The sequence below is a fragment of the Truncatella angustata genome (assembly GCF_020726525.1).
Source record: "Truncatella angustata strain MPI-SDFR-AT-0073 chromosome Unknown BKA67scaffold_3, whole genome shotgun sequence".
Lineage (NCBI taxonomy): Eukaryota > Fungi > Ascomycota > Sordariomycetes > Amphisphaeriales > Sporocadaceae > Truncatella > Truncatella angustata.
Genome location: NW_025763383.1, coordinates 2,191,786 through 3,247,250, shown reverse-complemented (window position 1 = coordinate 3,247,250; position 1,055,465 = coordinate 2,191,786). Strand labels below are relative to the sequence as shown.

The following is a 1,055,465-nucleotide window of genomic DNA, read 5'->3' as shown; positions in this document are numbered from 1 at the left end:
CATACTTGTGAAATGGAGGCTGTCGTGCCACACTTTCTTGATGGTACCCGGTCGTATTGATAGGATGATGAGTGGGAGGAAGGAAGAATTTCCCCGGAGAACGAAGCAATCCATTCAGAATTCCCTCCATGTCCTCAAGGAACCTGAACAGCCTGAGACTTTTGGACCTTATAGGTATCAAAGTCACCAAAGCATATGAGCCTGGTGGCTAAGAGCCGTGTATTATATCGAGTCGATTCCAAGACATCAAGATTATGCCTGAACATTCGAAGCTGAGCAAAGCCAGCCAACGCAGCTTTAAACAAACCTCGAAATTATGATGGTCTTGGTCTTTGTGTCCAAGGAATCGGTCATTTCCTCGTCGATTTCTCGTCTCTGGCACGTAAACTTCTAGAAACGTCCGCACGCATAATGTTTCAGCCTCACGAGGCCTTCAAATTCTATCACGGTCCGGCGCCTAACATCGTAAATCGTCGCCTTTGTGCGTCATGCAATGACTCTGCGCCAGGAGTCTAAATCGTAGCTCTACTGTGTGAGGTTACCAAATCAACACCACTACTTCAAGCAATTACATTTGAACCACAATGTTCTCTAGGTTGTCTTCCGCCGACTATGAAGTGTGGTGTGAAGCGGACCCGACAAAATACGTTGTCTTGGTGAAGTATAACCACGGGCATTCGGAAGCTTATGTAGATTTAGCGGTCGTGGCGTGACTGGAAATTTGGTGTTGACTACACGCGAAAGCCCCAACTGACAATGTTGGGAAATGATAGGTGTGATACAACATTGGCAATACCGATTTGGTGTTCATTCGGCAGACACTTTCTGTCTCCCATTAGGCTAGACAGCCGGCGAGAGTGTGTGAGTCTTCACTCATTTGGGGTTTATAGGTTCACCTGGCATAACAAAGCACCGCTGAACAAGGATATATACTGTCAGTTCATTTCAGGCTCACAATGTATCGTATGATCGTAACAAAAACATGTTGCAAGATATCACACGATCATGTCTTCGCTTTGACGTAGTAAAATCCCAAATTCTGTGGTACTAACTGTTGCCTTGCAAATACTCGACTAACGCATAGCCCAAATATTTCAAACATCAATCTCATAGAAATTTAGATAGCCTGAGGGCAACTTTTAGAGCATTGGCTCCTTTCCCATAACAGGACACGGCTGAGATATGCACCATAGCGAGTAGCAGCATGGGAGAATGTCACATCATATACGTGCAGAGTCTGGAATTTCAAGGTAAGTTCTGATGCGATCCAAAATCGTCTCATCATGGGCATAGCAAAAGAAAGATCGATAGAATACCATATGGGATACATAGAAACAAAAGGCTCTAGCTGGACGATCGTAGACAGACTTACATGGGTGCTAGAAGCAGAAGTCATAAAGCACAGCCAACTAGGCTCATGAAACGAACAAAAGGTACTATGTACAAAGAATATGGAGTGATGTGAACGCCAAAAAAGTCAACATCCATTTAATGCAGTAAGGCGAGGCTTACTGACGGCCTATTCTAACGTCGTAACTCCCTCAAGGGTCGGCGGCTAGTTTTTGGTGAGCTTGATAATGACTTCGCCCAGGTCAACCGCTTGCCTTCAAACATTGCTTCCTTGTCCATCAAAACATCGCGGACAAGGTATTCGCATGAGCAACCGTGTTTTTGCGTGCACTTTGTACAGCGTTGCTCATATGAATTCCTCCATTTCGGTTGACAGTCGTTGTAAATAAACTCTAGATATTGGGCTCTAGTGGGGTGTTTGATGTTAGGAATAGCGTTAAACTGTAGAGAAAACTTTATCCCCAAAGATGATTACCACAAGTATGAAGTCTTCCAGGTTATAGAACCTTCACTTTGACTGGCTATGTGACTGCTGCAATCCCAACAGCCATCCGACTCCTGCCGCAGCATCATCCTCTCGCTTCCGGGATGCCTTTAGTTCTGGGAACATGGTCCACCATGTATGGGCGTAGCCCGAATACAAATCAGCTCTAGTTGTCACATCACACTCCTCCCTGAGAACTCGCTCGTAGATCAGACTGTCATCTCTACTGACGTCCAAACCACAAATTTGAAAGTAGGCCGGCGGCAATCCCATGTGCCCATGCTTGACTGCTGGATCAGATGGGTCATTGAGGTTTTGATCAAGCGGGTGATGCTGGTCAAAGAGAGCCCATAGCGGCGACTGATAATCTGGTTGGAACGCATCCTGGAAAATATCACACATGTCTAGGTCGAGCAACGGGGCATCTCTATTCTGTTCACGAGACAGGTAGTATGGTTGATATCGTTTTGGCACGTGCATATAGCTGATGAACGTCCCCGCCATAAGCATCTGTCCGGTCAATGGCGGATTCAGCTTTTGATCCCGTGCCAAGTGAGCGACTGATGCTGCAAGGTTTGCACCCGCGCTACTACCGGCTACAATGAACCCGTAGGAGAGGTCGCATTGTGGAGGCAGAAAGGGAGATTGCGGCGTTCGTGGATGAAGCCACTCCGCAGCTAGGTACTTGACTATAGCCCAGCAGTCTACTACTGAAGCTGGAAATGGATGTTCGGGAGCCAGGCGATAAGATGGTAGGACCACTATAGCATTATGGTCCAGTGCGAGGCGGCGCGCAAGTGGTATTTCGGACTCTGGATTCCCGACGCAATGCCCCCCGCCGTGCATGAGGACAATCAGGGGACACTTTGCTGTCGGTTGAATGTCTTTCCGATGACAAAATAACAGACGGGAGCGATGGCCATTATCAAGCGCGACCAAGCGCTCGTATTCCGTCAGATTAAATGGCCGGTTTTGTTGGAGCTTTTTCTGAGTCCAGGGAAGTGAGGCTTCAGTTATTTCTTTCAATATCTTAATGGTGTAGAATGAGCCTGGAGGCATCTGTTTGGCCTTGACCGCTTTCTCAAATTCAGAGTTGATGACACCTGTCGCCAGGATTTCATCTTCAGTCGTCGGAAGTTGACTCATACCGCCAGATTTCAACCATTGATGATCGCAAAGATCAAGTCGAGAGAATTGAGGATGGGCTAAGTCTGAGGGAAATCTTTACGTAGGATCTATTGCAATCCTGCGATAAGCCCTACATTGTCAGCATGCATGCTCACCTGCATGATCTCAACCCCGTTTAAGCAGAAATTCCCGCAGATGATATACCCCTGTCTGACGAGCCACGGTATACAATGAAGCGCAAACCCTGAGATAAATGTGTTGGTTGAATTAAAGAGCGATAAAAAAAGTCTTAGAATAAGAACACCACCGCAGCAGGGTACATCCTGAAGGTAACACGCAGGGGTGAAATGATACCGATGACGGAGCCTTCGGTGACCAAACCCCGCCAAAGGCAATTCTTTAATCGTTTCAACGGCTACAATTATATATATAGCATTAATAACTCTGGAACACTCAGGTACAAATCAGCAACAAAAAAACCCCCGAGGATCGCCAAAATATCTCATGTTATACACAGATTAATATTTATGCATCTTCCGTAGCGCCCAAATAGCTGTCGTATAGGCGTAACACTACCCCCTAGACCCAGAAGAGGGGGCGTTTCTTTTCGAAGAACGTGACAGCTTGATCTCACTTGAAATGAAAATAGAAGCACTTAATACTTGAAGCAAGAACACCATAATAGATTTGGTCTCTTTCATCTGCAAATTTGAGTAAAAGGATAAATGGTGGGAATAGAAAATCACCATTGCATCTTTGGGCTGACGCTATCTGCATCACAACTAAAAGGGCAGAGACAGGTGAGACCTGCAAGTCAAGATAGTTTAAATGTTGAGACTATACAAATTGCATTACGCAATGCGGAATTGCTCTTATTACTGAACTCCCAATGGTACTAAATCGAGAGATGCGCCGTCTCATTGCCCGCTTTTGTTACAATTTCATTAGCCAGCTCGAACCTCTCAATGATCGCAGCATATTTCTCTCTTTTTGAGATTGTGTCTTGATCCTCGCGCGTCAGTATTTCAATCTCTTCTGGTTTCAAGGAAGATACCCAGCTGGTAGTCAGAGCTTTCAGGGGACTATGTATACTCGAGACGAAGCTTTCAACAATATTGTGGGTGATATGCCTGATAAATGATTCTAGGGCAATCTGTGCGTACCTAGCGTTAGAATTCGTGTCTCGGCGTTAGTTGAGATGCGATACGAACCTGATAATATACTTTGAGAATATCGTGTACTGTTCTGACCATATTATCTTCGATCGAAAAATGAAGCTGGTCGTAGATCGTGGAAACATTCGTGCTTTGCGGGAGAGACCGTAGAGACTGGATCAGACGGATAGTTTGTAATGTCTTCAGTTCGTCAAGGAATCTGGGGTCTGTGGTGCTCAACATGTGGGAACGCTCCCTATGGCAGAATGTGTCTAGCTCGACTTTCGTCTCGCCCTGGGCACCCTCCCATGACGTAGATAAAAAATTGCGGAGGGCATCATGTAGTACCACAGATCTCGAAGTGCGCGGGCAAACATCGTTGAGTATCATAAAAGAGGTATCCCCCACGGCTGTTGAAACTGTTTGCAAGTGTTGTTCTACATATCCCTGCCACTTCTCGGTCTGCGTTTGAAACAGGGTGGGCATCACATCAGGGTTAATAAGTCCAGGCAGCTGAGTGGTCTGGCAAGTGCGAATTTGGAGTCTGATATCCTCAAATAGTGCACAGGCTGCGTTGGAAGTAGTGCTTTTTTGGTTGAACTGTTGCCTCGGGGGTGGTTGACGCTTGATGCCAATAACAGGAGAATCGTTGGAGGATGGGGGCGTCACAGGATAGCTGAATGTAGGAATTGACTTTCCACCAAGTCCGCGCTCGGGAGTATGAACTGACACAGTGAATGGATCATCGCCAGATGTGTACAAAGTCTCCGCTGCATCCATCTCAGGATCTTCGAACTGGAACTTGTGACCTTTCTCGCGCATCAGTTTCGAAAATATGTCGTTTTCGTCTTTGACCTTCTGTCGGATCCTCATCTCCTCCCGTACCTGCCCAGGCTTTTCCATGGCACTGACTGCAATTGTTTCATACCTTTGTACCACATCATTTAAATACTGTACGCGATCATGATGTGTATGCCGAGGCTTGCCAAGTGATTGCAATGCCGACCTAGCATCAAACAAATTTTGTTGAATGGTAGCCTGGATTGCAGGGAAGTTGTTGCGCATATTAGCGCAGAGCAGATTGCTGAGGTACTTCTTGAGCATATTTGAACCACGTTGAGTATGAGGAATATGGTTCCATGGAGGCTTGGAGAAAAGCTCTTCCTCAGCGTGAGCAAGATCAAAGGATTTGTCTTCATTGTTGAACCGATTACGCACAACAAACCAGCCGTGGCCAGTGGATAGCTCATGACTTTCCCCGCTGCTAACAATTGAACATATCTATCTCGTCAGCGTAGTCATCCTCTGTTTGGGATATATTTGCCGTACCTCATCAGCGTTGTCAGCTTTGTCACACTTTGTGAAGACACCGACGATGCGATCTTTGGATACGTTTTTCAATGCGATAGATGGAAGATCTTGCCGTGTCAGGTCAATTGATGCATCCAGGATACATCTAAAACAATCAGATACAGACTCAGTGGCTTTGTCTCGACATGGACTTACATGACGATGTTTCCTTCATTTTTCATATACTGTAGCACCATTTCCTTGATTCCGGCCATCTCGGGGGCATTGACATTATGGTGACTTCTGAAAATCCCAGGAATATCAACAATGCTGAACTGAGAACGACCGGGTCCAGACAGCTCGATGCGAAGAACCTGCGTAGCAAAGTTCTTCTTGTCATCTCCTTTCCCTGGCTTAATACCCATGTAATCTTTAGACACCTTCAGCACGTCGAGTTTAATTAGCACTTCTCTCGTAACAAACCAGCAGCAAGATCATATACCTCATCCATGATTGATCCAAACTCTTCAGGTGTTAGACTGTCCCCAATGCGTACATACTCCTTGTATGCATCGTCTTCTGCGTAGCTCAGGCCCTTTATCGTGACCTCCGGCTCGACAATTGTGACTTTGAACTGGTTGCTAGTGTTTGGCCCGGTTCGCTTCGAAACAATCCGTGTAGCAAAGCGAGTGCACAATCCCGAACCAACAGGGAATGGGATATCTGTCAAGCTTTGGAGTAAAGCAGATTTTCCTGTAGATTGTTCGCCAACAATGACGAGCTATGCAGTACGAGTGTAAGTAGTTGAATTACGAACGACTACAAGAACTCACCTGTGGGATTGGTATATGCTGACTGGTACCATTAGACTGTAATTGATCTAAAGCATCAAACAGAATCCGGCTATACTCGGTGTCGAATGGATCCTCCGGAATGACGTAGTTGTTCTTTTCCTCATTGGCGATTGATGATGCACCATCCGAGGCAGCCTGCTCTTCCTGTGGTGTTTCTGGAGATGTTCGGAAAACTTGGGGAGTGGCCATGATGACGTTGAACGTAAAGTTAAAACAAGATGCCCAGTCGTACAAAATAGAATGAAGGTATATAATATGCAGTGTCTATTTGCCTAAGTGGGTATGCTTAGATGACTCTATGTTTGTTTTCACCGAGCGACTGTTTTTTCGTACTTGAACGCTTGCTCTTATATTCCTTGAATCTTCGTTGCCTAATAGTTTGAAGACAGATTTACAAACAGCATGGCTTGCACGCAGCCTTCAAAGGGGGTTACCATGAAACCATGTAACCGTTTTGTGGCCAGATTCCTTGAAAACAGGCGTCGCAGCCTTGTGACATGTTATTTGCAGTGAGCGTTACGCTGCCAATCTGGGTGATGAATAGCACAGCCGTGATGTGCCATGTGCACTTGGCCCATCCTGGCCTACGTTTGGGGATCCCTGGCCATGCATGCATTACTTTTAATGTGATAATTCAGCTCGAACGCAGGGGGTCGCGGAGAGCAACATTTTATTCGCAACCACCAGGCAGGGGCTCAGGCGTCTAAATTGATAGGGCCAAAGGACGTTGAATGTTTCAAGGCTTGACCACAGACGCTGCGTATCCAATTGGCTCGCACAATTTCTGGCGCCTGAAACTGAGCAAACCAACATGACCGACCCCCCAGCCGGCCCGGCCGACGTTTTCACAATGGGATTAACCGACACAGTCGGCTGTGCTTAACAACCATCGGCCCGCTTTGCGACTTGCATCAAATCTCCAAAAGCGTGAGAGAGGATTGGGAACGTAGGACTTTTGAAGATCCTAGCCCCCACCCCGGTCTCCAAAATCCAGCTGTGCCATACCCAGATATTCTAACAGGATTTCGGTTTCAGGAAAATATCCCCAGGCAACCTGTTGGCCGATCATTTATCTTGATCGCTGATGGCGTCGCCTTTGAGGGCCCTGCACGATATCCTGAATACAACGTTGCGCGAAGCTTTCAAACATATCAATGCGACTATAAAATTCTATTCCGCCATGAATCGTTTCAGATTTTACGTCTTGAGCAGACATCTTTTGCCTAACTTGATACTCAGAAAGACGAGGATCGTCTAGGCTAGTATCTCGCAAACTTTCCAATGTTGAAACCTCCTGCCTGCCAGAAAATACTTAATCACTGATTGTGAAGCCTATAAGGGCAGCTGTCAACTGTAAATCTGCCTAGCATCAAATGTGGTTGATAAGGACAACCCATCGTTGTTTGATCACCAGCCATATTCAACAGACGACATCAAACCAATTTGCTTTATCACCTGATGTCTCCTTCATTTCACGGCACTCCAGAACCCACTCGTCGGAGCCTGTTCTATCAATTCGAGATACCTTTTGGAACCAGCTTTCGTCAAGTTTTGATGCGTCAACTTTCATCCATCCACGAAATCTGCTTTCATCGGAAGCTGGGTTGAATCTCCGGACTGCGCGAGTGTCTAGCAGCCATAAATAAGCATCGCCTCGAGAGCGCCATTCCTATCAAGATAAATTAGCTGCATAATCTGTTTATCTCATGTCTAGACGCTCGGAGACCGTGAGCCAAAGAAGGTCCAATGTACTTACTCTTCTTTCTTCTTCCGTTTCCGCCGTACGGAGCGGTGGTGTATCCGTCGGTAGTGCTGCCAGGCACCGCATAGAGTCCTCGTCCATGACTAGGCAATCGCAAAGACGAGGGGTCATTACCCTGTCATCAACGCTGCCACCAACACTGACCACCCATTCATCGAACACACCGCAGAGTCTTTTCACATGATCGTGCTCCGCGTCATTCATATTTGGCAGATCTAGTCTCTGCCTGTTTTCGAGGAGCTCGACACGGAACCGGCGTCCGAGCTCATCATTCACAATACCGTTGGGCCTTTGCCGCTGAATCCACCTATCGCCATACATGGGATACCGGTTCACATGCAGATACCATGCGCTCGTCCATAGCTTCAGTCGATCGATAGCGAGAGGCACCAACCTCTCTGACTCCTCTGTATACACGGTGCGGAGAACTATCCGATGTCAGTCTTGGCTTATCGGTTTGGCATTGTATGAAGACAATATTCTTATACCGGTATAGCCCCATGAGCCACGCGCATATGTATTGGCGTCCTTGGTCTCGTACATGTTTTGCGACAAGTCTCGCATCTTGTTGATGGCATCACCATCACGGCCGAGACCTGCCTGCCTGTCTACAAGCGAAAACTGTGTGTAAATGTCCTCACACTCTTCGAACGTCTCTTGGATCGACAGGGCAAATTGAAGACTTCGTGGGTGCAGCTTGATATCGGTACAGATGGAAAGGGAGCCTGCACATGCGCCAAACGGCCACCTAATTTAACTTGAAAAATTGAACAAACCATCGCTTAGAAAAAAAGAATATTTTCTATTATAAAGACAGTTCTCTTGAATGTAGACAAATTATAAAATCACGTTCTAGACTAGTCTCTTCCGCCACCATACATCCAGATCCGTTTTCCACAGCTCTAGGCAGCATTACTCCACTAGGTTAACCTAATCTAGTCAAAGGGCGTCGTTACCTACGTGACTTGGCCTCTTGTCCAGAGTCTCAGATAATGGCATACCTGAACCAGCATCGCGAACATGTCGGTAATTGTGATGCAAGCCCTCGGACACTAAACGGACTCGCCTCTCAATATTTCGGCCTGTGCATCCTCCTCAGCTTGGCCTGCAATACCAGCGCGTCGCAGGCCAATAGAACTCACAATCAGCACGATGGCTGTGCTAGCAAAGATTGTCCAAAATGCAGCCCGAAATCCATCCATCAACGCGACTTTAGCATCAGTGCTACTTGAATGCTCGGTCACAGACGCAGCAATAGTCGCCGTCATTGCCAGTCCGACAGAGTTGCCGAATTGAGCAACTGCATTGAAGACGCTGCCGGCCAGTGACTGTAGCTCCATGGGGAACGCATCGGATATGACAAGGTTACATACGCTGAACAATACTAACGTGCATATGTTAGCAATAGAGTGCCAAGTCCTGGACAGGCAGCTTACCCCAAGGGTTGACAGGACAGAGCAGCAAGGCCCAGAAAGGGCCACCGGTCCAATAAGGTGCGTCCAATGAAGCAGTCGCCATGATGGCGGGTGACACAAGTGTAATGCATGCAGACACCGTGGTAAGCGTCAGCACCTTAATCCGGGGTATGAGATAGACGAGTGCGACATTTGTAGATGTGCCAACCACGATCTGCGCGAAGTATCGAACTGACGACTGTAATGCAGGAAGCCCTTGGATTTGCTGGAAGCTGTGCATTACGATATGTGTCAGCGATCATGGATCCACGCAATAAACTTGTCTATCGACATACTATAGTGTGGTGAAGTATTCGATGCCGTTAAGCGAGGCCCAGCAGAAGAAGACTGCAAGGCACGAGCCTGTGAATGCGGCTTCACGCCATAGTCTATTAGGTATAAGTGCCGGTCGTCCTCGCTTGTTTTGTATGTACATCCAGAATGGAAAAGTTGAAAGCATCAAAAGTGCGAGAGTGAGGAGGCATATATTGGAAGACTCGTAGATGTTCCGATAACTCGACGTCAACATGGCGAGGACATATAGTAACAATGCAAGGGCGACGCTTAAGGCAATGACACCCTGGACATAGTCAGATTTAGCAAAGGGTGCCTATTACGGAATGATTGAATGTGCAGTCTGAGATGTAAACAACTTACCACCCAATCGACATCCTCTCGTAATTGTTTCTTCCATGTTTTCTTTGACGCATGCTCGACATTAGGCAGCGACCAGATAGACACCAAAGAGATGCAGAAGTTAATCATAGCCATGATATAGTACGACCATCTCCACCCTATAGTGTCAGTAAAGACACCTCCAAGTACTAAGCCTAGCGCATAACCCAGTGGTTGAGCCATTCCGCTCATGGCGAATGCCGTCGTCCTCCAAGGACCCCTCATGAAGGTATTAGTGATGAGACTTGTTGTGGTCGGTAAGCACATGGCGATCGCCACACCTAGACAGGTTCGAAATATGATGATCTGTATGCCGCTTGATGCAAACCCAACAGCGATAGTGAACACCGCGAAAAGAAAACTTCCAGTGATCCATAACTTCTTGGGACCAATCATGTCGGCCACCGAACCGAAGACGTGGAGTAGGCAACCAGCGGCAAGTGCATATACAGCGGCAGGCCTGACAGAATAAGGGGTAATCAGTAAATGTGTGTGATGACAGGAAGTAATATTAGCAGGCCACGCGAGCAAATCCGTAGCCGGGGCAATAGCGAGGTGGTCAAATAGTGGCATTAGTCTTTTGCATTAATCCAACATTTGACTTACCATAGTATGAGACCGTCTGGAATGTTGAGATCTTTTGCAATTCTTGGCAATGCTGCAATGAGAATACCGGATCCCATAGTATTTAGAAAGTTGATTCCAGCAAGTGTAACGATAACCCCTACTCTTTTGATCGCTTCTGGAGAGTAGTTACTCTTCATTTCTTGTGTGAGAAGCGGCAAATCCCTTGGAACTGGTAATTTTATCATTTTATCGTCTGATAGACTACCGCGAAATTCATTCACCATGATGAGTGATTTGAAAGACTGACCAAATCAATGACTATGCTCCGGAGGGTTTTTTTCCAGGCTCTTTCTGGCTTTTCATGAGGTGCTCAATCGTTTAAAAGACCGGCAGTACCCTGATTACACCATTGATCCGTTGGCTGCAATAATGTGCACTTCTTATATCATACATTGCTTGTCTCCAACATACAGTGGTATTATTACCCCTGCTCGTCATTTCATCTTTGCTTCCTCCCTTGGCTGTTGGCTGACATACTAGTTGGGTCTTCATCATGAACAGCCTGCTGTTGGCGAATACTACCTTGTTCCAATAGTTTGTGTATTTGCTGCTAAGAGCATATGCAAATGGTTCCCATACGCAGTGAGGTTGTGGCACAGCCGTCTCGGCTACTACAGATGGAAGAGCCAGCGACAAAGCCAACGACCGAGCCGACCCATTTCTAATGACACGCGGGTGTTGTGACCCGTTACTCCACAGCTGCTGCAGTCCTCTACAGGGGCTTGGATCATGTAGGTCAGACTGAGTCAGATTGTTGAATCACGTTAGTTGCGGTGCACAACGTCATATAAATGGCATTATGGCGCCGCGTCCTTGAAATGCTTCTCATAGACAATTCTATTTTCCAAAACTTCTACTTTGAAGGCTACACAGACGTAAACATGGGGTCCACGAGCGATAAGATCATTCTTTACAACAACGACACGTGTACATGTAATTCTTGCCCAATCGGAAGCGCTTTTCATGTTATTTCCGGATAACCTTGCTCATGCTCGATAGGGTCCAATCGCGCAAAGGTTGCACTCACGGAGCTGGGTCTCCCATTTGAGGAACGAATAATCAATGTGGACGGTCCGCGACCTGCAGAGTTCCTAAAAAACATCAATCCGCGTGGGTTGGTTCCAGTGATCATATTCAATGATGAGATAATTGTGGAGTCCGCGATTGTCTGCCAGTTCCTGTGCGACATCCATCCTTCACACCTGTGCCCGCCGCCGACGACAATTGAGGGTGCGCTGCGCCGCGCCAAGATCACCTTCTTCACGGACGCATACTGGAGCAAGTTCCACACAGTGTTGTTCCGGCTGTTCGATGCACATACTGAAGCCGACACCGAAAGTATAGTTAATGACGCTGTTAAGGGTCTAATCAGCGAGGTCGAGCCACTTCTCGCAGATGCAAAGCCTTTCTTTGGCGCTAGTGAAAAGTTGACATTGGCGGAGGTAGGTATCTGTTATCCTGGATCTATGTTCCAAGTGCTGAATTGCTGTGCAGGTCATCACAGGACCTTTCCTCGTTCGTGCATTGGCATTATCAAGGAATGGAGTTTATCCTACTAGTCTGAACAAACACATTGCGGAGGGAGCACCCAACTTTCACAACTGGGCGACTGCAGTATCTAGACATCCAAGTATTACTGCAGTATTTGACGAAGAGGTCATCGTACAGCGATCCTGGAACAAGAGAGCCAGAATGAGAAAGGCTGCCGGTCTGTCTGACTGGATCAAATCTTAAATTGGTATTTGAGATGTTCACTTTCATAGTGCTGAATATGAGTGCGCGATCCGCTCACTGCTAGAAAGAATTCCCTAAGAATGACAGTTGAAAGGAGGCTTGCAATTATATCTAATAAACCCGATGTTTCAATACTATTCATCACAATTTTAGGCTGTTGCCAACTTCATCTTGATCCATTGCTCCACCTGGCGTAAGTCCTCCGCATCTCTGCCTCCCCAAACAATGTCAGCCATATTGTCCCCATCGTAAATCTCTGCGGTAGCTGTTACTATGATTTGGCCTAGGTCAAGTAAAGGCCTCAGGCGCTCATAGATGTCATCGACATTCCCGCGATAATTGAACGCACCAAATTGCGCCATGCGAAGGTCGCACATTTTCCAAAAATGCTGTGACAGGAAGCAAATTGGCATTGAGCCAGTGAACCTGGCATTTAAGTCCACGACCCACTGCCTCCCTTCCCGGTCTACTACAATGTCGATCCCAGCCCAGCCAATATATGATCTTGGCATACGTTTCGCCGTCTCACGGACAGTCTGTTGCACCAAGTTCTGAAGTGCATCTTGTGCACTATAATCAATGTGTCCGCCAACCCATTTGCCTTCCTTATTCAACGTTTGGACAGTAACGCCGAGTATCAAAGGATTATCATGATTCCGTTCGCTGTCCGCGGCTCCGATAAGAAAATGCACAGCAAGGTCCTGGACCAAATCGATGTACTCTGAGACCAGAACTTCTGTCACTCCTTTATGCTGGTACTTTCGCATGGCATCGATCATAGTACGCCGCCGGCCCTCATCAGTGACAATGTAAGTGCCGAAGCCGCAACCTGCTCTACAAAGTTTGAGCACAAATGGTAGTGTTGTTGTGCTAAGTACAGATTCAGGACTATCAAGATTCATGTCTTGCAAATTGACCACCACAGACTTGGGTGTCTTGATTCCTGATGTGATCAAGAACTTCTTAGAATTGATATCATAACCCTCTTGGGGATCAATCAGACAATCGTGTTGTTTCATCCACCCTTGTGGCCTCCAGAACAGCAATTTCTTGTCCTGGCATACTTCGAGTAATTGCGCTTGAATATCTCCCTTCTCAAGGTCCAAGAACCTGGGCTTATGGCGCTGTGCCGGTGCCAGTTGCAGTACAGCACGTTTCATGCCAGCAGAAGTTGCATTGGGCCCAAGTAGAATGACCTCCATGTTTCCTAGGCCGAATGCCCGCCGAAGTGGTTTCAATCCTAGGATGACTCTTTTGAGGCGATCCTGCTCTTCGGGATCATCGGAGAACGGCACTGGTTCCTCATCCTCTGGGAACAGCAACTCCCTTGGGAAATTAGGATGTAGATCAAGATGGCCAAAAACGCAATACATGGTCACAATGAACGGACCTTTGATGCCATGATGGCGGTACAAATCCGCCAATGTCGTGTCGAGCTGTATTGTTCGCATTTTCTTGCGTTTGAAGCCAATACTAGTTGTTAAACTAAAAACAAGGGGCTTAGAAATGACAAAAAGTTTCAAGAGATCTGAGCATTGAATATCACCTGAGCAAGTCGTAGTTTTGAAGCTCATACCGGGAAGTCATCAGCCCTAATCGCTAGCAAGTCTTGATTCTCATTAGACCAAGCCCGACCCCAAATCTGAGTAATCCTGGCGCCTGCACTCTCTTCTGAATCGGGCCAAAACACTTAATCCACATACTGTCCTGCAGTCCTCTCATCAGCTTGACACTGGTGGTCTTACGTCACTATCATCTTTTCAATACTTTCGGTGAAATTTACGCCGTGATTATGCTTGAGCAGGTCTCGCGTAGCGACCCCGCTTTGGGGCGCACCACTGTAGAAGCAACAACAACTACAGTGCCTCATGATTCTTCTGCGATGGTCGAAATATGCTATTTCGCGATGCCGAATTCCGTGTGATGAGAACAATACACATTTCGGCAGCCTATCGCCGGGCCGAGTGCGCCAAGAATGCATGCTTCCGGATGACAATATTGTGTCGCAAAGGCCTATGATGTGGGTTCGCAAAGTCCTTCCTCCCAGTTGCAAATGCATGCCCCTACATCACGACGATCAAAAAGCGGCAACCTGCAATGCAACCTGCAGGCTGAGCCTACTATAAGGCGAACAAGTCCCCACCCACATGGTGATGTGAGGCACATCGTTGCTGTACTCGGCCAGTGGACCTTTCTCACATGCACGAGATGGATTTTAGATCTGGGGGCCATAAAATGAGGACGTTGGTGCAATAGTGGCAGCTTTGCCTTAATATTGCAGTGGTTTATTCGACGCTGTTCGTGGAAGATTCGCTTCCACGATCTTTTCAAGAATAAATATCACCACAATGTCCCTTTTTGGTCAACCCCACCACATTGTCGGAAATACAAGCACTGTGAACGTTCCATGTTTTGCGGCATACAAACAACGACCCGCGCAATTACCTACCTGCAGAGCAGCGGACACGTCAAATGCGGGTCCTTCGGCCTACTAGTAAATTGCGAACATCAGACTCCGCGTGTCCCCATCTATTCGAACGCGCTGCCTCCATGAGGGTCCAACTTATTATTGAACTCATAAATCTAGGATCAGGATATCAGGCGGCAGCAACAAATTATGCCGGCTGACATTTTCCCAAACGGTACGCGATGAACGCATTGCTTTGCAAATAGGGAAGTAGCGGTGTCTTAAATCACCGGTAAGTCAGCTGATCTATCCTCCTGTCGTGTTTACAAGTGGTGTTTTATAAATTTCGTGCTCTGAAACCGAATGTCAAGTGTGTTGTTCTTCATCTCAAAAGGTACTCGTAATTACCAATCGTATATAGTCACTCCATTCTAAGCTGAATTTACCTGGCTTAAGGAGAGACATGTGGCGAAATCTAAAACTGAAATGCCATCATGCGGCGAAGTACCTGATGGATAACGCGACATACAGACTGTTATTCGTCCTTTACAAGATTCAGTCACTTAAGTCCCAACCAAAGAAAAACGAAAGAAAGAAAGAGGTAAAGAAAGAAAATCGTACCAAACACTACTTTACACAGCTTTCATCGCTCCCTTGTTGCGAGTGTTCCTATACTGGGATGAATATGAACTAGACTATGGCTCAAGTTTTATCAGTGTGTAAGGGTAACAGAGTCATCGCTGCCTGTACGTTGTGTATATCCTCACAAAACGACTCATAGGACTAGCCAAAAAGATTACACGATTCCAGATTGTGATTTCCCATAACTATCGCGTGTCTTGCAGATATATCGCTAGCTTAATCATGACAGCCTCAACACCATCCATGAACGTTAAAATAACCACCAATATCGTTGGCGATGCCTACTCTTATTGACTACCACAAAAGAGGGTGTATATAAATTCTTGTTCCTTCTTCTTGTACTCTATATCGACTCTAGTGTTCTTCACAATTCGCATCTTTCGCTAGTCCTGCAACCAATGTTGCCACGGCTTGAGAGAATACTAATCATAGATCAGGTACAGCTATCATCTGATAGGAAGAAGACTGATATCTAGTGAGTAGAAGATCTTTACCGGGTCTTTTGATGTAAAAACACTACATGTATACAGTCCTGGCGTTTTGTCCAAATAAAGCCATCCAAGCTGCTACGATGACAAATATCCCTCCTCTAACGAAGGATCGACTCGATCCTAGTTTTTGAAACTGTACAATGCAGACCTTGGTTACTCACCGCACCAACAGAGGCACTGTTATCTGATTGCAAACTTTTGAGTGACCCTGTGAAGGTAACGAGGTTCCAATCTGCTTCCTAGGTATATCCAAAAAAGAAAGAAAGAAAAATGAACATAGATCGGGCTAATGCCATCCCCGTATTTATCTGACTCACATAATACGAGTGATTGAAGAACATATCTTCAAATCGCCCTGAATTTAATTCACCTCCTATACATCGACCGATCAGGTGGTGTGTAGGTAATAGCTCCCTTTACCTCACTGCTAATCTACAGACAAACGGCTACTCATGTAGTACTATACACAATCATCAATAATAGTCATACTGCCCTTTAGATAGAGGTGAATAATCTAGTTAACTGATAGGATGTGAAGATATACAATCGACAGGGCACGCGGGCAGTGACAATGAACTGACTGAAAACAAAGGCGACAAAGGATTAAACTAAATAGGCAACCTAGTGGCAACTCCACTGCTAACACAATAGAGACCAAATTCACACCAGTAATGGACCCAAGAAGGACTTAATGGTTGCCTGGTGCCACCACTTAGGTAGATGCCTGCGGTGCCCAGTCCACCCTTAATAGATAGCCTTCAGGGATCCCTCAGAATAGCTAAGGAACTACGCCACTGAACAACACTCTACTGAGGATCAATATACACACATTTGATCAGTATCATGACCCTACAGAGTAGTGACGCCCATCAGGGCTATATGCATATATTTGCCATTCTGACCAGACTACTCACTGAAAAAAAGTCCCCGCAGAGAAAAGTTAGTACAATGCAGGGGAACTTATACCATAGCACACATCCATTACTAAGAAACGAATGATACACCACGGAAGTGGCCAGATTTATCCTGATACTTTTTGACGTTCTGGATATTCAGAAGTTCAATGGGTTGGCAGTTCGTGATCCTTCCAATTTTCGTCTCTGCGCGTATAACTAGAACAGGGGACTGATAGTTGGGAGTCTAGGCGAACTGGCCGATCTGGCTTCGATGTTGTCGCCGGTCATCTCAGTGGGTCTTGACAGACTTTGAAACGACACTAAACCGTTGAAATATATTGATTGTAGTGGTCTGATTGTGGGTGCTGATTTGTTGTAAGAACTGCACGGTGATGAACTCTTCTTGCTAAAGTGAAGTTGCGGGGTTCGAGCCCGGCCTCAACGCTTGGCATAGCTGCCGAAGGCGCCGGAGGAACTAGAACGCTTAGCCACACGATTGTCACTCCGAAGCAGGTGCCAGCTGCCTGGAATGGTAATTCAGCAGCTATTCAGTCAGTGACCTACTTCCAAAAGCAGACCCGAGTGGTATAAGCCTCTGCCTACACCGACTTTTCCAGGCTTACATGAAGAAGTTGACGGACCCACCAGTAGAGTATTTCCATATTCACACATTATTGTACAAACCCACGTCCCGAAAACGTCTTCCGCCACCTCCGAACAAGACATCGAGAGGCATATAATTGGTGATCCCTGCTAGTCTCACAATCTGGCCTCGACGCTAAATCTCAAGTTCAAAATCCATTGGAAATTGGCTACTTAAAACTGGTTCATGTGCCCTACAACTATCAAAGACTGAGATTTGACCGTTGAAGTACCTTGCTTCGGACCCAACAAGTATCGTCCGGTGACTACAATAACTAACTGCTTTAGACTGAGTTCTAACTCGTCAGCCTCGCTAGGTCGCGTGGTCGTTATCCTAGTTACGTCGAAGTGCCCAACCTAGATAAAATCCCTCGATTTTATGATGGACTTCTTCGGACCGCTAGTGTAGCCTCATCCTGAAAATGGATGACTACAGCCTTGGATCCTAACTACATGGAAACGTGTGTCAAGCTTCACTGGATACATAGCCCTGACAGCTCAAATCAAAATCCAGAGCGATAAGTAATGCCCCCCCCCGGGCCTGAGACTGTTATCTTTTGAACTATGCTCTCTACTGATGGGGTGAAGGATTCGCCATATGCTGCATGTACTGTCGCCAATTAACAGCTGCACTGCTTATTGGTAGAGCATTTCGGTGAGCACTAGCGCCAAGTGCCAAAGAAACGCCTCGACCAACGAGGCGGTGCAACGTGTTTCCGCTTGTGTCTTCTGGCCGGGAGGAGGCATGTTCAGGCAAGCTAGAATATCCTTTCCGAAAGGTATGTATGACTTTCATTGTATTGTGGTCTTTTTATAATTCGGGAACCAGTTATGGCGCACATTGTCAGTCAAATATTTCCGTGTAATTTTCGTGTTTACATTCGTACGTAACACTGCATGTTCGGCTGCATATATAATTAACTGCCCTGTTTCTGCAAGTAATTGATCCCGTATTTAGTCACACATTTAATAGACAATTTTATTTATCGATACTGCCAAGACCACCGCTCACAACATACTAATTCTAACACGTACTTACCAAGGAAATCACCAGCTCATACCGATTTTATCCAAAACTGACGATGTTCATAATTAGCGAAAGGTGGAAAACTTGTTCATAGCTTATAACAATCCTCGACTTTAATTTAAAGAGCATCTTCTCATGTAAATATAAGCAAATCTTCCTTTCCTTACCAAGCCTTGTCAAATAATTGCAGCACTTCATCGTTCCGGGGAAGAACCAGATTCTGTCCTGTTGAAGGCAAAGCTCCACGGTAGCAGCAAATTACCAGTGCCGACCACATGACCTTTTAATTCTGGATGACTGTCCATCTGTTCCATGACATGAACTTTTGTATATCAACTCGCCCAGCGCATCAAGTTGCCTTTTTTGAACTAAGATCACGATAGATTTGCGTGGCTGCGTGATCTTATTTTGCGAGGCATGGACGTCGGTTCTGCGAATATATACACTACCTATTGAGACATAATATGCGGAGTGTCGACTGATTAGTATGCAGGAGGTGCAGAACTACTTGCCACACAAAAGGGCATGAATGGAAGGTGTGTTGCGTGGCCTAAGAGTGAATATGAGCCTCATCACAGGTGCCGGAATGGGGATATGCCCGTTGGCTAGACTTTTTGGCCAAGTATTGAGGTAGATTAGGGTAGAAAAGGAAAGGCTCCGGAGCAAGGAATCAAAGAGGCAATAGGGAAGGACTATTACAAGTCCCATGTATTGAAGTATCCAGATCTGTTATGTTACTTAGTCTTTCAATAAGAACAATCGAGTTGAATTCTTTGCAATAATGATACATAGCTCGCGTGTTCCAAGAAAACCACGTATGCTCGGACACCGAACTTGCGTCAACGTGCTGAGTCGGAGACGGAGTGTGCCTTACGGGCCGAGCTGTTGCTCAGTAAGATAGGCCAGTTCCAAGAAAGGCAATGATTCCCTGCACGTACTCCGAGGTCGGCCAGTTGACGTATCTTGTGAAACCCTTCGCAAAGATGTCGGTGCTCCATTTGTGGAGTTGACTTTACAATATCTGCGTTTGAATATGGCCTCAACTTTTGTTATGAGAGCGCAGCCTTTGACAATGGCGGAAGATGACGCTATAGCACTCCGCATGACCCCGCTGACAACATCTGGCGATGACACCGCGGGGCGAGAGGTAACAGCCGAAGCTGGCATTCTTGACGGCGCAAGCCTCGAACAAGCTGCCCCAAGAACATCGGAACCGCGATGGAAGAAAACCAGCGTTCTCATCGGCTCTGCGGTTCTGCAGTTGCCCATGTGGGGTAGGCCGAGCCAAGTAGCGCGCACTTGACAAAGTCATCATGCTCACTCAGACAGGCTTCGCCATGAGCTACGGCGTATTCCAGGAGTACTACTCAGGCAACTGGACACTGGAAGGCAGCCGCGAGGTCACTGGTATCATCGGCACGACGCTCAACGGAGTGACCTATCTCTCGATGCCGTTGCTCTTCGCGCTGTTCACGAGGCGCTGGGCGCATTGGCGCAGGACGGCCGCTTTCTACGGTGCTTTGCTGACGGCAACTAGTTTTTTGCTCTCCTCATTCAGTACGCATGTGTGGCAATTGGTCGCGACACAAGGGGTACTCGCCGCCCTAGGTACGGCGTTGATATTTAGCCCGACAACGCTATCCCTTGGCGAATGGTACAACACAAGCAACAGAGCTCTGGCCTACGGGGTGACGCTATCCTGCAAAAACATCGTAGGATCGGCTTGTCCGTTTCTGATGCGGGTGCTATTGGACCAGTACGGCTTCCGCACGACTCTGCGGATCTGGGCTGCAGTCGTCACCGGGAGCAGCATCCTCGCCATCCTCACCATCCCAACCCATCCCTCTGTTCTATCTCCCGAGGCGCCCAGGGCGCGACGAATCCCGTGGCGGTTCCTCAGACACCGCACCTTCTGGATCTACAGCATCGCGACCACCCTGCAGAGCTGCGGCTATGGCCTCCCGCAGACTTATCTGAACACTTATGCGCACGAAGTCACGCTTCTTTCACAGACATCAGCGACCTTACTCCTGACTCTCTTCAACATTCCCGGCATCGCCTCTTCGTCATTCTTTGGTTATCTCAGCGACAACAAGCGCTTTCCGCTCTCTGCGACAACTGTCACGGCCATATCTGGCATCGTGTCGGGGCTCTCTGCGTTTCTGCTCTGGGGTCTCACATCGCCTGGCAGCATGGCACTTCTGGTGCTATTTTCCATCACCTTCGGCTTCGCTGCCGGCGGGTATAGTGCCACGTGGGGCGGAGCTTTAAATGAGATGGCCTCGGAAGCTGCGCAGAGGAATGAGGCCATTGACACGGGAATGGTGTATGGTCTTCTCAATGGAGCGAGGGGAATCGGATATGTCGCCGGAGGGCTTGTGGGCGTACCGTTGCTAAATGCTGGTCATACCAACACGGTAGGAAGCTTCGGTTATGGCACAAGCTACGGGCCCATCATTATATTCACGGGATTATCATCAGTTTTCGGGGGATGGGGGTTGTTGTGGAAATGGAAGAAGATTATGCGATTCTTCTGAGATGATCCTTCGAGGTCAAGACGCCCGTTATTATGGCAAGATCTTAGTAGGATATCTGAAAGGTGAGGTCTATTTCCATGACATTTAAGTGACGAAATAATCGGAGGTAAACCTATGGCAGAAAAGGGTGATATTGTGACACTAGGAGGCGGTCAAGTAAATTGTTTTAGACGGCTGAGGCATGGTATTTGCATTCAATTGGTGCACTACTGCACATAGAACACCCAGTATAACCATTCCTTCGAACCCTATATACCTCCTTCCACCTTCCTCCAACAACAATAACAACAGATGTATCTTCAAAAACTCTAAAGAACGTGTGAAAGCGGCCCACGAGACGAGACTCCAACGATAGCGCAAAAGCATTGTCGTCGGTCCCAGCTCGGCTGCAACACGCCGTCCCAAGCGATGGCGTAGTAGCACTTTCGCTGGCGAGTTTTGTTGGTGAAGAACAAGCTTCGTCTCGAGTGACAGCGTATCCAAACACAAATGGGGTATCATATGCAGAAAAACAAACGTAACGAAAATCAAACACCGAATCCTCCAGTCGTACAGATCATCCCCTGTTATCCTCCCATGATCTTTTTTTGTGCGAAGCAGAAGGGTAAAGGCGATAGCGCTGCAGCGTTTGTCGCTCCCTTCCGCTTCATTTTCCAGAAATGCCGTTCCCAGCGATGGCGTAAAAGCCCTGTCGCTGTCGAGGTCGTACCTCGGATGAAAGCATTCCAAACGCTTTGACTAGTAATGATATGCCAAGAGGCTAAGTGAAAAAGCCAAGATAAATAAAACCGAAAAGTAGGTTAGGCTACCTGCGCGAAATAGCATCGGTGAGAAATGAATGAGTCGTGCTAAGGCAATGGTTGAACATCGAAGCTCGGGTTGTCTGATTGGTGCAGCGAGGGTCAGGACCTAGTCTAGGCCCTCTTGCTCCACCACATACGTCCGAACCCGCGCTGCTGGACCTCTCGACGAGCAGCACCGTCTTGGTACTCATCAGCACTGTCATTTGTCGAGCTGCCGCTGCTGTTGATCTTGCGACTGGGTTTGTTACCAACAAGCCTCACGGCAGCGAACATAACAAGACTGCTGGCAATGCTGATGCACAGGATGCCGATCATAGTGAGGTTACTTTTACGGTATTGGCGAGGACCCTTTACCGCGTCTTCGGGCCATCCGGTGTACAAAGCGTAGGTCGTCGTGATACTTCCGAGGTTGCCTAGGCCGGAGACGAGAGCTGAAGCAGCCGCAACTCCGACTTCACCATGACGTTGCTGGAAGATCTCGTTGGTCCATACCATGCAAGTGGGAACAGTAGGGCCAAGTCCGAAGCCAACCATTAGCAGCCCGCCGTATCTAGCCCATGGGTTGCTCGTGGGGGCAAATGTGACTACGAGAAGCCCTGCAATCTGAATGCACACTGCGGCAGAAAAGAAGAAAGGGCGTAGCTGGTGAAATCGGTCGGCAATGGGAGTAACAATGAGAATAGCAATAAGGTCCATCTGTAAGAGAGTCAGTTGTTGTACCTAGCGACATCCTTTCAAGGAAGATGACGTACTATCCAGATGGGCGCAAACAACAAGCTTAGCTGAACGCCGGTGAAGCTCGCGTCGATACCCTGAATGATGACAGTGCCATATAGCTGGGTGCCAATACCCACGCCGACGACACCAAAGTACATCATGGTCAATGGCCAAAGCCGCCAGTCGATGAGGACATAGCCAAGGTCTTTCAAAGTCCAAGGTCTAGGATGATATACACGCTTGAGATCCTGGTAGTGAATGATGGCATCCTCCCCGGTGAGTGCCTCAGGAGGCTTAGGAAGCCATTTGAAGATGCCTTTGCGGACACGGGTTTCTCCCGGGGGCAGCGGGCGATCAGGCAACCACCAGAGTAGAATAACTCCAAGTACTGTGGCACACGCGCCATATAGCAGGAACATCCACTGAAATCCTACCAAACCTCCAACGCCATCCATGAGCTGGAAGCCGGCCGACACAAGACCAACCACCGCGGCAGATACTTGAGCTGCAGTGTAGTACTGTCCAATACGCTTCCCGGTACGCGATGGTGGGTAAAACAGCGTCAGGTAATATGACATACCTGGCCACATGCCTGCAATAACAACACCAAGAATAAATCGCAGGAACCTGGATTGGATCGCGTAAGCACTTCACAGAGTTTGCAACTCGGAGGCATGGTCCAACTTACTTCACACTCCAAGCAGACTTTACTGCAGCGAAGCACATACCAATGACGCCAACAGCGAACACAATGCGGGCCATCCAAGCTCGGGGGCCGAGCTTGCTCATGATCAAGTTCGAAGGCATATCGAAGATGACATAAGAGACATAGAATAGAGCCAACGCAGTGGAGACATCTTTGGAGGTCAAGTTCAGCACTTGCATCAAATCGTGGCCTGCCGCGGCGTTCATTGTCTGAGCAAGACCAATGTTGGATCGGATGGCCGAGCATAGAAAATACAAGATCCAGAAAGCTATACCTCTGTCAACAATCCGTTATGACGCAAGCAGCTTTGAAACATGATATATACCTGGTATGATTCTCAAGTCAAGTTTCTTGTAAACTTTTTCGATTCGATCAACATCGTACTGGACAGGCTCATCGCGGCCGCCTGCGCGCTGGTGAGTATCATTGGCATCAGCACTCGCTTGGTGCGGAATCTTGCTATCGCCGTCCAAACCCATGCCTAAATAATCGCTGGCCATGCTTTGAGTCAGTAGCAACGGAAGTGCCAGCAACTAGTCTCCTCGAAGCCTCTTTCTGATACACTCTCGCAACTTTGCAGAATATATCCTGCTTGCGCGCGGGATTAAAAGTCACAAAGTGTGCAGGAGGAAGAAATATCGCCATGGTCGAAAGAGTCACCAAATTTTGATAGTGTGCTCCCCGCTGGCGGCGCTAGTGGGGTCGAGACCACTTATTGCCGAACCGCTCAGTTGGACCTGGTGGTTTGGTTTGGGATCTTGTTGGGGTCAAAACACTTTCGTTAGCGTTGTGGGTACAGTGGTTCACTTCAATATTTCCCGCGATAGACTGTCCGAACACCACACAGTCTGATGACCAACCAGCACAGCCAGCACGTCCCACGAACTTGCGTCCCATCTCCGCGTACAGAACTCTGGTGTGCCGTCAGGTATGTACTCGTGATGGACCCCTCAAGGCATGTTGAATAATGCGCCACCTTACCTCATTGTGCGTCTTGGTCTACTTCGTCTATTCCCCCTAGATTAGCAGGATTCGTGTCTCGACTAGGTGCCGGTGTTCTATGTCGCTGGCTACCGGTAGTGATTCACGACACTGACAGACGAGTATCCTCGAGGCTAACGAACGAACTTGGCTGCAAAATTCTCGGTCATTTACTCGATATGAGCTTGATTTGAAGTATAATAACCCCCATGCACCGTTCGTCGTCTAGTCTGATACCAGGGGTTGCGGCAGTGAACCGGTCCAGGAATTCACCGATTTTTGTGAGGCTGAGTGCCTGCTTAAGCTCAACATCGCCGACATAGCCACGTTGGGCAACGTTCTGCTGATCGTCGCAACCATCATATATACAATACTTTTCGATGAAATTCACCAAATATCTGATAGGGCATACTTCGCGACATCTTAAGGATTGAGGGTCCGAAAAGACAGCTTTTGGAGCGAAACATACCACACGACGAGCTTATCGCAAGAGCAGTCCACTGGCACAAACACGCTTGACAAAAGTATGGAGTTCTGTGACATATGTCTCAATTTGGATGCCGAGCAATATTGGCTTCGACGCGATGGTCAAAAGAACGTTACGAAGTGTGTCAGGCTGACTAAACTCCTGGAATTGCAATTAAGCGCAGTGAAGGGCTGTCCAGGTTGCAAGCTTCTCGCAAAAAGTCTTGAAGGAACATTATTAGAAAAGACGGACGGGGTGCACATACTCTTTGAAAAGGGTCTGCCACTCCGTCTAGAGTCGAGGAACTTGGATCTCGAGCTTCTGACGGTCCGAAACTGGAAGTTGCCAAGTCCGTTTGTGGGCGTTGGAAGAGAAGTCCCACAGGACATTACCGCCGATGCCGCAGCCGTCTTCGCTAAGGAACAACTGCGAAGATGTACCGCTCACCATGAATATTGCTCCAGACTCCCTCCAGTTGACCGTGCCCAAGTGAAGCCAGAAAGACTGCTCTATATAGGTATCGGCCTGTCATCGCTAGACATATATCTAGTTGACACGTCAAGACTTATCCTTGAGAACAGATCACATCGGCTTCCTCCATACATCGCCCTGAGTTATTGTTGGGGACCACGGGAAGCAAACCTCACAACAACGCGAGAAAATATGAATGCACGAAGGACCAAGATTGATTACCATGATTTACCAAAGACCTTGCAAGACGCAGTCGCGGTAGCACGATCTATTGGAATTGAATATATGTGGATCGACTCACTGTGCATCATCCAGAATGATGATGATAATAACAATACAGACTGGAGGATAGAGTCATCGAAGATGGGTTCCATTTACGAAGCAGCAACGTTGACTATTTCGGTTACTTCATCTGCTGCTGTGACAGAAGGTTTTCTCGGGCTGCGCAGGGAAACTGCGGTAGCGGATGGTGGTGGAAAAGTGGTCAAATGGACAGGCTTTGATGGATCCGAGGCACACACTCTAGTCCGTAGGCGATTACCCCATTCAGGCATTGTATCAGAGACTTCTGATCCGGCTGGCTGCCCACTGCTCCGACGGGGCTGGACTCTCCAGGAGCGGTTACTGGCTACGCGCACTCTTCATTTTCTACCGGACGAAATGTTGTGGGAATGCAGGTCTGATTTTGTATGTGAGTGCTCAAGCGTCGAAGCAGATCAGCGCTGGAAGAACGGTCATCTGAGGGGGTCATTATTCAATGTCTCAGTCAGCAACCCCGAGGGTGCCGACTGGGTGGCTCTGTGGCAGCAACTGGTCAAGGATTACTCCAAGAGGCAATTAACGGACGAGGTTGACAGGCTTCCGGCCCTCTCTGGTATCGCTGCCCGGTTCAAAAGTTCAAATACTCGATTAGGCCGCTACTTTGCTGGTCTCTGGGAGTCGGGCATTTTATGGCAAATGACTTGGCAAGCGGATTGGTCCATCTTTGTGGCTGCCTCCTCAATGCATGCAACTACGGACACGATGAACCACTCGACTGGAACAAGACATCCTCAATCCACGCGCTCGACAGCGCAACCGAACAGCTCTATGGCTAGTGCATTCTCAAATCCTGTGGGAAATTACCGAAAGTCGTTGAAACCCTCTTGGTCTTGGATATCGACCCGCAATCCGGTCGAATGGGATATGGTAGGCCCCGAACTAAGATCAAGCTCGCGAATAGATGCAAAACTATTGTATGCATCCTGTCTGGCCGATCCAATGAACCCTTTTGGCCAGGTGACAGCTGGAGAGATGCTTCTGGAGGCACATGCCTTTTCCACGAAGATCCTAGCCAACGATCTCGGCTTTATCTGGAAACTGGAAAACGGCGCAATCATGATACCAGATGTGCCCAATCTACAGCTTGTCCCCGGAGATACTATACATTGTGCTCTGATATATGACCGCGTCAAAGATGGAATGCTGCTCTGGGTGGGGCTGGCCCTTCAGAGATTGAGTAACAACAATTCTACGGGTGAGGGAACGGAGCGGTTCTACAGAGTTGGACTTGTGAAGGGTACCATGCATTCCTCCTATCTGGGAACAGGATTGTTTCGCAGACAGATCTTGATCGAATAAGATCAAGCATGCACATCCGCCAGAACCTGGAGCTTCGATCACTCTCTCGTGGTGCTATATTCCTCAACATCGATAGCAAATGTCGACGAAGCTGTGATAGGCGCGCATACTGTCATATTATAGAGTTATTGTCAAATGGTTACACTCGTGTTGAGTACTACCAATGATCTTACTCAATACTATGTTACCGGGAGTCTCAACCAAGATCCGAACGCTGGATTTTGACAGAAGGCGCAGGGTATTTCAGGCTAAAAAGGGTTTACCTGGTTGGAGGACACCTGCGTTCTGACATGATTGGCGCGCATCCAACAGGTCAACACTGGTGTCTGCACACATCTTAGTGGAATGTCTTGGATCTGGGGAAACTTTCTACAACTAACCTTAGTCTTTGGGCCTTATATGCTCGGGGTGCAGGTCATGATGTAAACTTCCATGCTACACTTTGCTTTTTGCGGAGTTTTTGGTTCTCGATCTTCCATTTTTGGCCTGCGGAGAACCCTGTAAGGGGTTGGCTTCACTCCGAGTTCGCCTTATGTTGATTAGCGCTGCTATCTTCAAACTACCGTGCTCCATCCAAGAGATATGGAGTAGTTCGGTCCGGTGCGCACAGCTGAAACTGAACCTGGATCACGAATGATATTCCACGAATTTACTTGACGCTTGTAATGAACCTCTAAGGATATACCGGCACATAATGGAATTCGTAGACCAGGACACCAGATTAGGAAGTATAAAAGTATGTCTTTGCCACGGTTTGGTTTGTTCTCCATTCCACTTCGACTTCTCAATCTACCATTGTATCAGCACTACTTACCATTCGCCATTGTTAAGATCCTTACGATGAGGCTTGTGAATATCCGCATAGGCCTGATCTCGGCGGCCACTTTATTAGTGTCGTTGATGGCCACTGCATCAGCACAGACGTGCGCTCTCCCATCGACCTATCGCTGGACATCAAGCGGAGCGTTGGCAAGCCCAAAGTCAGGATGGGCATCACTCAAGGACTTTACCAGCATTGTGTACAACGGGAAGCATATCGTGTACGCAACTTTTCATGACACCGGGTCTACATGGGGCTCTCTCGGCTTTAGCGCCTTCACCAACTGGGCTGATATGGCCTCGGCGAGCCAGACCCAGATGACAACGAGCACGGTCGCGCCCACCATCTTCTATTTCGCACCGAAGAGCGTCTGGGTGCTTGCCTACCAATGGGGTCCGACTACGTTCAGTTACCGCACTTCAAGTGATCCTACCAATGTGAATGGGTGGTCCGCAGCGCAGTCATTGTTTACGGGAACCATTTCCGGGAGCAGCACCGGCGCTATCGACCAGACTCTTATTGGCGATAGCACGAATATGTATCTATTCTTCGCAGGAGACAACGGCAAGATATACCGAGCTAGCATGCCTATCGGGAATTTCCCAGGCAACTTCGGCACAGCCTCCACAGTAGTCTTGAGCGATACGACCAATAACTTGTTCGAGGCAGTCCAGGTCTACACCGTCTCCGGCCAGAACAAGTACCTCATGATCGTAGAGGCGATCGGGGCCAACGGCCGATACTTCCGCTCGTTCACGGCCACCAGCCTCGGCGGGTCATGGACCGCGCAGGCGGCGACCGAGAGTGCGCCCTTCGCCGGCAAGGCCAACAGCGGCGCCACTTGGACCAACGACATTAGTCACGGCGATCTGGTTCGCAGCAACCCGGACCAGACCATGACTGTCAACCCGTGCAACTTGCAGCTGCTCTACCAGGGACGAAGCCCCTCTTCCAGCGGCGACTACGGTCTGCTACCTTACCGGCCGGGTTTGCTGACGCTGCAGCTGTAAGGGTGGGATGGAGGGCTGTCAAGCTCGCACTGTACCGTCAAAGCAGGTATGAGTGGGCTTGGAGGCGGGTTTGCACGTATGAAGCATTGTCTCGGCCATTTTCATGCCGGCTTCTGTCGAAAAAATGTATTGCTGCTAGATTGGATATGCCTTGGCATATCTCTTACGGAGAGTGCGTCTAGCGCCAGTCCGATGTGCCCACACCACTACAGAACGGGAGCTCCTTTCATTATCTATTGTAGTCCTGCTTGAATGCGACAAGGCTGATTACAGATACCCAAGACTTCCAATCGACGTGATTTGCTGTGACAACTTGTTATGTGCCTGTGATGTGTTTAGCTCTAATCTAGAATGGTCTAACCGAATCGGATTTTGCTACACTAAATCAAGATGAGATCAAGACATGAAAGAAACGACCACGGTCTCTCGGTATTATGTCAACAGTGCATATTCATGGCCTCGACGATACAACCAGATCCATATTTTCGGCCCCATTTCATAATCTGGGATTAACCTCGGGATGTATCATGTCTTTCTCCATTCTCGGCAGCACTATAATAATGACCCACTTTCTTTTTCGGAGCGGGGGCGCGTAACCACATCCTCGTTGTATAGTCTTGCTAATCGCCACCCCCAGGAATTCATAAAGCTTCAGTGATTTAGAACCCTGACACAAAAGTCGGCCTCCCACCTCGACTTAATCGTCGGGACTTGCGCAGACTGGCCCGCGACTGCTCCGCCTACGGGACGATCTTCCTCAGTTTCAGCTCGAACAGTTCTTCCAACCTACCTTGAAACCGACGCGGGGGGTGGATGGGTTCAGTGGTAGGTTTCGTGAATGCTTGACATGCATTTTATTTGGGATAAGAAACCAATTAGAAATTGACAGGATAATCGCTTCGGGCTCTATTTTCTGAATTTCTGTGATATATGAAGTAGGGCATGACCGGATGCACGAACAAAGAAAAGGGATTTGGCGAGGTAGAGCGGGTAAGATTGCTCTGCCCAGCAATCTTGGACAGAGGCCAACACTGAGCTCAGGAACAAAGGGCATGGAATTCAAGATGTTAACTTTTGGTCATGCTGGTTTATTCTTGCTGATTCAACGCTACAGGCGTCACTAATCCTATGCTGAGCTTGATGTGTCAACCCACTGGAAGTCGGGCTAACCATACTTGAACAAAACTTGCTTATTGACCAAATAGACAGACAGGTATTAATAGCCTCCACTGAATTGTCCGCCACGGGATCGTTGTGTTTGGTGGTCTTATGACATGAACCAGCTCGATACAATTGCTCCAACAACGATGCTCGACAGAGAATAACCCACACCGACGGAGCCGAGACAGATGTGGCGCAGCGAGTTTCGAACAAGTGCATCAAGTACGTTTTCGCGGCCTGCCGCGCCCTCCTCCTCTCTTTGCTCCGTTCTGCGAAGAACCGCTGAAGTTCCTAGAAGGGCCTTGGTTGACAGGTCGTGGGGGCAGGGATCCAGGTGGTGCCCGAGGAAGCGCTGGCTGATCTCGTTGACCTTGAAACGTGTAAGTGTCGGGCAAACGAGGCGGAGGTAGAGCAGGCGGAGGTCCAGCGGGCAGAGGCGGCTGCCACGGCGCATAAGAGTAGTAGTCCTCCAACGGCGGCGCGGGAGGAGGGGTAAACTCACGTTGGTTTTCGCGACGTCGGCTCTCGTCGGCGCGGAGGCTGCTGAAACCTCCACGCCTCGGGGCGGGGCGACTCGCATTGGTGTTGATTTGAATGTTGCCGCGAGACGGGGCCCTCCTCACCGGCTCGTGTATGAAGCCGTCATCAGAGTCGTCGCTCGAAACATAGAAGACGTGCGATTGCTTCTTTGCCTGCCCGCGGATATGAAAATCTTGGCCTGGCTGGCTCGGGGCCGCGTTCAGTCCAGCCCACGCAATGGCAGCATCAGCGCTACTTGGATCGACGTACATGTCCCGAATTGCGGAGGACCAGATGCTCAAGTCAGAGTCCATTTCGGTTCTGCCAGAGTTCAGTCCACATTCTGGACCATAGTGGCCATCCTGACCACAAATGTAGCAAAAAGAAGGTATGGCCTTCACTTTCTTGACTTTGACTTCGGCGTGGTTGAAAGATTTCCAGATCGCAGCGCATTGCTCTTCGGTGTGAGCCAGCCTGCAATAAGCACAAGGTTCTCTCTCTCCTTTGGCTAAAGCGAGCTTCTCTTGGCACGTGGCCGTAGTGTGTCCCAGCTGAAAACATTTGCCACAACGTTCTGTTGCGTGACATCCGTAACGCGTATGGTCTCTGCTTCCACAAGACTGACAGATTGGTTGCGGACAGCTACTGGAGTTATGCTTGGAACTGACGCAATGTATGCAGAACCTATGGTAGTTCTCCGAGCCTGGAAAGTATAGCTTCCGGTGCTCGATTTCCTCGGGGCTAAGCACTGGTGATTCGTCTGAACTGACTTCGCCAGGCTCCACATCTGATTCTTGCGAGGCTTCTTGTTTGGAACTGATTATTTTGTCCTCTGCATTGTCTTGTTTCTCGCCTTCGGGCTCGGCGCTCGCATCTGCGGCATCTTGGTGGTCATGCGCCGCTGTGGAATTTGACTTCTTTGCCCCGGTCAGTGTCTTGTTGATCATCTTGCCGGTGAGCCCGTCGTCAAAAGTAGGTTGAGCGACTAAGCGAACTGTATTCATATTCTTTTTGGTGCCATACAGAACGCCCCCGACGGGTTGTAAGAGAGCGAACATAGCATTGCGGACTACTTTGACCCTCTGAGCGGGCTTCGAAATGGAATCGAATTCGGGGCCATTGTCTTCTTGGAGAGCTTGGAGCACACGTGCAAGATTGTTTTGCATCCACTGTTTCCAAAACTTTGGCTCAAAGCAATCACCACGATCCAATTCGTGGTCGCATAGGATCTGATCAAACTTGGTGGCATCGATCTTCCAATCGCGATTCGCTGTAGGAAATTCCAATACACCGAGAGCGGGCTTCGAAATATCGCCCTTGGCCTGCTTTTTCGGTGCCTTTGCGAATGATGTCCTAAGTCCCAAGCCCACGCCTTGGTTGGGATCGCTTTTCGTCTTTGCTTTCTCTGCGCTCTGTTGTGTCTCTGTTGCCGATTGTGGAATTTTGGCTTGAGCATGCTCGCCGATGGACCGATCACTCTCTGTGGCTGCAGGGAGATCCTCAGGAGGCATAACTTCTGTAGACCCAGCTACCTCAGGCGGGACGGGTAGGGTTTGTGGAGCCAAATAGTCTTGGGTCGATTTTTGGACTGCTTCATCCTTTGGAGGAATGGGAGCCACATTCTGCGGCTCAGCTGGCCGTTTTGCCATCGTATTAGGTGGAAGAGCATGTCGATCAGGCGTGGACGCTTCCACTATCTCGCCGTCGTCCAGATCAGACTGGGCATCCCTGGCAAGGTCGTCGTGCTGAGCTTTGTCCTCCTCCGTCCTGGCTCTCTTTGCAGCATGATCATCTTCTCCGTCACTGTTGCGATCCGGCGTCAAGCCTCTCAGTTCCTCGACATAGTCACGGGATCTTTTCTGGCCGGTGGCGCTCTCTGGGCTTTGCTTTGTGGCATCTTCCGTAATTGCCACGGCACTATCATGAGGGTCTACAGGCACAGCTCCGGAGCGAGTAGTCACCATAGTGGGCGACGAGATGGGACGTGCAATGTGAGCTTGCGCTTGAGCTTGAGCTTCAGCCTGAAGGGTGAGCTGCGGGTTGGTGGCGTCGCAAGAATTCCGAGTTCGGATTTTGGCTTCAACCCTGGCATGAACGCGCTGCGTTATGTCTTCAAAATGAAAAGACCGCCTGGGCACTTCTTACTGCAAATTAAAAGACGCCAAAAATGTTGCAGAACTCTTGCATTCTCGAGATATCTAATCTGGCGTTATTTGCCATGTCGCGTCTGATACTGAACTAAGATTTGCGCCGGTTAAACAGCGGGCAAAAGGTGTCAGGCCACGACTTCATGTCACCGTGCGTCATTGTGGAACACCGACCATCCTCTCACCTGGACTGTCACCTGCAGTTCTGAGCAGCCACGCAGCCACGCATCCACGCATCCTGTCCAGCGACGTGAGTTAACTGAAGAATACAAGTTAGATGCCACCTTCAAAAGAAGAAGAAAAGAAAGGGAAGTAAAATAGGGAAAGCGACATGCGGGATCTCTCTATGTGGAATTACAGGCAATGCAATGCAATACACCACAGCACATTCCAATCACATTCAAACAGTCTGTGAATGGAATAGTGGTAACTTAGTGCCCGTCAAAGGTTTCTTCCCTTGTTCCTCACATGAGATGATTCTGTTTGACATTAACTTGGACGAGTATTCATTGCGCCCCCTTGCAGACCTTGCAGACCTTGCAACTTAATACACACAAAGTAGGACGGATCCGTGGTAGCAGTAGTAGTAGTCCGTACTGCAGTCGCCAAGTTGCATCGTAACGGCAAAGACGGGGACCGGCTGCACACGTGCCGAGCTGAAGTCCAAGCTGGGAGCCAAGTTTGTCCAGAAGGGCCCTTTGGGGCCTGCAGCTGTCTCCATAGAAGCCAGAGAAGCCTTCTCAAGCCCCTGAAAATTGGAAGCTTCTTTGGGGAGGGGATCTCGAGGGGAGGGGGGATTGGGAATTGGAGCAAGGGTGTGTCATCTCCTTTCGGAGGTCAAGGCCCCCCTTCCAAAGGCCCCCTCTCAAAGGGCCCCTCCAACAGGCCCGAGCAGGTCGCTGGACCGTGCTGAACCGCTGCTAAGCCACCCACCAAATACCACTTGGAGTAGGGATCCGTACCTACAAGTCTCCACTGATAGTGAATGGAAGTGGTGGTTTTCTGTCTCTTTCGGGTCCCGCGCGTCGCATTTCTCCAACCAGACAGAGGCTCTGGAGATAATCTCCCCCAACTTTTTTTTTTTCCCCTTCGCAAGTCGTACCGTCCACGTAAGAGGTCTGGCTATTCTCATTCTATCTTGTCCGGTGTGAATTGTCAGTCTGCCCGATTGGCTTCCCTCACGCGTGACTTGACCACGTTGATCAGCTTAAACCGCCCAGTTATCGTCTCCTTTTCCTTCCCCCTTCCTGGCATACTGTAGTTGTATTATACCTAGGTAGCCAAGTCCCATTCGTGTTCGTGTTTGTCCAGTTTTCTACAGAGCACACACACACACACACGTACATACACATATACATACATACATACATACTTGCATGCATACATACATGCATGCATTGCATACAGATCAGCTCACACGACCCGAATACTACAACTTCCTTTTTTTTACGGAAACACCTGAGGATATCTCAAACATCACACTTCTCCACACTACATGACATTACATTCACTGCCTTCGCTTGCGAACCATACAAAACAGCATTCACGCGTTACTTGGCAGAGACCCCCCTGATCTACTACGGTTACTACTACGACTACGACTACGACTACGACCACCAAACACCAAATACCAAATACGACTACCTAAGCACGACCATGACTACGGCATAACTACATAATCTCATCTTTTTACATATTTGGCTTTTCCCTCTTCGGCCATCCACCCATTACATTAATTGGTACTTTACTTCCCACCCACCAGCTTGCGACACCACCGACCTTGAGCTTCGGCCATAGCACTGCCTCAACCACACCAAAAGTTAATTCCTTCACCCATCCGCCGAGGCCACATAGCGTTCGTCTCGTCTTGCGGCCGCAGCTCCGGACGACAACCGGGCCCTCCTCTTTTTTTTTTTTTTTTGGTCGCGCCCACCTGCAGTGCAGAGCGGACAAAGATTCACCCACTCGCTGCTGAGCTCCACGTAGTCAGTTCCTTGACTTCGTGAATCCTCATCTCTCGTGTTCGAAATACGAAAACGAAACAAACGAACGCACCCCCCGACAAACCCCTCAATACCGCCAAAGTGTCTTCCCCAATCGTCCTCCCTCGCACCGTCTCATACGACGCCGGAACAAACCAGCCGGTGCGAGGCGAAACATACCTGAGAGCAGGAAACATGACAGACTCAAAGTCGACCAGGAGGCGCAGGTCCAGTAGTATTCTGCAGATCTACCAGGAGCCTCAGGAGCCGATCGAGCAGCTGAGTGACCAATCAATATTGCCAAACTTGAATGCGCAATGGGTCAATTCAAAAGGTACGCCCACGCCCACCTCCACCTCCATGTACATATATATATACATATACCTTCAAGCATGGCAAGCTGCAGGAAACATGTTGGCTAGCAGTGCCCGAGGAGGACCTCGTTCCGAGACTTGTTCGGCCCCGAGCGTTGAAAGCATCCCCCATGGAGAACGCATCAGCTAACCTTTTCGTGCTTGACTCGCAGGTGCTTGGACTATCCACTTCGTCCTCATCTTGTTGTTGAAGATCTTCTACGACGTGGTCCCTGGTGTGTCGCAAGAGACTTCCTGGACCTTGACCAATATATCTTACATGTTCGGTTCATATCTCATGTTCCATTGGGTTCGTGGCACACCATTTGAGTTCAATAGCGGCGCCTACGACAACCTCAACATGTGGGAACAGATCGACGACGGTGCTCAATACACGCCAGCCAAAAAGTTTCTCCTTAGTGTGCCCATTGTGCTCTTTTTACTCAGCACCCACTACACTCATTACGATTTGACTTACTTTACCATCAACTTTCTGGCTACCCTGAGTGTCGTAATACCAAAGCTACCTTTCGTAAGTGGCTCTATAGCTCCACCAACCAGCCCAGAACTAACTTGAATCACAGAGCCATCGTCTGAGAGTGGGTCTCTTGTCCGGCATTCCAGAGGAGGATTCTTGAAGGAACGGTCCCAAAAATATCCAAAGGTTGGGGGGAAAGAAGTAATAGAGGCATGGCCCTGGCGTCTTTGATCAAGACATTTGCATTGGCGTTCGGGTGGTTTTGGGCCTTCCCTGGGCATAAACAAAAAGGCTACAGTGCCAGAAGAGCAACTGGAAAACAGGCGTTGGCAACTGACTAGTGTGGACGTCCAACCATGGGCGAGTCGGATCTTTACTGCGGCTAAGGGGGAAAAACCAAGCACAGCTCAGGAGAGACACAGCGTTGGGCGGAGAATACTGCTCCGGCTGCCTTTGTTTTTGTCGGCCATTTTTGTCGACCTGCCTTTTCAGCAAATCCAGAATAATACATCAATATGAACAGCGAAACCGCACAGATATCCCCCTCATGTCCATGTCCGTGTCAGTGTCCGGTGGTGGGACTTGCAACATAAACTTCGACTTGTTCCTGGATCTCATGCTGCCGCGGTTAGCATGCCCGCTTTAGTCCCAAGAGAGTTGAAGAGATCCATGGTAAGCAGCAATGGGTCTATACATGGCTCATGCTTCTACATGTCAGATGGCTATTTCCCTGGTTAGCTGGAATATAGTTGTATGGCGACACTTTTTCCTTCTGCCTTTTTGACAGTATGCGCCATCCACAAGTTGCCAAGTTCAGCTGGATGCTACCAGCAAGCGTGCAAACTTAGCCTTCCGATCAGCATCTCTATTCTTAAACACGGACCAGATCTAGGAAATAGTATGATCTCGGCGCGGGTGGGTGTCTATCGACAGAATCGGACTAAACTGACCTCTGTCCAGTGTATAAATGTAGACCATAAGTTCCAATGTGACTGGGCTTTCTTTTACTCTACACCCACCAGTCTCTGCACTCGCTTTAGGGGCCAAGGTTTGCCATTCAGTTTTCCTGGTAGAATCATTCAATCATCTTGACTTCTCGCTCGCTTCTTTCACTCGTTACCCAGGACATACAACACTGACAATGAAGTACGCCGTCATTGGTCTCATATCCCTGGCCGGTCTGGCCTTTGCTCTTCCGGCCATTGGCATTGAGAGTTTACCAGCTGTCGTAGAGTCTTCGGAGCCTGCTTACCACCCTGACCATTCAAGCGGCACAACCGACACTGCTCCCGGTTACGCACCGACTTCCACCCCTTGTATCACCTCTTCCAGCTCTACCACAAAGAGAAAGCATGGCTCTACCACTACATCCACTTCCACTTCGACGACGAAGAGTCACTCCTATCAGTCGACCAGTACTCCATGTGTGACTTCTTCAAGCTCTCGGACAAGCAATCACTACAAGCCGACTAGTACTCCATGTGTGACTTCTTCAAGCTCTCGGACAAGCAGTCACCACAAGCCGACCAGTACTCCATGTGTAACTTCTTCAAGCTCGTACTCCCGAAGCCATCCTCACGACAAGCCAACGTCTTCGTCTTCTTCGTCTTCTTCATCAAGCTCCCAATCCTCGAGCCATCGCCACCACAAGACAACTTCTTCTTCGTCTTCTTCAAGATCACCGTCGTCGAGCCATAGTCACCACAAGACGAGGTCTTCCTCGTCCTCTTCTTCAAGCACACAGTCGTCGAGTTATAGTTACCACAAGCCAACGTCTTCGTCTTCTTCTTCTTCTTCCTCTTCTTCTTCAAGATCACAGTCGTCGAGCCATAGTCACCATAAGACGAGGCCTTATTCCTCGTCCTCTTCTTCAAGCACACAGTCGTCCAGCTTCAGTCACGCGCCAACCACCTCGGCCGGCAGAGTTACCACTGTGACCAGAGTCATCACGACAACTGCACCATGCCCGACCTCCCATGGACGCACCGCGACTGGCACGACTACGATCGTCTATACCACGACTTATCCGGTCGTTGTGCCCACCACCCAGACTTCTGTTCGGCCAACCACACAGAGCTCCGTCCGGCCGACTACGGTGATTATTGTCATTCCCACAACATACCCTGTTGTCGGACCCCCAAGTAGCAGCGCCGTGAAGCCATCGTCGAGCAGTGTTGGCAAGCCTTCGACTAGCATATTCACCTCTCCTGTTCTAGCCCCCACTACCGCGCCCGCCACAAGTCCAGGAAGCACCGTCCCAGCGCCGACAGTCTTGCCGCCCCCGTCCTCGGCCACTCAGCCCGCCGCAGGTCCTTCTTCACCGTCGGCCACCTATCCTGCTGCTCCTCCCTCCTCGGCGCCGGCCGGCACCACCCAGCCCGCTGTTCCCACCTCTCCCATCAGCCCGCCTGCACCGCCTGCATCTTCCAACACTGCCCCCACAGCACCAGGTTTGTCTCAGGGCTCCGCTGTCCCGACTACTTATCCTGCCGCCCCTCCCTCCTCGGCCACCCAGCCCGCCGCAGGTCCTTCTTCCCCAGCAGCCAGCCAGCCCCCGGCTGTCCCGACTACTTATCCTGCTGCCCCTCCCTCATCGGCCACTCAGCCCGCCGCAGGTCCTTCGTCTCCCGCGGGAACCCAGCCGGCTTCCGGTTCCAACTCATACCCAGCTGCTCCTTCCCCGACGGCCACCCAGCCTGGCGCCTCGACCATCGAGGCCCCTGCACCGTCCAAGACTAGCCCTCCCGCCGTTCTCCCCACGGCCGGCGCCGCGCGGAACGCCGCGTTTGGCGGTGGTGTCCTGGCCATGGCTGGTGTCGTCGCAGTTTTGATCTAAGAGGTTTTCTTTTCCTTTCTAGGCTTTGTCTTTTTTGGGAGCGGTTTCAAGTAATTATACTGCGAGGTGGGTTCCAGAAGTACTCGACACTTGCATTCCTCGAATGGATGGTCTTGGGAAGTGGTGAGAAGGGAATCCAAGAGAAAGGTAAAAGGAATGATATCGGGGGTTTCGAATAGGGTGATGGTGATTAATGGAAAGAAAGGGGAGCTAGTGGGGAATCTTTTGTGTTTGTTGACTATTCACTGGTATAAGGGTGGAGGACCATTATTTTGTTTGCTTGTTTGTTTACCTAACTCCAGTCCAGCTCTGGTATATAATGTAAGTAGAATATTCATTAATTCCGACACGGACACCTGGGAAGGGCTTTCTCCATAGCTTGGACTGGTGATGTGCGCGTTGATGGTCTGAATAGTCATGAAAATAATCGAGGTTTTATTTTACTTCTGCGATGGTGGTCGCGTGCATGTGACTCCTGCTTTTGAGACACGTCCCGTATGATGGTCATTGAAATGGGCTCTTTATCTGAAACTTTCGTGTTGAGCCTCGATAGTGACTGATATTGCCCCGTTGGAGAGAACCGACTAAAGATACGTGAGGGGCAACCTCATCATACTGCCGTCCAACAAAACTTTACTATAGGTCATGTGAAAAGACGCCGGTTACACGACAGCCATTTCATACCATATTGACTATTCACAAACGCCAGATGATGGTCAGGGCTACTGTGGTCGGCCAGTCTTACCAGACCACCTCTTTAGGACAAATCGGGCTAAGAAAACATAACAATGTACCAGGACAAATCGGTATATCAATCACAGTCAGCGTGCAAATATCTTCCCCAACTTTTGATGTGAACAATATTTGTGTTTCGTCTGAATGAGTCCCCCTGTCACATCCATAGTATGTCGTATGCATAGAACTGTACTTTGGAGTTTGGCGTTTCAGGGAAGAAGTTCGCCGAGGTCGAGGCAGTCGTGTGGTTGGCGTGTTTGTGTAAGCAGCCCGCTTACTGGCCAAGAATGATGGCGAGGAGGGTTATAACTCTGTATTCAACAGGGCCAGGATAATTGGCCTCCTAGGCTTGCCTCTACGACCTTGACCTAGAGATGCTAATCAGGCTATAAGATGCGAATCAGGTCGCGCTAGTTCATGAGGAGGTATAAGTCTGCTGGGGATGGGAGTCACCGATTGCATACCGCACAAGTGGCCCATTGATTTCCCACAGGCAAGATCTCGAGCATAATCAGTCTAGTATGACAAGACATGAATAAATGCTGAGTCAGTTGGGATCTAGCAGTCTGCCAAACCATCGACCTGGCCTTGACGATATGATACTTGATTTGACAAAAGATAATTACAGGTCTCATTGTGCCAGAGTCATCTGCAGTGTGGACCCGAAGTGTTCCACACTACTTACTCCACATTCCGCCCACTGGTAGCTTGCACTTCCAAGCCGGAGCCGAGCGGAGTACCGAGGTTCGTCATACGCGGAAGACGACCGGAGATCGAGTCAACTAATTAGATAAGCACGATGATGCTAGATATAGGCCAATCCAGTCATACCGAGGAACCTGTGTTTCTCCATTCGATATTTGTCTGCGTTGGTACAAAAGTAGAGCCCCTCGCAAAAAGCCCCTCGCCTTATTAGAGTGCATTATCCCCTTACAGAAGGTCCCTTGCCGTGCAAGAGTGGCAATTGCCCCCTCACGGTACCCACTACTCACCCTTGCATATGTGCGGTGCGAGGTCAAACGGTTATAAACTTCGACAATTCACCGGAGAAAGCCACCACGCACTACAGATTACGCACAAGACATCCAGAGAGTAAACAAGATGAAGGACTCAAAGCCAAACCTCTATTCCACCGACGCTGTCGCCGAAGCCGTGACCACATATTCGGAAAGACAATCTCTGGACCTACCGCAGTGGCTTCTGGACTACCACGCCGAGATTGTCAAGAACAACTCGAACAGCAACCTCATGATCTCAACCTACCAGGCACGAGCACTCGTCTGGCTGGCCCGGCTAATGGATGCCCAGCGAGGTAATTATCATCAAACCCGCTCCATACCCACAAACATACTCCGCATGGCATGATTCCCCCACCAACTAACACGAAACACCAGTCCTCGAAATCGGCGTCTACCTAGGCTTCTCCTCCATGGTCTGGTCGCACGCCGTGGGGCTCACGGGGAAGGTGACGGGCCTCGAGTTCAGCCCGGACTACGCCTCGAGGTCCAAGGCGGCCTTCCGGGCCAACTCGCTATCCAACATCACGCTGCACGTCGGTGACGGGCTGCAGACGCTGCCGGCGCTGGACCCGGCGGAGCCGTACGACGTCGTCTTCATCGACGCCCAGAAGTCCGGGTACCCGGCGTACCTGCGGGCGGTGTTGGAGCTGTCGCCGCCGGGTGGCAGCAGGAGGCTGCTGAGAAGGGGCGGGCTGATCATCGGGGACAACGCGCTGCGGAAGGGCTTGGTGGCCGACGACTCGGAGGCTAACCCGTACCGGTCGGCGGCGGCGGCGGAGGAGAAGGAGGAGGGCGAGGAGTACAGGGGACAACGCTCGGATGTGGGGAAGGTGCGAGAGTTCAACGATGCGGTCAAGGCCAGTGCGCGGTTGGAGGCCTTCTTGTTGCCGTTGTGGGATGGGCTCAATCTGGCCAGGTTGGTGGATTAGATGTTTGCCACAGTCGAGACTTGGTCGGCTTGTCAGGTGTTCCTTCCCTATGGGGATGCATCCAGCTTCGTCAAGCTACATCCTATAGTCCTGGATACTGCCTGGTCCGTGGTCACAGTTGCACTATCATTACGTTATGATATCGATTAGTTGAAATACAGAGCCAGATAGGCCATAGTCTTGAGCAAGCTTCTGCAGTTTTGCTTCTGTAATCTTGCTTCTGCGGTATCTTCCTTCGACAAAGGTACCACTCATTATCACACATAGTGAGTATTGAACAGTGCAACAGTTTATAATCCATATAGTACTTTTTGGACTAACTTTCAGAGTTCACAAATGATACCGAGACTAGGAAGCTTAGAATGGGTGCTGATCAGAATGAATCAGGCTCAGCGCGGGGCGGGCAGACATTTCCTACGAAGGTATGTCTCGAGCATGACATACTCGGTACTGCTACAAGGAGTGAGGCGATGCCATGAACCGGATTCCAGGTGGCAGTCTCTTCAACCCAGCAAACTCAATTCATCATGGCGCCATCGTGGCTGATTCAACAGACGATCACTGCCCTTCTTGAGATGACAGAACACAAATCATATCTCAATCGTACCTGTAACTGAAATTTGACTTTTGTTAACGGTCACCGCCTAGTTTCAATGTTATTTTGTTATCGTATGATGTGCTGTCATTTATTGCCACATATCAGCGTGTCGCTGCTGTCATGCAAATATTTTTGTTGGTGATCGCGGTGGCTATGCTGCTTTGTTCATGCATCACAAGTTGATTGCCTTGCAGTAACTTTGGCGGTAACTGTTCAAGTTGATGCGAGCAATGCCGAGGGGTGAACCTATGCTGGCTACTTGGTCGTTCCATCCAGAATACCCCTGTCATTCAATTTGCAACTACAACACCTTACAGTCGTTAGAACAACTGAACATAAGTTGCGTGGATCTGACGAATTTATTGTTGGCACTCGCCAACCCACCGCCTGCTATCAGAGTAATGAACCTGAAACGTCGATAATGCACACGGCTGCAGTCAATACCAATGTCACCGTGACAGGGGAGACACGTGAACCGCTGATTGTATCGGTATACCTGTGTATGGTGTGAGTTTGAGCTTGGACTTGTTCAAGGCTGACAGTTGGTCAAAACTTGCAGTGCAAGCCAATCATGCGAGCAAACGGATCTCGCCAGAGAACACGAGGGTTGTCCGCGGACCACGACTTGGGGCAGTATAATATCCGACGCTTTGACCTGGCCATGTTGGTTGGTATCAACGGCAGCAGAAGATCATCTTTTGGGCGCGGAGAGGGTGGTTGGTATTGCGGGGTAGTAGGAACCATTCAAGTAGATGGTCACCGGAGAGCCATGCTTAGCGACCATGTTGTGTGGCATGCACATTGGACGAGGGCATATTGTACTCCTTGCGCTGTTACGAGTTAGGAGCGTGCCGTACACCACCAAGCAGTCGTGAAGCAGTACTATGGAAAGACAAATGTTGACTGACTAGGTTAGGGTAGTCGCAGCGTACCTTTCGTACCCTTGGAACGCCCACATGGAGCCCTAGTAAGCCGGACCTCGGGAGGCTAAATGCAGAATTAAATCTTACTATTGTCTTTTCCCGCATTAGGCGCCTGCATGGATGCGTTGGCTATGGTTGCGAAAGCTCCAGACTGAGTGCTGTCCTTCGGAAAACGTCAAGTATCAGGCAGTAGATAAATCTCAGGATGAGCAGCGCAGTGACGGTTGAGAGGTAAGCATGGAAAATGTATTATAGTGAAGGCATTGGTGCTAAGGGGGAGTTCAACAGGCACTAGTCCCAATAACTTGATGCACATTCATGAGCGTGGGTGAGGGTACTACACAGATACCGGCCTAGATGATGCTTTTGTTCCATGTTCCTAACCTATACTGATCTCTCGTAATGAAAGCGGTGAACTTTGGTCATTGCTGCACTTTTGAAACATGCCGAAAGCGCGTCCGTATTCCGTGCCTAGCATTGCTTGGCACGAATGTGGCGGACGAACATGTTGTTAAAGAAACTAGAATAGGCACACTCACTCGAAGAACAGAACTGCAGAAAACGTAATGCAACACTGGGCTGGCTTCACCGATAAGTACTGCACGTTAGAAGTGGGGCCCGGTTACCAGACGGGACTCTTCGTGGAGGTTGGCGACACCTGATACTATAAAAATTTACTGTGGCCCGGTGGATTGGTTTAAAGGCATGTCACTGAGCCCATCGAAAAAGCTTTGCCAAAGAGCTGTCACGCTTACACTGCGTTTGGGCTGCATAAGCCGTACCCTAGCGCGCGACTCGGTGAAAAGGCAAGCTGGACAGTAGACCGACAAGAACAAGCGAAGATCTTCAGATGAAGAAGCTAAGCGGCAGGGCGGGCCCGAAGCATACAGATTCCATCGTGAATCTTCTCAACTTGCTTCTCAAAAAGCAAACAAGAGAAAGGCTTCTGATCCAAGTGATCCGTACGGAGTGTTGTGAATGATGACGATCGCCCCTGTGCCGAAAGGAGCAACAACACGAGATATCGGCGAATAGCATGCTATGCATCAGCATACGCTAATGCCAGGGGTTCGGACTAGAAAGCGGAAAAAGCTTCGATGGCGTCCATGGTGGGGTTCTCAGGTTGCCCAGTGGCATTTGGCGGGATGCGGTGCGGACTCTTGCTCTCACTCGTGGCTTTTAATACAGGGTTTCCCTTCCGTCATTTTGTTCATGATGCCGTTGTTGTCAACGCGAGTTTGAGCGACGAGCCAGTAATATAAGTTAGCAGCTCCTGCAAAGATCTACGGAGTAGCTAGTCCAGGTTGCCGAGATCGCATCCAAAGCAAAACGCCTCAAGCGCTTCGTCGTCAAAACAGCTTTGCTTGTACTCCGTAATCTCGGGTCGATTGTGAGTATATGCGGAATCTAAAGCAGAGTCCCATCACCGGTTAGAGCCGTCCTCGACCGTAGGAGCAAAACTAGTCATGCGCTGCGGATCTGTGAATCGGACGAGTCAGGCGTGTCTAAGCCAGTTCGTTGTCCAGAAGATTTGCTTCGATAAACTGAACCTATCCTCGAAAAATGAGCGCTTAGCCGACTGGCGTCCGTTTGCTAGTCGAAATAGACCAGCCGACGATAACTGATTCGATGCAGCGTCCGAATGATTGCAGCCGTGACTCCTTACTAAGTGGGCCAGTAATTATACTGCCATGTGGCATGTGGCTCTTCTGATGGCGACTTCGAAGACGGCGAGTTATCGTCAACAACACGGACTCCGGATCGCAAGTGGAGATAGGTACTGACCACGTGCACTGCCGAGGGCAAGTTATAGTTACTAGCCTGCACTCGGGGATCGCGTTGGTGTCTGCTCAGAGAGAGGGTATCCTATGTGGTCCAGGCCGAGGCGGCAGCCTATGCTGTGGTCATGGCGGCCTGCCATGGGGAAGCTTGACCCAAAACCGAGAACAATGGGCTGTTTGAGGGCAAGAATACATGCCGCTCCTAGCAACAGTTGCGGGCTGGCTTTGATCGAATGATCCGAAGTAATATCTAAATTTATGGGAGTTGGAAGATTTGACGGTCCGGTTGCAGGTATCCTTATTTGCTGGACGGTTAGATAAAGTTCACAAATGGGCAATGCTTCAATCGGTAAGATGCTTGTGGACCAAGACAATTGGGGATGAGTGAAGAAAGGAGATGCTGTCGAATTAACGATTCAAACACAAGATGAAAACTGACGATGGAGATCAGTTCCGCAAAGCTGACGTGGTGGTGTTTGAGGAAGCACGGCAGTTGAGCCCTGGGCCAGCGCTGTGGCTCAACAAAGCTGAGCAGCTAACGGTGGCATTACGTGATATTCCGTTTCAAGAACAGCGGAAACATATAGTATACTGCAGTGCTGATATGGATTGGACGTTATCCATGGATGTGCATAATACAAATTGGGCTTAACCCCGTCGTGGAATTTGAAGTGATACACCTGCGCTGTCTGCTGCAACATTGTATTTGGCACGAATGCAGTGCATCTTGCGAAGTTGTGAATGGCCTCGGTGATTTTACACTAAACCATGTCGAAGTTAGGGGTATTGCTAGGCTACTACTACAGTATGCACTGTAGTGGACCTCGCCCCGGTCTCCATTTCTGTGCAGGGCTCTCCACAAGCTCTCCTCGCCCATGATGATATGGGACAAAAACATCTGACATGTAATCCGCACCTTTAATAACGTGAGGCGAGGGATGCCAGAGTCCCACGCGTTAGCAACATGATGATTGCCATACTAATGCTATGCATTGGCCAATGGACGCCAAAGAAAACGGGAACAGCAGCCGTTCCAGGGGTCCGAGAGCCTTCCAAGCAGTTTCCGGTCCTTGGTCATGCCTTGTTAATCTCCCGAACAGTGAGCCTTTGCACTATCCAGGATCTGGACGGCAATAGCGTGGGCCTAGCAGCCATGCAGGCTCCATTTGTAGGAAGCACCAGCCAAGGGACCAGCTCAGGGTCGAGGGTCGTCCCAAGAATCTGCATGGTGGTGTCAGTAGCCCGCTCCATGCTGCTCTTCGGAGACTTCAGGCCAAGCCAGAGACAACTTTCTGACAGAGCAGCAGATGCAGCGGCTGAGGAAGGAACCTGATTGTCGTGCAAAGAGGGTGTGATGCAGCGGGTTCTACACAGTAAGTAAGTAAAGTACTTTGCGGGTTAACCGGATGCGTAAAAGTACGGCCATTCGCTGCGTTACAGTAACAGTACGATGCGAGATTACGGGCGAGTCAATCTCCAGACTACTGTACGTACTAGGTTAGGTTACTATGTATGTACCGGCCATCTTGACGGATAGGATGTGATGACGGATCCATTCAAAGAACAACCGATGTTTGACGTACATGTATTGAACGCCATGTGCAATCTTGCATATTACCCATGTCCAGGGGCCAAAGACCTGGGCAATAGACGCAGTAGAGGGCCTCATGGACCTAACAAGGACCCAAAGGACCCGCCCGCATACAAAGCTCGAGGCCCCCAAGAGGAATTAGGTCCGCTAGGATTGTACTTGTAGCGTGCAGCCATTCTACAACCTTAACTAACGAACCATTCCTCCCACTGTCAACCACCGTGCTACACCAAGCATCTCGCCCCCAACACTGAGCAGTTTCCCATCTCACGGAGTCAATGGGAGGTAGAGCATCACTCGCTCATCTCTACATTTGCCATCTCACCATTGTGGCCTATCGCATTTCGCCTGTATCACGGCCCAGCATGAGCCTTGGAATGTGTGCAAACTAAAAGAAAACCATACACACATTACATTTATACTACACACCACTGCGTACGGGGTGCAACCGTCGCCAGCCATTAGGGGTGAGTACAAGTTGCTTTTTTATTATTATCGATTTATTGGTTTATTTTTGCAACGGACCCTGCTTTCTTCTCGATCCTTTCGATCCTCCCATCCACGAAATAGGCTCCCCCCGAAGAACATGGCAGGAGATCATCTATAATACGATGCTTCTTTCCAAGCTGTACATGCATGACTTGTTGAATAATTGAACCATATTCTCGGGTCTGGGGCTCCCCAAGGTCTTCTTGTCCTAGATTGGGTTTGGTTCCATCTTACCTCGAAGTATCGTGTCTTGGTCGCGCGATGCCATGATGAGAATCGAAAAAGCCGTCAGTCTTTTTGACTTCTGCCACATGTTGCTAGGCACGCTTTCCAAGTCAGCAATCTCCCCGACTCGGTAGGCTGTGAGCTGTGGGCTGTAAGCTGAGGCCATTCTCGTGATACACAGCATACAAGAGGATTCACAAACAAAACTTCTGCACCGTTCATATGATTTGGCGGTCCACCGGCTCAATGCGCAAGTGTCGCATGGTATCAATCCTTCGATGCGACACTGTCGTCTCACCAGGCATTCCCCAGTTGTGATTCAACGTGTTTCAGCTCCCAGTTCATCATTCCCTCCCCCCCAAGTCGTCGTATATCACATACATACATGCATACATACATACATACATCTTGCTCCTCATTCCTATCAACTGCCGCTGCCATGATCTGAAGGAAGTACACCGTAACCTCAAATTGAGTTCTCGCCTTGTCCGAGGTAACCATCTGAACAGTCGATAGGACCACTGCCTTGCCCTCGTCGACATCGAGTGCCTTGCTCGCATCATCATCATCACCACGCAGCCCGTCTTCTAGCCGAAGCGCTGCAGGCCGCAGACCTCCCGCAGGTCTGCGATCCGCATCCGCACCCGCCCTACCAATATTACTTATAATGCCTCCGATGACGCCCACCACGAGTATTGATACTTCGGTGTCAAGCTCTTCCAACACGCGGGCTGTCCACAGCCCTCGACATGACCGATCACGCACCCAGAGTATATCCAGCGACCGGCCATCTACCATTGCTCACAGCTTAATGTCGCTTCCGCTCGCTGTATCGCCCGAGGCAGCTTTCATAGCTGCATCTGCTGCCTCACAAATCGTCACCAATGATCACGATGGCCACTCGGAAACATGGTATGACCAGGCAGGAATCGAACCATCAGGCGAGACGGCACTGGTCACGGGTGGCGCTCTGCTACTTGCCAACAACTTCATCGATCAGCTCTTATTCAACATCATCGCCGTCGCGCGATCCACGAAGCTCTCGGCGCTCCGCCCGGCAGTCAGCGAAGTCCTGAAGCCCCACCTTGCCAAAGATGCGATCAACCAGGCGGACGAAGAGCTGAAAGAATACCTCGGAGGCGGCGAGCTAGACGAGCTAGCCCAGTCACCGACCGATGACCCCGACGATTGGGACTTGGAACTGGTATGGAAGAGAACACGACTGCGATGCATGGTGTACTCATCTTTGGGCGACATGGAAGAGGAGGACGAAGACTACTTCATTGAACAGGAGCACCTCAACGGAGACCTCGACGATCTGTCAACCGGCTCTGTCTCTCCCGCGGTGGCCATCTTTCTGACTTCCATCCTCGAATACATGGGCGAACAGGTGCTGGTTATTGCCGGCCAGGCTGCATTTGCTCGCTTGCGCATTCGATACGAGAAAGAGCTGAAGGATGGTACGCGCTCGGCCGGGGACATCTCTGAACGAATCGTGGTGGAAGAACTCGACATGGAGCGTGTCGCATTGGACAGGACTCTCGGCAGGTTGTGGCGCTCTTGGAAGAAGAGGATACGATCCCCTACCGAACCTAATTTCGTCAGGCCCTTCCCGCGAAGCGCCGGCCACAGCAGACACGGCAGCGCCGTTACCGAAGCCCTGCACACACTTTCATCTCCCCGCGAAGAATCTGCCGTGAAGGAGGCCGAAGGGGCGAACGAAGAACTCGAGTCCGAATTAAACCCATCCGATCTACCCCTACCCATGAGCAATAACGACGTCGCAGAGATAGAGGTACCCGGTCTCGTATCATACAGCGACGACGAGGAGAACGACGGCCAGGTCGAGGACGAGGCCACAGCCCAGAGACCGAGACCGAAGAGTTTGATGGTATTCTCATCGCTTCCCCAAGAAGCGCCTCTTCCCCCTTCGCCGCGCTTGTCCCAGCCACACACTCCGATCTACGCAACGCGGAGGCGCGCGAGCTCTCTGCCAACTCCCGCTGGCTCCCCATATACCTCGCCCATCCCCACCAAGGGCGACCAACTCAATCAAGAGCAACATACAGGAGAGGAAACCGTGGCTGGAATGCCAAGTGTTGTCATCAGTAAGACGGGTGAGGCTCCAGAAGCGACCACCGACAGAAAGGTCAATGAAGATGGTGTCTCGCCACTGGACACCGACGCCAGCGATTACATCGATGGCAAGACTCCAGAAGATACAAGTCCCATCTCGATGATTGTATCCGGTGCAGCAGCCCTCGGCGCAGCGGCCGTGGCGGGCGTAACGGCTATGGCACAGGGAGCGGCTCCCCAGACCATCCCGACGCCGATGGAAGATGATGAGATCGACGAGTTCACCGAGGAGCCAGAGATCATGACGTCGTCCAGAGTATCATATGGTGGTCGGAGCTCGCCCTCAGCTTCCGAGTCTGGCATCGACCGTCCCACTCGCCCTCCTTCAATGATACTTGTTAGGTCCAACAGTGTACGTTCCGTCCGCGTGATTGACGTCCAAGGACCTCGAACGCCAAGTATCAAGTCGAGGAATGGATCTATCGACGTTCCGGACATGCCTACTCGACCTGTTTCCATGTCCCGTGAGGGTAGCGTATCTACACCTCCGATCGTCGAGGAGGGCTTCGCTGCCCCTGACGCGCTATCCATCAAAGCGACCAAGAGAAATGCCGCTATCGTCCCACCATCAGAAGAACGCCGTGACTTCAGGTCATCCCGCGACGCCTCTCCCTCTGGCGTAGTTGCTCCTATGCCCTCCGCACCCACATCTACTCCATCCCAGAACCTGAGACAAGCCCCGACCTCGGTACCGGCAGCCAACGATACAAAGGTGACCGTTCTCAACTCAGCCCCTGGAGGCAGGTCTTTCCTCGACCTTGACACTAAACCCGAGGTACCACAAAAGGCGCCCATGCAACAATCATACCAGCAATCATACCACCAGCCGCAGCGGTATCCGTCGCCGTTACCTACAGTCCCAGAGAAGAGCTCCGCACGGAAACCTTCAATCGACCGCACGCAACCAGCTACTACGCGCGGCTCTCCTGAGTCGCCCACTCTTGCGCGCCCCAAGCTTAGTGACTCCCCTTCTTCATCGACCTCGAACAAGTATAAACCCATGCGAAATTCCGAGGACGGTGGTTCTCAGCGCCCTCAAGATGTAGCCAAAAACTTCGAAGAGCTGCTGCAGAACAACCAAACAATTCAGTACACTCTCACGCCCGAGAATATGCGCAATATCGATGCCGTAAGTTGATGCACTGCTTTGGTTACATCTTCTTGTAAAATCCGCTAACAATGTGGAACAGCCCAACCGCTCCGGCAGCCCGATCGTCCAGCATAAATCTCGCAGGAGTGAAGATGTCAAGCAAGCCGATCGGTCTAGGTCCTCTTCTCTCAAGCGGTCTCTGTCTGTCACCAAATCGGCCGGCCTGAACTCACACCCCCCAGACCAAGGCAACAAGTCGAACGGCAAGCTGGCGGGCCCTGTACCTCGAGCCCCCCCTGTCTCCATGGCAAACTACCACGCCCGTGCGGCTGGATCTGGTCAGCCTAGAGATGCGCGCATTCCCCGTGAATCGGTATCTGACTTTGCAGATTTCATCCGCTCGACGGGCCCCGCAGGCGGGAATGTCTCAAATGCTCGAGCGACTCCTGTCGGTGGTGCGATGCAGCACGCCCGAAATGCCAGCGGATCAGTCAGCCAAACTTCCAGCACGGATACCACCCGTCCTCGACAGGGCTCTCTCAACCGCATTCGTCTGCAAGCACGAGATGCTGCGGTGAGCACTTCCAATGAAAGTTCGGATCTGATTGATTTCATCCGACGGGGCCCTCCAACCACTGGCAGCAATCCCCGCATCCCGCGAAATGTCGCTCCCTTCCGCAACACGATGGACTCTGACCAAATGCAAATGTCTGGAGCTGGCGGAGGAAAAGCAATTGACGCCACTATCCCCGAGGTCAGGCACAGCCGCGCTTCAACTACTGTGACGGAGACTTCGCTTCCCTCGTCCATCAACTCGCAAAGCGCTCTGTTAAGCCAGGCCAAGAAGCCAACCAACCACACAAACAAATTTGACGAGGACGACATGATGCCGAAGCGAAAACAACGCAGAGTTCGCGATCCATACGCCATTGATTCTAGCGACGAGGAGGAAGGAGAGGATGATGATGATTTTGACATAACTCCCCAGCCCAAGCCCAAACCCAAGAAGGAGGAGAGCTTGATCGACTTCTTAAACAATTATGCGCCTCCCAGCAACGCGGCTCCACCGCAACCGTTTATCACCGCTCAGGCACCACAGCCGGCACCGAAGAAGAAGGCCAGCGCACCAAGTCTGATGTCCCGTTTCAGGTCAGCAGGCTCAGGTTCGTCATCGGCGACGAAGAACAACGGGCCCAGCGCGACCAACCCACGATCAGTTAGCAGCCAGATGGGTAGTGCTAGAGGACATGTTCCTATCAGTGCCCATATGCCCAACTCGGTTGCCGCTTTCAGTAATCAGCCGCAACCGTCGGCAAATCGCGCGGTCAGCAGCTCGTCTGGGAGCCGAGTTTTGATGAAGAAATACGAACCTAGGGACGCCACATCTTCCGGTATGGGTAGAACATCCGACCTTGCCAGCTTCCTCCGAGACTCTGAACCCCCACCGTCAGCCATTGCGGCGCCTGTGGCGCAACCCGAACCTAGACTCAGCAGTGGGATTTCGTCTGTTTTTGGACGCCGCAAGAAGTCCATTGCGTACTAATTTCTCAACAACTTTACTTCGTGTATAAACATTCTTCTACTTCTGGACATTGGACACCTCATTTTACGGCTGCAACAAAACGACGAACCTCACTGCAGGGAGCGCGTTGCCGGATACGTCCGCTGCCTTACAGACCAACAAAAGAGCTCGACGCGTACACTTTTAACATGCCAAGCACACAATGATGTTGCTTTTAACATCAATGTTCTTCCTTTGTATTTCTGGACACATTTGATCAATTGATACCACAATGATATTTTTATCCGCCTGCTGAGTTTTGGGGATCCGCCCACTTATACAAAAACGTGTTGAGTACGAGGTGTAGAATGAAGTGGATCTTCCTGTTTGATTACAGCAGAGGTTCGGTTGGTGCATCTCGCACGGGAAAGAAAGATAGAGTCTATGATAATTACGGCTGAAATGAAAATATCTGTACCACAACTACCATCTCGTCTAAACGTCAACTGTACTTCGTGCTCATGTCACATCTCGGTCTCTTCGAAGATTCTGCCATGCCCTAAATGACATGGTCGGCCACTTCAACTGCCACGTCAGGCGGTTCTATTTCATCTGCCGCAATATAGTAATATCCGAGGTACAGAATGACTCGGAAGAGGACACCCCAGGTCAGGCCCCAGTGTACGAGGAAGTTTGTCATGTCGTGAAATCGAGCAGGTGAGTGTTTGTAATTGTTGCGTTATGATGTTGAAAAATTACAGGTAAGTTCGATGTCCGTTCTTTGTCCCCATAATAGACTTGCGGCAGAACACTGATGACTGCTTACTCGGTGAATCAGAAGCTTAGCGATGGCAAGGACACATGAGACATGAACAAATCCATAATGGCAAATCAATTGATCACATTGAATACACCAATCAGGGCCATTGATTGACTCATTTGACATGCGTCCTGACGGCAGACAACCAATTCCAGACTTCGTCAATCTGCTTCATATTACATGTGTAGTCGCCTGACCATGATTTGGGCCAACATCCTGATATCAAAACAAAAGGAAACCGGGAGAAGAATTTGTCAGCTTCACCGAGCAGACTTGTTCGGCTTCTCATATTTCTGAATCAGGTCACCAAGCTAACCTTGGTTGATTATAAAATTTTGAAGACTACAGCTGGCCACTCGTGTCTCAAGATGTCCTGTGCGGCCTATCGCGGAATGGTACTCACGCCGGCCACCGATGATAATCGACATACAGTGCGATCTGAAGAAATCATCCATCATGTCGGATGGCTTGTCATGTTGTCCGTTTTTACGAAGTCATTGCCAATCTCACGCGTTTCTAAGTTCATGGGCTTAATGCTAAAAAGAAAACAAGAAGAAAAAAACCTCCCTATTTGATGCTGTGATTTATTCCTTATAACAATTTACCTCAATGCCTAGTCCCCCATGCCCCCAAGCGAATTCATGCGCCGCCAACTCCAGACGCGCATGGTTGCTATCTAGATGCGCAAACTCCTATAGTCAGCACGTTAATAACGCAAGTCCGTCATAGCTCAACGTCAACTTACCTAGCCAAGCTCCTCAGTTCCCAGTACTGCCCCATAAGATCCGTCACGGCGTCAACCTCACGCTGGACGAACCGGAAACCCTCCAGCTTCTCGATTGTCAACCTCAGCATGATGTATTGACGCAGAACGCGCCCGATCATTCTCGCAAGCCCGTCCATTCGGAACAGGAATAGCGTCGCCTTGGACTGCACATTTGAGTACTCAGCTTTGGTCCATGGCTGGTGTCGGAGATCTTCCCCAATGTGCGCCAGGATGGCGCTGCAACCAATGAGCTGCAGCTGCGCGTTCCAGAGACAATCTTCGCGATGAACTTTTTTGTTTTGTCCTCAGTATTGTGCTGTGCTGGTGGATAGTGTTCATAACGGTCGAGACTCTGACTTACTTCGGCTGTCTAGGATGCTTCGCATCCAGTCAAGCATGTGCGCGACTTCTAGGGGGTCTGCGAGTGGATACATTGTACTACCGATCCTACATGTTAATGCAGGATAATTATCCAGCAGCCCAATACCCCAAATTTTGGGCTGTGAAAGCTGCCGAAGAAAGGAAGAAAAGATGGAGATTTGACCAGCAACATGGGCAGGCTTAAGAAGAGTCGAGTCTTAAGGCGGAGTCGTACTTGTGAAATTGGCCGACTATCGGGTGGTGAGAAAGCTTGAAGAAGTAGGTGATGTAAGTAAAGGAGTACTTATGGAAAAGTTCATCAGAGGCTACCTCGGGGCGTATGATGGTGCGTCATAGCAGACTGTCAGCTGCTCTAATACTGGTTGCTCAGATGGTTTAAAAGCTGAACTCGATACACAGAACAATGAAACCGGGCTTACCGTTTCGAGAGCAGTGAGAACTACGAGAGAACTACGGTCTTATATGGAGACTAGGTGATTACGCCAAAGAGCTCTGCAATTCGAAGCATATTCACAGCGCTTGGACGCATCAACCGTAAAGGCGATCTGAAGAAAACGTGCTATATAGGTAGAGGAACAGAAGTTTTTTGATAGTTGGTTAAAACAATCCTGGCGAGGTTTGCGAATCATGTTTGTACCAAGTTATGTGAGTTCGGAGAGTAATCAATCAATGGGTATTTTTGTCTAGAATAGTATTATGTACAGCCTTATTAAACAGTGATCTCTCAGGTGTCGGGATATATCAAGCCCCTATATCTCACGCGTCCCCCCTTTCTATGAAGCGATGCACATTTATGCGCTAGTGGAAGGGCAGTCGAAGATGGAAGCAGTGAAGTTCTGAGGACCACGGTAGTGCTGGGTCTGGACAGCACCGTTGTTCTCGGTGACGATCTCGTCGGCAGGGATTGAGTGGCAGTATGTGATGTTGCTGCGCGAGTTGAAGGCGTACCAGATGGCGAAGTCAGCTCCGCCATCAGCGGTCTTGGTGAACGACCATGTGTAGGCGACGTTGTCGGGGCATGAGCCGTCCTTGATCTCAGGAAGCTGATCGGGGCCCTGCAAGAAGGCACCGCAGTGGCTGGCGGGCAGCACGGGGTCTGAGGTGACGGTGAAGTTGTATCTGGTAAACTGATTAGATACGTCTCGTATTTGGTAGCAGGTGAATCGACTTACGAGCAGAAGGTGCTGTGAGGAATGCAGTCGGCGTAGAAGTTGCCGATAGGATACTCCTGAGCCTGCTTCTTCTGAAGAGTAGCAGCGGAGGCTGAGGCAGCGAGAGCGATGACAGCGGAGAACTTCATTTTGATTTGATGCTGGTCGAAGACGGATATTAGATGTGGAATGAGAGTTGCTTGTGAGTTGGTGTTTAAGAATGTTTGCTGATGCTTGATATCGAACGAACATCAAATGGCAGAGGGAGCTGAGCTCTTATATTCACTCGAGAACCACCCCCAAACGAGGCGATCGAGTTAGTAATAATCTCCATAGTATTGCTTGTTTCCACTGTAACGTTTAATGCACAAACCGCATTGTAACCTGCAACCCATGACGCAGGTTGATCATCTCGTATCCGGCCCGCTTACCATTTCGGGGGCCCAGCAGCGAATCTTGGCTCCGACGTCATGCACCCGCGCTTTTTACAGTAGGTGCTTTTGAGCGCGAGGCTTAAAACACATACTTATTACTCGCTGTAACGTCAATGATGACTTTGACTAGAAGTCTCGAGCTGATGGGAATCTGAACTTTACTTGGTTCGTTTCATATTGATCGCTTTCAATTGAGTAAGGCCCTTTTTGTGCCGCGGCCGTGTAGCTTCAATCATCAAAGTCTGGCTGTGGTAGTCGGGGTTCAGTGCCGGTTACCCTCCAGCCCTCTAATTATTGCCAAGCCCTTTTCATTCGTGATAGTGGATCACATCGAGGCATAACTTAAGTAAGGTTAAAGAGCTCTGGAGACCCCGGATAATCCGCGTGACCAGCGGCAGTGGCAACGGCTTCCAACACATCCCAACTCGGAAATCCGGGCGTTTTCCTTGGTATGAGCGCATTGACGACGTTGTCACGGACCATATGCGTGCCTGAATACCGATTGAACGTTGTAGTCTTCCATCATCGCGACGGTAAATCAATCGACGGTTGAGCGTGTGCGAGGGCGGATGGGGCTGAATAGTGGGTCGACAGCCTTTGTAGTGTACAGATTACAGTAGAAATCTTAAGTTTGCCTTAATTTTGAAATCTCTCACCAAGAGTTTATGGGTCCAAGGGTCCTCAACGTCCACATCAAGTCCGGGAATGGGAAAGACGTATGTCGATCTCCTAGACCTCGGATCCAAGAATAGCCCGGCGAGGTAACCCGGCTCAAAGCTTGAAAAGCGCCAGTACGATGCGGCTCTGCTGTGTGACGCGCTCGCAGTGCTCAGTCCGACATGTTGCCGGTCGGCGTCGTTGATGCTTCGCACTCAACACACATATCTTCCATGCTCATACACCGAGTGCTTTTCGCGTAACTCTTCAGCAAAAAGGTGAACCGATTCAGTAAAATCTAGACATCTCACACCGCCAGCCTTTTGCTCTCATTTCAGCACCCTGCAACGCGATGGATCTTCCCACCGGCAGTTGCTTGTCGTAACTCCACTTCGCTCTGAGAGTTTCCAGAACGACCAATACATAAGCTTCAAAAGTACTGGTTCGATCGACAGGGGAAATTCTATTATTGTGCATAATGGTAACAAGAAAATACACACAACTAATACTGTGTCGTTACAACTCGCGAATGAATACTTGTTCGTACGCCAATAAGCTCTATCTTATATGCTTGTGTAATGCGACTTTGCTTACTATGAAAAAGAAGAATAATAAAAAAGATTTTTTGGGGGTAGGGGGGGGGGGAGACGGCAGGCTCAGGTTAGCACGACTCATAAAAACAACAACTTCGAGTTAATTTACACATAACAGCTTGTTCATGACTACTGCATGTGGTATCATTAAACTGTTGATCCCCGCTCAACTGACCCCAATGCTCGTAACCATCATCCACAACACAATAATCGTCAACCAATACATTTATCTATCAGCATGGTAACAGCGTCAGGTCCCTCCACTTGGTGAATTACCGGTGCATCGTCTACTTTGGTTATTGCAGCAAAGCTTTCTCAATCTGGCCACAAAGGTGCTGAGATTACGTGAAATGGTGCCACGATTCAGCTGTGTTGATCCTAGGTACGCTCTCCAGACAGTGTTTTTGGAGGAGTACTTCAAATGCGTCAAGCCTTCCTGAAGGAAGGCTTTTGATGATTTCTTCAAGTTCTTTCAAAAGCAGAAAAACGACGTAAATGCCAAGTATGCAGAATACGCCACCAGTAAAGGTGCTGAAGATACATGGTGGCTTTCATAGCTCTCCATCCATGTTCATCGCATCAACATTCGCTTGCTCGTCGATGAGAACCTGCGTGGTCTGCGATCGAACGGATATCAGCTCTTGCGGACTTCTCTCGCCCTATATAGAGTTATTCTTCGGTCTTGCGTATATATAAGGCCTTAGTAACACCATCCTTATCAGCAGTCACGTCGGACAAACAAGTTCTTTAAGGGCGATTTCTCCATTCGAACCGAGGGGATGTGCGCCGTTGGCTCAGCTCCCTAGCATACACCAGGCGAGAAGTCTACTCTGCGAATAAATTGGTGGTTTAGGCTACCCACAAACTTTTATCTTGCTTAGCTGAAACCTTTGTTCAAAGTCCTCGTTGCAGATCAAGCGCCTTTTGTACGATGATTTCGAGCAAGGCCGTGGCGATAGCTCGATTTGAAACCAGTTATTGCTACAGCAATACCTAGAGAATATTTCAGCAGAGCAGACGCTCGCTAATTCTGCATGGTAATTATACTCGTGCACAGGGGCGGGTAATACAACAGATGATCTGCAATTGAAGCGATGTTAGCCGTGGCAGTTCCATTTGTACTTATTCCAGCATTACTGCGAGAACAGAAATTCCTGCTTCTGTTCTCTTTAATCTATGACAAATTATTCCCGAGTCGTTCAATAGTATGTACCAGGGCTTTCTAGTACCCTGCAGGTGCTTTTCATTAACCGTTACAAGGATTCGGTCATAGATGACCATTGTCTACCTCTAACGCTCCTCTAACCACTTGGAACAGCTATTGCCTAGATAAATCAGTACAAGGTGATGAGTGATGGAGTTGACTGTCTCAGAGCGTCAATTACAGCGTCAATCACGGCGTCAATTACAGCATAAACAATTGCACAATCTGCTAAAAATGACCCAGCCTCAGTTTCTCGCCATCATGCCGGCGTCGTGTTTCAAAAACACATAACGCAACGTTGGCAGTGGGACTGGCTGATTTGATCCGCCACATTTTCGATAATATTACACCTAAAGCCACGCTTGCATTATCCAAAATCACTGAGAACGATATCTGGACCTATATCAAGGCAGCAGCCAGCAAGACATGTGGTTTGACGGAGTACATTGTGTCCATTCACGAGAAACAATTGCTGTAACAATGAACAGAATTTTCTACAGGTACACGTCCACTATGATTGCTCAACACTGCGAACCACATTTACAACGCCCAAAGCCCACGACTTCGAGTCACAGCCCGACAGACCGCACAGAATATTGTAGAATATTCTAGTCAGTGGTCGTTGAACAGGTAAGTCTCTAGCGCTAGCCAGCCTATCGGAGCTTGAAATCGCAACAAGAGTCCTCGAGACCGGGCCTAGTCTGATGATAAGACCCGACACTCAGGCTGCATCAAACAAAAGCGTCGTACTGCACATACGACGTAGTCATGAATCAGACGAAGATATCGCGATGTCAGCCTCTTTGGCCAGCATTATTGATGGGCGGTACGCAAGCAGTTGTACTCAGTCCAACATGATCAGTCCCAGTTCCAGCAACCACGAATCATGACAGCAACGGTTAGATTGTCCATGACACACGCAGCTTGAGCCCGTGGGCTGCAGGGCGAGCCCCGCACACATCCGCCGTCCTCTGACCACAGCACAAGCATGGACCCGCGAATGGTTTTCGGACTCACAGATCGGAGCTGCGCTGTTCGTAATGCCGCACGCCTGGTGTTGTCGTAGTTCTATGTCAAGGTCCTGCGCCAGCACACCGTCGTCCGGCCCTTGCCTGTCGCAGAGGATAGAAACTCACGTGTAGAACGAGGGGGACCTCTCCGGGACTTCGTGGCAGAATTCTTGCGGATTGATAATACCGCTAAGTGGGTGAAATATTCTTTCTACAGTTCTCCATATGCTGGTTTGGCAATGCAGGCGACAACGTATCTTAGATGCACGAAAAAATACCTTCGGCTTGGGCGTTTGGGTGCGAAGACGCATCTATTTTGATTGGAAATCATGAACCATCAAGTAGACTGAAGTTCTGCAAGCTGTTGCGCCGAATATACGCTTTTTCGTCAAGTGTCGAATCACTCGCTATAATCAACCCCTTCGAAATTTGCTTTGAAATATGATACCTTCCGCGTTAGACTGTTATTATGTGTTGTAAGTACTGTTACTGCTCAATTACCATGGACTGGCGTGCCGCTTTGCTTTCTGTCCACCTCATTTCTTGCTTCACCGTTATGCTAGTCAATGGTATATCGTCGCCCTTCTCGCTTGGTGATCGTCTGCCACTAACGGTGGTGTCTCGCTCTACTTGGTAACCCTGGGGCCACAGATCCGTTGGGGACGGCTCACCAGCATCATCTTTCAGCCTCTCGAAGGAACCTGTGCCTTTATCTCCTTTGACTTTCGACAATGTGGGACGGTGGACAGTCTTCGACGAGCTACCGCCGATAGTCCTAAAACTGCCCTTCTTGCTTACAGATTCGTTGCGTTGTGTCGGCTTCGGAGTCGTGAGATAAGTTACGACCATGCTGACAAGTTGTCCCCCTACAGTCGGAAGGCAGGCACACACTATACCCATTGCTGGCTCCACAACCGTCCAAGCCCAGAGAGGACCAATCATAACTGGACGTATTAGAGTCGACGTAAATTATCAGATGCCCGCTGTATTCGTCACTTACGGGTTATATCTGAACTGGGATCGCCCAGCAGACTTAGACCGCTTTGCAGCCGGAGACCGCTGACCACAATAGTACTAGAGCACCGTCAGGAATGTGCAACAGTAAGCAAGCAAACATGGGCAGACTTACACGCCACCAAGCAGGAATATTGCGAAAACGCCTCCCTTCTTTACCATAGTCATTTGCAGCATTGCTACCTCATAAAGAGGTAGCGCCAAGATTAATATGTCGATGACTATGTTGGGAATGGCATTGCCCAAAAACAATCCTAGTCTGTCCATGCATTGCGCGGTGGCCATTGTCGAAGGATCCCAAACACCGCTCAAGGGCTGGCATTGGAGAAATGTTACGAGCATGACTGCCAGCCACCAAAGTATGACTACGGCGCCAAGACAGTACGTGCCTTTGTTGACCAGGAACGTGGGGAAGATGGTTCGATACATCGCAAGAACTGATAATTTGATTAACGTGATTAAGTTGGCATAGAGTATTTCCACCGCCAATAGACACTGTGACGATAGTCAGAAAAATCAGTACTGTAGCTCCGTAGGCTGAAATTCTTCAAACTTGCCTGTAAAGATACTGTGAGGATATTCGGGTCGATGAGGACCAGCTCCAGGATAGAGTGCCCGAGGCCTCCTTGATATACGGCCAATAGCGCGGTCGTCGCCGTGGCGTACATGAAGGGGAGACATGCGATAATAAGCCAATCCTCCAGCGCCAAATGAGTACGTGATCGTCGTATGGATATGCGAAACCAGACCAATATTGTCGAGAAAATGCTCATAATGATTGCACATGCCACAACCGCCCTGATGCTCGCATAGTCGGCCGCAGCCGGCGCTTCAGCTATGCTCGAAGATTCTTGTCGCCTCATGATGCCCATTCTTGTCGTTTACCGCCTAAGAACGTTTTGCCGAGCCAGACGTCCAGCGCGGCTGTCGCATGGTCAAAAAGAAAAAATACCGTTTCGTAAACAGTCGTCGCTTGGGGATTTGATCTAACCTAGTGGAAAGTAAATAAAAGAGAATCCAGGAGCGTAATGGAGAGACTGCATGTCTGAGCGAAAGAGCAGAAACACTCTGCGCATGCGATGCTGCCGGTTAATTGCCTTCGCCGGCAGTCGATCAGGAGCTCATCAGCTCATGGCCATTTACCCTCCGACTCCTTCGCAGCCGGGGGTTGTGGACATGTTAAGCGATCCCCACAACTGCAGTAAGGTTAGGATCAACATGGCACCCTGCACGAACACCCTTGTCGGGAACGTGGTTTAGGATGGCGGTCCAGCTCACGTTTTTCGGATCTTGTCTGCGAACTTGATATCTGACAGCTAACTCATGTCACTTTCTTGGCACATTGCCACGATCGGTCGGAAAGTGCGTGCTACACATGTACACTGCTGGTCATCCATCGTCTTGTTTGGAGCATCTAACACCGTACTTCAAGCGACTTCTGAATTGAGGCACACTCCATTGACAGAGATTTCCCTACTCCATGTCGGTGTTCCCTGTTATGCGCTCTCAGCTGCGCCTTAGCGCCTGGCACCCAGTGCCAGGGTCTAAGGTTAGTGCCAGGGTCCAGGCCCCCGGAAAGATGGCGTTCAATAGCGAGACGTTGCTTTGCCGCCGGCAGTGTTTGTATCATCGGCCAAGGCTATCCAAAACGAGGAGACACTCCAAATCCTGGTTCTGATCTCGATTGACGACTGATATGTGCCTGCTGTGGTTGAATTCTTGGCAAGTTAAAGTTTCATGGAAATCAAGCAGATGGTTTCCATAAAATCCGAGGCTTGGAACTTCCCGCCGCTATGGGCTCCAAGTGCGGTGGATACCACGGAGAACCCGCTGGACTCGGGTTACTCCGCTGTGCAATTACATTACAGTCTCCAGTACGGGATCAATGTACTACGGACCCGCGCAGCACATCGAGATAAGGCTTGCCTGAGCAGCCTGGCGCACGCTTCCCTGCTACCTGGCAGCCGGACTCGGACGGCAAGCAGCAAGCGTTTCTGTTTCTACTGCACGAAAAAGGAGGGCGAGGCTTTCTGGCCATCATTTCCACTCGTCGTCTCACCATGAGTGCGGATCCGTAGACGGGGCATTTCTTTCCATTCTTTGAGATCTCACATATGTGCGAACAATAACTTCTAGTTATGTACTGTGCGATTCCCTGAGCAGGACTTTGCCAGCTCGTTAGCTTTGTCCTTCCACTTGATACATGCATGCGCTCGTGTGGCCCCTTCTGGTGTCTGTAGTGCGTACATGTGAGCACTTCATCTCGGAACATTTGTTGCTTTTCCACCATTCCCCAATTATCTCCAGACTAGGCTATAGAACATATGACTTGACAAGGATCACGATCGGCCATGGCGACTAACCTAGGCGATTCTTGCTCAGAAAGCAGAACGTGTATTGCATATGCATAGTATCATACCCGACGTGTAAAGAGAGCTGACTTTCATTACATAACCAATCCGGCTAATTCTCCCCCAGGTTGGCATTCTCTATTTAGACTTAAAACCCCGTAAATTGCGTTACGATCTTACAACGCGCGAAACCGCAAATCACGTTATAATCTTTCAACGTGTGATGTTTGAACCCCCGAGTCACGGTATGATTTGGAGCGAAAGCGCGCGGCGAGCTGGCTGGCTGCGAAGCAACACCCAATTCCCATCAATTGTTAACCAGTTCCGCTTTTGCGACGTTCGCGCTTCCGCTTGCAGAAATCCTTTGTCAACCACGATGAACAATGCCACAATGCCACTATGCATTTCAGATTTGACAACATGTTCTGCTGTAATAGCTTCACTGTCCGCTGTGTAATGACTCGCTGGGTTACACCTGTTGCAAACTTCCACACAATCATACTCCGCACACACATGGTGATGGTCTGTTAATCAAAACCTAGACCTACTCCCACTCATAAATATGGTGTTAATAGACTATGCGAACTATCAAAGGAACGTCAGAAGATTGAATCATGGATTCAGCCTGTACCGATCCTCTGTGGCCAATCCTAATGCGCCTCGACAGCCAGCAGAATATATGCACTATCACGTGCTTGCAAGGGAGCATCCTGAAGTCTTCGATGGTGTGCAACAAGTGCTCCCGCTTGGTATGTATGAGGCGCCATCAAGGCTTTCGTACGATTTATTGGGAGCAAGAATTCCACGCGATCATGCCGACCGGCCTCTTCAGAATCGCGTGAGAAAATGTACCCGGTGGTTCACTGCCAGAGATCCACAATGGGTCGCGAGAAGGGTTCTTGGCGCGGGAGGTGCTGGTATAGCCATACTTTTCAACTATAGTGGGCCTGGCTCATCAGCACTACTGGATGGAGACGTCGTTGTGAAAATTGCTAACCAATCCTGGGATTCCCAGGAGTTGCGGCTTGAAGCACGAGCTACTAAAGTCAGTAGGTTCCTTGAGTCGTTACATGATCTACTCGCTAATCACTGGGCTACCCTTAGAGGCAAAGGTTCTCTGCACATTGTATACAGATGATGGAGCCCGAGGACCTGAACCTTGCACGTCAGGCACCGGCTCTTGATCCTTTACCGTCGGATGACTCTTCCCATGATGAACTGACTGATGAAGAGAGGCCTGGTCCGCGCACACGGCGGAGGCCACTGCGCCCACGTCCCAGACGCGAGAGATCAGCATATCATTGGAAATTACATAAGCAGAGACACAAAAACCTGTACGATGGAAGAAAGAATATGTTGAAGACCGACGACGAGCAAGCTCGCATCAGCGATCGGAGAGACTTTATACTACTTGAATATATGCAAAATGGTAGCTTGGGAGGACTGATTGATAGACTTGTCAAGGAAGGGGGCGGCGACCTAGTCGAAATTCCAAATCGAGTCTTATGGGCATTCTGGTTATGTTGTATGTGGTGCCGGAGTCTCATGGTAACGGTTGACCTTTCTAACAAATGTGTAGTGGTCAGGGCATGCATCGGAATGGAGTATCCACCAAAACGCTTTCACCCAAACAGGCCTGATAACGTTTTCAGCATTCGGCCAGGAATGGGCAGGACTCTGAAAAGCCACGGAATTTCCCCTGTTGACCCGACAACACAAGACCATCTAAACTTTCTAGCACAGCAAGGAGATTGGATTGAGAGTGTGCCGCATACGCAGGATTTGAGAAATCAAGCAAATAATGTTGTCCACTTTGATATCGAACCGTCGAATGGTAGGTACTGTTTATTTTCTCACGTTCGATATCATTAGTACTCACAAAAATCCAGTTTTCATCGGTGATTTCGAACTTAGCGATGAAGCTCTTGCGCAGTGGCAGACCACGCTAGACAGGGGCGAGGGCGAAACGATCAGATCTCTAGTCAGTACACTACCTAGGGCAGATCGCCTCAAAGGCGAGCATGAACTAGTCCCACGACTCAAGGTATAATAACACCCGGCGCTCCAAAATCGTAGAATATTTAATAATCGAGGGACGTCAGGTTGCCGACTTTGGTACAGCAGATCGCATCAAATCATATAAACGCAAGTGAGTACAGTATGGAGGGCTTCCAGGAAAGTTGGACTCACATTGATACATAGTATCTACTATCATCGCAGGAGGACGTGGGGCAAACGTGGAATATATGCACCGGTAAGAACTTGCTGGTTGGAAACCCCAAGCATTTTGCTGACGTTTGACAGGAACAATTCTGCAGCGAATGGGAGTAAGTATTGTTGAGTACATCCGAATGTCAAGCACAAGTTTTTATCACAATGCAAGTCATGATACTTGATGCTAACTAAGACATCCAGTTTGATACCCGAGGACCCAAACGGAGACGAGGCAGGCCTCGACGACGTTGCGGGTAATTATAGCTGCAAAACCAATATCTGGCAAATAGCGTGGGTAAGAATCTAACAAAGACTCTACCAAACCCAACCACCATTGATAGCATGACTTACTGGAACCCGTCGCTAACACGATCAAGACTATGTGGAGCCTCATTACCCAAGCATATCCGCCAGAGCCACCAGAAGCTCAAATACCGAAAGAGCAGAGAGGAAAAGTTATCATCGAAGATGGCGGGGACAGGAAAAAAATAAATCAACTTCTTGTCGATGCCGGTTACAGCGGGCCTATAACCTACTGCGTCGAAATACTGGACAATTTAGCATACGCATGGGTCGACAAAGAACTGCGGGATACCTTGGAGATGTGCATGTACCACAAGCCGAGCGACCGTCCAGATTTGGAAACCCTTCTTGCTCAGGCTCAAATGAAAATAGATGATAATTTGGGCGAGACAGATGACGAAGTCAGAGACTGGATCAGAGACCGCTTATTCAATGCCCCTCCGCCTCCACGTACGCCGCCTTCAGATTCACAATGGTCAGGTCCACGATCGGGATCTGAACCTGGTGGTCCCGGTGGCGGCCCTGATGATGGTGGTGGTCGCCCTGATGATCGCCTTGGTGATACCCCCGGCGGTGGCCCTGGCCCTGGGATAGGTCCGGATATGACAATTCAACATCAATTGGAATTTCAAAGGAACCACCGGTTCCAACACGGTTGGACGCCTGTCTTTAATAGTGGAGAAAATCTTCAATGCGGCTGTAAGACTTTTCCTTCTACATTTATTCTATGTCAGGAAAAACTACCGATCGCAACATCATAACAGTTTCACATACGATATACGTACTTGTAGCTGACAATTCGACAGTACAGGCTCTATACGATAGTTTGCATAATCAAGAGCCGACCATCGCGAACGCCATGAACCTCCCGTCCTGGCAGACCCTGCGGGATATCTTCGACCAGCTGAGGCTAGAAGGAACAATAATTGACCCTGAAAGCTTACTTGGTGGTTCTGGCGCACCTGATGGCCCTCAAAGCTCACCTGATGGCCCCGAAAGTGAACCAATGCACGCGGGGATTAACAGCAACTTTCACGTAGACCACCTCGGTCAAGTTTTGGAAAGATGGGGCACCAACCACGGCGTAAATTTACAACTAATGGTGCAGATGGGCGACAGGCAAATCTTACCCATTGCCACTATTCTCAACAATCCAACTCAGATTTGGATCTATAACGATGACGCTCAGTTCCTAAACCCTGACATACCCGACATAGTCAACCACTACGAAGGTATGAGGCCAGACACGCCTTCCACGGCAGAGAGCCCGAATGGAAGTGGAACTGAAGTGGATGTCGACGAACCGCTCTCTCAACACGAATCAGACAACCCTCATACCCCATAGTAACATCTTGAATGCGAATCGGACGGCAACCATACCCACTCGCAAGAGAGTGAATTTCCGGGTTATGTGACGCTTCCGAAATTTCCGGAGGCCTATCATGGTTATGAAATAACAAGCTTGGCTGAACTAGTCAATGAGAAGGATAAGTTTACAAACAAAAGATAGTGGGGACACTGCAACCATTCCACGAAGCACAATGTGCGACCAGCAATGACTTACATGCCAGTCGTAATGATATTGCAGATCAGACACTTCATCGGATATGAGTTGCAAGGACCTACAAGTGTTTTGTTCATTAACCGACACGGTATACTGGGGTTTATGGTGTGGAGGTTCTGTTCGGCCCTTTCATTTTTAACATGAAAACAAACAAGGATATTTCAAATTTTCAAATTTGATCATTGAATACTTCTAATTTTCCTTTCTCAGGTTCTCGTTGGCCAACGTCTGTATAAGAATATTCTAATTTGATGGAAATCTCTCCAAATGTAGTGCGTATGTAGAAATCTGTTACCATTTGAATTTCATGATCGAATTTGAAATTTTATTCAAATCTGGCGCTAAGTAATTGTTCAACGCTTTGGCGATCCACTTTGCTGTAGCAAGTTGATGCTCTCTAAAGATAAACTGCCTAGCTTTTTCCGCAGATTTGCTTCAACGGGTCCGAATGGGATACTCGACAAATGTGGTGGCTTGTCTGCTGCTCTTGATTTATTGTATACTTGTGATCCGTCTTGCCCTGTCGCGATCCTCTTAGATCTCTCTGACATCTGAGCCACCAAACGCTGTACACGATGTAGTTCACCCAGGACAGATTGCGCTGCTATGTGTAGCGGTTCTCGTACGCCAGTAAGCAGTGCTTTAGAGTAGGGCTGCTGCGACCTCGGACAAGCGTCAAATAAAGGAGGCTGACGCCAGGACAGAGGGTACGGTAGGATCAGATCATCCTCGCAGGCGCCTGGATCCGCGTGAAACACAGATGTGTACGAGTCCATGACCTTGGAAACAATCATGGCTTGGATCGTCAATATATCGTCGTCATGTGAGCATTCACATTGTAGGATCTCGCTCAGTTCGTGGAGCACTCGTCTGTTTTCTGCGATGACAGCGCTGAGCGTGACTGGCCGGTTTCCACCCCAGACATAAGGCTGCGCGTCGCACGCTCTGCAAGACCTCGAGGTAGTTGTCGACAATTGTGTCAACAAGTCGAAAGCCCGTGTCAGGCATGACGTGCTGTTGGATGTGGTGTGTAAAAGCTCATCATGTTGTTGATTTGCCGCTAGGTATATTTGATTGCCTTCCAGTGTTGACCAATGGTCTTCCCATAGCTCTGAAAAGACCGCTGTTAGATCCGGAAAGCCACCAGTATTGGGTGAACTCTGATCTGTAGTACTGGACGGTGTGGTCGGAGAGGTGAGTCCTATACTGGGTGGGCTGACCAAGGGAAATGCTAAAGGAATTGTGACAGGATCATTGAAACCCATTCCAAAGCTGGTGGGTGAATGATCAAACGAATCTGGTGATGGATAATAGTCATGGTTCATGCCCAAGTTGCTCAGCTGGGCGTCATCATGTGTCCAGAAGTCTAGGGTCGGCCAGCTCTGCTCAATTGGGGAAGATGGGGTTACGTTCTCCAGAGTTGCTGTGCCGCTCTTCTTGTAGATCCCCTTCCTCCGCCCTGATCGCCTATGTGCAAGGTATTCACATTTAAGACCACGCTCCCGACAACGGCAACAAGTCGGCTTCTCTCTCTGGCATTTGACCTTGGAAGAAGCGCAAGCATGGCAACTATCACGCAACTTAGGACGTACAGTGGCGGCCGGGGCTCGATCCTGTGCGATTGAGATTGTAGGGCTCGCACTGGCCGCCTGAATTGAGGTGTCGTCAATTATCATGATGGTTGTTGTCTCAGGACCATCCGAACCGGCAGCACCGGTCCCGCCATTGGCAAGTTGCTTTTATTTAAACATCGTAGCATATAGAGTATACTGTAGGGATACCAGGTAGAGATTAGGGGGCATCCAGTTTAGCTGCCAGGCGGGGGCACGCGGACTCGGCATCCGAACTCGGCATCCGAACTCCATGTTGCGAAATTCGGTGTGCTTCGGCCCGCGCTCTCCGAACCCACCATAAAACTTTGGTATTTAATTCTATTTCTCCTCTTTTCAAATCTCAAAGTGCTTCAATCAATCTCTAGGAATGAATTATGTTAAATAGACCAGCTCATAAGAACTGAGCACTGCACGTTGTATTGATGCCGAAATCTAGCATTAATTAGGTGTCATTTAGCCATCCTGGGACCACGCTTACCAAAAGTCCGATTCGATCAGAGCCTTTTCGCCAAGGCTTCATTTATCATAGATGGATGACAGACAAATAAAATGTGCAACTTCTACGTTCAGTATGAAACACAAACACATGCCTAGCGAAGACTTCGCCATGGGTTATAATAATAGTAAAAATAATTCGTACCGGAGACGCGGGCATAAACTCGCCGAATCTGTAGAGGAGTCGCCGACGTAATTGATTAGTATTCCGGTATCGAATTTTGATTGCAACGACACCTGCAGGTAGTCATGATACAAGCCAGTCGATTGGACATGCGCGTTTTGCCTGGCATGTTGATGTGACTGTACACCCATGCAGCCGCTAATCCGCTAACGTTAACTGCTTACCTGGACTGTTGAAAAATGTAGCTTATCCTGTATTTCGCACACTACACCTCTAAAAGGTCTCAAGCTTCTGCCTACTCTGCACTGGAATACATTTCGTTTGAAGGCTCAAAGCCCGCGCAATCAGGCGGCGGAATTATGGAGCCAAACAGAGATGATCCTGTTACTCGCCGTCGCATACAAAATCGCCTAGCGCAGCGTCGGTTTCGCTGTGAGTAATTGCTCCATAAGTACAGTGCTATGTTAGCCTGGCCGGGCCGACAAAGCGTTTGCACACTTCCAGATGAATGGCCGTATCTGAACTAAAGTCATTTGCTCTGAAGCGCTGACATTGATCGCTGTTGGCATATACAGGGAGAAAAGACCAGCAGAAATCCGCATTGGCAGCGGCTAAGCAGCTCAAGAAACAGAACAATGTCGAGGAAGGTCAAGCTGATTTGGATGGTTCCGCCGCTTATGTGCCAGCACCAGTGCTGACCGCCAGCTTGTCAGAACCCGTGGCGCTGCCTGACAGTTCCAACATTCACGAGGCGAACGCTCCAAACGCGACAGCGCGTGCAAGCGCCACTAGGTGTCGTTTCGTTCTGTTTGGCAATTCTATGCTGCTCAAAAGCAATTTTTGGAGCAAAGAGAACCTTTCGAAAGCCACGACAGCCAGTTTTGCCGAGCTCAATGTGACCTCTTTGCCCACCCCGCAGACTTCTGAGCGCGCATGTGAGCAAATGGGACACTACCTTGGCAAGGCCATTCCTGCCACGTATCAGTCGTTATCAGGCTCGAGCGAAAGCTCGCAGACTCCCAACACCTTTGCAGAAGCTAGATTCTCCGCTGGTTTGCAGAGTCCGCCGGCCAATTCCAATGTTGTCCAAGGCGGCGTGCCCGGGCCGACCGGGCCGAGTCATCGCCCCGAGCCTGCATCCCCATCAGATAGGCTCATCAGCCACCCAACTGTCGCATCGGTACGGACTATGTATCCCTTGGAAGGGCATTCGGTAAAAGCAAGCTCGTCGCATGAAAGGAGCTGGCAAAGCCCTCTACATATTGCGACGCAGAAAGGCCACGATCGAATTGTTCGTGTACTGTTGCAGCATGGAATGGACTGTAACGAGGAGGACAGTGATGGTTTGACACCTCTGTATTATGCTGTCAAGAGCGGGTTCGAAGGTATCGTGGCATCTCTGATCGAACACGGCGCCCGGATGGACTGGGATGACGGTCAACGCCGTAGTGCTCTGCACTTCGCTGTTCTAGAAAATCGCGAGGGCGTGCTAAAAGTCATGCTTGAACACTGTGCCGATAATCCAGCACTCATCAACAGTTATGACAACGCTGGTATGACGCCACTGCATACAGCCGTGGACATCGGCTTCGAGGCAGGTGTACAGCTATTGTTGGAGCACGGCGCTAATCTGAGCTACAAGGCACGAAAAAATTAATGCGATGGATAATCGAGCTACTTATGTGTAATATTCTGAGGGAGTGCTTGGGTTTTCCGCCGCATTCACGATTACTCTGCATGTATTTCTATTTCACCGTCAGTAATGGACGGCAACAGTCAACAAACAAACCATCCTTGATAGCTATTGCAACTCTCCCGAGACAGATCCACTTCCAGGGTTGGGGCTCGAATCGGCTGTTGCTGGCGGTGTCGCGCATCTCGGGTTATTTTCATACCGCAACCCAGGTTATTTGAGCCGCAATTTCGCAGTGTTTTGAGTAAAGATTCATCCGTAGAAATCATCAGATCATCTCAGTGCAAATGAGCACTGGGGAATCGGAGGAGATGGGTTGCTTGATTTTGGCCGAGCCGGGTCAGCTTTACCCATTACAGCTAGTCGTGGCCTGAACATCTCATCTTGGCTGACACGGGACAATTCATGTCCCAGCTTACTTATCTTTTGACGATATGATTGGCCAAACTTTCTGGAGTATATCTGAGCTTACCCGTCAACGGTTTGATTGGCTATATGATACCGGGCTGTATACATTATTCAAGCGCATCAATGATTTATTATTAAAGGGGTCGCACCTCTAAAAAGTTGGTATCGAGAAGAACGACATGCAATTTAAATTCCCTGGCTGTAATATCTCATACTTTTTATCATCGCACACCGTGTCAATTGGCTCAACAACGCCCGTATCTGGCTAGCCATGATGCAGAGGAAGACAGCCTTGATCACTGGCTGTAGCGAGGGAGGTCTTGGAGAAGCCCTGGCGAAAGCCTTCGTCGACAGGGGGTTTTACGTTTTTGCGACGCTCCGTAACACAGCCAAAGCCGGTGTACTGGCACAACTCGAAAACGTCGCGATCATTGAGCTGGAGGCCACGTCCGCCGAATCCGCTCAAACGGCAGCGAAAATTGTCTCCAAGCAAACGAACGGAGCTCTGGACGTCCTGGTGAACAACGCTGGTGCCGACTTTGTTATCCCTCTACTGGACGTCAACCTCGATGATGCCAAAAAGCTGTACGACCTCAATGTCTGGAGCATACTGGCAATGTCCCAAGCCTTTGCACCTCTGCTTATCAAAGCCACGGGTAGTATTTGCAACATTTGTTCCACAGCTGCGTGTATGCCATTTGCCTATGCAGGTAAGTTGATATTACAACTTTCATCAAGTCCAATGCTAGGTGTATCGAATAAGATCTGACAAGTTCATTACAGGTATATATAGCAGCTCCAAGATCGCAGCCGAGCGTCTCTCCGATACTCTGCGGATTGAACTGGCACCCCTGGGCGTCAAGGTAATTACGGGTATGATCGGAGCCGTCCAGACCCCAATTCACAACAATGCGGGCGAGCTCCAATTACCCGAGGACTCGTACTACCAATCAGTCAAAGGCATCATCAGCGCACAGCGACAGGGAGAGCATAAGCCTGGTTCGCAGCATCGGGACGCGGTGGCCATGTCCATCGTCGATGATATAGTGAGCGGCAAGTCTGGCAACATTTGGCGTGGGGGTCTAGCTTCAGTTGTTCGGTTTCTTGCTGCTTTCATGCCTGCAGTTCTAGAACACATTGTAAATCAGAACAAGGGTCTGAGGATCCTAAAAAAGACGCATACTGCCTGACAGAGGTGGCCAACATGAACCTTGAGACAGATATTTATATGCAATTGGGACGCCCGTCCATACACCATTCATATTTTCCATAATCATGAGCCAGTTATCAGGAGGGTATACTTCTTTAGTAGATAATTTCCCCTCGTAACTATGCATTTTCCTTGACTCAGAGATCATGTCGCCCAGTAGTCAATAACGGTAACTTAAAACGAAATTCTTGAGGTCAAGTAGGATCTCAGGGAATCTCATGAATGCATGGCAAGATGTGACAGAGATCGGCATATATTATCACAGGCTGTGTAGTGGTGACTACCCTATCGAGGATATGTCAACTATGGATTACCCCTTAGGTCTCATAGGCGTTCCTTACTCCACCTAAACTCGGGGCTGGAAAGAAGATATATGCTTCGGAGCTCGTAATGCTTCATTGAGATCTGTGATGCAATGTATACTGCATGAGGCTACACGTCTCCCCTGTATTGTCAGTTCAGATTGAAAAAAAAAAAAATTTACCATGATAAGACGGCGCGTAAGCACTTAGATGAGAAACAAAGATCCAGAAGTATCACGACTGCAAGTAATCAGAAACCACAAGTGGGCCATTGCATGCAAAGTGAACGAATGTTGTTTCTATAATGATCTATTGTAGGCTTCCTGGTCATCCCTGCCACCATACAACTCACGGTGTTCACTCGTATTACGTTTATTCGGACAGTTTATCCAACTGTCCAGTCACCCAACGTATGTTACACGACAGTAGATGTCCGCGTAGGTCGACCAACTCAGGTTGACTATTCGGCCAAGCAGACACGTTCTTTCCCAACCACAACACACTTACTTTCCGTCGTTGTCGTTCTTGTTCTTTTTGTTCTTCTTGTTCATGCCCAAATACAAAACAGTCTCAGTCTTCTACTGTTCAAACAATTCACCTGTGACATCAAGGATCCCAGAACGCAACCACGACGCGTTGAGATCACCTTTAGTAGGTGCCAATAAGTCTGGTTTGTTACCATCAGTTTTTCGGATTAATCACGCGACCACAGGTTCACAATCTCTGATTTCATCTTTCACAACACATTCAGTTGGGTCAAGCATACAGCTCAGGCCGTGCTTTTCGTCGGAACGCTGACTTGATACCGTCTGATCCCATCCGATCCAACAGCAGCATCAACTGTATCAAGCGTAACGGCGTCCTAAGAGACTGGGCCTTCGAATGTTAGCATCGATATTCCTCGTTGAAACAATTCCTGCTAGCATCAGATCTGCGTATTGATTGCACGACCACAGCTTCATAATCTCCAGCCTTGTCTTGTCCAACCTGTTCAGTCGCGTCAAAGCATCCACCTCAGGTCGTGCTTGTCGCTAGAATTTTGCCTTGATACAATCTGATCCCATCCGATACACAAGCAGCGTTAATAGCATCACGCGAAACTGCGTCTCACGCGACTGGATAGTCAGAGGTTAGTATTCACGTTCCCATGTTCTCATCACCGCCGCCTACCAGGACTTGACCTTTGGCTAACAAGGCACATTGCATAGAGCAAGACTAGAGGTGCTTCCCCAACGCCCACCATCCTATAAACTGGCTAATACATCCATAATTTTACATCGTTACTGTTGATTTTCAGTTGTAATATTTGCATCAGACAGCCAACATGGCGCCACAACCCGATAAGGATGCTGCGGCCATTGAGGCTATGATGATGGACCTTGGCGACCAACGTCTGGAGGAACTTGCGAAGGAGGATGACCGTCATGGACGTCGCGATGCACGCCGCTTGCAATTTCCCGCCCAAAGCATCCATTCAGACCAGAAAAAGCAAGAGGTTAGAGTCCCGTCGAACCCCTTTGCAGGAGGCTGGAACAGTGAGTATCCCCACAGAAGTCCATCTTTTCTTTCCCATATGCTCACACCATCAGTTGCTGTCACTTCCGGCCACTTTCAAGACAGTGACGCCCTCAATGTATCCAACCTTGATACAATTGCTGGTGGTCGTCTTCATGCACTCAACAGAGAGCATCCAGGTACTGGCCGTGACAGGCGTGTTGGAAACCAGAATGTCAACAGAGTCCAGACTATCTCCTGGCAAGAGATAAAAGACAAAAGCAGAAGCCAGGATGTGTCCTGCTATGATCCCATGTGAGTTGCTGTCTCCTCTCAAACACTGACTTGACAGAAACTGATGAATGTTAGAAACCCTGGTAAACAGAAGGCCATACTTCCTCGACGACGAGACTTCCTGACAAGTGACAACCATAGGTCAGGCCCTGCAATCACAATGGGCGCAATTGAGAGTAATGGCCCAACCCAGCAGTGGGGCAGTCACACATCTCCAGCAAAGTCGCCAACACCAGCTGCAGCCTCAACAACAAACTCAACGTCGAACTACCAGCCTGCTAAGCAATGGAATTCATTCCGCCCTGCTGAACGGTCGGTTATCCAAGCTGCACTGGCAAACGCAATTCCGGAGCCAGCATCTGCTACGCCGGATGGACACCGAGAGGCTCGAGGCGCCATCACCAACGGCCCAAGAAAGTCATTTGCACCTACAGCACTGCAAGATGAGATCACAGCGGACACCACTCAAGTCAACAGACTTGATAGTGAACAGCTTATTCCGCCTCCGGGTCTGCCAGTTACTCCCCATCTACAAGCCACTCCGGCAGAAAGTACTACCGCAAAACACGCCGCAGATGCGCGTTCGGCTTCTCGAGGCATAGCAAGTGCGGCAAAGGCTTCGACTCAAGGTTTCGTGCCTCCCCACCTGAGAATGACTTCGCATGTTGCCAGATCTCCTGCAGCATCCGTCGTGAATGACATTCCACCTACTCCCACCATTGTATCTCCAGTAGCCTGCACGACTTCGACAACTTTGTCACATCCCGGCGCTCTGTCAGCGATTGCCAACGGCGATGAAGTTGCCCCTCTTCGTCCCCATGAGAGCCGTATTGAGTCACAGGCTCACATCAGTCCTTTAATTGCAACCCCAAGACAGGAACGTGCATCTGCAACTACTGGACCAGCTCCACAATCTGCACCTGTCAGTTTAGACTCAGCCCAGCCCACATTATTTTTTGAGGCCAAGATACGCGCCGCGCGGACCGTCAAGTCTTCGGGCAATGTAAAGGTCTTCTCTGGGAAGATGTACGTCTACCAGTATCCGGGCAGGAATGCCGCTATATGGGAACTTCGTTGGTCTGATGGTTTTGTGATCAGAGAGGACTTTCGTGCATTTGTTCCCCCAATGAGCAATGGAAGCAGGCTCATGGTACGAAGACAGGACCATCCAGGCCAGATCCTTCGCACCACACAAATCCGAGTTGATACCGCTGCCTTAGGTGCAGAGTTCAGCCAGATCTGTAAAGCACTCAAACCTCGTTTCGAGTCGTCAGATGTACCTTGGTACCCTTTTACAGAGGAACAGGGCAACCCCACTGATTATGATAGCATCGACTTGACAACTTTACTACCGCTAGCTGGTAGTTCCGAGTACAATAAAACTGTCACTGACAAGCCTGTTTCAACTCAATCGACGGATTGCGTTAGCAAACCGTCTACCGCACAGCACTCAGCTATGACTCCTACGACTCTGGTTGTCGACAAGCTCGTACTGACCGAGCTGCCGACGGCACACCCTGCGAACCAGTTGCCAACCTTCATGGCTGAGTCTGCCCCAACAGAGTTACTTCAAGATCAAGACCAGTGTGGCTATCAACTAACCCTAGAAGATGATGCACTCGGTGATATGGTTCGTGACTTGGACCAGCATGATGTTAGAGAAGAGGCAGGGCGTCCCAAAGAAGAGGAGGAAGCCTCACAAGCACGACAAGTTGCAGAGGAAGCCCTTGCGGCTTGTCGACAAGCTGAACTCGAACTTGAGCAGGAAGCACGAGCCAGAGCTAGTACGCGAACTCGCGACGCTGACATCATAGTTAAGAGAGAAATCAATTGTGAGACCAACGAGAAGACTGAGATGCAAGCAAGAAGAGCACGACTTGAAGAAAAAGTTGCCACACCTTCTCGTTCAGCTGAGGTGCTGATTGATACAAGCTTTGAGTCTCCAGATTCTCAAGGTCCATCTTATGCCAACGACTTACAAGGCATGGTGTATGAGCTGCCTTCCACTTCTGCAGTCAACACAGACAAGTCCATACCCACAACCTCCAGTTCAATCATCAAACAGGCGTTACCAGAGCTGCGCATGAAGTTAGAGCCGGTGGTGTCCTCTGAGCCGGCTCTTATCTTGACAGACAACCAAGACCGCACTGGGCAGCAGGTCGCACAGGTCGACGCTGGTGAAGAAGGTAGTACGATCAATGCAGCAAAGCTTGCCAACGTATCTCTGGGGACCGATTTGACGGTACAGTCGATGGCCATTCTCTGTCAACTTAATATTGCCCATTACTGCGAGTTGTCTCGAGCCTTCGATGAGCAACTCTATTGGATGAAGCAGATGGGACCTCACACATCCGGCTCCGTGCATGACGCAGCTGGCGTGCAAGTGACGATAATACACCTCGCCAGACATACTGCATTCAAGCGTCTTGACAACGAAGAGAGAATCAAGACAGCGGCAGTGGTATTTCACAACCTCAGACAGCTGAAGACTGGCCATCGTATCAAGTACAGCATGACTCGGATCTTTGAGTTGAAACCGTATGCACGACGCGTGCATGCATCCGTGATACTGGCCAACGAGTGCTTGGCTCTGGCAAAGGATGCTCGCAGTGGACGAGCCCCCGGTACAGCTTTCCTTACCCAGAAATTAGTCTCTTCCGCCCGACAATCTTTCTCTCTTTCTCCGCCATCATTCGCCAATCTGCAGACTTCATTTATACCTCGCCTCCCAACACAATCAAGGCAGGCAAGCCCGACACCACCGACAGGCAGTGGAGTTTCTTCACGCCAGACAGCGAATCAAGAGACACAAACAGACATTAGACCATGGATAACAGTTGAGCGACCGGAAGAAGTTGCAGCAAGAACATTACTATCCGCGGCTATTCAAGCTCGAGAGGACAACCATGCTTTTCAGTCACACCAGTCAGTTACACGTTCCCAAGCTACTGCTGTGACAGCAGCTCAGCCTTCGACTCCTTCAACTAACACCACGATGAAAGAAAGCCGTCCAGTGCCTCCTCATCTCCGAAGAGTCGGTTACCAAACGGGACTTGGAGCATCCCGATGGGCCTAGGATGGCAAGCCTTCATCTTGGTCATCACCACCGCAACCATTTTCTGGTTCGTCGGAGCACGTGGCGAGAAGTCCATAATGATGGCATGTTGAGGCAGACAGAAACCTTGGGACATACAAGAAACTAGAGCATGGATTCGTAAGCCAGCAATTTACGGAGGAGTATTAAAAGTGTTCTGGTTTTCGACACTCTTGCAACGAACACGGTCTGCATGGATACCCGTCATCAGCAAGTCCATCAGATCGGTGTCACCACGCGTTCTCTTTCGTGTGAGCAGGCTGGAGCATGTCAGATCTTGATATCATTGGCCGAGGAAAATTAGAAGAAAATTTCCGTTTTTGATAACAGAGTTTGGAAGGTCGGATGTGGACGGCGAATGAGGATATTCTAGGAAGACGGTTCTTGTTCTTGTTCTTGGTAACGCTAATGCCCATGATGGAAGGACAATGGCAGTCTGGTTGGTTCAATTAGATATAACAAGTAAGCGCCTGACTTGACGACGAGGGATCATGTTCTCCTTTCTTTCGAAGTGGGTGATTGCTGTGCTGGCGCTGACATTTGACGACGATGAAAAAGACTGCCCGACGAGTGGGTTGGGGTAGATGCTAAAGTTCGGCTTATTTCTCACGACATTAGCGCGCAAGAGGCGCGGACGGTACCGTTGTGGATATCCCACATGGTCTGTCGTCAGCGGGATCCACCGAAGAACCTCTGCTGCCACCGATGGTTTGGGACGCTGCCCGCTCCCTCACAATCATAGTGAATTTGAATACTGTACTGTACCTAGCTCGTCAGCCGCCTTATCAGAGGCGGGATGGGGATGCGTCACGTGCACGCAGCCCGAAAGTCCTCACATGGCAAAGTCAGATGCAGCTATCAGGGGATCTGGCGCTTCGGCCGCAGCGTCCGACTTTCCAATGTCCAGAACACTTACGTAGCCAAGGCCTTCCCCGAAGGCGGCAGACAGGAGGTACGTGTTTGGTCGGGCACGGGATAGAAAATAAAATAAAAATACGTACCATTTTATGGCAGCTGCATGTCGCCCGTCAAAAGTCGATGTGAATCACGGATGAGAATTGCGGCACATTGATGGCATTTGGAGGAAGGCGATTCTTCAAAGGCCGCGGGACACGTTTCGCAATCATGGTGCTGCACCCCCGTTCTCGAGCGCAGTCTCAAACATTGGCTACATTCACCGGCGCTGCAAGTGCTGAAGGCTATGCTATGAACACACTATGACAAGTCGAAGACATGCATGCCATGGATAAAGCAAATGCAAGTTACCTGCAAATCTTGGGCAGGGAGGTTGTTGTTTGGGCTGGGGCGGGGGTGGTGGAGGGGAGAGTTAATTTGATTAATGTTAGACCACCCGGAGCTATAATAGACAAGACCCAAGTTCAATCCAAGGTAGAAAGGCGGTCAGCGAACCTCAACCACAACAAAGACCCCACCATTTCAATTCGCACCCGGCCGGCCCTCTGTTTCCTCTCCCTCCCCTCCTGGGGACATGCTTGCTTGCAAAGGCCCGGCTCCTGAAGAATGCTCTTTGCCGGGCCCCCGAGGTGAGCTTGCAATCCGGCCCTCTGACTGGGTGAGCTCGAAGCAGAGTACATGGTGTGGATGCCCCCTCCCTCCCCAAAAAGCGCCGCCTCCTGGGACGCCTGCATGTGTTGGCATTTCCTTTTTTTTTTTTCTCTTACATAGCCAAGTCAAGGTAGTCGGGAAATCATGAATGCTGGCAGGATGGGAATGTGGAGTGCATGGACGACTAGTCACACCACATCTGTGCTTCCTTGAGATCCAGAAATCATGATCCTTGGATTTTTACAGTACCGGATCTTGGAACGGTTTGTTTGGCCACTGCTTGCGTATGGACTTTCCGAGTAGAGCAAGTCCAAACGATTCCTGCTGACTGGTACATCATCATGATGTGCCGTCCTATTCCATGCCATTGCATTGCAGTCCGGCTTGACGTGGGTACTCTCGGCCGGGAGGATACAATATTTGCTACATGTGTATGTAATGAGTCTATATGATGCTGCGGCTGGTAATTGCCTCGAATTCTGCGCATCAGAGCTGTTCTTGATTGATTGGATGCATGGATATAAGTGGGATGGATGACTTTGGGAGGTTGACCACGACTGGGACCACGCGATTCGTCCACAAGTGTTGGTTTGGTACCATGTAGACTCTTTCTTGGGAAGAATACCAAGCACTGCAGTCCGTAGAGGAAAAGGATCTGGTGAGGAGACCAATAATGGACGATAAACGGCTGACGTTTCTGGGCACTAAAAATGAGCAGGCTACTGCAATGCACACGGGACAAAAATCATGACCAGCGACAAGGTCCAACAAAGAACGAGGCCCGACGCTGCAGTTTAACCCAAGGTTAGTCTAGGTTAGTCTAGGACGACTGTGAGGTTAGAGCATTTTCTCGCCAGATTGAAACCAGATTGAAATCTCCACAACGCACTAAAGCAACTGTAATGAGCTCAGCTACAGCGCTGTACCATGGGGGATGTAACAGTACCTAGTTGGGCTAACTTGACCCAACTCCCGGGGGCATTTTCATTTTCATTTTCACTTGCCTTTGCGTCTGAATGAATTTGAATGAACTCGAATCCTTCCTGCACAAGAGCTAGGTTAGTCTCTCCGATTAGAGTGCACTCTCAATCCTTGGGCATCTACAAACCTCACCCACTCAACTCAACTCAACTCACTCACTCACTCACTCACTCACTTGACTACCTCTTCAAACCCCTCACGCCCGCACTCCCATCCGCACCTTTTTCTGTTTCGTCTTTTCTCCCTTGCGTCTGCGTCAGTCAATCTGGTTTTCGAAAGACCACCTCCCTTCCGACGGGTGAACTAGACCAAGGTCAAGCAGACGGACGAACTTGGACATTCATTGCACCAGCTGTGCCGACTCCCTCAGGCCGCCACCGCCCACCACAAAACAAAAACCTGCCCGACCCGGCGGCATCTCAATCAACATCAGCATCACCAGCGGCATCATTCTGCTCTGCACTCCACACCACGTCTTCACAGCGACGGTCGGCATCGGGCACGAGATACGAGATACGAGCTACGATGAACGTCTTGCTGTCGCCGCAACCTCCATTCTTCCCTCGCCAGCACAACCCCTCCCGACCATCTCCATCTCGATCTAGTATGTTTTTTGTTTCTCCTCTTCTCTGTCTTCTCCCTTCTTGACTGTCCTGTCCATAGCCTGCACCCACCCCGTCTGATGCCTGCGGACCCGACGAGGCCCAATTTCCCAGCCATGCCGCGCCGCCCTTTGCATCCTGCAGCAACACGCACAAGACCTGATCATGTTGAAGCAAAAATACTAATATTCCCTTCTTCCAGTGTCCCCATTTCCCAACAACAACAACAACAACAACAACAACAACAACAACAACACCAATAACAACACCAATAACAACACCAACAGCAACAGCATGTCTGGCAACCGGAAACGAAAGGCCGACGACGACGTTGACATGTCTGGCTCCCCGTCTTCCTCTCCCGCCTTCCAGAATCGACAGCTGTCCCGGCCACAGAAGAAGATCCGTGCCAACGATATCGCCGGCCGCCCGCTTCCCCTACCTAGACTGCTCGAGACACTCGATGCAGCATCGTTGCGGAGCGTCCTCCAACAAATATGCGAGCGACAACCAGAGATCGGACAGGAAGTGGCGAGGAGTGCACCGAGGCCATCGATAGCATCGGCATTCCAGGTTCTGGCAGAGTATCAACAAAAGCTACAGATTGCATTCCCATACGGGGAGACGAGCTCAGACTACGCATACCATCGTGTCAAGGCACCGCTGGTCAACCTCCTCGACGCCCTCGCAGATTTCACGCCTCAATATCTTCCGCCCAACGAGCCGCAAGCCAACATCTCGCTCGAGTACCTGGATGGAGTCACCAAGGTCCTCCACGGGCTCCCGGACTGGGAGAGCAAGGGCTATCGCCACCACAAGGAAAACGCCTACGACGAGATCTCGAGGGCATGGGCCCTGGTCATCGACGAGGCAGCCAAGAAGGCCGGCGGTTTTGTTCTGCACTCTGGCGGATGGGACCAGATTCTGGTCAAGCACAACCAGCAGTCTGGCGGCCGACTTGCAAGTGCCATGAGCGCCATGACGAACAATGTGGGCTGGGTTGGCGGTCCTGGTGGCTCGCCACAAGATCAGCAACAACCCTCCGTCCTCGACGAGATTCTCTCCGGCCAATACGGCGCGCCTGTCCGGGTAGGCCCCTGGTAGATCACAACGCCATGTGGCTTCAGGGAGAAGCTATGCAAGATAAGCTGTCACTCGACAGCACGAAACACGACAAGAAGAGATTGACCGGAGAAGGTGATGATGATGGGATCGAGACGGGGAAGCATTCCATGTCCAACCAGAGTACAAAATGAAAGTGGAGGATAACATTGTAGACGGACTGCATTCTACAAAAAGCATCCAGCTCGCTGCTGGCATTCACGCAACATTCACGACGCAATCATGACATTTCAGGTCGTCTCATACTCGTTTAATCTAACCGTCCCTTACTTGCATCGGATGGAAGCATAGACACAGGGGTTCAGGCTTGCTTCTGGTTTTGTTTTTATGGCGTTCGTCTTTTTCTTGCAAGATCGATTTCAAGGGTTTGCGACTGCTTCCGATATCCATATTTTTCCTTTGTCAAAAACACACCAAACCATCGGCCTCAGCATCAGCAGCAAAGCTTGCTTGGCGTCTCGGAAGTACTGGCGGCCTATATGTATATCAGTACAAATTGGGTGCATGGTTGTCAATGGGGACAGAAATGAGGACGGCCTATATCTTCTAATGCTACGCCAATGGGTGTGCTGATATTCCGTGTACCGCTTGATGAACATGGACAGCATGAGAAAAGCGGGATTTCAGATAGGGGATAGTCACCAGCATCAACAAGAGTTGCACCGGCTGATCGCTTCAATGCCATTTGCATATAGTTATACATTTTTTATTTTCTTTCAGAGACCAATTCAAACTTGTACTATATGGCAAATCATGCTAGTTGTCACACTTTTTGGAATGAAGAATTGTGTTGATGGTAATATTACAGTTCCGCGTTTGAGATCTGGGTGCGAGTTCCAAGTTTCGCTGTAACTAATCAATTTACGCCCCTTCCTGCAGTGCTGCTGATTTGATCAAATTTTGCTAGAGGCGTGGACGACCTGGCAGTCGCCCCCCCCCCCCCCCCCCCCCCCCCCCCCCCCATTTCCACCAGCCTCACCATCTAATACCACATCTTGACATGCTCCGTCGCCCTACACTGACGCACAACTGAACCTGGACAGGTCGCTATGGAAACCTCGAGTCTACCCTACGGGCTTGCGACCGTGCGCATCGCTCGGGCGTGGGAAGGCTGCCGTCATGCTCGCCCGGGCCGAGAAGTTGCTGCCTCCAGGCTCTGGAAGATGGTTGGGAGTGGGGTCCGGGTCGACACGTGCTGCATCGATAAGACGTCCAGTGCAGAGTCGTCCGAGGCCATCAACTCCATTTCTCCGGAACAATGGTATGCTACGCGTGTCTGAGTGAGATATTGACACCCGAGACACTCTGGGAGCGGGTTCGCCGGCGGTCCAATATTCGTGTTGGTGGGTTTATCGGTCTTGGACGCTGCAAGAACTGATCGCCCCGAAACGGGTCCAGTTCTTTAGCAATGCATGGCCATATCTGGATAGCAAGAGCGGCCTACTCGATATATGAGGTTCCGCAATAGAGATAGGTTGTAGGGTTCTATCAGGATCCCAACGATACCGGCTCTGCTACCAAGGTCGACTTCTTGCTCAAGAACGCGCTACCAGACCCGCCGGTGGTCACAGTACGATAAAATGCGAGTGCTTTCGTAAGACGCCGTAAAACCCACTGAATAACAACACAAATGCCCGTATAATTCATATATGCTGCTAGACTAGCTTGTGACAGTGGGCTATGCGAACTGATCCATCGTTTGTTGCATCTGCCAATTCTCTCCACGCAAAGATGAGTCCTCTGCCATTCAAAGGACTTGACAGGTCGAATTCAACCTCTGAAGTGATATATCTAGCTTTCTTCGTTGGCGAGATGCAGGATCAGGCTGAATTCTTGTCCGTACGCATTGTGTGGGTTAGGAATCATACTATGGGAAATAATTTTTCAGTGGAATATGTCCACTCATCTGTACGCCAAAGCTGTTGCTGGACAAGACGCTTAAACCAGCATTACTCACTAATAGTGCGTATCCCAACAGACCTTGTACTTCAGTGACTTTCACCGTGGGGTTGAGATTCCCTGCTTTCGCGGATCCGGATGCCCCTCTTTAGCAATCACAAACATGACCGTCGTGCAATTCGTTGGAGCTTGGTTACTTTTCTAAACGGTATCATTTCTTTTCAATAGCAGTGTCCAGCGAGGCTTGTACGCATTCGACGATGACTTTTACATGGATGAATTGTATGAATACACTACATGGTTTCGTTTTCAGCGAGGTCATTGGACACCTTTCTTTGTTTGTCTTCTACAAAGGAATGGATGTCCCCGCAAACTTCGGGGATCAAGATAGTATCGACCTATTTCCTCCGCCCTTATTGTCACAAAGTCGGCACTGCGGTGTCAACCACCTCAGCCCAAGAAGCTCGGCGGCCGAGAACTGCCGCCACTACCCTCCGAACCGCCCGGGGGCTTGTTCGGGTTCGCGATCGACACGTTCCGGACGACGCAGCCCCCCTCGGGCGGCACATAAGTCCCCGACAGCACGCTCTGCAGGAAGGCGAACGCGCCGGCCGACTCGGCGTCCTGCTCGTCCTTGTGCGTGGTGAGCGTGTTCCGGTCGTACGCGATGGTGGCGCCCGCGGCACAGTACCCCTCAACCAGGGCGTCCGTGTCGGCGACGGGGCTGACCTCGTCGCGGATGGCCTTGTAGACGAAGAGCGGCATGCGCGGGACGCCGTGGCGGCCCATCCGGCCGTTGCTGTCCAGGACGGCCGCCACGAGCGGGTTCTCGAAGTTGGCCTCCCCGCCCACGAAGTAGTCGTAGATGTTCTCGAAGGCGAACTGCGGCGCCGACTCCTGCAGCGTCAGGTTCAGCACCGACAGGAACTTGTCCCGGTTGTACTTGCCGGCCGTCTTGAGCCGGCCGAGCAGAAAGGCCTCGGCCTCCGGGAACTGCGACACCAGACCCACGATGCCCGGCGGGATCAGCCCGGCGCTGTACGTGCTCGTCACCGTGTTGAACACGCTGAAGGTGTCCGGCGTCAGGCCGCCCAGGGCAGCGCCGCTGAAGCCGAGCTCGGGCGCGTACGTGACCTGGAGCTCGGCTGCCCATTCGCTCGCGAGCGCGCCGCCGGAGTAGCCCCATAGAGCATACTTGGCTTCCGGGATGCCGGGCAGGCCGAGATCCGACTTGACGGATGCGCGCACTGCGTCTAGCGTGGCTTGTCCAGATATGACTCCCGCGGTGACTATTATTATGGCTTGTAAGTAAACCAGCCATACGAGAACTACGACGGGGTAAACCTACACGAAGCGAGTGGTCCCTCATAGTCTGGCACGGTAACATAATACCCAGCGGCAAGAGCACCCTCGATCTCGGAGACACAGTTCAGGGGCGTCTTACCAGCAGGCGCGAATTGGGAGAGCGTATAGCTGGGGCCAGCATCGAGATCTGCCGAGTCGTATGGTATCTGGTACGAGAGCAAAGATCTCGACTCCGTGCTTGCATTTCCCGGGATCAGGAGCGTGGTGACAGCCCAAGAAGGCTGCGCGTTGCTGTCGGTCGTGCGGTAGAGAATGTTGTAAGCCGCCGCGAGCCCGTCCAAGGTCAAGCCCAGTTGACCCTGAGCCACGCGTACGCGCAGCACCTGGCCGGGACTGGCCGCTTGCCACCCGTCCGTCGGCGCGTACCACGGATCTTGCTTTGGGGGCACCGGGCTTCCGGAAGGGAGGGCTGCAGACTCGGCTGGGCGAGGCAGAGTGTCGACAGCGGCCGTTGGTGCCGCGAGGGCGACCCCAAGGGCGGAGATGACGAGAAAAATGAGCGACAACATGATGGATTAACGAGTGGAATTGCCAAGAGCTGAAACCCGCAAGCTTAGTAAATGCTGAGATGTCTTGGAAGCATTGTGAGTATGCATTCTTAGCTCAGATATCCCCGAGCGTGATATATCGTGACTGATATAAGTGCGCTGTCCTAGGGGCGAACTTTGTATCCCACACTCGCTCTACCTTGTCTCATCGGGTGCTAGCTAGTCTCTGCTTCTCGTCAACCACGTAAATGGATCAAAAACAGTGCCTGATCGCTTAAGTGCCTCGAATGCATCAGTAGCATCGCTGGCAGCCGCAAGGGTTCTTCATGGTCCTTTAGGAATCAGGAACCGCGACGCAAGACTTGTGCCGTTGTCGCAGGGTGGACGCGAATGGTGCGCTGCGCTGCCCGGCGCTGGTCCTGTCCACGGAGGATTTGGACTGTTCGGAAGGTCTCATGTCGAGCCCAATAAACTTACCACGATGTTGTGAAACGAACACCTGCTGATTTAGGCAATGGGAAGGGTGACTATGGTTCCTGATGCAACCTTGTGGTTGGGACCAATAACAAAGTCGGGGTATTTATAATACGACAACCTTGAAAACATGTGAACCCTCAGATGCGGAGGGGAGTGGGGCTCAACACAGCGGCCGATTCGTCAGCCCTTTGACAGATCGATCTCGACTGCCGCTTTCAATTGGGTCAGAATAACACGGGCACCCATCTCTCATTTGTCAGGTGTTTTCGACAGTAATGGCCCAGGTAGACACAATGTTCCGTCGCAACGTGATCCAGATCTCGGAGGAAATGTTCTGCTCATTCCCTGCACACACGTGGTCGTACCTCCATCCTCGTAAGCTTCCAAGACGAAACCCCGACTCGTACGAAAAGCTGCATACGACTACCCAAAAAAACATCCGAGACGAATATCATTCCCCGATGTTGCATGAAATCGAAGCGATGATGTACCAAGAAGCCTTTACTTGTTGGAATTCTGTCAGAAGCTTCCAGGCCGCTAATCAAGTGCCGTCACCTTCTATCCTCAGTCACTGTGACATTGGGCAAATGTCCTTTATACTAGGTTCATTCGGCTGGAGACTTCTTGTCATGCCGCCCGACGATTGAATAATGCAGTCAGCGTGAGCGCTATTCACGTCGGACGCTCGATCCCCATAAGAATAGCCAGTTCGCCAATTCCGTCGTACAAGGGGTGCTCTTGGGACCATGGCGCGTAGTGCGCTCATTTGTTTCCATAAGGTCGCTTGGAGTATGACCCGGCCGATACGCGGTGTCTCCTGGCCCTTTGGGTCAGACCATAATACTATCTTAAGGTCGTAGTGGTGAACGTGGTCTAGCCAGTCAACCTGTTGCTTGTTGCAGCGTTTCCTTTTCGGTCCGAAGGGTCTCTTCATGGCTTCCTCCTCCAGGTCAAAGTTGTCGTCGGATGGCTGGATAGTGTATTGCTTAGATAAAAAAGTAACATCTAGTCGCCCGCAATAATTCTCAAAGCGAACAGCTGTGGTCTTACATCCGTTTATGTTTGGCGAATGGCCCATTCATGCCGCTCCAGCCGCTACCCTCGAGGCAAAGTTTCGAGATCTCCACAACCATGTCCTCCAGAGACATGAGAGGGTCGAATGCCAAAGATTAACAATCCATAATCAGTTGCTTAACACCTTTCAAATGCGCAAATTCAAGCAGTTTGGGGAGTGTCCGCTCAAATTTGCGATGTTGCTTCTGGTACATCTCATACTCGTTACACTTTAACTAGGGTCGGGGCTCGGTGCCTTCTTTGCCTTTTAGACTTCATTTGAGGCTTTCAAGGAGTCCTCATGCAGATAGCCGCCGTGGTAGGTTTGTTGAGACGGCAAGATTCTGGGTGCTGACTTCCTAGTTATAAGAGGCACGTTGACCTTAGCTCCTATTGCTAGCACACCGCCAATACTCCGAGATTGACCGGAGGACAGAGGATTGAGCAAGCCATAATCAAGCGTACCTGAACCTCGTGACAGTTCTTCCTGCTTGAGTTACATGAAATGCTTTTCGGGTACCAGAATCGGTCATTTCTGCGCTCCGCTTGAAGCCTGTAGAAGCCATGCCAAAGTGCTCGACTTATCTGCATGAGCCGACCAAAAACGATTGCAAATAACCGTGATACCGGAGCTTGATTTTAATCTGCAGTTCTGTGAGTCAAGGCGTGTGTGATGCGCTCACTGAGCAGTGAGCACCATATCTCGGACGATAAGCGAGCCATGATATGGCGCTCTACTTCAGCGTGTCGTTTAGCATGTCCGCAATTGGAAAGCAACGAGAACAGCGGAAGAGGTAGCAGAAAGCTGACGTGACAGTAGTGGCCTTGCAATCTTCAGAGTGTCAAGTGATGTCCATACTGTTGTGATAGCTCCCTAATCGTGTATGCAACCCCATACAATGGGTTTGCTCCGCCGGTTGATCGACGGCGGCCAATGGCCTCCAGTTGAGGAGTGTCAAATCCCGCTGACCAACAATCATCCAAGCTGAGAGTCCCGGAAGTGAGATTGCTCCAAGATGAGACCATCTGCCCCCGTTCGATGTCGGCGGAACGTTTTGATCGCATGTACATTGGCGAGATCGCTCACAGGCCAAACACAAAATGTGCACGGTAGCCCCTTACAACAGGCAACCAGGCAACCAATTGCAACAGCATGACTTGCCTTACGGATAATGCAGACAGGCTCATCATTGCGATGGATTCAGTAGCTTGGGAATCGAATACGAGCTTCAGTGCGGTTCACAGCATCTATCGATTCAACATGTGTAAACTTCAGGCAACAGAATGGTCGGGGTTCTGGGACAGAAGGGGCCCGAAATTCGGGGTAATACACATGCAAAGATACCTTTAACCGGCAAGCGCTCCAGCTGCGTACCTGACCTTTACGTAGCGGTTCCACATACGTATCCGGAGAACATTGGCGCGCCAAACCCCCAGTGTTTTCTTTTATTTCGTTGGGCGAGCGCCGTTTCCTTGACTCCTGTTGTCCTGCAGAGTACTCGGTACATCGAATTGGTCACCGATCGAGACTAGACGTGTTGTGACCGATGAACTCGGACTGCGTGTGAGCTCTTATGCCCGCACTCCGCTGGCAGCCGATTAGCTCAAGTGGCTCCTAGGCCTTAAACGAGAGCAGACGATGAGTTGAAAACAATTTTCCTTCAATAATGAGCGATTGACGATCCCAAACTGCATCGTAAGTTGGCTCTGGGAAACGCTAGAGCTCTCGGCTCCTGCTGCCCCGTTACCCCAACCTCTCCCCGCAATTAAACTAACCTAGCGCTGAGAAACGGTCGCTTGGCCCATTGGACATGGCCAGGATTTCTGTCCAGGAACCAAATGACATAACCGGCCATAAACAAACCTCAGCATTCCCTAGAAGATATTTAAAGATGGAGGTATGCGCAGTTGCACACCTAATGGATTTCAGATTCACAAGATTTGGTGGAAGAATTACACTCATCAACAACCATGGCCTTCGCTTCGGCAGTTGTTCTCGGCCTTGTGGCCTTGAATGGTGCCACAGCTGAAGATGTTCGCATCAATGTACCTTCTGACTTATCGACACGAGCACTTGGTCGAGATGTTTACGGCTACTCATTGGAGCCTATCTGGGTAGACAGCTATATCAGCAACCCCCTTGCTGCAACACTATTAGAGCACATAAAAGGTGTCACCGGCAAAGCGCCACCCATCCGCGTTGGCGGCAATACCGCCGATCAGACTTACATACACGACTCATTGTCGACCGGGAACAATTCGGTAGCCTTACCAGGGCTTCCAAGCGCCAACCAATTCAATATTACCGCAGAGTGGTATCCTACCTGGGGCGACTATTTCCCAGAAGGTACCGACTTGATCTATACTCTGAACCTGAACAATAATGCGTCGGCTTGGGCTGATGCAGTCGCGCAAGCGGAGGCTGTGCATACGGCATTGGGTGATAAGCTTGTATTGTTTGAGTTGGGCAACGAGATTGATCACTTTATCCACAAGGGATGGAGAGATTCAAGCTGGGGAGTGAATACGTATATCGAGCAGTTCCGAAACCTGACAGGTCAGATCACAGACTCGGAATGGTACAAGTCGGATTCGAGCCCGCCAAAGTTCCAAGCAGGTGTTTTTGCAGATCCACCATGGGTCCCAGACCAGCAGGACGAAATCGACGACTTTAGTATTGAGAATCTTACCAAGGTCGAGGACCAGTCTGATCGTGACATCATTGGCAGTTATGCCACGCACTTATATCCCCAGTCGACTTGTGACACTGCACGATGGCACCGTATGCGCCTCGACTTACTCTCCAACCACAGTGTGCTCTGGCAGAACATATCCCAATACATACCTCAGGTCGCAGCTGCCGACGCTGCTGGCTCGCCTCTTGTCATGGGCGAGACCAACTCTGTGAGCTGCTCAGGCAAGAGCGGAATTAGCGACACTTTCGGTGCCGCGCTTTGGGGCGTCGACTACGTATTGACAGCTGCCTCAATTGGATTCCAGAAGATTTACTTTCATCTCGGAGCTGAGAGCGAGTATAGCAGCTTCACACCAATTGAGTACACTCTGAAGAATGAAACCTTACCGCCTGGCATCAGAGCTAATTGGTACGGCCACTATTTCATCTCAAAGGTTGTTGCATCCTCGAGCAATGAATCGTTCAGTGTTTCTGGAATACCTGATGCCAACTCAAGCTCGCTCAGTGGATTTGCAGTCTATAGTGGTAGCAATCAAGACCAGGCACTCAAGAAGCTTGTGTTCCTCGACCTGGGAGTCTGGAACGGCACGGAGGGCCTCAGCAACCCTTCCACTCTGAATGCCACGGACGGCACAGTCTTCAGCGAAGGCGAGCGCCCAAACAGCACACTGACCATCACCACGCCGTGGACTTCTCTTAGCAATGTTCGCGTGACCCGACTGACTGGCCCAGGAACTAATGCCAAGAGCGAAGTCACTGTTTCGGGCGTAACTTTTGACACTGACACCGGTGCAAAAGTTGGAACAGAAGTCGAGGAGACCGTCACTGTTGGTGATGGAGGTGTAATTTCTGTCACTTTACCGGCAGCACATGGTATCTTGTTAGAGCTGTCTGCCCAGCCCACAGCTGTCCCCACATCTAGCGGTATTGCTCTCTCCTGCTGGAGTGCCCTGCCCTGGGTAGTCACAGCCATGGCCAGTCTGCTGGCTTGGTAATTTTCAACAGAATAAAAATCAGATATTTCTCAATGAAAGCGATTGAACACCAGAGCCCAACAGTGCCCCCATGAAAAACACGACATGGTTTGCAGCTCGTAGATCTATTTAGATAATATGAGTTGAGTATACATAGCGAGTTGCAGTGCCTGGGGCACAGCCACGTTCAAAACCTTGTGTTGGCATATAGACAGGGACCAGACCCTGGAACGTTTGTTTGCACGTCATAATAAAGTATTTCAAGTTGAGCTAGGCAAAAGATAATCAAACCACAAACAAGCACCTTTAACGAAAACGCAAAAGAATAATTGCCCTGTACTGGAGTCGAACCAGTTACCTCCTCATTACTAGTGAGGCGCTCTACCGCTGAGCTAACAGGGCTCTTGGTTTGGATGTTGTGAAACTGGTCTAATCACGAATAGACCAGTAAAAGAGCTTGCCCCGATTTTACAGGTGCAATATGTCTTGGCAAGCCGGGGCTTGCCGACGATAGGATCCAAAAGCTGCGACAGTTAAGCACGGACATCGGCCCATATTAGCGAGGAAGAAATCGAAAGAAGATTCACATTCAAACCAAGGAATTTGTGGTTTATCAATTGCCTCAACAGTACAACGTCTGTTGGAGATGCGGTGATGTGTTGAATCTATCTGAATTATTGAACATCTTGAGGGGGGGTTTGCATCCTGAGGCCAGGTGCCGACATGCTAGAGACTGATACACGACAACTATAGATGTTTAATTAAACTGTTGTGTCGTATTTTAGATGCACCTAATATGCTTTCTAGTCTTCAAAGACCTTGCGGATAATTAATTTTCAGCGTGACTTCACTCACTAGGCAAGGCGAAATGTCTGTGTTTCATAAGATAGGGTCTTACTTAAAGGTTGAACGTGATCTCGTAATACCTACTTGGTTACTTTTCAGTACATGTGAAGTCTTCTACCCTTATTAGACTTCAGCTTTATCTACTGCCGCGTTTTGATATACTATAGAACTGTTTCCTTTATGAGTCTGATATTTTAATGCTCGCTAGGTATGTAAAATTTCAATCGCAGTGGAGCTTTATCCCAACCAAGAAATATAATGGGATGTTTGTAACCATATATGTCACGGCCATGAGCGACAGTTTTGAAGTGGATGTAGTAGTAACAATAATAGGAACAGCCTTATTACCATGCCTTTGTGTTGGCCTGATAAAGCAATCTATTTGCTAATTTCATAATTTTCTATTCAAATTTTAGTTGCCAGGTTTATCCTATGTGGCTACGGTGGCCGGGACCTCTAGAAGGGGCGTTTCCAAGCACGATAATGGCAAGTTATCAAGCTCTGAGAAAGTTTGTTTCTGGTGGGAAAACCATCGTCCAAGATTCTGATAACTAGGATATGGAATTCATGTCCATGGCAAACAGGAAAACCTCTTTTTAGGTCGTACCCCCATGTTATAGTGCGGTATGTGATCATCTAGTCAAATAAATGTCGAACTTTTGCAATTATTATAATAATTCTCTTGCTCCGTACCTTAGGCCTGGTACCGGAATTCAGCTCAAAACTAATATCGGCTCCCAGCATGTAGAAAATGTAGGAAGTCTTACAATAGCCACAATCATGTCAGACTACTTATCTTATCATAGCATGGATTATTGGTCGGCGACTATGGGGTCGCACTAAGCCTAGGCAAACTTTTAGTGGTGTTTAGTCCAACTACAGAGAGCTATATCCTTATCTCCAGCTGCCTTAGTGGGGCTCCGAGGTATGGGTGCCGGATGAGATCCGGCCGGACAGGTAGATGGCCTCTGAGGGAATCACAATCCTTATACCAGTCGGATGGCGTCTAGTTGTAAGCTGCACAATTGAAGCTTTTGTCACCGGCATCTATTTGGCTCTCCATACCTTCACACGATCAGGCCAATCTTATCATAACTAGACCTACAAGATGGAATCCACCGAAGCTCGCAGGCAGCCAGCCAAGGAGGTGGCCGAGGAAGATCACAAGAACCGTGGCGATGAGCTTGTTGTCGAAAAACAAAATGCCCATGACGATTTGGCCATCGATACCGTCGAAGCGGTCTATGAGTACTCCGACGCATATATGAGGAGGTTACTCTGGAAGATTGATCTCTGGCTACTACCAGTCATGTGGCTGTGTTACGGAACACAACAAGCGGATAAGACGTCTCTAAGCGTTCAGGCAATCTTCGGAATTCGTGAGGATACAGGGCTAGTGGGGGAACAGTACAACTGGCTAAGCACTATCTTCTATCTCTCCTACATGGCCTGCGAGTTTCCAGGCAATTGGTTGATGCAAAAATGCAACACATCAAAATTCCTAGCGGCTGTCATGTTCCTATGGGGCATCGTGGTTCTTTGCATCGCTTTCGCCAGGAACTGGACCCATCTGATGATACTGCGCTTCTTGCAAGGAGCTTTGGAGTGTACTATCTCGCCTACATTCATGCTTTTGACGGGAAGTTGGTACACTTCACAAGAACATACACTGCGTTCGATTATATGGGGTACCTCTAATGCCGGTATGAATATAATTAGCGGTCTTATCAACTATGGTATTGGGGCCCATGCTCAAAGCCATCCCGGTGGCTTGGCCCCATGGAAGGGCATCTCTTTCTTCCTTGGTGCCCTCACCATCTTCGATGCCATCCTCGTATACTTCGTCTTAGGAACACCACGTGAAGTCCGATGGCTCACAGAGGATGAGAAGCGCGCTGCAGTGGCTCGGGTTGTAGCCAATCAGACTGGATCAGATCGCAGTAAGCATGATAAGTTCAAGTGGGAGCAGGTCTGGAGCACATTCCGTGATCCGCAAACATACTTCTTCTTTTTTGTCACCATTGTAAACGCTCTCCCGAATGGTGCAAACACGACTTTCTCAAAACTGATCTGGAAGTCGTTCGGCTTCTCTGATTTGGATACTCTTCTGAAAGGATCAACACCATACTATGCTGTCAGCATCTGCTGGTTCCTCTTAGTTGGGTACGTCACATTGAAAAAGCCAAATTTGAGATGTATGGATACTCCTCCCCGTTGCCTCTGCGGAATCCGATGCTAACCTGAACAGTCATTATGATGATGTTTTCCCTGCTGCCGGCTTTCTCAGGAATGCTCGCTCTTGCTTTGCTCCCCACCAATGGAATGCTCTGGACAAGATGGGGCATGTACATCCTGCAAGTCCCAGGAACTTTGCCTGGCCTGATGATCTGGACTTTCCTCCCCTCCAATGTGGCTGGTAGAACCAAGAAGACTGTCATGGCAACCATCCTTTTCATTGCTTACTGTGTTGGCAACGCAGTGGGTGCGCAGATGTTCATCGCGTCGGACGCTCCCAAGTACATCAAGGGTATCACAGCATGCGGCATTTTGTACGGCGTGGAGTTTGTGTTAATGGGCTGTTGGAGATACTACTGTGAGTCATACCATACCTAAATAGCTATTGCACACTTCTGATAAATATCTAGATATTTGGGAGAACAAAAGACGGGCGAATATAATCTTTGAGCAGGGTGTTTCTGAAGAGGAGAGCGAGCGATTGGGTCGCTTGAATGCTGAAGCTGACATGACTGATCGGGAGAACATTCACTTCAAGTATCGGTATTAGGGGTTGTCCAAAGTGCTTCACGGACCTGCGTCGAATGGCCCAGTATTTAAGCTTGTGTGACTGAAACTCATTGAACTAATCTGCTCGCCTGCGAATTGGACATACCAAACGTTCCCTTAACTGGAACTAACTTGAATTTGTAAGAAATAACTAATATTCCTGTTATGACTTGCTAATTTTCGCCGCCGGTGGGGTCTCGAGAAGCAAATCACTTACTTAAAAGACGAAACGTGATGAAGAGGGCGTGCTTAATAAAAGATTAAAGATGTGGCACAAATCAAGACCATAAAACTCTTATCACATCCTGAAGCCATTGTTCGCTACCGGGAACAAACAATTGTTTATCCACGTCACCATTTATAAGAAATCTGAATGACTGTCGATCGACTTCTAAACTACAAAAAGCCTGTAGAACCTCGCTTATATGCCGCCGTTCAATCAACATCATTTGACCCAGAAACAACCATCGACTTCGTATGACAACTAATACACGATCGCACCCAGGTTCGCTTCAAAATAAACTCCAAACGGCATTATCAATTGATATGTGGTCACCGTTTTCGTCAGGCGACAAGAAGATGCATCCGGCAGCTGCATCAAGCTTAATGAACAATCACCGACTCTGCGCAAGTCTAAAATTCTGTAGCCGCGACAACACAGATGGTGACCCAGGCATGGAAAAAAATACTAGGAACAGCAACAGAGTATGGTATCTATCCGTTGATAACTGGTTCCCCAAGGCAGAAGAGTTGTGCAAGTACTTGTGGCCGACAGCCCAATTACACTCCTCGTCTATTCGATATTTAGGCGCAGGCTCATCAAACAAGGTGTTTGGTTTATCGATAGATGAGGAAAATGGTATCGATCAGAACTACATCCTGCGAATACCTGCAAATGAGCAAGAAATTCCACAGACTGTCGCCATTCTGAATTACCTGAACGCTTCAACGACATTGAAAATCCCAAACGTCATCAACTGGGATAAAAGTCGCGACAATCCACTGCAATATGGGTATATCATCATGTCGCGCCTTCCCGGAAATTGCCTCGAAGACGTTTGGAATGACCTTACTCACAAGAATAGGTTGCAGCTTGCGCAACAACTGGCTCAAATATATCTTGACATCGAGACCAACGTAAATGACGTAGCCGGCTTGATAAGAGTTCACGAGGAAGACTTCCATCACGGAAGCAATGATCTAAACGACCTCATGTTTATCGAAGCCTTCGTCCCCCCGGGTTGGCCTTCCACAGGCGCCCCACTGGATTTCACAAATACAGACGAAGGTCAAATATTGCTTGATCGTGCCCAGCAGGGTCCCGCTAAACTCTCCGTCAGTGAGATAATGTTGGGACTATTTAAGTACTACATATATCAGGCGCAGGGCGATTTGGCATCTCGCCCTGAAATTGTAGAAAACTACTTATCGCCCTGTCAAGATATCATGGAGGGCATGGTACAGGCGAACGTGTTCAAGTCTCATGATAACATCTGCCTTCACCACGTCGATTTGCTACCGAGAAATATCATGATTGATTTTGATTCTCATGGCGATCTTGCCATTACAGGTGTGGTGGATTGGGACACTACCCTGTTCGCACCACGATTTGTCAATCGTGTCCTGCCTAGGTGGCTCTGGCAGAAACTTCAGATCAACGAGCTGGGTGAGCCGATCGACAGCTCATCATTATCTGACCATAACAGCGACCAACATCATGAGTTCGAGGCTCTCGATATCGAGAAAACAGACCCCTTTACAGAGAAAGGTGCAGAGATTCGGGAAGTATTTGAATGCGCAGTAGGCAAGGATTGGATGCGTGATGCGACCAATCCCCACTTCCCTTTGGCCAGGAAACTAATTCAATTCAGTTTGAGACCCAGCATCCTCAAAAAAGACGAGGCGGAAGTGAAGGAATGGGTTTCACATTGGGAGAAAGTGAAGAATAGGAATCAATCAGATGCTTTGACACCATAAAGAGACTTAGCAGCCGGCTAATCAACAACAAGTATGGGATTGACTGTATCACTCATATTTATGAGGCTTTGCTTGGCTTCGATTCTGAGCATTCTACCATTGGTTGTAAAAAGGCACCACACTCTAACTCGTTTGACTAAAGAGCTATTGTGATGAGTACCAACGAAAGCTAGTGATTGGGTGGAAAAGAGGCGACACCAAGCTGTGAGTAGGTTTTGAGAATTGCTCCCGTCGCACACAGCGAGCAAATAAAAGCTTTGATTTGACGAACAAGATTTGTTGTGACACATTTCAAGATTGCAAAGAATTGTATAATCTCCCAACCAATACTATTGATCGCTAAATTGTTTCCATACTTATGTATCCTATGGGCAAGAACAAAGTGTATGTGAAATACACTTCATGACCCCCTGCCTTAACATCAAATTCTACCAGATCGTCCTCAATCATTTCTCCTCCATTTATTTGACAACGAATTCCTGCATTTCTTATTGTTTGCGTGTTTCTTGGCTATTTTTTGTTTACAGCAGCACCGCCAAGCCGCAAACGCGACACACTCACCTCAACCTGACTGCTACCCCTCCAACCATCTCTCCCCGAAATCATCAATTACTACCAGAAAGTTAACCTTTCTATGTAATCGGTCACGCTATTGCGCACATCACCAAATATGGATTCCTGTATCGCGCATCATCATATGATTTTCCCGTTACCCTGCGTCACGAAGCATACTCTACAATCCGATGTTCGTGAGGAGCAACCGGCCATCCGAAACAAAGCAAGCAATAATGTCAGAGAAGAGAGTAATATCGCGACAAATGAAATCTGGTACGGGCTAAGAGAACACTGGTTGCCCAAGGCCGTCACCTTGTGCCTGGATCTTGGCCACAAAATAACGGGGCATTCTGTGTCCAGTTCCTGGATGAAGGAGCAAATATTAAGCTTTTCGCCATCGACTTCCATGATTCACTGTATGACAGATACATTCTTCGAATACCAGAACTTGAAGAAGACCTGCCTCGCTCCGTTGCCATCCTTCAGTATCTCCGCACATCCGCACCAAGTCTTCAGGTTCCCAAGGTCATTACTTGGGACGCTGGCAGAAATAACCCCTTGGGATACGGCTCGTCATTTTAGGACACCTACCAGGTCACCCATTGAAGCGGGTGGTTGACGGTCTATCACATACCCAGAAGCTCAAGCTGGCCAGAGAGTTAGGTCTACTGCACCTGCGCATCGAGACTAACATCAACGACATCGCTGGTAGACTTGAAGTTCACCATGGAATCTACCTTCCAGGTATTAATGTCGCAGGAGGTGTATTTACCCAACCATTTGGCACGGAGCTCAGAGAGTACGAGGATAGCTGTATCGACTGGAGCCACACAAACAACGAACGACTCCCGCTCGCAAGACTTCGCCATGATCCTCCCGGCCTTACTGTCAACGAGATAATGCTAGCTATCTACCAGCGACGTATACACCAGGCACTCAATAGAAACCCAGCGCTAGGAAACTTAGTCAAACGTTTCTATGATCCTTGTCAACGACTCGTTCAGGACATGGTAGATATTGGACTTTTCAAGCCGCAAAACGATGTCGTCTGCCTACATCATCCAGACCTATTTTCCCGGAATATTATGGTGGATATTACTTCTAATGATGACATATTTATCACTGGAGTCTTGGATTGGAATGACGCTATATTTGCACCTCGATTTGTCGGCCGTGTCTTACCTGGCTGGCTGTGGCAGCATGCTCCAGCGTCCAAGTTTAGCAAAGCCAATGAGGACCATGATGAACCAGTTCAGGAAGAAGCACACGCAATCGAAGAAACCTATGACAGAGGTGATAACATAAATGTTCTAGTGAATGGTGTGAGGGCCCCGGTACACTGTCACGATGAATCTGTCAGTGAGGAGGACGGCCAATCACCAACGCGACACCAACTTGAAGATTCTTCGAATGAGTCCGACGACAGTGATAGCAACACGAGCTACACTGAAAGCGATGATTTGGAAAATGAGCCCCTCGATGTTTCCGACAATGAGGCATTCACGTCGGAAGCAGAAGAGATTCGACAGGCATTCATTGATACCGTTGGTGAGGAATGGATGCAAGAGGCGACCGACAAACGTTTTCCATTGGCCCGAAGACTTCTTCACTTTAGCTCTACAACAGCGTTTTGACCGGGAGACGGTGCTTAATTAAATGAGTGGATTGACCGTTGGTATGATCTACTGTTAGACTCGAGCGACCAGAGCGATTTATCCCACGGCTCATTTTTAGGCGATAATGAATATTGCCAGGACAAATCTGAGGTTGCCGTTCCACCCGAACATACATCATTCATACCTACACCGGCAACGGAGCTATAGTCTTTCCCATATCACTGATGAGTGTTAGCTTTGTGGTTAGCTTTATGGTTGGTGTTGGTATCAGACGACTCCAGTTGCTTGGCTAGGCGGACAATTTATTCAGACAACCGCCGCCTTTGATATTTTGGGACATGTGCATAGGGGAACTGATGGCTCGCGCATGGCTAGAGAGGGAGGCTCTGTGCATGCAGTGAATACCCTTTGCGTTGAAAAATAGACGCTGATTGTCGTTCTGAATGAAGACAAGACTATTATGATTTGATACGTGTAGCCATATTAGGGGCTTCGAGGTCTACAGGCACTGAAAACCGCAAGTGAGCCGCTCTTGCATGCTGCAGCTGAGACTACCTACATTCATCTAGATATAATTTATCTGCTTTTATATATAGACATGATCTCATTGTGGCTTAGTGTAAGGAACTGCAACTAAATTGGCAATATATGTATACTCCAGCTCTTTCAATCTAGCTGATGCATCTCAACGGTCCTTTTTATGAAACCCCCAAGTTCCGAGGGATGGCCGCTCATCATCGGCTACAAGATGTCGTCAATGCTTAGAATATTCCGTCGCCGCTAAGATGAGCCTCAAATTCAAAAGATTTCGAACTCAGTCATCCTCGAAGGCACGGAGTATGTGCCTCAAGGCAAAGAGCGCAAATGCTTCAGATATCCCAATCTCTCAAAGATCGAAGCGAAAGCCCATCCACAGCGGCATATGGTACCCTTGGCACAGTACATTAACATGTTATACGAGGCTATAACTCTATTCATGACTGGATGAATATTTGCGCTTGTGATTATACGCTATGTCATTATCTATCCTCCTCCTCTTCCTCGTCACCTTCTAACCATATCTCATGGCCATCACCTTCCCTTACCCAAAAGCTTGCAGCTAGGCCGCAGATTGCAACCCCGGCGAGTCCCCAGAACACCGCCCCTACGACGCCATTATTCAGACCTAGACCATACAGCCATCCGCATAATACCGGTCCGACCGTTCTCGCAAAACTGCTGACACTCTGACCTAAACCGTGGACGGTTCCCAAAACGCTAGGATGCGGAGTACAGTTATTGACTAGAATCGTTTGTGCTGGCAGAGCAAAAGTGCGAGCCGTGACTTGGATGAACAGCACACCGGCAAGGGCGATCCAGATCCATGGCCCCGTTTTCTTGTCGGGCGGCGCTGTGGCGGACGGGACAAGGCTGAGGAGCGGCAGAAGCGTATATGCAATAGGGAAAAGGAACAGGACGATACGCCACATTCTCACTGTACCAAAACGAGAGGATAGGCGTGGATACAGGAAAAGTTGCATGGTTATTCCGATTACGCCTAACATTGCCATGGCGAAGCCAACATCGCGCGAAGTAAGTCCTAGGCCGCCGGTGAACCGGAAGGGGAGCGATGGCTCGAAACCTGGCGGGTTCCTGTTTGAAGGATCGTACACGGGCGTTGAGAGAAAGACGAACCAAAGTGAGTTGAAGGTGCCGAGGTGGAAGGCAAGGAAGAAGTGGGCGAAGAACGTAAGGCAGAGATTTCGTGTAAAGATACGTCGAAAGGCTAACTTTGTGATGTATCTGCGCCTTGACTCCAAGCTATGTCTATTCCCGCGCGGCTCGATTGGCGACATCTCGATCGTTTCGATACTGGAGTCGCGGGAATGGAGAGGTGTATAGCCCACCGCCTTCCTGCGGCCGGACACCAGCCTTCCTAGCTTGGATGCGATTGCCCGCCCATAGTCGACTTTGTCGCGGAGGGCATCGTGCGTTTCTTCGAGAAGCAGCCAAACTCCCATGAGAGCGCACAGAAGAAACCCGGCACTCACGAGGTTTGGAAGTGCATATGGAAATTGCTTGAAGAAGGAAACGTTGCCGAAGAAATTAGGGTAAGAACCAGCAGGGTCCGAAAGAACTCCACCGAGAACTGGGCCGATTATGATGCCGATGTTAAAAGTCATAGGCAGAAGCAGGAAAGCCCTGGACTGATATTTCTTTTCCCGTACAATCTCGCTGATCATTGTCCTCAAGACACCGATATTCCCATTCGTGGCGCCGCCTAGGCACCTGAAGAATAGTGCCTGATAGAAAGATTTCGAGAGACCGAACCCTACGCAGGAAATCGTAGTCCCGAAAAGACCGATGAGAATAACTGTTTTCCGACCAGCCCAAGGCGAATCGGCCACTCTTCCCCAGATCATGGCAGTAAAGAATTGAGCTGCTGTGAAACTGGCGGAAAGTATGCCGGCCTGGCTTGAGATTACAGAGTCTGGCAAGCTCGGATCAAACCATTTCAGTTGGTAAAACATGTATGACTGCAGCGACGTTTGCACCAGTGGCTCGCTAAGTCGGGCCATGGTGATGACGACCAGCTGCTTCTTTTTCGGTAGATCCTTCCATGCTGCGACTTGCTGTTTTTCTTTCTTGGAATTATTTACTTTTAGGCGCTGTTCCGTTGAGCTGTCCAAAGTCCCGTCGGCTGATTCCAAATCTGCAACACCCTCCTTGGAAGTGACAATGCTTAGGGTTCTGGGCCCTTCATCTGCGTGGCCTTCCTCGAGTACAGTATTGCTCCCCGGCACAGACCCAGGGTCTAAGCCGCTTATAATTAAAGTTTCCTCGGCATCCTGGGTAATAGGCTCATATCTGGGCCCACTCATTGATGGAGGGCTTATTGAGATGAAAGTGTCTTAAGACAAGGCGCTCGACTAATATGGTCAGGGAGATGCTCGTAAAACAAACACACGATGCAGGATGTTGAATGGTGAATATTGGTCAACAAGCCTTCCCGATTTCGGAATTTGTACCAAGAAGAAATCATGCCTAGCCAAAGAACGGGCAAACTTTTCCTAGTCGGAGCCGACACGGAACAGAGTCAGTTGAGGCTTTCGCCCACGACAAACTGGTGTATGGCGGCGATAAAGCCTGCATGACAAGCGCACTTCGAAGCTGTGACTTGTAAGCTGACTGGACGAGCAAGAATGACGGTCTGGAAATGCCCCGGGGATGGCCCCCACCCCCAACTTTGGAGTGCTGCTTCAGCGCGCTGATTCGCTCTCCAGCGCACCGGTCATGGCTAGCACGCGGGCACGTTGCTATTAGCGCTACACGCCACCTAGAGGAGGGCTTGGGCGCTAGGACTGCGTGCGTACAATCTTGGCCCGAACTCCAACAAGTCCTCTGAGGTAAACAGTGCCACATTGATAAGATCACTAGGCACAGCCCCGTCAGTAGACATTCAAGCTATGACGAGTGCGTCAAAACCCGATGCCATATTTGGTATTGCCAGAACAATGTTCAAGTAGTGGAGGCCGGTATGCGAACACTGCTTACGGATTATACCCTTTACACAAACCTTGCTTCGGTGTCTCAAACACTTGGCCATTCGGAGGACCTCTCGAAAGAAGACTCTTGAAGATGATTATGTCAGTTACAATCATTCTGTCATCTTGTGCACGGTACTCTGTACCGATCCGTAGGCAGCCCGGTTGGCTATCTGCACCAATGATCTGACTATCCTCGATCGATCTAATTTGTCCCGCTTCTCCGGTCCCTCCGCCTCTCATCTTTCAGCCGTGTTCCATTCCAGTTCACCATTCTGCGCTCAAGTTCATAGATGTGATACAATATGCCTCATCCACAATATCAGGTGTCAGCGACAATGGGAAAGTTCATGATACATTCCTGCATCGTCGCTAGTAACTTGGGAATGCCAGGTATACTCTTCGCAACTAGGTTTGATCATTACAACCAGGTTCAAACTCACACAGAACTCGGCAGGTGTGCTTAAAGATGCTTCTGTTCACTGGGCGGACAGCACGATGCCTGTGGACATTTCAGACTCTTTCGTGCGTAAGCATCTTGGTGCAAGTTACCATCCAGATCTATGGACATACGGTCTTGGGGCAAGCGTCAACAGATCACCCTCTTGCGTTCCCTGGGTGAATCTAAGATGGGATATTTGTGTTGATTGCTAAGGATTTCGTGGTGCTTCCTTATAAACCAGTCGTTAGCCCACGTCATACATGTTTCGATTGATGAATTGGCGAGAGCACTTCTCACGGCGTGAAGTACAAAGCATAGTCGTTTTTTGATGATGTTGTATGATAGGTAGACCATGGAAGTCAGACCCGTGGAATAGATCACTTGCTTGTAGCTAGGACTATGATGGGAGAAGCCGTCATCTGTGGTGAAATGTACAGAGAAAGTGGCGGTTTTATGCTTGAGGTCAAGTGGCCGGTGTTGTTGCGACCGTGATATAGCTTTTCCCAAATGTCAAATTACCCCGATAGATGAAGCTCAGAATGACGGAAATATCAGAGTAAGGGAAGACACAGTCATGGTTAATAAATGGTGGAACAATAGCAGACAAGAGTTGGGTGTGGAGATCGCTTGACGAAGTCCGGCTAAATCAGACTTAGGGGAAGCGGTGTGTTGCTGTGGTCGTGCTACCCTAGTTTGTAGATTACGGAAATGAAGTTCACGTACGGCGCGTTATTAAAGGTGGGTGTATCATGATTCAATTCGTGTGAACTGTAGGCACAATGATGTCTACCCTATACATCCCATTATACACGACCTCAATGAAGCGGAAACCATCTCGATTCCTCTCATACATATTCCCGGACCGACTGCTGTGGTCCTATATCACGTTTATTCCCATTGTTCTGGTAATTCGCAAACGTTGCCATGTCTGGCTGCGCGGGCATCGGCACGGCATGCTCATTCGGTGCGGCCGTGATAGTTGCGTTCTGTCCAAAGCCTGCTTGTCCTTCAGGCGCGCGCCATGGCTCCAGGTTGTAACCACCACCTTCCTCACCAGATGCAGCCTTGTTCTTGTTCCTGCGCTTCTGAATAAACTTCTTCGTGATAAGTATTAAGGCAAACACGGGGAAAAAGAAGATCACTAGTCCAGCCAGAATGTAGTTGTACTGTGGGCTCTGAGCGAAGCGGAAACCACTGCAAATATGTTAGCCCCAGACCAGACAGTCCTATTGCACTCAGTTGTTACATACAGAAATGCGTTGATTACTCCGACGGGTATGATTACCCTGCCCATCCACACATGCACCGGCGCGAGTTTTGTCGGCTGTTGCGTCTTCTTGTAAATTCGGTGATGCATGAAACCCAGGACGAATTGGCCGAGGACAAGGATAAAGAGCAGAATGCCGATAACCTGGTGAGCGTCGCCAAAGCCTTTAGACTATTCTTCGTTAATCCTGTGCTCGTCGAGGGATATTCAGAGGTACTCACCCTGTTGTAAAAAGAGCTAATATGAACCCCGAGCCCGAATCCAATTATAACGCCGATTGCTGCCAGGCCTTGATTGACGGCATGCCATCTTACCCAATTGCCAAGCCGCACCACCAGAATGCCGAAAGGGAAAAGCCCGACAAAACAGAAAATCATAATAACGGCATGTGCTTGTGCTGCGATATCTCGCACACCCGTTTTTGACAGTCCCTGTACAGTCGCAACCAGATCAGTGGTGTTCGTGATGGGGATGATCGGCGCCGCATCAGTGGACGTCGTGGCATGGACCATGTCCAATTTGAAATTGCCATATGTCAGATGCATCTTGAGCGGCGCATCCAGTGCGTCCGAATCGATGTCGCCATCAGGTCCCGTTGCATACAAGAAGCTCTGCGACTTGCTGACCACGTCGACACTGCCGCCGTTCCAGGATCGGCAGTTCGAGCAGCGCCCGTTGAAGACATATCTCGTGTCGTCGATGAGACCAGTTCCTTCCAGAGCCTCGATCTTGATGTCGGGACTGTACACTGGCTCTGAATGTCCGGACGCCAGTCGAGGCGAGAGCGTAACGTTTTTGCCGGACGAGGATGAGTATGCCATCAAGATAAGGGACCCCGCCATCTTGGAGGACCCCAGGCCGATAGCACCCCATGTTACTGACTTTGGTATCATCAGAGAAAAAAATAGATCCGTCGTTGAGTCGTGCGGCACGTTGAGGGCAAATGCGATGTCTCCAGATGGACTAATAAATAGTGATGGCAATGTACTGTTCGTGGTAGACTTCGTGCTCTGAGCACCTGAACTGGTAGCGAAACATGACACTTAGGTGAATGGTCAGTACTCTCGAAGAAAACGTTTATTTGTCGTCGCTGCAGTGCTGTGCGAAGAGCGAGGCCAATTGAGTGGTGATGGCTGTGTGGTAACTTACGAAAAAGCCCCGCCAGGGGTACTACAGCGGGAAATTGCATAGTGGATAGGCCAGCCTAACTTCCCAGATGCGTACAGTAGATAAGAAAGGTTTGAAGATTGCGATTAACAAGAAGAGATACTGCACAGCAGGATTGTTCCTGATTTTGAAGAGGAAATCAAAGTCTCAATATCCAACATGTCCATCACCCTGCAATACCGACTCTCAGCTTCTTTCCCCTGCTTATAAGTCTATACAGCATCATTGTGCCTTACACCCGAATTAGCGCTTTCACTGAATCTGCAGCGCTAAATGGGGCGTCACTTGGCATTGGCGTCGCATTGTAATTGGTTGGAGATCGTGTGTCTTAGATTGTTCGAGGTCTCATTGGCCAGCAGGCATAGTTTCAAGCTATTGCTAACCGCCGACCAACCCCGCTGCCGAGTTCCAAGAGATAAAATTAGAAGCGAGAAGGCTTTTAGATGGCTTCTACGACTTCTAGCCAATCTCATTCGCCTGTATTTCTGTTTACCGTTCAATGAGCTCATGGCTGGCCGATTTAGGTTTCGGTACCATAAATGGGAGCAGGCCGAAAAGCCGCTGTGGGGTGCTTTCCCGGAGCGGGATACATCCGTCCTCGCGTATGGAAGCATCTTATATATGCAGAGGAAAAAGAAAAAGAAAAGGTTCTTGCTCCGTTGAAATCATTCACGTTTGATGCACAGTACTTACAATGGTTGGGGTTACCAACACCGCACTGCTGTCACCAATTGTGCGCACGAAAACCTCTATTCTAGTCCCCTTAGTAGTTGTAGGTCTTAAACTTCATACTTCCATAGAACAATGTATTAGACTAAATAGTCGATTTCTTCTATACTTGCGAGTCATACTGTTGATGAATTGAGTCAGTGGTGCGAGGTCGAACGGTACGTGCACTTGATGTCACCCACAGCCGGTATTGGCTGAGGACAGAATAATACAGCTAAGGCCTAAGAGCAGTGCCCTTTGGAGGAATGAGTGTAACAGGTAAATTTAGAGAAAGTACAAAATGCCTGACTTAAACACATTTACGATGTGTTTAGCGTCCGCAAAACTGTAGACTATAAATTGTACCTTAGCCTAACTAACACGCAGCAGGAGTCTATTTGGCTTCCACAGGTAATCAAATTTCGTTCAGAGTATTTTGTGCTGCGATCGGGTTTCCAAGACTGATGTAGTCGAGCTATCATCTGTTAGCAATTCGTAGCAAGAGCATAGCCTGTAATATCTCGGGCCCGAACTTACGAGAATAACATTAGGATCTCTGCTGTATTTGCCAATACATATGTCGGAATGAGCCAGAATAGAAGACTCCGAATTCGTCTTGGAAGCCGCTCCAATGTCGGGTATGGATATACCGAACACTTCGGCATTAAGATTGTGGTTGACGAGATACATCCGTCCGTTAGCGGACGCTCCTGAGGGTCTGTCGATATTACATTCGAGGAGTTGTGAGTCTGTGGGATCGAATGGCGTCTCAAAGTAGTACTTGAATTCGTCCAAGATGTAGCTGACCTTTGATATGTCGGCGTTATAATCTATCTTGGGCATAAGTACACGATACTAATAACTGAATTACCTTCAATGAGACAAGTCTTACATACCCATGAATACGATTAGTCTCTTCTTGCTGGCAACAATCTCTCCCAACGTAGGCCAATCAGCCAGAGACAGGTCGGCAGTCGGCGCGTAGGTGTAGGTATCCAATCCGCTAGCTTTGAATGCATCTGAGAACTTGCTGAGATCTATTGCATCTCCGTTGGTAAGGAGAAGTGTGACAACTTCATTCGTATTGCCATCTAGCCACGTCTTGATCGTGCTCAGGTAGGATTGAAGTGTGCCGGCATCTTCCAGTCCGCATTCTGTATGGCACAACTGAACTGCTCCATCCTTATCATGAGTCTGAGCTGTGAGAAACCGAATCCCTTTATTCAACTGTGCAGTCACATCGCTGAGTTGGTTTTGAGTGGGCAGCGCACCAACAAATGGCGAGTTGTGAGCTCCAACGAAAGTGACGTTGCTATATTTCCGGTCGCAAAGAGCGGCATTGCCATTACAATTTATGGCAGATGCAACAGTGGCAAAAGCCAAATTAGCCACCGAAACAAATGTGCGCATACTGAGTATAATTGTTGATAGGTCGTCAGTATTTCCGTTAATAAGCTGATTCTTAAGGCATAAGCAGAATGGAGTTTTTGTTGCAATTCACCGGCGCTCGTCAAAGCCACCGCAATGGTTGCGGAACTTTTCCAAACCGGTTGGGAAAATCCGCTCAGAATGCGCAAGAATCTCAACCCAGCATAGGTGAAAATGAAAAATTTATAAACTTTCGCCACACCAAGAATATGGGGCTGTTAGTGTGTGTATATATAAACGTCCAAGAAATGTTACAGGATCTGGAATCATTCCCTTTTTAAAGACTCAGCGGCGAGAGGCCAGCAAAACATGAAAATGCAGTCCACGCTCCGAGGGGATTAACACGTGGGCAATGAGAACTGGTGATTGCTCCACGATGTCTTTGAGCACAAGTTCACTTGATCCTACAGCACATGGCCGTTGTGCACCTTCAGGGTGGGAGCGCCGAAATGGGGTAGCATCGCGGCAGTGGCGCTCGCATGAATGAGGCGAAAGTCTGACCTCGAGATGCATCGAAAGCAACCCAGATATGGCTGCCCATGCGTTGGTGGTATTTCCATTCGAACAAGGGCCTACTTCCCAACGAATGACAGGCGAATGTTGTTACAGGTGCGAAGCATGATGGTTATGCTGACGCCGATGATTGGACAACTCTGTTCAGGGGAACGATTTGCTGATTGAAGCCCATGCCCCGCATCTCGCGATGTAACCACACCACGGCTATCTGAACAAACATCACTTGCTGTAAGCACGTGAAGCAACGCCGACGGGTGATCAAGGTAATAGCACCATGAGCACGTATACAACCAACCGGGTATAAGCATTTCCCAATTGAGGATACATATTGTCCATCAATATTATTCTGAAAATAAGACATTGCCTTTCAATGTTCATTCAGAGGACCTTAGATCCTTCTGATCGTCAATGTAGGTTGGGTGCTTGGTCACTTGGGTCAAATATAGTAGCGACATCACCACCAGCACAGATATCAACAGGTATACGCCAGAGTACCACGAGCATGCGCCAGCCTCTCTGGTGCTGCGATCTAGTATGGTGTCTGTCACGTCCACGGCGATACTGATCTTGAATTTGAGCGAGGTTGGATTGAAATTTGGGATGCAGTAGGGATGTAAGACTTTTCATAATGAACAATATAAATTCTGCCGTACTTAGACTTCAATTGCTATTTATCGACAATACTGCTCTTAACTCTCTCCTCGGACTCAAAGATCAAGATGGGTGAGACAGGAGCTCACAAATTTCATATCCGAGTACAGGTAATAACGTTCTGACTTGAAAGCGCACCGAGAAAGATTCCATATATATGAACATGGCTTGCATTAATCTTTTGAATCTATTGTTGAAACATTCGCAAGTCTTATTAGTTATATTCTAACGCAACTTAAACCCATGCCAGGACTCGACAGGTTCTGATTCAATCCGTCTCAAGCTGCCAGCCGGACCGTCGTAATATATTCCAGTCAAAAGAAAGCTAAGCTGAAAAGATGACAACCAATTGTGGGCGATTGTCAACTAGCCGAGAAACTTGTAATGTAGCAATGATCATTTATATGCTAGGCAGGAAGTATAAACTTATCGAGAATCATTGAACACACTTCTTCATAGTTTTTGGGACTTCTAGCTGCTCGTTGTCCCATTATTCATATGCTCATTTTGGCTCCAAGTCACCACTAAGGATTACGACATTATGCTTGAGAGCCATCTAACCGCCAGAATGCAGGCTCTCTTACAGAGTTCCAACGATTATAATTAGCTAGAGACATTTGAGTGAGCCGAGGAAAGTTATAAATAATGGCATTTAAAAATACGTATAGTGTTGAAAGTAGGAAGAGGGGGGAAAATGTAAACCATCTTGCAAAGTCCTTGAAGCGTCTAGAGTAGCCCGGGGACAAGAATAGGAAAAGCGGTACTAGACATGCTGTGAATACCAAAATTACCATAACTCAGATGATCAGTATTTTGCACTACATGAATTCCTATTCGACCCTGTGGCAATGTCATGATGGAATAAGGGTATCGGGCTAGGGAATGTTCAGTATTACCGTGCGTGGATTGCGCCATTTGATATGTCGAACAGAATCCAATGAACACACGCCAACAAGGGTGCATTCCCTTCCAGACACTTCTGACGAGCAAGTTCAGTAAAAGTCGGAAAGATATGAACAACACAGCAAACTTTTGAAGACTCAGACGTGTCTGGACAATACCTTTAGACTGTTCGACTTACGGTAAATTTATTCAACAAGTGTTGAGAAATGCTACCATTGGAAACTTTCGTTATTTAATGTGCTTGTGCGGTTTTTAAAAACATTGCTAATATTCAGAGATTACCAAGAAAATAGCAAATATGCTGAGAAAAAGATCTTCGCTGTGCAATCCTGTCTGCTGCACCCTTCTTGTTAGCCCCATAAATGCAGCAAGCAACTGATCGTTGGCCAAGCGCTACCGCCAAGGAAAGACACTGCCATACGTTGATGTCCTCAAAATGCATAGCACCAAATAGGGTGTACCAATACAAATCCCTGCCCCTATAATCGCAATCTCTCTGTCACGAGTTTCGCTCAGGACTGATAATTGTCTGGAGCTGCTTGAATGAGAAAACCCCTGGCAAGTTTCATCTGAAAAGCCGATACACCATAATTGTTACGACGGCCTTACGGACATTATCCTACAATCCGTGCTTGTCTCCATTCTTGCCAAGACTCTAATACTAGTACGACAAATCGTCCATCGCTGTGCACTAAAATCCGAAATGCCCGTTTGAATCCTCCTTTAGCGCTTGAGGCAGCATTTTCATGTTAGCTAGTCAGCTTAGTCAAACTCAAAACCGACCAATGGCAGCTGTCTTGTCACTTCGCTAATATAGTTGCAGGCATAATTCAACAAAGGTTGTCGGAATTGTAGTGTTAATACAGAAGTCACCATGTGGCTAGGGCATTTATTTTGCTGACCCCTGCTAAGTACGAATTGCTTGTAATTAATAACAAATGCATCGGCCTACCATACTTCCCTATATCCCGACCATATACTGCCACTCATTTTGGATCTTACATAAAGACTGCCGTTTCTGGCCAGCTTCAACATGCATCCTAACAAGGAATTTCTAAGCCAGGATTCAACGACACTCCAAGCGAAGTAGTAAAATGAGCAGCGTCCAAAAGGTGAGTTAACACTGGCATCACTTACTTACTAATAAATTTTGACACCGTTCCCAACTAGGCGATTATCATCGGAGCTGGGCCAGCAGGTTTGCTGACGGCACTTCGGCTTCGACAATTCAATCACATAAGTCCCGTTGTCTATGAAATCCGCTCTGAGCCTACCACACTTGGAGGGGCAGTCGGTATCCCCTCCAATGGTCTGCGTTTGCTTGATCGTCTTGGGCTTTTCCAGAAAGTAGCTGCCCGAGGTGCAGAGACATCTGCTTTGGTGGTGCATTCGTTGCAGGGTACAGTGGTGGGGAAAATGGACATGGTGTCATGGAGCAAGGAAAAAACCGGATTTGGCTATCTGAGGATCAGAAGAACAGACTTGATGGATGTTCTTCTTGAAGCCGTGGCGGCCGCCGAAATTCCGATCCATTACAGTAAACACGTGACCAAGGTCGAAGAAAACGACGACCGTGTTACTGTTTCTTTCTCTGACGGCACAAAAGACACTAGCGACCTTCTCCTAGGCTGTGATGGTATTCATTCGGCCATTCGGAGGCTTTATGTGGACCCCGATTGCTTGCCCGAGTATTCCGGCATTGCAAACATGTACTCTATGGTGCCAACCGTGAGTCTTCCTCCTGCAGCCTCGGCGATCGACACCCTTCACGCAACTTTAACAGCCGATGGACTGTTTGCAGTAAGCCCGGCTACGAATGCTGGAGACTTGCTCTACTGGTTCTTTTCGCGCGAGGTACCGGCCCCAAAGACTGACGACGTCCGAGATGGATGGGAACATCGGAGCAAAGAAGAAGTTGAGAATGCCATTACAATGATGCTGGGTCTCTTTGGAGACGCAGACGCTGAGTGGACAAACTTAATACGTGATATTGCACGGTCCACGGATGCTATTCGATTCTACCCCGTATACAAAGTCCCTACGGGAAGACCATGGTGTAAAGGACGTTGCCTCATCCTAGGAGATGCGGCACATGCCATGCCACCGCACGCAAGTCAGGGAGTTTCTATGGCTCTTGAAGACGCATTCCTCCTCTCTAAAGCCCTCGAGAAGGATATACCAGTCCATGAATCGCTCAGTTTGTACGAAAATAGACGGAAAGTTAGGACTGAAGAAATGCTGCGGACTGCAGAACGCAATGGAACAGTTCGCGAGAAGATCCCCCCTTGGCGCCTCCGGGCCAATGAGCTGCTGATGAAAGGCGGACTTTGGATTTACGAGACAGCCAATCTCGGCAAGCTTGGAGTAGGGCAGCGACCGTTAGCCTACGATATAGAGGAGGAAGATATCTGAGCTTACGACCCGAACATCTGTACCGCACAATCTTGATTTACAAGCCTGGTGTAGTTGAAGCTATGCGACAAGTGGATCATGCAAAAGTCCCAACCTCAAACCACACTAACTTAAGATAAAGATGGACTGCACTCATTCAATACATGATATATAGAAATTTTCTCTGGCGCATGTTGATGAGGCTGTATGGACAGAAATTATGTCCCCTTTTACCAAAGGCGATGTTGAACAGGGTGCTATAATGAGACCAACAGCCGGCATTGTGATCTCAACGGCGCAATCTCTTCACCATCCATACATTCAATTTATTTTCCGTGTAAGAGCATAAAGGCTTCAAAATAACTTGCACATCATAGGATACAATGTATTAAGAACAACGGCAATAGGCGATTGGATGGTATCATAACATACGTGTTGGGGTCTAAAATATAGACAATACAACTAAGCCTTACAGCACAATTTTCCAGTAGTGAGATTGTAATCCCAACTGTCGCTGCCAACACCAGCAGTAACGTAGAGGCTGTAAGTCGTGTCGTAATTATCCTTAAGTTCCAACAAACGATCATAGTTCTCGCCGTAAAAGTCTTGCTTCCACGATGAGGCAAAAGGGTTCGCCTCGTTGAGATAAGCGCCGGCTGTCGGCGCCCAATCTCGAAAGTCAGCTTCTTTGACCTCTTCTGTCCAAACCGCTGCAGCGTTCAGCGCGTCCTGTGGGGCAAGCGTCGTATCAATGGGATAGTCAGTGACGATAGTATGAACATAGCCGGTCCTCCATGCAGGATTCAAGGCCCCGCGCATGTTAAACGCCACCTGCGCAGGTCCCATGCCCCACTGAAGACCAATAATCATCTGTGACGCACCTCCCTCAGTGTTGGTTTGCATGATATTCTGTAAGTGATTTTGCAGTTTTGAATTCGAAAGGTCAGACAAATCAGCACGACCTAATATGCGGCTCGAGATAAGACTGGCAGCGCCAGCACCAGAAGCGGTTGTTTGCAGGTAGTAGAAAAAGTCCATGTAACTTGAATATACGATCGGATCAGACAAGCTGACGGCAAGGTCGTTGTTGCTGTCCACGGCCTTCATGGTTGTAACCACGGGCTCTAGTAACGAGGTGATATTATCAGATGTCATATTGTATCTAAAATAAGTCATCACGAACGAAGCACCAATCGCAGATCCGCCCGAGATATAAGCGCTGCCAGTCAATCCGGCATCCATCGAGTCGGGCAGACTCTTCATGAAAGCAGAGAGACCGATCCAGCTTGTGTTGTATGCGGTGCTGTTGGCAGTCATGTATAGAGCCAGCTTCGTTGCCACCACGGTCTCGGGTATAGGGTGGGTCCTGAATACTTACTCGGTGACAACACCATACAGTCCAGGTCCACCACCACGAATGGCCCACAGGAGGTCTTGGTTTTCTTGATCGTTCGCGAGCAGGATTTCACCGGATGTGGTAACAACGGTGGCCTAATAGACGTTATCGGCCGACAATCCGTACTGGCTAGACAAAGGTCCATGACCTCCAGCTCCGATGAATCCACCCAGACCAACTGTGTGGTCTTGACCGCTCACACAAGACCGTCCAGCAGCAGCTGCCGCCTCCATGACCTCGCCCCAATTACTGCCGCTGCCAACGATAATGACATCGTCGAATCCACCACCTGGGAGTGGCCACTGGCTCTGATACTCGAAGTTCCGAAGGTTGTGTACCCAGATGGATAATGCATAAGATCCCACAGATCTACCAGTCGGGCTTGTCAGCACAAAGTGTTTATGAATGGCAATTGAAGCGGTGAGAAACTATATATGAACCTGTTATTTTGAAACCCACAGCATCTTTCACTTGAAACTTTTACGCAAAGTACCTTATCATCGAACGGTCATGGTGCATTTCTGGAAGGTTCTGGCCACTGCAGTCATGGTGGCAGTTGCACCGCCGTTGATCTTAGGGGCCGGATTGTCCCAGCAATCAATCATTTGTCGGTACCAAGCCAGGCTATATTTCGTAAATGTGCTGAATAGTGTGAACATCATGGGAAGAGGCGTTGAAAAAGGCTGTCGACTTCGTGGCGCAGCTGAGCATCACCGAAAAGATTGGCATAGTGACTGGTGGTTACTCGTCCCCGGGACTGGCCTGCGTCGGCTCTGTAGGAGCAATTTCGCGCCTCAACTTCTCGGGCATCTGTTTCTCAGAGTAACCGACCGGTTTTCCACGCTCGGATGGTGCTATTGTGTTCCCTTCTGGGATCACTGCGGCAGCTACGTGGGACCGCAATCTTGTGTACTGGTCGAGGTGTAGCACTTGGGGATGAGTTTAGGGCAAAGGGCTCACACGTCTTTCTGGGGTGAGTTCCTTTACTATAAGTATCGACCAGGTTCGCTGATTATCATGTAGCCCTTCCACTGGACCCCTAGGGAGAAGCGCCTTTGGTGGTCGCGCTTGGGAAGGTTTCGGTCCGGGTCCTTACCTTGCCGGTGTATTTATGAACGCTTCAGTCGTCGGCGTTCAATCTACTGGTGTGCAAGCTTGCTCCAAACACATGATTGGAAACGAACAGGAAACCCATCGAACATCAACAACCTTGGAGAATGGCACCGTCATCGACGCCATTTCTTCTGATATTGATGATCGAACACTTCATGAACTATATCTCTGGCCCTTCGCGGACGCGATTAAAGCTGGCACATCGACTGTCATGTGCTCTTACAATCAAGTAAGTATAGCAAGAGTGACCGCATATTAGCAAAACCGTAATGAGGTGTGAAAACTTAATCCTCCTGCGCATATTCCTCTCGCTTGCTTGGTAAACGTTGATAACCTTTTCCTGATGCTTTCGAGTGGATTATGATCAAATGTGAGCGGGGACAGAGACGTGGGGGAAACAAACCAGCATTCAGCCAACCAGATTGCCAGTGTGGTGGCTACCGTAGGTTTTGCAAACATTGTACCCTGTTCGTGAGATAAAATAATCCGATGCTGCCAATGCGATCTGTTTTACCGAACAAACCAGCAATAACTACCGTAATTTAGCTTGTGAAGACGCCTGAGCTGGTGACTTGGGCGATGCATCGGAATTAGCTCTACAGTACTTAGTTTTCCCGCCCATATAACGTCCAATTATCTAATAGCGAGTCGCTAACCCATAGGAGGTTTCGAAAGCAACTTAGCTGTAAATTCTTAGCGTATCTTCGTTGTCCTTCTAGATAACTAGCGTTTGCCTATTTTGATTAGCAGAGTCGCCATTGGCAGACTACTTTAATCCGTGCCATGTGGAGTACGTTGGTTCCGTAATGGATAAGAATACGCGTATTTCTCGTCTTCTGATTCGCTCCAGGTTGCTTCTCTAGAGTCTAGACTATGTAGCCTACAAAACGATGCCCCAAGGAGTGTCCTAGCGCCTTTCTCAGGTACTGAAACGAGTGAGCACAACCCTTGCCATCCGCTCGTATTTTTTTTTATTAATGCTAAAGCTGTGATCATAGAAATGAGTAGTGGTCGCAGCATTTAAATAGATGTGCAATGCGATATCTTTCAGCCCATCATCTTCTACAGACATGACATTATCCACGCAGCACAACCGAAGGCGCGCCCCTAAATCTAAAACCGGATGTCGGACTTGTAAAAGGCGGAAGGTTAAGGTCAGGCGCCTTCACGTTTATATCCTGCCATACCTGCCACCAATTAACATTATTCTTTTCATAGTGTGATGAAACACGGCCTTCATGTCAGAAGTGCCTAAAGCACGGAGTCACATGTGACTTGTCTGCGGGTATCTGGACGACAAAGCAGCATGAACTCGCAGCTACCGAGCCTGCACTGAACTTGGGCTTCTCGAATCAATCTCCATCATGGTTCACATCGACAGATCTCGAGCTTCTTCACCACTTCACAGTATGCAACTGTGTAAGATTTTCCGATGGCCTGCTGTCCAAGACTTTCTGGGCCGTGGAGGTTCCACGGATGGGTTTTGCAACGAGTTACGTTCTTCATGGTATTTTATCTCTAGCAAGTTTGCACGTGGCACGTATGAAGCCAGATGCAAGAGAACTGTATGTGGCAAAAGCCTACGTGCATCACAACTCCTCTCTGAACACAGCTCTCCCGAGAATCTCGAGTCTCACATCTGAGAATTCTGCACCCCTGCTTCTCTTTGGGATTGTTACTACAATTTTCGCCTGTGCACAACCCACGCATCCGATCGACTCCTTTATCACAGAAAGCTCCGTGCTCCCTCAGTGGATCCAGATATTCCGTGGTATCCGCCCCATATTGAGTTTCAGGCAAGAGCGCTTGCTATCTTTCTTCAGTTGTATATTTGAGCCCGGTGTTCGAGCACATGATGTCTGGAGTTCTCGTCAATTCGAGAACCATGCGTTCCAGGAGCTCGAGCAGAACTTGAACGCTAAGTTCATTGGCAACAAAGCAACGCTCTCGATTCTCTTGGGGTCACTGAATGATCTGAAACGCAGCTTTTCGTTATTTTACGAGGGGAACTACAATAATGAATACAAGCTTAGCGGTGTTTTTATCTGGCTGTATAGTATTCCAGACACGTATCTGGATTTACTAAGAAATGGAAATAATGAGGCCATGTGTATCTTGGCATTCTTTTGTGTATTATTGAGACGTTTGGAAAATTATTGGTGGTTGGAAGGTTGGGGATGGCGATTGATGAACCGCATTTTGAGGCGACTGGACGATGAACACGGACATTGGGTCAATTGGGCTCAAGAAGAGATTCGTTGGGCTCCATCATGATCTGTGTTCTGAATAGGTAATTGTGGTGGATTGTTCACATCAGCACGCCTCCAGAATGAAAGTTATATATTGCGAATGTACTATTATCGGCCTCAACATGCTCCTTTCTTGCACACGTTATTGAAATTCTATCCATGTATATTGGCCCACGTCAGGCACGACTCATTTTAAGCGCTGTGCACTCACCGATATCATGAGCCCTGAGATCTCTCTTTACTAAAACCTAGAAGAATGTAATGAGGATTCAATGAGAACCCGACTATTTGCTGGTCCAATGGTGTTGAAGGATGTAATGAGAGTCTTCCTTTGGCGCAAATGTGCCATGAACAGCCCAACAGACGTTTTTATACATTAGTACGGAGTCCCTAAGATTTTTGACTTTAAATCCAAGCGGAATCCTACCTTCGATATTTTTTTCTCGATATGTGCGGCGTGCCAATTATGTGTTGGACCCTCTAATCTGCAAGCTAACCTTAGTAGTGTCCGCTAGCAAAGCCCACAGTACTAAGGTTACACGCCGTCGACATGGGTGTCGATGCTCAGAGTTGCGGGGCGCTTGGAAGCCTCCTGGCCCCACCAAATACGTCGTATATCAAAGAGCCAGGCTGAGGCAGGTTCATTTTGACAAGTTCGCAATCATAAAATCATAACTGTCGTGCCTATTGTTAGATGTGTAACTGATATCGGGCGTTTTTCCCGAGGTAGCAGCAAAAAAGGGGCAATCATACGTTATTGTCAAGTCAGTGCATGAAATGCTGAGGGCTAATGGATACGTTCCGGTTTGCAGATCAAGCGGTTTTACGAGGACAACGTCCCATAGCCTCATGCTTAGCTTTCAAGTCTCAGGATGAATACCTCGCAGAACAAGAATATATAGAGACCTAGTGGCTCGTCCTGACAGTTGAGTGGAAATTCTATGTCCTCTTTCCGATATCATTTACCTCTTTCGACGGCTACTGGTATTGACGACCATTGTGTGAACAACTAGAGACCAAAGTCATTATGGCAGGCTACTTGTATTATCACTACAACCCGTCCGTCGCAGGAGCGGTTATCTTCGCCGTCCTCTTTACTGTTGCATCAGGTCGCCACCTACAACAAATCATTCAGAGCAGGTCTTGGTTTTTTATTCCATTCTTGATAGGATGTTTAGGTAAGACACAAATGACTCCCACGGGCTCTTCATCCTCGCATTTCGCTAATAATTTATATTCAAATTAGTTGAAGCTGGTGGATATGTCGCTCGACTTTTGTCTGCAAAGCAAACCCCCAACTGGACTCTGATGCCATACATTCTACAAAGTATTATGACGCTACTCGGACCTACCTTTTTCGCGGCCTCGATTTACATGGTTCTTGGTAGATTGATAAGGCTACTGGAAGCCGACCGATATTCGTTAATTAGAACAAGATGGCTTACAAAGTTCTTCCTTTTGGGAGACATCTTATCCTTTTTCGGACAAGGCGGAGGTTAGTTGCTCAAGAATACGACAACAGTTGAGACGATATGTGGTTAACAAACTGGATTTTAGGAGGTGGCATGTTGGCAACCGCAAAGACACCGTCCTCCCAGAGCCTCGGCAACAACGTTATCCTCCTTGGGCTCGCGATCCAAGTACTGTTTTTCGGGTTCTTCATGGTTGTCACGTTGGTCTTTCATGTTCGATTAATGCGGCGACCAACTCAGAAATCTATGGCCATAAGCGCACCATGGCATAGGTTCATCTGGGTGCTTTATGGTACAAGTCTATTCATCATGATTAGGTCAGTGTTTCGCATGGCTGAATATGCCCAAGGGAATGACGGTTCCCTATTGCAAACAGAAATATATATATATGTTCTGGATGCTCTCCTGATGGTTTTCGTGGCCATTATCTTCGCCATATATCATCCTTCCGAGGTTCTCAACGCCGTGGTTGTCTACCATCAGAACAGCTTTCCAGGAGAAAACGATGCTTATCCCATGGTGAAGGGAAACGGGTTTCATCAAACTTAGATCATGGAAATGGCCGAACTTGGGCAAGCCGTCATAGCTATGGTCTCCGTTAGTTATGAGCATCAAAGCACTTGTGAAGTGTGCTAGGCAAGGTGGACATGTTTAATGTTGATTATTCTTTAATTTCTGTTGTATCAGGTTTTGTGTTAGACATCATTTATTCCTTGGTGGCGTTGTGATGTATGTAGTTATATTTGTCTTAAACCGTTCCTCTGGATTTGTTCAGAAGCCATCGTTGTTCATGTAGTGCTAATGGTTTGGTTGGTTTTAGTTATTTAAGTTGGCTTACATGCTTAAGGACAACCTAATAATTCATTTGGACCACAACGTATTCGAATCAACCTTCTTAGAATAATTAAAATCACTATTATTACAAGAAGAATAACGTAGAGTTTTAATGTTGAGTCTCAATACGTCTTGAATGGCCTGAAATAAGATGCCAACGCAATCGAGATGGCTTTATTTGCCATCTCTAATGGATGTCAATAGTCTTGTAATTAGTTTTGTTTATCGGGTAAGCTTTTTGAATAATCTTTATCCAAATCCACTCGCATCTTGAAAGTGAAATATCTTGTGAACGTTCTTACTGGATCCAAATACAAGCACAACAAATGACTGCAAGTGCCCTCGAACCTGATTTATCTACATGCTTCATCTATATATTCCCGTTGTGCTACATGCTATGTAAAGTTCTTGTTGGCCGTATTCTACGAAAGTCCGATTGAGAGATCTACTTTGACTCATTGAATGGAGTGTAAGAAGTCGCTAGCTTGCTCATTTGCAGGCCATCAGGCTCACGTGATTCTTCAGGTTGTTCCGAAAACTGTCTTCCATCCACTTCAACCTCCTGGAGTTCCTTGATAGAAAGACCGCTAGGGAATCTCCAAGAAAACATCGCCACAACTCCAAACATCAGGGTCGCATCGAAGACGTAGAGTGTCCATTCGTGCTTGAGAAGATAGCCTGATTGTCCCATAGCGTATTCAATGACACGGAATATGGACCGTACCATAATGAAGATACTGACCGTGTATAGCATAACCATGATATTCGTCCAGCTGGAACGGTTCTTCAGGAATGCACCTGTTGGCCACCAACGGTGTCGAATGTGAAAGGCACCCGCTACAGTAGCGAACAACCCGAACATGATGATCTGAATGATCAGACCACCGAGGATAATATTTTCCCCTGTCTTCGGGCTGTCTCCAGTGACCATAATTCCAGCCCCGCTAGCTTGGACCATGAACGATGCTACGTCGCCACAGACGAATATGGTAGTAAGCCACTTGACGGGAATGAAAGACAGACGCTCGGCATGGACTGCACGGATGACACGCCCGAGGACGACATAGATCGAGGCAGCAAAGAGGGCGGGCGCGACGAGCAGAAGAGTGCTCTGGATGACGTAGGGTCCGAGCACGTCAGTTTGGTTTCTGGATGCGGCTCTGGCACAATAACCCACGATCTCAACTGGGAGAGCCTAGCATTAGCCAAGCTGCAAGATTGGGCAGAAACGGATTATTTGGTTCCACGACGTACAGATACCACCGATGACAAAGACTACGCAATAATACGCACGGGCCTTGACAAGCCTCCATGTGATGTACCCGGTTCCGAGTATGAAGAGAGCGGCGAACAAGCCTGCTGCTGCTGTGGAAGGAAGATATTGCCATAGGTAATAATTGCCTCTGTACGGCTTGAGTTCAGCCATTCTGGTGCTGAAAGAGTTCTAAAGTCTATAAACGCAACTGTCAAAAAGGAAAGCGACACAGTCAACCGGTTGAGCAAATCGTGGGTGTCCGCACAGTTTAAGACGATGAAGTTGTCGGCGGATGATTGAAGCCCCACCTGATACGCCGTATTTGATCACAGACTTGTACCAATAGGTTTGTTGTTTTATGGTACCGAGGAGCTCACCCGGTAGCACCGCCTTAGGGCTTTGATGGTGCATATATGAATTAGCAATTTCCACAGCCGCAAAATCTTATGGGCGTGCATGAGTCTGCACCATCTTGGTAGTTATGTACATTCCCATTCTCTCCACCCAATACGCGTACTCTTCGGGCACTCGTCTAACCTGAATTGGTTACAGGGCAGAAGTGGGGTTGATGTGCACAGGGACCCCTAGACAGGGACCTCTAGACAGGGACCCCTACCCAGGGCGCTCCACCAAATACGCGTACACGGGCGTTCTCGATTCTCGGCACGTCTCGATCGCCAAGGTGTGCCCCCATTCGGATACCTGGAGAGACAAGCAGCTAACGTAATTGGTCTGTAATCAAGTACGCTGGTACGGGAGCGGATCGAGGGCGGGATGAGAAACAACCCTCGGGATACATACGAAGTCCAAACTTAGGTTTTCTCCACGCCCTCATCTGCTTCCCTCGTTCGGTACAATGCATTCTCCCCCGATCAAAAAGAGGCGTGCCCACTACAAGTCGCGCAAGGGGTGCGCCGAGTGCAAAAAGCGCCATGTCAAGTGCGACGAGCAGTGGCCTGTCTGTCTGCAGTGTTCTACGCTGAACCGGTCCTGTTCGTATGCCCTGTCAAGCTCGAGGAGCTCACATTCTGCGAGCCCTGGCGGAATGCCGCAAGTGACCACCAGCACTACCGCCACCGCACCCGATCTAACTCCACTGCATCTCCCTGAGCAGACCTACGACATTCACCATCTAGCACTATTCCATCATGCAACCACCGATTTGATGAGGCCGCCGTATGGGCATTTCATCACTACCCAGCAAGACTCTGACACATTGACGCAGTTGATCATTTCTTCTGCCCTTTGCACGCCTTTTCTCATGGACGAGCTGCTGGCGTTTGCTTCCCTCCACAAGAGTGTACTTGCTCAATCTGTTGACCAACAACATCGATATCGGTATTTGGCAGTACAACTCCAAACTCGGTCTTTAGCAACCTTCAACACTTCAAATGTTGAGATTACCGAGCAGAACTGTGTTGCCGTATTCATTTTCTCGTCGTTTGTCGGTATGCATATGCTGCACGACACCGTCGTCGCCAACACGGGCTTGTTAGAGGTACTAGAACGCTTTATGCAGTTCGTCAGACTATATCGCGGGATCAGCGTCGTCACAGGTCAGCGCTGGCATATCATCAGGAACTCGGCAATGAGTAGTATCCTCGACCTCATCGAAGCCGTGAGTGAGCTTCCTCCATCATCCCATGATGATTGTGCCGGACTCTTGAGTCTTCTTGTAACAGCCAAGGACCGTTTTGATCCTCAATCGTACGAAGCATGTCACGATGCAATAATAGCGTTGCAATGGGTCTTCCATCAGTTCGAATCACTGCCAGTGCCGACGAATCGACACGTCATCCTTAGCTGGCCTGTACGCGTATCGGCGGAATTTCTGCGTATGCTTGAGGCTCGGCAACCAGAAGCACTATCGGTTATGGCACATTGGGCCGTTCTTTTACATCGTGGGCAGGACTTCTGGATCTTCGGCCACGGAGGCCGGTTTTTAGTTGACACCATATTTACGTATTTAGGCCCACCTTGGAGCGATTGGATGGCATGGCCGAGAAGTCAAGTCGCTGGATGACGAACTACTTTGTAACTTGATCTGGAGCAGATTTTTATGTTGTTGCAATCTTTTTGATCACACCATTTTGCCCTTGTATTCTTGAAGGCAGGTCCTCCGTCTAAACCACTGCATCTATCCTAGAGCTTCTGGATGTATTGTGTAACGTGCCATGATGGTTATTCTCATAGTTCCACTTTAATGTGACCAGTGAGCTGATGGCTACCTTGTTGTCTCTTTATATCATTGTTTCGCTTCCGTCTTTGGCCCATATTCTGTACCCTTTGCGGTTTGAAGCGCAAACAAAATATTTTACAACTCGGTAGCGTTTACCTAGGGTGAATGCGAGTTACATCAGTATCTCAAACATTTCACATTAGCTCGCTCATTCATCAGAAAACATGATCATGCCATCGACGGGGCTAAGGAGGGGGATAGAAAGCATTCAATTACCAAAGTGAATGCCACCGTTGATTTTGACTTTGCCCGCGGTGTCCATAGTTTACCTCTCTGAGTCGACACAAAAAGCACTTAACGGAAATTTCGACTCGATCCCGAAACAAACATCGCTGGTCCCTTGACGTCTGCAATACTTGCGGTGAATTTGCTTCTGCTGGTGCCGCCGCTGATCTCCTTGCCTGAAGCTTGCTTGTAAGCACGCGCGTATTCAATGCATTGCGAACAATACAGGGCGAACCATGATAGACCGCTGTTCTCGCTTATCCGATCAGTGGCTGGAGTTCTAGGATAACGTTGCACAGGCTTTACCAGGCGATATAGAAATCGACTCAGGTCACACAGGTCACCTGATGTGAAGCCTAATATACCCCTGTTTTTACAATTGGTGAAGATATCCTTTGAGATGAGCGCGGTACCACTTAGGTTCTGCGTCATGCCCTCGACTGAACCGTTTATTGGCTCGAAGATGGCATCAAGGTTGGCCGGGCCGCCTGTGGCGGTGGATATATATGTCGCGTAGTTATTGAGAAAGGCAAATGCGCCGCGCCTGCTGAGTACCAGAATAGCGGCTTGGACCGCCGTTGTGATAGTGTCGTCTCGCGACTCGCGAACAATCGAGGTGACTTCCCAGGTTCAGTTATTAGAGCATCGTATACGACGTTGGAGTCGGTACTAGCTGATTCATTAAGCACCTTTGCCACAGTCCTACCAACATCCCACACAAACACTGTTCACCGTTCTGTGTAACCTGCATCGTAATGGCACCCGTGATGGTTACCACTTGCCAGCTTATGTCGATAGTACTAGAGGTAACCTATTCTGCAATGGGTAGAAGACTTCGAGTTGTATGCACAGGTGCGTCAAACATTGTGCATGAAGCACGTCCGTAGTAGACTGAAAGACGTGTCCCTGGTAGTGGCAAGAGGTGATACTTTTGAACAGAAATAAGAACACGCGGAGAGTACAGTTGCTTTTTCAATCATCTGCACTGAATCTCTGCTCCATAGTAGACGGGATTTGGTGAAAAGGGTATCACAGAATCCAAGTATGCCCCAAATCCTGGCTTTTACTTACATCATTGGTAACGTTGGTGGTTTGGGTTTCCGAGCGCTCTTTAACAGTTCGGAAAATGATTATCACATAAGCTATTGACAAAAACAGCCCTCCCCCCCAATCGAATATTGTATGCTAACGAGACAAGTAGGGCTTACCATCGTGCTAGTGAAGCGCCATCCGAGCTGTGATATAACCTACCCCCGCTGGCGGAGGTATGTTAAGAATGAATTAACCTAGGCTGCCACGTAAGTGGTGTTTTCACGTCTTAGCTGCCTTATCACCTGGGTCTGACTCATCACACATTCGCTGACCATTTCCACTTTTCCTGCGCTTCCAAGCTTGCAAAAAACGATACAATATCGGAATGGCCTCGATATCATAACCCCAATAGAACAGCGACCGTCTAATTCGTTTTATGTCTCGTACAATTCTGCATCAAGCTGCCTCATTCTGCTTTCTAGCCGATCTTAAAGTCTGCATGGCAAATTTAATTTGCCCTTTCCCTTGCACAATTTGTGAATCGTAGGCCTGATCAATGGCTCTGGCTCAGGACTTCGGGGTATTTCGCGCTTAATGTTCACCGTTTTGTAAAATTCAAACTAATGCGCCACACTGTTTATTAGGGTGTTTTGATTGAATCGATCTAGCCAAGCTAGGTGTTTTCCACACCAAATGCCCGCCATTCAAAGATAGCGACGTTCAAGTCGTATATTTAAGAACAACCAGAAAATTGTGCCACTCAGAAAAGCAGGATATCCGAAGCCCAATCGTAGAAGAAGCCGAGTTATTAAGTCTTAAAGAAACTCAAACAAGGTCTGTCTGCTGACCGGGGTTCATTTATCGAGGTCGTTCATCGGTGGCTTCTGCACTAATCAACTGAAAGGTTTTATAGATGCTAACACTGGGGATAGGATGTATAAAAGCAGGCCTCGAGTTTTAACATTCCTAATCTTCGAGTTTGTGGGCTCAATTTGTGACTCAAGAAATCCTATATTGAACTGGTGGGTTCAGTGATGCTTTTACAAGTAATATGTGAATCCTGTTGTGCTAGGCATCTGTCATTCTCTTCTAAGCTACGAGATTCCCGGGCATCATTTCGTCACATGCTTTTGGGGAACAATTTTATTTGACGCTAGACTAGGCAAATTCCGTTGTTTCTCTTGTGCCGGCGTTCTAAGGTGGGGTTATATAACATAATTACATTCCAGTAACGTTAAACTTAAGACTTACGAACCTATAATTTTAGATGGCTCCAGCGTGGCAACCTTAGGAGGCACTTGAAGTCTCCACCCACCCAGCCTTTACCACAGGATAAAAGGTTCACATGTTGCCTAACTGCTTGGTTTTTGCTAGTTCATATGTCCAGACTCTATGATCGCGCCATTGCTCTAAGCAATGTTTCAAATATTTTCATTTCGTATGGCCTTTGCTTATATTCATGGGTTAGTTTCATACTCTATGTAAAGGACATCTTATGGAGATAAAGAGTGAAATGACTCGCCAAACACCAACGCAAAAGTCCGAAAGTAGGGAATCGTCACGACAAGCCAAAATAAAGAATTCTGAAATCCCTTGCGAATATCATAACTTGAACTTTACGAAAGAGCATACTGTCGAACTGCGAGAGTTCTGGTTCTACGAGGCACGCGTCTATTGCTATGTTGTTAATATTGTCCTGTGTGCGCATTACTAACAGCTCATGTTAGGGCAGCTCAAAGCCGACTAAAAAGGGCCCCAAAATTCAGCGTGATGGAGCCTATCTGGAGCAGTGGTTGAAAGAGGTATTAATTAAAATCCTTAATCTGAGCAATGGCTGAGAGCCTATAGAAAAGACCGACTCAAAATGATAACGGAGACCTATCTACCGGAGGGCTTCGAGTAATGTACGCCATTTTGGTATCCCCGAAAAGTTACCCACCAGGATGAATTACCACACAGAGCTGATGGGTCGAGCTCGACAGAGTATTGAAACCTACGGATGACGACCTTTACAACTTACCATTATCTGAGTCTAGTTTCAAAATAATCCTACAAGCCTTTCGAATTCCTTGCCTTTTTGGAGATGTAATATCTTCTAAGCGCCAGATTTTGGCGAGATTTACTACAGTGGACGGTTGGCAAGGTAAATGTCATTCAAATTCCCTCCTGAGTACACCTTTCATACTAATAAGTCTACCTTCACCGCGCCTTCCTCGTACCAAATTACGCGATAGCGGTCGCACATGACGGCAATGGTGTTTCTTATGCCCTTGTTCTTGAAGCACATCCTCAGTCTCATGAGAAGCAAGAATACCAAAGATTGGTCAGGGATCTGAAGCGCCATATAACGATAGCTTTAGATCCCCGGTTGCTGCCTACTTTGGCAATAGCACTTTCAACAAAGCGAGGCGAGGACATGATATCCAAATGCTACTGGGAAGCTAAAGAAATTGAGCGGAGAACCGGCCACACCCCGTATGAGCAGACACAGAAAGTCCGAGTTCCAGAAGGGGACCTTCCAAACCTACGGCTGGACGCCTCAAAAGTTATCTGCTTATGTGATATCCATCGGGCAGGTACCAAGTCCCGCCTTTTCCAATTAGAAAGGGAAGTTGAGCGAGATCAGGACAGAGGCCGGAAAGCTGTACAGCAGGCCGCGGGCCAGGTAGCTTCGAGAGAGATCAGAGAGTTCATCGCTTACTTGGCAAGCAAGAATGAGGAACTCCTAAATCTAGTCCATCTTGTCCAAGGAATGGCCGGAACACAGTTGGCAGTGGTAAGCCGGACCCTGGTGACCGGCATATCTATACACCGTTCTCGGCACTGACCTCACGGACAGATCGACCAAGAACGGAATGTGGCCATTTCAAATGCAACACGAAGAGACAGTTCAGTGATGAGAGTGATATCCGTTGCCAGCAAACGCGACAGCTCAGCAATGAAGATCCTGGCCATTATCACGATGGCCTTTCTCCCAGGAACATTTCTCGGTGTACGCCTCTAGCTTCCCTTTGTAATGACATGCTGCAGCTCGGAGGCTGGCGGCTATTTAATATCTAAGCTGATTATCTCAGACCCTTCTCGGGGATCCCCTATCTCACTGGCAGATATATATTGGAGTCACTGTTGGAATAACCGCTGCAGTCTTTGCAATGGGGGCTGGTTGGCTGTACCTCTACGAGATCCCAAGGAAGAGGGACGAGTATGATTCTGCCGCTCACACTCAAGTATAACACGTTAAAGAGTCGAGGTAAGCAGCTAATCCTTGCGATCTTAAGGGTATTGGGAACGAGAGTGCATAGTGCGGTGCACACAATGTAGATGACGTATTTCCATAAGCAGTTCTGATGATTCTCATGGACTTAAAAACATTGAACTTGGATAACAGTGCAGAGTCTAGATCCATTGCCATATAAAGACGACTATTGCACAGTTTAATTGATTACGAAGTCCGTGGTGGCGAGCACTACTTTATACTACCAATCCTCCACTTGCTAGTAAAGTCTGTCCAGCAACCCACGCGCTATCTGCACTGCATAAGAATTTAAAGATGTTGGCGATATCTTCCGGCTGACCCAAGCGATTGAAAGGACTAGCGGATGATAGGCCTGCAATAGTCTCTTCCGAGTTATCTCTAAAGAAAACGTCGGTAGCGATAGGCCCAGGTGCGATGGCGTTCACGTTGATGCCCTTTGGCGCCAGCTCCTTGGCCATGGCACGGGTCATCTGCTCGACGGCACCTTTTGCAGCAGCGTAGAGCAAATAGCTGGGGCCGATAGAGGAGAAGTGGGTAAGGCAGCTCGATACGAGGACGATTCGTGACCCCTGACGCATATGAGGGACGGATCTCTATAGATGAATCAGTGAGCTGAGTATTATCTTGATGATTTTGCTTATTATATGTTAGTATTCAAGACTAACCTGTACCAGAAACAATGGCCCCTTGACGTTGAGTGCAAAAGTCCGGTCAAAATCATCCTCCGTAGTGTCCTGGACAGTCCGTTCAATCGTTATGCCCGCGTTAGCCATGACGATGTCGATGTGGCCGAATCTAGCTATAGCAGCATCGACTAATTTGGTAATTCCCTGGAGAGAGCCTGCGTCGGCTTGAACGGCGATGGCTTGACTGTGCCCAATTGAACGCACTAAAGACTCAGCTGATTCGGCGTCGTGATTATAGTTAATGATAAGGGAAGCACCCTGAGCCGCAACTTTTTCCGCGCAGGCTTTACCGATGCCGTTAGATGCGCCGGTGATGAGGATTACTTTGCCTGCAAGCGACATATCTATCCCTGGGCGTTCAGATGTCATAACAGGAAGCTTATTGAACTTAAGATTGATGGATGATAAGTGCGAGACAAGGATTATGGGCCAGATTATTCGAGATATTGTGGTTTCTTTTTAGAAGTTTGTTTTTTTCAAAATCACCCTCCAAAACGAAACTTTTATGCCCGGTGTTGGATATTAGAAATTGTGCTTCGCAGTATTTGAGTGTCATGATATGTACACAAGGGGGGACAAGTCTAATTGTCCGATGTCCGAAGACTGCTGCGGGGCTTACTTTCTGAAACGCGGATTACAAATCCAGCGTGGTTCAAGCATCGCCAAACACAATAGGGATTGCAATTTACAGTTTTGGCGTAGTATCTGGTTGCAGATATCTACTGGTTGAAAGTTCATTGTAATATTTACATTGAGGGTGTTATCGCGAGTCGAGCTATTATTTTGATCTTTTTCAAACCACAAAGTCTGATCGCTTGAATGCAATCACAATAGCAAATCACGACGCTGGGAACAGATAGGTAGCCTTCCCAAACCTTACCTACGAAATATATACTTCTAGGGGACATTTTATATTCGGTAGTCTTGCAATACCGAGGAAGCGATTTTCGTTAGTCACTGTGTGCTATATTGTGATATCTAAAATTCCTCTAGTAATATCCAGACCAAAGAGACACCAGCTTCATAGATTGTACTATATACAGTTTTTTTTAAGCTATTCATGTCTGTTCTTCCTTCCAGTTACCCAGAAACAATATATCCACGTAAGCGGTGCAATTTAGGGGTAATCGGGTTTCGATTCATGATGCTAGACAGTCCTAGAAGAAAGCTGCCAAGAAGCATTTATTCTTACTTGATCGAAGGGTTACGTAGGATGTTGAGCTCAAATTTGACGACGGTGTATAGCTTCTGTTATGTACTGGTACAATCAACATTGATTCATATCTGAACATTGGCTAAAATGCCCACTTTGGGAGAGAGGATTCGTACTTTGCGTGACTGAGTAAGAAGCAGCATTTAAGCCCTGCGCTGTGCACTTTACATAACATTCTCCTATTTCTTAGATTAAATCTATCTTTCCGACACTATTCCTTATAATCAATTCCCAATTGCCTTAATCAAGCTTAATCAAGCTTTTATGTCTTATGGCTTCGTCGTCTAGTTATATACACGGGCCAGCCATATGGAACTACAATAAAATTGGCTTGCCATTTCCACTGCTGGGTCGGATCGACTTGATCGGTCATATAGTCTTGCATAATGGTCGCAGCTATTTTGGATAGTTGGATAGTCTTTTACAGGGTCGCAAATCGGACCCCTCAATGTCCTCATTTGGATGCTCTTCATCGCGATCCACATCTTCTGTTTAACACCGTTCGCTCAGCACGCTACATGTACGCAACGTATACACACGATCTGGTAGAAAGTTTCGGCAGGATACTTAACCTTGGGCAGTGGCATTCTTTGTTCTTAGTTTCCCACCAGATTTCGACCTTTGTGTAAACCTGGGACCCGCTTCTCTCATCACGGTCTGCTTGTTCGCCATTCTCATGTACTTTTCATACGGTCGAAACTTCGGCGGCTCTTCGCGAGTTGATCATCTACTGTGGGCGATTTACTCCTTCTAGATGGGCTATTTGCTGGAGCTCATGGTCAAGATTCCGTGGTCTACATGTATGGCTTGGGCCATGTGCATGTAACTTTAACTGCGATGCCTCCGTATGGGTTACGATAATGTCAAGATCAGGTCGACTGGCACCAAAGCCAGCATGTCGGCGCGTCAAATGAGATGGGAGGAAAACCGGAATCAAACGTACTTGCAACGGTCCACCTCGAATATCCAGGTAAGTTGGCTATCTGAAATGCTTGAGCCACAGACTGATTACAAAGCTATAAGGCCCCTAAGCTGGTCGGCGCCTAGTAGGCTGGTTGGCTGTTGCGGACCTTAGGTTAGTGTGATTGGCAGCGCGGTTATAGCCGTTGTGTCCAGAAGGCACAAACGTCGTAGGCCGCTACACCAACCTTTCCGTTGCACGAAAAAGTCAGAACCCATTTCCCAACGTCGTAGCCAATTGAACAAAATCAAATATGTCATGTTCGCAAGAAGCTTTGAGATGACAATTATGTTTTGCCCCTTCGTCTCCACAGAACAGATTTCATTACACGCAGCTCAGCCTAGATTTCAAAGGCCATCAGGCACAAGTCCTGCCTTGTTCATTATATGTCACTGGGCGGCCGATCGAAAACTCTTTGTGTGGTATAATACTGACAAACACTATCACATATCTCTTACAGTGCTCTCCCCTGGGATATCAGTTTTGAATCAAAACTTGTGCACCTGGTCTTTCCTATATCCCAACTCCTGAAGAATGCCCTTTTGTTTCCAAGACCCTACCAGCGCTGTCTCCATCGCCGGCGGCCCGCACACGAACACCTTCGAGTCCGCCGTAACAGGCTCAGCAACGACGCCCAGCAGGTCCTTTGTCACATAACCCTTTGCGTATGGCGAACCCTCTACGGGTCTGCTGACAATATAGTTCGCCTTGAACCGACCTGGAAATTCCTTTTCCCAGGTTTCAAACTCATCTTTCATGAGCACATCTGCATCGGAGTTGACACCGAACACAAGATCAATCTTCGTCTTGTCGTTTGTATCCCGCAGTATGCTGGAAGCAAGTTGGTAAATGGGCGTGATGCCGGCACCACCTGCTATCAACGTGACATGGGCAAACTGGTTTGGCTTATAGGCGAAGCCGGGAATTTTGGCGATGAAGAAGAGTGAATCCCCAGGTGCAAGGGAATGAAGATGCGTGCTGGCTTTACCGTTGGGGTAATGCTTGACCAGTAATTCTAAAGATTCTGGTTCATCTGCTTTCAATGAGCGGGCGGCTCAGTGGTAACACAAAGTGTTCAGGACGCCTACCTGGTGAGTTGATTGGCGTATAAGGTCTTATGACTGGCGTCCAGCTGCCTTTCGGCCATGAGAGTGTAAGGACGGCAGCTGTGGGCCATTAGTGAGCGATTTGCCATACTGCGTAATCCGGTCTTACATGTTGTAGGGAGGCCACTGACAGTGCCGTTTGGCAAGCGAAACCGCAAAAGCTTGGTGTTGTGGTTGACAGATTCGGAGCTTGCTAGAGGTAGGGATGAAAATACCGGCCCCGCGAAGAATTTTGTCGGCTCGCCAGAGTCAGCATGAGCAGTGCTCATCAATTGAGAGTATAACGAGATGCATATTCCAGCAGCTGCAGCAGCGCCTACCAGAGCGGGAGTAGACACTTGGCGTATCGGACGTATAGCTGTTGCGATTTTCGACATGGTTTTTAGCGCTATGAAAGTTTGATTTAGTGCCAGGCTTTGGGGCCAACAGTGGACGGTTGTGGGGGGAATGTGTGAAGGGGGGTTTCACTTGATAAAACACCAGGAAATGGAGCTTAATCGCCAATAAGAAGGAATGAGATTTACCAGATCGCCCTCAAGATCACTGGAAGTGTGTAAAGTGCATCGCAAGGTAGTTTATATGCTGCGAAGCTGATTGTTCGGACATCGGTCTCATTGTAAGTCGGACAATTGTATTTTTAGAAATGTCCGCCGATGTGGGGATTCGAATGGGCTACGGCTCGGGATTTTTGTTTCTTGTATGTTAACGGATATCGCTCACATCAAATTGACGATCTAAATATCGCTACTCCAAGCGGATTCATCAACGAGAAGTTGAAATAATAGGCCGTAGTTTGAGATTTCTCATTGATATTGCTCGTGACTATTGTCGAAATCAGGGATCATCATATTGGCAATAATCGATCTAGTTCGGTCCCGTGTGTTCGCAGTAACTTATCCACTTTTGTAGATGCAGGAATAACCCCCTGAGAAGTAACCCGTGTATAGTGTTCCTACCCTTTTTACGATTCTTTGGCAATCGAGCCAGACTATACACCGATCAGACCATAATTGTATGGACTCGGTCCCGAGCGACGTTCGTGGCCGACATGACCGAGGATATCATTAGCGCCGACGTAAGCAGCTGCAAAGTTGCCCCGAATGCGATCAATACTTAGTAGTGTTGTGATCCGTTAGTATGGTAAGCTACGTAAGATTTCAAACTTGAAACGAAGATCCTGACTAGATAGTATATTAGCCGTGACGTTTGCTTGAGGTGGACCCAAGTTCAAACGTGAGTTGTCGCTTGCACCATTGTTTAATTGAGCTCTCCCGCGGCGATCACCACCACCAATGCGATTTCCCTAGCGCTGGCCACCCTATTGGGGTAAGCAGTCCGCCATGATGGTTTGTTTGAATGTCTTACGGAAATATGCACGAGGAAGCGACCAAAAAGCTTGGATCGACATCGGACATTGAAACACAACATGCCTTGTACATCTGCTTGCTAGGGACATGCGTGTGCACAGAGAGGATTGAATAACCCGATGATTGTGACAACCTGCTAAGTCGGGCGCTTGTATAACCCCTTATGAAACTTTCTACAAAATTTGTGTCACGGGCAATTACCACGAAACGTTGCAACCAACATAATATAATATAAGATATTGAGCGTTAGAGTGCCGAACCATGAAGGGTGACTAAGATCTCCCATGGCGCATCGGATACACCAACCCATCGTGATGTTTGCCATCCTACTTTGGGAATCCACCGCGTTACGGTACTGCAGGATCTGGAAAATCGCTACTACCGTTTGGCCCGAACCTGTATATTAGTCACTCTCCATCTCTGGTGTAGATAAACATTCTCACTTTTAGAGTTCTTCTCCCCATGGCCCGATTCCCGGTCCCTTGAAGGCTAAGCCTGCTTTCCACACCCACTTGATATTGTCTATATTCTGTAAGATCTTGACATCATCGACTGGATTCTCCTGGAGTCCGATTATGTCGGCCTCGTAGCCCACTTTTAGCTGGCCCGATTTTGGAGCTTTTAATCCAACAGTTAGTGGCCCGTTAGCAGTGGCAGCCTCAATAGCCTCTAGATTACTCATCCCGGCATCGACAGCATACTCGAGCTCTTTGGAAGAACTGAAACCTGGGGTTCGATCTGTGCCTAGCGCAATTTTAAGACCCATTTTGACAGCCATAGCATAGCTGTCTCTGTTCGCAGTTGCCACCAAGTTAATCTTTTCCCAGATCTGTTGGGGAAGTCCTTCGCCCCTAGTGGACATGAGCAGCTCGGTAATTGTTCTTGTGGCAATAAGAACAACACCTTTGTTCTTGATCACTTCTAAAGTCTCTCGATCCGCAAAGGATCCATGCTCAATGGTTGTCACTCCGGCATTGACCGCCGCCACTATTCCAGCTTTCGCATGTGCATGTGCACCAACAGCAATATTCTGACGAGACGCCTCCTCTACAATACACCTCAATTCTTCTGAGCTGTATTGAGCGCAGGATACATCATCGTTGAGCGACCCGACTCCGCCGGACGCTATGACTTTGATACATCGCGCACCACGGCGGATGTTCAGTCGTACTGCCCGTCGGCATTCTTCTATCCCATCCGCCACAGTAAAGCACTCAGTGCCGTAGTGGCCTGGCAGAATATTTGCCACGCTCATGTTTTTCATGATCATGCCTGCCGGTAAGTCGTGGTAATCGCCGTGTCCGCCGATCTGGGTCAGGCCACCGCCGGAGCTATAAATGTTGGGCCCAACAATACTTCCATCATCGATGGCGCGCGCAACCTCGCATCCGAACCCACCCATGTCGCGCACTGAAGTGTATCCCCACTGCAGCCACTGCCAGCATCCCTTGGCCAGCCGGGCGCCTTGCTCGGCTGGATGTGTTATCAGCATGGCGGCATTACTAGTGGCATCGTCAGGTATCGCTGCGAAATGAACATGGCTGTCCCAGAGTCCAGGCATGAGATACGGCACTGATACGGAGCGATGCGAAGTCTCACTAAACTTTTTGGGAAGCTCAGATAATCGACCGACCCAGGCTATCAGCTTGTCCTCAATGACGAGTACTGCATTCTTGATGGGAGTTCCTGCGCCGGGAATGAGCAGACTCGTAGTGATAATGGTGTATTGCCGTGTTTCCTCTTTCATAGCGCTGATTGATTTATTGCTTGTCTGTGCCGCAGTGCCGTTTCTTTTTGATGGTGAATGGACGACTTCCCAATCATCAGATTGGAGTGAGTCCTTCTTGTCGCGAACGGTGAAGACAGTCATTGTGGGAGTTTTAGTTTTACGATTGAGATAAATACGCTTGAGAAAGTCAACTAGTCTTCAATTACCTTATAGGGATAAATAGCGGCTCAACCAAAAGTCTATCGGTATATATAAAGTGTTGGCCACATAGTATGCCGATCGGAACTCGGAGTTCACGTCTGACGTCAGCTATCGCGTTATAAACCATGGTAAAACCTTGCAGGATCCAAGGTTAATGACATACAAGGGTATTCTCGCATACGATTATGGCGGGGTAGCCTGAAAATTGTTGACAAGTTAATAAGCATATTCTTTGTAGTTATATCTAAGTGGCGTTGTGGATTTTATGATTGTATCGGCTTTCTTTGGCCGATATCAACCGGCCATGGCTCTCGACAATCCTGTCAACTTCATACACTTCTAAGGCTGCTACAGGCGGGGTGGCTATAGATGATATGTTCCATACTTCATAAAGCGTACATAGAATCCAGACTACAAATTTGACCACTGAGTATCAGTCGGGCATTAGAGTTATTGACAACAATAATGAGACATGTTGAAAATCTAATAGTCCGCTCGACTGAAAAGCGTTATGGGAATGCTCCATGAACGTCAAGGCAAGATCATAAACGTGGTCGGGTTCTTGTTTGAAGGCTAGCGGTTTCAACCAATTGAATGCGATAATAGTGTAAGTACAACGACTTTTCGAGAAAAAGAAAAAAAGCACCGATGTGATCTGCGCCTTCGCGGTCCAAATACCAAATCTTGACTTCCCGACTCGGAACCATTAATGGCGATAATGTCTAGGTCTACCAAGAACAGATTGGGGGTTTTTACGTTTACGTTAACTTGGGCGAGAATTATGACATACGATTTGATTAATATATATGCGTGTGTTTATAGTGTGTGTCTTGATTAATAGGGATCTCGAACCAGAGTGGGTATTTCTGTTCATTGCTAGTAAGAGTCTATTTCATTAAGACCTATTCAAACTCCTTTCACAAGCTCGGACTAGTGCTGTCTCACTACTTAAGCACGACCGAAACGAAATTGTACCTTAGAAGATAAAATGCGGTGTTGCCCAGAAGGCTATTATATAACTTCCAGTAAGCATAAGCCGCAATAGAAAAAAACCACGAAATAGATACTAGCTCATCGAAGCCTAGCGAGCAACAGAAGCAGAGAGTTAGACCAGAGGTGTAATGGACGATAAGGGACAAATCACTATATGCGCTTGTCGAGTTGTGATGAGATACGGTGAATGAAAAAAGGTCGTAAAACGGGTGGGAAAGCAGAGATGGCCTCATCAAGGTGACCTCTTGGTCGAGTTTATGTTGTGCATGATTGGTATCAGGCATGACCTTGCATGGAGTTCAGCACGCATGTGGAAGCATGGCCTGTCACAAGCAGACAAGGCCGAAAATGGATGCCATGCTTGCGTATTAGAGATCTGTATGTTGGGCCCGAGCTGAGATGTCAGAATTATATCTCAGGAACAGCGGGCCCTCAGATACGGAACTGTCTTTCAGGTACAGTGGACCCTCGCATGCTGAATTGCCTTTCAGGGGGTATTAAATCACCCGTTCCAATATAGGTTCAAGATTTGTTTCTGGCTTGTAGTGCAGAGCAGGTGTTGTATCCGCTCTGGCCCGAATACGCTTTTGATCTGACCGACTCAGGACAACTTTCGATGACGTCGTTGTACCATTGTAGCTTGTGATACACTTCCGTGTGCCGACGTCTAAACCCGATAGGAAGCCCACTGTTGCTCCATTGTAACGTTCTTGACCTTTCGGTCCCTTTATGTACATAATTTGTCTTGCACTCTTAGATCAACTTGTTATACCTAAATAACCTGTGCGCGATTTCGTTCGAGTTGAATGAGTGAAATTCCTTCTCGGGTTACGAGCTATAGTGAAAAATAGGGCTCGAAACATATTTTGTATATCTTTTAGGCATTCCTACTAATGACAGTCAATTAAATGTATGCATCTTGGCGGACACGATGGTTTTGTCACTCGGACTTGATCACTTTGCAACTCTTCTACTGTACATTTTCAATCGTAAGGGAAACACACGAGTCTTGACCCAATACCTGTTCACACTACATCCACTGTTCGTCATGTGCTGTTTCTGGTTTCGTTGCTGCCGCCATTGTGATGGGGACAAATCAGGGTCTTGTCGCTGTTAGGTACTGTACGGAAACCGGAATTAGACTACTCGCAAGTGACCCATTGTGATTAGCAGGGGAAGGGAACACCGATGGCGTAGAATGCCAACTATCCCCCCTATGGCTCTTCAGCAGCGTCACTCCGAGAATATACCGCAGAGTGCTAACCACTCAACATACACGGCATCTCTGTCTGCTTCTGCCTCTGAAGATACAACAGTCCGGCAATTTGAAGCGAGAATGAAAAGGTTTGAGCAACAAGCAGGCGAACTAAAACAAAATGGCGATCACAACAATGCAAATGCTTGGCGTTTAGCAATTGGCCAACAAAAGATAAATTTAATACGTCATAGGTGGTATCGTGGAACTAAAGGTGTCCTATTCCGTCTATATTCATGCGCAATCGCCTGCATCTGACTTTGAAGTGCACTAAGATCTTCGACATCAAGAAGCAACATGCGCAAGAACTTATTTCAAGTCCTTTGTGTTTGAGTACCTCAACCCATCTGTTAGGGTGACGAATGCTCACGTCTCCCATGTTCGTAAGCGTATCATCGACCTTTATTTCCGGTACAAAAGATATATCGTTGACTACCTCAAGTTGATAAGAATGGCATGCCGTCAAATCTTGTTCTGGGATTACCTGAAAGATTTCGCACTCGGACATAACATTGCTGCCCAGATCATTCAGACTAGATAAAGTGGGTTATATTACACTTAATAATGCAGTCAATATGGGTACTGCAACGGATGAGATCGCGAAGACATTACGCACTGAGCCTAAGGTGCGGAGGGTTCGCTGCTTAGCTATGAGAATATTTGCTTTCGTCCTTTAGTGTTACTGTATTTAGCTTAGGCAACGTCGTTTTTGATTGAGTGGTCCTACCACAACTAAGAACTATAAAACCTCGCGGAAAAACGATGGCTACAGTCATGAAAATGAAAGTTACTATCTGTGGCCAGAACGATGAATTCTCGCTGTTGATGGGAGCAATCTGCCGCCGCCCAGTCTTTCCCGCTACTTGTGCGCTTCATCTTCGCTCCTATCCTGCGCTAGAGGGGTCGCAGCGGCCATTTCCGTCACTTGTCCATCGCCAGACATCTCATGAGTGCGCTCTTCAATTGGCATTTCAAACATGGGCTGAACATACGGGTCTGGCGAAAATGCCACTGGAGCATTTTCGTAATAACCGTGACTCTGTCTCCAGTCGCCTTCTGGCTTGGCCCAAACTTGACTAGCATGCGACTGGACTCCAGGCTGAGCAGCCACCCATTGGCCATTGGCCCAGTATCCCCGTTCCCAGTATGCAGAGCTATGGTTGGGAGTGGGGGAGCCTCGCATGGTGGAAGCCATTGCAGGTGATTGTGGATTGCCGCCCGTTGTGGAAGCCATTACCGATGAATGCAGCGGCATAGCAGCGCCGTGTGGATTAGTCGCGTCTGCGTGCGCTGCTTCTACAGCAGCGCGTTCTGCATTGCGTTCTGCTCTCGACCGCTTAACATGGGAATGCATGGAAGCTGCGATGGCAGCGATCAAGAGAGGCACACCAAGTCCAACTCCAACACCAATCCCGAATTTTGCTTCGTTTGATAATCCCGAGCTGGAAGCAGAAGATGGACCTTCTGCTTCTTCCGAGGTTGAGTTGAACTTTGCTAGTGCGATTGCCTTCTCCCAGGTGTTGTCATTGGACCGCCACACTTGAGTCATGGTTCCGTTGCTCATATAGTATATCCACGTCCGGTTGTGCGCGTTATCGTGCGCCAAAGCCAGGGGCGCATTTGGCTCGTCAGCCAGCGGCCAATTCGCGTCTGGTTCTCTGAGCGTCTTGTTCCATGTTGTATTATACCCAGTGAGCTCATGTAGTCCGCCATCAGTACCAATGTAGTAAACGTTTTGATCTGTGTCTGAGTTCATTAGCAGTGCGAGGCTGGTTTGATCACCATCAAACGCATCTAGGCTCCAGCTTGGCGCCTCATCAATATAATAAAGTTTCCATTTGTCATCTGTATCGTTGGTGATATGCTGTCTCATAACTTTCGACTGGTTCGACACAAGGTAGGCATTAATTAGCCACGGAAAGGTGTCTGAGTATGTTACTTAGCAGCGTCCTCGGTCATCTAGGATGAATCCTTACTGATCTCCCATGCATCCGAATACGTGCGTATCATAGCCTCGATGGTCTGGGTATCACCAGTATGTATTGATGGTGACATAACAGTTGGACGCTTTGAAGTCCTGAAATCTGCTGTGACAGCAAGCGATAGACCTTGGTCTTGCGATATAAAACCGTCGTACGCCCATCCGCCGGAGACAGTGTACCTCAAACCCGCTGTTCGTGCATGTGTGTCCTTGAAGTACACCCGAAACCCTCCTATTTCTTCATCGCCACCAAGGTTGATGACTGCAAGCCCAGTTTGAGGGTGGACAATTGGAGCACCAATGCCCGCGGATACGTTCCAGGATCCCTGGCCGTCGCCCTTGACGTAGTGGCCTGTCGAGTCGCACGTCCATAGCGAGTGGACTATACCGCCTTCCTTCTCTTGGTAATGGACGGCTGCCTGTGTGCAGAGTAAGCTTTTCTAGTGCTCCCAGTCTACTCGGCGAGCTCACAATATAGACACCTTTTAACATGTAACCCGTGCCAGCCACGCTAGTGCCATTGATGGGTGGGAAATTCGGGTCGAGGTCGAAAGCGGCCGTCTCGTTCGCTGGGAAAATGGGAGTGCTATTACTATTGCATAGGCTGTAGAAGATCTTCCCGCTAGATTCATCATACGAGATGACTTGCGGTGAAAGCGCATCATTATACCACCAAGTGGATATCGATCCCGCACAAACCTTTCCGACATGCGTCCATGTCAACAACAGTATTCCTAGGAGCGAAATGCAATTGGGCGCCATTGGTGTCAAAAAAAGATACAACTGCTACCTCTGATTGACAGAATGATGGATTCAATCACCAGGACCAAGACAAGCTCAGAAGCAACCAAGCATCCAAGAAAGCAAGCTGCTATGGACATAACGGGGAATGCCTTCTAGAATATTAAAAGGCCTGGGGCTGTGCCCCCTCACGGACTGTTAATTCATTCATCACTTCTCTCCTCAAAGGGTTTACCACAGCCTGCTCTCACACAGCTTGCTAGTTATATGCAGTTGGTTGTTGAAAGTGGAGCAATACTGTAGGAATCTAATTTTGGCTGCCATCAATCATTGGCTAGTCTCTCCCTCCGCACGATTCTGTGCTCACTTGACCCCTTCGTGATAGCGCAGACAACATGGAACGCACATGAGTCGGGCTGCAAGGTAACAAAAAAATGAGGTCACGCTTCATACCTGAATGACATATCTGCGGAGAAAGGGCCCGCTCGGTGGCACAGCCCAGCCTCCCGATTACTTGACACGACGCGGCGCAGCATTGAGGGTCGCATATCATGCGTTCTTAGGCACACCAGTTAGAGTCTTTTCTTTTCCCGAGCCGGTAAAACCCAATGTGCCGAACATTTGCACAGTTTCCCAAGGTACGGCCCGACAACTCGGATTCACTGCCCAGCGAACCATAAAGCGCATAAAGCTGATTTCCAGAGAGAAATGAGGGCGCTAAAACATTATGTATGCTCGGCGCAACACAAGGCCAGCTCGTCACGCTATATTGACTTCAGACCATGTACAATATTTAGCAATGCTGATCAATCCAAACACTAGAAATTTTGCAACTTTACTCGCACGTTTCCAAATTTCCTCGATTGAGTGGCCTAGCAACCAGCAATAAACCCCACGGATGACCAAACGGGCCATTAGCATCGCTTCACACCATCACTTGCGTGATAGGCGCTTCCTAGCCAGGGCACCCTGAAAATGGAGAACGCTATTCGAATATGACATGTTCGACCTCATTTCCATCACATCATCCTGCGTCGGGGTTCCCATCGTACGATGTTTAAAACACCTGCCACGAGATATGCAACAGCCTCCCGTTATACGGGGTTCCGTTACTCCTTTGTTTATGAGAATGAAGCCGTCACCTTGTTTTGAAGTGGACCACTTATTATTGCTATACAACCACCGTCGACATGCGCAATGTCTTAGAAATGCTAAATCAAAGAGGCATAGGCTGCTTACCCTATTTATTATGAAAATAAGAAAGCTAAAGAACAAAAACACTTGATCGCGAGGCACTTAAAATAATATGGTCGCGTAGCTTAGCCCCATTAAATAGGGCTAATTCAGCCTTAGCCGTCACATATCTTTGTAGCCTGTTCTCGCCAGAGTCCCAAAGACTTGTGGAACGGTTTCAAGATTGCGGGATGGACGACATGGGTTGGGAAGTCAAGGCATTAGCCTCGGCAGATGTCCTCTATTCGGCGCATTCCAAACCCTACACACGGGTAGTAATCAGGCCAGGCTTAGCTGAGCTCCATTTGACTCACTGTTCCTCTCATTGGCTGCCGGCAAAACTATCTGCCTTCATGCTAGATCTGACAGATGCAGTTCAGCCGGATGATCTCTGGCAGTTTTTTCATAAGTGAGAAGTCTAGAAGGGTATTTACTGTATCGTGAGACTCAGTGGCTTTGAGCGTATCCCCCCGCAATCAACCAAGAGCCTGAACCACCTAGCTGTGAGCGTCCTCGGATGCGAATTTCACCAGGTGACTCATCTCTAATTTCCGAAACCACCGTGATACTGTTTGCACACAGATCGCCAAAAAAAATTTATATAAGACATGCCTGCTCAGATCACGTTCGAAGATATGATAGATATCGTCGCAACAAAACGCCAATAACGTAAACGGTCATCTTGGGCGCATGATGAGAACCAAGCCCATGTAGTAAGTGGCCCTTCAGATAGTATATATTCTTAGAGGGTCATAATGCCTTAAAAAGAGAAGAAAGCAGCGAGAATACGTCCCTCGCTATCTTTGGAGCTGCTGTTCGAATTCTCTAGAAGGCAGAATGTGCCTTTGGCCGCTCCAAATCGGCCTTAACCTCTTCGCATGATTTTCAAAGATCCTAGCACGTTCTTCGAAGCTGAGAAATATCCACCTGGATGCTGCTCGTGAAGTTTCCAAAAGCGACGCAAACACTTTTTCTACATTTTGTTTCCGGAATATCATTTTAGTGATTGAGGCAGACGAAAAGACGTGATACTGCATTGTAGATATTTTCATTTGATCAAACCTATGGTTGGGCATAGGAATATTACGCTGGTCGATACGTGGAGCGTCAATCTAAGAGTGGAGGGGACTACAATATGCTTTCATTTTTGGGTGTTTGTGCTATACGGTCAAAGGTTGCTGCTGACTTTATTTATTGTATTGTTTGGACAAAATCGTAAGAGCTTCTGACTCAAGTGCTGTTATCATCCAGACAGGTCATATATTTATCGCTCTTACGGACCGTGGCTGTAGTCTCTACGAGTGCCCGATAAAGCCAAGATACCTTAGTCTTCTAAGATACAACTTGTCGAAGCAGATCTTCGGAAGCCGAGAGAGCATAGCGCCCAATAAAGCGAGATACCGACACATATATCCGTTCATCTATATACAGCGACAAGCAAGAAAGTTCCTTCATACGAGAATATTGAAAGACTTAGAGTTTCTTCAAATAGTATTCAATATACAACCAACACAGATAGAACAAAAAAGAGGGCAAAGAGCAGAGTAACGAAGAATTTCAAGCTAGTTCCTCGTTAAGCTATGTAACGCAAAACTGATCACGCATGAGACGATTTTCCAACGACTTCAAGAGTAAATCCAAGCCAACGAATTTAAGCGGAGAGTCATTTGTGCACAAAGTGCCAGGTACAATACTTGCACGAGAGTGATATCGCAGCACAGGATCCTGGAATATCGGGTACGCACAGTAGTCACCGACAACAAGTACCATTACTGTAGCTGATTAATTACCTGATACTCTCGAGACCTCTCTTGGCAGTGGAGATGGATTCTCTACCAATGTAAGGTGCAAGTGCTTCCCGGGACACAAGACTGACAGAAACGGAATTATGCTCCATCATCGAGCCACAGACCTAACTAAACACGTCAACGGCTTCTTAATCCACAACGCAAAGGTCTGCTGATCCGTCCAGTCTTCGTTCCCGTCGCAAAGCTCAAGATCGTAGTTCCACACCAAGGAGGCAAGAATAAGCCTCATCTCGTGCATGGCGACATTTTGCCCCAAACAGTTCCGCGGCCCATAGGCAAACGGCTGGTGCGCGTCCTGCACATCGTCCGCGTACTCGGGGTCTCCAAGCCAGCGCTCCGGGGCGAACTGGCTCGGGTTCTTGAAGTTCCAAGGCGAATGGTACATGGAGTACTGGTGGCACGAGACGCGGGTACCCGCCGGCAGCCACCGCCCTAGAACGGTCGCTCCGCTATTAGGGACGATACGAGCTGTGCCGATGGCTACCGGCGGGTAGACTCGCAGTGCTTCTTTGAGGCATGCGTTCAGGTATTTGAGGCTGGCCAGGCGGTCCAGGTTGATTTCTTCGGCATTGTCGAAGATCGTGCGGACTTCTTGGCATAGTAGCTGCATTTTGTCTGGATTCACGAGTAGGTAGTATGTAACTCCACTTAGTAGAGTCGCTACACGAGCGATGTCAGATCTTCACGGAATTTCCCAGTTTGAAACCGCAAATCCAACTGCACTGGGTTTGTAGCGATTGGAACGGATCATGTCACTACTCACCGGTCGTCTCCGATCCGGCCATCATGAAGAGATCCGCATTGGAGTGCATCTCTTCAAGTGACAGGGCATTGTCGGTATCCTGCGCTGCCAAGACGAGGTTCCAAATATCGGGTTTCTGCGAGCCTTCCTGTAATCTCTGATTCACTCGATCTTCAGTTTGCTTCGCGAAGAAAAGCCGCTGGTCGGTGATCCACTGTGGTTGGAAACGTGTGAACAGCGCATCGAGGACGGGATAGTATTGGATAAAATTGGCGATCGGCAGCATCTTAATCGCGCCAAATATGGCCTTCACCCAAGGATTGAACTCGTTTTTTTCCAGCATCCCCAGAGGACGGCCGAAGCAGAGCTCGGCCATAATGTCGAATGTTACAAAATTGAACAGGCTGGTCATCTCTACGGGCTCTCCAGTGCTTCCAAGCTCATTCACTTTTGCCACAAGCGTGTCGACGCTGTCCAGAACATGTATTAGTCGGAAGTACTAGCGTTTTTGAGGCAAGGAGTTACATCAAACGGTGAATGTAAATAAACAACGGGGTAAAAAGGCCACGACGGAAAAGAGAAACTCCACAGAGGACTATATATCGACTTACTACTTTCTAAACAGCCCCTGCTGCCTCCTCAACGCCCTCTCCGAAAATGCCGGCGAAAACATCTTTCTCATGCGCGCATGATTCTCGGTATCCGCAATCAACACGCTTGGGACATCTGCGCAAGACCAACGAATCAACAACAAACACCCGACATCCTTCCGCTTTGGAGACAAACACAGACATACCATTCGCGGGCCTCATATTAGCATCTCCTGGCTTCAACATGTCCGGCCTGCCCTTGCCAACGCCGTAGATATCCCTCCAGGCCTGCGGCGCGGCGTAGCTGACGTCGGAGGGGCCGAATCTGACGACGGGGCCGTAGCGCTGGTGGAGACGGTATAGCCACCTGACGTCTCTGCCGTTCATGAACCGGTACCAGTAAACGGCGCGGGAGGCCGCGCATACTCGCGGTCCCGGGACATCAGCCAGGGGGTGGAGCGTTACCGCGTAGATTGCGTTGATGACGAGATAACCGAGGACCAAAGATAGCAGAGCGATGGGTATGATGAGGGTTGAACCATGGGAAGGCATCAGGACCAAAAGATTAACTATGGCAACTGGTGGGTCGTAAGTCACTTGAGTAGAAGGACAAAATATCCGCGAGAGATGTCGAGGGGAATAAAATCAACAACCTTTCTTTTTAAGATCAGGCTTGGGCGAATCTATATCAGCTAACACCGGCCGCTGCGCAGGCATTTCTACTTATGCACTTGCATGGTGATCTACAGACGTGCAAAAGCATCATAGTGTCCAGTCACAATCCAATCAGCATGATAGTTTAGTCAGCCCCCTGCATATAGACTGCGTTGGGTGCCGGGGTTTCCCAAATAAGTAAGTGCTTTGATAGAACCCCAGTACAGCACCCACTTGGTGACAAAACGTGTTACTAAGCTCCAGACACAATCAAGTTGGTACGAAAGCGCAAACATAATTTTTGCTCATTATCTAGTGTTCGCCGACTGACGAAACGAAGGATGGGGTTGCAAGTACGTCACTAATAAACTACATGCCATGTTCATAAATATCCCTGCCAGTGTCGGCGGAAAGTGACAGACTTCTGGTACGTCGACCGAATCGTCTCACCCTTGACATTGCTGGCTAAAAAAACGACAGCAAACAAAACAATTAGCCGAACGCCTGGTCATCCCTGGAAGCCACATTCCTGACAAATGTGTCGCATGTAACCGTCGTGAGAAAGAAAGAACGATATTAGAGACGAACTTTTGCCATTATTATGCATGAGTTGGCGAAAAGCCATCAGACAATTTGCGGCGCTGTAGCAGCCAGACCGGCAAAGACGAGCGCAGCGCTTGTGAAACCGCTTACTATGCTCACAGAGGCATATTTGGCGAATTTGCTTAAACGGCGTCTCTTGGCAGGTCTAGTATCAAGCTGCTCAGCCAAAGCAATGATTACTTCGGAGTCTGTTGGTGCAAGTTCAGGGGTGTCCGAAATTATATTCTCCGATGATGCCACGGCCAGCACAGTATTATCGGGCATAGGAGTGTCTGTTCCACTCATGCCAGTCGTAATGGCATCTGTTTCTGCGACTGGTGTTTCGGCATTGTTGAAAGGATCCTCAGCAATGTGCTGCTCTTCAGATTCCGCAAAGACCTCGTCATATGACCGCTTGGGGGGACGAGGGGAATCGTTGCTGCCACTAGCTGGAGTAGGTGAAGTTTCCTTGGACTCGTGAAGAAGGAACTTGACGGCGAGACGACTTCGGCTCCGGCTTGCGTCGGCCTCAGTTTTCTTTTTGCTTTCCGCAAAGGTTGCCGCACTAGTCATGTCGAGTTCGGGGCTCTGGAGTCGGGTGCGCTCGTCAGACACAGGAACAAGGCAATGGTCAGGTTCCTTCAAGAAGGCTTCACCAACATGGGTCCATGTTGAGTTAACCAAAGGAGGTTGGTCTACACCGTAGCGCGACTCCAGAATGATGTCTGTCATAGCATCTTTGGCTAACTGAGGCTCTCTCCATGGTGGGCATGGCGATCGGACTTGGGCGGCCGTGGCATCGTTGGCATCATTCTTATCGCTGAGAGAGTTCTCAAAGTGTTCAGTGAAAGACAGGTTTCCCGTTTGGGGCACTGCGTTAGTCGATGCAGCAGTGGCACCAGCCACCTTGTTTGTGTCCGTCATAGATGGCTCCTTAGCAACAACAATAGGTGTGGTGTTGGTATTAAGAGGCGATGGTATTTTCGGAATGAGAGGATTGCTCATCACGGATGCACGATTGTGGTCTCTAGCAGCGAAGAATTCGTACTTGCCAGTTCGCTCACCGAGTGACTGAGCAGCCGATGATGTTGCGTGCTGCATGGGTATTATTTTGGCCATTACAGCATCGGACGGGCTAGGCTGACGGTCTTTCTGCGTCGGAAGATGAGAAGGCTGGTTGACATGGCCAGCCACGCTGTTGGATATGATAGATTGCAGGGGCCGCACGGGGATGAATGGCGCAGTTGGTCCACGGGTGTACGCAGGGGTACCACAGATTGTGCGAGGTGAGATGGCGTTGAACTGACTTGAGGTTGGGAGAACACTAGAAACCGTTGGAACAGGTAAAGAGGATCCGGAAGTAGAAGTGACATCAGCGAGAGGCATAGGATGTGCTCCAAACGTGTCCAGTCCATCGGCATCATCCTCTTCTTTGCTGTAAGAACTTGAAAGCTCTTCATCCCAATATGGAACATTGTTGAGGTCGCGAGACAGCTCACTGCCCGAGTCTTCTTCGTCCTCTTCATCAATCTCGTCAGAGGTGCTGTAGTCATGGTCTGATGAAGCATCAGTAGATTGGTCATCTCGCTCATCCTTGTTGCAGCTATTCTCGACAACGATATCTGCATCACCGAGATCGGAAACACTGTCACCGTCAGAATGGACTGAAGTGGTGGTATTACCGTTCCATTCCACCTCCGAGTCGGACTCGGTGACACAAAGAGGTGGATACTTGAGGCAGTATGAATTGATGCTTGCGCCCTTACGATCACTGATGGGCGAAGTCTTAATAGGTGACGTTGGCACCTCTCCCGTCGACGCTCGGCCCGAGGCGATTTCGTCCTCGGAGTCGGTGTATCCACCAATATAAGGGTCAGATGAGGCATCAGACTCATAATCATAACCCTCATTGATGGTGACGGTATCCTCTGCGTCAAATTGAGAAAAGGGCTGCTCTGTCATAAACAAGGAGTCCTCAGAGCTAGGCTCCGACGTCAAGTCAATAATATTGGAATTCAGATGTCCTGTGGCCATGTTGGAGGAGAGCTGTATGCTGGATGGTCCAACAGTAAGGTCGATAATGTTAGTAGGAGTGACATCCTCTATTTCCGCAGACATTGGCTTGTCTATCTCCATGATGTCGTCGTCACTGGTTGTATCATCGTCGTCGTCGTCATCATCAAAGTCTGGCACACAGAATGTGTTTGTGGGAGTGGCACGATTAGAAACAGCAAGATGCGGTGTTCTGGAGATGGCCGTTAGTTCTGCTTGACAGGAATGGAGGTAATGCGCTCGGGGGGGGACTTGCTCTTCGGTCCATGCCAGCCCTACGTGGACCGTGCAAGGTGGGAACGTCAACTGGCCTCGATAAATGTCGGTTCCAAAGCGAAGAATATCACCATCCTTCAGAGGAACCTTCTCTCTAGTGGGCAGTCTATCTTCGTTTGTGTCATCCTTTGTGCGATGGAAGGTGCCGTGCAGCGATCCAATGTCCTGGATGAGGACAGTCTGGTCGATAGTGAGTCTCATATCTTATAAGCAGAAAAGGGGCAGATTGGGGACTGTTAATCTTGAAGATACCTTTGCATCGAAATCGGCTGAAAGTTCTGCATGTTGTCGAGACATGACTGGACTATCAAACCAGGCATTCTCTCTAGCTGCCACGAATCCTTTGCTTTCTTGCTTCGATGCCCGACCGACCTGGGTAGCGGTAGCGACCTTGGTGAGGAGGATTACTCGTTGGGGAACGACGAAGTCGGAGCGGGCATGGCGGGCAGTAAGCGTGATGGTGACTGCCGAGTGTCTGTCAGAACGAGTGGAAGGTAGTTCCGGGTTCAACTCATATGACATATCCAGAAGTGCTTGCATGAAGGTGTTGGCCGAATGGTTTTCTGGTTGAATGAACATACCGTCAGCTTCAGCCTTTCCATGATTGCTCTCCGGCTGCGCCATATTTGCTGTTGTAGGGAGGGCGTGTGGTCTGTGGGAAGCGGCGTGCCGCCGTAGATAAGTCGTGTGTTTGCTCGGTGGCGCAAAACCACGATGGCTAGAACCAAGCAGCACCAGAGTCGGTAAACGCGTGGCAACCACGGTTGGACCGAAGCTTGGGAAGCAAGATTTGGCTGTCCCAGAGCTGATGCGGCGCGGTACGGTGCAATGCGGTGTAGTGCCCTGCCAACTCGGAGCTCACCCGTGGTAAGCTTCAACTATGGTTACGACGGCGATAGCAGCGCAGCTGTATGGTGTTGGATGTGCAACTCTCGATGCGTAGCGAAGATGGCCAAGGGAGAAAAACACCACAAGCAGAAGAGAATGGAAGAAGGATGTTGCAGCTGAGTAACCGAATAGAATAGAACGGACCCGAGGGAGGGGAAGGTACGTACGACGCGAGGTTGAAGCTGAGGTGATGGGCGATGGGCGATGGGTGATGGGTGTCGGGCCTTAGGAAGGAGGGTAGTTGCTGCTTGCTGGCTGGACCAGTCATGGCCCCCCAAGAACGGCTTAAGTGGAGCAACGGGTGTCAGAAGGCACAGGCAGAACAGGCCGATAAGGCGGCTTAGGCTAGGTTAAGTTACTTAATCTAGGTACTGCTTATTGCCGGTTGTTCTTAGGGGTCCGTTATGATGATATTCGGATACAAGTATGTGCTCCCTGTGCAAAGGTGACATCTCCCTCCCTAATGTTCCCAGACGCCATATACTGCAGACACCAGACCTGTGTAGACTTCGCAGATCAGACCGATCCCACTACCAAGCGTTCATATTGCGCAATACGGCCAACAGCACACCTTGCCTTGGGCCGTTGGTTGGGAGCTCTTATCCTCATGCCTGGCATGGCCCCAGTGCATGATGATAAGCTTGCAAGGGTAGCATGGTGGGGTTACCGCCTGATAGCCTAGTTGTACCCCGCGACCGCTACACGATAACAATGATAGCTGCCGTGTAAGTCTAAGTTGCAAGTAAGGCGATTCTCTATATGTAACGTGAGACCGTCTTCACTTGACAGCAACCAGGCAGGCACCACAAAGTCAGTAGGTTAGCATTTTGCAACAAACAACTACCATTTATTTGCATAGTCTTCTCGTGTGTGTTTGTCTTCGCCTTTTTGTGCCGACTGCCCAACCCGTCCTCAGGGAACTCCCTGCTACTAGCGCTATGACCAATATGAAAGCTACAAATCCCTTGACAGCTTCCATCAATCCTCCCCAGGAAATATTGTGCACATGACTGTGTTGGCTCCAGTACTGCAAGCCCGTCCATTGGCCAAATTTCGCGACATCTTTGTGGCTAACAAAGAGGGCGACCCGAAACAACAAGCAACGATAAGCCTTGCGGGGATCACTTGTGCCTGTTGTATGTAGAGTACTTATTACTATGAATATGGTCCAGACTTGCGAATACGACTCTTTTCACCTGCTACTCAATATCGCGGATGCGCAATACCGGTGGTGGCTGAACTCAGTCGTCCAACAGTCCCAGCTCGTGGGAGGCGTCCACGTCAGAGTGTAACTGATGACTCACTGGAAAGTAGAACATGTCATACCCACAGCTTCAAAATGGAGCGAGCCGGCTACACAAAGCCGTTTCCATTGGTGTCTTGCCCAACCGCCTTACTTGAACGATAACGTTGGTTCTCATGCCAAATGTCGGCAACGTGAACAATGCATCGAACAGTAGCGCATCTTGCCTTGCCCATCATGCTGCCCGTCGTGGATCCTCTCTAGCCAAAGCCACTTGGCGGTCCTGAACAAGGGCCAGTGTCTAACAATGGCGGGGTTAGACGCCCACTGTAAATGCAAACTCCACAGAGGGGCCGCCACGGTTGCTTGGCGTAGAAAGCGGACAGCCAAACTGGGCCCAAGATCATACCAGCATACATACCTAGGCATTCATGTGGCGCGAGATGTTTGCATCATAGGGCGTGTGACGACTATGACATCCACAGCGACCATTGCTCGGGGGCCTTGGGGCTATTGCTAGGCACCTCTGACTCTGCTTTGAAATTTATTTATCGTCTCCGCGATTTCCCCTTCGTCGCATTTCTCTAACCTGGAAAATTCTGGTGCGCTTCTCCAAATTCAAACCTATCGACGCTACCCGCCACCTCATCTATCTCCGTGACCTTTTCGCACGCGGAGCAGAGACTCATATTTCCGGACATATGCTTCTGGTCTTACGATAAGATATAAACACACCACGCGTCCATGGATTGTTGCTTACACCCGAATACTTCCAACTACAACACTCCGCTCACCTAACACTCGAAGCAGTCCACGCCAACAAGGCATTGACGTCATCCAACTTGGCAGACTCAAGCTTGTCGCTACTACTACTGCTAGCTTAACTGCGCAACCCCACTGCTCGCCAGCATGAGAGACTTGCGAAAGAAGATACTGATGGAGAGCGGCAAGACCGTTTCTCGCAAGCAACGCTTGAAGCCCGACTCCAACTTTGGCTCAACGACACAATCACCCAGCAGCTCGCCGGCTGGCTCGCGACAGGCTTCCCGCGCACCGAGCCGATATGCCTCTGAGGATGAATTGAGCGACGATGATCTGAACGACAGCCTCACCAACTCGGTCATCGCTTCAGAGGATGGCGAAGAGACCATCCGCGACTGGACCGATAAGCTCAAAGACTGCATAAATGAGATCTTGGATCGCAAGCGCAGCAGTACCCAAGGACGAGAGCGGTATTTCGTTGGCTACACACATTTGGCACGCCATCACTTTGCAGACACCATAATCGAGAATCAGCTACATGAACTGGTACCCGCCATGCTGAAGAGCATTCGTGGAGGTCGCAACACCGATGAGATTGTGGGTGCTCTCAAGGCCCTTCAGATTACCACATTCACGACGCAGTCAGAGTCGATCTACGACCAGGTCTTCTCGATCCTCAAGTCCACAGCCGAGAGCTCAGATGAGGAGTCGGTCAAGGTCGAGGCACTCTATACCATGGCCGTCGCTACTATCTTTGGTGGAGGGGCGGAACTCGCAGCGCAAGAGCTCATGGATCTCGCAGTTGAGATAGTAGAGAGCGACGGCCACAGCATAGCAGCAGGAGATAACGGCCCGGTGGTCACAGCCGCCCTCGCTATCTGGGGATTCCTTGCTAGTCATATCGACGACCTCGAACAACAGTCCGAAGAAGCGCTCGAGGCCTTTACAGAGCAACTAGACAGCAGCGACGCAGATGTGCAAATAGCTGCTGGAACAAACATAGCTCTCATCTTCGAGGCACTCAGGATATTCAACGAGCAGGCTGAAGAGGAGCACGACCGCCGCCAAGAGGAATTGAGACAGGAAGCCAAACAGAAGGGAGGAGATAGATATATCCCCGAACCATACAACCCCTTCGACCTGCAATACAACCAGCACCAACTTGTCCAGAAGATGACGGAACTTGCTGGCGAGTCGTCCAAGGGCGTGTCCAGAAAAGATCGTCGTCAATTGCACGCAACCTTCAACAGCATCCTAAAGTCTCTCGAGCTCGGCAAGGGCCCAGGGTATTCAGAAGCTGGTCGTGTTGCAAGAGCATCGGACCGTGGTGGTGCGAGAGTATTCGATGCGGAAAAGGTATTCACCGAGTTTGGTTATCGCAATACCGTGAAGGGTGACGACGGGCGGACATTGACTATTGACTCATGGTCACTTTCTATCCGAGTCGACTTTTTGAAGAAGATCACTGGAGGTGGTTTTACCACACACTGGGCATATAATTCGGCAGTTGAGGAGACATTTGATTCGGCATGAACAGCATAACTACCAGTCACTGGAGCCAGTGTGCGGGTATCACGGAAGGCTTTTGTCAGCTTTACATGCTTCCTGCCTGCTACAATCATGATTAGATACCCAGTCTGGGGATAGAGCAATTGGGAACAAGCACTGGGGAGGGAATTAGGACTTTGTGTCGGCTTGCCGCGCATCTAAATCATTACCCTAGCGGTGCTTTATACATAGTACACAGAACTCTACTTCAATTAAACAGCTACTTTGCCACTTTCTCTGTTCGTCATTTATGAGGAGCTGATAATCCTTGCGAAATTGGCGGTTATGGATGCCTCAAAGTCCTGCGGGGTCCTCTCAGGGCCTCAGAAGGCAAGCCGGGAAGCATACGAATGTTAGCTAGGCAGCTTGTGACATGACGGGGTTTCAGCGGATGATAGCCGAAACTTGTGTTTTCTCAACCATCATCATCTCAGAGCCGAAATACTTGGTACCACAACGCAAGCGGTCATACCTTAATTCGGGACGAGACGGTGAATAGCAGTTTACCACAGCAGAGCATTTTCGGTCCCCGAGGGCGTAAGAATAAGATTTTACAATCATCGCACAATGCATTAGCAGCACAAGACGTGGCGTACTTGGTGGTCCCCTTGTGTGCTGCTGCTGCTTTCCCAGGCGTCTGGGCCATTCTCCCACGTCGACCCTTTGAGGCGTAGCCCGGCGGCACGATCCGAGAGGCCGCACCTGCCGTAGATACTGTATAGCGCCCCGGGGGGTGGCTGTGAGATGCAACCGCAGGTATCTCGCCACCGAGCATCGAAGCTCGCTTGGGCGGTCTTGACTACACCATGTTGCTGCTGAGGTTACACGGGGGATTGAGTTGTCTTGTCTTGAAGCTCTCCTGGTCTAGGGCGGGAACAGGATCACCGTTCGTGCTCGAACCCGTTGATGATAGGCCACATTGCATTTCCTCATGTTACAAGCCGTCGCCAGAGGGCCTTGAAGGCGGCATGAGCAGTGCTTTGAAAGCGAGAATTTTGCACTACCAAGTGCATCAAAATAGAGTATGGACGGGCATGATAATATGCAACGCTCGCGGAGTGACGTATGCAAAGTGGCGTTTTGGCTTTTTTCAGTTGATTGTTGAGTTTTACAGGAGCGCGTGATGGGTTTGGAACTGGATCACTACAGCGTTCTTCAGATATGTCGCCAGAGGTGATGGGGGTTTTTTTTTATCACGTATTCATGATCCTCAAATTGGCGGCCTTGCATGCATTAATAAGGTCTGCGTGAGCAGTTCGTACCTATTGTACGGATTCAATTGACCTACACTAGAATACGGACCCGTAGGCACTTCCAAGATGTTGGTACACAATAACGTTAACCCGTAACCTTTGGCGATAAGGCTCAGAGATCCGCTAAAAACCAATTCCTGTAAGGCCTGTACTTTGGTCCATCGAGATGGCGCTTTGCCAACTTTGAAATCGCTTCGATTTGCGGATCTTCCGTCCGGGGCTCAATAAGAAGTGGGAAAGTTGACCAGCCTGTCGATCGTGCTCTTCTGCTCCATATGAGCACTTTCCGTCACCGTGCCAGAGACGCTTGAGCCGCAGTGTGGACTGGTCTTGCTTCCCACTGCCGTCCCATCAACAAGGAGCTTGGGCCGCCCAGTGTCGGGGACAAACGGTGTCCCGCACCTCAATCGCAGGGAAATCACTTCAGTATGCGCTGTGGAATATACCAGCCATCTTCTTTATAGCCGCTTTGTGAGATCGGTGAGGCACATTGGATATTGCGATGAGATCGCTATCTGCAACGGCCCAGCGACGTCAGTTATATCTGTCTGATGGATAAGGTTTCAGTTCATGGTGTTTCAACCTTGATACTATATATAGCATCCTTCTTATGATCTGGTGAAGAGGTACCGGTATATGTATATGGGGGATTGATCATAGAGGGTTCTTACGAGAGTTCGACTCTGCCTCCCAAGGCACCCTAGTTGCCAGGTCGAGCATCATTCAAGAGGGGAAAGATGCTGCGCATCTACTGTATGACTTCGGCGGATTCCCTGCTTTGGCCTGCAGCTCACGGTTTTCTGCCAGGGCCGTTTGTTTTCTTGATTGGTTGCACAACCCCTAGCAAGGCCAACGCATCGACTCCTAAATCCCAGCTGCCCGCATTCTCAAGCAAGCCTCACAAGCCTATTATCGTTCATCTGGCACATTGGAGCAGTTCGTCGAATTGTTCTGCGAATAGCGTTCTCGCTTGCTGCCCGTTGTTGCCTCCTCCTGTCCAAGGTCATTTGCATTGCGTCGCCTCACCTCGCATGGAACTTCGAAAAAGTGATCTCGAACGCAGCTATCTCTCTGCTTTCTCACTGTTCGCCCGAAAACTGCAGGCTTGAGCGATTGTGGCGATTTAAGTGGTTGATACGGGAGCTCCGTACCTCCCCATAGCCGAGCCCACGTATTTGCTCCTCAAGATACACGCACACAGCTTCCTGTCCAGTAACCACTCCTGTTTTGTTTCTTTCATATCACACATTCCGCCTATCGTGGACTTTGCTGTCTTGTCACAACATCATAACCGATCCACCAGTAGCAACTGCCAATTGTTATTATTATTATTTTCTTCTGCTGCAGATTCTTGGCGCATCTCAGGACCGAGTGAGAAGTGAGCTGGGAACGCGAGCGGACTAGTACCAGTACCCGACAAACTGGGACTAAAGAAATAAACGGAGAGGTTGGCGAGCTGCACTCATGCACTTTGGCGCTCACTGACTTGCGCCCAAAGCAAGCCGTCCCCCCCAAACTTCTTGCTGTCAATCCAAGACAAGAGCAAACAAGATTCTTTTATTTGCTTTTCCAAAAGCTGCGGGTTCTTTTTCGCGTTGTGTTTTGGGAAATTCTCCAAGTCAATCTGTCGACTTTTTGCGAGAGCAATTGCATTCACTGTAGGTTTCACAGCCCATTTTCGCATGTCTTGGTCTCCGGTTCGATCAACCCCCCAACCCAAGTTTGATTGAATGGGGCTCGTTTCTTCCTAGGTCTCGGCTTCTGAGCCTTGCAGTACAGTACAGCTTGCTGACCCACGCATGTCGTCGCAGTACGGGGACGTCTAATCTAATAACTTGACCAGTCTTCTACTTTTGGCGACATCCTATCGAGACAAGTGCCCAATGTCTTGACGAGCGAGAACACGACGCGCTTGCGACCTGGTCCTCTCGATTCTTGCGAGGGTGGGTTTTCAGCTGTTCCTTCCTGCCTTTGCTGCGTCGTTTTGTCTTTCGTCTTCTCTCGTCGAATCACTCAACGAGCGGTCTGTGTTTGAGCGATCCAGACCCAGTATTCGTGAGGCGAGGACCAAGTAAACAATCCACCACGAGCGATTGGGACCGGGACCTGAGACTGGGACTGGGACCGGGACTCAGACTAGCACTTTGTGGGATCTACAACAGTTAAAGACCCGGGAGACCCAACCCATCCTACATACCCAAAACCACTTTTTTTTTATCCCTCTCTCCTGCAGGCGCGGCCACACCGCAATAATCAATCGGCACCAGAATGGGGGTCGATTCGAAAAAGGCCCCTCCCCTACCTGCCCCTACCGAAACCGAGTCATTGAGTACGCCAACCGAACTTGCGACCGATCTTTCCCACTGGCAAGAGGAGGAGAAGTCACACATCTCAATCCCCGACGACGGCACCCCCGTCACCATCCGCACCCGCGGCCACAAGCACAACCGCTCTCAGACATCGCTCTTGATCGAGTACTTTGAAGGTGGAAAGGGCCCCGTCTCCACCGACGGCGGCGCCATCAACACTCGCAAGCCCAGCGTAAGGGTCCGGCTCACTCCATCCAAAGGCGGCCGAGGCAAAAACGACCACATACAGATCACCGAGATGTCCAAGTCCTCGCGAAAGGTCTCTGCGTCGAAGCGGGACAAGCAGGACCCGTTGGTGCCCAGCCAGCTCAGCGAGCTGGACATGTCCGAAGACGCCAGGAGCTTGCATTCTTATGCTTCAGCGACCGAAGAGTCCAATGTGTCGCGGAACCCCATTGAGGTCGACATTCAGCCCGGACATTATCGGAGACGGGAACGCAAGCCTTCTAGTCCCCTCATCCCCGCAGCCGACAGTAAACTTTCTTCCTCATACCTCCCCCCGAACATGTCGGACATTTCTGGCATCCCAACCGACAGTTTCCTCGATGGCTCTGGCGGCACCCATTTGTCCTACTCACCCAAAAGACACAGCAAGAACCCTTCAGCAGCAGAAGCATTGGCGGCCGGTACGCTGGGTGCTGTCGCTGCCGCTGCCGTAGCCGACAAGGCGAATAGAAAGAACCGCAGTGCGAGTCACGACCGCAAGATCATCGAGAGGGCAGTCGAGAAGGCCACACGACCAGACAAGAAGCACAGGTCCAAGAGCCGGACAAGCAGCATCAGTGAGATGGAGGTCGATGGCAAGAGTTCTTCGAGGCGCAGGTCCTCCAAGAGTGGCCACAAGGAATCCTTGGTCTCTGGTGCCGACTCAAGCATGGTCTCATCCGCACTTACGCCAAGCCATAGATCTTACGACTCCTACTCCTCCTCGAAGGTCTCCCTCAACAACCCCAAGCTTCTGGAGACGGTCGAGGATGCTATCAGGCGCCTCATTCTACCAGAGTTGGAGTCACTTAAGAGGGAACGCAGCCAGCGTGACACGAGGAGCGGTTCCATGCGAAGTCGGGATAGAGCATCACTATCTAGTCTCACCACAGATTCGAGGGATGAGCTCTCGGTCACCAGCAAACGGAAATCTGGTGCTACCGAGCACTCCATTAGATCCAGAGGCCGCGAGGCCAGAAACGACTTGTCGCCGCAGAGCAGTGTGGAGCATGTCTCTGTGCTTGAGCACGAAGAGAACACACCACGCCGCGATAACCATGTTGGGGACGTTGCGTTGTTAGGCGCTGCAGCAGCAGCTGGCATAGCAGCAGCAAATCGCGACAGATCCAGAGCTGACGAGAAGCGACAACGGAGACGGCGCAGAGCCAAGACGCCGGAGCATGGCAGAGCAGGCGAGGAGTACGATGAATACGAGCAAGAGGTTGCGCCTCCGATGCCGCTTTCCAGCGAGATTAATCCTTCCGAAATGACGAGAACCTCAATCCTTTCTGCCGATACCGACAGGCCTCACTCCGCTAGCGACGAGATCACTCCCATTCGCGACGTCACCAGGGATGTCATCTCCAACGGCTCCGTGCATGACTCTCTGACGCCTACTCAAACACCCGACCACCATAGCTTGCAGAAGCTGGGTGCTCTTCATGCCAATCTTTCTCATGGCGATCTGAAAAATCTGCCCCGTAAAAGCACTGGCGGCTATGAATATGAGGAGGAGAGTGAGCTGAGCTCGAACAACCCAGCCTATCGTGATGAGTACGACGAATATGAAGAGGAAGGGCTCAGCGAACCCGCAATGTACGAAAATACATTCTACAACCAACAGGATGTGCCACCACCTCTGCGATACGTCCCCTATCAACAGGAGCGCCGTGGTCTAAGTCCAATTCAGAGTGTATCTGGATACACAGAAGGGGAGAGCGACCTCTACCATCGCCGGGACTCGAGATTAACAGACAGCGAAATTTCATCTCCACGCAAATCTCCGCATCCAAGTTCTGTTCCCAGCAATATGCGCAGCAGGGAGTTTGGTGACGAGGAGAGTAGCGTTAGAAGCTCTGGCAACTACCGTGACACCAGATACACAGATGACAGCGAACTTGACCAGGTCACCTCTGGGCAGGCAGTCCGTGGCGTTGGCGCAAACCCTCAATTCATCCACCAGCCTTTCGGTGCTGAGTCCAACGTTGCTTCTCTTGTGGAGGGCTCGGCTCTAGATTCATCGGTTCTCAGCAATGGCCAAGAGTACCGCGATTCCCAATTGTCTCGGGACTCTGAAATCAGTGCTGGCCCAGACTACCGCGATTCTCAGCTCTCCTATGATTCGCGAGCTGAGGAACATCTGTCTCGCGGAAGCGGGGCGGGCAGTCCTTCAAAGAACTCCGTTAGTAGCCGGGTTGAGCAGTTTGAAAAGCGCAACTCGCCTGCTTTGTCCAAGCAGTCGCTTTCGCAAGCATCCCGTGAGTTTGAAGAGTACGAACTAGATCAGTATGGTCGTAAGTACCCCAAGACTGAAACCCGACATTCTCCTACCACATCAGAGCAAGCTATCACCAACGCTGCGCTGAGCCGAGCTGCCGAGGCCGCCAAGATGAAAGCCCAGCAGGCGGCTTTGAGCTCAGAAGAACAACAATGGGAAGGTGAAGGAGTTGCACGCAACAAGTCTTTCAAAGAACGGGCTAAGGCAGACGGGTTTCGGTCTGATGCGACTCCTCGTCATAGTATCGACCGCCTGTCTGAGCAATACGAGTTGGGAGCCAGCGGCTTACCGGACTCGGACTACCCAATGCCTGAAATTGGATATGGATACCAGCATTCTGAGAACGGGCACTCTGTTGTTGAGGGGCCACTAGGCGGATCCGAGACCCATGAATGGCACGAAGAGCGAACCCCTACACAGGAAAAGACCTTCGATTTTGATCGCACTACCACCCCCAAGGCCGGCCAGAAGGGTTCGAGCCATAGTCTGGGGCTTACTGAGGCAGTTGCTGCTGGTGCACTAGCTACTGCTGCAGGCATGGCTGCCTCTCACAGCAGACATGCGAGTCAAGACCAAGACGAGGAGTGGCATCGTACATCGATGGACCGTAAGAGGGATACGCTTGTCACGAATCCCTACGAGGGCACAAGCCCCATTGCGAATCTCCCCGGTCTTGATCAGCTCACTGGAGCCGGATTCCACGGCGGCGAACAATACCGAGCGGGCTTCAACACTGGAAGCCCCGGTATGGGCGGTGACGAGGGCTACGAGACCGCGCAACCCAACGAGGCTAACATGCAGGGCAAGGCAGTGGCATTTCAAAGTCAACCTGGCATGGGCGGCAATACAGAGGACCCGTTCTATGTCGGGATGCCGAAGCACCAAAGACAAATTAGTGGTTTGTCTCACGGCATGGGTTCGCCACTTTATGATGCCGCAACAGGTGCCGGGATTGACAATATTCAATCTAAAGACATTATTGCACTAATGGAGCACGTAAGTTGTGAATTTGGGATTGACCGACAAACAATGTCACTGACACATTTATAGCTTATGGTTCGCGACGCGCAGAGAAGTGCTAGAGATACCGAAATGCTCGTGACACTCGTGAGATCAGCTGCTGAGATGCGCACCTCTTTCAACGATATCAAGAGATTACTTGCGGACACTGAAGATCAGATTATCGGCGAAGTTAAGGACAATACTGAGAAGACGGTCCAACGACACGTTGGTGGTCCCCGACCATTCCCTGGCAGCGGAGCTCGGTCGCTACAGGGTGGATCACAATCAGGAACTTTCGATGAAAATGCCAAGAAGCGCAACATCTTCCGCCGAGCACTGAAGGGCCTCAGTAGTAAGGGGGACAAAGACCTCGGGAGAATCGAGGATATGCTCATGCACCTGCTGGGAGAAGTCGATGTATTGAAGCACCAGACCGCTGGCCAAGGCCCCGTATCTGGTATGGGCACACGCAGTCACTCTTTTGAGAACTTGCCGGAAGTTCAATATGAGCAAGACAAGGGCTACGAACCCGAAGGACTTGCTGGAACTTCTACTGCCAGCCATGGGAGCCAGTCTGGCCACCTTTCCATTCCGCAAACTCGTGGTTCTTCCGCAAACAGGGGTTATGAGCGGAAGTTTTCAGATCACAGGATTAGTACTGTGGACGAAGGTGACGAGGACGAATACTATAACGAGCAGCAAGTGACGCCCAGACACCAGAATGAAGAATTTCTCATGTCACCTGCAATTCCACCCGCCCGTGCGGACTCCGTTCCTCTTGCGACACCGCCACAAACGGCTAACATGGCTGAGCACTCTGCTAGCTACGAGAATACACCGGTCACGGATGCAAGCAAGAAGCACAAATCCAAGGCCTCATCTGGGTTCTTCCCTAAGATCTCCAGATGGTCTGAGACAACAACTTCAAGCGTTGGCAAGATGTTCCGCAATTCACGAAAGCCTGAGCAGGGCGATCAAGTCGAGGAATTCCTTCGGCATCGCCCTTCCCGATCTGGCTCGGATCTAGAGCATTACGAAGTGTACTCACCAAGCGATCCGTATGGTGAAGACAAGCTGCACACAGGCTACTCTGAGCAAGACCTAAATGGCAATGACGAATTCGAGGCCACCACTCCGACGAGCTACCGCCAGGAGCACCCCCCTGCCATGTACGCCACTCCCGAGGACCCGAAGTATAAGGCGCACCGCAACAGCGTCAACCTACAGCACCCGCAACCCAGGCCAGGTCAAACCGAGCGCTTCAGGACTGCCCTCGAGACGTCTGCCCAAGGTTACGACGCAAACCTACAAGCACCCATGAGTCCCCGCTCGGGAGACTGGGCCCGCTCAGCCACCAGCCTCGGTCGCTTTGACGAGCAAAATGAACAAAACGAATACGGCTGGACATCGCCATCGCAGCAAGCGCCTGCCAGACCTCCTAAGGAACCCCTCGAGGACAATGCCGGTACGCCAGCGAGAAACGCGCGCCTGAGTAATATCCAAAAGCAGAACAGCCCGCTGCCATACCAGAGCGTCGACAGCGGTTATGGCGGTACTGCAACTCATGCGGGCACCGTCGGCAGCGCCAGTTTTCACTCTGGCAGCCCTAAGCCTGAGAACCGCAACCTCAATGGCGCACTTGGGGCTCCTGCTCGTCGGCCCAGCGGCCCACGTGCCATGACCCCAAGCCGGGGCTTGAACAGATCACGAGGAAGTGATGACGGAGATAGTATTCGCAGTGGCCGAAGTGGCATCAGCGACACGCATGCTAGAGATGAACGAAGAAGGAAGAGAGGTGAGTAATCCGTGCTTGCTCCACATCTTATTCTCGTGCTGATCGTTACAATTAGACACCTTTGGCACTGTAGGCACTGTCGCCAGCCAGGAATCCGAGACGTTCTAGGGGAAACGTGCTCATCTCCTGGACATACGTCTGCCCACCGGAAGTCCTTTCACCGTGGACTTTAGGTCGTTGGGCCGTCGTTCGCGTTAATACCCCTACCTCGTACCACTCAACAGTTGGTCAATCTGGATACGCCTGCTAGCAATTATACACGTTTCAATTGCAACTATAGAATCCACCCGCGCAGGGGGCCATCCACACACGGCGTTAATTCTGATTTTAGCACATTGCATTTCCAAAATCACAAAAATACCTTGATACTTAATCTGCGAAAGACAGGAAGATGCTTGAGAGCCTGGTCGTTTCGTAACGCTGCTGGAGGCAAGGTGCAAGAGCGGAGCGATCGTTTGCCATGGGCCGTTACTTTGATGCGCAATGCGGATTCGGTTACTTCGCACTTTCCTCACGACAGTCATGACATTACGACTAAAAATTCTTTCATGAGTACATACTACATACCCGCATTTGGTGGTTTCAGTTCGAGGCGAGAAGATACCAATGGGCCTGAGCGCCAGAAACATGTATTGAATTTGTGTCAGCAAAGGGGGTCTTGGAAGGGGATTTGGGGATTTGGGGGCCATGTATAGTCTGATATACTAACATGGCTCTTGTAACCATGAAATGTTATTTTTATAACCTATTGCCGCTGTGCTTGAAAATTGTGCCGTTTTGCCGCCTTATCATATACGCGTATGCTTCGTTGATTATATTGTCGACGAGAAATTATCCCTATCAAGTGATGCAAATTTAAATATTTTAAATAAAGCATGAGCGGAAAGAGACCGACCGCTGTACAGAGATTGAGGACGGTGAGCTTCGACTGAGGTTCATTGCAAACATCGAGGTCGCCAAGAAATAAGAGAGAAATTCCACCCACGTGCTAGTGATCTCGGACACAACAAGACGATGACAACTGGGATGATGTTATTGGACTTGCGCAAGAAAGTCTCAAGCTGCTGCCTCTATAACAGACCCGAAAAACTCTTTCAAGTGCTTAAGCCTGAATACTGTGGTCGTCATGATGAGCCGCTCTAGCGATTGACAAGACGACCAACGTCAGATTCACGTGTTGCCTTTGCAGGTTTAGCAGTTGCATTCTAAGTGATGTTTTTCAACTATTTCCCTCTCTCTTTGCGGCTTCAGACTCGTTAAGCAGCTCTTAAGGCGAAACACCTATGCTTTTCCATTTCTGGGATCATTTATACCATGTAGCCAGGATCATTCAGAAGCAAAACAAGATCTCCTGAGTGGAATCAATTCATATTTGAATTTACAGTTTCCTTGCTCTAGCTCTCCGGTATTATCTGAAATATATCTCTGTATTAATACCAATATGAAATAATATCGATATTTGATAGGTAAGGGCATGTCACCCATCCTTTACATTTCAAATTCTTTTCTTCCTTAACTCATGCCGGCGTTTCCTATTTCTCGTCCCACTGTCTTTTTCTAGCAAGGTTGATATCAAATACAAGGACTCATTCGATACTGAAAAGAAGCATGGTTCTTTTCAAGAATGATGAGAGACCTAATGTCAGTCAATAACAGTAAAATAGTATTGCACTGATATATGTAACATTTGAGAAGCGTCTCGTGAGAATGATATTTTCTTAATAAGCAGAATACCTCCAGTAATTGCGGTAGTCACAGTTGATGAACGTCGACGAGGGAGGGTTGAAAGCGCTATTAGATAGCAGCTTGCACAGTATTGCTATCTGCTTAAGCAAACCCTCATTTGTACCTCTACCCGTGCATAACTCGGGGGCCGAGTCAATGACAAGGGCTGTCGAACCATTCATAACTTCAACAGCTTTGCGTAATTCTAGGTTCAATTCCATGTGCCCGTCCAAGCACCTGAAGAAGTTACGACAGGCAATTCCAGGCACTTTGCTAACATCTGCACCATGGTAAACCAGTCGCAATACTGCACAGAACTGTCTGACGTTTCCAACTCTCCCCGGCAACCATTCCAAGGACATCAAAGCCCAATCCAGAGCCGTAATACCATTTAGGCCGTTGTAACGAATATCTCTCTTGTTGAGGTCCTGATGAGCCTCTGGTGTGTGTTCCATCCAGAAATCGATAATAATCAAGTTCGAGACTCGCAAGGCCAATTTCCATTGCGCAAAAGTAGGGGTACAGCCATTCATTAACAAGTAAGAACAGGTGTGACCCCCTAAAGAACCCTCAATTGCGCTGTCAAGTAACGAAGACTTGAGCACCTCGGGATTGGCGACTCGTGGTAGAGCTTCCGGATAAAGCGCCTTGGTGAACTCAAGACACCAGTCGGATGCTGCCGCACGCTTCAAAGCCACTTGTAAGTCACCAACATCTAGACCTCCATGGTCGAGCTGGTATCTCGCTATGGCAATTGCATTAGAGGGACAGGAGGTCCTGATGGATGTAAATGCTTCGGCGATAGGACCAAACACCACTGTAACTAGAGGTCTCATACCATCAAAACGAGCACCAGCAGCCACCAGTACTTCAATGACCTGGTAAGCTGTACCTCGTCTATCTAGTCTTTCACATCCCGGGAGAGCATCCAACAATCTTTGTGCCTTACCAGTCTGGTCTATCTTGTCATTGGATAGTAGTAAAGACAGCAATCGGGGCATCCCATTCTTGGCTGCCTCTCTGAGAAAATATGGATGTAACCAAAATCCGCCGTCGATTTGGGCTAGATACAACGCGACTTCCTCTTTCTTGCCGAATCTGATAGCATTAAACAACGCATCTTGTAATGGGTGACTTTTCCAGCCGTCTTCATCGGTCAACATAGGGTAGTTCCATAATTGCAATTTCGCAAGAAAAGAATCAAAGTAAAGGTCCCTAGGCCGTAAGGCTGGAAGTTCAGCAAATTGCTGAACGACTGACAGTCTGCCATCAATGGCTGCACAATCTATTGGACCAATCATCTTTGGTCCAAATTTGCCCCAAAACGCTTCAGGGAAGTTGGATGCATACACGTTGATGCCAGTATTCACTAGATCCAGGTCCTCGCAGTAGATAGCCACGCGCAAAAGGAGCGTTATGATGGTCGCCTCCTCGCCTTGGCCTTCTATATGCCGTTTGTAGATGACTATGTCCCCTTTGAATAATTGTACACCGTAGAACTTGCGCCGAAATCCTTTACAGAGACTCGCAAAGTTGATCAAATCCAAGGGAGTGCTAAGCTTTTCCTGAATAGAGCAAAGAATTTCATTGGGAAACATAGTTATTAGAGCCATTTTGAAGTGAGGAACAAGCGGTAAGATTTACTTATTATTTCGCAGTTTCGTCGATCTGTTTTACTTCGTAAGCAGAATAAACCTGCAAGAGCTTAAGTAAAAAAGTTTTGTGATATATTTATGTGCATATGAACCACAGAGATCGAGTTTTTTACCTCGTGCAAAGCTTCATTTAAGACTTATTTATAATTCTTCATTTAAATATTTCTTTTCCATATATCATTATTATTTTACTTAAGTCAAGAAGTAATGTTCTAAACATAGGCTCTTATATATTATTAACATCGTATTCTCTTTTAATTTATAACGCTTTGTTTAGATTTAACAAATGCCATCTTTATTCATTATTTTGCGATTGCACGGCTTATATACCACACCACTCAAACTCTTACCTTGAAGAGATTTACTTTCACTCAAATTAACTAGGGCCTAGATTATTCTTGCAAATGTACATCTTACTCGAAGCTTTTCACAAAAGGCCCTCCTAACATGATGAAAACAAAGCTCCCTATTGAAACACTTCTTCCGATCTAAGTCTTTGCAACAAAACCAGTAGACTTGGTCAACCTAGCATTAACTTATATTTCTCTCCATAAGTCATTGCACAACGCCACTGTATTTAATAATGATAACAGATTTCGCAAACGCAGATAGCAACGGGAAATTGACAATTTCCAATGTGGAATTTGTTTTATTTGGCGTGGATGCATCCAAAGGGAAGTTCAAGCACGCTCTTTGCGGCGATTGGGGTTTGCCTGAACACATTCCGCTTCGTTGGGCAGCTTTTCAGACCTGCTCTAACGTTTTGAGAGTGGTTTTAGATTCTGATGTATTTTGTGTTCCTTGTTCCTTTCGAGGAATACGTCAAGGCTGGCCACAATGCAAGTAGCTATGTAAAGAATGACGATATAGACATGGTACTATCTACTCGATTATTCCACTCACTTAATTCAGCGTTCGAAGGTAATATTGAGATCTTCAAGCCTATTGCGTCGCGGAACAATGAGACCTGAGTCGATTGTAGGCTATTAGGTTACATAGGAGACTATGTCAAACCTACTATGCTGCGTTTATTACAACTTAATCCCGATGTCAGTGATCCAGTTAATACTTGACATCGTCACTGAATCTACGTTGTTGATAAGACTAACGCAGCCGCGGAGCTAATTGGCATATTCAGCACAACAGGTGCGCCACTTTCAATATCCGTCCAAGGGGCTTATTGTTCCAAGGCTTCATTCAAGATAACAATCTTTCTGGGTCTGCCAAACACTGCCATAGCCGAACTGAAGTATTAGCTAGATCGAGATATAATTGGATTCCATGAGATTTAGCTGGTTATAACAATGGCCACGATTAGCAGTAAATTGCTCGACATTACTATCCTTTATAGCCGAATGTGCGAGAATATTGCCAGAAACGACGACTGAAAAGTCATGGCAGCCTCTTCGTCGATAACTAGTTCTTATTGACGCGGAAAGTACTTTAACATGATTTAATTAGCTCTTAAAAGAGGCAAAAAAGTTATAAACGACAACTTTTAAACTGGTCACACACTTATACAAGAAGATTTCGAGATCACTATGGTACAACACTATTTAAGGTTTCACTGATTTAGTGGTAGATAGATGTCGATTGCCACAAGAATATTAAAGCGTAGGTGTATACAATCTAAGCAATAAAGTTGACGTCTTTGCAATAGGCTCGCTTTAACAGTAGTTGCCAAGTCGAATACTTCTTTCGCACATTTCGGGATACTTACAATTTGTTTACCACGGTGCAGTCATCAGATCTAAAGCGCTGGTGCTGTGTTCTTATAACATTAACTCAATATCGTAGAAGAGAAGACAAAGCAATGCTGGGCAGCATAATTAATTACAATCATTAGCGCTAACAAACTTGCTCACAAAGCTCGATGACGATTGTTAAATGCGTGTATGTAGGCATCCGAGTTGTCCGTGCCGATTTCCAGAGTGGACTCCAGCACGGCATAAGCTGCTGGCTAACCTTAGTTCGCTTTAGTCTAACTTGAGTCTAGTCTAGGTTAGTCTAGAATATTATAGAGATAACATTATCGGTTCGCAGTTAAGCGTGCAGTGCAGCCGGCTTGTATGAGTAGATGATAGTTGTGATAGCTAAAATGTTTCAGAGTGGCCGCAAATATATCGCAGACTTGTCCTGCAAGTATTAAAATGATTTGAGACGTTGCGATGCCTCTACAGGACCATAGAGACAAGGTCGTGACTCTGAAACGTTGCAGCTTATACAGCCGCCTATCTACAAGCATTACGGCAACCGCTGTCATTAATCTAATGAACACAGTGTATAAGCTCATCGCACCTAAAGCTTCTATCAGCTGGATGGGCGTTGGGATGGTCGTTTGTTGTGCGCTACTATCGTCTAGGCCTCTATTATGGTGATATTTCTTTTTTGATGATCCTGGCCGCAGAGGTATTTGCGAAAAGAAAAATAACAATATAAGGACTGAGAGCGCCAGAGCTGTGCTCTTCCATGTTTCCCGACAGTTTCGACGACACCCGTGAACGATTTGATACAAAAGGACTTAACTACCAACGGAGTATTTTCCTACCCAAACTGCATCCAGACAGAGAAAGTGCTTTAGTAAACAGACCGTAGCCATTGAAATTCTTGAGGTGAGAGTCTCATTCTAGGCAATTATTATTAGCTCTAATATGAAAGTCCTCGGCTTAAAACTTGCAATTCTGCAACTTGTCTTGGAGTTCCATCAGTAACGTTCGAAGGAATCGGTATATGAGCTCGAATGGTTGCAATACCATTGAGCATTGTAACAATGGTTGCATGCTGGCATGAAAATAAGAAGATATTTTTATTAGTCTAACTTACATCGTTTCGAGATGTTTAATATGGCAGATCGCATTTCATGGGCCATAGTTGTACACAACGTGAAAGTGAAGTGTAGTCTAATTGTCGGAATCATTAAAATTCTCAGTTACCGCGAAGCCGCGATCTCTTCACAGCGCGCGTCCATCAAGCTAAGAGCCCGGGCCTTGTCAATTGGATGTGATGCGACGACGTCACAATAGACTTAAATTAAATCAGTGATCAATCAATGCTGTCACCCAAACTTCCGCACTCGTCAACCTAGGCGTCGTCACCACGCTCTGCCGTAAAATGAACACGGACCTATGTAGATGCCACTTATCCGTTGTCCGCGCTACTATGCCGGAAACGCGGCTAATACCAGCATCTTCAGTGCCCGGTCACGGCACATAAACCCGAAGAGTGGGTCGAATTCAGTGGAACTTATTGCAATGGTCAAGTCATGCTGTGCTTTGGCCAGCAACTACTCTTAGTTGCAGTGCCTGATAACTTGTATAGTTGCTAGCACATAAAAGTGTTAATGTCAAAGTCTTGGCGTAGCTCATATCACTTTCCGAGAAATTCTGTACAAGAGAAGTTCACGACAAACAGGTTTCACTGTTTGAGCTGCTACATATATGACTATAGCTACCTTCAAGTGCCGACCTCAATGTTAATGCCAGTCAATCACCTTCATATCTTCAGAGGACATTGTTTCAATTCGATACTTTAATCACAATTCCATAATCTAGCAAGCTCATACCCGCGATTCAGATTCTGCACTGCGCAAGAATACCTACGGTGTAATAATACCCAAAATACACCAGCCAATCAGACCTTCCCTGATAACTTTCCAACATGGTAAGTCTTGAGAATATATACCTCTGTATTTTAACTAACCGATCAAGTATATGCCAGTGACAACTAGGGCAATTGCGAATGCAGCTGTGCTCATGCCACGGTATCACCGCGGTAGAAGATTAGTTGGAGGAGCAATTGCTGGAATTGTCATCGGATGTGTCGCTTTCTTCGCCATCTGTTTCTTCGTATGCTGTCTATGCTGCCGTCGCCGCAAGAAGAGGAACAACCCTTCGACCGTCTAGAGGCCCTATTGTGGGAGGAAGTTGATACTCCCTTTCGGTCACGGTAGGGGGGGTACCATGATATAGACAGTACGGGAATGGTTGAAGAGCTTAGCGTACTGTTATTATTCGGGCCCGGAGAGATTGATGGGATGCCTTTAATATCATTTATTACATATGAACTTTTAGAGACTTGCGTATCCTTCCTGGTGCACACCATAATTCGACATGTTGCAAACTAAGTGTATAATAAAAGTTGGTTACAAAGATTTGAATTCCCGAGGTAATTGTTCCTCGCGGACCCAAGCATTTATACCACTCGCAAAGAGAGCTGGAAGTTGGATATTCCACCAATGCACTGCCTCTTTCACTTCCACTGCCATATTGGTGATACCCTTCTTCTTCCCCCCATTACGGAGCATGAGGCCCATCTTCTTGACAGCGGCAACTTGATCCATTTTCGAGCCAGCCACAGCACATGTCCTGACGCCGGAATCGGCTACACGCTCGACGGTGTCCCAACCAAACTGGTTAGTAATCGCGTGAAATACCTCTAGACACAGAATTTTGCACTTATTTTCTTCCAACTTTGCCCTGAGAGCGGGGCTAATCATCAAGCCTTGCGCTCTCTCCGCCCATCTGTCCAGGCCTGGTACAGCGCTCTGCAAGCGGCCGACCCACCATACGAGATTCGGTCGCTCTCCGAACCATCTGTATAAGCCCTGCCAGGGCACGGCGCCTGTAACAAAGCAGCTGAGTACGACTTCCGGATGCCGGGCTGTAAGATCCAGCGCCACGAAACCGCCGAGCGACAGGCCAACAATGTGCGCTTTGCCGTCTTGCGCATGTTTCGCGATAGTGTCAACAACCGCGTCGGCGGCAGCTGGGAGAGAGAACGGCGCCAAGTGACGCGATCCAGAATGATGCGGGAGGTCGACCAAAATCAGGTGGTAGGATGCGAGAGACACATCGTTGGCCACCAAATCCCACTCGAGACCACACGAGCCACCGCCATGCAAAAACAGGATCGTGTCCGTGCCTAAGCTATTTCTTTCTTCAAAATGCAATTCCTGACCATTGTAGGAAGTCATGCTCAAGTCCTTGGTGAGACAATCGAGAAGTCACGGCCTGCCAGAGGCTGGCAACGGATTAAGCTGCTGAAATGGATGCTGCTGCCTAAGAAGGATCAACTTTTAGGCTAGCCTAGCGCACTTGGGCGGTGTCAGTGTTATGTCCAAGTAGTCAACTACAGTTATTTGCTCCATAGGATGGCGTCTTGATTGAGGAAGGGACGCGGGATACACATTCGGCTATATTCTGGGCAATCATTTGCTGGGTTATCTCGATTGGTGATGAATATTCGTCGGTAAAGGTGCATACAAAACAACAATTTGAAATGCCAAGGCTCAAGATAAAATCGGGGCACTGAGAATGAGGTAATTATGTACGGAGCCCCAACTAGTCAAGGTTAATAATTACCTACACAACATTTCGTTTGTCTTTGGAGCTTTTAACCAGCTCAGGGAGCTTGCTTAAACTAGTGACTGCTACTGTTACCGTAGTGAGGTTTCAGCAGATTTGGCGCTGAAATGCCTAAAAGATGCTTTGTCTAACCGTCAGCTAAATTAAGACTAGTGTGGGTTACCTAGAAGTGCCCACCCCCCTGAAGTGCCCACCCCTGAACTCCTCCATCGGATATCCGTAATTTCAATCACTGTTTCATTCCTTAACCATAACAACCTCTATTAACGTGATATTCACCATGGATGTCAATCGAGAACAGCGTATTAGCGCTGTAAAAGCAGAATTCCAATCGACTAAGAATCGATCGAGCTCTTCACGTAACTGGGCGGTAAGTCGCCGAACGTTGAATCGAAGGATAGCAGGTATCCCAGATCGGGTAACTTCCCACCAAAAACAGCAGCGGCTTTCCCCTTTACAAGAGAAGTACGTTTCTGAATAGGTTATTGAAGAAGACCATGCTAGGCGATCTCCCAGTAGGTTGGAGCTACGATCTTTCGCCGAATGCCTCCTCCGTGAAGGCGGTGACTTCGATCCGGTTGGTAAACACTGGCCGACCGCGTTTTTAAAGCGGAATCTATCAGTTAAGATGAAGATGGGTAGTGGGTTAGAAGCAGCTCGATCGAAGGCTTGTATACTAAAAGCTCTACGCAAATTCCACGAACGTATAGTGTTTCTTTGCAACTAATATAACGTCAACCCGGTCGATATCACGAACGTCGACGAACATGGCTTACAAGATGGTGATAGCGTTGCCAAACAACATAAGAAAGTAGTTGGCGATGCTCTAACGAATAAGACCGACGTTTAATACAGCTTATCGACCACGTGGGTAACGATTATCGAAGCCTGTGTAGCCTCCGGTATTAGGTTACCCCCGTTGGTGATATATACCGGGGCAAACGTGAACGTATAGAACTTCCTTGAAGGCGAGATACCTCCTTATGCCTACGGAAGCTCTGTCAGTGGTTAGAGTAACTCTGAATTGTTCATTCGATGGGTGAAGGAGTGTTATCTACTAGCTACACGTCTACGATTACTATTAACCCATCGAATATTAGTCATGGATGGACATACTACTCACTTAACAGTGGCTACGTTATTTATCTTGAAACAACACAACGTCTACGTTGTTCTAATACCACCTCATTCATTACACGTTGCTTAGCCTGAAGATCGTAGCATCTTTGGGCCGTTGAAGACCTATTATAGGGAGTTGACCAAGGAGTGGGCGTCGTACGATACTAGCGCTCCCCGTCAGAAGCAGCGCTTCTTGAAAGCATACTATGAAGCAGCTAAAAAGGCCTTCTCATCGAAGAACATCCACGCGGGGTTTATGACAACTAGTATTTGCCCACTCAACCTAAGCAAATTGATCGATTCCTTCCGGGTTAAGCACCCACGTAGGTCACCTCCTTTGGCAATAGCTATACTTAAGATAGCTTTAGAAGGCAGCGATGAAGAGCATATTTGGATGACTCCTTAAAGTGGCCAAGATCTACAAAAGGTATCTCATCGATTAGAAGAGGCCGCCGGTGGTTTTGTAAGAAGTATGAGGTCAATCTGTAATAAGGCTGGGAAACGAATAGACCAGCTAGTTATCGAGAACACCGTGATGGCTTTAAAAATCAAAAAGCTCGAAGAAGAAGTACATAGCCTTACTCCCTAACCACGGAAGAAGGTTAAGCTAAACGGGAATAATATTAATGAGGATCTAAATACAATAATTAGTCACCGTGATCGCGTTTTGGCGCAATTACCCTTAAATAAGTTGAGGCGGCAAGAGCGCCTAGCTATAGGTATTCAAGATGACCTTACACAAGCTGAAACCGTACTTGGAGAGATAAGGGAGCTCTCTGACTATGAAAATAACTAGATTTTCTATGTAGTTGTGGTTGTATTTCTAATTGAATTGATACTGTGTTTCTCATCAGGGTGGGCACTTCAGGGGGGTGGGCACTTCTAGGTAACCCACACTAATAGCGGACAGCGAGCAGCAAGTCTAGTCACATAATTTCAACCCGCTGGAGACTTGTTTGTAGTGACTGCCATACTAATACAAATATAAAAGATCGGTTCTTTTGTTGATCGGTGAGTTTATATTACGTTCTTAAACAGCAACCTGGCAGTGGCGCGGCGTTGGACGCGGGAGAAAACAAAACTATAAAGAAAGTGGACAAAAAAAGAGATAATAACAGCTCGATTTACTGTTGAAAGAATAAATAGCGCCCCCAATTAAATTGGTCAATTAACTGACAACGTCAGGACTATGATTGCACAACTGCTTTATTTATGCGCCTCTTATATAGATCGAGGCCAGCCCACCCTTTCATTAAAGCCGTAATGAGGACTCTACTCCAAACAGTAAGAGTCAAAGTGGGTATTCACCTACGCCAATGTTAGTCCGCCTAGGCATCCCAGCCTTTGGGGGGAGTTTTGGGAAGCTTGACGTAATCCCCGAGTAAGGGCAAGAAAACGGCGACGGCGGCACCGGCAATGCTCATGATCCACGCATCATGAAGGCCAGCCATGTAAGCCCTCAACACACCGAGAAGGTCCTCACCCGAGAAGATGTTCTGCAGGTCATACGCACCAACGCTCAGGACGTCCGTTGTAGTCACACCAGGGGCGAGCTCCGGGAGGCTGCGGATGAGACCATTATTTAAGATGGCCTGGGCGATACCGATACCGAAGGTGCCGCCGATAAACTGGAAGAACAAGACATCTGACATAGCCATACTATTGTCTTCCTTGGGGGTGATGGCATTGGCGATAATGACAGGAGGTTGCATGGAGAGACCCGTTCCAAGACCTGCAACGATCTGAAATCCGATCCACTGAGCATTGGTCGAATATACGTCTAACATGTAGATCAGGCCAGCACCGATGGCGGCGAGGGAGGCGCCAAACATCAGCCACGGTTGATACCAACCGGCCAGGACAATACCCGGAGCGGATACCAAACTGAACAGGGCTAGCAAGGGGGATGAGCGTTAGCAGTTCATCTCCTCCACGCACATTCGGTCATGTCATGTGGGGTGGGGAAAATATCAACTTACTCATGGGAAGAATAGTTGGGAGCAAACGGATGCCGCTTTCCAGCGGAGAAACTCCATTGACAGCCTGGAAGTAGATTGGGAGATTATATGCAAGGGGAAAGAAGGAGAAGTTGATCCTGGATTGTCCGTGGTCAGTCAGAGTAGAAACAGGAGGGGATAAATATAGAAATGAATAAGAGCAAGCTGCTCTTTGTCTATGGGCAACACGTACATGGAAACAAAGATGGCGCACGCCGCAATAGTTCTCCGTTTCATAAGGCGGCCGACAAGCAGTGCTCGGTCACCCTGGTACCACTCGAGGATGATGAACAGGATAGTTAGGACCCCGAAGGCTGCGAGCAGGCCGATGACGGTGCCTGAGTTCCACGGCCTAGTAGCACCGCCATACTCCAGCGCGAGGATGAAGTAAGTCAGCGCAGCGAGAACGAGCGCCACACCCGGTAAGTCCAGCGTGTGAATAAATTCCCTCCATCCAATAGGTACAATCTTATGGTGGGCCGGAGGCTTGTAGAAGAACAAGAGGAAGAGAATAGATGGGGCGCCGACAATGAGGTTAATGTAGAAGCTTAATGTGCGTCAAACGTTAGCGTATAGAAAGACATACAGAGTTTTCATCTTTCCCCTTTGCAATGAAACCCATCACTTACCACCATCGCCATGACAGCCGATCCGTAAAGACACCACCAAGAAGCGGTCCGACAATGCTGGCAACACTGAAAATACCGCTAAGGAGGCCAAGCAGGGCGGGGACTAGCTGCTGCACGACGGAAACTGAGACGATGAGGTAGACCCCGCTAGTCATACCGGCTCCTCCGAATCCCTGAATCGCACGGCCCACAATCAGCGTCGTGCTATTCTGGGAGACGCCTAAGTAAGGCAAGTATTAATAGTAATTCAATAGGTTAACATAGACTTTCCACCTTTTTAAGCTTATTTCTTTGCGGTTCAGCCTCCGAGAATCAGCAATAACCGCCTTCTATCTTACTTACCACATATCAAGCTCCCCAGCTCGAAGACGAGGACGGCAGACAAGAAAACCCTCTTGATGTTCGCGTGCTTGAAAGCCTTGCCCCATAGCGCAACGAAAGCGGCAAGCGTAAGCAGGAAGCCCGAGCCGTACCAGCCCACCTGGTCCAGACTGTGAAAATCGGCCGTGATCTTGGGGATGGCAGTTGCGATGATACTCTGGACGCGGGGGACGTGCCGTCAGTAGCGGTTCTTCACTTGATCATATCCTGAGATGCTCGTAAGATGTTTTTACCATGTCCAGTGCAACTAGGAACTGGCACAGGAGGAGCGATGTCATGAGCACAATGAGCTTCAACCCCGTCGCGTAGTCGGCTTCCGATTCCTTGTGTTCATGGGCATTCAAGATGCCCTCCTCCCCTTTTTCGCTGTCGACAAGTATTGTGCGTGACGGCGCTGTTGCTGCGTCTTGGCTGGTCTTTTGAAAGGCCGTTGGCTCGGTCGATGGCGTTGGCTCTGCTGCCATAGTGGCCATTACAAGATCAAATTGCGTTGGCTAAAATGCTTCTTTTTATTTAAGCTGGTTGCCGAAAGCAGTGCGGCATATGAAAACTAGAGAATGAGGAGACAAGAGATTACATTGTGACATAATATCAATTTTCGAACATGGCAAGCTTCAATTACTCGAAGGTTTTTTAATATAGTTGATTTCGCAACACGGACGGTTTATTCCCCCGAGGTTGGATTAACGCACGGGGCCATCGGCGATATTGATATGATATGATATGATCTTCATGTTCTGATGTAGTATGTAGACCCCCAGATGCTTATACTGTACAAACCCCGCATGGATTCACGACGTCTGGAAGTATTCATCATGGAAAGGAAAACAGAATACATTGGTGTCATGGGTCGATTGTGGTACCGAACCCCGAGAGGATCCATGGCATGATCATGGTACCGAGTACCGATATAAGGAATGGCGCCATCAGTGTCACAGAATGCAATTGTATTTGGAATTTACCGGCTTTCAAATCCTTTAACAAATAACATTCATTTTTTTCATTCCTAACTTTGTTCTTTTACCTTCAGGTCCCAATTCTTATGTACTATGTCAAGCCCCTTGCCTGTATTGCATTTACCCCACACAGACTCGAAACTTATTCCACGGCGTTAGGTACCTTTGGAAGTATTAATAATGGATGGGATGTATAACGACTCTGTTAAAGTCGCCCTTGTTATTTTATTATCTAGCTGCAACCCGTGTAAAATTTCGTAATATATTTTTTTGTTGGAATATGGTTATCCGCGGTCTCGCACGACCATATAGTCTAGCTAGTTACCGGCGTACTGACGGCAAGCCACTACAGCCACACCGTGGCTGTCGGCAGCTTGCAGCCGTATAGGCCAAACCCCTATCTGTAGATCGCGTACGATGGGAATAATCCCTTCTTCCTTTCGTACGATAGCGCTGAATAGATCTATTTGTCGCCCAAACTGTACGGAAAGAAATGAATGGAGAAGCCATTCCACATTTTAAATATTTTGCGCACGCAAGGCAATATCGCTACACTCTGTCGGGCTACTGAGTGTAAAAGTATAAATCCTATTAAATTCGCATGCACATGCTTAACCCTCTGAATGGCGCTCCTTGTATCATTGCTATATCCTAGAGCACATATTCTTTCAAGATGAAAAGCAACCCGACTCCGATAACGTTCAGATGCATCCATTGTCTCACATAGGTCATCGCTCTATTTGAGGCGACCAGGCACGCCTACACCGTGGCAGACTGCTCCATAGACAAATCATCAGATCGTAAATTGTCCTTGCGCACCGATTGTTAGTCTATCACACGCCTGCTTCATCGGACCTGCGACTAGGCGTTGATCATGGCGGTCATGATAATTATCGTAGAATCAACCTTGGCTGAAAGGATATCAGCGCCGCTTCTTCGAGTTTCTCCGTCAATGATTATCCATCGAATTCGCGACGATAAACCAAGGCGGTCATGACGTAACATCTACAAAGATGGTTCATATGATCGGATGGGCCATCGTGGAAGTCGTTCAGTGAACAGCTATATATGTTGTTTCAGACAAAACCTTTGATACGACAGTTGGCCTAAGGATAACCTCCTTTATTACTAAATTCAGAGGAACGGGTTACCCGAAATTCTATGGAAAGTCCCGCATTCTCTCTCCATTCTTGCGAAGCTCAAAATCGGATCTGTTCCGCTTTCTAAGCTGAGTCTACTTTGCTTGTAGCGGGTGCATTTATGTCATCCTAACGAATCTAGGAAAGGAAAAGGAAAACTGGCAAATCATTGGCAACTCAATATGACAGTATCATAGTTGAAGTAAATCAAACGAGAAATATCAAATATGCCGGGGAAACATTCGTGGAGTAATTAAACCCCAACCTGCTTAGGCTTTTCAAGTGCCACGGCATAGTGTCCAGATAACCTTTTAAAACTAAGCAGGAAAAGTGGCGTCTGGGTTTCCCATCTTGCAGGGACCGTAGAGCGGGTGCGTTTTGGGCAGCCACCACTCTGGGTACCAGCTCTCTGGGTCAACGAAGCTATCGGGGTTGCGCATGGCCGCCACCTGGTTGACACGGAGCGGGGTCTATAGTGAAGTAATCATTACTTAAAGTACCGAGGAGGAGGAGAGCCTGCTAGGAGGACTTCAAGTGTGCGAGTTGAGAACTTACCCCGCGAGGAACCTAACTGCCCTTGAGCATAAACCCGGGGGACTGACGAGGCGGTGTTTCGACAACGGTAGGAAAATGCGCAGCGTCTCTTCCATACAAGCGCGCAAGTAAGGGAGATGGTGTGAGTTAACAAAGTTGATCACCGACTCGCTGTTGTATGTGGGTCGGACTTCCTCGATAAGCCGTCTCAACCTTTCCCGTGCCATTCCGGCGGAAAAGAAGAAGCCGCTCACAGCAGAAACCCTCGTCTCGCTAACTGCACCTATGAGTAAGGCGCTGTTCATCATGATATACTGTTCAGAGAAGCCTGGCTGCCCGTCATACGTTCGCGCATCATGTACGTCATGAAGTCATGCCTCGAGATCTCGAGGTTGAGTTGAACCCAGATCAATTGGGATATGAGGGTGGCTGCATCGTATGTACAAAGTTCGTACGCTCAGCAGTATGTCCCGGGAGAACCCGGAAGGAGGTTCTTCTGTCCTGTTCACTTACTATCCGCGCAGTCAGCGCCATGTCTGAAGAACCTTTCAGAATTGACCTAGCATTTATCAATTACTAGAGTAAGCTCTTCTACCTTAGGTCTAACTCGACGGAACGTACTAACCTGTTACCTAGCTTACTCTTCGTTAGTCTAGGCGAGGCCGCTACCTTCCGGTTGCGATTTTGACCTTATTTACTCTTAAGTAAATACTTATAAAGAGCATTATAAACGTTATAATAATTAAGTAAAAATATCTACGTCTTAGTATCTTACCCGGTTACTTGTAACGAATTTATAAAGTTAATACTAACGAAAGAAACCCACTTTACTAGACTGTATATAACCTTTAACCACAGGTAGGAAAGTCACGGGTATTAAAGACTTGAAACAAAGATTAAAAAAGCAATTTAGTACAGAATCGATGTTATTAATTACCTTAGGGTCATTCGTAAGGCTATACTTATAGCCCGCGGGCTTAAAATAACATGTATATAAATTGACGCCTTATGCATTAAGCAGAACGACCTTGCCGATTAGGAAGCAGAATAGCGAAAATTCACCCTGTTTACTCCTATTATTGCTTAAACATGTCTGCAACGCTATCCAGTAATGGAAGCGAATCGCTTTTCCAACAGTTTGGGTGGGCTTCATCACTACATACTCGTATTGAGATAAACTTAGACAATACTACGGAGCATTTCTAGGTCTTTAATAATCATATCTAAAATAACGAGATCGAGGCTAGGTCTTTCAAGAACACCTCCTCAGGTCTCGGATCCTATATTTCGAAATATATCAATTAGCATAGCAATACAAAGAACTGTACTCACTCGAGATATGTAAATCTAAACCCCCAACCTTCCCACGATTAATTAGAATACATACTCCGGCGAATAGAGGAAGAGGAAATATCGGCGAGCACAGTTTCCGCGAATTCTGGCATGAGCTCGCGCGAAAACATTCACAGACTGATCTCACCAAAATAGCTGATAAGTTCATTGCGTTCAAGGGCGTCGTCGATTCTATCCAAAGGCCAGTCAATGACATGTGCTGGCTGGATGTGGTCGAGTACTCTGATTTACGATCTCTCGTGGTCAAGAAGCTACGAGGATATCATGCAGAAGCCTCGAAGAGATATCATTTCCAATCTTCACACTACGGGCTGCAGCCATGCACTTTGCTAGGTCGAAATGGTACACGGTGATGCCTTTTACGAGAGTGGTACATTAATATCACGTGGAAGTATTGATGTGAAGAGAATCTGCTTGCCAATCCGACTACAGTGGGACAATATCAAGATCTTATCGGTTTCGGTATACTTCGCGTCAAATTCTCCCTCGTTGCCAATCTATCACAGCATTTTCTTGCTCTCAACCTCCCAACCGGTGAAGTTTATGACTCGGAAAAGCGGGACCAGTTGCTAGTACTCCTATTATTTGGAGGCAATAATAGTGTGTACGGGATTCTCATTGCAAAGACATATGGAGTCAAGTATGAGATGATACACTAATGGCAAAGGATGCAAAATAATAAAAGCCGACAACGTGTCAAATATAAGCTAGGACCTAGATTATAGCAAACATCGAGAAAAGATAATTTAGCAGTAACTCGAATTTACAATGATACAGCCTTGTGCCTGTGGTACGGATTTAATATCGAACAAAAAGTTTCCGAACTCCGTAACCCCATAGCTCTTAAATTCAATTAATACATTTGCAAGGTTCGAATCGACCCTTGGTAATCATGAATCCCTTTTACCCATCCCAGTTGCCCATCTTGACGTTCGCTTCTTCCCGATGCTCCCATGTACATAGAAATTCATATCGCCGGGCAGTCCTCCTTGACCTTGCCACACTCCGCGACGTAGTTGATAGTGGTCCGGCACCCGTCGCCCCAGTGCTTGCTGCCGCACTTGTCCGCCCCGTTGTTGCGGATGTCCTGGTAGTCGAGCCAGAGCTGGTTGCCGCTGCGCTTGCAGTCCTGGCCGCCGCCGACAAAGACGCGGCAGCCGGCGCCCGTCATGCCCTCGGCGCCCAGAGCCGAGCAGCCCCCCGAGCACGACTGGTAGACGTCGGGCCGGTACCGCGGCGTGTCGTCCCGGATGATGTAGTTGTTCACCGCCTCGTCGCAGAACTTGACCTGCAGGCTACCGCACATGCCCGAACCCTTGCGGTCGTAGGTATCGCGGCGTGAGAGAATCCCGTCATAGTCCAAAGCCTCGGCCGATGGTAGAGCGCGACCCAGGGAGATGAGGGTGAAGATGGTGACGAGGCCTGTGGAGATTTGCATGGTGGAATTGGTGATGTCGAGGTAGACTTTCTTAAATATGATTCCTAACTTGGTGAGAGTTGGTGATTATGTATATGGCTGTGGCGTTATGGAAATTTGTAAATTGTTTTGCAGAGATGCGAATGGTTGGTGCTGGAGATGAGGAGGAATGCTGCTGTTGTTGATGTCGTGAAAGATGAAAGATTATAAGATAGTCACTGACTTATATCATTTTGTGTGTTTGACTTTCGCATGCCTGCGTCAATCCTCCAACACGTCTTCCTTGCCATCAGGAGTCAATGAGGCTTGACAGCGTCACTGACGTCATGTACGTCCTCCCGAGGCATACGATGTTCCATACTATTCTTACTAGCTACTCCATATTAGACGGACATCACTCCTCGTTGTTGTGGATATATTCCCGGCAGATCTACAAGGTGAGCAGTGAACCCGAATATCATCTCCTTGACTTGGTTAGATTGACCTATAAAAAGCCAGCTCCATTCTCGTACCCTGTTTGCGGGTCTATGGCCCAGCTCACACGGGCTGTGCCACCCGGGCTAATGCTATTTTCGTCATACGCTTTGAACAGCGAACGTAAGCTCTAATTCCTTGCGTTTAAAAGAAATAAGTGGAACGTAAAAATACCAATAAGTCGTTTTGTCGCATTTGTTTCACATGATATCTTTAACAACTGTCGCCATTATTACTTACATTGATTGGTATGCACTGCCGTTCTGTTCCATGTGGCCGTAGGCCGACCCGCTTCGGTTTAGCTAGAACCACTCGTTAACTCCAACAAGCCGGCGGGCTGAGAGTGGCAGCTGTTCCGCACCTGGTCAACTGATGGATCCATAGGGATCGACAACCCAGAAGGTATTAGTGAAGAAATCTCATCATGAAGCATGCAGGTTTAGTTCGCTCCTTTAGGATCGGGGCGACACCTGTTACAACTAGAATGAATAGTTGCGGAATTGCAAAGTTAGTCGTCCGGCTGTCCTAGTCTCTCTTTATAAGACCGAGTTAGGAGACATCTAAGACTATAAATTCCACCTACCTTCGCTGATCAATGCAATGTAGATTCTTTTCGTAGACACTGTGAATACCAGTAGTTACTACGTTTGCAACTTCTTCGGCACAGCACCTTCGCCTCGTTCCGATAGTTGCCCCTCCCGCCCTCCGCCCTCTACTGTCTATACAACGATGCACAGGCCCGTGGTATCCGACTAGGCTACAGTCCTCTTTCTTGTCTGTTACAGGATAGGTGTATTTCTCAGCAAATTATAAGAAGAAGAAGAACCAATACATCACCGGGGATTTCCGAGCTGTTACCGACCTAAATATTAATCCAGCGGACCCGGATACAACCACCTAACCTTAGCGAGAGGGGACCACTTTCCTAACAGCTTGTGACACGGTAACGTATAGCCTGCTTACTCATCATAGTGTGGGTTTCCACAATCATTTCGAACGTTAGACAATATATACAGCCTTTTCATTAATAATGCCGTTGTTTCGTGACGTATTAGCCAGCCCGACGAGATAGCAACCCTACAGCCCACTCCGTCTGCTAAAGGCCACTAAGAGGAGCTAATTCCGTGGCACTACCCCTTATTGAGCCCCTTGAAAACATCAAATCGAAGTGCTTAGCCTCCCGGCAGCAATTTGGTTCCGAGACAATTGGTAATTACACGGCGATTTGTACAATAATTCTACGTCCCACATATAAATCCAACATTGCAATTTAAATACGCCTCACAGAGCGCATAGAAAAAGCATGATTGGGATCTGAACCTCCTAACAGTTGATCTAATGTTTATGGGACAGCTACGCCTGAGTAGGTAATTTCAGCCAACAGGCCGCATGCTAATATGGAAGTCTCATTAGCATTACAAACTGCTCTACAGCATCTACTCGGCGAAGAAAGCGCAACGAACAAACGTCAAAAATGCAGCCCTGCATTTGCATATATCGATGATTGGTCCATCTCGGACCAGCTGCAGATACTGCGCCAGCTTCTGTGTCAGCGTCCAGTCAAACCAGAGCTTCCTGTTTTCATATTGGACAGCATTCGCACCGTCTACGAACATATTCATGCGCATCGCTCTCTGACGTTAGTCGATACTCTCCAGCCCAAGAGAGTCGTAGATACGCTCAACCAAGGACAGATCAACCTGTTCTGCTGGCAAGGCGACATTACGACTCTTTCTGGTGTAACTGCCATTACGAATGCTGCCAATTCTCAGATGCTCGGATGTTTTCAGCCCAGCCATCGCTGCATTGACAATACCATACACTTCTGGGCCGGGCCCGCGCTACGCAAAGAATGTTACGACCTAATGTCACAAGGTTCCGCTACACTGCAGCCCGGCCACGCCGTTACCACGAGAGGTCACTGCCTGCCGGCGCCATATATCATACATACAGTTGGTCCTCAGCTGCGAAGGGGAGATCCACCCACTGACATGCAGAGGAGCCAGCTTGCAGACTGTTACACGTCCATGTTGCGGGAAGCGGACTTGCTGGTTACCACGAATTCGAGAAAGGCCATTGCGATATGCTGTATATCGACGGGCTTGTTCGCCTTTCCATCCTCAGAAGCATCTGAGATCGCCGTCAAGACTACCTTGCGTTGGATTGAGGAGCACAATACCACTATCACTGATGTGATTTTCAATACATTTTCCGAGGCAGATACTATCATTTACCAGAAACTGTTAGGCACTGGCCATTCGGAGCAGTCTGTGATCCCAAGGCCGCTCGGTCAACCAGAATCTCTAGGGCGTGCTCGTCAGTGGCTGCTGTCTGCAGATGCCATCCTCATCAGTGCAGGAGCAGGCTTTTCGGCCTCTGACGGGCTAGACTATACATCACAAGCCCTCTTCTCGAAACATTTCCCGGGCTTCAAGAAATACGGATTGACAACACTGTACAGTGTATTTGGGTTCTCAGACTGGCCTACGGAACAAGACCGATGGAGCTACTATTTTACACATCTAAACATGATCCAATCGTGGCCTCGCTCTTCGGTATACAGGACCCTAATATCTTGGCTGCGGAATCGAGGCATCAAGACCCACGTGAGGACCTCCAATGCAGACGGACTCTTCCTCGCAAATGGTTGGGATGAGGACGCCCTGTCAACTCCCCAGGGCACTTACGCTGTCCTGCAATGTCTGGCGAACTGTCGGCCAGACGCCACGACACCATCCGCCCCCTTTTTGGATGCTGCTATTCCTTTCTTGGATCCGATCACGCAGCATTTGGCGGCCCCCGAAAAGATCCCGCTGTGCCGATTTTGCAGGGGTAAGATGAGTATCTGTGTCCGGGCTGGGCATTGGTTCAACGAGCGGCCGTTCGGTCGTGGGGAACAACAGTGGGAACAATTCCAGGCGGACACGCGCGGACGAGGACAACGCCTCGTCATTCTTGAGTTGGGCGTGGGACAGTCGACGCCGGGCGTCCTGAAGTGGCCTAATGAGGACATGGTTGAGGCAGACGAGGGCCAAACAAGGCTCGTGAGGTTTGGTCTGGGTCTTGAAGCCGCCGTGCCACTGGAACTCGAGGCGCAAGAACGCGCGACGTATGTCGATGGGGACATCAAAGCGAGCATCTCTGCTCTTTTCTCGTAATTTGTTCATCAGAACAAGCAATTGTGATACCCAAACTGGATGGAAGTGGGCTCACAGCAAGAGGTTCGGGTTCGTGCAGGTGTGGGAACTGAATTGCAGTAAGAGCTAGCTATATCCACAGATTAAAACAGCACAAGTAAAAACCAAGCATAAACCATTATAAGGGAATTAGTTTATAACAATTTGGTTTATAATAGAGAAAAAAAGAAAAGAAAAAAAAAGAACACGTAGTATTGAAATTTCTTTACTTGTTATTAAATATGATTTAACTTTAAATTCTTTCAAATTATATTTAATAAGGTTATCGTTATGAATGAGTACAAGAGACAACTCTAATTCATTCAATCATCCCATTACTGTATCAAGACTCCTCTGTTGGAAGCTCGCTTCAAGTATCCTGTTCCACCATTCAGAGACAAATCTTGAGCTCATCTTGTGCCCGTTGGATGGTAGGCAGCTCACGTCCCGATCTGTGATTGGCGGGAGCTACCAGACGTTGTGTTTGTGCCACCGAACTTAGGGCAATTCAATACGAAATTGTCCAAGTTACTTGCACCTGCGATAGTAGCTTTGACTTGATAAGGTCCTAAACGATGCAGCATTGTGCATCTCGTTGATCACAACATATGAGTTAAGGAGCATTGATGGCGACCACAGACGGGTTGCCAAGATTCAATCTCCGCAATTCCACGGTGACGCCCGAGCTTGCGGTAGCAGTTGGAAAGCGCCATGGCCTGGCCCCTCAACAGTCTACTCACACTAGTGGTCAGAGGCGTTATTGGGAGTCAGCACAATCTACCAAGGGTCGTTTGCTGTTGAAACACTACAAGCACCATCTATGAATCAATAAAGTATAGTTTTGCATTGTTTTGTACTTGCGCAAGCTCCTGTTGCTGTCAAACCGTTGCCGTGTCGGTTGGATTATATGACTAGGAAATGGTGCGGCATCGGGTCTCATCCAGTCGGCTGTGATTGTTAAACCTGGCGACCTGGACAGTTGACTAGGTATGCAAAGGATGTAAACCTCCATTTATGATAGAGAGTAGGGCTCAGCGCGTCAATACTAGCACCGTAGCACTCCCTTGCAACACTATTGTCTGACACTGGTCCTGCTGTGCCCCTATTATTGATAGATTTGTCCTTCACCCTTGATGATCTACCACAGCCAGTCTAGAGCGTAATTAAGCACCGGCAGCTACATCTGATCCTAAGCCAATTAATGACAAGCAGCAGCCTGTCTCTCTTTAACTACTAAGTACTTGGACTTCATCTGTGCATCGTTGCCTGGTATTTACCTAGGCTGAAGCACCAAAACTCCGTCGTGAGATCTTGACATTCAAAGGTAGCTTTTCCCAAAGACTGTATATCTTCTGTTGTTCTATCCACCTTTTACTGTCAGATTCTAATGCGAGGAAGTCGAAGTTCCAAACTAATCGAGCCAGGATGATACGCATTTCAGCCCACGCGAGACTATGCATAACTGTCAGCTTTGACTATAGGCATCAATTGAGAATAGGATCTCACTTTTTCCCGATACAATCTCGAGGCCCGGTACTAAACGGTTTCAAAACCGCTTTATCATCATTATGGAACTCCGGCGGCGCGGCCTTCATCCAACGCTCGGGAATGAGCTCAAGTGGTCTATAAAAGTTGTTGGGATCTCTATTGGCAGCCCAGAGATTCATTGTCAATTTCGTGTGTGCAGGTACGATCTTTCCGGCTACAATGGCACTCTTATTTGTCGTCGTACGAAAAAGAGTATCCGGTGCGGGGGGGTACAGCCTGAGACCTTCCTTCAGGACAGCATTGAGATACTCGTGTTGCTGCAGTTTAACAAATGTAAAGTCCGATTTGTCTTTGAAATCGGACCGAATTCTGTTTGTCAGCTCAGAAAGAACTGCGGGACTGCGGAGGAGGATATACATTGTGCCCGAGATCATTGTTGCGGCTGAAGCATTGTCAGTACAGCTGAGTCGTCAAACATGACGTCAAAAATGGTAGCACAAGAGTACTGACTAGTTTCGCTTCCAGCAACAATAAATGTTATAGCAGCCATTTCAATCTCAGCTTGTGACATTCTGGTAGCATATTAGCAGGGCACACATTGAATCCTTGTGCACTGGACAGTTGGCAACTGACCCTTTCCCTTCTTCCCCGTTGTGCTTCAAGATATAAGACATGAAGTCCGGCCTGTCCGTCTGTCGCGCCAGCCTGCGGTGAACCGCCTCAGCACCAAACGCTAATGCCCCTTGACGATGCTCCATCATCTCCTTTGGGATGCATGCCATTGCAGCTTTTATGATGAAAGGGGGCAAACGGAGAATCTCACGCATAAAGGTGAAGGTCTTCAACGTTGTAAAAAGTGTCTCAAGCCAAGGGTGGACCTTCCCTGTGTCCAATCCACCGAATGTTTCCCCGAATGATAGATCGCCAATCAGGTCAGTGGTAAGGAAATTGAGCCATTTTACCAGATCAACCACGCCGTCGTGATTATTAGCTTGGACTTCCAAACATGATATAAACTGGTCAGTGTACTTTTGTAAATACGACTCTTGTAGCACGAGTGCCCTCTCCGAGAACGCATGGGCTTGGAGTCGCCTAAGCCGTCGATGGTCAGTGTCGCTGGCAGTGGACTAGATCCAGCTAAGTCAGTGTTCTACGTTTTCGTTAATGCATCACAACTCACGATTGTGTCTACACTTTCAGGCGGTGTAATATAGAACAGCGGGTCTTTTGGAAGGTTTCCACGTTGATTGGATTGTTTGTTCCCGTAAATATCTGGAAAATACATGTGACGTGTTAAACTGTTGTAAGCATGTTTGATTGTAGCAGACATGTTAGACTACTAACCTGTCCATGCCTGACTGCAAGTATAAGACAATGTATCTGGCGTTATTCTCACGACCTGCCCATATTTGTTATGAAGCTCTTTGACCTTGTGCGTAGCGTCACCTCGAAAAATAGAGATAGTGTAGGGCAAACGACTTGCCGCTCTATACCACGGGCCGGGATAAATGCGGAGTGGATGGAAGAATGCATTATAGCAGAGTCGAAATATCCAATAGAGGATGAACTGCTCAACCATCAGACTTCCATCCAAAGGCGATCAAAGCTTGTGAATAAGAGTAGGAGAGATTAGTACAAAATGTCACTGACCGTTGTAGTCAGGAAAAGCCCAGCGAGCCATAGTAATGGCCCACTAGCAATCATGGAGATATCCATTGCGACGATGGCTATGCGAATTCTCGTGGCGTCAAATCCGTGGAGTGTATTAAAGTGTCGACCAGCGAGTCTTTTATTCACTTCAGAACTGAAACCAAAGTGTCCGTGTGCGGCTGAGAAGGCATGATTCTGAGTCGGGAACCACGCCTTTTTCAACGTATCTAGCAAGTAAAAAGAGAGATAAGCGAAAAGACAAGGATTATTACGACGAAACCGAGATTATACGAGATCCCGTTTTTATTACACATCATTGAGGCCCCATGGGGTTTCTGAAAGCACGGGCACGGCACGAGCAGTGCTTTTAGTATGGAGCACACCGCGTGCCGTGTGGTCAAAACCAAAAGATCAACACAACCATCATGGTAGAAGTTTCGGCTGAACATGCACGGCGTCAATTTCTTAGTTAACCACAAGATCATCGTCATTCTCACGGCCGTTGCAAGTGTATGCACCGGGGTCAGGTCATTTCTAACGAGCAAAATTTCGATGAAGGGGCACGAAAATATCATGCGATGACTACCAAGCACTTCTACCAGCACAACAAGAAGCTGAATACGCAAAAAGCCCCAATTAAATTTATTACGAGACCTGAAGAAGAGGAAGGGCTTGAAGAATTAGACATCGCAGAATCTTCAACCTCTTTTGCGTATACGATGCAACTACAAAATAACCCAGGCAGCCCTAAGAAATGGATGTGATCGGTGGCAAGGAAGATCGTATCTTCTGTGATGCATTGTTCAGCTATCAACTTGTATTCACATTCACCTGTAAAACTATGTTGCTGAGCGATGTTAGTGGAAAACTCGGCGATGAGACCGAGAAGCTCGTATTCTTCGGATTCAATACAACGACCCTAGGATGCCCCATTTGATCCAACGATGCAGATCGACTAGGGCCAATAGGTGTCAGGGCGCATACTTTCGTCATGGGCTCGGCACTGGTTAGGTTGTCTTAGGCAGAAAAAACTCCAACAACAGCTCATGAAAGTCTTTTGCACCAGGAACAACAGAGCCTCGGGTTTTAGGAAACCTATTTTTCTCGTGAACTATCCAACCTTAATTTCACCGTAAGACGCTCTCTGAAGAGTTCAGCACCCTAGAAACGAACATCGATCGATAACAAAGGCCCCGCCTCGTGGACGTTCCAAGGGCTAAACTCACTGCAGAACCTACGTTCCTCGACGATCAAGCTCGGCTGTTTTTTTAGACACTGCTGCCTCTCGTCATTCATGGTTGCACTAACTCGATCGAGCCGTGCTTGCAAATTTCACGATGCTTCGGAATAATCGTTTTCGCCGAAAGCGGTACTGATCGATCTACGTTTCCTAGTGCGATGAGGAGAAGCCAGGGTGCAGCAATTGCTTCAAATGCAATTTTCAATGCGACTTTACTACGGTAGGATCTTTATCCCTCCACCGAGGCTAATTAGGGTCTAGGACTTGACTTCCCAACCTAGAGCTACAGGGTGTTCTCACGTCCTGTCGTCGTGAAAGACCTCAAAACCAGCACTTCGGTCCAGAGCACGGAAGTTTGCTTCTATACTCCCTTTTTTTTGCGACGTTTTATGTCTCCAAATCCACCAGGCCATCCCGAATCAGAGCCTGGAAGTATAAACGGAGACATTCAGCTTCTTGCTCAGCGCTGCCTTGACACGTAAGGCATTCCACCATTCGATGCGATGAAGATTTGCATTCTCTTTTGTACCGGTACAAGGCAGACTGGCCTGCTGCCGTATCTTTGTTACAAGTTGTTCGTCGAACTTGTGGTAACAAGAAGTCAACATGAGGGTACCAAAACTGACGGTACAGGATTGTCGAAACTGGTGACCAATTGGCAGGCCAATTTCAAGATAAGTCAAGGAAATGCAGTTTGGATTAAGAACTAAATCAGACATGCTTAGCTGAGAAGCATACCTGAAGATGAAGTACACGTTATACAGGTAAGGCAACGAACATGCAAGTGACGCTGTGATAACGCGGAACTCTCTGTAAACATGAAATGAATCTACTCTTATCAGGATCATCATTCTGGGCATAACGGTTGTAGAAGCCTTCGCCATGTGAGTCGAGGAAGCCACCCTAATGCAGGCAACTTCACCATATCAGCACTGTCGGCGCCAAGCATAGTACTCGGGATTAATGGGTCGAAAGTATCCAAAGAGGTATTCCAAGACATGGTCTAGTACAATATGCCCGATTGATGCGGATAGTTCAGCCGCCAGAGCATACTTCCTCAGGTACCAGTAGACAGGCCAAATAAGTTGGCGGGGACCCCTGTTCAGGACGAGTCGCATCAAAGGCCATGGCAATAAATGGTGATTTGATAAGCTTGTCGAAACATAACTCATAGACAGTGAAAGAGTTGAAGGGTATGTAGTGGTGGTCTCAGGAAGTGATACCCCATCTCGAGGCCTGGAAGCATACATTGTGTCCACATTACCCTTGGAGACTTTAGACAGCGAATATAATGAAATAAGAACGGATAGAATTTTATTTTCGACTATAATGACACCAGGAAGATGAACTGTTCTTTCTCTTTCTTCTCTTCTCTTACATCTCATATATAGGACGTAGTATAGCAATATTAGTGTCTTTTCGCCAATTCAACGTCTTAGCCTTTAACATACTGCTCTTCATCTTTCCAGTGTCCCCTCCAGGCGATTGGCTCAGCACGAGAATTATTTCTCATTTGTATGTTGACAACCGGGCGCCGGACTACGAATTTCCGAACTAGCGGCCAATCCACGGATCGGCCCAATGTCATGTGTCATCAAAAGACGTAATCTCTAAATAATTTGGACTTCTTTCTTTAGAATCAGTAGTGCTGAGATTTTGCTGCCTGGTATTGCCCAACGGCTTCACCGGTTCCCGTGAGTTAGGTTCTGGAGGGCATGATGTTTTGACAAAACCAGTCACTAGCTTTGTAATATCGAGTCCCATAGTCGGCATACAAGCACATATTATACCAGTCGTGATCTCTATGGTTGACCATAGAGAGGTTCTCTAGTAGTCCCAAGTTAGGTTCGAAGATTTCCGAAACTCTGTTAAAGACTCTAAGCGTACTATGCTTATAACAGTCACGCTATAATTGTCAGCAAGGAATAAGGTAGTAGGAGGTCGACGCGAAAGTTCTTAAAAGGTTCCCAGATAGAACGTGCATGCCACTCCGGCCTTGCTTTTCCATTGAAGATTGAGACGCCGTATTTTAACAAGTGGAATTGCGAGCACCTAAATATCCAAAGTAATACTGATTGCAGCATTTGCTCACGCAATGACATTGACATTTGTACAGTGTCCAGTGCCTTCGACTCTCCAGTTTTTCTAATTATAACTGATTGTCTGTCATTGAGAAACCATCGTGATGACGAATGCCAAGCCGAACAAACTACTGAAGGTGATTGTTACTGAGAATAGACGTTGAGCAATTGGACCTGGGAAGATACGAAGATAAATCTTTTGGGGAAAACTTCAGTAGAAATACCTCGCCAAAATACAACGTCGTAATTATATAGAACTATTTGGTGAAAGCAGTGGTTTCTTGTCGGTCCAAGGTCCATATATCCCTCCCTAAGCCATTCGCAGTAAGGATTTTGACGTTAATAGCAGCGGAAGGAATGGAGATGATCATGGTTGAGAATATGAGCTCGCAGGCTCGTTCGTAGACTGATCAATAAGTAATGAGTGGAAAGGATGAGGTCGATAACCGAAATAGTATTAATTCGCGACAACGAGCTATTCTCGTTGTCTTCCGAATGTACTGCTGCAAACAAAAAAGAAAAAGCCTAACTGTGCAAAAGTGTGAAGAAGCATGGCAAAGAAAAGCTATCTCTAAGTCCCATCCCTCAGGCCTTATAATGATCAGGTCGAAAACAACTCCGACAAAGGCCGACATGATCCGCTTAGCCTTCCTGCTATAATAGTACAGCCAACACTTACTACTTCAATAATGCTGATAAAGTTCGAGGGAAGAAAGTATATACGGGCTTGATTGTTATAATAAAGAAAAAGGCTAAAAGCCGAGAATATACGACTATTTATTGAATATATAAAATAAACATTAGTCCGTTCTTTACACCCTTTATTATAAAAGCGCGTAAATGATTTATATCGGTACCGAGACGGACTAGAAGTAATAATAAGGCTATATTTAAATATAAGGAATATACAGTATATGTGAGGGCTATATCTCCGTTCACGTCTTGAATATTAGTATCGAACGGATATTCTTTCGAGAAACGCTAAATAAGTTCGATGAGATTTGCGGTTATAGTAATATAAAGGGCATTTAAGCCGGATCTAAGCGTGTTAAGGGAGGATCCTCGGTCAAACAGTTTCATTGTAACATGGCGGTTCTTGGTGGTCAAAGTAAGAAATAGTGGCGTCCAAAGTCGGGGTTCCCCAAGGATATCTAGGTGATTGATCTCTTCGTTTATTATTACTATCTTCTATTAGTATTACGCGACGAGTTTCACCGCCTAGTATATGTTGTGTAGATCTGAAGCATGTTTATACAGTATAAGTCAGGGATAATAGAATCTATGCCAATAAAGTCGTCCAGGCAAAGAAATACGCCAGGCTAATGGCACGGAGATCGGAACCACCTGTGCACTCGGCCCAATTCCCTACCGCACACCCGAGACCGCAGGCTCAGAACGGAACGTGGGGGCCGCTTCATCGTGATGGGGTTGATCCTGAGGGTCAACGTCATTGGCCATTACTATCTCGGAACGATCTGGTTCCGTACCCGCAGCGAGCTCCGCAGGTATTTGGACAAGATGTAAAGGAGAAAGGAAACGAGTTCTCGCCTTTAGGAAGTGAACTGCTTAGGCTCTATAATCAGTTGCCTCAAGACGAAAAGGAAGACTACGAGGCACGATCCGAGGTACTTCGACAGGCCGCTTGGGAAGAATGTGATGAGATACACAAGAAAGGTCGTCGCATATTCAATCCTTAATGTTAATTGTACTACGCGATGCATACGATTGGCAAGCTACTAAAGCGGCGCGTAGTCGTATGTATTTAGTCGAGCGTCGGCACAAGAATTGCCTCAGTTAATATGAAGCTCCAAAAGATTTCCGAAACTCTCCAGTGTTAGCACTTATATAGTACGTCTACAGAAAACAACATTTTTGCAATAGCATAATTTAGTTTCGATACCCTATCAGTTACTTTCACTTAAAATCGCGTTTATTACTAATTGCTATCAAATCCACCAAAGAACAATTTACCGGACCAGATAGTAACCATGGTACAAACCTACTAATATACCTCTAGTTTCTATTGGAAGATGGTGCTGTCGAAGGAGAACTGGTTTCTCTGGTTGATCCTGTTCCTATGTGCAACCACGTGCGCCAAGATTGCGACGGCCTGGAGCTGTCGACTCGCATCAACAGCAAGCAGGGCGCCCTGGTGCTCGTTCCGTCATACGACTTCCAGCTCAGCTAGACGCTGTGAACACCAGAGCTCCGCAAACGTACTAACTCTCACCATGTGGGCCCTCATATAGTCCCGCCAGAGACCCTGCATCCGACCGTAGATATTAATATTATACTGTTTCCAGTAGGCGTCCTCGAAATGCGCTATCACGGTCCGAACCTAACCGTAAGCCCACTGGTGGCGAGCCTTGACGTCGGTGTGCTCGTAGTAGTCAAAGACTGCCATGGCTTCCTGGATAAACCCAAATGCGTTCTCGGCACTACTCCATGTAGGGTTGAGGCAGCAGTCGGACCACTCCCCGGGCACAATGGGCCGTTCGAAGCCAAACGTCTATGGGGGACTATCAGTCTCAGGTTTAGGAATAAAATAAGGTTATATGAATCACGAGATGAGCCTAGTAATAAAGAATCATCGAACTTAGCGTAATTCCTTCCATTTGCAAAGAAAGGGGAGGGGGGACTAACATTTTTCTTCAGCGCATTGAGGTATGACTCGGCAACGATCATGCCTTGCGTATATGCCGTGGAGCCGCAAAATGCAAGGCACTGGTCCGCAGGTGTGTATGGCGACACCTCATCTTTCCAAATGTCAAAAATGTTCAGGAAGCTGTAGACGACGTGCTGTGACATGCTGGCGAAGAAGATCTGCGGCATACCCATCGATGGGACTGCTGCCAGCTCACCATCGAGGATGGCTGTGAGAAACCGAGAGATGGACTAGAGTTCGAGAATGTGCTCGGCTATAAACAAATGCACAGTTAGTAATATAACTCCACAGTAGAGCAATAGGGTGTACCGCATTTCCCATAATACCCCCCACGCTGAATCTTTGAGGTAGGTTATTCCAGGTGATAGAGGGATCCGGATATTCCGAGCTCATTAAGTGCCAATGGGATATTGGGAAGGTGGATTGGGGTGGTTGACTCACAGACCCAAGCCGCAGGCTCCGATTTCTGGGCAGTTGCTTTGAGGACATAATCTTGAGGTCCACATCCCTGGGATACCATGATAAAACGGTGATTATCGCTGTTAAGGGCAATCAGGTCGTCGCCCTGATTGCCGCTTGGATACTTCGACGAAATACAGTCTTGCGTTACCTAGCCTGCGACCCGCTGTGACTACACGTTAAACATGCGCTCTTCAACCGTCTGGGCACGCTCGCTGAGGAGCCGTCGGAGCAGTTTATTGACCTTCTTTCGCGTTGGTTCCGGCCCCAGGGCCGTCTTTAGAGTGAACAGCGTGGGCTCAAATCCGGCAAGGCCCTCATCCGAGCGTGGATCGATACTAACACCACGTCCATCGTGGCCAAGCTTACCCTCTTCAGGACCAATATCTGCCCACTTCATAGCTGTATGTTTCTCCACGTCACGCTTAGGATGTTCGCTAGTTCCTAGCGGCGTTCGAGGTCTGTGGCTCGTCCCGTCGAGTCTGCGACGTAAAGTCCACAGCCCAACGCGGCTTGAAACCACCGGTGCTCATTGAGTGCTCAACAGCGAGTGATCGTTTGGCTTTGCGGAAATACGGGTCACCATAGTCAACGCCCCCGTCATCCGGGTCGTCTAGGAGGTCTGGGTGTGCATGCCACGGTAAAACACACACGAGTGGTTCCTCTGTCACACCCTTGTTGGCGTCGGGCACTGTGTTCAGCATACCCTCCACTAACATGGTCTGTAAGGGTTAGCTGAGTTCACTGAAGGCGATACCCGATGGCTCGTTGGCCAGGCGGGAGGCCGGAACATTCCTGTAGCAGAAGAGGGGTCGGAGGAACATACCAAACGACAAACTCATACGGTAAATTAGCTCATGTATTTTACCAAGGTGTCAATGTTTGTAGGCTCTATGAAGATAAGCAATACCAACATAGCCTAATCTCAATTGAACTGGCATGACAGCGCTGTTTTCAAACATGTGACTTGTGGTGCGATATAAGAAGACGACGATGTCTTCACGGGTGGCTTCAAAAAGGGGCTGTACCATCATTGCCCCTCTCATTTTTTTCCTTCCATTGTGGGACTCTAGCTGCGATAGCGTTATTCGACTGCTGTCACCGGTCGATTTGTATGCATTGTTTAACCGGAAATAAAAGTCTAATATAAGTTATGAAATTGCAGATTACGTGGTAACTTGAAACGGCTATTTAAAAGTTTATACCCTTAATTAAATACAAGGATTTTATAATAAGGGTCACCCGCGATGTCAATAATTCTTTACGGAAGAATTATATGAACGCCGAAGAGAAGCTCGAGGGTATGGGAATCTAAAAGTGAAGATGGATATTTCTTTCATTAAAACTGTAAAGCCATATCAAAATTTCCCCATTGCTCATCTCCCTGTCAACACCCTCCCTCTACTTGCAGGTTATTACTAGTGGCATTCCCTCACGATTTTATTCACAGTTTAACCAGAATCTATTCCGTTCCATAATTAGCATGTCTTCGCTACAAGGACACCTATCCAGTCAAGAATGCAGGGGCCGAAAGACTCACGAATACTCGAACCCATCGTCATACTTCGTCCTACCCCCATGCTCGCAGCCGACCCACTCCCGGGTCCAGGCGTCGATGGCCTGGCTGCTTGTAAGGCTCTTGCCGTCATTGCCCTTGTTCCATATGTTGACGTTGACGCAAATGCCGTCGCTGGTCTTGGTCGACTTCCAGAACTCCTTGCCAGGTTGGAGGTTCCCAGATTGCTGCAACGCGCAGCCGGCCGAGTACATGAACTCGATGACCTCGAGCCCGTGATCGGGTCGTTTCTTGTCCCCGCCGAAGCACTCGCCTTGGACCAGAGCCGGGGCGGACGTGAGGGCCACGGTGAAGAGGGTGGAGAGCTTCATTGTGATAAGCGATAATGGTTTGGTATAACGGGAAGGTAAAACTGCTAGGTGCGATGCTGAATGATGGTTGGCGGTGATATATTAGGAAGCTACCGTTTTCGAGGTTGAATGAGTGAGTTTTAAATTTGGGCAAGTTCTGTGAGAAGAAGTCCCTCCAACGCTAATATATACTCCTTAGGTCCATTTCACGAACGATTCGCAAGTATAGGAAGTTGTTCTGATATCCCTATGGGATGAGTTTCAGGATTATGACTTGGCCTGTGGCTTAGACAGCCATCTTAGCACATTCTTACAAACTCTTTGCGAAGACGTTGCTCCCAGCTGAAAACCGCCAAGTCAAAAATCTGACGTTAGACAGACGGCATACGGTTTCTGCATACACCACGAATATACGAAACTTACAGTCAGTATGATTTCGGCTGCTCGAGTGCAGAATATTCTATTTTTAATCGGATACCTTTACCTATGAGCCACAAAGATCTTACGATTATTGACCGAGCCCCTTCTGTTATATAGTCTCACGGTGTGCTAAGTACTCATAACAATAAGCCCCCTGGTTCCACCGCATTTAAAGATAGGCCTTATACGAACTATCATGAAGCTTAAAACAGTCTTAACAGGTAGATGAATCGCATCCTGGCTCAGCCTGCTCAGCTAACTCCTTAAAATACGACGAAAAGTCGTAAGATCCTCCGTCTCATAAGGATTACTCTATAGCATGAATGCGACTTCAAACAGGCGCCGGAGACACTACAAACGGGACGGTGATGTTACCCCGGTATTTAAATAGAAAGACTTTAACCATTTAAAAGCTTATAACTTTCAACGATACTGCCATCTTCAACCACTAGTGTTATCAACTTCGAAAAATACAATCTTCTTCTTCTTGTTCTATCCTTGCTCTTGTAATCGAGCTGCGTCCAAAGTAGCCCAGCAACGTATCATCGAGATTGATCGCCATTATGCATCTCAGAAACATTATTCAGGTGGCTACTACAGGCTTCTTTTTCTTCTTCCCTCAAACGGTGTGTATACTATGCCGACTATGTTGTTTCGAGATACAGTATTTAACGTGTGTATGTGTGTCGTCTAGGTCCTTGGGAACCCCGTGGCCTTGTCGTCGCGGTCGTCTACACTGCGACAGGCACGTGCCGCAACAGTCCAGACGGCAGCTGATGACTTCGCCGATCTCAGCAGCTACGGCAGCCTATTGCTCCGCGGGGACTCAGGATTGGGGAAACGGGGAATTGCCACGAGGTTACAAAAGATTCGGTGTGGCATTAACGGCGGCGGCCTCACCGACTATGATGAGGGCAGGAAGAGATTCGGATACTTTATGGACGGCATCGGGAGCGTGGCACTCATGGGTGCCAAATTCGCGTTACAGAACAGAATCTGTAATCATGAGACCTGCGACATGGTTATCAGTGTATCCCTCCAAACGCCTGGTTGGCTGTTGAAGGATCAGATCGACGTTATGTTTGATAAGGCCTTCGATGACCTCCGTAAGGAATGTGCCGACAAGGGAGGCATGGCCGAGCTCGTCGCGGTGAATATCAAAGACAGCGGAGCTTGCGGCATACCGACCTGTACTGCCGACGGCACGGTGGGGCTCAAACTCGGTTCCTTCGAGGCCCAGTTCTATCCCCACGATGGCGGAGACACGTGTCCGGCAAACACGGCTCAGCAGGTCTGCAAGATAGAAAGTTTTAACTAAGCTGAGCCCATAAGGTAGCCCGTATAGTCCATCTCTAGTTTGCTGGTCGTTCAACAGAGTGAGCGTTCTCTGTTATACCCTTATTGATTTTTCGTTAAACCTCTATCGATTCTTCGCTAGACCCCTGTCGATTCTCTGTCGGACCGTCCCTTGTTAGGGCAAAGCACGGCTCCCAGAGCCATACATCGCAGGATTTTGGAGGTATAAGTATCTACATACATTCCAGCGTGCGCACGTGCCGATCCATGTTGTTGCGGGACCTAAGTAAAGACATCAACTTGGGCCGTCAGTCCAAACGGCCCTTCATCTCTGGCACATCCTCGTGAAAAAGCCGCTAGCCTCTACACACCGCGCCCACTGGGCACTCTTCTCCACCAGATATCATGTATAAACCGCTCTTGGCGCATGTCTTGGAAGCAACGTGTGTCTCTGTAGTTTTCTGTAAAGGAAACTATGCACTGGTGTCTTCCTTTCTCCACAGCTGTAGGAGTTAATCGAGTCCGTGTGCCGGAGCCGCTCGTGATATGTTGCGAAGTCGCCGTGATCAGATCTTGCTGCTAGAAGCCTGTGCAGTGTGGTCGTTTGAATGAGACGAAGCTCTTCGACACCACCTTACATAAATGCTCATCTCTGTACTGGGCTTCTTCTTGTGCCTCCCACCGCTAGGCGAATTATTCCATCCTCTTTACCCTCAGATGCCGCCGTATCCATGCGGCTATGGGCAGGCAGTCTTCCTTCGCCTCTAACATTACGTCTTCCTTGGCAAGTTGATCAGCAGCTTCCTTTTCTTCGATATCCTGATGTCCCGGGATCCACTTGACCGTCCCAGGACAATACGCCGCCGCAAGCTCCTGGAAACGCAGAAACACGGCTTGCGACGATCCCAGCGGTGTTCCTGTCAGCCCGTCCGCCACCCAATCCCACTATCATGATCCCGGAGAAGCCTGGGTTTCATCATAATTCGAAAGCTTGGTTTGATGACCAGGTCTCTGGCTTCCATTCTTTGGATGCAACCATTATAAAACAGTGTTGCACAGCGTTTGTCGTTGTCGTTGAGGAACGGGATTCGCGCAAATGTAGTTTTTGCTAACGGACGTGGATAAGGCCGTTATCTGATTTCCAGGAATATACAACTAGTAGGAATTTGGCGTGTGAGCTTTGCTAAAGGAATGATATTGGCGTAGTCATTCATTATCTCGTCTAGCAAGATAATATACTTATTGCATGGTATGTCCGAGAAAAAAAATCTAGCGAGGTACTTTCCAAGCTCGTGTATGGCCACCTGATGGATGTGGACCACCCGGGTATTTTCCTTCAAAAGAGTCGGTATGTCTCAGAAATCCTCATTCGGGCTACAATACAAGATCGATAGTTATGGTCAAACATCATCCTGCCGAGCGTTTACGAGACGGTACAACTAGTCGTATATAATCGATCGCAATTCTGCAGAGAAGCATTAATACCTCAAAGTATTTAGCAAATAATATATAACAACGCACCACTAAGCCATTGACTAGGTTGACACGACAAACCAAGAGAGGGAGAGGACATACGGTTCCTCTTATATAGGCAGTCGGCATCGGCGATCAGACAGACATTCTTTCCGGGCCTGTGCAAGGTCCTGTAAGCCGTACTTTGAGCTTCACAATACCACCTAATTATGCTAACTGAAAACCCCTTGGGAAGAGAAAGACAAAGGGGTTGCAGCAGCCGTTCATGCAGCCTCGAATGGGAAAGCACAAATCATGATTCCATAACGATGATCAACTTGCTTCATGGCTTTATCTGAGACTTGTAGTAGGCCTCCTTATTTTGAAGGGCTTCTATTTCTGCCATTCGATGGTTGTTATATGTCTTAACTGGAAGCGTTTACTGTTTCTGGTCGGTTATGTAACCATGGAAGTATCTGCAGTACTACATTTCTCCTAATCGGACACTCCAGCTTGCTCCCATAACTTTGTCAAACATCTCATTCCAGCCTGTACAAAGTGACAATGAAGAAGCAGCAATCCCTGAGTCTCCCGATATGTGAGACACGCGATTGATGTATATCTGTATGTGAAAATGTTACATCTCTTTACAAGCAAAACTTGTCGGATCTAGCTTCATTGAATTTTCAGTACGGTTTGACCCCTGAGACCTTCACAATAGAACCAGCACCATCGCAGTTTGTATCAGTCCCAGTCTTCAAAGCGGCAACTACAGATTCATACACATAATGATGTAACACCAGCGCTGTCATCGACAAATCAAAGCGATATCACAACATCAATTTCAAGTTACGATCAACCATTCGACAGTGGCACACAGCTGCCTTTGACCCCGCGCCCATCTGAGTTGGTGGCACTAGAACCAAATGCGCCAATTGATGGTCAAGAAAAGCTCAAGCGAACTAATGACCGTCTGCGAGGACGCACTTCACATACCGAAGCAGAGAATGCCGAGCCTCGTCGAGTGAGCGATGAAAATTCGGCGGACATCAAACAATTGGACACATCGATTGAGGATGTCTTGAACTTTGCCGGCTTGCCCGACTCATTCTATTATAAACTCAAAGAAGCATCGTCGCTACTCGCTGCTAGCAAGCGAGGGCTCAGATAAACTACATATTCTCCTTCGTCGAAATTGTGCAGTGACGAAACGACTCGCTGACGGTTAGCGCAGCTCACGACTAGTGCTACGACGTATGTTAAAGTTTTAATGATACCATTTTCTTCTCTGTTCCACGATAGTTCAGATGTTGCAGCATATTTCAAAAAAGGAGGAAAAAGAAGAACATACAACACCGGGGATTCCCCAGCCGTCACCGATCTGAGTACTAATCCAGCGCTTCTCAGATTATCTAGGGCAGAGCGGACGGGATGCCGAGTTTTCTAAGAGCTATGGTCGTATGTGCCCGTGTTGACAAGAGTTACGGGATATATTCAATCGATCTAACCATTGTTGAGGTGCTACGAGACAGACCGTTGAACTTGGGTAGTATCATGGAGAAACTACAGCTGTGGTTGTCGTCATTCGAACGTGAGTAGAAGAAGTACGGCGCTGGATGGCGATAGCAGATGCCCTCGACGCGGATGAAAGAAATAAATGAATGCGAGAAAAGTCTGGCCGTCGGACTCCGCTTAGCCGCATGTTGATTCAATCATCAATAGATCGTCATTCTTTCTCCTGTCGATCTTGGCGGCGGAGGCTAGCGTGGACATGCATCTCTAGCCGGTCCGATACTGCGAGGAGGCAAGTTTGCTCATCTCACGCGGAAGTATCCAGCAAGAGGTTACTTGCGACACGGGGGAAAGGGAGATGGGCCGAACCACAAGGCAGCAATATAAGAAGGAAACGAACGACCACTAAATAGCGTCAATCGCAGGAAGGAAATGAGTGTGACATCCCAACATTTCTCAACGGCCAAAATGGGCCTACGCCGAGGTGCGGGGATGGTGATTAGCTCGGGGGGCGCTCCGCCTGCGCCCCAAACCCCATGACGAAAATAATTAGTTCTAGTCAAGTTTCGCGTCCTCAGGGTCCAGATCCGCCCCGTACAGGACCCCTGAATGGAGACCTCGATGGGGACCTCAATGGGGTATGTGCTCGTACTGGGGCGGATATTCAGCAAGTTACAGTAGACTACCTAGTCAGGACCTCTCACTTAGTACGCGGTCCCTGAAAACTACTCACCATGTACCCAGCAATCAATGAGTCGCTAGCTTATCACGGCTCCTCATTCTTTCTAACGTAAAAGATGGTCCCCACATTCGCACTTGACATGGTGGCTGTTTTGTCGTATCGCATACGACAAAACCAGGCGTGGATCGTTGGATGTAACCCGACCCGAATTGAACCCGAGCGTCTGGGAGGATTTTGCGTTTGGTACCCGTAAGCGCATTCGCAGGGCATTCGCAAAAGAGCTCGGGAATCTGTTCCTACCCCTGCTTCAGCGCAATCCCCTCGGTCCCATAGTTGGCATGTCTAGCTTTGAATATGGGCGGGCGCAAGGCCTAGGCTCGAACCGATATTCAAGATTGTCCCTTCTTCCAAGGAAACAGGCGAGATTGGCAGCAGATTGAAAAGCCACGAAATGGAACAGAACCCACCAGGTGCGGGTTTCGCCTAGGATAATCCACCGCTTGCGCTCAAAAGGCCAGGTGCCGTATCTCCTGTCGCATGTTCCCGAGGAAGTCGCCTCTGTGCCAATCCCTTGGCCGCGTGCCAGCTTTCGTGTTCTTGTAGTCTCTCGCCCTCTGGAAAAATAAAAATAAAAATAGTAAAGTAGTAAAATAGTCGAAAGCTCCTGCTGCATGTGCCTGTCCCGTCCCTGTTACCAAAAGGTTGACTGGCAAACCACTCCTTCTATCCACCACTCAACCACCACTGCAGCCTATTTTCCTCGTTTGCCGATAGTACTTGTCATTTGACGAGACTTGGAACCAGTACTCTCTCATTGACCAATCCGGAGGCGACGAGAATCACCCCCCAGTCCGTCGCAATCACTGGCTTAGGGTGTGGTCACTGTGCTCTGGTTCTGATTCGGATTCTGATTCTGCTCTTGATGCAGACAGACAGCTTTCCGAGACGCACTTGAACCGAGCCCCGAAGGACAGATATCTGTCGCAAACAATCTCACAAGAATTCTACCCGTCGCCCGTACCGACACCGACACGATGGACCGCGACCGTACAATATCGCGATGCGAGGTCGAGGGAATGATTGCAGACGGCCGCATCATCGTCATCTTCGAGGACTACGTCTTGCGACTCGACTCATGGGTGGACAAACATCCCGGAGGACGCCTTGCAATTATGCACATGGTGTAAGCATTTCCCAAAGTCATCCTCGGACCGGTCTCGAATACTCTCGGGGCGCATCGTTCCTGTCAGCCAGTCGAAACCGTTCGCGACTGTTACGCAAAGTCAAGTCTTGGTAGACTACATGGACAAAGCGATGCAGGTGGCAGAACAGACCAAATGCTGATCCTTTCTTTTTCTTTTGCAGCGGTCGCGATTCGACAGACGAGATCAAAGTGTAAGTTGTCCACCGTGCTTTTTCATTTGTCTCAAAAATATTGCAAAAAGTCAATCGTCCATGACGAACGCAGTCGTATTGAATCAACCAACGTGCATTGTAAAATCAATTGGATGGGAACTGTGGAAATAACCACATTTGGCGGTGTCAAGATCTAAATATGACGGCGCGTGCACAGTCATCCTGCGTGGCGGGCTGTCGGGCAGCTTACAAACCCTAAGTCCGAACGATCCGGGCCAATTGCTGACATTCCCAATCTAATGCAGGTACCACAGCGACGCTACATTGAAGACAATGAAAGCGTACCGGATCGGCCGGAAGCATGTTGGACCCTGGATTAACATGGCTCCTCCCATCCGGGGAGGCATCTACACCAAAGAAGAAGCACTAGTAGAGGATGTCAGCGACTCCGACACTGATGTTGACGGTGCCAACACCACCGAGGATGACTGCTCGGGTCAATCCTCTCACAGCTCCCTGACGTCCGAGTGCAGCAGCATTGATGCACAAGAGGTGCAACAACTCATTGCAAAGAGGCGATTCAATGGAAGGACAGACGCTGGCACTGCCAAGTCCGATGCATCCGCGGCCATATCCATGACTGCTTCAGAGTATACGGAGAAGTGTATGCAGGCAGAAATCGATCGCGATGTCTCCGTCTATCCATCCCTAAACCCCCTGGTGCAGGCCGAGATCATTCAGAAGTACCGCCAACTGCACCAGAAAGTGCGCGATGCAGGATTGTACGACTGTCCCTTTCTCGAGTACGGCAAGGAGATGGCCCGGTACACGACAATCTTCACCATCTTCATGGTAGCACTGAGATACGAATGGTACATGACCTCGGCAGTGTTCCTTGGGCTCTTCTGGCACCAGATCATGTTTACTGCACACGATGCGGGACGTAAGTTCATATTGGATTTTCCACTCTCTGATGCTTGAGTTCGCATGGCGACCCATGACATGGCTCGAATTCATTGGCTCAACAACTGCTGACTTTGATTGTGCAGACGGCGCTATTACTCACATCTTCGCCTTGGATACTCTCGTCGGTCTCTTCATCGCAGATTTTTGTTGCGGTTTGTCTATGGGTTGGTGGAAGAGTAGCCACAATGTTCACCACTTGGTGACCAACCACCCCGAACACGACCCGGATATCCAGAACGTCCCTCTCTTCGCAACCTGCCCTTCCTTTTTCAAGTCAATCAAGTCGACATACTATGATGGCTTCGTCTTTTACTGGGATGCAGTAGCGGATTTCATGGTGCCCTACCAGGCCTACACATATTACCCTGTCATGGGTATCGCGCGTTTCAACCTCTACCTGCTGTCATGGTTGCACGTCCTGTCGAGGAAATCCTCATCACTGGGCAGCAGTAAGGCATGGTGGATCCGACCTACCGAAATCACTTTCATGGCTTGTTATTGGTTCCTCTTCGGCTATTGTCTTCTCTGGCGCACGCTGCCCACGTGGACAATCCGCGTTGCCTTTGTGTTGGTATCGCACGTCGTCACCATGCCCTTGCATGTCCAGATTACGTTGTCTCATTGGGGCATGCCAACTTCGGATCTGGGCGAGACGGAGTCTTTTCCTCAACGTCAACTACGCACCACCATGGACGTCGACTGCCCCGCTTGGCTGGACTTTATCCACGGCGGCCTGCAGTTCCAGGCTGTTCACCATTTGTTCCCCCGAGTTCCCCGACACAACTTGAGAAAGGTGCAGGTATTTGTCAGAGAGTTCTGCGAGGAGACTGGTATTCCTTATGTAATTCTCAACTTTACCGACGGTAACAAGAAGGTTTTGAGCAGATTGGAGGAGGTAAGCGAGCAAGTCAAGGTCCTCGTCAAGTGCCAGAAGCACATGGCTGTAACTGGAGAAAGCGGTTTGCATTGATTCGAGAACCATTGTTATTTTCTGTTTGTTAGCACATACGAGCGTTCATGAAAGGAACCTTTTTCACAAAATGCACATAATAATTTTACAATATCAAGATGTTCCTATGAGATGGACACTACCCAATTCGGCCGCCTCCCAAATGCTCGGTCCTCCCCTGACAGGGTATGGGCGAAAGCAGTTATTGATAATCAGGTGAAATGCCTATTATTCATGGGCAAAAATTAGCGTCTGCTTGCCAATCATGGTTTTCTGTGCAACACTGTGGTTTGGCCACCATTGTGTCGGCTTTTTAATTTGTTCATGCCGCTCGCTAAGTAGTTATGGCGCAATGCTCTCCCTAGTAAACCTTGCAAAGGGGTAGGGGGAAAAAAAAAAGGCAACAGCCGATGATGTGGGCTTGTACAATTGTTACTACACGTCCTGTACCAAAATCACAAGACAAGATTATGTGCTATGCCTTAGTGATCTGTACAGAAATAATTCAAAGGACTTTTCATTAACTCGGCTCCCAACGCCTTCCACCCATAATTAGCGTATCGCTGTTCTTGATATCAGACAGACGTGGTGCAGCCATTAATCCTCTACCATATCTGTGCTTTGCTTGAAAGCTTTAGGCTGGGAAGAGCCAACCGTACAGCTGGGGAAAGATAACGAATTATTTCGCTTGTTAAATTCTGCTCGAATATGGTTCGACCTTGAGCCACTGACCAGGACAGTCTTGATACCGCCAGAGGCCCAGACATCTTGAATTTACTGAAGTTTCTGCTTAGTCTAGTACGGTGATGTTGACATGGAACTTGGCATAAGAAACTGAGAGACTAAAACATCAGACTCTGTTCGATATAATCATACGCTCTTTTCGGTGCTTGGCTTAGTCTTGGGCTGTTCTGTGTTGCGACGGGTTGTCTCGAAACTTCGGGATTTACCGGGAGGCTCGGTCATCGTTTCTAGAAAACCTATATTTCCCGTGGTAATTGATGCCAGTACTCTCGAGTGACATCGACGCACCTGCTTCCCATTCATCGACCTCTGTGCCCAGCCCTTAGAGTTACAATCTAGACATGTTTGAACATGATGGGAGTGTACCTGAGATTTACCTCAGGTTGTGTGATCATGATGGGCGTGACTCGTGCGCAAGGCAGCTCAGCAAAGTCGACAACCTCCTCGCAACAGGATGGAACTAAACGTGTCTTCGGACTAAGAAGCAGTTAAACCTTGTCCGCCGCCAGGCCCCAATGATGCTCTCTCAGGTGACAGAGTGCATAGCGTCTTTCTTTTGAAAAAACAAGGGAGCAAGCGGAAATAACACAAAACTTCCGTTTTGGCATCGTAGAATTTCAATCGATAATTATTTTACTTACCATTCAGTCTCAAGTGTCTTGGCCAGAAACTTCCAGCGCTGCAAGTCTGAGATGACGCTGGTCACGCTCTGGCAGCAATTTCGTTTTTACCTCATCAATCTATTGACTCGAAGATGAGCAGTGAGCTTTGCATAATGGTAGAGACTGACACTCCAGCGATTGCCAGAAGAGGCATCCACGACGCCTCGGCGCCAAGCAGATATCAAAGTGCGAGTACTGTCTTTTGCCTGTGTTCTGGTAGGTATTTTCACGATCCATGGAATGCGTTGAGCCAAGCTCAATCCTCACCGACCTCACTGCCCTAGTCTAGTCGGACTCTATCAATGCTTGCGCCGTGGAGTGTAGCAAACCATTGCTGCTTATCCCAAAGATATATAATGCAAAACAAAATGACTTCAACTAACACTGCACGAAGCCACAGGTCACTCATGCTCTGACCTAATGGTTTTAAAGTATTTGTTTACCGCCACGGCTGATTGATCCTTTGACCACAAAGATGTCCAGATCTAGACACGTGAGACTTTTCGCCGTTCTGCTTCGATACAATTCATGACCTCCGACTTGTATCCTGATTGTTCATGTTCTTTCTGTGCACCATGTAGCAGACGCATAGGCCTGCGGGAATCACTCGTCCACTCTTCGTGGCGCCCTTGCTGACCCACACATTCGCCATTGTTTCGTCACAGAAAAACTGAAATGACCTACATCGTCGTATATCTTGCATTCAGAATAACTAGGAGTACAGCAAACCACCCTTGAGAGGCGCGCTTGTGGGACATACTCTAACTCAACGTATGCACACGTCCGGTGGTTAAAAAGAAACCGGGCAGAAGATTATGAATCTTAAGCAAATGAGTTTATTCACATTGGTGAAGTGTTCGTTTGGGGAATGATCGTCCGCGTTTCTTTATGTTTTAAAGTTTCCTGACGCGAAAATGCATCTATAGTATTAGTTTGGGAATTGCCTAAAGCTTTCCCACTATCCTCACCAATGGGAAAAGAAAGTGGAACAATTGACTAGTCGTTGCCTTGGACGGACCGCTACGTTGGACCGCATTGGCAACAGACTATACTAATTCAGCCACGAGCCCCCATATTACTGTATTAGGCATGTCGTTGCGTATGGGCATTGTGAGTGGTGTGAGAGCGGCAGGCAGTCTGGGCCCCGGTAATATTTGGATCATCTGCTGGGGCGAATGTGGATATTGATGATAAGTTCAGCACGGGGTAAAGCCAATGGTGCGGAAGCTCTGATGTAGTAATAGATCCTTGAGAATTGTCGAGGTTTGGGTTTACATGTAATTTCAGACAATTGCATTCCTCCGGAAGAACATCTGTACAGAGAATCTAAGCTGCGAAACATACAGTGTTCGCCAAGAGAACATTTACGAATTGACCCTTGGGAGAAGTGCCCGTCCGAAATTGAGGCTGGTTATCTTGGCCGTTCATAAGCTTACTTAGTCTAGTGTCCCCTCCCCCGCACTCTAGAATCCACTGCTATCTTGCTCCAATCGCTAAAACAGACAAGCACTTGTTAGTCACGTTTTCCCCGAATCTCTCATCGTGATCATCCCGACTACGCAATATCTCTTCATTTGCTTGCTGGCTGACCGCTGGTATCTATATCAGGTTCACTCCCCATTTGCCCAAGGATTGACCTTTTGGCTACATATTCACTACTACGCGTTCTTATCTTGAGGTCCATGTTCATAATTCGAAGCACAGAGGTTTGCGCGCAACAGTTATGGATTTCAAAGACGGGAAGCCACTGGCAGCAACGCCTAGCGCTGGGAGAGCGTCCACAGCAGAGGCTCACGACACAGTGAACGCTTCCGGGCATACTCAAGAACTCGAGCGCAATTTCAGTTTGGTATCATTGGCTGGCGTGGGACTTGTAGTTGGTAATGTGTGGCCAGCTGTAGGAGGCAGCATTCTGGTCGCCCTATACAATGGCGGCCCCCCAGGTAAGCAATCGTGTTAGTCTGCGAGACTGGCTGTTGTCTAACGAAGTTAGGCGTATTGTTCGAGTTCATAACAGTGTCTTTCTTTTATTGGATCGTTGCTCTTTGCATTGCCGAACTGGCTTCGGCCATTCCATCTTCCGCCGGCGTCTATCACTGGGCCACCGTCACACCTGGGAAGCGATGGGGCAGGATCGTCGGCTACTTCGCAGGATGGTGGAACTACCTTGCATGGGTGTTTGGCGCAGCTTCCATGGCTGCCATCATTGGCAACACTGTCGTCCAGATGTACGCGTTGAACCATCCCGACTTTGTGGCTGAAAGTTGGCATGTTTTCGTCGTCTACATAATCGTCACCTGGATGGCTTGTCTTTCTGTCTGCTTCTTCAACCGCGCCATGCCATACCTTAACAATGTGGGCATATTCTTCATCCTATCCGGTTTCCTGATCACCATTGTTGTCCTTGCGGTCATGCCCAGTCGCAATGGTACATCCCACGCGACTAGTTCCTTCGTGTGGACCGAATGGTCAGCAGATATTGGCTACCCATCAGGCTTCGTATTTGTGGGTGGTATGCTCAATGGCGCTTTCTCCGTTGGTGTACCGGATGTAGTGTCGCATCTTGCGGAGGAGATCCCAAACCCGGCCAGAAACGTCCCGATTGCTATTGGCCTACAAATGGGCATAGGTTTCATCACAGGTTTTGCATACTTGATCAGCATCATGTACGCAATCAACGATTTCGATGCCCTCTTCGAAGTCGCGTACCCGATCGCCGAGATTTACCGCCAGGGCACAGGCTCAGCAGCAGGAGCGATTGGGCTTCTGTTCCTCGTCCTGATTTGCGTTTCGATCTGCCTCGTGGGACTCTTCATCACATGTGGAAGAACACTCTGGACTTTGGCGAGAGACAACGCCACACCGTTTTCGGGGCCGTTTTCCAAGGTCCACCCCACACTCCACGTGCCCGTCAACGCAACTATAGTCAGTGCTGTCTTTGTGACAATCCTTGGGTGCATCTACGTGGGCAGTACAACCGCCTTCAACGCTTTTGCGGGTAGCTACATCTGCATGTCGTCATCTTCGTACATTGCAGCTATCCTTCCACATCTCTTGACCGGGCGCAAGAACATCACCTACGGAACATTTCATTTGAACAAAGGACCCCTAGGCTTCATTCTCAACGCCATCGCATGCGCCTACATGATGATTTGGTTCGTCATCTATTGCTTTCCTTTCTCACTACCCGTTGATGCGTCAACCATGAACTACGCATCTTTGCTATGGGGAGGGTTGTCGATATTTCTATTGATTTGGTGGTTTGTCGGAGCTCGAAAAGGCTACGAGGGCCCTAGGACTACCGGTGGTATGACTGAGGCGGACTTGTCAAGAGATCTGGCTCGCGATGCTGCCCATAACATCGCTTAAAAGGCCATTTACTCAGTCGCCCGTGCTCGCAAGATCAAGCACGGCCGGAAGCACAAAGTTTGCGCGTTGTAGTTTATACTTATTTCAGCCGTTCATGAACAAAAAGTCGCTATTTTCAGAGCTTTAATTGCACCTTTACCCCTCGAGACATAATTGAGCAGAGCTGCCATCTAGTAATTCTAGTCGATGGATCTCAAGCACTTGATCCGTTTGGCTGCCAGATATTTGTGCGGCCGTCGAACACATCACGCCCGCTGTAAAGTTGAACTCTCGCGGCTCCCTTCCCCGCCCACTTCTCACACTAGTTAGTGTGTGGCCAAAATGGGTGCACCTCCAGCATGAATCAAGCCCCAAATACACGATCGGAATGAATGCATGGGCTTGGTCTGTACATTCTGAACATGCTTTTGCTACTCGACCAGCTGGGGGATGATTCGCTGCGGGTACACAGACATATTGACTTTGAGCAATGGTGGACATACGCGATGCAAACATAAGGATAACTATGGCGGATAGTTCCCCAATCTAGGTAAAGCGTGGTTCTCCAGCGCCTCGGACGATTTCCCCACAACATTGTTATCCGCCCGCCAAAGCATCGGTATTTTGGAATATTTCTTACACATTGCTCTACTAGGCAAGTCCATCCTGCCTTTAACATTGATTCATAAGGGTAGGTATAGTGAAGTCATATTGTATGTTCCTTTACGAGACAACAATCTTGAGAAACAAACCTCAATTCCATCAGAGATCATGCAAGGCATTGCCAAGACTTTTCATCCTTTGGGTAGGTTCCACAAAATTGGACTGCGCCATACCCCCAGTACCAGCACTAACAGTCTCCAGACCCCTTATCGGTCGATGAGATCGCTACATCTTCCAGGCTGATTAGGGAGTATGCGGGCACATCTAAGCTAAAGTTCAACTGTGTCACTCTACGAGAGCCTAAGAAGAATGAGTACGCTGCATGGAAGTCAAATAAGGCGCCACAGCCCGATCGGCGAGCATATGCCATCGTCCTGAAAGGGGGTTCCGCGTTGTGCGCGACGGTCATCGTCAACATTTCAAATCTCAAGGTGGAGGAATGGATTGATGTGGATGAGGTGGCGCCAACCCTCACTTTGGACGACCTCGATCATCTGGAGTACAATGCCAGGAAGGATCCTCGGGTTATTGAAGCATGCCGAGAAATTGGCGTCACTGACATGTCAAAAATCTATATCGATGCCTGGGCGATCGGATTCGATGACCGATGGGGATTTGAGCGGCGGTTACAACAGGGATTGGTTTACTACCGCAGCTCTGCTTCCGACAATCAATATGCACACCCGCTAGATTTCACGCTGGTGGCAGACACAGAGACTGCTGAAATCCTGAGCGTTGACATTCGACGGGTAAATGGCGAGCGGACACAGGTGCCGTTGGCCGAGCACAACTACCTGCCCGAATATATCGGAAATAAGTATCAGATGAACGTTTTGAAGCCTATCGACATCACACAACCTCAAGGTGTTTCATTTGAAATACGCGGAAACGAGATCTCTTGGGCTGGTTACAAGATGCACATCGGTTTCAACTATCGTGAGGGCATTGTTCTCTCCGACGTCAGTATATATGACCACTACCAACAACGCCAAAGATCGCTCTTCAACCGTATTAGTGTTGCAGAGATGGTCGTACCTTACGGCAACCCAAACCCACCGCACCACAAGAAGCACGCCTTTGACGTCGGCGAGTATGGTAGTGGATTAATGAGCAACTCTCTTGAGCTGGGCTGTGACTGCAAGGGCGCTATCCATTACCTCGATGGTGTGCTCTCAACCGCAAAGGGGGAAGCGACGGTAATCAAGAATGCTATTTGCATCCATGAAGAAGACAATGGTCTTCTTTACAAGCACACCGACTTCCGTGATGGAGGGGTCATCTCGGCTCGTGACCGCCGGTTGATCATATCGCAAATCATCACAGCCGCAAACTACGACTACGCATTCTATCACATCTTTTCCTTGGATGGTACTTACAAGTTGGAGATGAAGCTAACCGGAATGCTGAACACGTACTGCATGCATCCTTCGGAGACGGCTTCTCCGTTTGGAACGGAGGTGGCGCCCAAGATCACTGCCCATAACCACCAGCATATATTTTCCCTACGTGTCGATCCCGCTATAGACGGACCGAACAACTCTGTCGTGCAGAGCGATGCCGTTCCTTCAGAGGAGCCGGTTGGATCACCACAGAATTATTACGGCAATGGCTTTTATAGCCAAAAGACACCTCTGCGGACCGCAAAGGAGGGTGCCGCTGACTACTGCCATGAGACGAGCCGGTCCTGGGATATCATTAACCCCAACAAGCTCAATCCCAGCACCAAAAAGCCGATTGGCTACAAAATTCTGAACAACAACTGTCCACGACTCCTGGCCCAGCCAGGTAGCATGGTCAGCGAGCGCGCCGCCTTCGCCCGGAAAGCTCTTTGGGTTGTTCCGTACAGGGACTATGAACTATACCCTGCCGGTGACTTTGTCTGCCAGTCCACGGGCAAACACGGCCACCAGCACAATCCGACCATTGTCGATTGGGTATCGCGGGGCGGGTCCATTGAGAACACAGATATTGTATGCTACATGCAGTTCGGACTTACCCACTTCCCGCGCACCGAGGACTTCCCGATCATGCCCGCGGAGCCCGTTAGCATCATGATGCGTGCGTCGAGCTTTTTCGAGAAGAACCCCGCCTTGTGGGTACCGGCGTCGTCCATTACAAAGGACCAGACTTCTAAGAACGCTTTCTCTACGTCGACGCCAAATTGCTGTGAAGGCAATGCAAATTCTCTTAGTGCAAAATTGTGATTGAGAAGTATTTTTTTTTATTTTTGGTTTAATTAGTTAGCCAGTTGTATACAATAGTCAAATTGCTTTCCTGATGCTATATACAAGTGCCCCTTCAATAATGTCGTATTCAATCCCAATCATGTTCAGTAACCTTTCAAGCTTCGGTCAAGGCAATATAGTCACATCAATCCGAATTGAGGAGCTGGTCGTTAGCCGAAGAATATTGTCTAATGGGGTGTAAATCATTTCTCGAATCCATTGCGACAGACTCTTACACGGCAATCTGGAGACCCCACCACTCGAGCTTAGGAGGCAGGCATCGCCTCTCCTCTATGATCTCAGAACAAAGACACCTTGTCATGAGGGCCATGCTCTCAGGTATCGGGGTGTCGAGCCATTTCCGGATTGTTGATGCGTAAAGAATTCATGAGCTTGACTGCCACGAGCGCTCATAATCGTAGTGCAGCGCAATTTGACTGAGCTTCGAAAACACTAATACCAATGCAGTCATATAAGCGCAAAACTGGGCTTCTTTGCCTGATCCGGAATCGTGGACCGGACTTGATTGGATAAAAATAAGCCGTCATCAGGTCCCCACTTCTCCATCAAACAAAAACTATCTGTAATCCAAAGCTGTCATCCGCAGACCATTGTCTCGTGTGGCTTTCTCGCTTTAACGAACAAATTCGTGATTTTAACCACGCAAAACACATGTCTGGAAGATATGATGCATACGCTCGCATACACTTGCTATCTTTGGTAATGCCATCAATTGCCATGGAGTGATTGGCCTAAGCGAGCTAGCAGTCGACGTTTTATCTTAGCTCGATTCCAGGATAAGCACTGTAAGGCTAGCCTAGAAGTAATTGTCTAGTCTACATCCAAGATCACCCAAATCGCCTTCCTCGCATTGCATAGCGATTGAGGATAATGCTACAGGTGTCAATTATCATCGAGCTCGTTACCTAATGGGCCTCAAGTTCCACATGTTGTCCACGGGTGGATCGGATCTTCTCTCAAGCCCAGCGGCCGGGCTCAATCTCAAGCTTATTACGGCGTTGGAGCACGTTGATGGGTTGAGAAGACTCTTTCATAAAGAACAAATCATAGCAAAACAGTCTACTATTCTAAGACGAAGTATAATCCATACAACATGACACAAGATCTAATTGTACAGCTGACCGCACCGAACGGAAGGACGTATCAACAGCCGACTGGTCTGTTCATTAACAACGAATGGACAGCGTCAGCCGACGGTGCACAGATCACATCCATCAATCCCACGTAAATGGACACCATGTAACCAACGATTAGATCGCACTGCTGACTCTTGGCCGCAGAAATGAAGAACCCATCGTTTCTGTTTCAGCAGCGTCCAAGACTGACGTCGACAGGGCTGTGGTCGCTGCCCGGAATGCCCTCCAAAACCCGAGCTGGCGAAAAATGTCGCCTTCAGATCGAGGGCGACTGCTCATGCGCTTGAGCCAACTGATCGAAGAGAACAGAGAGACTCTGGCGACGATTGAGACGTGGGATAACGGCAAACCATACGCGATCGCCCTTAGTGACGACTTGTACGAAACTGCCGAGGTGTTTCGCTACTATGCAGGATTTGCCGACAAGGTCTTTGGCCAGGTGATCAGCACCAACTCGGACAAGTTCGCATATACGCTTCGAGAACCGGTGGGTGTGTGTGGTCAGATCATTCCGTGAGTTGAGAGTTTGCAACGTGATTTGGACACGAATGTGCTAATTAACGAGGTTAAGATGGAATTTTCCTTTGGCAATGGCCGCATGGAAGCTCGCACCAGCTCTCGCGTGCGGCAACACCGTCGTGCTCAAGGCCGCGGAGCAAACGCCCCTCTCGATCCTGTTCCTCGCGACCCTGGCGGCGGAGGCCGGCTTCCCGCCGGGTGTGGTGAATATCATCAACGGGCTGGGATCGGTCGCCGGCGCCGCGCTCGCGTCGCACATGGACATCGACAAGATCGCGTTCACCGGCTCGACGGACACCGCGAGGCGCATCATGGGAATGGCGAGCGCGAACCTGAAGAACATCACGCTGGAGACCGGCGGCAAGAGCCCCCTCGTCGTCTTCGACGACGCCGACGTGGAGCTCGCCGCCTTCTGGGCCCACGGCGGCGTCATGTATAACCAGGGGCAGATATGTACCGCCACGTCGCGCATCCTCGTGCAGGACGGGGTCTACGACAGATTTCTCGCCGCCTTCTTGGCAAACGTGAAGGAGATCTCAAAGATAGGTGATCCGTTTGATGCAGAGACGTTCCAGGGTCCGCAGATCTCCTCGGCCCAGATGACCAGGATCCTCGAGTATGTGTCAATCGGAAAATGCGAGGGTGCGAAGCTTGCCCTTGGGGGCGAGCCTTTCAAGCACAACGCGGACGGAAAGGGATACTTTGTCGAGCCCACCGTGTTCACAGAAGTCCTCCCAGCTATGCGCATCTTTCAGGAGGAGGTCTTCGGCCCTTTTGTCGTCATCTCACGCTTTAGCACAGAAGAGGAAGCAGTGGCGCTGGCGAACGACTCGGTCTATGGCCTCGGTAGTGCTATCTTTACCGAAAATATCGGAAAGGCGCATCGAATCGCTCGGGATATTCATGCCGGTATGGTGTGGATTAACTCCAGTAATGATAGTGATTGGCGTATTCCCTTTGGGGGCGTAAAACAGAGCGGCATTGGGAGAGAGCTCGGGGAGGCTGGATTGGACGCTTATTCGACCGTGAAGGCAGTCCATGTAAATATAAAACCGAAAATGTGAAGGTTTCGATGTAATGCCCCGTTACTTTCACTTTAGATGTGTTTATATCATTAGTAGTATTCTGTGGCAACGAATATATACCCTGAGATTGCCATCGTTCTATGGACGGTGGGCCCACTGTTTTTGATTGTCACATATTCATATTTAGTTTTGAGCTCATTGGGCTTTCCGGTGAGATCACAATCAGCGAGTACAGTACATTCCGGCGTTGGTCGCAGGCTTATTGTGAAAGTCGTAAGCAGACACGTTCAAAGGCGCTTGAGCGATCGAAAGTTGATACAAGAAAATGGACCCAACTAATGAGATGTGTGTAGAAGAATCTGAGTTACGAACAGCTGCTTACATTTTTGCAAACTATATAACATGTAAAAATGACTTGATTCAGTCCTTCTTGTGGGCGATTGCCACGTTGACGGACGGATCCATTTCCAACTGGCGCGCAATTATCATACGCTCATCAATTCCATCAGTTCCAAAATAAGATGTTTTACCCTTCACGAACCAGAATGCGACAGCAATGACAAGCATGATGCCAAAGACTACAATTGCCCAGTTCATGTCTTCCAATGCAGGATTTGGCTCGCCCGGGAAGAAGAAGAACACTGAGGTGATTGCGCAGTAGATGACCGAAACCCAGTTCAGATACGGCCCAAAGCGGCCGAGTACGAATGGGCCCTTCGGCAGCTTGTCGCGGCCAACGAAAAGGAGAACCGAGATGGGAATACCATACGAAATGGTGAGTGCGATAGTGCTGACACCTAGGATCGCCACGAGGACCGTGTTCGAGAACAGGTACAGCACGCCAACGAGCGCGATAACAAAGCTCTGTAGCCATAGCGCCCTCGCGGGCATCTTCAACTTCTCATCGACTAGTGTGAAGTAGCCAGACCATGGAAGTCCTCCATCGCGAGCAAAACCCCAGGTTAATCGAGACGAAGAGGTCATGACGCTCACTCCCTGACCTAAGCTATTGAATATAAAGAGTGCAAGCAGAACTGCAGCACCTTGTACTCCGATTGTCTGCGTAAGAAGCTCGATGAAGGGGAGACCGGTTGGGGGATCAAGAGTGGCGTCGAGGTCCTGGATTGAGAACAAGCAGACCATCATGAAAATGAAACCTGAGATAGCGCCGAAAATGACAGACAAGTACATGGCCTTAGGTGCGTTTTTTCTGGGAAGAGGGATTTCCTCAACCATGTGAATGACTGAGTCGAAGGCTGTCAATCCGTAGGCTGATTGAAGAAGTCCCATAAACCAGGTGACTCCATCGTTCCAGCCTGTCTCGTTGATCCATGTTTGGAAGACGAATGTGGGTGGTTGAAAAGAAAGTTCGGTCTTAGTGCCGACTGTGATGACGAGAACGAGAGAGATGATGATGAAAAGTGCGGCGAAGCCAACGCCCATGAAGTTGTTGAACCACGGAAGAAACTTGTCGCTCCGACAGCCAAATAGGTTAACAAGTGTAAAACAAAATGTGATGCCGAGATACACCAAGAATGATAGCCATCCTTCATTTGCCCCGGCCCATTCTTCATCAAACATAATCTTCATACCCAGGAGGAACTCCGTCATAAAAGCAACGACTGATGCAGTCAAGGTCCACCAACCAAATACATTGATCCAAGCTGTCATATAGGAAGCAAAACGGCCGCCGGGGGTATCTAGGAGTCGATACACCCAATAAGCTTGACCGAGTGCTGTTGGCATCCCGCTACAGAACTCGGATAGGGACAACGCAATGCAGAGATTGCAGAACGTCACAAGGCATAAGCCCCAGAGAATGCTGACTGGACCACCATTGACAAGCCCGTCTGCGAGATCTTGTGCGAATACTGCCCAAGTTCCCAGTACGCAGAACGACATGGCCAAGATACTCCACGTTCCGAATTTTCGGGTCAGCACTTCAGTATGGCCCATTTCTGCGAGATCCATGGCGTCCGAGTTGAAGTTTCCGCCGGACTTGACCGGTTCTAATCTAGGGGAGTCCATAGCAGTTTCAGAGTAACACTTTGAAGTGTACCAGAAATGAAGATGATGAGAGGCTTCTACTTACAGTCAAATGCTACCCAGTGCAACCAGGTTGCCCTCTATATGTGTAATGCCAGTGTCGGAAGGAGCATTATTGATAGCTCTTGATTGCTTGGCTGTGGGTGTGTAATACCGTCGTGTAAGTCAAGCCACCCTACCATGTTGATCTTCCCCACACGGCCAGAGCCAGGTTGGAAAGTCCCGGCCTGCACATTGTTACCTCCAGCCTCGTCTATATCCTCTCCCCTTCCCCAGACTTGTGCCGTTCCTCCAAATGCTAAGGCAAGTGCTAGCTTAGTGCAATTTGTTAGGTTAAGAGCGTCATGCCCTTGACGGCAATGCACTGACATCGATGCCCTAATTGAACAACCGAGCATGTCTGCGGGGGGTGCGGGGAATGGCGTATCCACTGAAGCCGGTAGGTTGAGTGTCCCAATAAGGAAATATAGGCGCACGCTTCTCGCTCGTCTCACATCTGGACTTGTCCAGCTGAACGCAATCGGCACCTCGCCTCGATACCAGGTCTCGGCAGGAGCTGCCCAAAACAGTAATAGGGTCTATAGCGCATCGGTATGATAGTGGATTGATGTTAACCTCTACGGCGTCCTGAGCACAACGATGGAGTCGAATAGGCTCCGGCCTCGCACGCAGTTAACAAGGAGGGTAGACCGACTGAGCAAAATATCGAAGATCTTGTTTCTTATTCCAATTCTATACTCACTACCAACTAAATACCGAGCAGTCGTCTTAAGTACGACAAGGTTTGCGAGATGCGCGCTGCTCATTTCTTCCTGGGGCTGGCCAAGCTCGCCGCTCTAGCGCGGGGGTGTGGTGACCACAAAAACCACAAGACGTTCACACAAGAAGAGTTGGACGAATTGGAAAGAAAATGGGGAACAGATGTAAGGCTTCTTTTGCGCACCCTGCTCGCTTCATGTATTGAAACACCAGCTTGTTGTGGTTTGCGCACCCCTTGCCTTTGGAGTAAACTCATTGCTGACGTGCCTGGGCGGTTCAGTGGAGCTTCTCTGGTATCAGCACATTTGCGCATTTGCAACATACCAAATGTCTCACCCACCCAGAGCAAGATTTCGACATAGCTGTTATTGGTGTACCCTTTGACACAGCCGTCAGTTATCGCCCAGGTAAAGCTCCTGTCATTGCCGAAACGACGAGACAAGACTAACAAAGTTTCAAAGGTGCTCGCTTCGGGCCCAGGGCGATTCGGGCTGCATCTGCCAGACAGACATCATTTCGGGGCTTCAATGCTCGGGCTGGCATTAATCCCTACCAGAACTGGGCAAAGATCATTGATTGCGGAGATGTACCTGTGACTCCAGTTGACAACGCTCTGGCGGTTCGGCAAATGGAAACCGCTTTCCGGGAGCTGCACCAGCATCCCACAAAGTACGATCAACTAGACCACCCTAAATTGATCACATTGGGTGGTGACCATTCGCTTGCTCTTCCAGCATTGCGAGCTCTGAAGGAAATCTATGGCCCCATTCGAGTGCTTCACTTCGATGCACATCTGGATACCTGGCACCCCGACAAGTATCCTTCTGCATGGTCTAGTGAGCAGTCACGCTTTACCCATGGTTCCATGTTTTGGCTTGCTGGCCAGGAGGGTTTGCTAAGCAACTCGACCTCGGCCCCTTCGATGCACGCAGGACTGCGAACGCGTCTATCCGGCGATGATTTTGGTGATTGGGAAGATGATAGTTCCCAAAACTGGGTTCGCATTGTCGCAGACGACATCGACGAGATTGGAACCAAAGGCGTTATCGATAGCATACTCAGCACTCTCGGAACGGATGAACCAGTCTACCTAAGCGTCGATATTGACGTCCTGGATCCGGCCTTTGCCCCCGGTACCGGCACCCCAGAGCCTGGTGGTTGGACGACAAGGGAGTTCATCAAAATCCTAAGAGGTATCGAGGGTCTCAACCTTATCGGCGCTGATGTTGTTGAAGTCAGTCCTGCATACCAGAATGCCGGCGAGGAAACAGCACTTGCTGCGGCTCAAGTGGTCTACGAGATCATCACCTCCATCGTGAAGAAAGGGCCTGGCAGTGGACCTGGAGTCAAGCCGCGGGAGAGCATTGAGAAAGATGAGTTGTAATCCATTCCTTGATGATCACACCGTGTCGAAATTCGCGGCATAGGTCGACCATGTCTGAGGGGTTGGTGTTGGAAGTTCACATAATGGATGCGTGTGGAAGCAATAGCAAAATGGCGATAGTTAACCAGCTCAAGTCCGGATAGCCACAACAGCCCTAAAGTTTGGTGATATGGAGTAATGCGAGGCTAGTGATTGAGCCGCATGTCGTAAGGATCTGCTTCAGCACACCGAAGACTGACAGAGAAACATTTCCTTGTACCTTGACGGAAAGACTCGTGGTGGTGGCGACAATTAGACATCGAATCTCGAAGGAGGAAGTAGTTCGAGCAACGATCGGTTTCGCAATCACAATTCCAAAAGCTGGTTCACAGAAACGACGCGCTTGGCGACTCGGGGCTGGATGAAGCAACACATTGACTACAAGAACAATATTTACATGACCGTCGGCTTTCGCAGTCTGATTCAGCTTCCTGTGGCTCGTACGCTTGCCGCCACCGGGTTACTGTGCCGCTGGTGGATATTTGATCCAAGCATTGGTGGAAACCATCAAAACCCCCTCGAGCCTAATCCGGTCGTCGTAGACGCAACCTGCACAATGGGCCACACTCTATCGCAAGCAGGAGCTCCCAGCGGTGTTGACATAAAACGCAGCGGAAACCTGCTCTACAATGTTTCATATCCTCGGATATAGAAAAGTTCCAATCCGCCAGATCGTAGGTCAGTTGTGAGGATGCAAGTATCTTGAGAGAATCCATGGCAAGTCTCAGCAGAAACTTGGATCCGAACATGCTCAACAAAGGTGTCAATATATTGCGGCTGTTAGCGTGCGGTAGAGATAAACGTTGATATCTCCACAGATCACATAGGCTCAAGAGATTCTCGTTGACCCCGTTATAACAGAGCATCCAATCTCACATTCAGGATTCGTAGATTGTGCCTCGCATTGTTCGTTTCCATTACGAGCCTATCACTCGAGTGGGGTAGGTGCGCTGATGGTGGGCTTGGATGAATATGGTCTTGTGCTTACTGAGTAATCCGGACGTAAGATGAAGTGCGGATTTGTGTCTGCCGAAGCGATAATAGCAGAACACACAATATCAAATTTGCTGGTTGATTGTCCGCCTCTCAAGCCGGTTTTACCAATCAATGTCTGTCTATTTGGGTTGATGTTCCCGCGATGGAAGCAAAACACAGAATCCTGCAAGTGTCGACCGGAGGCTCTGACGCTAATTAGTACATATCCAACGCTAGTAGCGGGGTGTGTGTGTTGCGCAGCATGCCGGTGGGACTCCGCATTGCTCGATTGGACTTGTTCTCACCAGGTCGTTAACATTTTGACGGTTTATAGTTTTAGTGCGTGGTATAGAAGAGTTGACTCGGTTTCTGTAAAGACATGCTATACTGTACGCAACATGCCTGTTTGAGCTCGTCACTGGTATATTCAGCGCAAATTCGAAAGCGGTGAGGAACCGCGTTGTAATGCTCGAGTCTAATTGTGCGCGATCCCAATAAATCACAGCAAAATTCAAGATGACGTCCACAAACGCCCAACCCTCTCAACCACGACGACTACGATCATAAGGAACTCGTACAACTCGGCGGATCAACGAATTGCTTCTCGCCAGGCTCGACTCAGAGGAACTTGCAGCACGGGTTACGAATAATCGCGGCAAGATGCTGGGTGTCTAAGGTATGCCTCGGAAAAGCCGCGGCTTTTCCTATCCATGTTTCAGCACCGACTTGATCCTGATGCAGACCACTCCGGTTCGGCCAAAGTAAAGCAATACCGGGCCACTGAGGCAGGGCGGAAGACGAACAATGTTGTTGTCTGTCTACTGTACCAAGCAAGGTTTACGGCAGGGAATAACAAGATGGGCGCAAGAAGTTTTGCAGAACAAAAGCCTTAACGTAGCGAAGGTCCGAGAACACAGGCCTCAATCGTTCTCCTTTTGCTGCGGTTTGTTTTTCTGTGCACGTGAACTTGTGCGGGGTAGGGATGGGAAGAGTTGGGCTCTGGCTGTGCGCATCTAGCCCCCAAGGTACAGGCCGTTGTAGCGAGGTGCTTTTCTACCTTGTGTTGCAATTGTATGTTGTTAGGTTTCGATCCATCATTGTCGCAGTCTCCACCGTTGTTCACTCCTCCTCTCAATGGTGGATAGATTGATCTTGAAGCTTCTGCACACTGTCGACTTTTGTCTGCTCTATGCCTCATTCCCCAGCATTGTAGTAGTGTTTCTTCCCTTGTCCAATTTCCACCTGCTCCTGCCACCTAGTACCCGACGAGTTCCTTATGGCACATGTTGCAAAACAAACAAAACAACGTCCGCCACGCCCGCTTCTACCAGCCTACTCACCATCCCCTCCAGGAAACAGCGCTGGCGTAATGGAAAGCTCACAACTCGCCTTAAACCGGCCGGAGCCAGTAAGAACGGCTTGCAACACGTGTCGGAAAAGGAAAATCAAGGTATGACCTGAGGCATATCATCCATCCATATCTCTCTAGACTAGTGGTGCAACCGCCTTACCCGGGACTACAGTGCTCCGGGCATCGACCTGTCTGCAATTCCTGCGCCAAAAACGTTCACGATTGCGTATATGCCACAGCCAATGCCGATGAAACTTCGCACCAAGCCTTGAAACGAAAGTACGACACCCTCGCTGAGGACAGCCAGGTATACCAAACTCTCTATCAGCTGCTCCGAAATGCGTCCGAGGCCGAGGCCCAGCATATTCTCTTCAGAATTCGCATGGGTACTGACGCGAAAAGCCTGGTCAGTCAGATCAAGGAGGGTGACCTCCTCCTTCAGCTGGCCTCGGTACCGGAAACCCGACGTCGGCACAGCTTTCCCCATATCCCGGCTATACCACCATCTCTTCCGGCGCCGGATAACCCGTACCTTGACTCTGTAGTTTGATGTGCCACGTTCCATGAGTCGGCACTGCCATCGCCTGGCAATAGCAATCCTACCAAAACACAGTATCTAGCTCCACATCATGCCGCCACGGTGATCAACCCACGTTCAAGCTACAGTTTCGGTTTCCAAATGGACTTCAGTACTTTCAGATGGCCAGTTTCTGCGGGCCCTTCTTCAGGACTATATCGTTGACGATCCACCCTAGTTCCCCCGCCTTCCAGATGGATACCATCCTGGAAGCTATTGCCACACCGAGAAAATCTAAAAGGAACCTATGCTCTTGACTGCTCGTAAATTTGGTTCTTGCACAGGCCTGTGAGTACGCTATGGCGTGCAAGATTAGGCAGAGCTGACTTTGTTTCGCCCTTGGCTGTCGATTCCTCGCCGTGGAGAAGAAGCCACGGGAGTTGGGAGCTGACCGACGCCAAATCACTACCACGGATCCATATCCAGGTCGCAATCATTTTGAGTACGTTTTATAATCATTTCGCCATGGGTCAGATTGGGAAACCGTTCATCATACAGGCCGTGGAATTAGTAAACGCGCCCCACTTGTTCCAGCGCAACAGAGTATGCGTCATGGGCTCTTTCTCAGGAGCAGCATTGAGTCTAATGTCCCTGAAACGGCCTGGAAAATCAACGTTCAGGCTCTTTTCAGTCTATGAGGCGCATTTCCATTCCGACTTCCAGCTGTGGTTAAAAAGGTCCTGGGGTCCCTCCACCCACCGCAGCCTCCCTGTGATGGTCACAATCTTAATTGTTGTTGCGCTGGGGACAACTCCAACGCACTTTTGGCTACGGGCTAGTTAGCCAAGTCCTAGGCGCACCGGCACTTGACGTGGACCCGTATATCCGATGGTCACGTGACCATGGCACTCCCATCCGCCGTCGATGCGGTGTGGTATGGATGAAATATACCTTAGACTAAGCGACGATGTCTTTCCATTTTCTCATGGTTACCACATCAAAGCGATGTGTGAGCTGCGTGTCTTCGAACATGATCTCTCCATTCCCATGTTTTCCACCGAACAATCATTCTTACCGCCAGAGCTAACTACGGACATTATCACCAATACAATTTCGAGGTTGCGCGTCTAGTTTCAGCATCTCCTGTTCCATTACTGACAGAAAATGTTGTTTTACCGAATAATTTTAAATTACGATATGCGAGATACAATGACATTATTCATCTCCACTCTGGTAACCATGATCTTCCTAGCCATGGACACTAACCCGTCACCCACGGAAAACCGCGAAAGGCATATGACAGCACGTGCAACTCTAGCCCTGGCGGTCAAAGGGCCCGATGAGTACGGCCCTCACTAATACATATCCTCCGTGACATCTCAAGTCATACGCAAAGAGGCTCGGGCAAGATGATATCGCTATGCTCAGCAATTATGTTAGCAAAGAAGCTATCGAAAGTCATCCGCCACGCCTCATGGGGTCAATTCAATCTGATTAGCCCGCGACTATCATTGAAACTGTTGAAGCCAATCTTGTGGAAACCAGGCTCAGCAGTCTTGTCAAGGAGCATGAGGGGTCATGGCCGTCCGATGGTGAAATCTCGTCGCAACATATGTCATTCCAATAATCAAGGATCGTTCAATGTTCAAATAGTTGACATTTGCGAAACGCTGCAAAATAATTTAGAGCTCTTCAATGTATTCACATATCTAATGGGCAAATTCCCTCAAACATACCGTCTAACACAAGATTGCCACTATTGCACAGGGAAGACAATGACATGGATGACTGCGGCATCCCCAATCGATCTTCCGCGATGACTTCAGATGATACACTCTCTCGATGCATCATCGACAATCATTCTATTTGTTCAATGTCGCTATGGCCTCTCGCCATCACACAGCTGGTTTTGAACAGCTATATCGCTTCGTCGATAGGAGGCAAGGTTCGGTACAGGAACCATGTAGTCTTTAGTGTACTTGAGACGCAGGATAAGCCACGTCCTGCAACTATTGCTTGGCATAGGTCCCAATAATGGAGCGGCTATCCTAGGCTCTGTATCTTCGTTGGATTCGACATGTTCGCCATTGATGGTAATGGGCAAAGCGACGCTTATGGCAAGATCGACTCATTCGCTAGTAATAAGAAACGGATTACATATCTAGAGGAAGATCGACGTTTTTATCTCCTCGCTTAATTGGTAAGCAGTGTATTAAAATATGTAAACTTTCGTAAAAATGGGGGAAATATTTAAAGATTGAGATAGCCCTGACCAATTATGGCTTGCCATTTATGGATGTAAAACTAAAACTCATGAAGTGAGTGAAATTTTAAACCAGGGTTTGTAACAAGGACAGTAGAAATATATGTCTCCATTTCTCGTAGAATGTTCTATCTTGTAATGCTCGTTGAATTACCATTGAATCGTCGCAATTGCTCTCGATATTTGAAGCTACCTCTACAAATGGCCTTCGATACCTCTGCAGGTTGGAGCGTCCATCGCCGGTTGTTCGCCATTGTTCTCATCGGCTTCGGTCTCCTCAACGTATAAAGGCACTCTTCATTCAGGTCATTCTCGGCCTTGGCCATGTCTAGAATGTGAGATATTGTCCAATGATTCAATTCACGTAGCCCCACTACGTACTGCTCGCCGATTGCTCGCTGATTCATTATCGACAATGAAATCAATCTCTTCCCCCTTGGTCTCTGGATGCTTTTCGTAGGACTTTGATATCTCTGATGAGTTCGTTCCTCTCTCTCGTGGGTTCTGCTTATGAATTGTCTTGTTCCACATTTTTATGATAGCATTGAGCTACTGCTCCTGATTGCCTTCTTTAATAGCGCAAAAGATCTCGCGTCTCTTCGCATTCAGTCCCGTATTGGGATCTGCTCCATGTTCTACAATTAGGTGGACTTTTGCATCTTGAAGGATGATGTAATTAATGTTATATAGTAAGAGAGCTGTCCATACCTTGCCGTCTTGGTGGTTGTTTCTACCCAGTTGACTTTGGGGCAGCAACTCGAACACTTCGACTGGAGTGCCTCTGTAAGTGAAGGCTCTGTGCAAAACTGATTGTTCAGGTTGGTCTTCTTCATCGTGGACGAATGAGGTGGCAAGGTCTTACTGCTGTAACAAACCCCGGCCAAGGTCATGCTCAATGAACCATCTAAGTATGCGGGTGTTGCGCGGATTGCCATTAACCGCATCACGAAAACAATTTCTGAGTGCAGTCTTTGGTAAATCAGAATGTTTCTTCAATATGAGCTGTGTAACATACCAAGAGAGTTTTGGGAGCCAGGCAGTTGTAATCTGGCTGGAGATTCATTTTGCAGCTATGGTCAGCGAGAATTTGAAGGATTCCAAGATGTCCATACATTGCCACAAAATCCATAGCGCCATGCATATTCAAGCAATTATAAACGTCGAGATATTGCGGCAACGGCGATGAATTCTTCATTAGTGAATTCACACCGCTTACTACAACCCATTGCAGGATTTTCAAATTGACTAGCCAGCGGGGGTCTCTCTGTAGGCGAGGTAGATATAATATGCTCTGGGTAACCAATAACAGAGGCCCACAACTCGTCGGGGAACGTACCACCTACTAAAAGCACTAGAGAATCAGAGTCAAGTGAGCGATTATGAGCTTCATTGATGACTCTATCGCGCATGGTCGACTTGCATCTGGTATATTTTGAGTATTACTGAGCGCTAAGGACATTCGCGTGGTATACTTGGTCTTTGAGATGGTGGCGAAGCGTATGACTGGTATAAGACAAGGTGAAAATGTCGTCAGCATCGTGAAGAAAGCCTCTCGCAGCAAGTCAAAGAACGTTATCGGTCAACGACTGAGACTGGGACCCCGTCGAGCTACACTGGATGTAATTATTGTGATTGATATGGATTCTGAGCCCACTAGGCAACTTGGGATGAAACAAATGCTATTTGTTTCCAAATGCAACAAATTCTTTTAAGAGCAAAGTTGAGTTATGCTGTGCAAGCGATACAAGTGAGACATGTCGACCTGAGTTTCTTACCTTACATTATTACTTCATTACAACGTTCGATAGCAAAAAGGATGTATCCAAAAGTTAAGCGGCTGTCTGAATGACCGACCGAACAGGAGACAAGAGTTCTAGCGATTAAAAATATTTTAGAAAGTTCTTGAGATAAAAGTTAAAACACTTTTTTCATATAATTTATTTTATTAAAAGTTTTGTATGCCGTAAATTCTGACTAAACCAGCCTAACTGAACACGGATGTCTTTGTAAATCATTAGCACAAAATATTCATTTATGAATATACTAAAATCAGGACGTTCCATTCACCCTGCTTACTGCCTCATGACAGCTATCTTCGGTGTGTTACACGCCAGCATTCTGGATCCCAATGTAGATGTTATCTGCGGGTCTACCGCCTCCACCATGCTATCGGTAACAGCCGACGGATCCAACTGCTTATCACTTAGCTGTCGGACCTCTCTACTATTTCCGTACGAAAATACAGGAAGAAACAAGAACTTAGACACAACCAAGTTCAACTTGGGGACCAAGACACAACACGCTGACCTTTCAATCCATGTGCCGACTTTTCGAAAAAACATAGCCCATCTTGTCATAGCCATGGAGCAAGATGATAAGCATGCTGGGGCGTTTGATGCAGCCCCAAAGATGGAGGGTTGTTCTGACGATGGCAGTCCGATTGTCGCTGAGTCAGAGAATATCAAGCGCGATCTCCGGTCGCGGCATATCAACATGATCGCAATAGCTGGAATGATTGTACGTCTGCGCACGCGGTTTATGACATGTTGTGACATGTACTGATGCTGGTTATAGGGCACAGGTTTGTTCCTGAGCTCTGGCACAGCGATTGCGACGGCAGGGCCTGCGGGTGCATTACTAGCTTACGTAGTAATGGGCTTTGTCACGGCCGGCGTATCTTACACGACTGGAGAGATTACGGCTTTCATGCCCGCAACGGGTGCCTTCGTTCGCCATGCCACGAAGTTTGTGGAACCCGCTCTTGGTGCTGCGACCGGATGGAACTTTTGTGAGTCGAAAACCATTGGATTACAATTCAAGCACAACTAATGAGTTGGAGGGTATACCATGGCTATATCGGTACCAGCTGAGATTAGTGCTGCCGCGACTATTGTTCAATTCTGGAACTGGTGGGTAAACCCTGCCGTATGGATTACCGTCTTCTTGTTGTTCATCGTGGTCCTCAATTTCTGCGGCGTAAGGTTGTACGGAGAGGTGAGATCTAGTTGTGCATCAAATGCGTTAATACGTATTTCGTTCGCTGTTGGGTAAAGCTAACAGGTGAACTATAGTCGGAAGTTTTGTTCGCCTCATTGAAGATCATGTTAATCATTGGCTTGATCATCGGCGGTCTCGTAATCGATCTCGGCGGTGGCCCGAATCACGAACGTCTTGGTTTCCGTTATTGGCAAACCCCCGGAGCTTTCAATACGTATATCAAAGCCGGCGCCACTGGTGGGTTTTTGGCCTTCTGGAAAGTACTATTATCTGCTGCTTTCAGTTACGGTAACATACAAGTGGTGGCAATCTCGGGGTCTGAGACCCGCGACCCACGAAAGATCATACCGGCTGCTACAAGAAAGACGTTCTTTCGTGTATTCTTCTTTTACGTTCTCAGTATTCTTATCGTGGGAATGATCGTGTAGGTCTTTCGCTTTTGCCCCCTAGATTGTCAATAAATCTGACTGGTAGGCATAGGCCGTTCGACGACGCCGAACTAGGCATCTCTACAGGCACGGCACAACAATCACCATTCGTTATAGCTTTTTCGAGAGCGGGTGTCTCGGTCGTTCCGTCAATAATCAACGCCATCGTTTGCACATCGGCCATATCTAGCGGATCCGCGTGCATTTTCATCGCGTCGCGAACCCTCTATGGTCTAAGTCGCGATGGCCATGCACCAGCCATATTTCAACGGTGCAATAGATTCGGCACCCCACATTATGCTGTGGGATTAACTTGTCTTTTATTGCCATTAGTATATCTCAACGTAGGTAACAATACCTCAGTTGTTTTTGGATGGTTTGTCAACATCACCACTATTGCCGGTTTAATTGGTTGGATTGTCATTGAGGTGACATATTTGCGGTTTCATGCTGGCTTAAAGGTCCAAGGATATTCTCGACACGGTATGCATTATGTGTTTCTATCTGTGGAAGGCCGAATTGATTAATTATTCAACCGTAGATCTTCCGTATCGCGGTCCCGGCCAGCCTTATGTCTCGTGGGCTACGCTACTGATGGTGTTCTTGGTGGTGTTCTTCGCCGGTAGGCTATCAAGACCGGGTATGTGGCTGCATGCTGACACAATGATAGGCTTCGACGTGTTCGTGAAAGGGAACTTTACTGCGTCAGGTTTCATTACCGTTTACCTGAATGTCTTCATTTTCGCCGGTATGCTGGCTCCTCTTTCAACTCTATCCAAATACTTTGCTCACTGATGCCGTCTAGCACTTTACATTTTTTTCAAGCTGTCTCTGAGATCTAAGATAATTCCATTGCGAGAAATGGACTTTGAGACAGAGTTCGCTGCAATGAGACACGAGAAAGATGTTTCGGTTGCGTGTGGGAATGAGCAGGAGAAATCGAAGTCTTGGTTCAGTAAAGTCATCCACTGTATTTGAAGTAGCTTGCATTATGTCAATAAGTGCACTTTTTCAATTGGCTCACTATCTTCGTTAGATACATAGCGCGGCGGCAACTCCGGACTCTCCGAAAGTCGGCTGTTCCCCAAACTAGACTAGGTTAACCTAGTTAGTTATCTTACTGCGTCAAACCATGACGCTTGGCCACTGCAAAGCATCCTACTTCGTAGAAAGACGCTATGAGTAGCCTTTGTCGATAAGGTTAAAGGGTTCGCCGTAGGCTCTGATGCGCCTGTCTTTCTAAATCCTATTGCATCATAGGAGCAATGGACTGGTCAACGGGAAATTTCAGTGTCGATTGGTCGACTATCGATTTTGACCTTGATGTGAACCACAGCAGCGAGAACGCTCAACCTCATGATGATTCATCCATTCTTTCACCACAACACCTGGTGTCTGAGTATGAGAGTTTCATAGGCTTGCCTGAGTTGAATCAGGCAAGCAGCATTGAAGGTGTAAACCGGCTACCAGGGGATGAGATTGCCGAGACTGGTACACCCGCCGACTACGTTACTACCGGTAGTCTCCTACACGAGCTGCTATCCGGTGAGCCGTACAATCGAAGACAGTTACCCAATAGTGGTCCGATGACATCCAGGGTTGAAGACCATGTTGCTCCAGAACACTCGACGAATGCTGCGCCAGTAGCCCCTGGTAAGGCACGAAGACGAATCTCGTCTGCATCTTCCAGGGTCCTGGAAAGCTGTTTTGCGAGGAGGACTTTTCCAACAACACGAGATTTTGAGAACATACGACGTCAAACCACTCTCAGCAAGGCTGATATCATTGATTGGTTCGAGAATGCTCGCCAGCGACGAAAAGTGGCAGTCACTAGACCGTCGACACCATATGTAGGGCCAAGTCGCCTTGGTGCGATGGATGTCCCGCAGCTCACTAAGCTGTCCTCTCCTGCCGAATCAATGGATCCTCTCCAACGATGGCGGAACTCTCCGCCAGAGTATGAGCCAGCCAGTGTCTCTGCAATTGCCCAGGCTGTGTCAGGGCTCCCAACTGATTATCGACTAACCGACGATGTATATGCGACGAACTCAAGTTCTGCCAGGTCGTTGAGTGAATGTTCATCTGCCAGCAGTATAGGCCTATCGCAATCTAGTAAGAATTCGTCCGCTTCAGCTTTTTCTCACGGAACACCAGAATCGATCGCGCCTCCTCAAACCTCTACTAGGCGAAGGCGGCGAAGGGGACGTACTCAACGGCCATTGGGCCGTGTTCAAGACACTCTTGGGCCAGCACGTTACACCTTTCAATGCACATTTTGCACCGAAACCTTTAAAACAAAACATAACTGGCAACGTCACGAGAAGTCTCTGCATCTGTCATTGGAGCAATGGAGGTGCTCCCCGCATGGTGTTAAATATCAGACAAGCGATGGCAAAGATACCTGCGTTTATTGTTCGGAACCAGGGCCTTCTCAGAGTCACCTAGCAACACATAATTACGGCGTTTGTCAAGAACGCCATCCGGAGGACAGAACTTTCTATCGAAAAGACCATCTGCAGCAACATCTGAAGTTGGTGCACGACGCCAAGTTCAAGTCCAGCCCTATGGAGCAATGGAAGTACGAGAACGATGTCATACGATCTCGCTGCGGCTTCTGCGGCCTGACCATGACTTCCTGGACTGACCGGATCGACCATTTAGCAGACCACTTCAAGGAGGGTAAAACTATGGCTGATTGGCAGGGTGACTGGGGATTCGAGACGAATGTCCTCGACATGGTGGAGAAGTCCATGCCCCCATGTAGGTTTGCCAGAACACAACTTGTGGTGAGACGTACTAATCATTGGTCACAGATCTTATTCACTACGAGCGAAACTCCCCTTGGCCCTTCACAACGACACAAGGGCCTGTGGAGTCACCAACAAGCGCTTATGATCTGATTGGGCTAGAGCTCGAATACTTCTCAACAAACTATATGAACACGTCTGATCGGCCTCCTACAGACGAGGAGCTGCTGTATGAAAGTTGCTGCATTGTTTTTGGAGCTGAGATGCTGTCACATGATTCCGAGACAACAACTCCAGGATCATCCTGGCTTCGCGATTTACTCATGTCGTCTGACATCATCACAAAGCAGGCACGGATTCGGCCGATGAGAATCGCCGCAAGGTCGCGGATTACACAGCTGAAGATTTATGGGAAGCGGACTGTTTTCGAAGGTTGCATCCTGGAAGCTCAGCTTTTCGACTTCGTTGAAACTTCTCGGTCGGTGGTGACCAATGTTGAGAATGAGACTCTTCAAGATGAGGCATGGAACATCGTCAGCCGCATGGAAGCATTGAAGCCTAAGCCTTCCCGTCTGTTTCCGGAATTTTTATTCCGAATAATTCATCGGTCGTCCCACTGGCTGAACCTTTTCCGCCAACGCATGAATCTAGCCCCTGTGAAAGACGGCTGCCTCAACATGGCCAGCGCCCCAGTCATTGCTTCCAATTCACCACACAACGTTAACGACCGATGTATATCAGATACTGAGCCTTTTCTTACGTCGTATGACCAGTTATCTCATATTTTAGCAGAGCCAACATTGCCAGTCGCTACTGGAACAGGCCCTGTTGCTATTTCTGTGACGCCAGGCTTTTTCAACGACAGCAATTGCTATAGGTATCTGGCCAGAGAACTCACCCGATTTGTGACACACACCACCTCCCCTCGAAACCCGAACTGTCACGTTCCAACAGACGAAGAACTACAATACCAAGCTCGATGGATCATGTATGATGAGTAAGTAAAGCCCGGCCGAGTCGGCGAATCGTTCAAAAGGCTGATCACACCTAACACTACTAGTGATGATCCGTGGAATCAAACACCAGCCGATAACCCTAGCTGGTTGCAGCACTTCAAACAAGATGTTGGCCTGTCATCAGCCCTTGCATCATGACGCTGGACCGTTGCTTTAGCAAACACTCTCTAGCGCACATCTCACAAGGAACAGCACTGGCATTCGTATATCATGTCCTAGTTGGTAGATGTTGTAATCTATTGGACGATCTGATTGGTGAGCTATGGTGGGACTGGGAAGTGCTCGAATGTGGATATTGAAACATCGACAATGGTAATGGTGGCAATATAGCAGGAACAGCTGGACGTCTTTCATTAGTTTGATCAGTTTTCAAACACAAAATAGACATATTAAACAAGTCCTACACAAGTCTTAAGCGCATTGACTCCTAATGGTATAGCACTAAAGCCCAAGAGACTGTGAAAATATCATTTCTGACCCGGCTGCCTGACTTCTGGGGAGACGTACGGCGCTATGATGAGTTCCAAGCTGGAGCCGACTTTTAGCGATTGAAGGGGAGCTGAATTACTCGTACTCGAAGGGTGGATGGAGCAGGGCGCGCACACACTGCCCGATTGTAGTTCCTTCTATAGAGGCGGCTGAGAATGGATTAAGAGAGAAAGATGTGATCGCAATTTACAAGGCAAAAGTATTTGCGTAGCGCTGTGGCATGATTCTACATAGTATTCTCTTCTAGTCTTCAGCTAAGGCTTTGTTATTCCCGTCCATAACTACAGAGATCTATAACCTAATCGTACTATCTTTGAATTCTAGCGAATGAACATCGTAAGTGTCCCAATGAGTTCCATGTCAGCAGGACCATTAAGTTTTCCTGCGTCAAAGATGCTAGCTTCAAGCTAATTCAAATGCGCGCAAAGATCTTCCTTGTCACGCGGAATCGCATAGACGCAACTAGACCAGCCGCGCCGAGTGCGAGAGATCCAGCGTAGAACATGGCCGGACGATACGGCTGCAAGCCAGAATCACTTCCGCCATAGGCATCTAGCAGATAGCCAGCAATCGGTGCCCCCTAACGCATATTAGCAGGATGCATCAAGGGCGTGTATTGAGTATAAATGCGGCATAGGTATGAAGAGTCTCGGCGGTGCTTACCATCAAATATCCCCCGACCCATCCTGTGACAACCATGCCCATTGCGACGGAGACGCGAGCGGATCCAAAGGTTTTCCCAACGACAGTGGGCATAGTCGCAAAAAATCCGCCGTTAGCGGCACCGTTCAAAATCACGAATACAGCCAAAGGTGCCAGAGTAGTTGAAATGGGCCACAATGCTAGCATACTAGCTGCAGTGAGCATGAGAGAGACCAGAAGAGTATTCAACGCGCCCAGCTTATCGCAGCAGTATCCACAGAGGATTCGTCCGATAGCAGAAGAGAAGTTGAATGCTGCTAAGAGTGCGGCCCCGGTACTTGACGAGAGCCCCATGGAACTGGCATAGAGCGGTATGAAGAACGGCGGAACGAAGAGAGGAAAGGTTCCAAGAGCACCAGCTGTGAATATCAGAAGAAAGCCTGTATCTTGGAACAGACGCCTTCAGGTGTTAGCGAGCATCATCAAGCTGAGAAGATTACACACCATTCGATAAGAACCCCGGTGCGTATCGCCACACGTTCTTGGATGAACCATGCTGCTGGCAAGCCGGTCATCAAAGTTGCGAAGCCAAGGATCCGATAAGTCCAAGCCAAGCCGAATTTTTGGATGAGGATGTCCAAGGCATAACTTGTGACAGCACCGCCAAGACCACCTCCAGCGAACACGATTCCATTTGCGAGTCCCCGTTTACGGTTGAAGTACTGAGCTGGGGTAATCGAAACAGTCTACATCAGATGTCAGCTTGAATCGAACAATGAGATTATGGAAGTATTTACCATGAAGCAAAGGCTTAAGATTGTATGATCAGTACTAAAGAAATCGCCGCGAATAGAAGTATTACTTACCCAAGCCCAAGTCCAAGAAGAACTCCACTGGTAAAGAACAGGCCACCAATATTTTTGACTGCAAAACTGCTCGTCAGCGCAGAAAGGCCGACAAACGAGATGCCAATCATGGCCGTACGGCGCGAGCCTAGGCGTCGAACGATACGGGCGTTCACGATCGCCAGCGCACTAATCAAAGCGGCAGACAATGAGCCCACGAACGCTAATGTGGCGGCAGAACCGACACCCTCAGCCACCAACTCATTCTGCATCACTCCCCAGCTGTAGCTGGTGCCGACAAACCACCAGGTGACGACTGCGCAGGCTGCAACTACTACCCAGCCACGCCCGCCGTCGGGTGCCTCGTTGTCGGCAATGCGCGAAGCCTCAAGCACATGATCGAGTTCAGAGTCCGACTGAATTTCGAGTGGAGAAACAGGAGTGTGGGGCAAGACTTGACGACGGACGATACCTTGATGCACTCCGCCTTGCATGTCTGTCTCGACGGTGGAAGATGAATCCATTGCCATTGGCTCGAATTCATGTGGCCTTGAAAAAAAAATCTAAAATTTTAAGGATTATATGATGTGATACGTGATTATTTCTACATGTGCAGGCAGCAACAGCCACTGCAAGCCACTGGCTCTCATATACTCAACCCATGACTCAGTGTTTTAAGTGCGCATAAGTGCTAACTTACAAGCTAAAAGAAGAGTTTGAATAATCGCTTCCACGTCCTCCAAGTCTCTTCAATCTTGCTATCTCGTCTCACCATATCTCAACACTTTTTGTGGAGACATGGCTCCCTATACGCCCTGTACGCCCTGCAAGTCTCCTGCTCCTTACACTAGCGCCGCTACTCCATCGACGCCAGGTTTGGTTAGTTTCGCACTAAGTGCATATTGGCTCTGAAGTGCCGGACATCGGACAAAGTACAACCGTTTGTAAAATATTCAACAAAGCGGGGGCCAAGGGGAACAAACAGAATCAAACGGGTTTCCGGTTTTCTTTTCTTACATCCAGCAACTTGGCTAGCATGCGTCTCTGAAAATAGTACTTCTGTGATCGATTGAATCGTGACGAGCTTATCCAAATTGGACACACTTTTACCAGTGCAGGTTTGAACAAGATTATTCATGAGGTGAAAAAGTCTGCAACCTTTATCATAGATTCGGACCCCCGTTCTGGACAAACTTTACAAATAAGGACAATACGATTTTACCACTTCGCCTACCCGAAGAAACACTACGAGCACACAGGAGGCGCTCGTTGTGGCGGTGCATGGGGAACAGTCTTCGACGGTGCAGGACATTCCAAACGCATGAGCTGGTTTCATTCTTGTTACTGCCATATGACTCACGTTGTAATTTCGATCACTGAAATCTCAAGGGGTTCTTCGGTACAATGGCGACATCTGTTACGAGACCATCACTGATTTATTGAGTCAAGCCCCCAATCTTCAGGTGTTGTTAGGCAGTCAAACTGTGGAAAGGGAAGAAGAAGCACTAGCAAATACTTAGTCGAAACACGACGGTTCATTAAAGAGCCCTTTCACGGAATACATATTGATATTAACGAGCAGAGACCGTCGAACTCCACCGAAGATTTCATTGAGTACGCGTGAGGCAAGCCGGTGATCGTGGTAAACCATGCAGGCATAATTGTCTACCAGATGTAGATAAACTGACCACCTACCGCGACACCTCTGAACCTAATCTCTCTTGCAAATTTAGAGCCACTGAAGATAGACGGCGAGGCTTACCGTGCCATTGTTACAGCAGCTTGTCAAAGTTCAAATTGGCTCATGTGGGCATTATATATAGTAGTTGATTACGACCACGACTAAGTGCCGTGAACATCTGACCGGAGAGCAAGGTCGCGAGTGGCGAATTGAAGGAGACGCCAGACACTCAAATGAGCCACCCAATGCCCTAGTTAAAAGTTACCTTGACCTCGAGAGTCGGCGACACCATGCAAAACGATGTCTTGAACGTTGGCGGTGGCTTTCATATCTGGGTGTGTGTGGTAGGGTGCTCATAGTGACTGGGTACTACTCTCACAAGGAAGCACACTGGTAATCTACATGGTTATTTTGTATAATAAATGCAACAATATGAAACATTGAATATAGACCCAAGTTTACTTTTTGCTTGTTTACCTTATCAAATACGAGTTATCGTTGAACAAAGAAGGATAAGTTTGCAAATATGTACAAGCGTGTTATTTTTTCGGTCAGTACATTAGCGAATCATCAACTTCAGTACGTTCTTACTTATCCGTATGCTATCTCATGGAGCCTGAAACCATACATATGAACTTGCGCTTGCTATATGCTCTTTGTTGACTAATTATTGCCATCAACAACCTAGGTGCCAATACGCACTAGTATTGCCCACCATGTCAATCATGATGGCCTTGCATAAGCCCTACCAGGGAGTTAGTGGTGTGCCTCATAATTCATGGAACAAAGAGCCTGTTGCAGGTCCTCTGTTATACCTTCAACAAGGAAAGGCGTATTGTAGTTGAAATCCATGCATAGAATATAATCGCACTTTTGGTTATATATACTTATCCACAGTTATTGAACTTCATCAATTACAGTTGACTCATAGTAAGAAAGCACCAAACCATACCACAGTAAGAACCCAAAATGTCTTTGTGGCAATATGGATGACTATAGATGGCCACAGTGTACGGAGAGCACTCCGTACACTAAAACGACAAGCTCTCGGATCACCTAACTTGGGAAGTGGTGATCACGTGACTTGGCCAGTGGGTATATGCCCACTTTCTGTACACCGATATTCTCTTTTGTGGACTTAGACTTCTATATACTACTTGACAGTCCCTATACTATCATTTCACGCTTAGAGTGTTACACTTGCGATCCCACGCTCATGCGAGCACCGTATTCGCTATCCTATGCTCGTGTAGATTCAGGCTCTTCCTTTCAGTGCATCAGACCTATCCTTCACAGTGTTCTATATCATCTGTAGAACTGTCGTATTGTTCTACACAGGGATTTATTAAAGAGATAAAATCGCTCCTGGTTGATGTCGTGCGCATCATCCAGAAATGCTTTCAAGAAGAAACCGACAGGATCCATTTTTGGACCAGAATTAACACGAACATCTACGGTAAACTAGAGGTAAAAGACCTCTTCATCGCTGCGGCAAAGTTTGACATGTTGGGAAATGAAGCAGCACTAGAATATGGAGTAGAATGCACTATAATGACGCATATCATAGATCACAATACTCACGGGGCACTCTCGATAAATCTTGTCTCGTCTGGTACGCCACTGTGATGATCTTGGCCATATCAGAACAGTTATCGCCTGTTACAAGCAGAAGTGTTCGGTCGCCATCACGAGCGACTGTTGCCCCACCAGAGGCATAGGCAAGCGGCCCATTCTATACGACGCTGCAGATCTGGGCAGGCTGGCAGTCGTGAGAATGCTGGTAGAAGCAGGCAGCAACATGGCCGAGCTGGATTTGCAGCGGTCGATATCCTGGGACTGTGAATTTGATGCGCTGATGGCGGTGACTGCACGACACCACGGAGACGTCGCTATATATCTGGTCCGTCAAGGCTGAAGTGTCGCGCGCCAGCATCTCAACCTGGCTGCCGGACTCTGTGCTTCGCGGCTGCTGCGGGTCTTCCTAGACAAATTCAAACCTGGTCCAGGTACATACTTGGGTAAGGAGCTAGAGCAACTTTCCAAGACTTTAGACGGACCTGATCTTCTGGAGTCTACACTTGGGGCAAACTTCGCGATACTTGATGTACTACTAGAGGCTGGTATTGACGTAAGTGACGACTGGCAGAGAAGAACCATGTTTCGAGTCGTCAGGGGCGGTGGTCTCTTCAATGCTCTGTACCGACACGCTCCCCTCCGCAAACAGAACGTGGCTGGACTTGTTTCGGTTATGAATTAATCAAGGTAGCGCTCGGGCCCTGGGCAGATGGGGTCCTGAATTCCTTGAAAGTCTTATATCCCAAACATATCGAATACCTCAATGACCAGGACCATAAAACAACCGCCGAGGTCGGAGTTGAGTTACTCTGGCTCGTTCTTACTTCAAGTAACCAGGTATATGGAGCCCACAACGTGCAAGACTTTGGTAGCAGATGGTTTTCGTCTCGCAAGTCTTGTAAATATCTTGTCATGGCAGGCTGCCGCCCGGGACTGCGACATTTTCAGGCGGCCGTACTTGATGGGCACTTGGACATGATTGACATTTGCGTACAGAAAGGGCTTGCAGTCAACGAGAGATCGAGGCTCGTTGAAACTCCCGATTTCAACCATTTCCAGATCGAACGGAACGATGGTGATTTCACGCCATTTGAGCACGTAGCGATGCATGGATTCAAGGAGTTTCACGCTATCCGTGGGTCCCGCCGTATGGTGTTCTACGGTGCAATTATTGAGAATTGTTCCGAAACCTTCCGCGAGAAATTCTTCGATGTTCTCAAGGCGTGCGATGACGATTTGAATGTACATAAACAACCATTCAAGCATGCGCTCCGGTCTACACGCGCGAGAGGAGTTGTATCAAACCGAGCTATTGTCACAGGAGTTGAGGAGAAAGGAGAGCGCGATCTTCTCGACCAGTTCATGGCTATAGAGATGGTAATTCTTGGGGGTCGTCTTGGCAGATAAGGACAGTTCTCTCATACTACATAATCATTAAATTCATTAGACTAATTACTACTTGTAGTACATGACTGCAAGTTATTCATGACATGACTGTTATCATAAGTTCTAGTTCCTGTTCCATGTCGAAATCCCCGACACTAAGCAGTGCAGCTCATTCGACGAAATGCACAAACGGGTTTGGAGCCATCTTGAAACTCGGCTCAGATGAAACGATCATGGAGGGATCTCCCAAATCTAGTGTTTCGTGGCAGCTGTGACTTCTCACTTGGCAGTTCCAGTGAAAGTGGCGCCGGTGATCGTTCTTGTGACAAAGACAATGACGGTTGTTGGGATAACTGCTTCTGTGGCGGTGGTGCTAACGGCAACAGTTGTAACGGCGACATCTGCGAGATCATCAACGAGAGAGCTATCGTCGATCGCTGCATCGGTAGCAACATTGGTATCATCAGCAATTGTGCTTGTTCCAGCTGGCGTGACATTGGCAGTAGCTGTAGGGCTCGCGCTGGCGGTGTCAGCGCTGCTCTGAGCGGCAATAATAATATCGGCAGCCTATCGGAATATGTCAGTGATATCGATTTTCAGCAGTGTAATAACTGACTAACCTTCTCGGCGAGCGCATATGTCACAGCCTGAATATGGGCACTTGGGATCAAAGGGATAATACCAGAGTTGACGGAGCGTAGGCGCTGCACACCATAGACTTTCAGCTCGGTATCAACTACACCACCACTATCGAGTGGCAACATAGCAGTCGTGCCACACGGATGGTACTCAGTGCCGAGCCCGCTGTTCACCACACCCTCGAGCTGTGCCAGGTCGCCGGAGGTGAGGGACGCATCGGGGCTGGGGGATAACTCTTGCATGGCATCAGTCTGGATGAGCCGGGCGTTCCACTCTAAACCCATCACGATGAGATCTTTGTCGAATGGGTTGGCGCCGTAGTTGGGATTGAGCTCAACACCGTCCAGGATACTGGCTGATACGGGGCGAACGTAGCCCCGAGAAAGAGGGCGTTGCGATGTGACTTGGATCGTGCCAATCGAGTTGGACATGATCTCAACGACACCCTCCGTAGAGCTGCCCAACGACTGGACAAGAGCTGTATATTGGGCTGCATAGCCAGTACGAACCGCCTCTGGAGTGTCAGCGGGGAGGTACGTGTTAGGGTCTGCTGAAGTAAGGTCGCTGATGAGAGATTCCCAAGAAGGGGAGAGCAGCCAGAGGGGCAAGTAAGCGATGGACTGAATCAAAGTTGCCGTGAGAGGGCCGGTGCGGTTATTGTAGTAATCATCTGTGGCGGTTTGAAGGGTCGCACCTGTAAGATTCTTCGCAGTGAATGCATCCGCGTCTACAGAATGGATCAGCTCACATATTCGAGTATGATAGGCATGTAGACTAACAGTTATAGCGGGGCTGCAGCATCCCATGGTCCTGCAGGTTATTTCCCACACCAGGAAGATCAACCACAGTCTCAATACCAAGGCCTTCGAGTACGGCGGATGGTCCAATGCCAGAGACTTGGAGGAGAGTCGGGGTCCAGATGGCGCCAGAGGCCAGGATGACTTCACGTGTAGCATTGATGCTGCGGACTTGGGATGTATCGGTGGCACTAACAAACTGCACACCTTCGGCGATTGGGTCTGAAGAGGTATCGGCTTGGTTGAGGATCAATTGGGTGACTCTTTGCAAAGGGGCGATGTGCAAGTTCGTTCGTCCGATGGCATCATCCAGATATGCAGCTCGCGCATCGCAACGAGACTGGTTGGTAGCTGATATGCTCGCCGGTGGGATAGTAGCACCGATGTTGGTATCCCCAGCAGATGTGTCGTTAGCCAAGTCTAGTCCAAGAGCCACGTTGCCTTCGATGAAATTGTTGAATTGACTGTACAAGTACTCGGAATAGCCGATTTGCACTGGACCACTTGTTCCATAGATGGAGCTATCAGGTGACAAGGTGACTTCAAGGCCTTCGCCGCTCATGAGGTTGTTGGTGAATGCCTCGACTCTCTTAAAATAGGGCACCATGTCGGCCCAGCCCCATCCGTCGTTACCGAGTGTCACCCAGGCATCGTAGTCAGCTTGAGTGCCTCGCGTCCAGATCATACCGTTCAGAAGCGTGCCTCCGGCGACACCATGGCCTTGTGACAAGGGTCGGGTTGTGCCATCAAGTGAGGTTTGAGCAACTGTTGTTAGATTCCAGTCGTACTGGCCTCCCACCTCGACTCCTATGTTAGATGGAATGGTGATGCTAGCCTCCCTGGAGTCCATGGGGCCGGCTTCGAGAACGAGTACGTTGATGTTCGCATCTTGTGTCAAGCGATTTGCGACTACAAGACCAGCAGGCCCCGCACCCACTATTACATAGTCATAACTAGCAAGTAGATTTTGTTGTAGGGTTGCGGGATCAAGGAGAAGTCCCTGTGAAAGGGCTAAAAAGCCAAGGAGCGTAAATAGTTGCGCAGACTTTGGTGAGTACATTGCGCCTGAAAGGATTGTCGTATGGATCTAAAGCCCAAAGAAAGAGTGTATGGTCAGAAAGAGTGTATGGTAATTAATCAGTCTTATTCAAAGAGAGGTTGGTGTTAGTAATTCGGATGTCCGAGGTAAAGAATGTGGTTCGCATTAGCGAAAAGCGTAAAGAGCACCGTTACCAAACGTCAACATTCAATAAAAAATCTAGGAAAAGTGAGAGATAAGTTATGTAAAGCCGCACAGGCAGATTTCTTCTTCAAGTATTTAGCCATTGTGAAGCCCTATTGTTTATGGGTTCATGTTGATCGGCTACTCCCTATGGGTTGACGTCGATCAGGAGTCTGGTATTTGTCCTAATGCCAAGCTAGCCGTTGACCACAGTGGATTGCACGAAATCCGCAGCATCTATGCCAAGAAATCCCTAGAAAACCGAGTCCATCGTCGGTCTGGACAGCAGTGGACAAGCGAGCCGGACGTTACAACCGGAATTTTAAGATTATAATTGGACCCAAACGGGCGGTTCAGCGGCTAACTATGGCGTCAGGGCCTCAAAAAGGGCAGTGGGGCCAGTTCTTTCACAGGGTATGTATAACCGGAAGCCGGTTCGGGGCGCAACATCACGGGACAAGACTCATGCATTCGACCCGGTACTTGCCCTGTTGCCCACTCTGACACTCCATACCACACATATTGCCGGTGGAAACGGTGGAGATAGTCGAGCACCAAAGAATTTGACACCACCTATGTACTCTACCCCTGCCTAAGTACTAGAGTACATAGCGACACTGAAAACGACTTTGGCGGTTTAGGGCTGTCAAGATTGGATCCACTAACGCTGTCAAAGTCCTCACATGTAGTCATGGAATCACAGCGACGACATTTGCAACGACAGATAGGGCGCGCGCTTAACCCAAGACTCGGTGACGGGATCGTTGACTTCTGTTAATTTTAGGTGCAGTTAACCCAGCCTCAGAATAGTACTGAGACATTGCTGTTGAAAATGCACGGCAAGTTTCAGTTTTTTTTTTTTTTTTTACTTCGCCTTATCGGAGGATTTCCCCTCCAATCCGGGACGCTCTCAGGTTTTCGCGTGGACGGCTGATTCCGAATGATCAGCGCGTCTTCCAGGTTTATCTGCATTATGGAGCAGAATTCAGATCTGTGATGCAAGAAAAACCTCCCGACGCTGCTCATCATGCAAAATTTTCTCCATGCAGATCACTGAGCAAACAATTAAGATATCTGGGTTTCTGAACGAGTAGCCGATGGACGATCATTGATTACCGCAGAGACAATATTCGGCGCACACGTGAATGATTTTACACCATGTCCAACTAAATCAGCCACATTTGACACCGTTGTTTCGTGGTAAGTGTGTGGGTAGAACTCTAAGAAGATCGGCGCAGATCTTGCTCGTGGCATTTTCTTCTTCTTTCCGAGACGTGCAGGCTGCTACCCGCGCGACTGGGTGCGGCTATTGCAACTTTTTCTATATCTAGCCCGGGCATGTACTGGTCATGCCGATTATGTTATGCTAATTAAGCCCGCATACATTTGTTTCATCATCCGTAGGCTTCCGTGCGTAAACGACATGACTGCATCTCGTATTAGTGGCCTCTAGTGCTCTCAACGGCCCATGCAGTTCAACTCACAGGTCTGCCGTGGGATGATTTTTGATGTTTCTGAGATATTCCTTGGCCTCAGTGATCAAGGCGTCAATTGCTTCGGGTTCCCATCCCGCAAGCCTGAGCATCTTCCATGCGATTGGTCTCATGCCCTCGAACAGATTCAGCAGCTGGAATGCTCCAATCTCTTTCCACTTCTTATCCTTTGGCCAAGGGTTGCATGGAGTTATGATTTTACGCTCTCGTACATCGACGACTGGACGACTAGTCAGTTGGTTTGAGCTGGGGAGTTTGGATGATCGCACTCATGGATTCATACAGCCGACTTCTTCCAACCATTTCTTATAACTTTTTGGCCTGTTGAGATCCCGCCCTATCGTGAATGCGCCTTGGTTCATGCTGTCCCACCATCGAGCAAAAGGTGAATCTAGGTTATTGGGTGCCCATGTATCCACAACAATGTCTTGAAACTCAATCCAACCACCCGGTTGCATGTTCTTAAAAGCATGCCTCATGACATTTCTCGTGTCGTCGAAGCAAGACATCACTAAGCGTGCATGGACATAGTCGAAGAGAATGGGATCGGGCTTTCCTGCTTCGCGAAAGACCCAATCCGCTTCTGCATCATCTTTTTGGAAGCTGCAGTTCGGGAAACCCCTGTCTGGTTGTATCGCACTTAGGTCTATACCAATGACTTCCGCGTCGGGGTATCGTTCAGCTACCATGATCGTCAGCTGAATTACTGGCCGAGTTGCGCTTCGAGCCAGTACCATAGTCGAGAGCCCAGATGCCGGTACCCGTAGCGATATCCAAGACGTGCTTTGGTGTTCTGGAATACGGAGCTAGTGCGAGCCATCCGTCCAAGGCAAGGAGGCAGACCTTGTGCTGGACATCCAAACGGTCCTGTTCTGCCTACCACAGTATCAGCGACATGTCATGCAAAGTCGTCGGAACCCGGGATGCCAACAGCGTCGTTTGGTAATAAATATTTCCCGTCCTTGTATCCGTGATATAGTCTTCCGGACTCGTCGAGAATCGAGTCTGGGTCGATTACAGATGCGCCATCCGGGGTGCGTCCCAATGTCGCGTTGACCAATGCATTTGCACGCTCGGCAAAGTTGGCATGGGGGCCCGAATGATGAGGGTGCAGCAACCCATCAGATTCCGGGTTGTCTAGTTCAGGCTTTGGGACATCTTCGGTGAACAGATGAGACGGTGCGGCCGGCATCTTTGTGATGGAACGCTGGAAACTTGTGATGGTAAGGCAGGGCACAAATCCCGCAGGTACTAACATGCGATGGGTGACTTGACGAGGTGCCGGTCGGGAAACGGTAAAAGTTGCGTGCTTGTCAGGTTGCGTACTATATTGCAACCTGCCTTTGAAAGTGGTGCAGTGAAACTGTGTTGCGCGCGTTGTGGCCGAGGCGGGACTTGCTCTGTGATCATTGATGGATTGCATACAGTTACTCCGTGTCCCGTACGGATCCGTCCATGGCCAGAACGGAGCGGATTCGTCAGTGGCCGAACAATTGGCCGATGACAAGTCCCGCTCACCACTGACTGTTGTCTTTCTGACTGCGAATAATCTGTAAAAACACACACATAGTGGTTAGTCGCTCACTTATTTCGTTCAGCGGATCTGACCGCAAATTGCGGCCGTGTTTCTTGGGGGACAAGTGCGTATAATCGTTTGTCAGCTTCACTCATTATGGGAACATGTAGAACATTGACATTGACCTGAGCGGCGGCGTGCTTGGTACATGCCGGTGCTCACAAAGTCGTGGCATCAGGCCGATTTAAGACATGCAGTGGGGCTAAATGGCAGTTACAGTAAGCAGCAAAGTGATCATGTTTGTTTGTTGCTTTTCAGCGCGCCATCTGAACTGTCTGAATTCTGAATTCTGAATTTTGAACTCTGAAATCTGAAATCTGAAAAGTGTTACCCCAGATCTTCGCGTCCTTGGCTCCAAATCCCTTGCTGAAACTTTGGGGCCGATGCCGGCTCCAGTGCTAAAGTCTTGGGCCAATCACTTCGTGGCGGTTTTCAATCAACGAAATCAATTTTCGGAGGCATCATTTTCTTGACTTTGATACGTCTTGCACTTTCTGCGGGATTGCATCTTAGGTTACTGGGGTCAATTGGCAAGCATGAGGGCAGTTGAACTTGCCTGTCGCCGTGGGCCGGCTTTCAGCGTACGTTTCTTTCCCCTTGAGCCTGAGTGCGGCATCCTCACATTCTCGGAACCCTTCAGCTAAATTTATGATTTGTCCTTCTGCAGCGCCTCACAACAAGCCGTCTGTCGCAAAGTCGATCATTCGCCACGCCCGCTTTCGATGCCTCGAACCCGAGAACACCCCCCTACCTCAAGCTGCTGAAGAACTTTGACAAGGTCAAGGAGGTCCTGGGGAAGGCCACCCCTCTGACCCTCGCCGAGAAGGTTGTGTACAGCCACTTGCACAATGTCGAAGAGTCGCTCTTGACCAACACCGACGGTGGTCGCAATGTGCGAGGCAACGCCATCCTCAAGCTCAACCCCGACCGAGTCAACATGCAAGACGCCTCGGCTCAAATGGCCATCCTGCAATTCATGGCCTGCAACTTGCCCTCGACGGCCATACCGGCTAGCGTTCACTGCGACCACTTGATTGTGGGCGAGCGTGGCGCCAAGGAGGATTTGGAGGCTGGCATCAACACGAACAAGGAGGTCTTTGATTTCCTGGAGTCGGCATCTAAGAAATACGGTCTTGACTTCTGGCCACCTGGCGCTGGCATCATTCACCAGAGTGTTCTGGAGAACTACGCTGCCCCGGGTCAGATGATGCTGGGTACGGACAGCCATTCGCCAAATGCCGGAGGCCTGTGTACCGTCACCATTGGTGTCGGTGGCGCCGATGCTGTTGAGGCGCTGGTCGGTGCTCCTTGGGAGTTGAAGGCTCCTCGTGTTCTCGGTGTTGAGCTGAAGGGCAAGCTTAGCGGCTGGGCCTCGCCCAAGGACGTCATTCTCAACCTCGCGGGCAAGCTTACTGTGAGAGGAGGCACTGGTTTCATCATCGAGTACTTTGGATCAGGCGTCGATACCCTCAGCTGCACCGGTATGGCTACCGTAAGTATTAGAATCACGACTCCCGGCATGCATAACGAGTTTCTAACGTCTGTGGTGTAAGATTTGTAACATGGGCGCCGAGGTTGGCGCTACAACGTCCATCTTCCCCTTCAACTCAGCCCATATTCGATATCTGCAGGCGACGCACCGCCACGACATCGCTGCTGAAGCTAAAAAGTACTCCGACATTGTCCAACTAAAGGCCGACGAGGGCGCCAAGTACGACGAAGTTATCACCATCGATCTCTCGTCTCTAGAGCCTCACATCAACGGGCCCTTCACGCCTGATCTATCCACGCCCCTGTCTAAGTTCAAGGAAACTGTCCAGGAACAGGAGTGGCCCGAGATCTTGTCGTCTGGTCTCATTGGCAGCTGTACCAACAGTTCTTACGAGGATATGACTCGAGTTGAGGGTATGGTACGAGAAGCCATGGAGGCCGGTCTCAAGCCTGTATCCAGTTTTTACATCACACCCGGTAGCGACCAGATTAGGGAAACACTGGCTCGAGATGGTCCGTTGGAAACATTCAAGCAGGCCGGCGGTACCGTTCTTTCAAATGCTTGCGGTCCTTGTATTGGCCAGTGGAAGCGCCAGGACAACCTTGAGAAAGGCACCAAGAACGCCATTCTCACGTCGTACAACCGAAACTTCAAAGGCCGAAACGATGGAAACCCCGGCACAATGAACTTTTTGGCCTCTCCCGAGATCGTCACTGCCATGGCTTTCGCTGGTAGCACCACCTTCAACCCCATGACCGATTCGATACCCACCCCGTCTGGCAAGGAGTTCCGTTTCACGCCTCCTGCGGGTCTGGAAATTCCTTCGGAGCCTTTCGCCGCTGCCCGCCCCGAGTTCCGACCCCTTTCGCAAGCACCTGACTCTTCGGTCCCTGTCGCCGTTTCGCCTACATCGGAACGTCTTGCACTACTGGACCCCTTCGACCCTTTCCCAACATCCGATCTGTCTGGTCTTCGAGTGCTTGTCAAGGTTACCGGAAAGTGCACAACTGACACCATTTCAGCGGCTGGACCATGGCTCAAGTACAAGGGTCATTTACCCAACATTAGCACCAACACCTTGAACACTGCCACCAATGCCGAGACTGGTGAAGTCAACGCTGCATACGACTTGGACGGGTCGAAGCACACGATTCCCGAACTCGGTCAACGGTGGAAAGAAGCCAACCAGCCCTGGCTGGTTGTTGCCGAGCACAACTACGGAGAGGGTAGCGCTCGTGAGCACGCCGCTCTGCAACCTAGATACCTTGGAGCCCGCATTGTGCTTACTAAGAGCTTCGCACGTATTCATGAGACGAACTTGAAGAAGCAAGGTGTGGTGCCATTGACATTTGCGGAGGAGGCTGACTACGATAAGATCAGCGCCTGTGACGAAGTCTCTACCGAGGGTCTTTATGATATGCTACAAAATGGTGGTAAGGGAGAAGTAACATTGGTGGTCAAGAAGCAGAAGGGCGGGGAGGAAGTCCGCATCAGGACCAAGCATGCGATCAGTCAAGACCAGGCTGGATTTATTCTGGCTGGAAGCGCGCTGAATCTGTTGAGTAAGACTTGAGAATGAGCGGAGTTATAGATCCTACAACATGTATATATATACCCTGTAAAAGCCAGTCAATTGATTCAAATTCAACAAATTGTGTTGTACGAGACCTGCTTTACTTCCATGATAGTGAACTGGGTATTTGAAATCAGGCCCGTTGGCCGGAACGGGTAAACAATTAGCCGTCGTTCCAAGTCCCTTGCACGGTCCATAAATTCATGGTAACGCAGACCAAACTTTATCGGATTTAACAAACTCAATTTCGGGCAATCTGCTGCAACTACGCGCGCCCGGGGGGAATCTTGTGCATTCTTCAGCTTTGCGGCCACATAAAGTTCTTGTCGTCTGAGACAATTATAGCGAGCTACCTTGGCATGGATATTCTTTCCGCTTCATAGGCTATTGATGTCACATGGTCTCCCAACCTGAGCTGTTTGTCGCGTCGAGCAAGTCTATGCCATTAGCAGCTATCCTCTTGCTCTTATGGGTGGGCGACCCCACAGGCTGAGGTAGGTAGATGTACTCGCTCTCTATCAACACAACTTTCGGATAGCTAGGGGGTGCTGTCTCATGCCGCATTGATTCGTCTAAGCACTGGGTAAGTCCAAGTCTCACGCTTTTGCACATCACCTTGCTCTGTCTATGATGACCCTATGGTAAAAGGTCGGACTGCTCGTGTGCCACTTCTGGTTCCCGATTCTGTACCCAATCGGAAACCGCGACTCATCAGAGCCGCTTCATCTGTCATAAACCTCTACACCGACACCAACGCTGCAATGCACGTTCATAGTTGTCGGTGTGAATGGCATCTGATAAACAAGGATTGTATTCATTACATTCCTGCCGCTATACGGAGCTCAACCTCGCATCATTCAACTGAGGTCGCGCCAAAGGCTGCGGCGGAAATCCCACCTCTACCTCCAGTGCGGTACAGATGACGAAGCCGCTGTGGTGAGCAGGATGACGATCAAGATAAAAAAAACTGAAAAGATCTGAGACAAGCCATACTCTGCAAATCTAGCTGGTGCTTCTATATGCAGGCGATTGCTGATTTTGTACTGTAGGCATATCGAAGGGATCTCTTTCTCCCCCCTGCTTAACTGGCGTTTTCGGATGTAGGAGGATGCTCGCTCGCCACATCAATCATTGACTCATTCTTACGTTTTAAATCAACGACTGCTCACGAATTACTCTTCAAGGCACACTCAGCAACAAACTATAGCTTGCGATTAGCTCTCAGAATGATCGTTCTCAACTCTTCCGGCTACAAGTTCTTTTCTGTAGGTAGAACCGGAATCGTCCTCCACTTCCGTCCCCCATCTCGATATCATCTATCTCCGACTATCGGAGCTCCTTTGCAATTCATGAACTCCTGAACTAGTTGCTGATGCTAAACCTCGTAGTTTGAGATCGGGAGGCGCCTAAGACAGGCCATTGATCATTCATTTGCGATGACTTGAGCTTTTTTCCCTCACGAAGCTGCCACTACTGATTCATCACATGCAATTTTTCTGGACTGCCTTGTTAAATTGCGACTCTGCCAATATGTCACCGCTCAGAGCACTTTCGCAGGATGTCCGACCGGAAGCGTCGGCGGAATATACGCAATCGTCTTCGGTGCGTATAACTGGCAATTCTGTAGGCCAGAAATGCTCCTATGAAGATTGCCGTCGTTCAGTGACAGAAGGTGGCCACGTGTGTATAACACCTGGCAGACTTGGCCAACCGGCAAGCTCGGATTCACGTCACAGTACGCACAACAATGGAGTACCGACTCTTAGCGAATTCCAGGCGATTACTGGCCATTGTTTCAGCGATTCTCTGGCTACTGGAGCTGGCCAGGTCATGTCAACGTTCACATCTCAGCAATGGCACTACCCACAAAACTCATCAGTGGGTTATGTTGATCCTCAAAAACCTACAGATAAGCCTGGTAAACAACTTTCTGCGAAAAGAGTTGCAAGGAAAGGCGTGCAAGCCCAACGAAAATCGAGCATCACATCTGCTGCCAACCACTTCAACGCGAGGCCACCAAACAGCTTCTCCAACATCACAGCTCTACCGCATGGCGAGCAAAGGGCGCAAGTTGAACCTGCACACAATCTGCAATTGACTAATGATGGACGTGGTGGTTCACCGTTCAATCCAATAGGCTTAAACGCCACGCAAGACGAAGGCGGCAACTTCCTTTTGCGACCAAACATATCATCAAACGCGCACCATCGAAACGCCGCAATTCAGGACAATAACAAGAAAGTGAATGTCGGTGCTAAAGCGAGTCCAAGCAGAGTCGGCGGTGTCTTCAAGACAGTCTCGTCGGTCAATGATATGCAGCGATTAGGCAGAGAGGACACTCATCTTGGAGTCCAAAATCAAAGCTTGAAGACTATTTTAAATGACGAACAGTCGCCTGTCGAAAATTCTGCCAAACACTATTTGCAACAAACAACGCACGGCCAATTGCGCGTCTCACGCAACTCATCACCTTCCAGCTTTCCCTCAACAAATCCAACGCATTTACAGCAACATTCCTTTGGCCAGAAAGATATTCGTGGAAGCCCTTTCGAGCTGCCAGTAATACACAGAAGCCATTCTCAAGGCACGATGGTACCACAAAATTTAACACCACCTGTGAAATACGTTGGTGTAACCCGAAAATCACATGATCATGATTACTCCGTTAATCAGAATCATGGACTGGGAAAAGCTCGCGATGACTCGGCAGATAGATCAATCTCAACAACAGCAATACCGAGTGACGACGACGCAGGAACTAACAAGGCGCCGTGGTTGCGAACGGGGCAGGCAACCCAGAACCGCCAGTTTCCCCAGTCAAACAAGTGTGCACGGGTCCAAAGTGATGTGCCTGGCAGCCCAGCTTCTGGAGCAGGGACCTATGGATCTACCTCTGTGCAAGATCTGGGGTTGCCACGACAACAGGTCGCTCATGGGAAAAGTGATACACCCATTGTGATCTCAGACAGCGATGACGAGCTTCCAGCTGCCTCAGAACTCGACAGGAGGGCGAAGGGAGGTACGAAGCCCACCTCACATGAATCAGTCTCTCAAGAGATACGACGATTGCTGTCACCATCAGAGTTCAGCATACCCAATGCTAAAGTTAAAAGGACAACGCCCACAAAGTACAGCGAGGTACTCTCGGCGCGCAATTTCGCTAGTAGCTTGCCAGAGCAAAAGCAACACAAATCACGAGTCTCGATTTTGCTCGGTTCTAGTGCCCCAACTAAGAAACAACCTGAAGTCGCCTCTGATTGCCCACACTTTGAGAGCAGTCCTGATCAATCATCAGCAAGCGTGGACCAAGATTACACGGCATCACTCACACCACATCCGCAGCCCGCCTTTACGATGGGCTTAAACAACGATGCGCCTTCATCGACGCATCCTGCTATACCATTGGATAAGCCTCTTCACGAGCATACCAAAGAAGATCTGCACAGTAGCGCCCAAAGCAACACTAATTCGAGTGCGCAGACTCTGTGTAATGGCTGGCCTCACAAAGCTTCCATGCATCAGGTAGAGCCAGCATCGAACGAAGTTCGTCGTTGTCAGAAAAATGGGTTCCGTCTCAAAAGATACGACAAGTCTCGAAGCAATCATATACAAGGATACGCCTTCGAAGTTTTCAACATAGAAGGCTTCAACCCACAGAGCGAGACCAGTGAGGACTCAAGTCATCTGTTGCAGAGTCATATAAACAGTACTGCCAATCAAGCCTATCGCCCAGGTTCGCAAATTTACGGCCAAACTGCAGACCTGACGTCATCAATGTCATCGAAATCGTGGGGGAGCTGGGCTTACATCAACCCGCTCACACACTGGACATTTGACCAATCGCCAGAGTGGTATGAGAATAAGATGAAAGAAGTGGCTGCCCGAGGCAGTCGGAAATCTAAGCTACGCTATAGCAAGCCACAACAAGGATTTCAGTTCCTCCAGATGTATGAGGACAAGGACGAAGATGACCAAGAACATGCCCAATTATCTCAATCAGAGGGGCATATGAACAAGAAACAGAAAGAGGACGTCGCACTACCTGATTTTGTTCGCCACAATTCGGACTGGGTGCAAGCTTTACAAATCATGGACGCCATGACAGCCGAATCCAGCGCAAAGCCAGCGCAGTATAAAAGAAAAGCATCAAAGGCATTTTCAGGTGATGGTAATGATTGATGATTAATGAAGCCCCCTTATTTACTAGCCTTACAAACGATATCAATCCGCAGTCGGCGTCGATGTCCTGGTAGTTGAATGGGAAATTACGGCTGGAAGACGACTGTCTTTACTCCCTCTAAGGCGATCGCGCAAAGCTCAGGCCATGGTGGGCGGTTTTGGCATTCTTAAGTAATCAGTATCGCGCGGCATTAACGATGATGCCACCGTTCAGAAAGATATTGAGCTTAGTTTTCCGAAGTTCCAGAGACTTCCACCACGCATGAGTCTGCCATATGGGGACGTCTTCTAGTCACTGTATTTCTGATGAATATATGGATAGGATCATAAACAATTTTTTTTATGTTGACGAGTAATGCATTAATGTTAGAAAGCCGGAGCCAATGAGTATGTGGATCTTAATAAGCCGCGCCGCCTCGCCGGATAGGCTTGTGGGGCTTGATCATACCACCATCGTACCACCGAGTCATCCTTCGAGCAGGAGCAATTGGGATTATCGTACCATCGCAACTACTAACGAGACCAATTGACCAATTAATGAGCACAATATGACCAGGCTCACGATGATCGCATCTCGTTGCCCTGCGATCTGGCAAGATCGCTCTCGATGGTGAGGGCCACGGCCAGGGTCCTCCTGTCCTGGGGTAGGAGGCTAAGGCAGCTACGGCATCTGAGAAGTGACAACATATAAAAGCAGCCCATACCCGTTCTTACCGAGGTCTCGCGTTCCTTTCGCTCCGGTAGATACCTCATATATTCAAGTATTGAAAAAGAAAGAAAAAACCATCAATCATCGCCTCCGACCAGCGACATCTCTCATCTTTTAACCTGAAAACAACTAGACCACAACTACCTGAGAATCGTCGCGAAACGTAGACATCTTCGTGGTTCCAAACGACTCGCCATCAGAACAAACTCTCCGACATCTTATATTGACGGAAACAATAACACAACACTACATCACGATGAACTCGCAACTCCTCAACGCCAGTCGCCGGGCCATGCTTCGTGCCCAGCCTAGATTCGCCTCTACCGTCTCGCGGAGGTACGCAAGCGGCCACGCACCTACCGACTACGGTCGGATCGCCAAGAGAGCCGGTAGCGTCGCCGTCGTGTAAGTCGCCCATTTCATCATATTGGTCATAAATGGACCGGATTGACGGGTAGATAAGAGGAGTGGCGAATGGGGGGGGGGGTTTCTTTTTTTCAGTTGAGACTTGAGAACAAAAGATAGTAGTGTTGGTCTATCACTATTAGAAGACAAACATGACCACGGCCTGGGATTTGATCCTCTAAGGATAAAGACAAAGATCCTCTCGATATAGACGCTAACTCAAGAATGCTCTAGATACTTCCCTCTAGCCGCACTCGTCCTGGGATGGCCGCTCGCGGCGCACAAGGTCGTTGACTACTTCGGCGTCTGAGCTCGATTTGGCATTGCAAGAACGGCGTTTATTTCAATTTGTTAGATCTCACGATAGATCACTGGCAAGTGCTGCCGGTCTCTTTATGGGTACTTTCTCGGCGGCGGTGTATAGAGAGGCACGCAGATCCTCACGGAGTACGGACAAGAGCTCAGAACGATACGTTAGGATATTGCTTGAGAGGGGTTAGACCGGCGATAAGACATCAATACACACCATTTTCATCCATTTACTGCAGTGCACGAAGCAGCCATACTGATTGAGCATACTGCGGATCGATCGTTGCGATGAAATACGCGTGGATGCAGACTACTTAGCGCCCCGAGGCAAGCTCGTCACGTCTGGATGGTGTTATATACTTCATCAGTGGCTAATTGATGGCAGGACTACGTTCTGGGCTTCACGACAACCGGAGTGGGAAGGAAGTGAGAATGGGTGTTCAATATTATTTTCGGTCAGATAATCTGTGCAATACTGCGGGGGTCTAAACTGTGCTCCTCTTCGTGATACATAAAGTTGGCTGATTCATACGGAACAAGACTCGAAGGAATGCAGGTATTCTGCCCCAGAGTCACGAGCGCCGTCACTCTTCTCAAGTTTGTTCCCACCCCCAAGCGATAACATCTCTACCAATTCACAATCTGGCCCTCCTGAGTGATGAACTTACCCGAAGCCTGCTCGTCGGCCTCGTCGATCACCTTGAGCATCCCCCGGACGCTCTCCTCGACAGTCACGGGCGGCGCCTTGCCGAAGCCCCACTGATCCGCAGCATACTGGCCCATGCGCGTCTGCACCCAGCCCGGATGAAGCGCGATGGCGATCAACTTCTCATCGCGGTTCTCCTGGTGCAGGGCCTTGGTGATCCAGTTGTGCGCCGCCCGGCTGGGCCCGTACGCACCGCCCGGGACGGGCTCCATCTCCGCGATACTCCCGACGGACGAGGTCACCATGATGAGCTTGGGCGGCGCAGCCGCCGCCTTCTGCAGCAGGGGCCAGAGGGCCTGGAACACCATCAGCGGCGCGATGGCGTTGATCTCGAACGCGGCGCGCAGGTCCGCGGCCGTGGTCTGCGCGATGGGGATCATTGGGTGCGCGAAGCCCGCGTTGTTGATGAGGACGTCGATGTGGTCGACGTGAACGGCCTTGAAGGCTTCGCGTATGTCCTGCGGCTCGGGGGCTCTAGACAGGTCGAGCGGCACGATGTGCAGTTTGCTGTTTTCCCCCTTCTCAAGGTTTGTGGCCTCGGATTCCATCTTCTGACGTGATTCCTCGTTCCTAACGGTGGCAATGACCGTTGTATCCGGACGTTTCAGGAGAGCCCGAACCAGGCCGTTTCCAAGACCCCGATTGCCGCCAGTGACGACGTAAACCGTTGTATTCTCCTTGTCAGACATGGTGTTTGATTGCAGAAGTACGATGCGATTGGGATTTGCTGTTCGATCAGGTGTGAGAATTGCAGAAAGACTGGTAAGTTTTATTGAAGGGACAAATGCTGGTCCCCTAAATCTCACCCCCCAAAATTGTGTGCGACAGAGGGGCTTGATCATTACCCCTGAGACCAGACCCACATTGGAGGCACGTCGCTGTTATTGGCCGACTCGAATTCTCTCCGCGCTCAGCGAGGGTGCCTGACCCTACAGTAGTGAAGACTGTCTAGGACGATGCAATGATATCATTTTCATTGGTTCGGACTTGCTGTATCGCTATTCTTGGGCTTCGCTTGAGCGGAGGGCTCACAAGATGTGGATGTCACGAAATAGACTTCGGGACGCACTCTGTCTATCTGCCCGAGTCCTCGTTCTTTTGGTCGGAGCCATTCGTCATAGACAGGGTGCCGTAAGCAGAGTCAGGAAGTGTTTCCTCACCCATAAAATCACCAAAGTCGTACAGTTGGCCGTCAAAATCTGGCATTAGCCAATCGTCGAGGTAAGGTTCTGGGCGCCATGGTCCTAAGTGATTCTGCAAGTTCCATGGTATATCAGTCTTGCTCCGTATGGACTGGTCATCGTCGGTTCGCACACCAGGTTGTTTATTGTCTGACCCAGCTTGTGACGTTGTATGGGAGCAAGAATGATCTGGCTCTTTCACAGCAGGAGCCTCCGCCTTAGAATCCATGAATGTGCGGAAGATTTCAAGTTGCATGTCCCGCACAATATCGACGAGCTGGCCTCTCATAGCTTCTTCCATGTGGTCCATATCCTGTTTGATCCGCCCCTCAAGTTGCTGCCTCACACGAGTCGGAAGTTCACGTTGAAGGAAGTTTTCGTATTCCGTCAAAGGATCTAGGGGATGTCCGAGGTCGGCCGGCATCTTGAACTCATAGTACGGGCTGGGTATTTCAGTTTCGTTAGTCTTGGGGAATAGGATTAAGAAAACTCGGCGCCATTTCTGAGGCTCGCTCATCTTGGTGTATCCTTTGGGGCGAGATTTTAGATCAAGCCTTTGACTAGCATCAAAACCATTGGTGTGAGGAGGCTGCTCTCTGATTTCACATGGCTCAGTGGACCTCATGTGAGCGTCACGATTCCTCTCCGTGTCAAAGTGAGCAAAGCAGCGAAGGCATCTGATGGGCAGTGCGTGGTTGCGGTCAAGGTGTTCCCTATTGTGTTTATCAGTATCCCTCAATCCACGAACCAGAGGGCAAGGGTGGGCCACCCACTTGAGCCGGTGCACAGTCTCCCAGCCCGGACCGGGGCAAGATCTCCAGGTCTGGAAACGATTCGGGTCTTTCTTGAAATATGGACATGCTAGTCTCTTCTGCGAACTCGGAGCGCCCGTCCTCATACGTTGTTTCTTTTCACTCCGACGCTCCCCGCCATCATTCTCGTCACCATCTTCGCCATCGTCTCGGTCCCTCTTACGCGACGGTACCTTTCCATCGCTGGAGGCTCGTGTTTGTTTGTTCGCATTAATCGAGAAAGGTGCACCATCATTCCGGTGACCATATTCACCGTTCGGTACGGTTCGATATGTTGGGAGCGGCGCCCGGCACAATGCGAAAAATCGAGTGAAAGTAGTCCATCAGGCGCTCAAGCAAAATCTTCTTGCTTAGCTCTTGAGAAGAAGTCTTGTTCTTCATCGCTAGTGCTGACGTCGCTGTCGCTATGTGGAAACCTCAGACTTGGTGATACCGACTTTTCGTCCTGCGCACTTGTGCCTCCGACGGCCGCGGATTGGGGGAGTGACCGAAATCCCTGAGCCGTATTATAGCCATTCAACAGGTTCTCGTTCCTTGCGTTTTCGTTTCGCTGAATGGGTGCAGTTATTGCTTGGCTAGACTTAGCCTGGTTTGCCGGGTGGTATACCAAATCACCGACGTTATGCACAAATAAAGGATATAAAACCTCAGTGATTCTTTCCTTGTTTGCAAAATCCTGGGCTCTTTCAAACGGAATCCATATGCCTTTCAACCACGATGGCCCTGCTTTGACAACTTGTCTCATTTTCTCGCTTTTCAACATGCCGTCCCTCCTGCCGCGCGTCATGCCAGCTACATTTAGGAGCTTCGTGCCATTAATCATGTTGTTGTCCTTTCGCCTTGCGACACAGATTCCCCTGGCTTCAACATGGAAACATACGCTTCCTTCCTCCTCCCAAAATGTTTCCATCACTCGCGGTTTCATGCCAAGCGGCGCAATTTGGCCCGTTGATTGCATCCCAGAATGTCCGATCTCGTTTTGCCGTTGGATTGATTCCAAGGGCACAAACACCCTCTCAGCGATTTGAGATGTTGTGTGTCCGAGCTCATCGTCCGGAATGGACGAGGGCACGATGTCAAACTGTGCATCCTTGATATGCTTGTTGCCTTGTGACTGCGGTTTATCACCTTGCGGTGGGGTTGCCGAGTTGCCACTCCTTTCGGTGTGGATGGGTTGGTGGTGTTTAAGGAATTCCATCACTTCAATGTTTTCCCAACAACTTTGAGTTTCAGGTTTGGAGAATCACGACACTCCGGGTCACCAAGTAAGGGCCAGTCTTTTGATGCAGGCGACTTGATTTATCATGCGAAACGTGCTCAAAGGCTGACACGCGCACTTGCGCGTTTGCGAACATTTTCATCCTTGGCGTTGTGGCAAAACGGCCCCGAGCTGATTATGGGGGGATTCAAAACTACAAGCCCACCCCCACCACCCCCTTTTGAACCTTTAGTTGTGTGTGGGGCTCATGTATTTACTGGTTAACTTAGCTATAGTGGTATATACATGTCTTAGCTAAGTTTTAATATAAAGGGACATCAAGTTTTTTATGTATTATAACCGTTATTTTATCTTGTTTAAAAAGAATAAAAAAAAACAAGTTTATCAAAACGCGTTAGCAGGACTAACGGGCCCCCTTTAACCGCTGGGTCAATGAACCTGACAGTCTTCGTCACATTCTGACCGACTATGTTGCAGACTAAGTTCTTGACTGAGGTAGTCTCCGAGGACATAAAATAATTTCAAATTTAACTAGTATTAACATCATTATTATGTCATAACTTTACAACAATATTTCCTTTTCAAAATAGTCTGGGTAAAATTATTTTTATAAGTAACCTAATCAAAGTCTCTCTAAATAGATTGTTTAAAGGCCTCGCCCTCTTCATTTGAAAAGCGATATATCACGCTCTCGAAACTGCCCTCAGGAAAAACGTAGAACCATACAAGGTTATTATCAGGACCACACGAGACCCCATGTTCCGCGTTCCCTGGTATCCAGATTACGGTATCTTTTGACACCTGATGACGAACCCCATCGACCTGCACTATCCCCGAGCCTGACAAGATATAGTAGATTTCAGGCTGCTGATGCCTGTGAAGCGCAAGCGAACCGTTCGAGGGGCATGTCGCCACACCAGCGCTCATGGAGCTTGTCGGCGTCTGAGGCGATGAGAACAACGTGGACCATGTGGTGTTGCCGCGGGATGCCTCTTGAAATGATGAAGAGGCCTCGGAAAGGCATGTTTTAGCGTCCAGGATGACTGGTTTTGGGCAATGGCACGGCATTCTGCTCTGTCGATACACAAACGTAGACAAGCGGGTTTTGCGAGAGGAAACTTTTCAAATGTCAAGTTCGAATTCTGGGAGGGGCAGAGGCGGAATACGAAAGACGGCGCTGTTTATAGTGATGCGGACCCCGTCTATGCGCTAATGTGTGTTGTCAAATCGAAATGGGAAATGTGTGCCTAAATCTTCCTAACGAGGTAATCATATCCAGGGATCAAAATGGACTATAGATAAGACCACTTTAGTCGTTGTAAGCAAATATCGGCGGACACGTCTTAGTTCTACCAGAGGAATATAGCTGCAATAGAAGGCGATCTGGCTGGGGCTAATGATCCACTCTTCGTGGTGCTAGGTGGAAATCTTTTGAATGCCTTGCCGTCCATTAACAGTCACTACGGTTGGGTTACAGCGCTATCAGCTAAACTGGAGCTGCAGGTGTGCGAGGGCTAGGCTACATCAGCATCAACGCGCGCCAAGTGATAAACAGACGAAGCGACTTTGTCCAAACGAACTCGAACAAGACGGATCGATGCGATTGAATCTGCCTAGAAAACGATGAGGCACTTTGGTCAGTAGGAGGGGAAACATTTGTGTTAACTGGATATCACGGGTTTAAAGAGGATATAAGTGGACAATTTTGTTAAATGGATATATCAAGTTGGTTTCTTTGAAATCTGTATAGTCTTTATAGGTGGTATAAGCGCGAACTATCCACTTAGAAATACCGAGAGAGCCAAGACTTTATTCAAACAGCGATGTTTCCGATTGGTTTTGCCATCGCATTACATGTATACCCGGAGACTTCGGGGTTGCTGCGCCGCTTCGAGGTAAAGCTGGCTCTGCAGGCTCTGCACGTTTCTCACTAACCTATTGCCCATGGGCTGATCAATAATGGTTCTCGGACACGCAAGTGCCGCCATTCATGGAACGATAACCTATCAACCTACAACAGTACTTGCGGAGTCAGGGCTAAGGGAGGAGGGGCGTGGGGACAAACATTGGCTTCTTGGTCGTAGGCATGTGTCATGTGGATTATTCTGAGTCAAGGTGGGGAAGCATAGAACAACATGAAAGGCTAAGCTTATTGTTGATAAAAGAAAACTAGCACAGTAGAAGAAAACCTGATGTTTGTCGGGGGAGCACATTATTAGGACATCAAGAAATTTTGTCTGACTTTTCCATGGCTAAGATAGCATTTCTTTTTATGTACAAGTGGCTTCTATATGGTACACGGACTTTCACCTCACTCAAACTCTTCACCCAATGCCGATACTCGATCAGGTATCTAGCTCACCTGGCACTCGATGGACTTCTCAAACTGCTCTAGTACCACAGAGCCTTGTTCCAGTAAACCACCTTCTCCAGGGCGAGGTCGTCGTCCTGGAGGTACATGCTGGTGTTGAAGACGATCTCCGTGCCGGCCGTGCTCTCGTTGTACAGAGGCCAGAACAGCTTGTCATCGGCCCACTGCGTGTTCGGGTTGCCGTTCAGGATGAACGAGAGCAGGTACTTTTGCATGGTGACGGCGACGGTCGCGTCGACGCTGCTGCTGCCTCCAAAGCCGCCTCCGGAACCTCCGGGACCGCCCGTGGTGGAGTTGCCGGTGGAGGCGGTGCTAGTTGCAGCCGCGGCGGCGGATGAAGTGGTCGTGGTCTCGTCCGAGGTGGAAGAGGTATCAAGGGTGTATGTGGAGTACCAGTAGTAGCTCTGGTCAGTGCCGTGCGTAGCTTGGTCAAGGGCGACCATGGCGTTCCAGGTTTGGTTGTTAAGGGCGTTGGTGAGGGCGAGGTTGTGTGCCGTCAAGTCGAGGTGCTGCTTCATGTCGGCGAAGCGGAGACCGGCGCTCGTATAATCCTCCTCGGGGTAGTAGGCCAGGATCTGGTCCACGACAGAATCCTCGATGGCAGGGAAGAAGACGCGGAGCTCGGTGGCGACATCATCCTGGGTGTCGACGCCAGAGTAGGCCTGAGAGTTAGCCTCGTGCTGCTCGTGCGAGATGACGACGGGGCCGGAGAAGTTGAAGCGCTTCTGGTAGAACTGTGCCTCGTAGGTGTCGGCGATGATCAGACCATCGACGCGGGGCTGGAACTGGTAAGTGTAGTCACTTGTAACGGTGCTAGCGGCATCGGTCAGCGTGTCGAAATCGACGGCGCGCATGCAAGTCAAATCACCACCATCGCAGCCGACGGAAGAAGAAACGTTTTGCCAAAAGGCCTCTGCATGTTGGTGGCCGGCACCAGGGACGAAACCGGGCGACATGACATAGGCCTTCTGGAAGAGCTGCTCCGCGCGGCCGGCGAAACGGGTCATCTGGAAAAGGACCTGGGAGCCACCGGCGGAGAAACCTACGGCGGTGACATCCTCGGGGTTTCCGCCGAAGTTGCTGATGTATTTCCTGACCCACTCAAAAGCATGAGTAACATCATAAATGGCGGTGTTGGCAATGCCACCCTGATGGTTGAAGCTAGGGCCGTTGGCAAGACCAGTCAAACCCAGTCGGTAGTTGTATGACACGAAAATGAAGTCGGTGCTGAGATCGAAAAGACCTTCGGGGGTGTTTTCGGCCTTGGAACCACCGGTGAAGCCGCCACCGTAAGTCCAAACAACGACAGGCAAGTCGCGGCCAACAGCGTCGGCAGGCGCCCAGACATCCAAGTACAGGCAGTCCTCGGACGACGAGCATGCGACACTGGCATCAGCAAGGTTGCCGGTGTTGACCTCGGTCTCCTGGGGAGGCCATTGGGGGGCGGCCCAACGAAGATCACCGGTAGGCACCGCAGCGAAGCGGATATTCTGATATTTGTAGTAGCCGACAGTGGTGTTACCTCCAACAGCTTGGATGGTACTATAATCTAAAGTGACAGTAGGGAGATCGCCTGATGTAGTTGTGGTGGCGCTCGAGTTCTCGGCACGCTGAGCATTCTGGCAAGTAGCCAGTGCCGCTGTGGAAAGCAGCGAAATGGAAAGGAAGGACCGCATGGTCAAGGTTTAAACAGATTCACACTTAAGTAACGACTGAAGAAGACAGAATAGCCCTGTGAGGTGCAATAACGAGGGTAGAGGTACCGATCAGAGCAGATGCCGATTGATCTACTAACCTTATCACCAACATGAGGGCTCCTCTGATATATAGTCTCTCGGCGCCCGCACAGCCGTGGGAGATGCGATCTCGCTCGATCTTCGATGGTCTTCCGCGTACGTAACCCCATGCAGGCTTGGAGATGTCATCGCGAATTTGGATGTCCCCAAGGCATACGACACAGTCTTGGCGTTGCACTGAATAGGCTCAAGAAGCCCTGGCTCGGTAAACGGACATACGCTAAACATAGTGGCCCGCAAAGCAATGTGCAGCAACCTGTCAGATCTTCGATGAGTAGTTCATAAAGCTACGTTTGCGGTATACAGAAGCCCTCCCGCAGCACGACACATGTCAGGCTGATTAAGGGTGCAGATGAGGCGTAGAGCTGACGAGTCTCCCCACGACTTCAGGCAATGGCGCTTGCTCTATAGAGTAGCGCCGGTAGACACCGTCGATCCCCCCTGCTAGAGTGCTGAAAATGGTGAATGCATGGTAATTGTGTGGAGAAATGTCGTCGTAAGGTTAATTGCATTTGCCTTGCCGTGACTCGGCGTTAGACCTGTGGCCGCATATCTCCGAGCTAGAGGTCAATTGAAAAGGTTAACCTGAGCTCGTTTTGGAGGGTATGTACTCCAACGTTTGTAGCAGATGTCACCAGATTGTCTTTTTTAGGACTTCTCTTAGAGACATGCCACGACAGGCCAGAGAATGCTTAAACAACAACACGCAGAGCCGCAAGACTCACTTAACTACAGTGAATTGTGCTTTCAATATTAAAGCAACCCAATCTCTTATTGGCTCCCTGTTCTTCAAAACAAGTTCCTGCTCGGTCTTAAACTCGGTTTCCGACGACGGGCCACAGTGAGGGGTGAACACGCTTACGTGGAATGTGGATTGTGAGTTTTCCGAAAGTTTGTTCACGATCAAGGAGGCTCAGCACAGACTCTTTCCGGAAAGTGGGAGAAGGGCATTGCATTCGGTCTCAAAGCGCAGAGAAAGTGCTGCCCACAACGTGATGGGCTGCTTGTCTGAAACAAGTTCCTTCGTCTATTTGTCTACCATTTTGAAACAAATATCAGATGCGGAATGGCGGCCCTGGCATTTGGTTATTTTTGGTTCACGAGTCTTTTGAGTACAGACTGACCACTAGTACTCTTTGGGTTTGGCACATCGCAAGTACAAGAAGTCCCGACAAATGGCAACTCCAGGGTATCATTTCCTCTACTTAGATGACTATGCTTTGATCGCTTTGCCCGAAATGCCACAGAAACCCACAAGCGGTCCCTAGTTTGCTGGCAATGCCATCCAGCTTCCTTAACTCCTTGGGTAACACAGACAAACCTTGCGTTTCGCATAGAGACAGCGCGTTGACCAGTTGGCAAGGGTACTGTCAGGTTCCCGGCCCCCAATGACTTCCAATTGGTCCGTATACATAGCAATTAGTTGGCATTAGTTTAATAGGATTATGTCAGCTTGGTGTGAATGATGTCCGGGTTCTCATGCCAGTCATCAATACTGACCCACATCTATCCCGGGGTTAGTATGTTGGTGAAGGCGATTCCTGCACGTGCGGCGACTCACCTTTCTGAACGTGCTCAGACCAGCCAAGATACTACCTCCTATCCATGTCGAGTACTTTCTCTCGGGTGGTGCAAATATCTTGATCCTCATATCCTTGACTGCCAGCTTCCTGATCTCGCTCAGCAGCCGGTCACCAAATCCTTTCGTAAGCGTGCTTCCCCCGCTCAGCACAATGTTGCTGAAGAGCGCTTTCCGCAGGTCCAAGTCGGTTCGGTTGATTGAGTCTGTCACGATCTGCTGGACACCAGGGTATTCCAAGCCGATAATTTCGGGATCAAAGAGGATTTCCGGGGCGCGGAATCGTTCTTGGCCAATCTTCAGTTTGTTTCCGTCCGGCAAGGTGTACTCGGCGGCCTTGCCCTGCTCGAGCTTGGAGGATGCCCAGTCTTTCTCCTCTTGCTTGGGGTTCAGAGCGACATATGACAAAGTCTCCTTGATGTTACGCACTACTTCCTTCTCGGCTGATGTGTGGAAAACGTAGCCGCTCTTCCGTAACAGTGTTTGCATGTACTCGGTGACGTCTCGACCGGCGACATCGATACGGCGCATGGACGAGGGGATGGCGAAGCCTTCGTAGACGGGCACAGCGTGAGAAACTCCGTCGCCAGAGTCTAACACACAGCCCGTCGTCCGGCCGGAGGCATATAGTGATAGAACAGCTTGTATAGATGTGTAGAGGGCAGGGACGTTGAACGTCTCGAAGAGGATCTGGGCAGCGGTATCTCGGTTTGCTCGTGGATTCAGCGGTGGCTCGGTCAGCAGAACTGGGTGCTGAGAGAGGGGGGAAGGGACAAGTTAGCCACACCGGCCGTCGAACGAGGATGGGGTGTTAGGCGCAGCATACCTCCTCGCTCATAGTCTTTAGTCCCTCACTGTAGACATACTCCCATATCTTCTCCATGTCGTCCCAGTCTGTCACGATGCCGTGTTCGAGGGGATATTTGATTTTGAGCAGGCCTCTCAGTTCTGAGGCAGCCTTCTGGCCGATGAACACCTCGCCCTCCAAGGCGCCGGCTAGTACTCTGAGATGCTTCGGTCGGCCAACAAAGGAGGGGAAATAGCACTTGGGCAAATCGTCGCCGGCGAAACCGGCTCTGATGGTGCCCGACCCATTGTCTAGCACTATGGGCGCATTGTGTAGTGAGTCGGTCATTTTGAGATGTCCACGTCTTCAGGACAAGTCCAGGTGTCGCTCGGGCGCCTTCAAAGGTCGCAATGCTGCCGCAAGTCAACTCTTTCCTTTTGGTTTACTCGTTCGGACTGTCCTCGGCAACCCCCCAAGACAAATACAATGAGGCGAGGCGCTGAAGTCGACTGCCAGGGCCGTAATCTGTTCGGAGTGGTCCGGCTCGTCGAGTTGCAGATCCAGAGGGAATGCTTGGGTCGTTGTCAGCAGATACTTGACGTCTTGTCGCCAGAATTGCCTATTAGTGTGTGCTGTACACTCTGGAATTGGATGCACGACCGACGCGTTGGCGTTGGCGTTGGCGTTGGCGTTGGATTTGGCCTTCAATTCAATCGTTCAGGAGCTGCCCAGCTCATTCATGCCTGCTCCTGCTCCTGCTAATGCTCATGCAGGGGCGCGTTGTTGTAGCCACTAAACTAATTGAGGTTAGGGACGAGAAGAGCCGCTGTACATACACACTGAGTACTGAAGTACATACCTAGACTAACCTAGGTTAATAGTTGTGGGGGATTCATTTTCAATGGGGAAGCTCGGACCCTTGATCTGAATACATATTGACGTACATATTCATTACACTGCACTACCCTGCAGTGCGCAAAGTATGCCTTGCACGAAGCACTCATTATGGTGACTCTAATATTGCTGGTCATTCTAGTTTGAGACGGGTGTACATGCATTTGTTTGATGATCCGCACTCTTATTTGTACTCAAGGTGGTACTGTCAGAGTCGCGGATAGCCTGAAGAACTTATTTCTCCGTGGCCGGGAATCTCCACCACTCTCAGTAATTTACAGTGGCGTCGGCTTGACATACAACGGCAAACATCCTGAGTCCGTAGAAAATGCTCCATGGACTCCTCCTAAGGCGTTACACACGTCAGCTACTTACAAGCGCGTTTTTGGAAACCAGCACACCTTTACTGCGCCTCGTCCGAGGCGTCTCGCTCGTAGAGTTCTGGCGCAAAGCTCAACACCCTGATGATCTTGGTGGGAACAATGCGCCACGCCGGAGTATCCTCGTCATCCGCATCGTCCACCGCCTCCGTCTCCGGCCTGATCATGGTGAACGTGCTCATGACGCAATCGTCGTAGACGCCCATGAAGCTGACCGGTACACCCAACGCGGGTAAACTCGTAGTCGCAACCAGCACCGGCATCACCGTGCTGAATTCTCCCATCGCGTCCAGGGAGAGTATGTAGATCCTGTTCTTAACCTCGAAGATAATCCGCTTCCCCCCAGGCGTCTCGTGTATCGACAGCCAGCCGCCGAGGTCAAAGTCAGCCCCGGTTGTGGGCTCACACTCTATCATAGACGTCACAGCAGTGAAGTCGCTCTCACTGCGCAACGCACGCTCCCAGTCGGTGCACACAAGAATTCTACCTCCGCGGGAAACCCCGGCCATGGTCTTGCCATGCAACATGCCCGCGCCCCAGTCGTCGTCGTCGAGTGCTGGGCCGTTGACCGCTACGGGTATGGGAAGACTGGACCTGAGTGGGCCAGGAAGGATGCGGCAAGTTACCAGACGGTCTTTTTGGGGGTTCTTTGGCGGGAATGGAGCATGGATGGGGTCGTTTGTTGGAAAACTGGCCATTATCTCGCGGCGCACTGCTCCGTGTGAGTCATGTGATGGGAGCAAGGGCATTCATGAACTTACCACGATCAAAGTCTGTCGGGGGCTGGGCTGGATGGTTGATGTGGTACACTCTGAACGGGTCTACAAGGTGCGGGCAGATGTACCCTAACGAGTCGCCCGAGGTTTTATCGTAGAAATGGTACCCCTCAGAGCCCATTGAATACATGACCGCTTGCTCATTCTGATCGAGGTGTCCGATTGCGCCCTGCGGAATGTCGATACGCATGCGCAAAACAGGGGATGCGTCATCAGAGGGTACGTCGTACACGAACCCACACCCATCAGTCGACACCACACAGAGCGTGTTATAAGATAACTGAAATCCTCGCGTCTCGGCGTCGTGATGGAGGAGGGCAACGTTACGGAAGTGGCCCCTTGGCAAACCCGGCAAATCCGTCTTCCAAACTTCCAATGTGTTTCCGAACCTATCCCAAACAGCCGTGCCGTCTTGATACTCGAGATGCGCGTATCCGCGCACGTCGCCTTCGCCTTGTAAGGACCATAACGTGCTTCCCGTGTCCATATCCGTCACGTAAACACCACCCGACTGACTTGTCGAGATGAACAGCCTCCGCTTAAAGTCTGGTTTGAACCGCCAGACGAAGTGGCTGGCAGACTCGAGTCTGACGATGGACTCGCTCGTGGTGGGGAGCTTATCGCTCCAGTTCCGCGCGAGCAACGTCCACCGCCGGCAAACCTCCTTCCACGTCTCGGCCCCTTCACCGTACTTTGCAAATGACGTCAGGTCCTGGAAATAATCTCGTGGTTCGCGCAAGCTCGCGACATTGGGCAGCTTCGCGGCGAATATGGCATCTGGATGAGTCGCATCGATGAACTCGTGCCATGCCCGATTGAGCCGGCTTGATTTCGCTAGGCTGTCCAGGCTTGCGAAATCCAGAATTCGCAGGACAATCTCCGCAGGGAGTGTTCTCAACGGATCCATGATGCCGGGCTCGGTCAATTCTCATAGACTTCGGGTTTTGATGCCTTCGATGGTTTGAAAGCTTACAGGTGACGTTGATGTCGTTGGTGTCGCGAAAATCTCGAAGTGAACAGTGGGCTTTGAGCTGTTGTGGGGCCATTACGGAGAACATATTTCAGGCCCAAACCTCAGTTCTATGGAGTTTGTCTGTCAACTAATCACACCGTCTCGCAACAAGTCAGCAGTCGAATTGACTATTTTGAGAGTTGCCCAACAGTGCATATTCTCTGCTCCACGAACTTCGAATCTCCGCATTTGAAATGTTTTTCGAGTATTTACACGCTTCGGGTCATGGCCATAGAGTTTAGTCAGATCATGGTGCCCCAAACCATAAATCCACCACAAATGGGGCATAAATATATAATGTCTGATGTGTTACATTGCATTGGATACTTGTAGTCCGTTGAACATTGTGTAAAATCTTGAGAGTGGGTCTAGGCGCATCGATGGCACGTATCTGCACTACGAAGGGCTGGACCGCGCTTGACAAACATATCTTGTCGGCAATCCCGCAAGTAAATGCATTGGTTATGCTTACAAAGAAGTCCCCGGTGCCCCAGATACAGGTCCCGACAGCCTTCTACGACGTACCGTATGCCTACTTAACGATGGGCCATATCAAAGACCTTGAGAAATAAGCCTCCATCGGGTAACAAAGCGCCCAGGGCAGGCGATTCCATCAGACATAGGTACTAGGGAATAAATGCGAAAGAGAGCAAAGGCGCTACCGTCTTATTGTCGAGGTCAAGATACCCTCGGAAGTAATCATCGCGTTCCACGCACAGGTGAATTTGTAAGGATTAATGTTTCAATTCTCGATTACGTATCAGGTATGACCTAACACGGAGAAGAATTCGACTACCTACTATTCCAGCGTCCCGTTTGTTCCCTAAAGCCTAGAGTTGTTGGACCTGGTAGGTATATTTCGGGTATCAGGACAAAGGATTGGAACATTGATTATTGTGCGTGCTATGTGGTGTTAGGTAGCTCTAATGGATCTTGTTGAGTATATAAGTGGGTAGAATTGTGCGGGATAGACCTACTCCCACTCATTATCATCAAGGCGAGCTGAAAGAATAAACATCCGAAAAGACCTACTCCTTAGGGTGATGATCTAATTGATTACTCAAATGTCAACTATCTAACCGCGTCACAAGATCGCTATACTGTTGTTTTGTAGCTCCTGTACTCGACCATTTCACTTTGATTCTGAGCACTGTAATGCTGTTCTTCTTCCCCCAGCGTCGATGCCGGCCTTCTCCATACTCTAGCCGCCGGGACCCTTGCAGTCCCGCGCTTAAGCAACTGGCGCATGTACCAACGAAGATACTGGACCGCCCACCAGCTGTATGCCAGCCAGTAACCCAACTGAACTCGAGCAGCTTGTCCAGTATAAATCAGCCATTCGAACAAATGACCATGCTCTTCCGGCTTGGGGAAGTACCAGGTAACGAGCAAAGGGATGAGGCCTAACAACAACATACTTGGTACGCTGAGTAATATGGGAACCCATACCCCTTCAGCGCCTTGAAAAAGATAGTCGGTGAAGAAGAGTGCCGTTCCTGTCAAGCCAACGAGGGGGAAGAACATCATGTTGACAATGCAAAGTTTGCACACCAGGAACCTTTCGGCTCTTGACACAATGGCGTATCGTTCTTGTTACTGGTGTGTTTCTTTGGGCACGATTAGGCACTGTTCATGACTGGTGAATTTGACGTTAATCGTGTTGACGGAAGAGAAGTAGACCTGGGAGAAGGAGAAGGAGAAGGAGAAGAAGAAGAAGAAGAAGAAGAAGAAGAAGAAGAAGAAGAAGAAGAAGAAGAAGAAGAAGAAGAAGAAGAAGAAGAAGAAGAAGAGGATCTATTCATACTGCACACAAGAAGCTTCTTATGCGTGATCGTTCAGCAGCTTCCGAGCAACTATAATTCTAGTTCGCACATGAATGTTAAAACGTTTTGTGCGGGCATTCAATTTTCCCATGCCCTTCCGCCATTCTGATTTGATTCTTCATTTCTGCTGTGAATGTAGCACCCATGCCGTGCTCATACATGCTGTGCTCATACGTGCTGTGCTCATACATGCTGTGCTCATACATGCTGTGCTCATACATGCTGTGCTCATACATGCTGTGCTCATACATGCTGTGCTCATACAACGGGTACCCAATCAAGCGCATCGGTGTTATCATCGCGGGGCCGTACATCGAGCTCGATATTGAGACAGAACATGATGCCAGGTCGCCTTCACCCTTCATAAAGTTGTCGTTGCCTTGATTCAACTTTGAAACTCGATCTAGCTGCAGATAAAAGTCCTGAATTCAATATGTAGTCCCTAGACCGTTGCCTCACAAATGAAAGTCGAGCACTACCACACTCTTCAGGTCGCTATTTTCATCCACGCTTGCCCGCGTGAAGACGGACAAAATATTATCATAATCAAGTCTGGCTCTATCAACCAATGGTTCAGTAGGCGGAAACTTCTCCCCTTTCCAGATAATGTCATATGAAGCATAGCCACTCGCCCTTGATGCCCTTAGTATGGTCAATTGTAACGCATCATTATCTGGAAGGATGAGATACAGATCGTCGTCTTTACTAACTGCGAGGCACCCACGCTTACCTCCATAAACGCCACTGACGTGCGGAAGCGCACGCTGCGCCCACTGTCCATCCGGTGAGCGGTAGTAGTGCTTCCACTTTTGTGCTCCATCCATCTGATCCCTGTTCAACACATGTATACCGCCGCGGTGGTCAACAGCTTGCGACTCCTGATTCGAGAGACCCGAGTTCTTAGGGATATTGAAGGCGACTATACCAGGCGATGCAGGGCTGATACTCTCCCCCCACGATAAATCTGCTATCTGCTCATTCCCCCCATTCTTCCACATGATGCCATCGTCATCTGAGTACGCGAAGCATATATCATGATTGTTAGTCGCAGCATTCGGCCCTCGCTGCTGCTTATGCTTGACATCGTAGATGTCGTCCCATCCCTCATACCATACGAAAGCACGGTATACCCACGTGACGAATAGGCGGGAATTTCTGTATTCTAGACCATGAACATACGGGCTATTTTGTATTCCCTTGAGGACCGTGCCCCGAAGAGTCCAAGTACCTGCCACTGCTGTGTAGACACAGAGAAGTTCATCGCCTAGACCAGCCTTACCAGTCCGGAAGGAAAACCAAAGGTCTCGTTCCAACGGGCCAAAACGCGGGTAGCTAATGTATTCGAGTAGGCCATGCGGTTCTGACAAGCCGGGGAGAGAATCGACAGTGGACGAGAAGTACTTCGCATCCCATTCGAATTCCTCAGGGCATATTGCGATTTTTACCAATGAGTATCGATATCTTAGTCTGCATTACATATGCATAAACAATCAACAGATCTATCGATAAATGGATGGTGAGACCCACCTGTCGCAATGATGATCGTAGGAGATGTGGATTGTGCCATCTCCGGGACATATTCCTAGCTGAAGACCAAATACTTAGTCGCTTGCTTTCACCTTTCATCTGCAAATTCGACAATTCCCCTCTCATCGTACCATAAGGTTCCTTACCTGAACCGTGTTGTGCCCATCATCCACGATTTGCTCGTAATCTCTGAAGATCAGTGTTTCCCAGGTCCCTATTGGCAATCTCCTGCGTGCCAGATGAACGTACAGCGGGTCGGCCGACACATGAGACAAGGATGCATAGTAGCAAGCATACTGCCAGCCACCAAAAGTCGTAATAGCGTCCTGTTGAAAAGCTGTACCATTTAGGATGCAGGACCGGTGATCTGGGTCAAACCCTAGCGCCGTGATGGTGGGATCAGCAAGCATGATAATTACGTTGAGTTGTCGTTCATGGTAGGGGATGGTGGGGATGGTGGGAGTGTTCTGATGTCGAACTGGAGCATTAAGTGAATAATGGATTGTGCCTGGCGACATTAACAGGCGGATATAGTGGAGCGAACGGGTCATCTGCATCCGAGGCTGATTATGTCGTCAGGATTTACGTTCCTGTGACGAACAAAGTGCCTGCAAGTGCTTCCAATCATTAAACGTGGCTATCACTGTCATCGACATCTACCGCAGTATTCTACATGCTTCCCTTGAAGATCGGGGCCCCGCTCGGTAGTTCCGAAACCGTTACCTCACTCTCACATGTTAATTTTCGTTGGCCGGCACTCCTCGTACTTATATGTTAATAACCGCTGGTCAATCTTTTGCTAAGGGAGACATGGAAGTGACACGGTCAGGATATCAAATTGGCCATCGCTGTCACCATAAGCTCTGCACAGCCTATCCATTCTTTATTTGAGCTATCTCGGATTTTCTGGTCTTTGCGATAACTATAGACAACGGTGCCATACACCACAAGATGGCGTTGTACAACCGATTCGGAAACCATGTTTGCGTGGTGCAAGGTAGAGCGAACAGCGGAGTTGCCCCCTGTAGCCTGAGGCGGGGCATGTGGGCACAGTCGATATTATTATTTAGTTCTGCCTCTTTTCGGCCGGTTCGACTTATTTGTATTACGTCAAGACAGCACACCATACCCTCGAAGAGATAGCTCTAGCATTTGGAGATAAGGCTTTTCCTTCGGAAGATGATGTGGTTGTTACCGTAGCATACCTAGATAGTTAGAGCGCAACCGGTTGTCGAGGTTTATAGCTAGACGTGGCACACAGTTTGTACAGCGTTACGGCCTCACCAAACCCTCCAAAAGAAATTGTCTGGATTGCCTGCAAAAAGGTATGGATAATATTTCCGTGCCTTAGTCGATTATATAGTTAGTAATACATGATGTTGCTACAAAAGAATAACGAATCTGTCCTGCGCCTCCTATGTACAGTAGAACACAACAGTCTGGAGCCACTTAGAAACTCACTTGCTAGTTCCACCATAGGATATCCATACTGTCACTCATCGACTACACTATGAGAAACGAGCTTCGCAGGGATCTGTTAAGTAGCAATTGGAAACCTGATGCTAGAGTGCTGGCTCATAGCTGAATCACGATCCTTTGCATTCTCCTTATCAATTGTAGTAATTAGCACCTTACTTATGACAGTCCCAACTTCCATCTCAAATACAAAACTGGCCATGACCTAATATTGAGCAAAACACCTCGTTGACCTTAACTGCCCTTATTCTCAGTTGTAAGGGGAGGTCAGATTCAACATACTCTGCTCGGCGTATAGCGGTATATTAGCTTCGAAAATCAGATCGAGGCCAGGTGTAGATATGACGCTATCATATCCCCTCCATGGTGAGTGGGTTACCTAGATCCCAGGGGCTACCGCCGGCATTAAATCACTCGACAATACATCCAAAGTGAGGCGTCTTGACCGAGGTCGAACCGCTCCACTGCGGTTTGCCATAAGGCTCACCAACGACTCCAATACAGTGCATGCTCTACACGGAACCGATCTACGGAGAACTGGGTACAAGGCGGCGGCGATTTGGATATGCAGACGACATTAGGATGCTCAACGTCGGAACGACACTCCAAGAAACAGCCGCCAAGGCGACAGAACAACTGAGAGAGCTTATTAACTGAGGACAAAAAAATGGCATGGAATTTGACCCCGCTAAAACCGAAGTCATGCACTTTTCCAAAAAATGAAACACCGAAAATCCTATTGTCACCCATGGCAATACGCCGAAGCGGGCGGAGCCTTCGATACGCTGGATTGGAGTTTTTCTCGACAGGAAACTGGCCTTTAGAGAACATGTCAAGCACTGGACGGGCAAGGCAGGCCGAGTGGCGAACCACATCCGCCGGCTGAGATACTGGCAGAGCCATCCGCCAACGCCACGGTTTCCAGCTGGGGCGGGTCGTCAAAGAGCATCCACTAGTGCGGCGGTTGCCACTACAGGCGAGAAAAGACCCCACAGGACTCCAGAGATGCCATCAGCTAGTCCCTATATTTCCGAGGCCAGAATTGGTCCGGCCATCTTTCAAGAAACCACTACATCGGGGAGGCAAGGATGGAGAAGCTCAGCTGTTCAAAGAATGGCCCCACGAGAGAAATGAGGAAGAAGAGCTGATCGGGTACTCAGACGGCTCGCAGTAACAGGAAAAGGGACACAAGCGCACAGGCTGGGGGTTCACCATCAGGAAAGGCGGTACCACCCAAGAAGTATACCGATACCGAGGCGGGTTGCACTAGGCAGTGGTCTTCGACGCCGAAGTGCACGGAGCGTTGCAAGGGCTCGCAGCGGCGAGGACGATCGGGCCGAATAAACGACAGTTTGTCTGTCTGGACAACGCATCCGTGGTGGATGGGCTAAATAGATCACCACCGGAATCGTTATAAAGCACATTCATGCGGTTCCAGAAACTTGTTGCGGCGCACGGGCCTGGAATGGTAATCAAATAGATCCGGGGACATCAAGACATCGAAGGAAATGAAGCTGCAGATAAACTCGGCAAGGAAAGGCGCAATGCTCGAGACAAGGATAGACAGTCTGCCCACGGCTGCATAGGTACGTTGACATCTCAAGGAAAGAGAAAATACGAATTTGCCCGCTAGTAGGAGGGCCAAGATGAAGCCCGATATAGAGATGTGCATTCATATACGGCGGTGTCAAAGAACCTCGTCTCATTCAAAAGGGCTACGCTGCACAGGCTCCTGGCGGCAAGATCTGGCCATGGCGACTTTGCAGCATATCACGAACGATTCGGGCATACGGACTCGAATAACCACTGCAGTTGCGGAGAGAGAAAGACACCAGAGCATATTTTCTTCTGTAGGAAATTACAAAGACACAGACTGCTCCCGAGGCACAAGCCAAGGGCGTCTTATACACAATATTCGGGGGAGAAGAGTGCGTAATAAGCGCGTTTGTAAAGAGGAGTAACTTCCTCAAAAGGACATGCCCGAAATGAAGAGCCGTTTGAACAGATAGAGACTGAGTGTTCTAACTCGGGTCCTGCACTAGTGTGGATCGGCACGTGCGCAGGCCGGACCGTATATAGATACTGATACCTCCCGAACCCTGGGATGTATGGCTCTGGGAGGCGTGGTTTGCCCCAAAAAGGGACGGTCCCCACGTTAAATACAATCAATCATATCATATCAAATGTAGCATTAAGGGAGAGCCTTGTGAATGGAAGGGACACTCTAAAATTGACTGCACAACATAAGTTTTCGGCAGACTTCGTTATGATGATGAAAGTTTAAATGGAAATATTGTTCTCTATAAAGGTTTACGACATACGCCTTTAAAAAGCACGGTTTACATTAATAAAGGTTAGCCGCTCCGTTACCAAATCAATCAATTAAAGTATTTCATAGAAAAAAATAAAGAAATCAAAAGCCCCATTGCTTGCACCAGAGTGTCATTAGGTCAGGCGTAACAGCTCTGAGGTCTGTAGCAATCTTGCTGTATGCCTTGGTTCTGTCCATTGCAAACCTCATCTGTGGCATTCCCGCCATGCTTGCCTGTTGAAGACCCTGGTACATGTCGAGCAACTTGATGGCAGGGTTTTCATTCGGGTCCTCTATTGCTCCCTGGCTCTTCTGCAAAGCATTCAACCATACGTCAAAGCTAACAATCTTCTCTAGCCGTTCTCCGTAAAACTCTTTGATAGCGGGCACTAGAGTTTCCCAGGTGGTCACATCTGGGTTGACGCAATGGAAGTAACCGGCAAAATCTTCGATGGGAACACGAGACTCAACACCTGTAATTTCGAGGATAATATGTGCCACATCCTCGATAGGCACCCAGTCAATAGCATTCATATTCGCCAACGTCGCTGGAAGCATCCCAAGATAAAGGGATGACGCAATGAGTGACGGCAGCCACTCCTGTCGATTCCATGCTCCCTTCTCTTGGCGAGGACCAGCGATTTGCCCCACACGAATGATAGCTACTGGTATCCCAGAAGTCGTGGCGGCTTCATCGAGGATCAAGCTAGCGACTTGCTTTGACCGTCCGTAGCCACCCATACTTAGGTTCAGATCGGGGATTCTCTCCTCAGGGACAGCCGACTCCTTGCCCCATCTTTCCAGTGTGCCGATACTCGATATAAATGCAATGGGCACCCGCTTTACTGCTTGAGTACTGAAGTCCACCAGATGGCGAACACCTCGAACATGCGGTTCGAAGGACGCGGTCGACATGTTGAAGTTGACGGGCCACTGGTTGTGGATAACGCGATCTGCTGTAGACAAGATACTGTCGTAGTCTTCGACTGTCAAGCCGAGATATGGCTTTGACATGTCAGCTTGTAGGAATTCACATTTGTCGAAGTCCCTGCTCAAGCCACGTGACCCACAGACCTGTGTCTGCCGCTTGCACCCCTCTTCCGAACGGTTGAGACAGATTATCTTCTTGACGTTACTGTTTTGACATAACGATACCAATATGTATGAACCCAATGCTCCAGTACTTCCAGTAAGGATGATTGTTTGGTCTTGATCATTTGGGGCAGGCTTGGTAAGGTCCGACACTGGAAGATCCTCGGTGTATCTCTCTAGCTGCATTTTCATCTCACTCATCTCTTCGTCCTCGAAGTCTCCCTGAAGTCCTCTATTCTTGCTCAGTTTATACAGGTGCGCTGCAAGACTCCTAAATGTCGGATGAGAGTAAATTTCTCGCGGAACAAGAAGGGAACTCAATTCAGCACCGGAGGCTTTCAACCCAACAGAGATGAGACGACAAGCATTCATCACCTGCAACGAGTCAATGCCAGCACTGAAAAAATCAGTTTCTGGGGCCAGCTTCGGAGTCCCAAATCTGTCTGTAAACAGCTGTTGCAGCGACTCCATCAAACGTTCTTCTGAGGCGATGTCCAACAGAGGGGCGCTATTATGTTGATTCTGTTCCGACTTCCCGTATATCTGATCAATTTCTTCTTGATACGACTGGACTGTGAGCGCTCGCTGAATAGTCCCCTTACTAGCTCGTAAAAAGGGCTTTTCTGGGTTGGAGAGCGTGATGAGATTCTGGTCGATCTGACCATGAGCGACAGTATCTCCGTTTGCCTCCTTAACCAGAGGCCAGACGCTTTCGATCAGGTCTCTCGCCTCTTGTTCAGTCTCGGGGTGCTTGAAAGGCTCGAGAATCATTGCAGGTTCAAATCTGTTGGCACCCACAACCAAGACGCCCTTAATTTGTGGGTGAGAAGTCACGATCGTTTCGAGGCTAACAGGGTTAAGTTTCTCGCCGTTCGAGAACACAATAACATCGTCAGCTCGTCCATAGTATGACCATCGGTCTTCAAGTGTAGGATGCGGACGGTAGAGATCTTTTGTATCCCACTCGTCCAACTCCGGAAATGTGTAAAAGACACCTTGAAGTCCAGGATGTCGGTCCTTGCGCTTGACGAACAGCTGGTAAATATTCTCATCTCCAGGTTGTTTACGCCAATCGAACCCACCCATTTCAGAGGCAAAATGAAAATACTGCCAAAGTTTCGGATCTGGTTGGGAATAGATAGGGTATGGGGCGAATCTGGAATGGTCAGCCAACTACAACTGAAGTGCTTCGCGAGAATTGGTGTAGAAGAACATAGACATACTCTGTTGAAGAAATGAAATTACCAAGCTTAGTTCCATGGTCCACAAGCTTTGACCCTGCTCCATGAGATAAGTTTCCTAGACAATCAGTCAGCGATAGGATCTCTGGAACGGGTAGTATGTGTGGAGAATTGGAGCTTACCACCGCCGAACATAACCATCTTCAGCTTGCTCAAACAGTCGACATGTGATGATTCTTGACTCATTTCTTCCAGAACTGAAGGTGGGAGCATCGTAGATTCGGCTCCAGAATGCTTGATGGATTTAAAGGCCAGATCCGCAGTAAGAGGCCTTGAGGCTATACCAATTGACGCTGGCGTATCGAGAAAAATGTATATTGTAGCCAAGAAGAGGCCAGCCATGTGGAAAAATGGCACTAAGTGAAGCGGTCAAAAAAGCCAAAACAAAAAAAAACAAAAAAAAAACACTATCATTCATGTAGCGATAGGAAATACTTACTAGGTAGAAAAATTCTGCCCGTCTTCTCCATTTCTGCCAGCCACGGGTGCCCACCATGTCTCTTTGGGAGCAGTCGCTGAGCGTCGGCAATAGCAAGTGAGCCTTGTTTGACTACAATCGGCTTAGGGAATCCAGTACTGCCACTCGTATGCAGCACGGCAAGGGGTTCCCATTGTGCCTGCTCAAAATCTCTCTCGTAAGGGATCAGAGGTAATCCAAGGTCGGCGTACCACTCTTGCACCGGCGATACAACATAGCTCTTCATCTTGCGACGTTGTAACCAGAGATCGACATGATCACTAAATTCAGGTGTGTGCGCAATGTACTCGCAGTCTGTATTTTCGAATAGTCGGATCTGACCCTCCAAGGAGTTTCTTGGGGAGATGAAAAGTGACTGCCACAGTCAGTTTTGCCCGTGTTGGATCCTGTGAGGACGGATTGCTACCTTGTAGCCAACTCTAATCGCTGCGAATGCAAAAATGAGATAGCGACAGTCACTAGGTCCGATATACGCAATAGTCGGGAATTTGGTCTGACTGGGTTGGCCGGCTTCTGCAAGGATCTTGTGTGCAGCGAAGGTGATAGCATTTGCTAGTTGCCTATAAGTAACCTTCTCCCAACCGTCTTTGGGATCTGAGCTTCGAGGGGTGGATATCCATTCTGCGTCCGGCTCGTCCGCTGCTTTGTCGTCGATAATCTTGAGAAGGACTCGTCGTCCATACTTAGGCACATCTGTACCAATGACTCGAGCCATATTGATGTAAGGGGTTGCTTTTGTACCGCTTCTCAAGTGCTTTCAAGAGAGTATGAGAACATTACTGTATATTATCTTGGCTTTCTTCAAACTATTTATATATACCGGCTTCTACGGCGTATCAGGAGTCGTACCCCGTACTAGTATTGTCCATTAATGCAGGCCACCCGTAGTACCTGTGATATGAAACCAAAGTACGACGCAGATTCCGGCTTTCGCACGGAGTTCGTCTGCGCGAACGCCGTTCGAACGTTAGTAAATAACCAGCACTAGGTGCCAGACTGGGGTTAGTGCGTGTCTTCTGAGTATCATACAAAGCTAAATGCCTCGAGTTACTACTCCTAATACCTATGCCATCTTTACGTAATAAACCGAGCACTTTCAATCTTTTCATTTAAGGTCTAGTTTTGTATTGTTTACGGGAACTTTTGCGGCCAACCTTCTGAATAACTTGAAAAGGATCGCATATAGAGTTTCTTTTAAATTGAGATATAACAAAGTGTAAATATCAAATTTATGCAGAAAGCTTACCATCTATAAGCTACATATAAAGTATCGACAGGCTTAATTTCAAAACTCGATAACCAGAGGTCCGATTGTGAATATAAAACTTATCCGATGGAATGCCAAGGGGTGACTACTCATTAAAAACCCGTACAGAGTACGGATAGCCACCATAAGCCACCACAGCCACGCCAGAACTATGCTTAATCTCCTTAATACTCGACGTTGATTGGCCTTTAAAAACACACTCCCAGCTTGGCTTGTAAGGCACCCTTGAAGTGACCAGTGGTCACCCCCCGGCATTCCGTGAAATACGTATCGGCACTGTCCAGAAGGTCTCTCCCAGCTCGTATGCAAGATCCAGGACCTTGAATCGTTGCTCGTCATCTTGGGGAGCACCGTAAAAAGCACTCAGACCCATCGAACCGAGGCCAACTGTACTAACTTCAGGGCCGTTCTTCCCAAGCTTTCGAGTGTGTAATTGAGGCAGCATTTTGACTTGAGTGTTAAATGATATTAGATACATGTGCTCTAGGCCTTCTTATCAAAACAACGGATAGTGACGAGCAGCGAAGTAAGACATAGATGTATACGTAAGGTGTCAAGCATCATCGATTCGGACTTGAATTGAGATAGTAAACATTATTTCCGATCATGGACGGATATCACGAAGTTATGGGCGCTTCTCTTCCGTTTGGCTTTGTGCTATCCACTAATTGTCTGTTATGACTCGCGTCTTTGGTTCCAATGAGATTAAGGAGGGACTGTCAGAGGTCACCGCCATGAATGAATCCGCTTTGTGCCGAGGTATGATGTGAGTTCGGTGGGGCAGGCGGAGAGCCGTTAATGTGGGGTAGGTTAGTGAAGTTGAGTTGACTTTCTAGCGCCGATATAGCGCTCTAACCGTAGGTTGTCCTGAGCAATCGTGTTGTTGAACTTTACTTAAATCGTTTCGTTTAGGAATAAACCAAGCGGTAGAACAATGTGCAATTCAGAGGCGCAATTCAGAACGGGATAATATTACAGGCAAGACTTAGCCGCGCGCATTGGTGCATAACAAAAATCCACCGCATTCAATTGCAAGCGATCTTCAGCCTTAGCTTCTTGACATAATATACGCTTAATTAGTCCGCCATAGTTTCTATCCCTGCCAAAATGTGCCCTAAATACACGTTATATACCTGCTCTTATTCTCGCTCTGCATGTTCGTCAATGACGCCCACGAAGGCTGACCAGAATTGTTTGGATGCCCGGGGTGCTTTCATTGCTGTGTACCTCTGAGTCTAAAACAGCTGATCCATGCACACTCTCGTCGCGCAGCTCGTTACGCAGTCATGAAGCGTTCGGAAAGGAACAATACCAGAGCCAACTATTGGAAAGAAAGGGAAGAACTAAGCTTGGTAATATAAAATTCTAAAAGTCAAAAGTACTTGAATAAACACTCGAAAAAAAAAGGCGATATCTTCCTTAGCAGATACCTGGAGACAATAGGATAATCTCATATAATCTCTTCTCCAGAAACTGAAAGTTGCACATCTGGGTCGCTAATAAACCAAGTGAATTGCGACATATCTTCTCTGCCATGGATTCGGTGAGGCCACGCTCAATTTAAGGCAAGTTGAATCAGCAAGGACGGTTGACAATTAGAAAACGTGAAATCGCACTAGGCCACAAGCGCTGCGAACTTTATATCACAGCGTTGTGTTCACTGACCTATGTGCTTGAAATTTGACGGCCATGGGAACATAACTTCCACCTTGGGTACGCCTGAAAAAAAACACATCCCAAAAACTGCCCGTTGAACGTACAAATGCGGAGTATTTACTGTTGTGCCTGTGCTTTCCTGTTCCTGTCGTATATTCACTTCAAGTGAAACATGGCGATGAACATCGCTGGCATCATAGTTGTTAAAACTCAAAAATTTTGGTTGTAAAGACGTGAAGACAAAAGCTGACTCATGCTGTTGAGGCTTGAGATCATCTTCATCCCATACAAACAATGCTGTGCAGGGGTAGGAGTGCCCCTTGGGATCCCAGATCCTTCCCAGCCTGATTGCCTTTCCGTCGCCAATGGCGGCAGCTACCTCCGCCGCCATCAGAATCATGTAATCCTCGCCGATCTGGAAAGGCCTTTTGCCTTTCGAGTCCAACTGTAGGTAGCGTCTTAGCTCTTTTGCAATTGCATTTTCAGAGCGAGCTTGCAATTCGTCACATAGCTGAGTGAGGCACCGATACTCATTCAGTCCTATATCTCCGCGATTGTGGGTTCGCGTTGGGGCTTCTGGACCAAGTCCGGCCGTCTGTATTGCACTGTCAACTTCCCATAAGTGCCCCATAGTTGTGATGCCCGCCTCTGTGAGCTTCACTGTATTGAATCTAGAACCTTGATTAAATGCAAGGGTTCGTCCGATTTGGGTCGGGCAGCTTCTGCTCAGCAAATGACGTTTCAAGAACCCAGAAATCGTTGTGTCAGACGAATATTCTTCGAGTGGGCCGTTGCGCAGGATTTCCCCATTTAGCAGGCAAGTTGTCAGTATAGATAGACTCAGACTATGCTTGTTTTGTAACAACTTCTGCGTGTCTAAGCGGACGGGGTACTCGCAGCAATTGGCAATTATAGGCAGCCGATCACAGGGCTCTTTGACATCTCGCGCTAAGACATCAGCGACAATCGCAGCGGTCAAAGTTTGTGTCTCATCAAGAAGTATGGTGTATCTTCCAGCTCTGCTCAGAATAGAGTTGATTCTTCTTCTTTTGCTTGTGGACAGACCATTACGTCGAAATGCAAGACAAAATCGTGTGATCTGACGAGAAAAATTCGATGACTCGATACACAATTCGCCAGGGATATCGCCGAAGACAACGTATTGTCGTTTCAATGGTTCCCAAGAGCGCAAGTGCGAGATCAATAGTTTCATCGCTTCGCCGCCCTTGTAGTTCTCCTGAAATGTCCAAGCACGCTGCCACCAAAGATCATTCGTTATGTCGTATAGTAGTTTTAAAGCTTGACTTGCTTCTAAGTGACAATTTACTGAAAGCTCGAAAGAAGCTTCTTGTTCGATAAGGCGAATGTACTTTCCAGTGAGGACGCCATGTAACAAACACATTTCGTGTTTTGTGCTTAGGGATCGCCCAAGAAGCGCGACTGGGTGATTACTGAGTCTGTAGACCCAGTCCATGGACTGAATGCCTGCCGTTTTTTGTCTGTAGGACGCATGCCCTTCCTGAGGCTTCTGGGGAATACTGTGTCGATCTATCCAAAGCAGATCCACTTTTTCGTGGCGCATGTATTTGGCGATCCGTTGGAAGATAGAATCTCTAACTGGGGATGGAAAGGCTACTTTCTTGGACCTATTCTCAACGTAGTAGCGACCGCTTGTATTGCCCTCATCATCCGATGGACTCCATGTGTAGGATAACGCAACATAATCTCCATTCTCCAAGGCATTGATCCATCTCCTAAGCAGTATAGGTCCTCCATTATCGCACCGACCGAAGTGGAAACACTCAAGCTTGTTAAGAAAATTTAAGAGGAAATCGGCTCGTTCAACTTTTCGTTTAACTTTTCGTTTTTGAATTTCGAGTAAGAGGGAGATTAGAGACTCGCGTTCTCTTTTGATTATTTGCGTGAGCGAATCCTTTAAGTCGTCCATAATCGATGCGTAGGGAGTGGATAGTTTGAAGAGTTCCGTAAGGGTTCAAAAGCTCTTCGTTATGGTTTCTAGCTTAACAGTACCATATCATCCAACAGCTTGGTATTCATAGTCTGGTAACGCGCTTTCGCGAAGTTAAGGAGATGCGGGGTGTTCACAGCCTGACCGTTTTCGAGGATCTTCAGGAATTGAAATGAATCGGGTTAGGTAATGCTTCTACCGACGTTGCCATTGAATGAGAAACAATGGCACATGTGCGATGAGCCCAAAGTAACCAGCCGGCAAGGTTTTAGCTACAGTATATATTTAGATTTGCTTGTAAACATAACGCAGCCCAATCCGAGAATCTTAATGTGCCTTACTGCCATTTTTGCCCGACCACTGTCGTCAGACCCTAATAGAGTCTAAAAGTCCCGCGTATGCAGCACAATGCAACTTCCGACCACCAGCACCGTGGCAAGTCGAAGCTATATGGTGGTTGTCGCTGCAACTCTGCCGCTAGATTGGACGCCACTGATCGAGTGGATTTGACAAGGACAAGCGCATGGACAAGGCTTTACCACAGGTTTTCGGTGTGAACCTCTTATTTGGAAGCAAAAGTAATGGATGGTTTACCAGCGGATGGATGCTTCAGGAGTACGAAGTTCAGCATAAAAGAGGCTGAAATGGGGACCCCTTGCGACTGAAATGGGGACTCTTGCGGCTGAAACGGCCCACTAAACTGTCAGAAAACTGTCCGTCGTGGGGCTCTTGGTTGGAGGCTCCAGCACCTAGACATATGCCAGAGCCACTGATTCGTCCGACTCCGGCTAATCTGAGCTGCGCTCCTCGCTCGACGGGACAGTATCACAAAGAGACTAATGCGGACAGCTTTGTCGTCAGCCTTCCTCACCATCTGAGACGAAAGTAAGTGAGCACTAATCCATCGAAGCGCGTCTCCATAGTCGCGGCTTGAGGCATCCCTTTGATCAAGTATCGTTATTTGCGCTTAACTTTTTCACGGCAACAGGTTCAAAATTGATATCACTGTTTCGCTAATTAGAATTCTGGTGTCAATATTCATCTTCAAGGTCGGCTATCCAACGTCTAAGCTAAAACTGGTTGTGGGCTCAGCGTCGACCCTGGTCTAAACTATGATCCGGCATCATTAGACAAACACCGAAAGTATGGCAGTATATGCTGCTGACACTACTATTATTTCATAGTTTGAAACCTTCAACAGGACAGCGACAAGAGCAGAGAAGACAACAATGTAAACAGACACCACCCCTAGCTGGAACCCTTTGACAGGCCCAGCTGATAAGACGGCAAGCGGTATGATCAAGAAACAACTTCACAACTACGGAAGTTAGAACACGTCCTGCAACACCTGCGATTAGAACTATGTCTTGATGAGACCAGTGACATTTTTACGACGACAACAATAGCATGAATGGTTCCGTGTTGCTCTGCCTCTTAGACAACTTCCAGTAACGAAAAGCTCGTAGCTGCTTATGCAACTTTGCTTCATTGAAAATTTGGTATCGTGTAGGTGATAGATTCCGATAAGTTCTTTATACTTTTGGAATGTAATGTGATACATGCTTTACGATATGAAGTTCCATTCACGGCATCAGATACTTGTAGTAGATGGTGTTGAACGAATTGATCAAAAAGTAGTCACGGGCATGGTTTAGAAATCCGTTCCAAAAACGGGCAAAGTGTTATTTCTAGTGCGCACCGTTTTTGACAGAAATATATGGGGCCATCATCATACGCTAAGACTAATTTGGCGCTTAATTCAGCATGAGGTCTGCCATTTTCTGATCCCAAAACCTCCAATCTTGGACATCGCCATGCCAAAAACCGTCATCTATATGCAAGATGATAAGACTTTTCTCAGCACATCTATTTCAGGTATCCGTGATGGTATACGTCAGATTCGAACTTCAATCGACTCCTTAGGCATGTGGTCAGAATCACATACCCAGGGCCTTTCGGCGGAAATCGTCCAATCCAATGATGCCTTACATCAAAATATCATAAGCCTGCGAGAATCTTCTGTATCCACAATAGTGCTAGTCATCGCAAGCCTGGATCAATATACAGTGAACTAGAAACTTCATCCGTTTCCAATAGAAATCATAAAGCAGGTGCAAACCAGAAGCTTGACCAAATCATTCAGCTCTTGAATGAGCGAGTTGTTTCTGGACCTGGTATGAGTGGGAGCCGACAGGCGGAAAGTTTCTGCGAGTTTCGGTACGCAAGTGCACATCGACGGCTGAGACACCAGGGTACTTGGTGAGGATCATTGGGCTTCTACAAAGCGACGAAGTTCACCACAGACTTGTCAAGTTATCCAATGGTTAACCACCGAGTGAATGACAGTTTTCGTGAGATGGAAGTTAAATTTATCGGTCTTTGTAAGATCGTGGGATTCGCGATCAAAATTTCACCCACGCTGAGCTCAGCGGCAGGTAGTCCACGTATCAGCCAATGATTTACTTGCATTCCTACTATTGATTCAGAACCCAGTCCAGCTTTCCACATCCTATCTTCGATAAGGATGGTCATTGGTTATCAGGCTTATAAGACAACAATGGATGGTACTCTATTGCGATCTGAAAAATATATTCGACAAGAGACCTACGACCATGTACCATGGTCCAAACGTCTATTTTATCATCGATGGGTCAAAATCTATCAGCCCCATTATTAGAATCGCCTTATCTTGCAGAACGGAACCTGGTTGTCCAAAGCCCCTTATATCTTGCTATAGGCAAGCCTCTGTCTAAATCTACTACTCGAGACCAACAACACGTTATTGCTCAGTTCTCTGGACTGTAGCTCTTCGTCTGCCCTTGAATATGTGATGCTATGTTTAGTATCAAGCAATGCCGGACTGGCAGCTCAAAGAGCAGGTGCTCTCGATGCAGCGGCGCGGACTGTGTTGTTATGCTGCTCAAGCTGATTACCATATCTACAATAATCCAATACAGTTTCTGAGACATTATTCAGTGCGATGTAAGAGCAGGGTCATCCGACATATGTGGTAACGACGCGAAATGTCTAAAGAGCATGCTGTTGATAAGTTCCCCGTCTTCATCGTTACTGACCCAAATTTACAAGGTCGCTGAATTTTGGATTTTCACGACCTCAGGTCATTCGGCTATTGCGAGATCGAGGAGTTTATATTCTTCTAGCTCTATCAGGTGCAATATATCTCTATAAATCCGCGATCTACGGAAGAGACTGGGGCCTTGACGGTGCTAACCACTTAAACGACCTCGGGTTTCACGATACCGATTCACAACCATCTCAAGATTTGCCTAAATGGTCATTTATGCCTTTTTTGGAACTTCTTTGGGATGTTTGCAATGGCTTACTGAAAATGGCGCTGATAATTTAGAAAATGGAAAGAAATGCCAGCATCACATTCATCGCCTATTTCATATTCAGAATATAGGTGATATACTGGGTTTTGAGATCTACAGAGAAACAAAGACGAACATATTATATATGGGCGTACGGCCAAATGCTTTAGGATGACCTGACTGACTAATGTCATTGCAGGTGCTCACCTACCGGATGTAGCCATCTCATTTCTATGCTCAAGTGATCTTCCTCATGGCTCCAAAGGTCCGTTCATGGGACTTTGTTGTTTCCCATACGCCTCGGAAATTATGACATGGTCAGGAGCATGGCAAAACACAACGCGGCTATCCGTTTCCCTAGCCTTTTAAGTCACTGGGAATGATGAATATCTATTGTAATTATACTTGGGATCTTGATAGCTGTTATGGAGTAGAAGAAAGGGACAGATTCATGGTCGAGCTACATAAAGAGCTTGTGGTGGAGTTTCAGGTTCAATGTGGGATGATGGTGACAAACGATCTTACTTCGAGTATTGATTTCTATGTGTCAGACTGGAAAGTGCGAATGGACGAAGTGCTGGAGCTTTTAAACGAAAGCAATCTTAGTGATGCAGAGAGGCGCAATGCTGAAGCGATTGGGGTGATGTGGATGGATGATCGAGAATCGAAGAGCACGTTAAACAACAAGCGGCCAAACTTGGGAGGATTGGTTTCATCAGTTGGAAGAGATCTGATAAATATCTCGGAGGCGCATGACCAACTGCAGCTTCGACGTGAATGATGTAATGATATTCTTCAAGGGAACCTTCTTGAAATGCCTGACCAGTGTGATTCATGATAATCAAGGCGCGGTCCTCTCTACTGTAAGTAAACGTTTTACGTTTCGCCATTCGCACGTTATACGCCTCAAGAATTAAACCCCTATTCCCATAGTAATGCGTAGAGGTGAACCTCTAGCCCATCATCCCAAGGTACTAAGTCCCTTTCCTCTTTGCGCTACACACAGAATACTAGTGGTTTCTCAACAGTATCGTTTGCAGCTAGATCAAGATGCCGATACCGAATTCATGGCTGACGAGTGCGATCGGGACGACGAAGAGGAAGAGGACGACGTGATATCGAACGACATGAATCCTACAACAGGCTCGAAGAGAAGAGAAAAGCTGAGCCTCCCCGGAGCTAAGACTGCCCGCTAAGAATCTCCAAGGTGGGAACTCCTCAGCCTCGCACATACAAGCTCAGGTCATGATATCGCAAGACTGGGGAGTACGTGATACAAACCGAGGAAGGAGGGAGTATCAAATTCGAAGACAACAGCATGGCCAGCTTTATGGCAAAGGCCACACTTCTCTGCGTGGGTCGAGGAGTGACCTTCACAGGAACGAAGGATCTCCAATATTCTTAGTAGTCCTCGAGAGGCGTGGTCTGATTACTCAAGAAGGCTTATGAGCACACGAGAGTCAGCCAATGGCACTAGCTCTATTTAGCAACATGTGCAGATTGGAGCAGCGTGGATGGTGGAAAATTAGTTCTTACGTATTACACCATGTATCTGTTTGCGTGATGGAGGTCAGAATCTCCTTTGGCCAGGATGTACGCAGAGGTTTTAATTATTCCAGGGGTGTACATATAGAGGAGTGAGATTCAGTTGCTGACCTAATTTACGCTTTGTACAACGTTGCATGTAGAAATGGTTCCAAGTTTCACTTGGCAGCCTAAAATTCACAACATGAGTGTTGTATCTTGGTGAGGACAATTCCCAGGCTTCACTAACTATCAGTGAGGCGTTGGGCCATTTGCGCTCCAAGATTATCATCCAAGAATCATAAAGCTGCACTGACTTGGCGATCGTTGATCTATGTGCATTGAGCTCTCAACCACTACTGCTCTAATGGCGAGATGCGAGCCGCCAAGTTGGACTAGTTAATGTGGCAGGATGTGGTTGGCGTTTATAGAGTTCACTCGCTTGCTAAGCAAGGTGTGTGCTAAAGCACTTACTATGCTCGGCTCAGCCACGAAGGACAACCGGCGCTAGGGTCCTGGTGAACCTTTTAGAGAAGGTTGCCGGAGTTATGGTTCTGCTAGAAGGCAATGTGAGACGGATGTTAGGAAATAGGATATAATTGTGGCAGACAAGGAGAAGACACTAGTATGGTCAAGATTATGAAAGTAGTTTCTGTTATCAATATTGATAGTAAATTGGTACTGGTAACTATCTAATTTACGATTCATCTCAGCCCTTTCATAATTACAAAATCTCAAAAAATAAATGAATCGCATGCTGTTGGGGGGTATATCCGCATCATCGCCGTAACCGAAATCACCAGAAGCAACGCCTGCTGTTGTCAAATGCTTTGGTGTGATGCCCATTTAGTAATATCTCCTGGAGTCTGCCAGCCAGGAGCGGCACGCCCGTACCATAAAATCATTACATCGCTCGCTGTAAAACACAGGAAGAGATAGCCAATGATGTCGCTGTGGTCGGATCGTGCCGTGGGTATAGTCCCTTTTAAATCATTTGACCCCGTTGATTGCTCTGAGGCCCCATAACCATTTTGCCCCCTCTGTGCCTTCTGCCCTTCTGCCAAGGTTCCGAAAACTCCAATTGCGCCGTTGCTGATGAGTGAAGATGGAATAATAAAAGTGAAAAGGTTTGATTGTTGACGGTATCACTTATGCGTGCGGGCCCTTAGAGCTGATGCTGCTCAGACGTCGCAGAAAGCCCGACCTGACACTGCCCGAGCTGCTGTTGCTGCGGTGGCTAGCAGCATCACTGTCCTTGCGGTGGGCTGGTGTAGCAGAACTGTCGCTGTAATGGTTGCCAGCGCCGCCTCGGCCAACGTAACCAGTTGGTCGTGCCTCGATGTGGCTCTGCAACTTGAATTGCTCATCAAAAGAAACAGCGTTGCGGTCCTTAGCGGCGTGTGCGTTTCCCGCACCACCGCGGCCCGAGTAGAATCGAGAGCTGCTTGGCGGCAAAGGCTTGGCAATTGTCGGAACTCCGGAAGCTGGTGTGGTGGCGGGGGCGCGGAAGAAGTTACCAGCACCGCCGCGACCAGCACGAGTGTACGATCCCTGAGGAACGGTTGGGTGAGGCTCAGTCACTGTGAAGGAAGACATGCTTCTCGTGTGATGACTGTGAGGTGTGTATGTTCTTGGTGTCTTTAGTTTGAATGTTCTGGTTGGCACTGCCAAACTTTTGTTGTTGTAGTCAAATATGTCTGTGGTTTATGAGATTGGAAATTTACTCGGATCGAGTAGTTGTAGTGCGGGAGGGCTTATTATAAGCATCGTGACAACAAGGGCCACCGCTTTGTTACGATGTGTCATGGTAATACACTGCCACTTGGCTTACTAGAAAGCTCTAAACTGGCATGACTAACAGGCTGGGCAGATGTCCGATGGGTAGAGTTAGTGAAACCTTGCGGGCAGGTACGTAGCTACGTATCTCTTGCAAGAATAGTAACAGATGACGCCAATTAAAATTTGCTTTGCCTCAAAAACATTGTGAACCGGCCAAGTGGAACGTAGGGCATTGGGCGGGAACAGGCGGTTTAGGAGAGCTCCGACAGAAAAATCCGGGGAAGCATGAAAGCTTTGCATGCCGGCTGAGTGTTTTCCGGCATGGAAATGCCTTTTGGGGTTAGCAGATCAGTCAATGACAGCATCTCTAGCTCGAAAACCTTTGTTGCTTCGGACTGAAAATTTGCAATCCTTGGCAAATCCGGACCTCGTAAGGCGCTTTGCAGTTAACGGCAACGTAGTAAAACCTGGGGTAGCGCGTGATGGATCGATGTGGCTACTTTCCCGTCGCTATTATGTAAAAAGGACTATGCCGAACAAATTGCGTTTGGAGCACAGATCATGAGGCCATAACAACATCCAATAGCCAATTTTCAGGGGGTAATATTTATAATGGATTCATCCTTTACACGGTGTGGTGCATCTTGCTGCAGGTACAGGCTCAGCTGCGGTCCAATGGTTGGTGAGCATGACAGTGCTAATTGGCTGTCAAGCAGTTGGGACATGATCTCGCAATGCCCAGTCACAAGTGTCGCAATGGTGTCTGGGCTTCGAAAGCTCATGCTGAAATGGCGGCACGGCATTCCTAGAGGACGCCCCGATCACGTTCTCCTTAGAAGGGCCATATGCTGGTCTGGTGACACGACATGCCAGCCTCTCGAGCTTCTCCGCGGATCTGTTCCTGAAATGTCGACAGGTCCTCTGAACTTGGTTGTACTGTACCACATTTGTGAGATCGACTTTGATCAATCTAACGTGTATGTATAGGCGGGCCGTGACAGCAGTGTCCCAAGCCGGAAAGCGATCTTGATGGTGCCCTCGATCTCTTCTGAGTCGCAACGGCAAAAAAACCTTTTTCTCCGACCCACCCTTTGCTTCGTGTGGCATTGCCAAATGGAGTAAAGCGTCATCTCGCAAGTCGATCTGCCGCGGAGGACTTTGTACCCATCAGCCATGAAGTTGTGTTCTAGCTTCGCGCCGAGCTCAAGCGCCGAGGACGAATCCACCTAGACGCATGCAAAGAATTTTCTGGTGAGGGTCCATTTGGTGTTGCAAACAGGTTTGAAGTTTTCCTAAGCATGGGCGGCTGTTAAGAAAAGTGTCTTGAAGAAGATGAGCTGCTGCACCTGACTCCCAGCTGATGACAGATTGGCAGCTGGCACTCCGCCGCACGGGCCCTTGCAATTGACCTGCTCTAAGAATGACGCTTGCAACGTTTCCATAGAAAGCGGAATGGGCGACCAGAAACTTTCACGTTTTCACGACCTAAATGAAGGAGTGAACCAAATACAAAGGGTTTGGTTACGTTTCTTTTGTTTTGCGTAGTAACTTCTCACGTGTGTTATTTGGCATGTGCATTGTCAATGTACGGACATGGGATGTTTGATTGAGATTTCAAGGCGCTGGCATTCTTTGGCGTCCTTGGATATCCTCTCGAATGTTTCACTACTCTGCGTAAACTCCTACGGTAATCATAATCCCTCTCAATTATCACGGGCTTTTAGCCTGGTGGTGTTCCTTTTCTTCTTCTTTTTCTTCCCTTTTTGGGGGGGGGTTCTCGTTCCCTCTTCTTCCCCTTTTTCCGAGCATACCTACAAGCACTGGTTGGCCCTACACACAAGGTCCATCCTCAAATTCGAATAAACAGTTACTTTGACCCTTGAACCACAATTTTGCCTCTTGACCGACCAGTCTTGAGCTTCTCAAATGCCTTCGGTGCATCCTTGAATTCAAAAGTTTCATCAATGACAGCCTTGACTTTGCCTTCCTGCATAAGCTTGCCGACTTGGACCAGGTCATCGTGCTTTGATGCAGTGACCAAGAACTGCCAACTGCGCTTGCCTCCTCCCAAGAATGATGGTTGCAGAGCTCTTGTGGCAAGTGATGACATCGCTCCAAGTGACATGTCTCCACCAACCTGGACGAATTTGCCCTCGGGAACGAGGTATGCATCTCCTGCCTTGTAAAGGTCTGCCGGATGACCTACGTTATCCACCGCAAGCTTGAAGACCTGGCCCTTTGACTTCAACACCTCACTCACGTTCTCCTTCGTGTAATCGATCACCTCATCGGCGCCTAGACTCTTGACCAGCTCTGCATTCTTACCAGAGCAGCTTGTGGTGACTTGACAGCCTAATGCTTTGGCAATTTGGATGCCGAATGTGCCCACACCGCCGCTTCCGCCGTTGATAAAGACCTTATCACCAGCCTTGACATGCGGAGCAATGCATTGATATGCGGTCATGCCCGCAGTGCCGATACAGCTGGCGTGTTCCTCGCTGACCCCTTCAGGCAATTTGGCAAGGCACTCTGGCTTTGCAGATACAAACTCACTCAACCCGCCATACTGCTGAGGCGCAACTCTTCCGAATACTTTCTCCCCAACGCGGAAAGCATCAGCAGACTTGACGTCGTCGCCGACCTCCTCGACAGTGCCAGAAAAGTCCATACAAGGGGCAGCTGGAGTAGAGATGGCGAGACGCGCGACCATGCCCAATTCAGGCACTTTGTAGTCTGCGGGGTTGAGTGAAGTGCTGTGGACCTTGACCAGCACTTGGTCTTTGGCAACGGGTTGGACCGTAGCTTCAGACAGTTTCAAGTTCTTCTCCAATCCCCCAGAAGCGGTGCTGTAAAGCCATGCTCGCATTGTTTTGGGTTCCCTGTCGCTGGTCATGGTGGTGATTAGGGCGACGATTGGGACTGGCCCTCGTTCTTTGTTCCGCAGCTTAGTGGAGAAATGGTGGGACCGTGGACGGTTCTGCAGTGGCCTCAAGATTTGATGAAATTTGGCGTGGGACGTTGTATCTGAACAATTCCAGCCAAGTGATTTCGGCAGTCCTTTTGTGATGACTGCAGCGTAGTGTGTAAGGTACGTGATCTTCGGTCGTTGAACAGCACGTTGGGGTACAATGGAGATGGAAAGAGTGACGTCACTAAGCGGATATCGCTGCGTGGCACGTGCCGCCGTTGACAAAGTCTAAATGTATGTGATATTGCTCTGCTGAAATCGGAGCGGTCGTATGAATAAAGCAAGACGAACTTGGCCTTTGGAGGAAGGACGGAGCCGCAGTTGCCTAAAGGTTTTAGCCCTCGACCACACCACATGTTGTGACTTGATACTTGTGAACACATCGTTCTTAGAAATAACAGGCCACACCTCTACAGTAGGTTGAGAGTAGTGGCAGGCCAAGCCTGAAGATGTAGATTTAAGCCTGGGCTGGGAAAAGCTTTCTATTTGTGTAACCCAGCATCTCCCCAGGCAGCGAATGAGGCATAGCGAGTTGTGTATTCCACTGTCAAAACTCTTAAGACCCCATCTAACTTCAATTGACTGATACTTAACATAATGCGAACAAGTCGTCCTTTCTTCGAGAGGGCTATGTATATCTACAATGACAGCTATGGCTGGTGCGCTCTGAACCAAACAGTGCAAGCTTGGCGTATGTGCTAAGTACCGCTGTCAATGATTTCCTTTAACGTACAGCTCACGCAGTGTCTGTAAACATGCATACTAACCATAATCTCCATCTGGGTGACTTTCATCTCATGGCCCTACATCACAGCATGTCAGTGCACTAGTACTTTCGATCTACACTTCATTTCAATGGTATTGCTCCAGGCATTAGATACTATCACAAAAATTTCTTTTTCCAATACTGCATCAATTGACGACATTTCGTTGTATCGATATATTTCCACACGAATTATTAATATTGCTATTGGATCACACCAAACTGGTTAATTTTCACAAGTTTCGCTACTAGATGCTCCCTGCGTGTGTGCATCAAGCATGGGTCTACATGACGAGACTTACTAACGAGTCGAGATAGATGTACATGTTCGTACTGCCGTTAAGTTCTAGGGAGATGTTCGAAGAAATTTAATGCTGACTAAGTGCACTAGGTTGCCTGCAGTCGAAGCAGTCCTACACATAATATCATACATGCGACTCAAACATTGGTTGGGAAGCAGTCAACAGTACAAGTCAACTTTTGTGAGTCATTGGAATAAGGAAATATGACGGCGTTGTCATGAACTCAAATCATCTTTAAAAAAGCAATGTCATTAGCCATCTTTAATAATATTGCAGTTTTCTTAGTATTATCGTGGTAAGTATTTATCATCATTAAGTGGCTATGCAGAGTCAATAGCTCAAGAATTTCCAATCTCGTAACGTAGTAAAGCCTCCAGCACTCCCAATCTGGTGAACGACAACGGAGCCAGAGAGAAGCTCCTTGGTTGACGTATTAATGCAGGTAAGGGCACAACTCGGCAATTGTGAGTAAGTTGAGTGAGGTGATCTGCCCGGTAAGAAAGCTCATCCATCCGTCCAATGCCACAGTGGCGCTTCTAGTGGTACTTTCGGTTGAATCATCGAGCAAGGTACTTGTCAAACTCACAAGCAATTCGTTTGATGGAGGTCGTAGTCCATTTGCTGGTAAGGCTAGTGGGCGGGAATCCGAGTGAAGGCGATATAGGCTGAGTCGAGGCGGCAGCAGCGATAACATTTTGGAAGTTGCATGATGATCGTGTTCAAATATTAGGCTTGAGTATATTAGCAGATTATATGAGCAGTAGTTAATCTGTTGCGATGATTCCTGCTGAGCTGTTGTCTCTTTCGTTTACCGTATATTAGTTTTCTGAGAGAGTATCAATGTCTATCAAATGTGCCTGAAAATTCCGCAACCTTAATGCAACAAATTGTCCACTTCTCCATCTGAAGCTTGTCTCTGTTCACATTTCCGCCCATAATGTGGTCTACAAATGTGAGTTTTATGACAATATACTAGTCTAGACGCCGATTAGTCGGCGCAATCAAGTTTGTTACAAAGCTTAAATTTGGAGTGCTCATGAATGAATACCGTTGCCATCAGGGCCGGGCATCAAACTGCACCCGTGCTCAGTTGTCTCAGATTAGAACGGTCTGCCACAACAAAAGCAGCCCAAGACAATTAACAAGCAGGATTCAGACGATATTGTCTCTTAGTTGCCTCACGCGACTTTATGTCATGGTCTACCGTATGATTTTACTGACTTGGGAGTTGACGTCAACCTCTGTCGGCCCAATAATGAGAATATCTAAGTTCTATTGACTCGTAAAAGACGGAAACACATGTCAACTACCTATTTGGTAAGCTGTGCCGGACACAACCTCGCCTAACCAGACTATTTCCACCAGGGGTCCTCTACGGTCGGAATTTTTAAAACATCATAGCCTTCACCTAATCTAGTGTTGTATCTCAATTTGACAGAGAGGAACTTGGGACCATAGTAAGTTCACTTTTCGTAAATAGGCAGACCTTCGTTGGACTAATCCTCGTCTAGCGTGACCTCCCAAGCTGAAAACGCACAAGATGAGCGCGGCCGCACAGTGTTCGTTTAGGGCTCAACTAAACGTACATTCGATGGGAAGCTACCATTTTTGTTCGGCGAATACGAGCCATAGATTACTATTCGTGCCCGGTAGATTAGTCTCAAGTCATCAATTCCCCAAGTTCTGGACCTTACCTTGGTGACTTTCTCTCTCCTTGATCGCGCAAGATCGGTGCGGATATCCTTGTTATCGCCGCAACGGTGACGATGTCATGGTCTCGTGTGCTCCACGATTCTGCTACGTTCTGTATCCTTCCGAATTAGCACCACCCTTCAATATCCGTATCCGTTGAGCCTTGTACGACGTAAATTTGAGGGCTCTATTCCCCGAAGCCCTGAGAAGTACTATTGAGCTGTGGACGAGTTGCTTTGCCATTCAAAAATCTGGACAATCTGTTCGTCCACAACACTATACTCGTCGACTTCGTGAGCAAGTATGTTGATTTTATGTCATGAGATTGATTGCCACTGGTTGACGAAGAGTAGCTTGTTTATACGTATCGTTTATCGCTGAGGTCATGTAGGTGCACGATTTATATTACAGATTAAAGCCATCATAAACCGTCCCCTATTCTTATTTTCATGATATACCCAAATTCAGCATTCTCGCGCCTAATCTCATTCTTGGCTGGGTCTCTATTAGTTCCGTGATTGGACCGACAACAAGCGAGACCGTACTAGAAAGAGCCACTATGAGTTAGCGCGTTAATAACTCTGTCTTCAGCCGGCAGATGACCGACCGTAAGCACTAACAGTAAGGACTAATTGGACGTTTTGATCTTCTTCCACACTGCCCGGATAGTCTCTCCCAATAATGTATCTCAGGTCATAATTGACAAGGGCTGCATGAGTTACATGCTATACAAAAAGGTCTAGGCATCTAGGCATCTAGTAATGCAAGATTGGCATATACGTCGAGTCACTATTCAGCAGATCACAAGAAAAAAATAACCATCAAGGTCAAAAGAGAAGATGGATTAAAGTTTCTATTATCATTATGTAGAAAAGCACTCACTTGCCTGCTCCATTTGCATCCCGTTCCCGTTTCAATCGCTCTACTCGCTCACCCTCTCTTTCCTGGTCCAGCGATCCGAGGCAGACTTTCAGCCAACCTTTCGGTGTAGCCGACTCCCACACATTGGTGGGCATACGAACGACGGTCTCTTTATAGAGGCAGTCATTTTCGAACTGCCAGCTACAGAGAACAGCCCGAAGCATGCCACCTTCCCTGCCGCAAAGAAGCGCGACTGTGGGAGGTCGCTCGGCACTGAAGATGCTAACAGTCAACTCTCCAGTATCGACAAGGGTGAACAATTTATGGCCTTTAGGCAGGTTGGGTTTCGTGAGTTCTGGTGTTTCGTTGCGGATCCAATTGGGCTCGAAGCCGACACGACGGCTTGGGTGGCGGAAGTGTTCGCTGAAGGGCGTAGATGATGCTTCGTATGAAAGCCGCGAGTTGTCGTTGCCAAATATCAGCCGTTCGAGCTTGGCGATGGGCATCACACCTTCAAAGGCAACCAGATTGCTGGCGCTTTGCAGCACCTGTCCACCGTATAGCCGCCGCACAGAAAACGGCCCAAATGCGCTTAGCGCAATAGCGACGAATACAAAGCCCGCGACCATCCATTTGATGACAAGTTTGATATCATCGTCACGACTGCTGGAATAAAACGGTGCATAGTAGATAGCCAGGCCAATGCCTTGGATCAACCACCATGTACTAGCTGTGACGAAAACTGTCGCAAGGAATCGGCGAAAACCCATATCCCGAGCCACCACAGGCCGCGGAAAGCCTTTCCAGCGGATGTGCATTGCGCGACACGAGTCTAACAGAACTGTATTGTTCTCATGTGCGACACCAACGACCTGACATGTTGGCTCGATATCCCAGAGGTGGGTTTTAAAAAGATCCTTGGTTGCAAGATTCCGGAACGGATTGGAGATGCTAACATCCGGCTTAGGATACAATGACACCATACGCTCAACAATTCTGTCGCTGTCATTACCCAAGGATAATTGGGCGATTGATTGAAACTCCGTATCAGTGTCGTCGCGATTGATACGGTAATGCAAAAGACCCATCAGAGCATATGTAACATCATTTGGCGTGAAGAAGTTGTAATTCACCTCGGCGCGACGCCACAAGGCGTCAAGGGCTGTAGAGAAGAGCTCCAAACGGCTCAAAGTGAGTAAGTTGGTATAATGTTCGGCCAGCAGGCGGGTCGGACCTCCGTCCTCCTCTGAATCAACAGGGTCTTCCCAAACTTCGGCTGTCATTTCAACCAAGGTCATAGAGTGTGTCATTTGACCTTCGCCATCAGGATGGGAGAAATAGCATCGGTTCTCAGGGGCTAGGAGTGCCTCTGGTAATGTCCACATGCGAGAGCCCCAATTCTTCTTGCTTGCAATATGAGCATCCGGGAGCATCACTACGACGCGACTGCTACCACGAATGACATCACACATGCGATAAACATCTGAGTCCAAAAGGTCGCCCGCATACTCAGCTCTACACAGGAAGTCAAGCCAGTAAGCTGTGCAGCCAGCTTCGAGTGCAGCACATGCTGCCATGCGCTGTATCAGTAACCGGCCACTTTCTGAACTAAAAGCCTTATCAGCGAAGCTGATGAACACATATTGTAGACCTGCAGGAGCTGATGCTTCGACTTGCCAGCTCCCATCGCGTTGTTGCACAACTAGTTGGCGTGGTCGAATAAGTCGTCGCCGGCTGGAAAGACGCTCGGGTGCGATGATGGTATTGTTGGGGAGGGGTTTCTGATCCAATGGGTTGATCGCATGTTTTGGCCACTGCCAGTGATAGCCTGGAAAGTCGGTATAGGTATCGAAAGTGTCCTCATTCTCCCATGAGTTTGTCAAAGGCAATGACAGGCATATCTGCAAAGGTACACAAACAACAAGGACCCGCAAAGTGCCATCAATCCTCCTCCACCAACCCTTCTTCTCCACCGGGTCCAAAGCCCATTCTGCAAGACGTAACGCAATTGGGACATCACCAGTCATCTTTCGTCGTCTCCAATCTCCCACTGCAAGATTGTGTTGTAATACGTAATCGGTCGCCTGAACGATGAGCCGTTTAGGGACGTAGTTGGTTGGGGATAGATATACCGCTACGTCGCTATATTTGGCGCTTTTCTGTCCGAATTGATTTCGATATTCAAATTTGCCTTCCTCGTCCTTCCTCAACGACCCTCCATAGTGAAGTTCGGCAAGGGCGGCGTGATCCTGGTGCTCCTCGTCAGGCTTGCGTGGTTTGTAATAGAAATGGCCGTTCCAGCCTCGCTTGCCACTAAACTGATCATTCAAATTATTGAACAGCTTCTCCTCCGCGGTCTTCGTCAGTTGCCACCATTTTTTGTGCACAACTTGCTTTGTGGGGTTTGGCGAGGCTGCTGCCACAGATTGGTCGTTTACCGCCATCGTTTCAACTCCCATACTCTTCTCGACACTAGTTTCGGCCATACGACCATGCTGGACCTGTTGATCGTGCCAATGCTGATGATCGAACGATTGTTCGGATATGTCTTGTTGTGATGATGCGGCGTCAGTTGGCTGGGGTGACCATGTCGGCACTTCATAATGAGCCATGGCCTCAAAAATGGACGCGCAGAATGACGATGACGATGCAAACACTCAAGCATCAATGACGAACCCAGACACTCTTCGCCGTGAAGATATTTCACTGCTTTAATAGACTTCCATGAAGCTGGGGTCCATAGCCTTGTTGTATCAATCATGCACCTAGTCTTCAGCTCCTCATCTCGGTACCATCGTCAGCCAATGAGATACCACGTATGCCCGACGAAGGAGCCTTACCCTGGTCACAATATCGCACTCCATTGTGGCCTAATGCACTGTCAATATTAGTCCAAACAAGCGAACTTTTCGATTGGACATCAAAAGGGGACTTATGGATTGATGTACTATGTATGGTATCAAAAATAGCTTCCCACCTAAGCACTACAGATCTAGAACGTGGTAGAAATCCGGACTAGCAACCAATTGCCGTGATGAGTTTTAAAACCAACTGGATTCGAGGATGCGCTGCTGAAAGCGTGCATTGGTTTTGTGTCCCGTGCCTTTGTCGCATACATAATACATAGTATTATAGAATTAAGTTTGTTAAATCCTTGGTTCTATTGTTTGCATTCTTCAATGTTCTCCTTTCTCCTCTTTTCATCCGTACGCGTTTCCGTGCTAATACTGTTTCATTGCTGTTTATCACGTGACATTGTCACGTGATCAATTCATTCTGTTGAGTCCTGTCTCAGTTACCTCTAAGGCCACAAATCGATCTCAAGTCTTCAAAACAATTCAAATTACTATTCATAGGCCAACGGGATCGGAAAATGTTGCCATGGGTTGAATAGGCACAAAGATGCAATTGCACTCGGGTCAGTTGCTGCTGGAAATCACAGCTGTTCGCTGTTCCCTTTATGAGTGAATCCGACAAGCTGAGTTACCCCAACCTTCTTATAACCTTTAGTTACAAGTAAAGCGTAATAAAAATTCACACCTTAATCTATACCGTATGTGGAGATAGCCTGATAAATGTGAATACAGGCGATATTCCAGAGCGAATTGAAACTTACATTTGATCGCAAGGGGCATTTTCTGTTCAGCCAGATCTGGTCTACGAATCGTTCGAGACGCCCAAGGATGTGGTCGATGAGGAAGGTAATGTTGTTCGACTGGGAGAGCGAGGGGAAATATGGTTAATATTGGTACGCCGGATGTACCGGGGTACGTTTGATTGGTGAAGCCGCAGTCCCATGCCGGATAACCGAGAGCAGTAAGAGCCATGCTCTAATATCTGCACGATCAACTGGGTTTCCGTTGGCTGTGAATATGACCTGGGACAGTAGCCTCCAGGACGTGAACGCATAGATAAAGATGTGGCGATGAAAGACCAAGCAGTAGGCTATTATATCGAAGTGGCTAGTGCTGAAGCCCTGTGAAAGGGCACAGATATGCATGTTAATCAAATGGTCGATCTGAAACATTGGGTGTAATTGAAACGCCAAGTCTTTCTCAAAGCGATTTTATTATATAGTAGCTGTCAGACCTGGTGGCAGAAAAAGGTAGATACATAGAATCTAAGAGCTAAATTTATGAGCCAATGAAAAAGATTTTAAGGTGTCCCGCAAATGAAACTTTGCGTTCCAACGATATCAATAACCATGTCAACACCCTAAGCCAAAGCGACTTTGACAATACTGCCAATCGTAGAGTTTCCAGCGGGTTGAGATGTTGTGATGTAGAGATAATTCGAATCTCGGCAAGTACGGCCGAAAGCAACAGCAGACTCAGCACCCAAGAGGCTCGAGTTCACTGCCACGCGACTAGTCTTTGTCGTAATGTCAACTTCGACCAAGTCGTAGGGTCCATTCATAGCAACCCAGGCCTTGGTGCCGTCTGTCTTAAGCACGAAATCGTCCACCACGAAGAGACCTGAAGCGATGATTTCTGCTGTACCGGTTTGCTCACCAGTTGTCAAGGAGATAGGCACGCTGCCAAAAACCCCCTGGTTCAAGTTGGTAAAGTAGAGCTTATTATAGCGTGTGTGGATCCCATTTACAGCGATGGCCAGATTCGTTTCGTTCTGAACAGTCAGGAGAGGATCCTGGATGACAACAGCGGATTCGCCAGTGGCAACGTTGACGCGCGTGACTGTCCCAAGAAAGGTGTCCGCCAATAGTATGTTACTCGTATCGTTGGTAGCCAGGCGGGTCATTCCATTGTACAGACCTCCCGAAGTGTCGCTCGAAACCAAGGTGACAGCAGCTGGTTGCAGGATGGTTCCGTTAGCAGAGATGCGCAGAGGACGCATATCTACTTCCCAAATCTCGTTTAGAGGGTTAGGTGAACTGGCGGAAACAGCACCGGTGACGTAGAAGACATCTTCGTCCAACTCAGCTATCCCTAGAAGAATATTGATAGTTGGAAAATCATGGACAACGATGGGATATGTCCAGTTGCTATTTAAAGATACGAGGAAGAGCGAGGAGGATGCGGTTGACGTAGTTAAGATATCTCCATTGCGACGAAGCGCCAAGTTCTCCAGTGAGATTGTTTGCGGTACAAGCTGGACAAGGACTGGCGAATTGATGGGAGAAACAGGCGCCCCAAAAACAAAAGTAAAGAGCGATGCTCCTAGAAAAAGGGCAGACACAAACAGCGAGCAGGAACGCATGTTACAATCGCAGGTATCGATGAATGAAGAGTCCGAAGCGTTCTGATTTACGGAAAGCAAAATGCGTTAAGTAAGTTACCAGTCTAGACTAAAAAGATCCCCAGTTACCAAATTCCTTGCAAACTACGGATCCGGAAAATAAGTTTTGTTATCGCCGATGCCATTTCTCTCTACTATGGTAGACCTCGGGTCTTAGCTTAAACCCGGATCTAGTCTAACCTAGTCTAGTCTTGTAAACTCTAATTGTATCCGCCAGACCCTCTGCAGCAGCTTTAGTACACTAGCTGTGATCTCGGATATCGCTTCTCAAAGTGCCGTTCTTCAGCATAGTCTAAAAGTTGCGCGCTGTATCTGGCAGCTAGTTAGAAGAAACGGTCGTTAATTATCAACTCATACGGTTTTACTTCCAAGCCCCGAGGGACTGCTTCTTCACAATGACTCCTCGCTATGCCGTTGTACACGAATCCATAAAAGGACCTGGTTTTGCTCGACCTATTGCATTGCAAATCATCGAAGATAAGGGTTTGCAAGGCTAGTATCTAGATAAGGTCGCCTTGATCACAGGCTGTTCATCCAGTATTGGTGTTGCCCATGCTTTGTACAAAACGGGTCCAACCCTTTTCCTTATGTAGCGCAACCTTAGACCGCTCTTGGAGGCTTGGCTGAGAGCCCGCCGGTGACCCTTCTTGAGCTCAACTTAGAATCACTAGACACTGTTCGATCGTGTGTAAAGGTGTTCCTCTTACGTAGTAATAAGCTAAACATACTTACCTTTAGCGTCGGCGTGATGACACCGCTAGAGGGTCGTAAGAGAGATGGGTTTGAAACCCACTAATTAGCACTAACCACTTGGCCCATTTTTTATTAATCCATCTTTTTATGCTGACATCGTCTCACGCGTACGGAGGTAGCCGTTGAGAGCCATAAGCCATTTCAATTATATCTTCGCGTTAATAGTAATAATAGCCTCTTATACTAATTAAAAGCTGGACTGGGTAAGATTAATGCTAATTATTACGGGAAGCTCTTTAAAATGTCTATAACTGCATTAAGTGTTAAGGTATAAATACGGTAGCTTATAACTTACAATGCTTAATTTTATAATTATAGTAACACTGCTTGTTTATTGTTTTAAAAAGGCTAATATTGATCAGCTTTGAGGAGAACGGGCCGTAATGCCTTGAGAGCATTTAGGAAGAAACAGATTACGGCAATTGACGAACTTCGTGAAAAGAACCACGCGATGTATCTCACTATCGCGTCTCTCACACGCGTCGCATCTGGAATGTAGAGATGGATGGTGCCGTGCGTAACGCCTGGCAAGCTGCTGGCATTAATGCTCCAGAAGAGGTAGAGAACTGTGATGGTGGCCGGACACCAGACGAGGCCTTGGTACCGCAACCTGTGAATCTAATACCTTTAGAAAATCAAACACGGTTATAAGAGTGTGGCTGTCGGCATCTCCTCGAAACGAATTACTCTCGTCATCTCCACTGGAAATTACCATATAGCGGAGCCGTGTGGGGTCGATAATGTACTGCCAGCCAAGCACCGAGACGGGGCAATAGATGCACCACACCAGGGTTACCAGTCCGGACGAGTGTCGCCGCGTTTCGGCTACGGTCTCTGGCTTGAGCACCCGGTTGCTAGGCTGACTCACCCTCCTGTTGATATCATTCCTGCTTGGGGACGCCGACGACGCTTGCCATCCTCGTCTTCCGGTCTGTTCTGTTATGGGGTGTCAATTTTCTCCGGTCGGCCCTCGATGGTAACGGTGAGGCTGCAGCCACCGCCCAGAAGTTGTGCGGCGAGATTCCTCTGACGAAGCCTAACCGTAAATACTTCATGCCACTCTTGCCAGTTTGACTTTTCGCAAGTTGCGGTATGTCGTTTCCGACCACCACGGCTTCGAACTGAGGGTGAAAAGGAAATGAAGCGCAAGGTGGTTCGCACATGCGGCTAATGGAATACCACTCGGAACCTCTCTACGGCCGGATGGTGTCGAGGATCTTTTTGAAGAACAGACTTGGAGGGACTTATCAGAAATTTGGGCTAGGTTTGCAATGGTGAGGCACATCAGCAGACTTGTTAAGAGTCCGTAGGTTGGTTGACGCGATTATCAGAAGTAGCGTCTGTCTGGGCGATGGGCCGCGGTGGAAGTTCGATACGATGGTAAAAGGCCTCGAGTCTTGGCTGAACAGCCCGATCGTGTTTTAGCCGTGGCGATAGCGCGATCCACTTAAAATGTAGAAGAATTTCTTGGTTCACAAGGCCATCGATTCCTCTTTGCTCTGGCGCTTCTTTCCATGGATATCGTAATTGACGAACAGGAATAAGATCTGTGACAGCGGTAGTCGTTGAGAAAGTGCCGCTTTATTTTGGCGAACTTTCCTGATAGTGATTCATTATTCGGAATCGTAATTCTTGTTCCCGAGCAGAAAGTGTCGCTTTACTTGTATCATGCTTTCTCTTGCTCGGCCGTTCTAGGGAGCCCTACTTTACTACCTCGTTGTATGAGACCAAATCGAGAATCACTTGGGTAGGCACCTTGTGCCAAGATACCATTCCAATCCTCGGTGATGGTATTATACCATAAATAATGACCCTTGCCGTCCTGTGGCACAGAAACGAAAAACCTCACACGACGCCAAACTGGACTTCCCAAGCGCGACTACACAAAAGGACATAAAATTTGTAAAGTTTTGTAATATTTAAATATGATAACAAGTTCTTTCAAGTGCTTTTTTTTTTTTTCCATCTTTATTAAGCGTATCATAAATTATCCATTAGCTTTTATTTAGGTGTAACCTAATCTAATTCTTCGGCATTCTTGGCCTGAGGCTTGTGTACTAGAGCAGACGCACATGAATACTAATCAACATGGTTGGACCTCGGAGCTAAGAAATGGGCTGCTCCACACCTATCATTAATCACATACGTCTACCCAACTCTAGTCAACGAGTGCTCTCACTGACATAACAAAGCTAGCCCTTTCACGAAACCCATATGGCGTCAGTCGCAAGTTGCAGGGATGGCTTGAGCAAACCCAACATCACTTCGTAATACGGCTGTGCAGAGAAATCGGTATTATAAGTGATCCCACTAACCTAACGTGTGACCTTCCGAGACGCAAGCCGCGGCCCATGCTAGTAACAGCTGCGGGAACGGGCCAACGATCACGCCTTGACTGATGTTCTATTTCAAAGCATTATAGCGTGTAGACATAATTCCAGTATGTTCCTTGCCGAATTGATGCAGTATAAAAGTGTGGTTGAGTTGGACCAAAGTCTTCATTCATCAACTTCAGTCTTAAGTTCCGATTTCAAGCTCGATTTCTCCAACATAAAACCACCGAAAATGAGCGCTCCTTCAAACTACCTCATCACCGGTGCCAACCGCGGCATCGGTAAGGGCTTTGTCCAACGCATATTGCAGAAGGACTCAACCACAGTTGTCGCCGCTGTCCGCGACCCCTTGCACCCAACGTCTAAAGCCCTCGCCGATTTGCCGAAGGGAGCCGGCACGAAGCTTATTATCGTCAAGCTGGACTCTGCTGTGGAGGAAGACGCTATCAGAGCAGTGGCTCAACTCCGCGACCAAGGCATCACTTTCCTGGACATTGTCATTGCCAACGCCGGAATCGGCCAGGACGGCACCAGTGTCCGTAACACCTCAGTCGCCAACACACTCAAGCACTTTAACACCAATGTTTTCGGTCCTTTGACCCTTTTCCAAGCCACAGCAGACTTACTCAAGGCCAGCAAGACAGGAACCCCTAAGTTCATTGCCATTTCCAGCTTCATAGGCTCTATTGGCTCGCAGGAACTCTATGTCAAATTTACTGGGGCATCGAGCCCGTACGGCGCCTCCAAAGCGGCTCTGAACTGGTTTATCCGTCTCATCTCTTTCGAGGAACCTTGGCTGACAAGCTTCGTATTCCACCCTGGGTTGGTGGAGACGGATCTTGCGGCTGGTAGCGGGATGGACCTGAAAACTTTGGGCGCCATTTCGGTGGAGACGAGCGTATCCAATATGGTTAAAACGACATTTGACATCAAGCCTGAAGAGCTTACTGGATCTTTCCGTAACCATGATGGTACCATTATCCCCTGGTAGAATGCTGCGCTTGGCGCCCCATTCGCAGCTTAGCTAGATATATACTACCTTGAAGTTCGTCAAATTGTGATTCTTTTCATACTTGAGTTCGCATTGTCATTGTTGCCCTCGCGAGTTTCTGGCTGTGATACTTTCTACGAACCATAGATATATGACTTGTTGCAGAGTGAAAAGAAAGAAGAAAGAAGAAAGAACAGAAAGACGCCAAGCTTTTGAATCCAACGCCTTATATACATCCTTCGTGCAGGGTTGAACTTATCGAGCTAGTCAACCATGTCGACTTCAATAGTGATGTACCTAATGATATAGTCCGACCCACACAGCCTCAAGCCCTCTTCTCCAGGGAAGACTGAGGGGAAGATGTAAGATCGGCCTCTGGGGATTTATTGACCAAGACTCTCTGGGACAAAACTATATATTTAAGACGATGCCCAAAACTTTGTGTTACTTGCAGCGTTTACATCCGCCTCGATAACAATCAATCACCACCCAGTACATATGAAATAGCTGCACTATTTTAGGGCGTCAACTCTGCGCCGCCAACTCATGTAATTTAAGAGGCGAGAACTGGTTATAGCCCCATTCCTCAAGCCCCATTCCAATAGGTCTTACAATACCAATCGGCTTGATCTGTTTATATTGCAATAAACGCTCCCGCTTATGCAATTAAAGGCTCCTATGTTCAACTCTCTTATTATAGTCCTTGTTACCTCTACATTTGCCAGTCCTTCTCTTTTGACCTTATCGCTTTTCTTCTCTCATTTAGATGCATTTTGTGTTCCTCTCGTCGACAATTACTCGTTCCGTACCGCGTTCTTCGGGACAGCACCGTTATCAATTGCTAGCTGCCTAGAAATTTTCATCTCTGTCACTTTCTTCTTAGTCGCTAGTAATAAGATTATCCTGAATCTACAGACCATCTAACATCCCCTTTCGGGCGTTGATGGACGCCATGATAAAATATGAAGAGCCTGAAGACCGCCTAGATTGCTGCTCTACCTATTTAGGTACTCAGGAAGACTTGCTGCCAAACAGAAAATAATAGATAATGACAAGTATGCCAGGAATGTTCGTTTCCAAATTCTGCACTTCAAAGCGTATCAATCATTTGCCCCAGAGGCACATATGGAACTAGCACTAGTATGGAAATAACCATGAACATAATTATATTAGTACTATTCTTTGCTCCCAATCCAATAACTCCACCCTCATGGTAAAATCGAAATCGTGAACAGCAAATGTTACAACCATTCGCTTTTTAAAGATATTACTTTCCGCTCGTCTGATTGGAAAAACAATGTCCTTCAAGTTATAAGGTCTCGTGCCTGCACCCATGAAATATCGATTTCCTGCAAGAGAACAAGAACCAAAACAACAGCGGTGTCACTAGCTGGAAATAGAGCTGTCCAAATGGATGGACCATAATTGATGTACTTAGCAGCTCTTGATGTGGTACATGAGTACCCAGCTAGAACGTTGACCGACATTCTTCGACGTCGTAGACGTCGAGAAATCACCTTGCTGAGGAGACCAGGAATACTACAGGCCTATTCAAAGAGGTTGGTGATGATATGGATGCTCAAGCCATCGAATTCAGGGATGATACCTCAATATTCTTCCCGATTTATCCTCCAAGGTTTGCCAGCAATCGTGGAGTAAGGCAACGCCAACTCCTTTCCAAGTTTTGATAAGATGAGGCAGAGTGCTATGACCTCTTCACGAGTGGACCAATCGAAGGCAAAATTATACGTTTTCCTGTCGACATGTGAGAATCACCGGCTAACATTGAGTTCTAGCTTTTAGGTACAGGCATTTACTGTCTCCGTAACATTTTGCACGACTGGACTCATAACAGGCGTGTCGAGATTATGTGCAATATCAAGACTGTCTTGGCTGAGATATTGGTGATCAACTGGATGAGACGGTCCTCCGAGAAGGGTGCGACTTAAAGAGCGACCCAGAACAATATGGTAACGTTGGTAAACCCTGGCTTACAGGAACATATCAACGGTAGGTAAACTGTGATTATCGAAGAGGCTGGACTGAATATACTTGAAGCAATAAAAAGTCCCTGACGAGTATGCGCGCCGCTCAATTGTCATCGAACTCTTGTAGATCATGGTGTTTCTGTAATGAGAGGCAAGCCTGAGGCGGAGAAGCCCCCTTAGTGCCAATAGGTTCCTATAGGAAGGTGAGACTCAGTTATTACAATCCGTTGTAAGTCATTCACGGTATTTCATGTGATACCTTTGTGACCATGGGGCCATAATGGCATTTTGCTATCTTTATGGTGATGACTTCATTCCTTTCCCAGATCTCTCCGCCACACCTTCACTGGCATCTCACCGAGAATGTGATTCATCGTCTCCTCTCGTTGTAGTTCAAAGCCTCTACCTAGGGAAAAATCATACCGGTGGATCACAGAGGCTAACAGCACAGCCTGCTCCAAATAGGAGATGTTGCGACCAATGCAACCTCGGGCACCTGCCGAGAAGGCGATGAATGATGCTTGCATGTTCTTGCCCCCCTCACCGAGGAATCGCTCCGGGATGAACGAGTCGGCATCGTGGAATACCGACTCGTCACGATGGGCAACGAATGCTGACACGCTTACAGTGGTGTTTCCGGGAATGAAGTGGCCCATTATTGAAGCACCTTCGGCCGGTGTCTTTCGCGGCAGACCTTGTGGAGTAGGCGGGAACAGACGCAACGACTCGTCCAGGCAGGCCTTGAGATATGGCAGATGCTTGATCTTGTCATATGGGGCGACGACTTCTTCGGGGTCCAGGACCGCGTCGACCTCTTCATGGAGACGCGCCATGATCTTTGGGTTTCGGAGAAGCTGGTACAACACATTTGTTAGTGCGATTGCCGTGGTGACACTGCCTGCATTCATCATGATGTTAATTTCGGCGATAATTTCGCCCCACTCGAGGTTGTTGGGGGAGCCGTTCTTGTCCTCCATCAGTGCCTGGAAGAAGTCGTCCAACTTCTCTCCAGCCCTGTAACGCTCTAACCTCTGATGTCCACGTCGGAGTACGATGCCTTCCCAGCTGTGGTTGGCCTTGGACATTTGACGATAATATGGGATGATGTTAGAGATCTTGTCGATTAACTTGTAGTAGTCGTAACTCCATATAAGCAGCGACTGCTTGCGGGCGATAGGATACAGGCTCTCGCGGATGTTGGCTTTGAAAAGCGAACCATCTTTGCCCTGGGCCACCACCTGGTCGTGGCCATTGTCGAGAAGATTGAGTCTCTCGGAAACACCAATGTCCGCAATGGCATCTAGCGAGAAGAAGTTGGACCACATGCGGAAGTCGATATTCAATTCTTCGGGTAATGGATGCATTCCAGCCAGGAGAGGAGCCGTGCAGCGCTGATCAAACTGCGCAACCATTCGCTCCACTTTGTCGGCGACTTTGTACTCCCAGGATTCGAGGTTCTTCAGAGCATACGCCGAGGAAAGCACCTTTCGCTTTCTAGCATGCTCGCCCTTATCGACAACGTCGGCAAGATGATAGTGGCTGCTGGCGGTGAGTATGTAGGATTCGTCCTTGGTGCAATGTGTGCCATGTCCGTATATATCCTTGATTGCGCGAACGCTTCCGAACGACAGGGTATTAGGTCCGGTGCGCAGGACAGGTTCCTTCTTGTGTAGTTTTGCAAGATGTGCGGACCGCGCGCCGCCGTGAGCAAGTATCATGAACGGAATAGTCGTGATTCCAGCAAATGGGCTAAAGTTGGAGAATCGCCGTAATCCTAGATTTGATGTAAGCGAATGTTCAATCTGTCAATAAAGTAAAGAATGCAAGTTATTTCGTACCTTTGGGATCTCTGAAGTAGGCCACCAAAGGGTATATAACAAAGAACCCTACAGAAAATATCAATAATGCTGCGCCATAAGGCAAAGTTTCCCGCCGTGCTGTCGGCCAATCCATGGCGAACGTTCAAATCATTGAAATTGTGTGTCAAACGTGGAAAGAAAATGAGTAATTTCTTTGAGGTCGAAATTTATAAATGGATTATGGGGATAAATTGGCTGAAATATATCTTTACGTTTTTATGATCCGGGCTGAGGTTGAGTGCCTCTTAAGTATGCTGGATTTCGGACTTCAGTAATTGCTAGTGTTACACACTATAGAAATGTCTACTTGCCCCACTATGCCGACATGTTGTACTTTGATTTTGAGTACTATCTCGGACTAGAATTTCCTGTCTCGTCCAAATAGGAACATTATCAAAGTTTCGCCTGTAAAGTGGAGGCTACCCTAGGTTAGATGCAGGCCAAGGCATCTTCCCACACACGGGCTCTTTGCTTCTCTCCAATATTTTACTTGATGCCCCTGTAGTGAACCCCGCATTTGCTGTGAGAGGCAGACGGGGGCTGATCATAGTGACGCGGGGTTCAACCATTCAGTGGCCTTTACTGCACTGTGGACCCTGCACAGGCCCCAAACAAGAACTACAGGTCCCCCGGAATTTGTTGCCATTTCTTATCGTCTCCGTGTGCTCTGTAATTGCCACCACCTTCCCCATGTATTCAGAAAAGGATATGAATCCACGCATTCATACTTCTCTACAATTAAACTCGAAAAATTTCCCCTGGTGGCATGACTGAACCAACTGTAGGGTCCGTGAAATTCGATATCGACGTCATTGATGCCGGAGGCAACTAGGAAACGGGGATGCGACGTAGGTTCTGGCCCACTTTACACACATTTGCGCCGAAGCAGTGCTGACCACTGATGAAGAGTTGCCGTGAAAGGTGCGCGAGACTTGCCGAGCAGCCTCTAGGATTCTTGCATATTCGCAACTTGCTAACTTTTCTGCTTTTTCAGGCATCTGAAATGTGGGTGATACCAATAGAGCCCGCAACCCTGCTTACAGTGCTTATTATATGGTTTAGGTGACAGAAAACAAACGTGTTCCAATTGTGCCAAAAGGGGGCAAATTTGCAGCCGCGTCTCGAAAACTCGATTTCGACATGCCCAGGACGATTCGTACGCGATCATCATATGTGCAACTGAGGGTTTGCTAACATCTTCACAGTCTCCAAAATGGGGAACTGGGCTTCTCGAAGAATCAAAAATGGTGTAAAATCACACAGAGAAAAATACGATTTATTGACGAGACATATGATATCACTACATTGTACGATGGAAGGATAAGCCTTATTGCAAATCCATCATGGGAAGAAGGCGAAGATTCTTCGGGTACCTTGAGATCACCTTACCAAGAATCTCCAAACAAAAGTCCCCAAGCCACGAATTTGCGGCCAACAATTGATGGCGCTCGTCGTGTCCTAAATTCGGATACTACTCAGAGGTCACACTCGGCGATTGACTCGGGGTTGAATCTACCATCTACAGTGCATGAAAGCCGTTCGGTGTTGAACTCAGCATATTCTGTAGCTCAAGACAATCCTACAGCTCCGCCTCTACTTGCCGAAGTGCATTCCCTCCTGCACCAACAGACGCCTCTATTGTACTGGTGCGATAAGCGACTTACAGAACTTCTGCGTCATTTTGTGGAAAACCTCGCACAGCTTTTCGATTGTGGTGGTTTCCAAAGACGATTTGCCACGAGCTTTCCGGAGCGAGCCGCTCAATACCGTCCGCTACTCCAAGTAATGTCAGCTATTGGGGCTATAAGCCTCAAGATCATGGGCAAGCCATCGACAGCAAGTGAAAAACAGCTGTACTGGGAAAGCTATCAACACCTCGGGCTCAACGAATGTCAGCCGGTTAATGAGATAGGCGACGATCAGTTCTTCACCACGATCTTCCTGAACATTTTTGACGACTTGGATCGGTATTTGGACTTCAGTAATGCGCCAAGTACGAACAACCCACAATCAAGAGATCAGCGAGAGATGCAGATGGGTGATATCACTCTTGGCAACGACCTACGACAGGATATGATATGGGCGTCATTGCGCCTCAGACTTTACTTCGCGGTGTTAAACCACGAGCCCGATGCCGTTTCCTTGAACGTCAATAATACTACTGACGACCCATTCATCGTGAAACGTGATGACCACTACTGGGCTCGACGAATGATCTTGCACCTGCATAATGTCGTTAATTATTGTTTTGGACCTGAGAAGAACATTGCTGCTTACCAAGTCCTCGTGGAGTATTCTCAGGAATGGGTAGCCTCGAAGCCAGCGTCATTCGACCCTATCCTCATTCCAGCCGATGACAGTAGCAGCGAGTTCCCAGGCATATTCGTTTTAAATGATGCGGCTGCGCTTGGTTGGCAACTGTATCACCTTTACCGGATTTTGCTGGTTGCCCATGATCCCAGTAGGCCGCTGCTTGGTCTGGGTGGCGCCGTGGACAGACGGTCAGTTGATGTGAGTTCTTTGTATTCAGCCAAAACGTATAAATTCTAAACTAATTATTGGTTTTCAAGAACTCGCTGAAGAACGACACTATTGCGATTTGTGGCATTGCCAACTCAATCGGACAGATCGATGCTGCCCACCTGTATGTAAAATTTTCTACGCCGTGTTTTTATGAAGTCTGAAGTCATCACTGACCTGATTGAGGCCGGCATGCATGGCAATTTCGCTCACCGGGCACCTCTTTACTCCAGACATGGAACAAAGAGCCCTAATTGCCATTCTAGTGAAGACAGAGAAGACTCTTGGCTGGCCGACTTCGTCAATGTGAGTCACCACGTGAACAGATCCGTTCTATCTGAAGCTAAGCGCAATAGACAATCGCATTTGAAAAATGCCTGGGAACTATGAACACCGACGCCAACAATCCAGTTGCCGGCCGACCAGGTAGCTGATCGGATGAAGCCATGTAAACTAGTTCCCGTCGAGAAACAGCGAACTACTCTACGTATATTAAATTCGCTGAATCTTCGGGGCCGAGGTTATCACATCAGTGGCATATTTCAGGAGGCCTATTCTATTGCATGACGCTGAATATATATCTGCTGAAAATAAATCATGGTGGACGTTATTTTGTAGATGTATAGAACCGTTTGTCGTGGCGGATCCTTACTGAGGAATATCACGCGCTCCTGAGTAGATAGCAAAGTCGGCGTAATAGTACCACTCAAGCAATAAGCTATTGCTAAACATCCGCGCAGTACGTTTCTAACTGTCTCCGGATCCCAGGATCAAACCCACACGTCTTCCTGCCACTTCCGATTGCGCTTCATCCTATTGCTCCACCCCTTCGTTGTACTGTTGTCTATGTCCTTCTCTTTCCGCCACATTTCGGTAACCGTCCTCTCGACCTCCCGTGCCATGCTCACCCAACCACAGACACATACGGATGCATCGTCCGCCAACAACCTTCTAACTTCATCACTCTCCTCCTGCACCCTATCCTGCACGTAAACCTTCTTGCTGCCAACAGGCCGCGAGAATGCCCTGATAATGCGCAGTCTACCCTGCAGGCTCGTCCGGAGCCCCTCAAGCTCCGGCTCGTAGATATTATCCTCCACGGGATGACGACAGCCGTGGAACAGCACCATATCGCCCACGGGCCTGCCCATGGCATGCAGCCGGGATCGTTCGGAGATAAAGCCCCGGAATGGTGCGATGCCTGTGCCTGCTGATACCATGATGATCGGACAAGAGCCTTGCGCCGGAAGCTTGAACTTCGACCGTATTATGTGCGCGAAGAGGTGGCTGTTCTTCAGGGTGTCCCCGGGCTTGGACAGGCTGTACGTTAGACCCGCAGGGTGTGTCGACGCTTCGCTCGCGGCAGATAATTGCGAGAGCTTGTGGAGGTAGTTCGAAGCGAGGCTTGGAATCGATATCCCCGGGGTCATCTCCGTGCTGCTCACGCCCACAGTGATCGAAGGTGCGCGTGGGGCAACGATGCTAGACGATGAGATGGAATAGAGTCTGGGCTGCATTCGTGGGATGACCTCAATCAAGAATGATATCGGAACTGACGAGCAGGCGGCCGAGTCTCCCTGGGCCAAAGCCACTTCCAGTAGTCTTCCAAGGTTGATATGGGCCGATGCGATGAATTGTGCGAAAATGTCACGGTTTTTGCTCACTTCAAGCAGAAATGATTTCGCCGCACCTATCGGGACAAAATCGGCAAGACTGCGGGCTGTGGTTCTTGACACGGGCGCTAATTTTGAGGTAGTGTGTGAAAAGTGTCTCGATGGTAGTCGGCGATGGTACCTGAACCTTTCTGCCTTTGTCGAGGGACAATATACTGATCGGCACATGTCGACGTGCAGACAACCCCAATACGAGAAGGAAGCGCTTCACCTCGTCCTTGGGGTTCATGGGCCAGACGGCCATGTGGTCGCCCGTCTTATAATCCATTTTAGGCTGGTTTGTGATTTCGACGTCAAAATGCAAGCAATCACGGGTTGAGTTGGTGAATAGTTCTCGGGTTGCCTTCACCTTCAGCGGTCGGATGGGGCTGTTGCCGGCCGCGGATTTGCCAAGGTCGTGTCTTGATTCAACATACTTGCCCATATTTAGGTCTTGAGGTTCGAATGATTCGTCCTCGACCACTTTGAAAACTGGTTCGTACTCAAGTCCGCGGGCCTCGAGCCCAAGATGCTTTCCTAAAAACACTAAGAGTTGATCTTGCCAAGCGACGAAGTCTTCCTCAGTGGTGCCGTGCGCATCGTCAGCCGTGTACATAGGTAGGAGCTGCTCGGCTCCGGTCTCCCGCAGGGCTTGGTCGATCACATCTGCCACGCGATTGTAGTACTTGTAGTCGCTGTTGCCGAGATAAAAAACGGCATAACGAAGGGTTGAGAGCGAGGTTTCACGCAATCTTGAGGTCTATTTCCAAAAGGAACAGGCGTTGTCGCTGGGGCCTCCCTCTCCGTGTGTCGACAGAAAGAACTGAGTCGTCTTGTCCTTTGCTATCTGCGCTATGGTCTCAGGATCGAAATCTGAGAGATCCGCTGACAGGGCCTCGAGACGAAACCTTTGGTGGAGTTCCCGCGCTAAGCGGTTTGCGAAGCCCTCCGCTGTTCCTGACTGTGAACTCCAGAAGATAACCACTTCTCTATTCTGCTATTACATTATATCTAGGCTAGTTCCCACGAAAGTCTCAGTCGACCTAACCAGTTCACCTAATCTCTCGGCGATGTTTCTTGTCGTCCTCGATGTACTGCCCTTAGCGTCGTCGGCTTGCGGCCTCTCATACCAGATGTGCTGGTAAGGGTCAGGCTTGTCCCAGGTGTATTGTTGCAATGTTTAAGTAGCTGGAGCTACGGCAATAAATAACAGCGTAGCCGCATCTCCGTAAGTTGCTGGTTTTATGAAGTCTAGAACATCACTAGACATTTGAGGCAATCGTTCGAGTCCTGCGTTGAGAGATGACATGGTGCAAGTTTGGGTAGTAGGATAATGAGTCGTGATGGCTACCTCATGGAAATCCACAGAGAAAAGAACCAGATGGAAGGTGATTATGAATGATCCTAGTTGCAATTTTCTGGAGGTACGGACTCAGAAGTCAATGGCTTCGACTGCATTCCGTGACATAGAAATTCACATGCAGAATCCCCCAACTGAGTTGGGGTGGTCGGTGACCTAGCACTAGTGGTAGGCCTGAATGCGGAGACCCTTGTAAGTCTATGACAGCGCCTCTCAGCCAAATGTCACAAGGGTCCGACGGTTCACAACTGTATCTGTTGCATAGATACAGCTGTGAATCGTCGTACAGGGAATTGACCTAACTAGGTTAGATTGGAACTTCAAGAAAATGGCAACAGTTTCCGGCCGCAGAAAATCAATATCCAGAGGATGTAGCTGTAGCAGCAGGATCCGCTAGATTGGCCGCGGCTCTTGATCCAAGTTCCATACTCTATGCGCATGTCATCCGGGTCAGAAAATGCTGATCGAATTGCTCTCATTACTGCGCTACACAATCATGGTGTATTAACAACTGGAATCACCATAATCACTTATCCATTGACCATGAAGCTATTAGCTTGTCGATCACCGGTCTGGAACGCCAACCACACTGTGTTTCTAAGTCTTGCAAAAAGGCCAGTGCCGCCTGTTGTTCATCAAAATCGGTCAGATACGTACCGCCTGCATGCTATCAGTTTGCGGTTATACGAAATAGAGCTAGATGGAAACTTACATGCTTGAAGTGTATGCGACGCGAGGAACCTTCCTGGAACCACCGAGGGGTTACTGATAGACAGACCAACGATGAGGCGAAGATTCTCCAGTACAAAATCCTGCCAGTATCGTCAGTAAATAGTGCACCTTGTGCTGAGAGTAGCACGTACATTAGCATAACGCCTCTTGTGGAAACTATCAAAGCCTGGTTCCCAAAGCCATGGGTCGAAAATGGCGAGAAGCATTCGTGCCAGACAATAGTTTTGATAGGCGACGACTACAAATTAGCCAATTAGTGAATTACTATACTGATTCCAATCACGAAGACCTACCATATGCAGGGTGATGCATCCAAGCGCAGGGGAAAGCATGTCCTGCCTCCGCCTTGTCCATCCACATCGGCCGGAAGTTCCAGGGCTTCGCTTGAAACCAGTTATCGACGTCGGTTTTGAGTTCTGTCCACTGATGCGCAGTTGCCCTGCTGTCGGGACCAAACACATGGGCTTGGATTCGGGCACATAGGAAGACGATTCGATTGGCAAAAGACTCGGCTGAGTTGTCTGTGAACGCGCTAGACATGGTATAGCTTTCCAGGTGTATGCGCAGTGGATGTGACTTAGTCATAGAAAAGAACATGTCTTGTCGCAATACTATCCAGCTTGCAGCTTCTCCGAGTCCGCCTTTTCCCATGAAGTTAGAGACCGAGTTGAGCAATAGAGTGACCCCGGATAAGTGTGTCCCTGTGTCGTCGTCTGGCTGCTGTTCAAACGTCATGGCATCTCGGACTGACATGCTCCCAAGCCTGCCTGTGAGCTCTTCATAGGTACGAAGAAGGACAAGAGCGGCTAAGATATTTTCGTCCAAATCTTCCACCGGACCGCCGAGTTTCTGTATCAGGATGCCAAGTGCATTACTATAGTAAGCTGCCGGGTCCACATCCCCAATCGAAGAAACCAGGCTGAGCTGTCGGGAGGCGACAGCAATCATCGAATATGCCAGAAGTGGTATGTGGAGAGCGAGACGTGGAACCTCGTTCGCGAAATGAGCCCGTCTATCGCAAACATCTACCTGCATATGGTGTGAGTGATCGAGGCGATCGAACTTGATCGTGATATATTTACCCAACGAGACAGAATCCGAACGTAATGAATAAAGAACTTAGCCTCGTCTCGTGTCCTGATGCAGGTGTTACCAAGAGCTGTGTTAGATAATAAGTTGAGTGGACTCTCAATTAGCGGGTTCTGCTGCCGGGCTGACGTGGAGACTAGCTGGCTGGGATCTGTTAATATTTACCAGACAAGATAGCTGGCCTTGTCGCACCTATCTTCCTCGACTCGAGATGAATTGGGAGATAACAGACATGGCAAAGTCCGAGCTGGGACGCTCACAGAACTATAGCGCCGCAATTCCATAGCTTTCAGGTCTTTGTATCTGCTTTTCCATTCCTGACATGCACACGACAAGCCCGTGACAACTCAATAAAGACGAAAGCTAATTGGCACGCAACAGTGGGGATCTGTTGAGTTCTGAGTGAGGAAAGAAAATCCCGAGACGTTGAATCAATGGCTTATGCAGAGTTGAACAAGGGAAGGAAATCCCTTTTACTATAATTGCGTCACAAAACCTGAGGCTACCCCATAACCCCGCATCCAGACAGAGCCGCCAAGCATATCGTTGGTCTCGTTTAGCTGACAAAACATATTACCCCAACTGACTGAAAAAGAAATCTTGGCACGAACTCGGCCTCAGAGGGCCTTTAGAGACTCATCAGTTCACATTACTTGCACGTGAGTACATCTATAGTAAAAATAGGTATATCACATATCACATCATACTTCCTATTCTAGTCAACTTCCGGCAGTGTTGCTGGTGGTGGACCTACCGGCAGACTGGGCTCCTTTTCTATATAGGCCTGCTAGGTCAGTGGAGGCTGTGAATCTGGGGAACTTGGCATTTTGGAGAAGGAAATGCGGAGTACATTGTTTACCAATATTTCCCCCAAGAGAGCATTGAGCACGTATCATAGCAAACAAGCTGTGCCAATGATAGTACAAACCTTGGACCCTTAATATCACCCTTAGATAGCATTCGATTCGAAGTGAATGCGTGAACGCTAAGCCCTTATATAACAATCGATTCGAAGTGAATGATTATATTATGAAAACATACCAACCGTCGACTTCTGATCATTGCCAAACTTGGATTACAAAAGAACATACATAATGGAGTTGTCGCTATCAGCAAATAATCCTGGTCATTTTGTCGCAAATTAAGCGATCTGCATTCCGAATCAAGAAAGTTTTTTCAGCAAGAAAAGTTTTCGAGGGGAAAGCAGCCATGCGTTTCCATTCCTCTACTCATTCCGGCCAGCAAGATGCCGCCCACAACAAGACGGATGAGAATTATATTGAGAAGATTCGACACGGAACAGACTCCAATCGATAAATGCTACGACTGATTGAGCAGGCAAACCCATCGAACGCGGGATTGGCACAAAACCGCGATGGTCGCTGTGGCAACTACTAAGCACATGCAAATAGTTTGGTCTAGTTTTGTCGTCGTCACAATACTCAAAATATAACAAGTGCAGTGTCTGTCAGAGAAGTATTTCTGTCTTCCATCCGGCGACGAGTCGGGCACCGCTGTGGACCGGGATGCTCCAATGTCCACAAAAGAAGGATCCGTGACGCCTGATAAACTGAACGCGATCTATGTATTGCACTAAAACATTATACAAGTGAAAATGCATCGAGAGAATAATGGCACAACCTCCCTTTTGGATACTAACAGAAGACTGGCACAGTCGGTGAGCCTTTCCGGATTGTCGAAGATGTCCCGGCGGGGTATCTCCCTGAAGCATTGACAGTGGCCCAATGCCGACTGAAGATTATCAAGACTCCAGGCTATCCGCTCCATCAGCTGCGCCAGTCACTTTGTCACGAGCCCAGGGGACACGCAGACATGTACGGCGGGTTCATAACACCACCGAATGATTCCGGTACGCATTTTGGCGTACTTTTCTGGCACAAAGACGACTTCTTGACTGCCTGCGGCCATGGGACCGCAGCACTTGGATACTGGGAAGTTTCCAGGGGCCTATTGAAAGCTCCTGAAGGCGGCGGTGTGGTTGGCGTAGTTATTGACATACCTTCTGGTCGCGTGGTAGTGAAAATAGTGGTCGAGGGCGGAAAGCTGGTACAGGCCATCTTTCGTCAACGTCTCCAGTTTCCAATTCGCAAAATCCTTACCTGTTCGAGTCAACTCTCATGACAAAGACGTCATAGTTGGTTTGAGCTTCGCGGGTGCAGCCAATGCCTCGGTGGACGCAGCTCAGTTGGGGCTCAAGGTGGAGCCCAGCAACGTGAACCGGTTCATCAGCTTGGGGAGGGAAGTTGAGCTCACTATGTGAGAGGACCCGCTACGGCGACTATGACTGCTACGGGTCATATTATTCGACGAAGGGAACGAGCCGGGCATAGTCCGACAGAGAAACGCCACCATCTTTGCCAACGGGCAGATTGACCGCTCGCCTTGCGGCTCTGGAACATTCGCGAGACTTGCAGCATTACTCGCACAGGGAAGAGCAATAACTTTACTGTCTATACCTCAGTCTGTGCAGGTAATGAATTGGGAACCGAAACCCACCGGATTTGGGGCAAAATATGTGTGCCAAAGAACGCGCCACTGCACCCATCCAGACAGTTCAGTTCTTGACCCACGGCGGCACCGTCGACCATAACTATAGAACCTTACTTCTAGAATAGAGCTAAATCAATGCCTCCGCTAAAGGTAGATATTTAACCTTTTCTTATGATCGCCTAGGAATCGGCAGGTCGGACCGTCCCGACCCTCTGCAAGACGTCCAAGCCCCAGTTCAAGTCGAGCTTGGATTATGTAACATTTATAATGATTATTTTCTTTTTATGTTAATAAATAAACTACTTAATGATCTTTCTTATACAATTCGACTATCTACTAGTTTTAAATTTATGAAAGTACTAACCGTTATTTTTACCTAGAAACATCCGTTCTTTACTAGTATGAGATCTGTTTATAGTGGACTACGTAATCATAAAAAATTAATGAATGATCTAAAGCGTTTTACAGGAGTTTTTAAATATATAAATTATTCATTTTGCTTAATCTAAGACTGCCAGTTGAACATGGCGGTTGGTGCGACTAGACCGCATATCAAAGCTGTCGATCCGTAAAGCAGCCACGCCAGTATTTTGCTCTGCCGAGTGTCTTTGTCCTGGATCGCGGTAAACCTTTCAGACGAAAATGCGACGCGTGAATAGAGTGTAGCCCAGCCAGCACTGGGTAACCTGGCTTGTAGTGTCTCCTCAACTTTCCTGCGCAAGTATTTCAGCGTCGACTTTTGAGACAGCCTCATCTCTGTGTAGTTTTTCAAAGCCAGCGATGTCATTACAGACACGTCAGGTTGTCGGTACTCGCTGTAAGAGTCTAGAAGGGCGGGTAGCTTGGCCAAAACCTCTTTCTCAGGCGCCCGGCTGAGGAAGTTTCGGAAGAGGACCCGAACATCTTCAAGTCCGGTGTTCAATCCCTGGCCATAGAAAGGAACCATCGTGTGAGCAGCATCACCGACGAGGACGCAGCAGTTCTTGTAGTTAATAGGTGACACCCGCATCTCATGAAGGATGGCAGTCTTTGTGCTGTGGAACTGGGTCTTAAGCTCTTCGGGCGTCATGAGATCAGGGATAATGCCAGGGAAGTTCTCTTCAAAGAAGTTGATGATGTTTGATTTCTCACTCCTCAGTGTCTCAAAAGTACTGGCAGTAGCAAAGAGATTGCATGTGAATGTACCATCCTGTCAACCAACCTGTGAGCAAATTGACTGAGTATGTGGAGATTGATGTACTTACAGGGTTTGGGAGCGCCAAGAACATGGTTTCAGCTTTGGGCCATACGTGAAGCTTATCGAGATTGATTCGTGGTCGACCTTCGTCAGCTTGATTGATTTGGAATTCGCACCAGCAGTTATCGAGCCACCGTTGGTCGATGTCGATGTTGCGGTACCTAGCAAGATGATGGCGAACAGCGGAGTGAGCGCCGTCAGCGCCAATGAGTAAATCAAAAGATATACGGTCAAACTTGCTGCCGCCACTATAGGCGTCGCTCAGGTTCGCATCGGCAAAAACAGCGACTTTGTTTTCCAGATCGGCATGAATAAGCTTGCGACCAAACGTTACCTTGACATTGGGCATGTGCAAGACTCGGTCTAAGAGAAGATTTCGGAGATATTCCCGACTGACGACTCTCAGTACCTTCCAGAAACTGTCAGTATATAACTGTATATGTGTGAACGGGCTAGCATAGTAGAGCAAGTACCTTGCCATCTGCGCTGTAAGGCACCTCTGTGACCTTTACGGTCCCTAGGACAGTCCTTTCGTGAACCTCTCGAGCTTGCACAGGAACTGTGCAACGCAATATTTCTTGTACCAAGTTTTCATCGCCGCTGTCCTTTACAGCCTCGAAACCGCGGTCGGACATCGTGATGTTGATGGATTTTCCGATTTGTTTTGCGGATTCTTTATCTATACTTCTTACATCTAATGGTGCGTACCACTCGTTAGCCTACCAAGAACCAAAGTTGTATTACATATGCGTACGTACCTCCCCTCATCTCTATGAGCTCGACTTCGTAGCCATTTCTAGCAGCATAAAGAGCTGCAAGGGCACCTACTGGTCCGGCGCCACAGATAACGACCTTCATCGGGTTAGCAGATATGCTTTGTAAATAGAAGATAGAGACAACGAGGTAGAAAAGATATGCAAACAGTAAGCAGAGGTGGTTTACTGCTCGAAATGGGGAGAAGTGTACGTATAAATACAATCAGGGCCACGTCTGACAAAATATGGGAATAATAGCTAGGGACCAGCTCCATAGTCGTCCGTAACTGTTTGTTTGAATTGTTGATCTAAGAACCAAACGAGTAAAGTCATGTTCTTCAAAGGTGAATTCTTCATGTGTAGGACTCGGTTGAGCCGTAAGCCTGACTGCATGATATGATAACGTCTAAGCTTTTCCAGTTAACCCTGGGTTAAAACAGTACTTCGCAATGGAGCCCATGGCGACAGACGCATCCTCTGGCAAATGTCTCGAACGATCAAGCAACATTAAAACGTTGTATATCCAATGGGGTATGCACGGCGCGAGCGTATAGCAGACCAGGGGAATATTCCTTTCGTCAGATAGGAATATTAATTTCCTCGCACCGCGTTCCAGACCAACACATAGTAACTCTAACGCTAGACACTATTCCCAGAATCTTGCGCACAACCCTGTCTTTGGTGAAGCCCCTGCTCTCACAAATGTATCATGGCTCTTCGCATGATCTACTGCATAGGTTGAAGCTATATGGCGTCAAATCACATCATTTGAACCATCAGATACCGGCGGGGCAGATTCGGATAATCCAGCGTACACATTTATCGTGAGGATCTTCACCCTGGATGCAAGAGCAACATAGAAGAAGCCTTTTAGGACACCCCTGTCATGATATCCCGGTCCATAGTACTAGTCTAGTGGCACGGAAATGAACCCCGTCACACCCGAAGTAAAGCGAACGGTCTAGCTAGGGCCTAGCTGAGCCCTGCCAGACGTCCAATTAAACATTCAGAAGTGTTTTCAGCCATTTTTAGTTCACGATCGATATTGTTGCGGCACAGCAGATACCTCTTTGACCCAAAGTAAAGTCCTGAACAGCAGACTAAGTAAGCACTTGCGGCCATCTTGTCGGAGTATTCTCGCAGCAAACTCCACAATACAGGACAAGCACGTCGGAGGGAATGACCGCTTTCGTGAGATTTTGCAACGACTTCATTCCTTTGAGGACACATTTGCTGTCTTTAGCTTTAGCTCGCCCTTGCGTTCAAGATAACACAACACGAGTCCCAGATGATTCTGGGAGGTACTAGATCCACGATCAATCAAGCACGTTTCTAACCACAGTAGCGTTGTCAGTGGCTCTAACAATGGCTAGCACAACTTCCGTACCCGCGACACAAGAGAAGCAGCCCGAGTCAAATGCTGCAACAAGCCATGGCCGTCGCGACATGACGAGATGGCAAGCAGCTTTGATCGTTACGGCACTGACAGGTATCAGCTCATTGAATACGCTGGGTTCCGGTATCCTCACCATCGCTCTTCCTGCGATGGCGCAAGACATAGACCTCGATGAAGCCCTCCTCCTTTGGCCTCCCAGCGTCTACGCTCTAGCCGCCGGCTGTTCACTTCTCATTTTCGGTGCGGTTAGCGACGTTCTCGGCCCTCGACCAATGTGGCTTACTGGTGCTGCGCTGTATAGTGCATTTACTCTAGGTGTCGGCCTCTGCAACACAGCAGCCCAGCTCATCACCTTTCGCACCCTGCTCGGTCTATCCATTGCCATGTGCCTCCCGGCTGCAGTAAGCCTTACTACTCAGAGCTTTCTTCCAGGCCGCTGGAGGAACATGGCTTTTGCATGCCAGGGCATGGGTCAGCCTCTCGGATACTCACTGGGTCTCATATTGGGAGGTGTTTTCACCGATACCATTGGCTGGAGGTGGGGCTACTATATCTCGCTCATCATCAACGTTATCCTTGTCATCTGTGCCTACTTTGTGCTGCCAAGCCGATCGCATGAGGGCAGCCGCAACACTTTTGCTAGACTGGGACACGATGTTGATTGGGTCGGCGCAATCATCGTCAGCGCATCACTTGGCCTGTTGTCCTACGTCCTCTCGTAAGTCATGCGTCTTTTCACTACTGGCCATTCAACTAACAGAGGTGTCCCCGAAAGTGCCATAAGCAGAGATTACCACCAGATCTCCACTTCATACAACATTGCCTTACTTGTCCTGGGTGTTCTCCTCCTACCAGCCTTCGTAATGTGGATGGAGTATCGAGAACATAAGCATCTACCAGCTCTTGTCCCAAATAGCATGTGGAAGAATGCTGTATTCTCGACAACATGCGTAACAGTCTTTGTCACCTGGGCAATATTCAATGCATTCCAATATTATGGCGCTTTATACTTCGAACGAGTTGTACATACAACGGCGCTCCAAGCTTCGATTCGCTTTCTTCCAATGGTATTCGTCGGCGCGGCCACAAACATCGTAAGTCCTTTATTCTCCCAGATCTCGATTGCCACTAACTAGCTTTTCTTAAAAATAAAAAGGTTACAGGCTATCTTGTGGATAAGGTCGAAGTAGGTCTTATGGTCAGTATTACGGCAGCTATTAACGTCGTACCTCCCCTGCTTATGGCGCTGAGTACCCCCGATCGGGGATATTGGAGGGGCGATTTCTTTGCCATGCTCTTGTCGCCTTTACACCCCGATGGTTAGACGCCCATATTTCTCTGCAAAGTGTTTCACTGCGCTAACAAAATGGTAGTGCTTTTCACTGTATCCAACCTCATTATAGCGAAGGCCTATCCTGGCAAATCTCAGTCCCTCGCTGGAGCCGTGTTCAATGCTGTTTCACAGATCGGCAATTCCGTTGGATTGGCCGTTACCTCAGCAATCGCTTCTTCTGTCACACAATCGAGGAATAATGGTGACGAGGGACTGATGGATGGCTATCACGCTGCGTTCTGGACAATGTTTGCTGCCATGGTTCTGATTGTTCCTGGTACATATTTCGGCCTGCGCCGGGGCGGTAGGGTTGGGGCAGCAGATTAAGTGAATGGTCCGGTGTCTATATCCTGACTGAGAGTAGCGTCAAACTGTAAATGGACACCCAAGTCCTTCGTTCCGCATGGACAGGTACTCTGTATTGGCTTTGAATGTCCATGATCTGAATGGGAATAGTGTCCAACTGCACAGAGGCCTGTCCTGAAGGCGACAGGGCCGAAGTAAGGTAGCGAACGCTAGACTAAATCCTAAATCCTTTTACCGGTCTTGGAAACATCTTTGCAAGTCATACGGGGCTCACAGCAGCGGCGGTGGATATGGATGTCCCACTTATAATCACAGGCAGAAGCTTGTGTAAGCTTTCGTAAGCACAAGCACGTCTTTGAATGGTCAAATTGGGTACCCGATCTCCACAACAAGCTCAAATCTGTGCGTGAAGCTGTCAAATGCGCTTGATTGGATTAAAACCAGCACAGTTTGTGGATGACAAACAACGAGCTTCACAGGCATTGTTCGGCGCTAACCAGCAATTTCTACACACATACGCAGATTTCGAGGCCTGCCAAGTGCTGCAACCTTATCCCTTTAGACCCATACCTAACCTAGTAAGGGTGGAGGCTTCACCCGCATCGTGGCGGCACAATAAGCCGCTACCGACTACCACGCTTTGAAGTGGACATCTGTCAGCGTCCCACAGACTAGTCTAGAGCATACCAGATTCCGTTCGCGAAAGGACCCAGGAAATTCGTCTGCTTCTCAAAAATGGTCTACTTGGTATTTAGATACCTGAAATAGGTCGTCGACTGTAGTTGTATGAGCGGGCCAGTAATTTCCATAATTCTTTTTTAAAGGCGCTAGAATCTTGCTCTAACCGAGGACGTGCGAGTAATTAGTTCATCAGAGGCGCCACACTTGGCCGTGCAACAAGACTTTCACAGATGGGTCCATCTTATGACCTCCCTTTTTAGGCTGTTCTTCAGTAGCGGCTGCAGGATGCTGACGTTAATATCGCTCGTCAGCTAGGTACTACTCGTAGCTTCACGATGGTACCTTTCCACGGCGTTTCGCCGCCTACAGCCGAGAACCGCGCATATGCGCCTAGAGAATTAGGATCATCCCACAATACGAGCTTTGCGGTCGAGGTTCTCTGTCATACCAGGGACTTTGGTCTTCAAACAAGCGGTGAATCCCATCCATCGGTTTCAGAGAGCATGAGCGCCAATGCCTTGCGCTATAGAAATCTGCAAGGCACCTTCAATTCCATAGAAAAAAAAATTCCAGGCCCTCAAATCGCAGCCTTAAAACGACACTAAGCATCATTTGCTCAGTAGTCCTATTTCAAAATATGTCTTGTGTAGAGTTTGTAACACTCTAACCTAGAAGGAACCTAAAGAGCTAAATCTGGCAGAGCTAGCACTGTGGCAATTCACAAGCTAGCATGGCGAGATTCACAACGCTTGCAAAGATTGGCAACAGGGTTCATCGCCACGGCGAGCACGGTTGCAAGCAGCAATCCTGGAGGCCGACGTACGGTACTTATTGATTAGACTCGGAATCCTTCCTTCAGATTTGATACGTAGACTCTGGTGATGATGGAAGTCTCAAGAAGATTGGACATGCACACTAATAATGGCATGTCACCAAGTTTTCACTCTTCAACACTTCAAAGGCTATTCGACATATCAGAGAATCGCCACTTGGGGCATATGGGTATCTACACACTTTAATTTAGAACTGGGCGAGAAGAGAGTTGTCATACAGGTCCTCGCATGGCTTTGGATCGTTGTGACTCTATTAATTTTCACAGTGCAACACTTAATCTTCCACCTTGCTTCATGCTATTCACATTGAACTTGATATTGTATATTCAGAGCACGGACATTTGGCAAGTCATCAATCGACACCTCTCTCGGCTGAAAAGTTAAGGCAGGGCCTCTTATTGGTGGCTTACTGTAAGTTACGTAATTGGTGAAGGGACCCTGCATTTTACCTACATGGTAAAGCTAAACTTGTATTAGTCGCAACTTATTTCCGTCTAACTCCAGGCTCGTGGTAGAACGGGTGATCCCGTAAAATAAGAATGGTGGCAAACATCGCCTGGAGACTTGCTAAGTACATGCTATATGTTCGAATGATCACCGCTGTCGAAGTTTATACCTCGTATGCTAAGAGCTTGTCCTAATAACACAAGAATCGGTTTTACATTGTTGCATTAATTTGATATACTACCTTAAGTAGAGCCATTCATACATTCATTACGATCCATGTGATAATGTTGGTTTCAACACATGCCAATTTGAACGCTTTATTGGAAAGTCGCAGTAGAAGCTTCAACATGTCCGATATCTCAGGTACACCTAGATCCAAATCCCGGCTCGGTTGCAGCTCGTTTCTGTTCTCCACCGTAATACAAGATCCTATTCGTTTTCTGATCCTCGAAAAGACAGTTTGCCGTTATCACGAGCCTGACCACGCGGATCAGACATGAAAGACGTGAACCGCATGCGTGCCATGCGCCTGGAAACCTTTTGCTGCCGCGACCGTCACATGGAGACTTACAAGATTCGAGGTACAATACTAGACTTTGGATCATCCTGCAGCATGCAAGCCTTCATCATCACAACAAGGCGATATACGAAAGTTCGTCACATGGTGCAATAATGGTGGTTGTTTCAATCCAGACTGAACGCTAGGTGATCAATCACGTGACAGTGCCGATATTACCAATGGCATAATGCCAAATGGAACACCAGATTGCGTGGTGAAACCCGTAGTTCTCGGATGGTTGAAGCCGGGAACGTTAGTCACTCATCTGTGATTATTACAAATGCTTGAACTTTGCTTGGCATATTTCACTTTGGTTATCAATGAATCCAATCTCTCCTAGACTCCTAATTTTGGAGCAGGAGTTTTGCGCGCGCCAGGTTGCCGGCCCTATAATAGGAGCCCTGGATTCTTGAAGTAGTCCTTCAGCATCAAGACAGGCGGGGATCCGAACATTATTTCTCTGCCAATGACACCTGTAATTTCCCGAAGTTGCTCAATGGACCCTCACAACTGAACATGAATTGTAGGAAGTATGTTGGAGGCGAGACATGTGTCAGGATCTTGTGGCCGTGATGGATTGTCCATCTCAGGATAGAAGCCTCAATGAATTGTCAATGCTGTGAATAACAGCCTCTAGAAGTCTTATTGGCGGTATCAAAGCAATTTCTAGACGAGAAACTAAAACATGGAACGACTTTGAATTACAGAAAAATACGTGCCGGGGAGGGTTGGTAGTTTCCTTTCAGCTCATTGCTTTCAATCCTTGGATTGGATCTTGAACAGATGGTCCACCTGTTCGACAGATGAGTATATAGTCTATATTTATCCCTTTCAAATGATAGAGAAAAGGCAGAACTTAGAGATGGTATAAGGTTCTCAATTGTTGTTGGTGTAATGACGACGAGCTTAAACATGGATAACCAGTTCACTGCCGTTATAATAGAAGCACCTATATCTCTAATCTTCTGCAATTTTATCTCATCAAAATAAATGTAGAAGATGGATAAAGCCGACACGCCATAGCAAGACATAGTATATGAATGAGAATAAATCAGTTAACGATAGACATGGCTTGATCCAAATTGCCATTATCACTAGATCACAGGCTGATAGCAACAAGGGAGAAGGCTTGATTGGCACTTAATTATGTATGCACATTCCTTGTACCAAACCAGAAAGTCTGAAACCCATATTTACGACGGAAATAATAATGATATCGATGGCAACCTAATAAATGATAGGCTTGCCACGGCTTGCCACGGCTTTCGGCTCCGGTAGTCTTGGAATACCAAATGGGGGTGGCAATATTTCTCAAGTGAGCGTTAATACGACCTGCGATCAGTTGTTTCATGCGATATGAGGCAGACTGTAGACTGCCACCAGCGACGAGAATGACATAGCCGGTCATAATGTTGCGTCTTCAAGAAATTTTATCCCTGAAGAAACCTAGATGTTTCTGCCCGATGATGTAACTAATTTCGTAGGTTGTAATGCTCTGTCTCTGCATTATCGCTTACGGCCAGTTGAATGTTTCTGAAAAATAATAAAAAGGTTAGGTCTATTTTACACCAAAGAGTCATCGAAGATAGCCAAAGTTGGGGGGACAAGTAAGCTCTTCCGACGCGACCGGAAATTCTTCATCATTCAGTGGCATTGCCGCCAAACCAGGAGAGCTTGCAAATATATTTGCAGACAGAGGTATCAAATTGTATACTGCCAGGCATTCCACGCTCTTGATTAGAGACAGGTTTGGACGATAGTAAAGAACATGTAGAGGCCAAGTTTTGGGCTGTGCCTAAACACTTTTGAAAGTGCGGACGGTGAAGAGGGTAACCCCAAGACGAAATCGGGCTTAAGAAAAGCTGTAACATTGAAAAAACTTGGTATTTCCTGGAAGATAACCCCAGAAGATCATTCTACATTTGTCCCGGCTTATTAAATCTCTGCCATCGAAATATCAGAGGCTTACTACATGGATCCGCCTGCCAATGATAAACTTCAGGATGCAGACAATTTTCCACTTAACTATCAAGGCCACTGTTACCGACCTATGCCATATGATGGAGATTGCCTACTTGCAGTGCAGTCAACCCAACCCGCTATTCAGACATGGTTCCAGGGCTCCATGTTCAATGGAGATATTCGATCCTTTGGGCAAAGAAGTTATAATGATTGGATAGGTACGCCAAGCAACTATTAACATTCGATCGAACTTTACTGAAGCAATACCAAATCAAGGACAAAGAACTGAATTTAAGTAGTGAATAGACTACCATAAGCATATTGAAAACCATCAATGTCACCACTAATATTTAGCCTGGGAGTACTCACTTGATTAGTGTATTATTCCCATTTCGACAGCTCCCTATCCTAATAGTAGGGCTTTCATTTATGAGTATTGAATCCAGCCTTACTTCATAAATGTAGATATTTCAAAGAACAAATATGCCACTAGCTTCAAGAGACAGGAGGGATGATGTCTAATTAGGAGTTTTTCGCCGGAATTTGGTCACGAGGTGACGTAGAACAAAAAGAATTCATTATGTTCGAATATCTGGCTGCAATCGGTGTATTTGACTTCTTTATTCATTTTGTAATTGGTATGTGAGGTAAACACGTGATTATAAAAGTCCAACCACATAAAACACCCAATAATATGAGTCTGACTTGGCTGATGATAGGAAATACATTTGATTTAATAAGAATAACAACGGAGGTCATAGTTTAAGAATACAAAGCGTAGCAATATAAATCTAATTACTCCATCATACCTAACTGAACCCCGTCATTTATACACACTATCTTCAGCGCCTTATCCTACGCTCTGTTCCTCACGCGAACTATGCGTAATATAATCTCTTCAAGCCAGCAAGCCAGCTGAGAAGGGCGCAGTGACGAGTAAACATATACGATCGTTGCTTACTATTCCATCCATACCACCACACAATTCAACAGTATCTGATATTCACCGTGTTAAATAGAACGAATTGATACTGGTATAGAAGCACACTAGTTTCTTCCGTTGGAGCGAACCACATTATGTTCCGAAAACGAATTAGTCATGGCAAAGAAAAGAAAAACGGCTGATTTCGGCCGGACGCAGTGCCAACCTATGACACAAGCGAAGAGCCTAAACCCTCAAGAGTTAGTCACAACAGCAAAGTTAGGAAACTTTCAAAGAAGCAGAACATTTCAAAAATGTGAAAATAGAGATCGCGGAAACGGACCGTGTCTACTCATTTAGGTGCGAGGTCTGCAAATATGGGTTTCATGTCAGTTGGAAACCACCATTTAGAAAAGTATGTACGCGGTGTACAAAGGGAAAACCAGAGAGGTGCAAGCTCCCAATTGAGCACCGGTGTGAATATGCAGCCCATGAAATATCATTTTGGAAGCTTTCGAGTAGAGTAATCGGGAAGAAATATGTCTTTGTACAGCATGCCTTCGACGATGAGCCTCCCCAAAGAGGAGGGTACCAGGCTTAAAGATGTGTCTTCATAATGTAAGATACTTCCCAATCTTGTATTATTTAACCTTGCTCCTCAACGATCCTTGAGGATCGAGATCCTGTCTCCTGACAACACTGTATTGTGGGCCATATCAGATATATTTGAAAAAACCGAGCTAAAACTGACCATGGCGATGGTAACGCATTCGCCTTTACCCACGCGCTGGCATCTTGGACAGCACCATCCATAATGACTGCTAGTAGCAATGTGCCACACGAGCTTGTCAATTCTCTGGACCCGGTACCCATCTCATTTGCGACGACGAACCGCTAGTCAAGTACTGTAAATGGAGAACACCGCATTATGCCACTGCCTATTGCCCCACCAATTATTTTGGCTGGTGATAAAACGTAATCTACCTTTGTCGATAGTAGCAGCTCCTTCGGTATGGATTTTACCCACCTATTGTAGCTTTGACTCGTAGCAGTCAGTGGCAGACGTACGAAGTGTCGGTCGGTAAGTTCGATATATCAGACGAAGATATACTCCGAGAAAAAGAGGTTGAGCGCCAGTCATACACGCACCGGTTCCAGAAGGAGTCTATTCTGGCAGGTTTAATATAATATTGAGGTTCTATACCAGGCAGAAAAGGGAGGGCGGTGCAATAAAGCTATTTGCCAATTTATTCTACCTTTTTTCTAGCGGGATCTCAATAAAGCTTTTAGTACTTCGTCACGACTTCGCGACGTGCCATCAAGGCCAACCAGTCTCAAAGAATCCGAATTTATATTCCTCAGAGACCACTAGATAAAACCTTACTAACTTGTTTATTTTGCTCCTAAGTTTCTAGGCTCAGTATTCTAATGTAAGCTGTGTATCTTTCTAAGCTCGGCCTCTAATGATATTTCATTGGATGTGGGTACTGTTCTAGGAAACTCAAGATCTCCCCGATCCCAGTGCCGCATATACACACCCATAAACGCGCCAATGCCCTGGGTGTCCTGTAACAGCCTCTTCAGATCCTCTGGTGTGTGCGCCACCAGCGTCGCAGGCGTGTTTTCATTCACCCTTGTGAAGACATTGAGCAGGTCTTGACCTGAAGGGCGGAACGTCACCACCGAGAAGCTCTTGCCCACAATATTTGTCGGGTCTTGCGTCAACAGATCTGTAAGTACCGCGCCGAGGTGATCCATTGTGCTATACGGCCAGACGCAGTGGGTTAATGAGGTTCTAATAGCCGGAGTTGACCGAAAGATAGGAACGAAGTGACATTGTAGTAGCTTACGTGATGGGAGTCCAGTTCTTCAACTGGTTGGCATTTGCCACGACCTTATTCTCTTCTAAGCTGGATTCTAACCACCTGCGAGCAAATTTAGCTATCTAATGGCTTGGACGTAGTCTGGAGGTAGCAGGGTCCAAGTGGAGAAGATGACTCGGCAAATTTTTTACAATTTCTTCAGGGGTCATAAAATACTCACCGAAACTTAAAGGACATAATAAAGGCGCCAGTCCACACATGCGTAATGCCTACACCAAGCTCCGTGGCAAGTTTCTCGGTGTCCAAAACAGGCTTCATGATTGGAAGGTAAGGATAATCATCATCAGTTAAGGGAATACTGAACCTCGCGGGAATCAAAGTAACGAATCCAGGTGTCCTGGATAGAGCCCGCACAAGGTTAATTTGCAAGTGGATGGTCGTCATTGGAAGAGCAGAGCTTTAGGATATCAGCATGGTTATATTTCTCATAGTTGAGCATTATATGAAAGAGATTTGACTTACATTGCGACATTCACACCGTGGACCGCCTCCTGGATCTTTTCAAGGGAGCCGTCAAGATTGATCTCGCGAACTTCCACGCCCGAATCGGAGGGAAGTTCCTTAGGTGGACCTCCAGGGCGATGCAGAACGATCAAGTTCAGCTTCCCTTCCTTATGAGCAAGGAGAAGGTGACGGAGAGTAGCGGAACCAACATTGCCGTTTGGTGCGATGAGTGCAGCAGTGTGTACCATTTTGGTGTATATCTTATGAGAAGGAGCAGGCGACTGAGAAAAATGCTGAGGTGGAATGGATGGCATCGGTGAATATCAGAGCCATATTAGCATATATATACCATGAAATCACATTTATAAGGTGGTTAGTCAGGCCATCCAAAACTAGAAAAGGTGATATAATTTGCGAGATAAGTGACTTTGGCATGCATTATACACTGCAGGACGAGGGGTTCTTTGTGCCATTTGAGACATAGCGGAACCACTGGGTGGAGGTTCCAAGGCAGGTGGGGTGAATTATCCTTGGCAAGCCACTCTCGGTACTGCAGGACAGGGTTTTCTTTTCGCCCTTTCCTATGCGTACTTTGCGTATTTGGGCGCTTGCGCTAAAAGATACTCTTCATACTATTTTTAGTCGCTCATCTTACCAAACGTGATGTTCAAAGCTGCTACCGTGGAGTCAGACCCAGGACTGGAAAGGGACAACAGGAACCAGAAATCAGAAATGAAGTACACCACAACATGAAGCAGAAATATGTAAAGCATGGAGTGTTGCGCGCATGCCCCTGTGACCTATCTCAACCTCCAATCAAGCGTTTCGAAACCCGGTAGACCAACAGAGATCTGGAAACAGACAACGTGAAGCTGAAAACGGCTTCTAACGAGTGACGGCCATCTCATCACATATTAGGAGTTCTCTCATGTGGAATATTTAGCCTATGGCAGTGAATCTCAACCCAGCCTCAGTGAATCAGCCAGCAGCAATAGAGAAAGCGTTGTGCACGAAGAGAGACCGCTCGAACGAGAATTTTAACAGGGCAGCCAAGCGCCGGCTGTAAAGGTGCAATCAGATGAGTCGTCGCTACGATACTGCGGTCTGTGTTCTTGTACGCCGCAAAATAAGTTCTACGAGTACAAATCAATCGAAGATCCTTCATTTCCGACGTCATATGATGCATTGGTATCGCCAATCTCTTATTGGGCAATCAATGAAAACCTTGATCTCTGACTCGCGGTTAACAATCAAGGGTGGAGTATATCCTTTGCCAATAAGAATGAGGCCGATCGACTTCGAAGAGAACGTCGTGAGCCATGGCGTAGGATAATAGATACTTCGAAGAGAACGTCGTGAGCCATGGCGTAGGATAATAGATACTTCGTTGTCGTACTATAGCTCGAGCCACAATCGAATGTTTCTCAGTCCTGCCCATTCACTGCTTTCTCTGTGACTCACTGACCCCTGCAGGAGCGCTCCAAGTGAAGTTCCGCAGTACTTTCACCGAGGAACCGCAATAGCCCATCATAGCGGTAATCCAGTCCTAATTATGGAGAGAGGCAAACCGCACCAGACTCTCGACAATGACTAGTAATGAAACAATTAACGATCTCCGCGCCACTGGTCTCAATGCCTTTGGCAAAACATCAGCGGCGATAAGCCAAAAAAAAAAAAAAAAAGGCACTGCCAGCGATGGCTGGTAGCAGGAGAAAAAATGTCGCTGGCTGCCGTACCCAAACACATGGCTCCTCAGCAATGACTCTATCAGTCAATAGGCACGCCTGATACCCTGGAACTTGACGCTCAGCCAGACGCTGCGTTCCATGCCTCGAGTAAGCAGTACCTGCCCTCGTGTCTCGAAAAGACGCAACAAGATATCATCGGTCGAGTCGAGAAATGGGCCGACGACGACAATAATAAACATATATTCTGGCCGAAGGGCATGGCTGTTACTAGAGAATTCACGATCGCCCGAACTGTTGCCCGCATGTATCACGACTCAGGCCGTCTAGATTTTCCCGAGGTAGCCGTGACCTCGCCTTAGTGAAGAGATTTGCACCGACAACTGCGGCCCAGCTCACCGATACTTCGCAGGCTGCCAAGACAGCCATCGAAAAAGCGGCGGCCTTTAGCAACTTCCTCAGCTTCGGTCTCTTTCATCAGTGGAAGAAATTAGTTCTCGAGCCATTATCAGGGTTGGAGAAGCGGCTATATCCATCCCCTATTATACTTGTTATTGATGCACTAGGTGAATGCGACGATGAAGATCAGATCCGGCTTCTCGTTCGTTGTCTTACGCCACAACAGCAGTGGAAAAAGTTTGTGTGCGTATTTTCGTCACCAGCCGACCTGATCAGCCTGTCAATTTCGGGTTCACCAACGTTATCCTCGACGCATCTCAAGGCTTTGTCCTTCACGATATCGAACAACTTATTTTCAATCAGGATCTCATGCTATTTTACAGACATTATCTCTCAGAAACCAGACAACGATATGGGCTGAGTGATTGCTTCCTACCTATCTAACAACCAAATTCAGTACCTAGTAGGGAAATAAATGGCTTGTTCATCAAAGGAGCAAACGGAACGGTGGGTTGAGATACGATATCTCTTTCTCGATACACACCAATGAGAGCGGCGAGCTCGTTCAACTTTATCAATCTACTCCCCATCATACATTAAGACATATAGAAATAAGTCAGGAGACTAGCAAACGCCATGGAAGTGGTCTTCGCTCTGCAAATGGCAGCTCGTTGGAGCTGACAAAGAATGGGACGACCCAAGGTCAAAATAACCATATAGCGCTAAGAAAACGATTGCTTGACTACCGATAGCAGGCTGAGCTATATTACTGTTCGATAAGTAACCGTCGGCATTATCGATTGAACCAATCAGCATGCCATCTTGACTGAAACAGGTTTATTGACGAGGGTCTATATTATGATGCGGGAAATCATCGTACACTGGCCAAGACCATGACTTTGCGACTATGTCTGTGGACACTGCATTTCCTTGTAACCATTCTTCAGGTGGTTAGACCATATCCCATTCGATTCCCTATTGCTGCAAGTCTGTCACATCGCTCTCGCTATTTGCGTTTAGGACATCTGAATAAACATGTGTTCATCATATTGGAATTTCAATTCTTTGTGTTTCTTGCCAAGTTGAATAGGTCTCGAGCACTTTCAACCCTCTGCTGCAGCTATTCTGGATAATCCATGTGGCTAGGCGATCCGTGCGTTTGGAACAACAGTGAACTTGGCAAAAGAGAATTAGAGGACGAGTTTTATTCGCCGCGTACTTGCCCTCACACCTTAGTCAATAATTCGCCGAAGTAGCCTTTAAAAAGCATAGAGTTAAGCACTCCAGCACTGATGCCAGACATCAAGATCGCCTTGATCAAATCGTGAATGCGACGGATAGTATCCGTGAACTAAGTAACACTATACTTCTCAGCCAGATTCCACCGCTCATTGAACGCATACAGCTAGAGGTTTTGTTCAGACTTAAGCTGCGAGTCTCTTATCTTTTCATGGGGCGGGAACTTCCAATCTTCCATCTACCTGCTGTCGCTTTGGACCTCCGGCGGTGCACGACTAGGCTCCAGCAACCGAAGGAATGTTTGCATACCAGACAATTAGGCGTAATAGATATCTAACGCGGTATGCCGTCGTATTAGTCAGCCCGACACAGGTCAACCAGCAACCTGATAGATTGGCAACTTTCATTTCCGGAGAAGAGACTACATTACATTATCCCATCATCATTAACACTCGCAGCGGATGGTAATGCGTAGATTTCCGTACATCGTCGGCATGAACAGAAAAGCCATCTGTTCAACCACTACTTATGTAGGACAGAATTTTGGTTGTCGGTAAATCGGTGAACTTCAAGCCATTTCTCAATCCGCGGTTGAACACCCTGCGGCTCTTCTTAAGCCACCCCACACCCCCGCGCGGAATCAAATTACTCTAATATACTCGGGTAAATCTCCTGGGACCAGATTATGCGGAAGGTGTCTTACGAACAGAAGCCAAGGCGTCTCCGCCAGGTAATTTCCACTGAATGCAGTGATCGCTACCGCAAACCGGGAGTCCTCTTCGATGACACCTGCGACGGCGCTATTCATGGCCAGCATCATGTCGTACCTAATTGATTTCTCCTTGTTGCTATCGCTGTTGCCATACTTCAACACAAAGCAATTACGAAACTTCCTTCGATAGCCTGCTCACCACTTTGAGAACATGGCGATGAGTGGCATCCATTTCAGCAAGAATGACTGTTTCCAACATATTCGCCTGCTGAGGTCTTTTCGGAAGCTGGAGCGTAACAGCAGACGAGCCGCTGCCGTTTTGGAGTTGGACCGTTAAAGACACAACCATCTGATTCCGGCCGATATTTGATTCGTTGATTAGCTTGATGTTTCCTTGCGTGATCTTGGTCGTCGTATTTTGGGGCATCCAAGCATACAGCAAGTTTATCAACAATTTCACTTGTTTGGGGTTTTCATTCAATTGCGAACAGCGCCGATACGTTTCAAGAATCTGGATTGTTCAGGAACTTGCTGTCTCATTCAAAAGCGTTACATTACTTAAGGGAGGGGCGGGGGTTGTCTATCCTGGGAAGAATATGTCGCAGCAAGATTAACATGAGCTTGTCTGGGTAAAAGGGGAATATTCGATAATGATAGCGAAATGGAGCCAATGAAAGCAAGAAGTGGGAGAAGAAGAAAAAAAGGGAGTGATCGCGTTATGTCGACTGGGCATCTTGCTGACCGTATCTTCAATTCGAAGGCATTCCACATTGTAATTCCAACGTGTTAATATTTATATGTAACAGTGATATTTTGTGAATGACGTTAAAATACTGAATTGCAACTAATACATTATGGTGGGGAGGTCACGGCGTTAATGTCATCTGGCTGGATAAGACCCCTACATCAACTAATCCACGGACATCTTCGGATCCTTACACTCTGTCTAACAGACTATATTACTCCCAGGCTTCTCCTGGTCCAAGGGAATTGAAAAATAAGTAAATAACTCATTCTAAACTTACTCGCTTGCATGATTAGACAGCGTCACGTGGAGCTCTTTCTGGTGTATAGATTGGTCTCCCCTCAGACTTCAGTATATGCCACCACAAGTGACGGTGGTGGGTAGATGGACGCATCCACGAAGGCTCATTGAAGGCCGGCACTCCAAAGGACATTTATGGCTGCATGTCCTGGCATGGGCTAACAAGAGAAAAACGGATCATAGCAGCGCGTGTGCAAGTGGCATTTCTTCGACTATACGAGCATAGTGCTGCTTTCAGCTCGAACAGGTCCTGTTTATCCGCCATCGATGGCGTGGGGTGTGTGGCTGAGCGGCAGTTCTGTGGCAAGTGTATTGCGTGGCAGCCACAAGGTTTTGACTGTTTCTATTTTCGGAGCTGGCATGGGAGGGGTCTTTGTCTTGGCTGCCGGTGCTAGCATCCCGAGGCAGATCTGCATTCGGAAAGGACGGCAAATACATGAACAATCCTGACGCGCTTCTCTTGTCTTCGTGACTGGTCCAGGTAAGACGAGTTGGTAGGCCACGGAAAGTGTTTCGATATATTGTTCCATGGGAAATACCTGACTCGGCATAGGCTGCATCGCTGGAATGAATGGCAGAATGTGTGCTTGGTAATTGCTTAGCGTCAGACTGTCTCGGAGAATTTCAATCGAGCTACTCCGTATACTACACAGTACTACAAGATGCCGCATCATCAATCAGGCTGAGGGCACAGTAAGCAAGCTGCTTTCTTTGCTTGGCACATCGATTGAAGCTGGCAGGAATGATGATGCCGCGCTTGCTTGCACAAGCCAAATACCTTAAACTAACTTTTAGGTCAAGGAAGTGTGCATGATGATTGCGCAGTCAATGGTAAGCTTAAACAAGATGGACACGATGGGGGGAGCCAATGAGGGTTGTTGTCTTGCTGCAGATGCAGGAGGATGACGACGTCAGCGGGCTTTGAAATGGGCGAAATTCAAGGTTGGCTGGTCGCAAGTTGAGGGTCCATTTATCCGTTTTCCACTAACCTAGGTTACAGAGGTACAGCATCGGGTGTTGCTATGCTGGACCAGGGCACTAGAGACTCAGTTGCCCTCCAGTTGGTCTCCAGTTGCCCAGCGCGGGTGCCCGCTAATCTATGGAGAGTTTAGTGGCATCTTTCGGAAGACCTGCAGCGTCCCACAGGCGTGCCACGGGTGTCCCACTTTGGTTGCTGCGCCCGCTTTGTTGATCTGAAACACGACGTCTTGTGCTTGCAGTCCTGTGATTTACATAGCCATGCTGCGTCCGTCTTTGCGAGGCGATCCCTGCTTGATCCTGCGCCGGACTTGATCAGCGTGAAACCGCCAACGTCGAGTCGGCTTGGACTTTCTTGCCGCATTCCCATTTCTGCCAATTCAATCCAATCTCGCTTCTGCTGCTGCCTCACCCCGAAGCCAGAGCCAGAGTGAGAGCCAAAGTCTAAGCCAAAGCCAAAGCCAAAGCCAAAGCCAAAGCCCAAGCCCTCCCCCGCCCACCGAGAGTCGCCAGGCTGATCCTGTGATTGTATTTGCGCCGGCACAGAGCGTCAACAACGGACGACGACCATTCCCCCATCCTGTCCAATTATTGTAGCTTAGCTCGCAGTCGCCGGTTGTTGACTTGCCTGGTCTTATCCTGTCTTGGCGCATCTGTCAACAAAAGCGTCAAAGCTCCAACCAAGGCTATAGTTCACTGCCCATATACTGTCTCCCTACACAGGCGAATCGTCTCATCCTCACTCGTAACCATCCCTCCTAGGGGTAACAGCCGGCCTTCATTCCACCCATTGCCGTGTCTTCCACACCCACATCACACTCACATTCCAACGACTGATCATCGCTCTTCCGCATTTCGGCACTAGAGGTCTCAGAATATAGCGCCCAGCCCAACAACTCTATCCAACACCAGCACTCGTCCCATCCATCCACCCTCGCACCTCTCTCTGCCCCTCACCCCCTTGTGTGGGTAGCAGTACCAGAAACCATGGCGTATAATCGGATAGGCAAGTTTCAACCCTTTCGTCCTCCTCCCATTCCATGTCCGGCAAGTCACTGCCACACTAGGTGGCCTGAAGTCGTCCTGCTTGCTATTTGCTACTTGTTCAGCGCATCACACTTCCCTATTTATCAATATCCCTCTCGTAGTAGCCTTGGTCCTCAGTTGTGCTCGTCCTTCCTTCCAACATCAGGCACATAAAGCTACAATAGTCTAGTGGCGCTGGCAGCCTTATATCTGCATCGTATCATCCCACTGGTCATCCAAATCTAACAATCCTCATACAGACGACGACTACTACGATCCAACCATGGACAACCATAGAACTGGCGCCCCGCGCCGAACGCCCTCGCCCGGCCACCCCCTACAGCATGGCTACCAGCTTGACGACGTCCCATATGGCCAGCACCCCGTTCAGTCGCATTCAAATCTCGACATGCCAAGTGCTGGCCACGTCGGTGCCTCATATGCTGGAGCTTCGTATTCGAACCTAGATATTCCCGGCGGATATGCCGCTGACTACGGAAGATCTACGCCTGGCGATCGCTTGCCGCTGAACGCTGCCCACTCGTTCGACACCTCACAGAGTCCCTACAGCACCCCAGCACCCCAAGGAGGTGCAGAGTATGGTCTCAACCCAGAGCAACATCACGATGCCTACTATAACCAGCCCTACGAACCGGCGCCCACGGGCATAACACCCTACGAAGAGCATCAGGGCTACCAGCTGGACGACTCGCGCCCCATGCTTCAACAGAATGACTCTTACGCTTCAGCCCAGCCGCAAGATCCATACCAAGATGCCCCGCAGCCACAGAATCCTGCTGCGCTCAAGAGGTGGAAAACCGTCAAGCAGGTGCTGCTGTACAGAGGCAACTTGGTGCTCGACTGTCCCATCCCTCCGAGGCTCTTGAACCAACTACCGCACGGTGAGAGGGACGAGTTCACGCATATGCGATACACAGCTGCCACCTGCGACCCCGATTATTTCTTTGAAGAGAATTTCACATTGCGCCAAAAGCTCTTTAGTAAACCCCGCCATACCGAGCTTTTCATTGTCGTCACCATGTACAACGAGGACGACATCCTCTTTGCGCGAACCATGATCGGCGTGCTCAAGAATGTTGAGTACATGTGCAGCCGGAAGGAAAGCAAAACCTGGGGCCCTGATGCCTGGAAAAAGATCGTTGTTTGTGTTGTTAGCGACGGTCGTGCTAAGATTAACCCCCGGACGAGAGCTCTTCTGGCCGGTATGGGCGTCTATCAGGACGGCATCGCCAAGCAACAGGTTAACGGAAAGGACGTGACGGCGCACATATATGAGTATACTACACAAGTTGGCATGACCATCAAGAACGACGTTGTCCAGCTCATTCCTAAGAAGCAGCCCGTTCAGATGCTCTTCTGCTTGAAGGAAAAGAATCAGAAGAAGATCAACTCCCACAGATGGTTCTTCCAGGCTTTCGGGAAAGTCCTGAACCCCAACATCTGTGTCCTCATCGACGCCGGTACACGGCCCGGAGGCAATTCTATTTACCACCTTTGGAAGGCTTTCGACCTGGAGCCAATGTGTGCTGGAGCTTGTGGTGAGATCAAAGCTATGTTGGGAACTGGAGGCAGGCACCTCTTGAACCCCCTGGTCGCCACGCAGAACTTCGAGTACAAGATGAGTAACATTCTTGATAAACCTCTCGAGTCAGCATTCGGCTTCATTTCCGTCTTGCCTGGTGCTTTCTCGGCCTACAGATATGTCGCCCTCCAGAACGACAAGAATGGTCAAGGACCACTGCAGAAGTACTTCTTGGGTGAAACGCTCCACGGCACTGGCGCTGGTGTCTTCACTTCCAACATGTATCTGGCCGAGGATCGTATCCTTTGTTTCGAGTTGGTTACGAAGCGCAACTGCCATTGGATCTTGCAGTACGTCAAGTCTGCGACTGGTGAGACTGATGTGCCCGATACTGTGACCGAATTGGTTCTCCAGCGTCGTCGTTGGCTGAACGGTTCCTTCTTCGCTGCTATCTATGCCATTGCACACTTTTACGAGTTCTTCCGATCCGACCACTCATTTATGCGCAAGATCATGTTCTTCATCGAATTCATCTTCCAGACCGTCAACATGGTTTTCGCCTGGTTCGCTATTGGCAACTTCTTCCTGGTGTTCAAGATTTTAACGACCAGTCTGGGCGGCGATGATTTGCTTGGAAACGTGGGCGACATTCTTGGTGTTGTCTTCGAGTGGTTCTACGGTATCTCTTTGATTTCCTGCTTCGTCCTCTCGCTCGGCAACCGGCCCGCTGGTTCTGGCAAGCTTTACACAGCCATGGTGCTCTTCTGGTGTGTGATCATGATGTAGGCACCTCATTTTACTTGTCCCTGCCCGACGGTCCCGTGCTAACAAGTCCTAGATACCTTACTTTCGCGGCTGTCTTCATTGCCGTAAAAGCAGTGCAGGCACAGATCGCAACCGGCTTCAATATCAGCGACCTGTTTAAGAACAAGGTGTTTTCTTCGCTCATCGTATCCACGCTGTCGACGTACGGATTATGGCTGATCGCGTCGTTGATGATGTTTGACCCGTGGCACATGATCACCTCCTTTTTGCAGTACCTGCTTTTAACACCAACTTATACCAACGTCCTCAATGTCTATGCCTTTTGCAATACGCATGATATCTCATGGGGTACAAAGGGTGACGATAAGCCCGAATCGCTGCCGACTGTTGATACCAAGGATGGCAAGGGTAAGACCGACTTGCCGGATGAGGGTGACTTGAACGCAGCCTACGAGCGTGAGCTTGCTGTCTTTGGCAAGAAGCATGTTGTCGCCAAGAAAGCACCCACCGAAACTCAAATTGCCGAGGCACAGCTGGATTACTACAGATGGATTCGGTCACTAGTCGTCCTCATCTGGATGATCTCCAACTTCGGCCTGTGTGCTGTTGTTCTCAGTACGGCGGGTCTCGAGAACTTGACGACTAACGCTGAAGACGATGCCGATGCTAGGGCTTCGACCTACATGACGGTTGTCCTCTGGAGTGTGGCCATATTGAGTGGCTTCAAGTTCATTGGCGCTCTGTGGTTCCTGATTGTCCGCATGTTCAGGGGTGTGTAGAGGAGGAAGCTGTGTATCAGCTATTTTGTTTTACGGCGTATGTGTTCATATACCCAGATTTCATGTCATCACGATTGTAAAGAAAAGTATAGATGATTCGATACGTGTCGGATTAGACGACGACGCTTATGTAGTTCGTGTAGCAGTTCATTCCATCCTTGATGGCTGGAAACCTTCGAGAGAATTTCTCATTATGATTTCAATTATTTAATTTCCTTCTGGGCTTATATTTGGAATATTGACGTTAATCACTGGGCTAACACATAAAAAGATGTTTCTTTGGAACGTTACATTAGCACTCAAGGGGCCTCTATTGCCTACAGACTCTAATTCTGGTTCACAGCGTTCGTTTATGTTCTAATCGGTAGCAAGACGTTTTATGCGATATTGTTGGTTGAGAAGCATTGTCTCGTTCTGTTCGTTTATTCTCTATCGCCTTGAAACTCGCCGATGGTTCGTGACGCGAAACTAGGTTCCATCTTATTTCAACGTGCTTCATTCCCCGCCCTCGTGTCCTTTGAGTACATAATGACGCTGCGGAGGCGAATCCCACGAAAGTCGTTACGAATCTTGGGCCAGTGGCCCTCAGCTGCCATCACGCCTGTTGGCTTGATCCGGAAGCACTGCGCTCGTTTGTGCCGCCGTTCACAACGCCGCTTTTCCCGGGCCTAAACCGGCGACCACGTCAAGGCACTCCCAGGCGCTGTGATATCTACTTCATACCCCTATCTCCGCTTGGCTTCCCTGTTCCCTTCAAGGGGGCAGTTCGGATCTCTTTTGTCGCTCCTTGACGTTTGCCTTGTTTCGTTTAAACACGTGGCCCAATCAGCCGCCCCCCTTCCCGCCTCGTGGTCCGCCCACGGCTTCGAGCTCAGAGTGAGCGCGACGCTTCCGCGACAGTCCGAGGGGGCTGGACTCATACCTGTGCCACCAGGGGAGCGGGTCAGTGCCAACCGCTGTTTCCAGACATACAGCGCCGGCCCGCACCACGTGCCGATGAGCGCAACACACTGGGGCTCGCTGGCGGGGTTCGTCCGCTGGCTGGGAGGACAGGGTCTGTGCCGTGTCTAGGATTGGGGGGACGGCCTGTACATGACACACGCGGACGGATCCGGGGCGCACGGCAAGAGGTTGGCGGCGGCCGGGGAGGTGGATGGGAAGATGAAGGAGGTTCGGAAGGCCCACGCCCGGGCTGCTGCTGCTGGGAAAGAAGACGACGAGGACGAGGAGAAGGGAGACGCAGTCGCATCAGAGACTCAGACTGAAACCGGTGGGAGGATTCGCAGATGAACTGTCCGGCGTCTGGGTTCTCAAGTCGTCAAATGTATGCTTCGGAGAGGATGTGCTGCTCGAATACGCGGGCGTCCCGGCACCCCTTTTGGCGGGGCGTGCAGTGGAGGCTTAGGGGACTGGGACAGCTCGATTTCAAGTGTATGCTTGAGCGGTTGTGGAGTGTAGTGTCGTGTCATCTTAGGGTCAGGGGACGGGTTGGGCTTAAATGTGTTGTGACATATCGTGGCTGTTCAAACGTGCAGCTGTTGCAGTATTTGTCGGTGGTGTGTGCGCAAGTTGAGAGGCATGTGGTTCTAAATTCTGATGAGACCAACATGGGCATTTGTTTCTATTACAAAACAGTTGTTCCTATACAAAGCCAAGTTCCGGAGAACTCTTTTACGGGGCGGCTCTAGGATCAATTCATGCTTCGAGTTGGGCCTGACAGAACTGGAGCATTGTTGAACTCTTGTGGATAATGATACTACCATCTGTGTCACTTTGTTCAAGGGATGCTTCACTGTAAGACTGAGTAGATCAGGTTTGCGAGATTCTCGGAAGGATCAACTTGCTACTTGCATTACTGTGCTTGGGCACTATGTTCAATTTTTGCCAATTGCTTTTTCGGCCACCATAGGATTTTTCCTGCCGCTTGGAGATGCGAAAGTAGCTTCTTGAAATCAGAATACTTATTTGGCCCGTAAATTTGAGTATGATGAGAGTTTCAGCCAATCAACTAGAAATATAGGGCGGGCGGCAGTGAAATATTATTGAGAGTGACATGATGGCGTAATGACCAACCGCGATACCCTAGTCCGAGTATAGGAACAGCGAGCAGAAACCGTTGCTGCGTCAAAGAGTGAGCATGGTCTCGCTCCCACTAAATATACTCAGCCCAGTTTCGGCTCTCTTCGTTAGTCTATACTTTATTTTCGTGTATATATTCTGGTATTTCTCTTGTACCAGGAATAGGTTCCCACCGCGACGAAAGGCTGAGCATCATTAGCGTTGCCGTATGCCTACCGCTGTTGGCGATACGCACCGCGCACCCGCTTATATACCAGATCACTGGGGACAGGACATGGAAAGCCGTTAAAGTAAATTCTACGGCTTACCTACTCATGGCATTTCTCCCTGGTGTGGCCATTATCTACATGGGTATGTTGTACCATTTCCCGCATCAGCCCACCAACCTAGACCAAAGGGAAACATGCACGAGGACGGCTGTGGAGAGACTATGCTCAGATACTTCGCCATCGTGGATCCAGGGACGGGCAGGATGGGAATATCCGACTTGCATATTCGTTTCGAAGCTGAGTTGATCTAAACCAGGTCGCTTGCTATTTATAGTCGTGTTCATTGCGCAAAACTATCTAAAATTGATTACGTAGATATGCCCGGTCTTGGCCCAAGCCTGATCACATCAGGCGACGTGCAAGTCGGAGGCGCCGGCCAGCACGATGACCGGCAACGGCATTATCGTCCAACGCCCACTCAGCTGCGCAGACTGGTGTACCAAGATAAACAGACTGGATGATGGTCCATACATAGATGCAAGAGTGGATAGAGACGCCTCATTCGGGACATCTCTGTATTGTCTATGTCCGTGCAGTTATATCGTCGCGGTCTCTATACTGGGACTATTCGGTGCGTGGAAGTCCTATATATAAATGACGAATGAGCGTAACTAGATTTGAACTTTGCACCTTATATTCCCGTCTTATGGCACCACGAATTAAGATTTTCTTTCCCCAGGAAAGAAGAGCAAGCAGAACCGCAAACAAGAAATTTCATCAATATCACTACAACAATATTCTCGAAAAGGTTTCTCAGGCGTATGCTCAAAACGGCATGCTGTTCAACGAGCACTAATAACGTATCTTGTGTAGACTGGCGCATGGTGCTTTAGTGCGCTTACATGCCAGATTTGAGTTGGCAGAGGCACCGATCTTATATGTAGACACGAAAGTCGTGATTGGCTAATGCTCAATCTATATTAGAAACCGGTCTAGTCGAGGCTACTCCGTAGATTGAATGGGAATAAATTAAAGTTTAGTTAGGACAAAGCATGTGAGCCGATCCCACTTCAACTTTCCCCACCAACTCCCGGCGACCTTGCCCATGATCCAGTGACTACCTGATACATCGTAGTGCGTCAGTGCATCCCAATTTCCCCAGCAATCCCCGCGGTGGATGAAAGTCAGTGTTTCCAGGTAGTGCGAATGCTTTCAGTGATTTCCGTCCTAAGTCTATGCGAGGAGGCCAGTAACTATAAGGCGCCTAGGATGCTTTCGCGTGGAGACACTGGCGACTCATGAACATAGGCACACACAGTGTTCCCACTCTCTTCAGTTACATTACCTTGCACGCAATTCGACAGTGGCCTGCAGGAAGGTTGATAGCTTCTTCATTTCAAGGCTCTCCACCATGCTCGGAGATATGACCAGGATGGCTGTGTCGGCAGCGGGACCAGCTCCCACACCTCAAAGGTTAAGAAGGTACAATAACCTCTGCAGTCACAGTAAACGGTTGTAATTCGATCCAGTTGTTACAAACTTGATACATCACGATGAGGCTTTCGCTCTTTACCTCTGTTCTTGCCGGTCTGGCACAGGGCGCATCGTCAGCATTGCTGTCGTCGTTGTTACTCTCATCGTCCAATATCACTGTCGACGTGAGTCAAACGTTTCAAACTATCAGAGGCCTTGGCTATTCAGAGGCATTTCAGCGAGCGCAATGGGTCTACAACACCATGTCGTCTGTGCGCCAGCAGGAGATGTTCGACTTACTTCATGACCCAGTCACTGGAGCGGGACTCTCCATCCTGCGTATCGGCATCGGCTCATCACCCAACAATACAGGCGACCATATGACCTCAATTGAGCCAGTTTCACCAGGTCTGCCTGAAAATTCTGCGTCATATGTTTGGGATCGCAACGACAGTAGCCAGGTCTGGTGGGCAAAGGAGGTACAGAAGCGTGGCGTTAATCTCTTCTATGGTAACTCGTGGGGTGCAGATTATTACATGAAGGACAATAATAGCACAGACAATGGTGGCCATCTCTGTGGTGTGAATGGCACTGATTGCGTAACTGGAGACTGGAGGCAGCAATACGCTGATAAGCTGGTACAGTGGGTCAAATACTATGCTGAAGAGGGCATCAATATCACGCATCTAGGGCCACTGAATGAGCCTGACATCTCTGTGCCATATGCTTCAATGCAAGCGGATGGCTATCAGACTAGTGATATGTTGGCTGTCCTGAAGCCCGCAGTGGAAGAGGCCGGTTTGACCAGTGTCAAGATTACATGCTGTGACTGGGCAGGATGGGAGAACGGACGAGGCATTCTTGCTGAGATGCAAGAGGCCGGAGGTGAGGCCTTTACAGATGTGATTTCCTCACATGGCTATGGTCAACCTCTCGGAGACCCGTTTGATACCGAGAAGGAGGTCTGGCAAACAGAGTGGGCTGAATTATCGTCTTACTTCGACCAACCGTGGTATTCGGTCGAGGGAGATAGTAAGTAATCACCGCTTTCTGTTCTTCTGGAAAACCCCAACTGCCATTCTATGATTGCTGACTTGCATGTGCCACAGCTCGTGGTACTTATGGTGGAGGTGAAGGTTTGACTTGGGCGAACCGGATTCTACAGGGCTTCACGGTCGCTAATGTCTCTGCCTTCATCAACTGGATGGGCGCACAGCCATCAAAGTAAGTAGACATAAGAGCTCACAGACCAAACTGTCTTTCACATGTGCTAACACTGAGAAGCGCTGCAACGCCGTTGATTCGGACGATTAACGACACAAATATCGTCTCCAAGCGCTACTACGCTTATGCTGCCTTCGGTCGTTATGCGCGTCCGGGGTCTGAGAGAGTACATGCCAGCTCTACAGTATCGAACGTAACTGTTGCCGCTTTTACTGCCGCGGAAGGTTTCGCGGCAGGCGGTAATCTGGCTTTGCAGATCATTAACAATGCGGACGAGACAGCAGCGGTACCTGTAGTGGTTGACACCATCATGCAAATCAATAGCGCAACCGCATATTTAGTCAACAACGATTATGATCTGGCAGAGGACGCGACACTGGTCGAGATCGAAGGGACCAGTCTGGCAGTGACTGTTCCAGCGCGGTCTTTAGCGGTCCTTGTTGTCGATGGTCAGTGGTAATTCTGCAACGGCGGGTAAGGAACCAAGCTCATGTCGAAACTTCTAAGCCCAGAATGACTGCCGATACTTGAATTGACCTACATGCACAATTGCTCCGATAAAAGGCTGCATTGGTTGAAAAACCGTCGCTTGCATTTAACGGGCACCGTGTCGACACCGTAGAAGTGGGAACGAAACGCGCTTTCACACATTGAATGTGAACGCCCGCGCCCGGCTCTCAGCGCCAGATGCCGCCAGTATGAGGTTCTCAAACCACAGAGAACGTCAGTATTGTTCCCCCACCATCATAGGAGATACCAACTGAGGGAAACTTGAATGTTTGCAACCATTTCCGACCATACCGGTATACCCGGAATATAGTCAGATAGCACAGAATGTGTCATCTAGTACCGATAATGGCCAGTCGTCTGAAGCCAGAGACAACTCTGACGGCGCCGGAGCGCTTGGGATCACCTTATTTCTCAATATTGTAAACATCTCAGTTGCTGATGATGCATCAATAGCACTGTCAGGTGGAACTTCACTCGCAATATGTCAGGTATCATGGAACCTCGAAGCCCAAGTCCTGCAGGAAACAATCCAGAGATTGAGATGGCAAGCCCAGGTTCGAGATTCGCGACTTACCTGGTTGCTTCGCAGCAATCCGCTGACTTGCAGGCGTCGAACTGGTATGTGCTGTTCTTCCATTGCAAAATATTGCTTGCTTAGACCATCATCGAACTGTAGAGCCTTGGCAATCCTCTTAGCCCGATATAGGAAGTCTATCTTGATTGTGGCATCGTCATTTGCCATGGTGTTTACCTGCTGCGGCCTCAATTTCGCCTTCGGTATCTTCCAGGCGCTGTACGACGAAATGGCAAAGCAGCCGCACACACCGTTCACCGGAGCATCTCCTGCCCAGATCGACCTCATCGGCACCATCTCAATTTCATTGATGACGATCGGCGCACTGTTCTCAGTCAGTTGGGCCAAGCGCTTCTCACCATGCTGGATCTCGTTCATTGGCGGTAGCATTTTCGGGCTTTCGCTTGTTTTGGCGAGTTTTGGCACTGTTCTTTGGCACTTCATTTTGAGTAAGGGTTGAACGTTAGGCATAGGCACTTGCATGCCTTACATGGTCGCCGTGACAGTCGCGCCGGCATGGTTCACGGCACGCCGAGGCCTCGCGATGGGGGTCATTCTGGCCGGGACTGGCGTGGGAGGTGTTGTGTGGGCGCCGGTAGTCAGGGCTCTCCTCGACGCCGTTGGTTTCCGTAACGCGCTCAGAATATCCGGTGTTGTATCCTTCGTTTTCGTCAGTGCAGCGAGTGCTACAATGGATTGGGATCCAAAATCGCACCTTCGCATTCAGGCCGAGAACGCATCACGTACTGGGAGGCTCGATGGGATTCTTCAGGTTCCGCTGGTTGACTGGCGTGTAGCCGGGACACGCAAATTCGCTGCACAAGGTCTCGGTACGATGTTCCAAGCTGCTGCCTATTATACGCCCGTCTTCTTCTTCCCCTCGTATGCCAGTACTCTTGGCTACAGTAGCACGGCAGGGGCCAATTTCACAGCGCTCAGCAACGCCTGCAATGCGATTGGGAAGATCGTGATTGGTTACTTTGCTGATCGATTGGGCCGACTCAACAGTCTCTTGTTAACGACGCTGATGAGCGCGTGCATTACTGTTGCGTTCTGGATTCCTTCCACTTATTATGGTGATACAGGCGACTCGTGGAGCCTATTCATCGCCTTCGCCGTCACCTATGGCCTATTTGCTAGCGTATATGTGTCATTATTCCCTGCCAGCTTGATCGAGATATTCGGTATCCAAAATTTTGCTTCTGTAAATGGGGTGCTTTACATGGTATGTGGCTTGGCCACATTGGTTGGTACACCCATTGGAGGTGCTCTGATACGCAGCGGCTCGATGATAGAGACTGGACCCCAAGCGTATGTTCGCATGGCTGTTTTAGTTAGTGTACTCCTTTTCGCTGCTACTGCTGCAGTTGCCTGGGTTCGCATAGAGGCGATGATTGGACCAAACGGAAAATCAAGCTTCAAATGGGGGATGTAACCATTTTATATTCCATGATCCATTGGTTGATAGAATTATAATAAATTCCCCGAAAGAACCTGCTTCTCTATGTGAACTCACGTCAGACGACCCTATTGCAGTGAGCCTGGTACGCTTACAACGGATTAAATCCCCATATAAGCCATGCGGCGCTGCATTCCCTTGGCATGCCGCTGCTGTCCCAGCGACGCTTTCCTCTGCCACGCATCAAACAACGATTCCTTTATCGTCTCCTCGCCGTCAAGGAAGATGGCGACAAGTCTTGATGATTGTCTCTATTTGCTCCGGAGTTCAGACAAGGTTGTAAGAGCCAGAGAACTCAGCGGTGCTGGGATCATAGCCCGGAGCTGCATGCTTATTGGGTAATAGTGGTAGGTATTCATAGTGCACTCCTGATTCGTAATAGCTGCTGGTGGGTTTCGGATGAGTCGCTTGTAAGAATCAACCACAGTCTCCGGCCGCTCTATCAGTACGCAGTCATATATCTGTGTGTACAATCCTTTGAAACGATCAGGGTCTGCTAAGTCGTTTCCTGCTCTGATATCTTTTCGCCTCCAGAGATCTAAACGCCTGCGAAAACCAATCTGGGAAACACGTTGTTGGAAACTATCTTTCTGAACGTCGGAAGATGCATCTATGTTGAGAATGATGTCGACACTCCGTGCGGGATTGAGAAGGGACATAGTCGGACAGTTATTATCCATCCCAGAGTCGATGAGATGTGCCCTAGAAGAGCTTTTGATTCCAGTTGACCTGACGGTCCCTTTCGCCACAGGTGTGTAATGGTACAAAAAGTTGTGTTCGTTACAGGCATGTAGAGGATGGGAATTTTGGAAGACTAATATTTGATGTTCTCCGTACAGCTTTACAACGCCAGAAGATTTTTCTTTTTACAGAATCAACAAGAAAACCACTCGGCAGATTTCGCTGTATGGTTGCAAGATAGGTTGATAACGGCCCAGCTGGGGCATTTGTGCACAAACCCAGCAACAAGGCCAATGACTGCTCTGGCAGCTGTTCTTAGATTGTCCTGCTTCAAATGGTCGTCCGAATCCGCAGGTCGGGCACCACTGTAACGCAAAGAACATTAGTAATGGGTTCATATCAATTCTCATGTATGCGAATACGTCTTATCACTTCGATCTCCTCAAATTCGACCTCATATGGACTCATCTCGAACCATTGGAACCATGCATCACCTGCTTCTCGATTTTCTTTGTCATTGTGGTCTGCTTCCCGAAATGAGTGCTCAAGATCACTCTACGGCCTCTCATATCGAATGGATGTCAGCAAAGGAAGCGGTGCTGCTCCATTTGCTAAATGCTTTCGGGCATGAGACCACTTCCACCAACTTTTACGGTAATCCGAAACTTCATCATGTCCAGGCCTTCCTGATTCCAATATTGGGTCGTTTTGCATGAAGAGGTAGCCCGTTGTAAACACGGAATATAGTCCATCGCCACAGTATGCAAGCCACTTCTGTGTTCTGTAAAAATGGACCCAACGTTTGGAAGTCCCCGCGGAAAGTGCTGAGGAGCAGCTGAATGCCGTCCGGAGACAGAGGATGGTGTGGTGACAATCGCTTCTTACAATGCTCGATCAGTCTCTCTACGCTTGCCTCGGCAAAGGTATACAAAGACCCCGATGTCCAACACGATCCAGATACGCCAGCGATGTACGTCACAAGGTTCCATAGTCCAATCTGTTGCAATGCCTGTGCGTAGTCTAAGAATCCCAGCATCGCTCTATACCCACCACCAGAACCGCCAAACCCAACCACTGGCACGTCGTCTGGGTGAACATCACTAGGCTCTACACCTATGTATCTTGCAAAATGGTTCACGCACATATAGCTTCTTAGCTATGAGATACTTCTGCTCCTCTGAGCATAACTGCGGACCGCGGCGCACTTTGGTTACATGCGCGACTTCAAAGAAACAGACTAACATCGGAAATGTCTTTGGTAATGTGATTCTCGAGTGTAAGAAATGACTTCGCCAGCTGGATATTGGCTTGGTTTCGCTAACGACTTCCTTCACTTTCGCCCGCCATGCCCGGATCTTGCTGGATGCAGAGCTCTGACCAGGCATATCTACGTTCGATTGATTGGGAGCTCTTTGGCCGGACAGGATGTCGCGCTCATAAGCCATCAGTTCGTCCGTTCAGAGTCGTGCGGATTGCGACTTGCCTGGCTTGATAATTTATTGGATCTGCAGCCTCCTTACGACATCATATAAGCCACTCACAAACATTCATTCATAATTATATGCCTTATGTGCGCAACCAATGAATATGGATTTGTTAAAAAGCTTGAGTGTCAAACACGCCGAGTTTTGCTGTCGCAGTGCCAGCGTCGCTAAATATTGATTGCCCCATCGCCTAAGCTGTAGCTGTGACATTCAAAAACAGTGGGCCCACCGTCAATAGAACGATGGTAATCTCAGGGTATACATTCGTTGCCACAGTAGCAGTAAGCAAAGTATAAAGTGAGGTGCAACCTGTCACTAGAAGCATGTAAAATACGTGAGCGAAGAGGTAATAGGAATAGAGCAATGAATTGTATTATTGTTTGTGACCGAGCTGGAAGAGGGGCGTGAGGTTTAAATCTCCCGTCAGAGCTTGTGTAGGGGCTTCAGAGGTGCCAAAGGTGACCCTCGCTGAAAAGGACTCGACATACTAATATCACCGCATGCTGAGTATTTCTCTCACGATCAGCTCTGGATGTTGAAGCAAATGCCAGATGATCAGCCACGAATTCGAGCCGCCGCAATGCGCTCGAGAAATCCGAGAAGACTCTACATATGGGCTAGTCTAGGTAGTGATGCAGCTGCAATTCAGTGGTGTTAAATCTAGGCCGTCAGTGGTTGCGCGTAGTGACCACGCGGCACCAACATCAATGTCGTCATTGTGATTTAGGGACTCAATCTCGCATAACAAATTTGATTTACGAATTGAGTGACCCTTAAGAGCCCATCACCTCAGATACAGACATCGAGCGCCATGGAACATCATGCACCCCATCCATCGGCGGCGTTTGAAGGTCACTATAGCAAGTTCGACCTGCCATCCGGAGCACACTTGGCGTTAATAATATGCGAAGTGCGTGGTGCGAAAAGAAGGCCATATATGGTATCTTTTACCTACGTGCCGCAAGACTCTGCCACATCGGAGATATACCAGAAGGAAGTGTGGGTTGATAAGATAGACATGAAGCGCGATGCAAATGGTCATAGTTTCAATCTGAACGTTCCGGGTATGGGCTTCGCTAGATGGAGCGAAGACGGCTCGACAGAATATAGGTTGAAGCATCCAGATTTCACAATAAAAGCCAAAGCCAACCCCGGAACCCCGTGGTCGCCTCGGACGTACACACCAGAGAGTCTGCTTGTCTACCTTCCTTTACCTCTGCACTGGCATGTGCAATCTTTGGCTTCTAAATGCGCTCTCGATTTGCAAATACCGGAATACGATCTTCCTTCCGTAGACAGATCAGGAACGGCCATGCTCCACGAAGAAAAGAATTGGGCTAACAGTTTCCCATCTGCGCACATGTGGCTTCAAGCGCGCAATGGAGACAGGGGCTTCTGCTGCGTTGGAGGCCAGATTCTGGGTATGGAAGCTTTCCTCCTCGGTTATCGAAGCAAAAATCTCAACGTCGACTTTCGACCTCCGTTTGCAGTTCGTCTTGCAGGACTCAGTCCGTTCATGTCATACAAGACAGACTGGGAGAATCGGACATTCGAGCTCAGTGTGCAAAGCTTCCGTCAGAAGCTCACAGTGAAGGCCTCCGCACCAAAGGGCACTTTCTTCTCACTGAGCTCGCCGTTTCCAGACGGCCATCGAGAAAACTTCCTGGGCCAGAGCTTTCAGGCCACGTTTGAGGTGAAGCTCTATGAAAGCGGTTGGTTCGGCCCTTGGCAGTTGATACGGGAGGATAAGTTTGCAGCCGCCAGCTTAGAATTTGGCGGAGGTTATTATCCACCAGCCGGAAGCGAGCAGCGCTCACACTGATTGTTCATGCAAACTCCCTGCGTGTTCTCGCAGATCCAGCGAATGGATGAGCGGTGAGACTGGAACGAAAATCTGAGGGTCGATTCAATAGAAGATTTCGACATTGGCCGAAGACCTACCCAAGATTCCGTAGTTCGACTGCATAGCTCTTCCTTGGTTCCAATAGCTCGCACCACCCCACAAGCTGGGCCAGAAGTTCATCTGAACAACTCTCAGTCAACAGTTGAATGGTGAATGAAGATGACTAGACAAGCTACCCCACTGAAGGATAGCTCAATGACACCCCTGGGTCATATCCTGGCCATAATCCCACAGCTGCTAAATCGGGCGTAAGTTACAATCCTTTGATTCCACTTGAAAGCCAGGTGCTCAAATTGGACCATCATATCGCCTAAGCTAAGGCCAAGAAAGCTTATCTTGACCAAGAAGGATCATGACCCTTGTTGTAATCTGCATCAGCATTCACGGAGGCTTCGCGACCAAGTACCCTCATACCCTGCCGTTGTGTTACGCTGTCGGGTATAAAGCAATGAGACATTGCTCATTACCACATCCCTTCGAGTTCTCTCTAACACCAAAAAGCTCTCACATCCCAACAACTCAACTCAACTTATTACACCCAATATGCGTTTCGCTGCTCTATTTGCTTTGGCCTTTGCCGCCGTCGTCGTTGCCTCTCCAGCTGCTGAGCCCGAGGCAGAACCTGTTCTCAAGAGAGTGAGTTGGCACCTATCTTGGGTATAGCTGAACAAACTGGCTAATAGTTTCTACAGGAAAGCTGTATTTCCAGGTGCATTGCCGCTGGTGGCTCTGCTACACGATGTGGATCTCTGTGCTCTTAGGAGATTTTGGTCGTTGCGCCCATTAAGAGGAAAATAGTTCCAGTTGATTCAGAGGATGATCACAACTGCAAGACAGATCTGTTGCTGTGACTTTTGAGTGAAGATACTCTACAAAGGTTAATATTTGTTCGGTGGTCTTAAGGGCTCAATATCATATCCATCTGAATCAGAAAAATTAAGTCTCCATCACAAGTGTCACTTTGTGCTCTTTACGCAAATACATAGCTTGAGAGTCTGTGCGCACGCTTCGAAGCCATAATTTCTAATTTTAGAGACGTCAAACCGACATCATAGCATTTACGACTAGATGAAGTCCTACAGGGTCGTTGTTTAAAGTCCGTTGTCTAAGCAAAGGCTCTTCCTGCACTGCCCTTGTACATTGTTTACTGCTCTAGCCTGCCGACGATGTTCTGGACACTGCAGGACAGAAAGAAAAAGAAATAGAAGGAAAAAGTACCCTTGACCAATTTGTTACTAATAGAACCCTATCACTGCCATGTCCCATTCGTTTTCGGAGTGGAGCATAAGACTGTTGCGTGGATTATCTTTCCTGGCCATGACTTCCTGGTTGAAACAATAGCAAGGATGAATGTAACTGCCCCGATAGGACTTCTGTTATGAGAAAAGACTTACCGTAAGTCCAAGAGCGCATTGAAAGGTGTCCTCGAAGAATTCTACAAGCGCCTGGTCAGCCTCGGTTTCTCACGGTAGGCGCCTTGCTGCCTTGTCAGGTGGTCTCGGGTACAGGAGGCCGAAAGCAGGATGATGGAATAACAAAACCTCTTAGACAACATCGTTACCCCGTTCGGTAATCATGTTAAAGGTGATATCTTCCTGTGGAGTTAATGATATGTACGCTAGTTCAAAACGATGTCCTCCAATGAGCTTATCTACAACACCGTTGGTTCTTCAATTTGCTAAATTATGTTGAAACTACCTATCGTTATTCCTTAGCTGCTGTCGCTGCGAATGAATTAGGGACGGGGAATTAACTAGCAGCTCTGAACAATCAGACTCGATTTCAAAAGTACACCCTCGAGTGCCCAAAAGCACTCTGATCGGCTCCAATTCTCAATACCGATAAACAAGCGAGGACGTGCTCATTCTCAAGTGCTTTAGATTTCTAGTTAATTTCTTGACTAGGTTTAGTCTGCAAGCAGAATTTCGATAAGCATCAATGAAGAGCAGGCGTCGGAAATCATTCCCCTTGTATAAAAAATATTTCTCGCTGTATGTTGTTGTAGTTCGGAACTAATCTGTACATTTCAGACTCTCTGATATATTTCCTAGTCTTACAAAAAGCTATTAATTCATGGAGATCGTTCCCTCATGCTGCAATTTTGCAAACATGCTGGACTTGTCTTCGGTGATTGCTGTGGCACGGTTACGATAGAGTAGTTGCTAGTCCTTTCCCGTTTCGAACAGGTTTTTGTTCTGAGTAAATACTTAGCTCGCATTGAGTTCATCTAAGCTTAGGTTTCTGAGTGCTTAGTTTCCTTCTTATTCTAATCAGTTATCCTTCGAGGTTCTTCACGTGTAACTCGCCTACCTTAGAGAGCAGGGTCTGACACAATCGATCGAGCCGTTGATAACCGTAGAGGGAGGTATGATTGGCGCCAGACACTACGAGGTGAACTTCACGATCATAATCAAAAGAGTCGATCACGACCTCAGGTATAACTTCCGCACCACAATTCCAAATATTCAAGACTAGTTGCCAGACCAGACCACCGTATGCAGTATACGGCAGCAATACTAAGCAAAAATTGCATTTATTTTTAGACCAAAGTGTGAAGTAGCTGAGCATTGAGCAGCGTGGCGATGTGGACTTGATGTGGAAGGAAAATGTCTGCGGCACTCTTATGGAGATTGTATACACATTACAGTTGCACTTGTCGTTAAATGTCAAAATGATCATAACCAAGATTTTAATAGTAGTGACAGTGTACTGTTGAGAACTTCTCATCGACAAAAAGGCATGAGTAGAAAACAAAAGTTCCGGCGAACGTCCTTGAAGATAATTTATTGGTGTGTTGATTCTACTGTCCAGAATATTCGGGCTGATTAGCTCGCTACCTCTCTACCTAAGCTTTCGAGTGGCCCTTGCACAAACTCTGTAGCGTTCATGATCTCCGTAGCACCATATATAGCTCTCTTCTTGATTCCTTTGTCCCCACTAGTCCTGTTGATCCACTCTTGCAGGTTTCCATATTCATCCATGCTGCCACCACCTACAACGAATACAATTGAGTCGGAGTAACCCTGGCGTCTCTGCCCGAACGATGCGCCCATGCCAGGACCCTGCGTACCAGGTAAACCTCCTGGCGTGCTTGCTGTGCCTGCTCTTACAGCACTGGGTGCCGGCATTGTGCCTCGCGCATTTGCGCTTCTAGGATCGAAAAACATATAACCCTCTGTCTTCGCCAGTGCCGAACTTGATGCCGCTTGTGGGTCCATAACGGACTCGACGATCTTGGTGATGGTTAAGTCACGATTCACGGGAATAAGATTCTTCAATGCGCCACTCAATGAATCGAGGTTGAAACCACCCGGTAATGTCACACCCGCATCCTTGACTCGGTCGGTCAAGCGGGTAGAAAGGGTTGAGAAACGACCAAAAAGGTCGGAGCCGGCCTGTGTTGCTGGCTGTGACGGGTTGTTGATCGTTGTAAGTTGCGTCATCTTTGTCGTCGCACGAACTCTGTACACACGATTAGTTTCGCCTATTGTGCATCATGAGGTGCGACTTACTGTCTGATATATGCGAGCGACGTCGTGTCCGCGCCTGCGGCCTTCAGAGCTTCCTCGAACTGTGTCCAATCTGCCCGACTTACTTCTTGCTCCGTACTCAAAAACCATATGATGAACAGACGAAGCTTGTCTAGGGGCTGATTTCCTCTGGCTTCGTCCTTAATTGTCTCTAATACTTGTGTTTTCGTTTGCTTCATAACGTTTTCTTCCATCTCAAAGTAGCCGTCTAGTTGTCGATTTTTGATGCCTGTCAATAGAGCTGCCAGGATGTTCATGTGCATATCGAGGACAGCTTTTCTCTCGCGTAACTCTGGGAGAAGCGTAATGGCCGCTTTCAGATGGTGGGCACTGGCGCTTGTATCGTTCTGAAGGTCTTCTATGGACGAGGCGCCCGTCTTCTTGGTAATGTCTGCTGCATCGTCCTTGTACCGCGTCAATTCGGCATCAATGTCCTCGGCGACCTGTGGGAATGGTAACGCAGCATTCTTTTCCCAGAAAAAGTCGGTTGCCGTAAGATCGTAGGCCTTCTTCGTAACACCCTTTGCAGGGTTTTGCTCGTCTACCGGAGTCTCGATTGTGATACGGTTGAGTTTCATGTCGAGGACATCGTGTACTAACGACTGGTATGTCCAAGAATGAGAAAGCATGGGGTTGAGATCCACGTTTCGATCGAGGATGATCAGCACGGGACGTGAGGCTGGCGTGCCTGCCGAGGACGCAGGACGCGCACTCGCGGAGAAGAGGTTATCTTTCGAGTTAAGGATATGGTCGCGCAGCTTCCTGTCTAGCTTTGCAGCGATCATCTCGGCAGCTGCGCCCTTGGGGCATCTGATGATGGGAATTACGCCCATGGTCACGACTACACTGAACAGTCCACTAACAATCTTATCGACGACATGATCCAGTTCCTCGTCCTGTGTTTTTGCGCTATTCAATGCCCAGTACGTGTTCTCTTTCTGCATACCCAGACTAAACAGGTCTGGCTCGGCTACAATGAAGTTGAGGTATTGGTCGTAGAGCTGCGCAATGTGTTCCGAAGTGCCCGCTGTTGCTGTCTGGGAGGCAAAGTCCTCTAACAAGGGTCTCGGTATGGACGAAGTGAAGTTGACGTAGGCCGGTGAGTAGAGTCCTTTCTGCAGGTCATTCGTTATGGATTCGAGGTTTTTGGGGGTGGGCTCGAGTAGGTATATGGCTGGTACGTCTGGTATAGGATGTCTTGAGCCTGAGATGTGCCTAGTCACACGGCGTAAGCAAGATCACGAGGACAACGATACAGGTGCTGGTGCGCGTGGCGTGGAAACCTACATGTGCATGGTGACGCCCAGCGACCGAAGGTCGCTCACTCTCAACACACTGCTGATGACATCGCGCCCAAGATCGTCGAACACAAGAACTTTCCATATGGGCTCTCCGTTAGACGACAATAAAGGCGCAGCGACAGTGGGAGCGCCATTTGTATGTGGTTCTTCGTCCTCTTTCTGGTCCTCGTTCAAGTTGAGGATCTTCTTGAGCGAGGTGATTTGCCGATCCCGTAAAGACAGCGCTTTGGAAGCCATACTTGCGGCTTTCCAAGCGCCAGATGCTTGGACGATAGAGGAGGTTAGGCGTAGAGCGAAGTTACTGGGGAAGCGTTGCGGCACCCGTGCTTTTTAGATGCGATGTCTGTCTATGCTACGTGGTATGTACTCGGTACGGAGTACGGATCACTGGCGAAGGAGCTGGACCCGGATGTAGTGGGGCAGCCGAGATGAGATGACGCGCCCGTAGTAAGGGGAACGGGTTTGGGATTCGGATTGGGAGTGGGAGTCGGAGGTGGGAGTGTCTATCTGCAGGTGGCGCAGGCAACCAAATGGCAAGATGTCCACGACGATATGGGAAACATGAATGTGCAGTGCAGTTGTTTCGTTACTGTTGGCTTGGCACTCTGTTGGAGTGATTACGTGAAGGAGATCTGCATGCTCAACCTTCTTTCTGGGCTGCCAACTGCATGTGGGTTCCAATCATGGCCTGGGGGTACGATCTGGGTTGCAACTCAACGGCCTACAGCGGTTCCTGAGCTGGGAATTGAGATTGAATTGCCGTCGGGACCATGGATAATCCGGGCGGATTTCTATGCCAGGTACGAGAACGATGAAAGAGAATACATAAGTTAGCAATACGTCACGTTGAACACGGCATGTGTCACACGAGTCTTGTCGTGCTTCGCTCGAATCTGACTATTCTATATCCGGACACGTAAGGCGAATGTCTCGATGAAAGATCCCATCCGTGAGACCACTTGTACTGAACAAAGAGCAGCCTTGATTGATTTGCCCATCGTGTTCTTCAGCATCGGCAGGCAGCGCTGCTGTTTATGTATGTACGTAGAGTACACATGTCAACAGTGTGGCACGAGGGATGTCAGGGGGGGGCAGGGGCTGGTTAACAGGCTCCGAAGCTGCAACGTTAGACCATGGACGGCTGCAAACCAAGACCAAGCAGAAAAAACCAGCCGCCAGCCGCTAAATAAGGGCCGCTTTGAATTGCACTCCAATCAACCACTCCCTAACAACATGGCCTAGCCTAGGTTTTCTCCCCTCTCGACCCAGCCATTCCCTCTCATTCTCTTTTCCCCTTCTTCATCGTCGCGCAACATACAACAGCCATCGCCGACTATCGTCAATCTCAACCCCAATCGCCATCGACAGGAGGCTTAATCAGGGCGGTCTTTAATAATTCTCATAATTCCGAACTAGACCATCTCTCTATACTCTGTGCATTCTGCAGGACAGCTAAATTGTCATCATTTGCCACTGGGCGCTGGGTTCGGGCAGACATCTCGCAACGCCCGATTGAATTGGCCCCTTTATCACTTGAACTTCTAGACTGTCGCATGATACTCAGCTTAAAGGCTTGAATCGCCTGCATAGATCATTATAATTGTCGCGCATCTCTCAACTAAGAGAGGATCTGAGGCACCATATGGTCGCAGGCCTTCGCACGAAATAAAGCAGCAGCGGCATCATCATCATCAACGACTGCAGAAGTCAACACTAAGCGCTAAGAACCACGGGCGGGTCAGGACTTTAGAAAGGGTATGAATAACTGAACCTTCTCCCTCCCCTTCCCCCATCATTGCACTGCACCAGTCTGCATTTATACCAGTTGTCAAATCTTCTACATGTATGTGCTGTGCGTCAGGCTGTTGCGACTCACCACTGCCAAACCTCCAAATCTTGCAGCAATGAATTGCTTGATTGGCAGGGGTTTTGGCCTTCGCAGCTGGTGAGTAGCGACCGACACCGACATGCTGCATACGTTTTCAGCCTGCAGTGTCGGTGTCCACTATCGCCGATCCTAAGCCGATTTCGTGTCCAAGCAGCAGCACAGGCAGACAGCCATCAAGCAGGCCTCTACAAGTAACTCCTCTGAATTCCTACCTTAATGGCTGGAGAGTGATACTGGGCAAAGAAAAACATCAACTTCAATCACTGCGGAAATCCAGCCGCCTCAAAATTCCTCAGTTTTGTTGTGTTCTTGGCGTACCTCTGGAAACTTGCACTGTTCAATCAGACTGAAGCTACATATCACAGCGCCAAGGGATGTGGCCGGTTCAGCACTCGGAAACCATTCATGATAAAAGAACGTTCACTGCGTGTTGTTAAGCAGTAACTTCCATAAAGTCATTTAAGACGAGGTGCGATGGAAGGTACAAATCTTGCAGAGGTCTAAGCAAAGCAGCCAGACCGGCCCCTATCGTCACAAACCCCTCCGACATTGCGCTCAATTACAGTACACAGAAAAAAAAAAACCCCCCCGTACTGGAGATTGGGAACTATTTCGTCGACTTACACCTGATGCTTAATGGGCAGTCTTGGGCGGCACAAGCTCCAGATCTACCCACGAAAATACATCAACCTTTCGAAATCAAACAACAACCCTTGCCATTTCCACGTTCTTCCACAGCCCCTTCACCAACTTTTGTCTTTGTTGTTTTCATCTCACAAGACACTCCACCACACATGCTGATGCACCATTTTGGTTTAGATTGTTAATCTAGTCTCTTTGCAGCTAGCGTTCCTTTTCGTCAGCATCAACCTCTAAACGCTACGGCAACGATTACCTCATTGTCATCTCAAAGGCTTTTTCAGTTCGACCCTGCTGAAGGACTGATATTCACACATCCATCGTGGTAATCTGCAATCTCACTACAAATCACCACTTGGTTGATTTTTGCAAATCATCATAGGTATGTCTTCAGAATTTGGCAATAGGTTGAGTATACGGAAAGCGCACCACAACCTATTAGGACTCTAGCGTATGTGCTAGCGTCTACACTAAGGATATAGCTCTTTCCATTGGATCGATCGTTGCGCTAGCGTCTGCAACTCATCTACGCGAAGCTCTCTTACTGACGCTTGCCTCTTTCAGATCATTGCGCCCCAGCAGTCACAGTCGGAGTCACCATGGCACAAGGCGGCCATGGTTGGCCTGGTGGGCAGTATCATGCCAGTGGTGTAGACCAGAATAGTGTCAATCAGCCCAACTCGGGAGGTCTGGAGTACGGTAATGGTATTAATGCTGATGATAACATGCTGTACATGTCCAACTGGGACAGTATGAACCAGAGCACCAGTAACTACCCTGCCCCAAATGCTGACCCTGCCGACCACCAGTTCTACCAACCGCAGACCTATTATCAAGCTCACAACGCTTTTAGTAATGGCAATGCATCTGTCGGCCAGAGGACCACCACGGCTTCTCCTGCAGCAGCTTATGGTAATGGCATGTTTCAAGACTCGGCCTTTCAACGACCACAGAGTCAACCACAGCAGCATGCTCACCAACATACATACCAGCACTTCAGTGCTACCGACTTGAATCAGCATGATCCACAGGTTCCTGGAAGTTTTGTAGAGGGCTCATGGTCGAGCACTGCTCCACAGAACCAATATTCTCAACCAATGGGCTATGAAAATGCTCAGAACATGTATCAGCAGCACATACAACCATCGTCTCATGCTCATGCACATACCTCGACGCCGACACCACCGCCTGCTCAGAGGACTATATCTCGGTTTCAAGCCAACAACGCAAACCAGACCAGTGCAAAGCCAGTCATGAACCACTCGTCGATGGCTAATATACAAAGCCATCCGAACGTGCAGACTGCCAATCCAACAGCGCCACGGTATCAGTTCCAAGTCATTCCGGGGCCGGCCGGAAATAGTTCATACCAGAACCCAGCCGTGTCCGTAGCTCAGCCAGCTGCAGCATTCCAGGGACAACTTCATTATGCTCCACCTAGTCAGGCAGGCGCTCATGGCCATTTCCCGGTATCGCCGCCTCAACCTGGCTTGCAACAAGCATCGGTCCCGGTAAAGGGCACTGCATCGACAAGTCAAGCCTCTGATGCCCGAACAAACGAACTTGGCCAATTCAATGCGTCGGCCACTGCTTCAGCACCCGGCGCTTCCTATGCCAACAATCAGCAGATGCCCGGACAAGTACCTTTCACTGGGTACATGCAGCCCAGTCCGGCACCCATGTTAACAGTGATTCCAGCTCGCCCGGCCTTTGACCCTGTCGCTCACGGCGACTACACTCAGCTTGCCGGGTTCTCTAATCTTTTCATCTCTGGCACACCAATCGATGGGAGCAGTATGGACCTGATTACAGACGATTCGTTCTCGTTCTCAGCCCATTTTAACGCGAAGGATGGACCCCTCACTCCCGGACATCCTGGCCGGTTGCCTTGTGAGATTCGACGTGATTTTAAGTGGTTACGTAAACAAGAGAAATCCGCTGACGTCAATGATGCCAAACGTCGAGCTATTCGCCTGGAGAAAGATAGACTGAACCGTGAGATGATGCACCTTATTGGCGAGAGTGGTAAGTTTCCTGCCTTTGGTTTTTTTTGGACCCTACCGAGCAACCGATGATTTGTTTGCATTTAATTTGGATGTTATTCAATTACTGACATTCGCTCCACCTTCAGTCGAATCTGCCACCAAAACTGGGACCACGAGATCCGTAACCAAGCGCGAGAGCAGGACTGGCTCAATACGCGTGCCTGGCAGCGAGTCTTCAGATGACAGTTCGGAATACGAGAGTGACTCTGAGTACGAGGAAACCCAGGAAGATCAAGAAGCACGCAAGGTTAGTGCCAGGTTTTTTTTCTTCTTCCTTTCTCTTGCCCGAACAATTCTCTTGCGTGAGTTACTTTGCTGACATGTATGTCCGTCCTTAGATCAAAATGGCTGGAAGACCCAGTGATCCGGTGAAAGCTGTCGAGTACGACGTGATACAAACGGTCTGGCGAGCTCCAGACGATACATTACCGGTTAATGCCACTGCTGCCGCTATCCAGGCCTTTGGTGTCCAGTTTGAGAAGCTCTGGAACAAGGCCAAAGATCTCAGGAAGGACATCAAAACTGCCAAGGAGAAGAAAAGCAAGAGGTTGGACTCTTTGGAATCCGAACTCACGGCGCAACTAAATCTCATTCACGTTGCCGTTCAGACCGCCATCAAGTATGCTGAATCCTCGGTTCTCGACAATATGGGAGGCAATTCGAAGTTGGCCGTCATGCTGTGGAATGCACTTAGAGGTGCAATTGCTACTAAAGATTTCAACGGCCCACTGCCCAAAGCCATTCTCCATCTCATGTCACATTTCACAACCTTGCAGAAGCACCTGGTGACCGGAGTTTTCAAGGTTCAAGAGTACCAGAAGAAATACCAGAAGGACTTTGACGATATCTGCAACGGCTACTTAGATCAGATACAGTCTAAGGCTAAAGACGATGATGACGACAAAAAGGTCAAAGACACCGCACCAGTGAACGGGACGAAGGAGCCTGCTCCTGTGGTTAGAAAGACGCCAATATTCACTGCAAAAGATTTAGTGTCTGCATCGAAGAAGTCAGCTTCCACCGATTCAAAGAAAGTCTTACCAGCCGGTCCAACCGTCCTTGACGCTAAGAGAGCCAGCGGAATTGTTACGAAAACGCCAGGAATTTTGCCTTCGAAAAGACCCAGGGATGATGATGTCGATTCACGCATCACGAAGAAGGTCGCAGTGGATGGCTCTTCAAGTGGGACACAAGCGTCAAAGCCCGGTGCTGTGCCCAAAACGACTACAGTTGTGCAGCCTCGTCCCAAGTCCAGCGGCTCAATCCTCCCTGGTCGAGCACGACCTACTGCCAAGCCCGCAGTCAAGAAATCCGAACCCTCGTCCTCCACGTCATCTAGCCTGTCGACGATTAGTGGTCTGTTGGCAGAGATTGCAAAGCCCAAGTCGCCACCTCGGCAGAAGGATGAGCCGGTCAAAGCGCCCGAAACGGAGGAAGAGAAAACACGACGTCTCCGCAAAGAAGCTCGACGAGGCCTTAGAGTCATGTGGAAGCCTGATTATGAACTGGAGGAAGTGCGGATCTTCCAACATGATGCGAACGAGGACGAGGGTCGCGCCACCAATATGGTCCGTGATGCTCGAGACAACCGTTCTGAAGGTCAAGCTCTGAAGAGGGCAAAACGCGCCAATGAGTCTGAGGGGCAAGATGCCGATGTCGATAAGGATGACGAGGATGATAATTCTGAAGAGGGTAAGCCCAAGGAACTTGCACTTCAGACGTGGACAGAGCCGTGTGCGATTGATTTCAGTCATGTTGATCAAGTCAACCCGGGACAGCGTTTGAAGAATTTCATCACTCGTGGTGGAAATCAAACCATCCATACTGAGGAGCAAAAGGTCATGGAGAAGTATGAGCAAACACAGCTGATTGCTATTTACACGTCGCCTGCCGATATTCCCGAGACACCTAAGTCGCCAATTCGTAAGGAGGCTGAAAGGGCTACTGTTCTTCCACACATTTCCCAGCTCCCCACCAACACGCCCAATCTGCAAGAAACTCAAACTCGCTGGCGTGAGATTGCGCAACTGGGCACAGGTGAAGCGACAGAGCACATGTTGCAACGTTTACGCAATAAATCTAGTCCGGAGGTTGCAGCTAAATATGATCGACTGCTGCTTGACATGCAACGCGGGTCGATGTCAAGCCACGACCGTCAGCAGCCATACGCGTTTGCCCCAAGCTCAGCGCAGATGGTCTCTGGGCAACAAACTTTAATACTTGCGCCAATCATGTCGCAGGATGAACGAGACGCCGAATGTCTTCGACTTCTGAAATCAGAAAGGGTTCGCACTTGGAGTAACGCCAACCCTTTCGAGTCCGATCATCCAAGAACCAAGCGTCTATTTAACTGTGGTGATCCGAAGATTCAGGCCGACATTGATGCAATTGAGGACGTCGCTGCTGCCTTTGCTGGCAAGCCTTTCCCAGCCATTGAGCCGCCCGAGCACTTGAGATCAAACCCGGCCCATGTCAAGGAGTGGCAGATGGGTGTCGAAAAGGATTTAGCAGCCAAGGCGACCTCAGACGCTACCGACCGCGCAAAGAAGCTTGCAGAGGAGTTTGCCCGCAAGAGTCTCGCTGCACCCGCACAACCAGTACCCCAGGCTGCAGTTACCCAGTCCGCGCAGGATCCTAACGCTGCTGCATGGGCAGCCTACTTTGCACAGATGAATCAGGCACAGGCTCAACCACAAGTGCAGCTCCAGTCGCACGCTCAAGCTCAGCCTGCCCAGGGCCAAAATTTGACCTACGATCAATACACGGCAATACTTGAGCAGACTCAGGCGCTGCAAGCTCAGCATGCTGGCCATGGTGCCCAGGTTCAGATGCCCCAGTACTCTCAACAGCAGCCCGCACAGGAGGATGCCAATAGCATTGGTGCCCTTCTCGCTGCTCTCGGGGGTCAATCTATCCAGGCCCAACCCGCTGCAGTCACTACCACCCAGCCTGCTCAGCAGGATCCTAACGTTGCTAACGCAGCTGCTTGGGCTGCCTACTACGCCTCGCTCAACCAAGGCCAGCCACAACAACCTGTCTCACAACAACCTGTTTCACAACAACCTGTCTCACAACAACAGTCGCAGGCACAGAAGCGAGTATACCAGCACCGCGACCGCGACCGAAGCACCCGCGACAATTACGGTAGTGGAGACGGAATACTCGACTATGGTCCATCCGAGTCAGATTCGCACGAAAAAGGAGTTCGTGGTCGTAAGGACAACAAGGACAACTTCCGTGGCAAGGCATTCGATGGCAAGGGCATCAACCGCTCACTTATTGGCACTAAGCCTTGCACCTTTTGGGCCCAGGGCAAGTGTGCAAAGGGTGAGCAATGCACCTTCCGTCACGATGCCGCCGATCTCAAGTAGATTCCTGCGCCATCGTTCCGTCTTGCTATCTACTGCAGAACCGACGCTGTAGCTTTTCGTGTTTTAGCTTTAAGTCAGTAGCAACAGCAGTCCCTGGTCATTTCTATCTCCGGGGTTGGATGGCCAAGGACATCGGCTGCACCGGGGATTAACTGTAGAATATATATTTTCTTTTGTTAAGTCTGCCATGTCATGGCAGATATACCAGGAATGAGGTATGTCAGCATTTTCACCCAAGGGGGGGAGCATCCAGATGTAACAACAGATCACAACATGTTCAAGATGAAAGCATTGCCATGGAGTTGAGGATACGCATCATTACATAGACCTGGTATTTGTATTGGTCTAGGGAATGTTCAGTTAGCTGTCGGGGACGAGATGCTGATCATGTACTGTAGTAGGATCACAGGAAGCCAAATGCATCCAGAAAAATAAATCGATATTTGAAATTCCCGATATTTTCGTTTTAGTGATGAACCCGCTTATGGAAGATAGAACCACTACCGTAGGACCGTGACGACCATGATTTCAGAGGGCGTTGATGGATACGCTTATCTCAAGCGCCATCGATTTAGTAAATCCAGCATCGTTGACGTCATCAGTGCTAGTAGCTTAACTTACATCAAAACCTCCAGTTCAAGTAGACCTTGTTTTTCACATGACGACTTCCCAGTCTAGCAGCATGATCCCGAGGCTTTCGAAGACGTATAGCGTTCCCAATACTACCTTCACCATGTCCACTCGCACCTGGGCCTCCGTAGCCCAGACCTCTAGCCAACCAGCAGCAGCAAGAGCATCTACCCCGGCAGCCAGGACATCTACTCACCAGACCACCACCACCAGTACAACCGTCTCAAAGCAACACCACCACAACCCTGCCGGCCCAACAGTACACTTCACGTCTTCCGCGGCACCCGCCGCCAACCACCAACGCAACGAACACTACCGCCCGCGCGGCCCCAGCGACCATGGCCAAGACGTCTACGTCCTCACCCTCCTCCTGACGCCCGCTCACCAGCGTGAGATGTCCGCCCTGAGGCGGAAGTGGTTCCCGAAAGGCTCCTGAAGGTCGACGCGCACATTACTCTCTTTCACGCCCTCCCGGGATCCAGGCTGACGGCGATCAGGGCGGATCTCGGCGAGATGGCGCGGGGGGTGCGCGGGTTTGAGGTCAGGGCTGATCGAGGTGGCGTGTTTAAGATGGGGAGGGGCGTTGGGGTAGAAGTTGATCGGGGGGCATTGGACAGGGCGAGGGGTATTAGGGAGGGGTTGAGAGCAGGGTGGCAGGGCCAGGATGGTGAAAGACATGTTGTGGGACTTGGTAGTACTAAGAGTGAGGAGAGACGACGGGAGATTGGATGGTTGAGTGAGCAGGATGCTAGGAAGTGCTGGAAGGGCCATTATACGGTTATGAATAAGGAGGATGATAAAGACAGGAAGGAACAGTGTTATCGGGAGTTGACGGAGGTTTGGCATGGGAGTAAGGGGTCGGTGACAGGGTTGTGTCTTTGGAGGTATGATAGAGGTTGGTGGAGGGACGCTGAAGAATTCAGGTTTGAGGATAAGAAAGAATAAAGGGGTTAGACATGCAATAGAATGCAGTTCACGCTGCACGTCTCAGGCTTCGGGGGCAAGAAAGATGTTGATGGTCAAATGCCGAAAAGCTCAAGTTGAGTATCAGGAAGGATGAAGAAACCAGAAATCAAAGGGATGAAGAAACCAGAAATCAAAGGGATGTAAGTCATGCTATGAGTCTGCAATGAACAGAGGCATGGACACCACCAAGTGATTACGAGAGGCTTGCAATGATCAAAGGTGTGAATAGTCACCAACACCACGCGGTTTGACCGATTTGATTCTGGTTTCTCGACACCCACAACTACCGATCACTGTTCCACAGACGCTTCAGTAAGCTTTACTGACATTTCTTCTTGAAGATAAATTTCTATCTTCTGAATATCTAAACGAAACTGCCTAAATTTGGAGGAAAATATCAGACATCCTGTGCATACGCTATCCAGACAATACGCCTCACACAAATGCCTCACACAAGCAATCCCTAGGGCGCTTAGCACACAGAGTACTATTGAATACGCAAAAAACCGAACTGATGTTTTGAAGGAGTACATTAAGTGAAACAACAAGGAATCTGTTACCCGTGATTATTCTGGCAGTCGCTAATGCTCCACAACCCTCCAGAAGATGGACTGGAATTATCATTGCGTGCTTTGCAAGTCTAAGGCCCCCGACCGTACTCATCCCGGTCACTTTCTCGTCATCGTGCTCCTAGCTAACCAAATGAACCTCGTATGGGACTAACCTGATCCTGACTAAGGCCGCCGTATTCGCTTCCGATGATTCCATTCACAATGTGCTTAGGGTTAGATTCTCGAGCTTTGCTACGGAGATAAGTCTAGGGGTCCATGATATGGCTAAGGTTCGTGTTAGTCATGGTCTTCCATCTTTTAATTGTGCTGCTGGGAAACACAACGATTCATTCTAATATTCTCAAAAAATAGCAACTTTGATGAATCGATTGACACCCTTTCTAAGTCGGGTCACGCAAGTTTACCACGGTCCTGTCGTCACCGCTCTCTTATCTTGTGAACAAAAGTATTTTTAATATGAAAATAACATACTTTGAAACCTTCGAATGACCATCTACAGCTTGAAGGCTAGCTTTCTCAACCTGGTGGTCCACACAATTAGGTGGTGTCTCCCTCAGCCACTGTTTGGGAGAACGCCTGGCCGGCTCTAAAGCTCAACTATCCTGGTGACATCAAGCGCTTTAGCCTTCGTTCTCCTTCTAATATATGATGCATGATGCACCCCCGCTTAAACTGGTGATTTTGGATTGTTGTCTTTTCAAGATTACGAAATACGTCTGATTTAGATCTTAGAATATCTTCTTTACATAATTCACCGGTTTTAGTCACTCGGATTCGCTAAGCATTGAAGGATGGGAGTGCGAAGATGTCAATTCAAACAATTATCGCCTTTCCTTATCAACTCAACTTTCCTATCCCGCCCACAAATGCTCTTTATCTAGCCATTACATAAAGCATACCTACAAATAACCCTAAAGCTCCCAAAATAGCACTACGTCCGCTCAGCCTTTCTACTCTAGATGTCGAAGCATGAGTTGCAGACGTACTCGCGACAGACGCAGTTGTGGGAGAAGCGCCAAGTGTAGAAGTGATGCTTCTAGTCCACGTATATAAATCAGACGATGTTGATAAATGCGATGGCGAACCAGATGAAGAACCAGATGAAGAACCAGATTTAGCAGTGCTTTCAGTAGTGCTGGTAGTGGGCGAAGCGGTCTGCTCCGCTGGAGCAGTCGTCTTCTGCCCGTCCGCCGCTGTGTATTCACCTGTCTCAACATTCCCACTCCCACCAGTGTCATCATGATAGGAGCCTATGAGACAAGAAGAACTAATTCAGCCTCTTCCATGATTTATTTAATTTCTTCTGTGACTAACATGGAAAGGGAGGGATTATCAGAACAATTTAGATATCTGCATACCAGTATCGGCATTCATGCAAAATAGCGAGCCATCCACATAAGTAAAACAGCTTTCGCTACTCGTACAGCTCAGAGTCGCGCGGGCTGTCATCTTCCTTCCTATCGGATTGGGGTCTCCGTAACAGAGTTGGAGACAGTCGATTCGGTTTCCGCATAGCCAAGAACAGGGATCGTTTGAAGAAGAACCGGATCCGGATCCGGAACCATTATCGGAAGATCCGCTGGATGTGGGCCACGGGATTGCACTGGATGTTGTGCAGTCGATGGCTAGAGTGAATGGGAGGACTACTAGCCAAAGGGCAGTATTCTCACAGGCCCGTATGTGAGGTATTTGATGAAACAGACACACCGCAGCATGAATAGAGGTGCAGAAATAGTGAAGATTTGAGAAGAGAGTCATAAAAAAGTGTGAAGAAAGCCGGTGGCACGCGCGTTTCCACAACATCTAGCTTAATAGCACAGCCCTGATACTGTCTGGGATTAATATTTGTATACACATACATACATACATACATACATACATACACAACTGACAGGCCCCCTGTCCGTAGCTGTCCGAGCTATGGGTCGACAATCCTGCCTAGCCTGACTGTTCCTACGGCGCTACGCTGCGGCTCAGCCTGAAAGGCTATTATGCACAGATTCAGCAACCAACAGAAGTTCAGTCACAAAATGTCAGCTTTCAGCCCACAGGCTCAGCCCGAACCTTAGTGAACTGAGCCCGAACCTTGTTGGAATTGAGAAGAAAGAATGAGACTGGTTGTTATTTCTATGATTTCTATGATTTCTATGATTTCTCTGTGGGTGTCTATGCGCATGAGAATCGGTGCTCGTGTCGTACAAGTTCTGCGGTGATTGTGTGAGGTTGGCCGTGGATTTAAAGCATTCTCGATGAATGTTATTTCACTGTCTATTGGCTCGAAGCTTGGAGAGGCGCATCGTCAGCCAACTTGGCAAAAGTATGGGCCTATCCATCAATCCGATCAAAGTATAGGCGTGCGTGCCGCTGACCGAGACAATGATCAGCTTCTAGCTGGGTTTGGCATTGACAAAGATGGTCATCCATTCGGCTTGTAAGATATTGTTGAAGTCACTCGATTGTTTAACTTACGAAGGAACTTTCAAGTTGTCGTTCTGTCAGGCGTTACGCAGTTGAGATCTGCATGGAACTATCTCTACATGCATCGGGTAGGCAAGGTAGGCGAAAGGGAATAAGTGAAAGCAAGGTGAGGATGAAAAACGCCCTGAAAATACCAGGTTCTACTCAGTGAAGCCAAGTTTTCGGCCGACTTGGCGCGTGATATGCCAAAACGCAACCACTCCAAATGATCGTGAGAAGTGTGGTTTCCATACGCAAGTTGATAAAAAGATAATGATTAAGGAAAATATTAATAATATAACAAAATGTATAATAATTTTAAACTTGAACATAAATTATTTAAACAGATGTTTCAACATATTATAACATGATATGCAAAGTCAAAAATGACTCGTGATTACTCGTCCTTAGACCCAGGATTAGCTATCCAGGTTAGGGTAGAAATAACGATGGAAATGTTTGACCTAATCTTAGTATAGATTACGCCTTTCTGATAAAGTCAACGTGAGATGATACCCTTAGAACAATTCAACCCCTCTCACAAGTATCGCTATGATGCAATGAATGGAGCCATGAATGAATATAAGATCGACATCAAAGTCGTAAATAGTGTATAGAATTAGACCATAGTTTTATATTTCAACCATGGCCACCAGAAATCTGACATAGGCTGATTAGCAATGATGTACTAGTTGTCCCTTTTAGAAGGTCTGCCCGGCGTGTTCGACTCCATAGGCGTAGCGAGTTACCACTCGTGTTGAACACTTATCCTATCCCCCAAACAGACAAGCCGCAGAGAGGTCACCACAATATTGGAGATGCCACAATGGCGAATTCCGCATGAAATTATACTAAACAGATTTGAATAGAACTATTTCCCAGATCCAGCGAACTGAACTTGCGGAATTGTAGCTACTTGTGACTGGTAGCAGTCCAGCGAAGATCAGTGTAAGAATATTCAACATGAAGCCCAGCCGGACGTTCTAGGCGTATTAGTACGTGCCATTGGTGTGATCTGTTCTAGCCCGGTTCTGCTCCAGGCAAACTGCATTAGACCATCGCGGTTCTTTACCCGCCAGCTGACCACCACATCGCTATATGATATCCATCGCTGGACTGTCACACGCCATCCGGCCACCGATGCCAATAAGCACGCATAATAGCAACGAGAAAAAGCTGATACACATCCGGTGGATCATTCAACATTCCAATTCTTCATGTGTGGCCTGCGGGTATGTGTGCCGCGAAGTCCTTGTTCCACCCGCATCCAAATATCATTGTAGATTGAAGACCTTGGTTGGCTTGGGCTGTTTTTAGAAGATGCTGAACGATCGGGAAGCAGATACGTCAAGATCTCTTTGAAAGAAAACTATTAATAAAGGAAACCGAGTAATAAACTACAGATATACGAGGTAAACGAAATAAATAGGTTTAAAGAGCTGCTTAATTAGCGGCAGCACACCTAGCACCATCGGCTATTGTTGCGAGGCCAAAACTATTACCTAAAGCAACCTGTGCGGTAGCGAGGCCTGATCCAGGAAGAGGGAATGTGTATAATTGTCCAGTCGACGAATCGGCAGCGTACAGCGTGTCTGTTCCACCCGCGAAGACTGACTGGTAGTTTATCAAACTGCCACTTAGAACACCTGTGATCGCTGTTGACGTTGTCCAAATCTTGGTAGATCGATTCCATGCCATTAAGCGTGAGGTACCTGTTAACCCTAATAATCCAGCTTCGTAAGAAACACCCCAGAGGTAGTTGCCGCCTGCCGTACCGGGAATCCATGCCCAGTCGGAAACTGTATAAGCTGGGGCAGGTGATGTACCAGATGCTACGATTCGCCCAAACGTAGCTGAGCCCGGCAATAGGTCGACCTGGGTCCAGGCTGTGTTTGCAGCATTGGTAAGCCAGTATTGTGAGTTTTCATCGACTACGCCGGCGACCGGCGTAGAGGTCAGGTTTAGCGACCTCAAATCCGTATAGGCGCCTGTCGTGGTCGAGATACGGATCAATCGTGACGGGGCTGCCCCCATAGCAGCATAAAGGAACCCGTCCCTCACGTTATAACCTACGGCGTTGATCGAACCGCCATTCCCGACATTGCCATTAATGATCGATGAAGTAGCGCCAGTGATTATCCCTAGGACGCTCAAAATGAAGTCCTGACGCACGAGCACATTGTCGCGGATATAATAGGCAGGGGCATTAGTACCGCAGGCCGCGACGGCCGAATTGATGGAACTGATACTGGATGATGTCGTTATTATACTGGCAATCGCTGTTGTTGATGTGATCACAGACGATGAAGTTGTCACGAAGGCTGACGTGGAGCTACTTATAACTGTGGTACCAGGTCCGACAGATGTACTCAAAGATGTTGAGATCGCGGAAGATATGATTTGTGATGTAGATATAATGATAGACGATGAAGTCGTGGGAATAAGGATTGTAGAAGTGGCACTAGAAACAACCACTGAGCTTGATATGAAAGCAGTTGACGATGTAGTCGGCACGATCAACGAAGAAGTAGGAGTAGAGATGATATTTGAGCTTGACGTGAAGATAGATGTCGATGTCGTAGCTATAGTACCTATAGACGTGCCTAGTACTGTGGTACTAGGCCCGATCGATATGCTTACCGATGCGGAAGGGACCGAAGAAATGATGGACGACGAAGCAGACGGTATGATAGTCGATTCAGTTGATACGATGACAGATGACGAAATGCTAGTCTGTGAAACCGAGATGCTAGTCGGTGGGAGATCGGTAGTTGTAAGAAGGGAGCTTGTTGTCCCGGTAATCTGAGAAGAAATGACGGATTGCTCGCTCGAGATTCCGCTCTGGGTGCTGGACAATACGCTGGTCGGCAGGTTGGTGAGGGACGAAATGAGTGACGTAGTTCCACTGCCGATGCTGGACGACTGACTCGAGAGTTCACTCTGAATACTGGACAAAATGCTAGATAAAGCACTTGTAGGTAGACCTGTTGGAAGCGCTGTTCCAGTGATGAGGGTAGAGAGGCTAGACAGCTCGCTCGAGAAGCCGCTCTGGATACTGGACAAAATACTAGACAGAGCACTTGTAGGTAGATCTGTTGGAAGCGCTGTTCCAGTGGTGAGGGTAGAGAGGCTAGACAGCTCGCTCGAGAAGCCGCTCTGGATACTGGACAAAATACTAGACAGAGCACTTGTAGGTAGATCTGTTGGAAGCGCTGTTCCAGTGGTGAGGGTAGAGAGGCTAGACAGCTCGCTCGAGAAGCCGCTCTGGATACTGGACAAAATACTAGACAGAGCACTTGTAGGTAGATCTGTTGGAAGCGCTGTTCCAGTGGTGAGGGTAGAGAGGCTAGACAGCTCGCTCGAGAAGCCGCTCTGAATACTGGACAAAATGCTAGACAGAGCACTTGTAGGTAGATCTGTTGGAAGTGCTGTTCCAGTGGTGAGGGTAGAGAGGCTGGATAGCTCGCTCGAGAAGCCGCTCTGGATACTGGACAAAATACTAGACAGAGCACTTGTAGGTAGATCTGTTGGAAGCGCTGTTCCAGTGGTGAGGGTAGAGAGGCTAGACAGCTCGCTCGAGAAGCCGCTCTGGATACTGGACAAAATGCTAGACAGAGCACTTGTAGGTAGATCTGTTGGAAGTGCTGTTCCAGTGGTGAGGGTAGAGAGGCTGGATAGCTCGCTCTCGGTGCTCGATAATACACTAGTCGGCAAGTTGGTGACTGTAGGGATGAACGACGTAAGTCCACTTGTAAGACTGGATAAATCACTAGAGATCTCACTCTCAACGCTAGAGAGAACGCTAGTTGGGAGGACTGTGCTACTAGGGATGATTGAACTAATTTGGCTCGAGATGCCGGATGGCTCAGAAGAGAGCGAACTTGAGGGAGGGGTTTCAGTAGAGGTAGTGCTAAAAGTTAAGCTTATGTCGGAAAGAGAAGCTGAGCCTGTGTCGGAAACAGAAGTTGAGCCTGTATTAGGGATAGAACTAGTGGTTAAAATAGAGCTGGTGCTAGAGACAGAGCCCGTGGTGGAAGAATCCGTGCTAGAGGTAGAGCCTATACTAGAGATCGAGCCCGTACTAGTGAAAGAATTTGTTGTAGAAGAGTCTGTACTAGAGATAGATTCCGTGGTGGAAGAGCCTATGCTAGAAATAGAGTCCGTTGTGGAAATAGATCCCGTGGTAGAAGAGCCTATGCTAGAAATAGAGCCCGTACTAGAGATAGAGTCCGTTGTGGAAATAGATCCCGTGGTAGAAGAGCCTATGCTAGAAATAGAGCCCGTACTAGAGATAGAGTCCGTTGTGGAAATAGAGCCCGTAGTGGAAGAATCCGTGCCAGAGATAGAGCCCGTACTAGTGATAGAATTTGTTGTAGAAGAGTCTGTACTAGAAATAGATCCCGTGGTGGAAGAGCCTATGCTAGAAATAGAGCCCGTACTAAGGATAGATCCCGTAGTGGAAGAATCCGTGCTAGAGATAGAGCCTATACTAGAGATCGAGCCCGTACTAGAGATAGATCCTATGGTGGAAGATCCTGTAGTAGAAGAGCCCGTACTGGAGATAGAGTCCGTTGTGGAAGAGTCTGCACTAGAGATAGATCCCGTGGCGGAAGATCCTATACTAGAGATAGCTCCCGTAGTTGAAGATCCCGTGGCGGAAGAATCCGTGCTAGAGATAGAGTCTGTGGCAGAAGAGCCTATGCTAGAAATAGAGCCCGTGGTGGAAGATCCCGTGGTGGAAGAATCCGTGCTAGAGATAGAGTCTGTGGTAGAAGAGCCTATGCTAGAGATAGAGCCCGTGGTGGAAAATCCGGTGGTGGAAGATCCAGTGGTGGAAGATCCTGTAGTGGAAGAGCCCGTACTGGAGATAGAGTCCGTTGTGGAAGAGTCTGCACTAGAGATAGATCCCGTGGCGGAAGATCCTATACTAGAGATAGCTCCCGTAGTTGAAGATCCCGTGGCGGAAGAATCCGTGCTAGAGATAGAGTCTGTGGCAGAAGAGCCTATGCTAGAAATAGAGCCCGTGGTGGAAGATCCTATACTAGAGATAGCTCCCGTAGTTGAAGATCCCGTGGCGGAAGAATCCGTGCTAGAGATAGAGTCTGTGGCAGAAGAGCCTATGCTAGAAATAGAGCCCGTGGTGGAAGATCCTATACTAGAGATAGCTCCCGTAGTTGAAGATCCCGTGGCGGAAGAATCCGTGCTAGAGATAGAGTCTGTGGTAGAAGAGCCTATGCTAGAGATAGATCCCGTGGCGGAAGATCCTATACTAGAGATAGCTCCCGTAGTTGAAGATCCCGTGGCGGAAGAATCCGTGCTAGAGATAGAGTCTGTGGCAGAAGAGCCTATGCTAGAAATAGAGCCCGTGGTGGAAGATCCCGTGGTGGAAGAATCCGTGCTAGAGATAGAGTCTGTGGTAGAAGAGCCTATGCTAGAGATAGAGCCCGTGGTGGAAAATCCGGTGGTGGAAGATCCAGTGGTGGAAGATCCTGTAGTGGAAGAGCCCGTACTGGAGATAGAGTCCGTTGTGGAAGAGTCTGCACTAGAGATAGATCCCGTAGTTGAAGAGCCCGTGGTGGAAAATCCGGTGGTGGAAGATCCAGTGGTGGAAGATCCAGTGGTGGAAGATCCAGTGGTGGAAGATCCCGTGGTGGAAGAGCCCGTAATAGAGATAGAGCCTGTGGTAGAAGAGCCTATGCTAGAGATAGAGCCCGTGTTGGAAAATCCCGTGGTGGAAGAATCCGTGCTAGAGATAGAGTTCGTCCTAGAGATAGAAGCTGTAGTAGAAAGAGGGCCAGTGCTAGAGATAAAGGTTGTGGTGTTGGAGAAAGGAGCTATGGTGGAAATAGAGCCCGTGTTTGTGCGGCCCGACGTAGAACTGCTGGTGGTTGATGCTGGTTGAAAAGTGACTAATGTGACTAGAGAATTACTAGTTGCCAAAGTTAGTCCTATTTCCAGCTGATAAGTGCCATCAGCCAGTGGGGCGAGCTGGACTTCTGTATATATTTGATTGATCGATGTAGCATGAATGAAGCAGTCCAGAATACCGGCGCTAGAGGGAGAACCACACTCCAGTGGGGCAATAGAGTCACCACCTGATTCGCAAGCCGAAATAGAACAAGGCGCTGGATCCAATGTAACACCGTCGCTGACATATGTACAACAGACATCCTGGTTGCCATTGTTATCCGATACCACCAGAAGCACTCCGGTCGTTAAATTTATAGTAAACTCGAGTGAAGAAGTGAGGGATTGGCTGAAGATAGCGGGCGCGCCATTGGTATTGCTAGATTGAGGCTGCAATGAAAGACCATCAGCAATAGTGCCACTATCAGTGGCGAACACTGGGAATGTTGGGACTGCAGACGCAGATGCAGATGCGGTGGCGGCGTTGCTTGTGGTGCTCGAACTGATCCTGCGGGTTGTGAACGACGTGACTGCAGTACTCGTGATAGCCTGCGAGCTACTACTGGTGTTAGTTGCGAAGACAGGGCTGCTGGAAGACCCTGCAATCTGAGATGTAGCGGAAGTTACACTTGGCGTTACGGCGGAAGAAGAGCCAATAGTAGACACTGAAATAGTATCTGTGCTATTACCAGTGCCTGTTCTGGTACCGCTGCTACTGGATATCCCACTCTGTGAATTGGTTGCGCTTCCTGTCGTAGAAGATGTATTTGAGGTTTGTAGAACAGTTGTCGAAGTTCCAGCGCTAGAAGGAGTCCGAATTGTGGAACCGGCGGAGCTGAGGCTAATTGTCGCTGACGAAGTTCCGCCGGGAAGTTCACCATTGTCACATGCGCTAGCTATAAGATATGTAAGAAACAATCGTCCAGCACCACCAGATGTAGCATGACTTACAGGCGAATACAACTAGCTCAATCAGGGTGCAGTCTGCTGGTGGATCTGCATCGGTGAACAACGCAATCGGGATCTCATTTCCAACCTGACAAAATCTGGCGAATCCACCAAAGAAATTCGGGTTGGCCCAGACCAGCAGATTGTTCTGAATGGAAAATGCTGTGGAGATGGTACCATTTCTCGCATTAGCCAGGCTTATGAATGGAACGTCCAGATCTACAGAGAGAACGACTCCTTCGGCGATGAGTTGGCCCCCTGTGAACTCCACGCGTACTGCTAAAGTACAAACATCCGGATTCAGGCTAGCGGTCGGATCAGTGAGTGAACCAACATAACCGCCTGGGCCCGTGGTATCTTGTCGCTTCGCAACGACGGTTGACGACGAGCTTGCAGAAGCGGCACCCACACTGGCGACAGCTGCTTGAATGCTAAGGACATTAGAAGTGACTACCGGAGCCACGCCTGTCGCAGAAGATGTCACAGTCAAAGTAGCCAATGACGATATCGTATTTGTCAGAGAGACAGATTGAGTGGGCGGCGTGGCAGTTGTTGTGAAGACAGATTCTGTGGTTGCAGTCGATGTGACAGTCGCACTTAGGGTTACCAACGAATCGGTAGTAAATGTCGACACGCTCGTAAAGGTAGAAACAGAGAGTGAAGTCACATTTGATACCCTATCACTGATGATTGTTGTAGGTATAGCCGTGGTGAAAGTGAATGTGGTTGTCAGAGTGACGGGAACAGAGCTAGTAAATGTCGTGGTTTCCGTCAGGAATGACAAACTCTCACTGGTCATTGAGGTCACTACCTCTCCACCACTGTTTCCGTTAGTGGGATCAACACCATTACCATCGTCACCTCCAGTGCTGTAAGGAGGGTTTGCAGGATAGTCAGCAGCTCCTGTCTGAGTGATCCCACGGTATCCGTCTGAGTCCCAAGTCTGGAAAGGTGATGTACCATATCCATTAGAGTTACCTGAGATCCATCAATTACAGCACATTTCACGCAGGCATAAGGACTATCTCACCAATTTCGTGAGGTTCTTCAGTCGTGGCTGCATGGTTATCAGAACCATCCGTAGCAGTCGCGGTGTAAGTTGGTTCGTAGGTCGTCAAATACGTGATTGTTCGCATATAACACTGTTTCGCGGTATCTGCTCGAGGTTTGAGCACCTGGGCAGCTCCATGGTAGTTTGGGCTTTGCTGCGGCGCTCCTATTACCAAGGGCAGCGCACAAAGTGCAAAAGAAACAAGCTTATGCATGGCTTTTCACGAACTATGGGCGGTGATTGAACTTGAAATAATTTCTTCGATCGACTGAGAGCAATAATTATTAATATATTAGATATATCTATGACAAAGCGTGTTGCCATCCTGAGGCCGCAACAGCCAAGCGACTCTGTGTCGTAATATGATAGGTTCGGGGGTGAAACCGTTATTAGACATTCATTATTTTATTTGAAGCAAAATTACCGCAGTGTAGCCCTCCAAAGCCCTTCGAACTATGCCTAGGTATGGCTGTCATGTCTCGAATCTAATATGGTTGTTCGGAACTATTGTGGCTGAGTACTCATCTCCTCAAATGACTCCAATAAGACAAGGCATATTATTACTGAACCTTGAGTAGAAATGTTCAGAGAATTTCAAGTTATAATAAAATACTCTTTTATAATAAGATAATAACATAATTAAAAATGCGTAGCATTCAGTTTTCTGAATGTTACGCACGAGCATCCGAATACTCTCTGCTTAATGGGACAGGTCAAACCAACGCTCTATTTCCTTCACTAGTCTGGTGGCTCCACAATTATACCCAACTTGTCAAAATAGGACGAATTTATGAGGAGTATATTAATTGATTAGTAGGTTGAGTATCAAGGGGTAGCTATGTGTGCGGTAGCACACTTGGTATATACGTAGTAGGTAGCTTGGAAGCCCGAAATGTAGGTAGCTAGGACCCAATTTCAACACAAACAACACATTGTTTCTTGCTACGCACAGCTGTCGGAAATGCTTCCCGAAGAGCTCGATATTTCGCTATAACGCTGTCTTGAATCGAAATAGTTTCTTTATCATTAAATACTCCATATACATACGGAAATTTATATAAGAGCACCAGTGCGTTCCCTAAATTAAGAAATGAGCGATAGGCAAGGCTGCAAAATGCTACTAACAGGGTAGCTAGCTGCTAAAGCTGGTTTGGTGACCAGTACCACGTCGACGAACTGCCATTCTTAGAACTCATCCGTTGGTAGAGACAAAGCGGAGAGAGAGCCCATAATTGAAACCCACATCAGTTCTGTGTGGTCCATGTGAAATCCGATACCTCGTGGTGAGTACGTACTCGAGTGTCCCATAAACGCACCTTCATATTACCTAGTCACCTATTGTCGCTAATACTAGAAATAAAATCTCCTAAGTTTGTCATCGAATTATAGCCCGGGAAGAAATGTAGAAAAAGTCGTAAGGTTGAGCGCATTCGTAGCCCTGATTAAGGCCAAGTTCTCATTTTGGTTTCATACTCGAGTACATAGCTTACTTCAGTTGTGTCTTTCAAAGCAAAGAGGGAGGGTTACAGGAAAGCGAGCTTGACTAATCTTTGTTCTAGCGCTGCATATATGGAGGGTGTAGATTTAGCATAGCCCTAGATTCAAGATACCTTCAGCCACTCCGAGGAGCGTGACTTGAAGTGGAGATTATACATGTGTCATATTCTGACCGAATGCGAGGACTCAGTCTCTGAATGCGACCAATTGATCCAGTACAGAATCCAGCATCGCATGTGACATTGCAGTTCCCAAATTGTTCAATGTTCAGCACTTCATAACCTCATATCCTCGAACCACCTGGTCTTGCCACCTGATCACAGTTCCAACTTAAACACAGGCTAGCAGCGCCTATTTATTAGAGGTTTGACGTCTTCACTGGATCGAAATATAAATCATTCGCCTTTTAGTAGCACTGATATCGAGATGCAAACTTTTGCTTTTTAGCTGACCTGAAACTCGTACTCAGTCTTTACTAACTTTTGTCATCTCTAGCCCAAATTGACATTACTTCTGTCCCGTTTTTTATGATGGAGTAATTGGCCTAGTAGCCCCAATAACGAGACAAATAAAATGTAACATTGCCTTACGGCATTCCATCGCCGAACAATTCTCGCCTTTGCCTTCAAATTCATGTAAACAAGGGTTTCGGCCAAGTCTAAAAACGGACCCTTGTTTTCCTGACTGTGTTACCTGATCTTATCGAGTCCGTTTCTGTATTGGCTCGGTCCCGAGACACTTTATCTATTCATAGAAAGTCTATGCTAATTCCAGTTGGCGCCGCTACAGCTACGGACTGAAATGGCAATGTTAACTAAGCATTAAATGCGACTTGTGAGAAGTGTGAAATCGCTACCAGCGCTGATGGCTGGATTGGTCGGACATGGGACGTGCTACCAGCGGGGTGTATTACCAGCACGCATATACTAGCCTAGCCAGCATCGAATCTGCTTTGACCTACCATACAGTCCAACACGCATACAATAGATACCTCTAAAATCGAAACAGACGCCAAGTCTTAACATATGCGCTTCTAGTAAATTCCCACTCAGTAAGTCAGCAGCGAAGTCTGACCGGTCTCAATCGACCACCAGGTCATCCACCCATTCAGAAGTTGTTTAATCTGCACTTCTGAGATGTCTAGGTAAGGAAAACTTCACATGAATAATGGCATCATAAAGGTCCATTGATCGCTAAGAGTTGGCTAACGGTAGCATTTCTCCTTCTTCGAGATAGATGAAGTCCAAAGCTTTCTTGACTATTTCAGAAAACTTAGCGTCTACTACCCTGATCTCGACCTTCACTAATCGTTGAACTTGAAGGATATCGGGCATGGAAACCACCAGTAACCGCTTGAGTTCGACTTTGAGAGAGGAATGTCTAGCTCCCGCCACGCTCGAGGAGCCCTCGGCGTACGAGTCACTTTTATAATGCCAAGTGCCTGAATTCCCCGCCTGTATATTGTTGGAAAGGCATGAATTAGGACATACGAGACTCAACACTCGCAGCAGTAGATCCCTCATATACACCATGACGTAGCTTGCCTTTGCCGTTAACTCTAGGCCTCATTCACACTTGCATTGTGTGGCGAGAAGTCCAGTTCGTTGAGCATTTTGTAGATATGCATCGCCCGCAGGAAATACTGTGAAATAGCCGCAGTAACCCGAGCCTAGGTTCCCTTCACTTCGAAAAAGAGCTAATAGGCCTTGAGCAAAGGAACGGAAGGCTAGTCAATTTTCGCTCGATCGACCCTTCAACGCAAAATCTCCGGAATCTTTCAACGTCGTGGCATCTATCGTATATAGCTAAAGAACTGATGAGAATTCCGCACATTGATTTTATAGAAATGCCAACATATACAGCTGAGCGCAAGCAGAGCGATAACTAGGAATTTCGAACAGAACATTCCTAGGTTGTTAGGAGCATCCAGTCACACATTCATTGCAGCAAATCCCCTTTGAATTCAAGTCGATACAGAGTTCTCTTTACTATATTGTCCCACTTCCGAAACCTCTTGAGTAGGTGGTCTATGAGTTCGTCGTTGTTAGACAACTCCATCCATCGTGATATTAGCATGTTCTAATTAGAAAAATCCACAAATACGTGGCCGTCGACGTATTGGCCTCGTGAACCGACTATGGATCGCTTCTCGAGCTTGAAGTCAAAATCGTCGTAGCTGTGACCGCAATCAGCATGATTTTTGACGAGTTTTTGTTTACAGCAACCCAAAGGTGAGGTCAAGTGCCGATTGCCACAACTTGAAGGCCCGGGAATCGGTGGTCCTTATATAGTATCGTTACAAATGGTTGAGATGGTACTAGATATTGGGACGGCGCTGATTGCTGGGACAGCCTGTAGGAGTAGCCATGCTTCCGCGATGTAGCTGGCGGTAGCCTCGATACCATCTAAGTCCCGGATCACTTGCAAGACTTGCGCTAATTCCGCCTGATTTCGTTCGCGAAGCAACTCAACAACGCTTTGATACTTTACCGCTGTACTATCGGTATTGGGAGCCGCATATAGATAGTCGAATTTTCCCCGCATACAAGGTGCGCATCGAGGCCGGACCACCCATGCTTGAAGGCTGCCTGACTTACTATGTATACAGAATATCACCGAGAATGTACCCAGGTTTGAAATTTGATAATTAAGGGCATAAGATATCATGGTTCCATGTCGAATATCTTATGAAATAGACTAAGAGGCACTTCACATATTGAATAATTATGAGTATCTTACTTGCCCAGATACTCCATATGAATTTCTTATGTTATACTTCTTGCGGATAATTCCTGTGCAAACCAGGCGTGGGCAAATGTAGGGGAATCTCACTAACCTCACTAATCTCAGTTAGCCGCCGCGTATTAGCGCTATTACGTCCGCTATCGAAACCCCAGCAGTCTACTACTCCGTACAGATCTATATAGACTCTAAGGTTAGCAAATAGTGGCATCACGCTAATCTATATTCTAAGATTCATTGAGACACGATCAACAACAGATCGAGGCTAATGAAATGACTCGAGATGAATGCGCTTGGCGGCGTCCGCATCAGTTCAGGACTTTTGCAATCGGCACTAACAACACCTAACAGTTCTATTGGTTGACTGACCAGGGTGGTATGACCTATAAGACGACGGATGCGCCCATTGTTGTAGAAACGGTGATTTGATCGACGTAATATTCTTTGAAATGGTCCCAAGAATGCGCTTATCTTAGTATAATGCTTGGCTTTTGGGGCCACGGCCAAGCGGATCCCAATGGCTACCAATGGCAACCATCTGGACCATTTGACTGTGCGTATATTCAACCCCGTGGTTTGTTATCGGCCTTATGCTGACCAACTTGAGGCAGTGCGCTCTCCGTGCCCAATTCTCAACTCGCTTGCTAACCATGGATATTTACCACACGGTGGCCGCAATATTGACGCTCCCACCCTCAATGCAGCATTATCAGCAGGACTTGATTTCGACCCTTCCGCATTCTCAGACGTCGTAGAGAATGCGCTTTCAACATCAACAACCGGCAACAGCTCTACGTTCAACCTGGACGATACAGCCGTACATAATGTCATAGAACACGACGGGTCGTTGTCGAGGGATGACATAGCCCACGGCGACAATTTACATTTTAGCCCTGAAGTCTGGGCGCAAACAGTATCGCACTTCACGGAAGACACAATTAGCATTGAGGTAGCAGCAAAAGCACGCGCAGACAGAATTGTGATTGCCAGTTCCACAAATATGAACTTTTATTTCTTGAACAATTCATTAGCAGGCTTGGCAGAGATATCATTCTACCAAATCCTTCTTGGGATAGAGTAACCGGCAATCCACCTACGAATTGAGTAAGAAACTGCCTCGGTAAGTGACGATCCTAGTAGTTCATCGGAATAGCCAAACTGATCGATGTAGAGCAAGAGAGGTTGCCCTTCGAGAAGGGATACGTCAGGACTGAAGATCCAATCACGCTGGACACTATTCTGGACGTGCTGGAACAGATCAAGGACGCAGGTCCAGTGGCGAGTCAAGTAGCGACAAAGCACCATGTCATAAGGCTCGACATGAGCATTATCTTGTAATATCACGTCGATGCCAACGATGATATCCCAATATAATCTTAAAACTCTTACAACAGTCCTAGGCATTAGACTAGAGTCTATTATTCTGAGTTATGCTTACAGCCATCTGTACTATTGATCGTTTGCTCCTTCACCAGGTGCAACGGCGCCGGACAACCTTAATGGTTTTTAGGTGTCGCGAGACGAGCTTCAAGCCACGAGTTGGTGTTCCTAAACGACGTCACGCAAATAGATACACACCCTGTTATCCTTCTCTGTATCCCTAACGAGTCATGCCAGCTCCAAAGCCTTAATTCTTCGAAAATAAATCACGCATGTTCAGTTGGTAACCAGCAACCCATCCTGATCCGATCTCAACAAGACACAAGTTATCATGATGACCAACAGCTACTTATGTAACACAAGCCAGTGTACATCCATCATAACGATTTTCACTATGGAGGTTCTTATCTGCGTTTACAAGCGCCGCAGCGGTCTGGTCAAAATGCCAAGATACCAAAAGAACTGACCCCTTGAAATTGCGCATAACTTCAGTCAAATTTGAGAAGTCATTTAGAAAATGAATCTTCCCTATAGCAAAGATTGCCACACAACTTGGACGAAGAGGCGCTGTCTTAACAAGAATCCGAACTGCTCTGAAGTACTTACCCCGACGGTCACAAATGTAAATGGAAACCTGGCGGCGTATCCTGGAGATGATGACTACAGAAACGGTGATATTGAGTCGATTGGAATTTTCAATGAGGAGGCGCAGTTCTTGGAGGTCTCAATCCAGGTAGCTCTGTGTTTCCACAAGTAGACTAGAGGCTAGAAATCACTAAAGTGCTTCGGTCCAAAGAAAACGGAGCTAAGATAAGTGAATAAAAGCTCCTCGTTGAACGCATCGCTGACCTATCTGATTCGGACCTTTCCCTAAGGCGTATCAGCCAATGGCAAAAGACTGCCGGCCACTGGTGGTTTTCAAGAGAGCTCAACATTAGCGTCATTTCTTAGCATAGCTTGGGACCCCTAGCAGATCAAACAATAGAACTACAACGGGATATTATAAACTAACCTCAAATATTAAAAAGCCGCCCACTGATTATCAAGCACCCGCCCACGCGCTTGTGACCTTTTGATAATTTCTTGATACAATGGCAGAACACCATATGTCTCTATGCGGCTCAAGCGTTAGAAAACAGCCACCGTGACTATCGTAATCCATTTCGAAATCTAGATATAAGACCAGTCAAGTGCTTCATTTATTTCAATTGGTGAAACCTATTGCTGACGTGAGATTTAGTGGATGAAGGCTGTTTCAATACACTTGCTAGCATAAAGGTCATAGCGAAGATTGGCTTGCCTCCTCCACAAAGCGAGTGGTTCTGGCGTTACAAATCACCTCTCTTGATGTTCAGGATACACAAGACAAATGGACGTCCTTCCTTCACAACTGGAACTAGATCTCTTCGCACATTTGATGAGAACAATTTGGGAGCCAAACATCTTTCCTATTGGTGAAGATCCTGACTAAATTCTGATGTTAATTTGATGGCTTAATTGTGTAAAGAAGGGGCCAAATTATATACAGCACGTCGCCATCCAATGTAAATATGTTGCTTTCCTTTCTGCCGCTTATCTTTATGCATTACTATGAAAGACAATCAGATACTCGCAACATAATGGACCACTATAATCACACGATTAGCAATCCGCAAGATTAGATTGGCTTCGTGAATCTTCTCGCTGGTTGATTTCGCTTAGGTAAGTCGATGGCTTTTGTTCGGATCTGAGCAGCAGGGGGAGGAAGGTAAATTCGGCGATCAAGATGATAAGTACGGTTTAGTTGGATCAACTGTACAATTGCGTAGAAGTGCTGTTTCCTTCTTTCAGAGTTCGTCGCCGTAACTACGATGACCATAAGAGCCTACGAGTTGAGCTATTCCATCTAGGTCAAAAATAATCAAATTGAACCTATCTTTAACAAGCATGAAACTTCAGCTCAGCTATGAGGTATACCCTATGCATGTAGTGGATATTGGTAGACCCGCATCCTGCCAAATTTGGCACAAGACGTCGAGTCTCTCTGGTTGGTCTGCGCAGCTGAGCAGCTGAAGTATTTCAGGACCTGATCACCTGTAAGCAAAATGTTGTTTCATTTCTTTTCAGCTACAAGACGAATGTGCCAACTTCGGCCATCACTACAGTCTTGATTTCGTGGAATAGTATGCTCGCTCGTCGACGCGAAGTATGCAATCCGTGCTAGAGATGATCCAATTTCAAACAAGCTGCTCTTCATCTCAGACCATCTTGTACTTCATGTACAATCGAGACCTCCAACGACATACCCGAGACTTTCGATAAATTCATTGAAAATAGAAGATGAGGCACCTGGTCATTGCGCGCCTACCAATGGCCTTATAGCAGGAACGGCGCATGAAATCTGTTAGCTTGTGAAGAGAACAACATTTCCCACACCCGATTTTAATTCTACTGTAAGGTGATATTGAAAAATGGGTCGGTCAGGGGGAAATATTTGGGGCGGCATGGAATATCATAAAAAGGTTACGGATCACTCACGACCGAACCTCAATTTTTTATTCACTAAATTGATATTGTGCTGGCAGACGGCTTGTATATTTCATGGAACAGTTCACGAGGCAATGTCAAGGCGGCGGATAAAGGGATTCTTCGTTGGTAATATCAACTCTGGCAATCAACATAACAGCCATCTTGTCACATAATCTTAAGTAATCAGATGTATGTATTTGATAGGGACTAGCTGGCAAAGATGAGACGATCGTGGAATAAACTATTAGATGCGTTGGAAAGGGAGCAGAAATAATGTATCTCACACATGATACTGGTTCAAATACTGGTGCAAGAGGTGATATCATGATTAATCAACGAAGCCAAAAGTCTGCTAAGACAATATCTTACACGACCTTCGGCTGTCCTGCGCAGACCGGCCCACGGGACCATATCCGCTTCCCATTGTCTATAACGTAGTGTACATCTACTCGTACTCATAACACAATTTGACCCGTATCCAAACAAGGCTTAAATACAACTTTACAGACTCTAAGCACCGCCGACATTGGCAAGATCTTCGTCGGAGATCTTCAGCGCGTCCTCGAACATCTGTTTAATGTTGAAACTGCAAGAATCGCCCGCTGCTAAGTGCTTTTTAACATATTCCTCATACTCAGAGGCACCTTTGCCCTGCTTCGCCAACATCTTGGCGACCTTCAATAATGTCTGCGTGGCCGTGCCGGCACCCCCAGTGCTAAGCGTCCCGGCAAGAAGCTTAGCAGCGTCCACGGTAGCCAGCTTCCAAACGGAGCAAACGACCTGGCCCAGCGCAGGCAGTGAAGCGACAAAGGTCTCGCCGACGAAGTTGACGATCGGCAGGTTACATAAACACTGACCTAGCGTGAACTCTCCGTTTCCCTGGGGATCTTGAAACCACGGAACCGCCGTGGCCTGGCTGGCGGAACAGCTGACGCTAAACGTCTTGCCGTCATCAATGGCGAGCTTCCTCGCCTCACCACACTTGGGCTCGCACAAGTCCTGGTACTTGGAGTACTCTGGCTGGTCGCCTTTGTAGAAGCGGCAGAGTCCGCTCTGCTTGAGGTCCTCTGTTTGCAGGTCGTAGTCGCGTTGTGCATCGCTCTTGTCGTCTCGGCCTTTGATTGCTGCTGCTGAAACAGAGCCCGCGGTGGCGAGGATGGTTGTGAATGCCGAGAACTTCATGATGATGAATATGTCTGTGGTATGCTCTTTCGTTGCTGTGTTTCACGACTTCAACCAGTGATATGCGACAGTTTAGTGCACTAGTTCGAGAAAATCAACAGGGAACAAGCATGTAAATGCGGGATGATGTGGGAAGTTGAATATGAAGAAAGGGCATAATGAGGAAGTGAATCTTCTTGTTCTTATATAATGATACTAACAGATATGCCAAGATTTTCAATGCTTGTATAGTCTTGATGTCATGGGCTCGTTGGCAGATCATCAGGAACCTGTAGGAAGATCTGATCAACACCAGTGCCCATAGCCAGACCGTGCACGACCACACATCCTTCATCCCTAAATGGCCTAGGATCTACTTTCGGATGCAATAGCTCGATATAATGCTCCGATGAGCCTCAAAATGAGAATCGGCCCAATTTGGTGTAACACTGCACCAGAGATTAGGTAACCAGCTGAGTGATGGATCTGGGGGCCGTGTTCGCCAAGCAATAGAAGCTATAATTAATGCCAAAATTGGGAACATTCTATAGCGACCCCAACTCGCCAATCATTAAAGAGGATTTCCGACGTCATTGTACTTAAAATAAGTAAGTAAGTGTCAATTAGAGTTGATCAAATTCTCCACACTGGCACAGCCAGCGATCCTTCTCCTACAAAGTAGGACCTGGCATGGGGCATACGTCAGGAAGGAACGATCATCCCTGTCACCTGTCCCTTAGGCCTACAGGGCTTACAGGGCTTATAGGGCACGCTAGCGCTGCGGCCGAGGCCCGCTTCCCAAGAATTCGTAACTGAGGTTAGCCAAACTCTATTAAAAGCAATACTAAACTTCGCGGTCCTATCGTGTATTCCTTTGACATCCAACCTCATGCAAGTGTGGCTAGCATTACCCTATACAAGTTTTTATGGTGAACTGCGAATGCAGGAGACCAGTTGTACTGTTGACTGTCACGTGACCTATCTCAGCTCGAATTCATCGCATCGAGAATGATTTGCAGACAAGCCGACTACATAGAACAGGCAGCCACGTGAGATTTGTTGAGGATCCACGATTCTATTTCCACGAAACTAGTGTTGCACAAACCCTGATGATAACTTGAACATAGCCGAGCATAGTGTCTTGCCCCCGCCATTGCGCCGAAAATTATCGCTTATTCAGCGGCTGAGCGCTAGTTTGTTACTATGCACTCCTTTCCGGTGGAGACTAAATGGACCGTAGGAAGATACGGCCTTACATAAATTCACTTGCCATGGACCAATACCCGCTTTCTCATCCTGTTCATGATAGTGCGGAGCATACAAGTAGCCAATCTTGCAAATCCTTCCAACTGTCAATGCCACTCATGTGACAATTTCATCGCTGTGTGTCAAAGTAAAGCCGAGAGGTCATCAGTCCTTGCATATATAGGACCTCATAATCTCGGGTAAACAATAAACACAACAAAGAACAAGACCAAGAACAAATAGGGAACCGAACACACATCTACTATATGGAGGTTTTCAATTAGTATGCATATTGTGGTGATCTCCTCTTAGACAGCAGCCGCAGAGGGACTCCGCTTGCTGGGCTAAGTAAGTTGGTTGTATAGGTTCGAATATGTGTATCATCTTGGACTAGACTAACGTTAGGCTGGAGCATTCAATTTTGCTATTCATTATGAAGGAGGCTTGGGAGGTACGGGAACATTCACTGTGGGCTCCGCCATTGTGGAGTTGTAGTTGTGAACTACTGAAGAACCAGGGCTGTAGGGTAACTACCCGCTCCACACTCATTTACTTTTGTTTCAATCAATGAGTCCTAGAGCCTCGGGCTCACTCAATCTATATTTAACGTATTGAACCGCCTCATTTCATATGTCAGAACACGTGCCTCACCTTTTGCTAGATCACAGCCGCCTAAAGTAAACGACTACGGAAACCGCACTTTGACTGATACGAGTACAATGAAATAACTTGCAGAACTACAAATATTATGCTCGATAATCTTTACTCACGTTGCTATTCGCTTCCGTAAGCAATAAGACATTGTGATAAAAAGAGGCTCGGGCCGGTATAGCCAAGTGGATCTGGCCGTTAACAACGCCTTGCGGAATTGCTAACGTCTCTCATAAAATGATATCTAATTAAGAAACTAAGGAGTCGTGTGCAAGTATTGTACGAGATACTTAGTACTCATGAACAACTGGTATGGTCCGTTCTATTGATTTTAAGCTATTAGCCGGAAATTAGACCAGGACATGGCCGTCTTGTTTTGCTTATTCAAGGAAGCTAAAATACCAAGACTGGCCAACTCATCCACTATTTCCACGAATTCGGTTGAGAAACAATGGTCAACGTGAGTCATGCTTCCAGACTGATAAACCAAAGACCTGGCCAAGATGTGGCTAATCATTCAAATGCCTTGTATGTCCAACCACAGGTCTTCCTTAGCTTCTTCACAGGATCTTTAACAAGCTCAATCCCCATTTTATTATTAGAATCGGGGCTACATAAAAATGTACCAAACGTGTCCACCTGTATTCTGGTGACTTGTGTAGTTCTCTAGGCCTCGTTGTCAAAATTTCTAAATTCGATCATTATTTTTCTTATCATTTCCTTATAACAGCAGTAACTTTCCGGGTAAATGATTGAAAAGAATGCTGTCCCTGCCCAACCCACCCTGGTGGCGTTGTCATTAGCAAATGTGAATGCAATGACAGATTACATGAATCTAGAGAAAAGCATTGAAAAGAATGACCGCGGCCTGGAAATAGGAGCCAGGTTGGGCTGTACTTTGAGGCATCACTCCAAATTTTGACAAGGAATGTTCTGACTGGTCGGAATCACGTCAGGTCAGGCCGGCGAAGGTACTTCGGAATTTGAGGCCAAGCAGAGCTTCAAAATCATCTAAGCACTAGTCACATGAACTTGCCTTCCAGAGTGTGGTGTGTGAATCTTGACTTTGGCCCAAACTCAGCCGTATCTTAGAGGTTGGCGTGAACTAAAATGCTGATAGATTTCAGGAGAAAGGCACGTCTATCTAAGACGTATTATGAAGTTACTAAAAGGATATATCACCCTATACAGAAATTATTATTGCTTTTTAGTGGCAAGTAATTTTATTAGCCTAGTGCTTTAGTAATACAGCGATGGCGGTTCCCGATTTCACGGGTTATAAGTGATTGTTGTTATTCATTCAATAACGATCACGAATGGTGGAAATGGTAGAGCACAACTTCTACATGTATCAATATTATGCTACTGAATGACATTCAATAATATATATATTAAGATCCAAATATCGAAATCCTCTACCAACATTGTTCGTTAAAAAGTGCTTATCTTTCTCGATATCATGTTGTCGTTATTTGCTAGCCCGGTACAAGATTTGTCGATTGGTTTCAAATTGTAACATACTTTGTGCACTCAGTCACTGGTAGATCTCAGAACAAGACGCTACATTACCATCCGAGATACTTTGGGAAAGTCTGACATCATGTCTTTGACCTGTCATATACTGCGTTATGGTAGATAATGCTTTGTTTGCAGATTTGCTTGGTTCCGCCGATAGCCACCCAGATTAGGGGTTTTTTTGACCGGCAATTCAATTGTTCTCGGCAATTTGTGAGCCAACTCACAGGTTAGAATTATGAGAAGCACATGGCAGCGGCATTTGCATGGAATTTGATTGTCGCCTAGGTACCCCGCAGGTCAATATAGAGGCACTACATTTGTGAATGCATTGTCATATCACTGGATAATGAGCCGGATAATAAAAGTCCAATCTGATTCGTACGCGATCTGCCGAGAACACACATGGCACCGACAACCATACTTCTTCCAATCATTGGAACATCTTCAGTCTGTGAGTGTCAAATGACCAATGAACGAGCAGCAAATCAGCCCGCCAAAGGAACAAGACAATATGCACAAGGACTTATAAGAATTGAGGGAGACAGCTTCATGCCACCAACTTGAACCGTTTCTCCAAGTTATCAACTCTTACTGCCAAAACTACAAAAGTTATACCGCCAAGATGAAGTGGTTTACGGCAGCAAGTATTGCTTTAATCGCGCCTGTTCACGCTGGGCTTCGATTTCAGTGCTCGACTTTGATAATCGAACGTCTTGATCCAGTTGTTCAGCCAGGCTCAAACCCATCCTCTCATGTTCATCATATTGTCGGCGGAAATGCTTTCAACGCTACTATGGAGGGTGATGTTGCCAGCAGGGCTACTTGTACCACTTGTGAGATGGCAGAAGACTTTTCAAATTACTGGACCGCTGTCTTGTATTTCAAGCATTCAAACGGCTCTTACCATCGAGTGCCAGTTATTCCTGTTAACCCTGGGAATCTGGATGGCTACTCTGGTACCCAGGGTGGACTCACTGTCTATTACACGCAATATGATCTATCCAGGGATAACATAAAACAACAACCTGTCAAGACCTTCCCGCCGGTAATTACTATGCCCGTTATATGACTACTAATCTCAATACTAACATCGTACAGGGTTTCCGTATGACAGTGGGTAGCCCCAGCGTAACCTCAAACCAACACGTCGGCCTGCGTTATCAGTGTTTGCAAGCCAACGGGAACAGAGGCCCAGAGATAACCGACTTCCCTAAACAAGCATGTCCAGGCGGTATCTTCGTTACTCAACACTTCCCTGCGTGAGTATTCGCATTTTCATACCGAACCATGGCATACTGGTACTAAATGGATTTAGATGCTGGGATGGTAAGAACCTTGATAGTCCAGACCATCAATCACATGTGTACAACACTATATCTTTGGATGGTTTCACAAATGCCCCGGCATGCCCATCATCTCACCCCGTTCGGGTGCCACAGGTAAACGCCATTAAGCTACTCTATAAACTCATCTCAGGAAATGAAGTTGGTGTCGCTAAACTCACGTCACAGGTGGCTTTTGAGACTGTTTGGGACACGAGCAAGTTCAACAGCATGTGGACCTCGGGGGCTCCCAACCCATATGTATGGAGTTTCGAGGGTACAGGAGCCGGCACACACGCCGACTATATGTTTGGCTGGAAAGGTGATGCTCTGCAGCGTGCCATGAACAAGTCTGAGTGCTTTTACGATGGTTGTGGCTCCATCACAAAACAGGCCATGCAAACAGCCAGTCAATGCACTGTCAAAGATGCGATTGGTGAGGACACACTAGGGTGTATGTTACGAGGTTCCCAGCCACTAGATACATACTAATTTCTTAATAGGGCTCGCCAAACTACCAGGGATGTGAAACTTGGATTGTGCCATCAAGATCGCCTTCACAAGCGCGTCAAGATGTGGCTTTTATTTACACCGTATAACCAGTGTAGGATATTATTCCTTGTCAAGAGGTTTTATTTCTTAGATTACTCTTATTAGAGCACCTAGCTTCCTATGATCTTTGGAACTCATCGACTACTTTTCATAATGACAGTGCTAGATCCTGTAGATGTTGACGATGCTGCGTATTTTTATAGACTTTATGTTTCAGAAATACTCGTGCTGCTTGGCCACATTACTATGATGAATGTGCAGATATAGGCACTAAGACTCAACCTTGGTGGAAAACTGGTGATACCTCGCAGTTTCAGCCTCTGGGTTGCAAAATTGGTGCGAGACTATCTTCTGTTTAATTTGGTTAATTAAGTATTTATGTTACAGTCATTTACAGTTCTTCTCAATAAGAATAGAATATCTGCTCTGTTATCATGACAACTCCCTCTTTTAGTCAAGCCATGAGAAAAGAACCCGGTGGAAGGCCTCAGGGTCCTGTAAGAAGGGCGCATGACCCAACCCTGAAAATATATGAAAAGTACTGTTTGGGATGGCAGCAGCAGCGACCGGACCAATCACGTCGTAGTGTCCCAGTGTAGCAGCAACTGCGGTGGAGGACCAGGCTTTACCGAGAGCTGTGATGTCGTTCTCACCAACCATGAGGTAGGTTCGTGTCTTCAGTAACGGCAGTTGATAGACGACGGGCTGGCTCAACAAAGCATCGGTGACGAGGGCCATAACGTAGGCGTACTCGCTGCCGTAATCACTAGCGTAGATATCTGCAAGCATCTGCACCCAAACGTCATACGAAGGCTCCCATGTGGCGTTGTAGAAGTAATTAGCCTTCTCATAGGCCTTCAAGGTATCAAAGGTCTGCACAACTTGACTCTCGTATGTCTGATCTATCGACAAGAAAGGCACGCCTTTGGCAACCCAGTCTTCAAGGCCGAGCGGATCGACCAAGATGAGTTGGTGTACAGTGTCAGGGTACATGAGGCCATAGCGAGCGGCGATCATTCCACCCATAGAGTGACCCATCACAGTGACAGGATTGATGATGTTGAGTGCTGTAAGCAGGCTCTTTATGTTCATAGCCTGCTGGTCGACGCTGTATGAGTAACCTTGGGGTTTGCTGGACTTGCAGAAGCCGATGTCATCTGGTAGGATTACACGAAAACCTGCGGCAGAAAGATTGCGCGCGGTCTCCGACCAGGTGACACCGCAGAAGTTGCCGCCATGGAGTAGAACGGCTATTTTGTTGTCTGCCCCGCACGAGGATGTTGATGGGATGTCCATAAACGCCATCGACAAGTTTTGGTGCTGATTGTAAAAGTTCAACTGCTTTACAGGCCAGGGATATATGAAGTTAGACCCGTAGAGGCTGTCCGGTACAGGACCGTCATAGATGGTGCCAGCGGGATCCGGATCGGATTGAGCCAGGGCGTCACCAGCCACCCCGAAGAGCAGCGCCGAGGCCGCACCGGCAAGCGAAAATACGGTCTTCATCCCGGCAATGAGTGGAGAGAAGGATATCAAGGCATGCAACAAATTGGGGTGCAGCAAGAAATGTTTGTGTCTCTCTCGTTGAGGCTGGGTTGGTCACATCTGCTGCACAAGATACTCAGTGTTGGCTAGCTTTTGCCCTTTGCCTCGGTATTCAGTGCAAGCAAATGTCCTTGGATTGAGCGAAAACGAGGAGGAGGGGGAAAAACATCGCATTGCAATACATAAGCAGCTCAGGCGAGATCAATTATGTTGCATGGTCATTGTGCCCTGCTTTAACGAGAGTAGCTCATCTCCGACCCTAGCCAGTCCACCGGCTTGGTCGCACGCTACAGTACTATGCATTTTTCAGCAATTGAGAGCGTGCTATGGGTTTGTTTAAGCTTTGGTCCTGATCCCAATCTTCAAGCCATTTGCACGCGTGAGTTAAGTCTAACTACCTTAACGCTTCTAATGTCCCAACTCACAGTATGCCGAATGCTGCAACGTAACGCGGTTTTGCATGTTTGACGTCCATTGCACAGAGGCATTTCCAATTTCTCGGTATTGCTCCACACTCTTTTTGCTGTGCCTCCGGGCCGCAGCGTAATTATGCATGCAGTTCCACATCAGCCATTCAATGGGGGAAGAAAAAAAATTTGGTCACTTGACGAAACACATGACAATTGCCAATAATATCATCGTTGACAGGCCTAAAAAAACTAACCTCCCAAATTTGACGCGTAGCGAGTCGAGCTCTGCTTTTGTTTCCATGAGACCTCCCGTAGATCTGTCCAGCTGGGCTGCGGGCCAATAACTCTTTCGTGATAGGAATGTAGACTGTTATACATGATCTTGAATTCAAATACACCAAGCTTCGTTCTGTCTTTTGGGCCACTGACCGGATCGCCGCGTACTGCCAAAAGACTAAAACCCAACATTTATTCCGGGTTAGCCATTTTCATATTATCAATAGCAATTACCTGCGATGTGGCTGCAATACACGCCATGAACACAGGGAGGGCGGGCAAAGGGCCGACGGAAGCGAAGTGGTAGTTAAGGGTCTATAGAAATCTGTTTTCACCAGGTGGGGTTTAGTCTACTCTAGCGGATTTGCCTGTTTTACCCCGGCCCGGCTCAAGCAGTTAACAGTCATATGCCCTAAGCTGTCAGAGCTGCCGGATGTTATGAGGTATTTATGTATAGCTATGTAAAGAAATGGGATTTCAAAAAGAAACGGTGCTTCTCTACCCCGTCCAATATGGCGTCTGGCTGTTTGAACAGACACAAAACATTATTACAGCTTCTGGCCTTGTTTATATCCGTCCTTCGTCCTAAGTCAGGAGTAGATTTATATAATTGATAAAGGTTTAATCTGGAATACTTGAAATTATAATAGAACTTTAAGAGCCAGGAAACGTCTAACATGCATATGAAAGTCCTTTTCTTAATTCTACCGCTTACTATGGCCCTTTCGTGGGTTGAACGGATGCCCAGAGTAGAAGACAACGCAATTCTTACAAGCATTATATACAAAAGTGTGGCTGGCAGTTATTTGATGTGTTCAATAAGCGAAGGTAGCTTTGAGAGAAGAAACGAAATTACTGGAAAGGGAGTATTTATAGGCAGTGATCGTCAACAATTGACTTATAGTGGTAGGACCGAGATATGCTCAGTCTCTGGCCTTTTGGGAGAAGGTGTGTCATCCGGGACGGACCATGCTTTCTTGATGTTGATTGAAGACTCCCTATGGACCCTGAGCTACGTACCTTACGGATTTATGGTAACAGCAAAGCTCCTTGCTTGTCGTCGAAGACAGGCCAATTCTTCGGCACCATTGCAGAGATTGACGAATCATGCGCATTTTTTGCACCCCAGTCGGGATTTATATGATGAGGAATTTTAAAGTTGTTTCGGTTCACAACCTTCACCGGCGTTGTTTCCAGAACCATATCAGAGAAGCGCCGGGACTGAGGATTTCTATTCTATGGCCAACGAAAAGGGGACACGGCATAGTTGATGAAAACGGAACTGACCATAGGGAACTGCCCATTCTCGGTGAACTGCATAATTCTGAACGTCAATCGCCAAGATAGGAATTGTTTCTTGAGACCAAAGAGGCTGATGCCAAGACCAACATAGTAACTGCCCCCACAAGTGACCACATCTCATGCAACGCCAATTCCAGCGTTACCCGTCAAAACAGCTCCACGATCGCCATTGATGGCGTTGTGTATCGATGTGAAGTATCTCTACATTTTTGTCGAGGAAGGCGGCCAGATCCTCCGACTCCCCTTTCAGCGCCGCCTGGTATCTCTCCTGCGTTTCAGCCAGCTGTTTCTCGTATGTCTGCAGGTCTGCGACTTTTTTCTGAACGAAAGCCTCAATTTCCTCCTTCGAGATAGCAGAAACTAGCTTGTCCCAATCCTCCGTCTCTTCTCGGAGTTTGACGAAAGGCACACAGTTTGGTCCGTTAAAGCCGCGTCGCAAGAGGAAGTGGAACCACTGGCGCCCGTGCTTCTGACATTCCCCCAGTAGTGCGGAGGGTTTCTCGTTCTCGGGGACAGCACCTAGCACATTTTCTTCCTCCTCCTTGAGAATCCGAGTGAATAACTCTAAGTTCTCTTGAAACCTGGCAAACCTCTTATCTATAGAAGTCCAAGCATTGGGTGACTCTATTAGAAGCCAAAACGGCGTGGAATCCGCCATCTGAGCTGGTCCCGTATAAGACCACTCCCAGTCAATCACTGCAATGATTTTTAAGTCTTTCTCATTGTTAACGATCATATTCGTCGGCTGGAAATCGTCGCACATGAATTTGAACGGGCCGTTGTCTCGGCCGGGCAAGACCTGACGCGCTATTAAAGATTTCATGACATTCCAGTAAATGAACTTGTCCCTTGCATCCTTAGCATTGTCCACTGAATTGAGCTGTTTATGAAGTTGTTTCAAGTCCCGATCGACAATGTGGTGAAAATACTCAGTTGCTGATGAGTAAATTTTGTCCCGAGGCCCTGCAAAGCGTTAGGGCATACAAATCAATTAAGAAATATGCGATAAAGAATAAATCAAGTAACATGCGATAGAGGCCACGAACCGAGAACATCGACTCCGCCATCAGCAAGGAAATCGTGAGCCTTTTTCGTGAACGGCCGTGAGCTAATAGTTGTAGCAAAGCCAGGCTCGCTACTCGTGGAGTTCGAGATTACGCTGCCGATATGTGGGAAGTCAAGCTTTCGGAGCTGTAATTGAAATCTAACCGTTTGTCTGAAGATTTTTTCAACTACATCTTGGTTAATATCCTCTCGCATAATCCTAGCATCAGTGTTTTGCATAATTTCATCGACACCTATGCCTTCGATAAACTCCATCATAATAAAGGGACCCAATCCAAGTGGATTGTCGACAGCCAAACCCCAGGCTTTAATATCGGGTATAGGTATACTAGTCTGCTGACGGATGAGTTTCATAGTAGCCACTTCGATCTCGACTTTCTCGTCGGCATGCATGACCTTTCCCACCATAGGGAAGCGGACCATCCACTTCTCCCCATTGTCGAATACTACTTTGCAATTTATGTTATAAGCGCCACGGCGATCTTCGAGCTTATGTGTGGCTAGTCTGCAAGGCAGACGACCTTTATGAAGTGTCGACACCCAGTCCGTCAGCCGTTCTCCGCGTGCTTCGTCGTACTTCCTAATCCATAAGAAGAATGACACATTGTTGTCCAGCAAGACACGGTCGTCCCAATCCATTGTGTATAGAGAAGTGACAACGAAAGTAATTGGAGAAAAGTCAGGGTGTGCCAAGGCTTAGAATCCAGAGGGCAGGAGCCCGAGGGTCAGAGGCAGAAGTCCTTATATAGCAATCGAGAAAAGCTGTCACGACCATGCCGTCCAACGGCGGAGACTCGGGCTTGGAGGTGTACCAATCAGGTCGCATGCTTGTGGTCGCCCACTGAGATCGAACCCACACTACAGCGCTTCTAGTGCTAAAATCCCCCCTCCTCTTGGCTACATTAGGGGTGCCGAAAGGACGTTGCATTTGAAAAGCGCAGGCACAGTACGCAACATGCTACTCCAGCCCAGAGGTTGGACCTACATTGCTTATGTCTATCGTAAATTTCCCACTGCAGGTGCCAGGCTGGTGCGTGGATTCATACTGTCGGGACACTGGTTGGTCATTGTACAATTTTCAAACAGCTAGAGTAATAATGCTGCGATGGGGCATGTAATCATTGTGGATCTCATTGCCAAGCAGTGAAATACCAACATCAGGAATCTACAAATCCAAGCGCATGCCCAGACAGATTACATATCAGATACGATAAAGGCCATAAGCTCCCATCGTTGAAATTTCGGTCAACTGGAAGATCGAAGTGGGGAAAGCGTTGGCTGCCTTTCAGTGACAGCAACATGGCGTCCTCAAGCGTTAACCACCACAACATGACCACCACGCCTTCATTGGAGCGGCCGGAATTGTCATTTTCATGAGAGTGAGTCATCTTTACCGAAACTTTGTCATGCCTATAATTCTACTATGTCATATCAAAAATAATTGCATTTTGTTCAATCATGGTATACGCGAAGTCATCATATGGAATGTCAAACACATGAGCCACAGCAGGGTGGCAATGTTCCAGCAGTAATGCTCTGACAGGACTACTTCAATATTGCTCTTTGATTCCACCATGAACTCAGGAGTCTGATTAACGCTATAATGCTGAGGATACTCCTCAAGATCCTCGAGAGGCCCCGGGCTCCACAATAATAGTGTGAGTTACGTTTTGCCTACTCATTCACGATTAACCTCAAAGGCGCTGGCACTTTAAAACATTAGAGAGCCGGCTAGATGGGAGAACATATTAAGGTGTATACAAAAAACACTGTCATAAAACTATGGTGCTAAGCTAGAACAACTTAGGTACCATTCAGCTCTAACAGCAGCTCTAATTGTCGTGCGGCTCGTATATGTACTGATTAGCAATCGGATTCGAGCACACTTATAACAGGGAGCTCCATGCCTTTATCGATGTCGCAAAAGTGCTTATTCTAACAGTTGATGAGATTGATATTATCAAAAATCTATCAGAAGGTAGGCTTCCGTAGATAGATGATTGTGTAACAACTTGATAGAATCGAATGAAAGACGATTTTGAAGCATAGTTATCCTGAGCCATAAGTCTTTTGCGGACAGTTTCCGTGAAAGCAAACTTCCATTTAAAACCCGGTTTGTTATATTGGATCCATTTGCCCGTTACTTTAATGTACGTTTCTAATTTTATGAGGTACACATTCGGGTAAACCGCTTCGGACACTCTACTTCACTAGGTATCGGAGGATAATCAATCATGTGCGGATCCGTATATACCTCAGCATCCTGGTTTATTGTTGCTCATTGATCTCGAGGAATTTGGACCCTGATGTCGAAACCGCCTTCACCAGCAGGGCAGCTGCAGGCCCACTTCGCTCACCATGCATTATCTTCCTGGTCAATGTACCGGCCGTTGTTGTTACGAGTCTGTTGTCCCGAATGAATTCTAAGGCTGGACTTGGATGGGATGATTGGACCAGTTTCGCGTCTGCTGTAAATTCACTTTGCCACATGTGATTACACCTATTTATATATCCTACGAGCTGCTAAGAACTGGTGCATGGCAGACCCTGATTGGTTTTGGTTCCAAAAATAGATCAAGTAGGCTGTCTAGGTAGAAGTCGAAGCGTCTAGCATTGACAGCATTCACTATTAGGTATTCTCCGTCGTCTTCGCGGCCTTTATGCTGGCAGCATATAACTACGGTTTCGGTTAAAACATTGCCAACCTCTCCAGGCCGAACAAAATCATGACACTTAAGGTATGTTTCAGGCAATATTATGGTATCGTATCATATGCTTACGAAAGCTACCGATGAAGGGTTGGGAAGTCGCATTGGTTGTGGCGTGATGGAAGGTCCATGAAAAATAAGCCGAGACTGAAACTCTGCGGTACAACAACCACGATAGTCGCAAATTGCATGATTCTCTAACCTACTCCGCGTCCCATCATGCGCTGGTCGATGGCGGTGACCACACGACACTATTCGCAGGTGTATCCGACACACTCACCACACTCCTGCTCCTCTTCGACCCCCCACTAAGCCGATCCGCACTCCTCAAAATCACCTTCTCCCTCCTGCCGGGCCCATCATCGTAATACTTCCTCCCCGCAACAGCCCACTCCCAACCCAGCCCGCCTCTCTCGCGCCTATCCTTACGATCCCGCTCTTCAAACCTCGCCCCCACGCTCCCACTCCTCCTCGCACTCGTACTCCTAATCCCGACGTCCTGCTCCCTCGCCTCCTGCTCCTCAACACTACTCGTCCGCGTCTCCAGGCTCCCACCCGATCCATACGGATCCCTCAACGGAGCCGCCCAGCCGCCCCAGTTTCCACTAGCGCGGTACTTCAGATACGGCGGGGCCCGGGATCCCGCTTCTGATGTCGCGGCGCAGCCGGTGGAGGCCCTTCCGGCTGAGCTAGAAGCTCCTGAGCCCCCTGCGGATGGTTTGCAGGTCCGGCGTTTTCAGCGGCCTCACCTCAAGGCCGGCGATGCCGTGCCAGTGCCGAAATGCGAAGCGCGCGGTGTAGGAGATCCCGGATGTTGTGGCCCGCGACGAGGAGGTGCGGCGCTGGCTGGTGGGCGTGCTCTTTGTGGCCGTCTCGGTGCCGGTGCTGCTGCTCTCGTCGCTATCGGAGACTGGCTGGTCCAGGTAATCTCCGTTACTGGACGACCCGTTTGAAATCGAGCTGAGTGGTGTCAAATGATGGCATCGATGTCGCTGAGTTGCCCTGTGCGCATGTGGTGGTGATGGTAGTGGCGGTGGCGGTGGCGGCGGCGGAGAAGGAGGCGGAGGTTGTCTCCGGGCGACCTTTCGTGCTTGTGGCGATGGTCGTTGAATGGCACGACGCTGCGAAGATAACCCGACCGGACGCACTGGAGCATTGAGGTCACTCCAACCGTGGCGTCGTCTCCGTTGTGCCGTTAGGGTCGGGTCCGGTGAGTTGGTTTTAAGCCAGGCACCACCTCGTTTCAGCCGAGAAGCAGGCATATCCCCAACGAAAACTCTACCGCGGTATGCGATACCCGGGCCTCTCACACCCGGAGATCGACGAATCGTATTCCCATAAGAGGAGCCAAGGGCAAATGCAGCTTGGCCCGATGGCTTGCTGACAGCGCTGCTGCCAGCTAATCAAGCTGCCCTCCCTGACTGGGTAGCTCTTTTGGTCAGTGTAGATGCTTGACGTGCATGCCGTCTTTCGGGTGCCACGAACTGATGGAATCGCGATAAGAGTTTAGTGAACCATTTTCGTTGTCTGCGAGGTTTTGGTCTATGACGACGGGTAGAAGACAGCGGAACACATCCTACTATAATATTAGCACACGCTTCTTGCACGTGTACACTGACGCAGGGATGGAGCCATGTGAATGGTCGAGATTTAAAAAAAAAAAAAAAAAAGCTCTAAGATAGTCCATTATGATAGGAGCACGCTATTGCGAGTAGCTCTTTATTGACTAGACTGGGGTGTTATGTTTGATTATCCTACTTATAATGTAACTATGCTCAAACCCAAGGGGGTGGTGTTCCATATCTCGCGGGCATTATAGTTCGGGTATTATCACCCCAAGCAATGGGTGACGGTGGAGCCAGTGGAACAGGAGAGGCAATAACTTCTAGACTAGCAAGTTTTACCAATGACATGATGATAGCCGCAGGCTGACTGCCACAAGGCTCATAGGTCCGTGCCACATCCCCCAGGCTATAGGTGAGGGTGGACGCCGCGGTGCTAGTAAGAGTTGCAAAGAACTAGACGAGGGCTGGCTTTCATAGGGGACATATGTACGTCTTGTGTCACCCCAATGGACCGGAGAACGTTTGCGAGCGGATGCGGCGACTGCTACCGCCGAACGCGCTTGGGTGTTGGTTGAAGACCGAGTCTTATTTTGTACGGCATCCGATCTGATCGCTAAAATCGCTCGTTCAGGAGGAGTAGGCTCAGGAGGTAGCTGTGAGTCTGGAGTAGGGCTGGAGACAATTAAATCTGATGTATCAGCTGAGTCAGCCTTGCGATTGTGACGACCTGTTGGTTTCCTCGCAGACGTTCGCGCAGTCGACTTGGTAGATTTTGTAACCACGGCGATTGGATCTGCGGGCAAAGGAGTCGGATAATGTCTCCTCTCTGCAGCGTTTCTATCGGCTCCTCTTGTTAGCGTCATTCTTCCCTGGGCTTGCAATTGAGGATCGCCTGAACATCTTCCACTAAGCATTGCACAATCACCCTTGTGTGGTAGATATCGAGCCATAGCATCTGGCGGCTTCTGCCGATCTGTTACATGCCGTGTCTTGCTCCGGCCTCGTTTCGAGCCACGAGCTCTTTTAGGATGACGACTATCCGAGTTGACAGAACTTCTCCTACTCAATGTTCGCTTGGTGTTCCATGGCATGCCTATCCCTGCCCAGGATGCTCCAGGAGACACCTTCCACCGTCGTATACCACTAGGACCAGCTGTAATTTCCCACAACTTCTTACTACCACCCTTCCCTTTGTTCATCTGCGCTTTCACGTTGTTCGTTGCGGACCATTTGATCTTATACGTTGGTGGAGGAGGTGGGTCGATTTTCTTTTGGTCCAAGAGTGCTTTGATAGCCTCATCAGTTGTGCAACTGTTAGCATCTTTATAAGCCCAGATGAGGACTTTATCATAGACACGGCGGCCTTTCGGATCGCGCCTATCTCTTGGCACGATGTGACCCAAGTCCAGAGCTCCATGGTTGTCGTGCGGCCGAAGAGAGGCTGCACGTGGTGCCCTAGGACTCTGAGAAGCGGAATTGAGGATATTACAAGACGCTGGCTTTTGGTGACTAGTCTTGCGACGACGCCGCCGACGAGAACGGCCACGTCCACGTTCTAGTGAAGCCCGCTCCGAGACTGGCAGACTCAATCTGCGATCATGAACCTCATTCTCAGCACGTCGAGGCCGTCCGGAGAATAGCCTAGCCGTTTTCCGCAATATAGAATACATCAGAGATGGTGATGGACTGCTTAGTATTGGTAAAAGTGCCCCTAAACCAAGTACGGTGTAAATTTCGACCTTATAAGGGCTATGAGTACGAAACGTGTTGCTATAATGTTTGCTGTGATTGTAAATATTGTCAAGCTAGATAAGAAATCAAAGAAATGGACCTGAAGAAGCCCTAGGCAAACGTTCAAGTTATACAAAACAGCAAAATTGTCGCATAACGAAGCCGAAAAGTTGAGTCATGATTCAGATTGCTGCGTTGAGACATGTGCAACCTCCTTTCTATGGGTGATGATATAGTACAAACAAGGTCTATGGGGTTCCCTGTCTCGTAGTCAGCATCTTCTGATCTGCTCAAGGGGAGTTCTGACTTGTTTCCTCGGGGAATACTCACGAAAATATACTATACACCCCTGAGCTCGACATATTTCCTCTGGTCGATGGGCGTGTATCGCTCAGCCAGAGCTTCCTCCACCGTCTGATTTATGCCACTCGGTTTCTCGTATCTTTGTCGCAGTGTTCGCTCGACAGGGGAGATTGCCTCGTCAATCTTGCCTTCTACAATCTGCTCAGCGCCGACCAACTTCTGTTGGGCGACTCCCAGAGCCTCCTTGCCAGCCGCAATTCCTCGGCCCACAGCATCGACTATGGAGCCCTTGACGTGCTCGGCTTCCTTTTGGGCTGTGCTGGTGGCTTCTGAACCATGAGCCTTGGCGTTGGCAAATGCACTCTGGGCAGCGGCTGCGACGCCTCCGGCCTTCTCGTTGGCAGTGAACTTTGCGCTGTCGGCAGTTGCCTTTGCTCTCCTCTCGGCGTCGCTCTTGAGGGCGGATGCAACAGCACCGGCCTTCTGCTCGCCCTTTTCGGTCTCGTCGATGGCCCTTCCGAGTGCCCTGGCCCACAGACGTCCGACGGCGGTCTCGACGCCCTCACGGACCTCATCCCAGTCGGTGTTTTGAATCCATCGTATCTCGCGTTCGACCTCGAGGTTCCACTTGTCCTTGGCCGTCTCGACAAAACTATCTCGCTCCTTGGCAGCCAGCTCAGCTCGTGTAGGAGGGTATACTGGCGGCAGAGGGTCGGTGATGCCCGAGACTACGTAGTTGTTTGCGCGCAGGACGGCGGACTGACGCTCACGGTTGCGCTGGTGGGCGAGGACGGTCAGGTAGGCGACACCAAGGGTCAAGGTGACTCCTCCTGTCTGTCATCTGGGGGTTAGCATGGAGAGGCGTGGATCCCCAGGTTGGATCGGCGTGGCGCTCTGAGAACAGGGTCCGAGTGCGGTTACTTACGAAGCCGGTGGTGAAGCCCATGGTAGAGTTGAAGTAGAAATAGACCGAGTTTCGCGCACAATGGCGCTGGGCGAGAATGAAAGCTCAATTAGGGGTATTACGAGGTTTTGTGACTTGAGAATAGAGAGACTGGAGAGACGCCCGGCAATCAATTGGACATGTCAATATGTTTCTCTCTCGTTACCAGGAACGTGATATAATTTGACGTTGGAGCTTGCCGTCCGAGAAATGACGAAAGTCGCGCTGGGTAGTGTTAGTGGGTAGTGGTGGTGGTGATAGCGGTAGCGGTGACTACTGTAGCTGCCAACCCAAAAAAGAAAAAGAAAATCCAAATTCCACCCCCCCAAACGCCCCTACGTCTGCCCATACATTCATTGTAGTAGCGATAAGTTTATTCTAGGTTAGCAGCCGGCACCCCCCCGGGAATTAGCGGCCCAGAAGCCTGCCCAGAAGCCAAAAAATTCCCAGCTCAGCTCGGGCCATCATCTGTCAGTGCAATCAATCGCATTGGGATTTTGAGCGTGATTGTGATTGGGAGAGATAGAGACAGAGAAAGAGAGATACTTCGCGCCAGGGGAGCTCCGTTTCCATCTCCAGTTCCATTGAATATTGCAGTTGGTAGTTCAACGACTCGAATGAGTTCCACACGGGATCCCAATAGCCACTGCCAATTTTAGATCACTTGACTGTCGCTTTCAACCGCAGTAAAAAATAAAAAATAAAAAATAAAAACCCCCCCAAAGCAAAAGCACAACAAAACAAAACAAAATGGCGGGAGGATTGGTCAAATATAGGCATCTGAGCCGCAACTCAGCACATCGACAAGCACTGCTGCGAAACCTCGTCACATCCCTCGTCAAGCACGAGAGCATACGGACGACATGGGCCAAAGCGAAGGAGGCCCAGCGCCTGGCCGACAAGCTCATCACACTGTCGAAGCGGGACACTGAAACCGCGAGGAGGAAAGCCACCAGCATTCTATTCGTACGTGTGTCCCTACCACCCTCCGCCTGACTCCCCCAAGACCCCAAGACCCCAAGACCCCAAGACCAGACAGACGGAACTGACCAAGCAGACGCCCTCCGAGCTCATGCCCAAGCTCTTCACCACCCTCCGCCAGCGCTACCTCGAGCGCCCCGGCGGCTACACGCGCGTCCTGCGCACCGAGCCCAAGTCCACCTACGACCAGGCCCCCACGGCCATCCTCGAGTTCGTCGACGGGCCCAAGGACATGCGCTTCCACATGGCCGCCGCCACCTACGCCCGCAACCAGGCCCTCGGCCTGCCCACCACCAACCTCACCCGCCTGAACCGCAAGAAGGCCACCCAGTTCCGCGAGGGCGGCAAGGGCGAGTTCGACTCCATGGTCGCCAAGATGCGCGGCATGGGATTCGGCGAGAGCCCCGAGGAGAAGAGGGCCAGGCACGAGGCCAGGCTCGAGATGCTGAAGGAGGACAAGAAGAACGGCAAGGCCGCCAGGAGTAGGCCGCAGGTCGACACCGACGCCCCCCTGGGCGAGACGGCCGAGAAGGCTGGGAAGAAGAATGTGAGCGTCCTGAGGTAAAAAGAAAACAGATAAATGGGAGATCAAGCCCGGAGCCGAGAAAACCCGCTTGAATTCGGGCTGTGTAGAAGGAACTGTATTATATGGACATATTAGGCCTCAAATCATCAACGAGGTCGGGCTGAGATGTACGAGAAATATGTACAATTGCACCACAAAGTCACCAAAACCCATGTCATCTAAAAGGTTCGGTCGGCCCTGTAAAAAGAAACATGCACCTATCTAGACAAAGTCAAACGTATCACCACGCTCCCGGATCATCTTGCCCACTCTCTTGCTTCCAACCACCCTCTCCAGCTTCAGGAGATCATACTTGCTGAACATGACCCTGATCGCGCCGGTGCCCGCCTCGAGCTTGGCATCCTGCTCGCTCTTGCCCAGATAGCCGCCCGCGATCTCCCTGTAAAAGATGGGGTTGTCCGGCAGGCTGTAGAAGATGACCTTGCGCACGCCGTTGAGCATGTATCTCCTGAAGTGGTGCGCGCGCTCCGTGTACAAGAGGACCTTGTGCCGTCCGTTCAGGAAGTGCGACCGCGCCCGCGACGCCTCCTTGATGTCGGCGTACTCGGAGATGTGGCCAAAGGTCAGGCTCGACACGGCGTCGCTGGTGGCGAAGTAGTTGCGCACCCTCACGAAGTCGAGGTACGACGGGATGAACAGCAGCGTGCCGTGCACGTCCTTGGCGCGCTTGACCAGGGTCGGCACGATGGCCGACGTGAAGTACTCGAACCGCGCGTCCGGCTCGGTGGACACGGAGGGCGCCTCGAAGCGGGAGAAGGTCTGCTTGGCCTTGAGGCCCAGGTCCTGGATCGTGCCTTGGTATTCCGGCTGCACCCTGACGCGGCCGGCCCAGTTCTGGCACGAGCGGTGCAGTTCTGACAGCTCGGGCGTGTTGAAGGCCGAGAAGATGAGGGTTTGGCGGTAGTTGGCGGCTTGCTTCTCGAGGTACCATTCCCGGACTCTGCTAAAGTCGCAGCCGTGCGCTTCGCGGGGCTGCAAGTTGAGGTGCTCAAAGATGAACTCGATGTGCTCCCAGTTCTGCATCAAAAGGGCGTCGGCTTGGTCCATGATGACAACCTCGATGGATGAGAGGTAGTCGTAGTCAAGCTTCTTGTCCTTCTCCTTGTTCTCGTCCGAGCCAATAGCCATGCGTAGACCTAGTGGACTGGCGATCAGGATATCAGAGTTGTAGAACTGCGAAAAGTACTTGACCGTCTTGCGGGTAAACTTGACGCCTAGCCGGAACATGTCATCGTCATTGCCCTCGAAGAGCTCGCGGAAATCCTCAGGACGGTCAGTGGTGAACTTGCTGTCCTTGTCTTGAAAGGACTCGTCGAACCGTTTCCTGTTCTCTTGCTGATCCGGCTGGCATATCCGGGTGATAGCCTTGACTGCCTTCACGGCTGACTCCCTGGTGGGTAGGATCATCAGAACCTTGGGTCTTGTGAATCCTTGATCTCTTGGTTCAAACTCGGTATCTTCGCCTTCCTTGGCGAGCTTGGCGTTGTTTTTGATGACTCTATCTCGAGTCTTGAAGACGTGGTTGATGGCATGCATGCAAGCCATTTGGCGTATACTCTCAGCGTTCCTCGGTGTCCGCCCACAGAAAAGCAGGTCATTGTAACCAAACGTCAAGGGATATAGAACCTGCTCGAGCCTGTCCAGGTTTGGCCGTTTCGATGCAGCCTCTCCAACCCGCTGCTTCAGTTTGAGTTCCGTACTCGTGGATAATGTGGACAGTGGCCTTGCTGATTGAGTCGAATCTGTGCCAGGCAAGACCCGCGTCAACCGCCACTTATTCAACTCGGCCTGGTTCGTCGAGGATTCCTTGGCTTGGATGGCCTTCAACCGTTTGGAGACCTCCGCGTCGTCAGGACTAGCAAAATGCGACTCAAAGGGGTCCGAGTCATCAGGAAGTTCGTCATCTGAATCGTCGTCCAGATCGGCCACTTCCTCTGCCGGATCCTCTTCGGGCTCCTCGACGTCGTCCTCATCCTCGACAACTTCCTCATCCTCGCCATCTTCGGAATCTTGACGATGCAGGATCTCAGGCTTGGAAGACTGGTCGAGCTTCCTGCGTTTTGACTGGGGAGCTTTGTCTTTGGCGAAACTTTGCATCAGAGCCAGATAGGGCTTACTTGATGCGCCTTGTTCTTCTCCGTCATCCGATTCGTCATCTTCTGAATCAGATTCTTCATCTGACGGTGGCACGTGCTCTGAGTCTTCACTCTCCGAGTCTCTGCAGATGCATTAGTATAATACATAGACCTCACCAACTGCCGACCCACTCACTCTATGTCTGCAAGTCTCGCATCATGAAATTTGGGCCCATAAGTGCGCTTCTTGACGGGCTGCTTGCCACGTTTCCCAGCTGGTGCTCGCCTTTTGACGCCTCCAGAGAGCTTGCCTTTTGGTGGCATTGTGAATCCGAAGAGCTATGCTGGAGTGGGAGAACGAGACACACCCAATTCTCAAGCCTGTGTCTTTGCTATAACGATTTCTGTTCTGGAGCGAAAGGAACGAAAGAAGAAGAAAGAAGAAAAAAAAGTAAGTCAGCCTTGCAGAAATTATCACCGTTCGGCCATACCATTACAATACAGCACAGCCTTGCACCTACCAATTGCCCCCACTCGAACATATGGACGGCTGACGGATGCGTTCCACCTGCAATTCCAGTCTGTGCTATCTTATCTTAGCGCGCACAACCCCTCGATCGGCTTTTGCAAAGCGCAACAGCTGCGTCGAAAATTCACGGAAATTTCGAACTGCAAAGAGCAGGACGCTGGGAAAAAAACGGGTCCCCGCGGCAGCAGACGAACCATCACCAGGGAAGACCACACTCTCGCCAGCCAAAACACCAGAGCCCTCCCGAGACGCCCCAGGAACAGCCATATCTACAATATCTCTGGCGTCATACCACCCAACATGGCTGTGGACACAGAGACCTTCTTGCACCTGTCGCGGCCTTTGGCGCCCACAGTGAACCTGCAGAGCAGCATTGCCCCGCTCTCCGTCAACATCCAGCCTCACGCCATCCTCTCCATCCTCGACCATGCTGTCCGCCGCGACATCCCCGCCACCCCGACCACATCCTCGCGCGTCATCGGTGCCCTGATAGGATCCCGCAACGAGGATGGCAGCGAGGTGTCCGTGTCCTCCACCTTCGCCATCCCCCACACCGAGAACGAGGACCAGGTCGAGGTCGACGTCGAGTACCAGAAGAACATGCTCAGCCTCCACCTCAAGGCATCGCCCCGCGAGACGCTGCTCGGGTGGTACACGACGTCGCACGAACTTAACAGCTTCAGCGCTCTCATCCAGAACTTCTTCGCCAGCCCCGAGACAGGCACCTTCCCCCACCCGGCCGTGCACTTGACCGTCTCCACCGACCCCGGCGCCGATGTGCAGCTCAAGTCCTACATCTCCGCCCCCGTAGCAGTCAACGCGGAGCGCGCTGCCGAGAGCTGCCTCTTCATCCAAGTCCCCCACAAGGTCACATACAACGATGCTGAGCGGTCCGCCCTCGAGCTCATCTCCTCCGCCAAGGACAACGAGTCGCAGACTGCCACCATCCCCTCAGATGTTGAGGGTCTGGCCCGCTCCATGGAGTCTACCATCGACCTCCTCGACCGCGTGTCCGGCTGGATTGGCGAGATTCTCGACGAGGAGCGCGAGCCCAACAATGCCTTGGGCCAATACCTCATGTCGGCATTGTCACTTGCTCCCAAGGTCGACGCTGCCAGCATCGAGCACGACTTCAACAACCACATCCAGGATGTCCTCATGGTTTCGTACCTGGCCAACAGCATCCGCACGCAGATTGACCTGAGCCAGCGGTTAGCAACAGCTACCCTTGACGAGACCAAGGTCGACAAGGACGACAGCAAGGACAAGGGCGACCGTGGTGACAAGAGAGGCGGACGTGGCGGCCGAGGAGGCCGTGGCGGCGGCCGCGGTGGAAGAGAACAACGCGAGCCCAGGGAGCCGCGCGAGCCTGCCGAGTAAAGCGAATATCCAATCAACATTCGGCCACCATATCACATTAATCAGGACTTCACTGCACATCCAATCAGGGAGTCACTAGAAGGCACACCACAGGTGCCTTACTCAAAAGGACAACTCGCAGACAGCAATCAGACTTCTGAAAACATCCAGCTGCGTCACATTGGATTGCATGGCGAGGAGCTGGGGATTTAAAACCATGCGGTATCTTCACGTGCAGAGTATACTAGGCGTTCCCATCCGGAAGGCTCCGGTATTAGAGAGAACTGAATTTATGAATCATAAGGCAAAAGCATGACCTTCCCAATTCTACTGTTATTCTTGATGACGTGCAGCCTCGTATCACAACTACAAACAACACTTTGGGGATCAATGTGACACTGGACTAAGCAAGCAACTGTTGCCCGTTCGTCGAGAAGCTTGACTCTTTTTCATGTTAAATTCAGCCATCAAAGTTCCCTGACTTACCCAGAACGCTCACCCCAGATGTGCTTTATTTCATCACGTATCCAGCATCCAAATTTAACTTCATCCCGAATGTTGTTTGCCTCAACTCGACAACTCTCGATTGATCAGGCCTTTAGTACTTACTGGATCAACATTGAACTCTATTATTGAATACAGAGGCCGATCAAACCATATTTCCATTAGACTAAAGCAAGAACCCACTCGGCCTGAACATGCTGTTCATTAAACTCCCCACTTGTCAACTTCAATCCCCCTAGCCTTCATATTCCCCATAGTCTCGTTCACTACACTTCGCAACTACTTCAATACCAGCCTTTGTTCCGTCAGATCGCCTTCACTGCAAAGCTCCTCTATAATTTGACATCATTCTCATATCATTTTACTGCACTGAGCTCCGCATTTTATTGTTGCTTCCCAATTACTATTGAGGTACATTCTGCCAGATTTCTTTGCAAAAGGCCTCTGTACAAGTCATAGATACTGGTGTTTTTTCTGTCCGATTGCATACAGGGTAATCTGTACATATCAATAATAAACCCAACATGTCTCACGACAATACAGTACTTAAGCATTCAAACAGGAACCGTGGTTATTTACAAGTTCAACACCAGAATGGCCTCACTATTGGTTCCACTGGATCGCTGTTTCCTGAACCAGTCCCGTAAGCACCTGGTCGTCATCTGATAAACACTATATTAAAAACAATCGAGACAATTAAATCATACCAGTTCCATCGTCTATGAAATTAGGTTCATTTTTTCTTCAAGAAAAGAAAAGAAAATTGGGTTGGAACATTGATCATATTTCAAGCCGTGGCTTACGACACTGCCAAGAGCACCAAGGGCATCGAAGACAATGTCGTAGGAAGTTAGGAACTTCCTGGCCGGCCCCGTCACTTGATGGCCGCTTAGTCCACACAGGAAACAGAAGGCATTCGCTCAAACCTTCGTTGTTCAGACATTAACCTACACGCGAGGAATCGGTAGCCCACCTCATTTTTCTGTTCCATCAGACTGCTTTCCTCCTACCTTTACTTTTATTGAGAATATCAGAAATCTTGGAAACGGCCTTGCGGCCACCTTGTCAGCAATCACCAATATTCACTGATACATGAAGAATCTGCTATACACGCTACAAGCTTGAAACCAGACCATATCACGAAGCCGCCGAACAAGAAGCATTCCGCTAAAAACACACTTGCCTCACATACATCGCATACATCAGATACCTCACGACAAGAGGGACACGCTGAAGACCTATCCCAAAAGTCGAGCGATGATCAACCTGAGATGCCGGTTATAGAGCTAGGTCCGACGAGGCTCTTGCAGAGATCACAATAACATGCACTATATACTAGTCCCAGTTCCTGAGGTGGTAGCTATTACTGGAGGTGTGCCTTTAGCTCCCGCTCCTCGATCAAACCCCCTCCCCCCCCCCCTCGAGGAGTCTTGCTGAATTATAGCTATGCATCATAAACACAGAACCAAAATGCTTCTCAGCACCGTTGCGTCCAAACTAGAACTTTTGCTACAGTTTTCTGAGCCTCACACTGGACTCTCAGATGTCCGTCTCGGGATCATCCAGAAGTCTTCCACGATGTACTCGTTGTGTCCAGTTACAGAGATTGGATGAGCATTGTATGCTCAATGAGGACACGGACATACACACTCTTTAGCTGATTGTTGAACATCACGACAGGCTCGCCAAGGACCTTGGACTTGGGGAATGACAACTTGAGTAAGAAAGACCATAGAGTTTGAACAGCCGATACTAAAGATATCAGCACGTATGGCGCGGAGATTCTCAAAGCATTTGATAGTCCGTACATATGATCCTAGCGTTGATGATTGAGACTCGGCGGGGTGCGAGCATATAGGCAGGGAGATCGTTGTGAACAGTATGGACTATCCGGCGCCTTCTTGACTTTGTCTTTGGCTGTGCTGACTGCGTGCTCCCACAGATACGGTACTACTTTGCCTATATTCTTCATAGGCAGAGTGACGGTTACCTATGTTGATTTGGCCTTTACGTGGCAATTTCCCATTCTACGCCGTCTTGGCCATCCTACATATAAGATACTTGGCAGTGGGAGATTGTATGTATGATGTAGTGACGTGAGCGGACGATGGCGGAGACGGCATGTGAACATTTTCGACGCCGTCGAGTCCGCTACGTTGAGAGAATCCTTTCACACAACATGGCCTGACGTGTTTACCTAATGTTCGCTGTCCACCGGCCATGCTGGCAATTTATCGCGGCATTCCTCCCTGAGTACCAGTGCTCATATCGAAGGACGAGCCATTTGACAAACAAGTCGGATGGGTCAATGATGATCCCAAAACATCCAGAATTCGCGAGGCCACCTTCTTGCGCAATTACGTGCCTCTACGGAGGAAGAAACCGCTGCAAAGCAACGAGCAGGACATCCCGGAAGGGAACTATCTTCAGGAATTGGAGAAACTTCAGGTCTAGTTGCGCGAGCAAGAAGCAGAAATTGCAACAGGAAAGCGCCAGGTCGAAGAAGTCGGCCACTACAATGAGGCAGTGCGGGCGACCCAAGAGGCAAAGCACAAGACGGCGTCTGGGAGGAGTCTGTGTACAAGCGCCGAAGGAAGTGCTGTTGCAAGCCTGCATGTGCATAGTATCGATGGCATGATTGAGGAGTATGGTGGATACAAGTCTGTGAGGTTGGGGTCTCAATCAGGCCTGGGTCGTTGGGTTCTCTGTTCGACTGATTCACGAGCAATGCAGCATGTACACGATTCCATAGCATATTGTAGTTCAATATTATCAACAAGGAAGTCCAGAAATGCCCAAGCGACGTTCTTGACAGCACAGTGTAGTGTGAATATTACGCAGAAAGATATGGTCACGACCACTGCGATTAAAATCTCGCATGGCTTTTCTCAGAGGCGAGTTTGGCTCCGGCATAGCCAGGGTCATTAGCGAATATGCAAGTCCTGAGAAGCGAGTGTCCGTGAACTATACATGCCGAAAAAGCAGGCGCATGTTCGTCATCCATCGTAGACCATGTTTCTAAGGCAGGTGCGGCAGTTTGAGCATTGCTGACCAATATATAGAAATTTTGCGAACAATCCGCCGATATTCAGGTCCTGTATCGTTGCTAAAGGTATGTTTTTGTTGCACACAAAAGAATAAGAGGCCTAAACTAAGGTGGCGAGGGATCCGTGCAACTGCCCCGCGTTGTAGATAGGTTAGATAAGAGTACAATGGGGGATCCTTGAGCGAGGATCACGTTCTTGATCCTTCTAATGCACCACACAAGCCTCCACACATCCACACTAGTTGTGCTAACAAGATCTGTATCATGAATTTGCTTGAATTATCCCGTATCGAAAATACAAAGGCTCTTTTAAAAGGGAGTACGAGATTAGTCAAAAGGTGCCCCGCCGGGAGTATAACCAAGAATTTCATACAGGACACAATTCGAACCCAATCTCGACGAATTGTTTTCTTCAAGATGAAGCCTCCGATTTATCACTTGAGACATTACTACGAGTTCAACATTGGTGGACCTTAAACTGTGGCCGCGAATAACTCTTATTGCACTACTAGCCTACCATGATCCATCTGGTCAAGCCTCATGATTTGAGTCTTTTAGGCGCCTAGCATGGTGTTTGACTAATTCATGATTTCTATGTCGGGCTCGACGAGATGGGCTCTAATCAGGTCGCCATTGGGGATATCATTATCCGCAGCCCGAATTGCCGCAGACGCTTTACTTGTCTCAATACCAGCAGCCAAGTGTCGTTCCACTAGACGTGCTCTCGCAATCTCTTCTGGGACATTCACGAACCACCTGAAGTTCGTTAGTAAATTTCTCTGTTCGGAGCGGAGATCATACTTCTCATCCACAAGTCTTGCAATCTCGTTCCATGGTTCCAGATCAAGGAGCGTATAGTTGCCTTCGATTATTACGATTCTATTTCGGGATGAGACTTGAATGTCATTGGGTATCGGATCTTGGACTGCATGATCGAAACTTGGTACAGCAACGCAGCTTTCAGGTCCCTCTTTTCCCGTGACCGGTAATGTCTTTAACGTCTTGATCAGTTGTATAAGCCCGAAAGCATCGAATGTGAATGGCGCCCCGCGCTTTCGAAAAGCTAGAGCAGGGTCATCGAATGCGCTTAATGCAGCCTTTGTGTAGTGAAATCCGTCCTAACAAGGTCAGCGACGAGGGTTTTTCTAGATCCACCGCACTTACCATCGGCACAACGACAACGCCGCTGTGAATTCCACGTTGCATCAAGGCTCTCATCAAAGCTCCGGAGACAGTTGACTTCCCAGATCCTGGAACTCCTGCTAGTGCTACTAGCAGTCGTTGTTTAGGACAGAGCTTCTGCCTAGCAAGGAGACTTTCAATCCTCACGCAGAGAGTATTGACGGCTTCATCCAACCCGATTTCTTGAATAGACCCCATATCGCGTTACTAATTACTGGCGAGCACCTTGCTGGTGAGCTGACACTGTTTCTAAGCGAGAGCGATGATGCCTTCACAAAATCTCTGATCCTTACTCCGTGATAAAATCAATTTGTAAAAATACGAAAGCGCGACATGTTCTTTCCGGGACACTGTCTTCCGCCGATGCAATCCGGGCGTCAGGAGACTTGTTCGTGATGAACCACGAAATCGGCAGACTATAATGAATTAAGTGGGCCCGCTTCTCCGCTTCGTCTATCAGGTTTATGGGGCTCGTACCCCTAGGGTACTCAGCCATATACATTTGATTGGTGCGGACGGCTGCAGTCCGGGTTAGCTCCACGGAGCTGACATGGCCGGCAATGGCTCGATGTTGCTTCCCCATGGGGTTGGGGTCATGGGTGTCCATAACCAGAGCGGCTCTATATAACCCAGGTCAACTTACAAGGACATTATAGATCAACACTTTAGATGCCAGGACATCTACATATTGCTGGAGAACACATCTTCTTCCTTCCCATCCTGTGAATTCGGAACTCACATTCTTCTACTAGCGTTTCCTCAGATCGCAATGGCTCAACCACAGTCAACCGAGGGCCAAGTGCCTGCCAGAGCTGGAAAGGGTGTCTGGCGTGAATTGCGTGAAAATCCCTATATACTTGGTCTATCTACTGTATGGCACCTCGATGCTTCAAACAAATATCAGCTAACCTGTTTCTCCTCCCTTTGCAGTTTGCATCGCTTGGAGGCTTCCTCTTTGGCTATGACCAAGGTGTTATTTCAGGAGTTCTGACCATGGAGTCCTTCGCTGCAAAGTTCCCCAGGGTGTATCTTGATAGCAGTTTCAAAGGCTGGTTCGTCTCAACGCTTCTGTTATTGGCATGGCTTGGATCCTTGATCAACGGACCACTTGCCGATCGTATAGGTAGAAAAGGGTCTATGCTTGTGGCTGTTGTTGTTTTTCTCTTGGGATCGGCGCTACAGGCCGGGGCGAGTACTATCCCAACCATTTTTGCCGGTAAGTTTGACATATCTTGTCATGAATTAAGAACTGACCAAGGCATAGGTCGAGCCATTGCTGGTTTGGCGGTGGGAATGCTAACTATGATCGTTCCCATGTATATGTCAGGTAGGTTCTTCCCATGGTATATGATTAAGCGATCTGGCTGACTTCTTTCCCAGAGGTCTCCACTCCTGCGATTCGAGGCACGCTCGTGGTTCTACAGCAGTGTAAGTCTTCATGTTCCACTGTCAAAACAGCTTACTAACTTGAACACCAGTAAGCATCACTCTGGGAATTCTGATAAGTTATTGGTTGGAGTACGGTACTCAGTACATTGGCGGCACTCGATGCGCCCCTGACATACCATATGCTGGCGAGTCATTCAATCCAAACACCGATGTTGGCCCGAACGGATGCACTGGACAGTCTGATGCAGCGTGGCGAGTACCATTTGCCCTACAAATGGTTCCTGCACTGGTTCTAGGCATCGGCATGATATTCTTCCCAGAGTCTCCGCGGTTCTTCTTGATGCGACATAACGAAGAGAAAGCACTCAAGGCGCTGGCCAGACTGCGTCGTGTTCATCCTGACTCGGACAGTCTGCGCCAGGAATACCTTGCCATCAAGACAGAGGTCCTGTTTGACGAATCCATGGCACGCGATAAGTTTCCTGGCAAAAGTGGTCTCTCTCTTTGGGCGGCCCAATACGTCTCACTTGTTGACACGTGGCCAGCCTTCAGACGCCTGGCTATCGGGTGCTGCATCATGTTCTTTCAGCAATTCATGGGCTGCAATGCAATCATTTACTACGCACCGACTATGTTTGCCCAACTGGGCCTCTCCGGGAAGACATCCGGGCTTTTAGCCACCGGCGTTTACGGTATCGTCAACACGCTCTCTACACTCCCCGCCTTGTTCCTCATCGATAAAATCGGACGACGACCTTTGCTCATGTGTGGAGCTGCTGGTACCTTCGTCTCCCTCGTGATAGTTGGCGGTATCATCGGCGGCTACGGCTCTACCCTCGCATCGCACTCATCTGCGGGCTGGGCCGGTATCGCCTTCGTCTACATTTATGACATCAACTTCTCGTACTCCTTTGCTCCCATCGGCTGGGTCTTGCCGTCAGAGATATTCAACCTGGGTAACCGATCCAAGGCCATGGCTATCACCACATCGACGACCTGGATGTGCAACTTCATCATCGGGCTCGTCACTCCGGACATGCTCGACAAGATTGGCTGGGGCACATACATCTTCTTCGCGGCTTTTTGCTTGTTGGCTCTGGTGTTTACGTTCTTCTTCGTTCCCGAGACCAAAGATAAAAGCCTTGAAGACATGGATGTTGTATTTGGTGATACGGCAGCACACGAGGAGAAGGCTAGGCTGTATCAAATTGCCGCTTCTATGGGCCTGACCGATACGCTGCCAAGTGAGAAAGTGGACGCCAATAGAGTCGTGGCTGAGGAGCTTGAGACACAAGTCTAACGACCAAGGGTTGTGACAAAGGCGAGTTTACCGGCCACGAAGGCTTGACCCGTAAATAAGACAACTAGCTAGTTACCATCACTAGATCATAGCAAAGCTGAAGTGGTTGACGTACTTTGAGTATAATTTAAGACGTTTCAAACTTTTACTTTTGAATATTTAATGATACATACCAAAATATGTCTTGTTAATATTAACTTCAACTATTGTATTTATTATGCTCAACAACCCGATTACATAACCGTTACATTATTACTATATTGCGAATATCCCCACGTGTTTATGATCCCTGTCCGCTATCCGTTCTCGCGCTTTGACCTCACATTTTGGACCCCAGTCTTTACTGAACATTCGGTGGTCAGCCAATGAAATGCTCGACGCTCTGACCCAGGATGTCCGTTCGTGCATGGCATCTCAACTTATTTTAACATGTGCTTTGTTCCCCTCTACGCGCCTGATAACGACTGCTTCCTCGCTCATGTTTGAAGTTGCGGCAGTAATGCCTCAAACTGTCTTTGCCTGCATCGCGAACGAGCAAGGGACCGAATTCCAACATGTATATGTGAGGTTCGACACCCATCAGCGATGCTGGTATCTGGAGACATGAACTTCAGTCCATGAATATCCATCGCGACGTTTCTCGCCAAGATCAAGGTCGAACCCCATCAATCTCCCTTAGCGATAGATCCGTTTCCACGGCTGCATAGCCGGAATGTCAAACACTACCAACACAACTTGGCCAGCTGATGGATTCGTTTTGCCCGCATTCGAGTATAACCAAACTGAGGCACATTTTCTTATCGTGTTTGGTGTATTCCTAACTCTTCTCGCAACAATATCGGTGATCGCTCGCCTCTACACTCGGTATTTTATTGCAAATCATGTCGAACTTGATGATTTCATGGCAACAATGTCTTTGGTGTGTGCATTTTCAGCTCAATAGGCTTATATAAGACTGACACGACTGTAAAGGCGGCGACGATTGGCGTATGTGTGATTCAAAGTGTTTATGCAGCTGTATACTTGCCCAATGATACGAGTGGTATACTGACTACGACTACGGCGTCCAAGGTTTGTCATTACTGTCTGGGCAGGTTTCCAAAAGCAACGAGAACTGATTGACCTTTTAGCTCTTCTACGCCAATGAAATTGTTTATACTTTGGGAGTCACCTTCTACAAACTGACCTTTTTGATCCAATTCTGGCGCATATTTCGGTATATCTACTACATGCGCATGGTATACATCGCGGCTATCGTGCTCATAACCAGCTGGTGCGTCTCGCAGACACTAATCACAATGATGACGTGTCTCCCAATCGCGGCCAATTGGGACTTGGCCAGTTTCGATCGTGTCGCGGGCTCCAATGTCATATGCTTACCTGTCTGGATTCCGACATACTTGAACGCTGGTGGTACTGTCCTAACAGATGTCATCGTGTTGCTTCTCCCAGTACCTGCTCTTTGGCGTTTGAATCTGCGTCGCTCACAAAAGTGGGCAGCTTTCGGTGTCTTTGGTATAGGGGGAATGTACGTGTTTCTTTTCCGATGAACTAATCTAGCCGCAGCTAATCAAATTGATCAAACAGCGTACCAATCATCTCAGCCGGTCGTATCTGGTCACTTGGGTATCCACCACCAAATGGCTTCGTGGCGCAAAGCTGCTTCAATATCGCTGAGCTGGCCGCCGGCGTCATCACCGCTGGTCTGGCAACTATACGCCTGCTCGTCAGTCGACACTTTCCCTCTCGTTCTCTGGCCACTCTGCCATCCCGGACTGCGGGGGATTCCAGCACTTCCAAAAGCAGGTATCTGCACAAATTGTCGTCGAAAGCATCCAGTAACTCCAAATTCCAATCAGGCCATGTACAACTGAGCTATCGAACCAGTGAAACAGAGCTCTTCGACAGGAGTAATAACTTCAGCGGCGCACCTAGCCGATGGAATCAGGCCAATTTTGGTAACAGCGCCACGGTCACCGCCGGAAGATATGACCAGTCGATGCAAGCTGGTGGCGCGGAGTTCTTGAAAGAGTTTGGTATCATTGTCGAGATGAACTGGGAAGTCACTGAGACCGTTATTGAGATCAAGTAAAAGCTTTCGGATACGTGGGATGGCCTTTACTGATATCTCGTGGTATTTCCCAGAAGTGTATAGTTCGTCCACGTAACAGTGCTGAGCTGCTCTGTCCACTGCTACTCCAGAAACCACGTCAAATTGAACATGCTTGTGCTACTATACATTAATTACAACTATTTTTTCGGTTCGAGATCCTCTTGTCACGACTTGGGTCATAGCTTCTTAAACCTCCCGCACGTGTGTTTTCCCTGTCATGTCAACAAAGGCGAACAAGTTATAGCGCTGGCGCAATGCAACTCATCTGCCATCACAATGGGACTACGTGTGCCGATATTGACTCATGTCGCATCTTCTTATTTCGGCTACAATGTCGCTATTGGCAAGAGATTTGAATTCGTTGTTAATAGTGGTCCCTTAAATCATCACAGATCATCATGACCTCATGGAAAGCCCCGTTATTCACATCCAATCCAGTGGCTATGGAAATGGACAAAATTTATTGTCATATTTATAGACCAGTCTAGTAGTTTTGCTGCATCCAGCAACAGAGAAATTTGCCCTGCACGAATATCAAATAGCATAAGACAAGAATATCCTTTACTCCACCTGTCCAAAGATATGTGAGAAATATATACGCAAGTTTGTTCGGTTTTGGTTTTCTGGAGCTATTAATGACTGGCACAGCGCTGCGAGAAGGCGGAAGAATGCGAAATTGGGAAACTACTACCATGGCACCCTGATATTGCTTTATCTTGCGATGCGCTTGAGTTAGGGTGTTATATTTACCTCAAAGTCCGGGACGGTTCGAAGAGGACACGTATAAGCGTTGGTTCTTCGCACGAATTTACTGCTGAATAACTCGGCGGTGGAGCCGAGACTACTGCGAAAAGCGTTTGTGGATCTGTGTTGGTATGATACGGCATCTTAACATGATCCTGGTTTTATCGGTTTGCTTTCACGAACAAGTGAGGTGGGTGTAGTGATAGCATGGTTCGCGGGTAGTCAACCTTTCACCAACGCTATTCAGGGATTATGAACGATCGACCCATAGACCTGGCCATGCTTTCTCTTTACTTTCATTGCGCGTAGGAGGAGAATAGAAGTTATATAGGCGTGTTTTGTTTCCGCAGATATCTTCTTAAACACAAATCTATGCTCATTTCCTCGCCGCTTGAGAGGGTTTCGCACTGTCAGGTTCTACTGTCACGGTGTTTGTCTTTTCTTTCTGGCTCAGGGGTCAAAAGAGTCTCTCCTGCTTTGATTAAAATATGTCTAATAACGGGTGTTGTTAACAGAGAACCACGGGGGGTCCGCTACAAATTATTCCCTGAAGCAAAACAAACAGTCACGAACCAAGGAGAGGCAGTAAGTATCAAGACGCGCGATAACCGCCGAGTCACGCATACTCAGGATCCGAGATAGTCGACATGGCAGCGGCGTACTGCTGGTCCATCTCGGCGAACATCTCCAGCCTTTCGATCGTATCCTTATCCATGACCGTGGCGTTCCAAGTAGGAGCATCGTCGATGGGCAGCCCCCCGAACGACAGCCGGCTGCGGGCCCCGCCGCAGTGGCTGATGGCGACGAGGTAGTAGAGGTGGGACCTGAGACCCGGGTACCAGCCCGCGGCGTTGCAGTCGCCGTTGAGGAAGCCCCAGCACTTGGCGATCATCCCGGGGACGTAGTCGACGCGGTCGGCGGGGCCCCACTTGAGCCAGTACTCGGCGCTGCTGTGGGCGTAGCCCAGGTATGACATGGGCGGTAGGCGGGGGAAGACGTCGTCGAAGTGCGTGAGGCGGTACTCGCGGCCGCCGGGCTGGTTGTGCACGTAGGTCAGGAGGGGCAGGTTGCCGACGCGAGGGGAGCCGTACGTGTAGATGTCGATGGCGCCAACGTCGGGGAACTCCTCGCGCGCGTAGACGCCCAGCAGCGTCGCCACGGCCCCGCCCAGCGAGTGGCCCGTCACCGTGATGTTGTACGACGGGTAGTCCTCGATCGCCTGCCGCAGCGACTCGTAGAAGTTGTCGTTCAGGATGTCTTGGTACGCCTGCTGGAACCCTTCGTGGACCCGGCAGTCGCTGCCCCAGTAGCAGCCCGTCTGCAGGAACCGCAGGTTTGTTATCCAGTTGTGCAGGTCCGAGCTGCCGCGCACAGCGATCACAATGTTGGACATGTACTCGTTGATGGCGATGTAGCCGCTGATGTCTGAGATGGCGCCCCTGCGTAAAAAACTCAGTACGTTACAGTACAAGTATGTTGTTTGACTTACGAGAAAGTAGCAAAAGTCGTGGCGTTATCGGGACAGATATCACCTGTACAGAACAAAGGGCGGCCAGCTTTACCAACTGGACAATAGCTTGCACCGGCATACATTGCATACAGCTGAAAATTCTCTAGCTCCGCTACAGTAATCTGTGTGTCTGTGGTACTGATCTTAGTCGGCCCGCCTCTAAAAATATGGTGGCATACCTGAAGAATCCCTTCTGCTCGATGCTTCTACAACCAGGCCAGGATCTGCCAATGGCGTGGCATTGCTGCCAAAGGCGAAAAGACCGAGGCAAAGGCTGGCGAGCCTAATGTCAGCGAAGGCGTTAAGGTCGTGTTAATATATCTTCAAAATGGGATGTGATCGTGTGACGGGTGTGAGTTGGAATGCAGACGAAGTGAGTGAGTGAATTGACAGAAAAAGAAATGGAGATGAGTTTCGAGCAAGTTTCTGAGTCTCAAAAGATGTGAGGAAGAGAAGTTCGCAACATAACCAAAGCTGCGCAGTATATATACCATTACCACTTGTCAGATGCTCCCCAAAAGTTCGACTTGATTATGCCGAGGCCTGGACAGGGACAGGATCATTTGCCTGCGAAACCCTCCCACAGACTACGATTTGAGGGAGCTGAGTTCTCATATCGCCGAATCGTTAAAGGTTGAGTTTTGATACTACCCTAATCACACCGGAGCTATGGATCTGGTCTTACACGAGTTGATGATCTCGGTGGTACTCGATTCGAGCCGCTGTATATCAGATGAGACTGGCACAGGTCGGATAGGAGTGTGTAATTCTAATGTAACTGAGGCCCAGGAAAGAAGTAACGGAATATTCTTAGGAATCAAAGATCGCCAGCCCAAATAACCTGAGCAATCTGCGACCATTGCACAAAAGCCGGCACTAAAAGGGACCTTCAAAATCTTTACCTAAAATCTATGCTGACCGTTATAGTTGCATGATAGCAAAAACGATTGCGCGCTATTAGAAAACAAGTTGGTTATGAGTTTTATTCAGATGGACCCGCAGCGGAATGTGTCAGGTACTTCGTCTCGCGTCATCACAAGTCCTACAATGAGGTAAAATACTGGATGATGACTTCAAAGCACCAAACCAGCGACGCTTGGTCGACTGAGATGCGCATCGCTACCAATGAGTTCGTCTACGTCGCCCACAAACGCCGGAGCGAGCAAGCAAGTCGGCGTACACCTCTAATTCGTCACCCCTTGACTCATTTCTTATGGTTGTACGATCTCCTGTCAGTTAGAGCACGGGGCGGGAGACAGCGGTTTGATGCATCGAATTTACGTCGGGACGCATCGTCATGAAGGCCGTTGTACTCAGGCACCCTATGACATGGTGGCATTGAGAAGGGAAACCCGTAGTTAGGCAGATGCTTCACACAGTGTCTGCCCCTTCAAGGCGGGCCGGGTGTTTGGCAGTCGGTGGGATGTGGCACACAAGCCAGGCGATGGCATCTTTCATATGAATGCAGTCAATGCTTGTGGTACCACTTGCGTCCATTCGACACGGCCATATTATCCTGTCTTATCCTTCAAAGATTGCATTTTATTCCATATCAGCTGTTGAATGACAAGGAAGTACATGTTGAAATCTGGTTTGCCACTTGGCACACGTAATTTCGCAGATACCAAAGCCAGTATCTTAAAAGGAATCCGCGAAATACAGCGGGCGCTGAAATCCTTGGCAATTTCATCTACCTACGTACAAACGATCATGTAATTCACTAGGGATTATCACGACTTCTTGTGGATACGAGAGAAATGTAATTTCGACTCCATCGTGATTGGGCCACCCAGTTATAAATTGTTCATCTGCTCAACCTAGGCGCCAGTCCAAGCAATCTAGCGAGAGGTTGGAAGCGTGTCTAGCTGACCCCGCATGGCATACTATGTATCTCTAATACCCTTGCCTTGACCACCAATGCACAGATGCAGTACCTCCCGCCTTGAAAGAGGATCCCCGTACCCCGCTGTAAACGCCTCACGCCGTGTTGATGCCCGTGGAGTAGAATGAGTTTCCTGTTGTACGCCAATCTCATGTCATCTCCTATAAGCCAGCGTGGCCATAATTATACGCCAGTTGTCCACGAAACAATTGCCAGAACACCATGTCATTGCACCTGTTGATTATGTGTTTGGACGATAGTTTGGCAATATACCTACATGCCCGTGGGAGGCTTTTGAGGAAGTGTGGCCGGGTTGCCATAGTTGGGTAAAGAGGTGAAGTGGGGATGAGTATTGTTCATTGGTTGTGGGCCTTTATTCGGTAGAGGATGCGTTATCTGGTGTGGTATTTGGCTTCCCAGTTGAGGCATCTGGGGTAAGTGGGTTCCTGGATGTTGCGGCAAGTGTTGAGGTGGAGTACCTTGATGATGGTAGGCCGGCAAGGAGTTGTTGGAGCTCTGGCGGCTCATTCCATAGCTAGGTCCTCCCATATAAGGCTGAGGTGGTCCGTTGTGAGCGTACGCAGGATAAGCCAGGTGCGGGGACCCAACTTGCGGACTGCCATGAGGACCGCCCATATGGTAAGGCATTGGAGGCTGTGGTTGTGCAGGACCCATGCCAGTTCCAGGAACGAATGATTGAGTTTTAGGGTTGAAAGCATGGCGGTTATAGCTACCAGGAATCGGGTGCTGACTCTTCGGGTCGTTTGGATTGACATTGACTGGAAGTTGACCAAAGGCGTAGGGGATGCCATGCTGATTAGTGGGCTGAGAGGGCCGACTGGGCTGTTGCTGGTAGGGCGTAGGAGCAGGTGGCGGGCTCTGGGCATAGCCAGGCTGTGACCAGGGCTGCGGAGGCTGCGCGCTCGGAATGGGAGACCCGTAGCTGGGTACTGGGCCACCTGCAGGAGGATAACGCTGCGGGACAGGTTGAGAGGGCTGTTGTGGGTACTTAGGAAGAGTAGTCAGCATTGCGTTTTGCTAAATGGCGCCGGAGAACTCACAGATGGCATAGGGTTATACTGAGGATAACCATTCGCTTGACCCTGTTGCATCATCTGGGGATAGTTCTGTGGTGCTGCAGGGTACGGCTGCTGCATGGCATGTGGATATGGTTGTTGGATTTGACCACCAAATTGGCCATTCGCACTACCAGCATACTGAGGCTGCCAGCCACCGGCGGGTTGGGGGCCGACATAGTGGTGTCCGCCGTACCAAGCAGTGTACTGTGACCGAGAATCAAAGCTCTCCGAATCATCTCGACGCTGCTTCCCAGTCTTGCCCCTTTTACCGAGGTTTGACTTCTCTTTGCCTGAGACAGAGCTGGCCCGAGATGTACCGTTTGCATCTTCATTTTCTGTGCGCTGTCAGTGGATGCGGATACAGCGGGCGGAGCTGGGGCCATACCAGGCGTAGACTCTCCGGTCTTCTCGGACGCTCCAAAAATACGCTCTCTGGCCTTGTTATAGGCTTCTTCTCGTTGTTCACGGGTGAGCCTGGAGATGATTAGCAGAGCCTAGTCGACATGATTGGCACAACCATACTTCTCCTTAGAATTGCTCTTCTCCTTGCCGTCACTTCCGACCTCAGAAGTGGCCTTGGAGGGGCTCGTGCTGGCAGGTCCAGATCCTCCTTCCTCGCCGCGCCGCATAATCTTCTTTGGCAGAAGTACGGGTGGGGCCGCGTTCGTGTTACTCTCGGGCTCTTTACTACCAGCGATGCTGGCCAAAGAGGGCGGTACTCTACAAAAGGGTGTCCTGTAAATACGCACAGCACCCTGAACGGCCTCGAATGAATGCGTCATGTGGTAGTAGTCGGCCAATTTATGTGTCAACATTCTGCAGAAAGAGTTACTTGGAGGCAGATCCATAAAAGGTTTCCTGGCGTGATGATTAGTAATATGCATCTCAAACATCTGGCTCGTGGCAATCTCACTCTGATGACTGGACGAAGTTGATGACATCCTGTTCGAGCCGCAGCAGGAAAATACGGTCCTTGGGGGAGGCCATGGCCTCGAGCAGCTTGTCGTCTGGGTTTTGCGAATACATGGTGCTGAAGGCATCGGGAGTGCCAGCTACTGTTCCCAAAGTCTGGGAAGCGTCTGTAGGAGGGGGCACTCCCGAGTCTCCACTTTGCGGAGTCGCGAGGCCTTGGTCGTGCGATTCGGGGAGCAGTTGAATAATCCTTCGCTCGGGCATATCGCCGATGCGCAACCGGTGTATACGGGCCACCTCGGAGCCCATCCTGGAGTTGGTCATCTGCGACCCCCGAACCGAGAAGGACTCATCATCCTCGGCTGCGGCCTTGACACTAGCGCTGTCATCGGGTCGAAGTGATTCCTTCTCATCAAGCGCAAACGTCGTGCCAGAGGTGATGCTCTTTCCATCCAGGCTGGGAGCCTTAGTGCCAACGTCCGAACTGGAGTCGGCCCTCTGCGAAGCATCATCTGATAGATGGTTTCCGTTCTCGTTCTTACTTTGCAAGCCGTTGATGGATGCCGAGGACCCATTCACCACGAGACTTGGGGTTGGTGGCCCTGAGGAGAGACTAAGGTCCCTGAGCTTCTGGGCCATCTTGTCATCTGTCGGCAGAGTGGGGCCTGACTGGCTCGTCGTCCTCGCGGAGCAAGGAGCTTGGATAGGTGTCTTGTCGGTTGCTGTAGGACTGAGATTCTTGGAAGTTGAGTTGCCATTCTTGGGGGCAGAAGTAACGTTGGTGGGTGGGGCTCGGCGGTGATCCATCGTAGGGACCGCGACACGGGGAACTCTGTTATCTTTTGCGCCGGAGGCTGCAACCTGCTGAAGATGTTAGTTTTGCCTCAACCTGAGATTACAGCGGCGAGTGCTGCTAGAATGTACACACCTTGGCGAAAGACATTCTTGTGGGTATGACGGGCGTAGGCGCAGGTGCCGTCGCCATGGTGTTTGCTCGGGATTGTGAAGCAGCTCTTGTTGCTGGGAAGGTAGTGCTTGGGCAATCCCAATATCGGTAGCGACAGGTATGCGTGAACTGCTGCGTCTAGGACCGGTGTTTGGACGCTGGAGTTGTTGGGGTGACTGCGTCAAGTGAGACCTCCAAGTGGAAAGTAGAGAGTTGCAACGACACAGAGGACGTGAGAAAGATCAGAATAGAGAATGGACCATCGCAGCGTGTTGAGGCAAATTACAGTTGATCATGGTCGGTCGTCAAGGGTATCCTATGGCTATGGGTGTGGGTATCGCAGTGCTGGGTGGTCGTAACTCGTAGCCGTAATGTTTCCCGTGGCAGAGGGGTGATGTGGTTTTTGACTTGGGTGACTTGATAGAATCAGGACAATTCGATGGTATGATGATAATGGTATGGTATGGGTGATACCAATCGGGCGCGGGTCCCAAAATTGGGTGAAAACGGGGCTGCAGTCAGCAAGAAAGGGCTGAGGCTGCAGTAAGTAGTCGCAGGGTGAGGGTTGATGAGGTCGTACAAAGGACTTCGGTCAGTCCACGGGCGACGATGCAGAGGTACCTGCTTCTCTGATGCGCCGACTGTGTTCAGACCTGCGACAATTTCAGTAACGGATCACGCGCAGCGCTTTTTCGCTTTTTCGCTTTTTCCGCCTTTTCGCCTTTTCGCAACGGTGGGCAAGAAAATGAGAAGCCCATTAAGGGGTAATGGAAGGGCCCCGTGAGGTTGAGGGGAGGAGATCAAGGGTCGAATTGTGTTTTGGCCGGAAAGGGTACTAACGTGTGTAATGTACGGAGCAGAGGAGGTGTAGGTAGAGGTTGAATGTTCACCAGATATTATTAGGATGGAGATGGGTTAGGTTAGGTAAGGTTAGGTTAGGTTAGGGAATGATGCATGGGCATGGACATAGGCATAGGCATAGGCATAGGCATAGGCACAGGCATAGGAATAGGGCCGTTCTACCAGCGACAGCGATGCCAGATAGAGTCAGTCCCTTGCCCTGTCCTGTCCTGTCCTGCAATCGGCAAAAGTGCACGTCGGTCTGGTTTGGATTCGTAACACTACTAGGCGGCAGAGGCAGAGAGGTACTGCAAGACACTTGACACTATCTTGGGGTTGCTGACATACAGAAGATTGTGATGAAGTCCGACTTGGGAGGCTTACGTACCCGACCAGAATTCTCCCGCTGTCGACGGAATACTTTTATTATCACAGTACTGCTAAATCTTCAAACTCGAGCCTCGTCCGGAAGTTGTCTCAATCAAGTCTTTCATCGGCAGCTTTTTTGGCCTAGCACTAGGCAGGCGCTAGAAGAGAAAATCACCTAGCGCCTCGCTGCCAAAAGATGGGGGGGTGTGCTTCACTTTGAGACTTTCGTTTCCCTACTGTCGGCAGGAACCGCTTCATTGTGGTGTGGTCGTGTGCTGTTACGGATCCGTACTTGGTTGTGTTTTCTGCCAATAAACTTTAGCGAGCCTGCCAGTCCCAGCGCAGCGCAGCACATCATGGGAGGAGGAGCTCGAGAAGCGCGTGTTCGCTGCCTCGGTGTCGTCAATCCAGTAACCTTGGGTACAGTGCAGTAGGTAGAAAGGTCCAAGGCGGGGCTCGGGACGAACTGCTCCCAAATCCACCTGCATATTTTTGGATTTTCTGCCGTACTGTACGTTATTAGGTATCCCGTAACTTCTAATAAGCACAGCTAAGGCGCACAAGCCAATGACTGCCTGTAGGTATGATAGCCAGTACAACATCCCGCATATAAATATCGCGCAGCACCATAATCGTCAGCTGCAGCTTAGCATGGCATAACTGTGCCGCAAAGCTACGGCTATCAGGTGTTGTGGTTGGAAGGGTATCTAGTCTATGTAGGTAATACTGGCGTGGATCAAGGCTGGCTGGCCGTTCACCCATACCATCCTGTCATCTACGTCCCCCACATACACAGGACAAATGCCTATGTGAAGGTATTTTTGATTTCGTGGGTATCAATGTTCTCAAGTAGTGAGCTAGAGCGGCAGCCTGCTGCTCAAGCACAGTACCGAGCATATAGTGGCGAAGGAGCCCTATCCTGAACGCCAAACCATGCAGTGCGCAGTGCCTTGTCTCTCAAACAGAGGTGTGTGGGGAGGTGATGGGAGCTAGGTACAACAGACATCTACGCGAGATCCTGATCTTCCCGTTCCCTCCTCTCGTCTTCTTCGTCCTCTCGTTCCCGTACCCTCATAGCCTCCACCAATGCCACACCGTCCAGTCCAACAGCCTCGCCGTCGCCAGTTGAGCTGCTCGACCCCTTTTGGTTCAGCTTCTGGTTCTGCTTCTCCTTCTCTGCCTTCCTAGAGCTGGCTATCCGTTCTCTCACCAGTTTTGCGATGGCGTTATCTGTCCGCACGTTGAGGATTTCCAGTTTCTGGTCAAGATCCCGCTTCAGATCCCAGTTCGGCTTCTTGGGTTGAAGCTTGAACAGATCTATGCCCTTTTCCGCTTCTGCTGCTTCTTCCTGCGCCTTGCTCCTCGCCTCTGCCTCGACCTGTGCAGCCTTTTCCTCCAATGTCGGGCCCTCCATATTCAGTGTCGGAGCCTGTTCGAAGCCGAGTTTCGGCCCCCTCGTCTCGGCATCGAAGTTACGTCCGGACAGATGCAGTCTGGTGACGTCGGGAACAGTGGACGCTGGGGGCGACGGGGACCGTGTGGACTCGGGAGCGGCGACCTCATCGCCTGGCTGCTTGCGCTTGAGAGTCTTGAGCTTGGCGAGACGCGCTTTGCGGTCATCGACCGCCGCGCCCAGCGAGGCGTTGTTGCTAGACATTGTGTCTCCGGGGGGCGGCCCGAGAGTGCGGTGCGCAATTGTCGAGGCAAGGCGGATAACAGATGCGCAGGGGGGTGAGGCGCAAGCAGGTGTTTTGATCAATGATGCACTGGGTAAAGAAAAGACAACTCAATGGGTCAACCACCTCTTCAAGTGTAACTTGCCGTAAGTTTAGTTTAGTACGGTACATACGTACACCAAGTTGGAGTATGCATGCCTGCATCAAATCAACAGCTCTAGGTTAAGTTAAGGTGAACTAACCTCAGGTTACTGCTTCTGGCTCGATAAGCCCGATAAGAAACTCTTTAGCCCCGAGCCCCCGGCTCCATCGCCCATGTCGACTTTTTTTCCTGAATGCGACAGGACAGGACGGGACAGGACGGGACAAGACAGGCCGGACCCTTGAATGAGCTCCGTTCTGTATTGCATCTCATTACTCAAGCTCCAGCAGCCATTTTCTGTACCATATCCATCCTTTTGACTTGACATGTTTCTCTCCCTTGCCCAACAAACATCATTGCCGCTGTAATTTGTACTATTATTATTCTGTTATCCTTCACAATGCTGATGCTGTCCTGTATGTAAAACTGTCGACTTCACTGCCTCCCCAGATTCAACACCACGAGACAACACCCCCGACGGTATGCGGGTTCCCTACGTCTGTCGACCTTGTCTGGCCCGCCTACAGCGACCTTCATCACAGCGTTTCTGCGCCGCACTTCATACCGTAGCAGCCCAAGACCCGCCCCAGGTGCCAGAATGGTTCGACCACCAATATGGCAGCACCGCTCGTAGTCAGAAGGACCCGGCGCAAATCGAGATCTTCGGAGATGCCACAAAACCACATTCGGACCGCGCCCCCGGCCAAGCACGACGGATAGCCAACAATCTAAAGAGCAGGACAAGGACGCAGACCCCCGCGGACTTGCGCAGTACCGTGCTGCGACTTCGTACCAACCTCAGAAGGATATGGCCGCGCATAGCTACAGTATACGGCCTTCCGAAGACTTCTGCCCTGCAAGCCGCGGATCAATTGGAGCGTCTGCTCTCGGCGGGACAAGTCAACATCGCTGACAGCTACGCCGACTTTGAGGCTTGGAAATTCGAATATGCCAAGACTTTGCGACATCTGTCCGTCGCCGGCGCCGAGGCACCGCCAGCAACTGATGCGGCAGGCTGGGCGGTATTCGCTGACGGCCTGAACCCTTCGATTGACGCCATGAAAGCGTCTTGGGATGAGCTGGATCAGACTCAACGTCAAGAGCTTTGGCCTATGATGATACAGTCCATACTGGCCACCAATCCTGAGCTGCTGCCATCCTTTGTACACGCTACTTACGATGCTGCTTGGTCGCCTTTTTATGTCGTCGAGGATGTGGCCCGCCAGTTGGCTCTGCGCGTAAAGTCATCGAGCGTGACTGAGCGGGAGAATCTCGTGGAGCTGGTCGCCTTTCTCCTTGAAAATGATAAATCCGGCCAGCTTCAGCTGGGCAACGACATCATTGGTACCATCGTCGCCCAGGCTTCTCTAAGTGAAGCTGTCGGCCTTTTTTATTCACTGAATGCTGGTGTAAACCCCATGACACAACATACGTTACTCCAGTTTGCCAGTAAATTCGCCAAAAGCAACGAACACAAAGCTTTAGCAACTGAAATCATCTGCTCCATGGCCGACATCAAAGGATTTGACATCAATTCGCCAGCCGCCTCCAGCGTGTGTACATCCTTACTGCATCTTTCCGACAATGAAGAGCTGCCACCAGGACCAGCTGCCCCTGATGAACTTTTCCGCCAGCTACTGGAGTCTGGCCTTCGGCCGAACCTTCTCAACGTCACAGCACTTATGAGGAACTTTTGCGTTCGTGGTCATCTTGACACCGCGTGGACAGTGTTTGACTTGCTGCTCGAGTACGGTATTGAGCCGGACGAGCATGTTTATTCCACCTTGCTTCATGCTTCAAAGCGGGATCTTGACTTCCAATCCATCCGGCGCGTCATGTGTTCCATTCATTCTTATGATACTTGGAACCCTGCCATTCTTAATGACTTCCTCGATGTTATATTTATAGAAAGTGAAGGGCAGACGGAAAGGAGACGCAGGCAGAAGAAGGGCAATAACGCATTTCGACACATGTTACACGTGTATTTCAAATTCTTCCATCTCGAACCTTTGCAAAAGCTCTGCAGTTTCCCTCTTGAGGATTATATCGTATGGCAGGGACCGGCGCCGGGTAAATCGACACTGATCACTGATCTGGCTGCGGCATTGCTACCTCAGCCGCAAAGCAAGCTCATGCAACCAGACACAATCACACTATCACTGATGTTGTCCGCAGCCATCCGGGGTGCTCCAAAATTTTACAAGTCCACACAGTCTGGAGTGGTGGCAATGCTGGATCAAATTAACCACTTCAACAAATTATTTGATTCTGGAGACGCCACCGCAGTGGCCATTGTTGAGAAGCATGGAAGCTTGATCTATGACGTGTTTCTGCGAGGAATGCTACAATTTCAACAACTTCTTCATCCCGCAGTCGAGCTCGTAAAAACGATGCTAGAAAGGGCTTCGAAGGAGGAGATGAAATTTGGGGGGAATAGACGATACCCGCGCCCGTCCGTTCATACATGGACAATGCTTGTCAATGGCTTCAAGAACCACCGCCAACCAGGAATTGCTGCGTCCATGGTCAGGGTGATGATCAAAGAAGGCGGTATCAAGCCCAACATGGTTACATGGAACACACTGATCACAGCATTTGCTCGTGTCAATGATGCGCAGGGTGCTGTTAGGGCCATAAAATATCTTGAACAGTCGGGCCTCAGACCAGATAAGCACACTATCGAGGCAATCAGCTCTATGAATCCCGAAGCAAGAAAAAAGGCTTTGTCCCTTATGGAAGATTCAGCAGAGAAGTTGATTCCAGCAGACGATGACGTTGCGCCGTTATTAGCCGCCCCGTTGCCAAGAACTGATACATGTCGAGATCCGGTTTCTCAACAACAAAGGGACCAAAGTGCTCCACCGTTGTCGGACGACGAAGTCTGGGCAGAAATGCAGCGCCTCACCAAAGAAGGCGACCACCTCTTGGCGGAGGGTATGGAGTCCTATACCGAAGAGGACTTTCCACCATCACCACCGCCGCCGCCTCCGCCTCCCGTTTACGAGTCAACAAAGTCATTTGGAGCCGTCCACCCACGCAACACAAGTCACGTAATTAGGCTGGTGAAGTACAAACAAGAAGTTGACACTTTCATAAGGCGGGTTCGAGCGCGCCATGAAGGGTCCGCGACTGCCAAACCTCTAATCGAAAGTGATCAACCGGTCGCCAAACCTGCAATGCCTCCCACGCAAGCACCACAATTCAAGCGCTTGAGGCGGATTTGGAACGAAGCCTATATGTCGCGTAATCAATTACGTGAAATTGACTTTGAAGAGAGGCCAATAGGACTAAGGCCATGGGAAGAAGGCCTCCAATGGCGACTGCAGGCGCGTGCCGCCAACTTCAAGGACCGGCCCATGGGTGTGGAAACGGAGGTAAACGATGCCGTCCCTCTCGGCATTGTAGCACAGCGGGACGAAGCGCCTCACCCAAGAGTCTCAACCAGCCGCCAACTGAACCCTGAACTTAGGAGGACCCTGGTGAAGGAGAGGAGGTCTAGACACTTGCAAGAGAGAGACAAAGTAAAGCACCCCACTTAGAACAAAAGGATAAACAACAAAACAATTAATATAAATGCTTTAAACATGATAATATAAAAATACTATATTTTTATCATTTTTAACTTAAGTAACTAACATACTATTATATATATAATGTTAAATGATAATTTATAAGCATTATTTTTAAACTGATTTTATAATAACACCTTTAACTTCGCCCCCCCCCCCCCCCCCCCCCCCCCCCCTTTTTTTTTTTTGCCGTCATTGCAAACAACCGTAAGAACACCACGTGTAAAGGTGTTCACGATCGGTTTCGCGACGATCTCACAAATGTAAGATCCAAAATGGGGAACTGTCAACTCTAGAGTAGTGAAACTTGCTCAGTTACACATCAAAAATCACTGCGCCTCAGTGGATGATACCTGCTAGACGTTCGGTGCATGGCCCGGTCAATACAGAGCACCACGCGCATTATTACGCCGACAGTCCTACACGTCCTCTTCTTGGCATCTACGATAATTGCTTCCGTCCTTGTACGTATCGTCTTTTATACTAGTTCTTAAGTTCTATAAGATTTGACTTGTCAGTCACTTGTTCTTTATCAAAAAGTCAGCTAGTCTAGAGATTATAAACAATGAGACTACCGACGCTAGGTTACACTTTCTTGACAATGTTGCATCATGTACGTTGACAATAATTATCGCATAGGATGAATGGGTACTTGTGGACAAATGCTTGTGGTCTGCCCATATACAAGGCATAAGTAATGGTTTTTTAAGCTAGAAGGAGAGCTTTATTATAGGAGGCGCTTACCTATGCACACAGGTTGTGGCATAATGTAATGTTAACAGCTACATCTTGGTGTTTCATATCTCATACAATTTGCATTACCTTACAATTTTAGCTACTGTCGTTAGGACTTGATAGACCAAATGACTCTCGGCTCTTGCTTTCTGCCCGTTCAAACTCGACAAGCATAATGTTTCCACTGGCTTCATCGTACAATGTCTTTCGTGGCTCGGAATCGTTGTGTAAAATCCGTAGTTTGTGCAGCCCGACCAGTGCCATGCTCATTTTGGTTGCAATGATTTCCTTGGATAGGTAACATGCGGTCGTGCAGGCCGTGTTCGCGCTGGAGACGGACTAGCTTACCATCTTCTACACCCTTGGCCACAAGAGTGTATACATACGCCGATAATCGCACGCTGAACAATGCACTACGAGAGCTGGCAGCGTGAGGAGGTGTGCAATCAGCGTCACGGCTACGGCCTTGGGCGAGTTGGGTCCGGATCAAAAATCCTAAGTCGAATTTGGTAGTATGAAACTGGCCAGGATTGACAGCGTTCGGACATGCTTAGTCTATGGTCCCCCTCGCACTACTCCTAGAAGACATCGATGGGTATAAAAGGTCCGGTTCTAGATTGGGCGGCCTATAGATCAAGACGAATGGCTCCAAGGACATGCTCCAACATTTTTATCGCCCCCTTAACCCATCTATCATCCGTTTATCCAAGGGAGCGAAACTGGCAATAGGCAGGGTGAGTCCTGCCAAACTGGCCTTCTTCAATATTAACGCTGGACCTTGAAATATTGGATGGCATGGATTTGACCTGTTCTTTGCGGCAACGAGCACTGCCGCGATATCCTTGAAATTGAAGCCACGGAGCTGCTTTGGGTCTTAGTCCTGTAGTGTGGGTACAAGTCGTGTAGTGTAGTCTTGAAGCTTAGAAAATTGTTTTTCTTCTGATACTCGATACGTTGAAGGACATTAAGCATAGGCGCCAGCACGGTAACTTTTCCAAGCTGGGCCGCTAGAGCGGCATGGCGGGATGTCGCAGCCCCCATCAATCCGATTCCACAATAGACTTCTCTAAACGCACAACCAACGCCATACATACGGATCCGTACAGTCTCGTAAACCGCAGGCTTGCTTAGGGATGCATGTATATCAACAACAACAAAAGTACACTTAATAAAGACAATAGAGTAAACAGACCTTGCACATAGTCGAGAAGACTCATAAAAAAATGATCATTACACACAAAATGATCCATGTACCAAGATCATATGCCAAAACAGCAAAAATATGGAGGAGCAGATGATCGAAATCTGGGCCTTTCGCAAGAAGCTATGATGCAAAGCGAACGCTCTACCACTGAGCTACACCCCCATGAATTGTTCATTGGATGGAAGTTGCTGCGATATCGTAGCTTATGATTACGTGCGGCTTTGCCACCACTATAAAGTAACGGTCGGACACGAAAAACCGGGTCGTTGAGTTACATCAAAAGTAGACGGTTCATGGAACGTCCAAGAGTTTAACATCTGTAACCGATTTACAGCCTTTCCCAATCTCTTTCCACTCGCATGATTGAAGCATGTCGAAGACGGCGGATCACTAATACACGACAATCATGGATCTATTGAGATGTCGGCCCTTTCAAGGATCCGCAACTTATACTAAAATAGCTCTTCGTCACTCACCAAGGTACGAGAGAAATCTCATTGCACCAGTATACCTAAGGGTTGTATAGTGTAGAGGTTAGCACGTGGGATTTTGAGAGTTATCTTAGAAATCTTCCTGAGACCCCGGTTCGAGCCCGGGTACGACCTGTTCGTTACGAACGCAACAACACCGTCATCTTGATTAGTATAGTGGTCAGTATGCCAGCTTGTCATTGAATGAAGAATTCGATACGCTGGAGACCGGGGTTCAATTCCCCGATCGAGAGTTCCATTGACCATATAGGTCTCGCTTTTTGTCATTGTTCATTGGGAATAGACAATAGTCACCCTAGTTAGGAGAGGTAGTGCTATAGTCCGGCGTAGCATCAGCTGCAACTTTTTGATAGTCAAGAAACTTGATTGATAGATTTGGGTGAAGGATTCAAAAACTCCGGAACGAATGCACTATGTGACATTGAAAGTGAACCAGATGAGTCCGTCGATTTAAGGAGGCATCGTGTGCCGCAAAACGGAGGTCACAAGAACGTGGCATTTAAAAAGTATCGGTAGTGGTTGGAAGAATTGAGATAGGTAGTATCCTACTTCACCATTAAGACGTCTTTGCACATATCTTTCCGGCACATAGTGAGGCTATGGGGTGGCTTTCCTTGAACGATAGAACCTTCAAAGTTCGGGACGATCGAGTAAAGGAAATGGACTATACCAAATTCACTGTATACCCCCTGTCGGAAGGCATTAATCAAACCTGATGGAATTACTTTTTCTTGGCTTACAAAATGCGACAGGCGTTAGCTTAACCATCCACCTTAATATGCCACGAAGCGTGTCGCAAGACACAACAAGGCCAGGATATCAATGACGGCGCCGTTGACCAGTGTGAATTCTCCATTCGAAGCCGACTCATTGAGGTCTCTTGCCAGCTTCTCCAAGGTTCTCTGTCGTTAAGTGCCGGTCTAGTAATAACGGTCACCACATTGTAATACAACTAGTCAAGCATGTGTATGAACTCGTTTCCAGATCAAGCATCAGAGCGCTGGCGCCCTACAATGATCTTTACATTTTCTTCACTAGGTAGCGCATCATATGAGAGTGAGTTGAGGAGAAATGGTCGTATCAACCAGCTGCTACCCGCCGTGATTTAGTCTTTCATCACGAATCTTTAGGGACATAAGGCGATAGGAACCGAGTCAAAACTACAAGTTTTGCTTAAGCACACGTATGCATCAATACATTTTCCAACTAGTAGTTTCGTCCCCATCATCGTTAAATACTTTATGTATCGCAACTTCTCGGGACTTGATATGCCGGTTGCCAGGGAGACCGTTCCAAGTGCGCGCCTTCGAAATCCTTCCATGGTGTCAGCATGTAATACTTACCGGGCGCCAGTAGGAGCGTTGAAATGATGCTGCGGCCTACATGCAGAGCACTATTGTATGTCTGGACTGTCGAGCAAGTTTCCATTGTAAGAGTGCATACACCACGAACGTTGGGAGGAATGCTTTTCGCAGTTCAGGTCAAGACGGAGAAGACAGCGATGACAATGGATCCAGCGAGCCTTATGTAAATTTTGAGCATTGCATCCCTTATCTTCATTTTGACTTGGAATGTCTTCACTCGTGGGTTTACACGGTTCCGAGTTTGGGATATACCGTTTGAGCATCCTTAGCGTAGCAAACTTACCGTAGCGAACTCACCCAGATCAGTCTGGTATACCTCCTGGTACATTTTTTGCAATGCGGACGCTATACTCGAATGCCAACTTCTGTGTAATAGAAAACAGGAGTTGGTCTCGAAGGTATTGTCTCTCCCGTTCTCATCGCCGGTTCTGTTAGCCAAATTCGTAATAATTTGAATTATTCAGTTATGTTCTATGACGACCTCCATCAGACCAGCAGGTGTACGCAATGTCTTCCTGTGAGCCAGGTCGCGCTTTGCGCTTTAGCGAGATGCTGCACCAAGGGTCCCGACGGCGTCCCTTAAAAGCTTGTCTTAAATGTATAGACGGTTGTCTAAGTTATATGTGAGTCACTTTGCCTGGGCAAGCACCGATACTTCGTAGACCTGCGCATATTCGATGAGTCCCGAAAATATGTAATACTACTTCACAGAGTCGAAATGGTACATCTGTTTATTTCACGGCTCATATGTTGCCTAGACAAGCGTTTGCAAAAAGAAGATAGCCGTTTAGCACACTTGTAGTATCAGCTTCATAAGATCCTGTTTCTGCATGTTAAATTGAACTCCTGGGGAGGTCGCCTGAGCTATAATCGAATACCATTGGCAAGCTTTCATGCAGGTTTGTGTCACAGGAAATATACATAATGAGCCTCTAAAGCCACATCGGTTCAGGTCGAGCCAGCAGTGTACTAAGGCTAGAGCTTTTGCGCCCCAGGTCATGATCAAAGAGATTTGGTAAACCATAGGAATCGCCAAGTTATGCCAAATCCGGTATAAAGCTGAGCTGGAGTAGAGCCGTGGCACAATGGCCTTTGGTGGCGAGGTCGCACTACACCTGGAATGCCTAGTGCGGAATCTTCAAGTATATCGGAAAGGTTTGGGTCATTCTCATGCCTACTCAGTAATTGAAGTGAGAACAAGGCGCCTAAGAAGCTGGCTTATGGGTACACTGCTTCCAACGCGTTCACTTGCACCTTCTTTTACCTTTGTCATCATATCATCGGACCCAAGCCACGGTGAATGCCAAGCCTTCGCCTTAGCAGACAATTTTTTTTGTTGAGACACATGCTATTTTATCTGGGCGTCCTTTCTCAATATGTGTTGAAAAAAGATGTCGTTACGTCGCGATCGGCCAACGTGAATTTACACCTAAGAACCCTAGGAGGATCTAGCTTGTCGTATTTTGCGCTTTCTCAAAGCATGCGAATATGAATCCTCTTTAAGGACAGTGATGTAGTTCCTTGAGCTGGATCTAAAAGGGCAGGCATAGTCGCCCTGAAAGGAGCTTCTGCGCACTTGGATATAGTTCTTATAGTGTAAGTCACCTTTTACAAGGACAAAAAGATGTTGAGATGGCACACAAGATGTTTCAAATAGGTGCCTAACTCGGATATAGAAGCACGCAGTCAATCAGCTTGCATACCTGGCAAAGCTCCCTAAATGCTCAAGGATCTTCACACGTGTGCCTCTGGTTTTACACTTCGTTCTTGGAGGCGCCTTTTTAATTTTCATTGCCTTCTTTAAAATCACTATTGTGGATAGCTTTTCAGGCATATAACCAAAAGTCGCTTCGGTATCGATTGCTCATGATAGTTTCCTGTGGCAGGAAAGGTGTAAGTTGGGGGTGATGGTATATGTGATTGGACAAGTGTGTGCAAATGGCCGATTATTTGGCGAAAACAATCAGAAACCTTTTACAAATAAACTAAAAAGCAATGTCATCCAAGGAAGATGAGACAAGTGCCAATGGCACCTTCAATAATAATTATTAGTGTTTGGAGCCCAGCTCACACTTCAGCGCACTCTGGTACCAAGAGTCTTAGGTATTTTGAATAAGGTTAACTTGGTCTTAAGATTTAACACTAGAACCGGTAAACCTTGTCTTGATACAGATATCGAGTAGATATACCACAGAGCGCAGCGCACTAAGACAAAATTATTTCGGGGTTGGTAAATCCGGAAGGAGGCGTTTCTCCGTACTGGCTAAACTGCTCTCTCCCAAGGCCGTATATCTCTACAACGTGTCATTGGCTATCTTCAAAGCTGTAGTTAGCAAAACGTCTCGAATATCCCGAAACGTTTTATTTACTGTCCTCAACTCATACAATGTGTCGCTCGGGAATGTGACGGCCTGTATCCCTTTTCGGGGAGCAAACTGTGCTCATGACAGCTCGTACGAAATGCTGTGCCTCGGGTGAAGATGTTGCCGATCATTTAGGTAGCAGAGACCAGTTGGTCTTGCCTGGGTCCAAACAACGCATGAGTAGATAAGTCAAGTATGTAGTGGTATAAGTCGTACAGGTAAAAGCGGGATGGACATGTTCTGGGAGAGTAGTTGAATCACTCAAATATGCTCAATTTTGCAGTAACGTGGACGCTACGGAGCAAGCATGCGGCAACGGATCGAGCTTCAACTTGGGTAAGGGGTCTTAAATTTTGATTCATGATACATAGCAAATAAGAGGCCAGCTAGTATGGATAGTAACTTGAGCAAAGATAATAGATGTTGTGCTGTTCGTGACAAACAGTACACAGTAGCATCATTCTTTTCCCTCTTCTCCGCCATTGTCGCTCGAGCCCACGCCCACTGGTTCTGAGCCCTGCGGAACAAGACTTTCAGTTCTACCCGTTTTTGCTGATCTAATGTAAAATGCCAATTTCTGCTATACATATGCGCGTCATGTGGTACTGACCTGTTGGACATGGTTGTTTCGAGCATCCGATATGCCACTAAACTTACTCACCCCACGTACCTCTTCGGGCCCGGTTAGCGAATCCTCGAACCTCGTAAATGCGGGCGTAATTTCGAGCAGCCGCAAAAAAGCCCCGAACGAGAAGACTGTAATGTTGCCCTGTGCGAAGGAAAAAAAAAAATTAGGGTGTTTCCTTATCACATTCCCTCACGAAGCCTATTGGGGGATTTCGAAATTTTTTAATTGTTTTCTCTCGACGTTGGCTCTGGCGTGGGGTTCCATGACTCTTGCCCCTGAACGGATGGTAATGGAGGCTGACGCCAATGCGCTTTACAAGGCGTAGCACGGCCTAGGAAGGAATGCATGGATGATGGTGCAGCAGGATGTGCCGTACGGGAATCCTTTCCCGCTGTTGGCCGTAGAGATGTCGACGGCAAACGAGTATTCGGTCGCGAGATGTGGTAAGGGGTCATTGAATACTCAGAACTCCTTCTGCTTGGGTGATGCCAGGCATGGTATTTACTCGGTGGGGGAACGTCAATCTCGGTTTATCGGCACAAGCGTCTTCGGTCGGGTCCGAGGGGGGATGACCTTCTAATTGCGCTGTAATTTTACCGTGCGGTCGATGTTTGATATGCCTTAAAGGGCGTTGGAAGGCATAAATAAGTATATAATTGTTGAAAGCATTCAGTGGACCACTACGAACATAAACACCTCACCTATGTAGGACTAACCTTAGTCTAGTCTAGACGATAGCGAGGTGCTTGCCACATTGCTCGTGCGACCCGCAGCGGGAGCTTGCGCCTCTTCCCGTGGGTTGATCAGGAACTGCTCTGCCATGAATAAGGGCCGATGACAACAAGTTCATGGCGAAAATGGAGCCCCCGTTGAGGCATCGCGGATTCATTGAGTAGCGATAGCCTGGTTCTATTGCAGGCGGAGTCTCTTGCAAGCCCAGGGTCCGAGACCAACGACCATTGTCTGAGTGCTCATTGCCAAGGATGGAGGACTACTGATGCTGGTCACTGGAATGAAAGCGACTGGCCAAGGCGCATTGAATGAGAGAAAAGGAAAATGGAGATATCGTAGGATGATTACTATGAGAAGCACATCAGGCCCAGGCCCCCCTGATCGGCAATTCTGGCTATCCCGAATCACAAGCTACCCCAATTTGATCCTGCCGCTCTTGATAATCCGGCGAAGCAGGGCTTGGCTTCCAACACTGAAAGCCGGGTGCCGCATATGCCCTTTTGGAGGTAATCCTCATCTTCTTCATGCGGGTATTCTGACTCTGTTTCTGTAGTACTGACATGGCTAAGTTGGGAGGTCACCTCAGCCCTACGAGGACTGCACGCAGTCTTACCCATATGCTGTGCCTCATGCGATTAGTATTTGAGGACATTTGCATTTCACAAAATGTATCTGCTGCAGTCAGCACACCTATCGTGCCAGTAAACACGTGGCTAAAAAGGGGTTCGGGCTCGTGGGCGCCATGTAACTAAGGTGTGTGAGATGCCATCATTTGGTGTCGAACGTTTGGAGGGTCACACTGGGGCGGTCGCCCACCTATAAGCGATAAGTAAGCTTGATGAAGGGGAAGCAGGTAAGATCCAAATTTGGACCCCAACCTTCGAGACTTCGTGGCTGGTACCATTCAGAACAGAGTCATTTTCTTGTCAGCACGGGCTGGATACATCATCCTGTAAAGTAACAGCACCGCGGCAGTGATGCGAAGATGCGCCTATCGCGCCAAGTGAGGGCCTCTGGTCCACCAGAGGGGAGGGACCTGGCATGAGCTACTCCGTAGTGCCGGACCGATCACTGAATATGGGTTTAAAATCTCCTTAATCGAGCAATGGTGCCTATATTTGTTTTAGTGTCGTCCAAAAATAGGGTAGCCATGCTCTAAACCATCTCCGTGTGGTTGGTTCGTGTGGGTGGGACTCTACAACTGGAACCCCCCGCCATGCATACTCACACGGCTGACGCTAAGAGGCCAAAGGTCCTGCACTGAAACTTCTGAATGCACCTCTCCGGCCACACGCCCACACACCCCAGGAGAGACACCCCTCCACCAAGGTCTGCCAGGGACGGACCCAACCCTCACAAACCCATCCACATCCTCTGCCCGCGGCATTGGTGGTACAGACCCGGCCCTGGGGACCTGCGTTTGGCGATCTACAGCATGGTAGGGCGTGCAATCAGATTGACCCCGACGTCACATACATACATGCAGCAGGTCATGTAGCACAGGATCTGGCTCGCAGTCAAACCACCCTACACTGGCAATTCGATTCTGCATCATGGCTTTCTTTAGCAAACAGATCCTTCTTGCGGGCATAATTCCATCCTCCTCGGGAGGCTATAAATTCTGGGGCAAGGCTGACTCCTGTCGTATAATAGGTCACCGTCGAGGACAGAACCGACCTGACCCATTCATTTGGGGGCCGAAAGAGGCAACATTCCCGCCTCTGGTCCTGACGATATACGGGCACGACATAACTGTGGCATGTGGGCAGTTTGGGGCCACTCTGGTCAACGGGATCATAGTCCAATCGCAATCCACTATCATTTATGGACTGCACTGTTATTGTCTTGCCAGAGAGTTCAACTAAGTCGTTGCTCGATCGGCGCGTCACATGACCATCTTGATGCAAGTGCAATTCAACTTCCATTGCAAGCTTTGTCGTCGTGAGGGAGTAGTTGGCAGTCATGATATCGTTATAAATTCAACATAGCCTTGGCTGTAATAAGAAGAAGCGAGCATCTTGCAAGACATCACGGGTGTTCAAGTTATCATAGCTATTTCAAATGACATTGACTAATTCGAACTCGTCCTCAATTTGCTCTTGGGAGCGCCAAATCTATGTAGCCGCTAGCTTGAAATCCAGTTTCGTGGCCAGACGAAACTACTCTAGGGATCATAATAAAGAAAACGTCCGAGTCGGCCAAGGCGAGCGAGATGAATGGCCCGCAAGGCAAAGCCTGCTGACCCTTTCCAGCATCTTCGCGCCTAGAACCTCCAACAGACGAATATAGAAGTACATGAACTGCTTCCTGAGCAGTGCTAGAGACAGTTGTTGTTACACAAATGACATCCAGTATGGATGATGAAGAAAAATCCAAGGGTAAGCAAATGAGAAGAGCGCTGGGGAAAAAATGAAACAAGACATGACGAGAAAGGTCCAGCCGAGTGTGTAAAACCGTTGCTTCCGACCAAAGAAACCAGAAATGCACATTATCCATCCAAGACGCCTGGTATAAGTCCCATTCATGCTCCATGCATCATATGCCACAAAATGCTTTCAAGTAAAAAGAAAACAATAGCACTTGTATGTCGTCGTCCTAGGCTCGTTTTCCCCGTTGCGTGCGTCCGAAGTGTCGTAGAGAGTGCAGGAAATTCCATTGCCCGTCTTCAAATCATTAAACCTCCAAATCCAAATGCAATTGCCTTCGCCTTCGCTATGCTGATCGTTTTAACCAATGCTGGATATACAGCAGAAGAAATCCAAGTAGGATCAAGAGTCGAGGTCTCACCACATAAATCAACCGTAAAGACGTCTGAGTGATGTGTGAGCTGACAGGATGCAGAATCTATCCTCCGGCGTCTTGATCAGAGTAGTTGATGGTACCCCACCTCTTCGACAACCGGTGACTGATCTGTGCAACATTCTTGAAGAACCCGGAATATTGGGAATCGTTACGGTGCAGATGGAGCAGACGTCGACATAGTGCGATCATGGCCCACAAAGAGCAGTGACAGCTGGGACGGTTGACGTGGCGGGGGCACAGCTCGCGATCTGAAAGAGTAAAGATAGGAAACCCAATTGCCGAATTCAAACATCAGAAGTGGTGAAACGTGCCAGGGATGACGACCAGTCATCGAAGACAGTACATTTCACCTGTGATGCCGGGAGCTCTTATGCGAGCGGCTGCTGTGGTATCCGGAGTCTGAGTATTGGGATGCAGAGTACGAGCCGTAACGACGATTAGGGTCGTGATCTTGACAAGCATAGCCAACTAGAATTGTCCTTTTGGTGACCCCATGTCCGGGCCGGCCATACGATGGACATCGGTCAACTGCATGTTGATAATAGAGGCACCGACACGCGGAATAGAGCTCAACTAATTGGTAGCACATCTTGGGCGACAGGGTTGTACGTGTTGTGTTTTCCCAAGTATTGTGGAAGAGTAGTGACAATGTAACTCTGCTGTGACTCAATGCCTTGCCAGGGGATTGTTTGGTGGTGTTATTTGTTTTCGTGGAACAAATATGGTATGGGTGATATGGAATGTGGAAACAATGAGAAATAAGCAGACTGTTAGGGTGTATCAAATGTTGTCAACAGGTATTAAGGCGACAAGAAACAGATCTAGCAAGGGTTGACGAAAGGAAAATGCGGTTTATAGTGGACAAAGGGGACGAGAGGGTTGATGGCGAGTATCATGTGCCATCCACGACTGGAGATGAAGAAGGCATCGTAGCCTTATAGCCTGGAAGCCTGCGGATGGTAGTCACGTAGAGGGCCCCGTGAAGGCAGCAGTGACGAAATAGTCTTACAGGCCCCAGAAGCAGTTGACTAAGGCTGCATCTTTGCATGCAATCCATATGCAGTCTAGCAGATGAGGGACATGGTACATGGAATAAGATGGCGCAGGGAAGAAGTGCCTCGCCATGATGAGTAAAGGCGCAGCGAAGTGGTTTGGGGGTTCAAAGTGGTATAGAATAACGTCCAGTGTGTGTGGAAAGAAACCGTTCGAATTTGGACACTCAGACTCAGGGTAAGATGACAGAGTGGGGTGGCTTTTGTGGGTGTGACGGCTGACTGTCCGTCGTCGATGGCTTTCTGTACGATGGATTGCAGATGCAATGCAGACATTGTGGATTGGCCGGATGGATTTGATGAGAGAGTGTCATGGGCTTTGGGGGGAGGGAGTCATACCGCTGGAGTTGTGGTGCTTGACCACGGACAACGGCCAAATCGATCGCCTTCTGCAGAAAAGCTGATGCAAGTTCACCAGCCCTTGCAGTGGACATATGCCGAGGTGATCACTGGACCTCCAAGGGGATCCAGGGCTGCCAGGGGTCAGTTAGCTTAGTGCTGCAGGGCTTGGGAGGGAGATCCACTGTACTGGTGTGTCGGACGGAAACGCACCAATGTGAAGCCCTCCACAGCTACCGGCCAAGTGTAGGAAACAAAACAGCTCCGGCTCTGCGCGAATTGATCTACACCTACGGGGCAGCACTAGCACTAAGAGGGGAATAGTGTTCTCAAAGTGTAAGTACCGGGTGGCCTATGTTAGTGTGCCGGACTGGTTTCCTCAAAACAAACGATATGCCCATGAACGAATTGAGCCATTCACACATTAATACCGTGTCGTTTTTATTGGGACTTTAAGCCCTGATAACGCCAATTAACAGACAGTCATAGTGGTATCTCCAGAACTTAGTAGCACTTGATGGCACTCGACTTCAAAGCTACTCGGGAAAGTTCTGCTAAGAAAAGCGAGAGTTAACATTAATCACAAAAATGAACCCTAAGGTTAGCCAGGTAGAGTAAAGTCTGGGCTAGTCACTGTAACAGCCGGGCAAACGTCTTTAACCGTCATCACCGTATTAGGAACCCACAAGTCGACTGCCATAGATAGACCTTCAAGAGCCGCGATTGTAATTTGTTGCGCCATGTCGCAGCAGCAATGCATGAATTATCTTGCTGCTCACCCTACCATGACGGCGTGCCGCTGCTACTTGGGTGATTCAGAGTCACATTTGTTTCAAAAGTCCCAGGGTACATGAGTAGTCCCGGGGAACGTACTCACGGTATCTGGTAGCGCTAGCACGTCAAGTTGGGAACCAGATTATATTCAGTTATGATCATACGAGGGTGGTCAGCGTTGGCTGAGGTACATGTTGACTATAACTTGAAACAACCGCGATGCGGATACCTCATGTCAGGCACTGCATCAGGCACTGCGATTGAATACAGGCTGGTTTGTTTTGAGCCTAGCACCTCTTGGGTGTGGAGGAGTTGTTGATGATCAAGAGGTGCTGATATCGTAGGGTATGTATTTTCCAAGCATACGCATGTGCTGAGTTTAGGTCATTGTCTTTCCGAACTGGGACAAACGTAGCGCTAATTTGGTGCTGACGATTTTATCCTGTTGGGGCTCATAAGGCTGTGTATACCGGGATTGTGGAAGCGACAACTGCTTCATGGTTGCATCATTGGTTGTTGTGCGATCTCCAGAAATATCAACCCGCACCATCTAACATCAATCAGAGTTGGCCCAGCATGGCGGAGTCTAGAAATCACAGGTTTTTGTATTATCAAATCAACGTGCGATTTGAAATACTTGAAGCGAAAATAACGTGTTCGCAACCTTTACACGCTGAAGAGATCCCAAGCGAACAAAAGAGGTGTACTGTGAATGGGCGACTCGGTGCATCAGCATACAGTATACACAGACAAAGCTGCGACCCATCCCTGCTCCAAGGTTTCTAGTTGGGCCCTGGTTCTCTCGAAACATCAATTTGGAGACCTTGCGCATTAAACAACGACGGACATTAAAAATGAAAACTATATAAAATAAAACTAAAATAACATACCTACCAGACTTGACAGGTCGCCAATGACGGAGCGTTTCTTTGGGCAGATCGACAGTGCAGGTTGTAACCCCACCAAAATTCGGACCGCACCCAATGGAGGCCGCATGATGGTCTATGCAACATTGCGGGTACCTATCTGATGTTATTGAGGCATGTTTGATGAAATCTTCTTGGCCGCACTATTCTGCCTTACGGGGTTTCATGTTTCAGATTCCGATTTTCTGATCGCCGTTACTATTCATCGCACCCAGATCTCCGGGTCCGGCTTCCTTGTTCTGGTCGCCACCCTTGAAAGCTTTTTGACGATGGCACCGAGCAGATAACCGAGCCCGTTATCGAGATCCTCAGGCTCAGTAGTAACACACTCTGCCTTGCCAACCTCCGGGATGACAATCCCATTGAAGCGAACCCCAATCGCTGTGTGCCTGGCCGTGAGCCAAAATCGGATACGAAAAAGGCAAGAACAAGTCGCAAGTCACAAGCACAAGTCGCGTGGGGTCAGCCGGTTCGACTTGGAGAAAGGCGAACACGAAAACAGCTCCAAAATAGCAGAGCTGGACACCAAAACCTTTGGTGAGTCAAAGAAGAGGCTCAATCAATTATGTCTTTCATGCTCACCGAGACATTGTACTCATATGCGAACCCGCGGTGCATTGGGGTCTGAAGCAGGAGCTGTCCCCTATAGTGTGTCCACTTCACCAGCAATTTACCATCGCAGCCTAAGACAGCGCTCGTAACACACCATAAAACTTTCTGCGGAGCAATTTCGACTGCCATATAATATCCCAAGAAAATAAGAGGCTTTCGCTCTCATGCTTCATCCTGCCTGCTTTAGATGGTTTTTATGCCACAGGTCTCGGTGTACATCCTCACCGAGGAATATGGATGCTAGCTTCTGCGCAATCAGATCTATTCCAAAGGGTTTCATCCAGAGTGCTTGCGCATCTAGGTGATAGATAGTATACAGAGATTCTATGATTGGTCTACATTAAAGAAACGTACGCTTTTGTCAGTGTTTGCTACTATGTTCACCTTTCTCTTGTCCAGCTCAGCGGCACTGGATGCGGGTACTGGGTCTAGCGTGCGCTCTCTCGGTAGCTGTCCAATCCTGTGTCAATGTGACCTAGTCGATTCCTGAACCCCTGTCTGCCAAAGGCCACATTCTAAACATGATGGTGCTGCGCCCCGATTGTGGTATGTCTTCCACTCTACCAATTTGCACGCTCACTACGTCAAGCCAAGTCGCTTGTTCAGTGACTGTTCAGGTCACAAGGCAGCGAAATCAAGCCGAATCAACGGGACTGGACGGACAACATCTCTACAAACACGGCAGGCCCCCGGTTGCCCCCACCGGCTCGACCGGAGACGCCGTCGGAGCCTATAGCTATTATAATCAACGCACCCTATAACGGCAAACTCGGGGAAATACTAAGCAGAATTCTAGGCAGCAACATCGCACGAACATTTATTTCAAATCAATGACCTCCATTTTGACATCATGACTTACTATTTCCGAGGCCAAACTGTCCAGAACCTTATGCCTCCGTCAGGTGGAAGTCAGTCTCTGCAGGATTCGCGTGACAGATGTGAGTACCATGCTACTCATTCTCGCAGGTGTTCATTTCGGCGTTGTAGCACACGACATGACAATAGCAACGTGGGCGCAGCTACTAAATCTATGCAACTTATCATCCATCGTTAGTAGAAACCAGTAAACATAATCATTCTGACTCGGCCATTAGAGTAATATGCCTTCTTAAGGTTTAGTGCGCATCGCTTTTAGCTTCTACATAGTTGGGGGCTGGCTCAGCCACACAAGCATTACCAGCCTCAGGAATAGGTCCAGTAAGCTGTCATCACTTGTTGATTTTTCTCCCTCACCGCTGATAAAAAAAACCCCTCCCAAAAAAAACTCTGTTGCAGGCAGGTTCACGAGTCACCGTTGTTGCTTGCATGATGGAGTTCGAAGACGGCCGCGGCACGAACCATAACCGAGCGCTTAATCTGCAGTGGGCCCATCATCAACTCTTTGAAGTCTGACTGTTCCAGGTTCTCGTCAGCTGCACAAGGGGTCCAAGGCCCATGCATAGTATTCAATCTACTCATGCCACATGAAGATGGGTCGCAGTAAGTGGAATCTGGTATCGCACGCTGTCTGCTATCGTTAGGAACCAGGGCCAGCTGCGCTAATTAGTTCTTTAATTCAAGTATACTTTCGGGATAGTAACAAAAACTATCAACACAGTCAGATGGCTGCCTCAACTGCCTTGTTCATGACAGTTTGCAATTGAATCCGGCCCGTCTCAGTGCTGACATTCAGCTTGGCTCGGAGCTGAGCAATCGGCACGGCTCTTAGGCGTCTTTCATTCGTTAACCACAGTCCCTCAATTCTCTTCTGCGTACGATGGGCCGCACTGAAGGTTTGTCGGACTTGTACTAGAGATCGTGGCACTCTCTGGCTCCACTTCAGCCACGGATCCTATTCTACGATATCTGCAAACAATAAATTCCCTAGGACTTGCCAGCACAGTCCAAGGTTTACACTCCATGGTGACACTGCAGCAGTGCAAAGGCTACGCTTGTTGAAGTACCATGCATGCATCGGTGAGCAGCGCCACTTCATTGATACTCACAAGTGGATCGAGTCTTGGTGTTTATCTCCATGAAATATACCTACGCTTTCAGGACATATTCCGAGCAGTGTATATGCCGTCGAGAGGCACATAACATGCGGACCTGATGATTTTGGAATACGAAGCTGAACTTTGTATGATGCATGCAAGACCAGTCATGGTTGATTTGATTTTTATTTTCATTTTTCTCTCCTTTGAACTTTCCTTTGCAAAAAGAATTAAAGGAAAAAAAAGAAGAAGAAAAGCTTTTCTAAAGAATTTCGCAGTCCACCGAGCTAGGCCTTGACTCACCTGCTGCGTCAATGGAAAGGCAGACATGGTTGAATCTCTCATGCTAACTATAGCTCTGGCTTCGCCTCGTTGCCGCACCTACCATGGATAATATGCTACGCAGTTAGTCCTGACAAATTGCGCTAGTGAATACTGACAATATCTTTTTATCTACAGTACATGCAGGACGCAGCATCTCTTCAAGCATGGGGCATGGACCACTAGTGCTTGAGGTCAGTTGCTCTGATGCCTAGAAGGCTGTTCAAGGTGTTGCCAGGCCGTTTTGAAGCCAAGAGTCGATACCATGAAACAACCAGTACAAGCCATATGTTGACGATTATGCAGGAAAGTCCCATGCTTCAGGTGAACAGCTGCTTGGCTACCACTTGACTCTTCCAGTAAGAGCACAAATCAGTCACTGTGCGTGGATGAAGACAACTAGGTTCAATAAGCATAGGAAGAATGGTGTAGCGAATGTTTGTTGCCTAGATGCTTGCATCTAGCATTATTCTGTCAGCCTGTCATCCTTCGGAACACCGTCCTGGACCGACGTATATACTGCCGTATGTTCTTTTCGGCCTTAAGGATTTGAACATTCCTGGCTCAGGCACTGCCGCTGAACGAAAGCCAATCATATTCATATCCTCGCCTTCTCTATGTAAACACGGATAGGATTCTGGCAATTGTTAGTGCCTGTACTACCTGACGTATAGAACGCAAGGAAGCATCCGACTATTGCATGCTACCAATCAGATTGCATGGAACAATGACCCTGCAACAATAGACCTTCATAGGAAGAACACAGCCGAACGGTAGCGCAATCCAACATAGGCACGCAGATTAACCGACCAACAATTTCTTTATGTATACCCAACCCAGCCGAGAGACGAGCGGATGCCCTGTCGTTTCCAAAGGATTCCCACGCCATCCTGGACCGTTACGAGACATGTTCAGTGCCACCCATATCGCCCCATTTGCAGTGCTTTGCATCCACAGGGAAAATTGTAGATTCTCAATCGCGATAAACGCATGTGTGCCCACCGAACACTGACGTACCTCATATCTCGAATTATCATGTTTTGCGACGCATTTTACTATCCATAATTGGACAAAAACAAGATGCCCAATCCTTCCGAATTAGGAAAGCCTCCCCAAGAGTTCATTTGTGGCGTATACATCTCCCTTTTGACGAATAATAACACTCCCATCTTCGCCATCTAAGATGGTGATTGGGCATGACGCACGTCCTCATCAAGGTCGAATAGTAGTATCCTACTCTATACGTTTCCGTGTTGGCATTCGAGACCCGTACCAAGCCTACCCAACACAACCCTCCCTCCCGTCCATCCGCGGCTGGCCCCCGAAGTCTCGGCCCCCAAAATCCCACAGCGCGCTGGTATCTTACGCCCGTACCGAGGGTAGTAAGCCTTCCCCAGGCTTTCGACCCCGGAAGAAAGGACCATAGCCATTGACAAAGATGGTATCCCATGCGTGCCCTGAAAGCGATAGCCCGATGCCTGGGGCCCAGATCGCCTTAGGTATGACGCGAGAGCATGCCCCCTTGGTGCACCCCCAGGAATTTTGCGGCCATCCTTCCATATAGTCAACGAGGCAGATTGTTCCGGGAACAAGAAGCAGAAGAAAAACAAGTCTTAACAGCTGCCGCGCCACCATTAACGGCCATAGGATTACAAGAGCCATTCTTGTTCTAGAAAATTGATGGCCAACCGTCCGCCCAAAGGGTTATAGCCACAGGCTTCAAACAAGGAGGGGGTGAGGTGCGGTTAGAAAAATACCACATAGTAGCCAACGCAGGACCACCGACTTGTGCCATCCTCACCGAGCTGACCTTACACCTTGTTGCTTTGCCGGCAGCACCCGCCGCGCCGGCACATGACCAGAGGTTCTCGCCTCCAAGGCTTCGGGATCATCCTCGAGTTTGGTTTAGGCTAGACTAGTGGACCAGGATATCGGTGGGAATTATGCTGAGAGGATTCACCACTCCGCGGTCAACTTCGCGCCGGCGCATCGATGCTGCGAAACCTGCATGATCGCAATCGCTTACCGAGCAATCAAGTTGCTCGTGTGAGGGGGAGAAGCAAAAGAAATTCGGCAGATACCGAATGATGCTGCCTCGATTTTATAACATCACTGTCCCCTCAGAATGAGTCAAAGCCAGTTGAAACGCACCATACCCTTTTCTACACCAACCAGATCATTTCGACGAAGACGATGCAAATTGTTGTCGGTGATATCGATCGCGTACTAATCTTATGCCCGCGATGGAAATAAAGCGAGAAGCAGATCCGCATCGGGCATCTATTCAAGTTCTTCCGTAGCTTTTGGATGAAAGTACAACGCGGCCTAGACAGTCCAGTGCTCACTTTGGCAAGGACACTGGCGTGTATGACAGCAGAGTGCTTTAGCGCCGGGGACTATAAGTATGTGTCAGATCGTAAGAGCCGTGCACATTTTGTCGTCATGACTAGGTGATTCTCGACTATATAATTCAGGTTTGCGGAATAAGGCATCATGGGCATTTGCACCCCGTCAATGATATACACCAGTGTGACAATGCAGATGCGATCTGTTGCAGAGTAAGAAATATGTGAAATATAATACAGACTTTTCGCAAGATGGTCAGCATCTCAAGGGATCTGGTTTCACTAAAACGCAGTGGCAAGCTCTGGCTAGCAGTACATCAAAAGCGTGCCGGCTTGCATTTTTATTCGTCCACACTATCTGACGTTTTGCCTTCCGCATGAACCTCCCACTGTCGGTTTCTAGGATCATATGCAAGGTCGTACCAAACCTGTGCATCAGATAGTTTGTTATACGCATGGACGATCGTCAGGTCTGGTTCGCCGTAGTGTCCCATGAACTTGAGTACCAACTTCAATTGCAAGCCAGTTTCCAAAGCACCGCGGAAGTTGATGATGAAGGGCTCCTCGACGGCCGCGCGCCGAGTACCTTCGAGCTTCACAGAGTGGAGAAACGTGACCGGAGTGTCGTCAACGTCGACGCCGCATACCATCATTTGTGCACGGTCGCCGACGTTGGGCTCTAGTTCGACGAGCAGACGGCGCCGCAAGATGAATGCCGGAATGGGTATGCCAAGTTTACCCATCGCGCGGGTCATCAGCTCGTCTGCGCTGGTATGTACGCGCAGATCTGAAAGACGATCCAACGGCGTCTCTTGTAGATTGCAGATAGCCAGCTTCGAACCTCGTCGTCGACCCACGGTTTCTGGGATCTCGTTGGCGGGGGTCACCGTGAGCGATGACCCGAGCACCAGGCATACGTCGGCTTTGTAGGCGTTGTCCGAGGCACGCTGGAAAGCCTCCGCCGGTAAGGCCTCGCCGAAATTTATGATGGTGTCGTGCAGAGACCCACCACAGCGCCCACATTTGCGGCCCGTACGATGATCATGAATTGATTTCTCATACGTAGCGACGGCCCGAAAGTCTGTAGACCATCAGTTTTATGGTCCCGGGGATCTAGAACACTCTTAAACACACCACGAATATAGTCTTTCCCACAGTCCTCACAATACTCGCGATTACTGTTGCCATGGAGCTCGGATATCCTCTCCTATAGCAGAGGTGGCACGATTAGAAACGTCGCCCTCGTCAACCAACGCACATATGGGCGTACTGACTGGTAAGATGCCGCTTTTCCTGTGTAGCCCATCGCAGTTCTGGCTGACCAAGTACTTCAGAATTCCTCTGTTCTGCAATTCTACAAGCGCCATGTGGGCAGGCGTGGGAATGGCTTGCAGTGTGCTCGTGGTCGGGCCATTGCGCTGTCGGCCTTGGGCTCTCAGCGTCCACGCACCCTCTGGGCCACGAAAGTCTGGAATGCCTGCCCGCCATGAATCAACACCACCCACGGACGGCAGTCTGTGTTGGAGGGAGAGGGTTCAACTGACCAGCAGAGGTAGAAATACCCGCACCGGTAAAAGCGATGAAATGTTTGCTATTTCTAATATGGTCGGCCAGAATCTGGGCTTTTTGATCTACTGCATCCACTGCTTCATGGAGCTCTTTTGCCGCGATCCTCGGGGCGCTGTCAGCCATGCTTTGCTGATATACCTACTGCAGGGATGAGAGTGGTTTGATTTCAAATGCAACAGGAATAACTTGGGCAGCAAAGCAATGCGGCCTAAAATATCAGACCATTTCCCGCTGTGTGTGTCAGGGAATGTGATGGTATTTGTATGGATTCGATTAATACTTCGCATAATCATAGAGCCAAGGTTTCATAATAGCTAGTCTACAGGAAAAATCCGTCAGTTTCGCGGTTAGCCCGCTGAGCTGTGCCGTAATTATTAGGCAGCGGCCGCTGCCTAATCCATAGTCGGCTTCATATATTACGGTATAGTCCTTAATTAGGAAATCTCTCAGCGCCAACATTCAGGTTAGGTGAACAGCTTCCACGCGGTATCATTTCTTTGTTCCGAGAGTAGCAAATCGTGTTTTATAAGAGCAGTGTCTCGTTCCACGTCGTGCTCTTTTAAATACCATGTCCTTTATCTCATGCGGAGGTTGTAAGAATATATATATATATATCTATCTATACCGCTTCTCGCTCATCACTAAAGCCACATATGCTGGATCTTGAACGTTCCCGAGAGCGAAATATGGTGTCTCGTCAGCTGAGAGTTCCATATCCGTTGTTGCTCAACCCGGTGCTCGCCTGGTCTTTTATGAGGGTTCCATTCGTTCCGTATGACTTCACCGTGCTCACGACATAGGTATCGACCTCATCCCTCGGCGAAGCACCCGCATTAGCAAGGACGTACGTGACGGCATCGGCAGCGGAAAGGGTAGCAAGACTCCAGGAGTCGCCGGCCCATGGCGAGTCGAGCACCAGGGCGCTTCCGACCGTATCGGCAGCGTTGCCGCTGAGCGCGCCGTCCTTGTCGCCGTCCAGATAGTTACCGGAGGCGTACACACTCTGCTTGTCGTTCATCTGGTAGTAGTCATCGCTGGTGGTGCTCGTGCTTGGCCCGGCGATGAAGTAGTTCCCGATGATGTCGTGCGAGAAGTACCCGCCCGTGTTGCCGGCCGTGTAGGCCGCCTGGTAGTTGTACACGACGTTGTTGATATACTGCGTGTCGTCCTTGGATAGGGGCTGGCGGTTGTGCGCCGAGACCCAGAGGTTGCGGTAGAAGGTCGACGGGCCCGTCTCCACGTGGGCGCCGAACTGTTGGCCGATGGGGAGGGCGATGATAGAGTTGGATACCGTAATGTTGACAGCACCCACGGCGTCGACCGAGTCCCATTGGCCATATTCGATAGAGCAGTGGTCCAAAATCACGTTTGCCGAACCGCCCATATTGAAAGCGCTCTTGCCGGTTTGGTCATCAAGGTTTCCCTGGCGCATGCGCAAGTTGCGAATGATGATATTACTCTTGTCGCTAGCCGAAACCTCTGCGCCCATGATGCCAACACCATTTCCAGGTGCCGATTGACCGTTGATGGTGATAGAACTGGAGAGGGAGACTGCAGAACTCAAGACGATATAACCGGATACATCGAAGACTATATTCCGGTCAGATGCACTGACGGCATCGCGGAATGATCCTGTGCCTGAGTCGTTCAGGCTCGTAACATGATATGTGGTTCCACTGTTACCGCCAGTCGCGATGGCTCCAAATCCGACAGCCCCTGAGAATGCATTCTGTGCGTGTACGCCCGGTGCAGCGGATGCCGTCAGGATGGTTATCAGAATCCAGATGTTTGTAAACATATTGTGAGATCTTGTCTTTGAAGAGACTAAGAGAAAGTTGAAGTAGCCAGGGAATCGTGGTAGAACTGGCTTGGCGGATAATTATATAGTTGGCTGCCATCCTTAGGGACAGGTGACCCGATCCGTCGTAACGGAACGTGTTCGACAGAAATGTTGTACCCAAGGGGAATTGAGATGCAGATCGCAACATGGTTTCATTTTTCCTCCAATCTTTGCCAAGGCCGAATGTCTGTATGTGGGGTGCGGAGTAACATATAGACAAGACAGTGTAGTATATACTCCATGAACCAATGAGTGTTGAAACTACACCGTTGTCTCAGTTTTCTCCACTATAATCTACAGACCACCACCAGCTCCTGGAATCTCATATATACCGTCATTTTGGACCAAGCAGTATTACCTTCTCTCAAAAGTGCTGTATTCGCAGGTTTTGGGGTGTTTAGTTCCTCTTCGCTGGTAAAGTCCCTAACCGCCGATTTTGCGGCCTCAAGTCCTCGCCGGTTTGCACCTTTTCGAGAGAGGAAAAGAACAAGAAAAAATTGATTACCTCGCTGGTCGTTCTAAGGCCCGAATGCTGATTAGACTCACAAGGCTCAGTACGGAGCGCCTCGGAAAGCCCAAGACCCCTTGAAGTGGGCAACCGGAGATCTAAATGCGGTAGCGAGCCATCCCAACCTCTATCACAAGGAGACTCCGGTACAATAATCCACGCACCAACCCCCAAGCACCAACGCATGCCATCCCGATCCAACCTCGCCTTGGCCCCGCTTGCTCCGCGCACACCCGCCGATACTCGTAGACCCAGGCGGGGAACCAGGCGGGCCAGACGAGAACCATCAGCGAGTTGAACGACAGGTACTGCATCGTGTACACGGTACGGCTGTCGGCGGGCTTGCGCACCTGGACATACTTGTAGTCGAACGCGGCTGACGCAAAGAAGATGGGGAAGAAGGCCAGAACGGTTGGTCTCGACTCAGCTGCACAGGTACTGAAATATATTCTTCATATGCCTGTGCTTAATCTCTATGTTTAGTAAGTGTTGATCACTGAGATATCATGGCATGTCAGGCTCTATGCTCAGCATTGACCTCTTTAGGTTGCCTCGTTCTGTTGTATACATACGGGTATCATTCAAGTGCCTCGCCCTGCAAATGATGTAACAATTGGCGGCGAGCACAACCTTGATGGGCAAGATAGCATAATTATCATCGCAAAATACCATGTGGCACGGCTTCATATCTTGTTTGGCCAATTTCAGGATCAGAGGCACAATATGCCATTGATCCTTATGAGGACTGCAATGTCGCTACACGTTTCATAAGTCACTTATGCAACATGATCAAGACTGAGTCTATCTTAGAAAGGGGCGTCCCCCTTCATTATTCTCTTCCTCACTCATTATAGGATAGTATAGTACATGATATCTACACTTTTTCCAGTCGCAGCGTATTGTAATGGGTAATTGTTAATATAGTAGTAACCCCCAGCTGGTTTTGTTTCTTTGAACACGCGATGCCCTTTCGTTCACATCATTGGTCATCGTTCATGTCCATCTAGAAGGAGTGTCGGCTTGTTCTTGATTCCTCTATACCATAAACGCCAATGTCGTCGCAAAGTGATCATGATTGTGTTGTGGTCGCCATATATAGCAACGGGAAAAGGGAATCGTAGAAAAATAGAAAGAAAGAAAAGTGGTATAGCTGCTCATCACGCCATGCACGCTCTTCTCATGCTCGGAAAAAAAATTTACCGCATACGGTCCCTTCGAAAATGCCTAGCTGCGATGATCCGCAATTTCATATTTCAGTTTCATGCAGCACCTCTGTGTTCGTCGTTCCCAAGCAAGTCGAACCTCCACCATCCCAGATTTGAAAGGTAACTTGTGTCAAGGCTTCCTCGAAAGAATAAACCGCATGTTGTACCCAAAACATCTGTGATGCACAGTACATGCAGCTGGAGCCGAACTTCAAATTTGCATTTAGCATAAAGTCCGCACTCGGTTTTCGTCGCATTCAGCTGTCCATGCAGGAACTGCTCAAACTCGTCGACTCATAGCAGCAGTAGCGCCAGCTGATGCGAGGTCTTGCTTAGCACTAACACTGCGACCTGCGACTCGAGGTAGATTGCTGCTGGGAGCAGTAGGTGCTGCTGCTGCTGCTGCTGCTGTTGCTGAAATCCCACCTTGGCCCGTGCTTGTCCTCTTGATACCACCTGAAGTGAACGGTCCAGTCATACCAGACGCTCTTCTGGTAGCGATGGGCGGCTTGTGTGGCGATGGCCCCGTTCGAGGTAGCACTTTGTTTGTTGCTGGAGGGTCAGGCAAAGGTCGAGGCACGGAGATCGTGTTATGGCGCTTCATCGGGGATTGATCCCTTGTTGCTGCGCGCGGCACAGGCACGGAAGCCTTTTGTCCTGTGATGAACTCGTGTCTAACAGCCTCTTCTGGCTTGATGCGTCGGTCTGGATCCCATCGCAGACACCTGGCCAAGAAGTCGAGGAACGGCTCATCGTCGCACTTCAAGACCTGCTGCAGAGTCTTCGAGGAGGGTCGCCGACGACGGCCTTTGCTAGACACTGTCAAGCGTGGCTTACCCATCGAATCGAAGAACAACTTCTTCCGGGTGCTCTTCTCAATCAAGTGCTTCTCAGGAGGCCCGAACACCTCCATGATGCAAGCCAGTTGCTCCTGTTCATTCTCACCTGGGAAGATCGGCACTCCTGTGTACAGCTCGGCAAGAATGCAGCCAATACTCCACATGTCAATAGGCAAGCCGTAAGTCATTCCAAGTATGACTTCTGGCGAGCGGTAGAATCGAGACTGGATGTATGTGTACACTTTCTCGTTCTCGAAACAACTAGAACCAAAATCTATAACCTTGATCTCCGAGTGCATGGGATGCCTCAGTAGGATATTCTCCGGCTTCAGATCGCAGTGTATGACCTTGTGTTGCTTGAGCATGTGGAGAGAGCTGAGCATCTGCTTAGTGAACCTTCGAATGAGCTTCAACGAGAAGCCACGAAAGTTATTCGACTTGATAAACTCATACAGGTTCATGTCGAGAAGTTCAGTTGAGATGCAGAGATGACCTCGGAAGTAGAAGCTGTGGGTGAAGTTGACCATACTATGCTTGTTCTTCGGATCCCATTCGCGAATCTTCTGCAAGATGTTCACTTCAACCAGAGCCTGTTGATGGAACCTTTTCTTGTTCCGAATGATCTTCACGGCGACAAGAACACCAGTCTTGTGATCGATGCATCGCACGACCTGGCCGAAGCTTCCCTTTCCTAAAATATCCACAATCTCGTAGCGGTAGGCAAGATGGTCGCCGACTATTATGGAGTAGTCACCGCGGTCGTCGTCGTATCCAAAGTTTGGGGCACTCGAGCTCAAATCACCGATAACCTTGGCGGCGTTTTGTGTACCACAAAAATAGACGTCGTTGTAATCAACAATCTCGCCTCGTTCGTAGATGTTCAGCATGGCGATCCGGATGGCTTCCTGAGGGCCGACTCTTTCCTTTGGTGAAGCTCTCTTGCGCAGTGCGTCGAGTGTCTTGGCTGCCATCTCCGTCTCTTTTCTCCTTGAGGCCAGCTTCTTCATCTCTTCTTCAGCGAAGAAATCATCCTTGTCCAGATCGGCAACGTACATGGCGTCCTGATGCTGCTTAATGGAGGCCGTAGATGGCCTTGGCCGCAATAGCCGCTGCACGGATGACCCCTTCGCAGTGGATGATGTAGAGGTTTCGATCATGGAACTGTTACCAACGTCAAGAGAGGACTTCTTGGAACTTGTCCACGCATCATTCTTGCTCTTCTCCTGTGCTGCGATTGCTGTTAGGCTAGATGCAGAGCTCTTACGTCTTCTCGTGTCGAGATACGAGCCGGTGGAGGGCTTTGATGCATGACTTGGGCTGGCCGCTTTCATGGAACCCAAAGTTGCTGAAATAGGTATTCGCGGAGGGGGCATGCTTTCTTGGCGCACATGGCTAGCGCCATTTTCCGCCGAAACATTGGAGGGATGATTGCTGCTTTTTGAGGTGCTACGCTTCCAAGAGAGACTCAACTTCCGTCTTAGGTTGCTCATAGATGAGGGCGTTTGGGGGTCATCGGGGCTTGCTGCGGGAGGGGTTGCTTTTGCAGACGGCTTGGCCAGCTTCGGAGCCCTGGGCCCTGATGGCTTCTGTTGCTGTCTGGCTTCCATGTTGTGGTTTAGATTCGGTGGCATTGTCTTGTGGTGGTCACCATTAGCTTTAGCCTTTGCAAGGTTTGCGCCAAATGTGCTCTCGCTTTTGGGCAGCGACGAGGAAAGAAATGGTGAAATGGTGGGCTTTTGTGTCAATGCATCGCTGGGAAGGTCCGGTATCGAGTCAGATGGGCTGGTAAGATCGGCCTCATTATCGCTGTTCATGCGTCCCTGATGCGCTGAAGTGCTGCTCCTGACAGCTGGCTTCTCGGGATCTCTATCCTTGTGACCCCGAGAGAAGAAGCTACTCTTTGAAGCAGTCATTGGGGTCGTTGGCGTCTTGGTGGCTATCCTGGCCGGTGGCGTCCTCTTGCCGTTGTTGTCGGCGCCTTGATCCTTCAGAGCTGCGATTTTAGCCGTGGTTGGCGTACTGAGAGGTCCCAGATTAATCGGTGGCAACCTCACAGGGGGGTTCCTCTTCGAGGGGTTAGGAAAGATGATTTTCTTTTCGTTATCTGAGATAGCACCACCCATTGTGGCTCTGGGTTTGCGTGCGCTTGGCTTCCTCTGGACTTGTGATATGGGCTCAAATGATGGCGCATTGGACAAAGTACCGGTCGAGTTGCTGTGTATACTGCTAGCATCGAAAGCCTGCTTCTTCCTCTCCATGAATGCTAATTCAGCCGGGGAGTCTTTCGGCGACTCATAGGCCTTGGGAATAGCTGGTACTGGAGGCACATCCTCCGCGTCATCGCCTTGTTGGTTATTGTTGTTCGTCGCTTTCGGTGCCGGTAGCCTGGATGTCGTAGAGCTCTGCGCTGCTCCGGGTTGAAGCGAACCGGTTGATGTCCTATTAGTGTTGAAGCTTATTGTAGAGCCTACAGAGAGGCCAGAACTATATGACTTCCTCGGTGGGTCGGGTGTGGTGCGCAAGGAGGAGGGTGTGGTGGACGTCTTCCGGGGAATCATGGACGGCGAACGGGAATGTGGCCTTTGGTCGGAAGTGGCTGGTTGCGAAGTGGCGGCTTGAGACAGATTCTGAGACTGATGCATTGACATGCGCCTCATTCGCTGGGCGTCTGTGGGGGATATCGTTCGGGCACCCAGCCCGGAAGCATGGCCGGGCATGACGGAGGCTCTCCTACCAGAACCAGGCGTGCTTGTCGCCCCTGCACCAACTCTGGGCGATCTAGGGAAAAGTACGGATTTCCGGCTACCGTCTGGAGTGAGCTGACTACCGTTGCTCCCTGTGCTAGAGGAGAAGTTGGTGGCAGAAATCCTTGGAGGAGGCTGAATAGATCTAGTCTTGGTGGTACGAGATGCTGTAATGTTCCTCGCAACATCATTGACGTTATTCCCAAATGTATCGGTAGATGCTCGAGGGGCAATGTCCTTGTCCGAGGCAGTCGACATTAAACTGGTCCGTCTCCTCTGTGCCAACCGGGATCCGTAATCAGGCTCATTGGCCGCGGATCCAACCGACTTCCGCGGCGGCTTGCCTAGAGTGTTCGTGTTCGAGACGGGTGGGTAGTGACTCTGACGTCTATTCCTCATGGCTGCGGGAGCAGTGGGCGCATCTGCGATGTCCATGGCGGCGGCGGCACCAGCATTTGACCCAAAGCTCGTTTGTCTGTTAGACTGGCTGGGTCTCCTGAGTATCGAGCCAGACCTGAATGGTCTCCCCCCAGTCGGCACGGCGCTGGGGGCGGAGTTTGGCTGGGTTGCCACGCGTGTGCCGTTCCCAGTGTGGGTGGCGTTCGATTGGTGAGGCGCCATCTTGTCGAGCAGTGGCTTCTCGTCGAGTATGGAGCCTTGACCGGTAGGTGAGGGAAACTGGGTGAGCTTGAAGTCGGTCGAGGCAGACTCAAGGCTGCTCTGTAGATCGTCGAAGTTGACGGAAGGGAGAAAGTCGAAAGACGCCGTGGTGGTGTCGTCGGCTACTTGACCGTCTCGTCCATGCCGGCCGAAAGAAAATAGCGTGTGGTTGTTGGAGGAGGAAGCGCTCAGCATTGGATCGAGTGACGTCTTGTTTGTGGCCGCGAGAGCTGGCTTGCTTGTGGGGTTGACGTTTTCCTTGGCACTAGAAGAAAATGAAAATAAATATAGTCAGCAAACATATACGGTCTATTGTTGTTCTTGCTATCGTCGTCGTCGTGCTGACGTCCAGATCGTGGGTCACATACGGTCTTGTCGGGGAGCGGGAAACATTTGCTGGTCTCGGGCCAGCAGGGACTCTGTGATCCCTAATCATAGGATCGATTAGCCAGCACCGACCTGGATGGTCTGGCTACGTCGATGCGGAATTGATTTGGCGACGATGGAACGATGGATCATGGACACGACAGCCGGTTCAGCAAGCAAAGCAAGGCAAGCCAAGACGGGCGACACTTGGGTGTTGGCTGTGGTAGGTAGCGAATGGAGTCGCGAAGTGTCTAACCTTGAGTATCTGCCCCGTGGGTGGAAAGGAACGGAAAGCTCAGTCCGGCCAAGGAGCTGAGTTCTGTCGGCGTGGGCTATCGCATCTCGGGGGGGAATGGATGCGCCAAAGTGAATTGGTTTGGGAGGTATCGTCAAGACGAGTCACAGGACCTGGACCTGAGCCTTGGCCTTTGAGGTGGTGGGCTTGGACCGAATGCGTCGGCGGCTGCTGCTGCTGCTGAAGCTGGAGTCAAAGTTGGTTGGGATGTTTTTGTCCAGGGACAGGAACATGAACATGAAAATAACCTTGGAGAGGTTTCGAGGGTGCACTCCACTTTCCCCCCCATTTGCAGTGCTGCAACTGGCCGAAACCCCGTTGCTTCTTGCAGGCGTCCGTCGCTAGGCGCAAATTTACCAATCAGAGGGGAGGGAGGAAAACAGGCGACCCTTTCCCTTCCTTCTTCTCATGTGTCTAGTTATTCTTTCTAACAGCACACATATACATTTATATATATATATCATAAGTAACGTTTAAAGTGATTGCAGATTGCAGGTTTCACATTACACATGTCAAAATCGACTCAAGCTCCCACATACCTCAAGCTCAAGTTCTTGCAGCTGCCATGCAGGCTCGGCTGTTCTGATAAGCAAATAAAATTATGCAACACCGGAGTTTACCAACGTATTTAAAAACATATTAACCCACAGTAGCACATATAATAAAGTGCATACATGACTTCTCCTATTGTCTTTGAGTTTAATCTTCAGTTCGATCCCTCGGCAGCTGTTTCGATGCGGGTCGTTTCCTGACAGCCGTCCAGACAAGAGGGGTCTACCATGGAACAGTACGCCATACTCGACGCCATACCCGTCAACTTTCAATGTCGTCTGCTTCTGAACTTGATTCCTGCGCAATATACATGTACATGTACTACATAAGTATCTGCCAATGCTCCCTAAGCCCGGCAGTCAAGACCAAGATCTCCTGTTGCATGAGCTTGGTTGTGCACGATGACATTTTCAGCAACTTGACAAACCATGGTGATCACAATTCCTGGGTGGCTTGATCCTTGAGCCTGGCCCGCGTGCACGCCTCACAGATCAAATTCGTCCAACCTAATAAATGACACCCCTCTAGCTTACTTTCAGGGGGGCGGGGGCCAACCTGCCAAAAGTCTATCTCACTCAATTCATTGAAGCTTATCTCCTACAAGGCCAGGCGAAACACGTGCATATAGCTGCTCAGCATATCTGCCTACCACTAATAAATCAAGCAGCTCAGATCACTCAACATGATCGGGCATGGTCATGTCTGTCTCCAAACCCGCATCACGCTTGCTACAGCACGCCCCTATGTGAACGTTAGAGTGTGGCCATATCTGCAGCCGTCGTTGACCGGCATAGGAACTCCACAGCACTATTTTTCATTCGCTACGATTTCAAAGAAACAAAAGAAGGAAAGATAAAAAAGCCTCCCCCCTCCTCGTTCTCATTGCTCAATTGTTTCCCAAGCCGCAATCCCACTTGCGAAATGACCGGGTCCTGAAAGGGGTTCCCGTGCCTTGAAGTGGCTACCAACTGCAGTGCGCACCTACCAACGGGGGAGATTTCGCTTCGCTTCAGAATAAACTTTGTTTTCTTAACGGCTCGAATTATTGCCGTTGTCCCGTGTTGTCAGTGTCAGAAAGTCGCGTTCCAAGGCGCGTCTCCCAGTTGCCAAACCATCTTTGCTAATCTGTGCTAATATCTGCCTTCATGCTTTTCGTGAGCCCTGAACCTAGCCCCATCGTCACCGACAGCCCTGGAAGATTTGCATCTATCCAGCTGCAGTATCACATAGTCGCGTTCCTGTATACATATGCATGATACGGTATTGATACCACCCGCTGCACTAGGAAATAGGCGGAAATCTGAGGGGAATACCAGCGGCGCAGAGTCTCCCATAACAATCTTCGTCTTTACTGCAGCAGGTCAGGTGACATTCCCCGCCCCCGTCGCTCGCCAGTCGCTATCAAAACACGCGCGCACACACACAGACCTGACACGTTTTGCAGTTGCGGTGTCAAGATATCGAGACGAAGAAAAAACGGTGCTGCCCGAATCAACAAAGATCGGCAGGGTCCTCCCCTTTTTATGCACACGCTGAGACGGGCTGAACTCCGCTAACATGCGTACACTAAAGGAGGTGCGGGCCGTTTGGCGCCACACTGCCAACCTTGCATAAGCCGGGCCACCCACCCAATGCTTGTCACACATGAGACGAACTTGCGAGCCTCGCGAGCCCGAGGTCGACATCACTACCAGACGTCGGTATCACCATATATCGTTGAAAAGGTCTGCGCTATTGACAAGTAATCGTAGTATTGGTGATTTAAACATTCAGGTTACACAATGCCAAACTTTGGCCGCGTACTGATTAATAGCACCAACTCGAATGTAATGATAAGCATGATCGTTTGGGCAGCTGTTTATTTTGAAATGTATGTGTTGAAACAGCGTCAGTGGACCGTGATATTACGTATGGAGAAGACGAATATGTCCTGTTCAGCCGCTCGCAATCGCAACTCATACCTCGTGACTCCATTACTAACCACGGACTGTGCCACATTGTGCTACTATCAGTTCGGGAAAATATATACCTTGAACCACATCAATTCCCACGTGCCTAAAAGTAGTGTAAGATGTTTGATATATGCCCACACAATACCAACGTATACATTCGCGCGTATCGTTAAGCGATAAGCGGATGATGTTTGAGTGTCTCAATTCGGTGGAGGCCTACTAATTTGTAAATGCCATAACGAGCTTGTAAACTTACGCTATAGTTTATCATTACATCGAGCGTGTCGAACCCCTATAATTCGGTTTTTGGTAATTGAATCAGTACATCTTGGGACATCTGACAGCTGTCGATGACAAGCTTGTCCAGAGTCCATCGCTGACCGAGCATCTACAAACACGAATGGGCCGCGTCACTTCACTGCATCGTCAACATTTTCCAAGACGAATGCTGGCTGCAAGTCATTTTGATGGCTATTGTAAAAAGTAACAAGCGGTTCCTGTTCAGTAGGGCCTTATTTACGACAAGGCCAAATCATATCGGCAAGCAATAACACACGACAGAATGCCGTAGAACGTGAAATGGCCAGGACTGTTGTGCAGGACGAGAAGTAATGAGGCTTGATATTTCTCACGTGAGCAGCTGCTGTATACCTAGAGTCTCACAAGACAACTATCGCCATTACATCGCCATTATCAGAGTGAAAATGGTCCTCGGGCCACTGCTATGACCAGGAAGGAAAGGGCAGAAGGACCACCGTATCAATATTCAGCCGCAACCAGTGCGGTTTCTCCTCCCAGCAGTCGAGTTTTGGTCGCTCAAGTGCAACCCCGCTCAGTTATTAGCCCTGTACAAGGCTCGCTGCGCTTCCTGGAGCCACCCATTGCATTTTGCTGCTTCGTGATGAGTAGTTATTCCGCAGACACACAAACAGGAGGGGGCATGATCTGGGATACGTACCGATCTGGTTCGCGAAACACTGCACATCGTCGTTCGCCGAAGGCGCGTTGATTCGTGCTTGCAACAGGCCAATTTCGTGTTGCAGCAGGGCGCAATCGTTTCTGATCGTCGGAAAGATCATGCTCCTCTGCTCGGCGTTGGCGATCTCGAAATTGTTAATTGATACCCTGAGTCTTTCAGATATACTGTCGCTATATGTGAAGTCATATTGCGGGGATATCGATGCTGATTCGGCCATGTTTGTCGTCGGTTCTAAGATACGTTGGTTGATTCTTGGCTTTATTTGGTGGTGTTGCTTTGCCTTTGCCTTTTCTGTTGGGCGTAGAAGAAAGTTCAAGTCCTGAGCTCGAGAGTCGGCGCAATTTATACTGTTTTTTGGTACGCTATTCACTTCCAAGAACTCTCTATGGACTGTAGATACCATCACCTACGGTAGGACCGCAACGGCATGTTACTCACTTCCCAGACCCATTATGGGGTGATCAAGTCCACGTGCCATTGGAATCCAATGACGGTGGGTAACAACCACCAAGCCTTGACTTGTATCTATATCACTTTCTGTTGGCTGGCTTTTGAGGTAGTCTAGTCTACAATCTATAAGAGACGTTAATCCGTAAAACAAATGAAACGCTGCGAATGCACAAACTCTGTATTGCACCCACATATTAACCAGCCATTATCCAGTCCTTTCAAACAAATCCATTCCTACACTTGGATCACAACCAAGCTCATCAGTTAGTCTTCATACCGCAGAGTGATGAACACTGGTCACTGTCAATGCCAAACTATTCTCCGCCATTCTTCTGTGAAACCACCATTTATTTCGTATTACGACTCCGTCGGTTCAAATGGTCGTCACGCTTGCGGACGTTGGAATTCTCCCGCTCCATCAACATCATGAGATATCTGATGCACGACTAAAGAATGGTAAACTGTGCCTGACCTAAATTGTGGCACCTTCGTCGCTTCGAGCAGCCCGTATCAGCGTGCCTGGAGTGCGTGGTTTTGCTTGTTCTATCGAAGTGTTGCTTCATCGTCCGGCTCTATATTCATGTAGGCTTAATTGATCGACACACAAATACACGTCTCTGGTTGGCAAGCGACGAGGTCATGGTAGGTGTGGCAATGCCAAGCAATAGGCGTCGCGGTAAGTATGGTGATGTTGAGTAATAAGCGTCGCGATGACGTCGACTTGGCTGATATTTATGAGCAAAGGCGAGTAAGCTCCACGCACCGTACGTTTCACTGCCCTGTGTAGCCACTCTCCGTGGCTAAATTCACACGTAAATGGGTTTACCTACCGGTGATATTATTTTCAAGGGCTCATAAATCCAGGCCGTGACTATACCGAAAGAGTGTCACGCCTCAAGCGAGGCTGATGAAAGTGGAAGCCCAGGCTTCGCGTTCAGACTTTTGAAGGGGAAAGAAATAGGAAGAAACGAGCCAAATAAAACGAAACCTTACTACGTAGGATAAATGGCGCTCGGAACTTGCCCAGGATGTCTCTAAGGCATTGTTGTCCTCAGCCCTCAACACTGCATTCAACTTGGCCACGTCCTTTCTGCTTGCTCAAACTGCTTCGCCTCCTTTTTCCGACTCAGGAGCCATATCTTTTTTCGACTTCGCTATGGTTGATAATTCGTCGGCTTCCGTTTTTAACTCGTCTGCTTGAAGACTATCTCTGATGCCGAAGTCGGAAGTTAGACTAAACATACCATGCTCGGTCTGAATCTTCTTTTTTTCGGGTCCAGAGCTGTGCAAATACTAACCTGAGATATTTTCAACGAGACGTTGCCGTCTTTTCTCATCCATTCCAAATCCGCGGCTTTGGCGTCCCGCTCGGCACTTTCAATATGTCTTATAGCATCCTCCTTCTTTTCTGTCGGCAGACGAATTTGCGGTCTTGGGATTGGCAAAGAGGACGTTTTGATATTTCGAGCTATCAGCCTCGATGACTCGCAGAACACGTGCGAGAAGTACAGAATATCGGAAGTGGTGAAGTAGATAATCAAATATCGTGATCACAGACCCTTGATAGGCAATCTGACTCGCGGACCATAGCTACTACCAAGAATTGTGTCCATGGGTTCCGCTGCGACCGAACATGATTTGAACGAAGGCCATCAGGTCTATGATTGTTTTACCAACAAACAACGACACTATGTTGTTGTTGTCGTTGTTGTTGAAGCTAGAAGCTATGTAGATAATTTGGGAATGGAGAAACGGCATACGTAAGTTACGTTGTCATTCGACATGTGGATTTGGTCAGATGGTCAGGGTAATGGTTGACTTCGGGGGGTCATCGCTAGGACGACTGCTCTAGACGTTTACGCAATAATTATGCAGGACTGGAATCGACTTCATTTCGCATAAGTAGTAGCCACATAGCATTGAAGGTGAATTCAAAGTATGAACAAGCTTGTAGTCGTATCACCAACTAAAGCTATAATCAACATGGCAACCAACGAGAGTAGTGTTGGGCCGCTAGAGTCTTGGGAATGTATGCAGTGGCATTGCCACAAACACTTATCCGGCTCTAATTACATTTGAGGGGCCATAGTCGAGCCCATAGCGAATTGTAGTACATCGTTGATGGCTAAAAACCACACCCCTGTTCCCAGATGTATCACTTTCCATCTGATGGTCCAGAAGAGAAAGAAAGAAAAAAAGGGTGCAGGATCATAGTCTGTCTCCATCAATGCAAATACCCATTGAGATCGGATTGGCAGGGGTCCGGAGTCATCTTCACCTCTGCAGTCGTGCTTGTATGTAGCAGCACCTCCCTCCGCAAGAGACCGCCCACTCGAGCTCTTTCTCTTTTACATGAGCAGCCTGTAAATGCCCATCCACGCCAGGCCGAGGCTCGTGGCCGCGATACCGGCCTTCCTGCTCCTGACGCCCAAGAAGCTCCTGCTCGCTATTATCTTGGCGCGCTGCTGTTCGATCTGCGACATGCCGGAGAAGTAACTGTATGCGCCGAGGCCGAGGAAGGCACCGCCTCCTGCGAACGTAAATGGTCAGCCTCGTATTTCCACGGATGACATATAGTAGAGCCCGGAGATCTTCTAACACCAAAGAGACCGGGGTGCGGCTGAGTGGGAGGGCGGCACAGGAGAGGAGAGTAGGTCCACAAGGCGGCGCGGAGGGCAGTATCAGTCTACGTACCTATGACCTTGCAGCCTGTGCAGTCGTCGCCGCCATCGGCTTTGAGGAGCTCGTTGAGCTTCTCCGGCTTGTCGAGCTTGTATGTCGATTCCTTATCTCCAATCATGGCGGCGGGGGTGCGATGTTCCGGCGCAAAGCCAAAATGATGCCGACGAAGTTGAGGATTTCAATGCAGGAACCAGAACTTTTTTAAGTTAATGGGGGTCGACCTGCATGCAAGCTGCACAAATGACGCTAACGCCTTAGAGTAAGGAGCTTTTGGGGGAAGCTCTTGGGGAGCTTTTGCAAAGGAGCTCTGGGAGGTCTGCAATCCCGGTCAGGGTCTTTTTCTTTTGCAGGCTGGAAACTATGGGAAATTCAATATAATCACAGTCAGATGGGAGGAATGGCTGTTGGTACGAATTCTCCTTGGGTTTATCTTCGCTCCGTGCAAATGCAATGCTACAATTTTGATATCTACAACTTGAAGTTGCTGCTCTGAAGAGCCTTGGCTGCCTTTGCCTTGTTGCCCTCGACATCGAGGACTTCTCCCCTCTTGTTGATGACCTTGACGCCTCCCTTCTTGAGGTCGGCAAGGTTCTGCTTCTGTGCCTGCGCCTTGCCAGAGAGGTTTTTCTCGTCAATGCCACCAGCCTTGCGGATTCTCTCCTTGGTCCTTCTGCGTCTTCTCGTCTTGTCTTCACGACTGAGCTCCTGTCGGGCAACTGGCAGGCCACTCTTGCCGACAACTTCGCCCTTCTCTGCGCTGTCCTTGCTAGCCTTGTAGATCTCTTGTGGTGCGAGCGTGTTGTCGCCGCCACTGACACCTTGGGCTGTAGCGGGTTGGGCGTCTTCCATGCTGACCGTCGCCACGTCGGCCACGACCGTGAGAGATGGAGCCGCGGGCTTCGGCTTGTAGTGCCAGCTGCTGAGAGCATCAAGGCTGGCGCTGAGCTCCTTCCACATCTGTTCGACTTCCTTCTCCTCCTTCTGGAGCTTTTCGTCGGCCTTGCTGACGTATGCGTCCGGGTTGGCATTCTTGACATGCTCCTCCTCGTACATCTCGGCAAGACTTTGCTTATTCTTCGCATCGTCAAGTTCGACGAGACCACGTCGGGTATGGGCTGCTCCGTCAGTGTCCGGCCGCCTCCTCAGAACCTCGTCAAACTCCTGCGCCAGAATTCGTCTCTTGATCATATCCTCAATGCTTTCGCTGACGGCCTGTGTGATGACAGGAACTGGTTTGCCGACGTGCTCAAAGTCCATGTCTTCCTCCAAAAGCGAGTGCATAGGTCGCTCCGTAGCAGACGCCTCACCACTGAGAGTCCACTTCTTCTGCGCTACGTTTTCAGCCTCCAACTTGCGGATCTCTTCAGCTAGTTTGGCCTGTCGCCTCTCGTGCGCTGACCTTCGAGACCTGACATCACCGGCGGATACGTCTGAAAGTGCGTCATCCGAGTTCTCGTGGTCGGACTCGTCTTCAAAAAGATCCCTCTTGACGTCTTCCATGGCGCGACCAATGTCCCTGTCATCCGGTGCCGTATATTTGGGTGCTCTAGGTTTCCGCGGTTTTCCGTTCTTCGACCCCTTTTTGGCGGGTGGCGCAAAGAAGTCCTTGTAGAAGACGTCGTTGGCATTGAACTCCATACCGCCTGCCACGTCCTCCTCCCCTTCGTCGTCCTCTTCCGCATCGCTTTCGCCCTCGGGCGCATCTAGGTCCATGTCGCCGAAAGTAGGGCCACCCTCTTCATCGTCGTCGTCTTCCTCTTCTTCAACATTAAGACCGTCATCCTCAGACTCATCATCTCCACCTTTTGACCGTTTCCCATTAGCTGTAGGTTTTGCTGCGAGAGGATCTGTGTGCCAGTCAAGCTCGTCATCGTCGCTTGCGGCGTCTGTGTTGGGATCGGCTCTGGCATCCTGGTTTTCGAAGAACTGACTTTGCTTGTTGAAGGCGTCAATATTGAAGAAACCATCATTGAGACCGTTGGGGTCCTCAACGAGCTCGTCCTCTTCGTCGTCACTTTCGCCTTCGGCTTCCTCGTCGTCGAATTTGCTGAAATCACCATCGAGGTCCTCTTCTAGGTCGTCTTCGTCTTCAATGTCCTCTTCACCATCCTCGGCCAGAGACTCTTCATCCTCTTCAACCTCCCCGTCGAGGAGGCCGCTCATCTCCTCGCCAGAGAAGTCTTCGTCTTCCCCGCTAAGGTCCTCTTCGTCGGAGTCAGACGCGGAGTCTTCTGCGTCGGAATCGAGCTCTTCAGCATGACCATTGACGCCGTTGGTTTTGGTGTCGCTGCTAAGCTCCAGGTCTTCCAGTATGTCTTCAGAGTCTTGGAGTGCGCTCGAGATGATTCTCCTCGCCTGCTGCCAGACCTGACCGTTCTCAAAGCCATCAATGTGCAGTTTCCGGATCTTGAGGACATCGGCCTTCTCGGCGGGGCCATCGGCGCGCTTCCTCTTCTTGTTGGCCTCTCTCTGTCGTTGTTGTTGCTCGTCGCTTACTTGGCCTGCGTATGCGTCGAGCGTGGCCTTGGCCAGCTGCAGCGAGGCATTGGAGACCGAGGCAGTGGGCTGCAGGAAACCGTGGCGGTTGCCCGACTTGATGGCCTCGAAAAGAGCGAGCATGTCGGAAGCGGCGCCAGGTTTGGAAGAGTCGGTAAAGTTGGAGAGGAAGGCCATGCCGGGGGTGTGAGTGAGGGTGGCAGATGAAGAAGAGGATATGCTGCCGGCAGTTCCTGCCATGGCTATATTTGAGACTCAGACTACGCAGTCAAGCCTACAAAATAATTCCGACGTAGTCTTTTTCTCTATCTAGTTTTTTTTTCTTCCACGGCGCTCGAAACTTTACTTGGTTGTCCCAAGCGGAAAAAACTAAAATGTCTGGATTGGATCGATAAGCTAAAAAAGTTTCCAGGACCCCGCCAAAAACAGTCTTGAGTCTTGATTGGCTGGTACTCGTGGCTAGCGTCGTTCCACCAAGGACACTGTCCAAAGTAGTCAAGTTAGTAAGCTACTAGACTAATAATGACAACCAGCGACGCCAGTGACACGAGCGAGTGCCAGCCCCTGGCAGAGAGAGCTGGCTCCTGGTGGGCATTATTACACAGGTCCAGTCTAGGTTAGCAAGTAAGAATCGACGTCTTCCGTGACCGCAAGTGGAAAGCTTCCGTAGGGGGACCCCTCCATTGATTGATGATTGATTGATTGATTAATCGGTTTCCTCCCACTTTGATCTGATCATGCTTAGACCTCGACCACCATGACTGGCGTCATCGAAGCGCTGCACATCTATGATGAGCACAAGTAAGGCATCTCAACTCGTCCGGGTCGGAAATCCCATCACATACTGACCCTTTTCCAGGCGCGTCATCCTCTCCCACACCTACCACTCCCGTCCGCTATCAGCAGCGCATCTGCTGCCCCTCTACCTCGACCACCCAGCACCGCGTCCGAACCTGATATATCTACCAAACACCAACCCCCCGACCTTAGTCTTCAGCTTGACCCACGCAGATATATTATATCTGGCCACTTCATCCTCGGAAATAGAACCTCTCCTCGTCCTCGAGTTTCTCCACCGCATAGTCGATGTGCTGGAGGAATTCCTCGGTGCGCCGGTTTTGGCCCACAAGATCGAGGCCAACTACGATGTCGTAGCCCAACTTCTTACCGAGATGTGCGATGCCGGCATAGTCAACACCACGGAGCCCAACGCGCTACGAGATGTTGTCGAAGTGGAAGGTTTTCTGGGGAAACTGCTGGGAGGTCTGAGTCTGCCCAACAAGCCCGGCCTGGCCCCGGGCCTCAACGCTCCTGCATTTTCCCCATTGGCCGCGCAGAATGGCCCCGCGCTGCCGTGGAGAAGAGCCAACGTGAGGCATACATCGAACGAGCTGTACGCCGACGTCGTTGAGACCCTATCTGTCACTCTGGCTCCCTCTGGCCGACCCATTGCTGCCTTTGCGAACGGCACCATCGCCTTTACCTCCAAAGTCTCGGGAGTTCCTGATATTACCATGAACCTCACAGGACGCGAGGGAAAACACAACTTGGCCAATGTAATGGAGCTCCCTGTCTTCCACCCTTGTGTGCGGCTGAATCGATGGAACACGAGCCCTGGGGAACTAAGCTTCATCCCTCCCGATGGGCGGTTCATATTAGCGGGTTATGAGGTTGACCTCCTACCGTTTAGTAATGGCAAGAGCGGCAGTCTCAGCTCAAATAGTCTCCAACTGCCCGTCAGCCTGGAGGTCAAGACAGGCTTGGGGCCGACAGGTTCGGATTTCGATATCAGGCTTCAGATCAACAGGATCCCCGGCGCGAGAGGTCCCACTGGCCCGTCTGGCAGGGGCGGTGCCTCTGGAGCTAGGACCTTTGGAGGACCGCAATCTGGCACGGCAGCAGACCCATCGCTACACGATGTTGCCGTAACGATCCCGCTGCCCTCGGATGTTAGGAACCTCTCCGATGTGCGGCCTAGTAAAGGCGACGCCACCTATAACCCCGGGGACAAGTTCTTGGAGTGGCACATACCACAGAAGGAACTCTCGTCGGGGACGTCTTACTATAGCCTCAAGGCAACAGTGCTGGGAGCCCTGACGGTCGAGGATACCCAGGATGATCCAACAGGCTTTGGTTTTGGGAAAGACTACTCGTATGACGAACCTTATCAAAGTACTGCATCGCCAACGGCAGTGAAAAAGGAGAGTGTCGGCGAAGACGAGAAGAACACCAAGAAGCTGGAGCAGAACAAGATTCTGATGCCCAGTTCTGCATCCATCAGCTTCTCGGTCAAGGGCTGGGTTCCTAGTGGCATCCGGATCGAAGGGATTGTTGTGGACACCAAGAAAAGCCGTGGTCTGGGTGAGGGTGTAAAGCCATACAAGGGTGTCAAGTATTTGACCATCAGTAAGGGAGGCGTGGAGATGCGTTGCTAGATTCGGCCTGGCCGAGGTGTCTACATGATGGATGCGCTGCCGCTGTCGGGCAATGCATCACGAACATGAAATAAAATAGTATACATTTACGCACAAGTAGGAGGGCTACTACCGCATTGGTGCTATCAAAACTACGTACATACGCTCGCGGGTGGAAATAATGTCCCGAAGTGAGTGTGGTGACCCTGCTACACGAAGGTTCGATGGAGCTAAGGGGCCCATTGTGGTTCGGATGGTGTTCCAGTGCCCATGGAACGGAGCAAACACGTGAAATGCGTAGGTAATGTTGAGTTTTGAGATTGGACATGTTCATTAATGTAACAATGTATCGGCCCAGCAGAGTGGACAGTACGTCCCTCACAGTTGGACTGCTAACTTTGTGCTCCTGAAGGACGAAGGCGCCAAGACGACGGGTGTGTACTTACTCCAATAAGGCTCAGGCCCCCTAAATACATACGAGTTCCCCGCGGCCGACTCGGTTTATTCTGGGGAAGAAGCGTGGGGTTCCAACGGGCCACTACCTAACGTACCACCACCACACCACTATTGCGGAGTACATACTCCCACTGTTCACTGCCGCGGCCACTACAACTACCCACTACCGCCCCTGCCCCCAGCACCGAGTCAGAGAGGATCTTACAGTTAGTCTAATTGAATCTTGCCTTGCATATCTATCTTGCCTTGTCGATACAGATCGGAGTCATACGATCACCTCAATGATACCCTACCAGCACCATCGCAGCTCAGTATTTGCTGACGCAAGGCGATGAGCGTCACAGCGACCCCCTTGCGCCACCGCGCAGCTGCTTGCTGTTTTCAATTACCGAGGCACAGAGTTCCACCCATCTCGAGATCTCTACGTAGCGCATCCGCCATACCGTGGCAGGTCTCGGTCCCTAGGAGCAGTCGCAAGTATGGATCGACCACTTCGACTCTGGGTCCGGCCAAGTCGCCACAGAAGGCCAAGACGGCCATCTTCTTTCCAGGTTGGTGGCACGACCGCACACCCAGCAATGCCTCTCCCGGGGCGGTATATGTAGTACATGACTAACGTGTTCGCGCATCTCCAGGGCAGGGCGTTCAGAAGATTGGCATGACAGACCCCTGGGTCGAGGCTTTTCCGCGCACGGCACAAGATGTCCTGGACGAGATCGACTCCTTCATGGGCTACAAGCTCTCTCACCTCATCCAGAACGGGCCGTCGAACGACCTCACGGCGACCCCGAATGCGCAGCCTGCCATCATGGCCACGAGCATACTCATACTTAGAATACTGGAGCGAGAGTTTGGCTTCAAGGTGTCCGAACGCATCGACGTCAGTCTGGGCCATTCCTTGGGAGAGTTTGCGGCTCTCGTGGCCGCCGGCGTGCTCACCTTCCAAGACGCCTTGTACATGGTACGGAAACGTGCAGAAGCCATGGCCGACGCCACGAAACGCGCGAGGGACAAGTGGGGAGGCGAGTACGGCATGGTGGCCGTGGTCACGGAGCCCGAGTATCTGACCGGTCTCATTGCAGCGATAGACGACTTCGTCGGGTACAGAAGTGCCGGTGCCAGGAGCGGCCACGCCGAGGACATCCCGCCCATTGATCAGGTGCTGATCGCGAACGTGAACAGCAAGAACCAGATCGTGCTGAGCGGCAATGTGGAGAAGATCAAAGAGCTGATCGCCCATGTGCGCCAGTTCTTGGGTCATGATCCAAGGGCTGTCCGGTTGAATAGCGACTCGCCCTTCCACTCCCCCATCATGCGACCAGCCGTGTCTGTCATGAAGGATCTTGTGTCGGGAAAGAGCAGAGTCAAAGGCCGGGAGGAAGAGGATGTGGTTACGTTTCCGGGAGAGCTGATGTGTATCAGCAACGTCAGTGCGAGGCCGTTTACTAGTAAGGAGGACGTCAAAGACCTACTGGCGAGGCAATGTCTCGAGACGGTGAACTGGTGGGACAGCGTCAAGTATCTGGATCAGGAGGCAGGGGTCAGGAGATGGCTCGGCATTGGTCCCGGAAAGGTGGGACGAAACCTTGTCGGCAAAGAGGTGGGCATGAGAGGCATGGACAAGGTGAAAGGGGGAGGCGTCTGGGCTATAACAGATCCTTATGATATCGAAGACGTCCTGAGGGCTCTGGAAAGGACGGAACACCTAGGGGAGCATGAGAGTTAAAAAAAAACTGCAAGTCTCGATGAGCGTGGAGTGGGCTCTCAACATGGTCTGCACCCAACATAAGGACTCGAACCCAGAGTCATTGCTGAGCTGTATATTCATAGGCTATAGAACATTAGGTAGGTTTTGTATTGCTAAAGAAACAAGCCAACACAAAATGCTTGCACATTGCGTGATTCGGACGTTTGCTCTTGTGACTATATCACATTATGAATTGAGTCGTGATGCCTGTAATACCAATAAAGGAGCTTGGGCGCCCTGCCAATCAAGGTCTACCATGCAAAATCTACTGCGCAAGATCTACTTACTATAAGGTCTAACTATGTAATAGCAGCTACCCCAGATTTGCCATCCCGGGGGAAGAGACCGCAGCCTCTAGACTAACCTTAGACTAAGGTTAGGTTAATGGTGGGGCAAATCTGCTGGAGCTCAGAAACTCCAACTCAATTCCATGCCTACTGTAGAGTGACCCTTTGGTGTCACTGACATCGCGACAACTTCACTATTCACACCTTCACTCCCAACACAATCCCATTCTGCACAGAGTCGCCGCAATGGCCACGTCAATACCCGCCATAGCCTGTCTAGGCGTCATAGGCCGAAATGTAGGTTGAACCCCCCCTCGTATCCTGCGTCTCCATGACCCTTGGGAAAGGAAAAGAAAAAGACGAAGAAGAGAAGAAGAAAACCCTAGGTCTGACAAGAAGAAACAAAACAAAAGAACAACCCCCTCCACACGACCCTCTTCCCGACGACCCTCGACCCCTCGACGGGCCACCACGTACCCCTGCGCACCCCGCTCCAGTTCTCCCTCCTGCTCTCGGGCACCCTCGACATCTTCGCCTCGCGCGCCCGCCACGCCTCCGCCTCGGGCACCCTGCTGTCGGGCGACTTCGGCCTGCTGCACGCCGTCGACGACCGCCTGGCCGCCTACGGCTGGGAGACCAACACGGGCGTCAAGCTCGTCGCCGTCGTCGACATGCGCGGCCGGAGCTTGGACAGCCTGCCCGGCAAGGCCGGCCCCGGCGCATCCTCCGCGTCCGCGTCGCAGAAGGCCTCCTCCTCCTCCTCCTCATCCGCCGCCGCCACGGCCGCCGGCGTCGGTCTCAGGGAGGGCGAGCTCAAGGTCGTCTTCAGGGCCATGCAGACCGCCTACGTCAGGCTGCTCCAGAATCCCTTCTACGACCCCGACGAGGCGAATGAGCTCGGCGCCCAGGGAGGCGTCAGGAGGATCACGAGTAGGAAGTTTGCTGAGGAGATGAGGAGGATCGGTGACGTCTGGGTGCCGGGGAGCGTTGTTGCTTTGTAAGAAGAAGAAGAAGAAGAAGAAGAAAAGGGAAGAGATGGGGAAAGCTTTGGGGAGAGTGATGGTTGGAAGACGAGCAGGATACTATCCCCCTGGTCGTGGATGGGTCGGGCGGAACTCAGCATTTTGATACAGGCGTTGTGGGCATGATTCTGGCATGGTGTTTAGGTGTTCAAGGGGCACTATAGAGATGACTTCTTAAACCAAGAAGCTATTTGATCTCTGCCACGGTCGCCATAGACAGATCTCAAGGTTTAAGCACATGAGGGACAGCAGACAGATTTGGCGATGTTTGCATAAAGGGCGGACGAAAGTTCTTGAGATCTACACTTATTCTTACCTCAAACAATGAATCTCAAATAGTTGTAAGAAGTAACAGAGGGAGCTGCAATCGTAGCAGTCCACGGGAAAGGGCTCGCTCAGCGACGACGTCTGTCTTCCCTCAACGTGAAGGATACATAACAGGGGATAACTTTCCGCACAAGCCATCTGCTGATGCTTTGCAAGGTTATTGTAGTATTGCAGCCAAATTGGCAACGTTGACCTCCGACCTCATGACGCCTCTCCCATCTCGAGGAATCGTCCGATATGCCAACACAGAATCCGGGCAAAGTGGACACTCAGGGAATGTATGCTTTCATAATTCGATGCTAGAGTAGAGCTTCCCTTCCATTCAGGCAAGAACGCCAACCTGACCGCCACGTCCAGCGCTTCAACATTAATTTGGTGCCGGACTTGATATACTGCCTCTGGCCTTTTGAGGCTGCGACACAAGTAATGGACAGGAGAGCATTTGCCACTTGGCGCAATCGATGACACCCCATAAGATCGCGAGAGGGCGTACACTATTACACGTTAGGAGTGGGCACTGCCGGTGGTGGTTCTCGCCATGTTCGAAATTGGGCCTCACTTGTGAGGCTCAGTCCTTAGTCAAACCGTCTTGGTACTATGGTGGTAAACTCTGATAGGCAGACTCTTGTTATGCTTTATCGTTTCGTATTATCTCCATACGCTTCACATGGATTGTCCAGCATTGGATCATAGCGTTTAGTTCTACAGACGTCTCTGCATGCCTTATTCCCAGCTACATATACCGGGGTCGATTAGAGCTCTGGTACCATGGTAGGCTATGTACTGAGTTCAAGCAGTTCGTAAAAGTAAAGAACGTCTAAGCGCACAAACTATCACATGTAGCAATTCAGCGCTGGGCCGTAGATTTTTCCAAGTGTTATCGAGGCTTATCAACGCCCGCAGTCCCGTTTCTCGGCTCGTCAATTATAGATCACTTAACAACAATGAGGTGACCTGAAGCTGGAGAGCTTTCCTTTGGGTGAACAGACAAAATATTACTTTCTTAATACTTCATAATACCCGCCGCGATCAAATCATACGACCGCTGCTATTTGGGTTGAAGCCCCCATCATGGAGTGTATGGAGCGATTACGGAAGGAGGGCTGTCCACCAGTACTGTGGCCTCGCTACCGTCCAGTCTTCATGTTCATCCAAGGGCCCAGCAATGCCTTTGAAACTTGGTTCGCAGGTCGTTTTGCTCGCTTGCCGCCGGATGTTGAGCTAATTGTGATATTGCCCCAGCATCGGCGTCATGTATGCGTCGCGTCGCAACACGTGTCCAGCAAGGTATGTGGTCGGGCACTTTGCACTCGAGAGATACTCATATTCGCAAAAGCCTCCTATCATGCAGTCGCGCAGCCTCGAGGGAACCGGCCCAAGTCATAGTATCATGCGATGTATACGTCGCAATGAGTTTGCCCAATATTTGGCATTCTTCATTTTTACTACGACACAAATAGCCCTGGCTCATTATTTGGCCATATGTGCGAAACTTGATATTAGTCTAGTATCAACTGAAAATGAGGGTTCGTGCTGACCGATCTTCTTTTTTCCTTTCGGCAAATGGTAGCGCCAGATGCTACCTATTGCTGCAACACAAAAGTTTTAGGAGAGTTGCATCGCTTGTCGGGGGAAAAAGTTCGAGCGGCCGCTTGCTGCGTCCTGCAAAAGCGAAGCTGCCCGTTCGAACCTGTTAGCCTTTCCCTGGAGGGATATGCTCTGAATTTCCGGCTCCGTCATGCGCACCCTTCGAAGTCTTCGAGCTGGGAAACGCGCGATCACAAGGCCCTACAGGCAGCCTCGGTAAGAACAGTCTTCGGAGAGTGTTTTGACCACTGCACTGAGGAATCGCTCGGGGTTGCTACGTTTGCTGGGAACACCTTGTTGGCGCGAAATATCTCCTATCTGGGTACTGACCAGCTGGTACTCATTCACAGAGGAATTGGCGCATGGATGACCTATCCGCACTCTGGTGGTTGGCCATCGGCAAGGTGGCAGTGGAATCATCGACGTGACAGGCATGGATCTTGGTCTTGACTGTTCTTGCATTGGAGGAAAATATATGTAGAGTTTGATAAGTAAGTAAGGGACAGCATGCTCCTCCAGACGGACAATGGGGGTCAGATGTTGCCAGCCATCACGCGTGCGATATGCAACTCACCCTTTCCCGCCCAACTTACCAACGGCCTGGTTGGGGTTGCTGCAGCCAACTGCCGGGGTTGTGTTGCCCATGAAGATATCGACTGCAGCTGATGCATACCGGTTGAGTGTCACCCGGTAAAAAAAAAGAGCTCCAACCTCATCGCAATTTTTATTACGTCAATAGCTTCTTTCGTCATGAGCGAATCTGAAATGTTCTCGAGTTCGCGATCATCAAATGCATGCCCCTTGCTGATACTCTAATGAGTCGACGAATCCAATCGCGCCAAGGTCCGGCCGTGCACTATTGAAAAGGATTCTCGATCGGGCGGAGGATCTGCGGATAGCGCACGGGGCTGAACGTCAAACTGCGCATGGTTTGACGATGATCTTCAAACCAGAGCGCGGATAGTCTTGAAGCCATGGTGAGGAAATGACAGAGAGGACGAATGTAACCCTGCAGAGGCCTGGAAGAAAGAACAATACATGATTGCACCTCACATTAGCCGGCTGATTGGCTCGAAATGAGGGGGCTGATGCGGTATTACCCCGAGCGCACGCGATGGTAGGTAAGGAGACGGATGGCCCACCGACATATGAGATGGGAAACCGCGTGTCGGTTACGAGACAGACGAAAAGGGCGCAATGATTGTGTGAAGATGCCTGCCAACATGGGATGCGTCACATGGGCCATAACCTCTTCCGCGCCTACTAATCGCCGTGTATAATTACGAGATGCATCTCATCACCACGAGCGTCTGCCCTGCAGATCTGCGAAGCTTATCTTTGCTTCGTAAACGAGCACTTTAGGGTTTGTTGACATTACTTTATTATCGACAATTGGTCAGCGCTCAATTTCTTACGCCAGTACATTGTAGTGGTACCTCCTGCCATATATACCTATCTGCAACAGAGCATTGCCTTGCGCTGGTCTCAATATTTGTACTGTTGGTGATGTTGGTCACGAGGGTATCCTTGGCGCTATGTGCGCTGCAATCTATGTACATGAGCACATATGGTAGGTTGCTATTTCCCGTAAACTCTGGTGGATCATGCTGATCAACCTCAGGCTTGGTCCTTCCTGAGCCGGCGAGCATTAGCCTTGCCCGGTCTGTGAAAATAGCCAGAAGACCCGGAGGTCCATTTGCCAACAATATATTGTTACGGATAGAGCCGCTCGGCGCCTCCATCACACATGGCGTGGCCTCCAGTGACGGCAACGGATATCGCCAGGATCTCCTGAATATAGTCGCAGCAACAGCTGGCAACGAAGTAAGATTCGTCGGGGGTAATCCCAACGGCACGATGGAGAATAATGAGAATAGTGGTTGGCCGGGATTGATTATCGATGAAGTCCATACCAAGTCCAACAACGACACAGCGATATTGCGACCAAATTTGGTGTTAATCAACGTCGGGACTAATGACGCACTCCGAAATATAGATATTCCGAACGCAGGGGCTCGGATGCAGAGTCTCATAAACGACATCTATACCCAATCCCCACGGGCTACCGTCATCTTGTCGAGTCTGATAAGAAATACGAATAGTGACGCGCAAGACCGGGGCGTTCAAATAAATTCTCAGTATCAGGCCTTGGTCGGATCGCTGAGAGGGCAGGGCAAGCCGATCATCTGGGCCGACATGCAAGGGAGCAACGGGCCCTTAGCTTCTGACCTCGGCCCCGACGGTACCCATCCGCTTGATCAAGGATACCAAAAGATGGCCAATATCTGGTATTCCGCTATTAGCCAGGCCAACGAAGCAGATTTTCTGAAAACTGCCGAGAATGCATAAGGGTATCTCCGATGCCGAGACGGGGGCATGAGTCGCGATGCCAAAAGAGAGTTTGCGGAGCAGCCGGTCAGTTGACTCGAAAAGAGTCAGAGCATTAATGTCTTTTCATATACCTACCTAATGAATGATCAGTATCATAATATTGACGTGCGGCGCTCGTGCATGGTTTCGACCGTTGGGTTCTTAAAGAAAAACGATATTGCGGTGCACGCTAGGTCGATGCGTGGCAACACAGTTCCCGTGACGGATAACGTCTTCGGCCACGCCTCAACGTGGGCACCACCTTGTCGCCTCATAAACGTGCTCTACAGCGCCCTCCAAAGCCAGACGTCACCCATTCGAAACGGCCCGTACCCACGTGTTTGGGATGAGTCAGCGGCTGGGTGGTGCGATGTGGTGATGAGAAACTCATCAATGCCGCAAAAGACAGGCAGAGAGAGAGGGGGAGAGAGAGAGAGAGCCAGAGATAGAGAATGCGCCGCCGAACACAGCGCGCGACTAGACACTGTTCATCGAATCATTAACCCGTCGATGACAGCGACATGCTCACGAAGAGTGCACCAACCAATTCAATTTACACTCTGTGAACACCCCGAGTCAATACACCCTCATCTTTTGGATGATAAGTACACAGTACTTCCATCTGTCTTCTAAGTTTTTATCTACCGATCGCGGTCCCTTTTCGGTTCAAAACATCAAATATAAAGTTCGACCCGCCCACGTTGATCACGAAAGTAAGGGAACCTTCAGCTGAACTTCTTCCGGATAGGAATCTCAAAGGCGGAACAATGATGACACGCAGTCGGCATGACCTCAGCTGGGAAGGCTAAAATTTTGACTGCCGCCGCGCCCTGAAACTTGTGATGAGAGTTTCCAGCGGCCAAAGTTTATAGGCGCGGGATGAGCTGAACTTTGTCGGCCTTGTGTGCCTAATCCGTCGACGCAGCAGAAGCAGGGACCCAATACGAGGGTCGGAGGAAGCTTTTGTCACACGCAACAAAACAAAAAGTCTGATAGTGTCAGATGCCTAACTTTATATATATCCCTCGGCCAATCTCAGCCTCTCCACCGTCCCGATTCCCACTTCGCAGCCACTACGTGGTGTCCCTTGATTGGGAACGGGGCTGATGTGATATCTCTTGCATTTCGGCCGGAGAGCAATGTGATGATGACACGGCCTTTTGACATGGCGGTGGAATGTCAAAAGTCTATACTCGAGGCAATTTAGAGTTGCCAAGAATGATGCAAGTCATCAATGTTGGTCGGCGACCATGCGAGCCGCTTGGAAAGAAGCAGACACAACGGGGTCTCATCGTCCCCCATTGCTCTCTCATGTGCCGCGCTTACGAAGTCAAAAGTGGCCGCCCTTTTGTCTTTGAATTTCTCAAACACCCATCGCAGGCGAGGAACTCTGTGTGTGTGTAAGTTCCGACCGCGTTTTCGTTGTCTCGTTTCTCTTCTGGCCAGAGGTTTGGGGCCCTTCGCTTGATAATAATAGCTTGACAACAAAGTTTACCGTTGATATCCACCACCACCCGGCAAACGTCCGTTTCAGAGGTGCCCGAACAATCCACAAGTGATGACGTTGCCTCTCGACTAGGGCATCTATCTAAGTTTAGCTCACGTCCCACCCATCTGGTGGGAGGATCTGTCTGCCCGGGGGCCTCGGGGCACACTCAATAAATTAGAGTTCAGGAGCCGCAATACGCGATTGCCCTATCTGGCAATTTCTCCTCGTATGTTTGCCAATGGGCCCATGTCCTTGTCAAAGAAGCTTTGGGCCGGTGCGACAAATGGGATGCCTCGTTACCTGTTTTAGCGACGCTGGGCCATGCCAAATGAAGATGGGTCCTCTTTTGGTAGCTGGCATATAGAGTTTCCTGGGATCGCAAGTACCTTTCCGATGGAATGAAACTCAAGAATTCTGGATAATTGGAGTTATTGAAACGTCAAGAAGGTTGGTTCGCCTCTTATGCGCCTCCATCACTCCGTGTCACAAGAGTTAGTGGAAACTTCGGCGCTCCGACACCCTCCCTGGTCTAGGGTTAGGAGGATGCGAAGCAGAGGTGGCCAAGGCTAACATTTCCACTTGAAAATGACAGTCAAACATCCAACCCAGAGTGAGGCACTCTGCAAGTTTCAATCGGCTCAGTGCATTTCCTCGTAGCAAGTAATTAGGTCGCCTGGCCGCATACTGCGAAGACCCATGGAAACTTTACAAGCTGAATCATATCCCTTGCGTTTTCCATGTTACGACGAGTCAGCCGCCACTTGATGCGTACATGCTGTGGGAACTGAATGATACGATAGCAAGGATGGCAGCTCCATGGAGGTACAACAGGGTCTTTTGGTGGGTCGTCTGATGAATGATCTCACTAAACCTGCCCCTTTACCGCCGTGATATTTCCGGAGACGAAACGGGCAACTCATTCTCCATAATCATTCGAGCGATGGTCTGCAACAGACTTGAGGACCTCAAGTTGAAGTCCGTTCGAGCGCGCAAGTTCTGATCTCGGACGCGCCAAACATAGTCTTCACTCGATAGGCTGAAGGAGGAGGTTGTGTATCTTAGCGTCAACTGACGAGTCCAGCATCCCCCATCGGTGAGGAAAGTTTACCTAAGTAGCACGTGTGATCAAGTTAGCTTGTCACAAGGCCGTCAAGTGTTTATTTAGCGTGCTCCAATATGGTTTTGCGAATGATGCGATATCGAATTACGGGTAAAGGCAAAGATACTGAAGCATAGGCGGTAAGCTGGTTGTGAAGATGCCCCAGTCTGCCCGGGATTTGGTGAGCCCAAACAATTGTCGGTAGTCGGTGTACAAGCAACCTGCAAATCCCGAAGGCATTATGGGGGGACTGTCTTGTGTTCAAGGCAACCCTGAAAACTCACAGAGTGGTATTGTACTGTCAAGGGCATACGTAGGTCATCCCGCAGGACGTGCACAGTTGCAATGCGTCTTAGCTCGAAACTAGGATCGCTGTGGCGCCCGAAAACCCAGATCCAGCAGACTATGGTTTGCGTGGCAATGCTTCCAGCCATAAATTAGACACTTTGCTGTTGTGCATAGGAGCCGAGCCTATGATGCCGTAAGACTTCGTCTATCAACGAGAAAAGCAACCTTGCAGACTAGTAATACAATGTTGAGGTTAGCACATATGTACAGTCGTTTGTGGCTGCAGCTAATTCCTCGGAGATTTTCAAATGAAGCATGGGGGAAAAGTGCGCTGGGAGGACAGCCGATTCAAAAACGAACATGCCTCCAGATTTGCGACAGGTATGTTGTGTACCATCCCCAGCCGCGTCAAAGATCCGCAAAATCCATGTTCATCACTGGCCAGTGCACCCCCTTCCCGCAGAATGCAAAGTCTGGCACTATTCTAACATCCTGGAGCTTAAGGACCAGAGTTTGCGCCGGGCAACGCATACCAACAGTAAAGTCATACTATGGGACTATGGAGACAATCCAGTGCCGTACCTACGTATCATCTGTGTGTTTATACGACAATCCAAGTATAACAGTAGCACATCAGTTTCGTTTCGTTTTATCGACATATCATGTGATCGTGATGCTGCGGTTGCAATGGCGACTTGCCTAATCTGATCGACTGCCAAGCCGCCAATGGAACTGATAAAATCTGATATACAGGCCCTTTATGAATGTTCCCTTTTTCATCTAGGGCTAGACGACATGTTCGGACAAGGGTTTGAGTGTTCAGTAATCAATAAATTAAAGATCTCTGCTTAAGTAACGTGGCTCGTGTTCAAACGGCTGTAAACGTACGACCAAAAGGCGCATTGCGCTGCAAGCCATCGACCAACTCCTGAAGTGCAACTTTCTGATTGCTTAATCCCATACCAAAAACGAAGCTCCGGATACCATCCACGCTTCGCCAATAGTTCTTAGGGAAAGGACCCCGCATTTTGCTTTCTCCGTTAGCTCTATGTAAGTGAATTTCATGCTTACCGATTGGCCGCGATATCATTGAGATTATAGGTGACGTGCCATACGTACCCAATGGGTATTCAGGTTCAGAAATTTAGAACGGAAATTCCTCCGAACCCGGCGCTTCTGGTAAAGCCACCAGGCTCCTGATGGTAGATCTGGTTTGTATCCATACATAGAAGTTGCCGCCAGTCTAAGCGTACGTGTCGTTCCGACGCGCATGAGAATGAGGTGCGACCTCATGGAGATTGAAGTTATCAGATTCGGTATCTTTGAATGCTGTAATTGCGTTGTACCGGTGTAATAGTGATTTTCTCCCCACAAACAGTGTTAGCTGCAAGTCTAATGCGTGCTTACCACGTTCTTGAAGTGACTGATCAGATGACTCTTCGTCATCAGACCACACACCTTATTCCCTGGTCCATCCAGTCCCTTGCGCACCTGTTGAGAAAAGGTGCAACGTATAACGGATGCCTCAGGTATCCACCGGGGGCAACCACATTGGGCGGCCTTGAGTAGCACAGAAGGATAGCACGGTGCTTTACCGCGGCGCTATACTCGATCAACAAGCGGATCTTTTCATCAACTACATTACATATCCATCAACGTATCCCATGCTAGCTATTAAAGGACAAAAGCAGTGTTTAGTAATCTCTAACGCTACATACTGGTACTAACCTTGTGTTGGCGGAAAAGGAAGGCGATCACGATACGCCAGGACCAGTGTTAAAATCACCGGTGACCAAATCGTTGACGCGATTCGCCAGGGCATATTGGGTACACAGAAGTTGGTATCCATATAACGGTCAACGCGGGTACTCATTCCGCGTAGACAAGCAGTCGCCATACAGCAACGCCGGCGCTACCATCGACATCGCGCCGTACTCTAATATCAACGAAAGGCATGGGCCACAAAGACGAGATTTGGAAAAAAAAAAGGAAAAAAAAACCTTAGGTTCATGTGGCTCAATTAGAATTGTAAATAGGCTGGGGTATAAGTTCATATCGTAAAGCAGAGATCGTTGTCTATCAGGAAGATCCCCCCGTATCATCATTACCCAAAATAAACTTGACTGCTGTAAACTGAAAACAAAAACATGCTGCGAGACTTGTGTATAACACACCCGGCCATAATGTCGAACCCGACGGTCCGCCAACTCCCGCCTTCATTAGAAGTTCAAGACCTAATTGCACTACTCTCAATGAGAGGAGTGCAGGAGACGCCCTCGACAGTGCCTACTGTAGGTTAAGAACTTGTTGGTTTCCAAGGCCCGATCGCACTCCCAAGGCAGATCGCACCAATAACGAAGGTGACAAAAATCCGCTGTCGCACCCCCATAAATATGACGATTTGTGCAGACCGCGACGAGCGCGACAGCTGGAATTGGGTTTCCACTGGGTCCTCCAGGAGCGGATGGCAACCTCCCGGGACCGGTAGGTGCCATTACGTGGGGGTTGACAGGGACTAGACCCTGAACGGCGGAGCTAGTGAGACTTGCAGGATGACTGTGGGAGCATGGCCGGGTCATGGGACCATAGTTGTTTGTAGAAATAAGTCTGAGGTAGTGGCAGGCAGCTTCGTCCATCGAGAGGTGGTGATTCAGAAGACGTCGTACCCGGAAAGTAGATGCTGGCGGCCGAGTAGAAACCAAAAACGGTACCAATGAACTCCTGTTGTTGATGCTTGTAAATACAAAGTAGCATGCGACGCTGTACGAGGCGGCAGCCATGGGCGGAGCTAAGCGGAGACCAGGACGCAATCCAGGGATGTACAGTAGGTCATTTTGACATGTCAGTACATTTGCAACCTGTACTGGATAATCGCTTCTTCCCGTGCGTTGGCGCATCAGGCTTAATGCCGATATGCTGAATACATCCGGAAACGCAACTAGAGGTGCAGCACCTCGGAAACTGCCAATAGTTGCTTCTGGTTTCTATTTGTCGAGTCGGGTAGCCGGCACTGTTCGTTGAGCGTTGGTGGGGTGCCAGGGCACAGTGCTGGCCGTGGCTGCATGAGCTTTTCCCACCGTCCAGCGTCTCTCTCAAGTACTGCGAAACTCCGACTATAGCAAGTGAAGAAGCAGGATCATACCCGAATACGGTTAAAGAACCTCATAGGGCTGTGACAATCCTGCGGTATGATCTCAGAGTAGAGATCAGCACCAATGACGGGTTACCTGTCCACGACTTAGGCTCCCTTCGTGTTGTCCCAGTATCTTCTACGTGCAGAGTCCGCAGTCTCGTTGCTCTGGAAGCGGTGCTGGAAATAGTTGAAGACAGCAAATTCGTCCCGCGTCATGACATATGAGTTGGGCTTCGCTTGTACTTTCGCCCAGATTTGAGCCAGAGCTGTTTCTAAAATGTTGCTGACAGTTGGATCCTTTGCGCCGTCAGGGCTCTCACGCGCGATTTCCAAAGCTTGTGCAACCTCGTTGTCATAAGCCGGCGAGCTCATGGACGTTTGCTGGTGGTGGTGCTGGTTGTGTTGCGGCGGCATACTGAGGATGTTCAGGACAGTAGGTGCTGATGGTGTTCGGTAACTCATGTAGTATGCGTGGGATTGCACTTCTTGAGGATTGTTGACAAGCAGCATCGTCATTGTAATGGCTTGTTCAGGACTCTTATATGTAAATTGGTCAAACTAGGAGTTCTGGGATAGGCGAGTCGGGCAATGCTTGTCCGGGGGTATCTGAGGGACAAGGTATAGTAATTGAAATAATACCAAGATAAAAGTCGCCTCCCAATGATACGCAGCGTACTGTTTGTTTGCTTTGTGTACGTGGGATATGGTCTGATGGTATTACAGGGTAAATATATTCTTAATGGGCGGGATCACCAAGCCTTTAATACAATATGCAGGGTGTCTAGCAGAATCTCACCCAGGCGTGGGACAAGACATGGGCGGAGCTCTTTTCCGGACAAGCATCATCACCACTACAGCCGAGAGGGATGTACCTACCGTCTATCAAACGCGCCACTACTGCAGAGTATTTCTGCGCCGCTTCCATATGAGAAGTACATCTGAGGACAGGTCAGAAAAGTTTCTATTGCGGTCCCCTAGCGTGGCATACCCAAGGTAGCGCTAGTCATTCCGGCCTGTGGGGCAAATCTAACGGACATTTTGCCTGATTCGTACGTTGCTTTGGCGTCCCGACTAGAAGTCTTCGGTACACGGCCCAGACGTCTGGACTGTGGAATGGTTAGGGTTCCACTCATAGCCATGACCCTAGTAGGTATTCAAGCACATTGACAACGTCTAACGGGCTTGATGAGCTTTTTGGTAAGACCGCCAGGTGAGCTGATCACCTCACCACATCAGAATGATGGTATGGTCTGTCCGTACGTCCGTCCGTCTGGTCAAGAATAGAGTCGAAACAGCCACGTCCTTCAGACTTTGGTCGGCGCGGTGCCCGTGTCGACGAGTGTTCTTTCGGGTGTTATCGTCGGAGTCTCCTTGGAAAGGTGTCACCGACCTACACACACAGTCCCGCAAGATCATCCCGTTACTTAGTCAAAATTATGTTTGGTATAAGATTTGACTAGTTGTGATTACGAACACATGCTGCACACGAGAGCACACAAGAAGCTTTCCACAGTTCTTTACATAAAACCTTGCTTGTATTTTTAGCTGACCGCTTGACTCCTTCTTGGATTTCACTTTACACCCGCTTCACGACCGCATCGTCATGAGCATGAGTCGAAATGCGATTGGTTGGGTCACCTTCGTTTTTCGCAACCCAGATCCGTGGACTTGGTCACAATCTGTCAGTTCCACACAGTAGAGCCCAACGTTATTCAAACCATGATCGTGACTACGCAAAGTCAATAAGCGAGTCAGTATAGAGTTTGAGGCAAATTAATTGGTTACCTGCGTCTTTCACCGCTCACCTTTTGTCCCGTTTCGTCAATTCGATTCAATCAGTCTGTTCTACCCGGCATTAACAGCTCGGGCACTCTACACGGACACCCACGGAATCGATGATTGGCACTGCTGGGCTGAATTGAACAGTGCTTTTACGCGGAAAGCGCCCATGGTGTGTACAAAGACGTGCGACATACGGGCCGCCTCGAGTAAGCTTCATGGCAGCATGTTCCAGCGGTCAAGGCATCAGATGGGTAGGATGATGATTAAGCGCCGAATAACCCGGGTTCTTTTCGGCTGGCTTGACAAATTGCGCGATGGTCACCAGCCTACGAAGGCTGGGCGACAACTAAAGACGTTAAGGTTTGCCCGTCACCATCAGCCTTGGGATAGCGTCGATTGTGCTGTCTCAGGTGGTCAGTCGCTTGACGCGGAGACGTGCGTGGAAGAGTTTGATAAATTTCGTAGGTGATTCAGTCAACTGCAGCGCTCCTTCCAAAGAGGCCCCACGACCTAGTGGTACTAAAGAACGACACCACGGATGACGACAACGTCACACATTGTCCCAGTGAAACCCGGGTCAGTAAATATTACATTATATGCCTGTCGCCCTACTTCCGGCGGCGCGAGCTATCGGAGAAATTTGCACTGCAAAAAAAGCCTCTGCACCATGTAGGCCATGTGTAGTGCAGCGGGTTCTTCCTTTGACAGGCAGGCGGCTGACGGCTTCCTACATCGGGATGCAATACCGTATATTTTACCCAGAGCCCCAGGGACCGGCTCGCTATAGCCATCTTCTCAGGGGTTTCATGTCAAACTTTAATCACAAAGTGGCTCCCACATGGTCATCTGGGATAAACGCGTCCGCTCACTAGACCAGCACGTGCATCGACGGACTGGAAGCCCTAGAAGCCTTTCACATCTAGTCATGGAACGCGAGATGAGATGGCTCCCTTTGGCTCAACACGATAGTAGTACATGGTACTATCCAAAATGGGTGTCATTGCACGGTGTCCATTGGCACCGAACCATCGAATGCGACTGGCTCCCAATGTGCGAAAAGATTTCACAGCGACGTAATTTCGACTCATGACGTACGGGGCATGACAGGATAACTTGTAGTAGTATTAGAAGTAGTAGTAGAAGTAGTAGTACCACACGTTGGCTGGAATGATCTGACGGTTTCACGTGGGAAGAGGAATCCTTCCAAGAACTATGACGCACGAAACCCAGGGTTGGGTGGCAGGCCGGAAATGGCCAGAAGGTTTCGTGAGAGATTGGGTGGCGCGGCCGCTGGGTTGACCGTTGTGTATAGCGGCATAAAACAGGCAAATCCGATCTTCGAGTAGGGCAGTGGCAATCTTAGCAAGACGCGCAAACACGCGTTCGGGGTGTGAGCCAGCGCAAGGAATGCCTCCGGAGGCATGCCCAGGCCCGCTGTCAAACGTCCGTGGAGTAGCATGTGGCAGCATGAAAATTCATGCTCATGATATGATGAGACGCGGAGGAGGCCAAACTCTAAATTTGAGCTCTCATATTTGAAAGAGGTTGTGATTTACAGCAAAAAAAGTCGCAATGGGTTTTAAAGTTTCATAGCCTGAAGGTTGAAGTTGGAACCCGCTTCCAAGTTTGGTTATACGTCCGAGGAGTGCCTGCCGCAGAACCCATGTGCGAAGATTCGGAGGAAGCTCGTTTCCAACCGTAACCTGAACCCTGTGCCTGTACGATGTACGATGTACGATGTACGCTGCGTGATCAGCCCGCAAATTGGGGTCCATAGTGGGGGTTGAGAGGAGATCTTTGTGGGCCAGGAGGAATTTCCCGAGACTCCACGCATATGCGCACCGCACAGCTATTATAAGGGTCGGGATTGTGGCACATGACATTGCACACTGTCCCCAGGCCTGGGTGATACGTACTTGGCCTTTTACACGGATCCGCAACTTGCGCATTTGGACATCAAAGCCGATCCACGATGCACACATCTGTAATTCCCGGAGTTCCCTTGTAGGTTTTGATGATATCAATCATCCCCGGTGCTGACTAACACGAGGCCACATCGGCGTGCCATACGGATAAAGCCTTAATGCCAAGCTACGTAGCACATTAGGTCATCTTGATCCGGTTCCTGAATATTGGCCTGTTATGTTCATGGCTGAGTTGGCAGCGGCCGCCACGGATAGACGGTTTGCAAAGTTTTGGAAAAATCAATATCCGGACGAGACATTACAGAATTCTTCACTCTACCATCGGCGCTGGCTTACTATCTAGTTCAGACGAGCTTCACAAGCCTCGATGCACACGGTGCTCTCAGACCTGTGGGATCTGCGTACTACCGGTTGTGATGCGACCTAGCCTCCAAACACCTGAACTAAACACGTTCATAAGTACCAAAGCCCAGAGCGAATGCGCGAAACAGCGAGTCGTGGAAATTGGCTGTGATGATTTACATATGTGCAAACTTTATTATGGCTGCATGAGCAGAGTGTCTATGTGTGTTGAAACAACAGTCTACAGTCCCAATATATCTACAATGCCTTGTTTCCCCTTACAGCAATACCAAATATCCAAAGAGCGCTTGTGAGGTACCTATGGCTTGATCTGTTTGACCTTTTTCTTTCCGATATCATAGCCCCAAGATCGTAGTACTCTGACAACCTTTGGCAGGACAGCAGCCGTCAATGGGACGCGAATGAAAATGAAACTCTTGTGAATGGCGTATGCCAGCGCTAACTGCGTTCCAAGGCCTAGGAATTCGGTCAGCCATCAAGATCATGGGTGTTGTCGAGACACGCGGTTGCAACACTTACTTGCCTCCGCTTTGTTGCGGGCTTCAGCTTCCTCAACACCCCAACCTGCCATTTCAACATGCTCACTGAGGTTGTTATTGTCGAAAGCCTCCTTTTCCTCTTCCTTCAGTGTGCTGCGCCATTCGTGCCACTTATCTTGGACACTTTGGGGGATTATTTTCTTCACGTTGGACACAACCCAGTGTTCGAGTTCCCCTGCTGATCATCAGTACACCGTATTGCCGCAATGCGCACGCTTGGATGCTAACCTATTTTATCTGTTCCAACAATGCGAACCAGTAAAAAGCAGAATGGGAAGTCCGCAATGCTTAATGCTAGGTATACCCCTACCGCAGTCCAGCCATACTCTTTCGAGAGCTTCTTCAGTCTAGCTGAGAGCCCTGAGGGTTGAGCCTCTGTGCCAGCTGCACGCGGCCCAGGCGCTTCTCGCGTAGTGTTCTTGGGATCACGTCGTCGAGAGGTATTATGAAAGTTGCGTCGCGTAGATCGCAGCGGGGTGGATCGAAACCTTGGTAACGCGTTTGTGATGTTTGATGACCTCAGTGTATATCGTCCTGTTGTGGGTGCTCCGAGGAAGGACTGGGAAGGCGTGCTGAGGCTCCTTGCCCACATCCCTCGACCAGCCTGACTTGCGCCTTGCCAGGCTCTCGGGCTGCCGGCAGCCCCGGGGAGGGCTACATAAGCTCTGAACGCATTTCTGAGCATTGCAATTGTGGTTTATATCGTCACAAAGCGGCCAGGCGGCATGCGAGGTGATGACGCCACACGTAGAATAAGCAGGTCCGGGCTGATGCAGCCGGAAGGGTCCGCACGACGCGGGCTGTAGCAGGTGCTACAAGCTAGATAGAATCCTTGCAGCTGGTGGATGAGCGGAGAAAAGACGAGATATGGTCGTGAGTTGGGTCGTTATGGCGATTGTAGATGTGGTCGTCCTCTTACGCGGCGAAGCACCTCATTGCCGTTGCTCGATGGGATGCTCAGTCGGGGCAAAATTTGGAAGCTCTGGTGGAGCTGCACGGTGATGCAGTTGCCCGTGCCGATCACAGCTAATTGGTTCGCGTCCATGAAGTGCGCTGCGCGTCTGGGCTCTCTGGACCCTTGACTTTTCGCCAGCACGCTGCAGCGACGTAATCCCAGAGGACTGGCAGACGCTCCGGGTTTAGCGGGAAATAGGTTTCTGCGTGCTAGGCGCTCCGTGCTCGGCTTTGTTACCAAACGGATGAGTTACCTAAGTCACCAGTTGACTCGAGTTCACTTGCTGGCTTTACCTGCTTACCTCTTGACCACATTGGCACAATAAGGGACTTCTCGTCGGCTTGTGGGTGTTCCCCGTACCTTTAGTCACATGCGCCAGGATAGTTAGTGACCGCCGGGAGATCTCTTCCCTACGAGACACTTCCAAACCACCCAATAACGGTGAGAGAGGGTGCTACGGTGTGGTCCGGCTTCGTGGGCAAAGTGGTACTTCTCAATCATGATTTCTGAGTCTCCAGCAACTGGCGTTCCAACGTAGTCAAAAGGGATGCGCTAATCACCCTTTCTTGACGAACCTGTACAGCTCGGTTTCCGTAATCCTTGTGGTGAACAGCCAGCAACCGTCGTGCTCCTCGGTCCCATATGATGTGCAGCCAGCATAAATCAAGTCGACGCCATATTTGTGGTAATAGACAGGTGCTACAAGGTACTTGACACACCTAAACACCAGACTGCCTGCTTTATCGAAAATGCGGTGTGCAATCGCAATAGAGCGATACTTGCCGTGTAGCCGCTCAGAGTTCTGGCGGCTCTCACATAGTCAAACCTTAATTAGACGTTTCGTCTAGGCCTTCGCCTATTCGCCTCATTAGTCCTCCGCTAAAGCTCGATGCTACGTACTGCACAATAGTCACGGTACCTATCTATGGGTCGCCAGGATTGCTCTACAGTGGAGTGGCACCAAAGGATGTTCCATGGCGATTGTCAACTTACGGCGGGACAGCTAATAAATGATTCAGTCCCGCAGAACGCAATGACATCAAATTTGCGACGACTCCATAATTCCTAAGCTTCACTCTTGATGGGGTTTGATCATAACTTAGTTTTGATACCTGAGTCAGTCCGCCCACTTGTCAGACTCGGGACTATCATTATTAGAACAATCCCCTGTCTTCAGCGCCATCAATTCGACAAATGTGAGTAACATCGAGCGAAACTCAAACGGTTAACTCACGACAATGAAGGAGAACTGCGGATATCGCTACATGTCTCCAGTCACACTCAGTCAGGCCTCATTACGACATCGCTCCTAGCCACAACGAGAAAGTCCAGCAAGGAGGTTACTTCTGTGATGGAGTCAGGTTCTGGAACGTGTTATGCATGTTTCTTCCATGAACATTGGATGATGGCCGGGCAAATGCCAGTGGACTTGCACCGTTCTACTTCATCGCCATGACGCAACGATACCGCCTGATGTCCTCAATTTTTGGACCTTGGCGTTCCGGATATTTTACAATGTAGCACAATCACCGAAGCTCCACCTCTTCTAGAAAGCCTCTAGAAGCATTTGAACAGGAACACTTCATTCCAGGCTGCATAGGGCAGAGTTAGATATAGATAGTGCGGCAGATCCACGACGCCGGTGCTTAAGCGAGTCAGTCGACAACTAAGGGAGTAATTGTTCCTGGACATCAAGGTTTAGTAGGCTCGTTAGGAACTGTGTGGGTACAGAACTAGAATCAATATTTTGGAAGCGTGTTTCCGCGTCATGCAATGCCGCAACAACGCCCTTGACTGTACTCTGGTACCATGTACTTCCTGTAGCGTTTGGAATAGATCGCAAAGTATGAGACGCTATTAAAATATGCCGTGGATCAACCATTTAGAGCTTATGGGTTCTCAGGAGGATACGCTGGAACACCAAGGCGCTGTAGCCATGCTCCAACCATGAAAGGAACTCAAGAGGTTCGATCGCATTGGAGGTTGTGACCACTTCGTATCTAGACGCCAAGCGGATTCAATAACTCAAAGTCATACATGACAAAGATGCCTGCCGTAGGACAAACCAAGCCGTGGACTGGCGCCAAACCTAAGGCGCCATTCAGAGAGATTGGATTGATGATCAAACATCTTAGACTGGAGATCGAGGGAGGCTACAACCGCACAGCCCTATTCTAAATGCGACTTTGGGAGAGCCTAAGGAATGATCCGGCCATTGCCTTGAAACGTTGGCCTTAGTAGATACAACACATTCTAGACTGCGAAATATGTTGAGATGCTTTTTAAAGCACATAGAAGGCCTGGGTTGGAAGGAGCAGGTCTGGCCAGGGGACCGATCGTCCCCACTGATTGATCATGTTTACTGACCCTTCAAGTTCAACATCCGAGCAGATCGGGCATTTTTTTTACTTGCTTTGAAAGAATCATGACGTCCAAGTGCATTGTGACGTCCTTGTGGGATTGATCGAGGTTGACAACGAAAACTCGAAGCAGGTTTGATAGAAGGTGACACAAACAAGATATCTGTATCCAACCAAATCAAGGTGTCCGTCATTTCACTAACCAAATTTCACTACGGTACTCATGTCTATGATTTATTCAAGTATCCCAATGAATTCTGTACTGTACCACCAATGGCACTTTTGTCTGCGAAGTCCCGGCCAATAGTGCCCCTACAACTGAACGAGCCGCCAATACTGTCGATGGCTCCCTCAGACCAAAGGAATGATCAATGAAGGGTATCTGCTCTAGCATGCATGAAAAGAGAACCATCTCTGTGAATTGGTTACCAGTCCTATTGGTCGCCTCACCAGCGGATTCCTGCAAAGCATTAGTCTCTATGATAAAAAGTTTTTGGCCTCCCTGGTGTACCGTATTATTAACAGAGCCGTGAATGCCACTGGTCAAATTGTTCTCTTTCATCACGGAACTCGCAACGCGATTGAGGTTCCTCACAGACTCATTACCATCACGTTGACCTTACTTGGATCACAAGTTTGATATTGTGGATATGAGATAATTGACTTCGTCCTAGTACTAGATCGTAATCTATTGGTCATGGTGACAATAGCAGCAATTAATAACTTTAGATTGAACCAAAGTGAGCTTGCTTCTATATAGCCGCAAACTCAGTATCTCGAGTATCCATTATTGCTAATATAATTGTCTAGTCGTATCGTTACTAGATATGATGGGGCGAATGTAGAGTCATAGATGTCACAATGAGTACACGATCTCGTTCCCAAGTACTGTATTTCGTGCTGCATTTGGCACCACCGTAGGGTAGCTGTCCAGGATAACTGGAACAGTAGTTACTTGCTCTGCACTGCAATGATGGATCATGGATTCCATTTCGAATAAACCATCGAAGTTTCTTCACAGAGATTGACCTGTCGTATTGGATGTGTTTAGTGGCTAATTTTGCTTGTGGTAGAAAAAGCGATTCTTAATGTGCTCATGCAGGGCAACTGCGTCCTTGTACGAGCTGGATGCACATAACCGTTATTATGATCTGAGAGTTTTGAACAAGACGGCGGCTTTTTGCCTCTCTCGGAAGCCTCGTCGCATACATCACCTCGGTGGATGTCCTACAGGACCGCGTTGGAGGCCGACTTATCGTTTACGATGTCCACCAGCCTGTTACGTTACATCAACTTGGCCTCAACCTCGGCTCAGACTCCCTGGAACCATGCTAGTCGTTAGAAGTCGGGAAATTGATAAGTAGGGACAATCAAAGCATTGTATTCGGAAGGCCCGGATGCTTGTTTCCAATAGTCTTTCGATAATATCCACCATTTCATCATGACTAAGCGGTCTTCGGGCATCAAATCTGCGGTGTCCATCACTTACAACGTTCGGATAGAGAAAATCCATCGTATATCTAGGCACTGCAATGCATAAACTCTGTCAAGAATCCATTTATGTAGACTAAATAGAGGGCGGTTCGTAGGTATCGAGACATAAACTGCGAGTCCGTCAAATCGTCTGGTCTGGCTCATGGGTGTAGAATGCAGTAAGGGATTTGTACCTTCATTCGATATGACTACTTTCATAGAAGAGGTGTGCACGAAGTCAATAGACGATTTGCCTCGATGTACATTAGAAACCAGGTTATCTTTAGAGATTTCTGCCACGATGTCGCAAGACTTAGAGGATGGATAGATGAACAAGACACACATCGGCTCCCATCTATGCTTTTTTATCATCTCTTAACTGAGATTTAGTGTGAATGGCCAAATAGTGAGTGAATTTACCAAATCAGATATCGTCATTCACCGTGACTTAACCCGGGGTTTATTCTCCACCACTATGAGCAGAGAGTGTTTCTTGGCTTGCCAGTGTATATCTTACAAAATCTCAAAAGATGTCTCCATGGCTTCCCCTAAATGTTTCTGCCCTTTGGAATCCCGAGGCGCTTTACAACGTAACTCGTACCAGAGTCAAGCTCCAAAACCCGGACATGACCATTAGAAGTGCTCTGTCACGGCTTCCAGATCCCAAACTGAAGATAGCACCTTCTGAAAGGCATACTTATGTTCTTACATGAGAAGGATGTGCTCAAAGGACGACAGATTGCAACATCGCACAGACCAGCTACTATAGCTATCGAAGGCGTATGTTCCTGTTATCCGTCATTCGTCCGTTCCGACGAAGGCCAGACTCAAATAGGTTGAGCTGTCTCGTTTGTTGTGAAAATACTAACAGATATGTCGGAAGAAAACTACATTTGGAGGCAAGAGAATAACATCCTCTCTTCTCAGGTTCACTGAATCAGCGGTTTACGTATAATTAGATTTTAATACATGTTACCGACCTTCGCTAGAACTTTTGGTCCAGCGTTCTCTTTCGTCGGCCTCCCACTAATGAGTCTCGCGCTGTTCTCCTATGACCATCGCTCTTGCCGATATATCATCACAAACCTTGGTCTAGAGCCGTTCGCCGCCTCATTGATTCCATACAACTACGAGGTCCCAACAAAGATACCCTGCGTCTATGGACAAGTGATAAACAGAAGGTAGTTGACGAATGGAGAAGTAAGATGTGGCCCCAGCTGCAACTGCTAAAGGCTCCTTAGCTGGACACTCCTACACCTATAATGATTTAGCAAGCCGGGAACGCGGATTCCTTTCTACAAAATCTCAGTCACACCACCAATCCAGGTGGTAGCACATGACGAACCAGCTCCAGATTGGATACTACGATAGTCAGATCAATTGGAAACGACCAATATCCAGTCTAAGATTATGTAGAACACTGGCAACGCACACCCTATATGAGCTCGCTGAATATCAACGATGCGGATATTACGAACTTCCTTGTCAGGTACGCGAATGTAACACGGCTCTCAACCACCATAGCTTGCTGGATCGGACGTACCTGTACCTTTAAAGGCTACGGTGACTTCAAGATAGTTGTTACTGCCCGTGAATAATGATGCGCTGATACTACGTTCTTCTCGAGAACTAGAGAGCCCAACAACCCCCCCCCCAGGCTCATTGATCCTGTCTACCGAGAATATCGAATATCGAGACGACGCTCCCTGACAATGGTGAGACTCTTGTTGACTGGCTTGGGTTCTAAAAATGGACACGGTCGTGTATCAGCGTTTAAATATTCAACTTTGAGGTGATTGATAATTGTGTCGCAGACGAATCACCAAGTCCAGATGCGGCAAGATGCAGACAACCATATGGAGTCCATATAATTTGATTGAGGGCTGGGTAATTCGGCGATCCAGACTAGAGTTTCCAGGATTGATGAGCTCGTGGATGGGTTTGCCAACTGGGTCGCTTTAGCAGCTGAGGATAAAACCCTTGAGACCCTAGCAACGGTGACAGAATCGGAATAGGAGCTCGCTTACTACTCTGCTCTTATGGAGAGCTAGCGAGACGACTGCTTCTTCCGTCAAGATCTGAATCGGGTATATCTGGGTTGGTGAAGGAGGGGATAGTAAAAGAGGGCTGTTACATTACCGATTAACTTGAGAAATGTTATGAATACTAAACTTGCGATTATACTAGATGGAAATTGGACTGAGACACACACGCCCGCAACTTTTTCGGGTCTTGATGTTTTCTTGTCGACATAGTAGGACAAGCTGTGAGGAATTTGAGTGTATAGTGCGATTGTGAGGCTTAAATCGTTCTCCTCAACCTGCTTCACTAGGAGAAAGGAAAGTTAAAAATAAAAATAAAAGGCTGGCTCGTCGTCAAGATCAGTATTATGCCAGTCCGGGAGGAACCGTCGGCTTCGTGGCACGATCTCACTGGCACGTGTACCGATGAGAGCGACCTAGAATGATTTCAGGGCACCATTGACGTTGGGATTCTCTCTGATGGTGTGCGTGATGCTCTTTCCTCATCGAATCTAACCGGGACATGATCGCTCCGATAAAGAGGCTTTGAGAACCTCACAAATAGGCTAGAAATGATCGCAACGACCAGCCGCTTACTACTGACCCGCCAGGCACCTTGCCCGACAAGTTCGGACTTGTAACGCTCAATACAATGTCGTCGGCCGGTTGCTCTACGTTTCTGAGGTTAAGACACTGAGTAATGCAAAATAATGGTATCTGTTGCAACATCCGGCCCAAGTGTACTCTCGCCCCTGAGAGCAGAATGTGTTATGAGATTTATTATCAGCCGATTATGCCTAATCTTGCTTTATGAAGGATCTCTTGTACGACGGCACCGCGCTTCTAAGAGAAACTCCTTTATGCTTCTTTTGTTCTTAGGCATCGCATGTGATATTAAATGCAGCAGATTAGTTATTAATTTACGACTGCTAAAACGTGCTGGCAGGAAACGTATGCGCTAGGTTAATTGCTTCTGATTGTGGTGCCACGCAAGAAATAGCAATATTGCACTTCCAGACACACCAACACATCCAACAAGGTGAGTCGACGAATGTTTACAACCGTCATTGGACACTCAACAATACTTATGTGTCATATATACATACGGAATTAAACATGCAGATGGCGCTCTGGACGAAACTTAGAGGGAACTTGCCTGATCTGCCTGGATAAACTCCTAGTACTTCTACACACATGGGGGAATCCTCTGCGATCGTCCTGGTTCTGCTGCAATCCTCGTATTGGTCTGATTCGTCTACACAAACCAAGAAATGGATTGAAACCATAAGCCCCATCAAAGTACGCCGTGTTATTGAAGACACAACCGATCAAGGATCTCTAGAAATGTCGGAAGGTGTTGCATTGAGCCCGAAAGTCTTAGTAAGCTATATTAATGCCATGGACCTGGAGCGAAAGAGATAACGTATCGATTGTAAGTGATAGTTGGGCCTTCAGAGCAGAAAAGAAAATTCGTTCCTCGAGTATATGCACCAACTTGACTTGCTATGTACTTATAGGACGATTCCGCTGAGACGAGATCCTTCCAGTTGCGGAATCATCATAGCGCTCGATGGAGCTTTGCGAGGCACGCAGAATTACAATTTGTGCAGGTCATCACAAAAGCGTAAGCTGTCAGTAACCGAAAGTGTCTATTTAAGACTGCGCTCTTCGGCCAGCTTCCCAAGATCGAAGTTTGATTTGCATTCAATGACTTAAGTACAAACAAAACTCCTATGGCTTCGCGCAGGCTCATACACAGACATTATTTTGAATTCGCAATCAACCATATGCAAGGTTACATGTTCTCAGGACATTCAGACATAATCATTACTCCTAGTTTCTCTAGAAGTCTTGATAGAAGGGGAACCCCGTCGATGCCTATAATGATTACCGTTGCGTATCGGCTTGGCTGTCGTTGAATGATGTACGAATCGATCAAATCTGAGGAGGATGCGTAGAAATCGCGAAGCTACCTGGATAAGCCTATTACACCACAGTCTAGACTGTCCGTGTAGTAATATTACTGCTGCTCATAGTCGGAATTTATTACCAGTTCAATGACGACACATAATTAACAGCCTGTTCTGAATGTCTGCTACGGAACATACTTCATATTGGTACAATATCGTGTCCGTGGAATTGAGACCGAAGAAGACCACCAAGCGCACGAGTCTACATTCATGGAGTAGCGACGCGGGCCACATTCTTAAAATGGAGATTGTGCCTGAAGATCATCGACGATCCGTACCTGACCACCGCGGAATCTGGCTCCACTGACGTCATCGACAGTAGTGGCTTGGCGTTACCTACTCGGGAAGAAAATTGTACGATACGTACCGTTTCCATAATCTCTATCTTCTTCAAGTGCGTTGCTTAACATCAATAGCAGTCATGTGGACACAGGCAGCGGCAACGCTGTTCATCACGTTCTCGTGGGCAGCTCAAATCCCTCTCAGAAAGGTAGAGCCTGTCTTGGATATTCAGACTCATTCCCAGAACTACTCCTTCGATGCGTTATTGCATTTGCCAGGAATCAGTCCGTACTTCGATGTAATTATTCAACCAGCAATCTTGTACGAGTGTATGGCTTACCATTAATTTAGGCTGTTGGTTTCGGGCTGGAGCACCAAGCGCCACTAGGTTGCGAAGTAACAGCAGCAAGTTACCTCGTGCGCCATGCAGCCATCTACGCCAACGACAATGACTACGAGCTGTTCATGGAGCCGTTCTTGTCGGAGTGGGAGGAGGCTGAAAGGGAATGGACTGGTCCGCTCTCTGTCCTGAACGAGTGGAAGTCGCCATACACCAACATCGACGAGCAAATGGAGCAGCTGACGCCCGCCGGCGCCGAAGACTCAACCAAAGTCGCCGAACATCTATTTCGTCGGTATCCAAAGCTAGTGCCTACGACTACCAAGGTCTACACTGACAAGAAAGACCGTACTCGTGACACGGCCAGGGCGTTCATCGAGGCTTTCCCCCAGGAGGTCAAATTGGAGCAGATCTCCGCGCACCACGAATTCCACGAGGTCGTCCCGCACAAAACGTGTAAAAAATTCACAAAAGCTGCTGGCGATAAGGAACTAGAAATTTTCGCTCATGAGTACACCAAGGGAACGATCAAGCGATTGCAACCGCACGCGCCCTTCGAGCTGACAGCGAACATGATTGTTGGGCTTCAGCAGCTCTGCGGATATGAGAGCGCCATCACGGGCAATTCCAGCACGCTGTGTGACATTTTCACGCCAATGGAGTGGATGGCTTATGAGTACCTCTGGGATCTGAAATATTTCTACATGGTTGGGCCTGGAAACCCGCTATCTCCTTACCTTGGGTTTCCGTGGTTGAATGTCACGGCCTCTCTCTTCTCTCAACTCCATGAGAGTGACGGCGCATCGACCAGAAACAAGGACGATGACGGCCAGCGCTTCTTCGTCGCATTTACTCATCGAGAAGTTCCACCATTCCTTGCAACGGCATTGGGCATATTTGACTCCTCGGCTAGCATTGACGAGGTAATGCCAGTGGACAGGATAAACTTTCCCCGCGCTTGGAAAATGGCAGAGCTCATCCCCTTCTTGGGCCACATTGGTATCGAAAAAATGACATGTGGTCCTGAATCTGGAGCGAGAGGAGGGTCGGAATTCATCAGGGTCTTGGCGAACAGCGCACCTCGTCCAATTCCCAAGTGCCAAAGCGGACCAGGAGCTAGCTGCGAGCTCCACGAATTCCAGAAGTTTACGCTCGAAGGCTTGAAGCAGTATGGTGATTTCGATGGAGTTTGTGAGAACGGGAAAGATGAAAAGGGAAGAAAAGATCTCTAAGAATATTATGGTAGATCAATCGTAATCGTAATGCATGCATGGTTGACATCAACTGTCTGCTGAATTGACAAACCTTGCACGAGAATTGTCTGAACTTTACAGCTTTGGACGTTTCAAAGTGAGGTAATCCCCGACATGTTGCACGACTGTACATTTGCATGGCGATTCTATTTCGACCGCCTCTTTGCGATCGGGCACGGGAATGCGACCGGGCATTTTGTCGTAACTGACGAGCGGCCGCCCACACAATTGTGAATATGAAGCAGCCGTATTGCAAATGCTCGCCGATGAGCAGTATCCCGATGATGCTTCTCACGGTTTTGGTGTTTTCAAGTGATATCTTTTTGGCGTGGTTGAAGGGAAAAACTGACAGCGCTATTAACAAATCGCTCGCCGCTAACTCCGTTATTGACGTGATCCCGCGCGCCGGTAGTGTACCGGAGGAAAATGTCAGTTAGGCTTTTCTCTGCGTCAATCAAGAATAAGCTCAGGCAGGGGGTTAGCAGTGCTCAGGAATTCCATATCGGATCGTCAACCTAGAGCCTCGAACGAGAATGTGGTAAGATTGCATTAGGCAACGTGTGCCGACGATTCCCAGCATTGACTGTAGACGGGCAAGTGTTTTCATGTCCCATCACTGCACTGCACCTGGCAACGTAGGAATTCACAAGACTTCAGTCGCCATAACATATTTTGTCTTACATAGTAGCTATCCAGTTTCGGGAAATTTACCATCAGCGGGTCCGGCTGTGCATAAAGGCGCATGTTGCAAAACATCCGAGGTCTGGTAGATGATTGAATGACGCGAAAGCTTATTTCTGCTCTGGGCGTCTCATGATGCAAAGCGTGCAGTCACGGCTGCAAGTGCCGGAGACCTCGACAGGTCGATGCAGGGTCCTTTACGGATCCATAGAGGTTGCCAGGCCAGCGCTATCCAATCACTAATGGTGCCTGTGTGGAACCCGCAAATCCCCCAGATCGCAGTCGACAAGGGTATGACAGCATCAACTGGCCCTGGCCGGTCAACCGTGAAGCACAACCGCGCAGCAAGGACTTTGGGGGTCCAACTCGAAAGTCAATAATCTCAAATGCAACCATACAAATTCGCTGTCTGAACTAGAATAGACGTGGACTAGGTAGAAGTCAGAGAACTGAAAAGAGGCCTCACCTGTTTCCTTGACGACATTAGTTACGTTTTTCACCAGACTGTGCCGTGTTGTTTCGAGCCGTCTGCTAGTCCACGCGGTGTCCGAAAATGCTGGAATGCAGAGACATGCATTTACGCGTGGTGAAAATCCCACTGCGTTGTCAGCTCAGACCTGGTGTATATTTGAGTGTCGTCTGTTATTTCGAAGCTTTTCTTAATGCTGTTAGACTGGTCTGGGCATATCGTGATGTTGCAACTGCGCATCCATGGTGCTGTGACAAGGAAAGTTCAAGCTGGTCGACATTGGGACACGATGATTGTATTGTCTCGTCTTCCGGCGCTTAAACTTAGACTCGAAGCTGACACATCATTATTCGCAGCGCAGCACCGCGCCACTTAACGTCATAGAATCCGCCGCTGCCCGCTGTTGCCGATCTGTGAGGGCTCAGCACTGCATCATCGATTGGGTCGACACGGAAACCGTACAAAGACCCTGCAAGCCTTCATACTACCTTGAAGGCTTCTGTGCTGTAGATATCAATCCACTCTCCTCACAAACACAAGCCAATCCTCCAGTCCCGCATTTCACTCCAGCAACAGCAACAACAACAACAATTTTGATTAACATAAGATCAATAAACCCCACCACTGATCTCATTGTCATCGTCATCGCCATTTCTCATTGCAACCGTCAAGATGCAGATGGTGAACAACATCCTACGCATTCTCCAGTTCCTCTGGACCCTCCTGATCACCGCGCTTATTGGTAGCGCTATCGCATCTTACGATGGAGCTTCCGGCCAAGCCAAGGCTTCACTCAACTTCGCCATCTTTGTTGCCGTCCTGTCCTGGATTACACTGCTTTATGGTCTGATCGCCGGCTTCGTTACCTCTGTCGCCATCCCCATCGCTGTCCTCGTGCTTGATGGACTCTCGGTGCTGTTCACCTTTATCGCTGCCGTTGTCTTGGCAGCCAAACTCGGCGCTGTCAACTGCTCCCACATCGTAGGCACTCCCATGCCCTTTCGCAACGCTGCATTTACTAACTAGTGCGTTACAGGGTGATAAGGGCAGCAACTACATTGCATACGGCACAGGGAACGACCAGAAGCAATGCCGCCTGATTCAGGCCAGTGATGTCTTCTTCTGGTTCCTATTCGCCTGCTACATCGCCACCATGTTCTTCGCTTTCCGTGCCTTCCGTGGTGCCGGTGGTTCCGTTCGCAGCCGTCCTTCCATGTCCCAGGTCGGTGTTTAGGGGACCGATGCAAAAGACATTGCATTTGACTAGAAGCTCATTAATACCGTTTGAATACGAGTTACGACATTACGATTCAGGATGATGGGGCTCAGGTGGTAGTTCTGGATCATGATTCGGTACATTATGTGTAGAACACATTACCCTTGATGAGTAATAGGCGTCCAGGAAAGGGATTTCACCTATATGTTTTGCGATTGTTTAGTTATTGTTATAAACGGCACGCGCCGCTTTGAAACTATGGAATTATGACCATCGCTTGGCGTGTTAAAAATGTTGCGCCACTATCATCGTTTGATATCATCATGATCCTCGCATACTGTTGTATGGGAAATTGTTAAGTCACCACTTGTCATGTGTCTTGACTCTACTCGATGTTATTGGCATCTGTATGAGACATCACACTGTCTTTAGACTTGTCTCTCGGGCACGTATTTCTTCTCGCAGACCGTTTACAGTAAGCAGTACGTGCACCTACTTAAGTGGCTAGCCAGGTATTACATGAATCCAGCGGCTGCGCTTAGCTAATCGCTGCCCCTGTGGCAGCGACTGCGTATTCTGACTTGTAAATTATTCCTTCCTAATAATCTCAATGCCCGATCTTACGTTGACTTTCATATCCACAACCCGCTAGCGGTTGGAAGTTAATGGACAGCATATTTGTGCCTTATACTGATTGGAGACCTTTGACTTTCCGATCATCACATCAACCACTACCTCTTGCAGTTTCCATGCTGCCTGATGAATCATGTAGCAATAATTCAGCATCAAGCCGTAGATGCCACTACTGCAGGCACGTCAGAAACTGACATGTCGATTGTCATCTCATCATCACAACAGATCTCTATCGGGCTAGAACAGCATGGAATCGTCTGCCCCAGGACCGGCTCTGCCCAGGAAATTTCCTGGAAGACGTCAAAGGCTACCAACGAAATACTTGCGCAAAAGTCCTCACCCTTAGCACAGTCTCGCCAAGATAGCCATTCATTTACGGTTTCGGTTTCGTCAGAACAATCCAACCTGCAATGGCCATATATGTTTAAATCCAAGAGATTCTCTTGTCCCCAAGTGGGTGACGGGCGGCCATGTGGTGGAATGGTAACATGTTACAGACTTTATCTAAAAATCCCTCCCTTCCACCTCTCACAACAAGAGCAGAGCATAACAGCAAGCCAAAAAAGAAAACCATAAACCAGAACGAAAAAAAAAACGAAAAAAAGAGCAGAGCCAAACAGCAGGCAGAGAAGTAACCATGGCACACGGGCGAACTCTTTTGCCAGTTCGGACGGCAGGTTCTTTTTTTTTTTTTTTCTTTTTTTGACAATCTCCACGTCCTGGTCGTTGCAGGTTGCGAGTTCGAAACGTGCAGGTTCCATGCTTTCGACTTTTCTCTCTTCCTTTTTTACTTTTCAAACTCTTCCTTCAATTCCACACCGTCTGCGATCACGTCACGACAATATCTCGCTCGCCCAGCTCAAGCGCGTTTCCCTGGTTCGTCGGGTTCTGTCGGGATTCGTTGCCCGTTTTCCTGTCTGCCCCAAGCACAACTTCCTCGTTTGTGGCACTCAAGTGGTGAGCGCTTACGAACAAGTTGGCAAGTAAACCCACCGCAGCGGCAACGACGAACTGCAAAGTTTCAAGTTAGCAATATGTCGCCGTTCGAAAAGGTCGCATATTGTGGACATCTCACCATGATCCAGACACCTCTAAATGCTCCAAAATATGCTTGGCGCACCTGGATTGCCTGGGCTGGTGGTAATGAAGAAATGAGCTCGACGTTAGCCGTGGCTTGGTCGCCGTCGAACGCACTAGCCAATTGAGAGCCGAGTCTTGTCACGAGGTCAGCATTAGCGGCGCTCATCTGGTTCTGGAAGATGACGCCGCCCACGACAATTGCAACGGCTGTCGAGATAGACCGAGTGAAATTCATCGTCGCAATGACAGCTGCTGTATCAAGTACTGTGGCCGCCGCCTGAGCTGCGAGGAGGGGCGGTTCGATGTTCATGCCTACTCCAACGCCGATAATGATCTCGAAGACGACCATCTTGGTAATACTCTCGTTGTAATGAATATTGATCAGAAGACCCACTCCGAGTGTCAGCATTACTTGGGCAGCGTACATCACAGGCAAGTAGACGCCAGTCCGCTGGATAAAGGCACCGGTGGCGGCAGCTGCTAGAGAGCATGAGACAATAAGGGGAAGAAGTTGGACACCAGACTGCAAGGCATTGGCACCCAGCACCGACTGTGAATACAGCGGAATGTAGTAAGACAGACCGATCAGCACATAGAATGTGCATGCATACACAACATACGCTGCCACAGTAGACCTGCTCGAGAACAGGCGTAAGGGAATGACGGGATTCATGGCTATCTTCCACTCGTTGGCGACAAAAATACCAATGACGACAACACCAAAGACGATCAGACATATTACTGTTGTGGAAGACCATGGAAATACCACATCTCCGAATTCCAACCCCAAAAGGACCATGGTTGCGCTGCCAACTATTAGCAAGCTTCCAGACCAATCAATGGCTTTCAAGCCGACGAGAACAGGCGTATTTGGTGATGGTACGTTGAGGTAGAATAGTAGAACGATGAAAACCAAAACACCAATTGGTACTAGCAACTTGTTAGTATTACACTAATGAACAGCTACGCTTACTCACAGTTGATCCAGAAGCACCATCTCCAACTGCTCATCGTCAGCGACATGGCTCTCCATTGGTTTCTTGATCTCCATAACTCACTCTAACCGCGACGTCAGGACGCCACCGATGATGGGCCCAACAGCACTGCCAACAGCCCAAACTCCTGAGGTGATGGCGAGGTACAACCCGCGATCTCTCATAGAAAACGTGTCGCAAATGATGGTATTCACCATAGCGCTCATACCCGAAGATCCTAGACCTTGGATCGCACGACCGGCGATCAAAGCCCCGAGCTTCGGCGCCAACGCGCAAAGAAGAGATCCTCCGAGGAACAGGACCAACGAGGTGAGCATAATGGGCTTACGACCCCATATGTCTGCTACCGACCCCCAGACGGGCGTGATAGCGGTGCTAGCAAGGACGAATGCGCCCCCGACCCATACATAGCCTTCGACCGCGTGGAAAGTGCTGGCAATAGAGGGTATAGCCGGTGTCACAACCGTCAGGTCGAGCGAGGAGAGGAATACCGATAGGCATAGCGGAGACATCAGCAGGACCACGGCGGTAGAAGACGGTCTTCGCGCATCTGGTGGCTGGTTTGCCGCTATAAGACCATCACGATGTTCGGCCGAGGTGTTTGTATTTGCTATAGTCGCGCTGGTCCTGATCTCGGGGCCAGGACCGCCGGTGATAGGGTCGTTAGCATCCCCGTCATTTCCGTCAACCTGGACGGCTCGGACGATCTGGGTGATGCCTTGCACGTGTGACATTTGCTGCAATCGATCCAAGGGAAGACTTCGGATTGTAGCTTAAGATTTAATACAAGCTGGGACGAATGATAGTCCTTTACTTATTCAACACCTTAAAGTGAGTGGTCCTCTAAGCTTCGCTAAGGTGCTATTGTTGATGGCAACCAATGATAGATCCATGGTCGTGAGCATTTGGGACGTAAGCATTACAGTGCATCTTGAGGTATAATATACTGTGTTTTCTGTGCATGCGGAATTGCTGTCCGAGTGCTCCGACCGGCTTATGCTCAAAGTACAATCTTTGTAATCAAAAACTGTACGGTCAAATGCTCAAGCATTGGATGGACATTCAGAAGTTTCACAACCTGTATATGGATTCGTATCTGTAGCTAGTTACTGCCAACATAAGATTGGATCCTCGGTTTTCCGATTCCAACCTTCACCATCCGTAATTTGTGATGTAGCTCAACTGAATTCGATTTGCGAGATTATGTATCTTAGTGAAATGTAGGCGGGCTTCACCCGCGGAAGCAGCGAGGTTCATAGCAAGACACAGACAAGCGCTTGGGCATACACAATGACAAGCATTTTCCGTACGGTAAATCTCCTCAGGCGCTTGGTTTGGAGTTACTGCTTCAAGCTCCTTTCCGGTTTGTGGGGCACAGACTGCCGGAAAGATCCACAAAGACGGCCGAGCAAGTCAGAATTCCACGGCACCAGACTGTGAAACATACAGTATGCTTCCTATGAGATTATAATAAGCGAAAAGATTACTGCCTAGATTGTGAGGCAGCAGAACTTACAGTGCTTATGGTGGTCAACTGAAAACGGCTCCCCGCAAGAGATCCGTCCGTCGGACGGGTTTCAAGCTCCGGAGTTCGCACATTCCGCCCACTATCAAGGTCTTGTGTTTACCATATCTGGCTCGCCGGTGGCGGACCAGCTCAGCATGTATACCGGACTTCAAAAGTTGTTTGCTATGCCGTGCAATCCTGCATCCAGTGCTTGGATCTCGATTTAACGGACCGCGCTCCGTGACTTCTTCACATTGCACAAATTGTATATCCTCATAAACTTGTCGGGATTGTAAGGCGGAATTGCCAGGTAAGCAGTCGACGCCGCAAATATAAAGTGTGTCTCCTCGACATCCTACGATGTCTTCATTATGTCCAACACAGAACAACACGAAGATCATCTTGCTAGAAATTAAATTGTTCCTTCGCATGTTGCTATGTCTCGATACGCAGAAGCTCACAAGAACCCTAACGGCCCAGGAGATGCTCGGCCAACCGCATTGCAGATTGTCCAAGATGAAGGTAGAGAGGGCACTATGAAAGATAAGGTAAGGAACCAGCGGGACTCTGTTTTCGCACATTTTAACGAATCACCCCTTAGGTGTTTTTCGTCACCGGGTGTACGTCCGGGATTGGCGTCGAGACGGCGCGTGCCTTGGCAGCGACTGGTGGACGCGTTTTTATGCTCGTCAACGACTTGGACAATGGCAAAGAGGCATGTGCTGCCTTCCTTGAGCCGGGGCGTGTCGAGCTCATCGAAGGCGATCTCGCATCGCTTTCGTCTGTTCGATCTGCTGCCGCCGAGTTTAGGGAGAAATCTGGTGGCGTATTGAACGTACTTGTGTGCAACGCAGGTGTGATGTACATACCCAAGCGCGAAGAATCTCCCGACGGGTTCGAGACGCATCTCGCGACCAACTATCTGGGACATTTTCTGCTGTTTTGGTTGCTGCGAGACTTGATGCTCAAGTCGTCTAGGCCAGAGTTCAACTCTCGCCTCGTTCATGTCGCTAGCGCTTCACACCAAGTTATCGAGATTGACTTTGATGATATCAATTTCACCAAGGATGGTGCTTACAAGCCGAAGGATGCCTACGGTCAGAGCAAGCTGGCGCAGATCTATATGGCCAATCAGGTCGACAGATTGTACGGCTCACAAGGCATCCATGCATACAGCTTAATGCCTGGCGGCATCCAGACGCGCATCACTCGCTTCGTTCCCGCTGCAATCACTGAGAAGATGATGGCAGAGAGCGAGTTCCTCCAGAAGTGGTTCAAGAGTCCAGAGCAAGGGGCTGGAACTACGGTGATAGCAGCCTTGGGCAAGGAGTGGGAGGGCAGAGGAGGTGTCTACCTCGAGGACTGCGAGGTCGCAAAATCACAGCCTCTTATTCCTTCTGTGAAGGGTGTCACAGATTACGCCTTTGATCAGGAGAAGGAAGAGAAGCTGTGGAAATACACAGTAGAGGCTTTGGAATTAGAAGATTGAGTCAGAAATCACTAAAATGGTCTATGCATTTGAATTCTTGCATAACAATAGTTCTTGTAAATGTACTTCTGGAGCATTGACTACTATTTGTCCTGGTTCCATCGGCTTATAGGTAGCAATTGCATTGTTGTTCAACATGATTATTGCCATTACCCCTTTCTTGCTGTTCTTGCTCCACTCGAGCCACTATCTGTGAGGACTTCTCTCTTCTTGCTAATATATATTCCTTATCAGCTATTCCATACATTTCAAGGCCTGGATGATATGCTTTCCTGTGGTGCAATTCAGGGTCGGGCACCATGTTTAAGTAGCCATTTAAGGACACACTAGACTAGGTTAGTCTTGATACCCATACGCATGCGAGAGGGTTGTCTTGAATACATCATAGTCGGGTATAAGCTTATCACCGAACTTGAATGTGAGCAGAAATCAGCAAGGGCACTTCAGACGCTCGCGAAGACTTGCAATGATCAGACAAACACTCACATGGGAAATTCCTCCTTTGAGTTAATTCTCCCGCCTCTGCTCATTCGAAGCTATGATATGTAGCGGATGAACATATTCAAATCGTTTCCGATAAGGTATGAGTAGATCAATGGTCTTTATATCCTGACCCAGCGCCATTTCGAGCGTCTGACCTGATCTTCCCTCGATGCCTGGCGGGCCCAGATGACATGTTTCTTGTCGTTGTGATATATGCAGATCACGCAGGCCAATGTTTGGGTCCGCTTCATATTTAAGAAGTAAGTTGAGGACCTTGTAATCTGCCAGTGTATCTTAATACAGCAGAGCAACTCTTTAGTTGCTTGGGAACTGGTTTTGATACCAGCTCTATTTCCTTGCATTCGCTATGCTGTTGTACGTCGTTTTGCATTGCAATTGGAAGCTAACAAAGTGTTATGTAGGCGCACCGTATTCTCTGGTTTGAATCTCAACGAGCTCTGATATAACATATGTCTTCATCAAAGCTCAATACAGGGTTGGAGGTAACTATCTATGTCTAATGGCTCAAGACAGTGTCAACTAATCGTTAAGGCGTTGTTGTGGCGTAATTGTCCTGATGATGATGTCAATCGTGTACCGTGAGGTTTTTTTTCTCTTCTTTTCATAAGTATAGTAACAACTCATTACAGGAAGACGCCGAGAATATGTTGGTCCTGTTGCCTCATGTTTTCGGTCAAAGGATCTCCATGGTGATGTGATGATGCAACGTGCTTCCACCCACATATATCGAAGAACAAACCAACAATTAAGCATTTATTCTACGTTCCGTTAGCTGTTAAGCTCAAGATTAAATTGTTACACTGCAGTTCAAGCGGGTAGGAAGATTGCAAGACTCGTACCTCTTTTACATTTATAATGTATATAGGTGTGGGCTATTCTGAAAGTCTAACCGTGGTCTGGAGTATTTCTTGTGTAGTTGTGATCCAACTTCCCCGCGGCTCAAACCTTTGCGATTGTCCAAACTGGAACAACACTTCTCTGGGGAAGCAGAAAGCGCAAGGACTGGTTGAGAAAATACATACTATCACATGTGACCTGGTCGACATTCTGGGAGGTTCACAGTATAACGGTACTGGCGGTGTTTCAAGCGATGATTATAGGATCAAACCAGATGTGGATGGAGCTATGTCGTTCTTTACTGCTACATCTCTTTCCTCAACACTTTTAGGAGCAGCCCTCACGACTTGAACAATACTTTCTCCAGGTGCTAAGATCAAAACACTCACAGGAGGCTTCACCGAGAGTACATTAACCACAACAAGTACTTCTGGTGACGACAGTCCGACCATAGCCCCTGTGATTGTGCCAAGCGGCAACACCCTCTGGTTTCTTGGAGGATGTATATCATCTTTCACAAACCCGAGCATTCGCATCAACCTCCCATATTTTTGTGTTGGGGTCTTTGGGTTCAAGATTGGGAATTGCACATCTGATAAAAACAAAGATAACGGCAAATGAAAAAAAAAAAATTAGAGACAATAACGACACCCATCACATGTCTCAAGCACGAATAATGACCCTACCACTGCCACAAGTAATTCCTGTACTCCGACTGCTACGGCAACCTATGAAAGTGTCTTCTACTCAGTGACTACGAAAAACGGTACATGAACACAGTACTCAGGTGTAGGTGCTGCTTCGCAGAAATTTGAAGCATTGTTTGTCACAGGCCTACAAAACGACAACAGCATGTGATACCATACCGTTGCAGGGTCTATAACAACCACAACTACTACCAGGAACGTTTTTATTTTTATTCTTTTGAACAGCGTGTAGTGTGGACGCGGTGATATTACCTGTTTTAACAAGTGAGCGGTTCATTTAGACCGGCGAGTCGCTCCTAGTAGAGGTTCCGAGCCAGATATGGCTGACCCAGGCGCCAGGTTGTGAAATCACGACAACATAACTACATCCGCACAGGTCAGGAAGATAGACACATCGAAGTGTCTTGGCGAAGACGCCTGAAGTTGGGACGCACCTATATCCGAGGTATATCCCAAGACTAGCCGAGGAGCTCAAGAACATGTTCGGAAAGAACACCAAAGTAGAGACGACCGACTGTGCCCCAATATGGCAAACTGATAAAATTATCATGGTCGAGGAAACAAACGAGGTGCGGATTTATCCACCCACTGGAAACCCCTGTGAAGACTACGGGGACCTAGGTTTCAATACGCACCGCGTCAAGATCTTGTGCAATATCAGTCTTCCGCGTCTCGACCTGATTTCAAGCAGGAAGCAGACAAACAAACAGCCAAAAGCAATGTGGCATGTCTGGATTGAATGGTGCGGTAAGTAACAAACCCAGAATTATGACAACAACAATGGCCGTCAACAATGGTGTTTGCTAACAATCTTTAGAGCTTGGTGACAGACACAAGAATGGACACCAGATAAGGCCAAATTGTGGAGATCGAGAAAATTGCAGCCGGCCGGAGCAGCAACAGCAGACGCAGCGATGACTTTCCACCCGATGTAGAGCGGGCTGCCTGTTCTGTCGACGGTGATCCGGCCACGAGCGATGGTGGTTCGCCATCGACTGCCAACGTACCAAGTGCCACTATCAGCTATGCAACTAGTAGCACGCTGAGCACCCAAGTATCAGCAAAGTGCTCTTCCGATTCAGACTGCAAGGATCTTGTTTTAAACTGCGCCAATGACAAAAGCAATAAAAAGCCGACAGTTTGTAGCACAGACAGAGTCTGCGCGTGGTCTCATGTCACTTCTTCGACGAACCCGACGCCAACACAGACACCTCAGATCTGCACTATTCACGTACACGAATGGGCCAAATGGGACGGCTCCGCCAAACAACCTTGGGCAGCTAACTTCATCACGGTGGCATATAGATTAACAGGCAACGGCACCAGAACGAACGCCAGAGACGAGGCGAGCATGGGCGTGTATGGCTGGGGCGGCCAGTTCACTGCCAGCAATGGCGGCTTCAACCTGTTCCACAACCTGGCGGTGACACTCTCGAAGAACCTCCATAGTACAGGATATGCAGACTATTCAGACCGGGAAGTGGAACGGTAGGTTCGCGTGTGTCGATATGGATGTGGATTCAGGATTCACATGATATGTGAGCCGACAAGGTCAGGAGGCGATTGGCGTCACACTTATAGACAACCTTTCAGGTATTCGTTCTTTCCGCTTGTACATCAATGATCAAAGTGTAAAAGGTCTAGCTCCAAATTCCACTTAGATGGTATCGACATCCATTAGATAGCCAAACACCAACACGACGGTTGCGAGACGAAGCATCGATCTTTTCGAGTTGAGACGCATCGATGTATTGTTTGGGGATTCTGCAGCCCGCTGCGCCTCATGCGGGCATCATTTGGACCGTCGGGGTGGTCGCTCGCCTATATTTGTAATCCTCATAATACATGCATCGAGCAAAAGTCTCCGCCTGTAAGATTTGGTGCTTTTACAACGGAATTCCGCATAATCTCTATCTGGAGGTACATCGCACCGAAGAGCGTATTGAACAAAACAAAATACGTTTTGAGTAAAAAGATGAATACAGGAATATTCAAATGATCTAAACTTTATATCTTTGCCAACTCGATTCAAGTTGTCATGATATAGTATACTTGGTAAGTTTTGTTGCGAATCGGGTGGGTGGGCGGAGACTTATTATGCTCGGTTGTTTGTATGTTGCCGTGATAGATGCAAGTGACCAAGCTGTTTTACCCCTGTCGCTCGAACGGTTTCTTGTGTTTCCATCTAAGCCTCTCGTCCTCGCGTCCTCTCGTTTCTCGGCAAAGATGTGGTCCAATCCTGCACTAATATAATATATAGAATTCGGTCTGCTTTGGTTTTCAGAGACTGGTAGAACCGCTAGCGGTGAACCCATGACTATCTAATCGTTTACCTTGAAGAGAAGAATATATATTTAAAAGATTTCTCAAGATGTATGCACTTCTGAGCCGTATCTACACGGCCTTCAATCCGCCAAAAGTAGAAAAGGCCGATGGTGCCATCAGATTCGGCGTGTTGGGAGCTGCTAAGATTGCGTTAGGCTTCTCGTCCCGAGAGACATTCTTGGAGGTGCCCGCCACTAACACTCAACAGGCCCCTGGCTATTATCACCGCAGCCGCATCACATCCAGAGGTCATTGTTCAGGCCATCTCAGCTCGGGACCGGGCCCGTGCCGAGGAGTTTGCGAAGAAGCACGGGATTCCCGACGTGAGAGACACGTACCAGGGTAAATTCTGATAACTCCCGGCGCCTGAGCCAGAACTTGGAGAAGCGCCTATCCTGACTGATGTGTTCTAGACATCATCGACGACCCCAACATCGACGCCATCTTCATCCCGCTGCCGAACAGCCTGCACTACGAGTGGGCCGTACGGTCGATCCGCGCCGGCAAGCACGTGCTGCTCGAGAAGCCGTCGGTCAACAATGAGGCCGAAGCCTCGGTCCTCTTCAATCTGCCGGAGCTTTCGCGGCCCAGCAGAGCCCCCGTGATACTGGAGGCCTTCCACAGCCGGTTCCACCCGGCGGTGCACAAGTTCCTGTCGTTCGTCAGCCCGGCGGACGTGGTGCACGCGCACACGGACACGATGGTGCCGTGGTGGCTGACGGCGCCGGACAACATCGAGTTCAACTACGCGATGGGCGGGGGCAGCCTGATGCAGCTGGGGACGTACAACGTGGCGATGCTGCGGATGATCTTCGGGGGCGAGGCGGACGAGTGTGTGGGGTGCTCGGTCGGGGTGCTGGGCGACGGCGTGCACGACCGGTGCGACGCGGACTTCCGGGCGTCGTTCCGGTTCCCGAACGGTGGGGTCGGCGAGGCGACGTCGACGCTGCGGGGCCCGCTGTTGTGGAAGCCGAGCGAGGCCCGCGTCACGCACAGGGAGGTCGTGGTCTCCGACGACGACGACGACGACGATAATGACAAGATACCTGCCGCTGGCCAGGAAAAGGTGCGGACGCGTGTGGTCACGATGCACGGTTTCATGCACGCCATCGTATGGCACCGCATCGACGTCAGCGATTCGTATGTGATCCGCGACAAAGCTGACCGCCGTCCCATCAAGAGCTGGGTCGAGTCTTCCTCGCACAAGGCCTACACTTTCAAGGAGGCCGGTGGCGAGTTTGCTGACATTGCTGGCGAGCCGTGGTGGATGTCCTATCGTTTCCAGCTTGAGGCGTTTGTGAATCGGGTCAAAGGCCGGAAGACGCAGTACTGGATCTCTGGAGAGGACTCTATCGACCAGATGAAGATGGTTGATATGGCCTACAAGAAAAGCGGGCTAGGACTGCGGCCAACGAGCGAATTCCAGTAACTTGACCCGCGAATGTTTCAGGGGTGATAAGTGGGTTATCATAGTCTGTTCCAAGAACAATTCACTTCAATTGTCAGGGATCAGTTGAATATCATGTCAGCTTTTCATGTTTTGATTGTGTCAACGCCATCCACATCCAGATGGGTAGGCCTAGCCTACCATGTTTTATCTGCCAGATGTGCTAATATCCTTGACAGGCAGCATTATAAGATGATACATGAAATGCAACGCCGTCGGAAAGACCGACCCCTGTTTCGCCGGCCTGTAATTCCAAACGTCGGAGTTTAAAGAGTTAGTCAATATCAACATCAATGTCCAAATCCAGCGACCCTATGATATCATCGTCCATCAGCGGCCGGTGGATCTGCGGGATGCCATTTTTATCAGCCCCCGTAGAACTCTGCTGTTGCAGCTTGGCGATATGAGGAGGGACGGCAGCTGGCGTGCCATTGGTGGGCGTTGCAGCCCCGCTGCCTTTCGGTGTGCTCTTAGGGCTATTTGCTGGGGCATTCTCATCTCGGAGGAACTTGGGTTGAGTCCGTAACCTCCTGGAAGTGTCCTCATCGACTTGCTCGCCACGGGCTAGACGAGCTTCGATGTCACGCGTCTTCGATCTCTCCTTGAGTTGTGCTTTTCGAACAGCCTCGGCATTGCGACGTCTGTTCTCAATATTCAATTGAGCAAGACGCTCCTGCTGTGACAAGTTGGCGTTCGGCGTCGAGGACTTCTTGGCGGATGATGATGATGATAAGCTAGTCTTCCAGGCGAGTCGTGGTGTTTCTAAGGAGTCGAGTTGATCTTGTAGTTCGGTCGCTTTGGCATCGTCGCCACGTGCCCGAGCGTCGTCCAAGGCCTTTGCAAGGCGATCGCGCTCGTCCGGCGCATACTTCTTACGCATTTCACGCTCACGCTGAAGCTTCTCGTTCAACTCATGGTCGCTCCATTTGCGGTTGATGAGATTGTTGATGTCATCAATTTTCGCAACCAAACTCGGCCGCTTAGGGAGGCTCAACCCTTCATGTTGAAGTGTTGCTTTGTAGCGGTGAAATTCGCCCTGGTACATGTGTGAGAGAGCAATGACGAATAGGAAAGAAGAAAACCACCCACCTCTGTGAAATCACTGTCGGAGCAAGCGATGAAAGGCCATTCTCGTTCCGCCTTACCGTGAGCAGCCACGACATATTGGTCCGTCACGAAAGTCTGTCCATTGGCTTTCTCCATGGCATATGGCTTGCCAGTCGCAAAGCCTAGGAACTGTCAGTAAAATCCTTACTAGGTGTCGCTTAGGGGTTCATCGTACGCTTGATGACTGCCATGCGGTACTGATTGTGTCCGTTTTCGGCTCGTGGATCAGGACCAATGGAAATTCGAGTGAAGCAGCCGGTGATGGCATCTCCAAAGCCTGGAAAGAAGCATATCTGGGCAAAGCGACTCCGACCGAGCCTCACCCGCTTGATATCATGCAGATCTGCAAGCGGGATTTCCTTGATCTCAGGCGTGCGAGTCCTGGACCGGCGTCTCTTGGAATCGCCCCATTCGACATCGCTTCCGTCGTCGTAGCCGCGATCTGGGCTGTCCTGAGAGATGGCGACCGACTTCTTGTTGCGCTCGCGGTCGTCGGCTAGACGACGTTGTCGTTCACTCTTCTCAGCTCTGGCGCGTCGCAGTGATTCGATACCGGCGCTTGTCTCGCCCACCTTTGAACCGCCAAGCTTGGTGCGTTGTCGCGAAGTCTTGCGCTGCTCTCCGTCAGGGTCTGCGTCGCTTGCCTTGCGCTTCTTGTCGCCGCTAACCAATTGGCGAAGCAGGCGAGTCTGTCGTTGTCGGTCGATCTCTTGAGCACGATCGGCTAATATCTGCTCTCGCTCAACCTCGCGCATGCTCATAATCTCGGCCTTCTCGTGTGCGCTTTCGAACATGCCCTCATAAGGATATTTGTCGTCCTCATCGACGACTGCTCCATTGGCCTTGGGCGCGGGGGTGCCGGCCTCAGAATCGCTTTCGTCCATCGGTACGGATTCTTGCGATGCTGCCGATTCAGCGTCTGAACTGTATTTGTGAGACATGATTAGCCAGGTGCTGGTGGTTCGAAAACGTGTAGTCGAAAGGCGTGCAACAAGTGATTGAGAGGCGCGTGCTTGTGGACAAAAAAAAAGAAAAAAGAAGAAGAAGAAGAAAGTAGAGGAGTGATTGTAAGCAGTGTATTGTAGCAGGTGGGAATGTGAGGTGTCTGTGTTATGTAGCGGTCGTTGCGCAAGCTGTGTTCAAGCTCGGGGACGAGATTTATTCGAGAGGCAACAGAAAAAATAAACGCATCTACACGCAACACATGGGACGTGAATTGAGGGGGTGAAGGTGAAGCTGGACATTGAAGCTGGACAGTGAAGCCGAGGGTAAACCTCAGGAGGAAAGCAGGAAAGCACTTACGCTTCGCCCTCTTCCTCGTCGGAGTCTTGCCTCCTCTTCTTGGTCTTCTTCGCCGTCGCACCATTTTTGGACTTTTGCTTGGATTCGGATTCTGAGTCGGATGCTGACATGTTCATTTCCTGCTCGGAGCCTTCATCCTCAGAGTCGTCTCCACCCACCAGGTCCAAGAAGGCATCGTCGAGATCAGCCATGACGATTGGGTGCTACAATCAGTCGTCAAACAAAGAATAGTCGGCGAGAATGAGTATACGAGATGTCGTGTCGCGTCGTGTTGAGCACGCAGAGGATTGTCCGTATTCTTTTTTCAACGAACAGATGACGTCGCCTCTGTGCACATGTACAATTGCTCGAGGCGAAATGTAGTAGGAGATCCTGCAGTCATCAAGCACGCAGGCCGGGCTTGTAGAAGGAGCAGGAAGAGGGACAGGGACAGGAAGAGGAATAGGAATAGGGGTGCGAGTGTGCGCAACAAACGAGTAAGTCAGTTGAGGATTCAGAGCAAATTCCTGGAGTCGGGCGACTTGGAAGGAGACCGCAGCCTCATGCATCGTCGCGCACGTTTGCTGCCATTGGCTGTAGCGACCCAATCTCATATGCAGGGGTGCGACTCGCGGAGCGGCGTCGCTGTTTGTCCGGCCGAGGCATCCATGTGTGTTCTAGTGCCGCGAGCTCTTATCGATCAACCTACATAAGGTTAGCATCGTCTTATCCCTTCTGCCCTTCCACATGCACGCATACATGGCTACATCATCGACCGCCCCCCCTGCCCGCAGAGTCCCCGAATTTTATTAATGGGCTGATCGCTCCAGACCAGCCAGAGCGTCGCCCGCGCATTGCCTTCCTTACTGCAGTAGTCGCTAGCTACTCCGTGCTCTGTCCCGTGCTTCCATCGTCTGTTTGTGCAAACACCCGTCTCAGCAGCCTGTGACCATGTCTTCTTGTCGTGCCCTCCTGCGCATCATGCGCAACAATGGTCAACTGCCTGTCCATGATTTCCTAGCCCCTGCTCTTTTCGCACCCAGCCGGCGCTGTCTTTCCACTTCCACTGCTGCAACGTCAAACCCCGGCGCCGCCACACCAACTCGCCATGCGTCTACGAGTGCACCCAGCCAGAAACCCAAGCCGCGCAAGCCCCTCACCCAGGAGCAGCGCGACTTTCTTTCTTCCGCCGTATGATAACCACTTTCACGTCTATGAGTCTATGTCTATGAGCTCGCCCGTGGCTGACATGACCTCCCCCCGTCACAGCTTCGCGTCAACCAAGCCGGAGAGCTGGCCGCGACCCTCATCTACACTGCGCAGACCCCTCCAATCGTAAATGCGCACCCGCACTTGCGTCCCCTCATGGCGCACATGTACGACCAAGAAGCTGCCCACCTCCAGACTTTCAACCAAATGATAGCCAAGCACCGAGTCCGCCCCACTGCTCTCTACCCCCTCTGGAGCATCATGGCCACAGGTCTTGGCTGGGGTACCGCAGTCATGGGACGAGAGGCCGCCATGGCTTGTACCGAAGCAGTCGAGACCGAGATCGGCACACACTACAACGAGCAAATACGCACCCTGCTAGAAATGTTCGACCAGTGGCAGGCCGAGGGCTATGAAGCTGGCGAGGAGCTCCAACAATTGGTCAAGACCTTGCGCCGCATCAGAGATGAAGAGCTAGAACACCTCGACCATGCTGTTCAACATGACGCACAGAAGGCCGAGCCGCATTGGTTGTTGACCGGTGTCATAAGAGCAGGGTGTAGGGGTGCCATTTGGATAAGTGAGAAGGTATAAAAGCCAGAGAGAGAGAGAAAACCTTGCATGTACTATACTGTATACAGCACTCGGAACATGCCTCCTTAGAGGTATATGTAAGAGGAAACTACTCTTCTTCAATGTATCACAACTTGCTTAAAAGTAATCATTCTCTCTCTCCCCGCCCTACTGTGCGCCTGAATACTTATGCTTCAATTTCAAGTCATGAAATATATCTTACCCTTGTAACAGTGCTCTTAATATCACAATCCCGACGCATGACCGGCTGGTACCGGCTGGCGCATAAGCGCGAGCGGATGAGTAAGCGAGCGGCGGGTTTAGGATGCATTCAGCATCGCCATTTGTCTTCATGCCAATCCCTGATCACCCACCAGACCACTAACGGCAGATACTGATTCAGTCTTACCTCTTATGAAAGCTCGTCCATCTTGTGCCTGGAAGTTTGCTCAGTGAACCCTAGCCGTGCTTTGATGATTGGCGTCCTACCATCACGAATACCTGCCGGCTTATTCCTGTGGAGCTTCTGCACCAGACGCTTATTTTAGACGGTGCCCAAACCAGATTACAAGATGGAGACCAGTTCGCGTCGCAAAGTATGTTTGGCTCTGGGTAACCCTCTATCTGCTTGATGTCTAATAAAACTGCCAGGCATGTAAGAAAATCACTATTGTTAAAAAAGGAGATCCAGTAACACCGAACCAGGTGATACGTGCTATTCCAAGAAGATAAAATGTGACCAGGTAGTGCCGGTCTGCTCCAACTGCCAATTATACAAGGTAAAATGCACCACCACTGTCATCAGGCGAAGGGCAATGCCGCCGAAGCAAAAGACTGCGAATCCGCCGCCACAATCCAATGCGTGAGTATCGGGTGCATAGTTTGGCCTCTTTCAATGCTGAGACCATCCCCAGAACAGGGCAGGAGAGCCTCGAGGCGCGTCTCGCAAGGATCGAATCGAAGCTTAGTTCTCTGGACGGGCCAAATTCCGTATCGTTAGCAGCACTGCTGGGAACACATCACTCAGCTACTGAGTCGGCCTCTCGGAGTTCGCCAGAGTCAAATGGGAGCGGTCCAGGGATGCCCACGCTGGGAAGCTTCAGTACCTCAATTGTTGAAGACCTCCCTCCACTACAAGATACTCTCCCTCTCGTTGATGCATATTTTCAGGGCTTTAATAATCTATTACCTTTATTCGACCAAAGCTCTTTTATGAAACTGTTGCGAGACTTTTATGCCTTTCCAATCAGGAGGTCGAGGACCAGCTGGGGAGTCATCAACTGTGTCCTTGCACTAGGATCGAAAGCCCTTGCTATTGAGCAAGGAACTGGTGCGTGCTCTCGAGTTGGCATTCTATGAGGAAAGCTGACTCTTGTCCTTTTGAAGCGCGTCTCTCGCCTTCTGAAAGGCCGAATTGCGACTTTGAGGCGAATGCGCAAAAGTGTCTTGATGACTTCATGACACGAGATAAAGACACGCTTGGTATCCAGGGCATACTCGCTCTAGTCATCCTATATCAAGCCAGACCTGACAGCAGGTCTGCTTTTATGCGCATGGGCGCAGCTGTTGGACTAGTTCACCGGCTGCAATTGCATACGAGATCTTCCCATGCAAGCTTCTCCGCAGAGGAAAGCCGGCAGAGAGACAATATATTTTGGATGTGCTACATTCTAGAGAAGGTAGGCAGGTTCCCAGCCCCTAGAGGTGTAGTCTAACAATGAACAGTATGTTAGCATCCGCACTAAGACGACATCTCTTCAACGTGATGACGATCTAGACGTCGACTTACCAGCGGAAGATGGCGATGGTCTTATTGTCAGTGAAGACGGTCTGGTCAAGTTTAACTTCTTCCGCGCAAGAATCCAGTTAGCCCACCTTCAGGGCAAGATCTTCGATACGCTGTATAGCGTTCGTTCCAAAAGGTTGAGCCCTGAAGACCGTAGAAAGCATGTCACGCAACTTGACATTATGCTGGAAAAGTGGCACCAAACCATCCCAGTGCCTTTCCAACTCGAAAACATGCAACGCTCGCTCCATCGAATGAACCATTCGCACATGGCTATCCTGCACCATCTTCATCTCATGTGTTTGGTCTTTGTGCATGGTCTCTATTCCCTTGAATCCGGATGGATCCAGGCAATCGGAGCTTACGGCCAAGCAGTACTGGCAAATATGGATAATAACACAGATATATGTATGCGAAAGATGCAGCCTCCGATGCCATCCGCTTGGGCGAAATGCGTGAGGGCTAGTCGGGGAAGCATACGGCTTTTTCTCTTCGAGCCTCAGCATACCTGTAGTCTGTGGTGCGTTTCCAACTCATCTTGTTCTTGATTCGACCTAGGCTAACCACCCTCAAGGCTCAATATGGGTTCGTACTTTTCAGGCATCATTGTTCTGCTGGCCAACTGCCAGTATTACCCAACAGACGAGCAGGCGAGAGAAGACCACAAGTTGGCTAAAGACGGCGCGAAGCTCTTGCTGCAACTTGTTAACACGCATCAGGACGACGATGTCATTCAAATTATGAGCGTTCTGGAGAACTTGGAATCCATTGCAGAGAAAGCAATTAATCACTACCAGGGACATCCGGAATTCACTCCATATCCTCCCGTACTGGCCCCGGAGAGTTTCTGGATGTCTGAGAATCAATTCATTGATGGACTGATTAACGACCTCGTAAGTTGAAGGCCCTAAACTGCGGGTGTGCTGCAAATGCTCAATAATTTTCCGCTGATCCGGCTCCGCAGGATAACGACACCAGTGCTTCTAATCCAGGTTCTTTGTCGACATGGGCGAGCAGCTCTCGGTCAGTCTTTGAGTTTTAAGGCCTTGCCACAACCCAGTACGGATTCGTTCGACCTGTGACACTCTTCTTCTGTATGCGACCATGCTCGAGCGGAAAGCCTGTGAGGATATGGCGGCAAACCACGGGTCTTTTGGAAGCACTTAGAGATATTGTCTCATCAAAGTTCCTCGTGTCCCACATATTCAACGCTTCCACCTGTTCCTTGTCGGCTGGTGGACGTTCTCTCCAATCTTTTTTCCAGGCCGATAATACCTAAACGCTTGCCTAAATGATCAAGCCACCAAATGACAACAGGCTGCTTTCCGTACAAGGCTAAAGGCCCCCTCACATAAGCTACAAGATCGCGTTATGCGTGATTGCAATAGTTTATAATTGCATCTCGTTATATCTCGCTCAACAACTGAGAGGCCACCTACTGGGGACTGCTTGCGTTCCCTTGGATCGATCCCACAGCGCAGCAAATCGAACCCTGCCATTAGGTAAATGGCACATTTCCTTACTCCAAGCATCCTTATTGACGATTATAAGTTATTTCCATGTTGTTCCAGCTCGACACTTTATAAATACTCTCGTCAATTTACGCACCATCGTCCAGCAACACCACTCGAGTACTTTTTGAACATGGAACAACCACTCAAAAAATTCCACCTGGTCAAACAACTTCCTCGAGGTATACAGCTCCTCATGTGGGACTTGTGTCGGAACCAAGGTATAGTCTTAGGGTACATCTTCCCTATTGCGCCACGATCGATTACCGCTATTTTCGAACATTTGGTGGGCGTGATTATTTTTACTTGCCGATCGCAGACAATGTAAACCACATTAGAGCAAACAACAAGGTCGACGATGTTAGACACTCTTCTGGGTCTTTCGCTGGTTCTGAAGCTCGTGTTGACAAACTCCAGAGAACGATGCAGATATAATTACAGCTGTGGATCCCACTGCTAGTGATACGCGAACAAATATTCGGGTCGTTGTTGATCCTCGATGTAACTCCAGTCCCTTCCCTTCAATCAAGAGATGTGGAACGGGGCCTAGCGAAGTATTTTTAAAGATCGACGAGTCATTATACATCAGATCGCAAGAAAGGTCGGACCCCGGCATACATTTCAATAAGAGTGTACACGCAGTTGAATTCATTCCTCATTTACGTCAGTTTCAAGCGCGATATCCTTTTCTTCGGTGATCTCCCCAGAACCGAGGCCGACTTTTTCGCCGATCCCATGTATTTATGCATACAAGAAGGACTCTGTATTCGCTCCAACGCCTTGTTCACGAAGATTCAAAACATGGCAGTTCAAATTTGGGGCAGAGATACAGTATATATCATAACCCAGCAGTGGCCGAAGAATATCCCTGGTCTGAAACACTTGCTCAAGCTAGCCGGCCTCAAGAGATTATTGCTAGACTTGCACTGGCGGTATGGTAGCGACCCACGTTATACCGAAGTGTGGCGATTTTCTGTACGGCATTAATATCAATTCCCCAGAGGGTGTCGATGAGCATGACGAGGTTGTCCGCAAGGAAGAGACATCGCCAATCTCTGCTTGGGCGAGCGGCGGAAACAGGTGGTCTGTAATCTGTTCGAAGCTCATGGTGAAGATGTTGTGGTTCGACTGGTCACATGCAATATTCACCAAGCGTTAGGAACCTCAACAAGGTCGCTTTCTGGTACAGGCAAGCCTCAGACACAAAACTTCACATAATTGCAGAACACGGTCATATACCGGCGTGAATCTAATAAAGATGATCCTATTCAATCTGGTTACATTTCTTATTCCGCCCATACTACTACTATAAGTGCTTACCAGGTTGTGACATCTGTCGTGATCATTCATGCTGCATCATTACAAACCCACTAGCAAACCGCTTTCCTGGACCAGTGAACTCTTTTGCCCACCACCTCAGTAGGGTCACCTCAAACCCCTCTGCCAATTTCCGAAAATCCATCTGCTCAGTAATCCAATACAAAGTTGAGGCGTTGGCTTACCGCCAGCGGACCAGTCGAGTGATGTCTTGTCAGACAATTTCCATGCAACGAGGTTCCGTCTACACACGGCTTGCAAGGCTCGTGCGGCGTCACGATCAACGGTTGGCGAATGTGTTTTTTTGACGTCTTTACTTTGCATAGCATTGACGGTTGCCGCTCATCTCGCCTCGTAGCGCACCAGGGTCATTGTCGATGCGTTCAGACGGCGGAGGGACCAGATAGACTGCAGGCATTCACGGCATAAGTGGCAATCCGGCATTGCGATTTCGCATGATAAGGTCGCCCGCTGCCTGCGTGTGGTTTGACCCAAGACCATCGATCGAAGACGGGGCTGGCGTTATCTCACCCCTCTCAATGAGGTCCGCCGTCCCGTATGAGAGCGGCAACCGAAAGCGCGCCGGAACCCGGTGAATATTTCGCTCTTCCCATGTCGTCGAGTGCGGCGGGTTTGAGGAGCGCCCCTGGGAGATAACGATTCTTGGCAGTCTTGCGCGCACGCCTACAATTCGAACCCCAAATTTGGCAAAGCCCAACGTGCCCCAGTAGGACGGCCTGTCGTAGATAAGTGAGTGGCCGGAATTTGTTCCGGCCACGATCGGCCGCGGCCGGATCGAGGTGGAGAAGCTGGAATCCATCACTCAGCCAGCCCTCGGCAAATAGCGCCGGGGGCTTTTCATCATCTGAGCTTTGGGCTGCATCACAGTGATTGTTGAGCTCTTGGCGCTATTTTTGGTTCATGGGCTGAGATGATGTGAAATAGGCTTATTTCTGTTTGTTCAAACATTTATATCTTTTTCGATGGGTATACGTTCATGAAGCCTTCTCGCACTTAGTTGTTGGCGCTGGTGGCGACTGTCAATGCAATGATGGTGAAGTTTATGGATGTGCGGCTTACTGCACAGATATGGGATAGCACCAAACCAAATTCGCGAGGGTTTGTGTGTTGACAAAGAGAAACGGTGAGTTCGCTTATCAGGGCGCAAGAAGCCACGTCACGAGGGGGGACCGACGCCGGTTGGGGTGCTGTGGCCGGAACGATTCCGGCCACGATGTATATTAGCAGAAAACTGTGGCCGGCCTTGGAGGAGTGAATTCTGACTTCTAAGCAAACAAGACTACCAAGCTGACCGTGGAGATTTGTGTGTGCGAGTGCAACACCACTACACATTTGGCCGGACGCAATCATTCCGTTAAAGTACTTTGACCCAACACAAGAGCCTTATATACTCATCCATTCCATCAACATGACGTCCCACGAGTCTTCCAGCCCCAAGCAGGACTTCATGGTCCTCGACGACACCAGACCCGCGGACACGTCTCTGCCCGCCTTCATGGTGTCAACAACGCGGGGTTTCCTCCCGCGCATGGAGCCCATCGTTTCCCTACCCCCTGAGTTTGACACCGTAGAGTCCCTCCTTACCAGGATGCCAGTCAAGACCCTCTCCGGTGGCCCAGGCCTGTTGGCCGATGGCAGTTTTGGCGATGCTGTCCTCGACGAGCTATCGGACCTGACGGACGAGGTCGAGAAGCACAAGGACAACCTTCCTCTGGTCAACGCCCTGTACCGGGACTACTCTTTCTTGGCGTCGGCGTATCTGCTTGAGCCTTGCCACATGAGGTTTATCAAGGGGGAGGGCTATGGGCTTGGAAGGGACGTCTTACCCGTACAGCTGGCTAGGCCCATCGCAAGATCTGCCGAAATGTAAGTTTGATTATTTTCTTCTGTCGTATTGCTTTTCACCTTCACTTGATCCTATGTTCGTCCTTGGCCCCCTTCCAAAACGTCGACGGTGTTGTTTCTGGGCAACCGGTGACGGTAGTATATTTCTTCTACATGTTGTTCCAACGTTAATCACTACCTTTCTACTGCCCATGGCCCGCAACCAGAAGCTAAGTTGTACTATAGCTGTGGATTTAAGCCGTTCATGGAATATGCTGGCTCCTACGCCCTTTTCAATTATCGTCTCGTCGATCCATCTCAAGGCCTTGAGTACTCTAATCTACGCCTCATCCGGGCCTTTGAGCATGGTCTGGACCCTTCCTCCTCCGAAGCAGGCTTCGTGTTGACGCACGTGGCCATGGTCCGGCACTCCGGACCCCTCATCTCCGGAGTCATGACCTGTCTACGCACTCTGTCTTCCTCCCCTTCTCCCGACCGCACCAAGTTCAATGCTGGCCTACAGCAGACCCTCTCGGCCCTCCGTCGCGTCAACGCTGTCATGGAGACGATGTGGTCGGTCTCCAAGCCGCGAAGCTATACCTCATTCCGTACCTTCATATTCGGCATCACCTCACAGTCCATGTTCCCTGATGGCGTCATCTACGAAGGGGTTGACGACTCCAAGCGCCAGGAGTTCCGCGGCGAGAGCGGGGCAAACGACTCCATGATCCCCCTCATGGACAACTTCTGTCAGATTGCCATGCCAAACACTCCATTGACAGCAATCCTGAAGGACTTCCGGTCGTATCGCCCTGGTGATCACAGACAGTTCCTGGAGTGGGTCCGTGAGGAGAGTTTGGACAGAAACGTGCGGGAATTCGCTTTGGGTCTGAACTCTCCCATCCTTGATAAAGAGTCCGTCATAGAAAGCAGACAGCTCTGGGTTAAGATCTTGAATCAAGTTCGAGACTTCCGATGGAGGCATTGGTGTTTTGCCAGGGAGTACATCCTTAAGCAGGTAAGTGGTCTTCTGTGACAACAGGGCGACATCATCAGGCTGACTCGCGAAAGACATCACACCCAACAGCGACAGGAGGCTCCCCCATTGTGACATGGTTACCAAACCAACTGTCTGCGGTGATGGATGACATGGCTGAATTCCACGATGCGGTTGGTGGCAATGCTGGTAACTTGGGTAACGAGTGCCAGGACATCATGGAGTTGGTTCACCGTCAGAGAGATACTCTTCGTAAGGAGGTCCAAAAGTTTTGCACGGAAAGAGGTGTTGCCGCTCAACATGCTTAAACCACCGTGGGGTGTTTACGGGATTGCTTTTGTAGTCGGCAGGCCACACAATCCATATTTTAGAGGTAGTCTAATAGATTGACCAAAGAGCATACAAATGCTACAATTAGGGCATAGTAAGGTGCTCGAATCAACACAGCCGTAGATTCATCAGCGCTATCATCCTGTTAGCTTGTTACTACAAGTTGAATGAGAATTACAAACTCACGCATTTTCTGCAGTACCTGTGTTTCGCAGATAGGCCGCTATAACCGTGCCCCAGCCACCCCCGTAATCGTCCTGGGTGGCTAACTTAACACCATCTGCAGTGTCGTAGATTATATTGGTGGTCGACTTGGTACTCAACGAGTACATATAAGTCGAATTGGCCCCATCGAGGTATATCATGTTAAGCTCGCATGTCCAGCCATACTTTTCGCAATTGGCATCTTGCCACATGTTGTCGTTCATTCCGTTGAAGAAGACCCAGAGAGCGGACCCATGAATAACAACATTGCTGCTGTTAACAGCATAGTGTCCCCAAGCGCGGTAACACTGCCCATTCTCAGCGGCGTTTTGACCATGGCAATTCGAAAAGTCGGGGTCTCCGTAAATTGCATTCGGTGTCCATGGCGCAGGAGCATAGTTTGGCTGGTCCGCACCCTGCCAATACGGTGCTTCCGTCTGTTGCAACCCGATATAGACGTTTGAAGCCTTGCTCAACGAGTACTGATATAACGCGCAGTGCTCGAACGACGAACCGACAAGCCAGGTAGGCTGGGTGCTCTCAATTAGCGCACCGCGACCTACAGCGATATTCTGCGCTTTGTCGCCATCTAGACTGTGATCTGCTACCCAGCCCCACAGATTCTCGGCATACAGAGACGCTGTACTGGTGACGTGCAGAAGTGCAAATGCTGCCCGACAGTTGGACGTGTCCGAGCTGGTACATCCGGTATTTACCAGTGAATGCCGGGAACCGCCGACGCGAAGCACCGTGTTCCAAACGCCGACGTCCCCTGGTTCATTGCCTGCCATGTTGACCTCCATCAGAATGCTTCCGGGCAAGACGTTTGATACTTCTACTAAGATGTCCGAGATCTGAGCAATACCCTTTTCACCTGAGTTACCAACTCGAAAAACTGGTATTGCGTTATCAGCATCCGAAAATGCGGTGCCATTACCTGCGAAGATGCTGAGTTGTTCGCCCACAAGACGTGTGCCTGGAGGAATATAGATGGTCTCCTCCGTGACATAAATCCCCTGGGGCACAAATATGATCTTGCAGTCGGCGTATTTCTGTAGTATGGCATTGATACTTGGACCGTCGTTGTGAACATCTGTTACATGTTATTTGCGCTTCATTCCCATGAAATTCATCCAGGATTCTCTTACTATCTCCGTACACGGGATTCTCAGGATCGCTGGTTAAGCTGATCACCTCGCTGACATCGTATTGCTCATACTGCGGTGCTACAGCTGTGAAATATCTATTGTCGGAAATCAATGCTGGCGGGCGGTTAGTGTCAAAAAGCTTGCCGTTGGAGTGCCCTCCAGGATCTATATTGCCTAAGATCCAGGTTTTCCCCACAGGGACCGAGTCCTGGAGTAGTACATCTCCATTGAACGACTTCACCGCTACAGTCTCGGCATCAGTCCGAAAATGATCGAGTGTAAGAGAGCCCTGACCAGAACCAGAGACATAAGCATTAACCCCAGCATTACAATTGCTGACGGACGAGTCTACAAGCGATATCGTACCAACTGATGTGCTTGTGTTGATACCGTAGTTACAATTGGCAAAGGTTATATTTTGGAATGTGGCAACAAAGACAGATGTGATGTTAATACCAATCCCACAGCCGTCAAAGGCCAAGCTCTTGAAATTGTATTGCTGATTTTTCAATTGGATGCCGATAGCGCCACCACGGAAAGTCTGGTCGGCCGCGATTAGTATATCGAACTAGCCTGGAGCAAACTGTACTCACGCAGTCTGCGATGATGACACCAGAACCACCCTCGTCCATGGTTATACCGATATGGTTTGAAGAGTCGGGCATGATAACCTCTATATTATTCAGGGAGCAACCTTGCGATACTGACCACTCGACCCCAACAGCTCGGGTACTTGCGTCAATTTCACTCGTGTCAACAATAAGATTGCGAACAGCCATGTAGAAGTTTTTGGTCGCGGATCCATCGCCTTGATATTTATCATAACCATGAATTACCGGAGCTGTATTTAACTCAGGGTCCGCGATGAGTGTAGGACTGATATTTGATTAATCATAATCAAACAGATCATGGATGCTGCCACTTACGGATTGATGGCGTCACCTATCAAGTACGTCGAAACTAGCATCTGTATAGATGATTTTATACGGTACTTTCCCGGAGGAACATATACATATGCGGGCATTGTTGTCACTGTATTACCAGTTCGATTCCATGCTGATTGGAGTTGATGTTATATTCTTCCCGTGACGTATGGGGAAAGACTGACCATTAATAGCGGTAATGAAAGCGCCGGACGAGTCTTCAACCCCAGTGTTATCTGCACCATACTGTGTTGCTGTGCGGTAATACTCGTACGTCGTATCCTCGGCAGTTGGTGTTGTGCCATTGTGATCGATAGCCGCGCGCCACCATGTCGTTGGGATACCGGCCACCGGACCTGCGCAAGTTCGTCGAGCACTGGGACCGTTTTGCAAGAGGCTATCATCAGACTCGAAGCTCACAGCGTGTACTGGAGCGGTCGCGGTGAGCACAAGCGCGACGTAGATCAGAAAATGCATCGTCGGTCCTGTCAAGTGCATTGAAGCACCAAATCACACCTGCTTCAAAACGGGCGCAAGAGAAGACGCTGTCAGCACTCTATATCTTATGGAATCTTTATCTCGTCAGGATTTGCTTGGCAGATCCGTAATCTCCATGACGTCGGGTCAAGTTCTTCATACCTATCTGTGACAACGAACTGAGAAGGTGGGGCTCTCAGCAGGGCTTTTGCCGAGCTTCAGCAATACAGGTATTGGCTGTCCCTTGCATTGTTTCAGGAGATTACACCGCCAGCATGTTGGAACAGGAATAAATCCTTTGCGGCTTAGCAAAGCAAAGGGCACCGCAAAACCGGGATACTTATTGTTTTCGCCAGATTATACTCTATTCAAGGCTGGAGCGGAGTTCGCACTAAACTTCCTAGAGTTATTTTTAGAGTATCTCGGTTCCTCCCAAGCTTCACTAACTCCGGATTAAATCCTTCGATTATTTTGGGACGAGCTGAACACTTCTTAAGCATGGACTGACCACAGAACGTGTCACAAAGAAGGTACTCTCTATTTGATCACATACTGTTCAAATCAAAGCCGCTTCCAAGTATGTTTGTACATTGCACGACTGGACAGGCGTGTTCAGTCCATGACGTTCTTTGCGGCGAGCTCGGGACGAAGACTCAGACACGCGTTCTGAGCAAAGTCAGACCATAGAGAACGTTTCCGCTGGAGACGAGTTTCGCATATCGCAGCAGTTCCATGTTCTGGGTATCATTGACTGTAGCCAAAAGCTACAAGCCAATGGATTGAATGTGAAGCTGCAGAAGATGAATTTGACGTAGATTGTCGTCAGACCAAATATGTGGTGCAGTACCTACCCTCAGCAGTCGTTCTATGCTACAAGCAGCTCGCACTTATCGGAACACCCTGTTTTTACGAAAGCTCGTGGGTTGTCTTGACTCCCCAGGGAGCAGCGAAATGCCGGTGCATTACATACCGATACCTAGTCAAAATTTAGTGCAAACTAATCTGCGCTTAAACAAATGAGTAACAAAACACCGTGCGGTTTGGTGTCAAGCATGACGATAAACGCAACGGCCGCCGGGAATTCTGAGTGTTCCGAACCCCTTGAGTCTCGTCAGCTACGACTCCAACCATCTGTCAAGTCCCGGTTGTTATTGGTTGGCAAACTGCCACGACCCTCTCATGATTGGTTAAGAATTTTTTCTCGTTGTGCGTATGAGTGTCTCCGTCGTGCAGCAGTCTCCGCTTACTATTTACCCGCAAACGGGGCACTGGAACGCTGCTGCTGTATGTATCATAGTAGGACATTGCAACCTCGCCGACACAACCTCCTCGAACGCATCCACGAGCTTGATTGGTTGTATTTTTACTGTATTTGCTAATAGGAACTTAGTCACCAATTGTAAATCAATGTCTCCATAGCCACCAAGCCTTGATGCTGGAGATCTCCACGAGAGCCTCCAGTATATCCTGATATCTCCAGATGGAAAAGACTTGCTGCCAACTGCTTGACCCATCGATACCCTTGATGAGCTACTGGATGGCTAAGCTTTTTAAGGCTGAGATCCATCTGTGAACATACGTTTCCCGCGGGTGGCAAACGGAAAACAAAATAGTTTTCGGTCCCTCAAACTTGCTCTCTGTGATCTTGGGACCATGTTCACACCGAAGAAGAACCTCAAACCTCTTGATTCCTAGATGGTGATATAGAATTTTCATCTGGAACCTTGCTAACACATCATAGCAGGAGATGAGTGATTAGGTTATGAACACGACTTTCAGCGACTACGCAGAACCGTCCATAACCGTGTAAGTGGCACTGCTGGGCTGAGATCCAGTTATAATGGTTGGTATCGGTGTCAGGATCCGGTTACAGAAGTCTGGGCGCTGCGTACATGTCCTCGATTAACTAGTTCGTGTCAACATCAACGAGACGGAAGACTCTGGAACTGTCCACTTTTGATGTTGGATATGACAAGATGCAGGGTACTGCGGAAGTGACTTCTTCTACAATTACCACCAGGCCTAAGCTGGAATATGTCCTCGTGACCCATTACTGTTTTCAACTTACATAAGAGTTTCCTGTGTTCGGATGACGGATAGCGGGAGCGGAAGACAATCATGCATCCGTGTAAGCTCAATGGTGTTCATAATTCAAAATGAGCTTGATCGTGGTCAAAGTGTTATAATACTAGTCAACAGGTTTTGGTAGAAAGTGTCTGGGGAAGTAATGATATGCAGAGCGATGCTGTGACTCCGATAAGTGATGAAGGGAACGTCGAAAAAGCTACTACAGGTAAATCTCTTTGAGCTGATGAAACCCGTAACAGATCAAGCTTTGGGAGACGGTTGTCGGTGAAACGGGCATATCCCTCCTGCGGTTGGGTGCTTAGACCTCGGTTATTAGACGATGTACCGATGAGGTTGTTTCCATGACTATAGGACCCGCACATTGGGAGTAGGCGTGCTGGCGTGCAAACTGATCCATACGCTGCAGCATCTGGACCGTTTGGGTATGTGACCGACCAAGTAGTTTGCGATGACAAAGGATGTCCAGAATCGCAGCAATGCCGACCCATAAATGTCTCCAGTGGTGCTTGGGGCCCCGTTAACCCAGACTGAGAGATGATATCCTCCTGTACCATGTTAGCCATTGCTGTGCGTGTCGGCAAAAGGCCCGAAACGTGGGTAGATGGAGCTGTTGGTAAATTTCCGGGTGCCCTCGAAACCAACTGAACTCGCTCAATAAAACAATCGAGAGAGCAGTCTTTGTGGAAGAAATCCAGGCATGCTTCCTGGCTCAACTGGTTGTCAAAAGACCGATCGGGGCGGAAAGCTTTGGCTATAAAGGTCTTTTTGTTTTATTAATTTCCCGCCGCATGTGGCATCTCTGGACACCCGTATCCTCGGGACGACACTGTGAGCAAATACCGTATGATTGGGCTGCATAGAGTTAGATTAGGCCGAACAGTATGCGAAATCCGCTTAGATGAACGTCGGGGAACCAGGGATGGTGAGCCGCGGTCGCAGCATTTCAGCCGCGCATTACATAGTATAGGTCTTCCATTGCATCGAGTTCCTAACTAATTCCACAATTGGGTTACATCCCGACATGGACTCTGCTCATTGCGGCAATGAAGCACGAGCGCGTGGAGATGCATGCGTAGAGAAATATGGGTGATTGCGTGCTCTATATTCTTTGTTTGAGCCTCCTCTGGAACTCTACTCTGAAGATCACAAGGCTAACTGACCTAGGGGTGGGCGCCAAGGTCGTAGTGCATGCTTTTGCATGCCGCAAACTGATAACGCTGATATGATTCGAAATGTCGCTAGAATTGCGCATTGCCTTCCTTTTCCATCCATGTGTCTGCTGGATCTGACAATCACCATTGGAGCGTCTCCATAGCACAATTGTTTGCGTCCTCCACGCCAACTGGTCCCACCATAAGGAGTATCGCCATGTGTGGACTTGGTTGAAAGGACGATGTCGCCTCGAGACGAGGGCCACAAGCCTAACATAACAATCAAGAACCCACTATCAATCAAGTTGATCTGGATAAGTTCACCTTGGGTCCCCACCAAATCTCTTTCTTCCATTGTCTTGGGGTAGCACCCTGGCAACACCCCCAGAAGGTCGGCTTGCAAACGAGGGGATTCGCTGTCGCATTCATCCGGTATGGCAAAGAGACAAGGGGCCAGACCTGCAAATACGGCCGTCGCAACAGCAGCCCTGTGGATATTCGGCCAATCTTAAAGTCAGAACGGAGTCTCCTCACATGCATGCATTGCATAGACCGAAGTCGTGTTTTGCAGCTGCAGCGCAAAGCGAGAAAGGCTTGTTATACGGATACTACCATGTTAGCTACAAGATACAGGTCGAGTTGACCAACTGCCTTCATCTTAGGAATCGCTGCCGAGTCGGTGCATCTCATGGCCGGCCAAGCCTGTTCTTTTTAAAGGACAGTCATCGCCCCGAACAAATTAGATTAGACTTGGAACCGTTACTTGCCCAAACACCACTCGGCGTAAAAGAAAAAACCAAGAAAAAAACCTTGACCTACGAACGGAGCTTGTTTTTAATCTAACCCCCCTCCCCTCCAGATTCCTGTCTATCTCACATTGGCAACAGACAGAGCAGGGTCCTGAGACTAGACGATTGCGTCTCTATCAAGTCGTGTAGACAAGAGGCAGAAGTTTGGATTCGAGCTGGCGGCCGGGGTAACAATTTTCATAAGCAACGCTTTGGCTATTTCTTCTGTTGGTGGCACGGGTATCGCTGTCATCGCCTCGCTATCTTGGCTATCTTTACTATCGCCGCAAGTTCAGGATAGAGTTCATGCCCGCCATTCAGCCAATAGAAGGCGTATCTCTGATCCTTGGGGTCTCGGCACTCGAACAGACTCTTGATCTGCTCTGGTGAAGGAGTTCAGTATATACCTACAACGGCCAATTGATCCAAGACCGCCCGCAATTGATTACTTGCGCCTCCTGGTTGCCTCAAGCCGATTAAGATAGGGCCCCTGTGCCCCATATTCGGACGTCATCGTCATCGTCGCAGGCCTCACTTTCCCCACGCGCAAGGAACCCCCCCCGGCGCTATCATACGCTACTAAATAGCCCAACGGCAAGACCTCTGGTTCCTTTCCAAAACCCGCCAATCTCTGGCGACGCACGATTCGAAAGTCCCTTTTGCGCAGATATCACGAACAAAGGACGGCCAAAAAGAAAGAACAGGCAATCCCATCTTCCGCATCAGCCATTGGCTACACGAGGGGTCGAGTCTTCACACCACTTTCCTCCGGAACACTCGCGGGAGGATCCACGATCCAGGAACGTTGCCAGCCATCCCGGCCCCCATTGAATCCTATTCAGCGATTGCGACTGCATCTCCCAATGCCCCACGGCAGCGGTTAGGAATTACATCAGCATTACGTCCAGAAAACGGTAATGCACCAATAACACGACCCAGTTCAAAAGTCACCCGGCATATAAGCACAGCACAAACATGAAGTACGGCGAATACTTCGAGGCCGCTTCGGTCCCTCGATGGAGTCTACACAATGTCGACTACAACTCTCTGAAGCAACAGATCAAACTGCACACCAAGAAGGGCCAAGGTGCCCGCGCCATTGCCATCCCCGGACAGACGGACGCCCAGCTCAAGCGCTTCGAGAACGACTTCTACCATGAGCTACACTTGCAACATGACCGTGTCGACCTGTTCGTCGCCAGCAAGGCCGATGAGATATCGAGGCGGTTGAGGCACCTCGCAGGTCTGATCAATGCCCTCATCATCCGCTGCCACGTCGGCAAGAGCGGCATCACAGACAAGAGGCAACGGAAATTTGGCCGATATCAACGTCAGGTGGTGGAGTGCGGCGATGACATCAGGGACTTGCAACGCTTCGTGCGTGCACAGAACGAGGCATTCAGAAAGATACTTAAGAAATACAAAGTCGGTCACTTCTCACACCATAGCCTCAAGTACAGAAAAAAGAGCTCAAGCTAACCCTCTGTGGCCTTCAGAAATGGACTAAATCCACGACTCTAACAACCAGGTTTACCGACAACGTTCTTGGCAACTACAAGAGCTTTACCAAGCGCGACTTCGCCCCACTCGAAATACAATACAGAGAGGTCCTAGGGACTCTGCAGGCCGCCTCTCCTGACAGTCCTCCATCCATCTCACAGACGAGTCCCGACGCCCGTAATCCCCGCGCCTCTCAAACGAGCAGTCGACAGTCGTCGCGGCCCCCCGCGACACCCGTACTGCAGCTGCCAGAGCCAGCCGTGAGGGGCTGGAATGAGTACGACAATGGAAGCGAGGCTGGCGACGAAGCGGCTTTCTACCTTGAAGTTGACCCCAACGACGAATCGAGCTTGTTTCCTGGTATGGATAAAGTCAAGAACGTGTTCAAGGCCCCCGTGCGGTCTATCCGCGGACTGTTCTTCCGCTCTGCGGACAAAGATGGCGAGCGCCAATCCCTATTGAATGGTGACCAAGGCGGCATTGACTACTTCAGTGTCCGCCACGGCCCGTCAACGGCTGCTACGGATACAGAAGCGAGCGACAACGATGATGCTTCCTCGACGGAATATCCTGCATATGGCTACGCAGCACACTATGCGGCCTTGCCCAGTCTGGAGGAGCAGAGGATGGAGAGGTTCAGGGAAAAGATCCTGCATCGGAGCATTGTGCTGTCGTACTTCGTTGCCGTCATTCTCACCTTTATAGCCGGCGTTTTGGTCGCTACTGGCAGACACAAACTGCGTCTCGAGGTCGATGCAGGTGTCATCCTGGCTGTTGTTGTAAGCCTGTTCGCTGGCATAATGGGTCTTGGCGCTATGCTCTACCGCGAGGACCGACTTGGGATTATGTACAAGGCTGCCGTCTGGGTCACCTTCACTGCCATATGTTTGTTGAACGGCATGTTGCTGGTGCTGGTCGTTGGCAGCAACGGGATCTGATGCATCTGCATCTTCCTAAAATTACGACTGGAGTTTACGGCGCAGGTGTTTTCACACGAGCCAGCATTGTTGGTCATGGCGCGCTTTTGGTTGCCTTCTAGGGCTTTGAAGACATGCGCGTTGATGCATAGATCGGTCATGTTAGTATATGTTACGACTTTCCTAATCTCTTGAAGCATTGGGCAGTCAGAGTTTCGTTTTGGGGAAGGGAACAGTCATGCATCTTTTCCCTGGAGTTCATGTTTCTAGCGAACGAGCAGTCCAGTATCTAGGTGACCAGACTGTATGAGCTTGCCAACCTCTCAGAGGAAACGGGGTACAAGATTTTATAGCCTCGGAGGCAATAGCGTTTAGATATCACTTAAGTTACCAGAGAATACACACAATAACAACAACACAAGCCCCATTCGTGCCCAGACTGGTGAAATTTGACAAGATTTTGCACTTTCTTGCCCATGTTCATATGATATTCATAAACATCACGATACGATCTGCCCACAGGGCCCACACGTGGTTGCTGCATATTAGATGTAAGATGATGTGCCTGGCTTGACTTTTCCCTGCCCTTTTCTGGTTGATCTACAGCCCCAATTTCTGCCACGCTTTGCGAGCTTACATCGACACTTGACACAGCGGCCCTTCCCGAACACGACTCAACAACATGGTAGCGAGTGAACGTCGATTCCGGACCGAAGCGTGCCTATCTTACCCTACAGCAAACAGCAGCATATGGAGAGACAATATTATCGAATCACGAATGGCATCCGCCCGATCCCCCGAAACAGAGAAAGAAAGAAAGAAAGAAAGGCAATGTTGGCATCCAACCTTGTCACGCAACACGGATTAAGGTCGAGAAGTTCCCGTCGGAGCCGGACCATTCCACACCCCAAAGGTGCAGCTGGCGATACCGGACAGGTCTGCGCGTGACGTTTTGCCGGAAATCAAAAAGACGGCTGCTGCTCCTGCAGCAGCAGGTATGTCCGCACTACGAACAACGTACCGACCAGTTGTAGCGAACACCAAGCGAACCGCTAGGCGGTCTCATGCGAGCCGCACCGATACACCTCAGGATACCGCGGGCATGTGGTTCTGACTATCTAGCGATTTTAAGGATGTCTATACTTGCACCCTCGCCCTTCACCCCTCTTGGAATATTCGTGGATCAGAGATAACAAGTAACAGACTCATATCCGGAGTTTTTCGGGTCATTCAAAGAGATAGAGAGAGACAGCACCAAAAAGTTGCTGCTTGATAGGTTTTACATGATTAGAGTATATATAACTCAAAAGAGATACAACATAGAAGTAGATACGTTCTCAAAAAACCTAAAACCTAAATGATTGGTCATTAGTTGACGTTGGGTATCCAGGGGCGCCGATCAGCCCAATATGCGCACACATGCCTTCTCCTTTTTTCTCCTGTGGTTCCCAAATGCTGAATATAAAACAGAAGGGTCCAATCCCAGTCCCCACGTGCCCTGAAGAGTAGCCCGTATCTATGATTACACAAAACTCCACTACTCATGCCGCAACTCGTCGGCTTGCGAGAGCTATGATAATATCCCAAACGCCGTTCCGGCTACAGCCGCAAGTCGAAGCCTGTAGTTGCCCCCAAATTACTGCGCTTGACGTGTTTGTGCAAAACAATTAAATATGTCAGTGAGCGCAGGACCCGATAAGGTTGGTCCTACAGTCTCTCGAGCTTCCGCACTCTTGCTATGCTGCTTCTGTTTTCATATGAATACAGCGGCGACAATGTAGGCGTCGCGTGCTGCTTCGATTGTTTGGGCTGTTTTAAGCCTTGACCCGTATATACATGTCTCGTGGTAAATCATTATTTCGCGTTTTTGCTCTCGATAGCGGGCGTGATAGGATCAGCCACAGATTTCCATGGGTCCGCTGCCGTTGATCGGATCGGGCGGCGAAATCGGATTACACGGCTCGGCCTCGATGAAATCGTTCCGGTCCAGGCCAGCCACTTCTTGTAGTTGGCGCATCATCTTCTCTGCAAATAACATTGCATCAGTATTGATCGAACCACCTTCCTCAAATACGGACAGTGTCTTACCAGCGATTCCCCAACGATGCGCAAATACCTTGAGACTATCGTACTTGGCCCGCATGTCCTCCTGGCAACGCGCCCATTCTTCGGGAAATATTTTGCGTACACTGTTCAATGTCTTCACGACAAGATAACATGTCGGTGCTGCAGGAGCCACGACAAACTTCAGAGCTGTCATATCTTGGGACATTGTTTTCGCCACGTCTACATTGGCTTTACAACTAATGTCTACCGAGATCTGAGCTGCGAAGCGAAGGGCAGCCATGGCAGTGCTCCAGTCATGGCTGTTATGTATCTCCGCAGCTGTTTTCGTTTCTAATAATGGAAGATATGGCAGATAGAGGCTAAAAAGGGCACTGTGATGGTTTGTCAGCATTGGTGATAAGCAAGCAAAATACAGTCCGTAAACTGAGAACTAAAGAGAGCAAGTAGGCGCAAAGACCACTTACGAAACGGCCATAGCAAAACTGTCGAGCGTCACCTGCCAGTTGGCTACATCGTCTTGTAGAAGCTTTTGTGTTGCCGCCCGAATTTCGGAGTCCAGGCTAGAGAATGAAGTCACTGGCGGTAAATCCCAGGGACGCGACCGAACAGAATGCTCATGCCGCAGAGCTCGATGTAGCAAGCAAGCGACTTTTGCAGAAAGCTGGAATGGCTCGAGCTGTTTCATGTCAACAGCAACGGTAATAGGTAAACGTTTACGTGATATTGCAGGTTGTTCACAAAGATATCTAACGTCGAACGGCCCAGGCTGAGTCGAGGACGGCGGCGATCGCGTGGCTGGTGGTAGTAAGGTATTTGGGTCTGGACTGTCCAAAATGAAGGGAAGGCCCTCCGCTGCCTTGTCCCGATGAATAAACCTAATATTGAAATTAGAAACGCCTCGATGTAAATCTGGGGCAGTAGGGGCATCTATGCAATGGAGCATGCTCTTGGCGGGGATTACAGGGCACACATATGAAACTTACTGGTCAAGGACGAACAAACTCCACCAGAGGCTGCTCTTCTGATCTTCTTCCAGGTTGCTGATCTGTCCATGCAGACCTTGGACTCCCTCGAGTTGGGTACCCGGCTTGACCTGAATCACCCTTGCAGCGCCAACCGTGTCGCTCAGAGTCCTGTATGCCAACAAGGAATCACCGTGGCCATACTCATACATGGCCAATAGTGCGCCACATTGGACCAGCTCTATCTTTGGGAGCGGACTCTCGAGTAGCGACAGTGCGACGATGCGCTTGACAAACTGGTAAATCTCATCATACATGGGCCGCTCTCCAGCTTTGGTGAACCGGTGCCGCGTGCTCAAGTACATGGTGACGATCAAAAGAGCGAACTCTCGGCTCAGCTGCGGCTCGGCGGTGGAGCTCAACATTGTCATGGCTTGACTCGCCGACAAGGAAACAGATTTCTCTGATGGAGAGGAGCTCGTAAGTGGTGGTGAGTAAACCTGGGTAGCTTGGAGGTCGGGCGAATCCGCAGCGCTGCATGCTGCTGTTATCCTTTGCTCGAACAGGGCACGTTGAACGACGGCAAACCAATTGTGGATGTAATCGTAGTAAGACCGCACACCGTCTGTCCAATGCAACGTCTCACCAGCTTGAGCATCTTTCGAAATGAGAGAAAGAATCTGTGAGGGATTGATCTCCTGGAGCGGATTGTCACTCCTCAGAAGCATGTCGTTTGACGATAGCCGAGGTTGAAAAATCACCACGGGTGCGCCATTGACTCCTTGATTGGAGCCTATTGAGTCAGCCAGATAGATGCATTTCGCGTTGAGTCTAGTCAGAAACGATCAGTAGTCTGCGCATTGTCATCCATCTCAGTTGCTGCGGCTCATGACCATATAGGCGGCGCAAGCAGGAAACATGAGATTTGCAGGCGCGAAACATACCTGGTGCACCTCGTGCAGTGCGGCAAGGTCTTGTCGCATTTCCTCTTGGATGCGCGACATTTTTCGCAGGCGCGGTGGGCAAAATCGCCATTGTTGATTTGGTCATTTCCAAACGAGGCCTCCATCCTTTCTCGATTATGTGGCGACTGCTGCCCATTAGAGGAGGCATCCGACACTGGCGAAAGACCTATCGCCACGGGCATCATCGCTGTCTTTGCGCTGTTCATTGACGAAATTCTGCAGCCAGGTGCGATGGGCAGAGGCTGTGGTGATACATGTGATAGAAACAGGCACAGTTTATGTCCGTGGTCTGTATCCGGTCGACGGAGGGCTGGTGCGAAGTTAATGGGAAGACGATCAGTTGACGTTGTTTGGTCGCGGGTAGCGCTTGGGCTTCTAAAACAGGCTTGCTTATTGTAATGCGAGTCTAATGGAGGTTCAGACGCCCAGAACTAAGGGCTGGCGAATGGCACCAACCTTAGATCATGGACTGGCTTTCGGCTGGGGGGGCAGGAATCTTCTCCTGGCTCGCTGACTTGTTCTCGATGGCCGTGCATCGAGCGAAGAGTTAGGCTTGACGCTAACAGGCAATAGGTGAGCCAATGCCGGTTACCCCGACTCATCACAGAGTACATACAAGTAACTACAGTGACCGTAGCATGAACACTTACTTGTATGCTCCTGTTGGGGTGCGTCCCCGTTCTAGGCCCGTTGGACATCGACGTTTTGTCTCACTCGATCTTATTCAAAGCTGAGACCCTCAGCTGATGATCGGAAATTCTGTCCAGTTACAATTGGATGGCCGGGCCGTGCCCAACGCCCCTTGAAGGCTCGATCAAGTCGCTTTGTTCGAGGGTTACAATGACTGACAGTTCCGACGAAAGGTGACTTGCATGTGGGGAAGGCATGAAGCGGGAGGAATGAGCCACCCGACATATAAACCAGAGCCTCACCTCAAATTGACTCGGGTGGCACAGTCGTGGAACGCTTCAATAGCGGGTCATGGGTGTGGTTGACATGATTTGAGTTCCCTTAAGTTCATGTAGGCAGGGAGGGAGAGGGCCTCGGAAAGCCCCCAAATACGCACCCAAGTCTCTCGCTGATTGGCGGACAGATTGGGTGCCTACCTCAAGCATTCAGAAAATGACGTTTCCTTCATTGCAAAGTGTACATGCTTAGTCATTGCACAAGTCACAGCCAAACGACCCCTTCACACTGGCAAAAAGTCGGGATGGGGGTATTAACAGTGTATTTGCCCTATCAGTTAATAGCCCTGTGGCCAAAGGGAACTTTTGCCCCCAAACTTGTGTTTTTATCGTTCAGCACAGCACGAAACCTATCACGACTTGCCCGTCGATACAAGATCTCACAAAGACATAGACTCATGCTCTCACTGACCTCACTGCAGTTATCCATCTTTATCCCATCCAGTAATAATGGCTCTTTCTTGAAAGGGCATACTAGATCTGGTAAATTTTGAGGTTATTTTATATCATATCGGTGGAAGGCTGTCAAGAATTAATTGCATCCCTTGATAAACTCTTGTATGCGCCACTTGCACGAATCTGTTCAGCTTGTAGGATTCCGGAAATGCTTAAATAATACATAATCGAGACAGAACAACGGAGTCCTTTCGTGTTCCACCAAGTCGGCAGTATTGCGGTGCTGTAGGGGTCATTGGGGGTCTGGCCTACTAGTTCACGTATTTTGAACACTTCGGCGTTAAGGCACCCAAACCATGGAATCTAGACTTTTTTGTACAATACAGAGTAGATGGCTCATTGGAAGCGTTTCTTTTCTTCCTTCGGCTAACAGGCATGCACGCCTCCAGAATCTATCTATTTTTCCATAGCTGCCAATTAAAGTTCTCTCTCTCCGGATCGCTAGCTGCTAACAGTTTAGTTGAGCGCCGGCGCAAGCCGAATATTACAAATAATGCATATGCGAGCTTTCGATGTCACCATTAGCGAAATGGGGGATGTAACAACTTCGATATGAATTATGGCTCTTGAGCAATATATAGCTCTGATTTTTTTTTATAAGTGTAAGTCTTCTGTTTGTACCCCTAAGTACATCTTGTTCGCTATTATATAAGGCGAAATTTGCTGCGCAGCTTCGCCTGACAGTACCATCACAGTGCCATTTTTAGCTCGCTCCCTTGAATACTCATCGACGGTTCCTGTAACATTAAAATCGCGATGGGGCCAAAAGGCCGTGGAAACGCTCATCCTTCCTCATACACATATTGCTTTTAAAGCCCATCGGTACCGGTCTGCTCAGTCCCTTACATTATTACATACTCAGCTCGAGACAGTTGCGAGGTATTACATGGCGCTAAGACGCCCAGCGCTGTGCAGCCACAAAGCCGCCTACACCTAGCAGCCCAGTCTCACGTTGCTTCTACCACCCTCTCCCGAAACCCAAATCTAGTTTCGGAAATCGTTGTCTAAAGTCGAACGTCTTTAGGAAGATCTAGCAATAACGTGTTGCGACGCTTCTGCATGTCTCGCGGCACAGGTTACGATAATTCATACTTCAACGTCTTTTCAGTCGTATATGCTTGACACCGAACCTGGGGCCAAAGACAACGGGACAATCCGTTGATGATGTGCCGCTAATGTGTCTTGTTCACTTGCTTTGGGTTCGAGGCAATCGATGGCGTTTAGAGACTTATCCCCCCCCCCCCTTTTTTTTTTCTGCATAAGAAGAGGAGTGCAGTTAATCAGATGACAAAACTACCTTCCAACAGGATGTCTCGGCTGCTTGCTCCAACGTAAATATTGTATGTCCCATTCTGCAAAAGCCACTTTTGTGCGGCTACGTCCCAGATACTCAAGTCGCGTCTCGTCAAGTCAAATGCAACCGTTGCTGATTGCGAAGCATTGATGAAGGGCTTGTCGAAGCCGCGAAGTTGCTTCGATGGTGCCCCTGGGATGCCGACATAGAGCTGAGCAGCCTCTGCGCCACTGACTCCGCCTGTGTTCTGAACCTTTGCAGACACGGTGGCCAGCAGATCCCATAAATCGGACTGTCCTCCCTCTACGATGTCTCCCATTGGGTAGTTTGCCATGTTTGCAGTTTCGTTCTTCTGAACATTTAAACCTGAGTAGTTGAACGAGGTGTACGACAACCCGAATCCGAACTCATACCGCGGCGTAATGTTCTTGGCATCGAAATGTCGGTAATCAATATAAACCCCCTCTGTGAAGTTTGATTGAGGATAATTCTCAAATATTCCTGCAGCTTGGGAAGCATTCAGTAATGTCTCGTAATCTGATTCGTTACGGGCAATTGTATATGGAAGTTTGCCAGATGGGTTGGAGTCTCCATAAAGCAATGACACTAGAGCATGGCCTGATTCCTGACCTGGCAGATGGGCAAATATAACTGCTGTGACGTTGGTATGATCAATAAACTGATCTACCAGGCGTACTCCGGCGTTGTGAAAGACAACGATTGTGTTGTTACAGCGTTCGGCGACATGTTTGATGAGGCCGTCTGTGTAATCATCGTGCGTGCCTGGTCGATCGTAACCTTCCGATGCAAAAGCATTGACAACTACGATGCACGCATCTGATGCCGCGTCAACATATGGGTCAGGGCGTATGAAATCCCAGAACAAGGCCGTGTTGTCGTCATACGCCCGGGAATTCATCGCGTCAAAAGGCGAACTGATATGGGATGGTGTCACAGCACCACTACCTCCACCACTGACAATTGTGCCGTTGGGCGCAATCTGTGGGATGTCCTCCAACGAATCAAGGGCAAATGCACCAGAGACATACCGACCAAGGAAAGCCGATTCGCCGCCAAACATCCATGGTGTAACGCCCCCAGCTGCATCATAGTTCCATTGGTCGGGATTCCTCGCAGAGTATCCATACAAGGATAACATTTTGGGCTTCTGTAGCGGGAGTGCTGAGTTTATGTTTTTGACAAGCACGTGTCCTTCAACTGCACCGTCCCACAGTACCTGCTTGAAGGACGAATTCCTGGCATCAATGATGGTATGAGGTTTTGTTAGATCAGCTGGCATGCCAATCCCCGGAGCAGGGAAATCCTGATCTTGGCCCATTTGGTACCAAGCAGCCACTATCCTCGTAGCCATGTCGTCTAACCTTGCTTCAGACACGGAACCGTTGTTAACTGACTCCAGTAATTTGTCTCCCCACAGGTCTGCTGCATTGGGCTGAACCATGTCCATACCAGCATTGGCTGAAGCAACACCCGCGTGAAGCGCGCCCCAGTCAGAAACAACGAAACCTTGAAAGCCCAGCTCTGTCTTTAGCAATCCATTTTGCGTTTTGCTGTTTGCGCAACCATATGAGTTGTTCACGCGATTATAACTGCACATGATGTTGCCAGAACCAGCCTTGACTGCATCTTGGAAAGGCCAAAGATAAACCTCATGCATCGTCTTGTCATCGATGTTCGACGAGACGGCCTCAATGTTGTGAGCCGGCACACGATGAGTTTCCTGCTCATTTCCAATAAAGTGTTTGGTGCTTGTGATGACACCAACTGACTGTATACCAGACACAGTCTCAGAAGCGAGCACACCGCATAGATAAGGGTCAACTGAAAAGCCTTCCCAGTTTCTGCCACCAGTGACAACCCTGCCCACAGGCCCGACAACAGGACCCAGGGCAACGTTGACACCTTTAGTCTTGTATTCGCCTCCCATGCCCATACCGCGATATCTGGTCAAGTTCTTGTTCCAGCTTGCTCCAACACTGATGCCGCTGGGCCAGCCAGAAACGAAGTCTGTGCCGCGGAGGCCTTGGCCAGCATCCATCAGACAAAGACCAGGGAAGTTGAGCCGCGATATTGCTGGTATATTACCGGCGCAGCCTGTATTTGCGCCTGCTCCTGTTGTTAAGCTAACCTTCTCCTCTGTCGACATGTTCGATACAAGTGCTGAAGCTTTGCTGTACGAGTCCGCCCATGTACCGGTGCCTGTCATTGAAGCTGCACTAGAGTCAGTTTCTTGAACCTAAGCCCTGCTGAGGGTATCTACTGACGTGAAGGGTAAACCGGTTCAGACTGGCCATAAAAGAACGTGTCATCAGTGATTGCACCCTGGGGGCTCCCGCTTCCTCCACCTGTCCCATTCGCTCCATTTCCGCCTCGGTTGCGCAAAGCAAGCAGGCCCAGCAAACCAAGCAGAGGGAGAAGACATAGAAGGACAATGAGCGCCTTGCCGCGCTTCTTCGTAAGGAAGGGATGACGTTGCTTCAAACCGGCGAACCAGCCAGTATGTTGATGGGTCGCGTCAGGATTCCTTTTCATAGCTGTGGTTGTGTAAGGTTGTAAATCGCAGCCAGTATTATCTGCTGTGCCGGCTGGCTCTTGCCCTTTAACAAGGCGATACTTCTCCATCTATCTTGATTCCCGCTAATGGTGTGAGATGGAGGTTTTGAATTTCTGCCGCCGGTGGACTGCTTGAGATGGCCGGGTTAAATATTCCAAGGGTGTCGCAACGCTGGCATGCCAACTAACAACAAGAATAGTGGTTGAAGAACGACTGGAGCGAGATTGCGTGTATGAATAATACACTATGAGCATGCAAATGTCGACTCTTGACGCTCATGAAGTGTGTCTTTCGAAAACAGCTGATACGAAGTCACATCGCTTTTGCTCTAATATCAACAACATATCCAATGGATGTCGAAGTTGTTTATCCCGCCCTGTTGGCCCGGCTAATCGATCCCTCTAACGTTGTTCTACAGTAGCTTTGCTTAAACCAAGCTTCCTCCCTGCCGATTCCCCATCCAATAGCGAGCGCAGTTCTTGGCATGCCCTGGAGAATGCGCTAAATCTCCAAATCTTTAGTACTAATTAGTTCGCAGACCATTAGGTCGGGGGAAAACAGTGCCTCTAACCTTATTTCTTACTAGCAACTGCGGCAGTGATTACTCGTTGGTCATGTCGGTCTTTATTATTAGGGGTTTCCTAAGCACCCGACGGTAGATCTTGTCACCCCCACCTCAAAACTCCAGCTCGCATGGCAGCCGGACTTGTGGGGATGAAGCTCCACCAGCGACGCGCAAACGTCTCAGTGAAACTGGGAACTCACAAATTGTACATGCTGGCCTAGACAACAAGTGCAGTTCATGATAGTCTTCGTACATGTACGATAGTATTGCCATGGTATGCATATAGTGGCAGATCAAGGTATTAGCGAGTTCATGAGGACTGAGCATGCAATAGATATCTTTCATGTAGGCGTAAGGTCGCCCACAAATCCAGCCGCATGTGCCAGCATCTAGTGTAAAGACGGAGAATTATTTCCTAATTATGCCACCTATAGCTCTATTTATCATCCACTGACCCCTAACGTCATTCATCGTTATGTGCTGATGCGTTTAAAAAAAAATTTTTGACCCAAAAAAAAAACTGAGGTATCGTGTAGAAAAGAGATCCGCAAAAGAGAAGCCAAGAAAGAGTCGCTTCCACCGTATGCACGCAGTTGTACAGACAAAATTTCCCCGCGGGGAGCAATCAAATGGATCGTATATACGAGGTCGGTCGAAACATCCGTCGTAAGAATGTCAAGGTTGGCATCAATAGCCTCGTTAGGCTACAGGCGTGTGTGTGCGCAGTTGTTGGTACCGCATATCGCTAATCGCAGATGAGGTTGCACGTCGGTTGGGGGAGGTTTATGATACATCATAGGCTGGGCCTGGTAGAAACGAATTGGTATAAGCTTCTCGATACGATGTTTTGAGTGTTTTGAGTTCGAGGGAACTGATCGTGAATGCGAGGAGGGCACTCTGCAGTGCGGCTCATGTGCTAGATTCTTAGGAATGTCTCAGCCGTGGCTCTTCCTCCAATTGCAATCTCCTTGTCTCTGAATTTGTCTTTCTTGGCTGGCTCTGAATGGCTAATCCAGAACCAAGAAATGCATATTCGGCAGTTCTCAAGTGAGACGCAGGAGGTATCTGTTTGGGTTGCGCTTGCAAAAGTGTGCGCTGTGGAGAGTAGGTCGAAACCCAAGTTGAGAGCGGAAGACTCACAAGATGAGCTGCTTCAGGTTGCGCTGGATGATCATATCCTGCACTGAGCCCATGGTGATCTTCAGCAAGTTTGTGTCGGTGGCGTTGGTGAAGTGGCCATAGATTTCTTTCTCCGGATTCCTGTTGAGGGCTCGGAACTTGTCCATAAAATATTTGCTCGCTTGCTTCCAGTCGTCTTGGGGGCCCTGGTAGTCGACAAAGCCGTGACTCGTGATGGGGCTGGAGACCAGCTTCTCCTTGAACAAATCCATCTTGTTAAGAAAGAGGATCAAAGCAGACTTGGTAAACCAATGCGAGTTGGCTATTGATTCCCACAACATCAATGCCTCATTCATTTGGTTCTGCATACCCATGGTCAGCAGTTGTAGTTCGACGTCATGATTCAACTTACGCCATCCTTGTCCTCAACCAGACACTGATCATAACCGCTAATAGCAACGAGGAAGAGAAGACAGTTGACGTTTTCGAAACAGTGTATCCACTTCTTCCGTTCTGATCGCTGACCACCAACATCAAACATTCGGTAAGTCAGCTGGCCCAGGTCGAAAATCGTTTCCGTAATGCCCGTCGTCCTCAGCCTCGAGCGCAGCAAATCTTGATCATTTGGTATGTAGCCCTTGGTCCAAATACGGTCGAGGTCGTCGCAGAAACTATACACAAACATTAGCGTGGGCAAACAGGGGACCTAGTGGGATGCCTGAAGTAGACGTACTATGACAGGTTGTCATGGAGAGCGTATTCATTTCCTTTGAGGACGGCCTTCTGGACACCGGCATCGGCCCATAGTGCCTTGACTGGCTCGAGGTAATCCTCGGGTAGGTTGTCGTTGAGTGATATCTCGTGGTCGACAAGAATAAGAGCCTGGTTTTTCTGTTTGCAACAATTGGTCAGTTCCGCACCAGTAGTCCAGGCCAGGAAAAAGAAATAGCTGCTTGTGCATATGACCGAGTGTTAAATTGTTTGCAAAACAAGTGTTTTCTTACCTCGTTCTCCTTGTTCTCAAACTCGATTGACTGGTCGTTCATTACATCGAAAATAAGTCTCATCGACTGGACTACGTTGTTGAACACTACCGGTTTCCACTCCAGTCTTTCGTTTTTGCTGAACCCTTGCGCGTATATTAACTTCATCTGCTTCAATACTGTCGATTTTCCCGACTCTCCGGCACCTGCACGGCATCCCGCCCGTTAGCGAATTGTTGCACGCGCACCATCGTTGTGAGACATGTTCTAGCAGCTGCAGAAAGAAGAAACGAGTTGCGACTCGACCAGAATTACGTACCCAATAGGAGAAGCTTGACTTCTCTTGCCAGGCGCTTCTCATCTTGTCGAATGATTTTGTCGAGCTCACGCGACCGGTTCTGGCCCTCCTCGTCTGTCTTCCTGCTCCCGAAACACATTTTGGCCGAGTTGACTCAGGACGAGGACAATGAGCGTCGACGAGACTGTTGGTGCACGGGTTTTGTGGGTGGGGTATTATTGTTGTATTCCCGAAACAGACGGAATATTTTCTGCAGGAGCTGGAGCTTCTCTCAGTCCCCGGTAGTGAAAAGTCACCGCGTACGGCACGGGTAAGCTAGTCTAGGGAAGAGACGCCTTATGCGCGACTGGAACGACGGTGGACCGTAAGGTAATGTACCAAAGCGACGATGATGATGAGATGATGGAGAGCTCGCAGCTGAGCTTCAACGAGGTGGTTTCGAAGGGTGCTTAGGTCAATTGCAAATAAGCCTGGCGGCCCCTTTCGCGTCTAGTTAGCGACTTGTCACTGCACTTGTAGTGTTTCGCATTCTCCAGAGATCAGACAACAGACCGACGGAAGATACAGGCTAAGATGGAGCTTGTTGCTAGTCGCTGTAATGGCATAAAATTTAAAAAGAGATTGAGCGATTCAGGTCAAGTTAGCCTGCTTGCTGCTGACTCCGCTTGGGAACAAAAGAGAAAAGTGATTGATAGATGTTGGCCCCGTCGTCGAGAAGAGAAAGGAAGAAAATAGGATCTGACAAAGTAACAGCAACATTCAATCCTGCCTTGACCGTATGCTGCAAGGTCAGGCTACTGTAGTATCAAGGGGAACTCGCTCTAAAGAAGCAGGCGAGGCAGGCCCTCGAGTAGACATGTATGTATCTCTCAGGTAACTAGCGACACAAATGTGCATGCTACTTGTGCTGCAGGCATATGAAGTGGTTACTTTCTCAGCACATCGAGCCATGGGCAGCTTGGCTGCTTTGAGCAAGGGATCAGCGTCATCCTACTACATATGTATTGCATAAGCTACAGCCTCTTGAACTGGTTATGCAACCATGAAGAAATGCATATCTGAATCGTATGAATAACATGGAAAAATTGGCGGAAACTGTGCCGTATAATCATCGGAGATGCGATTCATGGAAGCCGTTGAAAATGTGAGACGGCAGCGCTGACTCCATCAAAGCAAGACAATCAAATCAAAAGTTGTCATTGACTTCGAAAGTGGGCGCGAACCCCCCCAAGCTGATCCATAAGCTGCAGCTGTACTCCAGTACCCAGGCACACCTCCATACGTGCTATGTAAAGCCAGAGTAGCCGGGGTACTAGCCAAGCAAGCTTTGCAACCATGCTTGAAATAGCTAATGTGGTGGAAGCGACGGCTCTGTGTGGGTTACAGCGAGATGAACAATAAGACAGCCTTGCTGCCTCCATGAAAATATCACAACATGCGAACTTTGATCGTGGACGACCCGATAAGCACTTGCGCGTCCCAATCCCCACGTGTAACTTTTCAGGGCGGGTGTCGTCTGCAAGATTGTGCAAGTTTTGACTCTTGTTGACGTTTCTAGTGGTGAAGTCATCTGGATAAAATCATATAATTCCCGTATGGGATCACCCTGGCTCGCACATTAGCGCCCTTCGATCCATGCAGCTTGACTGCCCCATGCAGCCATGCATCTTGACTGTAAAATCAGCCCCCCCGGGTGTGGAAGGGATTGGCATGATTTCACAGCTCATGTCGCTGTTCCTTCGCCGGGATGGATCCGGCCCACCCCATTGACCCTGGCTGAGCAAGAGCTTCTCGACCATGGGTGTTGGATGTCGCGAGGGCGAAAAGGAGAGCAAACATGCCACTGAAGGGCGAAAAGGATCTTGCCGCATTTCGACTCATCGTTTTTACGTGGACTCCGGAAGCCTTGTGGCGGTGGAAACCATTTCCGGAAGAAGCATTCATTATAGTTGATCGGTCCCTCGAAATTCGGTAGCACAAGAAAAGCCCTGCACGAGTCAAAGAGTTCACGAAACGGCTTGCTGCTTGCCGTTGTCCATGGATCTCGCTCTCCATTTGTTCAGCACTCGGAAGAAAAACTGGGAGTACCCAGTCTCAAGCCAAGTGGGTGGGGCCAAGCGTTTGACCGGTTTGCCAGCGAGGGGATTAACAAGTGAATATCGACGACGTTGGAGTGTTGCACGAGATATGAGTAATACATATATATGTACATACATAGTACAACAACAATCCCCCATGCTGACGAGATACGGTACTGAGGTGCATCCTTCCTCTTCTGCAACAATCGAATCGTCTGATACGTCTTCTAGAAGGCAACTGGATGAGTCTCGTCACCAATGGGTTCTCGACCAGGGGCGTGCATATGGCCGTAACATATATCTGATATCCGCTAGCTTGCCCAAGTTTTAGTGCCGTAGGGCGCTGAGGAAACCACGTGCTGTATGTGTACTAAAGGTTACATATGTACGTATGTTCGAACATCAACATTGCTTTCTACTACTTTGGGATCGCATCTAAGATTGGAGGAGCCTGGGTGGTTGAATCTCGCTTCATCCACGCGATTACCGAGCTCACATCCGACCGAAAAGAGTAGGAGCAAAGCATCATGGGTGTTTCATAATCGCAGTCTTACGCTTTTAAACGATACTTTGTAGCGCATCCCGCGCGATTGCGAATATTACATCACAAGCTATAAATGTTCTGTGTATCAACCAAGATTCGTACGATTCCCATCATATTCGTACATACCACTCACATATCAGCTAAGAATCGGTATATAAAAGCTCAAAATTGCTCTTATAGTTGAGGCGAATCTTTGATTAGGGCTTTAAATCAATCTGGTCCCTGAGCCTTAATTACATAACCGCATGTCCTTAGATGATAACCATTCTTCAACAAAAGCTAGTCGGTTTTAAGTTCTAATTAACTACTGTTGCACGAAGTTGTATGTGAGCAATGAGGCCAACACATTTCCGACCGAAATGTCGGAGGTTGCTACACGCCGTGCGCCGTGCCGTGCGGGTCACGGAAGCCAAAAGATTCTATTCCAAATCTGTACGATGAAAAGAGAAGAATATGGGGTTTGTACTAAGAGTATCTTATTAGTGGCCACTGTACTTTGAGAAAGAGCCTCATTCATGCAGCGCTCTCTGAAGCTACTGCATCGGGCACCCGCTGTGTGCGCCAATTTGCTCACCAGCAAATTTTTTTCAAAAATTTGGTTAATCGGGCAGCAGAAAAGTATCCACAGTAGTCGAACATCAAGTAACATTTGCCGTCCCCTCATCAACATCACCTCTTCCGTTGAAAGTATTCCTAGAACCAGATTCACATATTCCTCTGTCGCTCAAGAATCTATCAAAATGTCCGAAATTACACACCCAACTATCAAGGGTAAGTTGTTGTCATGTCCCTAATGACAACATGTCTGCATTTTATCGACCCTGTCACATGTTTGCCCCGCGATACCCCTCCATTGCGAGCACAATTAACATCATATGCATGGTGCTCATGGCCCGCCTCGTCACAAGCACTCGAGAGCCGTTCTGGCTACTTATGGTGTTGGTTTTGGACGGCGTCATCTGATGGTACTAAAGACAGGAACGTTAAGCTAACAGGTACATGACAGATGGCTGGTTCAGGGAGATCTCTGAAATGTGGGCAGGTAAGTCGGGGGAACAGTCTCAATATGATGACTGATGACTGATTAGGCATACAGGCCAGGCCATGACTTTGAAGGTCAAGAAGGTCTTGCACCACGAGAAGAGCAAGTACCAGGATGTCTTGATCTTCGAGTCCGAGAAGCACGGCAACGTGCTGGTGCTCGACAATGTTATCCAGTGCACTGAGTACGATGAGTTCTCCTACCAGGAGATGATCACCAACTTGGCTATGTTCTCCCACCCCGACCCCAAGAAGGTTCTGGTCATTGGTGGCGGTGATGGTGGTGTCCTCCGTGAGGTTATCAAGCATGACTCCGTTGAGGAGGCTATCCTCTGCGACATTGACGAGGTATATGGAAGCCGCCTTTCTATGCTATGAGTATGTTGCTAATTTCAAGCAAAGGCTGTCATCCGTCTCTCCAAGGAATACCTCCCTGGCATGTCTGAGAGCTACAAGCACCCCAAGGTGAAGGTGCACATTGGTGATGGATTCAAGTTCTTGGACGACTACAAGAACTGCTTTGATGTCATCATTACCGACTCCTCCGATCCCGAGGGTCCCGCCGAGAGCTTGTTCCAGAAGCCTTACTTCCAGCTTCTGCACGACGCCCTCCGTGATGGCGGCGTCATCACCACCCAGGGAGAGAGCCAGTGGCTTCACTTGCCATTGATCAAGCAGGTCAAGAAGGACTGCCGCTCTGTCTTCCCCGTTGCTGAGTACGGTTACACCACTATTCCCACCTACCCTTCGGGCCAGATCGGCTTCATGGTTTGCTGCAAGGACGCTAGCCGTGATGTTACCAAGCCCCTCCGCAAGTGGACACCTGAGGAGGAGCTCGAGAAGTGCAAGTACTACAACTCTAGAATTCACGAGGCTGCTTTCATCCTGCCCAACTTTGCCGCTCAGGCTCTCAAGGAAGAGTAAGGATCTGGGGTTTCAGAATAAAAGGATGAGATGAATTGACGATCAACATTGGGACAACGTCTGGGTGGGGAAAAAAGGATAAATACTTGGGAACGCTCCTCGAAGCCACAGTCTTAGGTGAAGTATGTGGTATACAAAAAGTCGAGTAAGAATATAGAGCATTTACGTTTGTTGTTGAATTGATGTCAAAAGACCAGAGCAGCTTGCATTTCTTCATGTTCGAGTTGTATGCGAGCGGTCTGCGACCTTGCGCAGCGGTGACATGTATTCACTAAACGCTGATGAAGCAACAATTACGTTGAGGCTGAGCTTTGGTACAAGTTGGGTTGAGTTGAGTTGAAATGGCGCGTGCTGACCTGATCGAATAATCGTCTCTAGCTGTTCTGGAAAATGATGATTGAAAAGCACCACGGCTAATTGCATCATTGCAACTACCCCGCCAACTAACTACTATCTATCTATCCGCCCCTCCTACAGCCCCAAACCCGATCTCGCTGTGCTCGCATCTGATGTCGCAACTAATGCCCGGCAGTATGCGGCAGCCACCATGAGGCCACTTCTTAGGAGTTTGAGTCTCTTCGCCCGATCTTTATCATCTACATCACCAAGTCCAACACTCAGGCCCATAGCCCGTACAATGGCGACATCCCCTTCCGCCGTGCTGCGACAGCCCGTGAAGCTGGCCTGCGTCCAACTCGCCAGCGGTCCTGACAAAGCTGCAAACCTCGAGCATGCTCGTGAAAAGGTCCTCGAGGCCGCCCAGGGCGGCGCCAAGATCATCGTGCTGCCTGAATGCTTCAACTCTCCCTACGGCTGCGACTACTTTCCATCGTATGCCGAAACGCTCCTCCCGAGCCCACCGTCCAAGGACCAGTCGCCCTCGTACCACGCGCTGTCTGCCCTGGCCGCCGAGAGCAAGACGTACCTCGTGGGTGGCTCGATCCCAGAGGCCGATCCTGATCCCGAGTCCAAGAAATATTACAACACCTCGTTGACGTTCGCCCCGGACGGCAAGCTGCTTGCTAGCCACCGTAAGGTGCACTTGTTCGACATCGACATCCCCGGTGGGATCACGTTCCGCGAGAGCGATGTCCTGTCTCCTGGTAACAAGGTAACCATTGTCGACCTTCCAGACTATGGCAAGATTGCGATTGCGATCTGCTACGATATTCGCTTCCCGGAGCTCGCAACCATTGCCGCGCGAAAGGGCTGTTTTGCCCTTGTATACCCCGGCGCGTTCAACACAACAACAGGGCCGCTACACTGGAGCCTGCAGGCACAAGCCCGGGCCATGGACAATCAGATTTACGTCGCTCTGTGCAGTCCTGCTCGCGACACGACCGCAACCTATCACGCGTGGGGCCACAGTCTGATTGCGGATCCCATGGCCAAGATCGTGGTCGAGACGGATGAGAAGGAGAGCATCGTAAGCTGGGAAATTGATCCGAAAAAGATTGAAGAGACGAGAAGAAACATCCCACTCTCCACACAGAGAAGGTTTGATGTATATCCAGACATCAGCGCTGGAAAGGTGCAGTTGGATGAGTTGGATGTGCCGAAAGAGTAATCTAGATTTGTAATGAAATACATTTCTGTGAAAGCTGTGGTAGGAAATGTGCCCTGAAGCAGGAGAAGTGGTTAGACCCAATAATCGTCAGTATCAGAAAGTCAGCCATGGTCATTCTACAGGCACACAAGTGCCATGCTTAACTTGACATCCTACTCAGACCATTCAAGAACTGAAAAAAAACATACTCAGTGTTGAGAACTCTATGATCTACCGAACGCCACGGGTATAGTTGAATATACACAGCCACCTATGAATCCGCCCAAGAACTCCGATTTCCCCTCAAGCTGACCAATCGCAACTTTTACCAATCATTTCTGCTAGTTGTTCCAGGTACTTTTTGTCGATTTCGTCGAATCCGTTCAGCTCCGCGCAGTCAATATCGATGATTGCCACCAGCTTGGAACCCACGACGATAGGAACGACGATCTCGCTCTTGCTGTCTCCATCACAGGCGATATGCCCAGGAAATGCCTCTACATCCGGTACCAGCTGCGTTGTTCTATCTGCTGCTGCCGTTCCACATACTCCCCGGCCAAATGCAATCTGCTGACAAGCAACCTTGCCTTGGAACGGGCCCAGGATGAGTTGTGGCTTCAAGGATAGCTTGGGGTCTAGTGTGTAGAAGCCTGGTGAAGAAATGAGTTTCATGTGTCTCCGATGATGAGATCAGGGGACAGACACACCTGCCCAGTTAACCTGGCTACTAGGTGCCGGTAACGACTTGTAGGCATGCCACAGTAATGACGCCGCGTTTGAGAGGTTGCTTGACGATTCAGTATCATTCCATATTAACGGGCCGTGTGAGACACGCGAACGTACCAGACCTTGAAAAGAACGGCACGTTAGAACGTAATCATGTGAGTATTTCAGGTTAGACACCTACCCAATTCCTCTGATCGTAGAACAAGCCCTCGACTTGAGTGAGGACCTGCTCGTACGCTTGCTCCTTGGTAACGCCTTCGACGAAGTTGGACGCGTCTGCGTGGACCTAGGATGGGGTTAGATAATAACAATTTTTTCAGCCGGCTGGCAATACTGCCGGAAACCAAGACAGACCATGATGCAAAACAACTTATTCTAGTGGAGCACTATGTTGATCGACACTGAGCGGCTGGAGCTATAAGACGTTTAGATGTCGAAACCAGGTCAAGCGCGGATTATATTTGTCGTTCCATACGTTCAAAGAAAAAGGTATATACTTTTGACCGACTTGTGCGCCAGAAGCTGAGTGGACCAATAAGCAGGGAAATCCACTACGAAATGTGGAAAGCACGCCATTCGTAATCAAACACACCCAATAAAGGCCGCTAATAGCCCTGCCGCATTTGTCAGATTTGCTTCGCCGCCGGCGGTATCTGTAGCGACCACCCGAGATGCGCAGCAGCGTACTTTGGCGATGATTGGTCAACCGACCATACATAGTTGCGCGATTCAGCGTCGAGATCAGGTAGACTTGATACATTGCGTTTGGATTGGATGGCACAGTAAGTCATCTCTAGTGAACCGAGCCGCAAGTGATCATCGCGATATCAACGATGCCCGGCCATGTCGGGAGGGCTCTGTCGTCGAGATTGTTTCACAGGCACCCCCCACGCAGGGACGCCGTGCCTACTGGTATGGTCGAGATGATCCACAACATCCCAACCTATGTCGCCACGCCAGACACCAGAGCTTTGGCAGACAACTGTCCAAGCGTGCTGAGGTCCTTGCATACCTCACAGACTTTCATGAACGGTGCGTTTGATCTCGTGCGCCTCAGGAATACATTCACTTTTCACCCTATCCATCATGCATCGGCCATACACCTGATGTATCCCTCCTGGAGACTGGTGACTGGGTCATGGCGCCGTCTGACTGCTGGTATACCACTCATGTCACAAACCTTCATTTTGCAGTGAAGCTCGTCGCCGGCTCGATCATCTGGTTCTTCTGGAATGGAGGAGCCATTTCAAGCCTCTCACCACCAAGTTCTTCCAAGATCTCAGGTCGCGTGCGTCGCGTACGTCGCAGGCTTCTGCGGGGGCGGCTACTACACCGTTTACCTTTGTCGAGACGTGCCTGAAACCCGTGTCGCATCGCCGGGCTCTGATGAGTGACTGCCGCTTGTGGCCAGCGAGGTTACAGCTCACTCGTCGTTCTTGACCGTCCTCAAGAATATCGAGGGAATCAGGCTCCCGGTTTGTGTCGAAATGGCAAGGATGATCAATTCCTGGTTAAGGAGAACAGGCCTTCTGGTCAACTGGCACATTACATTCATAACAATATAACCATTTTGACGAGATAACCTTTCACATACGACCATAGCTCCTAGAAAACTCGGCATCCCGTCCGCTCTGCCCTAGATAAACTGGGAAGCGCCGGATTAGTACTCAGGTGGGTGACCACTGGGGAATCCCTGGTGTTGTATGTTTTTTGCACTCTCGTTGAGGCGTTTATCTACTTTTGGCTGGTTGCTTCTACATCTGGAAGAGGCGAAACAGATTACCTTGACTAAATCATGCTGTGGGTCGTATACCTACTTATTACTGATGTTATAGCCTCGCTTGAACTTTTTCGTTAATCTCTGGTGGAACTGTTATATATTTAGTCTTTCTGCGTCACTGGGATCTCTAGGGCGTCTAATATCCATATACTGTTAGATACATTCTAAATGAATTCCAACATCCGAAAATCTTGAAGCTGTGCAGAACATTACCGTGGATTCAGCGAGAAGAAAACATGATATGAGTAGTATGCCCTCTGCATACTATGGTGGTAGGGGTAAGTTTTACACGCCAAGAAGTACCTTCACATCATCGAAACCATATTAAGTATAGCGTAATATTATGCAAAGCTACCATTTTGTATGCCCGCCATCAGTATCGTTGATTTCGTATCAAAGCTTGCATAAAGGATAAAGATTTCCTTGATATCACGCTATACTATGATGAGTATAGTATATAAGTATCGACCTAGATTTCGTTACCTGACAGGGGTACTTAAATATACACCCGTAATCATAATAGGTTCAATGGACCAAGATGTTGTTTAATTCGTACGGGGTCATTTGCTTATGGTGTGTTTGCCGCGGCGGGGGCATGTGGGCCGGGGTTCGGAATACAGCAGTGTATAACTGAGAGCCTGGTACACTACTTATCTGACAAAATTATATTCCATCCTCCCAATGGTAGTATATTTAGATCGAATACTCAAGAACATTTGGTAGCACTTTATCGGTCGTTAGTTTAGAGCGTCTCGCCTCGAAGCTTCCCTTCATAACAAGTCACCACCTTGTATGTTGTTTAGTTTAATGATTCGGACCTCATACAACATGAGCACTATGGCTAGTCCTACTATAAGGGCTTATATATTAAGCAGTCGTTGCGCTGGGGAGGAAAGGCCTTCCTTCACCCGCGCCAGGAGCCTTCTATCTAATGCTACGTATGTGGGGACACTACTGTGGCAGCCAGCACTGATCACTAGTGCACGCACCGAAGGGTCAATGACCGTGACACCTATACGCCTTTGTTCTTCACCTTTAATCATGCTGGAAGTATCCGAGGCGAGTAACAAACAGTCACAAACTACGAAATCGTAGTGGTTGTTTGAATATAAGCAGATTGATAATGGGTTAAATATAAAGGCATTGACAACAGGTAAATGACGCCTGGTGGGTGTCTGCTGGTGTCAGATCGGGGTTAGCAGCAGAGTGAAAGGTCACAAGATAGGCAATAGGTACAGGATAGATAAAATACAGACTGAACTCTGCATCCGATCAATTACATACCTGCTAAGGAGAGCTATATTTCGAGATGGAACACCAAGAGGCAGCCGCCCATTTCACGAATTAATAGACATGTTCCACAACCATGAGGCAACTCAACGCCACGATAAGGTATACGCATTACTCGGCATGTGCTCTAACAATATGAGCAAATCGAAGCTATTACCTGACTATGCAGTACCTTTTGACGAGTTGTTTAAACGACTCATTCAATTCACACTGCCCGGAAGAATACCTGTAGAAACTCAGGGCGGCAAAGAGATTGAAACGCGCTGCCTGTCAGTGGTCAGATCATCCTCGACTAAATAGTTCCCAGAGCGTATATTTTGGTCCTAAAAACTGCAGTCTATTGGAAAGATATGTCAGGGCTCTCAACAGTCCTAGCAATGCAATTTACGTCTTGGACACTACATACCTCAGCAACGCCGCTCAAGAAAGGGGACATCGTCTGCCTCCTTCAGAATGCCACAACACCAACAATTATTCGTGTTCACCAGGATTTCTCGACCATTCTCATACTTGCACCCAATCCACCGGACCTTATACAATGGCAAGGCACACAGCTAAAGTGGCCAGAGTTAAACTTGCCTTTGCGCGAAGCCTGCCTAATCTGGGATGGGCACTACTCATCAGAACGATTGTCTCAACTTACGACATTCGATGTTTGGGCACAAGGAACTGACTGGGTATCGAAATATTCATCCCAAAAACCGGCGAAGCGATATCATATTATCCGGCTATTCAATTGTGGCGCCATTCTGTCAGACATTGGCGCTTTCGATGAATTTCTAATAGGATTTAAAGAGGGAATATTGAGCTATGAAACGACAATCCAGTGGGAAGATAAGAATACAACAAATCAGATAAAGCTACTGAATCGGTCCTGCCCAGGGGCTCATGATGATTATTTAAGACCGAACCATTTACTCACAAGCCAAGATCTTTTCTACAGCAGCCTCTGCCGCGATCATGACCAGAGCTTGGATATTGCCAGTCGGCAGATCAGGATGAATACTAGCATCAGTAATGAACTGCGGGATTGTCAGCGCTGCCTCAAAACCAATACGACTTAAGGCCACGTAAGAGCGGGCTGTACTTACCAGATTATCCACTCCATACACCTTGGTGTTGGTGTCAACCACGGACGTGCCGTTCTTCCGGCCATCATCCATGCCCATCTTGGCCGTACCGGTATAGTGGATACCGCTAGTCAGAGAACGAAGAATCGCACTCGTGTTTGTGTAGGTCTGCAGCTTAAGACCCGTGGAGGGCGCCGTGATGGCATCAACCATCTGTTGGATGAAGGTCTCAGCAGCTTCCTTATCACCAGAGGTTTGAAGGTAAGGCGACTGCTCGAAGCGGGTATTGCCGTCAGTGTCCAGGCCCAAAACACCCGTTGAGGTAAGTCCGTGGGTCATGTATGCACTGATGGTGAAAACACCCTCGCCGGTAGGAGCGCAAGATCCCTGGTAGTACCGGGTGACACCATCACTGGCAACATTGGAAGTGAAGAAGATGGCGCGGTGTTTTCCCTCGGTAAGAAGTCCGGAGCTTTGGCTCTCGTACGGGCCAATCGAAGAATCGGTGCCATTGAGTATGGCTTCAAAGTCGGGGAGTCCCCATGTCCCGTTGGTCTTGACCACAATAGAGAAGATGGGGTGATCCTTCAGATTCAAGCCTACTGGTAAGTCGAGCCACTCGTCTTCAGCTGGCAGTGTGACGTTTGTTTCTTGAGCAGTCAGAATCTGGGAGCGAGGTCCAATGCCGGAGTTGAACAAGATGCGAGGTGTAGACAAGGCACCGGCGGACAGGATGACTCTGCCATTGGGGGCAAGTCCGATGGTCTCGCGGTCCCCATTCGCAGTCTCGACCTCAACGCCAGTGACCTCGGACCCTGATCGTACCAGCCGGATTACCTTGGCGCCAAGCTGTAGAGTGAAGTTCTCAAGCTGTTGCGCCAGAGGCAGATATGTGCGAACAGGCCCAGCGCGCTTCTCGTCCTTGATGTTCCATGAGGGGTAGCTGTATACCTCGAACTTCTCATCCGGTTGCTCAATCATATCCACAGACTTCCAGCCAAGATTGTTGAAGAATGTAGATAGAACCTGATATAATCCTTGGTCGTATCTCTTACCATCAGCTGACGGCAAAGTCGTTCCTGGATTTCTTTCATACAGTCTTGCGGCGGCAGACGCAACATCGTTCCACTGCCATCCCTGGGGCCACTTTTCAAAATCTCGCTGCGGGGGGTGCACAAAGACCATATAGTTGATGGTGACGCCACCACCAAGCACACAGGCTGCATAGCTTGGGGTGTCCTGGCAGATATACTCATTCCACACTTCAAGAGCACCCACATCAGCCGACAGACCAGGAATATCGATCTCAGTTAGTGTGTCGTTCCAACTAAGGGTATGATTTGAACCAGTTGCAACTGTCGGCCCATATCCTCGTTCGAGCAATAGGACATTCTTCTGGGCCTCGGCGAGTCTTTCGGCAGTAATGATACCGGAAGGGCCACCGCCCACGACAATATAGTCGTAGAGTTGCTCTGGCTGGCTAGAAGCCGCCGTGCCTAGGACGAATCCTAGCGCCGTGAAGTTCCTTAGTAATGAGCGTCTCATGGTCGATGTCTGAGTACCTGCAAGTGCCTACTGTAAAAAGCTACTGTCATGTGCGCGGTGCCCAGTATATACACATCAAGTGGCCGCAGACGAGTCATGCATCCCTACTAACATATTGTCAAATTCAAAATGATCCGTTTACATAAGCCTGAAAAACGTTTCACCAATTGTGATGGTAGTGGAACACCGGGTTGCCCGGTTTTCATTTCAAACTCCATCACTGAGTGAACGACTTACTTCTCGCTATACCGAGGGCAGGTCTATCCTACCCCTCCAGCAATCTTTTTGTGGTGCCGCTCCAACGGGGCCTGGCCACCGGAGTTATGCTTTTCCTCTCGTAGGCTGTTTTTATGTGTAAGACTCTTTCGAAAAAGTTAATGCATCTTTCCCTGACTCTCTCATTACATCATTTTCGGCACTTCGCCTGCGCTGCCAAAGGCGATCTAGTAAGCAACCCTGCGGTCCTTCTTTTAAGCTCCATGCTTTCACTTTAATTTCTGCACGCCAAGCCGGGTGCTCCATGCCATGGCAGATGGGGCGGGCTCAGGTGCATGGAACACCTAAAATTACAAAGGGACCGCGCATTGAGGTGCGCAGTGGAACTGATGAGAAATTGATGAGAAATTCTTCAAATGACTAAAGTTAGGGAATCACTCTGAATTGCTGCTAGCATAATCATGACGGCAGCCTTTTTAGTTCCCGCTTTCGTCCCTTCATTCCGGCATTTCGTTTCGAGTTGGCTTGTTTTGAGCCGAGAGCCGCAACATTTATCGAGACGGATTTTAGTGGACGGCGCCCATGCCCCGAACTACCATCATTACATTATATAGCGGATAATCCTGCTCGGCGTAAAGTCTTTCTTCGTTACTAAAGTATCGAGCTTTAGAAATGACGATGAAATTATAATACTTAAATGATTGAATTACTTTTGTAGCATCGTGTAAATAACCCGGCTTATAATGAAGGATCGTATATCGAGTATCTCTATTTCGTGAATCTAATGTTGTTGCTTCGGTAATAGGTTTCCAGTTACCGAGTATTCGAATATGGTCTTTGAGCGTAATGTCTTGTTTCTAAGACGAAACTTTGCCGTCAATGTCCAGGAAATCAAGTAACGCTCGTCGAGACCTGTTATAGCGTCTAGGGGCAGGTCGCTTACGTTAAGAATCTTATCGTCGAATGGCTTCGGGTGAGTTTTAAGCCAGTCTTGTAACAAGTTGACCGAGTCACTAGCTAGTCCTAGCCCTGTCCTGTTTACTAGCTCGAGCTCCTTATATATTTCAGAACTCAGCCTGTCCGACGGGCTGTCCGCCGACGCTAATTTCGTAGTTAGTCGGCGTAGCATTTGGGAGATTAACCAAGATGATAATAACAACTTAGCCGGGGACACATGTTACGGAGGTTGTAAAACTATGTCTAATGTAACGAATCTATACTAATGTAATAACGGCTTAACTTGCTCCTCGGCATTCTCGGTCGATTTTAAGAACTCTTTTACCTTGTATTCTTGTAAATGATTTAAGACTAGGCTAAAAAGAGCTTCGAATCTTATTTTACTAATGTAAATCCTCTCCCCCTCGTATACGGCTTTCTAAGTAGCTTATAATTAACTAGGTAATTAGTGCCTACTTTTTAACGGCCGTAAGTCTTTGTTTACGAACTTCCGTTTACGGAGGCGAGCACCTTTCTTTACCGCTAGTTACTAAAGCAGTGCGAGGTCCAAGAATTTAAGGGGGAGACTATATAATGTACCGTATATAAAGTCATAAGTAATACCCTATTAGCTACTCCTTGTGACGATTATACTATCGGGTTGCAAAACCACAAATAATATAAGGGTAGGGGTTTATGCTAACAAGATATACTAGCCGTAAAGAGAAGACTATAGAGATAGACCTTCAGAGTATACTGAGTAATAGAGATTCACAAGTGTAGTCGTCAAAGCTTGAGCTTCACCTATGGGTAAGATAGATGCTTAGATTGATCACTGAAGTAATGACTGTCTATGTCGAGTAGGAAACCCAATCCTTATTATATCCATTCATTCCTTCACTCATCTTGTTTTGCTCACTGGTGATCAGTAGAGGTATACTGATCACTGCTGAGCCACATAGTCCTTTGCTCAGTGTCGCTGCACTGATCACCACTGATCACTTCTGATCGGTCCCGTGACCTCATTGTGTTCCTGTCCAATCACAATGCTGGTTGCCAAGCCTTTCTCTAATAGGTGCTTCCTGGGGTTCGCCTGCGGCCCATGTAATGACCTCGTTCGTAACAACAAGGCTCATATAGTTGTAGACATTTTTACACTCGTGCTTGCTAACTGCTATACTGTAAATGGTAGGGCGACCACACTGACTTGCCCGGATAGTGGTGTGAACCCCCTACCCTTGGATATCAAAAGTAACATTACTAGTGTTACGCTTTAAATTTTAATTTAGTTGATACAATAACTTAATGATTAACTGTTAAATTAAAGAAACTAACATGTTATAATATGTATTTATAATTATTCTTAGTCGTAAAGCGTCTAGAACAAAGAGCGGGATGTATACTCTAGCGTAATAAGCAAGTTACACGTTACGGTGTTACAAGCTATAAGGAAAGTAGTCCTCTCTCACCACGTAGGTTATCTCTAAAGCGCTGGATTAGCAGTTGAATCGGTGACGGCCAGCGAATTCCTGGTGTTGTAAAATCTTTTGGCATTGCTATGCTTTGTTTTTGCTTTTATCCTACAGAGACGAAATGTTGGGCTTTGAAAAGTATCTTAGAGAGCAAGGAAGATGATCAGAACTATGAAATCATGATTTACGATGGTGCAAGGCATGGGTTTGCGATTAGTCTGGAGGAGATCTGCATGATCATAAGCAGGCTGAACTTGTTGCGGGAGTTAAGGACTAGGGGGTTAATTGATGGAAGAAGTAGCTGTGGTATCACCAAGTTTCAAGCAAGCACGTTGTAGGACCAAGCGTACCTAGACTGCTATATTTGTTGCCATATGTGTTGGGCGACCATTCATTGCTTATAAAAATCTCGCATCAGTCAGTACAAAGCCAGATGTTAAGAGGAGCATGACCAAAATGCACTGTAGACCATAGCTGATACTTAAGACGCCAGCAACCCGGACTTGACATTTGTACACCATATTGATACATAAATGACCAGTGACATGATGTAAATACTATGGAGTTGTTGCGGTCAAAGTACGAACTTAGCACGATATAGTAATCACGTCATTCTTAGCGCCGAAACAGCCCCACCAAAATTGGAAATCCTCTCAAATAACGTACCATGCCACCGGTAGAACAAAGATCCATGTCTTTCATCTCGCATTCCCTGAAGTTGCATTTAAGGAGGTGACTTGGTAGATACCGGCTCATTCCGCCCGATACCCGGTTATTATTTATTTATTCGAATTTGGAGCGATCGCAATGCGTGGTTCAGCACTCAGCAAGGCCAGCCACTTGGCTGCTGCCTCTTCCATTAGGGGCTATGCCACCTCGATACCAGCAAGAGCGCACCACCAGGTCCTCGTCGTGGGTGGTGGTACCGCAGGTGTCACAGTCGCTGCACAGCTGAAGCGTGCAAGGGGATCTGAGAAGACTGACATTGCCATCTTGGATCCTGCTGCAGCTCACCACTATCAGGTATGTTTCTACTCAGATCAATCTGAATGAGCTATACTAATCGAGATCAGGCTGGATGGACACTTGTTGGCTCCGGTCTGAAGCCTCTGTCGGGGATGTCTAAGCCTATGGATGCTGTCATTCCGGCAGGAACGCAACACTATCCTCTTCGTGTGTCGGGATTTGACCCTGAGAATAACACTGTCAAAACCACAGATGGTGTAGATATCACGTACGATTACCTGGTAGTGGCTCCTGGCCTAGAGACCAACTTCGCGGGCATCTCTGGTCTACAAGATGCGCTGCAAGATCCTACCAGCCTCGTCTCGTCCATCTATTCCGATAAGACGGTCGAGCAGGTATGGCAGAACATCAAGGGCTTCAAGGAGGGCGAGGCCATTTTCACTCAACCCGCAGGCATCATCAAGTGCGCCGGCGCACCGCAGAAAATCTTATGGATGGCTCTGAGCCAATGGAAGAACGATGGTGTCCGCGAGAAGATCTCTCCCACATTCGCCACCGGCGGCGCCTCCATGTTCGCTGTGCCCAAGTACTCCCAGGCGCTGGAGGATCTGCGCAGGGAGCGCGGCGTCGAGGGGTTGTTCCAGCACAATCTCGTCAGCGTCGACGCCAAGAACAAGGTTGCCACCTTCAAGAACCTCGCGGCAGAGGGCAAGGAAGTCCAGCGCGAGTACAAGTTTCTGCACGCCGTGCCGCCGCAGAAGCCATGGGACTGGGTCGCGAAGTCGCCGCTTGCCGACGCCGCAGGCTGGGTCGATGTTGACAAGGCCACGACGCAGCACAACAAGTTCTCCAACGTCTTCTCCATCGGCGACGCGTCCAGCCTGCCTAACAGTAAGACGGCTGCCGCCATTTCGTCTCAGGCACCTGTGTTGGTCAACAACCTGATTGCGGCCATCAACGGCCGTCAGGGCAAGGCTGCGTACGACGGCTATGCCAGCTGCCCGCTCCTGACCGGCCACAACGAGCTCATGCTGTGTGAGTTCAAGTATGGCGGTGTGCCCAAGGAGACGTTCTCGGCTGTGTTCGGCGGCCAGGAGAAGCCGAGACGGGCATTCTACCACTTGAAGAAGGACTTCTTCCCCTTTGTGTATTGGAACAGCTTCATCAAGGGTACCTGGTTCGGACCTAAGGCTTGGTCGAAGCCGAGCACTCCTGAGGTTTCTTCGTAATATACCTTGTCTTCGATATTGTACCAGTACTTAGAATGTCAGCGGGAATACAATAAGCATTGCAAGTTTATAATTGTGGTCTCAACTCATATAACTGTTTTCGTAGAGCTGTAACTTGGAATTCGAAGGTTCACATCGAGTCAGAACGATGTGCACTTTTTCGCTGCGGTTATGGCATGACATAAATACAATGTAGTGCTTGATTACGTACATGCGTGACCGACCGGGGGGTTTTTTTTTTCGAAATGCACGATGATTACGAGCGGGTCACTCATTAATTCTGCATGCACGCAATATTCTGCGAACCACGATGGCCTCACTAAAATTCTACACACCCCCCTTTGATAATAGGTCCCAAATGCAACTATACCACTACGTAACCCGCATGAACATTTTTCCATGTACACGACAAGAACCAACATAATACTGAATTTTAATTAAGCAAATCCCTCAAAAATTCGATGGGAACTAGGTGCATCCCGCAATCTGACTTGTACTTGTATTTTATAGGTAGTAATACATGCATAGTGTTTCATCCAGCCAGAAGTTACAAGCCTCTGTGCGGAAATGCATACCCCTTGATAGCTCAGTTGGCAGAGCGATGGACTGTAATTGCTACTCCTGAATCATATCAGAATATCCACAGGTCGCCGGTTCAAATCCGGCTCGAGGGAAATTACCTCTATGGTAACTTTTTCGTAGTATTTTTGCCGGTTTGTCGTTTTGTGGTATGGGGGTCATAGGGCCAATAGATAGGCCCTCAATCCCTTTTTGGTATTGTGGGGTAACTAACGTCTCTTGCGTTATCAGATAGTCTGTGGACATTTGAACAAACCCGGACGTGATTATCGTAGTTGTTGAACTAATGAACCAATACATGGTAATATGTGTTATAAACTCATTACTATGTCAGTAGTGCCTTTCCTCGCCATGTCAATTGTAGTGCAGTTTAGTATCGAGCACAAATTATGATACGGGACACATTCAACCCTGCCGCTCATTCACGAATCACCAAGACAAAGTGCTCATTTGATCATGTTTAATAAGTAAACTAACAGGTGCAACTATGGTACCCATAAGAATAAGTATTTCTCAAAGCCAGTCTGTTGTGCTATCAATTGAAACATAAGCATTCAAGTTAAAGTTACGTATGTAATTACAATTATTTCATATCAAGCTATATTATTCCATCTTAGGATGGAAGATATGTGTACTAAGTGTTATGTACTAGATATGATGACCAAGCAAGATACCGAGTGAAGAATGCATTTGCATCTCTCATGCTCGATACTAGGCTGATGTATACACGACGAGCGAACGGCCTGTCCACCCTACCTCATCTCCACTTGCCTGGCATCCTTCTACCAACCGGTTTGGACCACATCAAGCAAGTCCAACGGTTGGCGAAACCAGTAGAAAGCTACCCAGTTATCGTCCGGATTTCCATTGACGAGCCTTACAACCACGCTTTTGCTCCGGTGGAATCCAACAGAGCGATCGTAAAGCTCCTCGACCAACACGTCCAGAATGATGGCGCCTTCATCTGGTGTTATGCCTCTGGGCACTCGGCAAAAGTCGAACTTGTTAGCGCTTAGCCACGAGCCACTCATATGCGACCACAATATTCAGATGTATCACGACATACGAAAGACCCACCCTCGTCGCCTCAACTCAACCAAAGCACGTGGAGCAGTTAGCCAAGCAACTTGGCCTAGGCAACGTGTCTCTCGGTCGCACTGTAGTAATCGAGTGCTCGAGGCGGGCTCAGCAGCGCGTGGACGCTTGGCGTGGGTATCGTGATATAGACCTCTCCCCTAGATCATGCGGTATACGAGATGGTCGTGATCGTAGTGAAGGTGATTGATACCCTCGTTCTTCAGCTGCAGGACGCTGAAGCTCTCGACCAGCGGGGGATATCCGGGAAGCTGCCAATTGAAAATAACCTAGGGGGCATCACTGCCGATCTTCAAGAAAGTCACTATCAGTTGTCTTGAAGATCGCGAGGGCAGAAAGGCTCTTCTGAATGGTAGGACGAGCCGCTAGTAATAGGACTTGGTTGACGACCGTAATACACAGTAACATGACTTGTAGTAGAGGTGACTAGTGTAATTCTTTTGCAAAACAATTGGTAGTGATTATAAGTGTTGTTTACCTGAAATACTATTTTAATTCAGACTCGTGTGCTTACCTCTCTCCCCTAATGCTGCTTGTTTGAGATGCGTTGGTGATTTAAATAAGTGCAGAGAGATGGAACAGAGTAGCCCTATCTACATCACACGCAACCCGTAAAACAATGGTAGTAACTTCCAGAATATTACTTCGAGCTGGGCCACGAAGCTGTGGGGGGAGATATTTTGATATCGTCATATTCTACTTTCACTAGTCCCTATTTGTTAAGCCTCTCATGCTCATAACATGTTATACATAAATATCAGGGAGTGAAGCACTAGGCAAAGAAATTATTTGTGTTATAGTTTCGATACCCTCATGTATTAAGATTTCTAACTTTCAGTGTGTACAGCTATAGATTCCAGACGAGCACGCATAATAAGCAATCGTCAATCATAGCATCATCTTGTGAACGGCCAGTACCTACGACGATGTAGTAGGAGGTGTCAAGTTCTGGGTCTTCTCAATTTTGGGTACAACACCAAAGCGCTTGTTGCCCTGGTCCCAGATGGCATAGATGCTCTTCAAGAAGCTGTCACCAAGGATGTCAAAGCCAAGATCACCTCGGCTCTGGACGCCACCATACCAAGTGTTCTCATCGACTGGTGCAAAGGCGAGATCCTCCTTCTGAATGACAAACTCCTTGTCGCCAACAGCGACACTGAAATCTGGAAGATCATCGGCCTTGAGGTTGGACGGGAAGGTCCATCCCTGCTGTTGATCATCGTATTTGGCGCCCTTGATCTGCTTGTAGAGAGCAGTGCAAACATCATCCGAGACCAGAGCGAGCGTGGTGCCTGTGTCGGCAATGGCGGTGTTGCCACTCAAGGTTGTTGACTTGCCGTTGACAGAGTATGATGCAGAAGAGAATTGCCAGAAGCCTTGCGAATTATCGATATCTGTCCAGTGAATTTCCTCGCCAGACGCAGCAACGAGGTCTTGATCGATGTAGCCGAAAGTGTAAAACGACTCGTTTTTCTGGTCACGTTCACTATAGAACGCAGAGGTGAAGAGTTCGGCTGCCTTTGGGATATCCTGCTGGGTGATCATATTCTCAACAGGAGTAGGTTGAGGGTCGGACTGGCCACCAGATGTGACGGTGTTGATTGTGCCAAAAGCTAATCCAAGAAGACCATCGCCGGTACCTTGAGAGAACTGCGCCGACATGGTCTTTGCCAGCTCAACGGCCTGGTTTTCAACTTTCAGGCCACCAATGGACACGGTATCGGTACCAACATCACCAGATGCGCTGGATCCGTCACCGTAAGAGATCTTCCATGCCTTTCCTGAGAGCTCCTTCCAGGTCGAGGATTTGGTAGGGTCGAAAACTTCGTGTCCCTTCTGGGTTGACTTGCTCTGCTCAGTGGAAAAGACCCAGAGATCAGCCGAGCCGGTATCAAAATCTAGCTTGACTGTCTGAGCTGGTGTGCCGATTTGAACTTCGCATAAGTACCTATCACGGCATAAGCGTTCATCTACTCTGTGATGTGAAGAAAGGAACTGTGTCCACTTACATGGAGTCGTTCTGCTGGTCTTCGGCCGTCACATCCCCAATCTGGTCGCCATCGCCTATCTTCTTGACGAGGACGCGTTCATGGCGGAGACGGCCACCAACAGGCTTCTTGAAACCTTCCGGAGCAAGACCCCTCTGAACAACCTTTTTGTGATGAACATATGGCCCAGGTTGTGTGGGCTGAAAACCAAAACGGTTGAGAAGGTAGACGTAAGACTTGGTGCCTGAAGCTTTGTAGTTGGTGTTGCGGATCGCCTTGACCTTCTTCAGTCCAAGATTCTGGCGAATCTTGTTCTGAGCGGAAAAGATGGGCTCCATTATGGTGGGTTTCGGTGGGGAAGTTTTGGGTCAAGTATTGGGTTGGGAGATAGTGTCTTCTAGAGTAGAAGGCTAAGAAATGGTATGGAAGCGGTGTACAGATAGGTGGTGGCTTGGGTATCGAGAGGACTGAAGAACAAGAGATGTGCCAAGAAGGGCGACAGGCGTCCTTTTCAAGACCATAAACTGCTGCTGGAGTACAAGGTACCAGCCTGGTCCACGCTGCGCATAACGGCAGTGTAGGAAGGCACCATGTCCCACAACCAGGGTATGACAACCTGTTCGTGTAGTCGACCCATGATGAACCTGTTTCGAAGAAGTGGCAAGCATGATAGGACCTGCAACAAGGCTGCCAGAAACCGGTACATTGGTGGCCACTTGACAACTCGTCAAGCCATATGATAAGTCAAATAACTTAAAACTAGGTTGATGATCATGGATGCCACTGGGCTGTGTAGGCGACGAAAGCGTACTTTCAATTTGATTGCCAAGAGCTAAAGGCGTTAGTATACATCTGTGGGGGACCACAAAGTTTGAAGCCAAGTCTTGTTCGTATGTTGATCAAGAACGAGAGAGTTTTGTGTACTGCAAGACAGACAAGCCTCACAAGACCATTACCATGTGCCACAAATATGCTCGAATGTGTAACCTGAGTGAGTTTGAGCCAGCTATCATTCAACACAATGGTGTTTTACTTGATCACATAGACTGACCACATGCAAAGCGGGCCGTGTGGGATTCACGGTTCTAAGAGCGGGAATGACGACAGATGCGCATACAAATAGTACGAGGTCCCCAGCGCTTGCTTGGTTCAAGTTTCGTCATCTGGCCTCAAACAGATCTAGAGAAATGCGACAGCCAGCCAATAGTTTGTTGATAATCACGCAGACAGCAGGGAGGAGGTCTCCCACTTGCCGCATACCGGGACCTGAAGACAGGGGATCTATTGACGATTGGGGGTCTGTAGTGGATATCAACGATTGCCGGTAGTTGGAGGAAGAATCACTGATCAACCTTAGCATTTGGCAGTGGGGCGGGAAGCGCTATGCATGAAGCTGGAACTGGTTGGACTTTCGACCAAAAAAAGCACCGGCAAGCGGCTACTGCCTATCAGCTAGCCATGGGGGAATCAAGATCTGCGTTGACTTCAGAATCACAGGTCCCGATAAGGAGAACAGTGCCTGACATAGATATGTGTGACGTCGCCTTGGCACATGAGCCTATGCCGCAATCGTGTTGCGTGTCTCTGATCTGGAGTTTGTTTCCGAAACCCCTGCTTGCCCAATCGGGCCTGTGACTGAACGTCATTGGGTGCTTCAAGCTGTGCCAAGTTTGGGGATTGAAAATGCGCAACGGCCCTGTTTGCGTCGTATTTCAGACCGGTACGTCTACTGTGGTTGAGTTGACGGAAAGTTCCCAGAACCCGAGAAGTGGTTCACGATAAGATGTACAAATGGGTTGCCATGGCGTCATAGCAACGACGCTCGCCTGCCCGGTCAACGTAACACAAACATACAGCACGACCTCTTGGGTTGGCAGTGTGCTGTTGATGGACTGCTGTACGCAGACCATGTCCATCCCAGCGGTATAGGCATGAAGAAGGACCCACCAGAAATACGGTCTAGAGCAAAATCATTCATGCACGCAGGCAAGCACAGTTGATTTATGTGCTGGCCAATGCCAATCAGCATAATGGGGAACGGCACGATAACGCGATGATAAGTAGTGATGAGCTCGGAAGGTTGATATATGAGGTTGCCTATTTCGCCCAAAACTATGCCCAGCTGGCCAGCCACTTCCGATCTCGTCTAATACTTCAATACTGCTTCACCCCCTTCTGCGCGCATGCAAATCGATGATAAGTCCACCCACTGCACCACTTAAAACTGTCCAATAACTTCTCCGCAACGAAATATACGACGATAGTCGCACCAGCGCTCCCCCAATTATGACTGAAAAACAGTTATAAGCAAGACTCCTCTCAACGCCTGTGCAATGGCCTAGCCCGAATCATTCAGCAAGGCACGACGGGCTCACGGTAATCCAGAAGCCTTGCGCAAGAGCTGAGCCAGGAGATTTGGGATAGCAAGCGATAGGTATTGAGTCCTGCCGTATTTTATTTGTGAGTCTCCAAGACTGCGAGGACAAGTTGATAGGGAGATAGGACATCGCAAGTAAGCGAACAAGCATAAAACTCGTGCCTTTGCATAACACCAACATGGCCGAACATCTCTTTACTAGGGATAGAACACAGCACCTGGTTGTGAGTAGTAGAAGCCATCTTGACTAGGCGTGACCATTCCATTCATGTTCATTGCCGCATTGCTTGCGGGGTAGCCCTGAGCTGTCGGATAGGGTGCAGGGTAGTTGGGCATTTGTGGTAGCTGTGATGCATCGTAATAATAAACCATGCCATTGACCTCTTGCGCAACGAGGTTAGAGCCAGATCCTGCTTGCGAGGGATCAACCGGGCCCTGGGGCGGTTGAGTTCCGGGAACAAAAGTAGGTGCTGCTGCTGAATAAGGGGCTGCAGAGGGATAATAATAGTTTGGCGGTTGCATGGCCTGATAAGGCGGGTAGAACCCGGGCTGTGAGTAGTGTGTCGGGTGGAACGGTTGCGCATGGATCGCCCGTTCTGGGATCTGGGACAACGGAGTGCCTGTGGTGTGTCGAGGGTACGAGGGGTGGCGCGTATGAGAATCATGGCCCAAGCCATTAGACACCTGCACAGGCACCTGATGGTGGAATGCTTGTTGGTAGGACTGTGAATTCTGTTGCATTGTCGGCAATTCGATGTTCTCGAGCGATACAGTCTTCTGTGGTCGAGGCTGGTACATGGGAATATGAGCTTGCTGGTTCTCCTGAATTGGCTTCTCAGGCAGTGGGTACGTCTGTGGCTGAGGCAGCTCGCTGATAGTGGTTTGACCGACTGCCGGCGCAAACTGTGCGAAGCTACCATCACCGACTGGCATATACTGCTCTGCTCTTGGGGGCAGTCTAACCACAGGCCGCGAAGGATCCATCACCATCGGTGGCATGGGTGGTCGTGATATTGTCGAGCCAGTTGGCGACACAATGCAGTCTCTTCCCATATCCGGGGCGATGGACGAACGCCGACTGGGCGCAACACTAGGTGAGTATTGGCTGCCATTGTAGTAGCTCCCACCATAGACACTCGTTCTCCTTGAAAAGCCACCGACAGAGCCGAATCCCGACCTGGGCTTGCCACGCAAGCGCTGTTGGTTGTTTGGACGTAGGGCGCGCGGGATGAAGATGAACGAACGATCGGTAGCCGGAAAAATGTAGCGAGGTGGAAAGTTGGGAAGTGAGATACGCACTGGCTTGTCACGGCGTAAGGGTGGGCGGTGGTCGGGGAGCTTTGTGTATTGCCTGACAGGCATTGCTGAAAATACAATCGGCTGTTTCAGATTCGGTATGTAAACTCGCACTTGGACGTTGCCAATGTGCTTTTCGGTAGATAGCGTCCTGTTGATGGGGGTGGCGCTCATATCACAGGTGGGAATATAGCCATCACCGTTGGGAGGACCGTTGTCCATGGGGGCCTGTGTATTGTGCATGGATTGCCGCACCGGACGGACAGGTTCTGCAACAGCCTCGTGCATATCGTGAGCCCATGGGTTACTAACTATCGGGTCTGCAGGCGTGTAGAGTTGACGATCACTATAGATACGTTAGCAGAAGTCGCAGATGAGCTCGAATGCTTGACATACCTTGCAGGCGCAAAGGGACCTCCAATACCACGACCTCGACCGCGAGCACCTCTTCCAAAAGGGCGAAAGCCATTGGCAGATGGACCGGCGTGTCTGTGATCGTGCATAAAGAAAGCCCCTCGATTCGGCACGAAGGCCGGGTCCTCATCTCGCTTCCGTCTATATTCATCATGTTCTCTTCTTCGTCGATCGTGAGGAGCATCTTGCGGCTGGTCCATGGCTGCGGAGCTCGAGCTCACGACCACAGGAGGTGCCTTTGACGGTGATTGTGCCTCGTTCCCACCTTCGAAGCTCAGCTCCTGAACTGGCTCGGCCTTGTCTGAGATGGATAGCCCATTCAGCATGAACTCCGTGTCCGAAACAGTACTCTGACCTGGGTTGGTTGATTTGGGTTCTGACTGAGCGGCAGAGCTGCCATTGGTCTTGGATGCCTTTGACTTTGCCTTGGTCTTTGCATGGCCATTGGCAGCCCGAGTGTGTGACTTTCGCGCGGCTTGGGATGTCGGTGACGTTTCGTCGACGTTGCTAGTGTCACTATCGTCGGCCAGGTCATGATCGTCGGATGCCAGCGAGCCTTCGGTCAGGGAGTCATCATCGATGTCGTAGTCTTCTTCGCCCTCGTCATCAGCCCTGCGGCGGGAGACGATCTTTCTACGACGGGGAGCGGCCATGACTCCTTCCTTGTGAGACTTTAGGCAACCGATGTTGTGATGTCGAGCCCGAGCAAGCCAAATGCGGGCAGAGGAGATCTGATGTCGCGGTGTCGGGCAGTTACAGTCAGATGATGGTGCTTCTGCACGCGGTGCGTGGTAATGGATGAAGAGAGGGAGTTCATGCAGAGTGAGTATTGTTTCTGCGGGATGCCGGGTGACTGAGTGTCCAGAGGGCCTCGATAGGCAGATAAGACGGCTGGAGGCGTTCGACCGCCCGCGGCGACTGAGCTATATGAGGGAAGGGAAGGATAGCAGAGGGAGGAGTCTCAACTCAAGCAATCTCAATTACCGAAAAATTAGAAAAGAGAAGAACAGACTGAATTATGGCCCCAACTACCGTAGCAAAGCAGGGGAGGGGGTTTCGCTTTCGCTCTGGGCAGTAAAAAAACAAAAACCAGGACAACTTTTTAGAAATATCTCCGGGCTCGATTATAACAAGCTGGACCCTTGCCGACAGGAGTTGTATGCGGCAGGCTGGCTGTATTAGGTGATGGGGGGGAGATGGATCTGATGATCTGAAGCTGGAGTCAAGTTCAGAAGGGTTGAAAATCATCAGGCGGAAGCGGAGTCAAACAACTTTAGGCCCGGTCCAGAATCGAAATGACTGAATGGGAGATGCGAAAGAAAAAGGGTGCAGGTGCTGTATGTAAGTGAGCCAGCAGCCAAAAGCTCCAGCTGTCACTCAATCCCGCACTGCGCTGTGATTAATTACGGATACTGCGCTGCATGCAACGGACGCGAAGTGTAAATCGCAGCCGCGCCACTGGCCACCGGGCAAAACTGGGCGACTTCAGGCTAGTCCTTCCCAGCACATATGGGCAGCATCCATACTGTGCTCCAGTGTGTGTGCATACCAGTGAGACCCCGTAAAACGAAAAGCTCCAGCTAGTTATGAGCTGCCTCGGGCCTTTGGGTAGAAGCCAGAGCCAGGGAGCCAAAACCAAAATGAGAATGCCAAGAGAGTGCCCGCTTTTGCCCCAAGTCCCAGATCGCTCCTCACTCCGCATGCCGACTGTACTGTGTGTAGGTAACATCCTACAGCCTGGTCGGCGAACCCATTATGTACCCGTCATTTGTCCACCACGTTGGCCAGATCCCTGACGAGTCGAAGCTTTCCTATCAAGGGTGTCTTGCGCTGACTTGTCATTGGTCCAGCAAAGCGTCCTTCAGTGCGCTTTGGTTGCTACCATGAGAAAAGTAAAAGAAACATTTCCAAAATCAATAAACAAAAACAAAGATCTTACCATTGTCTATATTCATGGGGGAGGCCATGTCCCCGAAAATTCATGGTCCTCGCTGGCACTGGCTTAAACGGGCAGTTGTGTCGACATTGAGCAGTCTGGCGGAACCGATCGCTGCCACGGACGCGCATTGATTCTACTACCACCGATGCAAAGCATTGCATCAGGCATGCAAACGTTGAATCAAAACAAAGCCAATGGCGGCACATGCGCTAGAGGTCTGTGATACTTGGACAGGCGGAGCACGTCGCGTTTCAACGACAATGAATCGTCGACACTTCGCGACATGACTTGACTTGACTTCCTGAAGACAGCATTTAATCTGGCCCCCGCCTACAATGCCCTTTGTGTTTGTACCGGTGCCGTCGAATATGTGCCCGTGAGCATCCTGACAGCCAACTATTCGTCCTCGAAGAACTGTTATGCTTGTGTGGTTTCTCTAGCTCCAAGTCAATCCAACGCAAAGCAGAGCATTGTGACTGGTGACCTATACGCAAACCGCAATGGAATCAAAAACACGGCCATCATTAGAAAGTGAGTGCCTAGGAAGGATGATGTTCCATTATCAAGTACAGATGATGTATGGCTTTCCTCTTATCATGCCCACACCAGCTCGCATCTCGGCACTAGACTAACCTAGCGAGTTTTAGACCGTTCTTAATCGCCTTTAGCAATCCGGGGAAGCGTGGAGGCAAATCGCCGGCCACAATCCCCCGCATTCTCATACACGGTTTGGTACGAGTTTACGGTCGTATGACTTTCGTGGTCGTAATCGCTATAGATGCTTTCAGTCCACTATCTTTCACCTCTAGACATTTCGCTCTGTATGAACATTGCGTAAGCTTGAAAAAAAGCACAAGCGCAATTTTGTTTATATGTATTGGCAGTAAAAAGTATAACCATCTATGTACAACGGGCATTTCTGCCATCCACGCTGAACACGCGCAAGCTTATCTACCATTGCAAGCTCCCAATGCATCATTTTCCGAGTGGAGCCGCGGGAAGACGCCCCCCAAAGTTCACTGTCCGAGTTATAGCAAACTACATTCCAAGGACCACTGGTATAGCAGCAGAGCCTAAACCCGGAGACGACACGGCTATTTGCAGCCCTGCAGACTATGTCTTTATTCCCACGTAGTGTTATAGCTATTCTGATACCCGGGTTCCGTTCAGATGTTCAGTAGTCAATGAAGCTTTGAGGTTATGATCATTGAGATCTTTCGACCCGCAAACACGCTTGATGATCTCATATGGCATGAGGGGCTTGCAGGAATCTTGGCAACCATGGAGTACAGTGTTTGTTACACGAGGCTTCGGCTGTCATTTCCCATTTCTAATACGTGGTAGCAAACCTAGCTGTGGAAGACCCTCAACCATAGGACCTGCTTGACAGACATCAGACAGTGAAGATGAGTCCAACAGTGGCCGTGAACCACTCCGAGCTCTATTCGCTCGTACATGCGCGGCATCAGTGCTTAGCTTAGGAGTTGAGTTGAACAGGCAATTACTTTCAGATAACCCCCGACTCTGGGGATCGCGTTGCCAGCTAATGCGTAACGTCAAGGGCTGTCATGGCAGACCTAGAGTTGTTTAATAATTAGACGCCCGGATTGTCAGGGACAAACTCATTAACCTAGCTAGCTAGTGTTGTCCAGCAGCCGAGAGACCAAATCATACTGAGCATTGGAATGTGTAAACCAGAACCGCTTGTTCAGGCAACTAAAACAACCTTTACTCCCTCCCCCTCGGTGCACTGTCATTGTGCCAAGCATAGTACATGGTTGAATAAACATGGAATTCCAGGTCGGGCACCATGCATGTGCTTGCTAAGATCAGTGGTTGATTTCGAAGACGAAGGAAACGAACAGAAATACGTTCTATCGTCTTCTTTGCCATGGTGGCCATTATTATGAGTCGAGGTCAGAATGAGGCCTACGTAGACCAGAAGTTGATTACTGAGCTTTCGCTTTCTAAGGGCAGCTGCTAGGTTAGTGGACTTTGACGGGCATGTTAGTGGTGGATGCCCTGTTGATAGCCCGAGGCCTCAGCTGGGTGATAGAGCCTTAACGCCGAACTAATCCAAGGTAACGCAATTGCCCCGCTTCGCCGTCTCACTGTTGGTCCCACCCGCCACTGACTGGCTGGGTGGCCGTGAGCTTGTGCAAGCTCGTGCTCGTGCTCCAGCCAGGGTTCAATTGCGAGGTTCAAACGTCTGCCTGCATGGAGGCGCATATACTCTGTACATAAAGGTACGTACATGTCCGTCTCGCCCTGCTCTTCCATCCTGAGGAAGCTTCGGACCAAAACCAAAACCAAAACGTGACAAGTCCTGGAACTTGATCGAGGTTGTGACCGCTGGCTGCTCCTTTCCCCCTCCCTTTCTCAACTTTAACTCTCACTCGTCAATCACCATTGCAGCGCCCGTAGGAACTTGACTTCTTCCCTACACCCCGACGCCTGCTCGTGGACCATCTGACAAGACACCATCAAATCCTCAGTCCACATCTTATCTTGGTGAGTTTGTCGCAGCGAACCCGAGCCCCGAGCCCCGAGTCCTTCCCCCAGAATGAGAGTGGGTTTGCGATAAGCTCTCATCACCTACTCCTACTCCTACTCCGTACTGCATCCCCATTTCACCGCCTGCAGCAGCAATGACGACCCACCTGACTTGACAAGCCGTCAGTTGGTTTGGTCCTACCCCTACAGCTACCCCTACTGCTACTGCTACTGCTGCAGCTATTGCTACAGCGACTGCTACCGCTACCGCTACGGATACCGCCACCGCTACTGCTACCTTGATGCTTAGACAGCCTCGATCACATCCTCGACTCATTGCATCCATTGACTTTACTTCTTCTTCTTTCCCTACGTTCATCTTTTGTTCCTTCCATCGCGGGCCTCTTCCACCTGATCACCCACACTTTCTGACATCAACCACACGTGCATGCATCATCATCAGTCTAGACCCACTGCGTACTGACTACCTATCAAAGTATCCCTACCCGCATCATGGCGTCGTCGTCGGCTGCCACTCCCGACACTCCGATCGCTCTGAAGATCAACTTTGACGGCGCCACTCGCCGCTTCAAGCTGCCCCTACGTGAACTTGGAGTAGCTACTCTCGAGGACAAGGTGAGTGACAGTTTGCCTAACACATCCTCTCACGCCTGTATTATTATCTCATCTCAAAACAAATGGCATTCGATGGCCACTGCTTCAGACGTCATCTCCTCCCATTTTCGTGGCACATGGATGGATACTGACTTGATATTCACAGCTTCGAGGTTTTCTACACATTGCCCATGGAGTCAAGACTGTCGTTGAGCGATACTCTGATTCTGCGGCTGCCTATGTTGTCCTCGATTCCGCGAACCCATCCATCTATAAGCAGCTCTTCCGTGCTGCTAAGGCAAAGCAGAAGCTGAAGTTGCGAGTTTCAGTCGTTGTACCACCTCAACTTGAAGACGTCGCCCGTCCTAAACCTGTTACCGTGGAGGACGAACTGGAGACGAATGATGTGAACCCAGACGCGCCTATCGTCAAGGAGGAGTCTCCCGCTCCCGAGGCTCCCACTTCCACTCCTGCCGAGTCCGCATCTGCATCTACCATCAGTGCACCTCAGTCTGCTGAGGAGTTCCCTGAATTCCTCAAGGAATGGCGCACTCGCGGAATGCCCCGAATTCACTTGCGACGTGATATTGGTGGAAACGAGGTCATTGACTTCCTTGCTCAGGCCGCTGAGGCGGAGCCCGTCGTCACAGAAGCCCTAGTCGAGCAGTCCGCATCACTGGACAAGTCGCTCCCAGTTGATTCCCGCCAATACCAGTTCTCGCAGACTGCCAGCGCTCTTCCGTCGGACATTCTCTGTCGTTACCTTTCGAGCATGGCCTCCGCCGAGCCCAAAGAAAGCGAAGAACAAGCACAGGTCCCGACCACAACCAGCGAACAGCCTGTAATCCCGGAATGCCCAGCCTTGGCCAGCCGCCTCCGACGGCCTTTCACCGTCTGCTGCAACAGCTGTGACCGAGCAGTGCCCGACGCCCATTTCCACTGCTCTGCATGTGATGACGGGGACTTCGATCTTTGCCAGGACTGCGTCAACCAAGGTATCTCTTGTTACAATGACCAGCACTGGTTGATCAAGCGAACTATTGCGGATGGTCAAATCACTTACAGTACCACCCATGTTGCACCCAAGATAAATCGCACTTCTCAGGACAAGCCTGCCCAAGAGCCGGCAAGCGCTTGTCTTCAGCCCCGGCTCAACCTCCCCATCCGCCCTATTGAGCCCGTCGTGAGATCTAACGCAGGCGAGCTTAGCCCATGGGCAGCCCCCCTGTTCATGGCTCGCACCTGTAACAGCTGTGTTCAGGAGTTCCCCGAAAAGGAGTTTCTGCATTGCAACGTCTGTGATGACTTCGATTTGTGCAAGGCCTGCTTCAACAAGGATCAACATGGCCACCACCCCAAGCACAGTTTTGCTCCTGCAGTCAACGGTACTATGTTCGATGCATCTATCATGGCACGATTGAACGCCGGCCGTAATGTCCGCCACAATGCGATCTGCGACGGATGCAACCACTACATCCGTGGCATTCGCCACAAGTGCCTGGACTGCCCTGACTGGGATTACTGCTCCGATTGCGCCCAGAACGCCGGATTTATCCACCCGAACCACAGGTTCGCTCCCATCTTTGAGCCTCTCGCAGAACCCGCTCGCGTCATGTCCCGATCAATCCACAACGGCATCTGCTGTGACGGTCCCCTTTGCACCTCTTCCCGCACTGGCTCGAGGTACATTGTTGGCGTCCGTTATAAGTGTGCCGTGTGCCACGACACCGACTTTTGCGCTGGTTGCGAAGCTAGCCCTGCTAATACCCACAACAAGACGCACCCCTTGATCAAGTTCAGGACTGCTGTGCGTCATGTCAGCGTAACCACTACTGGTGAACACCAGGACGGAGAGCGTCTCCCGCCCATGGGAGACCGCCAGATGTCCGTGGTTCCCTCACGACACACCAGCAATCGCTCTACCGAGACTGTCCCTTCGCCTAGCGAGAACATCGCCGTGAATCCTGTGCAAACAGTCATCGATGTGAAGCCAACTGAGGCTCCTGTTGAGCCAATCATTGAGAAGGTAGTCGAGAAGGTCGTCGAGAAGGACGTCATCGAGCCTGAACAAACCGTTACTGTGGAGAAGACGGAAGAGGCCGTTTCTGAGCCGGATTTAATCGCCGTCTTCAAGCGTGATACCATTGAAGATGGTACTGCCATGCCCCCTAATCACACTTTTGAGCAGACTTGGGTTCTGCGTAACGAAGGCAAGGCCGCCTGGCCTGCTGGCTGCTCTGTCAAGTTTGTCGGCGGTGACTACATGGGTGCCGTTGATCCCACTCGTCCTACCGGGGTTCGGGAGCTGATCTCTGCCTCTGAATCCACTATCTGCTACAACCAGCTGCAGCCCGGTCAGGAGTTCCCTTTCACTGTGCTGATGAGGACACCTGACCGTGAGGGCAAGGTCATCTCGTACTGGCGTCTCACCAGTTGTGACGGTGTCAAATTTGGCCACAAGCTGTGGTGCGATGTCACAGTCGAGGCCCCGATTAAGGAGGTCGAGGAGGAGCAATCTCTTCTCGACACTGAGGTTCCTGAAATGGCCAGATCCAGAATGATCATTCCTAAGCTTGATCACGAATCTCCCTCTGCCAGCGTTTTGGTTCCCAAGGATGAGAGTGAGTTTGAGGTTGCCACCGAGACCGACACCTTGGCTCTTTCGACTCGTGCCGACGACGAAGAGTATGAAGACTGCGCCGAAGATGATGACTGGGCCGAGTCTGATGGTGGTTTCATGACAGACGAGGAGTACGACATCCTCGATGCATCTGATGAGGAGTATCTTTTCGACCAACAGAAAATCGTCTCCAAGAAGTAGGGACTTCTATCCTGGATGACTGCATTTTCGGTAACACTTCGTCTTTGAGATTGGAGTGCTGGTCAACAGCAAATATCTTGCGATGTGTGTTATTATTTGTTCCTATTTCTTCTGCTTGCGGAGTGATGGGAGTTTTTCTTTTCTTCTTTTCCTGTAATTCGGGTTGCATCCCGGCCGTTGAGGCCACCAAGTCTCCGACACGATGCCTTCCTGATTCGCTCCCTCGACGAAACGCCCTCAGATTGATTTGTAACGGGTACTATCGGCTGCGTTGTAAGGTAGTTCAGGTAACTGAATTCATGATTTGGTTTGTAAATAAAATGCTCGTAATGCGTTGCCAACATTGGATTGGTGATGTGTTGCCGAAACTCAATTGGCCACCGTTCTGGTTTATCTGCACCATCATTTTGCACAGTCCTTGTAACTTTTCCCCCAGCTCGCATTGGACCAGACGGTCGCAGTCAAATGTGGCTATCGAACAAACGGCCAGAAGTCACCCCATGAAAGGTTCCATTCGAATATATCGTGTGATCACCATAGGCAGGCCTCACTGCTCCCATCCTGCCTCCAGTGATCAAAAGCGGTGTGGAATCCTCAGCAATATGTCTAGTACTACGGCTTGCACCAGCGACTATTTTGAGGTTTGTTATCAATGTCCATTATCCTAATGGTTCTCGGAAACCCTATAATTCTTGAAAATAGTTCTTCCTATTAGTCTCTCTCAAACTGTTTCGAATATATTCTCCATATCTGGTCTTCTTCGCTACACACAGGATCATTCCTATAATAAAGTTATTCTTAGAAGAACATTTTATTCTTAACATCCCTTCGTTATCGTTCTTAGTAAGAATCTGTGAAGTTGTTAATTGACTTACACCGTGTCGGTCGGTCTGATGCTTTGCTTTCTTCGGCAATGCACCATTGGTAACAAGAAACTGAACCACGGTAGTAGGAGCTACATAACATGTAATGTAATGTGCAAGCATTTTCCACATGCAAAATTTAGAAGGAAATGGCAAAAAGCGAAGTCCTTCGATGCATCCACCTCGCAGGATGTTTATTGCCTACTACTGGAGTTGAACCAGTTACCTCCTCATTACTAGTGAGGCGCTCTACCGATGAGCTAAGCAGGCCCGTTGGCTGCTGTTGGCGAACGGTCGTTTCAACGCTGAATATACTCCTGTCGTCACCAGCGCGGTTGGACACGAGAAGTCATGGCTAGGGTGGTGCTGGCAGGGCCCGTCTCCAGGCTTGTGTAAGGGAGTTGACCTCCCTAGTCGCTTGTGCTCGTAGGCGCAAATCTCCAAGACATGATAACGTGCCACAGTGATGGAAGCAAGACTCTTTGGCATTTAGACCTCCGTTCCGACACCAGCCAACGGTCCCGCGTAGCTCGTCGGCAGAGCGCCTCGCTTAGTAACGAGGAAGGAGGCGACTGGCGCGGCGCCCGCTGTGCGGGCGCCGGCGCCGTAAGTAAACCCACTGTTCTGTATACTCCGTCCCTGGCCGTGCAAGCAGTTGCCGTGCTTTTGGAAGCGCCCGTCTCCAGCATGGTTTCCGTCTGCTTCGTACACTTGTGCTGGCCCGGTTTTCCCGCACCGACTATTTTGCCCCGAGGGTATGCTATATAGTCTCGAGGCAGAGCACATACTTCATCTGAATGGTGAAAAGACCCTTTTCAATAAGCACCTTACGGCCAGACGACATGGTAGGCCCGGTCCCTCCATCACGTAGGTAATGATGAATGTATTGAAATTTCGTGGCATGATTACCTGTAAAGCAGGTCGTTTGACTATAGTATATACGTAGGTTTTTGCTTTGGTTTGGGGTGTGTCGGTCTAGATTCGACAGTATCAACTCGGTCTGTTGTGCTTCTCCCGGCGTGCTTTCGTGGATTTGGTTAATATTCCTGATACACCACCTGACAAAAATAGTCTCTTACGGTTGAGTTAGATTCCTCTATATCACGGCCGACATGTATAAGAATGATTTTAAAAAAAAACAATATTGTAACACTTTATATAGCACATGCAAACCTCAACTCCCAATGACCCAGAAATCGTCAATGATCAAGGAAACCGCTGATGACTACTTTATCTTGTGGACCCTCTAACTTCTCAGTCATGGTATCCGCCCTTCTCGTTGCCGATCACACCCATGCTATGCTGTTTTCTCCGACGACCGATAACCTCCCTGACCCAATCGCTTATCGTAAAGCCCCAGTGTCCAGCAACAAGAACACCAGACAGGATGTTGACAACCTTGATCAGAAAGATAAGGTAGCCGTCGCGGCTCTCCTCGACAGTCAGCAGTATGGGCTCAATGTCGTACTTGAAGAAGATGCCGGGGACCATGCGCTCACTGACCTCGTGACTTTGCTCCGTCACGGCGTATTGGTTGGTGAAGATTGTTTTCGATGCGGAATGCGAGTGGCCAACTGTGTAGACAGTTGGCACGACAGACATGAAGTATTGGAACTTGTGGAAGTTGCCGGCCGCCAAGTTCACAGTCCGATCGAGCGGGTTGATGAGCGATGGGTAAAAGGGACCGAAGGAGAACTCGTTGATGATGTGAGAAAAGTTGAAGGCTAGAATCAAGTTAGCGGCCTGTGAGCCCTCGATGGACCAGAATCATGTGTGGACATACCGCTGTGATCCAGATGTTCACCAAACTCGGAGTAGCCATGCCCTCTGGCAGTGATGTGGAAATCGCCCTGGACCTTGTTCAGGTCGAGGCTGCCGTAGATGCGGCAACTGTCACCACCGGCGCGCCCCCACATCCTCGGCGTCTTGCTCCATTTCGGCTTCTTCTTGCCCAGGGCAACAATGTCGTGGACGTGCTCCTCGCCGAATCCCTCCTCGTGAAACCCGGCACCAGTGATGACCTTTCCGTGGGAGTCTGTGCCCAGCTTGTGTACGCCCTTGGCGTCGACCCATTGCGACCAGTTCGTGGAGTCTTCCTGCAACTTGGAGGCGGCGAGGATACGGTCGCCGGCGGCGTCTTGTACGTTGACGTGCACGTCCTTGCACTTCATGCGCATGACAATGTCCAGGTTGATCTGCATGTTATGGCCGACGCCCTTTTCGACGGCAAAGGTGTGGTTTTCGGTGCCGGCCCACCAGTTCCCTATCTCGGACCAGATGAGGATGAGGGAGACGAGCATCATAGCAACTGTCCATTTCCCGCCTCCAGAGGTATGCTCAACATATTGGGGCTTCGATTTAGCTGCAAGAGCAAGGCAGGTCAGCAAGTGCGTGAGAATGCGAATGCGACAGCCGCCTCGCGGGGGGCAAGAGGGGGGTGGGTCTTACGGAAGGCGTCAAAGGCCTTGACGAAGCTGCTAGGTTCCGAGTCGTCGTCGTCGAAGGTGTGCTTCTCTTCGTAGCCGTTGAAGGCGCGCTTCTCGTCGTATCCGTTCATCATGACGGACGTGTGTGCAGCAAACGGGGAGCGGTCGACGCTTGTGGTGAGAATGTTGGTGGAGGCTGTTGGCCAACCTCAGCTTCCCAATGGCACTGGGGGCTCCCGAGCAGATAAGCCGCGTGGCCAGCTACCGCATTGAAAGCGATGGAAGTGAATTCGCTATGCGGCCCTTCTCGTCGGCGGTGATGCGGAGAAGAAAAAAAAGCAATGCGACGTCCGGTTGTGGTCGAATGGATCCCTATGTTAAACCATATCCTGCGTGTACGAGGCGGCTCTTCGGTAGGTCAGATCTCTCGAATTGGCCAGGACTTGCAACAAGAAAGTAAACTCGACTTTTTGCTAAGGTTAGCATAGAGGACAGCTTGCAACCAACGGCCAAATCAGCGTGCGCATCCCCCTGGTTCAGGGTCCGGATTGGGAGTATCTGATTGGCTGCTAACTCCCGGATAGCGGTTGAATGGGGGGGGAGGGACCTCGACGCGGCCAAGTGGGGACGGGTTATTCTATTCGTGTGCTGCTGGTCATGCAACACCGCAGCAGTATCCCATCACGAGCAAAAATGATAACATATCTTGGCAGCAGTCATGCAATGATCGCGGCCAATACACTTATCCTGTCATCAGGATGGACATGACAGCCGTGAGTCGGCGAATGCACACACCATGTTGATAAACCGATACTGCTTGCCGGTCACGCCTCGATGATATCTGCCACCACAGACAACAATGGCCATGATCGTGACAGGGTCGACGTCGGAATCGTAAATTTTAAGCATGAATGAGAAGTTTGTTGCAGCATAAATCTCCCGCACTGATCTTCAACTTTGCCCACCAATCCGCAACCACGTACCATTTTTTACCAATCATTCCACCCAAGCAGAATACCAAGATACCTAGAAACATTGCGTGTTCCAACACCACCCTACTGAATACATCATCTAGAAGATGAAGACGAACTAATATTCTTGGATATGTTCTTCCCTACTGATTTTCTAGGAACGAAATCTCACAACATGTCCCGACACCACGCTTCCGTCCATGAGCAAGCTGTCATCGACACTGTCTCTACTCTGACGACTCCGGAATCAGACACGGTATATGCCCCTGGTTTCCCTCAATTCCCTGATCTTCCTGCCGAGCTTCGCATGGTAATATGGATATATGCTCTGCATAAGGAATCAGCATGCCGCCTGGTGCCACTCCTTGATGAAAATAAATGTCAAGTCCTTCCACACAAGGGCCTCGTCTCACCATTTCTGACAGTCAACTCGGAAAGCCGATGTGAAGCCCTGAAGTTTTATACCTTGAGTCTCGCCCTCTACGCCGTTCCCAAGCCCAGGCTTGACTTGGCTTGTTTGGAAAGTCCATGTGACAGCCCTTCCCTCGGCGACCTCCAGTCATACACTTATGCATATGTCGGAAATATCAAGAAGGCGGCACGGGTATACATAGGAGCCGCCGCGGTATTCTTCAAGACAAGCGGCACGCTGTTCCTGAACCCCCAACGGGATATTTTCGTTTGTGGGACGAATGTCCGGAGTTTATGCATGCCACAGTCTTGGGAACCTCACACGGGCAAGGCTAAAGAGTGGCCCTCGCCTGATTTTTCCACAGGTGCGGATGCCGACAAAAAGAAAATCGCCCATTTGGCACTCCACCAACTCTCGGCGCCTGTATACATGACATCTGGTCTGGAACCAACCACACGGCGTTCATGTGCGCCTCGCGCCTGAGTTATATGGAATGGTTGCTTATGGCCGTAGTCGGATTCGCCCACAGTAGGAAACGTTCCTTGACTTTTACCAACGCCGCACTATACCACAAGACTTGCTCAGATATGGGGGTACTTATATATTGAAAGAAGCATGCACCCGATTCTGCAGGAGGGACGAGCACACCCAGCTTGCATGCTAATCGTGATACACTGCAGATACGCCGCAGAACCGCAATCTGCGAACAACTCGGCTCGTAGGCCGGTATGGACCCACCTGCTCACATTTTATCTGGAGCCTTACTTGAAGACAGAATTCTTGAGTTGACGCTGAAACGGTAGAGAAATGCAATAGGACGGAAACGGATGTGAGCGTGGCATTATTACAGAACGGAATGGTGTTGCATGCTATAGATATTCGAAGCGGTTTACGGCAACACCAGGATAATGAAGATCGGGTAAATAAACTGTATCTGATAGTAATGATCACAGTTTTTAAGAACTCATAGCTTCCAAGTAGTTCGATAATGCTCTTGAAGCGTTTGGGTCTCTTGCGCAATATTTTCCGACCTAATGTTCCTACTCTTGCGGCTTCGAGATCCTACGAAAACAGGACTTTCATTGTAGATTGTCTATCTTGGCGGAGTTTTACATGTCGTGATACTGTTTTGCTAAACTTCGTAAGATTTCCAGATGGGCTGCATCTGTTGCCGCTTGTGGCCCTGTTCCGGACTATCCATTACATGGAGCAGTCACGTCAGCTCCGTCCCCAATCAATACTTCCACCATGTCCATTGCCAGAAGCTAAGTACAGCGGCGTACATCATTTGCTACTAGATTCGTTGACGTCTGCATTCCTTCCTAATAAGTACTGTACTGCGACATCTCATCCGCCATGTACGGTAGCAAGAAGCGCCGTCCGGCCAGGCTCATCAATTCCACTCGCGTCGTGACCGACATGGTCAATTAGCCCCAGGACTACTTCTTGGAATCCAACAAGTGAAGCATTAAATAACTTACTTACTGGCCGATGTAATATTGACTGGGTATTGTAATGTCGTTGACTGGGATTGCGTAGCATCGTAATATCTTCTCCAAACCTCCCACTTATTCGCTGAGGAGAGAAATGAGATTGTAAGCTTGAATGTTACGGTACAATTGGAACCGTCACATTTGTCATATTTATTCTAAGAATCCACGGCATAGTTCCGAAAGCTCCATTCTAAGTTAACAAGCCGTTTCCGCGGTACTGCCCATCATTCCACAAGTTTGGGATACCTAAATAATACAGACAAGCCCTAGCAAGAATATTGTTTTACAATGATTCATTAAAGGACGTTAGAACGCTATTTGCTGTAAACGGATCCGCTGTGATCGATAGATGAAGAGGTGTAACGTCCTAGGAACCAAGTCCCTTACTGAGGCCATGGCCGACTCGATGTAGTTTTCGTCGATCTCATCTATCAGTTCACTGTCGAGCTTAAATTTGAGTTTATCGACAACCTCGGAATCGGTAATTAGTAAAAACATCATAATTTTTGTCATGTCGTTTGTGACATCCAGGATCCAATGCCAACGAACGGATCTGCTCTGTATTCATAGTCCGCAAAGAAGAAAAAAAAACTCCAGACTAACACCATTCCGCGTTTTGGAGTGCTATATCATCCGTGCACTGAAGACGGTCTTCCAGTAACCGCCAGGTGCGTTGATCCACAGAACCTTGGCATGTTCCGATTGCATCCTATCACGGTACTCGTCCAATCGTCAGGTGGTTTCCCAACTTTTTGGACATTCGCGATTGGTTCAGACTGCATAGGCAGGCCAAGAGGGACACGGCTGAGTTATGTTACAACGGTTTACAGAATTGTTTTCCTCCTCGAGCATGGCAAATCAATCAGATCGAAGACGATCATGAAGACGAAATCCAGTAAGTGTACGTATACTAGTACAAATGTGAGCGACAAATATAGGTCCGTATCGTGCCCCATTTTTCGGCACTTGCTCGCTGTCATCAAGAATCATGTCACTCTACGGCACAGCCAACCCTCATCGCCAAGAGCAAGACACTTATCGCCAAGAGCAAACACTCGTCGCCAAGAAAAGGCGAAGAAGGCAAAATAAAAAGACGCATTTCGCGCCCCCAAGAATGTCAGTAACCACGATCTCCCAGCTTTTCCCACGCAATTCGCAGCTCTTCCTGACCAACATGGCGCGCCCTCGAGCACCCCAGTTCGCTGGCTTCGTAATCCTTACGTTTCGCATAATCGCCATCACGCTGTCTGTCATCTTGCTGGCGAGTTGCATTTACGAAACTGTCAACTGGGACGGTGACCACAAGACCTATGGCATGTCCTATGCTGCGGTACGTCACAGCCGAAATAGCGGCCATGTGTCTTGAATCATAGCGCTCACCAGACATATATCTAGGCCATCGTTGCTTTGATTGTTGACGGAATTGAGGTGGTCAGCCTCCTAGACTCCACACGAAAGATCAAGCGCGTTCACCCTGGCTGCTTGGTCTGTGAAGACATTATTGTCGCCTGCCTTTTGGGGCCATCTATCGTCTTCATCCTGTTCAGCGACTATCGTCTGAGAGATGCACCCAGTGATTATCCTAGGCCTTGGCGACAGGCAGACCATCGAACGCTAGTGGTGACCACTGCTGCTCTGTAGGTGGCGCACAGGCATTGCGTGGAAGACTAAGGGAGCTGATCTCGTGCAGGATTTGTAGGCCCCTGATGGCCATTTGGGGTTGTGTTGATTGTTGCTGTGCTAGGCCAAGAGCTAGACCACCAGCGACCAGATCTGAACCATTACCCAGCAGCGACTGGGCACAATCAGGGGAAGCTGATGAAAGGAGTGTGAAGACAGTGCCGCCACCTTACTCTGCGCGGCCCGAAGAAGGACAAGCGGTGCCATTGGGAGAGATAACCACCACTCAACCGAAGTGAGTGCAGTGACTTGTGTAGCATATTACCCCATAATATTATTCAGAAAGCCCTGGTAAGGAACAACGTAAATGCCAGCAAAATTGTGTGATCTGACTTTTTATTCTGACTACTTCATGCTTGACAATGATTGGGATATGCCCTATCTTTATCTAACAGAAATCACTGATGTCTATTCATTATTTGTACATCACCGCTCATGCAAGTCACACCCTATTTCGAACTAACTCTAACTCATTTAGAAGTCACTCGTAAGATGCAGCCAACTACACTCCCATGGCTAGCGCAGCTAAGGCTGCGACACCGTACACGAATTTCCCAGCTCCTGTTGAAGACGCAGCGTCATTCGTCGCGTTTCCTGTCCCGCTGCTCGACTGAGAAGTAGCAGTGGTTGAATCACCAGTCGTTGAGGCTGTCGTTGATGGCGTCGTTGTTGCTGTTGCCGTTGTCGCCGCAGAAGTAATCAAGACGGCCTGCAGTCCCGGGTAGGTAAAAATGTTCTCCTGTCCCCGATGGCTCGGGACCCGAGACGCAGGCACGTATGTCACAGTCGCAATATACATGGCTTCACCAGTGACGGTTGTTGTCTCGACGCACGTCGCCTCCGTCGAACCGACGAAGCTACATTCCTGGTGGACGGCCGTCCCGTCGTTGTCTTTGTTGTATTCCTGGACTCCGGGGGCGGCGGTGACGCGCGCGTACTCGGCGCGCTTGGAGCCGACGCACAACGCTTTCACGCAGTCGAGAACATAGGTCGTGGCGGTGGGGCTGGCGTCGACAACATAGCCCGTTGCGCCGGTGGAGACGCCGGCCACAGAGGATCCAAGAAAAAGGGAGACGATGCTGGTGGATTGTGCTGAGACAAGGGCGGCGGAGAGCAGGGAGAAAAAGACTTGGTGATGGACCATTCTTGCGGCTACCAAGGTCGAAACTCGGCAATAACTTGACAATCAGTACTTGATTTGGCCAGGAGGAGCTGGTCTTGTCAGAAAAATTCCCCGTCGATTTCATGTACTGCTGTGCCGCAGACGATAAGCCCCTTGTGAGATTGCATTCATGCTAGACTAGGTGCTAATTCAGTAAGAGGTCAACAAACACGAAAGACAAGCTAAATTCTGATAGCTGCTTTCTACTGTTGACAGGCAATGAAATGATCTTAGATGTCCCGACGAAGCTGTTTTTTACTCCGTAGTTCCGACATTATAAATGTTTTGGACAATTAATCAGGCCCTCTTACAAAGGGGCGCTTTAAACCTGCTAATTTAGTGATCAGTTCACTATGTCCTATTCGTACCATGCTTGGTGGCGGTCAGTTCTCCGCCGGTAGTCAAATTCAACGGACTTCACTAAGCCTTAGCAACATAGTGAGTTTTAGAACATGGCATGTACTATAGTTCGCGGCGATGTTTTTAAGGATTACGCTCTGCTCTGAGGACGAAGCGAATGCGACCTCTTTGGTGACGGAGGAGTTAAACCCATTCTGGCTTCAATCCGCGATGCTCCACTATTATATTCAGAGAGTCCCAACTATCATAGTGACCGCAGCTCAAATTTAGTGACAACGTCATTAGGCAGCATGTGTATTTCTTACGGAATCGATAGGTCCGAATGCGAGACAACTGTAAATGAGTGAATAGGACTCGGTCTAGCGATGGCATGGTGAGATTCAAGATGGCGCAGTCATAGTCATTCCAGTATTTATATCCCGAGACTTCCTTGGGTAATCTGGCTATCCTGGAGTGTTAGTGATAAGTCACTCATCGATAGAAGCCAAATTTTTCAAGTCCCTTACACGCCGTTGAGCATTTCTAAAAATGAAAGCATCTCAGAGTTTACTACTTCTTGCTCAATTAGGTGTCACGCTAGTAGAGGTACGACTTCCAATGTCCTTCTCATGCGGTACTGCTTGTAGAGATTTCCCTTATTAATAAGATTATAGGCACGTGTCTCGACCTACAATGGCACAGAAAATAGCACAGTTCCAATCTATCCGTTGAGCTCCGACGGCTATTTCGACTTTGTCTTGACGGAAACACTCGCTCTTGCGAATGGTGGTGGCACCGCCACCAGCGAGGTCCTTCGCCTAGCCAGCCAAATAGTGCCTGGCGACTTTGATAGCTGGTTCGAAGAGTATGACTGGATGGGAGATCAGATATATGGCCTTGCTCAGAAAGCCAAGACCTCGATCACAAGGCGTGGCGCCCTGTTCCGGGCAGCATCTTACTGGCGCCTTTCCAGCTTTTTCCTGACCGGCAACTCGAGCGACCCTCGACTTTACGAGAAATGGGACCTTGGGCTCGATGCTTTCAATGAAGCTATTTCTTTGCTGCCAGTGCCCGGTGAAAACCACACCATTGCTGGCTCCCAGTATGATATACCCTACTACTTCTTCAAGGCTAGCACGGGCCAGGAGAAACGTCCAACTCTCGTCGTTGGAACTGGGTACGATGGGCCGCAGCAGGAACTGTGGCATCAGCTCGGCCAAGAAGCCCTTGACCGCGGATACAACTTTGTTACGTACGAAGGGCCAGGGCAGCCTACCGTTCGAAGACATGACCAGGCCGGCTTTATCGCAAACTGGTCCGAAGTGGTATCCCCTGTCGTCGATGAGATCAGCAGGCGCGCCGATGTCGATTCAGACAATCTAGCCTACATAGGCCTCTCGTTTGGAGGTCAACTCGCACCACGTGTCGCTGCTTACGAGCATCGTTTCAAGGCCATTCTGTCTGTTGACGGGCTTGCTGATATGCAAGATGCAATTCTATCTCAACTCCCGGAGGCACTTGTCGAGGCCTTCAACTCTGGGAATGCGACGTACTTCGACGAGGTCTTTTCGTATGCCCTTGCTCAGCCGCCGCGAAACACACAGTTCGTGTGGGTTACCGGCCAGGGCCTGTGGTCATTCAACACCGAGTCTTACTTTGACTGGCTGACCCAACTCGGCACTTTCAAGGTGTCCCAGGAGCTCGTCGACGACATAACCACCGTGCACTTGTTTGTTGGCGAGGGCCAGGATGATAGACTCGCGCCCGGACAGCCGCTTGAACTTGTTGGGCTCTACAATAGCTCGACGCAGGTACACGACACCAGGTATCATCTCTTTCCCACAGATTTGGGAGCTGGTGAGCATTGTCAACTTGGCGCGGAGCCTCAGCTAGCTGGAGAGATCTTTGATTGGCTTAGTGGTATTTTTTGAGTCGTGCGTACTGGTTTCAAGAGATGGTTTAGCATCCGTCTTGGAGGTACAAAAGATTGATTGTCTAGATTACTTCTGAGGACTGAATTATGAACCTACGGGAGTAAGTACTCCGGCGAATAATAGTCACAAGTAGATCTATAGCTTGTGTATTCTTGACCATTTTGGATTGGAGAATAAACTTCTTGGAAGATAAACCTTGACATTATTGGGCCCGTTCTCCTGTGAATCCTTCCACAGCACAGTAATCGCTCACTGTGTCTCAGCGTATTAACAATCAGAAATACCGTACGATGAGGGTGAGTTTATTTGAGAAGGAAAAGGGGACAGCCGAGGGGACCAAGAATTACTCGCAAGCCTGGTAATTGCTGATTGATGGGCAATAAAGGCTCGTTCATTTACTCCAAGTCTCTTGATGCCACCTAATAGAAGAGTACGCGCTGGAAAACAAAACTGTATCTAACACTCATGTGTTCGTGGAGGATAAAATAAATTCAGGATTGTTTTCATCGGTATGTTATTATATCACAACGAGAGGACAGCCAAGCCCGTGTTCTCCGTGGGTCTGCCAAACGTGACCCTCGCAGTCTTGTTACCAAGATCCATGACAATGTTGAACAGAGTCTGCGTAAGTGTTCCACCGACCTCTTTCCTGTTGATCGAGGATGGGTATCCTTCTACATCTTTAAAGATGTCAGAGATGGCACTAGTGGTAGGCTTCTCAATGTCGGCAACCAGCTCGCGGATCCTCGCCAGACGTTTCGGTGAATCCTCCAGCCATGCTGGTTCCTCTACATCATCGTGCGGCAGAAGCAGGTGGTTCGTGTGGCAGATCTTCCCATCAGATGACATAAGTAGCTCTTTGACCCATTTACTCGTGCATTCCAGTCCCACGGAGCCGGATGGATCTGCGACAAGAATATGTCCACTGCCTGCGACCCCGACGTTTTTGATTCTTTTGACGGCCTCGTCGCGGGATCGAGACTCAAGTACCGTCCGCAGGGCAAAGTGAATCGGCAACTTTTTCCTGTCAACTCCACGGCATTTGATGGCGTTTAGAGTGCACCCAACTCCGCTTGAGTTCAGCCCAATCTTCCCAATGATGCCGGCCTCCGTCACCGTGGCGATATCCGGGATGCCGGTTCCGGGCTGTGAAATGTGGCAGATGATTAGGTTCTGTCCTTGTTCAACCATCCAGTCCCAGTTCTGACACAACCAGGACTTCCTCTCCTGGCCTGGCCCTTCCGCCGCCAGCCAGGCGAGCGCTGTGCAGCCGTCGCTGGGGATATCATCCACGTTTGTCTTTGTCCTTGAATCGCCAGTGAACAAGCCGAACATGATCTCGGTCCGGACGTTGAGAGCCAGGACATCCAGGAATCCTAAACCTGCCCCATCAGATATTCCACGAATCTCCTCGAGATATCGAGGCGCGATGGATTGCAGTGGTTCGACGTATTGCTCAGCTTCTTGGAGCACGTCGGGCCAATCCATGGAACATGATTTCTGAAAGAGTTTGGCATAGAAAGCGACTGAGCCGCGAATCTGTGATGCAGCCTGTCGGCCGTGTGTTTGACCTATCTATGTCCACGGCACGTTAGGAGTTTATAGAAAGATGGCCGTAGTTGAAACATACTTCACGTGGCGACCCTGAGCACCGAATCTCAATCATCTTGACTTGGATCAATTAATAAGCTATACTTGCGATTGATTCGGGGAGGCTAGTGTTATCAGAATAGCATTTACTCATATAAGTTGAGTCTGTTAACCATATGGCAAGTTAGAGTGCTTGGTTTCAACAGCCGACCACAGCCCCGCACTGATCCGGACCCGGTTCGGCCTGACGACATTCGGCGTGATCAGTCTATAATTAGCCACTTGAGACATTACCGTGGGATAAATCAGCGGCTCGATATGTAAGCGTGATAGTGCCTGTAGATCTAAAAGTGAATCGGGGGGATAGTTCATGAGAAAACTGCAAGCTTGCCGTGGACAATAGATCATAGTAATGCCCATTAAATGTTGATTCTGCATAGTGCAACTACGCATCAATGATGGGAGAGATAATGTCGGGAGGCCTTCTACATCATGCAAAAGTAGTTCCTTTTTCTAGACTAGGTCGCATGTCCTAATTCTGTCGTGCTGACGGATCCCACCAAGGATAGATTTACCTCAGCTTGGTGGAACACACGGCTTGTGAAAGCGGCTTCCGCGAGATCTCTGAAGTTTTTCGAGACCCTTCGGCATTGCGTCTATACTACAGGAAAGTCGTTACCGTTGAGCAGGTGGCCTAAACCGAGCAGCCATAGTTTAGAAGGCAGCGCATGAACCCTTTATCTGTGTCGTCTTTCTATGGGTATTCAATCAAAGGAAATTCACAATGCCATCGTTTGTGTGTTTTGACGTGACTAGGCCTGAGGTAAGTTCAAGAAACTGAGCCACAGAAAGGAAAGAACAAGAAGAAAAAAACCATCCTATACAGAATCAGTAGTTTTATTTATTCCTGCAGGCATTGGATCCTGAATGTGTGCTGGTGCCAATTGTTGGGTCCGTTCTTTGTGCTCAACATTCCTGTGACGAAAGTCGCGGGCGGTGACAACCTAGGTTCTGAATGATCTTGGTTTCTCAAACCAAGCATTGAGGGGTTTGCCTTGTCAGATGGATTTCTAAATTCGGACTCTAGAATGGTCGGCTATTCGGGGTTTCTGAGACATGGGAAGTACTGCGGTAGAGTTTGAGGGCCATGCAAGTGCGAATGTAGTTGAAGAAGATTGAACCACAGAATGTCTTGTGGGGTAAGCTCATGCAATGCAAGCACTCACAACCCAAGATTACAGCCCTACCAGAGAAGATGGAAAGAAGGTGGAAAGGAAAGCGGAAATCAAAGGGCGGGGGTCTGCTGTCGAGTCACTGGATGAACTGAAGGCCTCACCAGCGATAGAGGAGTTACTCACCGCTATCGTCGTCATCGCAGCATTTGGAGGAATTGTTTGGTTCGCATTGCGATTGGGTTTTGAACGGGGACCCGGACGAGGGGTTGCGTCGCTTTCGCACCTGTCATTACTCACCAAACCATGGCAACGACGACAAGTTCGCCCTGGTTATAGGCTTTGATGAGTCTATGAGGATAGTTGGGACTAGCTAGACTAGATTCAGGACGGGATTCCATGTTGGCTGGGGAGAGATTCTCGATGCCACAGGCGTGCTGCAATGATAGCCAACCAAATATGACGTGCTGCCTGGTCCTGTCCGAGTCCGGGGGGCCGACCACAACAACGAGAGGCCTTTACAAGGGCTCTGCAGGGGGGCTCTCTGCAGGGGCTCTGGAACTGCAGGGCGCCCGCCGAACGCATGATGAGTGGGGTCCCGAGCTGTTGTCCCAGTGACCGCCAAAACAAATCATGCCGCGTTTTAGTTCCATCTCCAGCACTTCAAATCCAAAGTTAATTCACCACACTTTATCCCGCCAAGTTTGCATGGAAACGAAACACTCACAAGCGAATCCCCATTTCAGCAGCAATAGTCTCCGGCTTGCGTCTGCAAAACAACACAAACACTATAAGAGTGATCATGGCATCGCCATCACCGTTGTCACCCACGCCTAGCGCGATGCTAAACATCGCGACCCCCGTTGCCTCCCGTCGCTTCGAGGCTGAAGACATCGACGTCGACAGCGACAGCGACAACGACCTCGAGTTCCATGAGGAAATCGCTTCCCCAAGTGCAAGTCACCAGATCGCTGGCATACTCCAGGACAGCGCCGACCAAAGCTCCCCCTTCCTGTCCGACGTTCACAACATGGACTTCAGAAGCTCCGTGAAAGAGAACGTCTCCCCATCCAAGATCCGACACTCTAGAATACTGTCCGGAAATGAGATTGCCCCGCTGAAGATACTAAGCCCAAGAAACGACAACAGCGAGAACCTCTCGCGGTCCTCCTCGAGACAAGATGCCCCTCCTACCAGCCCGCGAAAGACCCGCTCGCCGGAACGACGCTTTCCTATCAAGCCTGTGACCGCCGCGTCACCCGAGAAGCCCCGGCCAGCATCGCCCGAGAAGGAAAAAGAGCCGGTCAAGGAGGTCGTCACAGAACAGGACATGACCTTCGAGCAGGCTCTGTTGGCAAACGAAGGCTTGAAGAAAGCCATTCAGATCTTCGAGGACGAATCTACAATGCTAGAGAACGACCATGATGCCGACGCTTCGGCCATGACAGTCGAGCACCAGGGAGTGGGCGACGAGACAGCCGGTCCTGATACATCCATGGTCAGCACATTTAGCACCTTCTCCGCCGTTCCCAACATGACCATGTTCGCCAAGATTGGTCACAGTCCCACCAGGTTTGCCAACATGGGAATGACCCCCGCTTCCGCTCGTGCCCGCCTCGACCCGTCCCCTGGCCGTACCCCCAGAGGTCCTCCCGCGCAAGATGGTGGTAACACGTTGACCAACCTCATGGATTTTTCCGATCAGTATTCAACCAATAGATATGGACCGACTTCGGCTTCCAAAAGAGCCCGCCTCTCGCCCGCCAAAACGTCAGGCCATATGCCCAACGCGACCCCACTGCGTCGTCAGTCAAACCTACTCGACCTTGATGTCGGGCCTCTACCCACACCTCGCAGTGTCCCTACTGTGACGGCACGTGAAGTCGAGACTCTAAAGTCTCAGTTCCTTTCCGAGATCAGCAGTCTGAAGGCATCGCTACTAGGCAAGGAGGCTGAAGTAAACTCCTTGAAGACAGCCGTGACAGATGCTGAAAAGCGTGTTGGTGAGACATCGGAGCACCTCCGCGAACTTCAATGCGTCAAGGAAGCTTTGGTGGAAGAGAAGGAGGCATGGGACAAGCGCTCTCAAGAGATGGAAACTGTTCTTCGTAGAGTCAAGGCAGAGATCCACCATGGCCAGCGCGAACGTCAAGAGCTTGAATCCAAGCTCGAAGAGAGCGAAAAGCGTCGAGAAGCCGCTGAGATTATGGCACAAGAAGCTCTTTCCAAGGTGGCCGGCATGCGGGCCGGCAGGTCTGGCTCGGATGCTGACACGGAGAACAGGTCGCCGGAGAAGGAGGCCAGAAGCCCTGGGTCACGCGAGGTCGAGATCGCCGTCGAGAGGGTTGCGCGTGAACTGCATGCTCTGTATAAGACTAAGCATGAGAACAAGGTCACAGCGCTGAAGAAGAGTTACGAGAACCGCTGGGAGAAGAAGGTTCGGGGACTGGAGGCCAAGATTGAGGAGCTTGTTGACGAGAACGACAAGCACAGGATTGGTCGCGACGCTACAATGACCAAGCTCGATCCCGCTCAAACTGCCGAGAATCAAGAGCTCAAGACACGAGCCATGAAGGACTCAGCCCACATAACCGAGTTGAATGCCGAGGTTCAGAAGCTTGGAGCTATTGTCGAGAGCGTCAAGCAGGACAACAAGGAATTGATCGTAATGCTCGAGAAAGAGCGTGTCGAAAAGGGCGAGCTCGTTTCGCTTGCAGAGGAGATGATGGCAATGCAGCACAGTTTCGTCCAACAACCGGATGAAACTCCTGCTCGGCCTACTGCCACACCTAGAGCTCCCACGCCTTCCAAGAGCTTCAGAAGCAGCATCTCTAGACCAGCCGCTTCAGGACTTCGTGCTCCTGGCTCTCTAAAGAAGTCGAGCACCGAAAGCCGAATTGGCGGCATGTCTCACGAGCGCACAAAGAGCGGCGGACCTCAAGGGGGTCTCCCTAGACCTGGCATGATGGGCGCGAGAAGTGGCATCATGTCGTCGATTGAGAAGATGGGCAATTTTAGGGGACGAGGGGAATGAGAGGGAGGTGCACGGAGTTACGACGATTCGAAGAGCTTATGACGACACGACGATATGCATTCTGGTGTTTAGGATAGCCACGATTGATTGATTGATTCTTTGTTGTCTGGATTAATTGAGCGTCGGGAATACCCAAAAAATCCACATCCTGTATATAGGCGTCTTAAGGTTGGACCACAAGGTTCTGCTGCGATTTTCATACAATTGATTTATATTTACCATGGACTGACCACGAACGTTGGTTATTCAATGTCTCTATTGCTTCAAATCTTTACTGTAAAAGTTGAGTACTGATCTGCCGTCGCCACTTTCCTCGGGTGCCACGGCCCAAAAATCTTTGGCAGCTGGATTGCGACGGGTAATTTCATGGGATAATATAGGATAAAGCAATGGCTTCTCCCTTTACCATTGGGTGTTTAAAAAGACCGGTTTAGTCTGTTCCCGTCACTATTTAGATCCAAACTACGGCCATGATTACCATATGGTAACTTTCACCTTCCTGTTTTGTACAGCTAGAAGCGACATGCAGCATGGTTCTGGCGGGTCGGCATAGCTTACAGCACTATTCCGAACTCCGTGGACATTCACGGATGCTGCACCACTAGACCAAATCTCACATTATTCCTTATATTCCCATCAACTCGATATCTGGGCCTACTTCATACTTTATTCATAACCTTGTGTTCTTATATGAAGCCTCGCCTGTTTTGCCATCCAGCATATCCATTCCAATGGTTCCGTGCAACATGCGGTCCTGGCTGGCAGTCTTGCCGGCCTTGCTACACCTATCATCGGCGGGCGATGCAGACTTCGACTGGGACAGCATTACCCCCAGCCACAACTTGACGTATGCACCGTGCTATGAGAAGTTCCAATGCGCACGCCTGCTCGTCCCCCTTGACTGGCAGGACGAGAGCAACCCACACACCGTCGCCCTCGCCATCGCCAAGCTGCCCGCCACGGTCTCAGACCACGACCCCACCTTCGGCGGCACCATATTCACGAACCCGGGCGGCCCCGGAGGCTCCGGGGTAGATTTCGTGCTGAGGGCTGGCGAGAAGCTCCAAAACGCGACGCGCGGCAACAGGAACTACGAGATTCTCTCCTGGGACCCCCGCGGCATCGCCTTCACGAGCCCCAACGCCGACTGCTTCCAGGGCGACACCGCGGCACGTGATCTCGCCGAGCTCCAGCTCCGGACCATCGGGGGCCTCGACGCCAGCGAGAACGCGCTCAGGAGGCAGTGGGCGCGCGCGCAGGCGTACGGTCAGCTTTGCGAACTCGCAGCGAAGAATGCGTCGTCCATCTTGCCTCACCTGACCACGCCCAGTGTGGTTCGGGATATGGTGGCCATTCTGCATCAGATCCATGCTGGGAGGGACGCGGCCGCAGTGGCCCATATGGACGAGGATGTCCGAGAGAGGAGGATCGAGCTCAAGAAGAGAGAGGCTGATGTGCCCAGAATTCAGTACTGGGGTTTCTCGTATGGTTCCATCCTGGGCAACACGTTTGCCTCCATGTATCCTGGCCGTGTAGGAAGACTGATTGTCGATGGAATCGCTGATGCCGACGATTACATGCGCGGAGTGAGTTCTGCGAGATTCCGCCTCCTATAACTTATGTGTAGCTAACTGAGTGCTGCAGACATGGCTGACCAATCTCCAAGACACGGAGGCCATTGTGGATTATTTCTACAAGTCCTGCTTCGAACAGGGCGACAAATGTCCGCTCAAGCGCTCGCCTGATACCAAATGGCAAGATCTGAAGCAGAGAGTCGACGACTTCATCTCCCAGACGGACGAGAACCCCATCTCAGTGCTGACGGACAAGAAAATTGTCGTCATCACTGGCACAGAAGTGAACAATGCATTTATTAAGCCTGTCTGTAAGTGAAAAGATCTTGATGATGTCTTGCATCGGCCCTGGCATCTCATGGGATCCCTAATGATCTCTACATCCTCCACTCCAGGCACTATGTCTTTTATCAACTGACAAAGTTGGCGCGTAGATGGACCATTCAAACTTTTCAGGCCCCTCGCAGAACTTCTCAGTGGCACTCTAGAGGGAAACTATACCCTGCTGCTCTCAGAACTGGAAGCAAAAGCCCCCAGACTGCACGACAGCTGCGTTCTGCTCAACAGCTCCGCCACGGCCCTTCTCAGCCAGGATGCGCAGCACGCCATCAAGTGCGCCGACGGCGAGGACGAAACAAAGCACGGTCTCGGCTACTTCAAGTCCTACATGGAAGACCTCAGGTCGCAGTCCCACACCCTAGGCGCGTACTGGACGACCATCCGCTTCGCGTGCTCCGGCTGGACCATCCGGCCCAAGTGGCGGTTCACAGGCCCCTTCACGACGCCCGCGCACGACGCGGCACTGGTCGAGGGCAAACCCGCCGCCCCGCTGCTCTTCCTCTCCACGAGACTGGACCCCGTCACGCCGCTGAGAAACGCCGTCAACATGGCGTCCAAGCACCCCGGTGCCGCCTGGGTCGTGCAGGAAACCACTGGCCACTGCACGCTCGGGGCGCCGAGCAAGTGCATCAGCAACATCGTGCAGGAGTATCTGGAGCACGGAAAGGTGCCGGAGAGCGGGACGAGTTGCCCGTCAGACTGCGACCCGTGGAATCCTTGCCCGGAGGAGACGGAGAACTTGGTCGTCAACTTCGCGGACGTGCACGATGGCCTGTTGCGACGTGGGAGATTAGGGTTCTAAGTTCGAAATAAATATGCGCAGTTAGGCCTAACGAGTACGTGTTCACCGAAATTGTATTTGTGTGCAACGGGCAATGTATCTGTTGCAGGTGAGACTGTATGGAACCTTGTGGCCTGGTTCCATGAGATATAGTTATCAATGCTGCTATAAACATGGGCGGGCCCAATTCAACCTTGGTTCGGACAAACCTTGCAGCGTAGGATTGTTGCCAACCTCTAATAATCGCCGAATGCATGTCACATCTATGAGGGCCATATCTCACCGAACAACAATCTCCCAAAGGTCAGGTCTCTGGTGTGCTTTAAACGCAAGCATCTGATTTCGACGGCGAATCAATATCCTACTCTCAATGACCTCCCCGATTGACTTTCACTTTTGAGTGCATAGCCATGAACATGGGTCGGTGTGCGTGGGGTAGGCTTGGCGGACTTGAGCTGCACACACCATCCGCTCCCCACACTTCCAGGAATAGAGAGATCTTTCGCTTCCCATTGGTTCGTATTATAACGAAATCTCGATGGTTTTATCTCGATGCCTAATGCTGTGGAGTCGATTTAGTAAAAAATGTCAACATCGCGCAAAAGCTGCCAAGCATTGATGTCGAACCCGTCTGCGATGTCTTATTGGTCAATCACTGAGCTTTATACCGTTGTGATGTCGTGTTTGGCAAGGGAACGTGCAACTTGGCGGCCGATTGCCCTGTAATAATGCCGAAGTCATCATAATCATTATGTGGAAACCTTGCCAATGAATGATACCAAATTTTTTTTTTTCGTTTTCGCACAATCAAGATGAAGGCGGCTTCGGTCACCAAGCTGTTTCTTACCATCACAGTCATGCTCAGTATGCATCCGCCTTTGACGTGGCTGTAGCACGGCTCGACTTGCCATGCACCCTGCCGGGCATGGAAAGGCTATTTCAAAAGAGAGAAGTGATCGTGCTTTGCGGGCCGGCAATGGCAACGGCATCGTGCTCGGCAAGGGTCGCGTTGCCGTCCAACGTCATGAACTTCCTGTTGGGCTAGGTATATTAAGAGCCGACCCGCTCCCGTCACCCGTGTCAAGTGCAAAGGCCATGGGGGCCAACGACTGCGCGCACCCGCCTTGTGATGAGGACGGTGATCGCAAGATCAATGACTGCCATCGGGGGTTACAGGGATGGTGAGGCCTTTGGCGTCGGGCTCTGCATCTAATAAAGACAGCAGAAAGTCTCAGTAATTCGTATGAAAAGGTGGTTGCGACACAAAACGGGGTTTGCTAAGCGTTGCGGAGGGTTGCTTCGACGCAACGACCCAGATTGAGGTTTTGCCTTTTCACCCTCTAGACCCGAAATCTAATGTTGATATGGTATGAGATCTTGACTCGGTCTCCGTGATGGGGGCTTCTCCAACCAATTCTCTGTGCAGTAGTAGATAGCAAACGACAAGCCACATGGACCTGACATGGCTGAGACAAGTGCTAATAATCCGTGGTTGCCATGACAGCTGCATCAAGCGTTTCCCGCTAAGGTTCTGGCGCTACCGTTTTGGCATCGGATCGAGCTAAAAGAAAATTTATTAAAAGAAATTGCTATACTCGAGCTAATCGGCGTTGGTCATTTGCTAGTTCAGCTAACAAAGACGAGGTATGTATGGTAGCTAGTGTCCTGAAACCAACTGACGACAATTACAACACGTCAACATTTGAGTATTTCGTATTTCTCAAGGTAGGATATCAGTGACGTGGGTGTTGGAATCCTGCGCCACGTGCCATCCGATATATCCGTGTGGGTTGTTAACTCAGTTTCTTGCATACATATACTCAAATCTGAAACGATCGTAGCTGTGCAGTAGTATACAAAAGAGCTGACGCGGACCAGGACTTGGCTCTAGTCTAGTCATCGAGTACGAGGTTGCCAAGCCTCGTTACCAACGGTGGTAGGTTTGTTGTTTGATCTCATCGCCATGACTATGTATATGTGTGTATTGTGCCCGGGCTCCAGAAACATCGGCATTTAAAGTTCTGCAAACGGTTGAAGCGTCTGCGGGGTGACTTTGGAAATCATGGCCGAAGCCTGTCATCAAGAGCGTGATGGGGGGATTTTGTGTGTCAAGGGTGTTGCTGGAGAGGGTACCGACTAACCTGGACGTCATCTGCGTTCCTCAGACTTCGGGATTGCGCCTCAGCGGGACGCGTCAGGCACCCAGCTTAGAGGACGAGCCTAAAGCTGGAGCAAAATGGAGAGATGGATAATTGAGTGCGGATACCGAAATCAGATCATGTCGACGGAATTGGGCCATGCAAGGCCCCGTTGCGCGGCTAGAGTTTAGACATGTGTCAAGGGACAAATGCCGTACGATTTCTCGATTCCCAACGATAAATCTCTTTGTTTTGAACGAAAACACCCCGACAGTGGCAGGTCCACCTCGAAGATAACTGCCAAGGACCAAAGACACGACCCCTGAAAAAGCGGTTCTATTGGCAATCGGTCTCCATCTCCCCACTAAACAAGGCCCCTGCAGCTGAGGGTGGCTAGGCGCATGATCCCTGGCGGAGACCTGGTTCAGCGGGCTTGTGTGGGCTTAACAGGCGTCCAATGTTCCACTGCCCGCACCCAGCCTCCCACTTCGCATGCAATCCGAGCCTTGGAGCCCCGGCGCGACCAGCCACCGGGAACATTTCATACACTACGTCTGCAAGCTCTTGAAGGTCGATTCGATTTCATTGTCGCCAATTGCATGTCACCTTCTCCTCCCCTTCCTCTTCTTCTTCCCGTCTGCACATCTCATACGCTGAATGAGTGAGACTGGCCTGGCAGCTTGTATTTGGTCAATTGTATTTTTTTTGCATTCCTTTATCTACACTACACCTTCGACTGTAGCAGTTCTTTCAATCACCCACTCACTCTTTTTTGGCTTCGGCTTTGGCTTTGGCTTGCCGCATCAAGCTTGGCAGGATTAAATAAACCATTATCTCGCGGACTGGCCAACAAACCAGCTCACTACCAGAGGCAGTATCAAGCACGCAAATCGACATAGTCTGGACGGCCTGGAGACCATCAGCTTGCTCCAGGCGAGAGACTACACCACGCAATTAGATGATAGGCAGAATATCCAGTCGCAGAGATGGCCGCCAAAACCAAGGTGAACCCAATGAATGGGATGCACACAGCGGGCATCTTTTCGGACATGAGTGTTGACGGACCCGTCATTGGTACTTTGGTTCTCATTGTTGACAGAGCCAAGAACCTGCCGAACCGGAAGACGATTGGCAAGCAAGACCCATATTGCGCTGCCCGTCTGGGCAAGGAAGCACGGAAGACGACTACCGACGTACGAGGCGGCCAAACACCCAAGTGGTAAGTTGATCGATCCAGCGCATGATAGTGCGTGTTCAACTAACGCATCTGCGACCACAGGGACCAAGAACTTCGATTTCCTGTGCATGATTCGCCAGATTACTACCAGCTGAAGTTATCTGTTTTCAATGACGACAAGAGGACAGAGCTCATTGGAGAAACATGGATAGATTTGAGGGATATTATATTGCCCGGTGGTGGTCAGAGTGACCACTGGCATACCCTCAGCTGCAAAGGGAAATACGCCGGAGAAATCAGAATTGAAACCACATACTACGACACCAGGCCCAAACCAGAGAAGCCTGCAGCAAAACCGAAGCCGGTTGCTTCTGCGCCTGAGCTAGACGGAGGCAATGCTGCGTCTAGGACTCCTGTTAAAAGGCGTCCGTTGCCCACCAACCCTGGCAACCCTGGTTCTACCGAGCCTTCTCCTGCCGCAAAGCCCAGAGCGGCGCCTGTACAGACGCCCCCAAGGCAGCAGCCACATGCTCATGGCAGCTTCATCCCAAACCAGTCTCCTCTCCAGGCTGTTGAGTATGGAACACCACCAGCCGCACGCTTTAGCCAAGCCGAAGAACATGGCAGTCGCTACGCGATGCCACCTTCACACAGAGACGCCCAATACCGTCAATCAGTCGACAGGGGAGACAAGTTCATCGCTCTTGAGGAGGATCGTCGGTACACCCAAGAGCCATACCCGCGCGCAGTTGAGCACGATCATCGAAGCTCTCTTCCTGCAAGTCAACCAGATTTTGACGCACCCTCTCCAGCTGTGATTGGACCCCGACAACTAGGTGGACCTCAACAAGATGGCGAACGTCCGCCACCGCCGCCAGCTCACAGAGTGAGAAACAACACTGCGCCGCCGCATGAGATGAGCGTGCCCGCACAACACAAGGCAACACCGCCTTTGTCTATGAGACATGATGTACTACGCAATGAGGCGCACAGGCACTCGGTACAAGCCGTACCTTCGCCTTCTTCTACATCCACTTATCCGGGCCGACCAACATATCGCCCATATGATTCAGCGCCTGAGATGCCAAAGCAATTAACCTATGAGGATGCCAGTCATCAATCTCCGCCACGACATCACTCTTATGACGCAGCTGTTGATCCTCACCCGCGATCGATGCAGCCAACAGTTGAAGACGTGCCAGAATCCTGGACACCTCCCACCGCTCGGGTGAGAGGCGCCAGCTTTCAACAAGATCATTACGAAGAAGGCGGATATGGCTCGGTTCCAAGCCCGGCTCCACTAAACCTGAGCGGGCGTAGTAGTGCTGTTTCCGGTCACTACACTACTCCTTCACCCGTAGAGCGACACTACGGCACAAACACTTTTACTGCTTCTCCATCCCCTGTCGCCTCAAGGGATCACTACGATGACCGCGCTGGGCGTTCATATGGGCAATCCTACGAGGCGAATATGGATCCTTACTTGTCCAACGGCAATGTGCCAGAAGGTACATTGGTTCACCGCTCCACTGATTATGGAGTGCCGCCTGTGCCGCCCACATTGATACCCGGCGTTGACCCTACCCTATCGCAGGAGATCGCCAATCGCATCAATGAAGACAGGAGATATGAGCGTCGCTATACCCAGCCAGCTGCTGCCGTTACACCGACCAGGGGAAGGCAGCACAGTGAGCCACCCGCTGGCTATGGACAGCCTTCGCCGCAGAACCACTACTACCAAGAGTCGAACGGGTATGGTGCAGCATATTCAAATGGACCTAACGCCGCCATGCGTGGGCATTCGCCTGGAGCGGCACCTCACGCCGTACGAGACCGCTCGCCTGCGCCAGCGCCTTATGCCATGCGCGATCGCTCACCCGCACCAGCACCTTATACCATGCGCGATCGCTCACCTGCGCCCGCACCGTATACCTCGATGCGGGGCCATTCGCCAGGTCCAAATCCTAATCATACTATCAAGCGGAAGTCCGTTAGCCCTGCCCCTCCGCAAGACGGTAGAAGGTTATCGGGAGTTCCTTTCGGTCCCGACTCGTACGATGATTTGAACCCTTCAGTCGCCGCGGTCAAGGATGAAACCAAGAATGGCGAGTACACGAATGCCTATGGCAAGATCGTGACTGTTGATGGACGGGAGGTTGATCCTTCGGACCATCTGCCCATGGACACTTGGGCTCCAGAGCCAGAACCAAAAGGGCCGAAACAGATTGAGGCGGCGCCAAGCACCCGACCGATGCCTTCCGGAGCACAACCGATGCCACCTTCTGGTCGCAGACAGATCAGGATTACAGCAAGACCACAGTCCATGGCTGTCGTACCATCTGCGTACACTGCTCCAGATGTTGAGCCATTGTCTGCGCCCAGCTCAGGTCGCAACCGCTTACAGAAGAAAAACCAGCGCATGGCAGCACTGCCAGCGCCGGCACCTATCCCAGGTCCTCTTGCACCTGCCTCGTCGCAACAACGCAACAGCACACCACCCATGGCGCTGGTGAGGGCTGGTACTTTTGATTACGAGAACTACGGCCCACCGTACGGGACGCCTCGCGGGGCATACGGTAGCGGCCCTCCTATACCCGCAAAAGTGCCTCTAATGAGTGGGGGTCTCGGACCGTCCAGCGGCGGAGGGGGCGGAGAGTGGGCTCTCATGGATGAGATGAGCCGCATTGACATCGGCTCCGGACGATCAAGGCGGCATGGCGGATACTAGGTACCGTAAGAGCCGGGGAGGATTGATGACTGCGGATGAGAAATGAATACATGTAATGCACAATCCTTTTGTGTGCAAGAGACCATTGGTGTTGTACTATATCTGCTTGTGGGTTTGTTTCCCCTTTTCCTTACTCGGCTTTGGTTTTGCAATTCCTTCTTGCGGCAATTTGTATTGCTCCTTGTTGGGTCGGGGTGGCCGTTTGAGGCAGGAACCATCGCAATGGCAGGTATGCGTATGCGAAGAGGAATCGGTATCTCTGGGAAAGAAGCCACGGAGTTTATTTGATTCAGGGCCTGTGGTTTTGGTTATGGACGTTCAATGGGTGTAGATAGTGCTTTGAGTGACTAACTAGAAAACGGTCAAGATACCCTGAATACATGTCACAAAACTAAAGAGAGTGCAGGAACATTGTGAGCATGTTTGGCTTCTTTCTTCTTCTTCTTTCGTTTTTCCTCTGCGAGGATGCGGGCGATAGACAGACGACAAGAGCGGTTGCTATTATCATCATGATAGGCTTGTACTATAGGCTCGACAATGAAAGCTATTCCCATTATTGCCGACTTAGCATGACTAGCGGCAGCCTTGGCAGGAACGAACGTCATTGCCCCGCTTCACGTTCTGCATGTACTTGCTCTGTACATGGCACTAGGCCCAGATAGTGATAGATTGCACCAAGCACGAAGCACGTTAGAGCTGAGACCAGCCGCCTCGGAATCAGAGTTTTTCCAGACGGTTCAATAGGTGAGTGGCCTTGGGGGCAATGGCAGCAGCTGGTTGGACCTGAACCTGCACCACAAATCAGCCTTTGGTCAACTTCAACCTTTCACTCCGAAACAGCTTTGCATTCCCAAAGCAAAAGCCGAACCAGCCACTGTCAATTCCATCGAGTCTAGACTGGACTAACGTTGAGAAGCCACTATTTGAGCGTCAGGACTGGTCCCTGTGTGCTGTGTGCTTCTGCTTACCTCTTTCACACCTGTCTTCTTTCTTCATCCCACCCAATTGTTACACAATACGCAGCAGCCATGTCTTCCCGAGGAGGCACCACCCTCTACGTGACTGGTTTCAGCCACGGTACCCGCGCTCGCGACCTCGCGTACGAATTCGAACGGTATGTCAACTGAAAATCATCGTCCATCGTCCATCGTCCATCGTCTCGTCTCGTCTCGTCTCGTCTCGTCTCGTCGCTATTCCTCGTCTCGATCGACCGCTCGTCCTGTTCTCGGCCTCGATGCTCCTGTCTGTCGTGCTTCCTCGTCGTTGGCCACGAGCCTTCGCCCCCAACGTCCGCGCATGCCGTGTCATCGAGTCGTCCTCCCCTCCCATCGTCATCGCCCCCTCCATTTATCGCCAGCCTTCCATATATCATATCTTTCTAGCCAGCGTTCTCCTTTCGATCGAGCGGTCGGAAACCATCGTTTACCTGCATCCCGAGTCCGCCCGCCCGACCCCATGGCGGGATATCGAACCACAGCGCACCCGATGCGAGCCAATACGGAAAGTCCAACTGAGGTATGATTGCTGACTTGCATCACTTTAGCTATGGTCGCCTTGTGCGATGTGATATTCCCGCTCCTCGTAGCGCCAGCAGTAGACTGTAAGTCTGATCCCCCTTGCACTTGTCGCGACGTTGGCTTACACATGGCTTGCAGATTCGCCTTCGTCGAGTATGAAGATCGTCGTGATGCTGATGATGCCTACTACGAGATGCATAACAAGCGACTCGCTCGTGATGAAATCCTGAAGATCGAGGTGAGCCCGGTTGGCCGTTCCGTGTCAATGGTAGATATCTGGGCTAACTTGAAACTAAGTGGGCTCGCACTCCTCCCTCTGCCTCCTGGCGCTTCGACTCGGGCCGTGACCGCGATGGTGGCCGTGACAGTGGCCGTGACAGTGGCCGCGACAGTGGGCGGGATTCTCGACGCGCTCCTCGGTCGCCTCGTCGCGGTCGTTCTCCATCCCCCAGGCGCAGCACCAGAGACTACTCGCCTAGAAAGGATGATCGCCGTGATCGCGACCGGGACTACGACAGAGAATCTCGACGCGACACCCGAGACCGTTCTCGAAGCCCTGATGCTCGCGACAGAGACGTCAAGGAGGAGCGTGACGACCGCGATCGTCGCGAGAACGGTACCAATGGTGATGACCGAAAGCGTGAGTCCGAATCCCCCACCCAACCCCGGCAAGCTTACTCACGCGCCGTAGCTGTCGATTCTCCTCCGCCCCGTGAGCTTGACGACCTCGATGCCGCCGAATAGATGTAGACTGGATTGCAGGTATTTTCGCAGGAAAGGGCGCCAAGTAACCGCGTTTCTTACCCTGTAACGGCGGGTACTTGTTTTCTTTTCTTCGGGTCTCACTTATCTTCTAGTTTTGTCGATAGTCAAAATTCCCTGCGACTCAGTACCATAGAATGAACTGCCCCAGAGCACAGATTGGCAGCTCACAGCCAACCGATCTGCTTGGGGGCTTGCGCTTTAGTTCTCAGATTCAGACGCGTATTCGGCTTACATAGGTAATAAAAAATTTATGATGTTTTTCCCCCGTCGCAATCGCCTATCAACTGTTATTCCTGGGGGCTTTGCCAGGTCAAGAATGCCTGTTCAGTTATCAGTGTCAACGGTACTTAATTTTAGCGTCGATAATTGCTGCTTGTTGACTTAGGGTAACCCCGAATTGCGATATTACCATACTTGAACGGCAAAGCCAACGTGCCATTTCTTTCATCGTACAATCTAAACAGATTTGGCTCGCAGAAATAAGACAAGGCATGCGAGAGAGAACTACCCGCGCTCAACAACTTGGAATAGCCCAGTACTATACAATCTGACTCCGACGAACCAATTTATTGACCCCTGAGTTCATGCCTACATATGATACAATGTTCGCAGCCGTTGCTGATGGTGGTAGCACAGACTATCATCAACTTAGATTCCGGTAGGTTTTAGTGGGCACCAAATCCCGCAGGCTTGCATGAAAATGAAGGAGTGGGTGTCAAAGAAAGTGATTCATGGGTAGCATCTCGGACCATTCTGTGTCTGCCTCCGATTCAACATCATCGGCCTCTGCTGTAGTCTATTACGCCCAGCAGTCATTCGCCATATCACAGACAGGCCCTTCAGGATCTAACTCATGGAGTGGGTGAAAGGGCATGTACCATAAGCCAAGCCACCGTAGGGACCCGATTCTATTTATAGGTTCGGGTCCTTTGCTTATCAGATCGCGCAAGCGTCTTGTACTTGCTGTTTAGGGTCGTCTTCAGAGCTTTAGGAATGGATTGAGTCGTCAAAATACATGCTGGTTGGCCCCTGTGATACTCGCTTGGCTTCATTTCCCACCTACCCAAGTTCGTACTTTCGAGGACAAAGAACGCCGGCCCAACTCTCATGATATTTCTATGCGATGTGAGGATTTCACACGTCTTTGATTTTCATTTCCAACTTTTCACTCAAAGATCTCACTGGCAAGTTCGTTCAATCAATGTCACTCGCTTGGGATATGATGTCGCAACCAGCCTGACTCATTGGAGCCGACCAGCATCGGCAATTCAATTTTTGTCGGTCAAGACCTCCTGGCCGTACGTACAGTGACGAACAACGATGACAATGGACAAGGAAATTCATGTCGTTAGGAACACCCGTTGGCGGATATTTCGACACGGCACCTAGAAACGCTGGTTGTTACGCTACACGATGCGAATCACATGTGCCGCTGCATGCCAGGGGACCAAGTTGCTCGTCATATGGCCAAAGCAGAATGATTAACTCTCGAGTTTGAATTATTTAAGCTGGTTGACCAGCCGCATCTTATTCCTGGATGCTAAACACACATGATAATCAGCAAGACCAAGTTGTATTGAAGTTAAATCGACCGCGATCTGCAGCAAAAATCATGTCGTCTACCTCACAGGAGAGCTTTGAAGACGCAGTCAAGCGCCATGTCCGTGACGGCATCATAGGCAAGCTTAATGGCGGTGAAACTGCAACAACGGCCACTGCCATACTCGATACTGCCCACGAGCATTGCGAACGTAACAGTTAGTCATTAAAAAGCAGCAGCTCTGTTCAGAAAAAAAGAAAAGAAGAAAAAAGAAAAGTGTGGGCTGTTTTCTAACGCTCAATTGCGGCAGGTGGTGAGGAGGCTAAGAACACCTTATATCAATTCTGGACAGCAATCTTCGAAGTCTGCACTGATAATGCTACCGCTTACGAGAAGCCCGTAGACGATACAGCCGGCACTACTCGAGACTTATCCATAGACGATGCTTACGTCATTTTTGCAGACGACACAGTTGCCAAAGACCTTGTTTTGCTGATCAGGGAAATCCGGAGCCAAGCCAGTTGGAGAACTGGAGGCCATGGGACAGATAAAAGATTGAACATTGAATTTAGTCTTTCAACTGGCCTCGAAGAAGTCGCAGAGACGCATTGGAACGAATCATATCGTCTTGATTGTGAGTTCACCCTTTCCTCCTGAGAGTTCACCATGGGTAGTGTTATGTTAAACAGATTTATGGTTTAGATACAGAGCCCTGGCAGTGGGATGACGCACACAAGGCCTTTGACAGCAGTGTAAAGTTCTACCTCACTCAAGCCCTCTATGCCGCGCTTCACAAAGAAGGATACCTGGAAGAGATGAAATATGCCGGTTGGGCTTGTATCTGGGCTCTAAAGTTCTCAAGACACCCATACCAAAAGTCGGGGTCTGAGTTTGAGCGGCGGAATAAAGAATTCGAGCCCTTACATCTCACGATCAGCAATTGGATGACCGCAGCTGCACCCGACGTCTTCAGGTATCTACAACCCCTAATGCCTACTGAGGGGTGGCCCAATGTGCTCGAAGAAGACAAAAACAACGAGAAACACGAGGCCAACGGGGCCTTACGCACAAGGCTGAACCTCAAGGAATGGTTGGACTGGCTCTCTAGGCTGCTACTTTGCGAGCGTGAAACCTGGGACGGGAATCACTCTGAGGCTTACGGGAGAGCACTCCGTGAGGGTATCAAGGAAATGGACAGCGCGCCGACTAGAGTCAGCCAGCTCGCAGGTGAATTCTCCGAAGCCGTGAAGAATCTCTTGCCAGACCAGCCTCAAGACTCAGATGTTGAGCAACTGGTGCCTTTTGCTACGAAGTTCTGGGACGACACAGGGATGCCCGGCAAGATCGTCCCCGGAGTCTCCGTTTCCAGAAATTTTGCCCTTAGCGACTTTAGAAGGAGTATGTATTCTGTCGACTTTGTTTTACTATGTTGGCTAAAATTGCTGCTCTTTAGGTACCCAGGAACTCAGCCAAGCTGCGGGACGAGAATGGACCATTCTACTCTATATCACTTTCGTGTTACCTCAAGAGCGTGATTCCTTCGAACAGCACTGCCGTGGTCTAGAGCTACTGTTCGAAGCCTTGATCTCTCCAAAAGTCCTCTCTCCCGAGGATGAGAATGACGACTACCCAGTACTGAAGCGGTTTTTACAAATAGAGTTCTCATATCTAGCCTCTGTATTCGCATGTGAGTTGCTCTCAACCTAGATGGCTGCATTACTCGGCGGTCCGTTCACTAAACCCCTCGTGATTAGCCACAATAGATGACTGGACCCAAGATGGAGGACGTCACGAGGTCGGCAGACGTATCGACAAAGACGTTTTGAGAGATCTTATCAGATACCTACAGGGGGGCCCGGAAGGTGGCTGGTCATTTGTGGCAGACGCGGAAAAGATTGAGAATGACGAACGCAAGGACCACGACAGTTCTTCATCAAGTAGCGATGGCGATAGTGATGGCGATAGTTGATTATGGAGGTGGCTTCTTGACAAATAGTACGCAACATGATTGTCGTGTCTCTTGACAACAGGACCTGGCAATGTCTCATGCCCGCGTGCCAACCAAGTCGAGCTTGCCGTGGAACAGATGGGCGAGAGTCCCGCATTCCGGTCCGTCCCGGTGATCCCCATTTATACGGAGTACAGTACTGGTGCAGGATATCCACACACGACAAAACGGCAGTCCTCGGCTATGTGATCGTCGGCTTCTTCAGGATCTGAAGGTCCACTGCACTAAAGGAAACGCCAAGCAGAGAAGACGCATTCGTGAGCAGCAAGTACTGCTAGGTTGTTTTACGGGGGACAATAACCAATATCGTGGTAGTCCAGCTTCAACACGAAACGTTGAGTCGTAAGATAAGAGGACATGTTAAAGCCTTGAAATCTACGGTATTACGAAAACAACTGGTTCGTCAGTAAGGCTGGGCTTGCCAGGTAAAACAAACAAACAAACAAACAAACAAATAAACAGCGAGCGTATGGTTGATTGATGTGCAGTTTGATTGCCCTGCAGAAGCGAACTGATGCGCGCCTATGGTTCAATGCAGGCGGCTGCCGTACGTACCTAGCTCCTACCACAGCATCGGTATCAGGCGCAAGACGTTATTTGCTCAGGCGGTCATTTGTCCAAGTCAGCCTTCGGATGATTGGTAACGTGTAAGAGTTGGCTGAAGATATGCATGCGACTTTACCTGCCGATTAGTAGAACGACGAGACATGACTTGGCAAACACGATGGAGAATGAATTACAGTATCTGGTGACGTTTTGAGGAGGCTCATGCGACCCCACGTTTTCTTTCTGTCGGGGGGACGGGGGATAGGCGATTTGGGCGGGGGTCGCTTGACAGCCCGGAAAAAGTTTGATAGCTGGAGCAGCTCGGCAGCCAGTTAATTAAAGCTGGTAGGAGCTTATTCAAGATGGGCTTTCCAATCCCAAATGCAATGCAATCCAGCCCCAGTCGTGGGAAGAAGTGTGTCTAATAACCGCGTGCGCCGCCGACCAAAAGGCTGACTCCTCCTAGACATCCTTCTGTTCTCGTGCACCATTGTACTCACTCACAGTCATGTTTCTGTAACAACTCGTTTACGCTCGTTTTCTCTTAATAAATAGATCGATCTCAGATTTCATTCCCGCAGGTATATGGCTTGACCTAACGAAACCATCGCGATACTGCCCGCCGAGATTCGTCACCGATGGGAAGCATTTGCGCAACCCCAGTCCGCCCACGTTGAAGTTAGATATGTCTTGCGATCCACCGAGCACTTTCCAATGAGAGCCTCTGGCAAAACGTGACCACCTTTCTTTTGATCCCGCAAACGATTATCCTTACTACGATAGCCACACATCCTCGTGCCCCGGCTGAGCAGATTCAACACCTGATCATTCGTGCGTGCGTGCGACGTAGACGCTCTCTCTCTCTTGGCCCACACGTCGCAAGCTCTCCTCACGGTTCTCGCTGTCTGCAACGTCAACATGGCAACGGTACGACCCCCCTCCCCCGAACCCAGGAAAGAGGCTGCCAATTCCACCGTATACAGATTGACCTTCAGGGCCTTGCTGAGCAGCGGCTAATGTACTGATATTGCAGACCCCTGATGTGGCGATCAAGGCCGCCCCAAGCGCCGACAAGTCAGCACCCTTTCGGGATTTCATTTCCCAGCCGGTAACCGCTGCCTTCTGTGGCGGTGGTGTTGCCGGTGCAGTTTCACGAACTGTCGTCTCCCCTCTCGAACGATTGAAGATTTTGTACCAGATCCAGGGCGCCGGTCACAATGAATACAAGCTGCCTGTTGGCAAGGCGCTGGCAAAGATGTGGCGTGAAGAAGGTTGGAGAGGCTTCATGGCGGGAAACGGCACGAATTGCATACGGATTGTTCCGTACTCAGCTGTCCAATTCGGCAGCTACAACCTCTACAAAAAGGTACGCCTTGCGATGTCCTTGGAGGGGAGCCTCCGCCATAAAAACCGGGATATTAGAGAGCTGACAGTGCGCCGTGTAGCACCTTTTCGAGAGCACGCCTGGAGCCGCCCTCAGCCCGCTTCAAAGACTTTTGTGTGGTGGTATAGCAGGCATTACATCAGTCTTCTTCACATATCCCCTTGACATCGTCCGCACGCGATTGTCTATCCAATCTGCCTCCTTTGCCGCACTGGGCAACCGGCCTAAAGGAGGAAAGCTGCCGGGGATGTGGCCAACTTTGGTAGGCATGTACAAGCAGGAAGGTGGTGTCATGGCTCTGTACCGGGGCATCGTTCCTACCGTCGCTGGGGTAGCACCTTATGTGAGTTTTTGTTTGTGCTGAGATGTATACAGTATGTCCGCATGCTCCAGAGATTGCTGGCTGACAAGGTTGATAGGTCGGATTGAATTTCATGACATACGAGTATGTACGGAAAGTCCTGACTCCTGAGGGAGACGAGAACCCGAGCGCGTGGCGAAAACTCTTGGCTGGCGGCGTTTCTGGAGCAGTTGCGCAAACATGCACATATCCATTGTAAGCTGCTAAGAACCCCGTGTTCCGGCCATGCCTCGTACTGATACCATTGCAGCGACGTGTTACGCCGGAGATTCCAGATCAACACCATGTCGGGCATGGGTTACCAATACAAGTCCATATTCGATGCTGTAAGAGTCATCGTTAGCCAGGAAGGTATCCGCGGCATGTACAAAGGCCTTGTCCCCAACCTACTCAAAGTTGCCCCGAGTATGGCAGCGAATTGGCTCAGTTTCGAGATGACCAGGGACTTCCTGGTCGGCCTGAACGCTCAACCCGTCCCGATATAGGGCGTGGGTTATTCTAGTCCTTTGTTGGATGTTGCAATATGCTTTTCTCAGCACTGTACCGATTATAATAGAGCAGCAACTTGGCTGCAATGGAAGACGCAGGAGACATTACTGGATAAGTGCTGCTTCAGTCAAGCCGGGCCCATAGGCTTGAAAGCCTGCATACACGAAGGGGATTGTGTTTGGAATCATGTGGCATTATCAAGGGGGGGTTAGACAAAGACAGGGCTTATTAGAGAACGAGTTCTACACAGTTCTACGCGGGAACTTACCCGATAGCTCAAATACAAGCAATTACATTACACAGTCGGAGTGGGTGAGTGTGGCCTAAGAAGCGCTAGAGGAGCGCAGCTCTTCTTGTAAAGACTAATTATGTTCTCGAAGCTCCCCTACAACACAAGCATACCTGGCAAAGGATCGGCGGGGGAATCTTGGCGAGAGGTGGCTTATATTCACATGTGCCCTAGCACTGGGGAATCTTTAGATCATATTTCCATGACAGACAGAAAGAGGCAGGCAGCGAGTGGCAGCTGGCGGGGGCCGACTCTCAGCTGCGAGCCTCTGGACTTGTCCCAAGATGGTCGCCATGGTGCCAGGGGTGCACATGCTAACTAGATGCAGACTAGACCAGCATCTTCTGGCGAAGTTTTAGCCTAACTGCCAATTTTGACCGCCCACACGCACAAATTCACCCACCTGCTGGCAATCGAACTTTCCACCTTTTGATGCGGGCCTCACAAGATAGAACTTTTTTTTCTCTACTCTTGTCTCGACAACTAACCCGACAGCCAGCAACTCTTCCCATCGACTCAGCAACCTCGACAGAGTCACCGTCAAGATGGGTACGTCTTTTACTTGGAATTTTCGTGTGCAAGTGGACGGTGTTTGAGAGGCAATTGCGCTGAGCACGGGGGATATTTCACCATATCCAACCCCTCAGAGCTTTTGCGAATCTCGCACCGTTTGCGACCTGGGCGAATCTCTCCTGCGTTGAGCGAGGCTTCACGAACATCTGCGACGACTGCGGTGGCATGGATCTAGCTTGGACTGTTCTGTCTTTGCTGCTCGTGCCCTCGCTCCGTCGCATGTTCTGAACCTCGTCTTCGCTGGATGACGATGTCCCAATTTGAGAGCATACAGAATAGAAAACTAACATATGGTTCTTCTTCCAGGCGTGGATCTAGTAAAGCACCACGTGCGCAACACTCACCGCACGGCACCCAAGAGCGACAATGTCTACCTCAAGCTCCTGTGAGTACAACGCACGTTGGTTTAAGATGCGGACGTGGAAATTGGTGAGCTAATACGGTCGAACAGTGTGAAGCTTTACCGCTTCTTGGCCCGCCGTACCGACTCTTCCTTCAACAAGGTCGTCCTGCGCCGTCTTTTTATGTCCCGCACCAACCGACCCCCCGTCTCCGTCTCCCGCATTGTCGGACAGAGCAAGGGTCAGGCTGACAAGACCGTCGTTGTCGTTGGTACCATCACCGATGACAACCGTCTTCTCACAGTCCCCAAGCTGAGCATTGCTGCTCTGAAGTTCACCGCCACTGCCCGTGCTCGCATCATTGCTGCCGGCGGTGAGGCTCTTACTCTCGATCAGCTTGCTCTGCGTGCCCCCACTGGCAGCAACACCCTGCTCCTCCGTGGACCCAAGAACTCTCGTGAGGCCGTCAAGCACTTCGGCATGGGCCCTCACAAGAACAAGAAGCCCTACGTTCAGTCCAAGGGCCGCAAGTTCGAGAAGGCTCGTGGTCGCAGACGATCCCGTGGTTTCAAGGTCTAAGCTGTTTAACACACAGCAGACCTTGGGGGAATGGTTCACGAACGGGAATGTGCTACGTCTCTTCCGATATACCACGCACGCAGTATCCGGCTGGAAGGGTTTTCATCAGGCGTCATTTGAGCATGGTTTGGCGTGGTTTGGTTTCACAAAATGGATTCTATAAGGGAATGACGAAAGCATTGACAAACAAATCAACCACCGTTCTGATGCCCAATTCCATGTGTTATGTCTACTGTAATGTACTGCCTGTTTGTGTCCTTGTACTGCACAGCCATCCAGCAACCTTGGCTCCCTGGATAAGATCAATGTCTACTTCAAAAGAGGTTAACATCTGCCATTCGTCACATCCAGTGAATCCAGCCAAGAGATGTGTGACCCCGAATTGTCGAGACTACCTTTTAACGAACTACCATGGCCCAATGTATTGGATGTTCTGTCCAATCACAGTTTTCGGCGAATTTCTAAAAGACACTCGATTATGAAACACAATGCACCAACTGGACTCCTGTCGGCTTTGGTCGTTTAGCCTGGATAGAGCTCATGTAAATTAAGACACAATATGTGGCTAACGGAACTTTGAAGCAAGCTGAGTTGCTTAATAGATGTCACGTGTTTTGGCGTCGCCTCGCGTCTGCCGCCTTCAATGTCGTCATAGTTACTGATTGACACTTCTATTTGCTCTACAGCTCATTGCAAGTATTCCTAAGAGTGGCAAAAGCTTCTCTTGCGCCTCTGAGCACTGCCTTATGCAGTTTTATTCTGGTCGCTACCATGTGTGGTCGATACGTTTTAGCACTGGTTCGTCTTTGTTTTTGATACCAAGAATTAGCACTAACTACTCTTACAGCGCCCGGCGCAAATTCGCCAGATGCTACAAGACCAGAACATGCAGGTTGATGAAGCTCCAGACGACGAGGGAGAAGGGGCTCCGCGCCAGTCGTACAACTTCGCACCTGGCTACCACGGCGTCGTCTACCGTGCTGATGTACCGCATTGGGGTGCTGGACCCCGCCATCAAGGCAGACAGGCAGCTCCCCCAAATGATACGGAACCCGCAGGCAAGGAAGCAGCAGCGCCCTCGGCATCGCAGGGCGGAGACAGCTCGAAGGAACCCCATTACAAGCTCCAGTCGATGAAGTGGGGGCTCATCCCGTTCTGGACCAAGCGCAACCCGGACTATGGCAGCATGATGAAGACGATCAACTGCCGCGATGATTCACTGGCACAGAGCGGCGGCATGTGGAGCACGATGAAGGCGCGCAAGCGCTGCGTAGTCGTCGCGCAGGGGTTCTACGAGTGGCTGAAGAAGGACGGTAGCAAGGAAAAGACGCCGCACTTCGTCAGGCGGAAGGACGGGAGCCTGATGTGCCTCGCCGGACTCTGGGACGCTGTGCAGTACGAGGGGGACGAGACCGTACATTATACGTATACTATTATCACGACGGATTCGAACAGGCAGTTGAAGTTCCTGCACGATCGTATGCCCGTCATTCTAGAGAACGGTTCGGAATATTTGAGGACGTGGTTGGACCCGAAGAGACACGAGTGGTCGAGGGAACTACAGTCGCTGCTCAAACCCTTCGATGGGGAACTGGAGGTGTATCCGGTGAGCAAAGAGGTTGGCAAGGTGGGCAATAATTCACCCACTTTCATCGTGCCGCTGGACAGCAAGGAGAACAAGTCAAATATTGCCAATTTCTTCGCCAAGGGTAGCTCTAAGCAGGCGTCAAAGAAGGAGACTCCGAAGAAACAACCCGAGATCGAAGTGAAGAAAGAAGCTGGGTTCGTGGAGGAGCGCCCTGAGGATTCTAAGGCGAACATCGTGGCGGATGTCGGTGCAAGCCTAGCAAAGATGGGCGGTGTCAAGCGAGAAGCAGAATCCCTCGAGGAAGAGGAAGAGCCGCCCAAGAAAGTGACAAGGTCATCCGGACCGGTCAAATCGCCATCGCCGCAGAAAGGAGGAAGGTCCAAAATCAGTGCCACTAGTAATGGTACGAAGGCACCGCCGAAGTCGAAACAACCTGGAGCTCAGAAGATCACCAAGTTCTTTGGCAATAGTGCATGATGAGAACAGACATGGGCAATACGAGTTACGATCACTGTAGCATAGGCGTTCATCAGGAGTACCGAGCTGCTATATGGATTCAGGCTCAAGATTGTATTCCTCCGGTTGATTAATGACAACAAAGCCAGCGTCATGAGACCGTAATAGAGCATCTAGCTCGCGCAACGTGCCGCTCGCTCACAAGACTGATGGTTCGAGCAACTTGACGATCTACAGACACAACGTTACTGGCTGTTCTCGAGGGCACGATACCGCCCCGCACTACTCGGCAACTCATCACGTCTCGAACATCGTTATCAACCCATAACGAAACAGGAAGTTACCCATGTAAGCATTCCATCTTGGTCTTACCAAATGGGGTCGTTATGCGGGACAGGGTGGATTCTGAGATCGACACCCTTGGATATAGCCGCCGGCCGCGCTGCCAAAATCTCCGTCCGGCTAAAGTCGCGCTCGGCACGTTTCATCGACAGCAACTTAGTGGCGAGCAATCAATCTGCGGAGCTTTTTTAGAACTCTGATCTGTTATATTGTATTGAAGCATGCTGGAGAAAAGGCTATATCCTCGATTGAGAAGTCGAAAGAAATACGAAAAAGAGGCTTGCTACAATGCCTAACCATCATGCTATGGGATATGGCTGGTATTTGGCACATAACCACTGCTCGCTCTCTCCTCCTCTAATATCACGTCACGCTGGTGATCGTCTTGCGCATCGTTGTGTAATTTAGCAAGTGAACTAGAATTAAAAACAAATCTGTCAGCGCCAGCACATTTCATCTTGGACACGCACGAGTGTACTCACGACCGCCGGTCCGGGGACCGTGTAGGACTTGAAGTTGGGGTCGTAGATGTTGGCGGTGTAGCCCGGGTCGGTGGCCTTGACGAAGCCGGGGATCTTGGCCGTCGCCGAGGGGGTGGTCGAGCCCCCGCCCGTCACCTTGACCTGCGCGCAGGAGATGTAGAACTGAGGCGTGCCGCCCGGGTTGTGGATCGCGAGCGACTGGATGCGCACGAGGTACTCGCCCGCAGGGATGCACTTGGGGATCGTGCTGGAATACGAGCCTGGGTGCGTGTTAGCGGACCTTTCTGCCTAGTTCTGAACCGGGTCTGGAGAATCTCTGCTTCTTTGGCACGTACTCGCCATGTTCCAGGTCGCCTGACCGCTGGAGAACGTCGGGCCCCAGTCGAAGGTCTTGAACCAGGCGCCGCTGCCGTCGTACTCGGCGGCTGTGCTCGGCGCCTTGGACATGTAGACTGAGATAGGACCTTGGTGATAGACGGCCTGGTCAAGATTGAATGTGAAGGGCGAGCCGGCTGCAACCTCGATGGTAGAGGCGCTGCCACCAGTGGCCCCGCCGACATTGCATCGGAGGTCGTTGGAGGCCAGGTCTGTCGGAAGTGTGAGTTGAGGGGGCATAAGTAGCACTCAGGAAGGTGGGCGAACTTACCCGTCACGGGGGAGTTGTTGTTCGTGTTTTTGCGGACGTACTGGAAGGCGGCGGCCTTGGACGTTCCCGGAGAGAAGGTCGTGAAGATGTAGTGCGCCGAAGCGCATTGAGCCGCCAGAGCGGCGGCGAGGACGCTGGTGAAGGTCTTCATCTTGCTGGGGGAGGGGGACTGGCGAGGTGTTCCGATCTTTGCTTGGCCGATTCAAAATCTTCAGCTCATTTAAGGGCCTCTAGGTGGCTCCGAGCAGCTCAAATACACGAATCTTTACTTGCCATTCTTGGCAACCGCGGCACTTGGTAGTCTGAGAGTGACGTAGTTGGGATCCCGCTTGGTCTATGCATGAAACGGCCCTTTCTGGCACCCCAACGAGGTTGTTGGCGGGCATCAACGTGCATATTGAGTTCTACAATAGGCAAAGGTCAGTTCAAGGGCAATGAACTATTGGCCAGCATAAAATTATATAGGATAGGTGAACGTGTAACTAATGCAATATCATACCCATCAAGTGGTCACGCCGCGAGCCAGGTATTCTATGCCAAGCGCTTATACGGGTGATTGCTTAGAATAAGGAGTAGTACTCGGTAGGTGAGGTTCCGCATTTGGTGTATACCCATGCACAGAATAAGCTTAATTATCTAGGTTGGGCCGAAATCAGGGATCTGGCCTCGTTACAAAGCCGTTCGACGAATCGGTATCCTTTCCGTTCATCAGCGCTACAGTTGGTGGGTGAAGACAGCAGATACGTTGGCCTGCCAAGTTGAAGTTATCATTGATTAGAGCTCAGAGCCATGCTAACAGTCTTCTAAGGATTAAGAAAGATCTCATAGAGATGGTGTATTTTTTCTTTCTTTCATAGGATTTAGGGAGTTGGTCATGGATTCGTACCATGTTTGTCAGAGGCGTCTATCTGAGATAATTCATTTTATTACCAGAGACATCTTTTCCACTCGCACACAAGATGAAGATATAGCCGGCTAGGTGTCTGAGAGCACCGACCAGAGTGAGAATCTATGTACACAGACTTGGGTGTGTTGTCGTGATGTATCTAAACGATAGTTTGCAGCGGTGCGGGTGGGATCTGGAATCGGCCATTTGGCATCTGTCTTGCGACCTCCGGCAACAGAAAACGATCAGCATTGGGCAATAATTGTGGCTCCGCATATTTGATCGGGTTGTCTTCTTCATGGGAGTTCCACGGTCTCACAATGCATGGCCAGATGACAAGAAGGCGGGAGCTGACCGGCGGTCGAGCTTCCGAGTTTTACAGGCGGCTATTCCTCTTTCTACTCAGGATGAAACGTGATAAACACTGGATTTCAACATAGTTCAAATGTTGCGGTCGGTCGCCTAAATACGAGATAGGGATCATATTCGTGTAGTAGTCAAGTTCGTTCGCATTGCATCTTCCTTATAAGCGATACAGTTTAAATATTCATAACAAGTCGGGGCGTTTTGTTGGAGATGGCATGGCATTGATATAGGCTGATGGGCTATATGCGGAGTTCTATGCAGATTGTTGATTTGCATCAGGGGGTGAATGGGATTTAACCAGAACGAATTGACCAAATGAACCTTGGCTTCACCCGACCCCTGAAGATCTCCTGTGCGCCAAGGTCGAATACTCCAAGGTCCGAAACAGCCGTTCTCCATGGCGTGTGGCTATAGGTCTCAACGCTGACAGTCCCCAGAACTCGGGGTTTGCAGCGGCTTCGCGCGTCTCTAGACAGCTTGATAACCGGCTACTGGGCGGTATGCCAGCGCGTTTGTGGAGAAATGAATTAGACGCCGTATGAGCAAGCTCCTGGTTCAAATGAGATTTCTTCAACTCTTCGACGTCATATGCGGAAAAAGGTCATTGACTGCAGTCTTTCGAGCATTAAGACGACTGCTCGTTATAACAATCACAAGCGCTACTGTAATCTTGGCACATGTGACAGTACCTACGATCAGCTTCGAGCCAACTCTTTGACCTGTCGCGGGTATTGTGGCGCCACACAGATTCGCGAGTCATCCATCCTCATGTGCACAACGGCAAGCATACTGGAGGTACCCAAGAAGCAACCATGAAATTTGAATATCGCGCTCACCTGCCAAGCTTTGTCTCCGCTATGCTTCAATGTGGCGTTGCGGATCTGTCAGCCAAGAGTCAGCAATTAGATATCCCGCGACCGTGTTTGTCCTACATCGTTTCGGGCAGAATCTGGCTATAACCGTGGTCTTCCGTCCCAAATTGGCACCCAGCAGGAATCCTCGCCGTTATTCCGCACGAGGGTCCAGTCTGGAACAACTGATTTACAATAGCCGCACCCGAAATGGCTAACGTATTCTTCTTTTCAAGAGCAGTTGCTGCTTGTCGGTGACCAAACGAATCACCGGTTAATGCTTTCAAGCGACTAAGCGACAATTCGCCCTGCATGGTCATGTGCCAGGCCCTATATGCGATATAGACCATCGATGCGGAGGTCTCTCGTCATATGAGCCTTTGCGGCGCGGGTTGATGTCTACGATAGGTATTTCAGGAGTCTATCCCTCAGGCACTTGATTTAGGAAAACTTTCCTTGCTCAGGTCTGTTACAATCCTACTCTGTTCTTTTGTTTCTCCAGGATGATGGGTATCAAGCATCTTGCATCTGCGCTTGTCGCGGCTGCCGTGTGTAAGTACCTTAATTGAAGTGCTTGGATGATGCTAATAGTTAGCAGGTATCCAGACATGCCTCGCCCAAACGCCATATACCGATCCAAAGACGGGAATTCAGTTCTCGACATGGACAGAAGGTAGCGGGTACACTTACGGTGTTGCTCTCCCAGGAGATGCCTTGACAAAAGACTCAACGGAGTATATTGGACTTCTGGTGCGTGAACCAGTTTTGTTTTAGTTACACACCAGAATCCTTCCAGCTCACAGTGAGGTAGAGATGTACAGCGGGCTGGTGCGGTCTTAGCCACGGCGAGTCTGGCCAAATGACCCAGAGTCTACTGCTGATAGCATGGCCCTATCAAGACCAGGTCGTCACCTCATTCCGTTACGCGACTGGATACAACCTACCTGGGGTCTATTCAGGCGATGCGAAATTGACACAAATCTCATCTTCGGTCAACGGCTCTACCTTTGAGGTCATCTATCGATGTCAAAATTGCTACACATGGAACCAAGACGGTCAAGCAGGATCGGTTTCAACTAGCAGCGGTTTCTTAGTTCTTGGATGGGCTCAGGCACAAGCTGCAGTGGCAACCCCTAGTTGCCCAGACACTACCTTTAGACAGCACGATGCATTTGGGCAATATGGCGCTCAGCTAAACAACTCTGTCAACACTAATTACTCTCAATGGGCAGCACTCGCTACCAAGATCACAAATGGTGCCTGCTCTACAACAACCACCGCACCAACTACGGGACCAACAACGACAACCGCTGTCCCTACTCCTACCGCAAATTGCGCGGCTCCACCAAAAGACACGTATGATTATGTTGTGGTTGGAGCCGGGGCGGGTGGTATTCCGATTGCTGATCGCTTAAGTGAGGCTGGACACAGTGTGTTGCTTATTGAAAAGGGCCCCCCATCATCTGGACGATATAATGGCACACTGAAGCCGGATTGGCTACAGGGAACTAACCTGACCCGGTTCGATGTTCCAGGACTATGTAACCAGATCTGGGTGGATTCCGCAGGTATTGCCTGTACTGATACGGACCAAATGGCCGGTTGCGTCCTGGGAGGCGGAACCGCTGTCAATGCAGGACTTTGGTGGAAAGTAAGTCAACACGGAGACTAGTAACGGACTGCCTAACAATTATAGTCAAATCCACTCGACTGGGACGAGAATTTCCCCGCAGGATGGCGTTCAAAGGATGTCTCTGTAGCCGAACAGCGTGCATTTGCACGTATCCCAGGAACAGACAACCCATCGTCGGACGGAGTGCTTTACCAGCATGAGGGTTTCGATGTCCTCGAAAGCGGCTTCGCAAAGGCCGGCTGGAAAGAGGTTAAACCTAACCAACAACCGACAGAAAAGAACCATACCTACGGACGCACCCAATACATGTTCGACCATGGTGAGCGTGGTGGCCCTATGTCAACATATCTTCAGACTGCTCTTAGGAGACCTCACTTCAAACTTTACTTGAATACTGCGGTGAAGAGAGTTGTTCGAGATGGGGCCCACGCTAGTGGTGTTGAGTTAGAATGCAATGGTGACGGTGGCTTCGCTGGCACAATTAATCTCACCCCAAAAACAGGACGAGTTATCCTATCGGCAGGAACGTTCGGATCGGCTAAGCTACTACTACGAAGTATACCCATGCCTCTAGCCGTCTCTTGGACATGTTCTTACTAAACTCGTCTTCAGGTGGTATCGGCCCTGCTGATCAGCTAGCGATCGTGGCCAATTCGACAGATGGCCCAACCATGATCGCCAAGAACTCATGGATCAATCTTCCAGTTGGCTCAAACTTGGTTGATCATCTAAACGTGGGTGCTTTCAGGGAAGCAACACAGCTTTTGACACAAACGCTAACAATGTGGTAGACCGACGTCTATGTAACTCATCCCAGCGTCGAGTTCTATGACTTTTACGCAGCATGGACAGATCCGATTGCTTCAGACAAGGAGAAATATCTAAGTACGTCACGGCTTCACGTTTGAGTTGCGAAATGCTGCTCACATCTGAATAGGCAACCGAACGGGTATCTTTACACAATCGGCACCAAATATCGGTCCAATGGTGAGCATAACATACCAAACCATTATTAATCTATAAAATTAAATACTCATTTGATTGCAGTTCTGGGATCAAATCAAATCTTCAGATGGCGTTGTCCGACAACTACAATACACGTCCCGTGTTGAGGGTGAGGACAAGACCGGAACTAACAGTAGGTTACTCCAAAGAAATGCGTTTTACGAGAACCCAGATTGGCTAATAACGTATAGAAACCTTGATTATGAGTCAATACTTGGGTAGAGGATCGACCTCGCGGGGCCGTATGACCATTACTGCTGGACTCAGCACTGTTGTTGCACAACACCCATACCTACGCACCGCAGGTGACAAGGAGGCCGTTCTGAAGAGTCTGGACAATCTTCGCGCTGCCTTGACGCCCACGAATGTCAAGGATTTGACTTGGGCTGTGCCATTGGCAAACCAAACTACTGCCGATTACGTAGATTCTCTTGTCGTGAGTGCTGCCGCTCGAAGGTCAAACCACTGGCTGGGTAAGTTTTCTCCATCTACCTAAGTGTTGCGTACATACTGACTTGATTCAGGCACTGCTAAGATTGGCCTCGATGATGGCCGTAAGAGCGGAACGGCTGTCGTCGATCTCAACACTAAGGTGTACGGTACTGACAACATTTTTGTGGTAGATGCATCCATCTTCCCAGGCATGATGACGGGCAACCCTTCAGCTATGATTGTTACTGCCTCAGAGTACGCAGCACAGAGGTTACTCAAGTTGACTACCGCCGCAGCCAAGAGAGGGGTCGAGCTTACAGACTAAAGGGAATGTAAAAACATATATATCGCACGGCTATTTGTTGTTATTCCAAGGCTAGAAAAACAAAGATCTTGGAAACATGCAACGTGTCACAGTGCTTCATCTTATTTATATCTGGTGTCATACTGTCCACGGGTTGAAAGAAATGTTAACACTAGAGACTTAAAAAATCGAGGTCGAAAGTTTCACCGCCCTTTACCAGCTTGGCTTCTGGTGTGTACATTGGTGAGACAGCCGATACTTTGTCACGATATCCATCATATTGTGAAACGTTGGGCCTGCAATTGGAATTTAATTCATTTGACGCCAAGCCACTTGTTACCTCAACGTAGTGTTCATCCTTGAATGTTGGTGATATGAAGATTGATATTTTGGTGACCTTTTTTTCGATTCGTGCAACCTGCGATATCACTCTCACCTGGAAAATTCTAATGAATAGACAACCTTCCGATGGCGGAAGACTGCAATCCATATCACAATCATTTCTGACCCTCCTCATGCAACCAGGCATGATCGGGAAGCTGACAGGTCGTAAACGACCAACCAGCACATGTGAGTGTCCTACATGAATCCAGCTCAGCGGAACATTACATGCTTCCTGCACGTATGCAGGAGGGACCCACGAAATCTCCGGAAAGGCTCGTTGCAGCTTCACATCGGATTTTGTGTCGCCGTGGCCGTATTCTTCCGTGACACATACTTCATGCAAAAACACGTTCGCCCGATCACAACGGCCTTCATCTTCTGTCATTGAACTTTTCTTGACCAATCGTCGCTCGGCGTGTTAAGCAAGACACCTTTCGATGTCCTTCAACGTACGATGCCGTCCCAAAATGGGGGCAGCAGCAGCCGCCCAAACATGCTCGACGAGCCACTCGTTGGCTCTGGGCCAAGGCACAGGGTCCAAGACTTCGGATGACGTGGTTAAGGACAAGCGGTTGAGTTTGTTGCGAACGGGTGCATGTCGTGCACCCCATCGTCGCATGGCAAGCGCTTTGCTTGTTGAGCACGAGTCGGGGAATTTCTTTTGCTAGCGGACAGCGGGTGTAACCATGAGAGCCCTAGAATTGGAAAGCGGAGCGCTGCCTCTTCAAATGAGATCGTGGTTCCTAGCAAAGACCGCCCAAAAGTCTGCTCGCCGGGTTTTTTATACTACGTGTTTGTCTCATGACAATGAACAGTTTGAGTCGTGGACACTACATTGCGAGTTCGCTGGTTCGTATGGCATCATGTCGACTCGGAGTGAGTCGCCATCAGTATCAATGCTCTCATGGTACACTCTTGTAACTCACAACTTAGACATGACGGCCAGTGAGCATGTATTTCACTTGATTGGGGTCTCAGTGCCCCTACCCAACAAGCGAAGAATACGATATCTCCAACTCACCATTAAGATCTCGCAAGTCATGACAGAATCGGTGAGAAGTTCCATCTTTACAGCACTTCTATGCTCGGCTGATTTCTAGGCTCGGCGGTCTGGGCAACAAACTACACAGACAAGGCGATTTGGGAAGTGAGTTAAGGTACCGAAAACTCCCATGCCTGAAAATGATGCATATTCGGGTGGCGACGTTGGTCTGTCGTCGCAAATAGCATGTAGCATGTAACATGTAGCACTCCGTAACATGATGAGCAAGCCTTTCACCGAAATACTGCGGTGATATTTTGCAGTATGCATGAAGCTGAAAGGGGATATGGGTTGGCGTGAAATTCTAAAAGCTGCATAGCGACCATTGTATTGTTCTCATGCGATCTACCGCCGTCAAGTTTGCCTTTGTAGAGCCCTTTATGCCACCTCAATCTTTGGCATGTATGACATTTAGGCGTTGGCTTCTGACCCCCTGGATAACCCTACTTCGACAATGTATCTAATTCGTATTGTAGACCGATGTAGTAGATACTGCTGATTGCGGATAGCCTAGCTCAAACAGGGTTTGAAATCATTTGAGGACATGTCTCATTGTGTGTCGTGGAGAGCAAATTTCTTCTGTTCATCGTAGACTTTTGTTACAGCTTCCGGGCTGCAGGTACAACTCAACGTTGTCTGATGGAGAGGATCTCGCGCCATGGGGAGTAGCTAGAATACAAGAGAACATTCACATCATATTATTGCGTTTAGCAGAACTTTAGCTCTGAAACCTCTGAATCTAGGGCCAGGATATGATGACGTGTTAGCATATGCAGGATGTTTGCCCTTACATGAATGTCCTCATTTAACTAATGTACGGCTTCGATCACGTAAGGATCAAGTTCGTATAAATGATCTAGTTGCATGGTAATCTTTGGACACAAAGAATCTACTATTACGGTACGTATTAATGATGATAGGAAGCATCCGGGATCTGGTGAATAATCAAATCGATAAGAGGGGATTGCTGTGTCTGCTGTTTTCCCATAGATCGTCTAGAGTCTTCCAATGAAAGATTGGATTAAGAAAAATACATTCAAGCTACTCGAGATCAAAACGGCTGTCCGCCATTCTACATCACCTTTACCTACAGTCTGTAGTGAAGACGAGGACCTTGAACCAGCCACACATCAACGGCTCGAACGTTGCAATGATACTACATAATGTAACTCACCACTCTTCCCGTAGTGTGCCCTCCAAACTTCCGACGGCCAACTACTAGCGACCAGTCCATGACAATCATGCATCCATCTACGCCCTGCCAAGCCGGGGCATATTTGACGCTATCATAGCGAAGGGTTCTACGCATTTTAAACTTCAACGGATCGTACCAGTGTAATTACAGGAATGCTGGAGTGGATGAAGACTGCCCATAATGCACATTGTCTACCGCCATCAATCAGGTCTGTTTTTACAAAAGAACCACCCCGATAACAGTGATCACTAACCTAAGTATGTATCACCATTCTTTTCAAATTTCCCCGCCCATGGAAATCGCCAGATTTGGTATGGCAGCTCGTATGACTTAATTTCGCCGAACCGTTGCTTGGATCCCATATGAGATCCACGCCGCCGATTTGACACGATTAGGAATGGTCGAGTGAATAAGCTCTGCGCCGCGCAGGATTTGCACCGAGTTCTGATATTATCACGCCAATCGAGGGCCTGGAGTGCTTGTAGCGAGCCTAATTGGTTGCAAGCTCACGGGTCCTGATAGACCTGTTCACAAACAATATGCGAACATGCACATTGCGGTACATTCGAGTATACCACTCTTAGTTAATACCAAGTACTATGGCTTACGATGATGCTATGAAAAAAAATTATTATTCGAGAGATAGTAACATACTGCTGCACCGGAGCGGTATACGTCACTGGAAGCGGTAAAATTGGATCAAGCTGCACCTTCTCAGGGAGATTGACTTGTCGTGAAAGCATAACCGAATTTTACTTGGACCAAACAGTTGATGCCGCTTTGACATCGTTCTTCAGAAAATGCACCTACATATCAAGTTTGCACTGCGCAAAGAGCCACTAGGCGGAACAGGGCTGGGTGCTGGGAAACGGTCTTGGCCAGCTCACCAAATTAATTCGCGAAGCACAATCCCGTTGGTATGGCACTAATGCGAATGTGATGGAATTGCATATTTGGTATGAGATGGACAGTCTGGTAGTTGGTGATCGTTCAGTAGAGACCGTCAGGTCAAATCACACCTTATTATGAGATGAAACCTACATCCCGTCAGAAGGTTGACTTGTGATGCCAAACTCCAACCAGACGTCCGGGATCTGCGCAGGGGTCCGGTTAGGGGACGAACCCTGACGTATCATGCCTGTCGGAGACCTTAGATCGTCGTGACAGTTTTTGCCGACCTGCCGAATACATGAGATGGTAGCCGCAGAACCCTTTGCTCTGGCTCATCAAGAATGCAAAAGAGGTTCTCTCCGTTCGGTTGCAACCGAGTAACGAGGTGGTTGAGCGTGCAAGGGTGTCAAGAAAACCTGGCGGTAATGCGTTCCGGGGTCCGACGAATGCAGGAGACAACCCCAAAAAATGGGCGAGGCGCAAAATAAAAGCTTATCTTCGCAGCAACATGCGAAAGGATGACAGCAGTCTGGTCCCAATGACAAATCTGATATAGGCGCAATCACAGGTAAAATGTCAGACACCAATTTAGCGAAGCGATTGATTGCCTGTGCCAGAGACTAACAATCTAGGACTGCAGGAGGCAATTTCTGATGCATCAATTGCATATTCGATCTTTGGCCAGACGTGGCTTGCGAGATCTAGACACATCCTCGCCGATATGAATTGATCGCGCCTTTGCATCAATTTAAATGGGCTTACTTGTGAGCAAGTAAGCTCTTCATCTGTAGAATACGTTTTTGGTTTCAATTGGTTAAGCCCCGATTTTCCCCATCCAAATTAGTTAATCGCCAGCCATAGAGGGCTTTGAATTTGTTGACTAGTTTGACTATTGGAAAACGGTCAGCTCGCTCACATGTTTTCGCATATGTTTGTACCCTTGCCTATACAGCCCTGGAATATATCTTAGACACCGCTGAGCCTCATGTAAGCAGGGTTTGATGCTATGTCGAACACAGCTGACCAGGATATATGATGGCACCCCACAATTCCAGGGCTCGTCGCGGTCGCTAAGCCGTAACGCATAAACTTCAACCAGTACATCACCTATGCTGAAACACGACGAGCCGCCGTCTCATCTCGAACTCGGAACCGAATTACAACCTTCCTTATAGTTGTCGTCGAGCGCGACAAGTCACTACAGGCATCAAATTCTCGAAGCCAAACTGGCGTTACATTGAAATGGAATCCTTGTTGAGTCGATGATTGACAGGCAGACAGGCAGACAGGCAGTCTAAGCCCTAGCAATGTCTCCATTGATGTGCCAGATCATTGTTTAGACATTCACTTTCAGATGTATCTCCGAGTCGTCTGTATATACCATCCATAGTTTTGAGGCTGAAGCTCATATGATGGACCAATCGCGACACTCTCATCTTCCTGATGCGTCCCGGGTATGATGGAAGCTGCTTTCATGGCTAGTGGCTGAGCCTTTGTTCGCTCACATGTTTGAACATGTGCTGTATTCCTATCAGGAAGAGTACGAGTTTCTTCGGGCTCATGTGTTGTTTTAGACTATATCGGCACTATGCTGAATGAAGGACAAAAGGACCAGACCAGACCAGCCCTCCAAGCATCTGATAGTGTCCACGACTGCTTTGTATGGCGTTTAGTACTTTCGATATTGTTGCTTGGCAGATCCCACGAACATTGCGCAATGACCATTGTCAAATGCCAGCGATGCCAGACCAGAGCATTACATCATTCCTTGACCCATGCAAATTGTGGCCATGATTTACTGCTGTTCTGCAGTTGGGACTCGCTCTCATTTACTTGCTGGGCCTAGCGTGTCTTTGGGTTATTATCGCGTGGTGGACGGACAGACGCGGGTGTTACAGAATACGAAATACCTCGTGGAGAGCACGCTGCGAGTCACAAATGCCCATTTCTGTCCCCGACTCACAAAACTCAAAATGACCAGACAGCGGTCACATGGCTACAGATGCCTTGGAAAGTACACACAGCGGAATGCTGTGATGGCATCGGCAGTTAGCCGTTGGGGAGCCTCAAGTGTCTGCTATGACATTGGCCTAAGAGAGAGTGATAATTAGACTCAGGTCTTGCTTGGACGTTTTCGGGCAACCTTAAGCCTATTTGGGGAGCTTCGCGCACCATTCTGACCCCCTGCCCTATATGGAGGTGCATTAACAGCAAAATAAGGCGGCCTTCTAGCAGCCTCGGAATCTCCCGAACGAGTCTCAATTGGTTCGACTGCAAGAGTGCGCAAGAGTCCGTGGGTCTTTACCGGTCAGGTTCTAATCCGGTCACAGATCGCGCAACCTCAGGATCAGCTCCAGGTGTGTTTCCGAGGTCCTTGCGCACCTGGTATCAAACGACAGGTCTGTTAAGAAAGGTTTCAAGCCCGATGCCGGGTCTCAGCTTGCGGATCATCTTTGTGTGCTGCGCCTTGATGCTTTGTCACTATCACACTTGTCCCACTATCGAACCCGCACGAGGAGGTCTGTCCAAAGTGTACACGCGCAAAGATTGCTGTCTTCTGGAATATCTCGCAATTCAACATCAGGTCCACCCCCAGCATGACTAACGCACCCCTTAAGGGAATACGAACCCCTGGCCTGTCTGTACCCTTGTGAAGATCGCGGTTCAGACGAGCGCCCAACGCCATGATCTACCGCTGGCCTCTCGGTCGCATGAGATTACCACTCTTGTAGCGGTTGCTCCCACCTAAAGAGCTAGTCAGCAGAAACGGCAGATGAGCAAAGAAGAGACAACGCCTGGCACGTCGAATACATGCTATCAGGCAGTTGAATCCCAGGGTTCAGGGATCCTGTAATGGACGAGCCAGTCGGGGATGACCTGGCCCGGAGTCCAAACCTAGTGTGGGGAAGACTAAACATCTCTGCCCACCGTCAACGCAATGCATAATGCGAAGTACCCATAGTTGATATGTAGCCACAGGTGCAGGCATTCTGCATCCTCAACCTTTCTATCGATCCCACCATGATTCTGTCCTTGGCCATAGTGTATGGACTTGCTGGCACGAGCTAATGTCTGTTCACGCTTCCGATAAGTCTTGGTCCGACCCGAGTTGTGTGAACTTGAACAAACTTCTGGTGAGAACTAGCGGCTCGGGCCCATCAGTTCGATCTGTTTCTTCTTCTCTGATACCCCAGTCGGGATTTTAGAACGAACTCCCAAACAGCTACTGTCTTCAGACGTTGCCCTATATTCATGCACCATCAGCACAGCCTCCCCACCTATACAGACTAGGAAACACCAACCCATTCCTCATGTATCCACCGTCCTAGCTCTCTGCTGTACTCCATTGAACTCACCTGGACTGAGCAGCCCTTTCATTTGGTGAACATACTAGCCTGCTATCATCAGCAACTTCTTCATCTACCGCTGTGAGAACACGGGGTAAAACCTGACCATCAGCCACCACACTTGGTTTCATATTCTTCTGATTCGAAGAGCAAGCGAATAACCTGCAACATCTCGCAAGCTATCCCATCTGATCACCTTCCGTAACCGTGCGAATCCAGGGCGGTTTCAATACTAAGCTTCGTCTCAAGAAAGGTTCGTTAAACAGAACAGCAAAGGGCTTTGTTTATTCCGTCCGTCCAAGGAGCCGATTCACCGTGATCTGACCTCGAAAGATCAGGTACTGCTTGCGGTACTCGGATGACTGGACCATCTGTACTTCCCGGTTAGTCCCTGTTTCGGCTGTTTCAATCTCTTGATGCCTGTCAGTGCGGTATACTAACGTCGATCCCGTAGACAGATCTGATAATCATATCTCTGAAGCCTTGACCTGGACAGAAAACCTTGAGGCTCCTCCGTGTATAGCATTTGTCCTCTGAGGTTGCTTTCCCCAGTTTCTCTTTTGGATAAAAGAGTTCTCTAATTTTATGGCAATTCCTGTGCTGGTGAGCAGGTTGTCTTTTTGAAACTTCGATCTGGGATCACATTCAGAAACTTCCTCAACATAATACCAGCTATCTAGGGGTGCTCAGGAGCAGCAGGGCTTGAAGATCAGTCGGCTCGACAGGTTGTTGGGGCGCAAAGGACGAAGGCCGAGCTTGGCACAGAAAGCTCAATCACCAGCAAACGCGGCGAGGTATTTACGAATAGGGTAGATGGAGTAAGGCGCGAGTCGTCACTTCCGTCGAACTGTCCATTATCGTTTCAGTACGAGCTTCGTAGGGTTCGTCCCAGCGACGGACATCGCATATACGACCTGCATCAAATCGGCTAGAGTTGGCAGAATCAAGAAGGCAACTATAGTAGAAATCAGCAACGTCGAGTATGGACGTGACTTCGATGTTGAATCAGGGTGCCGCAGCGGCAAGGAGAGAAGCTGAAGGGTCTTCCGATCTCACACCAACGCCTTCTGTGGTGGATAGCACAACAGTCTGTTCGTCCGCTGTGCAGACTCCATCCCCCGAACAGACACCATCCAGGAGGACGAGTGACTCTTCAAGGACTCCTAACCGCGCAAGAACGCCTTGGGATGCCGGTGGCTATTCTCTACCTTTAACATTGGACACCAAGACGGCTATCCAACCACTTTCCAAGCCGTCATATTACAGCGAGTCGCCAATTGATTCGGCTAGTCCGAAGTCACCGAAACACAGATTTTCGGACAGTTACAGCAGTCTGTCATCGTACACATCGTCTTTGCACAGTGTATCTCATTCCAGGTTCTCGTCATTGTCAACTGTCAGCGGGTTTCAATCCGTCCCGCCACTTATTACTGATATGCCACCTCTGGACTCGAGGGCATGCGACACCTTGGACTCAGCAATCAGCAGGTCGTCGGCCGCGGATTATTTCGGAAAGAGGTTGAGGAAAGATGGAGGAGGATCTCCGACAACAATTGCAGAGGAGCCTTTCATGGAGGGTGCCCGGCGACCGGGCTCGCCTTCTGATGCGATGTTGATCAGGGGAAGTGTGAGCTCAGAGAGGATGAGCCCACAAGACTTCGTAAAGTGAGTAAATCTCGTCGTCTGAGATCCCATTGGGATTGTTCTTGATTTGTTATCGCACTTGGCCGTTTACTGGTTCTTTACTGCTACAACACTGGGATATTCCAGGGCAGAATCTTTCACTTCACAACCCTCGAATTCGTCCTTGCACACTCGCACGTTCGACATGAGATGCCTCGAATCACCTTTGACATGGGGAATCGCAAGGCGCTGCATTTCACCCGAGCAAAGCTACGTGCCTTCCTGTTTCTTGCCAAGCGGTAACCTGTGACGCACCTATCCCTAAATCACGTTGTCTTTGCCTGTCTGTTCACCTAATTGCATCACAACCTATTAGCGACGACACACCCTTTCCCGAACCTGATATTTTTCTCCTCCGTACCCTTCCCTGAACCTAAACATCGATGAAATACTGCTGCTGCTTCTCAGAGTGCGCAATACCAACATTCTTCCAGTTACCGAGCGACTACAGCCAATCTAGCTCCTCCATCACCAATCAGGTATTTTTCTTGCCCCTTTGAAAATTCCTCAGCCACTATCCCTTGAAAATAAAGACATGGGCGTAAAGTTAATCCAGACGCTCTGGGTATGATCCTGATTACTAAGATGTATCCGACCCAACCCCCTTTACACAGCATGGTGGTCAGCTGCCAGTAGCAGCAGTCAGATATTGCAAGTCTGCCATTTATATTGAAGTCGTCAAATCTTCAGGAAATATGAACAATGGGCCCAAAGCTTCCAGTCGTCTGATCATTATGACACCCCCGCAGCCCGTCTATCACTTAGACCAACCCCCTTTATTGCTCTTCTTCGCAATCAGCATTAAACCTCCCACAGGAAGGGTGATTCAGTACAAGATACTAATTGTTTGCTAGTCCTGACTCGAAAGCTGGTTCGGGTTTCCTTGCTCTTCCTGATCTATCTAAGTCACACAAACGTGCAATTTCGGCGCCAGATTTTGCTGCTATCGGCGTAATTAACCAATCCTATTCAGCTATTCCTCAGACCCTTCAGCCCACCCCACCGCCTTCACATCAAGGAGATCGACGGGCAAGCTACATGATGGAAGCTCTTTCGGCATCGCCCACTGCTCCCAACTCGGGCACGGTTGAGGAGAGCATCAAGTGTATGTATGTCGATAATTGCGATACTGGCTCGCAACCTCGTAAGGCTATCTCCCACATCTTCGGTCGAAACAAGCTCTGCACACGAATGATTCCTTCCCACGTCTGGGTTCACTTCTGCCGTAAGCATTATCAGCGTAGTCGTTACAGGAACGCTCAGGAGTACTCTAAACTTCAGTGCGAACTTGTCCAGAAGCAGATTCAGCGGGTACAGGCTTGGAGCGACTCAAATAAACAGGCTGGCCGATCTGGGGTTGTCCAGGACTGGTCCTTGTCAGTCCGGAAGCGGGAACAAAAGAGGATCGACGATCAGACTTCTTCCGGCAAAAAGAGACGCTTCCGAGATGAGAGCGAAGAGGAAGATGCCGATAACGCGGTCTTGAATGGTACGGCTGTGCCGAACTGGCTTCTCACCAAGTGCAACAGTGGCTACAGCACAGCCCAAATCGAAGAGATTGTTGCACAGCTTAAGCTTGAGATGGATGAGGGGAAGCTGGCGCAGATTCCGGATATTGAGATTCTTCCCAACATCAGCACTGATTCGTCGGAAGATGGCAAGAGCAAGGTCGCGATCAAGCGAAAGACGAGTGCTGGCAGCGGTATCCATAAGCGATCGCAGTCAGTTGGTTTTACACAGGGTCTTCATCATGATCTTACACCCATGATGAGACGCGTGAGCCAGCCAGGATTCACTGGGGACTGGTCACCTATCGAGAAGCGTCAAAGAATTCATACGATCTCGCAGTATGGTATGGTCGATCGTCAGAACCAACGGGGTAGTTTGACTCAGGTGCCGGAACGTGGTGTTCCAATGATGGGCTCGGTCCAGCACACTGTTCTGCCACACCGCCCTGCATCATACAATTACAGCAACATCCGTGAGAATCCGATTGAAGAGGCGTACTACGACCACGCCATTGCTAGAAACCCACAGTACACATACGGCGGACCCTTACCTGTACCGACTCCACAGAGACTTGGGCAATCCATCGCTACTCAACTCGAGACCAATACTGCATCGCAAAGTTATTTCGAGGTCAGACGCCCTATGCACCAGCGGGCCCACTCCGAGATGGGAATGTTCAATCACGACCCGAACTTCACCTTTCGTTCGACTTCTATGGCATATACAGGTGCACCCCAGGCCTATGCACAAGAACCTTTGCCTTACGAGACATGCCAGGCTCCTACCTATGGCAGTACTGGCGGTCCGCCTGGCTACTACGATGATGTCGCCATGAACCGATCTTATACTGCTCAGCACATGTGGTCCACTCCGGCCGGTGCTACTCCTTCACCCTATGCCATGCCTCGCCACGGCCGCCACCAAAGCACGTCAGCCGTCCCTCAAGCGGTCCCCCGTATGGGACCATCCGAAGAGACGTACGGGTCTCTGAATGGCTCTCCTGGTCGGTTTGACGGGCAGCATTCCCAGCATCGCCGTCAGTACTCGTACAATCCTTCGTACACTCTCGCATCAGAGACACAGCGTATTCAGGAGACTGATCAGGCTAAGGCTCTTTTCCGCGAGCGCCGCTAAACAAGTCGTCTCCGGAGGACTGGGATAGCCATATCTGCTCATCTCTACTTTGCACACGTCGCATTAGAATTTCCTTTCTCTCATAATTATCATGAATTGCTACTGCTAAATCACGGCGACAACTCATAATCCCCTCCTTTACACCACTTTCTCGAGTTGCCCGGAATTACATCTAGAGCGTGGCTTGGCCCATCAACGAAGGGACAACCCCGAAAAGGAAAATGATCAAGTCAGCAACGGGCTTGACGGGCTGCGAGGATAAAGATACTCTCTATTGCGTTGATTCTTTTTCCATTTGCATTTGTTTCGGCGTCATTGACTTTAGTTGGCTGGACAGAGTCAACACACACATGGTCAATGGTTGCCGGTATGCACTGACGATGGTAATGGTGTGTCACATCATCGCGCTGGTGTTCGGGACAAGACAAAAAGAACGGAATACCCCATTCGACTCGGTTCCATCCCTGGAGGATCAGACTGGTCATTGTTTACACGGTTGTTAGGTTGATTATTTGGGATGGTGCATTTGCTCATGGGCGGCAGCAGAGGGTGTGGGACCTATGGCACGAATGGGATAATACCTCACACAACATATGAGAGAATGGAGAATGAATGCGATGGATTTCTTACTTGTCCTTTCAGCCATAGGGTAGACCCCCCTATATACGTATCTCTTATTCGATAATTGACCCTCTTTCATAAATTGCCGCTTTCTTGGCATGTAATTAATGTCTGTAACATCTTGACAGGGGAACAACAAAGATGTGATCATGTGCATTTTCTTTTGGTTCTGAATGTTTAATCCACTGGTGACAATCTCTACTCTAGAAGACTAGAACTCCGATTGGATAACAAGGAGTCTTTATGCATCGTGTTCCATGCCATACATATTATAGGACCAATAGTTGTTTCGCACAGTTGCAGTTTCTCAACCAACCTATTCGACATTTTCCTTCCATCTTCGTGGTCATTCGTGTTTAACCAAGTATGATTGCCTTTTTCATTACTGCTCTAATGAAGCGTGTTGTGGGACAGACCCATGCGCCTTCTTTTTTTCTTTTTGCTTTTCCTTCTTATGGAACGGCCGCTGCGTCGACTGTTTCCGTTACGACTTGGTATGATCTCAAGCAATTCGGTATACCGACATAGCTTTTCCTAAGTATTGACCAACCTCAACTTCTGATTGACCAAGTACAGACCTGACTGCCATTTTGAGGTTCCATCTATTCTGCCCCTTGCTAAGCTAATCAGGTAAGAAGATCCTTGGGACCCCGTCCCTTCCTAACACAATGCACAACTGCACGGAAGCTCCTTTGCACTATTGGTGCATGGTTGTATCCCAGTGAAGCTGGTTGGCCTTTGGTATTTAACATAGGGCTATCTTAAGGGCAAAGCATGAGACACCGGGACAAAGAGCGACGTGATATGAATATTTAAGGCTATGCCTGATTTGTTTTGACGGACACTGATAATGAATTCACAACAATCTCTTTGTAATCGCAGCTCAAGAGGGCGCACCAAACATTAGCAAGGGCACCCACCATCATTCATTGCCTTCACAATTTGTTATTCCCAAACTACATGAAAAAAGGCTTCACAGAGCTCTTCGGGTCATATGATACTACCAAATCACTCTTTCCAGCGAATATCTTGACTATGTTCAGAACAAGTTGGGAAACAACCAACTGGAAGTTCCTCGGGATTTCCTTATTTAAGCCAACCCAACCAACCACCACCCACCACCCCCAATAAGAGTTACACGATCAACAATCATAACACCATTTTTTCGTTATTCTGAAGTTACTACACTATTGAACGATAACAGAACGGCCTTTGTTGCACGACTCCACCAGCGGATCACCAACGCGCAATGGATTACTTTTCACCCCGACCTGGAAGTCCCACCCCCAGCGTGAACGCAACAGGTATCACGACCGGGACAGACAGACTTCTAACTCCCATTGCTCTGCAGTCGCCTATTGAGAGTTCAGTCACGACCCAGGAGCAGAGACCTGGCTGGGTTAGGGCCGTCACAAGCGAAACGCTCCACCGCGCAAACGAAGAGTTCTTTGCTGATGTCGACGACTTTCCGGGAGAGGTCAACACAATCGCCTTCGCATTCGACATCGATGGAGTGCTAGTCAAAGGTAGAGAGCCACTTCCGGGCGCGCGCGAGTCTATCAAGATGTTGCAAGAGAACAACATTCCGTTCATATTCTTGACCAACGGCGGTGGATACACCGAGAAAGACCATGTCGCCAAGCTCGCCCAGCGACTAAACGTAACATTGGACGAAAACCAGTTCGTACAGAGCCACACTCCCTTCCGCGACTTGGTTCCCGATTACAAGGATAAGTGGATTCTCGCCCTGGGCGGGCACGGTAATTCAATCCGCGAACTGGCACGCGCTTATGGTTTCAACAAGGTCGTGACTTCGTCAGACCTGATGGCTGAATGGGAGCACATCCATCCGTTCCCGGAACTGACGCAGGCACATCACGCCGAGCACGGTCGCCGTATGGAGCACCATCAGAGTGTTGAGATCGCCGCCATCCTCGTTTGGTCAACCCCCCGAGACTGGTGCCTTGACCTCCAGGTCATCAGCGACCTCTTGCTCTCGAGCGGTGGGAAGTTGGGCAAGAAGTCGGTCCGCAACGACACCATCCACCTTCCGAACAACGGATACCTCCAGGATGGACAGCCAAAGTTGTATTTTTGCAACCAGGACTTCGAGTGGGCCACTCAACACGAGCATCCTCGCTTTGCCCAGGGTGCGTTCCGAGAGGCCCTCAAGGGGATCTGGCAATATGCGACCAACGGCAAGGCGAAGTTGGAGTACATAGTCATCGGCAAGCCTACCGAGGCTGCATATGAATATGGCGAGAAGACTCTCTACGCGTACAACAATAGCCTCAGCGAGAAGTCTGGAATGGCTCGCAGGATCAAGACGGTGTATATGATTGGCGACAACCCGGAGAGTGATGTTCGAGGCGCGAACACCTTCAAATCGCGCATAGGGGCTGAATGGAAGAGCATCCTTGTGGAGAGTGGGGTTTATGAGCCGGGCACCAAGCCAACGTACGAACCGACGTTCATAGCGAAAGATGTCAGGGATGCTGTCACCCAGGTCCTGGTTCGAGAGGTCGTGGAACTGCAGACCAATCTGATGGAGGGCCGTCTGGCGCTCTTGGGGCTCGATAACAAAGAAGTTGAGGTATTCACCTCCTCAGAGGATGAAAGTGCAATATAGTTGCAGCTATAGGTATTCCGATGGATCAGTAATTTGCGCTGCGCTTTGGGGTCAACAGCGAGGAGCTGTAATAGATGGCAATATTTAAGGTTGCGTAGCGTCATCGTGGCAATTAGTTAAGTGAATTTCTCCTGAGATGATGGCCGTGAAGCTTTTGCTTGTGCTTTCGTGGATTGTCGATTCAGATCTATTTCGCCTGATAGTACTTTGCGAGGCCAATCCATACACCAGCGAAGGTGTTCGGGTATCAGCTCATAGATGCCCCGAATGTCTCGCGCTACGACCTCATAGTCGCCTATGCCATTTATCCACCAAGCTGACTCGAGAGGCACAAGCAATACCAGTAACCGCGCCATGATTGCCATGGCTAGAGGGTCATGTCTCTCCAGCAACTTCAAATATGTGGGCGGACATTTGATTGGCATTGTACCGATAAACATCCGCAATACTCTCGTATCAGTTCCGCGCAAGTACGCGCGGTAAAATGCAATCACATAAGCTTGTGCTTCGGAATACGCAATTTTTTCCTCGTTCGTGCGTGATTGATGTTCAAATCTCTGCATCAGGTCGGCTAGGTCGTCTTTCAGTGTCTCCAAGTGTTCTGCGGAGTCGAATGAGAGTTTGTAATGGGTTTCCATAGCGCTTGCGGAGACGTGACCGTACCATTCATAGCCCAGCTCTGTGAGAAGGCTGTATCTTCTCAAGAACAGTGTTGTCACACCATGCATCATTCTCCAGCCATGAAAAGGCAGTTCATATGGCTCATCCGGCCGCTGCTGGTGCGCCAGAAGCCAGTATATATTCGAAAGCAAAATAGCGGAGAGCCAGACCTGCTCTGTTAGCTTCCCATCAAAGCTTTGTAGGGCTTCTCGGTGGTTGACTAGGGTGCGGTCTAGGTAGCGCGATATAGCCAGTGACATGGGCGCATTCCCAGGTGAGTGAGCGTGCAGATGAAGTGCTGAAAGCGCAAGCATTGGGTTCAGCACAACTTCCGAATCAAATGCGATCTGTGGGATGATGCGCGACCACATGTCTCTGGCAATTTCGCCGTTGCAGTCTGGCATCGTCCCGCACACTACAGAGGTATAGTGGTGCATAAGCCGCAGCTCAAGGGACCGCCACTGGTTGTTTGGCTGCATAGAAATGGGCTCGAATGTCAAGCTCCTTCTAACCGTCTCGCTGCCTTTAGCAGCGGAACTAGAATGATGAGTGTCTCTTGCAACTTCCACTCGCCGGGGTGGCTGGCGATTTGGTATCTCGCCATATTCGCAGGGCTGCGGCTCCATGTAGCGCTTGGCACAGTGACCACAGATTGGGCGCTGCTCATCACACTTCACTTTCCTGACGCGACAACTCGTACATCCTGTCCGTGACTTTCTCAGGCGGCGCTGAGATATGAGTGCTTGTACTCCAAGATCATGGGTCATTTTAAATGAAGCGCAGCATGGACCTCGGTTCAAGAGCATCAAGAGCCTCGCGCTGGTGCGAAGCGTTCGCATAAACAAACTTCAGGCTTCAGCATCAAACACTCACCGACGAGACTTGGGAATTATCCGACCAGGTCGGATCGACTAGGTCGGATCGACTGCAGAGAGAAGGCGAGGTTCGCATGTGCGCAGTGATAACAGCACCAGACTCTGAGTTCTTTGACAAAGTTCGATTGAGGGTTACTGTTAATTCCATAATCATTCATGATCAGTGGTGGCATTTGTAAGCTCCATGGGAGCTCTCGACTCGATGAACAGAAACAGGCTAGGCTAGGCTCTAATGGGTTACGCCGAAGTTTGTAGCCCCATGCGTGTATAGTACCATAACTGGCAGCCCATTCCCAAGACGCGGCTTAGAACCGTTTTATTCACAGAATTCATGGCACTACCCTTTGAATCAATTTCTGAGTCAGCTGGATAGCTTCCAGTGGGAGTAAGAAATATGAACATGACGACAACATTGGCTCGCCTCCTTGAAGTAGACAAGGTGTTTTGGTGTCACTGCCAGCCGACTCATCTGGTATTGTTGCGGAGATACCGCCGTTGATAGTGACAACATGTGTCATAACTCCTGTTGATCACAACGCTTTCATTCATTTGCTTGCAAGGGCGGCCGTACGCTATCGCGAGAATGTAAATGATATCTAGCGGCTCCAAACAACATGGAATACGGATCCGGCGTATCAAGCCATCATCGCCTTCCAGCGAGCGTCCCATAACCCGCATCCTGGTCCACATGGCCACGGACCTCCACCAGCTCTGTATGGCTGTCGTCTTCTGACACTGCAAGGCAGAATCCATCCACAACCACCTGCTGGTCCGTCTACTCCTTCTTCTGACTGCCCGCGGAGAGGATAGGCAGGCTGCTCGATAAGCTGGGAAGAAGGCGGAAGTGTGCCTCGAATTCTCCAACCGTGTTCACTTCCTCACGGTGACGCGGGAAATCCTCGCGTGTGTCATCGAGACCCAAAAGACCCGCGTCGCCACGGAAGTGCGGAAGATGTCCGACAACTACGATGTAGGTTTCTTTTCGCCGGTCTAGTGATTAACCAACGGACAAACGCGTGGACTGAAGGAAGAAGCTCGAGAAAGGCAAATCAATGCATGAGTTCTCGGAGATTGTTGAGCTGACAAGCAAGCAGGACATATTATCGCGCATCCAGGAGGCCTATGACATGATCAACAGTCAGAAATGATGACGCTCCTACGCCATCGAGAGTGTACGGTTGGAGGGCTTCCGGCGCCGTCCAGAGCCGGAACTTTCTGCCGTTCCAGTTTCTGCGCAATTAGCAAATGGCAACTCCAAGCCTTGCACTGCACAGCCTTGCTCAACACGCCAGGGTCATTGCGGATAGTGCAGAATCATTTAGCGCCAGGGAAGGCGATGCTCGATATCGAGGAAAGAGGCGGCCAAACCATTGGGAGCTCCGAGGCAGTGACTCTATATGAATGACAACAAATCAAATTCAGATTCAGTGGTATTCTGCCTTTCCCTAAACGCCGAGTGCTGTGCTACCCATTTCTCCCGAAACCTCTGCTTTCCCAGACGTGCTATAACTTATGCACGCAACAACAGGTGTTTACTAAGACAAAAAAAAAACCTCATATGCTGTCGCTCCTCCTGGAGTACTCTCTTCTCGGCACACAAGGATTACTTCTCCCCTTGAGGAAGTATCCTCAATTGTTCTCATCCTAGTTCTAATCGCTCCATCCACGTTGGACTGCTTCGTGAGCTTCTAGAGCTTCTAGGTGATCGATAAACAGCTCAATCGACCTTCCAATGCGTCATTCCACTGTCTGCGTCGTCGTTGCCAAGATAAAGCTCAATGGTGTACAAGCCCATGGTCATGGCCACATTGAACCATCGCCAGGCGTTCCCACCTGCGTCTCCATCGCGCATAGTCCAGCCTTCCTCGCCGTTTGTGGAGAAATGCTGCAGCAAGAGGCTGGTATATACAGCAATCAAGATGGATGGAGAAAACCAAGACAGGAAGCCAAGTATGCGGTTGGCGCTGTCCGAGTCATCTAGCGAGGGTTCTTCGAGAAGTGCTCTAGCCCCAGACTCTCTCACTGCTGGTATAATGCGCACTGCACAGTAGAAGACAATAATACGGTAGGTGAGAGAAATCATGACGGAAGGCGCTATGGTCTGGAATGCAGCATGGAGGAAGCTGAGTGAGGAATAGACGGCCGACGGCAGCGACCCCAACAGATGCAATACTGTCGAATAGCTAGCCATGATGATTGGGGGCAAAGGCGGAAAATCGGGCTGACTTGAGGCTTGCTCTGCGGCGGCCGCGGTCGCTTCTGGCGACTGGACGTAATCGGTGAAGATCTGATATATGCAGAGCACGACGTATGCAAAGAGGAGTGAGGATTCGACCGGATTGCCTCTTCCTGATCCAATTCCGATCGCACACAGGAAGACAGCTGATGTCACCGTGACGCCAATGAGTGTTGCGTCAACATTGCTGATTGAAGGGAAGAGTGCAACGCGCCACAAGAAGTATATGGCACTTGCAATGACGGAGGCGGAGAAGATGAGTAGAATAAGCTGTTGAACCATCAGTACTTGACACCAGAGTGGTTGGAAAGGCAGGGATACTTACCACCCATGTGTCACTACGCCCTCTGTTGACGAGCCATTTCGTGATCTGCCCAGCTGCTTGTATGACCAACAAGGTACAGAAGCCTTCCAACAGCTGGAACACTGGGCTCGAGTACCGCAGGGTCTTGTCCCAGCCGCCGAGTGTCATGCTCTCAACCAGACCTCCATCGCCGAAGAAGTAATCGGTCCAGGTATTGTGTTTCTGCCCTGTAAAGCCAGCCACTGTCCTCGATACCCAGTCTGAGCTGTTCGCATCCACGGCGAAGCGATGTAACGACCATATCAAGAGGGCGGGAATGACGACCCACTGTGCGGACTGAACAAGCCTCGTGATGGTCCACCGGACGCGCGAGGTGTCGGGTGTGGCTAATCTGAAAGCGCTGTAGACTAGGTAGAAGGTGAACAGCGACAGGCTGTAGGCCAGCCCACTGTCGCGACCGCCCACATCGAAGGAGATCGGTATCGAGAGAACGACGGTGAGCAGGAAGACGAAGCTGAACAGGATGCGAAAGAACCACCACATCGGCGCGTTGTGGGTGGCTGTTGCCGCGCCGAATGGGCGAAGCGTATGGCCGACTCAGCTCGATTGTATATATCGGTGGGGTGTAGTATCCCTCGGTCAATCTCTCTTGACGACCACGGGAGCGGTTATCGATCGCGTTGTCTAGGCTGGGCCTGAGCCTTGGAGTACAGGACAGGGCAGCGGAAGAAGCACAGCACGTGTCGAGGCAGCTTTCGAGCTTTAGAAACAAGGACACATGGAGCTCGGCGAAAGCTCGTAGAAGGGCCAAGGGTCGGTGTGGTGAGTTGGCTTTCTTTTCTCGTCGGGTGCCTCGATTGCTTCCTGTTCTGAGGGGTTACTTGCAAAAGTGTTCATTAATTATTTTGTGTTAGGCAGGCGGTGGGCAGGCCCGCGGCTTCCAAGTTCCAACTGAGGTGGCTTCAACTGGACGGATCCGTGCTGTAATTGCTTTAAAGTTGCTGGCCCTTGTTCCTGTTTGTGATGGCAGGGGTTTGTGCGTTATCGCTTATCTACACGTGTGCGTATGCGTACTATGTACGCGCATGCGAGATTGACCCAAGCAATGGACTGATGAACTGGTGGTACCTCGGTGTTGTTGGTGTCTTGATGGCTCATAACGTGATCAGGACATTTTGTACTAGGTCTGCCTGGTGCCCATCTCATTGGTGGCAGTCAATAACATCGTGAACCTTGTGGTGAGGAATGAGGACATTTTCATGGCCAGAATATACATGCATGTGAAAATCAGAGTCGCGTGCGCCTCCTGAACGTTAGTCTGCTGTTCTAGCCACAATGATGCGGATCCGTAGTTGGCAGCTAGCAGGCTAGTCCTCGAAGCGTCCCTGCAGCTTGGAATTCTGCCGCCCATCTCTCACCGCAACATTCAACACATGATTTCGTTCCTATGAGAGATTGGATGACAGGCACAGTTCATGGCCCAAGACCTAACCATTGGCCAAACGGTGCTTGAAAACCCAACCTTATTTACTAAGTGGAAGTGATGGGGAGCCCTCGTGTCTTGAATATACTCTCACAGCTGCTCATCATTCCTTGGTGCATAACTACGTATTGTCACTGTATCTGCAGGGCCCTGACAACCACCATTCCAGCCTACGCCAAGCAGCTCTGGTGTGAAGTTGTCCCACCATGGCGCAATCGTGTGGCCCCCATCAAACCTCTCCATCCCCTGTCTGTCGACAACTATTCTTCGCCCGGCATAATACTAAGTAGTCAGACTAGGCACCATCGCCCTTGCCAGATGTGTTTCCATCATTTTTGCGTAATCTTCGGTACATAGTATTGGTTGTGCTGTACTAGTAGAACGTATAAGTAATACTCTCTGCTGCTCATCAATCAGCGGCGGCGGGACAGCTCACACTAGACTAAGTTTAGTGATAGTACGGAACTATCCGCCAACCTGTAATGATCCACAGTTCCACAGATCATTAAATGGTTATGCTTACGGGAAGTATAATAACTACTGTACGGATCCGTATATATATACTTCAAAATGTCAATGCGAGCAAGGAACCGAGAGTCCCGGGCTTGAAACATGCCGGTGGACGTGCCTAACACTACGGCGGTTGGCCGTTGCAGGCTGACCACCCAACCAATCCTGCATCTCGAGGACACAATCAAATTGTTTTCTTGACGCTTCGTCACATATGTAGGACACAACATCAAGTCATTCTTAGATCGGGCGAACACGACATGGCTGTTTTATAATGTAGGCATACATAACCCAGGATAACTCCTATTCGCGCTCGATCACGTTTGTAGCTGCACAGAGCATACCCCGCTCCCAAGTGATCAAGGCAGACTTGGTCGGTTCATGTCTTTCAGGCACATCAATTCAATCCAAGCGCCTAAGGGTAAATAAAAGCTTTCACCGAGAGGCTCTGTGTATATACCCGCTTTGGATTTGTCAGTTTGCATCGTTGCATTGCTGCGCTGGCAAGACAGAAATGCCTTGCGTTTCTTGAACAAGAGTACGAGCTTCCCTGCGCGTCAAGGTGCACAATCTGCAAAGTTGAGAACCACAACTCACGCTACACATGCAGCTCATGGCTCTTTCGAGCATCGCTTCGCCGATTGAGCTCCAATTCTGTAGAAACTGCAGTGGCTGATCGGTTACACCCCTGCTCTCCGCTGGGCTTCCACCGCAGTTGCTTGTCGATTTCACTCTGGAAAGTTTTCGTCCTTTCCTTTGAATATAGCACTCATCGTTGTATGCTTTGATTGACTTGGATGATCATAGACGCCCGCTTGGGCGAGTTCTGCACAGCCCTTGAACCACGTTTTCTCGACAGGCTTTTGTCGAGACAATGTTGGTCTCAGCTGCGCTGATTTTGCATATGGAGGGACAGCCTACTGGCGCGGCCAGTGTATGCAAGGCCAGCTGCGCCCGTGGGGCAAGCGGTTCCAGCCGCGGATATAATCCCAGTCAGACGACTACGTCGCCAGCCTTCTTTGATTTTCTCAGATTCTTTCTGAAAATGATTCCCGAATTTTGCGTCGATTTTGCTGCTGCATAGGATCGGTGATTATGAGTGGAAAGCATCCGACGCCGAGGCCATTCTGGCATCGTACATTCTCACAAGCGCAAAGTAAGTGTCCTCGAAGGAGTACCACTCGTTTTGTTGAGTCAAGTCGAGGGCGGGCATATATGATATTAGCTCATGATGAAGCCAGAGCTGACTTGCGTTTCTGTTAGCATGGGGCCGTCCGATAGGGAAAGACGCTCACGGCGGAGAAGATGTCAGACCAGAGTATCTAAATTCGATGATGCCCCATAGTAAGGAGGCTGGCTTCGGAAAAGAGAACCTCGTTCACACGGGTGACGCATATGCAAATGAGTGGCCTAGTGAACAAGAGTGGGAGGTCCCTAATGCGTAAGTTGGCTTGATCGCGGTAGCTATATTGGAATGACAATCTGACCAGAAAAGAGCGAGAGATTATCCATACCTGCAGCATGTCAAAATACTATCCCAAGGCTGGCCGCACCTTCGCTTTCTTGCTCAATGGATGGAAGTCACAACATCGCCCATCAAATGGACGCAATTCAAAAAGATGTCAGCGCCCAAAAGAGATAGCATTCTTAGGGAAAGGGCATCTCGCACGAATGTTGCCGTTATGGACTTCAACGAGGACGGAACAGCTAAGCTTGTGAGTAGAATCGACAACAGCCAAATACTGTGTACACAACTCCAAGAAAATCAGCCAGCGGGTGTGAGTCGTTTGTACATCGTCGAGGACCTTTCGCGAGACACAATCGAGTACTTGGGCCGGTACTTGGACATTGATCCGCTGTTCTTTCGAGATCACCTCAACGACTATTGGTGGTACAATGTAAACGATCCATGGGTTGAGCTACCAGACTTAGATGTGGTGTCGAAAGACCGCGATTTCTTCCGGCTTAGCTATGTACAACCGCGATATTTTGAAGACGACAACAGCTTTCTAAGGGCAAAAACGCAAACAGGAAACTTCAATGTGCTTCGCAGACTCGATGACGACAGAGCACATAAAGCCCTCTTTGACTCTGACAGTGCCATCGTGGCGCTTGTCAGGAGCAAAACGTCCTTGTGGGTCAAACCGCATCCCAAAACCCAAAAGGGCAACTTCACTGGTAAGATATCCGTTTTTAGGATGGCTCCACTGGGTTGAATTAATTTACCTTTTTTCTTTTTTCTAGGTGTGCTGTTGGTAGACCCCTCCATCACGGAAGGCTCTGCTCTTTGGAAAGGTTATCGCTCATTCTGGAGGTCTCCGAAATTCAGCGAGAGCAAGAGCGCATACCCGGTGCCTGAAAAAAGTAAACTTTTCGAAGACCTTATCTTCTGGATCCAACATATGGAACCTGTTGATGTCAAAGCTGTCTATTCTAACCCAAAAGTTATGATCTTCCGAATGGCTCAACTGGTCTGCTCCGATTGGAATATCATGATTCGGTACATCCTGGCTCGGCTGAACATGATCGAGTGGGAACTAGAACGGCCTGATTTCCGTCCTGACTCGACCAAGATCGATGCATCTCTTGGCAAACTACACACGTGGCGTCGACGCCTGCCTCTCTACAAGGTCATGGTCAGAGAAACCCAGGAGAAACTATTCCACGACATCAAGAAAGGACAACACGATTGTTTCGCCCAAATGAGGAAGGACTTCAAAACAGTCGCTGCTGGCCTGGTCGAGTTGTACGAGCGCACAGAACGTATCGCCACTGTTGCCACAGCTGTGACGTCGATCGAGGAGGCCCGACGTGCCATGGACCAGAACCGCGCATTGGGTCGCTTGACCTACCTGGCAGTCATCTTTGCGCCATTGAGCTTCATCAGCAGTTTCTTCAGCATGGCTCCCGAACTAGGGGAACTCACGACCACCATCTGGATATATTTCGTGGTTGCACTTCCAGTCAGTCTGATCGCGTTTCTCCTCGTGGAACCTTCGGTGCTGGCGTTCCTGCGGAGTTACCTTCCAGGTTATAAGGGCAAGAAGAATTGAGGTGACTTTGAACGCGGAAGAGCAGTCAAGGTTGTTTATTTCTTTGCTTCACTTAACTGCTTTTCAGCGTGGAAACCCAGAGTTTTTTTTTTTAACGAAGTCACGATCATGAGGCATGAGCTTCTTTGGTAAGCGGCAATCATTACGCATCATACATCAAGAGCATTAGCTGGATGTTGGGTGAAGACCAGGGCGACCTGAGCGCCGGTCGCGCAATAGGTACATATAAGGCGGTTTGTCGCCACTGAGCATTTCTTTCCACAACAAATTGCAAGCTAGATGCTCTCCTAGTAGCCATGATATAATATAGATAGACGCGGGTATATTGATGTGTCTCGTATGATGCATCTTGTATTCCAAGCAGCATGTTCAAATCCAGATCAGGCCGCCAACGCCGGGGGTATGTTCTGTTTTCCATGACCCTACTCGCAATAAACAGTGCAAAAAGATATTTCAAAGCTTAAAATTTTGTCCATTTTCTCGGCTCGTCACCAATGGAATCTCCTCGTATCGCACTAGGCTGCTCGCGGTCATCTTTAAGCCGCAAAGGGTCAACCTGCCGTAGGATAAAAGAATCTCGGTAATGCTTCTTACCGTCCTTGTTCCCTCTAGCCCCACCACTCTCGACGATGCTGATCTGCGACTCGCTGCCGTTGCGGCTATGCATCGATCCACTGCGGGTAAGCGAGTCGCGATCCTCATCGTCGATATAACGCGACTCGTGCGTGATCTTCACTTCCTGGGTCACGAAGATGCCGCTCCAGCCGCTGGAGAGGACAGGCCAGAATATCGGCACCGAGGCGCATATACTGGCAGCGTTGATCTCCAGCGCTGCGAGCAGGATGCTGATGGGTCCATACCACGTCGGGTCCCGCGTCGGGTAGGTGGCCACCTGGGTCTCAACGATGGTTTGTAGACGCCAAGCCGCGAGGGCGAGGACAATGCAGCCCATGGAGAGTAAAGCGATAAGTCTGGCCCGGGCAGCAGTTGTGGCGCCGTTTTTGAAGAGTAGCGGTAGTGGAACAATCAAGATGATGGCATCGAGGATCATGTTCGTGGCCGTGTGGCTTTCGTATGTGCCAACAAAGGAAGCCGGGTAGTGCGATCCGTAACCATAACAGTTCTTGCCGTCGCTGGACATATCCCAGTATGTTGATACAGGCACACAAGGAACCCATGCAATAAACGAGTATGCGAAGCCCCAGAGTGATGTGAAAACCACGAGACCGAATGTAATCTTGTAAATCGTGGTGCCGCGCTCAAAGACTCGCAGGTATTGAAGAAGTAGTGCCAGCTTGATGAAAGCTGTCGAGGAGCAATACGTCGCATTCTGCACATAGAATGCCTTGAGAAAACCTTGGATCGTCGGCACCGACAGGAGAAGTACATGCTTTCCTAATCCGTAGTTCGTAGCTGTATCCATATGAGCCTCAAATTCCTCCCTTGTAGAATCGTCTGCACTCACCAACACATATCGAAATACAGCCAGCTGTCATTGTTATCTACCACAAAATCAGTTGGCCATCGTACAACAATCAGATAGCGGACAACTTACAAGATAAAGTCCAACAAATAAATCATCCCAACCAGGGGCGCGCACGATCTTAAACCGCACATACAAGCGTAGGCTCACGCATATCCACGATACGATCAGAAACGTTATCACGCAGCCCAGTATGGTTTCTTTCCTGTTCGCAAGTGGTTCGGGGTCGTTGAGGTTGACGGCCGAATAGATCCATCTGCCATTCGCGTCCGACATGGTTCAACTAACGCCGAAGAGGATAAGACCTCAAAGAGACAGGTGAATGTTTGTATACTAGGTTCTTCGTTGTTCCGCGCGGTGTCGCTTCATCGATGCGATTGTTGATGCCATAGATCTCAACATCTACGACAAAGATTGTAACTAGGTAACAGTCTCGCCGTTTCTCCTAGGACTTAAAAGAAACGATGGTAAAAGGTGCGTCAAACAGTACCAGCAGACAACCTGCCCGTAGATAGATGAGGATTGCATTGCCTTTTCTCTCTCGCGCTTGACCGGGGGCAAGAGGATCGGGATGCGTTAGCCCCATGTACGGTCAGCACGTTTTCTGATCTTTCTGAAATGAACCCATCTGCAGGTCCGGATGCATCTCAAGCTGTTCCCATTTAGTATAGCGACCTGGATAGCCCATACTATACTCGTGTTAGCGCGAGCAAGGTCTCTCACGGGCACGGACCCTAGTCTGATTCAGGGGGGCCCTCGGACGGACCAATTTAGCATTCAAATATTGCCCCAGAACCTTTGTTCAGGGTATGTGTGCCGAAACAGTAGGTAGATCTGCAATGCCAACCGTTCAGGATGCGCGCACTCCGGAGTAAAGAAATGATCAAAGCCAGGGTTTATTCTTGTTTTTACTGTTCCTTCGATGCAAATGGCCTGCAAGCTGCAAGAGAGACAACGGCCGGTGAAGGCAGCCGGACGTCCTTTTTCCAAATACCTGATCATTTCAGCTTGAGGTAGTAGCTTGTCGTAAATGCCACTCTTTGTCTGCAGCATGTACGCATTGACAACCTACTATTGACAACACACCAAGCGCGTGCAGGTGGGCTCGAGCTTTTCCTTACTACTTCATGAACCACACCCACCTTCAAGCACTACAAGCACATAAGAATGCAGAACTAGCGCTGCAAAGATCGATGGCAAACCCGACTTCTGGAACTTTAGAACAAAATCCAGCAGGAGCTTGGAGCTCATAACCACCACTGACATGCTTCATGTTGCAACCGAGCGTTGGTGATCTCCCCCACTAAATCATCGTCTGACGCGCCAAAACCAGCCCAAGCCAAGCCGCGGATCGTAGCGGATGAGCCGTCTGGACCTTATTTGGATCGCTTCTAAAGGAGCCAGCGACGATGGCCAACGAAACGCTGTTTTCCATGCAATAAGTTCCTGCTTTCGACACGTTTAAAAACGAATGACATGCTGCATACGGTATAGGCGCGTTTTGACATCAATCATTTTGAGTTGGCGCGATCGCTCTGAGTTGTCACACAGTAGATGTACGCCAGATATGATATCCTAATGCTCGTGCGTTTCTTGAGATTTGCAACTAGTACCACGGTAGTAGAGCTTAGTCCACGATGATCATACCTCCTCCGCAATTCAAGACTTCTGGAGCAATATTCGAGCCGCCTCCAGCATTGGAATCGGAAATGCCAGCCGCTTGGGTTTTGCTTTGACCACCAAAGATGAAGTCTCTGATTCTAAAGTTGTGCATACCGACAGCCGTGCCGGTTGAATATAAAGGTTGAATCTGCAAACCACCGGCAGTTCGCTGCCGGATACCATTGGCTCAGAAGCTGAAACTCTCTAGACTAGTCTCAAGGTCTCAATCATGACATCGTCGTAGTAAGCCAGAATAATAGTAGACCCTAGTCTAGGCAAATGTGCGCTAATGCGTTCTGCCTAAATGCTTGTTGGAATACGCATGAGAACATCTCAGCCATATCGGCTGTGCGAGTCTGTGTTTCATCGACGCCATAGATCTGTCCCACAGCGGTAATTGTCGGTGATTTACGTTGCTGCTATACTCTGTGCGTTTCGCATCAATATCACCAATCATAGAGATCCCCTGACCTCTTCACGTAATTAATCTTTCACTTTCTAAGCTTATCACGTTTCCTACGAGACCATTGTCTTCGTCTTGCCATCTTCGAAATGTACCTCACCACTGGGCCAGGTCTACAGAAACGTGACATGTCTGTAGCAGGCACCGACCTCTGATTGCCAAGGCCTTCGCTTGGTCTATCATTGATCACACGGTCGATGCAGTAGCTGTGGATTGCGTAGCCCGGACCAAGCGAGTTAGTGTGATTGGCAAAGGAGCTGTCCGTACTTGTAATTTGTTTATTGCCAGTGATCGCGCCAACCTTCGAAAGGAGCCACCGGTGGCGCACCGATTTGCTTCACAACCATCGCCTCCGAAGCGGTATATTGGGTCAAACGATACAGACCTGGAGAGAATTTTAGCTTGTTTGGGTTCGTCCCCCATATGGCTGGGCGCCAGTTTGATTGCACTCTGTCTTTAATAGTAGTTCGTTTTTCGTAGCACAGAAGGTGAGTACAGTGCCATCCTTTGCCTAAACTTCTAGCACTCGCCGATCTCTTCATGAGCAATTATCTGGTGTAATTTCGTTATGGTCGGCCGCTTGATATGCCGCAAAACAGCGGGCGGATATCAAGATGCTTGTGCAGCATCACTGCGGTTTACGGTCAGCCGTTAAGTTTCGGGACCTGAATGAACACGCAAACCTCTGTGGTACCAGGCCCGATGGTAAACAAAGTTTCGATCCGAAAAGGAGCATCACATCCTGTGGTTTAAAGACTGTGACTGTGTTAAGTCCGGCGAAGCTCAAAGCCTAGTAGGTCATGTCGGCTTTGTCAGTTCTGCACAAAGTCACGGGCGATGATTCTGGCACGGCCAGGTCTTTACGCCACAAGAAGTCGTGCTTTCACCCAAACCAGAGGCGACCTCAGTCATTAGATCGCTGACATCCCGTACTGAGCTTCCCAACTTGTCTATGCATTAGACCATCTTATAGTCTTAAGAGTTGTAACAGGCAATCAGTCCCGAGGGCCGATCAAACTAGTCAAATAACTGGGGTATCTGGCTATATTGTTGTCGAACCAACCATGGATGGTGGATCAAAATTGAACAGACGTAATTGTGACACGCGTTGTCTTCCTGGACAAAAGTTCAGTGGGCAGTTTACTCGCCATTATACCACCAGGCTTCAGCTTACTCATCTACCACAACATGGTCGCCTGTATAAGGGGGTCAAGCTCGATAGCAGGATTCGCTACAGCAATGTGCTTGCGGGCTTACTACTCGTAGGTCTGCTGAGATATGCTAGAACCCCCCGCATACGATAGGATAAACATAGTAGATGGACTTCCGCCAGCATCTGTACCAAGATATCGCAGAACAAAAAATGCCATTCTCCCGCAGCAGTTGTAGTACAGGTTCTCTACGCTGTAAGTCGGTGAAGCAGCCACATGGAAGATGAAGCTGTCACCAATTGTACTTGCGAATATGTGCTTCCGGTCCTTCCCATGACTATATTTGCGGGCAAGGTTTAGCAACGGAGGGTTCTGAACCCGGCGGGAGGACATGGGCTACATGACGATGAGCGGGAAACTAGAAAACCGCAGTCGGATGGAGGTATGCATATGCAACAATAATATGATTTCTGTCTACCAGCTAATAAATTAAAGCAAGCGCGATTAACTGATTTTGAGAAGTTATAGGATGGTCTTGACCAACGCTTTTCAAGATTATAGAAGCCAGTATAGCATGAGATCGCTCTGAGATGTAATACTACCGTTTTCCATCTTGAAATGGACCGAAGAATGGGCCAGGTTTCCAAATTCTTCGCGTAGACGACCACATTGCTGGCATGGCGGACATCTAAGAACGGACCAGAACATTATCAAAAGGAGTCATTTGCATACTAGTCAAGCAAGGGTTCGGCTCGCTTCAAACGTTCCATCACATTCGAAATATGTATTGAGGACTAAGTCCTGTTTAACGATGCTGGAAATCGTATGGGGGTTATCGTGTATCCGTAGAGGCAATAAACCTGACACCGTGGAATCAAATATCCACTACGGGCTTTATATGGACAGGATGGGTTTGTGGGGGTGTCGGACAAAATTTCAGTATCATGGTCGGTGCCAAGGGATTGCCCGAGTCTTTGTTCGTGACTTCCTACGATTCCATATATGTACTGCGCAAAGATAATCTAGAGAGTCTGGAGATAGTGCCCGCTACACAGTACGGCAGTCGTAGATAGGCAATCATTCAGAACAGTAGTTAGACAAGTTTAAGAACAGAACAGGCAGGAATAGAATGATACAAATATCGCATTTCCGTGGCCCAATCACGTGCAGCGATACTAGTGTACCAGCGAGAACAAAATGCCATACATATCTCATTGGCAGCGTATGGGAGTAATATTAATAATGTTCGTGGTAAGGATGGCTGTGGCTGTTAAAGCCAAATGCCTGTACTTTGACGTATAGTGCGATCCTATATGAAAGGTATGCTTTGCAAGATTTAAAATGCGACGATGGACGGGTCAGCAAGCTTGAGTATTGTATTTGACAACGTAAGTTTTGTTGATTGACGCAGTTATTAAAGCAATATCTTAGGAATGTATAAAAACATAAGAACAGTTTGGCATCGACGCGTGGTCTGACTCACCATGATTCAGTGTCAAGCACACCACCAGAAGCCCATCAGATAAGCGAACCACACCGAAAACCTTAGATAACGGTGCGTGAAGACTTCAGGAGTGGCGGCATGTTGTTGTTGGTGCTTTGTTGAGATCCAGCAGCCAGTTGTCTTAAGCTTGGTAATCAACGTGTTGACGGCTCAAAGTCATGGGCAATTGTCACATACCATTTGGGAATGCACAGATAATAGATGGCTCTCAGCTAGATCGGCCTTGCTAGTCCTAGTAACCCGGCTGACGCGTGGCACTATCGGCCTTTCTCTGCCTTTCTAGAACATCTAGACATTCAACAAGGGGGCCGAGATGACCGGATTCCTTGTGCCTGCCCAGACAATGATAACGTGGGTGAGCAGCGGAAGCATAGCCCGGCGGTCAGTCCTTGCTAGACTAACCTTGGTTCTTGCATTTTGTTGACCGAACGCTAAACTCTTTCGGAACAACAGGGCTGATTAGAGCCAGCCATTCACAGCGCAACAAATTGGATCATCAGGGGATGACCCCGGGTTGAACGGTAGCGGGGTCATCCAGTGGCCATAGCTCCCTTCTATTGTTTCTCAACGGGTGAGAGAAAGATAATAGTACGAGCTCATCAGACCGCGTAGCACGAGAATGATGCCATCTATATGCGAATCCACAACAGCTGCATCGCAAGGCCAAAGTATCCGAAGCGTCGTCAACAGGGCATACGGACACTGCGGCGTTTCGAGCCACCAAGTTCGAGAAAGAGATAGGGAGAGGATACACGTCCGATGAAGATGCAACGTCCGAGTCTCTTGGCTACCTCACTACCGAACAACCGAACATGCCCGACATAAGCTTCCTGGCTGAGCCGTCTACCAATCAGACATGCTTTTACAACAAGGTTGAGATTGAAACTGCGTTAGATGAATGGATTATGCGCTGCCGCAACTACAAGTAAGCTGCGTTGGACACGGTTCGGTTAACCAATCCTTTAATGCATACGTAGCACGGTTATGCAACCTTTAGTTTTTGGCGGGAAACTTAATTGCCATGTCAGGCCGTCGATCATAGGGGGGGGGGGGCCTTGGTTGGAGTCGCTTCACCGTCTTCTCATACCTTCCCCCCAACTTATTGCTGCATTTAGAGGTCTTAGAGCTTCATCTGGTAGCCTGGGGCCGGACTCTCCACCCTTCTTCTCATAAGACAAAACGTCCCTCACTCCCTTCCCCAACCGCCGTCCACTGAACCTCCTTTGTTCTTCCTATCCCTTTTGCCCACCAAGTATCATATAATAAAACAAGACCTATATCTCAATCATCGTGATCTGCCGTTGACTCCATCCATCTACGAAGTCAACATCTCCTTGGACACATAAGTCGTGAACAATCAATCACCTACAGCTGCAAACTCCGGTAAATCCTGCTTACAGCTCTCAATATGGCCGGCCCCCGACTTACTGGTCCCCGCCTCACTGGTCCTGTCAAGAGGCTCGCCCGTTCAATCACAACTACACATTCGGGTGTAGTGCCTCAAGCGACAACCCTCATCACTTCATCAAGAGCCGCGGCGCCTCTATCACATAAATATGCAGAGCTCCTGAAGGAGAGGCATCACGAGGGTGATGTATGTAAACAGTTTCCCGCCACCCTTCAGTGGTGGATAACCCCTCGAGCTTAGCCCACTAACACGAGCTTACTCACAGCACTCTCGTCACATCTATACTCGCTCGGCTAACCGCCCGCATCCTGCACCCCGGCGCATGCGTCTGATGCAAACGTTCACGTCCTCAGCTTCCCGGCCGGCTCCATCGGATCCCAGCTCGATTGATTTCATGGTTCTTCCCGGCTTGCAGGAGGCACATTCGGACTCTACCGCCGGTCTTCGCGTTCCTATCCTGCCAGATAACTACCTCGTGCATCACGCTACCCCCGAAGTTGTCTCGGAGCCTGTTCTTCAGGGACAGATCAACGTCATTGCCGCAAACCCTGAGAACGTTTCTGTTGCAGCTTTGACCGAGGTAGAGGGTATGACCTTGGATGGTGTTGAACTCAAATGGGCACATGAAAACGAAAAGCAAGAACCGGAGCAAGGCATGCTCAAGGATCTTTGGAAAGGTCTCGTCGACGACGTTTTTGGAGGTGCCAGTAAAGGCAAACTTGCTGTCTAGGCAATGGCTTAAGAGTGACTTGCCCTGGCTTAAGTACAATTCCGACGGCCAAAGGATTGTTGGGTTTCAATGGAGTTTCTCAAGGTTGTCAATCATGACATTGGGTCAGGCGGTTCTGGAACGGTTTGGCCAGTTTTTTGGGGGGTGTTTTTATTTTTATTTTTTAAGAATTTATAATGGGTGTTTGAGTTTTTGTAAAAGCCCAACTGCAAGGGTCAAACGGAAAGTTGCGAAAGATAAGGCATCTCGGTTCCATAACGAATGATGAGAAACACAAGTCGGTTTCTGCAGCAAAGCTGCAAGTACAATATTCTTGACACTCATACCCTCTGCCCAGTGTACCTACGGATCGGTACATTCGTACTAGTTGTTTGTATCCGTTTTCGCTTACATCAGTGAGGAAATCTTACGCCTTCTGAAAGGCGCTATTGGCTTCAAGGGCACCATGTGCGAGTTGTGCTTACTTAGGTGGTACCTACTTCAATCGCAGTGACTGCTCTCGTGTCATTGCTACTCAATCAACACCTCGTCCCGTTTCAAAAGACTTTTTATTGAAGTCCTGGTTTTCACTGCATCCAAATGGCCGACCCAGCTTCCGTCAATGCCGTATTGATTCCTTGGCGAAATGCCCCGCTGACGGTTGGGCTGCGTCCAAGTGAGCCCGCAGGAGACAAACTATCAGCACCGATCATCATCTTCGTTAACGGGCTAGGTAAGGCTAGACTATCATGGTCAGAGACCTGGAAGCTCCTGCCAAAGCAGTACACCCTTCTCGACTACGACCGCTTCGGGCAGGGCAGTACCTCTCCTCTTCCAGAAGATGTTCCCGATGACCTTCGCGATGGTGCGGCAGCTGCCCAGGATCTCTACGAGCTCATCCAGGAGCTCACAAAACAGGGACAGCTCCCAGATCTCTCCTCGTCCACCACGAATATCATTCTTGTCGCACATAGCATAGGTGTAGCCATTGCTCGGCTCCTCCTGATTAACCACGACGTCCCAGCCATCAAGGCAGCTCTATTCTTAGACCCCAGCATAGTGAATTCGGATTTTGTGTCGCTGTTCCCGGCGCCGCAGGATGACGAACCCGAAGAGCTTACCAAAACGCGCGAGGCGACACGGAGGATCTTTCACCCAGCTTCGCCGAATCCGGAAAGGTTCAACCGCCTGACTTTCCTGAAGCTCCTGCCGTACGCCGAGAAGCCAGCGCTCGGCGGTGATCCGTATCTCACAGTCGTGGCACACGACCCAACGGTTGCTTTTGGCGAGGCGGCTGAGAAGGTGAGTTGTATTGACCTCTCTAGGCCAAGCGGACCTCGGTTGACTTACTTGGTGTTATAGATGGGTATAAGTACTAAATACGCGCGTCAATACGTCGAACCCTACTGGCAAGACTACAATAAGAAGTTGTTGCTGTCGGTCACCGAGGAGAAGAGAAGAGGACCTGTCGTGGCGTCTGACGCTGATCATTTCATTCAATCTGATCGACCCGACGTTGTCGCTGATGAGATTGTACACCTGGTTGAGATGCTATCACGCAAGAAGTAGGATGTCTGGAATCAAAGGGATATAATCATAGATGCTTGTGTTTTAGTCTCATGTTTTCAAAGTACTAGACTTGTCGTGATCATTTGCATACCATGCAATAAGTGAATCAATATGCACACTTTCGTTTGAAACATGTCCTGTTTCCAGCGAAAGATCTAAAACTGGCCATGATTTCAACACAATTTAGAAATTGCTCTGAGCTTTCTACACCTGCATTGTGTAACTTACATCTCGCCTTCTAGCCCAAGTGCTTTAGCCTTCGTGTAATGCGTAACCGCTTCAGAAATCCCCAGCATGTTGACCCGGAATACGAAGCTTGTAATTCACCACAAGAGCAAATATCTTGCTAGCGTATTTTAGCACGTCAAAATATTATAGGAGAGGATTAAAAGTAGATATAAATCTTCAGTATATCACTGTTGGTCTTTGTTTTGCAGCAGGATTGGTTTTTCGTATTGGTAGTAGCCCATTAGCATCACTCAAACCCCGACCGATTGCATGGATATCGGGATGTCATAGTCGCCACCGTCTTTATTCTTTATACCGACTGAACAGTCGTCTTCTGTGACAAGGAATTCGGGTGTTTTACGGGATACAGACCGCGCGAACCATTGGGAACCGATGTTTCGATATGAACCAACTAAATTTTTCAACTTTAAAATGCTAGTCGGTCATTGTCTGGAGGTGTAAAACCGCACTGCCCTCAATATTCGAGTCAAAACCTGGGCTGATCATGCTGAGTCAGTTAGGAGTTATCCTGTCCGACTCCCGAATCTGACTAGGCCCATAGTGATGCCTTCAGACCTGGTGGAGGATACGGCAGTCCTGCCCAGGTATACAGGGCTCTCAGTTCTTCTTCACTCACAATGTCACGGTTATGTATTCCAGACCTTAGCTTTCGCACAGATTGCTTATTCCGCACCAAAGACAGGGGCCAGCTTCCTTCTGGCGGAGAGTCTGAAGGATGGTCACAAACACCCACCCGTAGCAGTGCGATGCCATGCGCATCGACAGGCTTCCCGTCTCAGAGGGCAGAAGTGAGCCGTTTCAGTGAATCGACGCAGTTTGTCGTAATAGTGCTGTTACAGCCGACATGTCTACCACGGCGAATCTGACAATGCAGTTCAACGGCATGGATCCGATCATTCGTAAACATGTCCCTGAAGGTAATCAATACCGCTCCGTATCCCAGTTCATCGCGACACGAATATCATTACCGCAGATCACGGTACTAACAATATTTAGTACGGCGCTTTGATCAGCAATTTGTGACAACGATGGCACCGACGGATCGCGATCTATTCATGCGGCGAGGCAACTACCGGGGAGAGAGACTGCCAACGAGCCTGAGCACTGGATCTAAGATGAGGATCAATGTGCCTTGTTCCTCACCAGCCTGCCAAGAGGCGTAAATGAACACCAAGTCCTCGCGCAGATCGACACCGGCAGAGTGCTTTCACTCAAGACACACCCGCCTATTCTTGACGAGATCTTTCTTGAGTAGGACTGATGCTGACTCAGGGCGAAAGAAGACGAGCGAGTTGGCGCTGTAGAGTCGGGCGGGCTGTAGAGTCGGGCGGGCTGTAGAGTCGGGCGGGCTGTAGAGTCGGGCGGGCTGCCTGGTCTTAGGATCTGGTTCGTCTCCAGACGTAGAGCACGAATCCGCAGAAACAGCAATCAGTTCTCTGAGTTCTCTACTGAACCAGGTCAGAGTCGGATGTTGATTATCGAGAGAACCCACTACTCACCTACGAGGCCTACCTGGTGAACTCCGTTGACAATCACGCGCCGGTCCAGTATGCGACGGGTCAGATCGTCGCCACGAATCTGTGCTGCCATGACAGAGAGGTCGTCCGTGCACTAGGATTTTATCTCCATTGCGAGCTGTTATGGCACTGAGTTGCCTGAGAGATAGACAACAGGAGCGGTATATATCTCAATGAACTCGTGGGCCCAAGTTTATTTTCGTAGCCCTGGACCTTGCATAACTTATCATGATAGTTCTTGATATGTTAGTCTTCCGATGAGTTTTATTTTTAATTTTTACGTCGCATAGCTCTTGTACAGTGACCGAATACCATCTAATAGGCCGTCTTCAGAATTCCTCAGTTGGCACACACCCAATCAGTGTAACATACAACAACCTTTACTACACATGTTTCTTCTCACAAGAATGTTGTGGAGTGGCGCCTCGCTTTTCTGCGAGCCCAGGCTGCGCCCATTTGTAGGGACATGCGAGCTCTGCTCGGAGGCTCCCTTGGTAGTCAATCTTGGCCGTGACCCCCGCGACGGCGGTACCGTGGAGAATGAGTAGCAGAAATTTTCAAAAACATGGTGCTCCGTATTAGCCAATACTAAAGCATGGAAATTGAGATAGCGACCCGGTTGAAAACGAAATGGGCCTTGTCATCGTGAGCACGCGCATGACAGCAAATTTATCAGCTGTTTCTGACGAAAATAAACCGTCGTCGTCCTAATGTCGAGCAGCCATAGTGCCTCATTTGGTCTATACTTGCTCGTGCTCGCAACACAAGCAGTGCCAAGTGCTGAAGTCGCGGATCGTCGCGGCACTTGAGCGCTTAGGCTCTATCCCAAGTTTGAAAAGGTACCTCATGTTCCTAAGATTGAGACGGCTTGGCATGTTTGTGTGTCGTTCGAGATCTTCGTTTCTATTGAAAGCCAAGAAGAATCGTGTTTGTGGCAGAAATGAAGTTTCATTCCATTTCGAAACGGTCAAGAACTGCCAAGCAAATATTGGTGCTTGGGGATCGTCGCGATCGCCGCCATCCCGGAAGTGTGATATCGCGCCGGCATACCTTGCAGGAGGACTTGTGATTGCGACTATGTTCACGATTCAAATTCTTCTGACATGCAGAGTACGTGACGCCACAGGAAAACCGATGTCGCCGACGTAGAATGATTTGAATTTTTCCGCGCGACGTCTCAAATCGCTGCACATGCCTCACCTCGTCGTCGCGAGTTGGGGCGAAGAAGCGAGCCCATCCGACGACCGGTCCCCGTGACCCCCAAATTCGCCGAGGTATCCCATTGGCCAATTACACAAGAGAGTTGTAGCACAAAGCGACCCTTTGCCCCGGCAGCTGGCAAGCTTGCGACGAGAAACTAACCGGTTAGTGCTTCCGCGGCTTGGCTATGCTGGCTATTGGCGGTGATCATCGGCTAAGTGAGCTTACCTTATCAGTGCGTCATCTACGGATCCGTTGATATTTGTGTCTTTCCCCAAACCAAGCTGAAGGGGAACCCTGGAAGTCTGGGGGGGCCCGATCTTGTGATCCAATTGTATGACCGAGTTCGGGATGCATGGGAATGGGCAATGATGAAAGGCTTGGCCCTGCGCCATGAGTCAAGGTGATAAGATTGCAGCTATTGCCCTGCCTGCCTTGGCGGTGTGAGGTTTCCGTTGGAACAATAGAATACATAATACTCGCTCGCTCTTCCTACCCATCCTTCGACCGAGGGACAACTCCAACTGACCTTCTTCGGCCTTACATTTACTACCTACACCCGTAACTTCCATCCAGAACAACTATATAACAACCTTGTGTGAATAGGTACTCTAGAAGTACTATCGAGCCACAGAGCAAGCCCATCTTCTGCACTCGTATTTAAGTTGTACAAACAAAACCTTGTCACAATGGGCGAGATCAGCCAGCCAGCACCCCTCACACTGGAGAACCTCAAGGCCATCTCCTCGCCAGCGTACAACACCCACTGCCGAGCGCCTGCGTCCTCCGTTGCCTCGGAGGAAGACGCCGCCTCGCTCTTCTCGGACTCTCGCAGCGTTCTGTCCTCCACCTCGAGCGCACCCGAGGATGAGGACGCACCGTTCACCGTCCGGGACGCCTCGGGCGAGATCATCACGGTCTACTCGTCCCTGGAGCAGGCAGTACGGCACAGTCTCCTGCGGGCGGAGCAGGAGCGCCGGGCGGAGGAGGAAGCCAGGCAGTTTGCCTATGCGCCGCTCCTGACCTCGCCTCGCGCGCTCGAGGATGTCGCAGCCACCTCCACCTCCCTGGACGCCGCAATGGTGGGCGCGGGGTACGGCGGGGAGGACATGGACGATGACGAGGATGCGTACTTTTCCATGGGCTGAGACCTTGTTCACGACTACGCGCAACGCGGGGTATCCATGTATTCACGGCATCGGTTTGATTTATGAGCGATCGGCGTTCTGCACTGCAATGGATCTTATGAATCCCGGGAAATGTTTGAAAGGCGGTTTTTGACGGAGTTATGGAATTATCTTTCACACCTCGAAATTGGGGTTTGGCGTTTGACATGGACGACATAGTTGGACACTTAGCGCAAAGATACCCAAAACAGAAATGCATTTATCTGAACTTGATTTCTCGGTGTATGTCTACCTTTTTAGCCTTCTTTTTCTCTACAGTGATTATACCCACAACATTTCGACCTTCTCACATCTATAAAATCTACTCATGGCATCTGTATTGTCTAGATTCCCACATAAACCACTAATATGCGAAACATCTATAGCTTCGCCTTCGGCTTGTCCTGCTTCATCATCGTCTCTGCAACGATACGTCTCTGGATCTTGCCAGTAGCTGTCTTTGGCATGACCTCGGAAAAGTAAATCTGCGACTAGTTAGCGTTCTGGCTATTCCACTTTTCTGGTATGGACCAGACTCACCTTTCTAGGCAGCTTGAACTTTGAAACCTTTTCTGCCATCCAACTTCTCAGCTCATCCGCGCCCAGTTTCTCGCCAGCCTTCAGCACAATCGCAGCTCCAACATCTTGTCCGTACATCTCATCCGGGACCGCAAAGCTGACTGCTTCACTCACCGCAGGGTGGCGCGCCATGACATTATCAAGCTCGATAGGGCTGATCTTCTCACCACCTTTGTTGATCAATTCCTTGATGCGGCCGGTGATGATGATGTAGCCATCCTCGTCCTTCTTGCCCTGGTCGCCAGTCCTGAAGAATCCGTTCTTGTGGTAGCCCTCTGCATTAGCCTTGGGATTGTTGAGGTAGCCTTTGGTGACATTTTCACCTTGGATACAAATTTCGCCTTCCGTGCCTTGAGCCACCTCCTCACCGGCATCGTTTAGGATTCTGACGTCAACACCCTGACCTAGTCCGACTGTGCCGGGCTTGCGCTTCAAAGGAGGGAGTGGGTTGGATGTCATTTGATGTGCTGCCTCCGTCATGGCGTATGCCTCCAGGACAGGAGCTTTGAAGGCGGCCTCGAGCTTCTCAAATACTGCAGGCGAGAGAGGAGAAGAGCATGAGCGGATGAAGCGGATCTTGGGCAGAGGGTTTGGGATAGGCGACTTGAGAAGAATCTGGTGAATGGTAGGAACCGCTGTGTACCAATTCGCCTTGTGGGTCTGGAAATCCTGCCAGAACTCCGAGGCCGAGAATTTGTTGGGGACAATTATCGAGCCTCCAGCGTAAAATGGTGCCAGCAGAGCACACAAGAGGCCGTGGACATGGAAGAGTGGCATGACCAGCATGGTACGATCGTCAGAGGTGAGCTCGTAGGTGTTCTGGATGTTCCCTGGGAGTCTATTAGTCTTGTGTTACCAATATAGGCAAGCCAAGAGCTGCACGAAGCTCGCATTGCAGGACTTGGCATCACATACCCATGGTGCGGACAAGGTTGCGATGCGTCAGGGGCACCTACACCAAGGATTAGTATATAAACTTGACCATCCTCTGGAGGAATACTTACAACTTTGGGTCTTGAAGTCGTTCCGCTACATTAGTGGTGTTAGCAATGCCATCTCCAGGCCGCGCCACCGTGGCCTCGTGAGCTCTTACCTCGTGTGCAACACCAGCGCAACATCATCACTCTGCGCCTTCAACACGTCCTGCTTGGCCTTCCCCTTCAACTGGCCCGGGTCTTTGACATCCAGAGCGACCTCCTTCTTGGTCTCATCCCAGTAGCACTCCGCAATGGCAGCATTGAACTTTCTCGCAGCCCTGACAGCGGGTGCATCCGCCTTAAACGCGCCTCTCGGAACTAGAACAAGTGCAGATTTGATATCGTCGATATAGAATTCAAACTCGTCCTGCTTGTAAGCAGGGTTCAGAGGAGCGGCGATGCCGCGTTGCCAAGCGGTCGCCTCAAAGGACACGATGAACTCGTACGAGTTCACCACAGCTATGGAGACGGGGGAAGCATGGCCGATACCGATGGCAGCCAGCTTGCGCTGAAAGGAGACACAATCATTCGCCAAGTCTTTGTATGTGACTGTGAGAGCGTTGGGCTTCGAAGGGATGATGACAGCCGTCGAATTGGGGTTTCCCCGAATTGCGGTTTGGAGCGTTGCCATGATATGACTGAAGATGGCTGTACGAATGGGTCCGTTATCTTCCGAGGTTGAGTCCGGATGGTCCTATCCGCTGAGATGGTGTCGGTGTAAGAATAAAAGAGCAAATTGGAGACCAATTGGGTGCTACGGTCTAGAATCTATGCGAATAGTATCTACAGATCGAAGAAAGAAAGAAAGGAAGAAAGGAAACTGGTCAGATAGAAATGTTCACGTATGCTTCCAAGGAGATCTGAAAAGATATTTGCATGGAAACGAACTACGATAGCACGTCAGATCAACATCTCCGGCGTGGTCTCAAACCATGGATTGTGACACTGAGACGGCGCGCTATCGGGCGGGTATGCGAAGTGTCCGAAAAGGATAAATGGAGCGAGGATGAGGGAGATATTGGCTAACCTGCGTTCTGTCTGACAGAAACATACTCCACCCGCCTACCGTGTTTAATAGTACATCATATATCATTGTAGCACTCTGTTAGCTTCCACGGCCTCGAGTCGTCATGTTGAAGTTCTTGTTACTCCCGATATGATACGATGTGATATGACATGATACGTCAATGGGAACATTCAGACTACTAGGTATATTTGGGACACTGCAAGGGGCAAGTGTGCCGGAATCTTTTGTCTAAAGCCTGGGGGGCTGGGGGGGTGCCTGGCATCTGGAGCTTTGCAGCGTGGGGAGCTTGTTTTAGCAGACCAAGATCCCTGTAGGAACCCAATCGGCGAGCACCGATGGCCCGAAGCTCCAGCTGCAAGGCCTGTGGACTTTCCAACATCCCGCCTCGTCTGAGCCGGCTGACGAACACCTCAATTCCTGCCCGTGATCCCGGAGAAGAAGCTCTACGCCAGGCCCCTGTTGCACAGTGTAATACCGCTTCGGCAGGCTTCAACATCTACATAATGTCGGGACCGCCGCCTCCCAAGCCCGGAGCTGGCCTGTCTCTCTACGCCGACCTCCTTGACCCTACCGGCGACTCCTCAGCCTCGATATCACGAGCACCTCAAGTCTCCAAGCAGGCGCTTGACGCGGTCAAGGAGCAAGAAGCGGCAGCAAAGAAGCCAGATGCCGCACTCCGATTCAATCCGATACCCAATATAAGGCGGCCCCTGCAGAAGACGCAGAAACCGAAAGGTACATTTCCAAAGGCCGTTGGTCCCGCTGCTCCTGCTGGCGCGACGGGCAATGCGCCGGCATCAGCAGGAGTAGGGAGCGCGCCCGCGCCTATGAAGAGCACGCTAGCGGACTGGGCGAATACGGAAGACGACGACGAGTGGATGTATGCAGGTGAGAAGCGGCCTCGCGGCAACAAAAAGAAGAAGAAGAAGACTGGCGCGCCCGTCGAGACGGACTGGAACGAGATTTATGATCCTTCGCGGCCGACGAATGTGGACGAGTATCTGCGCAGTGATGAGCGCATACAAGAGGTCAGGGAGTGGAAAGCACTTTTATACAGGCACAGACGACCGGAGGAGAGGAAGAGACAATCAAGCTGGGATAGCGAGGACGACGAGGACAGGCCGGTGAACAGTACGTCTGCTTTCACAATTATGGTTCAACAAAGTGCGGTTACAGATTCTAACATATACTCCTTTCCCACAGACCAGTTTGCTCCTCCACCTTCCTACTCCTTTGCACCGCCACCTCCCTCACCACCTCATGCGGCGGCAGCACCTCTCTTAGACGATCGAACAGGCGACGATGCTTATGCTCGCCGCTTAGCCATGTCCCAAGGCATACCACCGCCACCGCCACCACCACCCGAGCCAGCTCATGCAGAACTTCCAACACCAGTATCGGCGTCGCCTCCACCACCTCCAGAACCGGACGCCTCAACTATCTCCAGGGCTCCAGTCCGCTATGCGCAGCCCTCGCCGCCCCCCGCGACTACCGAGCCAGATGCCATGGACGTGGACGCCCCCGATGCTCAACTCGAAGACGAAGACGAGGATGAAGACACCCCGCGATCAAGCCGTCCCGGTCAGAAAGGCTTCGCAGCCCGCCTCATGTCCAAGTACGGATGGTCCAAGGGCCAAGGTCTCGGCGCAGAAGGGACCGGCATGCTCGCCCCCTTGCGGGTGCAAGTTGAGAAACGCAAGAAGAAATCCGATGCCGAAGGCGGCGGCTGGCGCCAGCCCGCCGGACTGGGAAAGATCGTACAGCCCAAGACGAATGCGAACGCAGCAGCAACCTCGACCTCGACTTCGGGGGATCAGGGCGGCAAGTTTGGGCCCATGTCCAACGTCATCGTGCTCCGGCGCATGCTGGACAACATCGAGGACCTGCGGCAGGAGATGGAGGAAGGGCTGGGCCAAGAGATCGGCGAGGAGTGCGGAGACAAGTACGGGCGCGTTGAGCGGCTGTACATCGACGTCGCCGGCGGCACGCGGAACGTGTACATCAAGTTCGTGGAGACAGTGAGCGCCTTGCGGGCTGTCAATGCGCTCGACGGCCGTGTGTTCGCTGGGAGCAACATTGAGCCGCGTTTCTACGACGTGGAGCAGTTCGAGAAGGGCGTGTATGAATGACCCCGAGATCAAACTATAAGCTACTTGGGCTTAAGAAAATGACACAAACAAACAAACAACAGTGATACCCCCCCTCATGCATTATCAATATTATACAAGTGAGTGATCTGCAGTTCAAGTGATGACTATATGTAATGCCTCGAGACAACAATTGACATGCGGAGAACAGCGCCAGAAAATAACGAGCAGTCGTCTATGCATTTATGACCAAACAATCAACACGAAAGGAACCCACAACGCCGTGCCTGCAAACCCGACTACCTGAATAGCGACGTAAACTTCCCCTGTGATCCCGCAACACGATCATCCTGTCACACGGACACACGAAGGTCTCATATGCCATGAGTTTGAGTCACCCAAGTTCAGCTGATCCCTTTGATCCAATGGTACAACATCGAAGTGTTTTGCTCTACGTGGCACAGTTGTAACAGTGGCTAGAGTAACCCAAGGGAATAGCTCCCTGGCAGAGAAATCATCATGACAAGGATATAGAAGTCGTGGGGTATGAAATGTGAAAGATGAAAAAGGCCATGACTAGCGTAATTTCACGGAGCAGTTGCAACATGGTTTACACTGCTAGAGATTTCAAGGTGAATATAAAGAAGCCATATTGACCACAAGCAAGGCGATCGGGTGAAGTTTGTGTATATCATGTATGTCATTTGCTGTTACCTTGCTATGACCACGGAATGAAATATTAGAGCTGCAGTCCATTGCAACAAATGAGACCCTCAATCTTCTGTTCGCCTGTCACATATCTAAACCCCTCAGTACGCCCGTAAAACAGAGCCATGCAATCAAAGTCTCCCCTGAAAACCTAACCGCTTTCCGACGATTCAACGGCGTGATCGCGTGTTGATGCGGCCATCTCTATTGTAGCAGTCGTCGACATTCTGTTCGGCACGTCGCTAGTGACAAATCGGTCGAGTGGATGATTCCGTGACTCGACACGCGGGAGGGAGAGGATTGAAGATGTCACGTAGAGAGGGATGTCGTTTCAGTAAAATGCGTCGGTATTAGTCTAGCGGATCCTTGTACGTAGCCCGTTGCGATACCATGCAACCGAGGTGAAATGACAATGACAAAGAGTTTTTGATGACATTCGGAAAATGACAAATCTGAGAAACGCCTCCGAAACCAATCCACCTATCCATCTTACAAGAAAGCGACGACGAAGCCAGCAATGGAAACCAAGCTGACAATCCACGACATGCTCATGCCAGGAGCACCGACGACAGCGCTGCTGGAGCTGTTGCTAGAGCCCGAAGAGGTGCCACCGGTAGAGTCGGTGTCGTTGTTGGCGTTGGCGTTCTTGCTGGTGCAAGAGTACTCGCCCTGGATCTGACCACCGGACTTGGGGCCCAGCTTGTCGAAGACCTCGCAAGAGTCGGTGATATCGCCAGTGGAAGAAGCATCGAAGGCGCCACGGACGTCGTCGAGAGCAGGCAGAGCAACCTCGGAGAAGTCACCACGAAGGAGAACGGCACCACCAACCATCTCCAAGAGGGGGAAACCGTTGAGCTCCTCAATAGCAGTGTTGTTGGCAATGGTGAAACCACCACCAACGGACTTGAGGAGAGGGGCGGTGATGTTGGTGACCTTGGCGTTGTTGATGAAAGAGAAGTCACCGGTCTGAACGGCGGTCAAGTTGGGGAAGCTGGCCTCGGTGAAGTAGTTGGAGTCGAAGCGGATGGAGCCGTTGACAGACTCCAAAGACTGAGCAGAGAAGGTAGTAACGTTAGAGATGGTCAGGTTAGCGGCCCAGATCAAGTTGGGCATCTGAACGTTGAGGTTCTGGCCATTGGCGTTGATGTTGAGCAGAGTGGACAGGTTGTACAGCTCGGTGGTGAAGTCGGTGAGACGGTGGTTGTTGTTGATGTCCATGGTGTCCAGAGAGTGGATGTTGATTCCATCCAAGCTGCTCAAGAAGGTATCGGCAATGGCAACACTCTTGGCCTTGGTGACACCAGGTGTGCCGAAGGTGAGTTGACCCAGAGCGTTCAAAGAGGCCCAGTTGATCGAGTCAACGGTGCTCAGCTTGGTGAAAGACAGAGTCGAAAGCAGAGTGACGTTCTTGAGGGTGAAAGCACCACCGATGGTCTCCAGGGTGGTGGAGGTCAGGGAGATCAGTCCACCGTTGTTCTGGGCAGTCAAATCACCCTTGATCTCCGTAGGACCGGAGATATCGACAGTGTCACCAGCACCAGGCAGAATGACAAGGTCACCCTCGACGGTATCGCAAGAGGCGATGGTGGTGGCATCGGCAGCCGAGGCAATGGTGGCAGTTGTGTCGTCACAGCTGACAGCGACAGCACCTGATGAAGGTGGTTAGCAAATGGTTGAGCCGCTTCTAGTATATTGGTACTGGTCAACTTACTGGTTGCCAGGCTGAGGGCCGCAACGGCGGAGACGAAGGTCTTGCTGAACATTTTGATGGACTATGTGATAGAATGGGCTGTCAGCGGGGATCAATGTTTGATGGCAGCTCATGGAGCTTGTAGAAAACAATAATTAGAACGTTGCAGAATGCCTTCCTAATACAGGTGGACAATGGGTGTCAAAAAACGCGTGGATAGCTGTATCATGGAGGAATTGGTTCTGCAGTTCCAAAAAGTCATGTTATGCTGTAGAGCCAAGATGAATGCGATGGTTTGTGTTGCCTCCAACGCATGGCAGACAGGTCCGGTTAACCCGACAGAACAGCCAGTTGCCAGTCAGTGACGTTTGAAACCGCTGGAAAGCTCAACTCGTCACGAAACATGGCTGCTGAAGGCAAGTGGGACGACAAAATACATGTGCTTTTTGGCAGGGACATGGTCGAGGACGCGTGGGGTGGTTGACCGGGCCAGATGGTGATTGCAGTTTCGCATGGCGAGATACGCCCTCAGAGATTGACCTTTGAGAAGCCGCTACCCTAAGGTGTACGCGCTATGCGAGGCAGACGCAGATGCTAAGTGAGCGCTGCATTGGAAATATCCAATGGCGAATAGCAGTCGACAGGGACCCAAAAGACCTTTTCTCCAATGGCAGCTCTACCCAACCCCTAGCGTTGTCCCATTGCGGTTGAGTGGGTAGAAACCAACCATCCAGAGCACACCTCCAGCCAATTGCACTAACGCCTCTGGAGTACAGTAGCCTGCATATTTTGGGGGTAGTCTTTGGCGGTTGCTGGCTTCCATTGCAAGATTCGCATTGGCAAGACACCACACCATCCGGAGGTCCAAGGTGCTAGACTGGGGCGGATCCGGCAGTGTGAGAGGACGATAGAGACGCCAGCTGCATTGTACCTCGATTCACCCGAGTGGAAAGGCTCGTGTAGCCAGATCGTGTTACGGTCGTAGAGGCAGACGTCCAACATCTGCTGCACACCTTGGTTTGTTGCATCGAGTCGTCGGGAGGAACATTCATTGACAAACAATATCAGACTCGTCACTAGAACGTACCTTTTATGAGCAAATACTGGGATTTGATAGATAGAAATTGGTCTTCCTCTTAATCTTAATAGCCGAGTGTCCAACTATTGAGATTATGACCGTCTTGTGATTGTTTCGACGCGAAGTGGAATGTCGTCGGGTCGGTCTGAAAAGTGGTATTGTTGTTGTTGTTGTTTTGTTTTGTTTTGACTGGTCACTCCTTGACGCGAGAAAATGTCTAGTCGAACGAAGGAGGTATTAAATCGAGGAAGCTATTAAGCGAGTGCTTTTCCTCTGTAACGATGAAAAATATCGACAAACGAATGATCCGAATGGGAGACTGGGAAAGAAGATGGGAAAAGAGGGAGAAAAGTGTTCTTCAATGGAGACCAGAAAAGCCGAGACGTTTTGGAATTTAGATTCAGACTTGGACACGGCGTGGCTCATGCTTTAGGGGGGGGCGTGAGACTCAAAAGGTACGAGGACGAATCCCAACCGCAAAAGAGGAGCCGGCTAGGGGGCTAGGGGACCCATACACAGGACGGGGTCTCGTTCTGGTGCTAGACCAGGTCGCTACTGATGGTCCAGGGGAACCAGGGTGGAACTGAAATGATACCATGCCAGCATCCCATTTCATCCAAAGCAGGGCACCGGCGAGCTTCGCAAGCTTCCAAAGGGCTTTGCAAGGGCTTTCGGGCTCTCACGGCTCTCTTGGGCAGAGCTCTCATCACAGATCCTAATCTTGTGCCAATCAATGTGCGCCATGCGAGTGCGTTAGACTCATCTCATACGCACTGTCCATTTCTCTGCTGTGTCGATAGTCAGAGTTCAACAAGCAAGGGAAACATGACACGCATGCTGGGCCGTGGCACACTCCGTGAAATCCCTGGATAACACAGCACATCTTAAAGATCACAACAATCATGCCCGCAACGGTGCCCGCAACGGCGCCACCCCAATCCAAAGAAAGTCGAGTCAACTCGTGTGCGAAGGTACACGGTGGTTAGTGGGCGCGCCCTCATATCCAAAATTGATCATTCAATTGGCGAGATTGCTTGCTGTGTCCTAGTTCGGCAGAGCAGGGTACCACATGCAAGCTGCTGCACCTAGTTGGGCAATACCACATAGCAAGTGCGACATACACTTCTCTGCTCACCCCCTGTCGATACTTTCCCTAATCTCCATGGTGTGGACGAGATTGCGCGTAGAATCCGCCGGGTATCTGTCCGGAGCAGGTTTGTCACTGGGCACAGCCGGATGGATACAAATGCGTCTTCATGCTGCCGAATGTTTCTTCCATCGGCATATCAATCTTGAAAATGAACTGCGCCCAGACTGCGAGCACAATGGCTGGGGAAGTCTGAAAACTCAGTCCCCGTGGCGGAAGCTTGTAGCTCAAGGGCCAATAGCTCTAGTATCCACCGCGTGCCTGGCCGCATCTGCAGATTCACGGACGGTATCAATCTCCGTTGCATTGGCTGGCTGCTCACGAACCAATTAAAGCCACAGCGAATGCAAATTCCCTGCTCCATCAACAGGCCCCCTCTCCCCCATTCGGTCGTCATTTAATCATATCCTTTCAAGTCCTCACATGCGTGGGATGGGAGCTTTTGAATTATCAACATTGTAGGTAAACCTTTGCTGTTGCTGACAGGTGTTGATCTCGTGGATCCCACGGGGATTTCTGTTTCACATGGTCGCTCTACAGGTACGTCACAAAAACAAGAGCATCATAATCTCTGCACTATATCTTCTACGTTGACTGCCTCGGAGCTCCCGCATCCCCACTGAGCACCCCGACGAGCAAGACGAGCTGCAAATGATGACGACAATTATGGAATAATTTTCAGGCTGGCCAGTGGCCTCTGCGCTACGCCGACAAGGCCCACCCCCTTTCTGCTTTCCCTCAATGCAGGACATTGATTGCTTCGCCAACAATTCTGGCGCCATCCCGCCGTCTATCGCAAGTCTAACCACTAATCAGCCGGTCTCGTCCAAATTGTTTTGGGTCCGCCTGGGGTGACTATAGCAGAGTGCTTGCAAGTCTGTCAGAATCATTGCTGGCGCAACAACTGATGTGCACGATCGTCCAGTGGTGGGTGCATCTCGGCGATGGAAATCTAGCAGTACTTCTGGCCGCCAAGAGATGTACATATTCAAACCCGAGTCTTTCACAAGACTTCATTCAGCACCATAACGATCTCTATATTACAGTAAAGTCTATCGAAGTTAGTGCTTCTCAATCGGCTACAAAAGTAATTGCATAATTCTTTGACTGGTGATCTTCCGCATGGAAGAACCTGCGACGCATTTCCCCCAGCGTGACGATCAATGGGACTGACCAAGTTCGATGCGAGCCGCTTTATTGGGTTATTATGATTTACCAAGTGGTTCCTTCATCTTGGATATCTCTCAAATCCTAGTCTGGGCGGGCGGCAATTGTCGAAAATCATCGATCGGAGAGAGTCCAGGTTTTATTGCTTGGCAACGTGACGCGACCACCTGTTCGTCCCCAAATTGTACAGATTATATTAGCACAGGCTCCGTCTTGAAGCGACCGTGGGATGCCCTTGCTTCGATTAAGAGATAGCTCCAATTATACTACATACTTCAGATGAGGTCCTATTCAATCCCATTCAGGGCTGAACTATTTCTATAATTTCACTGGTCAAGAACAAGAGTGTTACCAAAGTTATCACAGCTCGCAGCTAACGTACCTCCGGCAAAAGTATGTTGTCACAACCCGCAAATCCGTCGCAGTGTAAGGCCTAGTAAATGGATATGGGACGTTGAACGTTTGAATATTCGTCTTCTGAGAAATATTCGCTATCTGGGTCGGGCACGGGCCTAGTCAAGAAGTGGCAGTGCTTATGTCATTGTCTGATTGGCTATGATAAGAGAGTCCGATATTGGCTGGCAAGCCGGAAATAGCTACATAATAACTTAATCCATGAATCCTGTTGAAATTCAAGATTGCCACTTAAATCTCAGACCCTGAAAATGGATATTTTGGATGTGAAATACTGTCATTGTATTATGCGACTTTCTATTGAATCTGCATGCGGAACATATTTTCGTCCAAAAAATAATATTTGTTTTCTGGGAAATATTCGTTTAATGGCTACCCGCTTACCCGTACACTGTAGCTTCTCGATGGATTTTTCTTTAACGGCTGGTGCCACTACTAAAGCAGTCAGCTGCACATGAAAAATGGTGTGGCCCAAACACGAAGCTTCCCACAGCATCGCCTGCAGATTTGACAGATCTCGGATTGGTTGCCGACATCCGATCGCTTTTTTAATCATTTTCATCCTCTATACTTCGTATCATTACGAGGTTGGTATCGCGTCTTATGCGATCATTCGTCGTGCGAAGATTTCAGCCTGAAATGTATGTATTTCAGGGCATACCTTGTTATGGTACCCCCCCATTGATCGCCGTCGCAACTTTGCATCACATGTAGAAACAAATCCATGCTCACCACTTTATGTTTCATCTCTGTCGTCCTAGCTTCTGTTTCTGGAATGCCAGGAGCCCTATCACGCGTACGTAAGTAAGATGTTCAGACGCCATGTCGCGGATGACTAGCAGCCCCCTTTGTTTCAAGATCTTTCTCCCGGTGGGTTCAAAAGCACCAAACTTCAAACGTCGACGTCATGGCCCAATCGGGGGACGAACTTGTTCATATCCAGCTACCAAATTCCCCAAAGAAGAGTTCTAAGCTCCTGCCAAGCCCGTCTTCAGACCCTCCCCCAAGAGGAACGCCTAAAAATATTTTCTGTTTACGTCAAAATACTATATGCCAGGTTTTTGCCGTCCGTCTGAGCCACTGCAGAAACCGTCGTTTACCCGTACGGAGGGCCATATGTTGCATACGCGTCTCGGTACATGGGAAGTGGGCCGAGTGGCTCGACGACTCAATCTACAAATGTTTCGTCACTCCGCTGGAAGCAACTACTCGTATACGAAAGACTACTTACAGTAGGGCTGTGCTAGGTTAGACAAGCATTTAGTAGTAATGACTGTAACGTAAAACACTGAAGCTTGAAAAATAGAGGAGAAAAGCCTTGTTTGTCCTTCGCCACTGTCGACAATGATTCGTTTGGCATCGGGTATATACCCGCCATAATCACTCGTAAGCTCGGCATTACTATAGCTGAGAAATGAGGCTATTAGCGCTGTTACCTCCGAGGCTAGGGTCTTCGGGCAGTGCTTGATGGAGGCCGCTCGGTCGTTGCTCTTTATCCAATATTGCGTCAATCTCATCATGCCTTCCTCACGATCATGTACTGACCTACGTCTAGTTGTGAGATTATATATCATCCTCGTGCGTTTTCCATCATGTTTTATATGTTTGAAATTGACTCTGGGCTGGGATCATCTGAGACAATTTGCTTCATGGCCCAATTTTATGAACTGTAACATCTGCTTGCACTTACGGAGTACTATCCTACAGCAAGCAGGGTATAGTAAGTTTGCAAGAACGCTCACTGAACAGTCAAGGTGTCCAGTGGAGGCTCGCTGTTTTCATGGACAATGCTGGTATCCGTTACTAGCTGGCTTGAATCAGATTTCATCTGTCAATTCATCGCGTCACGTGAAATGGCATCGATGGCTCACTACATGTAGAACGTGGTAATCGGGAGGGTGGTTGCTGTCCAAACAGCACTACCCTAAGATTAGATCAACCTCTTCGGCTTTTCTGTGCTCTTCCCATTTGTCCACAAGAACAAGGCCAGGTGCTCGCCTGTATGCAATACTATCTTTCCACTCAATCCACAATATATAGTAACAGTCTTGCTTTCGTCCTTGTTGCTTTCTTACCAATCTATGACTATGTCGTCTGTAAATTCGCAGTGTGAGGATTCACTGAGCGATTTGCTGCCTGAGAGTGGGCTATACGCTGGTTTCAGACAGTCTGAAAGCAGGCTTATCCAACCTTTGACGATTGACACAAGCTCGACCCGTTTGATAGCTTTGAAGAGCGTACGCTCCTGTTAATGGTGCATGAATAAAACTCCGATGGCTTGCCCCATTTCATCCTGCATGACTTGGACTGGAGGGAAGAATGGCAATGTGATTGGGACTGTGGGGAGGCTCAGTAAAAGAAATGTCCTAGCTCTCGTACATGATATATACTGGCATTGGCGTCGCATTTGCGATAAACACGTGATCAGTAAGGTCGGGACAGGATACCAGCACTCTTCTTGGGGTGTTGTATTGTGCGTGTATACATGAGTCGGTGTACTTTTAGTGAATGGCCCTCGAGAGAAAACACCGTTACTCCCAATTCAACAAGCTCGCCTACCTCCCTCTATAGCGTCGTAGGGCTCCTGGCTCCAATCATCTGGAGGTTCTTGTTCAGCTGACGATCTGTAAGTGTGCCATTGACAGTTGATTGGGTAAGTCTGAGCTGGTATGCAACAGATCTACCCACACCCAGTCGTAATGGAGTCGTTGAATCCACTATAACCAAAACCTTTGAGCAATTCGGCATCCTCTAAAAATTCGATCTCACCTACCCATCCCGTCCATGACCAACTCGGCAATTTCTTGAGGAGTGGATTTCCTGTAAAATTTCGCGATACCACCCTCCTGTACAAATCATGTAGTACCCAGAGAAGCGACACATCGAAGAAGATATCAGGATGACCGAATAGGAGACCGCTTGGATATATGCCAGTGAGTAAGGTCTGAATGCCGGAAAATTCGTCCATGACGTCCTCAGGATAAGTGGTCATTCTGCGTTTAAATCTGGTAACCACGCCAGCAAGGTTACGTAGATCTGAACCCGCGTTTCCATCCAACTACCAGCCGGAAGCATGGTGTTGAATGCGTTGCTAAATTCTTGGTGGTAGTTGAGGTGTTCGACCAATCTAGAGCACTGATACCGCTAACTAACGGGTCCTGGTCTGAATGCTAAGCAACGTTTCGTGAATAGTTCCTCCTGGAATGTCTACATACACTGGTTGTATCCATGAATGTCCGGTATTGTCTCTTCTGGAACTGACATTGCAATCTATCTTTTCCCCCTCCGCAAGTTTAGTGATATGTTGGCGATGGCATCTTGGAGCTGACATGTCCTTGAGACCTTGAAGACCATGGTCCGCGTTTCTGCCATCTTCGGCGATAAAATTCGTAGATGAGCTTGCATATATCCGGTGCATTTGACTGAGTCCCCTGCGAAGCGGCGCTCGGTCGTCTTGCACAATACACAAGCTATCAACCCGCAGATATCTTTCTCCAAGAGCTTTGACAAGCGATATAGCATCTCGAATGGTTTGTGGAATTCGGTTTGCAATGCTGTCTGCCATTAGAATACCAGACATCTTCATCTGCGATAAATTGCTCCTGAGGACCCGGAAATTCTAGTTTGACCCGACGTGTACGAGTGTGACATATCTGTTTGCTCTTTTCCTTGAAACAACAATACACCCTTGCACGACATCTATGAACCACTCTGGCTGATTCGGTACCATTTGAGGGAGTGGCATCGCATAACATTCTAAATCCTGTTCCTATCCACAACGCATAATCCAGTCGCGGACGAGTTCCAAGTCAATCCAGTCCTCACCTAGAACCCTGAGTCTACTTTCGTGGCTAGGCGAATCCTTGCGTGGCATAAGTTCGACATCTCAGAATTCCGTTAACGACTCGGTAGAGTTATTAGTATCGACAGCTCGAAGACCTGCGTTTTCCAACCCATACTTGTCCACCTTGTTAACGGCCGAGCCAGGCCAGGAACGACTAAAATCCGGTTACACGTTTTGAAATGAGCGCAAAAGCCAGAATTAAGGTTAGAGGCTACTCCTACAACAGCAGTTCTAACTTGCCTGGCTGGATCTTGAATGAATTTCACCACCTTGCGGCGAATCTCACATTCAGGCGCCTTGACATCAACTTTACGCTTGCCCACAACTTCGTTGACGCCAGAATCGTGCTCCTGCGTGTTCATCCTATATGTGCTCGGTCCGGTAAACAACGTGAAGACGATAGTGTAATGTGCGTTAGATGACCTTCGTCAGTGAGAACCTCTCTAGAATATAACACTGTTTGGCGACGCGTCTGGGTGACCATCAACTACGGAAGAAGATGACGATCGAGACTAGCTGACCTTTGAGAGGGAGAAGCAAACCCCATGTTTTGAACGATACTTTAGGCCTCAGAAGCATCGCGCACATTTGTGCTTCATTAAATATTGTGCAAGCGAATATGCAGAGTCCTGCAGTTCCCCAAGGTTGTGCAAAGCCTCTCGTCCTCTGTATTTTTGTGCCATTCGATATAAAAGAGAAAAGGATACCGAACATGATCGGGTTGTGCGGTCGTCTTCCTTGGATACACCATAAGACCAGTGGTGAACTATTATGTATAAGTACCATGTTGTATATTGCTAGAAAATGACAAATAGAAGTGTGTTTTCGGGTATTGCCAACCATCCCGGTGATCTTGATATTAAGCGGAGCCAAGTGTGCCGGATTACGGGTTCGGTATTCCCGAGGCTGAGGCGGCACTGTGATGTTTTCACCTCCGTGATAACGGCCCTCGAGACGGCAATATGACCATGTTTGCTCTCATATCGACGTCGACCGACAGGCAAACAACTTTGATGGTCGTGGAATGTACGACAATATTCATGTGCCGCAAGACGGGCTGAAATAATCGCCCAGTAGTTGTTGTATGTAACGATATATTCGTAACGACGGCCACAGCATACTTGTTACACCCGCAATCTTTGCGTTGATGGACAAGTACTACCCAATTATTGTTTTTACTTTAATTCTTCATGTGCCACAAAATTACAACCCTGCTAGTAGTTATCTTTCATCACACACTGAGCGCGGCTGCTAGATTCTTGACCCTCATTAGGAGTGGCACATGACACAATAAAGTACGACTACTGATCAGGGACCAATATAGAGCAACCAGTACCTCCTGGGGCGCCCATGGAAGTCTGAGCCAGAAGAAACCCTGGCCAGCGGCTACATCCAAGTCAGATCCCGAGGTTATCTGATTTTGATTCTTTTTATAGCATACTCCGTATTACTCGCCAGCAATCTATAGTAGATGGCTTAATGACCAGCGGCTCATAAAACAAGCCGCGTATATATTCATGATCGAAGCTCACTCGAGTGTACTAATGTCCGTCTCTTCCACTCTCCACATATACCACATGAAGACGCTCCGGTATGGTTTGAAGCGGTCCGCCATCTCCTGCATCTCCTTCTCACTCATATACTTCCACTTGCCACCCTTGCCACGCAGCTTACTCACGTCTCTCCCGACGAAAGCAGCCATACCTCTTTGCACACCCAGGTCACCTAACGAGAAGATGTCCATGCGCTTAAGCCCGAAGCATGCAAACATCTCAACGCTCCACTGCCCCAGGCCACGAACCGCTATGAGCTTCTTGAGAACCTCCTCATACGAAGCGTCGTGCAGAAGCTGCGTCGAGAGCTCACCGGACGTGAACTTTTCTGCCAGCCCTTGCACGTACTCCGCTTTCCTCTGACTGAGTCCTGCTGTGCGTAAGGTCTCGATCGTCATCTTGACAACCTCGCTCGGATGGGGAAATCTGCCCTCCCTTTCAGGCCCGAAAAGATCGACGAAACGATTCTTGATTGCCTTGGCGGCGGCGCCAGAAACCTGTTGGCTGATGATGCCGGAGCACAGTGACTCAAATGGGTCGACTTTTTCAGCGAGGCCTTCGGGAGAGAAGATTTGGCAGTAGGTCTTGTCGATCAGCGGCTTCATACGTGGGTCAACCTTGATGAGGTGGTCACATGCCACTTGAAGGATGTTCTCCGTTGTAGTCTCAAAGGCAGAAACCTTGGAAGGCGAGACGGCGTCCAGAGACTTGGATGCGACAACCCTAGATGATTCCGGTGATAGAAGAGTCGCGTTACTGGCGTTAGGATCTGCTAGTCTTCTCACCGCCGCTGGCTTGGGCTTAGGCGTTGTGGGCGAAATGCCGTTGGTTACAGGCTCGCCAATGAGCTTTGCGTTGCTGGGGGTGGGAGTCGCTGGAGGTGGCGCCGTGGGCTTCGAAACCACGCGCCTCTTGTTAGGCGTTGATGGTGCTTCGTTCTTTGGCGATGCATCAATCTCCGATTCTGCAGCCTCCTTCCGCTTTCTGGATTTTGCAGCTGGTTTGGGCGGAGGTGGCATCACTTCTAGCGATGGCTTGGCCTCGGCAGCAGCACTCAGCCGGGCGGACCTGCGTGTGGACATGTTTTTTTGTAGTAACCCGATGCCTGAGAACAGAGTGCCTTTCCCGTGATGGAAAGGTGAATATGTAAGCGATCCGAGCACCGACCCTGATGTCGCGAAATGTGTTGGACTTCGACTATTTCCGACTGGCAAACTGCGGACTTCAGAGAAGCGCTCTGGCCTTCCGAAGAACAGAAAGGGCTTGGTTGACAAAACCGTCCTGGCCCAAGTCTGAGGGCGCTTTGAAACTCTTACGTTGACGTTAATTGTGAACTTGATGACACTCATTGATGACATTCATGTCTGAACTAACCCGATTTGAATGTCAAACAGTCTCCGAGGAAGAAACCGAAGCAACGAGTATGGTTGTAGCAGAAAAAAGTCGATTTGAAACCGGCGCACAAAGGTTTTGCATTGACTATAGAAATGCTGTATCTTGTCGTTGTATAGTGAATTTCATGATGTTCTGATAGTTGCAGCTACATACGCCCTAGCTTTGTCATTTAGCTTGGCGCCCCTTACAAGCCCGTCGGTCCGGATGACGCCAATTGTCAGCTCAGGCGACCATGCGCCAAGTATTTGATTGGAAGATCCCGAGGTATCACATATGGACGAAAGTAAACAAAAGCATTCACCCTGCAGCAATTAGGCGCGTCTTCACACCAAAAAAAAAAAACTAAAATCTGGGAGAGACCATCTGTGAAATCGAGGGTGGGAAATGCCATCTAATAGACTCGGTTTGAGTAAGAAGGATGCCCACAAATAACACCACATCGATGTTGAACCTGAAGGCATTTCTTCCTTGTGTACTGCGCCGCGCAGGCCCGAGATGAGCCTCGCCACAGGACCACAACCTCGCCCCTGTCAAGTGGTTGCCAAACTGTTGCAATTGATTACAGCGTGAATGAAAATGCATACGGTCAATGTTCGATGTCATGCAGAACACATGAAAACAGAGCAATTTTAACTTGAAATTCTCTCAACGAAGGCCCAATGCTGCCGTTCAGAAAGCTTGGCAGGATAAGTAGCGGCCATAGATAGGTAGGTAGCATTGGGGTAAAGAAACGGAGGAAATGGAGGAGCTGGAGGTTGGGATGATCTCCGTCTCATGTCTCCAGTATTTCAGTGGAGCGCTGAGCTTCCAGACCACGGTGTCCAACTTGTAGAGAGAGATTGGATTTTATGGTAGAGCAGAGTAACCGTAGAGTAGAGGAGAGTTAACGGCAAGCGTAAAATCATTCGGCTGTCATCGTGTTGTCAAGTTGAATGCGGAGTACATTGATGCGGTACTGTATTGTCAAGCCCGTCTTTCGCAAGATCTCGACATTTGCCATACGCAATGTGCAACCCGGGGGGGTTCCATCAGACGGCGAAGGAAATGGCGTTGTGCTTCCCCTGCGTCGACTCGTTTAAAAAATGGCTTGAATGGGCTTGTCAGGAGAAATCTGTGATAGTGAAAGTCTTGGCGAGCTCCCAAAAATTGCAGGGACGTGTAAGCAGGTACATACGAGCTCAAGATGAGAGGAGAAAAGGGGATACACGGAAGCGCTAGAAGCTAACAAAGCTAGGGCGCCAAATGGCCGCGAAGATGCATCTAAAATGAAGGCGCCAGCGACTCTCGGCCTCAATCGCTCAAGTATTACACTAACTACAGGGTGCCTGGGCTGCATGAAGCGCCCCCCAGCGTTGTTGAGCCATCCAAGTCACTTTCGTATTTCCCATGCATCAGCTTCTCCTAAACGGAAACGCTCCCAGTTCAATCCTACCGGTTTTCCCAGTTGCCTTTTGTTTAACCTAGCTGCCTGTAACTGTCTTCGCGGCTTGTTGTTCTAAGCACATGGCTGCTTGGTGCAGTCGGATTCAGTTGGATTCGGGCTCTTTGGCTTTCCCTGCTTTTATGTAGCTTTTACTTATCAGAACGAGCAGGTAGTCAATTGATAGTCAGCTTATGTACGTATGTACGTGTATGCATGCATGTTTGCGTCGAGTTTGCCGGCTGTTTCTCACCCTACATACGCTACGGATACAGACCCAAGCATTCTCTCTATCTACTCCATCCATCCCATCCTCCTGGTGAGGCACCTAGCCCAGCACAGCCAAGCTTATTTAGACTGGCAGAGTATCCAGCTTGCGGTACCATCTCGATTGGTCCGCGCCAATCCAGCTCCTTGATTTTATCCATCCAGGCCCTGGAAACTTTTCTTACTCTACGTGGACAGTAGTAACTACCTCTCTACCTCTAGTCTTCCCCAGTCAGCACAGAAAGCATACGCGAGGGAAGTTCGACGGAACGACAATCGACGATTATTAACCTTATCGAGAGCCGAACGCTGGATCAGCTCGTCGCTCATTAATTCTGCAACCATAGACTACCTGCTTTTTGTCACATTTTAGCTATACTTTGACAAGCACTGCTCTGCTCTCCCTTTCCCATCCTACCGAGCGCTGCCTGTACTCGCTTCTCTTTTCGACCTTTTGGCGTAACGTGAAAGGTCGGGCGGTACTGCACACCACCTCGGGAGCGACCAACAAAACCCGACACGTCACACCACGACGGTGATCGAGTCCTTTCGCATCGCCCTGCGATATTCCCTCGTGCTTTCGCGACACAACTTGGGGTGGTGCAAAGAGCACCCCGAAGGCTCCAACATGCTTCTTCCCAAGGGCGGTGTTTCCTGGAAGTCCGCCAAGGCACAATTACCCCCTACGAGAGCGATATGGGTCTTCCTCACAAGGACGCGATTTCTCTTGTCCCTCGCCGTTGCCGGCATCATTCTGCTACTATGGCGCGGCATCAGAGGGTCGGCGGCCGAGATGCAAAGGTATGCCCGTCTCTCCTAACCGCATCATTAGAACCTGCGCATGCCTGCGATGGTCTCGCACGAGACGGCAGAACAGACTGGCTAACCCGCAATCCCTACTACTACAGTTTCTACTGCTGGGGTCCCTCGAAACCGCCAATGGAAATGACACTGAACGAGCAACAAGCATGGAATTCCCACCTGCAAACACCAGTCATTTTCAACCACCACACCCCGATAGAAGTCAACGAATCCACCATTATCAACGTCAAGCTGAACCCCATCAAGTCTACGCGCCAGGCCGCCCAGAACGAAGAGCGGGTTCTTATCGTCACCCCCCTAAAGGACGCTGCTCCCTACTTGTCCAAGTACTTTGAACTCATTGCCGAGCTCACATATCCCCACAACCTGATTGATCTTGCCTTCCTGGTCGGCGACTCTACTGATGACACTCTCGGAGTTTTGGCCATGGAGCTGGAGCGCATTCAGAAGCGTCCCGACAAGATTCCCTTCCATAGCGCCATGGTCGTCGAAAAGGACTTCGATTTCAAGCTTGCCCAGAGCGTCGAGGAAAGGCATGGCTTTGAGGCTCAAGGCCCCCGACGCAAGGCTATGGGCATGGCTCGCAACTACCTTTTGTCCACTGCTCTCAAGCCTGACCACTCTTGGGTTTACTGGCGCGACGTCGATATTGTGGACAGCCCCAAGAAGATCCTGGAGGATTTCATTGCGCATGACCGAGACATCCTTGTGCCCAACATCTGGTTCCACCGCTACAGAGACGGCCGCGATGTTGAGGGTCGATGTAAGCTTCAAACCTCATCAGCTCAAGCAGAATAACGTGTACTAACCACGACTGTTTCTTTAGTTGACTACAACTCCTGGGTTGAATCCGAGAAGGGCTTGAAGCTTGCATCTAGTCTGAGCAAGGACACTGTACTCGCCGAAGGTAAGACAAGCTCGATGGGAGCGTCTGCGTCTCCAGAGTGTCCCGCGTCTAACATGAGGGTATTACACAGGCTACAAGCAGTACGACACCGGAAGACAACATATGGCCCGCATGGGTGATTGGAGAAACGACAAGGACGAGGAGATTGAGCTTGATGGTATTGGTGGTGTCAACATTTTAGTCAAGGCTCACGTCCATCGTGCCGGTACGTTATTTTTCCTCCCAAGGATTTGTGTTTCTGGACAAAACGCTCACATATCCGCCAGGTATCAACTTCCCTTGCTATCCTTTCGAGAACCAGGCCGAAACAGAGGGTTTCGCAAAGATGGCGAAGCGCGCAGGATTTGAGGTTATCGGTCTGCCCAACTACGTTGTCTGGCATATCGATACTGACGAGAAACCTGGCAATGCGTAGATCGTTTCCTGATCTACATCCTCTCTTCCTTATCCTCATATCCTCTGAGCACCGGCTTTGTCTACCGGTCTCGGACTTTTGATACTCGAACATGGACAGGACACGTAATTATTGTACGAACATCATGATACACGCAACCCCCACAACAAGAATCTGTGCGATTCATTGCAAAGACTCTCGGCCCAGAGTACCTGCGAAGGAACCACTCTGCTCACCTTGTCGGACCAACCTATGTTTTCCCTGTGGAAAGCATGGGCCAGGAAAGGCGTGGATGGTTTGGGCCACAAAACGCTGGAGCCAATCCGCTCTGTGGTCACTTCCGACAATCTGTTTTCCGTTCTTGGGTAGAGCCCGGGTGGTCAAATTGTTTTGTGTACACGCTGTCAAGATAGCATTTGAGCGCAAATTTTTCTGCATGGTCGGCTCCGGTCGGTATTATTGGGTCGAATTGATGACCCCGGTGTGTAATAGAATTTGGCTACTCATCAGGGAGGGGTATGCGTCGAACGGGCGGTGGAAGGGATATGATAAAGGAGGCGCAACTTCAGGATCTTCGTGCGCAATACCCCTTACTGCTCATTGGAAGTTGTGTATATTTGATAAGTTTTATTTATTGCCGTCAGGAGAAGCATCACTAGATTTGCAACTTACTGATTTTCAAAGTCTCTGGCACGTTTTCGAGGTTGTCTTGTCGTGAAATCCTAGGTGGATGAGTGAATTGGCTGGCGAAATTTTCTTTTTCTTTTTCGGGGATGGGGAATACCCTTGAAGCAGCTTCTTCTCTGGTGACTTTGAACAATTTGCTTTCAACCATGGGCGGCGATGGAGCATGAAGTGATGAGAGGCAGTAGCTGCCCACATTAGGGAAACGTCGTATCTGCCTGCACCACTCCCACGCAAGATAACTAACTGCACTTATACAAAACGATATAACCGTGGATACATGTTTTGTTTCAACAGGGAGCCACCAGGGTTAGGACAAACAAGGAATCGAAGTCACCGGAGACAAAGAGGAGCATGGACGCGGGCAACGACTCGAGCAACCGCACGAAATACGTTAGACCAATGGCTTTAATCGAACAGAACAGAAACGAATCTTAGGCATCCCTTAAGATGTTGGGTATGGAGATAGCGAACATCACGGATATGATTCTCATCGACGGGGAAAAGCTTAGTGCTTCTGAAACCTTGTTGCCACAAGTCAGCCCCGGCTGTAAGCCCGGACACCTCGTGTCAGAGATGCGCGCAATTGACGACGACATGCTGAGGTGGATGAGAATTTTGGTGGGCCGCGTTGTCAAAGCATATGCAATGATTCTTCTATACACATATACATAATCCTCATCGTGATGTACCATGCCTCCGTTCGCAAAATCGAGGGTCCTTTTGGTCGCTGAGTAACGAATTTGATGCGTGTATTTCCTCTCGTCTATTCAGGTATCTTTATTTATACAAGCGGCCCGACCACGAGCCTCTCCCTGGATTTCTAGTATGACTCCTGAACTGCCGGTTTCGTTCTCCCGTATGGGTTCCGTCTTGAACGTTTAGTGGTTCTTGACGATGGTTAAGGAGTCGAGGGCAGCCTTCTCCTTCTCCTCGGCGCGGATCTGCTCAATGATAGGGATGAGGTATGGGAGGTCCTACAGTTTTGGTTAGCAATTCGTTCCTCGCCGTTGACGACTCGTTCGCTCGCGTGCTCGATCATCCGGTTGGGACTTTGTATAGTCGTCGTTCGAAAAGGCAACTGTGCAATGCCGCGGGAGAAAGTCTTACCTCTTCGGGCTTTGTCCAGTCCTTCTTGGCCAGCAGCTGGTGGGACAAGGAGCATTGCATGGCGCGGCGAATACGGTAGGCACGGTCGTAGGACTCTTGGGGAGAAAGGCGCTTGAGGGCCTTGACTGCCTCCTCGCTCTCCTCGATGATCAGGTCATCGGCACTGTTTGAGTCGGTTAGCCGCTGCTTTCTGTAGGCTCAAGTCCCCCAATGCAGTTCCGGAGTGCCTCGTCGTCACGAGTCTCTGATTGTGCTCTCTCTTTTGCCCCCAATCGCGGCGGTGTAGACCCTACTCGAGGTAGGCTGGAGGGAGAGAAGGACGTACCGAAGACCGAGCTGGCGGTATCCTGCGGCATTGGCGTACCAGCTGGCGACGGGCTTGAGCATGTTGCGCAGCCAAGGGCGCTTCATGACGAAGGGTGCGAGCGACGGGTAGGCGGACATGGTTGCGGTTCGGCTGATTGTATGAGGGTGGTTGCTCTTACGGATATCGAACGATAGCTCTCGGCAGCAGAGAAAGTCGGGTCGTGATGTGAGTGATAATTGCTGCCAGTTGACTGGTCGTCCATTTCGCCCGAGCGGGCCCGAGCTTTTTTCTCGACGGGTCAGGGGTCACGTGGGACTTTGAGTCTTGAAGTGCTGAAAGTGCTGAAGTGCTCACTACAGTTACTAGTTACATGCTGTACGGTATGTATGTGTTCAAATTCGATGCGATAACAAAACTGCGTCTAGGCTAGACAAGTTACATAGTATTACTTACCGCAGAAGCCCTCTTGGAAACAGCACCTGTGCCGAGTTAGAACGTCGAATGAATTGAACCGTGGGAATGACCCAAGGGCATTCGTATTCATGAGTGTCGCTATCATTCTCCATATGGCGGAGACAGTTTATCATCCATCTTGTCTATACTTTGTACATTGGTAAACTGCTTTGAAGTTCGAGCTTGCGAGATGATATGTAGCAGCAGCAGTATCAAATGCTGATCCATACAGTCGGGAAGAATTCGGGAACCGAAAGTTCTTGCAAAGGACCCGTCCGTATCTCTGGTCAATCCCGACCATCGTCTGCATGAGGCAAGAAGCGCAATACGGATCCGTACAAAACGCATGCATGCTTGTCACCTATGAGGTCACAGCTAGCTCCGATCAGTTGCACAGACAAAAGAGCAATTCAACTGGGTTCTAGTCGGCCCAAAGTCGAACGGGTCCATATGTAATCATTTGGTCCTCGTTTCCAAGATATCCAATGCTATTCCTTTGAACCCATGGATACTGTAGATGCCTTTCCTTGCAGCCATTCTTCACTCCTTCGATGAAGTGAAGTAAACCGTAAGATTCCAAAATTACGATAGCAACAACAGTTTCGGCGCTCACCGGCGGAGCTCTTATCACGCAACGGAAAAGAAAAGAAAAGAAACCAAAGTCACCGACCCGCTCCAACCACTTAACAGCCTAGGTTAGTGTAGTGTCGTGACTCCGATAATTCGTGCTCGAGTCCAGCGTTGTGTCTTGGGGACGAACCACCAACTTCGCGAACTTGTTTCTTCTTAGCCTGCACCCCTCACCTCACTGTTTGAGGCCTGTTCCTTCAATCCGAATCCCGCCCACGACATCCCGAATCACATCAATGGCACGACACAACCCATAGCTCCAAAAAGTGTAGTGTCGACGGTGAACTTGCGTGGGATCTCTTCCCCGCACACCGCACACGATACCTTCACCTTGGATTCGTTACACGATTCCCGACCGTAACACAACGGCGTACCCGGCTCACGTTGGCGCACCAAATATTCGTGACACACGTACCAAATCTCACTTATTCACAACAAAACGAAATCGAGCCTTGACGCGGCCTTGGCCGGAGGCTCTCGGTGCGGCCCAGAGATCCCCAAACGCAAAATCCCATTTCTTCAAATCTGGTTGCGATATCCTGTCAGTTGGACTTGTCGCTAGGGAATGTCTCACGAACAAGCCCAGAGCGATCCGACAGGGCGATCGCCTCCCACCTCGGCAGACTATGGGGTTTTCTCACACCGAACAACAACGCCGTCGAATTCCTTTGGATCGACCGGCGGCCAGGACAAGGACGAACCAGCTTCACCAGCATCGGCGGTAGCCATGGCGTTTCACAGCGGCGACCAATTGACGCTGCTGCAAAAGTGGACGACAAGAGCGTCTGAATCCCAGTTCAATGCTCTATCAGGAGCCATAGGAGGTTTCACTTCCGGCATCATTACCTGCCCCCTCGATGTTATCAAGACAAAACTTCAGGCACAGGGAGGCTTCGTGCCCGTGAACAAGGGCAGGCATGTAGGCCACCACAAGGTTTATGAGGGACTTCTGGGCACAGCAAGAGTCATATGGAAGGAAGAGGGTCTTCGTGGCATGTATCGAGGACTAGGACCTATTATCCTTGGATATCTACCAACATGGGCCGTTTGGTTTACTGTGTATACAAAGAGCAAGGAGTTCTTCGCGGAGCGTGATGGTAAGTCTTCTTTCCTTGAGAGCACGAGCACCTGCTACCTGTAGCACACCACAGAGCTTGAAAACCCTGGAAGCTGACTTGTGCCCCGTCTAGTGCGAAACCAATTCGTCATTAATTTCTGGTCCTCAATCGTCGCAGGCGCCAGCAGTACCGTAGTCACGAATCCTATCTGGGTCATCAAGACCCGGCTCATGTCACAGTCCTCACGGCATGTGTCCGATTTTCCGAGGACGGGCAGCACGCCGACATCGAGGCCAAGTGTCAGCTCATCCTGGCACTATAACTCGACGCTCGATGCCGCGAGGAAGATGTACTCGTCAGAGGGCATTCTATCATTCTACTCGGGGCTCACACCAGCATTGCTCGGCTTGAGCCATGTTGCCGTACAGTTCCCTGCTTACGAATTCTTGAGACAAAAGTTTACCGGTCAGCGAATGGGCCATATGGGAGAAGACAATTCGCAAAGACAATGGGTCGGTGTGCTCTCGGCTTCGATATTATCTAAGATCCTGGCAAGCTCGGCAACGTATCCCCATGAGGTCATTAGGACAAGGTTGCAGACGCAGAGAAGACCGGCAGCTGGGTCCGAATACCTCCAAGGACTTGGGGTTAATCCCCCTAGCGAAAAAGGCGTCAATGGAGCAGGAAAAGCTGTTCATGAACCCAAGTACAAAGGTGTTATGATGACATTCCGAACAATATTAAGAGAGGAGGGTTGGAGGGCTTTTTATGCGGGCATGGGCGTCAACATGGCCCGAGCCGTGCCGGCCGCTACCGTCACTATGATGACCTACGAATATGTGATGAAGACATTACACGAGGAGAAGGCGGCGGCACTCCAGGTCATGGGTCGAGCCAGTTCGACACCAGAGATTCCCGAGCCCTAAAGTTATATCGGCAGTCAAGACTGCAAATTCAAGCTGAACTTTGACGAATATACAAGGTGTTAGCGTACACATATCAGAAGAGCAAGGCGCAAAGTGGAAGACCAGGACGTTGAATACGGCATATAGTTGTAATTTCGAGCAAGTTTAGCTCTGGGGTCATGCATCTGAATGGGGAGTGAAATCGGTGGTTGAAATGGTATAAGATCCAATCCAGATACGATACCCTTTTTTTTGTACGTATAGACAGTAGTGCCCCGGTCCACGGTCACATATGGGAATAGCATATTCTTTTTGGGTTAAACTTTTGATTTGCCGCGCGTGTAATTGTGTCGCATACCTCCTCGCTGTGTTCGACGATTTAGGGGAGACATGTTGCTTATCATGTCCTCCAGCCTACCGACTTGAACATGATGTTTCATCCAAACGTTTGCCTATCCACGGTATTCCACATCCGCGGTGCCGCGTCAGCCCGCCCTATTACTGCACAAGGAATGGGAGAGATATAGATACCAACCACTGTTGGTAAGGGCAACAAATAATGAGCGATTCCTGACGGTATCCGGAAGTTGGCTCACCTTTATTCTCTCAGCATTCTTGTCGTCTTTCCAGTCGGATGGTGTCGGTTATAGACAAGTAGTCGCGGAGAGTGCATAAAAGACTGGATCAACTGAACGCGGCAGGAGAAGAAACACAAAGGGCTTGGGGCTGTAGTATTCTATTTCAAGCCTATGAATTTATGAGTGACTAGTTCCATCGTGTATGCAATACAGGCCAATCGCGGGTGTTTGGGTTTCCAGTCTTTTCATATCATTCACTTATAATGCCTGATACACCGCGCCTGAACAAAGCCTTTGTGTGGTTAACTTATTACTGCGCCTTGCGGCAAAGCTCGCTTCAAAACGGTTATAGCGCAAAGCATTCGTCCTGGCTCGTGTAGCTTCTTCCACTCGGAAGGCAACGGTCGTATACGTCCTTTAAATAAGTTGTTATCTTAGTAGTAAAAAGCACCTAACGCTCGGGCTCACTATAATATTACTCCAGAAGTGTTAGTATGAGGCCAGATTACTCAAAGTAAGGTGGTGAACGCGAGCTAGGTGGTACGAGCGAGGTAACGTGTGTTTTTTGCCCGGATCCTATGGTTATATAAGTTAGGCAATGCTGACCCAGGGCGTTTTTTTAACTTTATATATAGTATATATTGTCACAGACTTGCACAGCTCACTGGTATGCTATTGCTGTATCGCTAAGTTGTTTGCCGTCGCAATAGATCCACGAGTCAACGTGCAATGCCTTTTAGTTATAACGCCGATGAGCTCGCTGACGAAATTGAGATAGGGGTTGGGGTATGCAGCACAGAGGTGCATAGTGTGAACGGATCACGTCGCTTGCAGGCAAACGTTGCATGTTCTATTGCAGTCTATATCAAAGCTAAAGAAAGGAAGAGAATTACGCTACGCTGGCTTCTACGAAAGGGTTTTTTTTCTAACGCCCTGTGCCATGGGCACGTTCCCCACGGTACAGCCTGAGACTCAGAGGACTGGTCCTGTGACACGTAGTGGCGATACTTCATTCGTTTACAGGCATTATTTGTTGCTGTCTATAAGGATTTGCAGCGCAATTACCTGTAGCCTGCTAGAATTGTACCAAATATACTAACTTGCAGATTGCCTATACTACTTGTACTGCGCCTCGTGACAAACCTTTCAATATATGCTACGTAGTTAATAGAAGTTAAGAGCAGGCGCACCTTAACGTTATTTGGCTGGCTTCGAGCACGGACACGAAACTAGCGTTAGCGTAGGTAATTACAACAGGCCTAGTCTTAACATAAAGGTCTAACCTAATTAATCTTGGATGCACTAGACTGTCAAGGCACTTTCGCTGCGTATATTGTGTTACCTAATACATAATTTCTGTCATCTCGCGAACATCGAGGATATATCCCGATCTTTCCTCAATATCTCCTCACTATGAGGATCATGTCACGGGTCATACTTTGCCGCCAGCACCAGAGTCTCAGCCTTTATAGGATTCCCGGCCAATGTGCTTCTTGCCCGCATGAGCGCATGGCCAATCGCTGAAGACATGGCCTTGCATGGGCGCATAGGCGTAGCTGGGCGAGCTGGCGGACCTTGACCAGGCTGCCATGGTTCCCTCGCTTCACTTCAGCTGGCTCTCGCGTCCGGGTTGACCTGCGCTCTGCCACAGCCTTCCATCGTAAACCACGTTCTTGGACGAGGGCCTTCAGACTTGTAGAGAGATTCGGTCCATCAAATGCCCCGACTGTGGGATAGGCCGACGTCGTTCTTCGATACCGTTGAATCTATCTAAGCCGATAACAGCCTAGGCACGGAAAATTCGATCGCTGAGATGTCCATCAGCAACGAGGAATATGCAGTCGGTTGGATCTGCGCGATCACTACGGAATCCGTTGCTGCGCGAGCTTTCCTCGACGAAGAACATAAGGGCCCGAAGCACGTCGCGCAACACGACGATAATAACTACACACTAGGCCGGATCGGAGAACATAATGTGGTGATTGCGGTTTTACCGGACGGCGACTACGGCACAGCCTCTGCTGCCGGCGTCGCTCGCGACATGCTTCACAGCTTTCCGAACATCAGGATAGGTCTCATGGTTGGGATCGGCGGTGCTGCACCGACTGTGAAGCATGACATCCGCCTAGGCGATATCGTCGTTAGTACTCCTCGAGGTGGCTACGGCGGCGTTTTCCAGTATGACTTTGGCAAGACAATCCAGTGTCAGAAGTTTCAAGCCACAAGGTTCCTAGATCAACCGCCGACTGTGCTACGTACGGCTGTCAGTGGATTGAAGGCGCAATACGAGGCCGACGGCCACCAGATCCAGGAAGCCATCCAAGCTGCTCTTGTGAAGAAGCCGAGACTGCGACGGAATTATAACCAGCCAGACCCGATTACAGACAGGCTCTACCGCGCCGATGTCGTCCACCCGACCGAAGCTGGAGCAGCATGCCTGATATCTTGTGACAGTGATGCCTCCGTGTTAGTGGCACGCCGCGCACGAGATGAGGTTGAAGATAACCCCATGATACATTATGGCCTGATCGCTTCTGCGAACCAGTTAATGAAGGATGCGGTCATACGAGACAAGCTCGCGCAGGAGAAAGACGTTCTCTGCTTCGAGATGGAAGCTGCCGGGCTGATGAATCATTTTCCGTGCCTAGTGATTCGCGGGATCTGCGACTATTCCGATACCCATAAAAACAAACAGTGGCAGGGCTATGCGGCGATGGCCGCGGCTGCTTATGCCAAAGACATTCTCAACAGGATTCCCCCAAATAAAGTGGAAGCCGAGAAGAAATTAAGCGAATTACATCACGAGAGTCAGTAGTTTTCTACAATGTCTAGCCTAGAATTATCGGATATTGAATTATTTAAATCTCTTCTCTTCGCATTTTTGGAGCTAACCCTTAGCTAGTGCACATGGATATCTCTACGATCCGAGGTCAGACAAGTGAGATCAAGACTCACGTCGAAGAGCTGCGAGTAGATGGTCACCTTGAGAAAGTCAGAAACTGGCTCGCACCGCCTGATCCATCCACAAATTTCAACAAAGCACGAGAACAGTACCATGAAGGCACTGGCCATTGGCTTCTTAATAGTGAAGTATACACAAAGTGGAAGATGGAGCAGAATTCGTTCCTGTGGCTTTATGGCATACCAGGATGCGGCAAGACGATATTGAGCTCTTCCGTCGTTGCGGATCTAGAACAGAGCGCAGGATCCGCTCGGACTCTGCTATACTTCTATTTCGATTTCAATGACGTCGATAAACAGTCTCTCAACAAAGCTGTTCGATCACTCATTACTCAGCTATACTTCAAACGAAAGGATGCCCGCAAAGAGACTGATGCTCTCTATTCGTCTTGTAACAATGGACGTCGCCAGCCAGACCAGACATCGTTACTTGCGCTCTTGCGAAACATGCTGCAACGCCAGCACGATAGCGAAGTCTGGATTGTTCTGGACGCGCTCGACGAATGTCACGCACGAAACGAAGGTGCAGCCTCCGGCTTAATGTCGTACATCAAGAGCCTTCGAGACTGTACCGCAAATGTCCATCTTCTGGTCACGAGCCGGCCCGAGCATGACCTCCAGTCAGCCATCGAGAGTTGGGCGCATGTTAGCGAGATCATCCCTCTTCAAAGCACCCGAGTAGAGAATGATATCAACTCATATATCAAGGCCAAAACAAGGCAACTGGGCAGATGGAAAGGACGACCAGATATCCAGAACGAAATCGAAACTGTCCTGTCAGGTAAGGCAAATGGAATGTATGTTGATAGAAGCCATTTCTGCAAGGGCTTAGGCACTGACAAAAACGCAGGTTTCGCTGGGTTGCATGCCAATTCGATGTTTTATATAACTGTCTCGACCCAAAGTCCGTACGCACAGAATTGGCAAACCTTCCACGGACGTTGGATGAGACATACATGCGGATATTGCAAAACGTGGATCCAAGCCAATGGGATTCTGCAGTACGCCTTCTGCAATTCTTGACTTACTCAGATCGGCCGCTAAGACTTGAAGAAGCAGTGGATGCAGTTGCAGTAGATATTTCGAATGAGCTCAGGTTTGATCCAAACTACCGAATGCCATGCCCACAGGAAGTCGTCCGATACTGCTCGAGCCTAGCTGTTCTGGTGAGAAGAAGAGACAAGAGAGACGGATCAGAAATCGTGGAAATCCAGCTTGCGCACTTCTCCGTCCAGGAATACCTCATTTCCGGCCGAGTGAAAGGGCATATAGCCAGTGAACTAAGCCGATCGAATGCGAGCGCTGCTCTCTCGGCAGTCTGCCTCTCCTATCTGCTCAGCCTAGATCATTCGCACCAGCCAAAGGAGGCCAGAGAGAACTATCCCCTGGCACAATACTCTGCAAAGTATTGGCCAAAGTATGCTGCGATTGCTGAGCAGTCAGCAAGAATGCATCTACCTCTTATTAGAGAGTACTTCTCGTCAAAATCAACTATGAACTTTTGCAATCGAATTTATAACCACGATGAGCCCTTGGAAAGAATCGGATTGAGACCAAAGAAGTCTCCCAACTCTCTATACTATGCATCACTTACTGGACTAATATATTCTACACAAGCGCTTATCGACGATGGCGCAGACGTCAACGCGCGAGATGGGTATTATGGCAACGCGCTACAGGCCGCTTCAGCTAAAGGGCACAAGGCGATCGTCAGGATACTAGTCGACCAAGGGGCAGACGTCAACGCGCAGGGCGGGGATTACGGCAACGCATTACAAGCCGCTTCATTTAAAGGGAACGAGGCGATCGTCAAGATACTGGTCGACCAAGGGGCAGACGTTAACGCGCGGGGCGGGATGTACGGCAACGCGCTACAAGCCGCTTCAGCTGAAGGAGACGAGGCGATTGTCAAGATACTAGTCGACCAAGGGGCAGACGTCAACGCGCAGGGCGGGTATTACGGCAATGCATTACAGGCCGCTTCAGCTACAGGGGACGAGGCGACCGTCAGGATACTAGTCGACCAAGGGGCAAACGTTAACGCGCAGGGCGGGAGGTACGGCAACGTGCTACAAGCCGCTTTAACTGAAGGGCACGTGGCGATCGCCAGGATATTACAGGATATTATTAGCCATCATTTACTTAAGAGCGGATCCTCTAAATAAATTATCTAACAAGAATAACCTAGTGTTTATATATTGAAATTATATTTATAAAATAAGTTGTTAGACTAAGTCTCTTTAATAGTATTATTTTAATCCGAATGCCTTTATAAGCAATAGTTTATATAACTTAATTAATAAGTCTTTATATTTTAGGCCCAGGTCGAGAATATCGAACGAGTTAACCATATCAGCATATTGTATTCAAAGATTGAAATTTAGTTGTTCATAATTTCATTTTTTTTTGGAAGTGTTCAGATGAGGTTTATCAATCTATTCTTATGGAAAAATGAACGTCTTCTGGTTGTAATCCAGGAGTGCTCGGCTGAAATCAGCACCGCCAAAACACACTTAGCCTTTTGCACGTGAAATTATCTCACACGCTGACTGGGAGTCTATCCCACCCACCCAATATTTCCTATCTCATAAGATTGTGGTTTGCGACTCGTGTAGAGAATTAGAGCATACATTCTACTGGGAACGTCTTCCCCATCCCGATATATCCGCTGTCAAGCACCGGGTGGCCACGAGCTGAGACCAGGTGGTGCTCACCATCAAGCATACTGACGAGGGAAGTTTGTTCCGAAGTCGCTCTTTCGTACTTGACTTCGCGTAAAGGTGCGTTGATGGAGATACAACCCTCTTTAACAGAAACCCCGGGGTCGGCTCCGCTCAACTCAAAATGGTATTCCAGATCGGACCACCGTTGAAGGTTGTCGTGTGGATTAAGTTACGCCTGAAACTTGACTTGACCAGATGCAGATTCCCAAGACTACGAGGGGGACCAGTGTTTTGATGAAGACAAGTTGCCTAGAGCCATCCACTCTCTAGAGCAGGCTTGGGATAAGCTTTTCCTTCCAATGACCAGCAATATATTCAGCACTGCCCACCTTCTCTTTCATTGCCATCTCGGCAAAGCCGAAAAAGAACCCAAATCCTCTTTATCTGGTTTATTGATAGATTCTGCTTCTTTGCTAGCAAGTGATACCTCACGAGCTTCTGAGCTCTTCACGAAATGGCTGGCAATCCCGGCGATAGCTGGCAGGCTGTATATGACCCTACAATTCCTTCCCACTCATTCAGGTTGATTTCATGAATTATTCTCCTTCTGGTTACTGGTATCTTCATTGATATACTATTTAAAAGTCCTTTCTTGACGCCAGGCTCAAAGAAGAAGCATACAGAAAGTTGCCAAACCAGTCATCGGTTATGAAAATATACTTTTCTATGGCAGCAGTCGCTCCTGAGGACATTAACCACCGACCCCAAGCGGAGTATGGTCCGCGATGAGTCGAACAGACAAAGGCATGTCCGCCTCTGTGAGGATATACACCGACCGTTGACCCCCATCCTCGAAGGCTGTGTCAACTTCCTGGGTGGTATTCGAGCGAGAATGAAAGATGCCACCATACACGCCGGTAGCGTTAAATGCACATCGGGTCAAATACGACTTGCTGTACACTTCTTGCATTTTCGCACTCTGAATATCCCAGTCCCTTTCGTCATCTTGAAAAATGCAAAGCGAATCAATCCACAAAAAGGAGACCTGAAGGGCCAGCGTGATCATGATCGCGTCTTTGATTGTGGCGGGTAAGGCTGGTTCGTCTCTCTTATTCTTGAGAACCTCAAAGTTCTTTCGGAGTGTCCGAGGTTAGTTCTTAGTTCCCCAATAGTAACCAAGCGCGATATAATCTCCTTCTCGACTGTTGAAGTTCTCGAGCAATCTAAAATGTGGCGCATCAATAGTTCCCACGTCCAAAACTCGGCCAGGAATTATCTTGTCGCCTACTATAGAGCAACTCATATAGTTCTTAGAGCATTGATCGTGCCAAGCCTTTACAGTATTGCCAACATCCACTGCGGCGAGCTTCTCTGGCACAACGTTGCAATGAAACACTTGAGGCGGACGACGCTGTGTTGGGCCTGGAAGACTGGCTCCGAAACAGATTCGCGAGTCGTGGCAATTCTCATCGGGGCAATTATGTCGTCTAAAGATTCATCGACAAGGCCTAATCGTGAGGACCTATAGAGCTCGGGCTGCTTGTAACTTTCAACCCTCGATGTTCTGGACTCTACACACATAACCAAAGAATTTTCAGGTTGTGTATTGAGTGACTTAGAGCTAGCATTCTTCCAGAACGACTTTATAGCGAGGTTGATAGCACCTAGGATCTTCCCACATAGGAAGGCACAGAGGTGCATGTTGCCGCGAATCGCCCTAAGGCTGAAATTGATTTGAACCATGGGTGTTCCTCCTTGCTGATTTTGATTGCCGAAGTACTCTTATAGGTTAGATGTCTCCGAAACCAAGTTTGGTATATTGACTGAACAATTTGGATTTTGTATGATCTATTTTGATCATTATCTGAGGCTCTTCTAACTTAACGATCCACCGAGCGCCTGTATTCATAAAAGGTGATACCCGGGTTCCGTGATTGGGCAAGTCCGTTTAGGTAAGCTGTAACAATACGGGAATATATCTGCAGCTACTATGCTACTTTGGAATTCATGTAGGAATAGATATTAGGGATTGAAGATGGACGGATAAGAAGAGAAAGACTCGGAAATTATTTTTGGAAATAGACAGAGGAGATGAAGGGATATCTATGATACAAGTCATCGCAAGGCTGTGGTGGCTGTTTTAGATCTACAACTGACATATCATGAACTGTTAAATAATTGGGCAATCGAACGCAGTTTTGCATTGATGTAGCTTCTACTTCTGGTCCTCCTGGAAGCCCGGAAGATCTAGCGCCACAAGTAGAAATGTTGCACGGAATTCAAAACGTGAAAAATTAAGGCGTAGCCAAATACATGGTCAAAACAACCGTTTTGACTCCGTCTGGTTTCGCCGAGTGATCCTTCGGGTTAGGGTGCGAGGGGTTGCATAGACTCACTTTTTTTGGAGCATTAATTGTTTAATAGCGGTGTATACTCACCTAGGAGACAATCCCTTGAACTGCCGGATTAGTACTCAAGTGGGTCATCATTGGGGAATCCCTGATGTTGTATGTTTTTGTCCTTTCTGTATTTTATCTTCTTTTATCCTTCCTCGAGAATTTATTTATTTGTACTTTTTTGCAGCATATGTTGAACACATACGACCACAGCTCCTAGAAAACTCGGCATCCCGTCCGCTCTGCCCTAGATAAACTGGGAAGCGCTGGATTAGTACTCAGGTGGGTGACCACTGGGGAATCCCCGGTGTTGTATGTACATTTTTACTTTTCGTTTCACAAGTCGATGGCTATGGAATGGATGGCAAGTGTAAAAATTCGAGGCGAACAACGGGAATCACCAAAGCTAGCTCCTTTACGTACGTATGGGCTGCTTAGCCGCTTTTGATGTGGCCACAAGTCTTTTGCATTCGAGAAGCATAGAAGTGATACAACGTGATTAGATCTTGAGGCCACTTCGTCTCCATCTTATGAATAGCTTCGAGGTCTTTCTTCGACCAAGGATCGAGCGCCGAGACTGCCTGGCTCAAATAGGAGGGGCGAAGATGCGACTGCGACAAATCACGTACATTGGGAACACCTAATTGTTAAAGGAGCTTATTGTCGGACTGGAGAGTACTCTTAACGAATTTCACCCAATCAAGACCGACAGTGCCAAGAAACCTTGTCCGATCCTTTCATATTTCGATCTCACGAGACTATGATACAAAAGAAGAACCCGCCAGAAGATGTGGGCGCAGGCATGGCGAGCCTAGAGAATCTGGCGCTTGTTGCTTTTCGAGGTATATAACCTCTAGGCGACAATACTCTATTCCCACCAACCTTTAACTCTGAGACTGCTCACACGTGAAGTCCGCAGCTTCGTCTTTGATAGATGAAACAGAACCTCAGGATTAATCTCAGCCGACATCTAACTCGTGTCTACCTCATCTCTACCTAAGCTGAAGGGTATAGATCAGCCATCTAATTCTCGGACCATGCTAGGGACCAGCTGGCTGCGCGACACGATTTGACTAGATAACTGAGCTAGTGAGCCTGGGCTCAGGATCTCAAATATAGAGATATCACTCTTCAACTCTCGGAAGACGTGGCTACGGATCTCGACGGCTTTGAATGAGTAACTGTAACAGTTTACGTCAGTTCTGGACTCAAACCAAGCTCCCGTTCAATGGTTTCCATTGTCACACCCAAACTTGTAAGGAGAGAGATGGAGACTTACCGCCAGCGTCGTATAGTGGCCGATCTTCGTCGATTTCTGTGGGCTGAATACTAAGTCTAGGAGCAACCAAGTCCGTCAGCGCGTCTTGTACGACCGATATAGCCTCCCCTCGACTTAGCCGCACCAAGCTGCTCGCCGGTGCTAGGAGCCGACGACTCGCCCACTGGCATTGAAACGCGGTTATCAGCTATAGCGGTGCGATGGATGAACTTCCGGTCCCGGGCCCATCCATCTACGCCTTCCGGGTGTAAAGAGTCTGTCATGCAGTAGACAAACTGAACCTGAACATGCTCCCCATCTCCCACTGTGCCTCTCATCGAGGCAATGATGGCGATATCTAGCTTCTCAAGTGTTGTACTGACGCTCGCCATATGCTTGGAACGATCAAGGTAGTTTTCCATATCTATACCGTCAATTGTGTGGTCTGAGTCGGTGACAAGGCCGACGTTGATTGAAGTTGCCGCTAGGCCCTGGAAGCGACGATAGTGCGCCAGCGCATCCATGTATGAATTTCCTGCGGCTTAATTGGCCTGCGACACATTTCCGATGATGGAGACGACAGATGACAGCATGATGAATAATTCCATGTCCTGGGGTAGTAAGTCGAGCAAATTCCAGGTCCCTCGAACTTTGGGCTTGAATGCAGTGGACCATTGGTTGTGTTCCGTGTTCTCGAACAGATTGTCCTACATGGAGAAGAACATCGTTAGCAATAAACACACCTTGTTTTGGGCTTAAAAATGGGGGGTCCTGCGTACCTGAAGAACCATGGCGCACAGGACGACGCCTTTGATCGGCCGCCCGACCTTTTCTACCTCACGAATAGTATGCCGCGTATCTTCTGGAGAAGTAATGTCGCATTTTCAGTACCATTTTATTACAACCTCGGCTGTTCAGATTACGGAGCCTATCTGCGTATCGATTACCCCCAGAGCGCGAAAGGAAGACCAGACAGGTGGCACCGTGTTGGGCCATCGTCTCTGCAATTCTTAAGCCAAGGGACCCGAGCCCACCGGCAAGAACGTAAGTAGCATCAGGATCAAGTCTCAGTAGTGCGGGAGTAGCAGATATGACCGGTACAAGCACATCCCTAGACGCGGGCTGCAAACCTATCGAGACTATGCCACTTTTTCTGGTATCCTGCGCCCATACCAAGGCTTCACGTAGGTTCGTGACCTCAAACTTGGTGGTTGGAACGATTTCGGGTAATCCGCCAGCGCTTTGGATAAGTTTTAGGACCTCCGGAAGAAACTTAATGATCCTCTCTGGCTCTTTCTGCAGGACATGTGCGGGATCGATATATGAAAAGCCGATATTCTTCTCAAGGTCTGGTGGTTACTCTAGGCACCCAGCGTCATTCAGGACGACAGCAATGTGTGTAAAGTCGGACAGACACAAAACAAGCTCTTTTCTAATCCCAATCTTTGGGGTAGCGTTTATTATCGCATCCAGACCTTGACCATGAGTCATGTGTGAAAAGTAGGAAGCCAGACGGCTCATGTCTTGTAAGCCATTGACAATTACAACTGACTGTCTTGAAAGGTTCAGTTTGTTAACTAGAAGCGCCTTCTCATCTGGCGTTCGTATAGCCACGAAGATTTCAACACCACCAGTTTGACGTGCTACGTGCACAAGGGCCTGCCCTAGACTTGTAGTACTATCTCGGATGAGAATACGCTGAACGATTGAGAGACCAGTAACGGTGCTCAGTACGTGATTCGCTAGGACAAAAGACCATACAGTGGCAGCTGTACCAGCATATGGGAGCGCTTTGAGGAATCCGGAGTACCATTGACCGATGCTGGCGCACATGGGGTTTGAAATGCAGTCCGTTCAGTGCCACCACGCGATCACCTTCTAAGAATTCGGTGACCTCTGATCCGCATCGTGTGATGTGGCCTGTAACATGGCTCACGTCAAGCTCAGATACGGGAGATCCGCTCAGGGTGAGCGAAACATCTGCCACTTGGACCTCTACTCTGTCCGGATCTAGAGCACCATAGGCCTTCTCGTCAGTCTTCCAAGCCGTATTTTGGACGTTTTTCTGACCTGCAACAAGAGGCAAATGCCCCGATGATGAAAGCTCTTTAAGCGTCGGCCTTGCTCGACCTGCTGTAAGCGCTATCTCGGTATCCATGGAAGACGAAGAAATGAAACGAGGCAGCAAAATATCCCCTTGAACTTCTGCCAGCTCAAGGTCTTTACTGACCACCGAGATATCGATTGAAGTGATCCAAGCATCGATTCCTAGGTCGGCACTGCCTGGAATTCTTGCGTCGAAAGTGGGCGAAAGATCCAGAAGGGCCAAGGTGATTTGAAAGAACTCATTCCGCAGCACTCGAAATAGGCCGGGCACGGGAGCGCCGTCTAGGCCACCCTCCGACGGTTCCAACATTTGAGCGCCGGTGGTTATTCAAAAAAAAAAAAAAAAAAAAGTGCGCAGCAGAAGTGACGAGGTGTTGGAATTGCTGAAATTCGCTCGGGCTCCAAATAGTAACGAACTCATCCCTCAGAAGGGAGATGGCATGTTGGCCTTTGAGTGGCAGTGTGTCCTCGAGAAATGCTTCGTGGGTAGAATTGCCTTTGCAGTTCAATGTGTCTTGGATCTCGTGGGTTAAGGTACGACAGGCTGCCACTGTCTCTTCGTCATGTGGCACAAGCATATACACCTCGCTCAAATGTTTGCTGTCGCCGCGCTGGCGTGTGTAAATGTCAATGGATCCACCATGCTCGATGTGCAGCGTAGTCTGTTTTAGCTCAGCAGACAACGGCGCCGTGAAGCCCTGTATTTCATTCTTCCCCATTGCACGATCACTTAGAACAAGCAGTCATCCTCCGCTTTGCATCATTGAGCTCCAAGGCGTTTTGGTTGGACCAGAAGTACGACCAGAAATAATGAGATAGTAAGGACCGTCTTCGGTTCATGAGATGCCATCCCACACTTTGAAACTTAGTGTTGTCGTACTGTCTGTCGACTCCATCTTCCATCGTTGCAGAGCGTCTTCGGACGCATCGGTGATGGTGCATTGCGCAAAACCGCGATATGGAGAATCTGAACTTGCTGTGATATAAGGGGCTACTTAACTCAGCACGTCACCATCCAGGGTGTTCCCAACGAGCAGTACACGAAGGCCATTTGACTTGTGGCATTCGAGTTCTAGCCATCCCTGGAGTCCGGCAATTTCTATGTAGCTGGGCACTGCTGCTTCGCTTCTTCTCAGTAAGCTTTCTGGATCGGCTTTCCAGACGATGTTGGTTGTTTTCTTCTCACTCGTCATTGCACTATCGCTGAAAATATTGGACAAATCGGAAGACACTTGACGCATGATGAGCCCCTTGACAATGACTTTAGGCTCGCTCCAGCATTCATCTGAAACTACCAAATCGGCAGCAAGTTGCTTGTCACTGCGATTGGCCTTCTGGCCGAATCCTGTGAAAACCGAGCCGGCGCCTTGGGGCTGCTTGAAAGAGATGAAGAGCCTTTCCAACAGATACGGTACAGCAGCCTAGGTCATTGCCAGATTTTGCCCTGCGATAGTGGCCACCAGCAGATGGAAGATTGCGTCCAGGGTTGCCGGGTCAATAATGTGCGGGAACTCGTATTCGTAGGGCATGACGCTCCTGGTGTCCGGGATCTTGACGGTGCCGTGAGAGCAGCCATTTTCAGGCGACACGGTCAGAGATGCAAGATTTCGAAAGCTAGGCCCATAATTCATGCCAACATTATCGAGGCTCTCGTAAAACTTCTTCACGTCCACCTCCCGGGACGGTAGCCTCTTTATCGCGTCGAATGCCGAGATTTGTGTCTCCCACTCGAACGATGCCAGATCCGAGCCCCCATCAACATTAGTACCTTCAGATACGATTGAGGAATTAACAAAGCAATGCTTGGTCCATGAGCCCTCACCAATCCTCGAGAAGATCGCGGAGTTGTAATGCGATGATTCAGCATCGTGAGGCGTCTGTATCCGCAAGAGAGTCTTAGCGGAACCTTCGCTCGGAATGACCAACCCCCGATCGAAGTGAACATCTACAAACTCTATGCCCTTTGCAGATTTTTCTCCACCGGTTATCTCGCGAACAGCCTCTAAGACCATGATCAGCATCCCGGCACCGGGGTATAAGGTTGCCCCAGTGATCTTGTGATCCTCTATCCAGGGATTCTCTCGAACGCGCAGGTAGTTTCTCCACTGGGGTTCAAGTGGATTTTGGTGTTCAACGGCGATGCCGAGGAGATCAGTACGGGCCTTTTGACCAAGTCGCTGCTCTTTCGTGGCCGCCGACTCGTGCCAATACACCTTTTCATGGTTCCAGGGGTATGAAGGAAGGTCTACTGCAACTTGAACAGCTTGAGATGGTTTGTTTTGGTTGGCGTTATCAAGGGAAACCGGCATTCCGAGAGCCCAAACATGTCCAGCAGCCTTCAAATAAGTTGTGACAGCGTCCTCCCCGCTGACCAAGATGGAAGTATAGGGGAGCTCTGATGGTAGTTTTTTGTCGACGAGCTCCATGATCTGAACCAATGGCGCTTTTAACGCCGAGTGCAGTCCTACCTCAATGATTGAGTCCCATCCCATCTGGCTGATTTTCGTGAAGCTCGCGGGCGCCCGACATGAGTCAGCATGTTATAGACAGCATCTGAAAACCGCACAGTACCACACATGTTCCAAATCCAATAGGATTTTCCCAATTGCAGAAAAATCAATCATCTCACCCGTTACCGAAGAGAACATGGGCACTGTCGCGGTGTCCTGAGGTTCCCCATTGTCAGCATCGATCATGGCACTCATGCAGTCCTCAGCAACCATCCTCATCAACGGGGAGTGATAGACAGTCGCGACCCGAAGCTTTCGGGCAAACTTGGAGTCTTTCAATATATCGATCTCTAGCTGGTCAATGTATTCCACATCACTAGAGAGGGTGACACTTTTTGGGCTGTTTACACACGCTATAACAACGCATTCTGAGGGCATCGCTTTCGGGTAGATATGGGTTTCTTGTTCTGAGATGCCGGCAGCTAGCATGCGACCACTCCTCGGTCCCTGTGAAACCCTTTCTGAGTACACCCCTCGGAGATAGGCGACCTTGATTGCGTCCTCATGTGTTGGAATACCAGCGGCGTACGTAGCGGCTAGGTTTTGTCAAGTTAGAAATCGCAGTCCTCGTGAAGGGGAATAGGGCTTAGAGCGAAGTTACCGATCTTTCCGCTCGAGTGTCCAACGACTGCCTTTGGCCTAATGGAATATTCAGCTAACAAGTCAACTAGTGCGATCTGCAATGCTATGCATAGCAGTTGGCTATATTCGGAAGTATCAATTTTGCTATTTTTAATCTTGACCAACTCGACCTGGATATTATACGGATAGCTTAAGGTGTCTAGATAGGCCTTACTTCGGGCTAGACTCGATTAGAAGATGGGAAATGCAATTAGCTCTCTTCCCATACCGGCCCACTGGGCACCTTGCCCAGTAAACACAAATGGTATTCCGCTTGGCTTTGTGGAACGTTTAAATCGAGGGAGTGGCCCGCTGAGCTGTTAGATGAGACTTTCGACGGAGTCAGCAACTACGAACGACCGATGATCTAACCATGATCGACGTGTCACCTGTGTGAATGCCACGCTTCTTATATATTTGGTGTTTTCGTCGCCACTACTGCCGTGTTGACCACCACTCCAGTGCAACTCAAGCGACCTTGCCAGTCTTTGGATGATTGATTCATCCTTGGAACTAAGCACGAAAAGCTATTTTCTTGGTGGGGATGCTGAAGAGATATTGCCTAGTTTCAGATCGTCATTTCCGTGTACGTTGCTATGGGCATTACCATGAGTGCACCCATTGGTGTATACATCGTTATGTCCAGTACTGAGTCCGTTCTTCTGTACCACAGGCTGGTTTTGGTCGAAGTGGTTGAGTGCTTTCCTTTCAATGCATGTGCTTGCGTGTAATGATGCGCATCATCGAGGATGACATGAGCATTGGCACCTCCGAAACCGAATGAGTTCACGCTGATGCGGCGGCATCCCGACGATGGCCAATCCATAGCACGTTCGGGTAACGCAAGATTCCAATCTACAAGCTTGCGTTTCGGATTCACCTGATCAACCTCTGCAGTGGGTAATACAATACCCTTTTCCAGGCATAGCATGGATTTGAAAAGACCCGCGAGGCTAGCGCAGCCCTTAGTATGGCCGACGGCTTGTTTGATGCTGCCCACGTAGAGCGGCTGACTAGGCGTTCGGCTGGATCCGAAGGTGGCAGCGATTGCTGATAGCTCGAGAGGGTCCTAAAGAATTCCTAGGCGTTAGTCGCATTGATTTTCTAATAAGAGGTGAAACGTACGCCAACAGGAGTACTTGTGCCGTGAAGCTCGACGTAGTCCGTTTTGTCGAGCGGAAGCCCGGCTTCTCTATAGACATCCCGAATCAGGTCGCTTGAGCCTCCGGGCTAGGCATTGCGACACTCGGCGTTTTGCCGCCCAAATTCACCCTAGAACCTTTGATTACAGCTCTGATAGTGTCTCCATCACGGATGGCATTAGACAGACTCTTCACGATTAGGCTTCCGATGCCCTCACCGCGGCTGTACCCATTAGCTCTGTTATTAAAAGTGTGCGAAATGCCGTCTGGGCTAATTATATGTATGGCTGCTAATTGATGCATAATGTTAGGGTGGATAATTATATTGACACTAGCTACCAAGGTCTGGTATTAGTAGTTGTTAGTAAGGAAAAAAAAACATATTGGGATGTAGGAAAAGTACCATGTTCTTTTCTCGCAAACGCAGGGACTGGCAAGCCAGATGCAAAGCATATAAGCTCGATGAACACACCGTGTCTATCGCCAAGCTCGGCCCGCTAAGGCCAAAGAACCATGAAACTGTGTTGGCAGTCATAGCCTCACTATTACCAGCCCCCACTATATGAGGTTGATCGTATATCTCTCGGTTAGACAACACTTCGTACTACAAATTTATTCAGTATGAGCTGTGTTGAAAATGGCAGTAAAGGAATTCTTCCTCGCTGGTAAAGAGGGCACGACCGTCGCATTAGATATTTCGTCATCTGAGGATGTAGTGGACCTTGAGTTTGGTATTGTAGATATCTTTGGAATTAGTAATGCGGCCGGTAAGATTCCAAGTCTCTTACAATCAACTTATCCGGAGATCTGGTTTAGCGATTTTTCGCATAGATATATTAATTCATGCGTTGGATGCTCCCCTCGACAGTACGGACAGCGTGATTGGTTATTAAGGCAGAATAGCTATTAAAGTTGACCAACAGCGGATTCAGGATCCTGTTCGGCCAAGAGAACTTCCACTTTGTAAGAATCATTTCGAAATTTACCCAGATCACATAGGCAATCATGACCGAAATCTTGCCCAGTACGGCATTGCGATTAAGACAAAAAACATGGGAACCACTATCGATGTTACAAATGACCCCAAGAGTCTCAGAAGTCGTTTTGGCCGAGAGCGAATTCTTTAACAAGAAAAGATCAGATGCCTCGCATCCTCTATATTTCGTGAGAGACGAAACGACGCTATTCATATGCGATACGAACGATCCTACATTCGAACTTGTACACAGGTTTGTCCCCCCGGGTATGTCACCTAGAGTCGTCCGAAAATACACTGGAAGTATACAGCGAGCTATTGGACAGTCCATCAGGGTTTTTGACGAAGTGGATAAACAAAGCAAGGCTTTCAATATATACCAGTATATGTTCAAACTGGCCGGCCAGATTATCTATTAACTCGTCCTCGGCTTGGATGTCGGTCATTTCCAGACCATCGACACACCTCTACATAAGAGTATCCGCTTACTAGGGGAATATATGGTTTTGATGAAAAGGACATCGCTTAGCCAGTAATGGTATAAATACAGTATTTTAGCAGAGGTGAAAAAGCGAGTTTTCGCGCTGGTGGATGAAGTAATCGATGATGCTGCGCGGACGGGGCGGGGCGGGACAAGACTTCCCGATTGCAGAAGCAGCGCTCGTTTCTACATGCATTGTCGACTATTTTAAACGTGCTGTAGATGATGAAGGGAATAAGCTTCCCAAAGAATACAGGTTGACAAACATTATCACGCTCTTAGCAGCTGGTTTTGTTACTAGCGCCTCGCCGCTATCTTGGATGATCTATGCTCTCACACAGTACCCTGGAAACAAGGAGCGGCTGGTTCAAGAGCTCGTCAACCACGGAGCCTCATTCGACAAGGTCTGGTCCTACGATGAGATCCACGCACTCCTAATTCTTGGCCACCTCGTCAGGGAGACTCATCACATGCACAACCCCTAGTCCCTGGAGGCTGGCGCATCCCCGGTGGTGCAATCGTCATCCTAACATTTCCGTCTATCCACAAGAACAAGGACCACTGGGATAACTTCGACAGGTTTGATACCGACCGCTGAGCCGACGAAGATGCCAATAAGAAGAGACATCGTACTGCGTTTACGTCTTTTGCAACCGGGCCCCGTGGATGTGTCGGGTTCAAAGTGGCCACAATAGAGGCAAAGCTCGTTTTAGCCAACCTGGTCTATCGATACCGGTTCGTCGACGCCAGCAAGGAAACTATGCAGTACGACCCTGAGTTCCTGGTCATTCGGCCATTGAATAGTTATGTTAGGGCACACAGGAGAACTAGCTGGCCGGAGAAAAGTTCATGTTCCTGAACCTTGTAAGAGTTATGGGACCCCAGGATAGGTAGTTCACTAGCGCCGTCTCAACGACCATCGTGAATGGGCGCTGAATTTAGGACATGTGCAAGATGTTTTTGCCATGGTACGGCTTGAAAACAGGGACAACCACTCACCACTTTCGTGCATATAATGATTTCGCTATGCGAAGAGCGGACAGCTCCAATTCTCGACACTAGCTACATCTTCTGTTATGTTTCTCTACTTGCGTGATGAAGAAAATGATGCTCACATGGCTGAGTATAATGAAAACAGCGGCCACATGAGAAACCCCCCATGTGCGGAGTCGAAATGCATTACGCATGAGTCACACGTTGGTATACTCTACTGCTGGCTTTTTACTAGGAAGCTCCTGGGCGATGCAGGTGCAGCCTTTTCTTCCTTCTTTATGGGTACTACTATACCAGCGGGAATAGCGACCTCGTAGAAATGTTTATCAGATCGGCCGATCTTGAGTTGGAAGACCAGAGAGAAGCTCTGATGAACCTAAACGCTATTACGACAGATATGTAAGGGCAATTTCAACAATCTACTTCGTTATTGCGCTGGGGGAGGAATCTCCGGCGTTAAGCTACCAATTGTGGGGTCGCATGATACCACGGTTCACAGCTGTATCTGTTGCAATTTCGATTTAGGCTTAGTAGTTACTACTGTGGTATCAGGCCTTGAAAACAACAGTGGGGCAAGTACCGCACTATCTCCTATTACGGAAAAGCCGTACAAGCAACGCACAAGATTTGATACAGTCACGAATCCAGCTGTTTAACAGCCTGGATTTACAAATAACGGCAAAGATGGCGCGCCAGCTCCGTGAAGAGGAATAGTACCGCGAGCGTACGCTCTGGTTTGATGCCGGATGACCTACGAGCAGAGTGTTAAATGTACAGGCTATAGCGAGATGTAAATCCGAACAGCACTGGCTAAAGAGATACTTGACCCACTGTTACTTTTTACCGCTGATGACTAGTATAAGATCAAAAATTATAAGTCGCCCCACTTATACCTTAGCGTGAGATATAGCTGTTAATGGCTAAGGGAGTCTTAATATAGTTGTAACTAGTTCTATCCAGTCCAGTTTTAGCTAGCCTAAGAGTGCCATAGCTGCCGCTAGTCTAATGCCAAGATATAAGTGGGACAACTCATGACTTTTGACGGCTACCTCCATATAGGGTAGTTAATCGTTATAGTGAAGTAGTGAGTGTTGGCTGTACTATTGCAGCGGGAAGGCTAAGTGGATCATGTCGGCCTTTGTCGGAGCTGTTCTCGGCCTGATCATTATAAGGTCTAAGAGATGGCATTCACAAATAGATCTCTCTTGCATGCATTTCACACTTTTGCACATTTAGTCGTTGGTTTTTGCAGCAGTGCATTCTGAAGACAACGAGAATGGCTCGTTGTCACTAATTAATAATATTTTGGTTGTTGAACTCATCCTTTCCCCGTCTTTAGTTATTGATCAGTCCACGAAAGAGCCTGCGAGCTCATCGTGAGGCCCATAACCAAGGGACAAGACAGTGGTCCTGGTTCAATAGTCAGGTTGTTCTTTTCGATAAAACGATTAATCGGATTTCACAAATTAGGTTAGGAAGAAGTTAGAGGAGTCAGAAAACCGAAAATTATTACTTGGTCGTGGTAAACTTTCTAAAGTAGGTAGGGTTGATCCAATAAGGCACTAAGGTTAGTCTAATCCCAAAAGCGAAAATGCAACAGATACAATTATGAACCATCGTAATGTGACCATGACCGTAACAAGATAGTCACAGCCGATTGGAAAGAATGACGGATTGCAGAGTTGTGGATTTCCAGTAAATGCAAGCACCCTTTGCTGGGAATTCTTCACCTGGCCGCGACCAGGAACTGGCCTTCTAGGCTTGGCCAAACCTTTCTAAGCATTCTGCTTTGGGTACTACCCCCTTGGGAACTTCCCCTTCGAGTCAGAACTGAACAGAGGCGGGATATCCCAATATAATTGGCCCATGCAAGATCGCCCAAAGCCATGAATTTCATTCGGCTTCACATTTCATTCGTTTCTGCGAAACTACTAAGACCTTACCGAGACAGCAATTTGAGTGGCAGATTTCAAACACCAAGCCAAGTTCCTCCGCATCCGAGTATGTAGCCAGCCCCCATTTTGATACGGAACCAACTCAGGTCAAGCAGGCGCCATAAATTTTCAGCATCGGAGTCCAAGTATACGATTCAGCACGATCTACGTCTCCGAGCCGAGGAGAAACATACATCATTTTAAAGGCTACGTCTACATTTCCTCTTTCACCAAGGCTTCTACCATTGAAGAAAAGCCTATGGAAATTTCGAACATGATGCAGGACAGCGATCAGGGCATTATGCGAAGCAGCCAAACAGGGGAAGGGCACGACCAGATCCGACATGGCGACGTGGAGAAAGATCTGAACACATCGGAAAAGGCTTCGGATTCACCATGGCCAGTGCACGGATGCAAAGTGAGTGGTCGTATCATGCATTATGTCGCTCTAGACAATAATTAACGCGTACCATCTGTCGCCATAATGGGTTATAATCGTCGTTGGCCTGCTGGCCATCTTCCTACTCTTCTCACTGGACACCACTATCGTGGCCACGATCCAGCCAGCCATTGCCAGCACGTTTGGCAGAGTCGACCTCGTCCCTTGGCTGAGTGTTTCTTACGCTCTCGCTTCCGCTGCCTGCACCCTCCCGTGGTCTAAAGCATATGGCACCTATTCATTCAAGAAGCTCTTTATCGGGGCGACTGTTATGTTCATGGGCGCCTCGGCCCTTTGCGGCGGCGCTCCAACCATCAATGCGTTCATTGTTGGCAGAGCGATAGCGGGTGTTGGGGGTGTTGGCATGTATATGGGTGTCTTGATCATTCTATCAATCAACACCAGCGACAAGGAGCGGCCAAGGTACCTCTCCCTCGCCGTCTTCTGGTGGGCCATCGGCACCGTTCTGGGTCCAGCGGTGGGCGGCGCGTTCGTGCAGAGCTCAGCCACTTGGCGGTGGGCTTTCTATCTTCACCCGTGTGTTGGAGGCCACTGCAGCTGGCAACCGAAGCCACCAGTGGATAGGCCACTATCACCCTACCACTTAAACACCTACCTGGGTACCAATGCTTACAGCTACCGTCTAAAAGGTGACCTGATGCTCGGGTTTACCATAACGGAACTTCAGAAGCGCTGGTATAGGGATCGAAAGTCTATGCAAGAGGACTGTCAACACGAGTCAATTAAGTGGCACGATCGAGGTTACGTAGGTGTCTTGACCGTATTATATAACCTAGTTACATAAATGGGCAATGCTGGCTTGATGTCACAGGCTATGGCCCGGTACTAGGCCTTAGCGACCCTTATTAGCCGTGCCGTACTATCGATAAGAGCATAGGTCACAAGCACTTCCCCTTTTCTATAGTTCGATCAGATAATGTACAATGTTTTCTTCCTTCCTTTCGATAGTTTAAAATATTTGTATAGAATGGGAACAAGCTCGTTGAATAAACCTTATGAGCCATTATAAGAACGTTGACAAACTCCTTAACGAAAGTGAGGACGCATTATTATCAGCATTAGACCAAAGCTAGGTACGATCAGATAGTCATGATAGAAGAAGTAGTATTGCAAGACTGAAACTTGTCCCTCCTGTCTTTTAGGTAGGGAACTCATTGTATATGTACAGATTTCATTGCGATAGCTCCTGGAGATGGTTCTAGTACTAGGTTTCTCATTAATATATATATGACACCTAGACTGATGTATATAAACGAAGTTTGGCCCGCACGTATTATGCTATAACTAATTATGTAATACGCTATAATGAAGCTAAATATAGGTTGTCCGTTTCTAATTTCAAACAGCACTTGTCATTAGTTGTTAACCTAGACCTTAAGCGAAGCGTGAAATGTTGGAAGTGTATCAATAATTAATGTATCAATATTGAGCAAATATTCAATTGGTGGGCTAGACATCTTCAAGTTAACAAAAGAAGATATATTGTTCTTCCAGTCCCCATTCTCTCCATTCCTGACAATATATTTACAGTCCTAGTGCTCCTGGTCGTCTGTGACGATTAGGCCTTTCACTGAGAAGCATTGCCAATCCCTACCAACTTATCAAAGCCAGGTCGATCTTACCCTACGTAAGATAAACGTTTCTGTATAACAGGATGCGGGGCAACCGTTCCCTTCTCGCCAGGTATATACATCCTAAAAGCGCCCGATTAGGACCCAGGTGGGTGACCACTGGGGAATCTCTGGTATTGTATTGGGGGAGGGGTGAGGGGGCAAAGGGGGGCGGGCAGGGTTTTTCTATATTTTACACTCTTCTATCCTTTCCTAAAGATTTACCTTTGTTTACCTTGCTACGGCATGTAATCAGTACGTACGACCATAGCTCCTAGAAAATTCGGCATCCCGTCCGCTCTGCCATAGATAAACTGAGAAGCGCCGGATTAGTACTCAGGTGGGTGACCACTGGGGAATCCCTGGTGTTGTATGTTTTTTGCTTTCCATATTTTACTTTCTTTTATCCTTCCTCGTGAATTAACTTAATTTAACTCTACTACAGACCACGTCCAGCACATACGACCATAGCTCCTAGAGAACTCGGCATCCCGTCCGCTCTGCCCTAGATAAACTGGGAAGCGCTGGATTAGTACTCAGGTGGGTGACCACTGGGGAATCCCCGGTGTTGTATGTTTTTATCTTTTTGTGTGATTCTGTCTACACTAGTTAGGGTATCTACGCTTTTTCGAAGAGACTCAATCCGTCTTCCAACATGACTACTCGGCCACGCCAGACAATGGCCGCGGCCGACTGTTGCAACCGGGGTCAAGAAACAAAACAGGCGCAACAAAACGCATCATTACCATGCGCCCGGGACGAATCTGATCATGACTGCTTGCTGGGTTATACCGCACCATCTGTCAAGTCTTCAACCATGGGATAATAAGGTTGAAACGGAAGGAGTTCCTTTTTGTTCCAACACGAATCAGTAATGTCTTTAGTCAGAGTGTTTGGGGGGATAGTTTGGACTATCTATCCGGTCTTGTGACCATATCTCGCCGAACAGGGACATCTTCAGCACGCCAGAGAAACCTAAACAGAGGAGAAGAGAAAAAGATTTTGAGTACTGACCTGCGGTTGCCACAACCCGGCACCTCGGAGATGGAACTGATGGAGCCTCTCCACCATCATGTCCATGAGACAACTCCAGATATCCACGCCCCTCCTCTCGGGCTCCTTGCCATTGGAGAGGGACGCCTCGGCGTAGGCGATGGGCCCGACGAGGCAGAGGGCGTGGACCCAGTCGAGCCCACCGTAGGAACGGAGGTGGACGTAGAGCAGGCGAAGCGTGTCGAAGACGACGAGGGCGAACTCGCGCTCGCGCTCGTCCCCGCCCGCGCACGCCCGGTACAGCCGCCCCCACAGCGCCGACCGCTCCGCCAGGTACCGCTCCCGCCCCCCCTCGAACACGCTCAGGATCCACCAGTGCCACCCGAAGTCCCGCCCGGACGCGTGCTTGTCGCTCTTGGGCAGTCTCCTGCTCGGCCCGTGGCGCGCCAGCTGCTCCTGCATGAAGGGCAGCGGCGCGCAGGTGCCGCAGGCGCCGTCGAGCGCGTCCGGGTGCATGACGGTTCCCGAGGCGAGGTATGGAATATGGAGCCGGTGGTGACAGAGCCGGTAGTGTAGTGTATGTTGGCAAGTTGGGCAGCGGGCGTAGAAGTATTGTCTGAGCTGCTGATGGATACAACGTGGGTGAAAAGCATGGCCGCATGGCAACGTGATCTGATCGCCCTCATCCTGCTTTGTGGCCTCGCAATCCGCCCCGGTTCTCTCGCAACTGAAATTTGTGCCGGCCCAAACGTCGTCGCGCATCATCAGCAGTTCGATGGGTTCCGGGAGCGGCCATTTATAGCCGTCTAGAACGAGCAGCCGATCGTAGCTCGGTGGCTCGGAATGAGCGACTTGAGTTCGGTAGATTATTTGAGCATCCCAGCAGTCGCTTTCAGTCCTGGATATGTTGCGAGCGCGAGGCCGAAGTTTTCGTATGATCTTCTGTAATGTATTATTGGTCTTCCGTACTGGACCTTCAGCCAAACTGGTACTTGAGTATTCCAAAAGTCGCTTAGACGTAGACGCATCCATCTTGAGCTTGCTTATGAATTGACGCAATATATCCAAATTAACCACTCCAGATACTATTGGTTGAGTAGATGAAAGCGTGAGACTTTCTAAGTACTCAGTATTGCGAGAACCTCGGATGGCGTGGGATTATCGCAAGCACTGGAAATGGCGAAGCAAAGAGAAAGTACCGAGTAATGAGAGCATGAAGGTCCTTATGCTCATAAAACTCAGATATCTACGAAACGTAATTTCCTCTTCTGACGGCCTTTTTCTGCAATCGATGCCTCGGGTTGGCCATGCAAAGGATGGTTCTCTAGGAGTACCCGAACCATGATAGCGGGATCTTTCTCAAGTCTAAAATCAGCCAGATATACATAGCAAGAATCGTAGTATCTACTTACTACCTTTAACTTACCCGCAAGACGGGCGGTTTGGTGGCGGAATGCCTCGTTTCTTGATTACGAATTAACTCTAAGTCCAACGGGTTCAGGTTACTTCAGACAATGGCGATCGAATGAAAGAAAAAGAAAGAGCTCGAGCTGAAGTACCTCAAGATCATAGTTTTTTTTTTCTTCGTTATTTCTCGCACTTGAATACTTTCGGTTTCCCCTGGCCACTTTCCCTTTCACACTTTTGCGTTCATGGATAAAACACGCACAACCCTTCGAAGGATGCGATTTGTTGCGCTGGCTGTGTGCTCACAGTGATGGTGTAATCTACTAACCTAACCTTAGTGGTGTTCAAAGTGCCAATCCCGCTCTCGTGTAGGAGCCGCCATCACCGTACCGGCACACAGCTTTGATGGGCGATTCTATGTGCGTGGCAATTCCGAGAAAATCCAGACATTGATCTGTCGATGGTCGCGAACTTAAAACTGGCAAGGAAGCGCAAATAAGCTCTCTCTCCATATATTCTCAAGACTTGCCGTTTTGGAGGGCCCTCTGCCTCTCTGCCGCTCTGCCGTGCCGTAGATCGCTCTATCGCATCCTCCCGCTCGACCTGTTTCACACAGCATTAGGATGATATGAAAGGGGGGCCACTTCCAGAAATACGCGTAGTGTAGTATGCCTCGGGTATTGTGGTAGTTAATTGCTGGCGACTAATTGAACGACCAAGGAGCATTGCTTTCACTGATAACAAACAGCAAGTTTTCATTGAACAAAAGAATTGGGTTACTGGCTCTTCATAGTAAAGCCCGCCGCCAACTCGAACCGCCGCCCACGTGATCTGAACATGATATGCCATAATACCGGGCCGTATGACGTGGGAGATTGTGGGCGCCAATGATTACTTTCAAGGTCACCATCTGAAGTAAACATAAACAGAATCCTTCAACCATGGTTTCTGCAGACCCTATGGCCTAAGGTAACCGTGCCGTTATCGTTGGAACGCCACACGAACTTTGTCAAGAAATTGGGGAGGAAAAAAAAAGGAAAAGAAAAGAAAATGAATGTCGATTCGCGTGGAGAGTTTCGCAGAGCGGCCTGCTGCGCCTTGGACTTCCAATCTTCCCATATTATCCCAGGCGGGCCAACGGTCCCAGACCTGTCAGATACGCGGCGAGCCCATGAGTTTGATTAGCTTCTATTTATCTTCAACCTAAATATACAGCATATATTTTCTTTTTCCTTCATTTGTCAAGTCATACGTTAACGCGCAAGGCTGTGGACGATGCCATACCACGCAATGAATAATGCGTTGCTTGTTTCGGTTGAAAACCTTTTCTTCTTTGCCCCGGCAAAACATTCCTGCTGTAGAAAGCAAATCCATACTCAACGGCGCGGGGGCCTAACGCGTCATAGCGGTTCGACTGGAGCCAGTCAAGAGCACGAATGATGGCGCGACAGTCGCACAACACGCGTAGAGCTTCCAAGACCGTCCTTGGCAATACTCACCATACTCAGTGATGATATTCCCACCCTATGTAGTCTATAGCTTGGGGTCTACGCTATAGGAGGGCCCGGTGACGGACTATACGCTCGCGCGATAGTTGCCTCGGACTCTTATTCCTTTCGGCGGCCGGCCCCACTCTAACAGCCGAACATTGCGGGGGGGGCCCTCAATATGTCCTTTCGATCTCTGGAAGGGCGTGCGACTTCCCCTCCCCCCTTTCGCACCTGGGGACATCCCATATAACCTCGTCCGGTTTTATCTTGTTCGCCTTTTCGCTCACCTTACTTTCCCAATGGCCTCCCGGTACCTCCTGGCCTCCTCCTCACATAAACTCATCAGAGCAGCAGCATCCGGCGGCTTGGCATTGCGTCCCCTATCTCATCATCCCATCATCTCCACCACCGCCGCCACGCGCCGCAACATGTCCTCCTCCTCACCCTCAGAGGTCTCGAGACCGGCCATCACGACGCCGCCGGCAGGCAAGTATGAGTTCCTGGTGGTGGTGCCGGACAAGGCGGGCGTGCAGCAGAAGCGGCTCGAGGTGAGAGCGAAGCACTTTGAGGGCATCAAAGCACACGTCGAGGCCGGGACGTACAAAGTGGGAGGTGAGGCTTTTTTTTATATATTTTTTTATTAAAATATTTTCTCCTTGATTATTTCTGTTTTACTTGATTGTTAAACCCCCACCCCCAACTCTTTGTTGCGGTGCGGAACGGAGGAGATTTCTGGACTTCTAACGCTTACCTATAGGTGCTACACTGAATGATATACCCGAGGGCAATGATCCTGCCAAGTGGGACTTCCATGGCAGCACGGTGGTCATGGTGGCTGCGTCCAAGGATGAGGTCCTGGAGGTCCTGAGGAAGGATATTTACACCACTAGCGGTGTCTGGGATGTTGACAATGCCCAGATTTGGCCGGTAAGTTATATACTCATTCTGAAGCATGTTGTCAATGGAGGGCCAATGTGATGGGTTACTAATATTTTCAATTAGGTCAAGCTTGCTTTCAGATACCCTTAGATGCAGGAACGAGAAGAAGAAGCATGAATGCCTTGTATAAGAATACATCCTATCCTCCAAATCGCTCATCAATGTCCCGCCATTGTTTGGAATACTCCGCTGCCATACGCATACCAAGACCGTTGAATTGCGCAGAACACTTCTCTCAATCAGTGATTGCCATTCAAGTGATGCTAACAAATGCAAACTCCAATGTGATACAATGCGCCGGGCGCCAAGGTCGCTCAATAGAAATCGTCCGCGCTGAAACTTCCAGATCCCCCCCGGGTGGGTAGACTGAAGGAGCGCTGCTTCTAGGCTGCACTGTCCTCGTCGCCAGCCTCTTCAGCAGCTGCTGCTTGCACTCTAAGCTTGTAACAGCGATCGAAGCATTCATCAAGGAGGTCTTTGACACTTCCTTGGCCTTCTGGAATATCCCCACCCACCATGAACTTGCCATCTTTCTGCAGATTGTCGATCGAATTAAGCTGAAGAGAGGGGTGTTAGAGATGCTCTCGGAAACCACCATCAACGGGAAACATACCTTCATACTATAGGGGAAGAGCTCTCTAGCAGACGAAACGCCACCACTGGCTTCAACTTCAACCAAGCATCGCTTCAGGGTCTGCAGCTGGTTGTATATTGGCAGCAATGCTTCTGATACGGGCTCAGATGAGATCATGAGATGGTAGATGTAGCCATAGCTTCGTCTAACAAGGTAAAGCAACGTCTGGTAATTGTTAGCTATGCGGTTCCCTGTACCAGTTGGACTTGCCAGGACTTGCCCGTTGTACATAAAGTTCGGCAGGTCGGCCCTTCTCATCGATCCAGTTGCCATCAACTCTGCTCTCGTCGATTTTGTCTAGTTGGCGCTGGAAGTCATACAGATCGGTCTCTCGCAAGGACCAAGCTTGAGTCAATGATAGCTTGTCAAGCTCGTTTCGAATGCCAACCAATGTGCTGTACAAGGATCTCCACTCTTCTGGGAAGCTACCCGCCCTGCCGAGAACCGTAAGCAAAGGATTATCGTGACATGTTAGCAAGACATACCTCTCGACTACTATTTCCGAGTAATTCTGGCATCTTTCAAGCAAGGACGAGACTTGGTCGCTACCGGCGAGAACGTTGCCGTCGTTATCAACAAATCGCCCTTCCACTCTTTTGCCGTCGATTTCCCGCAACTGCTTCTGCATTCTGTGAATTTCCTCTGGTTTGAACTAGGAGATATGGTGTTAGCTTGCACTCACTCAACTTCAATCGACAAGTGTAATATACCTTGGACTTGGTGTTAATTGCCGCCATCTGCCGTAGTATGGAGACGAGTCTCTCGTGGGTAGCGAGCAGAGGCTGGGCATAGTCCTTCAGTCTCTTATGCAAGCTCTCCAAGGATTCACGACATCGTTCGATCCGGTTGGATAGGAGAGTCTCGAGGTATTGGTCGGTGGGCTTCTTGCGCATGTTATCTGTTAAACGCTCGAGGGTGTGGTCCAGACTTGCGATGTCTTTCTCGGAGAATAGGTCGGCCTCGGCAAGGTGGTCGAGTAATCGCTTGATGGTGGAGGTCAGGGCGTACGCGGTTGGTGCTTCATTGGTTCGGCCAATGGTCATGAAGAATAGGGACAGTAGTTGGAAGCAGCTGTCAACGACTCTGTCGACTTTGGCAGGAGAAGAATCAGTATTGGGTATTGCGTAGTGCTTGGGAAGGAGAGCCCACCTCGGTTCTCCTGTGTCTTCTTCCCTTGCCTCGTCTCGTTGAGGCGGGCGACTTGCTCGATAGTCTGGTTATAAAGAGTTTCAACATCCTCGGAACGAACATAGTTGGCACGGTCGGCCCTCCGGATCTGCAACTGCGACAGGATAAGGTCAAGTTCCTGGAGGACCTGCTGCTCGGCCTCATTGCTGGGGGGCGGGAACTTTGGGGTGTCCATTTTGTCCTCGGGGATCGTTTGACGTGCAAGATATGCGATTCGAGTCTGAAGATCTTCCGAGGAAAAGAAGGTTTGGGGACCCCTCACGCGCGCAAGTGCTTTTGTCTGGGGGAAAACAGTTGTAGAGGAAGAATGCAAGCTAGCCTTCAAGTGACTCCAAGAGCTTGACTGGTCCAATAAGAAACGTTCGAGCGGATGTGCAGCAACCGTTGGAGGGTTTGGGAGGTGGGCTGGACGTCCAATGAAGTTTTGGTCGCGATGTTCGGTTGGGAAGGGAGCTATCGTATGATTGATATGAAGCAGTACGCCGTCAGGGTTTCATTGAAACAAATACCGTGGCTGAATATATCTTTGTTGAGTTTAGCAGGATGAGACGAGTGAGAGAGAGAGGTGGTATTGTTATGTGTGACTTGTGGTTCTGCCAGCTGAATATAATTGTTAAGTCCGACAAGGGAATCTCGTCAGGATTAGTTGTTCTATAGAATGCAAGTTCGGTCACCAGCAAGTCTGAGAGCCCGGTGTCTTGTCTTCCCAAGGCTTTTCTTCCAGTCTAGCTTCTGCTTCTGCTTCTGTTTCTGCTGCTGCGAACGCGGACAAGTCGGCCAGAGGTGGGGGGCAATGACGAAAGCACAGCGCATGCACTGTACGGTAGGTACAGATTGTATGGGGCATTTGTAATAATAAGAAGTATGTACATATGTAGCTACGGCGTGGCCCCTCCCCTCCCCCTAACACATATTGACTTCCACTGGAATGATGATGCACCTGCAATCGATAAGGAAGAAGCAGCGCGGGGCAGGCCAGGCAGGCACGCAGACAAGGGGGGATCCTAGCGCGAGCTTGCGATTGGATGCAAGTGGGGCTCCAACCGACGACTGGTCTTCTATCATTGGTTGGAGGATAGCTCACAGACATGGCCAATCACAGCCCTGGGCAGCCAATGTGCCTGCCTCTGGCTTCTACCCCGGTCAAATGAATTTCCGCTGGAATCGCTTAGGGCCCTCAAACCCTCGAAATTTCCAGCTTGGTGGGCTCCAGCATCGACTCCAGCAAAATCGCATTGCGACACATCCAGTCAAGTCATTTCGAGATCCAAGTCGACCACAGCCAACGCAGAACCACTCAACCCAATTTCTGCTTCACCGCAAACCATCAATTCACAATGTCGAACTCTGAGCTCGCTGCCTCTTACGCCGCTCTCATCCTCGCCGATGACGGTGTCGAGATCACCGTATGTTTCTACTCTGCCGGCCCCGCGACGCAGACAAATTTAGTGGCACCGGGGATTTACTGACGGATGATTTACCTGAACAGTCCGACAAGCTCCAGACCTTGATCAAGGCTGCCAAGATTGCCGATGTCGAGCCCATCTGGACCTCTCTCTTCGCCAAGGTACGACTTTTCGCAAAAGAGCCATTCTGAACTGAAACAAACCCCCTACGTATGGGCGAGGCCACATTGGACTAACTCAAAACTCACCGCGCAGGCTCTCGAGGGCAAGGACGTGAAGGACCTTCTGTCCAACGTTGGCTCCGGTGGTGCTGCCGCTGCTGGTGGCCCTGCTGCCGGTGGCGCCGCTGCCGGCGGTGCCGCCGAGGAGGCCGCCGAGGAGGAGAAGGAGGAGGACAAGGAGGAGTCCGACGAGGATATGGGTTTCGGTCTGTTCGACTAAGCGGTTCACCAACCTTCCGCCAAATTTTCCGCTTTACGATCTCCACGAAGACTACAACCGCCTCATACGAAAAACAACTCTTTCGACGAACCTCTCCGTCGCCACTTTTCCCTTTGTACTCGCACTGCATGGGCTTTGGGGTTTACTTAAACACCGTATTCACCGGTGTGGCGTGAAAGGCTATGCAAAACGATTCGGATGCCTTGGGACCTACATGAGATCGCTCACCATATAGAGTAATATGATGCGCTCTCGAGATGACAAAACCCATCTTTGCTCTTGCGTGTTTCTCGGCTGTGCCGTGCTTAATTGGTCCTTGTGCTCGTTGATATCGCTCTTTTGGTGGACTGGGGGCGGTTATTAGCGTTTCGGTTCCCCTGCCCACTGATACCTGAGAATCATGGTTTGGTCCATCCCACTCGAGCCGACTTCTTAGGCCTGAACACATGTGCAACATCTCCCTTTCGAAAATGGGGTCCTATGTCTACAGACTGTCGGCATGTCCTGGTCCACGTCGAAAGGTGGCATGCAGCCGTGCTGCTATTACTAAATGAGATGAGACAAACTGTCGCAAGCAGGCAGCCCACATTCTGGATACTGTTCTTATCACTAACGTCATAAAACACCCGATGCCCCTTTCGATTGTTCCAGGCCGCATTCAATTATTGGATAACGATAATCAACGGACATCAGAACTGATTCCTAGAGGATCTTAACCATACTATGTCTGGGATCAGGTGGGTGCCAATATCATGCTACTTCCAGACCTATGCGACCTGGAAAATGAACGGAACATTCTGTGTAAAAGAATTGCGCGCTGCATTCAGGCTGTTTGATATTTACTATGGTCCACGTGAAAAAGCGTTCTAGTATCTCTCATGGAAGTGCCCAGCCATTACCTAGCGCATACTCCAACTAAGGAGCTACTAGAGATGGTTACTGTCATCAACCAGGTATCCTAATCAATGCTGCAGCAATAAATTTGCTTCTCATATTACGGTTGCACAGCGCCGCAATGACTAACAACACTCTATTGATGATAGCAGCCCGTGGCCAAATGTTCGTGGAACCAAAGTGTTTTGCATCCTGTGATGGTGAAGCTTGCGGCGATGGACTGGTAATAATAGTGCCTCTGCCCTGAGTAGATGATATCCCTAAAGCCGGAGGAGGAAGCGATCCGTTCCAAACCGGGTTACCTCCAGGACCCTCCACAGGGCACCACTCTTCAAGATGCTAGGATGGCAAGTCGCCACCTTTTTCTGGATGATCCTCTGCCGCTTTTGGCTTCCGGCTTGATCTGTCTGTCTGCGACTCCTAGTTCTTTACTATCAGCACACCACTGGGAACTAAGCCTGCTTCCTTCAGCGTCATGCCAAAATCCACTTCCCCAAACGTCTTTCGTGGGAAGTTCATCTGGAATTCTCCAACTTTGACTTGATGCTCGCTTTCCAGTCGGTGCCGTAACTCGTAGAGCGTGGTCTCTGCAGGCAGCTTCAGAGCAATGCTGCCTGCTGGGGTTTGCAGTCTCAAACGAGTTTCGTTGTGGTTGACAGCAGATTTAGCAGCGACTGGCGCAGCAGCAGGTGCAGGTGCACTTGAAGCAGAAGGCACCGTTCTGCCCTCGCGAATGGCCTTGGCCTCCTCTGCTTTCCGGCGTCTCTCCTCCTTGTCAGCCTCGATCTTGGCCTTGATGCGCTTCTTAGCCTCTGCATCGGCAATCTTTTCCTGACGCTTTTTTTCTGCTTCTTTGATCTGTTCTTTTTTCTGAAGTTCCTCCTTGACGTCTTGTGTCTCTTTGGTAGCCTTTTGGCGGATTTTCTATTTTGAATGTTAGCATGAATGACAACGAATACGGCACGACACATGAAGGTCGGAGAGTACCTCATTAGCCTTGGCGTCCTCCTTGTCCTTGATAGCCTGGGCAGCTCTCTTTTCTGCAAGCTTGGAACGCATCTCGGTGAGGCGGTTGGCCTTCTCTTCTTCCGTCAACGGGGCAATCGCTTCTGTTGATTCTGCGAAGTCATCGTGACCACTGTGTCTTCTTGTAAGTGGATGTCATTGTGCTGGCGAGGCATGCCAACCTACGTCTTCTCTGCGTGGAGTCCGGCAACAGCCTGACTTCTGAACTTCTTGCCGCAATCATTGCAGACGATGGAGTTTGCAACCTGATCAGCTCCTAGTTCGGCGGTGCTTGGTCCTGCGTTGTCCTCTTCGAGAAGCTCATCGAGTGGGGTATCTTGAGTCTTCTCCAGCCAGTTCATGGCAGCTTCGACTAAAAAAAGGGTTTAGCGACTCAAGATAATTCAAGCAGACGAAAACTAACATAAATAAAATACATCAAGACTTACGGTTACCCTTCTTGACGGCCAGCTCGGCACGTGACTTGTCGAAGCCCATCTCCAAGAGTGTTTCGAGATCTGAAGCCATCTTGGTGGGGGTGAAATGTGAGTTGTCCTGGTGGCTGGACGTTTCAGTATCAGATGCAGGTCAGAGAAATAGAAACTAAAGTGAATGCCTCGAAGATTGATAGAAAAGAGTGAAGCAGGCCGAAAGGAGCAAGTGGTGAAAGTGAAATAAATGATTCGTTGTGCTACATTACAGTACGTTGCCTCTTCGTTATGTATCATTACTAGCTGGCGTCATTGCTGCAGTTGCCTCGAAGAAGGGTCCTGGCCATTGTGGCTCTACCATCGGATGGTCTGTGCACCGGCCCTTTATGCACACCTTTAAGCACCATCAGGCTTGGACTAGACCAACCTTAGGTTAGTTATGTAGGCCGTAAATGACTCTACTGTAGCTTGGAAAGCTTGGAAACCGGACGGAAGAAAATGATCTCAATCTTGCCGCTGGGGCTGTGGCAGATGGGGGAGACTGGGAGACACCTCGACCTCCAGCAGGCTGGCAGCGCTGGCAAGCAAAGCCAGCCATGGAATCGGTCTTCTGGGTGCACTGACGGACCCCCGGCAGGGGGGTGATGCAAGCAAATTACTTGTTACCTGGCCTAAGTTACGTGTGCTATGGCGTAGCCAACTAACTCTGCGCTGGCACAAATCCCAATTCACCCACGTCAGCTCCTAAGTCAACTTGCTCCTCGTAGACTAGGACCTGGAGTATCAGAAATCAAGTTACGATTCCCGGCCCATCGCTGAGAGTGCACCAGCAGGCATACATAGAAGTCTTTCAGCCAAATTCCATCACAGCTGAACCTGCCCCTAAGCCTGCTCCTTTTTCGCATCACTATACAAGAAAGAACAAGAACAATAATCACACTCGCAAATCACGCCCTCGGTTTTGCCTCCGCCCACACCAGCCAGCACTACCGAGTACATCTGACAAAACCCACCCCCAACACCAACCATACCGGATTCCTACGACCGACACCCCCAGAGACGGCATTACTCTCCCAGATTCCCTGCGACTGTGTCATGTCAAGTTCGTACTAGAAACACGACAACGAATCACCAGGAAAATACCTCGCCGTTCCGCTTCACAACAAGTACTCCCGCGCTTCAGTTGCCAACATGTCGGTCGAAATTGATCCCCAGGAGCTCGGCTTTCACCGTACGTCATTGCCTGTGGCATCCCATGATCCACGACACAGAAAAGAGCGCATATAAGGCTTACAATATCCCACAGGACCCTTTACTACCGAGGTTTCGGAGGTGCTGAGAATCAGGAATCCCAACTCCGCCCCTGTCGCTTTCAAGGTATGACCCGGACTCCCCTTTGCGACATGGTCGGGCATCTGAGCAGGCGGCCACGTGGGACATTACAGCTAACAGAAACCAGGTCAAAACCACCGCGCCCAAGCAGTATGTTATATGAGCCTCTGGCCATGATGTTTTGCCTGCCCAGTGATACTCACCCAGTCACAGATACTGTGTCCGACCAAACTCGGGTCGAATCGAACCCGGCAAGGAGGTGGAGGTGCAAGGTGTGTACCATAACACGTGGCCGCGGTGCCTACTACCATGACTGACCTATCACAGTTATCCTCCAGGCCATGAAGCAGGAGCCTCCGCCCGACACAAAATGCAGAGACAAGTTTTTGGTCCAGGCAGTTGCCATTGCTGCCGACAAGGAATTTAGTAATCTGGCAGCCATCGTAAGACATCCAGACATGCCGTGCAACCACCCCGAGACTCCGTACCTGCAGCTCACATTACAATAGTGGGATGGTGTCGACAAGTCTCAGGTTCAAGAGAAGAAGATCCGTGTCGTCTTCCTGCCTCCTGGTGGCGGAGCATCTCGCGCTACAACCGCTGAACCCCAACTGGCCACCCCCCAAAGAGCCTCTTTGGCTAATGGCGTGAGTGACACCCTTCTTGCAGTCAGACTGTCCTGCCTCTGACAAACTCTTGTTCCAGCACGAAGATACCCCCGATCATGCGCCACCAGCATACCAATCACCGAACGACTACGCGCACTCCTCTCCGAAGCCCGAGTCGTTCAAGCAGGAGGAGGAGGAGCCAGCTTCGACCTCCGCTCTGGGTAGCGTAGCTGCCACTGTGTCCACCAAAGCTTCCGAGACGTACGAGGAGCTGAAGGCGCAACTCGCACAGGCCCAGCAGACCATTACACAGTTGACCAACGACTCAGCTGCTGGTTTGAGACAGCGAAAGCCCGTGGCCGGAGACTCGGCCTCTACCACATCACAGCCCGCCGGCCAACTGGCCCAACAGGCGCGGCAAGGGACTGAGGGCGTGCCTGTGAAGATCACGGCCATCCTCTGTCTTGTGAGCTTCTTGCTGGCTTACCTTTTCTTCTAGTGGACAGATGTACGTCTGTCAAGGTTTCTTTGGGCTCTACATCAACTTTTGACGCAAGTCAAGGACAAACTCATTGCTTGATGTACTGGAGACCTGAAAGGCAATAATCATATCGCTTGTGTGGGTGATTACCGGGAAGCGAAATACTGCTAAAGGTTTAAATGGGTATTGGCGTAGATAATGACAGCAGCCAAGCATCGTCTTGATTTACTGCTGGTTACGAATCAGGAGACTACACTTACTTGTACTCTAGTCTGTACCGTTTCATTTGTCTAGCTTTCATGGAATTGATTTTAAGATCATGCTTTACGGAGGTTGCCTTTTCAGCCTATGATAAACCTGTGATTTTCACGTAGCTGCACTACGAGCTCCTGAGAGTATGAGTCCGAGTCGGGAATCCATTGAGGCGTTCTTGAACTCGACCAACATGCGACGTGATTCGTCTCTCCGCACCTCGTCTCTTCTATAATAATTCTGCTGCCAGTCTAAGGGCCATCCGAGCTACAGGTCATTGCACCCTGCCTGAGGTTCCAGCTACAGGCTTACTGGGTCTCGTGGGATGCTTTGATTTCCTCGTTGGGCCATTCTGTACATTTGTGCGCGATTTTTCGGTGTATGTACGTAAGTATGTACATCTCATTACATGTATACATGTTCTCTATGATCTATCGTTGAGGCAGAGGCGAGCTCTCTCGTAAGCTGTGGCCCGCAGACCGTTTATGGACAATGAGGAGAAGGAAAAAAAAAAAGTACATCAGATTAGTCGTCAAACACCATTAATCCCTCCTCTCCGAGAAATATCTTAAGCCTCAATCTCAGTCTCCTTCCAATCCTCGGTCTTCTTGGTCCCGTTGACGCCGACCAGGCGGCCGCCCTCCTTCCTCTTGACGCGGCACCGGATGCCGACGTTCTCGTCAAAGATGAACTGCCACAGCACGTAGCTCCAGCTGCGGTGCTGGGGCAGGTCCTCGTAGAACTCGCGGGCGATCTCGTACAGCTTGGGGAGCCGCGTCCAGGGTACCGCGGGGAAGTCGTGGTGCTCGTTGTGCAGCCCCACGTTGTACGTGAACAGGTTGCCGATGCCGTAGTAGCTGTACGTCTCCGGGATCGGGATCTTGTTGCCCGGGTCCGACGCTGCCGGCGCCACCGTCGTGTACACGTAGTGCTCCGCGATGAAGTGGCCCGCCAGCGGGTGCAGCGACCCCGCCAGGAACGACGACAGCAGCAGGTACAGCAGCGACTGCGCCCCCAGCGTTTGCAGGACGGCGTAGTCGAACGCGGCCTGCACCAGCACGTTGGTCGCCGACACCCACGTGAACGGCACCGCGTACACGCACATGGGCCGCACGGCGTAGAAGAGGATCTGGAACGTGCAGAAAAAGGCCTTGCCCAGGATCGAGTCGAGGAACACGGCCTCGAGCGCAGTGGGCAGATCCGTGTCCAGCCCGTCGACCCCCAAGGACTTGTGGTGCGTCAGGTGGTACGGTCGGAAGGATGCGCTGTAGGGGATGCCGATGGGCAGGTTGGCGGCGATGGCGAACAGGCGGTTCGCGGTGGGCGAGCGGAAGGCCAGGTTGTGCGAGATCTCGTGGATGGCTAGGAAGAGGTTCTGGTTTGCGGTCGCGCCGACGACGTAGGCGAGGGCCCAGAAGGGCAGAGAGAAGAAGGGCTTGTTGCGCAGAAGATATGCACAGAAGATCTGGAGAGCCACCACGGCCGTGACGACGTATTTCGTCAAGGGTTCCGGGCCGCAGAGTTTCGTGACTTCGGGGTGTGCCTTGATGATCGCCAGACGCCTCGTCCTGTGCGGCTCCTCTGTGTACGTCCAGAAGAAGTCGCGATACTTCTTCTCCTCTGTGGGATCTCGTAGAGTCTGCTCGCCATTGTCGGTCTTGCTGTCCACGCCCCGAGCGTTGTGCTTGAGAACTGCGGGCTGTTCTTTGCCAGTGGAAGCAGCAGTGACGGTCGAGGAGGATGTCTTTGAAGGGGCCATCTTAGGTATCTGAATGACCGAAACTGGTCAATGACGAGAGAAAGGAGGAAACACTCATATAGGTAAGGAGTGAAAGGAGGTTTCCTGCACCTCAATCCGAAATCTTTCACCTGCGGTGAGGAGAATAGGTTGATCGGTGGCGATTGCAGTGTGGAGAGTGAGTTAGGTTAGTTGGTTCGATGTGGGCTGTCAAACGAGCCATCCAGGCCATCTATCAATTGGAATTTCCAAGCCAATCAACCGAGACCGCTGCGGGGGCCGTATCCCTGCTGGCGTTCAGGGGCCCAAGGGGGGCTCCATCAACAAAGATCAGAGAGATCCAGGGTCGTGGTCATGGTCGCGGTCATGGCCCTCGCCGTGGTATTACAGGACCTGATTCTCGGCCCCCACCTACAGTATGTAAATTAACTTGGACTAACGTTAGTTTCCAACCGCACACCATATACGAAGCCATACTTTTTTTTTTTCTTCCCTTCTTTCTTTCTTTCACGGCTCCTTTTTTGGTTGTGAGGCATCTTTGCGACTAACTTCCATCTACGTATCAAAGAAGCATCATAACTATACAACTAGTTATGCGTTCCATCTCAGGTTTTGATTGCAATGAATGATTTCCGGTCGCCCTCATTTGCTGTAATCCCGCAGTTTCGTGTTCTCATACGCTGGCAGCGGAGTTAACTTGTCAAGGGTACTTAAGCAACACTGATGTCACTCAAACTATAAGAAAATGCCGTCGATGGGGGCTGATTACACTTTTCTCTATCTTTGGCTTTGTTCGGCGTTCTCAATTTCATCGGTCTGTTCACTATAATAATATCAACAATCCCTTGCTTGGTTCCAGATGGCTTGTAATGTTGTGTTTATTCTCCCTCGTGTCACTCTGAGTCTTAAAGGACATCAGTTTGGCAACTCTAGACCTGTGGCACTATTGCCAGGGTAGACATGAATGAAATTTATGCCCAATACTACGTACATTACAACCACATGTCTAGAAAATTTAACGCACTAGCAACATGGAATATTGAATGGTGGTAAAACCCCAAGCTGGCTGGGGTCAGGTTCTGGCGGCCAACAATTTGATAAGCGTTAGACGTGGATACTTGACGGCCGTTTCAAACCAACCTACATCTACACTTATTACTATTCTTTTTGACACAGCCTAAGCACGTATACGAAATTCTTTGCTTGTCGTATCGATGTTCCTCCCCGGTGTAGTTCTCAACCAAGCGCTCAATAAGTTTCTGATATCGCAATTAGAGAGAGTATTTCGACATCAGCCATGTGAAAGTATTGAATCATGGCAACCGTTGCTATATTTCCACCACCGACAACATCACTGTCCTCAAAGGCTATCAGATATGGCATCACGGTAAGGATTGGATGCGGGAAGGCACGACATGGCGTCGACAGTCTTGTGAAGATCGCATCGCCTGAGACTTCAGGTTTAATTCATAATATGCTATTAGTCGATTCAGTCACTTATACACTCAATTCACACCACGAGCACGCCATGTGCAAGTGACTTAGAGATCACGACAAGGTTCTAAAATATATTGGCCCCGAAAAGCTAAGCCTAGGTATCTATTCTCTGAGGCTCGAACTGGCGCCGCTGGGCAGCGTTGGCGGATAATCGAGAAATATGACGATGTTTCACCCTCCCTGGCCGCACGTCTTCAAGTGACCTTGGAAGTTGTCGAAGACGCGACTTTCATGCATCCACGCGCGGTAATCTTGTGTGACTTGAATCCAAACAATTTGATGCTTTCCCCAGGCCTTCGAGTTAAACCTGGCCATTTTGGGGGCCCCTCGGTAGAAGGTTGCGACTTCGCCGATGATACTGGACCTGAGATACGTTCATATCATAATCATTGAATACCGGTTTGCTTTGAAATTACTAATTCTAGTGCGTACAGCAAGTACTCAAGATATTACATAAATAATCATGTTCGGAGACATCGAGATTGTGCAAGATCTGAGAATATGAGTACAAGTGGCACAATGACTACGAATTAACGCATACGGCTTGATATCCCATTGATTAGAAGAGGATGCTTCATATTTGATGGTGTGATGTACGATATTACTGCTTGGGAAAAGCCGTATGCAGATCTGCAGGGGGAACAGTTCAAGATAATTGAGATGAGATACCACTGCGAGGAGACTCCGTCTCTGGAAGGAACTCCCTTGACGGGTATTATTCGGAAGTGCTGGATGGAGTAATACGAAAATACAAGACAGATTCTGGAAGATGTGAAATTGCAATGCGCAGGTCTAAAGGCCCAATATTGCGCTGAGAGACAGTATGGTAAAGCATTAATACACTTTAGTGTCCGGGATACTCTCAATATGTCACCTCGCGTCGTTTGAAGAGTTCTGATTATCGCCCACCCAGGTCAAATCGAACCAAGTTGACATATCTCCTAGCTCTTCCCATATGAACTCGCTTCCGAGGAATGTATCGAGATCCGCATTACCTCCACTGGCCATGAGTGGATCAGCGGGCTCTTGTGTGACTCCTCCACGCTTGTTGATAATTGATCCAACAGCAGCCAGAGCGTCTCCAATTTTAGTATTGCTGTTCCCGAGCGCGGTAATAAGCGTGCTTTTAGTCAGGGCCGCGAGTTTTTCAAATCTCTCCTTTGCATCGCTGGCGACTGACCACGTCTTCCCAAGGCATGACAAAACTTCCGAGCAGTCTGTGACACTTTCATCAAAGCTTTGCTGACCCGTCGCTGAGGAAGCACCCTCGACAACCTCTCTGCCCAGGTCAGGGAGTTTCATGACACAATGTATAAAGGTGATCCCACTAACAAATACGAGGTGTGCTGTAAGCCAGCTGTTGAATAGTTCCCCAAATTTCGATTGCTCGGCATGAAGCCTGAGTATTTCCGATGCTGACTGATAGCATCGCCTGCAAGCTTCTGGTGATGGTTGAGGTATAGCAGGTGTCGGGCGACATAGTAGTAATATACACTGATGATACTTGATCTCCAAATTTGGGAGAAGTCGCCGGAAGTAGCTCGGCATCAATAGGTGGGATGACAATGTCTCGCGCGCGGACTCAAGCAGTTCATCACAAGCCTTCAGTGCCTCAGTTTGCCACCGCAGGTGATCTGTCGGCCATGGAAACCTCCAAGGAGCCTGCGCAACCCTATATAGCACTGCGGTGTTCGGTCTTAGTGAAATGCCTATCCAGGGATTCTATGAAATCTTAGGGAATAAACGGAACGTGGAAAGGCTAAGAGGCGCGAAAAGACACTCTAGGTGGGATCGCTTACTGAGCTTGATCTCTGCTGTGATTCTATCAAACCGGAAGAAGAATGTTGAAGCAGCATAGTTTAGATGAGTTGGACTATCGATGCGCCGCCTCTTCACTGGCCCATCATTACATCCATCGAATGATTGCATCGTCGATTGAATACGTGCGCTATGGTTAGGATGGGATGAAACAGCATTTTCACTAGTTGATTCAGTCGAAATCTCTCCCGGAAAATCTATATCGATAGCTTCGTCTCGCAGATTTAGTGGTCGACCAAGAATTGTACATAGCGTACGGTCAATTGAATAGGCGGACCAGAAAGTGGCACACCTTATGTTTTCGTTAATTTCCGCACCCGGGTCAGTTTGGTAGTCGTGGCGAAGAGGAACCTTTCTGCGCTGCAATCCTAAATCTACGCAGCTAGCAATGATTGTGGACGAAAGAAACCAAGCATTCTAGGGAATAAATTAGCTCATCAGTTCTGTACTTATGGATGCGCATTTCTAACGCATATTCATGTCCCAATATTGCGGTTGTGATATGATTGAAGAAAGTCTCTCTTGTACGCCATGGTATGCAAAGGCCGGTTTTACTTACAAGGCCACCTGGGAAGGTGAAACTAGCTAGAACCAGAAGTAGCATGATTTGTACTCCTTGAATGGAATCTTGTAACTGGATTGTAACAACATGAGCCATGGCGGAGGCAAAGTAATTCGCACTTTTCAAGTTGACATTGCGACCTTGTTCAAGTAGGCGTGCGCCAAGGGCGGCGACTAGAAACAGCATTGCATCATCAAGCGAGGCTCTCTCTGTTGGATTCCCAGACACCTGAAGCCTTGCCTCTAGCATTTGTTCGATCTTGCCGTCTTGGAGGAAGGGGTAAAGAGGGTGTAATACTTCAAGATAGGCCCCAACAAAGCGGCGCATCTCAGCCAATGATGGCAGTGGTACGCATTCAGATTGCTGACATAGTAAATTCGTTCCACCATAGCTTTGGGATTGATGAGCTGTGCTGGGTAAGCCTTGACTTTGTGAAATGGCTGCGTACGTCAATCGAGCTAGGGTGAAGCCTGATGATGGTCCCAGATACTTTGGCTCGCTAGCTGCATTGCCCAATGATAACAAGCCAACCTCATGTGCAAGAGGCTGCTCAGGACCGATTTGGCTGCTCTGAACAGATGGGCTTGGTGTATTAAAAGTGCTAGTTACTGCTCTGGGTCTGGGTGAGTGTCGGTCTGTATGGGTGGTAGAAGCCCCAACCTCCTGAGTGTCGAGCTGCCTGTTGGCTGACGGTTGGGGCTCAGTGCGCGAAGCCGTATCCAGAGGCCCAGGGACACGCCCATCAAGTGATAGCTGCGGGGCATGTATGCTTATAAGAGCCTCAAGGTCCTTGACACGGGTCTCTAGCTGCCTAACAAGCCTATAGCCGTGTCAATGGAGCTCGGTTGTATGGTTACGATGTTAGACGACGTATAATAAGCTACCAGCTGCTTAAAAATCACTAACAAGTAGACCGTACCCTCTCTCGCGCAATTGAAATTTGTCTTTTAGTATACTAAGATGAAAAGGGATCACGAGACTCAAGCTTCGTGTTATACTAGATGATAAGATGAACACCACTTGGTATACCCATGACAGAGAAACTAGGCTCTGAGCGATGCGCCAATGGTCATATCTGTCATTCATCGTTAAAACGACAAACGTACGTTGAGCCATTGAAGATGAAATGGCACGGCCTGATAGAAGGCATCCAATCAAAAGCTAGGGCTCTGGCTTTGGGGTTTAAGACACATCTTGGTCTTCAGAGGCCAATGAACCAATCCTAAGCTGGTTATACAAACAAATTCGAAAGGATAATAATACTCACAGTTTGTCGGAACTAGCCTGGTCACATTCTACTCCGGCTTTTTCACATGTAGAGCAGACTGGAAGCTTGTTGTCGCACTTGACTTTCCTCACTCGACACCTTCGACATGCAGGAATACGTCGACGTGGTCTACCTGCCTCCGTTAGCTGATCGGCGTCGAGTTCCATCGAAACTATCGGCGATAATGCGATGGTGAAGGCGAATATAGTTGAGTCTGTCCGATGCCTTAGGTTGTTAAATGGCAAGGGATTTCGCCGACGTGATGCCAAACTCGGGGTAACCCCGAACGTCTACGACTAAAAAGTCTTGGCGATTCTAGAAACGCGCTAATCTAGGTTAGTGCCTTATTATTCGCCGAAAATGAGAAAGTGTTTCGTGATTCGGTTCTTCGTCTGTTCTGCGCCATTTGTAGTAGGAGAACGGTCACAAAATCCTTCAATACCTTATGACATACGGCTCAGACGGCGAACTCCCAGCAGAGGACGGGATCTGTTTACTAGTTCCAACTTCTCGTGAGTTCATGTTAATCCACTAAGGTTAGTGGGGTTAGACTAGACACAAGTTCGTCATTAGTTCCGTGTTGCCTAGCAGTGGTAGTTGTACGGGTACCTTGCACTCAACCGAACGTCGATTTCCTTGTATGTTACACACGTAACAAATGCCAAACCTTCGTGATGCTCTCTCTAAATCTTACTTCTACTCGCTGCCGGGTGGTATCTACTCGTCCGGCCGTACCTCTAGCACGCCATCTTTACTCACAAGCTCACACGAATCAAAATTCTCGCGTCGCAGTTTTATACCAAGCTTTGGAGCCGCCAGTCGTGAATGGCGTGCGAAAGCCCAAGAAGCCAGGCGGCTACCAAGATTCCGGCGCAGATATTGCCTGGACACTGAGAAATGCTGGAACAAACGTGGTCACTCCCGCGGCCAAACCGGACCCTGGATCACACGAGGGATGGTGTTTCCCGGATACCGAAGATGGAATACTTGAAGCTGTCGATAAGGGCGTAACGCATTTCTGGGCCAACACTATCTTGTTCGCTGATCACCCGCTGCAAACATCTATCCGGTTGAACAGATCTGAGAAGGATATTCGAGTAGTTGGCCAGCCGCCACGGTTTGTACAGGTCTATGACGACAAGAACCTGGTAAACGAAATCTTACGAGCGTCGAAAAATCTCAAACTACCCAAAGCAGCCCTAGTTGGAAATTTGTCTGCACTTCGCGAAGCGGTTGCCCCGAAAGGACCTCTATCGTTCCCAATTGTAGGCAAGCCAGTGCGTGGCCGTGGTAGTCATGGCGTCGCCGTCTGTCAGACGCCAGAAGCCCTCGAAAGACACGCCGGAGATTTGCTTGAAGAGTCACTATCGATCATACTTGAGGAGTATTTGTCAGGCCAGGAAGGCACCGTTACAGTCATGCCACCTTCTAGAGAGCGTCCCGACTATTGGGCCATGCCTGTCGTTGTAAGATACAACCACGTCAACGGTATAGCGCCATACAATGGCAATGTCGCTGTCACCGCCAATTCAAGAACTGTGACAGACGAGGAAGCAGCACAAGACTCGACCTTCGAAACTGTTGCAGAGCAGTGCGTACAGGTTGCACGATTACTTAGATGCACAGCCCCTATTCGCATCGATATTCGCAGGTTTAAGGATGCCTCCGAATTTGCCTTGTTCGACGTGAATATGAAGCCGGTAAGCATAGTTGTTCTACCTTTGTCTCCAACTTTGTATTGATAACTGACGTGGTCTAGAATATGACGGGTCCAGGAAGACCGGGGCGAGAGGATCAAGCCAGTCTCACAGCTATCGCCGCCAATGGGTTGGGCTGGGACTACGCAATGCTTTTACGCCACATCCTCGACTCCGCCAGGACATTATATGAGCTCAGGCGAATAGAACTTCCCAATGATATCTTCCCATAGTGCGGTAAACTTTGGGTCCTCCATTATAACCGAAGTTATCAACACGATAATAGAGCCATTTGTATGGATCAGGTCGTTTGAAAACCTTGAAGCATGTATCATTCTATCATTATTGTATATTCGCATTCAAGCGGGATTACTATATGTATATTATTTGTATCATGATTCAAACGTTGAGCGAAGACCACAACCAAAGTAGGCGTTTCAGTCAAGCCAACGCCTTCTGCAGCAACAAATCGCCACGGCCAGCTCGACTGCGTAGACTAACTAACACCATCGGATGCGCTATTGACGATACCAGTCGTTTTCGAAATCAAAGAGCCGAAGTCGCATATATATTCGTCTTCAGGCGCAACGTCAAAATCGAATCGGCAAAGGTCCTCCTTGAAAGGAAACATATATGTCGATGTTACCCTAGAAACAAAACCAAACGAATTAACATTTGTACGATTCAATTGTCTTATAGGTGTGCTCTCACCAGTGGTGCTCTTTACTGGCTTGATAAGCATCGAGAGCTGCTCTGTTCTGATGATAACTGACAAGACAGTACTCAAAACCCTTGCTTCTCTCTATAGGATCTGTGACGGACGGCCCGCCTACGATAAGTCGACCATCCTTGACGCAGGAGAGAGTCTTTAGCTTCTTCAGCTCTCGTACGAATGTATCTTTATGTTCTTGAGTAACTGTCGGTAGAAATTTGAAGAGCACTGTTCCAAGTGTGAGGACATGACGGGGCCGAAATGATAGTAGTAGGGGTTCGAAGCAGGCTTACCTACGTGGACGATCGTCATCTTGAAGTACTGCGTTGTATTGTACCAATTAGTAGAGGCAGACTTTTCAATCAAAGAACTTTTGGTATGTCGGTTGGTGCTTCTCGTGCTGGCTTGGAATCTTCCCCGATCGCCGAGGTCCCTGTTTTGAGGCCATGAGTTCATTACCTATCTTGTGTTACGGGGTTGACCGCATGCCAAGCCACGGCGCCATGCCGCTCAATCATTTCAACGGGAAGAATCCGATGCTTAGGACTAAGAAAAAGCGCACTTTGCCACATCTGGACTTGGAGATACATAAAAGGTCAAGCCGGGCTGCCGGGGTTCTCCACACATGTTGGGGTAATAAATTTCGCAATCCGGTTCTTGATAACTATGGTCGGTATTCAGGCCAAGTGCCAATATACCATGTAGACGGCTGATGGGGAGCTGCGCGCCAGTTTGCTGAAAGTGGGAACAACGGTTGTATCGTGAGGTTCTGGCGTGGTCGAATTAGCGAAACCTTGTGCCACTTTTAGGGAATGGTTGCCGCTGGGAACGACAAAATCATTAACCTTAGGTCAAATGTGCAATAGTATGGCTAGACAAATATTACATCAAATATTGCTTCGTGACGTTTTTTCTATTTTTTTTTAAATTGACCAACTCTTTAAACTTCTAGGCTTTTTGAAACCTGAATTAATCACCTCTTTATTGGATGAACTTCCACAAGCCACTTCTAAAATTGAAAGGCATGACAACAGTACACTCTCGTTCGTTTTTCACACATCAAAACGATGCTCTAGCGAGCTCTATAGGTGGCCGTCTTCGTATGCACCCAGGGCTGTTATAATTCACGAAAAGCAGAGAGGTGAGCCGCAATACCGCCATACTAAAATCAAGATGCGCTAACATGTTGTTTACATTAACTGATATATAGGAGACCAGTGGCAGGCGAGGAACATGCCACGCTACTAAGGGGAGATATGTATATGTGGATGAATCAGGGCTCGTCTGTGGTTTATATTCCACTCTTAAACTAATGCATTGCCACAGGTGGTTCGGGCCACGAACCGGCCCGTATGGACTATGTTGGTTCCTCGATGCTCGATGCCGCCGTGATAATTTCGCCTCGCCCAATGCTATACAGATTGAAAACAGGTCTAGCATGAGATCGAGCTTGGCATTGATATACACAATGAGCCAGGTAGCAAGCGCGCCAGTCCTAAGCCAACCCTCGATACCTTGATGGCAGACATGCTATCTACGATCCTGGATATCAACGACTAGGGGAGGAATTATCTAAACAGTCAGGCTCGTCCGTCACAAAGCGATGCTTTTCTGTTGGAGAACATCCTCAGTGTTCTCTCATCGCTGGAAATATCTGGGATTATGGGAGAAGTCTATTCCCAGCTAGACAACAAATATGAAGCACAAGTTGCTAGAAATGTATGCTGGAACTTTTATGTCCGCACTCAATTGGCCAAGCTTCAGCATAAAAGTTTGAATCTGCCAAATATTGAACACTTATCTTCGAACATTCTTGAGTTCCTAGATTTACATACGGATGCATTTGATTGGCCTGCTAGTCTATCCACGGTTATACGGAGAGTTAAGTACACAACCAGGCGATCCTGCACTATTTGAATTTGTAATCAATTCCATATATGCGTCTCTGGTAGCGGTCGAGCCCAAGATCACCTGCTTGGATCTTATCATGGGTGTTGAGACTGTGGCACCACTCTACTTGCCGGCTCGAATGGCATAGTAGAAGCCGTAAAGAAAGAAAATATTGAAACTTCCAATCGCTTCTAAGGTGTCATGGCATTATGCGAAGTCCTTTCGCAATGTATGGGTGGTACCTCTGGAGCGCTTTACGGTGTTTTCTTCACTGCTTTTGCGTGGGCGATTTGCAGTAATTTCAATCGGCGTCGAAAGGCAGATTTCGATTGCATCGCCGATGCCCTCCAAGCTGTATTAGCTAGTATCAAACAAAGCCACGGCTGCCTGCGAGGGCGATCGGACAATGATGGATGCGCTCATCCCTTTCGCTGACACCTTGACGACCAGGAAGGATGAAGGTGCCGTGCTTGCCTTCGATCATGCCATCTTGGCAGCTATGGACGGATGTGAGGTCAGTCACAAGGTAGACTGTGTCGACTGAGCAATCATTCATATCAATGACCAAAAGGGCAATAAGATGAACAGTTATGCTAGCGTCAGCCACATTACAGTCTTAACTCTACTAACATCGGACGAAGATATCATTTTCATCCTACGACCCGTTCTATGAGAAACAGCGTATCTTCAAGAAAATCTATGTTCGTCCCGTCGAGCTTGTAATCCCACCGTCTACAACTATCTTCTGCCCTGTGATGTACCGCGCTTCATCTGAGACCAGGAACAAAACAGCATTGGCAACATCCCACGCATCCCCCATGCGACCCATCGGAACCTGATCTTCTCTCATCTTCTTGAAACCTTCATATCCTCCTTCTGTGGGGAATCGCTCGGCAAGACTTCTGGTATATGGTGTTTCCATCAATCCGGGGACTACTGTATTTAGTCTCACGCCTCTTTTCGCATATATGACCGCTGTCGCTTTGACGAACTGCATGATAGCGGCCTTCGTTGTATTATACGCAATCTGTGGCTTTCCGATGTAGCGCATGCCCGCGATGCTTGAGATACAGACGATCGCACCGCCATTCGATTGTTTCTCCATGACAGGAAGCACATAATGGCATGCTAGATATACACTTTTGAGGTTTATATCCATCTGAGAGTCCCAGATCTCTTCCGTCATGGTGGCTGGACATCCTGGCTGAGACTGGCCAACGTTGGCAACAAGGATGTCTATTCGTCCATGCTTGGCCATACAAGCATCAATAAGACTCTGCACTGACGAGGAGGAAGTAGCATCGGTTTCCACTACATCGCATTGCCCACCTTCCTCCTCGATGGCTTCCTTAGTTTTTGTAGTTGAAATGCGCGTCCTGTTGCCGCCGAAGATAATGGCTCCCTGCCGAGCGAGCAGAACAGCAGTAGCGGCGCCTATACCCCATCCCCCAGCCCCAGTCTGGCCAAGGCCAACGACAAGAGCCACCTTTCCATGCAAGTTGTGCATGTCTGACGAAAGCTGAAATGTTCCCTTATTTACACGAATGTGTAGATGTGCCTGCGCGGTTCGACACAGTCCCTAATATACCCGAGCAATGCAAAGATCGAAGTAAGTAACGAACAAAGCAAGAGATTGTAATCTTACCTCATCGACACAAGCACACAATAAAATGTTCCGAGTTTGTTTCTTGATATTTGGGGCCAAAAGAGACCAGGGTCTGTGGGTAAGTGGCCGAAGGCAATGAACTTCGCGGACGGGCTCCGACCGGACTATGCTGCAGGTGCTCGCGGGTGGAATATAGATCGACTTGCCCCGCTATTTCCCCTCGGTACTGTACCATTTGTCGGAACGCCAATCACACCATTTGGAAACGTCATCTGCCGATTCGAATTGTTCGCTGATAAACTGATTAAGCAATAACCTTTTTTTTTTTTCTTTTTTTTTCACTCATTCATGAGTTACTAAACATTGAAATGGCAGACCATGAGGCAAGCAAGTCTATTGAGCGAGAGCAGGCTCCTTCCGACTACGATATCTCGGCTCCCATCACAGCTCAACATGGCTTACGGCAAGGCCTTACATCGTATGGCGATGCGCACTTCTCATTGTTCTTGCGGAAAGTCTTCATCAAAGCTTTGGGATATAGCGAAGATGCATTGTCGCGACCAATAATTGGTGTGGTGAACACATACTCGAGCTTCAATCCGTGTCATGCCAACGTGCCACAGCTCATAGAGGCTGTAAAACGAGGAGTACAACTTAGTGGAGGTCTCGCTATAGACTTCCCCACAATTAGTATCCACGAATCGTTCGCATCGCCAACAAGTATGTTCCTACGAAACCTCATGAGTATGGATACAGAAGAAATGATAAAAGCCCAACCCTGTGATGCCGTCGTACTCATTGGTGGTGAGTCAGATACAGATTTCGGACAATGAGCAATTCTGACATTTCTGCCAAGGTTGTGACAAGACTACGCCAGCTCAACTCATGGGTGCTATCTCAGCAAACAAGCCTGTTGCGCACCTTGTTACAGGGCCTATGATGCCTGGTAGTCACCGCGGACAACGTATTGGTGCTTGCACTGATTGCAGAAACAACTGGGCAGCTTTCAGAGCCGGAACAATCGATATCGAAGACATTTCGGCCATAAATGACGAACTCGCTCCCACTTCAGGGACGTGTGGAGTCATGGGCACGGCAAGCACAATGGCTTGCATTCTTGTTGCGTTGGGCTTGATGCCTTTTGCTGGCGCTTCAGCACCCGCCGTCTCCTCCGCCCGGTTGCGTATTGCCGAGCAAACAGGCCACATCGCTGTGTCACTGGCTACAAGTTCTGCACTCAAGCCAAGGGCATTGTTGAATCGCAATTCCTTCTTGAATGCTATCACGGTACTGCAAGCGATTGGTGGCTCAACAAATGCTGTGGTGCACTTACTGGCTATCATCGGACGTCACCCAGAGGTTGCTGGCACCATTGATCTCGATACAATCGACGAGATTGGTCGCAAGACGCCGTTGCTTGTTGATTTGAAACCCAGTGGTGAGAACTATATGACCGATTTCCACAACTCTGGGGGTATGCTAGCTCTATGCCAAGAGCTGAAACCACTACTCCACCTTGATGCTATGACATTCACAGGTCGAACTCTTGGTCAAGAAATGGTGGCGGCTACATTCATTCAGATACCACGTAACCTGAGTTGTATCCAGCCATTCCATGAACCACTATATCCTGCGTCGTCTCTTGTGGTACTAAGAGGCAACTTGGCCCCTCGAGGGGCTGTCATGAAAGCGAGTGCATCGAAAGATAGACGATTGCTGCAACACTCTGGAAAAGCAGTTGTCTTTGCTAACTCGGCAGACCTGGCTCAAAGAATTGACGACCCTAACCTGGATGTGGATGCTGACAGCGTCCTTGTACTTCAGAGCATTGGGCCAAAAGGCAACCCTGGCATGCCGGAGGCTGGTCTGATACCAATCCCCAGGAAACTCGCGGCTAAGGGTGTCCAGGATATGCTAAGACTTTCAGACGGGAGGATGAGTGGGACAGCGGGCGGCACGATTGTACTCCATATCTCCCCAGAATCCGCGCAGCCGGATTCAGTGCTGGGAATCATCCGTGACGGAGACTGGATATCGTGCGACGTAGAGAAGCGTGCATTACATGTAGATGTTTCTGATGAAGAAATCACTGCACGTATACGGAACAGGAAAGAGACTGACGACTTCTCCGATTTAGGTGTGGGCGAGCGAGGCTATCGTGGCTTGTATAAACGTTCAGTTCTACAAGCGGAACACGGTGCGGACTTTGACTTTTTGACCGCCGCCGGTCCTACTACAGAGCCAAGCCATAGCAGGGCATGATTGTTAATTGCCTATTGCTCAAAGGCATACGCTAAATATAAATTTTACGCTGGATATGTCATGTTTCTTGGTTAGAATTGCACGTACGCAAGCTACAAGCGTAGCCACATTACAACGTCGCCCCTCCGCATCAACCACAAAAACCTTGAGAAACTAGGTTTCGTCCGTTGTTAGCTGGAAACCTTTGTATGAATGAGACTCACTGCAATTCTAGTTTTCATGAGGAGAATATTGGATTTGGGGCACAACTAAGTATGTATGTGTAGGACGAATACTCTGCCGAAACTTACTGTCTCGCCGGTGTGGAGGGTAAGTCTGCTTGATACGTGCCCTACAAATTGTTGGAGCTTTATGCCATTTGGCTGCTGAACTGGTGGTTTCTAGGGAGCCAATTATTGCGAAAGACACGAAACCATTCACTCAATACTACGAGTTCGCGAAACATTGAATCCATGACTATACTTTTCGTCATTGTGTTGCTCTATTCTATCTGGACCTATTATTTTGTGACGATAGGTTCGACTCCTACCTTCCGTGCTTCGTCATTCAAAGCATCAATTTCCGCCTTGACATACGGTATGCCAGTCTTCTCTCTCTCACTTTGCGCAATCTGTTCGAGCTCGCCGGGGAAATAGATTCTATCCACACCGGCGGCCTTGTCAGACCCCACGACCCGCTGATACAAGTAACCCATCCTTTCGCGAAATTCGTTGAGGTCAAGAAAAAGATCGGGCTTGATTGCAACAAGAAAGTGACCTACGTCCGACGGTTTGGACGAATCATAGGGGCCCGTAACGTGGCCGGCATAAGCAGACCCTGATAAAACTCCCGAGAAGACGTCCATCATAATAGACAACGCCGATCCCTTTGGACCTCCCATGGGTAACATGACGCCTCCAAGAGCTGCCTCTGGGTCATCTGTGGGTCGGCCCTCGGAATCCAAAGCCCAGTCCAGCGGTATCTTCTCGCCGCGCCTTTTGGCTTTGTAAATTTTCCCACGAGCGGCGACTGACGGCGCCATATCTAAGATGAAAGGTTGGTCCTTGCCGGGGGCACCACAGGCAATAGGAGAGACGCCCATAAGCTTGCTCTTTCCACCCCACACGGGTAGCGCTGGACTAGAATTTGTAAAGACCAAACTCATCATGTCGGCGTCGAGAGCCTGTTGCACCACCCAAGCGCTCATTCCATAGTGATTTGAATGTGCAATACTAGTCATGCCAATGCCGAAAGTGCGTGCGGATTCGATGGCCGCTGCCATGCCTTTATGCGCTGCCAAGAATCCGAAACCATTGTGACCGTCCACATGGTGAACAACTGGAGTGACTGATTTCAGCTCCGGCTCAGCCTTAGCTTCCAAGACGCCTTGCCGAATCCGTTCCATATACGATGGTATACGGTTGATGCCATGGGTGTCAACACCCCGAAGGTCGGCAGCGACTAGACACTTTGCGACGATGCTAGCACTGGCCTCTGGAACGCCATTGCCCTGCAAGACTCCCTTGACAAATCGCGTAGCTTCCGCCGCGTCAACGTAGACCTTGGCCTCGCTTTGTTCAGTCATTTTTATTTTAATTAATATAACAGTGGCCTGTGAAGTAACATAAGACGAAATTGTGTTTATGGCCGTGTTGGTATTTTGAACTAACAAGTATTGTCTGTCTTAAGTATGCATTTGTGGAAGTACCCCGACGGCAGAGTCCGACGCCCCAGAACCTCTCCACAAAATTGCCTCCGCAAAACGGACTTTGCCCGGCCGTCAAGATGGATGCTTGTTCTAATGTAACGATGGTTTTGTTTACCCGTAAAGTCTCCCAAGAACCCATATCCTACAAGCCAGCCGAAATGGCCGAATCGGCCGAATCCCCGTCGGGTATGATGCGACCCAGAGGTGCAAGACAAGAACCTCCACGCCTTCGTCTCGCTTGCTCCAGGTAGGTGGTCACATTTTGCAGTGTTTCCGCATTGTCTTCGTATTCATATAATCCAGTCCTCTCGTAATTGGCTGCATCACTACTGTCAAAATACTCGGGACCAATTCATTAGATGTATGGACTAACATTTTCCATGAGATGTCAGAAGAGAAAAATCAGAGTATGCATTTTTATTGGTAGCAGTTACGTTAGTTCGTGCTAAATATTTCGTACTTAGTGTGATGGAGCACTTCCTGTGTGCAGTAACTGCAGGAGTGCGGGTGCTACCTGTACAGACGGCGCAAGTGCTCGTATCCGGGGACTGCCTCGGGCGCACATTACGGGTCTACAGAAACGAGTGGCATGGCTAGAGTCCATCATCAGGTCGAGATGTCCTGACGTTGATCTATCGCGAGATACGCCAGATATAGTGTGTGAAACTGAGGCTGTCTCTGCCAGGCCATTAAGTCCTCATCTGGCCAATGGCCAAGGTGTACCAGAAATACCCTTAGGAGGACATTCTTCCCGGGAAAACACCTCTGAAAGACCTTTGCTAAGGCAGAATCCCTCTGGAGTGATATCTCTTGAGCAAACAGCCCCAGGATCAAGGCAAAGTGATCTTGGTCAGGAAACTGAAGGATGGGCCACTTCTACACATCAAATCGGGCTAATTGCGCTTGGCAGTGGTCAGGATCCTCGCTATATTGGCCCTTCAAGTGGCTACTTCCTTGCTCGTGTGCTGCTACAGTCGTCGGAGCAAGTCGGTAATACTGATACTAGAGAAAATCTCACCCAGAGCACTAAGTCGCCATTCCCCTGCGAACTTGTGGAATCAATGCTGGGGCCGCTTCCTATGCCTTCGAAAGAGAGCGCCAAGTACCTTTCAGCAAGCTATTTTGACCTTATTCATATTCAGTTCCCCATATTACATCAGCCGACTTTCATGGTGATGCTTGATCAGATGTACACGCCAATGGATCCGGATCCGGTGGTGGCTTTCCAAGTCTTTATGGTCTTGGCTATTGGCGCCTCTGCATCGTCGCGTCGTTCGCGGCCGGGTATTCTTGGTGATTCTTATGGAATCACAGCCATGAAACACTTCGACCAGATCAACGTTCAAAACTCGTTACAGGGCTTGCAGTGTTTACTGCTCATGTCTATTTATGCCATGCATAACCCTTCTGCACGCTTCAATATTTGGTATCTCAATTATCAATGCATAGCGGCTCTGTTGGACTTGGGCCTACAGAGGAAAATCGACATAGCATCTAATATATCGTTATATGAGCAAGAGATGAGGACTAGACTGTTTTGGTCAGTATATACCCTGGACAGGACCATTGCAACTACGATGGGACGACCAATTGGTCTTAGAGACGAAGCATGCGAGCTGCGGGTAGGTAGAGCTTTCTTGTACAAGTTATATTATGTTGCTAATGATTATAGCTTCCTCAAAATATCTCTGATATCGCTCTGATGGCACCTGGCCAGGAAAAACAGACTCCTTCGACCGACATCAATCATATGAGTGTCTCTATACACCTATTTGCACTTGCTAGGATCAACTCGGAGATCAAATACGTGGCCAACAGCATTAACAGAGCGGCCCCTCCATATGCACTTCCTGTGGTTGCCGACATCCACGAATGGCAGAATGGTATTCTTGAAAGTCTCGATTCCTGGGTGAACAGAATTCCTGATTTTGGACTTGATAAAGATTACGTACGAATTCTGTGTCAGATTCGGTATCACATTGTACGAATGCTCGCGACAAGCCCTAGTCCAGCGATACCGAAGCCTTCGACTGAGATCCTGACACAATGCTACAACAGTGCTACCACCATCATTCGGCTATACGACCAACTTCAAAAACAGGATAACTTATTGATTAGTTCGACGATACTCCATGCAATTACGTTGAGCGCAATATCCATGATGTATTGCACAAGGGCAGTGCCGAGTATCGCGAAGAATACGACGTTGGACGTGCTCATGAGCGACATCTCCATCTGTCAGATATTACTCAGCGCAATTGGCGAACATTGGTCTGGCGCCAAACGTTGCAGAGTAATCATCGACGAGCTGGGACGATCGACGGTTCGTTGGGTGAAGAATCAGCAGGCCGGCCATAGCGCAGCTGACGATATTTCAACGACGGTGCCTACTTCAATACATTCGTTGGCCAACTCAGACACTTTCAGCATGCCTCCTATCGAGATACAAAATCGAGCACCTCTGATTTCAGGAGTCCAGGACCCTTTCGACCCCCAGAATGCGCTGGACCCATTCGCAGCGTTTCTGGGAGACAACATATTTAGCGAGCTTGCAGACACTCAGTGGATGGGCTATGTATTCGATGATCCTCTGCCGTCAACTCAGCGGTTTCCTTAGCTTGAGTCACTGACAGTGATTTCATCTTGATATGATATTGCAACTACTTCGTTCCCATAACACGACGAGGGTGGACATTAAAAACAACACTTACACCGGCTCAGTCCAGACGGCTTCTGTTACGGAGCTGGACATGCAATATGCCGTCATTATCTCTACCATACACTGGGTAACTCGCTGCTGTATATAGTAAATGAATCTATTAATAGCTGAAGGGGTTTCCATTCTGCACAATACTAAACCAACGTACTTTGTCGTTCACTCCGTATTTCGACACTCTATATTCACTGAAGCCGAGAGAAGCTAAGTAGGCCAGCAAACACGCAGCGCCATCTCTTCCTGTCATCGAGGTAATCATTTGGCTCGTGACCGAAACGCCATGGTCGGGTTGTCACAGGCTGGATGGATCAACGTCTCATAAATTCCGGAAGATTCTACCCTGTTGGCGACACATGCATTTCCAGCTTATACCCCCAGGGTTGGTGCCAATAATCGAGACCACCATTTTCGGGATAACCTCAGCAGGCAGTCGAATGGTGTGCGGAAACGCGTGTTTCCGACTGCATGTTGTCGGCCTGGCCTCGTCAGCGCCCTGCTTGGCCTGCGCAGTCGGCTTACCAGCCGGCTTAAGCCCGGGGCAAAACGGCTAGACGGCCGTCGCCGAATATGTAGAGGCTCTCCATTTTGCATCTGCTGAAAAGTGATCAACATGCAAACAACGCACGGAATTGCCAACGTTACCTCGCGTACTGTGCTCTCGAGTAGAGGGTCATGTGGCCTTTATAAGCGGGGCGAGTCTCACGCCGAACACGCTACATGGCCAAGTTGATAAATAAAAAAGGCCTAGATTGCAGACGATGGTTGTCTCAGGTGCAAGATCCCATCATCACGACTTTTCAACAAACGGGGGCTGCTCGTCAAATCACACAGGCACAAGACCAACGAGGTAGTATCAACCCGCAAAGCCGGGCGCGGGCCTAAGCAGGGGTCAAATGCATGTAATATCACTTCGCAATGTTTTGATTAGCAGTCACAGGTTGGAGGGAGAAAAAAAGCATAGAGACTGGATCAAAAGGCTATGCAGTAGCTTCTTATTGCCCGGAACCAAACCCAATCTGATACCGTTCACGCCTGTGCTGATCCGCATCTCCGCGTCACAAACAATTGGTGCTCCTTGACCTCCGCCACACATAATGAGGCAGCAATATGTCATGAAAACTGCTGGTTTGTATCCAAGCCACAATTTTAAGGTTTGAATGTCTCTTGATGCATTGTAAAATAACACCTGACATTATGGTCTTAATGAAACCCAAACGCATACTTGGCGGAGAACTCTTGGTGCATAGCATTGTCTATACGTACCCACAGCGGACCTTTTTCTGAGGACTGTCTCGTTCTGACCTCAAGGTTTTCCTTTTCAGACCATTGAACATGCTGAGGTGGAGACAATGCAGCATCTGCTGGCTGCGTAGCAATATTCCTGCGGCAAGGCCATTGTTTCGCATGATGTATCATCTCCGACACTTTTTCCTGCCCAAGTATGCCATTTATGGCCCCTTTCCCGCTGTTGTCATCGTTCACGATCTCTGCATGGAGGCAACCCGCACGGATCATGCCAGCCAGTTTCACAGCGGGGTCGAAGGAAACACAGATCAAAACCTTTGAGGCTGTACTTCCTCCACCGCTTGTGGAATATACGATAGATCGACCATCGTATGCCGCTGTGACACTTCCACAAAGTCCGGCGGGGTTCATGGCTCTCCCAAGACTCTCTAGGAGGTCTTTATGCGGTGCAGACTTCCCCGACGGGAGGCTCGGCGGCCAGCACGAAACCACGTTGCGCTGAGCTGCGTCCACGACCTCGTCTCGACCCAATAGACGTTCTTGGGGGCCATGTTGTGCTGCATGCACGTGGCCAGCCTTTGACCCAGTTCTGATGCGAAGACGTTGTGTACACGGATCATTGGGTAGAGGATCATCAACCAAATCCATAAAAGTCCCACAAGCAAGCGAATAAGTCGACAAGTAAGTTTTGTTCTTTGAAAACATAACGGGTCCAGGATCCCCAGAATGGTACTCCTGAAATGATCGCTTGGGGGCTTTTACGTAGTTGGGCCGGTCACTGCTTCCCAATAACCTGGCCAGCTGCTCATCGGGTAACGGATCGTTACCACCTTGAACATCGTCTGCGGTACTATCCGGATTGATCTCGAATCCCCTGTTGGGGAACTTGACCTCCTTGTTGTAATATGTTCGTCTGTTCTCGCTGGTTCCATTAAGCCATTCTCGACGGCATTCGATGATCTTTATTGACCCTGTCTCTTCATCTTGATTTAGGGTCAGAAAAGTCCAACGGTCATCTATCGGGCCCTCGGTGTGTCGGCGGCGGAAGGCATCTCGTTTATTCATAACCTCCTTCATTCTAGGTTCGAATTGATTGAGAGGAAACCGAAAGCAATAATAGTGTGATGTCCAATCGATCTCCTCCAATTCAAACGAAGTTTGATTCGAGCAGCCATAAAAATATGCGTCGAAAATCTCGAAGCATACTGTAGTTCCAATCTCATATCCGACCAAGTTGGGCATATGAATCTTGTCGACGCACAAACTTCGACTCTGAATGTTGTAATAACGAAACACCCATTTGCGATTTCCTTGAGCATCATACTCCGAATGCGTGCCGAAAATAAGATGGTGACTGTTATTTCGCACAAAAAGCCGAATTGTTGAGTCAAGCCGAATTTTGTCGATTAACCTGTGCTCTTGAGCCTGGAAGATGAAGAGCCAATTTTGGGTGGCTGGTCTTGCAAATGTATACAGACAAGTCGTAATACCCACAGCGTGGTTGAGGATTCGAAATATATACTTTCGACAACCCTTAGATTCGGGCACTGCTTGGGTCATAAGAGTTGGAACATGTACGACAACTTCCTGATTTGTTGCTTTTTGGAGGTCGAGAATACGAAGATCCCGCATTGAGTGATCTCCAACAATATATAAAAGCTTACCCTCGAATAGCGCATACGAATCAGCGATTCCGAGGATACTGACTGAGAAGGGCGAAGCTTGGGAAATTGCTCTCCGTCGCTTTATAATTCTCCTGAACGCCCGAGCGTAGTCTCCATCCAACAATGCATCCTCAGTTTCCGTAGCATAGTTGGCTTTAGCCTAGTGCTGCGGTTAGTACGAGCATGTCCACGCCTCACGGGCAGCCTCTAGCTGAATTACACCCACCTTCAAGAGCATTTTGCACAAATTTTCCTCCCTCGTCAAGTATTGGAAATGGCGACAACTTAGTGACAGGTCGTATATTGTTTCCAAAGATAAATCCTGCACGATATAAGATAATATCTCGTAAGGGAGGTATTTAAGCCAAACTCGTTCAACTTTTGCCGAAGGACCTGAACCAACATCCCTTGAGAACTTGTTGACAGGTTTCTCAACGATCCCGCGGGGTTGAGATTTGGTGATTACATCAATGTTGATCCGTGATTCTTCGCCATTTGTACCAAGTTGTGTGACTTTGTGCAAATTTCTGCCATCCACGGTAGGTGTTGTCATCTGTTTGACAGTGAAGACCAGATCGCTCAGGGGAGCATCTGCAAATTTGCATAGACAAAGTTGTTCCTCCAAAGTCTCAACGATAACAACCTGTGAGGCTTGCCATGACATATGGAGAGCAACCACGCACCTATGTATACGGCTCGAGGCAAGGCTTGACAAAAACACAGCCGGAGTAAGATAGTTTTATCCGTATGAAGCATGCCATTCTAGCCGAGAGCCTTGTGGCTTAAAGCCTCATCATAAAAGATCATGCAAGATAGTTGTTGAACGATCGCTGCTGCTAAGCGTGTCGTACTTGCGCTCATGTTCGACGCTTCCGCGAGGGACAAAAAATAAATTTTAGAGGCCATGCTGTCTGCTCGAAACTACATCTCATTTCACGTCTGAAACATAAACGTCAAATTGAGGTGTGACGAGGAGCTGCGGGAGGGAGAGTAGCTCCTTGTCGAGATAGGCAAGTACTTACCAGAAGTGCCTTACTAGGTTATGTATGCAGGTTCCACTTCCAGCAGGTTAGTGCAGGTGGAGATGGAAAGCGCGGGGGGCGCCAAATTTCTAAAATCCTCTGGTTAGACTAGTCTAGCCTTTGAGTGGGTTGAGCAGAGCCTCATCTGCACACCTAGAAAAATTGTCTCTTTTCATGTCACGGGCAGAACGGGTCACACAATGGCTCATCACAATGCGGACCTTGGGTGAGAATGAGGCGGCTTCGTGTGGGGCTTGGGCCCATGCGGCGTACGTGTTTCATTCATTGTCTCAATGGAGTTGAATCTATGCCAATCGTATATTGAGGTAATATGCAATGTGCATGTACTATTGCCTTGGTTCACAGGGTGTCTCGTTTGCAACGACACTATGAGCCGTCAATGAGCTAGGGCTGTTAGGATACTGTACACGTTGGGTTGGGTTCGGCTCCAGCCCCCTACGTTTGGGAAGCCTCCAGAACACGGCGTGGATGTTTGTCATATTTGCTGTATTACATAACAATCACCAGAATATGACGTTCGTAGCCACATACTTAGGTTGGGCCAAGCTCTATTTTAATTCTTAGCTTTTTCGTTTATCGAGTTTCATACATTTGCGCGAGTGCCTTCGAAAGGCGTCGTCGGAGATGTTTCAAGGCCATACAATAACATGAGAAGAGAAATGTTCCCAGTACCAGCCACGAAACGACTTGTTACCAAGCAGTACAGTCTTCGCTACGCTCCAGGTCGACGTTGGTCAGACACTGGTATGTAATTGGTGCGAGCCACCCAGCTCATCTGAGAAAAATGCTAACATGGCACCTAGTCGACCTCAATGCGGGCTCAAAACTTCAGCTCGGGTTGGACATCGATGCATGAAGCACAAGGCCTGTGTTCATCCTAGCTGAGAGCTTATTGTCCATGAAAAATTACGTGTGGTTGTACAATCCCGATGTAGCCCACTGGATCATAGTGAAGCGGTCTGAGAACAGCTGTTGCGGACTCACAAGTCATGACTGGGCTTCTATTGAGCTGCGCCGGAAATGAGGTGCAACCCAAAAATACGTGCTAATATGCGAAGTGTAGTTCATAAACAATGGTTCAATGACAAAGTGCAAGAAAAAGGGCCGAAGCCGGCCGCCAAATATCGGAGAGTCAGCTGTCACGAAATAATATGTCGTGTGTATTATGACAGCCTTGACTTCGTCAAAGACAGCCTTCGAAGGTGGGTGTTATCAAGCTGATTATCCCCTTGGCAAGCAAGATTTTACTCATTTGCCTCTACCTTGGCACCGCATTTCATTAGTGCCGAATCAAGTAGCGTTGCGTTTTACGCCCCCAGCTCAACGACTGAAAAGCCTCAAACCGCTCGATTGAACGGTATCTAATAATGGTGCACAATAGTCACTTGTTCATATTCCGTACTTCCGAGCTTACGTCGTTTTGCTTCATTTCACTGGTTTGCTACACCAGTTATGGCTGGCTGATGTGTCTTCCGCATAAGCAGCGAAGGTTGCTAGTCTCCGGCACCAAAGCAACGTCACGATAATTCCAGGCCGCGGCAATGCGCCACCTATCAGTAAACGAGTTCAGCTTTTGGAGGTATGACTGGTTCGTCAAACAAAATCGTGCGCCAATGCGATGAGCTGAGAAGAGCACAGCTGTGCTGTCGCCACTCAGGCGGTGAACTGTCACTGAACACGGAGAGAGTATCACGATCTGAGATAGAGAGCGTTGGTCGAGATACCCAAGCTCGGTTCTCTAGGCCCCGGTCTGAAGAACGCGATATCGCGGTTACACTCACGTAGACTCCGAATATCAAGTTGAATGGGACCATCAGGGTCATGATTGAGGTCATCGGGTGATCAAGACCCAAAAGTCTCCAGCTAGACGTGATGTATTGGCAGGTGTATCGGCAGGTCCTCACGACATATCTGATTGAATGTTCCTGCAGAGCATTGCCGCCCTACGATTTGCGCAGGTGCGAATATCGAAAAGGTAAACAAGCGCAAATTTTGTTCAAGGCTCGAAATATCCTCCATTCGTGGTCCGTCCTCGGACTCAATCCGGGCTGCCAAGGTGTTTCTCTGAAATCTCATGGCGATTATGTCGAGTATGGATGCCCTACCAAAGGTCTCCGAATAATGCCTCCGGTACGAATTACCTCGTCTTGAAAGCATGTCTCAATTCCCGGCTCTTGGCTGCAATCATGGAGTATGTGTAGAGTGAGCATGGCTCAGCACCAACATCCAAGGGCGTGTACAGTACGTCAGATATGCTCATCACTGTCGGGCGCAGTCTGCTCTATCAGACACCTGACTGGCCCACAGTCAAGGTTTCCCTCCCCAATAGATGTATGGAGCCATGAAAGTCATCGACCAGTTCGTAACAGCGCGTATCCAGGTGGCGTTGTTGACGGCCAATTCGGCGTCAGGTGCGGGTATTATTCACCTCCCATTATGATTTTCATTTTTATAGGCTGAGTATCTGTTGTTCCGTTGTTGCTCACGCTCAGATTGCTAGAGTAAAATCAAAGTGTCAGTAGAGGCAGCCTTGTTGCCAGTCCATGATCTATACGCACAGCATTCCGTCTTGCTTCCTTGATGGAAGAGCGCACATACCTGTAATCAAATGGATAAGTAACGATGGCCAGGAATATGTCGACTTGGGGACTCACGTAAACAACAAACAGGCCATTGTGAAAGCTGCCATCGGCGCCATGACGGTCTTGTATACATTAGCGGATTAGTTGATCTACGCGGGTGCACAGAGTCACTGGCATACCTTGGGTGTGAGGTTACCTCTGGTGGGGGGAGCCATAATGAGAGCCGGGTATCAGATGGGTGAGGAAATTAGAACGACGTGAAAATATATGATGGATTGCGGCTACGTTTACGATCGTTTTGAGTTGACATGTCCACTCCTTTGTCAGATGTTGTTGGTTTGTCCCAAGATCAGCCCACTATGGAGTACCGTAGTTAGTTTAGTGCCTGAGGTCGGCTAATAAGCGGCGTCGAAGCTTGAACGAAAAAACGGCTGCAGCCCGCGACCCCTGTTTCTGTGCTGTGTAATCCGTGCGGATCCCGTGCCTATGTGGTATTAATTCAGGGACCACATGTGCTGTGTAATTAGTTGGTGACACTTGTCATTGAATCCCGCCCGGCGCAACACGTTGAATGGCGAAGACTGTCCGTCCACTCCCTCTTTGTTTTGCCTTTAGCCATCGCTCTCGTACAGATCCAGCATAACATGATACGAGCTTAGCAACCTGAACTCGCCGACTTCGCGACCATGTCGAACAATGCCCTGTCCATGCTGGGGTGGACCTTCCTTCCCAACGTATGCACTCATCTCGCCCGCTGCCCAGCCGCACAAGCAATCATGAACTGACCTGGCCTCGGCCGACAGCTCGCGACCTCCTGGATCCAGTCCATTTACTACTCCGTGACGATCCGCGCCGGCGACCCGCGCCCCGCACCCAACAGCCCGCGGTTCCTCGAGCACCGCCGCCGCATCCACATCCTCGTCGTCTCCGCCTACCTGCTGTACACACTGTACGAGGCCGACCACGAGCTCGCGCGGTCCCCAACCTTCTACGGCGACCTCGGCGTGTCCCCCGGCGCCACGGAGCGCGAGATCAAGTCCCGCTTCCGCCGCCTCGCCGCCCTCCACCACCCGGACAAGGCGTCCCCCGGCGACAACGGCGAGGTCTTCATGCACCTCAAGACCGCGAGCGACGTCCTCGTCGACCCGGCCCGGCGCTTCGCCTACGAGCGCTTTGGCCCCGAGGTCGTCGCCTGGAAGCACTGCGTCACCATCAAGGACTTCGTCCTGCGTGGGTGCCAGGCCCTGCTGCCGTACTACGCCGTCGCCGCTGCGATCATGTATGTGCTGGGCCTGTTCGGGTATCTGGAGTGGGGGAAGTACTGGCGCTGGCTCACCTTGGTCATCCTGTGCGTGTTCGAGCTGCACACCGTCACGAGGCCCGAGTTTCCCAAGTTCGTGGACGGGCTGGTGAACCCGCTGCTTGTGGGGTGGACAGGCCATGCGCCGTACCTGCCCTTCCAGATCATCAGCCTCGCGAGAAAATGCAGTGTCACCCTCTACATTGCCTTCAGCCAGATCGGACCGTTGTTGCAGCCGCCGGGACAGCAGGGCGTGAAACCCGGTGAGGCCTCGGACAAGGTGTTGCGTCAGGGCTTGGACAGGCTCGAGCAGGCGGCCAGGATGCTCGATAGCGACTCGGCACGCCTGATGGAATTGGAGATGGCGCCCTATGCCGGAGACCCGGAGCTGGTCAATGGCATGAGGAGCAAGCTCAAGGAGTGGCTGGTGCAGAACACTATACGCTCTGATCCGATGGTCAGGGATGCGCTGGGCAGGAGTTTTCAGAAGAGGAGGGCCGATGCACCCGCTGGCGCAAGGGGAACTAGATGATCTGAAATGGTCTACAGACATGCGTTTCGATAGATGACCAGCACAATATAAATGTAATAGACCTCTCGTGTGCAGAAAAAAACCGCTGTAAGTCAAACAAGGGAGAACCCGACATGAAATCAGGTTTACGTTATCCATGTCTAAATGGACTGAACCTCGACTGGAGCTATTACTGGCTCAATAAAGAGGAGATACCTAGCTGTGTGAGGAAATTTGCGAAAGGAACTCCCCATCGCTATGATAGGCCAGATCCCCATGCACTGAGCATCTACACATGAAATAGGGTCTAAGAACTGCCGGCGAGATACGTTATACGCATATTCCACCTCATTTCGTAAAGGTAGAGCCTTGGTTTTGAAGTTATCAAGACACATGCTTGAAGAACACAAAAGATACACATCGAGAGAATCGAGTCAAAAAAGGAAGAGCAAGATGCGACATTAGTGCAGTAGGGTTGGCGCAGAGCTGGCGGTGAAGGTGATAAATGCCAAAAAAGAACGAAACAAGACCTCTATGTATATTTCGCCGACGTTATTTGAGATAACACCAACCTGTCTAAAGCCTCTGTCTACCCCTCGTCTCGATAGGTATCAGACACATACCTCCGAATGCAGCAAAGATCAATATCCCGCTGAGGTATATCGGCAACTTGGTGCCGTCTCCAGGTAACAGCGCCGCCAGCACTGGTGCCACAAGCCCGGTGATGCGGTTCAGGAAACTCGCGACGCCTGTTCCCGCACCCCTTACCGGCGCGGGGAAGATCTCGGGGGTGAAGGCGTAGAGAACGCCGTACATTATATTCTGGGTGAACGCTTCGACGCACGTGAAGAAAAGCTGACTGTTCGGCGTGGTGCCAAACGCGACAAACAGGAAGAGAAATATGGCAGAGACAAATGTTGAGATCGCAAGCGTGCCCTTGCGGCCGAGGTAAGGCGATTTGTGGTCCACGGTGTAGGCGGCGAGGAGCGATCCCGGCACACCGACCATGGAAATGATGGCGTAGTTGCGGTACGTTGTTGCCGTGTCGGCACTGGAAACCGCAGTGCCCGAATCAGGAGGTGTTGATCCACCATGCGATAGATATTGGGGCAGGAAGGCGTTGAATAAGGGGTAGCCCATCCCGATAGTCGCCCAACAGAACCATACCAGTCCAGTGGCGGTGCCAAGCTTGCGACTGCTAAAAAGGGGGCGCAGATGCTCGCCAGAAAACGCCGAGAAGTTTTGTTGGATAATACTGCGAGTGGAAAGTCGAGTTGTTGGCTGACCAAGGGTGTCACCATCTGCGACAGCATCGAGTACCTCCTCAGTAAGCCAAGTCTTCGTCCCGTTTCGATATGCAATGCCGTGGACGACGGCCACAGCTTCCGCCTGTCGTCCTTGGGAAAGCAGATATTTCGGCGATTCGAGGAGATGGAAGATGAAGAACCGGATCAGAAACATGATGAACGTGACGACTCCGATGCACAAGACAAAATATCTCCACCCTTGCTCCACAGGTCTAGTCGTAATAAAATACCAAGCCGCCAGTGATGATGCCAGTTGCCCGATAGGCCACCAAACAGACAACAATGTTAAAAGAGCGCTCGAGGCGTCGGGGAGGAATTCAAGAAAGAGGGCGCCGTCGACGGGCAGATTTCCTCCTACTCCTGACCCCATGCATGCGAAAAGGAAACACGTCCATCCCCAGCTGGATGCATAGGCTGCCCATATGCCAAAGACGCTTGTGATTAACAAAGTCATGTTGAACGCTACTCTGCGGCCAAGGATATCTGCACCAAGGCCCCAGGCAAAACTTCCAATACACAAACCAACATATAATGAGCTCGTGGTATATCTGACAGTTTTTTCAGATATGCCAAATTCTTGAGATAAAGAGGGGAGTGTCAGTGAGACTCCCTGCATCCAGAGACTGCTAAGTGGTTAGCCACATATTCTCCATCAAACTGAACCATGCCAACTTACTTATCCGCAAACCATCCAAACCCACATAACACGAACAACTGCCAGTTATACTTTCCCATGCCAATATCCTGAATGGCCTTGTTAATGAGTTTCGACTTTACTGTCGTCATCGTTAGCCCCATTTCTCAACTTTGGAACATTCCAGCGTGCCAGAAGGGCAAGACTCACGTTCATACTCGCTCCCGGCCCTCCCCTGATCACCTTTCCTGACCTCCCGCCTGAGCCCCTGGATGGTGTACTCGGCGGCGCTCATCTGCAGCATCCCCTCGCCTTCGACGCCATCGTCGGCGTCCTTGCCACCACCACCGCCGCCGCCTTCCTCAACGCCATCGACCAGCGCCTCGCTCTCCTCATCCCGCGGTGCCTCTTCGAACTCGCATCTGCCAATCCTCGCCGAGTAAGAGTGCAGGTGCGCCTCTTCCAGCGACACCAGAACCCCGACGTAGTCGTGTACCGACTCGGTGCGCCCACCGAACAGGCGCGAAGAAAACAGGTTAGAAAATGGCATCACCGTCCGAAACAGCCGCGCCCTCAACTATGATGCGTCCACCACACAACCCTTCTCCCACCCAGGCTTTGAATACTGCACTCGTTTCCCTCTTCTTCTGCTTCTTCCCAAAATGACGCCTGAAAACCCACTGCGTTTGCCCGCTGCTGATGGAAATTGGGGGAGAAAAAAAAAGAAGAAAAGAACCCGGTGGTGTAAAACCAATGTCTAGGACAAGCCACGTGATGGGATTGGGGATGTGAGACAAGCCTTTGTCTCCGGTTCTCTTTGTCCTTCTGGCGGAGGAACGGACCGGGGGGGGGGGCGTTGCCTTTGATTGCGGGGCGGAAGCCGGGATGAGCAAGGAAAAGGCGACTGTCTATAACTCCTCTCTATCTCAACGGCCGATTGCTGAAACCCTGAGCCCGTGGAATTAAAGGTACTCGTTCACTTTGAAGAGATGCGAGAAGTCTTTCGACGGGAAACGACGGCAGCAATGGGGATTCTGTTGGATGAAAACGTGTCGGCACTAACCTAGGCTAAGTAGCACAACACGGCCCCTGTGTCAGCCTGCCGCCCAGCCAGCCGGACTCAAACTAGCACCTCCACAGCGCTGCTCAGGCGATCGCATCTGTGGGGATGATGGGGTCATTCACTATAAACCCCCACGGGCCGATTGTGCAGGCTGTCCAGTCACTTGACCGCACATCGATGGTCCCCCCCAAATCATGGGGCCTTGCTGACTGGGAAATCCAGGGTCACAAGTTGGCGAAATGGAGGAGAATTTTATGCTTGAAAATTTAAGACTTTCGAATATTACGGTTCATGGTTAAGACCTCGTTCGACGTAACAATACAGTCTGATCCCGTTCAACACGCCCAACGCCTATTCCCGTCGCCATCCGATGCAGTGATAAAATAAATCCATCCACATTTTCACTTCCAATCCCCAAACTCCAGCTCACGAAAAGCTTTCATCCAAATGGGCGCGATTAATTTCCAAAGAATCATGAACTTTCATGTGTGCAGTTGACCCTAGGTCAGTGATGAGAAGAGGCATTTGCTAAAGAAGTACTGCTTCATCCTCACCGTCCTTACTACCATCTTCCTCCTCATCCCAATCAAGATCATTCTCGATTGCTGATGCCTGTCTTTGAACCTCAGCAAGGCCGCTGAGTTCGCTGACATACTCTTTGTCTTCGAGTGCACGTTTCAGGAAGTCCCACCCATCATTCCTGTACGCATCGAGTATCGGCTTGCTGCAAGCGCTACAGGAAGGGTAAGACTCGCCCTTGATGACCATATTGTTGAAGTCGGCCAAAAAGCCGCGAATTTGATGAGGTACAAGGCCGAGAGCATGGTTTGGTGGGTCGCGCTGAAAGGATCTCCCACCCCCGTCTGCAGGAACTGGTGCCGGAGCATGTGCACCTTCAGGGTGCTGTAGTATACTGGTCAAGAGTTCGACAAGGAGCGCAGATGCGATCGCCGCGACTCCAGGTCTGGTGACAGTGCACTGTTGATCGAGCGTCAAGTCCTTCTGTGAATCGCCAGGTGCGACTACATCATTGCAGAAATAGCAACCAAGAGTCTTTTCGCCTTCATTCCTAGCTTCGGGGCCATGCCTCATGACCACATATGTGTCAAACCCAAGCGCTGCATTCATGACAATTTTGCCGGCGGCTTTGCCCATGACCGTGGGCAACCATCTTGATTCTCGGCTGTCCATGAGTAAGAATATGGCGTCGTGTGAATCGATGAGTGCTTTCAACTTTTCGAAATCTTGCTTCGTCTTATCAGTGACAGGATGTCCCAGCATGGGTACCGACAACACGTGGCCCTCGCTCTCGACACCAGGGTAGATTTCCTTGACTGATTCTGCCGCTCTGGTAGCCTTCGGCGCACCTCCATTTAGACAGTCTTTGTAGTTGAAAAGAGGCTGACGTACGGGGTTCGAGAATGAGACCGCTCCGTAATCCACGAAGGTGATCTTTCGCACCCCCCATCCCATGAGGTTTCTCGATACATAACTCCCAAGGGTACCGGCACCCAAAAGCAAGCATTTGGTGTTCTTTATGATGTCCAAATTAAGCTCAGGTGAAATGCGCCACTTCATCAGTTTAAGATTCAAGTCAACAGATTGGTCCGCAATCCTTGTCGGATCCATCGACTCTGCCAAACTGACTGATCTTGGGGCTACTTTACCAGCTGGGTTACGTTCCCAGCCAGTGGGTTTTGGCATATCAGCAGTTTCCATTGTCTGCACTGCATCCATGGCAAGTGGAAGAACCAAACTGCGTGCTTCGTGTCTACGTGATTGTATATCACGGTAGCAGAGTATTTGAACTTTGGTGAGGTGGAAGCGTTGCCGGATCAGGACTAATAAGTTCCGTAGTGGCCAGGCGGGATGTTCTTCGTAGTTGGACGAGTCGACGAAAGCCACGTATGTATCTTCTTGGGGAATGCCGTTGAAAAATCCCGTTTCAAAGTCGCGGAGTGACCCGACCTCCCACTTGTAGCCCAGGTTCGCCTCATCAGGCATGTCAAGAGAGGAGCGCAATGCTTCGGCATCATGACCTCGAACCTTCTTTGCCAGGAAGAAGCCGTATTCCCTGTTGTCGACGCTATAACGCCAAGTGCCGATGCGTTCAACTAAAGCCGTACTCTCGTCTGCCGAGAAGCGACCGATATCACCAACTCTTTTCCACAGAGGATCTGATGGTAAAGTTGGAAAACAGAACCAGTATGTCATCCGATATTTCTTCAAATCCGCGTACGAGAGAATGACGTATGAGGCAAGTAACGAAGGTACCGAATATATCGTGCCATCCTTGATAGCATCCCAAATCTGCAAGTTGTTAGTTAAGGACATCGGAACCTCGGAATGCTCCAGAGACGAACCTGTCTTGCAGCATTTTGTATGACCTCGCTCTTGTCTACACTCTTGAACGCGTCTAGAGTATTAAGATTTCGAATTATTCCTTCAGCCCGTACTGCGCCCGCTGGGACACTGAGTACAGCACTTGTCAGCATTGGATCGCTCGCGCCATATTCGACTCTCAACACATCGAATTCGGGCGACTGGAGGGAGGCGACTCACTGGTGACTAGTCAGAGCGCTACCCAGAACCTGCATCTTGACGGAGTCGTCTGGTGCCACGCCTGGTCGCGGCTCGTAGAGTCCCAGAACGGGCCGCGCAGAGTCGCTGAGCTTGTCATGTTCGAGCTTGGATGAGAAAAGCGCAGAGTAGAAAGGCAACTCAATCTCAGAGGAGAAAGTCGCAAACTTGAGGGCAACGCCATCTTTCGCAGCCGGCTTCCCTGAGGACTCGGCCATGTTTGTGGAGTCGGTGCAACGGTGGCAGCGTTCCAATACAGTTGCGATGGCGTCGATGCCTGCAAGTCGCTGATTCGATATTGTGAGATTTATATATATATATCACGCGGCTGTTTCGATTCCAGAGGTGAACCCCAATGTAAAGTCGCAGATGTTGAAGCGAGCTCGTCGGTGTTTGGTAATCACGACCGCGGGGTGAGCAATGCGGGGCAGTAATCTTGGGCGGTTGGAAGGCAGAAAGTTATGAGGGCTGTGGATAGTTGATTTCAATACAAGGTGGCTGTTTCGAGAGAACCTTCACGGTATAAGACACGTCCAGATTATAGTGAGCGTTCAAGACATGGACGAGGAATGTCACAAGGCAGATACCTTCTTGTCCTCGTGAACAGTAGAGTCATATGTGAGCTGTCAGATCAGCTTGATCAGCCTCCCAGATGATGCAAGTGAAGCTTGACAGCCCCATCTTATCCCACTAGGCCGCCTGCAGCAGGTGGGCGGTGGGCGGTGGGCGGCAGGCAGCATTGGGCCCTGATTCCGCTGTCTGGAGACCCATTTTCGGCTGCTGGCGAGCGGAAAGGCCCGGCGGTTAAATGCCGGTAGTGGTTGCGACGCGTCCCTGGCCTGTTCAGCGCGCTCCTGCGGATCAAAAATAAAATATAAATTACAGGCCTTAGGGATTGCTTGAGGAACACAGCTATATACATAACAGTGGATAGAAGTATAGATATCTCAAAAGGGAAACTTTGGGTACCTTGCTGGCAATTGACTAAACGCCTATATCCTCAAGAAGCCATTGGCTGTCGTCACAAACATGCTTATCGGAATTGTTGGCGGTAAACCAAGCGGCCCCCTTTTCACTCATCTGAACGTCTCACTAACACCCGTTTACAGCAAAATGCGCCGGCAAGACCACTGTTGCTCAGTACTTAGTAGAGCACCACGGCTTCAAGAAGCTCGCTCTGAATACCACTGAAGACCGACTCGTTGAGAACGGCATAAATGGGAATACCGACGGGTTTGTTGCAACATCAGAGCCTTCAGCAAACGCACCAGGGCTAAAGAACCAGCCCTCCTACCACCAACCCAGGGTCTCACCACCCGTTCAAACTTTTGGCAATGTCACAGCCCTTCTGGACTACGTAACGAAGTCGTGGCGGTCTCGTTGGGTGACTACTTCTATTCCTTCAGAAGCAGTCTTGGATGCGCTCTCTCGCAGGCCGTTCTTCATCCTGCTCTCAGTCGATGCGCCACTGACAGTGCGCTGGCACCGCCATCAATCCCGATCGACGCAGCCTACGTCCTTGGAGGACTTCGTCACAGAGTCAGATGAAAACCTGTACTCGCCCATCAACGGCGCAATGACCCTAATGTCACGGGCAGCCGTCCGGTAAGCTTGGTTGCTGCACCTTTGAACAGAGACCATGTTGTGAAACCTGCCCCCTCGGTTTTAGGACTCACAGCCCAACGCCGACTCACATAAGCCTCTAACATGTATAAACAGGCTCCTGAACACTTCTTCGGATCTGGCTCACCTCTATGCAACTCTGGGCAAACTTGACCTGACCAATGCCGACCGCCTGCGTCCTTCCTGGGACGCATATTTCATGTCTCTTTCGAACCTCGCTGCTCAGCGTTCAAATTGCATGAAGCGGGCTGTCGGCTGCGTTCTGGTGGGACCTTCTAAACGTGTCGTCAGCACAGGCTACAACGGTACACCTCGTGGTGTCCTCAACTGCGGCGAGGGTGGTTGCAAGCGATGCAACTCCGGCGAGTCTTCGGGCGTAGGATTAGCTACTTGTCTGTGTCTCCACGCAGAGGAGAACGCGCTACTCGAAGCTGGCCGCGAAAGAATCAGGGAGGGCAGTACGCTATACTGCAATACGTGTCCATGTCTGACGTGTAGCATCAAGATTGTGCAGGTGGGCATCAGCGAGGTTGTGTACAGTCAAGGATACAGCATGGATGGGGATACAGCAGAGATCTTTCGAAGCGCGGGAGTAAGATTGAGACAGTTCATACCGGTAAGTTTTGCGCTTGGCAAATGACGGCTGCAATCTTTGTGAGAGATATCTATGCTAATCTAACTGAATTTTATAGCCAGCGAATGGATTGATACATCTCGAGAAAATGGAGTTGTATTAGGAGGAACGTCATTCAGGGATGAACTATTATCTGCCATTTTGGGACCAGCATTAAGACAAGTAGAGTAGCGAGCAGAGCAGCGAGCAGATACTGGCGCTCTTGGATGGTTGGTCGAACTTAGGTAGCAAGACGTACTACGTGAGCACGTCCAAACGTGAATGTGTTGCAATACGGTGCACTGGACCTAGTCTCTACGTGGGAGCACGGTCTGGAAAGCAAAGCTTATAATGCACTCGAGGAATTTGACATCAGCGCTGAGACTACGAAGAACCATCTGACTTGACATAAGACTGTGGTCGGCGACTGGCTTGGGAGTTGCATTACAAGATGATCCAGTCACAGCACCATGTGAAGACTGCAGGGTTACTAATTAACGATGGCATTGTATTAGGGAATTAGAGTACAATCTGCTTCAGTGTCTATCGGGTCAGGCAACCCCTTCCGACGACTATCCTCCACAGAAGACCCTTTGAGATTGGACCGACGAGTAACCAAATATCCCAGTCAAGGGTTTAGTGGTTGCCATCGTGAAGTCGGCGCGCAAGAACCCAATTAGGTACAATTAGGTATCTCAGGTCAAGTTGTCGTAAAGAGTCGTTCGACTGACGAGGTCGAACGTAGGTATCGCATTTCTCCTATAACACCCCTTCTTTCCTTCCTTGGTATATCCTCCACCACCACGATCAACCCCGGGCCGTTTCCATGACTTGTTTGATTTAAGCACCCTGCTTGCTGGCCTTGCGGGCAGCGAGCTTCTTGTGGATGAACAAACCAATCAGACCGACAGCGACGACGAAAACGATACAGAACACGACCATGACACCGGCCTCTCTGGCGGGCCAGCTCTGCTCACGCTTGGCGATGGCGCCGAAGGCCTCGCGGGCGACAAGGGCAGTGTTAATGGCAGGCATTTTGAGGTCTAGACGGGGACGTTTTAGTACAAGAACGTAACAATAGCAGAGAGAGTTCATCAATGAGACGCCAGTTCATGGGCTCAATCCATGATCGCACTTCAGCGAAGCAACAGTTTTGACTTTAAAAGCCGCATTACACCAACTACGGCCAATCGCGAGCTGGGTTCGGAGTCACCGGTTGGCACACCAATGGGTGTGGAAATCCATCCTGATGATGATCCAAGTGATTCCAAGCATTCTTGCGACCAACTGATCTCGTGTCTGGACACTTGGGAGAGTTCGGCATACCTTTTAAAGGTGAGACTGAGAAGTCGAGTTCGTCTGATACTGAGAGCTTGTCGCGTGTTTGAGTGGAGCTTAGCTCTGTTGTTGTTGTGGGTGATTAGACTCTGGTCGTCGAACAACACACGCCGAGAACAAGATCTTTGGGGATTGAGCGGGAAGAGATGGGCTTCAGTTCAAGACGGGCGTGCTAGAGAGGAAAAGAAGGAAAAGAGAGGTAAATGTTTCTGTAGGTGAGGAAACAATATGTACTAGACCGAGCCGACCACAATAGTGGAGAGCAGGAGCTCGAGTCAAGCAATGAAGAGACGAAAAAAGCTTGGCTATGGGACTGCGGGAGGCGGTAGGGCGCTTTCGCTTCTTCGGCCTGCGCGAATTTTCAAGGTGCACTCGAACGAATCGCAAGGATTCGCTAGATCGCCGAGTGGGTATGCTCCAGGATGGGGACGGACGAGAAATGACGGATATTATCTGGAGATGATTTTTGAGAGATATAAGTGCCATGCGCAGAAGAAAACGTCAGGCTTACCTACCGTCGAAGCGCTCAGGTCGGATGGGTCAAGGCTGGCGGAACGCGATCTGTATAGGAATAAAGGGGTCTTGGATTCGGTGGAAAAGAGACGTCTCTATCTAGGTTGTAGGACCGATGCAATGAGGATGAATTCAATTCCAATGGTCAAGAAGACGTCCAAAGATTGCGGAGCTCACTTGTGGATGGGTGAATGTCCGAGCATCCATCGAGGTCTTCATTGTTTGTTGATACGCTAAAGCAACATGCAGGTCCAAGCTTAGTATTGCGGTACATGCTGCCCCACACGTCTTCGGCGTCTGCACCATGTATCTGGAAGCCCTGTTCTACCTAGTCGTAGCTTCCGAACGTTAAGATTTTTCTTACGATAGCTGCACAAAAGCCGAATTGCGAGTCAATTGCTTGCATATGCGTAGTTTAAGAATGCTCGAAATCTTCGGCAGAACACGCAGCGGTCGAGCCATTTTCATTCCTAAATGTCGCAGCCTAGAATACCAAGTTCAACCGAGTCCTTGGGATTTGAGGATTTTAGCCTTGTGAGCAGCGACAGTTCGATAATGCAAAGCCAAGGACGTCACTCTCGCTGCAGCCAAGAACAGGCCACCGATCGACTCCACTTGCCATTTCCCTCAGCAACCATTGCCCAAGGACCGCCCGACTGTTGGCTCAATTTCCTACGCAGTACTACTGTGCGTGACCGAGCTTCGCCATTGCCCAATGGGAGAGGACGGCTCGCCTGACCTTCCAAAGTCTTGTCATTCGCTCTTAAGCTTTCTGGTCTCAGAGCCCCCAGACTCTGGGAGGGTATCCCCAGTCTTGGCATTCCTGTCTTTTAAGTCTTTCAACAAAGTGTCACGGCATGTACGAATCCATGACGTACTCGCTTTGAGTATCCTCTGGCAATAACTGGTCCAGGAGACTCTGCTTGGGTGCACTTACTCTCGCTTATACTAGGTTCTACTGTGTACTGACCTGGCGCCTTGCAGCTGGGCTGGCCTAATGCTCTCCCCCACGAAACTCAGTTTGGGGAATCTCTGGGGACCATCGCTTCGCACAGGCTACTTGAACATTGTCGCATATCCAGCAGCACCATCCAGCGTACAGTATGCGATCACCTGGCAAAGTAAGTTCCCACCGCTACAGCTGAAATTCGTGACGTATATGGATACCCAGAAGTTCAATTTCTAAATGCGTCTTGTCCTGTATACAGAAACCTTGAATGCTGTCAAACGCTTGCTTTGCGAATCTACCTCTTTACAGCTTGGCCTCCTCCTTCACCGTACCGATCTTCAACTTAGGGCCATACTTCTCCAGAACATTCTTCCCATGATACTTCCAGAATTGTTTCGTTGAGTCCTTGCCGGCCATGCGCTTGAGGATTTTCGAGCCTCCGGGGTGTTCATCGATGAACTCTGCAGACACATATCGTGTTAGCAAATCGTCCTTGCTGTCCCTTGCGGGATGATGTAGGCCTGTTGCAGGCACCTGAACATCGCGCGATGGCTGCACTCACTTGTGACATCGTAGACGCCGTCTTCAACGATAATATAGATGCCCGAATCCTCCGTCTTGTGCTCCGCAACCTCCTTCTTGGTAAATGACTTAGACATTATGGGCAACGTCAAGACTCCGTATTTGTTCCGACAGTTCTTTTGTTTGATTGTAGTATAATTTCGCAAGGGCAATTCTCGCAATGTGGCAAGGCTTGTGAACTCAGATGTGTTGCTGATTTGACCAGTTCATTTGCTCGCAATGAGGATGACAATGCGACTCGTGCGATTCGAAGAACCTCGGCACAGCTCATGTCAGGGATCAGGTTTCCCCGCGTCATTGGCCTCCGGGCGCATACATTAGCGCCGAGATGAAAGCTGCCGCAAGCTTTATGACTGTGCGCAGCGGAAGCTACTTCGCGATATCTGGGAAATCGCATATTGTGAATAGGTATATTGTGTTTAATTTTGAGCGGTTCGACCGTTCACACATTCCATATTGTTATTATTAAACATGTCATATTATCTCATATTACACCAGCACGGCACGATTACGCCATATCTCTACAATACTTATTGCCCCCAACCAGGCATGCAAAGGATTGCCACAACGAAAAGCGCTTCGTGACTTGATCTTCCTTGACAAGAGCTTGTTTGCCTCGTATTTTGCCCCTTGCATGATTTACCAAAGGCCATGAGAGCACACCCTACTCTATCCTATGGCCTTGGCTCAGAGCTATTCGAAACATGTCAGCCCAGTTAGCAGTGCCTTGACAGTCGCTTTCGTTTCTCTTCTCCATGGCCTTCGGCAGCCACTCTCTGATCTTCTCTATTCTATTGTGATTCTGTACATGGTTAGCATGCTGGGCAGTTCGCTTGAATCCAATCTGCACTTACGGAAGGATGTGTACTCATCCACTCTGGTGGCGAGCCCTGGCTATAATGTTCCATTCTCTGCCAGAACGAGAGCGCCGCTTCCGGATTGTAGCAGGCCTCCGCCATCATCATAAGCCCAATATAATCTGCTTCGGATTCCTGCCTTCGCCCCATAGGCCTCGAGAACAAGAGGTCGAGTAGCGTTCCTCCGAAAAGTTGTGTTCCCAACAGCGCACCTCCCCACAGAGCGGTGAGAAGCACCACGCTGCCGAGCAGGATATTCACACCGATTTGCCCACTCATCCGCTCCCCAATGTGTTCCGCAAGATTGTGCGCAATCTCGTGTCCCAGCACTGCGGCCAGGCCGTCTTCGGTTTTTGCGATGGGTATGATGCCGCTGAATACGAACACCTTCCCGCCAGGCAACACAAAAGCATTCGCCTGGCTCGGGTCGTCGATAACACGCACCTCCCAGGCACTGTCTTCCATGCCCGACACCGGTATCAGTCGGCGCATAACTCTCTTCACCATTTGTGTCCGCGGGTCCCAGTCGCTTAGGAACCGCCCGCCCTGCCGCTCGACGTCGTAGATGATGCGCTTGTACTGCTCTCCCGACACAGCCTCAACAGTGCCGGGGCTATAGCAGTTGAATCGCTTCCGGCCGCTGACTGGCACGGTTTGTAGGTTCATGAAGTAGAATGTTACCGCGCCGAGCATTGAGAGGACGATGACGGTGTGCGTCGAAGGGGAGCGGACGAAGCGCCGAAAGCCGTTGTTCGTGAAAATGGGCTTCGCCTTGCGTAGTTGTTCTTCGGGGTCGTGGCCCTGCCATTGTCGGCGGGAGGTCTGCGAGAAAGGTCGGGTGGGCTGCGCGCGCCGAAGTGTGAAAGTTGTTATCCTCGAAACAGGGAGCCTTTGCTCTGTTCGCTGTATGGGAAAGATTCTCGTGGGATTCGAGATCTGTGTCCGTGCCTGACCAGTGACTCGTGCAAAGGCGCGTCCGTGCCTCGCGAGTGAAGCCATCGTGGTGTCTAGCTCCGGGAATACACGTAGGAGTGCCTGTCAAAGGCACCCCGCGATTTAGATACTGGATACAAATGTTGATTTGCCTGACTCTTTGGGGTCGTTTCGGCACATACTAGTACTTACTTAGTCGGGTTATATGAGTACAGCCATAAGCAACAAGCTGTTCTTTGAGTCGGGGAATAAACTGTAAGCTACGGAATGGTCAAATTCACATAACAAGAGTTTATGGTTTCCAGAAAGCTTAGCTCATCTAGGACCGCGTTCCACATGTCGGGCGGAGTATGCTATGACTTCATACTTTAGTGCGTTCCACTGTAGAACTCAGCCCACAGTACTTAGCGTTCCTAGCAACGTATGTGGTTTTTACGCTGTAAAAACGTTACACTTAGACTAGTAAAGATGCTAACCAAGTGATCTCTGTTCAACCAAGTATATCTGGGGGTTCTTATCGTTACACTATACTACAACACCGAATTTGCAATCGTTGTTCGTTAAGCAGATAAGACATCATTCATAGCACCGATACTGGCTTAGAGAATAAGACAACTATGGCACTAGCCCATTGCTGGGGTGAAGTTGACAATGATTGGCCATCACTACTTACGCTCAATCCAGAACTACTAGGTTAGGGCATCTTTTGACACTTTCTATAACATGTCAACTATGTGACGGCTATGGCAAATAAGAGGTAGAACACGATGTCTTTGCACGAAGTTGGAAGATTGGCTGTTACCGCCTCGAGGACATCCGAGTTAACTATTTCTTTTGATGAGATCACGGATTGCCATGTCTTGGGACAATGATGCCGAGTTTCGTCCCACGAGAATCATCCTGGTCCCTTGACAGGACATCGTGCCGCACCATCCAACAATGAACCTCTCCTTTGACGAAATGCTCTGGTTGCGGCTGCGTCCTGAACTCTGCATCTTCTGCTGACGGCTCACCACTAAAGCCGACCAGCAACAGCCTCGCGTCATCGAATGAGCTACCAACCCGTCCCAGGCTCTCAACCTTTGCCACATCGGCATCCAGCTGGTCCCGAAACCTCTCGTAGCTGCCCTCGTTCTCGCCAACGTTTTCGCACCTTAGCAAAAGTGCTATAGTGCCTCGATCTCCATCCCGCGGCTCCACTAGAATGTCGACTTCCTCGTCCCCTTCATCCCAGAACTCGGACATGCCATGCGTAACCAGACAGTCCGGGATGAGTTTTTCGAGAGCCATGAAAAGCTCATATCGTGCCCAGTATCTCCAATCCGCGCCGACCCAGAAACTCTCAATCTTCTGATGATTCGCAGATAGCCATGATTCGATGATTGGAACGACGTCGGGGTATACGGTGGCCATTTTGGTTAAACGCACAGGATATTGTTTCGGGCTACTCTGAAAGCTCACAGGATAGACTGCCAGGTTTGAGGTAACTATTGCGCCTCAATTAATTAGACCAGTCTAGTAGAAACGTGCCCTCTTAGGAGCAGTGACGTCAGTTAGCTCTACAGTTAGTCTCGATCTGGGGAAGTCCTAATAATTGCAGCTCTAGCGCACACGTTCGGCAGTCATTCTGGCTCCAGTGATAATGCTGGCGAAGTATTTTGGATCTCGTATCAACTAAGTGTAGTGCTACATGAAGTGATGTGGTGGCCTAGCCACCACCCTGCCCTCGTGACCATCAATGGTCGCCTACTTGCAGGAAGACCATCAGGACTGCAGCGGACCTGAGCACATTATTAGCGAACCACGTATGATGAGTCGTGCCAGATGCTCACGACACCAATCATAATATTTCCAACCGGGCATGTTCGCGATGTTGCCAGTGGCGTTAGCAGGAGAACGGACTCAACAGTTGCTTGATTACTGCCACCAGCAAACCCATCTCAGACATCATCATCGTTGCGGAAAGCAGCCGGGCACAGTAGGGGCGGCAAGAAAGCTAAGTCGCGTGGGCAGGATAGTGGCAGTGATTCGGACAAAGACGACCGCAAAGAAAAGCCGGATGACACTTTTCCCAGAGTCCAGCGTAATAAATCGAAAGAATCAGAGATCCGTGACAAGACATCAGGCATCCAGCTGGGTTATAAAGGGAGAAAGAGTATTGACTTGCCCAGCCACGTCAACTGCGCTCCTCCTAGAAGCCGTGGGAAGAGATCAGAGCTTCACGACAAAAGCACCATCGCGAAGCAGAGAAGCGGAAAGAGGCGTTGCTGACACGGCTTTCTGAAGGCTCAATGCTCACCAGATTTGCAGCCAGTGATGCACCATTCCAGCGGGCTAAGTGGGAAATCGTTCATCTCAAAGAGTATCTGGAAGAAGATGTCTATGGAGATATCATCGAAGACCAAGGCACACAGTCACTTTGTTTGGGAAGGAATTGTACTGGTAGTTGAGCAAACAGTCGTTCGGCGTCGTTCCAACCACCTAGGAAAGACATTCTTTGCACATGGTATGACATAACAAGCAATGATGACGGTGTATAGAATAATCATCCAGAGATTCTGGGACGAGCTACCAGATTTATGGGAGAAAGCTCTGTATAGAGCCGTTCTCTCAGGGAATACAGTAACTCCACCGAAAGAACTTTATGATGAGGTGGATAGTTAATTGGAGTATTTGGAAGGGCCTTTTTCTTTTTAATTTATTAAAAAAATTCTCACGGCAGATCTCGAGTCTTGTCGAAACTTCCTCTGATATGCCTCTAACCTACTTCCTCGCCAATTCTGTGAACGCAATTGAAGTACTCAGCAACGGGTATCTAAGGTACGAATGTGCTTCAGTGCATACAACTTGACTGGCCAATAAAATCCCAATTTGACCATGTGATATGGTTTCGCGAAGAAATTAACACGCTCGATTTAAGCATACGGCAGGAGTTCTGCTATGAAATACTATGGCCAAAGAAATGTCGTTGATCATCGCGAAGACAACCACCTGGCCACTGTCAAAGAGGTCCCGGCCTCTGACATGAAACGAATTGGCGTTCACTATGATGCTATTTCACAAGTACACCAGGAATTTGAGGTGGCAGACACGTTTCTAGATCAACGGCTTTTCAAGATCAGCATCGATGGCAAGGTATTAGGCCACTTTCTCGAAGGCAATGTGATACTTGAGATCGAGATGAGCATGGAGAGGTCTGGGCAGCGGCGGAGCCGCGAAAATTGAATGCTGCGGGAGCAGAGGTCTTGCTGTTTGACTACTAGAAGGGTGCAGACCCCTTATCATGTGAGGGTGGAAGAAAGTTGGTTTACGAGTATGTTGCTATCATTTTGATGTTTCTCCTTCTGTCGGGTCTTCAACTTGGTAATATTAGAGCCAAACGATGTGTCAATAACGGAACAAAACTTATATGACCATGTTGTTCCTTAATTCAAGACAGTTCTATATGAGACCATCTCGTCTGACGATATAGTAGAGTGCCCCTAGATATGCGAAGTATACAAATGACGACTGCAACGGGAGTCCACGAGTCTAATGCTGCAGAGCTAAGCTGCCGGGGGGTCAACGATTGGACGTCATACTAGGTAAACGCAAGATCCAAACAATGCTATCATAAAGGATACTACAAAAAGATCATCATAACAATGTCGTGTGGTAATAGCAGCCATTGGACCTTCAAAGCTCAGTCGTGCTACATAACTAGAGACCTGCTATCTAATGTTGCTTATTAGCCCCAAAATTGAAGTGCACTAGCGATCAGCCCGCTATGTCCATGTCGTCATTTACTTGTCAAAGGGCCTATCCGATATCGAACTCTCGCTGTCACCACCTTATCCTTACAGGCTAAGCCTCCTTTTTTTTTTTTTTGGGCACTCTCTTCTATTTCTTGTTAATGACTTCCCTCCAACCCGAAGCCTAGCACGCGATATTCGGGATGAGGGATGCCACTCCGCTGCGCCTCCCTCCTGACGGGCATCCGCCTAGCCCAGAACCCGCGAGCTCAATGGCCGGCCGCGCGGACCTCGCAACAGCATCTTGCAGCAGCACGCGATCACCGACTCCGACGGCCCTTCCACACCACCTCGCCCCTCCGCGATGACAAGGCCGACATCGACCGGGCTACAAACCACTACGAGACTCTAAAGATCGCACCCGGCTCCACGCCAGCCGAGATCAAGAAGTGCGTTTCTCTCTCTCCCTCTCTCCCCTTCACTTTCTAGCTCTCAAAAGTGCCTTCCTAACCATGGAACCGCAGATCATTCTACAACCTCTCCAAAACACACCACCCCGACCACAACCGCTCTGACCCCTCGGCCTCGACCCGCTTCATGCGCATCTCGGAAGCCTACGACACGCTGTCCAAGCCCGAGAAGCGCAGCCGATACGACCGGGACGTGCTGGGCCTCAGCCGCAGCGGCAGCAGCAGCAGCCCGCCGGGGTCGTATTCGTCGTCGAACCCAGCGGGGGGGCGGGCGGCGACGGGCCTCTCCCGGCGGCGCAGCGCGTTCCGCGGGCCGCCGCCGAGCTTCTACCGGCAGGGAGGCTGGGGGGCACATGGGGCGAAGCGCGGCGCGGCACACGACGAGAGCACGGGGGGCGCGGCGTCGGGGGGCGCGGGGACGAGGGACCACCACAACGACGGGCACTGGGCGGGCGGCAACGCGGCGGGCTTCGGGGCCGGGGGCATGGGGCCCGGGCAGGACCCTTTTGGACACCGGGAGGATGTGCCGCACTTCGACCGCGAGGGCCACGAGAGGACGGGCCGCAGGACGGAGGAGCACCGGACTCGCAGCTGGCACACGAGGATGGGTGGTGGAGGCGAGCGCGTCGACGTCGAGCGCGACGGGGGGGCGACGGGTATGTTCTTCGTCATCAGTGGTGTGCTCATGTTGAGCTTCTTGGGCCCCTTGATCTGGAGTCGGGCTTGGAACAGTAACAAGACGAAGACGAATAGGTCACCAGCCAGACCATGAGAACATTGGAAGCTGGCATTGCCGCATAGCTTGGCTCCCGTTGTGTAGTATAGGGCAAAGGCACCGTACATAATCACGAGAATCGTGTATAACCTCATGAATAGCTTTCACGCGAACAAAGTACGAGTCAAGAAAACATCAAGGGCGCTTCCCAAATAATCTATTCTACATTCAAGAGGAAATTCGCTAGAATGCAGATCTATCTTGAGGTGTTTGTAGTACACATGCGAGGAAAGGGGTATAATGTGTCCAGGTACCTGTCCAGCTTCCTCGACATCAAGAGAACCCTCTCTGAAAACTCCTTGCACAAACCATTTGCTTAACCCTCGAAGGTGAAGCTGACACCGACCTTGTGGGTGGCCTGGTCGAGCTTCTGGGTATCGAAAGAACCACCAAGGCCCAGGGTGACACCGGGGCGGAGGAGGACGTTGTAGGCAACGGCAGCGACACCACGGTCGTTGATCTTGGCCTGTTACAGATTGTCAGTCAGTTGCTGAGCACATTGCGAGTCACACATGCAGAGATAAGAACGTACCTTGGCGAAAGAGACGGGGTCAAGGCGGTACTTGCTGGCGACCTCGAGGCCGACAGTGTTGCCGGTCTTGGAGTTCCAGGTAGCCTTGGCACCAGCCTCAACCTGGCCGTTGACCTTGTGGTAGTAAGAGGCAGCGAAGGTGCTCAGGTTGTCGGTGGCAGTGATGGAGGTGCTGTAGCCGAGACCAGCGTAGCCGAGGGCGGCGCTGTAGCCAGTGAGGGCACCCTTCTGGGCGTCAAAACCGGCAGAGGCACCGGCGAGGAAACCCTCGTGTCCAACGACGGCGTCAACGTTGGCGACGGGGCCCTTGAGGAGGTCGAAGAAGGCACGGCCGTGGAAGATGTTCTGCTTGAAGTGCAGGTTGAGCTTGGCGCCGCGAGCCTGGCTCTGGGGCAGGAAGCTGAAGACACCCTCAGCCTTGAGGCCCTTGGCGATGCTGTCGGCGAGCTCAACCTTGGACTCCAGAGCGTTGGCAGTGTTCCATGTCTGGGTGAGGGTGAGGCCTGTTCGGCGGTAAATTGTTAGCAGTGTTGAGGGGTAAGTATCGTTCAGCATGATGGCAAACTCCAAGGGCCAGGCGCGAGGGCCGGGCACTGTTATCCTTGACAGCGAACATGAGAGGGAGGTTGGTTTCTTTCTCGATCTCTTTTGCCCGCTGCTTTTCGTCTTGCTTGATGCTGTTCGAGATGAAGATTCTGTGGTGGATGATTTACCGAGCGACTTGTCTGAGTATTTTCCCTCCAACTGCAAGCACAAGAAATCCCATGGTCAGCCATTGGTCCCAGAAGAGGTTGATAGGACAGTCCCAGCAACGCCACACCCATCCCTTGGACCTTACTTGAAGGTTACTGGGGATTGAATGGTTGACGCGCTCTGAGAAGCAGTGTCTGGGGTGGGAGAGGTCAACTTACAGCTCCACTGGTGGCCTTCTCGTGGCTGCTCTTTCCGGTCACCTTGAAAGCAACATTGTTGGGGGTGTTGCTCTTGACCTCAATGGTACCGGCGGACAGGTGGTAGAAGTCCTTGTTCAACAACTAGACGATGGAGTAATGGTCAGCGCTGACCGAGTGCAATTGCGGAAAAAGCTTCGCGATAGCCTCATGCGGGAAATTTCGGGTTGGAGTTTCAGAGCCGAAATGTTGGGGGATAGCTCCAGCGCACGGCGCAGCGGGCTATGGAACGGAAAACTTACGTCGTTGGCGGACTTGGAAATGTCAGAGAAGGCAGGGACAGACATGCTGGGCAAAGAGTCGAAGGATGAGATGGAAATAGAGTTGAGAGAAGAAGATTGGGTTATGAAGATTATGATTGTATGGAAAAGGTGATGTTTTCCTCTACTGGTGAAATTTGTTTTCTTTGGCCGCCAGCGGTAGCGGGAGCGGTCGCAGTCGCAGTAGCGGTATGAGCCAGCCGCAGACCCCCCAGCCCAGCGGCCTGGTCAATGCAATGCAATTGGCACTGCAATGCAATCCCAACCCAATCCCATCCAATTGCACTCGAGTGTCACTGTCAGTGTCAGGAACCAGTCTGTCAAGTGACGATTCAGCTACTATTCTGGACTAAGGTTAGTTCCGTCCAGGGCTGCCTCCAAGGGTTCCGCTTCTGCTTCCTCTTGAACCGCGAGAGCGAACTTCTCAGAACGAATCGCGACCCCTGCGCCCATCATGTGCAGTCATTGCACCAATCAACGTCAACATTGACTGAGATTGCGAATACCTAACCTTGGACTAGTTCCTCATATGGGTGTCTGGAGGACAGACGTTATTCATGCCCTGCTTAAGACGATGCCACAACACCGCTTGCAACACAACGTCCACAAGTTTCAGTGCCGCACAGATTGAATTAGTCTTTGTCACATTGGTGCTTGCGCATGCCATGTTGAGAATACAACTGGTCATTTCATCTCATTTTATTATACCATGTACCGAGTACCTGACCTGCTTTGGTTCGTTTCAAAACAAAAGACCCCAGCATAGCCGTGCTAATCCGAGGGTATACGAATGCTTCAACCCGAACCCCTATATATTGAAGTGGTATACCTGATTCTATGCTAAACAACACTTTTTTTTTTTTTCATTTTGCCGTGCACCTTGCTCTCCCTATGTAAGCCTCCCCACCTCTTGGCACGCGTCGCTCATGCGCTGTCCTCGTACTTTTGCGCGTGGATCGAGATGGCTCTACCACTAGGGTCGGACTGCTTCGACCAGGTCGGTGTCCATCTCTCGACCGTCGATGCACAGTGGGGAGGGAAATGCTCGTCGAACATGCAGCGGTACCAGTAAGCCTCCTTGGTATCGGGAATATCGCTGCCCCACTCTGGCTTGGGGTTCTTCATCATCTCGTCTGTCACGTGTAGCTCGGCGTTGTCCTTCAGGCCGTCGATCCAACCGTATCCGACACCGTCAGAGAACTGCTCCTTCTGTCTCCAGAGGATCTCATCGGGCAGGTATGGCTCCGTTTCCGGCTCGTCCGTAGTATCGAAGGCCTTGCGCAGGATGTACTTCTCCATCTTCTCCTTGGTGATCATCTTCTCCGCAGGGTCGATGTTCATGCAGGTCTCGAGGAACTAGAGAATGTCAGTATTCTGGGGTATAATTGCTACGGTGCTTTGTACGTACCTCCTTGTCGAGGAAAGGCACGCGAGCCTCAAGACCCCACGCCGATGTTGACTTGTTGGCACGCAGGCAGTCTGCAAGGTGCAAGTTCTTGACACGGCGGACAGTCTCCTCGTGGAAAGCCTTCTTGTCGGGAGCAGCGTGGAAGTACAAGTATCCACCAAAGATCTCGTCACTTCCCTCGCCACTGAGAACCATCTTGATACCCATAGCCTTGATCTTTCTCGAGAGCAGGTACATGGGCGTCGAGGCACGGATTGTGGTCACATCGTAGGTCTCGAGGTGGTAGATGACGTCGGACAGAGCGTTAAGACCGTCCTCAATAGTAAAGGTCATGACATGGTGCTTGGTGCCGAGGAACTTGGCGACCTTCTTGGCGGCCTCGTTGTCGGGCGAGCCAGGCAGACCAATCGAGAAAGAGTTGAGTTGAGGTAAGAATGTCATGGTCGAGAGCTTGTTGTCGTCGTCGATTCCAACCAGACCCTCACCCTTGTCGGCGTCGGCGTTCTCGGCCTCGGCGTTGGCAGCTTCGGCCACAGCTCTCATGCGCAGGGTCTCCCGCTGGGCAATGGCAGCCACAAGGGACGAATCAAGGCCACCGGAAAGCAAGACACCGTAGGGCACCTCGGCCATAAGCCGTTTCCTGACGGACTTCTCCAATGAGTTGCGGATGGCCTTCAAGTCAAGAGGTGTTTCGGGGACCTTCGAGCCATCCCACCACGATGGTTGGAAATACCTGTGGGTCTCACCAGTCTTGGAGTCAAAAATATGACCAGGAGGGAATGCCCGAATCTTGTCGCAAACTGTGTGCAAGCACTTCAGCTCAGAGGCAAAATATGTCGACTTCTCACATTTCGAGTCCCAACCCTGGTAAAATGTGGTTATGCCGATAGGGTCACGAGCTGCGATCGTGCGGTCAAGCTTCTTGTCGTACAGCACGAACGAGAACATGCCGTCCAAGTATTTGGGCGCATCAAGACCATATTCCATATAGAGAGGAATGATGACCTCGCAGTCGGAGTGTGTCTTGAAGTGGTAGGGGGTCTTCAAGTTCTTTCGAATCAGTCTGTGGTTGTAGATTTCGCCGTTGACGGCAAGGATGATCGAGTCATCTTCGTTGGTAAGGGGCTGAGCGCCGGACTCTGTAAATTTGTGTGAGCAAACACGGGCTTGTGTGTAAAGATGTGCGCCCAGGCATAGGGCAGGATTACGACTTACCAACACCAACAATGCTAAGACGTTCGTGGCAGAGGACTGTGAAGGCACCATGTTAGCATTGTCCTGTTCTATTGCTCTCAGATGCGAACTCGTCTTACTGGTATCGTTGCAGATCACACTTCCACCTATTAAGCATGGTTAACATACGCCCCCCAAGGATGTATTGTCGATTCGTGACTCACTCCAATCGGGACCTCTGTGTCGGACCCTGTTCAAAACATGTCAATTGAGGTCGCAGACGGTGGAGAAAAAGAGCACATACTGCTTTGCAAGTTTCAAGGCCGTGGGCTTGAACTTCTGCACATCTGGGTGTCTACGCACATGTTAGTTGGTTGTGCTTCTTTCCGGCCGCGAACGAGCGTAAAAGTGTTTGGCGGGGTCCAAAGTGCCCCTCCAAGTCACGAATTGATATTCAAGACACTCTACAGCTTTCCAGGGGGGTCCAAGAAAACGGGTTGTACTCGCCCTGAACATGAAAAAATGCCACACATTTTGGTGTCGGTTCCGCAAATTTCCTGGTGCTTTTGCTTGTACGAGGCAGGGAGGGAAAAGGTCTGGGAGGGCGTTGAATAAGGCGAGCGCAAGAAGTTGTCCACGAACCACAAGCGTGAGGAATAATATGAGATGGGAGGAAACACAAAAGGGCAACCGGGTCCTGAACTTTTACTAAAAGTAGGAACTAGTTCGAATAGGGCCGGGGGAGCAAATCGCCTTCTCTGACTCTGAGTCTTGAAGGGCCTTTCAGGAATTTTCCACTCAATGAGCCCGTCGAAAGTGCTAACCTAGTTGCAGGGCAGAGTCGAGCTTGTTTGCCGGCCGATCTCGGAATAGCAGCTATGACTGGGCCGGCGACACTCTTGATGTGCCGATGCCCTGGGACGAGGACCCTGTCATTATGTAAACGACACTGATAAGGAGCTTTGCCGTGACACTCGAATTTCCTTTTCGTGACGTTGACCGCCTGAGGTTGTCACGCGTGTTTTCTGCAGGTCCAGAGAGCTGTCGAATACCGTCCCCTAAACTTATCGGGAAAGATTGACATCATGCCTGGCCAAGCATGTACCCATTCAGCAGGCTGGGATTACCATAGCACGTACATACTACATACATACATGCTCGACACGACCGCGGGGCAGTATTGTGGGGGCGGTATCTATTTATGCAGGCTAGGTCGGGTATTTCCTTTGCACAGTTGTTGAGTGGCTTCTGCTTGCTCGCTTGCTTGCCTGCGTTTGCGTTTGCGTACTTGTTGTGTGTATAGTCACGAGAGCATAGACATGCCGGTCGGGGGGCGATTCCTTACTGAACCATCGAAATTGTCATGTCATGTCATGTCATCAAAGCCTGCCCTGGTATCCCTATGAATTATGTCATCTATGCCAGACTCCATTCATAACTGCAAATGTAACCGCGGAAAACAACCAGTGCTTGTCTGTCCAGATATGAAGCATCAAAATGCCATCACGAAAACCAGAGAAGTCATGGCATATGGTATCGCTCCCTGAACGCCGTCCTGTATCAATTCGCCTCATATCTCCCATGCCTACGAAGTTTTGCATGCTGCCCCAGCGCTTTGCGACGGCAAATACGTTAGGCTACTGCCCAGAAGTGAAGTGTTTTTTGCCTTTAGTCTAGGGTGCATTCTCCCGAACCACGCGGCGAACTCGTCGCTCGTACTCCACCTTGTCCTTCTTGAAGAGGTTGTAGGCTTCGGCTTGTGCGGGCGACTCGGGATTGGGGTTGTCGAGCAGATCTTGGACACCAAGCGCGATCTGTTTGACCGTGATGGCGGGCTTCCAGCCTTCCTCCTCGTTCAGAATTGACAGGCAGACGGTGCCCGAGGGATAGACGTTGGGGTGGAATAGCGGCGGCGTGAACTTGCCTGCGAAAGCCATGTTAGCCAAACAGCTCAGGAGTAGATTGCCGCGAGGACCGGGAATATACATACACTTCGGGGGCTTCGTGGGATACTCTGAATTCAGAAGAGGGTTAGCACGCGGACTCTGATCTCTGCTCACAATCGCATCGTGACTCACCATCTGGGAAGGTCATGGTCATCTTGAAGACGCCACCCTCCCACATGGTCTTCTCCTTGCCGGGAATGCCGCATTCCCAGGTCTTGAGGTCCATGACTCCATCGGATCGCTTAGCAGGTCTTGCCCAGAAACCAAAAGGATGGTCTTTTCGCCACTGTTTTCTGCATGATAACACAATCAGCTATGGCTGGCCTAACGTCGGAAAGCGCAAGCTCGAGAGTCTCGAATAAGTTGCGATGCAGCCCTACCTCTCCTCAGCCAGTCGCATGTTGCAGAGCGCCATAGTTGCTGCCGCTTGTCTTGCTGTCGCAAAGGTTTTGATAGGTTCGTAGTATTGAAAGCGAAGGATGTGGTCGAGGTGTGAAGATGCCGGCTGTCAGAGGAACCTGAATCGCGAGGCTGTTGTTTGCCGTTTTTTGTAGCAGTAGTGGTGGTGGAAGGTCCGGTAAGGACAGGCAAAGTGGGATCAAGCTTACTTCAGTGAACTGGTTGGAATCTCCACTGGTGCAAGCGAGGGGGCGTCGAGGATGAAATTTGCTAGAGAATAGTGCAAGCGGGTCTCAAAGACTGGCTATTCCGTCGCCACAACGGTCAGCGCCCCGTGGTTGAACAAAAAGGCAGACAGACAGAAAGAAAGAAGATTCATGATGCACCGACTTTCTTCGACGGCGTTGACAGCGATCGTGGGCGGGCTCTAAAAATGAGGCTCGCAAGATCGGCCGCCAGCGCCCACTTTCACTTTCTTGGGGAAACAGCGCTACTGTAGGGGACCAGGGGACCACGGAACCACGGGACTTGGGGACCTGCCTAAGGTCAGAACCCAAAATGGTAATCATTAACTATCCACTATCTGACCCATGACAGGGCGCCTTCGACACACACCGAGCTTCTAACTTGGGTCTTACATCTTTCTTGTCATCCTTCAGTCTAGCCTGACCTTTACCAGCATCACTACAAGCATTTGCTTTTATAACACCAAATCTTTTGCTGCAGCCGACGACACTGCTTCACAAATCGGTTTGCCACAACCCACAGCTAAACCCAGACTCATCGTCTCACAATCACTCAGGCTAGGCACACACAGATATGCAGTGACATCTGCCAGAGTGTTTGTGGGCTCATCGGTACGTAAACTATTCATGTTGCAACACCAATACAGCCGATAACAAGCAGCCGTTTTCAGTACGACCCAAAGGTCCACACCATCAGTATCATGGTGTACATCTCATACCGACGACCTTTCATGGTTTATTGTACACCTATACCCAACCAAGCTCTACTCACAAGCTTCCCAACAACTTCGGGAGCAGATACTGGTTGTTGTACTCCCACAAGATCGTGGTGAAATCGGCTGCCCAAGCGCCGCCCGTAAAGAATGTCGATCGTCGCCCTTGGAGAGCATACAGTCTCTGGTAGAAGCCGGACTGCAACTCATCCACTGAAACGTGAGGGTGGATGCCAATGTGGGCTGCGAACGCTGGGAAGCTCAGTGGCTGCCCTTGAGTCGCATTAGCGATCGTCCCGGAGGCGACAAGCTTGTCAAATGCGTCCTGAGCTAGAGCCTGGGCTTTTGCGATGTCGTAGTCTTCTGTGCCAGTAGCCAACACTCGGAAGTTCGAGTCACCAAGATATTCGAAACGTCCGACGAAAGGGGTTTCGGGGAGTTCGAGCCAGTTACTCGGGATGACCGAAGCAGGGTAATTTACTATCGAGTAATTGACTGGCAGGGAAGGGTGGTTGGCAATACCCGCAAAGACTGCATCGATGCCCCATTCTGCGAAAATGCTCTGCTCAGTCTGGTCAAGGTCCAAGGTTCTCGTGTTTGCAGCTGTCGGCGAGAGCGACACGAGCAGCCGCTTCGCCTTTAGCAACGTCTTCTTGCCGTTACTGTCTTGAACGAGCAGTTGTGTGCCATTGGAAGACCTGTGTGACCGGATAACAGTCGTGGAATACAGTACGTCTTCACCCAAGAGAGTAGCAATATTGTCGTACAAATCTTGGTTCCTCTTCGTCGTAGGGACCCACGAGTTTGCAAGACCCAAGAAAGTTCGTACAATCGGTGCACCGAATGCTTGCATCACGTACAGAGTGAGCTCGTCCACGACATTGCCTAATCCTAGACCGGTAACTTGGAAAACTCGTGGGACTATGGCTTCAAGGCCATATTTCGTCACGAAGTCGCCGAATTTGAGCAGCAAATCTTCAGGTATATCCTCGGTGGGGAAGTTGGCGTATGAAGGAATAATCAAATCTTCGTATTGTTCACAAATCTCAAGATACTTCTGGAGGCCTGCAGTCACGTTGGCATTGAGAGGTGCCACATAGCCGTCCAGGACTTTGCCGGTATTGAAATCCGCGTACGTTGTCGTCAAGGTGAGCCTGGTCGGTGTCTGGAGGGATATATTGAAACGACTGAAGAACTCTTCGGCTGCGCCATATTCGGTGTAAGAGTTGACACCATAATCGTATGGTTTGCCAGAGACCGGGTCGATATAAGTTTCGACATGACCGCCCTACTGAAATTAGTACAGACCACTGCATGAGCCAATTTAGTTTCCACGCGACATACAAGGTTGTCTTGCTTTTCGATGATCACAATGCTCTTCCCGTAATCCTCTCGGAGCCTGACAGCTGCGTGTGCGCCTGATGCGCCACCACCAACGATGACCACGTCCTTTTCGATGATGCTGCTAGCCGCGGTGTCTGGGATTCTCGTCGCAGGTACCGTTTGAGAGTATATGCCGAGACCGACGGCAACCACGACTAACCTACCCGAAATATGCATAATGATTGGTATTTGAAGAGGACTAGTGATTAAACTTCAAACAGACGCGAGTTATAAGTTCTAATCAACGATATCGCAGATTGTGAAGGTAATATTATGTAGGGTGTGATAGGGTCTTCTATGCCACCGCCCGGGGGGAGGGGGGTGTCAGATCATTCATCGTTACACGATCTGCAATATCGCTGACCACGCTGCAACTGTTCCCGGAACTCACTTGCTGGCCAGATATCAGATCATCAATGCTTGTCATGATGATTTTAGAGCCACAACCAGTGCTACGGGAAGTTAGGGATAAATGACCGGATGCACTCCCGTAAGAAATGGCAAGCAAATTCCCAGGTTCTTTGGTACTGGTTGATGACTGCCGCTCTTCAAACAGCTTGAGCATCCGGTGCGAAGGAGTGGAAAGAAATTGTCCTTGTATATTGGACGTTGCGACGGCTTTCTGCGGCAAGGGTCGAACCGCATAGGCGAGCTGTTCCTTGTTGGTAGCCGACCCAATCAGAGATCCTCATCAGCGGCCATTTCCCAGCAGGATCCATGAACCGAAATATATGGGCGCATTAGTGCATATGGCGCGGGTTTCCAGGCATGGAACATACAGTATTAATCTCGCATCTCTGTGTTTGTGGATTTCCAGGCCGGGAAAGCTATTGGAATCAACGACTTGGAGCAAGTGGATGGGCTCGACTTTCAGCGAGAACGTGTTCAGCAAGTATGCCCAATCAAGTGAATCACCAGAGCCGTACACAGCACTACGCAGATGTGTATTAGGCAGGGATGCTCGGATAACTATGAACTGACCAGGTATAAAAGAACACTAACCAGGTACAAAAAACCTAGTTGCTTGGCACAAGTTCAGCGGGTAATCAAAACATGCCAGCGAACATGTGTTAAATATACAAGTTATACGAGTTTATAAGTTATCACTTATTCATGTATGGCATGCAAAATTTTACTCGTTTATAAGTTATATAGGATATACTCATTATTTCTAACGTATGTTCTGGGTTGTGGTTTAAATACTTGTTGGGCTTTTGTCAGGACCTTAGTTTTTATACCTGGTTAGTGCACTTTTGGCCCTGGACCAATGAACTCTTGCTAATCACCTACAGCAATGCGTAAACACGTTCATCGATAGCCGAGATGGGTGCCATACCCTGTCAGCCAAGGCCAAGTCTTTTGTCTTAAGGTTCTTCCCGTCCAGATGGTAATCGTGTTCCAGTCCCCATTCTTGGTGGAGATGTCCGTGAACGTTTATTGAACAGCAGCAGGACGCACATCACAACAATCTGACGGTTGTCAGTCAAGTCGTGAAGTCTTTGAAATTGGAATACTAGGCAACAATTTAAATAACGAAGGAAAACACTAGATTTTATTGCGTAAGATGGGGGTTTACGGCCTCGTCTATTATAGTGGTTAAAGTCCACGAGATGCGCGAAAATTTATTCCCGACTACCTAACAGTTCGCTTGGGATGGATATGTGGCCAAGGATGTCTTTAGATCCTACAGCTATACCCGAACAAGTCAAGCATATTTGGTGCAGAGAACTTCCAGAATGTGACGGAATACTTGTAACGGTAGCTAACCCCCTTGCTACATGGCAAGCAATGTTAGTCCGGTCTATGATCCTAGGCAGAGGACAGTAAACTCTATCTGATGGCACACCGGTCTAGTTGTGGCAGTGGCGCATATCGCTTAGCAGGAGTTTCAGTGGTTCTATATGCTGGGGTGTACATGATATGTATGAGCCGTCTTGGCCGCTGCCGGTACTTTAGTCATTGGGCTCGCTCGTGCACATTGTGGTGTGCTACTTTTACATTTTCGTTATTGGTTCCAAAACGATGGACTCACCAAACACGCACGATGCCACCTATGTAGCCGAAAGCAACACCACTCAAATCGTAGCAGTCGTCACACTTTTCCACATTATCGCCCTGGTCATCACTGGCCTGCGTCTATACGTACGAGGATGGATAGTCTATGCGCCTGGGTGGGATGATCTTATGATATTTTGTAGCGCTGTAAGTTGACTTTCAGACGCTAATCTACCAGAGCCTATGTTTGCTAATCGTCTTTGACGTTATACATAGCTGTGCGCGATTGGAGGATGGTCCATATTCATAATTCAGTCTCGGCACGGCCTCGGCCACCACCAGGACACGATACCCGCTGCCGATCTACGGATAATGAGTCAAGCCGGGTTGTATCAGTCGATATTTTCGGCCGGCTGGGCCCTCACATTTCTCAAAATATCCATTGCAATCGCCTTATTGAGGCTGGGCTCAACTAGGAAGTGGTACATCTATTCCCTTTGGGGCACAATAGGTCAGTCTCCGCATAATTGCATGAGAGTACAGGTTACCGTTCAATGCTTACAGTATGCCAGTTCTAAATGTCCTAAACGCTATCAGTGGAACGTTCGTTTTTACCCTGTTCTGTCGACCTATGGCTGGGTACTGGGACAAGAGCATAAATGCGAAGTGCGCATCAGTCAACGTATTGGTTATTGGTGGCCTGGTGAACACAGGTACTACGAACATGACTTCGAGTAGTATTGTTCCGCTGACATGTGTTGCTCATAGCTATCAACATATTCACCGACGTCCTGTTAGCGACAGTTCCCATTCCAGTAATCTGGTCCCTGAATTTGGAACTTCGGAAACGATTGTCAATCATATCGATTTTCAGTCTCGGCTATGCGTGAGTGCAGACCTTGCTAGTATTCGAAAAGTGTCAAATACTAATTCTTCATCAGTGCCGTGACCATGGGCATCATCAAGTCGGTTCACCAGATAACGTACAGCTCTAAGAACGACAATACATTGTGAGCAACCACACCAGGGAGAAGTGACTATTGGCACAGCCAGTTGACTGATCTTGTCTAAATAGTAAGCAAAGTATACAGTTCTGGGGCTTTCTACAACTTCAAGTCGGTATAATCGCAGCCTGTGCTCCTTCACTAGGTCCTCTTTTCTTCCGTGCACGCGGCATGTCAACAGCTCGAAACTATACCAACAGCGGCTCGAGACGCAATAACACTGGCAATAACAATGGACTTGTGACAATCGGTGGTACAAACGAATCACGAAGCAAGAGAGGGCGAGGCTCTATCGAGCTGACAGATCACATCCCCGTGGACCAAAAATCTAGTGAACTCAGCCTGGCTATGACGAAAGGGGAAAACAAAAGTGCTGTGACTTCTTCATCATTTTACAGACACTCCGATACTGAGTCAGGAAGCGAGGAGAGAATACTACCTTCGCAGACACCGCCAAAGCCACGGGATAATCTTGGAGGGATATTGAGGACAAGAGAAATCATCGTACAACAGTCAGACTAGGGTAAAATCTTGACCCGCGTAAACTAGTGGACTTCAAAGAAATTGTTCTCTCTACCTGCAAGACAACGACGACGATAAGCAAATGTGGCCAAACCAATGCGAGTGTTCATCGAAAATCGAGTATGCTTGGACTTGATAACAGCTTCTACATGATGGTTACGGCAATCTTGTCAAGTGTAATGAATAGTTTCATTGCACAGAAAATTGTTTGGATAGTTGACGATCACGAATGCTCTGACGTCGAAGCGCGGAGACCAATTGGTGTCATTCCGCGGCCTCAAGGTACCCAAGGCAAAAGAGAAGACTTAGAAAAAGCCGTTGGTGAGCTTCTACTAGTCTGCAAACGTGTTGCGCAGCCTAAAACATCGTATTTTCCTTGTCAGCTACTGTTTTATCCTGAGGGAGTTCGTCAAAATTAGGAAAGGGATTTCATTTGCAGAAAGTGGGGTCCAGGAGTCAATACTTCAATGCCATTGTTTTTGGCTCAGCCGAAGGGATGACATAACGGGCAACGACAACGGGAGTCCCGGAATTAATTCAAAATAAACTTGAGAGGATTTGAGTTATCTGGCGAAAACTACCGATAGAAAGCTTCACGAAGGCTTACGAACTCGAACATCTGTTACTTTAACTATGATTAAGATTTTAATCCTTTATTATACCCGTGGCTTCTCATCTAGGCCCAGTACCAAATCCGGAAATTTTCAAGGTTAGTCCATATTATATTAGTTGAAGACCACTGAGATTCTGTTGCACCTTCGTGAACCTTTTTATAGGCCACTTGCCGGTGCAAATTTCTGGTTGCATTAATATGCTTACACAGATCCATCAATACTCATGCGTGCTTCTTGCGATGATTCTGATGCTATCGGATTTGTTAACAGACCAGGCACAACCACGCAGTACATTGCCCCTGCTATTGTGCTTGGGTCAACGGGCATGTGCGGCCAATCAACAAAAAAAGATCCCATAATTGTGAGCATCATTATACACAATAACGCAACAGCAAGCCACATACACACTGAGTGCGCCAACCATGTCTCGATCCTTCGATAAGGCACATTGGCCAAGAGTGCTGGTAGAAATTCAGATAACAGTGATACACTAGCGACGATGCCAAGGTACAAGTCACGGTGCTTGCCAGTCAAAACTCGTACCAAACCGCTGATCGCATTTGTCGGTGGACAAAGATGGAAGGCTTTCTGGGCGTGAGGTCCCCTCCCACGGGCGAGCTTATAAGGGCTCAGTAAAGCGACATCTACCAAATGTTAGTTATTATGAGAGCAGGTAATGCGTTACTTACACTGGAAATAAGACGTCCAAAACATGGTTACAATGATGCCTAGACTGGAAAACAGGATACGCACGCCTACCGATTCACTGTCCATGAATTCAGCAAACCTGGAGCCTGTATTCCTGAGTTTGTAGTAAGTCACGATTAGGGTAATAAATCCCATGATGAGTGATAAGGCGAGCAGTCTCCCAGTGATCGTCAACATAAAAACAGGCATTGTTTTCCGGCCTCTTTGTGAGTTCGAGATATTGCTATCGTGGTCTGACGTATCTGCTGCGCTTGCTTTGTCCAGAAGTTTCGGGCTGCATGATTCTTGAATGGTGATAGCAAACTTTGGGGCGCCACCATCCTTCCAAAACCTCAAACCATAACGCTGCCTGCCCAATACCTCTGACAGATCGGCGGTGGCGTCAATAGTACGTTTTGTCTTGCGAAGCTCACTTAATATTTTCAGGAATTCTTCGTCTGAAGCTATTTCGGTTACCATATACAGACTCCATGGCTTGGAACTGACACCTGTGTCCCATTTCCGTAGCACAACAGCTACTGCGATGACTAAAGTAGCCATGGCTGACAGCAACGCGACCACAATATATGCTGGAACAGGGAAAGACCCCAGGGTAATCGCACAGTTCTGCGCATTGCCTTGGCCCTCACGACAATCGTCACCCTGGATAATGACACGCACTGCTTCGACACTCACGGGCACGAGAATGGTACTGAGTAATGTAAGAGCTCCTGTCAAGCGCAAGAGGGTATATCCTTGCTGGCAGGTAAAGAAGCTTCTCATAGTGCTCTTAAGGCCGTTCGTCTCGAATAATAGTGACTGCTGAGCGGTAGCGCCATTGGACGACGCCCTGGCTAAAGCATGGAACGGTTGGTATAGTTTGGCATTGCAGTCGAGCACACGGATCGGGACTCCGAGGATAGTCGCTAGCAGAGCAGGAAGGATGAGTCCAACGAAATACTGGCCGTTAGTAATGCCGTAAACTTGTAATAACTCCTTAGTGACAGTATCGTTATCATTGTCAGTGCTGGATGGTTCTGAGGTTTTTGGCTCCGCAGAAGTTGGCACTGGAGTCTTGTCAGGACTCAACGCTGTTACGGTCCCTGTTGGGTTTCCGTTTACGTCGACCAACACAGACGTCGAGACAGTCTCTGCCGCCAACGTGGTCCTTGTACCGGTTGGCTTCCCCTGACTGTCAGTTAGGATAGTTGTTGATGGCAACCAGAAATACGTCATGGTTCGCGTCGGAATGCCTTCTGTATCAGAAAGAACAGATGTGACACCAGACTGCAGAACAGCCAGTGTCTCGGTCCGCGTTGGCTTGCCATTAATGTCGGCCCATGTTTCTGTCAATTTTGAAGCATATGCCAAATACGTGCTAGTAGCAGTTGGAATCCCCTGGCTATCCGTAAGGGTCGTGGTCATCATCGTGAGGAATTCTACTTCGTCTCTATTCGTATAATACGAATGAGCAGTTGACGTCGAAAACGTCATGGTGGCGGTGGGATGTCCTAGCGGGTTTGTAAGGGTTGTGACGATGACCATAGCCGTTTCAGTTCTAGTCATGCTCTGATTGGGTGGACGAGTATTGGGTATAACAAGCATCCTAGTGTCTGTCGGATGCCCTTCTGCATCTAAGAGTATCGTGGTCATTGTTTCAGAAACTCCGGTTTCATCCGCAATCTTATCGAGTGAACGAGTCGCCGGTTCGTCGAGTCTTTTGGTACTTACAGGCTGACCTTGTGCGTCCGTGAAGGTGGTGGCAATCGGTAAGACGATTTCTGTTCCAATTGCGCCGCTATCTACTGGGCGGCTACCAGGTCTATCGTAGGTGCTACTGTCCGTGTAAATCCGGGATGCGCCCTCTTGTATAGTTGCCATCGTTTCGAGAGAGTCAATTCCGATTGCATTATCATCATTTGTACGACTACTAGACGTATATACTTCGGGATGAGGTGCTAGTATGCTTGAATCATCAATTTTGGTGGGGGATGTTGTGTGAGCAGATGTCAATATCGTAGTTGCGAAAGGTATAGATCCCAATCCCAAAGAAGTACTAGAATCTTCTATGCTTATTGGTGTAGCTGTCGGTGTTAGAGTGGCAGTTGTGAGCTTTATAGTGGCAGGTGCTGCATTGGGACTGGGGTTTGCGTCCATTCGACTTTCAGATCCCTGGGCGGTGTCTGCAGTAGTAGTGGCTTTCGAATCGATTGTAACAGTTACAGTATTCAGGCCAACGATGACATAGTCGACAGCGTCATCCTCGCAGACCTTACAATGATTATCCTTGTATACCGTAACCCATATTGCACACTCATCTGCGGATAACGACAGACTATTTGAAGTGGTTATCGGCATGAGTGACGCATCCACAGAAATTGTGGTTGTACTTAGATAGGTGGTGATTTGTGAGATTGTGGTCGTGCATGTCTTTCCAGTGTTGCTGATGACAGTTGACTGATGCGTTGTCATAGTCTGATTTTGGCTTGTGCCTTGTAAAGTCAGTTCACTGACTATACCAGTATCCCTCATGGCAACACCGTACACTGTGCGGTCAATATTGTTGGAATCGACCGTCGGTAAGTTCAATCTCGGAGGATCATATCTTAAGTTGGGGTTGGATAATTGTGTATAATGCTGTAGTGGTTCTCGCCTTCTTGACTTGATGTGATCGACCTCGAGCAGAGGCTTGCTTGCCATTGTTCCGTCCGGTAAAATATGTACTGCAAATACCGTAAGGCTGAGTAGAGTTGCAAGAATGATAACCACGATTCCCAGATACCATACTCTCAAAGGCAGCGGTTTATAGTCTGGAATTGTCCGAAGACAGCTCTTGGGTGTAGACAGTAAATTATCGTTCGAGCCTGAAAAGGCATGTGTATCCATCAAATGATCGCCTTCGAGGGGTCCAGTTTCGCAATTTTGGTTATCTGCAGACCGAGGAGCTGAAATAACATGTCCGCTCTGTTCTACAAGCATTGATGGCGTTGAATGGCTCCGTAGAACTGTCCTTGATGTAAGTGCTTGTATAGGTTGTGAATAATCAGTTGGACTGATAAGTCGTTCTTGCCCGACAACACGGCAGTATGTATTAGACATACTACTGCTGCGGTAATGCAGGTGTAATCAGGGGGCGTCGTCGACTACGCAGATTCTTTTTCGTTGAAGATGACGAAGATAATATGCATAAGGCCTGTCATACTTAAAGAACCACCATACTGAGGGAGGCTCAGTGCTCCCTTCTTAAGTCCATGAGTTGATGACCTACGAAGAATTTTCTGCTCTCCACTCCTTGTCTCATTTTATAATTAACATACCTTGATAAACCGAGTCTCAATGACTCTAAATTTAAGGAGCCTGTCTAGTTGGGGGCCGTGAAGAAACAGCCAGTTGGGAGAATTATAACCAATCACGAGGTTGGAACCCAACAAGGACTGCAGTTCGCTCCCTGAAAACAGCATAAGGCTGATCTTGGCACCCGGCAGTGCAATTTACACACCAACCAATAATTTACGTGATCTTGCTGCCGGATGCATGGCTCCTTGTAGTTCTGCCGTTCGAAGAGGTGGGAAGGAACCCCTTAGTCTTCAGTTTGGTGAGCTGGCGAAAACAATTCGGGAATTGTCTTCGTTACACTGCATAACTAGAATGAGAACAGCTTTACCGGCGCCACGATTACGTGTGATCTCAGATACACTCTACGCCTGTTGAAAATATTTCAGTGATTACATACACATGCTACTCTCAGATAACACTCTTATTTGTCCATCAACACTATCTTGTAGCATAGTAATTCAGCTTCATGTTCGTAATGAACTTGAGGATTTGTTGTACACTATGTTGTCTCACCTCATAAATAACTTGTCGTTTGAAGACTTAGGCCTCGAATCCGAATCGTGGATGATAGAAACTCAAACCATGAAATCACAGTGGTAGTATCGAGACTCAATATATAAATCGTTGTTGATACTGATGCAAATTTTCTAACATAATACCTGTACCAAAAGATGTTCCAGTAACGACATCATTCAAGAATGAAGTAAAAGTCTTAATAGTCTATTTATACATTTGTAACCTATCATTACACTCGTCAACTTAGATCGCAGTGCACCAACAGTGTATCTCAGGGCATTAGCTCGTCTTATATATTGCCATAGGATAGATTATGATATAATTCAGAAGCAAGGCCTTACTGGAGAGACCTGCATGCGCTTACGGCATAATCAACATCGTTGTTATCTGATGCTGTGCCGTCGCCATGCGCTCAAAGGATGCTAAATGCAACACAAGTGTGACCACAACCCAAACTCCCCCCCTCTTAAAATGGTTCCCGTGAAAGCTGGGTCAATCCAAATCAACTCGTGAGGGCAGCGCTGCTGTTAGCACATTGCAAGGTGTCTTACATGGCAGTCATGGATGAACATATAGCACACTCATGGCTTTGATATGCCTTGTTCAGCGTGATTTGAAAGATGCCGTCAATATTCTTTTAACACGGTTTGCTTAGAAGCAATTTACTAAAACATATTGTCACTTCATAAACTCACACCATTTTCTAGAAAGAACCACCACAAACCTGGCCATTGTCAAGCTTTGGAGCAAGCAATGGATACATACAGAATTTATGACTGGATTTAATCCATAGTTGGTCTCAATCGCACCTTATGTAATAATGTATGCATAAGCTCGCTAATATCCATTGAGGAAGGTGAATAACCGCTGGACCGTTGGTGCTTACCGGGTTGGTCAGACCCAGCACTATGGTAGGCGGGAATCAGTCACTAGACCCACTAACTATTTATGACATGCAGCCTATTTATATTCCTTCTGTGGGGCACTACGATAATCTTGTCTGTGAGTGCTTGGACGAAGACAGCCAGACAGTATATATGCCGGGCAGCCCGCACAATACTATTTCCCCCTCCACATACCAAGGCGATTTACCACTCCACGACATACTTAGGCAGTGACTGAACCGATCGTATTGGCGCGTGACCGGAATGAAATGAGCGAGAAGATTACTTATCGAGGCAACTGCCACTGTGGGAAGTTCAAGTTCGAGGCCGACCTGACGGAGCTCAAGACCGCGACCTCCTGTGATTGCGTCGCTTGTCACAAGAACGGCATTCTCTGGGCGTTTCCGGCGAACGGCGATTACAGAATTATCCGCGACGACGGATCGCTCACTAGCACCCGACACGGCGATACACTTGACCACAAGGTATGCACCCTCGGGCCTCAAAATTCTCTTTGAGGGTGATTGTGACGGGTGAGATGATTGAGATTATGAGTAGTTCTGTACCAGTTGCGCGAGCTCGGTCGCCGGCACGCATCTGAGCGGGCCGCTGAAGGGCAAATTTGGTGTCAACGTGAAGCTCTCCCGTTCTAGACTGCGAGAGGCAACAGGCTGAAGATGGTTTCAGGTCCGAACACTACTTGACGTGAACCCGTTTGCTCTCGAAATCGAACAGTAAGCTTTTGATTTCTCTTGGTCCACGACTTCCAGTCGTTTGTACTTCTCTAGGAGCTTTTGCAGTTTATTAGTGGATTAGAGTGGAACAAGACGAGAGCCATAGTTTTGTAGTCCTTCCTTGCGGAGGATTCTATCGTGAACGTTCATGAGGCCACGAGAACTAAAGGACCTCCCAGATCAAGCCACCCCGAGGCCAAGGTCGAGACCATCGACTCCACTGTTGATGCGGAGGGCCTCAAGACTTACAAAGGCAGTTGCATCTGCGGTGCCGCCACCTTTGACTTCAAGACCAGACCGCTCCCAGAGCTATCCGAAGGCGACATCAAAGAAGACAACTGCAGCATCTGCGTGCGAGTAAGTCTCTCATCACACCTATCCACTGAGCCCCTCTCTTCGAGCGCAGGAATACTACTGATCGGTCGCTCCCCAGAACGCATATATAGGCGTCTACCCGACTCCAGCGCAAGTCACCATCCCGCCTACCTCGGACGCCGAGGCCGCGACATACGCCTGGGGCTCCAAGTTCAGCGGATTGCGCTTCTGCAGGCACTGCGGCGTCCAGCTGTGGAGCGACCTGTGGGGGCCGCCGGCGGAGGTGGTGGCGACGTGGCCCGAGGCACGGCAGCAGATGGTAAAGCGGAAGCTCAACATCAAGCCCCTGAATGTTCGCGTGCTGGAGGGTGTCGAGTGGGACCAGATCGAGATCCAAAGAAGCGATGAAGGGACCGAGGGGTATGTCGTTGATTGAGTGACTTGGAAGTGGTCATGGTGCATGAGAAAGAGGGGGGCGCAGTAGCTTACGAGATGAAATACTAAAGACGAATCTCCTTGGTTTTTATTACATGTGGAATTATACGTAGCCACCATTGCGGTGATCCTGCTGTAAACGAGCTATAAGAATCAAATAAAGACTAACAGTCATTGACCAGGTGAGATACGAATCTCGCTACTTATCGTGTCTAAAACAATGCGTGACTAGTAGGAGCAACGTGCCGAAAGCACATGTGGCTGATCTTTTTCCACCTTCCTCGAAATGTGGTAAAACAAAGGGTATTTGGGGAACAATCCTAATAAAAACAGCCATCTGTGCCTAAAAGAAGATTTCCAATCGTAAGAATAGAAGTGCTGTTGCAAGCTAAGATGATCGGTGTGCTCATATCTTCAAGAAGCTGTACAAGAATTGACGTCGCAGGTACGCACAACGCCGTTCATCTCCGCCGCCGGCGAGGGCCAACACCAATTCCGAATAAGCGCGTGAGCTCGCTGACGGAAAGACGACCCATGCTTCGCGCGGCTTCATGGTTGAGCACTTCGCCAACAAGGGCTTTCTTCTTCTCCTGAAGTTCTACGATGCGGTCTTCGATTGTATCTTCAATCAAGACCTTGTGTACTGTGACAGGTTTTTTCTGACCGAGACGATGCGCACGACCAACAGCTTGATCCTCGATGGACGGGTTCCAGAAAGGGTCGAGGATGATGACTTGAGTTGCAGCCTGCAAATTCAGACCGGCATTGCCGGCTTGCAAACTGACCAACATGATTTTTACTTCAGGCTTTTTCATGAAATCGTCAACGGCCTGCTCTCGATCATTATGGCACATAGCACCATCGTAACGGCGGTATACGTTACCCTCGTCCTGGATTGGAATTTCCAGAATGTCCAAGAAAGACGTGAAGACGCTGAAAATCAAGGTTTTTTCTTGTGGGTTGTTCTCACGAATATCTCGCAGGAGTTCCATGGTTCTGTCGATTTTGGCGCTGGGCTCGTAGTCCTTTCTCAGTCGCTTAAGATATTTTGCCTTTGCTGCCACATTCTTATTGCTTTCAGCCTTGAGATTGGAAAATATCGTCAAATTCTTCGTTTTCTTCTTGTTGTCTTTTTGATAACTTGACGCTTGTTCCTCGGCCTTTTTCGGCCGTGCGATACCTTTGCCTTTCGCCTGCTTCCGCTTCTGGAGGTCGGCGGCAGCATCGTCGTCGTTAGCGGTCATGTCTCCTTTGCGGTTGCAGCCATCGATAGGCGATGATATTTTGAGGCGAGATGTACGACTACGCTTGGAGCTGTAGTCACCAGACTCATAGTCGCTTACATCCTCCAGGGCTCGCTTTGGCTTGGATCCCGTGCGCATCTGACTACTTTGAGAGGCTAGCTCGGCCTGACGCTCGAAAAAGTTTCCAGACTGTCTGAACATATCGAAGTTGTCTTCTGGCTGTGATGGCTGGACTGGAGCGTTGTCTGGGCCCTTTTTCAACGTGCGCTTGAATGGAATGCCGCCTTTACGAAGTGAAGAAGCAGGTCCTGCTGATTGTTTTTGGTTATTAACACGGTGCCAGGCCACATTCAGTTCTGGGAAGTCGTCGTCAGAGTCTGAGTCCGCCGCTTTGTTTGCCAAAGACGATGTCTTTTTACCATCGTCGGTCATGGTATCTTTCTCCGTACCATCGTCTTCCTTGCTGGAGCTTGATCCACTGTCACTCTCCAGAGCATTTGGATGGTGGCGGCGATGGCTTCGTCTGAAGGTAGAATTCTCAAGCTTGTTGTTGTCTACTCCTTCTTCGTCCTCTTCCTCACTCTCAGAAAGACCTTGGCTATCATCTGGCACAATAAAGCCTTTCAGGTTGCCGTCATCATCAGCACCTGTGTCTTCAGATATGTACTCTTCCTCATCCAAATCGTCCTTCAGTGCTTCGAGGTCTCCGGGCATATGCGCTTCGGCGAAGAAGCAATGGCACAAAACTTTGCGCGGATCAATTACCTCGCCACAGTAATCCCACGGACAATCCGGAAAGGGCAGTTCATCATCATCATCATCGCCACGTTCACCATCTCTGACAATCATTAAACCCGTAAAACATTCTCCGCAGATATGGTGTCCACATGGATACACAATGACTGGATTTTGTGAGATTTGGTCACACATTGGGCACTGGAACTCAATCTGAGCTTTGATCCGCTCAACGATGTGATCGTCAAGCTTAGAAGCAAGCTTGATCATCTCTTCGGGCTTCAGTTGTGCGCGTTCCGGTATACCATGGTTGGTGATTAAAAACGGATGACAGCAAGACTGCCGTAGTCGAAGAATGAGCACCAAGATATAGCTGTAGTTCTTCAGAACAGTGCCTGCTTTGAGATATTTGTTGAATTTGAGCTGCATCTGATGCTCCACGGAAATATAGAATTCCCTCTGCGCGTCATTGAATCCAGTTGTTGCATTCTCTGAGATTAGCTCCGGCAAACTCAGAATCTGTTTACCATCAAGCTGACTGGTTGCGGTCCGTTGTAGTAGAATTGATCCCATCAAAGCCTGCAGTGTTTTCATTGCACGATCATATGCGATACCGCTTTTTTTCAGAGGCCTTTCCAAATCATCCCTGAATCTCAGTCGTTCATTATATGGGGCAATCCGAAGGAATTTGATTAGGGAAAACAGTTCGCCGACATTGTTCATCAGAGGGGTACCGGTCATACAGAGCCTGTACATGGCTCGAAGTGATGACACTGCTTGAGCAGCCTGTGACCGGTCATTCTTGATCTTATGAGCTTCGTCGAGGATGATGCGATGAAACCTGATGGGCAGAAGCAATTGCTTGGTGGTAGTATTCCTTCGAGGTTTGTACTCTGCGGCGATTGTACCGTAAGTTGTCAGTATTACATCGTAAGACATCAACTTGGCGACTGTCATGGACTTCTTCTTCGCGCCGTGGACAATGATAGTCTTCAGCTTGTAGCCTGGCTTCACCTTGTCCTCAATTTCTCGCTCCCATTGCCTCAAAAGCGCCAAGGGAGCCACGATCAAGGTGGTCTTGTTGGTTGAATCTTTAGAAGGACGCGCCAGAATCAAGGCCAACGCCTGGATTGTTTTTCCAAGTCCCATATGATCCGCTAGTACGGCGCCTCTGCGAAAGCTCTCTTCCTGCTCGGCCAGCCAAGTGAAACCAACTTGCTGATGTGCCATCAGAGAGCACGCCAGCGCATTTGGTGCTCTCTTGCGATCTTCCGGGGAAACATCCTTGTCAGGTATACCAGCGAAGAGCTCAATGAGCTCTCTCACCTCATCAGCGTTGTCCCGGATTGGCAAATTCGCTAAATCTTGTTCATCATCCTCATAGATACGACCATCTTCATTGTCAGTGTCGTCATCGTCTTCATCATCATCATCGTCACTATCGCTGAGAACGATGGCGGAAGTGTATTGCGTTCTGTATGGTACACTGCTGTGTGGTGGTGTTTGTTGCGGAGCGACAGTAGCCTGGCGAGTGGCCGTAGGACCAGGATCAGAGATACCTTTGGAACAGTAGGCATGATGTCGCCGCCAATCTCTGGTTTGACATTCTACCGAACAGTAGTAAGCTTTACGGCATCCAGCGCAAGGGCCCCGTATATAGGAACCCTGGCATCCAAGGCAAGAACGTCGAGGCGCAGTCGTTGGCGTGGGAAGAGCACGAATTGCCTGCGAAGGCGAACCTTCAGACTTGGCAGTCTGTCGAGTTCGCGGTGATGCGGTACGCTCTCGCTCCGGCTCTCGCTGTCCTGCCGCGGCGCTGCCATTCGGCGAGCCGGATGTTTGTTTTTGGTTGTCCATTTGCCGCAGAAATTCTGGCTGCTCTGTTGACGACGACTCTCCTCTTTGTCGTGCTTCAAGTATCTGACTCTCCAATTGCCACTGTTTGCGTAAATGCTCGCGTCGACGTTGACTAGCCGCCTGCAGAGCCTGTTCTTGTCGCGATGACGTTGGGCTTTGTGTAGAAGGCCCACCATTCTCAGGTATCGCTGGAATGGCTGGTGGCTCTGATGTCTCGCGTTTGACATGCGCTGCTGAAGAACAATCCTCATGTTAGCCCAAGGCATACATCCAAGATTCAGCGCGCAAAATACCTCCGCTCGGATTGTGTGCATTTTGCCGCTGCGGTACCTCCTGCAGAGGCAGCCGTTTAATGCGTGATTGATCCATATCGATGCAAAAGCCAGACGAGCGCCTTGGAAGTCAGTCAGTCAACTCTCGCCGATTGCGCTGATTGTTCTCCTGCATGTAGTGGGACTTTCACAGGGCAAGCACAAACGAAGTTTCCCATGCAGGATTGATGCAAGTTACATGCCCAAGTTGGTCGCATGAGCACTGGAAACAAGTCCGGGGGATAAGCGAACAAGGGTACTGTAGCTCAATGGACGCTGCCCGGTTCTGATGTCGCAACCTCAAGGTGTTTAGTCCCTAGACTTCCTCTATCTAGAATTTCGTCCAGGAAGAAAGAAGAACAAATAAGAAGAAGAAAACACGGGTCCTTCCTGTTAACGGCGTACTTTACCAGGTCAGAAGGATTGAGCTTTAAACTCTTTGATACAAAGGCATTCTAGATATTGATTTGACTTCGGATCTCTGGACGGAGCTCAGCCAGCCTGCTTTTCTTTTCTTTTTTTTGTACCTTGTTGCTGATGTCAGGATGCAGGAAAGTTGACGCGACGCGACCGCGTTTCAGACACTAACTTGAAGCCTTCAGCGTGCTGATCAAGCCTTTTTAGGCCTTACTTGGAATTATCTACGGTCAGGCTGGTGCCGCTCGAACTCGTTGTGCCGGCCCAAACAGAGCTTAGGTTCCTTCGGTGCGCTGATTCAGTATATATGGTACTAAGGTTAGACTAGTTTAACCTTAAACCATTATCTCTGATAATGCAACTGCCACACTGGGTGCGCTGCCGATTACATTTGTCTAGGTTAGGGCACGTCTGTCTACTTTCCAGATTTATGTTGTTTAGAGGTTTATGTTAGACTAAGGTTAGTGAAATGCAGACCCTCAAAAATTATTGGCGATTGAGTAGCAACTATACTACTGGTTATCGATATACGAAACAAATATATTTATACGAAGCCGAGAAGAGCTGGCATCATCCAGCAGTATCGGTACAACTAAAGTACAATAGTTGCTACGTTTTTAACGGTGTTCTGGTATTATGTTAGCTGAAACTATGCCAACGTTGAACTATGATGGTCTTGGGGCGAGTAATATGGGACTAATAGTAAATGGTAAACACGAAAGTTCGTATGTCGATAGTTCTCATTCATAAGTTTCTTATTGCCATAACAATGACTAAGTAATGAAATGCCCGGAATCCACTGGTTTATCAACATTTACCCAAATTGAGCTCATTGACATATCCCAGGATAAGATCGGTTGTTTTGATTTTGCCTATTGCATGCAAGATTTCCACGTACTCATGCATATTATAGTGCTCACTACTTGACATGATCTCGGGTTGTTAAGGTTTATTTTGTTGAACTAGTTAATCTAAATCTGATGGACATCTAACAAAAGATGTTCTAAACTCATGAATGTAACGTAACGTAGTATGACAAGAAACAAGAAACACTCAAAAGTCTACGCAATACATATTGAGAAGTCTATATTTCTCCTGAACTTAATGGTAGTAACGGACATCTAGTCATTTTGAAATGCTCGATTGCTCGACGAAAAAGACTTTTCAGCATCTCTGGCACCTGAGAAGCGGCCCTGAATCGATGGAAAAGGCCGCCTTGAAGGCTATTAGCAAGGGCGACCTGAGCGTCCTCATTCAATTTAGCCTGGATCATATACTCCTCGTCCTCGTTGAATGTGGACAAAGCGGCGCTGGATAGTAACTAGCTTCGTCATGTCTGACAATGCTCTCCTCCACCATCTCTGTATCTACCCCCGGGATCAGTGACCGGGTTGTGAGAATGAAGAATACAACGTTTGAACGTGCTCAGTAGATACCTTGAACTCTTCTTTCTTGGCCTGGGCGAAAGTCGCGCCTCTAAGTACTTGTGCATGCTTATGAACAGCTGTTGGCACGCTTGAAGAATCAGGGCGGTCTTGACGGTCATCTGATTTGATGCCATTCTCCTCATCTCCATTTTCCATCCTGATCCTGACTTCGTCTGCAACGCGGTTTTCACTCATCCAGTCAGGTTTCTTGGAGACATTGAGTTTGTCCCTATGATAGCATATTTACGCTTTTCATGGCTCAAGGAGGTCCTTTCGCATTATTTTCTTGGACGCATCCTCCTTGGATTCAAACCTACCATCGAAGAGTAGGTTTCCGATACACCACTTGTGCTTGTTGGGGCTCAGAGGGTAGTCCGCATGACGGATGAGGATATACGCACGGGATGAAGAAGTACAAGCGATGTCAGAGGAGAGAAGGAGCATGACTTGAGAGTGTAAATAGTGCAGAGTAGCAACGATTAACCAAGATGAGGTCCGTGATACGAGTAAGAATCGTTGCTCAATCTATTGAAGTTTATTGATTCGGTGTGGAGGCTGAAGCACTCGAGATCGTAGGTGAATTCAATCCAGTCTGACAGTAGCGTTGAGCTTCAAGGATCTCAGCCAGCCTTTATTTAAAATAGAATAAACCAAAACAAAACAACAAGCAGCATGGCGTATTGAACTGCCGATTTGAGAATGACCTGCACCGATCAAAGAATACATGTCATAAAATTCGCGGCGTAGTTGCTGAATGTTTAAGCCCTGCTACTTGTCTTTTCAGAAGCCCTAGGATGCAAGCAACGGGAACTGGTAGGAGAGGCAAGGGGAAAAAAGAAAGGAGAGAGGAGACTTTAACCCAAGCGTAGCAGCTCATACAACCAAGCTGCAGATCTTATTTGCCGCTTGTCAAGAGTCGCCAACCCGAATTTGAGCAGGACAGACTATGCTCGGATGGATAAACTTCACGGTATAGTCGCTGTGTAAGTGCCACACTTTAGACCTGCAAAGAGCTGCCGCGCCACAGCGAACCCCACAGCGACACAAACCTCGGGACGTCGCTATGCACCCCGCGATGGAAGCAGGAGAATCCATTTCACCCAAACCCCAGCTTTTGCGTTTCTCGGCAATCAATCACCTCTGCGCTAGCACTTCTCCACGGCTTCCTGCATTTTATATTTATTTTTATTTTTATCTTGTTCTGCAAGCCCATCCCTCACGACACGTGCAGACGTCCCCGGCGCCATGTCTGCGAGCAGCTCGAACCCCGCTGCGACGAGTGACAAGGCCGATGCCGCTGCGACAAGCGAGCATGTGAAGGCGCCAGAGCCAGAGCCAGAGCCAGAGCTCGACGACGCGCCCGATCCCGACGAGGACGACCTCGACGACCTGGATGACATGCTGGACGAGTTCTCCTCTGTCAAGATAGACCACAAGGCGGCGGCTTTCTCAAAACCTTCGCATCCTGCCCCGTCGGCACCGAAGGGCCCCACGATACCTACGCTTGCCGGAGACGTCCCCGCTGCCGACCCAGATGACTTCTCGGAAGAAGAGTTCCAACGGCAGCTGCAGGCCGGTATGGCGGAGCTCATGGGAGACTTGGACAAGAACGTACGTGACGCAGTCGAACATATTGTGACATGAGGTACTCAAACTGCGACAGCCCGAGATGCAAGCACAGTTCGAGACGATATTCAAGGAGCTCGGCGGCGCCGCTGTGGTAGGCAGCGAGGCCGAGCCTAGCGTACCGAAGAGTTCCAAGACGAAGGCTGCTCTCTCGACGAACGATCCAGACAGAGTCGCCGCCGAGCTGAGCGAGAATGTGGACTTTCAGGAGACGATCCGCCGGACTATGGAGCGCATGCAAGCCTCCGGCGACCAAGCCACGGCCGAAGCCGCAGCCCAGGGATCGGAAGATGACTTCCTTGCAGAGATGATGAAGGCCATGAAAGACATGCCTGGCGCCGAGGGTTCTGAAGAGGACTTTAGCAAAGTGCTGATGGGCATGATGGAGCAGCTCACGAACAAGGAGATCTTGTACGAGCCAATGCGGGAGCTGAACGAGAAGTTCCCAGCATGGATGGAGAAGAACGGCAAGACGCTCAAGAAGGAGGACAAGGACCGCTACGAGGAGCAGCAACGACTGGTGGGGGAGATGGTCGCCAAGTTCGAGGAGCCGACATACAAGGATGGAAACGCGGCGGACCGGGAGTACGTCGTTGAACGTATGCAAAAGGTGAGTCGAATTCCCACATGGGCGGCAAATGGTTACTGACAATGCAACAGATGCAAGCAGCAGGCTCGCCGCCTCCGGATCTAGTTGGCGACATGCCTTCGGCGAAAGAGGTGCTGGATGGCCCAGACCCGGACAATTGCACGCCTCAGTAGATTGGCAAGGGGGGACACATTGTAAGGCGTCGAGATTCGACGGTGATTGTTTGACTTGATACCAGATGCCATGTGATTTATACATTGCAATACCTATGCCCAACATAGGAAACCCGACCTTTATAGACATACCAACACCTGAAATGACAAGACCTTGACCATGACCAAAACTCCTGAATTGCAGGTTGGTATCGAAACTCGAAATGCAGAAAACCAAGAATGGAATTACGAAAGATCCATCTGGCCAGACAACGCCAAGTCTCCACTCTCTTGGCTTTGCTGCCGATTCGGCGGCAGCGACAGCAAATCCATGAACAGGTTGTCGTACTCGTCGTCGGACAACGATGGCGAATCTAGTCTCTGTAAAGGCGCCTGTTGCGGGCTGTGCGCCTCATAAGCTGAGAGCATTGCATCCAGTTCTGCCTCTTCTTCCATTGCGTGCGAGTCAACCATGGTGTCGTCCTCGTCGGGGGCAGGTTGCTGTGCTGTGGGGTACTCGGGAATGTCCTCCAAATCCTGCTCAAATACTAGTCCATCAATATCCGTGTCCTTCTGCTGCCGCCGCCTCCTGTCCAGGGCTGACCACTCGAGTTTGAGGACCTCCTGATCTCCACCTCTCCGTTCCCAGGCTTTGTCGTCTTGCCTCTGCCTCACGTTCTTGAGGAAGAGCTTCCGCCTGCCCTCGGATGCGCTCTCGCGGTTCTGCCTCAGGGGGTTCTTCTTGGCCTCGCGCGTGTCAAACTTTGTCCATTTGGACTTTTCCGAACTCTGGGGCGCGGGTTTTGTCGGCGAAGAGTTGAAGTCGCGTCGCGGCAACGCGTTAGGATCTCGTGACGACAGAGGCAGCGGCGACGTCTGCGAGGGGCGTAGGGGCGAGCTGGAGAGAGGCGACGAGTGGATGGGGCGGTGGGATGCGGCGGCTGTGAAGTCGTAGGTGAAGATTGGGAGATGTGGCGATGCGGGTGCCATTGTGCTCAGCATCTTGCAGGGTCGAGATTATCGGCGTCTCCAGGAATCACAACCAGTATGCGGATATGAGATGGGGCTCAAAAAGGGAAACAGACGACTCATGTACTGCCAAAATGCCCACGTTGGCGAGTTGATCGTTGACGTGCTGCTAAACAAAGAGGAACGAACCCACGCTCTACTCTGCGGCGGAGTGACGCGCTCGAGAATAAGTGACTTGGTAGGTGGACGCGTAAAGAGGGTCGGTTCGGGGCCACAGCCACTAAAGACGCCCTTCCCCCTTGCTTCAATCAACATTGCAGAGAGTATTACACATGGGGCAGAGTCCTCCGTACGTGCTGTAGCCACTAATGTTAGCCACTAACGCTAGCTACCACCTACTGCTGTATACATACAGTGGTGCACTAAAGCATGTGAGGGTGCGTAGTGGGGCACCCTCCCCCTGCTGATCTTCCACTGGCGATTGGGAGCAAATGACAGTTACGGTATGACGCTGAGGCCTCGGGGGTTGCCGCCTCCAGACTCCAAGAAAGAAAAAAAAAAGTCGCCTGCGCTTTTCTGGCGGCGTCCCCAACGGAAAGGAAAGCTTCAGGACAAGGTGGTTCCACCTTCTCATCCCGAGTATGAACGCATGATCCATACCTGCCGTCGCTTTTTCCCAATGATCGTATAGAGATTGTAATACCCTGGCTTGCTTCTTTTTTTGTGTCTTTATTTTTATACCAATATCGCCCGAGGTACATAGTCTAGGCAAGAAGATAATGCCCGCATAACAATCTGCGCCATGCAGTCTCCTTGGCTCAACCCCCTGAGTCGATTTGCGACCCAGAACGCAGGTCGCTGGACCTGCTCGAGCTGCCGCAGCCACATCGTCACCCGCGCCAGCAAGAACCCGCCAAAGCCCTTACATCGACAGTTCGGTACCTCATCTGGCCGTCAGTCGAGACAGACACCTTCAACCCCGAAGTCGAGAAGGATAGTCCTGACCGCTGCTGCTACTGCCGGCACGGGAGCTGGCATACTCGCCTTCACCGACGACATCAAGTTTGGCTATGAGGCCACGGAACGGGCCGGCCGAGTCGCCTCCGCTCTGTACATTAACATCAGCGAGTGAGTCCGCGCCGTCACTGACTCGAAGCAGCCCGGGTTCTAATGTCAGCTCAGATATCGTACTACTCTGAAAAAGCGCGAGAAGATCCAAGATGCCGAGGAGTCAGACTCAATCCTGCGAAAGTGCCACAAACGATGTGCCGTGAGGACACTGAAGGTCCTCGAGAAGAATGGTGGCATATACATCAAGCTGGGCCAGCATCTGGTATAGGCGCATTCATGGCGGAGGACCTCTCAAGACGCTGAGCTGACAAGTAAAAACAGAGCGCCATGTCCTACCTTCTGCCGGAGGAATGGACCGAGACTTTTATTCCGCTACAGGACAAGTGCCCCGTATCCTCCTTCGAGTCGATCGAGCAAATGTACCGAGATGACACGGGCGAGGAGCTGAGGGATTACTTCTCCGAGTTTTCGGAGAAGCCCATAGGCGCCGCTTCTTTGGCCCAAGTACACACCGCAACCATCAAGGAGAACGGGCAGCAGGTGGCAGTCAAGGTACAACATCCCAGCCTTGCGCAATGGGCGCCGCTGGATATCGCCCTCACCAAGTTCACCTTCTCTACACTCAAGAAATGGTTTCCCGAATACGATCTCGAATGGCTATCCTTGGAAATGGAGGAGTCGCTGCCACAAGAGCTCGACTTTCAATGTGAAGCAGCCAACGCCATCCGCCTCAAGCAGCATTTCGCCCAGATCCCTGAGCTACCACTGGTTGTCCCCGATGTCATCTGGGCCAAAAAGCGCGTCCTGGTTATGGCTAATGAAGCTGGCCACCGTCTCGACGACCTGGAATATCTGGATAGTAACAACATCGACCGCGATGAAGTTTCTGCAACCCTCGCAAAGGTTTTCAACGAGATGATTTTCGGCAGGAATGCCCCTCTCCATTGCGATCCCCACGGCGGAAATTTGGCAATTCGGAAGAGACAGACTAGGAGACCTGGAGCTTCCAACTTTGAGATCATCATTTACGATCACGGATTGTACCGCGACATTCCGGTGAATCTCCAAAGAAGTTATGCCAAGATGTGGCTTGCGATCATTGATGGCGACATTGAAGGCATGAAGAAGTACTCGCACGAAGTGGCAGGCATCACGGAACAACAGTTCCCACTGTTCGCTTCAGCCATTACCGGTCGTGATTACAGTGTTGTCAGCTCTTCGATCATGAAGACCAAATCTGACGATGAAAAGAAGACAATGGGCGACGCGCTACAGGAGGGTTTGTTATCAGACTTGGTACAACTGCTGGGACAAGTTCCACGAATCATCCTTCTGATCTTGAAGACAAACGATCTGACGAGGAGCTTGGACGAAAACTTGCACACGCGACAAGGACCGATGCGAAGCTTCATGATTCTCGCGAGATATTGCGCACGTACGGTTTTCCGGGAACAGGTCGATGACATCAAGAAGCGCGAGGGCGGCCTCTGGTGGCCAGGTAACGCGCTGAGGCTGGCCGCAGCCTATATTGGCTACTTGAGAGTGGAGCTCAAATTGGAGGCCTTTGAGTGGTATTTGACCGTGAAGAGAGTACTCGGTCTCAATACTGAGATGACCGGTGGTCCATTGGCTTAAGTGTCATAGAGGCGTTCCAAAACAAACGACAGATAGCCGGGTTTGCCTTGCCTATTATGACAAGCAGTTGTGTGTGGATACTAGTTCGTGATACCTATAGAAGATAGATACTGGGTTTGTGTTGAATACGGCGCATGGTGTTTGGTGGTAAATGAAAATAATTCAATCCATCTGGTTCTTCTAAACCAATCTCTCCAGGAACTGGCAAACTGAGTCATCGAAACCCCCTGCTGTCAAATAGCACCTACGTGGTATAACGAAAGAGCGGCAGTTCGTTGAAGTTGAAGTTTCTCCTGAAAAGATTAGCCTGCTCCAACCCTGACAATGGACCAGCAACATCAATTGACCATGCTCGAGTATGTACTACTCGCAATACTTACACCGTATGGGTTCCTTTTTCATTAAAAATATTTTTTACCCCAAGCTGAAAAACCTGTGTCGGGCGGCCTTCACCGTTTCCGAAGCCAAAATCATTCAGAAGCATACCCTGAACTCAGCCAAAGACTCGAGGAAGATGGCATTCAGATTCCATGCCCCGTCGATCTTTGCTCGTGATATCTCACGGTGAAGTCCAACTAAGTATCTGTCGGCAGACAATAAGACAACTCATCGACATCTACATCACTGCCACGTGGAGAGTGGTGGTCTTTCGCTATCCCAGCGATCGTGTTCATCTCTATGGTTGTCATCCCGAGCCAGGATTGGCTGGACATTCAAACCTCGAACAAGACACACTAAATATCTATACGGAGGTGTCATTTCTCCGTCACGGAGTCCAGGAGTAAGTGGGTACTCATAAACAAAAACTCACTTGGGGAAGTAAATATTAGGGGCTGGGATAGAACGCAGGTAACGATGACCTGTTCGTGGTGGTATGGTGCTGCTGTTTCTCGCTCGAGTGTTTTGGTATCACACAGGACACAATTATGGTGCTGAAGACAATCAAGAGGCTTGCCAGCGGAATGGGCGTCTGCAGGGTTCGGAACTCAGTGATGATGAACTCAGACAGTAAATCGAAAAGGACGGAACAGTCGGTGGTTCGTCAGCTGACAAGGTCCCTTCTCCAGAACCACTCGACGGGAAGCACGTGTCCTGAGGTACGCGAAGAGTAGAGGATAACGGGGTCTGCTCGCGTACGTGGAGAACGAACATATCGAGGGAGATGAGGGAAGCTCGAAGGGAAAACCCTAAACACGCGTGCCTTTTCTATACAAGCGGGATATCCCCATGCATTTTCTCTCGTAGGTTCTCGACCCTTGCAGACAACAGATATGATAAATTTGGGTGTACCAACCTACGGAGACAGACGCTCACGTGATGTCTAAATGTATGTTACTGAGGTGTATAGCGAACGCAACCTACAAACCAATCCCCAACTGCTTTTGCCCAGCAAGTACTTCTACTGAATAGAGTTACTTGTCCTCGTCCTTCTCTCCAACACGCCACACAGGTCCCGGAATCCCATTCTTGACCCGTCAGTGCCTATCGGCCCTTACGATCTCGTCGAATTAGAAGAAAGCCTTAGCCCTGTGGAACGACACATTTCGAGGCCTCACAAGCAGGAGGAAGCATAGTTCGAACCCCAGTTTCAAAGTTCCGATTGTAGGTGTCACTAGTTTCTATCTGTTCACATCCTTCGGAAACCTACGCCGAGGCTCGGTATGGCGGCTTCTATAGGTAGTCTTGGTGTGTGCTTAATTCTTGAGATAGTGGCATGGCTCGAACCGTGGATGTAGAAACCCAAATCATGAAAAACTCGCGATGGCTATTCAAAGCTAGCAACTCAGTGGGCAAAGCATAATGGACATGTTTCCTTCCGCCAAGTTTTGTGTTCCTGGTTGTAGACAGAGTTAACAGCTAGTAAAGAATCGTGTAATAAACTGACCGTTTTGAGGTAAAACACCACAATGAAGTCCGAGTTTCCCAAAGCCCATTACATGTCACGACTATCCCGATTGGGATGTTGGTATGCGATACAAAGTTTTTAGCATAGAAGTGATGGTGTTTTAATTTGTTCCTAAAAAGCAATTGGGTATAGACAAAACTCCTGCATCAAAAAGTCCCAAAATCCCACGAGAGAAGCATCGAATCTGTTGCACCACGGACGGCACTTGGCATGCGTCCTTGGACATGCATTGCCCTTCCTCATGCTCGTACTCTGTCCCGCTCGGCGCAGCCTTGCACCAGCCACCACGACAATAGATGCTGGTTTTCATGTGATCGTAACAAATGCTCCCCGACTCCATAATGTTTATGCTGTAGCTCGCAAATGCAGCTCCGTCATAGCTCCACAGGCCGCGCAGTGCTCATGTGGGTGCGTGCTTGGCGAAGGGCGGTATGATCATGTTTTAATGGTCTCGTCCCATATTTTTCTGTTCTGAAACCTGTCGCCCGCAGTTGATCGCTCTAGCGACTGCCCCATTTCCAGCTACTACTGCTCGACGAGCGGCTCATGGGCGGACTGGAAGAATCGCTGCGGTCGCTGTCCATAGAACGCTTTTCCGGCGACGGGGATCTCCGGGCAGGGTACGGAGCCGTCGAGACGTAGGTGGTGTCCATAGCAGTCTGCGGCTGGCGGGTCTCCTTCCAGGAAGTGTAGATTTGCTTGCAGAGATGCGCAGAAATAGTGTGTGTGGGCGACATTTTGATTGTGCGGAGAAATTTATTTCCTTGTGTTGTGACGGAAACTGGTTGCTCTTTGATTCTTATGGCGGCAGTGAGTTATGTCGCGTGAGGTGGGCTGACTCTTGTAAGTCAGGTGTGGGGTGACGAGGATCTTGTCAAGCTGCAACAATGAGTGCGCGGCAGATGCTCTCGGCGTTCTTAAAATATGTGATAGAGTGGTTTTAGAGATCAGATATAGGAGGAAGGAGAACAACGTCTTTTGTATTGAGCTTAGGATCAAGGATAAGAGAGGCTTGGTCACCACTGTGGTTTGTAATAAAAATAGAAGACTCGAAAGAAAGGACGGCCATCAGGGTGTGGGAACAGAAGCACTTTATTCAACGGTCTCTTTGAACACACTTACGAGTCACTGGACCCCGTATTCAGGCACCAACCCCCGGTGAGACCTACCAGATTCGTTGACTGCGATCTGGCGTGACAATCATTCTGGTTCCAGGTCCTTCGCGCATAGTAATTGAGTGCAAGAATACACGTACCCAGAATACATGGCCGCAAGGGTGGGAACAAAAGCATAACACAAAGCCTAGAAACCCTGATACGGAAAGAAGCAGGCCTGGTGTGGCCTGATCTGCCGGGCAGGCAGATTAATGGGTCGGGGTTCCGAAAATGTGGTGTGGTTTTGGCATCTGACCAATGGGCTTCCAGCGAGTTCTGATTATGTTCGTTCCTTTTGGCTCATCCTGTCGCTTGCGACGCTTGAAATAGGAAAGTTCTATGCGACTAACAGGCCATTAGACAAGGTCAGTGGTTCGATTTTTAGAGGAGCTCCGCCCAGGCGAGCCCACGAAACGGCTTGCACCATGTGCTATGCACCGCCTAGTATTGAAGCCACGCAAGAGAAGTACTGAATTACGTGCTCCCTCACTAAAAAGTGATTTGCAACCTCTGACTCCCCTACGCAGATCATTATGTAAGGACATGGAAGAGCTCCCACTTGGCCAGCTTGTCAATCTCTGTCTGCGCAAGCATGAAATGGATACGCAAGATGATCTCATCCTTTGCATTGCGCAATAAGAAGTGATCTCAGGGTCGCAAGTTAGTCGACAAAGTACATACATAGTATCACAACAGCCCCAAACCTTGGTGCCAAAATTCTGGGGAAAAAAGACAGCCCTGTCGGCTGCCGCCCAAGGCGCCTAGCCCATGACTCGAACGATCGATTCGGTACGGAACGGCTACGTTCGCTTACTACATAGTGTGAACAGCGCCCCCGACGGTCTACATCGGCGAGACAAAGGGCCAATATTTCACCGCTAACAAAAAAGACCTGACCTGAAAAGGCCTGGATTGACACATTTGAAGAGTCTCAACTTCAATGCCACACGTCATGTCGCATTGGCTGGTCTGCCTTTGCTGGTGGAACAATATGTACTTATCTCACTTAAGACATGGCTGGTAGCGGCTCAAAGCGTAGATCACATTGCCAAAATAAGAATCGAAGCCAATCATGTCTCGGCAAGCGCGGCGGATAATAAACCCTTAGAATCTATACTCAAGTTGTTGTCTTCCGTCAGATGTTTGCTATGGTCTTTCACGCAAGCATTTCGCTTGATTTAGGCTGCCTCAACCCTTGAGCATGCTACAGTGGTCAGGTATGATCTTGCTCTTCTCGACGTTCAACCATTGGTGACTAAAGGTAGCGCAAACATCTCCTTAAATCATTCCGCAACACTTGAGCTTTGTGCATGCATACAATTTGTTAATCTAGTAGACTGATACTCGCGCATCTCGATACAGTCTCTCCCAAGGAATGATTATCAGCCACTGACTTCCTCGTGATGCTCTCATCCCGTCTCCAGCGAACCATTGCTGCTGAGCCACAACTTTGCGTGTTGGGTGTTTGAGAATGTCTTTCGGGTGGATATTGTCATTTCCGGCTACGACCGGAACTATTGAGACATATATATGGCGTTCTGGGTACATATCGGTTCCCTTTATCTCCCTATATTGCTGGGAAAGCTCAATGCAGCAATTTATCAGAGCCTGTAACAAGTCGCTTGCATGACTTGGCGAATCGGCAGCTCTCAGTAGTAAAGATATACCACCAGCCGTATATGTATCATGCCAATTGGGGCATGATCGTTTCATTTCGGGTGTCTGTGTATTGCTGGAGTGATCTGTACATTTTCTGCTCAACACGATGTTGTGAAAACCATTCGCCGATGGGGGGACTATATGGATCTGGTGCATTTCTGTATTGCCTAATCCGGGTTCTAAATAGCAAAGGCAGTTCTCAATCAAGAGGTGGTAAAATAATTCAAGCTGATTAATTCGCTATCTCCAATCCTCAGTTTCCGCAATACAGTTGCCTAAATATCATTGGGAATATACACCCCAATAGGCAAAAACTCCTAGGTTCAAACATGATTATCATTCTTTGTTAATTTTTGCGATAAGAGTATCTCTCTCAAACAAAATACCCATCAAATAATGCACGATACAACGGATAGTAAAGATGTAAGAGAAGAAGGTGCGCATACGGGGAACAGACACATTGTCATCCAGTATAGATAGCTGTTTCGGCTTAGGACCTATAGAACTCAAGGAAAAATATCGTGAGTCCACCGGATTGAGTGGAACCTAAGTGTCCCTAATCAGATTCGTTTTAGACAGCATACCAGCAGGTTCTAGCAAGCGATTGCAAAGCCTCAGAACCATAACGCCTGGGCATGATTTCAACACTCTAAGTATCATGGGTCACAAATTATGCCCGAGTTCATAAAACGAGCTACTCCCAACGCCGTGCAGTCTCGCTTTCACAAAAAAAAAAAAAAAGAAAAAAAAAAAAAAAAGAAAAAAGAAACCTAGAATAAAAATAAACGACCTTTGCCGTCATGCTCGCCCACTGCACGCTCAGCCGACTTTCTGCCTTTTTGCATCCGCACCAGAGGTAGCAGACCCGACGTTGCTATTGGTGGTTACTTCGTTCAACGGCGGCCGTGCGCCTCCATCTGCCGGCCGTTTCATCATAGTTGGCGGTTTATAGGCGCCCCTGTTGCCCATGGGACTATGACTGCCAGGTGCTCCTATCATTCGTGCCTGATTGAGTGAAGGGTTGATTACATTACCCGGGGGTGGCCGACTGGGAGTGTTTGCATTACTGAAACCTCCAGCAGGCAATGTAGCCGGCTCGTCGTCATGCTTGATCCCCTCCACATGCTTCTTCTCCTTGCTTACCGGCTTCGTAGAATTATGATCGATACCTGGCGTTTTGCGGATCGAAGGACTCTCAAGCTTAGGATCAAACAATTTACCACCATTAGGAGGAAGGGTCTGTGAACCGGGTGGCGCCCCCTCAGGTAGAGCCTTCACCGAGCGAGCGGAAAAGAAGGCAACTGGGCCATCGGGAATCTGATCATTACCATTCGCTGGGGGCGGAGTACTAGTCCGTCCGTTGGCCGCGGCTTGTGCTGCTGACAGCTGAGCAGGCGCAGGACCATTTGGTTTGCCATGTTGCTGGGGTTGAGGTCGGCTTTGGTTCGGTGCTCCAGGTCGATTCGCAGCCTGCGGTGTGTGAGGCTGTGGCCTAGGACCTGGTTGACCACTGGAACTACTTCTGGTCATAGGAGCTCTGGGAGGTGGCTGCATGGGCCTGGAAAGGCCGGCGGTGTTACCCGTGATGGTTCTATTCGGGTCACTGCCCGAACCTGACGACATGGTCTGAGGCTTGTTGCCTGCCTTCGCGCCTAGGCTATGGGATCCAGGCAAAACCACCTCGTCAGGGTTTCCTTCTTCAGTGACGCCGAAATCCGCCATATCAAAGTCTCCAAAGTCATCATCTAGTGAGTCGATGGTATCTACACATCCAAAGGGTCAGCGTCCACCCAGTCAAAATCATCGGAATCCAACCCACCATTGTGCACCATGGAGGTCGGAGCATTCTTTGCGCGTCCAGCGTGGGTCTCTGACTTGATTTGGGGCTCTTTCGGGGCATAATCTGCATGTCGGTGTAAATCGACCTCATGGAATTTGGTAGGGGCCACCTTCATCTTGGTGACCTTGGCTAGGTAGTCCTTGTCGTAAATGCAATTGCCCAGGACATTCCCAAAATTTCTCAAAGCTCGCTTCAATCCATCCGTTGTTCCCTCTTTCTTGGCCTTCTCAAAAGCGGCAGCCTTGCCTTTGCAATTCTCAATGTGGCCGTAGCCGATATCCTCATGGAATGTACCATCTCGGAGTGTGACTCGAACAATAACGGACAACCCCAACGATATCTTGAGAGTCTGGGGATGCTCATCGACGAAGTCGACTTGGATGTTCTGGATACTCGAGGACCATCCGTTGAAGCCAAAGACGTCGTTGGCCAGAGCGATGCACTTTTCGGCGGCGATGTAATGAACTTTCTGACCGGATGGACCGCTTCTGGCCGATATGTATTCTGGGCCCAGCTGCTTTTCCAAGCGCGACTGCAGAGTCGCAATCTCGGCGGCGGTATACTCTGAAATACGCGGCTTGGCCTCTTCGAATGGATTGGCCACCACGTTGTGCTGATCGCCTGGACTGTTTACATGGTCAGCACATTTGCCGGCGGGTCTTGGTTAGAGGTCACATACACAGGCATTGCGACAAATGATCAATCAAGTATGGAGCATGGAAAGGTTCGGTAAGAATAGAAACACCAGTCGGCGTGGAAAGAAGAGCTACACGCAAACAAAATCAAGAAAATCCGATCGTCGTTGATGATACTCGGGAGGCGGCTTCTGCCTACTGGGTATGACAAAACACAATCTAGTCTAGGCGGCGCGTCTTTCAGTTTGGACTGACGCAGTCTAAGACGTGTCTGCGAACCCCCACTTCAGTAAAGTGGTAGGCGCGACCTACACCGAATCACGTGCTACTGAATTCCCCAATTTCCCCAAAAGTCTGTGCCCCGCGTCCCTCGTCACTACGGATCTGTACCTACAGCACATACCATATAGTGCAGCATCAGTAGAAGTTCGCATAAGTGACTCATCCCCCAGCGACGCATCTATGGTCAAATCAAATCAGATCAAATAAGGAGCGCTGGGACCTGCCACTTTCGCTTCGAACTCAACACAGCAACAGAGTAACAGTCATTTAGATCGATCGAGTCTAAATCTAGTCAAGCCCGCACGAATAGTTCTCCGCTTTATCAGATAGACTTGCATACTGTACGCATCTACTGTACCGGTTGGTTCCAGCATTGAAGCAAGCGCCCTCTACGGATCCGTACGTCTAGAGCTCTTTCCAACCTTTCAAGCTTCAGTCGTGCCCCACCACGCTGCTGCATCTCCCGGTCCACCTGATGAGCATTGAGGTTTGGTGATTGAAGCGGGGCAATTCTGCTGGACTTTTTTATTTTCGCGCCAGCCGACAGGCATCACGAAGAGTGCTTGCCGCATAACAACGGACACAACGAACTAAATCGGCAGCCATTGCTACGACGTTGCGCAGAGACTAGGCGAATATGATGATGGTTGTTTCGACATTGCAACTCAGGTAGCAAGACGTGTACGGGCACGACTTTCGACGACTTTCGACGACGACACCACCTGACTCAAGAAGTACAACGCCGATTACCGATTCGCAAATTGGAAAGACCAAGGACCCCTTCCAACTTGTCTCGGTAGACTACAATTCATAACATGGCCGCCACCACAGAGACAGCCCTGAAGGGCTCAAGCGCTGTTGCCCCTGTGAAACATCAGGTTGTCGACAAGGTGCCAAAGCGGTTCAGGCAGATCAAGTTCGGCATCCAGTCGAACCAGGATATCGTCAACCAGGCCGTGGTCGAGGTCGCGGACAGGACCATGTACGACCTCGACCGTGGAAGGGAACCAATCAAGAACGGTCCTCTGGACAAGCGCCTCGGTATATCCAGCAAGGTCGCTACTTGTCTGACCTGCGATCTCAGGCTTCAAGATTGTCCTGGCCACTTCGGCCATGTCCGCTTGCCTCTGCCTGTCTTCCACATCGGCTACCTACGATTCACCATGAAGATTCTGCAGGAGATCTGTAAAGATTGTTCCCGCGTTCTGCTTACTGAGCCCGAGCGCCGCAGCTTTCTCAAGAGACTCCGCAAGGCCCCCGATAACATGAACCGCCAGGCCATTCTCAAGAACGTCAACGAAACATGTAGGAAGACCAAGACTTGCCCATACTGCGGTGCAACCAATGGCCAGATTCGCAAGGTTGGCCCGCTCAAGCTGGTCCACGACAAGTTTGTGGCCTTCAACAAGTCCACCTCCCAGAAGAAAGTACCACCTCAGTCCAAGATCGACTTTGACAACTCTTTCATCGAAGCCAAGAAGCACAACAACGACCTGGAGAAGCATGTACGCAAGGCTATGGAAGATTTGAACGCCCTTCGTGTCCTGAAGCTCTTCAAACAGATCAGCTCAACTGATTGCGAGTTGCTGGGTCTTGATCCCACCGAAGGAAGACCTGAGATGTTCCTGTGGCAATTCATCCCTGCACCACCTGTCTGCATTCGGCCATCGGTAGCACAGGAGGGGGCAAGTAACGAAGATGATCTCACAACCACTCTCAGTCAAATCGTCTTCATTTGCAGTCTGATCAGAGGAGCATTGCAGAAGGGGGCCAGCTTGCAGACTATCATGGAGCAATGGGACTACCTTCAACTCCACATTGCCGTCTACGTCAACAGTGATGTTCCTGGTTTGACCAACACTGGTATTGTCAAGAGTATGAGAGGATTCTGCCAACGTCTCAAGGGCAAACAGGGTCGATTCCGTGGTAATCTGTCTGGAAAACGTGTCGACTTCTCAGGCCGAACTGTCATTTCGCCTGACCCCAATCTTGGTATCGACCAGGTCGCTGTACCTATCCTTGTCGCTATGAACTTGACATACCCGGAACGAGCCCACCGCGAAAATATCGAGAAATTACGAAAGTGCATTCTCAACGGTCCCAGTGTCTACCCTGGTGCCCAAGGCATCATCAAGCAGGATGGTGACCTGGTCTACAAGCAAACATTGAAGTTTGGTGACAGAACCAGAGTCGCTAAAGAGTTGCGCTTTGGTGATGTTGTTGAGAGACATTTGGAGGATGGCGATGTTGCATTGTTTAATCGTCAACCATCACTTCATAAGCTCAGTATCATGAGTCATTTGGTCAAAGTGAGGCCTTGGAGAACGTTTCGTCTAAATGAGTGTGTATGTGGTCCATACAATGCTGATTTCGACGGCGATGAGATGAACCTTCACATTCCTCAGACAGAAGAAGCACGAGCGGAGGCTATCAACCTGATGGGTGTCAAGAACAATCTAGCAACACCCAAGAATGGTGAGCCCGTCATTGCTGCTACGCAGGATTTCATCACTGCCGCCTACGTCTTGAGTGGTAAAGATGTGTTTTACGACCGAAAGACGTTTGCGTACATGTGCCAACACATGATGGATGGCAACGTCCACCTTGATCTACCACCACCTGCTATCTTGAAACCTCAACGCATGTGGACAGGCAAGCAGGTGTTCAGTGTCTTGATGAGACCAAACAAGCAATCGCCTGTTATGGTCAATCTGGATGCAAAGTGCAGAGAATATCAACCCCCGAACAAGTCATCGGACAACATCCGCGAAAGAACACGTGCCCCAGATATGTGCCCCAGTGACGGTTGGCTTGTAGTGCGCAACTCGGAGATCATGTGCGGTAGAATGGACAAATCAACGGTAGGATCCGGAAAGAAAGACTCGATTTTCTATGTCATCATGAGAGATTTCGGCCCCGACCAAGCTGTCATCGCCATGAACCGTCTCGCTAAGCTTTGTGCTCGAGCATTGACTAACCAGGGATTCTCCATCGGTATTGGTGATGTCTTCCCGAGTGCATCCCTAACAGCGCAGAAGCAAGTACTTGTTCAAAACGCAGCGAGAAAGACAGATGAGCTGATTGCTTCTTTCAATGCAAAGACATTGCAAAAAGCAGCAGGTTGTTCTATGGAAGAGACTTTGGAAAATTCCATTTCCGGAACGCTCAGTCACGTTCGTCAAGCTGCAGGTGCTTATTGTATCGAAACCCTCAGCACAAAGAACGCTCCGTGGATCATGGCTACTTCAGGTTCAAAGGGTTCGAACATCAACGTCGCTCAGATGATCGCTCTAGTAGGACAGCAGATTATTGGAGGATCGCGTGTTGCCGATGGATTTCAAGACCGTACATTGCCGCATTTCCATAAGCTTGCTCGCCAGCCCGCAGCCAAAGGTTTCGTGGCAAACAGTTTCTATACTGGTCTACTTCCAACAGAATTCTTGATGCATGCCATGTCTGGACGTGAGGGTCTGGTCGATACCGCCGTCAAGACTGCCGAGACCGGTTACATGTCTCGGCGTCTCATGAAGTCTCTCGAGGATCTGTCCGCGCAATACGATGACACAGTTCGTACCTCTGGGGGTCATGTAGTGCAGTTCCAGTTTGGTGCGGATAAGCTCGACCCCGTAGACATGGAGGGATCAGCCGTGCCTGTGCATTTCGACCGCACCTTCTCCCATGCTGAAAACCAAACTTGGGACAACAATGAGCGAGCGCTCTTGCCGTTCGAAATTCTGGAAATTTGCGATTCCATGATCGATAAAGAACGAGCGCGTTATCAACGAAAAGGACTTCTCCACGGTGAAGCTCTTGCTTACGAGGACCAGACTGATTATGGAATAGATGAGCATGAGAGTAGTCGTCACTTCCTCCGGACCATCGAAGCTTATGTCTCAGGTCTAGCAACCAAGTTGGCCAAGGTCCGAGAGGAGTTCGGGTTGGATGCAAACCTCGAGAAGTCTGGTATGAGCACCGCAACTATCGACAAGAGAGAAAAAGGCAGCCCTGCAAGAGGCCATACCGAGAGGGTCGCCAAAGTTTCGAAGCGTACTCTGGTATATTTTATAACCCTTTGCTTGGAGAAGTTTAAGAAGGCCCATGTGGAGCCTGGTCATGCCGTCGGAGCCGTCGGAGCACAGTCGATTGGTGAGCCCGGTACTCAAATGACTTTGAAGACCTTCCATTTTGCTGGTGTCGCCGGTATGAGTATAACTCAGGGTGTGCCTCGTATTAAGGAGATTATCAATGCATCCAAGACTATCAGTACACCGGTCATTACCTGTCCTTTGGAGAACAACAAGCAGATTGAAGTAGCACGAGTTGTCAGAGGTCGTATTGAGAAGACCTATATCGAGGATATCCTACGCCACATTGAAGACGAGTGGGAGCCACACCGAGCATACATTACGCTTGCCATCGACATGGAGTCGTTGGAGGCCATGAATCTTGGTATTGGGTTGTACGATGTGAAGAATGCCATCGTGAAAGCCAAGAAACTCAAGATCTTGGATGGAGATGTCCGTGTATATCCGATAGATGGCACACTTGAAATTGCTGTTACCCTTCCCGATGAAAGCAAGAGCCGAAGTGTCCGTACAAAGACTGAGATGCCGGCCGACATGCTTACTCGCATTAGTCACCTAAAGCGCGTCCTGCCAGCTGTTCCTGTTTCTGGTTACCCAGACGCAACTCGTGCTATTATTCAGACAGGGGAAGAAAAAGCCGCGCGACCTGGCGAAACACCAGGATACACTCACGCTGTTCTCGTTGAAGGTTATGGTCTTCGTCAATGCATGAACACAGAAGGTGTCATCGGCACGAAGGTCGTCTCCAACAACGTCATGGAGAACAACCAGGTCCTCGGTATCGAAGCAGCACGAACAACTATTGCCAAAGAAATTGGCGACGTCATGGGAGATATGGACATCGACCCTCGTCATATGGAGCTGCTTGCTGATGTCATGACATACAAGGGCGAAGTTCTTGGTATTACACGTTTTGGTCTATCAAAGATGCGTGACTCTGTTTTGCAACTTGCTTCTTTCGAAAAGACGCCTGATCACTTGTTTGAAGCTGCCGCTGGCATGAAGTGTGACAAGATCGAGGGTGTCTCTGAGAAGATCATCATGGGACAGACCATGACAGTCGGCACGGGTGCATTCCAGGTCGTGAGGAAGTTGGGACTAGGTAATGAGCACCTACAGAAATTGCCAACAGCTTTTGAGGATGCCTGGAACTTGGACTTGAAGGGGAAGAAGAAGTTCAAGCCCAAGAAGGCGACTGCAACGGCGGGATATTAATGGGACATGCAGGAGCTCAGGCTTCGGGAGCAGGTCTATGAAGAGGATGATCAATTATGATTGCATTGCGATAAGGAGTTCAGGTCATGAATACTGCAGGGATCCAGCCAGTCATAAAAGGGCGATCTCCTGCTTTTGCTCTTCTGCTTTGCTCATCGAAGCCCCTGTATAGCCGATGTAGAATTTTGTCAACCCGTTGTTCTTTTTGTATACGTTCATGCTGACCATCGAACAAACAAGCTGTGTTCATGCACTCAGTGCAATTGTGTGCCTCATTGCATCCATAGTCCTGCGATATCTTCTTAGTAAGCCAGAGTCTTCTTGCCACAAGCAAATCTTATTGGAAATCAATTGAGGACTTGCTAGACACAACCAATAATAAGGTTGGAATTTCATACCTCAGATCAGGCTGTGGTCTGAAGTCGGGCGCGTGTGCTTTCATTCACTGATGGTTCTATGTAAGACGAAAATGAATTTTATTCATTTATAATAATGGGCAAAATTGTTACTTATAATTGGAAACCCTTGATTCTCGGAAAGTAAGGCTCATGATTGCAGCACCAAATGAAGTTCCCAGCCCAGAGTCAGCTTGGTTCGTGATATTAAGCACATCTATTGAGAGTTCTGCCACTCGCGTTGCAAGATTTGAAAGAACTTACGAAAGCCAATTTACTAGGATCCTAGTGACAGTGTCGTGACTATACATCTTATTATATGGGTTTCAGCGACAAAGTGTGGAGCTGCGAGGAAGTAGATCTATAGAAATGCGTTCGTAAATACGCCAGTGGCATCGCACTACTTTTCCAGCACCGTGCGTTTGGCGACCCTCTCTTCACCTTTGTATCACCACGAAATAGGGTCATCCCGATTTGTATTGGCGTAAGAGACAATGACATTCTCATTCGTCCCCCTTACGTGAACTCGCCTCTGCCTACTTGTCCACACTGTCAACGAACTCATGGCTCTTAGAACCCTGGTAATTGCCAGCTGAATATGTTTCTGGGAGCGAATTAGGTCAGAGCCAAACGTGATACAAATTTCAAGTGTGTGGTGGCGAAAGCTTACAACCAGCATACTGGATGCTGGAAATCGGGCGGCGCTAGGGTAATACTGAAGAGACCAGCCGAAGTATGTCCCTCGCTTTCCATAAAAGGCACCATCGCTGCACTTACAGCATTCAGCTTTTCAATGGAGAATATGTAAGTACCAATCGTACGTTGGCCTTTGTCATTGCCCAGCAGGGTATATGGGGAAGCCCTGATGGTTAGCTCGACGAACAGGCTGAAAAATTGCCCAGCGTCCCAAAGACCCCAGTGAAGATCAGCATCCTCAGTCTCAGAGATCACCTCTAGCGTTCACTACCTGTGTTTCGATGATATTCTCAGAACTGTAGCCATAAAGGGGTGTGTAAGCGCTCAGGCCACCCCCAATGTAATAACGAACGACTCCGGCTGTGTTGCCGTTTCCAACCGCTATGCTCGTCTAAGACATGTCTGCAGCATCCAAATATATATCATCTACCAACGTACCTGCACACTTTTGATAGGCATGAAAGGACTTTGGAGCTCTTTAATTAGAGTGCTGCCCTTGATCACGGCAAGTTCTTTCACTTCGTTTACCTCAACACCGGTGAACAGGCTCAGCTCAATGATCACACCCTCCATGCTGACCGTCGAAAAATGGCTGTAATTACCTGAAGCTGGGACTAAAGGTTTCGAGGCAGATATCAGATGCTTGGCAGCCGTTACGAAGTCCATCTCCTTCCTTGGCTGAATGATGGCGGACGGCACCTTGAGACCGTACTGCGACCATCTCCATAGAGGCCGTCCATTCAGCTGAACTCTCGTCGTTCAGAATTCGCGAGCCATCCGACAGCAAGAGGGCGAGAGATGAGATGAAGCATGAGTTCTCCATGATAAACTCCGGTTTAAAGAAGGCTCAAAAGTTGTTCGAGGATAGGCGATGACTGTGACTCACAGCTTACCTGACATTCGGTGTTGTGGACTGGACGCTAAGCCGATCATAAAGCACGTGAAGCAATCTTAAATAAAATAGTCCACTGGCTTATAGGCAGGTTGGCGCAGTGCAGGCCGTTGGTTTGTATAGTCCGTACGTGTGAATATATATGCACCTTGAGCTGGCTGAATTGTGGCAGTTCGTTCCCTTGTAGCAAACACCGAACCAACTAGAGGAGTGTCACATTCCACCCCAAAACATGCCATTTTCGTCGTGCTGCCAAATAAGTAATAAGTAATAATAAACCCACCACTTTTTACTTTTGTTCCTAGTTTTATTTGATAGTTTCTGGTACGCAGTGTATGCGGTGTAAAGTGTTGTGTACAAAATATGGTTCGGAAGGAAGCTATCCACGGACCTATCAATTCGTGGATATATAATGCACATAATTATCTAACCTAAGTGCCTTAGACGGCTATAATTGCAGCCATAGTGGTCTAGTTACGGCGATAGCCGCGGTGAACCCCTTAAGTTACCGTATTAGTTTCAATAACCGAATGGTTTTAGAAGTAAATTATTATTTTAACATAGCATTTTAAGGTTGTCATTATACGTATTTACTGTGATTGTTTGAGATAATTAAATAAATAAATATATTACTATAGATCCGTGCATGTCATAATACGAGTGTCCCTGATAGTATGGTTAGCGATAGCCAGTCAACCGTTAACCTCCGTTGCATTCTCTTTTGCATGGGTCAATTAGCATAGTGGTCTTAGATATGAAGATACCGAAGAGAAGATATCCAATTGTTATATCATATCGCCTTTATATCTCCCCATGTTATATTTATAATGGACATACATTTCAACCTCTATCGTACCTTCTATTCACTTATCTTGCACGGCTATTTTCTCAGAAGACATAGATGATCAAATGTGAAATGGGCCACAGCAATATGAACTAAAGCAAGATGCTAAATCTACGAGCAAGATGCTGAATCTAGGAGTAGGATGCTGAATCTACGAGCAAGAAAAACTTAAACGGAAGCACATTGAACAGATGAGACCAAATCCGTTATGTCTATGGCGTCATGGTTGCCATCCATAATGTGAGTCTTCGCGATCATGTGTCGGTAATAGGCTCTAGCCGGCTCACCAACGAGAATTGGATTACAGTCTGAACCGCTGTTCGCACAGGTTCGATCGCAATTAGATTGTCGCGGCAGCTCATTCTTTCAGTTATACCTTCCAAGAGACTCTCAAACCTGTCATATGTGCTGGAGATGGTGTATGGCTTTGTAAATGTCATTTTGTCCCGTGATATTGAGAATTGATCTTTTCCCTTCTAATGGCGTAAAATCCACGTACATATCGGCCGCGTTCGGTACGATTTGCTTAAGCCACAATGACTCTTTCTTTGGACATTCCAACAATTGGCCCACCAAACACCCGTACTGTTTTGTGGTGGTCGAACGATCCCGTCAAGCCGAATGGGGTCGTGGAATCGGTCCGCCGGTTCGTCCAGTATACCGATGGTTATAACAGTGGTTTTGGTCATAGTTTCGATAGGACGGCAGAAGATTGTTTGACTATGTCGAGGTTGATCCAGTTCCATTCCCAGCTGGCTTTTAGATTACAATCGTGGAATTCGTAATTCGTGTATTGGATAGGAACCCAATAACTCTTAAAAAAACATTATAAAGGCTGCGACGTTACTATGTGTAGTACTTCATCCGAAGCGTACCCGTATAGTTTACCTGTTTAGATGTAGACATTGATGAGATCTTTATATAAATGAATGTAGTAAGTGTCTTGTCCGGACATCACCAACTCTCTGCATGCTAGCAATATAAAGACGATAGCCTAAATTAAGCTCACGTCACCAGCGCCATGCCGGTATTTGACATGTTTGGCATTGCGTGGCCCCTTTACGAAGTCGGGGTGTGTAAGAAGTATCGGTCGGCCTGATGTATTTGTCAGTTACTAACATACCTTGACTATTGTTACTGCTACACTTGTTAATGAGGTACATCATCATTCCAGCATAAGAAAGAGTGTTAGTCGGTGACCGCAAAGTAAGAGGTCCGTGATGATGACCGTTCGTAGCGGAAAAATACGTGCAAGGATGAACTATTATTCGTCAAGATCTACGCCGTATGTCTTGCTGAGCTACTGTCGATGTTTCAAAGTCGAACTTGCATGACTTCGCCCGGGCCTATGAATGGCTAAGTAGGCTGATAGCTTTCCCCCGCTCTGCAGTCTTACGACCTGATGGTTCAACGTGACGACATCTTCAGACATCAAAAAAGTCGTAAACCATTTTTTTTTAAACTATCCGGATCTTGGGCTTCACAAAGTGGTCTTCAGCTCTCTTGGCCTTGCGAGTTATGTTCCCCGATTAACATGCAAAGCCAACGGTCCCGTTACCTCCTGAGGACGGCCGAGCCACAAGAGGCAACTGATAACTTGTCAGTCTTGGTATTGATTCACAACACCCACCCTATCGTGCCTTGATAGTACATCTCAGAATTTTCCAGCGCTTTCTCATGGACAGAAGCAAGTCCGTTCCACTTTCCAGCCTGGTTAGTCTACGGACTTCGAACTAGACATGACACACGCCCATGCTTTGGAACGCAAGACAATAGCGCTACGGACAATATCTTTCCCACATCAGTTAAAATTCGGATAGTGGTCTACATCAACACGGAATCGCGGGTTTTAAAACGCCGCGCCGAATGCGCAGAGAATGGGACTACAGCTTCAACGGTCGGTGCTCGGTTGTCAACTTCCCAAGCAGCGGACATATCAGTCACCGAAGAACACCGCTGCATGACCAAACGGCTCAATACTGGATCAGACAAGGTATTCCAAAGTTCAATATCATTCATGTTGGAGAGATGCTGGGTGTTCACAGTACTCTAGCTTGAAAGACGAAGGATAGCCAAGTTTGTTATACTCTTACTCAAGAACTTGATGACAACTACTTCACCTGTTATACAGCAAATTCTGACATACATTCACAAATGAGAACTGCCGGTTTTATTTAACCGATTGCTATAATACGGCACAAGGAATGAAGTACGGACGTTTGATTTGCGACTTGCCGACACTGCGTCTTCTATTTACATGATCATCACGAAAATTCCAAATACGGAAGCAAAGTTTCGGCACCAGGAAACGTGAAACATTGCAGAGGAACCCAAACTCTTAGTTTCGGACATGATTGGACCACTTGAATGTACTTTCAACGAAGAAATTATAAACTTTGAGCTGTATCAATGGTCTGTACAGGCAATCGAGCTACACGGACGGACGCCCCAACCAGCTCTGGGACAGATGTCGTTCCTCTTTATATTTGCCTCGAGCTCTTCATGATATCTCTGCATGCCGCTCGTCTGTTTGTTGACTTAATTGTTCTGTCAACCCACGTCCCTCATTGCTGTGGGCCGTGATACTGAGCCGTCTGGCGGACTTGGGGGTCCGTAGGGGCATCCGGTCAAGTCCGAGCCCCTGTGATGAGGAGCCGGAAATGAAATCAGAGCCATCACGATGGTCATGTGGAATGTCTGTGAGTTGATAGGAATTATCCTAAAAGAAGGACTTGGGATGCCGATTTACTGATTCGTAGTCTTATAAGTTTGGTAACATGTACCGTCCTCATCGGTCAAGTATCCCTTCAAGCAAAGAAGCAACGGACATGTCGCCGCGAAACGAAGAACTTGAGACTACATTTCTCGACACGGCAGCATATCAACAATCAACATCATTGGCTAGAACATGGCATACTCATCAGTAGTGGACAGTTCTAAGCTTAGAACTTGCTGGCACGAGCATTGCACGATACAGGAAGAGCCGTGATCGCGGAACACATTATCAGAGGTCACATTACAGATATATACGATACCCTCAGTACTGGAAGCAATAATCCTATATGTTATAACGCATATGAACGATAACTCAGACAACAAGTCTCGAACTGCTGCGATTAAACGTACTTGTGTAATTACATGACAGCACTCAGCAACGGTCCGCTGGCAGCTGGCCAAGCCACGGCGTCCCATGTTCAGTCTTTCAATAATTCGGCTGGTCGCTACACAAAAATATCCAGCATAGGCACGATATCAGCTCCAGTACCTCGACATGATGGAACCACACCTCCGCTCACCTTTGTCAGCTTCACAAGATTCTTACCACTCGAGAGGAATGTTACAGACATTCAGAATGTATGACGAGCTTATTTTGCGTACTCGGGACCGAGTTGTGATACTATGGGCGTTGCTGCAAGACAACGTGGAAGCAATTCCCAAGGCTGACCGGCATTCTAGAGTTACACGACATCTACCTTTTCGCATGGGCACTATCTAGAGTTCCGAAAGAGGGAAGGTTTTTATTATTTATTTTTAAGATAAAAAGATTTACACGACCGTGGAGGAGACCATCTCGGCGGGGGTGTTTAGCGTGCACTGCTTGGGCCGAGGACAGCATAAGGATCAGCGGCTGGGCTGACTGAAGGCTGGTGACGGGATTGGCGTCAGCTATGTCTTGCGAAACAAGCCGGAACTGACCCTTACGGCACCATCTCTCACAATCTTCCGGACTTTGAGGTAGGACGCAAATCCGAATCAGCCATCGACGAGCTTGGGTAAAAGTGTCGAGTAAGTCTACGAACTAACGTTTTGAAGTTTCGAGCAAAGTTACGGAGTACTGTGCCGAGCCGAAGGGAAGCGCTGTACTTCTGTAATTTCCATACAATAAGCTTTTCTGGCAATGGGCCGTTTACACAAGATGACGCTGAAAAGCAAGAGTTCTTACAACTGGAGCTCTCATGAAGTTTCAATAGCGTCAGTCTCAGTCGCGCGACTGATGCACCTTGCACGGCCAGCTCATACATACCTGCATGCTCAATTATTCCTTGCCCAGAATCTGCTGCTCGAATTGATTTGTCACGCAGCTGCGAACAGCGGCGCCTACGTGCACCGAAGCACACGCGCGGATTCGAGTGTAGCTAACACGAGATAGACTGAATCTTCCGGGCACTGCTTTTGAGCTACAGAAGCACGTCGGGCAACTACAATCATGAGCAATGTCGAGGACTTGCTGAGCACTTGGCTTGATTGGCTTGAAGTTAGATCCCCGGAGATCTTCTCGTATTACCTACAAGATACATTGTACTTTTCATAGAAAACAATTCATATCATTAATCTGAGCAATGCGTTTCCAATTGTTTCGTGACCAGTCGATCTTCGTTGTTTTGTTTTTGAGCACAAAACTTGGCAGAGGGTCAAAGTACTAGACAGTTGTTCCGAAACATCGGATGAAGCCCTAGAGTACAATGGAAGCCTCAGTTAGACAAGACGAAACTGACATGGCCGACAGAGCGTCCCAGATGTCATTACACTGAACAATGGTTGTTCCCAAAACTCAATCCGTTTGCCAACTCTGGCGAAGTCTTTCGTCACTGATCGACCGTGCTTAAATCAAATGGTTGGTATTCTCAAGGTTTTCACTGTTGAAAATTGGATGGAGAAGGGCGTTCTTGGCAACCTACCAGGGTGAGACAAGAGAAATAAGGTTAAATCAAGAGCGTACCCTTTTGGATTAGGCCGCGGATATAATTCATGGCCATGGAACAACCTGTGAGTGGCTTGGCTGAAGGAGGTCAGCCTCGATCTCCCATTGGCATGTCCTTATCCCCCGAAATCCAGCGGATGGTCGGCAGGTCTAGCGCACATTGACCCAAGATCAAATGCGAGATGTGCAGTACCTAGTGGCTAGCTACAGGCGAGCTGGGCTGCCGTTGGGCATATGCGTATGCATAGATAGAGAGCTCTCTCGACATGCACCGCGCCACACAATGGAAGTGTCATGGACGATAAGGACGAAAGACAAATAGATTGCAAAGCAGGTGTCTAGGTCCGGGGTCGGCGATATGGGTTGGTTGCGAAGCTGTCCATTCCCGGTCATGACTTTGCTTTGGTCAATCTGGTGATAAGCCTCATAATAATGAGTTGGAGAGATCGCAGCACACGGCATGCCATTTACGCGGCTGGTTTGTATGAAAGTCAACAAAGCTGACGTAACAGAGCTAAACGCAATCCAGCTGTACAAGTCGTCGAAAATTCCACTTTCGTTTGTACAAACTTGTCCAATAGTGTTGGGAAATCGAAACTTCGGGGTCATTCCGTATTCGTCAGGTCTACTATGCTCATTCCCGAAACAGGTAATATCCAATTCCACACCCTTGCAGCCCTGCTATAGTTGCCCACCTTGCGGGATCAATGATGATCTTCCTCTACTTTTTGACAAGCCTGTTACTTAGCGTCCACTGGGAATTATTTTATCTGCCAACAACTACAAGTAGGCCAATGTTTTGTTTCGAGTTGTCGTTCGAGCAGTTTGGGTAAGTCGATCATGGCCCTTGCGCGTCGATCAACTTAGTTTCAAAGCGGGTTGACAAACTGGGGTTCCTAGCCGGGGTTGACAGTCCTCAATGTGTTGATTGTGTGATCACGTACTATGTATATAGCTAAAAATGGGGCAGTGATTCGCGAAACCTTTTGGCCACTGAAACATCCAAAGCGAGTATTCGACTATCATTTCCCAGCCAACTGGAAATGTAGATTGGGTTCCAGATCCCCCGGTGTCCAACCGATTATAACCAGAAAGAAAAAAAAAGGCGAAATGGGACGATGCCCAGGCGTGGCACGATTAGCACCGCGGCGAGTAATAGAATTGTTAAGGGAAAACAATCCGAGAACATGCTGTGGTTCATGCACTTCTGCACACGACCCTATTGAATTGTTGAATATTTGGCATGAATTGACTGACACGCGCATACGAGAACGCAAAGACCTTTTTTTTGCGGTGGTGTCTTGTGCCTGACACAACCAAAATAGCGCCGGCCTGTACTTAGCATGTTCATAGCCATTGTGCACTAAAATCGCCCGTCATTGCCATCTATACTGCTCCACCTCGTGCGTAAGAGTGGGCGCATAATTCAGCGAAATGCTGTCACGGCTTTTGGATGAGTGCAGAGTTCAAGTCGGAGAAATTCTACTGAAGATCTGAAAATCTCGGTCGGTAATCGCCTAGTCAACGTAGCCCCAAAGCTACACAGATGTGCGTGGTGGGCCAGATACGACGGGCTGCGGTTGACTCACCAGGTCTTTCAGCCCAAATGAAACCACGTTGTGTACTCAGATAGTTCAGCAATTCTGGTTGTGTGCTATAGTTGGTGTCAAGCCCCTGAAAAGTATCGTGGGGGGCGCAGACTCTCCACTGTAACAAGATAGTAGGGCTGTTTATTGTGGTTAAGCGCAGATAGAGTATGCAAGCCTGAATGATATCGCCAAGGTGTTCCATCGCCTGAAATTCGCATTTAGACTAACCTAGGGGTCTTGATGCTTTGTAAACGACGGACAGCCAAGTAATTACAATGCAGGTCACTGATGATCCCCTCATATTTTCGGGCGGTTAGTGACTCTATGCTGGGAGAACATTGTGTCTAGTAGATACTGCATTTGCTTACTTATTCTCGCCTTGGTTAGCTGAAGTTTCCAGCGCCGCGGGAGCGAGGTCAGTATTTAAAGCTTAAGCCAGAAGAAGGCCAAAATCAAAGCTGGAAAAGGACTGGCGAGTCTACAGTCCCTTGCGGTCACCCAAAGTCCCGAGGCGGTGCACTAGGCTACGGTTAGGAGGGTACTATGTACATAGTAGATTGCTTACCGTTTAAAATGGATCACCGAGTCGTGCATCGTTAGCGGCCCTCAACCTGCGGCCAAAGGCCCTTATTATGCCAACTGGTCAAATTGCAGGTCGGTCTGTTCTTATTTGGTTTTCGGGCACAACAACATGCTGATAGAATTCACTGCAAGCAAAAACCACTTCATAGTCAAAAACGGTCTGTTGAGAGACAGGCAAGGAGCTCGCATGATCACTGGCTCTAAATATGGTTCCTAGCATCTAGTCTAGGTTGCGGATAACAACCTACTGGGCCTGGATATCGCCCGATTTGCGACTGCTTGTAAGCCGGTAATCAGCCTCATGGGTTCCCTTTCGTGACTCGGATAGTATCTGTCCTGCACACTGGAACTTGACGGTCACCGTGTATAGGTGTGTTGTATGCATCATCGTTTGCACCTCAAAGTGGCTCCTGATACATTCTCGGGGTCCAGTTCATGATCTTCTTGGATCGTTAGACGAATCTTCACAGATAGCTCGGTGGAGCTAATCAAGCCATGGCAGCCCACCGGCCCTCACCCCCGTCCCTGTTTCCGAGGGCAGTGTCCACACTATGCACGATGAGGAGAATCCAGCTGGGGTATCCTTTCGTGAGACCAGTCCTATCCACCCTCCAACTCCCTCACTGTCTGTGGGCTATGTTTTGACAAGCTCATCGAATCAACTTTTAGCGCCATGATTTTCTTGACGCGCCCCGTCCTGAGCATGGGTCCCACCAGCTCAGTGCGGCCTGTTCACCGGTACCTGAGCAAGTATGCTCTGGCGGCTGAACTATCCGAATCAATCGGGCATATTCTACCAGACCTTGTCTTGAAATACCTCCATGGCTACTTCGACCCCCAGTCATCCCAGTTATCCCGAGCCCCATGCTTGGCGCCGACAGTGGTGAGATGAGGAAGTTACTGGCATGAGGGTGGTCACCTCGACCCACAAGGTGAAGGCTTCTACAACCGTCATACCAGAGTGATGAATCTGGTATGAGTAGGTTCATTTCATATTTAGACAGAGTTCCGCGTTATCACCAACTCCTGCATATTCGTTGTCTTACCTGTATAACGTATACCCTGTCTTCGGGTATGCTTCTCAGCTGGCTTGTCTTGTTTAGTTTTCACCTCAAACTGCATCTGATTAATATTTGTTTTTACTTCTTTCGACTCAACATCCTGAATCCCTCTTATATCCATGACCTCTAGGTTCTAGAAGTTTTGGGTCCGCCGAATACCTTTCAACCCATTGAATCGAGGACGCAGGCGTGCCTACCGACCAGGAAAAACAGCACAGCAGTCGACACTAGTAATCACTTACACGAACACGCCAGCAGGGCCTCTACAGGTGCCTGACAATATGATCTACTGTACATACTGTGGGAGGAGCTTCACCAGGAAGGAACATTTGGAGAGACATATTCCCCATCGTAGGTAACCCGAGAAAATGGACATGCACAGCGGCTTACAGTATGCTTCAGATACCAATGTCAAACCTCATAGATGCAGTGCGTGTCAGCTGTCATTTGCTCGAAGGTAGGTATCTTCTGGCTGCTCAACAATACCATCAGCTAATGCTTTGTTTAATAGGGATCTCCTTCAGAGACACTATTCGACATACCACGAAGCGCACCCCATAGAGCCACCACCGGGAGGCGTCCCAACTGTCGCCGGGAAGACACCTATTGCCTGCCTCAACTGTGCCCAGGCCAAGACAGGATGCGATAAGGGAGTTCCATGTGCGCGATGTAAAGACAAGGGCCTGCCTTGTGCAGCACGGTATGCAAGAAGGTCTTCAAAGGCCGCTCTACGGGCTGCGCAGGCTGCGCAGGCTGCTCAGACAAGCACATCTCTGGAGGCACCACTACCAACGCCGCCCTTGCATCCAGAGGGCATGCCCGCGGCCACAATGAACCCAGCCATGATGGACATCGACACAAGCATCATAAGACAGAATACTCCCACGAAAGCATCCCTTTCTCCTGCGGCTAGTGTCAATATTGATCCTGTGCTCCAACAGGACAGTACCTCAAAGAAAAGCTCACCTACTAGCTGTCATGTAAGCCCTGACGGCTTCCCTTCGCCACACAACACCGAAGGATTAGATGACTTCATGCTTGGGAATGACTTCATCACACAAGAACCGAACTACCAGGATATGCTGGTCTGGTCAGATTACCCATTAGATCTTGATATGTATTCAGGTAGTGTTCCTATGGTGCGGCCAGATGTGTCAATGCCCACATTTACAGCATTGAGTGATATGTCTTCCTCAAACTCAGAACACACAAACTCTACAAGAGGGTCAGTACACACCAGAAGCACCAGTATTGTCTCCAGCAATGAGTTTGAACCGACTAGCAAGCCTATCGACCTCGGTATCCGTGCTCCGACGGAGTTTCCTGAATTTGAAGCGGTCATCGCAGCTGAAGCTGCCTGGCCTCTGGCTCGATGCAACCCACCCATTTACTCTGGCGCATGTCCACGCACCGCACTTGTGCATTTGGAGTGCCTTGAGCAGAAATCACAGCACGAAGGCACGTGGAGTGCTTTAGAGCAATACTTGTCCCAGATCGACTGGGATAGCTCAGATCTTGCTTCTGTGGTGCCAATGACTTCTCGCTCCCGAGACAGGATGTTGGCAATCACACAAGCATTTCTACATAAAGCTCTGGAAATCCACCGTGGGGGTGTACATGGTCTGGGAAAGTCAGCTTACGGCAACTCAGGGATGCTCACATTTTTGGTGCTCCCTCCATCAAAAATTCTCGAGTTCTTCTTACGGAGCTATGTCCGAAGCCTTACATTCTTTTATTCACTCGTCGCAACAGGATGCGTTGATCCAAATGAGATGCTTCAAAACAATCAAGCTTCGACACTGCTTGTGCTTCTGATGGTCGCTCAAGGCGCATCGGCGGTGCCTACAGCTGAGGCACGGGCGCTATCTGCTGGGCTTATCGAGACTTGCAGAATCTCACTCTTTGATATAATCGAAAAAGATATTGAGATGTGTGCCGATCCTGTTGCTCTCCGATCTGCCCTTCTCTTTACCTTATTAGGTGCATGGAGCGGAGATAAGTGGTTGATGGACATCGCCATGGGACAGCGCGGCATGTATCTTTCTGTAAGCTCGGTCTCTCGTATATCTTGTGGTCAACGCGACTAACACACCAACAGATGTTGAAGCATTCTGGAATGCTTGCTTCTCAGCCAACGATGATTCCGTCCTTGCAGGGCCCAGTGAATACGGAACTGCAGTGGAGAGCATGGCTTCATCGTGAAACACAGAATAGGTATGCTCTCGCTCAACTCCGTGTCTACTAGTACATGGTGCTCATTCATTTTTATAGACTGGTCTACAACTGGGTTATGGTCGACCAGGAACTTAGCCTGTTCCACGATACTGCCCCAATGCTCTCCGTCAGCGAGCTCTGTGCACCTCTCCCTGGCCCAGAGCTGCTTTGGATGTCTGCCAATGCCGAACAGTGGCTCGCAGCTATGCAATCCATCTATGGATGTACAGCCAATGTGAACCCACAACTTCTTACTACCACACCTTCTTTAACACCGTCATTATATGACCTCTTCCAAGATTTCCTGCACGACAACTTGTCACGGAGGCAAAGCAGCTTGACTCCGCATCAACTGCGTCTTCTGTTGCATCCCCTGCAGAACCTGCTCTGCCACCTCCGGCAGATGCTTACATGCTTCTCCGATGTTCTGAGCGCTCGTCGTACAACATCACGAACAGTTACCAAAGCATCCACCATGCTGCGACTCGAAGAGGTACAAGCGCTCCTCCAAAAGTGGTACGAGCTCTCGATTGCCTACTTCAAAGCCAACCCCACCTGTCCTGTCAGCAAGACCAACCTGGTGCTCTATCACTTGATCTCGCTGAATGCAGTAACAAACTTCCCCGAGATTGAGCGTCTAGCACGACGGGAAGGCTTTGATGGATCTTATTGGGAGCTTTCACTCCGTCACAAGCGCTGCATCTACCAGCGCGAGGAGTCGATATTTCACTGCGGTCAGGTCCTCCGTCTGATCCGCAGCATGCCTGGAGACCGCCGACCAACTTGGTGGAGCACGGCTATTTACCGTGCAACTTTGATTCTCTGGACAGACAGTGTATCCCGACTAGATCCAAACTTCCCAAAGACAGATCTCTCCGGTGCTCCTGTAGCCATTGACCAGGTCACTCCCGAGGATCCAGCACTCATCACCTATCTATGGAACACTGATGGCATTCCAATCCTCACACGCTCTGATGGTGCGACCATCAGTCTAGAGCATCCCTCCGATGTTCTCGGCTATGCCGTGAAAGCCGTCGAAGAGGGCGTGAGCTGCAGACTAAGTGACGGAATTAAGCGAAAGCTGGTTGCTCTATGCAACAATTGGAACGTTGTTGGCCTGGGTGCTGCCAGTGTCTAAGTACTTTCAAAGGACGTGTAGTTTTGTTATTTTATTACGAAGACTATGATTTGGATTTGAAGTCAATTGATTGGCGCAGCTGGTCAATGACCATGCATTGCAAGTGGGCATCCCGGTCGGCGTTTTGGATTGCACTCTCGCGGGCACTCTCTAGGGCCACTGCAAATAATTTGCAACGGGCCGTAGAATATATTGGTCTCCATATACAATCATCTAATAGGTTTAGACCTCCAAGAATCAAGGGGGTCACAATTACTGCATGGCCAGTATCGACAGGCCGTATGGAATAAATATTAATTCTTTTAGATAGAACTAATCAACTACACAAGACGTATGGTCGCTATCTAAGCATTCGCTTGAACATGGTCTAACAATTTTGCTTCAAGCTTCTAAATCACTGTGCAAATAACTCGCATTTGCGCATCAGCGTCAGGCTACATCTCAGAATTGTTGATAAAAAGACAGTTCAAACTCTTGGCCCGACTCCCATTTTATTTCTCCTCAGCGCAGAGGATGGAAGCAACTAGAATCACTGAAGTGGCCATATTTTGCTGATAAAAGATAACCTTATTGAGTAAGAAATCATGATGTAAGGTTATAGTAAATTTTCATCTGTTAGATTCCAAAAATATGTGTACCGATCATTGCGCACCAAACATCCTCGAATTGGTCAAGGCTGTATACCGCAAGATCCCTACATTTACTTGTAATATGCCTTTGTGGACCAATTCTTTTTTATCGTAATTTACCATGATGTTATTGATATCGTGCGTATCATTATGGTTAGCCTTGTTCGTATCTAAGTAGGTAAAACAATGTACCCAGATACATAAGATTATGATGAGGTCATTTATAGGACCGATATCATGCAGTGTTTGAAGGATCATCACACCATAAGAGCCATATCCGAGGCTGTGGTCAAAGATTTCAATCCATTGAACCTTGAGACATGTGAAGAAGTAAGAGAACATCAAATATCGCATGGTCACGGGAGGAAGCTCCGGCATCAGCCAGTAATGAGGAGTGACCCGAAATAAAGTATTTGTAATGGCGCCTTGAAGTACAACCCAAAGCTTTTATTAGATCCTGGGCGTTTCCTACAAGCAGTATACATTATTTGCCTGCCCACTTGATAATCGATTAATTTAGTCAGATCCAGCTCAGTTTCGAAAATAAGTAGTGATTAAGGTATCGCCGCCGACAAACTGATGACGATGAGATCCAGATAAGCTCGGGACCGTAAATAGATAGTAGACCAGAGGTTAGTCTCAACCAGACGTTGTGGGAAGTGTGGGGGTGCACCAAGATCAACATTTGAGTCAGCATGAACAGATCAAGTTTATTTTAGACAAGCCAATGGTATGTCGATTCTGTTCGTACTTAACCATTCAGTGTTTGGTAAGACGAGTCTACGAGGAAAGCTTGGCATGCAGGTGTGGCTGGCTTGGATTGTTAATGTTAACGGTCGGGTACAGATGGGGAATATAAAGCGGCCTGCGCCTTGAAATTTCGATTACCGATCCTTGGTCCCACCCCGGGGTATCAAATATCCCATTATCAGGACGTGAAGTCGATTCCCCCAAGAAACCAGTTAGCACGCCAAGGCTCTTAGTGCTTGTACTGTACAAATGATGGCCAGCTTTGCCACTCTCAGATATCATCCTACCACTACCAAAACCTAATCCTGAATTGACTTTTTATTCTTAGTAATTATTATCATTGCAGAGTAGGGACCGTCACGTCTTATACAGGCTCACTATCATTTAGGACGTCTTGTCGGTTTCGATCCACTACAACCGCCTAACTATTTTGACTTCGCGCTGTCACAGCAAGGTCAGTATGTCTTCTAATAAATCGGCCCGTTACGCGCCCAGTGTATCGGGACCGCGTACTTTCGACTTACTGCATGTGGTATACTGCTAGAAGATATTGCCGTGGAGGATTCACTTTCAGTGCAAATATTGACATGCAAGACTCGGCACCAATAGTTGATGATCATGTATGACGCGAAAGAGCTCTAGACTAGAGCGTTCCCTGCATGTATTAACACCCTAGGGATGAAGTCAGTGATATGCGAGCGTCCGGGTGAAAGTTGCAGTGCAGACGCACCCTGTTGGATATAAGTGCAGGGTTCTTATTACAACAGTGGCAGCTGAGTGGGGGGCAGAGCATCACCTCGCAGCTGGCAGTTCCTGTGCTAATCGCCCTCACTTTCTAAAGAGGATGCAAGCGAGATTTAGAATCTGCATTACATCATGAGACCAACAAAATGCTTGCCAGACCAGAATTGCCCCCCCCCCCCCCCCCCCCCCCCCTAGGTCTTCCTTTAACTGGCGGCGCAAACTTTGGTGAGTTGACGGTTCAGCTCTCTAGTCTAGGCTCTGCTTTCAACACGCCCCATAGTGCTTCTGTCGCACAAGTACAAGCCAGTACCAGGAATCACGTAAGAAAATTGGCTCGATGAAAATACATTATGCCAGTTTTAGCCTGCCATTCATGAGTATTACTCAGGTCTCAGCGGAAAGAGCATTGTTCGTCGTGGGGAGATAGGACCCCCCGAAAGGCTCTTTTGGGCGTAGACACAAAAGCCAGCAGGGTGCTTCATGCTTGCATTCTCGATACATCTTTGAAACTGTGAAAACGTGTGACAATGCCACCATGGCCCAAGAGTGAACTGAGCCAGCAGGTGCGGAGCTCCGTTGGGGTTCTTGCAGATGCTGCCAGTAGGCAGCTCTATTGAGCACCTTGTGGAGTGTCTAAGCCAATCAGATCAAACAAATGACCGAAAAGGGCAATTGCTGTCACAGCCTAGGACCAGCGGAATGGCAAGACAGTACCCGAGGCTTCAGTGACTATTTGAGCTCCACTCTGAAGTATCCTCCCAAACCAGATTGTATACTCGCAGTGAACTTAAGAAAGTAGAACCTAGAACAGATTATCACCAGTTTTTGGTTACTGTTGAATCAACGTGATCCACACAATGACATGCACGTTACGCACACATAGAAAACTGTTTGCTTGGACGCTACATGTTACGAATTCCATCCACCGCACGTCGCTACGCGCAACCTGAAGCACAGGCGGCTCGTGCTCTTAGACAGCGGTCGTGCTCTTAGACAGCGGCGGTCCGTACCAGCGTCCGTTCCGCCAGGGCTCCGAGCAATTTCCCCAATCTCCTGGTTCCACTAGCCGGAACCCCCAAAACTACTTATAAAATTTTATAAAAGATGAATCTGTTAAAAGAGAAAGAACCATTTCGATATCCTGCATCCTCATTTAACAGTCGTCGTTAAGACTCAGTTTCTACGCTTTGAACCCTGAAGAAAATATACCGTTTTCTATCTCTGTTTATAAATATATCCACACAATGTCTCCAGTTGCTTTTCAAGACCTTTCCTCCTCAACATCCGTAACGGATTCTCAGACTAGCCAATACAGGCCATTGACCGGCAAAGTTGCTCTAATTACAGGTTCTGGTCGTGGTATTGGCAGGGGCATTGCTTTGGAACTGGGCAAGCGCGGTGCATCAATCGTTGTCAACTATGCAAAGAGCTCCAGCTCCGCTGATTCAGTCGTAGCCGAGCTCGGCAAGTTGGGTTCCAAGTCCATCGCCGTACAAGCAGATGTCTCCAAGCCCGAGGAAGTCGCCGCGCTTTTTCAAAAGGCCCTAAGCCACTTCGGCCACATCGACTTCGCCATCTCCAACTCGGGTATGGAGGTTTGGTGCGAGGAGACCGAGGTGACCCCGGAGCTTTTCGACCAGGTCTTTAACCTCAACACCCGCGGCCAGTTCTTCGTCGCGCAGAACGGCTTAAAACACTGCAGCGAAGGCGGCCGCATCATCCTCACATCTTCCATTGCCGCCCAGATGACCGGCATCCCCAATCACGCTCTGTACGCTGGCTCCAAGGCCGCCATTGAGGGCTTCACTCGGTCCTTCGCCGTCGATTGCGGCAAGAAGAGAATCACGTGCAATGCCCTGGCTCCCGGCGGCATCGCCACAGACATGTTCGACGAGAACAGCTGGCACTATGTTCCCGGTGGCTACCAGGGTATGCCCATCGATACCATCAAGGACGGCCTTGCTAAGATGTGCCCGCTCAACAGAGTGGGAACTCCTGCCGACATTGGTAAAATTGTATCCATGTTGGTCAGTGAGGAGGGTGAATGGATTAACGGTCAGGTCCTGCGATGCAGTAAGTCTGATAATCTCCTCGTCCCTTTTTTGAACAGACACTAACACGTATCAAGGCGGTGGTGGTGTGTAGAGGACATGAGAATGTTGTGGTGTTTAATATGTGTAGAGCATCAAAGATATGATTATGATCAAATAGGTTAACCGCAGAGGGCTTTCATTATTTAGCATAGTAAGCGGCATCGTAATTGATATAGATGTTTAGCAATGAATTAGAGAAAGAATTTACAAATCTAATCATAAGAATAAAACTGCATGAGACCACTAGCCCGGAAGTGCTTTTACGACTTCCGTTCGTCAGATTCACTTCTTGATATATTATTTCGTCATGTGAATGGGGGAATGTTGTGCACTCGCGAGCCGCTGTCAACCACAATGTGGTACATGATACTGAAGAATCAGAACTAATTATTCCCTTAGTGACACGATCAACGGGTGGGACCTCGTATTTCGGGGTAATATCTGGAAATGCATGATAGCTATACGAATATTGAACGGCTTACTAGCTGTATAATATCATGCGAAGGGCTAAGCACCCCTTTTGGCACCGCACAGACAGAATTCACGCAAGATCCAGCCATGTTTATTACTGTCCCGGCTCAGAGGCAGGTTAATTGATCTGCGGTCATATCATATGATCCTTGAGATATCCTTTGACATCGCGTTCCTACCATTATGTGCATAGTTTTGCTACAAACCCAAGAGATGGCATCGAGTGGCTGATGCAGTCATAGCCTTGTAGCTGACACCACATGGATGACAATGGATGATGCTGATGCTGATGCTGCTGCTGATCAATCTAATGACCTTCCTCGCTGCAACCCTCAATTCGGCTGTCATAATATCGTATCTACTTAGGTGCATATCACATGTATACTCGGTGTCATTCAAGTGCGCATCGCAGGCTTTGAAAAACTGAGCATGGACCAGGAGGTTTGTGGATGATGTGCCAAGGAGATAACGCATGCATCCGAGGGTATATTCTCCGAGTGGTTTCTTTTTTCCCTTTTCCTTTCTTCTTTTCTTTTTCTTTTTCTGGTAATATGACTAAATACGCGCATCATGCATGCAAAATGCTTTCGAAAAAGAAGGTTCACGACATCAGTCGTATGAGAGACAGCTAGCCACCCAGATCACATACGTATCGCTTAGCTCGAGCTTTATGTGGTCTTGAACTAAACTTGATCTTGCATGAGTTCTTAGCCAGGAGACTTGTCGCCGCAAGTTTACCCCCCAACGGGTTGATAACAAAAAAGTGCCGTACCCCTAGAGTAACAGTAGTCAGTGTTGTGTGTAGGGGTGTGGCACTTTTTCTGGCAACAGCCCTGCCCCCAGCTGCCTTCATCTGTTCTGAATCCCATGGGAAGAAAGGTAGTGGTTGATTTTGATAGGCTCAGAGACACCATATTTGCCGGCCGATGGATTATTGCTCCAATAAACCAAAGCGCAAAACTCAAGACGAAAGTTTGCATTGCGCCACATACTTTGTTAGCTACGCCATCGCTTCCGCGGAAGACGGTCCACAAAGGCAAACCCAGCCCGCCGCCATTCTTGATAAGTATGTGAGCTGGTGACAAACACGACATACTATTGGTCTGTTCATAGATACATTTAAGGCCTTCCGAGCATAAGTGATGGTCGAACGTATAATTTCCAATTTGGTGTTTTACCACATTACCATTTAGGTGCGGTTATGCGTGCACACGAAAGCAACTTAGTGTGATAGGCTGGAAGACTGTTCCTGATCACAGGGGACCTTGGTTGTCGCGTTGAGCGATCGAATGGTGAGACTGGTGGCACCGTTGAAATTTAACAACCAAGGTTTGCCTACATAGGTGAGCTCTGAAAATAAATGAAGAAGAAGAAAAACATTAACCCCGGATTTTGCGATGAGTATGTGATGAAGACGTGTTTCGTTGTTGAAATTTCGCTAGCCTGATTACCGTGACGAACTCATCCCGCCTTCGTGTACCTCCATCATCTTGATTATCTTAGGCGGTGTAACCGAACGTGGGATCGTCACAGCCTGCAGGTTCTCGCCTTAGACTAGTCTAGGTTAGTACAAACTCAAATAGCCTCGTCGATTGCCCAAACAAGTAGACATGTGAAGTTGTAGCGAATATTTCTCAAGCCCGAGACCGAAATCTCATTCAATACTTCTTGACTGACCGACATCATTGGTCACTTGTATCACTATCGCTAACCTGTTGCAGTTGGGTGGTTCACTGTCTCCGGGGCAACTAATCACCCTTGTAAGCGCTGCCACTTGATTGGTATACCATTGCAGTGAAAATCGAGAACATAAAGTGGTGAGACTTTCAGGTGGCAAGCTGGAACATAAGTTCCAGATTTGGAGGGAGCCATCATTAGTATAAATCAAGGGTTCTGCTAAGCAGTGGTACGTGTAAACAATCTGGCGTTATTCAGACTTCGGTCGAATTGAGTTTAAACGTGAAAGAATAAGGGGACACGAGACAGGTATCGAAGTATCTAAAATCTATCTCAATCTAGCTAAGGGTGTTAGCCATGGCCTGTTGGAGCAACAAATTTCCACAGAGCAACGAGAATTTTGTCCATGGTCCGGATGGCCCCCAAAATGATCGAGTCAGAACTGTCTAGGCTAGAATCCAGATTCCCGGGACGACCAGGTTCTACACGCACCATTCACAGGAGGCCATGCCTGCTTAGCCATACATCAAGGCTTTTCGATTCGTGTGTTGTCGAACGGTCAGCCTAGCTTACTGGTTTGGTACTAGGTTAGCTGGATCTTTAATTGTAACAATGAAAGTGATATGGAGCATACTGTTGGCCAATGTATGTCCATAGATAGTGAGTGGCGATATAAAACACGATATACTCCGGTCTCGTAATGCAGGAGCCGGGTGCCAACGACCGTACTCTTCACAAGAAAACTAACCTAACAGTAAATGAATTGCAGCACTATATCATGTATGGCAATTTCTCTCTGCAACTGAGTGAAATACTGGGTGACATCTCAGTTTCCTCCATGTGACAATGCCTCGGGGAAAAAGATTTCAACACAAGAGCGGCAGAGTTGCGGCATGGAACTGTATTATCTGCGTGGCCTTTTTGGGGCTATTGGGTATAGTCTGATCGTCTTGAATACCATGCGTACAAAAACTCTAAGTGTAGTTAACTTTCAAAGACTCGCCGTTCATGGTAGCTCTCAAACGCCCGAAACACCCGAGATAGCTCTGTCGACCTTTCAACCATGTCGTCGTATCAGAAGTTTTTCATGAAAAGAGACCAAAGATATGTAGTATCTGAACTATCTCGCGATCATCTTATCAAAAGTTTGACATTTAGCAATAGCCAGCCATTTTTCAGCAGGGTTCATATATTAGAATTGACTAGCCCGCGTTAGTGGTCAACATTATGTTGGAGCTTAGCACAAATGTGTCAAACAACAGCACAAGTTTGCTGAATCCAAGGGGTTGGTGAATCCCGTGGGGTGCGTGAGACAACTCAGGGTCTGCGTGATTTGCGGAGCTCGCTACCGAGTGAGATCATATGTTTTAGATTGTATACACTTCTTGAAAGGATAACCATGATGCATTGAAGTCGGGTGTCAGCCGATCAATTAACTGATTTATCTTTAGGATTGTACTCTTCCACGGATGTGAAATCAGTCGTAAATCGTCAACAGTAAAAAGAACTAAGCAGGGGGAAGAATATGGTAACTCTTCTCAACCACATATTACAATTCCCAACACAAAGCATTTGCGTCGTGCAATTTCTCAGGACCTTACAGTACGTTGCTGTCTGTTCCTGTAACATGTAAACGTCGTGTCGTGTAACCGTGACAAGATCTTTTGCCATGTCTTTATCCACCTAAGCTCCCCCAAAGTAGCAACCGTGGATTGAAACGCCAAACTCCCGAGCCATTGGTTCTGCATATATTCGTTCAACTGCACGCAGGATAGATAAAGAAAATATCATTTACTGTAACGATATTATCATGATCATGTGCGGTTCGAAAGCTGTTTGTGCGAAAAAATTCATCCGGGCCTCCTAATAGCAATAAAATTGATGCGCCTCCTTGCATGAGCCATGGGGTTGAAAACATTTCTCAGGCAAAAGAGACTCCGCCCTTCCTATGGCTCAGTACTTCCAATGTCGATCCCAGGTTATGTCCAAGGTAGCCTATCATTGCTCTGCTGACCTCAGGATCGTCAGACAATTCCCCGCAGACCTCACGAAACCTTGCATAAAGCTCTTCAAGTTTTCGTAGCTCTCTAGCAAGTATCTCGAGCTCCAGCCACCTTCCGTCCTCACCATTGAGCTGGTAAGCACCAAGGCTGACTCCGAAAGGACCATTGAGATTTGTGGCGGTCATGCCCATAACACCATTCTCAAAGTGTGTGTGAGAAGCGGTCTGATAGAATGATGTGATCTTGCCCATGACTGTTGCTAAGAGCATTGCCGCAGTGTGGGTCCCTGATCTACTCATACACTTAGGACATGCAAGCATAGTGGCACAGCCCTCAACAGCCTTTCGGTTCAGATTCAGGACCAGGTCGAACGGAGGAGTGGCGGGTGCGGATGCGTTGTGCAAAGCTTGCAAAGATTGTAAGCAGAGAGTGAAGCACGTACAGGAGCCACCACTCCCAGTAATAATAGGGGGCGATGACTTGTGTCGGTTGTGGTTTGGTCGCATGGTCGGTGTCGTAGAAGGACTAGGAAAATAGTTTGAAGTCAAGCTTGTGGGTGTTTGCATCTGCGAATATACGGTATTCTCGGGCACATTTGGGTCCGACCAAGCCATTGGCAATGGCATAGACATATCGATTGAGTGTGACCGTACATGAGGACCTGAAAGGCTCTGCACTGATTCAGGGAAAGGTGCACAAGTGAAGTCTGCAGGAGGTGTCCACGGAATCGTGTTTGCATATGTCTCTGGCGGTGCTGACATGGGGCTGCCATTATGCATAGGACTGTCCTCAACCCCCATCATACTTAAACCGGCCGAGATCGAAGAATTTCGACTCATTACGCCGTCGGTGCTATTGGGGGGCGTTGCCCAACCCGTATTGATCCTGAACAAGTGCTCAGGAGCAGGAATGGATGCCGCGAAACCCATATTCTTGTCCTCTACTAAGTGCTGAAGTTCGTGGATATCCTGGCTGTGAGCGTTGAGGGAGCTCCCACAATTCTCTGCCTTGGGCTTCCCAGATCGACTAGAAGGCGAATATCGGCACTCGATCCCGCAAGCAAGACAGCGAGAACAAATAGGCCTGGCCTTGGAGCACTTGACCTTGGCCAAGAAGCATCCATCACAAGACGCCCTAAGACGAGGCTGTCGAGACTTGTTCGAGGACGACATGAGAAGTTATGTTTACTTGTTGAGGAGAGAAAATAAAAAGAAAGAAAAAGGCTGACGTTTCAAATATGCCAGAGAATAAAAAGAATCAAATGAATAGGGAATAGCAGAGACTGGGGAGCCCACGCGGTGGTGAGCGATCTGTATATCTAAATACGATTTCGTGGCAGACCATGGACCCCAAAGCTAAAGGAATAAAAATTAAATACAAGTCAGAAACTGAGGAATAAGAGAGGGGGGATAAGTCGGCTTGGAGCATGTGGCATTTTTGATAAGACGTCTCCGGCCACGAAAGTAAGAGAATGCATGAGCACTTGCTCGGGTGGCAGAACGTTATGATACGCTAGTACTGGAGGAGGCGAGAGATATGCAAATCATATCCAGAGACAACTAGGATATTTCAAGAGACCAGGATCATTGCTAGCCCAAGCAGCAAAGCCACTGGGCAAGACTCGCAGAACAAGAAAAATTATAAACGTGATAGTCACTGTCAAGCCAGGGCTGCCTGAGAAGACGCCTGGGGGTACCTGGTTGAGATCTTTGGTGTTATGTGAAAAGAAAAGACCCATGCTACAAAGCTATGAGAGCCGCCTCAACTAGATCTGATCTTTGTATGCGACCGCCAGGGTGTATGGTCCTGTGGGGGGAGAAGCCACGGAGCTATCAGAATGTAGTCCGCTGGGGTAATCAGCGGGTAGGCCACTAAGCCTTCGCGATGCATGATATGCCCAATAGCATGCGTAAGTGGCACGAAGACATTAGTGTATGGGGACGGTGTCTTGCTCCAGTGCCCGTTGAGCCTGTCAGCAAGTGATGTTCGACGGAAGTGCTGACGGGGACAATCGGGCCCGTAGAAGTACTCGGTTTGACGAGAAAGGAGGCTATCAAGGGCATTGATAGCAATCAAGGTAGTGTGTTGGAGACTCAGGCCACAAGGCAGCCTCAACCCAGACGACAGATGGCTTATCCCTTCAACAGTGTTGTTGAGTTCGGTTCCAAAGTTACACGAGACGAAAGAGGTAGGAAAGATGTCGTGATTGATCGCCGTGAGGGCCATACGAGAAAATGCCGCTAGAACAAATACCCTTATTGGCGCAAACAAATGTGTGTGCTGCAGATACGGAGTGAGAAGGGAACAGACAGGTGGTGTTCGAGTTCGAGTTCGACTTCAATGTTCGATACGGGACGACAACTCCCAGTTCCAGTGCAGGTTTTGCCCAGAGCCAAGAAATCGGAACTTACTTTAAAGTAGCGACCAGGGACCGGGCTTGGAGCCAAAGGTACGGGAATCTTCTAGCCTCGGTGGGTTAAACCCTTTCGGGATGTTGTTGTGCCGAACAAATCGCGTCTGATTTGATCCTTTCGGTACCCATTCCATTAGAGCAACGGCGGCTCTTGGACTAGACGAAATGCTGCATGCCTAGTCTGCTGACTAGAATACCTTAACAACAGTTTGAAAATGGTGGAAACACAATTCAGTAAGCGTGTAATCGCCCACAAGCAGCAGGCTGGCAGCTGCAGAAAGCTTGACACTCTTCATATTTTTAACATGGCACTGGATGCTTCGGAACCGAAAGTGGAGTACTGATTCTTGGCCTGGAACGACTTTTGCAAAAGTCATGACGATAGTATATGCGGACAAACACTTTTTGTAACGACAACTCTATATGGCTTCACCGGTTGACTCCGAAAACGGGCACCGGTTTTACAATTTTGCGAGGAATCGAGTGGTTATGATTGGAGAATAGTCCAATGTGAATTGTTTATGTAATGTTTAATGTAGCAAGGGTTCATGTGCTGCAGCTGAACTGTGTGAATCTTCACCAGGCAGAATGATAAGAGTTGCCATCTCATGAAACCACGAGACCAGTTCTGAATAAGAGGCATGCTGATTACTGTTGCTTCCGAATGCAGCACATCGTTTCTAACTTTCTGCGAAGCAGCAAGTAAGGTCTGCGCCATCTGCCTTCCCATCGAGGTCGCATATCTCTGAGTACAACCGCGCGCTTGGCGGTCGTCAGCCCTACTACATTCGGCTGATAAGCCATTACAAGCTTCAGCTTTCCGTCATTCGGCATTAGGATTTGGGGTCATCTACCACCAGTTGACTTGTTTATGGTATTCTTTGCTTATTACCGGGAAACGGCGCTTGCGCGGGAGTCTTCAGTCAACATCCAGTACTTGAGAATGATGGTATCTTTCTTGTACATGGTAGGTAAAGTGGCGCCTAAAGCAACAGTTGTGCTCAAGGTCGTTATCTGTTGGTCAACCACTAGAATACCGCATTGAAGGCGAGATTCCCACGTGTAACACGTCCAAGCAAGTCTATAGTCAGCCTGAGCCTCGTCCCACACGGACCTCCGTAGGGTGAATCTGGATCCGCTGCGCTTGTCTCGTTGGCTTTTGGCATATCCATTAACCACCCGTAACTACCAGCAGCAACCCTTACAGTTGCCGGCAACATCGTTTGGTGGCTGCCTGAGCTTTTTCGTGGTCTGATTCGTTGACCCAAGAGTGCTGATCACGTTTCTAAGTGACACTTCCCACTTTTTAGAGCGTCCATTTACGGTAGACTACGTTTTGAAGTACTAGGAAGTCACTGCCGACGGTCAAGTAGTTGGATGAAAAACAAAACTCTACGGTCTATAGAATTGAACACAAGCGCATTTTGTTCTGTCGTCTGTAGCTTGGAAGCAGTAAAGCACAATATGTCTAAAGTGTCTGAATCTCATCACAGTGGTACTTCGAAGGACTCGCCTATTCAAGGATGTCTTCAGCCCAGAGCACTATCAGCGCGCTAATGCAGCTCAACGCATGGCAATTGGAGACTCGCCGCGCTCCCATTCGTAATTGCCTTGGGACAAGAGTCAATACTGTTGGTTTGGAGATGAAGGCCATTGAGGAGCTGAAGAACCACGCGAGACTGAGATGGTATGTGACGCAGGTAATTAGCTACGAGGCAGAAGCTGCTTGCAGGCTGGTCTATGCTATCTTCCGATTGGTGAAGAGCAGCATGTACTTGGTATTGAAAGCTGAGGCCCTTATGCTATACATCCCCGGAGTTCTTGGCTCTAACTGTGCCTTCAAATCATGGTTGCTGACAAGTAAAGCCGACGTGTGCCAGAATCTCACCGTGGCATTGTACCTCGATTTCCATCGAAGGCTGAATCTGGCTTGAAGTCAGACGGCCTGCCAATCCATGACGTGGCAAACAGCCTGCGCGGTATCTCGTGACGTGGGGTCTCAATTACAAGGAGGTCGATGGAGGGTCGTCCCAAACTACAAATCTTCCTCCCTAGAAAGATCCAGGTCCATCTAACACTGGGCGATTTACTGCATCAGTCGGCATTGCAAATGTTCTTATGGGTACCCATAGCGAGTATTACACGCAATCATCACCAGTATACTTGCGTGGGAGTCCGAAGAATCAAAGCTAATATTGAGGTGTGGAGTCTGCAGTTGAAGGCCACCTATCAGAGTGCATACAGCGTGGAATTGGAGATGATGTTGGACTCCGCAGACCAAGCATATTGCCAGATTCGGACTGGTAACTATCAGATGAGTGAGTGGGGTTGCTGAACCGCTACCCTCAGATCTTAGCCAGGGTTCGTACCCACACTCGATGGGATCAGAAGATAGCTATCACCTGACTAGCTAGATCTCCCAGGAGATCATTGGTTCTGTATAGTCGTTCGTCAGGCCAAGTTTTTTTTTTTCTTTTTTCCTTAGTAGACCCAGTACTACTGGGTGGTATTCCAGAGATTCGGTTGAAGTCCCATACCCGTGTCCCGCGCCTTCCGCCTTCATTGCAGCGGCACCTTGCCTCGATGCTACACAATGTGCCAAATACATGCCCTACCAGATCGATCTCGCTTCTGCTTCCTGCATATTGTTGTGATTAGCGCATGGTGCAGGCTTAGACTTTCAAATAGAGTAAACCAACGAGATTAAGTTTCTAGACAAAAAACTGAGCCCGAGTAAAGTTTTGGATACGATGCTTAGGTCGTTAGGCAAGCCCGGAAGCCACCATCCATATATTTGATAGTAATTGTACCCAATCCATCCGACACACGATCTACAGGCTTGGCTAACCACCGGCCGGGCCGATGACTACTGGAGATATCTTTGTGCCGATTCTCCTTCTATCCCAAGTTCAGCGCTGGACTGCTCACGGCTTGAGAGCGGCACTTCCGCCGTCAACCATTTGGCAAGTTTGACGTGCCACCATCTTGAATTGCACGTTTTCCTCACTTAGTGGCGCAGCTACTATCCCAGTCAATGTAGTCATTGACTACCTAAGCTGAAACTAAAAATGGAAATATTCCACCCCTACTTCAACTGAGCCATCCACATTCTGTTCCGCTAATAGAAACGTTATATACTGACTGTTATATGCGTTTATCACTGCCGTACCTGATTCGTTGGCTATCAGATAATATTACTTTGCGTCGAAGTGAGCCCTCCTCAATGGTTGTTGCAGGGACAATAAGCTCCTATCTCAGGTCCGGCTTGTCCGGTTGGGGTTTGGCTCATCGTTGTTGAGGATCCGGAGTGGCTAGGGAACGTCGAGTCCAGAACCTAGGCAGCTTTTTCTAAAGTATATGACCAGCCCTCGATGTTCAGAGCTTAATGCAAAACTGTATTTCATCGTAGCGTGCAGCGTAGCGTACTGTGTACTTGGTACGCGTTAGCTGGGGTTCATGTACTCTCCTGACCCTGAGCTACAGCTTGTAGAGCTTAGTTGCCGCAAACCACCCAAACTCAGTATTTTTTGAAACTGTCATACACTTGGGGGTTGGATTTCAGCCCATTATTTTTATGCTGCAGTCTATTTTGAGACGAGATGGCAGGGATCACATCGCACTGCCTGCGCGTATCTCCATGGAGAGCTCTCTCGAAAACGAACATGTGACGCGGAAAGCTCGAATGCTACTCCCCCGGCTTGACAATCTGACAAATTAATTTCTTGCTACGATCAGGCAATCGTTTCGATCCTGAATTCGGCCACTTCGCAAGCAAAGGGCATTCGTGTGCCAAGTTTCAAGAAACGTTGTTCTCCACATGTTGCATGGAGTTAGGGCAAAGATGAGAAAACGCAGGGGACGTGAGCAAGGATAAATAATAAACAACAATGCAGGCCGGCCATGAACGCCGTTCCAATCAAATGCGACCAAAGAAAAGAACTCCATGACGTCCACGCTTAAGTATGGATCTGCAAGCTTTTGTTCGCAGCAGGGATTATCTGGAAGAGGAATAGCGTCCAAAGCTGCAACTATCTTTTTCTTCTTAATTCTTTTTTAGAAATAAGCTTTAACAGGCGAACCTCGATCGCGGTGACTATGGGGGTGTCGATTGCATCTGGGATGTGGGGACTGGGTATAGCATCGGCACCAGCACCAGAAGTGTAACGGTCTTCCAAACGGCGCTGAATCTCATCGTACTGCGAATTGCCGAAGTTCAGAACATGAGTCCGGGGCATCAAGATGGGTATAGTCATGATGGGACTGTGACGTTTCACTAAAAGGACCTTCAAAACTGCCTCCTTTCTCAAAGCCAGTTTTCCTTTTCGCATAGTCATCCACGTCAACGAAAGACCCCGGTCTCGGGAGAAATGAGGGGCCCACCCTTACAGATACAATGGTATGCATATCGATGCATCTAGCACACGTTCTCATCCTGGAGATGGTCCCAACCCTTTGTGGACTGTGTGGAAGCCGGAATCTTGTCCCCGAGAGCCTATGGCATAGATCCTCGGAATAAACGCTCGTTATGTTGTGACGGTGACACGATCGCCGCATATTAGACAGACTAGTCGTGGTAGGATTCGAGAGTGTGACCTCTCGTCTGCCTGCCGTGTAACGTCGCCGCCTCATGAGCATTGACGCGGAAAGCGGCGGTGGTTGCCTCGACTCCTGGCGGTCGGAGCCAGGTGTGGGACCTCTTCATCCGATACGCCTAAGCAAGCGGAACGGCGGATCTCAAGGATCTCAAGGATCATTTCAAGCATCTGAAAGATACCCGTAGTCGCCTGGCATGTCCGATGACCAATACAATAAACTCTTTGGGGGCTAAGAATCATCAGTCTATGAATTCCTTGGTAGTTGATACCGTGGACGCCGGAGTTGCACCAATCGAGTACTCCGCCGTGGTAAAGGCAAGCAGCGCGAACCCGTCGCTTGGATATTCTTCGAGCAGATCCTTGATCTCTTGTGATAAACGTGAACACGTTGTGATAGAGTACACATGCAGTGTAACAGTAGAATTCCTTCTTCGTACGCTGCGCATCGTCGCACGATCCGTCAGCTAGTACAAGTGCCCCCTAATATCGATTTGGTCATGAGATTAATAATTGATGCAGTCGGATACTGCAATCTTGATGCCGGGTTGCATGAACCAGAGTATTTCTTCTAGAAGCCATGTGGCTACTCATAGTCCGTCTGTTTACAGAGTGTTGAGTCATGACGAAAACTTTCAATTTATGTTTCCATGGCAGAATTGTGGGCTTACTTACACAGACTTTGTTTTTGGCTTATGGAGATACTCGAGAAGCCCTCATTGGCCATGCTTGGTCGCAATTGCTCACATAACAAAGTACGTTCATTCCTAGACTAATTGAGTACTAGAAATAGGCATACCTTTGCCTACAAAGTATTCACGAACACCAACTGAGGAAGAAGGATGCCTTCTCAATGTATCATTTACCACCAGTGACTGATATGAGACTTTGAGCAACGTACGCACAAGAAACGATCCTCGGTTCGACAAGAAAAAAAAACAGTTGATTTTCACTAGAGTTAAGTACAATGATAATAAGTATGGAAGACATAGGAAGTTGGTAGATATATAAGGATGAACAAATATTGTTATGCAATTGGAAGATCTAAACTTCTGTCTAAAGCTTTAATTAATCATTGTCGTGGCGCTATATGCTCTGCTAGGAAGGCCAACGGCCATTTTTTATTCTCCCGATCCGCTAGTGGCCTCATTATATGTTGGAAAAGTACAGTATGGGTGCCATCTACCATGATTATATATATGTTCTCTACGACAACAAGCCAGCCCCAAGAAGAATAGTACGGTGGTAGATCAACAAGACTAAAAGGACAGTTGTTATGTTGGCGTTGAGTTAAATTCAAGCAACCAGTCGAAAATTGGAAGACTACGAGGAAAATATCGATAATTTAAATAATATCATAGAATTTACGGTTTATCATGCTCGCCAGTATGTGGCGGTGATCTATTGTAATGACTCATACTCAAACTCCACATCGAAAACACGAACGCCAGGTGTCAATGATATCCTCAACGATCCAAAAACAAAAACAAAAAAACCGGGGGGGGAGGAGATTCACCATCTGGTAATAATGAAAGTATGTTTGTACAAAGAGCGTATTGCGAAGGTATACATGATTTGATTAAGAAAGCCGAGAAATGAATATAGTGATAGCGAGGATCATGAAGACATGCCGCTGCGCATGAAACTTCCAAGCTGCTTGGCTGCGTCGCCGTGCATCATGGAGAAATGGTTACCCGGCATATGGTGGAAGGACATCTTGCCAGTGTCAAGGTATTCGTCCCAACGGTTAGGGCCAAAGTCGTCGCGGTTGTCCAGGAGGAAGAGGGCGTGACCTGTCGGGTAAGGGTCAGGTCGAGGGTCGGTTGGGAGTTTGCACACACCATCCTCACACCAAATGACAGTAACCTTGGGGCATTTATCGGCTGGGATTGGATCGGCAGTGTAGTTGGACAGCGCCGTGACTGAAGCAGCGAAATGAGGGAGTAGCCACTCAGGGATCTTCTTGGCCGCAACAGAATCACCCTCGCCAAGCAGACCGATAGATGCGAACCAAGCATGCAGACCAGCAGGAAGCGGCTCAATAGTGACAGGGCAAGGAGCGTCAATGATGATTAAGTTGGAAACTTCCTCGTTGGCTTTCGTGAGCTGGTTCACAATCTCGTAAGCAATGACCCCGCCCGCGCTCCAGCCAGCCACAGCATAAGGACCCACAGGCTGACGACGTTTCATCTCTTGGATGAACTTGGTGGCCATTCCGTAGACACCACATTTGTACTCTTCCGGGGTCTTCATGAATGGAGAGAAGAGGCCCCAAACGGCGACCTCTGACCCAATCTCTGAAATCTCCGTGTATGAAGTAGCGCTACCGCTTCCATCAGGGATCATGAACAGCTGCTTGGTGGCGGTACGGTGATTGCCTTGAAGCAGGACTGAGGTGGCCTTGCGGTGGGGATAGGCGTCAACCACGACCTCTTGGACCTTCACAGCAGTTTGAGTTTTCACCACGGTTTTGACAGACTTGGCTGCTGGCTTGGAGGCAGGCGCGGCACGCTTAGGCTTGTTTTCAATACCCAAAGCTTTCTCGATATCCTTCAGCGAAGGGTTATGGCCAAGAAGGTCAGAAGGGATATTTAGACCAGTCTTCTCCCGTAGAATGCCGAGGATGGACAAGCTCATAAGAGAATCCATACCGAGGGCAGCCAGATCAGGGGCAGCGATAATCTCTTCAACTTCGACACCCATCTCATCGCTGATGGTTGAGCGAACAATATCTTGAAGTTCGCCAAGACTGGATTCACCGGAAGCATCGCCCTTGACAGAGCCTCTATCGCTATCATCTGGAGGTGTGGTCACGTCAGAGTCGGATTCCATGTCAGCTGTATCAGAAGATCCGCTAGAGACAGTCGACTCTTCAACAACGATCGTCTCTGATGTCTCGAATTGAGCCAAAAAAGTTTTGAAGAGACCGATCGTAGCGTGATCGTTGAAAGCATGAGAGTCCACGTTAAGTTCGAGATCCTCACGCAGGCGACCGCTAATGGTGAGACCCATGAGAGAATCGACGCCAAGATCAGAGAAAGCAATGTTGTCAGCAAGCTCGTCATGGCTAACACCAGTCTCTTGGGCAATAATTTCCATAACCTGGACAACCACGGAGTTCTTAGTCAGCTTCTTGTTCACAGCTGGCAAGTTGGATGAAGTAACCTGCTTCTTCTCCTTTGTAGCAGGCTTAACAGCGGTTTTAGCAGATGCTGGAGCAGCGCGAGCTGGCGCGGCAGAGACAGCAGCGGCACCTTGAGGAGGTAGCACAATGTTTAGGACCTTGCGAGGGATGGCCTGGAAACGGACATCTCCAGCAAGACCAATGAGCTTGTCGCCTTCGAAAATGTAGGCGTCACCTGACATCATCTTGGTGCCCTTGACATTCTGCATGCGAATGTAGGTTTGGTAGGTTTTATCGGCTGACAGGCGCTCTGCGAACCTCATGGAACCCCATCCATGAGAAATGAAGACTTGCTCACGCGAGTCAACGGCATCAGAACCGTTGAGAATGAAACCTGAGATGTGACAGACACTATCAATCCAGTAAGGGGCTGTGTGGAAAGTACCATCCTCGGGACTTGTTTGGAAAACAACCTTGGCAGTGGCTTCACAAGTTTCACTATCGAGGACGACCGACTCCATGCCACGGTAGCGGCGGTCATAGTCGACAAGAGCAGCAAACAGCTTATATGCAAGACCGCGACCAATCTTGGAAGCATCGCCCCGCTGCTCTGCAGCCTTGAGCGCTTCAACCCGAGATTTGATCAAGTAACTAACACGTTCAAACTCGCCGAGCCATTGCTCGTTGTCTCCGAAGAAGACCTTGGCGCTGGCGTGCTCAATCTTTGAGGCACCTTCACCGGTAGTCCAGGTTAGATCAGCGAATCCTTCCGCGGCATTGGCTTTGGCAGACATGTGAAGAATTTGACTCTTAGCCTTGGTGTCGAATATGAGAGTTTTTGGCACCTCCATGTGACTGACATTACATCCAATATTTGTGGCGTCAGGGCGAAGCAACTTGTATGCGTACTCGCAAATGGTGATCGCCATGTCGCCATAGAGCGAAGATGGCGTAAGAGCTGTGCCATTCACAAGATGGCCAGAACAGACCTGTCGCAAATCCTCACGAGCCATGTCTGACTCAGTCTCAATGATGACAACATCACCCTTGATCTCTTCCTTGGTGATCTTCTGGACAGTGGTAGTAGAAAGCTTGGGCTTAGCTGCTTCAATGGCCTTGGCTGGAGCCGCTAGTACGCCGCGGTTCTTGGTGAGACTCCAGTCGCCAGTGTACTGAAGCCAATAGTTCTTGTAGTCGAAGGAGTAGCTAGGCAAGTCAAGCAGGCGAACAGATGCATCAAAATCGCGATGGTACTCGTTCCAGTCCAGATTGAGACCAGCCGAGTGAAGAGTGCAAAGCGTGCTGCTAAGGGTCTTGTAAGTGGCCTCATTGCGACGGAGAGTGGGCACAGCAATCGTGGTAGCCCCGAAGGCTGCCTTGACCATGTTGGCACAGACAGGATGAGGGCCAACCTCGAGCCAGACTGTCTTTTCATCAATCATGCCAGATTGCTGAGCCGAAACCAGACCTCCCAAGAAGTTGACGGCTTCGCGGGCGTGATTGCGCAAGTAAGTAGGGTTAATTGGCTCATCGTCCACAAGTTTTCCAAATAATGGGGAGATGACAGGTATCCTCGGTGTTTCAAAGTTAACAGATCGAGCAAGACTCTCAAACTCATCGAGAATGGGCTCAACCTGAGCAGAATGGAACGCAAAAGGTACCTTCAGTTGGGTGCATTTGAAACCAGCACCGCCAAGCTGTTCGGCAATTTCGGCAACCTCGTTAGAGGTTCCGCTCAATACAGTCTCACGCGGTCCGTTGATGCAGGCTACATTGGTAGACTCTGCACGAGCACCAAGGGCCTCCTTGACAGTATCGACAGAGCCTTGAACAGCCAGCATTGCATGGGTCCCAGCCGTACACTTCTCAACTAGCAGCTGAGCGCGAGCGCCGACGAGGTAGATGGTATCACTCGCAGACAAGACGCCGGCAACGTTAAGAGCAGCATACTCACCCAAGCTGTGACCAAGAACGGCACCGGGCTGAATACCCCACGACGCCCAAAGCTTAGCCAACGCCATCTCAAACGAGCAAAGGCCAAGCTGAACAACGACAGGCGAAAGCTTGCCAACCTCTGTCTCACTACCGTCAATGAGAGGCAGGAATGATGGAAAGCCATGTATGTTTGCCAATTGGTTGTACTCATCTATGGCGGCGCGGAAGACTGAAAAGTGTGCGTAGAGTTCTTTACCGAGACCAGCGTAGTGAGAGCCTTGGCCAGTAAACATGAAAGCGACCTTTGGTTGCTCTGGAGACACAGGGACAAAGTTGGACTTGAGACGGTCTTTGATAGCTTGAGCTGCCTCTGATAGGTTTCCAGCAGCAACATTCATACGCCAGTAGTGCTGAATCTTACGGGCCGTTGATGTATAAGCTACGTCGCAAACAGGGATTGACGTATTCGCTTCCATCCACTGAACCAGACCCTCCGCATTGCGGATCATAGCTGACTTTGATTTGGCTGTGACCGTAATGACATGGACGCTGCGGGGATCAGTCTCCGCTTGCTTGTAGCGAGGGCCGTCCTCCAAGAGAAGACCGGTGTTACCTCCAGCAGCGCTAAAATTGTTGACGAAGACCCGGCGAGGCTTGCCATCCTTGCGCTGGAAAGGAGTTTTGTGGAACGCAATATTAACACCCCGTTCGCCAAGATCCTTGGGGAAAGTTTTATTGATTTCTCCCTTGATTCCTATATGAGGTGGGATAGAGTTTTTCTGGAGCATCATGAGAACCTTACTAAGCGCCGTGATGCCAGAAGCAGCCTCTCCATGGCCAACGTTTGATTTGATAGCACCCAAGTACAAGGGTCGGTCAGCAGCTCTGTGGCGGTTGGCAGGGGCGAAAACATTGGTAACAGAAACCATCTCAGTTCCGTCACCAGCCTGAGTACCAGTACCATGCATCTCAACGTAGTCGACATCTAGGGGATCAACACCAGCGTCGTCCAGAATGGCAGAGGAAAGTACAGACTGAGTAGGACCGTGGGGATGCGTGATGGAAATGGCATCAGCCGAATGATTCGTTTGTGCGCCAAGGACAACGGCGAGGATTCGGTCCTTATCCGCAAGTGCATCATCGAGGCGCTTAACAATGACTGAGGCGCAAGCATCAGCTCGGCAGTAGCCATCGGCATCGTTGTCAAATGTGTTACAGTTTCCCTTCTTGGAAAGGAACTGGCCACGACTGAGACCTGCGAAAATGTCTGAGTTGGTCATGCATGAGAGACCACCGACAATTGCAGTATCGCACTCTTTCGCATACAGTGATGTGCAGGCAACTTGCAGAGCAGCCGCACTGGATGAACAGGCAGTATCAATGTTCAGACTTGGACCGCTAAAGCCGAAATGATAGTTGATACGCCCAGGGCCGAACGCCCGGACACCACCAGTGATGTAGTAGGTGTCCACCTCTTGAGCGGCGTTGATCTCACGCCAGTCATCTGAGGTCTGACCGTAGAATGTGCCAATTCGGTCCAATCGAGTGGATGGCGTCCTGTTAGGCACGTATCCCGACATCTCCAGCGCCTCATATGCCGTAGTCAGTGCCATGCGCTGCATGGGATCTGTCTGGAAGGCCTCACGAGGCGACATGTTGAAGAACCTAGGGTCGAACAAACCAGGGTTCTCGATAAAGCAGCCATATGGAGTGTGACTGGTATTAATCGCCTTTCCTGTGGGGTCGAAGTGAGTGTCAACCGGGAATCTGTCCGCGGGTACGACGCGATGAGCGTCAATTCCCTTTTCCAGGAGCTCCCAAAGCTTTTCGTGACTGGCGGCATCTGGGAAGCGACCGGCCATTCCAACAATGGCGAGTTTGCACTTGCCAGTGGAACCATGATTGCCAATGGAGGCAGCATGAGAATCACGTGACACCTGTGGTGGTGATCGGAGGATGACCTCCAAATTTGTCTTTGCCTTCAACAAATTCGCAAGCGTGCTGGCGGCCTGAGTGGGACCATATGGAATCACCAGCACTCTGGATCCCTTGAAGTCGCTAGCATTATGGAGACTGCCCGCCAGTGCTTTGTGGAATAAAAGCGGCTCGTTCAGTATCTCATGAACGACTGCCTTCAATAGAGCCTTGGTATTGGTCTCGGTGAAAGCTTTGCCTGTAACGCAGGACATAACCTGGCTGCGAGGCTTAGATTCTGTTAGGGCAGCAGTCACAGCCGGGTCATTTAGCTTCAGAAGCTTATCTAGATCTGTAGAAGCGTGAAGATGCGCGGCATGGTATGGACCATACACTGGAATGGCTGTTGGCCTCGAGTCGAACAAGTCTTTGCTGAAAAGAAACTTCAACGTTGTTGGAGGACCTGAGACCGCAATATTACTGGCGGACACAGCACTTACATAGGCCTGGGCGGCCTGCGAAATTCCCTAGCAGCTAGTTAGAATGATGCTTATTATTCCTCCAGTATTAATTGTTCTCACCTCAGACTCGTGAAACTCCGCGAGGATAGACTTGGCCTCTGTTTCTTTGGCTCCGGGGACAACAAATGTCCAGCTCTCGGACTTTTCAACCGAAGGGCTTAACCGATCTGCTAATGAGGCCACGTGGGACCCAACTCTGTATGCCATCAAGACCACTTGAACGGCGATCGGAAGAAGCGATGATAGCGACGGGCTCGAAGCGATCGCTGTCGCAGCGAAGAGACCAGTGCATAGACCGGAAAGATATGTATTATTGGCCGTGGTGGCATCCTCGTATTCTTTCTCGGATCGACTATTTGCGAATTAGCTCCTGACTCTCCCAATAATATCGCATTGTCGCAATACCCAATACTCACTCGATATAATGGGCCAGTTGCGTTATACACAGCAGCGCACTGTCGATCCCTGGGCATTTGATCGTTTGGGCGTGATATTTCTCGTTTAATTGTTGCAGTGTCCTGAAAATAGGGATCTTCTGTCTTTCCAATCGCGGCAGCCTGTCGATCTCTTCCCTCAATGCGTCGCCAGCTTGGTGGAGGAAAGTCTTTGCGAGAATACTCGGATTCCCTTGTCTGCAAAAGTCGGCCAGGAAGCCATGTGTGTCGAGTGATTGATCTCCAAAGAGGAGATATGCCATCTGGTCCGCCATTATTAAGGTTGCGGCTCTCAGAATCCTGAAGTTGTGTGATATGATATGGTCAAAGCTAAGACGACGGAGGAAATGTCAACATCTTATATATCAAGCTGTTGCAGCTCGGATCTGAGACAGACACCAATATAACATGCACTAGCGCGTCCCCATATCGGTATCATCATATCACTCTGGTCGTCCGTGTAGACAAGAAAGCTTATGGGGTGTACGAACGGGAATGGTGAATAGACACGCCCTCTGTGACCGATCCCTGTGTACCGGTGGCAGATCCGGTCCTGCGACCCCTCGGTGACCGAAGCCTCTTGGATGATAACCATCTCATTTCCGTTTTAGGACGATGACTCTCGACGATTTGGCTACCACCTGAAGCTAAGGCGTGGCTTCCATGCCGTGCGAAGCGTTGTCCGGCGATGCAATGTGTTAACGTTATGCACAAATCCCACGGCAACCTAGTGTTCCGTAACACTGTCCGGTGTCTGACTATCTGACCCTATGGATTCAGACAGTAAAACGTGTCTAGCGACCTCCAGACAATAAAGCCATGACTGTCCTGAGATCTAGTACCAGATCCAATACCACAGCACAGCTATACAGCCCGTATTCGTGAGCCTGACACCAATAGCATAGGTGACCTGAAACGGCGCACAGGACAGGAGACTCGAAAACGGCCGGACTGTCATTGTTTCGTGCTGACCCTGTTCTGGTGTCTATCAAGCGTTGGCGGTGGTGGGTCTTATGCCGTTGGGGAACTCCGCGAAGTGAGGGCCGCAGCGCAGAGTTTCCGCTCACGAAACAACGAAACAACGAAACAACGATAACGAGATACGAGAGATTCACTAGAGGCCCACCCCCCGTGCGCAAGGAAACTCGTTTAAGGGGGAAAGAATTAAGGTGATGTGCTTAGCCTCAATTTCAGTTGACACTTTGGCACTCTGCGCAAAATTAGTGGACCTGGCCTCGCTAGCTGCGAGTCCGAACTCGATTCGCCGACGCGATCCCGTACGCTGCACGCATGATGGGAGCGGTTGAATAGACTTCTGCCACCTAACGTGGATCTCAGCTCAGGCTTTTGATATTGGCTTCTTTGTCCTTGAACAAGTCGATCGAGTTCGGATGATATTCTTCTTTTCTTTTCTTCTCTTCTCTTTTAAACCTGGTTAATCACGCATGGCCAAATTGCAAACCTCGGCTAGATCTTGCTGCGTGAGCACGGTGCTTCTTTTCAAGAAAAGATGTCATTTCGAAATCTCGCTCCAATGCCAGCTTGCCGCTGGCAAGATACGAGGCGCTGAGCAACACCTGTAGACTTTTCACGTCAACACTAGCTTAGACTTACAGGCATAGCATGTGAAATATGCTCGATTACAATGCAGGAACAGTGCCGCAACTGGGCCACCCTTAGTGAAGACGGACAGTTGCATAATCTTGGAATCTAAGTTCAATGAAGTCAACGAACCCGTAGATTGAGAGCCGAGCGCACAACTGGTTCGGTGTACACTAAAAAGCTGTTGTTGCTTTGCTGGAAAACTGCGGGCAACTTGCATGAGCCCGTACGCCATATGACAGGAGCGCGACAAGACTCGATCATAGATGCGAGCTCGGCCAGGGCACCGGATGGGAGACACTTGCGTTCGAACCTCATCCTCTTTCTGTCGTGTTGGAAGCTTGGTCTGCCGAATTGAGCAGAGCCTCGAGCCCGAGGGCACTACTGCAAAGCTGTCTCAAGTCCATATTGGATGGCGCACAAATATACGTACTGATGTCATGATATTCAATGACAATTTGGGTTTTAGGCTCATCGAGACCAAATGAAAAAGTGATGAATTTTGGCATGTGTCAACGCCTCATGGTGAAAGTTTGAAGATGATCATGGTCTCCTCAAGTCGGGGCGGGAGTGGAGAAACTCTTCCCCGGGTGTTGAACCCCTGAAGCTTATTATCACTAAAGCCACCGTTAAGATATGGTTCAGCTACACCTTCAGCCGGCTTAATGTCGATGTAGATGTTCTGAAGTCCGATTATCATAATTATCGCCGCAGGCTGAGAGAAGGTGATAGCTGCCCGCGAATTGATAACGAGCATACAGGTCACTTAGATTTGTCGCGAGAAGCCACAGCCAATCCAGGACCCATCCGTCGCATTTCAATGAACCACTTCTTAGCTGCAGAGTCTACACAGGTCCCGAGGTCATCTTCTGCCATGCTATTAATACTACAGTAGTACTCCTCCTAGATGGCTCCTAGTCTATAGCAAAACCTCCCACACTTATATTCACAAATAGCCGCTATTGCTAGTCAATTTCCAAATCCTTCACTGCCCATCTTGTGAAACAGACACGTAGTATCTCATAATTCTGTTACGGTAAGGAACTTCAACGTTTTCTCGGTCAAGCCTAGACCCCGTACCAGCTGAAGCAGATGAAGTCTGGGTTTCGGTGGCTCAAAACCGTTGTTGCACTCTGGCGACGGTGCTACCTCCAATGCGACCATTCCAATTTAGCAAGACCAACGGTTACTGTATGTCACGTTTGCAATGAATTGCTCGCATGGGTTTTGGTTGATTCTTGTAGGGAGGGCCACCCTCATCATTAGTCAATCTCGTGATTTGACGAAGTCTGCATCTGTACATGATCTGGCTGATTCTTGGACCATCCATGCCTGCAGTAAGTAGCAGCTCGGACATCCGATGCGTAGTGCCTACGCTCTAGGGTCAATGAGTCGAGCTGAGGTGTTCAAGTGCTTCAAACTAGGAGGATTTTTCAGATGATGCCTCTAGGTTAAAACTGAAAATAATACATTGGAATCAATAGCGTCCTACATGCAGCCAAGCATTTGCTCTGCCCATGGACTGCCCCTTGTAGCATCATCATTGGGTGTCCGCCCTGGTACTTATCTTGATGATGTGTCTGTTGAATCAGTAATTGCTTGAATGCAGGCAGGTTAATGAGGCGCTCGCACTATTCCGCATGGGATTCTGATTAGCGATGATTCGGTTAGCAGCCTCCGTCGCTACGCTGGTCATTCATTGCATGAAGTCGGGATTTTACTAGGTCAGGTTAGTTCTGAGATCGTCATAGATGCAGCACGAGTGAGCGAACAACCAAATTCCAGTCCTAGTTGGGGGTACCAGTGATACTGTTCTTTCTCATGAATAGTCCCGCCTATAGTAATAGTTGCCACGAGACTAAGTGACACGGGCACCGTCCCGCTCTGATCTAATCTTGTTCCTGAGCCGAAAAAGAAGCTTAAGTCTGACAGCATGAACCCGATGTAGGGGGACCGGCCGCTGCTGCAGATATCACGCGAAAGAGTTACGCCCACGTCTACCATAGTAACCCTACGAGAAAGTTGCTCAAGCCGATATATGGTCACATTGTGAAATAAGCATGCACCGCTCGGGCAGAGAACCGCCGTGGCTGGCCCTAATCTATTCTTTTGTACCAATAAAGAGGAGACCTATTACTAGAACTGAAGTGGTTCGATTACCGGACGTGCCATCCCATGTCTCTATACAGCCAGTTGTCTGGCCACTCAATTCCAGGTTTGCCTCGTTCAGGGGCCCAATCAATCACAATTGAAGACGAGATTACTGTCCGCCACCTGTTTGCTTTTTTCCCCGTTGATTTGATGCATATAAGCCCACCTCATCACGTTGTCCGACCGAGCCATGCTTTGTGTTACAACCCGAATATCGACCGTTCATAGCCACCAATACTACGTCAAAGAACGGTCCTCCGGAAGACTGTACAAGCCTCATCTGCAGAGTCCTTGTAGACAATTCCTGACTTTCCGGTATTCTCAGAATGGGCTGTCTCAATTATTTACTCCGACTATGTGTACTATATTACAGGGTGGTTTAGGAGCCAGCTGTTCAAACAAAGGCCCTTCTCGGGCAAGCTGATAATTATTGTACTGTTGTATTAATGTTCAATGCTCGCTTGCGTTGCGCAGTGTTTTCCCTTCAAATGCTCGGCGACCGTACTTCGAATCCTCATCTGTATCTACTCTGAACTCATCAATCATCACAACGAACTTTACTATTTACATGCCATCACAACCTGGCAACACCGTCTGGCACCACATCAACACAGCGACAATATTGCACTTAATCCAGATGCCTTGTTAATAGACGACTAAATGGAACACACAAACCATTCAAGCTGTTCATCAGTCACCATGTGATACGACCCCGGCCATTCGTATTTCTCTTGGTACTCCTCATAGGATTTCGCTTGACGCGCCTACTATTAGGGCCACCAGGGTACGGCCACAGGGCACCATAGTACTGCGAAGACGGCACTATGTTAAACCCCGAAAAGTCCAGTGGATCATCAATGTTGCCAGCAGCATTACCCTCAGTCGGGATGCCCTGTTCCTGACATGAGTCGATCATATCCTGCGGAATAGGATAGTCGCGGAGCTTCTCGGGGGCCTCGATCAGTGTGGCCGTCAGACCCATCTCAACATGCCACTCAATATGGCAGTGGAATAAAAAGATGCCTGGGTTATTGGCCACAAACCGTAGCCTAGCATGAGAATCACCATTGATAGCGATGACATCACGCCTTGGTGGATACTTTTTCCCCTGACCGCCGCTGAAGACACCGGCGCCGCTGAGAGGATGGTCAACTATTTGGAACTGGTGGCCGTGTAGATGGAAGGGGTGAATCGCTGGATCGAGGTTGTTCACAATCAGGTCGACAACGTCCCCATATTCAACAATGAAGGGCAAGACGGCGCCATATACGTCGGGTTCCGTGTTGTCATCACCGACTGTAGCGGCAGTATACAGGGTAGGTGTCTTCTGGGTGATGTATGTCTGGTTGTTGAAACACATGCTAAATACTACGTATTAGTTAACGCCGTTCTACAATTAAGCAAGACCAGCACATACCGAGGAATTCCACTTGTATCCAAGCAAAGACCAAAGTCTAATTGCCAGGTCTTGGTCACCGGGCCGAATGCAGCTTGATTGTCGAGCGGGGAAAAGTATCCTTCAAAGAATGGTTGCCATGAATCTACGATAACCTCTCCAGTATATGGCAAGTCTGCGTCTGTAATGAGGTATCCGGTCGTGTTGAAGTCCCATACAGCACTCTCCGTAAAGTCTCTGTTCAAATCCATGCTGAACAAGTACGGGAAGTTCCGGCCCTTGTTACCTCCACTGGCGGTGATCAGGACGTCATAGCGCTGGGCAGGGGCGATGCGTATTTGATCTGTGGCCTGCTGCTGAACATATGATCCGTCCGTCATAATGACCTGCATAGTGTGCTTGCTGAACTGGAGCATGAAGGCTGTCAATGCAGCATAATTGATGAGTCGGACGCGGTAAGTCTTTCCGACGTCAAAGGCAATGTTTGGGTTTCCACCTTCGTTGACAATCATGCTGTCAGGAATTGGAGGACGCCATTGGGTGTTGTTCGGAGACAGCATGGCCTGAACCATGGAGATAGTCTGGTTGTGGTACCAGTCAGACACCTCAAGGATAACTTCCTCATCATAGTCGCCGGCGTATGGGTCTTGCGGGTCGCGAATGATCAAGGCACCACGCAGGCCATCAGGATACTGGCCCATATTGTGCGAATGGTACCAATATGTCCCAGGAGCATTGGCCAGGAATGTATAAGAGGTGGAGCTGCCCGGTATGACTGGGCACGAGTTGACCATGGATGCTCCGTCGTAGAAGTTGCTGTTGATCTGATCGATACCATGGAAGTGAAGGCCCGTTGTTTCGTTGCCCAGGTTATTCTTCAAGTTAACCACCACCGTATCGCCAACATTGGCCTCAATTCGTGGACACGGCCAGTGGCCATTGATGCCGATAATAGGCCTGGAGAAGCCATCTGGGGCAGCATGGACCCAAGTGACTTCCCAATCATAGGTTACTGTGGCCGCCCATGTACCTATGGCTTGAGCCAACACTGCCGTGGAGATAAATCTGCCTCTCCACATATCTCCAGTGATCGAGAGGGTCTACCAGGAAAAGAGTAGTGCCAAGAAAACTTAGAGGCAAGACGGACAGCTGCAGAACGACGATCTAGAGGCGAGATTGGCGGACGATTGATGAGAAAGGGAAGGGATGCATCAGGGTTTATAATGTGCAGATCACAGCCACCTGAGAGATGCTTCCACATGTACCATGCGATCACTGGTATGCAGTGCGTGCTGCGGCGTCCATGTGGCCCATCAGACTTGCGAAAACTTATTTCAGCTTTGCAAACTGCGATCTTCCAAATCAGGAAAGTTTGTGGGAAATAGGCTGATGGACGACTCGCCCTTGACCAGTGGTCATGATGCTCCTCTGCCGATTGTGTGGTTATGTCAGGCGAGTCTTTCGGAAGTCCGTAGGGAGCTGTTTTAGTCATGCCATCTAACAATATAGGTGACTGGGGTTGTGCAGGCGGAATCTGCATTCAATCAAATCAATAATACTGAGGTGTCTTTGTTGCAATACTCCATCATAAATCAAATTAAACTCAGCAGCGTAAAGACGAATCAATTTTACATTGTATCTTACGCAGCCATGCATTTTGCTTGCGTTCTATTTTAGAGATGAAGATTCATTGTCGCCAATCTGCAGGCTTGGCAAGCGACCGTCAAACGGTGGTCAAGCTCCAACCAGCCTCGTTGTAGAAAGTTGTAAACAACGGGGAGTGGTTGTGAGCTAAAAAGAACATTCCATTTAGCCCTCGCTCTGCACAGGGGTGACTTGAGGCAGGAAACGCGGCAAGCCAGGGTGCGTGAAATTAGACTTCAAAGATGTAAACAAGCGGTAAAATTCGCGGCATCCTCACGTTAGCCGTGGGGACGTATTGTTTCCCCAATATCGTATCTCTTGTGACCTCCAAGGTGGAATCGGGATAACTCGCAGAATCTTCATGCTAGCCGCAACTTTAGTGATGATGCGAAGATCTCGCCAGCATTGTTGCCTGAAGAGCACCTACGAGATAGTCGCAGAAGATGAGATTCTCAAGTCCAGATCAGACTCAAGGAACAACATTTCGCAGGGTCCATTCTACTATGTGGGACACGGGCTGCCAAGCTTTCGGTGTTCTGCAGGCGGAAAGCTTATATATACGGATAGATGAGGTCGAACGCCGAGTCGCAACAGCAAGGAGGCTCACATTCGGTTCCGACACATGAGAAGTCATCCACTTCGTTCAACATGACTGAGGGAGGCCCTGATCATTTAATCCGCCATTATCATATCATTGCAAAACGGTCAAGTTCACGCGGCTCGCCAAAGTCTTGACATATGTTAGCGTCATGATTTGACATAATCGGAAGCTGCTGAATAGCACGGGCTAAGGATGTAGTACAGAGGCGGTTATGCCCGCCAGATTGGATGCCAAGCCTCAAGCTAGTGTCGATAGGCTCTTTACCAATGGGTAAACAGCCAAAATCGAATACTGTTACACCGATATGACCAATCAGATTCTTAGCACCCTGTCGAACCTGACCATTATTCAAGCCCCGAGAGTAAATGTCTCAAAACTGCACAGCGCTTTTTTGGATATTTGAAGCTAGCTTACAGGGCAAAAGCTAAAGGAAGTCAATAAGTGCACAGCACCCCAACGGTCATCCCGGCTGAATGAAGCTGGAAACAATAGAGATATGACTTGGTAATAGATGTTTACGATGCTGTATCAGGTTAATCATGGTTCTTGAACACGGCCCTGACATCATTAGCTCGACTATCTACCTTGGGTGAAATCGAAGTCGGTATCTCGGCTTCCGACATGCCATAGACCAGGCCTTTTTATTTGAGCAAGCTAAACTATATTGAAGCTGTCGAGGTTGGCGATATTGGTATTGAGCCAAAGTGTATATCCAGATCTGCAACAAAACATTCGATTGTCCGCAGGCATCGTCTGCAAGGATGCTCGTCGAAGAGATTATGACACCCGGCCTAAAGCTGTGTTGTCCGGGGCATATTTCACTGGACTGCACGTCCTCTTGGTTTTATGGTTTTCGCTGGACGCTGCAATGCAAGTCTCACCGACACAATTGTCCAATAATGATGAGAACATGAGGCAATCACTACCTCAGCGCTCACTAAGAAGAAGCCGGTATCAGGACAGTCCAGCTCACGATCACCAACGGGGCTGGTGTAGACGGAGGCACATATCGAGATGTTGAACTTTCTAGATGCGTAGGCATGGCTGCAATGCGGTGCTATGTAAAATCTGCTTGCTGGGTGCACGCGGGTTTGCTACAGCTTCATTTATTTTTTTGTATATATAAAGTAACCCTTAAACATGCCATGTCTTTCTCGCATTGATGATCATGCAGTTACACAGCTCCAGCTAAATGGGCTGGAGCTTCAAACTTATTGTTGCCATAGCGATTGGATGAAGAATTTGACATATGGATTGGCTGGGTGAGACATTCAAGTAGCAAAAGGCAGGAAACGCGACCAGTTCTCTAAATAAGCTCGGATCATTAACGCCAAGCTTTGTGGGCATCAAAGTATCCGCATTTGGTCAAGGATGCATCATGCGCAGTGGTAGAGCGCATATAACTATTGGAGGATAGCAGCATATCGGTTGAACTTTGCATTGCATGCGAAAGCCGGCAGTGCGAGTCAGAGGAACCAACCTCTCGGACATATTACATGACTAGGAGATGTCATTCCGCCCGTAAAATTATATGCACACTCGAATGTAGATGCTCATGAGTTATGACTATTTTGGTGGGCGGCATTGCGGACACGTATGAGTACGGTGGTGGGTGAAATACCACGGTCCAGATGCAACAAACGTGATACCTTGGCCGTCAGCTGACACCAGGTGCTATCAGCTCAAGTGCCTGCTGCTGGGATGCTGCCTTGAGATGATGTCAGCAGAACTTGATTGCAGCAAATTCGAGGTTACTCGACAACCACACTGCAACTTGTTGATAGACAGACAGCAAGCTCAAAATGAAAGCCATCATTGCAATTCCGGCAACTCTTGCGCTATGCTTGCGCGCATATTCCCACAACTCTCTGACCTCCTTCGGTATCGTCATTGCAGCTTTGACGGCCGCTGTGCACGCATTTCATCCTTGGAACTTGCCATTCGTGCTCCTTTGCGTGTTCTTCCTGGCCGGCACACGTGTTACCAAAATCAAGAAGGATGCTAAGGCCTCCATGACTTTGAACGCTCAAGGCACCTCCGGGGGCGAAGGCCCACGAACTCACGTGCAGGTCTTGGCGAATTCCTTGGTTGCCTCCATCCTCACGCTCCTGCATGCGTACCAGATCGACCAGCGCAAGAAAGCTATCATCTCTGGTGAAATCCCTCAGGGTACTTTCTGCTACTCTTGGGGAAAGGGAGACATCCTCGTGATTGGTATCATCGCAAACTATGCGGCTGTCTGTGCAGACACATTCAGCTCTGAGCTGGGTATTCTTTCGAGGACTAGTCCACGTCTTATCACATCTTGGAACCTGAGGAAGGTGCCTAGAGGAACGAACGGTGGTGTCACGTTGTGGGGTCTCGCAGCTGGTCTTCTAGGCAGCATGATTGTCGTCACAGCATCTTTGAGCTTCCTCCCCTTCTGCAGCGGGAAATCGATGGGCTCATTGGCAGGTGGTAAGGCCTGGGTGGCAAGTGAAAAGATCACATTTGCTTGGGGTTTAGCCCTCTGGGGTGCACTTGGCTCTGTCCTGGACAGCTTATTGGGTGGTTGGTTCCAGCGCAGCGTACGTGATGTCAGGTCTGGTAAGATCGTCGAAGGCGAAGGTGGCATTCGTGTGCTCACGTCAACGGTTGGGAACCCCAACTCCATAGAGCATTTCAAGATGACAGCAGATGTCAAGGCAGGCATATTAAGAGGAGAGGGCAAGGACGCCGTGGAGAAGACAGACGCATCTACAGTCGGGGCTCAAGACGCAGGGCAAAACCCGTACGACCCCAGTGACAAGCACCGAACTTCGAACTTTGGAGACCACAAACCTACACGAATTGCTGAGAGTGGGTGGGACCTGTTGGACAACAACGATGTCAACTTCCTGATGGCGTTTACCATGAGCGTTGGAGCTATGGTAGGCACTGCTTGGTACTGGGACGTCCCCTTCTCGAGCATCCTCAACCCATGAGCACCTAAATACATCTCGAATTTGACATCCCCTCCAACCGTTGGCGTGCACTCGCAGCTAAATTCTTCGGCGAATAACGGACTACTGCAGGTTTGGACCTCGGTTACAAGCATAGAAACAGTGCGTAAGCAGCTGTTAATTCCTTGAGTCTTCTGTGTAGTGATTTCAGGTGTTGGAAGAACACCTTCAATCTAGTTATATCGAACTTCAAGTAGACGACTATGGATGAGAGGCAGTGTCTCCTTCTGAGAGGTCACCAATCGTCATTGACAAGAGTCAAACCACGATGCCCTAGGTATTGGGAGTTCGCAGAATGACAATGAAATCTGATCCATGCATTCGAATAGAGGGTTGGTGGTTTGCTCTCTACTTTGATTGTTTCGAAGTACAACGATTTTGGCTACATTCCTTTTTGTGGCAGTGCAGCACCCCCAACTGCGATCTTTATGTGATCGTTATCATCTACAAACCTAGACAGCTATTAGACAAGCTTTTGGTTGCGTAATTTAAAATTCAGGACATTGACCTGCTCACATATTGGCATTTCTTTAAGTCATTTGCTGATCTACTGGAATATATGGCCGACAAACAGGCTTTATTGACTACAACATGACATTATTTGAGAGAAATAACCAACTTTAATTCAGTGACGCTTGTCTGGTGGAGCTTTAGAACATTCGAGTAAAGTGCATTTATAATATGGACGTCTCAAGCGATTGCTGGTGCGCTTCGCGTGAACAACCCGACAGCTACTTGACATAGACCTGCTTTTACTCAGACGACAATCTGGTGGCTGTTTCCAATTCAGGTATCTCCCTGTGCTCGCTGTTTTTTTTCTTCTTTACAAAAACCCACACACAAACACACCTGATAGCTGCACTTTATGATTTCAATAAGGGATCAGGCATGCCTCTGCAACGGAAGGAAAGACTGTAATAGATGAGTGCAATGACAAGGTCCAATGCGCTCTAGCGAGCTATTGCTACTGCTATTGCATTTCTTGCAACAGATAGAGAAAAAGGTATAACAACGCTTGAGGTGACTGGTTCGTTTTCTACAGGGCACGCTCCACGAATGATGCTTACTGGTCTCGGCACCGGCCTGGAGACAAAAATGGGAGACATTGGAAAGACTTGACCAAGTCATGTTGCGAATAGGACAACAGGATACACCAGTTGCCGTTGTATACATATCTAGAATGATCCTGGTAGAAGTGATCCAATTGCAGCATGACATTTGTCTGTGCTAATATAAGGGAAGAAGATGAGAAGGAGGTTATATTTTTTTCTCTATCAACTTTATATTTAGTATCAGATCAAGCTTGTTCGTTGCAGTTTAGGTGCAATATAATTAGTTGTAAAGTATGATGTTACGGTAGCTAATATCAATGATATAATCAGGTGTTATTCTTGAATAGAAGTTATCTTTGTCTGGACTACTCCTAGGACTATTTGGAAAACTGGATGCCTATTTCGCATAAAAGTGGGCTGAGTTTGACAGGTACAAACAGGGTTATGAGGCGGCAAAGAACCAGATCTATCAGGGATCTGGCTTGTGTGGGCCTTCCCGGTCATGACTTCTGGGGAAATGTGAGCCGTCATTTTCCATCTGAATTGTGTTTATAAGAATCTCCGCAAAGGAAAAACCAACTACTCGCTTCAATAACAAAATGCAGGTGTTGTGTCTATCAGAGACTCGTGCTTCCGCATAAAAATGCCCTTGAGCTAAAATTAATACCATATAACGCCGGGCTTGCGCCAAAGACCCTTTGGGTATATCCTCCACCATAATGCCGTGCGTCCGAGACCTTGCCATATTACAAGAAATACGTTTTTACCATCACTCATTACCTATTACGCTTCAATCCATTTCGGGCCGATGATTAGACCATGAGCTCGAACTCGGGTGGCATCGGCCAGCCCTCTATCCATGCTTGTACGCCTTTAGCAAAGAGCACGGGATGTTGTAAGTTCCAAGCATGAATCATGTTCCGAACAACATAAGCCCGCGACTGCAATCCCTCACCAAAGTTTGTGTCTCCACTGTATATCCGAGCCGTGTCTCTTATGCCTTCCAAGTCGTCCTGCTTTCCTGCTGCGATCAAGGCGATGCGAATGCCCTTCGTCGCGATTTCGTTGACTTGGTCCGACTGAAAAGCAGCGGTATCCGTGGTTCCATTTTCAGAAAGCCGCGACGTCGCATTACGTTTGACCTCCTTCAACAATGCATCGTTCTGAAATTCCGGGCTCCATCCCGAGATTTTGAAAAAGAAACTGTTTGGCGAATGTAGCATGGCGAGCAATCCGTATTGTATTAGTTTTGGGCGCTGGGCCGTTTTGAGCCAGAAATCGCGCAGAGGACTGCAACCTGAAGCAAAGACGCTGATCACAATGTCTGGGTGTTTGCGTACAAGCTCCTGAGCAATAAAGCCACCTGTGGATATTCCAACTATATGGGCGCGACCACCATGCGCATGTTTCCGAATCATTTCGGCTATGAGATCGATCGACAGGGCGAATGAGAACGGTTTGATATGGCGTGATCGTGAGTGATGAGGCAGATCGGGTATGAGAAGGTGATACTCGGTCAACTTGGGCCAGACATGCGCCCATTCAAGATGTGAAGAGAACAACAAATGTAACATCACAACCGTTACTGGAGAATACGGGTTTCGCGTCTCAAACCACAGGCTTCTCGGTGCATCATTAAGGCCTGACTCGCTTTCGGTGCTCGACTCCGGTTGGTTGGTGCTGTTCAAAGACCAGGTGCTATCTGCCACAGAAACTCTACTAGACACTATGCTTGTACTGCTAGTATCCGTTCCCCCTCGGCTTCTTGACGTCGTGCTGGTAATAGAGGGACCGGACCTGGAGGAGGTTGATACCATCCTCCGCAATGCGTCCGAGTCCATAAAGATTGTTGGAAGTTTGGGTCTTCCTGGGGATCATGCGTCGTCCAATGACATGAGTTCGTCTCTTTCGTAGGTCATGTGAGTCTTGCCATGTGACGGCAATTCCAGTGTGCGGCAGTGACTTTAGATAATATAATGAAGGATGTAATGTTTCATGAAGCAGAACGCTTTGAGCGTGTCGGGCGTATATGAGCTGGAAACACCCCTCCCATGGCTGCAAGTCATAGTACCGGAAATGACAATTCTTTTAAGATTAGACCGGGTGGAAACATAGTCAGATTCCCCCAAGTTGTAAGGAAGTCCATACTCGATATGGTGTAGCAAGTCCTATCCCTGGTTCGGTCCACATGCATTGCTCTGTCTGACACGCTCAAAATTGCACGAGCCCCACCGCTATCTATATTCCTTGCTGATGATGATAGTATTATGCCACCGAGGCTGGCGAGAAGCCTTTTCCAGCCAAATTGCAATTTTTGCTACCAGCTTGACGGCACCCCCGTGCGCTTTGGGCCTGCCGGTTCCCACGATGGCATGGATGTCGTACGTGATGCGTGAACTAAGGACTAGATCCGGCTCTAGAAACCGTATCTTGAATCGCTCGGCTCCCGGATGCTTGGCTAGCAGACCACCTCTCCCTGACAGGCAGGATTTCAGGGCCCAAGGATTCTGTCAAAAGCCGCATGTAGATGTGAGTGAGGCGTGATGGCCATCGACAAGCCGAGAGCCGCAGAACATGCAGAATTGGATCCAGTCTCATAGCTAATACGACTCTGCGGAATTGAATAGTCAGAAAGAGCAAGGATGTCTCTGCATTGCTGATCCTGAAAGTCAAGTGACTATCAGGCTGTGCAGGTCAGGTATCCGCCCAGTTGGTTCGCATGGTCCGTGACAAGGATGAGTGAGTTGCAGTAGAAGCTGAACCCTAGCGCGGACAGGGGCTGCGGTAGTCAATCTGCGCGTCAATCGGGATTCTGTGCACCTGCAGTGCTTCATAAGTACCGATCTCCAATTGGATCCTGTCTGCAAACCAGCACATCGCGTCCAGCCGGGATGCTGATCACAAGCTTGTTCCTTGAAGTCAGGACTGATGTTTCTGAGAATGCTAGACAGGAACGGCCTGCAAGGAAATTCAGAGCAAACTTGTTGAAGACGTAAGTTAAATCCTGCGGGATCTGTAGTTCTAGGTCGCGCTAATGGAGAAATGCCGTTGAATTTCCCAAAATGTCAAGCGTTGCGTGGCTAGGTTAGGTTAATCAGGAGTGGACTTGACCATTCCGTACAACCTCGCCTAGCAGTGGCTTTGGGGTGGCATTTGTACAGGGAGCCAATTATGCAGTGTAGATGTTCCGATCACACTCGATCCGAGACCCATCTGGGAAAAGAATGGGGAATGCACCTGAGTTAATAAAGCAATAGGGACCTCGGGATCATCCAAAGTAAAACCACAGGTTCTTGCCTGAGAAGGCCGAGTACGGCCTGCAACGAATAATACTCAACTTACAATGCGTATTTACAGTGAGTGGAAACTGCTCGCCAGCCATTAACTACATACTTTAGCACACATATTTCTCTACATGTGTAAAGAACATAGTTAGGCATGCACTGCGGGAGAGAATCGGCGCAGTCGGCTCGAAATTTACCATCGCCGGCGTAACCAGAAACACACCCGTTGCAATATTCCATATATCGTATACTAGTAGGGGTCTTGTCCATAATTCTAGATCGCGTACCTGATTTTCAGGGACTTATTGTTATTACTATAAGTTACTGGATGACAGACTTAGGTCGGTCTCGTTCCATACCCACGGTTGGCAGCGTTGACACGTGCGCGATGGGTTTTGTGACTAACTAAAATGATACGAAACACCAACAGCGGGCACCTAACGGAGAACTAAAATAAAAAAGTCAATGCAATATCGGAGGGCTTTCGGTAGTGCTAGAAATTGTATCAGTTCGCGTCGTTCCGCGATATAATCTCAGAACACGGACGCATGCCTCTTTTCAAACATGTCTACGACTTACCACTCGAGTTGTCCGGTTTTCCAAGAACGAGCGCTGTCAATGGCAAGTTTGGCAACGACAAACCATGGGCGAGCTGTTACAACATGCAGTTCCAGTTCCAGTCTGACAAGTTTGGCACAAGTATGGTACAAAGTGTATTGAAGTTATTTTCACTACGGCAGTCTCCTCAAGAAGGCGTTGGTGTTGGAACATGTCAGCAGACTTCCACGAGGTGCTGCACTGGTGCGGTGTAGGTGGGTGAAGCGGCTTGAAATTGGGAGGTCAAAGCTGTTTGGCAGCTCGAGTGTTCTGTGCGGATTTTACGGACTGCTGCGCTACGTGTTGCTCAGATTTAACATCATCATCATCCTCGTCCGCGCCCATGCAGCGTGAATCAGCATGAATCACGCGGCTGTCCTTGTTCAGCCTTGCTCCAGCGGAGCTAAGTAGCTGAGTTAAGCAGTGCTCATTGGCCGCTGAGCTCCTAGGTTAGAGAGTGGGCTGGACCGCCGATCTCATGGCCTACCTAATGTTACTAGCACTCACGACGCGGTACCAACCGTGGCTCTAACATAGCGTAGGTAACCTGGAATTTCTGGAAAGGGGAGAATGCCGTCAATTGAATTGTACATGCGAATCCCATCTTGACGTCAACTAACCACCATCTGCACACCAATATCTGGAGACCCGTCTCAGTGCACTTGACCAATTCGCCGAGTCGACAGCCTCGCTCATATATTTAATTGATCTAACCCGTATCGGTCCTGGAGCAGGAAAGTGCTTCTCGGCAGCATTGGGTTTCAAACTTCCCTACCATTGCGTACGCGAAACTTGGCGTAGTCCTTGGATATACAGAGCAAGTCCGACGACACCTGATTGCATTGTAGACGCACGAACCCGTCACGCAGAACCGCATTGGGGTCCACCAGTTTGTACTGCAGCCTCCATTCGAGCAATCCGCACAAAGTATAGTTGAAACTTGCCCAGTCAACATGCGTCTGCAATTCGCAGCCAAGGTCTAAGACGGTGTCCCATCTGCGAAGTCCGAGTGCAGGATAGGCCAGCGCTGGACAGCGAATAAGTAACCATGTCGTGGCCAACAAGGAGCGACTCGATATCGCCGGCGACTCGAGCTCAACAAGACCTGACAATTCCACCACCACCACCACAGTACGACCGGCCGACCGTATTACGTTCCTCTAGTGGCCCCGCGGCCCCTATAACGTCTCGCTCGAGCGAACTACTCAGTCCCAATCCCAGTGCCTCTCGTCCGCCGCAGAGCAATACGCCGCCAGAGGCCTCGGACTATTTTCATGGTGGAATACCTCACGCGGATCCATCGCCGGTCTCTGGAGCCGTTAGTACTTCCCAAGATCCAGCTGCGCCGGTAAATTCAACTTCGCCGCGGAGAAGTCTGTTTGCAAAGGGTTCAGGAAATAGTGAATATGTAACCCCTCCCGAGGCAACGTCTCCTGGGCGTCGTAGCGTGCAATTCGCAAGGGCAGATGCCGTCCTGGAACCACCGCCGAAGACCACACATGTACGGCAGGACTCCCTGGATGCTGATGGGCGATCTCGTAGTGAAAGGCTCGTGTCTAAACTCAAGTCTTTAGCAGTTGCAGGACCACAACAGACACCTAGAGCGCCTGGATCTTACGAGACGCCCCTGCCGTCAGCAAGTACCTCTCCGGTCATGAATCGATCTCACCGCATACCAACCGTTACCCACGAAGAAGGCAGCGATGCTGATGTGGAGGAAAGCGACGACGACGATCTCGCGAGGGACCAAGCCAAGCCCTCTCGAAGAAAGCGCATGAAGCGTCGCTTGAAGACTCTAGACATGCGATCTTCTCAGACCACACCCAAAATTGACGGCGACGGCTTGGATTCGCCTTCAGAAGGTCGCTTCCGCACCATGATTCGCCGCTCCACCATGCCAGACGCTTCCGAACAGCGAGGAGGGCTATCTGAGGGTGAGGGTCGCGATCACATGGCTCGTATGCGGCGCGGGAGCTCATGGCTGGGAAGATCGCAAGAGGAAGGCGACAGCTCTCAAGCGCAGATACCAGGCCATAAACGCCGGGTCTCTGACATGTTTGGAGGCGGAGTATCTGATGGAGAGGGTTTGGCTAATCCCCGACGACCACTCTTCGGCTCGGATCGGGCTACCACTTTCGGTGCGCAGACATGGAAAAAATTCCAAAGTACGATCAGGGCACTTGGCGGTGGCCGGAAAGCTGATGCGACGTTCGACTTCAATAAATCTGCTGAGCTCATGGCCGAACTGAGGGCTGTCACACCAGCAGTCGTCATACTTGCCAGTATGCTGCAAAGAGACGAACACGGATATAAGCGCATTCCAGTTCTTCTTGAGCAACTCAAGATCAGAATCATCGACAGCCAGGCGGACAAAGGCGAAAAGGAAAAGGGCCACAGCGAGAGGCACTCGCTCTTCACTTTCCAGTTAGAGTATGGGAGCGGACCGAGCCAAATGAAATGGACCATTGAACGTTCTGTATACGAGATTCTTGAACTCCATACACGCTACAGAATCTCCTTAGGGGACAAAAACCCGTTGCAAACCTCGTCTCACCCAAAGCACAAGCCCAAGCAGCCTCATTTTCCTAGATCGGCTTTTCCTTACTTGAGAAGCATCAGGGGGCTGGGCATGATAGAGTCGGACGAGGAAGAGAAAGCAGCAGGGAGCAGACTAAATGTGAATCGGATTGACGAAGTCGCTGAGGGCACGGCAGGCGAGTTGACGGCCGCAGAAGGGACAGCGAGCGAGTTGGACCGGCCGGGAACAGCTCGGAGGAAGAGATCCCGAATGGACCTCCTTGGTATTAGGAGACAGTCGTCCGGACTTGTCGAACTTGAGGGCTCCAACTTGAATCCCCGTAAAGCGGAACAACAAAGGCAGTTGTTCGTGAAGAAACAGCGGCAGAAACTCGAGAAATACATGTCAGAGATGATACATTGGTTGATGTTTCGAGCCGACGCCAACCGTCTATGTCGATTCCTTGAGCTCTCCGCCTTGGGCGTGCGTCTCGCTGCAGATGGTTCCTATCACGGCAAAGAGTGTTTCCTGCACATACAGTCATCTAAAGGTGTAGATTTTAGGCGTGCATTCACGCCTTCTAAGATCGCTGCCCGACATTCCCGCAAATGGTTTCTGGTCCGAGAGAGCTATATCGTTGTGGCAGAGTCTCCATCGGCCATGGAGGTGTACGATGTTTATCTTGTAGACCCAAGCTTCCGTGTTGTCAACAAGACCAACAAGCTTAAGCAACTCGGGAACAAAGCTCTGGGTGACTCGGACGCAAGTAAGAACAAGCGCAAAGGAAAAGGAGTGGCCAATGACGACATGATGGATGGCACCGCGTCGTCTGGTAAGCATCATACGCTGAAAATTTACACGGCTGAACGAAAAATCAAGCTCTACTCTCGTAAAGAGAGGATTATGCAACAATTCGATCTTTCTGTTCAGAACATGTTAAAGCAGACCCAGTGGGCCGACCCACATCGCTTCGCCAGTTTCGCTCCCGTCAGAAACAATGTGTTTGCACAGTTTTTGGTGGATGGGCGTGATTATATGTGGATGGTGTCTCGTGCCATTAGTATGGCTCAGGATGTCATCTACATCCATGATTGGTGGTTGAGTCCTGAGCTGTATATGCGACGGCCCGCGGTGATAAGCGAGAAGTGGCGCTTGGACCGGCTTCTGCAAAGGAAGGCTCGTGAGGGTGTTAAAGTCTTTGTTATTGTATATCGGAACGTCGAGCAGGCTATTCCCATCGACTCCGAGCACACGAAGTTCGCCTTACACAGCTTACACCCCAACATTCTGGTTCAAAGATCACCCAATCAGTTCAAGAAGAACCAATTCTTCTATGCCCACCACGAGAAGATATGCATTGTCGACCACGATATAGCTTTCCTCGGTGGTATCGATCTTTGCTTCGGTCGTTGGGATACCCCTCAGCACAGTCTGACCGACGACCGGCCCACAGGCTATGAGCAGAACGAAGACACTCCAAAAGACGCTGATCATTGCCAACTCTGGCCTGGCAAAGATTATTCCAACCCGCGTGTGCTTGATTTCTTTAGGCTCACGCAACCATATGAGGAGATGTATGATAGGAGCAAGGTGCCACGAATGCCATGGCATGATGTCTCTATGCAGGTAGTGGGCCAACCCGCACGAGATCTCACACGCCATTTCGTTCAAAGATGGAATTACTTGCGAAGAGAACGAAACCCGACCCGGCCTATGCCGTTTTTATTACCTCCACCAGACGCTAAGGTTGATGATCTCAAGCACTTGGGTCTCACAGGAACCTGTGAGGTTCAGATCTTGAGATCTGCCGGTGATTGGTCTTTAGGACTCCCTCGAGATTCGCCCGAGCATAGCATTCTCACAGCATACATCAGTCTTATTAAACAGTCGGACCATTTTGTGTATATGGAAAACCAGTTCTTCATCACGAGCTGTGAAACGCTAGGCACGAAAGTCGTGAACGGCATCGGCGACGCACTTGTGGAGCGCATTATCAGAGCTCATGAGAACGACGAAGACTGGCGCTGCTGCGTCATGATTCCGTTGATGCCAGGCTTCCAAAACACTGTCAAGCAGGACAACGGCAGCAGCGTTCGATTGATCATGCAATTCCAATATCGCAGCATCTGCAGAGGAGAAACCTCCATATTTGGTCGCTTGAAGGCTCGTGGCATCGACCCCGAGGAATACATTTCTTTTTTCAGTCTGAGACAATGGGGCACCATGAAGAACGGGCACATTGTGACCGAGCAGCTTTACATTCATGCCAAGACAATGATTGTGGATGATCGTGCTGTCATAATCGGATCAGCAAACATCAACGAGCGTTCAATGTTGGGAAGTCGAGACTCTGAGGTCGCTGCCCTTGTCCGCGATACCAAGGACGAGTGGATTACAATGGCCGGCGTGCCGTACCGAGCTGGCGCCTTTGCTCATGCGTTGCGCCTGCGGCTGATGCGGGAACATCTTGGTCTAGATGTGGATGCAATTACTGAGCAGGAGCGCAATGCAGAGTCTCTTGGAACGGATGCAGAGTATGAGGCAGAGATGAGCCAAATTTACCAAGAGTCCGACAGTAATGCCCCAAACGCATCCACGTCAGGGCTGCCGCCTGCGCCTTTCCAAAATAGCTACATCCATGAGACCGACACCCCATCATCATCTGAGTCCCCTAAGGGGAAGTCTCCTGAACGACGTGCCAGGGCCACCAGCGACGTGTCGAGAAGTCTTTCAAACCGCGAGAGATCTGGCTCATCTACTCAAGATAGACCAAAGAGGAGCAATGAAAAGCTACCGCCGCCTCCAGACATGATACGTCGGACCACTGCTGAGCTTGGACTTACCCGTCACACTCAACTACCAACACTACCGGTAACTGACGATACGGACATCGGAGGCCCCCCAGTTCATCACGATGCTGGCGGAAACCCGACCTATGAGCAGCTTAACCCACTGGCGTCCGACATTCAGCCTGCTGTGTTTGACCAAGACATCATGCGTGACCCACTCAATCCAGCATTCTGGGATGATGTATGGTGCAGAATTGCGGAGAACAACACAAAGATTTACCGTCGTGTCTTCCGTTGTATGCCAGATAATGAAGTACCTACCTGGAAGGAATATGAGCAATATGAAAGCTACGCAGAGCGCTTCAATGAGATGCAGACAGGTCAAAAGAAGGCTGATGAAGAGAACGATGCCAAGACCAAGACCAGCCAATCTGGTGGTGGTGCAGGTGCTGGTATGCCAGCACCTCCAACTCCCCAAGATGCCCTCAACGTTCCAGAGAAGATGGCAGAGAAGGCGATAGACAAGATCACACCTGACAAAAACCCAGAGATCAAGGTATCCAATGGCGACACTGAATACAATGAGAAGACACCTATGTCGGAGTTCAGCAATCACGAAAAGTCTGAAAAACCAAATCTTAGTCTCGATACAGATCATGAGAGGACTAATGACCAGGCTGATGCGCCATCTCCGCTTACACCGTTCCCTGCCTTCGAACCCTCAACGCAGGGCCACCTCGAGCCACAAACCGCCAACAACAACCTGCAGGCACAGAAGACGCGTGATCGCAGGACAACGTTTTCGTCTCTCGAGAAGCCGACTTCGTCTCAGGGCGGCGGCTCAAGCATCTACACTGCACCCGGCAATAACGGGCAGCAGCAGGGGTCAGTGCGTCGCCGTCGCCGTGCCACTACTAAGAGCAGCAAGCGTGGCCCCGTCTTTCCCTACGACATAGTGAGTCGCGAGATGGCCGAAGACCTCTGCAACATGATTCAGGGCCACGTTGTGCAATTCCCGTATCATTGGCTTGAGGTTGAGGAGGAAGGAAACCACTGGCTCTTCCAACCGGATATGATGGCTCCAAAGGAGATTTAGTAAGTTTTCCTATATCCACAGAAATCGCAACGGTAAAGCAAAATTACAGTGCTAATACATCATAGCAACTAAAAACCCCTTTCAACTCAAGCCTTGCCGCCCGAACTTTCCCTTCTCACAATATGGTTCATATAAATTCTATTCCTTACTATCTCTGTCAACGCAACACCAACTCACTCGCGAACCCGTAACTACCTTACTTCTCGACTTTGCATCCACGAGGAGTTGGGACAATGGAAGCTCATAGAATCGGTATTGAACGGCGTCAAACCTGCATAAGCCGGCAAAACATCCTTTATTTTGTGTATAGACATATTTTTCTCTCTGACGCCTTGATAAAAACTTGAGGCAAGATCATTTGGGTTCGAAAAGGCAAACTCATGTATATATAGATAGCGATACTACCACATGATTCCTTTCTTCTCCTTCTTTTTCAACATTTCTTTTTCGTAATCTCTATATTCTTCCCTCGCACAAGCATACAACTTGATCCGCTCTTCTGGAAGGAGACAAGGCGCTTGTTTGTTCTAGTATTTATTCTTCACCTCGACGTTTCATCGCAATCGTGTCGGTGCCAGATATACACTCTCCATAGTGCCTCGTATCAGCCGTTTGTTCTATTTTCATGAGAAGCATTGCTCAGCCGGCCTGGCCTCCGAAATTGTAACCTTCATCAGAAAGCTGGAAAAAAAATTTGTGAAGCGCTTTCTTCAAGCTGGGTTCATGTACATCAAAAATAAAGATATAAAAAAAAATGAAACAGAAACACACGCTTCAAGTCTATTCATGCACTTCATTGAATACATTTATACAGGAGCGGCTACCTCGCTGCGGAACTTATATCTCAAAGACCTCGCCGATGCCGTAGCCTCCGCCGCGCCTGGAGTCTACGAGGTCCAGCCTCCAGCCCTCCCAATTCTTCAAGCCGCGCTTGATCTCCTTGATTCTCTCGATCCTCCTCTTGAAATCTTCCTCCTGTGCCTTCCTGAAAGCATCCTCGTCAAACTCCATATCGTCGTCTTCGAGGAAGCCCTCGTCATCGCCCGCATCTCCGCCTCCTGGCGTGGTGCCGCCGGTGAGCGCATTGAGGCCCGAAGCGAAGAAGTCGCCAAAGCCCTTCTGCTGCGACTGCTTGCGCGCGTTGGGTGATACGGGGCCAGAGAGGTCGATGTTCGTAAAATCGCCTCCGGGCGACGCCAAGTCCTCGGCGCCGGTCTCCATGTCCCTGCGCTTCTGGTGCCAGATGCCACGGCGCAGGTCGTAGATCTCGGACTCGAGGCCGCGGATTTTCTTCTCCAGCCTCTGGCGTCCCTCGTCCTCGAGCTCATCGACACCGTCATCGTCACCACCCCCATCGGCAGCGTCCTTCTTCCGCAGTCGCGCGTTGTCTGCCTCAAGGTGTTCGACTTTATTCTTGAGGTCCAAGACTTCCTTTTCCGCAGCCTCTTTCTCCTTTCTCAGAGCCTGCGTCCGTGAATCGTTCTCCTTGTGCAGGTTACCGAGTGCGGCGACTTTCTTGTCGAGTGCATCGTGCTTCTTTTGCAGCTCCTCTTTCTCTGCTGTAAGGGTTTCGTTCTCCTGCTCCAGAGTCCTGACCTTGGTCTCGGCGCTGGTGCGACTGCTGCTCTCCTTGATGGCCTTCTCGCTGGTCCTCTCCAGGTTACGCTTCAGATCTTGGAGCTCGCGAGAGGCTTTGGAAGCGGCTTCTTCGGCGCGAGCGAGCTTCTCCTCGAGCGCGGCGATCTGCTCCTTGTCGGTTCCACCTTCGCTCGCGCGACGTTCAGCCTGTGCGCGCAGCCTCGAAAGCTCGAGCTCCATGGTTTCGATGGTGGCGGATTTTGAAGCGAGTTGAGCTTGAAGCTCGGCAGAGGGCGGCGAGGCTGTGGAAACAGAGGGCGATGGACCGTGACCGCGGCTCTTTGCAGCAGCCGATTGAAGCTGTGCGTTTTGGCGCTGGAGTGCCGTGAGCTCTGCTTGCTGCAGAGGACATGCCGGGTCAGCTTTGGCTGCACATGATGGGTAGTCGGCCATAAGTCAGGGATCAGAACTTACTAATCTCTCAAGCTCGGCGCCGTCACTGCTGCCTGTCTTGCCATCAGACTCCTTCAACTCGGTCAATTCCTCCTCGGCTTTCTGCCACCTCTTCTCAGAGCCGGCAGCCTCGTTGGCGAGCCTCTTGTTCTCTTTCTCAAGATCCTCAATACGCGCCACCTGCTTGCGATAGATGTCGGCGGCAGTCTCCCCATCAGCCGGCGGCGACAAGGGACCAGGATGTGCAGGACTTCCAGAGATGGAAGCGGCGCGGAACGAGGCCGAGCGCATCTTGGACTGCTGCGAAGCGGTCTGTCTCGGGGAGCTGGGTTCTTCAACAGCCTCATCATCTCGGTCGGCAGCTGCGGCAGCCGGCTCTGTCTCTGTTTCCGGCTCGGGAGCCTCGGTCGTGGGCTCATTGTTGTTGTCGTCTTCTTTTGTGGCGCTCGCGTCCTTTTCCTTCTTTGCGGCGGCGCCTGCCTTCTTCTTCTTCTTCTTCATCTCTTCGACCTGGACACGCGTCTGTTAGTGGCGGGCGTCCTGACCTCTCGACATGGCCGTTATTTTATGCTTACCCTCTTCTTGGCTGCAGCCAGCTTCTCAGCCTTTGCCCTTTCCTCGTCGGCCATTGTGCGGATTATAGCTGGCGATTGCACGATGGCAGGTAAACCCAATAGATAGCTAGGTTCGTAGCAATGATATGATCGAGGGGGCGAGCTGCACCGAGGTTTGAGGATCTTTGTGGGTGTGGTAATATGGGAAGGCTATGGGTAAATGATAGTTGAATGTCAGGATCCAGGAGCTTCAGGTGTGATGCAGGTGAGGGAGCTCTGGATGACAGTTTGTCCACATGTTATTTCGAACCCCAGCGCTCTTGAGCAGCCCCTCCAGGGACTTTACTTAGTTGCTTTACTTCACCATAGCGAGTACAGCGCTCAACCCCAAGTAGCTTATTCTGACCTTAGCACAGGCTGCACAGGGCGCCTAGCACTAGGTTGGGTTGATCGAATGCACGGACCCCAGCCCTAGGTTAGGTGCATAGCATCATTGACAGCCGCATGCCCACTTAGACTAGACTAGTCTAAAGCTGAAAGAGTCATATCTATATACAAGGGCGCATGCAGATCTGTATAAACCACCGTACAATATCGATTTCTCCCATACCCCTCCAGGCAGTCCCAACCCACCGTCCATCCAATTCTCCATGCGCAGATTCCTTTCTGCAATGACGCAACCAGGCCCGAGGCGGTTTGCTCCCTTGAAGCAAGGAGCAGGCCAGACAAGGAATCTGCCCAAACTCAAAGGGGTCGTCTTCGACGTCGACGGTACGCTATGGTCAGTCTGAACTTTCTTTGAGGTCATGCTCATGCACTGGCAAATATGCACCCCCGTCCACGTGAAGCCATGCAAACTTCTCGAGGTAGGAGGGGTGGGTATGTATACAAATGGATACAAAAGTCTTGGTTTCTTTGCCGTGTCTGTAGACGGAAGTGTATTATCATGCTGTGTACGCTTTCATGTTGACTCTATATGGTATCTAACCTGATGGCGTGGTGATGACATCGGAATCAAGGATAATGTAGAGGGGAGGCCGCTGGCAATGGCCCGAGTCGCATTAAACTCATCATCTAATTGTTTTCGTGACATGGCTAACATTACTTGTTGTTAGCAAACCTCAAAACCACATGTTTGTGGAAATGCGTGACGTTCTGGGGATACCGAAGTCGATCGACATCCTGGATCACATCTACTCCCTCTCACCGGCCTCCAAACAGGAAGAGGCAATGGAGTCCATCCGGGCTATCGAGAGAAGAAACATGTCCGAGTAAGTCCAGATCGCCCTCGTTACCAATTCGACGTAACATCGCGAAGAAGAACCGGCTGGGCGTCACGTCAAGTTCAAGCGGGCCACCCGATCGATCACCTTGCCAAACTTCAATTTCATCTGCCAACTTTGACTAAACCCCCTGCCCTCCCACAGACAGATAGCCCAACCGGGCCTCGCGGCCCTCATGGCCTACCTCGACTCGCGCTCGGTCCGCAAGGGGATCTGCACGCGGAACTTCGACGGGCCCGTGACGCACCTGCTGGGCAAGTTCCTGCCGTCGTCGGTCTTCGAGCCCATCATCACGCGGGACTTCCGGCCGCCCAAGCCGGACCCGGCGGGCATCCTGTTCATCGCGCGGAGCTGGGGGCTGAGCCGCCCGCTGTCCGACATGAGCCGGGGGCGGGCCGAGGAGCTCAAGGGCTTGGTCAGGGCGAGCGACGAGGGGGCGGGCGTCAGGCGGGGCGCGCTCGCGGAGCCCGAGGAAGGTGGCAACGACCATGGGGACGGGGAGGAGATCGGTGACGCGAGAGGGTTGATCATGGTGGGAGATAGTATCGACGACATGGCGGCGGGCCGCAGAGCGGGCGCGGCGACGGTGTTGCTCGTCAACTCCGCGAATGAGCATCTGGCCGAGCACGAGGATACGGATTTGGTGATCAGGAGCCTGGATGAGCTGGTAGACATCTTGGAGGACGGGTTCGTTGGACGTGTGATCTCATGATAACCTACTCCGGGACAGAGTAGCAGTCATCATCCAAGACTGCTTTCAAGAAATGCGGTAGACACGAAAAGGCCCTACAGGCGCCCGAACAGGAGAACTTCATGGCATAAATTTATCAACCTAAGCGCGATATACATGAGATACGAGTCAACTTTCTTGAGTGGATACAAAGCATGAGTTTGCATTTGTACCTCACTTTCGGCCTCCATGAAGTTACCCTAGCCTAATCTAGTTGATCAGGTACTCACAAGCGATTCCCTAAGCCTATGGTGCTATAAATCCTTGCTCAATCTTCAAGCCTCGCGGCACCATGCCTCCTTTTTATAGTGTGCACGCAGATCGTCTCGTATATTCATTCAGATGCCAAGAGTTGGGTAGGTTGATCGACCTGTGTTTTTGCGACTCAGTATGAGAGCCGAAAAGGCCGGAGCCGCTACATGAAGCATATACGCCGGACAATGCTGTGTTTGGAAAAGGCTCGAGAACGCATTTAACACTAATGAGGTGAGAAGAGCAAGCACGCCGACAACAACGATAAACAAGTTGGTCATATATCGGCATCTCACTGGTAGCCAATATTCCCGTACCCGTTGGATGGCGGCCCACCATATCCATTAGATGGCGGTCCAAATGTTGCTTGACGGCGGCTGCCCCTCAATTCATCAGGAGTCTCCTTTCTTGGAGGAGGTGGAGGGAGTGGACCACCAGGTGGTGCGGGTCGGCCCGGAAGGGCGAAAGTGGCTTGGCCAGCGCTCGCGCTTGCGGGATGAGACAAGTCAGGAGTACCAGCTTTGGGTATCGTGCCTGATGTTGCCGACCTTTGTCCCAGGCCAGGGTGTGCGTTCGAGCCAGCCGCGCGTCCGAAACTTCCGAGTCCGTTCCGAGTGGGTGACCGGTTGTGTAGTTGTTCTCGTGGGGACGAGATGGTCATGCCACTCATGCTCGCGATAGGGATCTCGCCTGAAGTAGGTGTAAACGCGGGATCGTGATCAGCGGCGCTGCCCTGATATGTCGGCGAATCACCTGACCTCAGAAGCTCCTGTGTTGCAGGCGAGAGCTGAGGCGCCAGATGTGATTTACGGTTGTCTCTTTCCATCAAGCTCACTGCCCAAGCTCTGAGGTCGACAGGTGTCCGCTTGGCTGCCTGTACGAACGGGTCACGTTCCTGCATTTTGTTAGTTCAAGGCACATGATATTGATGGGTACCCCGTGAGGGGCAGCTTACAAAAAGTTCCTGCGGTGTTGGCCGCTCGTCGGGACCCTTGTATAAGCATTTCTGGATCATATCCTCCAAAATCGATGGGAACGCATCACTCTTGGGCAGTCTTGGCGCAGGCTCATGGACGATCTGCTGTAGCAGATCTAGAATACCAGCGGGTGCGCCGTCTCCGTCCGAGAGCTGTTCGCTTGCAGCAAAGGGGAACTTTCCAATAGCCAACTCCATTATAGTTAGACCAAAACTCCACACATCCGACTTTACCGTGTACTTCTCTCCTTGGATTCGCTCCGGCGCCATGTATGTAGACGTGCCCACAAAGGTATCGGCAACGGAGTTGATCAGTTCTCCTGAGACACCAAAGTCGCAAAGCTTGATGTGGCCTCGAGAGTTGACCAGGATATTTGACGGTTTAATGTCTCGATGCATGATGTGATGTTTCTCGTATAGGTATGTCAGTCCACCTAATGTGGCTTCTGCGATCTTGCCCAAAACGTCGACTCGAACGGGCCCGAAGACTCGGGAGACTCGGTCGAGGGCCCTGTGGCCATTGGGTCAGACTGAGTTGCAAAAGTACAGAACTTCTTTGGCATAACTTACCCGACGTCCATATATTCCATGCACATGATAACATCGTTGTGGGAGTTGAGAAAGGCACCGTAAAACGTCACGATGTAGTTGGAGTGACAGTTGTGCATGATCTGGAGCTCACGGACGATACGTCTCCTCATCTCCTTCTTGGCCTCGACATGAATGACCTAGCCGCTGACTTAGTAACTCGGAATCAAGCTCCGTAGAGGTTTGTTCGTACCTTGCGCGCCATAGTTGTTCCCGTTGGGAGATGCTTGATCTTGCTCACGGTGCCTCCATTGCCCGACCCCAGCTCTTTTATGATCTCGATATCTTCTTGCTTCAGACTCAGGTTGAACTCGATGCCAATCTCAAGCTTTTCGTCGCCCCCTTCTTCGTGTTTTGAGCCGCCGGTCCCCCAGCCGCCTACTTGGAGGGGAGCGTTCGATGTCGGCGGTGCCTTCGGCGCCGCGGGCGTGAGCGCAAGACCCTTGACATTCTTGCGCTTCATGGAGCGCGGGGCAAATTCGGCCATGGTCGCGGGCGTCGATGTGACAGGGTCGAAGGGAAAAGCAAAAGCCGTCGAAAGCCACTGGACCCGGATTTGTACCGTAGAATGGCAGAAGCGATGGAATAGTTCAATTAATCCAAGCCAATGCAGGACTTTTTCAGATATGAGCAGTAAGGGGTAGCTTTGAATCCCAGTTGCAAGCGCACGGCGATCAGGTGGGTTGGGCGCGGCCCTTGCGGTTCAATACGACCTTGACCTTGACCTTGACCTTGACACGGCGAAACTGCCCCTCGCGACTAAGAAATCGTCAGCTGCAGGGTCGGTATCTTTAATCGAGATACAGTGGCAGCTCCTGTTCCTGCTCCTGCTCCTGCGTCTTGCAGCCCGATGATGTCTCGCCTGTGGGGATGGCTGGGCAAGTGGTGTAGCTGCTGTTGTATCACACTGCTCTGGGAACACGCCAATGGTTGAGATGCTGTAAGTGAGCACGACTCGACTGGACTCGACTCGGCTCGACTTGGCTGGACAGGCCGCTGTGGAAGCCCGCCGTGGGGTGGAACCTTAAAACGACAGGGAGAGGAAAGGGTCTGGATTCGCTAGACTCGCCCGACCCGCTGCTGGTTTTCTTTTCAGTTCATGTACAATCGAATCGCACTCTTGACTGCATATGCTTTAGGTTAACCTAGGTTAGTTAGTTAGGCTCTGGCCCAGCGTCGACAGTTGGGATTGAGCATACCGAATCCGAGTGAGCCCCCAAACTTTTCAAGCCCCGGGCCAGTACGGCTGCGAGTTCTGTAATACGGCCTTTACACGGGACGATGCTGTGATTGCTGCAAGTGCTGTCGGAAATCCATGCGATTGATGAGGGGCTAAAAGTGGGATGAAGTAGCAGTAATAAAATGTTGGCGGCGACAAGAAGATTGTCGTTATCTCATGGGACTGCTCAAAGGAGGCAATAGTGCTGGGTCTCTCTTTTTTTCTTTTTCTTCTTTTTCAGGGCTATCAGCCTTCCCGTGGATCCAACGAGCTGTCAATCGCCAGTAATCCGATTTGACTCGTCAGAAATGCGGTCGCTCTTTGTGGTGGCGGCCTAATACGCAGGTTGAGTTAACCTATCCGATCGTATGGGTCCTGACAGTCGACGGTACGGAGATGGTGGTTCTGACTATTGAGACTATGTAGCTAGCCATGCAATCTGTATGGATTTGCTGCTGCTGCGAGAACTGAGAATCGTAGCAGGTGGTAGCTCCTTAAGCTCAACGAGAAGGACTGCACAGAGCAACAAAGAAAGCATGTCCCACTTGTTACAACACTTGAAGATATGTGAAACTTGTGAAGTCGAAGCGTCTACAGCCGTGACCTGATGGGCCCACGGGATGCCAACGAAACTAAACAAAGGGCGGGGGAGAATGGGAAGCGCCCAAAGACAAGGATTGAGGATGAGATCTGGGAGCCCAAAACAAACGTCCCGGCTGCACATATCATTTAGGAGGCAATGCAGCTATTTGAAGTCGTTCAATGCGAACTGAACCGTGGGCATGTTTGATCCCTATTGATGCCGTGTACATTTGGCAAAGTCAAGATGGTGCAGAGCCCTGTTCTTCATACCCAACATGGTCCATGCTGTGTACTATATGCTCGTTTTGTTCAGGGGGCCGGCCAACCATACAGACCAGTGAAGCTGTCAATCTCACGGAAGCTAATGCATTCCTCGCACCTGCTTGGATTTCACCTCGATGGAGCACTGCCATGTGTGAATACATGTGGCTCAGGATTTACGCAGTCATGACCTCTTTGAGCAGGGTTTCACATTAGCAGGCACTTTTGGGATCCCTCTGTTTCGAAGCACTGGTGTGGATTGCTAACGAGTCTTGTGTCTCATGCCAAGCACTTACACCTGATTGGCCTGCAGTAGGAGTAGAATCCCCAATCCCTTTGTGCCATTGCACGGTGGCGCCACTAGCATGTAGCATCATGAAATCTGATATGCAAATGTTTGGTAAGAAAGAGGTTCAGTCTTGGAATGGTAGATGAGTCGCGTATATGGCAGGATTAGGGGCAATCCACGCTGTTGGTTTATTGGTTGCACTGCGCATTTCCTCAGCAAGGCTGTATAATTGATATCGATGCAGAGCTACGCTACAAGTTCAACGGCCCACGTCTCGAGTGTGTTGCCATTATTGCCAACACTGCAAGATGCCCTCTGACATTGCAGTAACCTTAGCATATACACTGGAGGAGTTGTGACGTCGACATGCAATGTTCTCGTTCTACAGTAGGATCACTTCCAAGCACCTCGTTTGATCGATCATCCCATCCACCTGTGTCAAAGACCCTGAACGGTATAACTTACAGCAAGAGCAGCTGCAGCAGTCCACCATCGTTATCGTTATCGGTTCCCACTTATTTTATCATGTACATTCAGTGCTACACGTCTGTCGCGCTTGTGCCTCTGTCCGTCTGTCTGTCTGTCTGCAGCGGCGCTTGGGCCATTCAAATTCAAGCCTCCGAGCTGGTCGTTGCAATTCAAATGCAATTCGATTGTTACGGTACCAATCCCCCCATCCCTTGGCTCTTGCGCTTGCGTTTGCCTTTGCAAATGTGAGCACTCACCCGCGAGGCTGCCCAGAACAACGCGATACATTTTTCCAGCTCCGGCGCAGCACTCCATGAGAGAGGCTCCCTTCACTCTACCTTCACAACCGCAGCAAACCACCCCATCACAACCCGTTTTCCTTGCCCCTTCTTCTTTTTCTTTCCTTCTCAAGCTTGGCGTAGCTTCTACTTAATCTGCATCCTTCCCTCTGAGCCAGGTTTTTGCCTTGCCTGCCGGGCTGGAATTCTACCATTAAAACCACCGGCCCCTGCAGAAACAGCAACCACCAACCACTGCACTGCTTTTCTGCTCCCTGGAATTCGCGACAATGTCTAATGCGATGAGAGACTTGGTCATGGGCGAAGCCGATGAGGCCAGCTCCGATGACGAGTCATACGACGAGGAGACTGGTGAAGCTCGCCAGCGGCAGCGCAAACAAAATGGCGACGGCGATGATTCTAGCGAGGAAGAGGATGACGACGACGATGAGGAAGAGGCCGCAAAGGTATAGCTACAGGAAACATGCCATGATATCATGGCTTCCCCCTCCCCCGAACACAGCTAATGACATCACCAGATCCGCGAGGGCTTCATTGTCGATGAGGATGAGGAAGAAGAGGATGCCATAGATTCAGACGAGGAGCGAAAGCGTCGAAAGCGCAAGCGACGACAAGAACGAGAAGAGGAAGCCCAGCTCGACGAGGAGGATCTTGACCTGATCGGTGAGACGATAGGCGAGGCCCAGCCGCCAGAGAAGGTGAGGAAACTCCGACCTACATCACATAGAGAGAGCCCCGGGACCCTTACTTACAATGCTACAACCACAGAAGAAAATGAAGCGTCTGCGGATAGGCCATCGTGAGTCAGACGACCGAAGGACCGAAAGACGCGGGCTTGACGACATGTTCTCCGACGAAGATGAGGTCGACGATCGAGCTTACGCGCGTCCTACGCGACCGGGCCGCCTAGATGATGAGATGGACGACTTCATCGAGGACGATGACCCCGTGAACGAAGAAGAACGTTTCCGCCAGATCGAGGATGCCGAAGTCGCCAGGCCCCGAGACCGGGGTCTAGCCGGAACTCTTCTCGACACCAGTGGCCTCGACCAGGAAGTCCTTGAGGATATGGAAGCAATTTTCGGTAACGGCGAAGACTACGACTGGGCCCTCCAATTAGAAGAGGAGGAGGAGGAACGCCGATATGAAGACCAGAACCTTGAACTCAAGGATGTCTTTGAGCCTTCGCAACTGCAAGAGAAGCTGCTCACCGAAGAAGATAACGTCATTAGGAACACTGATGAGCCTGAGCGTTTCCAGCTGGATCGCAAGCCTTTCAAGTCTCTTAACATCACCAACGATCAATTCAAGGAGGAGGCCAAGTGGATCACAAATCTTATTTGGCCCAAGAAGGGACTATCTGGGAGACTCCTCGAACCCTTTCAAAAAGCTATCGGTAAAGTACTCGAATACTTTGTCGTTGATCAGCTTGAAGTCCCCTACGTCTTTCAGCACCGCAAAGATTACCTCATTCACGCCGAGAAGAAAGAGAACCCCGAGCACAGAAACGACCCAGATGCTCCCGAGACCATTGTGAGCGCCGAAAAACTACTTACACAAGACGATCTCTGGAGGGTACTGGAGCTGGATATTAAGTTCCGTGCCTTTATCGAGAGGCGGAATGCGCTAGAAAGAACATTCGACAATTTGCGAGAGAAAACCGGGGTTCAAGATGAGAGTTTGGAGGAGCTGATCCCTGTTGCTGAGAGCATGGAGGAGCTACAGGACTTACAAGACTACGTCAACTTCCAGTACTCTGCACAACTCAAGGATCTTGCGGCCATGGATGGAATTGCGAAGGAAACCAAGCGCCCCGGCACCAAGTCGTCTGCTTGGGAGCGGATCCGGAACAGCAACGTTTACAGGTTCGTCAAGGCATATGGTATCACACCCGACCGTCTGGCCCAGAATCTTCAGCGGGATGGCAAGAGATCTCTCGTAGACGATGACGATAAATCACCCGAGGATCTGGCTGACTCATTGACTGACTCTGACGCTCTAACATCCGAGGCCGTCATCTCCCAAGCACGTTCAATGTATGCTGAGGAGCTCTTCGCAAACCCCAGAATGCGAAAACACTTTCGGGTTCATTTCTTCATGAATGGCGAGATCAGTTGTCGGCGAACGGACAAGGGTCTTCGACGTATCGATGAGGCACATCCATTCTACGAGATCAAATATATCATCAACCAAACCATTCCTGACCTCGCACGTCGGCCTGAACTGTTCCTCAAGATGATGAAAGCTGAAGAGGAAGGTTTAGTCGAGGTCAGATTACGCCTGTCGAATGAACGTCCATTTCGCCAGCAGCTGGATGCCGAGTTCAAGTCCGACAATTACAGCTCAGCTGCTGATGCCTGGAACGAACAACGCCGGAAGGTGCTCGATAACGCATTCTTCAAGCTTGAAAAGATCATCTCCAAGAGCGTCAAAGAGACATTGAGGACAGCTTGCCAAGAAGAGCTGTTGAAGATCTGCCGCGAGGAGTATTCAAAGAGGCTAGATCAAGCACCATACAAACCCAAGGGCATGGTTCTAGGAACGACCCCTCGCGTCCTTGCCCTTTCCAACGGCATGGGTGATGTGCAAAGAGATCCCGTCTTTTGGGCATGGGTAGAGGAAGATGGTCGCGTCATTGAGCAGGGCCGCTTCGAGAACCTGGCACGTAACGATGCGCAGAGAGATGCTTTCGTTGAAGTTGTTGAACGCAGGAAACCCGATGTCATCGCTATCAGCGGTTTCTCCGCCGACAGCCAAAAGCTCGTACGGGATGTTGAGGGCCTTGTCAGCGAAAAGCGCCTCATGGGACCTGACTTTGAGGATCCGGACACCGGTGACTACCGCAGTGATTTACTCGACGTATTTGTGGTCAACGATGAGGTGGCCAGACTATACAAGGATAGTCCACGAGCCATTGCAGAGCACCCGGGCTTGCATTCCGTCACACGTTACTGCGTAGGCCTTGCCAGGTATCTTCAGAACCCGATGAAGGAGTACGCTACGCTGGGCAAAGACATTGCGTCCCTCCTATTCCACCCTTGTCAGAGCTTACTGCCTCAAGACAAATTACTCAAGTACCTCGAAACATCAATGGTTGACATGGTCAATCTCTGCGGTGTGGACATCAATGAGGCCGTCAGCGATCCCTACGTGGCCAACTTGCTTCCCTACGTTGCTGGTCTCGGCCCTCGTAAAGCTACCGCGGTGATCAAGGCAATCAACGTCAATGGAGGAGCCGTCAATTCCAGGGACGAACTCGTCGGAGATCCTGATAATAACAAACTCCCCGTGGTTGGCCCACTCGTCTGGATGAACTGCGCCAGCTTTTTGTTCTTAGAGTACGATCCGGCAAATCCAGCTTCAGAGCCTCTCGATAACACTCGTGTTCATCCGGAAGACTACGAGCTCGGTCGAAAGATGGCTGCTGATGCCCTCGAACTTGACGAGGAGGATGTCCAGGCCGAAACCGTCGAGAATGGGCAGGGCGCCATCGTTCGAAAGCTGTTCAAAGAAGACGAACAGGACAAAGTCAACGAGCTTATTCTGGAAGAGTACGCTGAGCAGCTGGAGACTAATTACGCTCAAAGGAAGCGGGCAACCCTGGAGACGATCCGTGCAGAATTGCAAGCTCCTTACGAAGAGCTCCGACGAGCTCTGGTTGCGCTGGCCAGCGATCGGATATTTACCATGTTCACCGGAGAAACTGAGGATTCCCTATATGAGGGCATGGTCTTGCCAGTCAACGTGCGTGTGGTAAAGGATGACTTCGCCATCGTGAAACTTGATTGCGGCATCGAAGGTCGCGTTGACGCACACGAGGTCAGCCATAGAGCCAACGTCTCTATCAAGGAGATAATTCGTCCCGGTCAAATCGCGCAGGCCAAGATACTTGAGCTGAACCGAAAAGACTTCCTCGCCAAGGTATCCGTACGCGAGGATGCTGTCAGACGGCCACTTAACAAGCATCATGACCACGACCCACGCATGTGGGACTTCAAGGGCGAGGCCAATGACAAGGAAGAGCTCCGGGAGAAAGACAAGGTCACTGGTCGGGTGCAGAGAGTCATAAAACACCCCATGTTTAAGCCTTTCAGCTCAATCGAAGCTGAACAGTATCTTGGATCTCAGGCTGTTGGCGACTTGATCATAAGGCCGTCCTCCAAGGGTAATGATCATCTGACAATCACATGGAAGGTTGCAGATGGTGTCTTCAAGCACATCGATGTCCTTGAGCTGCAGAAGGAGAGCGAATTTTCCGTCGGCAAGATTCTCCGCGTTGAGAACAAGTACAACTACACCGATCTTGACGAGTTGATCGTGGAACACGTCAAAGCAACGGCTCGCAAGGTGGACCAACTCACTGGGCATGACAAATTCCGTAAGGGCAGTATGTCCGAAATTGGTATGTCGTCACCTGAGCTATTAATTGCATGCGCCTTACAGATAACTGACTTGGACACAGAGAAATGGCTCACAGCCTATACAGACGCCAACCCAAAGGCTGCTGTATACACCTTCTGTATCGATACGAAGCACCCTGGATTCTTCTGGCTGACATTTAAGACCAACAAGCAATCTAAGATATTTAAGTGGTCGGTCAAGGTTTTGCCAAACGCTTACGAGATGCTTGGAAATCAATATCCAGACATGAGGGCGCTGACCAACGGCTTTAAACTACGATACCAGAGCGAGCTCAACAAGTCAGGAGCTGGAAGAAGGTAGACCACAGCATGACAGCTGGTCATAGGAAAGCCCCTTTCCAGACAGACAATTCTGTTTCCCACGTTTGAGGGTGGCTTGTTTTCATTAGGTGCAAGGGGGCGGCGATGATATTTGAAAGCATTGCGAGGAGCAATCTTCCGTGATTAGTGTGCTATTATCAGGAGACCAAAAGCAATTCTCCTGCTTTGGGCAGGCGGGCTAAAAGATCCGAGTTGTAAAATAGAAGTATGCCCAATATCAGACAAATTGCATTTCAGGGGATGCATTGTTTACAGAAATTGATTGGTTGAGCGCACAATCGTCCATGAAATCGCGGGTTGCACCGTCCCCAAGTTAGTACAATAATGGCGTATCCCATGGGTACTCCCATTCCTGTAGCAAAGCGAAATTTCCCAACATGGGGTTCAGCTAGACTAGTCTAACCTAGACTAAATAACTGGCGGGATTTGCCAGGTCGTCGTACTTGCGTATAGGTAGCCCGTCTAAGAGGTAAGGTTAGTTCGTATTGTTTTCTTGCTTTTGAGTACAAGTCGACAAGTGCGTCAAGGCGAATATCCCCGGTCACGTTTTGAGGGACTGGGCAGACCTAACACTGACGTCGTGACAGCAGCTATTAGCAGCGCTAGGAATGGCCAGAAGCACTGAGACAGGCCACATCGCCCCAAATTCTCAGGGTCCAAAGAGTGCCATGGTCAGCCTATGGTGCCGAACATGCGAACTATTTGAAGCTGCCAGGGACTTGTCGATCAGCCTGGTCTAAGCGAAACGAGGATTGACGTTCCAACCACCGAAATCCGAAAGTGCATTAAAAGTTGTGAGTAGAGGTTGGGTAGGATTACGGAGCTGGGATTAATCAAGCAGTAAGTAAGCTGATTGATTATTATGTTGTGATTATTATTATCATCATTATTGTTGTTACTTGCACATCCTCCATTGCGACGACAACTGAGTCGCGGTCATTCTTTGAGTCAATCCTTCAATCAATCATCGCAAGTCCAACTCGTCTGTGAAGCGCGTTCACATGCGAACACGCTGCACAAATTTAGAACAACACAACCCTGAGATACATGCGCCCATGAGACAAGCCATTGCAACATGGCCGGAATCGAACAACTCGAGATTCACAGCAAGGTATGTGTGACGTGATGCACAAACAAATAGGGTCGTTGGCGTCCCCGGGATCCCGTTGCTTTCAGCACAATTCCCTTGCCTTTTCTGCGACGTGCGCTCACCCACAAGGAGGGCCCATGGCGTCCTCTGAGGAACCCACTGCCTTGAAACAATGTTGACCTTCATGCCAATAGTCGTACATTGTGCGCTGGGTCAAGGTGGAAGATGGCCACACGATATCCTGGAGTCTACAGCCACATAAAAAATCCATCAACTTCGGCATCGTGAAGCACCCGGGCTCCGGCGCCACCAACTTGACCGCCACCGGGGCCGCCGGCATCGACGAGCTGAACAACTCCTCCGAGAACCTCGAGGCTAGCAAGGATGGCGGAGTCAACAAGAGCGCAAAGTCTGGCCGCGGAGGCATCTCTAAGAAGGATTCAAGCACGGCCCAGGAGCAGCTGAGCAGTAAGGGCTTCATGCTCATGAATTGGCATGGCAAATGCGAGGCCGACAAGGTTTCCATGGGTACATACGACGTGCTATCCGGCCAGGGCGGCATGTTCGGTCTGATCTTCGACAACACATTCTCCAAGACAACCGGCAAGACGGCCACCTTTGTGCTCTTGACCTTCCCTACCGGCCAACCACCCCAGGTTGCCCATCACATCCCAAATCTTGTTGCAGGAGGACCGAGCGTGGCAAACATCAAACCTGTTGGGAGGAGCCCGACCGGGGCTTCAGATTCGGTGGATAGCCTGCATAGTCACGGCAAGAACAGGGCGCAATCCATCGCAGGCCGTAGCGAAGGTGGCGGAGCTTCGAGCACATATCATACAGGTACCCTACTCAAGAGGCGGAGAAAGAAGGGTCAGGGGTACGCACGTCGCTTCTTTTCGCTTGACTACTCGTCGTGTACCCTGTCGTACTACTACAACCGCAATTCATCAGCACTCAGAGGTGCCATACCTCTAAGCTTGGCAGCTATCGCCGCAGATGAGCGACGAAGGGAAATAAGCATTGACTCCGGTGCCGAAATTTGGCACCTCAGAGCTTCAAATGCCAAGGATTTCGCCGATTGGGCGCAGGCGCTGGAGAGAGCCAGCAGAATCGCTCGTGGCCTGGAACCGGAACCAGCCCCAGAGGGTGTGCTTGTTCCCAAAGACACGCTGAAGGTCAACACGCATGCCGCACCGCGCTTCGCAAATGCACAGGAAGAGGAGCGGGAGTGGCAGCAGGTCGAGAGCCTGGTCAGCCGTGTGGTCGGCTCGAGAGACGCCCTAAGACGCCTGGTTAAGGACATGGCCGTTCAGAGGCAGTATACTCGTCCGTCGAGCTCGTACCTTTCTCCAGCGACTCCCAATGGAGCCGAGGATAGTGATTATTTCCCTCCCACGCCACATCAGCAGCAAGAACAGAAGCGATCATTCTGGCGGCGCAAGTCGAGCGCACCGCCCATGAGCCCGCAGGTCTTCCAAGCTATGCAATCATCCGCGCTTGCCGTCCCATCGCCCGGCTCTGTCGCGGCAGCCATTGCCGCTAATGGCAGCAATTCGAAGAGGATGTCAAAGGGGCCAGATCAGCAGGAGGGGAGCATTCACGATCACTGCACGTCGCTACTCAATGACCTGGACTCGGTAGTCTCAGAGTTCACTTCACTAGTAGCTAAGAGTAAACGCAGACGGACGCCAATGCCAACGTCTGCAACAGCTTCACGAATGAGTTTCGAGTCTACGGCATCCACGGACGAGTTTTTTGATGCCGAAGCTGGCGACTCAGCGGGGGCAAACCAAGTCATGATCATTGATCGCCAAGATGGGGAGGACTCGCAGGAATCTGAGGCGGACGATGCTTCGATACATTCTTCATCGTCTGTATCTTCGGCGGAAGAGGAAGATGTCCCATTAGATGCAAAGGGCGTAGCAGCTCTATTCCCTTCAAAACCAAAATCTTTGCATCCACTCCCCATCGATATTGGTGTCGAGCGTCGTCGCACCATTCCACCTGCCACCGTCCTTCCACCTTCTCTAATAGCTTTTGTAAGGAAGAATGTGGGTAAGGATCTTAGCACCATTAGCATGCCTGTATCTGCAAACGAGCCCATCTCCATGCTCCAACGCACAGCAGAACAACTCGAGTACGCACAACTCCTTGATGCGGCGGCAACGCAGAAAACGGCTAATGAGCGCATGTTGTACGTCACTGCTTTCGCCGTTTCGCAATTCAGCGTCAACAGAGCCAAGGAACGCGCGATCCGCAAGCCTTTCAACCCACTTCTAGGCGAGACTTTCGAAATGCTCAGAACAGATAGCGAGGTCCCAGGCGGCTTCAGGTGCATCGTCGAGAAGGTCTGCCACCGCCCCGTCAGGCTAGCTATGCATGCAGACGCCGCTTTATGGTCCTTTGCCCAAAGTCCCGCCCCAGGACAGAAATTTTGGGGCAAGAGCGCCGAGATCACCACGGAAGGCAAGGTCAGGGTGGCACTTAGGTTGCCAGACGGCACCGATGAACTCTACTCCTGGACGCACGCGACCATGTTCTTGAGGAATGTGGTGATGGGCGAGAAGTACGTTGAGCCCGTAGGATCCATGGCCGTGAACAACGACTCCACGGGCGCCAAGGCCCAGATCGAGTTCAAAACCAAGGGGATGTTTGGCGGTCGCGGTGAGGATGTTCAGGTTGACATATACAATCCTGACGGCTCGCAGACCGGACTGGCGCTCAATGGTACGTGGACGAACTCCCTCAAGGTCGTGGAGAACGGAAAGGCCAGGAAGGGCGATGAAATCTGGAAGGTTGGCGAGCTTGTCCCTAATGCGGCCAATACGTACGGTATGACTGCCTTCGCTGCCGCTCTCAACGAGATCACGGTCATCGAGAAGGGACGGCTGCCACCCACGGATGCTCGGTTGAGACCAGATCAACGACTCGCCGAGGCTGGTAAGCTAGACGAGGCAGAGGAGGAGAAGGTGCGTCTAGAGGAGGCGCAGAGAGCCAGGAGGCGCGAGCTGGAGGAGCGTGGTGAGCAGTGGAAGGCGAAGTGGTTCGTCAAGGTTGCTGGCGGCGACGAAGATGGTGGCGGAGAGGAAGTTTGGAGGATCAAGCATGGCAAGGAGAGCTATTGGGAGAGTAGAGAACGAGGGTTCCAAGGTGTGGACAACATCTTTTGAGATTCACCGGGACAAGGCGCAAGGCAAATAGAGAAACCGTATCGGTGGGTACCATTCCTACTCAACCCTTGTTTCTTCATATTGTGCAACTGGAAGACCTGCATGGTGGTTGTAATCATGGAAACAGGGCGTGGTCATGGTAATATAATAGATCCAACACCAATCACACTCGGCGGGTACCGTGCTAGAAATAAATGGTCCACTTTGAACAAAGATACAACATGAACCAACCCTCTTACCTAAGGAGCGCCGTTCAAGCCGTACAAACTTGAGGTGAGATGCGCAATTCTCCTTCAAACACTTCATGACCCGCATGGCGTGTTCGAGGGAGTGAGACATTAACTCACAAGCCATAGAAGCCACATTCACATCATCAAGGGATGAGAGAAAAGCTATGGGGGCACGCAATGGCCCCTATTATTGATCACGCATCCCTTCCGAGATAGCACAAATACATTTGCCCTAAAAGTGATGGGTCGACGCATGATACACTTCTACAGTTCTTTCAATCCACGGACAAAATGGACACCCACGACAGGCGTACAGTTCCTATGATCAGCAAATGCTTCAAGAATCGTTGGCTAGCCTACGCTGCTCTGACGCTCACGCTTATCTGGGTCATTTCACTGGCCCACCAGTCCGGAGCTGTTCACGATGTAGTGGCTACGACTACCAGTGCACTCAAACATTCGTACTACACGCACATCTCGTCCTCTGCCTCTGAATCGACAACATCTGAGGAGCAGGAGAAAGATACATCACTCGAACCTGCGATAATACCCCGCAAGATCTGGCACATTCTCTTCCCCAACAACGGCGCCGTGACCGACCAGCAGGTCTCCTTCCTCGGAGACTGGGTCAAGTCCGCCCCGGGCTACACGTACACGCTGCTGGGCGCCGGCGGGGGCACCGCCCTCGTCCGCCACCACTACGGGGCCGCGTCCGACGAGCTGCGCGTCTTCGAGCAGCTCACCAACCCGGCCCTCAAGTCAGACCTCCTGAGGTACCTCATCCTGGCCGCCGAGGGCGGCTACTACGGCGACGTCGACACGCAGCCCCTGGTCCCGCTCGAGGATTGGGTCGCGCCGCCCGGGCTCAGGGCCAGGGCGAGACTGATCATCGCGCCCGAAGCCGACGGCTTCCTGGACCAGCAGTCGGGGCATAGGGGGAGAGGCGACGGGGGGCTGTTGCAGTTCGGACAGTGGGCCATCGCCGCGGCGCCCGGGCACCCCGTCCTGACGCGCATGGTCTCGCGCTGTCTGGCCAAGCTGCACGCCCTGGCGGAGGAGGAGGGGACGACGCTGGATAAGGTGCACCCGGACAACATCGGGGTGCTCAACACTACCGGCCCGATACAGTGGACGGACGTCATCTGGGAGCATCTCTACGACGTCGGGGAGGAGGCCGGGGTGAGGGGGAAGGCGGATCTGGGACGGCTGTTTGAGCCGAAGCTCGTTGGGGATGTGCTGGTCTTGCCCATCACGGCGTTCAGGGCGCCGACGGTGGATGAGGTGGCATATTTCGAGGGCAAGGAGGGTGATCGGAGGCTGTTGGCACACCACATGCTGGGGACGTGGAGAGGATGGAGCCCACCGGGAGAGTAAGACCCTGGATGGACTGACACGCTGGTCAACAGCATTAGGCTTGATGTAGTTGAGGGGGTTGAGGTTATGATGTGCTGAGCTGAGTGGTGGACTAATATGTATGCGGTTGGCTCCTAGGTACCATGATATTATTCCCTGCCGTTGTTGTGTTGTGATGATCTACGGTCCGAGAGTTACTCCTTAATGTCTCGTCTAAGGCGAACCGCTCGTAGCTATAACTTTCTCCGTCGAGGGGACGACTCCCCTGAACCCATGAAGATGGCGGGAGGGTATGTCACGGTGGTTGAGACATCAAGTTCTGATCAGATATTTAATCTTTCAGATCTGCCACAACTTGAAGTACGTATAATCACGAACATCTGAGTAATTCCTACATGATTCATACTAGTCTAGTTATTACCAACAAGAGAAAAATCCCATAATGAAGATGACACCATTCTCCTACAGTTTACCTTCAGTCCGTACTTCCACTTGGAACAGTTTTAGGCAGGCTTGAGACAATGGGAGCAAGCCTTCGTATGTCATCCTGAATACATCCAGTCCTTGGTCGGTCGTGCCCGTTTATCTCTCAAGTCCTGTAGGTGACCAAGAGCAGCGAATTCCAGCGGTAACCCAACATCTTCACAGGAGCAGATGATGTTTCCAGAAGAGCATAACAGCCCCGAGCTCCGCTTACAAACAAGTATAAGGATATTCCTTGGAACCACTGTTCGCGGGTTGCAATGAGAAGATGTAGATATACGGAAAAGCGACGAGAGGTTCTCTTGCGGATATAACACGAAAGTGTCCGTTTTTGCGTTATCGGCACAGATCCCAGAGAATTGATTCCCTGTTTATGTCCTGGTTCGGAAAGCTCTTTGCAAAATCCTGGATTCGGATGGACTGCCCAGGTTCAAATACCTAACGGTGATATCTTATTGACGTGAGCGCCATGGAAACGGCGCTAAGCTCCTTGTGTTCAATATGCAACTGCGGGGTCAAAAAAGACACAGATGAAGGCTCTTGCACATCTGCTTGAGGGCAGCCAGACATTCTTTCTCCTCCCAACTCCATTGCCGGCAAAACTTGAGGCTTGTGCCAACTGAACAGATCAGGCAGGACGAGATTCGGATGTTAACAAGGATATCATACTAATATCGGCGAAGTCCTTCACCGTTAAGGGGTCGGTATCAACCCTAAATACTGGGACCTTGGCCTTGACCTTGACCCTGAACCCCGCGGTAAGTCCCCTGTCAGACCGCCTTTGGGCATCGCTAGCGTATGCAAGATCGTCATAGTTCCCACTGGAGCTCTGGCAAGCTCCTGTACAGTAGGCAGGCATGTGAACTGCTACAGTAACTCGGCAACCTTGTGATCGTGACAAGAGCTTCCGGTCTTTGTTTCCGCTGGCAGGCTGTCAACACGGCTTTCCCAATTTTTTCTTTCTTTATATCTTTAAACTCCTCATCACCAGCACGTGTGGGAACTCCTCGCTTCTACCAGAAGGCATTACCAAATGGTCGGGGATCGTTGACCAGCTTGAGAAATCAGACCGTCCTGCTCAGCATAAACCCGCGGGCCCACGCGCAGCAACCCGCTGACGCAAGCGGTTGATTTATTGGAAACAAGCCACTCCGCTCTCTGAGAAAGATAGGTGGAACCGACATCAGAGTCGCGTTTCTCAATAGTTACCATTTGATCAGTTTCAACTGAACACGTTGGCGCTGTACACGGGAAAACTCGCACTGCATACCTTCAAGCACAGCCGACACACCTTAGCCCCTGCCTACGCCCGCCGAATCTGGAACGCGCCACGAGCTTTATTCGGCTGGCCGCTTGGCCGGTCCGATAGGAGCAACATGTCTGCGCCTCCAGGTAAAGACAAGGACGCTGTTGGGACCGAAGGTGACAAGACAGAGAAGAAGCAAGAGAAGTCGTATTTCGCATCAGCAGTCGAGTCCATGAATCCGTGGACTAGCCGCAGCACCACTCCGGCACCCAAGGAGAAGGACATGCCACCCCCGCCCAAAAAGGCAGCGCCGTCGAAGAAGGCCGACGATCATGCCATCACCACATTATATGGCCAAAGTTTCAAGAGATATCCTCCCGAAAGTCCACCCTTGAACGTCAAGTGGTTTCATGCCGTGGATGTCCCCAAAAGGAAACCAGAGTACTTGAAGTCAGGCAAGAAAGAGAAGCTGGACCCGAAACCAGACCCAAAGCCCCCACCAGCGCCGAAAAAGTTTGTTCCATTCTCCATCAATGATTCTCGAGCCATCGAAAATAGTTATCAAAAGCTGCTAGAGGAGTGGGAAGAGAACCGCGGCAGAGGCGCAATGATCCGACACAAGCGCTCGAGCTCACTCCGGAGGCGCGGCGCGTCCAACGAGGATCGTCCGAACACGAGCATTGACTCCGAGGGCGGAGATCAGGGACAAGGCGTCCGGGTTCCTGTGAATGAGGATTTTCTGTTTGATGTTGACATCGAGCAACGCGAACTCGCTCCAGTATACTGGCTTGGCCCGATATACGACGTTCAGAGAGGTAGTTGGTTCTATCAGGAGGGAGCCACATTGCGACCGTGTGAGGAGAACCTTGCCGCCCAGCTTGAGGAGGGGTATCTGAAGATCAAGCCCTGGACGTATCCAGAGACAAGAAGCCGGAGCAACTCTGGAGCCAAAACGAGCATCACACCCAAGGCATCCCGTCAAGATCTCAGAGCAGCAGCTGCGGCACAAGCGGAAGGTGCCCTGAAACCCTTACCCGGTCAAGCAAATCCCCAGCATCAGCCAGAGACATACAGATTATTTGGTGCTTATATGAATTCCGTGGCAACCTACCAAGACTCCACAACAGCATGGCTTTCAACCGACACTGTTTTCTCATGGGTGACCTCGTCAGTTTACCAAAGATTTGCTGGTGGCGGATACCTGAGTGGAGTGAAGCTCGTTCGTGGTTACACGGAACCTGGAAAGACCGTTGAGAAGCGACCAACAACGCCTACCACTGCCACCTTGCCGCAACAACCCGAAGACGAGAAGAAGTTGAAGGCTCTTAAACGAAGATCCGCGCCTCCTCTTACTCGAGCTGAGGGAGCTGTTGATGTTCACGAAGAAGACAATGTTGGTCGACCAAGTCGTGAAAGTCAGCTTGAAAGACAGTTCTCCAACTTTATGGAAACCGCCGAGGATCCTGATGCGCAACAGGAACAGATCAGGAAGCGAGAGGAGCAGGAGATTCAAGATGACTATAACGCTCAAGCTGGCGAAACCCAAGGACGCGAGATTGAGCATCTGATCCTTGTGACCCATGGAATTGGTCAGCTATTGAGTTTGCGGATGGAAAGCATCAACTTCGTCCACGATGTCAACGTTCTGCGCAAGACTTTGAAGGGGGTATACTCTCATTCCGACGATCTTCGCGCCATGAATGCAGAAAATGGTACTGGCCCTGGTCCTGGCAATTGTAGGGTGCAAGTACTACCAGTGTGCTGGCGGCATTTACTTGATTTTCCAAAGCGCCGCGAGAAGAAAGGCGAGCACGACCTGGGCACGGCAGAAATTGATGACGAGGATGAATACCCAGCATTGGAGGACATCACTATCGAGGGGATAGCGTTCGCTCGCTCACTCATCAGTGACCTGGCACTTGACGTGCTTTTGTATCAGTCCGCGTACAGAGAGCAGATTACCGATATCGTATCCAAGGAGTCGAACCGCATCTACAAACTGTTCATGGAGCGCAACCCGGAGTTCAAGGGCAAGGTCCATATCATGGGTCACTCGCTCGGAAGTGCTATCATGTTCGACATTCTGTGTCGTCAGAAAGAGAAACCGAAACTCGAAAAGCTGCGCAACCCTCTACGTATATGGCCATCCTCTGGTGGCAGGTCCGAAGAATCCCGTGACAGTCCTCTGGCTTTTGACTTCGATGCAGGTGACTTCTATTGTCTTGGATCTCCAATCGGCTTGTTTCAGATGCTCAAGGGGCGTACTGTAGCAGCCAGGCACTCTGCCAATGCAAGGCCGTCGGAGAGCCCCCTGAACCCCGAATATATGGATGATCCATTCAACGATGCGGACTTCAGCGGACGAGTTTCGGCGGTAACGGGCCATCCCTTCTCTGTTTCCTCACCAAAGACAGCCCAACTCTTCAACATATTTCACCCATCCGATCCAATAGCGTATCGTATCGAGCCGTTGATATCACCTGCCATGTCGGCGCTGAAACCTCAACTTCTGCCCTATACGAAGAGAGGTATTTTCGATGCAATGGCACCTCAGGGTCTAGCAGGCATCGGTTCTAAAGTCGGTCAATCGGTATCCAGTCTCTGGTCGAACATATCCGGCAGTATCACATCCTCGCTTCTCAACCGCTCCCTGGGACTGACTAACGAGGATGTGGCGAATTATCAGGCGCAGCAGGCGCAGCAGGCGAACGTGAACGGGCCGAACACATCTCAGACAACCAAAGGGAAGAATCCGGTGGATAACGGCCCGGCTGCCACGCCTGGTGTGCTTTCCGATACCTCTGCAGAACAGAAGCTGAACGAAGCTCGTAAGAAGGCCCTCGCTCGGCGCACCTCTGCCTTGTCGACAAAGGTTCCTGGGCCCAACAGGGAAAAGAGCGACACGGGCGCCACGCTGATCGACGAGGACATGGAGACGCTCTTCAGCCAGTTCCAGAAGAAGCGCGTCGAGGCCATGAGCCGCGCCGAGGAAGGCAAGGCTCTCGGGGACGAGTGGGCCGCCGAGGAGGCCAAGGCCCAGAAGCTGCGCAGGGAGGAGATGAAGGTTCGCGCGTTAAACCGCAACGGCCGCGTCGACTACAGCATTCAGGAGTAAGGAATCCGTTTCTAGGGAAGGGGCAGGGGAGAAAGAAGAAGAAGAAAAGCTTCCCCTACCCGAATTAGTGTCTCGATGCTGACTAAAATTGTTCTAGGAGCGTACTCGACTTCAACCCGATCAACACGATCGCGTCGCATATGGCGTATTGGCAGGACGAGGACGTCAGCCATTTCATTTTGTCGCAGCTACTTTCGAGGTCGAAGAAAGCAGAGAAGTAACAGGTTAGTCAAGGCGGAATGTGGGACTGTGAGACTCACGATTGGCGGTCGGGGCCAGGTGATTATCGGTGTCACTTGTTGTTTTGATATTTAACCGTGAGAAGACAGGTTAAGTTTTGGGGCGGGGTTTTGGCGTAGACAGCGAAGCGAGCAGCATTACTAAAAGGCGTCACAGGACATTACACTTGCAGAAACGACAGATATAGTTTCAGGTCACATTCTCAGCGTACATTAGTTACCAATAGTAACTACAGACCCTACTCTATCTAGAGTGTCAACAGCAGCAGCATATTGCCTGCATCATTCATGTCTCATTCCTAGGGATCCAGACAATGCCATGAGAAACCGTCTGGATGTATCCATGCAAAAGCCAGCCGAAGAACCCTGAACTCCAAGAGCTTTTCCGGTAAATATTTTTGTGCGACAACGCCATGCAATCGTATGGGTCATTCCGATAAACAAAGGGAAACAAGTTTGCGAGCAAGAAAGGACGAATTCCTGGAAAAACGACGACCTCCTGAACTGTCAAGTGACAACCGCCTTACTCCTAGTTGCTGTTGGGGCACTGGCTCTGGATGTGGCCGGTCTGCTGGCACTTGTAGCACATCTTCTCGCCACCGGTGGACTCCTTGGGGCAGTCACGGGAGAAGTGACCGGTCTGGCCACAGTTGTAGCACTTGGAGCCCTGGATGCAGTCACGGGACATGTGGCCGTAGCCGCCGCAAGAGTAGCAGGTGCGGCCCTGACCACCCTGGCCACCCTGGCCACCTTGACCGTAGCCGCCACCGCCGTAGCCGCCCTGGCCGCCACCCTGGCCACCCTGGCCGTAAGCACCAGCGTCGGGGCAGTTGCGAGCGATGTGTCCGACCTTACCGCACTAGGAAAACAAGTTAGCATGGTCTGTCCGGCCGTTTGCAGAAGCATGCGGCTTACCTTGTAGCACTCGGATGAACCGCCTTGGCGACCCTGGTTGTCACCAGCACCACCGTTGGGGCAGTCACGGCTGATGTGACCGGGTTGACCGCATCGGTAGCAAGCCTTGCTCGAGGGGTCCTTGGGGCCCTCGGGGCAGTCACGAGACATGTGACCCTCGTTACCGCAGTTGTAGCTGAGTGGGATCAGATAAAAGTCATGACAGGCCTTTCAGATCGAATCAACTTACCACTTGGAGGCACCACGCTGGGGGCAGTCACGTGACAGATGGGTGGTCTGGCCGCCTATCACAAAGTTAACACTCGACCAGAACGCGGTTTCTTGGACTTTGGTAACAACTTACAGGTGAAGCAGGCACGGCCACCTTGGGGCTGGGGTTGGTAAGAGTCCATCTTGGCGGATGAGCTTGATGATGTGGTTGGTCTTAGATGCAGTTAGTAACTCATTACTTAAGCTATGAGCACACAAAAGGAGCCAGCGCGTTTGCTGTGCGTAGGCGCCATCAAGTGATGGTGTAGCGAACAAGACCATCTCGAGCACGCAAGAGGTACCATCGATAAGATGGCCCAGTGACCGTTTGAGGTCCTCGACGATGGTGGGGTTACCGCAGTACATGCGCCGTGGGATGTGGGGTTTGGAGGGGTGAAGGGAGCGCGGGCTGTGGACTTACTGAAGGAGATTCTTGAGTGTTACTGAGAAAGTATTCCTCAGGGTTGCCGCAAAGGTTGTTGGTCGAAAAGTACTTAAGGTTGGATGAATTCGAGTGAATAAATCCAAGTCTGGTATGATGGGAGTGAGTGTGAAAGAATTGCCAACGCGTCCCACAACAAGATTTTTGGGTTTGCAAAAGAAGCGGTATGGGGTTTATTTTTTCTGCTGGTCCTAGCCGAATGCCCAGTGGCAGTGGAATTTTTTTTTCCTTTCTGATGCCGGATGGTGCAGTGCCAGTGCCAGTGCCCGAATTCAAGCCACAGCTGGATTTGAGATTGATTGGGGTGGCAGAGATCAATTTGTGGGCATCTCATCAACTCGGGGGCTACTTCATTGCCGAATGATCGTTGAGGTCAGGATTCACTAAATTTTCCCGTGCCCCCTGCATGGCACGTGCATTTCAGCCCTGCTCTTTACTCGCTTTATGGATACAGGCACCCGAATCAAACAGCAGACAGATACCTGGGATCATTACAGAAACGTGACGTTTGTTCTTAGGGGGGCAAATAACCGTCATTTTCTCCATCAGATGAGGAGGTTCCTTTGAATCTCTCACTGAGGTCTTCCGGAACCCCCTGATATCCAGTCTTGCCACCATCATTGTGGCCTGCCTGGAGCTGCTGGCAAGTCTGGCTATGACAAACTACCTAGATCTAGGGGCATTGAGTTCGCGCTAACAACGGCCATGGACCGAAAAGCTGGCAAGTGCGCCACTGTTATGACTGCCCGTGATTGTTTGGCTCCGGTCCAACTTTCCCGTCTTGTGGTTCACTCACGCCCGAGCCCTATTTGATGCATATCAGATAGTTAGGCATTTTCTGAGTGGACATGAACAATTCCAGCCTGTTCAACTGCCTTCATGGGTGGGAATGGCATCTCAACAATCCACAGGAGGGAACCTGCCACGCGACGCACATCACAACTTGATAGACATGAATCGTCACACATATATCTATCGACTGGCAACAGAATGAAAACGTCCCCTGACCAGCATCGTCATAATTCTTCGACCTCATCATTATATTTCAGTCGTGGCCAGAATCGATGCATTTGCCTGCGTTCAGTGTTTGCTAATGTGTATTTTCCTGCGTCTAGCAGCACCGATCACTTCTCTCGGCAACCCTATTATTAGACCGAGCAGCAAATCTCGAGCTTGCTTATGCATGGTTTCTACTTTGGAACAGCTATCTCTCATTCTCAGATTCAATAACCCAAAGTAGAAATCAAAGTATCGTTCTCAGTGGGTCGCTGCTCTCGTCCATACGGAACGCATCTCTCCGCAAGCCCAAGTCTTGTAGGGATGACGTTTTGTGAATTCTGTGAACACTTTGCATCTTCAAATGGGTCTCGTAGCGGTCCATAGATTCATGAGATGCGGAACGATGGCGGATCTAGTTTTCTGTTACTCAAGTGAGCACGACGGAGAAATGATGTTGCCGTAGAGGACTTGAATTTCAAATGCATCCTGAGCATGGTGTACGTATGTCATGTCACAAAGTTCAATGCGCAGATTGAGAAACAAATTCTGACACAATTACTGCCTTATCTTCTCTTAGTAGAATATCCTAACCTAGAGTTTCTTTATACTACACGTCAGCTCGCCAGCTTCCCTAAAGAGAAGCCATCATGGTCTAGTGTTTGTCCAAATCCTCTATATAGGCACAAGCTAAGCAAGCTATCGACGCAAAGTCCAGGAAGTCGCATGAACTCGTACGATTATCAGACTAAAATTAGTAAGGCGTAATATTCTACAGCATTCTACTCACTTTCGGTGCAAAGCAGTCATTGGACATAGTAACTTTCGAGGTTGCTGTCATACCTATTTGAATAGAAGGTTTTAGGAATGAAATGTAGCATCTGTGAACTTCGGTATGCGGCACTTGCTAGGCTTGCGACAGTAGGCTTAGTGTTTCTTGGGCGCTCAGCTCAGGGGGCGGCTTGCCCACGAACTAGGCCGCACCTTTAATACAGCGGCCTCGAGCGCAGGCAGTAATAGGCAGTAGCTGGTCAAAGAGCCCCACTTCCAGTCGCGCCCGCATACAGCCCTCGAACGCGTTCCGAGTTTCGAGTCTGTGACGTCTTCCAACCATAATAAACGGTTTTGACATCCCAAAGTGCCATGCAGAGCACGCGACATGGAGAACTGGCTGAGGGAGAATGCGAAGCCAGCGCTCCTTGAGGCGTTGGATGAAGCATTGCATCGCGTAGAAAATGACTACCAGAATGGTGAGTTTGACCCGGAGCCCCGGCTCGGATGGTGGATGTTCATCATGATGCAGCGTATCACGCCGAGAATATCAAAGTGGCGGAACTCAACGGTCAGATACAAGTCTTGAAAGTACAAGCTGCCAAAGTAGGCTGGCTCGAGCAACAAAACAAGAATCTGAAGGATGAGCTGGGTCAGCTCAAGACATCCAATCATAAGCAACATCAAAACGAGAGACAGAGCTCAGTCGCAAGTCGGACGGAGGTTAGGACGCCTTTGGGCCCCCTCTCCGCGAACAGGGCGCGAAGTCTTGGGGCATCTGTCAAGCATGGTGATCACCTTGATACCGAGAGCCTGAACCGCGATGAGCTTATTGCGGAGTACAACAAGCTCAATGGCAAATATGGCAAGCTTCGTGGTCAGTTTTCTGACGTGCTGGGTGCAAATGAGCTGCTCAAAAAGCAACTCCGTGACAAGATTCAAGCCTGTGAGAAGTGGGTAGAACATTCGAAGGTTCTGGAGGTGCAGAGTAATTCACGAAAACAGAAGATTGAGAAGCTCAGAGCGCGGCTAAATGCTGTGACGCAAGATGATGCGACTGTCGACGCTTCTTTCGTCTCAGAAAGCCACTTGATCACAGGTGACGGGCCTCTTCAAACCGAAGATCTTCCGGCGCAGAACGAGAGAAATGCCACAGACGTTATTACCTCTTGGCCACCGCTTTTGCGCGATGCCAGTCGCGACTCCTCAGTACTAGATGGCACAGACGAGACGGGACGAGCACCGTCGCTGCCTCCCTTGCCGACAGTGTGGGCTGCTGCTACCTACCATAACGCAATTAAGGAGCCTTCATCAGATTCACCTGTCATCGTGTCTGAACGAGCTGTACGGAAAAGAAGACGAGATGACGCCCCAGCTCAAGCACCAGCGGCTACAAGAATCAAACGGGAGGAGGAGGGCTCTGATCCGATCATGACTAGCGAACAGCGTCGTTTCATTGTCCACGAGAGTAGCTTTGACTTCGATAATGCCGGGGCAAGGATTGTGACGCCGAGGAAGACAAGAACGACCCGGTCGGCGTCTCGAGAAGCACCAGAAACCGTTGTGAGGGGTCGGTCGCACTCTCACGGCAGATCCTCTTCCTCTGCGAGAGACTCTTCACCAAGTGCATTTGCTGCACATGGCTCTATGAGCGCCCATGTTCAGGAACGCGACCGGGCAGCGGCACAGTGGCGGGAGACAATTCAGGATAATGAGTATACAGAAGCGATGGACTATGGCGAACCGGCTGACGAGCTTCACGCCAATATTCAAGGTGACCAAGCGGCAGTTCCATGGAGACGGAACATCCAAGCCGACAAGTGTACAGAGGCAATGGAATGCGGCACACCCAATGATCGGTCATCAGCTTTGGAACCTACAATAGCCACAACACCAAAGCTTATCGCTCGAGAGCCAAAGTTCAAGGCGGTTGTACCCGTTCCTCTTCGCGAAGGCATAGCAAGTTTAGCGGAAGACGGGAATAGCATAATGCCCACGCCCACTTCAGCTGGCCGACACACCACTAAAGCCGGTCGGCTCGCAGATCTTCTTAACAACACTGCTACACTAGAACGAGAGGCTATCATCCGTCCCTCCACGAGGAGTGCCAAGAAGACATCCACTAGACATGATCATGTCTTCAAGTTGCCAGAGAAGCGTGTGCTTCCTTGGCAGCAAGCAGAGAATACAGTTGGGGAGGCTCTGAGGGCGCCAAGCACCCCAGCAGCTAGCAACGCTAAGAGAACAGTGTCGGCTATCAAGCCTAAAAAGACCCCGTTGAACGCAACTGAAAAGACAAAGTCGAAAAAGGATGTTCCCCTGCGCCGGCGTCCTGCATGGAGCCTCAAACGCGCAGACTTCAAGATCAACCCCAAATGCAATGACGGCTTAGATTTCGCCTACGCTGATGTTGTTCGTGGGAAAGACCGTGCGCTGTTACCCGGCTGTAGCAGGGAGGAGTGTTGCGGTAAGTTGTATCGTCCCTTGGCAGAGCACGATCTCGGCAATACTAGTTACATTGCGTTTACGAGTTTCTTGGAGCACTATTTAGGGGAGGATGCCGGTAGGCTAGGCTCGATGGGTAAGGAGGAGAAAGAGAAGATCTGGCTAGATGCCAAGATCAAGGAGTACTCTCAAAAGCATGGCAGGCACCGCGAACGCTACAGTGCCATGCAAGAGCCACCAGGATGGACTGACATAGGTATGCCCAGCACGCAAGAAGAACTGGAGTACAGAGAGGCAGCCAAGCGAATCGAGTCGGAGGAAATTGCGTTCAGACGGAGCGAGGCTTTGAAAAAAGGCAGATACCTGTTTATGGACGAAGACCCATAGACCCATAGACCCATAGAGAATTTTGTTCCTGGGGGGATGGTTTGGGACTGGTAGATGTTGTGATGGCTCTCATTCCCGGGCGTTGGTGGGAAATATATAAAGTGTGCGGAGTGATGCCAAGGAACACGCCGTTTGACAGAAGATACCCATGTTAGTAATATACATAGAAGCAGCGGAGAAATGGTGGAACCAAGAAAGCCAAACAAATCCATAGATATGACGAACGCTGATCAGCTTTCGGGAAAAACTCTGTTTGGGTGTTGTTTATGATGATTCTTATGGAGGAGCTTACTGCTATGATCGGCTCCCGGGACTCAAGACTGATAGAAGACCGGGTTGGAAATGCAGTCGTTGAGCAGGAAGATAGGCTTTAACGTCAGATCTGAAGCTATCTACGGATCTGTGCCGGTCATCCAAGGTTAGATTGATTGCCGGAGCTTTGAAGTTCGCCAAGCCACAGAATCCCCACCCGACCTTCGCAGGCTACGTAGATACCGGTATGTGATCCGGGCGCCTTTTGGTTTGCTAACCTAGACTAACTTGATGTTTACCGGCAAGCCGAGAGGGAAGAGACAGAGAGCGAGTAAGCCTAAGGCCTAACTGACTAAATAAGGCCTTGTCTTGGCGAGATTGTTGGTAACAGCCGAAAACTTTAGAAAATCCAGGAAAGGTGAATTGACATCTCTGGACCTCTGACTCCATCATTCTCGCCCAGCGAACGCGCTCGTCAATCTACTCGACGAGCTGCCGGCGACACGCGATTGCATCAGTGGAGGGTTGAAGAATTATTACTATTATTATTTTATTTCTTACCACTCCTTCTTCTGTTTAGTGTGAATCCTTTTCTTGGTTCCCGTATATCCTCAGGGCCGTTCCTCCGCTAGCTCAGCTCGTGCTTTCTTTCTGTCTCGCCTTCCCAGGCAAAGGAAACAAGCGCATTCGGAGGCTACAGCTGGCCCCGTTGGGTGCTCCAAACCACGACAACAACGCGCCCACCGCGCCCACTCTACTCATCTGGACTGAGGCGACCCTCCTACAGAGAACGAGTCTGCGCAAACTGCCGCCCACCAGCGCCTCGTGCTACGCCATCTTGAGCAATCAAGGCCCTCAAAAGCGCGTCACTGTTCAGTGATTGATTTCCCGGAGCAGTGGTCGAGATTGCCGCTGCTTCTTACCCCCAAGCCGGCAAGATGAACCATCATCTGCCGGCTGGGCAGCCCATGCCTGGCGGTGTCGGAGGAATGGGGCCAGGAGGAAGAGCACCGGTAGACATGGGACCGGGACCGGGACCGGGACCACACACGGGAAATGGACCTAGGAGGCGACCGCAGTATCCGCATCAGCAGCACTCGTATGGCCACCACAACCACAACCAGCCCATATACTACCAGAGCAGTCACATGAACCCGTATGCCAGTGCCTACTATCCGCAAGCCCCGCCTCACTATCCCGCCACTGGCATGCCCGGCCCATACGGTATGCCGTACAACCCGTATGCCGTACGGTCGCCTCCAGTCATTCACCAGCAGTACGCTCCCGTCGTCTCATCCAGCATGGCACATACACCTCAACCATACTCGCGGCCGCCCCCGCAACAGCCATCGCCCGCCATATCGACTCCTCCTCCCCCCTACCACATGACGCAACCACCGCCTTCTGCGCCCGTTCCTCACACGCCATCTTCCACAAACTCGTCACAGGCTGTTCAACCTCCGTTGACCCCTCCGACATCACAGACTCAGGAGATTCCCCCACCCGTTGCACCGCAGTCTGCACCTGAGGTTCTGCCAGCTAAAGCCCCCTTCAAATACCCTGTAAGTAATCGTTGTTCCGCCTAGAGTTTCTTCGGCCACATAGACTGACTGCTCTCGTGGATAGCTGCCGTGGTACTCCGATCCCGACTCACCATTCCCCACAAGAGCCGCGAAATCTCGCCGAAGGAGGAGAAGCTTGAGTTCTACGAACGGTGGTATTGAGTTGCCAACCAAACAGGAACCCGCCACCGAGACCCTGCCTGAGCTTTCAGCCCCTAAGGCCGCAACCAAACCAGAGGACGCAGTAACCCTGCTACAATCAGCTGTCGCTGCTCCTGAACCTGCCACGGCGTCTACTGAGCGGCCAGAAACTCCTTCGACTCAGGAAATGCCTTCTGAAAGCACACAATCCACATCTCCGACCTCGCCTGCTTCTGCCCATACTACACAATTATCGACTGCAGCAAGTGTGACCCCTATCAAACCTACCAGATCAGCTTCTAAGACTGCTGTGCCAGCGGTTCCGGCTGTCCCTGTCCTACCTAAGAACAGTCCTAAGGATACGAGAACCACAGCTAGCACAGATAAGCCGGCGGCAGAGCAGAAGCAGGAGCTAGAGGCAGCTGCTGAGGTTGCAACAAACAGCGCGGATCAAACCACAGCTGCTGAGGCGGACGAGGCCAAGCCTGAGTCGGCATCCGCTCCTGCTAAAGCGGCCCCCAAGTCTTGGGCAAGTCTGGTTGCGTCAGGTGCCACCCCCAATGCAGTGCGCCATGCTGTTACAAACTCGACTGTCAACGGCAACAACGCAGTCGATGTAAGCGTCAACGAAGCTGCTGCTGTACCGGGGTTTGCAAAGTCAAACGCTAGCTCTCAGGCTGAGGCTCTTCACAACTTCCGGGTGAACAGCGGTTCAAAGTTTCCCTTCCTTGAACCTAGAGGTCTGATAAATACTGGCAATATGTGTTATATGAATTCTGTGAGTTAATTTCTTCTCGGAGGTTCTGTTTGAACTGAGGAGCTGACTAGAATGTCCAGGTCCTTCAAGTTCTGATCTTCTGTATACCATTCTATGACTTTTTGGACCAGGTTGGTAAAAAGGTGGCCCATAGTTTCAACAGTGAAACACCTTTAATCGATGCCATGTAAGCAGATATCTCATACCCAACCTGTCGCCATAAACTTCCATTCTAACTAGTTCCTAGGATTAACTTTATGCGCGAGTATAAGGTCATTGACTCTGCTACATCTGTAGATCAATTGCGGCGACGACTGAAGAACGAGGAGTTGGAGCAGTACGGTGAGCCCTTCACTCCAGAGTTCGTGTATGAGGCTATTAGGAAGCTGCCACGATTTGCAAGCATGAGGGTTAGTGTCTTGTCCCAAAACAAAATATTGAACCAGTGACTAACTCCACTTCAGCGCGGTCACCAGCAGGACGCCGAGGAGTTCCTTGGTTTCTTGTTGGAAGCCCTCCATGATGAATGTGCGAGCGTGTTGCGTCACCTTCCTGAGACATCGGCTGCCACTACAGCCGCGAACTCGTCCGCTACAAGCCCTACCGCAACTACGCCCACAGAAAATGACAGTAGTGCATGGCTTGAGGTGGGCAGAAAGCAGCGGTCGGCTATCACACGCTCTTCCGGGAACCCTGTTACCTCCTCTCCGATCACTAAGATCTTCGGTGGTCAACTTCGATCCGAGCTCCGAGTAACAGGCCTCAAGGACTCCGTCACGCTCGAGCCTTATCAACCCCTACAATTAGATATCGACTCGCCACAAGTCCGCAATATCGTCGACGCGCTTAAGAACATCACTCGAACAGAAAAGCTGACCGGGGACTTTGGGTCACCTAGAGGCCGTGATGCTGTTGCCTACAAACAAGTCTTCATTGAGTCACTTCCGCCAGTTCTTATTTTACATCTCAAACGTTTCACCTTCGATGCTAAAGGCGGTACCATGAAGATCTGGAAGAAGGTCGGATACCCCTTGGAGCTTGAGATTCCCTCTGAGGTCATCCCTCGACTGAAGAGAGTGAACCAAGAGCTCGGTGGTGCTCCCAAGTACAAGCTGATTGCTGTTGTTTACCACCATGGCAAGAACGCCAGTGGGGGGCATTACACCGTCGATGTTCGTCGTCAAGATGGCCGAGAATGGATCCGCATTGATGACACCTTTATTCGACGTGTGCGCAGCGAGGATGTCGCAGAGGGTGGTGCAGAGGAGGAGAAGAACTGGTCCGATCCTAAGAAGGAACCTGCCGTGGGTGGCTCTGGCAACAGATTTGAAGGTATCGGTGACGAAACTGCCGATGACGAGGGCTGGAACAAGGTGAGCGCCCCTGCAGCGGGTGCGAAGAAGTGGAGCAGCATCGTCAACGGCGGTGCCAACCCAGCAATAACTCCACCTAAGCCCATCAAGGACAACAAGGCAGACAACAAGGTCGCCTACCTATTATTCTACCAGAGAGTCTAGGGGGCTACGTCGCTGGATATTCGAAGCGAGGTTGGTAAAAGAAAAGGTGGCTGACTAAGCCATGGGAACTGACGACAGTTTCAAAACAAAAGCATGGTAAAGAGAAGGAAATGGAAAGCTCTTATCATCTTCTGAAAGGGGCCTTTCCTGGGGTATGTTTTACGATGTCTTCATGATTATGTTTAGGCGCTGGATGCGATGCATGCGGCGGGGGAACCCTAAAAGCGAGGATCATGGAAGCGTGTGATATATGCCATTACCTTACCATGTAGACTATTAATGCGAAAAGTCCATGATATCTAATAAAGACCATTATTCCCGATTTGGTGTGTATCTAAGCTCATTGTAAGGCCTTGGAAGCTTGCGCTGGTCTATTATGCACCAAATGCTCCCATGCAATCCATTTCTCAGGGCCATGGAATGTTAATTTGGATATTTGAGGCCAGCATGTTAGTGTAACAGAGGAAATGGGAGCCCGGGCGTAGTCCACAATATCGCAGTAATCGTGCTTTCTTCTGTCTACTCTGCGTCGTACCTGAAACAAGAAGGGCGAGAACCCAGTGTTGTGCCTCATGTTGCGTGCGAATTGACTCGACCGTGTCAGACTCTTTTGATCAGAGCTCGTACCAGTTTCTGCTTTTCTCTGTTCCCCCACCCCCTCTTTTCCTTCCTCTTTCTTTCTTTTCTTTCCCTTTTCTCCATTTTCTTTATTTTAAGAGCCACGCCTTTGCCAGGGGAATTTACAACAGCAACGCGCACAGGCCGAGGAAGCGGGAACAAAGGATTTCCTCGTCCCCTGTGATCAAGGCCTGGGTTTGAAATATACGATTTTTGCCCACCTCTCCTATCAGTTCTGTCTGGCTGTATTGCTTCGTATGGCAGGACTGAAGTTGGAGTGATGCTCGAAATATTCAGAACAACTTTTCCGAACAGTCATTCGACCTGTGTCCGTCGAGGTGCTCAGATCTTAGCAACATGGTCGCCATGGTGATCTCCGCCGCGCCGCGCATCTCTTTCAGCCCATCCGACAACCCGAAGATACGTCCCAACTGAGCCCCATAGTTCAAGGAAGCCAGGGCGCCCTTCCTCCAGACCGGCAAACCGCCCGGAGAGCCATCACGGCTTCTGGTGATCGTAGCGAGGAGAAAGCTCAGCCCTAGTGAGAAGACAGCCACGTGCATCACGATCCAGTCCCGCTGGACATGAAGAGTGCCGGTGTGTCGTCCTGGTGCCGTAGCACCTGCATGACGCTAGGCTCGTACTGCTCGTGGGTGTTCTTCAGTAAAACCCGTTCAGGTGACCATGGATGATGCGGATACTGTCGTTGGAGGTATGACTGTGAATGGGTGCCTGCCGGGCGAGTGTGGTTTGGAAGAACGACGAAATGGAGTCAGCCGCATTCTGGGAGATGTCGCAATAGCCATTGCCCGACCGAAGCCGCAGTTCGCCGCGAGCCAGCGAGGAGATGCGGCTGTCGAAGAACAAGCCTTCGGCCTGCGCAGTCGTCACGTTGTAGTAAGTGATGTTATCAGCGGGCTACCAAGACGCTACACTTCCAGCATACTCATTGCCCATATCAGCGTATCTACATCCTGCATATTATTGCTTTGAGATGGATCACCAGTACCAAAAACCATCATCATTGTCCCAGGATTCCAGTCATCGAGTTGCCCACGCCGAAAAGTCCACCCTCTCAAGTTGTCGATGATGAGGGCGTTCGGTAGACGGCAAGCTCACGAATTCAACTGTATCATTACGGCACCGTCATCTCTCATGAGATCGACCCACGGCCCACCCATGTCTTCGTGCTGCTCTAGGACAGAGCTCAAGTTCGCATATCTACTACACACTGATGGGGACTCGATAGGCTTTTCCCACGTACAGTTTCCCGTGGAGCATGTGTATTCGAGCTGCTGAACAATGTCTGACTCCAAATGGGACAGCGCGTAGAATATCGCAGACTACATTGCATAATCGGCGTCGGCGAAGACTGTCGCATAAGGCTTTGGTACTGGGCCAGGCCCGCGAAACTGATTGCCCTTCGAGTATCGCTCAGCTCGTTTCAACATGAGAGAAGCATCCTCTGTGTGGACAACGCCTCGATGAAGTTGTATAAGCTGTTGCGAGAAAGGGTCAATGGCGAGCGAAAGCAGTCTCGTGATAGAGCCGAGATGGACCAAAGCACTTTAGTCAGATGGCCTCGTTAGTACGTGAACGTATCCTTTCGACCACTGCTTTGCACTTACGGCCCCTTGAGCCACCACAATAGCTGTAGACTCCCTAGAATGCAGCGTTTGCGCGGGAAGAGAACCCATTTCCACTGGCCAACTGCCTCGTCGACCGCGCGCAGCAACAGACCTTTTCCGGCTGTGGATATGATGGAAATGACGGTCTAAAGGTTGACGCCGTGCCAGGAGAAGATTGGATGTCCGTGGTACTTTGCCAAGATAAACACCAGGCCCAGGAGACAAAGTCCTGATGAGCACATCGAGATAGCCTCCCAATACCACAATTTTAGAGAAGGCATGCTTATAATGAAGCTTGAAAATAGTGATCATGGTATTCCGAGGAAAAAATGTTCGTGTTGCAATCGCAAAAGTGGTCGACTTTATCGGTAGAGTTGATCACTGCCAAAAGGTAAAGCCTTGTTGCTAATTGTAGCAAATTACGTCGATATCAGGTAGTACAACGTTGGGGGCTGGGGCTGAGTGTTATACAATGGCTAAAGATAGGTTCTGTTTAGTGTAACATGCTGAGTGTAAGTCGACCTGTAAGTTTTTATACGGATATCAGCTAAAGAAAGGAAGCTCTCTCAGGCTGCACAGCATCTGAGTCATCTGATGCCACCGCAGCGCCTGAGCATGCAGTGGCATGCAAGGACATCTCAACGTGTCAAATATGCGACCTCTGTTTATTATCTATGTTCTCGTCATCCCACATCCCTGTAGTCCGCAAACTCCTGCGTGTCCCGGCGTGGTTCTAGAGGCGAAAGCGCCATATAGTCGTACATTCGTCCCCGATTATAGTAATAATACAAGCCCTGTTATCGTGGCGATGGATCGATCATCTAATCGAAAAGGGAAAAATAATTATTCCCACAAAACTCCATCGTGCATGTCGTCTCGAAATCATCTAGTGCGTAATGACACGGACGGCCTGTAACATGATGCCAAAGAACAAACCACGTGCAACTTCCTCGATCTGTAAGCAGTCAAAAAGTCTTCCCAGCGCCTCGCTGGTTGCTGATGCTCCCATGATACCCATGAGCGCCGCGGGAACACTAGATTGGATGAAAAGCTTGCGCGCTTTGATCCTCAGTTCTTCTTTTTCGTCAGCAGTAAGCTCGGCCGGCCAGGCTTTCTGCTCCTCTTCTGTAGGAAGAGAGTTCTCGCGTAATTTACGCAGATGTGACGCAATACCCGCATCGGACGTGTTGGCTTCCAAGACATTGTCTTGGATCACCGTTTTTAAAGATGTGAGTGATGGGTTTCCAGGACGAACGAGGAAAGATTTTGCCGCTGTGAGCAGGGTACGTCGGATGTTCCACGCCGACGATAGAGTATAGAGCTCATTGATGACCGCGAAGAGTAGCTCCACAGCAACACGGGTCTCCTGCTCGGACAATGGTGGAAACTGTTTCCTCCGGCGTTGCGCCGGAGGCTCGCTAATGGACGATCTCTCCTGATGTTGAGATGTTAGGGATCTTGAGGGCGAAGAGAAGGATGTCTGTGGCGACAGAAGACCATTGTCTGTCCTGGAATATGCGTCGCTGCTAGGACGTGTATTCACTGGAGAGTCGTAGTCATCCGGTATCTCGGTAGGGGGTGGCGGAAGCTTCATGGTTGCAAGATTTATGTCTGATGGAGACCTTAGGGGCGAGCGCAACGCAGCCATACTGGACGCACGACTGTTGCCTCGGCTACTTGTTGCGCTGATCGACTTGTTGCGCTCCCATCGATCGGCGCGACTTGGCTGCAATGCCTCCTGCTCGAAGTCGAGCTGATAACTAGGCCTTCGGTCCATTAGGGGCATCTTGCCAGGTTGTGTGGAGATGATCGACGATCGAGTACTTTCCATACTATCCCTGGGTTTCACGTCAGAGGCCGCCTCCATGCGTGGGAGTGCAGAAAGTGACAGTGGACGATTTGCAGCGGAACCATTTGTCTTGGGAGCTACGGCCTCCTGAACGGAAGAGACCGTCGATTTACGCTGGCCAAGACCAATATTGCCGAAAACTCCTGTGACACCTCCAACTACTACTTTGCTGGTGTCGAATAGCCCTTTCGGGGTGTTCTGAACAGCATCAAGCATTCCCTTGCTCAACGAATCAAAGGAGAAGCCTCTTTGGGCGGTCATCCTACTTTCCTGCCCCTTTTCCAGGAAGCGCTTCATAGCTTCTGATTCTGCCAAAGGCTTCTCTGAGCACGCAGCGCGCATGTATCGTTCAATCTCCCCCCGCAAAGACTCTCGAGTATGCAACTTCCAGACTGCGAACGTAGTGTGGACCTCGAGGAAAGCGGCAGCGCCAGAGATAGCTGCGATGCGTCGCAGACTCTCGTGAAGTGCCTCAAATTGTGCGTAACTCTTCATTATCATCCACCCAGGATGATGAGACGATGCTGGCTCTACCTGGACCAGATACTCCCAATTGGGTCTTGTGCGCAACCGCCCCTTCTCAGTACCCGGGTCATCGAGAATAGTGACGATGGCGTTGTGCAAAGTCAGCGGTGGCACCTGACGTGGCTCCTCTTCTGATTCTTCCCGGGCAGGTGGCACAATCTGATCGAAGTTGGTAAAGCGAGAAGTGGTTCCAGCGTCATGTCCCGAGTTTGGTGAGGGCGATTGGCTCGAAATATCTGCGATCGACTTGGGGGTGACGGGTGACCTGACAAACTCTTCCTTGCTTGCGTTCTTCTCGGTGGGCAGGTCGCTGACTTTATCCTTGGCCTCAAGAGACAGCGCATCGGCAGCTCTGGGCGACAAGTCGCTATCTAAGACCTGGTGGCTTGGGAATTCGTGCAATGCGCTATCTGGGAATAGTGAGGGCTGCAATTCCTCGCTGGCAGACGAGTTCTTAGCCTTATCAGCCTCGGCGATCATGGTGTTCATCTTTTTCATCTCTTCCATGGCACGTTCCATCTCTTCATCCGCCCTGGACAACTGCTTTTTGTGGGTTGCCTCCTTCTTCCTAGCGCCATCCATTTCGTAGCTGTTGCGGTTGCCTTTGACCAAGCTGATGTTCCCGAAATTCCCGTCAACGTCGGCGAAAGCCTTCTGGTCTTGAATAGCCTCATCGATGGCCTGAGACAGATCGGTTTCGCCCGACTCCAACAAGTACACAATCCAGCCATTGATCCACTCTGCCTTGGAACACGACTGCAGAGTCCCCTCAAGAATTGTTGTGGCGAGAATCTGTCTCAGGAAAATACGGGCAGGATCACAGTCATATGCCGACCGGTCTAAGAAACTCAGCAAATCCTCAGCGATCAACTTGAATTTTCCTGCTTGCTGCCTCTGGTCGAGCAGATTGGAGAGAGCGGAATCGGTGTTGGTGGACAGGTAGCTATATATGGCGTCTGCAGCATTGGTAGCGCCATCCGCAGACACTGAAGCATAGGCAGCCGTCATTTCCGAGAAGAAGACTATTATGATGGAACAGGTGTTTGTGAGGAAGTCGACGAAGGCATCGGCGGGGCGTTTGCGGCTCAGTCGGTTCGAGACAGACAGGAGGAAGGATGTCAGGACTTTGCGACAGGATAGCGGGAAGGCCCTGTCAGATGGCACAATAGGTCCATACCACCAGTCGACGTAGTCTCGGATGACAGCATCGACGAGGCTGTTGAGGGCCTGGCGTGTCTCGGGCTGGAAGTCGTCGAAGCTTCGGGATAGGGCCTGCTCGTCAGCTTCCTCGTCCTGCTCTGCCTTGATAGCAGATGCTTGTGGTTTCGCGTCAAGCAGTCGGTCCAGGAAGTCATAGCCTCTTTCTCCGCGCACGGCACGCGAGACCTCGGGGTGTTTGGCCTCGTAGGACACAAAGAGAGTTACGCCACCAAATGCGCCGATGAGAATCAGGCCAACCTGGCCTAACACGAAGTAGGTGGCGGCTGCGAGTCCCACGGCGATAGCCCCCAGAGTCCCTGGGGTCGCGGTCGACAGGAATTGGAATGCCTTGGTTGGCAGATCTTCCTCTTGAGCAGCGGAAGCCGCAGGGCGCGCCGGGACGGTAGGAGTCTCTGATTTCGGGAGCTGTTCCGTGGCTATAGCGTCAACCAAGTTGGGGGATTCCATGCTGGCAGGGCTGTCGGTAGTTGCGCCATGGTGCGCATCTTTCTCGGAGTTCATGAGGGTCGTGATTCTTTGGTGTTGTGGACTTGGAAGGAGCGAGAATGATATGAAGGCACAGATGTCGTCATGCCCCAGGATGTATCGCAATAAAGGATTGATTGGTCTGACAGTACAGGAAAGGCTGGTTTAGACAAGTCAAAACGTTCTACTATTACGGTGAAGACAGGACAGGACAGGAAACCCAAGGGCTTGGAAAACACCAAAAGGCAGAAGGGCAAACAAATAACAGGCGCGAGTGAGACTGGAACTTGTTTGATTCCCCGGGTGTTTCGACCTTTTGTGACATTCGACATCTGAGCCACTGCCCTCCACAATCAGAAGCGGCTCGACCTTTGGGGTGGGCTAACCTTAGGTTAACCTAGTGGTTCCAGCGGTACCAGTGGTTCTAAAAGACAGCTTGCCGGGGTGCCTGCCCTTCAAGCCCTTGTCCTGTGTAAGTTATACCACAGTAGAAAAAAGCAGGAGCCCCTTCTGCCCCTGTGGAAGGCTTGCCGAGTATGTACTATTTTCAGCTAGGGACCGTTGTCGAGTCTCCACAAGTCATTCAATTGCTGCAAGGCGGCGCATATTTTCGACATGGCCATTAAATTAACACTGGCACAGCACAGGCCAGCAAGGCTCCAGCACTCACCATGTTGCTTGCACATCGCATTCTAAAACCCATGGGATCCCCATGAGGTTCTATTATCACAGCACAACAAGTAACACATGGATTAGCAAGACTAGATTGAGATACGTGGCGAGTGAACTTTGGGGAGTAGCCGCTCAGCTCACGGAAACCCCCTGAAAGGCCTGAAAGGAACCTTATCTGGTAACCTTAGAAGAAGAGAAGAAACCACCCCCCCCAGGCCGATGAAGTCGCCAACTAAAAGTCAATTAAGCCAAAAAGGACCCCTGGAACGGTAACGCGTCCCGGCCCAAATGCCAACGCGTTCCCAGTCAGTCCGACATAACTGTAGATCATCTGCCTTATCAAACCCCACCTTCCAACCTGCCTGGTATGAAAACAGGCTGGTTTCATCAACACTTCACACACAAGACAGACTGTAGCCTTGATATTCACCCTCAGCGGAGCCATCCCAGACATGGCTTACAAAAGCAAAAAACGCGCCCGTGATGACGGCGACGACGACAGTGACATGGAGGTTGACACCAAACCTACCAAGACCACCAAGAAGGTCAAGACCGGAGGAGCTGATCTTGATTCGGGCAAGGATGACCAGGGAAATTCCTGGTGGGGTGTAAGGCCTCTTCCTGCAGTCAGAGCTTCGATCCCATGCTGACACCATCACCTTTTCTTCTTCTTTATAGCTTTCTCACACTCGCCGCGTCGGACTATCCGAGTTCAAGAAGAAGCCCTATGTCAATATCCGCGAATACTATGAGGCTGCAGGAGTCATGAAGCCTGGCAAGAAGGTGGCCAACCCTCTCGTTCCTTGACTCTTCCATGCCCCCACTAACGAAGTCTCGTAGGGCATTTCCCTGACCGTCGAGCAATACAACGCTCTCCTGAAGGCGATTCCCGCCATCAATGCCGAGCTCTCCGCACAAGGCCACGACGTTGCAGAGATCCCCTCGGGCCCCGCTTTGTCGTCGGGCGTCCAGAAAAGCACAACCAAAGAGAAGAAGAAGCCAACAAAGGCAAACATTGAGGCAACAAGCGACGAGGAGGACGAAAACGACGAGGATTAGTGGTTCGTGCGACAAAGTGACAACCTTGGCACCCGAACAATACCAGCTTGCACGAAGCGATGTCTCAACTCTCCGGGTCTGATTCAATGGTTATGCACTCCAACTCCGAATCGTTGAAGACAACACAGAGGCGTGCTAGCACTGCCATGCCCACTCGTGGAAAACATGCAAAGAAACTCTGGAACAACGGGATATGCATCCGATTTATGTATGAAAGATGAAATTTGGAAATATGCGGCCCGGCTTGGCTTGGCTATGGAGTTTAGTTTGTGGTTGATACCCTCTGCTCTGAGTAATTTATTCGGGAGCTCAGTTTTGACATTCCACCACCACCACCACCACTACTACTACTGATGTGTGCACCTTGCATCATCGTATCGCTGCTCCTGTTCAGAATGGGCTTTTTTAATGTTTTGTTGCTTCTTCTTTCTTTTTCCGGTCATTCTTAATTTATGAAGAATCTCGGATGAACCTCTTGCCGTTATACACAGATAATCCAGACGCTTTTGCCGCCAAGGTTTGGACGGTTTAGGATATAAGAAAAGAGTTTCTTTAGTCGTGGACACTCATGTGAGATAAACACATCAGACGTGGTATACCACTCAACTGGGACCTTTTAAGCTTCATAGACCCACTCTGCAGATATATTTATGGGACGTTGGCATAGTACGACCCCTTGTTCCTTTGTAACCTGATATGCAGAAGAACTGTGGAGGAATAGAAGGCACCGGAGTGAGGAATGAGCCCGAAAATTGAAACATACGAGGAGGTTACGATGCAGGACCGAGTGAACAAGTATGAAAGCCGTAGATCTTACTTTGGAACATTGATGGCGCGACGAGGTATAAATGGCCCCGCAGTAGACTATACAGTCTGACGGCACAGTCGTACCATACGCCGCAATACCGAATGCTTGGACTCCGTCCCAAAAGCGTACTCTTGCTTGGAGCAATAAGTCTTGTGATGCGGGGTTAATAATTGCACGTCCTATCACTCGTGTCTTCCAACTTTAACATATATTATAGCCTCGATTAGGGATGCTTCTTACGTTTTCAAATTTTCCGCCTGCCGGTAAATGGTCAGTTTCTTAAAGAAAACCTATGAGAACCTACAATTTGGAGCCAAACAAACCGTACATAACGTACGGACGTCGAGATACTGAGTTCCTTGACCATGTCTGACATACAGCCTTACCGCATTGCCATTTCCGATGCAGGCTTGTCAGACCTGAAGAGCCGCCTCTCTGGAGCTCGATTGCCAGACGAGCTCGACGGAGCCGAGTGGGATCTTGGCACGCCTCTGGCGGACGTCAAACGCCTGGCCCAACACTGGGCCGTGAACTTCGACTGGCGGCGCGCAGAGGCTCGGCTGAACGAGCTTCCGCACTTCACGACACCTATCTCCGTCGAGGGTTTCGAAACGCTCAATGTGCACTTCATCCACCGGCGAAGTCCCCGCCCGGACGCCATACCTCTCATCTTCGTGCACGGATGGCCCGGCAGCTTCTACGAGGGCACCAAGATCGTCGAGCCGCTGGCCGAGGGAACCGGTGAGGGCGGAGCCCCCGCGTTCCACGTGGTGGTGCCCTCGCTGCCCAGCTTCGGCTTCTCAGAGGGGACCAAGAAGCGCGGTTTCTCCATCGCCCAGCACGCCGAGGTTATGAACAAGCTCATGCTCAAGCTCGGATACGATCAGTACGTGACCCAGGGCGGCGACTGGGGCTGGGCCATCACGCGCGCCATGTCCTACTTCTATCCGGCGCACGCGCGGGCGCAGCACGTCAACCTGGGTATGGGAAGCCCGCCCTCGCTCCTGAGGCACCCGCTACTGGCCGTTGAGAGCATGGTCAAGCCCTGGACGCAGCGCGAGAAGGAGGGTCTCGCCAGAAGCAAGTGGTTTCGGCAGGAGGGCCGTGGGTACAATCAGGTCCAGAGCACCAGGCCCCAGACGATCGGGTACGCTCTTGCAGATAGCCCCGTCGCGCTGCTCAGTTGGATATATGAGAAGCTGCACGACTGGACGGACTCGTACCCCTGGACGGATGACGAGGTTTGTACCTGGATGAGCATCTACTGGTTCAGTACGGCTGGTCCCGCAGCTAGTGTGAGGCTTTATTATGAGAACATGCATGAAAACACGTCGGCGGCCGGAGGTAGCGCCATTGGCGGAGGACAGAACTTGTGGAATGAAATGGCCAAGTATCAAAATGTCAAGATGGGCTTGGGCCATTTCCCAAAGGACGTGATCGCCTTGCCCGCAGTATGGAGTCGCCAGATGGGGAACGTCGTGCATGAAAAGCAACATCCCAAGGGCGGGCACTTTCCGGCTTGGGAGAATCCAGAAGCTATCATTGGTGATTTGCGGGCAATGTTTGGCGAGAAAGGAGGTGCGAGAGATGTCTTGAAGACAAGTAAGCTCTAGATCTGCCGGCTATAAATAGTTCCAGGCGGAGCATTCCTCTGGAAACAATAGTTAACTGCACTGCTGAACTAATACAGACTGTTAAAAAATTTTTACAGAGTATTCCGTGGTTGTTATGCCTCCTGCTCTGTACCACCTACATGTCAAGAGACTTGTTTGACTTCCACAGACAGACAATGCACACAATTTGAAGAATTTGGTCTAACGCTTTCGTAGTAGGATATTATTTCATCATCAGGTGTCTTCAAATCTTCGGATACAGTCACCCCAGGACACCGGAAGACGAATGCCAGTATCAGCCGAGACTCGACCCGCACGAGCTCAATTCTAGAACAGATCCTCATTCCTTGCTAGACGTCATATGATACTTGTCTACGTCAGGTCTGTTGAAGCCATCTATCAAGTCGGGATATCTCTGGGCCGGATCTTGGATCTTGGCTCGTCGGCATGAACGTCGGGATCCGACATGCTGATAACGGTGTTTGCAGGCATCGTCCTTTGCCATACTGTTTTGATTCGCTTGGATTGAGTCTGCTCGTTGGGCAAGGAGAAGTGAAACTTGAATGAAAGGTTTTAAATATCTCGATAACTTACCCACAATGTATCTCATGAGCGCAGGGCCCGGATCCCTCCACCCAATCACTTATTTTACAGTTTATCTAATGAAATTTGAGATGAGTGTCCGATAAGTTACGAACTCTCATCATTCGATAATTCAAAGAACTACCCAAACTTGTCCAACGTAAAGAATGCCAGTGATTTTAACGCCTAGGGCCTTCTATGTTTCTCATCTGGTCATAAGCCAGCTAGGAAGTATTACTTAGCGTATATCCTCAAGGATAATCAAATGTGATCTATTATGGGTAATACTGCCACTTTGTATCTATCAATGCGGTCGAAACGCTTCATATATCAACCATTGCCATGGGGAATGAGGCGACAAGGCACCCACAGCTATCTCTTGCCTTTTTCCTACCTCTGAGAGCAAGTCGGGACCAAGCCGTGAATACTCTTCTTCGCCAGACCCTCCACTCAAAGGCACTGTTCACTCTAGTGAGTCCGAAAAACTGAAAATGACCTTATCTCTGCTTCTTCAATGACCAGCACAGTGACACAAGAAGTCTGCAGCACCACCCGTAGACTTATGTGCTCCCCAGCCGCCTTTCCTCATGCCCACGCTGTTTGCGGCCCAAATTGTTACAACCAAGAATCCGGAATGCGCGAATCGGTCCGAGGCGAATGAGCAGGGAAAATCCCCGTCCACGATGCCAAGCATGAACAGCCCTGCCATGCGGCGCTGAAAACCTAAATCTCGCGAGGTGGCAATTGAAATTGCTCCCGCGCTGGGCATTGCTTCAGGTCGCCGGTCAAGACGACTTCTCATATCACTGTAGAATCATGCGGTGTGTGCCAAATATACACCGACAGCCCTCGATTGAGCGACGGGGCGAGCAGGCGGCGAAACAATAGCAGGCGGCGAAACAATAGCGTGCTACCCAGGTACAATGAGTTCTTGTGACTGGCGTCTATTGATTGGGCTTTGAATTGTCCCGACGACCCTGACGCCATGAGGACGATCCGGCTACGGGCAGGCAATGTTCTGGAATTGTTCCATTACGGAAGGCTTGGCGAACCGTTTCAGGAAGATATGAGATGATTCTTGGCATTTATAATATCTTACCAGTAAATCGTATTGGTTTCGGCCAACGACAGCCAGCACTTAAGGTTAATTTTGACATATTACATCAATGAGAACTGTCAAGCATCCTGATTTTGCACATATCCATTTTCCCTGAATCGGATACAGTAGTCTCGTAAAATTGAACTTCATTGGTGGGATTAAGGAGTATTGTGTGGACTGCCAAGAGTTGTAATGCACCTTCATTTCAGTGTGAGCATGGCACACGCTGATCCAAGAAGGGTAATAGGGGAGGCAGAGCACCGTTCTTAATAGGATGTGTTATGATAAAGAGATGTATATAGTAGTTATTCGAACGGCTTTTGAGACACTTCAGAAGACAAGCACATCTTCAATCCCCTTAAACTGTAGTCATGTCATATATTCGAGCCTCACAGATCGCCGCGCTGTTGGCTGCCGTGAGCGGTACTGCCTATGCTACGGATATCTATGTTTCCCCTACTGGGACTGGCACGGGTACTTCCACCGCGCCATATGGATCTATACAGTCTGCTGTAAATGCTGCGGTTGCTGGTGACACCATCTATCTGCGCGCCGGAACCTACTCCCCCACAACCAACATTCAGATCACCAAAAGTGGTAGCGCGAACTCGCCGATAACACTGCGACCATACGGAACTGAAAAGGTCATTATTGATGGAGAGGGTCTTCCTGGGTAAGTCCTGGCGTGGTGCATGAAGACTTCGTCGAGCTGACCAAGAATATAACAGTACGCCATATGGTCTCGATGTATCTCTCCCCAATAAGGAAAGAGGCATTCTGCACATCGAAGGTGCAGATTACTGGAAGTTCTATAACTTGGAGTAAGTCATCGATCACCTGGTAGGTTATTCAAAGATTGCTAATATATTATTAGGCTGATTAACGGACCATATGGCGTCTATGCCCGAGACGCCTCTAACAACTACTACGAGCTGCTCTCGACGCACGACAACTATGAGTCAGGATTCCAACTACAAGGAGAGTCCTCGAACAACACAGTCATCTACTTAGACTCATACCGTAATCGAGACCCGCGGAAGAACGGAGAGAGCGCCGATGGTTTCGCCTGCAAAGAAGGATCCGGCGAGGGCAACGTCTTGCGCAACGCCAGGCTTTGGGATAACGTTGATGACGGACTGGACCTTTACATGTTCGCATCTCCTGTAACCATCGACCAAGTAAGCTATTTCTGCAGTCCTTCCCCTTTTCTCTCTCGGCTTATCTTCCGGAGCAATCATGGCCTACTTGAGGCCATGGGCTCTGGGGATGATCTGCAGCATTGACGAGAATTTGTCGAATCATTTGGGAAATTCCAGTCGCTAACCTTGGCTATCGCAGGTATACTCTTGGGGCAACGGTTTCAATCGATGGGGCTTTACCGACTTTGAGGGCGACGGCAACGGCTTCAAGCTTGGCATTACCGACAACCCGCCTGCTGGCCACATTGTCAAGAACAGCATTGCCTTCTCAAATGCCAAGAAGGGCTTCATTGACAACGGGAACCCAGGATCCCTGACATTCACCCGGAACACCGCTTGGAACAATGGAGATACCGGCTATGTCATGCGCAGCTCATCTTCCACCATGACCGGCAACATCGCAGCAGTCAACAGTGGAAGCGCCCAGGTGAGCCTGGTCAGCACGGTCAAGTCTTCAGGAAACTCATGGGACTCATCGACGACGTGGTCCAACAGCTCTTTTGTGAGTGTCAGTCCGACCACCCTGAAAGGCGCGAGGGGTGCAGATGGCTCTGTGCCCAAGAGTGACTTCCTGATCCCGGCATCGGGTGCTGCTCTAGGAGCTACGACAAAGGCGTCAATCTAAGGACAAAAGACAGGACTGCGTTCGTATGAGCTTCTAGGGGTATGACGTAATGGAGGATAGCGTACAGGCTTTGAGTAGATATTTAACTATTGTAGTTCCTAAATTGGAAGTTGTAAATGATACCATCGCGAACTGTGTTATGCATGTAACATGGCAATTGTGCAATAGCTGGATGCCGGGTATCTTGCTGTGCCCCTGCTCGTGATGCCAAGCGTAGATCGAGGGACACTGCACCCAGCCGTACTAAAACCATGAGCAGTGCCGTAGTGGATGCTATGTGGTGAGAAAACATTGGACTCCAGACTCCTTCGCTATCAAGCGAAGCTCCATAAACAGTCAGCAGCCCGCATGCGCGTCAGCCAACTATTCCAAATTCCAAATACTATCTACATGCCTACCCTCGTAGATAAATATGAATCTGGCTCGCCCCCCTTTAATGTACCCCATAATTACTTTTATCGGGACACAAGAACCCAGTAAAAGCTCATTTTCGTTCGTTGGAGATTCAGCTATGATATAATGACAAATACTGTGAAATCCTTCGTAGCTTCCATATCCCGTTCCTTAATGGCGTCGGCTTCATTTCCTGAGATATGCTAGATTTCAATCAACGCAATGACAATAATGTTGATTTACCATTTGGCACAAATCCATATCTTGTAGAGAAACATGAACTCCAATCTGAATTTAGTCTTCGAAATTGAATGGCTGGACTTTGTAAACCTTCAGGCCAGCGGGGCCTTCTATAGCTCGAAGCTACCCCGCCATGGCTCTATCGGCGGGCATCCGTTTTGTCTGTAGCAGCCCCGCTATCGTCATAGGCTCGTTGAATGGGGGATGTGACATGCAGGTCAGGCAGATCCGTGCAGGTGAGGGTACTACGTGCCACAATTTGAGATTCGGTTATTGTCATGTTTCAATTAATGATCCTGTGTTGATCTAAATGATTTGGAAGACTATGCACGGATTGAGCCTTCACCGCAGAACTTGCATTAGTCCTGCAGAACCACTCGAATTGGGGGTTTCTCGTAACTATATAAACACCATTATCCTCAGCTTTATCTGCCCATGACATGTATTCTTCGTTCCATATTACAAACAACTCTACAGGAAACCATATATTAAACCGAAAAATTTAATCAAGTTGTCATATAACCACGTCACCATGGTTCTCAGCGGTCACTGCCTTTGCGGTAGCATCAAGTACAAGGTCGATGCTGATCCTCTTATCGTCGGATACGACCACTGCGACGATTGCCAACGTCAGAGCGGCTCGACATATTGTAAGCCACCACCATGGATTCATAATTCTACGAGCCAATCATAACCACTCGAACCCAATTGGCTAACATGCAACTCCTTAAAACAGCGCTCGTTGTCGTAGTCCCCAAGGACAAGCTCACAATCACCGGTAACCCCAAGAAGTACTCAAGCAAAGGTTCTTCCGGCCAGCAGGTGCATCGCATCTTTTGCGGTGACTGTGGCTCACCCATCGCCCACGACCCAGATGCCGCTCCAGAGATCATTGCTCTCAAGGGCGGTACGCTCAGTAACGAGGATAAGCAGAAGTTGAAGCCTGTAAGTTCATGCATGACGTCACCTGAAACATAATGTGGCTGCTATACGTAGTCGGGACTAACACATCGGTCATCCGCAGGACACCGAAATTTGGACTGTCGGCAAGCTGCCCTTCTGCCAGGAAAATTTGGCTAAGCCTTTCAAGCATATGCCTGAATAAGTGTTACTTTCGGACACCGAATTGGCTTGGCGGCACGATACCAGCCTATTCAAATTGAAATGCTGGGAGTTAAGGTGGATTGATATTTGGCTGTGGTTTATGCAAGTGCTGCATACCGCTCAAGCACCTTGGCTGTAGCAAACAAATGAATACTTATCAAACCGGCCTGGCTGTTGACTGATAGAGCATGTGCTATATGACTGGACATGGTGAGGCGGGAAACGTTGAGTTGATGTGAACAAGGTACTGCCAAGCTTACAGTGTCCATACTCATCTCAATGCGCTTTCATTACTTTCATACAACATTTTCTACCGTAAACATTACCCATCTGTTAAGCCTTTCGTTCTCTTATGCACATTATCCGCGACACATGTCACTCTCCGGGCATCATCATAATGCAACCACCAGTGCCCCACCGGCCATAGCGAACAACAAGTTCTTGATGCCGCCGGCGACCCCCGTCGCCGCGGCAACGTTGCTCGAGCTCGAAGTAGCGGAGGTGCTGGCGGATGTTCCCCTAGTGTTAGTCCCAGCACTCTCTCCAGTGGTTGTACTTGGCTCCACGCCAGTTGTCGTTGTTGCGGCAGCATCAGTTGTCACTGACACCGTAGCGGTCGCCGCTGTCGCACTTCCGGTGATCTGCCCCGGGCCCTGACTTCCGCTCGCGGTATAATACACGCTGACCGCTGTGTTCCCTGACGCAACATCGCTGAACGCAGCGCCGCCAACTGTGGGTATCGGCACCTCGGCGCCTGCGCTGCTGAAAAGCGTCTGGAATGGTGCCGTGGGCGTGCCGGTACACAACAGGTTCGAGGCCGTGGCGATGACCGACTTGTAGTATGTCAGGTTTCGCTCGCTCATCCCGCCGTGATCGAAGAGGCATTGTCGGCATCCGAGCCACTCCGCAAAGTATGAACCCTTGCACATACACTGCGCGTGGGCCTCAAGGGCTAGAGCGTCGGTTCCGTTGGGCGCACAGGTGGCTTCAATGCTGATAATGTCAATGCATGGTGGGATGGGACCGGACGTGAAATCCCCCTCGGGTGAGCAGACGGAGTCTAGGTAGTCGGAGTTGTCAGCTTGAGCGGTCGATAGGCCTGCTACGAGTAGCGTCAAGGCCGCTGGAAGTGTTGCTGTGGTCTTCATCGTACTGACTGCTTCTTGAATAGCTGATGGACAAGAAACGGGCGCCAACAACTCAGATTTGGCAAGTCAATGCTTCATTAAAGGAATCATACAAACTGGCGCGAGCAAGAAAATGAGCTGTCACACGAACCATGGGGTATTTAGCCGTCTCCTTAAAAGGCTGCCTGAACGCAAAGTCCCACGATGTCCAGGGGCCCTGTCAGCTTGCTGAACCGAATTGAGTTGTGAGATCCGATGCAAAGCAATACATGGTCTCGTGCCTAACCAATTTCGTGATGGCATCATGCTGCAATGCGGCGTAGGAGATGGATAGTCATCACCGATGGTCCGAGCAAGAGCCGACGACCTTTGATACCTGATTGCTTCGTCCTGGGTCACAGTACAGTTACACCCATTGAGTCAGACAGGCAATCTCCAATGACCTTTTTCCTTTTCTCTGCTTTTTTTCTCCTTTTCTCCTTTTCTTTGTCATACTCCTTGAATGAGAGGAAACGTTTAGGGTGTCTTTGCTTGGCAACATTGACCCACGGCAGTCTTTAAGCTTATTCACGTGGTGGATGTACTGGGCAATGCTACTAGCCAAACCCCTGTAAGCTTGGCAGGCACCAGAGGTATAGCAGAGCCATAAAACTGTTCATCCGGGTCCTCACGATCAGTCATGGACACATCATTAGGCGACTCGGCACATTTACAATCATTGGTCGACAAATCCAACTAAGAAAACATGCATCTCGTTGGTGTGTGCCATACAATGTTTATAGATATCACTCTATGGGTGGCTTGTTTTGTAAACAGAAAATCTCAATTAATACCACCCCAAGTCAACATTCGTTGCATTACAAACTCACGAGGACTGCAACAAACACCGCTTATTAGAATCAAACTATTACTTATTCACAACTGTCCGTTATACGAACTTCAGATCTCGCGTGTGCCTGACCTGAGTTCAGACCGCACCCCCACAATATATCTAGGGCAACAAAATCTTGAACTGCGTCGCTACACTGGGCACGCCTGCCCCATTCAGCGCAAACAACATCCAGTAGCCCGGAAGAAGCACACCTGGGTCGGAGGGAAGTGTAATACTGTAAGTGAGTGTCCCGGCACTCGTAGTGGTCAACGGCACGCGGCGCTGGTCAGTGTTCACAGTATGCGTGGAGGATCCGTGTCTGATGAGGGCGAATGTCGCTGCAACGTCCGTCGAGACAGTGAATGTAGCACCCGGCTTCAGCGATGTCGCGGAGACCGTCTTGATGGTTGGCCTCGTCGCCCGGCTACCATCGGAGTTGAACAAGTACGGAGGGCTGTAGACCTGCGCGGTGAAATGGTTCTGGATGCAACCGGTTCCACATAGACCGCCCCCGCCGCTTAGCACTGTGGCGTCGGGGAGCAGCAGACCGATCGAATGATAGTTACGTGGCTCCGCGATGGGTGCAACGACAGTCCACCTGAGGGTCGACGGGTCGAATAGCTCAGATGGCAGCGACGATGTAGTATCAGTGAAAGGGACAGCGTAGGACTGTCCTCCGAAAACAAGTGTCTTGCCGTCTGGCAGCACGACCGCGTTGGCAAATGCCCGTGCATACGACATGCTGGCCACTTTTGTGACTGTGGGAGTGGCAGCAGCATCACCCAGCTTGATTCTGTGGGTGTTCGTGGTGGCACTTGAATCTTGGTAGCTTGGAGAGCCGCCCGCTGTGAGGATGTAGCCGTTGACCGCATCATATAAGGTAGCTGTTCCGCACATTGAGTCTGTATCAGATGCTCGCGTTCCAGCTGCTTTGTAAGACCCAGAGCCGGTAACATTAAACCAGTTCACTGTGTGTCTATTAGTATCTTGTTTCACATGTCTGTCGAGAACTGGTATACTGAAAGCACAACACCTGAAATCATAATTTCAACAAATAAAACGGGCAATGCTTACTTGCTTTACTAGGACCAGCTTGGAAAATCGAGTTTGCCTTCCATGCAAACAACCAAGCATGATTGTCCGTTCTGAAAGCTCCTTGAGCATCAGCTGTCAGAATGGGTGTGACCGAACAGCCACTGAGACTATTCCAGGCATTCGAGGTTGAGTTGTAGATTTCACCATTCTTGCCACCGTATCCACCGCTCCATGAACCACCAATCGTGAAGATACGACCATCGCCAATAGTGGTCTGTGATTGATAGCCACGACCCAAAGCCATCTGAGCACCAGTCGACCAGCCGCCGGTCGTTGGGTCGTAGTTGCTTGTCTTCTTCGCATCGTTGCCGCCCGTGACAACTATCAACCCATTGGCATCCATCGATATGCCCGGGCAGAACATATCGTGGGCCGTGTTTGAGACAACCTTTGGCGTCACAGCCTGTGCTGAGGGAGTCCATAGCGCTGTATCTGTAAGGCCAGTGCCGCCCGAGAACAGATCAGGACGGAAAGCAGACCAGAACACCACAACATTGTCTCCAGAGATGGCGCCCGCAGCAGGGACGATAGGCAGGTCTAGAGTAACATCCCAGCTACCCTTCGTAGCCTTGGATGGGGGCACGTAGGTACTTCCGTCCAGCGTCGTGTCTGGACTGTAGAAATACAACTCGGCAATGCTTGACCATTGGTTTCCGGTACCCTGGGCCTCGGAGGAGGCTGTAAGGCGGACGTACCTGGCACTGCTATTTGACCAGAACGAGTACTTGGTCGTAGCGTCACTCAACCAGTTGCCGTAAGCAACAGGTGAGGACCATGTCGTGCCATCGGCACTAACTGTGATGGTGTGCTGGCCGATGTCGCCGTTACGTTTCCCGTCCTGTCGCGGCTGATACCCGATACCATTCACTACGTAAGACTTGAGCAAGTCCACCTGTATATAGTGAGGCAGCGGAGCGTCAGACGGGCTGTATTGTGTGTGCCAGTAGGTGCTTTTGTTGCCATCTATAGCCTTGGCTGCCTCGTTTCCCGTGTTGAAACTATCTGCAGTAACGACCCATCCCGTACGCGAGATGGGCTTGGCCCAATCCCAGGTCTGCTGGGATGAAACGAGAGGCAAGAAGAGGGCCAAGGCCCAACTACTGAACAGCATTGTGCAAAAACGGTAGCGGTGAGCAAAGAAGGACTAAGCTATAGGAAAGCCTGAAGCGAACGTGAGCTACAAAACAACTTCTTGATCCGGAACCCACCTAGACGACGATCGAGCAAGCTTTATATAAATATGGTCATGTTGACTGTGCTACGTCTTGGACAGGTGATATCACAACCACTCCTGGCATTCCGAGCATACCATCCCATGTCTGGAGAATATCCGTGGATGAACACCGCGACAGAATTCCGCTTGGCACATTCAGGTAGGCTCACCGAGAGCTCTACTGCGAGTATAGCACCAACTTATGCGCATCATGCACTCGATCACGATCGAAGCCAAGATTCGCTCCACCTGAACGACCCGACGCCGGCTAATTCGGTCTCGAACACTTGTAGGCACATGCACATGCACATGCAGATACGTTCGTGGTCGCGTAACTTCAAAGCGGTATGCATCACGAGGCGAGTGCGTCGGCGTCAAGGCCAAGCGCGGAAGTCGTGTATTATAGCCTAGTCATTGACGAGGTGCATCTAATATTGAACGATAGTATACCTTATTGGCCCAAGACAGCATAAGCGACCAGTGAAGCCACAGCTAGATGACGAGGTGGCGGCGCGCAATAAGCTTATGGGTCATCTCACCCTCGCCTCGGCGTGGGTGGATATGCGAGTATGTAATTCTGGTGGATAGTCGTGGGTCTGGAAGAGAATCTTGCTCGGCTCGGACCGCAGGGGTAGTATTGATATCCGGGCAAGCGCATCAAAGCAACTTGATGATAAAAAAGATTTTGCTGATAATGTTTTACTGCGAATGCCACCGAGCGAGATTTGCCAGCATCAAAACTCCCCTGGCCAAAGTGAACCGACCAACTGATACTGATCAAGGCATCCAATTGATCATGCCTAGCCTCGCTATCAACTTTGGATGGCTTTCAGCTTCGAGCCCTATACTCTTAGATCGAGTCTAAGTGGCTAGTTGGACCAGGTGCCCTGTTCCTGCATGACTTGAATATTCCAGCTCCTTCGTCCGGTTAAAGCTCCCGTACGCTCGCAGCGCACCTCCGATGCAGACTATCAGACAAGCGGGCCTACACTCCGAGCTTACACACTTACACCTTTCTGAATTCGAGGCTGACTCTGACATTGCGAATCACCGATGTGGCTGCAGGTTGTCGAGCAATCTACAACGGTGGGATTTGACTGGCACTTACGAGGTCCGCTGTGCCCAGGCTTAGTGAGATTCCTGCAACGCTACGGTCACTTAGGCAGAAACCCTCCATTGTCATAAATGAACTTTCACATCGATTCATATCTGTGAGTGGCGAATGTGAAGAAGGTCCTCAGGGGCCTGAAAAAGCACGAACACTGATACTGCAGCACGTGCCGAGGTGACAGTCGCTTGATCGGGATTTTTTTTAGTGTTTACAAAACCTGCCTTTTCCATACACACAGCAAGTGTTTTGTGAAGTAAGTCAGCGTTTTTGGCGCTCTCGAATTCCGAAATTAGAATCTTTAGCGAATGAGGAGCCCGGTTGCCTCCGGTAGAATTAGTTACCTTCTCGAATAGGGACGGTTCCAAAATTAACCCTGTCATATCAATGACATGGGGAAAGGCGACGAAAGTTTTGCGAGAATGAAGGCCTAGTTGCAGCAAACTATGGCGACAAGAACAGATCCAAATTTGTATGGTGACCGAAAAGTGGCTAGCACATGCATCGGAAGACCCGCGGTTGCATAAAAATCCAAGATATCAAAGTAGAGAACAACAGAGAGCTGCATTCCATAGACAGGTCAGCATCGGCGTTCTCGCAATGAACCTTGTCCAGCCTGCAAACAACTATTGACTGCTTTCGCTTCCGATAGGCCGTGCTTTAACAGGAGGCTATGGTAATCTCTTGGCCATACGATTGGCACTATGTAAAGTTGCATTCCATCCCTGGTTGTGTATTTTTCGGAATTAGCCACAAATCCGTTTGCCTTCATTAGCGAACGTGGGTTGCAATTGCAGACACATGGGTTACGGCATGTCAGCAAAGTAAGTGCAGGCGCTCCAAGTCGACAAAGCGGTTTACCTATGTGCACTTATTGCGCGGCTTCCCAGCAGTAGCTAGTGGCGAGAATGGTGGGTATTGTGTACCAGGTTGCAACGAAGAACTAAGTATAGAAACGCAAAGAAGGTCTATTAAATAGACTCGCACTGGGCGTTTCCCACGACTGCCAGCATGTGAAATATCACGGGTCCTGGTAGTTCATTGATGCTAAGCAGGATAAGAGCTTAGACTATTGAAAGCTGCATGGCCAGACTTCGACTCAGATATGATTCGGACAACGGCAATAGGCCAAGGTTGTCCTTACACTGGTTATCCTACTTCCTGAGTGAAGTCTCAGTTGGCATTGTAATGCGAACTCATGAACCGTGCTGCGCGGTTACAGCACATACTTTAGTACTCGTTGATGACCCCCACATTCCAACGAGTGGGATCCGGAGTGACATTGATGGAATGGTAGGATGCATATAATCCTCGCTCTCTTGACGCCATGGAGGTTCGCATGGGTGTCCTCTTGGCATATGCACAGTACTGACTCCTGAACCAGAAGTAGAAATGCAACCGTAAAAGGCTTCCTAGTAAGTCCACAACAAGCGAAATGTGTGACTTCGAGCGGATGGCGTGGAGACGCGTCTTTTCGGGCGACTTTCGGTCCGTTCTCAACCTTCTGCATATTCCCAAGCAATTTGGCTTGTACTCCACGTCGAGTTGGTATTGGGTTGAGCCAGCATGTGCTTGCATGCAAGCACGACAGCTCGTTGGCTTATTACGAAGTTGACTAATCTCAAAGAACTCATTCAAATATGAATAGTTAACATGCTACAAACCATGCGATCATCGCCGCCAGGGTCAATTGCTCTAACAAAAGCAATGTCGGGTTTCCTAGAGCTATTCTGTCTGCGACGAACAACTTTAGCAACATCGACCGGTACTGCCTCCTTGCCTTAGTAGACTCGTGGTTTAGGACGTAACCATCCATTGAAGAGAGCCTGAAGTTTCGAATGTCTGTCTTGGTATGTGTTGCAGAGGTGTGGTTGGGAGGCTGACTTGAGGTCAATGGCTGCTCAATCCGCTCAGGTCTTTTTCGAAGTTTTTGTATGAGCTTAAAAGCCGCAAACTCAACAGGGTTATGAGTGTTGAGAATAGGCGATGGCTTCTTGAAGACCAACTTTGGCAGTAACTCGGGCCTGGAAACCCAAATTGTGCAACTCTCGATGAGTTCGCAAAACAACGCTTCTAGGTCGTGGGCATAACAAACAAATCTCGTGTAGAAGACGGGGGCCAGGATCTTGAACTCTAGAACCTCTGCAATATCACCTTTCTCTTGTGTAGAGCGTGATCTTATGGTTTCTGTTTTTGCATCTGCAACTCCGATGGGAATATAGTGAACCACCAATTGAGCGGGTGTCTGGCTCACCAAATGGCGGAGATATCGCCTGAATATCGATTCAAAATAAATTTCAGCTGCATGTGCTGGGCGTCTTCTTTCTTGCATACGTTCTGGTCGATGCCAGATAGTATGGGAAATGGAGATTACAACAACTGAAACCACGAGCACGCTGTGTATTACATAGCCAGGAAGAGAAAGCTGCTGGCCTCTTTGCCATTTTTTGCACAACGTGAAGAGGATGAGTAGATAAGCATCAGTGGCAGTTCCGAACAATGCATAATAAGACACTGCCAAAATGCCCGTGGCTCCTGTTCGCCATACCGGTGCATGAGTGATATCCGTCAATCGGAGGGATGCAGAACTCATTGCAACGGAACCAAGCTGCGCACTCGTTAGCCAAATTTTCTCCGAATGAACGTGCAAATACAACATGATATCAGATAAGGGGAAGAAAGAAAAAGAAGAGCCTACAGAATTTAAACAGTTGCGCACGACAAAATAAAACCGATTGGCTCACCTAAAGATTCTCCTCGTCGCATATACGACAACAACCCGATTCGTTACACTTAGGGACATCGGTTCATTTGATGATTCTAAATACTACGTACGACGAATAGGTTGCCATGTATTGCAATTTGTAGCCGAATCTACTTCCGAGAGACGGAGAGTATTAAAAGAATGTTGGAGGGAAGTGTCCGGTTTCCTCAACGCGCGCGTCTGGTAACAAATGCAGTCATCCACAGTAATTTGTATGTTACTAACCTACGGTACTCCGTACGCCACAGGCGCCTGGCGCAAAGGTTCAACTCAACGCCCCAGCACTACGGATCCGTACGGGTGGATCCTCAAGCTCGTCAGCGCCTCATCGGAGTTAAGATGCAACGACGTGAGACGGAAGATCTCAAAGTGGTCTGTGTGCCCCTTTCAAAGATTGATTGCCTCACCGATTGAGTCAATGGCAAGGTCCTGCGGGGTGTCCGGTTCTGAGCCCCTCCAGCCGACAGCGCTTGAGGCCACTCACACCGTCATATTTCGATCGCTTTCCACGAGCGTGACATGGCTTCACCTGAAAACTATCTCACTCACAAACCTTTTGCACGCCAATCTGCCCCTACAACCTACACAGAGCACACAGGTCGCTTCATCTGATATCGCTTCATCCAGCCCCACAGCATCCATTGAATCATCTCTTTGTTATAAACATTTCCAAATTCACCCACATACTTACCGCAAAGATGGCTGATTGGGATACTGTCACCAAGATTGGTAGCCGAACCCAGGGTGGCAGTGGTGGTCCGCGCGAGACGGTGGTGCGTAGTCAGGCTGCCCTCAACGCCGCGCGACGCAGCGGAGGTCCCATCTCTACCGAGAAGAAGTATGCTACGGCTCAAACTGTAAGTCGTGCCCCGTTTGCTTCCTAGTCGAAGGTTTTGAGGCACTTGCAGTGCAAGAGAATGCCTTTGCGTCATATCCGCAAACCAAGTTCCCCACGACCCCCTGCCTATGCGTGACAAGATAATTTGGTCCATCTATCCGATCCTACCACTCGGCTACAAATGCTAAAGAACGATCGCGCAGGCTGCTGCTGGAACCGGAGGTCAACGTCTGACCAAGGTCGACCGCTCCGACGACATAATCAAGCCCCAGACTGTGGGCAGGGCGGTCGGAGATGCAATCGAAGCTGCACGGAAAAAGTTTGAGCCTACGATGACCCAGCAACAACTAGCCACGAAGGCCAATGCGAGTCTCTCTATCGTCAAGGCCATGGAGGACGGTTCGTCGGCACCTGACCAAAAGGTGCTTGCTTCGTTGGAACGTGTCCTCAACGTCAAGCTTCGAGGAAAGGACATTGGCCAGCCGAGATTTGCGAAAAAGTCTTAGATGGTCTACCTGTAACGAGGACATGGCTGTAGGCGATACGGCGGCTGCAAAGTCGGTGATGGACTTCCAGCTTGTTGTTGGACAGTGATGTTGAGTCTTGATTCAGTCCTTGGGCACATGGTAGTGGTACAGGAGAACAGCAGTTTGCGCTGGTATATCTCTGAATTGCTAGTAGTTACTTCGGAGTACCTTACAGTGACGCATCGAATGAAACAAAGGCATTACTGTTACTACGCTGAGCATCAAAGACAATGCGCGTTCCTGAGTACGTCCGCATGGGCTGTCGAGAATGATTGATTTCATTGTGAACAACTCGATTCTGAAAGAAGTTTTCAATGTGTTGTACATGTCTATTAGACATGAAGTGGAAGCTATCATGGCTGTACGTACTGGTTGCCAGTTATTGGTTCACGATAATCAGGATTAATTGCATAGAACATCCAGTATATTCAAACCTACTCGTCTGCGTTGAGCATCCAAAACATCCCTACTCCTGGAGAGTCGACCCAACTATGGTATCTTGCAAATTCAGAACAATGAACGCTATGCCTTCTATCCTTGTGATAGTCCAACTCCAGAACGCCAATCCACATGTGAAGCTTGTTTCCAAGTCCTGACGGCTAAAGCCACTCTAGCTGGCTTTCGCACCGCTATACGTACAACGCAACTCTAATCCTAGTTGCTAGCAGTGATACTCTGCACTCGTTTTGCTACATCCACCTTACTCAACTGTCGATCCGTCTCCACGACCACGTTCTCCTTTCCATTGATGGTGACAACCACTACCCATTCAGGGGCTATTTCTTTTGCGATCAGCCTGACGCAGGTAGCACCCTCTTCTTTGGATATACCCATGCGGAATGAATCCTTGAGCTTCTGCAGCATGACTGGCATTGGGAACGAGACGCGTCCCATTCCCGTAGAGCTTGCTCGGCTAAGCATACCAATGAGAGCGGCGACCTCGTCAACACGTTGTAATGCTGCACGGCGCTCCATCTCAGCAGCAGAGAGTCCGGCGGGAAGCGAGGCTTTCTGCAATTGCTTAAACCGGATTCGGTCCAACAGACTCATCTTGGAGCCATCCGGGTTGGTGAGAGGCGACTGTGCAGGTGTAGATGCAGGTGCGGTTGTGACTCTGGTATCCTTCTCTAGTTTTTTAGCGGCCATTCCTTGCTTTAACTCGGCGAGACGCTGCTGGCCCTTTGCAATCACCGTAGACGCCTTGGCAACTGAGTCGCAAATGGTGATGCTGGCTTTCGGTAGGCTGTCGACGAAGCTATCAATCTTCGAGGTGGAACTTTGCTGGTGAAAGTGAGACCAGAGAGTCTCGATATTACTACGAAAGATATCGTTGAGTTCTTTCTCAGCGAGTGGGCCGCAAGATTGAGTCTCATCAATCTCAATGCAAACCTTTCCACGGCCATAATTTGATAGGAAGAACCGCGGCTGCATTGTCTTCATGTTGAGAACGCCGAGGCAAGTCCTGATATCCATTTCACAGACTGCCTTCTTTCCCCATGCTCTTGCGACGTTGGGGCGCAAGACACGAAGGTCGGCCGGGACGTGAGAGCCATTGTGTGCGTAATGCAATGTAAGTGTCTTCAGAAACGCCGCGTGAAGATGCACTAGGTCGAGGATTTCGCTGGGCAACGAGGGTGGAGAAGGAATCCCGAGCTCGAAATCAGCATCCGATTCAGTGGTGGAAGTGTATGCCGTAAGGGGGGAAGATGCTCGTGATGGTGAGGACTCCAGTCGCAGCCTCTTGAAAAGCTTGTCAGTATTGATGGTTGATTCGTCGGATTCGGAGACGGATACACTGGGACTTCTGCCACGTTTCAGAGAAGCGGGAGTTGCGCGTGACTTCTTGGAAGGACGGCCACGGCCGCGCTTGGCAGGTAGAATATCTCTCTCGCTGCTTTGCTTGGGTGTGGGAGGCGATAAATTGACGGCCTCATCGGCAGAAGAGTCGCTCTCTTCTTGGACAGTTGCAACTGCCTTGCGTTTCCGGGTCGACGGCGCAAGCGCAGAAGCCTTTGTGTTTGTTGCACATGTGGTCCTGGAATGGACGTCTTTTTCCAAGCCATTGCTTCCAATACTCTTGGAGACATGTGTGAACTTGCTGATGCTCGTTGTAGCTTGTTCTTTGGGAGGAGCGATGCTGGACTTGACTGTAGGCCTCTGGCGCTTGACGGCAGGTGGCATCGTGTTTGACAATTACAAGAAGCAGCTAAGAAGGCACAGCCTGAAACAAATCGATGTGGCTCTGGAACAATTATTGCAGTTGCTAGCAATCCAAAGAAAATACGTGTAAAAAGTGCAAGAGGGTGGTTTGCGGTTGCATTGAGATTGAAGTTCGGAGTAGTGGGTAGGGATAAGGTAGAGGGGCCTTGTCTTGGTAGAAAAGGAAAACCGCCTGGGCAGATTAAGTCCATCTCATATTTCGCGACGGGGCCCACTCTCATTCACGATAGAGCGCGTCTCGAAGCCAAAGACGCGTTCGCGACCGTGTAAGGATTAGTTAGTTACGCATCCGGGGAGTAAGTTAAAGTGGCTGGCAATTGCGCGACCAACCAATGCGCTAGGGGCGGCCCGGACTATTGGTTAGTGTCCAACCATCTGCCTACAGAATGTATTTACTCTCAACGGACAATCGTGAGTGCTCTGAGGTTGAAGGGCCTATCAAACGGTTCTGCGCTAGGACTGGACCTGCTGCGTCGTGTCTGAATAGTTCCTCTGCCATAATTAGTCGTTGCTTTCAATTTTGAGATTCTCGCACCCGCACACCGCATGGGGCTGATCCTGTTGGATGCAAAGCGTTATCTGACACATAACATTGTGCGTGGCGAAGTCCCAAGCGGTGGCTCGAAGATGCCTATCAGGCGGAAAATATGTAGGCCTCAAAAGCGACCGTCGTAAACTCCAGGACAATCTTTCATTTATTTGACAACATCAAATCACCCTCGTGAGCTCTGCGTATCATAATCCCGAGTACACTGTGACATTTTTATTGAAATCTACTGCTCCCCTCAGCGCGAATGTACCTTTCATATCGGCTCCCAAACGCTTCTCCTTCACTTTTAGCGACTGACTTGCAAATAAACCAAATCGACAAAAGCTACAAGCGCCCCAAGTATATCATAGCACGGGACAACTAAGTCTGCTCATAGCAATAAGTCTTGTAGACTCTTGCGCTACGTTTTGCGAATTTCTATTGACACATTTTGCTATCAAAACACTACATGCTTAATAGTGAGCATCTGCAATGGCCCCTTGTCAGTATTGCAGCAATTTGTCGATTAGCGAACTCGTCCAACTCGCCCAGCATGAATTCGCGGGTCACTCTTTCCCAGTCGAGGCTTTTTACCAGCACCGTCAATTGTTTTCAGGATCTAGAACGAGCTGCAGAACATGGCTGTGAATTTTGTCAACTCATCATCGCTTGTTTCAAGGAGTCCCCGCATGAGGATGAATAACCTGTGCTATGGCCAACGACATGGCTTGGACCAAAATGCGATGTTCAAACCTCAATGTGCGCTGCCGCCATGAGGTTGCCGAACTCTTATGTCCGTCTTTGCGTCAGCAACAGTCATGCATACGTATCAGACACTATAGATAAAGTCTTCGTCTTCGACGCTCTTCTGGTGCAAATTGTACCAACAGCGGCCCCGTACGACAGCAGTGAGTCGGGCATGGACGACTGGGAATTTCCCTATCTCAGTCTCAAAATTGATGTACCCCGAGGTAAGATGCCCTACACCTAACACTTGGCTATTCTAGACAAATGGCCTTACGGATGAGGATCGAAAGAACACAATTGCCAGATAGGGCACTTTCATATCGGGCAGTATCAGCTATCTCGGCTTGAATACTAACGTATCTATTGCCCGTGAATGAATCAGGGTGTGCTGTCAGGAGCATGCCTGTTGCCATTCATATGGGCCCTCCGCGCTTCCTACTAGGGCCATTGACTCTATATGTATCCTACAAGACTCGAAGCAGGACTGGCAGCACGAATCCAGCAGTAGTAAGAAGACTTTGCGCCATTGCAAATCTTTCCCAGCATACCATTAGAACGTGAACTGCTCATAAAGAATGGGTTAACCTTACTCAAGGCTACACATCACTCCCAAAAACTTCTCAACCGTCTCAACGCTATGGTGAAAATTTTCGCAATGGCATAGGGAGGAAGTACTCAATGCGTTCTGAAATCCTCACCATCGAGTCCTTTACCCATTTGTACAACATTGGCACTGGGTCCGTAATCCACTGCTTATACAGTTGTGAGCATACGAAAGCCTGATCAACTGGAAGAGGACTTGAATCTACCGGATATACACAGTCCACTTTCAAGTCGATGCTGGACATTCCAAGAATTGCTGCTGTCCCAACGATGCTTATTTTACGGAGAACATCGAATGTATTGTTGGAGGTGCTCATTGAGATATGTGGCCGCAAATGGCCTTTCCTCCGGCTTGAGATTCCCAAAGATGGGATACGAAGGCTTATGGTCTTTCCTATCTTCCAGAGTACCCCCACCATACAGACCGCTTAAGGTGTTCGACACCAAAGCTATGGTCGGAGAATATTACAAGTTGGTGCAGGATTACTCCTACAAACAACTGACATTTGCGTCGGACAAGTTGCCTGCCTTTTCTGGATTTACTCGGCGTCTCCATTCACGAATTTTTGGCGACTACCTCGCCGGAATCTGGAGCTACGATATTGCCCCTGGTCTGAAGTAGTGTAGAGAGAGAAGTGCAGCTGAACATCTTGAGCGGTATCGAGCCCCATCGTGGTAAGGAAGTGCATCTTCTACCAACCAACAATAGCTTGTTCGCTTTTCTTCAGATTGGCGCAAAGCCTAATTATATTACTCCCTGAAATAATTATTACTGATGTTTTGTCGCAAAGGTCATAGGCTGTTACCGATCAACCGGTCTATTTTTACCCATACTCGCCCAGGGACAGTGGTCATTATGGGGCCCTGGACATACAGTTACTGTCACACGAGATAGTCTTAAAGAGCAAAACAAACCCCTACAGAGAAGTCTGTTATGGCGCTCTTGTTCTCAGGGCATTGGCGGAGCCCCTCGTCCGGAGCTCGCAGACCATTTCCTCATGGTCTAGCAAGAACATCTTTGGCGCGATTTATAGCGACGAAGGTGATGATTCGTCCTTTATATCGAGCGGCACTGTTACTCAAGCCGATAGCGAGAGCCTGAGCCAGTTCTCTGAGCATGTCTTCTGTGTGCACGGTGACAATGGGACACACCTGGTTTCGGCAATGAATGCACGCGGAATAAAAAGGGATTGAAGTATCGACACTGGACTATACAGACCAGCTTCATATTTAGTGCTTTTTACGTTGCCCGGAACAAACTCAGACTGTTTACTTGTGGAGAAAGTAGGTTCGACCGAGAGCAATATCTATGAGAGGGTTGGTTGCGTGAGATTTCATACAACAGATTCAGACCTGAACCCGGTCAGAGGACTGGGAGGTGTAACCAGTATGGCAGCCAAGAGAAGCAGAGTATTTACTCACTGTGGTCATAGTATAGGAGCGACAGGTCGATCTCCAGGATATAGGTCAATCGCATCACGAAAACAGCAGTGACATTCCTACAAATAGCATGATATAAAGTGGTTTGTTTTCCAGATTGTCACTTCAACTTTTCATCGCCTTGAATCCATAGCTCAACTAAGTCTTCGCCTATTCACAAGATCAGTAGTGACATAGCACGAGTCTTGTCTTGTCTAAAACACTATCTACAGTGGTTGAGATCGAGCTCACATCTATTGCTAAAACATTAGATCGAATGTTCCGGCGAACAAGTGGAAATGGTCAGAGAAGTTGTATGCTGAACGTGGCATTCCAATCGAAATGGATTCCCATAGGGTTTAAGCTAGACTAGTTTTAAAACTCTCAGTCAGATCGTACAAAGTCGAGCTAGTACTGAGCATCTAGTCTAGAAGATTGACAATGCCGGTGACATATATAACTGTGCGGCCTTCAACTTCTAGTTGCGCAATATTGTCGAATTATGAGCTTCAAATAGGCGGCGAATATTTGGGCTTATCTAAGTACTCTCGGGATCAACACGTGGTAGAGCTTGCATTTTTCGAGAGCCCAAACTGGACTGCACTTGAGCTATGTGTACTATCGTCAGTGCTGACTTGTTCCTCAGCCAAATGGAATATGAACCTATGCCACCTCCCAGAACAATGACCTGCATCTATTATGTGTAGCCTCCTGTGCCAAAGCCAATACCGGGCACCATGCTCACTTTTTTGTACACCCAGACTCCCAGTTGACCTGTCCCTGTCTTACGCTTTTGCTCCAATACCAATACACAAGTACGCAATGCCATTGCAAATGATCCGCGATGAAATGCGACCAATCAAAAACCACCCTCCCTCAAGAATCGAGCACCAGTGATCACAATTGAATGATGTGGTTCAGTGACGTAGCGAACTTCTCCACTGATCGGGTTGCTGAAAACTGACGGGACTCGGTGGTGGGGGAGCTGGGACGTCCCAATCTCGCTCTTTGATAGTGCGCACGGAAGCTTGACTGTTGCTGCCATTCGATGCCAGGGTCTCGTTCAGACTGGCAAAGAGAGCTTCAGATGTGACAAGGCGCATCCCCTTGCGGGGTGGTGTGATGGGCACCGGGGCTGTGATTTGACCAGGCATCTTGAACAGTTTGTTTCTAGCAAAAATCAAACTATGAGCGAGTGCATTCTGACATGATATTGCTGGACATCTCAGCACCGAGCGAGGATCAGGTATATTCGGGCTTACTGTTTTGGAGTCGAGGCTGGAGTGCTCCAATACCTGGGCTAGACAAATGGTACAGAATTAAACTGCAAAGGCCAGCTTGAAGAGACGGCAAGTAGTCTATGTTGAGAGGCCGAGGCAAGTGGGCGACCTTTGTATGCTCAGAGTTGTTGGCAGGCTGTGCAAAATATTGTGAAGTTCCCTTTGGGGGAAGGACAAATAGAATAGAAAGTGGTGTAGAAGTGACGTTGATAGGTTTATGTGCTCGTCGAGTTGGCCGTTGAGGCGACTTGGGAAAGAGCGGTGGGCGTGTTCTGTCGTGGAAAGAGGAAAACCCGTGTCTGAGTTTTGATCCGATCATGCACCAAGTGTCTCTGGCAATGAATACGATGGCAACTCAGTTGCGGAACCCGAATAAACAGAAGCTTTTTTAAACTGTCGATTGGGTGGGCTCAAACGATGCAGTAGACAATTAGAGTTCGGGGCACTATTGAGCAAGCCAAGGCAGACTGTAGAAGTGGCAGGATGTGAGCGGAACGAGTTGGCCTGGGTGCACCATCTATTTAATTCGCAGAGGCAAGCCAACAAAGGGATACTATTGGTACTTATAAGTCGGAAGAGGGCATAAAACACGTATGCCTGGGGATGACAATGTTAGACACAAGAACAGCCACGTCCCCGTCGACATGCCTGTCCGGCTTTGCCCCAGATTTGATTTGATCTAGTTTGGGGGTTTGTGGAAAGCTGGAAGCTGGGCCAAAGCTGGGGTCACGAATGGGGGTTGTGCCACGCATTTTCTCGGGTCACGGATGAGATGACGGGATTCCAGGCGCAATCTATTGCTTGCCGATTTGATGTGGCATGTTGTTTGCGACCCAATCAATGATTGACAGACAGAGCTGCCATCAGCCACAAACCAGTTACGTGATTTTGGTTCTAGTTAGCCCTTTACATTTTTTAATTCTTTTTTTGGTAAATTTGGGGCTGAAGTGACTACCACTTGACGATTAAGCTATAATGATAGGGCGGACAAATATTGGGCCCATTGCGACTCTATTAGGAGGACCAAGTACCTGCAGACGGCTTGCATCTGTCCTTCCTCTATTCGGTTCCCAAATGGAAGAGTGTCAGTCCGGGGTAAAATGTGCGTGCTGCAATTGCCTGCAAGACACAACGTTTACTAAACGGCAGATACAAATTCGCTCACTACTTAACATTTCAAATCAATAAGCTCACCGAATCATCGAATGTTTTTCGTGCCCCCAGCAAAGGTAGTTATTGTTATGAAACTTTTGCAAGGGAAGCACCTGTCCGCTCTCCGACTTCCCCGGATTCACTTCCCCCCACAAAATGTACGCGACTGTGGAGAGGCATCTGGGACAAGGGAGATTGGAAAGCCTTGGTTTCACCGGGCATGTCAGGGGTACAACACATCAATTGTTCGCTCTGGACCTTCTCGCCCTGTCGATTTCGTTAGCTTTGGCGATCGACAGAAAATTCTTGATGTTACATTGTCAGGCTTCCACGTTCCATTCGACGCACAGATTCCAGCTGAGTTTCCGTGACCAGCGCATTGAAATGCTGTATTATTAGGAGTGGAAGGAGTAAGTCACCAACATCGAAAGGGGGCCGAACCACCCGATACATTGCTATTTTGGGCATGGGTGTAAGCTGAGACTCAAGTCAGCAGTAAATTGATGACTCGATCTGCGAATCCCTAGGTTGATCGATTTCATTGTACGCTACAGCTCAGATTGAGACGTTTTAATGCTGAGTTCACCGGCCAATTTATTTTCAGGGTATGTGTTGTCGCGAAAGTCGTCGGTTTTAGCACAGATACTCACGGTTTCTGGAGATAGTAGAGCGCTGTTTCGGATGAAAATGACATTGCAGCGGTGGAAATGAGTTGTTGTGAGATGGATGACCGCTCACTCAATTTAAGGTGTTCCTGTCAGTCTCATCGAATCTGAAGCCTGTCATTTCGTGTACAGCGTGTGGGGGCACTTATCTTCACCCCTTGAAAACACGGGCTTGTGAGCCTTGATCGATATGTGTAAGCAAGTAATTTTCGTGTCAACGCTTGTGCAATCCTAGTAACTCGCCGCCGCGGCATAAACAAGTGCCACCATCAATGTCCCCAGTTGAGTGAATAGACGAAACTCGATATTGTGCCTGTCACCACAAGTACATAGCTTATGTTGTCTACCACCATCTACCACACACTCCATTCCTGCTACAAAACATATTTTCGCGGAGGCTCCTCCATGACTGAGTATCACAAGCTGCTATCTGCCTGCATCAATCAACGGAATCATAATTTTATTCTTTAGCCCATGAGTAAGTCGGAGGAATTTTGGACATTACCGGCAGATAAGCCGTCAACAGAAGTCGTGTGGGGTACATAAGGCTCCCGCTGTGTGGCACTACGCCGAGCGCTGGGTAAGTAGTTTGGTAATTTACAACATCAGTAACAACGCAGATCAAAGGCATATGACACTACCTAGAAGGACATTAACTCAGTACATAAGAAGGAGGGGTGCAAGGCGCGATATAGAATACTGCTCTTCTTCTAAAGAGTATTTCAGAGATCAAAATCTGTCGTTTCTTGAACCACGCTCCTCGCGCAGGACAAAAAGAAAAAAAAAAAACCGGGCACATCATTTTACAATACTCTTTCATGCCGTGCAAAATAGAACAACACAATAACAACTTTTAAGAAAATTAAAGGTACTATCACGTTTATCTGTCAACCGTCGTAATGGCACTCTAATTTTGTACTGACTTCTGGAATTATTATATGATTTTGGGTAAGCCAAGACCAGAGCCTTTTAGGGGGAAATAAAGTGGCATACGGCCGGTTTTTTCCTCCTGCGCGAGGCTCCTGTTAAGTCTGGTCCCCGTAACTGACCCGATTTTAAATGATTTCCCTAAGGTATGACTTACTTTAGGAATTTAATTATTTGCTACTTTAGCATGCGAGCTGCATGTTACATAGTATCCACATGCCTCCCAAGTGATCGAGTTTCACAACATACCATGAAGTGGGCCTGATTTTCTGAAATGCCATGAAAGGTCTCAGAAGATCTGCATCATCGACATGTATCCGGCCAGAATCTGCGTTGCGATGCCAGGAGTACTGGAGCCACCAAAAGCTCGAATAAATGCGCGAATCTTCATCGCCCTGTGTTTACCATCAATCTGGTCGGGTTTCTTCAGGCATATAAAGTTTGCGCGTGTTAGGGTTTCTGCTTCCATGCTTATACCTATCTTATTAAGGTTTGATATTGAGCAGGTTAAACTGTATGATATCGGTCATTATAGTTTCCTTGGTTTCTTCTTACTAATAGGCTTCCTCCTGTATTCTGGTGTATGCTGTGGCCTGTTCCCGGTAATGCGGAGCAAATGAAATTTCTTAGACTTTGCCGAACGTTGAAGATACAGGTGTATATACCATCGTAACAACAGTGCATGATACCCTTGCACGCCGCTTATAGCGCCTTGACCAGTTATGCTGCGAAATACATATTGTGGACCTGGCATGAAGATATTGAGCATATGCTCAAGAATCCTCCCCCGAAAATTTTCGTGGTTGCTCCAGTCCATTCTTAGTTACTAGCCTGAAACGCTTTGCTATCTATAGACAGTTAGTTACACGTTGCTAGCTACTCCTCGTGCCAGATTGTATCAAATAGACTAGGTCGACATTGACGAAGGGAAAAGCATACCGAGTCTACTCCTGCATGAGCTCAGGGGTCAAGTTCTTCTAAGCTACGGCGGCTTACGTTAGTCTCTTCACCCACCAAAGAGACCATACGTACCTTGGTTGCAAAGTAATCGAGAACTGACGTCGCAGACCATGTCGGTATAACTTGTAGGAGCATGGATAATACCGGCGTACCTCCGTGGCTTTAGTAGGCCCAGCTCACTCACAGTCTTGATCGCTTGTGTGATACAGTACAGAATGGTCCAGAACGGTGTAGGTGCTTTCAGTACGAAGATTTGGATATTGATATGATAAGAAGTACGAGTCGGATGAAGGGTGAAAAGCAAGACACTATCAACGTGTTCTATTCTACTATACCTTTGTGGGCTTCTCCCGAATCGATTCAAAAACAGTTATATTTCCTGTACCTTTGAATATCTAGCTGTATTCTCCTACACATTTCATGCGCGTCTATACACATCCTCCGTCAATGTTGCGTGTCTTTTACATTATATGCCTGTCCGCTGGGGTGTCTTTTTCCTCGCGTTTTCCCGTCGGTTTCGTCGTGTCTCGCTTACCTACACGACATGCAACTAGCGACTAAGTGACTGGCGGGAAGTATAAAGATACCCCAAATGCAAACACGTCTTTTCGTGGTATCTTCTTTTCTCTCATCATCTCAGACTGTTTTACAAGCCTTCAGGTGATCCAGAAATCCCTGGTGAGTACTTCGTCGCAATGTACTCGAGGAACTTCCTGTTTATGTACAGCTTCTGCTTCTGCTTCTGCTCATTGTGTGTGATAGTGCGTTTCAAACAATCAGCGAGGCTGCCGCTGCGTCAGAGAATATCCGCAAGAGCCCAATCCACTTTTTTTTTTGGCACCAAAACTTAATATCCAGTGCCCACCAGATTCTTCCTGCAACATGTCTCAAGATTCTAGACCAATCCCACCAGCATAGGGTGAGAACCAACCGGCTCTTCCGAGTGACAACATTGAACAAAACCAAGACGACCATGGTTGAGCCTAATGCCAAGCCCCAGGTAAGCGGAGCGGAGTCTGCATGATTGTTCACATAAGGTTTGTCAATACGACCCTTGTCGTGCCGCCTCCGGACACATTTGCGCGGGCATCATCAGTGCAATCCCCCACACGCGAGCGGGTCAGGAAATCTCGTTGCCGATTGGCAAGCAGATCCGAAACGGGGAAATCACCGTCCCGTTTGCTGTAAGTGCCTGGATGAAGTGTTTTTCTCTTAGACGATCCCAGGGTGCTTGGCCTGATTCATCTTTCGCAATTTAGCACCTTCCCTGCACTCAGTCCCGACGGCGTGGCGTCATAGTCCAGCTAATCACCAACCGTGTTCAAACTGAATATGATGTATCAGCTTCTACGAAGCGAGACCGCATTGTAAGCGTATTTCTGTTGTAGCTAGAATAAATGGAGGCAACTAGAGACCCCTTGAGTTGAGATTCACGTTCGTATAATGTACCGTGATAAAGGAATACAGAGTGACTTCCCTGGCGAATCTTTTTCTCAAGAGGGGGGCGGGGGTGGTGGCGGGGAGTGGCTAATCATGCTGATGCGAATATGCCTGATATAGAGTTACACACTGTAATACCAGTCCGACCAACCAGACGGGTTGTAGACAATTCAGCAGGCTTTCAAATACTCCATTGATACCATGTAAGCCAGTCGATGTACAACTCTTTTGGTACAGTTTACTGTGCGAAAATCCTACGAGACTAGTCTCATTAACACCCTGGCAAGTTTCATAGGCATCGTGTAAGGGAAGTTAATAAAATCAATAACTAATAAACAGTCACGTTTACATCAGCTTGTGTTTCTGCCGCGGAAGTATTTCGGAACAAAACTGACAGCGAGGAGTCTGTCAACGTTAACATCACTGCGGAGCGTTTTGTTGATCCGAACCGACCGAACATTTGGCCCTGAATTTGAGACCATGAATATATTGACTGCTTCGTGTCAGAAGTGACAGTGAGATTGTTGGCCATCTGTGACATGAGAACGAGATACGTAATTAACATAAATTCAAGACTTTCCCTCACTAATGACTATCGAAGAGATTCCAAGATACGGAGCTCGATTTGGTGGCCTATTAACAGTGACTAGAGCGACAGCAGTTACCTGAGTTTATCGAATACAAACCAGTCTGTCATATCATTAACTTGCATGCCAAGATACATATCTGTTTATACATGGTCAACATATTTCTTAACACAATGGCATTGGTACTCGTTATTGGCGGCGGTATATCAGGTTTGTGTTTAGATCGACTCTGGTAAAGCTCGAGTTTGACCTCAAGGTCTTGAAAGAGATCCGAACACCAATCTTCGTTGTCAGGGTTACCGTATTCGCCTCGCAGAAAAAACTGATGCCATTCAGAAGCTGACTCCCATAAACATTGTCAGACTTCTTGAGAACAATGCACATTAAATCCTCAGGTGGTAAGCAAGTGAAATGCTATCACAAGTGAGTTGCTACGAAGCTCACTGGATGGCGAAGCAAGACGCAATATGGGCGAAATTGACGCTTAGTGCGATTGACAGAACTCTCCTGCGTGATGCTCTTATGACGCATATTGTAGACAGTGTCACGTCTGGGAAAATATTCAATCGATACAAGATTGACCACTAGGCTGCTGTCGCCTGTTCTACGAGCAGAACCCCGGAATGCGGAAATCTTCTTATAAGAGCCGAGGGCAAGAATTCTCATGTGGCCAAACAGCTCGTCCCTCAAAAGTTGTGCTTGACACCGAAAGCCGCATATTCTACGGAAGGACGCCCCCCTGACGCCAGTGCTTAAGAAGTCGTCTGGAAATCTTGGCCGGAATGGCATTCAAGTTTTCACGAAAGTTAGACGCTTACATCAAATCACATATGTTCATGTTTCATGAGAAAATTTGCTGGATCAAGGGAATTGGATGTGGATGAACAGGATAAATCATTCTCTCAGATACGTAAACTGGGTTCTTACAGCCCAGTCTTCAAGTCCTTCGTAGTTTGACGAGGAGCAAATTCGACGCAGAGTTAGTAAATGGAGTTATACTCGATCTGACAAAGAATTGAGGCAACGATATTCGCTAAACCTCTAAGCATCGAGACAATTTCCAAACAGCCGGGCTGAACATTATGACCGCCTGGCCACTTCCGGTGGTGTGGGGGGTTGTTCGTTGGCTACTATCATCAGAGACGCGGCACACGCAATGCCTCTAACTGATGCCTCAGTAGTAGCACTGCCCTGAAAGATTTTAAGATTCTTATAGCACACATCGACAAGTATGGTGTCAAAAGTTTGGCATTGGAGGCGATTAGGAGTATGAAGACTATATGCGTCAATATTCTTCGGGCTTCGCGAGATTGGGTTTGGAAGCTGTGATATCTACGTTAGGACGGTGGACCTTAAAAGATATCAAGCCTGGAATAGGGATATGGTGATCAAAATATGTTTAGGAATGCCAATCTTCGCAAGATAGCAGTAATGCACTTCTCATGCCAATCCAATAATAGCTTAAATACAAGCTCAACATAATGTGCTAACGGATATTGAAGATTACTCTTATGGTCAATTCTCTCTGTACATGCACCTGTTTCGTACAGAGTTGCACTATTTCCTGTTGCCTACACGCCCTTGTCTTGATTAGACTTTTAAAAAGAAATCAGAAATCAGAAAAGAAACGGTGATGACAGAGCATTCAAGAAAACTGCCGCACGGCACAGACCCATATATTCAAAAAATCACAACTTGTACACATCAACATGAACCATCGGTGGGTATCCTTTTATCTTCTTTCTTATGCCTACAGCTATACAAATAAATATGATAACCGCATTACGGTATATTTCCCAACCCCTTCGTCCCATAATAGGTATATCTTATAGACTGTCAAATCTTCGACTTTCAACCATTTCTTGAGTTTGAAGAGTAATAATTGTACTTTTGCTAGTAATCACAGACTTTAGCTACGATGACTGGACCAAAGTACGTCATCAAACAATGGCTTTTTCGTGTTTTTTTTTTTTTACAGACGCCAAAACTGATATGTGGTGACTTATCTAGCATAGGCTCAATTAGAAAAGGACTACGATTTTGAAGGCACTTTATATTTACAATCGCTCTCTGTCTCAACACCTGACTCAATTTTTCCTTAGTAGTGTGACGTCTATGTATTAGAGCCAAGTTATTACGTTAGCATTGCAAGCTACAGAGTGCTGTTTCGAAGCCAAATAAGTTTGTTTATCATACCTGCATAACGAAACGATGGAACGAGGCGCAAGACATAAAAGAAAGCAAACTCTGATTTCATGACACCATGTAATCATGTCACAATTCGAGCATATTTGCAGCGTTTTATTGTCTGATACGTACGTAGGCGATATTCCTGGGAAACGAAATATGGTTTCGGGCATCAAAGTTTATCGTGCAACGCACGGTTGCTTACTTGTCCTTCCGATTTCGTGCATAATGAAAGAGGATAACGGAATCGTTCAGCTCAAGTACTTTAGTGACATACCGAGGATCAAAACGGCGACACATGACGATCGGCAGCAAGATTGATAATCGCAAAGGGCGGACAAAAAAGTGTGCGCTGTCGCACACTTACTGTCATTTACATATCTAAGACTGATAATTATCATGTATTAATCTATTGATTATTTCCATCAAAAAAATTTCGTTACTGACGAAATGCCAGAAATGGGGGGGGGGGGGGGGTTTTTTGCATTTGCATTTGCAAATCCTCCAGAATACCAAAAGGAAGGTCATGAGCTAGAGCCCGAAGGTGCGCGAATTCTTGTGTTCTCTGTTCAAGTAGAGCGATGAATGTCATGTGAAAGGATACGTAAATACACCGACCACCCCCTGCAGATCAAAAGAGGGGTCTGGCACTACTGAACTGATCTCCCCCGGATCAACAAGGCTCAGAGGCAACGCTGCGGTCACAAGTTGTAAGCCCAGTATGAACAATGTCTAGCATTATGTCCCGGGGGGGGGGTTACGATGAGAAACTCAGGGTCAAGCTGAAGCATACCCCAAGCCGTCAAAGCGTGGACTTGGAAGGTACCAAATTTGTGAGCACCGTGATAACTAAGAGCATGTTAGAGACACCATGAACGCCAGCAGGAGCAGTTTGTCCTCCCTAGCCAGTCAACCAGTACAACTCATCATTGCCGCTACTATGGTATACTATCTAGCTACTAGTAGCGACTATTTAGCGGTATATGCTAGTCAATAGGGCTGTTGATGTAGCTAGCGCTTACTTACATTGAACTAGGTTGTATACTCAAGGGAATAATCTTGGCATGCGAATCTAGGCTTATCAGCGAGTTCTAGGTTCGCACAGAACAAACCTCAGGGATGCCACTGTATTGTAAGGCAGAACCCGGTGGTTTTAAAACACAGATGGGTATCATATATGTGTCGACATGCTGGAAGTAATTCAGACTCTACACGACAAATGCACATCATAGCTTCAAGAGCGCCTTCTACCGGTGTTGTGAAACTTGTGTAAAGACCATGCGCAACCGAAAGGATGTATGCTTCCAAGAACGAATTGCTGTTTGCTGTTCCTTGATCTTTAGTGTCACACTATTGCTTACCAATTTAGCTCCCCAGTTACTAGTAATACATGGGCAACAATGCAGTCCCGCACAATCTATTCCACTGTTGATGTGGATTAATCCACAATCCACAATCCACAATCCATTTCGTTTTCCAAGCTGCCGACAAGCTAGTGGGACGAGGATTGCTCGGCTTCGATCCCGTGCAAGGTATGTGCCAGAGATTCAAGGTTGTCTGTACAATGATAGTTCAAGTATGGAATATTGGATTTTCAAAACAACCGGCTGTGGAACATAAACTGTCAATTGATTTTGTTGTAGACTGAGGCTAATGTTGTGAAGCCAGGCAGCTCGACTGACTTATTGCAACAAAGACTTTCATTGAAATAAAATACCGGGGAATCCTCATAACCAAGTAAATTCGTGTCTGGCAATTTTGCTACCGATTGAACATGGTTCATGGGCCCATAATGTCGCAGGAGACATTGAGGGGTCGTCTTAGCTAAACGAAGCCTTCCACACGCTCGGTCGAGACTGTTCTGTGTCAATTTTTGGTATATTACTCGCCGCTTTCTTCGTTTCTCAGATAGTCTGGGGTAAAGGACCCATCTGCCACGGGCCGAATCATATTGTAGGACTTGGCCTGGACCAGGTATCATTACTTGAAATCAACCCAAAGCCCATCTAGTGATAGCCATTGACAGCTAGATGCTGGCAGTAGCTATGTGACGCTGAGGAGAAGAATGTATTGTAGCGCGATATCCACAGCCCAGGCACACTTCATCTGAGCTCCAGGCAGCCGAGAGATATGAATTAGGCCGAACACAAACAGCGGGCCGCAATCCAATCACTTAGATCAGGGCTGAACTGAGCTAGAGGTTGCTAGACTGTTTCCCCGTGGCTAGTCTTTCAAGTCCATTTCTCAGCTGGGTGTTCATTCCATTGGCATGCGGTCGCAAGGTTGATCGTTCAACGAATACATGAACAAATGCTCCAACAGCCTTGACGTTCTCAACACCTTTCTCAAAGAGGCCAACCTCGTATGTGACACTAGACTTCCCCAGCCTGTTCACTCTGAGGCATAATTCAGCCACTTGAGGGAAAGAAATTGCTGAGAAGTAGTCGCAATGGGTGTGGGCCATAAGTGGATGCTGTGCAGAAGTCGGTGGTTTTAATCCGCAGTGTTCCATAAGATAAGTGTTGATCACCGAGTCGAAGCTATAGTCATGTCTCAGCTTTCCTGAATAGACCGCGGTGGCAGACAAAACTTACAGGAAATTATAGACAGAGTTGTTCATGTGGTCATACATGTCATTGTCTGCCCTGGTCTACGTCAAATCGGAAGCATGTTTCAGTACGATCTGGTCTGACAGTCTTACCACCGTGTCCGATATTCTAGGATGTAAGGATAATCTTTCCTTTGACGTTGCTTTAGTTGTGTAGTAGAATTCATGGCCGCAATACCCATGACCATTGTTGGGAAAGTGCACAATACTGAAACAGAAGAAGCAATGTCCGAAAAGTCCGTACAGTCCCAAGGTCTTGCGAAAAATTGAAGGTCTGTTGGGCACATGTATTATAACGTGAGAATCCAAATGTCCAATGTACGGAACGAAGCGAATTCGTTCTCCTGCCGAGGTAACTTTCCCAGACCCCGTGACATAGCGGCAGCTGGCTGCAGCTGGGGGTAAAGGCAATTCCCACTGTTGAACAATTTCGGTGTGACCCACTTCGACCTACTGCCCAATCTTCGCCAGAATAGCGATTTATGGTGAGAAGTCAACCTTTATGGAAGACAAAAGAAAACACCAAGATTAAGACCTATCGATTCGAATAGTATCAACTACTTCACAAGAAGCCGAAACGTGTTACATTGTGGCTGTTTACCAAAGGTTGAATGCTTTGCTTGCTAGGGGCAAGCAAATTTTTAGCCCCGTGATGGAGCTCCTTACAACTGGCTCCTCGCCTCCAACACCAATGAAAACGGTGCATGAAAAGCCGGCCGAGAAGAGATCAAGAGTCGTGAAAGCTGGAGGAAAGCATAAAGCCTTACTTGCAGCATCTGTGGGAGACGAAGTTTGGCCGCGCCCGTATGTCATCGAGGGTGGCCTACGACGTGTTGAGCCCTATCATTACACCTATAACACCTGGTGTAAAGAGCGTTGGAGGGGTCGAACTCTTCTTGACATATTTGAAAGCGAATTCAGGGATCGGCCCGTGACATACTACAAAGGAGCTATGGAATCGGGCAAGATCCTTATCAACAGCAAGCCAGCAAGACCCGAATATGTTGTCAAGAATGGCGATCTTGTCTCTCATAAAATTCACCGACATGAACCTCCAGTAACGGCAGATGACGTTTTGGTTATACATGAAGATGAGAAAATGATTGTCATCAACAAGCCGGCTGGTATACCGGTTCATCCAGCAGGCAGGTACAATTTCAATTCTGTCGTTGAGATGATGAAAGAAAACCGTGGACGCGAATGGACCGCGTATCCTTGCAATCGCTTGGACAGACTCACAAGCGGCATCATGTTCATTGCCAAAGATCCAAAGTCTGCTGAGGAGCTCAGTGCTCAAATAGCTGCACGAAGTGTGCGCAAAGAATACATTGCAAGAGTCACCGGGGAGTTTCCTGATGGCGAAGTTGTTTGCGATCAACCGATTCTTACAATATCACCAAAGTTGGGGTTGAATCGAGTTCGAGCAGATGGCAAGGAAGCGCGCACTGTTTTCAAGAAGCTTGCCTACTATTCCGCTGCACAAGAACCTGGTCACGCGTCCGCAGACAGCCTTTCAAGGTCTACCGAACAGGCCGAAGCTGGACAAGACAGCCAAGACAAACCTTGGGCCAACAAGGAAGGCTATTCGATTGTACGATGTTTGCCAGTCACTGGTAGAACCCACCAGATTCGGGTTCACTTACAGCATCTCGGTCATCCAATTCAGAATGACCCAATATATGCCAACCAGAAGGTCTGGGGCATCAACCTAGGACGTGGTGATGTGGCAGCTACCGAGAACACTGACGAGGACATCATTACACGACTGAACCGAATGGGCAAGGACGATGTTGCGGATGCGGTAGCATACTACGATCAGATGGTGGACAAATATCACCAGAAGAAGGCTGAGAAGATGTCCGGCGAGTTCTGCGAGGTCTGTGACACGCCACTTTACACCGACCCAGGAGATCATGAGCTGTCTCTTTACTTGCATAGTCTTCGTTATGAAGACGCTGGTGGCGCTTGGAGCTACAAGAGTCCACTTCCCAAATGGGCAGTTCCTCCTTCAGGTATGTCTGGCCCAACGGCAGTTGGCAGCTTGGACGCCCTGGTAGAGGCGGTGAAGGATATCAACCCCGAGATTGCCTAAGCAACCCAAGAATATATCATCCAAAATTTGCAACAACTGTTCTCAGAAAGGCTATCCCCAGCATTGTGGGAGCGATAGGTCCCGGCCATGGCCATTGCTGGTGATGCTACTAAGGTGAAACAAGTAAGACACACGAAAAACAGCCATCTGAATATAAGGTGATCAATTGCTTGCGCCAGCGGGTCCTAATGCATACTATAAGCAGCTTTGATAGTTATGAGGCCGGCGATATCGTGATCTGCCCTAGCATCGTGTGCTCGGTTATTAGCCGGGCAGAGAGCCTTCCAAGACGCCGGTGAGCCACCAATAATTACCAGGGCCATTTTCAAACAGAGTTCATTTTTGCAGCAAAAGAACGCGCGAAGAAGGAAACGGGACATTCTATGCTCATTCCAACTCCGCTTGTCCGCCTAGATGATGCGTCACGATGGCAAAACCGCAGGATTGCCACGTGGGAATTTAGTCACGATGGCGACTTTTACACGAATCTACCAATCTGAGAAGGCTACCGCGATTTTGCTGCACTCTGCTTCGGGTCTGTGTTGCAATCTTGATACGGACTAAAGAGTTAGATTCATACTACTATCTTTCAGACGAATGAGCCCCATGCAGCACAAAAGTTTTACTCGTATCGAGTTAGCGGACTGAATTTGCCAATAAGCTCACCATTAGAAGCGTGATTTCAAGGCCAAAGTATACTCGGGGGCGCGACAAATCGTACCGCACACCAAAAAACCATGGGATCACATTTTCCGCTATGAAGGTTCTCCAGCCTGTGCTGTTCCCGTACAAGACGGAAATATCGCCGCAAATCACCCACTACACTCGGGCCTTTGACCGTTTGCCCGACAAGGCCATCACCCAATCATGGCTGGGGTATTCATTTCATCCTCTCCGCAAAATACCATGTACATACCTTTGCACAAATTTCCATAACCACTTTTTGAGGTGGCTTTGCACGTCGGCCGAACCGACCGTGCCGTCACTCCCCAGTTGCCTTCGTTCGGGCCTATGTTACGCTGAGCAAGACACGGCGCCACTCATTTCTCAAACTGCTGGACTCGCTTGGGATAATGGCCCAGGGATTGTTGACCATTTTATCCATCCATCAGCGTAACAATAGCACACAGTGGAGTTGTTTTCCTTTGCTTGTCTGCCAATGTCGACCAGCTTCAGCCCATTCTACGGTCCCCACAAGTTCAGGTGCCCTAGAGTACTCTCTGGCTGTCTTTTCGGCCCTATGACACATTGCGTGTCGAAGCGTTCAAGGACTGGTTCGAAACCTGTGATGATACTGTGTTTCCAATGATTTCAGAATTATTTTTGCATTACTTTTGTACAATCATTAGACGGCTTTCCCAACCAACGATGCCCGCAAGCCGCCAAAGCCCTCGCCGGGACTTTCCAGTCTCCTCCAAGTCGTTGCCGGCCATCGGGCTCCTCAATTTGGACCTAGAGACATTAGTGTGAACTCTATTTAGGCGATCCACCCAAGGCTGGCAAGGAGACCTCCCACACACCCCCCCTTGTCCATCTGCTGCAAAGAATCAAAATTTTGTGCAGAAGAGTATCTCGACCTTGAGCCCTCCCAGGTAGATACTTCCGCACATGGGCGCATGGGTTTGACGGTACCACTTTGGTGGCTGCAAAGTAATGCCCCTGCGATAGACTCGGTGCCGGCATGCTTAGCAGCAAATGTTCGTATGTACCTTTAGTACCCCTCTAGTCTACTGTACAGACTTTGCAACCTACATCTCATGCGAGGTGGGCACGCCTCGTGGCTTGGGAAACGTCGCTAGGCTGGTTTAACTCTCCGTCTCCCTCTCTCTCCCTCGATATTCGCGGTTCGAGTTGTGTTCGAGGTTCTAGAAGAACGCTAGGTTAGTTGAAGGCTGTCTTCACACCACCATTCCGAGACATCTTTCGCGGTGTCGCCTTTTAGTACCAACTGCGACATTCTTCATGTGTTGTACTTGGCCAGGGTGTACTTTCCTAGAGTTGGCAATCTGCATCATGGTGTGGGTACCGACCTCCATGGTTGCAAGCAACCCCTGCGTGTAAGCCACACATCTAGACTAGCTTGCTCATGGAGAGTGGTATTGCCATATATATGCTCAGGCATGACGCCAGAAGGACCCTTGATAGTTTAGACCATCCCACCTGTATCTTCCACCTGGTATATCACGAGAAGCAATGGCCGATTTCACACACTCCAAGTCGAGAAGCACCTCTCCAGCATCAAGCATTCAAACATCAGACAACATGACCAGGCCAACTTCAGACAACTCCAAGTCAAGCAAACGCAAGGGTGAGTAGTGGTGCTGGGACATGTCAAGAGATCCACACGATATTGACTCGTATAACGCCAGGCACGAGAAGCGTCTCGACCCTGACTCCAGCGCAACTCGCTCGCAAGCGGGCGAACGACCGTGAGGCCCAACGCGCCATTCGCGCTCGCACAAAGGAGCACATCGAGAACCTGGAGCGTGAACTTGAGGATCTCCGCAGCGCATCGAGCCGAGATGACACTGTACAAGACCTGCTCAGGAAAAATAGGGCTCTGGAGGACGAACTACACAGGTTAAAAGAAAGCATGGGCATTCCGACAAATGGGCCTCGCAGCTATTACCAGCCTTGTATGTTCTATGATACACATTCCCTCCGTGATAACAATTCGCTGACTCGACTGCAGCTTATAATAGCCCAACCGCGCGAACTTCTGCCCCCGGCCAAGTAGCCGAGTACACCGGCATGGAGATGGGAGCATATGATACTCTGTCCAGCCCTGGTGACGCTTGGCCCTCTGCCGTTCCATCGACAATTCCATCAACTGTCTCCAGCCCTTCTTCGTCTGGGGCAGATGAGATTGGCAGCTACTACCCCACGAGTGTGCCATCAATCATGGACAGACCTGGGATGGCCTCAAACATGGGCTCACCCACCGTCTCCTGTATCAGTGGAAAATCCGGCTACGACGACATCAAGCCAGGTAAGACCAATTTCGTCGTTTTGTATTTGACATCAGGGCTGAGGTTCTAATAAAGAGGCTAGACATCGGATGCCCGCCGCTCAGCATGCTCTCAATCCCACAAGCATACCACCATCCTCAGCCGTGGAACATGTACCCGATGTACTACCAGGCCTCGCCAACTCTATGAGGGGCCAAGCTCTGGCAGCTTACTGGGAGACACCGGGCTTGATTACTTCACCGCTTACCCAAGCCGACGCTCTTTTAACTGGATATATTCAGGACTGCCGTCGCTTAGTCACAATGGAAGGAGTGAGGTCTCACCCAGAAGTTATCTACGGACCCTCAGTCCCCAATATTCGCCGCCTCATTGAGACGCACTGGAATCTCGCTTCAATCGTTCAGCAATCAACGTTACCACCATCTCCACCAGCACATCCACTTGTTGAACTTGCAGCAACTTTGTTCGACAATGACAACTTGGTCATGACACTGGAACGTGTTGGTAGTTTCATTCTCTTCCAGCGAATCCTATCCTGGTTGATTTACCCAACACACGAGACCATTTCCGGGTTAGGTAACAACTTTGCTCCCAGTCCTGTGCAGCAGTCTGTCCCACACGGCCAGTGGATGGAATTTCTTCTATGGCCACAGTTACGAGACGTCGTCATTCAACGACCAGAGGTTTATGCCAGTTCCGAGTTTCGACACTTGTACAACACAAGTCTCCGGTTACTCAATTGGGCAGGTGGACCATTGCAGGCACTAGTCCCTGATTATTCTTCTGGAACGATATATCTCACGCAAGCTTTCGTCAACCATGTACTCAATATCGGCAACTGGGCATTGGAGGAGCGGTTCTTTCGGCGTTATCCTGAGTTTGGGGGTTCATTACCCATGGTTAGACTCAATACTTGAAGACATGATGACGTTCGTCGGCGTTGGATTCAAACAGGAGACATCATCATTATCATCATTATCATCATATTCGGCATCATCGGCATTATCAACTGTTTGATTAGGGAAGGGATTTGGAATGGCGCATACCGACGGCATTATACCACGGACACATGGAGTTGGCATTGGGCATAGCCTTACAACAGGCGCTGGAGATATATCAACATTCTGAAGGACATTTGTTTACGGGATGTACGGCGTTGCCCTCGCATTATAGCATATCATTACACGGAGTTCATATAGGAAACAAACGGAACTATAGAATCCTTTCTACATGAAAAACACAGGGCCAGTGTCACCGATTAGATTTCAATGAATCTATTCACTGTAACTTTGTGTGTGGATGACAGATAACTTTATTCATTGTCAGCATACGATGTGACGACCTGCCAAGACGGAGATCCAACTGAAGCACAAATATTAACTCTGCATATGGGCCCCCCTCATCAAGCCCACACTCTCTCCACTGAAAAATTTGGCACCTATCACCTGCGGTATATGGAATATCACGATCCATGTCTATGATGGAAATCTGGGGAAAGCTCAGATGATGATTCGAAGACTTGATCTGTGCAATAGAATTACCGTAGCTATGTGTCCACGGTACGTATCCACATCATTACAGCTTCCCATCATGTCGAGGTTCCGGACTTTCATTGTCTCAGGAACGTATGCAAACTCGGTCCTTTCCATCTAACTAACCCGAGACCATTTTCTGAGGCTGACGAGATGGAACACGGTCTAAAGCTCTGCCCAACCTTACCAGCGATAAGCATCGCGGCTCTGCATACAGCAGAAGAATAACGACGCGATCACACCTAGATCCGCTATGGTCGAGGCCACGGCATACCGCACCAGACTGGGTCTTTGCCAGCCCCTCTCTCACGATGGAGTCGCCAGAGAAACTGGGCATGACCGCTAACACCCGGCTTGAGACGATCTTTTTAGACACCGCCCCGCTCGCGAGCCGGTTTATCCGACCGAGACTCTTGAGAAGAGCGAGGGGATAACCTGGACTCTACACCGTTGAAACACCAACCTGTTCTAACAAAGGTCCCTGCATGTTGACGGGCGGTCGTGATCAGGATAGCTTTGTCAGGCTCCCTGCTCATTAAGCCCTGTGAGCGAGGCCAACAAACACTAGCTCTGCTACCTAATGTAGTGCCGTAGTCATGAAATGTTTTACATTGGCTGCTTACCGCGTCTCGAGGGCTCCGCTATTCCTTCGAGGCTCCATCTTGTTGCTGCAGGATCTCTGTCCACGGCGCCACGACTGTCTCTGTGATAACAAGACCGACATAAGCGCATTAGATCAAACAGGCCGGAGGAATTGCACCAGGCGAGAGAGAGACCAAGACAAAATTTTCTCTTTCTATTACCGGTGTAATTGGTCTCTGCGCCCACCATTAGCATTGCAAAGTCGCAGCACAGATCTCAGCTCGATCTTTTCGCCTGTGCTCTGGCAAAGCTTCCGGGGATTGAGGAATGCTAGCTAAGGCTCTAGCGTTTGGACCTTCATGTTTACCCATGTTGCGCATCACTGCACTGACCTGACGAGGTATTTCCAGGCTGGTCTGGGAAATGGTACCCAAGGGTTTGAAGTGACCAATGAATCACATTAAACATGGTAATGGTGCAGTTGCTCGTTCTCCTCACACCTAACGGTGGTCTCCATTCGCAGAGTCGTACTTCTGTTTAATCTACAGATCCGTATGTGCGAACGCGCTGTCTTACACCTTAAAATTAACCCTGGACGACTATTCGTCAGTGATTGTGTCCCCTGACGCCTGCTCCGATTGGGGAAAGTTGATGGGAGATTTGAGTTCATCTGACGGGACGCTCAGAAGCCGATAGAAGTCTAATCGCACAAGTTGACAGCTGCCATTGTGGTGGCCTCCAACTTCAGGAGTACGCGCAAGATCTTCAATAGTTCTCCGCTAGATCGTCTTCCAGGCAGTGAACGATGACGATGTATTGAACCATGCCCTCTTCCCTGTCCGCCTGCGATATCTAATCTAGAAAGGCTTTTCTTGGGATATAGCTATGCATTATCCCTTGCCGAGTATTGTATTTCGAGTAATGCCCAATCCTGGTAAGAGTGTCGGCCTGTTCGACAGCTCTAGTCCTGCAATACCAGCTTCTTTTAAGTACTAACTTGAGCCATTGGCCTCTGAGCCTCCGATAACGCCAAATGTCGATAGAGCCAATCATCCTTGCCGTAGTATCAAGTGTCTGGGCTACCATGGGGTAAGTATAGCAACGGAGTTGCAGCGCTTGCATTGGCCATTGTTGGTGCTGATTCTTGTTTGACTTCCATGAAATTTCCCTTCACAGTCGTTGTTATGCTGATCTCCATCATTCATCATATATTCTTCCACTTGGTTGGAAGTGAGGCTGTTGTATGCAACCCTCATCTCTATCCTGTAGATCAGGAAAGCAGGGCATGTGGAGGCATGCTTTCAAGCACTTTCTCTAGAGTATGTACTCTGCATACTTGCTATGCGTCGACGGCTGGAATGATACACCCATTACAAGTTGTGAGCTCAAGATATGGCGACTTGTTGTGATCACCAGGACGCCGTCCTTTCTCCGTCAATCCAACCTACATATATGGCTTGATTCACGTGAGAATGAGTTTGCCGGCGCACTGCGCACCCAGTCTCACTGTTGAAGGCTTGCATCCAGACGACGAAGTGTCATCAAGCAGACTACCATATTGCCAGCAGCAATAACTATTCGTTCGAATCGTCTAAAACTAAAGCACGACGTTGCGCACGTGGCAACGACAGACTTCTGAACGCATACCCCTGAGCTGATGGGCAAACGCGGAATAGATGCGATTGGAGGAAAAGATAATGTACATGTGCTCTAGTGATTGCCTCTTAAAGCAGTCAACCGCCACAGCTCTCGCGTCTTAATGTCCTAACATCGACATGCACTCGGACATGGCGAAAAACGACGCTCGAATTGCTAGTTTTTGATTATTTGCTTGCGTCATTATGATTGCCACTCGCAAGTTTCAAGCCCCGATTTCGATATACATAGAGTTGTGGTACGGCATATCAACGGGTCCAAACCATCCTCATCTACCGGTTGAAGCCAAGCATTGGCTTTTCAACCTCCTCATAATGAGTTTGAAGTTTGACGTAGGCTTTTAGTACTATGCAAGGAATACTTTGGTAAATAGTACTATGTAGTTAGAGAAAAGGCTGCAAATACCTGGACAAGGCGTCCGGTTTACGCACATCCGGCCCTCCCCCCCCCTCCTTTCCCCGGTAGCCCGTCCACCGCCCAGTCGGACTGTTCCCGATTTTCGCACCACATTCCGACGCGATCTTGGATGGCGTAAAACGAAGACACCATGTTTTCCCACAATTCAAAGATCGTTCGCCTATGCTTCGCTGGCACGAAGCACATATGTACGGGCTACCTAAATTCTATCTCAAGGATTATTTGGTACGAGAGAAAGGTTCAAACGCGATGTTCGAGGCAACTGTCCTCCCAGCAATAATTGCGCAAAGATCCTTGATTCCAATTCCTTCGACATGATGGCAAGCTTTGTCCGTTATAGGCAATCGGTGCCGGCATGAATGGCTCTGGGTTCAACGTCTATCGATTGGCTCTCCTCTCATGGCTCGTGCTCAAGGCTAACACAGCGACTAGAATCCTTCTAGAAACCATAAGTTGAAAAGAGGTCTGTGTGAAGACTTGTTTGCTTTGGGGTGATCATCATCATCATCATCATCATCCATCATCAGTACCCTCCATCAGGACTGTCATGATTTCTGTCTATCGGATCGAATCGACCGCAGGTTCTGAACATTTCACTCTAAATACAAAGTAAATCTGCCGATATAATTCTCTGTCGCCGGCCATCGCCTTGCAGAGATAGCGAGAGCCGGCCCTGTCATGAAAGAAGCGGATCCATCGTGACAAGGTTCGGCAGTCATTGCAGCCCTTGCAGTGCGCTCGGGACTGGGATCTGCTCAGGGGCTTTGTCGGGCTATCGGAGAGTCGCCCGACGGTACATATTTTCGAAGAATGATGGAACCGGTGACGAAACAACGGAACCTTGCTACCCGCCGGCAGAGTCCCGTTTGTGCGATCGGTACCGTCTTGTTCTAAACGACGACCGACAATCTTGGTAATATAGGAAAACTCATTAGACGACCGAGTACGGCAAACTTAAATTTGGGCAACTACAGGGCTGCGAAGCAGCCGGCTCCGACCTGGTATACATCCACTTCGGATCCGGTCCAACACACTACACATACTGCATCAAGAGCCTCGACCACTAAAGCAACCATGACAATGCTCTTGGCCTGTTCGCGATCCCGGTGCTTTGTATGGTCTTCGATCCAAATGATCATATCATCTCGGGAGTTGTTATCGGCAAACCCCTGTTGCCGGCAACTCTCAGGTACAATTGCCTGGAATTGCAAAAATTGTCAGCATGGGTCGACGTAATACCATTGGACCGTTTTGTTGAAATCCCTGCCGTGACCTTTCAGCTTTCTGGGCCTCCATAATGCCGCTCAGGGCTTACAATTCCCAATGACTGCATTTCAACAATGGTTGAATCTCACTACGTAGCGAAAGAACCGCATCTGGCAATTGTGGCTGCAGGATGACGCACTTCCAAAGTTAATTCTCAGCTTGGTAGTCCACAATCAACAAACACATCGAGATGCGATACGATATTCCATCATCGGTGTCATGCTCCAACAGCTGTACTTGGATCCCAGTGCTGCCAAGCCGAATGGTGCTTTCCTTGATTCGACATTAGTTTTCTCATAGTACTTAGGCTTCGCATTGCCAAAGAGAGTTGGCACGCGACTTAATTCTCAGTGTACTGTGGTACCATGTAAGTTGCGCAAACCTATCTCGGCCGAGCTTTCGTGATTAGACCATGCAGCTCATGAAAGAGATTTTGACACCAGAGATCATAAGCACTCTGCATGTTTTATGTCATAGTCGCATCACCTAGTCGCATTTCGTAAAACATCCTGGTACACATCTTTATCTGCACTATAGACGCGCGTCGATGGATACCGAAAAGATGCATACACATAACAAGAACGTTTGCATGCCAGGAGCAAAAATCAAGAAATTACGTGCTAAGTGGCAACCAGCCAGCAACACTACCGTTATAACTCTAAATAATATGCTCCGACATAAATTAAAGAAAATGGAAAGATGGTAGGGTTAATGGCAACGATTGGAATAGACAGCTAAAGCCGTCATTATTTCTTCGAATTGCTTTGGGACGCTTTTGCGTTAAGTTGTTCGAGTGCTAACTTTTCAGCTTTTGATGAGTTGTGTGCGATTTCTTGATTTTTGCTCCTGGCACGCACTAACCTAGATGCAAGGTCTGCTGCAGCCGGCTGTTTGCACGGACCAGCCCACTAGGAGATAGTCTCTAGTAGTCAATCTTCTAGCGGCTTTCTAGAAGCATTCTGGCGCTTTCTATGCCTCAAGCTAAAACTCTGCACAACCTCTACGAAAGTCCGGGGCATGAGCCATAGCGAGCCGGACATGGAGAGCAGCCTTTGCGTTGTCGGGCTTCCAATGGTTAAACTCGATGATCAGCGAATCTTCACGTGTGCCGAGTGCATACCCGCTTGGAGAAGACGTTCTGAAAAGCCACCCCATGCATCCATTACTTGGTACTGGTCATCATCTTGGGATCGAACGCCACGTGGATGTGCTTTTCTCTCAAGGTTTGGAAAAGCAGAGGTTCCTCTGGCAAAGCTACCAAGTACCTCTTTTTCACAGTACATGCAGGGTACCAACAGGAAGCACGTTTCCGGGGATACCATAATACGGTCTTCCTCACCGCCAGACTTGCCTAAGCCCTTTGCAGCATTTCTTCGCAACAGTTTGAACTTGCATATCAACACTACCGCACTCAGTGCATTTTCACACATTCTTGACAAAACTTGCATACCACGGTACCAAAGCATCGAACGGCATGCAAGATCGAATCCAAAACCCGGAACAAAGTATTGAAGGCGAAACACTCATCACACTTTGAATTATTACAGTGCATCTCAATGATACTCATGGTTCACCCATATTTACTAACCTACTGTATTATACTGATATGTTGCTTGCGAGACAATGGCCATCCTGTAGAATACCTTCTAAGCACGATCACGATATCATACAGTCCCCGTACTCGTAGAATTGCCGGAAATGGTAATTCTAAGGTAACTTCGGAGTTCTGCCGCAAGTGAGACCATCCCGAAACTCGGTCGGCCATTCCAACCCATAGGAACTCCCACATCCAGATCATCGGATGACCATACGCCACGCCCGCCCACTTTCCTTCCATGCATGTTCTTTGCTTTCATCGATCCCGCCCCCGCGACGACCGCGTTTCCCGTTCCGCTGCACGGCTTGCTTCTTTCTGGAAGTCTTCTTGGCTCTTTCTCTTGCAGAAACTTTGTGGTAGCAGTAGTTCCGCCATATCTCTTCATTCCAGCTAGTTTAAGCTTCGGATCGATCTGTTTCACTAGTACTACAGGACTTTGCCGTACTATGTATGGTATGAGTTACTGATGGCGTCAACTGGAACATGGTGCTCCTCCCGCCAAGACCCTAACACGGGGGGGATGCGGGCTTTTGCTAGCTAGACTTTTCTCACCAGGGCTGGTTCTCCAGCGCCGCCCTACTAGAGTATTAAACCTCCGCTTAGACTGAGACCGTAAGGAGATCGCGCTATCGCAACCTTGATGATAATGCACAATACTGGGATACAATTACGGATGACGGCTAATTTATGATGAATGTCTTGGCGGTAGACCAGTGTTGTTTTTACGGCATGATTATGTATTCACGACCGAAAGGGATCAACCTTTAACCGACGCCTTTGCATACGTGAGGCGCAGCTCTGGTTCTCGGAGTACGCGCACCTTCGTGTCTCATGTGAGTAATAGCCAGGTCACGCAGTCTTCGCCTCCCCCCCCTATGCACCGGCCTCATGTCGACATCGTCGTCGTCGTGGATTTTGGCTCAAACTTCGTGGGCCATGGTGGCCCAAACTGTATATACAGTAGCTACCATTGCCATAGTTGAGAACACGAAGTGATTATCTTGGCCCATGATAGGTTCCCCATTAGAGGAGGCCTCGTCGGTATCATTAGATATCTTTGAATTATCGTATGTTTTTTCCTTTCTTGCTCCGTAGATTTCAAACCAAGCGTGCATACTTCCACTACATTGTGCATCTTAACTCGTGCATTGCTACGCACGGTACTTTTTGGGTCATGTATGTGACGCGAAACCATGTATACACGTTTCCCAGTGCTCTGTGCTTTCTTGTTCTACCAGGTACACCCGCCTGTCTTGTTTACGTTGCACGTTCCGGATGCGGGTGCGGATCTCAACCTTAAGACAGGAACGGGGGATCATAAAGTAACACGATGAACTCTGTTTGTTCATTCCCGTTAACTGGGGAAAGGCGCACCGAGAGTCACCAGAGCGACGCCAGCCGTCTCCATTGGCCAATAGGGCAAACTTTCTCCGTTCTTCGCTATGTAATTCCTTAGCAGTTCTCCTGACATCATAACAGTATACTTTTTTGACGCGTTTTTGACAGGCGCCTTCCATCAACGGGCAACTCTATCAAACTCGATCAGAAAGGAACACAGTTTTCTGATGGCAGGGTTCTGATAGACAACGCTTGATCGTCCTTGCATTGTAGGAGAGGCGCTCTTCTGCTTTGGCTGAAATGTCTAAATCGTGCGCCTGGTGCGTCATCGTGTCTTGTTTTTGACCGGCGCCATCCCGCCAGCCCTTTCTCGCCCGAAGTCAGGTCATGTTGGCTGAGGTATTACGGTGGATTTTGTGAAGGCATCGCTCATCGGAATGTTTGTTTTTGCTGGGCGTACGTAAAGGACACATGAGGACGTCGTTTTCCCTTGCTTAGCTAAATTTATAGATCTCCGCCAATACAACGCCCCAGAAGTCAAACGTTATGCACATAGTACCAGAGTTGTTATAATCGGAATAACTTCAGCACAAAGCAAGCTTAGTCGAGTACTTGCATCCAATGTATACGACTGTGGACATGGGAGATGACCTTCGCGTTTAATCATGCAGCGCTACCAGTAGAGGTCATTTATGTGCAGCAGCAGGATGTTATACTGCACTCGCGGCAGTTGTAATTTTCCAGAAGCAGAGTCTAGATGTGGGCTTCGGTATGCATCATGCTGTTGTAGTAATGTCATTCCAACCTGTCCGAAGTGCTCGAGACCACGTTCGCGCCCATGCTCTTTGGTAGCACAGCTGCGTAAGGCGTAGACAGCTCTTCCCAGGAGACTGAACAAGCCGTATGTCGATATAGTTTCATACAAACAGTAGGCATAAATTGAACCACTGGCCGGTTGAGATTTGGTGTAGTATTTGCGAAGGACGAGTTTTCGGAGTAGGGTATCCAAGATGTACTACCCGCTATTTGACAGTGAAGTCGATCGTGGAATATGTACGAGTTTAATCTGCGATGTTGTTCATTCATGGTGGCCAGCGCCTTCTGCAGAGCCGCATACAGCTTCCTGGAGCGTTTTATTCAACAAAATCATGAATCCTCTTCAAGAGAGTACATGATTCCTAGTATGGTAGAAATTGTGGCATCTGGATCTGGCCCATGCTTGATCAGTGCTTCAGCGAATTTCAAGAGCCTATGTGACTGCCGATTGCAGCGTTGGGATCTCTGTCGTATAGCATTCAGATTTGCTCCATATTCTAGCAAACGTACGGCGGGTCGCAGGAACGACTGTGAATCGTCGGTGGTGGAAAATCGCTTTACTGCACAGAATAAAGGCGTATAAGCTTCATCTGAGGAAATATTCGACATGACGCTTTTGACAGTAATCGACTACAGTATCGTCAAGAACATATTCCCAAAACGAGGCTCCGTCCCACCAACTTTTGAGACGATTAGGTCTTAGGCTAAAAAGCTGTGTGACAAGTGTTGGGATGGCTGCAGGTAATGGCAGGGCCCAGCAGTGAGTTTTCTTCTGTTTTGGTGTGAAAAGGCACGCACATATGAAGACTAAAGTTCAACCACAAAGGCTCACAGATTCTAAACTTGTTCAGTAGGACTGCTGATGTATTCAGCTCTCTTAGGTGCGCCAACACTTTCGGATGTCGTCGAAGCAGAACTTCCTGGTGATCTGTAACGCACCGCCTCTAGGAGCATTTTGAAGGGATGAGCTGTGATATGTGGCGAGGAACGTGCGGATCAGCCTCAGACTCAAGAGACTTCTTTGTCTAGAGGAAACAGACTGGGTAAAGGAAATATATTGCGCCGTTACATCTCCCAGTGTCGGGATCCTGGGGACCGAATATCTTTGTTCTCCATTTAATATTATAGCGACATCCAAAAGAGGCTTCTGCTATCATCCGCCCATCCTGTAGGAGATTCGATGATAGCGCACGGTGTGAATTCTTTTCACTGCGCATAAAACTCTACGTAAACCGTTTACAACAGGACTCCAGGGGACATTAGACTGACGTGTCTGTTTTCGGAGTAATTTTCTTCCCCAAGAACCATGGCATACAATCCACATCACGATGGAACAAACGTGTATGCATCAGCTATTTCGATGAAGTATATAAATTGAAAGCCCTGAATTAGACAAGTCCGAATTTTCGGGGCGTGTACCGGGATCTTGGATTGTTCGTGAGGTATCGACATAAAGTGGACGCTCTGATTGCCGGCTTGCGATATGGCGCATAATGCTTGCTACCATTGCGTTAGATCTTGTCGCTGATCTCATTGCCCGCTAGCTTGCTTCGTTGGCTTATAATGGACATTGTGGCAATTTCAGTAACGATTGGTCGAAAAAGATCGTAAGTAAGGTAAGTGACACAAATGGATCCGGTCTGTAGTTCTGCCTCGTCGAGCGTGAAATGTGACTATGCGGCATCGACATGAGTGGCTTGGCCAATAGATGGGTGAGCACGCTATGGTGCACGAAATGTATTATCCCATTTTCTTCAACTTCGAGTAAGTGACCACCACAGAAGTAAATTACGGATTGGGGATATGTAGGAGCTTAGCGACATCATAGTCCAAATTTCTAGAAATAACAGTCAAGGTAACTTGTAACCCGTTCAATGTCAATGATTGCTTAGACGCAGTCGCGATTTTGAAAATGCTACTACCATAATAGCGCTTGTCAGTAATCCTGGCAGGGAGGTCATCATTCAGTGAGTGATCCAGAAATAGCGCTACTATGTAATTTGGAACCTACAAATACTTGAGTAGTGGGTATGAATGGATCTATAGTACTTATATCCTCCTGTGTGTTAATGGATAGTTGGGCTTTTACGAGAGTTTTGAGACTCTCGTGAAGAGCATTTGTCGCCGTTTCGAGTCGACTTGCTGAAGAATAAACTCCTTGATCTCGTTATAACGAAGCTGATCGCTCACGGAACCATTGCAAGGTGAGCTTTATCAACATTAGCAAGTAAGTTTCTTTGAACACAGGACTGATGTCGACTTGCGGGGCAAATCAGAATGTTCTACTTCTTCATCAAATCACGCAAACACCTCAACACATCATCAAATTCTTCACTCCTGCATTCTTCTAAGCCATTAAGTACTACATGACACACCTGCTCCGACGAGAGTAACCTGAACAGAAGTGTCACAATGTCATATATGCTTAGGTTCCCCATGCCAAGAGTCGTGTCTTCCAATTTCCAGAAGTCACCATCAATGGGACCATTTTTCAAAGCTGGTAAATCACACGTCCAAATTTTTTTTTGGCAACTATAAAGTCTGGTTCTTGTGACGCACGGAAGAAAGAAATTCAGTAATTGCTAAGACATAGATCGGCAACAATGATGGCAAGTGTGGCAGTCTTACAAGACCGATGGCACTGTTTAAACACACTGTAGAAGTTGTTCATTGTCGTTTCTATGAACTGTACACCCTCAGTACCAACGAGGCAATTACAAGTTACATTTCATCATTAATGGCGCTACCTCGGTTTATGTGAACCCTGACGTGTTGATAGAGCTAGTAGCAATTGTTGCCTTTTTCTTCTCCTCCCCCGGAAATTATATTGTGTCCTTGATGCTGTCAATATGCGACGCATAACTTATGTATTACCCCCCCCCCCCCCCCCCCCTCTTTGATGTAGTTCCGTCATCGACGGAATAGACTAGTTGTTAAATTACTGCAGCCACGGGAAGGGGAATTGCTTGATTGTAATACCTTACTGAATATCACAGCCTTCTCACACAAGCTGACCACGGATATCATGAAATCCAAAAGCAATCTTTGCAGCTCAGCGGAGTTAAGAAATAGCTGTGCAAAGTCTTCATGTAGAGACCTTGATGTACCCGGAGAAGAACATAGATGAGAGCCTATCAAAGTAAGTCAAGGATCCGATCTTGGACCGATCAATTGTAAGTGGTTGATACTAAAATAAAAACATATTACAACCTATTGTCTTGGCTCGAGGCAAATACTGATCGTACACAACACAAATCAGATGTGATAAGTTTTCGAGAGCTACCAATCATGGCATCGTCGATAATGGCAATGGGATGTATGTGGCTGAGGAATACTCCCATACGCATTGAGAATTGTCGCCATGATTTATGACGATGCGAGACATCTGTCCAGCTCTTCGGTGACCTTGATCACGTCGGTGACTGTAGGTGGCGACGTTGGGATGGTCCTTGAGTCTCAGAACTTACGTCGGCGCCCATCATCGTCAAGAGCATTGCTGAAGTCAGATATGATAACACTCAGCTTGACCTCAGGCTTCAGTCTCCAGCGAGCATAAAGAATCGCAACTTGACGCATATCTATAATCTGTCTAGAGACAAGAATCCAAAAATGGCAGTTGAGAAAAGAGAGCATGAGTGGAACGGTATGGCACAATTTGAAAATCAAGGGTTCTGACATCCGATCTACTCATCTCATTTCTTATGTGCCAATCAAATAATCAGTGGTTTGGTGTAATTTCTGCTATGAGGACTTCGCACGAAGGCTCATATGGTGGGACTCCTGGAAGTATCGCCGGATAGACTTCACCCATGAAGGCTGCAAATTCCGTGAAGCTCGATCCAATCTCATCAGCCACACATACGGCCTTCCGATGATGACCGAACTTGACCAGCTCGCAACTACGAGAAGTAATACTACGAAGCGACTCCGCAGCAGTGACGATTTCACCACCCCGTAGGACCAGCTCGATGTTCTCCATCGGAGCAAAGATGGCCTGCGTGTAGGCATCGCCGGATCCAGCTCGGAATATGACGATGTCGGCAAGTTTGCCAGTTGCTATTGAGCCGATGTGCTCTTCAAAACTTGCGGCTCTGGCAGCATTGATGGTCATCATTTCCCAGATGGTTTTGGATTCGAGGGCCTGCTCATAGCTTTGTTGGATAGACGAGGCCGCACAGACGGCTTCTCGGCTCATGGTGGCGGATCCTGATGGAAGCCAGTCGGTCCCGAGTGCGACGTTGATGCCAGCTTCCAGAAGATATGTCACATTGAGCGTCTTGCCGTACAGAAAGACATTGCTGCGTGGTGACCAAACCACATGGGCCCCTCTCTGAGCCACAAGGTCGAAGTCGGCTTCGGTCAAGCCCAAGGCATGAACCATGGCAAGGTTTGGGGCGATGATGTCGGTGCTCAACCCTCCACCACCGGGCATGGGAATGTCGTCGTAACTATCACTTGATAAACACCGAAACTCGTTGGCGGCCTCTTCATCCAAACCCTCTGCGACATGTGCCAAATATCTATGATACTTGCTTGCCTTATCTTTGTCAATAGCCTCCGCTCCGTAGTCGCAATCCCCGTTTCTGAGGATTCCACCTGCATCATTGAGAGGAAAGACGTCCCAGATATCAGGCGCTGCAGAGAGACCAGCTTCTAGACCAGCAGCAAAGTCCAAGTTACGCGCCAGCCCAGCCACCATGCCGCCACCCACAATGGAAGTAGTGCCAGAAAGAACATGTCGAAGCTCTCCCCATTTGATGGAATCGCCAATCATCTGTTTACTGATAGTTGCTTCTCGTATGGTATTGTTTCTAGCTCCGACACGCCAGTCATGTCTGTGCCTAACTCTCTGACCTAGGTCTTTGAATGGACTAACAGTGGAAAACTCGATATGCTCATGGAGATTAATGAAGCCGGGTGATATGATGGAACCGGTGCAGTCAACAATGGTCACGTCGTCGGTTTGTGTACCAGGTTGGTATGTTTTACCGACCTCGACGATCCTCTCGGATTTTACAAGGACGTATCCATGCTGGAGCGGACCGTCTGGGCTCAAAACGGTTCCCTTGAGAAGCAAACTGGTCGAGCTCCCTTTTTTGAGAAGTTTACAGGCTCCATGATTTGATGTACTAGCGAGAACCGGGTCCGATGGTGACCTGAGAATCCTAGCAGATAGGTACAGCACAATGGGGAAAAGTACTAGATAAAACCATAATTTCCTCGCTCGTCGAAACACCAGAGCCATGAGTGCATCGAGTCGGGTAGTTCGAGTCTGCCTCAGCCCCGAGTTGTTTTCCCTTCGGTGTCTTTATGTCGGATGAGTAGGAGGACAATTCCCGACGCTTAACGAGAAGAGCAGGGGAGATTTTCTCGGCGTGAAGGGGATGTGGGATAAGTTGCGATGCTGGTGTATGAATGAGTTACAGTAGGGGGGTGTGTCTGTTCGAGCATCAAACAGAACCAGCTGCAGGCAGCTGCTCCAGTGACCTCAGGCGCCCCCCACCCCCCGCGATCTGGATTTGGCGCTCACCAGCAGCACTAAGTCAACTACCAATGGAAGGCATGCATGTAATGTGTAGGCTGCTGCTATTACCTGGCCACCGGAACACTGAACAGGGCGCCCGGTCTAAACCATGAGATAAAGCAGGCTCAGCTCAGCTCTCTCTTGTCTTGGAGCTCAAGGCTGGACATTGCATTGTCACCTGGATTCAACCCTCCATCAACGTACATCCCAAGCCACGACGACCACCTCCGTGCTGCATGAAGGCGCCATGGATAACACCGCCTCCATCTGCTTAGGATTCCCTCCCGAGCATCCCACCGATACTGCCACCTACGAAGCGGCCGTGAATGCCCACCTCACACAGCTCGTCAAGCTGATTGGCGACCCCTCGAGACCTTTGCAAGCCCAAGGGCCCCAACTTCTGAAGCTTCTCGACCCTTCTCTCAACTCACTTTCCTACCTCGCAGTCCTCCACGGTCTGCTGATCCCCACTCTGCCAAGCGAACGAGAGTTCCTGTTAGAGAAGCTTGTAACCTTCCTCGTCTGCTTCGACGCGAGGCAAGCCAGATATGCCGGTCAGCACATCCGGGACCTGCTCGACCTGGTCGCCAAGGGCCAGGTCCTGCCTGTAAGTGTAGAGACAGACACCCCACAGGGAACGTCGCTTGCTAACGCCTATGTTGAGCCCTCGGTAGCAGTTCACGTCTTGGCCTCTGCGATATTGCGACTCGACCCCACTGGCAGCATGCTTACTTCCACTCATATCAGCTTGGTGAAGCTTGCATATGGCACCGACACGATCGAGCCCGCCCTTGACGTGATCGACAAGAATATCGTCTTTTATCCGAACATGGGACCTTTCAAAAAGCCTGCAGAGCTGAACGACCTGTCATTACCGCCCACCGCATACATAGCCGAGAACACTGGCTTGACGGCTGCTGTTAAACCACCTGCTGTCCTCGAGTACGACCTGTTGCGCGGCCTCATGTACTGTTCGCGGAGAGACTGGCCCAAGGCATTAGCCGCCTTGGAGAGAGTCGTTGCATACCCAACTCGAGATCACGGAATAAGCAAGATCATGGTTGAAGCATATAAGAAGTGGGTGCTCGTGAGCCTTTTGTGCAACGGCAAACCATCTCCTTCGCCTGTGTCTGCCACTTCCGCTACGAGCAAGGCCTACAACACCCTGGGAAAACTGTACAGGGAGGTTGCCACCATCTTCGAGACAGATAATGCAGCCGACCTAAAGCGCAAGGCGGATGTCAGCACCAAAGACTGGCTGGATGATGGAAACACGGGCCTTGTGCAGGAGGTACTTTCTGCCTACCAGGAGTGGCAGATCATCAACCTACAACACATCTACACCAAGATTTCCATTTCCGAAATACGGAAGCGAACGAAGAGTGCTCAAACAGGCGCCAAACTTGCCAGGGACGAAGACGTCCAATCCCTTATTCAGAACATGGCTATTTCTGGCAAACTCAACGGCGTCATTGAGAAGAACGATGATGGCGTTACCTTCTTGACGTTCCTTCCCTCATCGGCTGCACTCTCGGAGATCGAGTTTGCGAACCAGCTTGCTGGAACGGCTGCACGACTGAAGGCACTGGAACCCATCCTCAAGGTCACCAACGAGCGATTAGGAACTAGCAAGGAGTACATCAGGCATCTTGCTAAGAGGAAGAATCAAGACTCGGATAAGGACGGCGATGTTCCCATGGGTTTTGGAGAACAAATCGAGGACGAGAACCTCATGGACGACTCCTTGGCCGACGCGGTGTATTAGAGCGGGTAAATTTCATTTCGTTGCCCGACCGACTGCGCAGATGTAAACTGAGCTTGAGAGCTTGTGTAGCATCTCCACCACGACCAAAAGTGATCATCTCACCAAAGTCCTGGGGGAGTTGGGGGCCAAAGTCAGAAGAGCTCCTGATGGCTGGACGAACCAACCACGGGAGTTATTGCATTGATCTAGATTACCTTGCATTAAGACGCATGCCGGCGTTCAGGTGTAATAGATTGAAGGGGAAAGCCTTTATGCATAACGAAATACTATTAAAGCTTGTCGAGCTTTAGAACATAGTCTAGAATCACTAGGTACATGAGACCATGACTTGACATGAACATGAAAAGCTATGAATACCATACAATTCGTTGAGAAAGTGCAGCGCGAGACATGTCGGATCCAGTTTCCTTTGCTTGTTTCTCAGACACCTAGGGATCGTCAGCACGACCAAATGTAGGCTTTGAGACTGGATGGCTTGCACGGGCGTGGATTTCTACACCGTCAGTTGACCAAACATGAGCTGTCGCTCGAGCTGGTACGGTCATCCCCGGCTCGTCTATGAAGCATGAAGAACAAGTACACAACAGAGCGGTCGATCATGTGGCGATCGTACTTCAATGTTAATTGATTACAGCTCTTCATCAAGGCGGTATCTCGATATGCCCAGCTCACCAGGCTATCATCTATCACATTCCCCACATGTACACGCACATGCCCATCACATTTGTGGTGGCCACTTCTCTGAGTCTGGCTACAACAGCCGTGGCCGCTATCAAAAAGACATTGGTTGGCATATCCCTTGGTAGGAACTCCTTAGTTGAGACCAAACTGCTTGATCATATCCGACAAAACCCTCGCCTCGTTCTTGTAGTCGAGGGGCGATGCATTCATCACCTGGTATCGTACTCTGTATCATAATTAGCTTTCAGATTCTACATGCCAGTAGCAACAGATCCGTGGTCTTACCGTTGGTTGTCTCCATATGTATCCATCTTGGCGCGCACCCTGAACAACAACTTGGCGCAGTTTGCCTGTTCGAACACAGACGCCAGCGCAGTCTCGTCGTTGTCCTTGAGCTCCATGGCCTCGTCGGCACTCATGCCCATAATCTGGCGGCCGGTCTCATCGAAACAGCTGAGCCATAGCTGGCCGGTATGGTCGTTGACGTTTATGCTCATGATGTAGCGATACGCTGGCTTTTGGTGGTTGACCTCACACTTCTCGCATCGCCAAGTGCCATCGCCTTGGTCGATTACCTTCTTGTTACATCCTTCGTTTGAACAGGCAGGATAACAGAAGTTGTCTTGCTTGATGTACACCACAGTTGCCTTCAGTGAGAAATATGCAGGTGCATCATCCATGCCAAGGTTCTCGTCCTTGACCTGTGAAATGAACTTGTTCTGATCTTGGCGGCCCGTTGCAGCACCCACACTGGCACTGTTCTGGTGTGTGTTGAACTGTTCGCCACGACCTTGCGAGTCATACCAACCCTTCAGCCTGTGGGCTTCGGAAATGTCAGGGTCAATAGAGACTGTGCCCGAGGAAAGCAGCGATAAAGATTTGCCGCCAAAGTCCGACACCTTGACACCCTTGAAAGCCACAATAGATTCTGGTTGCGTGGAGAACTGAGTAGCCGTCTTGCCCCAGATGGTCACTCGAACGGAGAAGTGAGAGTCGTCAACGAGAGTCAGCTCTCGCTTGTCATAGGGCTTGCCAGTGTTCTTGGATGTGATCTGCGACGTCTCGCCAACCTCCTTCAAGACACCAATGATATCAACAGTGGAATCCTTCTCGATAGTCTGAAGATCTTGAACGTTGACAAAGTTGAAACGGAGTTGAGGTACGCTCGATTGGTCTTCGGCCTTCTCGATGACGGTGTCTCGTTCAAAGGTGAGCTCGTAGTCGTTGGGCAGATTCGAAAACTGCTTCTTGGCTAGCTGAACTCTGCAAGGGCTGCCAATATAATAGACTTGACCTTCTTGCAGCAGATCATAGAACTGGTCGCACTGCTCATTGAACCCAGTTGCCTTGATCTCACCAGTCTCATCGAGCAGGTTTACTGAGAACAGCTTTCCCTCCCCAGAAGCCTTGTGCCAGGTTTTGATGTCTGACTTTGCCGAGACTCTGGCCTTGATTGTCCACTTGTGTGCATACGGAGAGAGACTTTCGATAGGATAGATGTTCGCACCACCTGCAGAGTGGTTACCGCCGCCGCCGCCACCGCCGCCAATGCGAGAAGACACGGGCTCCGGCTTTATCGGAGCAGAAGCCTCGGGCTTTGCGCCATAGAAACCAGAACCACCGATGGTCGTTTCAGCCGTGGCGGGTTTGGCTTCGAAGCCAGTGGGTTCGCCGATACGATCGTGGGATCCGAGCCGGTCGACAACCTCCAAGTCTAGGATGATGAGAATGCTGGGGGAGTAGGTCAGCAGGGCGAGAGGTATGTGGAGTTGGCAGTGTACAGGGGCCTTACTTCTTGCCCTTGACGGAGTTGGCTTGGTACGACTTGACACGTACTATGCATCCCCTGACGAGCTGGTTGTCATGTATCACATGGTTGGCCTCTAGTTTGTTGTTAGAATTGCCCTGCGCTTGTGGACTATGCCCAGGTTCATGGTCGATACGTACGTGTAGCCAACATACACTGGACGTAGTTTCGAACATCACTGAGGACAACTCGATATCTCTCGGCACCACCTCCAGCTGCGGGGCCAGCAGCAAGAGGTTTGATCTGAAGACATTGGAGGACGGGGACGGGGTAACGTTGCCCAACGTTGGCGGAATCGTTGAAGATGGCGCTGAGGAAGCTCTGTCAGTACGGGAACATGCATGGGTGTTTGCGTTTGCATGATAAAGGGGAAGGGAGCGTGGAAAAGGCTTACTCTAAAGCACCTTGAGTTATTGCTTGCTGCGCCTCGGCGGCCGACATGTTGACGTGTTCTTGTTCTTGTTCTTGATCTCGTTTCGGATGTCAAGAAGAAGATGGCAGTTGGGACAAGACAAGACAAACTACAGTACAAAACACAAATGGAGAGGAAGTGTGGGTGTTGTAGATGTTGACTTTGGCAATCGGGTCTGAAAAGGCAAGACGCGACTTGGGACGCGACAGGACGCAGCAAAAGTTAAAGTGGTTTTCCAAGTTGGCAGCTGCCACAATCAGGCAAGGCGGGCGAGGCAGGCAACAGCAGTGGCACCCCATTTCTCTGCCCCTCTTCTCTGACTTTCAGCTGGCGCAACGGCGATGCATTTTAGCGCGGGGTACTACGGGTGCTTCCATGCATCCAAGAGACGTCACAGCTCAAGATAAACCAACACAAGCATTCCGTAACATGTGATTTAATCCTGCAGAAAGACATCAAATAAAACAAAATGATTATGGTCGTACAGATACCGAGCTATTAAAGTATATCTATTCAGTGCCAAAGTATATTAGCAGCCTCTGAATATATAAGAAACATTCAACTTAACCTACGTGAGATGGGCTGTTGCGACTAATTGTCGCTTCTACCCCGCCATGCACTCTGGCATGTGCTGTGAAACGGCCAGGGTAGTATCTTGAGGAATGCACTGCAGCTGCCAAGTTGGCTGTTTTACGGGGGTTAGGTGGTACTGGAACATGGAGCCTGGAAGCTGGACCTGGAACCCCTAGCGAGACCCCCATCTCCTTACGCAACACCTTTCGTGTAATAACACTCGGTCTCTCAGAGCAAGCATCAATTGCAATTCTTCCTCGCAGATTGCTGCCATATCGAACAACTAATCTCTGCACCTAAAACACACCTCTCCCTTGCCGCCATTATGCCAGAAGAGGATCCTCAAGTAGCAACCAAGGCGCCCGAGAGCGACGCTCTAGAGCAAGATGATGGTCCTATCATCCCCGGAGACACCCCAGCACAAACTGGACCTACCATGGGCGAGCACTGCACAACAGATAGACCGACCCGTAAGGATATCAAGACGACGTCCTTGCTTGATTCCTGCATACTGATGTAAGACCGCAGCCGAGGGCGAGAAGCCTCAAGGCGAGACCCGTAAGCTCGGCGGCATCGACGTAAGTCAACCATAGCACCTAGTCCCGTCCAGGTTGCTTCGCCGTGTGTGTTCTCCCATTCATCCAAGGCTAACCCGCAATCTAGGTCTATATAACCAAGCCGAGCTCTTACCCCTCCTCACCGGCGAAACTCCTCCTCCATCTGACCGGCGGCACCGGTCTCAAATCGACGAACAACCAGATCCAGTCCGATCGATTTGCCTCCGAGGGTTACATTGTTGTCATGCCAGATCTCTTCAATGGGGAGCCGGCACCAAACTCGTCGACTTTCCAGGAGGCAGACTCAGAGTCTACAGGATCCTGGCTCGACACGGCCAAGCTGAAGCTTGCCGAGACGGCAAAGAGCTTCATGATAGACATGTGGCTGGCCAAACATACAGAAGAGAAAGTCCTACCCATTCTGGAGAAGGTCATCGAAGCAGCCAAGGGTGAGTTCGCAGACGCTGTTGCAGCAGGAGACGGTATCTATGCCGTAGGATATTGCTTTGGCGCACGGTATGTCCTGCTGCTCGCGGCAGAGCGGCAGCCGGTACAATCAGGTTGGAGTGGTGCACAAAAGCCTGAAGATACAGAGGCCGGGAAGAGCACCAAGGGCCCATATATCAGAGCTGGTGCGCTGGCACACGCCACACTGGTTAGCACAGATGACTTCAGTGGTATCAAGTCGCCGCTCAGTTTGGTCTGCGTTGAAAATGACCCCATGTTCCCTGATGAGGTGAGAAAGGTTGGCGAGGACACACTAGGCAAAGAGGGCGTGGAGCACGAAGTGCAAGTATACCCTGGCGTCCCTCATGGTTTCGCAGTTGTTGGTGACTATGCAGATGCGCACATCAAGGACGCGCAGGCAACAGCTTACGAGCAGATGTTGAAATGGATCAAGGAGCATTAGCGGGTGAGTAGCAACAAGACAAGAGGGTTTCTTTGCAACGTAAGAACGGCCTTGCGGTCGATGAGGTTATTCTGAGTTGGTCTAGTCCAAGGACTTTCAATATATAGCGATGTTGAAGGCTTGAGGTAGACCTAGGCCTACCCCGAGCAACGCAGTAGGAAAGTCCCGCACCCATCAGGCCCCTTCCATGCAGGCCGTGCTCAATAAAGCAGCCCGATACTGTGTGCCATAGGTTGAATCCTGCAGTATCAATTGATGTAACTACTCTGCGTAGCCCGTAGAGGATGCCACAAGCGTCGTGCCTACGACTCCCCAATAGTGCAAATGATCTTTCCCGTCGTCTTGTTCTCCTCCAACAAGCGATGCGCATCCTGGATCTTCTCCCACGGCAGCACTGTGTCGACGAACACCTTCAGCTTGTTCTTCTCGAAATCCGGTATGTACTCGGCGAGCTTGTCCCTGAGCTTTCCCTGGTAGTCGGCGTCTCTGGACCGCAGAGTGCTGCCCTCGATGCGCACCCTCTTGAACAGCAACTTGCCCACGTCCACGTTCTCCAGCTTCGTGCCGCCCATCAGGCCCAGCATCACCCAGTGCGCGTCGCGCGCGGCCACGTTGAGGTTGCGCACGAAGTAGGACGCGCCGATGAAGTCGATGATGATATCGACGCCCTTGCCGCCCGTGGCCTTGAGGATCTCCTCGTCCCAGTTCTCCGTCGTCTTGTAGTTGAAGGCCCTGGTGGCGCCGAGCTCCCTCTCGATGAAGGCGCACTTCTCGTCGGTGCCGGCGGTGGCGTAGACGGCCGAGGCGCCGCTGTCCTTGCTGAGCTGGATGCCCGCGATGGAGACGCCCGAGGCGCCCGCGTGCCACAGCACCGACTTGCCCTTCGCGAACTCGCCCACCAGGTACAGCGCCTGCGTCGCCGTGATCCAGGTCTCGGGGATCCCGGCGGCCTGCTCCCAGGACAGGAACGAGGGCTTCTTCAGCAGCATCTTGGACGAGACGGCGATGTACTCGGCATAGGCTCCGCCGTAGGCGAGGCCAAAGACCTCGTCGCCCTCCTTGAAGTCGCCGTGTTCACCAGAGCCAAAGGACTGGATGGTGCCGGAGAACTCGACGCCCAGAGTTGACGGCGCCTGTGGTGGCAGAGGGTAGTGTCCCTCACGCTGTATCAGGTCCATACGGTTGAGGCCGAAGGCCTTGATCTTTACTATAGCATCACCCTCCTTGGCTTCCGGCTTGGGCGTCTCAGCATTGATGAAGAGCTTGTCAATGCCTCCAGCGCCGCCTTTCACTTCTATGTGGGGCTTAGTAAGCAAGAAACCGCAGACGAGAACGAACGCAGTAGTGACCTACCAACAGCCTTCATTGTCGAAGACATAATTGATGAGGAGAGTTTCGAAGGTTTGTGTGTTATATTGTCACGGAATATATGCTGCGTCTTCGAAACAATGTTATGTTATACGTCCAAATACATACCGCTGGATTGTGTTTATAATATAGGAGCCGGGCAACTTTTACGGTAGCTTCGGTAATGACATCAATTAACCATGGACCTGTTACAAAGCAAGGCCCGCCCTAGGGGTTCTCCAGCATAATGGCGCTAGGAGAAGTATTTGCCCCGGCCCGTCAGCCCGTATAATAGCACCTGGGTGGTGAGACGGGATGGAGCGTTCATTGTCCCGAATTGGTGGGTTTGGACGGAGAAAACATCATGTTTTCGTCGTGGGCCGCGGTGTCGCATTCGCATGTGAAGCTGCAGAACAGCTTATATGCATGGTACCCAGCAAACGAGAATAGAGAAATGACGGGCATTCGAGATCGCTATAAGCTTCGTCGCCCGTGAGCTCAACAATCATCGAGCCGGCCCCGATCTGCGGATGAATACCAAGTCTAGCATACGCCCCACAGCTGGTTTAGTTGTACAGCGGGATTTCCCCGGGCGCGGAAGCCTTTGTCAGTTTTAGGCTTGTCAGCCATATGAGTGCAGAAGAATCCTTCAGCAACCTTCAGCATCTGTTTCCACATTAAATAAGGCTTTACGACTAACACCTAATCCATAACTGAGTTATCGTCCGTTAGTTGGATCAGTAACGCGGGCAAGTACATCCTACAGTATCAATGCCATCAACACCAACGATGGCCTAGGTTGATAATCTTGGGAGAGGAGTTTTGGAGTCATGGAACTTACGTTGGCGGTACTATAAGGGTGAATGACGGGCAGAAGCAACCCGCACGCTCGACGCTCAGGTCTGCAATGCCGATATGATTTCCTGGAGTTTGTGATGAACAAACACGACGAAGCGCAACGTTTGAGCGGATTGAAGTTCGTTGGCAAAAAGAAACACTTGTTGCTTCGTTGCAATACAGCATAGTACGGAAGTAACGCAGCCCGAAAGCACTTTACTTCTACGAGGTTGTGGAACTCGCCACTGGTCCTTGCCACACGAATTCCCTTATCATGGCAGTTTATCAGATGTGTAACTGAGACGCATTCCCTTGCATCTCATCAGATGACGATGCCATAAAATTGACGTAGACCGGAGCGCAGACTGCAGTGAAGGGGCGTATAGGTCGGCGATCATGGGTGAGCGAAGCCAATGAATCAAGCTTCCAACGGCAGCAACCTCTTCCGTCTTAATAGTTCAAGCAATCTAGTATGATCATTTTGCCAGATCGGCCAAGAGCCCAGAAGTAGATGCGTTTATGTTTGATCAATTCCGGGACATGCCATGTGGCTAGCTGCACTGGAAAGCCATACTCCGCGACAGAGCGGCAGTACCAAGATCATACGACTTGCTTGCTCAGCCATGGTAATGATAAGGGGCACTGCTCGAAGCCCCTACATGTGACTCGTGTCTAGGAAGTTCCTAGAAGACATCAATCCCATACCTTTCCTTCTCGTGTAACGGAGGAAATGACGCCAGGTCTGCAGGCCAGGATTCGTACTGACTATGGCGAAAGCGTGAATCGTGGATCAACCATGTACTAGGTTGCTAGGCTGTCGATGTATTTGGCGTACGGGTACGCTATAGTGTGTACCGAAAGCTGAATGGTAATATTGTGACGCAGAATATACCAAGCGTTCTCCCGGATGGTCTGGTCCCCATTACCGAGGAGTCCCCATCGCGAGGACGTGCTCGAAGAAGCTTTAGTATATAGAGGGTCCGGAAACACCAGCCAATTTGTGTTCGCTGTACAGTTAAACGTCTCACCAACGGTGGTTGCTTTCCGGCACCAAGTGTTTGTGTCTAGCGGTTCGCCTCGAAGCGCGCACTAAACCTGATTTGTGCAAATATGTAGTCACTTTCTAGGTATCGTCGGAGCGTCGCTGTTCTGGTTTCGAAGTCTACCTACGAAGGAATACCAGGTGTTGTGCGGCCACGAATCGTGTCAGATATCGGAGTTGTGCGGCCAACTCAACACAGTACAGGACCAGTGACATGGAAGCTGGTTTCGAACCCGATGCCGCTTGTGTTAGCCCTAATTGAGAAGAGTCGGTATGTGCTACGGCCGGCCACGTATAGAAGAAGAAGGAGAAGAAGAGGAAGAAACGCGTCGCTATATTGTTACCTTCTACTGACATTGTTGTTTTCTCGATTTCCTCGCATGGCAACTGCATTGATGATCTTACTATTCCCACAATTGCAGCAGTAGTCTGCAGTAGGCTAAGATTGTGGAAATTGTAGCGGGTGTCGGCGCCGAGCCAGCTAAGATTAGACACCGGGGATAAGGAGCCGACTGCAGAATACTACGTACGGATCCGTACAGCAGATGCAACGGCTGGGGAGATGTACAACGTCCCAGACTTTTCGTATTCCGTACAATTGGCATTGCCCAAGGAGAAACGAGATTGCAGTTATCTGTATAATGATTGGAAAGATCGGGAATCAAGGCTGAGGAACTAGCCCTGTTATCTAGAGGTAGTCCCATGGAGCCAGCATCTTGTACATACATAACGCACTTTTTGCAACTGATTAGATTAGCCAGGCTGTGATCACCAAGTACTCCGCAGCAGACAGACATTCGAAACAGCCAAAGGCAGTGACAGGAGCGGCATTTGACCACTTTCAAAAAGCCAATGCATTGCGAAGATCCTCCGTTGACAATTGATCGTTCTGCTGGTCGAGAACTCCCCCGACCGATTGATGAGCGTTGAGCAACGAACCTTGGGCGCCGCTGCAGTAAATTGAAGGTGGACCGAGAACCGAATCTGTCCGTGATGCTGCAGAGTGCTGTCAGGGATCATAACAGGGGATGTTATCGCTTGATTCTACCCACTGCATTGACAACCTGGAAGCAAAAGTATCTGATATCGCCATGGGAGTCACCACTGAAAGTACATACTGGCATGTGAATTGAGGCGTAGACCCGCTACGGACGTTCAACGGTTCAATGTTGTCAAGTTTCATGTAACTCGGCATCATTCAGGCATTTGTTCTCCTCTAAAGTCATAGGCCTACACATTGATCAACTTTAGTCCGGTGCTCCTCCGGTGCCCGTCTTCACAAAATCGCATTTCTTAGACGAGTTCAAACATCATGGCCGAGATTCGAGACTGCAGTCAGTAGGCGATATGGGCCCTCGATTGTAATCTCACGGACGGACTTGGCAGTATTCAGTCGTTGAGTCCACATGGTATCCGGAGCAGACATGCGCATCTCGTTAGTCGCTTACCCCAGAGAAGAAGTGCAATTTCGCCTGGAGAATTACCATGCCAAGCAAGAGCCAGGCAAACTCCGCACTCTGCGCCAATGGACCTGGACCTGGCCAGTCGACCACGGCGACGACGACGATCTCGCAACTATCAATCCCACGATTATAGCCTGGCCAGAGGGTTTGGTATGTTCAACTGGAGACAATCGCACGTTCCCTGAAATGAATTGCCCTAGAACTACCGCGTAGTACGGTGAGAGCGTGCCCAAATAGCGAATGGCTTATTTCAGTTTGGTCTTCTCCAACGTCAAAAAGAGACCAATTAAGTGGGACACAAGCGTGTCGTTGATTCTGGTTCCCATGTGATCTGTCGCCGCTTGTGCATTGAAAGAAGGATCTGAACAGGATCTCAGCGTCGTCTTTGACAAACAATTGGATATTGGCAACGTGAGAATTGACCGCCGGTGTTAACGAACCTTATTCCTACAGTATGTAGGTACTTCCTAACATAGCACTCGCGATCCACAGCACGACAAAGAATGGGTCTAATTGAGGAGTCAGCTTATCTTTCGCAAAGCTCGTGCCAGGTTCTGTTGGCATCAGACGGAGTTGCAAGTACAGAATACAACCCTGTGTTTCTATTGTTTACTCTGTTAGAGGCTCAAGGCACATAGTACACACAACCATGCAGTAAGTAACCAAGCAAGGCGTAAAGCGACCACAATTTCGACGGCGCGCGAATTACTTGCTAAAGCGGTCATTGCCAACTAATGACATGTTCACGAAAATGCAGTCAACATGCAATCACCATGTTTAGCCAAACGGTGCCGTCACTGGGCAGGTCGTAGATTGAACTATTGGTGATTCCAGACAATGGGATGATAGTGCTAGTGGCGCTGCAATCTCCCGCTGTCCCCAACCCCAAGACACACTAATCCTTGCTATCCAGCAGCGATCCTTGTACCTTGCAGCTGTACCTGACATTAGGGCGGATCCGCCGAAGCATTTTTGGCAAAAACACACCCCCCTTCCAGCCAGCGAATGAAGGGCCAGAACATGGCAATGACAAGTGCGTCCAAGAGGATTCTGTTAGCCCAAGCATCTGGATCATGGCGGCTATGGTACTATTGCCGTATCATTTGCCTGATCAAATACCGCACCTGGCGGGTCGCAATGTCATACCACTGCACTGACACTATCTGCCACTGGAAGGATCTGGTATCTCATCGTTGCACACCGTAAGTTAGCTCCTGCCCCTTTCTGGACGCCCCCGTCTTCTCAACTCAAGCCAAATCGCAACTTTCACACCCCTCTCCAGCCAGAAAAAGCCAGAACACCGGCTAAAGTCCACAATTGCTAACCAGCCAGGTTTTCTAGGATCCGCATGAAAGCGCGGACCTCGACTTGGCTGCAAAGCGAAATAACGTAGGAAAAATAAACGGGGAAACATCACGGGTGGCACCCACCTAGTCAAGCCCCGGTATCCACGCTCATCACCCATCAACTCTGTATATAAATTCACGGCGTCCTAAGATGGCAATCGACTTTGCTCTTCCCTCCTCACCCACATACAATCTCTACAAACCAACCCTGACTTTTCAGTCACATTCATTCTTTAAACAACATACCTAATATTAATCCTCCGACAATCTACAGCTCTTCCCGAGTCACTCAATACCAGACAAATCAGTCAAGATGAAGTTCACCGTTGCTACTGTCGCTGCCCTCGCCGTTGGCGCCCAGGCCTCTTACGCCGCCGGTAACGTTACCTACACTACCGAGGTCGTTACCGCCTACACTACCTACTGCCCTGCCGCTACTCAGGTCACCTACGGTGGCAAGACCTACACCATCACTGAGGTGAGAATTGATGGCCGATCTTGAGACTTACAACAGCCATGCTAACGTCTTCCAAAGGCCACCACCCTGACCATCACTGACTGCCCTTGCACCGTCAGCAAGCCTGTCTACACCACCTCCAGCGTCATCTGCAGCACCTGCACATCCGCTGCCGCCTCCAGCTCCACTGCTGCTGCCTCCAGCTCCGCTCCCGTCTACCCTACCAACAACGGCACCACTGTTGCTTCCACCAGCACTGTCAAGGCCACCGGTGGCCAGACCACCACCAAGGCTTCTGCCACTGCCTCGACCACCGCCAGCTCCGTTCCCACTGCCGCTGCCGGCAAGCTCGCCGCTCTCTCAGGAGCTGGCCTTGCCGGTCTCGTCGGTCTCGCTGCTTTCTTGTAAAGCGCCTGCTGCTAGACTTTACGTCATCTTCACGATCTTCATGTCGATAATACCTAATGGACGGAAAGCAGTTTGGACGTTTTGAGGGAGTATGGTGATTAGATTGGGAGGGCTCACGGGCACCCACGGTTATTCTGCATTGCACTTGGGCGTCATTCGCAGGACTTTATTATAATTCTCGTCTTGGTGTTAGGACAAACGATACCACAAACTCGCCACGGAGGATTCGCATTGTGTGCGGTGTCAAGGATATGGAATATGGTCAAACAAAGAAGTTAGCAATCTTTCAATTGGCTTTCTCAGTGCCGCTGTGGATGGGATGACATGAAAGAGCGGCAACTTTGACAATCAATTCACCTATTTCATCTTTTCCTCACTATCTTGTCTCTTACCCCCAAAGAGACGTTCGTTTCTCGTGCTCGCAACTTGACTTTCATTCTTGTACAAATTTGGAGAGTTAATGGATATACTGGAGTCGAGGCTTGAACAGCCCATCTAAAATCGCCGGATGTTTTATTGGTCTTTGGTCAAGTTCTCAATGTTGGCTCTTGTACGTAGCAAACATGAACAAAGATCAAGTTTTGGTCTGGCAACTTTGCCCCAAGTCTTCTGGCATACTGAGTAAAAAGGCCATACATCGCTGCGTGTCGGTATCAGGTACTCGCACACCGTACAAGCACGTACAGCATATAAGGACGGTTGATTATTGACAGCATATGACCACGTCAAATAGGCAGTAAAAAGGAAATTTTGTATAACCGTTGATGGCGGGTGATGGTACTGATTTTCGACTTATTCTAGACATAGTTTGACTCTTTCGAGGTGACGCGGCATGGGTTCAACGAATGAGAGGCTTTGCATGAACGAGAGCTGTTATGTGGTTCGTCCAATTTTCCGCCCTCGCCCTTGCGGGATAACACTGGCCTTCGAGAATACATCAGCCGTTCAAATCCCGCGACGAGAGACATGGCGCAGAGACAGTATACAGTAGGAAACTTTTGTGAAACGCCGATCGAGGTAGGCATGACCTTGTGCAAAAACTCTGAATCGACTTCTCAGTCACGATGGCTGAATTCTTTTTTTTCATTCCTTGCAAAGAAATAGTATCTCGGGTGTTTTACACATAAACAGTAAGCAGTAGGCTGTGCACTCCAGGGCGAGATTTCTTTCCCTGCAACCAGCCCATGGCTACTATGAGGGAGAGACGGAGGGGGTGGCTACAGAGGCTGAGAGGCACCCGGAATACCTGTCGGCGTCCCAATTGGCGCTACTGCAGGTACATACAACGCCATTGTTCGCTGCAGGCCACACCGGCCACTGATAGTACATACATAGCCACGCAATACACTGGGAAGAAAGCCGCTTTCCCGCAGAGCCTGGTCCTCCATTTTGACAAGTGTCGATCAGTCGGTAATTGAATTGCACACAAATGGTTCCCTGAGCCGGATGTCGGTGCCGCTTTTGTCGGTGAAGACCATTCAATTGTGCTCACATCTTTGAAGGAGCACAAGAGTCACCGCCTAACTTGCCTTCTTTGGGTACTGTGAGTCTGATACATATGCTTGCAGCCGCATATTGATAACCTGATGTATACGATTTGCTGTCGATGGATATGCCTGTATCAATCGTGCATCAGCAGCAACACCGAGATAATGCCCTTGTTGGTGTCGACCAGGCTGGCTAAAAACTCGACTAATTCATACGTCAGCGGTGTTACGCGTCGAGACGGTCCAATCAGAAACTGTCGTCTTCGTATAAGCATACGCAACCTGTTGCAGAGCTCGCTCGATGACTGTGTCGTCTGCTGTCGGATGAACCAATCGCTTTCACTACTCTTTTTCTCTTGAGCATCGACCTGCTTGACATGTTGGTTTCTAACAATGGGCGACCTCTAGCAGATGATGCAGGAAAACAAAAAGTCAATTTTCCCTTGCGCTGCTATATTTTGATATAGACACGGAGCTACATCCTCGGGACACCTTTGTAACATGTTGGACGACAGTCCATTGGTCGAAGCGGGGATATCACCAATGCAAGCAGATACTATTTAATACTGATATTGATTGTTCAACGTCTAGAATATAGGACAAGGACCAATACTCATATCGACGAGCTTAATAGTCTAGAAATCCCCTTGTATTGAAACGCGATGCTATCGGACCTATGACAACTACACAGATCTGTCTATTTTGAACATAGCCGGAGTCTGCTTATATGGCGGCATTGCCGGCAGAATTTTTCCCAACGCATCGCTCACCCTGTTCTTACAGACATTGACTGTAGTAGTCGTTGAGCTTCGTGCAAGTTGAGCCACTCACACAACTAGTCGCTCCTGTCCAGCTAATACCACCACATTGTGCCTGTTGTTGGTGAGCTTCTTGTGAGATAATATTTTGTCATGAACTCACATATTTCGCAGCTGTCCCACTACCACCTGAGCTTGCGGCACTGGTGGTTGATGTAGGAGCAGTCGTTGTTGACGCGCCAGCAGTGGTGGTCGACGATGCCTTTGTTGACGTCGAACTGCTCGCAGCACTCGTGGCTACCGTAGAGGGATTGAAAACAGGGAAGGAGGAGTCATCAGTTCGACGACAGCCTGACTTCGCCACGATCTCCGAGGGGCACTGTACTTGCTCGAATGTAAGATTCGGATTATCCGTGTTCTCAAACCAGTCGAAACGCCAATTGCAGCCTTCCTGTAGAATTGCTGGGAAGGAATTGCATTCGGACTGCGATGAGATGCCACCATATGTGGCTCCTGGAAGCGATGTACCGAACTCGACCTTGCACCCGTCGAATATACCTACGCCGCCACCAGGCATCAATATATCGAATTGGTTCGAGCCGAGGTCGCCGCCTGTATTGGTCGATTGTACGACCATGGTCTTCCCGGCCACCGCTCCGGAAGTGAAAGTGAGCCTATAGCCATCAGTAAGATTATTGTAGATAGCACAGCCTATTCAGGCGAACTTACTTGTAACAAGCACAACACCAACTCGCCTCTGTCCCTCCGCTGATAGCCGTTGCAGCGAAACCATAGGCCAGCTGATCGCTGATTGCCCATGGTGAGTTGTCAGAACAAGTAAAGGCGGTACCGCCGTCGCATCCCGACTTGATATCTGGATCCGAGAGCACATTGTCGTTCTTGTCACACGTCAACACTGGCTGGTTCACAGAGGCTTTACCCGACCATGCGCAAGAAGGTTTGCAACAGTCCCAGTATCTAGTTGATACTCCAGTTCCAGAAGCAGCCCTCGTCACAATGAATAAGGACGAGGCAGCAACTAGGCTCAGCCCTCGATGAGTGTGCATTTTAAGTGAAGTTAAGCGGTGCGTAGAAAATTACGGCATACTGGAGAAAAAAAGGTCCTCGAAGCACCTATCCCGCATGGAATGCGATCCGGCCACTGTTTATATCCACCAACTTATCAGTAGCTAATCTTAACCAAGTAACAAAGGAACGGCTTTCGGAGCCAACATCATGAACTTTGCTCGCGGTGGGTCATCCCTTCCGGTCCAAGCGAAATCACGGTGCTCAACCTCCGAGGATGAAATACCACAAATCAGGACTCGCGCCAACCATCACTGCTAGCCGGAACGGGCCCACAAAGTATTGTTTCCGAGCATCGCTGGGATTCGATTGCGAATACAACTCTTTCCATATGGTGTTCGAGTGGTTTCGGGTTGTACAGGCCGCAGTCCCGTTGGCTTGTGACGGCTCGCCGGGAATGTTGCTCACTACCTGCTTCGCTCCAACGCATCCCACTGAGAGCCTAACGGAATGGCAAGTACCGCAGGAAACGGTTCCCGCCGACACTGACGCTGTATCCGTGTTGATGTATCGAACAACTATATGATGTTGAATGTTCAGAATTTCAGCATTCCTTATCTTGGAGGGTATATGAGGAACTGCCATGTGTGCTAAGTGTGTAGCTTGGCCTATCGTGGTTAGCGTCGCAGGTTGCTCAAGAACGCGGCCTTTCTCAGCTACAATATTCCAAATCAGTGCATCATGTGCTGCTGTAACTAGATGTTGTCTGACCCTCCTCCTTCCATGCAGCAATAAGTCATCATGTGCTGGTACACATCAGGCTGTTGAGCGCCAAGTAGTCTGGTACAGCATCGTCGCCTTGGATGACTCGCTCCACACCAACGGCCGCCGGCATTTGCCCCAGGTCAGCCCGCTAGTAGTTTCCAGGATCCGCTGTAGTGGAACGGCGCGCTGTCCTTGGCTTCAGCTCTGAATATAGGGAATATATCTCAAGATATGTAAAACATGTAAAGCCTACATACAGGTTCAATTATTCTCTGCGCAGATTTTTGTCAAGCAACGTTACAACCACTTTTGACTGCCGTCGTACTACATACCAGGCTTATCGTGAGGAGTAGTTTTGTGATGTCATGAACCCATGTGTGTGATAGGCAATGCGGGGGACGATCATCGTTTATCTTGCATACAGTGTACACACGGATCCGTACATAGTGGTAAGATATTGTACATAATATTCTTGACACAGCTATCGGCTAGTTTGCCAACTACTCACCACGGAAATAGCTGGTTATTTGTGTTACGACCGAACCATACACCGGCGTATTTCGGCCTAGTGCCGATTGACGGCATTCTTATCAATGGTCCGACCGACAAGAGCTGCCGAATATAGAGCTGTTTCTCGTTGAAAATCGTTGTGTTCGTTGTGCTCTTTTGTTCTCTATCTTGACACATTTTTCATCAAGGGATATTTGCCTTCTCACCATTAGGCAACATCCTTCGCGTTGTCGGGTCCTATTTCGAACAAGATGGTCGAGGCAGAAAATTCCGGCCCAAATATGGGGGAAGACATCGAAAAGAAAGTGGTGTCGAACGACCCATCCCGCCACGATGATTTCGGCATGATCAAGCACGCCGACAAGAACGATGCTGACGAGGCCTATAAGGTCTTCGTAGCGCAAGGAGGAGAGTCCATTGTCATCACGCCAGAGGAGGAACGTCGGCTTCTTAGGAAGATTGATCTTAACCTCATGCCGTTATTGTGTATTGTCTACGGGCTCAACTATCTAGACAAGACCACAGTATCTTACGCAAGCGTGATGGGTCTAAAAGTGAGCAAGATTTCCATGAAGCAGCTAGGTGACTTTACTGACTGGGATCACAGACTGATATTAATTTAGTTGGTAAGTGTATTTCTGATCCATATATTGCTAGGCTAACACCTGTCCTCTTCTCTAGGCCAGGACTACTCATGGATCGGTTCAATGTTTTACTTTGGATACCTGTTCTGGGAGTGGCCGACAAACCGCCTTCTTCAACGGCTTCCGCTGGCGAAGTACTCTGCTTTCAATGTTATAATGTGGGGGCTGACATTGTGCTGCATGGCAGCTGTCAAGGACTTCGCAGGCGCAATGACTGTGAGATTCTTCCTTGGTGTGTTTGAGGCCGCTGTATCTCCTGGGTTTGCCTTATTTACCAGCCAGTGGTGGACAATCCGGGAACAAGGAACCCGCACCGGTTGGTGGTTCAGCTTCAATGGCTGGGGACAGATACTCGGTGGGTTTGTCGCTTATGGTATCGCCGTCGGGACCGAAGCACATCCGGTAGCCATCAGGTCGTGGCAACTGGTATTCTTGGTCATCGGTCTCTTCACCGCTTTTATGGGAGTTATTTTTCTGTGGTGGATGCCCGACAATCAGATGAATGCTCGCTTTCTTACTCCAAAAGAGCGCCTCATGGCCGTAGAGCGGATCAGAATTAATCAGCAAGGCGTTGGCAACAAACATTTCAAGTGGTACCAGTTTAAGGAAGCTGCGACAGACCCTATGGTCTGGGCATTTGTATTTTTCAGTGTGGTCGCAGATATTCCGAATGGTGAGCCCTCTTCAGTAATCACCCTGGTTGGAAACTAACTTTCCGGATTTAGGTGGCATATCAAACTTCTTTTCTCAGTTGATTGTGTCCTTCGGTTACACAAACACTCAGTCACTGTTACTTGGCACTCCGGGAGGTGCTGTTGAGGTCGTGGCATTGGTCGTCGCTGGCCATCTAGGTGATCGCTTCAGGAACAGACTTGTAGGTACCTAACTGCTTTCCAAGTGCATCCGCATGGTCCGTTGACATTGTTGTACAGCTTATATCGACATCTGGAATGATAATCGCGGCAATTGGCATGCTTTTGATTACTTGTCTTTCCGAAGAGCACAATGTGGGCCGCTTAGTCGGTTATTATCTTACGCAAGCATCTCCAACCCCATTTGTGGCTCTTCTGTCGCTCATATCTACCAACGTCGCCGGGTGGACAAAAAAGACCACTGTTGCCGCGATGTATCTTATCGGCTATTGTATTGGTAACATCATTGGTCCTCAGGTTTTTCGAAGTAAGGATGCACCGCAATACCGTCCTGCCGAAATCACAATCATTGTCTGCTACTTTGTATGTGTGCTTGACATTCTCTTCATATACTTCTGGTGTAAGCGAGAGAACAACAGAAAGGCGGCTATTCGGGCCGCTCCGGGATATCAGAAGCTTGATGGCCAGGAGTTTTTGGATCTGACGGATAGGGAGAACCCAGAGTTTGTCTATAGTCTGTAGCAATTGCTTATGAGTTCCAATAGAAACTTGTTCTGGCACTACCTTTTAGTTGAACATTTTAATGAAGTATATCATATCAGCCATATCTGTAAATATTGCCGAGCAACTGATTTCTTCCATCTTCTAATGGAGTGAAGAAGTGGAGCATTCGGACATCGTTTGGTATAGTTAACTAACCTTAGTGGCTAAGTTAGTATGCTCGATTGTTATTGTCAATATTCCATGCACCTCAATTTCAATCAATCCAGTTTCTACTCAAATTATGTTCTTGAGTCAATATTTTGACGCACTGCCCAGAAAGGCAACGCCAACAAGCAAGCAGCGTCTTTGGAATTTCATAAAGGCTATTCTAACTTAGTCTAGTATACTTTGAAGAGTTCCACTATTACAATATAGAATAACTGATAGATTATTATTTTCGATATATTAATATGAAAAACACACACGAAAACCAATATTTCAACGTAGGATAAGAAAAAGTATCAAGCTTAGGCTGGTACATGTTCGTGTTTATGTGGCTTTGTGACCTGTGTCACTGAGCTTGCCGGGGGTATGAACGACGGGCAGTGGGTTTTGTATCGTTCCTTCTGGGGTCCGGGGCAGCGGATGCGGGGAAAGCACAGATAGCCGGGGTGGTTGGCAAACGTCAGGACGTTGGCACCGAACGACGCATTGCGGCACATAAACAACCTTCCGAGGTTGTATCATGCACAAAACTATATTAAGCGTTCTGTGTTAGTCACTTTACAAGACAAAAGCCCGCCTGGTCCATCACTACTTCAAGCGATTGTCGTAAAGACACACAAACCATCACGCCTAGGACTAGACTCTTTAGCCTTAAGCTATCTCGGCCCTAGAAAAGCAGTCCATAATGAGCCATCCACAAGACGAAGTCCATCACCATTCCCTAGAAGACCCCGAATCTTTCTGGGCTCACCAGGCGGAACAGCTCTACTGGCACAAGAAGCCTGATACTGTATTCACGAAAGCCACCAAGACTTTGAGAAGTGGCGCAACACATCCGCACTGGGATTGGTTTGATGGCGGCGAAATTTCAACATGTTACAACTGTGTTGATAGACATGTACTAGCTGGCAACGGAGATTATCCGGCCATCTTTTATGATAGCCCGGTCACTAAGACGAAACGGACCATCACTTATAGCCAGCTTCTCGACGAAGTTGAGGTGACAGCCGGCGTATTGAGAGATGAGGGAGTTAAGAAGGGTGACGTTGTGCTAGTGTATAGTAGGTCATCCATACTGCTCCGCGCAAACGAAGCCAACCCGACTGAACTATTATAGTGCCTATGATTCCAGCAGCTTTGATTGGTATTCTAGCAATCAATCGACTCGGTGCAGTTCACGCAGTTGTGTTCGGTGGTTTCGCAGCAGCATCTCTGGCTCAGCGTATTGATGCGTCGAAACCTGTTGCCATTCTCACAGCTTCGTGTGGTATTGATGGCAACAAACCCCCAATCGCTTATAAGTCGTTCATAAGGGAGGCTGTTGACCTTTCAAAACATAAGCCCGACCGCGTTTTCGTATGGCAACGGAGTGAACTGCGCTGGGATCCCTTAAACAAGGCGGCTGGGGAGCGAAACTGGTTCAAGTTGGTAAGAAGCGCTCGGGCCAGGGGGGTTAAGGCAGATTGTGTGCCTGTCAAGTCAAGCGATCCGATCTATATAATATACACCAGTGGCACGACAGGTTCACCGAAGGGGGTGGTTCGCGATGCTGGAGGTCATGCCGTTGGCCTTCACTTGTCGATCAGCTATCTATTCGGTATCCATGGCCCAGGAGATGTAATTTTCACCGCTAGGTCCGTCGAGACCATTTGTTCCATCCTAACCTTTGCAGCTGACCAAATCGCAGTGACATCGGCTGGGTCGTGGGCCATTCGTTCATTATCTATGGACCTCTTCTTACTGGTGCCGCAACCGTGCTGTATGAAGGTAAGAGGCCAGCTTGAAATGGAACAAGGGGCCAATGCTGACTATTTACGACAGGCAAGCCTATAGGAACTCCAGATAGTTCTAGTTTCTGGCGCATCATCCAGGTGAGTTCTCATTTTCCCACCAAACACTTATGCCATGGTTTAACCAGAGGGAGATATTGACCCGTACTGGTTAGGACTACAAAGTTAACAGTCTATTCACGGCTCCTAGTAAGTTACTTGAAGTTACCGAAGACACTAACTAACATACGTAGCCGCATTGCGAGCGATCAAGAGGGACGATCCACAGAACAGGCATTTGAAGAGAATTGGCAATCTAGGCGGCCTGAAGTCACTCAAAGCATTGTTTCTGGCCGGCGAAAGGTCGGAGCCATCGATTGTCACCATGTACCAAGAATTATTACAAAAGTACGGAGCGTCGGGGGCTACTGTCATCGACAACTGGTGGTCGTCTGAATCTGGATCTCCTATTTCTGGGGTCAGCTTGATTCCACATGCCGGAAAGGACAGAAATACGGGGATGAGGAACTACACACCTTTGGGCATCAAGCCTGGCAGTGCTGGCAAACCCATGCCTGGGTTTGATGTCAGAGCTGTGGACGACCAAGGAAACGAGGTGAAAAGGGGGAAGATGGGCAACATGTAAGCAATTTTCGGAATCATTTCTTGCTATTTCAAACAAATCTACAGATCGATATTGCCCATCAAAGGCACTTGTTTTTGTGGTTGTTTTCCAATATCCCTGGACCCCTCAAACCCATCCTAAGGAAACAACTACTAACCATGAATGCTGTAGTGTAATGGCTATTCCTCTAGCCCCAACAGGCTTTCGCACGTTATGGAACGATGAGGAAAGGTTCTTCAGGAGCTATCTGAAAAGATTCGAGGGAAAATGGATTGATACAGGAGATGCTGGCATGATCGACCCAGAAGGGTACATCAGTATTATGAGCCGAAGCGATGATCTGATTAACACAGCTGGGCATCGGCTCTCCACGGGTAAGCGCTCCGCTTCATCTGGCTTGATCCGGTCTTAATGTAGATACAGGTGCCATTGAACAGGCAATCACGAGTCATCCGCTCGTAGCTGAAGCTAGTGTGATAGGAATCCCCGACAACCTCAAGGGACAATTACCTTTCGCCTTTGTTACACTCTCAGTACCGGACCATCCCTCTTCTGCCATACCAGACAAAAGCCTTGTTGACGAGATTCAGAAGCAAGTCCGCACCCAGATTGGTGGTATAGCGACTCTAGGTGGTATAATTCAAGGAAAAGGGATGATACCCAAGACCAGATCGGGTAAGACGCTACGGCGAGTTTTGAGAGAGCTGGTGGAGAACGCTGTACATGATGAATTCGATAAGGATGTGGCATGGCCCGCGACTATTGAGGATGTCTCTGTGATCGATGTTGCCAGAAGTAAGGTGGCGGAATATTTCAAGGAAAGAGGCAGAGCCCATCAAGCGATTGAGACGCGCGCAAAACTGTGATCCACGGGCAGTGGAGAAATACAAACAAGTGGTGGGCACAAAGCTTTATAGAAGCTGCCTAGGGTAGGATGAGATGTAGGTGGACTCTTGCTAATGTAACATGGAGTGGTCTCGAAACCAACTGGTCTTTTGTAGGTGTTGCCAAACATCATTGCTAGAATGTGGGCTTATAAGAATTGCCACTCTTGTTGATGGACGTTATAGTTCGTCCGACTTTGTGGACCTTGTTATTATAATTTGATGGCAATTCAGATTTCCAGCACCACTTGAATATTGTGCATGGGCAGAGACCTGATAGTCTCTACTTGAACAAGGACAAAAGAACACTTCAATGAGACCAGTGCGCGTCAAACCAAAATAGAGGGCTCCATTGAACTCTGTACAGTTTCAGTCTTCTCGGTTATCTCATGAGACTTGATCAAAGAGGGCAATGCCTAGTCCCTGGGATGCACCGGGGGTTTATAGATGTTTCCTTAGCACACGGTCCCTGAGACCACTCCATCGTGGTATGAAATGCGCTTTGCGAGAATTGGTACAATTGCTGCTGTAGCCAGGAATTTGAGGAGAACAAGTATAGGGCTGTCATATGCAGAGGAGATGATATTTGTTTTTCATAGTAAACAAATAGTTGAGGGAAAATATCGTTTTGAGTAAGTGCTATTTCCACGATCTTGCCGTGAGAATCGATTGGCATCACTAAGGGACTCACTCTTAAGTGAAGAGGAGGCGGGCGCTGGCCTTAGGGTCAACACTCAATAAAAACTTTGGAATCCATATTCAATTTGGGGACGCTCCTTCTATTTTATCATTTTAGAATTGGCTTACTGTTAAGTTGTTGAGCGCTGCCAGATGCGCCTGACGCACAGTTCTGCCTGTCTTTCCCAAGTGTGGTCAACCCTTTCAAACGACGTAATTATCACTTTCAAAACTCGCCTTCTCGCTACAAGGTCACAACTTTGAGCGTTGGTACTTCTTAGAAGGGCTCTTACCTTCATCAAACTTCGCATTAAATTTCATCATCCATTCCAATGGCAGACGGCGAAAATCTTTGGCGCAAACGTGCACATTCGCGCAGCCCTGAGCGTCGTTTGGGCAGGCCACGAGGGACCAGGAGCCCGCAGGGCGAAAGACGAACTGACATACACACAGAACACTCGTATCCAAGACAGCAACGATATTTATATGAGGACAATAGGTATCTCAGGGAACGAGTTGTAAAGCTCGAAGATGAACTCGAAAGGCTTCAACGCGTTACCAACAATGCACCATCTGAAAGACACCGAGACCTCCAAGAAAAACTGACTTGGTCTAAAGCTGAAAATGCCAAGGCCGAAAAAAAGATAAAAAACCACGAGAATGAGCTTTCTCGCAAGTCTGCCCAGATACTACAACTGAAGGAGAAGGTTTCATCACTGGAGGCGCAGCAGAGAGTTTATCGTGACCGCCTCGACATTGCGCAGCAAGAGATTACGAATTTAAAAGCAGGTGTAGGTCCTCAAGATAATTTTGTAGACTCAGCAAGCCTGCACTCAACACAGACTCGCCCTGGGCCGGCATCCGCTCCAAAGGCAGGATCTATGAAGCACATACAACATTGGAAGGTAAGTTGTTTTCTGATTTTAATTTACGTCGCTACCACGCACTGACACGAACGATAACATAGAATCTGCCAGATAACCAGAAGCCACGATACCATACAAGCAAGGTGACTATTAAGTCGGAAGATGATGAGTCTCAGCTGGCAACTGACACTCTATCTAATCTCTAGGAGCCCACCTTACAGCACCAGAAGTCGAACCCTGTAGTGATTAATAAAGATGTAGAAAAGGTTAAAATGTTGGAAGAGAAGATGAAAAAGACTGTCCAGGAGCGAGAAGACACTATAAAACAACGAACTAAGGAGATGGATGAGAAATTGTCATCAGAAAAGATCAAGTTCCAGCAGCAACTAAATTCAAACAATGCTACTCTCGAACGACAACGATTGCAACTCAGGAACAAAGATCAAAAACTTGCCAAACAAGATTTGGATCTCACCAGAAAGGACCAAACCATACAAAAGCAGGCAGATAATATCGCCAGAAAGGACAGTGCCGTCGACGGTCTTAGCATGAGAAACGCGGAACTCCGTTCGGAGTCGCAAAGTTTGCGACATGAGCGTGAGGAGTTGGTACTCGAGAAGGAGTGCCTCACAAACGAGTTGAAAGAGAAAAACCAAAGGATCAAAACCCTCGAGGTAGAACTGAGCGACCCCAAGGCCGCGTATCGAAAATACATGGATTATGTAGAGTCGAAGATTTCGGCTTTCAACCAATCTGTGGTTACGGACCTGGCATCTCGGCGGCAGAAACTCGATTCAACCTCTCGTTAAAATGGCATTTGACAAGGATGGGAACGAGAGGGGTGGCTTGTCGAAATGATCATACAAGGCAGCACTAGTACATCTATAAGTAGGGTACCTTTTGAAAATACGACTAGCGAACAATCATTGCGGAAAATTCCATGGCTAAAGGAGGGTTGACTATATACTGCGTGGCTGTCACAGAGTCCTTCGAGACATCTCGATTGGTATAGCAGATTGCCATGTCATAGATGCAAGACTATTGGTGACCTCATTTGGATGATGGAACCACAAAGCAGTCATTCTGATGGGCATAGAAACCTTCGTTGATCTTCCATGACATTTTGGCATCAGTTTTCCCACAATGCAAAACATCGGGTAAGGGATATCGCCCAAACAACCGCGCACAACCTCCACCATCTCGTAAAGTTTATATTCAGCTCTTGCGATAATTGTTTGACCTCATTGACGGCCAGAACGGCTATCTTTTTTTTTTTTGGGGGGGGGGGGGGGGGGGGGTTGGATTAATGCATTCACTTCAGACGGCCACTCTCCAGTCGACTTCGTAAGGCTCACAAAGCAATCGATTGCCCTTTTTTTCTTCTTCTCTATCCACGCGAGTAATGTTCAAGCTCTTGCGCCACTGAACAACTGTATTTCTTGCATCTTTATTAACTTGGTTGTAAAATCTTTAGTATACAAGCCGGGCACCTTCCCACAAAAAGCCCCAAGGACCGGGCACTGAAGTCGCGCAACCATGATCAGAACATTCCGGTATGCAGCTCAGAGGTGACAGTAATCCAGTAATCAATGCTAGTATTTCTAGACATATCAGGAGATGAGAAACGAAGATCCTGGCACTGCAAAGTGCATCGCAGAGCATAAATGCCGGGTTGCCAAACTGAAGGCCCAGCCGGCAATACTAAATAGCATAGAACAACGCCCTGTCATCTGCTGCCACGCGCAGCGCCGAAGTGGCAGACAACGGCAGCACCGCTGGACAGACTGATATAAGGGCTCATGCTATAGCTGTCAAGAAGGAGAAGCAGGGCCAGCGCGGCGAACCCAAGACCTGTTCCCGCGAGCTCAGGACAACGATGCGTGTCGACGGGCCCCAGACCCAGACGCTAGAGAACAAGACTCGATCGATAACGAAGAAGCTGGGAGCTTGTCAGAAAGAGAAGACCCAGAGCGAGGCCGAACTTCATCAGTCTAGGACTGAGATGCAAACAAAGATGGATATTTTGCAGGCACAGACCACAAGGGTGAGACATAAGACACAGGGTGTTGCCGCCTTTATCTTTGAGGCAAACAGAGAACTCCAGACGCAACTTAAGTCTGAACCGAAACTCTAGTGTTGTGGTGGGATGTGTATCGTGGATTTGTTCCGAAGAGCCTTAGCCACACAATACGAGTAAGCACTTCACAGTTTCAGCTGTCCCATGACTATACTGTAATTTTGTTGTAGATGAAAAAAGTCGACTTGCGTAGTCATGTCGACTGCCGACAATATATTCATTGTCATCTATTCATGAATGGCTTCATCTCAAATGCTCAAATATTCTCTTGGGTCATCCGCGACACAATGTTTTATGCATAACCCCAACGCCTGAAGCGCCTTTGCTCCCAAAACCACAAAAAAACCCGATTTATAGCTGAATATCGTTGTTAAGCAACCTGACCTCCTCACCGGGCTTGAATGCTGGCATTCCAATGTACGGGCATCCGTCACATCTGAATGCATCGCCGAGGGAGCAGTTGCCACATGATCCAACCTTGCCCTGCACTGTGAAATCAACCTCGGTGAGATCATCAGCTCCAAATTTCAAAGACTTCAACTTGGAGTCCGCATTGTCTCTCTTTGCGGCATCGTCGGCAGCAATCTTCTCTGCTAGACCACAAGTGCAGTCTTTGCAAGCACGCCTCCTCTTCCCAACCTTGGGGATGCATTCGGCAGCTGGATTGAGGTTAGTGACACGAGTCGAATCTATAATGTTGGGGGACGACATACGGAGAGCGAATTGTGCGTTCATATCCTCTTCCGTCAAGAGAGTGTCTTCGTCGATTAAATCATCATCATCACCAAAGTCAAAGTCGTCGTCCAGGTTCACAAAGCCAACACCGGCGGGCTTTGACACTGGAGGGGCCATATCCAACTCTATAGTGGCCCCAATCGTCTCGTGCACCGTCACACTAGACACAGCGGGGCCAGCTGTGCTCTTCTTTTTGTTTTTGCCGAAGGACAGCTTCAGAGGCACAGCCGCCTCTTCGTCCTCCGCCTTGGTGAAACCATCTGGTCCAGTGACCAGACCTGCCAAGACGGCTTCGCGAGCATCCGCACTGTCACTGCCTTGTCCCAATGTGCCGTTCTGTGCCTGAAGCTTGCCTCCAACTTTCAAGGACGGCACGATCTTTCCGAAAACGTCACGGTTCAGGAGGAGCGTCGACTCGGACCGAGTGCCGTCGGCGTCCGTCAGGACTAGGATGAGATCGTAAGTGGCATCGGGAAGAGAGACAAGGCCAGCGGACAGGCGATCAAGCATCTGCAGGTCTGTGACAGACCGGTCGTGTGCGGCGAGAACTTGGCGCAACGTCTCTTCGTGGCTTGCGATCGAGGGCGGGGCTAAGAGGAGGGTTCTCGCGGCCGAGAAACCATTCTGAGCCGACTTTGCAAAGGGCGAGACGAAGTCATCGCTAGTGTCGATCATCATTGCCGAGGGCGACATCTTGACGGTATGCGCAAGCTGCTGTACTGTATTTGGGACTACGCTGGTGTTCCGCGCGTTTTTCTTTTTCTTTGTTTTGCCGTGGTCGAGGATGGCGGGGCAATGCTTTGTTTGGACTTTCTCTGATGGAGGGGCAAATTTCGGGGCAGGATGGAGTAGAGCAAGTTGATGGAAACGTCGAGTTGGCGACTTCCTAGCAGTAGGGGTGGGAGTAGGGCGAAATCGTGAAGTGAACAAACAGCGAATGAGATTGATTACAAATAATGCAACAATATCTCTGCGAGCGGAGATGCTTGGATTAGTCACACAGCGGGTGGTATCTGTTTGGGCTGCATCAAAAAATTCTTGACCAACTCGATTTTGGGATAAACTGTGGTTCTCCGGCGTTGCCTTATCAGATCCGGTCTCGGCGGCCGGTTCCAGAAGTCAGAAGTTCAACTGGTTCTGTCTGTCGCAGTGCTCCGTAGTGACGATAAGTTAGTGACGTCGAGTTATGGCAAACGCAGGTCTACAGTGTCGAGGCTTCTAGACAGCGCATTTTTCGCACAGTGTGTCGAAATTGACAACAGTGGCACGGAGTGGTTCTTTCTTAGTCGCAGTCACCTGACCGGCTTTCTCGTTTGCAGTCGGAACGGGTGCAATGTCCACGACCGTTTCCTAGGTGGAGCTGGACCCCTATTTGCTCAAGTAAGACACGGAAGAGACGGACTTCGGGCTGTTCTCTGGGGCAAGAACTTCAAGGTATATGTATGTGAAACATCGTGTGTTGTTTACTTCGACTACAGTTTCGTCTCCCAGTCCTGAACCCAATTCCCATTTCTATGTATGGCCTCAGACCGGGAGAGGAAATAGCTCAACGGGAGACGAGTCCAGAACAGCAGCCAATGAGTAAACCAGTTCCGCGTTGTCTATTACTCTGGTACGTACCAGAAACCAATCGAAACCAGATCCATCCTGCCATTCCAGTTGCCAGATGGGGAGATGCAGTAGCGTCAAAGATGATCACACAGAGGTGACAATAACGGTCCACTTTCCCCGCATTCCGAGCGCTTTCCAGACCAAGCCTACACGGCACAGTCGGGGGTCATGGAAAGGCGGTACCTGAAGATGGCCGGCGATGGCTCCACCGTGACATAAACTTGCATATCCGTGCGAACGAGATGGCAGCTGTTGTTGAGACGTAGCAAAGAAGACAAAATACCAATTGGCTATCATGTTTCACATATAAAACGGTCGCTGGAAAGCTATGGTACAGCTCACACAGCTGGCAAGATCATGCTTGACAATTGCTAGTGGGACAGAGTCAATGGGTGAGAGAGAGATGGTGTTGCATGGCCACCTAGAACGTCGGGATATAATCCTTGCGGAGCGCAACTCCATCAAGGAACGTTCCAAGAGAGGCGAAAGGGTTGGGAACCGCTTAGCATTAGACAGTTCTCCGTACATGCTTTAGAAAGCTCTGACAGCAGGATGACTGCTCAACCAGAGGGCCTTAGCAGACCAAATGTAACTTTTGGGGCGCCCGGTCTAGCCGTGGTAGCTCTCACGCGGTTTCGAGGCGACATTGCCTGAGGTCACGCGACTGCCGGACCCCTCGTCTGGATCCCCAACCCGCAACTTACGACTTCGGAATCATACAACGATCAGCCAGGTCCAGAAGAGCCGTCCATTAGATTTCACGGCCACCGTCGTACAACAGCTGCAATTGCAAGTACAGAAGCCAGTACTGGGTGCAATATGTAGATGAGCAGTTGCCGCCAGCCGTGTGATCACCAGAAGCCAATAGCAGCCCGTTTTATCTGATGGTTCAAAAGAAACTGATTCGACCTCGCATGCCATCTTCCATCATTCTCTCCAATACTGATGCAAGCCAAAACACCGCCAACCGCTAATAACTAGTAGACTTGCAGCTCCAAGCTCTAAACAAGCAAAGCTGCTGCAGCACTCCTGATACGATACATACTTGACTTACTCCACACCCCACTCCGGTCTTTCATCCACTTGACTCTCACTTCCCATATCTACCATCTCAACGAACACTCTCATCCAGAAGATCATTTATCCATCTACAAACTCCAAGACCATCTCTGTAGATACCAATTCCATCAAGAATCTTCTCTTCAAACATTCGTGCGGCTTCATTTACCATCCGACAACAATCTTGCCACCCGTAACACCCCCCAACTCATCAACAGTAAGTCTATCTAGCTCTATCCTCACCACCCATCTACCAGCTGCCCCGCATGATCGTCGCGTGACGTGCTTCCTCCTTTTTTGTCCCTGTTCAACAAAGATACGATGACAACATGCGAGCTTTGAAAATACTCACTACATCTTATATGGCATCAAACACTACTCAGCTGCTCATGGCCACCTTGGTTGATTTCAACCGGACCCCTTGTGACATGCACTTGGTTATATAATGTGACTGACACATCATCACAGTGACTCGATCTCACAAGTACACTGACAAGGACCGTGTTGGCATTGCCGAAGGCACTGTCCTTCCTCAAGAGATCATCCCCAAGTTCTTCGCTCAGAATGGCTTCGCTGGTGTCGACCCAAAGAAGATCAAGAAGAACGGAGGTGGCAGAAGCAATTGGTAAGCTTGCCTGACCTAGAGCCTGTACTCAATCTCGCCTGCTTTTCATGACATATTGTTTTGCCACGCAGTGCAACCCATCTATTACAGACCGTATCTACTTGGATACTGATCTTATCTCAGGGGCGGCCCAGGTGAGGAAGTTGTCGACGAGCAGTTCAAATTTACCAATGCTCGCCGTCGATCCAACAGCAGCGGCTATTCCAACCATCTTGAGCACTTCAAGACCAAATTCGAGGTCAATGAACCCGAGCCCGTCTTCGAGGAGAGCCTCCACGGTCCAGAGGCCGAGGATGACGAGACCTTGACCAAGACTGAGACCTCCTCCAGCGCTGGCAGCTCGGTGGATGAGAAGACCAAGAGCTTGTAAACTGTTTTCTTCAAAGGAGAAACATACAAGCCCCCAACATACCGGAATGAACCCGAAATGTTTGTTATGGTAATGGGCGTGACTGGAACTATACTGCCAAGAAACTTCTTGGGAGTTTGGGAAACTATCAAGAGAACAATAACAAAGTCTCTTCGATGCTGCTGCAAAACAGCAAGCCTTGTACGCTTGTGGCAAGTTGGTGATGTGGGGCGTCACCAATATATGTATTATCACGTGGGCATTGACTCTGGTATGGAAAAGAATCAATTGACCTTTGTATATGATATTTTGAATATGCATGCGATTTGACTTGAAGCAACGAGTGATACGATAGTTCCAAATTGACTCATCTAGGATACAAAACTGGTGGTTATGGTCTTGGGCGTGTACGTTTCCATATATTGAGATATGACAGTCGTGCACATGGCTTTATCAGCACCAGAAATATCCTCATTCACCCGTCGAATCCCGAACTAGTAGTCGTTATTTTTGTTAATTGTTGTCCTAACTGTCCAAATAGTACGGGATACGATGAGCGGAAAGAATATCCTGCAATTGACACTCTTCAAGAGATAAATGAGCAAAGGCTACCTTAGCCGGCTTGACCTTCCCACCCTCGATTTTCAACTGACGAATTTCTAATGCGGATTGACAGACATCATAGATGGAAATGTCTGGTCCGTCATTTACGACAGGTATGGGATCAGTGTGTATGGCATGCTCACCAGACTTTAGGTTACTGCGGTCAACAAGGTAAACGTTCTCAGTTTCATCATCAGGGGCCCAAATAAATGCATCAAACTCGGGCTTGGCCGAGTCTGGTGTATCCCCGTCCATGAGCCGGTAAATTTTGAATCGGTGATATTTACCCGGCCTTTGGAAGAGTTGTTTCCCCTCCTGTGATGTAACTTCGCGAAGTTCGCCCTCCACGATAACCCTCTTCGTTTTCCCTTCTAGATCCCGTGCCATGAACCACAACGGCCCAATGATGCGCTGTGAATGCACCGCAGTCCTGGCGGTCCAAACTCCAGACCTAGGACGGCCGACAAGCTGGCGCAGCGTAGACGTAATCTTTGGTGCCGGCTCGTTCCCATCTGGCAAGTTCGCTGCTTCGAATATGGTCTGCGCCAAGGATGGATCGGACTTCTTCAACTCGGCAAATTCTTGCTGAACGTCTGCCGATTCCCAGCTGTCGTGGCTACGCAGACCATCTACTACCCTTTTGTACTTGGAGCAGTCATCCGCCCCAAGTTCGAGATGGCGCTTGTCCAGGGTCCAGCCTACCGCCTGTTGGGGGTGCACATGCCGACCTTCACGGAGGCTCTGGACAAGCATGTGCGTAGCCAAAGGCGTCAGCGCTGCTTGCAACTCTGGTACCGTATAAGTCTGCGGTACTTGATAGGCGTCGTCCAAGGGCGTCTGGGCCAGTATAACGCCCGCGTCAAATGTCTTGTCATCGAGAGTCTGCAGCGTCACGCCTGTTGTCCTGCGACCAGCAAGCAAAGTATGGTGCAGTGGTGCCGGGCCCCGGAACTCGGGCAGGAGCGACGGGTGCACGTTGAGCCCGCCATACTTGGCGCCTCGCAGAAGACGTGGGGGGACAAAGAGGCCGAACGAGACTGCGATTATCAGATTGATATTGGAGGGCATCTGTGGAGTCTCAGTTCCGCCTTCACTTGAGCGATATGTGGCAACGAAGTGTACTCACGCTCCAGCCTGTGAATGTATCGCGCTCATGTATGGGAAGATTGAGCTCCGTGGCAAATTCCCTGAGCGGTGCTGCCAGGTCCTTAGCTCATTGCAAATCGATGTCAAAGGTGTGCTGATGAGAAACTCACGATGCTGAATCTTCTTATAGCCCCGTCCTACGCGCTTGCCGGGCCTGATCACCACATCAATGGACTCGATCAGGCTTGGGTTCTTGACATGTTCGTCATATATCGCCCTCAAATTCGCCACACTAAACTCATCGGAGCCGCAAAACAGAATGCGCAATGGCTCCGAGGTCTTCGGCGTGCTCGCCTGCGACTGAAAGCGCCTGCACAGCGCTGCATCCCGGAATAGGGGCTGCAACCATGGCTGGATATGGGACGTCCCAGTGCGCCTTGTGCGAACCGCCGATAGCAGCGGCCTGAGTTTGAGCTTCATGGCGCCCAAAGCCTCGAAGACATTCCGTGTATTGTAATGGGCCCTGGAATATACTTATACCATACCGTGGTATCACTTCAGCGCGTTGCCCGTTGTGGTTTAGATATACCCAACTATTCGTCTTTTGCTTTTTTGTGTTGCACGGAAACGCGATGGGATTTAAAACGCGTTTAGTGATCCTTGTGGTGCACTGGCCCCCCTAGACTTGGCCTCGCTAAATAGTTACCTTCGCCTCCAACGCAACGAACAGAAATTTCCAAGAGTATGCTAGTAAACAGAAATAAGTTTGATTGTTTATTCAGAATGGTCACAGTTTAGTAAAAGAAAATATAAACTAATTATGGTTATTTGATTGCATGGTTAATTCATTTGAGAGGATGCATGATTTCAAGGCACAGGCTCCCCTAACCTTAGGACGTAATTACAAGCTAAAACTACGAATAAACGAAGGTACAGTATAATCCTGCACCACAGAGCCAGTATGTGCAACAGCATCATCGAGAACGCCAGTTTCATTCTGTTCCATCGTATCTTTGAGTGGCTTTCGTGATTCCAGCCTGCCGCTGATTTTCCCCAGGGAATGGTTGGTATGCGGTTGCACGGACACTTTTCCATAAGGTTGAAGTGCTCGGACAACAATAGCAAGAGCCATTTCCTTCTATATGAAGGCTTCATCTTACTACGCACTTTATAGTATTATCCTTTCAAGAAGAGCGCAGTCTCCATCTGAGCAATCTTGAGTCAATGTTGAATGGAACAAACCCGAAGTCTCTCGCATCTGATTCAACTTACCACATACCCAGAGGCTATTACTGACTGACCATTTGATGCGTTGCGGACCCGGACAACGACGGTACCTGCGCAAGCTGTGGCTTCGCCTCTTCCATTGCAGGTTCCTGGGCCCAGATTGATATTGGACCACGACCGCCGCCTTTTCACTGGCATCAGCGACGTGGGCTCTATCGTAAGAGAATTTAGCGTCTCGCTTCCGGCTGTACTTACAATTGGAAAGTGCGTAACCCGCGCATGGTGTGTCGCACTCTGCCTCGCCCACTCTGAATTCCCTCGGAGGGATGTGATTTCCGCAAAGGCAATTAGTTCCGTTAGTAAGCCCCGCGACCCATTGATCCATTCTATTGCACCTTATTTGGCAATTCCCGGTAGATTGATAGATAAAAGGACCCATGTCAGCGAGGCCGATCGAATCGCTGAAGCACCCGACGTAGAAGTATGAATGTTGCCATGATGGCGAGCAGAGACCTAGCATAAGTAATGGTAGCTTTATGGATCCCATGTCGGCCGATTGTTCGTGATAAGTATTATTTGATAGGGGTGAATATGTCTTGTTACGAACACTATGAGTAAGGCTAGAATATACTGCAAAAACTTAAGACCTCTTGTGTAAGCCACAGTCATGAGGTGTGAGGAAGCAAAAGATGGCAACGGATGTTTGGTCGTGATAACTAAAAGAAGCCTAGGAGCTAAGTTAGAGACTAAGCTTGAAATAGCACAAGGATCAAGATCTGACGCTAACTGATTTCAGATTAGCCCGTTGTAGATAAGCGATAAGATTGTATGACGTTGTGTCAGTCACGGGCGAGCTTGTGAGCTTGTCGGCAACAACGAAACCAAGACGCGTGAGACATTGAGGCTTAGCAAGAATCTTGGCCACAGGTGAGTTTTGCAACTTCCGAAGCTTCCATGATTAAATGAAGTGCGCTGGTGGGACCGTAGTACATTCCATTTCGTGCAGCATAGAAGCTTCAAAGCGTGTTTACTGCAATACTGAGACTCCGTAATTCAGCCAAGCTTAAGTTACGACCTTGCACGCTACCCCAAGTGTTAGTAACCACAGCTGCCCAACACATCAGGTTATCATTTGCGCTCTGCTGTCCTCAAGCATATCACAACTTTCTGCACTAAAAACATCTTGGGCGTTTGAGACAAACAGATAAGCACCATGTCAATACGGATTGCTCTCGACGAACCACCTGAGTTCTACACGAACCTGGACTTCATCCAAGGTCGGATCATCCTGGGGTTGAACAGACCAGAGGGCATTGGGAACATTGTTGTGAAACTAGAAGGGGAATCTAAGACAGCCCTGGACATGGGTGGCAGGAATCCGAATCTCACCAACTACAACTCAGCGCCTCTACCGTCAGATCTCGCAACCGAAACGCACAAGCTGTTGTACCTTGTTGAGCAAGTCTACCCGGATGGGAGGGCGGCGTCATCCATGGCCGTAGGCGCAACGCCTGGGGTCTTATATCCAGGTCAACATGAGTTTCGATTCAAGTTCAAGATTCCATTAAATAATATTTGCAGTAACCCAAACGCGATGGCAGCCTTGAATGGAATCGGTGGTATTGGTGGTCCTAGTAATAGTTCCAACTTCTTCGGGTGGGGAGGGTTTCGAACAATGGATGGCAGCAAGCAGCTCATGCTTCAGCATGTAAGATCAACACTACCGCCCTCTCTAACTGGGTTTCCCCGGAAAGCAGAAATTCGATACTACATCAAGGTCACCATTCAAAGACCGGGTTTCTTCAAAGAAAATTGGCGATATCAGCTCGGGTTCAAGTTTCTCCCAATTGAGTCACCGAGGCCACCGGTGACAAAGCAAGAGGCTTTCGCGCGACGACCGTTCATATTCAATCCTCGCACACCAGGACAAATCGGCAAAAGGAAATCATCATTTTTCAGTTCTAAAAGCTCACAAGTGGAGGACGTGAATGCGGTACCGCCTTCCTTCGAAGTTTCAGCGCGCCTCCCACACCCGAGCATTTTGACGTGTAATCAACCGATTCCACTTCGTCTAGTCGCCAAAAAACTCGTTGAATCCCAGGAACAAGTGTACTTAACAGCTGTAGAGGTCGCGTTGATCGGTTTCACCAACATACGAGTTTTTGGTGTGGACCATACAGAGGTTACTCGATGGATGGTCTGCACCGCCAACAATCTCTCAATACCTGTAGGAAAGGCAGATGATGTTGTAGATACAGAGACCGTCTTGCCTGATCAGTTTTGGGCGCACGGTCAACTGCCCAACACCGTAGCACCATCATTTACCGCTTGCAATCTGTCACGCCGCTACGAAGTCGAGTTGAGAGTAGGTCTTAGCTGGGGCACGCCGAGCAAGAGCGGCAAGGCATCAGCACCATATCCGCAAGTCGTCACCTTGCCTCTGAAGCTGTCAAAGGTAGAGGTGTTCTCAGGAATCGCGCCGCCCAAGGAACTATTACAAGCGGCCAGTAACAGGCCTCAGCCACCACCGCTTCCGCCACGAATGTCAACAGCGCCGGCCGCTCCGCACGATCCCCTCTATCCGCCCCAGCTTGGCCAAGATAATGCACCACCAGACGACGACGCCCCACCTAGCTACGATGAGGCGATAGCACAGAATATCACAGGACCGCAGGAGCGGCCAGCATACAGCGGGGTCACAGCGGAAAACGATCCAAGCACTATGCCTGCTGAGAAGTCTGGGTTGCACTGAGCTAAAAAGCTACAGATATTGGCACTTTTAGGGATTAATTACATGCGACGATGGATGGAAGGTTGTTACGGCTCAATTGATTGATAGTGTCGCGGAGCTGAATTATACCCCCTTACAAATGTGGATGAGTACAGTAATTAATTTGACAAAATTTAATGCTAGTTTTATGAGCAAAACAGGAAGTGAAGTCGTTCTAGTACTGAGACTGATTTTTTTGTAACGGCGATACCTCTCTGACAATCTCATACATTGTTTGTGGTCGGCTCCTCTAGCGGAGGCCTGGGCGCTTCTTTCGCCTTCTTTCCACTGCGGGTAGGCGGATCGTCGTCATCGCCACCGTGGGAATCCTTCATATTCTGCTCTTCCTCGTCGTAGAATTGCTGCGCGTATGTCTAAGCGTCGGCGTCATTTTGGTCTTGATCCCGATCAGGGCTTGGGCTTTCCTTGTACGATGGCATTGCAGTATCAAAAACAAAAGAATTCGAGCCTGAACAATCGCAGCTGGTCAATAGTTAGCTACTGTGTCTGTCACCATGTGCTTTGGCTAGCCCACCCCTTCAGTTTCGTGCCTGACGTATACCTGAGCATTAGGCTGGCTATTGAGACTTGGAGGGTGTTTGTCACGAAATCTCGCTTCAATGGACAACGACCGCCCACCAACAAGTCGACTATGTGGCTTCCTAAGATGAAGTGAGTACCACGGTATTGCAGCCTTCATTCAAAGACTCTCAAATTGCCGGAAACTCTTAAAAACAAATCTATCAAGTTGATGTAGTGATATAATTATTGGAACAGGCAAGAATATGTTGGGCTATTTATATTTCCATAAACATGGCAGAAACTGTGTTCTAACAAATCGAAAACGCCTAGTAACTCGGATGAGTCAAACTGGAATATGTTTTGGATATATCCTGCAGGTGTCCTGCAACTTAAACGTGTTGGTACTGATCTACACATTTGATTGGCGGGTTCATCTAGGGTTGACGCCCATATAAGCACGCGGTTCCTGCGCCTCTCTCCAACATTGATGCTTCCAGCAACTACAAGGCTCTATCGGGACAATGTGCATTATCGTATTTCGACGGGAAGAACCATGCTTAGGAGCATGTATTTATCTGCACTACTGATAGCTCTCTGTTAGATTCTCAACAATCGACCCAACAACATAAACACTGTGCATGAGTTTCGATATGACTTGCCCACCATGCCAATTCACTATTAAAGAATGCGAAGTACCTCCGAAAACGCATGACATGTCTAGTGTTGGCGCCCACATTGCGACAGAAAGCTGGTTACAACAGTTGAGTAGTGCTATCCAAGCGGCTTGGCGGAAACGGCTTCAGGGATACACAAAAGTAGCAGTACTTATGCTGAGTTGGGAAGACGGCGACATTGATAATAAATCTTTAGAGCTCAAGCGACTCAGAGGTTTTTGGGAATGATTTCCACTATCACGTGTGCGAATGACAGATTCCATGGGGGAGAGCGGTCAGCAAGCTAGTTCAAAAAGTCCAAGAGTTCATTGACGAGTATTATGGACCAAAAAGCTTCGTGATAATATATTACGCAGGTCACGCTCGGCGGGATTAACAAACAGGCTCGTATCCGGTTTGGTTTCCAAGGTATGTATTGCCGGTTGTCATTCCAAACAGCGTTGACTAACTAAAATCACCGCAGTCAAGCAAGAGAAGACGCACCTGAAGCTGATACTACTGCTATTAGTTCCTTACTCCTTATGTCTGAGGACGAGGCTCCAGATGTCCTTGCTCTGTATGATTGGTGCCATTCTCTCTGTACCCACCACACAAGTTCACGACCCGCAAGACCCGTCATCGAGTCGCTTTGAGCAGGAGGGTTTGAATCGGAGGTTCCGATGCCCGGACCTGATTCTTTTACATCTGCTCTGCTAGAAAAACTGGCAAACGCGGCAGGCTCAAAACATCGATTTCTTTTTGTCTACCTAAAGTTCAGATACATGGCAAATACATATAAACCCATGCTCATTCTACGAGCAAAGCTTCTTGGTAAATCCAAATAGCGAAGCGATTCTCCTCCATACCCCCCCTAGCTATGATTATTCGACGCAAGTTTAGTAAGTACCAACCCTTGATCTACCGTAGTATTTCTCAAGCCAACCTCTGTAAGATATTTGCGAGCGTCTAAGCCCTACGACTTACATAGATGAGACCGATACATATTTACATTCTATCACAAACTACTCAAATTATCTAAAACCCTGAGTCGGACGTTTTACATCGGTAGATCCGGTATGATAGTCCTATAATCCCGTCTTGCCCAACAGGGCAACTGGAGCGGAAGAGGCGCAAGGCTGTGAAACTAAAAAGAAATTAGGTGCTTTGCCAAAAGCTCGGCGCCTTTCCCGACTTCAGTGAAGAAATACAGGGCCCTACCAGCTGAATTTGCCCTCTCCTCAACATCAAAGGATGTCTTAGAAAAGGGTGCAGCATGTCAAGTATGCAATGACTATGTGATGTCACAGCTGACTAGTTCTCAGGAGCTTACAAGATCACCAAATGCTTGCATAAACACCACGATGACAATTTGGCGAGACCGGGTTCATGGGCGCGATCTAAACATTGAACCGCCAAGAGATTTGGTAGACTGTATTTCGACTCATTTACTTTTCGAGTCACTCATTGATTGTGACGAGAACTGGTATGGGGCTTCCCTTGAAGTCCGCCTACAGGGGCAGGGCAACGCCGCAACGCAAGCTCCTTCGTCGTCACTTGAATTCACCAAGGTTAATTGCGTTCGAAAGCTATACTCGTCGAGATGCTCAAGAACGTATGCATGAGTCTATCGAGAGGATTGAGGCACGGAACATTCATAGTACCGATGACCTCGTAGGCACTCGACACACTCCACGGATACAATTACCAAAAGACCATGTCCATCAGTATATGGACACCATATCGCAAGAACGTAGAGAAAAACTGAAACAGACGGAGAAAAAGGAGGAGAAGCAGCAGGAAAATAAAGGCGATAAGGAGCTGTAGTCAGTATCTATGCGCCTCGTCTCCGATTCTCCACACGATAGAAATAAGGTTGGTCGATATTCAACATCCAAGAGTGAATCTAGCCAAAGCGGAAGCCTGGACAATCCCTAGCTTAACTTACTGGAGAGAGGCTCAGCTATGGGCAGATGTGGCTTCTCTAATGGCTGGCCTGTGATTAGGAGGGCAGAATACAGTTTCAAATTTTTTTATAATTTTTTTTTATAAACATGCCTTAGTGGTCGCTCCAGATGTACTTTAGCCATGGAAGCCAGCAGTCGGTTCTGAGGCAGCGTTGAAAAGCGTTGACTTGATCACCAAGACACTCAGCTCATGCTGCTGCGTTAATGTGTAAAAATAAGCAAATGTTGCGAAAGTCCGCATTTAGCTTATGTTTGACAAGCTGCTTTGTCTCTCTTGAAAGCCTCGTGATGATCTCCTGCAAGCACAACGCACTAACACATATCTTCCTCAGCCATATCGTCACTTAACATACTTAGTAGATTGGGACAAGAAAAGTCATGTCACGGCAACAAAGAAAGGCAAAGCTTTCGTATTGGCATACAACTAGTAGAACAGCCTGGCCGGCAAATGGTCGATCGTTTACGCCAGCCGGAGGTGGATCCCGATGTGGGAAGATTTGACGCCCTCAACCAACCATGGGGTCAAACTGTCCTTTACACGCCCCAAACACCCCTCGAAACAAAGAATACCACATGTACGCGTGTCGACGATATTGAAGACACCAAACTATGCTAGATGATCGCAAATGACAATCATCCTTGACCCACGCAGCATTATGACATGGAGCCGCCAATGGCGAAGAAGCCCAGCAGGTTTATACCTCGTCCTCGAGGAACCGGTAGGCAAACTTGAAGTCTGCCTTCCTCCTGTTCATCCTGTGATGGTCGTTAGCATAATTAGCGAAGAGTGTCAGTGACTAGAACTCACCAGGTGGATTCGTAGTCGAAGAAACGGTAGGTGCCTTGTTCAAACTCCTCCGTGATCGACTTGGGCTCTTCGTGTCTTTGGAACCAGGTCTGGTACTGCTTATGGAATCTCCAGCTCTGGTCCTTCAACGCCTTGGCGGCTAGGTATTGCTGGTATGTACCTTGCTTGTAGTAGAAGACATAAAACAGAGTATCTGGGTCGATTCTACCATACAACCGAGGGTCATCAAAGATAGGTAGGGGCTCCTGAGGATATTGAGCCTGGGAGGGATACCTTTGATCGGGCTTGTATTTCCTGGGTGCCTCGGCGTCACCAACATCTGGCGTGCTGGCTTGCGACACTTGCATCATCCTGATCTGTGAGGGTGCATTGACCGGCAGCGCGCGCTTCTTGGTAATCTCAAAAGAATCAACCAGATCTGACAAAGATGCGGGGAGGTGGTAAACACAATCCTCTTCTTTGTCTTCCTCGACGGGGGTGGACTTGACCCCATTGGAGACACCATTGGTTTGAGATGCTGTGACTATTGTGAGTATCCAAGCAGAGGCACGGTGGAAGGGTAGACTTACATCTGGAAGACTCGGCGGCCTCTGCTGCTGCAGTGGCCTTGGCTGCCGCCTTCGCAGCAGCCTTGTCTGCCTTCTTCGATATGGGTGCGGGTGTAGCGCTGGGTGTGGGTTCTTGTGTCTTTGGCTCGAGAGGAGCCACGGGCCCGGGCTTCGGATCTGAAGGTGCGGGCTGTATCGATGTGGTACTCGGGGAACTTGTCGCACTCGTCTTGGCCGTTTGTGCAGCCGGTGGCAATGGTGAAATACCGACAGACGCCGTCACAGGCAGAGCACCTTGTGGCGGGGGCAAGGGTGCTATACCCAACGCGTTCTTCTCTGCCGCTGCTGCCGCCGCCGATGCGTACTTGAGCCCTTCGGGCCGCGGCGGTACGGACGCTGGCTTCATACCAGGTGTGCTCGCCGCGCTGCCGTTGGTTGTATTGGACAGCGGATTATGTAGAGTAGCCAGTGTCGGTAACGGAGACTTGAGTTGCGTAGAGGGTCTTCGTCCTACTGCTGCGGCCGGTTCGACGGGTTGTTTCGACTTGCCTGGTATGCTTCCGGATCTCGATTCTGTTTCTGGAGTGTCGTCTTGCACAGACTGGGTCTCTTGTGAGGATCCCTTGTCGCCTTCGTGGCCCATGCCGTAGACCTCCTCCTCGTCCTGTAGACCGAGCTCATCGTACATCTCTTCGTCTTCCATGAAGTCGTCGCCTTGGTTGTCCTTGACGTAGTACTCGATCGAGTCCTTGATGTTGTCGATATCTTCGACCTCGAGACCGCCGTTTTCGAGGGACCGCCTCATGAGCTCAAGCTTGCCTATATGCCATCGGTGCCTCTCGATATGATGGTCGAGGGTAGCCACTCGCTCTTGCTTCTCCCTTTGATTCTTGCCCTTCTTGAGGGTAGCCTGGATGCCTTCGCTTTCGGCCTCGAGGGTTTCGATCTGTTGTTCCAGATCCTCGACCTGGCCGGCGAGCCATTCGCTGGTGTCCAGCTTGGCTTGTTCTTTGGGATCGAGCTTTTGTTGAGCGGAGAGACCTTCCTTAGAGTAGGCTTTCGTCTTCATTGCCTTTTCCACGGCCTTGAAGGACTCCATTTTCTGCAGTGTGTCAGCACATCACGGGACATGTTGGTCTTGAGTGTCATGTCCGCTGTCAACCAACCGTCTCAATGAGTTTCCTCTGCTCGAGCAGCGGGGCCTTGTCCTTGATGTCGTTGCCTGTGGCCCATGTCTTGATCTGGTCCCGTAACCGCTGCAGTTTTTTTATTTCCCGCTTGAGCTGGTCTTCGAGTTTCTCCTTTTGCGCTGGATTTGTGGATTGCTCTATCTTCTCGTAAATCGCATCGAAATCGGCCATACCCTCGGCGACCTTTTTGAAGCACTTGTCGACTTCCTGCTGCAGTTTCCTCGCGGCCATTGTGGCTGGGTTGCGACTCTGAAGCCGACTATTTGGTTGGCCTGGTGACACTATCGAAATGATGGTGAGTTGGGGGGGATGGATGTGCTCTTGCGACCCAAGCGCAAGATGGGATTGAACCGCTATGGATGACAATGCGATCGCAGATTGCGACGACGATTGATGGCAATGGGAGGCCGGCGATGCGAGGACCTCCAAGCGGGCGTGGGAAGATGCGGATATCTCGAGATGCCGAATAGCTGCTAAGATCCCCAAGATTTGCCCGAGGAAGGACGAGTGACGAATAACGAACAGGACGTCGCCGATCCGTCTCCGTCTGGGCACTGGGCACTGGGCACTGGCAGGAAAAGGGAAAAGGAAATATAGACTGGGTGGAAGGAAAAGGGTATCAAAGCATAAGATTAATGCCCCAAAACTCTGTCTCCTCGTGGTTGGTGTTTGCTCAGTGCGTCGTTGTGTGGTTCGGGTCGCTGCAGTCCAGGTCCAGTTGATTTCATTTCATGCATCCCACTTGTCATGGCGTAGCTGGGGAAGGCTGAGCTGGTCAAAGAATGCAAAGCGAAGCTCCAAAAGTGGACATTTGACGTGTTAGAGTGCGTGTGGGATGACCGGAGGCGAGCTACGAGAGAGCTAGGCGAGCGCACGGCTGACATCTACTGTGCATACAGTAACCTCTTGACCCAGGCTTGGGGGCGCCTCGCCTGGTGTCTCTCGCCTGGGGGTGCCTGGGTGCCTGGGTGCCTGGGTGCCTACAGTACGTAGCCACTGCAAATCCACCGGCCCGAGATGGTCCACAGGGTGTCCCGACCTTGAATGAACTACCGTCCGCAGTCACTTTTTCTATCTCATCCCATGTATGTATACCCATTTGTTGTGGTCTTGTCAATTATTGTGCTCTGGGAGGCCACCAAGCGTTTTCAACCCATCTTTCAATTTTTTGTTTTGTTTTCTCCATCGTCCATGATTAGGGTTTTCTGCAAGACGCTGAATATTATATCCTTAACTCACGCTTGTCCACTAACTAATAACTCCCGCGGGGGGGTTTCTTCCTTTTTTTTTTCCTTTTCTTTTCTCTCGGAAGCTTTCAGCTGGAGCCCGCTGAAGCGCACCCTCCCTGGGAAACTTGGGTTGCATAGGGTACCGAGATTTACGTCACATGACATCCTGTGCACCACAACATCAGTCTTTCCTCTGTTCCCGGCACAAGGCAACACGAACAACACTGAGCGTCTGAGCAAATTGCCGTGCCGTTCTACAGGCCGCATCCTCTTTTGATTGACATCCCGTCCCCAGCCTGCCGAATGAATTGGACGCCTAGTGTGGCGCCTGCATCCAAGAAATAGCCCCCCTTAGAGACACGTGCGTTCTAAAGCCAGCTTGCCTGCAGGAACCAATCAACATGAAAGGTAAGGCAGAATTGTCTCATTTTCAGTTTCCCCCTTCTCTTGGAGATAAAAACAAAAAGAAGTGTTTGTTCATTTATAATGTCTCTTGAAAGCGATTTTACAGCGGGTCTTGTCAGCCAGTGTGACCGTGGAAAAGGAGGTCGTGTCCTCCATTGGCAAGGGCGTTTTAGTCTTTGCCGCCGTGGCTCCGGGAGACACCGAGAAGGAGGCTGATTCTCTTGCCAACAAGATCTTGAAGATGAGGTTGTGGGATGACGAGAAAGGTGGCAGAGTATGGTTTTTGTCCCCTGAGCCCAAGCCGATGTGACAATGTCTGACCTTTCTCCCTACAGTGGAAACACAGTGTGCAAGACATTGGTGGTGAGGTTCTTTGCGGTAAGTTGCCTGCTCCATCATATTGTTCCAAAGACTTTTGACCTGATCACGGATGCAGTCTCCCAGTTTACCCTGTTAGCATCCACAAAGAAGGGCAGTAAACCTGATTTTCATGGTGCCGCTGGCGGCGATGAGGCCAAGAGACTCTACCAGTACTTCTTTGATAAGGTGCAGAAAGGTTACCAATCAAATAAGGTAAAGGACGGTGTTTTCCAAGCAATGATGGAGGTTGCACTCGTCAATGACGGCCCGGTACGCATCAAAATCTAACAGATTGTCAAGACTATACTGACTCCATTTAGGTAACACTAGAACTTAATGCCAACCCACCGCCACCTCCACCAGCGAAATGAACGTGTCAAGGTGTATTTCGGTTGTTCATGTAGATGTCTATAAATAATAGAATTTCACATAGATACACTAAGCAGAATGTTGGTTGGCCCCTACACAGCTAAAGGATCCCCTTGGAAATAGTGTCCGACCCTGCCCCAACCGTTTTGATAGCCTCCATTACGTCAATGAGGTGTTTTATAGAAACGGGGCCAAAGGCTTTACCTGAGAACGTATGTGTTCCATATTGAGTGCATGAGGCTTTTCTTGGTGCGACTTAAACCTGCGGGTGACAACATCGAAACTCGTATTCTGATTGGCTTCGCATTGTTTGGTATCCTTCATCGTGGTGTTGAAAAGATGGCTGGCCCGTCACAGGATGCCTAACCAAGTCGTAACGGGATTTATCATTACAATAATATGTGGTCTTATGAAACCCCCAACTACGGCAAAGTAATTAATTGCCAATGAGTTGCGGATTGAGTTGCCAATATCGACGCACTGATCGACAAAACCGGAAGGCTTGGAAACGAGATTTTGCCTGCACGTTGTCAGCCAAGTTGAACATTCCTTACCCGGGATAGAATTTGTAGACGCCTACTACATCAAATCGATATGTATAATCTATCCAAATCTATATCTTATAATGGCCAGCATACTTGTCCGTCCATCCCAGCAACTTCGATATGACACGATCCATAGCCTCTTCTGACCGAAGCAGGCTTGTTGTAGTAGTGTAGCCTGTAGCCAGCAATTTCGAGCTCACACGCTTCTCTTTAGGACTTACAATCGACATTGGGCTCTCAGAGCGATAGTATGGCATTGCCAAAATCTTGTGCCACAGGCTTTGTTGGTGAGTGTGAGTAGTATATGCTTGATAGTATCCGAATGACTGACGCTGACTTCATTATGGAATTTGCGCACAAAATACCCCAGTCCGGTCTATGTTACACATCAAGACCCCTTGCGAAAAGCGCCTAACATACCAAGGTCTTCATGGATTTGTCAGAGTACAAATTCTGCCCACTTTTAATTATGTCTCATATACCACAAGCGTATAAATAATGCGGCGAATGGTCCGGGAACATTGCTTATAGCAGAATCACATCGACGAAATGCTACTAAGCAAAACGCTAACAGCAATAACAAGGCCAGCACTTGTGGTTTTGATATGAAAGGTTTCAAAAAGGTTTCACAAAAACAGTCGTATCATATTGGAAGCCATAACGAGGGTACTTTAATAATGAGAGTTTCTGAGAGGGTGTAGTAGCCAGGTGTCAAACACCACAGCAATTAAACGTGGAAACCAAATTCCCTTCCACGCATCTTTCCTGGGGAAAACGGCAGTATTCATCCGGTGCTTGGGTCGTGATGGGTCAATTTCTTTGCCGCTGTACTCTCCCGAAATTCAAAATGGTACACAAGCTGACTGGAAGCAGCCATGGTGATTCCCCTGCAAGCCTCGTCGCCAGCAAGCGCTTCGAAGCTATTCAGACAGCGAGCGCTCATTGGACTTGCTGATATACTACCATGGATAGATGCAGGCTTTGCCCGGAATTATGCTACCGAGAATTCGTGGGTGCGAAACGATATCGGACTGATGGTTTGGAACCGGTCTCTAGCGAAAAGAATCTGTAATCATGCGTGGCCTCGGTCATTGTCTTGCAACGTCTCTGGCCTAAAATATTGTTAGAGGCAAACGTGCGAGGTCTACACCCTCTACCTAGGTGAATCATGGGTTGTTGGCTGCTATCCTTCAACTGAACTGTGAAGTACAGTGCTCAATGCAGCACGCAGCCGCCAACCTCGGCTCGCACAACTGATCTATCTATCGGCTCTCTGCGATGAGCTGCGATCGCGCCATGATGATGCGTTGGATGTAAAGCTGGCGTCTGAGATCGTGCCGTTCTAAATGTTTAGTGTTGGTGTTCGTGGAAACCCCTTGTGATTCCGCATTTGCGAGACAATGGGGACCCCCGATGATGTGATTCAGCGCTTCAAGGAGAACATAAAATGCATGAATGGGATGGGGCCATGCTAGTGGATACTATCTTCTGCCCCACTACTTTAGGTACAGGTCCACGTATTTACCACTATGTAATTATATGTACAGTAGCTCCGCCTTTGACTGACCTTAGCAACGATGCACCAACTGAAAAATTATGACCATCTAGACAGAGCAAGGATGTATGCTTTCTAACGGTGATCATGCCCGGCGGTGCAATTTGGGCAGCCAGCGATATCGCCGAACGGAACCTTTGGTATTGAGGAAGTCAGATGGCCGCAAACATGGCGGGCACGCTTGATAACCCCACTGGATGCTGGTTGCATCGACATAAGTTAAGTTACCTGCAGGTTGGGGGAAAGTGCCAGGGAGTGCTTCCTCCCGCTTGTATCGGCTATCGATAAAACCTTATGTGGTGGGCTGATAAGCGTGCCCACTACACCATCCGTAGACGGATGTGACAGGATGATGCGACAGTCCACGGGAACACCAAAAAGGATGGGTGATCACTTGGGTGCTGGTTCCCTCATGAATAGCCGTGCTGACCCATACTCTGACTCTCACGAAGAGCGGCTCCTGAAATGCTTCGTCTTCTTCTTCTTCTCCTCTGTTTTGCCAACAGTCATCGTGTCGTACCATTTCCCTCGTCATTGATGCGGGGCAGGGTATCTGCATAGTAAATAAGTTCTGTCCGTGACGCCTTACAAGCCCGAACGGCACTTTGGGCAGGCTTGAGGCCTCTTCAAGCCGTTTAAGAGTCGCTTTTGACTCGTTGTTCAAGCCTGGAGACCAAAATATTTGATCTCTGGTACATATAGTATCTTTCTAATCGGCATGACGGGCAACACGAACTCGGCCGGCCCGGCGCCGAAATTCCCTGTTTACCTTCTACCTAGCTTTAGCATACCTTTTCGACTTCGAAGACAAAGCTCTCTCACACCCGGTTCTTATGGCAGTCCTCCGGCTGAGAGCAATCTGCCATCACTGGGTAGCTCGCCTACAGATTCGACAATTTCTAGCCCCGTCGGGAGCCCAGCAACGTCTTCATATTTCTCCTCTCGGTTTTCGTTCTCAAAGGACTGGCGTAGAGCCTCCGTAGAGCCTCTTGACATATCTAAGCTTAGCCGAACCAGCCCCGACACTATTCGCTGTTCGACTTGCTCCACAGACCTAGCGTTTACGTCGCAGATAGTCAGCAAAGGCTTTACAGGCCGATATGGAAGAGCATATCTCGTATCATCGCCTGACCACGCAGTAACAGGCAAGAGTGACACAAACCTGGTGAATATCAAGGTGGGCAAGCAAGAGACGAGATTGTTGGTGACCGGTTCGCACGTCGTGGCAGACATCACTTGTGCTATTTGCCACGCGAAGGTCGGCTGGAAGTATGTAGACGCCAAGGAGGAGGCGCAGAAGTACAAGGTGGGCAAGTTTATCCTAGAAACGGCGAGGACTATGGATCATCGGTCGTGGGAAGATGTGGAGGTGTCTGAACTGTCGGCCATGGAAGCACAGCACGATAGCGATATTGAAGGGGATGAACCCGTTATCTTCGACTCGGAAGACGACGACGAATGCGAGGATATCTTTGCAGGGACATGGGATGCTGATGCTGTCGCCAAACGACGCGCCAGAAAGGTCCATCGACGACCCAAACAAGTTGTCTAAGCTGTTTCACGGCGATCGATACGCCCATGGGAACGATGATGTGATGCGATGTGTCAAGGGCTGGGCAACGTGGTGTTGATAAGTGAATTTTTGGCATTTATACCCAAACTGGTTTTGTACTGTTTCAAGGTTGCAAAGTTCTGATTTGCTGGAAGGATGGATTATGGCGTTTTGTTTTGGCACTTGGACTTATGATACCCTCTTTACCTGAAAATGAATACTCTACATGCGTCGTGCCCTTGTCAGCATTTGGCAATGGTTGTGCTTTCCAACATGATGGCTAGTATAATTCAAGATTACGATATTCGTCGTGCGAGCAAAGAGCAGGATTGGCAGTATGAGGCAAGACCTACTGCTGTTGCCCATTCATGGCCTGCATATATCGCAAAGGCAAGCAGTCATTTCGTCTCGACTATTCGCTAAACTATTCAAAGCTATAATGTTGCATACCTGGGTGTAGAAGGATGTATTGATACTTTAATTGCGAACAGAAAACTTTGGGATAGAAATATATTTCGCGACCGGAGTTGTTATGACTCGCGCATAATGATTTTGATGATGTCTCGGTTCGGACCATCCCAGTGCTTCCGAGCTCGCACAAACTAAAGAGTAATTGCCACGACGAGCACGATGCCGTAGACGGGAGCACTGTAGTTCATGTTGAGGGCATCCACTGGCAAGGTTGTTGGGAAGATAATGAAGAGCATAGCCCATAGGGTGTACACCAGGGCAAAGGAGTTGATATAAACACCCCAGCGCCCCAAATTCCATTCGCCAAGCTGAACGTTGTGCGTGCGTCGTGCATACAATATGGACATGAGAACAAGCGCGTAGCTGACGTACATGGCGAATGCTGAGAGTGAGACAATAGCGCCAAAGACAACATAAGTTGTACTGCCGAGGTTGAGCAGGGAGAAAATGGCAATGATTGTCACGGTTAGTAAGATAGCTCTGCCTGGGACGCGGTGCTTTGCACTAACGTAACCAAAGTAATGAGGTAGTCCGCCGTCTCTAGCCCAAGCCCATGTGAGACGGGAGACGGAAGGAGACTGTAGCGAGAGAACAGCCAATCCCTGAGACTACCAGAGCGGAGATCATGGCAGTTGCTGCTTTGGGAGAGCCAGTGGAAGTGTATAGAAGTGTGACCAAAGGGCTAGCGGAATTAAGAACTTCGTCGAGAGGTCCCATGCAGATCTGGTGAGGATATTAGAGATGGCGGAGGGCTTAAAGTGCAGGACAACTGACGACTAATGTGAACAGCATGATAAATGCTAGAACTCCACTTGCGCAAACGGAGGAGAACATGGCGACCGGAGCCGCACGTCTTGCATTATTCGTCTCTTCGCCCATGTGGATGACACTTTCGAAACCTATATTCGGGTTAGATTAGTCTAGGTCGAAGTGAGTTTTTGACTGCAAAAGGTCAATATGTATCGACAAATAGGAAGATGTGTGACAAGGACTCAACATTCCACGAGATGAAGTAGTTCTCCCACCCAGAGCTCATGTTCGTTGTCAATATGAAGTCGGCGCTATTTCGTGGCGACATCACAAATAGAACAACAACATAAATGAAGAACAAACAGACGTTCAGAATTCCGGCAATGAACTCAAGCCAGGGGATCACCCTAAAAGCATAAACGTTCATCAAGGCCATGAAGGTCACCATACCCAAGTCCAGTGATACTGGGCACCAGCGACAGGCTGTATACTGGCCATCTCAGCAAGGCTCGCAGTTTGGGCTATTACGCTGATAAATACAACGATATAGCTGAAGAACCACGCTCTTGGGCCACCGTTGTACAGAGCGAGCAGGACGTGAGGCAGCTGTGATCACGCCGCACTTATGCACCTCTACATTGAAGTGGTATTGTTAAGAGCGGGTCTACTAGGGACGGAAGCCCACCGGCATTGCCACCGAATGAATGCCATACGTTAATACCAGTGAGTTGGCATCCTCTTTGGACTGCAATACTATTGAGTAGGGGTGGTGGTCTGGAAGAACCCGACTGCTCGCTATTGCGTCTTTCGAGGAACAACCCGCGAGATGAGGTTGCGTCCATTTGTTATTGGCTCGGTCCACCACCGTGATCGGGCGGCCCGTCATCTTCCATCTGTCCAGATCCGGGCCGATGTCTGACTGCGAAACAGCTTTGTGTGTTTGTATTTCTTCAGCAGTTTCGAGCAGCATCAATATGATTATTTAATTTCGGGTTTCTTTTCATCTTTCTCTTACTATTATTGAGGATTGCGAAGCAAACCTTCCGCCCTGATGAATAAGATGACGTGGGGTGACATGCATAATGCATACATGGTTCTGAATGAAACCAGGGTCGCGTAGACTGTCCGAGCCAAGTCAATAAGTTCGGCGGCTTCTGCATCTGTGGCCCTGGTAGTTCTGTTGGAATTTTTTAAACCAATTAATCCAGGTGCAATCAAGATAACACGAAATCCATTCAAAAGTCGACTGATCGCATTTCGGTTCCAGAAGTTCGGATCGCTCATCACTGGTACATAATTTGCAGGGGCTCTCGCTCCATACAATAGCAATATACCAACTGGCGATGAGCCGCAGGAATCTCTTGGTTATCGTGTAATACATCACCCGTGGCTCGGTCAGAACAAAGTCGCGTTGTTTGCACAAATTGTTCATCCTGCCAGGCTACAGGGTGTTAAGTAAGATTCAAACCACCGGGTAGCAAACAACTTCGATTTCACATTAGAGCATATTGATAACGTACCGGATTAGGTACCTCCGAATTGTTTGTTGACGGCACGTTGACGATGAGAGTGGTTCGTACATAGCGCTTCCAGTTACCAGAGACGATGCTACCCATGTTACTGGTGAAGCGAGAGGCGGGCATCGTCGTCAACTCGGTCCGAGATGGTCTCAGCAACTATCCGGACACAAAAATTCATTCATCAGTAATGTTCTTCGGAGCATTGGAAACCAGTAACTACTTCACTTCCATGATAATCTTTATTCTACGAAATGGGTACTTCTGAGGCTTTCTACAAGCTCTCGGCAGACGACCGATTTGGACTCCGTGTCATCACAACAGTTGTATTCCTTCTGTTCACATTTGTGAGCGTCGTTGCCAAAGTATGGATAAGGTGCAGAATTTTGCCATCGGTACTGCATGACTATGTCTTGCTTGCAGGAGCATTGCTCTTCCTCATAGAAGCAATTTGCGTCTTGAATGCGAGTCATTCTGGCCTGGGAAGACATAAAGGGGATATTGATCGCGAATCTCTGGAAATACTACACAAAGTGTGTATACAAAATGTGGATAATTGCGCCAGAAAGATTGGGCTGACAATTTTGCTTCTGCAGCTTCAGTATTCATCCTCGCTATTGGCAATTTCTGCCAGATCTTGCGCCAAATTATCAATGTGTCTGCTCATCAAAGCAATCAATAATCATGACTTGATGTCGCGAGCGAATCGATCTCTTATCGCACTGACACTCGTTTCTTTTGTTTCCGGTTTCACAGCCTCGGCTTTTCAATGTCGACTCCTTACGCCGTGGACATGTTCAAATCATGCGCAATGTCCCAGTGCTCGTTCTGTCTACATCTACAATGGAGCAATGAACATTGTTACCGACACCTCCATCTGCATCCTCGCATTCGCTATGATTAGGAAATTTCAAACCACACGAAAAAGGAAGGCCGAGATCGTTGCATTGTTTGCGTTTCGAATCATGTGAGCGCTTATAGCCCCTATTCCCCTCTCACGAAACTGACTTTGCCTCAGGTGTCCCATAACTACAATTCCCACGCTCCAATCGTTCGATTTCTTATATTATGATACATCTGATGCCTCCTGGCTAGCACTTGAGCCAGCTATGTGGTCTCAAGTGCCACTCAGTCTTTCTGTTATTACCGCTTGTTTTCCAAGTATGAAGAACGTCTTCGACAGCTTCCTTGGCAATACCATTGCCGTAGGCATTGATGCCCCATACCAATTGGACACGGTGAAGGGCAAAGAGGGCTTTCGTACTACAGCATATGCTAGTGAGATTAAGAGCTCAACGCCTCGGAGCTTCCCAAACCGATGCCTCAAACCCACAGATACAGCTCCAACTCAAGTTTCTTATCATACTGGCCCAGCGGATCTTGGATCTGACGAAATGCCACACAGGAAGAAAGAGCAGAGCGAATGTGTATGGAATCGGACAGACGGTGTTATGGCTATCAGCGAAGTGGAGGTGCAGCTTGATTGTTCACCCAGGTCGACCTCGACTGTATCATCACAAAGCAGTGTATACGCCAGCTGGGCATTGCTAGAAAAAGCCATGTGTAGAGCTCGTAACGCGAACGCTCTCGTTGCATGGAATTATCTACACTTGAATGGAAGGTTGTAGAGTGAGTATGCCAATTGACCGACACTGGCATCTTTCAGATACATGAACGTTGAGGTGCAAAGTCTGGTCGCTTGGCTGACAGCTGCGATAAAGCATTTGTATTATGTTGTGCACCAAGTATGTCCTTTGTCTATCTCAGTCATGGAAACGGTCAAGGAGAATAGTTAGTTACTGGAGTGAGGTTTCCGTGCACACTGGTTAGTCATGTTTAGCGTGGTTTCTTGAAAGTATAATCTACACAATACCAATTGGATTAATCGGAGCCAAACCGATGCAGTAGTATACAGATCATCGCAACCTTGCTAATTCAGCACTTGATTTGGGTTTGGGGTTTGGGGTTTGGGGTCACTCCCACTAGCAGCGGCTGGTGGTTGCAGTGCTTACTTTGGGGGGGTTATGCCGTTGCTGCCATTGATTACCGAAGAACACATCTAGCCTCGAAAGCTCTCTGTATTGTGAGCGACTCACGAATAAGCAGATTGCCGCCCGTAAACGATCGACAAATGTTGGCCAATGTTGAAGGGATTGTCAAGTTTCTGTGCGGTGCAAGCTGCCAATGCCCAATCACCCAATTATTGTGCTACCCGAGTGAAGGAGGCCAGCGAATGGGGGCTGCAGGAGAAGCGAGCATGTGGTCTCTTCCTCCATGGCGATGCGGTGCAATTCTAGTTGTCGCACGTGAAAACAGCACTAAAACAATGTGCTAAGGCCACCTAGCAACCCGGATCAGAACGTTGAAAGACCCCCGCAGCTGCCGCTGTTTCCAGAACCCACACAGCCAAGTCTTTGTGGCCCACACTAAAATTCTCCTCCTTCATCAATCAGGTTCTTAATCTTATGCTCCGCCCTCGCCATCGTTCGACTCTCTCAATTTGCCTCACCGTCCTCACCGTCCGTCCGTCCTAAGGAACATCCGTCCATCCATACTCAAGCTCGCCTCGGCAGTCCATCTCTCAACGCGCAAATTGCACATTCGCAATCCCAACAACAACCCAACCTGTCAATTAAACACTTTGCTTTGTACCTTGGTACGAAAAGCTACTCAACAACACCATCGCCACTCCGCCGCCGACAGTCCTCGGCAGCTCTCAGTCAACCCACCCCCCCAAATCAATCCCCCCAGTAACAACCCTGGAGTCCATCAGTCCTCATGGCGCCAATGAAAAACAGTAGTAATAATTTAAATTCGAGTAGTTATGGCGAGGCCGTGGTTTGTCAGGCCAATGTCCTCGCCAGCTGCTACATCGTCAGCCCTTCAGCCTCGCTGAAAGGCTTCCACTACTGCACTACCCTGGGGGCCGGGGCAGAGTGGTATTCCTGAGGTCCCTATCTCAGGTCTACCATCCCCTCCGTCAAGTCCCCCCCTCGCGGCAATCACCCAAAATAACGAGCTCGCCCTGCAGCCTAAGAAGAAGCGCAGCTCTGCCACCAACACGCCAAGCCGCCGCCGAGGGGGGGCAACATACCAGATCAGGGAAGAATGTGAGAGATTCTTTTGCGAGACCATGAAGTCTGTGTTCCAGGTTGAGGGGAACATGGCTACTGGCTCCAGCCTGACGGATGTTTACACCACACCATCACCTACCGACTATCCCACTCCCCCTTCATCCTACTCGAGCACCGGTGGCTACATGAAACCTGCCATCGACCTCGCTGGATGGATGGAGTTCTGGGATTATGCAGGAGGCGCAAGCTTCCGAGCTTTTGTGGCCGAAGACGGTGACGAGAGAAGTCTCTTTGCCTTCTTCGACGTAGGACTTATGGGGCGAGATCTAAAGAAAGCGTCAGTAACCTGCCCTCCACCCTGCACTCTGGGCCTGTACTAACAACTTCACAGTTTAATTGCGTTCATTGATCTGGCCGAGGGTCCACTTGCCTGTACTCAAGTAGTCATCTGCTTGGACAGATTGATACCAGAAGACGACGTAAAGAGCCTGATGAGAAGCTTCCAGTGGGTTGGCTTCGAGCTTAGCACACTGGACCAATGGGCTAAGGGGATTGACGTCACCAGCGATAAGTGGTTGTTCATGGCCATGGAAGTCTAGTCTGATTTGTTTCTGCCTCATTCTGGAGTTCCGGGAGTTGCGGTTTTGATGACGACGTCTTCTTTGTCCTCGCGCTTTGTTATATCGCTTGGTGTTTTCGATTTCTTATTTCAAATATGCTAGCGCAGCATTTTTTCAGGAGCATAGCTGCACTGGCAGAGTTTCTGAGCATCGTCTTGCGCCTCTATTCTTGCGTTGCATTTGGGCAAGCATCCCGAGCGTTCTGAGGGTATCTGAAAAGGAGATGGAGAGTGTGCTGCTTGTTGCGTGAGCGCCAGTCTCACGCTCTACACTGCCGGATTCCAGATATGCAGGATACATGACCATATGCAGTATTCTTCGATGGCTGGTTGCAACGGAGTCGGAGGGCAATCCATTAAATAGTTTGAGCTTTAAATGACATGAACGCACATGGGCACTCTAAATCATATTCCTATAAGACTTGTGAGGCTGCATTCGCTCAAAAGGGTAGCACGAGATATGCCGACGCTCCTTCATGTTGTCTCACGTGATTTTTAAGCGATGACGGAAAATGTATCTTGACGTCAGATCACAATAGGCCTAATTGCCTAATTATTCCATTTCATAACTTCACGAGTTCTCCTGCCTTGCCTTTCAGCACCCTTAAGAGCACAAGATCTCGGAAAACAAAGTGTTCTCGACAAGGTCCTCCATGGTTTAAGTCGACCTTATTTGCAAAAGTCGTGTTCATTATGCTACTCTCCGCCAGCAACACGCAATAGCAAAAGGCGTCACAAAGTTTAAGGGCGACGGCTGACAGAATATAACTGCCGCCTCTGCATGCCCGAACCGCTCAATGGCTACATTTCAGTTGAGGAGATTCTCTGACAAAAGTTTAGCATCTGCCACTGACGAGATTTGAATTTTTAGGATCTCACCACGCAGAACAGACGATGATGGTCGACTCTCTAGATGATACACTATGAAGCCGTACATTTGTGAGCAGACACAACTGTGGTCTAAAGATTGCTGTACTTTGCCGTACACGCAGGGCGATGCTGCTCGTTTTGTGGTAGACGGCATCTACTTTGATTGGGTGCTCAGAACGCATTGCTAGGGCCAATGCAGTGTGAAACACTACGATATCTACTCGTTACTGCCTCCTGCTAACGACCCGTCTTACTCGAGTAATGTTCCGTTGGGTAATCATGGCACGTCGTACGAGAAAGTGATTGTGAAGACGGCCGTCATTTGCAACGCTCTTGGTCGGTGGAGTACATGTGTCTTGTTCGTGAAAGTGGACGATGCTGGAGAGGTGAACACTGGCTACTCAGAACCTGTTGAGCAATCTCTTTGCATATGCTGCGTGTCTCAATGAGCAGCATGGAGGTGGGAAGATTTGCAATGCGGTGGCCGCGTATCCCATATGCAAGTGTTCAATAATACGCCATCAAAACTACACTGTGGTAGTTGTCAAGTACCACCAGAGTATTAGACTTGATTCGGTTCTTGCCTACGAAAGTTTGGAAGTCTCTCGTGATACAATAATCGACTTATTTGAACGGCGACAGGAGGCAGTGCCACAAGTGTAGGACTAATCTCATAACTTCAGGTCATACGAGTGAGCTAACCTAGGCTGATCATGATCAAGATAGCTTGCGGCATTATTTACCACGTCGAGTTTTATAAGGGACAAAGACATGTAAACAATTTGGATTCAACTATACTATATCAAGGCTGGTATAGAATAGGGTGAGAAAATAATGTTCATTATTTTATTTTATTTTATTTTAATAATAAAATATGAAATCCGTAGTATCAAAACATTACTCGAATCTTCCCACTCACAACAAACTGAGAACGCCAATAGCAATGCTAACTAACAAACAATCCAGTCCTTCTCCAGGAAGCTCTTTCTTCGTCATTTAAATTCTTTTTCCAATCATCATCATCAGAGCCAGTTTACTGAATGGCGATGCGTCGGCCCTCAGGCTTCTTGGCCTTGGGAACGACGACATTCAGCACACCGTTGTCCAGCTTAGCTGAGATGGCCTCGGCGTCGACATGGGTCGGGAAGTTGAAGGTGCGGGCAAACTCGCCCACACTGCGCTCGGAGACCCAGTATTTGACCTTGGGGGCGGGCGCAGTGGTACCAGAGACCTGCTTGTCGTTGTCGGAGGGGGTCTTGGTGACCTGCTTGCCCTTGTCGGCATCCTCAGCTTCCTCCTCGACCTGCGTCTTCTTGTCGCCGCCGACCAGGCTCGCGTCGCCGCTGGTGTGGGAGCGCTCGACCCTGCCGGAGATGCGCAGGGTGTGGTCGTCGGTGAATTCGAGGTGCACGTCCTCCTTGTTGATGCCGGGGAGGTCGCCATGCAGCTCGTAGGATGTTTCCGTCTCCTTCAGGTCGAACTTGGGGGTGAAAGTGGGCAGGGTCAGGCGGCTGCCGCCGCCCTGGCGAGCGACCTTATTGTTGTTGTTGTTGCTGTCGACGTTCTCTCCAGATGACTGGGAGGCATACTGGTCGAACTCGTCGATGAGACGGAAGAGTCCGTTGAAGCTAGGCTCGTTGTAGAATCGGGGGGCGAAGACGGACATTTTTGTTTTGGTGTGTGGTAAAAGTGATTTGAGGTGAATTGAACTTGTGGTGAGAGGTTTGTGGTTTCTTGATGATCGCTGTTTGATTGTGCTTGTATTTGTCTTGATCTGAATCTGGTCTAAGAATTGTGTCTACCTGAAGGGACGGAAGTGGCCATTATATACATATTGGCGCATGAACAGATCATACGTTTCTGCACTTTGACAGAAATTTCTGGAGTTTCCTCGATTCGAATGAACTCAACTTGACATCACTTGTTGTCGTACGAAACAACGTCAAGGTTCACGATGTTACTCGAGTAGAGTAGAAGCTTCCAGGAGTCTTGGCGGGTCCACTCTTCCCGATCCGGAAATCCGGGGTGAGCAACAAGCACTAGCGCTTTGGCGGCGGCAACTATTGGTCAATGTTCCTTCATTCATGTGATTATTCAAGCAAATAATGTCACCACTGCCATGAGCCATTCCAAATGTGGCTGGTAGCCTTCCGGTGAGATTGCCTCATCGTGCGAGTATATGCGTTGTCTGTGTTGGCAGGTGGTGCCGGTTCCCACGTTACCATACATAGTACTGCACTATTTGTCCTGCAGTATTGGCTAGCCGGTTCTCCCAATCGCACACACAGCGCAAAATCTCATTTTCAACTCGAATCTAACTTGTAAACATGGTATAGAATAATGTCAATCCTATGCTTGATCACAAATACAACATATTCTAAAACAAACGCTTCTATGCCATTGATGCCCTTACTTTAGTGCCCAGGCACAGTCTGTTTCGCCCCTACGCCCCACCAATCTAGCCCAACCTGTGTTTTACGCTTCTCAAATTCGCGCTGGTCACGACCTGGTCAAGTCTAGCCATTGCTCAATAATCACCCTCGAACTGGCGTACCTCGAGCCCCTTTCCTTGTAAGTGATCCTTGACTTGCTTGACAGTATACTCGCCTCTGTGGAAAATGCCGGCGCCCAATGCAGCATCCGTCTTTGTCTTAGCAAACACCTCCTCAAAATGGGCAGGGTTACCTGCACCACTGGATGCGATGACAGGTATACGTACGGCGCCCTTGACTTGGTTGATAAGCTCCAGATCGTAGCCGGAATTGGTGCCATCCTTGTCGATGCAGTTCAAAAGAATTTCACCGCAGCCCATGGCTTCCACAGCTTGGGCGAGCTCAACCACATCCATGTCCCTTGTTTCACGGCCGCCCTTGATGGTGCAGGCATACCAACAATATTCCTCACCCTTTGGTCCGGGGAAGGCCGTCTTTACAGTCGCATGGCGGGTAGCATCGACCTTGGGCACGTATACACGCTTGGGATCCACGGAAACTACGACGGCTTGGTTGCCATACGCGCGTGAAATCTGCTCAATGGCAGTGTTGCCGAACAGCTCTTTACCCGCTGCGTAGTATTCTTCTGCGGCTAGCACGGCATCGGAGCCGATTGAGACTTTGTCAGCGCCGGATTTGAAGTACATGGTGGCTATCTCGAGTGCCGAAACCTTGGTCCCGTCCGTGTCGACCGTATCGCGGATTCCGCCGCCAATAGTCAGAGGAACGAAGACGGTCTCAGACGCGCGACGCAGGACTTCGAGCATAGGTAGATCGGCAACGGGGCAATCGCGGAAAGAGGTAATATTAAGGAATGTCACCTCATCGGCGCCTTGCTCATAATATTTCTTGGCCAACTCGACAGGCTTTCCAAGGTTTCGTACATTTCGGTCGTCTGACTTTTCGCGCACATCGTATTGGTCGCCTTTCGTTACTACAAGATCTCCCTGGTCATTGGTTCGTACGTCGAGACATGCAATAACACGTTTCGTAAGACCTCCTGTTGGTGCCGGGCCGGTAACCGTTTGGCCCAAAGCCTTTGCGCCCTCGCCTGTAAGGAAGGACTTGATTAAGCGCAAGCCGGCCACGCCACTCTTCTCAGGGTGGAATTGCGTGGCTAGGATATTATCTTTTGCTACGGCACCAACGAATGTCTCGCTACCGTACGTGGCTGTAGCAACAGTCCAGCCTTGGCCCTCAAGCTCTCCTTCCACGTACGGGAACTTGTATGTGTGGACGTAGTAGTATTTGCTTTCCGGTCTCAAGTCGTAGAGGCTCTTGCTACTCGAATTGGCGCTGTTCCAACCGATGTGTGGCACCGACTTTTGCGAATCGTCGAATTTGTCGAGACTGCCCTTAATCCAGCCCAAGCCCTGAACCTGGGGATCTTCTAGCGAGCCCTCAAACAAGGCTTGCAGACCAACGCATATTGACATGAACGGCTTGCCAGCTGCTATATGTTGGTTGATGGCCGGAAGGTACCCAGCGGAAGCCAGTTGCGAGAGACAATGGCCAAAGTGTCCGACACCGGGGAGGATCAGCTTGTCAGCCCTGGAGATCTCTTCTGGCGACCTGACCCAAGAGACTGTGTATCCGCATTTCTCGATGGCGTTTGCAAGAGACCGCACGTTACCGGCGACGTAATCGAGAAGGTGGACTTCGGGCATGGTGATGATGACGGACGCCTGGGTTTACAGGAGTGAATGTGTTAAGTGTTGTTGGGTTTGGCGGGCAAAACGCCTCGGAGATGGTGTAAGATTCAATTATAGGTCAGTCGAAGTTCTCGCAACCAGTCATAAACTTTTGTGTGGATATGCGATGTTCGAGATCGGACCGTGTTAGTGAGTCAATCTTGGCCCTGAGATTTGCAATGCAAATTGTTGATGGAGGGGTACCAATTCAACTGCCCCGCCATTGAGGAAATTCTTAGTGCTAGCTAGCAGGCCTTTACGGATTACCTAAGGAGCACTTACTCCGTACAGATCTGTACTGTTGCCTTGAATGCCACCTGCAGCAAGCAAGTGCCAAGAGCAATGCACAGTACCCTAGGTTAGGTTAGGCGCCTGGCGTCCTGTTCTGCCGTCTTTTACCGCTTTTAACGCTTTCGCTTTCAACGCCAATGATCCCCTGCACAGGTGCCCTGGGTTCGTCGAGCTTGGAGTTTAGCGCTACTGCAGACCTGGGTGTGTGTGCATCCCATCCCGTCAATGGAAGATACGGCACAGTGTTGGTGAATGAAACCGACATATGAGACCACAAACTTTATCCATCAAGCTTCCGAATCCCCTCAGTTCTCAATCATCGGCGAATTCACAACAGTTCATCTCGACTCACTGTGTTCAACCTCAATGAACAAAACTAATACAGCCGCCTGCAAGATACAACGCCCAGATGGCTAGCGCTCCAACGTCGGCGGTTCCAGCCGCTGGCGACCATGATGACGATTCTGAATGGGAGTATGAATACTCTGCGACAGAAACAGAGGTAGCCTGTCCCCCTACTGAATAGCCTTGCCACACATCGCTTACGAACGACAGACTTATTATGTGACCTTGGACCTTTCGAAGGCAGACTTTGTGACGCGCCAGCAGTCTAGTGTACCGAGTGGTCGCGGTGGATACAAAGAACGAGCACTCGCGGACATCTTTGCTAGGAAATATGATGACGACAATCTTCCTGCCCCCAAACCCAAGCCATCACATCCAGGCAGAGATCCGCTTGATGAGCCTAAAGGCCCACAGGCCGACTCTCAAGACAAACTATCATACCACGACGTCGTCGACCTGAATGAGTTTCAAATTCTGGAGCTTCATTCGGAAAATCCTCTCGTCTCCTATCGTGGACGCGTCTATGAGGGTCACTGGGCCCAAAACGTTGGCACCGAATTACTGTTCGCCCGACACGATCAAGATAACCCATTACCTGTGGTTCGTCGACTTGACAAGGGAGTCGATCTGCTAGCAGCGAGCTCGGCACGCATTATGCTCACTGAAAAGAGTCTAAAGCCTGCAGCTACAAAGTCTCAGCGACGTCAACCAAAGGTTCGTTTTGATGGCGAGGACTATGAAGGAGAATCGCATCCCACCGTCCCCGATCCAGAACCAGGTGCCTCAGCAGAAAGGTACGAGCAGGGTGATTTCTTGGCCAAGCTGATTGCATTGAAGAGGAAGAGGGGCGATAAGGATGAGGTGACAGTGATCGCCAAATTGCACGAAGAAGGAAAGAAGAAGCCAGGGCAAAAGAAGCCAAAACCTGACCAGGATGAGGAGAGGCCTGCTCGAGGAAAGGGGAGTGGACGCGGCCGTGGTGGGGGAAGGCCGCGGGGCAAAGCTAGAAGCCGCGGCCGAGGACGAGGTCGAAAACTACATTTCTCTAAGGAAGAATCATCAGACCCTGACCCAACCGAGAAGGTCTCCACTCCCATGGACCATAAAAGCACACGGGTTACTCCGAGGAGATGGTCTCAACTCAACAACCCCGATGAAGACGAGAACCAAGATAACTAACTCACAAGGCGGGAGGGACTCGAGGGACAAGCACGCGGGCGAAATGAACTTGGGCGGAGACTACATGTAGTAGTAGACTGACAGTATGACCTCTCAGCCGTTCTGGATGTGCTGTGGTGGTAGCAATGGTTTTTGGAACTGAGGCTCGAGTACAGCGTAAATTGTTCACTCGTTCTGCAACAATTTCCAGGAGTGTGGACATATCTGACTTGACGCAATCTACTCCTTGGGTTTCACCTGTTACGGCAACGGTGTGACTGGAACAACAGCCTACTCATTCTGATCTCATAACATAAAGTCAGATCATGAGGACAAGCTAATCTCCGATGGGATTGATTGAATAGAACCATCTCTGGGGTTCCTCAGGGCCGCTGGAAAATGTTTGTCGAGCTTGGTCCCTTCAGTCTATATTAGCAGATAATACGTATGCAAGCAGTCTTGCTAATAATGAACTTCTATCTATGGATTGGGACGTCTCATTGGCCTTGATACGCCGCACGTCAACGGCTTGCAAGCGGCAGTTTGTGGGCTCGAAATTACCTCATCCTAGATCATGTAGACTGGCAATCATCACACGGAAGATCCATTCCGGAGCTGTACTTGCTCTGGATCGATCTCGTCGATACGGAGACTGCAAATGAACTCTAATCTATGCATTGCAGTGAAGCGAAATAGCAAGGAGAAATAAGCTCGTTGCATTGGCAGGTTCAAGACCCCAACTCTACTTGCATTGAACGCCACATTGTACGGGGACCTCGGGACTCCTCCAACACAACGTGAAGTGAAGTCCTCTTCAATAAGTGGACAGTGGACCATCATGTTGACGTTTTGAATGTAGCTCTAATTCTATCGACGCTGTGCTCGACAATCCATCCACGGCCGACTATCGCAAATTCCTCTGATTGCAACAGGTATTTTCTACGCATGATAATTCATGCACATTTCTCTTCGGCCTATTTCTTGCACATGCTAGACACGTTCATGTTAAAGCACTCAGACGGTACTGCACACGACCCACCATCGCTTGGTCTTGGCCTGGGGTAACAGCCGAGCCGAATCGTGGAGAAAGGGATCGACGGTGTTCTGTCCAATCATTCCCTGAACCGATCAGGCACAACTACCCTATTCGGTACGCGATGCTACCAGCACATCCATCGCTCCAATCGCATCTCAGCCCCTTAAGTTTTCACTGCAGCCAATAGCCCTCGCGGCATACTACTTATGCGGAGAGGCCTAGCAATTATCTGGGGTTTCCTGAACTGTGTGATCTCATGCCGAGATAGTGCAACATGTGAAAAGAATCTGTTTCCATGAGTTAGTATCCTGATTAGCAGTGTAAACCAATAAAGCCCTCTGTACCGGAACAATGCACTGGAAAGAGTACACCGTTCCGCTGTTTGCTGCTGCTCGAATATAGGGAGTGCCTTATACGGGTGCGATCCGACCTTGCTCATCCCGTTTTGTCTTGACAGACCTTCTACACACGTCTTATCCGATTACTTCCTATACTCCTACATTCTACTTGTGGTGACATTCGAAAAGACTAAATAGGAAGTTTATCGGAGGCTTTACCTCTCCGTGGAGACGAAACAGCAACGATGAAATCAGTTATGGTACTCTCCGCGTTCGCCAGCGCTGCTGTCGCTCAGAACTGTTTAGCGGTCGCACTCACAGCCATTCCGGGGTGTGCTCAAAGTTGTATCCTGAACGGAGCGCCATCAATTGGTTGTAGTGGAACGGACTTTGCCTGCCAGTGCGACAAGGAAGCTGCCCTCTACGCAGCGATTGAGGGCTGTGTGAGCTCCGCATGCCCCGAACCGAGTTATCAAGCTGTTATCGATGGCGCCTCATCGGGTAAGTGATGGAAAATCTGATGCGTGGTAAATGGGGAAACTCTGGGGCTAAATGTTTGATATAGTCTGCAACTGTGCGACTGGTGTCGTTATCGCCACTACGACAGATGCACAAGGAGCTACGATGACTGCAACGACCACGTCGACGTCGGCTGGTAATACGGTCATTACGTATCCCACACAGACCTCTGGGCCCGGAGTGACCACGGGTGCAACCACCGGAGCTAGCGGCGCAACCGGAGGAGTAACGGGAACAGCTGGTGGCACTGGTGTCGGTGTAAGTAGCACATCTGTCAGCGGATCTTCCAGAACAGCAACCGGTACAGTGGTTCCGGTCGTAACCGCTGGGGCATCGACGCATAGTGTCGGTATGGTGGGCTTGATGGCCGCTGCTATTGTCGTTGCAGCTATGTGATCACCTCGGCATATTCATGGTAATAAAATCCGACAAGAGTGGAGGGCAAGTCACGATTCATTGCGCAACAAACGACGACCATTCGGCTTGAGGTTGTAAGGATGGGGGGAATTTATGATTCACCTTCAGTGATTTATCTACTTATATGCAACGAAAACTTTGTTCGAAAACGGCTCGTGGTTCTTGGAGCGAGTTATTCTTTTGGGTCTGCACTCTACAGCGAACCTCGGTATAATGCTGACAATGTGTTAATATTCTTCCCGGCCTCGCTTTCGACCCCGACTTTGCTCGATTAGAGATGTCTCCGTAAATCGAAATCGATGAAGTATTCTGGTACCGAGGGGCTGGTTGCTGAAGCATATATTCGAGCTCAGAGGTTTTCTGTGAAGCATAGTCATCAATGGCCACTTACACATGTCATATGATGCGCCCAAGTGAAGGAGTTTCCTGGCACATCGACATACATACATGTACTTCTAATACAGAAGTAATCCATGAAACTTACTCTCTTTCTTACTTGAATACCATTTCATATTAATTTGTTTCATATTGATCGGCATTTTGGCAAAGGTGTGCCTCTAAAAACTTTACCCACTGACCAACAAACCCATCATGTCGCCTGGCACTGACAGGTGTTGAGATTCTCGGTTGTGGGTCTTCCTTTCTACCTTTGTCCGGTCTGGCACAACTACTCCTATCGCCTGGAAATCGACAAGTTCCTAAAAGCGTCAAATACATGGCCTTCGTCCCGGATCATAGGCTTCTCAAAATTCAACTAACAACCCGACTTCTCAGACAGACCTCGCGTCTGTGTATTAACATTGCATGGGTCCTATATTTTGCAACGAAGCAAAGAGCCCTGAGAAAGAGAGAGTCTCGTTCTCGGAATTGTCCAATCTTGCTCGGCTGTCGGCCGTGCCTCCCGTCTTTTCGTAGCCGTCGCCGGTCGCGGCTCCACAAGATAAGATTGAGTTATCTGATCCTGAAATTATATGGGTCGGCGTACGTGGGCAACTCCCGTCTGGGCTCCACCGAGTGGGCTTTGAAGGCGCGGAAAGGACCTGTACTAACCTGATTTCTTGGAAGATCTTCGTGATGAAAAGTAATGAGAACTGCCTGAGGGTACGTGATAGTCTGTGGATCTGGTCTTGATGTTGCCGATGCCGGCTAAAATGGACAGGGTGAGCGAAATGCGTGGGATCACTGAGATCGCATTCGGCCTCTTTATAGTCGGCGGAATGCATAATCCTCAGGTCTCAGGTACTTTGGTCTCAGTTAAATCGAAGTGTATGCAAATCGTAGTCAAGGATCAGGTTACGCTTTTACGTTGCGATTCACGTCGTGGCACTCGTCGATATGTCAAGTCACTAAGACGACCAGTCTCGAAGTCCGCAGAAATCCAGTCAAGCATCAGAACCATGTCGATCACGGCAAAGTTTATGTGGGCCATTGCGTGTTTAGGTAAATGGTTCATACTTGATGCTACCCGCCCTGCACTGCGTATGTGACATCAAGTTCTTAAGATGCTACCTTTGCGTGGGACTCAACAAGGGGATCGCCAGTGGAGTAAAAATATTGTAGTTGGCGAGATCGGACCTGCACTGGAGGTTTTTGTAAATATGAACCAGGCCGTTCGACCTCGAGCACGCAATATGTAGAGGGTTTGTTGCAATACTATAGAGAGTTCTGGGCACCACAATTTGTCTCTATTCGACGATTCATCGGAAATCAGAGGTGTTTAACATAGATACACGCTGTACAACATGGCACTGAATCCATTCTCATCCAAACCTCCAACTGATATCTTTACTCGGCAAGATAGCACAATCGACCGTAGAGGAAAATGTCGCACGGTGCCAATGAGCGTCCTTGCGTTGGGCATGGGTCGAACGGGAACAACATGTGCGTATGCGGTTGTTCACTTGCGAGGTCACGTTTTAGATCTGATGCTGACTATGCCCATGAACTGTAGCTCTTCGAGCAGCTTTAAAACGTCTAGGTATAGCTAATACTTACTAACAAGACAAACGAAAACGACTAATATACAATTCAGGTTATGAGGATACCTACCATATGATGAGCGCTAGTGTCGAGAACCCATTGGATTGTCTATTATGGCAACAAGCCTTCGCCGCCAAGTATGATGGCGTTGGAACTTTCGGTAGACGAGAGTGGGATCAATTGTTGGGTCATTGCCAAGTAAGCCTAGCTACACGACGAAGCGCTCTTCTTCGTACAGGTTTCGCCGTGCTTCTAACACTAAATATAGGCGGTGTGTGACTGGCCCGCAATTGCGTTCAGCGAAGAGCTTATCGCTGCCTACCCCGAAGCCAAGGTCGTTCTCCCGTCACGCGATGTTGACTCATGGCATGCCTCGGCCCTCAGCACGGTGTGGTGGCGCGTCACGGACCCCGAGCTCAAATACGCCTCTTATGTCGACTGGGCAGCCAGCATGTACTACCCCATGCTAAAAAGGTTCTTCGATGTTTTCTTCGATGGCGATTTTCCAAATCGCGGAAAAAGTAAATATCAGGAGCACTACGACATGATCCGAAATATTGTGCCGAAAGACAGGCTGCTGGAATATCATGTCAAGGAAGGATGGGGACCACTCTGTGAATTTCTCGATCGACCAAAGCCGATGGAGAAGTTCCCATGTGTGAACGATACGGGAAGTTTCGTCTCACGTTGTCGTGCTCGGAACAGGAGACAGATTGCAAACGGGCTATTTCGATATCTGGTTCTTGGTTGTTGCTGTTGGGCTATTGTTTCCATGATATTCGCTTTCTTGGAGAGACGGTGAACAGTCACGATGGATATGGAGGATGGAGGCTGAATCATGTTGAGCTCTAGTTTAGCCGTATACTACGCGGTATTAGTGAAAGGTTAACATCAATCGATTAACATTGTCCCTGACGGTTTGATAGACGACACAGTAGACTGTTGAAGTGAGGCGACATGCATAAAATATTTGGCGAGAGGTACCTGACTACCTGAACTCAACAGATTAACTCTGATTAGGGACGTCACGAACAAAGCCTCAACATGCCTCCATCATGCAAGAATTTGATTCGTCTGAACACACTTGCGATCGCCAATAATGATTCCTTAGAGGAACGATCAGCCAATGATGTTTGGCCCCCACTCTGGGATGTCACACAACTGATATTGCTGAAAAGTGTTGGTAATGCATTATAGTTGTGCTTGCAGGAAAACGTGGCACCAGCTATGGTTGGTCAGCTTCGGCCAATGAATGTGTGAAGGAATGCGTTACTGCCCAAAGCCCCTCTCTGTCCAACATAACCAAAGAGTATATATGTATTGGGCCTACAGCTGCTTCATTAAATGGCGGGAAAGGAAGAACTTAAGGCTTATCCGCTCACCGAACATTCCTAAATGCTGTGCTGAAAATACATTCGATCTGTTGAGTCACTCCTAGGTCTAGGCTCTCATACATGATCTGCAGCCCTGCAAATTCGGAGCGAAAACATTGGCGGCTCTCCGTCATTAGAATGCATCATTCAAGCCGTGGGTCCCGAGTGCGTACAAGCAGACATCGATCTGACAGCACCAAAGCTACCAAGGTCCAATAGTGCCAAATCTATACCCTGGTCGTTGTCCACGGTGCACAATGGGGGGGATCCTTAACCGGCCGGTCGCATTAGAAACCAGGTTTTACAGGCAGGCCTCAATTTTGCGGATCTGTTCAGTATCAAACTCGGGACGAACCGCAAAACAGCCTCGTTCTAGCCATGCATGGCACAGGGTGAAGTGACAGGTTCCCCAGTGATCAACCGCAGAGAGGCGCGCTATAGCGTTCTCCGCGCTCTCGAGACCAGGCAACAAACAGGCAAACAAACATGCGCTGGCAAGGCTTCCCGCTGGGCGAACTGGTGCGCCGGTCAGATTGCTCTGAATATACTCCACTTGGAGTGCCAAAAAAAGCTACGAAGGTTGCATCCGTTAAGCAATTAGACATGATTGATGCCATAGATTGGGGCTGTTCGCTGCACTGATAGTGGCGCAGGGCATTTCCAGGCAGCCATCGGCCAATTAGAGCACAACGTTCGACCGCACATAATCTTCAATAGTCCTACAAGCTAATACTGCTCGTGCGCATATATGGAAATTACTCAAACAACGAAATCACGCTCGGTTGAAATTCGAGCTTGGTGTACTGGTCCAACTCCAGTTCAATACAGGGCATAACTTCCCTGTCAGCGTTCTGCAACCAGCTCCGTGGAAGGATCCTATCATAAAATGGCCTCATGTGTCCGGGAAAATGAACGAACCAATGGCCGGCCGTGGCGTACTGTCTTTGTCTGCCTCCATCCTATGCATCACAAAGACCTCACAGCCTATGAAAAACGGCCAGCCCTGACTCAACGCTGTAATGCAAGGAAACACATAGTTTGTGGGGTTTCGGCTTAAAGCTAGATGCAATTCAGGATCTATAAGTTCGATCATGTTCAAACTGGCCCTGGTGGCCAAGGCCGTAGATGATTGCTCGAACTGTCAAGGTGTGTCAAGGTAAATTCACCGAGCACCGAGATTGACTATTTGAGTTTGGCCACGTTTTCTCGAGCTCATGTAGGCGCCTTTTGTCACATTCTTTTTCTTACAAGACCTGTACCCCTGGTCTGCTCATGATTAGCGAGTCTGGAAAGAGGCTATGTCTATAGCAGTAAACAATACGCTAGGTCGACAAAGAGACACTTCCTGCAGCTATTTACTTGAACTTCTGAGCCCACGCACTCAAGGCCCACCTATCGAGTTTCACGACCGAATGTAGCCACTGTTTCAAAACAATAATATTGGCATATCTACACCGACAATGTACCAGGGTGAGATCACCATAACTCGCAAGCCTCGTTCCTTATCACGCACCGTACGCCTCAGGTGAGAGGCACTCGAGTCCCACCTCGCCTTCCTTTACTGCACATATGCTTTGATTTGAGGCTCAATTCTCAATCTAGCATCACCAATGTTGCACATATATCATCAATCATTTTTGCCCAATTCCGGTCACTTCAGTTTTGATAACACAGGACTACTTAGATTATATTGACCACTCACTTTGAAAGTCTTCGTCACCTCATCGCACAACCTTCAGGGCACGGCCAGCTTAGTTCGATCGAAAGTTCTTATTTGTTCTGCCGCAGTTTGCTTGCCCTTAACAACGACCTGTTGGTGTTACTAGATCAGCGGCTGGAAATTCTACTGGCTTGACTGAGCAGGCCGGTCAGCATTATAACTGTGGGTGGTCACCTCTTCTCACCATCAAGCCGGGTTCAACAGTACGGTTTTGCGTTACGACAGACAGAAAATAACAACTTATTCCCGTTCCCAAGTCGGGCCCCACAATAGCTTATCAACCAATCCCAAAACATGGACCAACCCAAGACTCACTTTTACTATTCAGAAGATCTTACTCTCAATACCATAGGGGCGTTTGTGCCCTCGGGCCAGAACAGCGCTCAGGGCAAAGGCCATAACATGAGTCGTGGTCCGTCAAACGGGTCATACATCTCGAACAACTCATACACCACTTACAGCCCCGTGTCAACACAAAACGGCAACTTTTCACCGGCGACTCCAGAAATTGAATTCGATATGTCAGCGCCGTATGAGTACAGTGATATAAACCATGATCGATGCATGGATCTCGACGGTTACGCGGAGCCCGATGGATACTTGACTGAATACGGGTGCGATGACGACTATGCTCATCTTGGGAACATGGACACATCACATGGGTTATATAATGTAACGAATAACAACTATTCGTATGCATCCCATATGGGGTCAATGGAGATCACGTACGAAGATGACACTATGTAAGCTAGCTAAATCCTATCAAATGCCAAGCACGACTAACACATCGTTCAAAGTCCACGAATGCCGGTGATGCGTGCTACAATACCGGAACCTGAGCATGCCAATGAAGGACACATGTGCCTCATTCCAGCGTGCAATTCAAAGACGGTATTCAAACGCAAGGCCGACCTCCAGCGTCACTACGACCAAGTACATCAATCATCACATCTGAAAAAACAATACTTCTGTGACTATCCAAGGTGCGAGCGTAGCAAGGAACCCTTCCACCGAATGGATCACTTTCGCGATCATTACCGTGACTTTCACAAAGAGGATCTACCACGCAAGAGTGGTGAGAGTAACGAATGGTATGCAGAGAAAGCAGAGAAAGCCTCGAGGAAGTGGTGGCGATGCACCAAGTGTTTGACCAAGATCGCCATTAAGGACTACGCGTTCGTGTGTATACAGTGTAACACGCCTTGCGATGCGCCACGACAAAGCATCAGGGGATATCAATAAGCTAGCGGTCCTTTCTTTTGACGAAGCACTCCACTCCGAAGGCTTGAGCGACATTTTCTAACCATGTCTCGTCATACTGGAGGAGTGTCTCAACACGGCTTCCTCATTCTACGCGTGATTGCTATCATTGTTTTTATACGACCATTTTTGATACCCCATCCACTTCTACTTCTCGCCGTCAAGCACTCGCTCCCATCTCTTCCACAATAACACCAAAAGATTACGAGTTTTACGACTTATCTGGGTTTCCTTTACCGGTGTTGCATGGGTTGTCTTTCGTTGTTAGGGCCTGGTATTGGTGTTGTCGTACGCTTCTCCGTCGGTCAACATACGGGAAGAGGTGGATTCGTGATTTGTATCTCGTGGCGTCTTTTTGTTCCATTTCCTACGTCTTGTCAATGAGGCTGTGTTTATTCTATCGGTTTTAAGGTTCATGGGCTTCTACATATAAAAAAAATGCGGCGGCGCGGGGCTTCACGTTGCTCAGCAAGGAGATCTGGAAAAACCCCTGAGCATTTAATTGGTCAGCTGGAGGGTTTTGTGTACGGGTAGGTTACTCAAATAGGGAACTGTCATCCTGCAGTGGCGGAGGGAGTGCATCGTCGTTCACTTTGGAGGAGGCCGTACGTTATGCATGGCAAGGCAGCCTAACAGGCTGAAGCGCCTCAATGCGGTTCGCCAAGATCGCGCATGAGAAGTTGCCTTAATTTTAGAGACACGGGATCACTCTCAGCCCATTGTTGTTGAAACTGGCGTTTAGATAAAAGCATCGAATGGATACCGTCCGTAGAAATGCGAATGCCATTGATCTTGGATTCGTAGCAAATACAATAACGTTTAATCAGTATAATCTCAGAGCTTTTACATAATAGCGCATGACGTCCCAGCGCAATAGTGTTCGGCTTGGACGTTCGCTAACTGCGGTGATTCTGATTGTACCTGGGCCGAAGCCACTCAAGCTTTTCGTGCTGGCGCTGATCTTAGAGTTTGTTCTTTGCCTACCTAATAACAGTTCGTGACACATGCCAATTGTTTTGACAGATGCTTCCCCTTGGATCATCCGCGTCATGTCCAAACTCTCACTCTTCATATGAATACTCCCGTCGTGCGACTTTGCATTCCAGTTCCATCCAAAGTATCTTGTCCATAACCTTCACCGCGGCACTCGCCGGCCACTCATTTAGGCTAGGCCATTCCCCGCAATCGTCATTCCATGCGTTTACTATGTACGTACGCGACTCGTGCGTGGAATGTCCCATTCTTCCCTCAGCTGCGTCAGACCCTTGGGATGCCATATGCTCTCCGCAAATCGGCAGAATGTGTGGATCGAGAGACCCCTGGCAAAACCCAGGTCGCCAGCCAGGCCCCTCTTTTGTAGTCAAAGATTTTGCCAGTTGTAACCGCAAGCGGACGTATCACCAGCTTGGTTGCTTGGTTACTGTTACAGCAGCACAACCAACCTCCGATTCTGCTTCTGAGACCTGATCTGAGCTCGACTCAATTGAGCTCTCAAAACCCCTCAAATCCAAGTGAGAGACGGTCTCTCATATATACCCGAGGAAAACTACACAGTTGAGCAAAGGGCTTTGTGTCTCTCTGGATATAAATCCGTCTTTTCCTGTTCAGGGCTTGCGTCAAAGCTCCGGCCATTCGATCCAAACTCAAACGGTGTCTCCTGCGATTGTACATGTAGCTGTCCAGAGCTATTTCAGCTCCAATTACCTACTCAAGCAGCTACTCGGCCGGCTCCTAATCTGTCGCAACGACCGAATATCTACGAGCGGCTATTAAAATAGCTGTTCCCCGAACCACCCACTTCCGAGATCAAATACCCGGTTTCTTCCTCGGCTCTCAGACTGCAGTCTTGCAACCCACCGCCGAGTATACTTTTCTAGCTTCGGTATAAGATCCCCCGTCCGTCCTTCCGATTCTATATTCACCATGAATACCATTTGCGCATCCGCCGCGCGATCGATCCGGCCAACCACCTTCTCCAAGACCGCGTACCGTCCCGTGTTCCGTGCAGCCGCTAGACCTGCAGTCCCCGTTGCTTTCTTTCACATCACCCGACAAAACATGGCGGCGCAAAAGATCAAGGTCAAGAACCCTGTGGTGGAGCTTGACGGTGATGAGATGACCCGCATCATCTGGCAAGATATCAAGGACAAGTTCATTCACCCCTACCTGGACATCGACCTCAAGTATTATGACTTGGGCCTGGAGTATCGTGATGAGACCAACGACCAGGTTACCATTGATGCTGCCGAGGCTATCAAGAAATACTCCGTAGGTGTCAAGTGTGCTACCATCACTCCTGATGAGGCGCGTGTCAAGGAATTCAACCTCAAGCAAAGTAAGCCTCCCCGCTCATCATGCCTGAACCTTCCCCAGCATTGCAGTCTCACTGCATCCCGTCCTGCACGATAGTCAGCCCCGCATCATGCATCGAAGCGCCTCTCCACAGCCTCACCCTTTCCATGCATGTGCAAACTTTGTTGTGTGGTGATTGCTTACAAGCCCTCTCCTGCGTGTAGTGTGGCTTTCACCAAACGGTACTATTCGCAACGCCCTGGGAGGCACTGTCTTCCGCGAACCTATTGTGATCCCGCGTATCCCTCGTCTAGTACAAGGATGGAAGAAGCCCATCATCATTGGCCGCCATGCTTTCGGTGACCAATACCGAGCAAAGGACAAGGTCATCTCCGGTCCCGGAAAGCTGTCAATGGTCTTCACTCCCGAGGGCGGCAAGCCTGAGGAGATTGAGGTCTTCCAATTCAAGAACGGCGGTGGAGTTGCGCAAACACAATACAACACGGATGAGAGTATCACTGGGTTTGCTCATGCCAGCTTCAAGCTTGCCCTCCAAAAGGAGCTTCCTCTGTACATGTCCACCAAGAACACCATTCTCAAGAAGTACGATGGTCGCTTCAAGGACATCTTCCAGGAGATCTACGAGGCTCAATACAAGAAGGACTTTGAGGCCAAGAACATTTGGTACGAGCACCGTTTGATCGATGACATGGTCGCTCAGATGATCAAGAGTTCCGGTGGTTATATCATGGCTTTGAAGAGTGAGTGAAATTGGATTTTCTCAATGTTGTTGTCATCGCTAACCTTCCTACAGACTACGATGGTGATGTTCAGTCCGATATTGTTGCCCAAGGTTTTGGTTCTCTGGGTCTCATGACCTCAGTCCTCATCACACCTGACGGCAAGTCTTTTGAGTCTGAGGCTGCCCACGGCACAGTCACGCGTCACTACCGTGAGCACCAGAAAGGTCGCGAGACCTCTACAAACCCTATTGCCTCCATCTTCGCCTGGACCCGTGGTCTGATCCAGCGTGGAAAGCTGGATGAGACTCCTGAATTGGTTGCCTTCGCTGAGTCCCTTGAGCAGGCTTGCATTGACACCGTCGACAAGGACGGTATCATGACCAAGGATTTGGCCTTGGCTTGCGGGAAGACTGGTCGTGAGGACTACGTCACCACCACCGAGTACTTGAACGCCGTTGAGAGGAGGATGAAGAACCTTCTCAAGGAGAAGTTATAAATACCCCTAAGGTGTGGAGGTTTATCTTGAAGTCAGTGGTAGAGCATACAGTAACCACCGAGACTTATTAAGATGTATTGGCCTGAGTATCGACATTGATTTATTCGTTTGCATAGCATCGCATTCGTACATTACTGGTACAATTTAAAGGTCTGTAAATAGGGCGCTAGCTTCTGGTAAATAAGAGCATTTCGACATGATTGATTGTTACTTCGAGTTTCCCGAGCCCATTTGCACAAGTTGCTCTGCATGTTGTATCCTTACTCGATGCAACTTATGTAATTCGATCATCGATATGCGCTGGAAACCAAGACTGTACCCCCCGCACCTTTTTGTCTCAGTCTTGCCCTGTCTCGTTGCTTGATCTGGCCATCGCCCACCCCTTCCGCACCGCAATGCCAGAAGCTAGTTTTATGGCATGACTCCGTGTGAATCTGGAAATTTGGCAGGGCAGAATCAGTCCGCATAACACAAGAAGTGTTCAGTCGCGAGGTCTTGATGCAGAGAACTCGTCATCTCGGCTAGATCTTGTACTCACAGAATAATGAGAAACCGCTACCGCCTCTGGAAATGCTAATGGTGTCAAAGGGCGTCACACTCTGACAGTAATATTTGATGTTACTTAGAATTTTTTTGAGAATTATGTATCACATGTAACGAGCCGCGAATTTTCCAATGCCTGATGCCCCTAACCATACCCTTCAGTCCCAGATACATAATGAGGAGTTATCAGGCCTTCTCATCATCTCCTCCTGTAACCTCCCAGAGATTCTTCCACTTTCTCCATAACTAGTACATGGGCATTCTGCCGGCAAAAAGCCCAAGCAGGCGCTACGCCATGCCACCTATTCTGGTTGCAATTCGATGAGTAATAATTGCATACTTTCGTAGCATTATCCTCCATACATACTGGTGGTTTTCTCGAGGTAGCCCAATTCGATGCTGGGATCTCCTCGAGCACATCGATCAGAGAACTTCTTGGTTGCATACATCTTTGAAATCCTGGCCCGAGGGGCTTTGCTTCTACCTAGAGTTGATTTATTGAAAGCATTGCCTGCACAAGGTCACTCATTACTCCATGACTCCATAATAACCAATAAATTCATGTTCGGTCATTGGGGATGGTCAGTCCAATGCAGTAACCCTTCGGCACAACCCTGAAGCTTTTGTTAGAAGTTCTCGTGAATGCCCCTCCACTTGGCTTCCGCTTTCTTCAATAAAGCCTAAATAGATGTTTATCTGCGACGACATTGCAAGGTCTGGCAAAAGATGGATGATAATAATAGGCGGTTATCATGTCATGATCTTAGGAGAGGACGTGGCCGCTCATCAAGAGACTCCGACACAAACGGGCCTCCAACAAGAGCGCTTTTCTAATTATGAGAGAAGCCGAGAAGATGACCGTCAAAGAAGGTCAAATGACTAATTATATGCACCATAAATCGTTTATAATACCACAAACTACTACCAGGAACCTTCTGGTGAAGGTGTGTATGGCTGACATATTCAAATAAGCCGAGAGCCGGCCAATCACCAGTCATATTCGAGATATGGATGGAATCCTCGAAGCAGGACTCCTACATATCTCAGATAAGACACTCGGGACTGCAATAGATCCTAACACCTCCCGGACAGAGATGCGTATAGTACTGCTCATCAAGGACATTTAGATGCTCGAGGCAGAAGCACGTCTCGCCTTCCGCGAGGTGAAACCGGAATCGGGCAAGAATCCGTCGTACAGGAAGAACGTTACTGTAGGCTCCCAGAGCCATCGCCTAACGTGGAAGATACTACACTGCTGCCCCTCGAAGATCACTGGGTGCTGTACCTGCTATGGACTTCAACACTAATTACATCAACGTGGGTTTCCATCTCACCCCACCAGTACCAACCAATCGACATAACATATTCCATAGGTCATGTAGCCAGATCTATGACCCGGCATTCTGTCGGTGCCCTCTTTCCAAAGTTGTGTTGTCGCGCTGTTTATGGTATGGTGGCTGCGATCATAATGTTGTAGTATGTGCCTATTTGCCATTATACTTTACAGAAGCAGACCGTCGAGCAATCAAGGAATACGTACTGGTATACGCGCGACAGGGCCTAGCATCTGTGCCGTCCAGAGAAGATATGAGTTTTTCTTCTTTATTTATTTAACGCCGATGTGGTGGCTGCGTAGCAAACCGGCGCATGCTCTCAGGAGCAATGACGCGTCGCTAGTGATTTTAATATACACATAGAGGAAAGACCAAGGTGAGCTAGTTTTCTACACCTAAGAAAAGAAAAGAGGCCAAATCATGCTTCAAGAGGATTCTATTCCGATACATTCTATCGCGATATCTCAATTTAAGAAGACTTGAGTGGAGTACCCGCTGGGCCAATCTGTAGCTAGGGCTTACGAGACGCTTCAAAGCGAGCGTAACAAGGAGAATCGCCGGCATCCGTGCCAGGAAATATTTGACTACACGCAATTAAGGGCCGTAGAAAAGAAGCTCAACTCCCTTCTATGAATAGAACACTTAATCAGTACTCAAATAGTGGTCCACTCCCGAATCGCAACTACGATGAACACTCTTTGTCAACGAGCAAATCCCTAAGACTGCTGGTGGTATCTTTGCAGAACCATCCACTAACTTAACTTGCCCTCCCCATTTCATCAACCGTGAGCACCGCTCGGTCATAATTCAACTCGGGGCCGAAAGTGAGAGCACGAGCAGATCAAGATAGAGAAAAGGCAAAATGGCCCAAAACAAATATGAGGCTATGTAGAGCGTTGCCTAGTCTACTATCAACTTAACCATTAACTAGTGTATCATTACTATCGCGACTCTCCACTTGGGATTGTTTGGATCCCTTGGACTCGAGAATGATAACTGAGGAACCCAGTCATCCCCTACGTCGTTATGTAACAAGACAAAGTGATATGAGACTCAAAGATCGCTAACCTGCCCTATTAGCGCCAGGCACCAACGCCTGAAGCCCTTGGCGATGGAAGGTCGCACAGGCAAAGCCATCTATATTGAGGATTTTCTTCTGATGGTTTGGGGTGACAACTCTTATCTCGAAGCTGAGGCTGAATTGTGTTGAGCAAAACGACACCATTTTCATTCTAAACAGTCGGACTAAGTATTAATCTAAACATAGTTCTTGCAAAGATTTTATCAAATGCGTTACAATCTATGTAATAGTATGTGTCCATGTTGGCGTACGTCTGTGATTAAGCTCTGCTCGACTACGTTGATCTCCCTGAGCATTGCGTACGTACTAATGCTGGTTATAGTCTCCTCAAGACGAAATGCACTCGAACAACACATCATTCCCGGTTGCAGAACCAAGTCTACTGCTCTCTAGTCACGGTGCAGTTTCTTTCTGGAATCAAGTTTGGTTCAATATGTCAATAAGGTCCGGCTTATATACAAAAGTGAAGTAGCCCTTGACTGCACGTCACCTCATGTTTCCATGCGATGACTGTGATTTTCCTCCGCTGATACTCATCCCCGGCATAAAGTTTATTTACAAGAAGTGCCCGAAAGGCTTGGTGCAACTATTACAGAAGCTGAAGAACGATCCGAAAATGGGGAACGCTGTAGGCTGAAATGCCACGAGGGAACATTTAAAGGGTTTGGCCGGCAGTTCCAGGGATTGTGCTCGCCACGGAGCCGGAGCCAAGAGCCGTGATGGTGTCGTAAGGGAACGAGCTGGCAGTTAGGGTACCCTCGGGGGCAGAGTTCTCGGAGCCGCCAAGGTCAACGTCGTCAAGGACGGCGTAGCCGGTGGTGTCGGAATCGGCGGACTCGACGGCCTTGGTGGCGGAGTCAACAAACGCGGAGCTCTGGATCAAGACCTGGGCACCCATGCGGGTGTTGACACCAGTGCCGAGGGCACCCTCCCAGAGGTTGTTGATGATGTGGACGGTACCGAAGCGGACGGAGGGCTGGCGAGAGTTGATGTTCTTGAAGTAGTTGTTGGCGTAGGTGACGTGGAGAGTGCCGGTGTCCTCATCCGAGTTGCTGTCGGAGTGGCCAACCAGGGAAGCCTTGTAGTGGTCATGGAGGTAAGTGTTGGAGATGGTGACCCACTCAGAGGCGTGGGTGACGTCAAGAAGACCGTCGTAGTAGTCCTTGCCGTTGTCAAGGTCGGAGGACAGGTCACAGTGGTCAACCCAGACGTTGGTGGAGGCCTGGATGCCGATGGCGTCGCTGTTCTCGGCAAGAACCTTGGAGAGCTTCAGGTTACGCAGGATGACATTGCTGACGCCCTTGACGTAAAGACCAACACCCTGGATGGAGGAGCCGGACTCGCCGTAGATGGTCTTGTCAGAGCCAACACGGATCTTGGAGGCACCGGTGAGGGCACCGGAGACGATGATGGTGTAGGGGTCGTCGCTCTCGGCGTAAGTGGTCAGGTCATCGATAGTGGTGACGGTGACAGTCTCACCAGCAGCACCACCAGTGGTACCACCGTTCTCGGTACAGTAACCAACGTCACAAGCATCGGTAGCAGCACGGCGGGCGATGGCGTTCTTGAGGTTGGTAGGGGTGGCGGAGGCAAGGGTGGCCAAAAGCGCAGCAGCGGCAGTAAACTTCATTTTGAATAAGTTGGAAAGAGAGACTCGCGACTTGCGCTGAGGTAAAGAATGTGTTTAAGGGTTGGGTTGGAAGAAAAAAAGAATGAATGGTGGTCAACTGTGAAGATTGGCTGAAGAACAAAGATCACCATGTTTTCGGTTGGACATCGACATGTCTTATACTCACGATATAGTCTCTGCTTCCATCCGTTTCAACAGCCCTAGAACCAAATTGTTCTTGGCTTTGGGTCACATTGTTCCACCACTCAGGAGAGTCTAACCAGGAAAATCGATTATGATGATCTACAGGATATGGCGTGGATCTGCCAAGTCTCTGGGATATAGTTCTTCGCTTCGAAAGAGGTTAGTAGCAAAGGGGCACAGCGCGATGTTGATGCATTCGGACAATGTTTTCCCTATGGATAGCACCAAAGAACAGTGACCAAAGACGACCAACAGGCCATACGGAGAGATTCCTGCACCTTAGCGCCGACAGGGTGTACGAATCCCTTTTACTATGCGGCTGATGGATCTAGGGATAGTGCGGTCGTCTGCCGGCCCCTGATGGAGTTGGCGCCTCCATATAAATTAAATTCCGAGGAGTTGGGTTTAGTTTCACGTTGAAGTCGTTGAATTAAAGTCTTGGCAGGCCCATCTAGTGAGCTAGTAGCCTTGGCGGTATTAACAGATATACGAACTCGAACCTGTGGGGGAGGAGGCCCAGTATTAACGGTCAGGGGGTCTCGTTTTCTGAAACAACAAGTGGTAAGTTAGCCTCCCGATCCCTTCGGTGCGATCCGAACACGCGAGTGGTGAAAAAAGATGGGATGATTATCAAGAAGGTGTGGGTGCCATCGCTTCTTCGCTTTTTGAGCTTCATGTTGAATGAAGCGAGTCATAAGTTGGAAGCAACTATCGCACTAATGACTTGTGGATGGCAGGGTATGATGGTGTTTGTATTCTTCCGCATTAATCTTTTCGATTACGGCCAAGACTTGCGTGATACAGACATATTGCGCTGATCTCATTGACCCCAACAAACTTTTCTGGATTATGGGTCGTACATCTTGCAGGACTCTACAGACAACGCTCTGTGCCCAAGTTGTCGCGTCGTCTCATTTTTTCTATCGAGGGATACCCGGTACCCAGAGTTACGCCGGATATAGCCGTCATAGTTTCGACCGTAAATCCGATGATGTGGCGGACCCATTTGCTATGTACCCATGAATATGATCCGCTCAGCGCGGACCCGAGCGGAACGAAGCTGAGCTTGATGGTCTGGCTGATATTTCGAAGATACTGTATCTAATGGAAAACACAACCTCCCTTATCTGAATACCCTTTTTAGGGTTTTCTGTCCAATCTTATCTCTTGTGTCCGTCATCGTGGAGCATGAGAAATAATTAAGAATATAAATAAATAATAAACCAAGCTAGTAAATGCCAAGTTATATCAGCCGCTGCACTTTTGTACGTTATTGTTGATACATAGCAAATGTCTTCGATAGAGAGTCTGTTTCAGGTGGAGGATCTCGTTGAACATGTTTGTGCAGATGATTAGTTAAGTAAGCGGCAGATTCCATTCCTAGGTTTCCTCCGCTCCTAGGTCAATTATTAGTAACCACGATCCATTTGAGAGGCCTCCCAAGCCTTTGGGTTATTATCTTATAACCGGTCATCGCCGTTAAACGCACGATAAGACGTCGAGCACACGAAGTTTTCCGTTATATATGATATATACCCAAAATGGTCAAAGAGATGGTACTTAGTCAGTGTCGAGAATGCATACTGCATGCTTTCACGTAAGCTCAATAAGGCGCCCCCTAACAACGACCGAGGCTCAAATTTACGGCGGCCCGCTCTGCAGATGCACTATCAAGCGGTCACTCTTGACAGACCACTGTACAACACTATGGCCGAACTAGCACAGGAACCATCGTGGCAAGCTATTGATACAGGGAAACACGAACTCGCCTAAACTCAAGCATTCAGGTCTCACCACGATAACCTATCATATCCCATGTCATGCTACTATATTTTCGATGGAATGCCGTGCTGAATCTAACCCTTCCACCCCCCCTTCATGAAGTTTTGAGGGCTCCGCTCGTTCATGGTCTTCTGACACGCGGGTCAAAAACGAAGCATCGCTTTCGTTATTTTCGGCACTACCTTGGTGATACATCAACGTTCTCACCTTGGATTTCCAGAGCGCAACGGGATTGCAAACATCGATTCAGGTTCTTAAGAGTCCGGTTGGAAAATGGTATTAAGTGCTAAATGGCAAATACCTCATACGCAACCAGATGCTCCGATACATTACTCCGAATGTGGATTCTTCTCGTGGAACGACTATGTGATAATTGACTGGAAATAATGACAGCCCGAATATATATATACAGCTCGAATCAGCGAATGATCTCACCATAGCCCGTGGCCTAGCAAGAGTGCCAAAGCGCGATGACACTCGCCTAATCATCACGATCTGCCAGCAATGGAACCTCAAGACTCAAACGTAACCAGTTAACCACTTCATGGGACCAACAAACTCTGCGAGGAGTGGTGGATGGCGGCAATATGCAAACAACCCGTGATCCATGACCAGCCTATCCCGTGCAATAACAACACCTCGTATCATACTGCGCATAGGTCCCAACAATATACTTCCTGCACTGGTGCTTGTCGCACTTCTTGGGCTCGTGTCGCATGCACTCTGTAGTGTCGGTCATGACACTAAACTTCCTCTTGCCGCTCTTCGAGGGAAGGTCGTTACCATCCAAAGGCCGACTGCAGATCTCACAGACGTTGAGCATATAAAAGCAGTACTGCTCGAAATTGTAATGCGGGTCTTTAGTTTTCAGGTCCTCGGAGTTTTTGTAGAAGACTCGTTGATAATAGGGCAAGGAGCTTGTTGCCATGGCACTGCCCAGTGTCTCACAGGGTCGACTACGATCTCGAAGAAGTGTTAGCCACGCATGCCATGTAGGTTCCGAGAGTCATACTTTGGTTTCTGATACATGGCCTGCCTGATTCTGATATATGTATAGGACTTCAACCGCAAAATTTGAGCAAGTATTGTGAGAGTAAAACACTATGAGCCTTTTGAATATAGATTCAATCTTTAGCTTGATTCAAGACGACTCATGCCCAGATAAAGACAACGTCTTGAGCCTACATAATTGATTGGCTCAAATATGTGATTTGAAGGACGCAGCACCTCATCCCATTCATTGTCTGATATGGTCCACTGATGAGGCGAGGCGACTATTAATCTTCCAAAATCTCGCAACCCAAAATCTCGCAACCCAAAATCCCGAGAAATGAGCATGAGACAGTGTTGACGATGGTCGTTGGTCGGAAATTCGACATGAGAATTACCGCCCAGTAGGAGAACGCCGTCAGTCTAGACAGCAGAATGCAGCATATTGGCACGTTATACCGATAGTATCCCAAGTGCGACATCAACGCCGGGCACAAATCTTTTTCCGGCCAGTTGAACATGATCAATTTAGGCGGAGTGCCGAACTTACGATCTGCAGCATGCCGGTCGGGCGTTGAGCTCGTCTCTGTGGACAGGTCTAGACCAAATGCGGAGCACGTAGATCTGGGGTATAAAGGAGCCTGAAGAAGTAGAGAACAGCTCTTGAGTGGCTCAATGTAACATCGATACTTCGCGCATGCATGAGTTTTGGCGACAAAGTGCATATGCAAGCCTATCAACAACAATATCATCCATTGTTGGTGCCACCTCAATCATGTCGAGCAATAGTTGTCGCAATTGCAGCTTTTATCAACAGACTAACCGAACCACGAAATATACTTGATATCGTTGTACGTCAATTACCCAGACGGAGAGATAATACCCTCAATGTGCTATTGTTTCACAGCGTCAAAGATATATTAGACCTTGCTGGTGTTAGACACTTGGGCAGGCCTGTGTGAGGTGTTAAGTATGGAGCTGTATCGATTTCGATTTACCATGGTGCACAACGCAGTGGAAAGGATGCCGATTCGGTAAAGCTCATCAAAGCAAGTGCTTGGGGTTGACCGGTCTCCCAAGTGACTAGGAACGATGAGATATACAACGCGAAACCATTAAGCCAACCACATCGAGATCGACATTCGAGGCCCACCAAGAGACTCGCAACACGTGGACTGATGCCTACTACTTCGATTAGTAGCTGAGAGAAAATCGGGTTACCTCTGACAACCAGATCTGAAAAAGCGGCAGAAGTCCATCAGCGGAAAACGACGGCTAGAACCGCTTTACACAGCAGCCGACCACCTGCGTGGGGTGGCATTGCAACATTGCTGTGGCAAATAGACGGAGCTAACTCCGTATCGTGAGCTGGAATCAATAAAGCACCCTGCTCGTAATCTTTCCGATACCTCCTCAGGTCGAGTTTCACTTTCACAATATCCGTGGCGAGAGGCCTGTCACTTGACAAGCTCTATGCTTTGAGCTTGGGTAAGAACCAATAAGTGATGAGCATACGTCGGCACACAACTTTTGGAGATAAGGCTGTGCAAATGTTGTAGCATTCAGCGAGTCGCTGTTGGACAACTATTTTGAGAAGTTCAACCTCTTTTAGATCTGCAGCACATGGAGGTATCACATAGGCAGGCGTCAAGTGTGCAGACGTTATCGGAATAGACCATAGTCAGCACGCCCTGCGAGTCTTGCCTCTCATCATACTACAGTGTATGCTGGTGTCTGGAAAAGTCTGGCAGGCGTCAACAGGTCTGTGTTTATCAAGAAGATCCTGGCTAAGAAGTATATGGTATACGACAATTGCGTAGAAAGGGTAAAGGCTAATATGCTGATCAGCGGTGATGCAACCTAATAGACCGACTAGGAGGGTAGATTTTGGTGTTTGGAACAGTATGTTTTCTGGGCGACTATAGGCAGAAATAGTTTAGATTTTTTTGGGGTCAGAGCCTGCGTCGTCTGATCTGCCTCTCATAGTCCGACAGAGCAAATTG

General features: G+C 49.3%; 318 protein-coding genes and 5 non-coding genes across 323 annotated transcripts; 168 read left to right on the top strand and 155 right to left on the bottom strand.

Annotated features, from left to right (window-relative positions):
• Positions 1 to 1,402: 1,402 nt before the first annotated feature.
• BKA67DRAFT_562147 (Alpha/Beta hydrolase protein) lies at positions 1,403 to 3,279 on the bottom strand. Its single transcript, XM_046102577.1, has one exon. The coding sequence runs from the start codon at positions 2,978 to 2,980 to the stop codon at positions 1,859 to 1,861; it is 1,122 nt and encodes a 373-aa protein (XP_045960173.1). The 5' UTR covers positions 2,981 to 3,279; the 3' UTR covers positions 1,403 to 1,858.
• Positions 3,280 to 3,857: 578 nt separating this feature from the next.
• BKA67DRAFT_675903 (vacuolar sorting protein VPS1) lies at positions 3,858 to 6,711 on the bottom strand (the record flags this gene model as incomplete). Its single annotated transcript, XM_046108790.1, has 6 exons — positions 6,240 to 6,711; positions 5,909 to 6,187; positions 5,623 to 5,846; positions 5,446 to 5,572; positions 4,174 to 5,397; positions 3,858 to 4,115 (listed from the first exon to the last, which is right to left on the bottom strand). The coding sequence occupies exons 1-6, from the start codon at positions 6,447 to 6,449 to the stop codon at positions 3,858 to 3,860; spliced, it is 2,322 nt and encodes a 773-aa protein (XP_045960172.1). The 5' UTR covers positions 6,450 to 6,711.
• A 969-nt stretch (positions 6,712 to 7,680) lies between these two features.
• On the bottom strand, positions 7,681 to 8,586 carry BKA67DRAFT_657807 (uncharacterized protein; the record flags this gene model as incomplete). The annotated part of the gene is made up of 3 exons (XM_046107175.1): positions 7,681 to 7,929; positions 8,017 to 8,450; positions 8,511 to 8,586. 3 exons carry the CDS (start codon positions 8,584 to 8,586, stop codon positions 7,681 to 7,683), a joined length of 759 nt encoding a protein of 252 aa, XP_045960171.1.
• Positions 8,587 to 9,074: 488 nt separating this feature from the next.
• Positions 9,075 to 10,915, bottom strand: BKA67DRAFT_515893 (efflux pump protein; the record flags this gene model as incomplete). Its single annotated transcript, XM_046097763.1, has 5 exons — positions 9,075 to 9,406; positions 9,459 to 9,709; positions 9,773 to 10,056; positions 10,134 to 10,611; positions 10,758 to 10,915. The coding sequence occupies 5 exons, from the start codon at positions 10,913 to 10,915 to the stop codon at positions 9,075 to 9,077; spliced, it is 1,503 nt and encodes a 500-aa protein (XP_045960170.1).
• Positions 10,916 to 11,586: 671 nt separating this feature from the next.
• Positions 11,587 to 12,664, top strand: BKA67DRAFT_562131 (thioredoxin-like protein). The gene is made up of 3 exons (XM_046102576.1): positions 11,587 to 11,711; positions 11,778 to 12,220; positions 12,273 to 12,664. The coding sequence occupies exons 1-3, from the start codon at positions 11,597 to 11,599 to the stop codon at positions 12,510 to 12,512; spliced, it is 798 nt and encodes a 265-aa protein (XP_045960169.1). The 5' UTR covers positions 11,587 to 11,596; the 3' UTR covers positions 12,513 to 12,664.
• On the bottom strand, positions 12,228 to 14,015 carry BKA67DRAFT_251731 (uncharacterized protein). Its single transcript, XM_046095752.1, has 2 exons — positions 13,903 to 14,015; positions 12,228 to 13,838 (listed from the first exon to the last, which is right to left on the bottom strand). Exon 2 carries the CDS (start codon positions 13,712 to 13,714, stop codon positions 12,662 to 12,664), a length of 1,053 nt encoding a protein of 350 aa, XP_045960168.1. The 5' UTR covers positions 13,715 to 13,838; positions 13,903 to 14,015; the 3' UTR covers positions 12,228 to 12,661.
• Positions 14,016 to 19,816: 5,801 nt separating this feature from the next.
• On the top strand, positions 19,817 to 21,224 carry BKA67DRAFT_251638 (major facilitator superfamily domain-containing protein). Its single transcript, XM_046095751.1, has one exon. It carries the CDS (start codon positions 19,931 to 19,933, stop codon positions 21,152 to 21,154), a length of 1,224 nt encoding a protein of 407 aa, XP_045960167.1. The 5' UTR covers positions 19,817 to 19,930; the 3' UTR covers positions 21,155 to 21,224.
• Positions 21,225 to 22,068: 844 nt separating this feature from the next.
• Positions 22,069 to 23,859, bottom strand: BKA67DRAFT_515369 (vitamin H transporter 1/biotin symporter vht1; the record flags this gene model as incomplete). The annotated part of the gene is made up of 4 exons (XM_046097721.1): positions 22,069 to 22,653; positions 22,710 to 23,301; positions 23,363 to 23,648; positions 23,706 to 23,859. 4 exons carry the CDS (start codon positions 23,857 to 23,859, stop codon positions 22,069 to 22,071), a joined length of 1,617 nt encoding a protein of 538 aa, XP_045960166.1.
• Positions 23,860 to 24,616: 757 nt separating this feature from the next.
• Positions 24,617 to 27,287, top strand: BKA67DRAFT_251629 (heterokaryon incompatibility protein-domain-containing protein). Its single transcript, XM_046095750.1, has one exon. The coding sequence runs from the start codon at positions 24,888 to 24,890 to the stop codon at positions 26,916 to 26,918; it is 2,031 nt and encodes a 676-aa protein (XP_045960165.1). The 5' UTR covers positions 24,617 to 24,887; the 3' UTR covers positions 26,919 to 27,287.
• Positions 27,288 to 27,758: 471 nt separating this feature from the next.
• Positions 27,759 to 28,748, top strand: BKA67DRAFT_657800 (glycoside hydrolase family 62 protein; the record flags this gene model as incomplete). The annotated part of the gene is made up of 1 exon (XM_046107174.1): positions 27,759 to 28,748. One exon carries the CDS (start codon positions 27,759 to 27,761, stop codon positions 28,746 to 28,748), a length of 990 nt encoding a protein of 329 aa, XP_045960164.1.
• Positions 28,749 to 29,964: 1,216 nt separating this feature from the next.
• On the bottom strand, positions 29,965 to 32,727 carry BKA67DRAFT_251620 (uncharacterized protein). The gene has a single exon (XM_046095749.1). It carries the CDS (start codon positions 32,390 to 32,392, stop codon positions 30,128 to 30,130), a length of 2,265 nt encoding a protein of 754 aa, XP_045960163.1. The 5' UTR covers positions 32,393 to 32,727; the 3' UTR covers positions 29,965 to 30,127.
• A 1,772-nt stretch (positions 32,728 to 34,499) lies between these two features.
• Positions 34,500 to 36,039, top strand: BKA67DRAFT_251527 (ORMDL family-domain-containing protein). Its single transcript, XM_046095748.1, has 3 exons — positions 34,500 to 34,891; positions 35,084 to 35,442; positions 35,495 to 36,039. The coding sequence occupies exons 1-3, from the start codon at positions 34,753 to 34,755 to the stop codon at positions 35,546 to 35,548; spliced, it is 552 nt and encodes a 183-aa protein (XP_045960162.1). The 5' UTR covers positions 34,500 to 34,752; the 3' UTR covers positions 35,549 to 36,039.
• A 3,657-nt stretch (positions 36,040 to 39,696) lies between these two features.
• Positions 39,697 to 41,189, top strand: BKA67DRAFT_562099 (O-methyltransferase). Its single transcript, XM_046102575.1, has 2 exons — positions 39,697 to 40,271; positions 40,354 to 41,189. The coding sequence occupies exons 1-2, from the start codon at positions 40,061 to 40,063 to the stop codon at positions 40,905 to 40,907; spliced, it is 765 nt and encodes a 254-aa protein (XP_045960161.1). The 5' UTR covers positions 39,697 to 40,060; the 3' UTR covers positions 40,908 to 41,189.
• Positions 41,190 to 46,897: 5,708 nt separating this feature from the next.
• Positions 46,898 to 51,724, top strand: BKA67DRAFT_562088 (uncharacterized protein). Its single transcript, XM_046102574.1, has 2 exons — positions 46,898 to 49,779; positions 49,841 to 51,724. The coding sequence occupies exons 1-2, from the start codon at positions 47,182 to 47,184 to the stop codon at positions 51,281 to 51,283; spliced, it is 4,041 nt and encodes a 1,346-aa protein (XP_045960160.1). The 5' UTR covers positions 46,898 to 47,181; the 3' UTR covers positions 51,284 to 51,724.
• A 2,275-nt stretch (positions 51,725 to 53,999) lies between these two features.
• BKA67DRAFT_657793 (uncharacterized protein) lies at positions 54,000 to 54,508 on the bottom strand (the record flags this gene model as incomplete). The annotated part of the gene is made up of 2 exons (XM_046107173.1): positions 54,000 to 54,327; positions 54,381 to 54,508. 2 exons carry the CDS (start codon positions 54,506 to 54,508, stop codon positions 54,000 to 54,002), a joined length of 456 nt encoding a protein of 151 aa, XP_045960159.1.
• Positions 54,509 to 58,743: 4,235 nt separating this feature from the next.
• Positions 58,744 to 60,134, bottom strand: BKA67DRAFT_657792 (uncharacterized protein; the record flags this gene model as incomplete). Its single annotated transcript, XM_046107172.1, has 4 exons — positions 58,744 to 59,201; positions 59,258 to 59,331; positions 59,387 to 59,766; positions 59,841 to 60,134. The coding sequence occupies 4 exons, from the start codon at positions 60,132 to 60,134 to the stop codon at positions 58,744 to 58,746; spliced, it is 1,206 nt and encodes a 401-aa protein (XP_045960158.1).
• A 1,660-nt stretch (positions 60,135 to 61,794) lies between these two features.
• On the top strand, positions 61,795 to 64,327 carry BKA67DRAFT_251365 (uncharacterized protein). Its single transcript, XM_046095746.1, has 8 exons — positions 61,795 to 62,667; positions 62,727 to 63,147; positions 63,202 to 63,456; positions 63,512 to 63,666; positions 63,725 to 63,771; positions 63,825 to 63,876; positions 63,927 to 63,949; positions 64,038 to 64,327. The coding sequence occupies exons 1-8, from the start codon at positions 62,185 to 62,187 to the stop codon at positions 64,141 to 64,143; spliced, it is 1,542 nt and encodes a 513-aa protein (XP_045960157.1). The 5' UTR covers positions 61,795 to 62,184; the 3' UTR covers positions 64,144 to 64,327.
• Positions 64,328 to 64,825: 498 nt separating this feature from the next.
• Positions 64,826 to 65,770, top strand: BKA67DRAFT_251384 (uncharacterized protein). Its single transcript, XM_046095747.1, has one exon. The coding sequence runs from the start codon at positions 64,867 to 64,869 to the stop codon at positions 65,482 to 65,484; it is 618 nt and encodes a 205-aa protein (XP_045960156.1). The 5' UTR covers positions 64,826 to 64,866; the 3' UTR covers positions 65,485 to 65,770.
• A 286-nt stretch (positions 65,771 to 66,056) lies between these two features.
• On the bottom strand, positions 66,057 to 67,379 carry BKA67DRAFT_657790 (uncharacterized protein; the record flags this gene model as incomplete). The annotated part of the gene is made up of 1 exon (XM_046107171.1): positions 66,057 to 67,379. The coding sequence occupies one exon, from the start codon at positions 67,377 to 67,379 to the stop codon at positions 66,057 to 66,059; it is 1,323 nt and encodes a 440-aa protein (XP_045960155.1).
• A 2,928-nt stretch (positions 67,380 to 70,307) lies between these two features.
• Positions 70,308 to 71,226, top strand: BKA67DRAFT_515316 (putative short-chain dehydrogenase/reductase; the record flags this gene model as incomplete). Its single annotated transcript, XM_046097716.1, has 2 exons — positions 70,308 to 70,746; positions 70,820 to 71,226. The coding sequence occupies 2 exons, from the start codon at positions 70,308 to 70,310 to the stop codon at positions 71,224 to 71,226; spliced, it is 846 nt and encodes a 281-aa protein (XP_045960154.1).
• Positions 71,227 to 72,872: 1,646 nt separating this feature from the next.
• Positions 72,873 to 76,412, top strand: BKA67DRAFT_657787 (uncharacterized protein; the record flags this gene model as incomplete). Its single annotated transcript, XM_046107170.1, has 3 exons — positions 72,873 to 73,083; positions 73,138 to 73,357; positions 73,412 to 76,412. The coding sequence occupies 3 exons, from the start codon at positions 72,873 to 72,875 to the stop codon at positions 76,410 to 76,412; spliced, it is 3,432 nt and encodes a 1,143-aa protein (XP_045960153.1).
• A 3,090-nt stretch (positions 76,413 to 79,502) lies between these two features.
• Positions 79,503 to 80,683, top strand: BKA67DRAFT_592036 (Cut8 six-helix bundle-domain-containing protein; the record flags this gene model as incomplete). The annotated part of the gene is made up of 2 exons (XM_046104794.1): positions 79,503 to 79,585; positions 79,867 to 80,683. 2 exons carry the CDS (start codon positions 79,503 to 79,505, stop codon positions 80,681 to 80,683), a joined length of 900 nt encoding a protein of 299 aa, XP_045960152.1.
• Positions 80,684 to 81,672: 989 nt separating this feature from the next.
• On the top strand, positions 81,673 to 82,672 carry BKA67DRAFT_645313 (uncharacterized protein). Its single transcript, XM_046105876.1, has 4 exons — positions 81,673 to 81,962; positions 82,183 to 82,271; positions 82,376 to 82,540; positions 82,590 to 82,672. The coding sequence occupies exons 1-4, from the start codon at positions 81,821 to 81,823 to the stop codon at positions 82,641 to 82,643; spliced, it is 450 nt and encodes a 149-aa protein (XP_045960151.1). The 5' UTR covers positions 81,673 to 81,820; the 3' UTR covers positions 82,644 to 82,672.
• Positions 82,604 to 85,696, bottom strand: BKA67DRAFT_592035 (secretory lipase-domain-containing protein; the record flags this gene model as incomplete). The annotated part of the gene is made up of 4 exons (XM_046104793.1): positions 82,604 to 82,626; positions 83,101 to 83,889; positions 83,949 to 84,381; positions 85,658 to 85,696. The coding sequence occupies 4 exons, from the start codon at positions 85,694 to 85,696 to the stop codon at positions 82,604 to 82,606; spliced, it is 1,284 nt and encodes a 427-aa protein (XP_045960150.1).
• Positions 85,697 to 87,777: 2,081 nt separating this feature from the next.
• On the top strand, positions 87,778 to 89,725 carry BKA67DRAFT_562067 (glycoside hydrolase superfamily). The gene has a single exon (XM_046102573.1). It carries the CDS (start codon positions 87,955 to 87,957, stop codon positions 89,671 to 89,673), a length of 1,719 nt encoding a protein of 572 aa, XP_045960149.1. The 5' UTR covers positions 87,778 to 87,954; the 3' UTR covers positions 89,674 to 89,725.
• Positions 89,726 to 89,982: 257 nt separating this feature from the next.
• On the bottom strand, positions 89,983 to 90,054 carry BKA67DRAFT_t78. Its single transcript has one exon. It is a non-coding gene; the product is annotated as a tRNA-Thr (tRNA).
• A 1,380-nt stretch (positions 90,055 to 91,434) lies between these two features.
• On the top strand, positions 91,435 to 93,283 carry BKA67DRAFT_622216 (major facilitator superfamily domain-containing protein; the record flags this gene model as incomplete). The annotated part of the gene is made up of 3 exons (XM_046105494.1): positions 91,435 to 92,693; positions 92,747 to 93,091; positions 93,144 to 93,283. Exons 1-3 carry the CDS (start codon positions 91,607 to 91,609, stop codon positions 93,281 to 93,283), a joined length of 1,572 nt encoding a protein of 523 aa, XP_045960148.1. The 5' UTR covers positions 91,435 to 91,606.
• A 578-nt stretch (positions 93,284 to 93,861) lies between these two features.
• On the top strand, positions 93,862 to 95,259 carry BKA67DRAFT_657782 (uncharacterized protein; the record flags this gene model as incomplete). The annotated part of the gene is made up of 1 exon (XM_046107169.1): positions 93,862 to 95,259. One exon carries the CDS (start codon positions 93,862 to 93,864, stop codon positions 95,257 to 95,259), a length of 1,398 nt encoding a protein of 465 aa, XP_045960147.1.
• Positions 95,260 to 95,929: 670 nt separating this feature from the next.
• Positions 95,930 to 97,448, top strand: BKA67DRAFT_534786 (uncharacterized protein; the record flags this gene model as incomplete). Its single annotated transcript, XM_046099919.1, has 2 exons — positions 95,930 to 96,299; positions 96,397 to 97,448. The coding sequence occupies 2 exons, from the start codon at positions 95,930 to 95,932 to the stop codon at positions 97,446 to 97,448; spliced, it is 1,422 nt and encodes a 473-aa protein (XP_045960146.1).
• Positions 97,449 to 98,344: 896 nt separating this feature from the next.
• Positions 98,345 to 100,416, bottom strand: BKA67DRAFT_562065 (major facilitator superfamily domain-containing protein). The gene has a single exon (XM_046102572.1). The coding sequence runs from the start codon at positions 100,289 to 100,291 to the stop codon at positions 98,450 to 98,452; it is 1,842 nt and encodes a 613-aa protein (XP_045960145.1). The 5' UTR covers positions 100,292 to 100,416; the 3' UTR covers positions 98,345 to 98,449.
• A 1,720-nt stretch (positions 100,417 to 102,136) lies between these two features.
• Positions 102,137 to 103,754, bottom strand: BKA67DRAFT_690602 (uncharacterized protein). Its single transcript, XM_046109141.1, has 3 exons — positions 102,885 to 103,754; positions 102,647 to 102,834; positions 102,137 to 102,590 (listed from the first exon to the last, which is right to left on the bottom strand). Exons 1-3 carry the CDS (start codon positions 103,554 to 103,556, stop codon positions 102,242 to 102,244), a joined length of 1,209 nt encoding a protein of 402 aa, XP_045960144.1. The 5' UTR covers positions 103,557 to 103,754; the 3' UTR covers positions 102,137 to 102,241.
• Positions 103,755 to 104,953: 1,199 nt separating this feature from the next.
• BKA67DRAFT_516307 (PLC-like phosphodiesterase) lies at positions 104,954 to 105,948 on the bottom strand (the record flags this gene model as incomplete). Its single annotated transcript, XM_046097798.1, has 3 exons — positions 104,954 to 105,013; positions 105,076 to 105,368; positions 105,435 to 105,948. 3 exons carry the CDS (start codon positions 105,946 to 105,948, stop codon positions 104,954 to 104,956), a joined length of 867 nt encoding a protein of 288 aa, XP_045960143.1.
• A 3,182-nt stretch (positions 105,949 to 109,130) lies between these two features.
• On the top strand, positions 109,131 to 110,448 carry BKA67DRAFT_657777 (FAD binding domain protein; the record flags this gene model as incomplete). The annotated part of the gene is made up of 2 exons (XM_046107168.1): positions 109,131 to 109,148; positions 109,207 to 110,448. The coding sequence occupies 2 exons, from the start codon at positions 109,131 to 109,133 to the stop codon at positions 110,446 to 110,448; spliced, it is 1,260 nt and encodes a 419-aa protein (XP_045960142.1).
• A 441-nt stretch (positions 110,449 to 110,889) lies between these two features.
• On the bottom strand, positions 110,890 to 112,482 carry BKA67DRAFT_657776 (uncharacterized protein; the record flags this gene model as incomplete). The annotated part of the gene is made up of 4 exons (XM_046107167.1): positions 110,890 to 111,730; positions 111,806 to 111,918; positions 112,024 to 112,251; positions 112,330 to 112,482. The coding sequence occupies 4 exons, from the start codon at positions 112,480 to 112,482 to the stop codon at positions 110,890 to 110,892; spliced, it is 1,335 nt and encodes a 444-aa protein (XP_045960141.1).
• A 401-nt stretch (positions 112,483 to 112,883) lies between these two features.
• BKA67DRAFT_514904 (glycoside hydrolase) lies at positions 112,884 to 113,195 on the top strand (the record flags this gene model as incomplete). Its single annotated transcript, XM_046097679.1, has 1 exon — positions 112,884 to 113,195. A coding segment is annotated over one exon (312 nt), but the record flags the coding sequence as incomplete, so codon positions are not given.
• An 811-nt stretch (positions 113,196 to 114,006) lies between these two features.
• Positions 114,007 to 115,210, top strand: BKA67DRAFT_534779 (uncharacterized protein; the record flags this gene model as incomplete). Its single annotated transcript, XM_046099918.1, has 2 exons — positions 114,007 to 114,090; positions 114,155 to 115,210. 2 exons carry the CDS (start codon positions 114,007 to 114,009, stop codon positions 115,208 to 115,210), a joined length of 1,140 nt encoding a protein of 379 aa, XP_045960139.1.
• Positions 115,211 to 115,761: 551 nt separating this feature from the next.
• Positions 115,762 to 117,411, top strand: BKA67DRAFT_562059 (RTA1 like protein-domain-containing protein). The gene is made up of 3 exons (XM_046102571.1): positions 115,762 to 116,363; positions 116,432 to 116,680; positions 116,743 to 117,411. The coding sequence occupies exons 1-3, from the start codon at positions 116,213 to 116,215 to the stop codon at positions 117,204 to 117,206; spliced, it is 864 nt and encodes a 287-aa protein (XP_045960138.1). The 5' UTR covers positions 115,762 to 116,212; the 3' UTR covers positions 117,207 to 117,411.
• A 494-nt stretch (positions 117,412 to 117,905) lies between these two features.
• On the bottom strand, positions 117,906 to 119,128 carry BKA67DRAFT_690599 (RTA1 like protein-domain-containing protein). The gene is made up of 2 exons (XM_046109140.1): positions 118,746 to 119,128; positions 117,906 to 118,676 (listed from the first exon to the last, which is right to left on the bottom strand). The coding sequence occupies exons 1-2, from the start codon at positions 118,915 to 118,917 to the stop codon at positions 117,937 to 117,939; spliced, it is 912 nt and encodes a 303-aa protein (XP_045960137.1). The 5' UTR covers positions 118,918 to 119,128; the 3' UTR covers positions 117,906 to 117,936.
• Positions 119,129 to 119,372: 244 nt separating this feature from the next.
• On the top strand, positions 119,373 to 120,972 carry BKA67DRAFT_562056 (uncharacterized protein). The gene is made up of 2 exons (XM_046102570.1): positions 119,373 to 119,428; positions 119,490 to 120,972. Exon 2 carries the CDS (start codon positions 119,603 to 119,605, stop codon positions 120,767 to 120,769), a length of 1,167 nt encoding a protein of 388 aa, XP_045960136.1. The 5' UTR covers positions 119,373 to 119,428; positions 119,490 to 119,602; the 3' UTR covers positions 120,770 to 120,972.
• Positions 120,973 to 121,279: 307 nt separating this feature from the next.
• On the bottom strand, positions 121,280 to 122,421 carry BKA67DRAFT_534775 (uncharacterized protein; the record flags this gene model as incomplete). Its single annotated transcript, XM_046099917.1, has 3 exons — positions 121,280 to 121,830; positions 121,934 to 122,021; positions 122,419 to 122,421. The coding sequence occupies 3 exons, from the start codon at positions 122,419 to 122,421 to the stop codon at positions 121,280 to 121,282; spliced, it is 642 nt and encodes a 213-aa protein (XP_045960135.1).
• Positions 122,422 to 124,326: 1,905 nt separating this feature from the next.
• Positions 124,327 to 125,575, top strand: BKA67DRAFT_251140 (uncharacterized protein). The gene is made up of 3 exons (XM_046095745.1): positions 124,327 to 125,018; positions 125,082 to 125,234; positions 125,317 to 125,575. Exons 1-3 carry the CDS (start codon positions 124,659 to 124,661, stop codon positions 125,473 to 125,475), a joined length of 672 nt encoding a protein of 223 aa, XP_045960134.1. The 5' UTR covers positions 124,327 to 124,658; the 3' UTR covers positions 125,476 to 125,575.
• An 8-nt stretch (positions 125,576 to 125,583) lies between these two features.
• On the bottom strand, positions 125,584 to 126,857 carry BKA67DRAFT_562048 (uncharacterized protein). The gene is made up of 2 exons (XM_046102569.1): positions 126,164 to 126,857; positions 125,584 to 126,091 (listed from the first exon to the last, which is right to left on the bottom strand). The coding sequence occupies exons 1-2, from the start codon at positions 126,551 to 126,553 to the stop codon at positions 125,714 to 125,716; spliced, it is 768 nt and encodes a 255-aa protein (XP_045960133.1). The 5' UTR covers positions 126,554 to 126,857; the 3' UTR covers positions 125,584 to 125,713.
• A 1,989-nt stretch (positions 126,858 to 128,846) lies between these two features.
• Positions 128,847 to 129,841, bottom strand: BKA67DRAFT_534772 (uncharacterized protein; the record flags this gene model as incomplete). Its single annotated transcript, XM_046099916.1, has 3 exons — positions 128,847 to 129,391; positions 129,447 to 129,524; positions 129,574 to 129,841. 3 exons carry the CDS (start codon positions 129,839 to 129,841, stop codon positions 128,847 to 128,849), a joined length of 891 nt encoding a protein of 296 aa, XP_045960132.1.
• A 1,231-nt stretch (positions 129,842 to 131,072) lies between these two features.
• BKA67DRAFT_622194 (amidohydrolase) lies at positions 131,073 to 132,793 on the bottom strand. The gene is made up of 2 exons (XM_046105493.1): positions 131,275 to 132,793; positions 131,073 to 131,227 (listed from the first exon to the last, which is right to left on the bottom strand). The coding sequence occupies exon 1, from the start codon at positions 132,699 to 132,701 to the stop codon at positions 131,277 to 131,279; it is 1,425 nt and encodes a 474-aa protein (XP_045960131.1). The 5' UTR covers positions 132,702 to 132,793; the 3' UTR covers positions 131,073 to 131,227; positions 131,275 to 131,276.
• A 3,075-nt stretch (positions 132,794 to 135,868) lies between these two features.
• Positions 135,869 to 137,752, bottom strand: BKA67DRAFT_657768 (uncharacterized protein; the record flags this gene model as incomplete). The annotated part of the gene is made up of 3 exons (XM_046107166.1): positions 135,869 to 136,935; positions 136,986 to 137,409; positions 137,462 to 137,752. The coding sequence occupies 3 exons, from the start codon at positions 137,750 to 137,752 to the stop codon at positions 135,869 to 135,871; spliced, it is 1,782 nt and encodes a 593-aa protein (XP_045960130.1).
• Positions 137,753 to 140,689: 2,937 nt separating this feature from the next.
• On the bottom strand, positions 140,690 to 142,764 carry BKA67DRAFT_603574 (cytochrome P450). Its single transcript, XM_046105345.1, has 4 exons — positions 142,311 to 142,764; positions 142,126 to 142,240; positions 141,536 to 141,984; positions 140,690 to 141,432 (listed from the first exon to the last, which is right to left on the bottom strand). Exons 1-4 carry the CDS (start codon positions 142,654 to 142,656, stop codon positions 140,861 to 140,863), a joined length of 1,482 nt encoding a protein of 493 aa, XP_045960129.1. The 5' UTR covers positions 142,657 to 142,764; the 3' UTR covers positions 140,690 to 140,860.
• Positions 142,765 to 143,235: 471 nt separating this feature from the next.
• On the bottom strand, positions 143,236 to 146,264 carry BKA67DRAFT_251048 (uncharacterized protein). Its single transcript, XM_046095744.1, has 3 exons — positions 146,250 to 146,264; positions 145,649 to 146,132; positions 143,236 to 145,585 (listed from the first exon to the last, which is right to left on the bottom strand). The coding sequence occupies exons 2-3, from the start codon at positions 145,867 to 145,869 to the stop codon at positions 143,383 to 143,385; spliced, it is 2,424 nt and encodes an 807-aa protein (XP_045960128.1). The 5' UTR covers positions 145,870 to 146,132; positions 146,250 to 146,264; the 3' UTR covers positions 143,236 to 143,382.
• A 2,444-nt stretch (positions 146,265 to 148,708) lies between these two features.
• On the top strand, positions 148,709 to 150,094 carry BKA67DRAFT_534767 (interferon-related developmental regulator-domain-containing protein; the record flags this gene model as incomplete). The annotated part of the gene is made up of 1 exon (XM_046099915.1): positions 148,709 to 150,094. One exon carries the CDS (start codon positions 148,709 to 148,711, stop codon positions 150,092 to 150,094), a length of 1,386 nt encoding a protein of 461 aa, XP_045960127.1.
• Positions 150,095 to 153,630: 3,536 nt separating this feature from the next.
• Positions 153,631 to 159,118, top strand: BKA67DRAFT_592019 (uncharacterized protein; the record flags this gene model as incomplete). Its single annotated transcript, XM_046104792.1, has 3 exons — positions 153,631 to 157,209; positions 157,264 to 159,010; positions 159,066 to 159,118. The coding sequence occupies 3 exons, from the start codon at positions 153,631 to 153,633 to the stop codon at positions 159,116 to 159,118; spliced, it is 5,379 nt and encodes a 1,792-aa protein (XP_045960126.1).
• Positions 159,119 to 160,728: 1,610 nt separating this feature from the next.
• Positions 160,729 to 162,348, bottom strand: BKA67DRAFT_534765 (uncharacterized protein; the record flags this gene model as incomplete). Its single annotated transcript, XM_046099914.1, has 1 exon — positions 160,729 to 162,348. The coding sequence occupies one exon, from the start codon at positions 162,346 to 162,348 to the stop codon at positions 160,729 to 160,731; it is 1,620 nt and encodes a 539-aa protein (XP_045960125.1).
• Positions 162,349 to 166,424: 4,076 nt separating this feature from the next.
• BKA67DRAFT_562029 (Alpha/Beta hydrolase protein) lies at positions 166,425 to 167,763 on the bottom strand. The gene has a single exon (XM_046102568.1). The coding sequence runs from the start codon at positions 167,360 to 167,362 to the stop codon at positions 166,532 to 166,534; it is 831 nt and encodes a 276-aa protein (XP_045960124.1). The 5' UTR covers positions 167,363 to 167,763; the 3' UTR covers positions 166,425 to 166,531.
• A 243-nt stretch (positions 167,764 to 168,006) lies between these two features.
• BKA67DRAFT_562028 (uncharacterized protein) lies at positions 168,007 to 168,260 on the top strand (the record flags this gene model as incomplete). The annotated part of the gene is made up of 1 exon (XM_046102567.1): positions 168,007 to 168,260. A coding segment is annotated over exon 1 (197 nt), but the record flags the coding sequence as incomplete, so codon positions are not given.
• A 1,638-nt stretch (positions 168,261 to 169,898) lies between these two features.
• BKA67DRAFT_636244 (putative MFS transporter) lies at positions 169,899 to 172,487 on the bottom strand. Its single transcript, XM_046105673.1, has 6 exons — positions 172,113 to 172,487; positions 171,841 to 172,036; positions 171,499 to 171,718; positions 171,063 to 171,416; positions 170,852 to 170,967; positions 169,899 to 170,766 (listed from the first exon to the last, which is right to left on the bottom strand). The coding sequence occupies exons 1-6, from the start codon at positions 172,350 to 172,352 to the stop codon at positions 170,201 to 170,203; spliced, it is 1,692 nt and encodes a 563-aa protein (XP_045960122.1). The 5' UTR covers positions 172,353 to 172,487; the 3' UTR covers positions 169,899 to 170,200.
• Positions 172,488 to 174,291: 1,804 nt separating this feature from the next.
• On the bottom strand, positions 174,292 to 175,042 carry BKA67DRAFT_534761 (cytochrome P450; the record flags this gene model as incomplete). Its single annotated transcript, XM_046099913.1, has 3 exons — positions 174,292 to 174,444; positions 174,577 to 174,840; positions 175,022 to 175,042. The coding sequence occupies 3 exons, from the start codon at positions 175,040 to 175,042 to the stop codon at positions 174,292 to 174,294; spliced, it is 438 nt and encodes a 145-aa protein (XP_045960121.1).
• Positions 175,043 to 175,597: 555 nt separating this feature from the next.
• Positions 175,598 to 176,520, top strand: BKA67DRAFT_534760 (uncharacterized protein; the record flags this gene model as incomplete). Its single annotated transcript, XM_046099912.1, has 3 exons — positions 175,598 to 175,650; positions 175,908 to 176,203; positions 176,294 to 176,520. The coding sequence occupies 3 exons, from the start codon at positions 175,598 to 175,600 to the stop codon at positions 176,518 to 176,520; spliced, it is 576 nt and encodes a 191-aa protein (XP_045960120.1).
• A 308-nt stretch (positions 176,521 to 176,828) lies between these two features.
• BKA67DRAFT_534759 (uncharacterized protein) lies at positions 176,829 to 177,299 on the bottom strand (the record flags this gene model as incomplete). Its single annotated transcript, XM_046099911.1, has 1 exon — positions 176,829 to 177,299. The coding sequence occupies one exon, from the start codon at positions 177,297 to 177,299 to the stop codon at positions 176,829 to 176,831; it is 471 nt and encodes a 156-aa protein (XP_045960119.1).
• Positions 177,300 to 179,149: 1,850 nt separating this feature from the next.
• On the top strand, positions 179,150 to 180,910 carry BKA67DRAFT_515057 (uncharacterized protein; the record flags this gene model as incomplete). The annotated part of the gene is made up of 1 exon (XM_046097696.1): positions 179,150 to 180,910. The coding sequence occupies one exon, from the start codon at positions 179,150 to 179,152 to the stop codon at positions 180,908 to 180,910; it is 1,761 nt and encodes a 586-aa protein (XP_045960118.1).
• A 1,295-nt stretch (positions 180,911 to 182,205) lies between these two features.
• BKA67DRAFT_515164 (isotrichodermin C-15 hydroxylase) lies at positions 182,206 to 183,995 on the bottom strand (the record flags this gene model as incomplete). The annotated part of the gene is made up of 6 exons (XM_046097704.1): positions 182,206 to 182,380; positions 182,435 to 182,858; positions 182,927 to 182,988; positions 183,050 to 183,543; positions 183,609 to 183,688; positions 183,761 to 183,995. The coding sequence occupies 6 exons, from the start codon at positions 183,993 to 183,995 to the stop codon at positions 182,206 to 182,208; spliced, it is 1,470 nt and encodes a 489-aa protein (XP_045960117.1).
• A 4,714-nt stretch (positions 183,996 to 188,709) lies between these two features.
• On the top strand, positions 188,710 to 189,575 carry BKA67DRAFT_657757 (uncharacterized protein; the record flags this gene model as incomplete). Its single annotated transcript, XM_046107165.1, has 2 exons — positions 188,710 to 189,012; positions 189,405 to 189,575. The coding sequence occupies 2 exons, from the start codon at positions 188,710 to 188,712 to the stop codon at positions 189,573 to 189,575; spliced, it is 474 nt and encodes a 157-aa protein (XP_045960116.1).
• A 150-nt stretch (positions 189,576 to 189,725) lies between these two features.
• Positions 189,726 to 190,911, bottom strand: BKA67DRAFT_657756 (uncharacterized protein; the record flags this gene model as incomplete). The annotated part of the gene is made up of 4 exons (XM_046107164.1): positions 189,726 to 189,896; positions 190,031 to 190,260; positions 190,494 to 190,635; positions 190,690 to 190,911. 4 exons carry the CDS (start codon positions 190,909 to 190,911, stop codon positions 189,726 to 189,728), a joined length of 765 nt encoding a protein of 254 aa, XP_045960115.1.
• Positions 190,912 to 192,047: 1,136 nt separating this feature from the next.
• Positions 192,048 to 192,398, bottom strand: BKA67DRAFT_534754 (uncharacterized protein; the record flags this gene model as incomplete). The annotated part of the gene is made up of 1 exon (XM_046099910.1): positions 192,048 to 192,398. The coding sequence occupies one exon, from the start codon at positions 192,396 to 192,398 to the stop codon at positions 192,048 to 192,050; it is 351 nt and encodes a 116-aa protein (XP_045960114.1).
• A 781-nt stretch (positions 192,399 to 193,179) lies between these two features.
• BKA67DRAFT_562018 (uncharacterized protein) lies at positions 193,180 to 194,270 on the top strand. The gene has a single exon (XM_046102566.1). It carries the CDS (start codon positions 193,361 to 193,363, stop codon positions 193,856 to 193,858), a length of 498 nt encoding a protein of 165 aa, XP_045960113.1. The 5' UTR covers positions 193,180 to 193,360; the 3' UTR covers positions 193,859 to 194,270.
• A 1,839-nt stretch (positions 194,271 to 196,109) lies between these two features.
• On the top strand, positions 196,110 to 196,716 carry BKA67DRAFT_534752 (uncharacterized protein; the record flags this gene model as incomplete). The annotated part of the gene is made up of 2 exons (XM_046099909.1): positions 196,110 to 196,143; positions 196,349 to 196,716. The coding sequence occupies 2 exons, from the start codon at positions 196,110 to 196,112 to the stop codon at positions 196,714 to 196,716; spliced, it is 402 nt and encodes a 133-aa protein (XP_045960112.1).
• Positions 196,717 to 199,331: 2,615 nt separating this feature from the next.
• On the top strand, positions 199,332 to 201,129 carry BKA67DRAFT_562015 (fatty acid desaturase). The gene is made up of 2 exons (XM_046102565.1): positions 199,332 to 200,038; positions 200,145 to 201,129. The coding sequence occupies exons 1-2, from the start codon at positions 199,429 to 199,431 to the stop codon at positions 201,029 to 201,031; spliced, it is 1,497 nt and encodes a 498-aa protein (XP_045960111.1). The 5' UTR covers positions 199,332 to 199,428; the 3' UTR covers positions 201,032 to 201,129.
• A 3,010-nt stretch (positions 201,130 to 204,139) lies between these two features.
• Positions 204,140 to 205,785, top strand: BKA67DRAFT_516133 (amino acid/polyamine transporter I; the record flags this gene model as incomplete). Its single annotated transcript, XM_046097789.1, has 2 exons — positions 204,140 to 204,359; positions 204,410 to 205,785. 2 exons carry the CDS (start codon positions 204,140 to 204,142, stop codon positions 205,783 to 205,785), a joined length of 1,596 nt encoding a protein of 531 aa, XP_045960110.1.
• A 750-nt stretch (positions 205,786 to 206,535) lies between these two features.
• On the top strand, positions 206,536 to 208,631 carry BKA67DRAFT_657751 (peroxisomal copper amine oxidase; the record flags this gene model as incomplete). The annotated part of the gene is made up of 2 exons (XM_046107163.1): positions 206,536 to 206,569; positions 206,629 to 208,631. 2 exons carry the CDS (start codon positions 206,536 to 206,538, stop codon positions 208,629 to 208,631), a joined length of 2,037 nt encoding a protein of 678 aa, XP_045960109.1.
• Positions 208,632 to 209,280: 649 nt separating this feature from the next.
• BKA67DRAFT_622168 (aldehyde dehydrogenase domain-containing protein) lies at positions 209,281 to 211,392 on the top strand (the record flags this gene model as incomplete). Its single annotated transcript, XM_046105492.1, has 3 exons — positions 209,281 to 209,897; positions 209,954 to 210,322; positions 210,381 to 211,392. Exons 1-3 carry the CDS (start codon positions 209,767 to 209,769, stop codon positions 211,390 to 211,392), a joined length of 1,512 nt encoding a protein of 503 aa, XP_045960108.1. The 5' UTR covers positions 209,281 to 209,766.
• Positions 211,393 to 211,684: 292 nt separating this feature from the next.
• On the bottom strand, positions 211,685 to 213,783 carry BKA67DRAFT_562008 (putative amino acid permease family protein). The gene has a single exon (XM_046102564.1). The coding sequence runs from the start codon at positions 213,379 to 213,381 to the stop codon at positions 211,774 to 211,776; it is 1,608 nt and encodes a 535-aa protein (XP_045960107.1). The 5' UTR covers positions 213,382 to 213,783; the 3' UTR covers positions 211,685 to 211,773.
• A 327-nt stretch (positions 213,784 to 214,110) lies between these two features.
• On the top strand, positions 214,111 to 215,955 carry BKA67DRAFT_250714 (agmatinase, mitochondrial precursor). Its single transcript, XM_046095742.1, has 3 exons — positions 214,111 to 214,322; positions 214,439 to 214,565; positions 214,620 to 215,955. The coding sequence occupies exons 1-3, from the start codon at positions 214,191 to 214,193 to the stop codon at positions 215,540 to 215,542; spliced, it is 1,182 nt and encodes a 393-aa protein (XP_045960106.1). The 5' UTR covers positions 214,111 to 214,190; the 3' UTR covers positions 215,543 to 215,955.
• Positions 215,956 to 217,622: 1,667 nt separating this feature from the next.
• On the top strand, positions 217,623 to 218,703 carry BKA67DRAFT_250725 (uncharacterized protein). Its single transcript, XM_046095743.1, has 2 exons — positions 217,623 to 218,006; positions 218,080 to 218,703. Exons 1-2 carry the CDS (start codon positions 217,833 to 217,835, stop codon positions 218,455 to 218,457), a joined length of 552 nt encoding a protein of 183 aa, XP_045960105.1. The 5' UTR covers positions 217,623 to 217,832; the 3' UTR covers positions 218,458 to 218,703.
• A 4,345-nt stretch (positions 218,704 to 223,048) lies between these two features.
• On the top strand, positions 223,049 to 225,090 carry BKA67DRAFT_516364 (amino acid permease; the record flags this gene model as incomplete). The annotated part of the gene is made up of 8 exons (XM_046097805.1): positions 223,049 to 223,204; positions 223,262 to 223,475; positions 223,527 to 223,681; positions 223,759 to 224,108; positions 224,165 to 224,595; positions 224,654 to 224,734; positions 224,783 to 224,860; positions 224,918 to 225,090. 8 exons carry the CDS (start codon positions 223,049 to 223,051, stop codon positions 225,088 to 225,090), a joined length of 1,638 nt encoding a protein of 545 aa, XP_045960104.1.
• Positions 225,091 to 225,698: 608 nt separating this feature from the next.
• On the top strand, positions 225,699 to 228,013 carry BKA67DRAFT_592008 (uncharacterized protein; the record flags this gene model as incomplete). Its single annotated transcript, XM_046104791.1, has 3 exons — positions 225,699 to 226,872; positions 226,926 to 227,856; positions 227,920 to 228,013. 3 exons carry the CDS (start codon positions 225,699 to 225,701, stop codon positions 228,011 to 228,013), a joined length of 2,199 nt encoding a protein of 732 aa, XP_045960103.1.
• A 763-nt stretch (positions 228,014 to 228,776) lies between these two features.
• Positions 228,777 to 230,345, bottom strand: BKA67DRAFT_515111 (major facilitator superfamily domain-containing protein; the record flags this gene model as incomplete). Its single annotated transcript, XM_046097701.1, has 5 exons — positions 228,777 to 228,944; positions 229,028 to 229,466; positions 229,511 to 229,752; positions 229,804 to 229,816; positions 229,873 to 230,345. The coding sequence occupies 5 exons, from the start codon at positions 230,343 to 230,345 to the stop codon at positions 228,777 to 228,779; spliced, it is 1,335 nt and encodes a 444-aa protein (XP_045960102.1).
• A 1,903-nt stretch (positions 230,346 to 232,248) lies between these two features.
• On the top strand, positions 232,249 to 234,897 carry BKA67DRAFT_645275 (uncharacterized protein; the record flags this gene model as incomplete). The annotated part of the gene is made up of 6 exons (XM_046105875.1): positions 232,249 to 232,294; positions 232,430 to 232,623; positions 232,871 to 233,144; positions 233,281 to 233,432; positions 233,463 to 233,660; positions 233,795 to 234,897. The coding sequence occupies 6 exons, from the start codon at positions 232,249 to 232,251 to the stop codon at positions 234,512 to 234,514; spliced, it is 1,584 nt and encodes a 527-aa protein (XP_045960101.1). The 3' UTR covers positions 234,515 to 234,897.
• A 192-nt stretch (positions 234,898 to 235,089) lies between these two features.
• On the bottom strand, positions 235,090 to 236,989 carry BKA67DRAFT_515052 (GMC oxidoreductase-domain-containing protein; the record flags this gene model as incomplete). The annotated part of the gene is made up of 2 exons (XM_046097695.1): positions 235,090 to 235,859; positions 235,912 to 236,989. The coding sequence occupies 2 exons, from the start codon at positions 236,987 to 236,989 to the stop codon at positions 235,090 to 235,092; spliced, it is 1,848 nt and encodes a 615-aa protein (XP_045960100.1).
• Positions 236,990 to 238,631: 1,642 nt separating this feature from the next.
• BKA67DRAFT_657742 (S-adenosyl-L-methionine-dependent methyltransferase) lies at positions 238,632 to 239,836 on the bottom strand (the record flags this gene model as incomplete). Its single annotated transcript, XM_046107162.1, has 4 exons — positions 238,632 to 238,864; positions 238,928 to 239,326; positions 239,379 to 239,520; positions 239,576 to 239,836. 4 exons carry the CDS (start codon positions 239,834 to 239,836, stop codon positions 238,632 to 238,634), a joined length of 1,035 nt encoding a protein of 344 aa, XP_045960099.1.
• Positions 239,837 to 240,519: 683 nt separating this feature from the next.
• BKA67DRAFT_561974 (aconitase family-domain-containing protein) lies at positions 240,520 to 243,376 on the top strand. The gene is made up of 3 exons (XM_046102563.1): positions 240,520 to 240,801; positions 240,888 to 241,712; positions 241,774 to 243,376. Exons 1-3 carry the CDS (start codon positions 240,757 to 240,759, stop codon positions 243,283 to 243,285), a joined length of 2,382 nt encoding a protein of 793 aa, XP_045960098.1. The 5' UTR covers positions 240,520 to 240,756; the 3' UTR covers positions 243,286 to 243,376.
• Positions 243,377 to 244,481: 1,105 nt separating this feature from the next.
• BKA67DRAFT_250478 (uncharacterized protein) lies at positions 244,482 to 247,743 on the top strand. Its single transcript, XM_046095741.1, has 2 exons — positions 244,482 to 244,550; positions 244,674 to 247,743. Exon 2 carries the CDS (start codon positions 244,771 to 244,773, stop codon positions 247,462 to 247,464), a length of 2,694 nt encoding a protein of 897 aa, XP_045960097.1. The 5' UTR covers positions 244,482 to 244,550; positions 244,674 to 244,770; the 3' UTR covers positions 247,465 to 247,743.
• A 686-nt stretch (positions 247,744 to 248,429) lies between these two features.
• Positions 248,430 to 248,888, top strand: BKA67DRAFT_657739 (uncharacterized protein; the record flags this gene model as incomplete). The annotated part of the gene is made up of 2 exons (XM_046107161.1): positions 248,430 to 248,578; positions 248,813 to 248,888. 2 exons carry the CDS (start codon positions 248,430 to 248,432, stop codon positions 248,886 to 248,888), a joined length of 225 nt encoding a protein of 74 aa, XP_045960096.1.
• A 309-nt stretch (positions 248,889 to 249,197) lies between these two features.
• Positions 249,198 to 250,282, bottom strand: BKA67DRAFT_534736 (uncharacterized protein; the record flags this gene model as incomplete). The annotated part of the gene is made up of 2 exons (XM_046099908.1): positions 249,198 to 249,229; positions 249,556 to 250,282. 2 exons carry the CDS (start codon positions 250,280 to 250,282, stop codon positions 249,198 to 249,200), a joined length of 759 nt encoding a protein of 252 aa, XP_045960095.1.
• A 269-nt stretch (positions 250,283 to 250,551) lies between these two features.
• On the bottom strand, positions 250,552 to 251,794 carry BKA67DRAFT_250466 (uncharacterized protein). The gene is made up of 2 exons (XM_046095740.1): positions 251,548 to 251,794; positions 250,552 to 251,487 (listed from the first exon to the last, which is right to left on the bottom strand). Exons 1-2 carry the CDS (start codon positions 251,670 to 251,672, stop codon positions 250,668 to 250,670), a joined length of 945 nt encoding a protein of 314 aa, XP_045960094.1. The 5' UTR covers positions 251,673 to 251,794; the 3' UTR covers positions 250,552 to 250,667.
• A 489-nt stretch (positions 251,795 to 252,283) lies between these two features.
• BKA67DRAFT_492881 (transcription regulator HTH, apses-type DNA-binding domain-containing protein) lies at positions 252,284 to 252,520 on the bottom strand (the record flags this gene model as incomplete). The annotated part of the gene is made up of 1 exon (XM_046097002.1): positions 252,284 to 252,520. A coding segment is annotated over one exon (237 nt), but the record flags the coding sequence as incomplete, so codon positions are not given.
• An 876-nt stretch (positions 252,521 to 253,396) lies between these two features.
• BKA67DRAFT_561960 (RmlC-like cupin domain-containing protein) lies at positions 253,397 to 254,163 on the bottom strand. The gene has a single exon (XM_046102562.1). It carries the CDS (start codon positions 253,871 to 253,873, stop codon positions 253,439 to 253,441), a length of 435 nt encoding a protein of 144 aa, XP_045960092.1. The 5' UTR covers positions 253,874 to 254,163; the 3' UTR covers positions 253,397 to 253,438.
• BKA67DRAFT_561957 (uncharacterized protein) lies at positions 254,161 to 254,523 on the top strand. The gene has a single exon (XM_046102561.1). The coding sequence runs from the start codon at positions 254,241 to 254,243 to the stop codon at positions 254,430 to 254,432; it is 192 nt and encodes a 63-aa protein (XP_045960091.1). The 5' UTR covers positions 254,161 to 254,240; the 3' UTR covers positions 254,433 to 254,523.
• Positions 254,524 to 255,196: 673 nt separating this feature from the next.
• BKA67DRAFT_515240 (esterase) lies at positions 255,197 to 256,852 on the bottom strand (the record flags this gene model as incomplete). Its single annotated transcript, XM_046097712.1, has 1 exon — positions 255,197 to 256,852. The coding sequence occupies one exon, from the start codon at positions 256,850 to 256,852 to the stop codon at positions 255,197 to 255,199; it is 1,656 nt and encodes a 551-aa protein (XP_045960090.1).
• Positions 256,853 to 258,116: 1,264 nt separating this feature from the next.
• Positions 258,117 to 260,013, bottom strand: BKA67DRAFT_250379 (centractin). Its single transcript, XM_046095739.1, has 3 exons — positions 259,378 to 260,013; positions 258,534 to 259,304; positions 258,117 to 258,478 (listed from the first exon to the last, which is right to left on the bottom strand). Exons 1-3 carry the CDS (start codon positions 259,684 to 259,686, stop codon positions 258,416 to 258,418), a joined length of 1,143 nt encoding a protein of 380 aa, XP_045960089.1. The 5' UTR covers positions 259,687 to 260,013; the 3' UTR covers positions 258,117 to 258,415.
• Positions 260,014 to 260,197: 184 nt separating this feature from the next.
• On the bottom strand, positions 260,198 to 262,719 carry BKA67DRAFT_561950 (uncharacterized protein). The gene is made up of 2 exons (XM_046102560.1): positions 261,374 to 262,719; positions 260,198 to 261,324 (listed from the first exon to the last, which is right to left on the bottom strand). Exons 1-2 carry the CDS (start codon positions 262,293 to 262,295, stop codon positions 260,636 to 260,638), a joined length of 1,611 nt encoding a protein of 536 aa, XP_045960088.1. The 5' UTR covers positions 262,296 to 262,719; the 3' UTR covers positions 260,198 to 260,635.
• Positions 262,720 to 264,366: 1,647 nt separating this feature from the next.
• On the bottom strand, positions 264,367 to 266,375 carry BKA67DRAFT_561944 (uncharacterized protein). The gene is made up of 3 exons (XM_046102559.1): positions 265,897 to 266,375; positions 265,751 to 265,809; positions 264,367 to 265,690 (listed from the first exon to the last, which is right to left on the bottom strand). The coding sequence occupies exons 1-3, from the start codon at positions 266,305 to 266,307 to the stop codon at positions 264,679 to 264,681; spliced, it is 1,482 nt and encodes a 493-aa protein (XP_045960087.1). The 5' UTR covers positions 266,308 to 266,375; the 3' UTR covers positions 264,367 to 264,678.
• Positions 266,376 to 269,521: 3,146 nt separating this feature from the next.
• On the bottom strand, positions 269,522 to 273,100 carry BKA67DRAFT_603507 (uncharacterized protein). Its single transcript, XM_046105344.1, has 5 exons — positions 272,755 to 273,100; positions 272,310 to 272,703; positions 271,993 to 272,226; positions 271,853 to 271,928; positions 269,522 to 271,785 (listed from the first exon to the last, which is right to left on the bottom strand). Exons 1-5 carry the CDS (start codon positions 273,061 to 273,063, stop codon positions 269,640 to 269,642), a joined length of 3,159 nt encoding a protein of 1,052 aa, XP_045960086.1. The 5' UTR covers positions 273,064 to 273,100; the 3' UTR covers positions 269,522 to 269,639.
• A 2,172-nt stretch (positions 273,101 to 275,272) lies between these two features.
• BKA67DRAFT_534729 (uncharacterized protein) lies at positions 275,273 to 277,219 on the bottom strand (the record flags this gene model as incomplete). Its single annotated transcript, XM_046099907.1, has 1 exon — positions 275,273 to 277,219. One exon carries the CDS (start codon positions 277,217 to 277,219, stop codon positions 275,273 to 275,275), a length of 1,947 nt encoding a protein of 648 aa, XP_045960085.1.
• Positions 277,220 to 283,093: 5,874 nt separating this feature from the next.
• Positions 283,094 to 283,837, bottom strand: BKA67DRAFT_250258 (uncharacterized protein). Its single transcript, XM_046095738.1, has one exon. It carries the CDS (start codon positions 283,690 to 283,692, stop codon positions 283,246 to 283,248), a length of 447 nt encoding a protein of 148 aa, XP_045960084.1. The 5' UTR covers positions 283,693 to 283,837; the 3' UTR covers positions 283,094 to 283,245.
• Positions 283,838 to 285,345: 1,508 nt separating this feature from the next.
• Positions 285,346 to 286,919, bottom strand: BKA67DRAFT_250237 (chaperonin 10-like protein). Its single transcript, XM_046095737.1, has one exon. The coding sequence runs from the start codon at positions 286,766 to 286,768 to the stop codon at positions 285,743 to 285,745; it is 1,026 nt and encodes a 341-aa protein (XP_045960083.1). The 5' UTR covers positions 286,769 to 286,919; the 3' UTR covers positions 285,346 to 285,742.
• Positions 286,920 to 290,287: 3,368 nt separating this feature from the next.
• Positions 290,288 to 293,508, bottom strand: BKA67DRAFT_250216 (uncharacterized protein). Its single transcript, XM_046095736.1, has 2 exons — positions 293,302 to 293,508; positions 290,288 to 293,245 (listed from the first exon to the last, which is right to left on the bottom strand). The coding sequence occupies exon 2, from the start codon at positions 293,071 to 293,073 to the stop codon at positions 290,479 to 290,481; it is 2,595 nt and encodes an 864-aa protein (XP_045960082.1). The 5' UTR covers positions 293,074 to 293,245; positions 293,302 to 293,508; the 3' UTR covers positions 290,288 to 290,478.
• A 974-nt stretch (positions 293,509 to 294,482) lies between these two features.
• BKA67DRAFT_250165 (uncharacterized protein) lies at positions 294,483 to 295,807 on the bottom strand. The gene has a single exon (XM_046095735.1). It carries the CDS (start codon positions 295,676 to 295,678, stop codon positions 294,677 to 294,679), a length of 1,002 nt encoding a protein of 333 aa, XP_045960081.1. The 5' UTR covers positions 295,679 to 295,807; the 3' UTR covers positions 294,483 to 294,676.
• Positions 295,808 to 298,994: 3,187 nt separating this feature from the next.
• BKA67DRAFT_603500 (aflatoxin biosynthesis ketoreductase nor-1) lies at positions 298,995 to 299,854 on the top strand. Its single transcript, XM_046105343.1, has one exon. The coding sequence runs from the start codon at positions 299,036 to 299,038 to the stop codon at positions 299,792 to 299,794; it is 759 nt and encodes a 252-aa protein (XP_045960080.1). The 5' UTR covers positions 298,995 to 299,035; the 3' UTR covers positions 299,795 to 299,854.
• Positions 299,855 to 302,093: 2,239 nt separating this feature from the next.
• On the bottom strand, positions 302,094 to 303,735 carry BKA67DRAFT_515185 (cytochrome P450; the record flags this gene model as incomplete). Its single annotated transcript, XM_046097707.1, has 2 exons — positions 302,094 to 303,556; positions 303,621 to 303,735. 2 exons carry the CDS (start codon positions 303,733 to 303,735, stop codon positions 302,094 to 302,096), a joined length of 1,578 nt encoding a protein of 525 aa, XP_045960079.1.
• Positions 303,736 to 304,305: 570 nt separating this feature from the next.
• BKA67DRAFT_249949 (uncharacterized protein) lies at positions 304,306 to 306,741 on the top strand. The gene is made up of 7 exons (XM_046095733.1): positions 304,306 to 304,562; positions 304,636 to 304,646; positions 304,704 to 304,797; positions 304,847 to 306,152; positions 306,212 to 306,285; positions 306,348 to 306,467; positions 306,518 to 306,741. Exons 1-7 carry the CDS (start codon positions 304,543 to 304,545, stop codon positions 306,549 to 306,551), a joined length of 1,659 nt encoding a protein of 552 aa, XP_045960078.1. The 5' UTR covers positions 304,306 to 304,542; the 3' UTR covers positions 306,552 to 306,741.
• A 190-nt stretch (positions 306,742 to 306,931) lies between these two features.
• BKA67DRAFT_591995 (uncharacterized protein) lies at positions 306,932 to 309,083 on the bottom strand (the record flags this gene model as incomplete). Its single annotated transcript, XM_046104790.1, has 5 exons — positions 306,932 to 307,851; positions 307,898 to 308,565; positions 308,629 to 308,807; positions 308,862 to 308,966; positions 309,012 to 309,083. 5 exons carry the CDS (start codon positions 309,081 to 309,083, stop codon positions 306,932 to 306,934), a joined length of 1,944 nt encoding a protein of 647 aa, XP_045960077.1.
• A 245-nt stretch (positions 309,084 to 309,328) lies between these two features.
• BKA67DRAFT_250094 (uncharacterized protein) lies at positions 309,329 to 310,988 on the bottom strand. Its single transcript, XM_046095734.1, has 6 exons — position 310,988; positions 310,657 to 310,934; positions 310,199 to 310,606; positions 310,037 to 310,143; positions 309,886 to 309,985; positions 309,329 to 309,833 (listed from the first exon to the last, which is right to left on the bottom strand). The coding sequence occupies exons 2-6, from the start codon at positions 310,685 to 310,687 to the stop codon at positions 309,700 to 309,702; spliced, it is 780 nt and encodes a 259-aa protein (XP_045960076.1). The 5' UTR covers positions 310,688 to 310,934; position 310,988; the 3' UTR covers positions 309,329 to 309,699.
• A 1,784-nt stretch (positions 310,989 to 312,772) lies between these two features.
• BKA67DRAFT_675784 (uncharacterized protein) lies at positions 312,773 to 313,275 on the top strand (the record flags this gene model as incomplete). Its single annotated transcript, XM_046108789.1, has 2 exons — positions 312,773 to 313,116; positions 313,151 to 313,275. The coding sequence occupies exons 1-2, from the start codon at positions 312,828 to 312,830 to the stop codon at positions 313,273 to 313,275; spliced, it is 414 nt and encodes a 137-aa protein (XP_045960075.1). The 5' UTR covers positions 312,773 to 312,827.
• Positions 313,276 to 314,010: 735 nt separating this feature from the next.
• Positions 314,011 to 315,600, bottom strand: BKA67DRAFT_534717 (kynurenine 3-monooxygenase; the record flags this gene model as incomplete). The annotated part of the gene is made up of 4 exons (XM_046099906.1): positions 314,011 to 314,694; positions 314,750 to 315,151; positions 315,216 to 315,436; positions 315,501 to 315,600. 4 exons carry the CDS (start codon positions 315,598 to 315,600, stop codon positions 314,011 to 314,013), a joined length of 1,407 nt encoding a protein of 468 aa, XP_045960074.1.
• A 918-nt stretch (positions 315,601 to 316,518) lies between these two features.
• On the top strand, positions 316,519 to 318,780 carry BKA67DRAFT_622111 (MFS transporter). Its single transcript, XM_046105491.1, has 4 exons — positions 316,519 to 317,611; positions 317,669 to 317,987; positions 318,050 to 318,212; positions 318,267 to 318,780. Exons 1-4 carry the CDS (start codon positions 316,863 to 316,865, stop codon positions 318,551 to 318,553), a joined length of 1,518 nt encoding a protein of 505 aa, XP_045960073.1. The 5' UTR covers positions 316,519 to 316,862; the 3' UTR covers positions 318,554 to 318,780.
• A 6,581-nt stretch (positions 318,781 to 325,361) lies between these two features.
• Positions 325,362 to 326,511, bottom strand: BKA67DRAFT_534715 (uncharacterized protein; the record flags this gene model as incomplete). The annotated part of the gene is made up of 4 exons (XM_046099905.1): positions 325,362 to 325,698; positions 325,787 to 325,861; positions 325,980 to 326,216; positions 326,282 to 326,511. 4 exons carry the CDS (start codon positions 326,509 to 326,511, stop codon positions 325,362 to 325,364), a joined length of 879 nt encoding a protein of 292 aa, XP_045960072.1.
• A 1,447-nt stretch (positions 326,512 to 327,958) lies between these two features.
• BKA67DRAFT_657718 (uncharacterized protein) lies at positions 327,959 to 328,768 on the top strand (the record flags this gene model as incomplete). The annotated part of the gene is made up of 3 exons (XM_046107160.1): positions 327,959 to 327,965; positions 328,042 to 328,289; positions 328,361 to 328,768. The coding sequence occupies 3 exons, from the start codon at positions 327,959 to 327,961 to the stop codon at positions 328,766 to 328,768; spliced, it is 663 nt and encodes a 220-aa protein (XP_045960071.1).
• Positions 328,769 to 333,630: 4,862 nt separating this feature from the next.
• On the top strand, positions 333,631 to 336,434 carry BKA67DRAFT_516121 (chitin synthase class I; the record flags this gene model as incomplete). Its single annotated transcript, XM_046097786.1, has 2 exons — positions 333,631 to 335,672; positions 335,729 to 336,434. The coding sequence occupies 2 exons, from the start codon at positions 333,631 to 333,633 to the stop codon at positions 336,432 to 336,434; spliced, it is 2,748 nt and encodes a 915-aa protein (XP_045960070.1).
• Positions 336,435 to 340,275: 3,841 nt separating this feature from the next.
• BKA67DRAFT_591991 (glycoside hydrolase superfamily) lies at positions 340,276 to 341,879 on the top strand (the record flags this gene model as incomplete). Its single annotated transcript, XM_046104789.1, has 3 exons — positions 340,276 to 341,227; positions 341,305 to 341,419; positions 341,480 to 341,879. The coding sequence occupies 3 exons, from the start codon at positions 340,276 to 340,278 to the stop codon at positions 341,877 to 341,879; spliced, it is 1,467 nt and encodes a 488-aa protein (XP_045960069.1).
• A 531-nt stretch (positions 341,880 to 342,410) lies between these two features.
• Positions 342,411 to 343,938, top strand: BKA67DRAFT_591990 (major facilitator superfamily domain-containing protein; the record flags this gene model as incomplete). The annotated part of the gene is made up of 3 exons (XM_046104788.1): positions 342,411 to 342,547; positions 342,636 to 342,919; positions 342,977 to 343,938. 3 exons carry the CDS (start codon positions 342,411 to 342,413, stop codon positions 343,936 to 343,938), a joined length of 1,383 nt encoding a protein of 460 aa, XP_045960068.1.
• A 58-nt stretch (positions 343,939 to 343,996) lies between these two features.
• On the bottom strand, positions 343,997 to 344,809 carry BKA67DRAFT_249787 (uncharacterized protein). The gene has a single exon (XM_046095732.1). The coding sequence runs from the start codon at positions 344,640 to 344,642 to the stop codon at positions 344,214 to 344,216; it is 429 nt and encodes a 142-aa protein (XP_045960067.1). The 5' UTR covers positions 344,643 to 344,809; the 3' UTR covers positions 343,997 to 344,213.
• A 2,033-nt stretch (positions 344,810 to 346,842) lies between these two features.
• BKA67DRAFT_675778 (uncharacterized protein) lies at positions 346,843 to 348,444 on the top strand. The gene has a single exon (XM_046108788.1). It carries the CDS (start codon positions 346,939 to 346,941, stop codon positions 347,947 to 347,949), a length of 1,011 nt encoding a protein of 336 aa, XP_045960066.1. The 5' UTR covers positions 346,843 to 346,938; the 3' UTR covers positions 347,950 to 348,444.
• A 2,411-nt stretch (positions 348,445 to 350,855) lies between these two features.
• On the bottom strand, positions 350,856 to 353,098 carry BKA67DRAFT_591989 (Sec1-like protein; the record flags this gene model as incomplete). Its single annotated transcript, XM_046104787.1, has 3 exons — positions 350,856 to 351,492; positions 351,543 to 352,775; positions 352,848 to 353,098. The coding sequence occupies 3 exons, from the start codon at positions 353,096 to 353,098 to the stop codon at positions 350,856 to 350,858; spliced, it is 2,121 nt and encodes a 706-aa protein (XP_045960065.1).
• Positions 353,099 to 355,987: 2,889 nt separating this feature from the next.
• BKA67DRAFT_657711 (uncharacterized protein) lies at positions 355,988 to 360,804 on the top strand (the record flags this gene model as incomplete). Its single annotated transcript, XM_046107159.1, has 3 exons — positions 355,988 to 357,413; positions 357,520 to 357,680; positions 357,772 to 360,804. 3 exons carry the CDS (start codon positions 355,988 to 355,990, stop codon positions 360,802 to 360,804), a joined length of 4,620 nt encoding a protein of 1,539 aa, XP_045960064.1.
• A 733-nt stretch (positions 360,805 to 361,537) lies between these two features.
• On the top strand, positions 361,538 to 362,541 carry BKA67DRAFT_645248 (uncharacterized protein; the record flags this gene model as incomplete). The annotated part of the gene is made up of 2 exons (XM_046105874.1): positions 361,538 to 361,830; positions 361,932 to 362,541. 2 exons carry the CDS (start codon positions 361,538 to 361,540, stop codon positions 362,377 to 362,379), a joined length of 741 nt encoding a protein of 246 aa, XP_045960063.1. The 3' UTR covers positions 362,380 to 362,541.
• A 4,331-nt stretch (positions 362,542 to 366,872) lies between these two features.
• Positions 366,873 to 367,463, bottom strand: BKA67DRAFT_534706 (uncharacterized protein; the record flags this gene model as incomplete). Its single annotated transcript, XM_046099904.1, has 1 exon — positions 366,873 to 367,463. The coding sequence occupies one exon, from the start codon at positions 367,461 to 367,463 to the stop codon at positions 366,873 to 366,875; it is 591 nt and encodes a 196-aa protein (XP_045960062.1).
• Positions 367,464 to 367,665: 202 nt separating this feature from the next.
• Positions 367,666 to 368,235, top strand: BKA67DRAFT_657708 (uncharacterized protein; the record flags this gene model as incomplete). Its single annotated transcript, XM_046107158.1, has 1 exon — positions 367,666 to 368,235. The coding sequence occupies one exon, from the start codon at positions 367,666 to 367,668 to the stop codon at positions 368,233 to 368,235; it is 570 nt and encodes a 189-aa protein (XP_045960061.1).
• A 1,047-nt stretch (positions 368,236 to 369,282) lies between these two features.
• BKA67DRAFT_657707 (uncharacterized protein) lies at positions 369,283 to 371,331 on the top strand (the record flags this gene model as incomplete). Its single annotated transcript, XM_046107157.1, has 1 exon — positions 369,283 to 371,331. One exon carries the CDS (start codon positions 369,283 to 369,285, stop codon positions 371,329 to 371,331), a length of 2,049 nt encoding a protein of 682 aa, XP_045960060.1.
• Positions 371,332 to 371,358: 27 nt separating this feature from the next.
• BKA67DRAFT_657706 (uncharacterized protein) lies at positions 371,359 to 373,549 on the bottom strand (the record flags this gene model as incomplete). The annotated part of the gene is made up of 4 exons (XM_046107156.1): positions 371,359 to 371,387; positions 371,477 to 372,232; positions 372,288 to 373,262; positions 373,315 to 373,549. 4 exons carry the CDS (start codon positions 373,547 to 373,549, stop codon positions 371,359 to 371,361), a joined length of 1,995 nt encoding a protein of 664 aa, XP_045960059.1.
• A 4,459-nt stretch (positions 373,550 to 378,008) lies between these two features.
• BKA67DRAFT_690541 (Chloroperoxidase) lies at positions 378,009 to 378,941 on the top strand. Its single transcript, XM_046109139.1, has 3 exons — positions 378,009 to 378,127; positions 378,186 to 378,694; positions 378,746 to 378,941. The coding sequence occupies exons 1-2, from the start codon at positions 378,055 to 378,057 to the stop codon at positions 378,653 to 378,655; spliced, it is 543 nt and encodes a 180-aa protein (XP_045960058.1). The 5' UTR covers positions 378,009 to 378,054; the 3' UTR covers positions 378,656 to 378,694; positions 378,746 to 378,941.
• Positions 378,942 to 381,836: 2,895 nt separating this feature from the next.
• On the bottom strand, positions 381,837 to 382,891 carry BKA67DRAFT_249643 (uncharacterized protein). Its single transcript, XM_046095731.1, has 2 exons — positions 382,845 to 382,891; positions 381,837 to 382,724 (listed from the first exon to the last, which is right to left on the bottom strand). Exon 2 carries the CDS (start codon positions 382,642 to 382,644, stop codon positions 381,973 to 381,975), a length of 672 nt encoding a protein of 223 aa, XP_045960057.1. The 5' UTR covers positions 382,645 to 382,724; positions 382,845 to 382,891; the 3' UTR covers positions 381,837 to 381,972.
• A 47-nt stretch (positions 382,892 to 382,938) lies between these two features.
• BKA67DRAFT_561869 (uncharacterized protein) lies at positions 382,939 to 383,257 on the bottom strand. The gene has a single exon (XM_046102558.1). The coding sequence runs from the start codon at positions 383,165 to 383,167 to the stop codon at positions 382,997 to 382,999; it is 171 nt and encodes a 56-aa protein (XP_045960056.1). The 5' UTR covers positions 383,168 to 383,257; the 3' UTR covers positions 382,939 to 382,996.
• Positions 383,258 to 386,659: 3,402 nt separating this feature from the next.
• On the top strand, positions 386,660 to 387,888 carry BKA67DRAFT_591987 (uncharacterized protein; the record flags this gene model as incomplete). The annotated part of the gene is made up of 5 exons (XM_046104786.1): positions 386,660 to 387,082; positions 387,136 to 387,296; positions 387,353 to 387,476; positions 387,549 to 387,813; positions 387,863 to 387,888. 5 exons carry the CDS (start codon positions 386,660 to 386,662, stop codon positions 387,886 to 387,888), a joined length of 999 nt encoding a protein of 332 aa, XP_045960055.1.
• A 371-nt stretch (positions 387,889 to 388,259) lies between these two features.
• Positions 388,260 to 389,764, bottom strand: BKA67DRAFT_561868 (Alpha/Beta hydrolase protein). Its single transcript, XM_046102557.1, has one exon. The coding sequence runs from the start codon at positions 389,415 to 389,417 to the stop codon at positions 388,362 to 388,364; it is 1,056 nt and encodes a 351-aa protein (XP_045960054.1). The 5' UTR covers positions 389,418 to 389,764; the 3' UTR covers positions 388,260 to 388,361.
• A 1,554-nt stretch (positions 389,765 to 391,318) lies between these two features.
• Positions 391,319 to 393,306, bottom strand: BKA67DRAFT_561866 (uncharacterized protein). The gene is made up of 2 exons (XM_046102556.1): positions 392,491 to 393,306; positions 391,319 to 392,407 (listed from the first exon to the last, which is right to left on the bottom strand). The coding sequence occupies exons 1-2, from the start codon at positions 393,146 to 393,148 to the stop codon at positions 391,584 to 391,586; spliced, it is 1,482 nt and encodes a 493-aa protein (XP_045960053.1). The 5' UTR covers positions 393,149 to 393,306; the 3' UTR covers positions 391,319 to 391,583.
• Positions 393,307 to 393,317: 11 nt separating this feature from the next.
• BKA67DRAFT_561865 (uncharacterized protein) lies at positions 393,318 to 393,723 on the top strand (the record flags this gene model as incomplete). The annotated part of the gene is made up of 1 exon (XM_046102555.1): positions 393,318 to 393,723. A coding segment is annotated over one exon (249 nt), but the record flags the coding sequence as incomplete, so codon positions are not given.
• A 2,183-nt stretch (positions 393,724 to 395,906) lies between these two features.
• BKA67DRAFT_657700 (uncharacterized protein) lies at positions 395,907 to 396,479 on the bottom strand (the record flags this gene model as incomplete). Its single annotated transcript, XM_046107155.1, has 1 exon — positions 395,907 to 396,479. One exon carries the CDS (start codon positions 396,477 to 396,479, stop codon positions 395,907 to 395,909), a length of 573 nt encoding a protein of 190 aa, XP_045960051.1.
• A 319-nt stretch (positions 396,480 to 396,798) lies between these two features.
• Positions 396,799 to 398,827, bottom strand: BKA67DRAFT_249608 (uncharacterized protein). The gene has a single exon (XM_046095728.1). It carries the CDS (start codon positions 398,450 to 398,452, stop codon positions 397,118 to 397,120), a length of 1,335 nt encoding a protein of 444 aa, XP_045960050.1. The 5' UTR covers positions 398,453 to 398,827; the 3' UTR covers positions 396,799 to 397,117.
• Positions 398,828 to 398,852: 25 nt separating this feature from the next.
• Positions 398,853 to 399,762, bottom strand: BKA67DRAFT_657699 (uncharacterized protein; the record flags this gene model as incomplete). The annotated part of the gene is made up of 2 exons (XM_046107154.1): positions 398,853 to 399,650; positions 399,742 to 399,762. 2 exons carry the CDS (start codon positions 399,760 to 399,762, stop codon positions 398,853 to 398,855), a joined length of 819 nt encoding a protein of 272 aa, XP_045960049.1.
• Positions 399,763 to 400,225: 463 nt separating this feature from the next.
• BKA67DRAFT_249610 (ribosomal protein L17) lies at positions 400,226 to 401,416 on the top strand. The gene is made up of 2 exons (XM_046095729.1): positions 400,226 to 400,725; positions 400,817 to 401,416. The coding sequence occupies exons 1-2, from the start codon at positions 400,510 to 400,512 to the stop codon at positions 401,303 to 401,305; spliced, it is 705 nt and encodes a 234-aa protein (XP_045960048.1). The 5' UTR covers positions 400,226 to 400,509; the 3' UTR covers positions 401,306 to 401,416.
• BKA67DRAFT_249621 (uncharacterized protein) lies at positions 401,417 to 403,635 on the bottom strand. The gene is made up of 2 exons (XM_046095730.1): positions 403,598 to 403,635; positions 401,417 to 403,542 (listed from the first exon to the last, which is right to left on the bottom strand). Exon 2 carries the CDS (start codon positions 403,421 to 403,423, stop codon positions 401,528 to 401,530), a length of 1,896 nt encoding a protein of 631 aa, XP_045960047.1. The 5' UTR covers positions 403,424 to 403,542; positions 403,598 to 403,635; the 3' UTR covers positions 401,417 to 401,527.
• Positions 403,636 to 404,230: 595 nt separating this feature from the next.
• Positions 404,231 to 405,310, top strand: BKA67DRAFT_516450 (uncharacterized protein; the record flags this gene model as incomplete). The annotated part of the gene is made up of 1 exon (XM_046097811.1): positions 404,231 to 405,310. The coding sequence occupies one exon, from the start codon at positions 404,231 to 404,233 to the stop codon at positions 405,308 to 405,310; it is 1,080 nt and encodes a 359-aa protein (XP_045960046.1).
• A 2,445-nt stretch (positions 405,311 to 407,755) lies between these two features.
• BKA67DRAFT_249597 (uncharacterized protein) lies at positions 407,756 to 408,537 on the top strand. Its single transcript, XM_046095727.1, has one exon. The coding sequence runs from the start codon at positions 407,994 to 407,996 to the stop codon at positions 408,429 to 408,431; it is 438 nt and encodes a 145-aa protein (XP_045960045.1). The 5' UTR covers positions 407,756 to 407,993; the 3' UTR covers positions 408,432 to 408,537.
• Positions 408,538 to 409,067: 530 nt separating this feature from the next.
• BKA67DRAFT_561855 (phosphoribulokinase/uridine kinase) lies at positions 409,068 to 410,429 on the bottom strand. Its single transcript, XM_046102554.1, has 3 exons — positions 410,004 to 410,429; positions 409,641 to 409,957; positions 409,068 to 409,595 (listed from the first exon to the last, which is right to left on the bottom strand). Exons 1-3 carry the CDS (start codon positions 410,217 to 410,219, stop codon positions 409,418 to 409,420), a joined length of 711 nt encoding a protein of 236 aa, XP_045960044.1. The 5' UTR covers positions 410,220 to 410,429; the 3' UTR covers positions 409,068 to 409,417.
• A 197-nt stretch (positions 410,430 to 410,626) lies between these two features.
• Positions 410,627 to 412,849, top strand: BKA67DRAFT_645236 (general substrate transporter). Its single transcript, XM_046105873.1, has 5 exons — positions 410,627 to 410,892; positions 410,952 to 411,237; positions 411,286 to 411,348; positions 411,402 to 411,449; positions 411,500 to 412,849. The coding sequence occupies exons 1-5, from the start codon at positions 410,791 to 410,793 to the stop codon at positions 412,708 to 412,710; spliced, it is 1,710 nt and encodes a 569-aa protein (XP_045960043.1). The 5' UTR covers positions 410,627 to 410,790; the 3' UTR covers positions 412,711 to 412,849.
• A 279-nt stretch (positions 412,850 to 413,128) lies between these two features.
• Positions 413,129 to 414,944, top strand: BKA67DRAFT_561853 (uncharacterized protein). The gene is made up of 4 exons (XM_046102553.1): positions 413,129 to 413,629; positions 413,683 to 413,781; positions 413,841 to 414,238; positions 414,298 to 414,944. Exons 1-4 carry the CDS (start codon positions 413,423 to 413,425, stop codon positions 414,800 to 414,802), a joined length of 1,209 nt encoding a protein of 402 aa, XP_045960042.1. The 5' UTR covers positions 413,129 to 413,422; the 3' UTR covers positions 414,803 to 414,944.
• Positions 414,945 to 416,183: 1,239 nt separating this feature from the next.
• On the bottom strand, positions 416,184 to 417,658 carry BKA67DRAFT_645234 (Alpha/Beta hydrolase protein; the record flags this gene model as incomplete). Its single annotated transcript, XM_046105872.1, has 3 exons — positions 417,257 to 417,658; positions 417,057 to 417,207; positions 416,184 to 417,006 (listed from the first exon to the last, which is right to left on the bottom strand). The coding sequence occupies exons 2-3, from the start codon at positions 417,158 to 417,160 to the stop codon at positions 416,184 to 416,186; spliced, it is 927 nt and encodes a 308-aa protein (XP_045960041.1). The 5' UTR covers positions 417,161 to 417,207; positions 417,257 to 417,658.
• Positions 417,659 to 419,232: 1,574 nt separating this feature from the next.
• Positions 419,233 to 422,200, bottom strand: BKA67DRAFT_675766 (uncharacterized protein; the record flags this gene model as incomplete). Its single annotated transcript, XM_046108787.1, has 6 exons — positions 421,879 to 422,200; positions 420,952 to 421,811; positions 420,561 to 420,896; positions 420,424 to 420,512; positions 420,021 to 420,373; positions 419,233 to 419,967 (listed from the first exon to the last, which is right to left on the bottom strand). The coding sequence occupies exons 1-6, from the start codon at positions 421,933 to 421,935 to the stop codon at positions 419,233 to 419,235; spliced, it is 2,430 nt and encodes an 809-aa protein (XP_045960040.1). The 5' UTR covers positions 421,936 to 422,200.
• A 1,911-nt stretch (positions 422,201 to 424,111) lies between these two features.
• BKA67DRAFT_515338 (cwf18 pre-mRNA splicing factor-domain-containing protein) lies at positions 424,112 to 424,762 on the bottom strand (the record flags this gene model as incomplete). The annotated part of the gene is made up of 1 exon (XM_046097718.1): positions 424,112 to 424,762. One exon carries the CDS (start codon positions 424,760 to 424,762, stop codon positions 424,112 to 424,114), a length of 651 nt encoding a protein of 216 aa, XP_045960039.1.
• A 358-nt stretch (positions 424,763 to 425,120) lies between these two features.
• BKA67DRAFT_561839 (uncharacterized protein) lies at positions 425,121 to 428,522 on the top strand. Its single transcript, XM_046102552.1, has one exon. The coding sequence runs from the start codon at positions 425,406 to 425,408 to the stop codon at positions 428,460 to 428,462; it is 3,057 nt and encodes a 1,018-aa protein (XP_045960038.1). The 5' UTR covers positions 425,121 to 425,405; the 3' UTR covers positions 428,463 to 428,522.
• A 2,425-nt stretch (positions 428,523 to 430,947) lies between these two features.
• Positions 430,948 to 431,036, top strand: BKA67DRAFT_t82. Its single transcript has one exon. It is a non-coding gene; the product is annotated as a tRNA-Gln (tRNA).
• A 28-nt stretch (positions 431,037 to 431,064) lies between these two features.
• On the top strand, positions 431,065 to 431,155 carry BKA67DRAFT_t83. Its single transcript has one exon. It is a non-coding gene; the product is annotated as a tRNA-Asp (tRNA).
• A 6,144-nt stretch (positions 431,156 to 437,299) lies between these two features.
• BKA67DRAFT_561834 (uncharacterized protein) lies at positions 437,300 to 438,073 on the bottom strand. The gene is made up of 2 exons (XM_046102551.1): positions 437,663 to 438,073; positions 437,300 to 437,447 (listed from the first exon to the last, which is right to left on the bottom strand). The coding sequence occupies exons 1-2, from the start codon at positions 437,971 to 437,973 to the stop codon at positions 437,438 to 437,440; spliced, it is 321 nt and encodes a 106-aa protein (XP_045960037.1). The 5' UTR covers positions 437,974 to 438,073; the 3' UTR covers positions 437,300 to 437,437.
• Positions 438,074 to 442,059: 3,986 nt separating this feature from the next.
• Positions 442,060 to 442,803, bottom strand: BKA67DRAFT_561831 (uncharacterized protein). Its single transcript, XM_046102550.1, has 2 exons — positions 442,495 to 442,803; positions 442,060 to 442,439 (listed from the first exon to the last, which is right to left on the bottom strand). The coding sequence occupies exons 1-2, from the start codon at positions 442,641 to 442,643 to the stop codon at positions 442,217 to 442,219; spliced, it is 372 nt and encodes a 123-aa protein (XP_045960036.1). The 5' UTR covers positions 442,644 to 442,803; the 3' UTR covers positions 442,060 to 442,216.
• A 3,071-nt stretch (positions 442,804 to 445,874) lies between these two features.
• On the bottom strand, positions 445,875 to 446,439 carry BKA67DRAFT_249344 (uncharacterized protein). The gene has a single exon (XM_046095726.1). The coding sequence runs from the start codon at positions 446,256 to 446,258 to the stop codon at positions 445,929 to 445,931; it is 330 nt and encodes a 109-aa protein (XP_045960035.1). The 5' UTR covers positions 446,259 to 446,439; the 3' UTR covers positions 445,875 to 445,928.
• A 913-nt stretch (positions 446,440 to 447,352) lies between these two features.
• BKA67DRAFT_561818 (NAD-dependent deacetylase sirtuin-7) lies at positions 447,353 to 449,089 on the bottom strand. Its single transcript, XM_046102549.1, has 4 exons — positions 448,698 to 449,089; positions 448,428 to 448,630; positions 448,288 to 448,360; positions 447,353 to 448,234 (listed from the first exon to the last, which is right to left on the bottom strand). The coding sequence occupies exons 1-4, from the start codon at positions 448,843 to 448,845 to the stop codon at positions 447,495 to 447,497; spliced, it is 1,164 nt and encodes a 387-aa protein (XP_045960034.1). The 5' UTR covers positions 448,846 to 449,089; the 3' UTR covers positions 447,353 to 447,494.
• A 263-nt stretch (positions 449,090 to 449,352) lies between these two features.
• BKA67DRAFT_561816 (polysaccharide lyase family 1 protein) lies at positions 449,353 to 450,647 on the bottom strand. The gene has a single exon (XM_046102548.1). The coding sequence runs from the start codon at positions 450,518 to 450,520 to the stop codon at positions 449,420 to 449,422; it is 1,101 nt and encodes a 366-aa protein (XP_045960033.1). The 5' UTR covers positions 450,521 to 450,647; the 3' UTR covers positions 449,353 to 449,419.
• A 1,908-nt stretch (positions 450,648 to 452,555) lies between these two features.
• Positions 452,556 to 456,954, bottom strand: BKA67DRAFT_516400 (uncharacterized protein; the record flags this gene model as incomplete). The annotated part of the gene is made up of 2 exons (XM_046097809.1): positions 452,556 to 456,776; positions 456,883 to 456,954. The coding sequence occupies 2 exons, from the start codon at positions 456,952 to 456,954 to the stop codon at positions 452,556 to 452,558; spliced, it is 4,293 nt and encodes a 1,430-aa protein (XP_045960032.1).
• Positions 456,955 to 459,619: 2,665 nt separating this feature from the next.
• Positions 459,620 to 460,879, bottom strand: BKA67DRAFT_534682 (uncharacterized protein; the record flags this gene model as incomplete). Its single annotated transcript, XM_046099903.1, has 6 exons — positions 459,620 to 459,718; positions 459,761 to 459,786; positions 459,839 to 459,899; positions 459,940 to 459,975; positions 460,316 to 460,326; positions 460,642 to 460,879. The coding sequence occupies 6 exons, from the start codon at positions 460,877 to 460,879 to the stop codon at positions 459,620 to 459,622; spliced, it is 471 nt and encodes a 156-aa protein (XP_045960031.1).
• A 2,107-nt stretch (positions 460,880 to 462,986) lies between these two features.
• Positions 462,987 to 463,964, bottom strand: BKA67DRAFT_561812 (uncharacterized protein). Its single transcript, XM_046102547.1, has 2 exons — positions 463,807 to 463,964; positions 462,987 to 463,642 (listed from the first exon to the last, which is right to left on the bottom strand). The coding sequence occupies exons 1-2, from the start codon at positions 463,910 to 463,912 to the stop codon at positions 463,461 to 463,463; spliced, it is 288 nt and encodes a 95-aa protein (XP_045960030.1). The 5' UTR covers positions 463,913 to 463,964; the 3' UTR covers positions 462,987 to 463,460.
• Positions 463,965 to 464,195: 231 nt separating this feature from the next.
• BKA67DRAFT_561811 (U3 small nucleolar ribonucleoprotein complex, subunit Mpp10) lies at positions 464,196 to 466,640 on the bottom strand. The gene has a single exon (XM_046102546.1). The coding sequence runs from the start codon at positions 466,528 to 466,530 to the stop codon at positions 464,263 to 464,265; it is 2,268 nt and encodes a 755-aa protein (XP_045960029.1). The 5' UTR covers positions 466,531 to 466,640; the 3' UTR covers positions 464,196 to 464,262.
• A 407-nt stretch (positions 466,641 to 467,047) lies between these two features.
• On the top strand, positions 467,048 to 470,886 carry BKA67DRAFT_591974 (Adaptor complexes medium subunit family-domain-containing protein; the record flags this gene model as incomplete). The annotated part of the gene is made up of 4 exons (XM_046104785.1): positions 467,048 to 467,091; positions 467,150 to 468,696; positions 469,505 to 469,711; positions 469,796 to 470,886. 4 exons carry the CDS (start codon positions 467,048 to 467,050, stop codon positions 470,884 to 470,886), a joined length of 2,889 nt encoding a protein of 962 aa, XP_045960028.1.
• Positions 470,887 to 471,440: 554 nt separating this feature from the next.
• On the top strand, positions 471,441 to 472,195 carry BKA67DRAFT_534678 (Sedlin; the record flags this gene model as incomplete). Its single annotated transcript, XM_046099901.1, has 2 exons — positions 471,441 to 471,491; positions 471,608 to 472,195. 2 exons carry the CDS (start codon positions 471,441 to 471,443, stop codon positions 472,193 to 472,195), a joined length of 639 nt encoding a protein of 212 aa, XP_045960027.1.
• Positions 472,196 to 473,614: 1,419 nt separating this feature from the next.
• BKA67DRAFT_534677 (uncharacterized protein) lies at positions 473,615 to 474,558 on the top strand (the record flags this gene model as incomplete). Its single annotated transcript, XM_046099900.1, has 4 exons — positions 473,615 to 473,830; positions 473,895 to 474,069; positions 474,147 to 474,346; positions 474,481 to 474,558. 4 exons carry the CDS (start codon positions 473,615 to 473,617, stop codon positions 474,556 to 474,558), a joined length of 669 nt encoding a protein of 222 aa, XP_045960026.1.
• Positions 474,559 to 475,687: 1,129 nt separating this feature from the next.
• On the top strand, positions 475,688 to 476,479 carry BKA67DRAFT_657680 (carbohydrate esterase family 3 protein; the record flags this gene model as incomplete). The annotated part of the gene is made up of 2 exons (XM_046107153.1): positions 475,688 to 475,700; positions 475,752 to 476,479. The coding sequence occupies 2 exons, from the start codon at positions 475,688 to 475,690 to the stop codon at positions 476,477 to 476,479; spliced, it is 741 nt and encodes a 246-aa protein (XP_045960025.1).
• A 6,135-nt stretch (positions 476,480 to 482,614) lies between these two features.
• BKA67DRAFT_534675 (uncharacterized protein) lies at positions 482,615 to 483,025 on the bottom strand (the record flags this gene model as incomplete). Its single annotated transcript, XM_046099899.1, has 1 exon — positions 482,615 to 483,025. One exon carries the CDS (start codon positions 483,023 to 483,025, stop codon positions 482,615 to 482,617), a length of 411 nt encoding a protein of 136 aa, XP_045960024.1.
• Positions 483,026 to 486,575: 3,550 nt separating this feature from the next.
• On the bottom strand, positions 486,576 to 487,903 carry BKA67DRAFT_248803 (uncharacterized protein). Its single transcript, XM_046095724.1, has 3 exons — positions 487,347 to 487,903; positions 487,099 to 487,296; positions 486,576 to 487,035 (listed from the first exon to the last, which is right to left on the bottom strand). The coding sequence occupies exons 1-3, from the start codon at positions 487,801 to 487,803 to the stop codon at positions 486,878 to 486,880; spliced, it is 813 nt and encodes a 270-aa protein (XP_045960023.1). The 5' UTR covers positions 487,804 to 487,903; the 3' UTR covers positions 486,576 to 486,877.
• An 8,372-nt stretch (positions 487,904 to 496,275) lies between these two features.
• Positions 496,276 to 498,130, top strand: BKA67DRAFT_561771 (histidine acid phosphatase-like protein). Its single transcript, XM_046102545.1, has 2 exons — positions 496,276 to 496,477; positions 496,531 to 498,130. Exons 1-2 carry the CDS (start codon positions 496,319 to 496,321, stop codon positions 497,749 to 497,751), a joined length of 1,380 nt encoding a protein of 459 aa, XP_045960022.1. The 5' UTR covers positions 496,276 to 496,318; the 3' UTR covers positions 497,752 to 498,130.
• A 1,464-nt stretch (positions 498,131 to 499,594) lies between these two features.
• BKA67DRAFT_534672 (marvel domain-containing protein) lies at positions 499,595 to 500,156 on the top strand (the record flags this gene model as incomplete). Its single annotated transcript, XM_046099898.1, has 2 exons — positions 499,595 to 499,903; positions 499,959 to 500,156. The coding sequence occupies 2 exons, from the start codon at positions 499,595 to 499,597 to the stop codon at positions 500,154 to 500,156; spliced, it is 507 nt and encodes a 168-aa protein (XP_045960021.1).
• A 1,636-nt stretch (positions 500,157 to 501,792) lies between these two features.
• Positions 501,793 to 503,580, bottom strand: BKA67DRAFT_515535 (major facilitator superfamily domain-containing protein; the record flags this gene model as incomplete). The annotated part of the gene is made up of 3 exons (XM_046097735.1): positions 501,793 to 502,781; positions 502,829 to 502,854; positions 502,910 to 503,580. The coding sequence occupies 3 exons, from the start codon at positions 503,578 to 503,580 to the stop codon at positions 501,793 to 501,795; spliced, it is 1,686 nt and encodes a 561-aa protein (XP_045960020.1).
• Positions 503,581 to 504,790: 1,210 nt separating this feature from the next.
• BKA67DRAFT_534670 (uncharacterized protein) lies at positions 504,791 to 505,842 on the top strand (the record flags this gene model as incomplete). The annotated part of the gene is made up of 2 exons (XM_046099897.1): positions 504,791 to 504,901; positions 504,955 to 505,842. The coding sequence occupies 2 exons, from the start codon at positions 504,791 to 504,793 to the stop codon at positions 505,840 to 505,842; spliced, it is 999 nt and encodes a 332-aa protein (XP_045960019.1).
• Positions 505,843 to 507,201: 1,359 nt separating this feature from the next.
• Positions 507,202 to 507,804, top strand: BKA67DRAFT_534669 (uncharacterized protein; the record flags this gene model as incomplete). The annotated part of the gene is made up of 2 exons (XM_046099896.1): positions 507,202 to 507,415; positions 507,551 to 507,804. 2 exons carry the CDS (start codon positions 507,202 to 507,204, stop codon positions 507,802 to 507,804), a joined length of 468 nt encoding a protein of 155 aa, XP_045960018.1.
• A 2,374-nt stretch (positions 507,805 to 510,178) lies between these two features.
• Positions 510,179 to 511,764, top strand: BKA67DRAFT_248591 (putative oxidoreductase). The gene is made up of 3 exons (XM_046095723.1): positions 510,179 to 510,365; positions 510,424 to 510,557; positions 510,629 to 511,764. Exons 1-3 carry the CDS (start codon positions 510,262 to 510,264, stop codon positions 511,642 to 511,644), a joined length of 1,254 nt encoding a protein of 417 aa, XP_045960017.1. The 5' UTR covers positions 510,179 to 510,261; the 3' UTR covers positions 511,645 to 511,764.
• Positions 511,765 to 511,936: 172 nt separating this feature from the next.
• On the bottom strand, positions 511,937 to 513,710 carry BKA67DRAFT_534666 (uncharacterized protein; the record flags this gene model as incomplete). The annotated part of the gene is made up of 3 exons (XM_046099895.1): positions 511,937 to 512,698; positions 512,752 to 512,891; positions 512,945 to 513,710. The coding sequence occupies 3 exons, from the start codon at positions 513,708 to 513,710 to the stop codon at positions 511,937 to 511,939; spliced, it is 1,668 nt and encodes a 555-aa protein (XP_045960016.1).
• An 895-nt stretch (positions 513,711 to 514,605) lies between these two features.
• Positions 514,606 to 516,037, top strand: BKA67DRAFT_561751 (ubiquinone biosynthesis protein COQ7). Its single transcript, XM_046102544.1, has 2 exons — positions 514,606 to 515,241; positions 515,320 to 516,037. The coding sequence occupies exons 1-2, from the start codon at positions 515,002 to 515,004 to the stop codon at positions 515,851 to 515,853; spliced, it is 774 nt and encodes a 257-aa protein (XP_045960015.1). The 5' UTR covers positions 514,606 to 515,001; the 3' UTR covers positions 515,854 to 516,037.
• Positions 516,038 to 516,193: 156 nt separating this feature from the next.
• BKA67DRAFT_248309 (fungal-specific transcription factor domain-containing protein) lies at positions 516,194 to 518,787 on the top strand. Its single transcript, XM_046095722.1, has 8 exons — positions 516,194 to 516,428; positions 516,484 to 516,487; positions 516,538 to 516,694; positions 516,747 to 517,162; positions 517,219 to 517,511; positions 517,558 to 518,138; positions 518,193 to 518,511; positions 518,583 to 518,787. Exons 1-8 carry the CDS (start codon positions 516,405 to 516,407, stop codon positions 518,658 to 518,660), a joined length of 1,872 nt encoding a protein of 623 aa, XP_045960014.1. The 5' UTR covers positions 516,194 to 516,404; the 3' UTR covers positions 518,661 to 518,787.
• Positions 518,788 to 521,875: 3,088 nt separating this feature from the next.
• BKA67DRAFT_534664 (indoleamine 2,3-dioxygenase-like protein) lies at positions 521,876 to 523,596 on the top strand (the record flags this gene model as incomplete). Its single annotated transcript, XM_046099894.1, has 3 exons — positions 521,876 to 522,333; positions 522,538 to 523,309; positions 523,363 to 523,596. The coding sequence occupies 3 exons, from the start codon at positions 521,876 to 521,878 to the stop codon at positions 523,594 to 523,596; spliced, it is 1,464 nt and encodes a 487-aa protein (XP_045960013.1).
• Positions 523,597 to 523,800: 204 nt separating this feature from the next.
• On the bottom strand, positions 523,801 to 526,370 carry BKA67DRAFT_516122 (pectate lyase superfamily protein-domain-containing protein; the record flags this gene model as incomplete). Its single annotated transcript, XM_046097787.1, has 5 exons — positions 523,801 to 524,915; positions 524,971 to 525,511; positions 525,564 to 525,846; positions 525,897 to 526,026; positions 526,079 to 526,370. The coding sequence occupies 5 exons, from the start codon at positions 526,368 to 526,370 to the stop codon at positions 523,801 to 523,803; spliced, it is 2,361 nt and encodes a 786-aa protein (XP_045960012.1).
• Positions 526,371 to 531,372: 5,002 nt separating this feature from the next.
• Positions 531,373 to 532,835, top strand: BKA67DRAFT_657666 (SPX domain-containing protein; the record flags this gene model as incomplete). Its single annotated transcript, XM_046107152.1, has 2 exons — positions 531,373 to 531,822; positions 531,894 to 532,835. The coding sequence occupies 2 exons, from the start codon at positions 531,373 to 531,375 to the stop codon at positions 532,833 to 532,835; spliced, it is 1,392 nt and encodes a 463-aa protein (XP_045960011.1).
• Positions 532,836 to 534,235: 1,400 nt separating this feature from the next.
• BKA67DRAFT_247924 (uncharacterized protein) lies at positions 534,236 to 537,225 on the bottom strand. The gene is made up of 5 exons (XM_046095721.1): positions 536,788 to 537,225; positions 535,865 to 536,674; positions 535,346 to 535,756; positions 534,903 to 535,252; positions 534,236 to 534,839 (listed from the first exon to the last, which is right to left on the bottom strand). Exons 1-5 carry the CDS (start codon positions 537,012 to 537,014, stop codon positions 534,709 to 534,711), a joined length of 1,929 nt encoding a protein of 642 aa, XP_045960010.1. The 5' UTR covers positions 537,015 to 537,225; the 3' UTR covers positions 534,236 to 534,708.
• Positions 537,226 to 539,509: 2,284 nt separating this feature from the next.
• Positions 539,510 to 542,076, bottom strand: BKA67DRAFT_515094 (glycoside hydrolase superfamily; the record flags this gene model as incomplete). Its single annotated transcript, XM_046097699.1, has 2 exons — positions 539,510 to 541,755; positions 541,809 to 542,076. 2 exons carry the CDS (start codon positions 542,074 to 542,076, stop codon positions 539,510 to 539,512), a joined length of 2,514 nt encoding a protein of 837 aa, XP_045960009.1.
• A 1,723-nt stretch (positions 542,077 to 543,799) lies between these two features.
• BKA67DRAFT_516534 (G protein alpha subunit) lies at positions 543,800 to 545,202 on the bottom strand (the record flags this gene model as incomplete). The annotated part of the gene is given in 5 exon segments (XM_046097821.1): positions 543,800 to 544,144; positions 544,195 to 544,453; positions 544,516 to 544,734; positions 544,749 to 544,971; positions 545,085 to 545,202. The coding sequence occupies 5 exon segments, from the start codon at positions 545,200 to 545,202 to the stop codon at positions 543,800 to 543,802; spliced, it is 1,164 nt and encodes a 387-aa protein (XP_045960008.1).
• Positions 545,203 to 548,425: 3,223 nt separating this feature from the next.
• BKA67DRAFT_657662 (spermidine synthase) lies at positions 548,426 to 549,650 on the top strand (the record flags this gene model as incomplete). The annotated part of the gene is made up of 4 exons (XM_046107151.1): positions 548,426 to 548,456; positions 548,692 to 548,727; positions 548,782 to 549,074; positions 549,129 to 549,650. 4 exons carry the CDS (start codon positions 548,426 to 548,428, stop codon positions 549,648 to 549,650), a joined length of 882 nt encoding a protein of 293 aa, XP_045960007.1.
• Positions 549,651 to 549,703: 53 nt separating this feature from the next.
• Positions 549,704 to 551,384, top strand: BKA67DRAFT_561679 (carbon-nitrogen hydrolase). The gene has a single exon (XM_046102543.1). The coding sequence runs from the start codon at positions 550,198 to 550,200 to the stop codon at positions 551,215 to 551,217; it is 1,020 nt and encodes a 339-aa protein (XP_045960006.1). The 5' UTR covers positions 549,704 to 550,197; the 3' UTR covers positions 551,218 to 551,384.
• BKA67DRAFT_561675 (GAF domain-like protein) lies at positions 551,385 to 552,445 on the bottom strand. The gene is made up of 4 exons (XM_046102542.1): positions 552,277 to 552,445; positions 552,093 to 552,208; positions 551,904 to 551,983; positions 551,385 to 551,846 (listed from the first exon to the last, which is right to left on the bottom strand). The coding sequence occupies exons 1-4, from the start codon at positions 552,277 to 552,279 to the stop codon at positions 551,500 to 551,502; spliced, it is 546 nt and encodes a 181-aa protein (XP_045960005.1). The 5' UTR covers positions 552,280 to 552,445; the 3' UTR covers positions 551,385 to 551,499.
• Positions 552,446 to 554,628: 2,183 nt separating this feature from the next.
• BKA67DRAFT_561667 (uncharacterized protein) lies at positions 554,629 to 555,323 on the top strand (the record flags this gene model as incomplete). Its single annotated transcript, XM_046102541.1, has 2 exons — positions 554,629 to 554,877; positions 554,987 to 555,323. Coding segments are annotated over exons 1-2 (320 nt in total), but the record flags the coding sequence as incomplete, so codon positions are not given.
• A 583-nt stretch (positions 555,324 to 555,906) lies between these two features.
• On the bottom strand, positions 555,907 to 558,134 carry BKA67DRAFT_591962 (uncharacterized protein; the record flags this gene model as incomplete). Its single annotated transcript, XM_046104784.1, has 3 exons — positions 555,907 to 556,014; positions 556,084 to 557,616; positions 558,132 to 558,134. The coding sequence occupies 3 exons, from the start codon at positions 558,132 to 558,134 to the stop codon at positions 555,907 to 555,909; spliced, it is 1,644 nt and encodes a 547-aa protein (XP_045960003.1).
• Positions 558,135 to 560,902: 2,768 nt separating this feature from the next.
• Positions 560,903 to 562,693, top strand: BKA67DRAFT_622034 (FAD/NAD(P)-binding domain-containing protein). The gene is made up of 2 exons (XM_046105490.1): positions 560,903 to 561,254; positions 561,305 to 562,693. Exons 1-2 carry the CDS (start codon positions 561,039 to 561,041, stop codon positions 562,424 to 562,426), a joined length of 1,338 nt encoding a protein of 445 aa, XP_045960002.1. The 5' UTR covers positions 560,903 to 561,038; the 3' UTR covers positions 562,427 to 562,693.
• Positions 562,694 to 563,001: 308 nt separating this feature from the next.
• On the top strand, positions 563,002 to 563,100 carry BKA67DRAFT_t84. Its single transcript has one exon. It is a non-coding gene; the product is annotated as a tRNA-Tyr (tRNA).
• Positions 563,101 to 565,018: 1,918 nt separating this feature from the next.
• On the bottom strand, positions 565,019 to 566,426 carry BKA67DRAFT_591960 (eukaryotic aspartyl protease; the record flags this gene model as incomplete). Its single annotated transcript, XM_046104783.1, has 2 exons — positions 565,019 to 566,048; positions 566,110 to 566,426. 2 exons carry the CDS (start codon positions 566,424 to 566,426, stop codon positions 565,019 to 565,021), a joined length of 1,347 nt encoding a protein of 448 aa, XP_045960001.1.
• A 2,237-nt stretch (positions 566,427 to 568,663) lies between these two features.
• On the bottom strand, positions 568,664 to 570,828 carry BKA67DRAFT_534652 (CASC3/Barentsz eIF4AIII binding-domain-containing protein; the record flags this gene model as incomplete). The annotated part of the gene is made up of 2 exons (XM_046099893.1): positions 568,664 to 570,107; positions 570,158 to 570,828. 2 exons carry the CDS (start codon positions 570,826 to 570,828, stop codon positions 568,664 to 568,666), a joined length of 2,115 nt encoding a protein of 704 aa, XP_045960000.1.
• Positions 570,829 to 571,761: 933 nt separating this feature from the next.
• On the top strand, positions 571,762 to 573,249 carry BKA67DRAFT_534651 (uncharacterized protein; the record flags this gene model as incomplete). Its single annotated transcript, XM_046099892.1, has 5 exons — positions 571,762 to 571,889; positions 572,190 to 572,329; positions 572,426 to 572,645; positions 572,783 to 572,948; positions 573,079 to 573,249. The coding sequence occupies 5 exons, from the start codon at positions 571,762 to 571,764 to the stop codon at positions 573,247 to 573,249; spliced, it is 825 nt and encodes a 274-aa protein (XP_045959999.1).
• Positions 573,250 to 575,120: 1,871 nt separating this feature from the next.
• On the top strand, positions 575,121 to 578,043 carry BKA67DRAFT_516366 (uncharacterized protein; the record flags this gene model as incomplete). The annotated part of the gene is made up of 3 exons (XM_046097806.1): positions 575,121 to 575,243; positions 575,389 to 575,628; positions 575,845 to 578,043. 3 exons carry the CDS (start codon positions 575,121 to 575,123, stop codon positions 578,041 to 578,043), a joined length of 2,562 nt encoding a protein of 853 aa, XP_045959998.1.
• Positions 578,044 to 579,104: 1,061 nt separating this feature from the next.
• Positions 579,105 to 579,176, bottom strand: BKA67DRAFT_t77. Its single transcript has one exon. It is a non-coding gene; the product is annotated as a tRNA-Thr (tRNA).
• Positions 579,177 to 580,032: 856 nt separating this feature from the next.
• Positions 580,033 to 581,794, bottom strand: BKA67DRAFT_561645 (endoplasmic reticulum vesicle transporter-domain-containing protein). The gene is made up of 3 exons (XM_046102540.1): positions 581,355 to 581,794; positions 580,690 to 581,268; positions 580,033 to 580,630 (listed from the first exon to the last, which is right to left on the bottom strand). The coding sequence occupies exons 1-3, from the start codon at positions 581,464 to 581,466 to the stop codon at positions 580,161 to 580,163; spliced, it is 1,161 nt and encodes a 386-aa protein (XP_045959997.1). The 5' UTR covers positions 581,467 to 581,794; the 3' UTR covers positions 580,033 to 580,160.
• A 684-nt stretch (positions 581,795 to 582,478) lies between these two features.
• BKA67DRAFT_657653 (uncharacterized protein) lies at positions 582,479 to 583,198 on the top strand (the record flags this gene model as incomplete). The annotated part of the gene is made up of 1 exon (XM_046107150.1): positions 582,479 to 583,198. One exon carries the CDS (start codon positions 582,479 to 582,481, stop codon positions 583,196 to 583,198), a length of 720 nt encoding a protein of 239 aa, XP_045959996.1.
• A 1,718-nt stretch (positions 583,199 to 584,916) lies between these two features.
• Positions 584,917 to 586,215, top strand: BKA67DRAFT_561639 (uncharacterized protein). Its single transcript, XM_046102539.1, has 2 exons — positions 584,917 to 585,538; positions 585,604 to 586,215. Exons 1-2 carry the CDS (start codon positions 585,197 to 585,199, stop codon positions 585,847 to 585,849), a joined length of 588 nt encoding a protein of 195 aa, XP_045959995.1. The 5' UTR covers positions 584,917 to 585,196; the 3' UTR covers positions 585,850 to 586,215.
• BKA67DRAFT_561637 (uncharacterized protein) lies at positions 586,216 to 587,400 on the bottom strand. The gene has a single exon (XM_046102538.1). The coding sequence runs from the start codon at positions 587,030 to 587,032 to the stop codon at positions 586,391 to 586,393; it is 642 nt and encodes a 213-aa protein (XP_045959994.1). The 5' UTR covers positions 587,033 to 587,400; the 3' UTR covers positions 586,216 to 586,390.
• A 465-nt stretch (positions 587,401 to 587,865) lies between these two features.
• On the top strand, positions 587,866 to 589,448 carry BKA67DRAFT_690491 (Alpha/Beta hydrolase protein). Its single transcript, XM_046109138.1, has 2 exons — positions 587,866 to 587,995; positions 588,064 to 589,448. The coding sequence occupies exons 1-2, from the start codon at positions 587,939 to 587,941 to the stop codon at positions 589,318 to 589,320; spliced, it is 1,314 nt and encodes a 437-aa protein (XP_045959993.1). The 5' UTR covers positions 587,866 to 587,938; the 3' UTR covers positions 589,321 to 589,448.
• A 397-nt stretch (positions 589,449 to 589,845) lies between these two features.
• BKA67DRAFT_591957 (acyl-coenzyme A:6-aminopenicillanic acid acyl-transferase-domain-containing protein) lies at positions 589,846 to 590,989 on the bottom strand (the record flags this gene model as incomplete). Its single annotated transcript, XM_046104782.1, has 2 exons — positions 589,846 to 590,898; positions 590,954 to 590,989. The coding sequence occupies 2 exons, from the start codon at positions 590,987 to 590,989 to the stop codon at positions 589,846 to 589,848; spliced, it is 1,089 nt and encodes a 362-aa protein (XP_045959992.1).
• Positions 590,990 to 592,899: 1,910 nt separating this feature from the next.
• On the top strand, positions 592,900 to 595,113 carry BKA67DRAFT_498346 (uncharacterized protein; the record flags this gene model as incomplete). The annotated part of the gene is made up of 2 exons (XM_046097059.1): positions 592,900 to 593,012; positions 593,076 to 595,113. Coding segments are annotated over 2 exons (2,151 nt in total), but the record flags the coding sequence as incomplete, so codon positions are not given.
• Positions 595,114 to 595,865: 752 nt separating this feature from the next.
• Positions 595,866 to 597,834, top strand: BKA67DRAFT_534641 (TAP-like protein-domain-containing protein; the record flags this gene model as incomplete). Its single annotated transcript, XM_046099891.1, has 3 exons — positions 595,866 to 596,705; positions 596,764 to 597,008; positions 597,117 to 597,834. 3 exons carry the CDS (start codon positions 595,866 to 595,868, stop codon positions 597,832 to 597,834), a joined length of 1,803 nt encoding a protein of 600 aa, XP_045959990.1.
• A 3,103-nt stretch (positions 597,835 to 600,937) lies between these two features.
• BKA67DRAFT_591954 (uncharacterized protein) lies at positions 600,938 to 603,856 on the top strand (the record flags this gene model as incomplete). Its single annotated transcript, XM_046104781.1, has 2 exons — positions 600,938 to 601,170; positions 601,231 to 603,856. 2 exons carry the CDS (start codon positions 600,938 to 600,940, stop codon positions 603,854 to 603,856), a joined length of 2,859 nt encoding a protein of 952 aa, XP_045959989.1.
• A 1,190-nt stretch (positions 603,857 to 605,046) lies between these two features.
• BKA67DRAFT_561627 (uncharacterized protein) lies at positions 605,047 to 606,191 on the top strand. Its single transcript, XM_046102537.1, has 3 exons — positions 605,047 to 605,456; positions 605,512 to 605,611; positions 605,671 to 606,191. The coding sequence occupies exons 1-3, from the start codon at positions 605,374 to 605,376 to the stop codon at positions 606,115 to 606,117; spliced, it is 630 nt and encodes a 209-aa protein (XP_045959988.1). The 5' UTR covers positions 605,047 to 605,373; the 3' UTR covers positions 606,118 to 606,191.
• A 1,559-nt stretch (positions 606,192 to 607,750) lies between these two features.
• BKA67DRAFT_657644 (uncharacterized protein) lies at positions 607,751 to 609,647 on the top strand (the record flags this gene model as incomplete). Its single annotated transcript, XM_046107149.1, has 5 exons — positions 607,751 to 607,895; positions 607,989 to 608,312; positions 608,381 to 609,076; positions 609,132 to 609,365; positions 609,433 to 609,647. The coding sequence occupies 5 exons, from the start codon at positions 607,751 to 607,753 to the stop codon at positions 609,645 to 609,647; spliced, it is 1,614 nt and encodes a 537-aa protein (XP_045959987.1).
• Positions 609,648 to 611,150: 1,503 nt separating this feature from the next.
• On the top strand, positions 611,151 to 612,775 carry BKA67DRAFT_690484 (mitochondrial carrier domain-containing protein; the record flags this gene model as incomplete). Its single annotated transcript, XM_046109137.1, has 5 exons — positions 611,151 to 611,207; positions 611,266 to 611,598; positions 611,678 to 611,959; positions 612,036 to 612,172; positions 612,228 to 612,775. 5 exons carry the CDS (start codon positions 611,151 to 611,153, stop codon positions 612,460 to 612,462), a joined length of 1,044 nt encoding a protein of 347 aa, XP_045959986.1. The 3' UTR covers positions 612,463 to 612,775.
• A 525-nt stretch (positions 612,776 to 613,300) lies between these two features.
• On the top strand, positions 613,301 to 614,248 carry BKA67DRAFT_591952 (eukaryotic ribosomal protein L18; the record flags this gene model as incomplete). The annotated part of the gene is made up of 3 exons (XM_046104780.1): positions 613,301 to 613,304; positions 613,635 to 613,713; positions 613,780 to 614,248. 3 exons carry the CDS (start codon positions 613,301 to 613,303, stop codon positions 614,246 to 614,248), a joined length of 552 nt encoding a protein of 183 aa, XP_045959985.1.
• A 771-nt stretch (positions 614,249 to 615,019) lies between these two features.
• Positions 615,020 to 616,313, top strand: BKA67DRAFT_657641 (DUF159 domain protein; the record flags this gene model as incomplete). Its single annotated transcript, XM_046107148.1, has 2 exons — positions 615,020 to 615,046; positions 615,096 to 616,313. The coding sequence occupies 2 exons, from the start codon at positions 615,020 to 615,022 to the stop codon at positions 616,311 to 616,313; spliced, it is 1,245 nt and encodes a 414-aa protein (XP_045959984.1).
• A 725-nt stretch (positions 616,314 to 617,038) lies between these two features.
• BKA67DRAFT_657640 (glycosyl hydrolase family 61-domain-containing protein) lies at positions 617,039 to 617,913 on the bottom strand (the record flags this gene model as incomplete). Its single annotated transcript, XM_046107147.1, has 4 exons — positions 617,039 to 617,050; positions 617,117 to 617,376; positions 617,452 to 617,703; positions 617,763 to 617,913. 4 exons carry the CDS (start codon positions 617,911 to 617,913, stop codon positions 617,039 to 617,041), a joined length of 675 nt encoding a protein of 224 aa, XP_045959983.1.
• Positions 617,914 to 620,099: 2,186 nt separating this feature from the next.
• On the top strand, positions 620,100 to 623,291 carry BKA67DRAFT_246872 (cellobiose dehydrogenase). Its single transcript, XM_046095719.1, has 10 exons — positions 620,100 to 620,417; positions 620,464 to 620,615; positions 620,677 to 621,516; positions 621,562 to 622,054; positions 622,111 to 622,232; positions 622,290 to 622,383; positions 622,436 to 622,485; positions 622,546 to 622,636; positions 622,695 to 622,976; positions 623,028 to 623,291. The coding sequence occupies exons 1-10, from the start codon at positions 620,369 to 620,371 to the stop codon at positions 623,258 to 623,260; spliced, it is 2,406 nt and encodes an 801-aa protein (XP_045959982.1). The 5' UTR covers positions 620,100 to 620,368; the 3' UTR covers positions 623,261 to 623,291.
• A 7,313-nt stretch (positions 623,292 to 630,604) lies between these two features.
• On the top strand, positions 630,605 to 634,539 carry BKA67DRAFT_246835 (uncharacterized protein). Its single transcript, XM_046095718.1, has 3 exons — positions 630,605 to 631,763; positions 632,216 to 632,260; positions 632,636 to 634,539. The coding sequence occupies exons 1-3, from the start codon at positions 631,081 to 631,083 to the stop codon at positions 634,422 to 634,424; spliced, it is 2,517 nt and encodes an 838-aa protein (XP_045959981.1). The 5' UTR covers positions 630,605 to 631,080; the 3' UTR covers positions 634,425 to 634,539.
• A 1,755-nt stretch (positions 634,540 to 636,294) lies between these two features.
• BKA67DRAFT_534631 (HAD-like domain-containing protein) lies at positions 636,295 to 637,674 on the top strand (the record flags this gene model as incomplete). The annotated part of the gene is made up of 1 exon (XM_046099889.1): positions 636,295 to 637,674. The coding sequence occupies one exon, from the start codon at positions 636,295 to 636,297 to the stop codon at positions 637,672 to 637,674; it is 1,380 nt and encodes a 459-aa protein (XP_045959980.1).
• A 116-nt stretch (positions 637,675 to 637,790) lies between these two features.
• Positions 637,791 to 638,738, bottom strand: BKA67DRAFT_657636 (uncharacterized protein; the record flags this gene model as incomplete). Its single annotated transcript, XM_046107146.1, has 1 exon — positions 637,791 to 638,738. The coding sequence occupies one exon, from the start codon at positions 638,736 to 638,738 to the stop codon at positions 637,791 to 637,793; it is 948 nt and encodes a 315-aa protein (XP_045959979.1).
• A 2,188-nt stretch (positions 638,739 to 640,926) lies between these two features.
• Positions 640,927 to 642,292, bottom strand: BKA67DRAFT_657635 (ICE2-domain-containing protein; the record flags this gene model as incomplete). The annotated part of the gene is made up of 2 exons (XM_046107145.1): positions 640,927 to 641,715; positions 641,771 to 642,292. 2 exons carry the CDS (start codon positions 642,290 to 642,292, stop codon positions 640,927 to 640,929), a joined length of 1,311 nt encoding a protein of 436 aa, XP_045959978.1.
• A 906-nt stretch (positions 642,293 to 643,198) lies between these two features.
• Positions 643,199 to 643,629, top strand: BKA67DRAFT_246667 (uncharacterized protein). Its single transcript, XM_046095717.1, has one exon. The coding sequence runs from the start codon at positions 643,293 to 643,295 to the stop codon at positions 643,587 to 643,589; it is 297 nt and encodes a 98-aa protein (XP_045959977.1). The 5' UTR covers positions 643,199 to 643,292; the 3' UTR covers positions 643,590 to 643,629.
• A 1,208-nt stretch (positions 643,630 to 644,837) lies between these two features.
• BKA67DRAFT_534628 (uncharacterized protein) lies at positions 644,838 to 646,795 on the top strand (the record flags this gene model as incomplete). The annotated part of the gene is made up of 4 exons (XM_046099888.1): positions 644,838 to 644,898; positions 645,006 to 645,183; positions 645,238 to 645,920; positions 645,987 to 646,795. The coding sequence occupies 4 exons, from the start codon at positions 644,838 to 644,840 to the stop codon at positions 646,793 to 646,795; spliced, it is 1,731 nt and encodes a 576-aa protein (XP_045959976.1).
• A 460-nt stretch (positions 646,796 to 647,255) lies between these two features.
• Positions 647,256 to 648,554, bottom strand: BKA67DRAFT_534627 (uncharacterized protein; the record flags this gene model as incomplete). The annotated part of the gene is made up of 3 exons (XM_046099887.1): positions 647,256 to 648,208; positions 648,261 to 648,297; positions 648,351 to 648,554. 3 exons carry the CDS (start codon positions 648,552 to 648,554, stop codon positions 647,256 to 647,258), a joined length of 1,194 nt encoding a protein of 397 aa, XP_045959975.1.
• Positions 648,555 to 654,466: 5,912 nt separating this feature from the next.
• On the top strand, positions 654,467 to 655,196 carry BKA67DRAFT_657632 (uncharacterized protein; the record flags this gene model as incomplete). Its single annotated transcript, XM_046107144.1, has 2 exons — positions 654,467 to 654,652; positions 654,732 to 655,196. The coding sequence occupies 2 exons, from the start codon at positions 654,467 to 654,469 to the stop codon at positions 655,194 to 655,196; spliced, it is 651 nt and encodes a 216-aa protein (XP_045959974.1).
• Positions 655,197 to 655,775: 579 nt separating this feature from the next.
• Positions 655,776 to 656,744, top strand: BKA67DRAFT_534624 (Alpha/Beta hydrolase protein; the record flags this gene model as incomplete). Its single annotated transcript, XM_046099886.1, has 2 exons — positions 655,776 to 656,477; positions 656,538 to 656,744. 2 exons carry the CDS (start codon positions 655,776 to 655,778, stop codon positions 656,742 to 656,744), a joined length of 909 nt encoding a protein of 302 aa, XP_045959973.1.
• Positions 656,745 to 660,399: 3,655 nt separating this feature from the next.
• BKA67DRAFT_657629 (uncharacterized protein) lies at positions 660,400 to 660,858 on the top strand (the record flags this gene model as incomplete). The annotated part of the gene is made up of 1 exon (XM_046107143.1): positions 660,400 to 660,858. The coding sequence occupies one exon, from the start codon at positions 660,400 to 660,402 to the stop codon at positions 660,856 to 660,858; it is 459 nt and encodes a 152-aa protein (XP_045959972.1).
• A 398-nt stretch (positions 660,859 to 661,256) lies between these two features.
• On the bottom strand, positions 661,257 to 663,063 carry BKA67DRAFT_516361 (AMP-binding enzyme; the record flags this gene model as incomplete). The annotated part of the gene is made up of 5 exons (XM_046097804.1): positions 661,257 to 661,361; positions 661,417 to 662,285; positions 662,371 to 662,407; positions 662,460 to 662,484; positions 662,549 to 663,063. 5 exons carry the CDS (start codon positions 663,061 to 663,063, stop codon positions 661,257 to 661,259), a joined length of 1,551 nt encoding a protein of 516 aa, XP_045959971.1.
• Positions 663,064 to 663,794: 731 nt separating this feature from the next.
• Positions 663,795 to 665,682, top strand: BKA67DRAFT_690469 (uncharacterized protein; the record flags this gene model as incomplete). The annotated part of the gene is made up of 2 exons (XM_046109136.1): positions 663,795 to 664,590; positions 664,663 to 665,682. 2 exons carry the CDS (start codon positions 663,795 to 663,797, stop codon positions 665,586 to 665,588), a joined length of 1,722 nt encoding a protein of 573 aa, XP_045959970.1. The 3' UTR covers positions 665,589 to 665,682.
• Positions 665,683 to 666,743: 1,061 nt separating this feature from the next.
• On the bottom strand, positions 666,744 to 668,017 carry BKA67DRAFT_534619 (uncharacterized protein; the record flags this gene model as incomplete). The annotated part of the gene is made up of 2 exons (XM_046099885.1): positions 666,744 to 667,903; positions 667,966 to 668,017. The coding sequence occupies 2 exons, from the start codon at positions 668,015 to 668,017 to the stop codon at positions 666,744 to 666,746; spliced, it is 1,212 nt and encodes a 403-aa protein (XP_045959969.1).
• Positions 668,018 to 677,000: 8,983 nt separating this feature from the next.
• BKA67DRAFT_561551 (DNA glycosylase) lies at positions 677,001 to 678,674 on the bottom strand. The gene is made up of 2 exons (XM_046102536.1): positions 678,522 to 678,674; positions 677,001 to 678,458 (listed from the first exon to the last, which is right to left on the bottom strand). The coding sequence occupies exon 2, from the start codon at positions 678,227 to 678,229 to the stop codon at positions 677,123 to 677,125; it is 1,107 nt and encodes a 368-aa protein (XP_045959968.1). The 5' UTR covers positions 678,230 to 678,458; positions 678,522 to 678,674; the 3' UTR covers positions 677,001 to 677,122.
• Positions 678,675 to 680,644: 1,970 nt separating this feature from the next.
• BKA67DRAFT_246275 (putative ANP1 protein) lies at positions 680,645 to 682,454 on the top strand. The gene is made up of 5 exons (XM_046095715.1): positions 680,645 to 681,030; positions 681,138 to 681,814; positions 681,878 to 681,958; positions 682,029 to 682,163; positions 682,225 to 682,454. The coding sequence occupies exons 1-5, from the start codon at positions 680,858 to 680,860 to the stop codon at positions 682,371 to 682,373; spliced, it is 1,215 nt and encodes a 404-aa protein (XP_045959967.1). The 5' UTR covers positions 680,645 to 680,857; the 3' UTR covers positions 682,374 to 682,454.
• Positions 682,455 to 683,917: 1,463 nt separating this feature from the next.
• Positions 683,918 to 684,590, bottom strand: BKA67DRAFT_534616 (cytochrome b-c1 complex subunit 7; the record flags this gene model as incomplete). The annotated part of the gene is made up of 3 exons (XM_046099884.1): positions 683,918 to 684,013; positions 684,147 to 684,309; positions 684,472 to 684,590. 3 exons carry the CDS (start codon positions 684,588 to 684,590, stop codon positions 683,918 to 683,920), a joined length of 378 nt encoding a protein of 125 aa, XP_045959966.1.
• A 1,673-nt stretch (positions 684,591 to 686,263) lies between these two features.
• Positions 686,264 to 687,520, top strand: BKA67DRAFT_515743 (mitochondrial carrier protein; the record flags this gene model as incomplete). Its single annotated transcript, XM_046097749.1, has 2 exons — positions 686,264 to 686,633; positions 686,727 to 687,520. The coding sequence occupies 2 exons, from the start codon at positions 686,264 to 686,266 to the stop codon at positions 687,518 to 687,520; spliced, it is 1,164 nt and encodes a 387-aa protein (XP_045959965.1).
• A 2,370-nt stretch (positions 687,521 to 689,890) lies between these two features.
• On the top strand, positions 689,891 to 693,203 carry BKA67DRAFT_534614 (uncharacterized protein; the record flags this gene model as incomplete). Its single annotated transcript, XM_046099883.1, has 3 exons — positions 689,891 to 690,884; positions 690,980 to 691,835; positions 691,889 to 693,203. The coding sequence occupies 3 exons, from the start codon at positions 689,891 to 689,893 to the stop codon at positions 693,201 to 693,203; spliced, it is 3,165 nt and encodes a 1,054-aa protein (XP_045959964.1).
• A 3,328-nt stretch (positions 693,204 to 696,531) lies between these two features.
• On the bottom strand, positions 696,532 to 699,771 carry BKA67DRAFT_675732 (uncharacterized protein; the record flags this gene model as incomplete). The annotated part of the gene is made up of 7 exons (XM_046108786.1): positions 696,532 to 696,708; positions 697,377 to 697,432; positions 697,501 to 697,846; positions 698,135 to 698,217; positions 698,303 to 698,704; positions 698,831 to 699,053; positions 699,166 to 699,771. The coding sequence occupies 7 exons, from the start codon at positions 699,769 to 699,771 to the stop codon at positions 696,532 to 696,534; spliced, it is 1,893 nt and encodes a 630-aa protein (XP_045959963.1).
• A 685-nt stretch (positions 699,772 to 700,456) lies between these two features.
• BKA67DRAFT_534612 (uncharacterized protein) lies at positions 700,457 to 704,037 on the bottom strand (the record flags this gene model as incomplete). Its single annotated transcript, XM_046099882.1, has 7 exons — positions 700,457 to 700,882; positions 700,922 to 701,904; positions 702,091 to 702,507; positions 702,573 to 702,648; positions 703,200 to 703,661; positions 703,718 to 703,822; positions 703,864 to 704,037. The coding sequence occupies 7 exons, from the start codon at positions 704,035 to 704,037 to the stop codon at positions 700,457 to 700,459; spliced, it is 2,643 nt and encodes an 880-aa protein (XP_045959962.1).
• A 334-nt stretch (positions 704,038 to 704,371) lies between these two features.
• Positions 704,372 to 706,050, top strand: BKA67DRAFT_591940 (cytochrome P450; the record flags this gene model as incomplete). Its single annotated transcript, XM_046104779.1, has 7 exons — positions 704,372 to 704,501; positions 704,629 to 704,758; positions 704,823 to 705,092; positions 705,261 to 705,373; positions 705,414 to 705,595; positions 705,649 to 705,770; positions 705,816 to 706,050. 7 exons carry the CDS (start codon positions 704,372 to 704,374, stop codon positions 706,048 to 706,050), a joined length of 1,182 nt encoding a protein of 393 aa, XP_045959961.1.
• Positions 706,051 to 708,070: 2,020 nt separating this feature from the next.
• Positions 708,071 to 709,407, top strand: BKA67DRAFT_534610 (major facilitator superfamily domain-containing protein; the record flags this gene model as incomplete). Its single annotated transcript, XM_046099881.1, has 4 exons — positions 708,071 to 708,185; positions 708,226 to 708,536; positions 708,682 to 709,323; positions 709,390 to 709,407. The coding sequence occupies 4 exons, from the start codon at positions 708,071 to 708,073 to the stop codon at positions 709,405 to 709,407; spliced, it is 1,086 nt and encodes a 361-aa protein (XP_045959960.1).
• A 1,353-nt stretch (positions 709,408 to 710,760) lies between these two features.
• BKA67DRAFT_690463 (uncharacterized protein) lies at positions 710,761 to 712,213 on the bottom strand (the record flags this gene model as incomplete). Its single annotated transcript, XM_046109135.1, has 2 exons — positions 710,761 to 711,037; positions 711,203 to 712,213. The coding sequence occupies 2 exons, from the start codon at positions 712,211 to 712,213 to the stop codon at positions 710,975 to 710,977; spliced, it is 1,074 nt and encodes a 357-aa protein (XP_045959959.1). The 3' UTR covers positions 710,761 to 710,974.
• A 2,164-nt stretch (positions 712,214 to 714,377) lies between these two features.
• BKA67DRAFT_657616 (uncharacterized protein) lies at positions 714,378 to 715,107 on the top strand (the record flags this gene model as incomplete). The annotated part of the gene is made up of 3 exons (XM_046107142.1): positions 714,378 to 714,690; positions 714,836 to 715,005; positions 715,081 to 715,107. 3 exons carry the CDS (start codon positions 714,378 to 714,380, stop codon positions 715,105 to 715,107), a joined length of 510 nt encoding a protein of 169 aa, XP_045959958.1.
• Positions 715,108 to 715,400: 293 nt separating this feature from the next.
• On the bottom strand, positions 715,401 to 717,014 carry BKA67DRAFT_591939 (uncharacterized protein; the record flags this gene model as incomplete). Its single annotated transcript, XM_046104778.1, has 6 exons — positions 715,401 to 715,574; positions 715,631 to 715,816; positions 715,872 to 716,085; positions 716,137 to 716,303; positions 716,362 to 716,741; positions 716,801 to 717,014. 6 exons carry the CDS (start codon positions 717,012 to 717,014, stop codon positions 715,401 to 715,403), a joined length of 1,335 nt encoding a protein of 444 aa, XP_045959957.1.
• A 679-nt stretch (positions 717,015 to 717,693) lies between these two features.
• Positions 717,694 to 718,705, top strand: BKA67DRAFT_561509 (60s acidic ribosomal protein-domain-containing protein). The gene is made up of 3 exons (XM_046102535.1): positions 717,694 to 718,245; positions 718,329 to 718,406; positions 718,501 to 718,705. The coding sequence occupies exons 1-3, from the start codon at positions 718,177 to 718,179 to the stop codon at positions 718,684 to 718,686; spliced, it is 333 nt and encodes a 110-aa protein (XP_045959956.1). The 5' UTR covers positions 717,694 to 718,176; the 3' UTR covers positions 718,687 to 718,705.
• A 967-nt stretch (positions 718,706 to 719,672) lies between these two features.
• On the bottom strand, positions 719,673 to 721,587 carry BKA67DRAFT_246062 (ubiquitin-related domain-containing protein). The gene is made up of 5 exons (XM_046095713.1): positions 721,444 to 721,587; positions 721,035 to 721,147; positions 720,772 to 720,958; positions 720,568 to 720,718; positions 719,673 to 720,504 (listed from the first exon to the last, which is right to left on the bottom strand). The coding sequence occupies exons 2-5, from the start codon at positions 721,111 to 721,113 to the stop codon at positions 720,001 to 720,003; spliced, it is 921 nt and encodes a 306-aa protein (XP_045959955.1). The 5' UTR covers positions 721,114 to 721,147; positions 721,444 to 721,587; the 3' UTR covers positions 719,673 to 720,000.
• Positions 721,588 to 721,911: 324 nt separating this feature from the next.
• BKA67DRAFT_245954 (PapD-like protein) lies at positions 721,912 to 723,782 on the top strand. Its single transcript, XM_046095712.1, has 7 exons — positions 721,912 to 722,247; positions 722,323 to 722,393; positions 722,476 to 722,498; positions 722,562 to 722,620; positions 722,676 to 722,791; positions 722,858 to 722,995; positions 723,054 to 723,782. The coding sequence occupies exons 1-7, from the start codon at positions 722,208 to 722,210 to the stop codon at positions 723,453 to 723,455; spliced, it is 849 nt and encodes a 282-aa protein (XP_045959954.1). The 5' UTR covers positions 721,912 to 722,207; the 3' UTR covers positions 723,456 to 723,782.
• A 475-nt stretch (positions 723,783 to 724,257) lies between these two features.
• Positions 724,258 to 725,448, bottom strand: BKA67DRAFT_515478 (dihydroceramide delta(4)-desaturase; the record flags this gene model as incomplete). Its single annotated transcript, XM_046097730.1, has 1 exon — positions 724,258 to 725,448. One exon carries the CDS (start codon positions 725,446 to 725,448, stop codon positions 724,258 to 724,260), a length of 1,191 nt encoding a protein of 396 aa, XP_045959953.1.
• A 2,235-nt stretch (positions 725,449 to 727,683) lies between these two features.
• Positions 727,684 to 730,801, bottom strand: BKA67DRAFT_561491 (fungal-specific transcription factor domain-containing protein). The gene is made up of 4 exons (XM_046102534.1): positions 730,572 to 730,801; positions 729,302 to 730,124; positions 728,724 to 729,159; positions 727,684 to 728,606 (listed from the first exon to the last, which is right to left on the bottom strand). The coding sequence occupies exons 1-4, from the start codon at positions 730,736 to 730,738 to the stop codon at positions 727,795 to 727,797; spliced, it is 2,238 nt and encodes a 745-aa protein (XP_045959952.1). The 5' UTR covers positions 730,739 to 730,801; the 3' UTR covers positions 727,684 to 727,794.
• A 174-nt stretch (positions 730,802 to 730,975) lies between these two features.
• On the top strand, positions 730,976 to 732,601 carry BKA67DRAFT_645157 (D-alanine--D-alanine ligase). Its single transcript, XM_046105871.1, has 2 exons — positions 730,976 to 732,271; positions 732,331 to 732,601. The coding sequence occupies exons 1-2, from the start codon at positions 731,246 to 731,248 to the stop codon at positions 732,499 to 732,501; spliced, it is 1,197 nt and encodes a 398-aa protein (XP_045959951.1). The 5' UTR covers positions 730,976 to 731,245; the 3' UTR covers positions 732,502 to 732,601.
• A 1-nt stretch (position 732,602) lies between these two features.
• Positions 732,603 to 733,499, bottom strand: BKA67DRAFT_561486 (uncharacterized protein). The gene is made up of 3 exons (XM_046102533.1): positions 733,274 to 733,499; positions 732,980 to 733,208; positions 732,603 to 732,915 (listed from the first exon to the last, which is right to left on the bottom strand). Exons 1-3 carry the CDS (start codon positions 733,434 to 733,436, stop codon positions 732,765 to 732,767), a joined length of 543 nt encoding a protein of 180 aa, XP_045959950.1. The 5' UTR covers positions 733,437 to 733,499; the 3' UTR covers positions 732,603 to 732,764.
• A 2,001-nt stretch (positions 733,500 to 735,500) lies between these two features.
• Positions 735,501 to 736,621, bottom strand: BKA67DRAFT_561480 (oxidoreductase ucpA). Its single transcript, XM_046102532.1, has 2 exons — positions 736,516 to 736,621; positions 735,501 to 736,449 (listed from the first exon to the last, which is right to left on the bottom strand). The coding sequence occupies exon 2, from the start codon at positions 736,375 to 736,377 to the stop codon at positions 735,568 to 735,570; it is 810 nt and encodes a 269-aa protein (XP_045959949.1). The 5' UTR covers positions 736,378 to 736,449; positions 736,516 to 736,621; the 3' UTR covers positions 735,501 to 735,567.
• Positions 736,622 to 736,827: 206 nt separating this feature from the next.
• Positions 736,828 to 738,854, top strand: BKA67DRAFT_245870 (dihydroxy-acid/6-phosphogluconate dehydratase). Its single transcript, XM_046095711.1, has 2 exons — positions 736,828 to 737,280; positions 737,333 to 738,854. The coding sequence occupies exons 1-2, from the start codon at positions 736,845 to 736,847 to the stop codon at positions 738,736 to 738,738; spliced, it is 1,842 nt and encodes a 613-aa protein (XP_045959948.1). The 5' UTR covers positions 736,828 to 736,844; the 3' UTR covers positions 738,739 to 738,854.
• Positions 738,855 to 739,188: 334 nt separating this feature from the next.
• On the bottom strand, positions 739,189 to 740,372 carry BKA67DRAFT_561476 (Malate/L-lactate dehydrogenase). The gene has a single exon (XM_046102531.1). The coding sequence runs from the start codon at positions 740,300 to 740,302 to the stop codon at positions 739,238 to 739,240; it is 1,065 nt and encodes a 354-aa protein (XP_045959947.1). The 5' UTR covers positions 740,303 to 740,372; the 3' UTR covers positions 739,189 to 739,237.
• Positions 740,373 to 740,805: 433 nt separating this feature from the next.
• BKA67DRAFT_591932 (fungal-specific transcription factor domain-containing protein) lies at positions 740,806 to 743,042 on the top strand (the record flags this gene model as incomplete). Its single annotated transcript, XM_046104777.1, has 3 exons — positions 740,806 to 740,832; positions 740,890 to 742,047; positions 742,098 to 743,042. 3 exons carry the CDS (start codon positions 740,806 to 740,808, stop codon positions 743,040 to 743,042), a joined length of 2,130 nt encoding a protein of 709 aa, XP_045959946.1.
• A 1,063-nt stretch (positions 743,043 to 744,105) lies between these two features.
• BKA67DRAFT_645151 (uncharacterized protein) lies at positions 744,106 to 747,163 on the bottom strand. The gene is made up of 2 exons (XM_046105870.1): positions 746,277 to 747,163; positions 744,106 to 746,210 (listed from the first exon to the last, which is right to left on the bottom strand). The coding sequence occupies exons 1-2, from the start codon at positions 746,712 to 746,714 to the stop codon at positions 744,342 to 744,344; spliced, it is 2,307 nt and encodes a 768-aa protein (XP_045959945.1). The 5' UTR covers positions 746,715 to 747,163; the 3' UTR covers positions 744,106 to 744,341.
• Positions 747,164 to 750,092: 2,929 nt separating this feature from the next.
• On the top strand, positions 750,093 to 751,644 carry BKA67DRAFT_690449 (uncharacterized protein). The gene is made up of 2 exons (XM_046109134.1): positions 750,093 to 750,409; positions 750,479 to 751,644. The coding sequence occupies exons 1-2, from the start codon at positions 750,362 to 750,364 to the stop codon at positions 751,505 to 751,507; spliced, it is 1,077 nt and encodes a 358-aa protein (XP_045959944.1). The 5' UTR covers positions 750,093 to 750,361; the 3' UTR covers positions 751,508 to 751,644.
• A 418-nt stretch (positions 751,645 to 752,062) lies between these two features.
• BKA67DRAFT_591929 (major facilitator superfamily domain-containing protein) lies at positions 752,063 to 753,977 on the bottom strand (the record flags this gene model as incomplete). Its single annotated transcript, XM_046104776.1, has 3 exons — positions 752,063 to 753,416; positions 753,470 to 753,569; positions 753,638 to 753,977. The coding sequence occupies 3 exons, from the start codon at positions 753,975 to 753,977 to the stop codon at positions 752,063 to 752,065; spliced, it is 1,794 nt and encodes a 597-aa protein (XP_045959943.1).
• Positions 753,978 to 754,736: 759 nt separating this feature from the next.
• On the bottom strand, positions 754,737 to 757,732 carry BKA67DRAFT_561451 (uncharacterized protein). The gene is made up of 3 exons (XM_046102530.1): positions 757,053 to 757,732; positions 756,854 to 756,962; positions 754,737 to 756,800 (listed from the first exon to the last, which is right to left on the bottom strand). Exons 1-3 carry the CDS (start codon positions 757,286 to 757,288, stop codon positions 755,019 to 755,021), a joined length of 2,127 nt encoding a protein of 708 aa, XP_045959942.1. The 5' UTR covers positions 757,289 to 757,732; the 3' UTR covers positions 754,737 to 755,018.
• A 367-nt stretch (positions 757,733 to 758,099) lies between these two features.
• On the top strand, positions 758,100 to 759,430 carry BKA67DRAFT_657600 (cytidine deaminase-like protein; the record flags this gene model as incomplete). The annotated part of the gene is made up of 4 exons (XM_046107141.1): positions 758,100 to 758,121; positions 758,180 to 758,675; positions 758,790 to 759,309; positions 759,386 to 759,430. The coding sequence occupies 4 exons, from the start codon at positions 758,100 to 758,102 to the stop codon at positions 759,428 to 759,430; spliced, it is 1,083 nt and encodes a 360-aa protein (XP_045959941.1).
• A 3,516-nt stretch (positions 759,431 to 762,946) lies between these two features.
• BKA67DRAFT_561437 (peptidase family M48-domain-containing protein) lies at positions 762,947 to 764,862 on the bottom strand. Its single transcript, XM_046102529.1, has 2 exons — positions 763,543 to 764,862; positions 762,947 to 763,490 (listed from the first exon to the last, which is right to left on the bottom strand). Exons 1-2 carry the CDS (start codon positions 764,542 to 764,544, stop codon positions 763,353 to 763,355), a joined length of 1,140 nt encoding a protein of 379 aa, XP_045959940.1. The 5' UTR covers positions 764,545 to 764,862; the 3' UTR covers positions 762,947 to 763,352.
• Positions 764,863 to 765,321: 459 nt separating this feature from the next.
• Positions 765,322 to 765,891, bottom strand: BKA67DRAFT_657597 (uncharacterized protein; the record flags this gene model as incomplete). The annotated part of the gene is made up of 1 exon (XM_046107140.1): positions 765,322 to 765,891. The coding sequence occupies one exon, from the start codon at positions 765,889 to 765,891 to the stop codon at positions 765,322 to 765,324; it is 570 nt and encodes a 189-aa protein (XP_045959939.1).
• A 2,439-nt stretch (positions 765,892 to 768,330) lies between these two features.
• On the top strand, positions 768,331 to 769,687 carry BKA67DRAFT_245387 (uncharacterized protein). The gene is made up of 3 exons (XM_046095710.1): positions 768,331 to 768,658; positions 768,734 to 768,891; positions 769,132 to 769,687. Exons 1-3 carry the CDS (start codon positions 768,420 to 768,422, stop codon positions 769,449 to 769,451), a joined length of 717 nt encoding a protein of 238 aa, XP_045959938.1. The 5' UTR covers positions 768,331 to 768,419; the 3' UTR covers positions 769,452 to 769,687.
• On the bottom strand, positions 769,596 to 771,300 carry BKA67DRAFT_561428 (outer mitochondrial membrane protein porin). Its single transcript, XM_046102528.1, has 5 exons — positions 771,179 to 771,300; positions 770,898 to 771,020; positions 770,700 to 770,730; positions 769,987 to 770,489; positions 769,596 to 769,920 (listed from the first exon to the last, which is right to left on the bottom strand). Exons 1-5 carry the CDS (start codon positions 771,221 to 771,223, stop codon positions 769,771 to 769,773), a joined length of 852 nt encoding a protein of 283 aa, XP_045959937.1. The 5' UTR covers positions 771,224 to 771,300; the 3' UTR covers positions 769,596 to 769,770.
• Positions 771,301 to 772,074: 774 nt separating this feature from the next.
• BKA67DRAFT_245270 (uncharacterized protein) lies at positions 772,075 to 774,586 on the bottom strand. Its single transcript, XM_046095709.1, has 7 exons — positions 774,285 to 774,586; positions 774,082 to 774,132; positions 774,002 to 774,027; positions 773,918 to 773,944; positions 773,820 to 773,855; positions 772,605 to 773,743; positions 772,075 to 772,552 (listed from the first exon to the last, which is right to left on the bottom strand). Exons 1-7 carry the CDS (start codon positions 774,308 to 774,310, stop codon positions 772,121 to 772,123), a joined length of 1,737 nt encoding a protein of 578 aa, XP_045959936.1. The 5' UTR covers positions 774,311 to 774,586; the 3' UTR covers positions 772,075 to 772,120.
• An 864-nt stretch (positions 774,587 to 775,450) lies between these two features.
• BKA67DRAFT_534585 (ubiquitin-conjugating enzyme9) lies at positions 775,451 to 776,138 on the bottom strand (the record flags this gene model as incomplete). The annotated part of the gene is made up of 3 exons (XM_046099880.1): positions 775,451 to 775,701; positions 775,856 to 776,016; positions 776,104 to 776,138. The coding sequence occupies 3 exons, from the start codon at positions 776,136 to 776,138 to the stop codon at positions 775,451 to 775,453; spliced, it is 447 nt and encodes a 148-aa protein (XP_045959935.1).
• Positions 776,139 to 777,135: 997 nt separating this feature from the next.
• Positions 777,136 to 778,640, bottom strand: BKA67DRAFT_516341 (amine oxidase; the record flags this gene model as incomplete). Its single annotated transcript, XM_046097802.1, has 2 exons — positions 777,136 to 778,368; positions 778,425 to 778,640. The coding sequence occupies 2 exons, from the start codon at positions 778,638 to 778,640 to the stop codon at positions 777,136 to 777,138; spliced, it is 1,449 nt and encodes a 482-aa protein (XP_045959934.1).
• Positions 778,641 to 780,485: 1,845 nt separating this feature from the next.
• On the top strand, positions 780,486 to 781,984 carry BKA67DRAFT_690438 (uncharacterized protein; the record flags this gene model as incomplete). Its single annotated transcript, XM_046109133.1, has 6 exons — positions 780,486 to 780,665; positions 780,735 to 780,969; positions 781,031 to 781,171; positions 781,227 to 781,344; positions 781,400 to 781,468; positions 781,534 to 781,984. The coding sequence occupies 6 exons, from the start codon at positions 780,486 to 780,488 to the stop codon at positions 781,982 to 781,984; spliced, it is 1,194 nt and encodes a 397-aa protein (XP_045959933.1).
• A 6,141-nt stretch (positions 781,985 to 788,125) lies between these two features.
• On the top strand, positions 788,126 to 789,660 carry BKA67DRAFT_245208 (Mss4-like protein). The gene is made up of 5 exons (XM_046095707.1): positions 788,126 to 788,506; positions 788,580 to 788,654; positions 788,709 to 788,755; positions 788,935 to 789,112; positions 789,189 to 789,660. Exons 1-5 carry the CDS (start codon positions 788,291 to 788,293, stop codon positions 789,504 to 789,506), a joined length of 834 nt encoding a protein of 277 aa, XP_045959932.1. The 5' UTR covers positions 788,126 to 788,290; the 3' UTR covers positions 789,507 to 789,660.
• Positions 789,661 to 789,825: 165 nt separating this feature from the next.
• BKA67DRAFT_245224 (SNF2 family N-terminal domain-containing protein) lies at positions 789,826 to 793,896 on the bottom strand. Its single transcript, XM_046095708.1, has 2 exons — positions 793,635 to 793,896; positions 789,826 to 793,574 (listed from the first exon to the last, which is right to left on the bottom strand). The coding sequence occupies exons 1-2, from the start codon at positions 793,708 to 793,710 to the stop codon at positions 789,967 to 789,969; spliced, it is 3,684 nt and encodes a 1,227-aa protein (XP_045959931.1). The 5' UTR covers positions 793,711 to 793,896; the 3' UTR covers positions 789,826 to 789,966.
• A 1,267-nt stretch (positions 793,897 to 795,163) lies between these two features.
• On the bottom strand, positions 795,164 to 795,940 carry BKA67DRAFT_645136 (uncharacterized protein; the record flags this gene model as incomplete). Its single annotated transcript, XM_046105869.1, has 3 exons — positions 795,164 to 795,436; positions 795,506 to 795,725; positions 795,810 to 795,940. 3 exons carry the CDS (start codon positions 795,938 to 795,940, stop codon positions 795,329 to 795,331), a joined length of 459 nt encoding a protein of 152 aa, XP_045959930.1. The 3' UTR covers positions 795,164 to 795,328.
• Positions 795,941 to 796,990: 1,050 nt separating this feature from the next.
• BKA67DRAFT_245194 (Pex19 protein) lies at positions 796,991 to 797,997 on the top strand. The gene is made up of 2 exons (XM_046095705.1): positions 796,991 to 797,732; positions 797,783 to 797,997. The coding sequence occupies exons 1-2, from the start codon at positions 797,166 to 797,168 to the stop codon at positions 797,882 to 797,884; spliced, it is 669 nt and encodes a 222-aa protein (XP_045959929.1). The 5' UTR covers positions 796,991 to 797,165; the 3' UTR covers positions 797,885 to 797,997.
• On the bottom strand, positions 797,968 to 799,124 carry BKA67DRAFT_245200 (uncharacterized protein). Its single transcript, XM_046095706.1, has one exon. The coding sequence runs from the start codon at positions 798,863 to 798,865 to the stop codon at positions 798,110 to 798,112; it is 756 nt and encodes a 251-aa protein (XP_045959928.1). The 5' UTR covers positions 798,866 to 799,124; the 3' UTR covers positions 797,968 to 798,109.
• A 292-nt stretch (positions 799,125 to 799,416) lies between these two features.
• BKA67DRAFT_561397 (ABC1 family protein) lies at positions 799,417 to 801,706 on the top strand. Its single transcript, XM_046102527.1, has 3 exons — positions 799,417 to 799,960; positions 800,015 to 800,165; positions 800,225 to 801,706. Exons 1-3 carry the CDS (start codon positions 799,635 to 799,637, stop codon positions 801,536 to 801,538), a joined length of 1,791 nt encoding a protein of 596 aa, XP_045959927.1. The 5' UTR covers positions 799,417 to 799,634; the 3' UTR covers positions 801,539 to 801,706.
• Positions 801,707 to 807,025: 5,319 nt separating this feature from the next.
• BKA67DRAFT_645133 (uncharacterized protein) lies at positions 807,026 to 808,974 on the bottom strand. The gene is made up of 3 exons (XM_046105868.1): positions 808,777 to 808,974; positions 808,077 to 808,723; positions 807,026 to 808,020 (listed from the first exon to the last, which is right to left on the bottom strand). The coding sequence occupies exons 1-3, from the start codon at positions 808,782 to 808,784 to the stop codon at positions 807,077 to 807,079; spliced, it is 1,599 nt and encodes a 532-aa protein (XP_045959926.1). The 5' UTR covers positions 808,785 to 808,974; the 3' UTR covers positions 807,026 to 807,076.
• An 855-nt stretch (positions 808,975 to 809,829) lies between these two features.
• BKA67DRAFT_636154 (DNA-directed RNA polymerase III) lies at positions 809,830 to 814,556 on the top strand (the record flags this gene model as incomplete). The annotated part of the gene is made up of 2 exons (XM_046105672.1): positions 809,830 to 812,977; positions 813,014 to 814,556. 2 exons carry the CDS (start codon positions 809,830 to 809,832, stop codon positions 814,312 to 814,314), a joined length of 4,449 nt encoding a protein of 1,482 aa, XP_045959925.1. The 3' UTR covers positions 814,315 to 814,556.
• A 1,093-nt stretch (positions 814,557 to 815,649) lies between these two features.
• BKA67DRAFT_657583 (uncharacterized protein) lies at positions 815,650 to 815,978 on the bottom strand (the record flags this gene model as incomplete). The annotated part of the gene is made up of 2 exons (XM_046107139.1): positions 815,650 to 815,796; positions 815,844 to 815,978. The coding sequence occupies 2 exons, from the start codon at positions 815,976 to 815,978 to the stop codon at positions 815,650 to 815,652; spliced, it is 282 nt and encodes a 93-aa protein (XP_045959924.1).
• A 9,378-nt stretch (positions 815,979 to 825,356) lies between these two features.
• Positions 825,357 to 828,427, top strand: BKA67DRAFT_515777 (putative transcription factor Pig1p; the record flags this gene model as incomplete). Its single annotated transcript, XM_046097752.1, has 5 exons — positions 825,357 to 825,426; positions 825,478 to 825,532; positions 825,587 to 827,120; positions 827,174 to 827,289; positions 827,347 to 828,427. 5 exons carry the CDS (start codon positions 825,357 to 825,359, stop codon positions 828,425 to 828,427), a joined length of 2,856 nt encoding a protein of 951 aa, XP_045959923.1.
• A 3,210-nt stretch (positions 828,428 to 831,637) lies between these two features.
• On the top strand, positions 831,638 to 832,857 carry BKA67DRAFT_603312 (1,3,6,8-tetrahydroxynaphthalene reductase). Its single transcript, XM_046105342.1, has 2 exons — positions 831,638 to 832,623; positions 832,679 to 832,857. The coding sequence occupies exons 1-2, from the start codon at positions 831,795 to 831,797 to the stop codon at positions 832,693 to 832,695; spliced, it is 846 nt and encodes a 281-aa protein (XP_045959922.1). The 5' UTR covers positions 831,638 to 831,794; the 3' UTR covers positions 832,696 to 832,857.
• A 3,855-nt stretch (positions 832,858 to 836,712) lies between these two features.
• On the bottom strand, positions 836,713 to 837,966 carry BKA67DRAFT_516507 (uncharacterized protein; the record flags this gene model as incomplete). Its single annotated transcript, XM_046097817.1, has 1 exon — positions 836,713 to 837,966. One exon carries the CDS (start codon positions 837,964 to 837,966, stop codon positions 836,713 to 836,715), a length of 1,254 nt encoding a protein of 417 aa, XP_045959921.1.
• A 7,450-nt stretch (positions 837,967 to 845,416) lies between these two features.
• On the bottom strand, positions 845,417 to 852,002 carry BKA67DRAFT_657577 (polyketide synthase; the record flags this gene model as incomplete). The annotated part of the gene is made up of 3 exons (XM_046107138.1): positions 845,417 to 851,299; positions 851,354 to 851,645; positions 851,710 to 852,002. 3 exons carry the CDS (start codon positions 852,000 to 852,002, stop codon positions 845,417 to 845,419), a joined length of 6,468 nt encoding a protein of 2,155 aa, XP_045959920.1.
• Positions 852,003 to 856,174: 4,172 nt separating this feature from the next.
• On the bottom strand, positions 856,175 to 857,955 carry BKA67DRAFT_514915 (Cupredoxin; the record flags this gene model as incomplete). Its single annotated transcript, XM_046097680.1, has 2 exons — positions 856,175 to 856,841; positions 856,898 to 857,955. The coding sequence occupies 2 exons, from the start codon at positions 857,953 to 857,955 to the stop codon at positions 856,175 to 856,177; spliced, it is 1,725 nt and encodes a 574-aa protein (XP_045959919.1).
• A 2,968-nt stretch (positions 857,956 to 860,923) lies between these two features.
• Positions 860,924 to 862,084, top strand: BKA67DRAFT_516320 (integral membrane protein DUF92-domain-containing protein; the record flags this gene model as incomplete). Its single annotated transcript, XM_046097799.1, has 1 exon — positions 860,924 to 862,084. One exon carries the CDS (start codon positions 860,924 to 860,926, stop codon positions 862,082 to 862,084), a length of 1,161 nt encoding a protein of 386 aa, XP_045959918.1.
• Positions 862,085 to 863,966: 1,882 nt separating this feature from the next.
• On the bottom strand, positions 863,967 to 864,995 carry BKA67DRAFT_534567 (Alpha/Beta hydrolase protein; the record flags this gene model as incomplete). The annotated part of the gene is made up of 1 exon (XM_046099879.1): positions 863,967 to 864,995. The coding sequence occupies one exon, from the start codon at positions 864,993 to 864,995 to the stop codon at positions 863,967 to 863,969; it is 1,029 nt and encodes a 342-aa protein (XP_045959917.1).
• Positions 864,996 to 865,201: 206 nt separating this feature from the next.
• Positions 865,202 to 865,760, top strand: BKA67DRAFT_244950 (uncharacterized protein). Its single transcript, XM_046095704.1, has one exon. It carries the CDS (start codon positions 865,408 to 865,410, stop codon positions 865,696 to 865,698), a length of 291 nt encoding a protein of 96 aa, XP_045959916.1. The 5' UTR covers positions 865,202 to 865,407; the 3' UTR covers positions 865,699 to 865,760.
• A 2,704-nt stretch (positions 865,761 to 868,464) lies between these two features.
• On the top strand, positions 868,465 to 873,438 carry BKA67DRAFT_502714 (uncharacterized protein; the record flags this gene model as incomplete). Its single annotated transcript, XM_046097093.1, has 2 exons — positions 868,465 to 870,304; positions 870,347 to 873,438. Coding segments are annotated over 2 exons (4,932 nt in total), but the record flags the coding sequence as incomplete, so codon positions are not given.
• Positions 873,439 to 874,195: 757 nt separating this feature from the next.
• On the bottom strand, positions 874,196 to 876,369 carry BKA67DRAFT_561360 (uncharacterized protein). The gene is made up of 3 exons (XM_046102526.1): positions 876,045 to 876,369; positions 875,491 to 875,979; positions 874,196 to 875,415 (listed from the first exon to the last, which is right to left on the bottom strand). Exons 1-3 carry the CDS (start codon positions 876,096 to 876,098, stop codon positions 874,276 to 874,278), a joined length of 1,683 nt encoding a protein of 560 aa, XP_045959914.1. The 5' UTR covers positions 876,099 to 876,369; the 3' UTR covers positions 874,196 to 874,275.
• A 325-nt stretch (positions 876,370 to 876,694) lies between these two features.
• On the top strand, positions 876,695 to 878,018 carry BKA67DRAFT_657571 (haloacid dehalogenase-like hydrolase; the record flags this gene model as incomplete). Its single annotated transcript, XM_046107137.1, has 3 exons — positions 876,695 to 876,804; positions 877,139 to 877,294; positions 877,451 to 878,018. 3 exons carry the CDS (start codon positions 876,695 to 876,697, stop codon positions 878,016 to 878,018), a joined length of 834 nt encoding a protein of 277 aa, XP_045959913.1.
• A 562-nt stretch (positions 878,019 to 878,580) lies between these two features.
• BKA67DRAFT_516556 (kinase-like domain-containing protein) lies at positions 878,581 to 880,339 on the bottom strand (the record flags this gene model as incomplete). The annotated part of the gene is made up of 4 exons (XM_046097823.1): positions 878,581 to 879,183; positions 879,244 to 879,775; positions 879,835 to 879,992; positions 880,046 to 880,339. 4 exons carry the CDS (start codon positions 880,337 to 880,339, stop codon positions 878,581 to 878,583), a joined length of 1,587 nt encoding a protein of 528 aa, XP_045959912.1.
• A 2,900-nt stretch (positions 880,340 to 883,239) lies between these two features.
• BKA67DRAFT_657569 (transcription elongation factor spt-6) lies at positions 883,240 to 887,692 on the top strand (the record flags this gene model as incomplete). The annotated part of the gene is made up of 4 exons (XM_046107136.1): positions 883,240 to 883,416; positions 883,489 to 883,668; positions 883,739 to 887,372; positions 887,433 to 887,692. The coding sequence occupies 4 exons, from the start codon at positions 883,240 to 883,242 to the stop codon at positions 887,690 to 887,692; spliced, it is 4,251 nt and encodes a 1,416-aa protein (XP_045959911.1).
• Positions 887,693 to 888,787: 1,095 nt separating this feature from the next.
• BKA67DRAFT_514993 (oxysterol-binding protein) lies at positions 888,788 to 891,972 on the top strand (the record flags this gene model as incomplete). The annotated part of the gene is made up of 2 exons (XM_046097688.1): positions 888,788 to 888,823; positions 888,997 to 891,972. The coding sequence occupies 2 exons, from the start codon at positions 888,788 to 888,790 to the stop codon at positions 891,970 to 891,972; spliced, it is 3,012 nt and encodes a 1,003-aa protein (XP_045959910.1).
• Positions 891,973 to 892,191: 219 nt separating this feature from the next.
• Positions 892,192 to 893,668, top strand: BKA67DRAFT_244661 (uncharacterized protein). Its single transcript, XM_046095703.1, has 2 exons — positions 892,192 to 892,245; positions 892,329 to 893,668. Exon 2 carries the CDS (start codon positions 892,494 to 892,496, stop codon positions 893,574 to 893,576), a length of 1,083 nt encoding a protein of 360 aa, XP_045959909.1. The 5' UTR covers positions 892,192 to 892,245; positions 892,329 to 892,493; the 3' UTR covers positions 893,577 to 893,668.
• Positions 893,669 to 895,471: 1,803 nt separating this feature from the next.
• Positions 895,472 to 898,596, top strand: BKA67DRAFT_501318 (DDHD domain-containing protein; the record flags this gene model as incomplete). The annotated part of the gene is made up of 3 exons (XM_046097086.1): positions 895,472 to 898,146; positions 898,183 to 898,395; positions 898,497 to 898,596. Coding segments are annotated over 3 exons (2,988 nt in total), but the record flags the coding sequence as incomplete, so codon positions are not given.
• A 229-nt stretch (positions 898,597 to 898,825) lies between these two features.
• BKA67DRAFT_690415 (uncharacterized protein) lies at positions 898,826 to 899,976 on the bottom strand (the record flags this gene model as incomplete). The annotated part of the gene is made up of 4 exons (XM_046109132.1): positions 898,826 to 899,497; positions 899,554 to 899,728; positions 899,783 to 899,837; positions 899,897 to 899,976. Coding segments are annotated over 4 exons (662 nt in total), but the record flags the coding sequence as incomplete, so codon positions are not given.
• A 2,423-nt stretch (positions 899,977 to 902,399) lies between these two features.
• BKA67DRAFT_657564 (uncharacterized protein) lies at positions 902,400 to 904,843 on the top strand (the record flags this gene model as incomplete). The annotated part of the gene is made up of 2 exons (XM_046107135.1): positions 902,400 to 902,490; positions 902,544 to 904,843. 2 exons carry the CDS (start codon positions 902,400 to 902,402, stop codon positions 904,841 to 904,843), a joined length of 2,391 nt encoding a protein of 796 aa, XP_045959906.1.
• A 1,271-nt stretch (positions 904,844 to 906,114) lies between these two features.
• Positions 906,115 to 909,072, top strand: BKA67DRAFT_516502 (uncharacterized protein; the record flags this gene model as incomplete). The annotated part of the gene is made up of 5 exons (XM_046097816.1): positions 906,115 to 906,657; positions 906,722 to 907,576; positions 907,636 to 907,742; positions 907,803 to 907,965; positions 908,020 to 909,072. 5 exons carry the CDS (start codon positions 906,115 to 906,117, stop codon positions 909,070 to 909,072), a joined length of 2,721 nt encoding a protein of 906 aa, XP_045959905.1.
• A 1,961-nt stretch (positions 909,073 to 911,033) lies between these two features.
• Positions 911,034 to 911,630, bottom strand: BKA67DRAFT_534554 (uncharacterized protein; the record flags this gene model as incomplete). Its single annotated transcript, XM_046099878.1, has 2 exons — positions 911,034 to 911,189; positions 911,319 to 911,630. The coding sequence occupies 2 exons, from the start codon at positions 911,628 to 911,630 to the stop codon at positions 911,034 to 911,036; spliced, it is 468 nt and encodes a 155-aa protein (XP_045959904.1).
• Positions 911,631 to 911,962: 332 nt separating this feature from the next.
• Positions 911,963 to 915,709, bottom strand: BKA67DRAFT_561335 (PXA domain-containing protein). The gene has a single exon (XM_046102525.1). It carries the CDS (start codon positions 915,412 to 915,414, stop codon positions 912,205 to 912,207), a length of 3,210 nt encoding a protein of 1,069 aa, XP_045959903.1. The 5' UTR covers positions 915,415 to 915,709; the 3' UTR covers positions 911,963 to 912,204.
• A 547-nt stretch (positions 915,710 to 916,256) lies between these two features.
• BKA67DRAFT_244541 (transcriptional Coactivator p15-domain-containing protein) lies at positions 916,257 to 917,192 on the top strand. The gene is made up of 3 exons (XM_046095702.1): positions 916,257 to 916,658; positions 916,729 to 916,833; positions 916,891 to 917,192. The coding sequence occupies exons 1-3, from the start codon at positions 916,503 to 916,505 to the stop codon at positions 917,107 to 917,109; spliced, it is 480 nt and encodes a 159-aa protein (XP_045959902.1). The 5' UTR covers positions 916,257 to 916,502; the 3' UTR covers positions 917,110 to 917,192.
• A 1,090-nt stretch (positions 917,193 to 918,282) lies between these two features.
• On the top strand, positions 918,283 to 919,530 carry BKA67DRAFT_591905 (microsomal epoxide hydrolase; the record flags this gene model as incomplete). The annotated part of the gene is made up of 1 exon (XM_046104775.1): positions 918,283 to 919,530. The coding sequence occupies one exon, from the start codon at positions 918,283 to 918,285 to the stop codon at positions 919,528 to 919,530; it is 1,248 nt and encodes a 415-aa protein (XP_045959901.1).
• BKA67DRAFT_561328 (uncharacterized protein) lies at positions 919,447 to 920,072 on the bottom strand. The gene is made up of 2 exons (XM_046102524.1): positions 919,608 to 920,072; positions 919,447 to 919,519 (listed from the first exon to the last, which is right to left on the bottom strand). Exon 1 carries the CDS (start codon positions 919,872 to 919,874, stop codon positions 919,674 to 919,676), a length of 201 nt encoding a protein of 66 aa, XP_045959900.1. The 5' UTR covers positions 919,875 to 920,072; the 3' UTR covers positions 919,447 to 919,519; positions 919,608 to 919,673.
• Positions 920,073 to 921,582: 1,510 nt separating this feature from the next.
• On the top strand, positions 921,583 to 923,035 carry BKA67DRAFT_516065 (pectin lyase fold/virulence factor; the record flags this gene model as incomplete). Its single annotated transcript, XM_046097779.1, has 4 exons — positions 921,583 to 921,884; positions 921,940 to 922,032; positions 922,086 to 922,389; positions 922,550 to 923,035. The coding sequence occupies 4 exons, from the start codon at positions 921,583 to 921,585 to the stop codon at positions 923,033 to 923,035; spliced, it is 1,185 nt and encodes a 394-aa protein (XP_045959899.1).
• A 1,054-nt stretch (positions 923,036 to 924,089) lies between these two features.
• Positions 924,090 to 924,969, top strand: BKA67DRAFT_244495 (Mss4-like protein). The gene is made up of 3 exons (XM_046095700.1): positions 924,090 to 924,318; positions 924,405 to 924,613; positions 924,693 to 924,969. Exons 1-3 carry the CDS (start codon positions 924,201 to 924,203, stop codon positions 924,771 to 924,773), a joined length of 408 nt encoding a protein of 135 aa, XP_045959898.1. The 5' UTR covers positions 924,090 to 924,200; the 3' UTR covers positions 924,774 to 924,969.
• BKA67DRAFT_244515 (uncharacterized protein) lies at positions 924,970 to 926,066 on the bottom strand. Its single transcript, XM_046095701.1, has one exon. It carries the CDS (start codon positions 925,918 to 925,920, stop codon positions 925,165 to 925,167), a length of 756 nt encoding a protein of 251 aa, XP_045959897.1. The 5' UTR covers positions 925,921 to 926,066; the 3' UTR covers positions 924,970 to 925,164.
• Positions 926,067 to 931,664: 5,598 nt separating this feature from the next.
• BKA67DRAFT_244462 (uncharacterized protein) lies at positions 931,665 to 933,160 on the bottom strand. The gene is made up of 2 exons (XM_046095699.1): positions 932,885 to 933,160; positions 931,665 to 932,794 (listed from the first exon to the last, which is right to left on the bottom strand). The coding sequence occupies exon 2, from the start codon at positions 932,777 to 932,779 to the stop codon at positions 931,835 to 931,837; it is 945 nt and encodes a 314-aa protein (XP_045959896.1). The 5' UTR covers positions 932,780 to 932,794; positions 932,885 to 933,160; the 3' UTR covers positions 931,665 to 931,834.
• Positions 933,161 to 933,273: 113 nt separating this feature from the next.
• On the top strand, positions 933,274 to 934,750 carry BKA67DRAFT_561317 (multi protein-bridging factor 1). The gene is made up of 2 exons (XM_046102523.1): positions 933,274 to 933,807; positions 933,992 to 934,750. The coding sequence occupies exons 1-2, from the start codon at positions 933,649 to 933,651 to the stop codon at positions 934,292 to 934,294; spliced, it is 462 nt and encodes a 153-aa protein (XP_045959895.1). The 5' UTR covers positions 933,274 to 933,648; the 3' UTR covers positions 934,295 to 934,750.
• BKA67DRAFT_561315 (uncharacterized protein) lies at positions 934,751 to 936,798 on the bottom strand. The gene has a single exon (XM_046102522.1). The coding sequence runs from the start codon at positions 936,494 to 936,496 to the stop codon at positions 934,970 to 934,972; it is 1,527 nt and encodes a 508-aa protein (XP_045959894.1). The 5' UTR covers positions 936,497 to 936,798; the 3' UTR covers positions 934,751 to 934,969.
• Positions 936,799 to 940,750: 3,952 nt separating this feature from the next.
• On the bottom strand, positions 940,751 to 942,959 carry BKA67DRAFT_657552 (uncharacterized protein; the record flags this gene model as incomplete). The annotated part of the gene is made up of 2 exons (XM_046107134.1): positions 940,751 to 941,003; positions 942,916 to 942,959. The coding sequence occupies 2 exons, from the start codon at positions 942,957 to 942,959 to the stop codon at positions 940,751 to 940,753; spliced, it is 297 nt and encodes a 98-aa protein (XP_045959893.1).
• Positions 942,960 to 945,512: 2,553 nt separating this feature from the next.
• On the top strand, positions 945,513 to 946,533 carry BKA67DRAFT_645100 (uncharacterized protein; the record flags this gene model as incomplete). Its single annotated transcript, XM_046105867.1, has 5 exons — positions 945,513 to 945,568; positions 945,676 to 945,817; positions 945,855 to 946,001; positions 946,077 to 946,184; positions 946,378 to 946,533. The coding sequence occupies 5 exons, from the start codon at positions 945,513 to 945,515 to the stop codon at positions 946,390 to 946,392; spliced, it is 468 nt and encodes a 155-aa protein (XP_045959892.1). The 3' UTR covers positions 946,393 to 946,533.
• A 4,692-nt stretch (positions 946,534 to 951,225) lies between these two features.
• BKA67DRAFT_534542 (thioesterase superfamily protein) lies at positions 951,226 to 951,827 on the bottom strand (the record flags this gene model as incomplete). Its single annotated transcript, XM_046099877.1, has 3 exons — positions 951,226 to 951,571; positions 951,626 to 951,676; positions 951,733 to 951,827. The coding sequence occupies 3 exons, from the start codon at positions 951,825 to 951,827 to the stop codon at positions 951,226 to 951,228; spliced, it is 492 nt and encodes a 163-aa protein (XP_045959891.1).
• A 503-nt stretch (positions 951,828 to 952,330) lies between these two features.
• BKA67DRAFT_515587 (RluA family pseudouridine synthase) lies at positions 952,331 to 953,731 on the top strand (the record flags this gene model as incomplete). Its single annotated transcript, XM_046097741.1, has 1 exon — positions 952,331 to 953,731. One exon carries the CDS (start codon positions 952,331 to 952,333, stop codon positions 953,729 to 953,731), a length of 1,401 nt encoding a protein of 466 aa, XP_045959890.1.
• Positions 953,732 to 955,924: 2,193 nt separating this feature from the next.
• BKA67DRAFT_657550 (uncharacterized protein) lies at positions 955,925 to 957,617 on the top strand (the record flags this gene model as incomplete). The annotated part of the gene is made up of 4 exons (XM_046107133.1): positions 955,925 to 956,039; positions 956,101 to 956,367; positions 956,424 to 956,720; positions 956,776 to 957,617. 4 exons carry the CDS (start codon positions 955,925 to 955,927, stop codon positions 957,615 to 957,617), a joined length of 1,521 nt encoding a protein of 506 aa, XP_045959889.1.
• A 12,005-nt stretch (positions 957,618 to 969,622) lies between these two features.
• Positions 969,623 to 971,149, bottom strand: BKA67DRAFT_516238 (metal dependent amidohydrolase; the record flags this gene model as incomplete). Its single annotated transcript, XM_046097795.1, has 1 exon — positions 969,623 to 971,149. The coding sequence occupies one exon, from the start codon at positions 971,147 to 971,149 to the stop codon at positions 969,623 to 969,625; it is 1,527 nt and encodes a 508-aa protein (XP_045959888.1).
• Positions 971,150 to 971,475: 326 nt separating this feature from the next.
• On the top strand, positions 971,476 to 973,553 carry BKA67DRAFT_561283 (uncharacterized protein). The gene is made up of 2 exons (XM_046102521.1): positions 971,476 to 972,035; positions 972,093 to 973,553. Exons 1-2 carry the CDS (start codon positions 971,676 to 971,678, stop codon positions 973,191 to 973,193), a joined length of 1,461 nt encoding a protein of 486 aa, XP_045959887.1. The 5' UTR covers positions 971,476 to 971,675; the 3' UTR covers positions 973,194 to 973,553.
• Positions 973,554 to 976,334, bottom strand: BKA67DRAFT_561282 (replication factor-A protein 1). The gene is made up of 5 exons (XM_046102520.1): positions 976,076 to 976,334; positions 975,822 to 975,991; positions 975,667 to 975,757; positions 974,160 to 975,605; positions 973,554 to 974,100 (listed from the first exon to the last, which is right to left on the bottom strand). The coding sequence occupies exons 1-5, from the start codon at positions 976,120 to 976,122 to the stop codon at positions 974,007 to 974,009; spliced, it is 1,848 nt and encodes a 615-aa protein (XP_045959886.1). The 5' UTR covers positions 976,123 to 976,334; the 3' UTR covers positions 973,554 to 974,006.
• A 657-nt stretch (positions 976,335 to 976,991) lies between these two features.
• On the top strand, positions 976,992 to 978,133 carry BKA67DRAFT_657545 (dienelactone hydrolase family protein; the record flags this gene model as incomplete). Its single annotated transcript, XM_046107132.1, has 3 exons — positions 976,992 to 977,136; positions 977,195 to 977,244; positions 977,330 to 978,133. 3 exons carry the CDS (start codon positions 976,992 to 976,994, stop codon positions 978,131 to 978,133), a joined length of 999 nt encoding a protein of 332 aa, XP_045959885.1.
• A 302-nt stretch (positions 978,134 to 978,435) lies between these two features.
• Positions 978,436 to 979,511, bottom strand: BKA67DRAFT_657544 (zinc-binding dehydrogenase; the record flags this gene model as incomplete). The annotated part of the gene is made up of 2 exons (XM_046107131.1): positions 978,436 to 979,427; positions 979,487 to 979,511. The coding sequence occupies 2 exons, from the start codon at positions 979,509 to 979,511 to the stop codon at positions 978,436 to 978,438; spliced, it is 1,017 nt and encodes a 338-aa protein (XP_045959884.1).
• Positions 979,512 to 984,341: 4,830 nt separating this feature from the next.
• On the top strand, positions 984,342 to 985,242 carry BKA67DRAFT_243782 (uncharacterized protein). Its single transcript, XM_046095696.1, has 2 exons — positions 984,342 to 984,646; positions 984,704 to 985,242. The coding sequence occupies exons 1-2, from the start codon at positions 984,482 to 984,484 to the stop codon at positions 985,031 to 985,033; spliced, it is 495 nt and encodes a 164-aa protein (XP_045959883.1). The 5' UTR covers positions 984,342 to 984,481; the 3' UTR covers positions 985,034 to 985,242.
• Positions 985,243 to 987,297: 2,055 nt separating this feature from the next.
• On the bottom strand, positions 987,298 to 988,345 carry BKA67DRAFT_514972 (glycoside hydrolase family 45 protein; the record flags this gene model as incomplete). Its single annotated transcript, XM_046097685.1, has 4 exons — positions 987,298 to 987,407; positions 987,465 to 987,540; positions 987,580 to 987,952; positions 988,008 to 988,345. 4 exons carry the CDS (start codon positions 988,343 to 988,345, stop codon positions 987,298 to 987,300), a joined length of 897 nt encoding a protein of 298 aa, XP_045959882.1.
• A 1,152-nt stretch (positions 988,346 to 989,497) lies between these two features.
• Positions 989,498 to 991,689, top strand: BKA67DRAFT_561270 (major facilitator superfamily domain-containing protein; the record flags this gene model as incomplete). Its single annotated transcript, XM_046102519.1, has 5 exons — positions 989,498 to 990,133; positions 990,187 to 990,205; positions 990,261 to 990,896; positions 990,949 to 991,097; positions 991,156 to 991,689. Coding segments are annotated over exons 1-5 (1,328 nt in total), but the record flags the coding sequence as incomplete, so codon positions are not given.
• A 799-nt stretch (positions 991,690 to 992,488) lies between these two features.
• BKA67DRAFT_534531 (AMP-binding enzyme) lies at positions 992,489 to 995,063 on the top strand (the record flags this gene model as incomplete). Its single annotated transcript, XM_046099876.1, has 8 exons — positions 992,489 to 992,864; positions 992,921 to 993,437; positions 993,491 to 993,570; positions 993,625 to 993,674; positions 993,749 to 993,782; positions 993,827 to 994,214; positions 994,369 to 994,571; positions 994,621 to 995,063. The coding sequence occupies 8 exons, from the start codon at positions 992,489 to 992,491 to the stop codon at positions 995,061 to 995,063; spliced, it is 2,091 nt and encodes a 696-aa protein (XP_045959880.1).
• Positions 995,064 to 996,091: 1,028 nt separating this feature from the next.
• BKA67DRAFT_675632 (uncharacterized protein) lies at positions 996,092 to 997,434 on the top strand (the record flags this gene model as incomplete). The annotated part of the gene is made up of 3 exons (XM_046108785.1): positions 996,092 to 996,550; positions 996,602 to 996,664; positions 996,832 to 997,434. The coding sequence occupies 3 exons, from the start codon at positions 996,092 to 996,094 to the stop codon at positions 997,432 to 997,434; spliced, it is 1,125 nt and encodes a 374-aa protein (XP_045959879.1).
• Positions 997,435 to 998,161: 727 nt separating this feature from the next.
• BKA67DRAFT_534529 (uncharacterized protein) lies at positions 998,162 to 998,759 on the top strand (the record flags this gene model as incomplete). Its single annotated transcript, XM_046099875.1, has 2 exons — positions 998,162 to 998,178; positions 998,372 to 998,759. The coding sequence occupies 2 exons, from the start codon at positions 998,162 to 998,164 to the stop codon at positions 998,757 to 998,759; spliced, it is 405 nt and encodes a 134-aa protein (XP_045959878.1).
• A 294-nt stretch (positions 998,760 to 999,053) lies between these two features.
• BKA67DRAFT_534528 (cytokine-induced anti-apoptosis inhibitor 1, Fe-S biogenesis-domain-containing protein) lies at positions 999,054 to 1,000,130 on the bottom strand (the record flags this gene model as incomplete). Its single annotated transcript, XM_046099874.1, has 2 exons — positions 999,054 to 999,361; positions 999,416 to 1,000,130. The coding sequence occupies 2 exons, from the start codon at positions 1,000,128 to 1,000,130 to the stop codon at positions 999,054 to 999,056; spliced, it is 1,023 nt and encodes a 340-aa protein (XP_045959877.1).
• A 2,306-nt stretch (positions 1,000,131 to 1,002,436) lies between these two features.
• Positions 1,002,437 to 1,003,404, top strand: BKA67DRAFT_690388 (uncharacterized protein; the record flags this gene model as incomplete). The annotated part of the gene is made up of 3 exons (XM_046109131.1): positions 1,002,437 to 1,002,530; positions 1,002,576 to 1,002,732; positions 1,002,856 to 1,003,404. 3 exons carry the CDS (start codon positions 1,002,437 to 1,002,439, stop codon positions 1,003,100 to 1,003,102), a joined length of 498 nt encoding a protein of 165 aa, XP_045959876.1. The 3' UTR covers positions 1,003,103 to 1,003,404.
• On the bottom strand, positions 1,003,405 to 1,005,409 carry BKA67DRAFT_561248 (formyl transferase). Its single transcript, XM_046102518.1, has 3 exons — positions 1,004,941 to 1,005,409; positions 1,004,811 to 1,004,881; positions 1,003,405 to 1,004,752 (listed from the first exon to the last, which is right to left on the bottom strand). Exons 1-3 carry the CDS (start codon positions 1,005,248 to 1,005,250, stop codon positions 1,003,607 to 1,003,609), a joined length of 1,527 nt encoding a protein of 508 aa, XP_045959875.1. The 5' UTR covers positions 1,005,251 to 1,005,409; the 3' UTR covers positions 1,003,405 to 1,003,606.
• Positions 1,005,410 to 1,005,580: 171 nt separating this feature from the next.
• BKA67DRAFT_561245 (uncharacterized protein) lies at positions 1,005,581 to 1,006,709 on the bottom strand. The gene is made up of 3 exons (XM_046102517.1): positions 1,006,253 to 1,006,709; positions 1,006,043 to 1,006,181; positions 1,005,581 to 1,005,976 (listed from the first exon to the last, which is right to left on the bottom strand). Exons 1-2 carry the CDS (start codon positions 1,006,542 to 1,006,544, stop codon positions 1,006,060 to 1,006,062), a joined length of 414 nt encoding a protein of 137 aa, XP_045959874.1. The 5' UTR covers positions 1,006,545 to 1,006,709; the 3' UTR covers positions 1,005,581 to 1,005,976; positions 1,006,043 to 1,006,059.
• A 92-nt stretch (positions 1,006,710 to 1,006,801) lies between these two features.
• On the top strand, positions 1,006,802 to 1,008,938 carry BKA67DRAFT_561242 (uncharacterized protein). Its single transcript, XM_046102516.1, has one exon. It carries the CDS (start codon positions 1,007,211 to 1,007,213, stop codon positions 1,008,747 to 1,008,749), a length of 1,539 nt encoding a protein of 512 aa, XP_045959873.1. The 5' UTR covers positions 1,006,802 to 1,007,210; the 3' UTR covers positions 1,008,750 to 1,008,938.
• Positions 1,008,939 to 1,009,785: 847 nt separating this feature from the next.
• Positions 1,009,786 to 1,010,682, top strand: BKA67DRAFT_645082 (uncharacterized protein). Its single transcript, XM_046105866.1, has 3 exons — positions 1,009,786 to 1,010,104; positions 1,010,320 to 1,010,371; positions 1,010,427 to 1,010,682. The coding sequence occupies exons 1-3, from the start codon at positions 1,009,928 to 1,009,930 to the stop codon at positions 1,010,657 to 1,010,659; spliced, it is 462 nt and encodes a 153-aa protein (XP_045959872.1). The 5' UTR covers positions 1,009,786 to 1,009,927; the 3' UTR covers positions 1,010,660 to 1,010,682.
• Positions 1,010,683 to 1,012,601: 1,919 nt separating this feature from the next.
• Positions 1,012,602 to 1,014,683, bottom strand: BKA67DRAFT_591894 (Not1 domain-containing protein; the record flags this gene model as incomplete). Its single annotated transcript, XM_046104774.1, has 4 exons — positions 1,012,602 to 1,012,662; positions 1,012,715 to 1,013,231; positions 1,013,284 to 1,014,364; positions 1,014,429 to 1,014,683. The coding sequence occupies 4 exons, from the start codon at positions 1,014,681 to 1,014,683 to the stop codon at positions 1,012,602 to 1,012,604; spliced, it is 1,914 nt and encodes a 637-aa protein (XP_045959871.1).
• Positions 1,014,684 to 1,016,082: 1,399 nt separating this feature from the next.
• BKA67DRAFT_657534 (deacylase) lies at positions 1,016,083 to 1,016,817 on the top strand (the record flags this gene model as incomplete). Its single annotated transcript, XM_046107130.1, has 5 exons — positions 1,016,083 to 1,016,089; positions 1,016,182 to 1,016,360; positions 1,016,422 to 1,016,464; positions 1,016,523 to 1,016,716; positions 1,016,767 to 1,016,817. 5 exons carry the CDS (start codon positions 1,016,083 to 1,016,085, stop codon positions 1,016,815 to 1,016,817), a joined length of 474 nt encoding a protein of 157 aa, XP_045959870.1.
• A 2,441-nt stretch (positions 1,016,818 to 1,019,258) lies between these two features.
• Positions 1,019,259 to 1,020,708, top strand: BKA67DRAFT_561219 (yippee zinc-binding/DNA-binding /Mis18, centromere assembly-domain-containing protein). Its single transcript, XM_046102515.1, has one exon. The coding sequence runs from the start codon at positions 1,019,634 to 1,019,636 to the stop codon at positions 1,020,465 to 1,020,467; it is 834 nt and encodes a 277-aa protein (XP_045959869.1). The 5' UTR covers positions 1,019,259 to 1,019,633; the 3' UTR covers positions 1,020,468 to 1,020,708.
• BKA67DRAFT_561218 (uncharacterized protein) lies at positions 1,020,709 to 1,020,961 on the top strand. The gene has a single exon (XM_046102514.1). The coding sequence runs from the start codon at positions 1,020,723 to 1,020,725 to the stop codon at positions 1,020,888 to 1,020,890; it is 168 nt and encodes a 55-aa protein (XP_045959868.1). The 5' UTR covers positions 1,020,709 to 1,020,722; the 3' UTR covers positions 1,020,891 to 1,020,961.
• Positions 1,020,962 to 1,021,069: 108 nt separating this feature from the next.
• Positions 1,021,070 to 1,022,124, bottom strand: BKA67DRAFT_534519 (amino acid/polyamine transporter I; the record flags this gene model as incomplete). The annotated part of the gene is made up of 4 exons (XM_046099873.1): positions 1,021,070 to 1,021,516; positions 1,021,551 to 1,021,661; positions 1,021,713 to 1,021,837; positions 1,022,052 to 1,022,124. The coding sequence occupies 4 exons, from the start codon at positions 1,022,122 to 1,022,124 to the stop codon at positions 1,021,070 to 1,021,072; spliced, it is 756 nt and encodes a 251-aa protein (XP_045959867.1).
• Positions 1,022,125 to 1,023,687: 1,563 nt separating this feature from the next.
• Positions 1,023,688 to 1,025,031, top strand: BKA67DRAFT_645075 (uncharacterized protein). Its single transcript, XM_046105865.1, has 3 exons — positions 1,023,688 to 1,023,738; positions 1,023,802 to 1,024,172; positions 1,024,224 to 1,025,031. The coding sequence occupies exons 2-3, from the start codon at positions 1,023,859 to 1,023,861 to the stop codon at positions 1,024,831 to 1,024,833; spliced, it is 924 nt and encodes a 307-aa protein (XP_045959866.1). The 5' UTR covers positions 1,023,688 to 1,023,738; positions 1,023,802 to 1,023,858; the 3' UTR covers positions 1,024,834 to 1,025,031.
• Positions 1,025,032 to 1,026,338: 1,307 nt separating this feature from the next.
• Positions 1,026,339 to 1,026,878, top strand: BKA67DRAFT_534516 (ornithine decarboxylase antizyme-domain-containing protein; the record flags this gene model as incomplete). Its single annotated transcript, XM_046099872.1, has 2 exons — positions 1,026,339 to 1,026,616; positions 1,026,671 to 1,026,878. The coding sequence occupies 2 exons, from the start codon at positions 1,026,339 to 1,026,341 to the stop codon at positions 1,026,876 to 1,026,878; spliced, it is 486 nt and encodes a 161-aa protein (XP_045959865.1).
• Positions 1,026,879 to 1,028,568: 1,690 nt separating this feature from the next.
• Positions 1,028,569 to 1,029,696, bottom strand: BKA67DRAFT_561208 (small heat shock protein). Its single transcript, XM_046102513.1, has one exon. It carries the CDS (start codon positions 1,029,432 to 1,029,434, stop codon positions 1,028,802 to 1,028,804), a length of 633 nt encoding a protein of 210 aa, XP_045959864.1. The 5' UTR covers positions 1,029,435 to 1,029,696; the 3' UTR covers positions 1,028,569 to 1,028,801.
• A 355-nt stretch (positions 1,029,697 to 1,030,051) lies between these two features.
• BKA67DRAFT_243153 (putative bifunctional histidine biosynthesis protein hishf) lies at positions 1,030,052 to 1,032,289 on the bottom strand. The gene has a single exon (XM_046095694.1). It carries the CDS (start codon positions 1,031,925 to 1,031,927, stop codon positions 1,030,296 to 1,030,298), a length of 1,632 nt encoding a protein of 543 aa, XP_045959863.1. The 5' UTR covers positions 1,031,928 to 1,032,289; the 3' UTR covers positions 1,030,052 to 1,030,295.
• On the top strand, positions 1,032,290 to 1,033,997 carry BKA67DRAFT_243154 (uncharacterized protein). Its single transcript, XM_046095695.1, has 2 exons — positions 1,032,290 to 1,032,744; positions 1,032,798 to 1,033,997. Exons 1-2 carry the CDS (start codon positions 1,032,652 to 1,032,654, stop codon positions 1,033,764 to 1,033,766), a joined length of 1,062 nt encoding a protein of 353 aa, XP_045959862.1. The 5' UTR covers positions 1,032,290 to 1,032,651; the 3' UTR covers positions 1,033,767 to 1,033,997.
• A 1,367-nt stretch (positions 1,033,998 to 1,035,364) lies between these two features.
• Positions 1,035,365 to 1,036,034, top strand: BKA67DRAFT_534512 (uncharacterized protein; the record flags this gene model as incomplete). Its single annotated transcript, XM_046099871.1, has 2 exons — positions 1,035,365 to 1,035,620; positions 1,035,685 to 1,036,034. The coding sequence occupies 2 exons, from the start codon at positions 1,035,365 to 1,035,367 to the stop codon at positions 1,036,032 to 1,036,034; spliced, it is 606 nt and encodes a 201-aa protein (XP_045959861.1).
• Positions 1,036,035 to 1,037,797: 1,763 nt separating this feature from the next.
• BKA67DRAFT_636126 (P-loop containing nucleoside triphosphate hydrolase protein) lies at positions 1,037,798 to 1,039,005 on the top strand (the record flags this gene model as incomplete). Its single annotated transcript, XM_046105671.1, has 4 exons — positions 1,037,798 to 1,037,936; positions 1,038,007 to 1,038,033; positions 1,038,088 to 1,038,233; positions 1,038,304 to 1,039,005. 4 exons carry the CDS (start codon positions 1,037,798 to 1,037,800, stop codon positions 1,038,835 to 1,038,837), a joined length of 846 nt encoding a protein of 281 aa, XP_045959860.1. The 3' UTR covers positions 1,038,838 to 1,039,005.
• A 2,417-nt stretch (positions 1,039,006 to 1,041,422) lies between these two features.
• On the top strand, positions 1,041,423 to 1,042,370 carry BKA67DRAFT_657524 (uncharacterized protein; the record flags this gene model as incomplete). Its single annotated transcript, XM_046107129.1, has 2 exons — positions 1,041,423 to 1,041,871; positions 1,041,926 to 1,042,370. The coding sequence occupies 2 exons, from the start codon at positions 1,041,423 to 1,041,425 to the stop codon at positions 1,042,368 to 1,042,370; spliced, it is 894 nt and encodes a 297-aa protein (XP_045959859.1).
• A 1,815-nt stretch (positions 1,042,371 to 1,044,185) lies between these two features.
• BKA67DRAFT_243067 (putative isocitrate dehydrogenase) lies at positions 1,044,186 to 1,046,017 on the top strand. The gene is made up of 3 exons (XM_046095693.1): positions 1,044,186 to 1,044,723; positions 1,044,905 to 1,045,441; positions 1,045,495 to 1,046,017. The coding sequence occupies exons 1-3, from the start codon at positions 1,044,312 to 1,044,314 to the stop codon at positions 1,045,917 to 1,045,919; spliced, it is 1,374 nt and encodes a 457-aa protein (XP_045959858.1). The 5' UTR covers positions 1,044,186 to 1,044,311; the 3' UTR covers positions 1,045,920 to 1,046,017.
• A 3,515-nt stretch (positions 1,046,018 to 1,049,532) lies between these two features.
• Positions 1,049,533 to 1,050,507, bottom strand: BKA67DRAFT_534507 (putative pectate lyase B; the record flags this gene model as incomplete). The annotated part of the gene is made up of 1 exon (XM_046099870.1): positions 1,049,533 to 1,050,507. The coding sequence occupies one exon, from the start codon at positions 1,050,505 to 1,050,507 to the stop codon at positions 1,049,533 to 1,049,535; it is 975 nt and encodes a 324-aa protein (XP_045959857.1).
• Positions 1,050,508 to 1,052,921: 2,414 nt separating this feature from the next.
• BKA67DRAFT_242969 (uncharacterized protein) lies at positions 1,052,922 to 1,053,633 on the top strand. Its single transcript, XM_046095692.1, has 2 exons — positions 1,052,922 to 1,053,464; positions 1,053,530 to 1,053,633. The coding sequence occupies exon 1, from the start codon at positions 1,053,080 to 1,053,082 to the stop codon at positions 1,053,449 to 1,053,451; it is 372 nt and encodes a 123-aa protein (XP_045959856.1). The 5' UTR covers positions 1,052,922 to 1,053,079; the 3' UTR covers positions 1,053,452 to 1,053,464; positions 1,053,530 to 1,053,633.
• The last annotated feature ends 1,832 nt before the right edge of the window (positions 1,053,634 to 1,055,465 follow it).

Coding starts and splice junctions, on each gene's coding strand:
- BKA67DRAFT_562147 (XM_046102577.1), bottom strand. CDS start 2,980: ATGAGTCAACTTCCGACGACTGAAGATGAAATCCTGGCGACAGGTGTC.
- BKA67DRAFT_562131 (XM_046102576.1), top strand. CDS start 11,597: ATGCTTCTCATAGACAATTCTATTTTCCAAAACTTCTACTTTGAAGGC. Junction 11,712..11,777: donor CAACAACGACACGTGTACAT/GTAATTCTTGCC, acceptor CATGCTCGATAG/GGTCCAATCGCGCAAAGGTT. Junction 12,221..12,272: donor AAAAGTTGACATTGGCGGAG/GTAGGTATCTGT, acceptor ATTGCTGTGCAG/GTCATCACAGGACCTTTCCT.
- BKA67DRAFT_251731 (XM_046095752.1), bottom strand. CDS start 13,714: ATGGAGGTCATTCTACTTGGGCCCAATGCAACTTCTGCTGGCATGAAA.
- BKA67DRAFT_251638 (XM_046095751.1), top strand. CDS start 19,931: ATGCTCACTCAGACAGGCTTCGCCATGAGCTACGGCGTATTCCAGGAG.
- BKA67DRAFT_251629 (XM_046095750.1), top strand. CDS start 24,888: ATGGAGTTCTGTGACATATGTCTCAATTTGGATGCCGAGCAATATTGG.
- BKA67DRAFT_251620 (XM_046095749.1), bottom strand. CDS start 32,392: ATGGTGACTACTCGCTCCGGAGCTGTGCCTGTAGACCCTCATGATAGT.
- BKA67DRAFT_251527 (XM_046095748.1), top strand. CDS start 34,753: ATGACAGACTCAAAGTCGACCAGGAGGCGCAGGTCCAGTAGTATTCTG. Junction 34,892..35,083: donor GCAATGGGTCAATTCAAAAG/GTACGCCCACGC, acceptor CTTGACTCGCAG/GTGCTTGGACTATCCACTTC. Junction 35,443..35,494: donor TAATACCAAAGCTACCTTTC/GTAAGTGGCTCT, acceptor CTTGAATCACAG/AGCCATCGTCTGAGAGTGGG.
- BKA67DRAFT_562099 (XM_046102575.1), top strand. CDS start 40,061: ATGAAGGACTCAAAGCCAAACCTCTATTCCACCGACGCTGTCGCCGAA. Junction 40,272..40,353: donor GCTAATGGATGCCCAGCGAG/GTAATTATCATC, acceptor ACGAAACACCAG/TCCTCGAAATCGGCGTCTAC.
- BKA67DRAFT_562088 (XM_046102574.1), top strand. CDS start 47,182: ATGCCTCCGATGACGCCCACCACGAGTATTGATACTTCGGTGTCAAGC. Junction 49,780..49,840: donor ATATGCGCAATATCGATGCC/GTAAGTTGATGC, acceptor AATGTGGAACAG/CCCAACCGCTCCGGCAGCCC.
- BKA67DRAFT_251365 (XM_046095746.1), top strand. CDS start 62,185: ATGGTGTTAATAGACTATGCGAACTATCAAAGGAACGTCAGAAGATTG. Junction 63,667..63,724: donor AACTAGTCCCACGACTCAAG/GTATAATAACAC, acceptor GAGGGACGTCAG/GTTGCCGACTTTGGTACAGC. Junction 63,772..63,824: donor ATCAAATCATATAAACGCAA/GTGAGTACAGTA, acceptor ATTGATACATAG/TATCTACTATCATCGCAGGA.
- BKA67DRAFT_251384 (XM_046095747.1), top strand. CDS start 64,867: ATGTCAGGAAAAACTACCGATCGCAACATCATAACAGTTTCACATACG.
- BKA67DRAFT_645313 (XM_046105876.1), top strand. CDS start 81,821: ATGCTCGCCCGGGCCGAGAAGTTGCTGCCTCCAGGCTCTGGAAGATGG. Junction 81,963..82,182: donor TCCATTTCTCCGGAACAATG/GTATGCTACGCG, acceptor GATAGGTTGTAG/GGTTCTATCAGGATCCCAAC. Junction 82,272..82,375: donor CAGACCCGCCGGTGGTCACA/GTACGATAAAAT, acceptor AGCTTGTGACAG/TGGGCTATGCGAACTGATCC.
- BKA67DRAFT_562067 (XM_046102573.1), top strand. CDS start 87,955: ATGGCCTTCGCTTCGGCAGTTGTTCTCGGCCTTGTGGCCTTGAATGGT.
- BKA67DRAFT_562065 (XM_046102572.1), bottom strand. CDS start 100,291: ATGAGTGGGCCCAGATATGAGCCTATTACCCAGGATGCCGAGGAAACT.
- BKA67DRAFT_690602 (XM_046109141.1), bottom strand. CDS start 103,556: ATGATACCAAAGTCAGTAACATGGGGTGCTATCGGCCTGGGGTCCTCC. Junction 102,835..102,884: donor TTAGCTCTTTTTACAACAGG/GTGAGTACCTCT, acceptor AACGAAGAATAG/TCTAAAGGCTTTGGCGACGC. Junction 102,591..102,646: donor GGAGTAATCAACGCATTTCT/GTATGTAACAAC, acceptor ACATATTTGCAG/TGGTTTCCGCTTCGCTCAGA.
- BKA67DRAFT_562059 (XM_046102571.1), top strand. CDS start 116,213: ATGGCAGGCTACTTGTATTATCACTACAACCCGTCCGTCGCAGGAGCG. Junction 116,364..116,431: donor ATTCTTGATAGGATGTTTAG/GTAAGACACAAA, acceptor TATTCAAATTAG/TTGAAGCTGGTGGATATGTC. Junction 116,681..116,742: donor CTTTTTCGGACAAGGCGGAG/GTTAGTTGCTCA, acceptor ACTGGATTTTAG/GAGGTGGCATGTTGGCAACC.
- BKA67DRAFT_690599 (XM_046109140.1), bottom strand. CDS start 118,917: ATGGCTGAACTCAAGCCGTACAGAGGCAATTATTACCTATGGCAATAT. Junction 118,677..118,745: donor CTTTGTCATCGGTGGTATCT/GTACGTCGTGGA, acceptor AGGCTCTCCCAG/TTGAGATCGTGGGTTATTGT.
- BKA67DRAFT_562056 (XM_046102570.1), top strand. CDS start 119,603: ATGCATTCTCCCCCGATCAAAAAGAGGCGTGCCCACTACAAGTCGCGC.
- BKA67DRAFT_251140 (XM_046095745.1), top strand. CDS start 124,659: ATGATATCCAAATGCTACTGGGAAGCTAAAGAAATTGAGCGGAGAACC. Junction 125,019..125,081: donor CCGGAACACAGTTGGCAGTG/GTAAGCCGGACC, acceptor CCTCACGGACAG/ATCGACCAAGAACGGAATGT. Junction 125,235..125,316: donor TCCCAGGAACATTTCTCGGT/GTACGCCTCTAG, acceptor TGATTATCTCAG/ACCCTTCTCGGGGATCCCCT.
- BKA67DRAFT_562048 (XM_046102569.1), bottom strand. CDS start 126,553: ATGACATCTGAACGCCCAGGGATAGATATGTCGCTTGCAGGCAAAGTA. Junction 126,092..126,163: donor GGCCATTGTTTCTGGTACAG/GTTAGTCTTGAA, acceptor ATTCATCTATAG/AGATCCGTCCCTCATATGCG.
- BKA67DRAFT_622194 (XM_046105493.1), bottom strand. CDS start 132,701: ATGACTGTCTTCACCGTTCGCGACAAGAAGGACTCACTCCAATCTGAT.
- BKA67DRAFT_603574 (XM_046105345.1), bottom strand. CDS start 142,656: ATGCCTTCCCATGGTTCAACCCTCATCATACCCATCGCTCTGCTATCT. Junction 141,985..142,125: donor CAGGGGCTGTTTAGAAAGTA/GTAAGTCGATAT, acceptor TGTTCTGGACAG/CGTCGACACGCTTGTGGCAA. Junction 141,433..141,535: donor GGCCGGATCGGAGACGACCG/GTGAGTAGTGAC, acceptor TCGCTCGTGTAG/CGACTCTACTAAGTGGAGTT.
- BKA67DRAFT_251048 (XM_046095744.1), bottom strand. CDS start 145,869: ATGAGACTCACTATCGACCAGACTGTCCTCATCCAGGACATTGGATCG. Junction 145,586..145,648: donor GGGCTGGCATGGACCGAAGA/GCAAGTCCCCCC, acceptor GGCCATCTCCAG/AACACCGCATCTTGCTGTTT.
- BKA67DRAFT_562029 (XM_046102568.1), bottom strand. CDS start 167,362: ATGACTTCCTACAATGGTCAGGAATTGCATTTTGAAGAAAGAAATAGC.
- BKA67DRAFT_636244 (XM_046105673.1), bottom strand. CDS start 172,352: ATGGCCACTATGGCAGCAGAGCCAACGCCATCGACCGAGCCAACGGCC. Junction 171,719..171,840: donor GCTGGGGAGCTTGATATGTG/GTAAGTAAGATA, acceptor TGCCTTACTTAG/GCGTCTCCCAGAATAGCACG. Junction 170,767..170,851: donor CCCAACTATTCTTCCCATGA/GTAAGTTGATAT, acceptor CCCCCTTGCTAG/CCCTGTTCAGTTTGGTATCC.
- BKA67DRAFT_562018 (XM_046102566.1), top strand. CDS start 193,361: ATGCATCTCAGAAACATTATTCAGGTGGCTACTACAGGCTTCTTTTTC.
- BKA67DRAFT_562015 (XM_046102565.1), top strand. CDS start 199,429: ATGAAAGCGTACCGGATCGGCCGGAAGCATGTTGGACCCTGGATTAAC. Junction 200,039..200,144: donor TACTGCACACGATGCGGGAC/GTAAGTTCATAT, acceptor TTGATTGTGCAG/ACGGCGCTATTACTCACATC.
- BKA67DRAFT_562008 (XM_046102564.1), bottom strand. CDS start 213,381: ATGGACTCCCCTAGATTAGAACCGGTCAAGTCCGGCGGAAACTTCAAC.
- BKA67DRAFT_250714 (XM_046095742.1), top strand. CDS start 214,191: ATGCGCGCTGCTCATTTCTTCCTGGGGCTGGCCAAGCTCGCCGCTCTA. Junction 214,323..214,438: donor AAAGAAAATGGGGAACAGAT/GTAAGGCTTCTT, acceptor TGGGCGGTTCAG/TGGAGCTTCTCTGGTATCAG. Junction 214,566..214,619: donor AGCCGTCAGTTATCGCCCAG/GTAAAGCTCCTG, acceptor AAAGTTTCAAAG/GTGCTCGCTTCGGGCCCAGG.
- BKA67DRAFT_250725 (XM_046095743.1), top strand. CDS start 217,833: ATGGCACATGTTGCAAAACAAACAAAACAACGTCCGCCACGCCCGCTT. Junction 218,007..218,079: donor GTCGGAAAAGGAAAATCAAG/GTATGACCTGAG, acceptor CCGGGACTACAG/TGCTCCGGGCATCGACCTGT.
- BKA67DRAFT_561974 (XM_046102563.1), top strand. CDS start 240,757: ATGAGGGCAGTTGAACTTGCCTGTCGCCGTGGGCCGGCTTTCAGC. Junction 240,802..240,887: donor GCCGTGGGCCGGCTTTCAGC/GTACGTTTCTTT, acceptor GTCCTTCTGCAG/CGCCTCACAACAAGCCGTCT. Junction 241,713..241,773: donor GCTGCACCGGTATGGCTACC/GTAAGTATTAGA, acceptor CTGTGGTGTAAG/ATTTGTAACATGGGCGCCGA.
- BKA67DRAFT_250478 (XM_046095741.1), top strand. CDS start 244,771: ATGCAATTTTTCTGGACTGCCTTGTTAAATTGCGACTCTGCCAATATG.
- BKA67DRAFT_250466 (XM_046095740.1), bottom strand. CDS start 251,672: ATGAGGACGGGCGCTCCGAGTTCGCAGAAGAGACTAGCATGTCCATAT. Junction 251,488..251,547: donor GAGACTGTGCACCGGCTCAA/GTGGGTGGCCCA, acceptor TAAACACAATAG/GGAACACCTTGACCGCAACC.
- BKA67DRAFT_561960 (XM_046102562.1), bottom strand. CDS start 253,873: ATGCCGTGCCATTGCCCAAAACCAGTCATCCTGGACGCTAAAACATGC.
- BKA67DRAFT_561957 (XM_046102561.1), top strand. CDS start 254,241: ATGCCTTGCCGTCCATTAACAGTCACTACGGTTGGGTTACAGCGCTAT.
- BKA67DRAFT_250379 (XM_046095739.1), bottom strand. CDS start 259,686: ATGACCGACTCACTACACAATGCGCCCATAGTGCTAGACAATGGGTCG. Junction 259,305..259,377: donor TAAAGACTATGAGCGAGGAG/GTATGCTGCGCC, acceptor CCCCTCTCTCAG/CACCCAGTTCTGCTGACCGA. Junction 258,479..258,533: donor GTCTGAGCACGTTCAGAAAG/GTGAGTCGCCGC, acceptor ACCCCGGGATAG/ATGTGGGTCAGTATTGATGA.
- BKA67DRAFT_561950 (XM_046102560.1), bottom strand. CDS start 262,295: ATGGATCCGTTGAGAACACTCCCTGCGGAGATTGTCCTGCGAATTCTG. Junction 261,325..261,373: donor CCCGACAGACTTTGATCGTG/GTAAGTTCATGA, acceptor CACACGGAGCAG/TGCGCCGCGAGATAATGGCC.
- BKA67DRAFT_561944 (XM_046102559.1), bottom strand. CDS start 266,307: ATGCAGATGACCCGTTCGCTCCACTATATCCGCCTGTTAATGTCGCCA. Junction 265,810..265,896: donor ATGGGCACAACACGGTTCAG/GTAAGGAACCTT, acceptor TTTGGTCTTCAG/CTAGGAATATGTCCCGGAGA. Junction 265,691..265,750: donor TACGATCATCATTGCGACAG/GTGGGTCTCACC, acceptor TATGTAATGCAG/ACTAAGATATCGATACTCAT.
- BKA67DRAFT_603507 (XM_046105344.1), bottom strand. CDS start 273,063: ATGGCTCGAGTCATTGGTACAGATGTGCCTAAGTATGGACGACGAGTC. Junction 272,704..272,754: donor CGATTAGAGTTGGCTACAAG/GTAGCAATCCGT, acceptor TGACTGTGGCAG/TCACTTTTCATCTCCCCAAG. Junction 271,929..271,992: donor GATGGTTATGTTCGGCGGTG/GTAAGCTCCAAT, acceptor CTGATTGTCTAG/GAAACTTATCTCATGGAGCA.
- BKA67DRAFT_250258 (XM_046095738.1), bottom strand. CDS start 283,692: ATGTCTTCCTTCACAGTGACTGAGCCTCACCCAACCGTTCCTCAGGGA.
- BKA67DRAFT_250237 (XM_046095737.1), bottom strand. CDS start 286,768: ATGACCAGCGACAGGGAACCCAAAACAATGCGAGCATGGCTTTACAGC.
- BKA67DRAFT_250216 (XM_046095736.1), bottom strand. CDS start 293,073: ATGGCTCATTATGAAGTGCCGACATGGTCACCCCAGCCAACTGACGCC.
- BKA67DRAFT_250165 (XM_046095735.1), bottom strand. CDS start 295,678: ATGCGTTCCTGCTCGCTGTTTGTGTCTGCCCTTTTTCTAGGAGCATCG.
- BKA67DRAFT_603500 (XM_046105343.1), top strand. CDS start 299,036: ATGAGCGCTCCTTCAAACTACCTCATCACCGGTGCCAACCGCGGCATC.
- BKA67DRAFT_249949 (XM_046095733.1), top strand. CDS start 304,543: ATGAAGAGTTGCCGTGAAAG. Junction 304,798..304,846: donor CGACATGCCCAGGACGATTC/GTACGCGATCAT, acceptor ACATCTTCACAG/TCTCCAAAATGGGGAACTGG. Junction 306,468..306,517: donor GGCTGGCCGACTTCGTCAAT/GTGAGTCACCAC, acceptor TAAGCGCAATAG/ACAATCGCATTTGAAAAATG.
- BKA67DRAFT_250094 (XM_046095734.1), bottom strand. CDS start 310,687: ATGAAGAGCTCACAGGCAGGCTTGGGAGCAT. Junction 309,986..310,036: donor ACAAGAGGCGTTATGCTAAT/GTACGTGCTACT, acceptor CGATACTGGCAG/GATTTTGTACTGGAGAATCT. Junction 309,834..309,885: donor GTCGCATACACTTCAAGCAT/GTAAGTTTCCAT, acceptor GATAGCATGCAG/GCGGTACGTATCTGACCGAT.
- BKA67DRAFT_622111 (XM_046105491.1), top strand. CDS start 316,863: ATGGCTAGCACAACTTCCGTACCCGCGACACAAGAGAAGCAGCCCGAG. Junction 317,612..317,668: donor CTGTTGTCCTACGTCCTCTC/GTAAGTCATGCG, acceptor TGTCCCCGAAAG/TGCCATAAGCAGAGATTACC. Junction 317,988..318,049: donor TCGGCGCGGCCACAAACATC/GTAAGTCCTTTA, acceptor AAAAATAAAAAG/GTTACAGGCTATCTTGTGGA.
- BKA67DRAFT_249787 (XM_046095732.1), bottom strand. CDS start 344,642: ATGGATAATAACTGTCCGACTATGTCCCTTCTCAATCCCGCACGGAGT.
- BKA67DRAFT_675778 (XM_046108788.1), top strand. CDS start 346,939: ATGGAACATCATGCACCCCATCCATCGGCGGCGTTTGAAGGTCACTAT.
- BKA67DRAFT_690541 (XM_046109139.1), top strand. CDS start 378,055: ATGCTTGGCTTTTGGGGCCACGGCCAAGCGGATCCCAATGGCTACCAA. Junction 378,128..378,185: donor ACCATCTGGACCATTTGACT/GTGCGTATATTC, acceptor AACTTGAGGCAG/TGCGCTCTCCGTGCCCAATT.
- BKA67DRAFT_249643 (XM_046095731.1), bottom strand. CDS start 382,644: ATGAAGTTCTCGGCATTCACAACCATCCTCGCCACCGCGGGCTCTGTT.
- BKA67DRAFT_561869 (XM_046102558.1), bottom strand. CDS start 383,167: ATGTTCCCAATTTTGGCATTAATTATAGCTTCTATTGCTTGGCGAACA.
- BKA67DRAFT_561868 (XM_046102557.1), bottom strand. CDS start 389,417: ATGAAGACCGTATTTTCGCTTGCCGGTGCGGCCTCGGCGCTGCTCTTC.
- BKA67DRAFT_561866 (XM_046102556.1), bottom strand. CDS start 393,148: ATGGATTGGGACGACCGTGTCTTGCTGGACAACAATGTGTCATTCTTC. Junction 392,408..392,490: donor TGGCGGAGTCGATGTTCTCG/GTTCGTGGCCTC, acceptor AACGCTTTGCAG/GGCCTCGGGACAAAATTTAC.
- BKA67DRAFT_249608 (XM_046095728.1), bottom strand. CDS start 398,452: ATGTATTCTATATTGCGGAAAACGGCTAGGCTATTCTCCGGACGGCCT.
- BKA67DRAFT_249610 (XM_046095729.1), top strand. CDS start 400,510: ATGGCGGGAGGATTGGTCAAATATAGGCATCTGAGCCGCAACTCAGCA. Junction 400,726..400,816: donor AAGCCACCAGCATTCTATTC/GTACGTGTGTCC, acceptor CTGACCAAGCAG/ACGCCCTCCGAGCTCATGCC.
- BKA67DRAFT_249621 (XM_046095730.1), bottom strand. CDS start 403,423: ATGCAAAGTTTCGCCAAAGACAAAGCTCCCCAGTCAAAACGCAGGAAG.
- BKA67DRAFT_249597 (XM_046095727.1), top strand. CDS start 407,994: ATGTTCGCTGTCCACCGGCCATGCTGGCAATTTATCGCGGCATTCCTC.
- BKA67DRAFT_561855 (XM_046102554.1), bottom strand. CDS start 410,219: ATGGGGTCTATTCAAGAAATCGGGTTGGATGAAGCCGTCAATACTCTC. Junction 409,958..410,003: donor GCGTTGTCGTTGTGCCGATG/GTAAGTGCGGTG, acceptor TGACCTTGTTAG/GACGGATTTCACTACACAAA. Junction 409,596..409,640: donor GCAAGACTTGTGGATGAGAA/GTATGATCTCCG, acceptor AACGAACTTCAG/GTGGTTCGTGAATGTCCCAG.
- BKA67DRAFT_645236 (XM_046105873.1), top strand. CDS start 410,791: ATGGCTCAACCACAGTCAACCGAGGGCCAAGTGCCTGCCAGAGCTGGA. Junction 410,893..410,951: donor ATATACTTGGTCTATCTACT/GTATGGCACCTC, acceptor CTCCCTTTGCAG/TTTGCATCGCTTGGAGGCTT. Junction 411,349..411,401: donor CGTTCCCATGTATATGTCAG/GTAGGTTCTTCC, acceptor CTTCTTTCCCAG/AGGTCTCCACTCCTGCGATT.
- BKA67DRAFT_561853 (XM_046102553.1), top strand. CDS start 413,423: ATGTCAAACACTACCAACACAACTTGGCCAGCTGATGGATTCGTTTTG. Junction 413,630..413,682: donor TCATGGCAACAATGTCTTTG/GTGTGTGCATTT, acceptor ACGACTGTAAAG/GCGGCGACGATTGGCGTATG. Junction 414,239..414,297: donor GTCTTTGGTATAGGGGGAAT/GTACGTGTTTCT, acceptor TTGATCAAACAG/CGTACCAATCATCTCAGCCG.
- BKA67DRAFT_561839 (XM_046102552.1), top strand. CDS start 425,406: ATGCGGGTTCCCTACGTCTGTCGACCTTGTCTGGCCCGCCTACAGCGA.
- BKA67DRAFT_561834 (XM_046102551.1), bottom strand. CDS start 437,973: ATGACTGCCAACTACTCCCTCACGACGACAAAGCTTGCAATGGAAGTT.
- BKA67DRAFT_561831 (XM_046102550.1), bottom strand. CDS start 442,643: ATGGCAGTCGAAATTGCTCCGCAGAAAGTTTTATGGTGTGTTACGAGC. Junction 442,440..442,494: donor CGCGGGTTCGCATATGAGTA/CAATGTCTCGGT, acceptor TCTTTGACTCAC/CAAAGGTTTTGGTGTCCAGC.
- BKA67DRAFT_249344 (XM_046095726.1), bottom strand. CDS start 446,258: ATGGGATACCATCTTTGTCAATGGCTATGGTCCTTTCTTCCGGGGTCG.
- BKA67DRAFT_561818 (XM_046102549.1), bottom strand. CDS start 448,845: ATGGCTGACAGCGCCCCGAGGATCGCGGCAAAAGAGCTCCATGAAGCA. Junction 448,361..448,427: donor GGAAAAGCGGCATCTTACCA/GTCAGTACGCCC, acceptor CCTCTGCTATAG/GAGAGGATATCCGAGCTCCA. Junction 448,235..448,287: donor TGGGAAAGACTATATTCGTG/GTGTGTTTAAGA, acceptor GATGGTCTACAG/ACTTTCGGGCCGTCGCTACG.
- BKA67DRAFT_561816 (XM_046102548.1), bottom strand. CDS start 450,520: ATGTTTACAAACATCTGGATTCTGATAACCATCCTGACGGCATCCGCT.
- BKA67DRAFT_561812 (XM_046102547.1), bottom strand. CDS start 463,912: ATGATTGGAGATAAGGAATCGACATACAAGCTCGACAAGCCGGAGAAG. Junction 463,643..463,806: donor CACAGGCTGCAAGGTCATAG/GTACGTAGACTG, acceptor TTACGTTCGCAG/GAGGCGGTGCCTTCCTCGGC.
- BKA67DRAFT_561811 (XM_046102546.1), bottom strand. CDS start 466,530: ATGGCAGGAACTGCCGGCAGCATATCCTCTTCTTCATCTGCCACCCTC.
- BKA67DRAFT_248803 (XM_046095724.1), bottom strand. CDS start 487,803: ATGCTCAGAAATGCGTTCAGAGCTTATGTAGCCCTCCCCGGGGCTGCC. Junction 487,297..487,346: donor TGTTGGAACAGATAAAATAG/GTTAGCATCCAA, acceptor ACTGATGATCAG/CAGGGGAACTCGAACACTGG. Junction 487,036..487,098: donor CCGCAACAAAGCGGAGGCAA/GTAAGTGTTGCA, acceptor CCGAATTCCTAG/GCCTTGGAACGCAGTTAGCG.
- BKA67DRAFT_561771 (XM_046102545.1), top strand. CDS start 496,319: ATGTGGACACAGGCAGCGGCAACGCTGTTCATCACGTTCTCGTGGGCA. Junction 496,478..496,530: donor GAATCAGTCCGTACTTCGAT/GTAATTATTCAA, acceptor CCATTAATTTAG/GCTGTTGGTTTCGGGCTGGA.
- BKA67DRAFT_248591 (XM_046095723.1), top strand. CDS start 510,262: ATGTATGCACTTCTGAGCCGTATCTACACGGCCTTCAATCCGCCAAAA. Junction 510,366..510,423: donor TTGGGAGCTGCTAAGATTGC/GTTAGGCTTCTC, acceptor AACACTCAACAG/GCCCCTGGCTATTATCACCG. Junction 510,558..510,628: donor CGTGAGAGACACGTACCAGG/GTAAATTCTGAT, acceptor GATGTGTTCTAG/ACATCATCGACGACCCCAAC.
- BKA67DRAFT_561751 (XM_046102544.1), top strand. CDS start 515,002: ATGTCTTCTTGTCGTGCCCTCCTGCGCATCATGCGCAACAATGGTCAA. Junction 515,242..515,319: donor GCGACTTTCTTTCTTCCGCC/GTATGATAACCA, acceptor CCCCCGTCACAG/CTTCGCGTCAACCAAGCCGG.
- BKA67DRAFT_248309 (XM_046095722.1), top strand. CDS start 516,405: ATGGAGACCAGTTCGCGTCGCAAA. Junction 516,695..516,746: donor CCGCCGCCACAATCCAATGC/GTGAGTATCGGG, acceptor GACCATCCCCAG/AACAGGGCAGGAGAGCCTCG. Junction 518,139..518,192: donor CAGCATACCTGTAGTCTGTG/GTGCGTTTCCAA, acceptor ACCACCCTCAAG/GCTCAATATGGGTTCGTACT.
- BKA67DRAFT_247924 (XM_046095721.1), bottom strand. CDS start 537,014: ATGAACAGCGCAAAGACAGCGATGATGCCCGTGGCGATAGGTCTTTCG. Junction 536,675..536,787: donor CACTGCACGAGGTGCACCAG/GTATGTTTCGCG, acceptor GTTTCTGACTAG/ACTCAACGCGAAATGCATCT. Junction 535,757..535,864: donor AGTTTGTTCGTCCTTGACCA/GTAAGTTTCATA, acceptor TTTCAATATTAG/GTTTATTCATCGGGACAAGG.
- BKA67DRAFT_561679 (XM_046102543.1), top strand. CDS start 550,198: ATGAGGCCACTTCTTAGGAGTTTGAGTCTCTTCGCCCGATCTTTATCA.
- BKA67DRAFT_561675 (XM_046102542.1), bottom strand. Junction 551,984..552,092: donor AGGAATTGGGTAGGTGTCTA/ACCTGAAATACT, acceptor TGAATCGTCAAG/CAACCTCTCAAACGCGGCGT. Junction 551,847..551,903: donor TAGCCAGGTTAACTGGGCAG/GTGTGTCTGTCC, acceptor TTTCTTCACCAG/GCTTCTACACACTAGACCCC.
- BKA67DRAFT_622034 (XM_046105490.1), top strand. CDS start 561,039: ATGCGTGGTTCAGCACTCAGCAAGGCCAGCCACTTGGCTGCTGCCTCT. Junction 561,255..561,304: donor CTGCAGCTCACCACTATCAG/GTATGTTTCTAC, acceptor AATCGAGATCAG/GCTGGATGGACACTTGTTGG.
- BKA67DRAFT_561645 (XM_046102540.1), bottom strand. CDS start 581,466: ATGATGAACGGATACGACGAGAAGCGCGCCTTCAACGGCTACGAAGAG. Junction 581,269..581,354: donor CAAGGCCTTTGACGCCTTCC/GTAAGACCCACC, acceptor TTGCTCTTGCAG/CTAAATCGAAGCCCCAATAT. Junction 580,631..580,689: donor TGAACATCTGGATCACAGCG/GTATGTCCACAC, acceptor ACTTGATTCTAG/CCTTCAACTTTTCTCACATC.
- BKA67DRAFT_561639 (XM_046102539.1), top strand. CDS start 585,197: ATGTCACTCTACGGCACAGCCAACCCTCATCGCCAAGAGCAAGACACT. Junction 585,539..585,603: donor ATGGCATGTCCTATGCTGCG/GTACGTCACAGC, acceptor ACATATATCTAG/GCCATCGTTGCTTTGATTGT.
- BKA67DRAFT_561637 (XM_046102538.1), bottom strand. CDS start 587,032: ATGGTCCATCACCAAGTCTTTTTCTCCCTGCTCTCCGCCGCCCTTGTC.
- BKA67DRAFT_690491 (XM_046109138.1), top strand. CDS start 587,939: ATGAAAGCATCTCAGAGTTTACTACTTCTTGCTCAATTAGGTGTCACG. Junction 587,996..588,063: donor TAGGTGTCACGCTAGTAGAG/GTACGACTTCCA, acceptor ATAAGATTATAG/GCACGTGTCTCGACCTACAA.
- BKA67DRAFT_561627 (XM_046102537.1), top strand. CDS start 605,374: ATGATTGCTGACTTGCATCACTTTAGCTATGGTCGCCTTGTGCGATGT. Junction 605,457..605,511: donor CGTAGCGCCAGCAGTAGACT/GTAAGTCTGATC, acceptor CATGGCTTGCAG/ATTCGCCTTCGTCGAGTATG. Junction 605,612..605,670: donor ATGAAATCCTGAAGATCGAG/GTGAGCCCGGTT, acceptor CTTGAAACTAAG/TGGGCTCGCACTCCTCCCTC.
- BKA67DRAFT_246872 (XM_046095719.1), top strand. CDS start 620,369: ATGATGGGTATCAAGCATCTTGCATCTGCGCTTGTCGCGGCTGCCGTG. Junction 620,418..620,463: donor GCTTGTCGCGGCTGCCGTGT/GTAAGTACCTTA, acceptor AATAGTTAGCAG/GTATCCAGACATGCCTCGCC. Junction 622,055..622,110: donor GGCTAAGCTACTACTACGAA/GTATACCCATGC, acceptor ACTCGTCTTCAG/GTGGTATCGGCCCTGCTGAT.
- BKA67DRAFT_246835 (XM_046095718.1), top strand. CDS start 631,081: ATGGACGTGACTTCGATGTTGAATCAGGGTGCCGCAGCGGCAAGGAGA. Junction 631,764..632,215: donor AGCCCACAAGACTTCGTAAA/GTGAGTAAATCT, acceptor ACATTCTTCCAG/TTACCGAGCGACTACAGCCA. Junction 632,261..632,635: donor GCTCCTCCATCACCAATCAG/GTATTTTTCTTG, acceptor ATTGTTTGCTAG/TCCTGACTCGAAAGCTGGTT.
- BKA67DRAFT_246667 (XM_046095717.1), top strand. CDS start 643,293: ATGGGGAGCCCTCGTGTCTTGAATATACTCTCACAGCTGCTCATCATT.
- BKA67DRAFT_561551 (XM_046102536.1), bottom strand. CDS start 678,229: ATGTCCACACGCAGGTCCGCCCGGCTGAGTGCTGCTGCCGAGGCCAAG.
- BKA67DRAFT_246275 (XM_046095715.1), top strand. CDS start 680,858: ATGCTTCTTCCCAAGGGCGGTGTTTCCTGGAAGTCCGCCAAGGCACAA. Junction 681,959..682,028: donor GGACACTGTACTCGCCGAAG/GTAAGACAAGCT, acceptor GGTATTACACAG/GCTACAAGCAGTACGACACC. Junction 682,164..682,224: donor GGCTCACGTCCATCGTGCCG/GTACGTTATTTT, acceptor CATATCCGCCAG/GTATCAACTTCCCTTGCTAT.
- BKA67DRAFT_561509 (XM_046102535.1), top strand. CDS start 718,177: ATGTCGAACTCTGAGCTCGCTGCCTCTTACGCCGCTCTCATCCTCGCC. Junction 718,246..718,328: donor ATGACGGTGTCGAGATCACC/GTATGTTTCTAC, acceptor TTACCTGAACAG/TCCGACAAGCTCCAGACCTT. Junction 718,407..718,500: donor GGACCTCTCTCTTCGCCAAG/GTACGACTTTTC, acceptor CTCACCGCGCAG/GCTCTCGAGGGCAAGGACGT.
- BKA67DRAFT_246062 (XM_046095713.1), bottom strand. CDS start 721,113: ATGGCTTCAGATCTCGAAACACTCTTGGAGATGGGCTTCGACAAGTCA. Junction 720,959..721,034: donor GGCCGTCAAGAAGGGTAACC/GTAAGTCTTGAT, acceptor CCCTTTTTTTAG/TCGAAGCTGCCATGAACTGG. Junction 720,505..720,567: donor AGGACGCCAAGGCTAATGAG/GTACTCTCCGAC, acceptor CATTCAAAATAG/AAAATCCGCCAAAAGGCTAC.
- BKA67DRAFT_245954 (XM_046095712.1), top strand. CDS start 722,208: ATGTCGGTCGAAATTGATCCCCAGGAGCTCGGCTTTCACC. Junction 722,394..722,475: donor CCGCCCCTGTCGCTTTCAAG/GTATGACCCGGA, acceptor AACAGAAACCAG/GTCAAAACCACCGCGCCCAA. Junction 722,996..723,053: donor GAGCCTCTTTGGCTAATGGC/GTGAGTGACACC, acceptor CTCTTGTTCCAG/CACGAAGATACCCCCGATCA.
- BKA67DRAFT_561491 (XM_046102534.1), bottom strand. CDS start 730,738: ATGGAACTCGACGCCGATCAGCTAACGGAGGCAGGTAGACCACGTCGA. Junction 730,125..730,571: donor CAGGCTAGTTCCGACAAACT/GTGAGTATTATT, acceptor ACACGGCTATAG/GCTTGTTAGGCAGCTAGAGA. Junction 728,607..728,723: donor CACAGCAGAGATCAAGCTCA/GTAAGCGATCCC, acceptor CGAACACCGCAG/TGCTATATAGGGTTGCGCAG.
- BKA67DRAFT_645157 (XM_046105871.1), top strand. CDS start 731,246: ATGCTCTCTCTAAATCTTACTTCTACTCGCTGCCGGGTGGTATCTACT. Junction 732,272..732,330: donor TCGACGTGAATATGAAGCCG/GTAAGCATAGTT, acceptor GACGTGGTCTAG/AATATGACGGGTCCAGGAAG.
- BKA67DRAFT_561486 (XM_046102533.1), bottom strand. CDS start 733,436: ATGAACTCATGGCCTCAAAACAGGGACCTCGGCGATCGGGGAAGATTC. Junction 733,209..733,273: donor GATGACGATCGTCCACGTAG/GTAAGCCTGCTT, acceptor CACTTGGAACAG/TGCTCTTCAAATTTCTACCG. Junction 732,916..732,979: donor GCCAGTAAAGAGCACCACTG/GTGAGAGCACAC, acceptor TTTTGTTTCTAG/GGTAACATCGACATATATGT.
- BKA67DRAFT_561480 (XM_046102532.1), bottom strand. CDS start 736,377: ATGCACAACTTGCATGGAAAGGTGGCTCTTGTCGTTGGCCTTGGCCAG.
- BKA67DRAFT_245870 (XM_046095711.1), top strand. CDS start 736,845: ATGGCAGACCATGAGGCAAGCAAGTCTATTGAGCGAGAGCAGGCTCCT. Junction 737,281..737,332: donor TGCCGTCGTACTCATTGGTG/GTGAGTCAGATA, acceptor ATTTCTGCCAAG/GTTGTGACAAGACTACGCCA.
- BKA67DRAFT_561476 (XM_046102531.1), bottom strand. CDS start 740,302: ATGACTGAACAAAGCGAGGCCAAGGTCTACGTTGACGCGGCGGAAGCT.
- BKA67DRAFT_645151 (XM_046105870.1), bottom strand. CDS start 746,714: ATGTCATGGCAAGCCTCACAGGTTGTTATCGTTGAGACTTTGGAGGAA. Junction 746,211..746,276: donor TGTGCAAAATGCTCTTGAAG/GTGGGTGTAATT, acceptor CCGCAGCACTAG/GCTAAAGCCAACTATGCTAC.
- BKA67DRAFT_690449 (XM_046109134.1), top strand. CDS start 750,362: ATGTCGAACAATGCCCTGTCCATGCTGGGGTGGACCTTCCTTCCCAAC. Junction 750,410..750,478: donor GGTGGACCTTCCTTCCCAAC/GTATGCACTCAT, acceptor CTCGGCCGACAG/CTCGCGACCTCCTGGATCCA.
- BKA67DRAFT_561451 (XM_046102530.1), bottom strand. CDS start 757,288: ATGGCCGAGTCCTCAGGGAAGCCGGCTGCGAAAGATGGCGTTGCCCTC. Junction 756,963..757,052: donor AGCGCTCTGACTAGTCACCA/GTGAGTCGCCTC, acceptor TGCTGTACTCAG/TGTCCCAGCGGGCGCAGTAC. Junction 756,801..756,853: donor TACAAAATGCTGCAAGACAG/GTTCGTCTCTGG, acceptor AACAACTTGCAG/ATTTGGGATGCTATCAAGGA.
- BKA67DRAFT_561437 (XM_046102529.1), bottom strand. CDS start 764,544: ATGGCTTCACTCGCGAGGCACGGACGCGCCTTTGCACGAGTCACTGGT. Junction 763,491..763,542: donor GGATGAGTACACATCCTTCC/GTAAGTGCAGAT, acceptor AACCATGTACAG/AATCACAATAGAATAGAGAA.
- BKA67DRAFT_245387 (XM_046095710.1), top strand. CDS start 768,420: ATGCCACTCCGCTGCGCCTCCCTCCTGACGGGCATCCGCCTAGCCCAG. Junction 768,659..768,733: donor ACGCCAGCCGAGATCAAGAA/GTGCGTTTCTCT, acceptor ATGGAACCGCAG/ATCATTCTACAACCTCTCCA. Junction 768,892..769,131: donor CGTGCTGGGCCTCAGCCGCA/GCGGCAGCAGCA, acceptor GGCACTGGGCGG/GCGGCAACGCGGCGGGCTTC.
- BKA67DRAFT_561428 (XM_046102528.1), bottom strand. CDS start 771,223: ATGTCTGTCCCTGCCTTCTCTGACATTTCCAAGTCCGCCAACGAC. Junction 770,731..770,897: donor AGAAGGCCACCAGTGGAGCT/GTAAGTTGACCT, acceptor TTGTGCTTGCAG/TTGGAGGGAAAATACTCAGA. Junction 769,921..769,986: donor ACCCCGTCTCTTTCGCCAAG/GTACGTTCTTAT, acceptor AATCTGTAACAG/GCCAAGATCAACGACCGTGG.
- BKA67DRAFT_245270 (XM_046095709.1), bottom strand. CDS start 774,310: ATGTGTGGCATTTTTTCATGTTCAGG. Junction 773,744..773,819: donor TCTTAGCATTGTTGGTGTTG/GTAAGTCGTAAT, acceptor ACAAATTTACAG/AGTCCGGCGCTCAGCCCCTT. Junction 772,553..772,604: donor TGCCTTTCCTCGACAAGGAG/GTACGTACAAAG, acceptor GACATTCTCTAG/TTCCTCGAGACCTGCATGAA.
- BKA67DRAFT_245208 (XM_046095707.1), top strand. CDS start 788,291: ATGAGCGAGAAGATTACTTATCGAGGCAACTGCCACTGTGGGAAGTTC. Junction 788,756..788,934: donor TTTGCTCTCGAAATCGAACA/GTAAGCTTTTGA, acceptor AGGACCTCCCAG/ATCAAGCCACCCCGAGGCCA. Junction 789,113..789,188: donor ACTGCAGCATCTGCGTGCGA/GTAAGTCTCTCA, acceptor GTCGCTCCCCAG/AACGCATATATAGGCGTCTA.
- BKA67DRAFT_245224 (XM_046095708.1), bottom strand. CDS start 793,710: ATGGATCAATCACGCATTAAACGGCTGCCTCTGCAGGAGGTACCGCAG. Junction 793,575..793,634: donor TGCACACAATCCGAGCGGAG/GTATTTTGCGCG, acceptor ATTGTTCTTCAG/CAGCGCATGTCAAACGCGAG.
- BKA67DRAFT_245194 (XM_046095705.1), top strand. CDS start 797,166: ATGCAAGCACAGTTCGAGACGATATTCAAGGAGCTCGGCGGCGCCGCT. Junction 797,733..797,782: donor TCGTTGAACGTATGCAAAAG/GTGAGTCGAATT, acceptor ACAATGCAACAG/ATGCAAGCAGCAGGCTCGCC.
- BKA67DRAFT_245200 (XM_046095706.1), bottom strand. CDS start 798,865: ATGCTGAGCACAATGGCACCCGCATCGCCACATCTCCCAATCTTCACC.
- BKA67DRAFT_561397 (XM_046102527.1), top strand. CDS start 799,635: ATGCAGTCTCCTTGGCTCAACCCCCTGAGTCGATTTGCGACCCAGAAC. Junction 799,961..800,014: donor CTGTACATTAACATCAGCGA/GTGAGTCCGCGC, acceptor ATGTCAGCTCAG/ATATCGTACTACTCTGAAAA. Junction 800,166..800,224: donor TCAAGCTGGGCCAGCATCTG/GTATAGGCGCAT, acceptor AAGTAAAAACAG/AGCGCCATGTCCTACCTTCT.
- BKA67DRAFT_645133 (XM_046105868.1), bottom strand. Junction 808,021..808,076: donor GACCTCCATGGTGCACAATG/GTGGGTTGGATT, acceptor TTGGATGTGTAG/ATACCATCGACTCACTAGAT.
- BKA67DRAFT_603312 (XM_046105342.1), top strand. CDS start 831,795: ATGTCTCCAGTTGCTTTTCAAGACCTTTCCTCCTCAACATCCGTAACG.
- BKA67DRAFT_244950 (XM_046095704.1), top strand. CDS start 865,408: ATGATGATAGTATTATGCCACCGAGGCTGGCGAGAAGCCTTTTCCAGC.
- BKA67DRAFT_561360 (XM_046102526.1), bottom strand. CDS start 876,098: ATGGCCGACGAGGAAAGGGCAAAGGCTGAGAAGCTGGCTGCAGCCAAG. Junction 875,980..876,044: donor TGGCTGCAGCCAAGAAGAGG/GTAAGCATAAAA, acceptor ACGCGTGTCCAG/GTCGAAGAGATGAAGAAGAA. Junction 875,416..875,490: donor GCGCCGAGCTTGAGAGATTA/GTAAGTTCTGAT, acceptor TGTCCTCTGCAG/CAAGCAGAGCTCACGGCACT.
- BKA67DRAFT_244661 (XM_046095703.1), top strand. CDS start 892,494: ATGGACACCCACGACAGGCGTACAGTTCCTATGATCAGCAAATGCTTC.
- BKA67DRAFT_561335 (XM_046102525.1), bottom strand. CDS start 915,414: ATGAACTCCGAGAAAGATGCGCACCATGGCGCAACTACCGACAGCCCT.
- BKA67DRAFT_244541 (XM_046095702.1), top strand. CDS start 916,503: ATGGCTTACAAAAGCAAAAAACGCGCCCGTGATGACGGCGACGACGAC. Junction 916,659..916,728: donor AGGGAAATTCCTGGTGGGGT/GTAAGGCCTCTT, acceptor TCTTCTTTATAG/CTTTCTCACACTCGCCGCGT. Junction 916,834..916,890: donor TCATGAAGCCTGGCAAGAAG/GTGGCCAACCCT, acceptor GAAGTCTCGTAG/GGCATTTCCCTGACCGTCGA.
- BKA67DRAFT_561328 (XM_046102524.1), bottom strand. CDS start 919,874: ATGAGGATCTGTTCTAGAATTGAGCTCGTGCGGGTCGAGTCTCGGCTG.
- BKA67DRAFT_244495 (XM_046095700.1), top strand. CDS start 924,201: ATGGTTCTCAGCGGTCACTGCCTTTGCGGTAGCATCAAGTACAAGGTC. Junction 924,319..924,404: donor TCAGAGCGGCTCGACATATT/GTAAGCCACCAC, acceptor TCCTTAAAACAG/CGCTCGTTGTCGTAGTCCCC. Junction 924,614..924,692: donor ATAAGCAGAAGTTGAAGCCT/GTAAGTTCATGC, acceptor GGTCATCCGCAG/GACACCGAAATTTGGACTGT.
- BKA67DRAFT_244515 (XM_046095701.1), bottom strand. CDS start 925,920: ATGAAGACCACAGCAACACTTCCAGCGGCCTTGACGCTACTCGTAGCA.
- BKA67DRAFT_244462 (XM_046095699.1), bottom strand. CDS start 932,779: ATGAGTTCTGCATCCCTCCGATTGACGGATATCACTCATGCACCGGTA.
- BKA67DRAFT_561317 (XM_046102523.1), top strand. CDS start 933,649: ATGGCTGATTGGGATACTGTCACCAAGATTGGTAGCCGAACCCAGGGT. Junction 933,808..933,991: donor AGTATGCTACGGCTCAAACT/GTAAGTCGTGCC, acceptor ACGATCGCGCAG/GCTGCTGCTGGAACCGGAGG.
- BKA67DRAFT_561315 (XM_046102522.1), bottom strand. CDS start 936,496: ATGCCACCTGCCGTCAAGCGCCAGAGGCCTACAGTCAAGTCCAGCATC.
- BKA67DRAFT_561283 (XM_046102521.1), top strand. CDS start 971,676: ATGGATAACACCGCCTCCATCTGCTTAGGATTCCCTCCCGAGCATCCC. Junction 972,036..972,092: donor CCAAGGGCCAGGTCCTGCCT/GTAAGTGTAGAG, acceptor GCCTATGTTGAG/CCCTCGGTAGCAGTTCACGT.
- BKA67DRAFT_561282 (XM_046102520.1), bottom strand. CDS start 976,122: ATGTCGGCCGCCGAGGCGCAGCAAGCAATAACTCAAGGTGCTTTAGA. Junction 975,758..975,821: donor CCAGTGTATGTTGGCTACAC/GTACGTATCGAC, acceptor ACAACAAACTAG/AGGCCAACCATGTGATACAT. Junction 974,101..974,159: donor ACATATGGAGACAACCAACG/GTAAGACCACGG, acceptor ATTATGATACAG/AGTACGATACCAGGTGATGA.
- BKA67DRAFT_243782 (XM_046095696.1), top strand. CDS start 984,482: ATGAAGTTCACCGTTGCTACTGTCGCTGCCCTCGCCGTTGGCGCCCAG. Junction 984,647..984,703: donor AGACCTACACCATCACTGAG/GTGAGAATTGAT, acceptor CGTCTTCCAAAG/GCCACCACCCTGACCATCAC.
- BKA67DRAFT_561248 (XM_046102518.1), bottom strand. CDS start 1,005,250: ATGAAGCTCAAACTCAGGCCGCTGCTATCGGCGGTTCGCACAAGGCGC. Junction 1,004,882..1,004,940: donor CTATAAGAAGATTCAGCATC/GTGAGTTTCTCA, acceptor AGGACCTGGCAG/CACCGCTCAGGGAATTTGCC. Junction 1,004,753..1,004,810: donor ATACATTCACAGGCTGGAGC/GTGAGTACACTT, acceptor GAGACTCCACAG/ATGCCCTCCAATATCAATCT.
- BKA67DRAFT_561245 (XM_046102517.1), bottom strand. CDS start 1,006,544: ATGGGATCCATAAAGCTACCATTACTTATGCTAGGTCTCTGCTCGCCA. Junction 1,006,182..1,006,252: donor GGGTTACGCACTTTCCAATT/GTAAGTACAGCC, acceptor GCCAGTGAAAAG/GCGGCGGTCGTGGTCCAATA.
- BKA67DRAFT_561242 (XM_046102516.1), top strand. CDS start 1,007,211: ATGTCAATACGGATTGCTCTCGACGAACCACCTGAGTTCTACACGAAC.
- BKA67DRAFT_645082 (XM_046105866.1), top strand. CDS start 1,009,928: ATGAGTTTCGATATGACTTGCCCACCATGCCAATTCACTATTAAAGAA. Junction 1,010,105..1,010,319: donor GGCTTCAGGGATACACAAAA/GTAGCAGTACTT, acceptor TATATTACGCAG/GTCACGCTCGGCGGGATTAA. Junction 1,010,372..1,010,426: donor TATCCGGTTTGGTTTCCAAG/GTATGTATTGCC, acceptor AAATCACCGCAG/TCAAGCAAGAGAAGACGCAC.
- BKA67DRAFT_561219 (XM_046102515.1), top strand. CDS start 1,019,634: ATGACGGGCAACACGAACTCGGCCGGCCCGGCGCCGAAATTCCCTGTT.
- BKA67DRAFT_561218 (XM_046102514.1), top strand. CDS start 1,020,723: ATGGTTGTGCTTTCCAACATGATGGCTAGTATAATTCAAGATTACGAT.
- BKA67DRAFT_645075 (XM_046105865.1), top strand. CDS start 1,023,859: ATGTGTCTGCTCATCAAAGCAATCAATAATCATGACTTGATGTCGCGA. Junction 1,024,173..1,024,223: donor TTGTTTGCGTTTCGAATCAT/GTGAGCGCTTAT, acceptor ACTTTGCCTCAG/GTGTCCCATAACTACAATTC.
- BKA67DRAFT_561208 (XM_046102513.1), bottom strand. CDS start 1,029,434: ATGTCCGTCTTCGCCCCCCGATTCTACAACGAGCCTAGCTTCAACGGA.
- BKA67DRAFT_243153 (XM_046095694.1), bottom strand. CDS start 1,031,927: ATGCCCGAAGTCCACCTTCTCGATTACGTCGCCGGTAACGTGCGGTCT.
- BKA67DRAFT_243154 (XM_046095695.1), top strand. CDS start 1,032,652: ATGGCTAGCGCTCCAACGTCGGCGGTTCCAGCCGCTGGCGACCATGAT. Junction 1,032,745..1,032,797: donor ACTCTGCGACAGAAACAGAG/GTAGCCTGTCCC, acceptor TACGAACGACAG/ACTTATTATGTGACCTTGGA.
- BKA67DRAFT_243067 (XM_046095693.1), top strand. CDS start 1,044,312: ATGAATACCATTTGCGCATCCGCCGCGCGATCGATCCGGCCAACCACC. Junction 1,044,724..1,044,904: donor GGAATTCAACCTCAAGCAAA/GTAAGCCTCCCC, acceptor TCCTGCGTGTAG/TGTGGCTTTCACCAAACGGT. Junction 1,045,442..1,045,494: donor TTATATCATGGCTTTGAAGA/GTGAGTGAAATT, acceptor ACCTTCCTACAG/ACTACGATGGTGATGTTCAG.
- BKA67DRAFT_242969 (XM_046095692.1), top strand. CDS start 1,053,080: ATGACCAGCCTATCCCGTGCAATAACAACACCTCGTATCATACTGCGC.